This window comes from Typopeltis vanoorti, chromosome 15 (genome assembly GCF_054136105.1).
Source record: "Typopeltis vanoorti isolate ZY-2024b chromosome 15, IOZ_Tvanoo_1.0, whole genome shotgun sequence".
NCBI classification, from domain to species: Eukaryota; Metazoa; Arthropoda; class Arachnida; order Uropygi; family Thelyphonidae; genus Typopeltis; species Typopeltis vanoorti.
In genome coordinates, this window is record NC_143563.1 from 64654743 (window position 1) to 65808175 (window position 1153433).

Below are 1153433 nucleotides of genomic sequence, written 5' to 3' on the forward strand. Positions count from 1 at the left end.
AAACTGGCGTATTAATCGAAAATGCACTAATCAAATATAATAACCTATGGGGAAAAAGTATAATTCGTTCTTTAAATTTCTTTTTTGATCCTTAATTTTTTTTATAAAAGAATTAGGGTGTCTCAGGGCCTAGTTAAAGGAAAACCACAAAGCTGAAAGACAATAAAACATTCAGAATATAAATTTATTATTCTACTTCTTAACAAAGAATTGAGCTAAGATAGTTTGGCAGGCATTCTGTTTCTTTTTTTATGCAACTGATGGTATGGCTCTATTGCCTTTTCTACTCCTCTTCAAAATTTTACTGCTTCTCTCTTCATCAGTGTCAGCCTGCATTACTGATTAAAAACTATGATTGTACAAAAAATATTTTCAAATTGTTTTCTAAGGCCCTTAAAGGCCAAAGGATTTTGTGCCCTATAAACTACCATGGGTTTAAAACTTTAGATCACCACCTAACAGAAGAGTCATTCTATCGTACCAATTATATATTTGGTTTAATCCTTTATCGAAGTGTAAGCAAACAAAGTTTGCACCAGAAGTATCCTGAAAATACTTCAGGCACAAACTTTGTTTACTTACACTTGGATAAAGGATTAAACCAAATATATAATTGATAGCATAGCCAAGTGAAAAAAACTTCCATCAACTTATCCCTAATCCAGAGAATTTTAATAAGGTGTGATACCTTATGGCAACTTATATATGGAAATATGACATCTCCATTACTTCCACCTTAGTATCACCACGTCTGGATCCCACTGATGAGACCGCAATGAAGGTTGAAACTGGTTTGGGTAGTGACCCTTCCCTTAATGCATAGCATTATGGGATACTAAGGCAAGTGATGAGAAGTTATACTACCTTTGCCACGAGTTGCCCCAGTCCTGACAATACTTCAGGCACAAACTTTGTTTGCTTACACTTGGATAAAGGATTAAACCAAATATGTAATTGAGAGTCATTCTATCCTTTGCAACTTTATAACCAGGCTGAGATTTCTCTGATTTGGCAGACAGGTCTTGGAAGGCATTTGCTTCCAAAAAAGGCTGGTTTCATTGACATAATATTTGTTGGTCACAATAGCTCCCTTCTTCTGCAATTTTCTTCAAAATCTCTGGATAATTTGTGACCACCTCTTTATCTGCACTCAGCTTCACCTGTGATCTGAATATTATGCAGGCTATTTCTCTTTTTGAAACGCTCAAACCACCCAGCACTAGTGTGGAATTCTTCTTTTCCATCATTGACAGCCCTTTCTTTCAAGGTCGCAAAGAGACTTAATGCTTTTGATTTAATAAGGTCAGTGCTTAGCAGGATCTGCTTATGGTTACAATCTTCGTTCCATGTAGAAAGAAGTTTCTCTAATTCAATCATTATAATACTTTGATTTCAAGTGGTCTGTATGCATGATAAGCTTGAAGCAGCCTTACATTTCTCTTTGTATTTAGTAGCTTTGCATAAAATTGCTTTTATAGTTGATTCACCCATTTTGTGTTCTTGTCCTGTCTTTGCCCTGGTTCAACTTGGTAACTTTTCTTTATTATTTCAAGTTTTTCTTCCAATGAGATTACTTTTCGAATCTTTTTCACACTTCAACTTTTTTGTTCACGATTAAAGGTTGGGAAAATACTTTGCACTTGTTTGCCTTACTTTTTTATTTTAAAGGAGGCACGAGATATGATTAGCAGACGACATAAATTTTGGTGGTAAATTTGGAACATAGTGTAGTATAGTACTGTATGCCATTAAAAAATAACTTTGTAAAATGTTTTAAATCAATACCTAATTAATTCATCCTGGTGAGTGATTTTTTAAAATAGTTAGCCATAAAAAATGTATAGATAGAAAATTTTAAAATCTGTAACATTTATTTTTAAAATGTATATAGGTGCATTAATTGCATTTGGGTATAAAAAAAATGCACTAATTGGAGATGCATTAATCGAGAGATTGCTGTATTTCCATGGCCAGCCTCTGGTTAAGTCAGTGTTTTCCTGACTAAAATATATTTTACATATAGACTCTGTACGTACATGCATATACACACACGGCTAGGAAGTGATATCCTAAGACATATCACTCTCTTGCTTGCTATGTGTGTGCTTCATGCTTTTATGATATATGCAAGTAAATTATATGAAGAAAAAAAAAAGCAATAGATTTTTTTCACTAGCCTGTTGCCTTTCTTAACATAACTGCATATTGGCATGTGATGAAGGGCTAGTAATGCCACAAAATTTTCAATACACAAGTTAATATAATGAAGCACTAGACATCTTTTGCTTAAGTGTAACTGTATTGAATTGTCCACTCCTGATACTGTAATCGTAAACTTGAAATATAGATTATTTGGATTCTTATTTTTTTTTTAAAAAAATACAGTTTTCAGTTAAAACATGGCTGTTCCTTGATTTTACTCTTTAAATATCATCAAATTCCTTATATGTGTCAATAAGATGTTTAATATACTGGTGATGGTAATGATGCACTTTTTATGTAATACTAAGGTCCTATCAACAACTTTCCTCCAAATTGTCAGGACTCCAATAATGTAGTCTTTTCTCTGTTTTTTTTTCTTCTCCTGACATCAAAATTTTGTAAACTTTTCCTCTTCCATTGTATTCAAGTGACCATACCTCCCTGAGATGAACTTTGCTCATGCATTTCTGAATGCTAACAATGTCAAGCTCCTTCTTAATATATTTTTTAAAAAGTATATTAGGAAGAAGCAGATATTTCTGCCATTTGGCCTCATTCTGAAATCTGTACCACTATTCATCCAGGAAAGAGGATGGAGTATTAATAGTGATAAACAAAGTATTCTCTAGATGGTTTAAATACTAATTTAATCCAAGGATAAGGATAAATAAAGACTCCCCATGGCCATACCTTTTTAATTGTTTATAGATCTTGGAATTTTCCAACTGTATTACAAATTCAGACATCTTCATACAAGAGCAAATTGTATCAGCCAACAGGATGTACGTGCACAGAGAGATGATGTCAAAACCGATCAAAATATCAGAAGCTTGTTAAGGAAATATTTAATCTTTTCCAGAAAATGTGTAGAATTCTTGATAAATGGTATGCACATATCAAACAAGACAGAAACTTGGCATATTTGTAAAAGTCTACATTCAGCATATTCCAAAAAAAAAATTCACCAACAACCTATCATCCAACTTCTCTCAAAAATCATCACAATTTGGAAGTAAACCAGCTAAATGCAAAATGGATTTTGCCACTCTTCTCTATGTCTCCTAGACCTCCAGTGCTTTTTCACTTGACAAACCTTGTATTGCCAAATTATTAGTAGTCTCAGGATCCATCATAACCAATGCTCTAAACTCTGATTTTCTTGCTACCAAAAACTTTCTTGCAAGAAAGATCTCATCATCAAAAAAAAAAAAGCATGCTACTGCTTTTTTCCTTCTAAGATCTCTCAAGGCCATTTCTCTTGCATTTCATGTCAGAGATGATTATTTTACAGTATTTCTTATCTTGCAAATTATGATTTTAACTCGTAATTTATAAATTTTCCTGCCATAACTCTTCCTGTAACAAAATGGTTCATTTTTATACTAGCATACGCTTTATTATTCCCCAACTTGTATTTTATATTTATTTCTCACTAAATATGGAGGCTAATATATGATGCTAACTAAAAACTAAAAAAATTATTTTAAGCATAAAAAAACATTATTTGGCAAAAAAGAGCATAAATGCACTGTTCAAAAAAATTAAGATCACAAGTCAACATGATAATACACTACCAACTGGGAGGTTAAGAGGAGGAAGGGACGAAAATGCTATCCACGATAATTATATCATGAATAGCAGCAAACAATGATTATTCGAATCAAAATGGAACTTAATGGTAGCTTTATTTTGTATTTTTCCAACAAAGTGAAAAGTTCATATTTAGTTATCAGATTGTTTAATTATTAGTCACTCCACCTATGTATGATATGTTTTACTGCATTTCATTGATGGGATTTGCATAAAAATAAATAAATATACATAATTTACTTTTTTTTTAATGATCAAGTGATAGGAGGTTTACTGTTATGCAATTCACTATAGATAAACCTAGTTTTAATCTTGGGGTATAAGAGAAATCCATATTTTATCCCATAAAAGACTTATGAGATAATTACCAATTGAAGTTTAATTTAGTTAAAAAAAAAAATGTACATCAAAAATATTTTTCATTGATTACAATTAATAAAATAAAGCAAAAAATCCAAATTCTTCTATAACATTTTATTAGTATACTTATCACTGTTCACATCATATTGCGTGTAAGTAATTCTAACAACTTAAATGATTAGCACCGGGACACAGAACTATCAGCAGTGCCAAATGACAATCACTATGACAATAACAGGCCAACAAAAATATAAATACATTAAAAACACATTCTCTAAATGGATAATATCATTATTTAAGCAAATATGAAATCACAAGAAACACTGCTACTACCACTGATAACATGCAGGATGCTAAACTCTAATCTGTGACAAACTCAAATATATTGCACAGATTCACACATTAAATTCTTGGACACTATCTATTTAGCTTAAGAGTTGATACTTGCATGACTTTGATAACAAATCTTTCTTAACCAAAAGATAATCTTTTTTTCTTTATTACATCTGCAATCCATACTGTAAATGTTTAATAAAACTTCTCAGCATTGTGAACTTGCAGGGATCAATGGAAGGTTTTGCTGCAATACACTTCCTTTAGAACAACAATGATGCTATAGCCCAGATTTTATATGCAACAAAAAATAAATTGCATTTAGCTAAGTAGACAGGAAGGTTGTTTAAAGCGACATTCATGTTTAGATATCATAGCAATGGAGCTCATCCTTGGGTTAAACAAATAGTGAAGCTTAAAAAGTTCCTTTCCTAATTATGAGTACTTACTTTTTTGCATAAGAAAATATATTAACTTTAAAGACAAATCTCTTAGAAATAATAAAATCAGGATGAAGTAGCTTCATAATTCTTAATCTCAGTTCCAAAGTTAAATATTTTGTATCAAAATGTATAAGTGCAGTAAAACTATTTTTTAAATTCAATCTTTCAGGAGACTAAATTATGTGACCTGAGTTAATTTACAAATAAATTAAAAACTGTTAATGCAACTGTAAATATATTGCATCTAAAAAGTTAGTTAAAACACAAAAAACATAACTAATATAATCATATATATATACAAATAATAATAATAATAATACTGAATTGGTAATACTGGTTGTAATTAATGTCCTCAAACAAACATACTGCATTATGTTGCAGAGACAGTTTGAATTTGCAAACTAGCAATGGGATGAATGTTGTGAAAAACATTTGACTATACAGTATATAAGTTTTATTTGTTCAGCTCTAGTATCAAAATGTCATATAACAGGAAAACACAGGTTTAGTTCATAGCCATCTTGTCTTTAACCATCAGATAATTTATGGAGTAAATGGAACGGAATAAAAATTTCCATTAAGGTATTAAACTTTCTCCTGCTGTGAACTTAAACACTCTCCTTTTTTTGCTGATGACCAAATAATAATTACAAATTCTGAAGATAACTTACAAAAAGGTATTTTAAATTTCAATGAGATAGCCAAAGATTATGGAATGATAATATCAACAGAAAAATGAAAAACAATGGCCTTTAAAGGAGAAGATCTAGTAAGAACTAAAATAGTAATAGATAGCAAGATTTTAGAACAGGCAAATTCATTTAACTACCTAGGATGTATGATTACATATGGAAAAGATATAAACATTGCAAAATATTTAAAAATAACAGGTCTAATTAACTCTATATTTAAACCAAACCTAGATAGTCCTATTGTATGGAAGTGAAATATGGACAATAAAACAAAAAGAAGACAAAGATTAATAAACAGCTGAAATGAAGTTTATGAGAAAAACTGCAAAGTATACTCTATTTGATCACAAAAGAAACAAAGAAACCATGAGAGAATTAAACCAGGAATAAGTAATAGAAAAAATTAAAAAATATAAGCACAAATGGATGGAACACATTAAAAGAATGAAAACAGAAAGATTACCAAAACAAGCCTTAAATTACAAACCATTAGGAGAAAGAAAACCAGGCGCTGTATTCTTAAGAGATTCAACGATGATTTCTAAAGCTGGAACAGGCCACTCTAAGCCTAAATCCTTGATAGGCATGATGATGAGGAGGAATGTCCCCAGTGCTTGAGATTTTTGGTATCCAATTTGAGCAAAAAATTTCCTAATCTCTTTTTGGTAAAAGTACATATTATTTTTATTTACTGCAGTATCCAAAGTGAAGAGGGCATCAGACACGAACAGGCAGTGAGCCTATGGTTTGTGATGGTGATGCTAGCTAAGCAGAAATTAGAAATTTCTGCTATACAAATTATTTTTCAAAAACACAGTAACAACAGTGTTTTTAATTTCAACAAAATATGTTATCTTCGTAATATATTATGCTTCACAATAACTTCGTTTTTTTTTTTTTTTGTACATTACTCGCTAAAAAATCAATAAATGAAAGATACTAAGAAATTATATTCTTGCCTCAATCCTTTAAATCCAAAGTCTAAGAATCAAGTTTGCAAATGAAGTATCTTCATGACTAGGCTATTTATATATAGAGACTAATGACTTCACATGAATTGCCTTAGTATCCCATAATGCAAAGCACACCTCCTTTTGGATGTGTATAATACTATGCATTGTGGGAAGGGCCCAGACCTAGAAATGATACAGAAGTCATATTTCCCATATACAAGTAGTGAAAAGATGTATCATGTACCTTATTATTAAATTACTCTGTATCAGAGACAGATGTTGAAAGTTTTTCTTTTCTACTTATTATACTATAAATTAAAGATGCCAAGAAATTATATTCTTAGTTTAATATCTTATCCAAGTGTAAGCAAACAAAGTTTTCAGCATAAAGTATCATGACTGTGGTATCGTCATGTCTGACTCCCACTGATGAGACCTAAAGGTCGAAACTGGTCTGGGTAGTGGCTCTTCTCATAAGATAGCATTATATATGCATCCAAAAGGAGGTGTGCTTTGCATTATGGGATACTAAGGCAACTGATGTGAGATTTTTCCTGATGGGAAAAAACTTTGAAGATTTATCTTTGATCCAGAGTAATTTAATAATAAGCTGATACATCTTTTCACTGGGAAATGTATTACTTCAACCTTGGTATCTCTTCTGGGTTCAATTCCCACTGATGAGACCTCAATAACAGTCAAAGCCTGTCTGGGTAGTGGCTTTTCCCATAATACATAGCATTATGGGATACTAAGGCAATTAATGGGAAGTCATTAGCCTCTAAATACAGGTAACCCTACTGTGAAGATACTTCATGTGCAAACTTTGCTTACACTTGCATAAAGGATTAAAGCAAGAAAATAATTTCTTGGCATCTTTAATTGACAGTATAACTAAGTGGAAATTCTGTAAGCAGCTGTTATCTCCATACTAAAGAGATTTCCAATAAAAATTTAAAGATATATAGGAAGTGATTCTCACTATAACAGCTGCTTACAGAATTTATAAGAATTATGAATAAATAAGCACTACAAAAAGATATTTTTGTAGTGCTTATTAGTTCATGTCTTTAAAGTATGTATATATATATATATATATATTTTTTTTTTTTTGACTTGTGTGATATTGTATTACTTACAGAAATGGTTTTAAGCCCTGGAATTTTACAATTTATTTACAAAACTGGCTTGGATTTCCATCTTGGGCTTTTTTTTAAGACAAGTAATAATGTAAATAGACCATCTAAGAACAATGGAGCATTTTGAGTTTCTTTAACATTAATTGCAGATTTCTTGATTTTAATGTTATCACTAAAAAATTTGTTCTGTATATTTTGCCAGGTGACTGTTTAGGTTTCACACTGCTCTGATCAATTAAACCAGTATTACCTTGGCTCAGTTCCTTATGATACAACAATGTGTGCGTTTGTAATCAATACATCTGTCAGAGGGCAATATACCATATATTGTATTACTGACTGATGTGTGTTTAGATTCAAATAGCAATATAAACACACATCAGTCAGTAATACAATATATGGTATATTGCCCTCTGACAGATGTATTGATTACAAACACACACATTGTTGTATCATAAGGAACTGAGCCAAGGTAATACTGGTTTAATTGATCAGAGCAGTGTGAAACCTAAACAGTCACCTGGCAAAATATACAGAACAAATTTTTTAGTGATAACATTAAAATCTGCAATTAATGTTAAAGAGAGAACTCAAAATGCTCCATTGTTCTTAGATGGTCTATTTACATTATTACTTGTTTTTAAAAAAAAAGGCCAAGATGGAAATCCAAGCCAGTTTTGTAAACAAATTGTAAAATTCCAGGGCTTAAAACCATTTCTGTAAGTAATACAATATCATACAAGTAAAAAAAAAAAAAAAAAATATATATATAGCACTACAAAAATATCTTTTAAATAAAACCAATCATTCTGAATTAACATGAATTTTTAAGTTTTAGATATGCTGTTTCTTAGGTTAAAAAAGCCATGGTTCGTTTTAAATTCAAAATATTAAGTTTTGTTTGTAAATTATTACACTGAAATGCAAGTATCAACATACATACGGTATACACTTTAATGAATGATTCTAGGTCTTGATCTGAAAACTGGAACACTATGGTGGTATGTGCCTCAGACATAAGATTTATACCAGGTAAGGTTCATGGACAATGCACCGTGGCACTAGCACTGTGTAGCTAGGACAAAGTTAACAATTCACAGCATCAAGCAACCACATGCACATTAAACATGAAATGCTGACTACAAGAAGCCATTTCACATAAAAACATACTGCAGAATGACAGAGTGAGATCTCTTAATATATTACGTTATCTATCATTCAAGCAGTTTCACCAGGTTATCATTCATCTTATTTGGTTCTGAACATTACAACCAAATACTATTACATATAAATCACGGTAATATCACAGCTATAAGGAAACCTAGTAAATGATTCACTTCAGCTGACATGGACACTGGATTTACAAAAATAATGTTTCATTTTGATATTAAGAGTTAACTACAAACAATTTCAGTTACAATTCTGCATTATGACATTCTAGACTTGCAGCATTTATAAAAAATAAAAAAAATTACCCTTACAATTTTCTTACTATTTGTTATTTCCAAAATGAAACTAATTACTATTTTTTATTACTTGAGTTGGCAAACTAACTGCTAAAATACAGATATCAATTCTGCATTTGAAATGAAATAAAAACAAAATATAAATCCTTTAAAAGGAAATTTTGTATGCAGAAAGTCACATGAACAGATAAAAACAGTAAATATGATGTATACTGATCGATGTAATCAAGGACTTATGTTAAAGTTGCTCTGGTCTGTACAACAGATTTTTTATATATAAAGAAATGAGGTTTTGCAACAGATCACTTCAACTGCTATCTGTGATGAGAGGAATTTACTAGGTTTTTTTCATGCAATATTAAGGCTCATCTTAGACAATATAGAGAAAGCGGCATTATTACCATTTTTCCCCCATCCCCAGGAAGTTTTGATGGCCCCTTCAGAGTTTCCATAAAGGTTCCTAGATCCTTTCAATAAGCCTGTTAAGCTTAGTGTTGGGCATATAGAGGGGTTTTCTTTCCCTACCACAAAACGGGCACTTACTGAAATGTGGGGCATATTAACCATTTAGTACTAACCCAACAGTTAAAAACAGAAATTAAAGATGCCAAAAAATTATATACTTGGTTTAATCTTTTATCTAAGTGTAAGCAAACAAGTTTGCACCTGAAATATTTTCAGGACTGGGGCAGCTTGTATATAGAAGCTTATGACTTCACATCACTTGCCTTAGTATCCCATAATGCAAAACACATATCCTAACAGGTATGAATATTGCTATGCATTATGGGAAGGGTCACTACCCAGACCGGTTTCGACCTTTATTGAGGTCTCATCAGTGGGAGCCAGACCCAGAGGTTATGCTAAGGTTGAAGTAATGCAGAAGTCATATTTTCATATATTGATATGAAGTCTTAAGCTTCTATATATACGAGTTGCCCCAGTCCTGAAAATTGTTCAGGCGCAAACTTGTTTGCTTACACTTGGATAAAGGATTAAACCAAGTATATAATTTCTTGGTATCTTTAATTTATACTAAAACCAAGTAGAAAATCTTCCACCAACAGTTAAAAAGTTGAAACAGTAGGAAATGAATATTTAGATGCATGTGTTCATTTTATACATATCATCCTGGCAGATGTTGTTTAAAATGTGCATAATAAAAAGACATGATATCAATCTTATCCTCAAAGTGCAAAGGATACAATTCCATCACTAAAATAATTGAGGCTGCAACTGCTCTTCACAATGGTGATAAATCGGATTAAATTTATTCACCTGAAATTGTTTGCTACTCGAATTAAAATGTGTAAAAGATAATTCATATTCTGTTTCACCTCTTCAGGACCTGGAATGAGAGTCAGATAACAGATGAATCCTATGAGAACATCATTTTCTCACAAAAAAACTTTTCAATGGAAATGATGCATGGCATTTTTTTTAAACATAAATTCCACCTATGAAAGATTGAATCTTTACTACATTTCAGTGCTACTTAGATAATCTGGACAACTCAGCTCTAATAAAGCTTGGAACCTTTTCAAGTCACACTAAGAAGAATGGTGGAAGTGGTAGTCTCACACCAAAAGTCATCTACCACTTAAATACACAAACATCCATATCTATAGTGGGATATTCCATATCCAGTCTCTGATCTCCATATCCATCCAAGAGGATATGGAGATCAGAGACTAACCATTTAGTTAACCTAGCAAGCAAACTAATATATTTCACAAATGAAAACTTGCATTTTCTCTTATATCTGTGACATCTGAAACCATAATGACCAAGTAATGAATATAAAAAATTTAGTTTAATCCTTTATCCAAGTGTGAGCAAACAAAGTTTGCGCCTGAAAGTATCTTCAGGACTGGGTTAAGGTGGTACAACACCAGGGCAACTCATTGCAAAGGTGGAGCAAGCTACCAACACTCCTATCTTAGTATCTCCTATAATGCAAAACACATCTCCTTGCGGATATGTCTAATGTTATGCATTAAGGGAAGGGCCACTACCCAGACCGGTTTCGACCTTTATTGAGGTCTCTTCAGTGGGAGCCAGGCCCAAGTCGAGATATCAGGCAGAAGCATTAGCAGGTCATCTCCACCTATAGGAATTGCCAATTGGTGTGCCACCCTTTTTTAATAAATTACTCTGGATTTAGAGAAAGTGGATAAAGGATTAAACTAAATTTATTATACTCTAACCAAGTGGAAAATAAACTTTCTTTTAATGAATATAAAGTTAAAAAAATTCATAATTTTTGCTGATTATGATTTTCAAGGGTCATGTAATAAATGTTTTAAGGTTAAAGAAACACACAAATATGCTATTTTGCCAAAAAAAAAAAAAAAAAAAGCAGTGTTATTCAATATAAAAACAGGAAGATTTTCCTGGACCACTTAAAAATATAAGTCCGAACTTAAATATTACCATTGATCTTTTTTAAACTGAAAACAGATCACTGGTGACAGCATCAATAGATGCGACTTTGCTTGACTGACTTTCACCAGGTTATCATTCATCGTATCTGGTTCTGAACATTACAACCAAATCACGGTAATATTATAGCTGTAAGGACACCTCGTAAATGATTCACTTCAACGGACACTAGACTAGGCTTACATTCTGGTTTATTAGCACTAAGATAGAAGGTTAAACTGCACCATATCAAAGGTTACAGCAGTGCAGGTATTAATAAATAGTCAAACTAGTAAATAGATTATGTTCAAAAAAAAAAAGGTTCCCAGCTATTGACTTAATGGTCAGTTATGACTCTGGATAATTACTAACATCTCATTTGAAGATTCTCATCATTTGTTTGCATAAACCATCCATTGTCAAATTATTCAACTTTGTTATCCATTCCAGTCACTGCATCTGCCAAAACAAACTTTACAAATAGAAAGGACTATAATGAGGAGCTCTCTATCCAGCTCTTGCAAACTTTTATCTGGAACACTTAGAAGAAATTTCTTCTCTCCTCCATAGAGCCTTACTTTCCTTTTGGATGTGCTACATCAACATCTTCCAGTCTGGCCCCGTAAGGAAAATACCGTACCAGTCTTTCTAGTAAAAATAAATAATCTACACCATGGAAATAGAAAATAATAAACTGCCACTCCTAGATATCTTGCTCCCCTTCAGGTTAACCAAACTACCTCTATCTATTATGTTGCTACATGCAATATAAGTATGATGCAGTAGACTTTGATTCCAGTTTTTTGGGAAGGGCGGCGAGCAAATTGCTACATAGAGTAGCAATCTGCTCACCATCATGCTCATATTGTATGCTCTAACACACAAGAACTTCGACATCCAACTTATTATACAACTGAACAGCTTCTCAAAATGGTCTATATAATGAGTTTTTGATTCTTACAAAACTTCCTCCTGAAACAGTACAGGTCCCAATTGACTATATTTCTGGCATTTCCAAATCAATTTCAAGAATCCGCAAGAAATACAACCTTGTGCCTACATTTGTTTGTCCCATTTCATTCCAGGAGGAGTAGAGTTTGCTCCGTTTAACAAACTCTCCTCTTACATTCCTTTTTCTAAAGATAATCTCCTCGTTCTCTTTTTTCTCTGTGGAAAAAAAGAACACCAATCCTACATCATCAAATCAGAAATCTGGCCTAATGTAGCAAGGAATTGACATTGACTATGGAATATTCTGCTCCAAAACATGCATACCCAATCAATGTTGCTTCAAGTCCGAAATATTTTAAGGAGAGCACTAACGCCCTGATTCACCATCCTAATCTGAATCGAAATGACTGCCTCTCCTTATCAAAAATCTGAGAAAGTTTCATTCTCATCAGACATCAATAATCCCCCCCCCACACATTAATTATTACATCTCACCCATATCGTATTATTCCTTTTATACCATCACACAGCTTGTGCCATTTTTTAAAAATAATGTATTATTAACATTCCACCTTGTACTTACCAGTTTTCCTGCTAGTGGCGATGACCTGTAAATATCAAGTTGAAATGTTTGGCAATTAATGTTTATTACTTTAACAGTTTCATTATCTTTATGTGTAATCTAGTCTTAATGCTGTATAAAAGTTGATTCTGCTGTCAAAAATCAAATGATAAACATCAGATATAAATAAATGAGTAATAGCAAGCAGAAGCCTATCCCTTCTTTACTGAACTCTGCTCCTGCTAAGTTATTACTTTAATTCAGGTCTGTAGATTAATGAAGAGTTGCTAGGTTAGAGAAAGCAGCAAGTTAACCTAGTTATAATGCCATCTTTACTTTATACTGCAAATCTGTGGAGTGCCTCATGGCTAACTACCTGCATAATAATGTTGAATTCAAAGGTCATGTGACTTATTATGAATATAACAGTAACAAAAAGATTTTAAATTAAAATATAGATAAAACCTCATTTATAATGAAAAGTATTACCTGAATACTAAATGTAAGCAAAAACAAATATCATTTAAGAATGATCCCATAATACACAAAACATTTTTTGTATTCTCTCTTTATAAATAAGTTTGTCAAAACAAAACACAGGTTTTATTTACTGTTCATAATATCAAGGTATTTGTTCTGATAATTTTTTAAATATAATAAGCATATATAATCTTATACAGATTTTGTATATATATATATATATATAAAAGTTTGGAGTCTCTGTGTTTTCCAGTAGCTTTAAAAAGCTGTCGATCAGTCTAAATTTCCTAATTTGCTATATATAATAATAATATATTAAGAAATCATTTAATAGTTAATGCATTATACAGGGTGGCCCATAAGTCATGTAACATTCCATAGAAAGGGAGTCTTTGTGAAGCCAAAAAATGGAAGGCATTTATGTGATTTTTCATTACTAATAATAAAAAAAAAAAAAAAATCTGGTGATAAAAAACTTATGCAGTTGTTTCACAAAGATGGACCCTTTTGGCATGTTCCATGACTTATGGGCCACCATATAAGATATACCCAAATTTTGAATAAAATCCTCAGGAGAGAGAGGGGAAAAAATGTATACATTAAAACTTACAGTATTTACAGGATCAAAAACACAAATTGCATATACCAGAAAGATTAAACAAAATATAATTTTTCAGAACCTCATCATCAGTGTTACTGATGCAGTTCAAAGCTGATCTTTAAATATTACTCTGGGTAAATTTAATGTTGTTATGAAGTGAGTTTATTCTCTCTAAAAACACCTGTAGGTTATCCATGCTTTCATCCCAAATGATGAAAATATCATCAACGTATCTCCATAATATATTGATGGTTTAGGTGTAATTTTGGTGAAAATTTCATTCTCCAACTTTTTCATGAATAGGTCTGCACAAGGTGGTGACAGTGGGCTACCCATTGCTAGGCCTTCCAATTGTTGGTAAACTGTGTTGTTTAGTTTGAAGTACTTCAGTTTCTCTACAAATTGTTGAGAGTTCTTAATATAGGACTCTGTTTGTTTAAATTTTTTCCTTTAAATAAGATGGCAAGGTGTTCAGTGGAGGAGGTCATTAACATTATTAAAGATCTCTTCCCTACAGACATTACACAGTTGTTCAATCTGCCTAAAATCAAATTTCTTCAAAGTAAACAACACAGTTTACCAACAACTGGAAGGCCTAGCAATGGGTAGCCCACTGTCACCACCTTGTGCAGACCTATTCGTGGAAAAGTTGGAAAATGAAATTTTCACCAAAATTACACCTAAAGCATTGATATGGTGGAGATACGTTGATGATATTTTCATCATTTGGAATGAAAGCATGGATAACCTACAGGTGTTTTTAGAGAGAATAAACTCACTTCATAACAAAATTAAATTTACTCTAGAAGTTGAAAAAAACAGATTACTCTGGGTATTTACATACCTGAGCAAATGTTAATTTCCTGTAACATAGGATGTAAGTCAATTTTAGCTAACATTTTATGAGGGAAGAAAAATGCACCTCATGCTAATAAAGTAAAATCTGCATACAGTACTTGTTTAGAATGTAAAAATTAGTAAATTTTATATAATAAACAAATACAAACACATAGTAATAATATAAACAGACTACTACTACTACTATTATTAATGTATTAATTAACATTAGCAGAATACTTAAGGAATGAAAAATGCCAACCTGCAAAAAATTTCAAATTAGCTTTCTATGTAATATTCTTTCAAATTTTAATTCTTTGTTGTACCTTCTGAAAGGAGATACAAAGCCAATACAAATTTGGCTTTAAACTTCCTATATGTATAACCACCATATTTAGATTTATATAGTGGTTATACATATTACTTAGGAAGTTTAAAGTTTATCCTAACATAACAGGTAAAAAAGAATACATTATCATTGATATTTTGCTCCAGTTATTGTGGCATGTTTACAGTTAGAATAAGCACAATGCAATCACAAAGACAATGAGTGAAGAGCATGAAACATTCAAGCTCGTGTCCTAATGTTCTGATGGCATCTTTTGACTAAAAGATGGCCAATTTCGCAAGGCTACAAGAAACTATCAAAGATTTTGATAACTGGCATTCCGTGTCAAAAAACAACAAATCTGGCCACCAATGACTGCCTCCAGAGGACACCAAATGGAATATTTTGTTTTTACTTATTTCTGTGTTGTATGCCTATTTGTGATCAATGCCATGACTGCTTAACCTTGAAAATGCCTCAGTAACCACTGGCAAAATATAGTATTAAAGTACAGGTAGTCCCCAACTAATATCAATTTGACTTAAGAAGTAAATTTGGACTTATGCAAATTATCATGAAAGGGCTAGAAAATGGCGATTTATAAAAATTTTACTTAACCAAACAATGTTATTTACATGCCTACTAACAGCTATCTTCTGCAAGGCAAACAGCTCACATGGTGCATAAGTGCATTTTCCTCAATCTCACCTTTAACACAAATGGCTATGTTTTAGTGTTTGCATGCATCCTGATGTCTCACAGTTTTTAAAAATCCAAAGAGAAATTAGATAGCATATTATCCTTTATAGACAGATTTATGAATCTGTCTATAAATTCAAGATTTTAAAATATAAAAATCAAGATATGTTTATTCATATCTTGATAATTTCATAAAAATCCAATATATGTGTGAATTATTGTGATTGAAAAAAAAAAAAATCTTTGAAGCATGTTAATGCACATGTACTGTAAACAATGGGGGTGTGATTAATGAGTAAAGAGTTTAAATCCAACTTATGTAAAGTTCGCAGAACATAACTTTTACATAAGTCAGGGACTGCCTGTATTCTTTTACCTCTTTGATGAGCCAATCAATGGTGTTAAATACTAATCACTCTTACTCTCTACTCTTAATGGAGATAACAGGACAGACATTCCTCACTAGTTCCATTAAAAAAAAAAAAAAAAAAAAAAGCAACAAATAAACAGTCAAATAAGAGACAGGAGTAATAACAGAACAGGTTCATAATTATATACAAAGAGGAAATACAAGAAGGCAATATTTTTTGCATATATCAACTAATATTTTTTTATAACAGAATTATCAGAAAAATTCTGTTATAAGAATAAAGAATATATATGACTAAGAAAGACAACTTATAAAAAAAAAGGAGTTACACAACATAAAAAAAGATTAATTAAATGGTGCTCACTATCATAAAATATTGTAACAATAATGCATAATAGCACATATAAATATATTCGAAATTGATCTTCAATGTATCGTGTATTAATAATAAACACATTTACAATTCACACACACACATAAACAATTAACAGGTAAAATCTTTTTTTCCATATAAATAAGTACAAACATTCAGAACTAAACATCTCCGTTTTCTAATACTGAAAAAGAGATGCAGCACCACACCAGTAAATGAAGTTCACCATAAATGAATGCAATAAAAACTTTAAACCATAACCAATGTATGATCTAAATATAATTAAATTAAAATAGCAAATTATAAAAGCCTGAAAGAAAGTAATTAAAACAGCAAGACGTAAACAGTTTTAAAACAAACTGTCATTAACAAAACTATAAGAAATTCTCAATAAAGAAAAATATCACAACATATGCAGTTACTTATGAATACAGAAACAAAGCCTCAAAAGAGACCACATTAAGTTAGTAATTTTAATGTCTTTGACTTTTTTAAAAATATCTTAAATGCAAATGAATCATAACTGCAGAACTAAAAATACAGTATACTATTAATAAATAAAATATCTAGAAAAGTAAGAGGTGTCTAAAAAGGAATGTTAAGGTGAAAAAAAAAAAAAAATATATATATAAATTTCACTAAAAAGTGTGTAATGCCTTTGTATTAAAGACAAAGGAACAACACAAAAGTAGAATAATTTAAGTATTATGTATATAAAAAAAAGAACACAATTTTCACAGTTAAAAACAAAACTTGTAACAGCTTATTAATCTCATATTTATAAAACTGATTGTAATCTAACATTATAAAAGCTCAGTCCATGTCAACAACACTGCTGGTAATTATCAAACTATATTCACTACTGTGAAATTTTACATTTTCTCTCATAAAATATATAAAACTTTCATTACAATATTCAAACACTCAGGCTTTAATACTCACTGCAAATTCCATTTATCAAAAGTTACAACAAGATCTAAGCAAACAATTCATAATCTATTCTAAAATTTGACACACTTTAAGGAAGTTCTATTTTTAATTTAAATTGTACAATTTCTACTTTATGAACATACTGATCATTTTTAATACAAGCATAAAGTGCATGTGTTTAAAGTGCATCTTACTCTTTTTTAATCATCCATTTCTTCCATTCTACAATGAATTGCAGTTTCTACCACTTCCAAGCTGGCATAATCTAACTCTTTGATTAAACAAAGGACAGCAGAAAGGATATTGGAGTTCTGAAATGAAAGAAATGAAGTAATGAAAAAATAAAACTTCTACCATACTTAAATTCAAAGTATTTAAGATAAAACGTGCTTCAAGAAATTCAAAAGTCAACAAAATATATGCAGGTAAGCAATGCTAACAAGCACAAACAAGAAATCGGGGAAAAAAACATTACCCTATTTTTTCCTCCTTTTGGTAAAACCCTTGCAGGAGAACCTTTTTCATTTCTTATAGGAAAGGAAGACATGCTGACAGCTCCTTTGTGCTCAAAAAAATTTGGAGGATCATATTGAGGGCTTCTAAATTCTGAACTTTCAAGCACAGCATGACGATAGCCATCACCAGTTGAAGCTGTACCATCTGGATCAGGAACCGTATCACTGTTTGATAAACTAGTACTCTGGTTAGCGATACTATCTACAACTTGCTGTTCTTCCAATAGTGTTCCGCAAGTATCACAGCTGATTTCTGTACTTTTACGTGAACGACGTCCAGAGTGATCAACCAATGTCTGAACACGTGCATGAAATACATGTTGATGGTGAGGCAACATTACCTGAGAGGATGCTGATCCCACTGAATGAGGGGTCATCAGAGCTTGCTCATCTTCTTCAGCAAGTATAGTGGATGTGCGTCTGCTCACTGTAGGAACATCTGCTTGGGGTGAACCATCTCCATATTCAGTCCTATAAAATTAAAAATAAATGATTACAAAGTTTTTGATATACTAGAAGACTGACTGCAGATATACTACAATTCTTGAATGAGAGTGGGGGGAAAAACCACTGAAATGAACAGAAAAAAAAAAATATACACCCGTGTCTCTTTTTATGAATATCTTTTTTATGCAGTGCATATTTCATGCAGATTCAGGGTTTCCTCCTTTGTACATAAATGAATAACGTGTAAGTCCGTGAAGTTTAATTTTGCATGTGAGTGAGTGTTTGTCTTTTCATTATCATAAGTCAAAATTTTGCTAATTTTTATTTTAAATATTTAATTTGGCCCAATGGAGGAAAAAAAAAACCACCAAAGAAATTGCTTTTCTTTGGAAATGAAAATTGCAATTTTAGATCGCTTAGCAAAAGGACAGGGATCTAACGACGATTGGTAAACATTTTAATTTAGGCAAATCTACTATAAGAGCAATTAAAAAGAATGAAGTTGCAATAAGAAAATCTGTCAATTCTGCCGCAAAAAACTATGCCAAATTATCATCGTACTCAAGAGATGCTTTATTAGAAAAAACGGAACTAGCGCTCGTAATTTGGATTGAAGCATTCCTATAAGTGGTTATTTAATTAAACAAAAAGCTCTTCAGTTTTATGAACAGATGAAGCAATTATAGCTATCTACTTCCGCTTCCCAGGCTGATAAAGAATTTTCGGCTAGCAAAGGATGGCTAACTGGGTTTATAAAAAGGAATGCAATTCATAACATGAAGATTACAGGCGAGGTTGCAGCAGCCAAAAATTTTCAAGAGAAGTTAGCCAAAATGATTGAAGATGGTGGATATTGTCCTGATCAAGTGTTTAATGCTGACAAAAGAGGACTGTTTTGGAAGAAAATGCCTAGTCGAACTTACATCGCAAAGTCTGAGTAAAAAGCAAGTGGGTTTAGACAAGCAAAGATCGAATGTTGAAACCTCTCCTAGTAAATTGATCTCTAAGACCATGTGCTCTAAAAGGCAAAGATCTAAAACAGCTGCTGGATGGCTAATACAAGGACCTGGGTAACAACTGCTGTATTTACTGAATAGTTCAATAATTGCTTTGTACCAGAAGTGGAAACATATATGAAGCAAAAAGCTCTCGATTTTAAAGTTTTATTAATTGTTGACAATGCACCAAGTCATCCGCATTCAGAACATCCAAATGTGCAGGAAGTGTTTTTTCCACCCAATAATACAACCAGCATTATTCATCCATTAGATCAAGGCATAATTGCTACTTTTAAAAAATATTACATTAAGCACACTTTTCAATTTATATTGGATAAACTAGAAAATTAATCATTAACAGTAACTGATGTTTGGAAAAAATTTTCTATTTTGGACTTTAAATCATGTTGCATCTGCTATCGCTGAAATAAGACCAAAACTTTAAATGCCTGCTGGAAAGCAGCTTGGCCTGTGTTGCAAACAGTGCAACCATTCAAACATCTACGTTATCAGCTGTAATCATTAAGTTGGCACATGAAATTGGTGGAGAAGGTTTTTTGATAGATGTAGCCAGAATGATGTAAACGAATTGCTTGTGGATAATGCCTTAAGTGACGATGATATTATTGGATGTCAATTAACTTTAGATAATCGTCGAAGATCCACAAAGCGATAGTGAAGTGGAAGAAAAACCTGTTCCCCCTCACTGCAAATATAAACTGTGCAATAAATTGGAAAATTATTTTCTTGTTAATGACACAAATTCAGAGCCTTTAAATTCTAACGTGAACTCAAGAACTGTATGTCTGGATATCGCGAGCTGTATAAAAAATTAGTAAAATCATCATTGCAAAGTTTAATCACTGATTACATTGTCAGAAGAAAAAAAATCAACGCAGAACAAGAACGAAGCTAATTCTGTTTGGGAAGAACCAATGCCTTTACCATACAGATCTGATGCACTGACTATCTCTTCTGGTGATGAAAGTGATTTTGCATCAGTTCGCAAACATTGCCAAATATTGTCTAATAGTGACGATAATTCTGATGAAAAAATTTAAAAAAAAATTGTTACTTTTCAATAAAATTAAATGAATAAAACTTTAAAACAAACTTAGGCATTCTTATTTTCCTTAATTTTATAAACTTTTTTTTATGCAATTTTAGAAAATTATGGAATGTATCCCTAATTTTTCAACATAAGTTAGGTCTTTTTTATGCGATTTTCTGTGGAACGTATCTACTACATAAAAAGAGACCCGACTGTATATATTTATATATGTACGTAGTTGACTCTGACTAACAAATGCTGTTATAGGCAGACTCACTTTTACATGGCAGATTTCATTTCATTTGAGGGTGGCGGTCGTGTTTAGTTAGTCTAGAAAACGTGTTTTTAAATTTAAATATAGTGTGGCTTTTTGTCTCAAATCGTGCTGCAGTTGTGCTTTATTGTTTGGAACTGTGTTGTATATATTGTGTTTTCACTGCCGTTTGTTTCACTACTTCAAAATGAAAGATGTCATCCAACAAGAAACGTATATCAGCAGCGCGCAGGACTTCTACTTCTACACGAAAGGCTGGCTCAGCGTTAAATTTTTTGCATTGGATGCATTGCAGAAACTGCTACATGTATACGCCGAAGAATGTGAAGGATCTGTGGTCGGTCTGGCTAAATGAGAAGGATGAAAATGTTGACGTATGTGAGAAGTGTCGGGATAGGCTGGAGCGTTTAGGAATGGAAGCTGACATTGGGACCATAGAGAAGAACTTCGGCGGGAGTTCATGAAAATGACCTTGATCTTCTGCATGAGGAATTGGAAGTGCTCAGTAAGGAGATACTGGAAGTTAAAACTGAGTTTAATGTGTTGGACAGAGAAATTAGGACTATAGAGATTACTTTAGCTGAAGTAACTAGAACAGGATTACGTATGGGTGAGTCTTTGGTGAATGATGCAGTAATAAATAGTATGAGAGTGATTGGGAGTCAACAAAATAAAACCACAAGTGGCCTAGAAGAAAGAAGATGTCGTGAGAGTGGGGAGGTAAGTAATAGAGCATTGAGTAATGAAACTGGGATAGTCATGCTGAATAGCGTAGAAAATGAGTCCATGAGTGATGCTTGTGTGGACTTGAATGAAGTTAAGAGTGGTAAGATATATGGTGATTCTATGATTAAGGGTATGGAGAGTGGTATGCATGAGGAGTGCTTGGCTGGTGGGACAATAGAAAGAGTGGCTTTAGCAATAAAGAGAGGGCATGAAGCAGACAAGATGATAGTTATTGTGGGTACAAATGACCTGAGTGGTGGTATAAATCGGGTAGGATAAGATTTAAGAACATTGTTAGGTATTGTGAAGAGGAAAAGTGTCAATGGGAGGATAGTGTGTGTGTGCTGCCTTGTTTTGACAATTACAAGTTAAGTAGATTAGCGATGATAATGAATGATATGATTGCAAGAACGTGCCAAAAAAGAGGTATGGAATTTGTTGATGTTTGGAGTGTGTTTGAAGGAAAAAGCCAGTTGTATGCTAGAGATGGGCTGCATCTAAACATGGAAGGACATAAGCGATTGAAGAAGTTACTGTTTTCTGAACAAGTTAAAGTAATTGGGGGGAAACTAATATTGAAAAGGTTGAGTTAAGAGAGAGAAACTTTAGCACTGATTGTATATTTATTGATCCTTATACGCAGAATAAATTGCAGAAGAGAGAGAATAAAAATCGGCATGGGACTACTGAAATGAGTGACTTATATATCAGTTCTAAAGCCGGTACAAGATCTAGAGGGAATCTGCAAATTATTTCGAATGCTTCTTTTTGCAAGAAGCATTCGAAATAAGAGAGAATTTTTGGCATTAGTCAGTGCAATCTCACCAAAAGTTGTAGGCATTAGTGAAACTTGGCTGTCAGCAGAAGATGTGGTAACTGGAATTGAATGTGATGGGTACAGTATTTTCAGGGAGGATAGAGAAGATAGAACAGGGGGAGGAATACTGTTGATGATAGCCGATGTGTTGCAGCCAAAGAAAGTAGTATATCAAGATGATAGACATGTGAATGAGAATTCATTTGAGGCGGTCTGGTGTGAAATAGTGACCAATGCAACCAAATATACAGTTGGATGCTGCTATAGGCCAGGGAGTACAGGGGGAGATATTGAATTCATGCATCAGCAAATTAGTGCAGGTTTAGCGATTATTATGGGAGATTTCAATTACGGTGATATCAATTGGAAGGAGGAACTATCACGTAGCAAAAAGGAAATGGAATTCATACATTTTCTACGAGATAATTACTTGAAACAGCACATAACTGAAGGGACACGTGGTGTGAGAGTGTTGGACCTGGTTATTGGTTCAGAGGTTATATGCATAAGTAAGGTGTCCTCACTACCTCCAATTGGTGAAAGTGATCATGTGGTATTGACTTGGGAGGTTGCAAAATCTGTGGATTTTTCTGTTAAGAAGGGGCATATACGGAACTACAGGTTAGGCAATTATAATAAGCTTCGGAGTGAGCTTGCAGCCATCCCATGGCAGAACATATTGCAGGGGAAAGATGTTAGCAGTGCATGGGATAAAATCAGCGGGTATCTGAGGAAAGCAATATCAGATTGTGTCCCCATGGTCAGGAAGTCAAACAAGGCAGGCATTAGATGGATGAGCAGTAGTATCAAGCTTGATCTGCAAAAAAAGAATGTTATGGAGAATTTACAAGGAGAAAGGCGATCAGTACACCGATGAGCAGTACAAGGCTCAAGCTAGGAAGGTTACCAGCATAGTAAGAAAAGCTAAATCAGATTATGAAAAGACCTTAGCCAAAGAGATCAAGGGTAATCCCAAAGAGTTCTTCTGCTATGTAGCAAGTAAAAGGAAGAATGACTTCAGAAGAATAACTTTAGTGGGTGCTGATGGTATTGAGGTGACAAAATCAGATGTAATAGTCGAGTTACTGAGTGATCACTTTTCAAAAGTCTATCACCCAAGTGATATCTCTGTACCTGTAGCAATAACTAATGTGAGAATTGAAGCTAAGAAATTAGAGGTATTTAATATATTGCAAAATTTAAATGCAAACACTGCTGTAGGCTTAGATGGAATATCAGCTCGGGTGTTGCATGAATGTACAAATGAATTGTCAACCCCCTCTTACTTGGATATTTAATTTAAGTTTGAACTCTGGTATGGTCCCTAGGGAGTGGAAGTTAGGCAAAGTGGTTCCTTTGCATAAGGGCAGCTCTAAAACTGCGGTAGTTAATTACAGACCAATCACCATCTCAGGAGTAGCGGTAAAAGCATTGGAAAAGTTGGTTAAAGACAAAATTCAAGAATGGGTGGATCAGGATATGATACACTATAGAGGCCAACATAGTTTTGTTAAAGGTAGATCCTGCCTTAGCAATCTATTAACTGTTCATAATAGAATGACATCTGAGTTGGACAAAGGAACTAGCTACACAGTGGTGCTTTTGACAGGATACCCCCCATGGAACACTGTTACGCAAATTGGAGCAGATGGGAATAGATACTAAATTGGTGATATGGATAGCAGAATGGCTCAGGGAGAGATACCAGAATGTGGTGTATGGAGGAGCTGAGTCCAGGATGAGGCAGGTGACCAGTGGTGTGCCTCAGGGTTCTGTGCTTGGGCCATTGTTGTTTAATTTGTATATAAATGATATAGGAAATGGCTTACAGGGAGATATTCAGTTGTTTGCTGATGATGCAAAGTTGGGTAGTGCAATAAAAAATCAAGCTGATGTTGAAATTTTGCAGGATGATTTAAATAAGCTGGTAGAATGGGCAAAAGATAATGGATGTCAGTTCAATGTGGAAAAGTGTAAAGTCATGCATTTTGGGATTAAAAGATTACCAGCTGTATACTACATTGATGGAACAGTACTCCAAGAGATTGATGAGGCTAGGGACTTAGGGGGGTGTTGGTAGATAGGGAGATGAAATTCAGAGGACGCATGCTAAGGTGTCCAAGATTGCACATAGGATTACTTGGTTGTTGAGGAACACACTGACATCCAGAGATAAAGAGGTTATTATTCCCCTTTATAAAGTGTTGATATTTCCACATTTGGATTACTGTGCTCAGGTCTGGTCACCTGGATTCTTTGGAGATGAGGAGGCTGTGGAGAGGGTTCAAAGAAGAGTGACCAAGTTGGTGAGTGATGTAAAAAATGCTCCCTACATTGATAGATTGAGAGCTTGTGGATTGCAGAGGTTGATTGATAGCGGAGAAGAGGGGATATGATAGAAACATTTAAATTACTGAAAGGTTTTTATAGGATTGATGCAGGGGAAATGTTTCAGCTGTGTGATAGTGAGGGAAGAACAAGAGGTCATCCCTGGAAATTAAAGAAGAGTGTGGTTAACAAGGGTGTGAGAACAAGGTTTTTTGCCTGGAGGGTAGTGAATGAGTGGAATTCATTGCCTGACCTAGTTGTGAGCTCTTCATCTGTAAATGAATTCAAGAAGAGATATGACAGATATTGTTTTGCTAGTTTGGGTGTCCCACGATGAGTCTACTGACTCCATGGAGATACCCGTAATAATAATTTCCCAGTACGATATAATTTTTTTTTTTTTTAAATATATAAAATAAAATTATTGAAATTCCTTATTCCACCCACAATACTAATGTATTATAGGCCTACAACCGCTCATTGGTGGGAGTCACATACAAAAAAAAACATGAACACCATGCTAAGTTAAAGGAAGTTTGCTATAGTGAGCATCCTAAAATCCAGTAAAAAAAAAGTTTCTTACAAGGAATCTCTTTTCATGCAAAGAAAGCCAGTTTGACCTGACAAACAACAATATCGGGCTTTACATATACTTTTGAATTGATCCCACTGCATTTTACAGATTACTTTTTAATTATAATATGCTTCTGTTCCAAATAGAAACTTTTTTATGAAAATAAGCAAATTAAAAAAAAATCTTTTCAATATACATACTAACAATATAACTAAGCATACAAATTCAAAATCAGGACATACATCTAGTACATTACCCAGAATACTCACTCATGCTAAACTCTTTTAACTATATACTTGATACAGTATTAAGGGAACGGTTGGGCATAACAAATTTCCAACTAAAACATGCCTAAGCTTGATATTCATTAGTCTGTCAGCCACTACCCTCCCTATCTAGCCAAAGGTAATCTCAAAAGGTACAAGGGATCCTGCAGATATTTTAAGAAATTGTCAAAGACAACAATACCCTCCCCCCTCAAACACACTAAAATACAGTTGCATGAGACTACCAATATCTGGATACTCTCCTTTGTCAGCATGCAAGAAGACCACATGCCTGGCAGCTAATTCAAATGAATACAGTACTGTCGAACTTTGTAGTAACAAGCACAGCAGTAATGAGCAAAAGGCCATAATGATTTTAATTTAAGCATATTCTCATATTACTGCTCATTTTTATAATGAAAATACTACACAGATGTATACCATACAAATTTTGGCAACTATGCAAATATTCTTAATTGCAAGAGTAGTTCTTGGAATACCAAATTCTTGAAAGAGACAAAAATGAAAGAGGTGACTTGGCTTTTATGACCACCAGCATCTCTTATGGACTGGTTTATAACCTAATCATCTTGCCTTTGGAACACTGCCACAACTGTAAAATAAGTTAAAAATGAACCCTTCCATCAGAACTCTCTACTAAAAGAGTCTCTCAGTTTACAAAAAAAAAAGTAGAGATTATCTGAAAGTTAGAAGATGTTGCGAAGTGTGTAAAAATTTTCTTTGTCCTCTTCATCAGTATCAACGCTGCAGAAGAATAAAGAAATTTACATATTGGCACTATAAAATAACATACTCCCCAAAAAGTGCTGAATTCTCATCTGAATGTTTATTATTAATTAGTATTGTTTTTAATTATGGAAAAATAAACTGTGTTTAGTATTAAGTGTTAGCAGGAACATCCACTCCATTGCTAGAACATAAGAAAATATCACTAAAATATGTCAGAAACAGTGGTGGCTGGGCCACATAGCTAGATCAGGTATAAACTTTGGTTTAAAAAAAAAAAAAACTGGGTTGACCCTAGAAGCACTGGATAGATAATATTAGAAAAATTAACTACTTCTTCATTCTCCACTTTGTTAAGAAGATCCAAAACTCTCTACAGGGATCTTAAAAATTTAAGAAAATCCCGAGAGAGTATGTTAGGACTGTCACCTTTATGCTGCCTGTTTATACAGATTATTGGTGAAGAAGAAGTATATGGTTTTAAAATTATGGACAAATAAATTATGTTTAACATTAAGTGTATTGTTTTTTATATAAGCATATTAATACAAATAATATCTAGGTATGTATTTATATTATTTTTTTCCTCTGTACTTCTTTTGTTATTTTGAATCTTTTTTGACTGAGTTATAAAAAAAATAGGAGGAAGATTTAACTCATCACTGATATAGTGGGTGATGGTTATAACGAGGAACTTATGTTGGTCTCCTGGCGTTCATTATAACCAAGTTTGGCTATATTACAATCACTCACTTTGATGAAGATAAAAAACAGAGTGCTTTTTTTTATGTTGTAAAGTGACAAGTTTCTACTTAAAATGTTGATGATAGCAAAAACAAAATGACATAAACCTTCAAAATCGTATATTCAAAGTTTATTTTTTGAATTTCTGATTAATGTTTCTGTCAATTCCAGTAAATCAATGACTATATGCATTAACTAGTCTGAAGTCTCAATTTACATACTCTCTGTTAAAGTTTCAACTCTATGCTTCAATATTTTGGAAGTTTCCTGATTTTGGGGAATAGCAGGAGCTAGCATGGAGATTAACCAGTGTTTATTAGTTTTGAATACAGAATCAAAACAAGTACTAAGTTAGAATTCTTATACCAAAAGGATTCATCCCAGCTGCTTGTCATTAGCACATCCAGAAACAGGAATTTATTGTCTTCTAACTCTAATGTTATCTGTATCTTCTCATTGATATGGCAGGGTTATTTAGGAACTCCGAGTTCCTATCTACTGTATGGCTACATGATGAAAATATTATCAATCTCCTCAGCTAGCTTTAGATATATAATGCATGGATCAAGGATGATTCCAGAAAAGCTACAGCATACAGGATGACCGTGATTGAGGATTGAAGGAAGCTCATAGCCCAATCTACTCTGCTAGTTGAAGATATGATTTTCACCCTGAAAAGGGTACTATCCACTTTTTTTGCTGATGACTACTATTCATGTCTACTATCAGCAAAAGAGGTTTGTCACATATGATGAAAATCATTCTCTTCTAATCTCTAGTACCATATTTTTAAATGGGACATATGTAAATGATGAAATGCTATTTGGACTTATTAAATTAAAAAATGGTGGATGTCCAAAACAGTTTCTCAGTGGCTTGGATATTTAGGTAATTATCTAGTTATTTATTTAGTTATCTAAATATTTAGTTAATTTAGGAAATTATCTCATCCACTGAATGTATTAGCACATTGTTTTGAAAAATGCCAGAGGTCTCCTATAATTGGAAATTACTTCAACACAGTAGATGCTAGAGCAAACCCCTGGGGACCAAAGACATAGTTTGTTGTAAAGCAAGATTTGCTATATTGAATTTAGGGGGGAAAATACTGCCTCCACTCTATTCTCATGAAATGGCAGAAAAGAGGACAAATGAAATTGCAAGAAATAAAACAAAGAAACAAAAAATTGGAAATTGCAGGGAAACAGAACAAACAAATTGCAAGAACTAGAAAATACAAAATTGTGAGACATAGGAAACAAAGGAAATCACAATGAATAAAAGAAATCATATGAAACAGAACAAAGAAAATGGCAAAAAAACTATACTGAAACAGAACAAAGGAGTGGCAGGAAACATACATAAAGCACCAAAAAGAAAAAATGAAAAAGTACAAATGCAAACAATAAGGGGAGAGAGATAAGAAAGAACTAGATGAATATGAAATTACAAAAATTAAAATCCAGAAATAACAGCTTAATGTCTGTTATTAAGACGTTAAGCTTAATGAAATTTCATAACAAACTAAATTGTGCTGTTTGTAATCATTAAAATAAAAAATAACCTGAACATTTCAGCAGTCAGTCAACTTTATAATTGGTCACCTCCAATCACAAAGAGGAAGGAGACATGTGAACATTAGCCTGCATTAATCAGACTGAAGGTGGGTGGTAAGTGACACAGCTGCTGTGAATGCCAGCTTCCTAACTGGATAAAGATCCCCAATGATGTAAATCATTGGGGATCTTTATCCAGTTAGGAAGCATAAACTGATTCTCTTAGAACTGCAAATTAAAGAACCACCTCATTTTATGCTAAAGGTTCTGTATTCGTAAGGTAAAAAATTCTAAATTTCTGATTTAGAATTTAAGTTTTTAACCTAAATATCTAATTTTGAATTTAAGTTACAGTAATATTTCAAAATCAACATTAATTTTGAATTTTTATAATTTCATAGTCTTTTAAGCTCTTTCTTATGTTTCCCATTACTGTATTTTATTCATGTCATTTTTGTGTGCTCTTTACTGTATGATTTCCTGCAATTTGTTTTATTTCCAATGATTTTCCTTTGTGTTCTGTCATCAATGTACAGTTTCCTTGGTCTACTGATTGGGCCATCATTTACTATGAAATTCAATTCATTATCATGGAAGTTTTTTAACATTGCACTGCTTATAATAGCATCCTTAAAACAGCCTTGATTGTATGGGAAGGCTAGGACTTTTCTCATTGTTCATTACAGTGCATTTCATTATAGTGGTGTTCACCAGTGTGCAACTACTGTTTTTAAATTCTGGACAATTTAGCATACACGATATCAGATCATTATTTTTATGCAATAACCCAAACTGTGATCAGTTAATTTTCTAATTGCAAAGATGAACTACTTCGACTAGTTTGCCTTTGTATTCAACATAAAATAATGGCAATAAACATGTATTCCAACTTTATGCCATTCTTAATACTACTGTTATTCTAGTCTTTAAGCTCATATGTCTTTGAAACATACTGTATTACCTTCAAAGATTTAATACAGCAAATTAGAGTTTATTAATAATAAACTTACAGCTGCTTTTATTTCAATGCTACTCTAGCATCATCAGAACAATACTGGACAAGGTGAATATAAACAAGTAACATAATAGTTTTCACATCATATTTTAAAAAAACATTCTCGTTTAGATAGAAGTGTCATCTCTATTAAAAATTAATTACACTCACAGACAATTGACACTGAATTTACTATAGTCTTTCTAGATAAATAGCAAGAGAGAGAGATAATTAGTCTTGAGATTTGACTGACAAAGAGGGTCTTTGTGAAAATCTAAATTTTTTATATATTAATTGTTAACCTTGCCCAATATGGCTCTGATGATGCTAGCATATCATTAGAGAAATATTAGCTGCTGTATGTTCATTCAACTAATTAATCTGCCATGCCTAATTCATTAAATTTAATACAGTAAGTTTAATACCATTAAACACAAAGATATTATTATTATTATTACATGACACCTCCAGGGAGTCCAAAGGACTCATCGAGGGAGGGCACCTACTCTACAATTCTGTTTCCACCACTCAATCCACTAACCACAACTACCGCCCACCAGCACTGGTATTTTCACAGACAATCACAAACATCCATGCCCATGGCGGGATTTGAACCTGCAGCTTTTTGGCTGGAGAGCGGATATGCTAACCACTTGGCCAACCAGGCTGGCAGAGAAGGAATTTGAGCAAGTAAGAGGTGATGTGAAAGAGCAGGAGTAAGGAAGGAGAGATTGAAGTGGAGCTTATGAATGAAGAAGTGGATTATTATTAATTATTAAAAGATACATATGTCTTTCTTTATTTGAAGAGATTTTATTGTGTTAGGATATTTTTATTGCTTAGCCAAAGTGTCTTCGTTTTGCATAGAATCTAATTTACTATGTTCCTGAGTGTAAAAGACTTGTGATGACCCAAACAAATTAATACTACTTAAACATTTAGATTTATCAAGAATGAAGGTTTTTAAAATGAGTGTTTTAACCATTAAATTACTAAACAAAAATGCAAAGTGAAATATAAGAATACTAATAAAAAAAAAGCCCTATAGTCTTATAACCAATAAATAACTACTCACCACAAATACACTCACTGAAACATCTTGTAAAATTTGAACAAATAACTTACCCAATAAATATAGGTTCTTGCACACTAACAGGAGTGCTGCAACTGTAATTTTCTCTCTCCTTCTCTTGTTTTGTGACCACAGCTGTTTCTGCTCTGTCTTGCCAGTAATCAATGCCACTATCTTGAGATGATGTTCCAGAGTGTAAAGACTGTGGCGATGACTCCACTAAGGGAGAATTTTGCAAGTCCATTGGATTGATTAAACCCATACCATAGATTTTAGCACGATCAACCTCATCTGGCTGAACAACTACAAGAAAATTGGATATCTATTTATACAATGTTAATGTTGGATTTTTCTTGTATTAATAATTATATGGTACAATATTTAAAAAATGTAACTGTATCAAAGTTTTTCAAAATCATACACTGCTGATGCTACTCTTCTGCTTTCTACATTACATCACATTCTTGAGTGTTAAACCACAATTCAAGAAATTAATGAAAGTAGATAAGTCTGCATTAGTTTTACAATATAAACATATTCCATATGCAAATGTTTTAATACTGTTAAATTAAATCTTTGAGGATTTATATATCTGTTTACCATCTAATATATTAAATGTCAAGAGGCCTTCCATACCTTTCTAAGTTCAATCCCACAAACAGATATCATATCTATCTATCTATGGGATTGTAAACATACCACTATTACTACTCCTTCATATAGTTCCTTCCTGCATCACTATTTAATTTTAAATGAATTTTATGTTTTCTATTCAATCTTACACTTACAGCTCAGCTTCAGCATTTATCTTCACTTTTACCCTTAATGTCTGTATAGCTGTTTATATCTGCTTTAGTTTATTGTCAAATTGGAATATGTCTATTCTTTATAGATTTTAACATTTTGTAATTTGACTGAATTATATGATATTTGTCCCCCTTGGTTATAGTCTGAACGATGACAAAATTAGTACAAATTTTTGTCATCATTCAAACAAGTATGCAAATAACAAACACTGGAACAATTTTTTTTTTTGGACATTTCCATAACGAAGCAATGATCAGACAACAGGTAAAATTACAAATAATGGACATCAGAACAATTTTTGGGCTTTTCTGATGTTAGGGATTTGATATTTCAGATAACAGGTAAAACTGCAAATAAAGGAGATGCTGTCCTGACTTTCAAATATTTAATGTCTGAAAATCATCAAATTTAAATGTTACACCACAGTTTGGAAAGGTTGATATTGCATAATTCATTGTAATGCTAAATTTCTCTCTCTTCCACCATTTCTTTTTCTCTCTTTCTTTGACTGAAATAATTATTAGAGTGTCCCTTCATATATTCAGGCTTTGCAATAAATCTAACTATAAGAACATGAGAAGCACATAAGTGTGGTAAATGAGAAAATGCACAAGGTTTGTTTTCCTGGAGGTACAATGAATAGAGTGATTGAAGCATTGGATATGAGGAGTAAGTGAGCAAAGGAGTTAGTAGTGGTAATAGGAACAAATGACTTGACTATGAACAAGAAGAATGTAAGATTGGATATCAGGAGGTTGTTGAGAAGGTTAAAAGATAATAATACTGTGATACGAAAGGTATTCAGTGTGTTGTCCAGAAATGATAGTGATGAGATGAGGTGGAGAGCAAATATTATGGTTAATATATTAGTAGAAATGTATGAAAAGAAAGGAGTGCAGTTTGTTAATGTGTGGAATGAGTTTGAAGGACAAATTGAACTGTATAAGAGTGATGGACCACATTTGAATGGTTTTGGTGCGAGTCATCTGGAGAGACCGCTGCTGGAAGGAAGAGTAATGAGTGCAGAGAAGGAATTTGAGCAAGTAAGAGGAAACGTGAAAGAGCAGGAGTAAGGAAGGAGAGATTGAAATGGGGCTTATGAATGATGAAGTGGATAGCATGAGTGTAGAGAATGAGAGAACAAGTGTGCAAGACAAACAGGGAAACTCAAGGTGGACAGGGGAACACAGTGTGAGAAAGGCTGATGCTCCAAGAGGATGTGAATGCATGCGTAGACAAAAAGGGAAGGGGATGACTGGGATATAGGGAAAACAGTTGGATTTGAAGAGGGTTCTGGAATGAGTAAGGAGAAAAAGAAATGGCTTAAAGAAAGTATGGAGAAGTCACATCTAATAAGTGGTATCAGTGGAACTTGTTATAGATCCAGAAATGAACTGTTATGTTTGTATATGAATGCTAGAGGTATCAGAAACAAGGGAAATGAAATATTTACATTGACTGAGTTTGTTCACCCAAAAACTGTTGGAATAAGCGTGACATGGTTGGATGAGGATGACATCCTGACAGGAATAAAAATGGAAGGGTATGATGTATTTCGTGAAGATAGAAAAGGTAAAAGGGGAGGTAGAGTGCTATTGATGATAGAAAAAGAGTTATGTCTACACAAAATAGAGATGAAATGGGAAATAGTGGTAGTAATTTTGAGGCAGTATGGTGTGAGATAGAGGCAAAAGAATGAAATACTTTTTTTGGATAGTGACCAGGAAACATAAGCAAATGGGAAAAGGGCGATCATTATGGGTGATTTTAATTATGGCAATATAGACTAGTATGATAAGATAGCAACTGGAAGTAAAGAAAATGAATTTGAGTTTTTGATGGACAACTTTTTGAGGAGGGAGTGAATAAGGGTTTTTTGAATGAGAAGCAGGTTTTTTGCATTGAGAGTTATGAATGACCGGAATGAATTGCCTGAGAGCATGGTGTCTGCAGAGAATTTGAAAGTGTTTAAGGTGTGGTATGACAAAAGAGACCTCCTAGACGAATCTGTGACTCCATGGGGTCTTAGGATAATAATAATAATGAAACAATAAATCTGGTGTGACACAAGGATGTACATTATCTATATGGAGCATATTATGAAGGAAAGTGGTATTAAACATGATATCAGAATTGGAGATGTTAATGTCAATTCTTTGCTTTACGTGGACGATGTTATACTTCTAAATAAATCTGCTACAAGTCTGCAAGATTCCCTGACTAAATAGAATAACTGTTGTAATAGATATGGTATGAAGGTCAGCAATAAAAAGCCAAAGACAATGAAAATAGGCAGAATTGTTGAAAATGTCAACTGCATTGTAAACAGAGAACCAGTGGAACAAGTAAAACATTTCAGCTACCTAGGCACGATTTCTAGTGAAGATGGTAAATTTAATATGGAAATAGACAACAGAATCAACAAAGCTGGTATGGTAGGAAGTCAATTGAATAAATTCATATGGAATAAGAGAGAAATTAGTCGGAACACTAAATTAGCTGTATACGGAACACATCTGTATACAAGACAGTGTTCAAACCAGTTTTAACTTATGGATCTGAGAGCTGGGTCAGAAGTAAAACACTTGACCAAAGACTAGAGACCACAGATATGAGAGTCCTGAGAAAGATTAGAGGCATGAACAGATGGCATCAATGGTAATATCATATTAAAAATGAGGATATTAGGAAAGAACTAGACATTGTCAGCATCCAGGAATGCATTAGCAGAGCTAATCTGAAGCAGAATGAGTAAGGAAAGATTAGCAAAACAAACGTTCTCTGCCTGGTTGGCAGGAAAATGATCCAGAGGAAGACCAAGATATAGGTGGATTGATACGGTACAAAGTGCGTTAGACAATAGAAATATAAGATCTGATAATGTTGGAAGTCCTGACGAGTAATAGACTCATTTGGAGGAAAATTGTAGATAGGAAGTTAGTAATGACGTAAATATTTCATGTAGTACTATCATATCCTGTACACCCTTTGAGGGTACATGGCAGGAATTTGATGATGAAATAATAAATCACCAAAAAATATTAGTTGAACACAAATCAAGATATCACTTATTACATTAGCCTTTGCTTTTGGAATACTCATGTTACAGATATGGCATTCTTAAAAAGCAATGATCTTACTGTAATAATATTTTTTAGTTGATAGCAATATTTTATGAAAGGCATAAGGTAGTTTTCTCTGTCACTTGAATGACACACTTCTAAAAAGTGATCTAACCTCTTAGCATACAATTCTAAATTGCAAAGAATGATCTCAATAGCTTTGTTAACATCACATTCAATTCTCCTAACTAATGTTAATATGCTAGTGTATTCAAATTCTGCTTTAACCAAGGCACATTAAAATGTAAGCCGGATGCTGTTTAATATAGTTTAATGATGGTCTTGTCTATAATACTGACTTTGCATTATGGAAATTCATCCAAAACATGGCAATTTGATAGGCCAAGCTATTAAGACTGCCAGAATATCCAAGGGTAATGCGAGCAAAATCTCATTGTACACTACTAATAGCCTGTGTATGTTTTGTGGTAACAACTTAGAGCAAGTTTTTTTGCTGGGTCAGAAAGTAAATCATACGAGGTGGTGTCAAAAAGTTTCGAGACCAGCTCTGTTTACGAGAAATTACTTTATTTATCTACGTTTACACACTATCACCTTCAAAATAGTCCCCTTGCATAGCAATACAGCGTTCCCAGCATTCCTGGAATGTGTCTTGGAAGTCCGAGCACCTTCTGTGATTTGTGCTGGATCTCCACAATGGTGTCAAAACGGCGACCTTTGAGCTGGATCTCCATCTTCGGAAAAGGGCGAAGTCCGCAGGAGCCAAATCTGGCGAGAAACTCACATGTGAGGAGAGCTCGGTAACAGGGTGCATTGTCATCGTGAAGCATTCAGTTTTTCGTGCGCCACAGATCCGGCCGCTTTTGCCGAATGTCCTCCCTCAGACGCCTTAAAACCTGGCAATAGAACTCGCTATCGACGGTCTGGCCCCTGGGAACGAATTCTTGATGCACAATGCTGCGAATGTCGAAAAAGATGATGAGCATGCACTTGGTCGAGCTGCGGACCTGCCTCGCCTTTTTCGGTCGTGGAGATGATGGGCTCTTCCACTGTGAAGACCGTTGCTTCGTCTCAGGGTCGTACCCATACACCCAAGTTTCGTCACCGGTAATGATCCTCGACATGAAGGACGAGTCATCCACGGCACGCTGACAGAGTTCTTGGCAGACTTTGATACGGTGTTCCTTCTGCTGCTGGGTCAACAGCCTGGGATGAACTTGGCAGCAACACGGCGCATGTTCAAATCACACGAGGATTGCCTGGACTGTTATGTATGACACACAGACAATTGCAGCAATGTTGTGGAGTGTTCCGATACGATCCTCATGCACAAGTTGCCGAATGGTTTCAGCATTTTCGGGGTTGAGCTCGTTGAAGGTCTTCCTGATCTATCGTCGTCTTCCAGTGATGTTCTTCCGCTTTTGATGTGCGTGCGTGCCACTCAAAACACCTCGAATGACTCATTGCCGCATTGCCGAATCATGTCAAACGCCTCTGTGGCAGATTTGCCCAGTTTCACGAAGAATTTCACGTTCACTCTTTGTTGCAACTTGCTGTCCATGATGAAATCGCAGATGTGGTAACGCACTTGGTCAGAATAGCACCAGTTGCACAGGACGATGTCTTTTGGCACACTGACTTATGAAGGTTGGTGCTCCCTGTGACTGTGCATGCAGCCTTGTTCTGCCATCTGTTGGCATGTTACAAAACTAGTCTCGAGACTTTTTGATACCACCTCGTACTTTCTGACTTAGCATATTCCTAATTTTATCCTTTACCTAGGTGTGAGCAAATGTTTGTCTGAAAACTGAAGTCAACTGCTACTTTAAAGATGCAGTTGACTTCATATACAATTGTCCCAGTATTTCATCATGCACATCTCACTTTCTTTCAGATATATATATATATATACACACACTGCCATGCATTATGGAAAAGGTCACCAGACAAACCAGTTTTAACTTGAAGTCTCATCAGTAGAAGCTAAACCTGCAGAGATAATAAGAACTAAATCAATAGAAATTATATTTCCATATACAAGTAATATACAAGGAAATGGATTATCATCATATTATTAAAATACTCTTGAATGAGAAAGAGTTGTAGAAGTTTTCTCTATGTTATCAGTTATCATATGCCTATTCTAGATCTACAAAACTTAAATACATGTCCATGTTATATTTTCATGATGTCTCAATTGTTTGTCTTAAAGTAAAAACCTCATCCTCACGACCTCCAATTGGTTGAGCACAGCTTGTTCTTCCCCAAATCTCTCTTCAAGTTTTCTTAGCCACTTCTCAAATATCTTCTTTCCCAAACTCCATCAAGAACACTGAGAGTCTATAAATGCTTTCCATTAGAAATTCAACAAAACTTTTCTTCTCACATTCTATTAAAGTCGATCTTCTCCAGGTATATTTAGGGTGGAAAACTTTCTCTCTGACAATTCATGCTGATTCATGTCTTCATCTTCAAGAAACAGGTCTGACTTCTGCATTTATTTGACTTAAAAACAATATTTAAAGTTTCAAAAACTTGAGCCTACTGAGTTCCTATTCTAGTGGTAGTGCTGCTGCCATTTACAGCATCCAGACATGAACATGAATTTCTTCTCATGGAGATGTTGCAGTTATACCACTGATACTCAGCTGCTGCATCCGCTATGATGACAGGTTACACAACAAGAAAGCAAGGTTATCTTCTCAAGCATGCTTGCATAAATCTTACCCAGAACACTCAGAAAGGAAATGCCTTTGTAATTCCCTATTCAGTTTTATTCCTCCCTCCTTTTTTTTTTAGATGCCACTTTGAGAACTCTATTCCAATCGTTTGGAATTCAACCTTTTGACTAGGCTGCCTGAATTATGCAGTATAACCACCGTAAAACCTTTATTCATGTATTACTGGTGGAATAATCATATATTCTAGCAAATGATATTCAACACCTTTTGCATTCACATTTTTTTGATGGCTTTCTTCTACCTCAAGTATTAATGTGAACTGCTGATTGCAGTCTTCCTGAATATTTTTTACTACCATTATGTTACTTCTTGTTTCATTTAATTGTCTTTCAAATAATTACTCCAGACATCCAAAATATCCATATTCTTTAGTTTTCATGTAAATTTGTCATTTCTGATTCCTTTTACCATACTCTTTCCTGCATATCTAAGTTCTTTGTTTAATAGTCTCAAGAATATTTTGCAACCTCTCTGATTTTTTCTTCTATATTATTATAGGTCTTGACATGACTTGTTTAGCTACTTTCACACATTGCTTTCTTAGATGTTTGTGTCCATCATGAAGTTCTATCCTTGAAAACAACTTCGAATCTTCCTGTTTAATTAATCAACTTTTCTTTAGATTTTCCCAGAGTCACAAAGGTTTGTTCTTGTTTTCAAACTGTTTCATTTTTTTTCTTCAATAATATTTGAATGTATGAATCTACATTTCTCCTCTGAAAGATGCTTGGTTGATTCTTTTGAAAACTTTTGTACATATTTTTCCTTTCAATATAAAACTCAATATAATCCTATGAAAGAATTAAACCAAGAACCAGTAATAGAAAAAATTAAAAAATATAAACATAAATGGATGGAACACATTCAAAGAATGAAAACAGAAAGATTACCAAAACAAGCATTAAAGTACAAGCCATTAGGAAAAAGAAAACCGGGACATCCTCTTAAACGATGACTTCTAAGGCCGAAACAAGCCATGCTAGGCCTAAATCCTTGATATGCATGATGATGATGATGATGATGATATAAAATTCATTTTTATCCTGCTAAAATTGAAATGGTGATCCCTATTTCAAATCTCCCTGTATACTCATCATCATCAAATTCCTGATATATACCCTCAAGGGGTGTACAGCATATAATAGTATACATGAAAAACTTACATCATTACTAACTTCCTATCTACAATTTTCCTTCAAAACAATCTGTTACCTGTTACAATCTGTTACTAACATTATCATATTTTATATTTCTGTCTTCTAAGGCACTTTTTACTATATCAATCCACCTACATCTTGGTCATCCTCTGAGTCTTTTTCCTGCCAACCTGGCAGAGAACACTTGTTTTGCTAATATTTCCTCTCCCATTCTGTTTAAGTGACCATTAGCATTAGCTCTGCTAACACATTCCTGGATGCTAACAATGTCAAGTTCTTTCCTAATATAATTTTTAATATGATAGTGCTATTGATACCATCTGTTCATGCCCCTAATCTTTCTCAGGACTATCATATCTGCGGTCTCTAGTCTTTGGTCAAGTGTTTTATTTCTAACCCAGCTCTCAGATCCATAAGTTAAAATTGGCTTGAACATTGTGTTGTATACAAATCATTATGAAAATATCATCACTATCAACAATAATATAATAAGATGTTTTCCTGTCTCTGTGTCTCTCTGTGTGAATTGTGTGAATTATGGTAGAACATGGTATTAGTATTGACTAGTCCATGTTCTGAACAGAAGTCAGCAAATACCATTATTAACCACTATGCTCTTTTCTTCATTTCCCAAAACATTTCTTACTTTGCTATTAGATCTCCTGCTTTATATCAACTGCCTTCTCCAGTGGCTTACAAAATTTCTCTATTTCTTCTTTAACGGAACTTTGGATGAGACCACAGTTATAAATAAGTCCACTTGTCCAATTTCAAATTTACTCACATCACTCAGCTTTCATTTTCTTCTATTTTTAATTCAATGTATTTATAGATTTACAAAATAATGACTTCACTAGTTTAAAATAAATTTGAGAAAATAAAATAAAACATTATTTTCATCACATCCTTTGATAGTGTATTCCACTGTAGGGTGTACTATACAATGATCTAACACAATATTTCATAACTAGTTACCAACAAATAACAGATTAATTTTCCAATTTGGTCTATTATTTATCAGGCCTCTGAGAAAATCCTTTTACATTTTGATATTCAAAAGCATTAACTCACATATCTCTTAGTTCTTCCTATTGATCTCATTCTTACCATTTAGCCATTTATGCTTCAAACACTTGTTTGCTAATGTTTCATTGCCCATTCTGTTTAAGTGATAACACCATCTTAGATTAGTTCTGAATACACATTATTTTTGAATATTAACAATGCAAGGTTCTTTTCTGATATCTTCATCTTTAATACAATCCTGTCACAATCTGTACAACCCTCTAATTTTCAACTGAACTCCCATATTTGTAACCATTTTTATTTATATCCTCAGCTCTCTTTCTCTCTCTGTTCCATGTTAGAGTTGGTTTGAACGCTTATCTTTTGTACTGCTAACTTGGTTAATGACTGATTTTTCACTTATTTCATATAAATTTATGAAACTGGCTTTGCCATCATACCAGCTTCACTTATTCCATTATCTATTTCTATATTTGATTTGACACACCTAACTGAAAACTGCACTTTAAAAGATAAAAATTTAGACTTCTCCTCTCTACATTCTTAACATTAACCTGTTCTACAAGTTCTATTTTCCTGCTTATTTTCATATTAAAGTTGATACAAGTATAACTATTTGGGTAAAGTATCTTGAAAACTTATATATTTATTTAAAAGGATACCTTTATTTGCATGTAGTAAAGAACTAAATTGTAATAACTCTTATTTGAATATCAGATTTAATACTACTTTTCTTAAGTGGAGATAGCATACAGCCCCACCTTACACTCAATAGCATCAAACCTTCTAATACATTCTCTAAATGCTGATTTACATATTTATTGCTCTGTATAAGGTTCCATTTACACCATACTGATTTAATGCTTTGAACAATTATTCCACCTATCTTAAATCATGTACTTTGAATATCAACAAAATAGAGATTTTTTTTTATATATATATATATATATATATATATATATATTCCTGTGATTGTTCAATTGTTCATGAAGTAAAAATGTAGACTTTGCCACTCTTATTTGGCAAAGTTTGTTTGTTGTTCACAAAAGTTTGTTAGTCTTTTCTTGAGTATGTATGCTTGCATTACTCTTGCAGGGAAATTCAATGAAGAAATTCCTCTATAATGCTCACAATTTTTTTATTTGGGATTCTCATAAGTTGACATGATGAGAACTCTACTCAAATCATTTGAGATTTAGCTTTGTCAACTCTGTGCAGCCAGCGCAAAAATTTTACACCACCACCACAAGTCACTATTTCAGGATAATATCATCTATGCCAACTGTCATTTCATTCTACATTCAGGTTTTCGTTGACTCTTCTACTGTAATGATACGTACTTTTGATCGCATTCCTCGTGGCTATTTTCTAAAAGCTTTCTATAATTTTTCATCATAGCAGTTCCTGACATGCTCCCTCCAAGGATGTACAAGATATAATGATATTACTAAGTTCACATTATTACTAGCTCCCTGTTAGTAATTCAATTTTTTTACAAACTAATCTGTTATTTATCATGTTGCCAATATTATCAGATCTTCTATGACATCAACGCATCTGTTTTGATGCCAGATTTTGCTTACCTTTCCTCTCCCATTCTGTTTAAGTTACCATATCATCTTAGATTAGCTCTTTTCACTCGAATGCTTACAATATCAAGTTCCTTTTCTATATCTTCATTTTTAATATGATTTGACTACTGATGCCATCTTACCTCATTTAATCAATTTTCAAAACACTGCAAGCATCCAGAATATTCTTATTTACAGGTCTTATATCACCTATGTAATCTTTGATTCCCCCCCCCCTTTTTTTTTGTCTCTAGTATTCTTTCCTCCATTTCTAAGCAGTCACCCAAAAATTTCACCACCGTCAAGATATTTTCTAAATTCTTACTTTTTTGTTTAGCTACTTTTATACATAACTTACTTTTCCATCATTTTCCTTTATATACTCGTTTAGAACTTTTTTTTTTCTTTCTTGGACTACTTTTTTAACATCCTGTGTCCAACTATATAATTCTTATTTCCCTATCTTTGCACAACACTTAACATAGTTTCCTTGTTAGGTCAGCCAATGTTTTCTTCAGATTTTGCAACTGTCTCTAAAGTTTGATTCTTGTTTTAAAATCTTTTTCTTCTGCTCCCAATAAGATCTGTATATTTGAGCTTACATTAGAGCTGAATCAGTAGGTATCAAAAGTGCCCTTTGCTTGGTAAGATCTGGGTTTGAATCTCATGGAGAGAGAGATTGTATACAACCTTTATAGGAAGTTTTCAACTGGGCATGGAGAAATCCATATTTTTCGATTTCTAATTAAGCTTCCAGGCAGTAAAGGTACTGTTATGGCCATGATTTTTGATTGTTACAAAGTGAATGACAATCTAATAGCTGACTTTTATCACCCCTCCCTTAAAAAAAAAATAAAAAAAAAAAAAAAAAGATGAATATAAGATTGCTTTCCATTAGGCTAGATGACAAATGAGTAGGAAAGCATTAATACCCATTTATAGGCGTGAACAGATGGCATCAATGGCAATATCATATTAAAAACGAGGATATTAGGAAAGAACTTGACATTGTCAGCATCCAGGAATGCGTTAGCAGAGTTAATCTCGGGTGGTATGGTCACTTAAACAGAATGGGCGAGGAAAGATTAGCAAAACAAGTGTTCACTGCCAGGTTGGCAGCAAAACGACCCAGAGGGAGACCAAGATATAGGTGGATTGATATGGTACAAAGTGCCTTAGACGACAGAAATATAAGATCTGATAATGTTGGAGTCTTGACAAGTAACAGACTGATTTGGAGGAAAATTGTAGATAGGAAATTAATAATGATGTAATTTTTTTCATGTAGTACTATCATATCCTGTACACCCCTTGAGGGTACATGGCAGGAATTTGATGATGATGATGATATAATTTCTTGGCATCTTTAATTTATATGATGTGATACTTCATGTATGTATACTTCAGATATATCTTCATGTTTCGTGTTGCATATCATAGTCTACTAATCTCTCCCTCTTTTCACTGATCCCTAACGTGTGAGTATATCTGTAATCCAATTTCTTATAGAAACTTGTATAATGCTCTGCTTCATTGCCCTAACTTAAATAGATTTGATGATCTATGTTTATATCATTTATGGAAGATAGTACTTTTTTCAATCTGCTATTCTTTCCTAACTTTTAATTATGTTATATATTATATAATATATATATATATATATATTATATAAAATAAGTTTAATGACTATTACCGAGAGAAAAGATGGCAAGATATATTTAACAAGATACTACTAGTTTACTAGTTTCGTTACATGAACATCATCAGGTATCATACTCAAAGAAGTATATAAAAAATTACAGAGACTTAAAATTGTACTAACAGAACAAGTGAAAAACAGTAGCATGTTTCACTTGTTCTGTTAGTACAATTTTAAGTCTCTGTAATTTTTTATATACTTCTTTGAGTATGATACCTGATGATGTTCATGTAACGAAACTAGTAAACTAGTAGTATCTTGTTAAATATATCTTACCATCTTTTCTCTCGGTAATAGTCATTAAACTTATTTTATAATATTCCAACCAAGTAAAAATGAATTTTCAAAATATATATTATATAATATATATATATATATATTTGTGTGTGTGTGTAATTATTTTTGTAAGTTAGGAAAATTTTGACCACTTTTGTTATCTTATTTTAGCTACTATGGTGCAAACTTTTTAGAATTTTCTGTTATTGTTTAATTGCTGTTCCATTTATGTGCTGAAGATTCATGTGACATTGGTAAAAAATTTTACAATTAAATCAAGATTTTCCTAGTGAGTTTTCCTTCTTGTATTATTATTCTTATCGAAGGTGGAACTAAGATCATGCCATGTAACTTAATTTAATTCCAAATTAAATTATGTGGTTTGGGAGCTATAAAATAACTTTGCTACAACAATAATTAAATTTCTTTCATTTTCTTATCAGTTAACAGTAGTGTACTTAAAGATCTTCAACAAAAAGTTGAGGATCTATAAGATTGCCAAATATATAAAATCAATAAGAACTTTCTCTATTTCCACTTGCTGAAGTACACGAATCTCTCTACCTCCAGTATATATAATGAAATCACCTCTCAAACACAAATGTATTCACGCAGATATACAAAGGTCCACAGATATCAGATCACGAGTACTGTTTCAGTTTTTTCATTAATTTCTCTAACATTATCTATAACATGCATGTGAATGTTATAGATTATAAACAAAGATTTAATGTAAATCTGAAAATACTGAGCATTTGGTGAGAATACAAGTTCCACTTTATATTTTCATCAACTAGGTTTTGAGATTATGCTCAAAATTATTATTTCAAACCTGGTTACCATATATCGTCCTATACACGGAAAAATAGTTACCATATTTTTCCGTGTATAGGATGATACTTTTCTTCTAAAATTTTTAGACCAAAAATTGAGGGTCGTCTTATACATGGGGGATAACCGGTTGAGCAACCCGTGGTTGCCGTGGGGCAAAACTGCCAGTACCTTGTCTCCGCAAACAGGCTTCCGCCAATCACTAGCCTTTGTTAATTCTGTTGATTGATGTCATTAACGGCTGATTCTGAATAAACCAATCAGAACTCTGAAAGCATTCATACTGCAACTCGTTAGTGGGGTAAGTTAATGCATTAACAATATTTTGAGCACTAGCCCATAAATATGTCCGAAAATAAAAAACAATTGTCATATTCTTCAAAATTCAAGTTAAAAGTCATCAATAATGCAAAAGAACATGGAAAAATAATAAAAATATTACCTAATTACTAAATATACTTTGAATATTTAAAATATATCAAATGTGTTCTGTTTTATATTTAAAATAGTGATTTCTTAATTTTGGGTTTGAAAAAGTAGGGTTCGTCTTATACATGGAAAAATACAGTATTTGGTTGCAAGATTCAGTTTCTTTAAGCATAAATGATCCTCTGAGGTCAAATAGCAATGCCACAGGTGGAGTTTATTGTACAATGAAACCTGTGGAAAATTCATGCCTAAACAAACACACATAATAATCACAGTAATAAGTTTTAATAAGTAAATATTTCATCCTAAGTATCTTAGGACATCATCAGTACAGTTAATTCAAACAATACTAGGAATAACATGCAGTTAGGGTGCATGATTACAATGGAATCCCAATATGCATGCAGTAGCATGTTATAGAATTAAATTTAAATATATCTGGAGAAAAAAAAAAACAGATTACATTAAAAATAAGATAACATATATAAAATATTTTACACAATTTTGTATGACAATTTCCCATACTTTAGGAATAGCAAGAACGTCATTACAGTTTAGATTTGGTCTGTGAAGTAAGGCTTCAGCACTTTCTTTATATAAACGTTCATGTTTATATAAAGATCTATGTAGAAGTTTGGTCCTTTTCAAAATATGTTATCTTATTTTTAATGTAATCTTTTTTCCCCCCCCTCCAGATATATTTTAATTTAATTCTATAACATGCTACTGCGCGCATATTGGGATTCCATTGTAATCATGCACCCTAACTGTATGTCATTCCTAGTATTGTTTGAATTAACTGTACTGATGATGTCCTAAGATACTTAGGACATCATCAGTACAGTTCATTCAATATTTACTTATTAAAACTTAATAAGTAATTAATTATTTAGGATGAAATATTTACTTATTAAAACTTATTACTGTGGTTATTACATCTGTTTTTTAGCTGGAGTTTAGTCAATTCTCCCATTCAAGGTCATCTCAGAAGTTAAATACCACAATGAAAATATAATATAGATAGATTTAGAGAAGAAAAGCTAGAAAATTTAAAGAAGAAGAGTCCGCGCAGTTAGCCTGGTGGCTATGCGCTTCGCAACCATATGTCTGGGGAAGGAGTGTCCTAGGTTTGATTCCCGTCAGTGACGTGAGGAGCTGCAGGATCTTTCTCAGCCATAGCCAAGTTAGCCAGTCTTGGGCGTGGACAGCAGGGTTTTTTCCCCAGTTTATTCTGGGATTTTTCATCCCACAAAGCAGGCAAACTGGCCTTGAGAACTCAACACTACAGGCCATAGGATACACCGGGGCATAAGGCTGACCACCTTATCCTGTAAACGGAGTGGGGTCTGATGATCAATGGACCCTCGACACCGCAAGGTAAAAGAGGGTATAAGGAAGATGACATGAAGATGACAATAATTTCATTGAAAATTTTTATTAAGTCAATTATTACGGTATGAAAGCATTTCCAAGATACTGTAAATTTCATTTGCCTGAATAGAAAATAAGGATGAAATAGATAAATCTTTTCACTTTGAATGTATCACTATACCAAGATGGAAATCGCCACATCTTTTGTGAATATTTTTGATTTGGTATAGTGATACATTACTGGGGAATTTCAATTTTGGAAAGTCCTAAGGAATGCATCACTTCCCAACTTTAGGCTTTCCTCAGGACTTCAAAACCCTCTTTTTTATGAGTAACATTACATTTGCATTCTATAGGTTAAGAGGTTTAATAACTTTTAACAAAACATTCATTTCAGATATTTTATACTGCAGGCATTCTAACTTAAGGAGAAAAAAACATTAACATAGTTTTCAAGCCAGCTTACATATATTGTCAAGCTTCTGAAGATTTGGAAGAGCTCTAAGAACAGTAGGGCGGTAATGTTCTCCTTCAGCACAAGGATTTTCAGCCAGCCACAGGCTATGTAACCTAGGTAGGCACTGAAGATAAGACACTTCATTTAAGTCCCGAATTTGATTTTTGCGAAGATATAATTCTTGAAGATTTCTACAGTGTGCAAAGTCTGATAGTGTCGTGATATTATTAACACTGTAAGAGAAAAAATATATATACAAAAATATGCGTCCTCCAATAATATTCTGATATACTTATCACCGTTTGGAATTTTTAAAGATATCTTTAAAAGGACTGACTAAAACTACACTTTAATTTTAAATTAAAAATAATAATAATACAACCTTCAAGGCATATTCCATCTTAAAATTCTCTACAAGCCAATAATAACTTAAATATTACCTCTTGATCCCCTTGAATTTACTACTGAATTTTATGCTTAAGTTAATAATCTTTATTAATATGGTCTGTTGAAAGCATGACAATCTGACTTATTATATTGTGCGGGCACCTCTATGGAGTCAAAAGACTCATTGTGGGATAACCAAAATATCTATACTATATACAGGGTGATTCAAAAAAGACGGTGGACTCAATTTCGTATGGCTATATTTCCTGAACTATACATTGTATGTGAATGATCTACATAATATTTGAAAGAGGAGGTCCTAAAGTTTGAAATACTACTGCTAGAGTGCTTGCCTAGCGCACAGCAGCATCAGTTGTGAACAAAATGACTACTATACAGCACAAAACTTTTTGCGTTCGTGAGCTCATTAAAACCGAGTCGGCGACTGCTGTGCAGCATGCGTCTTGTGATCGTTTCAACATTAAACCTCCAACGAGGAAGAGCATTTGTCATTGGAATTATCAATTTGAGCAAACACGTCTGTGTAAGGGAAAAAGCTCAGGCAGATTGAGTGTATTGGGGGAGAATGCGAGATGAATTCATAGTTACCGCCTTGATGTTATCCGTGCAGCCGGAGGCACATTGAACATCTATAAACTTTATTGTGAGTATATCTGCGCATTTAGCCTAGTGGCTATGCGCTTCGCAACCATATGCCTGGGGGTGGAGTGTCCTGGGTTCGATTCCTGTCGCCAATGTGAGGAGCTTAAGGATCTTCCTCAGCCATAACCAAGTTAGCCAGTCTTGGGCATGGACAGTAGAGAATGCGAGACGAATTCACAGTTACTGCCTTGATGTTATCCGTGTGGCCGGAGGCATATTGAACATGAGTTTTATGCATGGCTATGTGCTTTGCAACCATATGTCTGCGGAAGGAGTGTCCTGGGTTCGATTCCTGTCGCCGACGTGAGGAGCTTAAGGATCTTCCTCAGTCATAGCCAAGTTAGCCGGTCTTGGGCGTGGACAGCAGGGTTACTTCCCCCAGTTTATCTGGGGTTTTTCATCCCGCAAGCAGGCAAACCAGCCCCGTGAACACATGTATCTACAGTAATAAATACTTAACCCCTTGAGGGGGGGGGCTCAACTCACCCCAATAGGGACGGGGGAGGAAACTCCATATGAATAAATAAATAAAAATTGTGAGTATAATCAAATATATTTTACATCATGTTTGCCACTAGTTCTATGTTTGATATATAGACTTACAAAATTGAGTCCATCTTTTTGAATCACCCTGTATATCTAACATACCCCTCTCCTTGAACCCAATAACAGACAAAGCACTCACAACTGACTACGGCACCCATTCCACTCATTCACAACTCTCCAAGCAAAAAATCTAGCCCCCCCCCCTACTCATCACACATTTATTCAACTTCCAGGAATGACCTGTTCTGGCTCCTCTAGCCAAGTGCTGAAACATTTCCCCTGCATCAATCCTATAAAACCCTTCCTCCTCCTTTATAGTGCTTTTATCCTGCTTGGTACAGGGTCTGCTATGATTATGCAACTGTGAGAAACCCCAACCGGCTTGTCACAGAAACTGGTGTTAGAGGGGGGGGGGTTGTGAAGGTAGATGTGAGTGTTCACAGGGACAGTTTGCCTGTTCTGGGACGAAAAACCCCCTATACCTCCATACGAGACCACCTAACTCACCTTTAGTTGAAAGAGACCAGATCAGATAAAGGTTCCTAACTTTTTGGACGAGAATCAAGCCCAGGTCTTTCCTACCAAAGGGCTTCATCTATACTGACTGGGCTATGGAGGTTTATCCTAATAAAACCCTTTAAGCAACTTAAATGTTTCTATCATATCCCTTCTTTTTCTCAAATTAATCAACTTCTGCAATCCACATATCCTCAATCTATCATCATAGATAACATTCCACTGATCACTCACCATCTTAGTCATTGGTCTCTGAATCTCCTCCACTGCTACCTCATCCCCAAGAAACCCAGGAGACCAGACCCTGAGCACAGTAATCCAGATGTGGATGTATCAAAGACTTATAAAGTGGAATAACTTCCTTACCTCCACTTGTTCGTATGTTCAATAGCCAAATAATATTATGAGTTACTTTATCAACCTTAGCAATATGTCTTCTAAACTTTAACTCTGTCTACCACCACCACCCCTAAATCTGCAGCTTCATCTATTTCCTGGAGTACAGTTTCATCAATGTGGTACACAGTTTGTAATCTATTTATCCTAATATGCATAACTTGACATTTCTCCACATTAAACTATCATGCATTATCTTTTGTCCATACTGACAGCCTATTTAAATAATCTTGCAAGCTCTCCACACTGCCTTGATTAACTATTACTCTATCTAATTTTTTATCATAAGCAAACAACTGAATATTTCCTTTCAGGTCATTTCCTATATAATTTATGTACAAAATAAACAGTAGTGATCCCAGCACTGTACCTTGCTGCACGCCACTAGTCACACCTGCTTTCACAATGATTCATGTCCCTCCATATACTACTTTTTGATATCTGTCCAGCAGCTACCCTCTTATCTACATAACCAGTGTGTCGTATCCATCTCCATTTGTTATAATTCACATAACAGAGTTCCATGTGGTATCCTGTTAAATGCCTTTGCAAAATTCAGCAGAATCATTGTGTAGCATTTAATTTATCCAACTCAGCTGTTACTCTATTATAAAAGATTAGTAAATTACTAAGGCATGACCAACCCTTCACAAAGCTATGTTGCTCCTCATACATATCATGTTCTTATCTACCCATTCTTGAATTCTCTTTTTGACCAATTTTTCCAGTAATTTTACTACCATGCCTGAGATACTGATTGGTCTATAATTTGCTAATGCAGTCTTAGATGCAAGGGAATTTATTTTACCCTCTTTCCACTCCCTTATAACTCTCTAACAGAGCTGAGACTTAAATTAAGAGCCTAGTCAGAGACATTGCTAGTTCTCTCGCACATTCTCACAAAACCCGAGCTGATATCACATCTAATCCCACAGATAATACATCTGTGGGATTAGATGCTGAGATTCTACAATATCCTAAGAACCTCCATTTCATCCACCTCTGTTCCCATATCAGTGTCTGCCACATATGTTACAGCAGTAACCTCACTTGGATGATATGTCCTTGCAAAGTGGTCACTCATTAACTCAACTATTTTATCTGCTTCTGTCACCTCATGACCATCAGCACTCATTAATCAGTTAATTTTCCACAGTCATTCTTCCTCTTACTTGCCATAATGAAAGCACTCTGAGATTTCCTTTGGCCTGCTCAGCTAGATTCTTCTCATAATCTGATTTTGCCTTCCTTACCGTGTGGGTCACCTTTCTTGCCTGAACTTTATACTGTTCATGAGTTTTCAGGTCACCTTTCTCCTTATATAGTTATCCTCAAGAACATTTTCTTCTTCTACAGCTTTATATTACTCATCCATTTAACTCCTACCTGATATTGCATCCTCTAGATGTGCCTTAACTATCTCTCCATGCACATCCTTCCCTTGCAGTGTTTTATGTTATGGTGCAGATTTAAGATTCCTCCAAAACTTTTCATAATCACCAGCATTGTAGTTCAAGATATACCCCCTTCTTGTAAATATATTCATGTTTTACAATTTCCCAAATCAAGCCCATGTGGTCACTTTCCCCTAGAGGCAATGTGGCCACTTAGGTTACAGATAGCGCTTCTGATCAGGTCCAATTCTCTCACACCCCTGGTTCCCTCCATCACATGCTGCCTCAAGTAATTATCTCTCAGTAGGTGTATAAATTCCATTTCCTTCCTGCCATGTAATCTTTCTTCCTTCCAGTCTATATCTCCATAGTTGAAGTCCCCCATAACACTCGACCTGCACTTGTACTAATTTGCCGATGCATGTCTTACAGATCATTCGTGGAACCCCACCCCCTCCGGCCTATAGCACCAACCAATTGCATATTTTGTCTTACTGGCCTTGATCTCACCCCAGACTGCTTCAAATGAACAGCCATACTCCTGCCTATCTATAATTCTTTTTGGCTACAATTCATCCACTATCATCAGCAGTACCCCCCCCCCCTCTCATTCTGTCTTTTCTGAAAACACTAAACCCTTCACATTGTATCCCTGTAACTACATCATCTTCTGTTAGCCAAGTCTTACTGATGCCTATAACTATAGGAGAATGAATGACTACTATTTGGGTTTTTTTTGGTCAAATTTATTTTAAAACTAAGCTATACCAACTAGTTTTGCCAACTGTGACTGTTGGCTTCATCAGGGTAAAAGATGTATAAAAAATAAGAACACTTAAACGCTAAAAACTGTTTACATTAAAACCATAAAATGAACTGAATACAATTGCATATTTATAAAAGCAGAAGAACGCATACATCACATGTATAGTGCGTGTATGATCTACTAGTTGTTATGTAGGAACGTTCTGTAGTTGGCAGCAAAATTTAATTCTGGCATGTTGAAAGATCTAATGAGGGTCTTCTAGATCTCGGCCAAAATCAATCCTTGGTTTCTATTAAGGTTTTGTTCTGAACGGAGAACTGTTGTGGCTTCTTTTTCGGGTAAGTAGAGCATTGAGCTTTTATCCGATTCTCTCATATGGTTAGTCCTAGCAAAATGAAAGGCTAACCCCCGATTTGTTTTCTCTATTATTATTATTGACGTCTCCTATGTGTTCCTTCTTCCTGATTTCAAAAATTCTTGAGGTCTGGCCAATATAGTTTAAGCCGCATGAGCAGGGTATGTTATAAACTCCAGCATATTTAAAAAATGGATGACTGTCTTTCAGAGATCGTAAAAATTGGCAAATCGTCTGTGCAGGTTTAAAAGCCACTCGTATTCCATGAGGCTTGAGGAGTCTGGCAATCTTATTGGAAATTGTCCCCACAAACGGAATCGCTATGGTAGAATTATAATGTATATCTTCAGGTTGTCTTTGCGGGGGATCACAGAAAAGAATCTTGTGTATCAATTTTCTAGGATAACCATTCTTTGTAAGGTTATTTGATATCTTGATATCAGGGACAGTTCATCTTGGAAGTCTTTATCATCTGTTGTAATGTGAGAGGCTCTATTTTTTAGCATGTGTACAACACTAGGTTTCTGAGAAATATGGTGTGAAGAAGTGAAGTGCAAGTATCTACCTGTATTGGTGGGTTTGCGATAAACTGTAAGGCTGATATGACCATCTATTTGTTTCTTGATTAAAATGTCCAGAAATGGTAATCGGCCTTGCAATGGGAAGCCCTCTTTCACCACCTTGTGAAATCTGGAAGACCCTCATTAGATCTTTCAACATGCCAGAATTAAATTTTGCTGCAGAACGTTCCTACATAACAACTAGTAGATCATACACGTGCTATGCATGTGATGTATGCGTTCTTCTGCTTTTATAAATATGCAATTGTATTCAGTTCATTTTATGGTTTTAGTGTAAACAGTCTTTAGCGTTTAAGTGTTCTTATTTTTTATACATCTTTTACCCTGATGAAGCCAACAGCCACAGTTGGCAAAACTAGTTGGTATAACTTAGTTTTAAAATAAATTTGACCAAAAAAAAACTCCAAACAGTAGTCATTCATTCTCCTATAGTTCTTGTGGTCAAAAAATAACTGTTTTATCATCATAATGCCCATAACGTTTGGCGAGGTTGCACTAATGCCTAAAACTCCTCCCGCTTATTTCTGATACTGCTGGCGTTAGTATATAGAAACTGCAGTGTTCCTTTAGGCCTCCACCCACCTTTACTTCCTGAATTAACTACCTTATTCAATATTTTTGCTTGAGAGACTAGATTCAGCACTTGTCATTCTCACACTCACTTGCCTCATGGATGCCTTTACACAAACCCACCTGCTTCCACCCTAATTGCTTAAGTTTTCCTCAATTCGCACTTCAGCATGCTTGGTTAACAAAGCTCTCTTGACACCTAATACCAAAACCATTTAAATGCAGTCCATCAGCATTATACAAATCTTTCTTTCCATCAACAGACACAGACCACAGATCCTACATCATTCCTTCTGCACAACCTCCACATTGATTCATATGCTGCCAACAATGTCCTCATCAGTTAGCCTCTATCATAGTGTGGCAGGAGACTTACAATCTTCACCTTCTTGCACTTCAGTTTTGCTTCTTCTAACAACTTTTTTACATCCTCCCTCATAGAATACTTCTTGCCTCTCAGATCATTTGTACCAACGTAGACAATCATTTCTTTTGACTTACCTTTTTGCATCTGGATGACAAGATTAATATTGTGAATTTTTGCACCAGGGAAACATGATTTTGTTACACTTTCTTTTAAGTACTCTCCTAATCGGGTCTCTGTACATAATTTTCTCCTTAATTTGTTTTTCTCATTTATTTGCACAGTCTTTATTATTACTTTAACAAGTTGTAGAGGCAGCAAGAGATTAGCAGTGCTGAGAAGAGAAAGAAGTAGGTGGTTGAAGTAATAATAAAGACTGAGCAAATAAATGAGAAAAACAAGTTAAGGATAAATTATGTACAGAGACTTGATCAGGAGAGTACTTAAAAGAAAATGTAACAAAATTAATTTCACGCTTTGTTCTGTGAAAGATAACATTCGAGCATGCTATGTCTTTATTTACATCCATTTTATTCTCCTGTATTTCCACTACCGCACATTAGACATTAATTCCAACATTTTCTATCCTACCATCAAATACTGTCCGCTCTAATAGCATTTGCTCCATTATTGTCACCTAATAAGCACTCCATATTGAAAAATTTAATACACACTCTCTCTCTCTCTCTCCAGTTTCAATTTCCTTCCACATATCCTTTAATTTCTGTCAACCAAGACAATTAGTTCTTTTGACTTACCTTTTTGCATCTGGATGGTGTGATTAATATTGTGAATTTTTGCACCAGGGAAACATGATTTTGTTAAGTACTAAGTTTTAAGTACTCCCCTGATCTTGTTTTTCACATTTATTTGTTCAGTCTTTATTATTACTTTAACAAGTTGCAGAAGCGGCAAGAGATTAGCAGTGCACACTGTGTGTGCATTGCATAAAATTCTGCAAATTTAAATCATTGACAAAGTGGTCTTTGCTGTCATTGTTCTAGAATGCATTGGTGCCATACCAATAATATTGTATTTAAATAAAATAATTCAAGGTTTACTTACAAACTAAATAACTCAGTCAATCACACATCTGTTTAAAAAAAAACAAAAAAAAACTACAATAAGTTAACCCAATATTATCAACTAAAATATGAAAAAATGACTTATCTTTCAGAAGCACTCATAACCACCGAACACCTCCTAATGGTGTCCCCACTAAATATTAATATGCTAAATTAACAAATTTAAGTAGATTTATACTAATAATGGTTTAAATCTTTTCTGTTTGTGCTCATTGAGTCATTACTCAATGGACAAAATTTAGGGCAGCAGCTTGTATTAATGGAGGGGGGGGGATAAGGTTTCAAAGAAGTTAAACAGCTATTGCCAGTAGCATCACTAAAACTAATAATCTTCAGAATAGTAATGCTGATGTTGCATGCAGAACATGACGTGGCAATACCAGGAACAGAACAATGCGATTACAGATCACTAATTATGATTCCAAAATTATACTTAATGCATGCACAGTGACAGTGGTTTTGGGTAACATAAAAAACAAGTCCAAAACTCAAACAATGGATGGCAATTTAACTACAAGAATGTAACTCACTCCTGAGACAGTAAAAAGTTCTCATCCAATGGCACTCTGCCAGCATCAGCTGAAAAAAAAGCTATAGGTTGCTTTTTATTATTTTATTAAACTTTTACTCATTGGAAGGTAACAAAAACTTCCACCACATTACACATTCCTTGTTCATCAGCAAACATCTATATAAGATGTCTTTGTGTGTGGAGTAGATATATGGGGTAACATAAAAACTGAAGATAGAGATATTCTGGATGTTTGGAGTAATTACTTTGAAATAAACAATAGTAATGGTAGAAAATATTCAAGAGGAAGACAGGAGTACACATCGATAATAGAAGTTCAAAAACCTGAAATGTAAATGTGGCTGGAGTAGATGATATTCAACATATTAGATGATATTTGAAATTATCAAATTAATGCAGAGATATAAATGTTTTAAGTGACTGCACTGTATAATTCAGAAGGCATAATAGAAAGTCAAATTCCACATGATTGATAGAACCCATCTATATAAAGGAAATAAAACTGAATGTAAGATAAGATAATGCAAGGTAAGATTTATTGCAAGCATATTTCAGAAGAGCAAAAATTTTGAAATGGAATGAATAGCTGAGTTCAGGCCAAATAAGGATTATCAAGATCAGACTTTCCCTTTTAGACAAAGAGTTGAAAATTCATGCAAGTATAACAAGAATCTGTATTTAATTTTTGTATATCTGGAAAAGGCATATGACAGGGCACCAAGTAAAAAAGCTTTTCAAAATGCCATAATTATATAATTAAATAGAACATTATATAGAACTTAAATATAATACATTGTTTATATTTAAGTTGTAAGTCAGCAATTAGAGCTCAATGAAATACAAGAATATAGTTTAATGCAAAATCAGGTTAAAACATGATGAATGCTATTATGAAACAAAAATGGCAATACATTGGATATCAAAACTGACATAAAAATTAGCTTTTTACTTAACATAGATGATCTCCTAAGCAAATCCGGCACGAGATGGCAGAAATTTTTTACATTCATAACTAAATCAAATAACTGACATAAAAATATGGCATGAAAATCAGCAACAAAAAAGACAGTATAAAAATAGGCATAAACACAGAAAACACTAGCACTACATCCTGAATGGGAAATGCCTACAAAACAAACAAACATATCAGCTATTTAGGCACAATTTTTAGTGAAGATGACAATTAATTAAATAAGGAAATAGAACAAAATAAGCAAATCTGGTGTAATTGGGAATCAACCAAATAAATTTATATGGAATAAGAGAGAAATTAGTCAAAATATTAATCTAGCAGTATACAAGAGAGTGCTCAAACTAATTTTAGATTATGGATCTGATTGTAGGATTAAAATATAACAGTTGACTGGAGATCACAGTTATGACAGTTCTGATTAAAATTATGGGAGTAAACTCATAATTAGTTTAAATGGAATGAATACAGTGCAGAGAAATAATGAAATGCAGGTTTAATCGTTCCAACATTTCATTTCTGTCAATGAGACAAAAATTATAATAACACACACGAAAACAATAAGAGGAAGAAGTTAGACTAGAAGCAGGCTCCATGGGCTGTTGGTTTGTAGAGGTCTAAGAATGAATGCTTCCCAAATCTTAAGAAGTTTAACACAAACATATTTAAAAAAAAAAAAAAAAAAAACTATCTTTATTTAGATCAGGTTGGTTTTTTAAATCTTCTGCTGATTCTTAAAAAAATCCTTCAAGTTTGTACTTGCTGCAGTGAATACTTTTTTCCCTTTTAGTGCTGTGCAAGGTATGGTAAGCTACACCTGACTGACCATTATTCTATTATTTTGTGTGTTCTCCAATGCAGATATTTGCAGACCTCCCTGTTTGTCCATATGACGAGGTGCACAAACAACTGGAACAGAGGGGGAGGGGATCTTTAGGAGAGTATTTAGGGGCAGCCAGTTTCAAAATGAGGTTTGAAAGTAGTGCAGAGATTATCTTTTTTAAAGTTCTGGCTATTTTTTCTGAGGTGTCCCAGATATAGGGAATAGTAATAGCATTACTACAATCTGAATTTTTAGATTCAGGTGGGGGTGCTTAACGGTCAAAGCTGTATAACTGAGAGAAGACCTCCACATAGCCTTTAAAGGAATGCGGAGAACTGACCAGAGCTTCTGACCTAATGTCCAATCCTCACCTTCTCGTGGTGCACCCTGTTGGGTATCTACCTGGATACTGAATGAACAAGGATTTAGCCGACCAAATTGTATTCTTATAGGCTTAAACCAAAATACAAAATGATGGTACAACATGACAAAATTTCATTTCGGCTGGGGCTTCGCCCAGTTAAACAAGCCCCCCCCCCTTTGTTTTCGCCAGGGAACCAGGGCGACCAGCGAAAAAGTCAGCTACTGGAATCTATATGGTTCATATTATGAAGGAAAGTGGTATTAAACCTGATATCAAAATTGGAGAAGTTAATGTCAGCTCTTTACTTTATGCAGACGATGTTATACTTATCAATAAATCCGCTCCAAGTCTGCAAGATTCCCTGAATAAATTGAATAACTGTTGTAATAGATATGGTATGAAGGTCAGCAATAAAAAACCAAAGACAATGAAAATAGGCAGAATCATTAAAAATGTCAACTGCATTGTAAACGGAGAACCTGTGGAACAAGTAAAACATTTCAGCTACTTAGGCACGATTTCTAGTGAAGATGGTAAATTAAATATAGAAATAGACAACAGAATCAACAAAGCTGGTATGGTAGGAAGTCAATTGAATAAATTCATATGAAATAAGAGAGAAATTAGTCTCAACACTAAATTAGCTGTATATAAGAGTGTTCAAACTAGTTTTAACTTATGGATCTGAGAGCTGGGTCAGAAGTAAAACACTTGACCAAAGACTAGAGACTACAGATATGAGAATCCTGAGAAAGATTTGAGGCGTGAACAGATGGCATCAATGGCAATATCATATTAAAAACGAGGAAATTAGGAAAGAATTTGACATTGTCAGCATCCAGGAATGTGTTAGCAGAGCTAATGCTAATGGTCACTAAAACAGAATGGGAGAGGAAAGATTAGCAAAACAAGTGTTCTCTGCCAGGTTGGCAGGAAAACGACCCAGAGGAAGACCAACATATAGCTGGATTGATACGATACAAAGTGCCTTAAGACGATAGAAATATAAGATCTGATAATGTTGGAGTATTGACAAGTAACAGACTGATTTGGAGGAAAATTGTAGATAGGAAGTTTGTAATAATGTAAATTTTTCATGTGGTACTATCATATCCTGTACATCCCCCTTGAGGGTACATGGCAGGAATTTGATGATGAATTTTTAGAGGGTGAGGTGATGGGAGGAAAACAACTATTTTAAAAATATTTTTGGCATTGTAGCCATTGGACAGGAAGGTACAGTGAATAAAAGAGAGTTCAGTTGTGAGGTAAGTTTGTGTATGCATTCTACCCTTCTGGGTATATTTTCTGTAAACTGAGAAAGAAAGAATGCCACTGGGAGGATGATTAATCTTTTACATATTATATTAATTGTCACCTCCAGGGAGTCCAAAGACTCATCGAGGGAGGGCATCTACTCTACAATTCTGTCTCTACTACTCACAATCCACCAACGCCATCTATCGCCGACCACCGCCACTATAATCAGTGACCAGCAATATGGATTCCATCACTCTCAATCGACAGCCAATTTTGTGGCCCTCAATATATATATATATATATACCTCTATACTCAAGACATGAAAAAATTCAGAGAAACTCATGGTTATTCAAAAGCATTTAATCAAGTTTGGTAGAGTGATTAGCAAACCACGATTCATTTTAAAGTCTACCTTCCATTCTCTGCAATGACTAATGAGAAAGCTGGTAATCCAGCTTTCTCACTAGTTGCATAGTAAGAATCATGGTGAATGGTTTCCTCTCCTCACCAATTTCCCCACTAATTCAGGAGTATCAGGATTCGGTACTTCACCCACTCTCTTCCTTCTATGTATAAATGACAAGTTCTCACAGACTTTAAAGCCTGTTCATAGCTTTGTAGATAATAGTAAACTCCATTCTGCCTTTTCATTTGACAAACCTTATAGTACCCTCAAGATTCACCACCACCAATGTCCTGAAATTCAATCCTATAGCTATATCTCAATGAAGTAACAATCTTGTAGACTTCGATGCCACCAAAAACTCAGTTCTGATCTCTCTCACAAGAGCTCACATTTCTTCCCCTAACCTTCAATTCCTCATATAAAATGTCACAGTACCTGTACTGCTACCTGTGAAGCAGACTTTGTGGACTCTCAATAACCAACACCTCTAATAATTGAATATCCATACATTGCTATTCTCAAGACATTTATCATCTCTTTTTTTTTTCTCTACTTTCCTTCATTCTATCTTTTTTTTTGTACTTCCATTCATTTCTACTAAATGTCTAATATCACTGAGCATATTTCTCATTCTGAACAACTCCTTCAAATCTTGCATTCCAGCTATTTCACTTCCAGTTGTTCTTGCCACCTTGCTCTCACTCAATTCTTTCTTCTGTTTCTTCATTCTTACCTCATATCCAAACATGATCAGATTTCACTTCTTGGAAAGACCTACAACTCCAACTTTTCCTGGCAGCACAAACGCATCTCAACCATAGTTTCTTCAGCCTCCAAAAACTCTCTATTTTTCTGCTCAAGACACTTCACACCTTTAAGCTGCTAATTATATACAAATCCTGAATCACCCAACCATGGAATATTAATAACACTTGAATGTTGTGACTGTGCACTGTCAATCTCTCTAAGACATCATTATGTCTGTTCTACAGATGTGCTCTTTCACAGACAGTGCTCTGCTGAATTGGCACTATAATTCCTCTGCTTTCCTCCAAAAACATGAGAACAGAGCTGCTGCCAACTAACATCCATTAACAATCTTGCTTGAAACTTGCTAAACAATTTCTTGGCCTTCTTTTTCATTCCATCTGCTTTTGTTCTTTGGAATGGCCTCCCTGACTGGCCTTCTCCGAAGAATACAACCTTGAGCTATTAAAAAAAAAAAGAAAAAAGTCAACAGATTTCTCTTTTATTTTTACCCTCTTGTCCACACATGGCACTTTCATGCTAAAGGTTTTGCAATTTTGTGTGTGTTAGATATAAAAAACAAATGAGTATCACAATGAGAAAAAAAATATAGACAAAAGTTTTTAAAATAATAAGAACTAAGTAGCTTTCTAAGATGAAATATAAATATATATTATATACACAGATAAATATTATTGGAGATAAAATGAACTTTTCTGAACAAGAACCAAACCTTGGATACTCAGTGGCAAAATCTAAAACACTGATTCAGTAAGAGAGATATGAAGTTATATTACTTGGGCAGAAAAACCAGAATCTTATAACTCAAGAATTTAAAGAAGCAGTTATAGGGGGGAAAAAAGACACAGGGGAAAATATAAGAAAGTTTTAAGTTACATGTAAAAGGTAGCTAAACAAGTCATAGGAAGACGTAAAAATACAGATGATAAACATCATAAAGGTGGCAAGATAGTCTGGATGTCTGAAGTGATCACTTTGAAAAATTGTTAAGTGAGATAAACAATGACAAAACAGTGGTAGAAAATATTCAAGAGAAATGAAACTGGGAGTACACATCGATATTTGAAGTAGAAAAATCCATATTTAAGAAAAATCTGAAAGATGGAAAGGCAGCTGGAGTGGATGATATTCAACCAGTAATGATAAAATATAGAGGTCTAAAAGTTTTACAGTGATCATTTCGAATCATTCAGAAAGCCTGGTCCATAAGTGAAGTTCTAAATAATCAGAATACAGCTCTTATAGAATCCATCTAGTAAAAGAAAAATAAGACAACGTATGATTTATAAGAGGAATTTCCTTATGGAGTGCTATAAGTAAAATGTGAACATGCTTGAGAAGAGAATAAAGATTGTGGAAGAGAAACTTGGAGAAGAACAAGCTGAGGTCAGACAGATATGGGTCATCAGGATCAGATTTAAGACAAATAAGAAATCACGAAAATATAACTCAGTTCTTTACTTTATGCAAATGATGTTATACTCCTAGAAATGTACTCTTGCACTCCTAAAAATATGAGTAAATAAATTCAGTATAAGGATGCATTAACTACAATGAATAACTGCTGTAACATATTTGGAAATTAGCAATGAAACAAAACCAGTCTTAATTGGATATAGCAGCATTATATAATCTTTCATGGATGTGATTAGTATTAAAAAAAAAAAAAAAGTCCAATTCAGCTAAGATTTGATAAAATTACGTTGTACTATATTTATATGAGAATGAGAAATCTTTACTTTATGCAAATGATGTTATACTCCTAAAAATGTACTCTTGCACTCCTAAAAATATGAGTAAATAAATTCAGTATAAGGATGCATTAACTACAATGAATAACTGCTGTAACATATTTGGAAATTAGCAATGAAACAAAACCAGTCTTAATTGGATATGGCAGCATTATATAATCTTTCATGGATGTGATTAGTATTAAAAAAAAGTCCAATTCAGCTAAGATTTTATAGAATTACTTTGTACTATATTTTTATGAGAATTAGGGATTTGAAATAGTCTTTTCTGTTGTGGGAGTGTTGTATTATGATGCTTATGGCCAAAGCTTAAAAATTTTTGCATTAGCTCACATGTCAGGTAAACATCTTGGTAGTTAAGTATCAGCCTAGGTGTGCCACGGATGCCTACTATATCACAGCTGTTCAACAATAGAGTTAATTTCATCAATTTATAAGCTTTTGTTAATGCTATGACTAATTTTTAACCAATTGTTTAATCTATCAATCAATCAATTCTGGATCTGGTCAATTTATAAACTCAAGCAATGAGTAATGTTTAGCCTATGTGACTATATGTTGAAACAAATATGTTAATTACTTATATAATAGTGCATTTATCAGTCTATGAAACAAGAAGAAAAAACTCAAACCTTCTCGCTAATCTCCTCAAACCACACAAAATAAGAGTGACATTCAGACCTATAGAAACAATTCGTAAACTACTACGATCTCCAAAAGATACCCATCCTTTCTATAAGTATGCTGGAGTCTACAATATTCCGTGCTCGTGTGGTTCAAGTTAAATTGGCAAGACTTCGAGAAGCCTCGAGATTAGACAGAAGGAACACATTGGTTATGTTAAAAATAACAGACAAGACATATCAGGTCTGTCATCACATTTCTCCATAACAAACCATATCAATGAGCGGAACAAAAGTTGTACCACTTACATAGAAGAAGACTACTACTCTCAAATGTTTAAAGAAGCAGCTACAGTCGCAACCACTACAGATAACCTTAACAGGAACCAAGGTTTAATATTTCCAGAGATATGGAAAACCCTAATTAGATCTCTGAACACACAAGAAATGAACTTTAATGCTAACTATAGAATGTTCCTCAGCAACAACTAGTAAATCATGTACACGCGATACGTGTATTATTCACATTCAATGTTATTTTAGTTCAGGGGTCGCCAAAGTTATTTGCCCATTGACCCCTTCAAGAGTTTCTTGACTTTTTATCGACCCCCTATATTTTACTATTACGTAATTATAATAGGACAAGCAAAAAAAAAAAAAAAGACGCTTATGTGAATTTTAGATTGTTTATTTTATAGTTACAGTGTTTATTGTATGTATAATATAGTATATATTATTATATTACTATTACTACTATTATTACTATCACTAGTAATATTAGTGGTATTACTAGTGATATTAATAAACTACTGGTATTACTACCAGCGCTGCTCAACTCTTCAACATAGAGAAGTTTAGTTCGTGAATGAATAACAATTGAATTATAATATGTATGTTGATGAATTTTAGAACATTAACGCTCACTTGTATGTCGATGCGCAAAAATGAGACTGTGATTGAATACTTGTAAGTATCAGTAAATAAGAACCACGCATGTATTGCAATCTCGCTCCCACTTTGCCAGCTGGCAGGAACCACCAACATCCGTTTATTGGTAAGTACATCATTTTGCCCTACTTGATTGGCCTCAGTAACTATTTTCATGATCGTACTCCATCTTACAGGTCCTATTCATGGACCTGTAAGATGGAGGTACTGATCCCATGATTCACTCTTAATTGCTTTGTCATTACCTCCATGTCTTTTGTCATGGAGGTAATCCAAGTTAACCAAATTAAATATTACCAATACAATGATGTCTTATATTTTTCTGTCGATCCCCAATCGACCCCTAACAATGTCATATCGACCCCAGGGGGTCGATATTGACCCCTTTGGCAACCACTGTTTTAGTTTGTAACTATAATTTTTAGAATTTACAGTTAAGATCTATTTTGTGATATGTTTTAGCTTCAGTGCTTGTAACCTGATGATGCCAACAGCTTAAGTTTGGTGAAACTAGTCTGTATTGAAATACTTATCCGTTTACACTTGATCAATGTTCCCAAATAGTTATTTACATTAACTCAAACTTTCTGTTACTGATACACAACCATAAAGCAACAAACAAACTGAGAAAACTTTCCAAACCATTTGGTTATGTTTTCATAATTAAATAAAGAAATTATATCCTTTCTTTTAGGCTTACACGGTGATCCGAATGCATTTTTGGAAATTATGGAGACAACTACCGTGTTTGAATAAAAACTTTAGTTTACTGTTACTAAAATTTTACAATTCGATGTTTCGACCTTTATGTCAAGGTCATCTTCTGGAGCGTACAAACATACACAAGAAACAAGCTATACTACAACCATACTGGTTCGTTAAAGACACTGACTAACCGCTACCACAATTGTTGGCCTGACCTCTGGTGAAAAAAAAAAAAATAAATAAAAAAATAAAATAAAAAAAAAATTATACATCAATGCTAGAGTCCTATTATTTGTGTTGTCTACTATATACATCATTCCAGCCAGTTGGAGTAGAATGGTTTCTAATAATAGCAGATTGGCTAGAGTCCTGACTTATGTTGAATCTTTCAAATTAGGTTGGCTGAATGTGTGCCATCCAGATCCTTGGAATTTTCATACCATCTTTATTGTTGATATTTGGGTGGTTTATCAGGATTTCGCAGGATTCTTTAAATTTTCTTTCGTACCATGTTTTTGTGCAGTGTAAGGAGCAGGTGCTTTTCCAGTTGATTTGGTGTAAGGTGTTGAGTGCATGGTCTGAGAGGCCTGCTTCACCATAATGGTTATATTTAATGTGTCTAATGTGTTCTTTCTTGCGTATAGGGATTGTCCGTCCTGTTTCACCAATGTACGGTAAGTTACAGGAGCAGCGGATGCAATAGACTCCAGGATGTGCTAATGGGAGGAGAGGATCCTTAGAGGAGCTGAATATGGTTTTAAGTTTAGTGGATGGTTTAAAAGTGGCATTGAGGTTATAATGTTGTAGGATTCTGTTGATTTTTTCTGATAACCCTTTAATGTATGGAATGGCTATGGTTTTACTGTAATCTAGATTCATTTTTGTTGTGGTTTTATAGACACACTAGTTACACGTCTTCCTTCAGGCAATCTATCCTTCACGGTCTACCGAAAACCGACACACACGGGACAATACATACATGCGAATTCATATCACCACCCAGCACAAAAATATGGAGCCATAAACACTCTTAAAAACAGAGCCACAACTATTTGCTCTAACCAGCAAGCCCTGAAACAAGAACTAAAAATCATTAGTGACACATTCATAAACAATGGCTATAACAAAAATACTGTCAATAAAATACTCTATAAAACCACAACAAAAATGAATCTAGATTACAGTAAAACCATAGCCATTCCATACATTAAAGGGTTATCAGAAAAAATCAACAGAATCCTACAACATTATAACCTCAATGCCACCTTTAAACCACCCACTAAACTTAAAACCATATTCAGCTCCTCTAAGGATCCTCTCCTCCCATTAGCACATCCTGAAGTCTATTGCATCCGCTGCACCTGTAACTTACCGTACATTGGTGAAACAGGACGGACAATCCCTATACGCAAGAAAGAACACATTAGACACATTAAATATAACCATTATGGTGAAGCAGGCCTCTCAGACCATGCACTCAACACCTTACACCAAATCAACTGGAAAAGCACCTGCTCCTTACACCGCACAAAAACATGGTACGAAAGAAAATTTAAAGAATCCTGCGAAATCCTGATAAACCACCCAAATATCAACAATAAAGATGGTATGAAAATTCCAAGGATCTGGAAGGCACACATTCAGCCAACCTAAGTTGGCTGAATGTGTGCTTTCCAGATTCAACATAAGTCAGGACTCTAGCCAATCTGCTATTATTAGAAATCATTCTACTCCAACTGGCTGGAATGATGTATATAGTAGACAACACAAATAATAGGACTCTAGCGTTGATGTATAATTTTTTTTTTTCTTTTCACCAGAGGTCAGGCCAAACAATTGTGGTAGCGGTTAGTCAGTGTCTTTAACGAACCAGTATGGTTGTAGTATAGCTTGTTTCTTGTGTATATTTGTACGCTCCAGAAGATGACCTTGACATAAAGGTCGAAACGTCGAATTGTAAAATTTTAGTAACAGTAAACTAAAGTTTTTATTCAAACACGGTAGTTGTCTCCATAATTTCCAAAAAGAAATTATATATTTTGGAGGGAAAAAAAAAGCTGTAATTCTATTTTATCAACTTTCCAAATTTTCATTTCCACTACTAATGATTCAAATTTTGCAAATTCCATCAGTGGGTGCTAAATAAGCCAATAGCCACTGTCTGTTTTAGGTTACCATATCATGATTGGCTGATAATGTCATGGTAAAATTGAGTGCACTCTCTAAAGAAAAAAGATACTATCCTCTTATTCTATTATTATAAAATCATGAAAACAGGCATTTGTAATGACTGTCTTGCTCCAACAGGTATAATAAGTAGAAAATAAAAAAATAAAAAAAAACTATTTACGACATGAAATGTGCCATGGAATTGGCATCATATAAATAAAACTGACAATTAAACTGATTTTTTTTTACCAACTAAAATTTCTCCCAAAGAGATGAGCAGAAGAATACTTTTTATTCCAAGCATTGCTTATAGATTAAACTACTTCTGCATCAAAAGCAGCAAGTTAAACTATTTCTTTCTAAAACTGTACTTGATTTCATGAACTTCACTTTGCAGTGACATATCAAGTGATCAAAAAAAAAAAAAGCTTGTACAGTTTTTGCAACGTAAAACAGAAGAGAGTGGCAAAAAAATGGCTATCACAATCACATTTAAGTATGTTTATTTTATGTGTATAAACTGGGCAAAAATGATACAAGCAACTACCAATATGAGCAGGGCTTTGAAAATGCACTCGACCACTCATCAGTGATGAGTGAGATTTTTAGTTGACGAGGAAAAAAAAAAGAGGCTTTAACAGCATCAAATTCCTGATTTGCATAGAATTTCATGTAGTACTATCATACAGGATATGATAGTACTACATGAAAAATTTACATCATTACTAACTTCCTATCTACAATTTTCCTCCAAATCAGTCTGTTACTTGTCAAGACTCCAACATTATCAGATCTTATATTTCTATTGTCTAAGGCACTTTGTACCGTATCAATCCACCTATATCTTAGTCTTCATCTGGGTCATTTTCCTGCCAACCCGGCAGAGAACACTTGTTTTGCTAATCTTTCCTCGCCCATTCTGTTCAAGTGACCATATCACCTGAGATTAGCTCTGCTAACACATTCCTGGATGCTGACAATGTCAAGTTCTTTCCTAATATCCTCATTTTTAATATGATATTGCCATTGATGCCATGTGTTCACACCTCTAATCTTTCTCAGGACTCTCATATCTGCCGTCTGTAGTCTTTGGTCAAGTGTTTTACTTCTGACCCAGCTCTCAGATCCATAAGTTAAAAATGGTTTGAACACTGTCTTGTATACAGCTAATTTAGTGTTCCGACTAATTTCTCTTATTCCATATGAATTTATTCAATTGACTTCCTACCATACCAGCTTTGCTGATTCTGTTGTCTATTTTCATATTTAATTTACCATCTTCATTAAAAATGATGCCTAAGTAGCTGAAATGTTTTACCTGTTCCACAGGTTTCCCCATTCAAAACACATTGACATTTTCAATGATTCTACCTATTTTCATTGTCTTTGTCTTTCTATTGCTGGCCTTCATACAATATCTATTACAACAGTTATTCAATTTAGTCAGGGAATCTTGCAAACTTGTAGCGGATTTATTGATAAGTATAACATCGTCTGCATAAAGCAAAGAACTGACATAACATCTCCAATTTTGATATCATGTTTAATACCATTTTCCTTCATAATGTGATCCATATAGATAATGAATAACAGAGGGGATAATGTACATCCTTGTCTCACACCAGATTTAACATTAAACCATCTTCCTGTACTTCCTTCAATTCTAACTGCTGACTTGCAACTCAAATAAAGACTAAGTATTGCTTGATATAATGCCCCATTGACACCATGTAACTGTAGTGTATTGAAGAGCTTCTCTCTCTCTTGGCACTTTGTCATATGCCTTTTCCAGATCGGCAAAACTTAAATACAGATCTTTGTTATATTCCCATGCTTTCTCGACTATTTGTCGTAAAGTGAAGATCTGATCCTGACAGCCTCTATTTGGCCTGAATCCAGCTTGTTCTTCACCAAGCTTTTTTTCCACAATTCTTTCAACCGTTTCGCAAGTATACTGTCATAAATCTTGCCCAGAACACTCAGTAGGAAAATACTTCTGTAATTCTCACATTCAGCTTTATTTCTCTTTTTATATACGGGTACTATTAGAGCTCTACTCCAATCATCAGGAATTCGATCTTCAGTACAGGCCTTATGAACTATGCAGTACAGCCACTGTAAGACTTTTATACCACCATACTTCAGCAATTCTGGTCGAATACACATTTCAAGCATTTGATGGCTTTTTCTACTTCAAGTATGGATATGTATTCCTGATGTATGCCTGTTGAGTGTTTTTTACCACTGTGCTATCACTGCTTGTTTCATTTAGCAATTTTTCAAAGCAATTACTCCATACTTCAAGGATATCTTTTTCTCCCGTTTTCATGTCACCTTTATCATCATCTCTAACTCCTTTTACAGCACTCTTTCCTTCATTTCTAAGCTTCTTCAACAACCTCCAGCATATCTTACCACCTTCTTGATATTTATTTTCTATGTTCTTGCCAAAGTCCTCCCACGACTTTTGTTTAGCTAGTTTTTCACAGTGTTTAGCTTTCTTACATTTGTCTTTGTATTCTCTAAGAGAACAAGCTGATTTGCCAGGAACTTTTGATATGCTTTCTTCTTTTCCTTCACTGCCTCTTTAACTTCTTGTGTCCACCATGGAGTTCTGATTTTTCTATCCTTGCAGACAACCTCACCACATGCCTCTCTAGCTCTGAATCAATCAGGGTTTTCTTCAAGGTTTGGCACTGAATCTCCAAGGTTTGGTTCTTGTTCTCAAACTCTTTTATTTTTTCTTCAATAATCTTTGTGTATTTTAGTCTACAGTTCACATCTGTGAGCTGCTCCTCAACTTTTATTCGCTTTAAAACTTTCTTACATGTCATTCTTTTCAATATGAAATTCAATTTTATCCTACTCAAGACTAAATAGTGATCGCTTCCAATTTCAAATCCTCTGTACACTCTAGTGTCCTGCACCAGGGAGAAAACATCACTATCAACAATAACATAGTCAATGAAACTTTTCTTATTCCTTGCCTCTTCTCTCCATGTGAATTTCTGCACATTTTTATGTTGGAACATGGTGTTAGTAATAACCAGTCCATGTCCTGAGCAGAAATCCAACAGGTATTTGCCATTATTATTAGCTTTGCTCTTTTCTTCAAATTTTCCCAAAATATTTTTGTTGTCTGACAATCATTTCCTACTCTGCTATTTAGATCCCCAACAAGGACCAACTTTTCCTTTTTCATTGTGTTAGTTGCTTTTTCTAAAGCATCAAAAAATTCCTCCACTTCTACCTTAGTAGACCCTTCTGTGGGACCACAGGCACAAATAAGTCTCATTGTCCAGTTCCCATTCTCATATTTGCCTACATCACTCTACTTGAGACTGGTCAACTAATTCCCAAATTGCCAGCCCATCCTCATTCGTTCAGTATCCAGGTAGATACCCAACAGGGTGCACCACGAGAAGGTGAGGATTGGACATTAAGTCAGAAGCCCTGGTCGGTTCTCCGCATTCCTTTAAAGGCTATGTGGAGGTCTCCTCTCAGTTATACAGCTTTGTTGATTCTGTTTTATGTTGTACATAGTTTTTTTATATGTTTACCTTACTAACTGCATCTATTGGGGAATGCTGGTCAGTATACAAATGCCTGTTTTGTCATAATGGATTACAACCAATGAGAGGATAGGCTATGCATGTATAATTTTATCTTTATAAAGCATGCAACTAAAAATAGTTACAATGATAATTAGCTTATTTCTTACTCAGTAATGGAATATGCAGAATTTAACCATTAATAGTGGATAAACTTAGCAAGTCGAGAAAGAAGTATTTATTTCTCTAAAACATTTCTTTATACTAATTCTAATCTAAACGTTTTTCAATTGTTTTCCGAGTTGTCACCATGTCATATGACATAACTGGCCCTGTCTATCAAACAATGTTTCAGAGCCAATCAGAATTCAGATTATGCACTAATGTAGTTATATGTGAAAACCTAAGGACTTTATTTTATTGAAGTTTATATGATGCTGAATGGTTTCAACAGTTTGTTTATAATGGCAAAGAAGAACTTATGTTTTTTTTATTCATAAAAAAGGATTTAGGACATATAAGTATTGTAAGTGAAAATATAGCATAAAACTATTATTAAAAAAAATATAATAAATGGTCTTGTATCACTTATAAAATTCAGGAGTTTTTTCTTTGTGGCTATTAAGTATACTAATACATAAGCAGTTAATATATTTGTTTCAATACTGGTAGTTATACAGGGTAAAAATTAGCCATAGCTTTAACAAAAGCTTATAAACTGACTTCATTCAGGAATAAACACGTGACTATGATATATTAGGTGATCATGGCTGAGTGCACCCAGACTAACATCTAATGAGTGAGATATCTCTCTGACCAGTGAGCTAGCAAAAAGATTTTTAAGCTATACTAATATATGCAAATAATAATATATATGATGAATATATGCATAACATAAAGAAGATCACACTGAGTGAAACAGGTCTGCAGTACTTGCAAAACACAAGCAAATATTGGAGAACATATTTTTGGTTTTTGTGCTAAACAGTACTGCACTTTGGATGGGATTACATGAGTGGTTAGGTAGTTGTTATGCCGAAGCAACTACATGTGTTTGACTAGGTTTGCATGCTATGCAAGATGAAAAACTTGAGATTCTGGGGTTCCATAGTAAAAAATAACATGGTTATAGTATACAGCAAGGTTCCTCAAACTTTTTCTACAACGGAACACTTCACAAATCCTGAAATTTTCATGGAACACCTTGGTTATTTTGCAATGTATTAATTAATAATTAAGCTGATTTTTATTATTGATTAATAATGGATAATTAATTATTAATTAAACATCGATTAAACCATCATTAAATTAATTTGTGCTGATTTTCATTGATATATCTTATTCTGATCACCAAAAATTTATATTACAAGTACTGACGAGTGAATGCAGAATTTTTCTCCTGTGTGATGGTAGTTTTCCCCTCCTTTTGTACATCCTGGAGATCTTTGTAGGCTTAAGATGGATGACTCACTATCTGTTCCATCACAAACACCTTCAATAAGAGATTTCTTAATATCAAAATTAAACAAAGTGCCCTGTCTATTATTCATATTAGAATTTAAATCTGTATTCCTATTACTTTTAAAAAAATCATGGCACTCCGGTTTCAGAACAAGCACTTACACACTGCAATCTTGATCTTGATCTTCAATTTCAGTGGAAAAATTTTCTTTATACTTGCTGATTGGTCACTGACATTTGCAACACAGATGTTATTTCGTTCAGTTTTGAGAACACGCCCCCATTGTTGTAATCGGTTTGCAGGCAATTTTTATGATCGGTCATAAACAGCGGTATTCTCTTTCCCGATTGCGGAAAGATTTCGATGTGTGAAAATTAACGATAATTCATGAATATTTCCATGTTTAAAAATATGCCGCTTGGTCACTGACATTTGCTACACAGATGTCATTTACTTCAGTTTTGAGAACAGAGGATATGCCACCCATTGTTATAATCCGCTTGCAGGCAATTTTTATGACCCATCATAAACAGTGGTATTCCCTTTCCCAAATGTTAAAAGGTTTCGATGTGTGAAAATTAACGATACACAGATGTTATTAGGCATTCTCGGTCTGAGCTTTTCGACATATTCACGAATATCATTCTCCTCAGAATATTTCTACTATAAAATATTTATTCATGCAAAAAGCTTAGAAAACTAAAATGACAAATTCCAGAACTTCTCGCGGAACACCTATTCACCTTCCGTGGAACACAGTTTGAGAAACCCTGGTATACAGAATTATTATAGTTTAGAACTACTAGAGAAGAAAACACCATCTTAAAACATACCTCAATGAGAGAACCTCCACAAAAGCCATTCTTCTCACAATGCTCACATCAGATAATTCACTTCCCCTGAAATATTAATGCTTTATTACAACTTCAATAATCATTATTAGTATAAAAACTCAGTGGACAATATTAATTCATGAATGTTTTTATCTACAAATGTTGAACTTTTATTTGTGTGACATACTAACTTTTGCACAGTTACATTTCTTTACCTGTATTGGAGCCTGTGTAGCTCAGTGGATGTGGCGTTTGCCCACCACGGTGCTTGACTGCACGAAGGAAGACTTGCTTTCGAATCTAGTCAGCAACTAGAGGAAATTTTTCTAAGCCTTTTTTCAAACAGTTCCCAATTTAGTCGATCTCCAGCATCGGCAAGCAGGTTTTTTTCTCCTGGATACTCGAGTTTATCATCCCATAAAAGCAAGAAAATCTATCGTAGAACCCACAGTATTTCAGACATTAAAAATATTGTGTTAGGGTTAGAGACCATGAGATGGCAGCACTTGTTGAGCCGCCTCTTCACTGCATGCCACTTAATTAGTGATAGCCTTGGGCCAGCTATCTCTGATTGGCTACCAGTGGAGATTGAACTGCCCACTCAGTCTCCAAAAGTTAGACAGGGCTAAAACGGCCTCGCCTACTCCCTATAAAGTAATAAAATGGCGTTAGCTGATTTTTTTTTTTTTTTAAACATTTCTTTACAATAACAGTAATTATGAGCACAATGAAGAGCTGATGTGTATTTCATAGAATCCACAGTCACTTATTAAACCTTTTTCTTTTCTTTGTCTGTTTCTATCCAATTTCCAACAGAATATAGGTAGGCAGATTTCATTGAAATTTGAAATCCTTAGAAAATTTGCTCACACCACCACCTCAATCAAACCATTTGTTGGGAAAAATTATGTATCACAGCAATTCTGTAATTCTGGATAGAATTTAATAATACTTGGCACTCAGGATGATATCTAAGATCCTAAGTACCACATGGTTCAGTTTTGGTTTCCTTATGATCCTTTTTAATTGCAGAATTTGGCAAAACCCTGATGGATTAAATTTTAATGTAGTAATTAAGATCTATAAAAATTTATCAAATCATTTCATATTTGTTTACAAATGATAAAGTGTTTCTAGTATTGAGACTACATTATGATGTAAATAAAGAGTTTAATAAAAATAAGCAATTAAAATCTGACAAGTTTTGTAAGTCGTTAGACTTGCATCATCAGGGGTACTGGTACAGAAAAGTTTTACACAACAAAAGCCTATTAATGTTTGGATAATTTCACAACTCTTACATATAATTGATAAACCAGAATACAAAGTATACAGAATAAACCAGAAGACAAAGGCCTGTGTTGCTCTGCGAGTACAATGTAAAAGTGGCTTTTTTACATTCACAAAAAAAAAAAAAAAAAAAAAAAAAAAATTCCTACATTCACCAAAACTTCCGCATTACCCGATGAAAAAAACTAGACGTTTATGAGATTCATTGCTCTAATGGCATTTATTATGTAGGCCTAGGCCAAACAGGGAGGTCGGGAGAGATCCGCATCTCTGAACACGTAAAATATGTCGAAAAAAGAAGAGAACATAAATCAGGCCTGGCATTCCACACAACTACTACAGGCATCAAGTACTTTGGCAAGAAACAAAAATGTCATATATTGATCATAACTGTTTTTACAAAAAAATTTAAAGAAGCCATTCAATCGCTTAGGATCTCTACACAATGCAATAAAAATCGAGGCTTAATTTTACAGCAAGTATGGTCTGCTCTCATCAAAAATTTAACTACCACGGACCTAGGATATAACCCGCGCAATACCACAGAATGTGATAGCAACAACTAGCAATGTTCCAACACAGATACAGTAATGAATTCACCATTTGTATTCTGGTTTGTTAATTATATGCAACAGTTGTATAAGTTATCAAAACATCTAATATGTGCAATTGTTAATAGGCTTTTGTTGTGTATAACTTTTCTGTACCAGTACTCCTGATGATATAAGTCTTATGAAACTTGTCAGGTTTTAATTTATTAATTATTATTTTTAATTAAACTGTTTATTTACATCATAATGTGGTCTCAATACTAAAAACTCCCCACAGAAACTTATGTTTGCAAATGATAAAATTTTTCCACCATAGCTGGACTTAATTTTGCTACTACGGTGGGAAAAATTAAGCAAAACAAAATTATGTCTTGGGTACACAAATCAAGGCAAATTGATTTGTGTAAATCAATTTGCCTTGATTTGTGAACTTTCATGAGAACTAACATTTTTCTCATGAAAATGACAAAAATATCAACAATTGAAAATTGGCTCCAAAAAACATCGAACTTCATTGTAAGGAAACAATTATAAAAGCCTCCTAGAATATTTCAGTCTTAGGACTAGCCAAGGAGAATATAATTTAGTCAGTTACATTCTAAATTTCTAGACTATCTAAGTTTGTTTAAGTAAACAGGTGCAAATAATGATTTAGGAATTTACTTCTTTTTTTTTAACAGTAATATTATATACAAGACATTCAACTTATAGTACATTAGTACCACAGACAGGCAAAAACTCAAGACAATTATTACGCTGGATTTTAAGACTTGTAGATTGTATTCTTTAGGAAATGCATATGAGGAGAGACTGTTTCAAAAAGATGGCAGGGGAAGGAACAAAGAGAAAGGAAAATTCAATCTGTGAATTTAGAATTGAACTGTGAAAGAGTGTTGAGTAACTGCTGCATGCTTTAACAAATGCTGCTTGCATTTTCTACAGATAATATCTATAGAAAATGCAAGTAGCAGCAAGTAAATTAAAAATTTTAAGTTGAATCACTGAAAATTTTAAGTCAAATTTTAAATTGAAAATGCAAGTAGCAGCAAGTAAATATGTGTCAAACAGCATACTGAGAGCTCATTAAATGATATAATTACAGGTAACCCTTGTATAACGTGGTACTTATACGAGGTTTCAATATAACGCTGTCTACAATTTGTAGTAACCCTTTATCTTTTCATATATTTTTAACCGTGCAACTTAAAAATCACATTTATTTTCGGTAAATTTGCGTCTGCCTGTATCGTGCATGTAGTTATAAGTAGCAATTTATATTAGGGGAAATACCCTTTAGCACACATGTACGTCAATTGTTTATCATATAAAGCATTTATTGTTGAAAATTGTCTTCGTTTTCTACCAGAAAAGCGCATTAAAAATCATAAGTATGTTAATCTCAAGCTAAGCACTTTATTTTCTGGTGAGTTACATACAACATGTAATGCTTTTTTTGTGTAAAAATTTATTTTTATAGTAATGGCCACTTAGAAGGTTTTTTGCAATATGGTTGAAAATGAAATTAGTGGATTAATTAATGGGAAAACACATTTAAATGAGAACGAGCTGATACAATTAATAGATGACGTCGAACCAAATGGCAGGGAAAGTTCTGACGAATATTCTGACTGTGATGAATCCGTTAAAGAATTCAGTTTAAAGAAATTAGCAAAACGATTGGACTTGGCAAAAAAGTTGGGAAGTTATTTTACGGATAATGATCCCTCAATGGAGCGCTACAGAAAATTCATGAGACAATTGAATATTTGTTCAGCTCCATATTATGAACTTAATAAAAAAAATTGCAGCATAGTGGTAAGCAAGGTCTTATTAGTGACTTCTTGATAACTAAACCATCGAAGTATGCAATGAGAATTATACTAATGATGTCCAAGAGATTTCAAGTGATGACGACGTCTGGCCACTCATAAATAAAGAACATCTACGAAATGTTAGTTTTGAAGACAGTGATGACGATTAAAATATGCACTTTATTTTATTTTTCCTAAAAATTTATGACCCTCCATAGATACGTCGTGGCATCTTGTTCTAGAATACTCTCAGGTGATCAGCTTGTCTCGCCATGAGTTCACACTTCAGCACTGTAGAGGAGAACAGGCCTGATCAAAGTCTTGTATAGTCCCACCTTTGTAGTCCAAGACAGCAAGTGCGAGGCAAAAAGGGGACACACCTGATAATAGGCCACATTTGCAGCATTTACCCGACTCTGGACATCAGCCTCAACTTTGTTGTCTTCAGTCACAAAAGAACCCAAGTACCTAAATACCTTCACCATCTAAAACTGTGCAGCTCCCTCTGGATCTTGAGCAGCATGGCAACTCATAAAAAGGTATTTTGTCTTCTCGGCATTTATCTTCAGGCCAACTTCTTCTGCAGCTTCCTCAATAGCAGTAACCAATTCCACTGAGTCATCCCGTTGATGCACCATGACGTTCAGGTCGTCCACGTAGCCAAGAATCCTAACTTGCACCCCCCCATGTCGACTCCACCTGCCACTTGCTGTATGTTTCTAATTACTTTTTCCAACAGTAGATTGAAGAGAATCGGAGAAAGCCCATCACCCTGCTTCACACCGGTCTGTACTTGAAACGGGTCCGACAGGTCATCTTCTGCTTTAACTCTTGCTCTTGAACTAGCAACACACACCTGCACCATTTTTCGGAGTTTTTGAGGAATTCCCAGCTCTTCTAACACCTGCCATATTTTTGAGCGTCTCATTGAGTCATAGGCAGAAAAGTCTATGAAAATATTATGACCTTCCCGGTTATATTCCCAGCACTTTTCAAAAACTTGGCGCAGCGTAAAGAGTTGGTCTATTGTAGAACGGTTCCTCCTGAAGCCCGTCTGGGTCACCAAGGCACTCTTCTGCATATGGTGTGAGGAGCATTAGCATGATATTAGACAGCACCTTGTAGCCAGTCGACAGTGGTGAGATGTCCCTACAGTTGCCGCACTGAACCTTATCTCCTTTCTTATATACTGGGGTGATCAGCGACTCCTTCCACTCATCTGTCAGCCGTTCTTCTCGCCAGATCATCAAGATGAGCCGGTGCAGCTGCTCCAGCAGGACATCCCCCACCATTCTTCAGCAGCCCCGGCAGTATGCAGTCCACTCCTGGAGCCTTATTATTTTTCAGCATGCGGATAGCACGAGTAATCTCACTAAATGTCGGCTCTTCAATAAATGGTCCAGCAGTTTGATAAGGAGTATAATCCTCCAATATTGACGTTCCAGCATTGACATTCAGCAAGTTCGCAAAATATCTATGCCACCGAGCGAGAGCATCGTTTGAGTTTGTTAAAAGATTTCCACTCTCATCTCTTATGGTTGCCGCTTGTGTCTGGGCACCTTGCATGGCTTTGATTGTCCAGTACATCTATGTATGTGATGAGGAGGGAGGAAGAGTATGTGGGAAGAAAGGTCATGCAGATGGATGTGCAGGGGAGGAGAAAGCATGGGCAGCCAAAGAAGAGATGGAGGGAGATGGTGGAGGAGAACTTGAGGATGAAGAACTTGGATGTGACTACAGCCCAAGATAGGAGGTTGTGTTGGAGATTCACTACAAACAGCGACCCTACTTAAGTTTGAAAAGCTGCAGAAGAAGATTCTAATGTGTAAAAATGATAGAATCCCTATTAAAAGATGGAACATAGACAAAGACTAAATTTGGTGATGATGTGATACACTGGTTAAGTACATTTTTACCTGTATATGAAAAAATGTTTGACTATAGCCAAATGTGGACGTACATTTATTGCTAGCATACTAATACATGCTAGCCTGGCTGGCCGAATGACTAGCACATCCATTCTCCAGGTGGGTCTGAATCCCGACATGGATGTTTATGATTGTCCTACTAACTCTGTGTGGAAAAGGCATCTGCGACCCTACCACTTCTTTTAGCAGGAGGCTTCACTCCCAAAACCCAGTGAGGTATGGGAGTGACCATACAGTGTCTACAGACGTCAAATGTGAATTCCTTTTTTTTTATACTAATACATAATATTACACAAATATTGTGTTATAAATTTTGTACAAATTAAATTGTAATACGTTTTTAGCGAAAGCTACAAATTTCCTAAGGACTTAATGTACAGTGATTACAGAAAACTATGCAGAGAGACATTTCAGTATGGAACACGTCCAACCTGAACTGCGATGCAGCTCACACAACAATATCGTACCATGCTTAGAACCAAGTGATTCATTGAGGCAAACTGGCCTATTCCTTCAGACCAAGAAAATGGCCTTGTTTGTTTTTTTTGGAGGGGAATTTCAAGTAGCAGTGCATCTCCCTATTGCATCCCAAACATGTTCTATGGGTTTCAGATCTGGGGAGCATGCTCATCACTCGATTTAATTAATATCATCAGTCTCCAGATTTATCTCCACTGCTTGTGTACAATGTGGTGTGGCATTGTCATCCATAAAAATGAATTCTTCACCTGCAGCAACACAAAATAATCGAACATGACACTGAAGAACATCATTGCAATCTTGTTCACCAGTTATAGTCCCTTTTTCCAGTACTTGTAGCTCAGTGCATCCATTAAGCATAACGCCTCCCCACAACATAACTGCCATAGCTATCCCTTTCAAGAACATTCTAACGATGGTAAGCAGTACCACTTTCACACCAGATCAAGCATTGTTTAGAATTAGAGGAAAGACCAAAATGACTCATCTGTAAAGAGTTCTTCAATTTTTATTCATACAACACTACTGAAAATGTGCTCTACAACGAGCTGTGGATAAAGGAATGAAGATGACATGACAGGCCTTCGGGTGTGTAGGCCTACTTGTTGCAGATGTTTTGCCACAGTTTGTTGAGATATCCACATACCTGTGATTAAATGGAGCCAACTTACAAATTGATCTGCCATGGTAGGTTGATTATGTTTTGCTGTTATAACCAAAAATCTGTCTTCATGTTCTGTGGTAGAGCTAGGGCAACCTCTTAGCAAATGTCTGAAATATATTCCATTGGTTTGAAACACTGCCCAGAGCCCGGAAAGAATGCTATGTGAGATTCCAAACTCTCTGGCAACATCCGTAATTCTGCAGTCTTCAATCTTTCCAATAATTCTTTCCTGCATGAAATAATCTAGATGATGTCTTTGAGACATTACAAGACATCCAAGTTTGCAACTTTATTCCTTCAAACACAATTTGCTTAGCACAACCTTTTGCCTTTTATCGCGCTGAGTGCTACCACATGACCCCTTTGCAAGCAATTCAAAAATTTCAATGTGTGTCTACTTTCTACTTGAAATTATCAGTTATACAAATTGTTTGAGTTATGCAAATTCATCTGAATTTTCAGCTGTAATCTTCAGAAATAGTGTTTGTCCTTAGGTTTTGGACACCAGGGTATTAATAATAAACACATGGGTGTGTATGATCTCCACAGTTATCATCCGTATGGATCATTATGAAGGAAAGTGATATTAAAATTGGATATGTTATTCTCAGCTCTTTATTTTATGCAGATATTATTATTATTATAACAGTGTCTCCATGGTGTCGCAAGAGACCCTACATTGACACTAACTATTATTCACACAATACCTATCATACTTCTCTTTAAATTCAACAACAGACGAAGCATTCACAACCACCTTTGGCAATGCACTCCACACATTCACCACCCTCCCAGCAAAATATCTAGTCCTAACACCCTCGTTAACCACATTCTTGCACAATCTCCAAGGATGACCCCTCGTTCTCTCCCTTCCTGCACTGTTCAGAAAACAAGTCATCAGTATTCCTATAAAACCCCTTCAATAATGTAAATGCTTCTATCACATCAACTCTCATCTCTATCAGCAAGTTTTTGGAGCCCCACAGACCTTCAATCTCTTCTCATAGAAAAAATTCCACAGACTTGCAAAAATCTTCGTAACTCACCTCTGGATCCTCTCAACCATTTCTTCATCACCAAGAAATCCAGGTGACCAGATATGTGTGTGTGCAATACATCAGATGTGGTCTTATTAATGCCTTATAAAGTGGAACGATAACTTCCCTATCCCTACTTGTCAGTGTGTTCTTCAAAAAACAATATAATTTGATGTGATGTTTTGGCAACCTTTGCAATATGACCTTGAAACGTATCAAAGTTCTCTATCCACAATAACCCCTAAGTCCCTAGCCTCGTCAACTTCTTGCAGTTCATTTTCATTAAAATAGTACACAGCATGTGATATCATCATCCCGAAGTGCATCACCTTACACTTAGCCATGTTAAACTGACAGCCATTTATCTTAGCCCATACTGCATATTTAAGTCATCCTGCAAGATATCTAACATCATTTGAATTGACTGTCACTCTTCCCAGTTTTGCATCATCAGCAAACAAGTGGATATTTTCTTTCAAATTATTTCCAATATCATTAATGTAGAAATTAAACAGAGGACCAAGTACTGAGCCCTGAGGTACACCACTAGTCACCTGCCTTCTACTGGCCTCAGCTCCTCCATAAACCACTCATTGATATCCATCCATCAACCACCTTTATACTCCTAAATAAATCCAGAACAAGTCAGCAAGATTCCTTGATCAAATTGAATAACTGCTGTAATAAATTTGGTATGAACAATCAGTATTAAAAAGACAAAGATGATGAAAAAAGGCAGAAACATTGAAAACATGAACTGCATCCTGAATAGAGAATCTATAGAACAATAAACATTTCAGCTATTTAGGCACACTTTTTAGTGAAGACAGCAAATTAGCAAAGCTGGTATGGTAAGTAGTGAATAAATTTATAAGGAATAAGAGAGATATTAGTTAAAACACTAAACTAGCTGTATACAAAATGTTCAAACTAATCTGAACTTATGGATCTGAGAGCTGGGTTAGAAATAAAACTCTTGATCAAAGATTGGAGAACAAAGACATAAGCATCCTGAGAAAGATTATAGAGTTAATTAATGGATGTAGAAATTGCACATAAATTGTCTAATGATACACATGATTAAACTACCATTTCAGTCTTTTCCATTTATAGAAATAATGGCTATTGGAAAACATTTAATTTTTGTCAGTTTTTTTAATTATGTTAAATAACTTCCTGAAGATGCTGTCAGCCACATAGTGTTAATAAAAATAAACAGCATCTATGAGTTAAAACTTGGTTATTTATTATTCATGCAGGACATCTGTATTAAAATTCAGTTATTTCACAAATTAAAAATAAAAATGAATTAAAGTTAAGAATTTATAATATGGCATTTGTGAAGTTGTTAATTAAACACGTTTATTTCTTTTTGTATGTTGCAAGCAAGATATTTTGAAATGCTGTTTTTATTTTTTGCTCCTGAAGTTTTGCTTAAATATAAAATAAACAATAAAATTTTTTTAGATTAAATATTATAGGTTAATTATAAATTTGTGTGAACTGTCAAGTGTTGGTGCCATTTGTATCAAGCCAATGTTAATGTTATCACTGACAAGAGAAGCAAAAGTTATTGCTGTATTATTGGAAGTAATTAAGCAAACTTACCTCAGTGCAGAAAAGACTGTGAAATGAAAAACTATTGTAATTTCCACTACTTTCATTTTGAAACTGTAAGTTAATAACTTTCCTGCACTACGAAAAGACCTTTATCTCTGTTTTAAGTATAGCACTAAAAGAAGTAATGGCAGTGCACAATGGTGGACTGGAGTGGAAGCTGATCAGTTGCATTTATAAGCATGCATGGAAATGAAAAGAACATTAAAAGATGTGGCCAAGTATTCTGCTGTACGAAAGGAGCACAGCAGAAGAAAAACTGTGGAGTCTGTATCTTCAATATATGATGGAACAGAAATTAGAAGTTAGAAATAGAAGCTTGAGAGAGGATATCTTTTAAAATAGACATTAGCAAGGTTTTGTTAGTCATTAATCCATATAGGATTTATTATAGTTAAAACTAGAAGAAACTTTAAAGTATTCATATTTGGTCATGAAGTGTTAAAATATAAGACATTGTTTATGTGACCATAGGTGTTTTAATTACTATATATGTTCATATAATAACGCCTACCAGTTTCACTAGCAACTGTCTAGCTTTCTCAAGGCTTGAATGGTAAACACAAAAAATGATAAATGCACAAAGTATAAAAGAATACAAAACCATCAGTAACTATAAGGTAGCTAAGTTGATACGTTTGCATGACAATGTCAGCACGTATTGTGAATCTTTAGTCCATTTCCTGAACACGCGTTGCATAAGCACGTGCTATATGATTGTTGGTGTACTGTAGTTCCGTCAAACTGAGCGAATTGATTAAATTTTTCCAAGTCTCGTTCAATATGGCCTCTTGATTTCTGTTTAGGTTGCTGCCTGTTCGTAGGACTACTGTTGCTTCTTTGAATAATTGGTGTCTGAAATCATCGTCTATGTAGGACATAGAACTATTTTCCCAGTCTATAGAATGGTTAGAAGTTGAAAAGTGATGCGCTAAACCGGAGGTGATCGTCCTGTTATGATTGACATCTCCAACATGTTCTTTCTGTCTGATTTCAAGGCTTCTTGAAGTTTGTCCAATGTAGGAGAGGCCACACGTACATGGAATATTATACACACCTGGATATTTGTAAAATGAAACACTATCCTTAGGAGATCTTAACATCTGTCTAATGCTAGTAGTTGGTTTAAATACAACTCTGATATTATGAGCTTTTAACAATCTTGCTATATTGGTGGAAACCAAACCCATAAAGGGGATGACGACCGTTCAAACCTGCTGGGAGACTCTTTTTTGTTGTCAATGGTTATCTTTATACAGGAATTTGTTGATAATGTTTAGAGGATATCCATTTTGAGATAGTATTGTAACAATTTGAGACAGTTCTGTCTGAACCTCGTCTTCGTCTGGAGACAAATTTGCAGACTATTTCCCAACATGTGGATGATGCTATGTTTATGTGACCTATGATGGTTTGAAGAATAATGTAGATATCGTCCAGTAACTGTAGGCTTTTTGTAAAGGGACAGTTTGAAATTGTTATCTTGTCTCTTTACCAGTACGTCTAAGAAGTGCAGTTGCTTGTTATTTTCCACTTCTAGGGTAAATTTGATTTTGTTGTGGAGTGAGTTGATTCTATCAACAAACATATGTAGGTTTTCTATGCTTTCTTGCCATATGATGAAGATATCATCTACACATCTCCACCATATTGATGGTTTAGGAGTAATATTGGTGAAGATTTCATTTTCAAATTTCTCCATGAAAAGGTCTGCACATGGTGGAGATATGTAGATGATATCTTCATCATATGACAAGAAAGTTGGAGGCAGTTTTAATGCTAGTCTTTTCCTGTGTGAATTCAAGAAGGAATAAAAGTTTCTGTAGGAAGCAACAAGCTGAAATTTGAAAAGTGTTTTTTTGTCTATATAGGATGATAACTGTTGGCTTATAAAAACTAAGGGAAGCTGTGTCATTAAAGTGCGTTTTGTGTTTACAGCTGTGATGTGAAGAATATATTGGCATTTGCATAGTTGACTAATACTGACTTTATGTTGTATATACAGGCCCTTGATTTAATGGACAAAAAATTTTTGTCCTAAAGGGAAAATTTAAAACTTTTTTTTTTATTTTATCCATGAATCTTCTTCTTCTCCCATAGACCTAAATGGACTGTTGGGTCATTCATGGCTGGTAGGTGATAGTCTTGGTTAGCCTCCTCCAGTCATCTCGGTCTCCTGTTCGTGATATCAGTTGAGAAAGGGAGGAATTTGTCCATTTTTTGATGTTATCAGTCCATTTTAATCGAGGTCGGCCCCTAACCCTTGGTCCTGGAACGATTCCTTCTAGTGCTTGCTTTGGAATGCCATTAGCCCTCTCCACATGTCCGAACCATTTCATCTGTCTTCTGATGATGACTGTCAGAATATTTTCCCTTTTTTTCCCATCTATTGAATCAATCAGTTTTCGGACATTTTCATTGGTTTCGTGAGCGATATAGGGGATTCTCAAAAGTCTTCTGTAAGTTTTCATTTCCAAAGACAGAAGTCTCCTCTCATCTTCCTTCAATAAAGTCCAGGCCTCACAACCATGCAAGATGACAGAATTCACAAGGTGTCAATTAGTCTTAGTCTGGTTATGATTGCTATTCTGTTATCTCCCCACAATGGTTTTAACTTCTGTAGGACCACGGTTGCCTTAAAAATTCGGTATTTAATGTCAGTTTTTGAACGACCATCTTGACTCCAGTCATCTCGGTCTCCTGTTCGTGATATCAGTTGAGAAAGGGAGGAATTTGTCCATTTTTTGATGTTATCAGTCCATTTTAATCGAGGTCGGCCCCTAACCCTTGGTCCTGGAACGATTCCTTCTAGTGCTTGCTTTGGAATGCCATTAGCCCTCTCCACTTCATCTGTCTTCTGATGATGACTGTCAGAATATTTTCCCTTTTTTTCCCATCTATTGAATCAATCAGTTTTCGGACATTTTCATTGGTTTCGTGAGCGATATAGGTGATTCTCAAAAGTCTTCTGTAAGTTTTCATTTCCAAAGACAGAAGTCTCCTCTCATCTTCCTTCAATAAAGTCCAGGCCTCACAACCATGCAAGATGACAGAATTCACAAGGTGTCAATTAGTCTTAGTCTGGTTATGATTGCTATTCTGTTATCTCCCCACAATGGTTTTAACTTCTGTAGGACCACGGTTGCCTTAAAAATTCGGTATTTAATGTCAGTTTTTGAACGACCATCTTGACTCAACATGCTTCTTAGATAAGTGAACTTGTTTACATTCTCCGTTTGTTTATTGCCAATTTGAATCTTTAAGAATTTAATGTCTGATTTTGAGGTTATCATTGTTTTTGTTTTTTGTAGATTTATGTATAACCCATATTTTTTTAATGTTTCTAAAACGCGGCTGGTTATCTCTTGTAATTCTTCTTCACTTTCTGCCAGAAGATCGATATTGTCTGCAAAACATAAGTTATTTATTCTTAGTCCGCCAACTGCTATTCCAGTGTCATATTCATAAATTATTCATGAAGACAGCACACTAAAAGGTTTGGTGAATAAGTCAGAATTATCTTATCATGCATCCGGTGTTGGACTTGGGGTATTACGTCATGTAGATGAGGGAGGAGTTTAACAGAGGGGGGGGGGATTAGTGGCATGTGTCATTCTTCCAGTGCAGTTAGTCCAATTCTAATGTTTATGTTTTGGTTGTTTTTGCATTTTACATAATTGTCATTTTTACAAATTTTATATCCCGCAAGGCTATCATTATGGCCTCGCGGGATAAAAAATTAACTAAAAAAAGAATTAAATAAAAGAAATAAAAAAAAGTAAACGTGTTAACTTGAGTGTTACACAAAAATTAGAACTGACTGAGAAGCTTGAAGATGGTATAGCCATTGTACATGTGTGCAAGATTTATAGAGTCAAAAAATCGAACAGTTTCAAATATTCTCAAAAAAAATAAAAAAATAAATTAAGGAGCTTGCATTAAAATACAGTGTAGATAGTTGTTCCAAGACTACTTCTTGGTAGTACAAAATATGAAAGTGGCTGAAGATAAAAATCTAGAGGAAGTAGTGTACAAGTGGTTTGTTCAGCAGCGCTCAAGTAGTGTTGTTGTGGGTGTTGAATTTAAGTTAGCTGTTGAAAGGCTCGCTAAGCAAATGGGCCTAAAATTTCAGAGGAGTGATGATGACTGTGGTGTTTTCAAAAGCACCATAACCTTGTTAATAAAAGAACATGTGGTGAATCTTCAGGTGCATGACTTCATTAAAATGAAGGCCTCGTTTTATCACAGCTTTATAATGCTGACAAGTAAGGGCTTTTTTATTTATTTATTTTTTTTTTATCATATTGTTCCTGGAAATACCTAGGCTTACAAGCATGAAACAAGCACCTCTGGTCATAAGCTAAACAAGAAACGAATTTCAGTTTCATTTTGTGCAAATGCTTAAGCTGATGACTTGCAACAGCTTAAGCATTTTTTTGCCTTACCACCTGCCATAGGCAGGTGGAAAGGCAAAAAAATCTCCTGCTTTAAATGATTTAATGAACCAGTTACATGTGATATATTCCCATTCAAAAAATGCCTGGTTTACAATGGATATTTTCTTTGACTGGTTCTTTAACCAGTTTATTCCTGATGTGTAATGCTATCAAACAGATGTGCTGAAAATTCGTTTCTCATAAAATAAAGGCTATTTTACTACTAGATGATACACCTGCTCACCTAATGCTGAAAGGTTAGTTAGCAGGTTGGGAAAATTAAATGTTTTTCTGCCTCCTAACACTGATTCACTGATACAGCCTATCAATCAGGGTGTAATCATTGCATGCAAGAGTCATATACGAAGATGTTTTTGGAAGAGGTGATGGTTGTTTTGGAAGAAACAGAAAATGAAGATATAAGAAGCACCAGGACACTACAAAATTTGCATGCATACAACATAAGATCTGCTATCTTCAACTTAGCAGCTGCAAAAAAAAAAAGATATGATGTAGAACCTGAAATGGACTTTGTTGAGGCATACAATTTTCAGACATTATTCTGAACAGCAGTAATAAAAATACAATGACGTGGAACAGTGGCTTGAAAATGATGAAGGTGATCTGGGCTATCAAATTTTTTCTGAGGTAGAGATTGTGGAAAATGTTCTTCATGGAGAACAAGAGGATGATGATGACAAAGATGAAGAATCAGTTGCACCTCATCCTAAATTGTCTTATAAGAAAACATATGGATGACATCGTACATTATATCGAATCATCATCAGATCCTGATGTGCTTCCTTATTATGAACATTTTAGAGAATTTTGATCTACAGTAATAAGGAAGCAGCACCAAGGCGTAAGGCAACGGAAGCTTGATGATTTCTTCAAAACTACCTCATTAACTGGACCTGTTTTACTAGAATCATTTACAAGCAAGAAATTACTGGTAGAAGGTTCTGGTATTGCAGGTAGTTTAAGAAGTTTAAAGTATTTTTTCCCTCTAAAATGGAGTTAAATAAAAAAAAAAAAAAACTATTGTTTTTTTTTTTTTATTTAACTTTCATTGAAATCATCTTCGTGTGAGCTTTAAGAAAAAAAATTTTTTAATAAAAAGTAGTAGAAACACTCCATTAGTTACATCGTGTAATTTTTGACCTGTTTAATTAAAATAAAGTTTGGTTCCTGTAATAAATTTACTTTTATATTTTTAACAAATCTTTTAGTGGAGTGTATATATTACTCAGCGTACATTATAAGTTTGTTATTAATGTATTTTTTTAAAATACATTTGATCTAATGGGCTTTTGGCAGTAGTGGACATCTCTTCTGCCAATTAGTATGTTAAATCAAAGCCTCCTATATTTATGTTGTTTTTTTTTTTTTTTTGGAAATTCAAGATTTGCCAGGCTGGCAAATCTTGAATTTCCAAAAAATAAACTTACTGCCAAAAAGAACCACTTACTGCCAACCACCACCACTACTATTTCTGTCGAAATAGTAGTGGTGGTGGTTGGCAGTAAGTGGCGTTGGTGTAGTTGCGGTCAGTTGGTGAAGACTGAGTTGTAGAGCAGGTGCTCTCCCTTGATGAGTCTTTGGACTCCCTGGAGATGTTAAATAATAATAAAGATTTTTATTTTGGTTATAAGGTGTTTGAAGAATCAATCTCTTAATGAGTAAGGTTGACTGAAAGGATAAGTTATGTGCATGATATCATGAGATACTGATTTTTGTGCAAGTTGGATTTGTAGTTTAGTTTCAGGCATTTTGTTTTTATTTTGAAATTAAGTATCTCAAGAGCTCACATTGGTGAGTATGGGTATGGCAAACCCCAAGATACCTGAGCTAGACCCAATTTTAATTCCTAGAATATACACTTAGTATATTATATCTGTAGACCGGCCTTCTACTCTTGGTTCCTCACTCTCTTACCACCCCCCCCTCCACCTCAGTGCTATTAGAGCAGTTTGAGGGTGAAAGGGTGACTCTTTCTTCTCAAACTGTAGCTTCCACTATCTATTAAAAAGGGCAAGCCTAGCTACCCTAAGGTGGTAGTCCCACTAGGATAGGGAAACATATATTACTTTCAGGTCTCAAAGAAATCTAAACCGGATGGAAAACATGGTAAAAAAAAAACGTAAATTGGATAAAAGTTAACAAACTTTGGTTTAACAAAAAACATGGTGAAATATGCTATATGGAACATTAGAAGCACAGCACAAAAAGAAGAATTTTTGATCCCTGGTGCCGAATTATTATTATTATTATTAATACCTATCAGAATGCAGAAAGGGAAGGTGAAAGAATTGACTATTTTGGCTGGAACCAATGACCTGAGAGGTGAGAAGTACTGTCTGAGGGAGGATGTAAAAGTTATTGGAAGAAGCAAAAAAGAAGTGTGAGAGGGTGAAGTTTGTAATCTGCTACCACGCCATGATAGAGACGAAGGAGGGCAATGACAGCAAATAAATCAATACACAGAAGGAATGATGTAGTTTGTGGACCTATGGCCTGCATTTAATGGATGAAAAGATTTGAACAATGCTGATGCAGTGCACTTAAATGGATTCACAGTTAAGTGTCTAGAGAGAGAGAGAACTTTGTTCACTGAGAGCATGGAAACGCATCCATAAATAGTCTTTCGAATTTGTATTTGCTACGGTGTATTACTGTAGCTTTCTTCCACCGTATTCTGTGGCATGTATCCAGAGCACGGTCTGCAAGACCAGAGTGGCTATACTGGTGAAACTGGATGTAGTCCTTGTGTTCTGAAATTCTGATATTTGCTGTCCTGCCTATTTAGCCAAAGTAGGACAGCTTACAGCTGCAAGGGACCTGGTATACACCAGGTAGGTCTAGGGGGGGGGGGGGAGGTTGGTCTTTAGTGGAGCGGATTTGGCCAAACAGGCAGGACAGCAAATATCAGAATTTCAGAACACAAGGACTACATCCGGTTTCACCAATACAGCCATTCTTGTCTTTGCTGACCATGCGCTGGATACCTGCCATAGAATACGGTGGAAGAACGCCACGATAATACACCGAGTAAATACAAATATGAAAGGCTTTTTATGGAATCAGCTTCAGCCCTAAGAAACAATCCAAATCTCAACAAATTTTGCTGCATGAGACTGCCTCAAATTTGGGAAACCTACATCAGAAGACCTTTAGCCCAATTGCCCAAGAATACCAATATTGCCTGCTAGGGGGCACCATCAGTACTTTAGGAGAAATAATAGCTTCCTGCTTCTTCCTCATTTACTGTTTGTTGTGCCTGCATGCACATATCTTGTTCTTAAGTTCCTTGAAAATGGCAACGTGACGTTACCAAAACATTGAAGTATATTAAAATTTATTTTAATGTATATCCTAGTTTACGTTGTAATTTCCTTAAATTATTTAGTAAAAATGCATAACTAATGTCTAAGCCTTTCCACGAGATATAAAATTAGTTGCTGCTATAGGCCAGGGGGGCAGGGACAATGTGAAGGAGGAAAGATCACATGGCAGGAAGGAAATGAAATTTATACAATTGCTGAGAGATAATTACTTGAAGCAGAATGTAATGGGGGGGGGGGAATCAGGATACAAGAGTGTTGGATCTGGTTATAGGATCAGAAAACCTGTCCATAACTAAGGTTGCACCTTAATTATGGACAGTTTACCCAATTGCCTCCAATCAGGGCCGTACTTATACACAAGTGCACAAGGCTCTAGCTAGAAACCCGAAAAATTAGGGCCAACTTAGAGCCCCCTGAGCACTCTAGTGCCTCAGGAAAAGTGATCACATGGTCTTCACTTCAGAGATAGCAAAATGTGGAAATTCCAGTTAAGAAGAGATATATATGGAACTGCAAGGAAGGTGATTATGATACTTAGGAGACAGCTTGAAGCATTTGACGGTATAAAGGTCTGCAAGGGAACAATCTTCACACGGGTATTTGGAAGAAGTAATATCACACTGAATACCCACAGTCAGGAGAGCAAATCTGGGAGGAGTTAGATCGATGAGTAGTAACATTAAGCTTGAACGGCAAAATGTTGGGGGAGGATATATTTTATGAATATAAAACATATATTTTATATTTTATTATGAACTAAGTTTATGAACATTCCATTCAGAAAAGGTTACATGCTGAACTATAAAGCAGGAAATTATGACCAACTGAGGAGTATACTGAGTTCAGTGGAATGGGATCGGTTGCTGGATGGAAAGAATATTGACAGTGCATGGGAAGCATTTAAACAATAATTAAATGATGTGACATTAGAATGTGTCTAGAGAGTTCGAAGAATAAATAGGGTAGTAGTCAAATGGATGTGTAATCGTATTAAGCAAGGGATTCGTAAGAAAAGGATGATGTGGAAGGAATACCATGTGCATAAGGATGACGTCCATTATGAACATCATAAGCAGGCAGGATAGAATAGTCACAACTCTTGTACGGAAAGCAAAGTCTGAGTATGAAAACACACTGGCTCTGCATACTAAAGACAACCCACAAGAATTCTATCGATGTGCTGCAAGTAAAAGAAAGAATGACTATGAAAAAATAACTTCTAAATCCAGATGGTGTGAGGGTTACAGATGTAGAAGAGGCTGTTCAGTTAATGAGTGCCCATTTTGTTAAAAGCTATCAACCTGGTGTATGCAACATTGAGCTCATTGCTACGTTTTCACTGAATGAAGAAATGCAGATGTATAAGGATGAGGTATTAGAGCTGTTGCACAAATTAAATAAGAATTCAGAAATAGGGACTGATGGGATATTAGCACGTGTGCTAAAAGAGTGTTCAGCTGAACTGGCTATTCCTTTGACCAGGATGTTTAATATGAGTCGTAGAACAGGGAACATTCTGCAGGAATGGAAAGAATGTATGGTAATTCCATTGCACAAGGGTGCAAAGACCAATTGTTGTATCAACTATCGACCAATTAGTATCTCAGGAGTGGTGGTGAAGATTTTGGAAAAATTGGTTAGGGCTCGCATTCAGAAATGGGTTGACAGTGAATCTCTATTTTGCAATGAACAACATGGGTTTGCTAAGGGAAGGTCATGTTTTAGCAACTTGCTCACATTCCACCAGTCCCAGCGGCGTCCTCAGGAAGAAAGTGAAAAAAAAGCTCTGCAAGGACTGTCATCAACCCATTTCTTCATGTTCTCATCATGCTTGTTCCGGCAGTCAAGGAGTTCCCAATCTCAGACACTTCGTATGTCAGGTCTGTGATCGTGCATTCTCCACTGCAGTTGGCCTTGGCATGCATTGCACCTCGAAACATCCAGCCAAAGCTAACGCTGCAATAAGAATGGAGCGCATCAAAGCACGTTGGACTACCGAAGGAGAAAAGATCCTCGCCGCTCATGAGATCAAGTTGATGGCTTGAGGGATAAAGAAAATCAATGAGGCTTTATTTAAGGTGTTTCCATTAAGATCCTTGAATGCTGTCAAGTGTCATAGACGGAAAGCCAGTTACAAAGTCTTAGTCCAAGAATTGGCAGCCCATCTGCCACAGTTAGGGACAGGTAATATCTACTGTCCCTGCCTCTCCATCTTCAAGCCACCATCCTGCTGTTGAAGAAGAGGCTTTGATTCTCAGACTGACATCATCTCTAAATGATCCTCCTCTTCCGGAATATAACCATCAAATTTTTAAATCTCTCATCCAGACTCACTTTCTGGGAATGGATATCACAGATCAGTTGAATGACTACCTCCATGCTGAATTCTCCGAACACTTCATGCCTCATCAACATCAGCCTACATCTCATTCTACAATGACTTTGTCAAATAGGAAGCAGAGGAAGAGGGCCTATGCAGCTATGCAGGCCCTCTATAAAAAGAATAGAGGGCAATGTGCCAAAACCATCCTTGACGGTGCTTCCCCTCCACCTCTAGCAGATTTACATGATGATTTTGTTAAATTCTGGAGTACAGTCTTTTCTGCTCCACCTCCACACTTCCCTGTTTATGATGACCAACCTATGATATTGAGGTTTATTCCTGCCTTTCAATTATACCAGCCTGTCTCCATCCAGGAGATTAAAGCAGTTCTTCCATCCAATTTCTCTGCCTCCGGACCTGATGGCTTTCCTGCGTCTAGGCTTCGGAAAGTGCTGTTGAAGATTCTTCAAGACTTAGTGGACATTCCCCTTTCAGTAAAGCAATACCACCATACCTACGTGCTTCAAGAACTATCTTCATTCCGAAGAAAGAAACTTCAAGCTGTTTATCAGACTTTAGACCAATTACCATCTCCCCCTGTGAGATGGTAATTGGTCTAAAGTCTGATACTTAGACTCTATCTAAAAATCTTAGTTAAACGACTTCAGCAACATATACAGCATAATTATAGACAGAGGGCTTTTTTGTCCCTTCAGGCAGCTGTGCCGAGATTATATATATCTTCTTTCATCTCTTTTCTCTGATTCCCGACGCCACCTTAAGCCTCTATATATGGCGTCATATATAGATGCTATTATATATATGACGCCATATATAGATGCTATTATATATATGACGCCATATAGAGATGCTATTTGATAGCATCTCCCATCCTGTTCTCCTTCGAGTGTTGTCTATCACTGGATGTCCAGGACCCTTTCTTTTCTATGTTATGGAGCTATACTTGGGTAGCTCCATCACTATCACTACAGGGTTCCGTGCAACTTCTATTCCCACAATGCGGGGGGTTCGCTAGGGTGATCCCCTTTTCTTTAACTGTGTCATAGATAAGTTTCTTCACTCTCTTCCTAGCCATATAGGCTACTCTCTAGGCGCTTTCTTCCTTTAATGCTATGGCCTTTGAGGATGATCTTATTCTTGTAGCCTCTACTAAGATAGGCTTGCAAGAACTCCTTGACTGGGCAGCTGACTTCTTCTTTATTCGAGGCCTTTCTATTAATGTAGAAAAGTCCTGCACTTGAGCTCTTGTCCCCTCTGGTCGTGAGAAGCTTAAGGTCGAGCCTATAGAGTTTTTCCTGAACGGGAAGCCGTTGCATGCTTTGACCATTCTGGAAGAGTGGAGTTACCTCGGTATCATGTTCACCCCAAAGGGAAGGTCTTCAGTCCCTTCTATCCTAGAAGCTGGAATCGCTTCTTTCAGAAAAGCTCCAAACAGCAAAGAACTGTTTCTCCTTTCCCACTATCTCCTACCTCGCTTTTACCACAATTTGGTGCTTTGTAGGACATATATCTCGGTACTGTCCCGAATGGACAGGGCTATCGGTTCAGCTGTGAGATCATGGCTTCGACTGCCACTTGACACCCCTACTGCATATTTCCATGCAAAGGTGAAAGGTGGTGAAGGATGGTTAGCTCGGGGTTCCATCACTTAGATGGCTGATCCCACGCTTGCAGCTGTCAAGAATCGTGAAGTTAGAACTATCTTCTTCCCCCATCTGCAGAGAGGCTATCTATAGCCCATTAATACAAGACGACTTTAGGCGGGCTAAAGGCTGGTCCCGTTATCAGGGTACCTTAATTGAGTCAGCACCTGCAGAACACAAGAGGTGGGCATCTCTGTTGCACTGTTCTGTAGATGGTGTTCCTTTAAAATAGTCATATCTGGTGCCTCCCCAGCATGATTGGGTAAGGGATGGCACAGACTCCTCCCTGGGTTCGAGTATATTGACCTTATCAGGACGAGGGTCAATGCCCTGCCTACTCGAGCCCACACAGCTCGATGGAGTAGTGACGACTCAACTGTAGGGCTAGTTGCCACAACAGTGAGACATTGTCTCATATAGCCCAGTGTTGCTTCTGCACCCATGGGGTCTGTGTACGGAGGCATGATGCCATGGTCTCCATTCTGAACAGCTGCTTTAAGAACAAAGGTTGGGTGACCGCGGTGAAACCACATTATAGGACCTCCGCAGGTTTGCGTAAGCCAGACTTAGTGATTAAAAGAGATGGTGACGTTTGGGTAGTTGAGGCCCAGGTGGTGGGAACAGGGCACCCACTAGCCTATAGCCATAATAATAAAGTGAACTACTATAAAAATAACCAAGATCTAGTTAGTAAGATACGGGAGGAGCATGGGGCAACTCCGAGGTTTACCAGCGCCACCATCTCTTTACATGGCATATGGAGCGCAGATAGTTATAAGGACTTAAAACAGCTTGGGCTTATGCAGAAGGATATAAAAGTTCTTTCCTTGAGGGCCCCACACTGGTGGCATGGCGTTGCCACCAGAGAATGACTACAATGATAACTAGGACAGGCATAGAGTAAAACACTTGTAAAGGCTTAGGCCTATATCAAGTCTGGACGTGATGTAAGGTAGTACTGCCCATAACCAGTACAAAAAAAAAATAATAATAAAATAACAAGTGGTGTACCACAAGGATCAGTGGTTGGTCCACTGTTATCCAATCTGCACATTAATGATATTGGGAAGGATCTGACAAGCGACATTCAGCTATTTGCTGATGATGCAAAGATAGGTAGAGTAATCAGGAATGCTGCTGATATGCAGTACTTGCAGAATGATTTGAATAGGCTGGAATTATGGGTGTCAGTTCAATGTCAGTGAATGTAAAGTCATTCACTTTGGCATGATTAGATACCCAATGTTGTATTATATTGGTAGGATTATGCTAGAAAAAGCTGATGAGGCTAGGGATCTTGGAGTATTAGTAGATAGGAAATTGAAGTTCAGGGGCCATGTGGCAAAGATTGCAAATACAACTCAAAAGTTAATTGCAGTGCTGAAACGAATGTTCACATGTAAAGCTAAGGATGTCATTTTGCCTCTTTACAAGGCCTTGATGAGACCTCAATTGGACTATTGTGCAGAGTCTCTGGTTTCCATTGATACACTGGAGAGAATACAAAGGAGAGTGTTAAAAATGATAGCAGGATTGTGGAATACTGATTACGAAGACAGATCGAGAATTTGTAGATTGCAGACACTAGCAAATAGGAGAAAGTGGGATGATATGATTGAGACTTACCAACTTCTGAAAGGGTCATAGAGGATTTCAATTGATGGAATTTTTCAATTTATGGAGGGTGGGAAAAGAATGAGCCTCCATAGCTCAGTCAGTACAGAAGAAGCCCTTTGGTTGGAAAGACCTGGGTTCGATTCCCGTCAGTGATGTGAGGAACCTTTATCTGGTCTCTTTCGACCAAAGGTGAGTTAGCCGGTCTCATACGGTGGTAGGGGGGTTCACCCCCCAGAACAGGAAAACCGGCCCCATGTAATCCATGACTGTAATTCATGGATTACAGTCATGAATACGTCCCAGCCATATGCCGGTCCTGAGAGCCTGGATAAAATGGGGGGGGGGGGAAAGCAATGGTGAACTACCCTGTAAAAATCTCACCAGGAATACTTTGAGGGAGCAGTGCCTACAAAGTCACCTACAGGGGAAAGGCAAAGACCTACAATCTCACCTACAAGGATGCCCTTTTGTTCTTTCCCCTGAAAGAACAAGAGGGCATCCTTGGAAGCTGAGAATGAAGGCCTCTAAGAAGGGTTGAGGGCCTGATTTTTCTCTCAGAGGGTGGTGCGCGATTGGAATGGACTGCCATTGGGTGCTGTGAGTGCAAGCAGCGTGAATGAATTCAAGAATAAGCATGACAGCTGGTGCGTATAGTATGTGGCCTCCCTTGATGAGTCTCTGACTTCCTGGAGGTCTGTCTTAAGAACAATAATAATAATAATAATAATAATAATATATAAGGAGAAAGGTGACCAGCATGGTAAGGAAGACAAAATCAGATTACGAGAAGAAATTAGCCAAGCAGGCACAAGGAAATCCCAGAGTTTTTTTTTTTTTTTTTGCAACATGGCAAGTTGGAAGGAGAATAGCTATGGAAAGATAACTTTAAGAAGTGCAGATGGTAGAGAGTTGAAGAGAGGCAGAAAAAATTGTTGAACTACTGAGTAACCACTTTACAAGGGTATATCCAAATAAAGATATTGTTATGGCAGAGGTGACAAGGATTGATGTGAGAACAGAGGTTGATGAACTGAAGGTATTTACAATATCGCAGAATCTGAATGTAACAGCTGTAGAATTGAATAGGATATTAGCTTGTGTTTTAAGAGAATGTGCAGGCAAACTGGCAATGGCTTTCACTAGGCTGTTTATTTTAATTCTCAGCTCTGGCAAAGTCCCAAGAAAGTGGAAAAAGGGAAAAATAATTCCTTTGCATAAAGGAGGACCAAAGTCTGTGGTAGCAAATTATAGACCAATCAGTATCTCAGGAGTGGTGGTAAAAGTTGATCAAAAAAAGAATTCAGGAATGGATGGATAAGGATATGATACTCTATAAGGGACAGCATAGCTTTGTGAAGAGGCAGTGGTACCTTAATAATCTGCTAACTTTTTATAATAGAGTGACAGCAAAGTTAAAGAAAATGGATACACGATGATACTGCTGGATTTTGCAAAGGCATCTGACAAGACACCAAATGGAACTCTGTTAAGCTAACTGCAACAAATGGGGATAGATATGAAACTGGTAATATGGATAAAAGGTGGCTGATGAACAGATACCAAAAAGTAGTATAAGGAGGAGCAAAGTCCAGAAAGCAGGTGACTAGTGGTGTGCTGTAGGACTCTGTGGTTGGAAAGATAACTTTAATGTTTAATTTGCACAGAAATGATACAGGAATTTCTTCAATTAACACAAAAAAACACAAGGGATAAGATACTATTTATTTAATGCCATATATTTCTGCCAGAATATTACAGGATATCATCAGTGGGACAATGGTTAATTACAAAGTAGAATGCAAACAATGATTTGAAAAGTAAGAGCAAAAGTGATGTTATATATAAAACAGATAACTTTTTCACATCAATCCATTGTTCGCATTCTCCTTTGTAATTAACATACTGTCACCACTGATGATGGCCTGTAATATTCAGGCTGAAATATGTGGCCTTATCCCTTGTGTTTTTTCATGTTAATTGAAGAAACCTCTCTCTCTCTCTCTCTCGTGGCACAAGTATCACTTAATTTGAAGAGACATATTCAGGATGTTGCATGGTAATTTCATGTGGAAAAGTGTAAATTTATGCATTTTGAGATACAAAGATTACGTGCTGTGTAATCATTGAAGGAATTGTACTTCAGGAAATTGATGAAGCCAGGGATTTGAGTGGTAGCAGCAGATAGAGAATTGAATTTAGAGAGCATATTATTTTTAGTAGCCAGGGTAGCTCACAGGATTACTTGGTTATTGAAGAATACACTAACAAGCAAAGATAAAGAGGTTATCATTTGACCGCATCTGGATTGCTGGTCACATGGGTTTCTTGGGGATGAGGAAGTGGTGGAGAGGATCCAGAGGCGAGTGACCAAGATTCTGAGTAGTCTGTGGAATGCTCCCTATGAGGATAGATTGTGGGTTACAATTGCAAAATTTGGGGGGGGGGGGGGGGAATCATAGAAACATTTAAGCTACTTAAAGGATTTTATAGGGTTAATACAAAGGAATTATTTCAGCACTTGGCTAGAGGAGGCAAAACAAGAGATCATTTCTGGGTAAGAGTGTGGTTAGCAAGGCTGTGAGGGCTTAATATTTTGCTTGGAAAGTGGTGAATGAATGGAAATTGTCTATTAATGGTTTCAAGGAGTGGTACATTAAATATTGTGTTAATAGTTTGGTTCTTCCACGATGAGTCTTAGGACTCCATGGAGCTGCCCATGCAATAATAATAATAATAATAATTCATTCTTTCTTTCTTTTATTTGCAATATAACAATAGAATTCTTTAGGGTTTATCTTTAGTTTGTAGAGTCAGGTTCTTTTCATACTGAGATTTAGCTTTCTACACAATATTTTTTAAATATTCTGGCCTGTGGCTTATAATTTTCATCATTATGCAGATGGTATTCTTTCAATGGAATATGCCCTTTTGAATTCTAAGGGCATATTCCATCATACTTTATCATTTAAGTATTTTTAATGCTTTCTGTAAGCTGCTGATATCCTTCCTATCTAGTAATCCATACCATGGGACTGAACCTAGTATTCTCCTCAGTTAGTCATAATTATCAGTTTATGTTAAAAGTATAATTTTGGGACAGAAATATTGGATTAAGAGGAGATAGAACGAATTTCCTATTTTCTCATTAAAATAATGGTTTGCATTATGAAAATTTTACATGATGAATAATCTCATAGAACAAATTAATTTTCTTGTATAGGGTTCTGGGTATACCTACAAGAGTGTAGGTGTAGATATACAATGATTTTAAGACCGATCTTCAGAAAGATGCACAGAATTAATGCACAAGAAACTTGTTTGCAATATTAAGAAAAATTACTAACAAAGATTTTTTTTTCCAATTAAAATATTTAAAATAACAAAAGCTAAGTTAGTCAATATTGGCTAACTTACCAACATTAGATTAGATTAAATTACCAACTATTAGATTCATTAACTTACCAACAGTTCAGTTTCCTTACACTATTCAGATCTTGGGCCCTTGTGCGAGAGAGAACAATATTTTCAGTGAGAATTGTCATTTTCCCTCTCTCTCTGTGTCATAGAATTACTTCACAAACTAGTTTCACACAGGAAGAGGGTAGCATTGTTAGACTAAAAATAAATATGAGAAAAAAGCGTAAACATCTCTCTCTTTCTGTATACAACTGTTAGAATTACTATGAAAGAATTATTAAATGATATAATGAGCAGTAATAAATATTCACAAAAAAGAGGTATGATAGAAACATTTAAGCTACTTAAAGGATTTTATAGGGTTAATACAAAGGAATTTTAGTTATTCACAAAAAAAAAGGTCCCAAGGACAAATGTGGAAATTACAGAGGCATTAATCTTTTAATAACAGCATCTAAACTGTATGCAAATATCCTAAAGAACAGACTAATTAAATACACAGAAAATTATTTAGAAGAAGAACAGTGTGATTTTATAAGAGGGAGAGGATGCACAGATCATAGAAAAAAGAAACAAATTTAATCTTCCCACTTTCCTTCTATTTATTGACTACAAAAAAAACCTATGATAACTTGAACAGAAATCAACTCTGGAAAATATTACAAGATGATAAAATACATCCTGAACTAATTAAAGCAATAAAAAGTCTATACAAAGAAACAAAAATTTGCATCAGATTTGTAGGTGGAACATTATCAGAACCTATAACCATAAATAAAGGAGTGAGTCAAGACTGTAGCTTATCCCCAATTTTATTCAAGATGGAATTAAACTAACAAATAATATACGGCTAAATACAATACTTCATGCAGATGATCAAGTACTAATTTCAAATTCAGAAGATAACCTCCAAATTGCAACTAACCACCTAAATGAAATAGCAAAAAGATTTAAAATGAAAATCTCTGAAACTTAAAACAAAAGCTATGGCAATGTGTGGAAACACCATTCAAAAAGTCAAAATTATGCTTAATAGAACAAGTTACGGAATTCAAATACTTAGGAAATATAATCTGACAATTCAATACTGATTCACAATTGGAAGAAAGACTACAAATTTACAACAGAATGAATGTGCATAATTAAAACAAAGTTTGGAAAACAAACGATTAAAGAAACTCAACTGAGATTACATAATATGACTGCTAAAACATCTCTCAAATTTGGAAGTGGAGCTTGGATTCTAAAACAAAAAAACAAAAAAAAAAAAGATTGGAAGCAGCACAAAGAAGTTTCCAAGACCTCTCCTGGGACTCATTAGATTAGATAAAAGAAAAACACAGAAATAAGAGAACAATTACATACAAAACACATCATACAAGAAATAGAAGACTACCAGCAAAATTGGTTACACCACATAGAAAGAATGAATAACAATAGGATTCCTACCTACAGGAGACCGTGGACATCCAAGATTAAGATGGAAAGATAAAACTCATCAGCAGAGCAGGAACAGGACACAAAAAGCCTATACTTAAATTGTTCAGACAACAAAAATATGAAAAATATTTCAAATAAATAAAAATAAACACTGTATGTGGTGTGGTCACAGCTAAGTACTCTAACTTTTTAACTGTTAATTGAAAGAAAACTGAAAATTAATTTTATTAATAATTCTCATACACAAAATCAAGAAAATGAAACAATTTAGGTTCATTGTAATAGAAATATATATATATTTAAACTGATTATGATAAAACATTTACAAATTTAGCAAAACGATGCATTTTTTTATTATTAAAAATAATTTAAAAAATCTACATTTGTTTACTGATTTTATGTATGAGTAAGCACTCTCTAGAGTGAACTACTCTTGCTAATCTCTTTTTCTGGCACAGTTATTCAAATCTTATAAACTAGTATTACTGCTTAATGAATGAAGTCACTTGTCCTTTTACTTAATCCTCAATTTAACATGACTGATTACTTTAAAGCATGAAAAAAAACTGCAATGCATAGAACAATGGAAATCCCTTATGTGACCTATCACAAGATCCTAAAAAAAATACCCTCCCCCCCAAAAAAAAGACTGAAAAAGTAGCAGAAAACTGTAGTAAAATTTATAAATTTTATATTTGGTGTCTGGAGTACTCTAAGTGACCATGTTATGAGATTAGCATTAATGCTGTTTATAATTATGCCCAAAGCAACTAAGGCAAAGGAGGCATTAGCCTATTGTCAGCTAATAACAGCTAACTAACATTACAGGACACTCCTAAAGCTCAAACTGATCACTCTGCCAACTTATTGACGACCAACACATATGCGTTTGAATGATAGCAAAAAATCAAGTGACTAACGTTGATGACAAGTATGAAAAAACAGTAAGAAAGTGATACCAGACTTGAGAGATGATTTGGTGAAAATAAGGTAAGAGTTGAAGCAGGTGCAGAGTGAAATCAAAATATTGGTGGATATGAATGAAAGTGTGGAAGAAAAAACAAATGAAATATGACCAAATGAAAGAAGTAATGAATGATGTGAGAGTGGCATTGTATGGGATTCCATTATTGGAGGTATGGTTAATGAGAAGGTGCACAGAGTTTGCTTTCCAGGAGGGAGAATAAGGTTGATTGAGGCTTTGGATGTGAAGAGTAAGTGAGCAAGAAAGTTGGTAGTGGTAGTAAAAACAAATGGTTTGGTAGGCAAGAAGGAGAATGTGGGAATGAGATCAAGAGGTTATTGAGGAGAGTAAAAGATAACAGCATGGTAAGAAAAGTAATTCATGTGTGGTATGACAGTGATGAACTGAAATAGCAAGCAAAGGTCACAATGGTGTATGGCAGAGCTATGTGAGAAGGAAGGAGTGCAGTTTGTGAATGAATAGGATGAGTTTGAGGGACGAAGATGGAATTGGGATAGATTGCATTTTAATGGATTTAAATGCAATGGAAGAGGCTGTTGTTTGAAAAGATAGTAATGACAGACGAACAAAAGATCTGAAGTAATATTATATGGAAGAACAGAGAAAGGTTTGGTATTTTTTGTAACTGAAATTTAATCTTGGTTATGCACTAATGATGCAGATGGTTTATGAAAGTTGTTAATAGAAATCACATTGCTAAAATTGTAAGAACATCACAACAGAACAGAGTATGAAAGTATGATGAGGACTTTGACATGCAGAAGCAAAGAGGTTATGGTTCCCTCATATAAGGTCAGGCAGGATGCATATGAACTACTGTGGACAGATATAGTTGCCTGGATTTATATTACAGAGGATCCAGGGAAGATTTACTAAGTTAATTTCAGGTCTACAGAATGTGGGATATGAGAACACATTAAGGCAATGTAACTTGTAGAGTCCTGTGAATAGGAGGAGAGGGGATATGACTGAGATGTATAAGTGAGGGGCTGTTACCAGATTAATGTGAAGGAGACTTTTCATAGAGTAGAGGGACAGAAGGGTAGAACAAGAACCATCCCTTGAAGCTGTATAAGGAGGATGCGAGCAAGGGAATGAGGAAAAGGTTCTTTGCATGGAGAGCGATTTGTGAGTGGAATGCATTGCCTGAGAGTGTGGTGAGTGCAGAAACTGTGAATGGGTTTATGGCATGGTTTGATGATCTTTTTACATGAGCGTGTGCACCTCTTGTGATGAGTCTTGACTTCATGGAGATCTGATGTTAATAATAATAGTTTCTCACTATGTGTATGCCGTCATTACTGATATGGTAGTTGAGCCTTTGTTGATTATGTGATAGTCAAATTAATAAGAAAATTTTCATTATTTAATGTGTTTAAATAATGTAAACAGAAACCAATATTTAAAGATGGAAAAAGTGATGTGGAAAACTTGATGCTTAAAATTTTTTTCACTTAGTTATAACTTCAACTTGCCAAGAAATTATATTCTTGTTTATTCCTTTATCCTAATGTGAAGTCATTAGCCTCTATATACAAGTAGCCTAGTCGATGAAGATAATTCACACACAGATAATTCACACACAAATTTTATTTGCTTACACTTGGATAAAAGATTAAATATATATTTTCAAGAAATTAAATATAATTTCTTGGCAAGTTTCATTTGGAGCTTAAAACTAAAATGAAACTGAAATTCAATGATGTATTAAATAAGATGGAAACAAAAGTTAACTGTGCACTGTTGATGCACAATAAATATCTAGATTTAATAAATCAATTTAAAAAAATTTTAAAGTACTGAAAAGAAGGTTCCTTGATTAGAACAACATTATGATATTCTCATCCTTCAAGGGACATAAAAATTGTTCCAATGAAAGACTCAGATACCAACATATATCACGTTGTATGATATCATTATCAACGCATTATAAATCACTAAAGACCTGAAGTTTATATAACATCCGCTTATCAGATGGTCATGGAAATAGAGATAGAATGATTATGGAATTAAATAGGCTATACAAATAATATAGGCATGTTGCACTTCTTGTTTTATGTAAAAAGATAAAATATAAAGCAAGAAATGTCTTTATAAAGGCATTTCAAGCCTGTCGGTAGAAAAATCAAAGTCAGAATAAAAAGAAAACTAATTTAAAAGAATGAGAATAGGCCAAAGAGCATTGAAGTTTACAAAAAAATACTTTTGCTTATGCTAGACTTCCTGAAACTTGATGGAAAAACAGACTTGAGAAAATAATAAACAATAAATTACACGATAATCACAGCACAGTAAACCCTCGATTTAATGGACTTAATAGGGGTTAAGGGGTGTCCGGTAAATCGTGAATTTTTTAAAATAAAAATATCTGTAACATTATACTGCAGTTTTTAACCATATTATCACTGTAATAACAAAAAAATTGTTTTACACATAATTTTTAACACAATTTTCACACTTTTAGATAAGTTAATGTTCGATGTTGAGGTGCTTGGTTTAGGTAATCCTGCTTTGAAAACACTATCAAGTTTTTTTGAACTTTTGAATTCTGCTTTTTTTTTTTATAATTAACTCCCTAAAATTGCAAAAACGTGTGTAATAAAACTGCCGCAGAAAGTCACGCCACACTACAAAAGAACTAATTACAGTGCAATTGGTGTAATCAAGTCCAAATCATTCGCCGAACATGTTTTATTAGCGGTGACTCATTTATGTCGGCTACATTACAGTGTTTTTCCAACATATGATGGCCTATTTGCCAAAATTTGTTAAAAATAAAAGGAAATTAAAAAAATAACCTGTTAATTTAATTATAAGCAAATCTTGGTTAAAAGCATTTTAAAATTAACAGGGTGTTAATTTTCACATGTGACATACGGACCAGAAATTTTGTCCGTTAAATCGAGGGTTTACTGTAATTAACTTTAATGAAACAAAAGTACGGATATTTCGTACTGATAATAACAGTAATCATCAGTGTGTAGAAACAAGTAAATCAAAGAAACAGGAATGCCAAGTACATACAGCAGTCGATGGTTTACCAATTAAAAACTGTTGCCGTGTGTTAGAAATTAATATTAATAAATAATATTATTAAAAACTACTTTTGATTGTTACATAAGATGAGAATTTCCCAAACTGTTGGGAGAGAAAGACAATCGTTCCGATTTAGATTTGGCTGATGTAAAAGGGCTTCGCAACTATTTTTGAAAAGGCGTTCCTATTTTAACCTGCTTCTATGGAGAAGACAAGCTTCATCACTGGACGGTGTGTTTAGTGTCCATATTATGTTGTGCCAGACCATTGAGGTTTCATATATTTGATATAATACTGATGTTCATTAATTCTTTTTTCCATAGAATAGCCTGTCTGCCCAAAGTACATTCACAGGTATCATCTGGTAAATGCCAGCTAATGATAGAGGTGACTGTCTTTTGCAGATGGCAACAGATGAGAAATTTTATTGATAGGAAAATATGTAGGAATGAGATGATACTCCTCCATAATGCTACCAATCAGTTCAGAGATTGTGGGATAAAAATGGGAATAGAGTGACTGATGCAGAGGACATAGTGGAATTGTTCAATGAACACTTTATTGGAGTATTTCATCCTGGAGGAGTAAATTTTAATACTACAGGGATAGGGCAGGTTCAGAGCTGTGGGACTGGATGGTATTTTACGAGTTTTGAGAGAATGTGCTAAAGAACTGACAGCTCATTTGACCTGGCTTTCCAATGAAAGCTTGGCTATGGGAAAGGTGCCGGAATGGAAGGAAGGTAAGATAGTGCCATTGCATAAGGGCAGTAGCAGACTGGAAGTGTCTAATTATAAGTCAGTTTCTGTGTCATCAGTAATTGTTAAGATCTTGGAGAAATTGGTGAGGGACCGTATACAGCATTGGGCAGATGAGGGTAATATTATCTGTGAGGGTCAACATGGATTTGTTAAGGGGCATTCTTGTTTTAGTAATATGCTAGCCTTTTATAATAAAGTGACAAGAGTAGTAAATGAGGGAAAGGCATATACTGCTATTTTCTTGGATTTAGCGAAAGCATTTGACATGGTGCCACATGATAAGCTGATATTTAAGTTGCAGCATATGGGTTTGGACATCAGAGAGTTGTGTATGGTGGGGCAGTATCAAGGAGGCAGAAGGTTACAAGTGGGGTCCCACAGGGCTCAGTACTGGGAGCTATATTGCTTAACCTTTATATCAATGATTTATATCATTGTCAGTGGATTGCAGGGGGATATTCAGTTGTTTGCGGATGATGTGAAGCTTGGAAAGATTATTAGTAATAGTACAGATGTGGTAGCCCTGCAAGAAGATTTGAATAAGCTAGAAGTGTCCTTGATGGGACACTTCATACTCTATTGGAGGAGTTGTACTGGAGAAAGTAGGGGAGACAAGAGATCTGGGGTTGATGATTGATAGAAAACTGAAATTCAGGGGACATATTGCAAAGATGGTGAAGCTAACACAGAGGATTGCTGCAATACTGAGAAGGACACTGACCTGCAGAGATAAAAGAGTTATCATTCCGTTGTATAAGACCCTGATCAGACCACACTTAGACTATTGTTCTCAGATTTGGTCCACAGGATTTGAAGGGGATAAATTAACTGTGGAAAGGATACAGAGGCAGATAACAAAGATGGTTTCAGGACTGTACAATGTTAGCTAAGAGGATCGGCTGAGGGAATGTGGAGTGCAGAGTTTGGTAGATAGAAGAAGGAGAGGTGATATGTGATTGAGACTTTTAAACTGTTGAGAGGTGGTTACAGGATTGACACTGGGGAGTTCTTTCGGTTGGACGAACAGCAGGAAGAAGTAATGACAAGGGGCCATCTCTCTAAGTTACAAAAGGAAGCTGCGAGAAAGAGGTGAGTAGCAGTTTCTTTGCATGGAGGATGGTTGAACTGTGGAATGCATTGCCTGATAGAGTGGTGAGAGTGAGAATGGTCAATGAGTTTAAGGAGGTTGATAGACTTTGTGTTTCCTAGAAGGGACCTCCCATGATGAGTCTTGATAGACTGTGTTTCCTAGGAATGATCTCCTGCGATGAGTCTTTTGACTCAATGGAGGCCTAAATAATAATAAATATAAGGGATTGGAACCCTGCAGTCTGTTGAAGAATCCTGAGGTGTTGGAGCATAGGAGTCATTATCTGCTGGATTTGATTAGGGTTGTAACCATTAAATTCCATTAACATTTTAATAGTGAGAAGTTCTTGTTGTAAGCTTGAGGGAGAGGAGCACACATTATGTGCTCCTATTAATTAAAGACTTGATAACACCAATTTTTTGAGAGGTGTGATGAGCAGACTTTTGAAGAATGCATCTGCAAGTAAAGGTAGGTTTTTAAATACCAGTCGATAAATTACTGGAGGTTGTACACATAAGAAGGATGTCCAAGAATGGCAAACTACCAGCCATGCGTGGGTGAAAGCTATTGATCTGTTGTAGGAAAGTGGCAAGTTCGTTTTCAGAATGAAGCCAAACAGCAAAGACATCATCAATATAATGAAATCAATGAGAGAGTTGGGGATGAATGGATGCAAACAAGGTATCTTCCAGATGGTTCAAAAAATAGTTTGCCAAAGGTGGAGACAGAGGGCTACCCATGGCAGTGCCTTCAACTTGTCTATAGACAAGTTGAAGGCACTGAAATATCCTTATTCTATAACAAATTCAAAAATCTTTGCAATATCAGGAGGGTAATCATCATATAGTAAAGATAATGGAATGTTGGTAAAGTGGGAAACAATGTCAAAGCTGACTAACAAATTCAACTCTTGTATTTGAATATCCTTCATTTTTCTCAAGAAAATGTGTGTGAATTCATGATGAATGATCTGGATTGTCCAGTACAGGCAGTTAATAAATGTGACAGAAATTTAGCAATTCTATAGGTAGGAGAGTCGATACAAATCACGATGGGTCTTACTGGATAACCTTCATGAATTTTTGGGAGGCCATATAAACGAGTTCTTCCAAAATGAGTGCGCAACTTGTCCAAAGTATTTTGATCCAAACTAACAACTTCATCAAGCAGCTTATTCGTTTGTGTTTTTGTAGGGTTATAACTAATTTCTTGATAGGTGGAGTTATCCTGTAAAATGCAGTCTATCTTCCTCTCATAGTCAGCCTTATCCATTACCACTACAACTTTTCCTTTATCTACTTTCGAAATAGATATATTGCTCTTTTGTCTTAATGAAAACAGCGCATGGGTTTCAGCACTAGATAAATTACATGGAAGTAATTTGCTTATTAGCTATTATACTTGAATAAATTGAAGATGTTTTTTTTTAAATTCACAAACACCAAATTGTGATTTGGTGTTTGAGAGGAAAAATGACTTTGCCTAAAAACATCTCCTAGAAAAAGTGTCTTCGAATAGTTTCTACGCTGCAATCAAATGGTACAGATCAAGGTGTTTCGAGATACATAAGTAAAGATATCAGATGAAGAAATGTTTATGTGTGAAAAGAAATGGAACGTGCAAAGAAATAAATGCCTCTTTTCACACTATTTATATTAATGTATATTTATTCTTATCTTCGTTTGTATTCACTGGATTTAAAAATTTATGAAAGTCATCTCTTTATTTTAGAAATATAATGAACCATAGTAGCATTTCCAACCAATTTTTTTTTTTCTACTTCAGCTACTTTTTTCTACAGAATACTTAGATTATTTCATAGCTCACCTACATAAAGTATTTAGAGTATGAAATACAATTCTTATTTCATACTCTTTAACTAAAATGAATTTTGAGTTTTTGAAGGACAAATACGTTAGTCAGTATGTAATAGGCATGCAGCAATAAAGAGTCTTGAATCTGTTCATTCCATTAAAGGATGTTATTATAAATGGAATGCTGAATCTCCCTCCAGTTGGCAAGAGTGACCATGAGGTGAATATCATGAGATATTCCATGACGAAAGGATATATGTAGAACTACCAGAATAGCAATTATGGAAAACTGAGGAGGCAAGTTGAGCTAAAGCATGGAGTGAGGAGTTGAATTTAAAAAAAAAACAGATCAATGGAATTAGCAGTAATAACTTGCATGAGAAGTGCAAAGTAAGGTGCAGGCAAGTAAGATAACTCACTTAGTAAGGATGATAGCAAAAGCTCAATGTGAGGAGCAATTAGACAATGAGTCCAACAAAAGAAAGAATGATTATGGGAGGATAATATTAGTAAATGAAAATGGTGGAACAGTAACTAATGCAAAGGAATTTCATCCATTCAGGCAATGCAATTTGCATAGCTCTGTGGATAGGAGAATTACCAAATCATACATGACTGAGGTATATAAGTTGGTAAGGAATTGTTACCAAAATAATGTGGGAGATTTTTCATAGAATGGGAAGGCAGATTGGAAGGATATGAGGGAGGGAAGTGATCAGCTGGCTTTTGTGTTGGGTTGTTGGTGAGTGGAATTCATTGCTTAAGAGAATAGTGAGTGCAGTGCAGAAAAAGTGAATGAGTTTAAGGTATAGTTTAATGAGATGTGTGTGTGTGACAGCAGGACCTCCAACAATGAGTCTTCTGACTATGTGGAAGTGTGATGATAGTAATAATAATTAAACTTAATACAAGAGTTACAGGACTTAACTAGAGGCAACATGCAAAGTAGTTTTAAAATGGTAGTCGTGAATGATTTCGTTAAGGGAATAAAGGAACAGTAGCAAGGATATAAAGAGGAAAGCAGAGGATTGAAAAAGACTGCAGGAGAATATCTAGTCATCTAACAAGAAAGTGGACTTTTCACTCATTCCATCTTAAAAGAAGATTACTGGAAAAAGGGTATACTGCATTATGATGTAGCATTTATAGCTACTGTCATGTCAAAGTGAAACATCAATTTGTAGATATATTTAAATAATTTTCACAGTTTACACATGTAACAAAAAATATGTTGAATTCAATTTTTTGTAGATGATACCCTTTAGTGACTGACCAGATATGGAAGAGGAGAAACTGTGCGCCCTCTTCTCCCATTAATCTTTCGACAACAATGCACATTACAGATAGCCCAGATGTCTCTTCTGTAAGCCATCCCATTCCTTTGGGTTATTATTACGGGCAGCTCCAAGGAGTCCTTAGACTCATCGAGGGAGGCCCAACATCATGTCAAGAACAACTATTCAACATTCACACAATATCTATCATACTTCACCTTGAACTCATTTACAGTCGTGGCCCAAAACAGACTCTGGCAGTTTATTTCACTCATTTACCACTCTCCAAATAAAAAACCTAGCTCTAACATCCTTCTTAACCACACTCTTACGAAGCTTCCATGGATGGGCCCTAGTCCTCCCGCTACCAGTCCTATTCTCAAAAATATCTTCTAAATTAATCTTATAGAAACCCTTCAGTAATTTGAATGTCTCAATCATATCACCCCTTTTCCACCTATCAACCAATTTCTGCAGCCCACAAATCTTCAACCTGTTCTCATAAGGTTCATTCCATAGTCCTGCTATTATCTTGGTCGCTCGTCTCTGGATCCTCTCCACCTCCTCCCTTATCTTTCATTTCATATGCCAATTTCAGCTTCCGTATCCTACTTATATTCTGGCTATTTTTTCTTTCCTTAATTATGCCATCCACAACTATCCTCTGCAAGCTTATGCACCTGGTCTCTAAGTAAGTCCTTATTAGCATGCTTTTTCTAACTATCAGATTGTTTAAAATGTAAAAACTGAAGGCAGAGACAGCCAACTTTAACAAACAGGAATGCTCTACATATATAAGCTCACTATCTGGACTAGCAACTAACTAAACAGCACACACACACACACAAGGCACTTTTATGTTTCTAATTTTTATTCTTCCCATGAAGGCTCTAACAAAACTCCTGATTTTTAAAAATTTTATTATTAATCAACAAGTAAGGATATTATCAAAGAGAATTCAACAGCTAACTTCTGCAACACCTGGAGACCCACCAACTAATCAGTCACCAGCAATGTGGATTCTGCCACTCTCGATCTTCTAGCCCTCACCACCCACCTCTTGACTCGAGGAAAAATTCATAGAAACTCGCATACTCGTTCTTGACATTTCAAAAAAGCATTTGATCAGTTTTGACACTGGGGCTTACTTAGCAAACTGCCATTCTGTGGTCTGTCTTACCACCCTCTGTATCTGTTCTGCAAACTTTCTCATTGATCACTCACTAGAAGTTATGGTGGATGACTTCCACTCCTCAAATTTCCCCACTAATTAAGGAGTACCCTATGTTCTGTACTTTTATCTACTCTCTTGCTCCTATGAATAAAATGACTACTCTCACAGAATTCACATCCTATCAACTAGCTTCATAGATGATAGTATACTTCATTCCTCCTTTTCATTTGACAAACTTGTAGTGCTCTCAAGATTCACCACGACCAATGTCCCAAACTCCAATCCCTTAGCTGTATCTCAAAGAGGTATGGACAACCTTGTAGACTTCAATGCCACAAAAACTCAGTTCTGTCTGATTTCTCTTGCAAGAGCTCACATCCCTTCCCCTAAACCTTCATTAATAACCTCATATCCAAATATGATCAGATTTCCCTTCTTGGAATGACCTACACCTCCAACTTTTCCTGGCACAAACACATCTCAACCATAGATTGCAGCTGCCAAAAAAAAAAAAAAAATACAAAATTCTTGTCTAAGATTGCTCAATGTTATCCAAAAGAGGGCAATTCTGTTAATGATCCTTCCCTCTCTCACAGATCCACTTCAATCTCTCTCCCACAGATGTTCAGTTTCAGCCTTATGCCTGTTCTACACACACACACACGGACAATTTTCTGCTGAATTGGCCACTAACCAATACTCATTTACAGTCCAGCTTGAAACTTACTGAACCAACTTCTCTTCCTATTCTTTCATCCCATCTATTTCTGTTCTGTGGAGAAGCGTCTCTCTACCTTCAACATAGAATACATTCTTCAGCTGTTAAAAAAAAAGTGAACAGATTCCTCCTTTCTTCTTACCCATATATGGCACTGATACACTATAGGCTGGTTTCAATATTGGAATACCATGAATTGGCATAATAATAATAACAAACCATAAAAATGGAGAAAAACTTATATATAAAATGTATTTATTTGTAGCAAAACAATAACAGAAATTCTAAAAAGTGCCACCTTAATAGCTAATGTAAGACAACTAATAGTCAATTTTTTTTCCTAACTGAAAAAAAATTTTTTTTAATAAAAAATTATAACTTAGGAAGGTTTAGCAGATTTAAAAAGTACTATCTTGTTTGAAGTGGCTATTAATAATTGGGAACTGACAAAGAAATACATAACAGCATCAATGTGTGAATGTATTCTGAAGGTCAAAAAGCTGAATAAGGTAGGTGTAAAGTGGATGAATGAGGGGCTTAAGCATGAATCAAGAAGAAACTGAGACATTTTAGAGACAGTGCGAGATGAATAATGGAAATAATCAGTTACATTAAGAGTGCGCGGGTGTGCTGAAAAGTTGTAATCACCATGAAAGAATTGAGGTAGAAACCATGCAACATTATTCTACATATTCTCCACAAAGTGTTATGCACATGCTTATCCACGTGGATAAAATATATGCTTCTTATCCTTATTTCAGTAGTATCCAAATGTTATATTAACATTATGGGCACTTTGAATCAATGTAATTTACATGTAAACATGTCAGGACCAGTTCAGTGATTAAGTCCAGTGTGGGTTCAAATCCCACTATGGGTAGTATGGCTGTTTTGTAAATATTGTTAGGTGGTAGATCAATTTCATCTACCGGTGTAAGACCACCACTACTCTGTTTATTGAAGTGGCTTGAAAAAAGCACCTTGTTTGGTCTCTAGAGATTTCCTGATTATGTATCTCTCCAGCCAAAAGGCTCCAGGTTCGAATCCCACCGTGGGCATGAATGTCTGTGGAAATACTAGTACTAGTGGTGATAGCAGGCAGTAGATAGGTTTGGAGTAGTTGTGGTTAGTTGTAGTTGGTAAAATGGGTGGTGGAGGAGGCAGAGAGTTGTGGAGTGGGTGACCTCCCTCGATGAGTCTTTGGACTCCCTGGAGGAGTCATGTAATAATAATAATAATAACCAAACTCAGTGTCACTTTTTTACATAATGTAACTAACTTTCATATGTACCACATCCCCACAAGTTATCATGATATTTCTTTGTTCCTTAATTTATGGAAGCCATACATAAGGTTTCCAATATTCCAGCCCCTAATGAAAAGTCCTACCTAAGCAATCCAAAACTCAATAGTCAACATTATGTCCAAGTGACTTATTGTTATCCAAAAGAGGGTAATTCAGTTAATGATCCTTCCCTCTCTCTCTCTCTCTCTCACAGATCCTTCAATCCCTCTCCCATAGATGTTCAGTTTCAGCCTTATGCCTATTCCATTGGCCACTACCGTTCCTCTCCTGCCACTAACCAATACTCATTTACAGTCCAGCTTGAAACTTACCGAACCAACTTCTCTTCCTACTCTTTCATCCCATCTATTTCTGTTCTGTGGAGATGTTCAGGTCCATTACATACCTCTATGCTTTGTTTAGGATGGTTTGCTTATTTTGGGTGAATAATAATTATTATTATTATTCCTAACACCTCCAAGGAGTCTGAAGACTCATCGCAGGAGGACACCTACAACTGTCTCAACCACTACGCCGAACCTCTACTATGAATTATCTCCATCAATGCCATCTACTGCCCACTGCAACTAGTATTTTTTGTCTGTAAATTGCGTGTGTTCTGAAGGGCCGATTTGTCTGTATGCAGGATGAAAAACCCGAGTTTCCAGGAGGAAAAACCCTGCTACCTCACCTTCGATTGAAATCATCCAGATAAAGATAAAGTCCAGAAATTCCTCCCGTCATGACGAGAATCGAACTTAGGCCTATTCCAATCGAAGGGTGCAATGTACTGTCGTTCTTCCAATTGCGCTATGGAGGCGCATATAGAGATTGCAATAAACCCTACAATAAGTTTATTGTTTGCAAGACAAAAAAAAAAAAAGTTATTCTCTGTATGAAATTAGCTAACTCATTTTAGGTCAGAAATCCCTTGTTATTCAGAAGAAAACTCCCAAATGTGAGAACTGAACTTATTTTCAAATCAAACAGCATATGTTACCTCATTCATTAAACTGCAATAAGGAGGCTCTTGTCCAGCTTTGGTATAACATTTGGGTTGGTGCACCAAAAAAAGAAAAAATCTTATACTATCCAGAAAGGGAAAATTCAGCTAAGAGATGACTCTCTCTCACACACAAGCTTATTCTTAACTGGTCTCAGAGAAGTTGTTTCTTCAAATGGTGTTCTTTTATTGAACTGACATCCATCATTCCTCTCTTTCCCCTCTAAATCTAGAATACTATGAGCTATAACTGGTCAACAGCCATACATAGTCTACAAACCCACCAAATCAGTTTCTATGCTTCTTTCATTCTTCTTATCTCTGTTCTCTGGTACAGCCTTACCACTTCTCACCTAATATTTTTCAATGGATTACAACCTTCAGCTATGCATAAAAGGAATATTAATAGGTTCCTTCTCAACTTTTAGCCCCCATATTGAGCATATCAGAATGGTTTTAACAAATCATACTGATATGCTCATAAATATAAATAGTTGTAGAGAATACTAACATAATACTTAACATTATATTGCTGCCGTCATCCATATTTCATCTAGCATAAACTATTTAAGTTTGCACATGAAATAAATTGAAGACTAACCAAAAGTATATTATGTTTTATAATGCTGTGAATTCCAACCATGAAAAGAAATGCAGATAATAATAATAGAGGAACAGTATCACTCTAACAATTATTTACATTACAGTAAGGCATACCAACATATGCCTTACTGTAATGACACCACTGAAGATTTGGAAAGTTTAAAATCATAATCTCCAATAAATAAATAAATAACTTGTAATGTATATCTTCCAGAAATATTTTGTATCTGTTCAGTTAAGGTGACATTATAGTACGGACAACTCTTTTGTTTATAATGAAAATATATTTTGCAGTCCAGATACCAAATTACTTTTTACAACATTACAACAAACAGTTAGTGGAAAAAAAGAACCCACCTAAAAATAACTATAAAGGTATGGGTGCCATTTTCAGATGCAAAATAAGTTTAGCGAACCAGAGACGCAAACTAAAATCATAAGGTCTTTCTTTACCCGTGAAATTTACGCTAGCTCTCCATTCCAACCAAATTCAATATGGTACCACCATTAACCCAAAACGCAAGTATACTCTTCTAACCAACAGAAATGATTATAGAACTACAGTAGCAACATCAAAACCGATGGTTAATGACTGTAACCTAGCCCTTTTCCAATAAGACAATTTATTGACTGTTTCCTTTTTTTTTTTTTTGAGAAAATGGACGAAAGAAAACTGAATTTTGCACACATATACTTCATACAATATTAGTACTATGGCGAAAATGATAAATTACAAAAAAAAAAAAATAATAATTAATTAAATAAATGCTAAGCTTACTTGCTTCGTTATAAAATGATGTACATTCTTAACCCGATAAATACAACATTTCTCTTAGGACATTTCACTTGAACTGAAACATAAGAAACAAAACATAGGAATTCTGACATTGGCTGTACCCTCTAGCGGAAAGAAGTAATAATGTTTCCGCCAGAGAAAGGAGTAACGTTACAGCTGTCACTGATGTTGATACATGAAAGTAAAGTTATTTCCTTAGAATATCTTTGTTAATGTAATCTAGATAATATCCATCAACAAAAGTGTTTCGATCGTCCTCTCGAGTTATGTGTTAAAGTGAACATTTAAAATAAAATACCAACGGAAATGTTAAAATGTGACATCCAAATTTGATACGTTATTTCCTTTTATTTGTCATTTTTTATTGTTTTTGTAGCGTAAATATATTATGACAGTCTTCGGCAAATAGTGAAACATAATGTTAAATTTGAATTTATCATAACATATGGAGGAAATTACCTCGGATTTAAAATGTAACAGACGAATTTGTATATTAGTAGTATTGACACATTTCAAAACATCAAGCTTCTGAAACTTAAAAAGATAGACATTTCGCATTATATGCACATGAATAAGTGTGAGTATAGTACTATTAAGTATAGCATACCAGTATCGGAACTTTGAAATATACAGCAGAAGAATGGCACAGGCAGGAAATAATGCTCAGCTGGTAGGTATGGAGGCATCAGCAGTTTCTTTATTAAAACGAGCTGTTGAATATGATATGAATAAGCGGTATATACCATCCCTTACCTGTTATCAAGAAGGAATCCAGCTTCTGCTGGATGCAATGAAAGAAACTAATCAAAATGAAAGGAAAAATCACATTAGGGAGAAAATAGTGCAGTATATGGATAGGGCAGAAGTTGTAAAAGAATTTGTACAGAAAGAAAAAGATAATGGAACATACCATGAACAAATTCAAATAGCCAATGATGCAACTGGCTATGATTATAGTCAAATTTTTAGCCGATTTTTTGATGATTTAGTTACAGAAGTGCATATTGAAGATCCATACATTCGTACTACTCATCAGATTTACAACTTCTTACGATTTTGTGAACTGTTAGTGAAATGCTGTTCAAAACTTCGAGTGATTACACTTACAACGGGTCCTGATCATGATCCAGTTCATCAAAAGAGCAAGATTGATTTCATTGCAGATAATCTGAAAAATTATAATATTGAACTTAGTGTTCAGTATTTACCAACACTACATGACAGAGAAATAAGACTGAACAATGGTTGGATAATAAAAATAGGACGTGGTCTAGATTATTTTAAGCCATCCCAGAACAATTTTAGCATCGGTTTTTGTAACCTTAGTTTGAGAACTTGCCATGAAACTACAATAGATATTTTTTACAAGAAATTATGTTTCTTAAAAAAATAATTGAATTAATTTAGATTATTAAGGTTTTTTTTTCAACAACATTATTATCATTGAATTTCTGATATGCACCTTCAAAGGGCTTATAGGATAATATGATAGTACTACATGATTAACTTTATGTTATTATGCTTCCTATTGAGTTTTCCTCCAAATTAGTCTATATTTGTCAGGACACCAATATTGTCAACAAACTTGGTCATCTGTGGTTGTTTTCTTGCTATTCTGGCACCAAACATCTGTTTTGATAGGCTTTCCTCTCCTATTGAAGTGATCATAGCATCTTAGATTAGTTCTGCTGACATATTCCTGAATGGTAACAATGTCAAGTTCCTTCCTAGTATCTTCATTTCTGATGTGATTATGCTATTGATACCATCTGCTCACTTCCATAATTTTTCTCAGAACTCTCATATCTGTGGTCTAGTCTTTTACAGTTTCATCACCTGTTTTATTTCGAACTCTTAGTTGGTCTCATTGATGCTCTTTGGTTGGAAAGACCTGAGTTCAAATTCTGTCTAGGATGTGAAGAACCTTTATCAGGGATTTTCAACTAAAGGAGTGTGTTAGCCAGTTTTTCCTCCTGGAAACTTGGGTTTCTTATCCTTCAAAGCAGGCAAACCAGCCATTAAAACCCATGCAATTAACATTCATAACACACTGGTGTCATAGCCTGAATTGCTTCTATATAAATCCATATAAACCAAATCGCTTTTAGTTCGATATAAATTTATTCATCTAACTCCCCATCATACCAACCCTGCTTGTTCTATTACTTATTTACAAATTTAATTACTATCTTCACTAAAAATTGCACCTAAATAGCTGAAATATTTTACTTATTCTATAGACACACCATTAAATGCAGTTAATGTTTTCTATGTTTCTTCCTATTTTTATATTTGTCTTTTTATTGGTGATTTTTATGGCAAAATTTGTTAAGTTAATTTGTTACTGAAGACGTATCAGATCTGTATAAAGATCTGAGTTGAATGTATTTAATTTTGATATCAAATTTAATGCCAGTTTATTTCAATAATGTGATCCATATAGATGATGATGAATAGGGTTGCATTCTTGCCTATACCTGATTTTATATCAAACCATTTTCCTGTACCTCGAGTTCTAACTGCAGAATTTCAGCATAAATATATCCTGGTGTTTAGACTTATATGTTGATTATCATATGTGATGATGATGTTTCTGGAAATTGACAACATAGATTGAGTAAACTAAAAATTTACTTATTTCCAATGTTTCACCAAAGTTAAATTGGCAACTTTTAGGGATTAATACCCAACCAAAGCCAATAGGTGGCTTAGGACTGTATTTCTCATTTACTGAAGTGTGCTTGAATGTATGTGTTGATACAAATGTATTAATCCTTGAAGATGTCAATTTAACTTTGATGAAATGTTGGAAATTATTCAGTTTACATTGTCAAGTTCCTGAAACAACATAATGCAACTTAAATACATTCAGAGTAATTTAGCATTTTAATCAAATATTGTATTGTATGCCTCTTCCGGAACTATAAAACTTTAATATGTTTTATAGTTCCGGAATCATGGGAATATAACATTCCTTGTTATATTCCCATGATTTCTCACCTATTTGTTTTTAAAGTAAAAATCAAATTCTGGTCTTGTTTGGTCTGTATAATTCAATATTTGAGGATTGAATATTATATACTCTAATTCACTTTTCCACATTTCAGGTTTCCAGTGACATTTTCTAGCTCAAGTATTGACATGTATTCCTGATTGCATTCCTCTTGAATATTTTCTGCCACCATGCTGTCATTTCATATATATCAGTCTTTCAAAAGTAATTATTCCAGACATATAGAATGTATTCGGTTTTCATGTCACCTTTATCATCTTTGATTCCTTTTACATTTTTAAACTTTTTCAATGGACTCTAGAATATTTTGCTGCCACCTTGATAATTATTTTACACATAGCTTACGTTTCTTACATTTTCTATGTATTATATTAAGCGCCTCCGTAGCGCAATTGGAAGAACGACGGTACATTGCGCCCTTCGATTGGAATAGGCCTAAGTTCGATTCTCGTCGCGACGGGAGGAATCTTTATCTGGTCGATTTCAATCGATGGTGAGTTAGCCGATCTCATACGGAGGTAGCAGGGTTTTTTCTCCCGGAAACTCGGGTTTTTCATCCCGCATACATACAAATCGGCCCTTCAGAACACACGCAATTTACAGACAAAAATTACTAGTTGTGGTGGTGTTGGAGGTGGGCGGTAGATGGCGTTGATTCGTAGTAGAGGTAAGGTGTAGAGACAGTTGAAGATGTCCTCCCGCGATGAGTCTTCGGACTCCTTGGAGGTATCAGGAATAATAATAATAATAATATATCTTAAAGCACTTACTAACTGCTTGCATTAACTTTTCATGTGATTCTTTTTTTTCCAGGACGATTTCTTTAACTTTGTGAGTGCCATGAATTTCAGATTTTTCTAGCTTTGCAAACAACTTCACCACATGCAACCTTGAATGAATCATTCATTCAAGGTTATCTTCACAATTTGCCACTGAGCTTCCAAGGTTTGATTCATGTTTTCACATTTTCATTTTTTTCTTAAATCAGTTCAACTTTGATTCTTTTTTAAAACTTTGTACATATATATATTTTTTAATATGAAGTTCATTGCCAGCTTGGTTGGCCAAGTGGTCAGTGTAACTTTTTTCCAGCCAAAAGGTTGAGGCTTTGAATCCCACTACAGGCATGGATGTTTGTGATTGTCTGTGAAAATACTACTGGTGGTGGTTGTAAAGTAGGTGCCCTCCCTCGATGAATTTGGGACTTCTTGGAGGTGTCAAATAATAATAATAATTTTATCTTAGGTCCGTGTGGTTAGCCTAGTGGCTGTGTGCTTCGCCACCATATGCCTGGGGAAGGAGTATCCTAGGTTCGATTCCCGTCGGTGATGTGAGGAGCTGAAGGATCTTCCTCAGCCATAGCCAAGTTAGCCGGTCTTAGATGTGGACAGCAGTTTTTTCCCCAGTTTATTCTGGAGTTTTTCATCCCGGAAAGCAGGCAAACTGGCCTTGAGAACTCAACACTACGGACATTGGGTGCACTGGGGCGTAAGGCTGACCACATTATCCTGTGAACGGTTTGAGGTCTGATGATTAATAAACCCTTGACACCGCAAGGTAAGAGGGAAAAAGGAAGATGAGATTTTATCTTACTGAAAACTTAATGATATCATCTCTTATTTCAAATCTGCTGTATAGTCGTCATGTTCCACCAGCATGAAGATAGTGCTATCAGCAATAACAAAGCAAGACTTTATTTCCTTTGTCTTCTCTCCATGTAAATATTTGCACAACTTTATGTTGAAAATGGTGTTAGTAATGACTATTCCATGTCCTGAACAGAAATCCAGTAGGTATTTACCCTTATTATTAGCTTTGCTCTTTTATGTCTGGTAATCATATCTGAGTCTGCTGTGTAGTTCTCCAACAAGGACCAGCTTTTCCTTTTTCTTTGTGTCAGCTGCTTTCTCTAATGCCTCAAAAAATTCCTCCATTTTTTCCTTAGGAAAACCTTCTGTGGACCACAGGCACAATAAATTCATTGTTCATTTCCCCATTTTGAAACTTGCCAACATCACCTACTTGAAATTGCCTGCATTTTAGAAGTTTTTCTTTGTGTTTAGTATTGAATAATATTATATCTTATCCTTATATATATATATATATACATACACACACACACACACACACACACGATTGGGGTCTGGCACCTACGGTGCCCAATTTCCTAAGTTCCAGACTGGTAAGCTGGTTCTCCATTGTTTTGAAACATCCAACAAATTGTTGTCTCATGAAGGCAAACACATTGTTGGACGTTTCAAAACAATGAAGAGACAAAAAACGTGACATAAAATGTTTCAAATTTCGGCTTGACCCAGCTCAAAACAATGAAGAGACAAAAAATGTTTCAAATTTTGGCGTATCTTTTTATATATATATAGTTGATATCCTTCCTTTTTCCTGAACAATATTGCCCTTATCCAGTATAACATCTCATAATTATCATTTAGCAGCACCTTACCATTTTGGTCTTCATCTGAGTAACACCAATAATTATTAGTATTGTTATTCACATCATGTAAGCAGTAAAGACAAAAGCTAACATATGGAATACATTTTAAGCCCAACAGAAGGAATGGGACTGATTGAATATAGGAAAATAAAATTGATAAACATAAAAAAAAAAACATGAAAAATAAAACAAAAAGTTTTGTTTGTTTGTTTTAGCTATCTAGAAAAATGTATCTAGAGTATCTAGGAAAATAACTAATAATATAATAATATATTAGCCAGCCTTTTTCATTATTTTGTCATTTTATTTTAATTTTGTATTTAATAACACCACATGCCAGTAACCAAAATTGCAGTAGTTGTAATGAAAAATATTTAAGGTTTACATGAAATTGAAATTTAATTTTATATTAACTGCAGAATAAATAAACCACTGGAAGAAATTGTAGTTTGAGCAAAGAGGTGACAAGCAGATTTTTTGCAAGATGAGTGTTGAGTTTGGGGAATATAAATATATGATTCTGTGTAGCTCAGTGGAAGTGTTGTTTGCACTCCTCAGTGCTAAGCCACCCGAAGATAGACTTAAGTTCAAGTCCAGTTCCCACCTAGAGGAACTTTTTCTAAGCTTTTTTGTGGGGCAATATGAAGGAAGCAGAAGGTAACAAGTGGGGTTCGACAGGGCTCAGTACTGGAACCTGTATTGTTTAACCTTTATATCAATGACATTGTCAATGGATTGCAAGGGGATATTCAGTTGTTTGCACATGATGTGAAGCTGGGAAGGGTTATTAGTAATAGTACAGATGTGGCAGCCCTGCAAGAGGATTTGAATAAACTAGACAGATGGGCGAATGAATGGAAGTGTTGGTTTAATGCAGCAAAATGTAGTCTTGAAGTTTGGGATACATCGATGGGAGCTGCATACTCGATTGGAAGAGCTGTACTGGAGGAAGTAGGGGGAGACGAGATCTGGGGTAATGATCGATAGAAAACTGAAATTCATGGGGCATATTGCAAAGGTGGTGAAGGTAACCCAAAGGATTTCTGCAACACTGAGAAGGATGCTGACCTACTTAGATAGAAGAGTTATCATTCTGTTGTATAAGATCCTGATCAAACTTAGACTATTGTTCTCAAATTTGATCCCCAGGATTTGAAGGGTATAAATTAACTGTGGAAAGAGTGCAGAGGCAGATAACAAAGATGGTTTCAGGACTGTACAATGTTAATTATGAGGATCAGCTGAGGGAATGTGGACTGCAGAGTGTAGCGGATAGAAGAAGGAGACATGATATGATCGAGACTCTTAAACTGTTGAGAGGCAGTTATAGGGTAGACACTGGGGGAGTTCTTTCACTTGGTGGAGCAGCAGGAAGGGACAATGACAAGGGGCCATCCCTGGAATATACAAAAGGAAGCTGTGAGCAAGAGGGTGAGGAGTGGTTTCTTTGCGTGGAGGGGTGGTGGCAAAGTCAGGCAGAGGTAGCCAGATGGTGAGTCATTCCATGGTTCACAGAGACTGGAACCAATTTCATTAGTCACAGACTGGCATCCCAGAGAATAAAGGCCAAGGGCTACAACTGCAGCGGTGACAGATTATCTTCAATTTATCTGTTTGCCAAAACAGAAGTGCTACCCCGCATAGGCTGTGATCTGATCTTGCGTCAACTACAGGAATGTTGATATCCACTTCCACTCAGCGATCAATAGTCTGTGTGTCCCTATCCTCAACTGAAAAAGAGAACATTTGAAATGGGCCAGGCTCAAGTACGAGGAAGAATAATTACAGAAAAAAAAATTTAATGAATGTTGATGGAAGGAAGATGACAGAAGTAGAAGGAACAGTTGAGTTGCTGATGTGGCAAAGACTAATAAACTGGTGGTGATTTGGATATTATGAAGCACCAGCCTCAGATCAACTTTTTTTTTTTTGAATTTAAGTATCAGCTCTGGAGATCCCAAGGGAATAAAAAGGGGGCAAGGTAATTCCATTACATAAAACAGAAGTAGTAAATTACAGGCTGAATAGTATTTCTGGAATGGTAGTTACAGAGTATTGAAAATGTTGATTTAAGGCAGAATTCAGCAATAGGTGGATAGGAATATGTTATTCACTGAGGAACAGCATAATTTTGTGAAGGATAAGTTTTACCTTATTAATTTACTTACATGTTTTACAATAAAATGACACCTGAGTTGAATAAAGGAATGGCTACACCATATTACTGTCAAACTTTGCAAAGGCATTTGAAAAGACACTGCATGGAATTGTATTACATAAATTGAGGAAATAGGAGGGGGGGTATTGATATAAAGATGGTGACATACATAAGAGGATGGCTGAAGGACATCACAGTGTAGTGTGGTGGAGTAAAATCCATAACAATGCAGGGGCCAATGGAACTTTGTATTGAAAGTGCTGCTATTTTATTTATGCAGTAATAGATATTAGGAATCATTTGAGGAGAATATTTAGTTATTTACTAATAATGCCAAACCAGGAAGTGAAGGCAGTTTAATAAAAGTAATAATAGAGATCTTGTAGAAGGATATAAATAGATTAGCAGTGTGAGTAGAAGAAAATAGTTATTAATTTAATATGGTAAAGTGTAAGGTTAGTGCAACTGGACTGTAGGAAATTGACGAGGTTAGGAATTTGTGGTGATGATGGTAAACAAAGTTGAAGTTCAGAGAATATATTGCAAAAATGAGTAAAATAATAATAATTATATGCCATCTCATTTCTCAAGCCACTGTTTGCCAATCAGTTTCCGTAGGATGATCCCACAAAAGTTGATTGTAGTAGCTTGAGAAATGAAATGGTGTATACTATATTGCAGAGCCGAGTGCAGTATGTGGGGAGTAATTATAGCTATATGAATACTGGCAATACACTGGTTTTTCTGTATAGAAATGTAAGAGGTATTTGGAATAAAGGAAATCAGTTTATGGTGTCAATTGACTCACTCTATGAAGATTGTTAATATCAGTGAAACTTGGTTAACTGAGGAGGATGCTGATGGAAATAAAAATTGAACAATATAACAATTTTTTGCAGGAATGGGAAATTAAATGGGTTGGTGGATTGTTATTTATGGTAACAGATGGATTATGCCTTCTCAAGATAGAGAATCAGAGCAGAAATGACCCTAATACCTTTGAGAATATATGGTGTGAGATAGAAGGTTATACAACAAAATATTTAATGGGATGCTGCTATAGACTAGAAATATTGATGATGATGCCAAACTAATTTGTCTAAGCAGGCTTAGACAAATTAGTTTGGCAAATGCAAAGTGAGTGATAATTATAGGGGACTTCAGTTGTAGCAATATAAATTGGATAGAGGAAGTAGCATACTGAATTTTTGGGGAGAACTGTCCTAGGTTGCTTGTGGTGGAATGAACACAAGGATCAAGAGTGTTACACTTGGTCATGGAATCAGAGGGTCTCAAATGTCGTATTCTCACTTGGATTTGAAGGGAATGAAATAACCTTGGAGTAGGTGCAGAGGTGTACAACGAAAATGATATCAGGACAATACAAAAGTCATTGGTGGATAGAAGATTTAAGCTACTGAAAAATTATTATTGGATTAACACTTGGGAGATTTTTTATATTGTAGAACTAGGGAAAGAAATAAGGACAAGGGGCCATTCCTGGATGTTGAAAAGGAAGTGGTAAGTAAGAAGATAAGAATTAACTTTCTTGCATTGAGATTGGTGGGAGCATGATATGCACTGCCTGAGAGCATGGTGAAAGTGGATGAGTTTGAGGAGTGATGCAATAGACTGTGTTGTCTAGCATTGACCTCTTGGAGGGAGTCTTATGACTTCATGGAAGTTGAGAAAAACAATAATAATGCCTTGAGATATAGACATTTGTAATGACTAGGTTGAGTTTGTACAGATCAGCTCTTGTTCAGTGTTTAGTCATTAAATGTGAACCAGTATAAATGCTATTGTTCACATGAGTTAAAAACATATAGAGTGACAATGCCTTTAATATGATGGGTACATATCAGGACATTGATGATGATGAATAGGTGTCAAGCATATGTAAGGCACATGAACGGTATAAAGTGCAGGCCAGAAGGGTAACGAGTGTGGTAAAAAAAGCAAAAGCGGATTGTGAAAGGAAACTAGCTGCAAGCTAAGGAGAATCCCAAACAGTTCTTTCAATATGCTGCAAGCAAAAAAAAAAACTGTACACGGCAAAATGATTTTAAGGAATGACGATGGTAAGGAGGTCACTGAATCAGTCAATATAGTGGAGTTGCTGAGCGAGCACTTTGCAAAAGTATATCATCCAGGTGGTGACATTGAAAATATGAAGGAACCATTAGTTTTTACAGGAATTGTGATGAATGAAGTGGAGGTGAATAGTCTATTACAGAATGTGAATACATCTGTGGGATTGGATGGTATACCGGCACGGGTCTTGCGTGAAGCGGCTAAAGAATTATCAGTGCCCTTGACCATGTTGTTTAATCTGAGTCTCGGGTCTGGTTTAGTCCTGAAGGTGTGGAAAATAGTTCCACTGCATAAAGGAGGATCCAAGACTACGGTTACAAATTACCGACCGATCAGCATATCAGGAGTCGTTGTCAAGGTCTTGGAGAAAGTAGTCAAGGGAAAAATACAGGAATGGATTGATGAAAATGAGATACTGTATGGGGGACAGCATGGCTTTGTGAAAGGTAGATTATGCCTCAGTAACTTGCTCAAGTTTTATAACACAGTGACGGCTGAACTGGATAAGGGAAATGGGTTTACAGTGATACTGCTGGAACTGGCTAAGGCATTTGACAGGATACCACATGGAATTCTAATCCGTAAACTACAACATATGGGAATGGATATAAGGTTGGTGAGATGGATAGGTGGGTGGCTGATAGATATCAGAGTAGTTTATTCAGGAGTAGAGTCCAAAAGACAGCCTGTGACTAGTGGTGTGCTGCAGGGTTCTGTTCTTGGACCACTGCTGTTCAATTTGTTCATTAATGATATAGGGAAGGATCTAAGAGGAACAGTTCATTTGTTCACTGATGATGCAAAGTTAGGTAGGGCAATAGTGAATGCAGAAGATGTCAAAATCTTTCAGGACGACTTGGACAGATTGGAGTTCTGGGCTAAGGAGAATGGATGTCAATTTAATGTGACAAAATGTAAGGTTATGCATTTTGGGGTGAAAAGATTAGCAGCAGTATACCACATTGGTGGAACTGTACTCCAGGAGATTGATGAGGCCAGGGGTGTGGGAGTGTTGGTGGGTAGGGAGATGAAGTTTAGGGGGCACATTGCAAAAGTAGCTAAATCAGCTTATCAACTCACTTGGTTGTTGAAAAATACATTGACGAGCAGAGACAAGCAAGTTATTGTACCTCTGTACCGAGCCTTGATAAGACCTCATCTTGACTACTGTGCCCAGATTTGGTCACCTAGGTTCCTTCTTGATGGGGAGCAGGTGGAGAGGATCCAGAGGCGAGTGACTAAGATGATAGCAGGTCTATGGAATGAACCATATGAGAACAGGTTGCAGAAATCAGTTGATAGGCAGAAAAGGGGAGATATGATTGAGACTTTCAAATTGCTAAAGGGTTTCTATAGGATTAATTCAGAGGATATTTTTGAGATCAGGACTGGTGGTGGGAGAACTAGGGGACACCTATGGAAGCTGGGTAAGAGTGTGGTTAGCAGGGATGTTGGAGCTGGGTTCTTTACTTTTAGAGTGGTAAATGAGTGGAATAAGCTGCCAGAGTCTGTTGTGAGTGCTATGACGATGAGCGAGTTCAAGGCAAGGTATGATAGATACTGTGAGAATGTCGTATAGTTGTGTGGACATGATGTTTAGGGCCTCCCTCGATGAGTCTAAGGACACTCTGGAGTTGCCCGTAATAATAGTAATATTGATACCAGTAATTATACCAGCATTAGAGACATGCTTGTTAAATTATTCGGAGCAAAAATTATAAAAATCAGACAAAAAATGTGAATATTTACAAAAGCATCAGTGGACAGAAAATATGACAAGAATAAGTGGCAATTGAGAGTAAGGAATAGATCTTACTTTTAAAAAAATAACAGTAAGAATGATCTATGAATAGTTGCTAAATTTATAGAAGATTATCAAGTGCATGATGGTAGTGTGTTTAGATTATATGAAACCATTTTGATAATTCTGGAGACATAGTACTTCTCTCATGTTTATGCAGAGTTTCAGTGCAGCTCTTAATGATGTGATGTACAGTAATTGTTTACTATATTTTAAAAATAGACAAATTTCTGGCACTGTTTAAATTTTCTGTTTAGTAATTGCTTTAATGACATATGCAGAGTAGGAGGATTTGTAGGGTTTGAATTATACTAATAAATAAGGATATGTACTTTTTTTGGTAATACTTAGCTCACCAAAATTTCAGTAAATAAAAGAAATGGAAATTTTAAATAAATATGTGATTAAACAAATAAACTGAAAGTTACATGCACCTGCATTTTTATTTAATTAAGTTGTTTTGGTCTGGCTAATATAAATGGATAATTGTATAGTGTTGTATGGGGAATAACATAGTACACTGAACATGTTTTCCAGGTGTAACATTGAAACAAATAGCTGATACTTTTGCATACAAGGAATGAGCTTCAGATGACTTAGAATGAATGTGAATAGGGATTTGAGGAAACTGTTGTGGGAGATTAATAGTGTTGTTAGGAAAGCAGTTAGTATGTTGCCCAGCTATGATAATAGCGAGTTGCGGAGAGCAGAGATAATGAACTGCAAGATGGCTGAGTTGTGTGAAGCAAAGGATGTTCAATTTGTGAATTTATAGAATGAAATTGAAGGGAAGTTGGAATGGTTTAAGGTTGATGGATTACATTTGAATGGGTTTGGTGTGAGACATTTAGAGAAACTATTTTTGCTGAGAAAGCACAGAATCAAAATGAAGATAGTGTAGCTAACAATCAAAAGGAGAAATCAAGATAGCACAATGAAGAGTTGTAGAAGGACAGGAGGAAGATGGATACAAGGTTAACATAATTATTATTATTATTATTATTGCATCCTCCATGGAATTAGCAGACTTATTGTGGGAGGTTCATTATTCAACTGACTGAATCTTAAAATTCTTATGGCAGGACAAAGTGCAGCAAAGGTGAGGATGAGAAGATATGAATTGCAATCAGTCAGGATCAAGGAAATGGTAGTGATCACACAAGAGAGAGGGCTGTGCTATAGCAGCGAGAGTAGAGTGATAGTGGATGGTCCCAAAGACAGTGGGACAGTTATGTTTGTGTGCTAGTGACAGGAGCATTACAAATAAAGGAACTGAGTTTGTTGCATTGACTAAGTCAGTACACCCAATTACATATTTGGTTAAATCCTTTATACAAGTGTAATCAAACAAAGTTTGTGCCTGAAATATTTTCAGGACTGGGGCAACTCGTGGTAAAGGTGGTATAAGTTCTGATCATTTGCCTTAGTACCCATAATGCAAAGCATTATGGGTACTAAAGGTCCTTATGGGTATGTATAATGCTATGCATTATGGAAAGAATCACTACCCAGACCAGTTTCGACCTTTATTGAGGTCTCATCAGTGGGAGCTAGACCCAGAGGTGGTAATACTAAGGTGAGTATTAGTCATATCACCATATACTAGTTGCCAAAAGGTGTCAACACCTTATTATTAAAATTCTCTGGATTAGAGATAGTTGATGGAAGTTTTTTCACTTGGCTGTGCTACCAATTACATATTTGGTTTTATCCTTTATCCAAGTATAAGCAAACAAAGTTTGCACCTGAAAACTTCCATCACCAGTCACTACACCCAAAGATAATTGGTGCAAGTGAAGCTTGGTTGTCTGAGGGTGATGTATTGTCTGGAATAGAAATAGGAAGGTGAAAAGAGGAGAAGGTGGTGGTGATGTTAACGATAGCAGAGGAATGTCCACAAAGAATGGAAGCTGAAAATGCTAGTATATATGAAGATTTTTATTTTGAGCCGTGTGAAGTTGAAATTAACAGAACATTAGATGGGCACAAGGAGAATGAATTTGTTTAATTTCTAAGGAATTGCTATCTTAAGCACATGTGATGGAAGTAACTTGAGGTTTTAGTGTTGGATTTGGTCATATCCTCACAAAGATGTCATTGTTAATGAGGTATTAACACTGTCACCTCATTATGATTCTCACTCAGTGAGAATGATCATGAGGTGCTTGGTTAAAAAAAGTGGTGAAACAAGAAAAGACTTACTGGTGAAAAAGGATATATGTGGAATTATAAGGTGGGTGATTATTATTTATGCGACATCTCCAGGGAGTCCAAAAATCCATCGAGGGAGAGTGTCCCAACAGCATCAAATGCTTGAACTCCTTCCAACTACTAACTGTGCTCAAACTTGCTTAACTTTTTGCATGAGCCATTAGTAGCAGAGGCTCTACCAACCTATGCTGGCTGGGAAGCTCCATAGTCAACTAGCACCAATATGTCAGGTTGATTGAGTTGCAGAGAAAACATGTTGATTAATACAGCATGGAAATTGATAAGGCAATATCCGACACAATGTATAACTGCATACCAAGATTTAAGCATATAAATGGATGAACAATGAAAACAAGCAAGCAGTGTTGGAAAAGATGTTCTGGAGGATGTAGAAGACAGTCAGTGGCAATCAGATGCATGAGGAATATAAAGTTCAGGCCAGGAAGGTGACAAAGTACAGAAAGAAAAAGTGCAGTTTGAGAAGAGATTGACCAGTCAGGCCAAGGATAATTCTTTTACTATATGGCAAGCAAGAGGAAGAGTATTTATGGCAGGTTGACATTAGTGAATAGTTATTTATTGAGCACTTAATCAGTGTATATCATGCTAGTGTAAAAGATACTGTGCAAAATGTAAAGGAGAATTAAAACTGAAAGAATCAGGTTTTGCTTGGGTTAGATGTTAATAAGGCTGTGGGAATTAATGATTTATCACCAAATTTTTATGGAATATGCAAAACAGTTACACCCTTGACCTAGTTATTTAATGAAAGTCTTGAAGTGAGAAAGAAGGCAAAATAGTATCGCTACACAAGCATGGTTCTAGGACAGAAGTTTCCAGTTTTATACCAGTCTATCTACAGTTGTAGTCAAGGTAATGCAGAGGTTGGTTAGTTGCATTTGGTGATAAGGATTTCATAGAACATCGAATTATAGGTTGGTGTGTAAGCTACAAGGGATAGGAGTGGATAGTATATTGGTCAGATGGATCAGAGATTTTCTCACTGAACAATACCAGCAAGTTGTGTATGACAAAGCAGTGTCTCAAAAAAAGAAGGGTAACCAGTGATGTTTTTTTTTAATACTGATTCCATATATATAAGAGGTCAAAAAACATATAAGTGCATCAATGCTGTGTTAACTTGAGTGTGTTTTTTTATCCAGTTGTTCCTTAATTTTTTAATATCCAGTCGTTCCTTATTTTTTCAATATCCTGTCGTTACTGCGCCATTGTAATATCTTAGGGTTTTTTCTGTATTTTACTTTATCTTTTATTTTATTTTTGTATATCTCTTATTACTCTCTATTTCTTTTCTCTCTCTTTTATCTTATCGTCAATTCCCAAATCTTTAACTTGTCTCTTTCCCTTATACAACTCTATTAACTTTAAACTTATATCCTCCTGTTCCTTATTTTTACCTCCAGTAATCCTATTTTTATTATACCAAGGATCTCTAGATATTTATTTGAATTAGTCACTGCACCTGAGGAAATCCTTTTTTGGCATTAAATATTACTACTTTCGGTAGATATCATTCCTTACTCTTATGTACAGTCGTGGCTATCCCTTTATCTAATTCTCGTATTAATTATCTATCTTCCCCGCTCACAAGCTCGGTTGTTTTTTTTAGAACAGTGCATCAAAGAATTAAAATATCAGGCAACACTATTAATATTTAAACAACAAAGATTTAATTCACATAAGACAAATTTTACACTGCATTTTCAATAATAAAAAGAAACATCACAATTCAAATCTGCATAAATAGACTAGTTAAGTTCCTGCATTTTCTCACACAAATCACATTTATACTGAGCAATGTGATTGCTCAGTATAAATGTGACTCTTACTCTTACTCATCGAACACATAAACAATATCTTTTACACACAATTGCTCTTTCCTTTCTAGGCTGGGAATATTCTATAGGCAAGTTTCAGCAAACAGTTACACTATGACTTATTTCAAACTAAAAATTCCTGACACTTAATTACTTTATAATCTTTAAGGCTATAGCTAACATGTGGTTCAAGAAGAGAGTTGGGCATCTGATAACCCATAAGAGCGGGGATAGAATGAGTCAGATTGACTATATTATATGCCGTAGGAAACATCTGAAGGAGGTGAAAAACTGTAAAGTGATTAATGGAGAAAGTGTAGCAGCACAGCACAGGTTGGTTGTGGTAGACTGTGATATAAAAGGGGAAAAGAAGAATAGACGGAAGTGGTGGGTATAGAGGAGAATAAAGTGGTGGAAATTGGAAGAGGAAGGACCAAGGAATAAGTTTAAAGAAGAGGTATTGAAAGAAATGAAGTTACCAGAGGATGTGGAAGAATGGTGGGACGTAATAGTCGGAATATTAGAAAAATTGGAGAAGAGGTGCGTGGTATAACATCAGGAAAGGGACCACCTGAGGATAAGGAGGCATGGTGGTGGAATGAGGAGGTGCAGTTGGAGATCAAGGAAAAGAAAGAGGCAAAGAAAAAATGGGACATGACTGGAACTAGAGCTGACAAGGAGGCTTATAGATTAGCAAAGAGAGCTGTGGCAAGGGCAAAAGCGAGAGCAGTTGATGAGGTTTATGAAGAACTAGAGAGAAACGGTGGCGAAGCTCAGTTGTTGAGAATAGCGAAAGCCAGAGATAAGGCCTTGAAAGACATAACATCACTCAAGCAGATAAAGGATGCCTCAGGAGTAGTATTACAAGACAAGGACAAAATCAGAGGAAGATGGAAAGAATATTTCCGAAAACTACTAAATGAGAATCCAAGAGAGAGGTGCGAGGATGGAGAGGTAAATGAGAGACCGGTGCAAGACATAAGTAGAGAGGAAGTGGTTTGGGTACTGAGAAAAATGAAGAATGGAAGGGCTGTGGGAGCAGACCAGATACCTGGGGAAGTATGGAAAAGTTTGGGCAGTGAGGGCGTGGATATGTTATGGGATCTGATGTAAAATAGCCCAACAGGAAAAGATACCAGAGGAATGGAGGAAAAGTATTCTCATCCCAATCTACAAAGGAAGAGGAGATGTTCAAGACTGTGGCAACTACAGAGGAATCAAGCTGATGTCACACACATTAAAAATATGGGAAAGAGTAATTGAAGCAAGGTTACGGCAGGAAACGAAAATTGGTGAGGAGCAGTTTGGATTTATGCCAGGAAGAGGGACAACGGATGCAATATTTGCGCTAAGGCGATTGATGGAGAAATATAGAGAGATGCAAGTGGATCTGCACATGGTGTTTATAGATCTGGAAAAGGCATATGACAGAGTAGCCAGGCAGGAGGTATGGAGGTGTATGAGGAAGAAGGGGGTGTTGGAGAAGTACGTGAGGTTGGTGAAGGAGATGTATGAGGGAACAGAAACTCAGGTCAGGTCTACTGTCGGCATGACAGAAGGATTCCCTATTGTCGTAGGGCTACACCAAGGGTCAGCTGTGAGCCCCTACCTCTTTGACCTGGTCATGGATGTACTAGTGGAGGATGTCAAGAAGGAGGCACCATGGAACATGCTGTTTGCCGATGACATTGTTCTATGCGAATCATCCCGAGAGAAGCTTGAAAATACCCTGGAAGAGTGGAGAAAGGCATTGCAGGAGAGCGGCATGAGAATTAACCGGGTGAAGACTGAATATATGTCAACAGGGAGTGACGAGGATATCGTCATACGACTCCAGGGTGAAAGGCTAATTTCAGGGAAGAAATTCAAGTACCTTGGGTCGGTTGTCAAGAGGAATGGTGACCTGGATGAGGAAATACAGTACCGAATAACATGCGGTTGGATGAATTGGAGGAAGATGAGCGGGGTCCTGTGCGACAAGAGAGTGAGTTGTAAGAGGAAAGGAAAGCTCTATAAGATTGTGGCGAGGCCGGTGATGCTCCATGGTGCGGAGACGCCTATAACCAAGGCACAGGAGAGGAAGATGGAGGTAGCAGAGATGCGGATGTTGAGATGGATGAGTGGTGTGACAAAAAAGAACAGGATAAGGAATGACTACATCAGAGGGACGGTTAAGGTGGGACCAATTGGCAAGAAGATACAAGAAAGTAGGCTGAGGTGGTTTGGACATGTTGAGAGGAAGGGTGAGGAGTATGTTGGTAAATGAGTGGAGTATATGGAGTTGGAGGAAAAGAGGCAGGCCCAAGCTCAGGTGGAGGGATAAGATGACAGAGGATCTTAGGGAGAAAGGATGGAGTCTGAAGGATGCCCTGGACCGGAGAACTTGGAAGAGGAAGGTTAAAGATTGGTGTGCCGACCCCGTTTAACATGGGATAAGGCAGAGTGAAAGAAGATCAGCCTCTACTTACAGTCCACTAATAAGAGTTCTCTTAAAAGTTCAAGGAAATTTAACAAACGAGTCAACTCACTTTATAGCTGCTACCCACTGTGTACTTGGCTGGACTTCTTTTCCCTTTTTCTTCCATGTCAGGTTTTTCAATCCCTCTTTACACCAGCATTAGGTCTACTGATGTTTCTAGAATACTCTGTCCTGCCACACTTCAGGCGAAGATTATCGGCTTGTGAAATGCTTGAATGCGCGTTGGATTAACGGAGCAATTTCTTCCCTCTGACAACAGCTCCCGGCGAAGACTCGTCAATTCGTCATCAACTATCAGTTTTGCCTGGCAGATCGGCTCCTCGTCACCTTTCAGATCACTGGCATGATTTCTCTGGACGTCGTGTCCTCGATGGCTTACATCTGCCGAACAACCGTTGGCAACTTCCCAATCACCTCTGGATCACTGACGAAAATTTCTGAACCGATGATGCGATCTTTTCACCCACGCCTTTTATTCAGTCACTTCCAAATCCTTGTGCGGAGATATGTGAACCCCAAACATTTCACTGAAATCCCTTGATCCTTTTCTCTGACTGACCTTCCTTTGTTTTTCTCCTACACTCCCTAAATCCTATTCGTTCTAGCAGCGGAAATATCCCCTTATTTGGCATAGAGCAATATACAAATTCCCATTGGGATTATTTACATATAACATACATCTATTTACAAGTCGCAGGTCTTACTGGGCTGACCTTGGTAAACTTTATGTGAAAATATTTGGACTTTTAGAGCTACATAAATATTTTTACAGTGTGTTGAGTGCAAGTGGAGGCTGAGATAAAAGTTTATTGATTTTTTTTTTTTTTTAAAGAGTTGTAGGTTTGGGAATGAGAATTCCAGAAGTAGATGGAATAGGCAGAGGAGAAGCACATTTGGCTTTGCAGTTGCACATAAAGGGAATGCTGGGCAGCTACTGCTCTTGTATTAGCAAGTGCAACAGAAAGTGGAGGAATGAAGCAATGAACATTGATGTACATGTAGAATAGACACAGTGGAAAAAAACATTGTGGGATTTAATATCCCCTTAATTTAAATAATGTTACATCACTGAAGTGGGGTACATTGAAGGAGCCTCCTCATAGATTGCGTTATATACAAAAGCGATCACTCAGAAATCGCAATCGGGCATACCCTGGGCAATGTTGGCTAATCCTTCAGCTACTGGAACAATCATGCGAACTATAAATCAGCCTTCTTCAAGGCTAGCTTTTAAGTCGACTTCAATAAATATTGAAGGACTGTCATCCGAAAAGGAAGTTTTATTAGCAGACGTGTGATGTTTTAGTTATCCAGGAGACACAGAGGGGTAAACAGCAGTAGACCAAAAATTCATGGCATGAAATTAGCTGAGAGACCACACGAGCAATACGGTAGTGTTATATTTGCTAAACCAGACTTGGATATTAAATCTATACATATGACATCCCATAATAATATAGAGATATTAACCATCGAGATCAAGTCCTGCACAATCACATCGGTATATAAGCCACCTAATGAGGATTTCGTTTCAAAGAACCTGCCAACTTTAACACCCAGAAGGTTAAAATAATACTCTGACTCTTTAATTGTTAGAGTTTAACATGGGGCTACAAAATGACTGACAGGAATGGTGCTGAGCAGGAAAATTGACTGAGAAAGGAGAACTGGAGCTGATCCACGATCCCAAATTAAGACCATCGTTCAATAGTGGAAGGTGGAGAAGAGGATATAATCCAGATAACATCTTTATCAGTGAACAAGTAGCCATGCAAGCGACGAAGATAGTAGAAGAGCCGATACCAAGAACTCAGCACAGACCTGTTACTTGTGAAGTCAGAGTCGTTATCAATCCAGAGATAGTACCTTTTAAGTGACGGTTTAATTTTAAAAAAGCAAGATGGGACAGATTTGTGAAGGAACTCGATCAGACAGTAAACACTCTTGAAGCAGATCCAAGTAACTATGAAGAGTTTGTGAATACTATCAAAATAGTATCTCAGCAGCACATACCATGAAGGTGCAAAACTCAATATATCGCTGGGCTTAATGAAGACCAGACAGAATAACTAAAAGAATATAAAATCAGATATGACAAGGATCCCCTTTCGCTGTAGACACAATTGAGGCAGGCGAAATACTGATGGACAAACTCACGGATGGTAGAAAGAAGAGATGGATGAAGCTACTGCAGGATTTGGATGTGAAACAGAACAGCAGACGAGCATAGAAACTGGTGAAGAATTTAAGCAACGATCCAACTAAAACTGCAGTTTACGTAACAGAGGTCACGCCAAACCAGATCGCTAACCAGCTATTATTGAATGGCAAGACAGACAAGAAGATACTGAAAACCAATCTTACAAGGATTAAAGAAGATGAGACTAATTCATTAGCCTCTCCGTTCTCTGAAGAAGAACTAAGAAAAGCTATATGTCACCTGAAAGAGAATAGGGCTGCTGGCCCGGGCGACATTCGGACAGAACAGATAAAGCGTTTCGGTCCGATAACCATCCAATGGCTGGTGAAATTGATGAATAGGTGTGTAGAATCTCTTCAGTTGCCCAAATTATGGAGGAAAGCTCAAGTGGTAGCTTTACTTAAACCAGGAAAGGAACCTACAGAGTGTAAGAATTTTCGCCCTGTTTCTCTCCTCTGCCACTTGTATAAAGTTTTTGAACAAATGATTCTGGAAAGAATAGCAGCAAACGATGATTTCCGAGCAAGCCGATTTCCGTCTTTTATTGATCTTTTAGCAGCATATGATACTGTTAATCACAAGAAACTGTTGGTCCAGCTGTACCAAATAACGAAAGATTTTCACCTCATGAATGTAGTTAAAACCATGCTCCAGAATCAATGATTCTATGTAACTTTGCAAGGAAAGAACAGGTGGAGAAATCAGAAGAATGGTTTACCTCAAGGCAGCGTATTCGCCCTGATGCTCTACAATATTTATACTAATGATCAGCCAACCCACCCACAAGTGAGGTTTATCTATGCCGACGACACAGCTATATACAGTCAAGCAAGGAGTTTTGAAGTTGAGAAGAGGTTGACAGAAGCCTTAGAAATACTCTCCAATTACTATGAGACCAATTGCCTGAAGCCTAACCCAAACAAGACTCAAGTATGCGCTTTCCATCTGTGCAACAGGGAAGTAAAACGCCAGTTAAACATTGTCTGGAGAGGAAAATTGGCTCGAACACTGCAGCAATCCCAAATATCTTGGAGTTAAGCTGGATCGTACCTTGTCGTATAAGGTACATTACCAGGAACTAAAAGGAAAAATCTATGCAAGAAATAATATAAGAAAAATGACCAGCACGACGTGGGGAGCTCAACCAGAGGTACTTCGCTCGACGGCTTTGGCATTGTTTTGCTGCAGGAGGAGTATGCTGCCCCAGTGTGGGATGCATCTGCCCATGCGAAACACATGGATGTAGCTTTAAATGATACCATTAGGATCATAACCGATGCCTAAGACCAACCCGTCAACAAGCTGTATCCCTTAGCAGGCATAAGATGTCAAGTGGCCAGTGAGATGGAGAAAAAAAAGCAGATGATGGACAAAAGACATCCAATGTACAGCCATATCATCACGGCTTCTCGACTCAAATGGAGGCATAGTTTTATGCAAAGAACTAAACCATTGATCCATAAAGCTGAGAAGTGACGCCTTGTTCTATGGAGGGAATCAGTTCAACTTCAAGAAGCCCCCATAATTAAGGAAGAGTTAACCAAGGGATATCACCTACCCTATAGCACCTGGAGGACTCTGAACAGTGTCTAGATGCAGAAGTAACCTGATGAAATGGGGTTATGCAGATGATGACAGCTGTGACTGTGGAGACGTCCAAACTGATGAACATCTTTTATGTTGCCCAGACCTAATCTATGTGTGCTCCACGGATGACCTTCTGATGGTCAATGACAAGGCGATACAAGCCGCTGTTTTTTGGATACAGAGGATATGATTGGTGTTCTGGACTCGGAAAGTAAAGTATCACTGAAGTGAAGCCTATTGGCTCTAAGTAATTTATGGGTGCACTTTTTTGAAAACTCATATAGCACAGTATATAAGTTCTCTTCGCTATAATCTATAAAAATTATAAAAGTATTAAACATAAAACACACAAGTACATTTAAAAACAAGAATGCATGCTTGAGTTCCAAATGAAGTTGACTACGTGCGTAAGCTGACATGAGTGCGCCAGTATTGGACAGTGGCAATGTGTGCATCAGAAATATTGTAGCTAAGGCTATTAATATGAGATGAATCAAGCAATATTTCTCTAGATTCAACTATTCTTCTTTCAAGTTCATCATAACAAGGATATTAGAAGTTTGTCCAGAATACAAATAAAATTAATCTCATCAGAAAATTTAATTCTCTAAAATGTTTGCAGGATCGTCACTCTTCCAATCTTAGTTTTGCCTTTATAAAAAAAATTGTAATAAATAATTCTTCCCATCCACTTTCAACAGCTGAAGAAAGTATACTTGCGAAAGGTCTCTATTTTGTTATAGCTCCTACTTCAATATCTACAGAACTATTCTTAACAAAGATAGAAAAAGCAGCATCCATATTACCAATCCAATAGGCAAACCTTCGTATGGAAGCTATTTTCACCATAAATCATGCAAGACCACCTTCTGATAACAGATCAGCTATTAAAAGTTTGAAATACAATAATGCCATCATTATTCTCCCTGCAGACAAAGGGAATGCTACTGTCATCTTAAATAGATTGGATTACCATAACAAAATTTTGGAACTACTAAACACCGACACTTACTCTGAACTAAATAGTGATCCTACAAAAGAACTACACAATAGGACCAACAATTTACTGAAAACCACCTTAGTTACCAAGAAACATCTGTCTTTTCTTTAGGTTGATTCATCCTCTAATCCCTAGGTCATATGGACTCCCTAAGATCCATAAATTAAACTCTCCACTAAGACCAATCATTGAGGGCATAAACTCCCCTACTTACCTTTCTAAATACCTCACATCCTTTTTAAAAAACCTTTGTGGTACTTCCTTTTCTCATGTAAAAAATTCAGCTGATTTTGTCTAAATAAAACTCAACACATCAGATTTAATGGCAAGTTTCGATATTGTTTCCCTCTTCACGAATGTACCTGTTCTAAACCTCAAGAGGAAACTATCCAAATATTTTTTTCCTTACTTTCTCACTGTGTGAACTCAGGATACTTCAAATACGATAAGATAATAGGATTTATAAATATAAACAAAACTCAGGTTAGCTATGAGCAGTCTACTCTCTCCGATTCTTGCTGACATATTTCTTAAGGATTCTGAAGAAAAATTCCTAAAAGAACCTAAAGTATGGTACCATTATATTGATATTGACGATTATTTCTCATCTGGGAACACGGTGTTGACAACCTCAACAAGTTTCATCAGAAAATCAATTTCACATGTGAACTGGAATCCGACAACTGTCTCCCCTTTCTGGACTTAAAACTTACGAGATGCGCTGAAAATATCAAAATCTCCATTTTTAGAAAAGCCACTCACACAGACTGATACCTTCATGCTTCTTCCCATCACTACCCTCCACAAAAGTTTGGTATTATTTCAACCCTGGCACATTGAGCCAGATCTTTATTAGCAGATGAAACAGAAATTGAATATGAACTCAATTTTCTTCAAAGGTCTTTGTTAACAATGGATTCTCTCTTAAAAAGATTAATAAATTTTTCTGTCAACTGCTTTTGAAGATTCTTCTCCACCAAGAGCTTTTATTTCGTTACCATACATTAGCTCTCTCCAAAACAAGCCAAAATGCTTCAGAAATTCAACATTAGAACTTGCTTCACTACATTTCCTAAACTTCGATCCATACTAAGTAGACCTAAAACGAAACTTCTTCCTACTCCGTATCCAGGAGCCTATAAGATTTTGTGTGATTGTGACAAACCATACTATGGCCAGACAGTTAAATCCATCCTTTTATGCATGGAAGAAAACCAAAGAGACATTTCCTACAACAGAACCAGGGCCAGCGCTCTCTCTAGTCACGTTTTCTTCTCTATCAACTTGGAAGAAGGCCACCAACACCTCGTAGACTGGCCGCAAACTTCTAATATCTATGTGTGCTGTAATGAACTTGAAAGAAGAATAGTCGAATTTAGAGAAATATCGCTCGATTCATCTCATATTAATAACAGCGTTAGCTACAATATTTCTGATGCACACATTGCCACTGTCCAATACTGGCGCACTCTTGTCAATTTACACACGTAAACTTCACTTGGAACTCAAGCACGCATTCCTGTTTTTAAATACTAGATCTGTTAACGTATTTTATCATGTCTGTGTTATTTTTAATTTAATTGTTTGCCTATGATATACCTGAAGAATTTTCAATGAAACTAGTTGTATCTTAACATTCAACTTTTTTTTTTCTGGGTATAGAGTCAAATTCTTTTTTACATACATTTTCTACCGAGTAAAATTATGAACAATAACATATATACACACATAAGCCTGCAATTTATTTTTAACTAACTTCAACTTAAAAAAAATAAATGATGTGTCAGCAATCCCCAATCTGTTCAGGAGGGTCCCCTTCATTAACATGGTGTGTGTGTGGGGGGGGGGGTATGTTTTTGCATAATTTTTAGTTATGTTATAAGCAAAAATAGATTTTCAAAATAAACTGGTACCTTATATTTAGGAATTTGGTTATAAAACATTAGAAACTTGTAAATTTGAGCAGAGAGATTATACCTTATATTTAAGGGATGAATATCTACTCTATAATATAATATAATAACCTCTTTTTGTAAGGTTTTTGGTGAAGTTATTTAAAATGTTTTGAAACTCAGGGCTACTGTGAGTGTAGAGTCTTCAAAATTCAAGGAGAACCAGCCTACCAATCTGGAACTCAGGTGGGGTTGGATGCCATAGGCGTCAGAGCCACCCCTAATTATAATGTAATATAATATAACGCACACCTTCATAGTACAAGAATCACCTGAACCAAGATTGAGGAACTCAGTTGGGAAAAGCTTCCACATCCTCCTGATCCTTCAGATTACCACTTATCTCTAAGTTTGCAACATTTCATTAATGAAAAACAATACGATACATTACATTAGAGCAGTGGATAAATTCTAGAATAAACTCCAGGGCCATTAAAGTAAGGATCATAAAAAATGTGAGGCTATTGCTAGATTGTTGCAACATTTTAAAATCTTATTTATTCGTGGAGTTAAAGCCACATGCTATACATCCCAAACCTCCATCCTTACAAAATAACCAATTGTATTTACTTTTGAATGCTATCCAGTGGTCGAGTGTCCAGCAAGTCGGCAAATCTTTCCTTTAACGTATTAATATTATTGCATTGCAACTGATGGGAATCCTGTGTTTGTGTATTGGTTAGACTTCTTTCTCTTCAGAAACTACACACCAACTGTTATTACAAACTCTTTTTGTATTATCACTGTCATCCAAGCTATTTTTCCATTTGTTGAAATAGTAGGCCTACATAAACACAAAAATATGATTTTTTTTTGTGCTTCTCACAATCATGAGCTCTGATAAACAACTGCTAATCTGTTCTATTGTTGGTTACTGACAGTTGCCAACCAGAAAAGACAAAATATCACTACGAGTCTGTCAAGGTTCTGCTACACTAAGCTGCAATAATGTTTGTATGTCAGTTGCTGCAACACAACACATTACAGGAAGCTCCAAACCTCCCCATCCCTTTCATCATGCATTCGTAATCAGCGACTGTTGCTATTTACTTTATATATATACACATTCATAACTGTAAACAATTGTTGAATAATATATAGGCATAATTACCATAAAGGGAGAAAAATCTCAAAACAGAAAATGTTCCAGGTCCAGTACATAAAAAAAGTTCTAGCGCTGGACCCCAGCTGAATTTAACCACTGCATTAGAGGCACTGAAATTGAGCCTGTGCAACTTCTTTGCCACCAAACCTCCTGAGGATGCTGTAAAGAATTACGAGGATATCATGGAAAGATAAACTTAGAGGTACTAGAGATGGTGGGCGTGAACATGAGGAATGCAACAGAGAGACTCAGAATAGAACATGGTGGAGACACATGGCAGTTGATCTCCTGGAGGGAGAAGACAGCTGACAGGATTATATTATAATACAGCATATAATATTTCATTACTAAATTTATTAGCAATTTTCTTCCAGATTAGTTTGATAAACTTTGTGATAGTAGATCCCTACTGTCACATATACAAAGTTCCAAGTATGCCTGGTACATTTAGCAACAGTTCTTTTCTGTGTGCTTGCATAATCTGCATACCACCCTGGTCTACCAAATTTCAATACTTTGACAACAATCTAATAGCACCACTCAGTTGCCCACAAATCCAGTATGTTCAAATTCTCCCTAGCATCTGCATATCTGCAGAATTTGTAGTTCAGAATTAATGACAATATCTAAATTGAACTTTTCCTGAACAATGGATCAGCTATGGTGGTCCTGTTCATTGGCTACCAAGGTCTCCAGACTTCACTCCATTAGATTGTGGGGATGGATGAAAAGTGAAGTATATACAAAGAAAAGGTAAATACAAGAGACGAATTGATCATCTTATGGATAATGCTGCCCTCACAAAAGAATGTCAATATAACCTCAGAATAACACATATTACAACAAGAGTTGCAAAATGCATCGAGGTCGGCAGTGAAATTTTCGATCATGAACTGTCGATTATTTGTTTTATATATCATTCAAATACAAACAATAAGTCATTTATCGTTCTTAAATACCTATCATAATAGCTTTTTACATGCCTGTTGCAAACAGCTATATCTCCACATCTATTGGCAATTGGACATACATTTATATGAATTTTTTTACTCAGAATCTATACTACCACCTACCAAAATATTTACTTATTCCTCATGAAATATCCTGTACAAAATTAAGTATTAATGATCCTAAAACATACACCTATGACACACACCATTAGTGACTTTCCTCTTGCAAGACACTGTAAACCCTTACACAACTTGCTGATACTAGTATCTATCCAACTCAACATTACTTAACATCTTTGATTTTAACAGTCCATACATTTGATCTTTTAAAACTCATAACTGCATCAGCCACCTATAGTTTGGTCTTTCCATCCATTTGTGCTTGATATCTAATCATTCAAATGCCATTCTGTTTAAGTGCTCATACTATCTGGATTAAATTAGCTGTGCTTAGGCATCAAGTATTAATAATAAAGTATTTTCTGATATATTTCATTGTGCAGAATTTATGGGGCAAAACACTTTGTTTCAAGGTATCATCAGGAATATGTGCACAGGACAAGCTACATGACACTGAAGCAAGCTAAATCTAAATGCTTAGTTAATAGTTTACACTAGCCTGACCTCTGGTGATGAAATTCATGACAAAATTTCTGGAACAGAAAGAATAATGCAAGGATCTAGAATGCAAATTAATATAATTCAATGACTAAATTTAGTTATTTACATTTACAAACCAACATTTCAACTAACAATATCAGCACTGAGTGAAGACATGAAACTAAGTAACCTGGATTAAAAGGACAGGCATAGAGGGTGACAGTAGCACTCTTCATGGAGATTCCTGTTATTAGGCTGATGGTGGTGTGCCACATTCTAGACAAGGTCACATCATTGGTTCAATTAGATACCTGGGTTCTGTAGACATGCCATTTATAGGATATAGGAACAGTTGCTGATTTTAACTGGGATTTACAAAGTATAAAGTAGACTGCCTTTCTTCTAGTGTAATTTGAATTTGAAGATGAAGTGGTCTTTCTGCTTTTTGATTGTCCATTCCAGATGTATTTTTTTATATTCTTTTTTCCTGATCGAGTAGTCTGTCCTGTTTGTCCAACATCCTTCCACACTGGCAGAGAATGCTATACACCTGTAGGGGGAGCTGGCAACATTGAAGCACCTCTGTTAACACTTGCTTAAGATAGCAGAACTTTAGCTTCTAATTAACCTGAGTCAAATTATTTGCATTCGTTTTTTTATTCGTGTTCTAGAAACTTGAACATGAATTACAGAAATCTGAACATAGAAATACAGCCATAAAGTTTGTTTTCAACAGTATCATAGCTTGTTATATTATCACAATTTCTTAATTGGTTTGTTCTAAAAGTGAAAATCTTACAATCGCAACTTGGCCTAAATCAGCATATTTTTCACGTTTTCTTTAACAATTTAAGAAGTTCCATAATCTTGGAACATCTGATCTGAAGCAAAAATTCCTCTAGAATTCTCATTTGTTTTATAACTGATAGTTCTATTCAAATCACATAGGATTTGGCTTCAAAAATCTTCAGATTTATAGAAGCCAATGTATCTGGCATCACAAGGCAGATGATTATAATAGTCTTAGATATTAAGATGGGGAAGTTCTGTGGAGGGAGGAATTGGAAGGATGAGATATCATTATTGCTTGGGAAAGCTGTATACCACGAGTAAAGAAGAGAACACAATTTGGTGTAAAATAATGATAAACAATATCAAACAGAAACTGCAAGTAAAAAAAAAAGAGGCTGTCGAAGAGATAAGCAGATGCATGATGAATATAACACTCAGGTCAGAAGAAAGACTACTATGGTAAGGAAGGCAAAACTGGAATATGAGAAGAGATTGGCCCTGAGATTCAAAGAAAAATCCTAAGGAATTTTTTTTTAAGCTATGTAGCCAGTAGGAGAAATGACTGGAAGAATAACATTGTTGGATAAAAAATGGGAATAGAGTGATTGATGCAAAGGACATAGTGGAGTTGTTCAGTGAACAACTTATTGGGGAATTTCATCCTGGAGAAGTAGAGGGATAGAGCAGGTTCAAGGTTTAGAAATGTACTCTGGATGTCAATAAAGCAATGGGACTGGATAGAATTTCACCAGGGGTTTTGAGAGAATGTGCCAAAGAACTGACAGCTTCCTTGATCTGGCTTTTTAATGAAAGTCTGGCAGAGTTGGGAAAAGGTACCAAAGGAGTGCAAGAGATTGCGCCAATTTTCTGAGTTGCAACTAACATGCCTTATAAATTGTCCCACCCAATGCAGATGTGATAATAAAGGTTTTATACCATACCATTGGTTTTTTTTATGTTGAACACATTTCAGCAGTCTTTGTTTCTAAACTGACCAATGGTCCAAAAAGGTTTATCAGTGTACGTCCCAGACTTTTTGCACTGGCTTGATTAATCAATGATGTAAATTGGATCCAGGATCATTTGATTCTGACATCTCACATGACACGTTTTGGCACAAGCACATTTAATTTAAATGCTATTTTGTATGTTTTAGTAAGGTATCCACAAAACAGAGCATGGAGTATATCTTGATTTTTTTTTTGGATAATGGTTATCAGGATGCTTTTGGAATTGCTTCATGGACAACAATCTGTTACATACTTCACTGCTTTGTTTGCCTGACAGCTTTAATATTGTTGTTTCATAAGATGGGAAAAAAGCACGTCAGCCTGGTCCATTTCTATCTACATGGGCATTTGGATAATATAGTTCTTGTGATGACAAGACTGCTGAGGAAAATTATTGCTTCCATATATTTTCATCAACATCTCTTGTGAGCAATGGAGAAACAGTATATTGCTCAAGATCAATTGTCAAATAAGTGCATGTGGAAGAAAGTTGCTGTGATCAATAAGGGAGAGGTCGTGGTTAAATTATTTGGCCATCTATTTGTGTTGGAACAGATATTCCCATTGAAGTGTGGGTTGAGGCAGTTGCAATGAGATTCAGTAAATTCCATTTTTTAGTGCAGAACCACAATGGAAATCAGGACACTTTTTGGAATTGATGCATCCACACTACCAATTCCAGAACACTATTAAGCTGAACATGATGGGATGGAATATGATTGCCCATAATAGCTACTCTATGTGCAAAGGTCCCAATCTCCAGTTCTGTCCTTATGAACAAGAGCAGTATTCCTGATGGCAGGATCCTCATTGGGTTTTAAGTGTTTCTTGCAGACAGAAAAACAAGGCTTATTTCTTCAGCTGGTGCTTGAAAATCAACACTCTGGCAGTTCCATTGTAAACATTTTCCTATTGCTTAGGCTTTGTCTGGCTTCCAGGAGGTTGAGGACTTTTCCTTATCAGTTATTTCTCATTCAATTTTTGAGAAGTATAAATGACCAGTGTCCAGTGGAAAAAACTATCCAAAAAGATCCAGAGACATCCAATGATCACCAGGTAAATTCAAGCTTGTGGATATTTTAAGTATGCATTTTTTTTTCTACCAAAGGGTCTGGGGTTTGCTAAAGTGATAACCTTGCCATGATTTTTTCATGTGGGTTCTCATTGAATCAAGCCATTTTTGCAGGAGTCATGCATGGTGCAGTTGATGAACTCAGGAAAGTCATGATTGTAAGAGTTGAGATATGGTGAAGTTATCAAATGGTGGAATTAATATGCAAGTTTGAGTTGCTGTTGACATTTTATGTCAATTTCTCGGCAGGTGTGCTGGTGACCTTCCTGAAAAACCAAAACTCAGATCCAAGCTAGTAGCAATGTCAAATAGTTAATGGAAACTGCATTGTTTGATTTACAGAAGTGTTATGATAATGGAACTGTAGTACAAGTGAATGCAGCATCATAAATGGGCATAATTAAAGAAGTATTAAATCTTAGAACAAAATTATAAAAAAGCAGGGTATTAACTATAATTGAGCTTTATTACAGGAAAACTGACATGAAATGATATTCTACACCTATTTAAAAAAAATAGCATGAAGTCACATTCTCTCTAAGTTTATCAAAAATAATCAGAAACTGAAGCTGTAGAGATGAAATAGAGACCAACTGATGAGAATTAAATTCACCATTAAGGCATGCCAGTTTGTTTTAATATCATCCACTTTAACATAAAGATATGAAATTTTGGAAGGATATTGTTCAAATGAAAGACAAGTACTGCAGTTACCATAGCAAATAAATAAACCAAAGGGCCATAAATGAGCATTTTGTATAAAAACTTTCCTTTTTGGCTTACTGCAAGGAAATATTAATGGCTTATTTTCAGTAGCTTAAGGATTAAACTGCTGTATTACATTAAAAGAATGCCTTTAAACATGACAGCTACAAATATGGCTCATTCAATTCTTTGAAAGTTAGCTTTTGCTATATACTGCAATCTGGAAAATTTTTTCTGCCTGGTTATATAGCAAAGTGGATATGAACATTTGAAAATGCTAGTTATATTAAGTTACTTTCACATCCAGCTTAATACTCTTTACTTTTGTTCAACACCACCTGCAAGTTTTTTGATGAAAAAGTCTGCATTTTAAGGAATACTGCCATTTGTTCCTAAACTAGTTAGGAATACCTAACTAGTTTACTAAGTTTGGTGTCCTACAGATTTAAGCATCTTTCTAACCAGTCTTTTGCAAGAAATACTAAAAGATGCTCTAAAAAATAAAGGCTTGTATAGGAGTACTACCCCTTAAAATGCAATACTGTTAACTTCACCTGTTTGGTTAATAGCATATTTAAAACTAAGGATTATCATAAGCAAGTTGCTTATTCGAAAGCATTATTTGAATTACTCAATATGGAATATAACTCACCAGGTGAAGTATCTATTACAGATACTAGTTATGCAACTACAAAATATTTGTGCCAACAGATTCAGATTTTTGCCCTTCTAGATGGTCTCTCAAATGCAAATAGGTATTTGGGTAGAGCATAGTGCAAGCCAAGGCAACTATATAGAGTTCATTTGGTATTAAAATAAATACTGATAACATCTTAGTGTATTTGAATAAAAAGATACTGATGTTTAAGAACATCACTAATGCTGATTATATCTGTCCAAGTGAATTACTGAAGCTAAGAAAAATGCAGTCAGAAATATGCTTTAAACTAGTTTAATAAATATTCAAATAAAGGTGTAAACACATTTAAATGAAAGAACAAAAAAAAAGAAAAAAGATCACAGTCAACAAATTAAGTCCAAAAGGAATGTTTAATCAACTTCTTCAATTGTTGGTCCTGCACTACCTCCCCCAGGAGCAGCACCTGGAGCACCACCAGGAAAGCCTCCAGGCATTCCACCAGGCATATTTCCAGACTGATACAGCTTGGTAACAATTGGACTGCATATTGCTTCTAATTCTTTTTGTTTATGCTCATATTCATCTTTTTCAGCCAGCTAAAGGGGAAAAAAATAAAAATATTACTATCTCAAAACATTACTTCTCTTGCTTAGCATTTATATACTAATATAACTGAAAAGCAGAACTGCTAGCAAAGTTATTAAGTGGATCATTTTAGATTTATCTTTTTAAGGGAGTTACCCATTTTACCCAACAGGCTGAAGTTAGTGGTACTTCACATTAGTAACATCTAGAATTACACAGAACTTTTTCATAATATATATAAATAAAGATTTAGACATTCTAGGGTGGTTTTGTGGAAATTATGTAAATTTAGAGCTGGTTGCCCTCCACATACTTCTAAGAATGTTTTTTTTTTTGTTAAATAAAATTCTTGTCATATAATTTTGAAGACTTATGCAGTAGAAACTAGTTTCTTCAGAAGCTACCATGCTCCTAATTTTGATTTAGCTACTTTCCACAGTAGAAACCAACATCTTAAAATCAGATGTCCCACACGAAAATCAAACTTCCTGAACAGCCATAGCAGTGTATTACAGGATGAACATGGATAGGATTACTTACATAAGAAAAAAAAACAGCTTTTACTGAAGTTAATTTTCTTCAAAAGGAATCAAGAATGTTAATTTCCCTAGACTTCATGTATGATATCTACTTTTATGATAGTAGTAACATTAGCAACATTAAAAAGAAAAAACAAGCACAGCACCATGCCAATTAGTGTAATGTATAAGATACCTGTGAAATACCAATTCAACAATGGCTCCATATATTCAATTTGAATATTTAGAATACTTTAAAAATAGCCATGAAGATACAATCTATATAGACTAACACTATATCATTAGGATTTTATTTGCTCATCCTTAGGAGAATGTCAGTTTAAACTTATAGTAAAATATTCAGATACCATATTATTATGCAAATGAATTACAATTTTTAGCTTCTAAAGACAGTATTAGATAATTAAAAGTAATACCTGGTTACTATCCAACCATTTTAGAGATTCCTGTATTTTATCCAATGCTTTTTTTCGATCATCCTCCGATATTTTGTCTTTTAGCTTCTCATCTTCAATTGTTGATTTCATGTTGAAAGCATAACTCTCCAAAGCATTTTTAGAAGATATCCTATTCTTTTGCTTGTCATCTTCATCCTTGTATTTCTCAGCATCTTTGACCATTCTTTCAATTTCCTCCTTGGATAATCTTCCTTTGTCATTAGTGATGGTTATTTTATTCTCCTTACCAGTACTTTTATCGACAGCTGAAACATTGAGAATACCATTAGCATCAATATCAAAGGTCACTTCAATTTGAGGTACTCCACGAGGTGCAGGAGGAATGCCAGTCAACTCAAATTTCCCTAGTAGATTGTTGTCTTTGGTCATTGCACGTTCACCTTCATATACTTGGATCAAGACACCTGGCTGATTATCAGAATAAGTAGTGAAAGTTTGCGTTTGTCTTGTGGGAATTGTTGTATTACGCTTAATCAGGATGGTCATTACTCCACCAGCAGTTTCAATTCCAAGAGATAAGGGAGTTACATCTAGGAGTAACAGATCTTGTACTTGTTCAGATTTGTCACCATTTAAGATTGCAGCCTGGAAAATAGTTATTACAAATTAGTTTAAAAACTCTTTAATATTAAATTTATAATTTAACTGAAGTCAAAATAGTAAAATTAATATCTACATTTAGACTGCTTATCATTTAAGATTATAGATGTCATTCAAGAAAGCTGAAAACAATAGTTTACATGAGCTAGGTAAGCTAAGTTCCTACTTCTGTTTAATTTTTCCGACTATTGTTTAGGCTACCAAAGCCCAAGTCTTGCACCAGGTGATTTATTGTAAAAAAGCATTCATGTTAATGGGAATTTAAATTTTCATTTTACTGATTAGAACACATTTGTGTTAGCAATGGACATTTTGCTCTCCAGCATAAAGCTCTGAAGCAAACATGCACTGATGTGAAAATGGTGCAATTCATGATATCAAACTTACAATGCTCAAGTATCAGTGGAAGTTAATGTTCAAAAAATACTTTATATTTTGTCAGCCTAGAAACAAGATCAGAATGGCTTCTTTAAAATAAAACAGTAGCAATATTAAGCTGCAATAAAAATTCATACATAACCTGATTAGCTTAAATTTTATATCGATTTTCAATATGAAAACAGTCCACAAATTCCAATTCCATCTGATATGTTGTATAAACTGCACCCACCCAAAGCAGAAGCACCTGGTACTGCCCATGGAGTTCCATGGGCAGTGCCAGGTGCAAATACTGATGTCAAGGTGTAATTAAAAGTATGTTTCCCTTTTCTTAGATGCAATTTCATTTTCTGAAATGGATTATGTATAACTTGATATTTGCTTTACATAAATTACTTTCTATAAGTGAACCTGTTTTAAATATTAGAACAAATTTAGTTTTGTACTACAATAAAGTACATTTGTGTGATGGGAGGATCAATGTCTTGTCACATTAAAGGTCCTAGCCATCACTACTGCTTAATCCAACATTAAAATTTTCATGCTATAGGAAAATTCAATTTACACATGTTTACCTATTTTCACAACTGGGCTACTTGTAGAGGCTAACAAGTTCACAATTTCCTTAGTATCCCATAATGCAAAGTGCACACTTTTCAGGTGTGTATAAAGCAATGCATTATTACAAATGCATTTGCCTCAGTGTGAACTGTACAGAAGCCATTACGGAGAGGGGGGGAGGATGCAAAGCATTATTATAAACGACTTAGTTTGTGCTATAATTTTTATACTTTTAAGCTTTAAATGGTATTTATAAAAAGAAATGTTTATAATCTTCCCATGACTTAAATACTGCTTGGCTTTATTTTTAGATGTTCCTCTCAGAGCACACTTGCTAACTAATTTTACCAATTAAAGTTCTTAAACAAATATTAAAGTTTAAGTATAGCACTTCTGAAAGTTTTAAATACATTTCAATAAGATTCCAATTTATGTTCTCAAATCTTGTAGAAATATCTTGACACTGTTCAAAAGAGGAAATACAGTAGATATCCATCTAGAAAGTGAGGACCAAAAAAGCCAGTCAGTTCTTTGGCTTTCTTACAAGACTGTTGGCCAAAGTCTGTTGTGACCTGCTTCTGAGCAAAAAAGTTTTCAATATTCAAGAGTAAACTCATTTCACTATATAAACTTGATCTTAAAGTTTAAAAAGGAACTAATTAAACTGCAAAAATAAAATTTTACTTACTTGCACTGCTGCACCATATGCAACTGCCTCATCAGGATTGATGCTTTTATTAAGATCTTTCCCATTGAAGAAGTCTTGAAGTAGTTTCTGAATTTTGGGAATTCTTGTAGATCCACCTACAAGAACAATATCATGAACTTGACTCTTATCTAGTTTTGCATCTCTCAGAGCTTTTTCCACAGGCTCCAAGGTACTCCTGAATAAATCTGCATTTAGCTCTTCAAACCGAGCTCTGGTAATTGTCGAGTAGAAATCTACGCCCTCGAACAAGGAGTCAATTTCAATACTGAAAGATAGAATGGATTTATATGTTCAAAATGTAGCATATTTTCTTTTGAAAGATAATTCATTTCAAAAGGAAGAACAAAAGTGGATACTTATAAACTAATGAAATACAAGTATGTTGCAACTTGTGTAGTATTACAAGTTAAATGGCACTTCAGTTGCAATTGACATTGAAGTCTTATCTGCTGCTGTATTAGATCTAATGGTATATGGTAGCCAAGCTTTAAAGCAGTCAATTGTTATGGCAATAAATAGTAGGCCTGTTTGTGGTTTTTTTTTTTTTTTTTTTTTTTAATAAAGGAACCTTTCCACTTTCACATTGGTTAACTGATAAGCTCAAGTTTTTTTCAATATGCAAGTGGTTCATTTACTGCAGTTATTCAAGTTCAGGTTTTAATCTAAGATATTATAGAATTAACTTGAGAACAGTTTCTTCTACTCAACAGTGGCCACTGAAATCTAGCTCATGTTTTTTTTTAAAGTTTTTGTACAACTTTTAAGTTTCTTGAAATAGAAAATTCTTTTCCTTATGGAAACTGGTCTTTGAACACAAGTTCTTTCAAGTTTATAGTAATGAACTAGAATAAGTTTCATACATAATGTATCAAAAAGGAACTGTCTATTAGCACTGCTTCTTTTGAAAGATATTTATCCATTAATTTTGGGATAACCATTTCCATAACTCACCTTTTTGGCTTAAAAGTTCCTTAAATTATATTTCTCCCATAAACTTCCAAACATTCAGAAAGCTTATTCTAATCAATGCAGTAGATATTTCAAAGTTGTAATATTCTGATAAAGTGTTCTAATATTCTGACTAGATCATCTTCCTCTCAAAAGAGATCATAAGCACACTACTACTGGCTGATAACATGGCATTTCTTCAAGGTTTGAAGTTACAGAAATAAGACTAAATTACATAAGGCTATAACTATATAATGCTTTTCTTATGTAAGATTAAAGAACTCTTGATTACAAGAAAATCACGTAGTGTTATATGCAAAACATTTAAGAAATGTACATATACATTTTGTTTCATTTCACGTATATCCATTCCACAAAATGGAATAGATGAATGAAATTTTAGCTATAAGCAAACAGCCATTCAATTTGTAGACTTAAGCACCTTGTATACAAATTTGCTATTCATTTATTGGGTTGGCAAATAAATTTGTTCGGTTTATGCATCAGCACAAGTTTACGCTGCTCCGCCTGTCGCTATTGTTGTGCTACCGTGCAGTTGAAAGGAGACATTTCACATAACCTTTCAGTGAATTTTTGTTCGGCCTACTTCAGTTATGTGAAACATATTTTTAGAAATGGAAGGAAATAACATACATTACCAGCACATTTTGCTGTTTTTTATTTCAAAAAAAAGCTGTGGAAGCCCATAAAAAAAATATGCAGCATATGGGGATGGTACCTTAACAGAACGCATATGCCAAATTCTGTTCGAGATTTCGATGTCAGTGATGCGGCTCGCACCGGTCGCCTGACCGAGGTTGATTTGAATGTTGTGAAGGATATATAGCCTATAAGAATCCGCCGCAAACAGTGCAGAAGATTGCTACAGTACTGAACATATCCCATACTAGCGTTGAAAACCATTTGCACAAGGTGGTATATGTTTCAAAACAACATGTTTGGGTGATGCATGAATTGACTGCTAGCATATCCATCTGACTTGCTGTAACATCGCCAAGAAATTACCCATTTTTGAAGCGAACGATTACAGGAGATGAAAAATGGGTCATGTACGATAACGTGGTACGTAAAAGATTATGGGGGGGGGGGGGAGGCTAAAGAGCAAACCGCCACAACCAACCTCGAAAGCAGAATTGCACCCAAAGAAGATCACGCTTCGTGTAGTGGGATTATAAAGGTGTTGTCCATTATGAGGTGTTACCGTCAGGCAAAACTATCGGTTCAACTGCATTGCTCACAGTTAATGTGACTTGGTCCATGCAATTAGCACAAAACGTCCTGAATTTGCAAATCTGAAAGGAGTTGTCTTTCACCACAAAAATGCCAGCAGACCCCACACATCATTAACAACCAGGAGTAAATTGTTGTCTTGGCTGGGATGTTTTGCCACATCTTCCTTCACTAATGAGGAGGCTGTCAAAAGACACCTGGATCAGTTTTTCACCAGTAAACCTCAGGAGCTTTATGAATGCAACAATGAAGTTGGTGGACAGGTGGCAAGAGGTCATTGATAAAGAGGGTCATTATATATTAAATAAAATATTTCATTCCACTCTGAAAAACCAAACAAAAAACTTATTTGCCAACCCAATACATTTTTGTAAAGTCCTATGATGAGCAATTCACAAAATTAGTGAAATGCAACAGTTTAGTTTTAATAAACTATGAATTTCCAAAATATTTACTTATCCACCAAGTTCTTTTGCATCTTATGATGCTACTTACACCATGTTATCTGACATAAGATGAGATTAAAAATGCTCGACTACAGAGAATATTCAGTATTGTGCACTTTTCAAGTCCCACAATTTCAATCCACTTTTTTTTTAGTACTTTTCTATGGAATATGTAAGGGCAATAATTAAATAAAAATCAATAGTAAGTCTTACTTGTAAGAAATTTTTGCATATTTCAAATCAAGGTTAAGCATTTTTGCTTTAGTATCCCAAATTCATAGACTGTATCACAGAATAAAAAAGTTCCTCAAATGTGAAAAAGCATTTGAGTATTATTGAATACTCAGTGGTTTTTCCATGGAAAATCTTATGCACTAAATTAGTCTTATAGTATCTTAGAAATATTTAAATCATAGAAACATTTTAAAGGTTGACTGTTAGCCAACCTTAAAATTTGAGCATTTGACAGTAACTGATTCACTGCTAAAACCAAAGCTTAGTTTACACATTCAAGGTATAGCAAATTTAGAAAAAAATCATGGTTTAATTTGGATAGAATAGCTTTGAAGCTTTAATGTTGAATTGCTGTATAGATTAACCAACCTGGCCTGAGTGCTTGATGATAATGTCCTCTTAGCTCTTTCACATGCAGTTCTTAGCCTCCTTAGAGCTCTTTTGTTGGTTGTTAGATCTTTCTTGTGCTTTCTTTTAAATTCCTGAACAAAGTGGTTGACCATACGGTTGTCAAAGTCTTCTCCTCCTAAATGAGTGTCACCAGCAGTTGATTTAACTTCAAAGATACCATCTTCTATTGTAAGAATAGAAACATCAAATGTACCACCTCCTAGATCAAAGATAAGTACATTTCTTTCACCAGTTCCCTGTAATAGAATAATTGCAGAATCTTGAACTTTGAGTAAATTAAAGCATGAAAAGAAAACTGATCTCCTCCCAGTCTAAACGAGATCCCATAAATCTTATTTTGTCAAATGGTACAAGACTAAGAAAGTTAAGTCAATTGTTGAATTTAGATATAGGTATTTATTTCTGGGAAAATTCCCATGTTACTCCTCTTAAAAATAAAAAAACTATTATTTTTACAGCTATTATAGCCCGTTTTTTTTTTTTTTTTTTTGTTGTTGTTGTTTAGGAGTGTCCTTTATTTTAAATAAAATGGCTTTTTTCCAAGAAATTTTTTAGGGCATTATAAGTGTATTTGAAAGGAAAATATATAGCAGAATAATTTAGGAAGAAAATTTCGTACATGCCTTGTTTAGATGCTAGGATGACATCACTCTCCATACTTCTGCTATTAGGTTGTAAAAAAAAAGGGAGAAAACGTGGGAGACCGATTCTTCCTGCCTTGTGTCACACTCCCCTGTTTCCCACCCCCCCCCCTTTTTTTAAAAAACCTAAAAGCAGAAGTATGGAGATCCTAGCATCTAAACAAGGCATGTATAAAATTCTTCACTAAATTATTCTGCTATATTTTCCTTTAAATACACTTATGCCTAAAAATTTCTTGAGGGGAAAAAGCCAATGTATTTAAAATAAGGAACACTCCTAAACAAAAACAGCTATATATAATAGCCATAAAAATAGTCGAATTTAGAGTTTATTCACTAGACAATTTCAGGTTTAAAGTTTTAAAAAATTCAATTTCTATGTAAATTATGACACATCAACACTATGAATAAACAAGGGTTGAAAGGAATGTTGCTTTCTACAAAGAAAATTAAGATCAAGAAATTATATATCTTATCCATGAGGACTTGAATACCCAGTTTCATGAATCTGAATGAATTTCAAGATTTCAGTATTTTTGTTTTCTTACCTTTTTGTCAAGACCGTATGCAATAGCAGCTGCTGTTGGTTCATTAATAATACGTAGTACATTCAGTCCAGCAATGGTGCCAGAATCTTTAGTTGCTTGTCTTTGTGAATCATTAAAGTATGCTGGGACAGTTACCACAGCATTTGTAACTGTTTTACCAAGATATGCTTCTGCAATTTCTTTCATTTTAGTTAACACCATAGAAGATATTTCTTCAGGATAAAATGATTTTGTTTCACCTTTATAATCTACTTGAATCTTTGGTTTTCCTCCATCACTGATCACAGCAAATGGCCAATGTTTCATATCTGACTGTACAGAAGGATCATCAAAACGACGACCAATGAGTCTTTTTGCATCTAAAAAGATAGTAAAGTAGCAATTAAAATTGTGTATAGTAATGCCACCAAAATTCTTCACATTAACATTGACACACGAGCAATTTAGAGTCCAATAAAGGAGTCTTTTTTTTTAAACAGAATTAACCACCTAAAAATTGCTGATATTACAAACAATATGAAAGATGCTGAAACAGTGTCATGAAAGACTTGGGGAAAAAAAAAAAAAAGGAATGAGTCAGTTTTTGGAGATTTTTAAATAGCAAAATAAAACCCGAGAACAGAGCAAGATTGGTCAACCAATGTCTTAACTGTTATGACAGAAACTTGGCCAATCAAAAACAAAACAGATAAGATAAATGCAAAAGACAGTAAATATGGAAACATATCTGCTGAAATGAAGCCTGTTGGCTCTTTATATTTAAATGCACCTAAACTATTTTCTAGTTTAGATTAGCAAATCAAAAATGAAGAAATAAGAGCTAAAAACAAAATTTAGTTATTGGAGAAAAACACTTAAAAATGGACATCTAACAATTGAGATAAAACATGAAAATTAAATTATTGCTTAAGCCAATATTCACTAGTGGCTATTCAACTATATAGAGAAATTAAGACTAAAGTAAAAATCTCAGTAAGACAGTTATGTAGGTGCTCTTCACTTGCAAGTAAAAATGCACCTAAACATTAATTAAATTAAGGGGATATTAGATCCCACATTGTTTTAAAACCGAACAAGAAACTCAAAGATTGGAATCTGAGAGTTTCATGCCAAATATAGTATAGCAAAACTATAAAAGTATCGGCAAATACTAGCGCGAGCTGAATGAAGTAGTCCTAGAAAGTAGTACAAACATGTTTGTACTACAAAAACAATGTGGGATCTAATATCCCCTTAATTTAATTAAGGTTTATATTGCCGAAACAAAGCCTGTTGGCTCTTTATATTTAAATGCACCTAAACTATTTTCTAGTTTAGATTAAGCACTAATGGTTTAACATACTAGGAGTTATTAAAAGCTTACCAAAAACTGTATTGCTGGGATTCATAGCAACTTGGTTCTTTGCTGCATCACCAATTAACCTTTCAGTGTCAGTAAATGCAACATAGCTTGGAGTTGTTCGGTTTCCTTGATCATTTGCGATGATTTCTACTTTTCCATGCTGAAATACTCCAACACATGAATAGGTGGTCCCCAAATCAATACCTACTGCTGGTGTCTTTGCCATTTCTAAATGGAATGATTTTGAAAAATATTTAAGCCAAATAGAAAATTGCCAAACATTATGGAATAAGTGAGCAATAAATAATTGAAGCTAAACAAAATTCAGCAAATAACTGAATTTAGTTTTTTTTTTACATGACATACTACACTACAACTTGATTTTTATATCAAACCCCTAAGAGGCCACAAAACCTATACTATGCTTAAATAAGCCTCACAAAAAGCAAGATGAAGGAAAGATCCTTTTAAGGGATTATTCATCTAGATAAAACATGAGCAAGATTATTCAATCTGTCTAAGCCACAGCAAATGGATATTAGCTTAATACCTTCACCTTTCTGTCTGTACCAATATTTACATCCCCTCCTGAAGACCAACTGCTTCCTTAGCCTCTAAGAAAACTAATTTTCTATTTTAGTTACTAGCTGGGTTGATGAAAAACTAACATCTTTACCAATCCCAAGGGTGCCCCTTTGGTTTAAAAAAGGTAATACATCTAAAATCACCCTAAACATTTACTATCCAGGAATAGAATATGGCTCAGGTTTTCCTTCTTTTACTTCTACAATAGCACTCTAGAAATTTTTATTTAGATTTAGTTGGATTTTTGTACATAAATAATGCAATATCTTCAGGATTTTATACACAAAAATATTTTAAATAATTTCATATTGTTTTTGTAGTAATGCATTTTTGTAGTAATGTAATCTTTGGAACACACTTAACCCATAATCCTATTAGATTAAATTTGCTTTTATTGTTCTTGTTTGGAATTACCTTTCAATAAGTTGTTGCAACATGCTAAAATTGTTCTATTTGCTTGTATCCTTGTGAAACAATTAACAGCCATTTCATTTTGCAGGGTATTTTTTTTTTTGCATGGCTTAATATTTTAACTTCTAATAACTAATGCATGAGAAGTTGTATAAATATTGGTGACATATTATGGCCTCCCTGTAATTTGGGTAATGAATAAGATAGAATATGTGAAATGAGGTTCATGAGAAGAAAAAAGCTACAATATTTTAATCAAATTCCTGACATGTACCCTCAAGGGGTGTACAATATTTTAATAGAATTAAAAATAAAATCAATAAGAAAAACAAACAAAATCGGATAGAACATACTAACGAATTAAAATAGAAGCCAATTTTGAATAAAAATATTCATAGATAGAATTAAAACAAGTGTTTTGTGGATTATGAATCCTTGAATCCCACTGATCTGCTTATTTCTTTATCAGATCAACTTGTCCTTTTCATATTTCCCTTCTTTCAATTTCCTTTATTACTCTCCAACACAATCACTAAAATACCCCAATATTGAGGTCATCTTTCAATGTCCACAACTCATATTGGCTACCCTTCAGTTTCACCAATCACGCAGAGAGATGCCGAGATGTTTGCTATCAGAAATGATCTCTCAGATCATCAATCTTTCTATTAGGATACCACAATCCCCCTCCAATTTACCAATACTTTCTAATAGTTCTTCCAGGTATACTGTGGTTGTCAGTTTTCTCTTGAAAAGTGACCACAACTTGATACAATTCTTTTGCCACAGAAAAACCATCATCCACTATTTCAGTCTACTGTCCTTTGGCATTAGAAGAGTGCCAACTGGAAGAACCTTTAGTTATTCCCCCTTCCCATGGTCCGACTAGTGCTTCAGTTCTTCTGATCCAAACATCTGCTCAGACTGAGTAAATTACCCTCAGATGAATAAGGCTTTTTTTTATTCCCTATTCCACTCCAAATTCTCAGCCACCATTCAAAGCCTTGGTTCTCAAAAGTGTCAATGCTGTAAAAAGGAACTCTGCTTACAATTGGCTCAAGACCAAAACTCTAGCTACTTCTGCAGCTCAAGTCACACCACTCAGGTTTCCACCTCTCAACAACCCAATGTGATCTCACCAAAAAATAAGGCCAACTTACAGCACCACTCTCCTCTTCCAATTCCTGCATTGATGATCTGGGAAAAGGTCTCAACTCCATGTCTCCCCACAACTCATGGCAACAAAAGATGTTTTTGGATCTATCCCAGCAGACTGAATGACTGATGTTCATCATCAGGATTGTTCGAGAAAAGAACATGACTAGACAAGGCGTCTCTCTCGTGTTCCTCCATACATAATTCAATAGAATTGTATGACCAAAATAAGGGATATTACAATCGCACCCTATCTTATATACACCATAATCTGAAGTATCCTGGTGTGTGTGTGTGTGTGTGTGTGTGTATATATATATATCTTATATACGCCAGGATACTTCAGATTATGATGAGACTTTGGATGGCTTACTAGCAAGTGGATTTTTGAATGAATGAATATATATTTTTTTTTTCAGTATTGCATGCAATAAAATATTTGATATATTATAAAAGAATAAATATATCTAACATTATATATCTTTTTACTTTGTCAAATGCTTTTTCATGATCTATTAACAAAAGACAAGTTTCCAAATTAAATTCTCTTCTTTTTTCTCTAAGTATTTTTAAACAGAAAGCTGCATCCATTATAGTCCTTTTCTAAATCCATTTAGACATTCTAATAACTTTTTCACTATATTTTTAGTTTTTCATTAAGTATTCTGCTATATATTTTGTAGCATATATTCAATAAACAATACCTCTGTAGTTAGGTTTTGTTTTATCCCTTTTTTAAATATATATAGGTATTACTATGCTTGCATTCTATTGGTATTTGTCCATTTGTATATATTTTATTTAAAAATTTTAGTAATCTTTGATAAAATTTTTTTCCAGCAACCAATCTTCTCCTGCTGATGCCATTTTTTTTTTTTTTAAATTTAGGTTGCCCTTTAATTTTTACATTATATCATTTAAGGTATTTTGTAAGTTTCTGGTGTAATTATTTTTGATGCCAGTATTATCCATCCAAAATCTGTAAAGTAATCCAAGAATTCTTTTATATCTTTCACAAATTTATATTTGCAGTTTATTTTATATCTGCATTCATATGTTTTAGTATTTTGTACCCACTGGTCTTATTTTGTATGTCATTTTCTAGATATGACAAATTTTTCCAGCTCTGTCTCTTCTTTTTTTATATCCAATTTCACTTGTTTTTTTTGCTATTTAACCACCTTTTAAAAGCCAGCTTTTTATTTTCAATTATTGTTTTTATTTCATTGTCCCATATATGTAAATTTTTTATTTTTAGTGTTCCTAGACTTTCATATGCTGCAATCATTTCTTTTATATTATTCCATTCTTTTTCAATGTCTTCATTTTCTTGTATTTTTTTAAAGTAGTTATTAATCCTCTGTTGGTATAAATTTCTAGTATTAGAGTCAATTAGTAGTCTTACTTTGTAATTAGACTGTTTCTCCAAGATTTTTTTTTTTGTAGCCAGTTTGACAGAAATCTTAGTTTTGCCTGTACTAAATAGTGATCCGAGGTTTGCTGCTTTTTCATTTGCTATAAAGTAGTCTATTATTGATTTTTGTCCCCTTGTACATCACGTATATTTATGTTTTTATGTTTGTAAAATGTATTTATTATTAAATGGATAAGAATCCTATATTGTTATATAGCCAGTAAGTGAAACTCAAGATCGATAACTACGATCTACGAGTTTCAATGCCAAAAAACTATCGGCGAAGGCAATTCGAAGCAAAGCTCCCTCACTATTCTTGATATTCTCTCATAATGTAAAACACAGCTCCTAGGAGATGTAATGCTGTCATTACATTATGAGGGGAGGTCACTACCCAGACCGGTTTCAACCTTTTTTGAGGTCTCATCAGTGAGTAGGTAGACCTGGAAAATATCAAAGCTTAGTGAAAAGAACTTTCATACCTTCACTATACGAATGCCATAAAAGGTGTGCTTGTATTTTGTAATTAAAATAAAAAGCCTTTTGGCTTTTTATCTTGTACTTGTGCTTGTATTTTGTAATCAAAATAAAAAGCCTCTTGGCTTTTTATTTTAATTACAAAATAAAAGCACACCTGTATTTTATTTTAATTACAAAATAAAATCACACCTTTTATGGCATTCGTATAGTGAAGGTATGCAAGTTCTTTTCACTAAGCTTTGATATTTTCCAGGTCTACCTACTCACTGATGAGACCTCAAAAAAGGTTGAAACCGATCTGGGTAGTGACCTCCCCTCATAATGTATTGACAGTATTACATCTCCTAGGAGCTGTGTTTTACATTATGAGAGAATATCAAGAAGTGAGGGAGCTTGCTCCACCTTTGCTTCGAATTGCCTTCGCCGATAGTTTTTTGGCATTGAAACTCAGATCGTAGTTATCGATCTTGAGTTTCACTTATTGGCTATATAACAATATAGGATTCTTATCCATTTAATATCTATTCAATTGCCAGAAAACTAGCCTTTTGGCTTTTTATTTCAATTGTATTCATTATTATTAAATTATTATATAATCAATGAGTTGTTTTCCATTTTTGTTTACTGTTTGTTCTCCAAATTTTTGTATATTATTGTTAATTTTTTTCATTCTTATAGTTGGAGATCTTGATGCCAAAATAATGACGTTTTATTTCATTTTTCATATATTCCTTGTAACTTTTTTGTAAAAGTAATAATTTTCTTCTTCACACCAAGAATTGTTAAATTTTCTTTATTTAATTTTAAATCTCACTTCTAATATTCTTTCATTCCAGTATCTATAATGTGTTATTTTTGCTTTAACTGATTTATGAGTCCAAATCATTACACCAACTTTTGCATGTATGTTTGTTCACTCATGATATTGTAGTTAGCTGTTTCTTTAAGTTTCTTTTTTTGTTTCTGTAAGAGGTGCAATTTCTATATTTTCATCATTTAAAAGTTTTTCTTCTAATTCTTTATGTGCTATGCTTCTATTGTTCCATGTAGCATATTTCACCAACTGTCCAGTTTGGATTTCGTTGAGACTGGAAGCTAAAGTAATCTCTTCCAATAATTCCACCCACCTGTCCTCTAGAACAGTATCTTCCCCCAAAGAATCTTCAAACTGTTGACAAACCTCTAAATGTGTCAGCACTAACAGAGGTTTTACTGTCATGTATAGGATCACTGAGTCTGGAATCAAGACTTCAGATTCTTTAATAGAAAGTTTCACTAGATTGTACTGTCCTGGAGGAGTTCAGCTGCCAAAGCAGGAATGGCTTTACCAGCTTTGACAACTTTAGTCACTTGAAATTAAAATGAAACAATTCGCCAGAATAGAATATATATGCAAACACCTGAAATCACGATTCTTTATTTAAAAGAAATAAATTTTTTTTTTATACAAATTCACAGTGCAGAACCTTCAATTAATTCCTTACCAACCAAAACCAAAAATTCTGTTAACTTTCAAATTATTTATATTTATCAAACTATTAGTCTTTTTCATTGAAAATCAGATAATCCCAATTATCCAAATTTAATGTCAAATGTTTCTTATAATTATGCACAAAAATTTTGGAGTTGCTTTTAGTTTGCTCGGAGAAAAACTAAAATGAAGTAAAGCATGCTGTATGAACAATCAGAAAACAGTGTACCACTACCTAAGTACTCTGTCAATCATTGACAAGTTACTTTAGCATCACATGCGACTTTCAAAAGCAATAACTTTTGAAGTATTGAATGATGCATAAGTCATGTTCAACAATACTTATTTTACTAACTCAACAGCAACGAGGCCCTCTCAAGTTCAGTCTTATACAAATGAGAAAGTTAGCTGACAGTTCATCTGTAAAAAAAGGAAGATGGGCCAAAGAACCCACGTAATCGTTTTAATGAATCTCTGAGAAACGAAATTACAATATTTTAATATAAAGTTTTATACAAAAAAAAAAAAAAGTCGGATATGGAAATAACGTTTTTTGAAAAGATTTTTCTCGGATGACTGGATGTTCATGTATGCTCGCAAGGATAAGAGGCTACTGGTGCCTCGTAAGGCAATATACGTACATCGAAGTCATTTCTTGGAATGGGTTTCATGACAAAGATTCGATCTTCGAAGATGGGTGGTATTATTTATTCTGACGTGATAGCAGTGAAGATTACATCCGATTTAGGTGAAGTAATCGCTTCCTGGTTTTTTTTTTTTTCAATTAGAAAATTAACCACAAGATCAGGAGTATTTATACCCATAACGTAAAGTACAATAAGACTAAATAGGAATTCTCGCATAAATGTCCAACGTGTTAAAATTAAGCTAATTAACCAATATTTGACTTTCAGATCGAAATGTAACATTCGGCGCGCGCAAAGTTAGGATGAGAGATTTAGTGTCAAGTATAACGGAGTAGTTAATTGGTCAAGTTCCGGCCGGCGAGAACTTATTTATGCGCGTCATAACAATGGATGCTTGTTCACTTCCCGGAAATGTCGCCATATTAGAAACAACCTTAATCCGCTCAACTTAATCACTGTGGATTTGTTATTTTACAATTAATTCCCGATTATTAAACAGGCTTAATTTGAAGTAAGCATATCAAATCACTTCAAACTGAGCATCCGAACTTAAAATGAAAACGGAGTTTTCATTTTAAGTTCAAAATTTAAAAATTGGCCTTCAACGTTAGCATTTCTTCTAAAGCGTCATTTATTCGGCAGTTTTCTCCACAGCATTAATTTTTTTAGCTTGTAATGGTGGATGAGAGAGAGGTTTTTTCCTTTATAAAGCACCAACATAAGCGCGGGCTGCTTCGGCCATTGTTCAACAAAAGCGCACTTTATCGACCGCTTCATGTACTATACTAGCAGTTGAAATGTGGCCAGATCAATGAATTTGTTCCATCAATTTCATATCAAAAGGAGGATTAAAATGCATTTCAGTTGATTATAAACGGGGAAATTCTACATTACTTGAATACTCAAGTTAATACATTACACGCTATGAGCAAACATTCAAATATCAATTATACAGAAAATAAATTTAACACAAAGACAAAAATTTATTTTCTTATCCATAAAATGAAAAACCATACGCCTATAATTGTTTCAGCTACGATTACTTATCACAGTACAAATAAAATTACAATTAATAATTTTAGCCCAGTTTCGTAATTCATATTATCAGCGTTCCTAAATTAGTCATATATATACATCAGATTGAAACGTGCATTGCAGAATATATATTTATTTAAATATTTATTTAAAATTGCATTGTATATCTTATCTTACATAACCCAATTCTACCCCCAAGAAAAAAAAAATTACCTGATTAATGATTCACAAAAATTATGTGTTTGTTAACAAAATGAGAATGAGCAACAACCACTTTACGAAGGAGAAGCACCACTGAAGAGAGCGCCATAAACCCGCTTTTCCTTATATAGTACGGTAACCCCCAAATCATGACGCATTTGGTAGAACATTCTCGATCAAACAAAATTACAGTCCACCAATGGCAGCACAGCAACATGACGACACGTATGTCTTTGTTCACGTGATGTGTGGCAGCGGATCTCGTTCAGAGTGATTTTCTAGAAAATTTTTATTCTTTGTATTAAACTGAAAATATAAATACTATTAATATAGGTTTAAAAAAATGTTATATAACACGCGTAAGAATTAATGTGAAAATAAAGGGAAAATATAGAATTAATTGCCTGCAGTAGTGACAAAGAAATATATTCATATATTTTAAAATATCAGTTATTATTATTACACTAGTACTTCCACAAAGTCCACGACTCATCGTGCGAGGTCCGCTCTATGTATAACAGCAGCAGTTTATGTTATAGACTCCATATCACTTAAAAATACATAACAGAAATATCCGAATTCCAAAATAGTCAAATATATCAGATTAAAACATGTAATGCAGATCATTATCCATAAATACTTAATGCGGAATATATAGAAAACAAGTGCAGATTGTGTGCCTTTTATATTACTGTTCATATGCTTATTATATATAAAACAGACAGTAATTATAATGTAGTCCTCGATGTTATCATTTTTCATTTATACGTGATTTAAAAAAAAATAATAAAATTATCTTCGAGATCACCTCAAGCCGTATTTATTCTATACTATAAGTTAAGCCATACTTTATTAAAATTGAAATGCTCTTATAATTTTAGTAAGGTAACTCAATTGTGGGTGCCCTGACAGTGAATAAGTTTAAAGAGAGAGAGAGAGCATGATAGGTATTGCTATGAATAATAGTATTGGTCCCTTCCAATGAGACTTCTAACTCCAAGGAGATATTCTTTCTTATCAGACCTCCATGGAGTCAAATGACTCATCTCTGAAGGTCCGGTAAAATATAATAAACCCAGATTAGAGAATATTCCACAATCTGATTGTGTAATATGTCTTAGGCATATTCGATGTTTATATTCTGGAGGAACTACATAAACATCGAAAAACATTGGTGCAAATTAAAGGAAATAATATTAAATTCGGCAGAAAAACAATAAGTTATACAGAAAGAGGAAGTAAAAAAGGATTGGATCTCGAATGAAGTAAAAGGTTAAGTGATCAAAGGAAAAGCATAAAACTATAACAGAAATGAATATAATAGATTAACCAGAGAAATTAGAAAACTAGTTAAAAGAGACAAGAATAACTGGTTAGGAAAAAAATGCAAAATGTCAGAAAAGCTATCAAAAGAAAATAACCTTCATGGATTATATAAACAAATAGACGACAACAAAAATTATAATGATCAAAAACAAAGAGGGGCAACTAACTGAAAGTAAAGCAAAAAGAATTGCCAGATGAAAATAATACTTCAAAGATTTATATAATATAAACAGCTTCCAGGATATTACGATTCCAGCCACTGAAATGGAAAAGGAAACAAATATCTTTACCAAAGAAATAATAGCACGCAGCATAGAAAAACTCAAAACTAGGAAAGCACCTGGCATTGATCAGATTCATGCAGAATTCTTAAAAGCAGGAAAAGAACAACTTTTGGAACCATTAAAAACATCATTTGAAAGGATCGACAAAAACAAAGCAGTGCCTACTGATTGGACCAAATCAGTTATAACTCCTATATACAAAAAAGGAGATAAAACAGAATGCAATAATTACAGAGGCATTAGCCTCCTCAGTATTCCAAGTAAGGTTTTTACGAAAGTACTCCAAAAACAAATTAAGCCATATATAGAACTGGCACTAGGAGAAGAACAAGCCGGTTTCAGACCAGGACAAAGCACAATTGATCAACTATTCACCTTAAGACAGCTAATAGAAAAGACACTAGAGTACAACCAAAATTGCTACATGAATTTCATAGATTTTTGTCAGGCATTTGATTCAAGCCGTAGAAGAGAACTATGGAAGAATTTGGAATTCCCAACAGAACCATAAGAATAATAAAGAATATGTATGAGAAATCTGAAAGTGCAGTACGAATGAAGGACACCTTAACCAACTACTTTCACATAGAGAGAGCGGAGTAAGACAAGGATGCAATCTGTCACCAGACCTTACACTGGAAGAAGCAACCATAAAGGCCTTAAAAATGAAGACTCCGGAATCAAAATATATGGGAAAAATGTGACAAATTTAAAATTTACAGATGACATTGCATTACTTGCAAGCACAGAAGAAAATCTACAGCAAATTTCTGATAAAATAAAGGAGGAGTGTATAAAATCTGGATTAAACATAAATATAGACAAAACAAAAATTATGCAAATAGGAAAAAGAAGCACCAATCTGAAAATTGAAATTGATAGTAAGAATCTAGAGCAGGTAGAAAACTTCACCTACCTTGGAGGAGTTATTGAGTACAATGGTAAAATTATAAAAGATATAAACAGACAAATCAGTCAAGCATCCCAAACTTTTGGATGACTTAATAAAATATGGAAGTCAAGAGACATCAAACAAGTAACAAAAGTAAGAATCTATGAAACAATGGTCCTCCCAATACTTCTCTATGGAAGTGAATGCTGGAATCTCAAAAAGGCTAAAGAGAAAAAAATTATTATTTACTGAAATGGCTTGGCTAAGAAGATTACTTGGAGTATCTCTGCTGGATCGACTAAGAAACGATGACATAAGGAAACGACTAAAACAAGAAATAACAATAATAGACAAAATCCAAGAAAGAAGACTGCAATGGTTTGGCCATGTGACCAGAATGGGAACAGAAAGACTACCATCTAAAGTCCTGAATACAATGATGGATGGTAAAAGATCCAAAGGAGGCCCAGAATTAGATGGATAGACAAAATAAAAGAGGACCTGAAAACCAAATCACAACAAGCGACACCAAACTGGACAGAATTGTTCGGACTCTCCTAGAACAGACAGAAGTGGAAAGAGTTCATTCTGCCTCATCATCATCCACATAGATGATGGAAGAGAGAAGAAGAAAAAAACAATATATATATATATATATATATATATAGTTAAGCAATTCAGTATTGATGGTGGACAGTGTGTATGTGTTTGATGGTAGTAGTGGTTGTCGAAGTTGGAGGATTAAATCAAGGAAACAACGAGTTGTGTGTAGTGGAGTAGTTGCCCTCCCACAATAAGTCCAAGGATTCCTTGGAGGTGTCACATAATGATAGCTCCTGGGGATATCAGAAAAAAATTATTAGTGTAAATAATCTTGTTATATGATTATCGAATGGAATATCTCATTGAATGATAGTCTAAGATTTATCTATTTATGTATTATACTACACAATTTTTACCAAGTAAAACATTTCAGCTACTTAGGCACAATTTTTACTGAAGATGGTAAACTAAATATAGAAATAGACAACAGAATCAGCAAAGCTGGTATCGTGGGAAGTTAATTGAATAAATTCATATGGAATAAGAAAGAAATTAGTTGGAACACTAAATTAGCTGTATACAAGACAGTGTTCAAACCAATTTTAACTTATGGATCTGAGAGCTGGGTCAGAAGTAAAACACTTGACCAAAGACTAGAGACTGCAGATATGAGAGTCCTGAGAAAGATTAGAGGCGTGAATAGATGGCATCAATGGCAATATCATATTAAAAACGAGGATATTAGGAAAGAATTTGACATTGTCAGCATCCAGGAATGCGTTAGCAGAGCTAATCTCAGATGGTATGGTCACTTAAATAGAATGGGAGAGGAAAGATTAGCAAAACAAGTGTTCTCTGCCAGGTTGGCAGGAAAACGACCCAGAGGAAGACCAAGATATAGGTGGATTGATACAGTACAAAGTGCCTTAGACGATAGAAATATAAGATCTGATAATGTTGGAGTCTTGACAAGTAACAGACTGATTTGGAGGAAAATTGTAGATAGGAAGTTAGTAATGATGTAGTTTTTTCATCTAGTACTGTCATATCCTGTACACCCCTTGAGGGTACATGGCAGGAATTTGATGATGATGATGATGATGAATTTTTACCAAAAAAAAAAAAAAAAATTGCTACCAATATTATTATCCAGGCTCCTCCATGTGTCTCCTAGAGTAATTATTTATTGTTTGAGAATAGTATGAATTTGTAAAAAATAAATGGATAAAATACAATGTTTATGTGCAAATTCCGATGTGGCTTTTCTATTCAAAATCAAAAATCCAAACTGAGGTGTTGAGTCTTTATTTTAAATAGATCTTCTTCTTCTGCAGCTTCTCCCACTTAAGTGGGGTTACTGTTTGTAATGAGTCTCCTCCACACCTTCCTGTCTTGGGCTGTCACCACATCCAAGTTCTTCATCTTCAAGTCCTCTTCTACCAGCTCCCTCCATCTCTTCTTTGGCTGCCCACGCTTCCGCCTTCCTTGCACATCCATCTGTATGACCCTTCTTCCCACATATTCATCCTCCCTCCTCATCACATGACCAAACCATCTCAACCTTGCCTCCTGTATTTTCGCTCCTAAGTTCGTAACTTTCACTGTTCCCCTGACATAGTCATTTCTCAGATGATCCTTTCTGGTCACACCGCACATCCACCTAAGCATTCTCATCTCTGCTACTTCCATCCTGCTGATGTTATTTTTCCTCAGGGCCACAGTTTCTATAGCATATGTCATAGCTGGCCTCACTACTGTCCTATAAATTTTGCCTTTCAGATTGATCGGCACCCTCTTATCGCATAACACTCCAGCCATCTCTCTCTCTCCAGTTCCTCCAACCTGCTTGTATCCTGCATCCCACTTCCTTCTCAGCTCCTCCATCTTCTTCCACTGTTGAACCTAAGTATCTAAAGTCTCTCACCTTCCTGATGACATTTCCTTCCAGCTCCAGATCTGTCTCCTGGCTGCCACCGCCCACTGCATAACACATATACTCTGTCTTACTTCTGCTCAGTCTCATACCTCTCTCTTCCAGTACTTTTCCCCATCTTTCCAGTTTAGTTCCCGCCTCTTCTCTTAATCTACACACAGCAAGATGTCATCTGCATACAACATTGTCCAAGGTGCATCTTCTCTCACCTCCTCTGTTACCACCTCCATCACAATATTAAACAGAAACGGACTTAATGCTGACCCTTGATGCAAGTCAACTGTTACTTGAAAACTTTCTATCTGTCCCAAACAGGTCCGAACACCTGTCTTCACATTTCTGTACATTTCCCACACCAACCTGACATATTTCTCCGGCACCTTCTTCTCCCTCAGACACCTCCAGACTTCTTGCCTTGGCATTCTATCGTATGCTTTCTCCAGATCAATAAATACCAGATGTAGCTCCCTTTGTTTCTCTCGATATTTTTCCATCATCTGTCGTAACCCAAAGATAGCATCTCTTGTTGATCTACCAGGCATGAAGCCAAATTGTTCCTTTGCAATCTCCATCTCCTTCCTCAATCTACCATCAAGAACCCTTTCTAGGATCTTCATTGTGTGGGACATCAACTTTATTCCTCTGTAATTTTTATAGTCTTATGCATCCCCTTTACCCTTGTAGATGGGAACAAGAGTACTCTCCCTCCATTCCTCGGGTATATTTTCCTGTTGGCAAACTTTCATGAACAGGTCCCACAGCAGGTCAATTCCCTCTTCCCCCAGTGCCTTCCATGCCTCCACTGGAATTCTGTCAGGGCCCACCGATTTTCCATTCCTCATCCTCTTCATGGCCTCCGTCACTTCCATTCTACTGATGTTCTGCACCATCCCCCTCAGAAGGCTGCCCATCTCCTCTGTGAGTCCTTGCATTTTCCTCATTCAAAAGTCCCTCAAAGTATATTTTCCATCTGTTTCTTATGTCCACATCCCTCCATAATACTCTTCCTTCAGCATCTTTGATCTGCCTCTACATTTTGCTGGTTGGTAAATTTTTCTCTGTCCTTCCTTTGTTTCTAATTGATCATACAGATCTTGATATGCCATGGCCTTCGCCTGTGCCACAACTCTCTTGGCTTCTTGCTTTCTCTCTTTGTACACCTCTCTGTCCTCTTCCACTCTTGACTCATCCCACTTCTGCTTTGCCTTCCTCTTAGCTGTCACTGCCACTTGTACATCATTATTCACATTTCGGAGTGGTAACCAACCCTCCTTCTGCTCTCTAATCTTTCCAGATGTCTCACCAAGCACCTCGATTGCACAGCTCAGGATTACTTTTGAATTATGTTTCCACCAATCTTGTACACTTTCCAGTCCATCTGAAATCCTCTCTAACACCCTCTCCCTAAAACGATTCCTCACACTCTCCTCTTTTAAGCGAAACCACTTAATTGTCTTCATCCCATGGCATCCAGAAGTTCTTATCTTCGATCTTATTTTAAAGTCTGTGCACAGCAGCAGTCGGTGTCGTTGTGCTACTTGATCTGTTGGAATTACTTTACAATTTGTCACAACCTTAAGATGTTCTCTTCTAGTCAAAAATGTAGTCAATTTGTGAGCTGTTGTTACCACTCCTAAATGTTATCAAATATTCTTTATTTTAAATAGATAATAAATGCAAAATATATTAAATAAAAAATTTGCAAAAGCAAAACTTAATTATTTTCTCAAAAATGGGGAAAATGTCAGGTCAAATCTCATCCTCCGATGCATTGTCTTAGAAGTGGAGTGTTATGCCAATAAAGTTTTGCTTTTGGACCACTGCTGATTACACTATACATCAACAATATTATTTGCTAGTTCTGTGTTGTGAAGGTTAAAGTGGACTGAAAGATTTGCATCAGGGCCGGCTCTACCAATGTTGCAAGACGTGCATTTGCACAGGGCAACAAATTTTTTGGGGCGGCAAAGGTGGCATAAAATATACGAAAAATAAGGGAGAAGGGGCGGCAAAATATGCTACTGCATGGGGCGGCAAAATTCCTAGGGACGGCCCTGAGTTGCATGCCCAGTATTTATTATTGAGCTGCATAATCTTCCACTTTATGGAGGACCATGCAATTCACTCTCAGGAAGCAAGTGATCTAAGGAGGATAGCAAATAAGAATTAGAAATGCAAGATCCCATAAAAATGGTTAGGATAACAGCAATAATGGGACAGTCATTGACAAATGAGGATAAGTAAATTATTAATTATTTGTACACATCTTTACCAGTCCAGATGGACTGGATAATAGATCTGAAAAGGATATAATTTTCTCTATTATATAAAGAAAACTATCAAATTTAAGATAAAGAAAACTGTCAAGATAGATTGGAAGAATGTTAGTTAGAATTTGGTAAACAGGAAGTATGATAGAGAGATAAGAGGGAGAGAAAATCATATAAATTGGACACAGGAGAGATTTTTTATAGCATTGCAAAAGAATGGAGGATATCAGACAATCATTTCAAAATAGAAAAATGTGGTCAGCAAGGGAGTGCAGATTAGACTTTTCTCATGAAGAGTGATGATCAGATGAAATGCATTGCTTTAGTGTTACTGATATTCACTGACTTTAAGGAAAGGTATGACAGTGAGATCCAGAGTGAACCTCCTGCAGTGCCTCTTGTAACTCAATGTAGTCCAGTTATAATAATAATAATTACTGTTTGGTGTGCATGAAAATGTATACAGCAGAAGAGAGCATTTCTCTAGAGTCCCAAAATTAATTATAACCATTATTCACATAATGCTTATTTTACCTCTCCTTCTACTCATTCACTGACACTAACTCTTGTAACCCATTCTACTTATTCACTATTCTTCAAGCAAAAAAATCTAGTTGTTGCATCTCCCTGCTAACTATGTTTTTACTCCATTTTTAGGGATTATCCCATTAATAAATAATATGCTTGTAACCTATTCCTTCTCTTCCCCTTGTTAATTAAGTTTCGGAACCTACAAACTTTCAATCTATCCTTGTAAGAAGTATTCCGCAGAAATGACATCTTGAAACTTGTTTCTGGACTTCTCGACAACTTCATCTGCAAGAAACCCAAACAGCCTAACCTAATCTGAGCACAGTAGTCATATTTAATTGTCTTAGGAAGAACAAGAATAATTGTCGCTTCCCTATTTGTCATTTTTTTTCAATATTCAAGTAATCCTATATGCTATTTTGTCCAACAACTGAAGATATAAGGTTGTTGGACAAATGGTCTGTAATTGGAAACATCCATTCCTAGCACTGATTTTCCTTCTTTCCACTCCTTTTTACTTCTTTCCGCAACCAGATCAAGGGCAAAGCAAACTCTCTTATTAACCTTTCCTGAAAATGTGTGTTGCTGAGAAACTAGAAATGAAAGAAAGAGAAGTGTAACTTTGGGTGGAAGCAGTGAAGTCTGCAAATCCAATATCGTGTCTGATAACTGTGTGTTCTTCTGACTGGTTTGTTTGTTTTGTAGGATGAAATACTCAAGTTTCCAGGAAAGAAAAAAAGATTCTAGGTATTGCACACAGCATCATTTGCACCTGTGCAATGTACGCTGATAAAGTGTTTATTAAGCAGTTCTAATTCATCTTTTTTTCATGAATGTTTAACGATATAAATATTTTGCCAGTTAGAATGCCAGCAAAATATTAGTGAGTTTAATAAATATATATTTTTCTCTCTTCTTGGTGGTGTTTATACCATTAAACATTATTATGAATCATCAATGACACCTGACCCTTTTCATACATAATTAAATTCACACTCTTCTATTATTAATATTCTTTTTTCTTCTTTATTATTCTTTTATCTACCAAACTCTGCAATCCACATTCCCCTCAGCCAGTTCTCATAACTGGCATTGTACAGTCCTGAAACCATCTTTGTTATCCTCTTCTGTACCCTTTCCACAGTTAATTTATCTCCTTCATATCCTGGTGACCATATTATCTACCAAATTTTTTTTTGACTAATTGTATATTACTATAGGATACCTTGTATATTTGTGTAACCTTGTAATTTTATTTATATATAGATACCACATTGCCAAATTTTATTTTTATGCATGCATGTTGTATAATAATTCCTTTTTGCCTATTTATGTATGGCTGTAAAAACATCTGTTATAATTTTAACTATATGTAGATACTGCATTCCTTGGCTTGTACACACATTTTGTTTATTTAACTTGTATTGTTGACAATTGTTGTACTACTATAACCTTTAACCTTGTGTGTTGCTGTGCCATCTGCAGCAATTCTGTTTCTATGTAGATGCTGCTTTGTGAAACCTAATTTTTGTTCAGGCATATTGTTTACAATTTTCTTTAACTGCTTATGTATAGCTATAATAACCTTAGTATGGCACAGTATGACCTTTGTAGTTTTTGTGCCAAATAAGCTATAAACCAAACCAAACCAAACCTGGTGACCAAATTTCAGAACAATAGTGTGGTCTGTTCAGGGTCTTATACAATGGAATGATAACTCTTTTACATCTGCAGGTCAGCATCCTTATCAGTATTGCAGCAATCCTCTGGGTTACCTTCCCCATCTTTGCAATATATTCCCTCAATTTCAGTTTTCTATCAATCATAACCCCCAGATCTCTTGTCTTCCCCTACTTCCTCCAGTACAGCTTCTTCAATTGAGTATGCAGCATTCCATCGATGTATCCCAAACTTCAAGACTTTACATTTTGCTGCATTAAACCGATACCCCCATTCATTTGCCCATATATCTAGCTTATTCAAATCCTCTTGCAGGGCTGCCGCATATGCACTATTACTAATAATCCTTCCCAGCTTCGCATCATCTGCAAACAACTGAATATCCCCTTGCAATCCACTGACAATGTCATCGATATAAAGGTTAAACAATATAGGTCCCAGCCCTGTGGGACCCCACTTGTAACCCTCTGCTTCCTTGAAACTGCCCCACCATACACAACTCTCTGATACCTATCGGACAGCCAACCCTGAATCCAGTTGACCAATCTGACATCCAGACCCATGTGCTGCAACTTAAATATCAGCTTATCATGTGGCACCCTGTCAAATGCCTTCGCTACGTCTAAGAAAATGGCAGTATATGCCTTTCCCTCATCTGATGCTCTTGTAACTTTATCATAAAAGGCTAGCATATTGCTAAAACAAGAGTACCCCTTTACAAATCCATGTTGACTCTCACAGATAACATTACCCTCATCTTCCCAATGCTGTATATGGTCCTTCACTACTTTCTCCAAGATCTTACTAACTACTGATGACACACAAACTGGCCTATAATTAGACACTTCCAGTCTGCTACCGCCCTTATGCAATGGCATTACCTTCCTTCCATTCCATGGGCACCTTTCCCACAGACAGACTGTCATTGAAAAGCCAGGTCAAAGGCACTGTCAATTCCCTAGCACATTCTCTCAAAACTTGTGGTGAAATACCATCCAGTCCCACAGCTTGACTGACATCCAGAGTACTCAGTATTTGAAACACACTCTCCTCCTGTACCTCGAACCTGCCCTATCCCTCTAGCATTAAAACTGACTCCTCCAGGATGAAATACTACAATAAAGTGTTCATTGAACAATTCTGCTATGGCCTCTGCATCAGTCACTCTATTCCCATTTTTATCCCACAATATCATTCTTCCACAATCATTTCTCCTCCTACTGGCCATATATCTAAAAAAATTCCCTAGGATTTTCTTTGGATCTTAGGGCTAATCTCCTCTCATATTCCAGAGTCTTCTTCCTTAACCATACTAGTCACTCTTCTGGCCTGTGTCTTATACTCTTCATGCATCTTCTTTTCACCTGTCTCCTTATATCTCTTTCACAGCCTCTTTTTCGCATGCAATTCCTGTTTAATATTGTTTGTCATCCACTTTACTCCAAATTGTGTCCTCTTGTTCACTCGTGGTATACAACTTACCATTGCTGCTAACAAATATTCTTTCATAATTTCCCACGCACTAATGATATCCTGGCCTTCCATTTCCTCCCTCCACGAAACTTCTCCAAGTTGACGTCTAAGACTATTATAATCACCTGCTTTATAATTCCACATACGTTCCCCATCTCTTTGATACTCCTGCATGTCTATTCATTTTCCAAGTCAAACTATATGGTCACTCTCTCCAACTGGTGGGAGAGATGTCATCTCAGTTATTATCAGCTCTTCTGATGCTATGACCAAATCCAAAACTCTTGAACTTCTTGTTCCCTCTATTACATGTTGCCTAAGACATTTGTCCCTCAAGAATTCTAGAAATTCCATTCCCTTATTGCTACATGCATCTTCCTCTCTCCAATTTATACTACTGTAGTTAAAATCACATATAACAATCATTCTTCTTGCACTTGCCAAACTCAACTGTATAAACATTTCCTGGTCCTCTTTACTCTCTGTACTCCTGGGTCTGTAGCAACACCCCACTAAATATCTTGTCTTTCCCACCTCTACCTCACACCATATGCTTTCAAAATCATTAGTGCCACTGCCTTCCAAAGTCTCTACTCTTAGAGGACATAGGTCGTCGCTTATCATAAGCAGTACTCCACCACCACGCTTTCCCTTCCTATCCTGCTGAAAAATGCTGTACCCAGCGACTTCTATTCCTGTTATTATATCCTCTTCTGTCAACCACGTCTCAGTGATCCCAATAATTTTTGGCTAGGCTAATGCTATTTGTGCCACCAATTCCTCTCCCTTATTCCGGATACTCCTGGCATTAGTATATAGCATATAAATGCCATTGTTTCTATACCCAGCATTATCCCCTCTAGACTCCACTGGGCTCAGTGTTACCTGATGTCGTCCCCCCTTCTCCCAAGTACCCATTCCCACAAAAGGCCACCCTTGTTACCATCCTCCCTGGGACACACTGACTTTTTCAGAACAGCAATCTCTCCAGATGCCTACGTCCTTCCTCATTCAAATGTAAGCGGTCTCTTGCATACAATTCCTCTCTGTCCTCAAACACATTCCAAGCATCCACATATTCCAGTCCTCTCTTGTCACACATTCTAGCTATTATGTCATTCAATATTACTGCTCTTGTGCTCAGTTCATCATTATCATACCTAGGCAACACACACACACACTATCTTTCCTCTCTGTGTCTTCTTTCGTACCACCTCAAGCAAGAATCTCATATCTCTTGCTGCCCTATTTACACCACCACTCAAGTCATTTGTTCCCACCATCACAATCATTTCATCCACCCTTTCACCTCTCTTAACTGCCAAAGCCACCCTTTCTGTCATTCCTCCTGGCAAACACTCCTCACGCATCCTATCTTGAACACCACGGATCATTGAGTCCCCATACATTATTCCTCTTACCATTCCCTCTCTCCTGTTGTTTCCATTTTTCCTGTTATTATTTTCTCCTCTTCTTTCATTCCCATACCTCTCTCTCATTCCCTCTCTCCTACTGTTTCCATTTTCTCCTCTTCTAGCACTCCCATATCTCTCTCTCATTCCGTCTCTCCTACTGTTTCCATTCTCTCCTCTTCTAGCATTCCCATACCTCTCTCTCATTCCCTCTCTTCTACTGTTTCCATTCTCTCCTCTTCTAGCACTCCCACACCTCTCTCTCCTACTGTTTCCATTTTCTCCTCTTCTAGCACTCCCATACCTCTCTCTCCTGTTTCCATTCTCTCCATTTCCACTCCCAATTCCATTCACAAATTTCTCTCCTCTCCATATGAGGAAACTCATGTGGACAAGGAGGAAGTACTAGAGCTTTTGCACAAACTGAATAAGAATTCTGCAATATGCACTAATGGGATATCAGCATCAATGTTAAAAGAGTGTTCAGCAAAACTGGCTATTTCCTTGACCAAGCTATATAATTTGAGTCTCAGAACAGGGAAGATTCACAGGAATGGAAAGAATGTATGGTAATCCCATTGCAAAAGGGTGGTGCAAAGACGATGTATCCAACTATCACCCAGTCAGTATCTCAGGAGTGATGGTGAAGATTTTAGAAAGGTTGGTTAGGGCTTGCTTTCAGAAATGGGTTGACATAGAATCTCTACTTTGCTCCAAATAGCATAGGTTTACTTAGAGAAGGTCATGCTTTAACAACTTGCTCACATTCTATAATATTGTTATTACCACTTAGTTGGACAAGGAGAAATTGGAAAATGTACTTTGGTGTGATTAGATATCCAGTGTCATATTATATTGGTGGTATTATGCTTGAAGAAACTGATGAGGTTAGGGATCTTGGAGTTTTAGTAGACAGAAAGTTGAAGGGTCGTTTAGCAAAAATTGTAAATACAACTCAGAGAAAAATGGCAATGCTCAAATGAACCTTGACATGTAAAGATAAGGAAATCATTTTACCTCTTTACAAGGCCTTCATAAGACCTCACTTGGACTATTGCATGCAGGTCTGGTCTTCGGTTTCCATGGTGATTCTGATACAGTGGAGAGAGTGTCAAAAATTATATCAGGATTGTGGAATACAGATTATAAAGACAGATTGAGAATTTTTAGGCTGCAGACACTAGCAAATAGGAGAAAGAAGAGTGATATGATTGAGAGTTACAAGCTTCTGAAAGGGTTATACAGAATTTCAGTAGATGGAATTTTTCATTTTATGGAGGGTGGGGAAAGGATGTGGGAGCATCCATGGAAGTTGAGAATGAATGCTGTCAAGGAAGAGGGGGTGGGTTAGGGCTATATATTTCTCTCATAAAATGAATTCAAGAACAGGTATGACATCTGATGCAAATAGTATGGCCTCCCTCAATGAGTTCCTGACTCACTGGAGGTCTGTTTGATAAGAATAATGATGCTGGCTGTCAGAATAGTAACTTGTAAGTTACTAAATGGGTCTACAAGATCAACATAAAGGAAATGTTTTTCAATAGGTGATGAATAATAAAGAGAACCACAGGTAAATCTATAGGTTTACTGAAGAATTTCTCCAGAAATTCTTCAGTAATTAAGTAATTCTTACTTCAGCAACTAAGTAATTCTAACTTCAGTAAGTAATTTTTCAGACTTCCATGATGAGTCTTTGATTCATGGAGGTAAGATATTAATAATAATCATAATAATAAAATTTTCCAAAGGGTGGACAGAAAGAGGTGAAGAGAAAGGACTATTCATGGCTGTCGCACAAGAGTAAAAAGCAGTTTTTTTTGCATGGAGAGTGGTCAGTGCATGGTATAAGATATGATGTGATCAATTTGTGAGCTAGAAGAGACCTCTTACAGTGAATCTCTTGATTCTATGAAAGATATGTGCTGATAATACATAATAATAACGTTTTAACCACCTCACCAGCCGTTATGGATCAAATATGCATCCTCATATGCTTCATATCCATCATATATTTCAATGTAATATCAATGATATTATTATGTATTATATAATGTATTACTATAATAATATCAATGATATTATTACAGTAATATCATTGATATTAAAATGCACTTCGCATCCATGATAACTTTGACGTCTATAGACGTCTTGGCCGGTAGTGTGGTTAAATTATTTACATTGAGATAGATTTTTTCTTTGTTGCTTTTAGTGTTACAGAAATTACATTAATGTTTGTGTTCAAGGTGATGTAAGTTTTTCCCCTGATGTTTTCAGTAATTTTAAAAATTTTATATTTTGTTCCTCATTCCAACTGTTTTTTTTTTCTGATTTTCTTTTTTTTTTTCATTCTTTATCAAATTGTCAATCCAAAATAAGAACATGTACTATATGATAGCAAAATAGACCTGAAGATGTAAACATTGGTGGAATGATTTTGGCTACATTCATTCAACATATTCAAAGTGGCCATTTTAGGCTAATTTGAATGTGCTGTATACTGTAACTGTAACACAGCACATTGAATTAACTTTAAGGGGGAAAAATGAAGTGAATGAGAGATTAGAACATACTGTTGGGTTAAAATATAGAAGCCACATTACAAAAGTTAAATTATTTCAAAGGATTATGGCTATGACTAGGATTTGGTTTTGAGTTGTGATTATGGCTTCACCAACTATGGTTATTATTATTATTATTATGGGCTACTCCATGGAGTTCTTAGACTCATCAAGGGGGTTTCTAAACATCATGTCAAGCACTATCTTATATGTTTGTGCTCATACTTTGCTTTGAAATCATTCACAGTCATGGTGCCCACAACAGACTCTGGCAACCTATTTAATTTTCCGAGCATAAAATCTAGTTCTAACACCCTTGCTAACTACGCTCTTGCTCAGTTTCCAAAGATCACCCCTAGTTCTCCCACCACCAGACTTGTTCTGAAAAATTTCCTCTGAATTAATCTTGTAAAAACCCTTCAGTAATTTGTATGTCTCAATCTTATCACCCCCATTTCTGCTGACAACCAATTTCTGTAACCCACAAATCTTCAGTCTGTCCTCATAAGGTTCATTCTATAGACCTGCTATCATCTTGGTTACTCACATCTGGATTCTCTCCACTTCCTCCTCCTCATTGCCAAGAAACCCAGTGACCAGCTCTGCACAGTGTAGTCAAGATCGGGTGTTACCAAGGCTTGACAAAGAGTTATAATAACCTACTTGTCAGAGTATTCTTCACTAACCAAGTAATCTGATGAGCTGCTTTAGCCACTTTTGCAATGTGCCCTCTAAACTTTAACTGCTTATCCACTAATACCCCCAAATCTCTGGCTTCATCAATTTCCTGGAGTACAGTTCCATCAATGTGGTTATACAGCTGGTAATTTTCACCCCAAAATGCATAACCTTACTCTTGACCACATTAAACTGACATCCATTCTGCTTTGCACAGACTGCCAGTCTATCCAAATCATCCTGCAAAAATTTTGCATCATCACAAACAACTGAACAGTTCCTTTCAGATCTTTTCCTGGGGGAGTTCTTTCATTTGGTGGAACAGCAAGAACGAGCGAGGGGGGGGGCATCCCTGGAAGTTGCAAGAGGAAGCTTGAGGATGGTTTCTTTGCATGGAGAGTGGTTGAACTGTGGAATGCATTGCATGATAGAGTGGTGAGTTCAAGGAGTGGTATGATAGACTTTGTGTTTCTTAGGAAGGACCTCCCACGATGAGTCTTTTGACTCCATGGAGGCCTGAATAATAATAATAATAATAATAATAATATCGTTACTAAACAAATTAAGTAGTAGCGACCCGAGAACAGAGCTCTGTGCAATGCCATTAGTCATATGCCTTCTTCTGGACTCTACTTCTGAATAAACTACTCTCTGATATCTCTCCTTCAATGACCCTCTTATCCACTTCATTAACTTGATATCCATCCCTATGTGCTGCAGTTTATTGATTAGAATTCCATGTAGTATCCTGTCAAAAGCTTCTGCAAAGTCCAGCAGTATCACTGTAAACCATTATCTTTATTCAACTCAGCTGTCATTGTATTATAAAACATGAGCAAGTAACTGAGGCATGATCTACCCTTGACGAAACCATGGCGCAACCCCTCCACATACAGTATCCCATTTCCATCTATCCATTCCTATATTTTGCTCTTGACCAACTTCTTCAGTACTGTGACGACTCCTACTATGCTGATCAGTCAGTAATTTGCTACATGAGTCTTGGAGTCTCCTTTATGTAATGGAACTATTTTCCCCTCTTTCCACCCCCTTGGAACTAACCCAGAATCATGACTTAGATTAAACAACGTATTCAAAGGCATCGAAGGATGGTTTGCAACTGGCAATTCCCTAGCATCTTCTTGTAAACCTCGAGCTATACCATCTGATCCCATACCTGTATTTACATCAAGTTCTGTAAAAGGGACCATCCCTGGAAGTTACGAAAGGAGGCTGTGCGCAGGAGGGTGAGGAGTGGTTTCTTTGTGTGGAGGGCGGTTGAACCTTGGAATGCATTGCCTGAGAGAGAGTGGTTAGAGCGGGAACGGTCAATGGGTTCAAGGAGTCGTATGATAAACTTTGTGTTTCCTAAAAACTGCCTCCCATGATGAGTCTTTTGACTCCATGGAGGCCTGGATAATAATAATAATAATAATAAATATGCTATGCACCTCCATTTCATTTATCTCAGTTTCCACATAAGCCTCTCTTGTTACTGCGATATCTCCACTTGGATGATATACTCTTGCAAAGTGTTTACTTAGAAATTCTACTATTTTGCTTGATTCAGTTACCTCCCTACTTATGAGTCTAGAAATATCTGTGTTAATTGTATGTGTTGAGTTCTCCATCTAGTTTTGCCTGTTTTGGAGAGGAAAACATCCTGCCACCTATGAGACTAGCCAGCTTGCAAGTTAAAAGCCTTTGTAAAGATTTTGTATTTAAATTAGATTCAAATGGAGTGTTTCCAATCAGAACTATGATTAAGAAATGCAGACAAATACAGATGTTTTTGTTTATGATTATGCCAAAACAGGCTTTGTGTTTTTTGCCATTTGTGTATTTTACACGGATGAAAATTCTTTCAAAACCATATAAGATACTGAAACTCATCATCAGCTGAAAAACTTTTATAATGGTTCCTCACATCCTAGAGGAGATTTGAGTCCAAATCTTTCCAAACTAGTGGTCACAATTGTGCTACATAGACATTCACTAATTTTCTACATTTACTAATTTATTCCTGTTCTCAGATCTAGGTTAGAAATTTACAGTAGAGTGTACAGAAGTGTATTATGGAAAGGATACAGGATGAAGAACGCCATATGTGTTTACCACTATGAGAGGAGGAAAATTCCATGGATTTCAACTCTGGTTTTTATGCCTCCAAATTGCAATACGTACAGCTACTTCCCAACATCCCTTCACAATACACCTTGAAATCCACAGAACAAGTTTCTTTTCCTCCTCCTTCATCCCTGCTACTGCTGTACTGTGGAACAGTCTTCCCCTGATGTATTTCCCAAGGGATACAATATACAGGCTTTTAAATAGCATGTCAACAAGTTTCTCCTTTCCCATCCCACTACCCATATACGGTACTAAAGTACTATAGGTTGACCAGCCAACCTCTCGTATATGGGTCCAACATTAAAAAAATAATAATAATAAAAATAAATAAATAAATAAGGAATAATGATTCTTTGGAAAGCATTAATTCATCTAGCTCATATTATTGCTCAATGGTATGAAAAACAGCACAAAGACTAAATTAAACAGATGTTTAATTATCCTGGTGTCTTCATTCTGTTAAACCCTAATTATGAAAATTAACCAGCACACCTGTCAGTATACAATAGTTTATCTGTTTGTATTCCTGTTCTCAGATCTAGGTTAGAAATTTACAGTAGAGTGTACAGAAGTGTATTATGGAAAGGATACACTATGATAGAACGCCTTCTGTGCTTAGCACTATGGGCTTCTGTGCTTAGCACTCATGGGCAAACTGGGCAAATGCCCAATTTGCCCATGCGGTAGCACCGGCCCTAGGCATAGTGGAGGAAGGACTGATGTTGAATGAGCAGGAAGCATATGAAGAATTAAGTAAACTTCATGTTACAAAGGCAATAGGACTTGACAGTATATTGCTGCATGTCTTGAAGGAATGTTCTAGGAAATTAACAACACTCTTGGCACATCTGTTTAACGTAAGTCTCTTGCAACAGGGTAATTCCCAAAGGAGTGGAAGGTGGGAAAAGTTGTTCCACATCACAAGGGCGGGGAGAGAATAAGATGAGGTTGAAATTATAGTCAAGTTTGTGTGTCTGGAGTTGTTAAGGTGTTAGAGAAGTTGGTAATGACTAGGATTCAGAAATGGGTTGATAATAGCAGTATTCTTTATGATAGTCAGCATGGGTTTGTTAGGGGGAAGTCATGCTTAGCAGTCTGCTTACATATTACAACAAAGTGACAAATTCTATTATACATAACATAATAAAGGACTTTGTGGCATGCAGTGTTTGTGGCATGTATGCTTCCCGAGAGTTGAATATGTGGCAGGTGAGAGAAGGGGGAGTGTGTATATGTGCAAAATGCAGGCAGTGGGAGAAAATCAATGAATTAGATATATTGATAACTGATCTAGTTGCTTCAGGGATGGGAAATGAATGTTGGGAGACTAGTAGTGTGATAAGAGAAAATGACGAGCAAAATATGAATGAGAAAATAAGTTGGGGGTGTGGAAGGCTTGAACGACTGTGAAATTTTCGGAGATGGTTTTGATTGGGTAAATGAATGGCGAGTAAGAGTGACTGACTTGCAGAGAGGGATAGATGAGCTGAAAGAGGAGGTGGAATGTCTTGTGAACAAGATAAGAAGTATGAAGGATGAGATTAGGAGAATGGAAGAGATGAATGCAAGGTGAATCAGAGGAGGAGGAGTGAGAGAGAGTTATGGGAATGAAAGAAGAGGAGAGAATAGAAGCAGTCGAAGAGAGAGAATGATAGAAGAGGAGAGTATAGAAGCAGTAGGAGAGAGGGAATGATGGAAGAGGAGAGTATAGAAGCAGTGGGAGAGAGGGAATGAGAGAGAGATATGGGAATGCTAGAAGACGAGAGAAAATAGAAACAGTAGAAGAGAGGGATAAGAGAGAGAGTTATGGGAATGATAGAGGAGGGGAGAATGGAAACAGTCAGAGAGAGGAAATGCGAAGGAGTGCTGGAACCAGGGATAGAGTGATGCCAGGACAGCAGGTAAGTAAGGGAACACAGAGAGAAAGGGTTAGAGGAGAGAGAGAGAGAGAGAGAGAGAGGGATGCAGGTGAGCAATCAAAGAACAGAATGGTTAGCGGTGTGATGTATGGAGACTCGATGATCTCAAGTGTGCAAGATAGGATGCCAGAGGTGTGTTTGCCTGGAGGGATGATAGAAAATGTGGCTATGGCAATTAAGAAGGATGAAAGGATGGATGAAAAGATTGTGATGGTGGGCACGAATGACTTGAGAGGCAAAGTAAATCGGGCGGCGAAAGATCTGAGATTCTTGCTGAGTTTGTGCAAAAGAAAACACAGAGAGGAAAGATTGTGTGTGTGTGTGTGTGTGTGTGTGTGTGTGTGTGTGTGTGTGTGTGTGTGTGTGTGTAGCCCAGGTATGATAATGAAGAGTTGAGCAGAAGAGCAGTAATACTGAATAGCATAATAGCCAGAATGTGTCAGAAGAGAGGATTAGAATATGTACATGCTTGGAGGGCATTTGAGGATAGAGGGAAACTGTATGCGAGAGCCCACTTGTATTTGAATGAGGAAGGACGAAGGCATCTAGAGAGATTGCTGTTTTCTGAACGAGTCAGTGTGTTAATGCAATGAAACTAGAATTCCCAGGGTGGATGGTAGCAGGGGTGGCCTCTTGTGGAAATGGGTGCTTGGGGGAAGGAGGATGACATCGGGTAATACTGAGTCCAGTGGGGTCGAGAGGGGACAATGATAGGTATAGAAGTGGTGACATTTTTATGCTCTATACTAATGCCAGGAGTATCTAAAATAAAGGAGATGAATTGGTTACGCTGATAGCATCAGCCTTGCCAAAGATTATTGGGATCTCTGAGACGTAGTTAATGGAGGATGATATAATAACAGGAATTGAAGTGGCAGGTTACAGCATTTTTCGGCAGAATAGGAAAGGAAAACATGGTGGTGGTGGAGAACTGCTTATGATAAGTGATGACTTATGTCCTCTAAGAATAGAGGTTTTGGAAGGCAGTGACACTAATAGTTTTGAAAGCATATGGTGTGAGGTAGAAGTGGCTAAGACAGAATGTTTAGTGGGGTGTTGCTATAAACTATGGAGCACAGAGGGTGGGGCAAGTGCAAGAAGGATGATTGTTATCTTAACTACAGCAGTATAAGCTGGGAAGAGGAAAATGCATGTAGTAATAAGGGGAAGGAATTTCTAGAATTCTTGAGGGACAAATGTCTTAGGCAACATGTAATAGAGGGAACAAGAGGTTCAAGAGTTTGGGATTTGGTCATAGTATCAGAAGAGCTGATAATAAGTAAGATGACATCTCTCCCACCAGTTGGAGAGAGTGACCATATGGTTTTTGACTTGGAAGATGAATAGACATGCAGGTGTATCAAAGAAAAGGGAACATATGTGGAATTATAATGCAGGTGATTATAATAGTCTTAGGTATCAACTAGGGGCAGTTCCATGGAGGGCAGAAACTAGCAAAGAAGGCCAGGATATCATTAGTGCTTGGGAAATTGGGAAAGGATACTTGTTAGCAGCAATAGTAAGCTGTATTCCATGAGTGAAGAAGCGGTCACAATTTGGTGTAAAGTTGATGACAATCAATAAAACACGAACTGCAGGTGAAACAGAGATTATGGGAGAGATATAAAGAGAGGGGTGGAGAGCAGATGCATGAAGAATATAAGACTCAGGCCAGGAAAGCGACTAGTATGGTGAGGAAGGCAAAACTGGAATATGAGAAGAGATTGGCACTAAGATCCAAAGAAAATCCTAGGGAATTTTTTAGCTATGTGGCCAGTAGGAGGAGGAATGATTGTGGAAGAATCATTTCTCCATATATATCTGATGCAGAGGACATAGTGGAGTTGTTCAATGAGCACTTTATTGGAGTATTTCATCCTGGAGAAGAAGGTTTAGAGGGATAGGACAGGTTCAGAGTTTAGAGGTACAAAAGGAGAATGTGTTCCAAATACTGAGCACTCTGGATACCAGTAAAGCTGTGGGACTGGATGGTATTTCACCACAGGTTTTGAGAGAATGTGCTAAAGAACTGACCTAGCTCTTCAATAAAAGTCTGGCTGCAGGAAAGGTACCCAAGGAATGGAAGAAGGATAAGATAGTGCCACTGCATACTGGTAACAGACTGGAAGTGTCTAATTATAGGCTAGTTTGTGTGTCATCAGTAGTTGTTAAGGTCTTGGAGAAATTAGTGAGGGACTATATACAGTCGGGCAGATGAGGGTAATGTTATTTGTAAGAATCAACATGGATTTGTTAAGGGGTGTTCTTGCTTTAGTAATATGATTGCCTTTTATAATAAAGTGACAAGAGCAGTTGATGAGGGAAAGGCATATACTGCCTTTTTTTTTAGATTTTGCAAAGGTGTTTGATAGGGTGCTACATGATAAGATGATATTTAAGTTGCAGCACATGGGTTTAGATATCGGGTTAGTCAACTGGATTCATTATTGGCTGTTTGATAGGTATCAGAGAGTTGTGTATGGTGGGGCAATATCAAGGAGGGAGAAGGTTACAAGTGGTGTTTCACAGTACTGGGACCTGTATTGTTCAGCCTTTATATCAATGACATTGTCAATGGATTGCAAGGGGATATTCAGTGTTTGCAGATGATGTGAAGTTGGGAAGGGTTATCAGTAATAGTGCAGATGTGGCAGCCCTGCAAGAGGATTTGAATAAACTAGCCAAGTGGGCAAATGAATGGGGTTATCGGTTTAATGCAGCAAAATGTAAAGTCTGGAAGTTTGGGAACCATCGATGGGAGAATGCATACTCGATTGGAGGAGCTAAACTGGAGGAAGTAGGGGAGTCGAGATCTGGGGGTGATGATTGAGAGAAAACTGAAATTCAGGGAGCATATATATTGCAAAGGTGGTGAAGGTAACCCAGAGGATTGCTGCATTACTGAGAAGGATGCTGACCTGCAGAATAAAAGAGTTGCCATTACATTGTATAAAGTCCTGATCACACCATACTTGGACTATTGTTCTCAAATTTGGTCCCCAGGATTTGAAGGGGATAAATTAACTGTGGAAAGGGTGCACAGGTAGATAACAAAGATGGTTTCAGGACTGTACAATGTCAGTTAAGAGGATCAACTGAAGGAATGTGGACTGCAGAGTTTGGTAGATAGAAGAAGGAGCAGTGATATATGATCGAGACTTAAACTGTTGAGAGGCAGCTACAGGGTAGACATTGGCGAGTTCTTTTGCTTTGTCGAACAGCGGGAAGGAGTGATGACATTGGGGGGCCATCCCTGGATGTTATGAAAGGAGGCTGTGAGCAAGAGTTTCTGAGAGAAAAAACCCTGCTACCTCCGTATGAGATTGGCTAACTCACCTTAAATTGAAATCGACCAGATAAAGATTCCTCCCGTCGCAACCAGAATCGAACTTAGGCCTATTCCAATCAAAGGGCGCACGTCGTTCTTCCAATTGAACTATGAAAAGAACTATGAGAAGTAGAGCAGATGTTGTTACCTTACAGTAGGATCTCAATAGATAATGTGAGTGGAGCCTGTTTAATGGAAGGGGGATACCAATGCAAATCAGGGGTGTCTGGCAAAACTTAATGCCTAAATTTTCTCCCAGGAAGTTGATTTTATTCATTTTAAACACTGAAATCATCTTCAGTGTTTGAAATGAATCAAATTAAAATTAAAAGTCATCTTTCTTAGTGATTTCAATGATTTATCCATTCAAATTTTTTAGGTTAAGAGAATTGAAGTAACTCAATATAGATTCATTCAATAAATGTAAAGATTGTGTCAAAATTGTTAGCACATTTGGTTGGTTAGTAAATTGCCAATATTATCTAAGAGGAGACTTTGAGAACATCGAAGTGAATTTTATAAGTTAGCTAATGGAACATGTAAGATAAATGACATTAATTTGTTGCCCTTGGCTGAATTATGTTGTACAAAAGAGAAGAATAAAGAAATAGTGAAGAAGAGAAAACAAATATATATAGTTTACGTTTTATGTGTGAGAGTCAAAAATATGTGAAATGGCCTTCAGCAATTATAACAAGTTAATAAATAATATACATATTAATACATCAAAATAATAATAAATAAATAAAATCAGCTAATGCCTTTTATACCCTCATAGGGAGTAGGTGAGGCCTTTATACCCTATCTAACTTTTGGAGGCTGAGTGAGGCAGTTCAATCTCCACCGGTAGCCAATCAGAGATAGCTGTCCCTATAACTAATTATAGTAGCCACCGATGAAGAGGTTAGCAAACAAGTGCTGCCATCTCTTGGCACCTAACCCTAATAAGATATGTTAGTGTCTGAAATAATGTGGGTACTACGGTCGAATTTCTTGAGTTTACGGGATGAAAAACCCGCTTGCTTGTGTCAGAGATCAACTAACTCGTCGGTCGAAGAAAGGCTTAGAAAAAGTTCCTCCAGTCGGCGACTAGACTTGAACTTTAGTCTAACTTCAAGCGACCAAGTGCAAAGGATGCAAGCGCCACTTCCACTGAGCTACACAAGCCTTTAATGATGATGATGACGGTGATAATAATAATTATCACCGTCATCATAATAATTTATAATAATAATAATAATAATTATTATTATTGTTATAAGTGCTGCCCTGTGGGATGAGGCACCTTTGTTCAAAGTTATATTAGAGCGTCCCCATAAAATAGTATTTGCAAATTAAAATGAAATTACTTTCAATTTTTTTTTTCAGTTATCACAAAAAATTCATAACACAATAATACATTTGGGACTTTGGTATATATGATATACGTGGGCGGTGTGAAAACTTCTCAGCCTAACAATGAAAAAACAAATTATAGTTTCAAAATTCTTTTTATTTTTCAACATAATCTCCCTTAAGACTAATACATTTATTCCTGCGATGCTCCAGCGCCATTATCCCATCATTGTAGTGGTTCTCAGTGAAATCTGCAAAATACCCCTCTACAGTTGCAATCACCTCTTGATGAAGAAAAACGCTGACCAGCGAGGAAAAGTTTTAGTTTTGGAAAGAGACAGAAGACAGAGGAAGCCAAATCTGGGGAATAGGGTGGATGTTCCAACAATTCATAGTGCAGATTCCTTAATTTTCCCATTGCCAAAACCCCTTTGTGGCAGGTGAAAGATGATTTTTTTCTTCTGCAAACCGAGTCTTTTCTCACAATTTTTTTCGTCTAGTCTGGTTAAAAGATCGGAATAATATTCCCCGGTTATTGTTTTACCCTTTTCAAGATAATTAATAAATAAAATGCCTTTAGCATCCCAAAACACCCATGCCATGACCTTGACTTCTTTGGCACTGAACAACCAGTTCTGTCCGCTGTTTGGATTCTGGTGTATACTGGTGAATCCATGTCTCATCCATAATAATATATCAACGCACAAAATTAGTTTTATTCTTGTTAAAACGCTCCAAGCACTGTTCAGAGATTTTCATGCAGGTGCGTGTTTGATCTGCTGTGAACAAGCACAGCACCCAACTTACGCAAAGCTTTTCCATTTGCAATTCTTCATGCAAAATATATCCCACACGTTCTTTTAAAATGCCTATTACTTTACCTTACCTATCCTCTTTGCTCCCTGCAGAGCATAGGGCCTCAACCACTGACTTCCATCTGACTCTATTCGATGTTTCTTTTTTTATCTCTTTCCAGAAACGTCCCAGCTGCCTTGCTTCTATTTCTAGTTATCTTCTCCATGTTATCCTGGGTCTGCCTCTTTTCCTCTTGCCTTGGGGATTCCATTCTAGTGCAATTTTTGCCATTTCTTTATCTGGGTTCCTGATTGTGTGACCTATCCAGTTCCATTTTCTTTTAGTGATTTCATTTCTGATGCTGGTTTGACCTGTTCTCACCCAAAGTTCTATGTTTGTTATTTTATTTGGCCAGTATATTCCTAGTATCTTCCTCAAGCATTTGTTTATGTAGACCTGTCCTTTATTTATGTTTTCCTTTGTTATTGACCATGTCTCAGCTCCGTATAGTAAAACTGGTTTAACATTAGTGTTGAAGAGCCTAATTTTGGTTTTTAATTTTATTTCTTTGGACCCCCAAAATTTCTTCATCATATTGAATGCAATCTGTTTTCTGGATTCTATTTTGTATGTCCTGTTTGGTTCCTCCTTGTGTGCTGATCACTGATCCCAGGTAAATAAAGTTATCTACCTGTTCCAGTGTTTATCTTCATTACTTTGTCTTGTTATGATTTATTTTCAATCCACATTTATTTGCATCCTGGTTTAAATTATCTATTTTCTTTTGGAGGTGTTGATGTTTTTGTGCCAAAAGGCATATATCGCCTGCAAAATCCAGGTCACTGATTTTATTTGACTATCCCCATTGAATGCAAATTCTTTCTTCAGATGTTTTCCTCATCACCCAGTCAACGACAATCAGAAAGATGGTCGAGGAGAGTATACATCCTTGTCTTACTCCTGTTTGTTGCAAATGGTTCTGATAGTTTGCCATTATTTATTATTTGGATTTTGTATTTTTCATGAGTTTTCTTTGTTATATTTATGATTTTCTGAGGAATCCCATAGTGCTTCATTAACTTCCATATAGTCTTTCTGTCTATGCTATCAAATGCACATTCGAAGTCAATGAATAAATAGGCTACTTTTGACTTCATCTACTTCTTTTTGCAGCATGTCATAGACGTCTTCTTTCTCTTCTTTTTTTGCATTGTTTGTTGCTCCATATATGTTTATTATAGTCACATTTCTGTATTTAGTTTTAAATCTAGCTTTGATGATTCTTTCAGAAACTGGTTTCCATTCAATTAGTGCTCTTGTAACATCTGTTGTTAGCATGAAAGCTACACCTTTGCTATGTGTGTCATCTTCATTCTGGTTTCCAGAATAGAAAATGTATTTTTTTGTTGTTAGTTGGATTTCTCTGCTACCAATCCATCTTGTCTAGTTTAGACCTAGTATTTCTATTTTGTATCTTTCCATTTCTCTGGTTAGTAAGTTAGCTTTTCTACTTTCGTACAAAGTTCTAATATTCCAGCATCCAATTTTGGTTAAAGGTTTTGGGCTAAAGAAGTTTTTCTTGGAGTTTTCCGCCTGTCAGCTTCTCCAATGGGACTTTCACTGGCTTGCTTCTTTACCTCAGTACTTCTCCCCTATTGGTTTAGTGTCGGTTTTTGAAACAATGGTTGAGGTTTCTGTAGCAATATGTTCTTTCCATATTATGGTTGCTAGCCACAAGTACAACCCTCTTCCTTTCTCATTCGGGCTTGGGACCCGCAATGGCGGAGTTGAAATGCCTATAGTCTCAGCAATTTCATGCACTTTGCTCGTCGGTCATCCAATACCATATTGTGCATTTGATCAATGATTTCTGATGTTGTTACACTTTTTGGGCGTACTTCATGTGGATCATCTTCAAGGCTGGCGCGGCCGCGTTTTAACTCCGCAGCCCAGTTCTTAATTGTCAAAAACGAAGGAGGAGAGTGCCCATAAACGTTTATGAACTTCGAATGAATTTCTTTTGCAAAGAATTTTATAACCGCACGATACTCAATTTTATCCATTTCAAGGGATACAGACAACACTTTGGCTTCCGACAGCTGTATATATATATATATATATAACTACTTGATAGAAGGACTTGCAATTTCACATGAATGATTATGACGAGGATGTACCAACTTAGAAAAAAAAAAATCTTTCTATTAGTGCATCTATGGTCGAGGCCAAGAACCTTTCAGACCACCCACGTATCATTTATTACATTTTTATCTTCCTAGCTTTGGCCATCACAAAATTCTTAATTAGATCTTTTATATCTAAAGTATCAATAATATAATTTTCTATTGATATTATTGATAAACCAGTAAGACGTTCTTCGGACATTGTTGATCGCAAATAATTTTTTTATTAATTTTAGCTTTGAAAAACTGCTTTTCGGAAACTACAGATTCATGTAACCTTAAATAAATACCCAATACAATAGCAGTATTTGGAATCGTATCGGTTAATTTGTTTTTAAAAAAATAAATAAATGAAATCAGCTAATGCCTTTTATTCCCTTATAGGGATTGCGTGAGGGCACAACCTGCACACCCAGACGGGGCGGCCATTATTATTATTATTATTATAAGACACCTCCATAGAATCCATGGATTGATAACTGGGATTCAATAAGCTTTCACCAAACGCAACTGTCGTTTGCATTATGCCTTCTACTTCGTTTTGAACTCATTCACCAAAAAAGCATTCACAAATGAATGGAAATTCCTTCACTCTCCAAAAAAAAAAAAAAAAAAAAATGTAGTCCTCATGCCCTCTCCAACTAAATTCTTACTTAATTTTCAGGACATCCTCTAGTTTGTTCCACACAAGTCATGTTCTAAATTTTTCATTTGTATCAATCCTATAGCAACCCTTAATTAATTTTATGACTCTATCATATCCTCCACTTTTCTGGCTTTCAGTTAATTTCTATAGAACTCACAAATCGTTTTAATATGTCCGTAAAAGGAGCCTCCCGTAGACAGTTGCTATCTTGGTCACTGGCCTCTGGAGTCTTTCCACATATTCCAGAACTGTGTATTCTAGTGGGACCTTATCAAAGCCTTTTTAAGGAGGTATAGCAATGTCCTTATCTCCGTTTGTCAAGATGTTCTTGTGAGTTATTTTAACAACCTTTGCAATATTACCTCTGAACGTTAACTCTGAGTTCATTAGTACTACAAAATTCCTAGTCATATTAATTTTTAATAGAGCTTGTAAGTTTTGATCCCAAACAAACAGTTGCTGGAAGCAGACAACTGAAATTCTCGATACAAACCAATCAGGGGTAGAGACCTGAACGCTAAGCATATACCTTGGCACAGCACACTACAAACAAACTGAAAAGAGTACTCTCAACGACTTTACTGCCGCCATGGACATCGCGAATCAAGGACTTCCAGAGCCCAAGTAGTATAGTGTGACTTGACTTCTTCAAGTACTTAATATAGCGATATACAACTTCTCGCACATTAATACTATAGAAGTGCGATGGACGACCTCAGCTCCGATCAGTTATAGTACAGCTCTTGGCTCACAACATGAAATTATCCCAGACAGGTTCCAGAATGCCAATTGAACAAAACTACCCCTCTACACGAATCTATTGGCACAGTTTCAATCGTCGAATCAAAGGAAAAAATCCATGACTCACTTTTAAACTTGGGGAAGAAGATAACAACTGCATCAAGGATGTGTCACGCACAAACTTCGACTGACTTCTGGAAGAGGTGAAAAATCTCCCGTGAAAAGATCAATGTCAAGCACCAGTATCACAGAAGGCTTGCCCAGAATACCGAGAAGCGCTCAACAGAGCTACGAACAAAGTGCGATAGCGCTTAAAAATCATCGAAATCAACAGTGGGAGACAAAACGTACGTCTTTAAACACAGAGGACTAGACGCTCTGGAAAATAACGAAAACTCTATGCACAAACCTTAAACCCCAGCAACGAATCCAGGGTGAATGTGGTCTGGTTAACCGTAATGCATTAAAGTTGCTTTTGCTGACAACCTCGACGAGCAGTGTAGTTCAAACTAACCTACGCGGAACTAGACTTCATCAGTAAGGTATATATATCTGGCATGTTTCGCGATAAAATATATTACCAAAATCCCATCCAACTGGCATTACCCTCTGAGTTGGTTACAAAAAATCATCACCAAATTTCAGAATAGCAAAGTACCACACTCAGATGCGATTTCTAACAGCATCATCAAACATCTGCTGCAGCAGCCGTGTCATGATATTAACGCAATATTATGACATCAATTTATGCTTTCGAGCACGCTGGAAAGAAGCTGACATAATCTTAATTCCAAAACCAAGAAAATTCTCCTACAATTTCGTCCAAACAGCCTGCTCTTTTGACTAGGAAAAATAGCTCAGAGGGTTATACTACCAGAACTTCAGAAAATCTCTAAAGAACTAAATCTTATCCTTGCTGAGCAATTTCGATTCTGAGAAAACCATTCCACTGAACAAAACGTTTTTGGAGACGTGAACGCATTAGCCTAGGATGCAACTGGAAGCGGCAGGCCGGGTCAACCTTATTGGATATTACCAAAGCATTTGACATAATGGCTTCTTTTTAAACTTCTGGATGGCAAATTCCTACTAGTGCTGGTCAAACGAACCAAATCCTACCTCATCGATTGCAAACTCCGAGTGAAGCAGCAGTAAATCAGATTATATGAACTTAAATCACAGCAAGTCCCCCACCCCCAGGGCTCGCTATTATCACTACTGCTCTTCCTCATCTACGTTCCAGATATTCCACTCACAATTGCATTCATAACGACCCTATACGCAGACAGTATTGCTATAATGATCCTCACTCGCCAACCAAGATTAGCAACTGAAAACAGGATCTCAGAACTATAATCACCAGTTCAAAAATGATGAATTGATGTCAAAGCAGACAAGTGCACGGCACTTAATCGCAAGAAGACAAGTTGGTAATTATTACTACAAGAGATAAGTGGTTTAGGCCAGTTCTTAAGGATGGCTCGCCAGCATGGAGTCACACGGCAGATTCAAACATTAATAAATTACAGATAATCCAAAAGAAATGCTTACGGATTGCTTTCAATGCATAATGGTTTGTACGAAACTTACGGTATTACCAAGATGCCTGTATCTCAGTAATCAGAATTTTCTTACGAAATAGCTGCAAAATTCATTGGAAGTGCTGCCATTCAACTTCGGCCATTAATCTGCCTCGCAGTAGACAACACTGAGCAGGCTCCTGCAAAATACAAACGTCCAAACACCACACACACACGCACGCGCACGCACACACACACACACACACACACACACACACACACACACACACACACACACACACACACACACACACACACACACACACACACACACACACACACACACACACACACACACACACACACACACACACACACAGGGTGTCCCTGAACTCATGGCCCAAACACGTGAGGGAGGGTCGGATTAAGACCCATAGTGTCCCTAAGCACTTAAAAGATTTTGGTGCCCCATATATATGTAATTCAAAATATAAACAATAATAAACCATAAAATAAATTTTTATTTTTCAAAATGAAACAAAACTGATAGTAAGATGGAAAATAATGTTTATCTTTGTATACTTCAACTTTATTTAGATTTGAAAAGTTTTCTCCTACTTTTTTTACTTGCGAAGTCTTTGATCAGATCCTCAAAATTAATCTTACGTAACACATCTGCTTCTATACTTAGTAGAGATAAGGCATTCAACCTGCCTTTTTGCATAATTGTTTTGATGGGATTTTTAATATACTTCAACCGAGAAAATGAACGCTCAGTTGAGCAATTTGTGACCATTAATGTTAAAATTATACGAAAGGCAATGTCTACATTTGGAAAGGCACATTCAATATTGTCTTCTACAATTATTTTATAAAGTTCAGCATGTTTTACATTTTTTGTTGCATTGAACTTATGGCGCATATGAGTGAAACTGCTAAAGCTCAGCTGAGAAATTAGTGTTCAAGTCCTCTGGGTAAGCATCAATCAGCTTTTGACAACACTGAGAATACCTTTCAATTTCAGTAGATGATGAAGTCACTCAAGTAGCATTATGTGGCACATCACTTAGAAAAGAAAATCTCTCTGATATTTCTTTGTATATCTCTCCTCTTCTTCTCATCTCAGTTTCAAGTTTGTCGACAATCGTGTAAAAGATGGTGATACTAAATTTATCTCTCACATTCAGATATACTTCTGGAGCATCTCCCTCATCTGGTACCTTCTTTCTGATACGTTTGCGAGTTTGAGCTCCCTTGTAATCAAGATCTGGTAGCACTTCCTTTGTAGCTGCTTCATATCTTTCATCAAATTCATTTTGTGAAGTGCAAAATTGGTCAGCTAATGATCCATACAAATCTGCACATGTTTTTAAGTTGACATTCTCATTCTGTAGAACTTGGCTTACTCTATGAAAATTTTGCAAAATGTCATCCCAAAAATTCAACATAAAATCAAATTCTAGCTCTTGCATCTTATTTGCAATATATATCTCTGCTTCTCTTCTAGTGTCTCACTGGTGTGACCGGTCTTTGACTATACAGTGTAACTCTTCTAAAATTTGAAGGAAAGATTTCAAAATTGCTGCTGTTGCCATAGCATGTGCCTCCCATCTGTTATCAGAGAGGGATTTTAAGACATTTTCATTTCCAATACAACCTTTAAGAATTGTCCCACGGCTGGTTGAGGCTGAAAAAAAGGTATACAGCAACCGCACTGTAGAGAAGAAATTAACCACATCTTGACAGCAGTCAACAGCACTTCGGCCTACCGAATTTAGTGAATGAGCTGTACAGGGCACATATATAGCAAACTTGTTTGTTTCTAAAATTTTTTGCTGCATTCCCCTTATAACGCCCTGACATGTTAGCAGCGTTGTCATAAGACTGACCCCTACATTTTGAAAAGTTTAGCTGACAAACTTTACGTAAGTACTGCAACACCTCATTGGCAATTTCCTCACCGGTATGGCTTTTCATTTCCAGAAAGGTTAAAATGCGTTCAATAGGCTGTCCATCTTTTAAGTACCTAAGTACAACACTTAACTGGTCGAAAAGTGACAGATCTGGTGTTGAATCAACTAACAAACTAAAATAACCAGAAGATTTTACTTCATCAACCTTTTGAGCCATCAGCTAAATGAGTTCTTCACAGATGGCTTTAGACAAGAAGGATTCCTTTGCCACAATTTCCATATTTCGCAATGTGACCTGCTAAAAATGGATCAAACTGACGCATGAGCTCAAGCCCTAAAAAGTTTCCATTTTGCAATGATCCAAATCTTTCTTCTGTTCCTCGAAAAAGCCAAGCCACGTTCAGCTAACATACGAATAACAGCTATGACACGCCTCAGGACATATTCCCAGTAATCACACTCTTCCTGAATTTGTTTTTCCAACTGTTGTCACAACCAACCCTACACCTTGTCTGCAAGTTAAGTATGTTAGCATAGAGTCTCGATGAGTAGTGCTTTTTTCATGTTGATCAATTACAATAGCATTTCGCCCGTCACTGAACCCTTCACTTGTAACAAAATGTGAGAAATTTTTAGGGGCAAACAGTTTAGAATCAAAACAATAAACTGATCCCGTTGATGGGGAATACAATAACCACTCTCTCTTATATTCCCCACCATTGGCTTTTGTTCCAACAAAAAGTTTCTGCGAACAGTACCACTACTGAAATGTCGGTAAGACTTGTCAAATGGCCCATTGTGATGTTGACAGTCACTAGGTCCACAAGCAGTCCAATAAGCCACGTCATCAGCAGAGAAATCAAGTCACAACCCTGGATCTTTTGATTTAAATCATCTTTTGCTGACTGAATCATTTCACCACCATCATTACAGGGCCGCCCCTAGGAAGTTTGTCGCCCTGTGCAGTAGAATATTTGTCCCTCCCCCCTTCTCCCTTATTTTTCGTATAGTTTATGCCAACTTTCCCGCCCCGTGCAAATGCAAGTCCTACACCGTCGGTACAGCCGGCCATGCATCACCATGGCCCACTAAACTTTCATTTTCTGCAATTATTTCAACCTCAGAATGTTTTGTAAAGCAACTTGCATCAACATTTGCAGTAGAGATATCAAGAGAATTTACAGACAAAGTGAGATTAGTAGTGAGACGTGCTAAATGAACCTGCTTGTGACACCTTGATGATTCCAACATCATCATATTTTGATTTTGAAGTGATCAAATTGGCATTTGTATCCACTTCTGATGACGGAGATTGGCTCTGATCAGGGATTGGTATATAATGATGTGGAACTAGCGATAGCTAGGCCTTTTACGGAGGCGCGTTTCTGAGACAACCACGTGATTTGTTTTATATTTGCTTCTGGAGCCTTTCATAAGACATAATTTATTAAAACAAGACCTAAAACAGGCAGGAAAATAAAAAAAAAATGGTTACGTTAATTATAAAAAATTACCTCATTTGACGCAATGATATGCTAGAAAGCGTCGTGAGCGATAATACGGTGTAAACGAACCATCATGCACGTGGTTAACGTTTTATTAGGCCTTCTACACGTTATTATTTATTGAAACAAAGTAGGTAACAGTAAGAAAAGATAAAAACAATGAAAACCTAATTAAAAGTTCATTTAAATTAAATTCGTCACCTAACTAAAGCAGAAATTCTGTGGTGCCCCCCCCCTTTCCATGATGCCCTAAGCACGTGCTTATTTTGCTTAATCCAGTCCTGACGTGAGGGAATGGTAGTACTTACCGAAACCAACAATATTCGTCATGGAATATGCGGCCGCAAACGCAGTGAGGAGTCGGAAATGAAGAACAGACAACACAGGTTTCCAGAGTCACATTCATTGGAGATCATTACAACAAACGCTCAAAGTCCGCCCACCAACGTTGATACAAGCGGCACAACGGCGGAATAGTGATTGGCGTGCCTGCTCGTAAACACCGGGCTTGTCAGGGACAGTCGGGCATCTGCGTCTCCTACCAGCATCGGGCTGCGTTTGCGGCAGAATATTCTATAATGATTATTGGTGATTTCGGTGTGTACTACCTACACATCACGTTTGGGCCATGAATTCAGGGACACTCTGTATATACAGTATATCAAAAACTGCCGAAGCCCAACATGGGTGAGCCAAAGGCTCAATTATATTTCATACTCCTTGTAGTCTGCAGCCTAGTAATATACTATATCAATAAATATCTCGTCACAAATGTCCTAAAAATCCCAAAAAAAGGGAGTAATTTTTTGGTATTAATGGTATTAGTCCATAATGGGCGAGTTAAGTGTCAATAATCATCTTTCATCCAATATTTTGTGGAAATTAGATAAAGTGATAAGGAACTACAGATCTAATCAATCCAACCTGGAATAAAAGTTATCCGTTTTGTGAATTTATGGGCAATTATCTTGAGTTGCCTGGATGAAAAACTGCAGTTTTATGGAGAAAACACTACTCTCCATGCTAGAGATCGCACTAACTCGGGAACCTGTCGAAGGAAGAATTAGAAGTTCCTCTAGCGATTACATTCGAACTTTAGAACTGGCTTTCTTCAGGCGACTTAGCGCTACAGATGCATACTCCATTTCTATAGGATTACAGATACCTTTTACGTCTCGTTTACGAAAGAAAATTCTAAATCCTGTATTATATATTACACATATATATCTACTTTATTTTTAAATGTAGAGTCTTTTAACATATAGGAACCTATTGTACTTTAAAGTGTATAAGAAATGCAGTCAGTCTTAAACTAAATCAAACTAAGAACTTTTAAGAAATTAAACTAAAAACAAAACTAAAAGTGATCCTTTCTTTTCTTTTTGTCTTCAGTAAAAGAATGGTCAGATGTGAGATTGCGTCGCCTTGTGAAAATGGCGTTTGCAACCAAAGCGCCAGAAGAAAGATCGCTGTGTAATTCTAATTAAACATGCCATCCTACCACAACGTCTCAATCTTTTTCAGTTCTCTTCTCGCACTCATTTCACCCATGCATAATTGCACTGACTTGGGTGCATCACATTTCTCTAATATATTCCGGCTATAAACACGTGGTTCATTACATTGCACGACGCACTTTGTCCATAGACTTTTTTCCAAGAAGTGTATAGTGTTAACTTGTGGCACGATGGACTGTTTGGACCTGTGGTCTTTTATTCCTTTGCCAGATTTACAATGATATTGCTCGATTACGGAATGTTATTGAGCGCTAGACTCTCTCATTATTGAGTGTTGACTACTAGCGAAGTTTTTTTTTTCGGTATGATTTTTTTGAGAGATTTATTCCGTGATATTTGTCGAAATCCGTCAAATACAAGTCCGTTATGGTCTACCGGCTAGCAATAGACAGTAACGAAGTTGAGATATTATTGGGCATTTGGCTCGCCTATTTGGGGGAGAACCAAATATCATATTGTTCCTATATGTATTATTTAAGTTATAAATAAAATCACTTTAGGACTTCTATTATTATATAAGGCTATTTATTCAACCACATGTTGACTCCTTTGCATAGATTTAGTTATCTGCGTTTCTAGGGGACTGGGCGGTGGTAGAGAGAGAGGTTAGAGACGAATGACTAAGCTCGTGACAGGTCTGGAATGTTCCCTATGAGCAGAGGCGTAGCTTGGGAGGGACGGAGGGGGCGATCTGTCCCGGGCGTACTTTGAACCTTTTTGAACTTTCGCAGTTAATTCTAAAATAGTCTCGAGAACTCATTTCGAAATATTATAATACTACTGCGAATTTTCCTCACAATTGGTGTAAGTGTTGCTAGTTGTGAGAGTAGTTTTTCTAAATAAAATAGATTAAGAATTACCTACATTATTATGAAGTAGACTTCGCCAATGTCATCGACGATTTTGCTAACAGAAAAGCAAGCAAAATAATATTTTCGAATGTTGAAATTAAAGTTTTACTTCAAAAATAAACATACCGTTTTAATTTATTTCCCTATACGTCATTTTGACTTTTGGTCATATTTTTGGTATGTATTGAGAGGGGCGGCAAAAGCTCTAGCTACACCACTGCCTATGAGGATAGATCACCACCTTGACTACTGGCTTCTAAATCCTCTCCACTACTCCCTCATCCATAAGAAACTAGACCTCGCCACAATAATCCAGATGTGGTCGTACCAAGGTCTTATCAAGAGGAATAACACCATCATCTCTGCTTGTTATTGTGTTCTTCAGTAGCCAAGATCTTGTGAGCTACCTTAGCAATATATCGTCTATACTTCAACTCTGTCTACCTCCCCTCTAAATCTCTAGCTTTATCTATTTTCTGGACTACAATACCATCAATGTGGTACCCAGCTTGTAATCCGTATGTCCCATAACGTTACATTCATTCACATTAAACTGATGCCCAGACTGACAGCCTATTTAAATTGTTCCGAAAGCTCTACACATTCCCTTGATTCACTATCAGTCTGCCTAATTTTGCATCATTGGCAAACAGTTGAATATTTCCTATATCATTTATGTTCAAGTTAATAGTGGTTCTAGCACTGAACCTTGTGGAACACCACTCACCTGCTTTTGCCTGGATTCTGCTCCTCTGTATACTATTTTTTTTATATCTGTCCAGCAACTACCTTCTTATCCCCATAACCAATGTCACATCCATTCTCACGTGTTCTAATTGGCGTGAGAGTTCCATATGGTATTCGGTCAAATGCCTTTGCAAAATCCAGCAGAATCATCGTGTAGCAATTTCCGCTATCGAACTCAGCTATTACTCTATTATAAAAAAAAAAAGAGAGCCCATTCTTGATTTCTCTTTTTGACAATATTTTCCGTACTTTTACCACCACTCCTAAGATACTGATTGGTCTATAATTTGTTTCCACACTCTTAGAATCTCCCCTATGCAGACGAATTTATTTAGTTGTTTAATTTATTTATTTAATGCTCGAGAGCATTACCAGTTCCATTGCACATTCCTGCATCCCGCTAAGTTGACGATTTTAAGAGGCTGACTGCAGTTATTTAAAAAACATCCATAGGTTGTCATATTTTCCTTTATTTTTTGAAATTCTTTAAGTGTAGATTTATTTGAAAAGTTCGATATATATATATATATATATATATATATGTGCATTGTCTGGGAACATATCACCTGTCTATTATTAACGTAGCTATTAGTTCTCTTCAAACCCAGAATATCATTTATTTTCAACCCGGGATTCTGGACTATTCTCTAAGGTCACAGCAAATACAAACGTGAATCTTTTAAAAAAAAAAAAAAAACCAACCCTACTCAATAAACTTCCTTGATTTGGGAAACATTAATTCTTAGGCATCCTGCTCAATGTCCAATGCTAGCTACCAGCACCAATAGAGCACCATTCTGAGGACTAGTCATCCAGTCTAACACCTTCTACTGATTGTGTTATTGCAATATTTATTTATATTGTATCCAAAAGATATAATATAAACAAATACTCAAGTGAGAACAGGTGGAGAAGGTTTCCATGTGAACAGCAGTTGAACATGGGTCATTCAGTTCTAAGAAACAGGAGAAATCCGTTCGGAAGTGGGACGTTGTGAGAGAAAGAGATTGGGATTATTCCCGAACCCGGAGATCAGCCCCTCTGAGGCCAAGTGTGGTAATGCAACTGAACTCGGAGAAGTCGACAGGAGTTCTGGGGGGAAGAGTTGTCTTTTCTTTGTAAGGGTTTAGCTCCCTGGAATCGATTCGTCCAGAGACAGGGATGCTATCCCGGTAAAGCACCGCACTTTCTGTGGTGTTCGGAGTGTCCTACCGGTCCTACAAAATCCGAGTGAGAGTGTGATTTTCGTGCCAGATCATACCCCTAACCGAGCAAGCCAAGGTAGCTTTGACTAGACAAGCAAGCATTGGCTTTCGATACACAACACAAAGCTCAATTATTGCCATGCAAGTTTAAGACATGCCTACAAAAATAAAAGCCTAAATGGAATGCTTATAAATGCATGCATTTATTAACAAATAAATATTACTTCTTTCTCATTTAATGAGCTGGCACAGCAAGCATGGAGAATTCACCACTGTGTGCTTAGAAGGGCAGCCAGTATGCTGCGATCTATTGAGACTCACTTTTCACTTATTCCATTATTTTTTGGATAAATAAAAACAATTAGAACTATTAAACCTGTGTTTAATTATCTCTTTAGTTTTCTTTCCATTAAATTTGAGTTTAAACCAGCACCTAAGCCTTAATACCTGTATAACATATTCCTTTCTTCTAATCACTCATCCACATCTATAACACTATTATTTATATGTTTTATGAATTCTTGTGAGCTTGAATCCTATCTAAGATGTGAAAAATCCATATATAATATAAGGACTTTTTTTTTTTCACTAGTCATACAGATGTGGCAGGATTTTTTTCTCTTGAAAACTCGAGTTTCTCATCCTTCAAAGCAGGTAAAATTGTCCTAGTTATCTTTTGCTGTTTGCTATTACTACAATATCATCAGTATATCTTAAACGATTCATTTTTTTTTACCATTAATGTTGATCCCTTTGTCTCTCCAGTCTAGTTCACTCAGGGCATATTTTAATACTGCAATGGATAACTTTTTTGGCATACTTCTTTATTTTGAATGGGCTGCTTTGTTCACATATAAAGATACTAGCAGTTGCTTTTCATGCATTTTGTTTATAGCTGTACATAATTTTGGCTTATTCCATATTTCTTCACTGCTATTAGGATTTCTTGTTTATTATTATTATTATGTGACACCTCCAGGGAGTCCAAAGACTCATTGAGGGAGTCTGCCAACAGCATCAAACGATTGAATCCCTTCCAACTACTGACCACGCCCCAACTTGCTTAACTTTTTGCGAGCCATTAGTAGCAGAGGCTTTACCACTCGACCAACCTTTGCAGGCTTTTCAACTGAATCAAAAGCTTTCTTATAGTCTATAAAATCAAAGTGCAATGATAGTTGTATTCTGCATTTTTTTCCTAGTTGATTCAATGTCTGTACATGGTCGATTGTGCTAAAACACCTTTCTGAATCCAGCTTGTTCATTAGGTGAGCTTTGTCCAAAGAGTTTGTTATTATTTTTATAAACAGTTTATATACTTTTCACAGCAAGCTTATAGATATGTAATTTTCTATCTTTTTTCTTATTATTCTTTTTGAACAAGAATATCATGATAGCGTTGTTCCAGGTGTTTGGTAATATACATATATATATATATCTATAAACACCTAAATATCCTTTAGGTATTTATTAAATAGATTTTTAGTTCTGCTAAAATTTCTCCTGCTGCTTTCATTATTTCTAATGTAATTCCATCTTCTCCTAGTTTTATTATTTTTCATATCTTTCAATGCTTGTTCTATTTCAAAATGTAGTATTTCTGGAATATTCTCTTCTTCCTGTTCTTCTGGTTTCCATGTAATAGTATTTTCAACAATGCTTGTGGTGTGGTGTTATACAATTCTGAAAAATATTGTCAAGTCCTTTATACTATGCCATTTTTATCTTTGATATCCATTTTCATCTTATAGTATTATTTTTTTTTTCTCCTACTGTGAGATCGTTTCATAGTACGTTCATATTTTTGTTGTCTATTGTTTCTTGTATCATTTTACTTCTCTTTTTATCTTCTTTAATATTTTTTCTGATTTGTTTTATTTATTTCTGTAAGTTCTACTGTATTTCTATTTCCTTCCCCAATTAGTTGTTTTCTTTTCCCCAGCAGATTTTTTGTTTGTGTTTATTTTTAACCTTTTTTATCCTTTGCAATCTTATGTGTACTTTCTATAAAGATTACATTAAGATTTCTCAGTATATTATTATCCATTTGTGGATTTCCATTTTCATTCATGTCCTTCCTTTAATTGTGTGTGTGTGTGTGTGTATATATATATTTATTTTTATTGTTGTTGCAATTTCTTCTCGGTACAATTTTTTGTTGGGTTGACTACTAATGTATCATTATTTATCTTTACATATTTTGTTTTATTCTGTTTCTTATTTTAAACACTATGTAAATAAATACAAGAAATTTCAATTCTAGGCTTATCATTTAATTAATTCTTAAGTACAGGTTATTCCAAATGTTGAAGCATTATAGAGTTGAAATTCTTCTGTAATATTCCAAGTACAGCAGTGATAGTGATAATCATACTGTCTTAATTTTTATTTAAAGTGCAATGTAATGAATAAATTTTTAAACACTTTTTGCCAAAAAGAAAGTGTCTTCACAAATGTGTCACTAGCCCATCATTACAGAATGCAGATATGAAAAATGTCTTAATTTTATTAATAACAATAAACTTGAAAAACAGCCAGGAATGTTTGTTAATTTGAATTTAAGTATACATTTTGAAAAATTATGGAGACAACTACCATGTTACAGAATAAAACTTTAGTTTAATATAAACCAAAATCAACACTCGATGTTTCGACCTTCGTATCAAGGTCATCCTCTGGAGCATACACAATATATACAGAGAAACAAGCTGCATTAAAATCTACATCTACATGGTTTGCTAAAGTTACTGACCAGCCATTACTACAATTATTGGCCTGACCTCTGGTGAAAGCTAGTCTTATTATTATTATCAATTAGGTTACAAAACTAAGAGTTGGGCTGGAAAGAACAACAAGATATATATATATATATATATACTGGGTGATTATAAAATAACGTCCAGTATCCAGAGCCCTCTAGCGAGTAATGTACTGGACGAAACACACCAATATTCGGTAGACGTACACAATGCAACATGGGGATTCGATTTAACGAAAAAAAAAAAAAAAAGTACCAAAATTCGCCAACAGGGTAAATTTTGGCACCCAAATTAATTTTAGTAGGTGTGACTAATGAATGACTAAATGGCAAATCAGAGACAGCATCGATTTCATGACGTTTATTGTTAATTACAAATGAAGTTCAATATGACCACCATTCTGATGTTCCAGGAACTGCATACAGTACACGACATTTTCCAGTGGTTTGCAACATATCGGAATTGATTTGTCTCACGTGTGTAATGTTATTCGATCTTTCAAAGTTGGAATCATCAGATACATGTCCTTGATACACAATGCTTTTAAGAAATCCCCACAGCTAAAAGTCACAAGGATCGAGATCAGGCGATCTCAGTGGCTATGGCATGGGAAATGCACGACGACTAATAATTCTTCTGTCAGAGAAATGTTGTCGCAAAACACGCTCTACCTGAAGTCCGATGTGGGGTGGTGCACCATGTTGCATGAAGATGGTCGAATCGAGACATCCTCTTTGCTGCAGTTGTGGAACCACCAAGTTCTGTAGCATATTGGCATACCTGTTAGCATTGACAGAACAGATCACTGGTCCATTTTGGAAATTTTCCTCGTAAAAGTATGGACTGATGATAAAAGATGCTGTAAATCCGCACCACACTGTGACTTTGGGCGAGTGGATAGGCATCTGCAGACACACATGCGGATTAGTTGCAGCCCAAATGCGACAGTTGCATGTGTTAATATTGCCGTTCAAATAAGTGCGCATCACTCCATAAAATCTGCCATGGCCATGCATCCACTTCCATGCACACTGAGAATCTCAAAGATAAGTCGATTCGTATAGTCGCATCACCAGGGTGCAATTCCTGAACGACTGATTTTATAGGGGTAAAACTTCAACATCTGATGTAGGATTTTCCACGGCGTTGTGTATGTGATATCCATTTGCCCGGATATTGCTCGTGCACTGCTGGTACCCTGCACATTCGGCATTTCCTGTTCCACAATAGCAGTTGCAACTTGTTGGTGATTGATTGGTTTGCGTCCCCTGCCCACCTGCACTGCTAGAGTACCAGTATTTTCAAATCGCCAAATCAGTTTTCGTAAGTTTGTTACACTAATCGGTCCTTTTTGTAAATTTTTCATACGCTGAAAATCATGAAGACAAGCATTGGCATTATTGTTCTGCTGATAATAGTGTGACTAACAAAGCACGCTCACGTAAGGTAAGAGGCATCGAAAAGCAGTTCGTCTATGAATGATAAGAAATCTCACAGGCTTTCCTTTTATTGCATGATTGCTCACAAGAAACGCGATAATGCAAATTAATGCATTTTACTCGGCAAACAGCGCCAAAATTTCCCCTGTTGACGACTCTTGATACTATTTTTTTCCATTAAATCGAATTCCCATGTTCCACTGTGTACGTCTACCGAATATTGGTGTGTTCCATCCAATACATTACTCACTAGAGGGCTCTGGACACTTGACGTTATTTTATAATCACCCGGTATATACAATTTAAAAAAAAAAAGTGATTATACATATAAATTTCAACCAATTGGTATGGAATAGTTTCCTAAAGTCTGCTAGATACTAAGTGGGGTGAATATGTGCCATCCAAATTCTTGGAATTTTTATGCCATCATTAAATTCTGGGAGAACGGTCATAATGAGGTATAAGTTTTTTAATAGTGTCTGACGGCCAAGAAGTGACGGAATTAAGTAGTTAAAAAACTTATACCCTGTTATGCCCATTCTCCCAGAATATATGGTGTTCCTAAAGTACACAAACAAAACGTTCCACTTTGGCCGATAGTCGAAGGAATAGATAGCCCTAATTACCACCTAGCCAAGAAATTAGCATCAACACTCAAGGAGTTGGTAGGTCATTCTCCCTCCTATATAAAGAACACACAACACTTTATAAACATAACACTTGGTAAAGATGATTTATTAGTTAGTTTTGACATTTCTGCCCTTTTCACAAATGTCCCAATCAGTGACACAATTCTTCTCTTACGAAACAAATTTCCACCCGACATTACAGCTCTCTTTGTCCACGTACTACATTCTGGTTACTTCGTGTGGCAAAATAAATTTTACCTGCAAAAAGAAGGTATGGCCATGGGCTCACCACTATCCCTGCCAATTGCTAACTTTTATATGGAAGCTTTTGAGTAAAGTGTTCTTGATTCCTTTACTCTAAAACCTAGTGTGGCTTAGATATGTTGACGATGTTTACGTTATCTGGCCACACGGTAGACAAACATTAAACACATTCCTTAGCCACCTGAACAAACAACATGAAAGCATATAATTTACTATCAAAATTGAAAATCAGAACTTGCTCCCGTTCCTGGATACATTGGTCACACGTCTTCCCTGAGGCAGTCTATCCTTCACGGTTTACCGCAAATCAACACATACTGGTCAATATATACATGCTAACTCATATCACCACCCATCGCAAAAATTTGGAGTCATTAACCCCCTTAAAAGCAGAGCTATAAAAATTTGCTTTAATCAACAAGCACTTAAACAAGAATTAAAAATTATTAGCAACACATTTATAAATAATGGATATAACAAAAATACTATAATAAAGTTCTTCATAAAACTTCATCAAAAAAGAATATAGATTACAGTAAAACCATAGCCATCCCATACATTAAAGAGTTATCAATGCCACTTTTAAACCACCTATAAAATTAAAAAACATATTCAACTCCTCTAAGGATCCTCCCCTCCCACTGGCACATTCTGGGGTTTATTGCATCTACTGCACCTGTAACTTACCTTATATTAGTGAACCTGGACGTACAATCCCTATACGTAAAAAAAAAGAACACAAAATACACATTAAGTATAACAATTTTGGTGAAGCAGGCCTCTCAGATCATGCTTTCAACACCCTACACTAACTTGATTGGAAAAGTACCTGCTCTTTACATCATACAAAAATCTGGTACGAGAGAAAATTTAAAGAAGCCTGTGAAATTCTGATTAACCACCCTAATCTCAACAACAATAATAGTGGCATATTTAAAAATTCCAAGATGGATGGCACATATTCAGCCCACTCGATATCTAGCAAACTTTAGGACACTATTCCATACCAGTTGGTTGAAATTTATATGTATAATCACATTGTTTTTTTAAAATTATATATATATATATATATATATATATAAAACTTGTTGCTCTCCAGCCCAACTCTTTAGCTTTGTAACCTAATATATAATAATAATAATAATAAGACTAGCTTTGATGTAGTAAAGTTTTTTTCTTTTTCACCAGAGGTCAGGCCAATAATTGTAGTAACGGTTGGTCAATAACTTTAGCAAACCACGTAGATTCTAGTGCAGTTTGTTTCTCTGTATATATTGTGTATGCTCCAGAGCATGACTTTGATATGAAGGTTGAAACATCGAGTGCTGATTTTGGTTTATATTAAACTAAAGTTTTACTCTATAACACGGTAGTTGTCTCCATAATTTTTCAAAATGTATTCTGATCACCATATAAGCATGAATTTAAGTATATTACAAGTACGAAGTAAGAAAATTTAATTGTTTGAGAGATCACTAAACAGTTAATTATTATTATTATCCTAAGACTCATCTAGGAGGTCCTTTTGTCATACACACCAGCTCATCGTACCGTGCCTTAAACACACACTCAAATTCTCTGCAGACACCACAACCTCAGGCAAGGCATTCCAATCATTCACAACTCTGCATGCAAAAAACCTGCTTCTCACTCTCCTGCTCGCAACGTCCTTATACAGCTTCCAGGGATGACCACTGGTTCTCCCACCATTTTTTGTAAAACCTCTTCCACACTGATCCTATAACAACCCCCTTACTAACTTGTAGGTCTCTCTATCATATCACCCCTCCTCCTCCTATCCGCTAGACTCTGTAAATTGCATCTTCTCAACATTTTCTCATATTCGACATTCCAGAGATCAGAAACTACCTTAGTCAGTCACCTCCGAACCCTTTCAATTTCTCTTTGTCCTTTTGAAAACTAGGTGACCAAATTTGGGCACAGTAGTCCATGTGTGGCCTAATACAATGCAACAAGAATCTCCTTCCTTCTACAAGTCAGTGTCTTCTGCTTCATTCCCAGAATTCTTTGTATTATCCTCACAATTTTGGCAATGTGTTCCCTAAATTTCAGATCTTTATCCACTAATACCCAAGATCCCTTATTCCTCCACCTCCAACAATATATCCCCACCAAGCATAAATTCTACGTGACATCTTTGTATCCCAAATTTTAAAAACTTACATTCTGCAACATTGAACTCGCATTCCCATTTCCGTGCACATTCACTCAATTTATTTAAGTCTTCTTGTAAGTCCAGGACATCTCTACTCTTCATAGTTCACCCCCAACTTTGCATCATCTGCAAACGACTGATTATCCCCATCCAAACCGTTGCCAATATCATTAACATACAAGTTAAACAGCAATGACCCTAAAACAGACCCCCCCCATGAAGCACACCACTAGTGACTTTCCTCTTCCTGGATATTGCTCCCCTCATACACAACTTCCTGATACCTCCCTTGGGCAAATCCATGCTGTCCATCAAAGATAATACCATTGTTGTCAACCCAATTCTGGATCCTAGTTCTCACCAGCTTCTACAATAATTAACCACAGCACCTGACACACAGATAGGCCTATAATTTGATGTCTGAGTTCTATCACCTCCCTTATGAAGCAGCACAATCTTGCCCTCTTTCCACTCCTATTAAAGACTCATATTAAAAAAATATGTCAGGGCAAATGTCAACTCCTTGGCACATTCTTTCAGAATATGTGGATATTATCAAGTTCGACAGCCTTATTAACATCAAGTTTGCTCAATTTCCCATACATCCTCTTGCTCACAGTCAGTCTTTCCTCCCTATCATCAACTGTCTCAATCTCTCCATGATGTCACATTCACAAGAATGAAAGACCTTTATGAACTGCTCAATAAGTATCCCCCACTACATCTTCTGTGGTAGTTGTCCTTATACCATTTTCTCCAATCAATGTCACCTTTCCATAATCATTCTTTTTTTTTTGCTGGCTACATATCGAAAGAACTCCCTAAGATTCTTTTGGGTTTCATTAGCTAACTGCTGCTCATACTTCACTTTTGCTACCCTTACCAAGTCACTCTCCTTGCCTGGTCTTTGTAATCCTCATGGAACTGGTTATTACCACTTCTCTTATGCTACCTCCATAATGCTTTTTCTCTGTATTGCATGCTTAATTTCTTCATTCATCCATTTCACACCTACCTTATTTAACCTTCTGACCATTGGAATACATTTAGACATTGCTTCTACTAGACAGTTCTTGAATATCCCACAAGATGCATTGATCTCTTTCCCAGCTAACTCCTCATTCCATGCTACACCTGCAAGCTGTCTCCTGAGCTCTTCATAATCACCAGCCTTGTAGTCAAACATATACCCTTTTCTCACAGAAGTCGTCACACTGCTGGCAACCACCCAGGTAATCACTTCATTATACTTCATTTAATGTAGTATTTTTAAAAATAATGTTTATTTTTGTACATAGTTAAAATATTTGTAAACAAATACGAACAGAATTGTGATACTAATGTGTACAATTAAGTAATTTTAATGTAGGTTAATCATTTTATCAGCTTCACAATGAATATATCAAGAAGTTGATAAAATGCAAGAAACAGTGTAGTGCCTAATTCCTCACATTGCACTGCCGATTATATCAGATGAGTGTATGTGGTAAATTGAATTGTACAAACTTTTGCAACATTGAGACAGTACTACAAAAGATCCAAACTTTCTTTTGTGCTTTTAATACGATACATATTAAAATTTATGCATACAGTTTTTGGTCACACTATGCTTGTTCCACAGGTAGACACCTCTATGACATGGGAAAAAATTCTGGTCCCAAAGTATTATTTTGTAAATTTCTGTTTTATTTAAAATTACAGTGGACAGCTTGCTATCAGCAGAACTAATGCCATTTCTCTATCGCTTGTGACAGTAGTTAGAACAGTAAATAAAGAAATCCTCTAGACTTAGAAAAGTATTTCTGAAGTTTACTACACTCAGCAGAGAAACATCATTTACACATATATAAATAAATACTGCATTTCTGCTCAGGTTATTAGTACTTTTCTTCACCTCTTTAGATGCTTATTATAAAAACATACAATTAACAGTTATATAAATATACTGAAAGTAATGGCCCCCTGTGATAAAATTAAGTGACCCGCTGATGATGTCTTTTATACATAAATTAATGATGAAATAATAAAATCATTATTTTACAACTGATGTCATTTCAGTAAAAACAAAGTGTCTTGATAAAACATGAAAGGATCTATTTCCAGAAAGTATGAAGTATGAGTTAAAATGATAACATGATGCTATCTATTTAAAGCTTATACTGCTCTATACAAGATCCGTCTGTTAGATGGAAAAAGTATTTTCCTTATCTTGCATACTGCTGTTCTTTTCCAAATATCTACTTATTTCATCTTCCTCCTGTAAACAAGTAATCACATTTGTTTAGACATGTGGAATTGATGCCATGAGTATAATATAAAAACAAGATGTTTGAATAAGAGACCTAAGTTAACGTAAAATAAATTAGTTTCCTGTAGTAACAGTTCATAACTGAACAACTATTAATTAAATATAATAAAGCTCAAAAATTCACCATAGTTCTAGTGATGCAACATCAGAAATAAACAGCTAATTCACTTTCATTCATAATGTCTATATTTACCATATACATAATTCACATGCTGATAGTTAATGGAAATAGAGCACAGTAAACAGGAATGAATTAGCTGTTTAATAACTGCAATATTTCATTGTCACAACATTTGAAATGCAACATAAATTTGTAACATGCATACAGGAACACTAAGGAAATAAATATGATTAGACTTCTTCTGGATTAGAGATAAATGTTGAAAGTTTTTCCACTTGGTTATACTATAAATTAAAGATGCCAGGATTGGTTCCATCCCTTATCCAACTGTAAGCAAACAAAGTTTACATGTGAAGTCACTTCACGACTGGGCTACTTGTATATAGAGGCTAATGACTTCACATCAATTGCCTTAGTTATCCCATAATGCAATGCACATATCCTTACAGACATGTATAATGCTATGCATTAGTGCAGGGATACATTTCCAAAAACTCTGAGTGACCCTAAAGGATCACCACTGAGATCACTACTGAACTCATTATTCCTGACATGAATCACTCCAGGACAGGAAAATCAGTGGTGATCCTATCCAGTGACGGGAAAACCCACCACTGAGTATAACTCTCTCTAATGTGCTCAGGAAGTAAGTCAACCCAATGATGAGCATTAATAATGTCACCAGTAGGAACCAGATCCAGAAGTGATACAAGGCTGAAGTAATGCAGAAGTCATATTTCCATATGACTTCTGCATTACTTCCATAAGTAGTCAAAAGGTGTCACACCTTATTACTAAAATACTCTGGATTAGAGATGGATGTTGAAAGTTTTCCACTTAGAAAATCTTTCAACATCCATCTCTATTTGTATATAGAGGCTAATGACTTCACATCAATTGCCTAGTATCCCAAAATGCAATGCACATATCCTTACAGACATGTATAATATTATGCATTATGGGAAGGGCCACTAAGAGTGATTTTGATGGGTCTGGCTCCCACTGATGAGACCTCAATAAAGGTCAAAAGAAGTCTGGGTAGTGGCCTTTCCCATGATGCATAGAATTATACATGGGATACTAATGAAGTTACTTCATGTGCAAACTTTGTTTGCTTACACTTGGATAAAGGATGAAACCAAAAATATAACTTCTTGGCATCTTTAATTTATAGACCTCTTCTGGCTTAGGTCTCAGATCTATTGAGACAATGTTCACTGCAATACATCTTTCCACCATTTTCATGGTGTTCCATCTAGCTTTTTTTAGTACTTGATTTCCATCCCCCCCCCCACTACCTAAGTAATATTGTTTGCAGAAAAGTGTAAAGATCAGTTTTAGCTGTTTGATCTTACATGTGTTCACTCTTGTTTCAGACTTATATAAGTTCAAACTGATCTTATTATTCTTTATTTATATTTTTCAATATTGCTCTGTTTACACATCCAGAAATCTTGTTTGCCTTAAGTGGCTTCTCTTTTACTTTATTTTTCTGTTTATTTCTAATTATGTTATACCAGACAAGATTATATTCTTGTTTTAATCCTTTACACCAGTGCAAGCACACAAAAGTTTTGTGTGTGAAATGTATTCACCACTAGCTATTTGTAGAGGCTGTTGACCTCAGATTAAATGCTTCAGTATTCCATAACAAACAGCACATTTCCTTTTGGTCATATATATATATATATATATATATATATATATATATATATTATTTTGCACTATCAGAAGCATCATTATGCACACTATCACATATTCTTGTTTTAATTCCTTACTCAAGTATAAGTAAAGTTTGCACAGGAAGTGAATTCTGTATTGATTTAGCCTTCAGTATGTTATTATTATTATTATTATTATTATTATTATTTGACACCTCCAGGGAATCCAAAGACTCATCAAGGGAGAGTGTGCCAACAGCATCAAACGATTGGTCCCCTTCCAACTACTAACCGTGCTCAAACTTACTTAACTGAGCCATTAGTAGCAGAGGCTCTACCATCGACCAACCTTTGCCAGCTTATGTGTCCAGTTCCCACTGATGAGATCTCAACAAAAGTCAAAACTAGTCTGAGTATTAATGCATAGAAATATGCACATCAAAGAGGAAGTTTACTATGCATTATGGGATACTCAGGCAATTGATGTGAAGTCAACCAACACAGAAGTAGCCTAGTCATAAAGATGCTTAATGCACAAACTTTTGTTTGTTTATGTTTGGGTAAAGGATTAAAACAAGAATATAGTTTCATGTCTGGTTTATTTCTAGCTCACACCTGAGTGGCTGTCTACTAATCACAAGTGTTTTAGTTTTTTTTCTATTGATTTTTTTTTGGGATATCTCTTGGAAATATAACATTTCTCTTGGTAAATTATCTTCTGTGTCTGCTATCATTACTTCATCATCTTCACAGCAGATCAGACTTACTATATTATTATTAACAGTTTTTATTCAATTTAACTTCTTATCTTTTAGTACTTGTGTTATTTCATTTACTGAAATATTAACAGTAGCTGACTTAACGAATCATGCTATCTAATTCCTTTCTTCATTTCAGTTTATTTTGTTTCATTACTGTAGTGTACTTTATTACTCATTTGTTATCTGTATGAATATCTTGCTTTACTATCTTTTTTTCTTTTCACTATTATATTTAAAATATATTGCACTTTTATACTAGCAAATGTGCTATGAAAATCTAAACTGGAGTGTTATACATTGTATTACTTTTTCTATTAGCTGTTGTACTGCAAATATTTCTGTGCTTGACTTTCCAGATATAAAATCTTGATCTTCATCATTCCAAAGATTCATTGATAATTTCTTCAATAAATTTTTATTATTATTCAAGACCTCCACAGAGCCACAAGACTCATTGCAGGAGGCTAACCTTAGACAACATAGTTTATCATACCACTCCTAAACCAATGAACCAGTCTTGATGTGCTTACATGTCTATAATTACATGGATGTAAAGTGTCCATTGAAGTTAATATAACCTTTGGATACTATAGAAATAATAAGAATACGAAGCTTATATTTTTGATGTATTCTATCAGTGTGGCCATTTGGGTGGTTAAACCTATTTGCTATATGCATTTCACAGTCCCTCCGACACTTTTCTCTTCTTACCTGCCACCTGCTTTCTCAATTTCCAAAAAGTCACTCGTCCTATTTCTTCTATATGAAAAATTTCCCTCGTGCCAATCCTGTTTAAATGTCTCAATCATGTCACCTGATATTCTATCCACCAAATTGCAGCTGCCATGCTCACAGTCTGTCCTCATAGCAGACATGATATAATTTTTGTTATCTCGATTATTGTGTTCAAATCTGATCACTAAGATTTGAAGAGGATGAAGTAATCTTGGAAAGAGCACAGAGGCAGAAAACAAAAACGATACCAGGGCTGCACAATGTTATGAGGAGAGATTTAGAGCATGATAGCTGCAGAGTTTAGTGGACAGAATATGAACGAGTGATATGATCAAGACAGTGAAACCATTGAGAACTCATTACAGGATTGACACTGAGGCAATTTTGCATATAGCAGAACAAGGAGAAGAAATGAGGACAAGGGTCATCCATTTACTGTTGTCTCTGATAACTCGTCCACCATCCACTAAGCATAAAATCCAGTCCTAAACACCCTTGCTAACCACACTCTTATACAGTTTCCAGGGATGACTCCTCATTCTCTCTCTCCCTGCCATCTACTGAAAAAGTCTTCAATATCAGTCTTGTAAAACTCCTTTAATAATTTATATGCTTTTATTGTATCTTCTCTTTTTTGCCTATCAGCTAGTTTTTGAAGACAACAGTTCATCAATCATTAATATTGTTCTCATAGGAAGTCTTCATAGATCTATCCCAACATGAAGACTTTGAATGGGTATGTGCAAAAAACACCAATAGCAATCTGTATACCATGACAATGGATAGGCCAGCCATTATAAACAAGAACTATGATAGACAAGAACAGAACTATAAAGCAGAGTAGCCTTAGCAGGGTAAGACATCAGTGTATTATGTCTGTTAATTGTGTGTTCTTTTGGCCAATCTGCCTGTTTAAAGGATGAAAAACTCTGGTAGTTTCCATGAGGCCAGCTAATTCACCTTCAGTTGAAAAGCCATTATAAAGCTTCTTCACATCCTAGATGTGATTTGAACCTAGGTATTTCCAACCAAAGGGCACTACTGATACTGACTGAGAGATTGTAGAATCTTTTGCAAACTGAAGAGGTTCCTAGGTTAAGTGGGATACTACTCACTATTAGATAGGGTGTACCTAATTAATAAAAACAGACAGCCTTGCCTATGGTCAGTAAAGACTGATCTCCCCCCCCTCTCAAAAAAGTATTATGCAATTTATGGACATGTCAGAGATTCTGTTCTGTATATTGTTTGTGCACCTGAGAAACAAATGAACAAACAATACACAAAAACAATATATAATGTGTTTTTAATTTATTCAAATACTCCATAACAGAAGTGGAATAGATTTTAGTAACAGATATCAGTCCATAATTATTTGGTTACAATTGACTACAAACATAATTATGATATGCAAGAATCTCATTCATCATGTCTCCCTTCCTATTCATTATTATCAATCTTATAATGGACCTTTAAGTAATTTGCATGTCTTTATCATATTTCTCCCTTTTCAGCCTATCAACCAATTCCTGTAAAACAAATCTTTAATCTATTCTCATAAGGGAGCATTCCACAGAATGGCCATCATCTTGATCTCTCATCTCTGGATCCTCTCCACCTCTTCCTCATTCCCAAGAAACTCAAGTGATCAGATTTGTGCAGTACTCCAGATGGGGCCTAATTAAAGTCTTATAAAGGTGTACAATAATATTCTTATCTCTGCTTGTCAGAGTGTTCTTCTTTGAGGAACGACATCCTGACAAGCAGAAATAATGAGATTAAGATATATTTTAGCCACTTTTCCAATATGCCCTCTGTTGTCCTTGTGTCAATAAACCTTAAACCAACCAACCAAACAACTTGAATTTCAAGTTGTTTGGTTGATTGGTTTAAGGTTTATTGACGCAACTTCCTATGTACCAACCCCCCAAATCCCTAGTTTCATAAATATAGCACACAACTGGTTCTCATACCAAAATGCATAACCTTACACTTTTCCACATGAAACTGACAGCCATTCTCTGCTGCCCATACCGTTCAGTCTTTTTAAATCATTCTACAAGATTTCTACATCAAGTTTATTAACTATTGTTAATCAAGTTTTTATTATTTATTTATTTTTATTGTTAATATTGTTTTTTTGCATCATAAGCAAACAACAGCAACTGCATATTTACCCTCAGTTCACTTCCTATATCATAAATATATATAAAAATTGTATAGCTGTTGCTCAAGCAGAAAGCCCTGGGACACACTGCTGGCCTTCTATGGACTCTCCTCATGAATAAACTTTTGTCTGGTATCTCTTCATCAGTTATCTTATTTGCATTACCAATTTCATACTCATCCCCAACTGTTGCAATTTATGTATCAGAATTCCATGTGGTATCCTGTGAAAAGTCTTTGCAAAGTCCTGCAAGATCACCATATAGCCATTACAAAAAGATTACCAACTCAGTTGTCACTTTATAATAAAAAGTGAGTAGTTACTGAGGCATGACCTACTCTTCACAAAACAGGCTGCCCCTCATAGAATATCCCATTCTTATCCATCCATTCCTGGATTTTTCCCTTAACCAACTTCTCCAATACCTTGACCACTATTTCTGAGATGCTGATTGGTCAATAATTTGTTACTATAGTCTTGGAGCCTCCAGTTTGCAATGGAACTATTTTCCCCCCTCTTTTCACTCCTTTGAAACTCACCCAGAGGTGAGACTTAAATTAAACAACTGGTCAAAGGAATTGTCAATTCTCTAGCATATTCTTGTCATATGTGAGTTGATACACAATCTAATTCCATAGCTGTATTCTCATCAAGATTCCATAATATCCAATACACCTCCAGTTCATCTATCTCTATTGTCACATCAGCCTTTGCCACTCTTGTTACTGCAACATCTCCACCTGGATGATATACCCTTGCAAAGTGATCACTCAGTAATTCAACTATTTCAATGGCTTCAGTACCTCATACCATTGGCATTTGTCAAGTATTATAATAATTTTTCCTTTTACTCGACACACACCAAAAAGAACTCTTTGAGGTCACCTTTGGCTTACATAGCTAATTTCCTCTTGTATTCTGATTTTGCCTTCCTGACCACACTGGCCACCTTCTGGTCTGTGCATTGTACAGTTCATCTTTCTCTTTAAATTCCATTCATAAAGTTTTATTTTTTTCATAGCTCTTGTTTAATGATGCTACTTATCAATTTAAGCTCCCACTTGATTTATTCTCTTAAATCTATGTATGTAGTCTGGTAATATTTCTTTCAATCACTCCTTTACCATTTCCCTGCATCATCAATATCCAATCCTAGCAGTTTTCTATGTCATGTACTGCTCCAAGCAGTCTCCTGAGTTTGTTGTAATTACTAGCTCATAAGATTGACTCCTTGTCCTGGGAGGTTTTTAAATGTGGAGAAGTTTCAATTAAGAAGAAGAAGTATCCCAGGTCAAGGACACAAGATCACTCTTGCCATTTGATGACAATGTGGTCAAGTAGGTTACAGGAAAATCCTTGGATCAGCTAGTAGATCTAGCATTCTCAAATTCTCTGGTAATTTCCATCACATGTTGTCTCATGTAATTATTCCTTAACTATACATGCCATATTGCATTTTATTCTGCCCATGTGTCATTTCTTCCTTCCAATCTATAATTATTTGCTCCCTACTCGCTGAACTTATTTGTAAATGCATACCATCCACATCATCCTTTACATCCCTTGGCTCATAGCGCCAATCAAATGCATATTTTGTCTTGTTGGTCTCTATCTTACATCAGATGGTTTCTAATGCCTTACTTTCACTGACAGAAAATATAATCAGAAAGTGAAGGGTATACAATTTTAGGGAGGATATAGGGATGGGGACAGTATGATGATAGCTAATGAAGTGTAACCAAAAAGAATAGGCATTCAGCATACTGTCCCCATCCCTATATCCTCCCTAAAATTTTATACCCTTCACTTTCTGATTATATCATTTTCTGTCAATCATGTCTCACTAATGCTGTAACTTTTACGTTTAATGTGGATAAATGTAAAGTTATGCATTTTGGGATAAATCGATTACAAGCTGTGTAAAATCTGATCATGGAAGCAAGATCTGTCATTGGCAGACTGCCAAGAAGAGTCAATTCATGTTGAAGGGGAGAAAAAATAACGCGATGTATGAATTGGTCACCAACACATGAAATCACGTGTTTTATACGTAAAATTTTCCAACTGTTATACAAGCAAAATAGTTACCACTTTAAAAACTATAATGATCATAAAAGAGAAGTTAATTTTCCAATGTGTAATAATAAACAACTCATCCCACAATACGGATTGATTACTATTATCGGAATGGATTCTCCTTCTTTTGACATGTGCAGAAGTGTCGAAGGGTCTCGCATCTGTTGTCCTAGACTACAATACCACATTGATGGAATTGTAGTCTAGGACAATAGTTCTTAACCTTTTGGTAGCCACGATCCCCTAAGTATCCTAAAATATTTTTGCGGTTGCTTAGTTTGTAGTAACATAATAATAATAATTAAACTTTTTTTAAAAAAAATAGTGGTTTTACCTACCGATTATAATGACAAAAAATCAGAAAACAGAAATCAACTTTACTTAAATGTATTTTAATAAGACCTCTGTTGTTGAACACTCTCTACTAGTTTGTCTCTTCTTGCTTCAGTTGTGTTACTCAATGCTATTGCTAATGATTTCAATGATTTATTTCTAACAGTAATTGCATTCATAAAGGACTTATGATTTTTCAGTCTATCCTTTTTTCTTATAAAAAATCTTCTGGTTTATCTTTATATTGCTTATTATTTATTTAGCGTCTGATGACAAGTCTCAGGATATTACATACATATCACATAAAACGGCATAAAAACAATTGCAAAAATCATATTAAAAGGGTACAATAGGTTGAAATGATTAAACATCAAAATTAAGAATCAGGAGTCAGAGCTTAATCCTTAAATCCCAGATCCGCTCCAGGGATTCTGGGGATCAGTTTAAAAAAGTCCTCTTTAGTACCTGAGAATGAGTAGATAGGACACTCAAGCACAATGTGATTGATAGTCTGGATCTCGCTTACACATTCACAGTTTGGAGTATCAAACCAGATCCATTTATGAAAGATGCTTACATCTCCCATGTCCTGTTTTGATCTGATTTAAAGTGGTCCATACATGTCTAGGGAAATCAAAGCCCTCCAGATGAGATGTTGAGTTTGAAATGGAAATTTGAAGATTGGAGGTACATTGAAGCCAATACTCTCCCCCATGATTCGCATAGGCTGAAGTTCTGGTCGTTCAGTTGTTTTGCACTCCTCCAGGCAGGGCGCCTGGATTTCAGTCTTTGTGAGGTATGGAAGGAAATGTCTTGGTGGAGAGGCAAGGAACTGTTTCCAACTATTTTTGTCCATAATCTGCTTAAGGCTTGGGTCCTGCGAAGCGAGGGAGGGGCTATATTGCTGAGAGTTGGGAGCAGTAGCCAGGAGTAGATCTTAGAGTTCCAGAGATTATCCTCATAGTTTGATTCAGCTGGACATCAACTAAAGAAGCATGTGCACTGTTCAGCCACACAGGAGCACAATATTCTGCTGTAGAATAGACCAAAGACAGTGCGGTAATACACAGTGTGTTGACATCAGCGCCCCAAGAAGTACCAGCAAGTTTATGCATTATATTATTACGAGTTTTTAATTTTCCGGCAATATTTTCTAGATGATATTTAAACATCAAACTTCTGTCTAGGGTAACTCGTAGGTATTTTGGATGATTGTTAAATTTCGCCTGGATATTACTTAGATGAAAGGATGCTACTTCAGTGTTGTTCAGGTTAGGTTGTAATTGCCATTGTCTAAAGTATTTATCAAATACAGCCAGATCTTCAGTTAAGATGTTCTCAGATTTTTGGAATGTTGAATGTTGAGTTGCAATGGCAATATCTTCAGCATACATGAATCTCCGTGATGTTGTCTCTGGGATATCACTAATATATAAGTTAAAGGGCAATGGGACAAGAACTGACCCCCCCCCCCCCGAGATAGGCCATTTTTAATCTTAAAGAGTTTACTTTTGGATTCATTGAGAGATACATGTATCCATCTGTCTACTAGTATTTGATTAATTATGTTGGTTAGTTTTGGTGATGGGACAGTTTCTAGGAATTTTAAAATAAGACACCTCTCTCTCCACACTGTGTCATAGGCAGCAAAGAGGTCCACGAATACTGCTATTGTTTTCAATTGTTTTTCATAACTGTTCTCTATAAAGGTTGTCAAGGCCAGTACTTGATCACAACAACTTCTATCAGGTTTGAAGCCTGTTCCTGTGGAGTTCTATTAAATACACTTGAAGAAATTCATGTGTATTTAATTCTGTTGTATATCATTCTTTTGAGAAGTTTCAGACAGATGTTTAACAAGGCGATTGGAAGCAGTTGTAGGGTCTTTGCCAGGTTTTAAGACAGCAATGATTTTTGATCTTTTAAAAATTGATGGAAGCATGCCAGAATCCAGGATATTATTATACTGTTTATATTGCTGATGCTTCGTTTCTAAATGCCTTCTTAATTTACTTGGTTTCAGACATTCATTTGAGAGGACTACAATGCAAACAACACATTGTGATTTTTGAATGTCATCCATTTCTACACTAATAAATCTGAATTTTATATACTTGTTTCATATATTTGCACAAAACCAGGAGTTTTGTGTGAATATATGAAACATATATTCGCACGATATATGAAACATATATCGTGCGAATAGGATAGGATAACTGTTGACTTATGTAACTGAAGGAAGGCTGTGCAGCAAATGTATTTTCATGCTGTTTGAAGTTATAATTTGAAGAATATATTAGTGCTTGTGTAGATAAGTTGTGTTGATTTGATGTTGTATATATTTGTGTTATTTGAAAATTAAAGATTTTTATTTTGGTTAAAATGTGTTTGAAGACTCAATCTCTTAATCGGTTAAATAAGTTTAAAAAACTTGGAGTGCATGAGTGAGGGAAGTAAGAAGTAAAAATATATACCCCCCTCCCTCCTGGCCAAAGAAAATGGCTATACAGTGATACTGCAGGACTTTGTAAAGAGATTTGACAGGATACTATACACAATTCTATTATGCAAAGGGGGGGGGATTAGATATAAAATGGATGGATTCTGATAGACAAACATCAAAGAGTAGTATATGTAGACAGTGGCATAGCAAGGTTCTGTACCCAGATTGCAGTAGTTTATTTTGTGCATTAATGACACAAATATCATTAATCCTTAATCTCCAAGATTAAGGATGAAATATCCAATTTTGGCTGATGATAGTAAACTTGGAAAGTAACACCAAATAAAGGGAATACGAAAATCTGAAGTTGATTTAAATGCTATAGGCAATGGATAATGGATTCCACTTCAGTGTTGCAAAATTTTAAATTGGGCGCTTTGATGTAAAAAAATACCAACTTTGTATTCCATTAATGTGACTGCATCGTAAGAAACTGTTGGGACTAGGGATCTGTTATGTGCCTTGGGGAGTGAGATAAAGTCAGAGAATATACATTGGCTCAATCATCTGACCTTCAAACCTTCAATTAACCATCCCTTGAATGGGTTGGCATCAAGTGGCATGCCAAATGTTATCCAGCCCTTCAATTATCTAACCAGCAAATTGCTCTCTCTCTCACTGTGGTTGGAGAACTAAAGGATTACTGTAGTGCAAAAGTGAGGGAAAAAATAGCAGAAAGAATCACTAAGATGTTAAAAACACATTGATAAATAGGAAATTGTTTTTTTTATAATTTTAATGACAACCACATTAATACAGTATATATTTATTGATATTTGAAATAAAATATTTTGCAGACAAAATCATTCAGTCCAGTCAGTGAAATCAAGACTAGAAGTTAGTTAATTAGATAAGAATGCTTGCCAATCAACTAACTGTTCAAGTTAGGCTACACATTATAAATGACAAATAACACAAAGGCAGTTGCCTTTGTGAAAGTGAAAACTAACAGAATAATACTTATAATACATATATACACTATCTACCAATAATTATCAGGACACCCCTGTTATTTGAAGTTATGGAACATTCCAGGTTTGTAATAACATAAAAACTGGTGTACAGATAGTAGGAAGTAGTATTTCATTGTAGCAGTTGAATACAGTGGTATGGCAACACGATGTGAACTCAGTGACTTCAACAGAGTCACTCTCTCGAAGTCACTGACGATCATGATGACTCACTCTTCGAGAGAGTGGATCATCATGGGCTGTAACAGTGGTGGCATGTCCATATGTGTCATTGCCACTCAACTGGAACATCCAAAATCGACAGTTGGCGATGTTCTCAACAAGTGGAGACATTCTGGCATCACTAGTCCAAGAACACACCCAGGATAGCTGCCAAAAAAGTCTGACAGGGACAGGAAGGTGTTAAAATGGGTGGCATGCAAAAGCCGGCACAGGCCATCTGCGATGAGTTCCAGAGTGCCAGTAACACCATGGTGAGCACTAATACTGTATGAAAAGAACTCCATTTACTGGATTTCCAGGGAAGAACAGCAGCAGCACACAAGCCGAACATCACAACAATGAACAAGGTGGCTCATCTGGCCTGGTGCAAAAGAGAGTGTGAACTGGACAAATCCTATGGAAAAACAGTACTCTGGAACAATGAATCAAGATTCACCTGTTTCCAGTCTGATGGCAGGGTATGGGTGTCGAGGCAGCCTCGTGAACACTTGTTATCACAGTGTGTTGTACCCACAGTAAAGTTTGGTGGTGAAGGAGTAATAGTGTGGGGTGCATTCAGCTGGATTGGAGTGGATCCACTGGTTGTTGTCTGTGGTTCCATAAAGGCAGCTCAGAACCTTGATATTCTGCATAATCAGGTGCTGCCCACATTGTAGAGTTTTTATGGAATGGACCCATGTTACTATCAAGATGGCAATGCCTCATGTCACAAAGCGGTAGCTGTTATGGAATAGCATGAAGAGATGGGTGTTAAACGACTGCTCTGGCCTGCGCAGAGTCCTGACCTCAACCCCATCGAACACCTGGGGATGAAATAGAGTGGCAATTGAGGTTCCAGAGCACCACGTTCTTGATCTGTCACTGAACTCAGTGCTGCTTTGATGAAGGAATGGAGACAAATTGAACCTGATGTCTGCCATACTGGTGGGAAGCTCCCTGAAAGGGTGCAGGAGGTGATCAAAGCCAAACGTGGGCATACCAATATTAGGGTTCGCCTGCTGGTATCAATTGTAAATTGCTAAAGTGTCCAGGCAATTATTGGCAGATAGTGTGTGTGTGTGTGTGTGTGTGTGTGTGTGTGTGTGTGTGTGTGTGTGTGTGTGTGTGTGTGTGTGTAGGGTTGTAAATTCAACATTGACTCTATGCTAAGTAGATCAAACACGAGAATGGAAGTAGGTTTATTTCCATTAATTCTTTTTTTTGTCATATAAGGAAGTTGTGATGAAAAATCTTGATACAACTTTTTCACATTCCACTTCTTATTTTTGATAATGACCAGATCTCCAATCGTGATTACATTTTTCTTCTTGGGATGACTGATTCTTCTAACCATTATTGGCACAAAACATATCTCAGCCACGGATTCTTCAAAAATCTAATCTGTTTTGTTTAAATCCTAAATGTTCCCAATCTTGGTATACTTCTCACACATTTTGGATGTGAATGTAAAAGCTCTCTAAGAATTCTTGATAACTATCCAGAAGAGGACAATCTGATTAATTGATGATTCCACTCTTGGAGATTCACTCCAATCACTTTTTTTACTGACATTGTTTTTTGCTATGCCTTCTATAGGTATTTTCATAGTAATGCTCTGCTCAATACATAAACAGCTGTGATCAATATCCATATAATGACTAGCTTCAAACCTACCAAACCAACTTCTCTTTCTCTCCTTTCATTCCATCTATCTCTGTTCTTTGAAAAAAACCTTCCCTTACTGTCAAATCAAATGCCAGCTCAGTTTACTGAAACCAACCATTACTGCCAGATACACAAAAAGATTTGGTACATCATCACTTCCTAGAAGTATGGCACAGTAAAAATACTATTAATACTAACTTGATGCAAGTTAATTATTTTAACTCTTCCACAGGTCATCCCCTGAATCATCTGACAATCACAGGCATTTTTCTATGGAGAAAAAAGTTCTAATGCTGTATATACTTCAGCTGTATATCAGAAATGAGCACACCAGAATACTGAAGAAGTTTTACCCTTTCTCTACCTTTGTACTATGTAATAACAAGCTTTCTAGCTGCTTGTCCACCACTAAGACAAGCTACTACCCCATTACATTGATCTAATTCCAACTGGAATGGCAGATTATTCATGCTGAAAGTTTGGGAGATTCTTACTCTAAGTGGCTGTTAAGTATATATCATCATAGCCATTATCGAGTCAATGTTGGATGAAGGCCTTTTCGAGATAATTCCTTCTTCTTCTCTTCAAGGATTAGACGTTTGTCTGTTCTAGTTTCACTGGTCTTTCTCTCTCTTTCCCTTTGGTCTATATCTATCCACCTCTTTTGGTAGCCGATATCTTTACATCCTAGATAGATGTAGTTTCCATTTCTCACTACATTCCTTGATCTTTTCATTTATGTTATAAATATCTAGTTCTTTTCTGATGACATGTCCTATATGGTCCAATTTTTTGCATCTCCTTTAATTGTTCTTTCTTAAAAAATCTCATCTCTGCAACTTGTATTTTACTCCTATCAGTGGCTTTTCCATATCACTCCTACAACTCTGATGATTTTATCAATCTAGTGCAATTTTGGTATCTCATTCAATACTTCATTTTTTCCATTATTAGTCTTATTTTCAAGCAATATGTCCAGCTCACTGCCATCTCAGATGTTTTACTCCTTTTTTTTATTATGTCAGAGATTGTAGTTTTATATCCAAGTATTTATTTTCCAATTCAGTTTTGTGATCTTTCCAGTTATGGTGTTGTGTTGTTTTTAAGTTTAGGTTTCCTTGACATTTAATGTCCATGTTTCATAGCCACATATCAACACAGAAAATACACTGATTAAAAACTTTCCTTTTTAAGAAATTGGCCTTGGAATATTGACTAATCATCCAAATGTTTTCCAGCCAAGCATCATTTGTCTTTTGACTTCTTTTCTATGGTATTTTGATCCACTGATATTATTCCTTGGCAGATATAGTGATTCATTCATTCAGTTTTATCAACATGGATTTTTATTCTTTTTTCGCTGTGCATCCTTGGCCAAGATTTTGTAGATCATCTCCTGATCTACTTTTACTTGTTTATGCTTAACTGTAATTGTAGTTTTACCAAAGATGGACTATGTGATTTAGTCTGAATATCTGATTTGAAATATCAATAATCTAATTCAGAGTTACCTTTAGAAAAATGTCATTCTTTAGTAGGGCCTCTGATATGACAGTATTTAGAGCATGCCCAGATTTGGCCACCTTTCAAGTGGAGAGGATTCAGAGGTAACTAAGATGATGAAAGGTCTATGAAATGTGCCTTATAAGGATAGACTAAAGGTTGGTGGATTACAAAATTTGTTTGAAAAGAATTTTACAGAACAGATGCAGAAGAAATTTTTTATATATTAGAGAAGGTTAGGAGAACAAGGGGTCACCCTCAGATGTTACTAAGGGTTCTCATGTAAGGAATAGATTTTCTGCTGAGAGGGTGATTAAAAACGTAAATGGGTTGATAGTGATGGTTTGGGTTTGTTATCAGTAACTGAGTTTAAGGAAAGGTGTTATAGGCTTTCTTTCTTTCTTAATCCTCCCTTCTTCTACCTATTATTGTCAAGGTATTCTTGTAACCATAACCATACTTGAGGATAAGGTGGTTAGCCTTATGCCTCCCGACGTGTCCTATGTCTGTAGATGCGTGTGTTCATGGGGCCAGTTTGCCTGTTCTTGGGGATGAAAAACCTGGTGAAAAAACCCCTTATCCCCATATGAGACTGCCTAACTCACCTTTCGTTGAAAGAGACCACATAAATTCCTCACATCATAGACAAGATTCAAACCCAGGTCTTTCTTACCACAGGGCTTCGTCTATACTGAGCTATAGAGGCTTGGTATTATAGGCACTGTGGCATAATGGTTGGTATGATCTTGTCACGAGTCTTAGGCCTCCATGGAAATCCCCAGATAACAATAACAACAAACAACAATAATAATAATAATAAACAGAATGGAGATGAAAGATTAGTAAAACAGATTTTTTGAAACAAAATATGGCAGAAAAAATACACAAAAGAAAATCAAAATGTAGACAGTTAACATATTTAGGGATACTTGAAAGATTCAAACATAAGAGGCTATCAAATCAGAGATGCAACAAATAATGGATTAATTAGCAAGTCAGTTAGAAACAAATCATGAAATATTATTTGTGTTAGACCACCACAATAGCTGGTACATCCTTTTTGGTATTACTATACATCAGAGAAAATAATTATTTCCAAGAATTATTATACCATTAAATTATTATATTATTTACAAGGATATTTCAGCTGACTAGTAGATGAGATCCCAGGAAGAATTTAAAGCAATCATCTTGGCAGCAGATGAATCTCTTAAAAATTCATTATACTGAACACACATATACACAAAGGAGAGAATGTTTTTCACATATGACAAAATACTTAGAGCTACTTATAGTGAGGTCATATTTCACATATGGAAATCAACATGAATATAATTTTATACATAAACTTGAGTTTTATCAAAACTTGATTTGAAAAGGGGCAGGAAAACAAATCTTTGAAACGTTATTTCAGAAAAAAAAATTTCTAAAAGAGAAAAGCATTAAATTTGAAAACTTTATTAAATTGATGCCTGCATTTTCAATAACATTTTAAAAATTTGGATTTTAAATATTAGAAGTGCAGACTGAAAAAAAAAAAAAAAAAAGCAAGGTGAAAGATACTATACAGTTTCAAAAATTGTTACTTTTTTTAATGAGAATTTTTCTTTATCTCTCTCTCTCTCTTTTTTTTTTTTAAACTTTCACTATCTTAATAACAATAAAGTGATGTGCTGTGAGATTCTGTAATGTACTGGAGTGCAAAATAAGCTCAAAAATAACATTTTAATTTAGGTGATGTGAGTGTAGAATAATGTTTGTGAGTTTCAAAATGGTTAAATATTGTATAATGACTTACTGGAATGTGTTCTGAAGAACATGAAAGGCCTATTGGTCTTCAATATACGTTGCATCTTCACTAACAGAAAGTCTCATAAGCTGAATTCTTATTTGCAGCCATCTGCTTGGCACTGCAAACAGAATGGTTTCTTTGATATATTTTTAAATGCTTATCTTAAACTGACCTAACTCAAAACTTTGCCATCTGCTAGCAAATCACTTTTTTTGTTACTTTTTGTATTCATAATAAATTAAGCTAACAATATTAATTATTATAATCTGTATTTTTCTAGTTTACTAATTTTTATATTCAGCAATGATACAAAACATAAATTTAGCTTATCTGTTTAAGCACTTCCAGTGGCTAGTGAAAACTGGTAAATGAAATAAGAGCAAAAGACCAAAAGAAACAAAATATTTTATGAATTAATTCTCATGGAGGCATAAAATATATACAATTCCATGAATGTATTTGTCACTACAAAAACATATTTCACACTACATATTCCTAAAGCCGAAGCTAGCTTGATAATGTTGTTTTATTTGACCAGAGGACTTAAACAATGTGGTTTAATAAACCAATAATGCAGTACACTGAAACTTATTAATTTGAATAAATATATAGTCCACACACACAACCAAATGAAACTGACATATATTGGTTTATATAATTAGTGTATAAATTTAAATGATATTAAAAGTACTTTGATTTGGAAGTGAAGATCAAATAATTCAGTAAACCATTAAATAATGTATTATATGAATATTCTGTGCTCTTAGATCTCAGCAGATGACTAGTAATTAAATAATTTTTTATTATTCATTTTTTTAAATCAACCCCATACACAAGAAGTCTCAAGCCCTATAAAATGACAGCAGCATGTGGGCAAGTGATTACAGAAAAGAAAGGAATCTTGTAGTGTGTTTTTTGAAGAACCGAGAGTTGTAATCTTTTGGGAAAAACAGTATGGGAAAGACTCTTTCAAAGGAAAGAGATATATGGAATGAAAGAAGAAGATGAGGAATTAGTTTAAGTCTGGAGCTGAAATGATATATGTTGACCAGCAGCTGCCTGGTTTGTACATAATTAGAGGGAAGTGGAAGAATGATGATCAGCTCAGTGGGACAGCATCCATGGAAATAACTATAGAAAAAAACACAATGCAGAAACAGAGCACCTATGGAAAAGTGATTGGATAGAGTCAGTCATCTATTAAGTGAGTAGCCCTTTTCTGAATGCAATCATGCAACAAGCATTGTCAGGTTGGGTAGATTTGGGATTTATAAAGTGTCATTTATGTATAGTCGTCAGAATTATGAGAGCAATAAGAGCAGACAATGAAGGCAACAAAATGTGGCAAAGAAATTCTGAGTTAAATCAGATCATATAAAGTAGGATCACACAAATAAACCCTATACAAATGTGCTTATATTTAACAAAAAAAAAATGTTATGAGTTCAGCTAGTGTCAATTTTTATTACTAGTGACCATAATCAAAATAATTATATAGTATACTTCTATTTTATATTAATAATTACACTTTGATTTTGAAAAAGTCTTTAATAGACTGTGCATGAAAAAAAATTGGTAAGTAACATATAACAGACGGATTAATTACTAGATTATTGAATTGGATTGGTGACTGGCTGTCAGGCAGTTAATCAGCAAGTTGTGCATGGGGGCACTAATGTATCTTGAATGAGTAAAGTCACTAGTAGTGTGGTGTAGGTGTATTTTGTGGGTCATTATTGTTTAAGATATGCAACTTGAGATATGCAACTGTTTGCAGATAGTGCAAAGGTAGGGAGAATAATGAAGAGTCAAGCAGACATGGTTCTACAGGAAGATCTGAGTACACCGTATGGGTGAGCAAAAAAGTGGCAAAGTGTAAGGTCTTGAAATTTGATAGGCAAGGATGGAATGCAAAGTATAAAACTAGTGGAGAAAATGAGAGATCTGGAAGTGGTGGTGAACACTTACCTGAAGTTCAGGATCACACTGCTAAGTTGGGAAATCATCACAATAGATTATGACACTGATGATGAGGAGGAGAACCTTGATGTGCAGAAGTAAAGAGCTCATGAATCCACTATACAATACAATGCCTTAATTAGGTCTCAAGATGGACTATTGTGTGCAAATTTGGTCAATGATTTTCATGGAGATGAAGATAATATATCAGAAAGGGTCTGCAGAAGATGACTAAGGTGGTTTCCAGTCTGTGGAATACGGGAGTATATAAGGATAGATTGAGTGAATGTGATTTGCACAGCAGGAGGGTATGATTGAGATATAAGTTGGTAAGGGGCTATTACCAGTTTAATGTAGAAGAGACTTTTTTTTTTTCATAGAATGAAGGGAGATAGGAGAACAACAAGAGGCCATCCTTGAACATTGTATAAGGAAGGCATCAGTAAGGGAGAATGGAGAAGTTCTTTGCATGGAAAGTGGTTGGTGAATGCAGAAACATTTGAGTTTAAGGCACAGTTTGATGAACTTTGTGTGTGACACTGCAGACCTCTCATGATGAGTCTTTTGACTCCATGGAGATCTGGCACTAATGATAATAGCAACAACAATATAAAAGGGCACAAATTTTTGCTCTGGTTCTGTTAATAATAATGTTTTTTTATTTCTCTCACATTTTTCCTTTATTCACTCCTGCTATTTTTCATTAAAAGAACTGATATATCACGATTCCAGCCATCTTGGTCCTAAATCATATAATCATTTTGGTTTTCATGCATACTTTCTTCAATTATATAAAACTGCACAGTTGAGATAACAAGAAAGGAGAGAAAAACCTACAAATAACTACACACTTTTATACCTTTTTTTTTTAAATTACTACAAGGCTTACTTAACTATTTTTTTAGTTAAGTAAGACTTGTAGTAATTCGCCTACTTATTTATTATCAAAACACCTTGTAGGTCTCCTTAAGGCACACACATCTGCAATTCGGATACTTACATACGTAATTCACAACATTTCGTGGAGAAATTAAGCAACATCTCGATCTCCAATACCGATCTTCTGGCAATCCTGGATGTTACATCTTTATTCACCAACATTCCAGTAGAGGATGTAATCAACATTTTAAGAAGCCTCTTCCCCCAAGACATTACTTCTCTGTTCCATCATTGTTTAAAATCCAACTTTTTCCTATAGAATAAAACTATTTATCAACAATTATCAGGCCTTGCAATGGGAAGCCCATCTTGTGCGGATCTCTTCATGGAGAAATTCGAGAGTAAAATTTTATCTCCACTAGACCCTAAACTTGCAGTGTGGTGGAGATATGTGGACGACATTTTTATTGTTTGGAAAAACACTGAAAAGGATCTGTTCGAGTTTCTAAGCAAGATCAACTCTTTGCACCACAAAATTAAATTCACTTTAGAACTTGAGAAAGAAAACCAATTACCATTTCTGGACACTTTAATTACGAAACAAACAGATGGATGCATCAGCCTTACAGTCTATCGCAAACCAACCAATACAGGTCGATTCTTGCACTTCACTTCTTCACACATTTCTCAGAAACTTAGCATTGTATACATACTAAAAATAGAGCCTCTCTCATTAAGATAGATGATAAAGACCTCAAAGATGAACTCTCCTTGATATCAAATAACCTTACAAAGAATGGTTATCCTAGAAAATTGATCCACAAGATACTTTTCTGTGACTCCCACACAAAGACAACCTGAAGATATACATTATAATTCCACTATTGTAATTCCGTATACAGGGACAGTTTCCAATAAGATTGCCAGACTCCTCAAGCCACATGGAATACGAGTGGCCTTTAAACCTTCAAAGACTATCTGCCAATTCTTAAGATCTCCAAAACACAGTCATCCTTTTTTACAAATATGCCGGAGTCTACAACATCCCCTGCTCGTGCGGCTTGAACTATATTGGCCAGACTTCTGAAAGTTTTAAAATCAGGAAAAAGGAACACATAGGAGACGTAAACAATAACAGAGAAGACAAATCAGGGTTAGCCTTTCATTTCTCTAGGATAAACCATACCATAGAATTGGACAAAAGCTCCATGCCCTACTTACAGGAGGATTTCCACTCCCGAATGATAAAAGAAGCCACAATAGTTATTTGTTCAAAACAAAACCTAAATAGAAACCAAGGATTAATTCCGCCTGAGATCTGGAAGACCCTCATTAGATCTTTAAACTTGCCAGAATTAAATTTTGCTACAAATTATAGAACATTCCTACATAACAACATGTGAAATCATACATGTTCTATGTGTGTGATGAACGCGTTCTTCTGTTTTTTGTAAAAATGCAATTATATTTGGTTCATTTACAGTTTTAGTGTTTAAGTGGTCTTACATCTATATATCTTTTACCCTGAAAAAGCCAACAGCTATAGTTGGTGAAACTAGTTGGTATAACTTAGTTTGAAATAAATCTGATCTACAAACCCAAATAGAAGTCTATCTTTCTTATTATACTCATTCTTTCACTTCCCTTCGATTCTAATTAGTGCAGCTTTTTATTAGTCAAAAATTTTTTTTGTAGCCTACTTGAGATACACTTTTATGGTAAATGACTCGCGGTCCAAATTGAGTTTGACACTCCTGACATAAAGCTTGAAAAGATTTATGTCAGGAGTGTATGAGATAAATGTTGGCCATCAGATAAGTTCAAATTAGGACAACCTAATAATGCTTTACACCTTTCTTTGTAAAGTAATTCCATAAGGAATCCATTCTTGTGCAATATTTTTATGTTCTTCAAAAGGCCCTGTGTTTAGTGAAGATGTGTGTTCTGCAAGACCTTCACTATTCAGGTTCATGAAACACGATGTATGTTTTATGTTCTTTGTGATGAACAGAAGTAGATCTTCCAGACTGTCTAAAAACAATAGGCCACAAGTGGTGCAAAGAATTCTGTTAGATGCCTGGAAAGTTTAAAGAGGAAAGCTTGTCTTTAGAAAAGAAAGACAAGTTTAAATTTTCTGGACTACGTGAAATGCTGCGTAAATATTGAAAGGGTTGAGAATTTTTGCAATACATGCTAATGTTCACCACACATGGCATTTGCCACTTCAGACCTCTAATAAGCTGGGAAGTGGTATTTTACTGGGAAATGAAGAACACCTGCTACCTAGTGTCTAGCTGGCATTTTCTCAAACTAGGAAGGTATTTTTTTGTAGTGGGAATGTTCACTGCAAATGCCGGAGCACCCTTTTGTGGAAACAGGACACACTGCGGGAAGGTGGGACTGACTTGACAGGGAGAGGCTGTATATTGTGCATCTGCCCATTAGTGGCCCAAGTGTATATTACACTTTTGGCTTCTTGACCTTTTGACTAAGATAAAAGTGTAGTATCGATTCTTATCAGCTGATATTATTATTATCTGAGACCTCCAGGGAGTCAAGGACTCATTGAGGGAGGCTATAAATCACCCAAACCAGCTGTCATACTGTCCCTTAAATTCATTCAAACTAGATTCACTCACTACCCCTAAAGGCAAACTATTCCACTCACTCACTGCTCTGGAGGAGAAAAACCTAGCTCTTACCCTTATCTTGATTGTGAACAAACTTAATTTCCATGGATGTCCCTATGTTCTCCCCCAACCTTCCATATATGAAAAATTTCATCAGAAGATATCCTATAACACCCATTCAAAAGTTGATAGACTTCTATCATATCACCCCTCTTTCTCCTGTTAACCAGAGTCTGTAATCCACATACTCGCAATCTGTCCACATAATCTAAATCCCATAATCTGGATATAATCTTTGTAACTCTTCTTTGCATCCTTTCCACAGCTTCTTTATCCCTTTGGAACCCGGGAGACCAAATCTGCACACAGTAATCAGGTATGGTCTTATCAAAGCCTCATAAAGAGGCAAAATGACTTCCTTATTCTTACATGTCAAAGTTTGCTTCAACATTGCAATTATCCTCTGAGTTATATTTGCAACTTTTGCTATGTGACCTTTGAACTTCAAATTTCTATCCACCAATACACCAAGATTCCTTGCCTCCTCAGTTTCTTGTAGTATGACTCTGCTAATATAATATGCCACTGGAAATCTCATCATGCCAAAGTGAATAACTTTACACTTACTAACATTAAACTGATAGCATTTTCGTTTGCCAAAATTTCCAGACAGTAGAACACTGTAAACAAATATAGCTCTACGACCTGCTAATGTTAATGTCAGTTTGCCCATGTGCTATAGATAAAATTAACTAATTATAATGTTTTAAGTTGAAATGGGTCAGGGTAATATTGGGAGACATTACTAAATAAAATATGTGACAAGTATGATGTATCATATAATTTGTTTTTATAATGTGTTCAAAAATTAACTGTAAATTACAACTTCTGAAAGCAAAAATTTTGTGCATACTGTTACTAGGTGTGTGTGTGCTGTCTTTTTTGACTAATGTATATTATGCACGTGCACACAGCTTAGAGGGGACACTAGCTTTAGTGAGACTGTTATCATTATTTACAATAGTTACAATTCAATAGTTCCTGCTTCTTCTGCTCCCGAAGAAGAAGAAATTACTAGCATTCTACTTACAAGTGTCAAGGAAGTATAAGAATGCCCTGCTAAAATTCTCCCTCCTCTCAACATTCACGTAACATTTCATCTGGTTTGAAGAATCCTATTTTTCTTTCTTCTTCTAAAAACAAACTTCCCCATTAAGCTTTCCAGGTGTCTAATTAGCCAGGAGGCAGTCTATTTATTCTTGAGAATCTACATAAAGTGATATGAGTGCTTTCAACATGAATGCCAAAAAAAACCCGAATGACCAATGTATGGGAAAGGAAGGGGGAGAATGGGCAACCAAGAGTACAAAGACAGAAAATGAACAAAACGTTTGAAATAAGATATTAAGTGCTATAGATATACAGAAAAGAAAGTATAAAAACAAATATAAAAATAAAACCATTCATTTTAGCAGAAGCTAGCTACAATAGCAAGAAGAACACGATACAACAAAACTATATCAATAACAAGATGTGTGATTACAAATACAGTATAAAATATGTTTAAAAAATAAGCAAGAAAAAAAAAGTCAAGAGCAAATATAAAATAAGTGAAAAATTAAATGATCTCTTAAAAAGAGAACCTATGGGAATACTGCAAGTCACTAAAGAACTAGGAAAAATATTAAATATTAATGTGAGAAAACTCACATTAAACAAAATATTGCAATTCTTTGAAGGGAAGGTGGTTATAAACAAAAAATAACAGAAGACCTGAAGTAGTAGTCTTCAGAGCATATAAAGATCATTGGTTCTTTACCCTTGATCTTTATATGCTCTGAAGACTATTGTTAACTAACATTATACACACCAAACAGTATAATGTTAGTTAACAATATAACATAAATGATGGCCCTCAGTGGATAGTGTTTTCACTATCCAACCTAGTTTTTTTCCTATTTTTTAATGTGTTTCCCCACCTATGAAAGGTTATTGTAGACCTATAGTATATCTGTGGGCTAAGAATTTTTTTTGCCATTAATTTTAATCAATTATATATATATATATATATATGTTATTATTATTATTATTATTATTATAGCATACATACATACATACATACATATATATATATATATATATATATTTTTTTTTTTTTTTTGTAAAAGAATTAATAAATAAATAAAATTTTTAAATTTATTTTTGCATAGTCCAGAAACCCTGCTCTAGAGACCAAACATAGAACTTATTCAAGCCACTTCAGGCTTCCAATAAGTTCTATGTTTGGTCTCAATGTTCTTCATGTTTCACCTAAAAACAATCATAAACATCCATGCCTATAGTGGGATTCGAACCTGTGACCTGTTGGTTGGAGAGTGGGTACACTAATTACTCAGCCAACCAGGACAGCAAAATACTGTTGGTATCATGTTATTTGATGTTATAACAATTGCAAATGTGATGACTTTCATAATTTGAAATGTTCAATAGTTTGCTGATGACGCAAAGATAGGCAGGGCAATCAGGGATGCTACTGATACAGATTTAAAAAGGCTGGAAGTGTAAGCAAATATAATAGCTGCCATTTTAATGTTAGTAAATGTCAAGTTATGCACTTTGGTATGATGAGATATCAATGGCATATTATATTGGTGGGATTATGCTTGGAAAAACTGATGAGGCTAGTGTTTTTGGAGTTATGGTGGATAAGAAGTTGAATTCAAAGGTCACATAGTAAAAATTGAAAATACAACTCAAAGGATAATTGCAATGTTGAAACAAACATTGACATGTAAGGACAAGGAATTCATTTTGCTTCTTAACAAGAGCTTGATATGACCACACCTTGACTGCTGTGTGTGTAGATTTGGTTTCTTGGGTTCTGTAGTGATAAAGAAGCTGTGAAAAGGTTATAAAGAAGAGTTATAAAGATGATACTGGAATTATGGAATGTATATTATGAGTATAGACCGAGATTATGTGGACTGCAGATACCGGTAGAAAAGAAAGAGGAGTGATATGGCGTCTAACTTCTGAGAGGGTGTTATAAATTATTAAATAATGACATTTTTTGTTATATGGAAGGTGGGGAGAGGACAAGGGGACACCATGGAAGTTAAGTTTGCATGTGATTAAAAAAGAGGTGAGAGCTAGATTTTTTTCCTCAGAGATCAGTGAGAGAGTGGAAAAGTTTATTTGCAGAAGTGGTGAATACATCTAGTGTGAATGAGTTTAAAAGAAGGTAAGACAGCTGGTGGGAACGTGATGTATAGCCTCCATTGATGAGTCCTAGACTCTGTATATCTCTGATGATGCTAAGATAAGATTACTACCCTGCTCGCCAGAGGTCTGAAGTGGCCTCAAAAAGTTCCATGCTTGGAGCAAGATGTCTGGATTAATGAATCCCTAGACTGCCCATGGTGCTGACGTAGTACAGGTTTATTATATTAAACTTGACAAGAAATTATACTGTTAAGTTTATAAACTTTCATGGGTGTAATTCGCATAAAAAATAATAAAATAAAATAAAATAAAAATAAACTAAGTCAGTAAAATAAAATTTACTGACTTTTGAAAGAACCATTATGGAAGAGGTTTTTAAATATTATGGCATATCTTAGAAGATAATAACACAAGAAGCATATGATAAATACAAATGAGAAATAATGCATAATGTAAACTTTTCAAATGAAATCAGAGATAGTTATGTGTCTTCTATTCCAACTATCTTTCTGACTACAATGAGGTGGACAACGAGGATAACAAAGGATAAAAAAAAGTATGATGGAGCCAGAATGAGTATCATCATGGTCTGTTGATGGAGAAAATTCAGCACCTATATGTATATATGAAATGAGGTCAGAAAGAAAGAACATGTTTGCAGATGTTGACCATAAAAGAAGACAGATCTGGTTTGGCCAATTATACTTATAATATCAACCATGCCTTATGTAGAAAAGAACTTTTATTCCAGATTTCTTAAGGAATCTGTTATGGTCATCCATTCACATGGATCACTGAATAAAACCAAGGGCTGATACGAAGTGACATATGGAAATCTTTTATTAAATATTTTAACTTAGAGATTTCAACTTTGTAAACAATCACTTTCTATCGCTAGCTGCAGACAGCTAATGCATGCCATGCATTTTATGTTTATTGTCTATCATGAATTTATCTATTTGTATTGTAATGGCTTTTTGGCATTTAATCAACTTTGTGATTCACGTATTTCTCATTTTTTGATGTTTTTAACCTTGAAGAAGCTGCCAGTTCTATTTTATGATAGAACTGGCAGTAGGTGTATTTTACTTAATGTAATGACTAATAAATTCCTGTGTTTTATGAAAATATAAAGAATAATACAACTTAATTTTAACAAAAACTGGCTGCATGTATAACATAAGTAGATACTATTTTAATATAAATTTCAACTAACGTTTAATAGCAGTAACTGTGCATCTTCAGAAGCATATTGAAAAAATGAATACAAATAATATCTTGATATTGAAAATGATGTGCAGGACAAAAGTTAATTATTTGATGATAGTGCAAAGTTGGGGAGTGTGATAAGAGATATAACTGATACAGAATCTCTGCAGGTTGATTTGAATAAATAGAGTCTATGGACAAATTATAGTAAGGGGAAATTCAATGTTGCTAAGTGCAAATTTTGGACTGACGAAATTTCAAGCAACATATTATGTTAAGAGAGAATTTGCTACAGTAAAGTTAGAGAATAGGAAGCAATGAGAGTTAAAGTTTAGGATCACATGCTGCTAAGGTGGTTAAATCACCACATTAAACAACTGCAATGTTGAAGAGAACACTAATTTTTAGGAACAAGGAAGTTATCTTTCCACTTTACAATGCTTTGATAAGACCACATTTGACTACTATGCTCAGACATGGCTACCTAGCTCCCATGGAGACTATCAAAAAGATTCGAAAATCAAGATGATATCTAGCTTATAGAATTGTGCATGTGGGAGGGGGGGGTAGCAGGCTGAAGTCACAGAAGAATAAAAAAAAATATTAAGAAAAATAAAAATAAGATTTTTCTCTTCAAATACAAGATCTGTACTTTCATTGTTAAGATAAAGAACTAAAACAAAATTAAATAAATTTCATAGGTACACTTATATTAATATGATTCTTTTTCCATCTTCCAGAAAAATAAATCATTTTTGACACTTAAAATATCATATACGCACTGATAATAAACTGTTTATAAAACAGTGGTGGCATTTCATATTGTTCATTTTTCATCCTGTTATCCAATTACCAGGAATGAAAATATCCTTTCATATGGCAGTATCAAAACAAAATTCTATGCAGAAGAAACCATCCTTTAAGAATTAAGAGAATGAATAGGTAACACTGTGGAAATGTTTAGTATATTGAATGGACACTTATGACAGGAATTGCGACATTTTTAATCATCTAAGCTTTTGTATGTTGGAAAACTTTCTGTGACTCTCAGTGCAGCTTTTTTTTCCTTTTTTTTTTTTGTATGCTACCATCCTAAACAAACATAAAAACTAGAAGCAATTTTGATGACAGTGAACAGAAACTCACAGCTAAACAAAATAATTCACTTTTTTGGTATATTTGATAATTATACAAATATGATATTTAGAGTGAATTAATATGAATAATCTTTTTACACAGATATGCCATTATTAATGTTTAGTAACCATAACAGTAGCTTCCTAAAATTTCTTTATGATATCCAAAAGAGGACAATCCATTCCATTCTGTTTCCGCTACTAGAACGTTCATCTGCGGTTTTAATTACATTTGTCAACATCATTCTCATTTTTTGAATGCTTCAGTCTATTATTCTTCTTTCATTCATCCTAGCAGTCAACAAACCTTGCACATTTTTGATGTATATGTATATCAATTTTTGCAATGGGAAAAAAAATGATCTTTGAGTTGAAACTTTCTACACACTGTTGATGTGCACTTCAATACATATGCAATTTTTGAAATGTCAACACCAGAGAACAAATCCAAAGAAACAAAATTAAAATAACAAACACAGGCCAACACCTATATTGCTTGGAAAGAAGTCACAGACACCCCATGGACCAGGTGCATCATGTCATGTAATGAGACACACATGATTGCAGTTGGTATAAATTGGAGGAATATGATGTTTCAAAGTCAATACAACTGTGTCTGGGTGAAATGGCTGTGAGAAGGGAACTGAGGAAGTTTGAAAGAGACATTGTGATAGGATGCCATGTTGCAAGCCTATCTGTTGGCAATTGTTGACAAACTGGGCCATCCCAGGTCAGCAGTCAGTGACACCATACTGAGATGGAAGCACAGGGAGTCATTGCAACAGTGGACAGTGGACGACTCACCACACTCATTGAACGTGACTGTAGGGTGCTACGAAGGATAATATGTAAAAACCGCTATTCATTGGCCGAAAAGTTGAATGCGGAGTTCCAGGCATCGACTAGAACACAAATCTGCACAAAAACATTCAGAACCGAAGCTCACAACATGGATTTCTATGGCAGGACAGGAATATGCAAGCCCCACATTACCTAAACTAACATGTAGCATAGTCTTCAGTAGTGCAAAGAGCATGTACAGTGGAATGTGGAAACTTGGAAAGCTTGTTATGGAGCAATGAATCACGCTATACCCTCTACTGAGCAGATGCCCAGTGCTCTTACCAGAGCACGTAACCTCAACTATATGAAATTCAGAGGTGGTAGTGTTATTGTATGGTCCTGTGTTTCCTGGTTTGGCCTCCTACCTCTGTTTGTGGTACCACGAACATTGAACTCTGAGAGGTATCTGAACATTCTATACAATGCAGTGCTTCCTACTCTGTAGCATTTCTATGGAAATGACCATTGTTTCTTTCAGCAAGACAATGCACCATGTCATTGCAGTGAAAGGAGGTCCTACATTTTATTAAGGTGAGTGCAATGGCTTTGTTCCTCACACTATGTTGTCCATTGACTTCTTTCCAAGCAGCATATTTAGTCTGAAAAAATGAAGGAGCACTATTACCAAAAAAAAAAAAAAAAGTTGCACAATACAAATTACATTTTCTTAGCACATTTCAAAAACACTGTCACATTCTTTCACAACACTATTTTAGAGAGGAATTTGATGCACCATTCCAAATGTGAAAGCAGTATTCTAAGTTTGGGCAGATATTTGGGATTCATACAGAGTAACATCTTAAACAGACAATGGTACAAAGTGTTTTGGAGGCTGAGGGTGTTACAGAAGTGATGTGTTTGTGCTAGGAAAGACTAGAGATAAGGTAAGCATTAAGTAACGCAAAGAGCTACGGTCTTTTTTTGAGAAAAAAAGAAAAAGAAAAAAGAAACCGTGTTTTAGAAGTAGCGAAGATGAATAGATTGTCATTATCTCCCAGTAAAGGATGGTATGGAAATCAGTGTTTAGGGTACTGGTTGTAGAAGACCTTGAAGTTAGGATATTTGGGCACTGCACATTTTGTCATATGAGTTGGAGGAATGGAGAGGGCTATCATCATCAAAACTGTGAATAGAGTTTGAGGTGGGTAAAAGACGATTGTTTATGTATAAGAGGAAAAGGGTGAATAATACAACAGATGCCAGAGGAATACCTACATTAGGAGAGAAATCTGAAGCAAGACCACTATTCACCTACAGTTGATTACTCCAATTACAAACAACAGAATGCAGACCATAAGATAGAAGTTTACTGAGAAATCCTCTATTCCAGATCCTATCAAATGACTTGGAATATCAAGTGTAACATTATACTGATTTCTATAAACTTTTCCATGGAATGTGCCCATAGGTACACAAAAAGATCTGTTGCAGACCTTGAGTGGTAGAATCCAAACTGGAGATAACTGATTAGATAGCTCTCCAGGTGATGAAGTTGAGTGTTAATGACCTCCTCCATTACTTTAGAGAACACTGAGATAAAAGCAACAAACAGTTTGATGACAGACATTCATCTCCTTTTTTTTGGGGGGGGGGAAGAGAAGCAGATACTAGCTAAATTTATATAATGATAAAGGATAGGAGGGACACCTTTCTTAAGTACAACAATGGGAGAGGGGATACCATCAGGACCGGAAGCCTTCTTGGCTGTGTAGGAGTTGGAAGAGAAGAAAAATACCATCAGGAGCTCAACTTTGTTTTTTAGGTGTTGCTGTTGTTGTAATAATGCTATCTGGGTTAGTGTGTGTGAGAGAGAAAGAGGTGGGTTGAAATTGCACCAATTGGCCTTTACAAGAGATTAGAAGGGCCATTTCCCATTTCTGCAAGAGGTAAGTAGTTTTCTGCATTTAGATCTTTCGAAGTTGGATTTGTAAATAGGAGATAAAATATGTTTTGCAATTGTTGCACTTCAGTGTAGGCTGAGAATGAAACCATTGCCTTGGCACATGTCTTGGAAAACATGACTTGGATACTGAGTAGGAATTCTGAACGGAGTGCAAAATGAAGGCTTCGTTCCAACATGGATAATTTCTGCTACACAACATGGCAAGTATCCAGAAACTGGAGAGCAGAAATAGTAGCCTGACCATGGAAAGGGGAAAAAAAAGGAAGTAAATATCCCCCAAGTCTTTTCACTTGGTAGTGTTGTAATGCCAATGGACATAATTTGAGAATGGCTGAAAGGAAGGGAATTCCACAAGAGATTAAAATTTGTATGAAATTATGGTCTGAGTTACTGAGAGTAGAGACAACCTCAACAATGTACCTTGAAGAAGAAGTGGTTAAGAGAAAGAGGTGGCTTTGGAGGGGTCCAGAGTGAAGTCTTGAAATTAAGATTGGGTAGGTTAGATAGGATGGGATGCAGAGTATATGTAAGCTAGGATGAGATGTAGGTTATACAATTAATGGGAAAATTTTGAAGGAGGTGAGAGAGAGAGAGAGAGATCTGGGAGTAGCAGCAGACAGAGTTTAGGTGTGACATTGCTAAAACTGTGAAAACATCACAACACATTATGGCAATGAGGAGGAGCTTGAAACAAAAAATGAAATGCTGGCCTGGTTAGCTGAGTGGTTATCGCACCTGCTCTCCAGCCAAAAGCCTGCAGGTTCGAATCCCGCTGTGGGCATGATTGTTTGTGATTGTCTGTGAATATACTATTGGTGGTGGTCGGCAGTAGATGATGAAAGTAGTTGCGGTTAGTGGAGTGGCAGAGACGGAAAGTTGTAGGTAGATGTCCTCCCTCGATGAGTCTTTGGACTCCCTGTAAGTGTTACGTAATAATAAAAAAAAGGTTATGTTTCACTTGTAAAAGACCTTAATCAGGCCACATATGGAGTACTGTGTGACAGGCACCTAATTTTCAAGGAGATAAAGATATCTTAAAGAGGGTTCAGAGAAGATTCACTAAGTTAGTGTTGGGTCTCTGGAATGAAAGATATGAAAAGAGATTGAGGGAATGCAAATTGGCCTGGCCTTGTGAATAAAAGAAGGAGAGGGAATATGATCGAGATGTATAAGTTGATGAGAGTTGTTATTAATTAATTAATGGTCAAACAAGAAGCTATCCTTGGAAACTGTATATGGAGGGTGTGAGCAACAGAGTGTGGCTGGTGAGCAGAATGCATTGCCTAAGAATGTGGTAAGTTCAGAAACTGTGAATGGGTTTAAGGCACAGTTCAATGATCTTTTTGCATTGTAAACATCCAATTTTTAACTCCATGGAGGTATGATGATAATATTTTTCATAACTTGCATTATTATAAGGCAGGATCACTGGTTATATTTTCTGCTACCATTTTGAGAATTCATTGAATGACTTTGCTTCTGAACTAAATAATGATGCATGAAGGTATTTACATGGGTTAGTTTCCTGGAGATTAAAAAAAAAAAAAGGCTACTTCACTGCCCTGTTTTAACTACTAGTACATCAAGGAATGGCATTTGTCATTTTCCAGTCAAGGTTTGTTTTTCGTTTTAAGATAACAGAGGCAGTTGAGAGCATGAAGCAAGTGTGTAATTGAATGAAATGTCTTGAAGCAAGGAAAATTAATTTATTGGGTCTTTGAATGACCTTAGGCATTATATAAGAGACAAGGACTAAGAATCTCGGATTTCATAATTTCACCAGAGAACATTATTGTGAATGAAGCATCAAATCTACCTCCACTTTAAGAGAGTGATTATGAGGTGATCACCTCAGTTGTGATGGTAGTCAGATGAAAACAATGTGAGTAAAGGATATAAGTCGAACAACAAGGCTAGGATTATGGAAAGATGAGAATACAGCTTACAGTAATAGCATGGAATGAGGAGATAGATGAAAAGGAGATTAATGCTGTTTGGGAATGGATCAAGAAAACTGAATGTATTCCACAGATCAAGGGTTAAATAAAATAGGTGTAAAGGAGAAAAACTAAGATATTAAAATAATTAGAACTAAAAGAAGACATTATGGAAGGCAATATAAGGTAAGAAGTAATAATAGTAGATAACAATGGTAGCAGCCTTGGCATATACCTGTTTAATAAGAGTCTTACAACAGCACAGGTTCTAAGGGAATTAAGAGGAGGTAAAAACTGATCCACTGCACAAAGTGGATCGGTTTTTGAAGACAATAAGGCTATGGTTACAAATTATAGGCCACCAATCTGTATATTTTGAGTTGTGGTTAAGGTACTAGAGAGATTACAGAGAGCTAGGCTATAGAAATAGGTTGATAACAGCAGTATTCTCTATGATTGTCAGCATGGGTTTGTTAAAGCAAAGTTGTGCTTTATAAATTTGCATATGTGCTATAACAAGGTGATGAATATTATACCACTTATACAATGGTATACTTAGATTTTGCAAATTCTTTTGATAGATTGCTACACAATAAACAGGTAGCTAAACTGAAATAGATGGGACTGGATAAAAGACTAGTGAGTTGGATAGGTGACTGGCTGTCAGGCAGGTATAAGCAAGTTATATATGATGGGTGCAGTGACCTGAAAGGAGAAAGTTACAAGTGGTGTTCTACAGGGATCTCTTCTGGAGCCACTGCTGTTCATCTTGCATATTAATAATATTTAGATAGGTTTAACTAGAGATATGCAACTGTTTGCAGATGATGCAAAATTAGAGGGAACAATGAGGAGTCAAGGAGATATTGTGGCCTTACAGGAGGAATTGAATGATTGTAAGAGTGGGGGCAGGTAAGTGAAACTATCAGTTCAATGTTGCAAAGTGTAAGTTCCAAAATTTGATAAGCAATGATGGAATGCAAAGTATACATGATGGGAAAACTTTGAAGGGGGTAGACAGAGGAAATGAGAGATGTGGAGATCTTGAGGTGTAGAAATAAAAAGGTTATGATTCTATTGTATATTCTACTGTATCTTGATTAGGCCTTATATGGATTATTGTGCAGAGATTTAGTCACCTGTCTTTCATGGTAATGAGGATATGTTAGAAAGGGTCCAGAGAAGATTCAAGAAGGTGGTAACTGATCTTTGGAATATGAAGACAGATTCAGGGTACACAATTTGCAAAGCCTTGTGAAGAGTAGAAGAAGGAGAGGTGATATGATTGTTACCAGGTTAATATGAAAAAAATTTTTCATAGAAATGGACGGGATGGGTAGAACAAGAGGCCATACCTGGAAAATGCATAACGAGAGTTGGAGCAGAATGGACTGCTTTTCCTGAGGGTATGCTGAATGCAGTCAAACTGAATGAGTTTAAGCACAGTTTGATGAACTTTCTGTGTGATAAAACCTTAACAAATGATAGTATGAGGCTATCCCAATTTCGGGAGGTTATCCTTTGCAACACTCCTCACATTTGTGCTAAGTGATTTTTTTTTTTTTTTAAATTATTATTATTTTCTTTCCATGAATTCTAAGAGTTGCAGTTACTAATAGATACAGTTCTCCTCTTGCAATTAATATCATGCATTGCAAGATGCACTTTGATTTGCAACTGTTATTCTAATTTGCTTTAATTTGTTTCCTATGTGAGTGACAACGGTCATGAAATGTGTCTGAAAATTCTGCCATTAATAAATTACAATTTGTCACTATGGATGTTATTTCATTTATTTTCACATTACATATTCTGTTAATGTATCAGTTTTCAGTAATATGAGGCTAACAAGTGAGTCATGGAAAAAAGATAGTGAACTATCAGAAAGGCAGGTGACTAATATGTCAGGGAAAGGCAAACAGTTATTATATTCTACTGTGAAAATAGCAAAGTAACAAACAATTCAAAGTGTCTTGTCCAAAATGGCAAACACATAATCAACAAAGCTTAACTACACTATTGTATGTAGCTGTGGTAAGTATTTTCTTTTCAGTGTTCCACATAAAAGTTAACGGCGGGGGGGGGGGGGGGGGGGGGAGAAGAGAAGACACACATTGCCATACCAATAGTCTGTTTGTAGACTTTTCCTTGTCAGGTAAAGTCACCTGCATACATAACAGATTTGAATAATTCAAAGATATTGGGGGGGGGGGGGGGAGACTGACTATTAAATCAAAGTGTCTATTAGTGGTACATTAGTAAATAAGGAAGTGACATCAAAACTAAAAAGTAGAGGAGTTGCCTGTGTGTGTGTGGGGGGGGAAGCAATTTAAAATTAAATTGAAAAAGAAGACTTTATTTAAATGACTATTTCATCATCATCATCAAATTCCTACTATCATATCCTGTATACCCTCAAGGGGTATACAGGATATGATAGTACTACATTACTATCTACAATTTTCCTCCAAATCAGTCTGTTAAATGCCAAGACTCCAATATTATCAGGTGTTATATTTCTTTCTTCTAAGGCACTTTTACTGTATCAATCCACCTATATCTTGGTCTTCCTCTAGGTCTTTTTCCTGCCAACCTGGCAGAGGACACTTGTTTTGCTAATCTTTCCTCTCCCAGTCTGCTTAAGTGACCATACCACCTGAGATTAGCTCTGCTAATGCATTCCTGGATGCTGACAATATCAAGTTCTTTCCTAATATCCTCGTTTTTAATATGATATTGCCGTCGATGCCATCTGTTCATGCCCCTAATCTTTCTCAGGACTCTCATATCTGCAGTCTCTAGTCTTTGGTCAAGTGTTTTACTTCTAACCCAGCTCTCAGATCCATAAGTTAAAATTGGTTTAAACACTGTCGTGTATACAGCTAATTTAGTGTTTTGGCTAATTTCTCTCTTATTCCATATAAATTTATTCAATTGACTTCCTACCATACCAGCTTTGTTGATTATGTTGTCTATTTTCATATTTAACTTACCATCTTCACTAAAAATTGTGCCTAAGTAGCTGAAATGTTTTACTTGTTCTATAAGTTCTCCATTCACAATGCAGTTGATATTTTCAATGTTTCTGCCTATTTTCATTGTCTTTGTCTTTTTAATGCGACCTTCATACCATATCTATTACAAGAGTTATTCAATTTAGTCAGGGAATCTTGCACACTTGTAGCAGATTTATTTAGAAGTATAACATCATCCACATAAAGCAGAGCTGAGATTAACACCTCCAATTTTGACATCATGTTTAATACCACTTTTCCTTCATAATGTGATCCATATAGATAATGAATAAGAGAGGGGATAATGTACATCCTTGTCTGACACCAAATTTAACATTAAACCATCTTCCTTCCTTCCTTCAGTTTTAACTACTGATTTACAACTAAAATAAAGGCTAAGTATTGCTTGATATAATGCTCATTAACACCATATAACTGTAGCATTTGGAATAGTTTTTCTCATGACACCTTGTCATATGCCTTTTCCAGATCTATGACTATTTAGATGTTATAAATAATATGCTTTCATATTTCATACATTGCTTTGCTAAAGTTTAAGAAATGTTGAAAGTAAAAGGGACAAAAACACTTCTGTAGCTTACAGTAATATCATTACCCATTGGCTGGATAGAATTGGGGTTGAATCCTATTTAGGATGTGAAGATTCTCTATATAGGACCTTTCAACTGAGGGTGAGTTTACCAGTCTCACACAGAGAGAAGAGAGCAAGATTTTTTTTTTTGTCCTACCAGAAAACGAAGTTTCTTTCTTTTGCAAAATGGGGAAACCAGCCAGAGAACCACATGGAATTAACAAAATTTGCAAGATCTTTCAGTGTGGAACAGCCATACAGAGATTAATGTAGTGGCTTCCCAATTGATTCTAGGACTGTGCAAAGTTAATCAGTGTGCAGTAGGTATACAAGGTAGATTACTGTGGTGTGTAGTGGCTTCCTGCAATGTGTTCCAGGACTTAATGGAGGTACACTATAATAATGATGTCTTCTTTCTTTTCTTTCTTTGTTTTTTTTTAAATATTGGTAAAGATGTCTGTATTAGTGACTAAATGCCAAAATTCATATATGATACTAAATATTGTATTTCTTGCTTTCTTTTTTTTTATCAAAAAACTGTAATTAGCAAATGGAAATATGGACTTCAGGAAAGCAAATGCAAAAGAATTTCATGAAATAATTGAATAACTGTATTGACATGATCTTCTTCTTCTTCTTCAGTAATTAATTTTTTCTCACTGTGTTCTTATTTTAACTATTTGTTCTCTTTCTTTTTCCCAAAATGTTATAAAGGGTAACCCATAAATCATGGAACATGCCAACTTTGTGAAGCAACTGCATTAAGTTTTTTAACATCATCATTTTTATTAGTTATGAAAAACCACATCACGTATGTGCCTTCCATTTTGGGCTTCAGAAAGATGGGCCCTTTCTAAGGAATGTTCTATGACTTATGGGCCACTCTGTATATTATTTACTGTTACGGAGCAGTAGGTCTGGAATAATAGCAGTACTATTAAGCAGTTCAATCTCTGAGTTAATGTAGCAATAAAATTTAAATTTTTACAAAGAAAATTTCAACAATTATTTAATTCTAAACATAAGAAAAAAATGATAAAAACCACTTGCCTTTTCGCTGATTATCAAATATCAGATAGCAGCAAGAAATGAAAAGAGTATAATCACACATAAAGCTAAGGTTATACATGAAAATAAAATGTGTTGCAGAAATATAAAGTATTTGATAAAATTTAATCTCCTGACAAGAAATTTTGATAAAGTCAACACAGTGAATATTTTGAAGTTATTAAACAATTTAATGTTATATTGAAATATTATATGAAAATAGCATTTTTCATATTTTTTTCAATTTTATTGTTATTTTAATATTAATCTCAATTTTACTTGATTTTTTAAAATAACATGAAAATTTATGCACTTAAATTAAGAATTTTCAACACATGATATTTCTGCAAAAAAGAAAAGTGACAAAGCTAAGCCTTCATAATGAAAGAAATGTATCACTTTTTAAAGAGCAAACATGTGAATGAGGACTCACACCATTATCTTCATATCTTGATATATGCTGAACAGAAATTGTATACATCAAATTTAATTTAAAAAAATAATAAATTAGGAATTCAAAAAATTAAGCATCACAGATATAACCAACATTTACATCTGGCATTTACTCTGCTGAAAATAAATATTTTTAATGGTACTACTACACGTAGACCATAATCAGAACCAAGTATATACAACAGCTTTGATATACTATTACAGAAGCCTCTAAACTAGACCTCTAAGCCATTTGCTAACCTATGAGTGAGAAGAGAATGAGTAATAATCATAGAACTGCAGTTTCTATGTTATTTTGCATTTCAAAGGTAAATTTTTCAAAAATTAAAAGATCCACTGAACAAAGATCTATTTAATTTGTGTTTTTGATTGTTATTACTATTTTTGTACAAACTGACTACTACTTTGTATGCAAACTTCAAGAACCAAAGAAATCTTACATCTACCTCACTTATAAAAAAAAAAGTTTAAATACTAGTACTATATATATATATATATATATATATATATATATATATATATATATATATATATATATATATATATATATATATATAATAAAGAAAAATTATCCATATTAACAGTATCAAATCAGAGTAAGAATAAACTCATTCCACAAACATATAAATGGTTCTATATGTCTTCATGTTTGTATGTTAATACTGTACTATCATTTGATATAATTTTACCATTTATAGATTTTTTAAAAATCTTAATATTGTAACACAATTCACAATTTTTGTCTGTGATGACTAAGAGATATCAACTGCAAAAATTATACAAAATTTGCAATTCATATTAGTCACCAAGTAACTTTTCAGAATTCCACATGATTGATCAACAATTACCCTAACCCTCATGCTGATGATCATTTTAAAATTTTTCTAGTCATTACTAAGTAAGCAACATGATTATAGTGTTTGACTGTATCAAAATTGTGAGATAGATCAAAATGTATTTTTCATACTCAGTCAAATTAAATTGAATGTGACCACACTTGCACCACCACCATATCAGCTTAGATTTGGTTGCTTGGTTTTCTTGGGATGAGGAAAAAGGTAGAGAAATGCCTCTTATGAAGAAAGATTGAAAATTTGTGAGTTACAAAAATGATAGAATAGAGAGCTATGAGAGAAACTTATAAGTTGCTAAAGGAGATTTTATAGAAACAGATGCAGGAGAAATTTTTCAGTACATAGTAGAAGGGAAGAAAATAAGGAGTCACCACTAGAAGATGAGTAAAAGTGTGGTTAAAGAGAGATGATTTGCCAGAAGTGGTTATGAGTACTGTCAGTGAATGAATGTAAACAGAATACAATAGGCACTGTGGGTAATAAAAATTATTATGGAGAATGACTTTATTGGATGGAATTAGTGTGCAAGGATTAGCATAGGACACTTCCCGTGATGAATTTTTGGACACCAAGTAGTGTTCAGTTTATAATATGAGTAGGTCTATTAGCTATAAAGAATTGGTTTATTTTTAATTCGGACTTCCCTTTCCTACAGCAACTTTTTATTTTTACTTTTCTGAAGATTTTGATAATATTTTTAATATTTTAAATATAATATTTGGTCTTCTACAATCAAATTAATTCATTCCATCTAATGAATACTAATAAGCATGATATCAATCAATTTTTTTAAACTGTGAGTTAAATATGTCAGACTTGTTGTGAGATTTGTTTTTATGTTCTCTTTGCTTTTCTCTTTATATCTGAAACTTCATCTTATTAAATCTCTTTCCATTATATATTAAAAACAAATCTCACAACAAGTCTGACATATTTAACTCACAGTTTAAAAAAATTGATTGATATCATGCTTATTAGTATTCATTTAGCATCCATCTAAAATATTTTAAAGACAGAATTTTATATGAATGCCAACGAACCTTTAAATTCTCACTGCTTAACTGAAAAAAAGATATGCTGTATAAACAATAATAGTTCACAACAATAATGAAAAAGCAAAAAAAGAAAGAATAAAAAAAAAAAAATTAGACATTAGAGGAACTACACAGGTATCCAGTTCTGGACAAATTTTATCTAACTTAAAAAAGTCAGTTATGATATTAGAAACTAAGATTGCACTGGTCTGAATATATACAAAAATAAACACTGATTTTCAATGATGCAGAAAAAAGAAAAAAACTAATAGCTAAAAAACAGATGACTGTTAGGAAGTTAGTATTAAGTTTTGATTATTAATGCTATCAATTTGTCCAAAATTATTAGTGAAACACAGATGACTAAAAATGACACTGCAACAAGGATTGAAATTGAGAGGTATAGCATATTCAGAAAAAATGAAGTATAAACCGAGAGGAAGTATTGCTAATGATGGTGTTTTTGACTTCTGAAAGAATTATGTTCTTTCAGAATGAAACAACCAGGATAAAAATGGGAGACTCTGAAGGTATATAATGTGAGGTGGAGGTAAGCTGGATAAAATATTTAGTAGAGTGTTGCTATATATCTGAAAATCTGGAGGAGAATAATAAGGATATGTTTAGGTAAATTTACTAAATTCAAGAAGGAACATAGAGACTTCAATGGTAACATATACTGGAGGGAAGAATCAGTTAATAGGGATGATGAGAGTGACTTTCCAAGAGATAATTATCTTAGGCAGAATATAATGGAAAAACAAGGAGATCAAGAATAATGGGCTTAATTATCATGTCAAAGAACGACGCCAAATCAATGTCAAATTTGCCCATAGTAGGAGAAAGCAATCAACATGTCCTTACTTGCAAGGTCAGCAGATATGCCAGAAAGAAAAATATGTGGAATTATAAGAAGGAAGACTATGAGTCTTAGAAGAGAGCTTTCAGGTATAGCAAGCATGGAGGGAATACAAATTGATTTTGCTGGTTAAGAAATGCTCGGAACCAGCATTACGCATGTAATGCTGACTTTTACGTAATGCATTACATAAAAATAATTACGCAGAATGACTTTATTAGTGAAATTGATAGTAAAGTGCAAGACATAGGTAGTGATATGGACAATATTTCTAGAAGGGAAGAACTGTAAGATTGGAAATGAGAGAATTTGAGATGTTCAGAATATAGCCTAATGTCAACCTCCGAACCTCAACAACCACTCAACATTGTAATCAACCTTTCTTCTGTTACTTTGAAGCCTGAGGTGCTCAACACACTGGCTCATGGCCACAATTTCGCCATATCTCCTAAGAAAATACTGGCTGAAGAAATAATGATTCAAATAGAACGTGGTATCCGCAACCTTCCAAACCATATCGCCAACAACATCAGCCTGGATGTAGCCGTGTTCTCACCAAAGCAAGACCACCAAAAAACCAACCTATCTAAAGGAGAATATAAAGCTCTACAAGAAATGAAGAAAAACAAAGCAATTGTAATCACCAAAGCCGATAAGGGAAATGCCACTGTGGTTCCCAACCAAACCGATTACACAGGTAAGCTTAATGTTTTATTGTTAGATTGGGCTACCTAGTATAATCCCACCAGCTCCCAAATTAGAACACTCCAAAGGTTCCTTAAGAAGGTCACTTCTTGGCCTGTGGAAGTTACCAACAAACTAAAACCTTTTAACTCTAGACCCCCCCCCCCGAATATATGGACTTCCAAATATACATAAACAAAATCTGCCATTACGTCCCATAGTGGATGGCATTGATTCCCCCACATACAAATTAGCCAAAGTGCTCACACACTATACTGGCAATAACACCATCACACATAAAAAACTCAGCCCACTTCAAAGCCAGTACAGAAAACCTCTCACTCCAACATACTGACATAATGGTAAGTTTTGACATCTCCTCTCTATTCACAAATGTCCTACTCAAGGAAACCTTAGAGCTCATCCAAGACAAATTTCCTCCCAATATCTCAGCCCTATTTCAGTTCACAATGAACTCAGGCTATTTCGTTTGGCAAGGAAAATTCTACAAACAGATAGAGGGGACAGCCATGGGTTCACCATCCTCCTCATCCCTGGCCAACTTCTTTATGGAGACTTTTGAAGAGAAAGCCTTAAACTCTGTCCCACAAAAACCAACCATATGGCTTCGCTATGTTGATGATGTGTTCGCTATTTGGCCACATGGCTCAGATACACTCCACTCCTTAACACACTTAAACAACCAACACCCCAGAATCCAGTTCACCTTGGAAAAAGAGGAAAACAACAGTCTCCCTTTCCTAGACACTCTAATCACTTGTCAGCCTGATGGATCCTTGGTTTACAGAAAACCCACCCAGACAGGCAGATACATTCACCAGCAATCCCATCCCCCACTCACAACAATATGGGGTTATAAAAACACTATATAACAGGGCAAAATTAATCTGTTCAGATGACAATGCTCTAACCACTGAACTAAACCACATCCTTAACACTTTCTTAGCCAATGGCTACAACCCAACCCCCCCCCCAAAAAAAAATTAAAACCAGTGAACCACAACCCTCCCCCACTTCATAATAAAGAGATTACACTAAATCCATCACCATTCCCTATATCCGGGGCACCTCTGAAAAGTTAACCAAAATCTTAAAAAAATTATGACCTGACCTCCTGTTACAAACCATATAAAAAATTGGCACCCCTTTCTGCTCCACCAAAGACCAACCACTTTCCCTAGACCTACCTGGATATACCAGGTCCCTTGCAGCTGTAAACTGTCCTACTTTGGCCAAACAGGCAGGACAGCAAATGTCAGGATTTCAGAACACAAAGACTACATCCGGTTTCAGCAGTACAGCCACTCTGGGCTTGCAAACCATGCTCTGGATACTCACCACAGAATACGCTGGAAGAAAGCCACATTAATACACCGCAGCAAATTTAAATATGAAAGACTGTTCATGGAATCAGCCTCAGCTCTAAAAAACTTTCCAAACCTCAACAAATTTGGATGCATGAAACTGCCCCAAATTTAGGAAGCTTGCATCTTGAGAACTTCAGCCCAACAGCCAAGACAATCCAATATAGCCCGTAGGAAGCACCTTTAGGATTCTAGGAACAACAGTAGTTTTCTCTCTTCTGCTTCATTTGCTTTTTGTAGTGCCTGCATGCACGTGTCATAGTTGTATGTTCCTGTGAAGATGGCAATGTGACATTGCCGAAATACAGGAGGTATTTATTCGTTTCTTTTAATTAATATTCCAGTATACATTGTAAATTCCTTAAATAATTTAATAGTAATGTCAATAAAGCTGTGGGAACGAATGAATGGGATTTCACATGTGCTAGGAAACTGACATCACCCTTGCCATGCTCATTTAATGAGGAACTTGGTCTTGGGAGAATAACCAATGATGTGGAAGAGGCAAAATAGTGCCACCTCACAAGAGTGGTAGAAAAAGAAATGACAATGAATAACAGACCAGTTTGTATTTCTGGAGTAGTTGGTCAGGACTAGGATACACGACTGGGCAGATGGAATGCGACTCCTGTGAGAGCCAGTATGGATTTGTTAAGGAAGAGACATACTTGGCATGATTCAAAATGAAATAAAGAATTAATAAAGATGCCACAATCTGTTATTTCATTGATACTTGGGGATGATAGGAAAGGGAAAAAAAAATCATTTGAAACAATAATCATTCAGATCATTTTGACAAGAGAACCTTCACGTAAAAAGTCATTTCAAGTTTTGTTCAATTACAGTAATCTACTGTTTATCCCACTTTCAAAACAATGACCTTTAATTAACCACCCCTTACATGTCAACTGACTTCTGATACCGCACCATGTAATTGTACTTCAATTATCAGAATGGCAAATTGCCTTCCTGATGTTGTCAGATAAGTGATAGATATATTCAATTATATGCAAGTTTTTGGCTGCCAATATTTAACATATATCTGAGGAAGTGGGGGGGATGTCAAAGCATACATTTCTCTAATATACATACACAATGAAATGAAACAAAAAAAGGTTTATTTCTTGTTTACTTACTATGTATATATTATATCAATATTTCTAGTTAAAGGGAAAAAAAATTTTTAATGTGACTTTTATAGCTAATCTTTTTTTTTGGTAAGCTTGAGGGAAGGGAGAATACATCATGTATTGCTATCCATGCATATTCAGTGGAGTATGGAGGGGATAATGCCTGGATTCTTTCTTTATACTAATGCTAGGAGTATTTGGAATAAAGGAGATGAATTGGTGGCACTGATAGCATCAACTTGGCCAAAGATTATTGGGATTTTGAGACATGGTTGATGGAAGATGATATACTGACAGGAACATAAGTAGCAGGGTATAGCATTTTTTGACAGAATAGGAAGCACAAATGTAGTGGTCAAAGCTTAATGATAAGTGATAAGTTATGCCCTATCAAAGTGGAGGATTTAGAGGGTAATGGCATTAATGGTTGTGAAAGCATATGGTGTGAGGTAGAGGTGGACAGGACAGAATATTTATTGTTGTGTTGCTATAAGCCAAGGAGTATAGAAGGTGAAGAGAAGGAGATGTTCAGGCAATTGAGCTTGGCAAGTGCAAAAATAATGATTGTTATGGGAGATTTTAGCTACATGCAGTTTCCTATTAGGAATAGGAAACTGCATGTAGTAGAAGGAACACGAGGTTCAAGAGTTTTAGATTTGGTCAAAGCATCAGAAGATCTGATTATAACTGAAATGACATCTCTGCCTCTGGTTGGAGAGAGAGAGAGAGAGAGAGAGAGAGAGAGAGATCATGTGGTTTTGAATCGGAAGATGAATAGACACATACAGGAGTATCAAAGGGAAAGGAATGTAAGTGGAATTATAAGGCAGGTGATTATAATAATCTTAGATATCCGCTTGGGGCAGTTCCATGGATGGAGGAATTGGAAGGGTGAGATATCATCAGTGCTTGGGAACTTGTGAAGGAATATTTATTAGCAGCAATAGAAAGTTACATACTGCAAGTGAAGAAGAGATGCCAAATAATATCAAATGGGAATTGCTGGTAAAAAAGAGGTTATGGAAGAGATATAAGGAGAGGGGTGAAGAGCAGATGCATGAAGAATATAAGACGTAGGCCAGAAGAATGGCTAGTATGGCAAAGAAGGCAAAACTGGAATATGAGAAGAGATTGGCCCTGAGATCCAAACAAAATCTTAAGGAATTATTTCATTATGTGGCCAGTAGGAGGAGAAATTATGTGGAAGAATGACACTGTTGGATAAAAAAGGGAGTATAGAGTGACTGATGCAAAGGACATAGTCGAGTTGTTTAATGAAGCAGGTTTTAATACTAGAGGGATAGGACAGGTTCGAAATTTAGCAGCACAAGAGAGTGTGTTTCATGGATGTCAATAAAGCAATGGGACTGGACAGAATTTTGCCACAGGTTTTGAGAGAATGAGAGAAAGAACTGACAATTCCATTGACCTGGATTTTCAATGAAAAAGGCAATGGAAGAATGACACTGTTGGATAAAAAAGGGAGTATAGAGTGACTGATGCAAAGGACATAGTCGAGTTGTTTAATGAAGCAGGTTTTAATACTAGAGGGATAGGACAGGTTCGAAATTTAGCAGCACAAGAGAGTGTGTTTCATGGATGTCAATAAAGCAATGGGACTGGACAGAATTTTGCCACAGGTTTTGAGAGAATGAGAGAAAGAACTGACAATTCCATTGACCTGGATTTTCAATGAAAAAGGCACCAAGGAGTGGAAGGAAGGTAAGATAGCCATTGTATAAGGGTGGTAGAAGATTGGAAGTGGCAAATTATAGACCAGTTTGTATTTCATCAGTAGTTGTCAAGATTTTGGAGAAATTATCGAGAGGATCATTAAGAGATGAGGGTATTGTTATCTGTGAGAGTCAGCATGGATATGTTAATGGGCACTCTCGTTTTATGTAATATGATTGCCTTTTATAATAACGTGACAACAGCGGTTGATGAAGGAAAGGCATATTCTGTCATTTTTTTGGATTTTACAAAGGCATATGACAGGGTACCACACGATAAACTAATATTTAAGTTACAGCACATGGGTTTAGAGATCATGTTAGTGAACTGGATTTGCCATTGGCTATCTGATAGGAATCATAGAGTTGTGTATGAGGGTGAAGTATCAAGAAAAACAGAAGGTTACAAGTTGGGTCCCGCAAGGCTCAGTACTGGGACCAGTATTGTTTAACCTTTATATCTATGACATTGTCAATGGATTGCAGGGAAATATATGATGTGAAGATGGGATGGGTTATTAGTAATAGTGCAGATGTGGTAGCCCTGCAAGAAGCTTTGAATAAACCTGACAGATGGGCAAATGAATGGGGATGTCAGTTTAACCCAGTTAAATATAAAGTCTTGAAGTTTGGGATATATCGATGGGAGGCTGCATACTCTGTTGGAGGAACTGTACTGGAGGAAGTGGGGAGGCAAGGGATCTGGGGGTGATGATTGATAGAAACCTGAAATTTAGGGAACATATTGCTGGGGGTAGTGAAGGTAATGCAGAGGATTGCTGCAATACTGAGAAGGATTTTATCTGCAGAGATAAAAGAGTTGTCATTCCATTGTATAAAGCCCTGATCGGACTACTGTGCTCAAATTTGGTCCCCCAGGATTTGAAGGGGATAAATTAACCTTAGAAAGAGTGAGGAATCCTGATATCATCTTTGTTAAGAATAACAAAGCTGATATCAGGACTATACAATGTTTGTTATGAAGATAGGCTGAGGGAATGTGGACAGCAGAGTTTGGAAGATGAAAGAAGGAGAAGTGAAATGCTGGAGACTTTTAAACTATTGAGAGGTAGTTACACGGTTGACACTGGGGAGTTCTTTCATTTAGTGGAACGGGGGGAAGGAGTGAGGCAAGGGAGTCATCACTGGAAGTTATGAAAGGAAGTTGTGAGCAAGAGGGCAAGTAGGGGTTTCTTTGCATGGAGGGTTATTGAACAGTGAATACAGTGTTTTTTTTTTTAATTAATTGAAATTTGAATCATAATAGGCTCTAAAGCTGAAGATGGCCGACTTATTTCTGTAGCATGCAAGTGACTGCCAGCAAGTGCAGGACTTGCATGTGTACCTTCAAAACATCTTACCAACAGAAATTTGTAATTCTAGCAATTTTTTTTTTCTTTTTCATATAACTTCAGCTGGTAGTGAGAGCTAAAATTTTGCATGAAAGTATTACTTGACAAGTTCTACAAATGAGCAAAACTCAATATGACGTTCTTCCACACGTTACAATTTGAAGGTACTCGCGAGTGTTAAATACCTTCTTCTTCTTCATGCATTAGATGTAGTATCTGTTGCAACCAAGACTTCATCTTCTTTAATAGTATCTTTTAATCTTTTTCTAGGTCTTCCTGTTCTTGTCTTATTCTTTGGTTTCCAACTATAGACTCATTTTATTATTCTATCTTCACTTCTTCTTTCCGTGTGTTCAATCCATTTTATTTTTCGGGTTGCTACCCAAATGTTTATTGCTTGTATTTCACACTGTTTTCTTATATCTGTATTTTTTTATTTTATCTAATCTAGTTTTATTTACTATTTTTCTTAATATATTCATTTCACCTGTGTTTAACATTTATCTTGTTTTCCTAGTGTCTGGTCTTGTTTCTGCATTATATGTCATAATAGACCTGATTACTGCTTTATAAATTCTGGTTTTTGTCTCTACTCTAAGATGTTTAATTTTCCATATTGTTTCGTTCAAGCATCCTGATATTCTTGCAGCTTTTGCAACTTGTTCTCTGACTTCTAGATGTGGCCTTCCTCCCCAGTTGTTGTAATTCGTTATTTGTTCAATAATAGTACCTTCCAATTCTAATTTGCATCTTTGTGATTCTTATGATATTGTCATACATTTTGTTTTAGTTTTTGATATCTTCATATTATATAATTTTGCTGCTTTATTAAATGTATGTAGTAATATTTGTAGCTGAGTTTAATTTTTTGCAATTAATATTACATCATCTGAATAACATATAGTTCTTATTATTCTATTGTTTATTTTCACTCCTGTATTTTGTATTTTATTAACTTTTTGTATTATTTCATCCATTATTATATTGAATATTGTTGGACTTAAAGAGTCTTCTTGTCTAATGCCATTACAAATTTGTATCTCTTTACTTATTTTTCCTTGTATTTTTATTATACAGCTATTATTATCATATATTTCTTTAATTATCTGTATTATGTTTTCTGCTACTTTTCTTCTCTGCAATATTTCTATTACATCTTGAATTAATATTCTGCCAGATGATTTTTCCAGGTCTATAAAGCATATAAACAGTTTCTTATTGTATTCTACTGTTTTCTCTATCAATTGTCTGATTATGAATATTGTATCTGTACATGATCTATCTTCTCTGAAACCTTGTTGTTCATCTAATAGATTAATTTCCTTTGTTATTTTATTATTTAGAATTCTTGTTAGTACTTTTAATGAGGTATTTAATAAATTTATCCTTTAATAATTTTCTGTTTTTTTTATCTCCTTTTTTAAATATTGGTATTGTTATACTTTTCTTCCATTCTACCGGTATATTTTTTGTGTTTATTATCTGGTTGTATAATATATTTAAAACTCTGAATTATAATTTCTTTACATTTTATAATTATTCACTATTGATATTATCTAGACTTGGTGATTTTCTATTTTTCAATTTTTTAATTGCATTTTCAATTTTTATACATGGCTATCATCTGCATTTCTTCTCCTGTCTACTTAGAAATATTTACTAATACATACAGCACTACATTTATATGAAATAATGGTCAGAAACTGTACCCCCCCACCCCCCCAAAAAAAGATGTATGGTTAAAAAACTATAGAAACAAAGGAATTAAAGGAATAAGTAAAATTTATCAATTGCTGTAAGTTGTTAAAGAGATATTAATTCACGGATATCAATAATAAAATGCTTAAGAACATTTTTGTAAAATCAAACTGACAAACCAATTTCATATATTGCTGCTTGGTAAATGGTATAGCTATAAGCAACTCGCTCATATATTTTAAATAATTGTCTGACAAGCTATTTTTGATTTTGCAGGGCTAAATACTATTGAAGTTTATTATCTTAGCTTACACTGGTTGTTCTGTTTTCAGATTTGATCAAATATATACAAAACAGTAATAGATAGTCAACTAAAGATGAGGAGGGGAGGGCATTATGTGATATCATGATATCACATGGTACCTAGATACCCCAAATTTTCCCACACATTTGTTTAAAGGCAGGTGACATAAGCAAGAAGATATTCTGTTGATCAACAGTTGTGGAATGGTGGAATCCATACAGGCAACTGTTTATTAGTTTACACAGAAGTTGAATGTTGATGGTTTTATTGATTACTTTAGTAGAAATGAATTAAAGTGAGAAAAAGTGGATGATAATTTGATAGTAAAGATTTGCTCTTAAGGATGGGCTGAATATATGCTAATTTCCAACTGCAGGACAGATACCACAAGAACAGGAGAGAATAAAAAAAGGCAACATAGGCTGGAGCAAGCTGTGAAGCAGAGAACAAGTGGAGAAAAATATCATCAGGATCTCTTCATGGCAAAAAATCAAATGGGATATTGAATTCCATGTTTGGAATAGTAGGATAACATTTACCAAGGTCATCAATGCAAGAATTGGAGGAAATGCAAAGAAGCTAGGGGGGGGTTGTTTTTATTCCTATATAACAATGCAATAGAATAATCGAAGTAGAAAAGAAGCTAGTTTGGACAGAAGTTTTGGCCAAGAATTTTGACACAAGACCAATAATCACAACGGTCCATTCAGACACATGCAAGGTCTGAATGGACCGTTCAGAAATGTCCATTCAGAACAGGCTTTTGGCCTGTTCAATATTTCGATGAAAGCCAATGCAAAATGCTCTATTTGTCTCTTGTATAGTAGCCTTGGCATTTATGTGGAATGCAAAATAAATGTTTTCACACAAAAATATTTGGTTCAGAAGATGAAATAAAACACAGAAATCGTGAAGTCTGTTACGCTTGATATTCTTATAATGCTAGACCACACATTGATTAGAGTGACTGTGAGTAATGCTCCATGGAAAATAAATAGACACTAGATTGAGGTTTACTGCCTAAAGAGCCAACAGATGGCTTAGTTGGCTGAGTATATAACATCTCCACTCTCTAAGAGGCTATGAGTTCAAATCATACTGCAGGAGTGGATCTTTGTGAATGCCTTTAGACAGGAGATGAATTTCATCATCCAGTGTGAAGATGCTTGCTTATTGGAAGCCTCAAGTGGCACAAAAAAAGTTACTTGTCTGGTTTGTAGAGTTTGCTTCTGAATTATCTAAACCCTTAGTTTATTCACAGTACTGATATTAGTGTATGACGAGTTTACCTTTCATGGGTGAGATTCACAAAAAAAAAAAAAAAAACATCCACAGTACTAAGGAAAGCTAGTTAGAAAGAGTACAAGACTGTTTGAGGAGTGGTTATGATTATCTAGCATTCTAGCAGCATGTGAAAAATTTGTATGAGATTATTGTAATAGCAAATACCTTGACATCTCCACCTGCTGGTTCAGTGCAGCAAGAGAACACCAGATGGAGTTGTGAACATCTCTAATGATGATGACTTCAGTATTTGGAAAGTTAATCTAATCTAAAAGTTCAGAATAGCTAGATAGCTACATTAGGAGAGCAAAGGAGACAGCAAATGATTTTGATAGAATAAGGCAAGAGAGATTTTTATCCAAATATCAAAAATAGACAATTCTGAGTTGGATGCTATCTTGGCAAGAGACAAACATTATGCACAAATGCCATCTCTGAGATAAAAAAAAGCATCTATTTATATAACTGGGAAAATTCATGACAGCAGTGCTCAAAGAAGCTAAATGAGTTTTTGTTAGGAAAAGTAGATGGTGGGGAATGAACATTGTTGAGAATGTATCTGAGATTATATATATTTGTGAAGTGAATTTGGAAGGTTTTTAAGCAGTTTGCCTTTATCTGCATGTAATCTCTTCCTCTTGACTTATCGTAGCCTTAGCAGAATAGGGGTAATAAGATTATTAGCTTACTGACCCAAAGGGACATTATTAACTTCTGTCCAGTATATGATCTAATGGTTTGCAAAATATTACATGCTGAAAGAAATAGAGAAAAAACTAGTTTGGCCATTTCAAGCATCCAGTAAGCAAAATAATGGTATTATTACACTGTGTCATGAAACTCATGCCACATCTGATGTCTGTCTATGTTAATTTACTCTTGGATAGGTTATTAACAGGACCATTGTGAAGGTGTAGGAAAGGAATCTGGTCACTCCAGACTAACTCAAGACATCCAAGTGATAAATTGCATGATAGCAGTGTCCAGGGTTAAAACCTCTGAAGTCTAAAATACTTGGAGAACTGATCCCAGGCCACTACAGTATCTTCTGCCTCCTTTTAGGTCCACAGTTAGATTATCTAACATTCGACCTATTCACTGTGCTCTCTATTATCTGGGTGAGGATAATTCAGGTTGTCAATTATCCACACGACTCTTTTTTTAATTTACTGAGTATTTGATTCATAAAATCACAAGCTATAAACATATATATATAGAAGATTTGGTTCATGAAAGCAAAATATAGCTCCTATGCCACTTATCTCCAAATGCATGCATGAGCACATAGAAGTGGAAAGTGTGTGTGAGAAGAGCAGATTTCTTAGTCTGTGTCTAATTTACAGAGCAGTCAGTCAGTGTATTTCTTAGCATGATAATTTAGTGATGCAATTTTCTGCTATACATAATTTTTAGAGCATACACTCTAGGAAAAACTTATAAAACAAAAGTTTTAGTTACTTGAAAAATGTCAATAATGCATACTGATATATATGGTGCGTCAAAATGATGCAAGTGATTAAAAATATTTATTGAGAAGAAAAAAAAAGTATTAAACACAAAACTTACATACACTATTCAGAATGGCAACTCAAGCAGTTTTAACTATACACATGAAAGTCAGTATGCCCACCATATGTCACCCTGCACATGTTCAAACAATACTTCATCTCCTGCCAAACAGATAACAACAACTGGCACCCAATCATTGCAAAGTCCTGTCTCTGAAATTCTTTAGTCATTCGTGTTTTGTGATAATGGCAGTATATACACACTGTCCTTTATGTAGTCCCAGAAGAAAAGGTAAAGAGTTAGATTCAATGAACATGCAGGGCAGGCTGCAGGTCTTGTTCATTCAATCCACTGGCCTGTCATGGTATATTCAAAAGAGTTGCCACAGCATGATGGATGTGAGGAAAAAGTACTTCATCATGTTGGAAGACAGCATTGGATTTGTCCTCAAGGTGATGTAGCAATAACATAGCTCAAGTGTCTTAAAATACACACTCCTTGTTACTAAATTTTCAAGGAAAAAAAAAAAAAAGAACATTCCCACATGCTTTGTCACATGTCCAGACATGAAAAGCATTAATTTTTAGACTGTTCTTTGAATGTTCAATGGCAATGTGTTGATTTTCAGAACCCCATATATGGATGTTATGTCTATTCACTTTTCTTGACACATGAAATGCAATTCTGTAATTAAAACACATTTCTTACATGTTACAAATGGTTGACAGGAATGTTGCATCCTACTCAATGTGAGCTATCATGTCTGAACACAACATGTAGCGTTGTCCCATTCAGCGTAATAGCCTGCAGTAAGTGTAAACAACACAGCTGGGGTGGAAGGCATTTTCACATAATTAACTACACAATTTCTGTGGAAGGTTCTCTACAGAATAATCAATCTTGTGAATTTTGAAATACCACTTAAAAATAGAATTTGTAACTGAAGGAATTTTTTCAGACTTCCTTCTAAATGCTTACTGAACAGAGAACAGAATTTGTGAAATGAATGTTCAGTACACAAAAGGCATGCTCCTATCCACTAGCTATCTTCTGATACACTAAATCAAGTGCAGTACACATTACACTCATGTAGTAACTATCAGAAACTAATTTTTGTGCCTGCATGCATTAGTTCCTATTTTGAATTATACATTGCCTTTATTTGCTGTTAACAGTTTTTTTATATAAAAAATTATCATCTTTACTCTTCCTGTACAAGAGCCACTATAGAAGAAAAAGTTTCTATATTTGTAAATAACATAATGCAGTACACTCTCAGATAATTGAGTATACCATATACATTTCCAACCTTTCATAATGGGATTCACATAAGTACACATAAGGTGGTCTGAAAAGTTCTTGGCCTAACAACGAAAAAACGAATTTATAATTTCAAAATTATTTTTATTTTTCAACACAATCTCCCTTAAGACTAATACATTTATTCCAGTGATGCTCCAGTGCCATTATCCCTTCCCTGTAGTGGTTCTCAGTAAGATCTGCAAAATACCCCTCTGCAGCTGCAATCACCTCTTGATTTGAAGAAAAACGTTGACCAGCGAGGAAGAGTTTTAGTTTTGGGAAGGGATAGAAGTCAGAGGGAGCCAAATCTGAGGGAATGGGGTGGATGTTCCAACAATTCATAGTGCAGATCCCTTAATTTTCCCATTGTCAAAACAACTTTGTGGACAGGTGCATTGTCCTGATGAAAGATGATTTTCTTCTTCTGCAAACTGGGTTTTTTCTCACGATTTTTTTTTGTCTAGTCTGGTTAAAAGATTAGAATAATATTCCCCGGTTATTGTTTTACCCTTTTCAAGATAATTAATAAAAAAAACTTTAGCATCCCAAAACACCGATGCCATGACCTTTCCTGCTGATGGAACCAACTTTGTCTTCTTTGCTGCTGATGGAACTGACTTTGTCTTCTTTGCTGCTGAACAACTGACTTTGTCTTGTTTGCTGCTGAACAACTGACTTTGTCTTCTTTGCTGCTGAACAACCAGCTTCTGTCCACTGTTTTGACTGCTGTTTGGATTTTGGTGTATAATGATGAATCCCAGTCTCATCCATAGTAATAAATTTACACACAAAATCAGTTTTATTCTTGATAAAACTGATCATGCGAGTGTGTTTTTGCTCTGCTGTGAGTAAGTGCAGCATGCAGCACTCATCTTGCGCAAAGTTTTTTCATTTGCAATTCTTCATGCAAAATATATCTTACACGTTCTTTTGAAATGCCTATAGTCTCAGCAATTTCAAGCACTTTGACTCGCCGGTCATCCCATACCATATCGTGCACTTGATCAATGATTTCTGGTGTTGTTACACTTTTTATACGTTCTTCACATGGATCTTCTTCAAGGCTGGTACGGCCATGTTTAAACTCGGCAGCCCATTTCTTAATTGTTGAAAACGAAGGAGAAGAGTGCCCATAAACATAATTTTTTTATGAACTTTGAATGAATTTCTTTTGCCATTAAACCTTTTACAAAGAATTTTATAACTGCACGATATGCAATTTTATCCATTTCAAGGGATACAGACAACATTTTTGCTTCAGACAGCTATATAAAACAAACTACTTGATAGAATAACTTGCAATTTCACATTGATGCTTATGACAGATGTACCAACTTAGAAAAAAAAAATCTTGCCGATAGTGTTGCCATCTATGGTCGAGGCTGAGAACTTTTCAGACCACCCTCATACATACAATTTATCATGCTGGTTTTGATATATTATTCTCTTAATTAAATCCATTTATTTCACAAAAATAAATAGGTGCTTATATTAATTTTTTTGTATTATTTTTTATTATTCTTTTATATATATCAATCCCACATGAGTTTTCAAGATCTACAATAGTGCATGTGTGAACAAAAAAAAAAAAAAAATTATGTTTACTTCTAATTACTGCCTAAATTGTATATGGTAACAAAAAGATTTAAGCAAGTCAATACATGAATCTGTGAATTTTTGCTTTGTTCTGTCTCACTAACAATGTGTTGTAATGGTGAACTTGGTATTTCATGAGTTGAGAATGACTGAAGTATTACAGGATCGAATCTCGAAAGGTGTGTCATATCTGAGTGGCATTTTAAGATATATTACTGATCTGAAAAATAAATGCACTCAGTCAATATTCACACACTATATCTTAGGTAACAATTTTAATGTCTGTTAAGAAAAATGAGAAAGAAAACTGCAGTGTCATGAAAATAAGAGAACTGGTCAAAAATCAGTTTCCCGTCTAAATCATGAGAGTTGGTAGGTGTGAAAATCAAGAGAAAAATAAAACCTGACTAACTTACAAATTAATGCCAGATTGTCATTAAGATTGAGCATGATACTTTCTCTTGATGAATAGAGGTTTCCAAATATCAATGACTCAGGCTGCCTATTCTTATATAAATTTTTTCTATTGTATTTTCTTTTCATATATATATATATATATATATATTTTAATTAAAAATTTTTTTCTGTTGCATGTCTCATCAAATGTTTCAAACACTATTACAATTAAACCACAATTTCAACAGATTTCACCCCCCCCCTAAAAAAATTAATGATCAGAACTGAAGAAGAATTTGTCAAAAATCAGACAACTATCAATATCTACACAAAAGGAAATTCAAACCTCTTTTTAATATTTATCTTGTCGGTTTATGATTGTTGTTCTACAGTTAAAAAGTTAAAAGAATGTAAGACTGGTAGGCTTTTGCCTATTTCCTTAGAAATAACAATGACATCCAAATTTCAAATAAAATCTATCAATCAGCCAATTCAATGAAATTTATTATGTCAATTATTTCATTTACCATGAAAACAGGTACAATAGAAATCTCACTTTTAATATATATATATATTTAATTATCTTCTTCTTATTGTGCTATCTTCTATCGATGGTCAGCGACCATCTTGGCGAACAAATTGCGCTCTTGTGCTAATCTGAGCAGTTGTGCACTGCTCTTTCCTGTCCACGTCTTGATGTTGTCAAACCATGATATTCTTTTTCTTCCTCTAGTTCCTTTGCCATCAATTCTTCCTACCAAAATAGTTTGTAGAAGTTGGTATTTGCTGTTTCTCATGATGTGGCCAAGATATGATGTTTTTCGTTTCTTGATTATTTGTACAAGATGTTTAGCTTTGCCAATGGATTTTAAGACATCTTCATTGGTAATTTTTTCTGTCCATGATATCTTTAGCATTCTTCTGTATAGCCACATCTCAAAGGCTTCGATTTTCTTGATGGTTGTCGCCTTCAATGTCCATGTTTCAACTCCATAGAGCAGAATAGACCATACGTAGCATTTCAGCATTCGGCATCTGACTTCCATGTTTAGGTCTTTATTGCAGAACAGTGTTCTCATTTTCATGAAGGACTGCCGTGCAACTTCAATCCTTGTCTTTATATCTATTTCTGGATCCCACCGTTCATTAAGCCAGCAACCAAGATATTTATATCTTGACACTTGATCAATATTTTTCCCATTGAGTGTCAGTTTCATTGATGAGGCTGGATGTTTGCTGATGATCATGTATTTTGTCTTATTGATGTTTATATTTATTCCCATTCTTTGGCTTTCTATGTATACTCTGTCAACGAGTTTTTGGAGATCCATAATGTTATCTGCAATTAGCACGGTGTCATCTGCATATCGTAGGTTGTTAACAATCTTTCCATTTATTGTGATTCCCTCTGGACATTCTTCCAATGCTTTTTTAAAGATTACCTCTGCATATATGTTGAACAGGAGTGGTGAGAGCACATATCCTTGTCTCACTCCTCTTTTGATGTTAATATCACTGGTGGTAATGTTGTCTAATTGAATGGTAGCTGACTGATTCCAATACAGATTTGTTATTAGTCTTATGTCTTGTTCGTCTAGCCTTATTTGTTGAAGGATTTCTATTAAGTTAGTGTGTCTGACTTTGTCGAATGCTTTTTCAAAATCTATGAAACACATAAAGACAGATTTCTGTTTTTCTATGCATTTTTGTATCAATATTTGGGTACAGAAAAGGGCCTCTCTAGTACCAAAACCATTCCGAAAGCCGAATTGTGTTTCACTTAGAGTTTCTTCACTTTTTCTATAAATGTGATTCTGAATTACTTTCAAAAATATTTTTAATGTTTGGCTCATTAGACTAATAAGTCTGAAGTCACCACAGGAATTCGCTTTGGGTTTCTTTGGGATAGTGATAAATGTAGATTTGAGCCAATCTAATGGCAATTCATCACTTTCATATATTTTATTAAATAGTTTTTCAAGAAGTTTGATGTTATCTGGTTCGATTAATTTTAAAAATTCTGTTTGCACACCATCTGGTACACTGGCTTTTCCTGTTTTACTTGTTCGTATAGCATTCTCTATTTCGCATTTCATGATTGCTGGTCCTTGAATGTTATCTTTTATATTTATAAGCTTCTGTCTAGTATCACTGAAGAGTTCTATTACATATTTTATCCAAATCTGTGCTTTATTCTCTTCTTCTAGAACTATTTTTCCATTTTCGTCTCTTAGAGACACTATTTGCTTTTTCCTCAGTTTTCTGGAAATTTCGTTGATTTTCTTATACAGATTGAAATTATCATGTTTCTTCTGAAGCAGTTCAATTTCAGTACATAAATTTTTCATCCAATTTTCCTTGGCTTCTTTTATTTTTTTCTTGATGATGTTATGTGTTTCTGTATACCTGGCTAGGTCTTTGTTTTTATACATTCTTCTTGTATCAATAAGAGAAAGAATCTCATCTGTCATCCATTCCTGTTGTTTTATATTATTCACATAACCTACTTCTTCAATACTCGTTGTTACAATGGCATTCTTTAAGCTATTCCAAAGAGATTCCACACTTTTATTTTCTTCTAAGATAATATTTAATTATAAGAATGCAAAAAAATAAAATAAAAGTAAACAATCAAAACTTCTTTACTGATGTTTAATATGAGCAAGTTCATTTTGAAGAGTGTTGTTTGTGTCACTTCATGTTTTATACATCATATCTCATCTTCCTCAACTATTTGACTTCATAGAACCTATGAATTGAGTTACTTGGCCACTACAACAGGGCAGTTAATCCTATCTGCAAAGTTCGTATATCTATCTGTTAAATGCACATGTTTTTCTGGCCTATTTGTTCTGTCTGTCTTGGGGATGAAAAACCCGAGTTTCACTTTCCAGGGAAAAAACCAACAACAACAACTGCCACCTCTGTATGAAGCTGAAAAGCTCTTGTAAAGATTCTTCTAGTAGATGAGATTAAAACCAAGGTGCTTCCAACCACAGGACATCATCATGAACAACTTAACTATGTTTTATACAGAAATTTATTATATGTGATAAAGGAGTTTTGACTGCACCTTGATGAAAGATCAAGGGATTCTCTAGATCAAAGTTTCCCAAGCTTTTTTTCCAGTGGCCCAGTTATTTTAATACTTCATCTTCGTGACCTACTAAAATTTTTATGGCCAATAGGTAAAATAAAACAGATTTGAATGTTCATAGAGTTTTCATTTATTATTATTATTATAGTAAAGAAGCCTTTACTCTTACAAAAACATAAAGAAATTAAACTAAAGCCAAGTAATTTATTAATGAGAAGTGTGATGCTGTTGTTCATTAACCAGAAACTTCAGGTTTGGAGGAAAAGATGAAAACTTTATTCTTAAATCCAGTTCGACTTCCAATCGGTTTCTATATTTATTTACTGATTATGTGTACCGGGCAAGGTACACGTAATCAGTAAATACAAAAACATATGCTCTCTCTCTTGATGCTTAACTCAAACTGAACAAGCAGAGTGAGTACGTGGTGGGTGAGTAAAACAAACGCCAGACCATCAAACGATTCGACTGGTGGAGCAGTTTCCACTGCGCAGCCTCGCCATTAGTTGAGCTACTTTACCACGAACAAAGAGACTGTGAAATGGTGATGGGGACGTGGACAGAGTGCATTTTTCATCTCTATTAATTAAATTATTTATTCAATAGTCCCGAATAAATGCTATTTCCTTGTATTGTAGAGTTTCGTGAAAAAAAGAAAACCCAAAAACAAAACACCTAAATTTTTGAGAGATTTTTTAGGCGACTCGGCATTTAGATTTCGTGACCCGGTGCAGGGTCGTGACACCCACCATTTTGGAAACGCTGCTCTAGCTAATTTCTACCTCAAGTGGATTTACATATTGTAGTAGTGGTATTCTCCCCAGTATTTGCAAAAGACATCTTTCATGAAAACGTTGCACATATTATGCTTACAGTGGTATTGTGTTTGGTATGGAAGCACCCGAAATAAAGTTCAAGAAAAACTTTTAGCTCAATTTTAGATAATTTTTAATAGTAAATATTATAATCTTTATAAAAATTAAGATATCAGAAATTAAATGAAGTTCAAAGAGTATTTATTTATTTATTTATTTTCATCTGAATCAGACATTCTATGAAATGGTCACAGGTTAGCTTAAAAAAAATTGCACAACTGTGGAGTGCACGTTACTTTTCTAAGATCTCATATGGATTAAGCAACAAGCTCATTGCTATTTTAAATTCATGCTGCTCTCAAAAGTGGTTCCTAGATATTCGAAAGTGTTTCTTTGTGATTGGTAATTCATCTGCTGGTTATTTTCTCACTTCTGTTAACTAGTTGTTTACTGAGAATAACTCAACAGTCAAGTCCACTTTTCTGGGGTGCTTTCAATTAGCATTGCAAAACGATGCTTTTCATCTCATCCAACATCCACAATCGTGAGTATGAAGGTCAGCACCAGATGCTTATTTTTATATGAAAGGACATTATATATATCCAGAGCTATCTTTGAGCAAAAATATAAAATGGGAAATAAACTAGAAATTGGGCAGTGGATCTATAATAACTAACATACAGATGCCAGCCTGGTTGGTCAAGTGGTTAGCATATCCGCTTTCCAGCCAAAAGGCTGCGGGTTCGAATCCCACCATGGGCATGGATGTTTGTGATTGTCAGTGAAAATACTAGTGGTGGTAGTGGGTAGTAGATGATGATTGCAGTTGGTGTATTGAGTGGTGGAGACAGTCCTGTAGAGTAGGTGCTCTCCCTCGATGAGTCATTGGACTCCCTAGAGGTGTCAGGTAATAATAATAATAATAATAATAATAATGTCATACTGCACATCATTAATGCAAATGATCATGAGTCCAAATCTATACAGTTAATAAGATGTTACTTATTAACTGTATAGTGACTTATTATCTATACAGTTAATAAGGTTCCAATTTAGTAATATTAGAATTAAATATGATGGTAATTCATCTGCTGGTTATTTTCTCACTTCTGTTAACTAGTTGTTTACTCAGAATAACTCAATAGTTAGATCCACTTTGCTGGAGTGCTTTCAAGTACCATGCATGGGTAAAATGAGAATTCTAAGAAAATTCTAATAATATTCACATGCTTTTATTAAATTTTTTAATATATTTCTTTAAGATGCTATAACATATTAATGAAAATGGATTCCACGAGCAAAATAAATAAATGAGAACTTATAATTATTCAACAACGTTCAGAATCTGAGCTTTTTGAGTCTGAATATGAAACTACAAGTATAATTTTTAAATTTTTTTGGGGGAAAGGGGGGGGAATACAGTGAAATATATTGTAAACATTACAGTCATTCTAGACTAAAGCAATTATTCAAGCAATTGGTTTATTAAATTAATCAACTTTTAACTGAGACATTTTCCAAGCCAGATAACACAAAATCAGATGTCCAGAATTGATTTTATTTCTAAAAATATGGAATATTCTGGATCCCAAATGTATGAAAAACAAATAAAGAAGAATTCTTTGATGATTATAATGTGATTTCAATGGTCTTAAAAAAAAATAAAATAATTAACATAGATAAATGATGTAATCCTTATTTAAGTTGTAAAATCCACATCAAGGAAATGACTTTTAATAAAAATATAATAAACTCAAATATATTTCTTTGAATGATCACTCTTGGTCAGAACACAGGTGATTTCATTGCCACCATTCAGTTTTCAAACATAGGAATTAAGAGGCAAGTCAAAAATATACTGATGAAACTTACTGAAGGGTCACAGTCCTCACAATGCCAGGTATAGCCCCTCTGCTTGGGAGACTTCTTGACGGGTGGACTCAGACAGTGGAAATGGAAGCATTTCTTGCACTCATCACACCTATATCCACAATGTAATTTGTACCTTACTTGTGTTTCTGTGTTACTAGGGTTTGGTCATTTAGCTGAACTATATTTTAAAATACAATGTGGAAAAACATAGCCAAACTTATTTCTGTTATTTTACATGGCTGACTTATGTTTTCTAAATTTTTTGATTCACTTGTATTGGATCCATCAATGGTTTGATAAAAGCAAACTTAAAAGTATAATTAGTTATTTGCTTTACCTCCAGTCAATAATCCCAAGAAACATTTCAAGTCATTAAAATAAAAGTATAATCTATAAATTATTATACTTATTTTTGTTTGACAAACCAATCTGAATGAAACTGCAAAAAGAAAATGGTCAGTCATACAATGTATATTAATAAAACACCATGTCAGTTTATTAAAATTATCTCAAATGTAAGTTTTTTTAAATATATTTATTACTCTTCATTTCTAATTCAAAATGGTTTGACTAGGAAGTTTTTTGTATAATTCTGAAAGGCTGTTGGTTGTTTTAAGTTACATTAATCAAGTAATTACAGACAAATAAGATATTCTACTGTCATCAAAAGAAGTTAGCAATGTCAACAAACAATGCAGAAAACTTAAGGGACCTTATTTCTTATTGAATGAATGAAGTTGAATGAACAAGAACAATACCACTGAAACGTATTCTGTTACTTGCCAAAACTGAGTTTATTACAATGGCATGGTGAAATTAAAAATATGATGACTCAAGTCAATGTTCTCCCCAGGATCTTTTGAATGGGCAAACTGCACGACTGGTTTTACTGACTACCTGGCTAATTAATGTTGTGAATTGATATGGCTAAATAATGAGCAAGAATGGAAAAAAATTTAAGATATTTTTTAATTAACAGTGATGAGAAATCGAACTGGAGACTCGATACTCATGAGACCAGCTCAGTTTCTTGCATTGCAAGCCAGTCTCAACAGCTTCGGATATTCACTTTGATGCACACCAATCCGTATACAGAAGAAGACAAAAATCGGGATCTCGAATACAACAGTATCGGCTGCAAAGAAAATCATTTACAAAAGAGACATAATTTTGATGTTTGAAATTGCTGCATTGGAAAGAGAGACCACCGAAAGAAATGATATCACAGCTGAAGGTTTAAGTAAATATATCAGAACATACAATTTCGCAGCTTCATAATGATGCTTTCAGATGTGTTACCGCATTTATCTAACTTGTCTAGATCATGGCAAAGGCAAGATGTTGACTTAACTGAAATAGAGCCAGTCTTAGAAGCCAGAAAATTATCCATCATGGAATTGAAAGACACTCCTGGCAGTCATTTCAAAATCTTCAATTCATCAGCATCTTTCAAGTGAATGGTCAGACCTTCACAATGATTATTCAGATTCTAATGTTATTACGTTTAAGACTACAATAGATGATAAATATATAGGCACAGTTATTAAACATCTAGAAGCAAGATTTCAAGATATGCCAATCATTTCCTGCTCTTTTCAAGACTTTTCAATGCAGAAAGTCATGAAAAGCAGGAAATGATTGGCATCATGGAATTGAAAGACACTCCTGGCAGTCATTTTCAAAATCTTCATCAGCATCTTTCATGTGAATGGTCAGACCTTCACAGTGATTATTCAGATTATAATGTTATTACGTTTAAGACTACAATAGATGATTAATACATAGGCACAGTTATTAAACACCTAGAAGCAAGATTTCCAGATATGCCAATCATTTCCTGCTTTTCAAGACTTTTCAATGCAGAAAGTCATGATCAACGTGAGGCTTCTGAGATTCTTTTTGATTATTATCCTAGAAATGGAACTCCCGCAGTTTAAACTATGAAAGCACTAAACTAGAATGGACAGTTGCATCAAAAATGATTAATACAGTCAAACAAAATCTAGATCCAAGACAAATACTGCTGAAATTAGCAACAACATCTGAGCTCAAAGAGTCTTTTCCAAATTTAGCAAAACTAGCTGCTGTTGGACTGGCCATACCTGTGAGCACAGCTGAATGTGAAAGGGGTTTCTCTGCATTAAAAAGGATAAAAACCTGTATGAGGAATTGCATCAGTCAGAACACTCTAAATAATCTGACGCTGATTTCACTGGAGGGATCAGATCTAACAGATTTTAATTACGAAAAAGCTGCTGACAACTGGGCTTCTAAGAAGAGAAATATTAATGTATAGAATTTTAAGCTGTGAGCATTACAAGGTTTTTCATTACTTAATGAGAAAATAAGAAAAACCCTAGTCTTGTTTGTTATAATTACTATATAAAATATTATCCTTGTTTGAAGTAATACATACATACATACATCTTCAAGGCCCACCTTTCCTAATTGGGTTGTGGGGGCAACAGCTGCAAGAGGAACTTCCAATGGTCACGATCCTCTGCCACCAAGCTCAGGTGTTCTGGTGGGATTCCCAAACATGTCCACCCAAGGTTTTGGATATAATCTATCCAGCTAGTCCTTGGCCTTCCACCCTCTGACTTGGCCAAGAGGGCCTGTTGAGGGAGCCTCTCTTGTGGAATTCTGACCAGGTGCCCATAATAACGTAACTGTGATCTCTCAACACGGAGAAGCAGCGGTTGAGTATTGAGGGTTTCCCAAATTGCAGAGCTTCTGACTCTGTCGAGGCTTGTTAGCCCTGCAACCCCTCGAAGGAACCTCATTTCAGCTGCTTGGATTCATGTCCACTTGGAATCATTACCCAACTCTCATGACCATAGGTGAGGATGGAGACATAGACTGTATTGAAGACAGCCAGCTTTGCCTTCTGGCTTAACTCCCACTTCAATACTACCGTACGGCCAAGCTCTCGCAATATTGAGCTTGCTAAGCCAATTCGAGTATCTAACTCTACGTCCCATTTTCCATCATTCGTGAATATGGACCCAAGGTATTTAAACTTCTCCACCTGCCTCATTGGGACTCCACTTACATGTAGAGTGCACTGGGATGGTTGTCTTGAGATCACAAATGTTTCAGTTTTGGCCACACTGATCTTCATTCCGGCGTCTGCACAAACAGCTACAAACCTAAGCAAAACTAGGTCATCTGCAAAAAGCAGACGTCCAATGCTACATCTTCCAATTCTGACACACTCACTGCCTCGGCTGTGCCTATCAATCCAGTCCATAAATATTATGAAAAGGAGGGGTGACAGAACATACCCTTGGCGGAGGCCAACGGAGACTGTGAAAGGTTCAGACTTTGTGCTGTTTACCCTGACACAAAACTCTGGGCATTCATACAGGGACTTGATGGCAGCTAATAGTTGGCCATCCACTCCATACTCCTGTACTACTTGCCAAAGCTTATCCCGAGGAACCCGGTCATATGCCTTCTCCAAGTCCACAAAACATGTGCAGACATTCTTGGCATATTCCCAAGATTTCTCAAAGACTTGCCTTAAAGTGAAGATTTGGTAAGTTGTGCTTCTACCAGGACAAAAGCCACATTGTTCTTCCTGGAACTTTGACTCAACTATGCTCCTGCACCGTCTTTCCAAGCATACACTTTCCCAGGCAGGCTGAGCAGAGAGATGCCACGATAGTTACTGCAATCCTTCTGGTCTCCCTTCTTGAAAACTGGTATTATTATGCCTGCCTGCCATTGCTTTGGTGCTCACCCAGATATCCAAGCAGCCTGAAACACTCGAGTCAGCCAGAGAACACTGTCTCGATTTAAGGCTTTTAGCATTTCAGGCTGAATTTCATCATCGCCAGCAGGTTTGAAGTAATTTCTAATAAAATTACTATTTTAATTTGTTATGAAAACGGGTCTTTCTTAACTTATTCAAAATTTTTGTATGCCTGGCTAATGCTTCATTCCACGCGGTTGGTAAAAATTTCTGGGGAGAACACTGCAGGTATTGTCTGGTCTATATATTGCTCTGTATAATGTTCCTACCCCACATCCATCCCATCCATCCATCCATCTTAAATGCCCACTTTTCTTAATTAGGTTGTGGAGGCAGCAGCTGCAAGAGGAACTTCCAACGGTCACAATCCTCTGCCACCAAGTTCAGGTGGGACTCCTAGATGTGTCCACCCAAGGCTCTGGATATAATCTATCCAGCAAGTTCTTGGCCTTCCACGTGGCCTCCCACCCTCTGGCTTGGCAAAGAGGGCCTGCTGGGGGAGCCTCTCTTGTAGCATTCTGACTAGGTGCCCGTACCATTGTAACTGTGATCTCTCAACACAGAGAAGCAGCGGTTGGGTACTAAGGGTTTCCTGAATTGCAGAGCTTCTGACTCTGTTGAGTTGTCAGTCCCGCAACCCCCCACCCCGCAGGAACCTCATTTCAGCCGCTTGGATTCGTGTCCACATTCTTTCGGTCATTACTCAGCTCTCATGACCATAGGTAAGGATCAGGGGACATAAACTGTATTGAAAACAGCCAGTTTTGCCTTCTGGTTTAACTCAGCTTTGCCTTCTGGTTTAACTCTTGCTTCAATACTACTAAACGCAAAGCTCCCGCAATATTGCGCATGCTGAGCCAATTCGAGTATCTAGCTCTACGTCCCACTTTCCATCACTCGTGATGAAAAGTGGGATGTAGAGCTCATACATGACTTGTAGATGACTCATACAAATGTTGTTTTGGCCACACTGATCTTCATCCCACCTTCTGCACAAACAGCTACAAACCTATCTAGGGTCAGCTGGAGGTCATCTGTGGAAGAGCTAAGCAGAACTAGGTCATCTGCAAAAAAGTAGACGTCCAATGCTACATCTTCCAATTCTGACACACTCACTGCCTCGGCTATGCCTATCAATCCAATCCATAAATATTATGAAAAGGAGGGGTGACAGAACACACCCTTGGCAGAGACCAACGGAGACTGTGAAGGGTTCAAACTTTGTGATGTTTATCCTGGCACAAAACTCCGGGCATTCATACAGGGACTTGATGGCGGCTAATAGTTGGCCATCCACTCCATATTCCTGTACTACTTGCCAAAGCTTATCCCGAGGAACCCGGTCATATGCCTTCTACAAGTCCACAAAACACGTGTAGACATTCTTGGCATATTCCCAGTTATACCCCATATAATTATAATATTTTGAAAAGCTTTTCTCTGTGTACCTTGTTATATGCTTTTTCGAGATCTACAAAACTTAAGTATAGATCCTTGTCATATTCCAATGATTTTTCAACTATTTATCGTAAAGTGAAAATCTGAAATTAAAGATAAAATTTTTCAACATTTTCTAACGAAAATGCGTTCTTCAATGTTTCGTTCTGTTTCATACTGGCTCAAACCCAGCTTGTTCTTTTCCAAGTTTCTCTTCCCAAATTTTTCTCATATGATAAGAGTATACCTCCCATGGTAAATTTCTCTTAAGTGTGGTAAATCTTACCACTTAAGAGAAATTTCTCTGTTAATGCTTGCAATCAGCTTTATTTCCTTTTTTATAGGTGAGACTATGCGAGCTCTATTCCCAATAATCTAGAACAGGGGTCAGCAACCTTTTCAGACTCGCAGGCCACATTCAACTTTTATTTTTAATAATCAGGCTGTAAGCCTTTAATTAAGAGAAAATAATAAGTGAAAAAATACTTCTTTTATCAATTTTTAATATATCAATATTAAAAAACAGAAATATTTAAAGTACGAGATATGAAACAATTATGAAAATGAAACTTATTGAAAACTTATTATCACATAAAAACAAAGTGATATAGTTTATGCATCACAATATGTCTTCCTGCTTAACGTGCCTTTTGTGATTTTTTCCCTTAGCCAAATTATCTATATTCACTTTATAATCTGATGTGCAAATTCGAATCAAAGCATGCAAATGTTCATCAGTCAGTCGAGAAGAAAATTTACTTTTTCTAAAACTCATGGTAGAAAATGCTTGTTTGTAAATGTGTGTGCTTCCAAATGTGACCATCATCTTCTTTGCAAAACTGATTAATCCTTCAAATTTTTTGCTAAGCATCGATAAAATTTTTCAACATTTTCTAACGAAAATGCGTTCTTCAATTTTCATTCTGTTCCAAAACATCCATCTGTAGTTGGTTTGGTACATCATCAATGTCGACATTAAAAGGGTTCCAAAATAATCGCATTTTGATTCTATTTTTATGAAAATCCACAAATCTTGTTGAAAATTCCATTTGTAAATCTTCATACCAACAAAAGTTTCCTTTTCCGTTTGCCATCCAATTGTAGATACAGATTTGCAACATATATAATGATGTAGATTTTCTTCCATCATATGTTTCTTCAACAGACATAGTTTGCCCTTCAAAAGCTTTTATGTCAGAAAAAAGTTCGACTAGTAATTTACTTTGGCCCTACAGGTTCACATTAAATTCATTAAGGTATGTTGTAATATCTACCATAAATGCAAGAGACATAATCCGTTTTTATCCCATAGTTGTGAGCAGTATTTTCATGTTCCCCCATGAAAATATCTATTTCTTCATATAAATTAAAAATTGATTTTAGCGCAGCACCTCTACTTAACCATCTAACAGCTGAGTAGTAGATAACGTCCTTACATTCCAATTCTATTTCTATCAAGAATTCTTGAAATTGGTAGTGTTTCAGACCGTTGTGTCGGATGTAATTTACAGTTGTATCACGATGTCTATAGCGTCTTTCATTGATAGAAATAGAATACCCCCATTTTCAATAAAGAAGTACTTGCTGTTCCATTTATCATTAAACCTTCTTCCAACATCTGCAATTTATGTTTTCTTGAACCCATTTTTGAAATTATTTTTCACAAATATATACCAAAAATAATAGTTGGATGTTATTGAATTATATTAAAAGACGGACCAGGAACGCGACTGCAAAAGTGCACCAAAATCTCAGTTTTCATTGGATGAAGCCGCCTTTGTTATCCCCACTCATGATGGCTCACGCAGTTAACTCGTGCCAAGTTGCATGGCAATATCACGAAGAATAGATATAAAATTATTTTTAATTTATTATTCATATTATAAAATGCATTATTTAAATAATTCAACATACGGGCCACATGCCATGTAAGTATGGTCAATCTATTATGGGCCACCAAAAATGCATGTTTGGGCTACATGTGGCCCGCCGACCCCTGATCTAGAATTTGACATTCTGAATTATGCAACGTAAAACTTTTACATTCCCATATTTGAGCATTTCTGCTCAAATACCATCTACAGTAGACTCTCGACTATTCTGGCCTCTGTACTATCCGGAGCCTGGATTTTATCATGGAGAATTATAATAATACAGTAATTCTCCGTGAAAAATGAGGAATACATACTGTAATTTACTTTACCAAGGCGTTGCAAGTGGGCGTCTTCTACAATCCTCCTACATGCTGTGTGCATAACACAAGTTCAGACATGCAAAGTGCGGATTTCCCCGCTTCGTCAGTTGTGTATCGGATGTCCACAAGTGCAGAATACGTTTGCCACTGTTCCTGGTTACGTAAGTAAATTGTTGTTTGGTGTGCTTCGTTGTTTTTTAGTAAAGATTACAAAATGGGTGATAAAATAACTGACAACGATATTGTGGAAATGGTGACACAGGGGGAAGAAGAAGAGGAGGAGGAGGCATCCTTAGATGACAGGAAACATCTCGTCCCACATTCGGAAGGGTTCAAGACGATTGAGGCAGCGCTGCAGTACATTAGTGAGCAGGAGGAAGCGACGCCAGCTGATATCATCTGCTTGCATAAGTGGAGGGACATTGCGTCGCGGAAAAGGGGTAAAAGGGTGAAGCAGTCATCTATCAAGAACTTCTTCAAAAACTAAAAACTGTAAGTCGGATAGGCCTAGAACTCTGGCCTATATTTTTGTGTTATCCAGCCTGCCCTTCCGCCACATTAGGCCAGATAGTCGAGAGTCTACTGTACTTCAGATACCTTTCCATATTTTAGGCTTTTGATAGCTTCTTCTGCCTCAAGTATTAATAGGTACTCCTGTTTGCATTCCTCTTGAATATTTTCTACTATCGTTCCATTACTACTTTTCTTTCATTTAACAGTCTTTCAAAGTAATCACTCCAGAGATCTAGGACATACTTTTCTTCAGCTTTCATGTCATCTTTAACATCTTTGATTTCTTTTACAGTACTATTTCCTCTATTTCTAAGTTTATTCAATATCCTCCAGAACATTTTGTCACCTTCCTGATATTTATCTTCTATATTCTTACTAAAGTCTTTCCATGACTTCTGTTTAGTTACTTTTACACATAGCTTAGCTCTCTTACATTTTTCTCATATTCTTCTAGGGCATCTGCTTACTTATTTTCCAGGAACTTTTGGCATGCTTTCTTTTGTAACAAGTTGCTTCTTTAGCTTCTTGTGTCCACCATGGTTTTTCCAATTTTTCAACTTCAGCACATGCCTCTCTATCCAAATCAATAAATGTTTCCTTCAGAGCTCACCAACGAGACTCCAAGGTTTGGTTCTTGTTTTTGAACTGTTTCATTTTTCTTCAATAAAGTTTTATAGTTGAGTCTACAGTTTACCTGTAAAAGCTTCTCAACGAATTCTTTTAAAAACTTTCTTACATACTGTTCTTTTCAATATGATATTACTTGTCTTATTTCTTTTGTCTTCTCTTCATGTGATTTATGCTCATCTTTATGTTGGAATATGGTGTTCATAATAATTAAGTTCATATCCTGAGCAGAAATTATTATTATTATTAACATCTGACCTGTATGGAGTTAGAGACTCATCATGGGAGGTATACTCTATCTCTCTCTCACACACACACACACACACAAAGCTCATCTGACCATGCCATAAACTGATTCAATGCATCTACATTCGCAGCACAGTCAAGCAATGCATTCCCTCACCAACTACTCTCCATGAAGAACGTTATACAGTTTCCAGGGGATAGCCTCTTGTTCTACCCCCACTCTCCTAATTCTAAGAAAAATTTCTTCTACCTTAACCTGATAACAACCTCTGACTAACTTATATGTCATAATCATACCCTCTCCCTCCTCCTATTCATGAAGTTTTGCAATTTTTTCAATCTGTCTTCATACTCCACATTCCAAAGACGACTGGCTGCCTTTGTGAATCTTCTCTGGAACCTTTCTAGCATATCCTCATCACCAGGAAAACTTGATGACCAAATCTGTGCACAATAATCCATATGAGACCTGATCAAGGTCTTATATAATGAAACCAGAACCTCTTTATTTCTGCACGTCAAGGTCTTCCCCATCATTGCCATTATCTAATATAACAACTTGTTCAATGTAGCCCCTGAATTTCAGGTATTTGTTCACCATCACTCCCAGATCTCTCATTTCCTCTACCTCCTTTAAAGTTTCCTCACCAAGTATATACTTTGCATCCCACTGTTGCTTACCAAATTTCAAAACCTTACATTGGGCAACACTGAACTGACAGTTCCATACTGTTACCCACTAATACAATCTAGTCAAGTCTCTCTCCATCCCCACCCCCATAAAGCTACAATATTTGCTTGACTTTGTATCACTCTTCCCAATTTTGCATCATCTGTAAACAGTTGCATATCACCAGTTTAAACCCGTTCCAATATCATTAATATACAAATTGAACAACAATGGCCTCAATACAGATCCCTGAGGCATACCACTAACAACTTTCCTCTTTCAGAATACTCTACCCCCATATACAACTTTCTGATACCTATCTGACGGCCAGTCAGATATCTACTTCTGGTCTGTTATCCAATCCCATCCATTTCAGTTTATTTAATAGTTTGTTGTGTGACAGTCAAAGCTTTTGCAAAATCTAAATATACCACAGTAATTTGTTACCTTATTATAGTACATAAATTGGAAAAACATGAACTCTCTTTAACAAACATGCTAACTGCTGTTGTTGACCCATTTCTGTATCCTCCTTTCAGCAGTAGTCTCTCTGACTCACACCAAATCCATTCAAATAATACCTTTCACTTTTGTACATTTCCATCCTTCCTGCAAATACATCCCACATATTTACAAACTGCACTCTCTTCTTCTTCTTCTCACACAGCTCTGCCAACACACACCATTCATGATTTCTGCTCTCCGTCTCAACTCACCATTATTATACCTAGGCAAGACATCGCCACCCTTCCAACCACATTTTTATCTTTCACTCTCCTTAACAACCTCCTGATATTCATTTTTACATGCTCTTTATGTCCAACCAAGTTCCTTATTCCCAGCAGATACTTGTCATTGTTATTAGTCTTGACCTTTTCTCCAAATTTTTGCAAAACATTTCTATATGCCTGGTGGGAAAACTTATGAAGACTTAAGTACAGATGATGATAACTATTTAAATGCACATATATTTTTTATTATCATCTCTGTCTCTATCAGTTTTATGATGCCAGTGTTTCCAGTATATAAGCTACAACAAAAGGATAATAAAACTGATAGTATTACTACCATCAAGTTCAAGTGAGAGATGTGTATGAGGGCATCAGATGGCACCATTAATTTGTTCAAAAGACAGAACCATTTTGATATTCAAAGACATTTCAAAGACTTTTTTTTTCTTTTTTTTTGGGGAGGGGTAATTTTTGGATGAATTTTCTGATGTAGCCACTGACTTGTCATTACCAGCCCATGTTCTAAGTAAAAAGAGGTCATCCCTGGAAGCTGCATGCAAGGGAGTGAGAAGCAGGTTTTTTGGATGGAGAGTTGTGAATGATTGAAATGCACTGCCTTAAGTGTGGTGTATGCAGAGAATTTGAATGCATTTAAGGCACGGTAGGATGAGCTGTGTGTGTGTATGACAAAGGGACTGCCTTCAGTGAGTCCTTGACTCCATAGAGATCTTGGGTAGACTGACTGATTTGTGGTTTGATGATGCAAGAACAGCAAAGGTCATACTGCATCATGATACAGGTTACAGCAGTACACAAGGTATTATTAATAAATAAATAGTCATACGAAGATAACTATTTCCTTTTGAGTTCCTCCTAAACAAATGGCTGATTGGAGGACTCTATCCCTTTGGTATAAAAGCTTAGCAGCTGTTTCTCTTGTTACTCTTTTAATATTAAAAAAAAAAAAAAAAAAAAAAAAAATCAGGATGATATGAAACTGTTGATGAGATTCTAGCAAAGTTTTTTTTCCAAAGTGTCTGCAGTAGCTTCGGAATCAGTAATAATACATTCATCACATTTCCAGACAGGCAAACGATGTGTTTTGTATCTACCTTTCATCTTCCGGATTTTATCCCAAAAAATGTTTGCACTGGTTGTTTGATTAATTGATGATGTAAATTGGATTCAGGATTGATTTTGATTCTGATGTCTCATGTAATTTGTGCTTTGTGCTTTGGCCCGAGAACATTTAAATGCTATGAAGTTTGTTGTGGTAAGGTATGATACCTATGAAATATATCCCATGTTCTATCTTGATCTTTTTTGGCTGCTTGGCACTCTGGATTCCACCAAGGCTTGGATAGAATGGAAATCAGGAGACGATGTTTTTTGAAGTGCTGCGGTTGCTATGGACAATACAATCTATTACATACTTCACTGCTTCATTGATAGGTGTTTGGCTGACTGCTTCAGTATTAAATTTTGCAAGATGGGAAAATGTATTCCAGTCAGTCTAGTCCATTTACCACATGGGAATCTATGTAGGAGGACATGGTTTCCGTGAAGACATAGTGCTAATAACAAGAAAATGATCACTTCCATATATGTTTTTTTCACCATCCCATGTGAGCAGTGGAAAAATGGCAGGGTAACAGATAAGATCTATTGCAGAATAAGAGCAAGTAGGCATATGGAAGAAGGTATTTACTCTGTTATTAATAATGGAGAGGTCATGGTTGTTGAACATTTGTGCAATGATACAACCTCATCTATTCATATTGGCACTACCCCATAGAGTGTTATGTTATGTCTATTAAAGTCACCCATCAGGAGTATGGGCTGAAGCAGTTGAAATATGAGATTATCAAGTTCCATTTCATAAATTTTAATTCATAACCCATTGATAAATATATTGAGCATATTGTAATAAGAAACACATAGGCGAATCGCTACTGCTACCAGAGCAGTATTAAGCTGGACATGATGGAAAGGAGTATGACTGAACATGAGAAGAACCATTTTCAGTTCTGTCCTTGTGTACAGGAGTGATATTCCTGAAAGTAGGATTCTCACTGGGTTTTAAATATTTTCTGCAGACAGAAATAAAAAAAGGTAAAAAAGGTTTGTGTTTATGCAGCAGGTGCTTGATATCATCGATATTCAATCAATGATATCAGGATCACTGGGCAAGTTCAAGTTACTCTCAGTGGATACTGAAGTATCCATTTTTTCTGTGGCAGGTCCGGTGGTTTGTCTTTAAGTGATAACCCTGCCATAATTTTTTTCACACGTGCATTCTCCTCAAATGTAACAATTTTTAGAGTTGTTTCTGGAGTGAGACCATACATTATGCAATTGATACACTCAACAGAGAAGCAGTCATGATTGCATAGTTCAGCTATGATGAAATTCAGATGGTGGAATAGACATAAGAGTTTGAGTAGCTATTGACATTTTCTTACATTTTCTTAACATCTTCTTAGTATAAGAGGATCTCAGAACAAGTGTGGTGGCAGTGGCTATCTTCCTTTTTGCATCCTGTTCCGTTTTTTATCTTTTGTAATTTCATCCTTCCACTTTTGACATCCACGGAAGTACTCTGGATGATCTCCCTGACAGTTTACACATTTAGCTTTCTTTGCAGATCAAAGATGCACCTGATACCTGTCACCCCACTGATCTTTCAGTTCTATCTCCTCATCATGAACATCAAGGAGATCCCATTCTGTAATCACTCCTCTACAGGAATTAAAAAGTGTTTTATGAGGTGTAACTGTTATTGGCATTCCACCCATTGATGTTACTCCGAGCAGTGTTGGAATATTGTTGACACGATGTTTCTACAAGTACATCATCAGAATGTAGTTTCTTAACTGTTTTTGGAAAACCTACCAGTCCTTCTAAAGCCTTTGGAATAAAGAAGGATGACATTTTGCTATTGGAAAATGTCATCCTTCTTCATTGGAAATCTTGTCATCCATCATTGGAAAATGTCAGAAAAACTGGTACCTTTATACTGGTATCACGCCTTTTGTTTCTTTTGTTATTAAAAGGTGTATCAATAATATCATTACTTGGCTGGGACTTTGTTAGGGCCCCATTGAAACAACTGAGGATGAAGAATTCATGTTCGAGTGGTTTTTGTTCAGCATAAGAGCTACCCACCCACAACAGCAAGCCTTGAGTCCTGTTCCTGACCATGGGGAAGGAGACTTACTGCAGAGCTCTTAACCCTTGCAGGCAAGCCCACTAGTCGAGAGATCCAGTCCTAGCTATCCAGGACTGACCGTCTTATTGAAGCAGAGGTCAAAGTAGTGCAAGACTACCAGGACCCCATCCCTGCTTTCTAAATGTGGATGTCCACAGGTCGCACCATACAGCAAATACAGTAGCAAAGCGCTAGACCCCAGTGATGGCGATCTGGAAGACAGGATAGTAAAAAGATTCAGGAAAAAAAGAGTGAAGAATATGTGAAGAAAATCAAAGGAAAAAAGGAAAATTGAAAACAGCCAGCACCATCACTGGGAGATCACCTCCATCTTGAACAGGTGCCTCAGATAATAATAACAATAATACAGGAAAACATATAATAATAATTTGCAAGAGAGAAATTTGAAAAGCAGAGATGAATCATTGTACTACAAAGAAAAATGTATAAGCTTTAGAAAAAAGAATCAAAGAATCAGCATCTTTTATTATTTATTATTTTGTGGTGCCTCCAAGGAGTCCATAGATGCATCAAGGGAGGGCACCAACTCTACAATTCTCTGTCTTCACCAACTACTACACTGAGCCACTAAAACCATCATCGTTACCTACACTAATGTCATCTACTGTCCACCACAACCACCACCACTAGTATTTTTTTATCTGTAAATTGCATGTGTTCTGAAGGCCAATTTGTCTGCATGCGGGATGAAAAACCCAAGTTTCTGGGAGGAAAAAAACCCTGCTACTTCCATATAAGATTGGTTAACTCACCTCCAACTGGAAAAAAAAAAAAAAAAAAAAAAAAAAAACCGTATAAAAATTCTTCCTGTCACAATGAGAATCAAATTTAGGCCTTTTTCCAATCGAATTATTTTCCCAATAGGGAAAATAATAAACAGTATGAAAATAAGAATTAAACTTTCCAGAAGGAATATCAAAAATGATTCCTTTACAAGTTTGTTATATCAGCAGTAGATTCAGCAATGTGAAAGAAAAACAAACTCTTAGGGGACTCACTAAGTTAGAGGTCAATCAGAATAGCATGCAGAAAAATTAGTTCTGATAACCAAATCAGTACATTGCCTTAGAGAAATTCTATAAACTGTAGAAAATCCTAGGAAAAATAAATATCATCATCATCATGCATATTATTATTATTATTATTACGGGCAACTCCAGGGAGTCATTAGACTCATCGAGGGAGGCCCCAAATCATTTTCATCACAACTATTCGACATTCATACAGTATCTATCATACCTCGCCTTAAACTCATTCACTGTCACAGCATCCACCACAGACTCAGGGAGTGCATTCCACTCATTCACTACTCTAAAAGTAAAGAACCCAGCTCTAACACCTTTACTAACCACACTTTTGCCCAGTTTCCATGGATGTCCCCTAGTCCTCCCACAACCAGCCCTGTTCTCAAAAATATCTTCTGAATTAATTTTATAGAAACCCTTCAGTAATTTGAATGTCTCAATCATATCTCCCCTCCTCCGCCTATCAACCAATTTTTGCAACCCACAAATCCTCAACCTGTTCTCATACGGTTCATTCCACAGACCTGCTATCATCTTGGTCACTCGCCTCTGGATCCTCTCCACCTCCTCCCCATCAAGAAGAAACCTAGGTGACCAAATCTGAGCACAGTAGTCGAGATGAGGTCTTATCAAGGCTCGATACAGAGGAACAATAACCTGCTTGTCTCTGCTTGTCAACGTATTCTTCAGCAACCAAGTGATTTGATGAGCTGATTTGACCACTTTTGCAATGTGTCCCCTAAATTTCAATTCCTTATCCACCAACACTCCTAAATCTCGTGCCTCATCAATTTCCTGGAGCACGGTTCCACCAATGCAGTAAACTGCCTCCCATCTTTTCACCCCAAAATGCATAACCTTACATTTTGCCACATTAAATTGACATCCATTCTCCCTAGCCCAGACCTCCAATCTATCCAAATCATCCTGCAAAATTTTGACGTCATCTGCATTCACTATTGCCCTACCCAACTTCGCATCATCTGCAAACAAATGAACTGTTCCTCTCAGATCCTTTCCTATATCATTTATGAACAAATTAAACAGCAGTGGTCCAAGAACAGATCCTTGTGGTACACCACTAGTCACAGGCCGTCTTGTGGACTCTACTCCTGAGTAAACCACTCTCTGATATCTCTCCGTCAACCACCCTCCTATCCATCTCACCAACCCTATGTCCATTCCCATATGCTGCAATTTACTGATTAGAATTCCATGTGGTATCCTGTCAAAGGCCTTAGCAAGGTCCAGCAGAATCACTGTAAACCCATTACCCTTATCTAGTTCAGCCATCACTGTGTTATAATACGTGAGCAAGTTACTGAGGCATGACCTACCCTTCACAAAACCATGCTGTCCCCGATACAGTATCCCATTTTCTTCTATCCAATCTTGTATTTTCCTCTTGACTATTTTCTCTAAGACCTTGATAATGATTCCTGTTATGCTGATTGGCCGGTAATTTTCAACAGCAGCCTTGGAACCACCTTTGTGCAGTGGAACTATTTTCCCCTCTTTCCACCCCCTTGGGACTGACCCAGTCCTGAGGCTCAAATTAAACATAATGGTCAAGGGCACTGACAATTCTTTGGCCGCTTCACGTATGACACGAGCTGGTATACCATCCAATCCCACAGATGTATTGACATTGAGGTTCTGTAATAGACTAGTTACCTCTACCTCATTCATCACAATTCCAGTATAAGCTGTTGGTTCCTCCATTTCAGCAAAGCCACCACCTGGATGATATACTCTTGCAAAGTGCTCGCTCAGTAATTCCACAACATCGACTGATTCAGTTACCTCCCTACCCTCAGCATTTTTTAAGATCATTCTACCATGAGTATTTTTCCTTTTACTTGCAACATATTGAAAAAACTGTTTGGGATTCTCTTTAGCCTGCATGGCCAATTTCCTTTCGTAATCTGCTTTTGCTTTTCTTACCACCCTTGTTACCATCCTGGCCTGAGCTTTATACTGTTCATGCACCTGATGGTCACCCTTCTCCTTAAATTCCCTCCACAATTGTTTCTTTTTTTGCAGCTCAAGCTTAATAGTGTTATTCATCCATTTAACCCCTACCTGATTTATTATTCGGACTCTTGGTATACAGTCAACCATTGCCTCCTGCAAACAGTTCTTAACCACCTCCCATGCACCATCAACATCCAGCCCTTGCAGTTTTACATGCCATGGCATTGAGCCAAGCACACACCTAAGCTTGTCATACTTACCAGCCCGGTAATTCCACATATACCCTGTCTTAATTGTAAATTCGACTCCTTTAGCCACCTCCCAAGTCATGACCTTATGGTCACTCTCACCAATTGGTGGCAACATGGTCATGTTCGTTACAGCTACATTCTCAGTTGCAATTACTAGGTCCAGCACTCTCTGCCCCCTGGTATTTTCCAATACATGTTGCCGTAGATAGTTGTCTCTTAATAACTGCATAAAATCCAATTCCTTCCTCCCATGTGCCCTCTCCTCTTTCCAGTCAGTGTTACCATAATTGAAATCACCCATAATAATTACCCTCCTTCCATTCATTTCTTCTATTTGCTTATGCATACTATTCCCACCATCCACTCCATCACCCGGTCTATAGCAGCACCCAATTGTATATTTTGTTCTGCTAGATTGTATCTCACACCAAACAGCCTCAAATGTGCTTTTTTCCCCATCCTGCAGTTCAACTTCTATACTCCTTGGCTGAAGCTCATCAGCTATCATCAATAACACTCCTCCCCCCTTTTTATTCACCCTGTCACTCCTGAACACGCTATACCCATCGCATTCAATCCCACTAGCTTTATCATCTTCTGTCAGCCATGTTTCACTAATACCGACAACCTGTGGCCTGGAAGTGCCAACCATGGCCAAAAACTCTTCCTTCTTGTTCCTAATACTCCTGGCATTAGTGTACATGAATCGCAGAAGCCCATTTGTCCCATCCCTACTTTGATTCCTTATACTAATTATCCCATTCTGATTTGTTGTCCGTCGTACTCGCCCGGGCATAATATACTCATTCATACACTTAACTTCCCCCCCTAAAGTCTGCATATCTACTCCCCCCCCTCTTAATAAATCTAGTTTCCCTGAGTCTGTACATCCACTTCCACATCATTCATCAACACTCTTTCAAGTCTCCGTACACCAACTCCATTCAAATGTAACCCATCCATCTTATATAAGTCCTTTCGCCCATCGAACTCATTCCACACATCCACAAATTCCACACCACTCTCCATGCATAACCCACGCATAAAGTCATTGGCAATTATGGCCCTCCTTCTAAACACTTCGCTGTCATACCGCGGTAAGATACTCACCATCCTAACTCTCTCACTCTTCTCTTTTGCTACCTCAAACAACTCCCTCACATCCTCTATCATTTCCATTTTGTCCTCTTTCAAATCATTCGTTCCTGCCACTATTATCATCTCTTTCACCCTCTGTTTTTGCAGTCGAATAGATTCGCTGACGTCCTTTATGTTCGCACCCGGCTGGTACGACTTCGTTAAACTCTCAATTATTACGCCTCTTAATAGCGAATCCCCATACAGCACTCGCTCCTTCATTTTATTGACGTTTACGTACGTTCTATTATTTGCCGTCACAGATTTCCGCCGGTTATTTGTCGGTACGTTCAACACACATTTTTGCATACGCTCCAGTTGTCGTTTGGCTCTGTGTATCGCGCCATTTAAACGGGCAATTTCGCTACTCGCATTTATCTCACCATTTTCATTATCGATCAAATCATCCATTCCTTCGGTGTTTCTACCTTCATTTACACTTTCAGCGACGCTCTCACACATATCTGGCACTACCACGCAATTCTCTAGTACACCGCCATTTTCTACATTCTGACTACCGTTAACGATATCAGTCTCGATACACGAAACACGCTTGAAGTCCTCATTCTCTTTACACTTTCTACACATATTAACTCCACTATCACTTTCTAACCAGACTCCTACCGCTCTTCGCAAGGCATACATCTCACAGACAGCACATTGCATAAATTCTTTTACATCAAAACTCTTAAGCAAGCATGGCGACCTGGCCGCCATTTTTTTCTTTATCGGTGCCATGTGTACGCTATCTTTTCTTAAAAATAATAATTAAAATAACAGAAAACACGCAAAAATTGCACAGACACACCAAGAAACAAAAAGCAAACAATACTACTTAAAATTCTGGTAAAATATCTAATGTTAACACAAAATAATACTGATCTTTTCAGGAGCTCTCGACAAGCCGACGATCTAATCCGTGCGACACCAAGCCAATGATTTCAATGATTTAGGCCTACCATGGCCTGTTCTGGCCTTAGAAGTCATCGTTGAATCGTTTAAGAGGATGTCCTGGTTTTCTTTTTCCTAATGGCTTGTACTTTAAGGCTTGTTTTGGTAATCTTTTTGTTTTCATTCTTTGAACGAGTTCCATTCATTTATGTTTATATTTTTTAATTTTTTCTATTACTGGTTCTCGGTTTAATTCTTTCATAATTTCTTCGTATCTTTTGTGATCAAATAGGGTATACTTTGGAGTTTTTCTCATAAACTTCATTTCTGCTGTTGTTAATCTCTGTCTTTTTGTTTTATTATCCAGATTTCGCTTCCATACATGAAGACTGGTAGGGCTAATGTATTGTATACTTTTAGTCTGGTTTGTTTTTGAACTAGGTTTGGTTTAAATATAGAGTTAATTACACCTGTTATTTTTAAATATTTTGCAATTTTCATGTTTATATCTTTTTCATTTTCATATGTGATTGTACATCCTAGGTAATTAAATGAATTCACCTGTTCTAAGATCTTGTTATCTATTACTATTTTAGTTCTTGCTGGATCTTGTCCTTTAAAGGCCATAGTTTTTGATTTTTCTGTTGATATTATCATATCATAATCTTTGGATATCTCATTTAGATCTAAAATAGCTTTCTGTAGTTTATCTTCAGAATTTGTAATTATTATTTGGTCGTCGGCAAAGAGGAGAGTGTTTAAGTTTATTGTAGAAGAAAGTTTAATTCCTTGATGTAAATTTTTATTCCATTTTATTATTATTTCATTTAAGTAGATATTAAAAAGAGTTGCTGAGAGGGGACATCCCTGTCGGACCCCTTGGTTTATCTCTCTCGTATATGATAGCTCGTGATTTAATCTTATTTGTATTTGATTATTTTCATATATACTTGTGATATTATTTGGTATTTGTTTTAGGATATTATTTGGTATTTGTCTTTCTTTTAATATGTTAAATAATATGTTTCTTTTAACTTTGTCAAATGCTTTTTCAAAGTCAATAAATGCAACAATAATGAACAATAAATCAATACAATACAGAACAATCAATAAATGAACAATATATGAAAAACAAATATTGTGAAATACATAATATATAAAAAAAAAAAAACAGACGAAGTGTATCATAAACTATTCTGGATATCTGGACATCACTTGGTAACTTGGAAAGTTTCTACGTAATAAAAGCAATGAAAAAATGAGAGGAAGAAAGATAATAATCAAGAAGGATGTTGAAAGTTTTTTTCACTTGGTTATACTATAAATTAAAGATGCCATGAAATTATATTCTTGTTTAATCCTTTACCCAAGTGTAAACGATGGCTGCGTGTGAAGTATCTTCACGACTGGGCTACTTGTATATAAAAGCTAATGACTTCACATCAATTACCTTAGTATCCTATAGTGGGGAAGGGCCACTACCCACACTGATTTCAACCTTTATTGCAGTATGTTTAAGTGCACTCTAAAAACTGAGTGATAAACAAAATCACTCTTAATCTCACTGAGTGACCCTAAAGGAACACTACTAAACTCATTACTCCTGACCTGAACTATTCCAGGAGAGGAAAGTCAGTGGTCGTTCCACGCTGTGACAGGCAAAGGTCCACCATGAAGTAGAACCTCTCTGCTCAGGAGATAAGCAAACTCAATGATGAGCATTAATACATGTCACCAGTGGAAGCCAGACTCAGAAGAGATACCAAGGTTGAAGTAATGCAGAAGTCATTTATTACCTATATACAAATAGTCAAAAAGATGTCATACCTTATTATTAAAACACTCTGGATTAGAGATAGATGTTGAAAGTTTTTTCACTTGGTTATACTAATTGATATGAAATCACTGATGAGACTCAATAAAGGTCAAATCAGATCTGGATATTGGCCCTTCCCATAATGCATCGCATTATACATATCTGAAAGGATGTGTGCTTTGCATTATGGGATAACTAAGGCAACTGATGTCTTAACAGAAGTCATTAGCCTACATATACAAGCAGCCAGTCGTTAAGATACTTCACACACAAAAATTGTGTGCTTACACTTGAGTAAAGGATTAAACCAAGAATATTATTTCTTGTCATCTTTAAATCAGGAAGAGTCATTGGAAATATCACACTTGGAAACGAAGCTCAATTACATGATAACTGACCTTCTTCTTATGGTGCCATCTTCTATTGAAGGTCAGCGACCATCTTGGTGAACAAACTAAGTTCTTGTGTTGATCTGAGCATTAGATCAACATTCCTGTCCACATCTTGATATTATCAAACCAAGATATTCTTTTTCTTCCTCTAGCTCCTTTGCCATCAATTCTTCCTACCAATATGGTTTGTAGAAGCTGATATTTGCCGTTTCTCATGATGTGGCAATATATGATATGTTTCATTTCTTGATTGTTTATATGAGATCTTTGGCTTTGGCAATGGATTTTAAGACATCTTCATTGGTTATTTTTTCTTTCCATGATATCTTTAGCATTCATCTATTTCAATGTCCATGTCTCAACTACATAGAGCAAAATGGACCAGACGTAACATTTCAGCATTCTGCATCTGACTTCTATGTTTAGATCTTTATTGCAAAATATCTCATTTTCATGAAAGACTGCTGTGCAACTTCAATCCTTGTCTTTATATCTATTTCAGGATCCCACCTTTCATTAAGCCAGAAACCAAGATATTTTACCTTGACACTTGATTGATAGTTTTCCCATTGTCAGTTTCATTGATGAGGTTGGATGTTTGCTGATGACCATGTATTTCATCTTGTTGATGTTTATATTTATTCCCATTCTTTGGCTTTCTATGTATACTCTGTGAATGAGTTTTTGGAGATCCAGGATGTCATCTGTATATCGTAGGTTGTTAATAATCTTTCCATTTATTGTGATTACCTCTGGACATTCTCCCAATGCCTTTTTAAAGATTATCTCTGAGTATATGTTGAACAAGAGTGGTGAGAGCACACATCCTTGTCTCACTCCTCTTTTGATGTCAATATCACTGGTGGTAATGTTGTCTAATTGAATGGTAGCTGATTGATTCCAATACAGATTTCTCATTAGTCTTATGTCATTTTTCGTCTAGTCCTATTTGTTGAAGGACTTCTATTAAGTTAGTGTGTCCGACCTTATCGAAAGCTTTTTTTTCAAAATCTATGAAACGTATAAAGACAGTTTTCAGTTTTTCTATGCATTTTTGTATCAATATTTGGGGACAGAAAAGGGCCTCTAGTATCAAAACCATTCCGAAAGCCTAACTATGTTTCACTCAGAGTTTCTTCACTTTTTTTTATAGATGCAATTCTGATTTACTTTCAAAATATTTTTAATGCTTGGCTCATTAAACTAATAAGTCGGAAGTCACCATAAGATTTCACTTTGGGTTTCTTTGGGACAGTGATAAATGTAGATTTGAGCCAATCTGGTGGAAATTCGCCACTTTCATATATTTTATTAAATAGTTTTTCAAGAAGTTTGATGCTATCTGGTTTTATTAATTTTAAACATGCTCTTTGCACACCATCTGGTCCACTGGCTTTTCCTGTTTTACCTGATTTTACAGCATTCTCTATTTCACATTTCAGAATTTCTGGTCCTCGAATGTTATCTTTTATATTTATAGGCTTCTGTCTAGTATCACTGAAGAGTTCTGTTATATATTTTATCCAAATCTGTGATTTATTCTCTTCTTCTAGAACTATGTTTCTACTTTTGTCTCTTAGAGACACTAGCTTTTTTTTCTGAAATTTCATTCTTATACAGATTGAAATAGTCATGTTTCTTCTGAAGTAGTTCAATCTCAGTATATAAATTTTTCATCCAATTTTACTTTGCTTCTTCTATTTTCTTCTTGATGATGTTACGTGTTTCTTGTATATTTGGCTAGTTCTTTGTTTTTGTATATTCTTCGTGTATCAATAACAGAAAGAATCTCATTTGTCATCCATTCCTGTTGTTTTACATTATTCACACAACGTACTTCTTCGATACCTGTTGTTAAGATGGCATTCTTCAGGCTGTTTTAAGAGATTCAACTCTTTCACTTTCTTCTATGTTAATCTGTTGTAATCACAGGTTAAGTTATGTCTTGGCCCTTTTATTTATCTTTGGGTCTTTTAGTTTTTCTACGTCAATTTTTTTCTTCTTTTGTGATTTTCTGGCTGATTTTAGTCTAAGATGTGAAACTATGGAATTGTGGTCTGATGAGATATCTGCTCCATGATAAGTCTTTGCACTCTTTATACTACTGTGGAATCTTTTATTTATCAGTATGTAGTCAATTTGATTTCTGACAATGTTATGATGGCTATCTTGAGGGGATTTCCAAGTGTACACCCTTCTAGATGAAGTTTAAACTAGGTGTTTGTAGTTGTTAGATCTTCTTCACAGAACTACAGAACTAGACAAGGTGGTCTCCCCATTCCTTTCTGGTGCCTAAGCCATGCTCTCCAACAATTTCTCCATTACCCCCTCTGCCCACTTTAGCGTTGAAGTCACCCATCACTATGTTTATCTCATGTTTCTTTGTTAGGTTTTTGAACTCGTTTGAGTGTTCATAAAACACTTCAACTTCTTCCCATTTTTTGAAAGAATAATGCTATTACAACTTAAGGGAAATCCTGTTAATATAAATATCAGCCAAGCTTATGCACTCACAGCTGACAAAAGTGAAGAAGTTGAAGATAACTGACAAGAATGTTTAAATACATCATCATCATCAAATTCCTGCCATGTACCCTCAAGGGGTGTACAGGATATGATAGTACTACATGAAAAAAATTACATCATTACTAACTTCCTATCTACAATTTTCCTCCAAATCAGTCTGTTACTTGTCAACACTCTAACATTATCAGATCTTATATTTCTATCGTCTAAGGCACTTTGTACCATATCAATCCACCTATATCTTGGTCTTCCTCTAGGTCGTTTTTGCTGCCAACCTGGCAGAGAACACTTGTTTTGCTAATCTTTCTTCGCCCATTCTGTTTAAGTGACCATACCACCTGAGATTAGCTCTGCTAACGCATTCTTGGATGCTGATAATGTCAAGTTCTTTCCTAATATCATCGTTTTTAATATGATATTGCCATTGATGCCATCTGTTCACACCTATTTTCTTTCTCAGGACTCTCATATCTGCGGTCTCTAGTCTTTGGTCAAGTGTTTTACTTCTGACCCAATTCTCAGATCCATAAGTTAAAACTGGTTTGAACACTGTCTTGTATACAGCTAATTTAGTGTTCTGACTAATTTCTCTCTTATTCCATATGAATTTATTCAATTGACTTTCCACCATACCAGCTTTGCTGATTCTGTTGTCTATTTCTATATTTAATTTACCATTTTCAGTAAAAATCATGCCTAAATAGCTGAAATGTTTTATTTGTTCCACAGGTTCTCCATTCACAACACAGTTGACATTTTCAATGATTCTGCCTATTTTCATTGTCTTTGTCTTTTTATTGCTGACCTTCATACCATATCTATTACAACAGCTATTCAATTTAGTCAGAGAATCTTGCAGACTTGTAGCGGATTTATTTAGAAGTATAACATCATCCGCATAAAGCAAAGAGCTGACATTAACATCTCCAATTTTGATATCATGTTTAATACCACTTTCCTTCATAATGTGATCCATATAGATAATGAATAACAGAGGGGATAATGTACAGCCTTGTCTCACACCAAATTTAACATTAAACCATCGTCCTGTACTTCCTTCAATTCTAACTGCTGACTTACAACTCAAATAAAGACTAAGTATTGCTTGATATAATGCCACCTTTGACACCATATAACTGCAGCGTATTGAATAGCTTCTCTCTTGGCACCTTGTCATATGCCTTTTCCAAATCGACAAAACTTAAATACAGATCTCTGTTATATTCCCATGCTTTCTCGACTATTTGTCGTAAAGCGAAGATCTGATCCTGACAGCCTCTGTTTGGCCTGAATCCAGCTTGTTCTTCACCAAGCTTTTCTTCAACAATTCTTCTCAACCGTTTCTCAAGTATACTTGCATAGATCTTGCCAGGAACGCCTCAGTGGGAAATACCTCTGTAATTCTCACATGCAGTTTTATTTCCCTTTTTATATATGGGTACTATTATAGCTCTACTCCAATCATCGGGAATTCGTCCCTCTGTCCAGGCTTTCTGAACTATGCAGTGCAGTGCAGCCACTGTAAGACTCTTATACCACCATACTTCAGCATTTCTGGTCGAATATCATCTACACTTGCTGCCTTTCCACATTTCAAGCCTTTGATGGCTTTTTCTACTTCAAGTATGGATATGTATTCCTGAGTGCATGCCTGGTCAGTGTTTTTTACCACTGTGCTGTCATCACTGCTTGTTTCATTTAGCAGTTTTTCAAAGTAATTACTCCATACTTCAAGGATATCTTTTTCTCCTGTTTTCATGTCACCTTTATCATCTCTTAACTCCTTTTACAGCATTCTTTCCTCCATTCCTAAGCTTCTTCAACAACCTCCAGAATATTCTGCCACCTTCTTGATATTTATTTTCTATATTCTTGCCAAAGTCTTCCCATGACTTTTGTTTAGCTAGTTTTACACAGTGTTTAGCATTCTTGCATTTGTCTCTATATTCTCTAAGAGCACAAGCTGACTTATTTGACAGGAACTTTTGATATGCTTTCTTCTTTTCCTTCACTGCCTCTTTAACTTTCTGTGTCCACCAGGGAGTTCTGATTTTTTTATCCTTAAAGACAACCTCACCACATGCCTCTCTGGCAGAATCAATCAATGTTTTCTTCAGAGTTTGCCACTGAATCTCCAAGGTTTGATTCCTGTTCTCATACTCTTTCATTTTTTCTTCAATAATCTTTGTGTATTTTAGTCTACAGTTCACATCTGAGAGCTGCTCAACTTTTATTCGCTTTAAAAGTTTCTTACATGTTTTTCTTTTCAATATGAAATTCAATTTTATCCTGCTCAAGACTAAATAGTGATTACTTCCAATTTCAAATCCTCTGTACACTCTGGTGTCCTGCACCAGGGAGAAAACATCACTATCAACAATAACATAGTCAATGAGACTTTTCTTATTCCTAGCCTCTTCTCTCCATGTAAATTTGTGCACATTTTTATGTTGGAACATGATGTTAGTAATAACAAGTCCATATGCTTAGCAGAAATCCAACAGATATTTGCCATTATTATTAGCTTTGCTCTTTTCTCCAATTTTTCCCAAAATATTTTTGTATATCTCACAATCATTTCCTACTCTGCTATTTAGATCCCCAACAAGGACCAACTTTTCCTTTTTCATTGTGTCAGTTGCTTTTTCTAAAGCCTCAAAAAAATTCCTCCCCTTCTACCTTAGTAGACCCTTCTGTGGGACCATAGGCACAAATAAGTCTCATTGTCCAGTTCCTCATTCTCATATTTGCCCACATTACTCTACTTGAGACTGACTGCCATTCAAGAAGATTAGCCTCGTATTTTGTGTTGAATACTATGGCTACTACTTCTTTTCCTTGATTGTCATTGCCTGAATATAACATTTTGTATTTATTGCTCAGAAAGATCTCACCAGTTTTGGTCTTTTTTGTTTCAGTCACCTCTATTATGTCGATCTGGTACTTATCTAATTCCTCAGCTAGCTCCATTTCTTTGCCATTCAAGCTTCTTACGTTGATAGTACCAATCTTTAACTCTGGTGATGTTGAGTTGGGGTTGTTTTCAGATTTGTTCCAGTAGCTGACTTTTCACTGTTCGCCCTGGTTCCCTGGCGAAAACAACGGTGGCCCTTGTTTTAACCGGGCAACACCCCAGCTGGCATGAAATTTTGTCATGTTGTACCATCATTATTTATTTTGGTTTAACCAATAAGAATACAACTTGGTCAGCTAAATCCAAAATTGCCAGCCCATCCTCGTTCGTTCAGTATCCAAGTAGATACCCAACAGGGTGCACCATGAGAAGGTGATGATTGGACATAAGGGTAGAAGCCCTGGTCGGTTCTCTGCATTCCTTTAAAGGCTATGTGGAGGTCTCCTCTCAGTTATACAGACATGCTAAGTACTTATTTTAGATAGGCATCTCTAATAAATGTTTCTAGCATGACTAGATGATCAGTTGTAGAATGCTATTTTCAGGATCCAAACTGCATTCTAAAAAAAAAAAAAAAAAAAAGGGAAACGTTTTCTCTTCGGAAACCATAAAAGGCAAGAATTAAACATTTTTTCCAGAATCTTCAGCAGGCAGCTGGTCAGATCAACTGGAAGATAGTTTACTAGGTATTTTAGATCCTTCTTAGCTTGGGAAAAGCAAGGTATCTAGAAACCTATTCTCAGAAAGTTCTGTTGAAAATGCACATCAATTGATCCATGGCTGATGGCCATGGATCAATTGACGTTTGACCAGATAATGAATGTTATCTGAACCATCAGCAGTTCGGTGACATTTAAGTAAAGAAGTTTTCATTTCTTGTTTTGTGAAGTGCCTGTTATTTTCTTCAGTACCGTTTGAAAAAACGGAATTTGTTGGTTTTCTGCTTTGCATTTTTGGCTAAGGAACTGGAGGATACTGCAGATAAGATGCTGCCAATGTTTTAGAAAATCAAGTGTTGGCAATTGCTGTTGGGTAAGTAACTGCGCATCTATTATGTTCAAGGATGAAGAGCTGATGTATCTGTGTTTCATTTTCCAGATTTTATCCCATACTTTTTTGCTCTGAGTTGATCTTGTTATAGAAGATATATATCGGATCCAAGATTCCTTTGGGCTCTGATTACTGATTCATCTTGCTCAGGCTTGTTTGATAGCAGAGGTTTGCTGTTGTGGGGTATCTGCAGAAGATATTTCATGCTTTCTCTCTGCTTTCATGGCTGCTGTGCAATCATCATTCTGCCATGGCTGTTGAGCAGGCTGAGAGGCCCACCTTCTGTATTTTTGCAGAATTCAATTTTGGGATAGTCAGCTCATTTCTTATGCAGTGATCCACATGATAGTGTATTACACAAGCTGCCACAACTGCCATTCCTAAAATATCTAGTTGGTTATCCTATGTTTAAATACAGAGCTTAAAATTTTACAATGGCTAAACCACATAATTCCATAAATCTCAGAAAGTCCAGTTCCTGGTAATCAGAACGATATCTCACAGTACACCAGTTTACAGTAAAAGGGAAATAATTGTCCCCAATTCTCCCGATTGCCTCCACACAGTTGAAAAGACTTGTGCTTGATTCTTGTCTCTGACGAGAGAAATCTTTATATGGGCTTTTTCAGTTGAAAGTAAGTTACATGATCTCAGAGTTTTTTCTCAAGGAAACTCAGGTTTTTCATTCTTCAGAGAGAACAACTGAAGTTAGCAAGCTTCATGAAGAAACAATGGCTCTGACCAAATATAAATATGCTAAGGCTAAATCTTTATTTGAAGAGAAATAAAACCAAGACATCATGGTGATATATTTTTATGACTTTGACCCATGAAATGTTGTAACCCTATAGTACATTAGTACAATAGGTAGGTTAAGGTTTTTTTTTAAATTATCTGTTTGTATATTTATTTATTTTTTAAATTAATCTGGAAATCTCTACTCTAGTGACTGAACATGGAAATGCCAAGCTGCTTGGCCTACAATAAGCAGAGTGGTAGTCTTGTGCTAAGCCATGAAATTCATCTCTCATATAGAGATATTTACTATTATTATTATTATTATTATTAACAGAGAACTCATTGAGGAATTTGTTGCTGTCAGGAACTCATTGAGGGAGACCATACTATTCGTTCCAGCTGTCATAACTGTTCTTGAATTCATTCATGCTACTTGCACACACACAACATCCAATGACAATCCATTCCAATCATGCACTACTCTATGAGAGAAAAATGTAGACCTAACCCCCTTCTTGACAGCATTCATTCTCAACTTCCATGGATGTCCTTGCATCCTTTCCCTACCCTCCATAAAATGAAAAATTCTGTATAACCCTTTCAGAAGCTTATGAGTCTCAATGATATCACCTCCTCTTTCTCCTGTTTGCTAGCATCTACAGCCTACAAATTCCCAATCTGTTTTCATTCCACTATCTTGATATCATTTTTGATACTCTCCTTTGCACTCTCTCTCTCTCTCCACTGTATCAGAATCACCATGGAAATCAGGAGACCAGACCTGCATGTAATAGTCCAAGTGAGGTCTTATCAAGGTCTTGTAAATAGGTCAAATGACTTCCTTATCTTTACATGTCAAGGTTTGTTTCAACCACTGCCATTATTCTCTGAGCTGTATTTACAATTTTTCTGTATGACCCTTGAACTTCAACTTCCTGCCTACTAAAACTCCAAGATCCCTAGCCTCATCAATTTCTTCAAAGCATAAACCAATATAATATGACATTGGATATTAATCACACAAAAATGTATGACTATATTTATACACATTGAAATGACAGCCAGTTTCACATGATCACAATTCTAGCCTATTCAAATCATTCTGCAAGTACTGCATATGAGCATCACTCCTGATTACCCTACCTATCATCAGCAAATAGCTGTATGCATGTCAAATCCTTCCCAATGTCATTAATGTACAGATTGAAAAACAATGGACCAAGAACTGATCCTTGAGGCACCCCCCCCACACTGGTTACCTTGAATCTTGCAGATTCACCCCCCCCCACATACCACTTTTTGATATCTGTCAGTCAGCCATTCTCTTATCCATGCCAATAGTTTATAATCCAATCCCATATTCTCCAATTTATGCAATAATATTTTATGCTGTATTCTGTCAAAAGCCTTAGCAAAATCTAAAAGTATCAAGGTGTATCCATTCCTCTTGTGCAACTTGCAAGAATGTGAGCAAGTTGCTAAAATATGACCTTCTCTTCCCTTAGGAAACCCATGCTGGTCATTGCAAAGTAGAATTATCTGTCAACCCATATCTGAATGTGATAACCAACTTTTCCAAAATCTTCAGCACACATCCAGAGATACTAATTAGCCAATAGTTGGATACATTCGTCTTTGCATACCCTTGTGCAATGGAATTACCATACATTCTTTCCACTCCTGTGGAATCGTCCCTGTTCTGAGATTCAAATTATATAGCCTGGTCAAGGGAATAGCCAGTTCAGCTGAATACTCTTTTAGCATTCATGCTGTTATCCCATCAGTTCCTATCACAGAATTCTTATTCAGTTTGTGCAACAGCTCTAGTACTTCAACCTCATGCACTTGAGTTTCTTCATCCAGTGAAGAGGTAACAGTGAGCTGAATGTTACATATACTAGGTTGATAGCTTTCAGCAAAATGAATGTTCATTAGTTGAACAATCACTTCTGCATAAGTCATGCTGCATACCATCTGCAGTTAGTAGGGTTATTCTTCCAAATTCATTCTTTCTTTTACTTGTAGCATAATGATAGAATTCTTTTGGGTTGTCCTTAACTTGCAGAGCGAGTTTCTTTTCATACTCAGACTTAGCTTTCTGTTTCTGCAAACTCTAGATGCATTCTGATATCGTATCATTTCCCACACACTGTCGATATCCTTCCCATCCAATAACTGATACTATGGCACAGAACCCAGCATGTCCCTCAAGTGGACATAATTTCCTGCTTTGCAATTCAGTATGTAACTTTTTCGGAATGGAACATTCATAAACTTAGACACTTCCCAAGTGAGTACCGCATAATCACTGTCACCAAATGGAGGCAGAATAGTTAAGTCTTTAACTGAAACCCCTGTGACACCATAATCATATTTAACACGCTTTGATCTCAAATTCTTTCTGTCACATGCTACTTGAGGAAGTTGTTTCGCAACAGCTCAATAAATTCAGTTTTATTCTCATGAGATTTCACAGCTACCCAATCACTGGTGCGAATTTTGTATGTCAGACTGGAAACTTTTGGAACCTGTCTCATAGCTATCAACCTGATTGTTGAGGGAAAACCCATTATTTTCAATACTTCCCACAGTTTCACATGCTGAACACACTCAAAACCTTTAGAGTAGTCTATGAAACACATAATCATAAGGAGTCTAAATTCTTTATACTTTTCTATGATCTGATCTCTGGTACCCTTATGTTTCTTAAAACTTTCTTGTTCCTCAGACATCTCTCTCTCTCTCTCTCAACTTTGGCCTTACTTCTATTTAGAATGATGTTTAATAAAATCTTGGTTGAATGAGAAATTAAACTAATAGTTCTATAGTTCTTGCAATCCTTCATATCTTCCTTCTTATGTATGGTATGAAAACTGACTTCTTCCAGTCTCTAGGCTATGATCCTGTCTTCCATATCCTTGTAATCAATCTATGAAACACCCTTAACTCTGCTGAGGATTCCAAGATAAATGGTCTTTGTATGTAAATCTTTAAGGTCAATCATATTACTAGCATAATGAAAACAACCAAGAATGCCAATATTTACTACTTGCCTTATGACTTCACACATGAAGTGGAGAGCAATCTGCATGACATTAGTTATAACATTATCTTAATTGGTGGCATAAACACTAATTTGCTAGGAGACAGATGTTATGCTCTGGATTACACTAACTTATTAGCTATGTATGGTCTTGAGAAATATATAAATATTCCAATGAGAAAATTCAATCAGAGACTACTTTTCAATAGCCATCAAAACTGATTTGCATTCAGCACCCAAAGACACTAAAGATGACACCCCCCCCCCCACACACATACCCTAGAATAAATTATAGAGTACTAAAACATAAACTAAGTACATTTTCCTGGAAATAGATAAAATGTTAAACCAATGTCAATGAGACTTACTACCAATTCATCAACATATTAAATGCTGCAACATATCACTCAGTTGTACTTAAAGGAGGCAGAATCAGACCAACAATACCATGGATCTCAAGACATAATACATTGTATAAAGCAGAGAGAGAGAGAGAGAGAGAGAGAGAGATAAGATGCATAAAAAACACAAACAATATCCCCACAACAAATACAAGAAGCATAGCATCAAACATTATAGAAATCAGGTAAACTATAAATTGAAAGGAAGTTATAAAGACTTATTACCATGATGAATTTTTAAAATGTGTAGATAATGCCAAAAAACAATATACCTGGTACAAATATCCAATACTTCCAAGATTTAGCAATGGTAACTGCATTCATTCATTATTATGATTATTATTATTACATAACACCTCCAGAGAGTCCAAAGACTCATTGAGGGAGGCACCTGCTCTACAACTCTCTGTCCCCACCACTCCACTAACCACAACTACCTTCATCATCTACTCCACCACTATTTTCACAGTGAATCACAAACATCCATGCCCATGGCGGGATTCAAACCGACAGCCTTTTGGCTGAAGAGAGGATACGCTAACTACTCGGCCAACCAGGCCGGCTTTGCAAAAGCAAAAGAACTTTAGCAAATAAACTTAATAATTATTCTGAAGCAAATGAAAATTTTGTAAATAATGTTTGTAAATAAAGAATTGCTAATTGCTGCTAATCAGTTACTAATAACAAAATGTTGCTAATAAGAATTTGGAGGTGAGAGATGGTGGTGGTGCATAGGAGGTGATCAAGGGGTGTTTGAAGAAAGCAGTATCTGAATATATACTTCGAGTTCAGAAGGATAAATCAGGTAGGAGTTAGATGGATGAATAGCTTCATTAAGCAGAAGTTGCACATGAGGAAATGGCTGCCAATAAGGAAGGCTAAAGCTAATTATAAGAGAAGGATAGCTGATGAGGCCAAAAGAAACCCTAAAGAGTTCTTTTGCTATGTGGCAAGTAAAAGGAGAAATGACTATGGAAGGATGACTTTAAAAGTGCTGATGGTGGGGAGAATTAAACAAAACTAAACCAAACAGCTGAATTAGTGAGTAAGCATTTTGCAAGGGTGTACCATTCAGGTTGTGACATTGCAATGCCAGATGTGACATTCACTGATAGGAGAATAGAAGTTGAAGAAATGGAGGTATTTAAAATATTGCAGAACCTCGATACAAATATTGCCATGGGATTAGATGGTACATTGGCCCATGTATTATGAGAATGTGCAAGGGAATTATCAGTTTCTCTGACCAAGCTGCTTAAACCTCAGTACTGGGAAGGTGGAATGTAAAGAGGGCAAAATAATCCCATTGCATAAAAAAGTATTCAAGACAGAAGAAGCAAATTATAGGCCCGTTAGGAGTGGTGGTTAAAGTATTGGAGAAATTTGTGAAAGACAGAATTCAGGACTGAATGGATAGGAATAAGATACTATATAGAGGACAATAGTTTTGTGAGAGGTAGATCTCGTCATAGTAATTAGCTTAATTTTCATAATCAAGTGACAATGGAGTTGGATAAGTCAAATAGCTACTCAATGATATTGCTATACTTTGCAAAAGCATTTGACAAGATTCCACATAGAAATCTATGGCATAAATTGGAGCAAACGGGGATTGATATGAATTTGGTGATTCGGATTAGAGGGTGGTTAATGGACAGATACTTCACAACTACATATTAAAAAGTGGCTTGTGGAGGAGTTGAGTCTAGGAGAAGGCAAGTAACCAGTAATGTACCACAGGGCTCAATACTTGGTACTCTTGTTTATTTTGTATATCAATAATATAGGAAATGATTTGACAGGAAATATTCAATTGTTTGCTGACAATGCTAAATTGGGAAGAGCAATGGTAAATGAAAGTGATGCAGAGATCCTGCAAGAGGACTTAAATAGACTACCAGTATGGGCAAAGGTAAATGGCTGCCAGTTTAATGTGGCCAAGTGTAAGATGATGGCACTTTGGGAAGAGATCAGAAGCTGTGTACTATATTGTTGGAACCAAACTGCAGGCCAGGAACTTGGGTGTGATTGTGGACAGGAATTTAAAGTTTAGAGGGCATATTACATAGGTAATATGCCCTCTATTGGTTACATAGGTAACCAAAATAGCACATCAGATTATGTGGTTGCTGAAGAACCCACTAACAAGCAGGGATAAAGAAGTTATTGTTTCCCTATTATTAGGGAAACGATAACTTCCTTCATCCCTTATTATGGCCTTTAATAAGGCCATAATAAGGGATGAAGTTGTAGAGAGGATCCAGAGACAAGTGACAAAGATTGTGGCAGGTCTCTGGAATGCTCCCTATGAGAATAGATTGACAGTCTGTAGGTTTCAAAAATTAGTTGATAGGCAAAAATGACGAGACATGATAGAATAATTTAAGTTATTTAAAGGGGTTTTAGAGGACTGACACTGAAAACGTTTTTCACTATATGGCAAGAAGAGTGAGAACCAGTGGAAGTTGTGTAAGAAAGTGTCGTTAGCAACAGTGTTTGGACTAGATTTTTTGCAACCCACTCCACCTATTCATCACCCCTAGTGGTGATGAATAGGTGGAGTGCATGCTTCGTCAGTGGGTGCTTCGTCAGTGAATGAAGGAGATACTGTCATGTTAGAAACGAGAATTCTATATACTTTTTCCCTAGTTATGAGAAAGAAGTTAGAAATATTATAACAAGATTTAAAATTTTTTTTGCTCTGGTCCACAATGGTATAAATATCAGTACCATGTATGAGTGGCAGATATATTTGTTAGAACCTTTGGTGACTAATTTATTGATGATGACTGGCATATTTCCAACAGAATGTAAAAAATCTGTGGTAATACCAAATCTTATACAAAAGAGGGATGCAAAAATTATTATTATTATTATGTGACACCTCCAATGAGTCCAAGAACTCATTGTGGAAGGACACACTACTCACACACAGCTATGAAACACTGCTACCATCAACGCACAGCACCATATACTGCTCATCACCACTAGTATATACTGTCTGTAAATTATGTTCTCACGGGTGAATTGTCTGTATGCGAGATGAAAAACCTGAGTTTCTGGGAGGAAAAAAATCCCTCCTACCTCCATATGAGATAGATGCCTCACCTTCAATTGAAAAAGCCCATATAAAGATTACTCTTGTCATGACAAGAATTGAATTCAGTTCTTTTCCAATCAAAGGGAACAATGTACTCTCATTCTTCAAACTGCACTATGAAGGTGCTTAAGTTGCACGTGTTTCTGAACTTCACAAACCTTGTTTATGTTGATCCTGTGATAAATAAATTAACTTTAGCAATTGTTCTAGAAAGCTTTTTTTTATGGTGTATCTTATGATATGTTAATTAAAAAAACTGGAGGCTAGAGGAATCAGAGGGAATGCTCATGATTGGTTTAAAAGCTATTAACATCAGATTGCAAACAGTACAAGTAAACAAAAAACTATAGAATTTTACTTCAGCTAAATTATGAAATTTTCCAGGGACTACTTATGTTTATAATCTACATCAACAATTTCTGAGACCTATAATTACCATATAAATTAAACACTTTCGCATATGATACCACACTGTTCATCTTCACTGTAGTAAATAAAATGCAAAATAGGGTAAATAACAGATCTAAAAATAGCAAAAAATTTGTTTCACTCTAATAAGTTTAATTTCAATGCTTAAAAAACAAATTTTTAATTCTTAAACTGAAAAAATACACCCATTAGTCAAACCAATTTCTTCATCCATATACTCCTACACAACTGGAACTTTGAAAGTAGTTAAATTGCAACTACATAGAGATCAAAAGCTAACAGAAACCTAAGCTGTAAACTAAACCACATGTCAGAAGTATACAATGGGTTAAAGCAACTGATATAACCATAAGAAAGAACATACTACAAGCAGAGTTGTGAAGGTAACTTATGTTCTTATATGCTCTTTCTTGTGGTAATATCAGTTACTTTAATTTCATTTTTGTTCTAGATGTTGATCAGAACTTTCCAGTCCCCCCCCCCCCAAATATCTCTTATCACTTAGACATTTATATATCTACAGGATACTACTGTGCTTAAGATATGATAATCAACATGCAAACATTAGACAAGCTATTTTTGTAACAGTGGAAGGTCCCACTGTTACAAAAGCTTGTGATGATGATGATGATAATTTACAAACAACCATGTAAAAAGCTGGACAATAAATATATAATCCCAAAAGCGTGCACACACACACACACACGCACACGCGCGCGCGCGCACACACACACACACACACACACACACAAATAAATAATACACAAAGATGCGACCATAAAAATCTTTAATAGCCTGCCCCTTTTAATAAGAAAACACAGACAACATAAATAAATAAAGAAATCTGATTAGGGAGAACTTAAATTTCTCAGAATACTAACAGTTCATTTCGAATATATCTATAAATTTAGAAATTCATTAATACTATAACAGCCAAGTAGCTGATATGCTGGCTTTTATTGTGTGTATATATTTTAATTCTCTTTATTAATGTTTGAATGTCACTCATTAATATTGCATACTGCACTATTGTACTATGTGTATCATTATCATCAAATTCTTGACATGTACCCTCAAGGGGTGTACAGGATATGATAGTACTACATGAAAAATTTACATCATTACTAACTTCCTATCTACAATTTACTCCAAATCAGTCTATTACTTGTCAAGACTCCAATACTATCATTATCAGATCTTATATTTCTATCGTTAAGGCACATTGTACCGTATCAATCCACCTATATCTTGGTCTTCCGCTGGGTCGTTTTCCTGTCAGCCTGGTAGAGAACACTTGTTTTACTAATCTTTCCTCGCCCATTCTGTTTAAGTGACATTCCACCACCTGAGATTAGCTCTGCTAACGCATTCCTGGATGCCGACAATGTTAAGTTCTTTCCTAATATCCTCGTTTTTAATATGATATTGCCATTGATGCCATCTGTTCACGTCTCTAGTCTTTGGTCAAGTGTTTCCCTTCTGACACAGCTCTCAGATCCATAAGTTAAAACTGGTTTGAACGCTGTCTTGTATACAGTTAATTTAGTGTTCCGACTAATTTCTCTCTTATTTCATATGAATTTATTCAATTGACTTCCTACCATACCAGCTTTGTTAATTCTGTTGTCTATTTCCATATTTAATTTACCATCTTCACTAAAAATCGTACCCAAGTAGCTGAAATGTTTTACTTGTTCCACAAGTTCCCCGTTCACAACACAGTTGACATTTTCAACAATTCTACCTATTTTCATTGTCTTTGTCTTTTTAATGCTGACCTTCATACCATATCTATTACAACAGTTATTCAATTTAGTCAGGGAATCTTGCAGACTTGTAGCAGATTTATTTAGAAATATAACATCGTCCGCATAAAGCAAAGAGCTGACATTAACATCTCCAATTCTGATATCATGTTTAATACCACTTTCATTCATAATGTTATCCATATAGATAATGAATAACAGAGGGGATAATGTACATCCTTGTCTCACACCAGATTTAACATTAAAACATCTTCCTGTACTTCCTTCAATTCTAACTGCTGACTTACAACTCAAATAAAGACTAAGTATTGCTTGATATTATATCATGCCCCATTGACACCATATAACTGCAATGTATTGAACAGCTTCTCTCTTGGCACCTTGTCATATGCCTTTTCCAGATCGACAAAACTTAAATACAGATCTTTGTTATGTTCCCATGCTTTCTCGACTATTTGTCGTAAAGTGAAGATCTGATCCTGACAGCCTCTATTTGGCCTGAATCCAGCTTGTTCTTCACCAAGCTTTCCTTCCACAATTCTTCTCAACCATTTCTCATGTATACCTGCATAGATCTTGCCAGGAACACTCAGTAGGGAAATACCTCTGTAATTCTCACATTCAGTTTTATTTCCCTTTTTATATATGGGCACTATTAGAGCTCTACTCCAATCATTGGGAATTTGTCCCTCTGTCCAGGCTTTCTGAACTATGCAGTGCAGCCACTGTAAGACTTTTATACCACCATACTTCAGCATTTCTGGTCGAATATCATATTCTCCTGCTGCCTTTCCACATTTCAAACCTTTGATAGCTTTTTTCTACTTCAAGTATGGATATGTATTCCTGACTGTATGCCTGTTGAGTGTTTTTTAGCACTGTGCTATCACTGCTTGTTTCATTTAGCAATTTTTCAAAGTAATTACTCCATACTTCAAGGATATCTTTTTCTCCTGTTTTCATGTCACCTTTATCATATCTAACTCCTTTTACAGCATTCTTTTTCTAAACTTCTTCAACAACCTCCAGAATATCTTACCACCTTCTTGATATTTATATACTATGTTCTTGCCAAAGTCCTCCCATGACTTTTGTTTAGCTAGTTAATTTTCTCTGTTTAGCTTTCTTACATTTGTCTCTGTATTCTCTAAGAGCAAAAGCTGACTTATTTGCCTGGAACTTTTGACATGATTTCTTCTTTTCCATCACTGCCTCTTTAACTTCCTGTGTCCATCATGGAGTCCTGATTTTTCTATCCTTGCAGACAACCTCACCACATGCCTCTCTGGCTGAATCAATCAGGGTTTTCTTCAAGGCTTGCCACTGAATCTCCAAGGTTTGGTTCCTGTTCTCAAACTCTTTCATTTTTTCTTCAATATTCTTTGTGTATGTTAGTCTACAGTTCACACCTGAGAGCTGCTCAACTTTTATTCGCTTTAAAACTTTCTTACATGTTATTCTTTTGAATATGAAATTCAATTTTATCCTGCTCAAGACTAAATAGTGATCACTTCCAATTTCAAATCCTCTGTACACTCTGGTGTCCTGCACCAGGGAGCAAGCATCACTATCAACAATAGCATAGTCAATGAGCCTTTTCTTATTCCTTGCCTCTTCTCTCCATGTGAATTTGTGCACATTTTTATGTTGAAACATGGTGTTAGTAATAACCACTCCATATCCTGAGCAGAAATCCAACAGATATTTGCCATTATTATTAGCTTTGCTCTTTTCTCCAAATTTTTCCAAAATATTTTTGTATATATCACTATCATTTCCTACTCTGCTATTTAGATCCCCAACAAGGACCAACTTTTCCTTTTTCATTGTTTTAGTTGCTTTTTCTAAAGCCTCAAAAAATTCCTCCACTTCTACTTTAGTAGAACCTTCTGTGGGACCATAGACACAAATAAGTCTCATTGACTATGCTATTGTCAATGAGACTATTGACATTGAATGAATATATAATGTCCTGAGCAGAAATCCATTCTCATATTTGCCCACATCACTCTACTTGAGACTGCCTGCCATTCAAGAAGATTAGCTTCGTATTTTGTGTTGAATACTATGGCTTCTCCTTCCTTTCCTTGATTTTCATTGCCTGAATATAACACTTTGTATTTATTGCTCAGAAAGATCTCACCAGTTTTTGTCTTTTTTGTTTCAGTCACCCCTATTATGTCGATCTGTGTACTTACCTAATTCCTCAGCTAGCTCCATTTCTTTGCCATTCAGGCTTCTTATGTTGATAGTACTGATCTTTAACTCTGGTGATGTTGAGTTGGTGCGTGTTTTCAGATCTGTTCCAGTAGCTGACTTTTCGTTGTTCGCCCTGGTTCCCTGGTGAAAACAACAGGGGGCCTTGTTTAACCGGACGACGCCCCAGCCAGCATGAAATTTTGTCATGTTGTACCATCATTTTTTATTTTGGTTTAACCAATAAGAATACAATTTGGTCAGCTAAATCCCAAATTGCCAGCCCATCCTTGTTCGTTCAGTATCCAGGTAGATACCCAACAGGGTGCACCACGAGAAGGTGTGGAATGGACATTAGGTCAGAAGTCCTGGTCGGTTCTCCGCATTCCTTTAAAGGTTATGTTGAGGTCTCCTCTCAGTTATACAGTTTTAAGCACCCCTACTATGTGTATTGATGTGTAATATTGTAGAGTTTGTAGTTAAATAAAAAATAATGATAATATAAAAGGGATATGAATATAGCAGTATATTTAGATTTTTTAAAGGCTTTTGACATCACAAAATGACAAGCTTGTTTTAAATGGAATGAATGGGATTGAATAGTAGATTAGTGTTTTGGATTTAATATTTGCAGTCTGATATGTCAGCAAGTTGTGAATGGAGGAACAATGTCCCAGAAGAGGAAAGTCACTAGTGGTGAGTCCTAAGGGTCAATTTTGAGACTGCCGCTATTTAACTTGCATGCTAATAACTAGAGAAATGTTTGAATGGCAATATGCAGTTGTCTGCAGTGATGCAAAGTTAGGAACAATTATAAGGAATAGAGCAGATGTGGCTTTGCAAGAAGACATGAATAGACTGAATGAATGGGCAAGCGAGTGGAGTTATACATTGTTAAAAAAAAATGAAGAACCTATAGAATTATTGTTCTATAGGTTCTTCATTGAAAATGCAGCTGAAGCTTTCTATATTCTTATCTATTTTCAGTTATGGTCTTTTTATTGCTGATTTTCATGCCAAATTTGTGAAACTGTCATTCAGTGAATCCTGGAGAATTTTAACTGGATGTGTTTAGGAGTACAACATATCAGCAACAGCAAAGAGATAAGATAATTGCAGAGTTTTGAAAAGCTTTGCTCTGGGTACTGTATTGTTTGCATTTCCTTGAGCTACAAAACTTAAATACAAATCTTTGTTATATTCCTATGATTTAACATTTATCATGAAGTGAAAATCTGATCATGACAACCTCTTTTTAGCCTGAACCCAGCTTGTTCTTCTCCAAGTTTCTCTTCCCAAAATTTTCTTAACCTCTTCTCAAGTATGCTTGCATAAATCTTACCACACTTAAGAGAAATTTTTCTGTAATTCTCACATTCACTTTATTTCCTTTTTTAGAGATGAGACCTATGTGAGCTCTATTCCAATCATCTAGAATTCGACATTCTGAATTATGCAGTATGGCAATGTAAAACTTTTATACTTCCATATTTCAGCATTTTTGGTTGAAAATGCCTTTCCATATTTTAGGCTTTTGATACTTCTGTCTGAAGTATTGCTGTGTACTCCTGTTTACATTCCTCTTGACTATTTTCTAATACTGTTCCATCACTACTTTTCTTTCATTTAACAGATCTTTTAAAGTAATTACTCCAGACAGCTAGAATATCTTTAACTTCAGTTTTAATGTCATCTTTGATTCCTTTTACAGTACTCTTCCTTCCATTTCTAAGTTTTTACAATAGCCTTTAAAATGTTTTGCCATCTTCCTGATAATTAACTTCTATATTCTTATTGAAGTCTTCACATGAGCTTTGTTCAGCTACTTTTACACTTAGCTTAACTCTTACATTTTCTTTGTATCTTTTGAAAGCATCTGCTGACTCATTTGCTAGGAATTTTCAGTATGCTTTCTTCTTTTCCACACACACACACACACACACACACACACACACACACACACACACACACACACACACACACACACACACACACAAATTAATCTACCATTTATCTGACCTTCAAAACAACGATCCTTCAATTAACTTCCACATATATCAACCGACATATTGTAGAGCACCATGTAATTGTGCTTCACTTATCCAACCCTTCAATTATCAGAAAGGTAAATTGCCTTCACACTGTGGTTGGATAAATGGTAGATTACTGTATGTGTGTGTGTGTGTGTGTGTGTGTGTGTGTGTATCAACTGCCTCCTCAAGAGTGACTTGTTAGAACAAGTAATAGTTTTAGCTTATTTGTTCAATTATTATTTAAAATTACATTTTAAATAAATCCAATGTGTACATAACAAAAGTAGCAAGGTGATACTGTGGAGTGTGAGATAAGACAGAAAAAGCACCAATGCAAAGTTACTGTATAAACCAACACTCAAACCTATGTGAATCTGAGAATTAGGTTAAAAGTATAACAATTTGCTGAGCAAATATTAATAAAGTTAAGAAAGTTTGAGGGAACAATAGAAAGATATTTACTAAAATGCAGAAGAATATTTAAGAAAATATAAAGGTTTCAGAATGGCATAATTAAAAAATCATTTATTTATTTATTAGTCACTGTTCTCATAAATATTAACCAGCTGTTAGCAGCACACATAAATACATATTTTTGTATGTAGTTTTTAGATATAAGTTCTGGTATAATTCTAACATTTTATTTATCCATTCTAGTTTTGATACAGTAAAGGTCTGTTGTAGTTTAAATGATATTTTACAAACTCTTCTAAAGACATGTACAAAAATATATATAAAATTAGTAGAGAAGTGCGAAACTAATAAAGCTTTATCTTAGAATTATGTAGTATTTATACCCGAACCTTGGAAGGATTTCAAACATAACCAGAGAAATCTCAGAAGTTCACTGTGTAATTTTATTCTATTTAAATCACACTGTGTTTTACTGACCAGTTATAAATATTTGCATCAAATCAGACAGAGGAAAAGAGTGGTTGTCTTGTACATATAGTATATATAATATATGGATTATAAATCCATGCATGTACACTGGTGAAATAAGTACTGAGACATCTGTTTCAAAATGTTTAAAAACACACTGATATATATATATATCATCACACACACACACACACACACACACACACACACACACACACACACACACACACACACACACACACACACACACACACACACACACACACTACCACTACAATATATACTTTTAGAGTGAACTATACATTTGTATATTGTTAATGGCATGTGGAAAATGACTTGAAGATTACAAAAGACATGTTATCATAGGACAACACATCAGCAGCCTATCTACTCTTGACAATGGTGACAAGGGTACTGATTATCCAAAACCAACTGCAGGTAACTATCAGCAAATGGCAATGTGAGGATGCCATTTTTCAAGAAACGATGGGAAGGCTGTGGATGTTAATAGCAGGAAATACAGAAATCTTGGCAGTCAGATTTTTTTTTGCTACTTCCACCCATAAAAGGTTATCTGCAAACCGATAGTACATTTTGTACAATGGGTGAACTAAGGATTTTTTTTTCTTCTATTTTATCGGTTTTATATATATATATTTTTAATTTTTTTTTTTATATAGTCTGAAAACCATACTCTAGAGACCAAACATGGAACCTATTTCAAGCCACTTCAGGCCTCCAATAAGTGGGCTTATTGGAGGCATAATCCATCACTTCTGGGTTTGGCTGCCACTGATGAGACCTCAATAAAGGTCGAAATCGGTCTGGGTAGTGACCCTTCCCATAATGCATAGCATTATACTTGTCTGCAAGGAGATGTGCTATGGGATACTAAGGCAAGTATTTAAGATACTAAGTGATGTGAAGTCACTAGCTTTTATATAGGAGTTGCCTTGTCCTCAGGTGGAAACTTTGTTTGCTTATACTTGGATAAAGGATTAAACCAAGAATATAATTTCTTGGCATCTTTAATTTAATGGTTTAAAGCTATTTCTTCTTGTAGTTTTTCTTTTCTTCTTTGCTTAGAGCAGAGATTTCCAAAGTGTGGGTCACAAACTGATTTTGGGTGGGTCACGTTAAATATTAAAATATGAGAGGAGTTTACATGTTCATTAGGAGAGTGTTACTCATTGAGAATCATCGGATGAACAATTCAAAGTTGATTCAGTTAAAGAACACATGAGAAATACTAGTTTCTCGCAGATCTATATCAAATCAATTTTGAATTGTTTATCAATCAACTCTTGACAACAATTACACTTCGTTATTGCGCATAACTCAAAAATGTACACGAGAAGACAAACAGGTCAAGACATGCTCAATCGAACGAACTTGTGATAACATAACGCGACGTACTTAGTATAGTTGCATGCTGTCACAGGTTAAAATAACAGGTGCATTGATGCAAGTTAGTTGTTTATAATCACAAATAAAAAAAAAACAGAAAAATTGATAAAAATTTAAGGAAAACAAAAACTGCTACCAATGCTATCAAAATATAAAAGAAAGGAATGGTTAATCATAGATAAACTTAGATGAGTTTAATAAAAGATGACCATAACAGGAGCCGCCACTATAGGTGAACACTTTTACTACAATGGAACCAATTATATAAGCATAAGTGAAAGACAAGCAGATTACTAAGTTATAAAATAGCCTTTTATGCAAACTTTATTTTATGTAATATTTAATAAATATAGTTGCAAAATGATATGTTCATCCCCAAACTTTATACCCTATTCAAACTATATAAAGTATAAAGTATATAAAGTATATAAAGATCACACAGCTAAGATTTCTCATTTTAATTTTATTAATTGTTTTATTTACATTTTTATTATATTATACTTTTTTGTATATTTTAATTAGTTGATATTTTATACTCATGAAAATGTCTTTAAGTTTGTTAATAACTGTTATTGATGTTCCTGTCTTTGCGCACAACTAACATATGCTGGTATATAACTTAAATGGTATTTACTTGCACTTTCACAAAGTTGAGGTATGCTGCTAGTGTGAGTAAATAGTAGGCAATGTGTTTTTTGATTAATGCCTGTCTGGAAGATTTCAAAACAGTGAAGCTACATTATCAGTGATAACAAAGATTAATTAAGATTTATTGTTGTTTATTATATGAAATTAATTTGCAATGTGTTCCACTATTTATACTGAGTAGCTGTTCAAAGTAACAGTGGAAATAAAGAAATGCAAAAAATAAATCTACCCTATAGATATAAAATGATCAGCCTTTTTATGAAATGTTTTTGTGTCAAGTTTTTTGTTAAGTTATTTGAAACGTTTAGAAACTCAGAGTCATCAGAATTCAAGGTGAACTGGCCTACCAGTCCGGGGGTTGGGCACCATAGGGCACCTTTCGAGTCATCAGAATTCAAGGAGAACTGGCCTACCAGTCCGGAACTTGTCGGGGGGGGGTCGAGTGGCATGGGGAGGAGGAACCCCCAATTTCGGCCTACCAGTCCAGAACATGGGGGGGTCGGGTGCCATGGGCGCATATCCCCCCCCCCCAGTTCATATATAAAATTGTAGGTATTAATAACATTGATCAAATATGATTGATGATCTTTGAGAATATCATTCCCCCCCCCCCACACACACACCTCTTCTTTCTTTCTTTTTGGTAATTAATACAATACTTGGAATATGTTCGTTATAACTTAAATCTCCATTCTGATTTTGTTATAAATTATTATTTGTATTTTAATAAGCTGCTTTGTGAGATTTATTTTTTACTTATTCTAAGGTATTCCAATTCTGGACATCCCATAAGTTACAAAATTCAATTTCACATTAAAGGGGGGGGGTTGAAAAAACATTAAGTCTGGCCCCCTAGGTGTTAATTTTCAACTGTGTTACCATTTGAATTAGATTTTAGCATATGTTCCAGAAGAATATCACAACAAATAAACCAATAAGCAAAGAAGAATATGGAAATGCAAACAAGAAGTAATGTATTATTATTTATTGTTTAATTTTTTGTAATAATTTGATAATACTTTACACAGCCAACAATTTTAGGAAGTAAAGTGTAGTTAGTTCCTCATTAATTTCTGAATATTTATATAAATATAAAATATGTCCTGATTTCAGGTAAACATGAAAATTAATAACCAGCATAGTTTATATCAGCTGTATCAATAACAAAAACTAAACCCGAGGGGGAAGGGGGGGGGGAGTCTTAAGGCAAATTCATGATAACAGAATTTTTGCAAATATAAATATTTATCTAAATCAGACATTTTCTAAAGAATTCTGTACTCACCTTACCAAGTTAGTATTATCTCCAGGTTCTTTACATCTATAACAGTCAGTCCGCACATCTCTCTCAGAAATTCTACGGGCTAAAGAATAGCGGGCAATCTTTGTTGGACACTAAAGAAAGAACATGTCCTTGATACAATGATTTATGCACAAACTTAGTTTTAAAGAATGACAGAAAATCCACAGCCAATCAAAATAATACATAAGAGACTGAAGGTAAAAAGGAATCAACAAAATTGATTGATTAATATGAAACATAAATAATGAATGTTCAAAACCCCGACTCAAATTCTCAGGCTTACTATTTTTCTGATGCTTATAATAATGTTCAATGGTCAAATGAATATCATGTCCCCACTATTTTACATCAGCTTAATGAACCTTAAGGGTGGGATTTTACCATAATGCAATAATCGTGTTTGTATAGTTAAATAAATTATAATACCAGAATTAACTCACATAAAATATTATTTATTAGTATAATTTTTGCCTGATTATCACAAGCATCTTCAGCACAATTATTATTATTATTCTGGCCCCCATGGAGTCAAGAGACTCTTTGTGGGAGGTCCTTCCTAGGAAACATAAAGTCTATCATAGCACTCCTTGAACTCATTGATCTTGCTCTCACCACTCTATTAGGCAATGCATTCCATGGTTCAACCACCCTCCATGCAAAGAAAAAAGAAATCACTCCTCACCCTTTAGCTCACAGCTTGTTCAACAAGATTGAACAATAACCCGACAATTCCAAAAGGCACCACCTAAGTAGCTAATGCAAGATAACTAAAAAAGATCATTAAATTTCCTAACTAATTAATTAAATAATATATATACACACACACACACATACACAATTAAAAAAAGGTTAGGAAAGATCAGCTGATTTAAAAAGTACTATCTCTAAAAAGTACTAGATGCAGACTATCAGATCTGTTTAAGTTAGGAGAGTGAAGTAAAGTTTCACATGTTTCTTTATAAAGCTGTTCAATGAGAAACCAACTTTTGTGAAGGACTCTTGTCTTGTTCCAATGAACTCTATGTCTAGTGTTGATGGCAGGTCTGCAAGTCCAGACTGTTCAGATTCAAGGTATTGAATATAAGACTTGTGCTTTTCTAGAGTTCATTGGAACAAGAAAAGAGTCCTTCACAAAAGTCAGTTCCTCATGGAATGGATTTATAAAGAAACACGTGAAACTTTACTTCACTCTCCTAACTTAAACAGATCTGATGGTCTACGTCTATCCCCTTTGTGGGAGATAGTACTCAAAGTTAGGAAATTTAATGACTCTTTTTAGTTATCTTGCATTAGCTACCTAGATGGTGCCTTTTGGAATTGTCAGTTATTGTTCAACCTTGTACTGAAGATGCTTGTGATACTCAGGCGAAAATTATACTAATAAATAATATTTTACGTGAGTTAATTCCAGTATTATAATTTATTCAAATATGCCTACTCAAGATATTTTCTTATTGAAACGTGTTTGTATAGTGTCATTTAAATAGAACGAGAGGTGAAAAATTTACAAAACAGAAGTGGAAATAAAACTGTCAGAGAAAGGCTTAGATCAAGGATGGTAAATTAGCAGCATTTACACCAAAATTTATAATTCTTATACCAGTAATCTACCGTTTATCTGATCCTTCAATTATCAGAATTACAAATTCTGATAACTGAAGGGGCAAATAAATGGCAGATTATTGTATTTAAATCATTAATACTTGCAACTCTCACTAGAACCAACATTATAGTCACCTTGCTTATTATAACACAAACTACAAATAACTCCCGGTTTAAATCCCACCTCCTGTTACTTTCTCCAGTAGTAAGGGCAAACACTGAGAAGTTAGCTACCATCACTGTAAGAAACATCAATGGAAAAGAACTTGAGTTGACACAGGAAACAGAGATTAAGAGCTAAATAAGTGAGATATATTATTTAAATAATAATTCTCAGATGATATTTTTCAGGATGAATCAGGAAAAGAAGGAAATGGCTATGTGGTATTCAATATAAAACATGCAAGGTGTTGTACTACCTTACCCCAGTCCTGAAGATACTTCAGGTGCAAACTTTGTTTGCTCACACTTGGATAAAGGATCAAACTAAATTTATTATAAAACATGCAGATTAACTTCTTGAATGGGATCAATTTTTCATGGGCAAATTTCAAAATGGAAAACTTATGAGAATATTGTACTTATGGTTCCATAGTAAAAAACTTTAGGCAAAAACAAGTCTTACTGCCAATTAACTCAGGAAAGAAGGACAAGAATTCTCTAGTCATGAGAAGGCAGTTTTCTCAAAAAAGAGAGAGAAAGAAAATTAAACAGCAAAGTAAGAAATGTAAAATTATGTAATACACACACACACACACACACACAATTGATAAAAATATATAATAAAAAAATCCACCCACACTACAAATGTGCTACAGGTGTTTGCATATAACTGTTTGTGAATGTAGGCCACATAAAAACAGATATACACAACAGAAATATTTTGGGAAAATATGCTAAAAAACACAAATCTAACAATAATAGTAAGTACTTACAAGAACATACAAGATTTAGCAACAAAGTAATGAGGCAAAATGCCTGTAAAATCATGTATTAAATTAATTGTCTGATACATTCCGGTCACCTTCAAAGTATCCCCCCCCCTCCCAACACACACCTGTTCCAATATTCCTTTCATGCAGTATAACAGGATATGAAGTCCTCTTCTACTGGCTTGTTAATGGCTCCTGCCATGGCTCTTTGGATGTTTTCTATAGTTCAAAATGAGTACCTTTCAATCTTGTTCTGGAACTTAAAGAAAAAAGTCACACAGAGACAAGTCGGACGAGTATAATGGATGTTCCAACACTGGAATGTCAAAACTGGAAAAAATGTTAGCAACAAACCATTAGTATTGTCATCTTTCCATAATGTCAGTAGAATCAAACAGGTGATTTCACTTGATAGAAACATATGTTGTACCTTAAATTAGTTCTTCTAGGGATAATATATTCCTCTTTCTTCATTCTGTGAATAATTCTTTCCAAATTCATGCAGAAAAACGCCTTAGTAATTTTTTCCCCAAACATGAAAGGCGTTAGTGACTGTAGCAAACAGAGCCATGTGAGGGCCAGGTCAGGAATATAGTTATCTGTTGATATTCTTCTTGAACTGTTGAATATTATAGTCCTTTGGAAATACTTCCAAAGGTTGTTGAGCAGCTGAACCACAAGTTCCTGTAGATCTGGCAGAAATGGAAGGCATAATGGATGCTAGTTCTGGCTAGCATCTGTAGAAGAGACACAATGTAGAAACTGATCTTCTATGGAAAAGTGGCTGAAAAGAATCTGTAAGAGAAGCATCATTTATCAACTGGACTGTGCTTTTCTGAACAGCATCAAGAATTTTTAGGGAGATTTTAGGTGCACCACCCCAAACATGAGAGCAGTATTCAAATGTTGATCGGATTTGGGATTTATACAGGTGGAAAAGAATGGCAAGTCTGTTTTCTTTTGAAAGCTGATGATGTTATAGAAGTAATATGATTGTGCCAGGAAAGGTTCGGAGTAAGAGTCATTCTGAGAAGAAAGATTTGGTCTCAATTGTTGAGCTAAACATTATCAAAAGTAAGTGGAGAAGATCTGAGGTCTTTCTTACGAGACAACAAGCAAAACTGCGTTTTTGAAGCAATGAAGTTGACTAGGTTGATTTCAGCTCAATCAAGGATATGTGGAGATCAGTGTTCAGGGCACTTATTACAGATGATCTTGAAGCTGGAGATGTTTGAGTAGGTCAAGTGAAATGTGCTATCAGTAAAACTATGAATAGGATTTGCAGTCAATGAGATCAGGTCATTTATATAAATCAGAAAGAGGGTGTGTGAAATGACAGAACCCTAATAGACAGCGCTGACAGGAGACTCAGGAGAGAGAACACCATCATCCATTTCACATATGCATAGATCTGAGAGAAAACTGGAGATCTATTTACACAAGGATGAAGACAGACCATATATATATATATATATATAAATATTTGTATATAATTTGTATTTAACGACATATAATTTATATTTTATATAACACACACACACAAATATATATATCCTAACACATCATATATAAGCACAATTTTAAGGAAAATGAAAACTAAATATGAATGTAGATAACAGAATAAGCAAGGTGGTTGGAAGTCACCTTGATAAATTTATATGCAACAAGAGAAAAATCAGCAGTATATAAGGCAGTGTTCAAACTAATTTTAACTGGTAGACTAGAGAATTATCTAAGAAATGAAACAGTTCATCAATTAACATTCTTGAATACAATGGCATAAAGTTCTTTTCCAGTATCCTAATTTTTAATATGCTTCTACTATTGATGAATGTGTAAACACCTAATTTAAGAGGATATGATCATTAAAACAGAATGGGAGATAAAAGATTAGCAAAACAGGTGTTTGAAGAACAAATGTCATGAAAAAGAGTAGATATAAAGTGCAATGATGCAATTAGAATTGCTTTAGAAAACTGAAATTTAAGAGCTGATCAAGCAAATCAAATTAGAGAAAGGGAAATAGTTTTTTTTTTTTTTTGATTAATGTGAATCCAACACATCTATTCATGAAAGGATTGTAAGTATGGTGGGAGAGGGAAGGAGTGGGGAGTAATTGCTAGTTAATACAGAAATCCTGGTCTAGAGGCCAAACATGGAATGTTTCATGTCATTTCAGGCATAAAAGTATGGTGGTCTCACAGTAGTACCTTTAAGACATTCATATCCATGCTTGCAGGAGAATTCAAACTCATGACCTAGTACTGGCTGGTGAGCAAAAGTTCAATTCACTTGGTGATAACCCAGTGCATCTTTTGAAGGTATGTACACATCATAAAATACTGATGAAGAAAGAAAAACAAACTCTGTTAAACATTTTACATTTCTCAATAAATGTATGTATACTAATGTTCATTCTGTATTTTGGCAATGCTATATACCAGGGGTTCCCAACCTTTTTGTTTCCTAGAGCACATTCTAAAATATCGATAGGGCGACAGGCACCATCTATTTTTTCAAGCAAATTTTTTGAATTCGTTTGTTAAATGAATACATACAAAGTTTACATTATAATCAAATGTTTTATTACTTAAAAGTTTACATTATATAAAAATTAAAAACTATATAAATTATATAAAAATTATAAACTTAAATATATATATGTAAGTTAGTGTGATCTTTGGCATAGTATTTCATTGGCCAGTGCTTCATAATTAGGAGAATATGATGATATTCCAGTTCTTAAACTGGAATGAACAACTTCGAATGCACGTCTGCTTTACATTATATGCGTTTAATACTCATCATGTGTCATTAACGCATACGTCATATAGCATGCCATGAATTGTTGCGTGATTATTTCAAACTATACGGCACACGGTTGAACAGCGGCGGGCACACACAAATTGGTCAACAGGTGCCATGGTGCCCGCAGGCATAGGGTTGGGAACCCCTGCTATATACCATAATAAATATGAATATAGGAAAATGACCTTCATTAAAGATACAGTGATATCACTACACTATTTAAATGTACCTTCAAATTATCTGATCAGCAAACTGATTTACTAGTGGAATTGAATAACTGACAGATTATAAAATTTTTTTTCCCTTCCACATCATATAGAAAATCATCTCTTTGACACTTCTGCACATGTCACGAAAAGGAGAATCCATTCCGAACAGGGTAATCAATCCGTCTTCTGGGAAGAGTTGTTTATTATCACATGTTGGAAAATTAACTTCTCTTTTATGATCATTGTAGTTTTTAAAGTGGTAACTATTTTGCTTGTATAACAGTTGGGAAATTTTATCTATAAAGCACATGATTTCGCGTGTTGACGACCAGTTAGTACGTCCTTCATTTCTTTCTCCCCTTCAATGATAACGTCCAAGAGTTAATTAAATCTCATTCTGAAGAATTGAGTGATTCCAACCTGCTAAATTTAGATGCACAACAGGAAGATCCCGAAGAATATGAAGAAAATTTAACCATTGATAGTCAGTCAAAAGAGATTTCACAGAAACAATTTGAAAATATTTTTAGTACAATTGAAGTTTTTAAGCAGCAATGCTTAGAGGCTGACCCTGATGAAGAGAGAAGCAGTAACATTTGCAGAAGAGTAGAAGAGGCAATAGGGCCATACCGTCGGTTGTATGAAAAAAATCCACCAAAATAGGTTAGCTCAATTCTTTGTTGAGAAGTAGAATAATAAAATTTATATTCTGAATATGTTTTATTGTCTTTCAGCTTCATGGTTTTCCTTTAACTAGGCCCTGAGACAAACCTTAATTCTTTTATAAAAAAAATTAAGGTTAAAAAAAGAAATCTGAGGAACGAATTTACTTTTTCCCATAGTTATTATATTCGATTAGTGTGCTTTCGATTAATGCACTTGTTTTAAAGAACACATTAGGCACACTGATCGAGGGATTGCTATGTCTTTCAACTCTATGTACTTCCTGGCTCATTTGATTTTGCAGGGTTCTCTTTAACTCTCTCTCTCACACACACACACACACACACACAAAAAAAAACCTCTGTCATCTTTATTATTATTATTTTTCTAACCTCCATGGTGTTGTAAGACTCATCACAGGAGGTCAACACTAGACAAGACAAAGTCTGTCATACCACTCCTTAAACTCTTCCACCATTTGCATTTTCATCACTCTTTCAGGTAATGCACTACATAATTCTACCATTCTCCATGCAAGAAACTTACCCTTTTATACACTACTTCTTTTTGCAATTCCAGAGATACCCCCTTGTCCTTGTTCGTTCTACCATATGAAAAATCGCCATCAATCCAATAATAACCAATAATAACCCTTCAAATCCTGATGACTAGATCTGAGCACAGTAATCTAGATGTGGTCTGATCAAAGCTTTATACAATGGGACCACTACTCTTATCTCTCATGGTCAATGTTCTCCTCAATATTGTAGCAATTCTCTGAGATGTCACTGCAACCTTTTGTAATATGCCCTCTGAACTTCAACCTTAATTTCTACCCTACCTAGATCCCTTGGTTCCTCCAGCATAACTCCATTAAGTGAGTATGAAGCATTCCATTTCTGGATCCCAAATTTCAAACCTTACATTTAGTTGCATTAAACTAATATCTCCATTCGTTTTCCCATTTTTTCCAGCTTATTCAAATCCTCTTGAAGAGCCCAAACATGAGTACTATTAGTAATGATTCTCCCAAGCTTCACATCATCTGCAAACAACTGAATATCTCCCTGTAGATATCCAAACTCATATGTTGCAACTTAAATACTAATTTGTCATGTGGCACCCTGTCAAATGCCTTTGCAAAATCCAAAAAAAAAATAACAGTGTATGCCTTACCCTTATCCACCACTCTTGTTACTCTATTATAAAAGGCAACCAGGTTATTAAAACAAGAGTGTCCCTTAACAAATCTGTGTCTGCATAAATAATATTGTCCTCATCTGCCCAATTCAGTATATGAGTTATTACCAATTTCTCCAAAATCTTAAATACAGAAGAAATACAAATGGACTTATAGTCTGATACCTCCATTCTACCACCCTTATGCAATGGCACCATCTTGCCCTGCTTTAATTCTCCAGAACAACTTCCTAGATAGTAGAAGGACTCATTAAACAACCAGGTTAATGATACAGTCAGTTCCACAGCACACTTCCTTAAAATATGTGGCAAAATTCCACATTATCTTACTGATATCTACTGTACTCATACTTCATCCCTCTAGGAATAAAGTATGCTTTATTAAGAGGAATAAAGTAATAATTAAATAGCTCAACTATGTCATCTGCATTGGTAGCCTGAGTCCCATCTGCATCCAGCGAGGTTTGAAATAATTTTTCCTCCTACTGGCCACATAGCAAAAAAACTCCTTCAGATTCCCCTCCTCAGACTGCAATGCTAACCTCCTCTCATATTCTAGTTTTTCCTCTCCTTGACTTCCTAACACAAGCCTTATATTCCTCATGCAACTGTTCTCCACCTCTCTCTTTATATGTCTTCCATAATCTCTAGTTCATCTGCAATTCCTGTTTAATTTCTCTAGTCATCCATTTCACACCATGTTTTATCTCTTCGTTTGAGTTATACAATCTCTCATGCATTACTGACCTCTCTTCCTTCAATTTTTTTCATCCCATCATACTGCTGCAAGCTGGTTTCTAAGTTTATGATAGTCACTTGCCTTATAATTTCATAAATTCCTTCTGCCTTGATACTTCCACATGCCTATTCATCCTCCAAACAGGACTAAACGGTCACTCTCACCAACTGGGGACAAGATGTATCTTAGTCACAATCAGTTCCTCTGATGCTATGATCAAGTCCAAAACTCTTGATCCCTGTGTTCCTTCTGGCACATACTGCCTAAGATAGTTGTCTCTCAAGAAGTTCAAAAATTCAGTTCCCTTAATACTGTGTGCTGCCTCCTCTGCCCAGTTTCTTCTTCTCTCCCATAGTCCTAAATGGACCGGTCATTCATGGCTGGTAGGTGATATTATTTGTTAGCCTCCTCCAATCATCTCGGTCTCTTGTTCTTGATGTCAGTTGAAAAAGGGAGGAATTTGTCCATTTTTGATGTTATCAGTCCATTTTAATCGAGGTCGGCCCCTAATCCTTGGTCCCGGAACGATTCCTTCTAGTGTTTGCTTTGGAATGCCATTAGCCCTCTCCACATGTCCGAACCATTTCATCTGTCTTCTTCTGATGACTGTCAGAATATTTTCCCTTCTTCTCCCGTCTATTGAATCAATCAGTTTTCAGACATTTTCATTGGTTTCGTGAGAGGTATAGGGAATTCTCAAAAGTCTTCTGTAAGTTTTCATTTCAAAAGACAGGAGTCTCCTCTCATCTTCCCTCAATAAAGTCCAGTCCTCGCAACCATACAAGAGGATAGAATTCACCAAAGTGTCAACTAGTCTTAGTCTGGTTGTGATTGCTATTCTGTTATCTCCCCACAATGGTTTTAACTTCTGTATGGCCACGGTTGCCTTAGCAATTCGGTATTTAATGTCGGATTTTGAACGACCATCTTGACTCAACGTGCTTCCTAGATAAGTGAACTTGTTTATATTCTCAATTTGTTTATTGCCAATTTGTATCTTTAAGAATTCAATGTCTGATTTTGAGGTTATCATTTTTTTTTTTTTTTTGTAGGTTTATGCATAATCCATATTTTTTTAATGTTCCGAAAGCATGTCTGGTTATCTCTTGTAATTCTTCTTCACTTTCTGCCAGAAGATCGATATCGTCTGCAAAATGTAAGTTATTTATTCTTACTCCACCAACTACTATTCCAGTGTCATATTCATGAAGAGCTTCATCTATGACATATTCCAGAAAACAATTAAAAAGAAGAGGGAACAAGATGCATCCCTGTCTTACCCCCCCCTTCTGCCCAGAATGGTTCACTGCTGTAATTTTTAATTTAAATTCTCATATCAGATGAGGAATAAAGAGATTTAATACCTGCTTTCTATTTTCTTTTCAATTCTTGACAATAGTATTTTTAACAGGATTTTTCTTGGATGACTAATAAGTCTTATTGTTCTATAGTTACTACATTTATTGCTGTTTTCCTTTTTAGGAAGAGGGGACAAGATGCATCCTTCTGATTGCCAGAAGTCTGCCAATCAGAAGGCCAAGTCTCTGTGTTCCAACATCCTGGAATAAATTTAGCAAGGTGTCCATGATGATGTCACCTCCTTTGCATATCAGTTCCATTGTAACACCATCAATTCCGGGTGATTTTCCTATTTTTGAGGAGCTAACGGCTACAATGACTTCTTCTTTTAATATCGGGTAATCTCCTTCCTCCGAACATCCTGGCAAAATTCTGTCCAAAATATCGTCAGTCAGTTGAAGGTCCTTTTGAAAAAGCTTGGTTGCGTAACATTTCCATCTATCAACTATTTTCTGGTTGTCCGTGATAGGAGTTCCATCTTCATCTTCTATGCTCCAATTAATCTGTCCAGTTTATACTATAATTAAAGTCTCCCATAATGAACTCTCACTTTGCACTTGCCAAACTAATTTTCCCGAACAAGTTCTGTTCATTACTATCTATATTTCCTACACCAACATCCCACTAAATATCTTGTTCTATAAACTATCTCACACAATATACTCTCAAAACCATTAGTATTATTTTTGCTCTGATTATCATGAGAGAGCACAATTCATCTCTTATCATGAGTATTGCTCATCCACCACCATGCTTACCTTCCCTATCCTACTGAAATATGCCATATCCCTTAATTTCTATTTCTGTTAGAACATTCTTATTTATATTATTATTAACAGACCTCTGAATCTTGAGGAGTCAAGAGACAGACTCATCAAGGGAGGTCCTGCTCTCACATGCACAGCTCATCATACCTCGATTTAAACCCATTCACTGTCTCTGCATTCACCACATGTCTCAGACAATGCATTCTAATCACCCACCACTCTCCAAGCAAAAAATCTACTCCCAAGCCCCCCCTTGCTCACACCCACTTTGTACAACTTCCAGGGTGGCCTCTCACTCTCTCCTGTGTCCAGATATTCTATGAAAGATCTCATCCATGCTGATCTGGTAATTATCCTTTACGAACTTATGTCTCCATCATGTCTCCCCTCTTCCTTCTATTCACTAGGCTCTGTAATTTGCATTATCTCAATCTGTCCTCATATTCCACATTCCAGAGACCAGAAACCAACTTAGTCAATTGTCTCTGGACCCTTTCCAACATCTCATCATCCTTTTGAAAACTTGGCAACCAAATCTTGCATAGTAATCCATATGTGGACTGATCAAAGTCTTGTACAATGGAATCAAAGCATCCTTAATTTTACATGTCAGTGTTCTCTGCATCATTCCTATAATCTACTATATTGTCTTCACAATTTTAGCAAAATGTCTACAAAATTTCAAGTCTCTATCTTCCACCTCCTCCAAAATATCCCCACCAATCCTATACTCTGAATCTCATCTTTGCTTCCCAAATTTTAAAACCTTACACCCTTTGTAACATTAAACTGACATCCCCACACAATATTCCATTCAGACAGTCTATTTAGGTCCTCTTGCAAAGATATAATACCTGTTCTACATCCCATATATACTCCTCAGTAATATGCGGGAGGCACTGTTGAGGCCATGTTATGGCAAAGAGCCTAGTCTCTCTGCAAGGATGTCATGTCCAAGAGTCTATCTTCTCTCACTGCACATCCCCACTTTATCCTTTCATCTAACCATGAACAAAATAACAATGAACCTTATAAACAATGACAGTGACAATGCGACGAAAAGGAATCTCCCTCATAAATGAATTCCAATAATAAACCAATCACATCATACAAATCATGTCAGAATCTCCACATCAAAAAGCTCACTTAAGAATCTGCTTCACTAACATCTGTGGCATTAAGACCAATGTAAACGACATTCACCATTACTTACAGGCATCCAGACCAGACCTACTCTTGACAGAAACCCAAACAGCATCTGCATTCACTACTGTTCACCTCTAATGTCCAGATTATATACTACTCAATTCCTTTTGCCACAAGGGTGGCATGGTTTTGTAAGATCAGACATTGCATGCGAGAGAGAGAGAGAGAGAGATACTAATTTAGAATCCCCTGCTTCTGACCTCCTCTGGCTCAAGGTTTCCTTGCCCCATCTAGTAATATTCACCAGCTGAATTTACTGTTCTCCAAACTCTGATAACTACTCAGACCTCTTTACATTCCTCTCCACAAAACTCGACCATCTACAATCAAGCCATCCAAATAGTGAGGTCATATTCCCTAGCAACTTCAATGTCCATAATTCCAACTGGCTCCCCTTTTCAAACTAAGCTGGATGAAAGGTGGAAATCTTTGTCATAAGTTAACATAGGAGATCACTATATAAATTTCCTGGTGTTTCATTTCATTTATTAATGTATTTATTATACACTGTTTTTGTTTCGTCTTTCTTTATATTTAATCCTTTCTTTTTACTTCCTGCATTCGATTCATTGATCACATGTTGAAGTGATGCAGACTTTCCTAAAAGAATATCATTAGCACATCATAGGTGATTTAGTTCTTTCCCATTAACTCTAATTTCTTTTTCCAATCCAGATTTTTTTATAAAAAATTCCTTCTAGGGCTGCTGGAAATAACTTAGGTGAAATGGCATCTCTCTGTCTACCTCCCTTTTTCACAGAAAATTTCATATCTCTTTCTGATTTTATAGATGCAGCTGAATTTATATATAGATAACTAAGTATATCAACAGAAAATTTTCAATTCCTTCATCCCGCTCAAAACTGAATGACGATTGCTTCCCATCTCAAATCTGTTATATACTCATCCTGAAACAGTGACCAGTAGCACAACCAGGGAGGGGGGCATGTCCCCCCCCCCCAAAAAAAAGAAAAAATACTAGAAAAATTTCCAAAAATCTTTTCCTAATTAAAATTATTTTTTTAAATTTATATTGTGCCGTGTCTTCTATTTCTATGCTACTTATGAATTAGCAGTCACATAAGGTGGGAATACCCTATGGCTCTCGGGAATCACGGCCACTGTTGAACGCAAGGCGAACAAAGTATTGCTCCGTCGGACCGAGTGTTACTTCGTTTGCCTGAGCCAGGCCAAAGGAGATCATGGGTATCATGTATTGGCCGATCACTGAAGATGCTCAGTCATAGGTCATATGCAATGCGTAGTGTATTCTCAAATCGTATACTTGACTCCCCCCCCAAAAGATTAAATCCTGGTGTGTGACAATATCATTATCAACAATAACATAGTGAGACTTTTCATATTTTTTGGATCTTCTCTCCATAGAAATTGTGCACATCCCTATAAGTAGTAACTGATCCATGTATTAAATACAAATCCAGCAGGCACATACCATTATTATTAGATTTGTCTCTTTTCTTTCAATTTTCCCAAAACATTTCTGTATGTCTAATATTTCCTACTCTGATTTCCAACAAGAACTAACTTTTCCTTTTCCACTGTGTCAGCTGCCTTCTCTAATGAATCGAAAACTTTCTCATTTGTCTTCCTTAGTAGAACCTTCTGGGAGACCATTAGGCACAAATTTCCAATTCTGATGTTTGTCCACATCACTTAGATTGAAACTGTCTGCCATTCAAAGATTTCTTTGTGTTTAGTGTTGAGTACTATAGCTACCCCTTCCTTTCCTTGATTATTTCTTCCTGGATATAATATCTTGTACTTGTAACTTAGAAGAATCACTTTTTTTTTTGTCTTTGTTTTGGGAACACTAATTATGCCAAAGTGACTTTTCTAATTGTTCTGTCAGTTCCTCTTCTTTTCTGCTGATACTTCTTATGTTGATGGTGGCTATCTTGGATTCTGTTAATGTTCAACTGGGTGTTACAGCAGCTGACTTATCATTTTTTTTCTCTGGTTCAGCTGTAAACAGCATGGACCTTGTTTAACCAGATAATGCTCCAGGTGGCATGATATCTCATCCTTTGGAACAAACACTGTCATTTAGTTTAAGTCGATACAGAATATAATTAGGTCAGGTAAATCAAATCGCTGACCCATCTTCATTCATTCAGTTTCATCTTCATTCATTCATTTTGTAGTGAGTTACACTACAAAAAGATGAAGACTGGACATTACTTCAGAAGCACAAGTCAGTTCTCAGCCTTCCTTAAAAGAATATGTGGAGATTTTCTCCCAGTTATCTGGGTAGTGACATTTTCCATAATACACAGAACAGCAAGTGTGTGCTGTGCTGTGCATTATGGGATACTAGGGCAATATGATGTGAAATCATTTCCTTCCATATACATGTAGCTCAACTGTGAAAATACTTCACAAATTTGTTTGCTCTGCTTGGGTAAATGATTAAAACAAGAACAATTTCTTGTTTCATTATTGGAATACTGGGAGTTGGCATAATAATAACAAACTATAAAAATGGAGGAGAACTCATATTAAAACTTATTTATTTGTAGAATTTTTGCCAATGTTTCAAAAGCCAGCAATCAAACAATCACTGAAAATTCTAAAAAGTGCCACATTAGTAGTTAATGTAAGAACTAAAATGGTCAATAATTTCCTAACTACATATATATATATATATATATAGACAGGGCTTGATAAATACAACTTGCCCATGGCAAGAAGATTTTGTCAGCAGACGTTTACAAAATGAAATACTTTTTATTTAACGAAACAGAACTTTCCAAGCAAAATATATTTTTATCTTTTTAAGAAAACACAGATGCAATACCACTAATCATTCATATTGACTTACTGCGTTATAGAGATATATCATTTAAACATTGGTGTGTGTGTGTGTGTTGGGGGGGGGGGGGTGACAAGTATATGTTTTGCATGGCAAGTAGGATTTTACATAATTTGCTGAACTCAGTGTGTGTGTGTGTGTGTGTGTGTGTGTGTGTATATCAGGAAGCCTCCATAGCTCAGTCTATATTGAGTGAGCTATGGAGATCTGGGTTCGATTCCTGTTAGTGATATGAAGAACCTTTACCTGGTCTCTTTCGACGAAAGGTGAATTAGCAGGTCTCATATGGAGGTGTGTGTGTGTGTGTGGGTGGGGGGGTTCATAAGGAAACTTGGATTTTTCATCCCCCAGAACAGACAAACTGGCCCGTGAACATACACGCACAGATTACAGTCATTGCCCTTAGGGGATGCAGCAAAGGAGTGACGAACCGGCTGCATTAATTCGTCATAAGCCTCTCAATGGGAGAGGGAGACTCAACCGTCCTAAGAAACAAATAAGAAGGATAGGATATATATATATATATAAGTTAGGAAATTTAAGAAGTACTATCTCCATAAAGGCAACAGATAGACCATCAGATCTGTTTAAGGCAGGACATTGATGTCGAATGTTTTTTTACCTGGTTATACTATAAATTAAAAATGCCAAGAACATACATTCTTGGTTTAATTCTTTATCGAAATGTAAGCAAACAAAGATTGTGCACGAAGTATCTTAACGACTGGGATACTTGTATATAAAGGCTAACGACTTCACATCAATTACCTTAGTATCCCATAATGCAAAGCACACTCTTTCAGACATGTATAATGCTATACATTATGGGAAGGGCCACTACCCAGACAAGTTTCAACCTTTATTGAAGTATGTTAAAGTGTAAGGATACTTCTTCAAAAACTGTAAGTGATCCACAAGATCACTCTAAATCTCACTGAGTGACCCTAAAGGATCACTATTAAACTCATCACTCCTGACCTGAATCACTCCAGGACAGGAAACTCTACTCCCCAGGAAGCAAGCAAACCCAAAGAGGAACATTATTAAATGTCATTAGTGGCAGCCAGACATTGAGGTATGTTAAAGTGCAGGGATCTCCAAAAACTCTGAGTGACCCCATAGGATTACCACCAAATTCATCACTCTCAACCCAAATGACTCCAGGAAACTAAGTGGTTCTAATCAGTGACAAGCAAAAATACCACCACAAGCAGAACCTCTCTACTCCCCAGGAAGCAAGCTTGTTTAAGTGCTACCCTTCTCCAAAAACTAGGGCAATCTCTCAGATCACCCACTCAGTGACCTGAAGGATCATTTAAATCATCACTCAGCAGCAATTCCACTCAGTGGAATTGCTGCTGAGTGATGGCTCACCACCAATCTCATCATCTCTAGGCTGAATCTAGGACAGGAAACTTGGTGGTTCCACACAGTGGCAGACAAAAAAAAAACCAGCCATTAACCTCACTATAAAATAGTCTTCCCAAAACTAGGTGATCCTTCTAACCTGAATGAATGACTTAAAGGATCATTTAACGCATAACTCTACATTACTCAGAGATACTCAGCAGTTGTTCTACTCAGTGACAGGATCACTCTACTACCGAGCAGAACCTCTCATCTCCCAGTGAAAAGCATCCACCGAAGGGCCAGATAAATCAGAGGAGGCCATACCACACCCAATGAAAAAACCACATCAATGGGAGTCAGACCCAGAAATGGATACCAAGGTTAGTCCTTATAAGAACTGGTTTAAAGGGGAAAAGCAAGAATGCTTTTCATATTCCCCGTTGTCTGTAGAAGACAGTGTAAGGATAAGGTGTTATTGAGCTATAAAGCTCTGATCATGGCAAGAAGGTAACAGCAATAGCCGAGTCTCAGTTAGAACTTCATTGGCTACAGCATTGCCATCCATTACCCTCCTTGGGTATCCATTTTAGTCGTGTCGTATGACATGCATGAGCTACATTGGTTCTATTCTTATCCCAGCAACCACACGGGGAGGATACCAAGGTTGAAATAATGTAGAATTCATATATTTTCCATATACAAGTGGTGAAAAGAATCACCTTATTATTAAAATACTCTGGATCAGAGATATATGTAGAATGTTTTTCACTTGGTTACTATAAATTACTATAAATTAAAGATGCCAACAAAATATATTCTAGGTTTAATCCTTTATCCAACTGTAAGCAAACAAAGTTTGCACATGACTGGACTATTTGTATATAGAGGCTAATGACTTCACATCCACTGCTTTAGTATATATGATTTCTACATTACTTCAACCTTGGTATCTCTTCTGAGTCTGGTTCCCACTGATGAGATCTCAATAAAGGTTGAAACTGTCTGGGGGTAGTGGTCCTTCCCATAATGCATTATACATGTTTGTATATTATACAGCTTTATACATGTTTGAAAGAGGGCGTGCTTTGTATTATGGGATACTAAGGCAATTGATGTGAAGTCATTAGCTTCAATATCAAGTATTTGGGAAAATACTTCATGTGCAAACTTTGCTTGCTTACATTTGGATAAAGGATTAAACCAAGAATCTAATTTCTTGACATCTTTAATTTATAAGTTAGGACAATGGAGTAATGTTTCACACATTTCTTAATAAAGATGTTCTATGAGGAAATGATCTTGATGAATGACTCTTGTCTTGTTCCAATAAACTCCATGTTTAATGCAGACAGCATGCTCAGCAAGTTCAGACTGTTCAGGCTCATGATATTTAATATAAGATTTATGTTCTTCAAGATGAATAAAAGCAGATCTTTCAGTTTGTCCAAAATAAGATAAGCTGCAAGAGAAAGGAATCTAGTAAATGCTGAAAAACCAAGGAGTAGCTTATCCATAGGAAAAGCAAGAAAGGTGGAGATTTTTCTGATGGGACAAAAAGGCAACAAAAATGTTCAGTAGTTTTGAAATTTTCACTATGTGAAAGAAATACCTTGCACATAAAGGATAGGAATGCGAGTTATTTCTTCTGGATTAGAAGAGGCACAGATTCCATAATTGTTAGATAATTTTTTGGTGAAGAGATCATTAAAACCATTTGATAAGAATGTGGATTTAATATGTTGTAATTCTTTCTGTAAAAGTTTGTCAGAAGAACATAAAGAATGAGCACAATGTATTAAGACCTTATTACATCATGCTCATTCTTTATGTTCTTTAGTTCTCATTCTTTATATATATATATATATATATATATATAGCAAACACCACTGAAAATTCACTATAGCATATCCACTATAACACAGCATTCCTGTGGTCCCTATGACTAAGTGAGAGTTCACTATATAAATGCTAATGAGTATTAAACTGAGTTATTTCCTTACTGATATTATCATTGTAAATTTCATTAACAAAAATTAACAGAAGGATAATATTTTTCTGCTAGTTGTATGGATGATGAGAAATAATGTTATATTTATGTGTGAATTAGATGCTTTCTATTTTTTACTTTTGTCAGCAGATATACATCTAAGATTTCCATTCTCCACTTGAGGCCTTGTGAGAATGAAGAATTCTTACTTAAAAGAATTTCTGGTTCATAGCCAGAAATTCTTTTAAGTAAGAATTTCTTAAAATTTCTTAATTCCACCCACCCACCACAGTGTCACATATGGATACCCACTATCCAGAAAAACAATAAATACACATGGAAGTGGAACATCAGGGATATGTCAGAAACTACTAGCACAGTAGCAATCCTTGAGCCCTGGTCCCAAACCATTGAGAAGGCTTATTAGAAAAACCATTACCTCTTAAGAAAAGCCAAGCAGCTAAATGATCCTGGCTGAGCCATCAAAGACTATTGATGCTGCCAATGCAGGGACCAAAGGAATGAATATCACTGGTATACCCACCTTTTTGGATATCCATGTGTCATACTAAGCTGCAAAGACCCAGAAAAGTAAGAATGTGGAAAGAAAACATAGAAAAAGAGGAAAATGAAAAGGGACATTAGACATTGCTGAAAAGTCCTGTCCAGTGTGATCCATCTTACAACGATCCACTTCAGTCACTGTCTTACAGAGGGTTTCATCCAAGTCTTTTCTGCAGGAACTTCCATGGGTGCTGCTTCATTAAACTGACACCATTATTCTTCTACATGTCCACTAAGTCTGTTAAAACATGAGCAGCAGACAAGAAGCAAATTTCCTTCCCATCTGCTGGGATCCATCGCCTTTAACCTTTGCAAACATACACAGTATCAGTGTGACAGAGGTTCTGCAGGCTCTTTGTGTGTGTGTAAATTGTTATAAAAATAAAAATCTTTATATGTTGCAATTTTAACCCATGTATTCAAAATTTATTTTACTTTTATATTTATCATTCTTTATCATTATATTTATCTACAAAAGCTATGCAAGAGAATACAACTGAACCTGAATATAACAATATTTAAAAAATGCACCAATAATGTCAAAGAGAAATGAAATTTGCTTCTCACCTCTTCATCATTTGTTCTTTCATCATCCTCAGTCCAATTACCTTGCAGTAACTGGCGTTTCATTGCTCTTCTACTTCCTCGTCTGCGAGTACCATCACCATTTTTCTGACCACGTCTAACTACAACTGTCAATCTAGGCGTCTGTTCAGTGTCTAGTCTTTCCTCTCCAGAAGAGATACATGTTTCACTTGTTTTTTCATCAAAACTTCCTTCATCTAGAGTTTTTTTACGTAAACGGCTCTATAAGAATTAAGAGAGAATTAAAAGAATGTTTTTTACTTAATCATTTGTTCCAAAACATTCTGGGCTATTTAACTAAGATTCATTCTTTCAGTCTGTTTTATCTTTCAGATGTCAAAAATCATAGTAATTAATTTTATATCAATGAAGGTTTCTTTCATTGATATAAATTAATACAGTACAACAATTTTTGAAGCTAGCAAAACTGCAATATCAAGCTTAGACAGAACTGTTAAATTGAAGTTCTAATTAAAATTCTGTTACTGTTGGTCATTATTGTGTACGAGGGTGGTCTGAAAAGTTCTCCGCCTCGACCACAGATGGCAACACTATTAGCAAGATTTTTTTTTTTTCTAAGTTGGTACATCCTCGTCATAAGCATCCATGTGAAATTGCAAGTCATTCTATCAAGTAGTTTGTTTTATACAGCTGTCTGAAGCAAAAGTGTTATCTATATCCCTTGAAATGGATAAAATTGAGTATGGTGCAGTTATAAAATTCTTGGTAAAAGAAGGTTTAATGATAAAAGAAATTCATTCAAACTTCATAAAACGTTTATGGACACTCTTCTCCTTCCTTTTCGACAATTAAGAAATCAACTGCCGAGTTAAACGTGATTGTGCCAGCCTTGAAGATGATCCACGTGAAGGACATCCAAAAGTGTAACAATGAAATCATCAACCAAGTGCACGATATGGTATTGGATGACTGGCAAGTCAAAGTGTGTAAAATTTCTGAGACTATAGGCATTTCAAAAGAACGTGTAGGATATATTTTGCATGAAGAATTGCAAATGAAAAAGCTTTGTGCAGGATGGGTGCCTGCACTTGCTCACAACAGATAAAAAACACACTTGCATGAAAATCTATGAACAGTGCTTGGAGCATTTTAACAAGAATAAAACTGAATTCGTGTGTCAATTTATTACTATGGATGCAACTTGGATTCACCATTACACACCAGAATCCCAAACAGCAGTCAAAACAGTGCAGAGAAGCTGGTTGTTCAGCACCAAAGAAGACAAAGTCGGTTACATCAGCAGGAAAGGTCATGGTGTTGGATTCTGATTATGTAGAAATTAGAATAAATGTTATTTGATTCAGAATCCAACATGATTTTCCGTCACAAGAACTATATTTGTAAATATTATTTAATGTAAATAACATAAATTATAATTGATATCATATAACTGCCTTAATTATATCAAGTTTTTAATTATTTAATCAAAAGAAAGTGTTAATGATAAAGAAGTTCTGTATTAAATATTATTAAGTTATTTTATTTATTGTTATGTCAATATTATAAGAACTTGTATTTGTAATTTAACTACGCACTTATTGAAATGCAAATATTCTATTTATTCTTTTTTGTGAAAGTTTAACGTTATGTAATAACTGAATGTAGTTGTATAGCCTAATGTAACATTCGCGAGAATGTTTACGTTTATCGGTTGTCATAGAGACGCGTGAAATAAACGAGCGCGAGTGAAGGGAGCGTGGGCAAAAGAAGAAGAGAAAATATATACGTAGTAGGAAGTCGGAACGGAATTTTGGAAGTAAAAAGTAGCGAGGAGATAAACTAGAGAAGTAGAAGTAAATAAAAGGTTCTTTAGGGTAGAAGTTAAGTGGATAGTTTTATAAGTGAGCAAGGACGAAACGAATTTATAGTTAGCTGAAAGTGAAATCAGCAGTAATAATAGAAAGGAAATTAATGCTACAATCGGATAAAATAAAAAGCTGGACGCTTAAGGAAGAATTTTGAATGAGCCCAGCTGGTCTAGAATTGTGGCTTATTTCCGATTTGCCCTAAAAAAAGAACCTCATAGTGTCTTAATTAATTTATGAGTGGTAATAACGATAGTTAAAGTGCCCTAATTGATGTCAAGAATTCTGAAGCGTAATTGATAGTGCTTTAAGTATAACTGCGGATAAGTTTGTAAATGTGTTTTTATTCTTTAAGTGTGATAAGTGAACTCCAGAAGTTTGCTCACAACATAATAGATGTTCTAGGAACCATTTCCGGTAAGGTCTATCATAGTGAATTGTTAACTTTAACTGTGGAAACCCTTCGTGATTGAGAGTTGGAGATAGGAATTGTTTGAAAGATTATTTTCAACTATTAGTGCCTGCGATATTTTGAACTTATAGCATGACTGAGAAGTGTGTGAAACTGATTAAATAAGAAATTCTATTGTAATAAATTGAGTAAAGAAGCTTTGTGATTCTGAAACTGTGAATTTGTATGTGAAAGTTTGGAAGATTGAATTAATATGAACGACTTGACCTGATGTACTAACTTGACTGAGTTGTCATATTTAGAAGTGGAATTCATGTATTTGTTATATAACCATATATTAAATGTTTTGTTTGTTAATTTAAATATTGTGTTTGCCTGAATTTCTTTTTACTGCACCGTTCACAAAAATTCGAATCTAGCGGGAATCCCAGAAAGAAAATAAATACTTTGGCCTGAATGAATGAAAAGACTGCTAACTAATTTTGAACTGATCCTACTAATTCATATAGACTTATCTAAGGATAGAGTGGCGCAGTATAATAGAAATTTCTCTACCCTTAGATCAGTGATTAATTTGCAATTAGTTTTCCTTTATTTTATGAAAGTGACTTTTAGCAAGATGGCGGAATCGAACGTCAAGAGAACACGTCACGACAATGGCATTGGTGTTTTGTGATGCTAAAAGCATTTTGTTTATTAATTATCTTGAAAAGGGTAAAACAATAACTGGGGAATATTATTCCGATCTTTTAACCAGACTAGATGAAAAAATTCATGAGAAAAGACTTTTTCTCATGCAGAAGAAAAAAAAATCATCTTTCATCAGGTCAATGCACTTGTCCACAAAGGTGTTTTGCCGATGGAAAAATTAACGGATCTGCACTATGAATTGTTGGAACATTCACCCTATTTCCCCAGATTTGGCTCCCTCTGACTTCTATCTCTTCACAAAACAAAAACTCTTCCTCGCTGGTCAGTGTTTTTCTTCAAATCAAGAGGTGATTGCAGCTGTAGATGGGTATTTTGCAGATCTTACTGAGAATCATTACAGGGATGGGATTATGATGCTGGAGCATCGCTGGAATAAATGTATTAATCTTAAGGGAGATTATGTTGAAAAATAAAAATAATTTTGAAATTATAAATTTGTTTTTTCATTGTTAGGCCAAGAACTTTTCAGACCACCCTTGTATGTGTGCCAAAAATATAGTTCTTAAAAGCTCAACAATCCAAAACTTTAATATAAGGTTTCAAATTTACAGACATAAGGACAGAAAGCAAACACAGCCCTTGATTCATTTTGCATTCTGTCAGATATTCTACTAACCAAAGTTCTATTTCTCAGAAAGAGTACCATGGCTAATTGGATAAATATTAACAAAATTAACACTGCTAATGCAATTGTTATATCAATATGGAATAAGTACTAGTCTCTTCAGCAAACAGTACTCATATCAGCCAAGTATAGCAAGATTATTATGCTTAATAGGATTCCTTTCAACAGAAGTTTATTTATTTTTGGTGGAAGAAGTATACAAAGGTGTAATTAAAACATTATGTAACTGTACTGAAAAACCTGAAGGGAAGCAAACAACAACAACAAGAAAAAAAATATATAACTAAATTTGCTTTGATGACAATTACAAGAAAAACTGTTGCAATAAAATACCTAAAGAAAACTTTCTGAATACTATTGTTAGATCAGAATTTCAATATAAAGGAGCAGTAATTCTCTTATGTTCTTGCTGTCTCAAACCACACTATCAAAATACAGAAAGAACATGCAATAAAACTATAGTCAAGCCAATTCTTAAACTACAGTCATTGCAGTGATCTCCAAAAGATGTACATCCAACTGAAAATATCTCGGCATATACTAAATAAACTGCAATTATTATTATAATATTACTCAGATATCTCTGGAGTCCAACAGCTCATTGCAGAACTGCACTAATCATTGTATACACACTATCTATTGTACTTCTCCTTGAACTCATTCACTGACAAAACTATGGGAAAGATTAAGAAAAAAAAAAAGGTTAGTAGACATGTGGCATTTTATGAACATGTACTTGTCACATGGCAAGCATTATTCTGTTTTTAACCTAATTTTTAGAGAGGTCTTTACTTAAACAGCACCTCAATAAAGGTTGAAACTGGTCTGGGTAGTGGCCCCTCCCTTAATGCATAGTATTATACATGTCTGCAAGGAGATGTGCTTTGCATTATGGGAGATATTAAGGTGAGTGATGAGAACTTATACCACATTTACCCCAAGTTGCCCCAGTCCCGAAAGGCACAAACTTTGTTTGCTTACACTTGGATAAAGGATAAAACCTAATATATAATTAGTAGCATAGCCAAGTGAAAAAACTTCCTTAAACTCATCTCTAATCCAGAGAATTTTAATAATAAGGTGTGACACCCATTGGCAACTCGTATAGGTAAATATGACTTCTCCATTACTTCCACTTTAGTATCACCACTTCTGGGTCTGGGGGGGGGTTCAACAACAATCACACCCCCCTCACAACAATATGGAGTTATTAAGACACTATTCAACAGGGCAAAAATAATCTGTTCAAATGATCAAGCCCTAACCACTGAACTAAATCACATCCGTCACTTTCTCAGCCAATGGCTACCCCCCCCAAAAGAATCCAAAAAATACTTAACCCAGTTATCCACAACCCACCATCCTCTCCCTTTCACAAAAAAGATTACTCTAAATCCATCACCATTCCCTACATCCGAGGCACCTAGGAAAAAATCAACAAAATTTTAAAAAAACATGACTTGACCACCTGTTACAGACCACATAGAAAATTGGCATCCCTTATCCGCTCCACTAAAGAACGTCACTTACTCGTTCCCGTCACATCGACGCAACTACCCATGGAAAACCGCAGGGGACAGCCAACACTCAAAACTTGAACGAAAAAAATAACTACCAAAAAGAAGCCTCGAACTAGCGTCGCTAAAACTTATAGGCTCTGGGTCTGTTCTCCCTATTACGTCATTGATTTTGCAGACGCCACCCAAATTTTGCACATCACACCTTCTCTTCTCATTGCATCTTCGCAAGGTTAGTTTACATGTGCCTTCGGTTCGTATCACAATTTGCCTGCGGTCATGTTATTAATCGGATTAAGATTGTTTATGCTAAACTTTGACCTTCTTATTACAAAGTCGTCTTTACAATACCTTATTTTCTTGTCGTTATTTAAGGACCATTTACAATCTTATACATAAAATTTTTACATGAAAAGACTATTAATACTATATGTACAAAGATTCAACTATTATCTATTTACAAGTTCATTTTTTTTTTTTTCAGGAAAATGTTGCATTTCAGTTAAATCCCGAATGAAACACTGAAAGACAAATTAAGTATTCATTCCAGATTTAACATAGGTTCCCCCTTCAAAGAAAAAATTTTTCTCCCTGGAAAATTTTTCATAACCTCACTCACTCAATGTTTCTGGAGTAGACTCTCCTATTTTCCCTTGGTCTTAGGTCATATCTAGATTGGACAAATTTTTTTCTTCTATCTCTGGTTATGCTTCCTTCTCTATCCTCATTATTTATTGACTTCACGTTTCCTTGATTTCGGTTAGTATGAGCCCTATATCTATGACAGATTGTGTCTAAATTATCAAAATTTTCATGTCCCTTTCCCTTCTGATGTTTACTCTTCTCTCGCCTGTGTGTTGCTGGCTTCATCTTGTTATTCCTTTTCCAATAGTTCCCACTGTGTTTAGAGTCTGTAGTCTGTCCTATGGTAGTTAACAACACTGACCAGATTTATCCCTATTGCCCTTGGATGAATTTCTTCCATGTCTTCCCTTGCACTTTTCAGTTCACTGGGCAAATCAGTGTTCAGTGTGCAACAGGCCTCAACAGGTTCTTTTTCTTCTGAAGTGGAGGCCTCTTCTGAATCTAGTTGGTCATACCTTCTCTAACTTCTTCTATCTGTTCTATAGTGCCTCTGCATTGAATGCCTATTTCGACATGAGTCTCACTTCTAACTGAAGATAGTGACCCTAGTATTTTCTTGTTGTTGTTCTTCTTCCTTCCCAGAAGGTGTATTTCATCTCGAGAATAATTACATGAAAACTCATTCTTGATAAGGAAATCATTTCCAAATATTAGTTTAATGTGTGGGAGAGAAATCCTTGGCAGGATCAAGAACTCATGCCTAACACACATATTAAACTCCAGTAAATATACCCTCAAGAATACTGATTTTGACACACGGACGGTAGATGTCGACACTCCGAATAACCATATTTTATTTCTTTTAAAATAAAATATGTTATGCCTTTGGTTGCACATGAAAGTGCACATTCAGTTGGCCATTCACTGCAGGAGATTTTCTGAAAAAATATTTGTTACTAATCTGTGAAGAAACATGTCCAGAGAAAAAAAATCTCTTTTTCAAGAAGTTAGTTTATTAAGAATGCCCATGCAATGTAAAATAGCTGAATACAACTGAAAATGTAACTGATATTCTTAAAATGATACAGAATTGATTAGTCATTCTACTGCAGTAGATGAGAGTTGTGATGCTAAAGATACTGCACAATTATTAGTTTTAACTGGTAATTAATTTACGGAATTAACAACGCATATAAAGTATATTAATTAAAGATAACTTTAATGAATCACTTCTATATTTCGGCAATGTCACATTGCCATCTTCAGGAACATCTGCACTAAGGAACTAACAAAGCAAATGAGGAAGAAAGTAAAGTCCTAAAATTCCTAAAGTCCTAATGGTGCCCTCTTGCGGGCTAATTTGGTAGTCTTGGCAGTTGGGCTGAAGTTCTCATAATGAAAGTCTCCCAAATTTGGGGCAGTTTCATGCACCCAAATTTGTTGAGGTTAGGAACGTTTTTTAGAGCTGCTGAAGATTCTTTGAATAATCTTTCGTATTTAAACTTGCTGCGATGGATTATTTTTGTTTTCTTCCAACGAATTTTATGGTGGGTATCTAAGGCATGGTCTGCCAGCCCAGAGCGGCTGTACTGGTGAAACCGGATGTAGTCTTGGTGTTCTGAAATCCTGATATTTGTTGTTCTGCCTGTTTGGCCAAAGTAGGACAATTTGCAGCTGCAAGGGACCTGGTATACACCAGGTAGGTCTAGGGGAAGTGGTTGGTCTTTGGTAGAGCGGATAAGGGATGCCAACTTTTTATATGGTCTGTAACAGGAAGTAAGGTCATATTTTTTGAGGATATTAGTTATTTTTTCAGAGGTGCCCTGGATGTAGGGGATAGTGATAGACTTGGTGTAGTCTTTATTGTGGAGGGGGGAGGGGGGTTGTGGTTTACAGGTTTTAGTATTTTTTGGATTTTTTTGGGGTTATAGCCATTGGCTAAGAAAGTGTTGAGGATGTGGTTTAGTTCCATAGTCAGGGCCTTGTCATCTGAGCAGATTAATTTTGCCCTGTTATATAGTGTTTTTATCACCCCATATTGTTGTGAGAGGGGGTGGTGGGATTGCTGGTGAATGTATCTGCCAGTGTGGGTGGGTTTTCTGTAAACAGAGAAAACCAAAGATCCATCAAGCTGGCGGGTGATTAAAGTGTCTAGGAAGGGGAGGGTGTTGTTTTCCTCTTTTTCTAAGGTGAACTGGACTCTGGGATGTTGGTTGTTTAAGTGTGTTAGGAAGGAGTGGAGTGTGTCTGAGCCATGTGGCCAAATAGCAAACACATCATCCACATAACGAAACCAAATAGTGGGTTTTTGTGGGGCGGAGTTTAAGGCTTTCTCTTCAAATGTCTCCATAGAGAAATTGGCCAAGGGTGGGGAAAGTGGTGAACCCATGGCTGTCCCCTCTATCTGTTTGTAGAACTTTCCTTGCCAAACGAAATAGCCTGAGTTCATTGTGAACTGAAATAGGGCTGAGATATCGGGAGGAAACTTGGCTTGGATGAGCTCAAGAGTTTCTTTGAGTGGGACATTAGTGAATAGGGAGGAGACGTCAAAACTGACCATTATGTCAGTGTGTTGGAGTGTGAGGTTTTCTATACTGGCTTTAAAGTGGGCCGAGTTTTTTATGTGTGATGGTGTGCGTTGTTATATGCGTTGTTAATTCCGTAAATTAATTACCAGTTATGTCTAACCAACGTATAAGTCTTACTACTAGAATTATTAGTTTATGTACATGAAGAAAATGAAGATTTTAAAATTGAAGAACTTGTGGATGTGATCATTACATGGTCGTACTACCAATGAAAATATCTGTAAAGAAATAACTGAAGTTTTGAAGAATTTTAACCTTCCAAGTGACAAACCCTTTGGTGGTTGCAGCAATGGAGTATCATCTATGATAGGAACATATAGTGATGTAATTACATTACTAAAAAAAAAAAAAAGATTCTGTCAACAAACTGATCATCATCATCATCAACAGTTTTCTTCAGTCAACTGCTGGATGAATGCTTCTCTATGTATCTTGCATTTTAACTGGTTTTGTGCATCTCTCCACCATAAATGTCCACAACACCGTGTTATCTCATCATACCATCTTACCACTGGTCTTCCTAGTTTCCAAAAACCAGTTCTTGGTGTCCATCTGCTATCAGACATTCTCATCACATGTCCTGCCCAGTGCCATTTGTTGCCTTTTATTATTAAGACAATGTCCATTACCCTTATTTGCTTCCTTTTCCAAGTATTATTCTTTTTATCTAACTGGGTTATTCCCATAATGGCTCTTTCCATGTTTCTTTGTGTTATTTTCAGTTTCCTCTAGGTTTTTTTTTTTTTTTTAGTCAGACCCCAGGTTTCACTACCATATGTCATTGTTGCAAGTACACACTAGTTGTAGATCTTTCTTTTTATGCAGTTTGGCAACCTACATTGCTTTGGACACCTACACTGATTTTAAATATCTCTTTATAATGGTTAAAAAAATTTCCATCCTGCTGTTATTCTAAAATTTCATTGTCATGTTTATGGTTATTTGTAATGATTTATCCTAGATATTTGTATGAATTCATTATTTCAGTTTGTTTTCATTCTGAAGTATTTCCACCACTATACATTATTTTTGATTTATCCATATCCAGATTTACTTCATTCGGTTCAATAATTATGTGTTCTAGTTCTTTTGGTGATGTTGCTATTAGATGATATCATCAGTGAATTGTAGATTGCTTAAGTATTCTCCATCAATATTCGGTCCTCTTTTCTCCCAGTTCAATTTTCTTATAGCATATTCAAGGACAGTAGCAAATCATTTTGGTGAGATAGTCTTCCTGCCTGACTCCTCTTTATATTTCTATTTCTCTTTTTTTTCCCATTTAAATTTATTACTGATGAACTGCTCTCATATATAATATATATGACGTTAATATAAACATCATCTATTCCAATATGTTTTAAAGCTTCAACCATTTTACACAGGTTTATTAAGTCAAAGGCTTTTTCATAATCTATGAAAGTGGAAGAAATTGATATGTTACATTCTTCTGTTTTTTCCTTGTAAATAATTTGAAGTTGAGAAAAATGTTCTGAAACCTGCTTGTTCTTTTGATTGATGGAAATTTAACGTCTATTCTGCCGTCTATAATTTCTTATGTCAGTTTTATCACATTTCTTATATAGAAGGATGATTTTTCCAGTATTCCAAATTTTAGGGCTTCTATCTGTTCTTAAAGCATTGGTATACAATTCTGCTAGTTTTATGTGCAAGAGATCGCCACCATTTTTTAACATTTCTATTAGTATTCTATCAAGTCCAGGTGCCTTTCCATTTTTGTAAGTGCATGTTTTATTTCATCTTTGGCTGTATATTGATTATAGTTTTCCCTATCATTTTATCTATTGTTGTTCTCTATTACTTTCCCTTTATTTGTACTATATAATTCTTGATAAAATTTACTATAATCCCCAACATGTTTGTTCTATTTGCAATCATGCATGAAAACATTACATTCCTCACACTACTCAGAACTGCTGTCCCCCCTAACTAAACCCTGGTTCTCCAAAAGATGTGCCAAGGCTGCACAAATGAAAAATCAGGCATACCACAACTGGCTCAAATCAAGAACTCCATCCTCTTTCAATGCCTATACCGAAGCCCAAAACAGATGCAAGATGCTTCTAAAACAAAATTTGAATGGGCAAAAAGCCAGGAAGCTTGCAGCCTGTCCAAATGACAGCTATGCGCTTTGGCCTCTTGCCATGACAATTGGCCGTAACTTTTGCCCTAGACTATTCCCGCCTCTATCATATCCAGTAGCTCAATTGCAACATCACCCATAGAAAAAGCTAACCTCCTGGCTTCACACTTTGCCTCCAATGCACACATAACTGACAATGGCAAATGCACTCATTCCAAGTGCCCAACATACAATGCCCTTGTATTATCCTTTTGCCAAAAATATATCATAAACCTGTTGTCTAAATTAGACACAAAAAAAGTCTCCTGGCCTGATGGCATTCCTGCAATTGTCCTGAAGGTCTATGCACTAGAACTGACCCCCATCCTATGCCACCTGTATACACTCTCTTACTCCACTGGTACATCCCAAAACCTGGAAACTAGCCTATATTCAACACATTCCTAAAAAGGGTGACAAATCACTGCCACCTAACTCGCTTCAGTCCTATCTAAAGTGATGGAGAAAACTATCAGCTTTCAACTCCTAATCTACCTTGAAGGTACCTGGCTATTAAGCGACCACCAGTATGGATTCCGTCGAAGCCGATCGACAGGAGATCTACTCTCATACATCACCCATAGCTGGACAAACGTCATGGAGAAATTCGGCGAATCCCAAGTAGTTGCACTTGATATCTCTAAAGCCTTTGACTGAGTCTGGCACAAAGGCTTACTAAGCAAACTCCCATCATTTGGACTGTCCCAGGACTTCTGCAGATAGATTGCCAGCTTCCTGTCTGGAAGCACACTAAGTTGGATGGCTCCCTATCCTCTCACCATCCAACTAATGCTGGGGTCCCACAAGGTTCAGTTCTCTCGTTGACCCTCTTCCTTCTATATATCAATGACCTACTTCCGTTGACCTTTAATCCAATACACAGTTTTGCAGATGACAGCAGATTACACTCCTCCCTTTCATTTGACAAACCCTACTCTACACAACTCACTTCAACCCACAGAACATCAACCACCACTGCCTTTAATTCCGACCTCCTAGCCATCCTCCAATGGGGCCGAGATAACCTCGTCGACTTCAACGTTAGTAATACACCCAGTTCTGTCTTATTTCCTATAAAAAAGAATCATTTTCCCCCCAGCATTGTTTATGAACACTCAAATTCCCAGACAAGATGGATTTCTCTTCTCGGAATTACCCTGACATGAAGCCTCTCCTGGCATAAACACATCATAACCATTGCATCCTCATCTTCCAAAAAAAACTAGGATTTCTCTTTTGCTCAAGATGCTACTTCACCTCTAAACAGCTGTTAACATTATACAAATCACAAATCCGCCCAGCTATCGAATACTGCTCTCACATTTGGAGTGGGGCTCCCAAAAGCTCCCTCAAAATGCTTGACTGATAAATGACCCATCTCTCACCAACTCTCTCCCCTCACTTTCACATAGACGCTTGGTCTCTGCAATTTGTATATTCTATAAATATTTCCATGGGAAATGTTCATCTGAAACAGCATCAATAATTCCCCCACTCTTTACTAAGCCCATTGGAACACGTACAGCTGCCACCCAACATCCTTTCACAGTACACCTTGAAACCCACAGAACAAGTTTCTTTTCCTCCTCCTTCATCCCTGCTACTGTGGTACTGTGGAACAGTCCCCCTCCCCGTATTTCCCAAGGAATACAACATACAGGCTTTTAAATCAAATGTAAACAAGTTTCTCGTTTCCCAATCCATCACCCATATACGGTACTATATGGGTGGTGGGTTAGGAAAGTACTAAGTCATAGGTTGACCAGCCAACCTCTCGTATATGAGCCCAACATAAAAAAAAAAAATAAAAAAAAATCAGTATTCCATTTTCATCTTTTACATCTGTCATATCAAGATTACGCGCATTATTATTATTATTATTACGTGACACCTTCAGGGAGGGCACCTATTCTACAACTCTCTGTCTCCACTCAATCCACCAACTACAGTGAACCTCATCATCTACACCAATACTATCTACTACCCACAACCACTAGTATTTTCACAGACAATCACAAACATCAATGCCCACAGCGTGATTTGAACCTGCAGCCTTTTGGCTGGAGAGCGGATACGCTAACACTCGGCCAACCAGGCTGGTAAGAAGTTTTCTATACTGCTGTTGTTTTTTATTTCTGTTCTTATAATTTTTGTATTGAAATGTCTTATGTACTCTCTTTTTCCTGATTGTTTTGCAATGTTCAGTATATTCTATGTTTCTTATACCATGAACATCTTGCTTCATGTTTCTTCTTTTCTTCTATTAGGTCTTTAGTTTACTTTTTTTAATTTGTCAATTTTGCACTTTTTTGAATTCCTGGATAAATTTTCAATATTAGAAATTGGGTCAATTTTTTTAATGTCTTTTCCTAAATTTACTTGAAATTCTTCTTTTTTTCACTTGCAATATTTTTAAGATATTTCTGGTTTTCTTTTTTTATCAGTTTTTGTCTTTCTATTCTTAGGTTTATGACTATTTTGTTTTGAACTAATCTATAATCTTTACTTAATCTTACTTTGTTTATGATATTTATGTCTTATACCATATATGGCTTATCTGTTAATATATAACCAATTTCATTCTTAATTCCAATAGGGTGTCTCCAGGTCCATTTGTTTTGAGTTTTCTTTTTGAAAAAAAAAAAAAGTATTAATTATTTTTAGATTTCCATATTCTGCAAATTACGCTAACACTTCTCCCCTTTCATTTCTGGTGCTAATATCATTAATTCTCACAGATGCTTCATTTGGATCCCCCCCCCCCCACTACCTCTGCAATGAAATCTCCCATCAAAATAATAAAATAATGCTTACCATTTTTTAGATGATAATGTATTTGGTTATAAACAAGTTCTACTTCTTCATCCATGTAGCTATATGTAGGTAGATAAACTTGCACTATTCTTAGGGTATATTTTCTATTTAGTCTTATTGTGATTTGGTAGATTCTTTCTGATATAAATTTTGCATTTTTAAAGTTATTTTTTATTTTATTGTTAATCAAAAACCCAACCCCATGTTTACTTTCATCTTGTTTTCCACTTGTTATTAGAAAAAAACCGCCCATTATTTAGATCTTGGATTGTATTTCCTTATGTCTATGTTCATTTATTCCAATTATATCCCATTTAATACCTTCTAGCGCTTTATCTACATTTATTAACCTGTCATCACTGCTAACAGTATCTACATTATAAGTAGCTATGTATAGAATTCTTGCTGGTTGTTTCTTCTTATTATTATTTAATGACACATCCATTTTTAAAACTTGATCAGGTTTATTTCCATCTGAGACAGCACTCCTTTATAGGTTTGGAACTGTTTCTTCATATTTCTAGCCCAAAACAGTCTTATTCATGATTACATTACTTTGTCCATTATGGCATTGGACACTATGTTCTTTCTTTTTTCTCTTTATATTCATGGAGGTTTTTGGTCTAATCTCCCATGTTGACTAGACGAATTGGGAGATGCACTTTATAGCTTTCTGCCAGCTGTATAGTAGAATAATAGGAAATGGAAAGAGGAGGGGATAAAACAGAGAACTTTAGTCTCTCTAATAGCATAGGGTCTGAAGAATCAGAGAAGTTAGAAAGTAACAAGATGAAGTTAAGGAGAGAGGAAAGGGATATGACCATCAGATAAGCAAGAAATACGATTAAATTCAGCTCAGGTATCTCGGAATTGCCAGTCCCATGCTCACCAGATGTGAGCCCTTGTCGTCAACAAACTGATATTAAGCGTTATCACTGTTTGATGCACCGAACATTTACAGTTAAAATTCACAGTTGAAACAGCCATCATCATTACATGATCTTGAAGAAGTTTTATGTAGTAAAGTAATTCAAGATCATGTAATGATGATGGTTGTTTCAACTGTGAATTTTATGTGAGGAAAATCATTGAACCACAGAAAACTCCAAGAATATTTAAAAGGAATAAATGCAGAGTATGATGATTTGCTTTATCACACAGAAATATGTTGGTGGAAATGTTTTGCAATGCTTTGTTTCACTTAGAACTGAAATAATAGAATTTCTAAAGGAATATGGGAAAAATTGTAGCTGAACTGGAGAATGAAAAATGGTTGTGTGATTTAGGATTCATGACCAACATACATTTCATCTTAACAACCTCAACAAACAATTGCAAGAAAAAAATCAATTGGTTGCTGACATATTTTTAGCAATTATGAGCTTCAAATGCAAAATACAATTATTTGGGAGAACATATGTACTGGAAATATGTATATATGTATATTCTCTCTCATGAAATTAAAGTCACCCCTATGTACAATTTAAAAAAAGGTGAATTAGCACATTTTCCAACATACTGTGTGCTGTTTCCAAATAATGAATTAGAAAAGAAAACCAAGATTATTAAAATTGTACACAGGATTTCAATTTTGATTTTTTGACTTAGAAATGGAACAAGGACAAGTTCCATTTTTCTTTGCACACACAGATCCTTTTTCTATGCACACAGAAAATTATGAATCAACACTATTGAAAAACATTGAGAATCTTCTTATCTTGATTTTTAAAATTTCCTTGATCCCAAGAAACACAAATTTTTCAGAAGACAAGCACTAAAAAGTATTTGGGAGATCATATGTACTGGAAATATGTATATATGTATATTCTCTCTCGTGAAATTAAAGTCACCCCTGTGTACAAATCTCATAGATGCAAATTTGAGAGACATACCAATAAGAGAAAATTCCAATTTACTGGTAGATATCCAAAACATTGTCGATTCAAAAAAAATTTAATGCATCATATTAAAATCCTATTTTTAATAAACATATCTATTGAACTTTATATACATCTTATTTTTCCTTAAAAATTCAAGTTTTAAAAAAATGCAGACTGCATCAGTGTAACAATTACTGATTTGGCCTGTGGCAGCATTTAAGTTGTGCATTCTGGACTAAGGCAATGATGAGGAGGACCCTAACATGCAGAAGTGCAGAGTTATAGTTCTCTGCATAAGACCTTGATCATGCTACATACAGATTACCATCTGAACATCTGGTTTCCATGTTTGTAAGGGGATGAGGATAGGATATCTTAGACAGGGTTAGCAGAAGATTCATTGTCAGCACTCCAGAAATCCACTTGCCTAATTGCCAAAGAAGAGTGTTATCATAAACAGGTGGGAAATAAATTTTCAGACAGGTTCTAAATGCATTTAAAATATAGAGAAAACCCTCAATTTAATGGACTAATAGGGGCGAAGGGGTGTCTGCCCCCTCGCCCCTATTAGTCCATTAGGCGAAGGGGTGTCCATTAAATCGAAAGTCGGTTAAATTGCAAATTTTTTGAAATAAAAATATCTGTAACATTATACTGCAATTTCATCAATATTAAAAACTGTAAAAACAAAAAAAGTTGTTTTACACACAATTTTTAACACAATTTTCACACTTTTAGATAAGTTTTACTTTTTTACTTTTATATAAGTTAATGTTCGATGTTAAGGCACTTTGTTTAGGTAATCCTGCTTTGAAAAAACTATTAAGTTTTTTTTTGAACTTTTGAGTTCTGCTGTTTTTTTATAATTAACTCTCTAAAATTATGAAAATGTGTAATAAAACTGCTGCAGAAAGTCACGCCACGTGACAAAAGAACCAATTACAGTGCGATTGGTGTGATCACGTCCTAATCATTCGCCGGATATGTTTTATGAGCGGTGACTCATTTATGTCGGCTAAATTACTACAGTGTTTATCCAACATATGATGGCCTATTCGCAAAAATTTGTTAAAAATAACAGGAAATTAATAACAAAAAAAACCTGTTCATTTAATTATAAGCGAATCTTGGTTAAAAGCATTTTAAAATTAACAGGGTGTTAATTTTCACATGTGACATACGGACTGGAAATTTTGTCCATTAAATCGAGGGTTTACTGTATTATTATCTTGGTATAATTTACACTCTCCTGCTTCCCCCCACTTTTAAAACATCACCATCTCATTCACTGTCAAGTTATTTTGATCAGGGGTGGTTGCCAACAAATTTTTCAAGTTTTATTTCCAACCAAGAGATAGCATCTTATCTAATTAAGATAACACGGGCAAAAACTTTATAATAAATAATTAATTTTTTCATATAAGTTAATTATTTTTAATATATTTACTTATGTTTTGAATGATACACATGCCTCTTATCAGTGGATACTTAATTTTCCAGTACCCAACAGCACTATTTTTCTTCAGAATCATATAGGAAACTGTGAAATTATTACTAATGTCAGAAGGATAGTTATTCATTTTACATCATTAATAATATATTACTTCATTTCAGATCCTACAATTGTCTGTAAACATACTCAGCTTTTGCATAAAGCACAAAAGAAAAGCATAAACTAAACTGTGGTATCTTTGCTACTTTGTAATCATAAAACATTTATGATATTAGACATATGTTGCCTTAGTATTATGTTATCCAAAAGAAATTATCTGAAAAAAGTCCATATAAAGCACATTTTAAATGGCAATATCCCATCCTATTCCATTTTCCCCCTTTAGGTTCAATGGTCCATTTTGGCCAAATAGCAATGCTCTGATAGGGTCGTTAATCCTATCAGTATATGTATTTTGGTTTCAGTTGTGTTTTTCTGGGCTAGTTTGCATATTTTGCAGTATTAAAACCCAAACTTCAGGGAGAAAATACTCTGCCACCACAATATGAAACCAGTTAACTCACCTTCAACTGAAAAGCCCTAATAAAGGTTCTTCATGTCCTGCATGAGATTTGAACCTAGGTCTTTCTAACCAAAAGGCATTACTGAAACCAAGTGAGCTATGGAGGCTCCAGATGCCAAAATTTATTGGAATAACATTAAGACAGAGCAAAAGCAAATATTATGAATTTCATCTTAAAGTGTTTTATTTATGGTGAAAAAATCCAATGTGAGTTCCATGTGTACAACTCAGAACATCAACTGAAACTCAGTTCATGCCATGTGTATCCAAACATTCCTGAAGCAAATGCAGGTACAACGTTTTTAACTTTGTCCATAATAAACTCTGTCCAAAGTTTCTAACTTTGCTTTTTAATGCTTAATAGTGTGTGTGTGTGTGGGGGGGGTTGAAACAGCCTTGTGATACATTGCTGGTGCTTCAGACAAAAGAAGCCCCAGAGATGCAACACTAGTAACATGAAGCTAATGTCTCTAACCAGGCATCCAAAGGTACCAAGCCTCCTGGACCATTTGCAGCAACCATGATAAAAACACAACTCAAAAAGCTCAATGCTGGCTCAATTGTCACCTCAGATAACAAGGATTGCGTTGTTTGTTTGGGAGGAGGGCAAGCTTCGAAAAATAAGTTACAGTCCCCTAAACAACACTCTCTGAAGACATATTCCTTAAACATAGAAGGACTATCTAAATCCAAAGCCAAAGTCATTGGCAAAATAGCTAAAGACAAAGCGATTGAAGTTCTGGCTCTCCAGGAAACCCATGTGTCTGACACAGCTCTCAACAGACTAAAAATCCCAGGCCTAATTCTTGTGCCTTATAACTGCCATTTCCTAAGCATGGCCTGACAACCTACATCCAGCCTGGTCTCAAGGACATAACCCGATGTGTGCATGAAGCAGAATACTCCATAGGTATTAAAATTCAAAATACCACCATCTACAACATGTACAAACCTCCATTGCAATCCTGGCCTGATCAGATGGACCGGCCACCACCTCACCCTGCTATCTATGTTGGTAACTTCAACTCTCATTCACACCATGTGGGGGTATTCCTCTAACAACCAAGATGGTAATAATCTAGTTAACTGGATGGATACATAAAATCTGTATTTGATCTATGATGACAAGCAGGAAGGCACTCTTCACTCAGCCAGATGGAACAGAACCTACACCCCAGATCTGTGCATAGTCTCTAAGAACTCTGAAGACCACCCTCTGCAAACAACCAGAACCATCCTCAGCAGATTCCCTAACAGCCAGCATGGTTCTACACTAATAGAGATAGGCATATCAATCCCAATCATGAGTGGAACACCAATCACTAGATGGAACCTTTGCAGATCCAACTGGAATGCATTTGAGAAACAAAATGAGCAAATCATCACAGCAATACCACCAACCCTTAATTACTATCCCAGATTTGTTAAACTAATCAAAACTGCAGCCAAAGCCTTTATTCCTGGAGGCTACAGAAAACAATACATCCCATGCTGGAATAGGGAAACTGAGGAATTTTTAGCCAAATATGAAGAAACTGAAGATTCAATTAATCAAATGGCTAATCATTTACTGAAAACCTTCAAGATACATTCCAGCTCTATCAGGAAAAAAACTGCGCAATCTTCTATCAGAAAAAACCTGAAGATGGGCCTGAGTTTCCTGAACTTGTACACCCAGTATCTCGGGAAGAGAGACAGAAAGTCTTAAAACTCACCAAGAATGGCAAGGCTGCAGGAGTGGATGGTATCCTTCTCAAGTTTCTAAAACATCTCAGCCAACGAGGTCAAATATGGTTGACCATCCTTTTCTCAAAAATTATAAACTGGAAAACTACCAAATCTGTGGTGGGAAGCCAAAATAATTGCAGTGCCCAAACCAGGGAAAGATCCAAATGATGTCAAAAATCTACGACCTATCTCCTTGCTCTGCTCCACCTTTAAGCTCTTTGAAATAATTCTGCTAAAATAATTTCACCACTCATCGAAAGAGTGCTCCATAAAGAACAAGCTGGCTTCAGACGGGGAGAAGTTGCTGTGAACAGATCCTGGCCCTGACAACACAGATTGAAGCAGGCATCCAGAAGAAACTTAAATCCAGAATCACTTTCATTGACCTAACCTCAGCTTATGACACAGTCTGGATCAGGGGGCCTCCTCCTAAAGCTAGGAAATATTTTAAGGTGCAAAAAAACTTTCCAGCTTTTTGAATCCATTCTCTCCAACAGAAAGATACGGGTCCATATTGGTTGGTGGAAAAAAAGAGCAGGTCCAGATTCCTTCACAACGGTCTCCCACAGGGCTCTGTGTTAGCCCCCTTTACTCTTTAACATCTACATGTATGCCTAACCACATACCAGCTCAAGCAAGTATATGTATGCCGATGACCAGTGCCGGATTTATGTATAAGCTAAAAAAGCTAAAGCTTATGGCCTCGCAATCTGCCGGGGCCTCAAATAAAAAAAACAAAAAGACCAGCTGATGTAATTTACAACAGTGGTGAGGGCCCTCTGGGTTTTGTATAGCTTAGAGCCTCAGCAAGTCTAAATCTGGCCCTGCCAATGACCTAGCAATCCTACACCAATCTACCTCCTTTGCCAACCTGGAATCAATCTTGAATGCAGACCTGAACATCCTGGAAGAGTACTTCAAGCAGCGATACCTGAAGCCAAATCCAACAAACATTGTGTCCACAGTATTCCACCTGAACAATGCAGAGGCAAATCGACACCTGAACCTCTCTTTCTGTGGCAAAATGGTAGAACATGAGCCTCACCTGAAATACCTTGGAGTAGGCCTGGACAGAAGCCTAACCTATAAGAGGCACATCACTAACCTGCCCAAGAAAATTAAAACAAAGAAAAATATAATTTCAAGGCTTGCTGGAACAACCTGGGGTTGTGGTACAGAAGTCATAAGGTCATCTGCACTAGCCCTTGCATTCTTTACAGAAGAATACTTTGCCCCTGCCTGGGAAAGAAGTGCACACACTAACATTACAGACACCCAGCTAAACTCTACCATGTACAAAATTAGTGGAACACTGAGAAGCACCCCCCCCCCCCTGGTTGCCTGTCCTATCTAACATTGTTCCACCAAATATATGGAGAAGACAAGTCTCGATTAAAGAATTTAATAAAGTAATGAGTAACCCACTCGTGTCCCTGCACCAGACTCATAAATCCACCTAATCTTCACCTTAAAATCAAGAAACCCTTTCTGGTCCATGGATGAACTCTCTTCAGCTGCCTTACCATCAACACTTGACATGTGGAAAGAACACTGGTCCAACAATCTCCCAACAAATCGCTTCCTGAATGAAGATCTCTGCTGTGCAGCCTGGTTTTGCTCTTCCTAGGAAGATTTGGTCATCTATCAACAGGATCAGAACTAACTAGGGTAGATGTGGCTACCTACTACATAAATGGAGACTGTCAGACCACCCCCATTGTGATTGTTCCCCTGTTGCCCAGACGATTACTCATATTGTGAATGACTGCCTAAGGCACCAATTTCATGGTGGTGGCCTCCAGGACATCCACGAGGTGATGGATGAAGTCCTGGATTGGCTTTCTAGACTGGACATTGACCTGTAGCTGCTTTGTATTCCTTTTACCATAAGAATAAATAAATAAATAAATGCTTAATAGTGAAGTTACTTTTGATATGTCCACTTCTTCCTTTATAATTCCATGGTGGAGTGAGGTACATTGCATTGGGACTATGTTGGTGGTAAAGAAATCAGTCCTTTTCTATTCAATCATCTGTTTAAGAAATTATCATTATTAACCTCCAAAGAGTCAAATGTCTCTCATTGTGGGGAGGCATGCATGCACGTGCGCACGCACACCCACACACACAAAGCTCATTGCATTGTGCTTTAAATTCATTCACTGTGTCTGCACTTACCAACACTGTCAGGCAACACATTCCAATCACTCTCCATGCAAATTACCTGAACCTTACACAGTTTCCAGGAATGGCCTTTTGTTCTACTCCCCTTCCATTATATGAAAAATTTCTTCTACATTAACCCAGTAACAACTTAACCAGCTTAAATGTCTCAACCATATCTCCTCTTATTCAAGAGGATTTACAAATTGCAAATCTCAATCTGTCTTCATATCTCACATTCCAAAAACCAGTTACCATCTAAGTCAGTGATTATTATTATTATTATTATTATTCCTGATACCTCCAAGGAGGCTGAAGACTTATCGCGGGAGGATACCCACAACTGTCTCAACCACTACACCGAACCTCTACTACAAATCATCTCCATCAACGCCATCTACTGCCCACCACAACTAGATTTTTTGTCTGTAAATTGCGTGTGTTCTGAAGGGCCGATTTGTCTGTATGCGGGATGAAAAACCCGAGTTTCCGGGAGAAAAAAACCCTGCTACCTCCGTATGAGATCAGCTAACTCACCTTCGATTGAAATCGTCCAGATAAAGATTCCTCCCATCGCGACAAGAATCGAACTTAGGCCTATTCTAATCGAAGGGTGCAATGTACCGTCATTCATTGGCGAACCTTTTTACTCAGGTGTGTCAAACATCTTTTTTTTTTTTTAATATTGACGTTGTTGATGTGCCACTTGCATACATGCATTATAAATTTAACTACATAATCATAGATGGTGACTTATACATATCATATCAGGCTATTTATTTAATAGGACACTGATATAAAATCTATGAATTCATATTATACAATTAATTTAATAAACTGAAGTTACAAACTTACATTACATTTAATGACTTTTTTTCTGTTGTTGAGTGCTGGTAGAAAGTTGCTTTATAGAAGGGCTATAGTATGTGCATTTTAATGCTACACAGGCAGTGCTCAAATCATTGCTCAATCTATTTCTCCCTTTCGATTTGATATTATTTAAGGCAGAAAATAGAGTTTCACAAGAGTATGTAGAAGAGAAAATTGTTAGAAGAGCTTTAGCAAAGATTTTAAGAGCATGAAAGTTTTCGGGAAGCTTTCGGAGCTTTTCGGGTGAAGGTGAGGTATTCATTGCTATACAGAATTTGTAGGGTTCCCCCTAACCAGAAACTCGACTTTTTTCGTCCGAAACAAGCAAACTCGAAGTCAAGAATACTTATAGAAAAAGAGCTGGGCACCTCATCCTGGCGTTGTTTCGAGATCTATTGCTTAGAATTTCACAATCTGAATTTTTATACGCGAGTATTATGCAGATGTTCCCGCTCAAGTTCTTCTAATTCATTTCTAAGAGCAATAAACTTTTTTTTCAAGATAGGATTTCACTGGAAGTCGGCTAGTTGCATTTCAAGATCTTTTAAGTCCAACTACTCAAAGCCATCTAATTTAAGATGGCTTTGAGTAGTTGGATTTAAATCCATGAATTCTGTTTCATCAGGATACTTTATGAATTGGATTGTTTGTTCCAACATTCGAAATTGCTCAAATCTAGAAGAAAACTGCTCAGTTACTGACTTTAGAACTTCGATAGATTGGTTGATGTGTTATTCACGATTTTTGGGGCTGGTTTCGTTAAAAAAAATTTTCACTCTTGGGAAATACTTAAAATTGTTACTTTCTAAATCACGTTGATATATTTTGAGTTTATTCTCAAAGCTAAAACCTACCCCTTCGCCTTAACTGAGAGTGATCTTACACGATTTATTGCAGTTTTTTCATCAGAATACCAATATTTTTCAACATCCAAAGTGTGTCACCTGAAACCCTCAAGTGTGTCAGTGCTGACACATGTGTCATAGGTTTGCCATCACTGATCTAAGTGAATCTTTTCTGGATCCTTTCTAATATATTCCTCATCCCGTGAAAACCAGATGACCAAATCTGTTGACAATAATCCATATGAGGTCTGAACGAAGCCTTATGTAATGGAACCATAACCTCATTATTTCTGCATTCATTTTTAAAAAATTATGGACAGCTACCAAATTATAGTAAGAACTTGAGTTTAATATAAACCAAAATCATTATCTAATGTATACACATATATACAAAGGAACAAGCTACCTTACAATACACATAGTATGCTAAAGCCACACTAATACAGATAAATTAGAACAAAACCAGTATCGATGATAACCAATACATGAAATAAGAGTTGAAATTATTGCTTAGAGTCCTAAAGTGAAGGTTTGCTGTAGAACTTGAAAAGAAGTTATGTTGGATGAATGTTTTCATATATATTATTAGGATTTTTATGTTCTCTTTGTTGTTTAGAGTAGGATGACTGATTAAAATTTCACAGGCTCCTTAAATTTGTGTTCATATATCAAGAATAAATCCTAAGCAGGCTAGAAGAATTTTATAAAGAACTCTATAGTGATCCTTCAAATGAAATAAAACTTCAGATGAAATAAAACAAGCATTAAAAAAAATGAAAAATGGAAGATGTCCCGGTGAAGACCTAATTCATACAGAATTAATTAAATGGGGAGGAAATAATATCATTCACCATGTCACAGACATACTAAATCTATGCCTAGAAGAAGGGAAGATACCAGAAAACTGGAAAAATGCAAAAAGATGTTGAAAGTTTATTTTTCACTTGGTTAGATTATAATAAATTTAGTTTAATCCTTTATCTAAGTGTGAGTAAACAAAGTTTGCACCTGAAAGTATCTTCAGGACTGGGGTAAGGTGGTACAACACCGGGAAACTCGTTGCAAACATGGAGCAAGCTAACATCACTCCTATCTCAGTATCTCCCATAATGAAAAACACATCTCCTGGCAGATATGTATAATGTTATGCATTAAGGGAAGGGCCACTACCCAGGGTGGCTCTTCAGTGGGAGCCACTGAAGAGACCTCAATAAAGGTCGAAACTAGTCCGAGTAGTGGCCTTTCCCTTAATGCATAACATTATACATATCCACAAGGAGATGTGTTTTGCATTATGGGAGATACTGAGATAGGAGTAATGTTAGCTTGCTCCACCTTTGCAACGAGTTGCCCGGTGTTGTACCACCTTACCCCAGTCCTGAGGATACTTTCAGGTGCAAACTTTGTTTGCTCACACTTGGATAAAGGATTAAACTAAATTTATTATACTCTAACCAAGTGAAAAATAAACTTTCAACATCTTTCTCTAAATCCAGAGTAATTTAATAAAAAGGTGGCACACCGTTCGGCAACTCCTATAAGTAGAGATGACCTTGCTAATGCTTCTGCCTGGTATCTCCACTTGGGCCTGGCTCCTACTGAAGAGACCTCAATAAAGGTCGAAACTAGTCTGGGTAGTGGCCCTTCCCTTAATGCATAACATTAGACATATCCACAAGGAGATGTGTTTTGCATTATGGGAGATACTGAGATAGGAGTGATGTTAGCTTGCTCCACCTTTGCAATGAGTTGCCTGGTGTTGTACCACCTTACCCTAGTCCTGAAGATACTTTCAGGTGCAAACTTTGTTTGCTCACACTTGGATAAAGGATTAAACTAAATTTATTATGGTATTTAAAAAAGGAGACAAAGAAGAAGTAAAGAACTACAGACCAATTAGTATTCTCTCCAATCTGTACAAAATTCTCACAAAAGTAATAACAAACAGGTTAACCCCTCTTCTAGACTCAAATCAACCAGTAGAACAAGCAGGATTCCGTAAAGGCTTTAACACAATTGATCATATTCTTGTAGTAAAACAAATAATAGAAAAAGCAGAAGAAAACTAATTGCCTCTCTGTTTAGCCTTTATTGATTATGAAAAAGCATTCAATTCCATCAAAACTAGTGCAATAATCAAGCACTCCAGAATCGGGAAGTTCCTGGAGAACATATGCACCTCCTCCAAGAAATATACCATACTGCAACAGCAACAACCAACTTCACATAAGTAGCAATAAAATATCAATTGAAAAGGTGTCTGACAAGGAGACTCTCTATCACCCAAAATCTTTACAGCAGTCCTTCAAGAAATATTTAATAATATAAAAACTGGATAAATCTTGGTATAAAAAAAATTAATAACAGAAACTTTACACACCTAAGATATGCAGATGATATCATAATTTTTGTGAACACTCCAGAAGACCTTAATATAATGATAAAAGACCTATATCATGAAAGCAAAAAAGTCGGCCTAAAAATAAACAGAGAAAATACTAAAATCATGTTTAATCATTTTGTAACACCAGAAAACAATAATAGAAAATAATTTCTTGGAAAGTCTCTTCATATACATACTTAGGTCATCTCATTGATCTAAACTGTGGACTCCAAAAGGAAATAAATAGGACAGTTTGACTTGCCTGGGGCGCATTCAGAAAATTGAAAAGCATTTTTCGAAACAATGATGTCCCACTCTGTTTAAAAAGGAAGACATTTAACCAGTGTATACTTCCAATCATCACATACGGTTGTGAAACTTGGCTGCTAACAAAAGCACTGGCAAATAAACTAACAAATACTCAAAAAATGGAGAGGTTGATGCTAGGCATCACATTAAAAGATAAGAAGCCTGACTCACATCGCTAACATCATTCTTCACCATAAGTGACTAAAATGGAAATGGGATGGACATCTATCCAGGAGAGAAGATGAGCGATGGACCATTATACTAACAAACTGGATTCCAGAAGAAGGGAAACGAGGCCGAGGACATCCTAAAAGGTGGAGTGATAAACTGTCAAAATTTGTTGGGAAAAATTGGTCAACCATTGCCAAGAACAGAGAAAGGTGAAAAGAACTGGAGGAGGCCTTTGTTTCGCAGTGGACAGAAAATGCCTGAAAAGAAGAAGAGGAAGATAAGGAATACGTACCTTTCCAATCAATTTAGTGTAGAGCATTAAGAGAGTGATCGGAGAGGACTGATTTATCAAAATTGTTAAATTTTATGTGTTGTTTGTTTTCTTTTTTATGGACTGGAATTGTGTGTCCAGTTTCCTGAATACAAGGTAAGTTACAGGTACAATGGATTTGGTATACCCAAGGGTAAGCAGTCTTTGGAGGAGCTGAATATGATTTTTAATTTCATAGGTTGTAATAGGGTAGCATTCTATTTATTTTATCTGATAACCTTTCAATCTAAGGAATAGCTATCGTTTACTGTAATCTATATTATAAATTAAAGATGCCAAGAAATTATATTCTTGGTTTCATCCTTTATCCAAGTGTAAGCAAACAAGTTTGCACGTGAAGTAACTTCATGACTGGGTTACTTGTATATAGAGGCTAATGACTTCACATCAATTCCTCAGTATCCCATAATGCAAAGCACATATCCATATGGACAAATATAATGTTATGTATTGTCGAAAGGGCTACTACCCAGACCAGTTTTGACCTTTACTGAGGTCTCATCAGTGGGAGCCAGACCCAGAAGTGATATCAAGGTTGAAGTAATGCATAATTCCATATACAAGTTGTCAAAGGTGTCACACCTTATTACTAAAATCCTCTGGATTAGAGGTAGATGTTGCAAGTTTTTTCACTTGGTTATTATTATTGGCATTAAAGGGATAAAAACCCTATGTTGTTATATAGCCAGTAAGTGAAACTCAAGATCGAGAACTACGATCTATGAGTTTCAATGCTGAAAAACTATTGACGAAGGCAATTCGAAGCAAAGGTGGAGCAAGCTCCCTCACTGTTCTTGATATTCTCTCATAATGTAAAATACAACTCCTAGGAGATATAATACTGTCATTACATTATGAGGAGAGGTCAATACCCAGACTGGTTTCAACCTTTTTTGAGGTCTCATCAGTGAGTAGGTAGACCTGGAAGATATCAAAGCTTAGTGAAAAGAACTTACATACCTTCACTATACGAATGCCATAAAGGTGTACTTATATTTTGTAATTAAAATGAAAAGCCAAACAGTTTGATATCTTACAGGTCTACTTACTCACTGATGAGACCTCAAAAAAGGTTGAAACCGGTCTGGGTAGTGACCTCTCCTCATAGTGTAATGACAGTATTACATCTCCTAGGAGCTGTATTTTACATTATGAGAGAATATCAAGAATAGTGAGGGAGCTTGCTCCACCTTTGCTTCGAATTGCCTTCGCCGATAGTTTTTCGGCATCGAAACTCATAGATCGTAGTTCTCGATCTTGAGTTTCACTTACTGGCTATATAACAACATAGGATTTTTATCCCTTTAATATCTATTAAGTTGCCAGAAAACTAGCCATTTGGCTTTTCATTTTAATTATTATTGGCATTTTTAGGTGTAGTTTTATGAAGAATTTTATTGATGCTAATTCTGCTATAGCATTGTTTTTAAACATATTGTTAATAATTTGTACTTCTTGCTTAAGCACTGGCTCATTAAAGCAATTGTTATAGCACTATTTACGAGGGTGTTAATGACTCCAAGTTTCTGTAAAGGGTCGTGGTAAGAGTCAGTATACATATATAGTCTGGTATATGTGAGCTTGTGGTAGACAGTGAAATATATGCTGCTTGAGGGAAGAAACGTGACAAGTGTATCCAGGAAAGGAAGTGAGTATTGATTTCAATTTAAATGATAATTTGTATGCATTCATATTGTTTCTTCAGGTGGCTGAGGAAGGTGTTTAAAACTTGGCAGCTATGTGGTCAGATAACTGAAAACATCATCAATGTATCTAAACTAACTTGTAGGTTTAAAGTAAAGGAAACTAGCATGTTTTCAAAAGCTTCCAAAGTTAGCAATGGGGGAGGGGGGAGAATAGTGGGCGAGCCTATGGCAGTACCTTCATTTTGTGGGTAAACATTATTTTGCCAAATAAAATAACCAGAACATAGCATGTGGACAAAGAGAGATGTAAAATTGGGTGGAAATTTGTCCTGTAAGAGAAGAATTGTCACTGATTGGGACATTCATGAAAAGAGCAGAAACAAACTGACTAATAAATCATGTTTGTTCACCGTTATGTTTATGATTTTTTATGAAGTGTTGTGTGTTCTTTATATAGGAGGGAGAATGATCTACCAACTTCTTGAATGTTCATGCTAATTTCTTTACTCGGTAATAATTAGGGCTATCTATACCTTCTACTATCAGCCAAAATGGACCATTACGTTTGTGAACTCTGGAAACACCATCAATTCTGGGAGAGCATGTACAATGTGGTAACAGCTTTTTAACAGTGTCTGATGGCCAAGAGGTGACAAACTTAAATAATTTAACAGTTTTCTTTTTAATCCTGTTAGTGATTATAGTTCACAAGTTGATTAGTGTTGCTATCAGAGACTACCTGTTCATTTGATGAAGGTGAGTAGATCTGTTTAAGACAACCATAGCATTACCTTTACCAGCCTTTGTGATAACAATACCCTTATTAGCTTTGAATGACTTCATGACTGCTAGTTCTGTTTTGGTGGGATTGCTACATATTGCTTTGATATTATTCAAAGAGTTACAATCAAATCCAAATATGCACATGGTAATGATTTCATTGGATTTCACAAAAATTTACTCATTAGGTGTTTTGTATTACACATACATTTCTCAACACTAAGAGCTTCTCCAAATTGATTGTTCCACACTTGAAATCATAAGGTGGGATTCAGCCTGATATATTCACCTAAATCATTGACTTAAATCCCATGAACGAAAAAAAAAAAAAAAAAACATACTGGACTTTTTTTTTGTCAAACTCTCCCCATTCTGTCACCTACTAATTAGAATGGAACAGGATGTGTACATACAAAACTCTAAGTGAAAAACTATCATAGAATGAATAACTATTAATGATTTGATTAAAAAACTATTTGCATTTAAAATACTTGTATTGTTTTTAGATATCATTTACTGTGCAATATTTATTTCCCATATTTATTTGAAGAAATTTTAATTCTAAATGGGATATATTACATTTTGCCAGTGACTTCATTTTTCTTTTCTGCTCAAATCCTACACCCTAATTTAAAGAAGACAGTTACTATATTTAAATCCATTTGTCAATGTTGAAGGTGGTCTCTCAAATGGAATTAGACTTGATTAATCTCTGGTAGTGAGATTAAAAAAAAGATTAACAGAGTTCTGCAAAACAAGTTATGCAGCTAAGAGAAAGCAACTAATCTCACAATAAAATATTTCAACACAATCTCAAGTCCAAAATAATAATTTTAAGCAGGGATGAAACCAAATATTTGAGAAATATATGGAATTAAAATAAGACATGGACTGAAAATGAAAACCTGTATGGTTATTTACATAATCTCTCTCTTTCTCTCTCACACACACAAACACAGTCAGTCTTTCTGGACAATTTTGAATTCCTTGGAAAATTTAGTTTGTTTTCTGAAAATTTTAAATTCGTCTATGAAAAATGTAGTCACTACATGAATTATTTTTGAAGACTATGAAATTTCCATGTGACATTCTTTTGGTCATAATAGCACATTATGCTAACCTCAGCTGAGATTCAAAAGAAAAAAAAATATCAGGGAAGGAAAGAAAAGCAATCTACTACAAATACTGGGAAAATTTTTCAATCAGTGATAATTAAAGAAAACCGTATTTTTTAAATGCAGAAACATAATTTCTGATAAATGCTAATTAAAAAGAAAAAAAAAGTCAGCTATATTATTTGTTGAAGAAAGACCCATTCTTACATCACAAAGAAAAGTCAGTAAACTGAAACAATCAAACCATTTATCTCATACTCCCATTATTGTCTTAAGCTCAATGGGTTCTAGTCATTTATGACTTGCAATATCTAATGCTGCACACACACATCAGAGTTCTTAACCCTACCTCTGAAGAAAATTTGTCAATCAGTGATAATTCAAGAAAAACATATTTTCTAAATGCAGAAACATAATTTTTGATAAATGCATTGAAGTAACAGTGGTGTACCACAAGGATCAGTACTTGGTCTACTGTTATTCGATCTGTACATTAATGACATTGGGATGGATTTAACACACAGCTATTTGCTGATGATGCAAAGATAGGTAGGGTAATTAGGAGTTATGCTGATATGCAGTACTTGCAGGATGATGTGAATAGGCTGGAATTGTGAGCATGTGAAAATATATGTCAGTAAATGTAAAGTCATGAACTTTGGAATGATCAGATATCCATTGTCATAGGAATGATTAGATATCCATTGTCATGTGAGATTATGCTAAAAGAAACTGATCAAACTAGTGTTAGTAGTATTAAGTTGAAGTTCAGAGGCCATGTAGCAAAGACTGTAAATACAACTCAAAAAAGAATTTTTTGAGTTGTATTTACAGTCTTTGCTGAAACGAAACAGTGCTGAAACGAACTTTGACATGTACAGACAATGATGTCATTTTGTCTCTACAAGGTCCTGATAAGCCCTCACTTAGACTATTGTGCGTGGTTCTGGTCTCCTGGTTTCAGTTGTGATTTTGATACAGTGAAGAGAGTGCAAAGGAGAGTGTTAAAAATGATATCAGGATATGGAATACCGATTATGAAGACAGACTGATAATTTGTAGACTGCAGACACTAGCAAACAGGAGAAAGAGGAATGACATGATCGAGACTTACAAACTTCTGAAAGGGTCATACAGGATTTCAGTTAATGGAATTTTTTATTTTATGGAGGGTTATTTTAAGAAGGGGGAAAGATCTAGATTTTTCTCTCATAGAGTAGTGTGTGATTAGAATGGACTGCCAATGGATGTTCTGCGTACAAGCAGTGTGAATGAATTCAAGAATAAATATGATAACTGGTGTGTGTAGTAGGTAGCCTCCCTTGATGACCCTGACTCCTTGGAGGTCTCTCTTAATAATAATAATAATAATTTCTTTGAGATACTGAGGGAAAAAACAATTAACGTGAACAAGACATGGCAATGGCTATGATATGGATATATTAAAAAAAAAAGGAACAGAAGGATTTATTCTAGCAGCCCAAGAACAGGTATTACAAACTAATGTAATCAAAGCAACAATTTTAAATCAGCAAATGCATATTATGCAGTCAGAAAGAACTGATCATAATGAAGCTGTAGAACATCTAATCAGTGCCTGCAGAAAGATAGCTCAAACTGATTATAAATACTGCCATGATCAAGTGGCTAAAATAATTCATTGGCATGTATGCAAAATATATGGCTTTCCTACTTCTGATAAATGCTGGCAGCATAAAACAGAGACAGTACTGGAAAATGAAACAGCAAATATATTTCTGGGACTTTAGAATACAAACTGATCGGCATTTGGAACACAATACACCTAACATCACAATAATCAAACATTGACAGGTTTGAATTATTGATATCACTATCCCCAGTGATAACAACATTAACAACAAATAACTGGAAAAAATTACTAAATATTGAGATCTGGCAATCGAAGTTGGCCAGCTGTGGCTTGAACACACCAAAGTCATCCCAACAGTTATCAGTGCAATTGGTGCAATTTCAAAAAAGCTATCCATAACAATTAAACATCAATGAAGTAACCCATTCAATCTAGAAAAAACAGCATTACTTGGAACAGTCCCTATTTTGCAACCCTGACAGACTATTCTTAGATTCTTGGGCAGAATCTGAATTGCTCTGCATCAATTAATGTGAACAAATAATATTATTATTTGTTCACGTTAATAACAATAATATTATTATTATTTGTTAAAGAAAGACTCATTCTTACATCATAAATTCAATAACAAGAAAAATTAAACTGAAAGAATCAAGCCATTTTCCTCATACTCTCATTATTGTCTTAAGCTCAATGGGTTCCAGTCATTTATGACTTGCAATATCTAATGCTGTATCAGAGTTCTTAACCCTACCTCTGAAGAAAACCAACAAGTTTTAAATAATGCATGCTAACATGTAGTTGGTTTATTACTAATACTTCCAACTAAAGGTTAATATGCACTATTTAAAACTTATCGGTTTTCTGGATTGGTAGTTGTTCTATTACTAATACTTCCAACTACTTGCTATCATGCACTATTTAAAACTTATCGATTTTCTTCAGAGGTAAGTGATTAAGAACTTTGATACTTACACAGCATTGGATATTGGCAAGTTATAAATGACTAGAACCCTTGAGCTTAAGACATTACGTGGAGTGTGCAAGCAGGTGGTGTAGGGCAGATTGGAAAACAATGTACATTTACCTGTACTTTATTTTCTCCAAACCAGGTCATCTTTTCTGTAAAGTCTAAAAACTTCAAAAAGCATGGCATAATTAGTTCTCAAACCTGATTTATGCCAAGTGAGTTGTTAAGAAATACCTGGTTGCTTATTGAAAGATATTAAAATAAAGTTTGAACAATCTTGGATGGTGCTGTTCCCTGCCTCAGGCTTGAAATGAATGTTGCTACTGTTTCCACCTATCAATACTGATCCTTATATGATTAGTACTTTCTTCTATCTCAGGAAAGTAATGACATGGTCGCTGATATCCTCTATCAATACACAGCTTGTCATCAGCAGCCATGATTCATGGTTTCATCTAGCGAGACTGGTTCCACAAGAGTCTGCACAATCTGCATTTACTATGGTAGCAACTATCTCAGGAAAATTACATGTGTAAGGTGTATTAAAGGAAGATTGCTAGCATTAGCTTCATATTATCTATAAATGCAACAAAGATATGAGGCCTCTAAATGCTTGGCTATCATCACTCTCAGATTTGGAAATCCTAACTTCTATTTAGGATTTCCAAATTGAGTTGTTGTTCTTAACAGCTCTCAGCTTCATATTATCTATAAATACAACAAAGATATAATGCCTGTAAATGCTTGGCTATCACTCTTAGATTTTGGTAAATATCTAAGAGCATAGGTTACCCCCCCCCTCGTATTTTAACTTAAGTGATTTTAAGCTATATTTCAATGGGAAAAATTGCTGTTCTCACCAGGTTCTCCCCAAGCAGAAAAAAAGCTAGATTATGATCTCATAAGGTTGACAATTGGTTGGAAGAGGCTATATAGCAATTGCATTACACCTGCCTAATGGTGGATTCATAGGTCATTAAATGTCACTGTGATAATGGGTTTAAGGTAAAAGAATATCAACAACTCACAATTTTAATAATAAAAAAAAAAACACTTACTAGCCTCCTAGGGAGTTTATCAGATGAGGGAGCAAACTTCATTGGACCTTTCACATGATCCCGCAATCTTCGAGGTGCATTAGGATCGACTTCCTCATCTTGCTCCTCCTCTTCTGTTTTATCGCATTCACTGCACTGCCTAATATACACACACATATATTAAGGTGGTTTAAATTAAATGAATGAATGGAGAAAAAAAAGATAACAACATTCAAATTAAATAGATTTTTATTAAGCAAATAACCAACATTTTGATAATCGAGAGAACATATTAAGTTTAAGGTGCAAAAAATGTTTTTATCAAATTAACTTCACATATTACAATTTTTTGTAATATGTAAAATACTAGAAGGATCTCATATATCCTATTACAAGATACTATGAAATGCATTAGTTACATTTTTAACAAAAAAAAAATTATATTTATTTAAATTATTATTATATATTATATACAGGTTGTTTCAAAAGGGGGGTATACAACTTTGAATGATAATAAACGATAAATAGCGATAGATGAACAATTTTTATTACCATGCAAATGTAGCATAATACTTGGAGTTTCAATGCAGACAGTTAAAGTTTGATATGACACCCTCCAGTAATTCTGAAGACGTCCCATCTGTAATTAATTTCCTGCCACATGCACAGCAGAGCATATCTGGCATAACTTCAGCAATGGTGGCAGTAATTCTGGAATGCAGCTCATCCAAACTGGCTGATAATGGTGGTACAAACACTCGATCTTTCGCAATGACCCACAAGAAAAAAATCTAATGGCATAAGGTCAAGGAAATGTGATGGCCATGCTTCAGGCACCCCTCTACCAACCCATCTGCCTGGAAAATGGGTGTCGAGGTATGACCATATGTCTGTCAGGTAATGAGGAGGTGCTCCATTTGGCTGGAAATGTAAGCATCGAAGCATCCGTCGTTGTCTAATTGTGGTATTAGGTACCCTAGTAGCATGTCCAGATGCACACCACCACCACTAACGGTAGACTCTGAAAAATAGAAGGGTCCATACACTTTCTTCTTGCTTATAGTGCAAAAAATGTTAGTCTTTGGGATGCTGTGAACATGTTCTATGATGCCGTGTGGATTTTTGCTTCCCCAAATTCTGCAGTCGTGAGTGTTTACTTGCCCACTTATGTAAAAAGCACATGTCACTGAAAACGATCGTGTCCAAAAAGTCCTCATTTTGTTCAATCCTACTGATTGTTTCCATATAGAAATCCTGGCATATCTTGTTATTGTCTTTCTTCAAATGTTGTATGAGGGTAAATTTGTAGGGTCTTAAATGTAGACACTGCTGTAAAAAACACCACACAGTCACACGTGGAACTGATGAGATGCCTGCCTGGTTGACTTTCCAGGGCTTCTCTGGTAACTTTCCTGAACTTCTACAACAGCATTGGCAGCACAAGTCCTTCGCATTGATCTTGGATGATGCACAGCACAGCCTATTTCCACAAAATTATTGTGCCACATGTAGATCATGTGCCTACTAGGAGGTTTCTTGCCATATTGTGTGCAGAAATTCCTCTGAATTTATATTGCAGACTTTGTTTTTTCAAACCAAAACACGCAACGTGCTTGCTCTGCACCATTGAAAGTTGCCATTTTTAAATGGTGTGATGTATCATACCATCTAGTATTGTCATTTGATAATAAAGTTAAATGACCAAAAATTGATATGTTTCACTAAATTATGATTCTCACTCAGTTTTTGTACGTCTTCCAAGTTATTCTCTGTTCTCCTGCAAAGTTGAATACACCATTTTGAAACATCCTGCATATTTATATGTTAATAAGTTAGGAGTTAGATGGATGAGTAATACTAATAAGCACAGGCTGCAGAAGAAGAAATGCTGTGGAGGGTATATAAAGAAAAACGCGACTAGCATGGCAAGAAAAGCAAAATCAGATTATGAGAAGAATCTAGAAGAGCAGGCCAAAGGAAATCCCAAAGAGTTCTTTTGTTATGTGGCAAGTAAGAGGAAGATTAACTTTAATGAGTGATGATGGTCACAAGGTGACAGAAGCAGATAAAATAGTCAAGTTACTGAGTGACCACTTTGAGGATATATTATCTTAGTGAGATTACTGCTTTAACATATGTGACAGATACCAATGTGGGAACAGAGGTGGATGATGGAAGTTTATTTTTCACTTAGTTAGAATATAATAAATTTAGTTTAATCTTTTATCCAAGTGTGAGCAAACAAAGTTTGCACCTGAAAATATCTTCAGGACTGTAGCAAGGTGGTGCAACTGTTAAATCTGGAATGAAAGGTTCAATTTCTTATTGAGCATTTCATTCAGGATTTAACTAGGATCTAAAAAACTCTATAAAAAGGAAATGCTTGTACATAGATGTAAGTGAAAACTTTAATGTATTAATATTTTATTAACGGAATTTTGTAAGTGATAAATTGTAAACTGTCTTATAAATAACACACCAACACACCAGAGTCTAAAAGGTCTTAGTGAAAGATTACTTTAGAAGGAGAAAGTTTAAGCCAAGTCCACTTTAGCCTAATTGGCTTTTGAACATAACCCCGGGGCATCGCAATACGAAGTTTGAGACACATTCTGCGGCACCCACGTGATGGGGAACATTTCGGGGAATGTGCAAAAGAGAGTTAGGTGTCGTGGGCAATCAGTGACGTAGATGGGACAGCAGATAAGAGGATATATAAGGATTTGGCAACAAAAATAGCTCTCTCTCTCTCTCAGTCCGTTCTTCATGGTGTCTCTCTCTCTCCCTCAGCTGTGGGTTCTGATGGAAGCAGTTCATGGCGACGACTAGAAGGATGGTCAACGACGGCTACAAAGTCGGGTAGTGATCCATTTCAAGCATAGCAGCAGCACAGCCATGCAGCCAGTGGAGACTGCAGCTTTATGCAGAGTCGTACGTGTCTATCCGTCGAAGCAGTGTCGTAGCGACACTGCTTCGACGGATAGGCACATCAAAGCAGTGTCGCTAAAGCTACAGGAACAGTTGTGGTTCGTGATCGTAATCACTAGTGGTGGGAAATCGGAGGAAATTACAGATAGCAGACCTAGGAAAAGGAGAAAATTTTTTGTAGAAAAGTTTCTACGAAAAAGTTTTGTAGAAACTTTTATTGTCTTTCATACTGAGAGCAGGACTAGAGCGAGTGAAAGTGCTAATCGTACATGTGATAGGACCTTTTATAACTGTCTGGACTATAGTGTTTTACTTTGTGGCTAAATGTCGTATTTTTAAAAACACTTCTAAAAATACAACATTTGGAAGTGTTACTAAATTATGCCCATGATAGAATTTTGGTATACTGTAGTCTAGTCTGGGGAATTCAAAAGTTGTTCACTTATATAACTGCGATAAGTTAATGAGAATTAGATTAATTGATCTGTTGAAAATATTTTAAGTGACTATTTAGTTATAATTAGATAGATTGTCTGAGAACTTTTGAGATTTTCTTTTATGAACATGTCATTATATGTCTAAAGCAAAGTTTTGATCTCTGTGTGCAATACCTTAGTGTAAAATAAATGTTTTGTTTTCTATACCTAAGAAACTTGCCTGATTTCTCATGCCAATGTACCGCTTGCTAAAATTAGAACTTGTGTAAATTAAAGCGCACGGGGGGGGGGGGGGGAGAGGAGATTTGGTTACGACTGCTGATTAAGGAGCAAACTAATAGGTGTATTAAATAATAGATTCTAATGCCGTGTGATTATCTGCATGTTAACTCTCTGACAGGAATATCTTTTTGTATAGGAATCAAGATGGCGCAGCTGTATTAACAAATAAATTTTTCTTGATTCCGAAAAGGAGCTAACTCCAGAACTGCAACAATAGAAGAATTTGGCTATCGCCCAGGGCATTCTCTTTGTCTACAAGAATAATACACATGATCCATCAGAAAGAACGGTATCTAATAAAATTCGGCTCTAAGACTAAGCACTATAAATTAGCGGCCAGAACAGGAACAGCAGAACAATTAATCCAAAGAATAAAGAACTATAGATAAGATTTATAAAGGACAATAAGGCACGACATATACACCAAGAAATAACACAACTGTTGGCAACTCAAAGCAAAGGGCCACTACCCAAACCGGTTTCGACCTTCATTGAGGTCTTGTCAGTGGGAGGGAGACACAGAGGTAGTGACACTAAGGCAGAAGCAATAGAGAGGTCATATTTACCTATATGCATTGCCAACTGGTGTCCCACCTTATTATTAAATTACTTACTCTGGATTTAGAGAAAGATGTTGGAAGTTTATTTTTCACTTGGTTAGACTATAATAAATTTAGTTTAATCCTTTATCCAAGTGTGAGCAAATAAAGTTTGCACCTGAAAATATCTTCAGGACTGTAGCAAGGTGGTGCAACTGTTGGCAACTCGGAGCAAAGGTGATCAAGCTCTCATCACTCCTTGTCTCAGTATCTCCCACCATGCAAAGCACATGTCCTTGCAGACATGTATAATGCTATGCATTGAGGGAAGGGCCACTACCTAGACCAGTTTCGACCTTTATTGAGGTCTCGTCAGTGGGAGGCAGACCCAGAAGTCTGTGTTTGCATCTATACATATAACAATGACTGTCTACCTTTCCTGGACACACTTATCACACATCTTCCAGAAGGTTCCTTATCATTTTCGGTTTATAGAAAATCCACACATGCAGGGAGATATTTATACAAACAATCACACTTCTCAACAATATGGTATCTTAAAAACACTAACCCACAGAGCTAGAGCGCAATTTGTTCCAATGACATTGCTCTCACTGCTGAACTTTCTCATCTGCATCATACCTTCCTGACCAATGGCTATAATCCCCACAGGATAGATAAAATACTAAATGCTCCTCAACCCCCCCCCCCCCACTATCTACCACAGAACACTACAACTATCACCATCCCATACATTAAAGGCACATCTGAAAAGATATCTGAGGTGCTTAACAAACACCAACTATGCACTGTATTTAAACCTTATGTGAAATTGACAACTCTCATCCATTCACCTAAGGCCAGATTTTCTCCTTTATCGCATCCAGGAGTCTATGAAGTGGACAGATGGAAGAACTGTGAATATCCACCTCGGTGAACACAAAAAATATACCCAGCACTTTCGCTATGGCAAGTTGGGTCTGGCAGACCTTGCTTTGGATACCCCCTGCACACAGGATCAATTGGAAAGAAACAAAAGTACTGCACAGAAGCTCTTACAAGTCAGAGAGGTTGTTCCTGGAATCAACAGAAGCCCTGAAACATACTCCAAACCTCAACAAGTATGGCTGTATAAATCTGCCAAAGATTTGGGAGACAGTCATCCTAAGACCAAATGCTGGATATAATACCAGCGAAATATTAGCGTTTAAGTTAATAAATAGTTATTTTCTTATCAATCTGTGTTCTCATCTATACCAATAAAATCCAATGAACATTTTGCTCTTAGAGAATACAGAGACAAATGAAAGAAAGCTAAACACTGTGTAAAACTCTAAGAGCACAAGCTGACTTATTTGCCAGGAACTTTTGATATACTTTCTTCTTTTCCTTCACTGCCTCTTTAACTTCCTGTGTCCACCATGGAGTTCTGATTTTTTTATCCTTGCAGATAACTTTACCATATGCCTCTCTGGCTGAATCAATGTTTCCTTCGGGGCTGAAGAAACTGAATCTCCAAGGTTTGGTTCCTGTTCTCTAACTCTTTCATTTTTTCTTGAATAATCTTCGTGTATTTTAGTCTACAGTTCACATCTGAGAGCTGCTCAACTTTTATTCGGTTTAAAACTTTGGAATTTAGACAACCAAATTGTATTCTTATTGGCTTAAACCACAAATAAAATGATGGCACAACACATTTATTATTATGTTATAATTAAGTTGTTTGATTATATAAAATGAGTATGGATTCGTTTATGTTATGCATATGGTTCAGTGTTAATCTGTAACACATCATCAGTCATACAGTGAGGACTGCACACTTTCATTAGTTATGTGTAAAATGGGGGACTTAAGTTTAAAAAAAAGGGATTGTTGCTACACATCTTATAAAGTAAAGCTGGCTCAATGGTGCTAAAGAAAAATAATTGGCTATAACTTTTTGAAAACCAAAAGATAATGTAACAAACTTATTTCTCGTTAACTAATGTATCTGGATTTTCTAAGAAACAAACATCTGATGTACCATACCAAAATTAGAATTTGCTTTAAGACCAGGCTCTCAATTTCAAGATCATAAGTACCAGCTTCGTTCATTATCATAACTTCTATTAACACAAGTTTTTATTGTCGATATCACAATTAGTAGGAAAAGGAGAAATGGTGATGATATATCATACACTGCTGACAAAACAATACAGCAGGAACCATACATAAACACAGGAAATAGTGGGAAACAAAGAAAATGACAGAGGAATAGCTAGATGAAAATAGTTCCTTCATTAATATAAAAATAACTTATATGATAATGAAGCTGCCCCCATATTCAACCTATATTCTAAAAATCATCATCATTGCCATCATCAATTTCTTGATATGTACCTTCATAGGGTTTATATTATTATTAATCTCCTATCAAGAGTATTCCTCAAATTATTCTATTATTTGTCAGCACTCTAATACTGTCATATTTAACACTTCAGTCTTCTAACGCACCTCTGACTGAGTCAATCCACCCCAGAATTGTGGGCTTCCTCAGGGGTATATTTTCCTGTCATCTTTTTTAATATGATTTTACCATCAATGCAATTTGTTCAGGTCCCAATTTTTCTCAAAATTGCTGGCTTTGTCCTACCTCAAGTATCATTATATATTCCTGTCTGCATTCAGACTGAAAATTTTCTACTGTTCTGTCACTGTTTATTTCACTTAAGTCTTTCAAAGTAATTACCCAAGACATCTAGAATATCTTCAGTTTTCATGTCACCATTATCGCCTTTGATTCTTTTTACAGTACCCTATTTTTCATTTCTAAGCTGTTTCAATAGCCTCCAGAACATTTTGTCACCTGTATGGTATTTATCTTCTATATTCTTATCAAAGTCTTCCCCTGATTAGAGAAAACAGATATTTTCACATCTGTGGTCTCTAATCTTTCATCAAGTGCATTATTTCTAACCCAACTCTCAGATCAATAACTTAAAACTGGTTTGAATACTGTCTTGTATACTGCTAGTTTAGAATTTTGGCTAATTTCTCTTATTCCATATAAATTTATTCAGCTTGCTGCCCACTATACCAGCTTTGCTTATTCTGTTGTTCTATTTCCAAATTTAATTTTCCATTTCACTCAAAACTGCATGCATATAGATGAAATATTTTACTTGTTCTATATAGGTTCTCCCATTGAGAATGCATCTGAAGTTTTCTATGTTTCTGCTTTTCATATCAAATTTGTTACAATTGCTATTCAATTTAGTTAGAGAATCCTGAAGACTTTCCCTGGATGTGTTTAGGAGTATACCATCATCTACATATAGTAAAGAGCTAAGTTTGATATCTCCAATTCTAATATCAGGTTTAATGCCACTTTCTTTCATAATGTGACCCATATAGATTATTATTATTATTATTATTATTACGTGACACCTCCAGGGAGTCCAAAGACTCATCAAGGGAGGGCACCTACTCTATAACTCTCCATCTCCACCACTCAAATCCACCAACTACAACAAACTGCAACTACCACCACCACCATCATCATCTAAATCAAAGTCATCTACTGTCCACCACGACCACCAATATTTTCACAGACAATCACAAACAATCATGCCCATGGCGGGATTCAAACCTGCAGATTTAGGCTGGAGAGCAGATATGCTAACCACACCGGCTAAGATGATGATGAATAAAAGCTGAGATGATGTGCATTCCATCTTATACCTCCATATTTAAGCTTCTTTTTCTTTATGTTTGTTGTTGAATGCTATTGCTACTGCTTCCTTTCCTTGATTGTTACTGCCCAAATATAACATCCTATAGTTAATTGTTTAGTAAGATCTCACCTGTTTTTGTCTTCTTTGTCTCAGTAATGTCAATGATGACCATGTGCTACTTTTCCAGTTCTTCCACAAGTTGGATTTCCTTTACATTTTTACTCCTTATGTTGATGGCTCCTATCTTCAGTTCTGACAATGAGTTTGTTCCAGTAGCTGACTTTTCATCATTCATCCTGGTTCCTTGACAAAACAGTGGGGGACCTTGTTTAACTTGGAAAGAACCACATAGAAGCTTTTTAATTCCTATAATCCTAGCTCCAATAACAAAGAAACTGTGCATCGAGTTCCAATCCCTTACATTTCCATTTGAGACCTATTTCCAGAATTCTTAAGAAATACAATTTAGTGGTTACTTTTTTCCTATCAATAAATTAACATCATGGTTTCCATCTTCTAAAGATAAAAAACATTCTCCTCTGGCTCTCTCTGGTATCTACCAAGTTTCTTGTGACTGTCATTGTTCTTACTTCAGACCAAAAAGCCAGTACAAAAGAGAATACACCAATGTTATATTAGCAATAGTAAATCTGAGAAATCTGGCTTGGCACAACGTGGAATAGATACAGACCACAATATCCTATGGTGTGAAACACATAGGATATTGTGGTCTGTATCTACTTCATTGATGTTGGTATAAATTTGATTATTCATTTAAAGAAAGTGCTGAAGGTTCACTTCACCATTCGAACTGAAATTGGAATGACTGCCTCTCTCTCTCTCTCTCTCTCTCTCTCTATTTACTTCATTGATGTTGGTATAAATTTGATTATTCATTTAAAGAAAGTGCTGAAGGTTCACTTCACCATTCGAACTGAAATTGGAATGACTGCCTCTCTCTCTCTCTCTATCTCAGATACGGGAAAGCCTTATTCAAATCACACATCACAATTTTTTTTTTTAAACTAATGAATAATTAATATCGCAACATTCCTTCAGTTATATCATTGCATTTTTTTATGTATACATCACATATCTTTTTCCCCTACTTGCCAATTTTTACATGGAACATTTTGAAAAATAAGCTCTTGACTCAGCCCCCTGCCTCAACATGCCCCTTTCAGAACAGAGATTACACAAAATCTATCACCATTCCATATATCTGGGGCACATCCAAAAAATTAACAAAAATTCTAAAGAAATACAACCTTATAATCACTTACAGACCACATAAAAAATTGGCCCCCTTTAACCACTCCACCAATGGCTAGCCACACTCCCTAGACCTGCCAGGTGTTTATCAGGTCCCTTGCAATTTCAAACTGCCTTACTATGGCCAAGGCAGGACAGCCGATATTGAAATTTGTGAACACATAGACTGAATCTGATTCCACCATTATGGCCACTCTGGACCTGTGATCATGCTTTGGACACCCACCACAGAATATACTGGAAAATGGCCACTACCACAACAAATACAAACATGGAAAACTATTCCTGGAATCTGCCTCAGAGAAATTTCTTTCTAAACCTCAATAAATTTGGGTGCATTTTGTTAAACAAGTTCAATATACTGTATATACCAGGCCTGCACAACATACGACCTGCAATGCTATTTATTTTGGTCCGTCTGCCTGATTGAATTATTTAATCATACAGGGGAATATGAAATTAGACGATAAATTTTTACTAAGACTCTGCATGTTTACTTTCATGCGATTAATGTCACAATCATGTTTCTTTCAACTCGACAATAAATTGCATTTGGAGTTATTCCCACTGTCGTATTTAATAACAAATTATTACAATCGCTTCGAGGTTTTGTTAGCGCTAGTGTTGCTGTGAGGAAATTCAAAGTTACATCTCCATGATAACGACTTGATGTCTACGAACGAGAATGAATTGTATTAAACAAAGTTGGCCATACCTTAACTGGTTTTGGCAGTGTAGTGGTTGGTTGTAGCTGGAGCAATACATTACATAACTGTTATAACCTGCATTATTGTGAGTTTTTCATCATTAGTTTTTTGTAATTAATATTGTCAATCTCGACACAATGAGCTTAAGTAAAAAGCGTAAAATAGATTCGGAGCATCGAGCATTTAACCCTGAGTGGACAAACAATTTTTTTTTTTACGTTGTTTAAGGACAAAATAGTGTGCATTGTTTGCTGGGAATCCATCGCTGTGCCGAAAGAATACAATCTGAGACGTAATTTTGAATCGAATCATCCTAACCTTGGCAAGTTGGATGCAAGTGAAAAGCAAATAAAAGCAGCAAAGTTATTGAAAGTCCTTAGTGGTGAGCAACAAGCCTTTAAAAAAGTGACATCTGCAAATGAAGTTGCCACAAAGGTAAGCTTAAAAATATCATAAGAAATAGTTTGTGCTGGCAAATCATTTACTAAGGGAGAGTCAATAAAAAAAGTGTCTGATGATTGCCGTTTCCGCGAATTGTGTCCTGATAAGACAAATAATTTTGAAAATATCAGTTTGTCCCATATGACTGTTCAGCGCAGGGTGGCTGATATTGCCGAGGATCTTAAAGATAACCTGCAAAAATCGGCTAGTGAATTTGTCTATTATTTGCTTGTATGGATGAAAGTACTGACGTGAAAGATACTGCACAGCTTTTAATATATGTAAGAGGCGTTAATAAGAATTTTGAGGTGACAGAGGAGCTTGCTGGTTTGTGTTCAATGAAAGGAAGAACAACCGAAAAACTATCCTTAAATTTCAAGAATTTAGTACAGTTTGCACTGATATGTGGAGAAAATGTTGGTGCTGTAACATTTATTGAACAGTATGCAGGTAAACCATTGACAAAATTACACTGCCAAATTCATCAGCAGGTGTTATTATGTTCAAAGGTTTTGCAGTTTGATCATGTGATTAAAGTAGTATTTGCTCTGGTCAACTATGTTTGAGCTCGGGGTTTGAAACACAGAATGTTTCAGGCGTTTCTAGAAGAAAATGATGTACGGGGATCTACCATACCACACTGATGTACGTTGATTGAGCCACGGTAAAGTTCTGTCACGCTTTGTCGCTCTAAAAAATGAACTAGTTGAATTTTTGGAATCTCAAGAAGATATGGAAAAATTCCCAGAAATAATGGAATCGAGATTTATTTTTCTTGTGTGACATTTTGGGTCACTTGAATGACCTTAGCTTACAGCTAAGGAAAAAATAAGTTTGTTTTTCAGTTAATGTCTCTTATAAAGGCATTCAAAATGAAATTAAGTTTGTTTGAAAATCAACTTGTTAAGGTGGATATGTCATATTTCTTAACTTGTCGAAAGAATATTCCATCAGAATATCATTCAATGGTGGGTGGGAAATATAAGAGGCACATATCTCTTCTAAGTGAGGAGTTTCAGAAAAGAATGCCACTGAGTAATGAAGACGAAGTCCACATAAAAGTGACTGAGGATCCATTTTCTGTCGAAGCAGGAAATTTACCTGTCAAACTCCAGATGGAAGTTATTAATCTCCAGTGTTCTGAAAACTATCGGGTCAAGCATAGGGAGAGTACTTTACAAGAGTTTTATTCTATTCTGGATCAGAATAAATTTAAAAGTTTGTTTGATACTACCTACCAAGTATTTTGTATGTTTGGGAGCACATATATTTGTGAACAAACATTTTCAGTCATGAACTTGAACAAAACCAAACAGCATTCATCTTTAAGTGATATCAATTTAGAAGCCATATTAAGAACGGCCACTTCAAATATGACACCAAACTTTGATAAAATAGTGGCAACAAAGAAATGCAATATGTCACATTGTGACATTCAGAATGTCACAATGTGACATTCAGCCACTGATATTTCACTGAGAATAAGTGTGATATTCTCAGCGAAATTATTAGTAAACTTTGTGTTTATGTTTAAGTGGTTTTTATTGAGAAATTTTGCAGCTATATATGTTTGTAAATAATTTTGATTATAATTTTAATTGTAACTCTCTAAAAAATTTAAATATGCATATTAATTAGTATTTACTGTAGACCTACTAACAAATTTACTTAAGTTTAGCTGCAGTGGACTGGTCTAAGATGCTAGGTCCGAAGTGATCTGGCCCTTGGTCAGGTGGTCCAAGTTGGGTTTTGTTAAATCTTGAATGAAAGGTTTATTATATTGTAAAATATTTCATTCAGATTTAACAGTTACAAAAATTCCCAGAGAAAATGCTTGTATATAGGTATAAGTGAAATGGTTGATAAGAAATAACGAAAGAGTCATTTAATTTGTAAATTCTCCTATGTGATATAATGCTAAGTGTTCTTGTAAAACCTTAAGAGTTGAAATTTTTGTGAAAATTATGTTAACATGAGAAAGTTAGATCTAAGTATACAACGAGATAATCGGCTTAAAGAAATGACCCCAGGCAGTCACGTAAGCAAGGTCCAAGTTGCGTGCGTGGAGAAAGCAACGAGGAGAGAACGGAACCGGGTGCAAGAAATTTAGGTGCCGGCCGGAAAAGAGTGACGCAAAACTTGGTGACGCCAACTCGGGGCTTTTCTTTTGTTTGGGATTCCTGTTCCAGCCATTCCAAGAGAAGGTGCGTGAGAGCGGTTGAAAAGAACGATGTCCAGTGGCAGCCATTCGGCCAGATAGCGATCCAGTGCAGGTAATCATCGGTACAGCGGAAAAGCCAGTGCAAACCGATGAACATGCAAAACCATGTGGACCGAACCCAGCAGAGCAGCTTCGCCCACATCGGAAAAGGTGATTCGTGATCGTAATCACTAGTTTGTTCTACTTGAAGACAGCCAACTGTAAGAGAGGGTAACAGGCAGTGTGAATTTTTTCGGTAGAGAGAAAAAGCAAGAGAGATCCTGATGCTCGGTAATGTAGAAACTTTTCAATTCCTTTGTATGCAAGAAACAGTTAGTATGCAATAATGTGTGGATATGCCCAGTGACTGGACTTACAAAAATGAAACTTTAGTATCTAAATAACTAGTAGATTGTCTTAGCTCTGAGTAAGAATTCACGTACAGTGTGGTATTGAATTGCTAAAGTATGTTATAGCCTGATAGTTCTTGAATCTAAAATAAGATAAATGCTTGTACAGGAATGTTAGTTGAATAGGATGAAGATAGAAGTTTAACTAGTTGTAGAAATTGTCTCACATTGTTTAAGACTAGGAGTATTAAGGTTATGTCTGGTTAAACAATTTGAATTTGTAGGAGAGATTCAGTTTTGTTAAGTGATCTTGATATTTGTATATCGTATTAGAGTAATGAATAAAACTTTCTTCTTCTTACCTAACAAATTGCCTGATCTGTAAACTCAATGCACCACTCATAAAAATAGAACCAGTGCGAGTTAAAATTTGGGGATAGCTATGACTGAAGTAAGAGTAAAAATATACAAGTTTTTGTAATTGGGAATTTTAATTGTTTGATCATCGAATAGTGTCATTCTGAGTGTTAACTCTCTGACAAGGAGGATTCTCTTGTCTAAGAATTTGGATGGCGCAGCTTTAGCAAACACATTTTTTCAAATTCTGACATGAAGTTAATTCCAAATTTGTATCAAAGAAAATTGGCTCTATCCAGGGGGGGGGGGGGCAATTTCTTTGTCTGCCAAGTTTTGTACATGCAAGCAATTTAAGTAGTGGTCATAGAACAAAAGGGGTGAAAGCAAGCACGAGAAATTATATCAAGTAATAGATTGGATATTCAATAAAAAAAAATAAATAAATAACATAAAATTAGAAAGGAAGGAAAAAACAGTTTGACCCTCAAAGACAATCAAGTTGTCCAGGTCTGGTATATACTATGGCCAGGTTGTTAACAATGTTGTATGAGGCATATCATATTATTTGATGTTCAGTAAAAAAACAGAGATGTACATTTGGTAAGATGTATTATATTCAATATTTATAATTGCTGTTCTAGTTATCTTTACAATTTTATTAAACACTAATTTGATATGAAATTAATAATGATTTATTAGATTACTGTAATGAATTTTAAATTACTCACCATCCCTGAGACTTTGTCTTTTTTGGCATGCGTGTTAGGGGAGGATCTAAGCAAGCAAGATGGTAATGTAACTGGCAACTGTCGCACTTGGCTAACTGATGTTGATCGTGGGATTTATGACATATTCCACATCTATTATAAAATATATATTATATATATATATATATACAAATTTATCAAAACATTAAAAGGGAATATTCTTCTAACAATTTACTCTCAATCTGTATTACAGTGCAAAATTCAAAATTAAAAACTTTTCTTTAAATGCTAATTAAATGCAATTTATTTAAGCCAAATTTTCATTACAGAATTTTTCATGTCTTCTAATAACGTAAAAATAAAAAGATTGGAATGGAATTAGTAGGATTTTCTGAATATGCCAAGAACATTATCAGCAGAGCCTTATACCCAATTGCATTTCACTGAAAAGGAAATTTAGTTCAAGAAAAATCTAGATTATTCTATTATTAGATTTTGTATTAGACATGTATTAGATTTTGTTATTTGGAACAGTTTCCTCCTGCACAAGAAAAAATGTTTGTCTACCATAACATATGTAGAATACAGAATAGAAATTGCAAAAGCATTGCTGCATGCACACAAAGTGTGCATGTGCCTTCTTCAGCAAGCAGAAAAACAGGAAATCCTGCCAGACATCTGAGGTTGAACACTGCTAACTCCAACCATTTTCCCGAAAATCTACCACCAACGGCTAATAAAAAAAAACCTGCATGCAAATGTTATGTATGTAATAAAAAAATATCAGAAAGGAAACAAAAATCTGCTGTCCTGAGTGTAAAACTGCTTTGTGTGTTTACCCTTGCTTCAAGGTGTTCCACACTGTTCAAGAATTTTAAATTCTGAACAGTATGAAATAAAAAATGTTTGTTTTCAAAACAGTCCTTTTGGACTACAAATATTGATAGAGGGATACCTGAATGAACTGTTTCCTTTTCATCTTGAAGGCGAATTTTTAAGTTATTTTTATGACAAAGAATGATATTTTCGAAGGAATAAAATATAAGAGGAACCTATATTAAAGTATTTCACCAAAACAATAAAAAATAATGAAATAAAATCTACCCTATATATATATAAAATGATAAGCCTTTTTATGTCATGTTTTTCAAAACGTTTTGAAACTCAGGGGCTACCCTGAGTGTCGAGTCATCAGAATTCAGGGGTGGAACCCCCTTTCGAGTTATCACAATTGAAGGAGAACTGGCCTACCAGACTGGAACACGGGGGGTTGGGCATAGCCCCCCTAGTTAATAAATGAAATATATAAATAATAACGGGAACATTTTCACCTTGCCAACACTCAACATTGATGTGATATGGGTTCCAAATTTCTTGTTTCGGAGATATATATATATATATATATATTACAAAGTTTTGTAATAAAAATTTCTGCTACAATGAAGTTTGACATAATCAACAATATTATTACTACCTTATTTCTGTTTCTCGTGTGGGAGAAAAACGGTAAAATGTCACTCTTATAATTATATGAGATGTTATAATGGCAAAAATAGTAAGAAAAAAGTCATTTGCACTTTCTCTTCAAAACATAAAGAAAGAACATTGTAAATTCAGCCAGTGGAAAAGAAAATACTACATATTTTTCTTCTGTTATCTGATTTTTTTTTCTTGTAGTACAAAGAAGAAATCACTGCATATAACATGGAGTCTGCATGAGGGAAAAAATCTGGAAATTGGTTACATTATAACGAGTAGAGAAATCATGTCAGAAAAATTATTCACGTAAGATTCTAATCTCAGCAGACATAACATTTTCTTCTAGATTACATATCTAAAGTAACTGATATCTTTGCTACTATATTACACTAAAATGAATGGGTATGTTCCCCAAGTGATTTACGTTTGTACCAGCTGTCTTGCAAACGATTTATGAAATAAATTATCTGAAATATCCACAGACTGATTAGGTCTATACCCCCCCCCCTCCCAAAAAAAAAGAAGATTATGAAACGCATATGCACCTTTTCTTTGAAAATAATTCAAATCCTCTTTTTCAAGATAATTGTATGATTTAATTTCTAATTTTTGATAATAAAAGTGAAACTGATCATTATAAATTAAGCAATTATTTTGCCACAAATAATGTATAAGCATGTAAACGAAATGTCAGTATTTCTGTTAGGATATCGGTAATCAACAATCAAAAAGGAAACAAGACATTCTTGACATATTCTGCACTACAGCCTGAGGCATTTTAGTGTTCTCCCCTTTCTTCCCAATAGCACTGAGAATAATAAGCCTTCAACTTTTCCTCCAGCTAAGAGGATATTACCAAGTATTTACAAGACGTAGATTATTTCAGAAATAGCTTCCAGCAGCAGAAGTAATATTTAGATTTTTTTAAAGAAAAACAAACAAAAAAATAATACTACTGAACTTTCTTTTGTGTGGTATGCATATAAACAATTTTGCATGGTGAAAATATAGCATATTATTTCTAAAATTTCACATAATTTCAGCAGGCAGTAGAACAGCTGGTTTTAGATTGCAAATAAACAGAACAGAATTAGAAGCTTCACGGTACAATCTGATTGCCGTATATCTTTTGTCAAAATGGTAAAATGAAGTAATTGATTTTGAATGATGTCTAGAAAAGCTTTCAAACTTGTATAGAAATTTAGAGTAGTTATGCAATGCAATTCAGTTCCATTCAGAGAGGATAAGGTGGGGGGGGGAAGCATTAGAAAATCTTCAAAATGAGCAAAAATTTTGAATCATTCCGTATATGATATTTTTCACATATTTTCAACATATCTACGAAGATATGCATTAGATATTATTGTAATATGCATATTACAAATAAATAAATAAATAAATAAAAGACGAAGGCGAAGAATCACTGCTAAAATATCATTGGATATAAATTTTTGATACCAAAAAGACACAATCGGACACCGAGTAATGCAATTTAGCATTTTAACATTTTTTTTTTATTTTGTCTTTATGAATAACAAAAAATCGTTTCTAAAACTGAAATGTCATGATCCATATAATGCTATTTGGTTAGAAACGAAAGCAAAAGGACATATTTATTTCAATAAATATTATTTAAAAATATAAATATTTGACATAATATTTTCAAAGCAAACATTTGAAAATTCTGAAATTCGAAAAAAAATTATTCAATTATTATACGTAAAGTGAAAGAACAATCAGTGCAACTCTTCCAGTGCACTGATATGTAGAATAAAATACACCAAATTTACTATCACTAAATAGATTCATTGCAAAAGCTGATCAATGGTCATTTCAGGATTGTTTTTTTTCACATATGTGAAATTCGTTTCAATTTTTGGGAAGAGACACAATAAATCATTTTAGAGGCAAGAAAGGTCAAATATCTTAGGACAGTAAATGACATTCTAAGCAACACAATAGACGTAAAGACAGGGGGGACACAAAGATCACTCAGCAACAGTTAATCCACTAATGGCTATAGAATAGCCGTAACGAGATTAACGGCAGAGGAAGGTAATGGCATGAAAAAAGGTAGAATGCCGATGAAGTTTTGATCCATGAAAAAAGCTAGGGAGAGCTGACTATATCATCCACACCAGCCGGTTGGGAAGTTAAAGGTATCTCTTCCCATTGCCATTCTTGCTTACATCTTCCATCACTGCTAATAACACTTCCTATATATTTAAATGTCTTTACTTGATTCAATTTTTCCCCATTTATTCTGATATCCATATTTGCCTCTTTCCTTGCTATTTTCATCACCTTTGTTTTTCTGATGCTAATTTTCATTCCATAATTGATACAGGATTCCAGTAATCTATTCAACAGATGTTGTAGTCCTGTTTCAGTGTTTGATAGTAATGCCTTGTCATCTGCATATCTTATTGCATATATCTGTCTACCTCCAATCTTTATTCCTTCTTACGAATTCTCCACTGCTTCTTTTAGCATTGCTTCAGAATACACGTTGAACAAAATTGGTGACAGAGAACAGCCTTGTCTTACTCCTCGTCCAATGATACCTGGTTCTGTTGTACCATATATGTCTCTCACCATGGCAGTTTGTTCCATATATAGTTAGATAATTAGCCTTCTGTCTTTCCAATCTATACCAATCTTTTCCATTACTTCTGCCATCTTATCCCATTTTACACAGTCAAAAGAGCTTTCTCAAAATCTATATAACAGATGCTTTATTCACTTCTAGATTTCACTTACTATTCTTAACAATCCAATCGCATCTCTTTTTCCCCTACCCTTCCTGAAACCAAACTGATCTTCTCCAAGAAATTCTTCCACTTTAGATGCAATTCTTCATGTTAAGATTCTCATAAGTATTTTTGTTGTATGGGAAATGAGGCTTATTGTTCTAAAATCCTTGCAGTTCACTGCATTACTTTTCTGTGGTATAGGTATAAATATTAAGGTCATAAAATCTTTTGGTAGTTCTCCTTTGTTATAAATTAAATTTATTATTTTGGTTATTTCTTCAGTTCCTTTCTTCTGAAGTTGTTTCAGGAATTCTGCAGGTATTTCATCTATTCCTTCTGCCTTTCCACATTTTAGTTCTTTAATGGCCATTTCTACTTCTGTCTTCAAAATCTCTCTGCCTAGATCATCTTCATTTACCTTGATGATGAAAGTTTATTTTTCACTTGGTCAGACTATAATAAATTTAGTTTAATCCTTTATCCAAGTGTGTGCAAACAAAGTTTGCGCCTGAAAGTATCTTCAGGACTGAGGTAAGGTGGTACAACACCGGGCTACTCCTTGCAAAGGTGGAGCAAGCTACCAACACTTCTATCCCAGTATCTCCCATAATGCAAAACACATCTCCTTGCAGATATGTATAATGTTATGCATTAAATGGGAAGAGCCACTGCCCAGACTAGTTTCGACCTTTATTGAGGTCTCTTCAGTGGGAGCTAGGCCCAAGTGGAGATACCAAGGCAGAAGCATCAGCAAAAGTCATCTCCTCCTATAGGAGCTGCCAAACAGTGTGCCACCTTTTTATTAAATTACCCTTCCCATTTAATGCATAACATTATACATATCCGCAAGGAGATGTGTTTTGCATTATGGGAGATACTGAGATAGAAGTGTTGGTAGCTTGCTCCACCTTTGCAAGGAGTCGCCCAGTGTTGTTCCACCTTACCTCAGTCCTGAAGATACTTTCAGGCACAAACTTTGTTTGCACACACTTGGATAAAGGATTAAACTAAATTTATTATATTCATTTACCTTCTTTATATCTTCTAATGGCAACTCATTTGGTCTATTTTCCTTGTCATATAGATGTATTCCTTCCATCTCATTAGGATTTTATCTTCTTCGGTTATGATTTCTCCATTCTTATTTTCTATACCTCTAGCTTGAATTCCATTTCTCTTGCGATTCATGCTTCTTGCTTTTTTCATATAAAAGATCATACCTTCCCACTCTCTCTCATAATTTTCCATTTCTTCACATTGTTTATTAAGTCAATCTTCTCTACTTCCCTTCTCAATCTATCATTCAGGGTTCTATATTGTATTTTCCCTTCTGGGGTGTCTTTATTTTTCCATTTTCTTCTATTAGAGAAATCATCTCATTAGTTATCCAAGGTTTTTTTATTCTTTTAGCTCTTACATATCCAATTTCTTCTTCTACAATCCTCTTTATTTTCTCTTTAACTTGTTCCCATTTCTTTTCTGGATCTTCAGTTTTGACAAAATTTGTTTCCTCTAATTTTTTCTCCAGTCTATTTCCAAAGTCCTTCGTATTTTTTAATTTCTCTAAGTTCCATTTTTCCCTTTTCATAGCTTCTTTTATTTTCTTTAGTTTCACATTTATTTCTATGAATAGTAGGTTGTAGTCAGAGTAAATATCAGCTCCAGGATATGTGCATGCATTTTTTAAACTATTCTTGTAGCTTTGCTTTACTATTAAGTAATCAATTTGATACCTTTCCATATCTCCTGGTTTTTTCGTTGTGTATAGTCTTCTCTTAGATTTTTTAAACCAAGTATTTGTAATTATTGGCTTATTTTCTTTACAGAATTCCACTAACCTTTCTCCTCTCTCATTTCTATTACCTAGTCCATATCTTCCTACACTCCCATCCTCTTCTTCTCCTACAACTCCATTCCAATCTCCCATTATAATCATATAGTCTTTTCTTTTTTCTTCTTTAATTATATTGAACTATAAAGCTATTATTTATGACAGATTTAGGAGGATGCAGTGTTGAGCAGAGCCATGACTTAAGAAGCTACAAAGAAAGAATGTCAGTAGTGCATGGGAAATGGTCAGGGATTGTTTGAGAGAAGCAGTATCCCAATGCATACCTATGGTTAGGAATATAAACCAAGTGGGGTTAAGTGGATGAGTTGAGATATAAAGCAGGAGCTGCAAAAAAAGAAAAAAGACAACATTACAATGGAAATATAAAGAAAACGTGATCGGCATACTTATGAGCAGTGCAAGCAAAAAGAGTGACTAGTATGGTAAAAAAGGCCAACGTAAAACTAAAAGAGGTGTTTTGCCACAAGTAAGAAGAAAATGATTACAGAAGGATAACTTTAATCAATACTGATGGCAGGCAGGTGATAGAAGCAAAAGAAATAGTTGAGTTGCTGAGTGACCACTCTGCAAGTGTGTATCAGTCAGGTGGAGCTTTTACAGATGCTGATGTGAGAACTGAAGTAGATGAAAAGTATAATCACATTGATATTTTTTAATATGCTCAGCATATTAAAAAATATCAATGTGATTATAGAAGTAGAGGGACTAAGTGGTATGTCAGCTCGTGTTAACATGAATGTGGATGAGATTTAGCAGTGCCTCTGATGAAGTAGTTTAATCTAAGTCTTAGCTCTGGCAAAATTCCAAAGAAATGTCAAAAGAGTAAGACAGTTCTATTACACAAAGGAACCTCTATGACAGAAGTAGCAAATTATAGATAAATTAATATCTCAGGAGAGGTCATTAAAGTATTGGAAAAGTTGGTTAAAGATAAAATCTAGCAATGGATAAATGGATAGGAATATAATACTTTATGGTGGGTAGTGGCTGTGTAAAAGGTAGGGCCTGCCTTAATAATTTACTCATATTTTATAATAGAGTGACAGCAAAATTAGATAAGGGAAATGGATATGCCATGATACTGCTAGACTTTACAAAGGTATGTGGCAGAATACTACATGAGAAAACTGTTACAAAAATTGGAGCAAATGTTCCCATTTGTTTTAAACTTGTAATATATTTTCATGGATATGAAGCTGGTGGCATGGATGGGTAGCAGATATAGACAGACACCAGACAGTAGAGTGGAGAAAAATGAAGAAGACTAGTGGGGTACCTCAGAGCTCCACACTAAGGCCACTATTCTTTAATTTGTAAATTAATGCAAATCAGCAAACAACTGAATATCCCTCACTAAATAATGTATATTTATGTGGAGATATTCAGTTGTTTGCTGATGATGCAAAACTGGGAAGGGCAATAGTTGATAAAAGTGATGTAGATATCCCATGGAATGATTTAAATAAATTAGCATTGTGGACAAAGGATAATGGTTGTCCATTTAATGTAGCAAAATGCAAGGTTATGCACTTTGGGTAAAAAGGTTACATACTGTATATCACATTGATAGTATTGGATTGCAGGAAATTGATGAGGCTAGGGACTTTGGAATGATGGTGGACAGTTGAATTTTAGACAGCATATTGCAAACTTGACAAAATAACTCAAAGGATTACTTGGATGTTGAAAAAATACACTAACAAATAAAGCTGCATCTTGACTACTGTGCACAGATTTGGTCACCTTAGTTTCTTGGGGATCAAGAGGTGGTGGAGATGATTCCAAGATGAGTGATCTAGCTGGTAACAGGTCTGTGGAATGCTCCCTGAGGACTGGCTGAAGGTGTATGAGTGAAGGTATTGCAAAGTTTAGTTGTTAAGTGGAAAGGAGGGAACATGATTATAGAAACTTATAAGTTATTATAGAGATTCTTTAAGATTGATATAAAGAAATATTTCAATACATGTTGAAGAGAGAGAGAGAGAGCAAGGGGTCACCCAACTGAGTTTTGTATGAGTGTGGTTATTAAGTGTGCGAACTAGATTTTTTGCTTGGAGAGTGGTGAATAAAAGTGGAATGGACTACCAAAATTAGCTGTGAATGCCCTGACAGTGAATGAGTTAAAGGAGAGTTGTAATAGGTACTGTACGTATAAAGGTTAGTGCGAGTCCCTTGCAATGAGTCTCCTAAATCCATGGAGATACCCATATAATAATAATAATAATGTGCCAATTTATCACCTATAATTTTATATTTAAATGCCGAACTTAGTAATGCTAGAATAGACTGATTATTGGAAAGCACAAAACTTCTTAATTCTATTAGATTTACAAGCTTTACATTTATTGAAAGTAACTTCACAATTGTCAGTATTCCCAATATCCAAGCAAAAAAATCTAGTGGTGTATTTCATTATTTTTAAAGTTTTTAGAATTCTTCACATCTTACCTGTCATATATATGAAGTATCATTTTTTTCTTATGTGAATAGCTTATATCCTATATCTAGCAGCATAAGCTATTCACATAAGAAATTGCATTATTCTGAGCAGCAGTTCTCACCATATTTCTCAGAATCACTCATTATGAAATAAAATACAGTTAGATTATATATTGGCCAGTAACAAAGCAGAGAGAAATGTGACAGATGAGAATGTGAGAAAAGGGCAAATAGAGAGGGAAAATGAGACAGTGTGAGTTGAGGTAAGGGGAGGAACAACAAGATATATTATAAGAATGAAATCTGGAAGCAGATGTGAATGGTCTAATGCAGAGGGAATAGCAGAATCGGAGAGATATATGGGACAAGGGATTGTAAAGGTGAGTGGTCTTTAGTAGTGAATACATGAATTTCATGCATGCTGCATTGAATGAAATCTCTCATATTAAATTCTCTTAACAAAGACATCTTGGCCACCATTATTCTATTACACATTGGTGCCATACAATATATAATCATCATCATCAAATTCTGATATGTACTCTCACGGATGGAGTGTACAGGATATTATAACAGTATGACATGAAAATTTACATCATTACCAACTTCCTATCGACAATATTCCACTAAATTAATCTGTCAAGACTAAAATCTAAAATCTGATATAAAATTTATCAGATTTTATATTTTTGTCTTTTAAGATACTTTTTACTGTATCAATACATCTCGATATTGGTCTTCCTTTGGGTCTTTTTCCTACAAACAACACTAATTTTGCTAACCTTCTCTCTTCCATTCTGTTTAAGTGATCATACTACCTGAGATTAGCTCTGCTAACACATTCCTATATGCTAACAATACCCTTTCCTAATATCCTAATTTTTAACATGATACTGCCATTAACGTCATCTCTTCACTGTCTCGATCTTTCTCAAAAATCTCAATATCTGTAGTCCCCAGTCATTGATCAAGTGTTTTATTTTTAACCCAGCTCTCAGATCCATAAGTTAAAAGTGGTTTGAACACTGTCTTTTATACAACTAGTTGAGTGTTTTTTGACTAATTTATCTCTTATTCCATATAAATTAATTTAGTTCACTTCCTAGCATACTAGCTTTGCTCATTCTGTTGTCGACTTGCATATGTAATTTGCCATCTTCACTAAACATTGCGCCAAAATAGCTGAAAGGTTTTTCTTATTCTACAGGATTTCCATTCAGGATGCGGTTCATGTTTTCAATGTTTCTGTCTATTTTTACTATCTTTGTCTTTTTATTGCTGATTTTCATTCCAAATTAATAGCAGAAGTTATTCAGTTTAGTCAGGGAACCCTGCAAACCTGTACTGGATTTATTTAGAAGTATAACATCATTTGCTAAAAGTAAAGAGCTGATATTAACCACTCCAATTTCAATATAAGGTTTAATACTGAACTTTCCTTCACAATGTGATCCATATAGATGACGAATAACAGTGGAGATAATGTGTACACCCTTGTTTAACATCTGAATTAACATCAAATCAACTTTCTATATCTCCTCTAATTCTACCTGCTTTAGAATTTTTTAAATTTTAGAATTCTATCTGACTTTTCAGATACAGAGTAAGTACTGAATGACATAATATCCTACTTACACCATATAACTGTAGTGTTTTGATATAGGTCTTTGTTATGTTTCCATGATTTCTCAACTTAAAGTGAAAATCTGATCCTTACAACCTTTGTTTAGCCTGAAAAAACCAGCTTGTTTTTCATAAGCTTCTCTTCCACAATTGTTTTTAGCTGTTTTTGAATGCTAAAGTTTCTATATACTAATGCTAGAAGTATCAGGAACAAGAGGAAGGAGTTAGTGCAACATTGCCAAAAGTTATAGGCATTAGTGTGCCTTAGCTAATAGCAGATGATGTACTTACAGGAACAGAATGTGATGGATTTAGAATTTTCAGGGAGAATAGGGTAGGTGGAACAAGGAGGCAGGTACTAATGATGTTAGCAGATGAATTGAAGCCAACAAGAGGAGTCAGATGGAGATATGCAATATCAACATATTGATGTAATGAATGCAATCAAGTAATTATTATGGGGGGGGTCTTCAGCTATGGAAACAGAGATTGGAAGGAAGAAAACATCACATGACAGGAAGGAAATGGAATTCAGAGATATTACTTGAAGCAGAATGTGATGGAGGGGACTCAGCGTAAAAGAGTGTTAGATCTGATAACAGGATCAGAAGACCTGTCCACAAGTAAGGCAGCTACATTACCTCCAATTGGGGAAAGTTAAAGTTACCAAGAAATTATATACTTGGTTTAATCCATTACCCAAGTGTAAGCAAACAAAGTTTGTGCCTGAAGTATCTTTCAGGACTGGGGCAACTAGTGGCAAAGGTAGTATGACTTCACATCACTTGCCTTAGTATACCATAATGCAAAGCACATCTCCTTGCAGACATGTATAATGCTATGCATTATGGGAAGGGTCACTACCCAGACTGGTTTCGACCTTTACTGAGGTCTCATCAATGGGAGCCAGACCTGGAGGTGAGATACTGTTGGATCTTGAATGAAAAGATTTCCTTCAAGAAATAATTTATTCAGAATTCAACAAGTTTTAGCTAAACAACAATGAAAATGCTTGTACATAGGTAAAGATACGAATTGTTTAATGAACATTATGCTAGTACTATTTTATGTAATATTACTTAGGTAAAAGATGTCATAATTTTTTGTAAGAATTTATATTGGAAAAGGTATTCTTTGTAAGATATATGTTAAGGCATGTAACAGAAGTTCAAATTCCACTAACGAAAACATCAGGTGAATTGTGTAGCCCATGGCAAATTGTTTACGTGCGGAACTGCATGTGCTCGATGTTGTCCAGGAAGATGCGAATAGAATATATGACACGTGCACAAAAGAGGGTGCCGAGAGTAGAAGGTATAAAAGGGGTTTGCCCCCCCGAGGGGCTTTTCTTCTTGAGGTCTGCACTCTACTAGGGATTTTCTTGTGCGGTCGGAGAGAGTTAGAGTTTGGGATCGTTGTCGATAGCGTGTAGCTATCAGCTGCCATCGGTTCGAGATGTCGTACAGAAGGATTCAACGAGGAGATAATCAGCAGCATTCTGAGCAACCTTGAAGGAACTGACCGCCATATATATCCACATGGATCGGTCCGAGCCATGCAGTTTCTAGTCCACGATGGGAAAGAAAGGCAGAACTATGAAGTCCAAGCTTAGCCTGTGAGACAATCGTCTAGAAGACCGGACATTCCGTGGGACGAAGTAAGGATAAGATGAGAGAATGAATATACTTCCAGAAATATGGTAATGTTAAAACATTTTGTAATTCTTTGTTAAGAAAGAGAGAAATATTGTAATATAGAAGAAAAGAGATGTCATGTTTCAGAATTCTATACTTGTAGGAAAAGGACTTTAGCGAATATTGGATAGCAGTGTTTTAAGTCTTAGGGCTATTTCTCAAGTAATTAATTGAATGAATTGTAGTTTGAATTGTTATGAGTAATGATCTATAAAGTTACCGATGTGATTGTCTTGAAAGTATGTGTAGACTAGTAAGGATATTTAGAAGATGCAAACAAAACTTTGTGCTGTGAAATTAACTTATGATTGGATATGTTGTGTGAATTACAGTTGCTATGTTTAATTTTATAACTTAGGATTCCAATTGAGTATATTCTTGTAAATGTGTGATCTTAGGAATTTAATAAATGTATATCGAATATCTTAACCTGTTTTGTGCCTTGAATTGAATCCAATGCACCGCTTGCTAATAGCTGAATCCGAGCGGGAAAGAATTATATGACAGAGACCATGACTGCAAACTAAAGCATTTTAAGAGAGAGATAAAATTGAGATAAAGAGTAGTTAATAGATTGATTTACTTAGTATATTTTCTGAGGGTTACTCCTTGGTTAAGAGGAATTTCTAACCTAAGGGATTTGGCTGGCACAGCTTGATCAAATAAATATTGCCAGAACCTGATTAGGAGGTAACTCCAGACCGTTATTGTTGAGGATCGGACTCTATTCAGACGTCTACCTTTTGTTAATTTATTTAATATACTTAATCATTCTAAGAATCAACCAACTGTGTGGATAGATTTAACTGTAGATAAGAGAGTACAATGTTCTGATATTTGCACGTGTATAGACCATAGAAATATATAGTTAAAGTAATAACACTACACAGTGACAATCTAAGATAAGTGATATAAGTAGGAGAACACAATAAAGTATAAATTAAGGAATTGTCACGACGTAACAATGGCGCAGCTGACAGGGTGTGATTTGATTGCTTAAAACAAATTAATCGATCAGTCACAGTAAGTTGGTTTTGGATTCAAGTCAGGCAATCAAGGTACATTAGAATTTAAGAGAAAGTTTGACTAATTTAGAGAAGAATTTTGTGAACTTAGGTGCAAGCATGTCTCTACCAACAAGCTCTGAGATGAATGACTCAGAATTCTTCAGAACCATTAACTCGCAACAAGTATTCCCACAATTCTCAGGCGAGGAGACGGATGATGTTATTGCAATCTTTTGCTATGTTGAGGAATTGAGAAAAGTTGGCAGAAGATTAGATTTTCAACTTCTTATACTACTACTATGCAGTAAGCTAGTAGGGAAGGCAAAAATCTTCCTCTATTCATCGACAATCCTGAAAGAAACTCTGGAGTATTCCAAATTTAAAGAAGTTCTAATTTCCCAGTTTTCAAAGATAAGGAGTTTAGGGCCAAACTTGTGGAAACTCCAGAGAATGATACAGAAAGATAAAGAAAATATATCAGATTTTTACAATAGGTTGCTGACTCTTGCTAGCACCCTGAACATCTCAAGTGAGGACAAGCCACATTTAGATTGGGATATCTTCCAACATTTTAGGCAAGAGGTAAGGCATTTGAGAGAGCGAGAGCTTTCAAAAAAGAGATAACCAACTTAGAGCAGTGTTACCAAGCGGTAAAGGAAAGAGAGCAACTGCTAGGAGACATTCGTCCCGCAGCTGCTACAGGATTTATTAACTTAATTAAAGAGAAGAAAGACACTAATAATCAATCAGATACCGAGAAAGAAAGTCGTGAAAAGAAGGACAAACATAAGAGTATGAAAGGAAGCAAGGGAGATAGAGTTGAGTCAGTCAATCAATTGTCAACAAATCTTCTTAATCTGAGCGAGGGTCGATCCATAATCAAACAGGAAGTAGAACGATTACAGCAGCCTGTTATGGAATGCCTTGATGATGTGCTTGGTCAACTGACAACAGCCTCTATGAGAAACCCAGAGCCTTCATATCTTCAGGACGAAAGGACCAAAGAACTAATTCATAAGGAGACTGAACGATTACAGCAACCGTTGTTTGATAAATTAGACATTGTAATGCAGAAATTGACAAAATTATCTATTCAGGATACAGCAGAGTCTCCCTCAACCTTGGAAGGAGTCACTGAAAGATATGAAAGGTGGGAACCTCCCAGATGCTACAATTGCAATAGGAATGGGCATCTTGCTCGCAATTGTTATAGCAGTAAAAGGCACTTCAGTAAGAACGATCATGAAGAATCCAGATCTCACATGTGTACCAACCTAACCTGGCGCAGAGGTGAACGACCTCAAGAGCAGCCTTTTGGAAAATCTGTAGAAGGAAGGATTTGTGGAAGATATTTTAGAGCATTAGTAGACACAGGATCCCAAAATTCCATTATTTCAGAAAGTTACTTCAAGAAATTAGTACCCTATATGAGGAGGAGGATTTCATATTTTAGGAGACCTATTAGATTATCAGGAACAGCCTCCTCTACCATCTACGCTACCAAGTCAGTGAGCTTGAAGGTAAAATTACCAGAGTACAATATGTGTGTTTGGCACGAGTTCTTGATCCTGCCAAGGACCTCTCTCTCACACATATCACTGATACCTGGAAATGATTTCCTGATGAAATACAAATTCTCAAGTAACTATGCAAGGGAGGAAATATGTTTTCTTGGAAGGAAGAAAGTTGTCAGAAGGAAACAGAAAGCACATTACTTGGGTGATAGAAAGAACTCACTCAGCATCGAGTCCCAATGTAAGAAAAAATCAGAACAAGCTGAGAAGGAAGAGAACCATGTAGTATGCAGTCAACTAGGGTCAGATGAGAATTCCCCACCAGAGGAGAAGAGACATCCAAGTTCGAGTGACATTATAGAAGTTAAAGCAACCATTGATAATGAAATGGCGAGCAAGGGTCAGGATGAAATATGTCAAGGGGTATTAGGGGTTAATTATATCCGCATCAAAGAAAAGATTAGAAGAAGGCACATGATAGTAGAACATGAGCAGTATACAACAGGACAGGGGCAAGACAGCCATAAGACTACAGGATATTTCTATAAACAAAGGATTGTGAAACATAAGAAATGGGGTGAAGCACAGAGAGGACACACCAAATGTACTTCTGCCAGAAGATAACTTAAGTCTCGAAATGGTGAAGTATCTCTCATCCCAGAGAATTGAGGGATAGGAAATAGAAAAAAAAAGGTTTTTTTTTTTTTTTTTTTTTTTTAGGAAAGGGGAAACCTTTGTTGGATCTTGAATGAAAAGATTTCCTTAAAGAAATAATTTATTCAGAATTCAACAAGTTTTAGCTAAACAACAATGAAAATGCTTGTACATAGGTAAAGATACAAATTGTTTAATGAACATTATACTAGTACTATTTTATGTAATATTACTTAAAGGTAAACGATTTTTTTTTTTTGTAAGAATTTATAATTTTTTGTAAGAATTTATATTGGAAAAGGTATTCTTTGTAAAATATATGTTAAGGCATGTAACAGAAGTTCAAAGTCCACTAACGAAAACATCGGGTGAATTGTGTAGCCCATGGCAAATTGTTTACGTGTGGAACTTAATGCGCTCGATGTTCTCCAGGAAGACGTGAATAGAATATATGACACATGCGCAAAAGAGGGTGCCAAGAGCAGAAGGTATAAAAGGGGTATGCCCCCCTTTCGAAGGGCTTTTTCTTCTTGAGGTCTGTAGTCTACTAGGGATTTTTTTGTGTGGTCGGAGAGAGTTCAAGTTCGGGATCGTTGTCGATAGTGTGTAGCTATTCGCTGCCATCGGTTCGAGATTTCGTATGGAAGGATTCGACGAGGAGATAATCGGCAGCATTCTGAGCAAGCTTGAAGGAACTGACCGCCATATATATCCACGTGGATCAGTCCGAGCCATGCAGTTTCTAGTCCACGATGGGAAAGAAAGGCATATGAAGTCCAAGCTTAGCCTGTGAGACAATCGTCTAGAAGACCGGACATTCCGTGGGACGAAGTAAGGATAAGATGAGAGAATGAATATACTTCCAGAAATATGGTAATGTTAAAACATTTTGTAATTCTTTGTTAAGAAAGAGAGGAATATTGTAATATAGAAGAAAAGAGATGTCATGTTTCAGAATTCTATACTTGTAGGAAAAGGACTTTAGCGAATATTGGATAGCAGTGTTTTAAGTCTTAGGGCTATTTCTCAAGTAATTAATTGAATGAATTGTAGTTTGAATTGTTATGAGTAATGATCTATAAAGTTACCAATGTGATTGTCTTGAGAGTATGTGTAGACTAGTAAGGATATTTAGAAGATGCAAACAAAACTTTGTGCTGTGAAATTAAACTATGATTGGATATGTTGTGTGAATTACAGTTGCTATGTTTAATTTTATAACTTAGGATTCCAATTGAGTATATTCTTGTAAATGTGTGATCTTAGGAATTTAATAAATGTGTATTGAATATCTTAACCTGTTTTGCCTTGAATTGAATTCAATGCACCACTTGCTAATATCTGAATCCGAGCGGGAAAGAATTATATGACAGAGACCATGACTGCAAACTAAAGCATTTTAAGAGAGAGATAAAATCGAGAGAAAGAGTAGTTAATAGATTGATTTACTTAGTATTTTCTGAGGGTTACTCCTTGGTTAAGAGGAATTTCTAACCTAAGGGATCTGGCTGGTGCAGCTTGATCAAATAAATATTGCCAGAACCTGATTAGGAGGTAACTCCAGACCGTTATTGCTGAGGATCGGACTCTATTCAGAAGTCTACCCTTTGTTAATTTATTTAATATACTTAATCAGTCTAAGAATCAGCCAACTGTGTGGATAGATTTAACAGTAGATAAGAGAGTACAATGTTCTGATATTTGCGCATGTATAGACCATAGAAATATATAGTTAAAGTAATAACACTACACAGTGACAATCTAAGATAAGTGATATAAGTAGGAGAACACAATAAAGTATAAATTAAGGAAGTGTCACGACATAACAATAACAAGGTTGAAGTAATGCAAAAGTCATATTTTCCTAAATGAGTTGCCAAAAGGTGTCACACCTTATTATTAAAATACTCTAGATTAGACACTTCTGCATTACTTCTACCTTGGTATCTCACTTCCGGGTCTGGAATCCATTGATGAGAACTCAATAAAGATCGAAACCGGTATGGGTAGTGACCCCTCCCATAATGCATAGCATTATACATGTCCGCAAGGAGATGTGCTTTGCATTATGGGATACTAAGGCAAGTGATGTGAAGTCATACCACCTTTGCCACGAGTGCCCCAGTCCCAAAAGATACTTCAGATGCAAACTTTTTTGTTTACACTTGGATAATGGATTAAACCAAGTAATAATTTCTTGGTATCTTTAATTTATAATATAACCAAGTGAAAAACTTTCAACAATTGAGGAAAGTGACTGTATGGCATTGATTTAGGAAGCAGTAAAACATGAAAATTTCAGTTAAGAAGGGGTATGTGTGGAATTACAAGGCAGGTGATTATGATACACTTAGGAGACAGCTTGAAGCGGTACCATGGCATGAAGATATGCAAGGGAAGAATGTTCACAATGCATAGGAGTACAGTCAATGGATATCTAAAGGAAGCAATATCATCTCCTTGCAGATATGAATAATGTTATGCATTAAGGGAAGGGCCACTACCCAGACTAGTTTCGACCTTTATTGAGGTCTCTTCACAGGGAGCCAAGCACTAGTGGAGATACCAGGCAGAAGCATTAGCAAGGTCATCTCTACCTATAGGAGTTGCCAAACGGTGTGCCACCTTTTTTTATTAAATTACTCTGGATTTAGAGAAAGATGTTGAAAGTTTATTTTTCACTTGGTTAGACTATAATAAATTTTGTTTAATCCTTTATCTAAGTGTGAGCAAACAAAGTTTGCGCTTTAAAGTATCTTCAGGACTGAGTAAGGTGGTACAACACTGGGCAACTCGTTGCAAAATATCTGCAAGGAGATGTGTTTAGCATTATGGGAGATACTCAGATAGGAGTGTTGTGATCTTGCTCCACCTTTGCAACGAGTTGCCTGGTGTTGTACCACCTTACCCCAGTCCTGAAGATACTTTCAGGCACAAACTTTGTTTGCTCACACTTGGATAAAGAATTAAACTAAATTTATTATAGTCTAACCAAGTGAAAAATAAACTTTCATCATCAAATGAAGATATTGTTGTTATTTTGTTGAAGGTACAGAGAGTGATGTGAAAACAGAGGTTGATGAATTGGAAGTACTTAGGATACTGCAGAATCTGGCAAATACAGCTATGGGATTGGATAGGATATTAGCTTGCATTTTCAGAGAATGTGCAGGGGAACTGGCTATGCCTTTGTCTAGACTGTTTAATTGAAGTCTCAAGAGTGAGTGGAAGGTTCCTTTGCATAAAGCAGGACCTAAGTCTGTGGTAGCAAATTACAGACCAATAAGAATCTCAGGAATGGTGGTAAAAGTACTGGAAAAGTTGGTCAAAAAGAGAATTCAGTAATTAGTGGATAAGAATATGATACTCTATGATGGGTAGCATGGTTTTGTGAAATTTAGTGTGCTAGATATATTGTATGCCCTGTCCCGTAAACCTTAATTATGCCTATCTTTTGAAATGGATAGTGATGTGAAGGGGCATTTAAAAATCTTCTCATTGTGGTATAGGTTTTCTGTATATGGAGATGGATAACCTTTTTTCTTCTTCGTTTACTTTGACAAGGATATCAAAGAAAGGTATTTTTTTGTGCTATTCTAGTTCAATAGTGAATTTTATATTGGTTCAGATGTAAGCTTTCTCCTACCTTTGGATTTACTGTATGGTCACCTTACAAGGCAAAGAAAAATCTACAAACAAATTAGTAGTACTGCAATGGATTCCTCCCCCCCATTTGACCAATTTTTACATGGAACATTCTGAGAAGAAAGCACTTAGCATAGTTACTATCAAACCTTTAGTCTGGTTGTGATATATATATGACTAACTTGCCATTTTGTCCCATGAGTAAGACACTATGGATTTCTTGCTAACTCACCTAAATAGCCAACTCTAAAATACAGTTCACATTAGAAAAGAATCAAATAACTGTTTGCCTTTCTTGACACACACACTAGTAACTAATCTTTTAGATGGTTCACTATCTTTCTCTATTTATAGAAGATTAACACAGAACTGGAAGATACCTACATAAACAATCACATCATCATCGTCACCATCCAGCCAAACAGTATGGAATCCCCAAAATGCTAACTCATAGAGCAAAGGCTATTTGTTATGGTGATGCAGCCCTACTTGGCACTACCTTCACACACTTTTTTTTATTGGATAATGCTTAAATGCCTAGAAGAGACAAAATACTAACCTCATCCCCCCCCACACACACACACAACATACTTCCCATTCCCTGACACACAAGAGCAAAGCATCATTATTCCTATCATAAATACTGTACATTGAAAAAGACAGCTAAAGTACTACAGAAATATAACTTTCATACCATGTTCAAACCACACTTTAAAATGGTAATCCTGATCCACTAATTAAAGATAGAGTCCATCCTCTAACACAACCTGCAGTGTATTCTATCCTGGAATGAAGAGACTTGTGATTGTAACATGGCCTGTCATGGACAGACAAAAATCAGTTAATAACTGCCTCAGAGAACATAAGAAATACATTCACTATCATCATTATGGCAGACTATGTTTTAGACATATTTTTTACAGGAAGATGGTTTAATGTTAAATCTGGTGTGAGACAAGGATATACATTATCCCCTCTATTATTCATTATTTATATGGATCACATTATGAAGGAAAGTGGTATTAAACATGATATCAAAATTGGAGATGTTAATGTCAGCTCTTTGCTTTATGCGGATGATGTTACACTTCTAAATAAATCCGCTACAAGTCTGCAAGATTCTCTGACTAAATTGAATAGCTGGTGTAATAGATATGGTATGAAGGTCAGCAATAAAAAGACAAAGACAATGAAAATAGGCAGAATCATTGAAAATGTCAACTGTGTTGTGAATGGAGAACCTGTGGAACAAGTGAAACATTTCAGCTACTTAGGCACAATTTTTACTGAAGATGGTAAATTAAATATAGAAATAGACAACAGAATCAGCAAAGCTGGTATGGTAGGAAGTTAATTGAATAAATTCATATGGAATAAGAGAGAAATTAGTCAGAACACTAAATTAGCTATATACAAGACAGTGTTCAAACCAGTTTTAACTTATGGATCTGAGAGCTGGGTCAGAAGTAAAACACTTAACCAAAGACTAGAGACCGCAGATATGAGAGTCCTGAGAAAGATTATAGGCATGAACAGATGGCATCAATGGCAATATCATATTAAAAATGAGGATATTAGGAAAGAACTTGACATTGTCAACATCCAGGAATGCGTTAGCAGAGCTAATCTCAGGTGGTATGGTCACTTAAACAGAATGGGTGAAGAAAGATTAGCAAAACAAGTGTTCTCTGCCAGGTTGGCAGGAAAACGACCCCGAGGAAGACGAAGATATAGGTGGATTGATATGGTACAAAGTGCCTTAGACGATAGAAATATAAGATCTGATAATGTTGGAGTCCTGACAAGTAACAGACTGATTTGGAGGAAAATTGTAGATAGGAAGTTAGTAATGATGTAATTTTTTTCATGTAGTACTATCATATCCTATACGCCCCTTGAGGGTACGTGGCAGGAATTTGATGATGATGATGTTTTAGACAACACCCCTTCACATAAGATTGAACAGAAAAAAATCAATGTGCTATACAGAAGTTGTTACAAGTCAGAAAGACTATTTATAGAATCAGCAATGCTATGAAGTACTCTTGCATGGTTGTATTAATCTGCCAAAAATCTAGGAGACAGTCATCTTAAGATTAACTTCAACAACAACTTCTTCTCTACAACATTACCAGATGCCAAAAGACTTTAGTTCTTTTGTTTGTTTATAATTGGAATTATTTCCTGCACTCATAATCGTGTGCACGTTGCAACAAGCCATTGTGCTCTGAAAATGCTGGTTTGAAATGCAGTGAAATATAAGTCAGTTAATAAATATCTCTGCATAATTTATTGTTTTTGTGTTGTGAAAAGCACATCAAAAGATCCTGGCAAGTAAGACAGCTTTTGCTCTTAGAGAATACAGAGAAAAATGCAAGAAAGAAAAAATGTTTAGGTATACAAGAGTCATGGGAAGACTTTGATAAGAACATAGAAAATAAATATCACGAAGGTGACAAAATATTCTGGAGACTACTGAAAAAGCTTAGAAATGGAGGAAAAAGTACTGTAGAAGGAATCAGAGATAATAAAGGTGACATGAAAACTGAAGATGAAGATATTCTAGATGTCTGGAGTAATTACTTTGAAAGACTGCTAAATGAAACTAGCAGTGGCAGCACGGTAGAAATCTTCGAACAGGAATGCAGTCAGGAATACATATCCATACTTGAAGTAGAAAAAGTCATCAAAAACTTAAACTGTGGAAAGGCAGCTGAAGTAGATGAAATTTGGCCAGAAATGCTCAAATATGGAAGTATAAAAGTTTTACAATAGTCAGAGAGCTGAATTCCAGATGATTGGACTAGAGCGCTCATAGCACCCAGCTATAAAAAGACAAATAAAACTGAATGTGAGAATTACAGAGGTGTGTCTCTGCTGAGTGTTCCTGATAAGATTTATGCACTTATACTTGAGAAATGGCTAAGAAAAATTGTGGAAGGGAAGCTTGGTGGAGAAAAAGCTGGATTCAGGCCAAATAGAGGTTGTCAGGATCAGATTTTCACTTTAAGACAAATAGTTGAGAAATCTTGGGAATATAACAAGGATTTGTATTTAAGTTTTGTTTATCTGAAAAAGGCATATGACATGGTGCCAAGAGGAAAGCTCTACAAAACACTACAAGTTAAATGGTGTAAATGGGATATTATATCAAGTAATATATAGTCTCTATTTAAACTATAAGTCAGCAGTTAGAATGTAAGGAGGTGCAGGAAGATTTTGAGGTAAAATCAGGTGTGTGACAAGGGTGCATATTATCTCCACTGTTATTCATTATCTATATGTAGTATTAAATCTGATATCAAAATCGGTGTTAAGCTTAGCTCTTTACTTTATGCAGATGATGATGATGATGTTATACTTTTAAATAAATCCATTAGGGGTGCTTAAGGGTCAAAGCTGTATAACTGAGAGGAGACCTCCACATAGCCTTTAAAGGAATGCGGAGAACCGATCAGGGCTTATGACCTAATATCCAATCCTCACCTTCTCTTGGTGCACCCTGTTGGGTATCTGCCTGGATACTGAATGAATGAGGATGGGCTGGCAATTTGGGATTTAGCCGACCAAATTATATTCTTATTGGCTTAAACTAATATACAACATGATGATACAACATGACAAAATTTCATGCCGGCTGGGACATCGCCCGGTTACACAAGAGCCCCTGTTGTTTTCACCAGGGAACCAGTGCGAACAGCGAAAAGTCAGCTACTGGAACAAACTTGAAAGCACACCCCAACTCAACATCACCAGAGTTAAAGATCGGTGCTATCAACATAAGAAGCCTAAATTGGCAAAGAAATGGAGCTAGCTGAGGAATTAGATAAGTACCAGATCGACATAATAGGGGTGACTGAAACAAAAAAGACAACAACTGGTGAGATCTTTCTGAGCAATAAATACAAAATGCTATATTCAATCAATGACAATCAAGGAAAAGAAGGAGTAGCCATAGTATTCAACACTAAATATGAGGCTAATCTTGAATGGCAGCCAGTCTCAAGTAGAGTGATGTGGGCAAATATCAGAATGGGGAACTGGACAATAAGACTTATTTGTGCCTATGGTCCCACAGAAGGTTCTACTAAGATAGAAGTGGAGGAATTTTTTGATGCTTTAGAGAAAGCAACTAACACAATGAAAAATGAAAAGTTTGTCCTTGTTGGGGATCTAAATAGCAGAGTAGGAAATGATTGTCAGACATACAAAATTATTTTGGGAAAATTTGGAGAAAAGAGCAAAGCTAATAATAATGGCAAATACCTGTTGCATTTTTGCTCAGGACATGGACTGGTTATTACTAACACCATGTTCCAACATAAAAATGTGCACAAATTCATATGAAGAGAAGAGGCAAGGAATAAGAAAAGTCTCATTGACTATGTTATTGTTGATAGTGATGTTTTCTCCCTGGTACAGGACACCAGAGTGTACAGAGGATTTGAAATTGGAAGTGATCACTATTTAGTCTTGAGCGGGATAAAATTGAATTTCATATTGAAAAGAATAACATGTAAGAAAGTTTTAAAGCGAATAAAAGTTGAGCAGCTCTCACATGTGAACTGTAGACTAAAATACAAAAAGAATATTGAAGAAAAATGAAAGAGTTTGAGAACAGGAACCAAACCTTGGAGATTCAGTGGCAAACTCTGAAGAAAACATTGATTGATTCGCCAGAGAGGCATGTGGTGAGGTTGTCTGCAAGGATAGAAAAATCAGAACTCCATGGTGGGCACAGTGTTAATTATATATACCCTACTCACTCATACAAATTTCCCTTTCTTTAAACAAGCTAAATTTAGGCCATTCTTAAGTTTAGTCACGTGTAATTTAATTTATGATTAGGGCTTTATCCAAGTATGGGACACTGCTCTTAAACACATCCTCTGAGACAGTTCACCTGATAAATATTGACAAATTTATATTTTAACTCTGCCAGCCAATACTGAGGATAGACGAGGCTCTTATCCAAGGTGGCTCAGAGTGATACACAATTTACTTCCAACAGTAAATAAACTAATTCCTGTTCTCTTTATCTTAGCATGCAGTCATGGCTCTAGATATCAAATTATACTCATGGTTCCTCCCGCTAGGTTTGATGGTAATTTTATGAATGGCTATTTGAATTCATATAACAAGCTGGACACAGGCAAATGCTATGAAACATATTTATTAAATCAAGAAATTATATATGAGAAAACATAAATGCATGGTTAACTATATGGTGTTGCTATAAATATTGACATATTTCAATATTAACATTACAATACACGAACAAATTACTTGGACCACTTCTATGTATAATTTAACAAACTTCTATAGCCTATGTAACCTATCCTTTATCACTCACGTGGTCACTTGTTATATTTCTCAACATATCACAATCATCTCTTATGCAAATCCCTTCTAGGGAAACATTTCTCGAAAAGGGACAGGTCAATGCTAAATTAGGGATGGTTCCTAAAGTTCCTTACAATAAGTCCATTACACAAAATATCCTAAAGATTTCGCACATAAATCTTCAACTGGAAAACAGAATATGACAATCTACATTACCGTTCCTAGAATGACTTTCAGTTCTTTCTTCAGCCTTGTCTGGACATCAAGGCTCCTTTAAGGTCTACAATTCTCTGGGTCACACACGATAGCTGCATGGCCAGATTCTCTGAATTGGAAAGGCCATGTGCCGCTCAGGACTTTCACTAGTATCGCAGGCACACATCTGGATTACTGTTGCACAATATAGCATAGCTATCCTGGTCTGAGGAAATTGCTAGCCCTAACTCGCATGCTACAACAGACGACTCATAACTTCCACGGCCAGCCTAGAATCTTCTCCGCTGGCAGAGACCGAGAGCCAACGTCCACGAGGTCAGGAAACAGGAACCAAAAAGCCTTGTGTGTGGGGGATTGGCGTTCATATTGCCAGCTTCAATCTAGGAGATTCACACACTTCGCCACGTTGTTTATCGCGCTCCGCACACCTCCACATGCGCGTGCCGTGTTTTCTTAGAAAGCGTTCCAGCTTCCATTTTGCATAACTTCACTTTCCCTCCGGCCATACGTTATTCTGGACGGCTAAAATGTTACCCTTGGACCCTAGCTTATACACTTTGCTTTCTTATAATACATGAACAAATTGCTTTAAATAAATTAATACCCTAAATAGATTTCTCTATTAGACTTCCTGCAAAACAGGTTAATGATAAATGCACATAAACACAAGAAAGATATTTAATTGACCAAATATTTCGGTCTGGAAATAGCAGACCATCTTCAGTGGTATTACAAGAACAGTTTTAAAAAATACAAGCTAGAAAAATACTAACAATAGATCGTTAAAAATAGAACACAGCGTGTGATGTTATATCACTAAGTATTAAGTATAAAATGGAACATTTTGAAGTAGAGACATGATTGAAAAAAAAAAAAAAATTAATGAGTAATCTTGATTAGACTTTCCCAGATTTTTGATATAGATATACAGTCATTACGATTCAGGTTGGGACGATGGAGTAAGGCCTCCACGCTTTCCTTGAACAAACGTTCGAACCTATAACGGGATCTATGTAAGAGGTGAGTCCTGGACCAAAAGATGCTGTGGTCAGTTTCCATCCTGTGTTGAGCCAATCCAGACTTTTCACAACAAACCTGAAAAGTCTGGATTGGCTCAATACGGGATCGAAACTGACCACAGCATCTTTTGGTCCAGGACTCACCTCTTACATAGATCCCGTTATAGGTTCGAACGTTTGTTCAAGGAAAGCGTGGAGGCCTTACTCCATCATCCCAACCTGAATCGTAATGACTGTATATCTATATTAAAAATCTGGGAAAGTCTAATCAAGATTACTCATTAATTATTATTATTTTTTTTCAATCATGTCTCTACTGCAAAATGTTCCATTTTATACTTAATACTTAGTGATATAACATCACGCACCATGTTCTATTTTTAATGATCTACCATTAAAAAAGACTAGCTTGTATTTTTTAAAACTGTTCTTGTAATACCACTGAAGATGGTCTGCTATTTCCAGACCGAAATATTTGGTTAATTAAATATCTTTCTTGTGTTTACGTGCATTTGTCATTCAGTCTTATGTCACAAGTATCCTTAAAACAGCAAAATAGGTTAAGTTTCACATATTAAATATTTCTTCACTTCTATCTTAGTCTTATTTATACATATATACATGGCGTTCGTTGTCAAAACACCACATTCTCTACAATCAAGGTCAGTTGTTCCTGAATAAATTAGTGTTTTGTCCTACTTATTTTTTTGATTATTCAGGACACAACAACAGGAAGTTAAAGAGGCAGTGAAGGAAAAGAAGAAAGCATATCAAAAGTTCCTGGCAAATAAGTCAGCTTGTGCTCTTAGAGAATACAGAGACAAATGTAAGAAAGCTAAACAGAGAAAATTAACTAGCTAAACAAAAGTCATGGGAGGACTTTGGCAAGAATATAGAAAATAAATATCAAGAAGGTGGCAAAATATTCTGGAGGTTGTTGAAGAAGCTTAGGAATGGAGAAAAGAGTGCTGTAAAAGGAGTTAGAGATGATAAAGATGAAATGAAAACGGGAGAAAAAGATATCCTTGAAGTATGGAGTAATTACTTTGAAAATTTGCTAAATGAAACAAGCAGTGATGACAGCACAGTGATAAAAAAACACTGACCAGGCATGCAGTCAGGAATACATATCCATACTTGAAGTAGAAAAAGCCATCAAAGGCTTGAAATGTGGAAAGGCAGCAGGAGTAGATGATATTCGACCAGAATTGCTGAAGTATGGTGGTATAAAAGTCTTACAGTGGCTGCAGTGCATAGTTCAAAAGGCCTGGACAGAGGGACGAATTCCTGATGATTGGAGTAGAGCTCTCATAGTACCCATATATAAAAAGGGGAATAAAACTGAATGTGAGACTTACAGAGGTATTTTCCTACTGAGTGTTCATGGCAAGATTTATGCAAGTATACTTGAGAAACAGTTGAGAAGAATTGTGAAAGAAAAGCTTGGTGAAGAACAAGCTGGATTCAGGCCAAATAGAGGCTGTCAGGATCATATCTTCGCTATATGACAAATAGTTGAGAAATCATGGGAATATAACAGAGATCTATATTTAAGTTTTGTCGATTTGGAAAAGGCATATGACAAGGTGCCAAGAGAGAAGCTATTCAATACGCTGAAGTTATATGGTGTCAATGGGCCATCATATCAAGCAATACTTAGTCTTTATTTGAGTTGTAAGTCAGCAGTTAGAATTGAAGAAAGTAAGGAAGATGGTTTAATGTTAAATCTGGTGTGAGACAAGGATGTACATTATGAAGGAAAGTGGTATTAAACATGATATCAGAATTGGCGATGTTAATGTCAGCTCTCTGCTTTATGCGGATGATGTTATACCTCTAAATAAATCCCCTACAAGTTTGCAAGATCCCCTGACTAAATTGTATAACTGTTGTTATAAATATGGTATGAAGGTCGGCAATAAAAAGACAAAGACAATGAAAATAGGTAGAATCGTTGAAAATATCAACTGCGTTGTGAATGGAGAACCTGTGGAACAAGTAAAACATTTCAACTACTTAGGCATGATTTTTAGTGAAGATGGTAAATTAAATATGGAAATAGACAACAGTATCAACAAAGCTGGTATGGTGGGAAGTCAATTGAATAAATTCATATGGAATAAGAGAGAAATTAGTCGGGACACTAAATTAGCTGTATACCAGACAGTGTTCAAACCAGTTTTAACTTATGGATCTGAGAGCTGGGTCAGAAGTAAAACACTTCACCAAAGACTAGAGACTGCAGATATGAGAGTCCTGAGAAAGATTAGAGGCGTGAATAGATGGCATCAATGGCAATATCATATTAAAAACGAGGATATTAGGAAAGAACTTGACATTGTCAGCATCCAGGAATGCGTTAGCAGAACTAATCTCAGATGGTATGGTCACTTAAACAGAATGGGCGAGGAAAGATTAGCAAAACATGTTCTCTGCAAGGAAGACCAAGATATAGGTGGATTGATACAGTACAAAGTCCCTTAGATGATAGAAATATAAGATCTGATAATGTTGGAGTCTTGACAAGTAAAAGACTGATTTGGAGGAAAATTGTAGATAGGAAGTTAGTAATGATGTAGTACCATCATATCCTGTATACCCCCTGAGGGTACATGTCAGGAATTTGATGATGAATAAATTCAGTACATGTCTGCAAGATTCCCTGACTAAACTGAATAACTGTTGTAATAAAACTGGCATGAAAATCAGCAATAAAAAGACAAGGACAATGAAAATGGGCAGAAACACTGGAAACATCAACTGTATCCTGAATTGAATTGAACCTATAGAAAAAGTAAAACATTTCAGCTATTTAGGTGCAATTTTTAGTGAAGATGGTAAATTAAATATAGAAATTGATAACGGAATTAGTAAAGCTGATATGGTAGGAAATCAGCTGGATAAGTTTATATGAAATAAGAAAGAAATTAGTCAAAACACTAAATTAGCTGTATAGAAGACTGTGTTCAAATCAATTTTAACTTAAGGATCTAAGAGCTGGGTTAGAAATAAAAATCTTGATCAAAGACTGGAGACCTCTGATATGAGTGTTCCGAGAAAGATTAGTGGAGTGAACAGATGTCATCAATGGCAGTATAATATTAAAAATGAGGATATTAGGAAAGAACTTGCCATCGCTGGCATTCAGGAATGTGTTAGTAGAGGTCATCTTAGGTGGTATGGTCACTTAAACAGAATAAGAGAAGAAAGATTAGCAAAACAAGTGTTCTTTTTTAGGTTGGTAGGAAGAAGACCCTTGATATCAGTGGGTGCTTGTCCTAGGAGATAAGAGGTTCTGCTCTAGATTTTTGCCTGTCACTAAGTGAAACCACCGCTAAGTATCTTGGTGTGATCAGAAGGAAAACCTCCATATGAGACTAGCTAATATCACCTTAATTGAAAACTGTGATAAAGGTTGTTTGCATCTTAGATGGAATTTGAACCCAGGTCTTTCCAACAGAAAGGCATTGTCAAAACCTACTGAGCTGCAGGTTCTTAATGATTTGTAATCATTAAGATGTAGTTATTTCAAATATTTGAACAGTAACAATAAATAATGTACTGCACAATTTTAACCTCACAATAAGAGGCTGAAACATGCATCAGCATGAAACTTGATCTGGTTAGATGTCACCAAGAACTCTGATAAATGTTATTTACAAAAATTAACATTTCGTTAGTGTTTAATTGTATTTATTCTTAAACCTGTACTTATCAGAAAAAACATTCTCATAATTATTAAATCAAAATTTGAAATAGGTATAAACCAATAATTTATAAATATATATATTTATTAATTTACTTACTCCAGAATAACAGAAGTGGAGGATTCAGATTTTTTGCTATTTCTACTTGGTGATTTAATTGCTCGTTTTGGTTTCAAAACTTCAGGCAAAGGACATTTCTGGAATTAGATAATAAGAATTACTGGGAAAAAATAGTATTAATGAACAACATATCTCTGCACAGTTCTGGCATTATTAATTACCAGACACCACTACTGGACAACCATGACATAACTATAGCACAGCAGTCCTTGTGAACAAAAAATTGGATCTTACATGGATGCAAGAAATACTGAAGAAAACAACATTATATTCAGACAGTTGAGAGGTCAGCTGTTTGAATATAACAAGGATTTCTAAGAGGCTGATTCTGTATGAACCACAATTTAATTCATGTTTGACAAACTAATGTTTATGGGAAGTTTCCAGTATTGAGACCACATTCTAAGGTAAATAACAAAATTTTAGGAATGCAACCTTACATTAAGAATGTTACAAACAAAGTGGCTATGTTGCAATGTGAGTACCTCAAAGTGGCTTTTTTACCTTTGCATAAAATCTCCAGATTCCATCCAAACCTCCATATCACAGGCATTTATGAGTTTCATTGCTCTTGTGGCATTTGCTATGTAGGCTGAACAGGAAGGTCAGGGGGAGATTTGCATATTTGAACATGTAAAAGATATTAAAAAATAGAATACAGCATAAATCAGGCTTGGCATCCTACACAACTACCACAGGTCATCAAGCAGTGTTTGGCAAGAAGCAAAAATGCCTTATATTGATCATAATTGTTTTACGAGAAAGTTAAAGAAAGTTTTGCAAATGCTAAGGGTCTCCACACAATGTGACCAAAATCAAGACTTAATCTTACACCAAATTTGGTCTGCTTTCATTAAAAATCTAACTGCCACAGACCTAGGATACAAGTGTGATGCCACAGAACATGACAGCAACAACTGCCAATGTTCCAATATGCATACAGTAATGAATTTAACATTTTTAGTCTGGTTACTTATTTGTAGGTACCAGTTGTGAAATTAACATCTAATATATGTAATTAATTGATTCTAGTCTTTTGTTATGCATAACTTTTTGATAGTACCCCTAATGATGCATATTTTTTTGTTATACTGTTATTTACTTTAAAATGTAGTGTCAATAACTGGAAGCTTCCACACAGAACTGCTAGGTCACAGAAACTTACATTTTAAACTAATGTCTAATTCAACTGCAGAAACCAATAGTTTATTTTTTTATCATCATCATCATCAAATTCCTGACAAGCACCCTCAAGGGGTGTACAGGATATAATAGTACTACATGAAAAATTTACATCATTACTAACTTCCTATCTACAATTTTCCGCCAAATCAGTCTGTTACTTGTAAAGACTCCAACATTACCAGATCTTATATTTCTATTGTCTGAGGCACTTTGTATCGTATCAATCCGCCTATGTTTTGGTCATCCTCTGGGTCGTTTTCCTGCCAATCTGGCAGAGAACACTTGTTTTGCTAATCTTTCCTCGCCCATTCTGTTCCAGTGACCATATCACCTGAGATTAGCTCTACTAACACATTCCTGGATGCTGAAAATGTCAAGTTCTTTCCTAATATCCTTGTTTTTAATATGATATTGCCATTGATGCCATCTGTTCATGCCTCTAATCTTTCTCAGAACTTTCATATCTGGGGTCTCTAGTCTTTGGTAAAGTGTTTCCCTTCTGACCCAGCTCTCAGATCCATAAGATAAAACTGGTTTGAACACTGTCTTGTATACAGCTAATTTAGTGTCCCGACTAATTTCTCTCTTATTCCATATGAATTTATTCAATTGACTTCCCACCATACCAGCTTTGTTGATACTGTTGTCTATTTCCATATTTAATTTACCATCTTCACTAAAAATCATGCCTAAGTAGTTGAAATGTTTTACTTGTTCCACAGGTTCTCCATTCACAACGCAGTTGATATTTTCAACGATTCTACCTATTTTCATTGTCTTTGTCTTTTTATTGCCGACCTTCATACCATATTTATAACAACAGTTATTCAATTTAGTCAGGGGATCTTGCAAACTTGTAGGGGATTTATTTAGAGGTATAACATCATCCGCATAAAGCAGAGAGCTGACATTAACATCTCCAATTTTGATATCATGTTTAATACCACTTTCCTTCATAATGTGATCCATATAGATAATGAATAACAGAGGAGATAATGTACATCCTTGTCTCACACCAGATTTAACATTAAACCATCTTCCTGTACTTCCTTCAATTCTAACTGCTGACTTACAAATCAAAGAAAGACTAAGTACTGCTTGATATAATGCCCAATTGACACCATATAATGGTAGCGTTTTGAATAGCTTCTCTCTTGGCACCTTGTCATATGCCTTTTCCAAATCGACAAAACTTAAATACAGATCTTTGTTATATTCCCATGATTTCTCCACTATTTGTCGTAAAGTGAAGATCTGATCCTGACAGCCTCTATTTGGCCTGAAACCAGCTTGCTCTTCACCAAGCTTTAGTTCCACAATTCTTCTCAACCGTTTCTCAAGTATACTTGCATATATCTTACCAGGAACACTCAATAGGGATATACCTCTGTCATTCTCACATTCAGTTTTATTTCCCTTTTTATATATGGGTACCCTGAGAGCTCTACTCCAATCATTGGGAATTCATCCCTCTGTCCAGGCATTCTGAACTATGCAGTGCAGCCACTATAAGACTTTTATACCACCATACTTCAGCATTTCTGGTCGAATATCATTTACTCCTGCTGCCTTTCCACATTTCAAGCCTTTGATGGCTTTTTCTACTTCAAGTATGGATATGTATTCCTGACTGCATGCCTGGTCAGTGTTTTTATATCACTGTGCTGTCATCACTGCTTGTTTCATTTAGCAAATTTTCAAAGTAATAACTCCATACTTCAAGTATATCTTTTTCTGCCGATTTCATTTCACCTTTATCATCTCTAACTCCTTTTACAGCATTCTTTTCTCCATTCCTAAGCTTCTTCAACAACCTCCAGAATGTTTTGCTACCGTCTTGATATTTATTTTTTTTATTTTCTTGCCAAAGACCTTCCATGACTTTTGTTTAGCTAGTTTTACAGATTGTTTAGCTTCCTTACATTTGTCTTTGTATTCTCTAAGACCACAAGCTGACTTATTTGCCAGGAACTTTTGATACGCCTTCTTCTTTTCCTTCACTGCCTCTTTAACTTCCTGTATCCATCATGGAGTTCTGATTTTTCTATCCTAGTAGACAATCTCACCACATGCCTCTCTGGCTGAATCAATCAGAGTTTTCTTCAAGGCTTGCCACTGATTCTCCAATGTTTGGTTATAGTTCTCAAACTTTTTCATTTTTTCTTCAATAATCTTTGTATTTCAGTTTACAGTTGACATCTGATCAACTTTTATTTGCTTTAAAACTTTCTCACATGTTATTCTTTTTAATATGAAATTCGATTTTATTCTACTCAAGACTAAATAGTGATCACTTTCAATTTCAAATTCTCTGTACACTCTGGTGTTCTGCACCAAGGAGAAAACATTACTATCAACAACAACTTATTGAAATATGAAATACGAATAACAAGGAATGTGAAAAGTCAATGAGACTTTTCATATTCCTTGCCTCTTCTCTCCATGTGAATATGTGCACATTTTTATGTTGGAACATGGTGTTAGTAATAACCAGTCCATGTCCTGAGCAGAAATCCAACAGATATTTGCCATTATTATTAGCTTTGCTCTTTTCTCCAAATTTTACCTAAATATTTTTGTATGTCTCACAATCATTTCCTACTCTGCTATTTAGATCCCTAACAAGGACCAACTTTTCATTTTTCATTGTGTCAGTTGCTTTTTGTAAAGCCTCAAAAAATTCCTCCACTTTTACATTAGTAGAACCTTCTGTAGGACCATAGGCACAAATAAGTCTCATTGTCCAGTTCCCCATTCTCATATTTGCCCACATTACTCTACTTGAGACTGACTGCCATTCAAGAAGATTATTCTCGTATTTTGTGGTGAATACTATGGCTACTCCTTCTTTTCCTTGATTGTCATTGCCTGAATATAACATTTTGTATTTATTGCTCAGAAAGATCTCACCAGTTTTGGTCTTTTTTGTTTCAGTCACCCCTATTATATCGATCTGGTACTTATCTAATTCCTCAGCTAGCTCCATTTCTTTGCCATTCAGGCTTCTTATGTTGATAGTACCGATCTTTAACTCTGGTGATGTTGAGTTGGGGTTTGTTTTCAGATTTGTTCCAGTAGCTGACTTTTCGCTGTTCGCCCTGGTACCCTGGTGAAAACAACGGGGGCCTTGTTTAACCGGGCGACGCCCCAGCCGGCATGAAATTTTGTCATGTTGTACCATAATTTTTTATTTTGGTTTAACCAATAAGAATACAATTTGGTCGGCTAAACCCCAAATTGCCAGCCCATCCTCGTTCGTTCAGTATCAAAGTAGATACGCAACAGGGTGCACCATGAGAAGGTGAGGATTGGACATTAGGTCAGAAGCCCTGGTTGGTTCTCCGCATTCCTTTAAAGGCTATGTGGAGGTCTCCTCTCAGTTATACAGCTTTGCCCTTAAGAAGCCATAGTATTCAACACCAAATCAGAGGCAAATCTTCTTGAATGGCAGTCAGTCTCAAGTAGAGTAATGTGGGCAAATAATAGAATGGGGAACTGGACAATGAGACTTATTTGTGCCTATGGTCCGACAGAAGGTTCTACTAAGGTAGAAGTGGAGGAATTTTTTGACGCTTTAGAAAAAGCAACTGACACAATGAAAAAAAAAAGTTGGTCCTTGTTGGGGATCTAAATAGCAGAGCAGAAAATGATTGTGACATACAAAAATATTTTGGGAAAATTTGGAGAAAAGAGCAAAGCTAATAATAATGGCAAATATCTGTTGGATTTCTGCTCAGGACATGGACTGGTTATTACTAACACCATGTTCCAACATAAAAATGTGCACAAATTCACATGGAGAGAAGAGGCTAGGAATAAGAAAAGTCTCATTGACTATATTATTGTTGATAGTGATGTTTTCTCCCTGGTGCAGGACACCAGAGTGTACAGAGGATTTGAAATTGGAAGTGATCACTATTTAGTCTTGAGCAGGATAAAATTGAATTTCATATTGAAAAGAATAACATGTAAGAAAGTTTTAAAGCGAATAAAAGTTGAGCAGCTCTCACATGTGAACTGTAGACTAAAATACAGAAAGATTATTGAAAATAAAATAAAAGAGTTTGAGAACAGGAATCAAACCTTGGAGATTCAGAGGCAAACTCTGAAGAAAACATTGATTGATTCTGCTAGAGAGGCATGTGGTGAGGTTGTGTGCAAGGATAAAAAAATCAGAACTCCCTGGTGGTCACAGGAAGTTAAAGAAAAGAAGAAAGCATATCAAAAGTTCCTGGCAAATAAGTCAGCTTTTACTCTTACAGAATACAGAGACAAATGTAAGAAAGCTAAACAGTGTGTAAAACTAGCTAAACAAAAGTCATGGGAGGACTTTGGCAACAACATAGAAAATAAATATCAAGAAGGTGGCAAAATATTCTGGAGGTTGTTGAAGAAGCTTAGGAATGGAGAAAAGAGTGCTGTAAAAGGAGTCAGAGATGATAAAGGTGACATGAAAACAGGAGAAAAAGATATCCTTGAAGTATGGAGTAATTACTTTGAAAAACTGCTAAATGAAACAAGCAGTGATGACAGCACAGTGATAAAAAACACTGATCAAGTATGCAGTCAGGAATACATATCCATACTTGAAGTAGAAAAAGCCATCAAAGGCTTGAAATGTGGAAAGGCAGCAGGAGTAGATGATATTCGACCAGAAATGCTGAAGTATGGTGGTATGAAAGTCTTACAGTTAATGCACTGCATAGTTCAGAAAGCCTTGACAGAGGGACGAATTCCCGATGATTGGAGTAGAGCTCTCATAGTACCTATATATAAAAAGGGAAATAAAACTGAATGTGAGAATTACAGAGGTATTTCCCTACTGAGTGTTCCTGGCAAGATATATGCAAGTATACTTGAGAAACGGTTGAGAAGAATTGTGGAAGAAAAGCTTGGTGAAGAACAAGCTGGATTCAGGCCAAATTGAGGCTGTCAGGATAAGATCTTCACTTTACGACAAATAGTCGAGAAAGCATGGGAATATAACAAAGATCTGTATTTAAGTTTTGTCGATTTGGAAAAGGCATATGACAAGGTGCCAAGAGAGAAGCTATTGGATGAGTAGATGATATTCGACAAGAAATGCTGAAGTATGATGGTATGAAAGTCTTACAGTGGCTGCACTGCATAGTTCAGAAAGCCTGGACAGAGGGACGAATTCCCAATGATTGGAGTAGAGCTCTCATAGTACCTATATATAAAAAGGTAAATAAAACTGAATGTGAGAATTACAGAGGTATTTCCCTACTGAGTGTTCCTGGCAAGATATATGCAAGTATACTTGAGAAACGGTTGAGAAGAATTGTGGAAAAAAAGCTTGGTGAAGAACAAGCTGGATTCAGGCCAAATAGAGGCTGTCAGGATCAGATTTTAACTTTACGACAAATAGTCGAGAAAGCATGGGAATATAACAAAGATCTGTATTTAAGTTTTGTCGATTTGGAAAAGGCATATGACAAGGTGCCAAGAGAGAAGCTATTCAATACGCTACAGTTATATTTTGTCAATGGGGCATTATATCGAGCAATACTTAGTCTTTATTTGAGTTGTAAGTCAGCAGTTAGAATTGAAGGAAGTACAGGAAGATGGTTTAATGTTAAATCTGGTGTGAGACAAGGATGTACATTATCCCCTCTGTTATTCATTATCTATATGGATCACATTATGAAGGAAAGTGGTATTAAACATGATATCAAAATTGGAGATGTTAATGTCAGCTCTTTGCTTTATACGGATGCATGTTATACTTCTAAATAAATCCGCTACAAGTCTGCAAGATTCTCTGACTAAATTGAATAGCTGGTGTAATAGATATGGTATGAAGGTCAGCAATAAAAAGACAAAGACAATGAAAATAAGCAGAATCATTGAAAATGTCAACTGTGTTGTGAATGGAGAACCTGTGGAACAAGTAAAACATTTCAGCTACTTAGGCACGATTTTTACTGAAGATGGTAAATTAAATATAGAAATAGACAACAGAATCAGCAAAGCTGGTATGGTGGGAAGTCAATTGAATAAATTCATATGGAATAAGAGAGAAATTAGTCGGAACACTAAATTAGCTGTATACAAGACAGTGTTCAAACCAGTTTTAACTTATGGATCTGAGAGCTGGGTCAGAAGTAAAACACTTGACCAAAGACTAGAGACCGCAGATATGAGAGTCCTGAGAAAGATTAGAGGCGTGAACAGATGGCATCAATGGCAATATCATATTAAAAATGAGGATATTAGGAAAGATCTTGACATTGTCAGCATCCAGGAATGCGTTAGCAGAGCTAATCTCAGATGGTATGGTCACTTAAATAGAATGGGAGAGGAAAGATTAGCAAAACAAGTGTTCTCTGCCAGGTGGCAGGAAAACGACCCAGAGGAAGACCAAGATATAAGTGGATTGATACGGTACAAAGTGCCTTAGACGATAGAAATATAAGATCTGATAGGAGTCTTGACAAGTAACAGACTGATTTGGAGGAAAATTGTAGATAGGAAGTTAGTAATGATGTAATTTTTTCATGTAGTACTGTCATATCCTGTACACCCCCTTGAGGGTACATGGCAGGAATTTGATGATGATGATGATCATTTTAATTTTAAATAACAAACTTTTTTTTCCTCTTGTAAAGCATTTGATTTCATGTTTCACTGAATGGTGGTATTTATTTCACAAAAATTCTAAATTATATATTCAGTAATACTTAAATGAATTATAATACTGGAATGAAACGTAAAAATTTCACCAAAGTATGAAAGACATCTTCAGTACAAGAATGCTTAATGGTAACTGAACATTAACAGGCAATTCCAAAAGGGGCCACCTAATTAGCTCATGTAAGATAACTAAAAAAGGCATTAAATTTCCTAACTTATTAAAAAAAATTATACAATTAGATAAAATAAAGTTAGGAAAGATTAGCTGATTCAAAAAGTACTATCTCCCAGAAAGGGATAGACGCAGACCATTTGATCTGTTTAAGTTAGGAGAGTGAAGTAATAAGTGTTTTTTTTTTTTGTTTTTTAATAAGTTAGGAAATTTAATGCCCTTTTTTTAGTTATCTTACATTAGCTACTTAGGTGGTGTAACCTAATGCCCTGCTAATGCCAAGATGTAATAAAGGCAAGAGGAGAAACCCACAAAGTACTAAACAGTAAAAAGTGAATTTTTAGCTTTGAATGTTAGTAAAACTGTGTAGTTGAAAATTAAATTTTGATACTTTTTTTTGTAAAAAAAAAAAAAACATGGTTACAGCAGGTGATACAGTTTCTATGAGTGTGTATGTATGTGTATGTGTGTGTGTGTGTATTACAAATTAAAAAAAAAGTACTTTCTTACTTTATTTCCCAGATCACACAGCATTTTCCAATATTCAATCCCTTTTTCTTGAAGTTGGGAATTTTGTTTCCTCAATGTTTCAACTTCATTCAGCAGCTATTGTAAATATATGAAAACTGCAAAATTAATATATATATATATGAAATTTTTTTTTAAAAAAACATCACCCATAATAAAAAAGGATAAAAAAAAATTTTTCTACATAACTTTAAAGCATTTATGCTGGTATGAATCATGGAAAGGTGCAAGGAAATTGAAGAATGCAATATTATGGGTAGAACAAGAAATCTGTTTAGAAAAATAAATGATGTTATAGGGAAGTTTATCCCTAGATTAGGAGTTATAAAAAGTAACTTGGGTAAATGTCTGATGAAAGAAGAAGCAGTGAAAAATAGTGGAAAGAGTATTCAATATTAAATAATATTGAAGAAGCTAAACAGTGTGTAAAACTAGCTAAACAAAAGTCATGGGAGGACTTTGGCAAGAATATAGAAAATAAATATCAAGAAGGTGACAAAATATTCTGGAGGTTGTTGAAGAAGCTTACGAATGGAGGAAAGAGTGCTGTAAAAGGAATTAGAGATGATAAAGATGAAATGAAAACAGGAGAAAAAGATATCCTTGAAGTATGGAGTAATTACTTTGAAAAACTGCTAAATGAAACAAGCAGTGATGACAGCACAGTGATAAAAAACACTGATCAAGTATGCAGTCAGGAATACATATCCATACTTGAAGTAGAAAAAGCCATCAAAGGCTTGAAATGTGGAAAGGCAGCAGGAGTAGATGATATTCGACCAGAAATGCTGAAGTATGGTGGTATAAGAGTCTTACAGTGGTTGCACTGCATAGTTCAGAAAGCCTGGACAGAGGGACAAATTCCCGATGATTGGAGTAGAGCTCTCATAGTACCCATATATAAAAAGGGAAATAAAACTGAATGTGAGAATTACAGAGGTATTTCCCTACTGAGTGTTCCTGGCAAGATCTATGCAAGTATACTTGAGAAACGGTTGAGAAGAATTGTGGAAGAAAAGCTTGGTGAAGAACAAGCTGGATTCAGGCCAAATAGAGGCTGTCAGGATCAGATCTTCACTTTACGACAAATAGTCGAGAAAGCATAGGAATATAACAAAGATCTGTATTTAAGTTTTGTCGATTTGGAAAAGGCATATGACAAGGTGCCAAGAGAGAAGCTATTCAATACGCTGCAGTTATATGGTGTCAATGGGGCATTATATCAAGCAATACTTAGTCTTTATTTGAGTTGTGAGTCAGCAGTTAGAATTGAAGGAAGTACAGGAAGATGGTTTAATGTTAAATCTGGTGTGAGACAAGGATGTACATTATCCCCTCTGTTATTCATTATCTATATGGATCACATTATGAAGGAATGTGGTATTAAACCTGATATCAAAATTGGAGATGTTAATGTCAGCTCTTTGCTTTATGCGGATGATGTTATACTTCTAAATAAATCCGCTACAAGCCTGCAAGATTCTCTGACTAAATTGAATAGCTGTTGTAATAGATATGGTATGAAGGTCAGCAATAAAAAGACAAAGACAATGAAAATAGGCAGAATCACTGAAAATGTCAACTGTGTTGTGAATGGAGAACCTGTGGAACAAGTAAAACATTTCAGCTACTTAGGCACAATTTTTACTGAAGATGGTAAACTAAATATAGAAATAGACAACAGAATCAGCAAAGCTGGTATCGTGGGAAGTCAATTGAATAAATTCATATGGAATAAGAAAGAAATTAGTCGGAACACTAAATTAGCTGTATACAAGACTGTGTTCAAACCAATTTTAACTTATGGATCTGAGAGCTGGGTCAGAAGTAAAACACTTGACCAAAGACTAGAGACCGCAGATATGAGAGTCCTGAGAAAGATTAGAGGCATGAACAGATGGCATCAATGGCAATATCATATTAAAAATGAGGATATTAGGAAAGATCTTGACATTGTCAGCATCCAGGAATGCGTTAGCAGAGCTAATCTCAGATGGTATGGTCACTTAAATAGAATGGGAGAGGAAAGATTAGCAAAACAAGTGTTCTCTGCCAGGATGGCAGGAAAACGACCCAGAGGAAGACCAAGATATAGGTGGATTGATACGGTACAAAGTGCCTTAGACGATAGAAATATAAGATCTGATAATGTTGGAGTCTTGACAAGTAACAGACTGATTTGGAGGAAAATTGTAGATAGGAAGTTAGTAATGATGTAATTTTTTCATGTAGTACTGTCATATCCTGTACACCCCTTGAGGGTATATGGCAGGAATTTGATGATGATGATGATGAAGAATTTGAAAGGAGAGAATTTGTTAAGGAACCCATGATAATGAAAAGTGAAGTGATATCAGCAATTGAACAACTGCCAAAAGGAAAAGCTTCTGGAGCTGATGGTGTGTCAATGGAATTATTGAGAGTAGTTAGGGATGAAGTAGTGAATATATTGACTGAAATTTGTCAACAGGTTTGGAAGAAAATATACTGGCCTAGAGACTGGAAAACATCAGTATTCATCCCAATTAAAAAAAAACAACAAAAAACAACAACAAAAAAAAAAAAACAGAGATTGTGAGAATTATAGAACCATTGCTTTAATTTCACATGCAAGTAAAGTTATGCCGAAAATGATCCAACAAAGGTTGGAGCCATATGTAAATAGAGAAATGCCACAAGAACAGGCAGGCTTTAGGAGAAGTACAGGAACTAGAGACCACATAGCAAACATGAGATGGATTATGAAAGAACAAAAGAATTTCAGAAGGAAGTATTCATCTGTTTTTTTTTTTTTTATAAGAAAGCTATTGAAGTTAGAGAGGGCTAAATGGCCTCGCCTACTCCCTATATACGGGAATAAAAAGGTGTTAGCTGATAGCTGAAAGCTATTGATTGCATGGATCACAACAGACTATGGATTGTAATGAGATCAATGGGAATTCAAATGTGGGTTCAAATCCTGAGGGATTTGGGCATGGATGTTTGTTATTGTCTGTGGAAATACTAGTGGTAGTGGTGGGCAGTAGATGGCGTTGGTGTAGATGATGAGGTTCGCTGAACATCTAATTCACTTCATAAGAGAGCTGTATGACAACCAAGAACCTCAGAAAAAAAAAAAAAACAGTCTTTGGAGAAACAGACAATGTTCATGGAAAAAACGGCATGGCAGGGTTGTATACTGTCGCCCTACCTTTTTCATATTTATAGTGAATATATTATGAGATTTAGACAAAGATCCAGCTATTAAGACTGGTGGCAGAAAAATAAATAATTTAAGATATGCAGATGAATACAACCCTCATAGCAGAAACTAAGGAAGATCTGGAGTGGTTGATTCTATTGGTTAAGACAGAACCTAACAAAGCCAGGCTTAATTTAAACATCAGCAAAACAAAAGTGATGGCTTCTGGCAATTTAAATAAAGGGAGATAAAATAGAAATTATTGAAAGTTGTGATTTACTGTAGTCCAGAATTAGAAATGATGGTAAATGTAAAAATGAAATTAAAAGAAAGATAGTTATGAGGATAGTTAAAAAAAAACCTGTTAAACCTGACAAAAATTATGAAAGATAGAGGTGTGAGTAAGGCCACGAAAGTTAGAATTGTCAAAGCAATGGTATTTCCAATAGTGACGTATGGATGTGAAAGTTGATTATTAAGAAGACAGACAGAAAGTGAATGGATTTATCTGAATTATGGGTGTGGAGGCGACTATTAAGAATCCCATGGACTGCAAGAATAACCAATAAGAAGGTTTTAGAGAATAAAATGAAAACCACTCGGTCTGGCTGGCTGAGTGGTTAGAATATCAGCTCTCCAGCCAAAAGGCTGTGGGTTCAAATCTTGCTGGGATTTGGGCATGGATGTTTGCGATTGTCTGTGAAAATACTAGTGGTGGTGGTTGGCGGTAGATGGCATTGGTGTAGATGATGCTGTTCACTGTAGCTGGTGGATTGAGTGGTTGAGACGGAGACTTGTGGAATAGGTGCCCTCCCTCGATGAGTCTTCGGACTCCTTGGAGGTGTCAAGTAATAATAATAACAACAACAAAGACAGAATGCTCCTTGGAGGCAATGACCATTAAACAGAAGTTGATGTATTTTGTTCATATTATGCGAGATGATGAATTACTGGAAAAGGCAGTTATATTGGGGAAGAAGGAGGGAATAAGAAGAAGAGGAAAACCATAAAACAGTTCAATGAACAACATTAAAGAAATTATCAACTTGAACTTACAATTACTGAAAGAAAGGAGAAGAGGCTCAGTGGAATGGAGAGCTGTTCACAAGCTCACCAAGAATCAAAACTGGCTGGATGGCACAAAACAACAATGATAAATGCATGTACCAGAACATATTAGTTAGTAGGAGACATCACCTCTTAACTAGCAAATCATGAGACTGCATTCAAAGACAGTGAGTGCAAGCTGAAGATTGATTGCCTGTTATTTCCAAAACAAGTTGGAGCAAAAGAGGGTTATTCACTTCCCTTGGGGAAGAAAAAGGTGTTAGATGATTTATTTATTTACTATATTATACACTGCTTGAAAAGAAGTCAACAGACACCACAGTATGATGAACAAACAGCCATGGTGTCCACCTTAATAAGTTGTAGGACCTCCTTTCACTGCAATGACTGCAGCAATCCTACTGGGCACACTTTCTATGTATGAGAGCAATCAGTGGCAATATTCAACATTCTTCCTGTGGGCATGTAATCAGTTCCTGTATTGTTGTGGGGCAGATGTCCCTTACCCTCACCTGATGCCAGTGTCTACACTACAAAGCAGGAAACATTCAAGTGTCCAGAATGTTCAGATACCTCTTAAAGTTCAATGTGTGTGGCACTACAGAGGTCTAAGGCCAAAACCAGGAAAAACAGGGAATACCATTACCTCTGAATTTCATAGCTGGGGTTACGCACTCTGGTAAGAGACATTCACTGGGAATCTGCCACATCCACGCCCATCTATCTGCTCGGTAGAGCGTATAGTGTGATTCGTCGCTCCATAACACAGCTTTCTAATCATTTACATCCCGCTGTACATGTTTTGTTGCACAACCAAAAACAATGTGTATGCTGGTTCAGGTAATGTGGAGCTTGCATATTGCAGTCCTACCATGAAAACCCATGTTGTGAACATGAGTTCTGAATGCTTTTGTGCAGATTCATGTCTAGGCTATGACCGGAATTCAACATTCAGTGTGTCAGCCGATGAATAGTGGCTTTTATATATTATCCATCATAGCACCCTACGGTCATGTTAGGTGAATGTGGTGGTTCATCCACTGGGAGTAGCACTTGCAGTTGACCCTTGCACTTCCATCTCAGTATGGTATCACTGATTGTTGACCTGGAATGGCCCAATTTTTCAACAATTTGCCAAACAGAGAGGCTTGAAAAATAACATCCTATCCCAATGCCTCTTTCTAACTCTGTCAGTTCCTTTCTCACAGCCATTTCACCAGTACACAGTTGTACTGATTTGGGGAGCTTCATATTAATCCAATTTATACCGGCTACAAATATGTGACTCGTTATACAGCATGACGCATCATTGCCTATGGGGGGTGACTGTTGTATTTGATCTATTTGGAGTGGGCTGGAATTTAATAAAGTTTGGGATTTAGAATTTAGACTATAGAATATGATTTAGCTTTGATATGAATTGAGTACTTCTGTTTGCAAAAATGATTCAAACTGACAGTAATAATTTCATGTTAGCTAGAATGAATTCAATGAAATGGGTTGTGTGCCCTGATTAGGGGTTTTAATCAATACAATGCAGCCAGTTTACCATTCCTTTGCTACATCCCTCCAAGGGAATGTATTTTTATATCTCTAGATACACGTGTTCATGGAGCTGGTTTGCCTTTTTGCAGGATGCCGCCTCTGTAGGGAGACAAGGTAAGTCACTTTCAGTTGAAATGTTCTAATAAAAGTTCTTCATATTGTAGACAGAATTTGAACCCAGGTCTTAGAAACCAACAGGTTTCTTCAATACTAAGACTATGCTAAGATCTCCCTTAAAATTTATTTCAATTTTGGCTTTAATCAGACACTTTGTAGTTGAAAAAATAAGGAAAACAAATTGACCAAAAAGTGGTCAAAAGTCAGACCATGATTTCATAAATCATGATCTGACTTTTGAAAAACTATTAAAAAAAAAAAGAAGCAAAAGTACCACCATTCAACAGCCCTGTGTACACTGTAGTGCAGTGTACACACATGATATTCAATGCATGATATGCATTGAATATCATGTGTGTGTGTACACTGCACTACATGATTTTCAGTGCCTTAAGTTCAAAACAGGTTGATGAACAATTTTGCTGCCCACTATAACTGACTCATTTCAAAAGTATGATAATAACTGCCCACCCATGAATGGAATTTAATGATTTAGCAATATCTCCATTAAAATTTAGTGATAATTCAAATTTTGGTTTCAAGAGATCATTTTAATGGCAAATTTGCCTACACAGTCTTGTTGTCATAATGATAATGAATGGTGCTGTCATCTACACCCTCTGTACAAAAAGAAACCAAACTTTTTGAAAATAGAAGAAGCTAGTGGCACCACCTGTTGTATCTTTTTGTTGTCGAAAGCGGCAACCTTCATTAGTGTTGTGTCAACTGTTTATGACATTTGTTTCATTAGAAGCTGAGTTATAGTGCCAAGAGTGGCAGTGTGTTTTGACGAACAGTCAGTCGTCACGACATTCATGCCGTTGACAAATTCTCGCCATCAATTGCTTCAAAACTTCGAGATAAAACTTACCGTTGACCGTTTGGCCAGGCAGAACAAATTCTTTGTGGATAATGTCCTTGGAATCGTAGAAACAAATCAGTATTGTCTTTACTTTTGACTTTTCCAAGCAACTTTTTTCGGATGCCCCTCTTCTGATGGTCTCCACTCAGCACTCTGGAGCTTTGTTTCGGGCTTATACTCAAAACACCACGTTTCGTCACCAGTTTCTTGATCATTTCAAGGAAGTTTGAGTCCTTACGAGCAGTTTTAATGAGGTCCTTCCAGTGTTCAATTCGATATTTTTTTTGGTCATTGGTCAACTTGTGGGGAACAAATCGTGAATTCAATTTACGAAGGCCCAAACTCTCGGACAAATTGTGCACAGTTCATTTTGGAATCCCTCATTCATCTTCAATCAAATCTCATGGACGATTTTGGTTTTTTTTTTTGATGAAATCATGCACCTTTTGGGTGTTAACTTCGCTCGGTCCAGTTTTTGGATGGCCTGGCTTTTCATTGTCCTCAAGTGTCTCACGACCACTTTGAAATCACTTAAACTACGTAAATCACGTAAACTCGAATAACAAGATAAGCATTGATCACCGTATGCTTTTTGAAGCATTTGATGCGTTTCGGTAAAATGCATCAAAAGTTTAACACAAGTTTAACACAAAAGTCAATCGCAGCTCTCTGTTTGAAACTCATTTTCCGACCGTTCGTCAAAACATACTATAACTTGGCTTCTAATGAAACAAATGTCATAAACAGTTGACACAACACTAATGAAGGTTGCAGTTTTCGATGACAAAAAGATACAACAGGTGGCACCACTAGTTTCTTCTATTTTCGAAAAGTTCGGTTTCTTTTTGGACAGAGGGTGTATTAAAAGAATTGCATTCTTTACATAATTTTATATAATGATCAACACACCTACGAGCAGTACAAGGAACAGGCAAGGAGGGTGACCTGTTGATCAATATAGCTACACTGTCTCCACTTGGGGAAAGTGATCATATGGTCTTGACCTGGGAGATTGTCAGACATGCAGGATTTTCTGTTAAGAAGGCGTATATATGGAATTACAAACCTGATATTTATGACAAGCTGTGAAGTCAGCTATCAGCAGTGCCATAGCATGATAATTTTGAGGGGACAGATGTTGTTGGTGCATGGGATGTTGTCAAGGTGTGTTTAAGGAAAGAATTATCAGATGATATAGCCAGAGTCAGAAGGATAAATCAAGTAGGAGTAAGAGGAGTGAATAGTATTATTAAGCCAAACTTGCAGATAAAGAAAAAGTTGTGGAGGGATAATAAGGAAAAAGATAATCAACATACCCATGAGCAGTACAAGGTACAGGCAAGGAGGGTGACCTCTATGGCAAGAAAGCCAAAACTAATTATGAGAGAAAGCTAGCTGATAAGTCCAAAATAAATCCTAAGGAGTTCTTTTGCTATGTGGAAAGCATAACGAGGAATAATCACGGAAGACTGACTTTAAAAAGTGTTAATGATAGGGAGCTAACAGAAGAAAATAAAATAGTTCTGTTACTAAATGATCATTTTGTAAAGATGTACCATCTTGGTTGTGATATTGCAATGCCAGATGTGTCACTGAATGATGAGAGACTAGAGATAGAAGAAATAGAAGTGCTTAGAAGTGAAGAAAAAATAGAGTGCTTAGTATATTGTAGAATCTTAATGCAGACACTGCAATAGGATTAGATGGCATATTAGCCCGTGCATAACTAGAATGTGCAAAAGAATTAGCACTTCCTCAGACCAAGCTGTTTAATTTAAGCCTCAGTTCTGGTAGGGTTCCAGTAGAGTGAAAGAGGGAAAAATAATTCCATTGCATTAAGGATGCTCCAGGACAGAAGCAGCAAATTATAGGCCAACCAGTATATCAGGAGTGGTGGTTAAGGTATTGGAGAAGTTGATATAAAAATCAGAATTAAGTAAGGATCAGTTTTGTTTCACCATGTGGATAATAATCTAAACAAAATTAAAATTTCAAAAAAAAAAAAGCAGTTTTAATAGTCTCCACAGTAATATGAATATTTTTAGTGCCATTAATATACTTTTCTGAAAAAATGAGTGATGATAAATAGAAAATAATAACATATTCATAATCAGTGTACCAAAATATGCAACATATAAAGAAATGATTACTGACAATCACAAAATGATATATTTATTTTATAATTGCATTCTTTTATAGATGACAACACCATTCTTTAAATTAAGGGGATAAAAATCCCTTATTATTTTACAGCCAGTATGCGAAACTCTAAGATCGAAAACTACGATCAAAGAGTTTCATGCTGAAGAACTATCGGCGAATCAAAGCGAAAGTGACCACCTGGTAGTACAACACCAAAGCAACTCGAAGCAAAGGTGGAGCAAGCTCCCTCACTATCCTTGATATTTTCTCATAATGTAAAAACACGCAGCTCCTAGGAGATGTAATACTGCTTTACATTATGAAGAGAGGTCACAACCCAGACCGGTTTCAACCTTTTTTGAGGTCTCATCAGTGAGTAGCTAGACCTGGATGATATCAAAGTTTAAGTGAAAAGAACTTACATACCTTCACTATACGAATGCCAGAAAGGTGTGTCCGTATATTATATTATATTATATTATATTATATTATAACTAAGATGAAAAGCCAAACGGCTATTTTTCTGGTGAAGTTAATTAAATTAAGGAGATAAAAATTCCCTTATTATTTTACAGCCAGTATGTGAAACTCTAAGATCGAAAACTACGATCTAAGAGTTTCATGCCGAAGAACTATCGGCGAATCCAAGCGTAAGTGACCACCTCGAGTTGCCATGGTGTTGTACTACCAGGTGGTCACTTACGCTTGGATTCGCCGATAGTTCTTCGGCATGAAACTCTTAGATCGTAGTTTTCGATCTTAGAGTTTCGCATACCGGCTGTAAAATAATAAGGGATTTTTATCCCCTTAATTTAATTAACTTCGCCAGAAAAATAGCCGTTTGGCTTTTCACCTTAGTTATAACACCATTCTTTATCATTATCACAACAGGACTGTGTAAACAATTTTGCCATTAAAATGATCTCTTGAAACCAAAACTGAAATATCACTAAATTTCATTAAATTCCATTTATGAGAGGGCAGTTATTATCATAATTTTGGGTTAATTTTGGGCTACCTCTAGAGCATCTCAGTTCTGGACGTTGCCAAACTCAATGCTACTCAAGGAATTCTGTTTATCCCCATGCGTAAAACATGACCAGTCCATTTCCATCTTTTTAGGCGAATCTCTTCATGTACTGACTCAGAGAAAGTTTTCTTTAAAAGTTCCTCATTAGTGATTATACTTGGCCAGAAGATTTTTAAAATTCTTCTTAAACTCCATGGGGATACTCATATATATAATAATAATAGTAACTGGAGTCCATTATTCCATTAACCAAGGCTTAGGTTGATGACCATTAGACCATTATGGTTTGTTCAATTCCCTATCTGTTTTGTGATTATCAGACTTTTTTATGAGATGGGTTGTCCAACCAGGAGGACCAAGGTCTCTTTTGTTTTTATATGGTTGTGAGGGGAAAAAATTAAAAAACACGCTGATTTATTGCTTGTAATAATTGAGTCAAAACACAGATGAATATATTTCTGCAAGTACAAAGATGAGTATCTTGAAAAAATGAGATAAAAAAATTAACTGCTCTGACATCAGGTGTGAAAAATACCTTTTCATATGTTTCTCTTAAGGTGTGTTCTTGTTCTTGTAATTGGCTGTTTTGCTGCAATAATTCATCTAAGCGGCGCTGCATAGAAACCATCCGATTATTGCGATCTAGACATAAGAATAAACATGAAGGGGGGGGGGGGAAGAAGAAATCATCCAATTACTATGATAAACAGAAACAAACAAGCAAACAGAAAATTTTAACAGGCTTATTACAAATAAAACTGATTCCTCTTAATATCAAATTCCTTACAATGTGCTTATAAAAAATCATTTGGATCCTGAAGTTCAAAATTCTAACATGCTTTACAACAGCATTTCTCAAACTTACATACTGATCAGTTTTTCCATAATTTTTTGAGGCCCATTACATATGAATATGTAATAGGCCACTGAAAATTAAAAATGTATATGTATATTGTTTGCCAAATTAAACAAGTAGATTTATGATAACAGCAAAAATATCAGATTTTTATACTAATTAAAAAATTTCATTGTGTACATACACACTTTAATAAATTTGAATATATAATAGTTTTTTTTATCATTTACAGTTTGCTTTTCTTGAGTTGTACATATTGAATTGTCATACTTTTCAAGGACTGGTACTGGTGTAGACCACTTTTTGGAAAATGCTGTATAAAATTTATCACAAAGTAACCTTCTCAACCAATTTCAACACTAAGTTAAATAAGTATGCTGAATTTATTTCCACATAATATAAACAGATAAATCACTTTTTTCTTCATCCCCATTCCCACTTGAACAACAACAACAAAGGTTGAAAATTAGAGTAATAATTTAGCAGCCATTTAAATTGTATATGTTTTGGTCATAAAGTATTACAAAATAAAGATTTATTGTTACATAGACCATACATTTACAACGTACTTAAGCTCTTACAAATTGCCTATGGGTTTCGCTAGTAACTGACCAGCTTTCTCAAGGTTGTATTTAAACCAACAAATAGCATAAGACAGGTCCTAAGATCCCCTAAAGACAGTGTGCCATTTTATAAATATCCAGGTGTGTATAATATTCCATGCACGTGCGGTCTTTCCTACATCGGACAGACTTCGAGAAGCCTGGAAATAAGACAGAAAGAACATATAGGCGATGTTAATCACAACAGAACGATCACCTCAGGATTGGCACATCACTTTTCAACTTCGAACCACACTATAGACTGGAATAACAGCTCCATGCCCTACGTAGACGAGGATTACAGGCATCGAGTATTTAAAGAAGCGGCAGTTGTACTACGTACGGGAAGTAACCTAAACAGAAATCAAGGGGCCATTCTGAATGATACCTGAAAAAATCTAATTAACTCCCTCAGTTCAACAGAGCTACAGTACGCAAATAATCATATTACGCGTTTGCATGTAACGTGTGTTCATGATGCTGAGTAGTTATGTCACGCGAACGTGTCACCCTAGCTACCTAACAGGTACTAACGGTTCTTCGTATTTTGAAACCTTTTTTGCATTTACCTCTTTTTTGTACTATGTAAGCCTTGAGAAAGCTGGTCAGTTACTAGCGAAACCGGTAGGCAATTTGTAAGAGCTTAAGTACGTTGTAAATATATGGTCTATGTAACAATAAATCTTTATTTTGTAATTTAGCAGCCAGTTTGGGAACCTGAAGTGGATCTTCCTTTACAAAAAAAAAAACCCTCATTATTACTACTGATAAGAATTTAAGCACCATAAAGTGCAAGTTTATGAGATATATAACTTAGCAACATTTTTAGATTAATAAAATGAAAAACTCAAAGAACTTTAGAGGAAATGACTCTTAAATTGTAACTCTGCCCAGTAATGATTTGTATCCACTTGAGTACAAAATAAATGTGGTTCAGTATCTGGCGATTATTTGATCAAATTGTGTATTGGCTTAAATAATATACAAATGTTATGGTACAATATATTTGGGATTGTTTGTTTAAACAAGACTTCCACTGTTTATATTAGAGAACCAGGGCAAACAATGGAAAATCATCTACAAAACAATATCAGATTCAACAGGATTGAAGATAGGAGCATCAGTTGAAGAAGGAGAAGCAAGAACAAGAAAAATTACAGATATACCATGTTGACATCACTGGCTTTTACTAAGATGCAGAAAACTAAAACAGTTGAGATGATTCTAAAAATAAGTGTCAAATATAACTTTTGAAATGATATGTAATTTCAAATATAATGTTGTGGACTAATTGGGCTCATTATCAAATAGTTCTAGAAGTAGAGGTTAATAAAAGACTTCTGATGACTTATTAACAACACAACAGGAAATGAATTTTACCTGATTAGAACAGGCAAAATTCAATTAAAAAAAATCAGTGTTTTAATCCCATATTTTGCTGATGGTAACTGAGTCATTTTCAAGAATAACGATAAAAAAAAAAGTAAAGAAAGCAAACTGAAAAACTGAACATTGAATTATCAAGAAAGTATTCGATGCCCTCTGCATCATTAAGGATAGTCAGTTTTTTGTGGATTTTAATGAAAGACGGCAGTTTCCCATTTGGCAGTTTTATACATCAAAATTTGTTTACATTGAGAGTGTTCTATACAACATAAGCAGATTCCCAATAACTTCACTTTTGAAGCAGTCTTTTTAAAATAAAAGCTTTTCTTCATGAAATTGTGTGTAGGGTGTTGAGCACATAATCCACCATGTTCAGACTGGCTCATGTTTGTATAATATTTTGGTGTTTCCTCTGTTTAGTAGCTAGTCTACAATAGAAGATTGTCCATAATAAATAAGTTTACAGTGACAATGCATCCTGCAATACTCCTGAAACTGATAATGGGTGGACTTCATATTTCGGAGAGCAAATATGGAAGCAAGTTTAAATATCGTTCATAAGCAGTTTGTAATTGATCTTTATCGAGTAATTTTTAATTTTTTCAGAAACCTCTCTAACATAAGAAACTACTACTACTACTTTTTTGGAATGATCTAATTGCTTCCTATTTGCTGTTATTAGATGTAAATTTAATAAAAAGATTATTAAAAATTAAGATTATGCATCTATAAATCTATAGACTAGATTATTATCTATAAATAAAAAAGCTTCTTCTCCATCACATTCCAAGATGGAGAAGTTTCTTGCTAAAATTTCAAGATAATTCACAGAAAATGCCCTCAAGTATTTGAACTAATGTATATGAAACAAGGCACAAGATATAACAGATTTTAAAAAAGATCTACCTGCAGGGAACTTCAAAAGCACCAAATTCCTCCATATGTCTTAAATCCACTTAAAAACATAATGATCTAAAAACTGCTAGAATTAAGTTCTGGTAACTGTTCAATTTCTCATGAGTCATGCATGTGTACTATTGTTTCACTTAGAATTTCAGAGGAAATTTCAGTTAAAGATGTAACTATTCTGCCTCCGGTTGGTGACAGTAATCATGTAGTACATAACTGGGAAGTGGATAAGTTTAGGAATGTTCCATTCAGAAAAGGTTACATGCTTAACTATAAAGCAGTAAATTATGACCACCTGAGAAGTATGTTGGGTTCTTGCACATGTATCAGTTGTTGAATGGAAAGGATATTGGCAGTGCATGGGACGTGTTTAAGGAATGCTTAAATGATACAATATCAGAATGTGTCCCTAGAGTTCGAAGAATAAATAGGATAGGAGCGAAATGGACATGTAACTTAATTAAGCAAGAGTAAGAAAAAGATGATGTAAAGGAATACCATGTGCATAAGGATGATGTCAGTTGGAAAATTATAAGCAACATACCAGAAGTCACAACTGTTATGCAGAAAGCTAAGTCTGAGTATGAAAAGAAACTGGCTCTGCAAGATAAAGACAACCCAAAAGAATTCTATCTTTATGCTGCAAATAAAAGAAATAATGAATATGAAAAAAACTATACTGAATGCATATGGGATGCAGCTGATGGATGCAGAAGAGATTGTTCAATTAATAAGTGGCCATTTTGCTAAAACCTATTGATCTGATGTATGTAACATTGAGCTCACTGATACCTCTTCACTGTATAAAGAAATTCAGGCGTATGAGGAGGTACTGGAGCAGTTGCACAAACTGAATAACAATTCTGCAATAGCATAGATGCTAAAAGAGTGTTCAGCTGAACTGGCTATTCATTTGACCAGGCTATATAATCTGAGTCTCAGAACAGGGAAGATTCCACAGGAATGGAAAGAAGGTATGTTAATTCCATTGCATATGGGTGATGCAAAGACTGATGTATCCAACTATCAACCTATCAATATCTCTGGAGGGGTAGTTTGCAATGAACAGCATGGTTTACTAAGGGAAGGTCATGTTTGAGCAACTTGCTCACATTCTATAATAATATTACCATTGAACTAGACAAGGGGAATGGATACACCATGATACTTTTGGATTTTGCTAAGGCTTTTGAAAGAATACAGCATGATAAACTGTTGCATATATTGGAGAAAATGGGTTTGGGTTATAGAATATTAACAAGGATAAGAGGTTGGCTGACTGACAGATATAAAAAAGTGGTATACGGGGGATGTGGTCTGCGAGATTTAAGGCAGCCAGTGATGTGCCACAAGGATCAGTCCTTGGTCCATTGTTATTCACTCTGTATATTAATGACAATGGGAAGGATTTGACATGCAACATACAGCTATTTGCTGATTATGCAGCACTTGCAGAATGATTCGAATAGGCTGCAATTGTGGGCATGAAAATGGCTATCAGTTCAATGTCAGTAAATGTAGCCATATAGGATTTCAGTAGATGGAATTTTTTATTTTTTTTTGAGGCCATACTATCTACACAGCTGGTGCAGATAGTATGGCCTCCTTTGATGAGTACCTGATTCTCTGGGGTTTCTCTCAATTATTATTATCATTTACAGCATCTCCATGGAGTCCAGAGACTCATTGTGGGAAACCCAAATCAACCATCATACACACAAATCTTATCATAGCTCTCCTTGAATTCATTCACTATCAGGGAACTCACAACCAATTCTAGCAATCCATTCCACTCACTCACCACTATCCATGCAAAAAATTTGGTCTGCACACCCTTACTAACCACTCTTACACACTCCCACAGATGGCCCCTAATAATTACAATTTGACTGCAATGTTTGATGATTAACTGTAGTATCTTGTCTTTAACAGTAACTGAGTCTTTTTGCTCCAAAGTTATAAATGACTGAACGAAAGGTAGGCAGGAAGCTACTTGTCAAATTAAAATACATTACACAAAATGTACTTTAAGGTTATGGATTGATTGTGCTCAAAGTTAAATGCATTTCTCAAGTTACATGCCATTTAACTCTAGAAATGCTTTAACTCTTGAATTGTTTTTAATTCCTTGGGACATTACTACCAAGGAGAGTGCACTTACCAACAACATTATTTGGTGGAAATCAGTTTTTTTGATAATCTCATCGTTGAAGTGCAATGCATGTTTAAAGTGAAGACATTGGCTCAATACATTTTGAATTTAAGCTTCAAAAGATCATCTTTAGAAGTCAGTGTAAATAAACAAGTCACCTATGGCTTTTTGTATAAAAATAATCCTTTACTTAAAATAACAGAAGAAACAGAAGAAAGAAAAACAAAGAGACAAAGGCACTGAAGAATATAAGAGCTTACATAGAGAACTCAGAAGAGCCATCAAGCAGGACAAGGAAAAGGTCTACACTAATAAATGTGAAGAGATAGAGTTCCAGATTAGGAGGCTCAATTATAAAAGGATGTTTTATTTAGTTCGTGACTTAAAGCAAATTTTAAGCCCAAATTGAATGTCATCAAAGACAGGAATGGAGCATTACTAACAGAAGAAATGAAATCAAAAACAGATGGAAAGAATAATGTACAGTAGAGTGGATAAAGAAAATGTGGAGGAGCCCTCTCACTAGGAAAATTTTGATTTGAAACCTCCTCCACTTAGGCATGAAGTTGAAAGAGCAGTTCAGCAGCTTAACAGCAATAAGACACTAGGTGCAGATGAAATCCCAGCAGAGTTAATTAAGGCCACAGGAGATGGAGGTATAAGAGTGTTTCATAGACTGATTACAAGGATATGGGAGACAGGATCATGGCCTAGAGACTGTAAGAAGTCTGTTTTCATACCACTACATAAGAAAGGAGATATGAAAGCATGCAACAACTAGAGAACTATTAGTTTAGTATCTCATGCAAGCAAAATTTTATTGAAGATCATGATAAATAGGATTGAGGCCAAAGTTGAGGCAGAGATGCCCGAGGAACAAGCAGGTTTTAGGAAAGGTAAGGGTGCCAGAGATCAGATCCTTTGCCTTAGACAAATCATAGAAAAATATAAAGAATTTAGACTTCCTCTGATAATGTGTTCCTTAGGCTACTCTAAAGCTTTTGACTGTGTTCAGCATGTGAAACTGTGGGAAGTAATGGAGAATAGGTTTTCCTCAACACACTATCTGGTTGATAGCCAACTTGTACAGGGAGCAAGAAGCCACAGTAAGAACAGGTGTTGGATTGACTGATTGGCTTCAGGTTAGAAAAGGAGTAAGGCAAGAATGTTTACTTTCTCCTCATTGGGTTAGTATATATATATATGGAGGACATCATGCATGAAGCATTGGATAAGCTCAAGACAGGAATTAGGATAGGAGGTAGATTGATCAGTAATCTGAGGTATGCCGATGATACAGTACTCCTTTGTAATGACATGGAAGAACTAGGACAAATTCTTGACATAATTAACAAGATCGGTAATAACAGAGGACTTAACTAAATCCTAGCAAGACAAAGATTATGGTTCTCAAAGGAAATAAAAACAGGGAAGCTCTTGAGAAACAAGTTTACTTTAATGGAAAAATAATTGATGAAATCAGCAAGTTTGAGTACCTGGGATCTGTTATTAATGTGAAGAATTGATGTTTAGAAGACATCAGAAGAAGGTTAGGAATGGCTAAAACAACAGTCAGAGACTTGTCTAAAATCTGGAAGGATGGATCTATCTCCATGGGAACAAAGTTGAGGATTTTGGATGCAGTTGTTTTTCCAACAGTGACTTATGAATGTGAGACTTGGAACCTAAAGAAGTCAGATAAGAAAAGGATATCTGCTTTTGAGAAGTGGTGCTACAGAAGGCTGTTGAGGATATCGTATACTGAAAGGCATACAAATGAATGGGTGTTAGAAAAGATCAGTAGAACTTTAAGGCTCCTTAAGGATATTGACAAAAGAAAGTTAAAATATTTTGGACACATTGAAAGGATGGAAGGAGGGCTTCTCAGAACAGTAATAGAAGGTAAAGTTCCTGAAAAAAGAGGAAGGGGTAGACCATCAATGAGATGGATGGATGGTGTGTGTTTGGAGCAACTAATCTTCAGAGAGTTGAAGTTTCCAGAAAAGCAAACAACAGGACTACATGGCGAGGCCTGGTGTGGCACATCACTGAGCATCAGAGTGACCATACAGCATCTGAGGATGTCCAGTGAACATATAGATAGATACTTAAAATAATGCCAGGTTTAAAATAAAAAAGAAAACTTTACTTGTATACATTAGAATTGACATATGTTTTGAAATATATCCATAGTTGCATCTGTGTATAAATGCTTACTTCTCTAGGAATCTCAAATGATTTTCATATACTGGAATTGCTTCTTTAGTCAAACTTTGTAATTTAAAAAGAATAAAAACGCTTTTATTCAAGTTCTATTATTAAAATATATACATAAATTATCATTAACCATCACAAAAAAGATTACATATTGGGTTGTATATTACTAGGTAACAAACTAAAAAAGTTCTCACCAAGGTAATATCCTACAAATTCAACACTGAAAGCAGGGGGTACATGCCATTTGCGCCGAATATCCAGAACAGCTTCAGAGCCAAAATGAGTCTAGTAGATATTTAAACAAAACATATATATGGCAGTTATGCAAATTTATCATAAAATATATTATCATTTGCAGAACAAGCTTTTTTTTTTTTAAATATATGCTCATACAAAAGTGTGTGTGTGTGTGTGTGAGTGAGTGAGAGAAAAAATGGTATTTGAAATTAATGACAGAAGCGAGTCTTTATTCTATTTAGGATACTTGATTCTTTATTCTATATAGAACTTAAGGGGTATCATACTTATGCTGAGGATGCACTTAATAAATAATGTATTTACATCATAACACATAAGCGGAATTTAAATATGAAAAATATATGAACATTTCTTTATAAATCATAAACACTTTGTAATGATTATTTTTGTATATCAGTAAGTTTCTCAAACCTCAGTATCATACATTTCAAATAAATACTAATAACCTAATATGTGAATTTAGTCTTTAGAATTTATATTTTCTTCATATTTACCACATTTTATTAGTAGATTATTCTATTATTCTACCATCCATTCTCCATTTTCTATCTTTCTAATGTAAATAATCTCCTAAGAAAAGGAATTTCTGCCAAATGCATTTCAAGAAATGATGTTCTTTCCTTATTAATGGCCATCATTATGATAATTTGCTTTCTAACCTATCTAGGTTTACTTCTTCTTTTCACTGAGCATAAGTGGATTTCTGAATTATTATATGACAGGTCTGCATAAACAATGTTATTATCATTAATATTCATACTATTATTATTAAGAATCATCTCCATGGAGTTCAATAGTGACTACAGTGCCTATCGTACCTCTTTTTAAACTCATTTATCAAGAGGTCGCTCATAACTGCCTACATAGTCTGAAACTGTGCTATGTAGATGATGTGTTTGCTACCTGGCTTCATGGCTTTGATACATGAGATATATTTTTAGAGAACTTAAACAACCAACAACCAAAACAGACTTCACTACAGAAAAAAAAAACAAGCAGCTGTCTTCCTTTCCTGGCCACATTAGTTATATGACTACTAAACAGTTCATTTTAGTAGTCTGGAGATAATGTGGTCTTTATAGTCATTTTGAAGGAGAGTGTTTTTTGAAGTTCTTTAGCTGAGTTCACCCTTGTCAGTAATGAATCAGTGGGCTTTTGCTTATAGTGTGGAAATAATACTCAATTCTTGAGATCTATAATGATAGGAAGAAGCATGTGGATATCTGTCAGTGTGTGTGTGTGTAGGCTTTCAAAATATAGACTTTTAATTTTCCTGATTCTTTATTTAGTTGAAGATTCAGAAATGGGAGAGAACCATTACATTCCAATTCATAGGTAAATTTTACGTTAGGGTGTTGACAATTCAGGTACACATGGAAAAAGCAAAAGTGAAGGTAGTCCATGGTTCCACACTAAGAATATATCATCAATGCACTCTTTTCATAATTTTGTATGATGGTATTCTTCTAGTACCTTTGTTTCGAATGTTTCCATATAAAGATTTGATAAAACCAGTGAAAGAGGACCGACCATGGCTAGACCCGAGTTTTGTTTGTATATTGTATTTTTATATTTGAAATATCCAGATGAGATACAATGTTTAAGAAGTGCCATAACCTTCTTTGAGAATTTATCTTGTAGCAGTACAAGTAGATCACCCCTTACAACTTTAGATGAGATCAACTACATCAAAGCTTGCTAAATATCATGTTCATCAAGGATATTGCTGATGCTGGAAACAAAATGCTCAGAGTTTTTAACAAAGGATGGTGATTGTCATGTCAGGTCCTGAAGTAGTTTAGCTAGATGTTTGGCAAGAAGGCATGTGTCAGGGAAGTCTATCCCTTCTACTACTGGACAAAAAGGCGTATTTTATGAATTCTGGGAGTCATATAGATGTGGAAGAAAAGGATGAAGAGATGGAGAGCTAGTTTGGTTTCTCTGTTAAATTCATAGGCTGTTTTTAAAAGGTTATTGGTGCGATTTTGAAGCTCTCTAGTAGGCTCATGATCCATAATGGAGTAAATGTCAGTATTAAGAAGCTGTTTAATTTTTAATTCAAAGTCATCTGGGTCAAGAATAACAGTAGCATTTCATTTGTTTACTTGCAGGATCACTATGTCAAAATTATTTCTTAGGTTAGGTTATTAGGTAAAATAATGGTTAGCATCTTCTTCCGGTGTTCTGCCTCATAAACTGTTACTTACATATTCATCAACCGGTAAACTAGAAGGTATTATGACAAAATTAATACTAAGAATTATTTTTCTTTTAGTTTTGTCATAACACTGGTATAACAGTTCCATTTCATTCCATAAAATTTGATGTCTCTGTTGAGGCATCTTATGGTTAAGCTGAGTAGAGTATCTAATATGCTCCTCAATGCATCATCATGCATATAGATTTCAGTATGTCCACAGTATCTTGTAGTCACAGTCTTGCAGTCACACTTGATAAACTACTGGTTATTTCAGGGTTTCCTGTCAAGGCTAACTTTAGCTAGCCAAACATGAATGAACACACACACACACAAATGTGTGCAACAATGTGCATGTCTAGACATAATTTTAAATCATCAGAATCTTACATAACTCGTCACGTTACTAATTTTCTACTGTTTGTTTATCTATTAGTTTTCTTTTCTTACACCTGAAGGTCCTTATGTAAGTAAGATAAAACAGTATGTTTTTAATAAATTAAATATTTCTGTATAACTCTAGTTTACTGTCTTATAAACTGTCATATATATACATGCAGATTTGAAAACTGTAATCACATTTGGAATAATTTTTATAAGGATGAGATCATTATTCCTCTGAGCATTTAATTTTTTATCTTCAGACTGGGTTTTCCTGGTAAAGTGTTAAGGCAATCTTAGATAAGAATGAAGTACATCACAACTATATTTTGTAAAAACCTACAGCTTCTTTCTTTCTATGAAACCAAATTATAACAAGCTGTTAATAAACCCAAAACTGATTCTGAAAAGGCTAAAAAAAAGAAGAAATTTCACAAAATGGCATATTTTCTTCTTTTGCAACATTTTAAGCCAAGGTCAAGTGTTTCTCCCTACTTCTGGATGAAAATATTCATAAATATCTTCCTACAATATCAAACGCATACCACTCAATGCTCCTTTGAAATTTCAAAAGATTCTGTAGTGAGTATTTGAAATAGTAAGCAACACACGTGACATCATATAAGCAGAGTAGTTGATTATCACTGAAAGTTGCCTATAAGTCATTTTCTGCCAGAAGAAAACAATTCAAGATTCTCCAGGATTTAATTGCTAGTCACAACTATTTGTATGCAATGGCTGATAACTCTTAGAATAACCAATTATAACTGTATGCTATATGTCAGTGGTGTTCAAATTTTTTACTACGCGAGCTACTTTTCTATAAAAAGTTATTCGACAATCTACTCTCTTATATATAAGTTATTCAGCAATCTACTCTCTTATATAGATTACGTTCCCCCAACCTGATATCTGATTACGCACAAATAAACAACTAAAAACTTTGTGTATTCAAAAATTTATTTATCACTTTTAATTATTTTAATACAAAAAAAAAAATATATATATATATATATATATATATATATATATATATATTGGAATATTTCTTTTTTTTTTTTTAATTTCTTTTATTTTTCTTTACTTTTTTTATTTCTATTTTGAAAAACCAAAGTTAGAACAAACAACAGATTGATTACAAACTCACAAGTTACAGGAAATGCTGGTTGATTAAAAAAAAAAGAAAAAAAGTTAATGTGAAATTTGGCACTGTTTGGACCTCGCAATATTTTCATAGTCAAGTTGATAAGAAGAAGTGGCCAATTGCAGACAATCATCCAAATGATCATTTGTAATTTGGTTTCTTAATTGATTTTTTATGACGGTCATATTTGAAAAAGCGGATTCTGACAAGTGTCGATCAGAAACAAGATAGAATTTTCGGCGCAATATCAGTTAATATTAGGAATTTTTCATGTGCATACTTCCAAATGACTTCATTGTTTATTGATTTTAAATGTAAACTATTCTGAATGTTTATTATCTCAAGTTCTACTTCAGCTTGATTTATATCAAACAGCCCACTAATTTTATTTGAAATTTCTGTGATGTTCAAGTTTTCTTGAAATAGATTATTGATAAAAGATACAATCGTTTCAGTTTTATTATTAAAATCTTTAAATCTTGAATTTATTTCTTCCTCAACTAATTCTATTTCACGAATAAATTCTTTTAAATCGAAGCATTTCTTGATTTTGTTCAAAAAAAATTTAATAAATATGGGAGATGTCTAAATTCGCAGTCATTTATATTTTTCTTTAATAAAAGTAAGCATTGTTGGAAAGTTTTTATTGAACTTAACATGTCAATTAAATTTTTATTTCTACCTTGTAACTCTAAATTTAAATTGCTTAATTTCATACAGAAATCTACTAAAAATGATAAGTGTAACAACTATCTTTTATCACTCAATTGTGGATAAATATCTCCTTTTTCATCAAGAAAATTTTTTATATCGTTAATTAATACAAGAAATCTTTCTAAAAATTGACTTCCGCTGAGCCAACGAACATTATTGTACAACAGAAGTTCCCTATCATCATCTGCCTGTAATTTAAATAACCGCCGTTGCAGGGCTTTTCCTCGAACAGATATTTACAATTTTAAATGTAATATCCAAAACATCCTTTGTGTTTAATCTTTTACTACACAGTATTGTTGGTGAATAATACAGCGGTACATTAAAAAATATGGATATTTGTCATCATTTTTACATAATGAAATGAAGCCTGATTTATTACCTATCATTGCAGGAGCACCATCAGTAGTAATAGACACAAGTTTAAAAAGCGGAAGTTTGTGTTGTTTCACAAATTTATCAAATGCTGAAAAAATGTCTTCTCCCCTAGTCCTTCCCAATAATGGTATAATTTTCAAAAGTTCTTCTTTACTTGAATAACTTTGAAATACCATGCGAATAAATACCATTAACTGAGCAATATCAGTGAAGCTGTTTGATTCATCAAATTGTAATGAAAACACAACACACTGGTGAATGTCAGACATTAACCTGGCCTGGAAACTTTTCTCTGGAAATTGGAACTCTTCCTTTTGACAATTTGAAATCTTGTCTGCAGCCTAGAAGTAGTCTCTATCTAGCGACGTCTCGAACCGAGAAGCTCATTTTTGGAAGTGGGAAACTCCTTTCTCAAGCATCGTGGATCCAGGCAGTCTCTCTGACGGGGACTCTGGACCGGGCGGCCTCCTCTCTGACAGCAATTCTGGAACCGGGACCACTTCTGCTTGCTTCAGTCCCTTTTCATTAGGCCTCCTCTGAGACCTCGCATGAAATTTGGCAATCCCCAAAGAATTGGTATGAGTCTTTCATCTTAAATTTCAAGTTCGGCACGCCTTTTGTTCTCCTCCGCTTTCTTTTGATTGTAAGTTGCCGGCTGTCGGAAAGTTGTCTGAACTCTTTCTGACTTACTTCAGAGATGTTTACACTTAGAGCCTGCAAGCCTTTCTCATACATACAAGTTTCAATAACAATCTTTCTAATGCCACCATGTACAGCTTCGGCGACAAAAACATTGCCTTTGTTTTTAACACTCGAACATATTCTTATTAAAGCGGTATATACAGTTAGCTTCAAAAGAGTTATTTACAAAAACATCTAATACAAACTATACCGAGACAAACAAAGTTTATTTTTTTACAATATTCACATGGGACTTAACCTAAGCAAAAAATCGATGTAATGTGCTTTGGAATATTTGATATTTAAACTACAATCGAGTTTTTACACTTTGCTTATAATCGTATTCACTCAGCTCGCTGTTTGACTTCCACTGATCCAAAAATTCATTTACCCGGACTTATAAGAAAATTACTGATTTGACAGTTTTAACGAAAAATAAATAAACAATAGCAATATACTTAAAGCGAATTAAAAATAATACAAAATAATGATAAATAAAATATTATGTTTTCAGTTTTAATTAAATTTGTAAGTAAGGAGGAATACACAAGAGATTGACCAAAAAATCGCTCTGCGATCGACAGGTTGAACACTCCTGTTATATGTCTACATTTAGCTGTAATGAAGATGATTTTATAAACTTTCAATGAAGATGGTTATTTGCTGATGTCTGGATTTCAAATTGGCATTTCATGCAAATGAATATGAACAATAATAATAATACTAAAAACTGATTATAACAAATATGCTAAAAAAAGTTTTCTGCCTTTTCCAATAAGTATATTTGCATTTATACCCCCCCCCCAACACACAAAATAAATAAATAACTGGCAAACAAATCAAGGGGTATTGAAAGTTCTTTCACCTGGTTATAAATTAAATTAAAAAAGCCAAGAAATTATATCCTTTCTCCAACTGTAAGCAAACAAAGTTTGCATGTGAAATATCTTCCTAACTAGGCTAGTTGTAAATAGATGCTAGTGACTTCACATTAATTGCCTTAGTATTGCCTAATGCAAAGTACACAATTTTGGACATATATAATGCTATGCATTATGAAATTGGTTTGTTTACACCTGAATAAATAATTAATTGAGAATATAATTTCTTGGCTTCTTTAATTCAATTTAAAATCAGTGAAAAAACTTTCAACAATTAGCTCTAATCTAGAATATTTATTTAATAATAAGCCGTTACGCTTTTTCACTACTTGCATATGGGAAATATGTGATTTCTGCATTACTTCAACCATCTTATCCCTTCTTGGTCTGACTCCTGCTGATGAGACCTCAATAAAGGTTAAAAAAAAAAAAGGCTTGGGTGCTATGCATTATACACACCCAACTTTCATTCATTTCAAAACTTTCTTACTCACTTTTCTTTCAATATGAAATTCAGTTTTATCCTGCTCAAAACTAAATGTCGATCACTTCCTATATCAAATCGTATGTATACTCTTCTGTCCTGAACTAGCGGGGGAAACATTGTTATCAACAATAACATAGTCAATGAGATTCTTGTTATTTCTTGCATATTCTCTCTATGTGAATTTGTGCATATTTTTATGTTGGAACATACTATGTTCCAACATAAAAATGTTATTATTAACTTTGCTCTTTTCTCCAAATTTTACCAAAACATTTCTGTATGTGTGGTAATCATTTCCTACTTTGCTGTTTAGATTTCCAACAAGGACCAACTCTGCATTTTTCACTGTGTCAGTTGCTTTCTCTAATGCCTCAAAAAATTACACCACTTCTTTGGTAGAACCTTCTGTGGGACCATTTGCACAAATAAGTCTCTTAGTCCAGTTCCCCTTTCTGATATTTTCTCACACCTGTCTATTTGATACGGACTGCCATTCAAGAAGATTATCCTTGTATTCATTGTTGAATACTATAGTTAGGTTTTCTTTTTTTCTGATTGTTCTTGCCTGAAGATAACATTTTGTATTTGTTGCTTAAAAAAATCCCACCTGTTTTTGTCTTTGTTTCAGTCACACCTATTATATGTTTATCCAATTCTTCTGTTAGTTCCATTTCTTTTCAATTGATGCTTCTTATGTTGATAGTACAAACTTTGAACTCTACTGATGTTGAGTTGAAACACGAAACTTATATTTCATGTTTCTAAACAGCTGCCATTATAAATTTAATACATTAAACACTAAAGCTCACCTGTGGACTAATGCCTAAAAGTTCAGCTTTTCGAAGAAGTTTTTTGCACGCAGATGGACTTGTTGTTAACAAGCGTGGCATTTTCTGTGTAGGCACTGTAAAAAATAAGCTATTTGTTAATAATTTGAAAATGTGTATTTATCATTTATATAATCTGCAATGGTATAAATATAAAATTAATTCTTTTAGCTTTATCCTATCACAATATGCTGTTTCTCTCTCTCTTTCTATGTTTAGAGCAAACTAAAATAAATTCCTCCTCAAACTGGCAATCTCAACTCTTATCATTAATCCAAGAAGTTTACTAAATTTGAGATGTCACTATAATGCTGTAAGTTAATCTTTTATGAGGTATTAAAAAAAAAAAAAAATCAGCATGCAAAAACGTTCTATAAATATCACGAACAAACTGAGTAGGATATACAAAAAAAACAATGAATCAGCTGGAATTTTAAAATCTGCCACTTCTGTAATAATTATGATTACAAATATAATTTTTTAAAATCTAATTTTAACAATTATAAATAGTATACATAAAACTATTTAAAATAACCAAAGCAGTGCACACCTTCAATTTTCCTATGTACTACTTACATATTAAATTAAAATAAATTGCAAGTTAAATAAATAGAACCTGACAGCCTACATTTGAATACAGCTAACATATATTGCTGTTACAGATACTTAAAACTGTTTCAGACCTATATAATTTATTTCAAGCAAACAAAATATACACTGCAATTGAAACACCTCTAAAAAGATCTATTAATGCATAGGGCATCATCATTTCATATATGAAATAGTTACTTCCTAAAATAAAATAACTTTGATTTACAGCCAAGTATAATCAAAAGATAATGATAAGCATCATTCTTTCTAAATGTTAATAAATTTAAAAACAGTTTTTTCCTTTCCAGAAATTAGAGTGCTTCCTAAGCCTTTTAACAGAACCAGAGATTTCAGAAAAATTTATCTTTTTACACTAATACTGTTTTAAATTTGAGCATTTATTCAAAGAGAGTGATGAAGTTTTACTCTGGCATCCTAACTTGAACCGGAATGATTGTGTTTCCTTACCAAAACTTTATGAATGTCTGATTCTTATTAATTGTAAATAATAATCCCCCCCCCTGTAATTGTATATTTATATTAATCTTATATCTATGTACTATACCTTCTAGCACATAGCTCATAACTCTTTTGAAATCCATTTTATTATTCTACCTTTCTAAACTATCAGTTACGCTATATAACGTTACGTAAGTAAGTCAAGATTGACATGACTGACTACAAGATAATGCACATGTTTCAGATTGAAATATTTATTTATATACCTTATTAATAAACTTTTTTGTGTTTACATGCTCACATAATGTTTTTGGAGATTGATATGATGTTAAAGGAATTCACAAAAAGGATGTGACAACATACTGCACAGAAGAAGAATGTACAAATGGGAGGATGGGAGATGGATAACAAGATACTGGATGGTAAGGGAAGCTTACAAATATCACAAAATAGTAAATGCAGGACCACAGTATAAAAGAATAAGAGTGATGACTGGCACATTGCTCTTTCTTGGCCACTGTTATTTAATATGTATGATAATGGACACATTTAAAGGAGAATATTCAACTGTCTGATGATGATGATACCATGATGAGGATGAGAAGGTTATCAGAAATGATTCTGAAATGAGAATCTGAAATCTGCACCAGTTCATTTAATTCTGCAAGGAGTTGAAAGGATTGAGGCTGTGGACAAATAATATTGCATGCCAGCTCCATTTTACTAAGTGTAAGTTAATGTGTTTTGGACTAAAGGGGTTGTAGACCATATATTAAATAATAGAGCTTCACTTCAAGAAAGTGATGAGACTAAATAACACGAGGGAGGCATCATGAACGGTGTAAAGACAAAAAATTATTGCATGGAGAAAAACAATGATGCATATGGATAACAAACTAATTCTCTTTATAAAGCTTAAATACAAGTCCTTGGTTATCAAGGACTAATGAAGCAGTCCTCTTGATAACCAAGAGACTATATCAACTGTGTAATGATGACAAGGATAGATAACAAGAATGTGGATTAGTGAAAAAGATGAAAGCAATGATGGAGATAATCAAGTTAGTAAAGGAATATTATAGGATAGATGAATTTTTTTTTTTTGTTTTAAATATATAAGGCAAAAGGTCAATTCCCAAAAGTTGATCAAGTATGATTGACCTTCAGGAAGAATGTCGGGACAGCATTTTTCTTACAGCAAATTGTGAATGCATCACCACTGAATCAGCAGAATCGTATGATAGGCACTGTGCAGGTTAAAGCGAGTTACCGATACTGAGTATTCTAATTTCATTATAATTCCAATTTCATGGAGGTATCAGGATCATAATAATAATAATAATAATAATCTCTCTCTTGTTTTTGGATCACTGATATAAGAAAATATATCAGTGATGTGATATATAAGAGAGACAGTTTTGAACTTTAGAACCTCAAAACTATCTCTCTAATGTTAGTCATTGGATATAACAAAATTTCTGATTAAGCCTAATTAATGTGAAGGAGAGGGAAAATAATATCCAATGATAAATCCAAAACAATAAGAGCAAACAATGATACAGAGTGGCACTTTTCACCTGGTACAGAATTAACAAAGAGCAGTTACTGATCTTGTAATAATTTTTGGCTTTATGCTCTGCAATTCCAATCACAGAAATTCTAACTTCAAAATTTCTGCTATTATCATTTATTTTTCTCACACTGCACTTGTTTGAGAAGAAACTTCACATTTTCATATGGATTCTTCCTATGAACAGCATGGCCAATTGTTACTGAAAGATCTATATTTCCACACGAAATAACACAAAACCATAACTCTTACTGTAACTATGAAAAATCAACGAAACGTCACCATTTTGGCATTTTCCATTAACATCATTCTTCTCCTCCCTCCCCAAAATCATCAAGTTCTTTATGGTTATCATGAAAAACAAAATTATTAATCAGTTTGTGCTGTTCATCATATTTAATGTTTCCCACAAAATGGCCATCATAACATTGCTGGTCCTGTATATACTTTATACTTAGTTTTTTCTTAAATTTTTTTTAATCTCTCAAAATATACAGTTTCATTTGATTTATCATTTTCTATCAGTTTTATTCATGTTTCATTTTTGGCCTATTAAATACCATATTTACTCAAATAGAACTCATCCCTCACGTATATCTCGCACCCCTGATTTCACTTAACGAAAAAAGAAAGAGGTAGTGCATGTTATTATGACAGTTGAAGAGAATCAGCATATCAACTCAACAATCGTCAGCTTGCTTTTGTCATCGAGTCACGTGATCTTTTGCCAATACTGCACCAATCACATGCACATCTTCATAGCTGTGCTATCTCTACCGCCCTACCATTGCTGCCTGTTTCGAGCTCAGCTTTCACTTCTCATTAGTTATTCGCCAATTTGAATCTTTAGCGACAATGCTAAATGTCGCTAAAGATTCAAATACATCGTATGATGAAGGTGAGTGGCTGATCGTGTAAATAACATTGATAATTAAAATTTAAATGCATTCATTTTATAAATAATGTGTGCAATTATAAATTATAATGAATACTGAGGATTTAATCATAAACATCAAAATTTAATTATAAAACTTTAATTTCCAAAAATCCATGCATATATCTCACACCATGATTTTTAACTTTAATTTTGGGGAAAAAAGTGCGAGTTATATTCGAATAAATATGGTATATTTAAGTTCATATAACTGAGTTTATTCTTAACACATTTCGACAAGATATTCAGTTCTGAATATCTTGTCAATCCTTACCCTCTAAAAATACACAAGCCAGGTATGTCTTTGTAACTACTTTTAATAGAAATTAAAAATTTTATATCAGTTAGATTTAATCTAGCCTTTGACTGGAGGGCAAGGTAATTCCATCACCCAATAATCTTTGCTATTCTTATTATTGTTTTTATTTTTAGAGTGACATGAAATAAAGTTTTGGTTAATTCCATATAAAATAATAGATATACTTGTATTTTTTTCTAAGTAAATTTTTCCCTTGCAGTAAACAACAACAAAAAAAGTTTTCTTTTGAAATATGGAAAAGCAGCAGCAATATTTTGATTTGAGAAAAAAAACTATTGGCAGCAATGTAGACAAAAAAAAAAAAAAAAAAAAAAAAAAAAAAAAAAAAAACAGAAGAAAAGTCTGGGCTAGCTCACTGATACAGCTACCATGCTCTATTTAGAAGAAAGTCTATTTTCTCAACAGAGTAGAGAATCTACAGTAGTGATTTATTCACGTGGCCTCCCTCAACAGAAACCAAAGGGTCTTCCTAAATGATGTCTGATAATAGCTTATCAGATCCCTTAATACATTCAAATTTAACTATTTAACTTCTCTTACAATTACCTACAGACTGTAAAGAGAGGCACATGATATAGAGGCCTTGAATTACTGCAGTCATATTTCTGTTGGATGGTTTCTCTTTTAATGATTTTTTTGTTTCAGCATTAGCTGCTTTATTCATTTCTCCTATTAAAAAGCCCTGAAGAAGCTACCAGATTAAAGCTGGTATTGAAAACTAGGCAATTATATTATTTTTCTAGTGCACTATTAATGATTAACAAATAAACTTCCCTAGTACATATAAGCCAACTGCCACTGCCTTGGTCTTCAAATCCTAACACTCATATTACAGTGTGAGATTTCTATAATCAGTTGTTGAGATGTGGGGTTAAAAATCCAAGAGTAGAGCAAGAATGTAGGAAAAATCCTATTTACCCATAGCCATAGATCACCTAACTCAGGAACTAGTCAAAGAAATGTTTGGAAAAAAGTTTCTATAATCAGCAACTAGAAACAGACATGGTGATTGCTTGCATTTTAGTATAGAATTGTTTATTTTTGATAACTTAGTCTATTTGATTGATTATTGGGTTTGTGGATTTGTTACTGACTTTTTTTTTATTGAATTTTTGAGTATTGCCTTGAATGGAAACAACAGCAATATGTACAAGGTTAACAGGGCAAGCTGTGCGAGAATCAAATGATGCCAAATGATGTAGATTTTTCAAAAACGGCTTGATGCTGTGACTGCAATGCATATGTGTGTGGCAAAATATAAAAGATGTTTTTGTGGAGAGACTGAACAGGAGATGAAAGTATGGATTTGTAGAAAGTGCAATAATTTGTTAGATTACAAGCTAATAAATGAGAAATAGACTGAGGAAATGAAAGTTAATATAAATGAAAGAAACAGAAATGGAACAAAAGCTAGTGAGACCGAGGGAGTGAACAAATGCAAGAATGGAGAAGGTGAAAGCAAGTGATAAGGGAGTGAAAAGAAGTATGAATGTAGAAACGGAAGTAAGGCGTAGTGAGAACAAGAGGTAGTGAGACTATGGGAGCAACAGAGAGTGAAATTGCTGGAATGCAAGATTTGAAGAAAGAGTTATTTAAAATGAAATACAAATGAAAGTGTGCAAAATAATGTATGAAAGCAAAAAAAGGGGAGTAAAAGGTGACTGGTGATTCGAGAACAACAGTGTGTGTGTGTGTGTGTGTGTGTGTGTGTGTGTGTGTGTGTGTGTGTGTGTGTGTGTGTGTGTGTGTGTGTGGAGATTCTATTGTTAGAGGACCGGTTAATAAGAGTTCATAAGGTCTGTAATCCAGGAGGGAGAATGAGTAAGATAATTCAAAAAACAAGCAAGATAATTTTGTGCAGTGGTGGTTGTGGGGACGATTTAAGTGGACATAAGGAGAATGTAATACCAGATATCACAAGATTATTGAGGAGAGTGAAAGATAACAGTATAGTGGTAAAGGTTGTCAATGCGTTGCTGAGGTATGACAGTGATGAGATTCATTCAGATTCATGAATGGTATGATGGCAGAGCTATGGGAGGATGGGGGGGGGGGAGAGTGCAGTTTGTGGATGTATGGCATGCATTTGAGGGAAGAATGGAATTATACAGACATTGGATTGCATTTGAATGGCTTTGGAGTGAGTGAACTGGAGAAACTGTTGCACGCGCAGTGTGATGAAAGCAAGAGATCTGAAGTAAAAGATAAAGTGAAAGATTACAAGAGTGGTATTGAAGAGACTGAAATGCTCGGTGATGGAAACAGTAGCAGTATGAGATGAAGAGAGAATGGGAATGCAAGAGGAACAGGGAAATGGGGACAGCCTGGGTGACAAATAGAAATGGCACAGGGAGAGTGGATGTTGGAAGTAGTAGTGAATGCATGTATGGGGATGATCAGTATACAAATAGAATAGATTGGGATGAAATCTATTCCATCTTTTCACATCAGGATACAAGTGGAGTAGTAGAAACTGAGTGGATTTATGTGGTAATCAGTAATAAAGGTGATTGGGAAAGGGCAGGTGTGGTGGGAAAATCGATTAGTGAGAGTGAGTGATTATGAGGTGATCACATGGGTTGTGGCTAGCCATATGAAGACTTCTGTGAGAAATGGATATATGTGGAAGTACAAGGCTGGTGATTATGTCAAGCTTAAAAGGAGCTATACCATAGAATGAAGAGTGGAGCAGTAAGGAAATAAATGCTGCTTGGGAACTTACAAAGAAATACATAACATCATCATTGTGCAAATGTATTCTGAAGGTCAAAAGGCTAATAAGGTAGGTGTGAAATGGATAATGAGAAGATTAAGCATGAAATCTGGAAGAAGGCACTTTGGAGGCAGCACAAGATGAATAATGGTAATAATCCGTTGCATGAAGAGTATAGAGAGTAGACCAAGAGAGTGACTCAGTTGGTAAGGACAATAAAAGTGCAGTACAAGAAGAAATCAGCAAATCAGGCCTAGAAAAACTCTCATGATTTTTTTCAATATGTGACAAGTAGAAGGAAGTATGATTATGGTAAGATGCTGTTGATGGAGAAAAGTGGAAGATTGGCGACTGATACAGAGGACATAGTTGAGGTGTTCAGCGAACAGTTCATCATGGTGTTTCATCCTTATGTGAAATCAGAAGCTCAAGTGTAGAGAATGAAATGAGAGAAAATTTAATGGTGAGTGAGCAAGATGTATATGAGGAGTTAAGTAAGCTAGATGTCAATAAGGCAACAGGATTTGATAATCACATGTTTTAAGGGAATGTTCCAGAGAGTTAGCATCAGCAATGGCCTACCTGTTTAACAAGTCTTACAACAGCACAACTACAAAGGTGCCGATAAGGCTAAAGCAACAAATTATAGGCTAATCTACATATCTACAATTGTAGTAAAGGTACTGGAGTTGGTGAGATACAGGATAAAAAAAAAACGTGGGTTGGTAAAAGTGGTATTCTTTGTGTTTGTCAGCATGGATTTGTTAAATGGAGGTCATGTTTTACAAATTTGCTTATATACTATAAAGTGACAAATATATTTTACAAGGTTGATGCATATACAGTGGAACACTTAGATTTTTTCAAAGGCCTTTGACAGGCTACCACACCACAAGTGGGTTGCTAAACTGAAGTAGATGGGATTGGATGATAGACTAGTGAATTGGATAGGTGAGTGGCTATCATATAGGTATCAGCAAGTTGTGTATGGGGGGGGGGTGCACTAGCTTGGAAGAGGAGTCATTAGCAGTGTACTGCAAGGGACAGTTTTGGGACTATTATTATTTAATTTGTATATTAATGGTCATGGGATAGGTTTATACTGTTTGCAGATGATGCAAAACTACGGATGCAAAGTATACTCTTCTGTTTGTGGTCAAACTCCAGACGTCTGTTTATGGCCAAATCAGGAAAAACACTACAAGTAGGTTTAGTGACGAATCACGCTATCCTCAGTAGAGGGTAGTGTGATTCGTACCTCCATAACACAGTTTTTCAAGCTTCCACATCCCAATGTACATGCTCTTTCCACCACTGAAGATGGCAAAAATGTGGAGTTTGCATACTGCAGTCCTATCATGGAAACCCATGTTGTGAACCTCGGTTTCAAATGTTTTGAACAGATTCCTGTTCCAGTTGATGCTCAGAACTCCACATTGAACCTTTTGGCCAACAAACTGCCGTTTTTACATATTATCCTTTATAGCACCCTACGATCATGTTTGATGAGTATGGTGGATTGTCCATCCACTGCAGGTGGCACTTGAAATTGACTTCCTGCACTTCCATCTCAGTATGGTATCACTGATTGACGTGGGATGGCCCAATTTGTCAACAATTTGCTGACCAGATAGGCATGCAATATGGCATCCTAACACAACATCTCATTCAATTTCTGTCAGTTCCCTTCTCACAACCATTTCACCTAGACACAGTTGCACCGACTTGAAAGCATATTTTTCCAATTTATACCGGCTACAAACACGTAAGATGTTATATGGCATGATGCACCTTACCACATGGGGGTGTCCACTGACTTATTTCCTAGCAGTATACCCGTAATTAGCATTATATATATATATATATTATTGTTCATCTTTACTCAGTAGAAAATATTATAAAAAATTAGTTTGAATGACTATATACCGAAACTATAAAAACTCCACATTTTAAAATGTACTATTGTGTTTTATACTAGATCTCTTGATGTAATTTTATCGTGTCTCTGTCATTTTTTGTATAATTCTTTGCCTGTGATACCTGAAGAAGTTGAATCATTAAACGAAACTAGTTGTATCTTAATATTAAACCTTGTTGTTTTTTCATTCTCGGTATATAGTCATTCAAACTAATTTTATATATATATATATGTATATGATGGGGGGGGGGCTGGATATAGACACACACATATACAGGGTGATCAAAATTAAAATATCCCTGTTTAAGGCCTTGTGAAGCACCATCCAGTGATTCAAATGCTGCAAAACTTTGCAGGATTACATTTTGCCTCATGCAGATGTTATATCGGGGGTGTGGGAAGTAGTTCAAAATTCGCCACCAGGGATACTGTAAACACCAAATGCATGGAATTTGCAAAGCATACAACTGGGCAGGTGCCAAAAGGGTTTAAAAAGATGGACACAGGATTCCCCCCCCCCCTCGTCCAGTTGTTATTACTGTCCACATTGATAGCACTAATCTTGCCTCAAATTGCTTTGCTTGTGAAATTATACTACCTAAATAATTGCAATATTGCTGCAGCACTCCACAAATTTTGTCACCTGAACAAATGTCAATAAGGTCCACTATCTCCATATGCTCTGTGATGAATGATTAGCTTTTTGAAGAAATGGGATTGTTGGGAGTTAGACCTGGCAGAGTCACAAAGGAATCAGTTCACAACAAGTGAATAAAGTTGCTACTGCTGTTATGGGGTAGGTCATGAATAACAGCATTGGTTACTGCAGTGCACATGTTGTATCAAAACACATGGATGTGCCTTACACAACTTTCTGGAAAATTCCACAGAAGATTCTGTATTTCTACCGATTCAAGACAATCTTGACACAGGACATGTGCCCGCACAACTTTGAAAGTTGACTGATATTTGCTTTAACATTTCTTGCTCAAGTGGAGTTGAACACTGCATGGTCATGGATGATTTTGTGGGAAGATGAGGCTCACTTTCACGTGAATATCCACAACTACTAAGTATGGGCTATGTGAAATCTGCATGCAATCAAACAAATTCCTTTGCATTTACCCAAATTTAATATCTGGTGTGGGTTTACAGCTTCATTGGACCATTCTTTCAGGACATTTGCCAGTCAGGTCCTGTGATCTGCTCAGTTACTGCCAAGAGGTATCATGAAATGATAAACAATCTTGTTATGCTACAGCAGCACCTGTGCATGGATTCAGTCATATTCATGGAGGATGAGGTTGATTCATCGGATGATCCATACAGAAGGTTCTGTGAGAATATTTCACAGAAGTCAGAGTGTTCAGCTGTGTGTTTCCCACTGCATGGCTGCCTCGTTTACCTGATCTGACCCCCTGTGACTTCTGGCATTGGGGATTTCTGGTAACTTGCCAGCACTGAAAGATAGCATAATACAGCATGAGTACAACATCAGTCCTGACCAGTTGAGTTCTGCCATTGAACACAGTGTGCAAAGGAGGCAGTCTGTGGCATACTGGGAAGGGCAGTCCATTGAAAACAGTACAGCTGATGAATGCATAATGGAAGTAAATAAAAATGTGTTACTTATGCTTGTGTCAGTTTTCTCCTTTCCATCCCATCCCATTTGTGTGTCATCTCCTATCTAAGAGGTGTTACCATGATGTGACTCATGGTTGACTATGGGCATAACAACATGTGGTGAAGATTCTCTCTCTTCTACATATTGTCATAAGTATTCATGGTAGTAATCTGAGTGTGTTCATGGGGCCGGTTTGCCTGTTCTGAGGGACGAAAAACCCGAGTTTCTGGTTGGGAAAAAACCCTCTACCTCCGTATGAGACCAGCTAACTCACTTTTAGTCAAAAGAGACCAGATAAAGGTTTTTCCCATCATGGACAGGAATTGAACCCAAGTCTTTCTGACCAAAGGGGTTTGTCTCTACTGACTGAGCTACGGAGGCTCTCTCTTCTCCTTTTTACACATACAAAAAAATTTACATCTACATTCGGTACATCACACAGGGTTTCCTTGGGGTGGTGAATTTTGGAACTACCCCCCCCCCCGATATTGCTTCCACATGTCACACAATGTATTCCTGCAAAGTTTCGAAGCATTTGGATCACTGGGTGGTGCTCCACAAGAATATTTTAATTTTGATCACCTTGTACACACAAATATATATATATATATATATATATATATATATATATATATATATATATATATATATATATATATATTATTGTTCATAATTTTACTCGGTAAAAAATGTATGTAAAAAAGAATATAAATGATTCTATATCGAGAAAGAAAAGTTTAATGTTAAGATACAACTAGTTTCGTTGAAAATTCAACTTCTTCAGGTATCACAGGCAAAGAATTAAATGTTAATTTTTTAATCTGTTAATGTATTTTATCATGTCTCTGTTATTTTTTATTTAATTCTTTGCCTGTGATACCTGAAGAAGTTGAATTTTCAACGAAACTAGTCGTATCTTAACATTAAACTTTTCTTTCTTGGTATAGAGTCATTTAAAATATATATATATATATATATATATATATATATATATATATGACTAAGAATTTATAAGGCAGAACACTGGAATAAGATGATAAAATTTATTTTAACTGAGAACACGACATTTCATCCTAATTACACAGGATTTCTTCAGGTGTAAACATAAAAACTAGTACAACTATTATACAGTTACAGAAGAGAATGATGTTATAAAATATTTCTAATTGTATGTACACATGTTTGGCTAATGAAAGCAAGGATGTATTCAGACATGTTGATACTTAGGGTATTACTGAAGAGAGCTATGTCAAGGTTTTGTGAATCAGAGCAGTGATCTCATCTTGATAAAGGGAGTATAAATACTATTTTGATTTTATATAAGTAGTTTTGCTAGTTTTATGGAAATAGAACTAATATATGGAAGCAAGATGAATCCTCTGTTTTCTTTTCATTAGAAACTTCTCTGGTAACATATTGGTTGAATAGGTTGGAGATGATGTGGTTATTAGCCATTTTGAAGGAAAGTGTTTTTTAAATGTTGAAGTTCTTTGGCTAGTTCATCCTTGTCAGTGATGAGTTGGCAGGCTCTTGCTCCAAGTGCAGAAATAATACTCAATTTTTGAGGTCTGTAATTAATTCAAGTACTTATGAAAAAAAGGAGAAGTGAAGATAGTCCATGGTTACACACTAAGAATATGTCATCAGTGTAACTTTTCCATAATTTCGATTTTATGAAAGCATTCTTCTAGTACCTTGTTTTTGAATGTTTCCATATAAAGATTTGATAAAGCCAGTGAAAGAGGCCTGTTCATAGCTAGACCAGAGTTTTGTTTGTATACTGTATTTTTATACTTGAAATATCCAGATGAGATACAATGTTTAAGAAGTGCCATAACCTTCTTTGAGAATTTATTTTGTAGCAGTGCAAGTAGACCATTAGTAAGCGCATTGATAAACAGATTAACTATATCTAAACTCGCTAAAATGTCATGTCCATCAAGGTTAATATTGCTGATGCTCGAAACAAAATGCTCAGAGTTTTTAACAAAAGATGGTGATTGTCATGTTAGGCCCTTAAGTAGTTTAGGTAGATGTTTGGTAAGAAGTCATGTCAGAGAATCTATCCCTTCTACTATTGGACATAGAGGTGTGTCTACTTTATGAATTTTGGTAGTCCTGCACAGATGTGGAGGAAGAGGATGAAGAGATTGGAGAACTAGTCTGGTTTCTCTGTTAAACTCATAAGCTGTTTTCAAAAGGTTATTGGTGTGATTTTGAAGCTCTCTAGTAGGGTCATGATCACTAATGGAGTAAGTGTCAGTATTAAGAAGTTATCTAACTTATAGTTATAATCTGAGTTAGAACAACCATAGCGTTTCCTTTGTCTGCAGGCAGTATCACTTTAAATAGCCTTAGAATCAAAATTGATTCTAAGGTTATTGAAAGCAGTTTGTTATAAAGGTGAAAGATTATTAATAGGTTTCATTGCACTTATGGAAAGTGCTGATTTAATCCAAGAGTGATGCCTCAGACATAGCTCATTCAACTTTTACTAACAAAATTCCTTTAGGTACTTTCCAGGGGGAAAAGGACCTAAATACTGCCTGTGAACATGCAGCTCATTACATGACACAATGCAACTTGTCATGAGGGTGTCTGTTGACTTCGTTCCCAGCAGTGTATGTATATATATATATATATATATATATATATATATGGAAACGCACACACACTATTGTTATACAGGTTAATGTTATTAATGTATGCAATACTGTAAAAAAGGAAACAATACAAATATAGTTTTTTTTCTTTGTGTTTTCTAGATTGCATGCCAGTGTAGTGCAATTTGTGTACAGCAGCAGTTAGTCTGAGCTGTCAGTGAAATGGGTAACTTGTCAGTCTTAATATCCACTGAACTTAATATCCACCTTGATGTCAGGAACATAATACCTGGATAGCCAATGACTGGAAATGAGTGATATCATCTGATGATTCAACATTTACTTTATTTCCAACATTGGTTCAGGTTTATGTATGGAGAACCCTCAAGGAAGCATACAATTTGAACCGTCTGGTTCCAACTGTCAAACATGGGATTGGATCAGTGAAGATTTGGGTGACCATGTATTGGTATTCGGCTGGCTCCATCATAAAAGGTCAAGTTACTGCCAGTAGGTACATAGACATTCTAGCTGATTGGGTTGCATCCTATGGTTGAAATGTTGTTTCCCAACAACGATGCAATTTCTCAGGTGATAATGTGCTCACGTACACAGCCAGAACAATTGTCTTGGTTTGAGGAGAACTGAGAAGAGCATCAACATCTGCCCTGGCCTGCTCAATACCCTGATTTGAATATCATTGAACCACTGTGGGCAATTTGATAGAGCAGAGTGAGAAGCAGATTACCTCCTCCTCCAGCATCTCTCAAGCAATTGGAAGATATTCTGATTGCTGAATGGTACACATTCCATTGGAGACTATTAAAAAGTTGTGTTAATCTATTCCAAGACAGTTGGAAGCATTACTAAAGGCAAATGATGATTCAACACCTTATTAATAAAAACATATCACCTATTACCCAGGTGTTCACATTATTTTCTCCAACATTTATGAATACACATACATGCACAGATATATACACTACTTGGAAAGAAGTCAATAAGCACCTCCATGGGTAAGTGCATCATGCAATGAATCACAAGATTGTGGCCAGTATAAATTGGAGGAATATGATGTTCCCAACTCAGTACAAGGAATTGTGATAGGATGCCACATTGCAGGCCTATCTATTCAGCAAACTGTTGACAAATTGGGCAATTCCAGCCAACTGAAAGTGCTACCTGCAGTGGGCAACCCACCACACTCACCGAACATGACCGTCAGGTGCTACAAAAAAATAACATGTAAAAAAAAAACACCATTTGTCAACCGACATGTTGAATGTGGAGTTCCAGGCATCAACTGGAAAATGAAATTGCACAAAAACATTTTGAACCGAGGTTCAAAACCTGGGTTTCCATGGTAAGACTGCAATATGCAAGCCCCACTTTACCCAAACCAACATGCAGCATCATCTTCAGTGGTGTAAAATGTACAGTGGGATGTGGAAGCTAGGAAAGCTATGTGATGGCGCAATGAATCATGCTACTACCTCTACCAAGCAGATGGATGGGTGTGGTAGATGCTCGGCAAATGTCTCTAACCAGAGTGTGTAACCCCAACTATGAAATTCAGAGGAGGCAGTGTGTGTTGCCATGGTCCTGTTTTTCCTGGTCTGGCCTCAGGCTTCTGTTTGTGGTGTGACAAACACTAAGCTTCGAGAAGTTCAGTGTTTATTATTATTACGTGACACCTCCAGGGAGTCCAAAGACTCATCGAGGGAGGGCACCTACTCTACAACTCTCTGTCTCCACCAACTACAACAACAAGATGCAACTACCAACACCATCTGCCGCCCACCACCACCATCATCACTAGTATATTCACAATCACAAACATCCATGCCACAGCGGGATTCGAATCTGCAACCTTTTTGCTGGAGAGCAGATACACTAACCACTCGGCCAACCAGGCTGGCAAAAACTATTTCCCCAGGTGAGGCTCAAACTCACAACCTCGGCATACTTCACAAATACTGTCTTATAAGTACCACGCACTAACCAATGGCACCACTGAGGAATATTAAAAGTAATTTTCCTAAGTTTCCTAAATTGAATACCTCAACATAGTTGAGGTATTCAATGAGCAATTAATCTGGCTAATTTCAGCCTCAGTGTAGAAAAAATAAAAGAGGACGAACTGATAGTGAACAAACAAGAGGTATATGAGAAATAAAATAAACGATGTGAATAAGACAATAGGACTTGAATGACACATCGCCACTTGTCTTGGAAAATTCCCTAAGGGAATTTTCCAAGGAGTTAATGAGAGCCTCGGAATACCTGTTTAACAAGTGTTGCAATGAAATATATCCCAAAGGAGTGGAAAGAGAATAAAAGTGTTCCACTTCACAAAGGTGGCAATAAAACTGAAGCTAGAAATTATAGCCAACTTGCAAAGGTTGGTGAGAGATAGGATACAGAAGTAAGTTGATAATAGCAGTGTTCTCTGTGATGGTTAGCACGAATAAGTTAAAGGAACAGGGCATTTATGAATTTACTTACATACTACAATAAGGTAAACAAATGCACTGGACAGGAGAGATGTATATATGCATCTCCCTTAATACAGAAGTGAAAAAAAAGGGGAGATAAAGCATAGGATGAAAGAGTGAAAGCAGGAGGATAAGGATTCACTGATACAAGCGGTCTTTGATCAGAATGTGACAAAATTGTGTTTTCCCTGGTGCTAAGATTAAGGATGTCAGTGATGCTGTAAGGATGCAGAGAGTTAAGGTGAAAGAAATGTTTATTTTGGCTGGTACAAATGATTTAGCAGGTGACAAGAGTGGCATGTGAGAAGACATGAAAGAGTTGCTAGTGCATAAGAAAAAGAACAGTGAGAAAGTTAAAGGTTGAGTCTGTTGCCATGGTATTATAGTAGTGAGCTGAAATGAAGAGTTATGATCATGAATGAGTCAGCATGCAGAAGGAATGATGTGGAGTTTGTGGAGTGAGTTTGATGGAAGGAAGAATTTATATAAGATGGATGGCTTGTGTCTAAATGGATTTGGTATTAGGAGACTTGAGAAAGTGTTCATTGAGAGTTCCTAAGTGCAAAGTCAGGTATACTAGAATGTTAGGAGGGGGAGGTGCAGGTAAGAGTGGGTCCAGGCAACCCAGAGGTTAGTAAGTGGGAGAGTGATCATATGATGCAAAATGTAGCACCCCCAGGTTCTTAACTTTAGTGAGCTAAGTAACACAAGGTGTAAGAGAGGTTGTGAAATGAAGGGGTTATTACATTTTATGTATACTAATACCAGAAGTATTCAAAATAAAGTTGAGGAGTTTTGGGCACTGGTTAGCACAACTTGGCCGAAAGTTATAGACATTAGTGAGATGTGGTTGACTGAGGATGATATCATCATAGGAATAGAATGAAAGAAATATAATGTTTTCAGAGATGGGAGAGGGAGTTTTGCTAATGATAGCAGAGAAATTAAAGCCAAAAAGAGGAAGTACATCAGGGCATAGGGATTCAGAGGGCAGTTCATTTGGGGTGATCTGGTGTGATATAGAGGCCAACGGAGCTAAATATTAATTGGCTGCTGTTATAATCCAGGAGGCATAAGATGTAGATGACCTGCACTCGCAAACTAACATGATGAATACAGGTCAAGTAATTATGGGATTTCAACTGGCAATATATCAAACTATTCTGCACAATTCGATCTAGATTAGTGGATATGGAAGATCAAATATGGATATGGAAGATTTACTACTTGTGAAAGATAAACAACTATCATTTCTACACGTCTCAGTTATCGCACTCTCAACAACATAAACTGCAAGGAGGAATGATCACAGGCAAGGAAGAAAATGAAATTTATATAGCTTCTGAGAGATAATTATTTAAGGAAACATGTAATTGAGGGGAACAAGAGGTTCAAGAGTGCTGCATCTGATCAAGCACTGCATCAGACTTAACACTAACCAATCTAGCAATGCTGCCTCCACTTCAGCTAGACTATCCTGAGGTCTACAGCATCCCTTGCTCTTGTAAACTGTCTTACAAACAGGAAGAATAGCCATCTGGAGGAACACAGGAACTATGTGCTTTACATGTACTGCAACCATTCTGGAGCAGCACTCCACACTATGGATACAGTTTATGGGATCCAGTGGAACAATATCTCACTTTTATACAGAAATCATTCACCAAATCTGAATAAATCTGGCTGCCTCACTTTACCAAAAATTTAGGAGCCCACGTTGAGACCTCCAGCAAGATTCTATTCTGCACCCATAGAGGGCACTAGATATTGATGGATTAATTTTACTGATACATAAATTCCGTTATTAGTTATTATTTCTCAAGGTGAATTTTCTTTTCTTCACTAAATATTAACATGTATGATAATCAACACCTAAGCATCCATGCCAAATTGATCTCTATGCTAAAATCAATCAAATGATCAACATCAAGACTAAAAGTAGTCATCCCCCTCCTCCAAATTCTGTTTTCATACTGGTTTAGTTCATTTGATTTAATTTTTGAATGAATATCCACCCATTACAGGTTGTAATCTTATCCATATTAGTACTGTTGGTAGGCTGGTTAGATATACTGTAACCCAGAGATACAGAATCAACACAAAGCACTAAATTAAGTGGCATCACATATCAGGATACTTATTCATTATAGTCCTTATATTCACAAGGTTATTCAAAGACTCATGTATGTTCTACATCAGCCAAATTTCAACAAGACTGATTTTGATACTCATTTCTCACTTTTGAGAAGCGGTTATTAAAAACACTAATATATATATTAATTTTCTGTGACTGTAATTACTTTAATTTCCTGACATTTTGAACTTCATATTAATGTCATCATCTGGAATATACACATATATATATATAGAGAGAGAGAGAGACAAGTTACATCATAATTCAAACTTTAAGTCAAAACAATATTACTTTGATCAACCATTATTTAACTGGCCTGACCTCTAGTGAGAGAAAAAAAAACTACATGAAAACTATATCCTATTTTTACATGGGCATAGAACAAATTCAAGTTATCTTTTATACTTTTAATACTGCCTAATCAATAATTTAACACAAAGTGTTTGTTATATTAAGGCTAAGATCCTGGAGTACTTTAGTCCTAATTATAATTAATAATGAACTTTTAGAATAAAAGGTTGTGTGGATAGAATATGTGCTCTTGGGAATTTTATATCATCATTATTGTTGAGATTAGGGTGATTGATTAAAATTTCACAGGCCTCCTCAAATGGTATGCACTCATAGCAAGTTTTGGTGTGATGTAATGATCAGGGCATGATCATAAAGGCCAGATTTACCATGGTTATTAAATTTATTTACTGTATCATGTTCCTTTTTATGGATGGGAAAAAGGAACATAAATGTTCCTTTATATAGGAGTACTTTAGTCCTAATTATAATTTATAATGAACTTTTAGAATAAAAGGTTATGTGGATAGAATACGTGCTCTTGGGAATTTTATATCATCGTTATTGTTGAGATTAGGGTGATTGATTAAAATTTAGATTAAAATAAAAGTTAGAATTGTGCATCTAACTTCAGCTCATTAAGGCATGTGCATCGAATATGGTATATTCCAGGGGAGGAAAGAGTTGAATAAGTTTTTTAATTTGCAAGAGGTTTAAAGGTGGCATTAAGGTTGTCTTTGTGTAGTATTCTGTTTATTTTATCTGATGCTCCTTCAATGTATGGAATGGATACAGTTTGACTGTAATCTAGTTCATTTCTATTATTAGGTGCAGTTGTCTTGTGAAGAATTTTGTTGATTGTATTTTTGCTGTAGCCATTTTTAGTAAAGTATTGCTGATAATTTGTAATCAACAGCTTGCTCAATGGAGTAAATCTTTAAAGCCCTGTTTTTAATGTGTTAATGACACCTAGTTTTTGTGTTAAATGGCAGTAAGGGTTTATATGTATATATTTTCCAGTATGTGTGGGCTTATGGTAAACAGTGAAGGAAAGATTGCCAGCAGGAAGACATGAGACAAGTTTATCCAGAAATGGAAGTATGTTCTGACTTTCAATTTCAATTCTGAATTGTATGTGTTTATGTTGTTTGTTCAGGTGGCCGAGAAAAGGTGCCTACAGTCTGATAGCCATGGGATCAGATAACAAAAATATTGTCAACATACTAAGTTAAACTTTGAGTTTTAAAGTAAAGGAATCTAGAGCAATCAAGAATACTACATTGCTTAAAAGCTTCTATATAAAAGTTAGAAATAGGAGGAAATAATGGTGAGTCCATTGCTGTACCTTCTTTTTATGGGTAAAAAGTATTTTGCCAAACAAAATAACCAGAGCATAGTACATGGGCAAAGAGATTTGTGATACTAAGCAGAAATTTGTCCTCTAGAAGAAGAACTGCGTTACTGATTGGAACATTCGTGGAAAGGGCAGGTATGTCAAAACTGACTAATAAATCACTTTTATGAAGTGTGATATTTTAAATTTTGTTTACGAAGTGGTTTGTGTTTTTTATATAGGAGAGGAAATGACCTACCAACTCTTTGAGTGTTGATGCGAGTTTCTTGGCTAGGTGATAATTGGGGATGTCAACATCTTCGACTACTGGCCAAAATGGTATGTTCTTATGAATCTTGGACAGATCATAAATGCTCAGGGAGCAAGCGATAATAGCAGCACTCCCTTTATTGGCTTAATAATTACAATATCCTGATTTACTTTTCAAGATTTCACAACTGCTAATTCGGTTTAGGTGAGGTTACTAGTTATTGCATTAGTGTTATTAAAATGTCAGATGTTTCTAATAGCATTTTGTCAGCTATGTTAGTCAGGAGAAACCTTATACTTTTCTGAATATGGTATGTAAAATCCAATTTGTCGACTGTTCTAGGCACCACAGCAAAGTTTAAGCACTTACTAAGTAGCAAGAGTTCATATTTGTTCAGGACATGGTTTGAAAGTTTTAATCACATGACTTTTCATTGAAGGTAGTTAGTTGCTCCTGTTATGATTTATTTGTGGTTGGTTGCTATTGTCATTCTTGTTTGTAGTTGGCTGCTACATAGAATTGACCAGAAAGGTACCTGTTTATCACATCACAAGAAAACGTGGTCTGAGTGCATATTTGAGGAGGCCTGTGAAATTTTAATCAACCACCCTAATCTCAACAATAAAGATTTTCTAAAATTTCCAAAAGCACATATACCCACATAACCTTTTGTTCTAAAAGTTCATTATAAATTATAATTAGGACTAAAGAACTCCAAGATCTTAGCCTTAATATAACGAATGCTTTATGTTAAATTATTGATTAGGCCACCACTTTTGCTGTATTAAAAGTGTAAAACATAACTTGAATTTGCTCTATGGCCATGTAAAAATAGGATATAGTTTTGATGTTTGTTTTTTTTCCTCGAGGTCAGGCCAGTTAAATAATGGTTGATCAAAGTAGTGTTGCTTTGACTTAATGTTTGAATTATGATGTAACTTGCCTCTGTATATATATATATATATATGTGTATATTCCAGATGATAATATTAATATGAAGTTCAAAATGTCAGGAAATTAAAGTAATTATTCTTAATATGGTAGTAGCCTCCATAATTTTATCAAAATGAATGCTGATCACTGTGTAACATTAAAAGAAAGGACTAATTAATTAATTAATCATTATTTAAGTTTAAAGACTTAAATAATGGTTAGATACTCCACAAACCCTAATCTAGAGACCAAACATGGAAACTTTTTAAACCATTTTAATATCTAATAAGCAGGGCAAAGGGTTCACCAGACAAATGAGATTCATTTACCACTTAAAATCATTCATAAACACCCATGAACTACTGACTGTAAAGAAAAAATGCTATCTGATTGGTGGGTTTTGAACCCATGGCCTTGCCTACTCCCTATATATACGGGAATAAAAAGGTGTTAGCTGATTTTTTTTTGACCTACTGATTGTAGAGAAAAAATGCTATCTGCTTGGCTAACTTGGCCGGCATTTATTTTATAATGCATCTTGTATATCGTATCTGTTAATTGGGTTTATTTTAAGGCTCTGTTACCAAAATCATGCTTCTCAATGGGAAACTTGACTAACTTCTTCTTAGCTATCTGATGATTACATCAGATGGAATAAACATCTAAAAGTATAAATGAAGTATGAGAAAGGTACAATTAATTGCATGTAATATTATTATTATTAGAGATCTCAAGAGATTACTGACACCAAATGTCATACACATTCACACTTTATGTACTCACCACTTCAACAGGCAAATTGTTCTAATCAATCAGTGCTCTATGAGAGAAAAATGTAGCTCTTCCCCTTTCTTAATTGCACACAAACTTAACTTCAATGGATGTCTCATTTTCCTCTCCCCACCTTCCATATAATAAAAATTTTTGCCAAGCCATTAGAGAAGTTTATATATCTCTATCAAATCATCCTTCTTTCTCCTGTTTACCAGTGTCTGCTATCCACACATACTTCCAATCTGTTCAAATAATCTACATTCCATAATCCCAATATCATATTTGTTACTCTTCTTTGCATCCTTTCCACAGCATCTTTATCACCTCTGAACCTAGTAAACCAAATTTGCATCAAGTAGTTCAGGTGCAGTGATATAAAAGCCTTGTAAAGAGGCAAAATTACTTCCTTATCCTTACATGTCAATGTTTGTTTCAACATTACAATTATCATTTGAGTTGTATTTGCAATTTCTGCGATGTGAACTCTGAACTTGATTTCTTATCCACCACAACTCCAAGATCCCTGGCCTCATCAATTTCATGTAACACAATCCCATAAATATAATATGTTGTTGGTGTTTGTGGTAATGAGATTGGATTTCCAGATAATAGTTAGGCATTCATGGAATCAAAGAACTTTGTACTTTACGCTCATCATACCTTGCCTTAAATGTACACTTTCAAAGGATAGTTTCTTTTTCTCTCTCTCCTTCTTCTGCAGCCTGTCCCACTTAAGTGAGGTTGCTGTTAATGATGAGTCTCCTCCACATCCTGCTGTCTTGGGCTGTCACCACATCCAAGTTCTTCATCCTCAAGTCCTCTTCTACCAGCTCCCTCAATCTGTTCTTTGGCTGCCCACCCTTCCTTGCACGTCCATCTGCATGACCTTTCATCCCATAGCATACATCATAGCTCGCTTCACTACTGTCCTATACATTTTGCCTTTCAGATTGATCGGCACCCTCTTATCCCATAGCACTCCAGCCATCTCTCTCCAGTTCCTCCAACCTGCTTGTATCCTGCATCCCACTTCCTTCTCATCCCCTCCATCTTCTTCCACTGTTGAACCTAAGTATCTAAAGTCCCTCACCTTCCTGATGACATTTCCTTCCAGCTCCAGATCTGTCTCCTAGCTGCCACCCACTGTGCAACACATATACTCTGTCTTACTTCTGCTCAGTCTCATACCTCTCTCTTCCAGTACTTTCCTCCATCTTTCCAGTTTTGGCTGCCACTTCTTCTCTTGAATCTGCACACAGCAAGATGTCATCTACATACAACATTGTTCAAGGCATGTCTTCTCTCACCTCCTCCGTCACCACCTCCATCACAATATTAAACAGAAACGGACTTAATGCTGACCCTTGATGCAAGCCAGCTGTTACTTGAAAACTGTTACAAAGACAGGTCCCAACTCTTGTCTTCACATTTCTGTACATCTCCTGCACCAACCTGACATATTTCTCCAATACCTTCTTCTCCCTCAGACACATCCGGACTTCTTGCCTTGGCATTCTATCGAATGCTTTCTCCAGATCAATAAACACCAGATGTAGCTCCCATTGTTTCTTTCGAAACTTTTCCATCATCTGCTGTAACCCAAAGATAGCATCTGTTGTTGATCTACCAGGCATGAAGCCAAATTGTTCCTTTGCAATCTCCACCTCCTTCCTCAATCTTCCATCAAGAACCCTTTCTAGGATTTTCATGGTGTGGGACATCAACTTTATTCCTCTGTAATTTTTACAGTCTTGTGCATCTCCTTTACCCTTGTAGATGGGGACAAGAGTACTTTCCCTCCATTCCTCAGGTATATTTTCCTGTTGGCAAACTTTCATGAACAGGTCCCACAGCAGGTCAATTCCCTCTTCCCCCAGTGCCTTCCATGCCTCCATTGGAATCCTATCAGGACCCACCGATTTTCCATCCTTCATCCTCTTCATGGCCTCCTTCATGTCCACTCTACTGATGTTCTGCACCATCCCCTCAGAAGGCTGCCCATCTTCTCTGTGAGTCCTCGCATTTTCCTCATTCAAAAGTCCCTCAAAGTATATTCTCAATCTGTTTCTTATGTCCACATCCCTCCATAATACTCTTTCTTCAGTGTCTTTGATCTGCCTCACATGTAAGATGTCCTTTGCTGCTTTATTTCTACATTTTGCTAGCTGGTAAATTTTTCTCTGTCCTTCCTTTGTTTCTAATTGATCATACAGATCTTGATATGCCATGGCCTTTGCCTGTGCCACAACTCTCTTGGCTTCTTGCTTTCTCTCTCTCTCTCTGTCTTCCTCCACTCTTGATTCATCCCACTTCTGCTTTGCCTTCCTCTTAGTTGTCACTGCTTCTTGTACATTATTATTCCACTGCCAACCCTCCTTCTGCTCTCTAATCTTTCCAGATGTCTCACCAAGCACCTCAGTTGCACAGCTCAGGATTACTTTTGAATTATGTTTCCACCAATCTTGTACACTTTCTGGTCCATCCGAAATCCTCTCTAACACCTTCTCCCTAAAACGATTCCTCACACTCTCTTCTTTTAAGTGAAACCAGTTAATTGTCTTCATCCCATGGCTTCCAGAGGTCCTTATCTTCGATCTTATTTTAAAGTCTGCGCACAGCAGTCGGTGTTGCTGTGCAACTTGATCTGTTGGAATTACCTGACAATGTCACAACCTTAAGATGTTTTCTTCAGGTCAAAATGTTGTCTCCCTATTCTATGAAAAACTGCATTTACATTAATCTGGCAATATTTCCTTACCAACTTATATGTGTTCATTATATTGTGACTTACATTATCTGAATATTGATTGGGTAGCACAAAAACTTCATGATAAATAAGGAGAATTTATTGAGCTACAACGAGACAAGATGTTGAAAGTTTATTTTTCACTTGGTTAGAGTATAATAAATTTAGTTTAATCCTTTATCCAAGCGTGAGCAAACAAAGTTTGCGCCTGAAAGTATCTTCAGGACTGGGGTAAGGTGGTACAACACCAGGGCACTCCTTGCAAAGGTGGAGCAAACACTCCTATCTCAGTATCTCCTATAATGCAAAACACATCTCCTTGCAGATATGTCGAATGTTATGCATTAAGGGAAGGGCCACAACCCAGACTAGTTTCGACCTTTATTGAGGTCTCTTCGGTGGGAGCCATGTCTGGGTTGTGGCCCTTCCCTTAATGCATAACATTAGACATATCCGCAAGGAGATGTGTTTTGCATTATGGGAGATACTGAGATAGGAGTGTTGGTAGCTTGCTCCACCTTTGCAAGGCGTTCCCTGGTGTTGTACCACCTTACCCCAGTCCTGAAGATACTTTCAGGCGCAAACTTTGTTTGCTCACACTTGGATAAAGGATTAAACTAAATTTATTATACTCTAACCAAGTGAAAAATAAACTTTCAACATCTTTCTCTAAATCCAGAGTAATTTATTAAAAAAGGGTGGCACACCATTTGGCAACTCCTATAGGTAGAGATGACAGCGAATGCTTCTGCCTGGTATCTCCACTTGGGCCTGGCTCCCACTGAAGAGACCTCAATAAAGGTCGAAACTAGTCTGGGTTGTGGCCCTTCCCTTAATGCATAACATTAGACATATCCGCAAGGAGATGTGTTTTGCATTATTATGCATTATATGGGAGATATTGAGATAGGAGTGTTGGTAGCTTGCTCCACCTTTGCAAGGAGTGCCCTGGTGTTGTATCACCTTACCCCAGTCCTGAAGATACTTTCAGGCGCAAACTTTGTTTGCTCACACTTGGATAAAGGATTAAACTAAATTTATTATACAACGAGACAACTCAAGCAGCATGTGAAAGAAGCAAATCAAAGACAAAGAATGCTAGATTTAATCATAGCATCAAAACGTGCCTCAGTTAAGGATATGACTTTTTTTGCCACCAGTTGTAGATGGTGATCATACGATACTAGCCTGGGAAGTAGCCAACTATATGAATGTTCGAATTAGGAGAAGTTATACGCTGAGCTACAAATCTGGAAATTATGACAAACTCAGGAGAATACTATCTTTGGTCAAATGGTATCAGTTATTGAACGAGAAGGATATCAGCAGTGCATGAGAAGCTTTAAAAGATGCTTAAATGATGCAGTATTCAAATGTGTTCCTAGAGTTCGAAAAACAAATAGGATGGGAATGAAATGGATGTGCAATCTTGTTAAGCAAGAGATCCATAAACAAAAGATATCTGGAAGAAATATGGTGAGAAGTTACAAGTATTGTATGGAAAGCTAAGTTGGAGTATGAAAAGAAATTGACTGTGCAGGCTAAATGCAACCCAACAGAATTTTATTATTATGCTACAAGTAAGAGAAAGAATAAACGCAGAAGAATAACTTTACTGAATGTAGACAGTACCCTTGTATCAGAAGCAGATGCAATAGTTCAAACAATGAGTGCTTACTTCACCAAGATCTACCAACCTGGCATATATAACATAGCCATAGTGCTACATTAATAGGCGCTTAAGCACCTACGACCTTTCCAAGTATTCTTAGACTTTGCAACCACAACCATAACTCGAGGATAAGGTGGTTAGCCTTATGCCTCCCAGTGTGTCCTATGTCTGTAGATGCATGTGTTCACAGGGTAGGTTTGTCTGTTCTGCGGGACGAAAAACCCAGTTTCCAGGTGAATCCCCCCCCACCTCCATATGAGACTGGCTAACTCACCTTCAGTTGAAAGAGACAAGATAAAAGTTCCTCACATCACTGACAGGAATTGAAATGAGCTACAGATTATCACATGGAAGGATGTTGCATAAATTTCAGAATATGGAATTGGAATGTAAACTGTTGACTTGGTGCAAGATGAACAGGTATCAGAAAGTGGTATATGGGAGGGTATAAAACCTGCCAGATTTAAGGTGGCCAGTGGTGTGTCCCAGGGATCAGTCCCTGGACTATTGTTTAATCTATAAATCAATGATACTGACAGGAGATCTTCAATTGTTTACTGGTGATGCATTTACAAGGTTATTTGAATATGCTAGAAGTGTGGGCAAACAATAATGGCTATCAATTCAATGTTAGTAAGCACAAAGTTCTGCACTTTGCCATGATGAGATTTTTAATGATATATTATACTGGCTGAATTATGTCCAAACTTGTCAGTATAATATATTATACTGACAAGGCTAAAGATCTTGGAGTTATAGTGGACAGGAATTTCGAGTTCAAGGATCAGATTGCAAAAATTGCAAATACAACCCCATAGGATAATTGTGATAATGAAACAAACAATGACATGTAAAAATATAGTAGTTATTTTGCCTCTTTACAAGGCCATGATATGACCACACCTTGAATACTGTGTGCAGATTTAGTCTCCTGGGTTTCAAATGGATAAAGAAGCTGTGGAAAGGCTGCAAAGAAGTTACAAATATGATATTGGGATTATGGAATTTAGTTTATGAGGAGAAACTGATAGTATATAGGTTACAAACATTGGTAGACAGAAGAAAGAAGGACGATATGACAGAGGTGAGGTGAAATGATTTGGCCTCCCAGGTTTGGAGGAGATAAAGAAGCTTGGAAAGGGTGCAAAGAAGAGTTAAGAAGATACCGGGATTATGAAATGTAGATTATGAGGATAAAATGAGAGTTTGTAGGCAACAAACACTGCTAGACAGGAGAAAGAGGGGCATAATATATAACACCTCTCAAAAGTTTATAGAAGTCTATAAACTTTTGAGATGGTGTTATTGAATATCAGCTCAAAATTTTTTTCATTACATAGAATGTGGGGAGAGGACAAGGAGTATCCATGGGAGTTAAGTTTATTTGTAGTTAAAAAAGGGGTGAGAGCCAGATTTTTCTCTTTTATGCATGGCCTCTCTCAATGAGTTCTTGACTTCCTGGAGGTCTAATAATAATAATAATAATAATAATAATAATGATAATAATAATATGCCCCCCTTTCCTATCTATTAAACTCAAGTATGTCACATAACTTGACAATCAACAGATCTAACACCTGTTTGAAACTGATCTTACATGGGCTGAATGTGTCACCTATTGTGAATATAATCAACTTTTAATAACTGATTAATTTGCAATTACAGTAGAGCATGATTACAAATCTAAACAGTACAAAACAAGTTACTGGACAAACAAAAGTGCTGGTTAATACAGAAAAAGAAAAGTATAGTATAAGTGTGTGTGTGTGTGTGCGCTCGCGTGTGTGTGCGTGCATGCATGCGTGCGTGCACGGACATATACTGTGATAGCCTGGTTAGCCACATGGATGGTGTTTCTGCTTCTCACCCAGTAATACATTGTAGGTTCAAATCCATTGGGGAATGATGTTTGGAAAAGTCTTTATGTTGGTAGATTATTTTCATTATCTGGAGTAAGACCATTCTTCTGCTTACTGGAGCAGAAGAATGGTCAGTTGTTACAATCAGCGCTGTCATTATCATTATATATATATATACTAGGGGGGCTCCCCCAGTTCCCAAACCCCGGAGTTCGGAATTGGTAAGCCGGTTCTCTTTCAATTCTGATGACTCAAGACATAAGACAACAATGTGTTTGTCTGATAAAGGCAAACACATTGTTGGACGTTTCAAAATAATGAAGAGACAAAAAACGTGACGTAAAAACGTTTCAAATTTCGGCTTATCTTTTTTTATATATATATATATATATATATGGTTATTTGTATGTAGATTGATTTGGTTTATGAACATGTTCAATAATTTTAATGACTTAAACTACCGAATAAAATTAAGAATAAAAGTTTAATACGGACACAACTAGTTTCAGTGGTAAGCCAACTTTGTCAGGTGTCAAAGTACAAAGATATATACAAAAAAAGACCAACAGAAACATTAGATACTAACAACAACAGAGTTATCAAAAAAACTACAGTTAAGTTCAAATTGGAGTCCACACTTCAGTTCTAGCTACATTTATATGCTTGCATGTGATCTCGCGAGAACGCCAGCACTGAACAGCAGAGCTATGTGAGTCTGGAAAATTGTATAATAACGTCAATATAACGGAGCCAGATTTTAGATTTCAGTGCGAATGAACAAATTGCCTTTTCTTCCAAGTCTTCGAGAAATATGTTTGCTAGCACCGGGAAAAGCGGACTACCTATGGCTAGACTGGTGTTTTGTTTGTAGATCTTGCCTTTGAATCTGAAGTAGCCTTAGTCGACACAATGGGTAAGTGAAGCGAAGAGCTTCTTTGATAATTTGTTCTTGAGAAGAGTGAGAACCTCCTGAGTTGGTACACTGGTGAAAAGCGAAACTACGTCGAAGCTTACCACCATGTCTGATTTGTTCAGTTTGAGGTTTTTGATCTTGGAAACAAAGTCAGCTGAATTCTTGATGTAAGAAGAGGATTTACCTGTGAGATGTTTTAAGGAAGAAGTGAGATATTTAGATAAGTTGTATGTGGACGAGTCGATGCCTTCAACTATGGGTCTTAAGGGAGTATTTATTTTGTGAATCTTAGGAAGGCTATACAACTGTGGGATAAGAGGATGAATGGATCTGAGCAAAAGGCAGATATTCCTTGGTAATTCTGAAGTTGATTTTAGAAGATTGTTGGTCCTATTATGTAACTCTCCTGTGGGGTCCATATTAAGTTCAGAATAAGTATCTGCCTCTAATAATTTGTAGTTGTGGTAAACCTTACTAGACAAACTGATAAATCAATCTTTCTCCATCTTGAAGAGCCCAAAAGAGACATCTCTTATAATAGAATCCAAGCCAGTGTCCTCACCAGTCGCGTCTTGTTCTCTGTAAACTCTGATGAAGGCCGCCAACACTAAATAGACTGGAATTAAACTTCTAATATTCACAAATGTTATGATGAACTTGAAAGACATATCCAGATGTCTTAAAGAAACCACCTTCGATTCTACCCACAGAAATAGAAATTTTATTTCTATAAGTGTTAAAAAGTTTTATTAGTTTTAAAATGAGAAATCAGGATTTCTCCCATTAGAAAACTTTTTGCCCCCTTCCAAAAGACAAACACCTTTAGAACATATGTAATTTGCATATCATATATTATCACTTTACCTAGCCTCACACTAATTTAAACACACTGTAACTTCAGTAACTTTCTCTCAAAACAACACTTTTTTTTATAAATTAGCACCACTAAATCATCATTTCTTGTTATGATTTTAAGTTATAATGGTAGCTTTTATATAATAATAATAATCTTGGTACCATGTGAATGAAATTTAACAAAATTTGGTATTTATGAAATGAATTATAATTTGAGCCACTGATTTCAATCGGGCCATTTGTAATGGCAAAATAAAATTGACATGTAAAGTGTAGTAACCAAAAATAGTTCACATTTCATAAAAATATTTATAACTTTTGACACACACATACATGGTTTTTACAGAATCAATAGAGTTCTTTAAATTATATAAATTTGTTAGACATCATGACAGTTCTTACAAAAACAACACAAATACTGACTTCTAAAAATTCAATTCTGAACTGTGCTGCAGGTAAACAATTATAAGAATTTTACCCATTTGGCCATATTCACATGCTATAGTACAGCAATTTTTGTTCTTAAATTGGTCCTAGTTCAAGAGCAGTCAATGAAATTTTTTCCCCTTATAAAATTCTTCCTTGGCTTGATGGAATATAATGAATTTTGGTACCTTGGACCATTATTAAAATCTATTCAAAGCTGTTTCACGTGGACCATTTTAATGACAAAATAAAATTATGTATACAGTATATAAATCAAAAATGGCTCTGGTTTCAAGTGTTCAGCGAATGGTATCATTATATAAAAATACTATTCCAAAACAACTTTTTTTTATATGACTACCTGTAAGCATTTCCTTATTTATCTACCAATAATTGTTATTGATATACATCACTAATTCTAAAGTAAGAGAAAAATCCATTAACAAGAAACTTCCACTTCACCTTAAAACTTCCTATTAATGATTACCAAGACAGATTATTGAAGGACTACAGAGATCTTGCTAATGTCACACACACAGAATGAAAGAAACCTAAGTACTAAAATAGACAGCTTTCTAAATTAGCTCTAAAACATATCTGTAGGCTTATAGGCCAATACCATCTGCTGCCCACAACTACCACTAGTATTTTTTGTCTGTAAATTGCATGTGTACTCAAGGCCGATTTGTCTGTATGTGGGATGAAAAACTCGAGTTTCCAGAAGAAAAGACCCTGCTACCTCCATATGAGATCAGCCAACTTACCTTCAATTGAAAAAAAAACATAAAGATTCTTCTTGTCATGATGAGAATTGAACTTACGCCTTTTCCAATCAAAGGGTGCAATATGTTGTTGCTATGGAGACACTTAACATGTTTTCTGTTTTGTTTTTTAACTAGATTCATGCTCAAAACACAGAACATTCATTATATATGAAACACATATGAATAGGGTATCAATGAGTAAATGCAATGTAGAAGGACATTCCTGTCTGGCCTAGCATATGCATTTCATATGTAAAAAAGTGTACACATGAGATGGAATTCTTTAAAAATTTTGTGAATATTCCCTAAGGGATCTAGATTCATATTTGAGGACTGATTTAGAATAACTGCATAGATTTCTTTCATTCTGTCTGTGACATTAGCAAGATTCTCTGTTGACCTCCAGTAACAGAATCGATATTGGCAAAGGTGTATACACAAGATGTAAAGGTATCTTTATATATATATATATATATATATATTTGCATTTTATTTTTTTATGTCCCTCTCACCCATGAAAGGTTATAAAAACCTATAGTACATTAGTAATGTGGTTGGGCTAAGGATTCTTGTAAAGATCATAATTATATGTACACTATTGCCAACTTTTTTCTATCTACAAGTGAGCTGAGTACTTAAGAAGCAGGATTGGCTGCAATTAATCAATCTTGCATTTATCAAGTGAATTGGCCAGAAAAATTTGCTCCTCTCATTGCTGATTAATTATTGTTTTAAATCTTGTGAACATAAAATACACCAAGCTTTTTTTTTTTGAGTTAACGTCTTCAGACCAGAATGGGATGGGCATACATGCACGCAAAACTATTTGAGTAGGTGAGCTATCTTAGGTTAAGTGACTATCAATGGTTTGGTATAGAAATATAAGCCTTTAAAATACCAGCATTCTTTTGTGGGAACCCTGAGTGTTTTCATGAGTTTATTTCTGCTGAAACTGTAATGGACACATGTTTTGCTTCAAGAAAGAAACATGAGACTATCATCAGAAGAATGATCAAGATGCCCATACAGGTAACAAGTTAGGAGGGTAGAATTATGCCATTCTGAACCCAGTCTGTGTTTGCCTTTCTGCAGTTATGCCTGAGTGCAGGTGCATATCATGTCTCCTTGTGCCTATGAAATGCCTTGGTGATTCAAGGTATATATTTGTTAATAATTTTTTTTCGAGAAGCAAAAAAAGACTTGAATAAGAATCAGTGTCTAAGCAACCACATCAGATTAATTATGGAGAGTATATCTAACAGTAGAATAAAATTGTACCCAGTTTTTTAAAGATGTAATAGATAAAAAAAATTACACCTACAAGAATGACATTAAAATTATATCAAATAAATGCAGTGATGTAATATAAATTAAAGATACCAAGAAATTATATACTTGGTTTGATGTAATATAGTTTTTCAAGCTGGAACAATAACACATAAATAGTTCAATATTAATGCAACTTTTCTGCTCTGTTATTTATAATTTATCATACAATGTAACACTCCGAACATCACTGTCCACTGGATAATGTTTGGATATCATAAAATAATAAAATGGTCCCTATATAATAAAATCATTTTGTTTAAGACATACTGTATACAGTATGTCTTAAACAAAATGATTCTATGAATACACTGGGTTATTCTTGCATCTACCAAGTGGAAAGGTAGTCAGTATGTTTTCACTGTCACTCCAAAGGATATCAATAAATGTTTTTTTTTCTAATACTTAGTTGTTTATTAAGTAAATTATACTGCTGTCATCACGCTCAAGCTCTAATATCAAAATAAAATAATTAAAAAAAATAAACAATAAATTTAGGAAATTTAACCTTAGCTACTTAGGTAGCTAGTTATTGTTTAATTAGCCTTTGTACTTGTACTGATGATACCTGTGATACTCAGGCGAAAATTCTACTAATAAAGAATACTTTACGTGAATTAATTTTGTTATTATAATAGTAAGTAATATGTCTATTCATGGTATTTCCTTACTGAAACGTATATCGAGACTTCACGGAGAGTCTACTTCCAAACAATGTGCTAGATAGGGTAAAGTATTAGTTAAGAAGGTAAATTGCATTAACAGAATAATATTCCTAAAGCGCTGCAAGATGGCTCAAGTTATTCCTATCTGTGATATACTAAAAGAAGTTTTTAGATCTCAAAGATCCCATCGGATTTATTTAAAGACCAGTAGGTCATTGTTAAATTATCAGCTACAAGAAGCAAAGAAATCTCTTGCCCTCTTGAACAAAGAAATAGTAGATATCAAGGATGCCGCTAAGAACCAGTATTAGAGGCTGAAAATTTTAACACATATCATCAACGTCATACCGAAAGGTTTTTAATGCTTCCTGTGATAGATTAAAATGCAAGTCTGATTCACTGGTGAGCCACCCCAGACCTAGCAATATTGTCTGTGATATAGATAGAGTAGTTATTAATGTGTCCAGTGGCCTGCTAACAGACAGCAAATGTTTTGTTTTGTCAAAAGGTCATAATTTTGCTGTTGCTCCAAATAAAGTACCCATAATAGATTTTTTTCCATAGCATAGACAGAGGTATGTATTCGAATCCTTACCCCAAAAAACAGCTAACGGGACAAGATTTGAATGTGCAAAAATTCTTTTTAATGCCAAGCCTCCTCGGCTGAACCTAACAAAAAGCATTGAAATCGCTGAAGAATAACAAGAACCTATTATTACTAAAGCTGACAAAGGGAAGGAAGGCTGTAGTCGTTCAAGACAGAAGAGAATACGAGAGAAAAATGTCACTGTTACTCCGTGACTATTCAACTTATAGGCCCCTCACTTTAGATCCTACCGGTAGTCAAATAAAAAGACTTAATTCTCTTATAGATAATATATCGATATGGGGTGAAGATAAAAAGAAAACACTAAAAACCTCCTTCAGGCACCCACCTAGATTATATGGTTTTCCAAAAGTACATAAGCCAGGAATTCCATTAAGACCTGCTATAGACTGTATAGATTGTCCCACTTACAAAATTTCTGTCAAGTTTACTTACTTCTTCAACTAGAACTGCTATGTATATAAAAAATTCTTTGGATTTCAGAAATAAAATTTCTGATCTTCATCTAGATGATTCGGAGATTATGATTAGTCTAGATCAGTGTTTCTTACTAACTATTATAATGACGGAATTAACTCATGTAAATTATTCTTTATTCGTAGAATTTTTACCTGAGTATCACAGGCATCATCAGTACAGGTACAAGGCTAATTAAACAATTAGCCTTGTACCTGTACTGATGATGCCTGTGATACTCAGGTAAAAATTCTACGAATAAAGAATAATTTACATGAGTTAATTCCATCATTATAATAGTTAGTAATATGTCTACGCATGGTATTTCCTTACTGAAACTTATATCAGTGTTTCTCAACCTGTGGTCCGCGACGATGGGACAGGCAGACTTCAATTAAATAAATATATATTTTAATTATTCAAATAAAACAAATTAAATTTGAATAAGTACAAATTATTGAAATAAAATGGATACTTAAAAAACCAACAAATAGTGGCAGAATGACGAGTAATAAAAGAGGGGTGAAGTGAACAACAATATGGTTTTATTGCTTCCACCTTTCTTTGCTGTTTTGTCAGATTTGAAGTAAACATGTGTCATCCACATTTTAACCAATTGCTTATTGTTTATTGATTTTCATTATTGAAGGTTTTTCTCCTTCGACCAAGGCTCAGCATATCTTCAAGTGCTAAGTGATACCTGGACAAAGTGTGTTGTGAGTTAACCCCAGTATTTATATATTTTTCAGAAATGTTTTTTAATAATGAAAAAGTGGTTTAGAACTAGGACTTTGAAAAGAAAAGCAAATGAAACAGGTGATGCCAACCCTAATTGTGATACACGTGTTGTAACGGCAAGTAAACCTGATGTTATTAAAGTAGAAGAAACAAGCAGTTCAAAGAAAAAATACGGTAGGAAATATAACAGTTCATATTTGTAATTCGGGTTTACTTGATGCAGAGATGAAAGTGAATATAAACCTCAATGTGTTTTGTGTTATGAAGCGTTGTCGAACGAGTGCACGAAACCTGCGAAACTCTGACGACATTTTGAAAGTACACATTGTGATGTGAAAAATAAGCCAATTGAATTTTTTCAGCGATGCTTAGGGACATTAAATCATGGGAAAGATATAGTTTTGGCCACAGATTCAATTAATAGCAAGGCACTGGAAGCATCCTATCTCTTAAGTTTGCGCATAGCAAAAACAGGGTAACCTCATTCTATTGGGGAAAATTTACTAATTCCAGCTATAAAAGATAGGTAAAAACTATGTTTGGCAACAAGTTACTAAAAGATGTTGATTTGATTCCTCTTTCAAATGATCAGTCGCAGAATTAATGATATGGCAGGTGACGTAGAATCTCAGTTAATCGAAAGAAGAGCCCTTATTATACGTTACAAATAGATGAGACTGCTGATATTACAAATGATGCCCAGTTAATATGCCAAGTAAAATATGCGCATGATAACAACATTCATGGCAATATTCTGTTTTGTAGAACTTTGTCATCTTGAATAGCTGGAGAAGAAATATTTCTCACTCTCCATAATTACATAATACATAAAGGGATCCAGTGGGAAAAATGTATGGGCTTCTGTTCAGATGGAGCTCGTGCTCTTACAAGCAGGCATAGTGGGGTTGTTTCTAAGGTCAAGGAAGTAGCTCCAGATATGAATTGGGTACATTGTTTCATACATAAGGGAAGTGTTAACCTCCAAAGGAATGCCACCAGAATTTAAAACAGTGCTATACAACACTGTAAAGCTAGTTAATTTTATTAAGGCCCAACCTCTAAATAGCAAGTTATTTTTAGTACTCTGCAATGAAATGAGCAGTGAATATATACAACTTTTGCTTCATTCTAAAATTCGCTGGCTTTCCAGGGGCAAAATACTAACAAAGTTATTTCAATTAAGGCACGAAGTTTTACTGTATAAATGAACGTAATTCTGATTTTGCATCACTCCTTGTTGAAGAAGTTAAATTAAATTGAAATTAAATGAATTAAATCTCTCCCTTCAGGGAAATTCTTCAACTATTCTTGATGCCTATGACAAAATAAAGGCATTCGAGAAACAATTGGTGTTATGGATTAGTTATGTAAAAGACAGACAATTTGCACCTTTTCCAAATACTTTTTAGTGGAAAATGATATTTTTGTTGATTCTAAAGTTTCTGGAAAGGGTTTGTGACCACCTCAAAACTATGAAACAGAATTCGAAAATAAATTTTCCGAATAACTTTTATAAGAAATTTCTGTGGGTTCGCGATCCATTTCAGGCTTACAGTCATGAGAATGACCTTTCATTACCGAAAAATGAATAGTTAATTGAACTTTCAAGTGACAGTGGGCTTAAAATGCAATTCTGTGATCTTGGTTTGACTCGATTCTGGATCTTGCCTTCTGCGAGAAGTGAATTTCCTGAATTATCTGAAGAAGCATTGAAAATCATCATGCAGTTTTCTACAACCTATCTTTGTGAGAAAGGATTTTCATCACTCCTTCAAATAAAAACAAAATACAGAAAATTATCTTAGTGTGTGTGTGTGTGTGCGTGCCGATTTTCGAATTAAGTTGACCAATATTGAGCCAGATATTCAGCAACTCTGCAAGGGCCGAGAAGTTCAACCATCTCATTAAAAGTAGTAACAATTATATCATTATTTATTTGTTTAATAAAAATTAAAACTTTGTTCAGTGATGATGCACTTTTAATTGTTTACTTCCAATTTAATTAATTATGTTATAAATGGCACAGTTTTCCCCAAATGTTGGTAAACCTCACATAGGCTTTTTAAAAAATTATATAACTTAGTGGTCCGTAGAATTGTTTTAGGCATTTTAATGGTCCTTGGGCTTAGAAAGGTTGAGAAACGCTGGTCTAGATGTTGTTTCTCTATTTACAAATGTTCTTCCGTTAGCAGACAGCATTGAATTACTCCACCAAGAATTGCCTCCTGGCATAGTCAAATTATTTGAATTTGTAATAAAGTCTGGTTATTTTTCCTTCAAAAACCAGTTATACCAACAAATTGAAGGAACAGGAATGGGTAATCCTATATCTCCTGCTATAGCCAGCTACTTCATGGAGCACTTCGAACAACGTATTTTTGACAACATTTCACCCAGACCAAACTTTAGTTCAGATATGTGGACGACATTTTTGCCATATGGAAGAATTACAACAGTTTCTCTCAAAAATAAATACACTTCATCCAAGGATCCAGTTCACCCTAGAAGTAGAAGTAAATAAGCAGTTAGTCTTTCTAGACCTCTTAATTCTTCACCAACCAGATGGTGGCCTACAATTCAGTCTATAGGAAGGAGACTGATACAGGCTATTACATCCATGCTGAATCACATCACCATCCCAGTCAAAAGGCAGGTATTATAAAAATACTGGTTCATAGAGCCCACTCCTTTTGTTCTTCAGAAGAACTATTACAAAAAGAATTAATTACAATATATTAATTCCTCCATCTTATCCAATGGTTATAAGAATTCCTTCATAAAAAGAGCTTTGAGTATCAAAACTCTTCAGCATTCTCTTCAAATACAGACCCATCAGAAAAATCTCTACATTCCTCACGTCTCCAAAGGACAAGCTCCCATATCTCAGCTATCCAGATGTCTACCAGATTCCTTGCTCTTGTGAATTATCATATTTCGAACAAACAGGAAGATCTGCTCTGATCCGGGTAGAAGAACACAGGTCATATATTCAGTACATTGAACCTGAACAGTCTGAACTTGAGAACATGCCATCAACACCAGGCATAGAGTTCATTGGAAAAAGACAAAAGTCATTCACAAAAGTCATGGAATGGCTTTACAAAGAAACATGTGAAACGTTACTCCACTCCCCTAACCTAAACAGATCCGATGGTCTACGTCTTTCCCCTTTGTGGGAGATAGTACTCTATAAATCAGCAAATCTTTCCTAACTTTTGTAATTGTATACACACACATATATATATATATTATATTACATAATATATATATATTTATTTATTTAATTAAATTTTTTAAAAAAATAAATTTAGGAAATTTAACCTTAGCTACTTAGGTGGCACTTTGTGAATATATCAGTTATTGTTTAATTAGCCTTTGTACTTGTACTGTTGATGCCTGTGATACTCAGGCGAAAATTCTACTAATAAAAATATTTTAAGTGAGTTAATTCTGTTATTATAATAGTAAGTAAAAGGCCTCCTTGGAGTTTCCCATAATAATAAGTAATAAAATAATTATTTGTACATATTAAAATAACGAAATAAGAAACTCTATCTTGAAATTGTCAGCGCAGTTAGCCTGATGGCTATGCACTTTGCAACCATATGCCTGGGGAAGGAGTATCCTAGGTTCGATTCCCATCGACGATGTGAGGAGCTTAAGGATCTTCCTCAGCCATAACCAAGTTAGCCGGTCTTGGACGTGGACAGCAGGGTTTTCCCCCAGTTTATCTGGGGTTTTTCATCCCACAAGCAGGCAAACCGGCCCCATGAACACACATGGATACAGTCAGGAATACTTAAAACAATTCCTCCAGCCATAGATCTGAATTATCAGCTATGCCGGTCCTGAGCCAGGATAAAAATAGGGGGATTGAGGTGGTGCCGTACCTTCCCATAAAAGGGGCTCACGGCCATTGAATCACCACACAAAATGAATGAATGAATCTTGAAATTCACCTGAATATCAACTTGCTGGTGCGTAGGTCCACTATGCAACTAAGGCGATGCTTATGAGTGGCAAGTTTAGAGGGTGACAAAAACCAGCAAAATTCTATCTCCACAATAAGAATGCCATTTTCCCTCCCCTGTAATTTTGCAAATTTTCTTGTATTTAGAAACAGCAAAACAGTGCTTGCCTAGGGGAAGCATATACCCTAACAATGGTGTTGCTGGCAACAGTGTAGCTACAATTTTAGTGCCCTTAGTGAATTCATAGCTAAGAGCCTTATGGGGGGGAGTTTTAAAGGTCAAAGCTATATAACTGGAAGAAGTCCGCCATGTGGCCTTTTAAGGAATACAAAGAACTGACTGGGGATTCTGACCTAATGTCCAATCTGACCTAAAAAATACCTTCTCATGGTACATCCTGTTTAGATATCTGGATACAGAACAAATGAGGATGGACTGGGAATTTGGGATTTAGCTAGACCAAATTGTATTCTTATTGACTTAAACCAAAATGCAAAATGACAGAATTTCACGTTCGCTAGGGCATCACCATGTTTAAAAAAGGCCCCTGTTATTTTCGTCAGTAAACCAAGGTGAACAGTGCAAAGTCAGCTACTAGAACAAATCCCAGAACACATCACAACTCAATCAGCAGAGTTCAAGATTGGTATCAACATAAGAAGCATCAATGGAAAAGAAATGGAACTAGCGGAAGAATTAAATAAGCACCAGAATGTCCCATTGACACCATATAACTGTAGCGTATTGCATAGCTTCTCTCTCTTGGGACCTTATCATATGCCTTTTCCAGATCTACAAAACTCAAACAGAGATCTTTGTTATATTCCCATGATTTCTCCACTATTTGACTGAAATAAAGAAGATAAAAACAGGTGAGTTCATTCTAGGCAACATATACAAAATGTTATATTCAGGCAATAACAATCAGAGAAAAAAAAACACTAACTATAATATTCAACACTAAATTCAAGGATAATCTTCTTGAATGGCAGACAATATCAAGGAGAGTGATGTGGACAAATATCAGAATGAGGAACTGGACAAAGAGACTTATTTGTGCCTATAATCCCACTAAGGAAGAATTGGAGTAATTTTTTGAGGCATTAGAGAAAGTAACTGACACAGTGAAAACGAAAATTTGGTCCTTGTTGGAGATCTAGACAGCAGAGTAGGAAATGATTACTAGACATTCAGAAATGTTTTGGGAAAATTTGAAGAAAAGAGCAAAGTTAATAATAATATTGGTAAGTACTTGCAAGATTTCTATTCAGGGCATGGACTAGTTATTACTAATACTATGTTCCAACAAAAAGATGTCCAAAAATTCACACAGAAAAAAAAAGATGAGAAATATAAATAGTCTCATTGACTCTGTTATTGTTGATGAAGATATTAGCATGCTGATTCAGGTATACAGAAGATTTGAAATTGAAAGTGATCACCATTTAGTTTTGAGCAGGAATAAAATTGAATATCATACTGAAAAGAAAAGGGTGCAAGAGAGTTTTTAAAAGAATCGAAGTTGAACAGCTTTCAGAAGTGAACTGTAGACTCAAATACATAAATACCGTTCAAGAAAAGAATGATGGAATTTGAAAACAAGAACACAGAGATTCACTGGCAGATCCCTGAAGAAAATATTGACTGATTCAAGCAGATAGGCATCTGCTGAGGTTGTCTTCAAGGAAAAGAGGCAGTTACAGAAAAGAAGAAAGCATACAGAAAGTTTCTGGCAAGTAAATCAGCCTGTGATCTGAGAGAATACAGAGAAAAATGTAAAAAAGTGAAGCACTATGTAAATTTAGCTAAACAAGTCATGGTAAGACTTTATAAGAACATAGAAAATAAATATCAGGAAATATCAAAATACTCCGAAGGCTACTGAAAAAGCTCAGAAATGAAGGAAAGAATATTGTAAAATGAATCAGAGATGATTAAGGTGATATGAAAACTAAAGATAATGATATCTAGATGCATGGAGTAATTCCTTGGAAAGATTGTTAAATGAAACAAGCATTGAAAGCTAGTTGGTAGAAAACAATCAAGAGCAATGCAAATAGGAGTACATATCAATATTTGGGGAGAAGAACCTATCAAAAGCTTGAAATGTGAAAGGCAGCTGGAATAGATGATATTTGACCAGAAATGCTCAAATATGGAGGTATAAAAGTTTTCAGTGACTCAGAAGGCCTGGTCAGAGGGTCGAACTCTAGATGATTAAAGTGGGACTCTCATAGTACCCATCTATAAAAAGGGAAGTAAAACTGAATGTAAAAATTACAGAATTTCCCTACTGAATGTTGCTGGTAAGATTTTTGCAAGTATATATTATTATTATTACTGCATGGGTACTATGCAATAATATGTCCCAAGGAGTCTCCCATGGAGTCCCAAGACTCAACATGGGAGACCCACTCTACCAACACAATATCTATCATGCCTGTCCTTGAAACCATTAACAGAAAAAGCACTCATTACTGACTCAGGCAACCTATTCAATTCATTCACCACTCTCTACGTGAAAATTATATTTCTCATGTCCTTGCTAACCACACTCTTATCCATGGATGACCTCTTGTTCTGCCTCTGTAGCCAAGTATTGAAATATTTCCTTTGTATTAATCTGATAATATCCATTAAGTAACTTAAATGTTCAAACATCAGCAGAGTTCAAACTTAGTACTATCAGCATAAGAAGCATCAATGGAAAGAAATGGAACTATCAGAAGAATTAGATAAGTAGCAGATACACATAATATGCATGACTGAGATAAAGAAGACAAAAACAGGTGAGTTCATTCTAAGCAACAAATACAAAATGTTATATTCAGGCAACAACAATCAGAGAAAAAAAAATCACTAACTATAGTATATAGGGGAGTGAGGCAAGTCCACGTCGTGCTCTCTGGGACCTTCCGTAGGGGTATACTCCCTACAAGGATGCTATCGGACCTCTGTGAAGAACAGCGGACAAATTAGTGGAGGAGGTTTCATATCCCAATGGTGAAATCCTCCCTACTCAGATAGGATGATGTTATTAAAACTAAAAGGTCAACCACTATATATTAATCTTATATCTAGTGGTTGACCTCTATCCCCCCTACTGCTGACAAGAGTGATACCGAGATTGAAGAATTTTATGACCAATTAAAAGAACTAATGAAAAACACAAAAAAACACGATATTAACATCGTCATGGGTGATTTCAATGCTAAAGTTGGGAAAGGTAGAAGTGGAGATATAGTTGGCGAATATGGACTAGGAACAAGAAATGAGAGAGGAGACCATCTTATTCAATTCTGCCAAGAAGAGGAGCTAATAGTCACAAACATATGGGTTAAGCTACCATCCCGAAGGCTATATACTTGGCAATCATCACAAGATAATAATACAAATATAGTCAACCAAATTGATTACTTGCTAATTAATCAACGATTTCGAAGTTCCATAAAGAGCACAAAAACCTATCCTAGTGCGGATATTGCTTCTGATCATAATCTACTGACAGTGTTAAAAATTAGACTGAAAGCTATACTTCAGAAACATCAACAAAAAAGGTTTAATTTAGGAAAGTTAAAAAACCAAGAGATGAGAAACAAATTAAGTCAAGATCTGAATCAAGAGATAGCGCTTATCAAGAATGATGACGTCGTGAGGGTTGATGAATCATGGGACAAATTAAAATCTGTCTTCATAGAGAAATGTACCAATACCTTATGTCCTGACAGAGCAGTAAAAAAGAAAGATTGGATAACTGACGAAATTCTTTCTCTCATGGATCAACGCAGTCCAACAAAATATAAAGAGGTTCAAAAAATTATTAAAGGCAAGATCAAAGAAGCAAAAGAAATCTGGATGAATGAAAAATGTAGAGAAATTGAAATTCTACAAGAAAAGCATGACAGTTCTAATCTACACAAAAAACCTGAAAGAGACCTCAGGTATATTTAAGAAAAAACAACTATGTGTCCTTTGAAACAAAAAGGGAGAAATAATATCCGAAAAAGATGACAAAATACAAGAATGGGTGAAATATGTAGAACTCTTTTCTGATAACAGACAGAACCCAGAAAATACTTACGAACAGATGGACGGTCCATGCATTCTAAGATCAGAGGTAGAATGTGCACTGAACTCGACTAAAAATGGTAAATGATTCTAGTAGTAAGACTTATATGTTGGTTAGACATAACTGGTAATTAGTTTACGGAATTAACAACGCATATAAAGTATATTAATTAAAGATAACTTTAATGAATAACTTCTATATTTCGGCAATGTCACATTGCCATCTTCGGGAACATAAAGATATGGTATGTGCACACAGGAACTAACACAAAGCAAATGAGGAAGAAAGCAAGAAACTAATATTGTTCCTAAAGTCCTAATGGTGCCCTCTTGCGGGCTAATTTGGTAGTCTTGGCAGTTGGGCTGAAGTTCTCATAATGAAAGTCTCCCAAATTTGGGGCAGTTTCATGCACCCAAATTTGTTGAGGTTAGGAACGTTTTTTAGAGCTGCTGAAGATTCTTTGAATAATCTTTCGTATTTAAACTTGCTGCGATGGATTATTTTTGTTTTCTTCCAACGGATTTTATGGTGGGTATCTAAGGCATGGTCTGCCAGCCCAGAGCGGCTGTACTGGTGAAACCGGATGTAGTCTTGGTGTTCTGAAATCCTGATATTTGTTGTTCTGCCTGTTTGGCCAAAGTAGGACAATTTGCAGCTGCAAGGGACCTGGTATACACCAGGTAGGTCTAGGGGAAGTGGTTGGTCTTTGGTAGAGCGGATAAGGGATGCCAACTTTTTATATGGTCTATAACAGGAAGTGAGGTCATATTTTTTGAGGATCTTGGTTATTTTTTCAGAGGTGCTCTGGATGCAGGGGATGGTGATAGACTTGGTGTAATCTTTATAGTGGAGGGGGGGGGGTTGTGGTTTACAGATTTTAGTATTTTTTGGATTTTTTTGGGGTTATAGCCATTGGCTAAGAAAGTGTAGAGGATGTGGTTTAGTTCAATAGTCAGGACCTTGTCATCTGAGCAGATTAATTTTGCCCTGTTATATAGTGTTTTTATCACCCCATATTGTTGTGAGGTGGGGGTGGTGGGATTGCTGGTGAATGTATCTGCCAGTGTGGGTGGGTTTTCTGTAAACAGAGAAAACCAAAGATCCATCAAGCTGGCGGGTGATTAAAGTGTCTAGGAAGGGGAGGGTGTTGTTTTCCTCTTTTTCTAAGGTGAACTGGACTCTGGGATGTTGGTTGTTTAAGTGTGTTAGGAAGGAGTGGAGTGTGTCTGAGCCATGTGGCCAAATAGCAAACACATCATCCACATAACGAAGCCAAATAGTGGGTTTTTGTGGGGCGGAGTTTAAGGCTTTCTCTTCAAATGTCTCCATAAAGAAATTGGCCAAGGGTGGCGAAAGTGGTGAACCCATGGCTGTCCCCTCTATCTGTTTGTAGAACTTTTCTTGCCAAACGAAATAGCCTGAGTTCATTGTGAACTGAAATAGGGCAGAGATATCGGGAGGAAACTTGGCTTGGATGAGCTCAAGGGTTTCTTTGAGTGGGACATTAGTGAATAGGGAGGAGACGTCAAAACTGACCATTATGTCAGTGTGTTGGAGTGTGAGGTTTTCTATACTGGCTTTAAAGTGGGCAGAGTTTTTTATGTGTGATGGTGTGTTGCCAGTGTAGTGTGTGAGCGTTTTGGCTAAATGTTTGGCTAATTTATATGTGGGGGAATCAATGCCATCCACTATGGGACGCAATGGCACATTTTGTTTATGTATTTTTGGGAGTCCATATAATTGGGGGGGTCTAGAGTTATAAGGTTTAAGTTTGTTGGTGACTTCCACAGGCCAAGAAGTGACTTTCTTAAGGAGTCTGTGGATAGTTCTAATCTGAGAGCTGGTCGGATTATATTCAATGGGGAGGTAAGTAGTACGGTCTCGTACTAAAGAATTTAGCTTACCTTTGTAGTCTTTTTGATTGAGTACCACAGTGGCGCTTCCCTTATCAGCTTTGGTGATTACTATTTTTTTGTTGTTTTTCAATTCTTGTAGGTTTGTATATTCGTTTTTGGATAAGTTGGATTTTGGAGGTTTGGCTTTAGTGAGAACACCGACTACATCCAGTCTCACGTTGTTGGCGATATGGTTAGGCAGGTTGCGAATTCCACGCTCTATTTGGACCATGATTTCTTCAGCAGGTATCCTTTTAGGAGCTAGGGCGAAATTGTGACCACGTGAAAGTGCGGTGAGTGCTTCAGGCTTTAAAACTGCCGACGAGAGGTTGACTACAGTGTTGAGTGGTGGCTGGGGTACAGAAGTAGAAGTCTTTGTCAGGTTTTCGTATTTTTTTTTTCACGTGCCGACTACGTATTTTTTCGAATTCCTTTCTTGCCGATGTGCCCAAATTTGGGAGACTTTCATTATGAGAACTTCAGCCCAACTGCCAAGACTACCAAATTAGCCCGCAAGAGGGCACCATTAGGACTTTAGGAACAATATTAGTTTCTTGCTTTCTTCCTCATTTGCTTTGTGTTAGTTCCTGAGTGCACATATCATATCTTTATGTTCCCGAAGATGGCAATGTGACATTGCCGAAATATAGAAGTTATTCATTAAAGTTATCTTTAATTAATATACTTTATATGCGTTGTTAATTCCGTAAACTAATTACCAGTTAAAAATGGTAAAGCCTTAGGCCCTGATAGAATACCAGCAGAAATAATAAAGTTATTAGAAGGTGAAAACATTGCTATATTAGTAAAAACTATTTAATAAGGTCTACGATACAGGCATATTCCCACAAGACTGGTTACAGTCGACCTTCATCATGCTGCCTAAAAAAAAAGCAAATGTGAAAACGTGTAATGACTATAGAATGATCAGCCTAATGAGTCATGTTCTCAAAATGTTCCTGAAAATAATTCAAAAAAGAATATACAGAAAATGTGAAGACACCTTCAGTGATACCCAGTTCGGCTTTAGAAACAGTTTGGGAACAAGAGAGGCTCTTTTCTGCTCTCAAATCTTATTCCAGAAATGTATTGATCAAAACAAGGAAGTATTCATTTGCTTCATTGACTTTGAGAAAGCATTTGATAAACTTCAACGTACTAAAATGATTGCACTATTAAAGGGAATTGGATTAGATGGTCAAGAAATCACGTTCATTCAAAACTTATATTGGAACCAAAAGGCATCTGTTCAAGTTGATGACATTATTACAGACCCCATTAACATCAAACGAGGAGTAAGGCAAGGATGTGTGCTGTCACCTCTTCTTTTTAACATATACTCAGAAGCCATATTTCAAAAAATCTTAAAAGGAAGAGAGGAGGGGATTAATGTAAATGGTGAAATCATCAGTAACATACGATATGCTGATGACACAGCTCTCCTGGCAATATTCAGGATCTTCAAAATCTTCTGGAACTAGTGAATGAAGAGAGTGAAAAAATGCAATTAAAAATAAATATCACTAAAACTAAATTCATGGTCATAGGCAAGAAACCAATTCTTAATTCATCGCTTTCCTTAAATGGGAAATGAATAGAAAGAGTGACAAAGTTTAAATATCTCGGATGCTGGTTAAATGAAAAATGCAATCCAGAAATGGAAATAAAAGTTAGAATTGAAATGGCAAAGAAAACATTTTCTCCTGATGAAATCAACACACTGTGTAACTGCAACTTAAACTTTATGCATGGTTAAATGCTATGTATGGTCTATACTGCTGTACAGTGCAGAAACTTGGACAACATCAATAAAAAAAAACTTGAAGCCTTTGAGATGTGGTTATACAGACGAATGTTAAAAATCCCATCGACAGCAAAAACGTCCAATCAGGAAGTACTGGAACAAATGGAGAAATCACGTGAACTTTTAGATACTATAAAAAGAAGGAAAAACTGCATATCTTGGTCACCTACTTCGTAATGAAAACCATAAAATACTTCAATTGCTTAAAAAGGGGAAGATAAATGATTTTGGCAAATTTTGAGCGATCCTCAGCCACTCTAAACAGTCCCTCAGAGCTCATGCCAGTCTGATGTCTGCCAGCCAAGATTGTCTTCGTCTTTCTTGTCTTCTTCTTCCATTTAGCTTTGTAATTCAGCATGTAGGAAATTCAATGCAAAATTGGAAATTCATTAATTTCCAATTTTGAAATTGACATAATTTCAAAATTGGAAATTATGTCAACTTAGAAGAATACTATCTTTGGGCCCATGGTATCAGTTACTGAATTGAAAAAATGTCAGCAATGCATGGGAATCTTTGAAAATGTGCTTGAATGAGGCGGTATCTGAATATATCCCTAGTGTTCGAAGAATACATAGGTTGGGAGTGAAATGGATGTGTAGCCTTATTAAGCTAGAGATCCACAAGAAGAAGATGATGTGTAAAGAATATCGTGAGAATAAGAGTGAGAGGAGTTATGAAATATATAAAGCTCAGGCCAGAAAAGTAATGATATTGTGAGAAAAGCTAAACTGGAGTATAAAAAGAAATTGGCCATGCAAGCTAAAGGCAATCCAAAAGAATTTTATCATTATGCCACAAGCAAAAGAAAGAATGAATGTGGAAGAATAACTTTATTGAATGCAGATGGTACACTAGTGTTGGAAGCTAAGGAGATTGTTCAGTTAATGAGTGCTCACTTTGCTAAGATATATCAACCAAGTGTATGTAGTATGGTGCATGGAACTACTGCTATGTTGGATGAAGCGATAGAGGTTCATGAAAATGAGGTTGAAGAGCTCTTGCATAACCTGGATAAGAATTTGTCAATAGGGACAGATGGAATATCTGTCCGTTTGTTAAAGGAATGTTCAGCTGAATTGACTAGGCCATTCACACATTTGTATAACTTGAGTCTCAGCTCAGGAATGATACCACAGGAATGGAAGGAATGTATGATAGTTCCATTGCACAAGGGTGGTGCAAAAACTGATGTGTCTAACTACTGACCTATTAGTATCTCTGGTGTGGTAGTGAAGATTTTAGAGAAGTTGATAAGAACTCACATACAGAAATGGGTAAACAAGCATTTTATACTCTACAAGGAACAGCATGGTTTACTGCTACAGGAAGGTCATGTTTTAGCAATTTGCTCATATTTTATAACAATGTTACGGCCGAGTTGGATAAAGGGAATGGATACACTATGATAATGTTGGATTTTTCTAAGGCATTTGATAGGATACCACACAACAGACTGTTGTGTAACCTGGAGAATATGGGATTGGAACATAATTATTGACTTGGATCAGGAGATGGTTGATAGACAGATATCAAAAAGTGGTATACAGTGGATGTGAATCTGTCAGGTTTAAGGTAACCAGTGGTGTACCTCAGGGTTCAGTCCTTGGGCCATTATTGTTCAATCTATACATTAATGACATCAAGCAGGGTCTATCATCAGATTTCCAATTGTTTGCTGATGATGCGAAGATAGGCAGGGCAATCAGGGATGCTACTGATATTCAGCAATTACAAAATGATTTTGAATAGACTGGAAATCTGGGCAAACAAAAATGGCTGTCAGTTTAATGTTAGTAAGTGTAAAGTTATGCACTTTGGCGTGATTAGAGTTCCAGCGGCATATTATATTAGCGGGGTTATGCTACAAGAAACTGAAGAGGCAAGGGATCTTGGTGTATTGGTGGATAAGAATTTAAAGTTCAAAGGTCACATAGCAAAAGTTGCAAATACAACTCAGAGGATAATTGCTATGATGAAGCGAACCTTGACATGTAAGGATAAGGAAGTAATTTTGCCTCTTTATAAGGCTTTGATAAGACCACGCTTGGATTACTGTGCACAGATTTGGACTCCCAGGTTCCAAGGGGATAAAGAAGCTGTGAAAAGGGTGCAAAGAAGAGTTACAAAGATTATATCCAGATTATGGGATTCAGATAATGAGAACAAATTGCAAGTATGTGGATTACAGATTCTGGTTAACAGGAGAAAGAGGGATGATATGATAGAGGTCTATAAACTTTTGAATGGGTGTTATAGCATTTTAAATAATGAAATTTTTCGTTATATGGAAGGTGGGGAGAGAACACAGGGGCATCTATGGAAATTAAATTTATTTGCAGTCAAAAAAGGGGGTAAGAGCTAGGTTTTTCTCCCAGAGAGCAGTGAGTGAGTGGAATAATTTACCCTTATGGGTAGTGAGTGCATCTAGTGTGAATGAATTCAAAGGTAGGTATGATAGCTGGGTTGGGTAATTTACAGCCTCCCTCGATGAGTCCTTGACTCCTTGGATGTTTCAGATAATAATAATAATTCAGGACACAAGACTATACACTGGATTTGAAATAGGAAGCAATGAACATTTAGTTTTGAGCAGGATAAAATTGAATTTCATATTGAAAAGAAGAGTATGTAAGAAAGTTTTAAAATAAATCAAAGTTGAGCAGCTTTGAGAGATGAAATGTAGACTAAAATACACAAACATCATTCAAGAAAAAAATGAAAGTTTCAGAAACAAGAACCAAAGAGATTCAGTGGCAAAACATGGACTGAATCAGCCAGAGAAGCATGTGAGGTTGTCTGTAAGGATAGAAAAAATCAGAACTCCATGGTGGATTAGAGGCAGCCACATAGTGAAAGTTCCTAGCAAGTCAGCTTGTGCTCTTAAAGAATACAGAGAAAACTGTAAGAAAGTGAAGCACTGTGTAATACTAGGTAAACAAATGTCATAGGAAGACTTTGAAAATATAGAAAATAAATATCAGGAGGATGGTAAAATGTTCTTGAGGTTATTGAAAGAACTTAGAAATGGAGTAAAGAGTACTGTAAAAGGAACCAGAGATGATAAAGATGACATGAAAACTGGAGGTAAAGATATCCTTGATGTATGGTGTAATTACTTTGAAAGAAATGAAACAGGCAGTGACGGCTCGGTGGTGGAAACATTCAACAGGTAGGCAATCTGGAATACATATCAATACTCGAAGTATAAAAAGCCATCAAAAAAAGCTGTAATGTGGAAAGCCAGCCAAGGTACATGATATTCAACCAGAAATGCTCCAGTATGGAGGTATAAAAGTTTTACGGTGGCTGCACTGAATAATTCAGAAGGCTTGGACAGATGGTCGAATTCCAGATGATTGGAGTAGAGCTCCCATAGTACCCATCTATAAAAAAGTGAAATAAAACTGAATGTAAGAATTACAGAAGTATTTCCCTGCTTGAGAAATGGCTAAGAAAAATTTTGGAAGGAAGCTTGGTGAAGAACAAACTTGATTCAGGTCATATAGAGGTTGTCAGTATCAGATTTCCACTTTAAGACAAATAGTTGAGAAATCTTGGGAATATAACAAGTACAGAGCCCATCAAAAAAAATGTATGCACACTTCAGCAAAAGAAAAACCTGCATAAAAATTGTAATGTTAAATTTATACAGACATCAAAGGATGAATACAAGTTACCTTTGACTTCAATAATTACATAAGGTGCTCAAAGTGGTTACCATTAATGTCCAGACACTTATTATTACGGCGAACTACTACTTGGGCAACATTGGCCAAAGTGTCCATTGGGATTACTGTACATGCCATTTCAATTTCTTTCCAAAGGGTCGCCTGCATAGTTGGTTTTCTACGATACACTACATCCTTTAGAGTCCAGGTAAAATGGATGTGCGTAGCATGTCGACCAGTAACAGTACCTTCAAAGAAGAATGGTCATTTAAATCCCTAGATGACAATCCACACCAGATATTGAGCCCGGTAAATTGACTGCCTTGTCCACATGAATGCCTGGGTTTTCTTGAGCCTCGGCCATTTTGTTTGACTGTCCTACCGGTTACGTGCTGGTGCTAGTATTCATGTGAGTAAAGACATCTTTTGAGAGAACATCATTGCTACCTAATTTGATCCAACTTTGAAAAAAGTCCATAGATGATGACATCTGTTAAAGTGTGTATACATTTTTTTGATGGACTCTGTATCTATATCTAAGTTTTATAGATCTGGAAAGGGCATATGACAATATGTCAAGAGGAAAGCTGTTCAAAAACTACCATTATATGGAGTAAATAGAACATCGTATCAAGCAATACATAGTCTCTTTATGTACTGTACGCCAGCAGTAAGAATTGAAGGAGGTAGAGGAAGATGGTTTGATGTTAAATCAGGTGTGTGACTAGGGCACAATATTGTGATGTGGTATTAAACCTGATATCAAAATTGGTGATGTTAATCTCAGCGCTATACTTTATGGAGATGATGTTAAACTTCTAAATTTATCTAGTATAAGCCTGCAAGATTCCTTGACTAAATTGAATAACTGTTGTAATAAATTTGGTATGCAAATCAGCAATAAAAAGACAAAAACAACGAAAACATCAACTGTGTCGTGAATGGAGAACTTATGGAAAAAGTAAAAAACTATTTCAGCTATTTAAGCCCAATTTTTAGTGAAGATGGCAAATTAAATATGGTAGGAAGCCAGCGAATAAATTTCTATGGAATTAAAAAGAATGGATCTGTGAAATGGATTAGAAATAAAACAGTTGATCAAAGACAGGAGACCAAGAAATGAGTGTTTTGAGAAACAATAGGGGAGTGAATAGATGGCATCAATGATAGTATTGTATTAAAAATGAGAATATTAGGAAGGAATTGGCCATTATTAGCAGCTAGTCTCAGATGGTATGATCACTTAAACAGGATGCAGGAAAAAGACCCAGAGGAAGGCCAAGATGTAAATGAATTGATACAGTAAAAAAAAATGCCTTAGAAGATAGAAATATAAAATCTGATAATGTTGGAGTCTTGACAGATAATAATAGATTAATTTGGAGGAAAATTGTTAATCAGAAGTTAGTAACGGTGTAACTTTTTCATGTACCACTATCGTAATATCCTGTACACTCCCTGAGGATATATATATCAGGAATTTGATGATTATGAGCCTTTTATAGTGTGAGAATTTTGGAAATTGGTAAAATATCCTTAAACTCAATATATTTATTCCTATTACACAGTTTCCAGCCTTTGAAGTTTAAAACATTTATTATTTACTTCATGTCGAAGAGCAGAACATGGGGAGGAAGCAAAGTTATGAGATCTTCCACATTACAGCACAAATAATAAATTAAAATGGGGGAGGGGGATGTTGTTTTCAAGAATTGCATGCGGTATACTTCTTCAACCACAATAATTTGTAGAGAGTAGTATATGGTTTAGCGTTGTGAACTGTACTCATACAGTGCCACAGCATTAATACCTTATGAGCTTTGTTTCCATTGTTTGCACATCAGAAATTCAGCAATTTCTTATTATTCAGATAATTTATTGCTCTCTTACTGCATTTCCAATGGCATCCATTATTTCTGATAACTAACTTAACTGAATTTAAAAGCTTTAAATTAATAGATTTGCTTGTGTTAAAAAAATGGGATAGGGGGTAAGAAGAAAGCAAAAGACATAATCAATTTAAGATGCTGATGAATACACAAAGTAAATTAAAAATAAACACTGGCTGGTTAAAATTGCTTGAAAGAATAAGTTATAAGTTACCAACCTTCACAAGAGCTAAAGACTGTTTAATCCGAACATATATGCCAAGACAGTAACTTTATACTTGCATTTTTTTCCTCTAATTACCATCTTGTTTAGAACAGAAATTCTTTGTAAGAGTATGATCTCTAAGAATGTTATATGTGACATTCTATGTATTTTCAATTTACATGGAAGTGAAGAGAAGTATCATTTTAAAAAGAGTTTAAAAATGATAAGTTTAGTATTTAGATGTTAAGCCAAATATTTAAAAAAAAAAAAAAAATAAGCACGTTCATTTATTCCTTTCTTCATTACATAAAATATTAACACTTAAAAGCAAAGCTAAAGAAAACTCCAGATTTACAATGAAATTTACGTAACATTTACAACAAAAAGTTTGCATGTTATAAATATAAGGGTTCATAGATCAGAGACAAGCACAAACACTTACATCCACAATGTGGTGTGGTAAAGCAAGGAAAAAAAGATCTCCAAAAATTAATAATAATAATAAAATAAAGTAATAATAGTTAATTTAGGAAAAGAGTACTTAAAGAGTATCTAGAAGTGTCCGCAATGAACAATAACAATAAATAATTAAAATATAAAATAAATAAATAAATAAATAATATTTCCTGACTGTACACAAACAAAATTTTAAATCAGACCTCCTGTGTGTGTTTTTGCAACATGGCCAAAGGCAGTTGAGCATTTCAGAGTAATTTGTTCTATTACTCTAAACAGTGCAAAATTACATTTTGTGTTATCAGATTGTGTTTTTTTTTACTAAGTATATGGATTCATTCTTATCTAGGACTGTTTCTTTTTCTTTCATTTTCATTACTATAAGCATTTTCATATTGCTGTTTCTTTTTAATCACTCAGCCTCTTCCTAATATAGATACTATTCTGAGTATATTTTTGATGTCATATTATCCTTTTTTCCTTTTATAAATTTAACGATCTTAATGATAAAAAAAAAGGTTTAAATTAACAGCTGCATATAGGTAGCTCTTAAAAAAGATGATACTGATTAATTTAAAGTGCAAGTCAATATCTTCTATTATGTTTCAAATATGGGAAAAACTGTAAACTCATTCTAGTTTCTTAATGATCAAGAAAATTTCAGAACAAGTCATGAAGATTAATAATAAAAGAAATCTCAATTTTTTTTTAAAGTGTATACTTATTCTATTCTAATTAAAATGACAAAAAAGATTGAAAGCATGCAATGTTAAATTGTAGACTTTCCATCTTTATGTTGAATTAAACATAGCATTATTTTTACAAATATTTACATTTGTCTTTCCATGTCAGCATTACAATCAAAGAGCCTAAAAGAATTTATTTGGAAGTATAAAAAGTTGATAAAGTAGTCAATATAATGATGCAAAAGAAGCAATTGCATTCAGTCTTTTAAATCCCGATATCTACCTTATAGCCAGTGGTGAGCTATGGAAATTTTAACGAAGGACTCGCATCATCAAGCAAAAAAAATAAATAAATAAATAAATAAAATAAAAAAATAAAAGCCAATCAACCTGTAAAGGCTAGCATTTTTAAACAAATCTTTCATGATCTAAACATGAAATATTTGCACACCATCATCTGTGTTAATTTATGTTACATAAGAAAAACAACATTTTTAACTCTCAATATAATAAGAATCAAATCTTTTATAATCGCACATATGCAATAGTCCACATTTTTTACAAACAAATTAAATTTGTTTAGTTTGTGATAGAAGTTTTTATGACAATACAATCTATAAATAATAAATAAATATTATCTAAACACAATACATTATATTTCTCTTTTGTTTTTATACTTCAAGTGATAATCAAACAGTACCAATCAAGGTGCATTATTTTATAGTCCTATTTATTTATATGTGATTACCAAAAGTGAATTCTTATTTGTAAAATGGTAGTAACAGTAACTATAATATTTTATTTAATAAAATCACTATGTTAGGTTACCGTATAAGTTTGTTGTTTAATATATTTCAAAAAATTATGTTTTTTTTTTTTTTTGAAAAAATTAAAAAGTAAACAATAAGACCAGAGACTCGCAAATTTGAGAAAAATTTAACACAGGGCTCGGGCAAGCCCCTTATAGCAATCCTTTATAGTATAGGCGGATCAAGGATTGGGTAAGCCAGAAATTCAACTCTGGATTTTTTCATGCCACTTCGGACCTTTAAAAAAAATAAAAGCAAAACACTGGTGGTATCACACCAGAAACTGAAAATCATGTACTACCTAAAAACTTTCATAAACATTTACAGCACTAGGAATTAAAACCCACATTCTTTAGAAACTTTATCCATGTGGCCACCAAAACGTATTCTACATAAAAACAATAATCTAGTTTAAGTGGATGATAAGATCTACTAATGTTCTGGGTTACTTGTTCATTTCACCAATAGAAGTTTCTGAATGAGCAAAATCTTAAATACATTAGGGAAATATCATTCCTACAAGTGTTCAGAAAACTAGAAATATAGAAGAGGAAAAAAAAGCTAGTCTATATATGCTTTTTTCCTCTTTTCCCCCTTTCAAAAAATAATTATCTTCTTTAGCACTAATAAGTTTTCACAAATGCCATCAACAATTTCGTCTTCTAAGACCCTTCATCTTGAGGAGTATTTCACATTTCGCATCCTTTGCAAACAGTACAATTGCCATGGACTTTTATTATTCCTCATGACTGTTTTAGTTCCAGGATCAGTCCTAGGCTGCACGTGTTCCTCATGATTTTATGTGGATTGTAGGATAATAAATTAAAATTTGAGTGTGGGGTAAAAAAAAAATCTTAGCTATCAGATAGGTTCTTCTTTTTTTTATAACTGACTTTGCTATTCTTTCTTTTTTTTTTTTTTTTGTCAAACTGATGCATTAGTAAAACCAAGCTAAGTTTATGTTTATATTTTGTTATATCCAGCAACACATAAATTGGGTTTCTTCCTTATGGAGAGATGAAGAATCCTTGACAAACCTACTTTGATATACATGCCTGCATGGCAGCAGAATTTATTTTTGGAAGTACACAAAATGATTTTATTAAAGACTCGGCATCATTCTAATATTATAGATGTAATGCTTTCTGGGAATGAAAACAGAACAAAATTACAATAAATTTTTGGACATTTTCTGTTCTACTAAATATAATATGATGTACAGAATATATATTCATTATAAATACAGATTGATATATAATGAATAAGAGCCTCTGTAGCTCAGTCAGTATGGACGAAGCCCTTTGGTCAGGATGACCTGGGTTCAATTTCCATCTATGATCTGAGGAACCTTTATCTGGTCTCTTTCGACTAAACGTGAGTTAACCAGTCTCATATGGAGGTAGAGGGTTTTTTCACCAGGAAACTTGGGTTTTTTGTCCCTCAGAACAGGCAAACGGCCCGCCCCACGAACACATGCATCTACAGACATAGGACAATCCTGGAATAAGGATCAGGATATATATAATGAATTACAATATATTTATTATAATAAATATATTACAATATATTTATTATAATAGTGTAGTAATTTTTAATGTTCCAGAAAAGATATCACATTTCAAATCAACTGACAAGTTTGGAATGCATGCTGTAAAGCAACTAATTTTTTTATTTTTCTTGATGAATGGCCAAGGTGGAAGATAGTGCTCTAGTACTAAGCAGGTGGAAGCATCTGCAGGCATGAGAAATAATTGTGAAGCTGAATCAGTGGTGTTCATAACTGTGAATTTCATTTGTTTGCCCCTGAGGATTATGATATTTTATTTATTTTTTTAAACCACATGGTATACATCTTTCCAAACTGGTCATGTTGCTATTTAGTGCTGAAGAAGACAAAAGAAGGGCAACAGTTTTAAATCTGATTTAATTTCCAGAATCATGTGGAAGATGATGATCAGTTTTTTCTATGCTGCTTAGAATGCCAATTTTTGGAAAAAAATGAATAGCGATGGCACAAAACCAAAACTGATGCAATGTTAGACCATGATCCTGCCTGTGCCACTAATGACAAAGATAATGACTTGCTCCACAGCATGCTAAACTGTTCATGGACTTGAAATGGAAACTAAAGTCTCTTCATCCTCTAACTCCAAGATTATGTAGTATGTCCAAGATTCACAAAAGATATCTTTGAGACCAATAACTGATGGAATAAGCTTGCCTACTTATTTATTATCCAAATAAGTTTCTAAATTATTAAAAGACTATATCAGGCACTCTGACACTTATATTCCACCGATTTCATAGAGATATTTCCATGTCATCATCTGACACTTAAAGCTCTGGATATGGTCTCTTTACACCACAACGCTCCTGTTGATAAAGTGTTCAGCCTTACTGAGGAACTGTTTTCATTAGATTCTAAGCACTCCCTTCAGTCTAATCAACTGAATTTAAATGGACCAATTGTCTTTACAAGCAACTTTTTTTGTTTTTTTGGACTGTGCATGGCAAGTCATTTATCTCCACCTTCTGCTGATATTTTCATGGAAAAACTAAAAAAAAAAAAAAAAAACCTTCCTCAAAATTTTCTAAGCTTACAAACTTTATTCTACCACACCAACTGGGTTTATTTGGTACTCTGTTCTGCAACAAGCTCAATTATGTTGAAAGTTTTTTCTCTTGGTTATACTATAAGTTAAAGATGCCAAGAAATTACAGTCTTAGTTTTATCCTTTATCCAAGTGTAAGCAAACAATTTGCAGGTGAAATAACTTCACAACTGGGCTAATTGTATATAGAGGCTAATGACTTCACATCAATTCCTTTAGCATCCCATAATGCAAGCCACATATCCTTACAGACATGTATAATGTTCTACATTATAAATGCATGCATACATAATAGCATTATACATGTCTGTAAGGATATGTACCTTGCATTATGGGATACTAAGGGAACTGATGTGAAGTCATTAGCCTCTATATACAAGCAGCCCAATTGTGAAGTTACTTCATGTACAAACTTTGTGTTTACATTTGGATAAAGGATGAAACCAAGAATACAATTTCTTGGCATCTTTAACTTAAAACTCAATTATGAACTCACAAGGTCCAAAACATGGAGAGTATAATGCAATGGCCTCTATGCTTCCATGGCTTCTTCAAGTTGTCATAATGGAAGATGTGCAAAAGTAACTCTGTCTTTACAGCTGGGGTGGTCACTCAAATAATATGTACATATTTTCCATGAATACATGATGTGGTCATTGTTAAGCTTTCATTTCAATGTACAATATTCTGTTGGATATATCAATTTTTGCACTACAATGGTTTACTTGCCTTGACCACAAGTTGATAAGTAAGCTGTGTACATGCAGACGTAAGAATAATTTAACTGAAAGACAAATAAAAATAAAAGCTTTTATTTGCAAAATATTTCAACCTGAGACTAACATGTTATCTTCAATGGCAGGCTAATATGAACAAGGTAGAACATTAGCAATGGATTACTTATAAAACAATATGAGTTGCATGATGGTATAATGAAGAACAATGTGATGAGGGCAAGATGCAAATTGATATATAGATGAAATATAAATTTAAAAAAATTACCGATGGCTGATAAGAATGAGACTTTTCCAGATTTTTTGCAAGGAGAGGCAATCATTCTGATTTAAATTAGAATGATACAGTAGGGCTTCAGCAGCACTCACTTAAAATAAACACTTGAATTTGAAGTAACACTGGTGGAGTAGATGTGTTCTCGAGCAGAAGATTCTGTGGCTAGTGTCAATCCCATGCCATGCTAGATCAAATTTCCAGATTTATTAGTAACAGAAAATATAGTATGTTTCTGACTCTTACAGGACTTTCCAACAACCCAGAACCATTATGAAGAGTTCCAATTACATATATTTCAGGTATCTCTGAACCAATTTGAAAAAAAAATCCTCAAGAAGGGAAACCTATGCCTACATTTTTTCCTATCAATAACCTCTCTTCATGACCACCTTCTAAAGATAAATGACCTCTTCTTTCTCTACCTGGCATTTATCAAGTCCTCTGTGATTGTCACTTCTCCTACTTCAGACAAATGGGACGCTCTGTGGAAAAAGGATTACACGAATATTAATCATACATGATTAATATGAAATCTGAGAAATATGATCTAGCAGAGCATGAGATCGAAGCCAACCACAGAATCTTCTGGTCAAAAAGGCACCTACTGCACCAATGCTGTTTCAAATTTGAATATTTATTTAAAGAGTGCTGAAGCACTATTATATCATCCTAATTTAAATTGGAATGACTGCCCCTCTTGCCCAAAATCTGGAAAATCCCATTATTACCAGCAATCAATGTTTTTTTCTTTTTTCATCTATATATCAATTTACTAGATTTTGCCCATATCATATTGTTCATTTTACCATCATGGCCACACACTGTTTTTTTAAGTAATCCATTGCCCACATTCTATCTTGTTCCTATTAACCTGAGAATGACGATACCCTCACAAGATATACTATGCACTGTGACAGAGAACTGACATTGGTAATGAATGCAACATATGCTTTTCTTTTCTTTTTTGGTGATGTTATGGCTGGTCAATTCAATGATATCCTTTCACTCAAAAGACATAATTTGTTTATCAGTGACACCTAATGACCTACATCATCATTCTGTGTAACATACCTGCGCTAGTAATTGTAATATAGTTCACCCACCATTTGTAGGTTCCCTGCTTTGCGTCTTTCCAAGAATAGTCAATTCATGCTGAAGGGGAGAAAGAAATGAAGGACGTCCGAATTGGTCGCCAACACGCGAAATTACATGCTTTATGGGTAAAATTTTCCAACTGTTATACAAGCAACATAGTTAATTACAATAATCATAAAAGAGATTATTGTAGTTAACTATAATAATCATATTCCGACCGGTAATAATAAACAACTCATCCCACAATACGGACTGATTACCCTATTATCGGAATGGGTTCTCCTTTTTCTGAGATGTGCAGAAGTGTCGAGGGACCTCTAATCGGTGGGCGAACTATAGAGTTTTTAATGACACTTGTGACATAGTAAAAATTATTGGACACACACATTCACAAGAATAGTTATTTTTAATAATTGCAATGGTTGACCTTTTTTGAGGTCTCATCAGTGACCTAGGTCTACCTACTCACTGATGAGACCTCAAAAAAAGGTTGAAACCGGTCTGGGTAGTGACCGTCTCTCATAATGTTGAACAATAATACAGCTCCTAGGAGTTAAGTTCACATTATGGGTAAATATCAAGAATAGTGATCGGAACTTGCTCCACCCTTTATATGAGTTGCCTCAGCTTGCACTATCTTCAAAGGTCAGTTGCTGCACTATCCAGGTATTTGCTTACGCTTGGAATTGCTGAACTTTATATAGTTTCTATATTCGGCATGAAACTCTTTGAGTTTCTTATTCAGCTAAGAAACAATATGGGATATAATATCCCTTAACTTAAATAAGAAAAAAAGAATATTCTGGATTATTATTATTTTGTTGAAGTAATTATGTTTCAAAATAATTACCAGCAAACAAAAGTTCTTATGTATTGTATTACATTACAAAAATTTTTCAACACTACCAAATTACACATACAGAAGGACTGGTTTAGAGTAAGTAAGTAGAATGGTATTTTATCAGAGTCCGAGTCCGTAATTTTTATTTGTATTGGCACAGGCAGGAAATCTAAGAAAAAATATGAAGAAATCCAAGAAATAAAATTTGAGCTGGGAGGTATACTTGAATTTCATGATTATCACATGCAGGGTTAAGATAACCCATATGAAATGCAAATAAACTCCTTGTGCAGTTTTAAATTTTTCATGACTTCTGTTCTTATACAAAATAAACTCAATCTGAAAAAAAAGGGCAAGTCTTGTTATATTTGTGGCTTGCGTTCTTGAGAATCGAAGATGTCAAATGGGATGCTTAAAACATGGGATAATAGAGGTTGTGTTCCCAAGATGTCAATCTTTCAAGATGAATTTAATCAAAAATGCATCTAGTTTTTCATTCATATTAAGGCATAAGAATATTAAATAAGATATTCAGTATGTATCAAACAAATAACCATTAAAGTGGTTCTTTATTTTCACAAGTAATACACTGTAACCACATCTTCTTTAGCTGGCATGCTGAAGTTGAAGACTCATAGGAGGCTGAAGACTACTTTTTTCAATAATTTCTCACTTGAAACTTGACTTGAACTTTTCAACCTCTGATTGTAATCTCTCAGTGTGTAATCCATCTGATAATCTTTGTCTAGATGTAGTGTCCTTATTTACAAATGTACCGGTCAATGAGGTTGTTAACATTCTAAAAGATCTGTTCCCTCAAGACATCACCCATTTGTTTCATCATTGTCTCAAATCCAATTTCTTCAAAGTTAATGACATAGTATACCATCAATTAGAAGGACTAGCCATGGGCAGCCCCTTATCACTACCATGTGCAGACCTGTTTATGGAAAAATTTGAAAATGATATTTTCTCTAACATTTCTCCCAAGCCTTCGATTTGGTGAAGATACGTGGATGACATCTTCATCCTTTGGAAAGATAATATGGAAAACCTCCTGGTGTTTCTTAATAAAATCAACTCCTACACAATAAGATCAAATTTACTATGGAACTCGAAAAGAACAAAGAACTACCCTTTCTGGACATACTGGTTAAGAGACACTATAACAATTTCCAACTTTCTGTCTACAAGAAACCCACAGATACAGGAAGATATCTACATTATTTGTCAAACCATCATAAGTCACAGAAACAGAATATAATACACATGATACGCAACAGAGCCCAAAAGTTTATTTCAAAAGAAGAAGATGTATAGTTAGAACTGGCTCAAATCACAAATACTCTATCTCTTGATGGTTACCCTACAAACATTTTAAAGAAATTCCTGTTTAAAAATAACCTTCAACAACATGAAACAGTGCCCCAATACGTGTTCACAGCAGTCATACCATATGTGAGTAGACTCAAATCTGGTGAATGAGGTGACAAAGGGATTGGTCCACCTCTTCCAATCCATTTGTTATGAAAATTTTCATTCAGAAACTGCTTAATACTGAAAGCAAAGTGACAAGATGCACCATCTGGCTGAAACACTGTATCACCTATAAGTTCTAAATCTATTAGCTAAGGAATAAGGTAATTCTACAGCATTTCCAAATAACATTCACTATTAACAACTCGTCCGCGCGGTTGGCTGAGTGGCTTTGTGCTTCGCAACCATATGCCTGGGGAAGGAGTGTCCTAGGTTCGATTCCCGTCAATGACGTGAGGAGCTTAAGGATCTTCCTCAGCCATAGCCAAGTCAGCCGGTCTTGGGCATGGACAGCAATGTTTTTTCTGCCAGCTTATCTGGGGTTTTTCATCCTGCAAGCAGGCAAACCAGACCTGTGAACACACAGGCCACAGTCATAAAAATACGGCAAGGAAGGGAACGGGAAACCACCTTGCGTCACTATCTCCCTAGTAATCAGCTGCAACCCTCTCAAAGAGAGGAAGCCACAGGATCAGATCAGATTAACAACTCGTCCTTCAAAAAAGAATGGCACAATTATGCGGTCTTTTCCTAAAGCACACCAGACTTGTTTAGCAGACTTGAATTTTTGTAGACTTTCATGTGAAGTTTCATTCTGAGAATTTTATGCACTGTTAAGTGAGGAATACCCAGCTCCAAAGATACCTGTTTTATTGATTTTTGTGAACTTGCAATAAAGGATTGTTCTATGGATGCCACACTTTCCTCATTTACACTTGCTTTCCAGATTGTGGTTTATCATTGAAAGAACCTATTTCTTAAAACTTATTCATCCAGCTAGTTGTGAAATTCTGTATGGTGCATCTTTGTTGTAATGGGTTTTAAATCTTGCTTGTTCTGAAACTACACACTTCAACTCAGCCAACCACAGCACACAATTTATTTTCTCTATTAAAACCATTTGGTCAATCCAAATTCTGCAAAAATAAAAAATAAATAAAATAATAATACATTTTTTGCTAAACTATAATAAAATAAATGAATCCCTCATAGTACATACATAACTTCACTACATTACATTTCTAATGTTTTTTACAGATTGATTTTATCATGTATAGAACAGAAGTTATTAAAATTTAAAACTGCACAAGGACTTTATAATGACTATATAAACAATGCTTAAAATAGCTGAATTAAGACAAATACTGCAAATATAAGCAACTCTGGAACACAGTAGTATTCTAAGTGCAAACTTTTGGGAGGACACTGAAAGTTAATATGTAGGTTAGAATATGATAATCATTGGCGCACCCAGGGGCTCCCCTGAAAAGAAAAAGGAAAACAACACTAGAAAATTTTCCAAAAATATTTTTCTATTTAAAATTAATTTTTTTTTATTTATGTTGTGTCATGTCTTCTATTTTTATACTACTTATGAATTTGCAGTCACATAAGGTGGGAATACCCTATAGCTCTCAGGAATCACAGAACTGTGAATGCAAAGCGAATGAGGTAGTGCTCAGGTGGACTGAGCGCTACTTCGTTTGCCCAAGCCAGGCCAGAGGAGATCATGGATATCATGTATTGGTGACACTGCAGATACTCAGTCATAGGTCATATGCAATGTGTAGTGTCTATTCTCAAATTGTCTACTCAACTCCCCCCCCCCCCCAAGATTAAATCCTGAGTGCACCACTGATGATGATGTCACTCACGTTATGTTTGCCTGAAGCTAGAGTACATGATTTGAATAACATTATGCAGAAAATGACAACAATTCTGAGGTGTTTATATTAGTGGAAATAATTTACAACTGGGAATCATTTAAGCTACAATAGGATTTTTTGGCATGTATGTTAAATGCTAAATCAAGAGGCAAAAAATATGTTAATGTATTCCCTGCCTTGCCATAAAATCCATAATGTTTTTAAAAGATTCAAAAACAACAAAGGAAATTTATGGAAAATAATTGCATATGGGGAGTGAAGTGCATTTCAAATAATAATATCCTCAACCTGTCTGAATTAATTGTAAGGGGAAAAGTCAACAATTAAAGTGTACTTTGAATGGTCTCAAGTTTCTTATATACAAGAGCACAAAGTGTAAATAATAAGCTCATGGGATTTGAATGATTAAGTTGCATATTGTAAAGATTTTTAAGTCTTGGCTTAATGATGATCTTCATAATATGGAAGAGCAATTATAATGTTGTACAAAGAGAGTGAACAGGGAAAAGAGGAGGAGATGTGTTATTGTTTTATTAGGGAAGATTTAGACTATCATATCTATGATACATTAAATTTTTATTTGGGACATCAGTACCAGAAAGTGTAGTGCATAATAAGCATGTAGTCTGTAGAACTGAGAGTGGAATATGTTACATAGTGGAGGAAGTAAAGATAATTTTATGGGTCAGTAACTTTAAAGAAAAGCAAAGTATTAGAAACGAGGTATTTCAAGCATGATATACTTGGAGATCAATTGGCAGGGGGAGGTTTAGAATTTCATGATAACATCAGAGGAATTAATGATGAATTACATTAATGACTTATAACTTCTCTATAATAGCAATAATTTGACCTTGGAAGGGGAATTAAGAGTAAGTGAAAAAAAGATAATATGTAAGCATTGTGGGGATTTCAAAAAAAAAATAATAATAACTTTCAGGATATGATAAGGGAATTAAGAAGTATTAATTAGAAGATGTTAATTAAAAAGACCTAATGTAGAATGGGAAACACTCTTGGGTACAATTTAATATGCCTCAGTGTTGCCTATTTTAGTGTCTTGCATAATTTAATATCTACATTTATCCACAGAAGTAAACTGTGAATAAATATTTTTGCACACTTTTAAAAAAAATAAAACCTCTGGAAAGAATAATGACACGATAAATCAGCTATTGATAGATATATGCAACAACCAGCTTTAACTAATTAATTAAAGATTTAAAACAAATTTTGAATTATAGAAAATTCTATAATTAATCCAAAAAGCTTCTACAGATAATCTAAAAAAAAAAAGGGAGAAAGAATAACAGAAACAAATTAAGCACAACTAACTCATGCAACAATTTTGAGTGATCTAATTACAGCTTTAGAAGAATTTAATAAAAATTTTGCAAGTGTATATGTAGACACAGTTAAAAGAGGAGATACTGCATGAGAGACAAGAGAAAACTGTTGATATCTTAAAATCACTTATCAATTAATAAGGCTTGAGCTGGAATGTCAGAATTAAGCAACTTTTAATCATCTTCAATGAATCACTGAGAATGGTGCCTTCTGTTTGAAAATTTGCAATAGTTATTCCAATTAATGAGGGTGGTTCATTATATAATGTGGAGAATTCTAGAGTTGTGAGTCTACTTAGTGTTACAGGAAAGTAATAGCAAAATTATTTATTTATTCATTTTTTTATGTGCTTCCTACCCACTAAAGTTTGTACACCTAAAATACATTAGTATTGGTATTACTACTGTGGGTGGACTAAGGGTTACATAATCCAGAAATTCTGTCATACAGACCAACATGGAAACGTGGAACTTTTATCAAGCCACTTCAAGTCTCCAGTAAGTAAGGGTTCTGGTTTCAAACAGACATTCACAAGCATTTATGCACACTATGGGATTTCCAGGATACACTAGATATGGATTCCTTGTTGAGTACGACACAATGTGGTTTTGTTAAGGTGGAATGATCAGTTGCAAAAAAAACTACTTACTTTTTATGATGAAGTCATGAGGGAAATAGCCAAGGTTAGGGCTATGATATGATTTTTTTTAATTTTAGACAAGCCATAGACAGCATTCCATACAAGCACCACTTGCTGATAAAAATGTGCCAAATAGATACACGATCACTGAAATAGGTAGGAAATTGGCTGACTGACAAACAGAAGATAGTGTTTAGATGAAAGTCTTCAAGGAGACAGGTTATCAGGATTCAGATACACTAGGTTCATTGCTGAGGTCCTTATTTAGGTTCAAACATTAAGGAAACTTGTGAAAATTTTTCTCTTCGCTGATGGCCTGAAGCTAGCAGAGTAGTCAACTAATCAGATGAGCTTAAAATATCTGAAGAGTGGACAGAGAAGCATAGTTTAAAATTTAATGTGAACAAATGCAAGTATATATGATATGATAAGAAGATAATATTAAATGAATATACACTACTTGGAAAAACGTCAATGGGCATCCCCATGGGCAGGTGCATTGTGCCATGTAACAAGTCACATAGTGTTTGTAGCCAGTATAAATTGGAGGCATATGATGCTCATAAGTCAGTACAACTGTGTCTTTGGGATGATGGGGGGGGGGATGCTGTGAGAAGGGAACTGATAAAGTCTGAAAGAGGCATTGTAACAGGATGCCATTGCAGGCCTATCTGTTTGGCAAATTGTTGACAAATTGGGCTATTCCACATCAACAATCAGTGATATCATACCAAGATGGAAGCACAGGGAGTCAACTGCAATAGCAGCCTTGGTAGCTCAGTGGAGATGGCGAAAACCTTCTACAGCACTAAATTGCCCGAAGATAGAGCCTCGTAAGTTCGATTCTAGTCGCCGACTAGAGGAACTTTTACTAAGCCTTTTTTCGACCGATTCCCGAGTTAGTTGATCTCTTGCACAAGCAAGTGGGTTTTTTCTCCCAGAAACTCAAGAAAATTGATCCTAGACCCCCACACTATTTTCAGATAGCAAAAACATAGTGTTAGGATTAGGGAACATGAGATGGCGGGACTTGTCGGTCACCTCTCTTCTGGACGTCATGATATTAATGATGGCCTTGGGCCAGCTATCTCTGATTGGCTACCAGTGGAGATTGAACTGTCCCCTCAGTCTCCAAAAGTTAGATAGAGCTAAAACGGCCCTGTCTATTCCCTATACGGGAATATAAAGGCGTTTGCTGATTCTGTTTGTGGTGCCATGAACATTGAATTAGAAGAGGTATCTGAACATTCTAGATTATGCAATGCTTCCTACTTTGTGGCATTTCTATGAAACTGAATGTGACTGTAGGGTGCTACAAAAGATAATATATAAAAACTGCCATTTGTGTTGGCTGACACGTTGAATACAGACTTCCAGGCATCAACTGTAACACAAATCTGCACAAAAACATTCAGAACCAAAGCTGACAACATGGGTTTACATGGTAGGACCGCAATAAGTAAGCCCCACATTACCTGATGCAGCATCATTTTCAGTGGTGTAGAGAGCATGTACAGCAAGATATAAAAGCTTGGAAGTCTATGTTATAGACCGATGAATCATGCTACATCCTCCACTTGGTGGATGTACAGATGCATGGTGAATGTCTCTTACTACAGTGCATAACCCCAACTATGAAATTTGGAGGTGGCCGTGTGATGGTATAGTCCTTTCTTCCTAGTTTGGCCCTGGCAAGATAATATATATCCTCCTGTTTGTGATGCAATGAACATTGAATTCCAAGAGGTATCTGAATGTTCTAGATAATGCAATGTTTCCTACTTTGTGGCATTTCTAAGAAACTGACCATTGTCTCTTTCAGCAAGACAATGGACCGTGTCATAAGGCTGCTGCTGTAACTGTGTGGTTTGTGGACATGAACATCACCACACTTGACTGGCCTCCACTAATCCTGATCTCAACCCTACTAAACACCTGTGGGATTTAACGTAGTGTCAGGTTTAGTCAAGGGACAACAGTCCAGGACCTCATTACATGACTTCTGGAAGAATAGTCCAAAATTCCCATTGATCGCTATCTCATGCATGTGGGAAGTATGACCCATAGGATTGCTGCAGTCTTCACAGCAAAAGGAGATCCTATATCTTATTAAGGTGTCCAACATGGCTGTTTGTTCCTCAGACTATGGTGTATGTTGACTTCTTTCTAAAAGTGTAGGTTGAATGAATAGGATTGAGCAAAATTTTGCTAATGACTATAAGGATCTGTGAATTTTTGGTCAACAGGGAAATTTAAGTTCAGGAACCATACTGATTAGAAAACTAGTAAAGCTCTAGAGACTCTGGTTTAATTAAACAATGTTCCAATTTTACTCAGCAAGGTGTCAAGAAATGGATGTCAAGAAAATCAATGTATTCAGAGAAGATTAAATAAGTGTGTAGAAGGATGTATCATGATAAAGTTATAAGAATCAGTTAGGTAGTTGTAATCAGATGAATTTATCCAAGGAGATACAGAGGAGATTTAATTTAAATGTATAACTTAGTTCAGGGTCTCTATAAGATAAAAAAGCAAAAGACTGATGCCCTTGGCTGAATTAAGCTATACTAGAATGCATAATGAAAAAAAAAGATAGCAAAGACAGTAAGAACAATATACAAAGTTAATTTTTTTGCTACTTTCATAGCAAATATATAGAAAAGTCTTCTGTAATTCCCCCCTCCCCTCCACACACACACACACACACACAGCCTATACCTTCTACACTACTGGATAAAGCCACTCCCATTGCGGGACAGTTGTGTCTACTTCTCCCATGGTGACCCACTCCATCTTGTAAGAGTGTTTATATACACTTGTATGAATGAATATATGAAGGTGAAAGACAATCACAAATATCCAGCAACACGGAAGGATTCGAACCTGCAGCATTTTGGCTAGAGAGCGGATACGCTAACTACTTGGCCAATCAGGCCAGCCAATGGGTCTTAGTAATGACAAATTTATATATAATGATTATTTACTTTAACAATGCTTAACATGTCAATAATATTATATACAGGCAGTCCAGAACTTACAGCAATTTGGGCTTAGGATGATTACTAATAAAGGAACATAATTCAACACAAGCCACTAGACTCATACTTATGACACTTAAGATGATGCCAATCTTGACAAAACAAAGATGACTGAGAACTGTAAGATTTAAAAATCATTTAGTCTGTATTATGACATGAATGTCATAGAGTAAAATTATGTTTTCATAAATTTAAAAATTTAGTTATCTCTGCATTTTTTTTTTTTTAATTTAATCAGTGTGTTCCAAAATGGCATCTTTTAATGCTAGCAGAGGTAATTTGCATAACATCCAAATGAGTAGTGAATCTCCCAGCTCAGAACTTAATTACTAAAATTATTGAAGGGGCAGAATCTGGTTCCACATTAAACACTTGAAAAGTGTTTAATGTGGAACCAGATTCTGTTGGCAGAAAGTGCTATCTATAATGTACATTTTAAAAAAGAGGAGCAATCATTAACAGGTTACAAAGCTTCAAGTACTCAATGGTGTAGGTTATTTTAAAATATCACTTGCAATGAAAACCCTAGGGGGTTTTCAATGCAAGTGATAGACACTTCCAAAGGATTCCTTCCAGTTAAATTTAGGTAAATGTTAAATTTCATGCCATCTTAAGTTTTCTTTTTTTTGTTAAATAAATAACCAGAAGCTAGTTTAAAGTAAATACAGTACTGATTAGAATAAAAAAATTGACTCTTCTGCTTAACATGCTTTACACTTCTAGCAAAAGTTACACCCAAACATTCAAATACTCATCATATTTGTGAACAGAACACTGACTAAATACCAAACAATCTTGAGCATACCTGTACGCTATAAATGAGTATAACAATCTGAAATATAGTAATGTAAATTTAATTTTTAGTGCAGTAAAGTCAAATATGTTTAAACTAACGACAATTTGACCTATGCTATTTAATCTAAAATATCCAGATGCCTACTCATCTCAACTCTAATATGAAAGGCATTAATATAAAGGTGGTCCACCCTTTGTTGCTATAACAGCTTTCAATCTTTCTTCAATAATTCCCTTCCATTCTTTCAGAAGAGCATTAATGAGGTCAGTCACTGATGTCAGGTGATTCAGCCCAGTTTGGAATCAGAATTCTAATTCATCCCATAGGAGTTCAGATCATCGGCAGGCCAGTAAAGTTCTTCGACAAGTATCTCAACAAGCCATTCCTGCACAGACCTTGCTTTGTGAATGGGGCATTGTATGATATAGGAAAAGGGCCTTCACTGAACTGCTGCCATAATGTTATAAGCACAGACCTGCCTAGAATGTCATTAATAAATATCATAAAATGGATTTACCTTACACATATTTTTATTAGTACAAAATTTTTGTCATACTAGGACATCTTCAGTCATACTGAAGATGTCCTAGTATCAAGGACATCTTCAGTATGACTTTTAAATTAAACAACAAGAACAGAAACCAGAATATTCAGGAATGACATGTGCAAACTGCATGCACATGATGTAGTGTTGTGGTCTAATTATATTAAGGTTCTAGTAAAAATAACTTTTAACAAGATAAAAATAAATAAATAAATAAGAATAAGTAAAAAAATTAATAAATAAATATATATAGATAGATAATTAAATTTAAATTAATTTTGGAATTTATGAAGAACTATTTCCCATAAGAGGAATGATTTAAGTCCATCATTTCTATTTAGGATTTGGTTAATGCAGCATGGTCTCTCAATTTTCTTTGTATAAACATTCCAAGAGATTATTACTCTTGATGTCTGGTGGTGATAGCATACCCCACAAGTCCTGATTGTTCTAGCTCATGGAACTTAATGTAGTCTAAATGTTCATGACAATGCACAGCTGCAGATCTACCTGTTTGGCCAAAATATGATAAACCACACTGGTAAGGAATTTGATACACTCCAGGGTGGTCTAAAGGCAAACATTTATCTTTAGCTGAGCCTAGAAATTATGATCACTTCTGCATATTCCACCTGAAAATATCAACCTTACAAACAGATTAAAGGAACCGTGATTCAATTTCTGCATACTGTAAACCAAACTCTTATTTCATCTGCACATTATCCATCTCAAAAATACAGAATTTTTTGAGATGATAAAGATATGACTATTTATATGCCAAGCCTCCTTGAAATGAGTATTCCACCTTCAGAGTGGAAATCAGTGCATATCTAGACCATATAAAATTTGCTCCTCTTAAGTATTTCTTATTCCCCCCTCCCCTTCTTCTTCTATTTGCAAGGCTCTGCAAGTTGCATTTCCCCAATCTCTCCTGGTATCTAACATTCCATAGACCAAATTTCCAGATCAACTTTGCAACATTAAACTGACAGCTCCACTCACTTGCCCACTTAGATATTCTATTGAGATCTTCCTGCAAGGCTCTACAACAGGCATGGGCAACCTTTCCTAGTTCGGGGACCAAATTTGATGATGATGATAATAAATTTAGTTTAATCCTTTATCCAAGTGTGAGCAAACAAAGTTTGTGCCTGAAAGTATCTTCAGGACTGGGGTAAGGTAGTACAACACCGGGCAACTCATTGCAAAGGTGGAGCAAGCTAACATCACTCCTATCTCAGTATCTCCCATAATGCAAAACACATCTCCTTGCGGATATGTATCATGTTATGCATGAAGGGGAGGGCCACTACCCAGACTAGTTTCAACCATTATTAAAGGTCCCTTCATCTGGCGGCCAAATTATCATTCTGTCTCAGAATCAAGAGCCGGACCAAATTATTAAATATAATAAATTAATATTAAATGAATAAAAACAAGTTGCTACTTCATATTTCATTTATTTATAATATATAAAATAAATAAATCTTCTTCTTCTGCAGCTTCTCCCACTTAAGTGGGGTCACTGTTGATGATGAGTCTCCTCCACATCCTCCTATCTTGGGCTGTCACCACATCCAAGTTCTTCATCCTCAAGTCCTCTTCTACCACCTCCCTCCATCTCTTCTTTGGCCATCCACACTTCAGCCTTCCTTGCACATCCATCTGCATGACCCTTCTTCCCACATATTCGTCCTCCCTCCTCATCACATGACCAATCCATCTCAACCTTGCCTCCTGTATCTTCACTCCTAAGGTCGTAACTTTCACTGTTCCCCTTACATAGTCATTTCTCAGACGATCCTTTCTGGTCACACCGCACATCTACCTAAGCATTCTCATCTCTGTTACCTTCATCCTGCTGGTGTTATTTTTCCTCAGGGTCACAGTTTCCATAGCATACATCATAGCTCGCCTCACTACTGTCCTATACATTTTGCCTTTCAGATTGATCGGCACCCTCTTATTGCATAACACTCCAGCCATCTCCCTCCAGTTCCTCCAACCCGCTTGTATCCTGCATCCCACTTCCTTCTCAGCTCCTCTATCTTCTTCCACTGTTGAACCTAAGTATCTAAAGTCCCTCACCTTCCTGATGACATTTCCTTCCAGCTCCAGATCTGTCTCCTGGCCACCATCCACTGTGCAACACATATACTCTGTCTTACTTGTGCTCAGTCTCATACCCCTCTCTTCCAGTAATTTTCTCCATTTTTCCAGCTTAGTTCCCGCTTCTTCTCTTGAATCTGCACACAGCAAGACGTCATCTGCATACAACATTGTCCAAGGCGCATCTTCTCTCACCTCCTCCATCATGATGTTAAACAGAAACAGACTTAATGTTTCTGTTTAACATTGTGATGTTAAACAGAAACATTAAGCTGACTCTTGATGCAAGCCGACTGTTACTTGAAAACCTTCTGTTTGTCCCAGACAGGTTCGAACACTTGTTTTCACATTTCTGTACATCTCCCGCACCAACCTGACATATTTCTCTGGAACCTTCTTCTCCCTCAGCCACCTCCAGACTTCTTGCCTTGCACTCTATCGTATGCTTTCTCCAGATCAATAAACACCAGATGTAGCTCCCGTTGTTTCTTTCGAAACTTTTCCATCATCTGCTGTAACCCAAAGATAGCATCTGTTGTTGATCTGCCAGGCATGAAGCCAAATTGTTCCTTTGCAATCTCCACCTCCTTCCTCAATCTTCCATCAAGAACCTTTTCTAGGATTTTCATTGTGTAGGACATCAACTTTATTCCTCTGTAATTTTTACAGTCTTGTGCATCCCCTTTACAATTGTAGATGGGGACAAGAGTACTTTCCCTCCATTCCTCGGGTATATTTTCCTGTTGGCAAACTTTAATGAGCAGGTCCCACAGCAGGTCAATTCCCTCTTCCCCCAGTGCCTTCCATGCCTCCACTGAAATCCTGTCAGGACCCACCGATTTTCCATTCCTCATCCTCTTCATGGCCTCCGTCACTTCCACTCTACTGATGTTCTGCACCATCCCCTCAGAAGGCTGCCCATCTTCTCTGTGAGTCCTTGCATTTTCTTCATTCAAAAGTCCCTCAAAGTATATTATCCATCTGTTTTTTATGTCCACATCGTCGTCGTCCACTAGCATACTCTAGCAAGAGGGTTGCAGCAGATGAGCAGCTCTTCACCATTTCTCTCTGTCTGTTGCTTCCATCATTCTTAAACCAGTCCATTCCACGATGTCATTAAACCACTCTCTAGTTGGTCTTCCACGTCTTCTCTTCCCCTCAACTTTCCCTTGTAATATAGTTCTTGTCAGGTGTCCCGAAGAGCCTCTCAGATGTCTTGCAAATCTGGTCTAAAAAAAAAATCAGCTAACGCCTTTTTATTCCCATATATGGGGAGTAGGCAAGGCCATTTAGCCCTATCTAACTTTTGGAGACTGAGTGGGCAGTTCAATCTCCACTGGTACCAATCAGAGATAGATGGCCCAAGGCTATCACTAATTAAGTGGTACAGTGAAGAGAGAGAGCTCAAATGTGCCACCATCTCGTAGTCTCTAACCCTAACACAATATATTTAATGTCTGAAATAATGTGGGTTGTACGGTCGATTTTCTTGAGTTTATGGGATGAAAAACCCGAGTTTCCGAGAGGAAAAACCCGCTTGCCCGTGCCAGAGATCGACTAACTCAGGAACCGGTCGAAAAAAAGGCTTAGAAAAATTTCCTCTAGTCGCTGACTAGACTCGAAACCAAGTCTTCCTTCGTGCGGCCAAGCGCTTTAGTGTGCAAACGCCACATCCACTGAGCTACACAGGCTCCTAAATCTGGTCTTTCTTTGCATAATATTCTTTAGCAGTGTTCTTTCCATCCCAACTCGTCTTAAAACTTCTTGATTTGATATTCCTTCTGTATAGCTAATCTTTTCCATCTTTCTATAACACCACATTTCCAATGCATTAATTCTTTCCATATTCTCTCTTTCTGAGTGTCCATGACTCATTTCCATAACTTGCAATACTCCAAATTGTTGCTTTAACTATTCCAATTCTAATGCCTATTTTAGTGTTCTTGTTTATTAAAATTCTCTTAATTTCCATAAATGCCAATTTAGCTTTGCCTATTCTATTTCTAATGTCCAACTCTGAAGTTCCTTTCTCTGAGATCCAGCTACCTAAATATTGAAATCTTTCCTCCACATCTTATTTTTACATTATCTCCTATTTTTCTACCCTTTATCATTATCTAGGTCTTTTTGTGTTAATTCTTAGTCCATACTCATTACAAGAGTTTTTTCAATTCTTTGAATAATTTGTTGTAACCCATTTTCACTTTCTGCCACACCACTACATCATCCGCATCTTAAGTTATTAATGATTCTTCCGTTTATTTTTATTCCTTCTTCTACATCCTCAAGTGCCTCTCTAAACATTTGTTCACTATAAAAGTTAAACAATAACGGTGATAACTCGCATCCTTGTCTGACTCCTCTCTCCACCGGGAATTCTCCTGTTTCCTCTCCATTTACACATACTGACGCTATTTGTGACCAATATAATCTCTTTAAAATTTCAAGTCATAAGAGTCAATATCAGTATTTTCCAGAATGTCAAAAAGCTTTTCATGTTTCACTGTATCAAATGCCTTTTCAAAATCTAGAAATCCCAAAAACAACTTTCCACCATGGTTGTGTTTTCTCCCCAGTAATTTTTAGACAAGTTATAGCCTCTCTAGTTCCTCTGTTGTTTCTGAATCCAAACTGTTCCTCATTCATTTCTTTTTCTATTTTATTCCTAATTCTCTCTAAAATTATTTGCACCAGAATTTTTGCTGTGTGAGTTATAAGACTTATCGTTCTAAAATTGTTACAGTCTAAAACTCCCGTCTTTTTTGGAATGGGGATAAAAATTGATCTTCTAAACTCCTCTGGTAATTCTTGTCCTTCATAAATTCCATTAATAATTTGCCATAACACTTCCATACCTTTTTCACCTATATTCCTTATAAGTTCTATCTGTATGCCATCTATTCCAGGCGATTTTCCTTCTTTCATCTTTTGAATTGCTAGATTCAATTCCTCCCTCATGATGCACAGTCTCTGCCCACTATGTTCTTTCCTTTGATTTTCTCCTCTTTCCCTGTCTTCATAAAGTTTACTTACATATTCTTCCCATCTCTGTAATATCTTCTCTTTTTCTATCAGAATTTCACCTCTTTCATTCTAGATTGCTCCAGTACTTAGCATCTTTCTCCTTCCTGTCATCATATTAATGTTTTTATAAACACCTTTTATGTCCTTTCTTTCTGCCTTTGCTGTTGTATCTTTACTTATTTCATTTAACCACTCTTCCTTTTTCCTTCTTATCTCTCTTTGTATCTCCCTACTCAAGTCTTTATACTGCTTTTTTTTTTCTCCTCTGTTTTACTATTAACCAATTTTCTTCTTTGTGTTATTTTCGTCAAAATATTTTCCGTCATCCGTGGTTTCTTACTTTTCTCTCTTTCCTCTTCTTTTTTGACTAAATGCAATTCTGTAGCAGTAATTATGCTTCAGAATCTTCCATTTTTCACTTGCATCATCATTTTCTTGTAAATTTCTCTCGTTCATTTCTTCCTCTACTTTCTTCGAGAATTCATTCGCCGTACTTGGTATCTTCAGTCGCTCCATGTTCCATTATTTGTTCCGTTTCCCTGTAGTTACCTTTTTTAGATTAATCCTTATCTTAGTTGACAACAATATGTGATCTGTATCACAGTCTGCTACTGGATATGTTGTCACATCTTTTATAATGTTTCTATATCTTTTGTTTATCAAAATATAATCAATCTGATTTCTTCTACTATTTATATCCTCCCCTGGGGCTTTCCATGTGTACAATCTTCTTGGATGTTTCTTAAACCAAGTGTTCATAATTGCTAAATCATGCTTTCTACAGAAATCCAACAACATATCTCCTCTTTAATTTCTCGCTCCCAATCCAAATATCCCAACAATATCTTCCTCCCTTCCTCTTCCAATTTTTGCATTCATATCGCCTATTATTATAAATATATCTTTTGTTTCTTTACATTTCAAGCCCTGTTCTATATCACCATAAACTCTGTCTACCTTCTCATCTTCATAATCACAAGTAGGTAAATATATCTGGATAAGTAGAATATTTCTTGGTTTTGCTTTCATCTTTACCACTAAACTCTGTCTGAGATTTGCCAGTAGCCTTCCACACATCCTGCCACTCGTTTATTATGCCACATCCCTCCATAATACTCTTCCTTCAGCGTCTTTGATCTGCCTCACAGGTAAGATGTCCTTTGCTGCTTTATTTCTACATTTCGCTAGTTGGTAAATTTTTCTCTCTCCTTCCTTTGTTTCTAATTGATCATACACATCTTGATATGCCATGGCCTTCGCCTGTGCCACAACTCTCTCGGCTTCTTGCTTTCTCTCTCTGTACACTTCTCTGTCCTCTTCCACTCTTGACTCATTCCACTTCTGCTTTGCCTTCCTCTTAGCTGTCACTGCCACTTGTACATTATTATTCCATCACCAACCCTCCCTCTGCTCTCTAATCTTTCCAGATTATTATTATTATTATTATTATTGTTCCGGGAAACTCCAAGGAGTCGACAGACTCATCGAGGGAGGCCCTAACATCATGTCAAGAACAACTATTCAACATTCACACAGTATCTATCATACCTTGCCTTGAACTCATTCACGGTCGTAGCACCCACAACAGACTCTGGAAGCTTATTCCACTCATTTACCACTCTCCAAGTAAAGAACCTAGCACTAACACCCTTGTCAACCACGCTCTTGCCCAGCTTCCATGCATGGCCCCTAGTCCTCCCACCACCAGTCATATTTTCAAAAATATCTTCTGGATCAATCTTATAAAAACCCTTCAGTAATTTGAATGTCTCAATCATATCACCCCTCCTTTGCCAATCGTTCAATTTCTGCAACTCACAAATCTTCAACCTATTCTCATAAGGTTCATTCCACAGACCTGCTATCATCTTGGTCACTCGTCTCTGGACCCTCTCCACTTCCTCCCCATCACGAAGAAACCCTGGTGCCCATAACTGGGCACAGAAGTCCAGATGGTGTCTTATCAAGGCTCGATACAGAGGAACAACAACTTGTTCGTCTCTGCATGTTAAAGTATTTTTCAGAAGCCAAGTGATTTGGTGAGCTGTTTTAGTTACTTTTGCAATGTGCCCCCTAAACTTCAACTCCCTATCCACCAACACTCCCAAATCCCTGGCCTCATCAATCTCCTGGAGTATGGTTCCACCAATGCGATATACTGCTGCTATTCTTTTCACCCCAAAGTGCATAACCTTACACTTTGCCACATTAAATTGACATCCATTTTTCCTAGCCCAGTCCTCCAAACTATCCAAATCATCCTGTAAAATTTTGACATCCTGTGCACTCACAATTGCTCTACCCAACTTTGCATCATCAGCAAACAAGTGAACACTTCCTCTCAGATCCTTTCCAATATCATTGATGTACAAATTGAAAAGCAGTGGTCCAAGAATAGAGTCCTGTGGCACTCCACTAGTCAAAAGACATCTTTTAGACTCCACTCCTGAATAAACCACTCTTTGATATCTCTCCTTCAACCACCCTCCTATCCATCTCACCAACCCTATATGTATACCCATCTGCTCCAGTTTACTGATTAGGGTTCCATGTGGTATCCTATCAAACGCCTTGGCAAGGTCCAGTAGTATCACTGTAAACCCATTACCCCCATCCAGTTCAGCCGTCACTGTGTTATAAAACGTGAGCAAGTCACTGAGGCATGATCTACCCTTCACAAAACCATGTTGTCCCCCATACAACATCCCATTTTCATCTATCCAATCCTGTATTCTTTTCTTGACTAATTTCTCCAAGACCTTGACAATGATTCCTGATATGCTAATTGGTCGGCAATTTACAACAGCAGTCTTGGAACCACCTTTATGCAGTGGAATCACCCTCCCCTCCTTCCACCCGCTCGGGACTAATCCAGACCCGAGACTCAAATTAAACAAAATGGTCAAGGGTACTGACAATTCTCCAGCTGCTTCTCGTACAACACGAGCTGGTATACCATCCAATCCCACAGATGTATTGACATTGAGGTTATGCAATAGACTACTCACCTCCACTTCATTAACCACAATTCCCGTATAATCGGTTTATTCGTTTCTGCAATGTCACCACCTGGATGATATACTCTTGCAAAGTGCTCACTCAGTAACTCAACTATCTCAACTGATTCAGTTACCTCCCTACCATCGGCATTCTTTAAAATCAATCCGCCATGTACATTTTTCCTTTTACTTGCTACATATCTAAAAAACTGTTTAGGATTCTCTTTAGCCTGCATGGCCAATGTTCTTTCGTAATCCTTTTTTGCTTTTCTTACCACACTCGTCACCCTTCTGGCCTGCGCTTTATACCGTTCATGTGCCTGCCGGTCACCCTTCTCCTTAAATTCCCTCCATAGTTGTTTCTTTTTTTTGCAGCTCAAGCTTAATGGTGTTATTCATCCATTTAAGCCCTACTTGATTTATTATTCGGACTCTAGGTATACAGTCAGCCATTGCTTCATGCAAACACTTCTTAACTACCTCCCATGCACTATCAACTTCTAGTCCTTGCAGTTGTACATGCCATGGCACTGAACCAATCAAACTCCTAAGCTTGTCATACTTTCCAGCCCAATAATTCCACATGTACCCTGTCTTAATTGAAAATTCTACACCTTTAGCCACCTCCCAAGTTAAGACCCTATGATCACTCTCACCGATTGGTGGCAATGTGGTCATATTTGTTACAGCCAAATCCTCAGATGTAATTACTAGATCAAGCACTCTCTGACCCCTAGTATTTTCTATTACATGCTGTCACAGATAGTTATCCCTTAATAACCGCATAAAATCCAGTTCCTTCTTTCCGTGTGTCCTCTCCTCACTCCAATCAATGCAACCATAGTTGAAATCGCCCATAATAATCACCCTCCTTCCACCCATTTCTTCTATTTGCTTGTGCATACTGTCACCACCATCTTTTCCATCACCTGGTCTATAGCAGCACCCAATTGTATATTTAGTTCTGCTAGCCACAATCTCACACCAAATGGCCTCAAATGTGCTCTTTTCTTTATCCTGCAATTCAACTTCTATTCTCCTTGGCTGGAGCTCATCAGCTATCATCAACAATACTCCTCCCCCCATTTTATTCTCTCTATCATTCCTGAACACACTATACCCATCACATTCAATCCCACTAGTTATATCATCTACAGTCAGCCATGTTTCACTAATACCTATAACCTGTGGTCTGAAAGTGCCAACAATGGCCAAAAACTCTTCCTTCTTGTTCCTAATACTCCTAGTATTAGTGTACATGAATTTAAGATCCCCATTAGCCCCAACCCTACCTTGATGCCTTATATTAACTATCCCACTCAGATTTGTTGTCCTTATTTGCTCTGGCATATTATATTCATTCTTACATTCAACTGCCTCCATAAGGACTGTATATCTACTCTCCCCCCCCCCTTAACAAATCTAGTTTTCCTGAATTTGCACATCCCCTACATTCAGCAACACTTTCTCAAGTCTTCTTACACCGTAACCATTCAAATGCAAGCCATCCATCTTATATAGATCCTTTCGCCCATCAAACTCACTCCACACATCCACAAATTCCACACCACTCGTCATACATAACCCACGCATAAAGTCATTCGCAATTATGGCCCTCCTTTTAAACATTTCACTGTCATACCGTGGCAAAAGACTAATCATTCTAACTCTCTCACTCTTTTCTTTTGCTACCTCAAACAATTCTTTCAGGTCTTCTATCATTTCCATTTTATCTCCTTTCAAATCATTCGTACCTGCCACAACAATCATTTCTTTCACCCTTTCCTTTTGCTCTCTAATAGACTCAGTTACGTCCTTTATGGTCGCACCAGGTTGGTACGATTTTGTCAAATCCTCTACTAACACACCTCGTACTAACGAGTCTCCATACAGCACTCTATCCTTCATTTTGTTCATGTTCACATTCATACGTCTATTTTTCCTGTCATACGTATCTTTTATTATTGGTTGGTTCATTCAGTCTACTTTTGTTCATGCACTCTAGCTGCTGTTTTGCTCTTTCTATCGCACTATTCAACAACGCGATCTCACTCAATGCATCTACCTCATCTTTTTTATTCTCTGAGAAACCATTTATACTATCATTCACACTCTCACAATTTTCATGTACAACCTTGCCATTTCTTGTCATATCCCTATTTCCTTCATTCTGAAGGTTGACAAAAATATCACACTCACGATCCGAAATACACTTCAATTCCTCATTCTCCCTACATTTTCTACACACATTCAATCCTTTATTATCATCTAACCACACTTCGACCGCACTCCGCAAAGCGTACATTGCACAGCTCAGGATTACTTTTGAAATATGTTTCCACCAATCTTGTACACTTTCCAGTATTTATTTTATATTAATATTAATATAAAATAAATTAATATTAAATGAATTAAAACAAGTTGCTACTTCATATTTCATTTATTTATAATCTAATGCTTTCGTATAAAGCTCTACATATATTTTATAATATAATGAATGACATAACAATTTAATGTGAAGATTGGCCTTGTACTTCAACTACGAGACTATCAATATAATATAGCAAAATATAATTTCACCACACTTGAGGAGATCTGTATCTTTTATATAATACCACTTTTTGAGGTTGTTTTGGATGTTGATTGATATTTCTACCTATATTATATAGCAGGCATGGGCAACCTTTCCTAGTTCGGGGGCCAAATTATCATTCTATCTCTGAGTCAAGGGCCAGACCAAATTATTAAATAAAATAAATTAATATTAAATGAATTAAAACAAATTGCTACTTCATATTTCATTTATTTATAATATAATGCTTTGGTATAAAGCTCTACATAAATTTTATAATACAACGAACAACATAACAATTTAATGTGAAGATTGACCTTGTACTTCAACTACAAGATGATCAATATTGACATTAATATTACTTAAGGATAATCGCATAGAATTTTCGAGGTTTTTGTCCGTTATTCTTGTCCGAATTTTTGATTTATTATATTTCATCCACGGAAAAAAAATGTTCACACATATATGTGCTGCCGAAAAGACAAATGTTTTTTCTTGAAAAGGCGCGAAATTTGTGTATTTTTCTTCCACCAAATAACATTTATAAAAATCCGTCAAAGCAATGCTGTTAAATTGTGATTTTAGCACTAAATCCGCCTGAAGCTCAATAAGTTTCATCTGTAAGTTTTCTGGTACATTATTTACATCAGCCATCGGATGAGCAAATATAGCGAATGTGGAGTCTTTGTTTTTGAAGTCGGCAAACCTTGTATCAAATTGCTCTATTAGTGCCTTCAGTTCATCTCCATAACAATTATAAGGGATATTTTTATGAGTTGCTAGAGTAGGAAAATGATAACAATTTTTAGCTCTTATCTGACTTTCCAACAATCTTAGTTTATTACAAAAAGCTTTGATGTCCATGCAGTTCATCAACCAATTGTCCTTGTTTTTGCAATTTAAGATTTAGTTCGTTTAGGTATCTGGTGACATCTACAAGGAATGCTAAATCACACACCCACTCATCATCTTTTACTTGGTTAATTGTGTTTCCTTTTATGTCCATAAAATCTGCAATGTCTTGTCTCAGATCATAACGTTTTAACATTTTACCTTTACTCAACTTCACAATAATAAGACACATCTTCATAATCCGAAAATGTGACTTAATAAAGTCAATACTGGCTACTACAACTTCCATAACATTTGTGAATTTAATCGATTTTGCACACAGATTTTGTTGGTGGATAATGCAGTGAAAATTTATTAAATTTTCCGGATGGATCTGCAGTTCTATTGCTCTTTCATGAACTATTCCAATAAACCCCTTCTGTGCACCAACCATTGCAGGGGGCTCCATCAGTGCATATGCCAGATAGTGAACTCCATTTAAGCACAAATCTCTCGAAGACTGTGTTGACTGTTTCAAATATATCTTCACCGGTAGTTGTTCCTTTTAACGGCCGAAGCACCAATAATTCTTCTGTGATGTTGAAATCCGCATCAATTCGTCAAATAAATATTGCTAGTTGTGCTGTATCGGAGCTGTCATCCAAAGCAATTGAAAATGCTTCCAATCTAGCAATCTTCTCTTTTAAACTTTTTTTGATATCATCAGCCATAATTTCTATCCGTTGGGCAACAGTACATCTCTACAAATGAATATTCTCTAAGTCTTTTTTCTTTTCAGGACATATTATACTTGCAACATCCAGAAGACGTTCTTTGATAAATTCTCCTTCACCAAATGACTTAGAATGCTTAGCGATTTTTTCTCTTACCACAAAGCTGGCTTTGACAATGCTGTGGTGCTGTGTTCTTTGCTTGTTGAACATTTGCTGCTGGGTATCCAACTTCTTCTTCAACTTCTGTATTTCATCTTTTTGTAGTTGTCCATCAATTTTTGGGTGATCCGCATGTCTCGAAGTAAAGTGTCTCTTAAAGTTGTATTCTTTGTTGACGGATACAGATTTGTTGCACAGCAAACGTACAGGCAAACCTTTATTCAGAATAAAATAATAATCCTCCATCCAGTTGTCTTGAAATTGACGATTCTCTGCATCTACTTTTCTTTTTTTTGCAATAACCCCTGACATTGTCCCAAATTTATAAGCGATATTCAGAACTGTCAAACAAAACTGTCTTCTACACCACAGGCACTGAACAGAACACAACATAACATCAATGCAGGCACTGAACAAAGCACAACACCAATGCAAGTACCAAACTGACATGTTGTAACACGTTCACAAACGTCACTAGTCAAAGTGAGAAAGAGACCTTGGTTGGAGAAAACATAGTGTGTTTTGTGCAAGTCATATGACGTCAACTTAATGTGAGTTAGTAGAACACACCATGTTTTCTCCCACCGTGAATCAGACAAACTTCGCTGAAATAGATTAGGGCCGGATTCGGCCTGCCCATATGTGCTCTACAACATCTGCTCTAATTCTCTTCATTCTTCCCAACTTTGCATAATTGGCAAACAGCTACACATCTCCAGATTAAGCAGTCCCAATGTCATTACAAGTTAAACAACAATGATCCCAAACCAGATCCTTGTGGCACTCCACAAGTAACCTTTCTCTTTTGGGATATCCCCCCCCCCCCCCCACACACACATACATAACCTGGTGATACCTATCTGATAGCCAATCAACTATTCAACTCACTAGTCTGTTATCTAATCCCATCTGTTTCGATTTAGCTACCAGCTTGTTATGTGGCATTTTTCAAAGGCCTTTGAAAAATCCAAGTACATCAGTATACATGCATCTCCTTTAACAAGTGAACTGGTCACCTTCTTGTAATATGTAAGCAGATTGCTAAAACATGACCTCTCCCAAACAAACCCATGCTGGCCATCATAAAGAATATTGCTATTATCAAACCACTTCTTAATCCTAGTCCTCATCAACTTCTCTAACACCTTAACAAAAATCCCAGGCACACAGATTTGCTATAATTTGTAATTACGGTCATTCCCCCCCCCCCCCATCCTCTCACCCTTGTGAAGCAGAACAATTTTTCCCCACCTTCCATTTCTCTGGGACTCGCCTTGTTGCAAAAACTGATGTTAAACAGGCGTGCCAAATGTGCAATTAATTCTCTAGAACATTCCTTCAAGACATGTGGCAATACACTGTTATGTCCTACTGCCTCATTAACATCAAGCTTCCCTAATTCCTCATATACATCCTGTTCATTCACCATCAGTCCCTGCTCCACCATACCTTCTGCACTTTAGATTTGCATGATGTCATCCCCATTAGGACAAACATTGATAAACAGCTCATTAAATACTTCAACTATATCCTCTGAACTGGCTACCAATCTGTCAGTGTCACCAACTAGCATCGTTCTTCCACAGTCATTTTTTCTTATTATTGACACATATCAAAAGAACTCACCAGGACTTTTCCTAGCTTGACTCGCTAATTTGTTCTCATACTGCATTTTTGCTGTCTTTACTGACTGAATCACCTTCCTAGCTTCCTCTTTGTACTCTTTATGCAACTGATTATTACCAACATCCATCTTACTTTGCCTCCTTCTTCAAGATTTCACACTTCATACATCCATTTTACTGCTATCTTATTTAGCTTTGTTCCTCCGTAGCTCAGTCAGTATAGACAAAGCCCTTTGGTTGAAAAAACTTGGGTTCGATTTCCATCCATGACGTGAAGAACCTTGACCAGATAAAGGTTCACCTTTCGAGTAAAGGTGAATTAGCCGGTCTCATATGGAGATAGAGGGTTTTTTCACCTGGAACCTTGGGTTTTTCATCCCTCAGAACAAGCAAACCGGCCCTGTGAACACACACGGATTACAGTCATGAACACTTACGACAATACCTGGAAGAGATAGGGTCCTCACCACATGTCGTTATGCCTGTAGTTAACCTTGAGTCACATCATGGTAGTCAACCTCCTAGATAGGAGACGGCACATAAATAAAATATAAAATTGATAGTTTCTCTCAACATCCTCCAAGGGAATACTAAGAAATCCACAGAACTTTTATTATGTATATTAAAAGCACTCTGAATATGCAGCAAAGATTTTGAAGAAACTGAATCTCATACCTTCTCCAAAAAACAAATAGTCACCATTGCTACTACCTGGTGTTTACTAGGTTCCCTGTTCTTGCAATTTGTCTTATTTTGGTCAAATAGGAAGATCAGTAAAAAACATATTTCAGAACACCAGTGTCATATCCAGCTTTTCAAGCCTCATAAAACAGGTTTGGGTCAAGGGTCAACATGTATTGAGAGCATTAGTCATGGGATCTAATGGGATAATACAAAATTTTTGCATAACTATACTTTTAAATCTGAATGTTTAGTCAAAGTGTTACTCTGTTGGCCAAACTTAAGTTGTAATGGCTGCCTTTCTATTCCAAAGCTTGGGAAATTGTTATCCTCAACTGTATTAAATAATCACTCACTGACTCTCTCTCTCACTCACACTCACACACACACACACACACACACACACACACACACACAGTTGAGTGCATATAACCTTTTTATAACTAGATGACCTTCACTTGCTGAAGGTTATCAAAAATGAGGTATACACTGCCTACAGTTGCATTCACAAATTCAAGGTGTCTGAAATGCTATGTAAACCCCCCCCCCCACAAACACACACCCAGTGCAATAAAAATAAAGGACTCATTACATCAAATCTGGGTGTTCTTTTAAAATACATCACAATCATATGAACCTAGGATATGATGGACATCATGCTTTTCCTCACCATAAGACTGTATATGTATGACATTAACATGAGCATATAATTGTTTGAACTAATTATCTGTTTATTCCTATACCACTGATTTCTCCTGAAGAAGCACATTAAAAAGTATGTGAATCCAGTAGAGTGAAGAATTAATAAACACTGATTTTTTTTAATTTATGTAGTTTAATTATTTCAATGTGGTTAATATCAGCAATATCCTTTGACATAAATTTAACTTGATTATTTTTCTAGTATTTATAAATAATGGAAAAATATGGTTGCCATTTCTGCTTTAAGGCAAAAGAAAAACTCAATCAAAGTTGAGGAACTATACAATATGCTGTGATACTATATGAAATAACAGAGATGTTTATTTATGTTCGTCGCCTGCTTAGAAGAATGGTTAAGGAGAATAAAGGAATAGTATGACATGCAACAATAGTTTGAGAGCTACAGTAAAAGCCATATATAGTTGTCTACCATTCTTTAATTTCTAAGTGAGTATATAACAGATGCAATAATAACTTTTTTTTTATTATACATGACTATAGTGATCATGTGATTTTGTTTGCTCAATTATATAAAAAAAAAATGACTAGAAGTTTGGTTCATTAACCTAAGTAGGTCAAAATTAATATTCTTTAAATATGACCTATATTTATTACAGTGCAATGTTTAATGGATATGATTAATAACCAGCAATGGTACAGCACATGTTAATGATGGTGTACAAATGACCTGACTGCCTTTGATCATGATGCAGTTATGTTTCCCACTACAGGGAGGTCTAAAATTAAGTAAAATTTGATCTTCCAGTCTGTACAAAATCAAACATCAATCACCAAGATTTGACTTGGTGCTCTAATTTGATGTTAGTGAGCTACATCAAAACTGTAAAAATTCTTACTTGAAAGAAGTCCAAATGGTCCAATGTCTGAGCCATGGTTTCCTTAGGGAAGGAAGAAGTAAACTAAGTATAATTGTACAAATCTTATTAGAACAATTTGACAAAACTTATATTAGCACTACCTAGATAGAATAACTGAAAGGAAGCCCTAACATGATTCAGAAAACTGAAACTTGCCCCCATTAAATGAAGATAATAACATTAACAGCAATTATAAATGCTAGCAAGTGCTGAATTTGTGGGACATTAAATTAAAGGGAAAAAACAAGATGGAAACATTTTATCTAATATCTGAAATTTGAGCTAATTGAATAAATAATAAGGCTGTCTACATGTTATTTGCATACTTTGTTTATTTCTCTCTCTCTCTCTCTCTCACACACACACACACACACACACAAAATGGCATATTGTTTTCAGAATATAACAATCATTTCATTCATGATGCCATCCAATAAACTATGTGTGGAATTATGCTGAGAAAACTTTTCATATATGATGAAAATTTTACACTGCTATTATTAACTTATTTAAAAAAAAAAAATGCTGCATATATAAAGGAAGTATCATAATAGGTTCCATAGGCAAACTTTTTATTTTAAACATAGTCTTAAGAGATGGATATTGAAAGTTTCTTCATTTGTTTATACTATAAATTAGAGATGCTAAGAAATTATATCCATGGTTTAAACCTTTATCCAAGTGTAAGCAAACAAAGTTTGCAGGTGGAGTATAAAGAGGCTAATGGCTTCACATTAATTGCCTTAGTATCCCATAATGCAAAGCACACATCCTTCTAGGCCTATCGATAGATAACACGCACCCCCAACATTTTCATCACTCCTTTTGCTGTATAGATAATGCGCATGCACCAAATAGTGGTAGAGTTAGGAAGTACAGACAGAGGATGGAAGAATTCTTTAAAAGCATGCGATGCTAGTAGCAATGGTCGATTTTTTAATTCAAAATTTTACAATTTTCACATTATTGGGGAGCACTGTAACAAATAACTCTGCATCGTTCTCTTGTAACTAGTTGAAGTTATAAGAAAATTGTTGAAGAGAAACAATTTTCAAAGAAAGACTGTTCTAAAAGATTGTGATTCCTAAGATATTATTATTACTGCTAATGATAAAGGTTGGATAAATTCCGAGGTTATGAAATTTTGGTTGGAGAATGTGTGGCAGAAGAGAAAAATGGCATTTTTCAACCCAAAATCTTTGTTAGTGTTGGATTCGTATAGGGCACAGACGACAGCAGAAGTTAAAACAATTGTAAGTATTCCAAATTGGCTGTCATTGATTATGAAGCTGAAGAAATACCAAACGAAATTTTTAATGCAATTGATTCTTTCAATATTGAGTCTGATGAAGAATTTTTTGGATTTGAATAGTATAGTGTTCAATAAATATTAAGTAATATTTCTATCTTAGTTTTGTTATTACATTTGATTTACCTCTCATACCTTTCAAATGTATACCGTGCATGTTATTTTTAACGAATTTAGACTTTTTCTGTATAGATAATGTGTGCGTTATCTATCGAAAAATACGGTATATAATGCTATAAGGACCACTTCCCATACTGCTATACATTATGGAAAGTGGTCATTCCCATAATGCATGGCATTATACAAGCCCAAAAATGGGGGTGTACATTGCATTATGGGAAGAGCCGCTACCCAGATTGGTTTCGACCTTTATTGAGGTACTCTTAAAGTGCAGGGAAACATCTCCAAAAATTCTGAGTGGACTATAAGATCACTCTAAATCTCACTAAGTGACTCTAAAGGATCACTACTAAACTCATTACTCCTGACCTGAATCACCCCCCCCCCCCAAAAAAAACAAAAAGAAACTTAGTGACAGGCAAAAACCCCGCACCAACCTGAACTGCTTTACTCTCCGGGAAGCAAGCAAGAGAAACATTATTAAATATAATCAGACCCAGAAGAGACACCAAGGTTAAAGTAATGCAGAAGTCATACACTTCCCATATATAAAGGTTTATCACCTTATTAAGTTACTCTGGATTAGAGATAGATACTGAAAGTTTTTTCACTTGGTTGTAACTATAAATTAAAGATACCAAAAAAAATATATTCTCATCTTTAATGGCCACTTCCCATAACACATAGCATTATACATGTTCGAAAGGGGGGGGGGGGTGCTTTGCATTATGGGATACTAAGGCAATTGATGTGTAGACATTAGCCTCTATATACAAATAGCCAAGTTGCATGTACAACTTGGCTACTTGTAAGCTTCACATGCAAGCTTTGTTTGATTACACTTGGATAAAGGATTAAACCAAGAATATAATTTCTTGTCATCGTTAATAAAGTTTTAAGATTCACCTATCACCTTAAAATAGAGAATGTTCTTATTTATAAAATGAATACTGTTAAATTATTTTATATGAATAAAGGAATTTAGGCAATTAAGAAATTTACTGGAAATCTTTAATTTGTTCTTTATAAAAACCACAGGGCTGCTTTAATTATTTTATTTTTCACAACAAATAAATGTATAAGTGAAAAAAAGTTTTTATTTTACACTTTGTTAAGTACACCAGCATTTAAACTAGATTTCACAGAACTATAATTATTATTCAAGCTGAATAATTTCAGCTAAAATAATAACTGTAGGCATCTGAATGGTAAGGATATAATTTTGTAGGAAACAATTCTTTAATTAGCTATTTCATGAATTATATTAATAAGATTTAAAGATAAAAATTGCTTACTTACCACTGATAATTCATAATACTTCTGTGAAGTAAATTTAGCCATGGAATGACTTCACATTCTGTTGCTTTTGGGGGGGGGACGGTAGTAATAACGCGCATGTAAATTTCATAATATGCTGAAGCCTGAGGTGAGTGCTATAAATATGTTTTTTGAAATGTAGTGTCATATGGTGAGCTGTTGTATAACTTCTCCCTTTATCAATGAACTTTTGAAGTGAGTTTTTATACTAAAAGCTCTCTGGAGTCCAAATATGAAATTTAATATTTCAAAGTGAATAATCAAACACAAGTAATTCTTTTCTGTTAAGTTTGTAGATATGGGGGGAAAAGTAATTTACTTGTTTTGAAGAAGAGACTGAAAGTATACCTTTTCTCCAATTAATACAATATGTGATTATGCAGTAAACAACAACAACAAAAAAAAAAAAAAACACTCTTGATTTACTGAACATATTTGTTTATAATACAGATTTAATAAGTGCAAACTGCAAAAGGGAAAACTGCTATATAATAATAGAACATGCAAAAATTTATATCAAAAATCAGAATGTTTCTGATAATAAAGAATTTTAAATATTCCATTGGATGGGGAATTTATTATCAATGAAATATCTTATAAACAATTTTATTTTTAATTTATAATAGCCTTTTAAGTACTGAAGTTTTTTTAAAGCTGGTGGCAGCTAATCCTTAGTGGAGAAATCATTAACTACATAATCATTACTCTTGTTACCTAGTTTGCAAGATTTTTCTTGTTTTTCATTCCCTGTTTGGTAAGACAAAATATTTTATAATATGGCAAATTATTTGAATTAGCTTTATCTGATGATACTGATAAAATAATTCCCACTGTGGTCACTTTTGTTGCAATATAACAAATTTATTTTTAAAGAGATAATTAACATATCAGCAGTTTACAAGCTAACAAAATTCTTTGCAATGTGGTGTTCTTAAATTAGAATTCTACAATCTGTGTAAAAAAAAAAAGATGACATAAGAGCAGCTTGAGATCATTGTTTTTCATCTAACATTTAAGGTTCTAATTTGCAAGTCAAGTTTCTGAATAAGATAGCACAACCTCCCCATCTGCTTTGTCAATAATATTTCTAATGAGTTTTTAAAATAAGTGTTTTGCCTCAAATGATTATTCCTATAATACTCTTATACAAACCAAAATCTGCATACCTAGAATTATTTGTTACCTGGATATATTGATGTTATATAATCTTTTAAAAAAAAGTAAGAATGCATATATAAGTAATAATTACAGACATACCAAAAAATGTTTATTCAATGATTTTAAAGTTCCAAAAACTTCAATACTGATAAAAACACATGGTGACATATATAAAATTTTACATAAAAAAAGCATAAGAAATATTATTTAGATCGACTCTAGAAGTTAGTTAGAGTGGTCTTGATTTAAAGTAATTTGATATTTGTAGCATAAGCCCAAAACAGCTCAACCAATTAATGTAATATAATCTGAATTCAAGATCAGAAATAAAAATTCTGAATGCATTTCAGATAACAGAAATAAGCACAAATATATTCTTTGACTTACACAGACATTTGTAAGAAATGAAAAGGAATGGACAGAGTCTAGTGGGAGGGATAACGTTGGTACTATTCTTGCTTATGGAGAAAAGTTATAATCATCTTCATGACAAATGGTATATATATATATATAAGTATAAATGTTTGTGCAGAAGTCATTCATCAGTGCTGCAGCTGGTTTAATGAGTACTTGTTGGCTCTTGAATTTATTCTTGTGCAGCAAAGTACTTTTGTTTCATTTTATCTACGAGAGATTCTCAAGGACAGGTCTACCAATGTCTCTGATTTGCTGTATACTTTAGATTTTTTTTTTTTATTTGAAAAAACTCATTTTTAATGATTATAAGATAGCTTGCAACTGTATAGGATCTTGTAGATGCTTGGGCAGAAAGAGTATGGAGAGAGAGAATATGGCTGGACTCAGAGAAGCAATAGTAGATGCTAGTTTCCTAATGGTTATAAAGATTATTAATGCTGCATTTAGCAGCAATCTTATAATAATAGTATGACAAACTCAACAATAAGATGGGTTTCAGTGTTCGGCATTCAGTGAATTCCCTTAGAAATCTTCCATAAAACAGTTAACTAGTATTAACTGTTTTATGCCTACGCAAGAGGCTGAGGGGGGGGGGGATGAGAGTCATCAGCATTGTCTATACACACACTTTTTTTTCTTTTAATTATGTGAATCCACTTACAAAAGGTTGTACACCTACCATACATTACCACCATGGGGTGAGCTAATGATTAGACAATGCAGATACTTTGCTCTAGAGATCAAACATGGAACTTGCTCAAACTGCTTCAAGTCTTCATATTAAGCAAGGTGATGAAATTCATCTACCATTTCCATCTAAAACATAGTTTATGCCATGTAAAACTGCCAGATAAAGTTACTAATTCAAATATTCAATTTTTATATTAACAATTTTATTTTTGAGTATCATTAAGAAGTACATTAATAAACAAAATTTCATACTGAATGTGGCTACAACATCTGTTTATAATAAATTTAGTTTAATCCTTTATCCTATAGCTTCAGGACTGAGGTAAGGTGGTACATCTCTTGGCAACTCAGAGCAAAGGTGGACCAAGCTCTCATCACTCCTTGTCTCAGTATCTCCCATAATGCAAAGCACATCTCCTTGCGGATATGCATACTGCTATGCAATTAAGGGATGGGCCACTACCAGGCCGGTTTCGATCTCGTCAGTGGGAGGCAGACCAGAGTGGTGATACTAAGGCAGAAGCAGTGGAGAGGTCATATTTACCTATACGAGTTGCCAACCTGTGTACCACCTTATTATTAAATTACTCTGGATTTAGAGAAAGATGTTGGAAGTCTATTTTGCACTTGGTTAGACTATAATAAATTTAATTTAATCCTTTATCCAAGTGTAAGCAAACAAAGTTTGAGCCTGAAAATATCTTCAGAACTGAGGTAAGGTGGTACATCTCTTGGCAACTCAAAGCAAAGGTGGACCAAGCTCTCATCACTCCTTGTCTCAGTATCTCCCATAATGCAAAGCACATCTCCTTGCGGATATGTATACTGCTATGCATTGAGGGAAGGGCCACTACCTAGCTTGGTCCACCTTTGCTCCGAGTTGCCAAGACCACCTTACCTCAGTCCTGAAGATATTTTCAGGCACAAGCTGCTTATACTTGGATAAAAGATTAAACTAAATTTATTATAGTTTAACCAAGTGCAAAATAAACTTCCAACAACATCTCTTTCTTTTAGGTGCATGTTTATTTATTTGTTATTATTTTTTATGTAATCTTCTGGCTCACGTGTTAAATACATTCTTAATTCACCAAAATAGCTAGCATCCTAGAATCAGGTTTGCAATCAGAAAAGAAAATAATAATAAGCCACTGTTCCCTAAACACCTGTGTCTCTAAAAACTGAAATAGACTTCTCTTTCTGGAGAAAACCCATAAAAAACAATACATAATTTTTATCCTATCATAGAGTAAGAACTAAATGAAAAACTACTTAACCTTACTAGAAAAAATTGCTTTCTAATAGTGTAATCCACATAAAACCAAAAACAATTTCTCACAAACTGAGACCACAGTAATGTCATTGCAATCCACACACATATGAAGACTCTCAAAGCAAATTTTCAAAATCTACAGCCAAACTGTAATCTTCATGCCATTAAGAAATTACTAACATCCCATATTCTGCTGTTGGCACATTTAGACATCACTCCCCCCAATGAAACATCTCTTTCATTTTGTCTTTAACACTCATTTTCTGATCAAGTCATTATAGAGCAATAAGACTAAGATTTAGTTATCATATTAAATATGTTTGTATTGTAAACTGTGTGATTTTAAAAAAAAAACTAATTATAAGATGTTTCTGTTGCTCAGCTGATAATGATGATGTCTATTAGTTGGAAAGAACTGGGTCTGAGTCTCGATCTAAGACACGAAGAACTTTTATAAGGGCTTTTCAATTGAAGGTGAGTTAGCTAGTCTCTTAGAGGTAGGAAGGTTTTGTTCATAGAAACTTGGCCTGCAATACAAACTGGCCTAAAAATACATGCAATTTACAAAGATTGTGCAGAAATGATTAACTACCCTATCATGGAACTTGATTATCCATGAAGAGCCAAGTTATTTGACCATGACAGGCCACTGAGTTTAACTCAGAAAAGGAAAATGAAATGGAAAGCTATAACATAATATAGGATGGTGCATGATTGGAACGGATTGCCATTGGATGTTGTGTGTGCAAGCAGTATGTGACTTCCCTCAATGAGTCCCAGACGCTCTTATTATTATTTTTTTTTTCACATTTGACGTCCGCAGACGACGTATGGTCACTGCTGTACCTCACAAGGTTTTGGCAATGATGTCTTCTGCTAGAATAAGTGGTTCGTAGCAGATTCCCTTTTCACACAAAGTTTGTAGGATAATCACAAACAACCATGCCCATGGTGGGATTCGAGCCCACGGCCTCTTGGCTGGAGAGTGGACATTCTAACCACTCAGCCAACCAGGCTGGCAGGTCTCTCTTAATAATAATAATATGATGATGAACTCAAATTGGAATTCAGAATAACTAGAAACATAATTCCTTGTAGGTGTAGTATGTACCATTCAAAGGTCTGCTGCATCGATATACTGTGCAGAGTAAATCACATTTATATGTAGTGTTGCAGTGACAAAGTGGAGACCTATAAGCTAGGTAAGTCAACTACCAACAGTGCAGGCAACCTTCCATTGATCACTGTGAGGAAGTAACAGGGTTGAAAATAGAAAGAATGGAAAGCTCCATAACTGTAGTGTCATGCTGGATCGACAGTGTGTCTGGAATGTCTGTGTGCTTTGTCCCCAGAAGGTATCATATATAAGTTTAGGAATTCTGTTCTAGCCAGTATCACACTTTTTCTAATATTGAACTCTTGGTGAATTTTGGTATGAGATTGCCTTCCATTTCTGCTCTCTTCTTCTGACTGCTGTCTGCAATTTGCAACCAGTCAAGAACTCTGGGAATTACTAACATTCATTAACTAATGAACCTGTGAATTTCTACATGAAAGTTTAAAATGCTTATTGTTGCTTAAAGTAATGTGGAGGTCAACTTCCTCTTCACTTTTGGTGTGGTATGTAACAATACTTAGGTGGGCTGGTTACTATTATGATTCAATCTTCTTAACTAATTATAATATCTAATTTGTTGAACTGAACTACCTATTCAGGAGCAGTGGGACTTGAGAGAGAGATTGTGTGTGTGGTGAAAAGAGAGATGGAAATCTTCAAATAATCAAATGGAGTATTCAAAGACAACAGTTCCTGACAGATTAATCGAAGTTAGCAGTTCGCAATTGTATTTGTGGTAATGTTCATTGATAAATATTCATCTCTTTTAGTTTTTCATTTAAATTCAGTTGATGTATAGTTTTTTTTTTTTGTTAAACGTAACCAACTCTCTTATGGAGGAACAGCAATGGATAACAATGGACCAAGACTGAATAACATTGGAATATATATGAGAAAAAGTCAGTAAGCTACAAACAAAAGCAACACAAATGAATTGGAAATGGTTTTAAGCAAGCATCACTAGGTAGTAGCATAGTTCAGGATGATGATGACAGTACATGTAGTAGATGTGCATGTTTTGTAGATGTTTTCAAGTCAATGATGACTATTTTCAAGGATAGTACAACTGTAAACATGCTGGCTGGAAAGCTTATGCTAAGTCTTTTGGATTTCCAGGGTGTACAGAAAGAATTTTATGCTACTGGTTTTGAAGAAGTGATAAAGCAATAAGACAAGTGTATAAATGTTGAAGGGGATTGTGTTGAGAAATAAATGTTTTTCCAAGGTTTGTAAATTTCACTTGTTTTATTTTTTATAACCATTGGTAACTTACTGACTTTACCTCATACGCCCGTGTGTGTGTGTGTGTGTGTATTAAGAGCTAGATAAACATACATTACAAGAATAGCACATGATTAAGTTATGCTACTTTTGAAAGAATAAGTAACATTTTATGCTTTAACAGAAATAAGGTTTACATACTTGAGCTAACTAGCCAGACGTGCCTTAGGATTAATACCAAATATAGAATTACAGTATTAATTTAGGATGAATTTAGAACTGTAGAATGTGATATCAGGGTATAACAGATTGAAAAGACAAATTTGTGACAGCAGGGAGAAATAAAAAAAAAAGGTGCAACATAATCAGATATTATGCAGGTTGAGGCATCACCCAGTTCTACAAAACTCTGCTGCTGCTGTAGTTTGGGAACCAGGATAAACAGCTTAACCAGACTACTGAAAACAACCTCATAAGAACTGAAGAGAGGCACAGTCAACATAAGGAGCATCAGCAAAGAAGATTAAACAATATACAAGAGGAAAAGTCAGTATAAGTAAGTTACAAACAAAAGCAGAACAAAGGAATTAGAAATTAATGGATTTCTGTAAGTATCACTAGGTAGCATCACAGTCTTGATGATAACAATACATGTAATAGATGTGCATGTTTTGTAGCTATTTTCAGCAGTTGGTGAGTGTGCTCAAGGAGTGTACAACTGTAAAGGTGGTGGAAAGCTTATGCTTACAGTCTTTTGGGATTCCCAGGGAGTACAACTGGCAGAATTCAGAAGTGAATGCCACACTGTGCTGTGAAATTTTATTGAAGCATTCAGATGCAATTCATCTGAATTGCAATACAAAGTGGAGTAGCAGAGAAATTAGAGAATACTGTGTTTGAAAGTTGAAATAATTGGTGTTACTGAGACTGAGAAAAAAAACAAGTGAGCTGCTTCAATATAATAAGACAATTCACACAGTATGGATTAGAGATAAGAACACCACAGTACGCAAGAGTAAAAACGAAGATAAATTCTTGAATGGAGGTCAATTTCAATTAGAGTAATATAAGAGCATTTTATGACACAATTGAAAGTTCTAATAAGTAGGTTTTTTTTTTTTTTTTTTTTTTTTTTTGAGAGAGAAAAGGCAGATATAAAAAAAATGCTGGTTCTTGTTGAAAATCTAATTATTTATTGTTAAAGAGAAGGAAACAAATCTCTCTCACATACAGAAATATTTTGGGAAAATTTGGAGAAAAGAACACAGTAAAGAATAAAAAGCACATATTAGATTTCTGCTCAACACAGACTCAATACTAATAACACGTTTCAACATAAAAATGTGCATTTATTCACATAGATGGAGTTCATACCAAATAAAAAAAGTCATATTGATTGTGTCCCTATTCATATTATTGTATTCAGACTGATCTAGGATAAAAGAGTGCACAGGTGATCATCATCAAATTCCTGACATATACCCTAAAGGGGTGTACAGGATATGTAAGTACTACATGAAAAAAATTACATGATTACTAACTTCCTATCTACAATTTTCCTCCAAATCAGTCTGTTACTTGTCAAGACTCCAACCTTATCAGATCTTATACTTCTATTGTCTAAGGCACTTTGTACCGTATCAATCCACCTATATCATGGTCTTCCTCTGGGTCGTTTTGCTGATAAACCTGGCAGAGAACACTTGTTTTGCTAATCTTTCTTCACCCATTCTGTTTAAGTGACCATACCACCTGAGATTAGCTCTGCTAACGCATTCCTGGATGTTGACAATGTCAAGTTCTTTCCTAATATCCTCGTTTTTAATATGATATTGCCATCGATGTCATCTGTTCAAGCCTATAATCTTTCTCAGGACTCTCATATCTGCGGTCTCTAGTCTTTGGTCAAGTGTTTTACTTCTGACCCAGCTCTCAGAACCATAAGTTAAAACTGGTTTGAACACCGTCTTGTATACAGCTAATTTAGTGTTCCGACAAATTTCTCTCTTATTCCATATGAATTTATTCAATTGACTTCCTAGCATACCAGCTTTGCTGATTCTGTTGTCTATTTCTATATTTAATTTACCATCTTCAGTAAAAATCGTGCCTAAGTAGCTGAAATGTTTCACTTGTTCCACAGGTTCTCCATTCACAACACAGTTGACATTTTCAATGATTCTGCCGATTTTCATCGTCTTTGTCTTTTTATTGCTGACCTTCACACTATATCTATTACAACAGCTATTCAACTTAGTCAGAGAATCTTGCAGACTTGTAGCGGATTTATTTAGAAGTATAACATCATCCGCATTAAGCAAACAGCTGACATTAACATCTGCTCCAAATTTGATATCAGGTTTAATACCACTTTCCTTCATAATGTGATCCATATAGATAATGAATAACAGAGGGGATAATGTATCTCACCAGATTTAACATTGAACCATCTTCCTGTACTTCCTTCAATTCTAACTGCTGACTTACAACTCAAATAAAGACTAAGTATTGCTTGATATAATGCCCCAATGACACCATATAACTGCAGCATATTGAATAGCTTCTCTCTTGGCACCTTGTCATATGCCTTTTCCAAATCGACAAAACTTAAATACAGATCTGTTATATTCCCTTCCAATTTCAAATCACTTCCAATTTCAAATCCTCTGTACACTCTGGTGTCCTGCACCAGGGAGAAAACATCACTATCAACAATAACATAGTCAATGAGACTTTTCTTATTCCTTGCCTCTTCTCTCCATGTGAATTTGTGCACATTTTTATGTTGGAACATGGTGTTAGTAATAACCAGTCCATGTCCTGAGCAGAAATCCAACAGATATTTGCCATTATTATTAGCTTTGCTCTTTTCTCCAAATTTTCCCAAAATATTTTTGTATGTCTGACAATCATTTCCTACTCTGCTATTTAGATCCTCGACAAGGACCAACTTTTCCTTTTTCATGGCGTCAGTTGCTTTTTCTAAAGCCTCAAAAAATTCCTCCACTTCTACCTTAGTAGAACCTTCTGTGGGACCATAGGCACAAATAAGTCTCATTGTCCAGTTCCCCATTCTCATATTTGCCCACATTACTCTACTTGAGACTGACTGCCATTCAAGAAGATTAGCCTCGTATTTTGTGTTGAATACTATGGCTACTCCTTCTTTTCCTTGATTGTCATTGCCTGAATATAACATTTTGTTTTTATTGCTAAGAAAGATCTCACCAGTTTTTGTCTTTTTTGTTTCAGTCACCCCTATTATGTCGATCTGGTACTTATCTAATTCCTCAGCTAGCTCCATTTCTTTGCCATTCAGGCTTCTTATGTTGATAGTACCGATCTTTAACTCTGGTGATGTTGGGGTTTGTTTTCATATTTGTTCCAGTAGCTGACTTTTCGCCCTGGTTCCCTGGCGAAAACAACAGGGGCCTTGTTTAACCCGGCAATGCCCCAGCCGGCATGAAATTTTGTTATGTCGTACCATCATTTTTTATTTTGATTTAACCAATAAGCATACAATTTGGTCAGCTAAATCCCAAATTGCCAGCCCATCCTCGTTCGTTCAGTATCCAAGTAGATACCCAACAGGCTGCACCACGAGAAGGTGAGGAGTGGACATTAGGTCAGAAGCCCTGGTCGGTTCTCTGCATTCCTTTAAAGGCTATATGGAGGTCTCTTCTCAGTTATACAGCTTTGACCCTTAAGCATTCCTGACACAGGTGCACAGTTGATTTGAAACATAAATAACCACTACTCAGTCCTAAGCAGGCTAAGAACAAAAAATGTGAACTAATGTTTAGAAAACAGTTCTAGGATATGAACTGTAAATTCAAATATACAAATATTATAGGAGAAAATCTAAATATGTATGGAAACAAGACTCAAACTTTAAAGAGTGAATACAAAAAAACTGAAGAAAACATTGACTGATTAAAAAAAAAAAAAAAAAAAAAAAAAAAAAAAAAAAAAAAAAAACCTGATATAAGCAATCTCTGACTAGTAAGTCAATATGTGCTATTAGGAAAGGGGGAAAAAAAATTAAAAAATATATACAGGGTGTTCGGGATAAATTTGACATATTTATAATTAATTATATTTTTCCGTAAGTTACATGTATTAACACACACTTCTCTTCATTTAAAAGTTTGGACCCTTCTTCATTCATATACAAGATGTCAGAAAGGATGGATAGCTGGAACCCACCTGAATCATGGAAGAGAATAACTTGTATCATGATGATTCGTGCCCGCCATCAAAATAAGGATATTATGACTGCTGCCCAATGCTCCCTGAATACAGTAAAAACAATCAGGCATGAACTAGAGACTTGCAATGGTGACTACGAGGATGTAGCAAGAAGAAAGATCCCTAGCAGACGATCTGATTGCGTTCGTACAGCAGAATTCCTCGCAAATCTGCAGGAACAGGTGTTGAAGAACCCTGGCATTGGAATTCGGGCTTTGTTCGTGGAGTTGCTAACTGTAGTCAAGCCCTGGATAACAAGGGTAGCCAATGGTAGGCCGTATGTATGGCAGCAGGATTCGGCCCCTTGCCACACCTCTGGGAAAAGTCAAAAATGGTTGTCTGAAAATTTCTACGACTTCACCAGTCCAAATGTTTGGCCTCCAAACTCCCCAGACCTTAACCCCATGGATTATTTTGTATGGGGCGCAATTGAAAAAGACACCAATCGCACTTCCAGTAATACAAAAGCCCAGTTAATGGATAAAATTAAAACAGTTTTTGCAGCCCTTCCCAGGGAGACTGTAGCATCAGCTTGTTCGAGGTTCCGAAGCAGAATTGAAGCTGTGATCGATGCTAATGGTGGTTATTTTGAGTAAATCTTGTTGATAGTATTGTAATTAACTCTGCCTGTAATGTTTTTTTGTCAATTCATTAAATTTAATAGATACAAAGAAGATTTTCTTTTTCCTTACGAAACTGTCAAATTTATCCCGAACACCCTGTATATATAAAAATCAGCTAATGCCTTTTATCCTCATTATAAGAGAGTAGATGATGCCGTTTTAGCCCTATCTAACTTTTGGAGACTGAGTGGGATTCGAGTTCAGTAATTAAGTGGCATGCAATGAAGAGATGACTCAACAAGTGCTACAATCTCATGGTCCCTAATCATAACACAATATATTTTTAATGTCGGAAATAGCATGGTTCTACAGTCAATTTTCTTGAATTTACAGGACGAAAAACTTGCTTGCCCGTGACAGAGATTGACTAACCAGTTGAAAAAGTCTTAGAAAATTTTCCTCTAGTCGCCGACTAGATTTGAAACCAAGTCTTCCTTCATGTAATTAAGCACCATGGTGTGCAAACACTACATCCACTGAGCTAAACAGGCTAATGACATATATATATATATATATACTGCAGCAAATTTATGCATATAGTTATTGTAACATGTAAAATAAAGGCTTAGATGTTGGTGGATATTCGTAGCAATGCTTCATGGTATAAACATCACCAGAAAATAATTAATTTATTGAACTTACTAATATTTCACTGGATATCTACTCTCCAATCAACAGGCTGTGGGTTCAAATCCAACTATGGGCATGGATGTTTGTGATTATCTTTAGGTGGGAGATAAATTTTATTGTCTGATGTGAGACTACCCTCTGCTTATTGGAGATCTGAAGTTTGAAAAAATTCCATGTTTGGTTTCCAGACTATGTAAAAAATAATTAAAAATACAAAAAAAATTATAAAATTAATAATAAAAAACATAACTCACTCACAGTACCGATCTACTATGGGCTAACAATCTTTCGTGGATGGGAATCTCTCTCTCTCTCTCTCTCACACACAAAATCAAATTGCAACTGAAAAGGAACCTAATGTCCTATGAAGTTGTCCTTTAAGGACTGGAGAAAAATGAAGTTAATTCAATAAGGCAGACTAAATTAGTCTTATAATGACACTCTCTCTCTCCCCTAGATCTTTGGCAAATTAAAGAAGCCAAAATTATTGAAGTTAGGGAGTGTTTCATAGCCAATGCTGATTCCAAAAATTGTCTCTCAGACCTACAGTAACTTCTACATAGCATAGCCATATTCTTCCATTTTAATCCAGTGTTAAGGAATATTCACAGCATGGTTTGTCAGTCCTAACTTATTATACAATGACTGCAGATGTAGTTTTATGTTCTTCAAGGCAAGGCAGATGATGTTAACACATCTATCAATTTCTCCAAAGTAGACTAAGTTGCAGGTACAAGGAACTTTATACACTCCAGGATGCAGAACAGAATTTGGCTATGACCTGTAGTTGCAGCTATTCGTTAGAAGAGTGTTGCAAAAATTACCTGAGTTCAATGTCAAGAGCTGTGTCATTCGAACAAATGGTCTTGGCTCTATATGTGTTTTGGAGATGCTGTACTGTTGGGATGGGTGATATGACCGCTTATGTGCAGTTTCCTATCAACAGAAAAGGATAACGAGTCATTTTGTAGCCATGAAACTAGTATGTCTAGAAAGAAAAGACACACACTAGAAGAAGAAGAAAGAAACTAACACAGTTGTTAGTTTCTTCATCTACAGTGAGCTGTATTTTTGGATGATGGCTGTATAACAATCCAAAAAAATTACATCAATATAATGTAAATGTATGCAGAGTGATATAAAGAATATAGAAAGATGACGTGATGTTAAAGGCATAAGGCAGGCTATATGTTATCTCCACTATTATTTATAATCTATATTGATCACATCATTAAAGAAAGTGGTATTAAACCTAATATTCAAATCATACATATTAAGCTTACCTGCTTGACATTATGTGCATATGACATTACTATGTTAAATAAACCTGCTACAGTATTCAGGAATCATTAGGCATTAGCTAAATAACATAATCGGTATGATAAATCTGATATGAAAAACTAGAAACAAAAAGACTTGTTGTTAGTTATGAAATTAGAAAGGAAAGAAACCAGAAAACATCAACTGTTCTCAGTAAAAGGTTATATACAGTAATCCCTCGATTAATGCGCCCCCGATTAGTGTGTCATTTTTTTTTCGATATCGAAATTCAATTAGTGCACCTCTAAAATTCGATCAGTGCGCCTCTATACATCTTAAAAATAAATGTTACAGATTTTAAAAATTTTCTATCTATACATTTTTATGGCTAACTATTTTAAAAAATCACTCACCAGAATGAAATAATTTAGTTACCGATTTAAAACATTTTACACAGTTATTTTTAATGGCATACTACACTACTTCCATGTACAATATATTTACTATGTTCCATATTTTTACAGCCAAAATTTATGTTGTCTGCTATAGTACGCCCACAGATTCGAGACCCTTCGACACTTCTGCGCATATCACAAAAAGAAGAATCCGATAATAGGGTAATCAATCAGTCTTCTGGGATGAGTTATTTATTATTACACGTCAGAAAATTAACTTCTCTTTTATGATCATTGTGGTTTTTAAAGTGGTAACTATTTTGCTTGTATAACAGTTGGGAAATTTTATCTATAAAGCACATGCTTTCGCATGTTGGCGACCAATTCGTATGTCCTTCATTTCTTTCAATGATAACATCCAAGAGTTAATTAAATCTCATTCTGAAGAATTGAGTGATTCTGACCTGCTAAATTTAGATGAGCAGCAGGAAGATCCTGAAGAATATGAAGAAAATTTAACCATTGATAGTCAGCCAAAAGAGATTTCATAGAAACAATTTGAAAATATTTTTCGTTCAATCGAAGTTTTTAAGCAGCAATACTTAGAGGCTGACCCGTATGAAGAGAGAAGCAGTAAAATTTGGAGAAGAGCAGAAGAGACAATAGAGCCATATCGTCAGTTGTATGAAAAAAAGAAACAAAATGCCAGCCAAACTACATTAGTTCAATTCTTTGTTAAGAAGTAGAATAATAAAATTTATATTCTGAATATGTTTTATTGTCTTTCAGTTTCATGGTTTTCCTTTAACTAGGCCCTCAGACATATCTTAATTCTTTTATAAAAAAATTAAGGTTCAAAAAAGTAATTTGAGGAACGAATTATACTTTTTTCCATAAGTTATTATATTCAATTAGTGCGCCTGTTTTAAAGAACGCATTAGGCGCACTAATCGAGGGATTGCTGTATTTGCTGTTTACAATTATTTAGTTAAGGTAGCAAGTCAAAGATGAGAATAAATATCAGAATAAGTAAAGCTGATATAGTAGATCAGCTGAAAAATTTATATAGCACAAGAAAGAAATCAGCCAACAACAGCTATATATTAGACAGTGCTGAAATCAATTTTTAACATATGAGTTTGGAGAACTGTAAGTTAGAAATAACATGAGTGATCAAAGATTGAAGATCAGAGACATAAGTTCTGAGGAAAATTAATGGGAGGTGAACAGATAAGATTAATAGCAAAAACATATTAAAAACAATATCAGAAAAGAATTCTGACATTATTAATATTTAAGAATGTATAAGCTAACCTAAGGTAAGATGGTAGTTATTTAAAACAAACTGAGAGATCAAAGATTAACTGAACAAGTATTTCAAGAAAAAAATAACAGAAAAAAAGACCTCAAGGAAGATCATGCAGTCAAACTACCTCAGAGAACTAAGATGTAACAGCTAATCAAATCAAAACATACAGAGATCCATGGAATAAAAGACTAATTTGGAAAAATGTTGTTGAATGGAAACTAGTCATGAAATTTGCATGTAGCAGTGACAATATTATTATAGGTAAGCATTAAAAAATCCGGTTCCTTCAGATCTCCGGCATGGATTTCGGAGCGCGCAATTTCAAATTTACCGCATTGGTGTGCCACTGTTTTCTGTTTATGTTTTGATGGCACTGTAGTCGATAAGCATTGCGATAACCTGCTTATTCCTTTTCATTTTATCATTTATTTGCTGCTGTATAGCCCCATTATGGATTCAGCAAAGAAAAAAGGTGGCATAAAACATAAACATCGTGCATTGTTGATCGCAGAGAGAGTGGAAGTGATAAAAAAACTTGATAGTGGCATGTCTGTGTGAACCATTGGTGAAACATATGACATTGGCTCTTCTAAGAAGCTAGCTAGGAAGCAGCAGTGGTGTCCACACTTGATTATCCACTGCCATTAACTTCAAGTCAACCGGATGGCTGTCACCACCATCAACATTTTATTAATTAAAATTCTGAGGAACTATTTTATTCAGTTGAACTAAAATTCTGTAGAACCGTTATATTTAGTTGGTGAACATTAAAATTTCATAAGCTTTGCATCATCATCATCATCAAATTCCTGCCATGTACCCTCAAGGGGTGTACAGGATATGATAGTACTACATGAAAAAAATTACATTATTAATTTCCTATCTACAATTTTCCTCCAAATCAGTCTGTTACTTGTCAAGACTCCAACATTATCAGATCTTATATTTCTATTGTCTAAGGCACTTTGTACCGTATCAATCCACCTATATCTTGGTCTTCCTCTGGGTAGTTTTGCTGCCAACCTGGCAGAGAACACTTGTTTTGCTAATCTTTCCTTGCCCATTCTGTTTAAGTGATCATACCACCTGAGATTAGCTCTGCTAACGCATTCCTGCATGCTGACAATGTCAAGTTCTTTCCTAATATCCTCGTTTTTAATATGATATTGCTATTAATGCCATCTATTCACACCTATAATCTTTCTCAGGACTCTCATATCTGTAGTCTCTAGTCTTTGGTCAAGTGTTTTACTTCTGACCCAGCTCTCAGATCCATAAGTTAAAACTGGTTTGAACACTGTCTTGTATACAGCTAATTTGGTGTTCCGACTAACTTCTCTCTTATTCCATATGAATTTATTCAATTGACTTCCCACCATACCAGCTTTGCTGATTCTGTTGTCTATTTCTATATTTAATTTACCATCTTCAGTAAAAATCGTGCCTAAATAGCTGAAATGCTTTACTTGTTCCACAGGTTCTCCATTCACAACACAGTTGTGAATGGAGAACCTGTGGAACAAGTAAAGATTCTGCCTATGATTCTGCCTATTTTCATTGTCTTTGTCTTTTTATTGCTGACCTTCATACCATATCTATTACAACAGCTATTCAATTTAGTCAGAGAATCTTGCAGACTTGTAGCAGATGTATTTAGAAATATAATATCATCTGCATAAAGCAAAGAGCTGACATTAACATCTCCAATTTTGATATCATGGTTAATACCACTTTCCTTCATAATGTGATCCATATAGATAATGAATAACAGAGGGGATAATGTACATCCTTGTCTCACACCAGATTTAACATCAAACCAGCTTCCTGTACTTCCTTCAATTCTAACTGCTGACTTACAACTCAAATAAAGACTAAGTATTGCTTGATATAATGCCCCATTGACACCATATAACTGCAGCGTATTGAATAGCTTCTCTCTTGGCACCTTGTCATATGCCTTTTCCAAATCGACAAAACTTAAATACAGATCTTTGTTATATTCCCATGCTTTCTCGACTATTTGTCATAAAGTGAAGATCTGATCCTGACAACCTCTATTTGGCCTGAATCCAGCTTGTTCTTCACCAAGCTTTTCTTCCACAATTCTTCTCAACCGTTTCTCAAGTATACTTGCATAGATCTTGCCAGGAACACTCAGTAGGGAAATACCTCTGTAATTCTCACATTCAGTTTTATTTCCCTTTTTATATATGGGTACTATGAGAGCTCTACTCCAATCATCGGGAATTCGTCCCTCTCTCCAGGCTTTCTGAACTATGCAGTGCAGCCACTGTAAGACTCTTATACCACCATACTTGAGCATTTTGGTCGAATATCATCTACTCCTGCTGCCTTTCCACATTTCAAGCCTTTGATGGCTTTTTCTACTTCAAGTATGGATATGTATTCCTTACTGCATGCCTGGTCAGTGTTTTTTACCACTGTGCTGTAATCACTGCTTGTTTCATTTAGCAGTTTTTCAAAGTAATTACTCCATACTTCAAGGATATCTTTTTCTCCTGTTTTCATGTCACCTTTATCATCTCTAATTCCTTTTATAGCACTCTTTCCTCCGTTCCTAAGCTTCTTCAACAACCTCCAGAATATTTTGCCACCTTCTTGATATTTATTTTCTATATTCTTGCCAAAGTCCTCCCATGACTTTTGTTTAGCTAGTTTTACACAGTGTTTAGCATTCTTGCATTTATCTCTATATTCTCTAAGAGCACTAGCTAACTTATTTGACAGGAACTTTTGATATGCTTTCTTCTTTTCCTTCACTGCCTCTTTAACTTCCTGTGTCCACCAGGGAGTTCTGATTTTTTTATCCTTGCAGACAACCTCACCACATGCCTCTCTGGCAGAATCAATCAATGTTTTCTTCAGAGTTTGCCACTGAATCTCCAAGCTTTGATTCCTGTTCTCAAACTCTTTCATTTTTCTTCAATAATCTTTGTGTATTTTAGTCTACAGTTCACATCTGAGAGCTGCTCAACTTTTTTCGCTTTAAAACTTTTTTACATGTTATTCTTTTCAATATGAAATTCAATTTTATCCCGCTCAAGACTAAATAGTGATCACTTCCAATTTCAAATCCTCTGTACACTCTGGTGTCCTGCACCAGGGAGAAAACATCATTATCAACAATAACATAGTCAATGAGACTTTTCTTATTCCTTGCCTCTTCTCTCCATGTGAATTTGTGCACATTTTTATGTTGGAACATGGTGTTAGTAATAACCAGTCCATGTCCTGAGCAGAAATCCAACAGATATTTGCCATTATTATTAGCTTTGCTCTTTTCTCCAAATTTTCCCAAAATATTTTTGTATGTCTCACCATCATTTCCTGCTCTGCTATTTAGATCCCCAACAAGGACAAACTTTTCATTTTTCATTGTGTCAGTTGCTTTTTCTAAAGCCACAAAAAATTCCTCCACTTCTACCTTAGTAGAACTTTCTGTGGGACTGTAGGCACATATAAGTCTCATTGTCCAGTTCCCTATTCTCATATTTGCCCACATTACTCTACTGGAGACTGACTGCCATTCAAGAAGATTAGCCTTGTATTTTGTGTTGAATACTATGGCTACTCCTTCTTTTGCTCGATTGTCATTGCCTGAATATAACATTTTGTATTTATTGCTCAGAAAGATCTCACCAGTTTTGGTCTTTTTTGTTTCAGTCACCCCTATTATATCAATCTGGTACTTATCTAATTCCTCAGCTAGCTCCATTTCTTTGCCATTCAGGCTTTTTATGTTGATAGTACCGATCTTTAACTCTGGTGATGTTGAGTTGGGATTTGTTTTCAGATAAGCTTTTCATTTAGTGTTTAATTTTCTTTCTTTCAAGGACTGTACAGGCAGTCATTTTCTGTTAAAGATATACAGCATATATAACCATCCAAAATCCGGCACCCTTCAGGTCCGGAGATTGCTGGATTTTTGAATACCTACGTGTATTATTTTCATCAAAGTCATCACAGGGGGATCCCATTGTCACATATATAGCTCGTCACACTACGCCTTAAATGCATTCATTGTCTCCACAATTATTACTGACATACTCAGCCAATGCATTCCAATCTCCTACCACTCTCCACACAATAAACCTAATTCCCACCCCCTTGATCACCCTCCTTATATAGCTTCCATGGAGTGCCTCTTGTCCTCATCTCTCCTTTCCATTCTATGAAAAACCTCATGCACATTAATTTGGTGATAACCCCTTATCAATTTTTATGTCTTAATCATATCCTCCCCCTCTCCTCCTGTCCACTAGATTCTGCAAATTGCATTTCCTCCTCCTGTCTTCATAGTCAACATTCCAGATACATGAAGCCACTTTAGTCAATAGTATCTGGACCTTTTCCAATATCTCTTCATCCTTTTGAAAACTAGACGTCCAAATCTGTGCAAATTAATCCATATGTGGCCAGATCAACGCCTTATACAATAAACCATAACCTCTTTACTTCTATATGCCAGTGTTCCTATGCATTATTGTCATAATCCACTGTACTATCCTCATGATTTTAGCAATTTATCACCAAAAGTTTAGGTCCTTATCCACCCCAAGCTCTCTCATCTCCTCCACTTCTTTTACGATGTCCCCACCAATTTTATACTCTGCATCCCATCTTTGCTTCTTGAATTTTAAAACCTTACACTTTGAAATACTGAACTGATACCAACTCACTTGCTCATTCACCTAGTCCATTCAAATCTTCTTGTAGAGGTACAGCTTCTGTTGTATTGCTCACATTTTCTTCCCAACTTTCCATAATCTACAAACAGCAGCATATCACCCTTAAGCAGTTCCCAATATCGTTAAAGTATTTCTAGTGACTTTCCTCTTTTGGGATATTCCTCCTCCACACATGACTTACTGATATCTATTTGACAGCCAATCTTCAATCCAGAACACCAGTCTACTACCTAATCCCATCCATTCCAATGTGATTACCAGCTTGTCACATGGAAATCTATCAAAGACCTTTGCAAAATCTAAATGCACCACTGTCTATGTATGTCCCCCGTCTAATGCATTTGTCAACTTGCTATAATAAGTAAGTAGATCACTAAAACATGATATTCCTTTAGCAAACCCATAATGTCCATCAGAGAATGCTGCTGTTGTCCCAATTCTGAATTTTGGTCGTGTCCTTGATTAGAGAGAAGTGATGTAGCACACATCTTGTGCTGTCTCACTAACCTTCTTAACACTTTAACCACAGCTCCAATGATAGGCTTAATAATTCAAAGTCTTTGTTTCATAATTTCCCTTATGAAGAGGAACAATTCTGCCCTCTTTCCACTCTTTTGGAACTTGGTCCAATGTAAGACTCAAGTTAAATCATATGTTAAAGCTGTTAGTAACTCCAGGAATATTCCATTAAAACACAAGGTGATATATTATCACACCCTACAGTTTATTAGACATCGAGTTTACTAAATTCCTCATGTCCTGTTCACTCAACATCAGTCCCTCCTCCACTCTTCCCACTGTACTCAAGTTCTGTATGATGTCACATTCACAAGGATGAAATACCTTTATAAACTGCATATGTATGTTCCCAACTATATCCTCCACAGTGGTTATTATTCTACCATATTTCACCAACCAATATCATTATTTTTTTTCTTCTACTGGCAATATACGGAAAGAAGTTCTTGGGATTTTTTTTTTTTCTGACTCAGACTACTGCTCGTACTGCACTTTTGTTACCCTTACCAAGTCATCTTCCATGCCTGCTCTTTGTACTACTCATACAACTAATTATTACCACCCATCTTGTGATATTCCCTGACTGCATGCCTCACCTCTTCATTCATCCATTTCACAACCACCTTATTTAATCCCCTGACTCCTGGAATAACATTCAAATACTGCCTCTGAGACAGTTTGTGAGCAGTTGATCTTCTTTTATCCAATTCCCCATTTCATGATATAGCGGTAAGCTGTGTTGCTGAGCTTTGTATTATTATTATTATCAGAAGACCCATTGTATTTTAAATAATCTATTTCAACAAGCTATTAACCCCTCCTCATTTCTCCATCCATCTTGCCCCCACCATTTCCCTGTTAGTCTTGTGATCCTGCTCTCTCTCATTCCCTTCACTCACACATTACTAACTTCTCCATTCATAAGCTTTTAACCCTACTCCTGCTCTTCCACAGCTCCTACTTCCTAGCCTCAGCTACTCCAGTTAGCTCACACAAAAAAAATTTAAATGCAGTCATCTGTCTGTCTTATTGAGCTTCACCTGTCCCTTAAATTCATTCCACACATTCACAAAATGCACTCCTTTCTTCTTACATGGCTCCACTATCATCTCATCTCATCTTCCTTATACCCTCTTTTACCTTGCGGTGTCGAGGGTCCATTGATCATCGGACCTCACTCCGTTTACAGGATAAGGTGGTCAGCCTTATGCCCCGGTGTATCCTATGGCCTGTAGTGTTGAGTTCTCAAGGCCAGTTTGCCTGCTTTGCGGGATGAAAAACCCCAGAATAAACTGCGGAAAAAACCCTGCTGTCCACGCCCAAGACTGGCTAACTTGGCTATGGCTGAGGAAGATCCTTCAGCTCCTCACGTCACCGACGGGAATCGAACCTAGGACACTCCTTCCCCAGGCATATGGTTGCGAAGCGCATAGCCACTAGGCTAACCGCGCGGACGGTTATCATACCATTCATAATCTTCACTTGATGTCTCAACACTTCACTGTCAGACCTGGTCTGCACTGTTATCTTTTACTTGCCTCAACAGCCTCCTGATATCTGTTCTCACATTCTCCTTGTTCCCAACCAAGTCATTCGTTCATTCCTACTACCACTACCAATTCTTTTGCTCACTTACTCATATCCAATACCTCAATCACTCTGCCCATTCTACCTCAAGAAAAACAAATTTTGTGCACTTTTTTTTAAGGAGGAGAGGAGAAAAGTTAACATGATAAAAGGCACCCCTTTAAGCCAGTATGTGCACTTCTCCATGACCTGTTCATGACTGTTCTCTCTTTCATTAATAAGAGGAAAATAAGGCAAATAATACAGTTTTTGAAAGCTCATCCATGGGCTTTCAAAATCTTTACTAAATTATTTTAAAATACGCCTGTCTTTACCATTTTTACTGCCAATATAACTATAGAGGATAATAAAATGTTTTTAAAAGATTTAAAAGTAGCAAAATGTATTTTTTTTAAAAATTATAGAAATATTTAAACAAAGTACTTTGCACTGACTTTTGTTTCTTTTTCTGTGTGTACATCTCATGTTAACAGCTCTAGCTTTGTCTATATTCTGTTGGATCTGCATGCTATGATCAAGATTAGGGTAAATATCCATAAGCTGTTGCTTTACAGTTTCAACAGCTGAAACAATGATTCAAATTCTTTTCAAGTTTTGTCCTTTGTTGGTACATTTTCTTCTGCATCGCAATCATCTTGTTCTTTATATGCACACTTTTCATTGATGTCAATGAGGCCAATATCACTCAATTCTTCTGAATGTAAGTTTAATAATTTTTAAAACTCAATGAGGAAAGAGTTCACATTGTTGTCTCATTCAATCCAAAAGCATGTGCAATTTTTGCTTTCTATCACCATTCATATCTCAATTCAGTGCCATATCAATGCTCTCTGTGTAAAGGCATCAAAAGCCATTGCTCAAACTCTATCCTCTAATCAACAGGAACAATAAGTTAAACACCAGAATCAAACTACTTATTTACAAATTGATGGTTCGTCATATACTCACTTGCGCTTCTTCGGCTTGGAGCCATACGGCTGACACTAATATTCTCAAATTGCAACGAGTGCAAAATAAGTCTACGAATGATCCTACACGCTCCATGGTCCATAAGACCATGGAACATGCAACTCCATCGGGACACATATGTCCCCTATATTTACACTTCCCTGCAAACTATAGCAATAAAGTTCTTTTCGAAAGCATCTGTACACCCGCAACAAATTGGTTCGACTAACTGCAAATTACGAAGCAACAACAGATTACTTCAAACATAAAAGCCAAAAGCCATCTTGAACTCCAATTCTGATGTTTAATCTCCAAGGCGGCTCAGGGCGAACAATTGGCTCATAAAATTTTCTATTCACTCTTTAGGGAAAGAGTAGCGGGAAGTATGAAAAGTATTTTGCTTCACCCTTTATATCAGAAATGTTACTCGTTAATTGATTTTATCGAATCCCGTGTGGTGGCCGGGATAAGAGTAGCCCCATTGTAGCCCATGCATGTTGTACGAGGCGACTAAAATGGGATGCAGAGTTTCGAGAGTTTTGTTCCCGGTAAGGGGGGGGGGGGCTTAGATTTTAGAGGGTTTGCCCTGAGAGCATTTTTGAGTCTCTGGGGAGGGTGTTCTCCAACGTGTCCCATGAGGGGCCTTGTCGGTGGATCCTTTTTCCCTGGAATATGAGCGGTTCTGCTCAGTGGGGGGGGTCCGTCAATGAGTGGAACCAACGCCGAATTTGATGGTCTTTCGGCCACTCATAGGGAGTGGTCCTAGGGATCGTCTTAATTTTTAGAAAGGGCTTTACTTAAAAGTCGCCCTTCTGTAGCCCATGCATGTCGTTCGAGGCGACTAAAATGGGTACCCAGGGAGGGTAATGGATGGCAATGATGTAGCCAATGAAGTTTTAACTGAGGCTCGGCTATTGCTGTTACCCTCCAGCCATGATCAGAGCTTATAGCCCTATATCACTTCATCCATACATTTTCTTCTACAGATAACGGGGAATATGAAAAGCATTCTTGCTTCACACATCTAGCCAAAAAAAAAAAAAAAAAAAAAAAAAAAAAAAAAAAAAAAAAAAAAAAAGATTTTATCGGATTTGACTATCAGAGGCTAATTATTGCGAATTGAGGAAATTCAAATTATTTTCAATAAAACTTGAAAAGTGATGTCATAATTAATTTTTATTTTTATTATTTACGATATGATATGATTAGTTTTTTAATGCTTATTATCATCGTGTTTATGAATTTCGGTCAATGTTTATAATAGTTTGATTAGTTTTGAATGAACAAGATTATATATATATATATATATAATTAATAATATATAATAGAATAGAATATACAGGGTGTTCGGGATAAATTTGACAGTTTCGTAAGGAAAAAGAAAATCTTCTTTGTATCTATTAAATTTAATGAATTGACAAAAAAACATTACAGGCAGAGTTAATTACAATACTATCAACAAGATTTACTCAAAATAACCACCATTAGCATCGATCACAGCTTCAATTCTGCTTCGGAACCTCGAACAAGCTGATGCTACAGTCTCCCTGGGAAGGGCCGCAAAAACTGTTTTAATTTTATCCATTAACTGGGCTTTTGTATTACTGGAAGTGCGATTGGTGTCTTTTTCAACTGCGCCCCATACAAAATAATCCATGGGGTTAAGGTCTGGGGAGTTTGGAGGCCAAACATTTGGACTGGTGAAGTCGTAGAAATTTTCAGACAACCATTTTTGACTTTTCCCAGAGGTGTGGCAAGGGGCCGAATCCTGCTGCCATACATACGGCCTACCATTGGCTACCCTTGTTATCCAGGGCTTGACTACAGTTAGCAACTCCACGAACAAAGCCCGAATTCCAATGCCAGGGTTCTTCAACACCTGTTCCTGCAGATTTGCGAGGAATTCTGCTGTACGAACGCAATCAGATCGTCTGCTAGGGATCTTTCTTCTTGCTACATCCTCGTAGTCACCATTGCAAGTCTCTAGTTCATGCCTGATTGTTTTTACTGTATTCAGGGAGCATTGGGCAGCAGTCGTAATATCCTTATTTTGATGGCGGGCACGAATCATCATGATACAAGTTATTCTCTTCCATGATTCAGGTGGGTTCCAGCTATCCATCCTTTCTGACATCTTGTATATGAATGAAGAAGGGTCCAAACTTTTAAATGAAGAGAAGTGTGTGTTAATACATGTAACTTACGGAAAAATATAATTAATTATAAATATGTCAAATTTATCCCGAACACCCTGTATATTCAATGTTGAAGGATAATTTTTTAATATAAAATGTTAGAAGGTAGCAGACAATTAGTCAACACACACTTATGGTTGCTTGAACCACAATACTTATTATGCTCAGGAGCATATATTGCATACATTCACTCTCTGTATGTACATTCACTCTCTGTTATTGAAGTCACATGTGTCATTCAAAATTATAAACAAACTCTTGGCAAAAACAATGAATTAGGTTACAGTAAATTTAGTGAGTAAGTTCACCCTCTCTCAAGGATCTTTTTTCTGGCAATCTTGATTTAACAAATTCTTCTATTGATCTTTCATTTCCTTTTTATGATCACATTAAACAGCTGCTTACACATCCTTAAATATTAAAACCAAGTTGTTAGTTCCTTCCTAATACCTTCCTTTTTAATATTCTGTACTGATGCCATCTATTTGCTTCTGTAATTTTCCTCAAACTCTCATCTCTGCATCTAATCTTTGATCAAAAGTTTTATTGCTAACCCTTATCAACAATCCATATGCATAACAATCCAGTAATATACACTGCTGTATATTACTATTTTGTTCTTTTGGATGATTTCTCTTATTCCATATAAATTAATTCAACTAACTTTTCCACTGTTGTTGTTTTTTTAACTCATGTTACTGTTGATAGTGATATTTTCCCACTTGTTCAGGACACAAGAGTATGCACAGGATTTGAAATAGGAAGTGATAACTATTTAGTTTTAAGCAAGATTAAATTTAATTTCATGAAAAGAACAGTGTGCAAGAAAATTTTAAAATGAATCAAAGTTGAGCAGCTTTCAGAGTTGAACTGTAGACTAAAAAATGAAAGAGTTTAAAACAAGAACTAAACCTTGGAAGATTAAGTGACAAACACTGAAGAAAGCATTGATTGATTCAGCCCGAGAGACATGTGGTAAGATTTTCTGACCTCACCACATGTGTTTTGACTAGAGAGCAGATTGTTAACCACTCAGCCAACCAGGCTGGCAGAGGCTATCAAAAAAGCTCAGAAATGGAGGAAAGAGTACCATAAAAGAGAGCGGAGATGATAAAGGTCACATAAAAAACTGAAGACAAATATATTCTAGATGTCTGGAGTAATTACTTTGAAATATTGCCAGTATGTCACTGCTTGTTTCATTTAACTGGTAGAAAATATTTAACAGGAATACATATCAGTACTTGAAGAAGAAGAAAAAGCTATCAAAAACCTGAAATGTGGAAAGGCAGCTGGAATAGATGATATACGACTAGATATGCTCAAATATGGAGGTGTAAAAGTTTTACTGTGGCTACAGTGCATAATTCAGAAGGTCAAATTCCAGATGATTAGAGTAGAGCACTTATGGTGCTCATATATATATACAAAAAGGGAAATAAAACTGAATGTGAGAATTACAGAGGTATTTCCCTACTGAGTGTTCCTGGTAAGATTTATGCAAGCATACTTGAGAAATGGCTAAGACAAAGTGTGGAGGAGAAGTTCAGAGAGGAACAAGCTAGATTCAGACCAAACAGACATTACAGACATTATCAGGATCAGAGAACTATTTCTCAACTTCACTTTAAGAGAAATAGTTGAGAAATCATGGGAATATAACAAGGATCTGAATTTAAGTTTTGTAGATTTAGAAAAGGCATATGGCAAGGTGCCAAGAGGAAAGTTGCTCAAATAATTCAGTTATATGGTGTAAATTTGAGTTTTAAGCCAGCAATTAGAAATGAACAGGGTATAGGAAGTTTTGACAAGGGTATACATTATCTCCACTCTCAGCTCTTTATGCAGACAATGTTATACTTCTAAGTAAATCCAGGACAAGTATACAGAATTTCCTAATTAAATTGAATAGCTGCTGTAATAGATTTGGTATGAAAATCAGCATCAAAAAGATGAAGACAATGAAAATAGGCAGAAATATTGAAAACATCAACTGCATCTTTAATAGAGAATCTAAAGACAAGTAAATCATTTCAGCTATTTAGGCAGAATTTTTAATGAAGACGGTAAAATAAATATGGAAATAGACAGCAAAATTAGCGAAGCTGGTATGGTAGAAAATCAACTGAATAAATTTATATGGAAATAAGAGAGAAATTAACCAAATCAGAAAACTAGCTGTATATAAGATGGTGTTCAAACCAATTTTAACTTACAGATCTGAGAGCTGGGTTAGAAATAAAAATCTTGATCAAAGACTGTACACAGGTATGAGAGTCCTGAGAAAGATTATGGGACTGAACACATGGCATCTGTAGCAGTATCATATTAAAAATGATGATATTAGGAAAGAACTTGATGTTGTTAGCATTTGGGAATGTGTTAGCAGAGCTAATCTCAGGTGGTATGGCCACTTAAACAGAATGGGACAGAAAGATTAGCAAAGCAAGTGTTCTTTGCTAGGATGGAAGGAAAAAGACCCAGAGGAAAACCAAGATGTAAGTGGATTGATACAGTAATAAGTGCCTTACAAGACAGAAATATAAGCTCTGATAATATTGGAATGTTGACAGATAACTATACTGATCTTATGTGAGATGAGAATACAGCTGACTGTTTCTCTACCAATTTTCATAGTTTTACTCTCTTTATTGTTGATTTTCATATCAAATTTGCCATACAAATTGGCAATTCCCTGGCTGAGTCAATCCACATTTTCTTCAGATTTTTGCTACTCTACTATCTAGTCTCTATGGTTTGGTTTTTGTTTCACAACTGTTTTACCTATGCCTAATCAATTATAGAATCAAGTATATACTAATATTTAAAATCTGATTCTACAGTCATATGAGAGAGCTTTGATTTCTCTCAAAATGGTAGCACATAATTTCATTTCAATGGGATACTTATTTTTATCCTGCTTAACAATTAGACAATGGTTGTTTCCTGTTTCAAATCCTTTGCATACCATTGTTTCTTGAATAAATCTGAAGGCTGACTATCAACAATAACATAATCCATAAGACTTCCTGTTTTGTTGTTGTTGTGTGTGAGTGTTAATGGATTTAATTAAGCCTATTTATCTTAATACTACCAATACTGTTTTCTATTGAATCTCAATAATATCTAGTACTCTAATAGATGATAATATTCAGTATAATTAAATGACATTTAATCTGAATGTTAATTCAAACTAAAGCTAGTTAAAAGAGTTGTGCTAGCAATAACTAACAAAGAATTTGTGTTACTCCCTTCAAATACTGTATCTGATTGCTATTATTGGTGCCTTTATGAATAACATTTTGCTTGAAGAAGAAGAATGTTTTTACTCTGTGGAGTGATAGCAAAGAAACTGTACATTGTTAGTAGATTAGTAAGCAATGCAGCAGCTCCACTACCTCCTGATTTATTCTATTTGCGATACTTTCACAAAGGAACCTATGCTGTCATCAATTTCGCTGTTTGCTTCATGATACCAGTTTAGTTGTTTTATTATTATTATAATAAAGAGTTCATGCTTTTAAAATAACAGGGAAGTAGTAAAGAATATTTAATAGTAACTTTATTGGGCATATTTACGATTTAAGAATTAAGACACTAACAGTAGTTTGTATTCATTTTATGATATTGCTTCTATGTGTGAGTTTTTGTGAAAAAACTTTTGTACATAAATTTATAAATAATAAAGATGTCATCATGATATACCATCATTTTGGCTGGTACTATTATCATGTCTGTTCTGTACACCAATCTAAGGTACATATCTGGAATATCATGACAATGATATTCTAGAATGTACTGGCCAGAATGCACATTTATTGGATGGTTGATTTATTTTATATAGCAAGAACATATAATTAAGTATAATTAAGACTTCCTCATCAGAAGAATGTTCATGTTAAAGTAAATCTAAATAAGAACAAAGTTCAGCATAGCACCTAAGTTACACAAATAAAAGGATTCAAGTTAAGCAGCGTACAGTGGTACTTTACTAGTTTGGTGACCTCTGTATTTGTTCTATTTTCTTTTTTTCTTTTAATACTAGATGAAACGCATGCAAAAACTTTATTTCAATTACTGCTGTAGTGTGGCAAAATTATTTATGAGAATTTATAACTAAAGGTGAGTTAAGTGGGTTGAAATGGGTTTTCCCTTTATGCCATATCAAGTGCAATTTACAGATATAATTCACTCAACTCATAGTCTTTGCTTTAGCATAACATATACAACTAATAAACCAACCACATATGCACATCCTTTGTAACTATCTTCATCAGCAATATTGTACTCAAGCTATTTTATATATATATATATATATACTTTTAACCACTCAAATGGTCATAAGGATGACATATATCAAATAATGATACTCTTTATGCTTTGTACACATGTTATTTCAATAGTATCAAAATGTTATTTCAATTCCAACAGATGCTTCAGGTTCACATATTTACTAACATGCAAACATGTCAAGGCCAGTATGATAGTTAATAAAATATTTATATCCATTGAATGCGATTTCATATAAATCAATAATTGGAGCATTCTAAAAGAAAATTTTAAAAAAAATGCTTACAACTCTAATATGCTAGAATGAAATTTAATATTTAAACTTTACTTACCCCATGGTTGTGGTCTTTGAGCTTTGTTAGATAAATATTTCTCTCGATGCCATGCCAGCTTCCTCTCAATACGAGCCTAAAAAAAAAATTAACCAAATCTAGTTTAAATATGCATGATGCAACAGACACTGACCATTATAACAAATACGAATGCATATTTAAGAAATAGTAACATAAAAATTATCAATATTTTATATTTATATTTCTGAACCTGTGGTTTGCACCTCACAAATTGGCTTTATAAAGTAAATACAAAGTAATTGCCTGATTTGTAAGTCATCTGAAAGTCTTTACATAACCTAATTTTTATGCAAGTCAGGAATAACTTATGCTTTGCCTATGAACACATATTGACAAATGCATTTCATGTTAGTATTATTATTATTAGTAGTAGTAATAGTATATGACATCTCCAAGGAATCACCACAGGAGGGTACTCACCATTTATACTCCTTAATCCTCCATTTACACACAATGCCACTAGGTCCACATTACACTACTAACCATCATCTACACATAACGTCACTGGGCCCATGCTATGCTTCTACCATCTAAATGCTATGCCATCTACTGTCCACTAATAGCATTTTTTTGTCTATAAATTGAATGTGTTCTCTGGCCAATTTGTCTGTATGCACTGAAGAATGAAAAACCCTGCTATTTCCATATGAGATTGGCTTACTTTCAACTGAAAAAAAAAAAAAAAAAAAAAAAAAAAACACATAAAGATTCTCTTATCACAATGAGAATCAAACTCAATCCAACTGTGGAAGTGCATGGCAGAAAACATTAGAAAATCCCTTATACCAAGTTCTGCTGTGATTAATAGAAAGAATAATAACTGATTTTTTTTTTCAGACAGCCTGGTTGGTTGAGCAGTTAGCATATCCACTCTCCAGGTTCAAGTCCTACTGTGGGCATAGATGTGTGTGATTGTCTTTAGGTAGGAGATGAATTCAATGCCTGGTGACTACTGGCCGATTTAATAAAAGCCTGAAGTGGCATGAAAATGTTCCATGTTTGGTCTTTCTAGAGCAGAGTTTCTGGACTAAGTAAAAATTAAATACAAAAATAATTAAAAAATTATTAATGATGTATGATTAGAATAAGACTTTCCCATGTCTTTGGTAAGGAAAGGCAGTCATTCTGATTCAGGTATAGCCAATGGAGCAAGGCACTATTTTTAAACAAATGTTTATACTTTTTTGTTGTCTTTCTAGTCTAACAAAAATAAATAATCTAAATCCCCAGATGTAGATTGTTTATTTTTGTGCCATAAATATAAGAAAATCTAACACATGGATAAGGATGAATAAAGTATTAAACTTTAACAGTCAGGTATTTCAACCTGAAAATTACAAGTACATCCCAAGTTAGCCGGTCTTGGGCATGGACAGCAGGATTTTTCTCCCCAGTTTTTCTTGGGTTTTCCTCCCATAAGCAGGCAAACCGGCCCTGAACACATACGGATTAGAGTCAGGAATAGTTAAGATCCAGCCATAGGTCTGATTTGTCAGCTATGCCATTTCTGAGCCCAGATAAAATTTGGGGAATTGAGATGGTGTCGTACTTCCCCGTAAAAGGAGCCTCACAGACATTATATCATCATATGCTAAATAAATAAATAAATATTTTTGTAAATACCTGGGGATAAAATTTATATACCTGGACACATTGTTTATTTTTTGGTCTCCCATTCTTCCAGGTGAACTCTGTATATCGCAAACTTACCATCACTGGACACTACATCACTAGAAACAGCAATCACCTCACTATCCTTCTCAAAAAAACCTGGTATCATAAAAACTCTTTCACATTGAACTGAATGGCTTCTCAGAATGGAATATCTCAAAAATGGACTATTTCTTCTGTTAACCACTCATTTTGTTTATACAATCAGATGGGCTCATGCTATTTTAAATAATCCATTGTTTGCATTCTATCTTGTACTCCACTAGCCTTATCTCAAACGATACAGAGAGTTCAGATCCCATACATTTCTGGCACATCTCTGAACCAATCTCAAGAATCCTTAAAAATACAATCTAATGGCTACATTTATTCCTCTTGGTTCATATATCCTGAGGACAAAAATCTCTTCTTTCTTTTCCTAGTATCTACCAAGTTTCTTGTGACCATTATCTTTTCTACCTAATACAAACTAAACGTTCTACAGAGAAAAGATTATAAGAACACCAATCCTATGCTGTTAATAAGAAATCCATGAAATCTGGCTTAGCACAATATGGAATTGATACCGACCACAATATCCATTGGTCTGAAATATGCTTACTCCATAATATTACAAAAAAAATAGTCAAAGGATAATCAGTGCTGGCACAAGTTCAAACATTTCACTTGCTAGTGTTGCAAGCAAATGTAGCAGTGTTTTTTTAGCTGTGCAGAAAAGTGTTTTTCAATAGTGTATAGAGTGGCTTTTTTCATAAAATTGTGCTTTGTATTTTTTTTTTTTTTTTTTTTTGTGCTGGATAGAATGTCCTTCAGCAGTGTTGTTGGAATTTTGTTTGTTTATTTGTGTTGTGCTACTTGTTTTTCCTATTGTTTTTGATTTTTGAAAATGGCTTACGCCATTTTCAGAAAGCAGAAACACGTGTGTGTGTGTGTGTGTGTGTGTGTGGCAAAGGTTGGTTGGTTGGTTGGTTTATAGTTTATTTGGCACAAAAACTACAAAGGTCATACTGTGCTGTACTAAAGGTTACAACATTAGCATTTACAGAAAATTTAAAAACAATATGTCTGTACAAGAATCTAGTTTCACAAAGCAGCATCTCTAGGTAAACAGAACTGCTGCAGGCAACATACAAGACCAGAAGTAATTACAGTAGTGCAAAAATAGTTAACAATATAAGTTAATACATAATATATGAAACACTAAGCCAAGGAATACAGTATCTACATATATGTAAAATTATAATAGATGCCTTTTATAGCAGTACAAAAATATGCAAAAAGGGATTATTATACAATATGCATGGATGAAAATTAAATTTAGCAATGCAGTAGAAACAGAATTTAGAATACATATAAACAGAATTACTAGAAAGTACACAAATAGGTAAGATGTCCTACAGCACTACATGATTATTCGAAAAATAAAGTAGTAAATAAGATGCATACACAAAATATGTGTTAAGTGATGCAGTATCTACATATAAACAAAATTACTGCAGAGTTTTCAGCAGTACATAAATAGATAACTATAGGTTAACATATGTATATACAAAACGAGTCAAGGAAAGCAGTGTCTACATCTAGTAAGATTACAACAAACATTATTATACTAATACTTAAAGAGTCAGAAAGGAATTATTATACAGCATTGATGCATAAAATTTAAGTTTAGCATTATGGTATTTACATATTAACAAAATTACAGGGGTGATACAAATATACAAAATCAAGGCCCATGGTAATACATAATTGGTCAGATTTAACCTAATGAATAATATATATCTATAAAAGTTAAGTTAAGCAAAAAAAAAAGTATTTACATATAAACAAATTTATGGTCAAATGTGTTTGTACAAATTAATTCTTTCGAAAAAATTAAAAACATCGTGTAATTTGCCTGAGTCCACTAGCATTTCCCTGAGTGTATATGACTTGGTTAGATAGGTGAAAATTTCATTCCCTCTCTCGTGTAAATTTTTGACAATCTACCAGAATATGATGAATAGTGAGATGTGTGTTGCATTTTTCACATATGGGAAGGTCATCAGCTCTCGGTAAATGAGAATGCGTAATGTGACTGGACTTATGCGGAGCCTAGCAAGGAAAACCTCCTCCCTTCTCTTTGTATGTTGACTAGAATGCCAGTGTTTAATTTCAGGTTTAATGTTATATAATTTGTTTGTTAATGTTTCTTGCCATGTTAACTCCCACTGAGCAATTAGCTTTGATCTTATAAGTTGTCTGTAGTCTGTATATGGAACTGTCAAATAGTATGTGGAGAAGGTATGGGCTGATTTAGCAGCTGCAGCCTCATTTCCTTTGATTCCGATGTGGTTGGGAATCCAGCAGAACTGAACATCGAAATTAAGGGTTTTCATTTTGTGAAGTAGGTAGCACTTCATAAAGTACTGGATGAGGATTATACATAGGAGAGGAGATAGCATGTAAAGAGCTCAATGAGTCTGTATAAATTATACATTTTTGGTAGCAGTTTTCTTTTATAAGCACAAATGCAAACTGAATGGCATGTAACTCTGCTGTATAATTACTGCAGTCTGGTGGGATCTGATTTGAGATAATAATGTCAGGAAACACAGCAGCACAGCCAACAGAGGTGTTAGTTCTTGAACAATCGGTATAGATGGGTAAGAAATCAGCATGTGCTGTTTTGTGTGCATTAAACAATTGTAGGTAAATGGATAATGGGGTATAAAATTTCTGTAGCTGACAAAGTGAGAGGTTGCAGGATGGTGTGCAAACCTGCCGTGGAGGAATGTTGTTATGTTTAGTGTAGCTAATGTTGTCAACATTTATACTAACAGCTTGCACAGTTTCTTTAATACGCATACCAAAAGGATGTATAGCAGTTTGATGTGTGTGATATTGAGCTTCCCAATGCAGAAAGAAGATACTATTCCATGTAGGGTGATCGGGGAGAGATTTTATTTTTAGGGCGTAATTAAGAGACAACTGTTTCCGTCGAAGTGATAGAGCCAGTTCATTTTCTTCTACATAGACTTGGAGTGGGTGAGGTGCTAAAGGCACCAGTAGCTATCCGTATACCCTGATGATGTACGAAATCCAATCATCGTAGGTTACTCTATCTTGCCGAACCATAGACTTGGGACCCATAATCCAGCTTTGAAAGTTTACGTGCACAATAAAGATGGAGCAATGAAGCTCGATCAGCACCCCACCCAGTAGAGGATAGAGTGAGAAGGAGGTTCAAAGTTCTTTTGCACTTTTCTCTTAGTTGACGAATGTGTGCTGGAAATGCGAGTTTTCGGTCAAAAATGAGTCCCAAGAACTTGGTTTCTGTAGTTACTGGAATAACAGTAGGTCCCATTCTTAGTTCAGGATCTGGGTGATGAGTGCGTTTTCGACAGAAGTATACACAGACACTTTTTTCTGTCAAAAACCTAAACCCATTATTAAGAGCCCACAGAGAGACATGATCAATTGCTTGCTGAAGTTGTCTTTCAATTACCCTCATGTTATGTGAGTGACAGTAAATTGTGAAGTCATCAACATATAGAGCATTGTCTACAGTGGAAGGAAGCTGTTCAATGATTGAGTTGATTTTAATAGCAAAAAGGGTTACACTTAAGACAGAGCCTTGGGGAACACCTTGTTCTTGAAGATATGGTCGAGATAGCGTACTTCCCACTCTGACTTGGAAAGTTCGCCTGGACAGAAAGTTTTTAATAAATATAGGGAGGTGTCCTTTGAGACCTAGGTTATAGAGGTCTTTTAATATGCCATATCTCCAGGTTGTATCATATGCTTTTTCCATGTCAAAAAAAACGAGACAAGATGTTCTCGCTTCAGAAATGCATCTCTTATAGAAGTTTCTAACCGAACTAAATGGTCTAAAGTTAATCGATGTCTATGGAAACCACATTGTGTATTGTTGCTTTCTAAATACCAGAGAAGTATGGCACAATTTTCTCTAGTATCTTACAAAGCCAGCTGGTCAGAGCAATGGGTTGATAATTATTTGCTTGTGTTGGATCTTTTCCTGGTTTTGGGATAGCAATGACAATTGACTTATGCCAAGAATTTGGAAGCTCATCCTCTGCATGTATTCTATTGTATAATAAGAGAAGAAGATCCATAGAAGATGATGGTAGATGTTTTATCATTTCATAATGGATGTCATCAGGTCCTACTGCACTAGGGTCAGATTGTAGGAGAGCTCTTTTTAGTTCCTCCTTGACAAATGGCTCATTATATGGCTGAAGAATGTAGGTAGAAAAATTAAGTCTTTGTTTCTCTTGCTGTTCTTTCAGTATTAAAAATTCCGGAGAAAATGAAGCTGTTGCTGAGATTTTAGCAAAAGTTTCTCCCAAAGTATCTGCAATAGCTTTGGGATCAGCAAGAACACTCGCATTATAGTCTAAGGTGGGAAAACAATGTGTACTATATCTGCCTTTCATTTTCCGGATTTTATCCCATACAATTTTTGGACTGGTCATTTGATTAATTGATGTAGTAAATTGGATCCATGATTATTTTTGACTCTGACGTCTTACAAAACATGCTTTGGCTCGAGCACGCTTGAAAGTTATTCAATTTGATGTGGTGGGGTATCTACGAAATATGCTCCATGCTCTGTGTTGATCTTTTTTGGCTGCCTGACATTCTGGGTTCCACCAAGGCTTTGGATAGACTGGAAATCGAGATGATGTTTTGGGATGGAGGTTGTTGCTGCCTGGACAATGCATTCTGTTATATATTTTACAGCTTCATTGATAGGTGTTTGACTAATGGCATCATCATTAAATTTTGCAAGATGAGAGAAAGTGTTCCAGTCAGCCTGGTCCATTTTCCATATAAGTATCCATGTGGGTGAATATGGTTCCTGTGAAAACATTGTACAAAGAACAGGAAAGTGATCACTTCCATATATGTTCTCTTCAACGTCCCACATGAGCAGCAGAAGAATGGAAGGGGAACAGATTGTAAGATCAATTGCAGAATATGAGTGGGTAGGCATATGGAAGAAAGTATTGAGTTTATTATTATCAAGAATTTTTTCAACGATTCGACCTCGTCTATTAGTGTTGGTACTACCCCATAGGGTGTTGTGACTGTTAAAGTCACCCATCAAAAGTATGGGTTCAAGCAGTTGCGAGATAAGGTTATCAAGATCAATTTCATTTAAGTCAGCATTTGGTGGTAAATAAATTGAACATACTGTAATAAGGAATCCCAGAGAAGCAAATTGCTACCGCTTCCAGAGAAGTATTAAGTTGGACCTGATGGAAAGGACTGCCCACTAGGATAGCTACTCCTTCATGAGCAGGAACATCTCCAGTTCTATCCTTATGTACAATAGTGAAATTCCTAAAGGTACAGTCCTCATTGGGTCTTAAGTAAGTTTCCTGTAGACAGAAACAGAAAGGTTTGTGTTTCTGCAACAACATTTTGATATCGTCAATATTCTGGCGAATCCCACGACAATTTCATTGTAAAAATTTTCCTATTGTTTTGATTTTATTGACTTGTCTGGTTTTCGAGAGGTTGAGGGCTTACCTTTGTCAGATTTATATTTATCCACTGTTTTAGGGAAGTATGGACGGCCAGTGTCCATCTCTTCCTCTGGTAGAGTGTTCAAAACATCAAATGTGTTAGGGTCAGTTGGTATACTTAGTTTGCTTTTAGTGGGTATCGAGGTATCCATTTTTTCTGTGCGAGTGTCTGGTGGTTTATCTTTGAGTGAAATCTCCACCATAATTTTTTTGACAGATGAGTTTTTATTGACTGGGACCATTTCTGAAGTTGTCTCTGGAGTAAGGCCATAGGTCTTGTGATTAGCACTCAACAGAGAAGCACTTGCGATCGTAAAGTTCAGATATGGTGAAATTATCAAATGTTGAATAGACATACATGTTTGAGTTGCTGTTGGCACTTTTTTAATTGTTACTTTTTCAGCACAAGAGGATCGTAGAACAGGTGTAATGATGGCTAGCTTTCTTTTTGCATCCTGATATGTTATGTTTTGTTCCGTTTTTATTTTTTGTATCTCTTTTTCATCTTTCCATTTCTGACATGCACAAGAGTATGCTGGATGATCTCCCTGACAGTTGACACATTTAGTTTTTTCACAGCAAGATTTATTTTCATGTTCTTTACTACCACATCGGGCACAGGTAGTAGAAACACAACAGGTAGTTTGGGCATGTCCATATCTTTGACATTTAAAGCATCTCAGCAGGTTAGAGATGTATATTCTAACAGGACAGCTGAGATATCCTGCTTTTACAGATGTCGGAGGCCTAGGCGTATCAAAAATAAGGATGATGTTCTTGGTTGAGACCAGGCGACCATCCCTGCGTATCAGGATGCGCCTCACACCTGTCACTCCTTGATCTTTAAGCTCTGAACATATCTCCTCATCAGGAACATCAAGGAGATCCCATTCTGATATCACTCCTCTAATGGAATTGAGTGTTCCGTGAGGTGTTACTGCAATTTGTATTCCACCCAGTCATTGCTCTCAGTAGTTTCTCGGAATGTTGTTTGCACATTGTTTCCACGAGGATATCACCAGAACGCAATTTCTTGACAGTTTTGGGAGGTCCTGCCAGTCCTTCTAAACCTTTTTGGATAAAGAAGGGTGACATTTTCCCAATTGGTTTTTCACCTGTTGCATGAATGATTAAAAAGGTTGGTACATTTATGTTAGTATCTGATATCTTTTGTTTCTTACTTCTGTTTCCATATGCTGTGTCTATATTATCGGTACTTGGTTGGGACTTTGTTAGGGGTAACTGAAACATTTGAGGATGAAGAATTCATATTTAAGGAATTTTTAATTCGGTGTCAGAGCTCCCCACCCACCATGGAGCCACACATGGATGCCCACTGCCCGGCAAGCAAAGACTGCACTCAGGAGTGGAACGAAAGGGCTACCCTGGATGCCATACCGGCACTGCAGCAGGTCTAGAATCCCTACCCCTAGGACCATGGGGTGAGACTTACTACAACACCGTTGACCCTTGCAGGCAAGCCCACTAGCCGATTGATCCTGGCTGGGCCATCCAGGACCACCCGTCTTGCCAAAGCAGTGCAAGACTACCAGGATCCCCCTTTCCGGATGTCCACGGGTCACGCCGCACGGAAGAAAAGCAAAGAAAAAGAGGAAAAATGAAAAAGGCCAGTACCATCACTGGGAGGTCCTCTCCACCATGAACAGGTGCCCCACATGGAGGGGGTGTGGCAAGGAAAGTTTAGGCATGAAGACAGAGTTCTGGCCAGAATTTTTCTCAGTAGATGTGTTGTGAGAATTGCTTCATATATGTGCTAAAAAGTGTGAAAGATTTGTGGACTGTTAGAGTGAATGAAAAGCATGAAAGTATTAATGTGTGTGACAAGTGTACTGATAGGTTAGAGTTTTGAAATGGGAGCTAACATCCGGACCATAGTAGAAGAGCTTAAGAAAGAGTTGGTCAAAATGAAAAGTGAATGAAGCAACTGGAAGATGGGATTAAACATCTAAAGGAAAGATTGGCAGATGGAAATGAAAAGAATAAAGTTAATATTACAAAAAAATGGACAAAGGATAATCATATAACATTGTATGGGAACTCGATCATTAGAGGTGTGATGACTACAAGTACAGAAAACATGCTTTCCAGGTGAAACATTGAAACAAAACACGAATACTTTGCAAAGAAGGAAAGAGTCAGCATCATAATTAGTGGTAGAAGTGGGCATGAATGACTTAGTTGGTGAAAAAAAGAACGTTGATAAAGACTTGAGGAAATTGTTGTAGGTAAAAGATAACAGTGTTGTTGGAAAAGTTGTTAGTGCGTTGCCCACATATGACAATAGTGAATTGAGAAGGAGTCAAGAGATAATGAATAGTATGATGGTAGGGTTATATGAGGTAAAGGGGATTCAGTGTGTGAATCTTTAGAGTGAATTTGGAAGAAAGTTGGAATGGTTTAAAGTTGATGGATTGCATTTGAATGGATTTGGTGTAGGGCATTTAGAAAGGTTATTGTTTTCTGAGAAGGCACAAAATCAAGAAGTTAATGAAGCTAATGATCAAAGGGGACTTGTGAAATAGAATAACACAGCCAAACAGATTGTACAACAGATGGATATGAGATTGATGATGTAGTTGAGGTAGGGCAAGGTGACGGAATACATAAAGGTGAGGATGAGACAGGTATACATGGCAATCAGGATCAGAGAAACGAGTGTTCTGATTGAAGAGAGAGGTGTAGAAAAGCACTACAGTAGAGAATGTTGGTGCAGGTAGAATTGTCTCAATAACATAGGGATTATGTTTGTATACAAACGTGAGAAGTATTTGTAATAAAAGAGCTGAGTTTGTTGCATTGATTGAGTCAGTATGTCCAAAGATAATCAGTGAAACGTGGTTGACTGAGAATGATGTGATGTTGGGTATAAAAATGGAAGGATATACAATTTTCTGGAAGGAATGCAAAGTGAAAAGAGGAGGTGGAGTACTTGCAGAAGTACTCCACCTCCTCTGTTACTGTTAATGATTGCAGAAGAATTGTGTCTACAAAGTGTGGAAGTTGATAGTACATGTGCAGATTTTGAATCTGTGGGGTATGAAATCGAAATTAACAAGCTAGTATATCTGGCCAGGGAATGTAGAGAATACTTACTGTGAAATGTTTAGGCAAATCAGTTAGGCATGTAAAAAGAAGGTAATCCTGATGGGAGACTTTAATTCAGGAATATCGAATAGTAGGAGGAGATAGTGTTTGAGAACAGGAAGAGTCTGTTGAATTTCTAAGGGATAAATTTCTTAAATAGCATGTGACCAAAGCAACTAGAGGCTTTAGTGTTTTGGATTTGGTGATAACTTCACAAGATATAGTTGTTAATGAGGTATTAACACTGCTACCAATTGGTGAGAGTGATCATGAGGTACTTGTATGGGAAGTGGTGAAACAAGAAAGGTTACTGCCAAAAAAGGATACATGTAGAATTAAAGTCAGTGATTATGGGAAGTTTTGTAGTCAACTAGCATTAATACATTGGGTAGATGAGCTGTGCAGAAAAAAAAGATGTTGACAGTGCATGGAAATTCATAATGCAAATTCTGACACAAGCAATGTATAACTGTATTTCAAGGGTTAGGCAAGTAAATAGAGGAGTGAAATGGATGAACAAGTGAAACCAAGCAAGCTATGTTTGAAAAGGTTATGAAGAAGGTATAAGACATTTGGTGGTGATTAGATTCATGAAGTGTATAAATTGCAGGCAAGGTGACGAGCACAGTAAAGAAAGAAAAAGTGCAGTACGAGAGAAGATTGGCTAGTCAGGCCAAAGTTAATTCCAGGGAACTTTTTCCACATAGTGTAAGTTCCCGAGAATTAGCTTTGGCCTGGAGTTAACAGGAGAAAGAATAATTATAGCAAGTTGACACTGGTAGATAGTCATGGCAGTAGAGTAAGTGTTGCGAAGGATATAGTGGAATTATTGCATGACCACTTTGTCAGCATATATCATACTAGTGTAAATGATGCTGTGCAACTTATAGAAGGGAGATGAGTGTTAGGAGGATTGGAAGTGAAAGGATCTGAAGTGTATCAGGTGTTGATTGGATTAGATGTTAATAAGACTGTGGGAATGGATGACATATCACCACATATTTTTAAGGAATGAGCAAAAGTTAGTTATGTCCTTGACCTGGTTATTTAATGAAAGTTTTGCAGTGGATAAGGTTCCTAAGGAGTGCATAGAAGCAAAATAGTACCACTCCACAAGCAGGATTCTAGGACAGAAGTGTCCAATTATAAACTGACCAGTCTGTATAACTGCAGTTGTAGTCAAGGTGTTGGAAAGGTTGGTTAGAAATAGAATACAAGATTGGCTGGATAGACATAGCATTCTTTATGATGGTCAGCATGAATTAGCAATTTATCTGCATTTTATGAAAAGGTGACAAGTGTGTTAGATAAGGGAGAATCATATACAGTAATATTCTTGGACTTTGCAAAAGCATATGATAGACTACCACATGATAAGTTGGCATACAAACTGCAGAGGATCAGAATAGTTTATTTGTTAGATGGATTGATTGACTCCCAAAATGATATTAGTTCTGATACCAGATATCAGAGGTTGTGTATGATGGAGCATTGTTTAAAAAAAGGAGGGAAACCAGTAGTGTGCCCCAATGGATTTTGTTCTTGGCCTTTGTTGTTTAAATTGTTTATAAATGATATATTATGTAGACTGACTGAATATCTTCAGCTGTTTAGTGATGATGCAAAGTTAGAGAGAATTATAAGTAGCACCACTGGTATTAATTCTCTTCAGGAAGATTTGACTTGGACAAAGTAGTGGGGTTGTAGTTTTTAACATTAATAAGTGCAAGGTGTTACATTTTGGAGTGCAGAAATATAAGGCTGTGTACTATATTGATGGCATTCTAGTGCAGGAAGTAGATGAGATTCAAGATTTAAGAGCGATGGTTAACAGTAGACAGAAGCTTAGAGAGCATATTGCAAGTGTTACAAAGACTGTACATCATAGTGCCACTATGATAAGAAGTGCACTGAATGTAGAAATAAGGAGGTAGTTGTGCCATTGTATAAAGCACTGGCAAGACCTTGCTCGAACTATTGTGCTCAGATTTGGTCACCTGGATTTCATTGTGATGGACTAAGATCTAGATGGATAAATGGTTACAAATGCCTCAAAAGACCAAAACATAAAATCTGCCAGAAATGAATGACTAAAACAATATCAGGACTCTGGAATGTTGGCTAGAGAGAGAGAGAGAGGTTGAAGGAATGTGGATTGCAGAGTTCAGTGAAAGGAAGAAAAGAGGTGATATGATAAAAATGTTTAAGTTAGTGAGGGGATTTTATTGGCTTAATCCCAAGGGGATCATAAAGAGTAGAAGACGAGAGGGATAAGAGGTCATCCCTGAAAATTATGTAAACATGTGGTGAAGAAGGGTGTGAGGAGTAGATTTTTTACATGGAGAATTGGGAGTGAATGAAATGCATTACTGGAATGTGTTGTTAATGTAGGGAGTGCCAAAGATTTTAAGATTCAGTACAATAATTTAATTTAATGCCTCTTCTGTTAACCATTTGTTAACCAAATGGCTAACAGAAGAAGCATTAGATTAAATTATCGTAAAGATTTTAAGATTCAGTACGATAATTTAATCTAATGCTTCTTCTGTTAACCGTTTGGTTAACAAATGGTTAACAGAAGAGGCATTAAATTAAATTATTGTACTGAATCTTAAAATCTTTGGCACTCCCTACATTAACAACATATTCCAGTAAGCATTTCATTCACTCCCAATTCTCCATGTAAAAAATCTACTCCTCACACCCTTCTTCACCACATGTTTACATAATTTTCAGGGATGACCTGTTATCCCTCTCGTCTTCTACTCTTTATAATCCCCTTGGGATTAGGCCAATAAAATCCCCTCACTAACTTAAACATTTTTATTATATCACCTCTTTTCTTCCTTTCACTGAACTCTGCAATCCACATTTCCTTCAACCTCTCTCTCTCTCTCTCTAGCCAACATTCCTGAGTCCTGATATTGTTTTAGTCATTCATTTCTGGTCAGATTTTATGTTTTGGTCTTTTGAGGCATTTGTAACTGCATTTATCCATCTAGATCTTAGTCCATCACAATGAAATCCAGGTGACCAAATCTGAGCACAATAGTTCGAGCAAGGTCTTGCCAGTGCTTTATACAATGGCACAACTGTATAAAGCACTGGTACTTATTTATATCACCATGCAGCTCTTACTATTTTAAATAATCTATTGTTCATGTTCCATCTTGTACTCCACTAGCCTTATGCTACTGATGATGATGACCTGCAATTTTCAGTTGAAATATCTGGCTACTTTATTTAGCCTTCTCCTTGTGTTCACAGGTTATTTTGTTTTAATGAAAAGAATGTTAATTCTAAAATGCTGTAGCAGTCTTAGAGTTAAACACAGACTGCTGTAGTATTCAGGAATAGTCCCAGTTCTTGGGCCACTGTAATCATTTATTCCAAATAGTGGGAGATGATAAACCCAAGCATTACCATAGAAGATCTGCAATATTTTGTAGATCTTTGAGAATGTATATTGTTTAAAAAGCACAGAATTTTAATACAGGAAGCCCAAAATCTCCATGCTTCTTTGATAGCTGAAGAAATTCTTTTTTTAACTTTCTGATATCAAAAAAAAAATTGCACAGGTTTATTATCTAATTTTTTCCTTCAGTTTCTGTAACATCTGAAATATTTGTGATGTACAGCCAAGAAAGGAAGATTATGGTTTTAAGCACTACGGCATTAGAAGAAAAGAAAAATGGCTCAATTTTTTAAACCTCTAAGGCTCCATTCAATGTTTTGTGTATAAATTCTTGTACAGACAAGTGAAGGAGGGAATCCCAAGTCCCTCTTATGGTTAATCCAAAAGGAATGTTTCTGAGATCCCATCTTCAAAATCTTTTGAACTGTCATCATTGACAGTTAGTGCACTGATTTTGCTAAATTTTTCCAATACTAAAAAATATGTATACTGAATATTCATCTCTCAAAGTGCCTATTACATCATCTGCATGTGCAAATACTTGATTTTATTTTCCTTCAACTATAAAGGAAAATAAAATAATACTTTATTTTCCTTCATAGTTGAAGGAACTATTATCCCTTGCACTGCATAAATCAATTTACTGCTAAAAAAGTTCAAGAACCAATGCAAAGAGCAAGGGATTAGGAACAAAACATTACTTGATTCCTTTTTGAATTTTGACCAGGCTGATAGGAATCCATTGACGAGGAGGTGGATAGTTGTATTGCTATAGGCTCTTTTAATGACAAACAGTCTATTGCCTAATTAATTTGCTAGAGGACGTGAAAGAGAGAGAGAGATGCTAGATGTTATCAAATGCTTGAGAAAGATCCATTGAGCGTACTGAAAAAAACCAACAACTGCCATTTGCTGCTTTTTCATATTAATTTGGCAGAGTACATTATGCAGCAGAAACAGATTAAATTCTGCTGCTTGGTCTGGAACTCCATACAAAAGCACACCTGTGTGCTTTTGATTACTTATCTCATTCCTACTTTGAGCCTGTTGTTGATAATGAAAAAAAAAAAAAATCTTGTAATCAGATAGCAAACAGGTCTACTATTATTGATCAGGGTATAATCTTTATCAGGTTTTGTAATGAATTACAATCTCTGCTTGGCGTCTTGCCAAGAATAGTCGATTCATGCTGAAGGGGAGAAAGAAATAAAGGACGTACGAATTGGTCGCCAACACATGAAATCACGTGCTTTATAGATAAAATTTTCCAACTGCTATACAAGCAACATAGTTAACTACAATAATCATAAAAGAGAAGTTAATTTTCCAACCTGTAATAATAAACAACTCATCCCACAATACAGACTGATTACCCTATTATCGGAATGGATTCTCCTTTTTCTGACATGCGCAGAAGTGTTGAAGGATCTCTAATCGGTGGGCGAACTATATATGACCTAGAGAGAGAGAGAGAGAGAGAGAGAGAGGAAAAAAAAAAAAAAGAGCATTAAAGAGCGTAACTAGAGCGAGAAGAATAAAATTCCAAGCTTCACAGTATATTTCTATCCAGCTACGGTCAGGTCCTAGGGATATTTTTGTCTGCTATTCTTTATAGGCTGCTGTAATGGGGTCTGGAGAGCTCATCTTTCTTGGATATGAATAGGAATGATATTAACATTCCAAGAGTTATAGTTTCCCACAATAGTGTCGACAGATGTTCATAGTGTTTTTGAAAGGAGACAAGGATGTCTTGTCTGGTGGACATGTCTTCACCATCTACACAGATTTTGGTGATAGTCCTATCTTCACGGAATTTGGTGAACTATATAATGAAGAATGTAGATAAAGGGATATCTGCTAAGTGCTGCTGTATTCTTATCTGAAAATTTTGACCTTTATCAAGGCCTCATCAGTGGGAGCCAGATCCAAGAAGCAACCAAGATTGAATTAATGCAGAAGCAGTGGCAGCTCATCCATAAGGGCTGTAGGGCTGCAGCCCTTCCAGTATAAAATTAAATTTCCTGTTTTATTATCAGCGTTCTTAAATTTTTATATATTTATCTAAAACCCGTTATTTTTTTGTTTGTAATACAATATTGCTTGATAGTATTTTATATAATTCATTTTGTAGCAATAGTTGTATTTTGCAATACTCAATGTGCTGTGTGGGCTAGGGCTAGTATACTCAACGCTGGAGCTACATTCACTGCAGACCACACCAAATTGCTACCTAGTGGGGGTAATGCATGATTTACATGCAATTTGGACTGGCAGCATTGTAGTCCCACCATTACAAATTCTTACAAGCTGCCACTGTGCAGAAGTCATATATTTTTCACATACAAGTAGTAAAAAAAGTATATTACTTTATTATTAAAATACTCTGGATCAGACATAATTGTAGAAAGTTTATAATTTGGTTAAAAAATAAATTATACTTGCCAAGAAATTTTATTCTTGTTTATATGTTTATACATTAATTCAACCTTAGTATCTTCGTGGGTCTGGCTCCCATTGATGAGCCCTCAATAAAGGTTGAAACCAGTCTGGGTAGTGATCCTTCCTTAATACACAGCATTATGCATCAACATCATCATCATCATGCCTATCAAGGATTTAGACGTAAAGTGGCCTGTTCCGGCCTTAGAAGTCATCGTTGAATCTTTTAAGAGGACGTCCTGGTTTTCTTTTTCCTAATGGCTTGTACTTTAAGGCTTGTTTTGGTAATCCTTCTGTTTTCATTCTTTGAATGTGTTCCATACATTTATATTTATATTTTTAAATTTTTTCTCTTATTACTGATGACTGGTTTAATTCTTTCATAATTTCTTTGTTTCTTTTGTGATCAAATAGAGCAGTGATCTCCAAACTTTTTTGCTCACGTATCCCCAAGACAGAAAAAATAAATAGCGCGTACCCCCAAATGATTGAGCAAAAATCTATTGTAATAAGTATTATAAAGAGGAAATATGCCTTGTATCATCATATAATAATTAAAACGCTAGATATTTTTACACATTATTTTTATTATTAACAGCTTACAAACATATTTATTACAATATTTAATGTGAACAATGGCCTTGCATTTCTTTCATAATTTCTTGAAATTCTGGTTTGATGGCTTCTGATACTGCGATAAGAAGGTCTGGTTCCAAGTTTAATTTATTTCGATATTTGGTTTTAATACCTGTCATTGCAGAAAATGATACCTCACATAAATAAGTAGAACCAAACGGTAGGAGTGCATCATTTGCTGTGTTTACTAAATTGCTATACTCGGACTTCAGTCCCATCCACCAATTGTGAAGAGATTTCTGTTGAAATTCGTTTTTCAAAGTTGTGTTGTATCTAATGTAAATTAATTGCTCTTGAAAAATAATCGGAAGGTGGTCAATTTTTACATTTTCTGCAAATGGATAAAAAATCCATTGAAATTCTTCGCCAGGAAGATCTGTGAATAAGTTACAAAAATATGTTTCTAAACTTTTTTAAATGTGCAGATATCAGACTTTTTGTTTGTTTTACATTTACATTATTTTCTGTAAAAAAATCAGATGAAGATGGAAACATTTCTAAACATCTCTTTTCAAATTTCTCTCTCCACAGCGACCATTTTCTTTTGAAATGCAGTTATTTTCTCATTCATTGTTAAAATGTTACCTTTTCCTTGAAGAGACAAATTAAGCATGTTTACTTTTTCAAAAATATCAGCTAGGTAGCATAATATTAATAACCACTTATCGTCATTGAAAAGATCTGCAAATTTCTTATCTTTATCCAGTAGGAAAATGCGTAACTCATCTTTTAGTTCTACAACTCTCTTAAGCACTTTTCCTCGAGATAACCAACGAACCTCCATGTGGTATAGAAGATTTTCGTGGATACTGCCCATCTCTTGACATAGTACTGTAAATATTTTACTATTCAAAGGCCTCGTTTTTATAAAATTAACTATATTGATAACATCCTGCAGTATTTTGCGTATATCAGGCTGCATTTTTTTTGCCGCAATAGCTTGCCTGTGGATAATACAATGAATGAATTTGACATGTGGTGCTATTTCGGTTACTTTTCCTTTGAATCCTTTCTTTGTACCAATTAAAGCAGCTGCTCCATCACTAGTTATGCTTAAACAGATTTTCCACAAAATATTGTTTTTAACAAAGAAGTTATTTACTGTTGAGAAGATATCCTCCTCTGTACATCTTTCCTGAAGTACCTCACAAAAAAGTAGCTCTTCGTGTAATTCATTATTAAAATAATATCTAGTAAATACCAATAACTGAGACAAGTTGGCAACATCTGTGCTTTCATCAAGCTGTATAATAAATTTCCCACATTGAGTCATTTGTTTTAATAGTTGCTTCTTTAAATTATCTGCAATGATTTCTATACGTCTACCAATAGTATTTGCTGATAAGGAAATACATTTTAGTTTATCTGCATATTCTTTTCCATGGATTATTTCTACCATTTTTATGGTGGTTGGGAGTACAAGTGTTTCCTCAATGGTGTGTGGCTTTAGGTCTTTTGCAATTAAGAATGCAACCTGAAGAGATGCCTCCAAATATTTATTGTTAATTTTAGTGAATTTTTTTAGGTTATTGGATTGAGAATTATGTCTTCAAACATCGTTCAAAGAATTGTAAAGATTTGTGTTCATGTTCAGGATGTTTAGTTTTTAAGTGTCTTACTAATAATGATGGTTTCATACTTCCATTACATAGCGTCTCATGACACAATAATACACATGTAGGACGAGGTTCATTGTTGACTATCGTCGATGTAAATCCCCATTTCAAGTAGTCTTCTTGATAATTTCGAACTTTCTTGGGCAAGGTTTTGTTAAGTTTCAGATTAATGTTTTTATCACTTAATTTGACTGATAACAAACTTGTTTGAATAGAAGAATCAATCCTATCTTTTCCTTGTTGTTCGTCTGATGTAGAAGTACTATCATAATTATCTTCAATTCACAGTTTCTTTGGAGGAAATTTTTTTAACCATTTATCCATTTTGCGAGGGTTAATTTGTAAAATTTAAATATAATTCATTTACTATTGATAATATGAAATACTTTTAAAAAATGTAAGCAATTTTGATAATATTAATTCACTATTTCTAGTGTAAAAGTAAGCCCAAAAAGGTGTTGGAATTGCACAGAAACAATATATACTAAAAAATCGTTAAACTTACTACTAATAGTCAAATAATTAACACAACTGTGGTGTCATCTGTATATAGCAGGATAACTAAGCAATTTTCCTTCTCTAGTTGGGCTTGTCAACACTAGGATGCTCTACAAACAATGGCAATGATAATAAGTAAGAGATTTACTCCCTAGTTTTAAAAAACATAACAGCTTTTGCCACGGACGATTATGTGTGCAAAGTCGCCCAATGTGCGTTACTCGCAAATTTAAGTTTACAGGGTCTTTATAACGTCTCTGTCTATATTAGATATATGTTTAATTGATGAAAGAAAGTAATATTCTTTATCTTTAATTAATTACTTAATATTTTTCCTATCAATATAAAACTTCTTTTGACGTACCCCCATGTATCGACTCGTGTACCCCACTTTGGAGACCACTGAAATAGCGTATACTTTACAGTTTTTCTCATAAACTTTATTTCAGCTGTTATTAATCTTTGTTTTTCTTTTTGTTTTATTGCCCAGATTTCACTTCCATACATTAGGACTGGTAGGGCTAATGTATTGTATACTTTTAGTCTGGTTTGTTTTTGAACTAGGTTTGGTTTAAATATAGAATTAATTACACCTGTTATTTTTAAATATTTTGCAATTTTTAGGTTTATATCTTTTTTCATTTTCATATGTAATCATAGGTAATACAACCTAGGTAGTTAAATGAATTCAACTGTTCTAAAATCTTGTTATCTATTACTATTTTAGTTCTTACTGGATCTTGTCCTTTAAAGGCCATAGTTTTTGATTTTTCTGTTGATATTATCATACCATAATCTTTGGCTATCTCATTTAGATTAAAGTAGCTTTCTGTAAGTTATCTTCAGAATTTGTAATTATTATTTGGTCATCAGCAAAAAGGAGAGTGTTTAAGTTCACAATAGGAGAAAGTTTAATACCTCGATTAAAATTTTTATTCCATTTTATTATTTCATTTAGGTAAATATTAAAAATAGTTGCTGAGAGGGGGACATCCCTGTCAGACTCGTTGGTTTATCTCTCTTGTATGTGATAGCTCATGGTTTAATCTTATTTGTATTTGATTATTTTCATATATACTTATGACAGCTTTTAGGATATTATTTGGTGTTTATCTTTCTTTTAATATGTTAAATAAAATGCTTCTTTTAACTTTGTCAAATGCTTTTTCAAAGTCAATAAATGTAATATGTGTTTCTAAATTGTATTCTCTTCTTTTCTCTATTATTAATTTTAGGCAAAAGGCCAGGTCTATACATGATCGGTCCTTTCTAAATCCATTCTGTACTTCTAAAAAAAAGTTTTCAGAATATTTTATTAGTTTGTTATTTAAAATTCTGCTGTATATTTTGTAACAGGAATTTAGTATACTTATACCTGTAGTTTTTAGCATTATGTCCAAAAAAAAAAGTGTACTTCTGCATTATGGGATAATGCAGAAGTACATCATATACTAAGATAATTGATGTGAAGTCATCAGCCTCACTACATAAGCAGTCGTTATGAAGATATGCATAAACTTTGTTTATAGTTGGATAAAGGATTAAACAAGAATATAATTTCTTCACAAGTATAATTTAGTTTTTAACCAATTTAAAAAAACCTCCTACAGTAATAATGAAACGTTTCATATAGTATTATCACTGTATCCTGTACACCATTTAAAGTTAAATATCAGGAATTTGATGATTGTGATATACTGACATACTATCCACACATAGCACTGTCATGCCATAGGTCCTGGGACCTCTCATGTGTGGGGACTGATATTTCAAGAAATAAAAAATACTACAAACATAGTTTCGTTTTGCTGATTTTTCAGCAAAGTAAAATGGTTCAGCTAAAACAATAAATTTGAATAGTGATCCAATACTAAATTTCTTTAAATTCCACCCAAGTCAAGAAATTATCATCATCATTTTGAAATAATTTTTTCCAATAAAAAGGGAAACTAGATTATCAAGGAAAGAATGTGAGAAATGTGGGTGAAAGTTCAGTTATTGTATGCAAACGTGATAAAGATATGAATGTCTTCGGAATTGGTTATGTATGTGGCGAAGGGGTGGAAAAATATGCTTTGGGGTTCAGGGCTTTTGAGTATGTCTGGGGAGGGAAAAGAGAACGTTCTAGAAAAAGACCAAATAGATTGCATATCTGATTATAAGAATAGGCTAGGTGGTAATTTATTATGAATGAAGATACTTAGTGCACAAACTTTGTTTGCTTACACTTGGATTAAGGATTAAACACGATGAGTTTCTGACTCCATGGAGGTCAGATGTTAATAATAATAATAATTTTCTGGCAAGTTTAATTTAATTTGTAACCAAGTAAAAAAACTTTCTACATCTATCTCTATTCCAGAGTATTTTAATAATAAGGTGATATGCCTTATTATTAAAATTTATATTTTTGTATATTTCTCATATACAAGTAGTTTATACTTGTTACATATCTCGGAGTGAAACTAGACAACAAACTCCTATTTAGCAACCACATCAAATTAACAGGAGTGAAGACATCCAAAGTAATTGCACAACTCTACCTCCTGATCAACCGCAAAAGCAAATTAGATCTACAAAACAAGCTAACTCTGTACAAAACTGTAATTTGCCCAGTGATCACCTACGCTTCTCCAGCATGGAGTCATACCTCAAAAACTAACATACAGAAACCACAAAGAATCCAGAATAAGTGCCTAAGAATGATCTTGGATGCTCCATGGTACAACTCCCAGATCCATTGAGAAGTAAACATCCCTTACATCTCTTCACATCTCCGTGATTTAGCTGAAAAATTCTTTTCCAAGGCACCCCTGCACTCAAATCCACTGATCAACCAAGCTACAACTACAGTGAAGCAGTACACTGCAAATATAAAAGACCAAAATCAATTCTACTACAAACCGAACATAGCTAACTTCAGGCCCCAAGAGGGCGAGCAGAAAGCTCAATAATATCTCATCCACTGTATCACTTACACAGATAAAGGGGAACAAGAAAAGCACTTTTGCTTCACCCATCCAGCTAGTAATGTTATACGTTTATACTTGTATATATACAAGTATAATATATACATACTTGAGATTAAAATATATACAAGAGAAATATATGACTTCTGCATTAATTCAACTTTGGTATCTCTTCCAGGTCTGGCTTCCATTGATGACATTCAGTGATGTTTGTCTTTAGGCTTACTTGTTTCCTGGGGGGGGGGGGAGATAGAAAGGTTTTGCTCGATGGCAGGCTTTTTGCCTGCTAGTGAGTGGAGTCACTGCTGAGTTTCCCGTCCTGTCATCCAGGTTGGGAGTGATGAGTTTGGTGGTGATCCTCTGTGATCACTCAGTGAAAGCAATTCTGGTTAGTGGTAGGATGAGCCTGTCACTGAGTGGAACCATCGCTGAGTAATGAGTTAAATGATCCTTTATGTCACTCATTGATTAGGTGATCTGGGGAATTGCCTGAGTTTTTTGGAGAAAGCCTGCACTAGAACAGTAATAATGTAAGGTAAGTTTTTGCATGTCACTGAGCAGAGCCACTGATGAGTTGACTGTCCTGAAGTGATGAATCTGATACTGATCCTTTAGGGTGACTCATAAGTAGTGATCTTGTAGATTACTCAGTTTTTTGGGAGGAACCCTTGCACTTTAGCAGTACTTCAATAAAGGTCAAAACCAATGCACAGCATTATACATGTCATAAAGAATGTATGCTTTGCATTATAGGAGATTAAGGCAAGGTGAAGTCATCAGTCTATATACAAGTAGCCTAGTTGTGAAGATACTTCACACTCTAACTCTGCTTACACTTCAATAAAGGATTAAACAAGAATGTAATTTCTTGACAAGTTTAACTGAACCAATAAAGATGGTTCAATCAAAACCAAACTATGTGGACATCAGCGAGAACAGAAATATATAATTTCAACAAAAGTGGTCCAGAAATAATCTTCATATAACTAAAACAGATCTAGCAGATGCTTACACATTTTTGTAAGCATTAAGCATCTAACTGAGTATTTATGATTGTCTACTGCAGTCATAGATACTCAATCAGGAAATCATAAAATAAATAAGATGGAATTTTCTACATATGTCAATGTACTACCAAAAAAATTAATAAAATTCCATATTTACATTTCAGAATTATTCTTGGAAAGAAAGGGAGGAGAGTACTAAGAAAGAAGAGTAGATATTTTTAAAAATTTATTCACTACTATTATTTTTTTATTTTAATGCTCTTATGAGAATTCTCCAACAATAGATACAAAAACAGCTGATCCTATTAGTTTCCATATAATACAAAAGATTACATCTTAAAATGCAATTTGTTCAGTTTATAAAGTGTACTTTTACTTACTGTTCTCTCTCTCTCTCTTTCTTTCTTTCATTTTTTTTAAAATGATGATTCAAACACAATAGAAATGAAGATGAGAAACAGTGATTGCCATACTACAGCCAATATACAAGATTGTGAAGCCATTCTGCAAGCAGGGAGTGAATTAATTGTATTTAAGTGCAAAAATATTTTCAACACGAATTTAAAAGAATACAAATTCTGTGCATAGTTGGTCCATTAATTTTTTTTATTGCATTTTTACATATCAATTAACTATTTTTATTATTATTTAGCAACTAACCTGTGAGAATCAAATTAACTGGCTATCCAATCCTTTTGCTGAATCTTTTATCACCCACATCAATTTTCCAGAGAATGACAGTTTAAGTGCACATTAACAAATGAAGAGGAAGAAAAGCTAGTTCAGTACTTCAGTGAGATTTGAGGTAAACTTAAAAATAAATAGTGCCTTAGTTGCCACATTATGAGAAACATCAGAGTATTGCACCAACATTTAATATCGAACAAACAAACAAGACGTTTTCAGTCAAAATCTTTTTTTTCCATTAATCTTAAAGCTCTGATTAATTACAAGATTGTTCCTATCAAAACATGTATAAGTCACCGAAGTTGATCAAATAGAAACCAAACCAAAACAATAGTCAATTAAATATACTTTGTAAATTTTTTTTGTTCGTTTGTTTTCAGTTAATAAGGTAATGGTGGTTCAGTATTAAAGTAAGACAACTAAGATCATACATAAGCCACATCTATTATGAATGTCAACTGTGTGTACTCTACATTCAGTTTATCCATTCTGAGGGAAAAATGCATTCCTCTTCTATCTTAGCATGACATGAGACAGGCCAACTTACCTTCATCTGAACAGTTCTTGCACATGTTCCTTGTCCTAGACAGAAGTCGAATCCAGGTGTTTTCAACCAAAAGGCATACATCATTCTGACTACACTACAGAAGACACTTGAACTGTTAAGAATTATTCAGCATAGAGCCGAGTCAACTAGCATTTATATAATATATCAACATATGTAGTATGTGATTTATGTTTTTTTTTTATTTTCCGATCACATGATTCTTGAAACACTCGAATATATTTCATAGATTTCTCTCTCACACACACAATATGTGTGTGTGTGTGTGTGTGTGTGTGTAAATTTGACTAATTATTGGACAGGTATAAAATAAGAGTGGCCTTTAGAATTGAAACTGTTAGTTTCAAGAAAAACCTTGACATCTGAATAAAGTTTTTTTTAAAAAAATTATACCTTCTCTTCAGATGAAATCTCTTTCTCATCTGATTTCTTTTCTTTTGCCTGGGATTGAAGTGCCAACCAGTTACGCCTTTTACTTCTTAAAATGTTCTTGTCAGCATGGAGTTTACAGTAAGCAAAAAATGGATCTGCAATATCCTAAAGAGGAAATATTAAAACAAAGTGAATATTCTCCATGTTTTACTACAATAATATAGTTGCTGGAATAAGAGCATTTCATGGCTAGAACAAAATTAAAGCATATATTATTAGCAACAATACAATCTGACAAGATATTTGGCCACTCATCTGCTGAATACTAAATAGCTAGATATCGTCAGAATTATAGTATTTTTAATTAGGTAACTTTTGTGTAAATGTTTCTGATCAGCTATTTTGATCACAGTTTCACAATTTTGTGAAATAATATTTCTATTATCATGCATTAAATACTGATATCTCGTGATGAAATGTTTTTTTTTTAATAGACTTCTTGTTTGAGATAATCTTAAAAAATTATAATAATGGCAAGCCATGAATTTATATTGGGACATGCCAAAATGCATATTTTTTGGGGGAGGGCATGGGGGTGCCAGATTATATTATTATTACTATTATGAATATACCTTGAATTGAATGGTAGCCCATTATATGCCACGAGAAGAGCTTGGATCCCACATGCTTCCTAACAACACCTCTAACCAGCTTCTTGGGATGACCCTTCGTTCTACGTCCAACATCAATAAACTGCAAACTTCCCTTGTCTATACTGTAAGATCCCATATTAACTATGTTTCTGTATTATCTTCTATTCTCTTCTCCACCTATCTTTGAATCTGTTCTCATATGCACAATTCCACTGACCAGAACTGTTATTCGTTGCTAATCTTTTTAACTGTTTCCCCATCTCCTTGGTGACCATATCTACATGTCTTATCAAAGTCTTGTAAACTGGGAGAAGAATGTCCTCATTCCTAAAGTCAGTGTCAATGTAATGAAACAACCATAATGAATTAACCACCTTAGTAATGTGACACTCAAATTTTAGCTCACTATCCACAATAACTCCAAGTCTCTAACATCATTACTCTGAATGCAATTCCTGACCAGCCTTTCTGGCTAGTCAGGAATTGCATTCAGAGTAATGGACATTAGATTCGTTGCATCCCCAGCTTCCTAAAAACTAGGATTTCTCTTTCAGGATGTTACTTCACCTCTGAAAAGCTGTTAACCTTATACAAATCACAAATCTGCCACCTATTGAATACTGCTCTCACATTTGGAGTGGAGTTCCTAAGAGCTCCCTCAAAATGCTTGACTCAATACAGAGGAGAGCAATTGGATTGATAAATGACCAATCTCTTACCAACTGACTGCCCCCACTTTTGCACAGACATTTGGTTTCTGCAACTTGTGTATGCTATAAATATTTCCATGGAAAATGTTCATCGGAAATAGAATCAATAATTCCCCCGCTCAGTAATAAGCCCGTTCGTGCATCTGCTGCCCAAATCCCTTCACAGTACACCTTGAAACCCACATAACAATTTTCTCCTCCTGCTGTACTGTGGAACAGCCTTCCACCCTGATGTGTTTCCCCAAGGAATAGAATATACAAGCTTTTAAATCAAATGTAATAAGGTGGGTTAGGAAAGGAGAAACAACACACTACCCATATCTAGTACTAAGGTACTATAGGTTGATCAACCAACTTCTCGTGTATGGACACAACATAAAAAAAAATATATATATATATATATATATATTCTTATCGCCTGAAGAAGTCATTTTTGACGAAACATGTTGCGTTTTTTTCAAATAAATGTCATTGTGTTATAATTCTCGGGTTTAAGTCAGTTAATTTAAAAAATGAATATATATATATATATATATATATATACATATATATATATATATATATATATATATACATATATATATTAGTTGTAGATGCAGTTATCTTCCTGCAGTTGCTAGCACTGATTATCACATGCTTACAATTTAAGTGTCATTATTATGCTTATCTATTTTCAACTGCATTGACAATAGCTAGAAAACCCAACTGAAAATTCTACAAATAATAAATAATTTTTCTTAAGTGTAATTCCATTACTCTATAATATTTTATCATCATTAGAGAGAGAGAGAAGACTGGGAATATACTGTCATTTTAACTTCAAATAAATTTAAGTTTTCTCTGAAACTTAAATTCCAGAATTCCAGAAATTCTTAAATATAAATGCTTTTGTGCTGCAACAAAGAATTTTACAACTTAGTTGAATATCAGCAACATAGTTGGTTCATGATCAAAATTCTTCAATATCTAAGTTTTGAAAAACATAAAAAACAAACCAATTTTACCTCTTCTGTTGATGCTTCTGAGAGTAGACCTTCTCGCTGTGCGCTAACAAATAATAATAAAGTTTAGAAATTTCTTCAAAGTACATACAAGATTAACCAATATTAAAAACAACAAAAACATTAAACTGTTTTTATGACATGATAACTGAAATTTTGTAAGGTAAGTATGATTAAAAAAAAACAACTAAAATTAACAGTCTAAGAACAAAATAAATAAATAAATAAATAATACCCAGCCTAGTGGTAATGTATCTGTTCTCCAACTAATAAGCTGGAGGTTTAAATCTTGCTGTGGGCAAGGATGTTTGTAAGTGCGCTTATGTGGAGATGAATTGTATCATCCAGTGTGGGACCACTGCTCCACTTATTGGCAACCAGATGTAGATTGCAAAAATTCCATGTTTTGTTTCTAGAACTGGGTTTCCAGATTATATAAAAAAATAAATAAAAACAGGGAAAAAAAAATCCTTAGTCCACTCATAGTACTATGTACTATAGATTTACAACTTCCTTTGATGGGTGAGAGTTGCATAAAAATGTGACCACCTTACGGAATGTAAATAAAAAATTTATGGTGCTACGAAAGTGAGTCTAAATCTATTGAATATATACAAACTTGTGCTTAATTTGAAACCAAAATATGCTCTTTATTATCCCATATTTATTGCAAATGCTTTGGAAAGGTAAGGCATATTTCATATTTTTCTGCTTTTAATATAATAACGTTTAAATTATTTATTTCCATACTCAAATTTTCAAAGCTGTTGTAATGCATCATGTCGAAGTTTTCAAAAAAAATAAAAATAAATAAATAAATAAAAATTACATGGAAATGGAATGAATTAAATTAATTCAACTTTCCAACTAAATTAATTATTTACACAATGACATTTCATCAGCTCAAGCTAGTTTTTTTTAGCATTACCAAAGGCACATAGCAAAAACTGAGAGTGAAATTTAATCAATACATCGCATCAATCTAAATCACTAAACTATCAGCTTTGCTCAATTTGCATATTTGGGAAGAAAGAAAGTCACATATAGAAAGTAAGTGGTGCTCTCCACAATGAGCTGAGATTACTGGGAAGATATGGCAGTGCAACAAAATTTGTTCAGGATTACAATATCAGTTTCTACTGCAGTTATCTGAGTTCTGTAGAACATGAGCCACTTCAAAGAACAGTCTTTGTGATTTGAAATGGGATTTGAGTACTACCCTAACTTTTTTCCACCTGATGAAATGGGAAGAAAAATGCTTCATCATGCACTCAGAATCTATAGAAAGGTCAACTTATCTCTACTATTATAAGGAACAAATACATAATGGCTGCAGGATTCTTATGTTATGAACTTCACCTTAAGCTTTTAAAACAGTTCAGGCCTGATATTTGTGTGTTGTTCGTAGAGTGACTCTTAGCAAAAATACTGAAAACATTTAGCAATAATAAAATAAGTTTAATCAGGAAATTTAATCAGTATATCACACTAATCTAAATCACTAATACCAGCTTTGCTCAATTTGTTGCGTATTTCTATATTAATTTGCCAATGTCACTACACATTATGCTTAAATGGTTGAAATGTTTTACTTGGTCTACAGATTCTCCATTCAGGATGAGGCTGTTGATTATAATCTGATTGTAACTGAATGAAGATGGTATGCAGGTAACTGATGAAGAAGTGGTTGTTCAACTAATGAATAATCATTTTGCTAAAAGCTATCAACCTCGTATATGCAACATTGAACTCACTGCTACCTCTTCATTGAATGAGGAAACTCGTGTATGAGGAGGCAGTACTAGAGCTGTTGCACAAACTGAATAAGAAGAGCATTCATATGAACTGGCAATTCCTTTGACCAGTCTATATAATCTCAGTCTCAGAACGGAAGATTTCAAAAGAATGGAAAGAATATATGGTAATCCCATTGCACAAGGGAGATGCAAAGGCCAATTATCCAGCTATCAGTCTCAGGAGGGACAGTGAAGATTTTGGAAAAGTTGGTTAGGGCTCGCATTCAGAAATAGGTTGACTGAGAATCTCTACTTGCAATGAACAGCACGGGTTTACTAAGGGAAAGTCATGTTTTAGCAACTTGCTCACATTCTATAATAATGTTACCACTGAGTTAGACAATGAGAATGAATACACCATGATATCTTTGGATTTTGCTAGTCTTTTGACAGAATACAGCATGAAAGACTGTTGCATAAATTGGAGAATATGGAATTGAATTATGGAATATTGGCATGGATAAGAGGATGACTGTGTGACAAATGTCAAAATGTCATGAATGAGGGATGTGAATCTGCAAGATTCTAGGCAACCAGAGGTGTGACTGAAAAATCAGTTCTTGGCCTATCGTTATTCAATCCGTACATTAATGAAGTGGGAAGGATTTGACATGTGACATACAGCTATTTGCTGATGATGCAAAGATAGGTAGGGTAATCAGAGTGCTACTGATATGCAGTACTTGCAGAATTATTTGAACAGGCTGGAACTGTGAGCATGTGAAAATGGCTGTCGTTTCAATGTTAATAAAATTTCTTATATAGAGAAACCTGTGAAGTATTCATAACTATAAATTCACATGTATGCCACAGTAATTAAGTGTTTAATAAGTAATGGGGTGCTTAAAGGTAAAAGCTGTATAACTGAGAGGAGGCCTCCACATAGCCTTTAAAGGAATGAGGAGAACCGACCAGGGATTCTGACCTAATGTCCAATCCTCACCTTCTCATGGTGCACCCTGTTGGGTATCTGAACAAACCTGGATACTGAACAAACAAGGATGGGCTGGCAATTTGGAATTTAGCCAACCAAATGGTATTCTTTGGCTTAAACCAAAATACAAAATGATGGTACAACATGACAAAATTTCATGTCGGCTGGGGACATCGCCCAGTTAAACAAGGCTCCCGTTGTTTTCGCAAACAACGGGGCAAACAGCAAAAAGTCAGCTACTGGAACAAATCTGAAAACACACCCCAACTCAACATCACCAGAGATAAAGATCGGTACATCAACATAAGAAGCCTGAATGGCAAAGAAATGGAGCTAGCTGAGGAATTAGATAAGTAACAGATCGACATAATAGGGGTGACTGAAACAAAAAAGACTAAAACTAGTGAGATCTTTCTGAGCAATAAATACAAAATGTTATATTCAGGCAATGACAATCAAGGAAAAGAAGAGTAGCCATAGTATGCAACACTAAATACGAGGCTAATCTTCTTGAATGGCTGGCAGTCTCAAGTAGAGTGATGTGGACAAATATCAGAATGGAGAACTGGACAAGGAGACTTATTTGTGCCTATGGTCCCACAGAAGGGTTCCACTAAGGTAGAAGTGGAGGAATTTTTTGATGCTTTAGAGAAAGCTACTGACACAATGAAAAAGGAAAAGTTGTTCCTTGTAGGGGATCTAAATAGTAGAGCAGGAAATGATTGTCAGACATACAAAAATATTTTGGGAAAATCTGGAGAAAAGAGCAAAGCTAATAATAATGGCAAATACCTGTTGGATTTCTGCTCAGGACATGGACTGGTTATTACTAACACCGTGTTCCAACATGAAAATGTGCACAAATATACATGGAGAGAAGAGGCAAGTAATAAGAAAAGTCTCATTGATAATGTCATTGTTTTTTTACTCTTGAGAGACACTTGTGACATTAACATGTCTATAATTCCTATGTTATTGTTGATAGTGATGTTTTCTTCCTGGTGCAGGACACCAGAATGTACAGAGGATTTGAAATTGGAAGTGATCACTATTTAGTCTTCAGCAGGATAAAATTGAATTTCATATTGAAAAGAATAACATGTAAGAAAGTTCTTTAAAGCGACTAAAAGTTGAGCAGCTCTCAGATGTGAATTGTAGACTAAAATACAATCAAACATGACTGAAGAAAAAATGAAAGAGTTTGAGAACAGGAACCAAACTTTGGAGATTCAGTGGCAAGCCTTGAAAAAAACTCTGATTGACACAGCCAGAGAGTTATGTGGTGAGGTTGTCTGGAGGGATAGAAAAATCAGAAATCCATGGTGGACACAGGAAGTTAAAAAGGCAGTGAAGGAAAAGAAGAAAGCATATCAAAAGTTCCTGGCTAATAAGTCAGCTTGTGTTCTTAGAGAATACAGAGACAAATGCAAGAATGCTAAACACTGTGTAAAACTACCTAAACAAAAGTCATGGGAGGACTTTGTGGCAAGAATACAGAAAATAAATATGAAGAAAAGTGGCAAAATATTCTAGAGGTTGTTGAAGAAGCTTAGAAATGGAGGAAAGAGTGCTGTAAAAGGAATTAGAGATGATAAAGGTGACATGAAAATGGGAGAAAAAGATATCCTGGAAGTATGGAGTAATTACTTCAAAAAATTTCTAAATGAAACAAGCAGTGATAGCACAGTGGTAAAAAACATTCAACAGGCATACAGTCAGGAGTACATATCCATACTTGAAGTAGAAAAAGCCATCAAAGGCTTGAAATGTGGAAAGGCAACAGGGGTAGATGATATTCGACCAGAAATGCTGAAGTATGGTGGTATAAAAGTCTTACAGTGTCTGCACTGCATAGTTCAGAAGGCCTGGACAGAGGGACGAATTCCCAATGATTGGAGTAGATTTCTCAAAGTACTCATATATAAAAAGGGAAATAAAACTAAATGTGAGAATTACAGAGGTATTTCCCTACTGAGTGTTTCTGGTAAGATTTATGCAAGTATACGTGAGAAATGGTTGAGAAGAATTGTGGAAGAAAAACTTGGTAAAGAACAAGCAGGATTCAGGCCAAATAGAGGCTGTCAGGATCAGATCTTCACATTACGACAAATAGTTGAGAAATCATGGGAATATAACAGAGATCTGTATTTAAGTTTTGTCGATTTGGAAAAGGCATATGACAAGGTGCCGAGAGGGAAGTTGTTCAGTGTGCTACAGTTATATGGTGTCAATGGGGCATTATATCAAGTAATACTTAGTCTTTATTTGAGTTGTAAGTCGGCAGTTAGAATTGAACGAAGTACAGGAAGATGGTTTAATGTTAATTCTGGTGTGAGACAAGGTTGTACATTATCCCCTCTATTATTCATTATCTATATGGGTCATTATGAAAGAAAGTGGTATTAAACCTGACATCAAATTTGGAGCAGATGTTAATGTCAGCTGTTTGCTTAATGCGGATGATGTTATATTTCTAAATAAATCCGCTAGAAGTCTGCAAGATTCCCTTACTAAATTGAATAACTGTTGTAATAGATATGGTATGAAGGTCAGCAATAAAATGATAAAGACAATGAAAACAGGCAGAATCACTATTTGCTCATGCTGGGAACTGACTTCCCTCATAAACAGAAGTTCAACACATGTCAGTCAGTATATATGAAATGTTTGAGAATTAATTAAAATCTGGTAGAAAGCCAGCCAATTATTTATTATGTACAGTTACTGTTTTTTTGTTATTAAATTGTTAATGTCATCAATATTGAGTCTTTTCCTAATACCTACAGTGATTCTTCAACACCTTACTGTTCAGAAAGAGAGAGATTAACTATTTCTCAATACAATTCTGTGATAAGGGTGTACTTAATGAGAATGTGAGAAAAGCATGTTTCCCAGGTGAGCAGATCAGTATGTTGTTTACAGAGGGCAGAGGAAATCTGTCCTAAATTCACCTAACTACTGTGAGCCATACAGCTACTGAAAGGTTGTAATATGTGCTCTGAAATATAGACAAGAAATGTGTAATAGTAGCTAAACAAAAATCATGGAAAGACTGGTAAGAAAATAGAATATAAATATTAGGAAGGAGGCTATTGAAAAGCTTAGAAATGGAGGAAAGAGCACTGAAAAAAGGAATTAGAGATGATAAAGTTGACATAAAAACTGAATCTAAAAATATTCTAGATGTCTGGAGTAATTACTTTGAAAGATTAATAAATGAAACAAGCGAAACAGAACGGTGGTATAAAACATTCAAGAGGAATGCAGCTAATGAAAAGATATATGATATTCGACCAGAAAATCTCAAATACAGAGGTATAAAAGATTTACAGTGAATTGATCAGAGAGTCGAATTCCAGATCATTGGAGGTGAGCTATCATCATATACTTCACTGACCATGCTATGTCATCATTTATTCATCACTGACTTTGCTATGGAAAGTCTGTGTATTATTGTTGCTATGCCATTTAAATTTGAAGTCAAATATGTTCCTAGGTAATTAAAACAATTAACTTGTTCTATGGTTTGCTGATTAACTGTTATCCATATATCTTTCAGATGTCTTCCAATTTTCATATCTTTGTTTTACTTGAATTTATATTCATATTATAATTTCTGCAGGTTTCTTTGTAATTTTGCAAGCTGGTACTGCAGACTTCATTTGTTATCTGTTATAATTACTACCATCATCTGAGTATATGATATGTGTGATTGGCCTTCCATTGATTTTTACTCCTTTTGTTGAGGAGAATGACTCTTTGATGAGTTCTTGAATGAAAATGTTAAACAAGACAGACGGAGAGTGGGCATCCTTGCATAACTCCTACTTTGATTTCAAGTTTTTTTAGTTGTGATATTTTGATATTGAACTGATAGTAATTTGAAACAAATCTTGGTATTTCATAGTCTACTAAAATAAAGAGCCAAAAGGCTTCATTTCGGCAATGCAAAATTATATAAATCAAGTGGATATTAAATCCAGCATTATTTCAAAGCTGAATGCAGAAACTATGAGTTTCGTACAAAATTTAACCAGAGAGCTTATGGGAATACACTCGCTGGCATTTACGAGTTGTCCTAGCGCTGACCTTATAGGAGACATGATCGCTGCCGAAGCATCCATATATTCACCTTCTATTGGGTCCATTTTGATAAGGTTTCACTGGCCTGATAGTTGTTTTGGAATGGTTGGTTCTCCTCAGAGAACAGGCAAAAACCTTAAGAGAGCAAAAACTTTCATTCAGTACTAAGGAACTCGAAGTGTCGGAGAGGTGTATTTTTCGTAAGCAAACTCTCATTCAGTGCTTAAAGTATTTACTAAAATAAAGAGCCAAAAGGCTTCATTTCAGCAATGCAAAATTATATAAATCAAGTGGATATTAAATTCAGCATTATTTCAAAGTTAATGCAGAAACTATGAAAGTTTCGTACAAAATGTGACCAGAGAGCTTATAAGGTCCACGCTAGGGTAATTCATAAATGCTAGTGAGTATATTCCCGTAAGCTCTCTGATCAAATTTCTCATGGAACTTTCATAGATTCTGCATTCGGCTTTGAAATAATGCTAGATTTAATATCCACTTGATTTATATAATTTCATAGTCTATGTTTTTCTTTGCTAATATTTGAATAAGTTTCCTTCTATTGATAGAATCAAATGCCTGTTGAAAATCCACGAAACAGCAATAAAGGTATCGCCTCCCCTTGTCCCATGCAATTTTGGCCAGACTATGAAGAGTAAGGATATGGTCAATGTTGACCTGTATTTTTCTAAAGCCAACTTATTCTTCTTCTATTAACTGTTTGTAAATATTATTTAGATTATTCTGTATTATTTTTATAAATATTTTGTAAGAATGGCAAAGACAAGTAATTGGTATATATTTGTTAGATTTTTGAACATCACGTTTTTATGTATAGGCAAGATTTTGCCTATTTTCCAATCATTTGGGATAGTCCCAGTGAAAAGAATATTATTGAAAAGTTTGATTAGTTCTTTAATTAAATCAGGTCCACCATTGTTATTGAGCTCTGAGGATATTTCATTAATTCCAGGTGCTTTTGATGATTCCGATTGATTATTTATAGCACACAGGTCTGTTTTTGTGTTTTTCTGCATATATAACATGTTTCTTTTCAATCATTGCTGTATCATAGTGTAGTGTAGAGATATTTTTAAAGCCATTTTAAATGGCAGTTGAGGATCCAAATTTTATAAATTAAAGATGCCAAGAAATTATATTCTTGTTTTCATCCTTTATCCAAGTGGAAGCAAACAAAGTTTGGGCGTGAGGTCACTTCATGGCTGTGCTACTTGTATATAGAAGCTAATGACTTCACATCAATTGCCTTAGTATCGCACAATGCAATGCATAACCTTATAGATATGTATAATGCAATGCATTATGAGAAGGGCTACTACACAGACCAGTTTCAACCTTTATTGATGTCTCATCAGTGGGAGCCAAACCCAGAAGTGATACCAGGAAAAAGGATTAAACAAAGAATATAATTTCTTAGCATCTTTAATTTATAGCATAACAAAGCGATAAAACTTTCAACATCTGTCTCTAATCCAGCGCATTTTAGTAATAAGGTGTGATACCTTTTGATTACTTGTATATGGAAATATGACTTCTGCATTACTTCGACCTTGGTATCACTTCTAGGTCTGGCTCCCACTGATGAGGTTGTCTGTTGATGTTGATGTGAGAAGTTTGCTGAAGTGGTCTTGTGGCTGCTTTTCCCTAGGTTATGAGTGGCTCTGCTCGGATGCAGGTGAGCCTGCCATTGGGCAGAGCCACCAATGAGGGTTCTTCTCAGTGGCAGGCTGGGCCTGTCACTTAGTGGAACCACTGCTGAGTTATGAGTTAAATCAGTGGTTCTTAACCTTTTCGAAGTCACGGAACACTTTTGATTATATGAAAAATTTGGGGAACACCAAAAACATTAGGGTCATAAAACTAACAACAAAAATATGCATAAACTTGCCTTTTGTAAAAATGGAACTTATTTTAATGTGATACTTGAGCTTGTCTGCTTTTGAACATTTCAGCAATATTAGGTCTAATATGTGATATAGCAACCCTCATCTGTTTGTCTATATTAGTAAGGCTTTCATGCTTTTTAGTTTTTATATGGATTAATATTGAGAAACCGAGTTCACACAAATATGACGTTGAAAATTGTAACAAAATTTTCCATGCTCTTATGGAGAGAGCTGGATGTTCGGCTTGGACAAAAATCCAAAATTTCTCAAGAATTATTTCAGAGAATTTCATTTTTAGAGTACGATCCGTTGACAAGGTAACTAATTATAAATTTAGTTTAATCTTTTATGCAAGTGTAAGCAAACAAAGCTTGCGCCTGAAGTATCTTCAGGACTGAGGCAACTCGTGGTAAAGGTGGACTAAGCTCTCATCACTTGTCTTAGTATCTCCCCATAATGCAAAGCATATCTCCTTGCGGACATGTATAATGCTATGCATTAAGGGAAGGGCCACTACCCAGATCAGTTTCGACCTTTATTGAGGTCTCGTCAGTGAGAGCCAGACTCAGAGGTGGTGATACTAAGGTGGAAGTAACGGAGAAGTCAATTTACCTATACGAGTTGCCAAATATTTACCTATACAAGTTGGCAACTCGTATAGGTAAATATGACTTCTCCATTACTTCCACCTTAGTATCACCACCTCTGAGTCTGGCTCCCACTGACGAGACCTCAATAAAGATCGAAACCGGTCTGGGTAGTGGTCGTTCCCTTCCACAGCATTATACATGTCTGCAAGGAGATGTGCTTTGCATTATGGCAGATACTAAGACAAGTGATGAGAGCTTAGTCCATATTTACCACGAGTTGCCTCAGTCCTGAAGATACTTCAAGTGCAAACTTTGTTTGCTTACACTTGGATAAAGGATTAAACTAAATTTATTATAGTCTAACCAAGTGGAAAAAGAAAAAAAATTTCCAAGGTAACTAATCGTTCTTGTAATGAAAATTCACAACTCGATGTATTAACTGTGCCATATGGATTTCGTATCCAGTAAAAAATGTGTGTATTTAAGGAAGGAAAGTAACTTAAAATCTTTTCTTCCAATATTGTTAAATGTTCTGTTATAACAGAAATAATTCCCTCCACATTTTTATTTTGGAGCGAAGGAAACATATCTACTGTATTTTTTTCTGATATGCGGTTTTTCCACAATTTGACAGTGGATGTCAAAACATTTTCATTCTTCTCTTGGATACTTGTATTAACGCTATTGAAGTAATTAAAAATATCAACTAAATATGCCATTTTAGCACACCAAATATCATTTTGAAGACATTTTACAAAAGCATCTGTACCTTCATTTTGAAAAAAGGCTAGTAATTCATTCTTAAGTTCTAAAATTTGGAATAGCACTTTACCCATGGATAACCACATTATTTCGGTGTGCAAAAGCAATGATTCGTACTTGGCTTCCATGTATGAATGGAAGTCAAGTTAAAAAAAAAAAAAAAAAAAAAAGGCGTGCTTTTTAAGGTTTTGACTTGATGTAATTTACCATCTTTACAACTTGGTCTAGTACAGGTTTTAATATTGCTGGTAATGTTTTCAAAACTAGGGATTCTATGTGAAAAAAAAAAAAAAAGTGCGTACATATAATATTCGGATTAATTTTCTTTGCAAGGGTAACAAATCGTTTAATAGAGCATAGCATTGATGTAAAAGATCAATTTTAAAATTTTCTAAAAATGACGTAACAGAGTCAAAAATGGAGTCAGTAAGTTCTCTGCAGCATAGAAACTGATTCATTAATAAACCATTGTGCTATTGGATAATTTTTCTGAGTGTAATTGTAAATAGTTTTTCCAATTACACTCAGAACTGTGTAATGTGACATATTTCACTGGGCGGAACACTTGTAACCAGTTTGCGGAACACCAATTAAGAACCACTGAGTTAAATGATCCTTTGGGTCACTCATTGTTGGATGATCTGAGAGATTGCCAGAGTTTTTGGACTCTCCTCCCCTTCACCTTTACACAGGTCGAAACTGGTCTGGGTAGTGGCCCTTCACATAATGCTGAAAGTTTATTTTTCACTTGGTTAGACTATAATAAATTTAGTTTAATCCTTTATCCAAGTGTGAGCAAACAAAGTTTGCACCTGAAAGTATCTTTAGGACTGGGGTAAGGTGGTACAACACCAGTTAGACTGTTAGACTAGAGACTTGGGCCTGGCTGCCACTGAAGAGACCTCAATAAAGGTCGAAACTAGTCTGGGTAGTGGCCCTTCCCTTAATGCATAACATTATACATATCTGCAAGGAGATGCGTTTTGCATTATGGGAGATACTGAGATAGGAGTGATGTTAGCTTGCTCCACCTTTGCAACGAGTTGCCCGTGTTGTACCACCTTACCCCAGTCCTGAAGATACTTTCAGGCGCAAACTTTGTTTGCTCACACTTGGATAAAGGATTAAACTAAATTTATTATTCACATAATGCATAATATTATACGTGTCCATAAGGATATGTACATTGCATTATGAGATATTACAGCAATTGATGTGAAATCATTATCATTAGCCTCTATATACAAGTAGCCCAGTCATGAAATGACTTCACGTGCAAATTTTGATTGCTCACACTTGGATAAAGGATGAAACCAATAATATAATTTCTTAACATCTTTAATTTATAGTATAACCATGTGAAGATAACTTTCAATATTCAAATTTTAGTTATACTTGAACTCAATTCCCAACATGACAAAATAGATGAAAATTCCCAATTGACAACATGATGAACAGATAAAAGTGTGCACATACACTGATTATAACTATTACATGACTGCGTTCTGACAACCTCTCCTCCTTCCCAGTTGATGACTGTTCTTCTCCTCCAGTGCTGACCATTAGTAAGCTTCTTTCTGACAGCAACTGTAAGATGCCATCAATTGGCCCTGATTTCAGAGACATTAAATTTTGAAATCTTAAGAAGACAGCAAATTATATGAGAGCCCAGACACAAATTAATTTAGAAGAAAATTCTTTAAAGGAAACTAGTAATGCAACAGTAATTATTGGATTATCATAATATTTGGCATATCCCTTGAAAGTATACACTAGAAAAATGGCAATATTGATGATGATCAATATCACACCTATATATATCCACTGCAGTATCTCATAAATATCCACTTCATAAAACAAACTGTTCACTTCTGCTGGCTAGTTCACCTAATGCAGGATACTAGGATACTCAGTTGTTAGGTCACTGAGCGACAAGCCAGCAAAAACAACTGACAAAACATATATAGCTTTCATAAATTCTGTTTTTTTTTTTCAATCATTTTAACATGTTGGAAAAAAAAAATACTTACCATGTAACATGAAAATAGTTGCGGCACATGCCGGCATCACAACTTATACAAACACCGGTTCTGCTGAATCTGTCATCCTCACAAAGGCTGCATGACTGATTTTGGAAGTAATACAATAAAATAGAATCAGATTCACACACACACACACACATATATATATATATATATATATATATAAAATAAAATAAATGCCATTCAAATAAAAAAATTTAAATTAAGTTCCCATTCATGCGTTGTCTCCTATCTAGGAGGTTGACTACTATGATGCGACTCATGGTTAACTATGGACATAACGACATGTGGTGAGGATCCAATCTCTTCCACATAGTGTCGTAAGTATTCACGACTGTAATCCGTATGCATGTGGTGTTCATGGGGCTGGTTTGCCTGTTCTGAGGGACGAAAAACCAGAGTTTTCGGGTGAAAAAAACCCTCTATCTCCGTATGAGACTGGCTAACTCACCTTGGGTCGAAAGAGACCAGATAAAGGTTCGTCACATCATAGATGGGAATCAAACCCAGGTCTTTCCGAACAAAGAGCTTCGTCTATACTGACTGAGCTACAGAGGCTCTAAATTCAGTTATGTATATCTAAAGATTCAAACAAAGGACGTATTACTAAATTAAATTAATCAAATCAAACCATTCACTATACCATTGATATGCAAATTAAATGACTCAAAGACAGAATCCCTAGCACTCTCCTGGTCACCTCCATTTTCTTAAATTCTATTTCTCTGTAATCTGTACATTAAACAGTGACCATAATTTATACATAAATCAGAACAGAAGATACAGTTCATCATGAAGGTTATTTTCTTGATCATAAATTAGTAAATAATAATATTTTTTGGTTTACCGATCAAGTGTTGATCAATTTTATTAACTGAACCAACTAGTTTCGCCACACTTACCTGTTGGCATCTTCAGGGCTTACATAGAGGTTTAAACAATCTCACAATTATGCGTAACTGCAAACTGACAAGAATAACTGTAAAAAACTGACTAGAATAATTACAAATAAAATAGTATCGAACATGAGTGAAACACGTATCGTGTGTACAAGATCAGCTAGCTGTTGCTGAGGAACTTTCTGTAGTTTGTATTAAAGTTCATTTCTTCCGTTTTTAAGGTTCTGATTAGGGTTTTCCCGTATCTCTGGGAGTATTAGGCCTTGATTTCTGTTAAGGTTGACAGTAGAACGGGCAAATGTGGCTGCCTCTTTGAAAATTCTTGAATGGTAATCTTCCTCTATGTAAGGGGGAACAGCTTTTGTCCCACTCGATGACATGGTTAGTTGTAGAGAAATGAGACGATAGGCCAGAAATGTCCTGTCTGTTGTTTTTGACATAGCCAATGTGCTCCTTTTTCCTGATTTGGAGGCTTCTCGAAGTCTGTCCGATGTAACTAGAGCCACATGAGCATGGAATATTATAAACTCCAGCATATTTGTAGAAAGGATGGTTGTCTTTTGGAGATCTTAGTAGTTTACTAATAGATTCTATTGGTTTGAATGTTACTCTTATTTTATGTTGTTTGAGGAGATTGGCAAGCTTGTTGAAGATGCCACTTACAAACGGAATTGCAATCGTTTTTATATATTGAATATCTTCTTGTTCTCTTTGTGGTGGTTCAGAGAAAAGGATTGACGGCAGTATAAATCTATCGGTGTACAGAAAACCGACCAATACAGGTCGCTACCTACATTTCAACTCCTCCCACCACATCTCACATAAACTCAGCACTGTACACATGTTAAAGAAAAAAGCGATTCGCATCACAACGGACAACAAGACCCTTCAAGATGAGTTAAAATTTATTTCCAACAATTTGTACTTGAACGGATATCCAAGAAGGCTAGTCAATAAAATCCTTTTCTCTGAACCACCACAAAGAGAACAAGAAGATATTCAATATATAAAAACAATTGCAATTCCGTTTGTAAGTGGCATCCCCAACAAGCTCGCCAATCTCCTCAAACAACATAAAATAAGAGTAACATTCAAACCAATAGAATCTATTAGTAAACTACTAAGATCTCCAAAAGACAACCATCCTTTCTACAAATATATGCCAACAGATAAGTGTGGCGAAACTAGTTGGTTCAGTTAATAAAATTGATCAACACTTGATCGGTAAACCAGAAGATACAGTTGTTTACTGATGATACAAAAATTAGGAAGAAAAGAGTAAAGAACAATGGATTCATAGTTTTGCATTTTCAATTGAGGAGACTGCAAACATCATTGTGCCTATGATGCTTTGGTTGGGACCTTTCAGTAATATCCTGTAGTGAGTGAGTTTGTTATGATTTTTGCTACTGGGATCACTTAAAGGTGAAAGCCAGATAACTACGAGAAGGAAAAGAAAGCAGTGAACTGACTGGAATTCCTGACCTAATGTCCAATTATCACCTTCAACACTGTGCACCCCCATTAATAGATATTTGCCTGAATACTGAATGAATAACAAATAAAATGAAATGAAATCTGAATGAAATCCCATGCCCACAAAGAGATTTGAATACATCATGGGCATGGATGTTAGTGAATGTGTTTAAGCAGTAGATGAATTACTAGGCATGTGACCACCATGTAGATTACCTGAAATCTGAATGGATTCAAAAGGTGCCATGTTTAGTTCTCTACAGCAGAGCTTCCAGATTATCTAACACTTAGTCCACCCACACACACTAATGTTACTAACATTACTACAGGAATGCTCCTTTTCACAAGGAAATTCACAAAAATGTCTTGCACACACTCCCAGAACCTCCATAATAATGAGCAGTTATCATTTCTATGAAAACTTTGCATATTTAAATCTCCTTTTTCACTTAAGTTCTCCTTTTACATTCTATATTCTCATTTTATCATCATCAAATTATGTACCCATAAGGGGTGTATAGGATACTAGGATAGTACTAAATGATCAGGACATTATTACCAGCTTCTTATCAACTTGCCACCAAATTAATCTCTCACTTGATAAGACTCCAATATGGTCAACATATCATCTTATAATATAACCATCCATCCATCCATCAGTGGTCTCAACAGGTATTTAAGCACCCACGACGTTCAACTATTCTTGGACTTTGCAACCACAACCGTAGTTTGAGGATGAGGTGGTTAGCCCCTATGCCTCCTGGAATGTCCTATCTATAAATGTGTGTTCACAGGTCCGGTTTGCCTGTTCTGAGGGACAAAAAACCTAATTTTCCATGTAAACCCTCCTACCTCTGTACGAGATGGCTAACTCACCTTTTGTTGAGAGACCTGATGAAGGTTCCTCGCATCATGGATGGGAATCAAACCCAGGTTTTTCCGACCAAAGGGCTTCGTCTATACCGACTGAGCTACAGGGGCTCATATATAACCCTCATCATCTAACTTAGCCAACTTTTTTCTTGAACACCTAGGAGATAGAATTTTAACTCTTGCCCCAAAACCAACAATGTGGCTACACCATGTCGATGACATCTTTGCAGTTTGGAGTCACACAGAACCTGAATTCCACAAAAACAATTTCTACATTTTTACAAAAGGTCAACACCCTGCATCCTTGTATCAAGTTCACACTAGAAAAGGAATCATCAACAAGAATTTCCTTTCTTGATGTACATATCCAGCACAAACAAGATAGATCCATTTCCACTTCAGTCTACCCAAAACCAACTTTTTCAGGTCATTATATCCATAATACATCAGCTTATCATCCATCTCAAATATATGGCATCATAAAATCTTTAGTATCCAGAGCACACAAGATTTGTTTTTCTGAAGAATCCCTAAAACAAGAATTGGAATTTATCAAAGAAACAGCCTTCGGTTTTTATTGGTAATAAAAACCGAAAAAATAATTAACCACTCTCCTACAAATCAACCCAGATAAAAAGAAGTCCACAGGACTCCTATTTCATATATTAAAGGCATCTCTGGATGTGTGGCAAAAATTATGAGAAAATATCAAATCACTGCTACTTACAAACCGATCAACCAAATTCACAACTTGCCACCTTCTCTAAAAGACAAACTCTTACCAATGATGCTACCTGGCATATACAAAGTACCATGTTCGTGTAACTTGTCTTATAATGGACAAACAGGAAGATCTATAAATAAATGTATTTCTGAACATCGAGACCACATCCACCTTATCAAAGCTCACAAATCTGGCCGTGCACAACATGGAATTGAAAATACTAACCACAGGATCCAATGGCAAAACACAAATTACTACATAGATCCACATATAAACATAAATGGTTATATAAAAAAAGTGCTGAAGCCATACTTCATCTTAATCGAAATGACTTTCTCACTGTTAAAAAAGTTTGGAAAACCATTATCTACAATTGTATTCAATAATTTATCTACTATATTTTAATTTCAGTCCAGTAGAGGGATAACAATTTAAGAATGCTACGCTATGTTTTTTGAATTCAATTCATATTGTTGTTTGTTAGTACTGATGTTTTATGATCATCATCATTAGTGTTCTGTCTCTTGACAGGTCCAGTGGTATAATTCAGCAGATTCTCTTCCCCCAATTTCCTCTGTCTCTTGCTTCCTCCTTCATTTCCTGATATCTTCTTGTTCCCATTATATCATCAAGCATCGTTAGTCGTCTTCTTCCTCTTGGTCGCTTTCCTTCAATTTTCCCTTCTATCATTCTTTTCAGTAGGCTGTCTCCTCTTAATAGATGTCCTATCCAATTATGCTTTCTTCTTCTTATGGTCTTTAGTAAATTCCTTTCTTCTTCAACTCTTTGTAATACTTCTTCATTGGTGATTTTTTCAATCCACTTTATTTTCTCCATTCTTCTCCATAACCACATTTCAAATGCCTCCAACCTTTTAGCATGTGATTTAATCGTATGTATCATACGATTAAATAGTAAATATTTAATCGTATGGTACATACGATTAAATATTTACATAATAAAAAAGTTATTTACTGTGGCATATGTTATTCTATAGCTTCTAATATTATCTATAATGTCTCTCTATCAAAAATTTTGGTATAAAGACTGTTATACACCTAGATGGTTAACATGATATGTTAACCATCTAAAATTATAAACAGTTAATTAACTTTTCATTAACTATTCATTAGGTTATTTAATTTTTTGTTACATCCAATTTGTTCCCTTGGACTCTAAATAGTGCATGCTCCTATAGCTTAGCTGTGACCGAGACAACCACATGCTATGCGACCTATATCTTGTGATTCATGTTCCAACATCACGAATGACTAGTTGGAATTCTAGTTTATTTCATCCAGTGTAACAATTAACTGATCACTTCTCTATCTCATTCTCTCACTATGACATGACAGCGTCCAAGAGTCCAACATTATCAGATCTTATATTTCCATCTCCTAATGCACTCTTTACTGCATCAATCTGCCTACATTTTGGGCTTCCTCTGGGTCTTTTTCCTGCCAATCTAGCAAAAAACATGTGTCTTGCTAATCTTTCCTCTCCCTTATTTAAGTGACTATACCACTTGAGATTATCTCTGCTAACTGCATTCTGATATTCTAACAGAATTTCAGAATGTGTTTTTTCCAAATATCCTCATTTTTAATATGATTGACTCCACTGATATTTTAATATGCCACTGATACCATTGGGATGCTTAAGGGTCAAAGCTGTATAACTGAGAGGAGACCTCCACATAGCCTTTAAAGGAATGCGAAGGACCGACCAGGGGTTCTGACCTAACGTCCAATCCTTACCTTCTTGTGGTGCACCCTGTTAGGTATTTACCTCAATACTGAACAAACAAGGTTGACTGGCAATCTGAGATTAAATTGTATTCTAATTGGCTTAAACCACAAATAAAATGATTGTACAACATGAGAGAATTTCATGCCAGCTGGGACTTTGTCTGGTTAAACAGGCAACCATTGTTATTGCCAGTGAACCAGGGTGAACAGTGAAAAATCAGCTACTGGAACAAATCCTGAAACACACACCCCAACTCAGCATCACCAGCGTTCAAGATAAGTACTATCAACATAAGAAGCAGGAATGGCAAAGAAATGAAGCTAGCTGCGGAATTGGAGTACCAGATCGACATAACAGGGGTAGCTGAAACAAAAAAGACAAGAACTGGTGAGAACTTTCTAAGCAATAAGAAACAAAAAAGACAAGAACTGGTGAGAACTTTCTAAGCAATAAATACAAAATGCTATATTCAGGCAATAACAATCAGGGAAAAGAACGAGTAGCTATAGTATTCAGCACCAAATACGAGGCTAATCTTGAATGGCTGGCAATATCAAGTAGAGAGATGTGGACAAATATCAGAATGGGGAACTGGACAATGAGACTTATTTGTGCCTAAGGTCCTACAAAAAGTTCTACTAAGGGAGAAATGGAGGAATTTTTTAGAAGCTATAGAAAATTGGTCCTTGTTGGGGATCTAAATAGCAGAATAGGAAATGATTGTTAGACATACAAAAATATATTGGGAAAATTTGGAGAAAAGAGCAAAGCTAATAATAATGGCAAATACCTGTTGGATTTCTGCTCAGGACATGGACTGGTTATTACTAACACAATGTTCCAATATAAAAATGTGCATAAATTAACATAGAGAAAAGAAGCATGGAATAAGAAAAATCTAATTGATTATGTTATTATTGATAGTGATGTTTTCTCACTGGTACATGACACTAGAGTGTACAGAGAATTCGAAACTGGAATTGTTCACCATTTAATCTTGAGAAGGATAAAACTGAATTCCATATTGAAAAGAAGTACATGTAAGAAATCAAGTGAATAAAGGTTGAGCAACTCTCAGATGTGAACTGTAGACTAAAATATACAAACATTATTCAAAAAAAAAAAAAAAAAAAAGAGTTTGAGAACAGGAACCAAACCTTGGAGATTCAGTGGCAAGCCCTGAAGAAAACATTGATTCATTCAGCCAGAGAGGCATGTGGTGAGGTTTCCACAAGGACAGAAAAATCAGAACTGCATGGCAGACACAGGAAGTGTCTGCAGAGAAGGAAAAGAAGAAAGCATATCAAAAGTTCCTGGCAAATAAATCAGCTTGTGCTCTTAAGAGAATACAGAGACAAATGTAAGAAAGCTAAAGACTGTGTAAAACTAGCTAAACAAAAGTCATGGGAGGACTTTGGCAAGAACATAGAAAATAAATATCAAGAAGGTGGCAAAATATTCTCTAGGCTGTTGAAAAAGCTCAGAAATGGAGGAAAGATTGCAGTAAAAGGAATTAGGGATGATAAAGGTGACATGAAAAATGGAGAATAAAAGATATCCTTGATGTATGGAGTAATTACTTTGAAAAATTGCTAAATGAAACAAGCAGTGACAGCACAGTGGTAAAAAACACTGAAAAGCATGCAATCAAGAATACATATCCATACTTGAAGTAGAAAAAGGAATCAAAAGCCTGAAATGTGGAAAGGCTGCAGGAGTAGATGTTATTTGACTAGAAATGCTCAAGTATGGAGGTATAAAAGTCTTACACTGGCTGCACTGCATAGTTCAGAGGGACAAATTCTGGATGATTGGAGTAGAGCTCTCATAGTACCCATATATAAAAAGGGAAATAAAACTGAATGTGAGAATTACACAGGTATTTCTCTACTGAGTGTTCCTGGTAAGATTTAGGTTTTCCATTTATGATACAGTAGTTGTTTTCAATGTTTCCACCTATTTTCATTTGTCTTTTTGTTGCTGATTTGCATACAAAATGTATTACAACAGTTATTCAATTTATTCGGGGAATCTTGCAGACTTGTACTGAATTTATTTACAAGTATAAGATCACCTGCATAAGATATAGAGCTGAGATTAACATCACCAATTTTGATACCAGGTTTAAATCTATGTTCCTTCATAATATGATTCATATAGATAATGACCAACAGTGGAGATAATATGTACCCATGTTGCACACCTGATTTAACATTGACCCATCTTCCTGTATCTCCTTCAATTCTAACTGCTGACTTACGGCTCAGATAGAGACACTGAAAACAGGTAGAAACATTGCATTGCTCATTATTTTGAGCAATGTTCAAAGGTTGAAAATGTTCAAAAAATTTTGAATGGTAGTTTGTTGTATCCATTAAATATCCAATTGCTTTTAATTTTATGCAGTTCATCTAACAAAAGGAATCAGAAAAGCTGATCGTATGAGCTCTGTGTACAAGACTCTTGATAATACCCATTTTTTGTGATGAATGATGGTGGAATGATGAGTGAATGCATCTGCAAGCAAAGATTGACTTCCGAATAACTGCAAATTCAACATGATCTGTGATATTACGAATTATTATGGTATCCAAAAAGGACAGTTGGTTATTGGATTCACATTCAATAGTTCAATCTGTTATTTAATGGATACAACAAAACTACCATTCAAAAAATTATTGATAATTATCATCCTTCTCAATCCAAAGAGAAAACAATTTCAATACCCTACCGTAAAGGAACCTAGGAACAAATAGCAAGGATTCATGATAAATTTGATCTATATACTTCCTTCAAATCAGAAACTGTCTTCATTCCAGCCATCAACAGAGGATACATTACCACCTCCTTCCTTACCGGATGTCTATCTAGTACCTGCTCATGTCATCTTTCCTATTTTGGACGGACTGACCGTTCTGCCCTGATTAGAATTGAAGAACATCAAAACTATATTACATTTTTGGAATCTGATATATCTGGCCTTGCTTTTCACAATATTGATACTATGCACACAGTTCTTTGGAATCAGACAAACCTCACTCCAGTAAGTTCAAATTTGATTGTCTTTTCCTCGAAACATGTAAAAATGCTAAAAAAAAATCATTCAAATCACTATTCATAAGTTTTTTGTTTTAATCCATAAGTTTTGGGAAGTGATCACTATTAATTGGTCATAATTTTTTTTATTTTAATCTATGTAACTTACTAGAATTGTTCCTTTGAAGTCTAATAGTGTAATATCATATGCTTAAGCTGCATCCAAGACTTGAGCTAATATATGCATGATTTATGATTCATTACTCTTATTCATCTTTTGAATGTAGTTAACAGTCAATTTCCCTGATGATACCCATGTAACATAGGTTGAAATATATTGGAGTTTTTGAATAAATTCTATATAATTTTTGTTACATGTGTAAGCCATGAAACTTACTTTAATAGGTCTAGTGCACATGTTCCATTAAATCTATTAATTTTTAGTGAAGATGGTTTGGTTGTTAGATTTACGGCCAAAGCAAGTTAGGCTATGAAGCTAGTGTATTATATATGTCAACTGCGTGTGTTCTAATGGTCGGTTTGCCTGTTCTGAATGACAGAAAACCCGAGTTTCCAGAAGGAAGAACTCTCTACCTCCATATGAGACCAGCTAATTCATCTTCAGTTGAAAAGTCCTGATAAAGGTTCTCCACATAACAGAAGAGATTCAAACCCAGGTCTTTCCAACCAAATGGTATCGCCAAAACTAACTGAGCTAAATAGGCTCTTTTAGTGAAGATGGGAAATTAAATGAGAAAACAGATCATAGTACAAGTAACACCAGCATTTTGGGTGTTACTTGTACTATGGCCAAAACTAACTGAGCTAAATAGGCTCTTTTAGTGAAGATGGGAAATTAAATGAGAAAACAGATCATAGTACAAGTAACACCAGCATTTTGGGGAACTAAATTTAATAATTCATATGGAATAAGAGAGAAATTAGCCAAAACACTAAATTAGCAGAATACAAAATAGCTTTTAAATTGATTTTAACTTATGGATCTGAAATGGATTAGAGAAAGAATTGAGTGAGGACTGGAGTCTCCAAATTTTAGAGCTCTGGGAAAATTATGAGAATGAACTGATTCTGTGATGCTATGAATGGCAGAGTAATATTACAAATTAAGATATTAGAAAGAATACTGACATTATTTGCATTCTCTCGAACGCAAATAATGTCAATATTCTTTCTAATATATAAATGAGGCTTATCTACAGTGATATTTTCAGTTAAACAGAATGAGAAAAAGGATGAAGATCCAGACAGATTAATGAACTGAATTGTCAGCCTGGTTGGCCAAGTGGTTACTGTATCCACTCTCCAATCAACAAGTCATGAGTTTGAATCCCACCATGGATGTGGATGCTTATGATTGTCTTTAAGTGGAAAATGAACTACATCGCCTGGTATAAGACCACCATCCTGCTTACTGGAGGCTTGAAAAAGTTCCAAGTTTGGCTATGGAGCAAGAACAGGAATTCAGAGATATGTAAAAAATAAATTTAAAGCAATAATAGAAAAATATAAATAATTATAACTAAACCTTAATCTACACACAATACATAAGTACTATAGGTTTACAAAGAAGAAGAAAAAACTGTCATGGGTGCAACCACATGAATGAGGGAAAAAATGACTTAGAATGAAATATAATATTTGATCATATTGCAAATCTGATAAATAACAGATTAACATGAAAGAAAATTACTGACAGAAAGCAAATAATAACATGTAGACAGGCTTAGATAGTGAAAGTTATTTATCTTATATTTAATATTATTAATCAACACCAAAAGAATGAAATAAAATATGTTACAGTTGCTGAAGAGTTTCTCTAGAGTTCAAGCACAAACTTCCATGCAAAACCAACTTGTCACAATATACAAACAATAACAATTTGCATTAAAAACAATTCAAATTATAATGAACACAAAGAATTAAAGTCTTAATTTGCCACCCTCTGATGATGAATAAAAAGAGGAAATTCATTTGTTGGGTTGGAATCTTAAACTGATAGTTTCCCACATTTTAGGTAAATTAATGATGTAGTGTAAACGGGTGATGTAGAAGAATAAATCTGAAAACACACCCCAACCCAACATCACCAGAGTTAAAGATCGGTACTATCAACGTAAGAAGCCTGAATGGCAAAGAAATGGAGCTAGCTGAGGAATTAGATAAGTACCAGATCGACATAATAGGGGGTGACTGAAACAAAAAAGACCAAAACTGGTGAGATCTTTCTGAGCAATAAATACAAAATGTTATATTCAGGCAATGACAATCGAGCAAAAGAAGGAGAAGCCATAGTATTCAACACAAAATACGAGGCTAATCTTCTTGAATGGCAGTCTCAAGTAGAGTAATGTGGGCAAATATGAGAATGGGGAACTGGACAATGAGACTTATTTGTGCCTATGGTCCCACAGAAGGTTCTACTAAAGTAGAAGTGGAGGAATTTTTTGCGGCTTTAGAAAAAGCAACTGACACAATGAAAAAGGAAAAATTGGTCCTTGTTGGGGATCTAAATAGCAGAGTAGGAAATGATTGTGAGACATACAAAAATATTTTGGGAAAATTTGGAGAAAAGAGCAAAGCTAATAATAATGGCAAATATCTGTTGGATTTCTGCTCAGGACATGGACTGGTTATTACTAACACCATGTTCCAACATAAAGATGTGCACAAATTCACATGGAGAGAAGAGGCTAGGAATAAGAAAAGTCTCATTGACTATGTTATTGTTGATAGTGATGTTTTCTCCCTGGTGCAGGACACCAGAGTGTACAGAGGATTTGAAATTGGAAGTGATCCCTATTTAGTCTTGAGCAGGATAAAATTGAATTTCATATTGAAAAGAATAACATGTAAGAAAGTTTTAAAGCGAATAAAAGTTGAACAGCTCTCAGATGTGAACTGTAGACTAAAATACAGAAAGATTATTGAAAAGAAAATGAAAGAGTTTGAGAACAGGAATCAAACCTTGGAGATTCAGTGGCAAACTCTGAAGAAAACATTGATTGATTCTGCCAGAGAGGCATGTGGTGAGGTTGTGTGCAAGGATAAAAAAATCAGAACTCCCTGGTGGACACAGGAAGTTAAAGAGGCAGTGAAGGAAAAGAAGAAAGCATATCAAAAGTTCCTGGCAAATAAGTCAGCTTTTACTCTTACAGAATACAGAAACAAATGTAAGAAAGCTAAACAGTGTGTAAAACTAGCTAAACAAAAGTCATGGGAGGACTTTGGCAAGAATATAGAAAATAAATATCAAGAAGGTGGCAAAATATTCTGGAGGTTGTTGAAGAAGCTTAGAAATGGAGGAATGATAAAGGTGACATGAAAACAGGAGAAAAAGATATCCTTGAAGTATGGAGTAATTACTTTGAAAAACTGCTAAATGAAACAAGCAGTGATGACAGCACAGTGATAAAAAACACTGACCAGGCATGCAGTCAGGAATACATATCCATACTTGAAGTAGAAAAGGCCATCGAAGGCTTGAAATGTGGAAAGGCAGCAGGAGTACATGATATTCGACCAGAAACGCTGAAGTATGGTGGTATAAAAGTCTTACAGTGGCTGCACTGCATAGTTCAGAAAGCCTGGACAGAGGGACAAATTCCCGATGATTGGAGTAGAGCTCTCATAGTACCCATATATAAAAAGGGAAATAAAACTGAATGTGAGATTTACAGAGGTATTTCCCTACTGAGTGTTCCTGGCAAGATCTATGCAAGTATACTTGAGAAACGGTTGAGAAGAATTGTGGAAGAAAAGCTTGGTGAAGAACAAGCTGGATTCAGGCCAAATAGAGGCTGTCAGGATCAGATCTTCACATTACGACAAATAGTCGAGAAAGCATGGGAATACAACAAAGATCTGTATTTAAGTTTTGTCGATTTAGAAAAGGCATATATGAAAGTGCCAAGAGAGAAGCTATTCAGTACGCTAAAGTTATATGGTGTCAATGGGGCATTATATCAAGCAATACTTAGTCTTTATTTGAGTTGTAAGTCAGCAGTTAGAATTGAAGGAAGTACAAGAAGATGGTTTAATGTTAAATCTGGTGTGAGACAAGGATGTACATTATCCCCTCTGTTATTCATTATCTATATGGATCACATTATGAAGGAATGTGGTATTAAACCTGATATCAAAATTGGAGATGTTAATCTCAGCTCTTTGCTTTATGCGGATGATGTTATACTTCTAAATAAATCCGCTACAAGTCTGCAAGATTCTCTGACTAAATTGAATAGCTATTGTAATAGATATGGTATGAAGGTCAGCATTAAAAAGACAAAGACAATGAAAATAGGCAGAATCATTGAAAATGTCAACTGTGTTGTGAATGGAGAACCTGTGGAACAAGTAAAACATTTCAGCTACTTCTGGTGTGAGACAAGGATGTACATTATCCCCTCTGTTATTCATTATCTATATGGATCACATTATGAAGGAATGTGGTATTAAACCTGATATCAAAATTGGAGATGTTAATGTCAGCTCTTTGCTTTATGCGGATGATGTTATACTTCTAGATAAATCCGCTACAAGTCTGCAAGATTCTCTGACTAAATTGAATAGCTGTTGTAATAGATATGGTATGAAGGTCAGCATTAAAAAGACAAAGACAATGAAAATAGGCAGAATCATTGAAAATGTCAACTGTGTTGTGAATGGAGAACCTGTGGAACAAGTAAAACATTTCAGCTATTTAGGTACGATTTTTACTGAAGATGGTAAATTAAATATAGAAATAGACAACAGAATCAGCAAAGCTGGTATGGTGGGAAGTCAATTGAATAAATTCATATGGAATAAGAAAGAAATTAGTTGGAACACTAAATTAGCTGTATACAAGACAGTGTTCAAACCAGTTTTAACTTATGGATCTGAGAGCTGGGTCAGAAGTAAAACACTTGACCAAAGACTAGAGACTGCAGATATGAGAGTCCTGAGAAAGATTAGAGGTGTGAACAGATGGCATCAATGGCAATATCATATTAAAAATGAGGATATTAGGAAAGAACTTGACATTGTCAGCATCCAGGAATGCATTAGCAGAGCTAATCTCAGGTGGTATGGTCACTTAAATAGAATGGGAGAGGAAAGATTAGCAAAACAAGTGTTCTCTGCCAGGTTGGCAGGAAAACGACCCAGAGGAAGACCAAGATATAGGTGGATTGATACGGTACAAAGTAATGGGGGGGGGCTATTTATTTATTTTGGTTTATTCATATATCTCTTTAATTATATACCTTATTATTTTCTCTATGTCTCTATCTTATCTCTTTATATCTCTGTATGCTATACTGCCTTCTTATTCTTTGGACACCAGAAAATTTATTTCATTAAAAGCTGCGCCACTGATGTCCATTTTCTAGTAATAAGAAGTGTTAAATGCATCCAGTAGTTTTCCTATTACATTCAAATTATCCCTGATTAATTAATATCTGCCCCGCTAATAGGCTCTAATATTTTTTTGGAACAGTGCATCAGAGAAATAAATATCATGCAACATTCTATTAACATTTATTTACCACAAAACAATTTACACTATTATTGCAATTAAAGAAAATTTTGCTTAGTTCAATAATTAGCTTAAAATGCCCTTTCAATTTATGAAATTCATGTCACAAAATTAACCACTCACTTCCAAAATACAAATTACTACCCTAAGCAATGGTACCTATTAATAAACTGTTACTTCTTAACTGTTATGCACATAAAAAATATCAAAAATATCGCAAAAGCTCTTTCCTTCCGATATTAAGATAATTCTATAGGCAAAATGCACCATTGACAAACAGTTACCCTCTGACTGTTACACATATAAATTTCTATTAATTCTAAAACATCTAATTTTCAACCATTAACCTCCCAACCGGCCGGTATGGATGAAATATTCCACCCTCCCTAGCTTTTTTCATGGATCAAAACTTCGTCGGCATTCCACCTTTTATCATGCCATTACCTTCCTCCGCCGTTAATCTCGTTATGGCTATTCTATAGCATTAGTGGATTAACTGTTGCTGAGTGACCTTTGTGTCCCCTCCCTCTGTCTTTACGTCTATTGTGTTGCCTAGAATTTCATTTACTGTCCTAAGTTATTTGACCTTTCTTGCCTCTAAAATGATTTATTGTGTCTCTTCCCAAAAATTGAAACCAATTTCACATATGCGAAAAAAAAATCAATCCTGAAATGCCCACTGATCAGCTTTTGCAATGAATCTATTTAGTGATAGTGAATTTGGTGTATTTTATTCAGTGCACCAGAAGAGATGCACTGATTGTTCTTCCACTTTACGTATAATAATTGAATAATTTTTTTTCGAATTTTAAAATTTTCAAATGTTTGCTTTGAAAATATTATGTCAAATATTTATATTTTTAAATAATATTTATTGAAATAAATATGTCCTTTTTCTTTCGTTTCTAGCGAAATAGCATTATATGGATCATCACATTTCAGATTTAGAAACGAATTTTTGTTATTCATAAAGACAAAATAAAAAGAAAATGTTAAAATGCTAAATTGCATTACTCGGTTTCCGATTGTGTCTTTTTGGTATCAAAAATTTATATCCAATGATATTTTAGCAGTGATTCTTCCCCTTCGTCATTTATTTATTTATTTGTATTATGCATATTACGATAATATCTAGTGCATAACCTCGTAGATATGTTAAAAATATAATGTGAAAAATATCATATACGGAATGATTCAACATATTTGCTCATTTTGAAGATTTTCTAATGCTTACCCCCTCTCCTTATTCTCTCCTGGAACTGAATTGCATAACTACTCTGAATTTCTATACAGGTTTGAAAGCTTTTCTAGACAGCATTCAAAATCAATTACTTAATTTTACCATTTTGACAAAAGATATACGGCAATCAGATTGTATCGTGAAGCTTCTAAATCTGTTCTATTTATTTGCAATCTAAAACCAGCTGTTCTACTGTCCGCTGAAATTATGTGAAATTTTAGAAATAATATGCTATATTTTCACCATGCAAAATTGTTTATATGCATACCACACAAAAGAAAGTTCAGTAGTATTATTTGTGTTTGTTTTTCTTTTAAAAAAATCTAAATATTACTTCTTCTGCTGGAAGCTATTTCTGAAATAATCTACGTCTTATAAATACTTGGTAATTCTACAAATCAGTGCACCTGAAGAGTTGCACTGATTGATCTTTCACTTTACGTATAATAATTGAATAATTTTTTTTCGAATTTCAGAATTTTCAAATGTTTGCTTTGAAAATATTATGTCAAATATTTATATTTTTAAACAATATTTATTGAAATAAATAATTCCATTTTCTTTCGTTTCTAGCGAAATAGCATTATATGGATCATCACATTTCAGTTTTAGAAACGATTTTTTGTTATTCATAAAGACAAAATAAAAAAAAAATGTTAAAATGCTACATTGCATTACTCGGTTTCCGATTGTGTCTTTTTGGTATCAAAAATTTATATCCAATGATATTTTAGCAGTGATTCTTCGCCTTCGTCATTTATTTATTTATTTGTATTATGCATATTACGATAATATCTAGTGCACATCCTCGTAGATATGTTGAAAATATAATGTGAAAAATATCATATACGGAATGATTCAAAATCCTTTTTCATTTTGAAGATTTTCTAATGCTTTCCCCCCCTCATTATCCTCTCCTAGAACTCACAGGTTGGAAAGCTTTTCTAGACAGCATTCAAAATCAATTACTTTATTTTACCATTTTGACAAAAGATATACGGCAATCAGATTGTATTGTGAAACTTCTAATTCTGTTCTATTTATTTGCAATCTAAAACCAGCTGTTCTACTGCCCGCTGAAATTATGTAAAATTTTAGAAATAATATGCTATATTTTCACCATGCAAAATTGTTTATATGCATACCACACAAAAAAAAGTTCAGTAGAATTATTTGTGTTTGTTTTTCTTTTAAAAAAAACTAAATATTACTTCTTCTGCTGCTGGAAGCTATTTCTGAAATAATCTACGTCTTCTAAATACTTGGTAATATCCTCTTAGCTGGAGTAAAAGTTGAAGGCTTATTACTCTCAGTGCTATTGAGAAGAAAGGGGATAACACTAAAGTGCCCCAGGCTGTTAGTGCAGAATATGTCAAGAATGTCTTGTTTCCTTTTCGATTGTTGATTACCTATATTCTAACAGAAATACTGATATTTCGTTTACATGCTTATACATTATTTATACCAAAATAATTGCTTAATTTATAATGATCAGTTTCACTTTTATTATCAAAAATTAGAAATTAAATCATACAATTATCTAGAAAAAGAGGATTTGAATTATTTTCAAAGAAAAGGTGCATATGCGTTTCATAATCTTCTTTTTTTTGGGGGGGGGATATAGACCTAAGCAATCTGCGGATATTTCAGATAATTTATTTCATAAATCGTTCGCAAGACAGCTGTTACAAACGTAAATCACTTGGGGAACATACCCATTCATTTTAGTGTAAAATAGTAGCAAAGGTTCAGTTACTTTAGATATCTAATCTAGAAGAAAATGTTATGTCTGCTGAGATTAGAATCATACGTGAATAATTTTTCTGACATGATTTCTCTATTCGTTATAATGTAACCAATTTCCAGATTTTTTTCCCTCCTGCAGACTTCATGTTATATGCAGTGATTTCTTCTTTGAACTATAAGAAAAAAATCAGATAACAGGAGAAAAATATGTAGTATTTTCTTTTCCACTGGCTGAATTTACAATGTTCTTTCTTTGTGTTTTGAAGAGAAACTGCAAATGACTTTTTTCTTACTATTTTTGCCATTATAACATCTCATATAATTATAAGAGTGACATTTTACCGTTTTTCTCCCAAACGAGAAACAGAAATAAGGTGGTAATAATATTGTTGATTTTGCCAAACTTCATTGTAGCAGAAATTTTTATTACAAAACTTTGTAATATATATATATATATATCTCCGAAACAAGAAATTTGGAACCCATATCACATCAATGTTGAGTGTTGGCAAGGTGAAAATGTTCCCGTTATTATTTATATATTTCATTTATTAACTAGGGGGGCTATGCCCAACCCCCCGTGTTCCGGTATGGTAGACCAGTTCTCCTTCAATTGTGATAACTCGAAAGGGGGTTCAGCCCCTGAATTCTGATGACTCGAATTTTGAAGACTCGACACTCAGGGTAGCCCCTGAGTTTCAAAACGTTTCGATAAACATGACATAAAAAAGCTTATCATTTTATATATATATAGGGTAGATTTTATTTCATTATTTTTTATTGTTTTGATGAAATACTTTACCTGGAATACTCCTTCCAGTTTCTCTGTGTCATGAAAAGAACTTAAAAATTAGCCTTCAAGATGAAAAAGAAACAGTGCATTCGGGTATCCCTCCATCAATATTTGTAGTCCTGAAAAGGACTGTTTTGATGGCCTTGAAAACAAACATTTTTTATTTCATACTGTTCAGAATTTAAAATTCTTGAACAGCGTGGAACACCTTGAAGCAAGGGTAAACACACAAAGCAGTTTTACACTCATGGCACCAGATTTTTGTTTCCTTTCTGATATTTTTTTTATTACATATATAATATTTGCGTGGAGGTTTTTTTTTTTATTAGCCGTTGGTGGTAGATTTTCGGGATAATGGTTGGAGTTAGCAGCGTTCAACCTCAGATGTCTGGCAGGATTTCCTGTTTTTCTGCTTGCTGAAGAAGGTGCATGTTCATGCAGCAATGCTTTCGCAATTTCTATTCTGTATTCTAGATATGTTATGGTAGAAAAATTTTTTCTTGTACAGGAGGAAACTGTTCCAAATAACAAAATCCAAACACTTCAAAATTCAAATAACATGCCCAAACACTTTTTTGTAATATTTTTTATGCTGTTTCCTCATTACAGAGTAGAATGATAGCTGCTGATCGCACCTGTCGACTCAACCCATAGTGTCGTTGTATGCACACACAGCAATGGGTTTTACTTTCTTCAAACCATGCTTCTCCACGGATTCCGCTGATGGATTGTGCAGGGAAGATAGCAGAAAAACATCTTTTTTGTCTTTCCAACGTAGTGCAAAGACTTTCCCTCGCTGATAAGTTAGGATTTCCCCCTTCGATAGCTTTCCTGAAGCCAGATCTCGAGGCATATCTCGCCTTTTTGCATTTACAGTACCATAACTATCTGTAAGATGCTGTAAAAGCAAATCAGCGAGTTCAGGACACATATATAGTAATTATCCATTATAATGCAGTAACCCCTCTCCAGTAAAGGGTCTAGTAACTGCATTACTGCACGCATCGACAAGGGGAGATCCGAATATTTATCGTGCTCGATTACAGTTTCTTTCCCGCATAAGGTTTGAAATCCCAAAGATATCCACTTTCCGATTCGCAAAGCATAAAAAATTTTACTCCATACTTCGCTTTCTTTTTGGGAATATACTGCATACATTTCAGTCCACCTTTGAATGGCATAAGGCTTTCATCGATACTCAAGTCTCTCTCAGGAATGTAGAGTGATCTACATTTTCATCAGAAAATCATAAATTTTGTTGATGACTGGGCAAGGATGTGTTGCCTGATTGTATTCCTCATTATTCTGAAAATGCAAATACTTCATGATGAGACTGAATTGTTTTTCAGTCATAACATCATGAAACATTGGCGTGTTCAGAATCCAGTCTGTAGACCAAGACATTTCGAGAGCGGGCTTTCGAAATGTATTTCGAAACTTCGGGTTTTTCACTTTCTTTATTCTGATATTGCATTTGAAGGATGACAGTGATTTTAAATATTAATTTCACCTATATCCGAATATCACATAATTTCCTGATTTATAATAATCAGGAAATATGTATATTGTCTGATTTATAATTTGCTAATTTATAATAATCACTCAGTATCGAAAAATTAAAGTTATGTGGAACAATTACTAGAGAAAAATAACGAATTAAATTAAAACTGTACCTATGTTTCATAACAGTTTTCGGGTGTGTGATAGTAATGCAACGGGGGGGGGGGTTAAACTATCAGAGGCGAAATAAAGTTCAATTCTATTGTAAAAATATGGAAATGAAATTTCACATTTGATATATATATTTTGAATGATAAAAATAAGCAAATGTATCGCTTACTTTAAAAATTGGAGAATAAAATATCTGAATTATGCAGAAAATATAAATTTAAATCATAACTGTTAATTTCATTTTGTAATGACCAATTATACAAGGAAACCAAGAAAGTGAAAGTACAGATTACTATACAACATGAAGAAAAAATTTAGTAATATGATTAAAGAATTTCATGTTATTCTCTATAAAGCAAAGTTGCTCAAGCGTGTCCTAAAGGAAATCTGTTAAGTATTATTCGATTTCGATGGTTTTGTACAAAAATAAAATTAATATAACCTGGAACGTCGGCAGCCGGTTTTCTTTTCTTTTTTTAAAAGAATATTCCAAATAATTATCGTGAATTAATTTCTTCGAGAACAAAGAAAAATCTTTTGTCTAGTAGCGATTAGAAAAAAATTAGCGCAAAAAAATAAAAAATTAAATTGGTTAAGTGAAGAAATTATGCAAGACCTTCATTTTGTCCAGAAATTAAAACTGTATTGTACAATAAAAAGAGAAAACAAAAATATAAATTATTTCTCTATTTTTAGTCTATCATATATAACTAAAATCCAGTTCACCAGCATGGAACAAGAAAGTCCGTTTCTTGTTATAGGCAACTGAGAGGCAGCTACGAACGGGAGATAATCCGATTAACCTTTCTTTTCAGCGTGAGGGTTTATCACACCTTCTAATGGACATGACAGTCAAATTGCACTTCTTATCCAGGTTCTTTAAACAGGTGGGCTGAATCTTATCCAGATTTAGTTGGACGTCTATAGACGTCCTAGCCGGTAGGAAGGTTAACTTTGCTCAAATTCATCAGTCTTAACTTAACAGTGCACTAATAAAGTTCTCCTATAATTCATGAAAATTGAATAAACGGATCAACTCACTTTATGGCTGCTACCCACTGTGTACTTGGCTTCGAACTGGAGTCCTGACTGTTTTTTTACAAATCAGGTTTTTCTCTCCCCCTTTACGCCGCCGATAGATTTACTGACGCTTCTTGGGATGCTGTACTCGCCGCACTTCGAACGAAGATTATCAGCCTGTGGAATGCTTGCATGGGCGTTGGACTAATGGAGCAAATTTGTTCCCTCGCACAACAGCTCCCGGCAAAGATTCGTCACTTCGTCATCAAATATCTGCTTTGCCTGGTGGATCGGCTCCCGTTATCTTTCTTTTAGATCACTGGCATGATTTCTCCTGAAGTCACGTCCTCGATGGCTTACATCTGACGGACACCGCTGACGACCTCTCGACAACTGATGAGGAACTCTTGGAACCAATACTCGATCTTCGGGCCAACACCTTTTATTCACCTTCTTTTGTATCCCTGCACGAAGATATGGGACCCCAAACATTTCACTGCAGTCCCTTTCTTCCACTGACCCTTTCTTTGTTCTTCTCGTGTACACTTCTAATCCTATTTGATTCAGGCAGCGGACATTCATCTGAAGTTTGTCGGTCCGTTTAACATTGACCTTGAGTATTTACAGGTGCACTTCACAAACAAATTTTATGTCCATATAAGGAGCTAACATATACGGTTTTCTGGTGGCAAGGTATTGCCTTAGTTCAACACATTCTAGAATTTGTCTTAGGGCAGCAAGTAAGGACAATTCCCATAGGGATTATTTACATTAACAATTTTAACTATACATAGACATACAGGTTACAATCTTATTGGGCTTGACTTCTGTAAAAATTGATGTGAGGCTTTTTTGGCAATATTAAGCTACCTCAAATTTTTACAGTAGTACTTGTGGAATGGTTCATTGCTGCCATTGCTAATTCCAAAAAATACTCTGTTTTGTAATGGCTTTTATACAGATGAATGGAAACTTCATTGTAGTTTCCTCCATCTAATCTTGTGTTAAAAAGGAAAGGGTCCAAAGCATGGTCTGCCAGAGTTGACTTGCCATAACAATGGTGGCAAATTTATTTCTTATGGTTTTCCAAGATGAATGTTAACATTTTTTCTGTTGGACTATGATAGGCCAAGTTACAGGCATATGGCACTTCATACTCTAATAACGATGGAATTTGTCCTTCAGTAAGGGAATGAAGTCTGCTAGTCTAACATGTCGTTTTGAATATGAACCTCAGATTATTAAGAACTTTTGTTAGCTATTATTTCAGATGTACTTTATGTATGAGGCTTTGTTTTGCTTTTCCCTTCTTTGTCTGAGGAATGGGTGGATGGGAATGTACAATTTTTTTCTATTTTATAAGGCCATATAGCCATCAGCTAAAAATGTGTGGTAAAGATGGTTGAGTTCCGTGACAAGAGCTGGATGGTTGAAACAAACAGCCTCACTCTGAGCTACTTTTTGAGAATACTATACTTCGGACTGCTGCCTAAATCATCAGAGAATCATGTGCCACTATACAAAACTTCTATATAGAAGGTTATTTAAAATATGAAGGAAGTTGTCCAAAATTAGGTTGAATATTTTAAAACGTAGTTTTAAAATATTCAACCTAGTGGTAGAAGACAACCACCAGAGCTTTAGTTTTCACTTATTCCATTACAATATGAATTTTTCCATTATATATTTACAATGCGCTTCTGAAGATAATGGTTTGAATGCAGTGAAATATCAGCAAACTTAACAAATTCTTGTTATTTTATCCAATTTTGGAATTGCTTAATAAAGCATTTCTCTTTCTCTCTCTCTGTGTAATTTACATTATATTATAACAGCTGGAACTTTATCCTATTGGCAAAATTAAATAATTTTGAATAATACTTTTGGATAAGTCTCTGTTTCAACACTGGCTACTCATCTCCCAAAGGTATTAGGGGCATCCAGATGGAGTGCAGTAAGTAAGATTCATACAGTAAGTGATTGACAGTCCATTGAAGATGTGGACAACAGATGCATAATGGTGATACCAGAATATGGAATCTATAGGTAGTGTCTAAATTTTCCATGTCCCATTAATAGCATCAAACAAAGAGAGATGGCAACTATTTTCAACCAGAGTTTTTTTCTGATACTTGGCATGAATTCTTTTGTTGTTAATCTGAATGTTTTCCATTCATCTTCCCATAAGTTTAGGCTTATTTCTTCTGCAAATGTTTTTATAGCTGATTTTGAGTACTTTTGGTAACATTTCTAACCATTCATTTAGAAGTGATTCCTTAGCTAGCTGATCTGCTCTCTTGTTTCCTGCTACTCCATATGCACTCTCACCGAGAAAAACTTAATTTCCTATCTTTATAGAGTGAGATGCCTTACCAGATCCCTTGTCTGCTCTATTAACACTAGGTGGTTGTTCTGGTTTTTTATGCTGTCTATAGTGCTTTTACTCTCACTGTAAATTGTTGCAATCTTTTGACGAGAAGTGGTGGGTTTTAATTCCCAAAGATATGTAAGTGAATAAATCATAGCAAGCTGTTCTGCTTGGTGGTTGAGCAGAGGGGGGGGGGATGCAATCTAAAACAGTGTTTTTATATAATGGACTGTCTGTCTTTTCATAGTATTGCATTTTAAGGCAGATCGGTGTTTTTCTTTAGTAATTGTTCTTTGGAGCTTCTATCTGCAATTCTGCTATCTTTCTTCAAAACCTGTTAAAACTCAAATAACAACTGATTATCAACCATATTCAGTCCAACTTCAAAACTTACCACTAACTACTTTTTCTTTTATTCATCTTTGCTACAATTATCCTATGCAAAACAAGTTTATTCCACAAGTATTTTCTAGAAAGTATTATCTGCAACTATTTAAAATTAATGTCAATAATTTTCATATATCTATTTAACTCTCGGTCAACTCGTGGTGTTAATGCATCAATTATTTTCAACCTTTTGCACAGGTAGAACTGCTATTAAAAAAATAAAAGGAAAGTTTTGAAATATGTAGAAAAATGAATGTCAATGTAAAATTTGAAGTAGGGCATTTTACACTATGGCCAAAATTACATTAAAAAATTAAAGTAAAATTAAAGTAAAATTACATTACAAACCTTTGCTCCCCATTTGGAATATGGCATTTCAAACAGTGTCACAGGATTTAGTTTATCCACGTCACCAAATGCAACTCCTGGGATGTATAATGCACATACTAAGTGTACCCATCTAAATGAAATTAGTAAGAAAATACATAGATAAAGATAGTTTAAACACACAGAACTATGCTAAGCAAGGTTTAATGCCAATCAACTAAACTGCATTTCATTAATTATATTTTTGTCAATCGTTATGAAAGGATTAGTCTGTTACTCTGGATTCTCATCACAACATGACATGGTGAATATCAGCTTAATTGTTGACAGTTATTCATATTATGTTTGACAGTATTAACCACACAACCGGCCATATGGATAAAATACACACTCCTCATATACTTCGTATCCATCATATATTTCAATGTAATAGCAATGGTATTACAATTTTAATATGCACTTTGCATCCATAGTAAACTTGATGTCTATAGATGTCATGGCCGGTTGGGTGGTTAAACAACACCAAGAACAAAATAAATAAGATATTTATTAAGTTGGTGATATTTTGTTGAATTTCAGTACTTGTCATAATACACAGGCAGGGAGGCATGCAGGTTGGAGTACACTGGCACAAGGACAACTAAGGCCAATTACTATACCATAACAAAAATTATGGCAGTACCAAAAGCAAAAAATAATTTAAATACTTATAAACAGTTTAACTCAGAAAAAGCTGAATAATGTTGCACATACAAATAAAAGACATTACTGATTAGATGTAAATACATAGATTTTTTTTTTTACAAAAATACAAAAAAGTTAAAACTTGTGCAAGTCAAATAAGATATGACTAAGTGTATATTCTTCAGTTACAGCAGTACAAGATATTTGCCTCTCAAGTGCCACCAGAAGGTGGGTCATCAGTCTTCATTGGGAAAAAAATGAATAAGATGACTGTAATCTACATATAGCCTAGCAAGAACTATTTGTTTTTTTCTGTTTCTAAGTAAGTTGCCAATGCTTCATTTCAAGTTCACACTAAAGCAATTTATTTGTTGTTGCTCCTACTCAGGATAAGTATCACTGATATGTTAGTTTTGCTTTTATTAATTATCTCAGCCTGACTGATCGAGCAGTTAGTGTACCCACTCTCCAACCAACAGGCTGTGAGTTCTAATCCCATTGTGGGCATGGATGCTTGCAATTTTCTTTTACAATGGAAGCTGAATTTCAGTGCTCTGTGTGAGACCATCATCCTACTTATTTGGAGGCCTGAAGTGGCTTGAAAAAGTTCCATGTTTAGTCTCTCCAGCAGGATTTCCAGACTATGTAAAAAATAAATTAAAAATACAAATATATATATATATATTGATAAAATGGAAAAAAAATGTACTATAGGTTTGCAAATAACATTTCATGGGTGGGAGCAACATAAAGTCAAGAAAGTCTGGTCTGAATTAGATGGAGACAATGTGGTCAGGAAACACAGAAACTGATCCATTAGACAACTCGGATAACCATCATTATATTAACTGGTAAGAAATCAGAGTACTCTGTACTGTGTGTGTGTGTGTGTGCATGCACGTGCGCACGCACGCACACACACACTTACATACTTGTAGCCATAATCATACTCAGATGCAGAACATCAATCTGCACCTGATTGTACAGAATAGAATATAAAGGCTGTACATTGCTCTCTCACATTTTTCTTACAGATGATGAATGTATGGAAGGAAATATGGAAGAATAGAGATCTGAAAGTTGTCCAACTGCATCATACAGACAGTATATAAAAGAACATGCAGGTAGAAGATTATTATGTCTGTACACGAATGCTAAGAGCATCAGAAACAAATAGATAGTTTTTTGCCTTGGTCAATATGTTGAGACCTCACACTGTAGGCATTAGCGAGACCTGCTGATCAGAATCAGGTTATACCAACTGGTATCAAGTGTAAACGGTACAGTATTTTTAGAAAGGATAGAGAGGAGGGATCATACTGCTAATGATATCAGATGACTTGAATCCAGTTAGAGTTGAGACCTATGATTGTAGTACTACTACCAACAGTATTTCATGTGGCGGTGAGTTTGAAGCCATCTGGCGTGAGATGGAATCTAACAAGATCAATTACATAGCAGGGTGCTGTTACAGACCTGGTGGATCGATTGCTTGTGATGAAGAAAGGCATCACCAAATAGACAAGATGAGCGTGAAAAGAGTAATCATAATGGAAGACTTTAATTATCCAAATATTGATTGGGTAGTAGTAGAATCTCATGAGAAGAAAGAAAATGAATTTATTGAGCTGTTGCAGGACAACATCCTCAAGCAACATGTGACAGAAGGAACTCGAGGTTAGATTTGATTGTGTTAGATTAAAAGAGTGTTAGATTTGATTATAGTGTCAGAGGACATTTCAGTTAAAGACGTAATCATTCTGCCTCTGGTTGGTGATAATGATCATGTGGTGCTCACTTGGGAAGTGATTAAGTTTATGAATGTTCCTTTCTGAATGGAACATTCTAAGTTTATGAATGTTCCATTCAGAAAAGGTTACATGATGACTACAAAGCAGGAAATTATGACCAACTTGATATACTGAGTTCAGTGGAATGGGATTGGTTGTTGGATAGGAAGAATATCGACAGTGTATGGAAGCATTTAAACAATACTTAAATAATGCGATATCAGAATGTGTCACAAGAGTTCAAAGAATAAATAGGGTAGAAGTTAAATGGATGTGTAATCTTATTAAGCAAGAGATTTGTAAGAAAAGGATGATGTGGAAGGAATACCGTGTGCATAAGGATGATGTCCATTATGAAAATTATAAGCAGCAGGCTAGAATAGTCACAACTGTTGTACGGAATGCAAAGTCTGAGTATGAAAAGAAACTGGTTCTGCGTGCTAAAGACAACCCACAAGAATTCTATCGATATGCTGTGAGTAAAAGAAAGAATGAATATGAAAGAATAACTCTTCTAAATACAGTCTGCGTGAGAGGTTACAGATGCAGAAGAGGTTGTTTAACTAAAGCGTGCCCATTTTGTTAAAAGCTATCAACCTGGTGTACACAACACTGAGCTCACTGCTATTTCTTCACTGGATGAAGAAACTCAGATGTATGAGGACAAGGTATTACAGCTGTTGCTGCAAATGAATAAGAATTTAGCAATAAGGATTGATAGGATATCAGCACATGTGCTAAAAGAGTGTTCAAGATGAACAGGCTATTCCTTTGATCAGGCTATTTAATATGAATCTCAGAAAAGGGAAGATTCCACAAGAATGGAAAGAATGTATGGTAATTCCATTGCACAAAGACCAATGTATCCAACTATCGAACAATTAGTATCTCAGGAGTGATGGTGAAGATTTTGAAAAAATTGGTTAGGGCTCGCATTCAGAAATGGGTTGACAGTGAATCTCTACTTTGCAATGAGCAACATGGGTTTACTAAAGGAAGGTCATGTTTTAGCAACTTGCTCACATTCTATAACAGTGTTACCATTGAACTAGACAAGTGGAATGGATACACCATGATACTTTTGGATTTTGCCAAGGCTTTTGACAGAATACAGCATGGAAATACTGTTGCATTAACTGGAGAATATGGGTTTGGGTTATAGAATATTAGCATGGATAAGAGGATGGCTTGACAGATATCAAAAAGTGGTATATAGGGGATATGAGTCTGCAAGTTTTAAGGTAGCTAGTGGTGTACCACAAGGATCAGTGCTTGGTCCACTGTTATTCAATCTAAACATTAATGATATTGGGATGGATTTGACGAGCGACATACAGCTATATGCTGATGATGCAAAGATAAGTAAGGTAATCAGGAATGCTGCTGATATGCAGTACATGTAGAATGATTTGAATAAGCTTGAATTGTGGGCATTGGAAAATGGATGTCAGTAAATGTAAAGTCATTCATTTCGGCATGATTAGATATCCAACGTCGTATTATATTGGTGGGATTATACTAGAAGAAACTGATGAGGCTAGTGATCTTGGAGTGTTAGTAGATAAGAAGTTGAAGTTCAGGGGCCATATAGCAAAGATTGCAAATACAACTCTAAAGATAATTGCAATGCTGAAACAAATATTCATATGTAAAGATAAGGATGTCATTTTGCCTCTTACATGGGCATGATAAGGCCTCACTATTTTTTGCAGGTCTGGTCTCCTGGTTTCCACTGTGATTCTGATATAATGAATTGAGTGCAAAAGAGAGTGTTAAAAATAATATCAGGATTATGGAATACTGATTATAAAGACAAATTGAGAATTTGTCTGCAGATACTAGCAAACAGGAGAAAAAGGGTGATATGATTGAGACTTACAAACTTCTGAAAGGGTCATACAGGATTGCAGTTGATGGAATTTTTCAATTTATTGAGGTTGGGGAAAGGACAAGAGGCCATCCTTGGAAGCTGAGAATGAATACTGATAAGAAGGGGTGAGGGCTGGATTTTTCTCTCATAGGGTGGTGCATGATTGGAATGAATTTCTATTGGATGTTGTGAGTGCAAGCAGTGTGAATGAATTCAAGAATAAGTATGGTAGCTAATCTGCTGATGCATGGCATCTGCATCTTCCTGTGGACCCTCTGGTCTATAGCAGCAATCAAAAATATATTTTTGTCCTTATGGTGCCTCTAGCATGCACCAAGTAGCCTGAAATGAACCATCATCTCCAAATCTAAAATCCTCTTTAACTTCTAATTTTGTTGGTTGTAATTCTTCAGCTATCATAAGCAATATCCCACCAACTATCCTATTCCCTTCTATCCTCCATGAAAATCTGTCAACAAGGTCTCACTGATGCCTACAATTTTTTGCCAAGTCAAGCTGACTAAAACCTCCTCTCCCATATTTCTAACATTCGTTTACATCCATTTCAACATCCTCTTGGAACCAGAGTTACCATTGTGTAACATCATTGTAAACCCATTTGAATCTGAAACCTGTGAAATCGCATTCAGCATTGCACACACTCATTTATCCCAGGGGTAGCCAGATACATGCTTGACTGCATCCTCCACATAATATCATTAGTTTTCCTGGTTTTGCACTTCCAAACTCTCATTAAACAACACTTTCTCCAAATATCTAACTCCAAAACCATTTAAATGTAGTCAATCAGGCATATATGTCCTTTTGTCTAACAAATTCTCTCCACACATCTATAAACTGCACACCATTCTTCCTGCACAATCTTCTCATTGACTCAATTCTGTCCTATTGTATCAAGACAGAAAACTCACAATCTTTACTTTTTTTTACTCTTCATTTTTGTTTCTTTAATAACTCTTTCATATCCTCTCTCACCGTATATTTCTCCCCTTTCAAATCATTTGTTTCAGCCAAAACAATCAACTCTTTCACTTCTCCTGCAAACTAACAGCTTCACTAACGTTGTGCTAATGCTGAGAAACATAATTTAGTCACTGTCTCATTAATACCCCAACCAGCCATGACGTCTATAGATGTTCAGCAAAATCTGGATACAATTCTGTAACACCTACTGAATAACATGGGAAAAAAAAGTGCAATTTGGTCTCACTATTTCATCCACCATGGCTGGTAGAGAGGTTAAGCATATCTCTTATCACTGAATCTCCATACAATACCTTCTCCTTAATCCCAGTTCAGTGGCGGCCCGTACATAAGCACTGCGACACTGCAGCACCCATAAGGAAAAAATGAAAAAAAAAATTAAATTTTGTTTGTGTTTATAAATAATAACAATGCTTACAACATTATATAAATGCAATACAACATGTTAAAGGTTACAGCTTATGTTTTGACAGTGATTGAATAGTTAATAATTGGAATTGTTCGATTAACGCTTTAGATGACGAAACAAATGCACTGCGACCTAATGCCGATATTCGTTTGTGCTGTCATTGCATGTTACGTCATTCCCACACTGCTCAAACGGCAGTGTATCTTTAGTATGCTTATGCGCGCTATTTCTGTGACATATGAAACTATTATTGGTGTGTGTGCGTGGTGAACTATTTTTTGTCAATCTTATTTTATTTTGTTAAAATAACATAGAATTATTTATTTATTATAGATACAAAGCTGAATCATGACGAGTGTCACTGTTGAAATTATGAAAAGAATTATATTTTTTCATTTGTTTTGTATAACAATAATTGCGATCTAACGCTGATATTTGTTTGCGTTTGCACGTTACATCATACGATACACTGCCATTTGGGCAGTGTATCATATGCTTCCGTGCGTTATTTCTGTGAGATATGAAACGTTTATTATTGGTGCGTGTGAGTGGTGAACTATTTTTGTAAACTTATTTTATTTTGTTAAAACAACATATAATTATTTATTTATTATAGATACAAGGATGAATTATGATTAGTGCTCACTGTTGAAAATATGAAAAGAATTATATATTTTCAATTATCGTTACACGAAACAAATGCACTGCAATCTAACTCCGATATTCGTTTGCGCTTGTCATTGCTATTGATACGAAACTTTTATTATTGGTGTCTGTTCGTGGTGAGGATGAAATATTTTTAATAAAGCAATTTTTAATATGTAAACTTATTTATTAATAAATTCGTTACTGATTAGGAAAAAAAAAAATTTTTTTTTTTTTTTGTACATGCAGCACCCCCACTCAAAATTTTCACTGGCCGCCACTCTTGCACTTTCATACAATAATCATTTCTCCAGTTGCTCTAGCTCCTGTTTCTGCCTTGTGAAGGAGTCCACATAAGCACACTATTTCACATCTCACTGTTACCACATCAACCACATTACTTTCAGCCACTTCTTTCATGCTCTATCAGTCACTACTTTCACATTCTCCAGAACACCTTCACTGTCTTTCAACACCTTCACTGACTTTATATTGGTAATATTAGTCACTTCATCTTCTCATTTTCCACATAACTTGCATTTCTTGAACTTATACACAAAACACACTCTCTCTCTCTCTCTCTCTCTACTATTGCTTTTGTACTATAAGACATTCACCCTTGGCAATGAATATACAGAAAATACACTACACTGCACAAAATCCCTTCTGCTAGAACAAGGAAGTGTTGACTGCCATTTTCCTTGTATGCACTGATTGCCATGAAAAACAATTTCTGAATGATATCGCATATTAAATTTCACACACACACACACACACACTCAACTTTACAGTCTAAAGTAAGATATCACCAAACATAATTACTAAAATTCACTAAAATAAAAGACTTATCTGTAGGACATATATGCAGCACTGTTTGTAATATGTGCCGCTAGTACCATCTCAAAATATAAATAAGAAAACTAATAAAAAACTCAGCCTACCCACAGTACTAATGCAATATATGTTTATAACCTTTTGTGGGCTGGAGTCAAATTAAAAAAAAAATACTGAGAAAGATGGAGATCAGCTGCAATTTAAAAGCAGCTACTTGGCTGATGTTATTGTTTTAATGATCAAAAATGTAAATTCTCCTCTGAAGTTCAAGCAAACCCACAATAAAAACAACAACATCCTTAATTATTAAAAATAATATCAGTAATGCAGCTGCTTCTACCTTGGCTCTCTTTTTTAACATATGAAATGTATACTATAACATGCACATACTTTTCATACTTTTATTTTCATATTTAAAATATTTTCCATTATGTTCCAACCTGAGGTGACTTGAATGGTAATCTAAGGACTAAACAGATATAAATGAACAATTGGAACATCATCATAAAAACTAGCATTACAACTTACTTTCCTACATCCGTTTCTTTGAATATTCCACCAGAGTTAGGGCACAGTTCGCATATCTATGAACATAAGCATTAGTATAGATATAAAAAATTGATTATACAAAATACATAGCAATGAAAATGAACAAAAATATTGCAAATATATACAATCCAGTCAAAATATTATGACCATCCTTGTTATTTCACAAACCAGCCTATATGAGATGATTCACAAGACATCAGCACACTAACCTTCTCAGAAATATGGCATGATAACTTTATATTCTGATGAAGGGTTTTCCAAAATGGCTTTACTTCACCCATAGCTGGATTTTCATCCTTCATCATATATTTTTATACTTCTGAGGATTTACATTAACCTTTTTTTCATCCTTTACAGTTTTAAGCTCTAGTTCTTTAGTCTTTTAATGTATTTTGACTTTCAATCTTAATATTTTATTTGATGCTATTTATTATTAACATCGCATCGTTCATTAACAAATTTATTCTTTGTTCATACTGTATCTTTTAATCATATCTTATCATTTTTATGCTTTTAGATTCTCTTACTTATATTTCAGGTTTTAAAATTTTTAAAATAGAGATCTCAGTATCTTACTGATCATAAATATCATACTAATTCATCAACATCTATAATTTTGACTTCAAGTTTTAAACATCATAATTGCTAAAAATGCAGCAAAGATAGGCAATAATTCCTACATGTGTAATCATTTCATTAATTTTTTAATTTAAAAAGAGCTGCAAGTTCTGATCCAAGGGTGCTCTGGCTGCCATAAAATCATTAGTGAACAGAGCACTCAAGATCTGTTCCTCTGAGAGACTGCTTAAATAAGAATTAGAAACCATCTCTATTAAATGGATACCCAAGAACAACACAAAAAATAGTTAACACCACCCCAAAGCAATAAGAGAAGAGGTAGAACACCACAGGACTCCCATACCTTACATCAAAGGCATCTCTGAACGAGTAGCAAAGATTATTTAAAAAAAAAAAAAAAAACGTACCAATTTATCATCACTTTCAAACCCATTAACCAAATTCACAACCTGTTAACCTCTCCAAAAGACAAACTCGCAACAATTATGCTACCTGGAGTATACCAAGTACCATGTTTATGCAGTCTGTCATACTATGGACAAACAAAGGTCAATAAACATATCTCTGAACATCAAGACAACATTTGGCTCATCAAACCACACAAATCTGGCTTGGTATAGAATGGAATTGAAATGCAAACTATAGGATCCAATGGGAAATCACCAAACTATTCAAAAAAAGTACTGAAGCCCTACTTCATCGATGAAACTTTAATTGTAATAACTGACTTACCATTCCATAAAATTGGGAAACTGTTATACTTGTGTTAAATAAATTATTATATTATTATATAACATTACTGTATTATAAAATTCATCAGTTTCAGCCCAGTAGTTTTTAACTTAACATGCATGCAACTATATATAGAGAGATATTCTAATTTGGTTCATGTGCTCTACTGTTCTATTGTTTCACATTCCTTACTGTTGTTCTTCACTTGCACTGAGGATGTCTTTATATAAGATGAAATACTTCTAAAATAAATATAATTTTACTGTGGCACACATGTGATTGTATAATTATGGAAACTCCACAAGTTTCACGATACAAGAAAATCTGTTCATAGTGACTGTCTTCCCAAATGGCACAGATATGTTCAAATAGGATAAAGTGCTATGTTATACTGCTGGTATCATTGAAGAGTGGTTCAACAAACATTACAAACAAATGATGTCCAGGTGTTACCACAATAACTGAATTCAAATTTCATAAATATGTCTGAATTATGTGGACTGAGAGATCTGGTGTTTCAATCTTCTGCCCTGACATTTGCATATTTACAAGGAGCAATACTGACAATGTGATACAGATTACTTCATACAACATTAAACAGCATTACAAACTATTAGAACAATGGTCATAATATTTTGATTGGACAGTGTATACATGAGATAAATCATTTGTCTTAATTAGAAATATTGCAGTCATATGAACATACATTTCGGAATATACAAATGAACCACGAATCTTGTACTATTTATTAACATAACCCCCAAAAACATTTTGAGACACCTGTTAAATTATTCCATGAATTTTTTTAATGCCTCAATCCTAGAATGTACCTAATTACACATGAAACTGCAGGTGGCTGACTTTTACCTCATTTTTTATGAAATGTTGGCCAACAAGGATGGTCTCTTTGATACATCAGGACTATTAGGAATGGTGATGAAGGATTTCCTATTTGCCAGTGATTCATGCAGTGAACTAGATTGACTTATGCAAACAGGTACTGGCACAAAATTGGAGTCCATCAGAATGTGGAACTATAGATGTTTATTGTGAACAGTAGCTTTGCAAGCTACTGCAACCACACTGCAATATTATTTGACACTGCTATTTAAGCAGAAAATTGACAAAATAATTCTTTGCTGTTTCAAAAGCACATCACCATCATTGTTTTGTGCTGATGGACTGAACTTTTGCTAAACTTTCTGAATGAAGTTGAAAGTTTTTCCACTTGGTTATACTATAAATTAAAGATGCCAAGAAATTATATTCTTGGTTTAATCCTTTTTCCAGATGGAAGCAAACAAGTTTGCAAGTGAAGTAACTTCACAAATGGGCAATTTATATATAGAGGCTAATGACTTCACATCACTTGCCTTAGTATCCCATAATGTAAAGCACATATCCTTATGGACATATACAATGCTATGTATTATGGGAAGGATCACTACCCAGACTGGTTTTGACCTTTATTGAGGTCTCATCAGTAGGAGCCTAGTATCACTTCTGGGTCTGGCTCTTAGTGATGATGCCTCAATAAAGGTCGAAACCAGTCTAGGTAGTGACCCTTCCCATAATATATAGCATTATACATGTCCATAAGGATATGTGCTTTATATTATGGGATACTAAGGCAAGTAATGTGAAGTCATTAGCCTCTATATATATATATATATATATATATCCGAGTTGTCCAGTTGTGAAGTTACTTACTTTACTCACAAACTTTGCTTACACTTGGAAAAAAAAGGATTAAACCAAGAATATAATTTCTTGGATATAATAATTTCATTCAGAAATTAAAGATGTTTAAGTTCTGGATGAAGGGGAAGTAGGAATGTTTCAATTCCATCTTATTCTCTAGGTTGTAATAGTGGATACAGCATTTAACTCATGTGATAATGCCATCCAAAATATACCACATTATACTGAGTGTTCATTACACATCCCAGTGAATGCAGTCATCTTATCCTCAGTGATATTTTGCAGTACTTACCTGCTGGCAATCACGAATGATACTGTATATGTACAAAATGTGAAATTCATAAGCAATATCCTCATTTATTAGTTTAATGGAATGAAGACAGTACTAGGAATGAATTAAACATTTTGTTTAATGACACCAATATTGAATCTCTGTCACAGTTTTCATATGAGAATGTATGAAATCTCTGTCACAGAGTTTTCATACAATCATATTCACTAAGGCTGGACTGGCTTTTAGGTTTCATTGCTGATTACATAAAAAAGTTGCTTGCGTTTGTACTTACTGTGGTGAAGCACAGCAGCTTTTTTTTTTTAATTTAATTCTGTGCATGCTATGTGTGTTATACCTAACTCACCACATGCGACAGTAGACATATTTCTTTCTTCCAAGTGGACATCAGCAGATCTTCCAGTTTACCCACAATAAAACAAGTTGCAAGCAGGAATGTCATGTATATCTCAATTTGAGAAGAGAAAGGAGCTGGCCTTTAAGCAAACAGATAAATGACTATAGGTTGATATGGGGTTTGCAAACAGTGAAGATTATATTTCTTTAAAGTTCTGGCTATTTTTATGAAAGTGTCCTGGAAGAGTATCAGTATTAATGCAGTCTGTATGCTGAGAATGCTGGGTAGTGTAGGGATGAACATATTTTTTATAAATTCTGTTAGAATTATAGAATTTAGATAAATGATGATATGGTTGAGTTTATTATGAGGGAAGGAGTAATGTATCCGCCTGTGTGAGTTGGGTTTTCTGTAAACTGTGAAAGAAAGTGTTCTGTTAGGAAGATGTGATCAAAGTATTTAGAAAGGCCAAACTATTGTTATTTTATTTTTCTACAGTGAATTGGATTCTATGCTGCTGGCTGTTGACATAGATAACAACTATGCCTAATGTGTCTGAGCCATGTAGCCAAATGGAGAACACCTGATCAATATATTTTAGCAAGACAGAAGGTACAGACAATCCCACTCAAGAATCAAGACTATCAGGAACAACCATAATGGGTGGCCTTTCTAAAACTTTTGTTCTGATCACTTTCATATCTTTTTGTGTTGCTTTGTGTGCATGTTAAAATACGAGTATATGGGGAGAGAGGGGAATTGGTTTATGATGCTTGAACCCATAGGAAGAAAAAAAAAAGGAATTTTTTTTTCTTCCTATGGACATAAAAACTGAAAATTTTGCACAAATCACCTCGGGAGTTTTGCTGAAAGTTCTCAATCAACAATACAGTGAATCTGAAGTGATTGAATATGCTACTACAACAGTGATTTTTATTTGCATTATTATAAATGAATTAAATCCTGGTGAATAATAATAACTATGAGTAAGATGCTGTTTAATAATTATAGTAAAAAAATAAACTTTGTGAAATTCATAAGGTTAAAAGAAGTTAAAAGATTCACTGTGTACAATACTATGGATTAGAGATAGTTGTAGAAAGTTTATTTCACTTGGTTCTAACTTAAACTTGCCAAGAAATCATATTCTTCTTTAATCTTTTAAAACTGGAATAACCAATTTGTTATATCTATTTCTCGTATTTAATAGTCTTATGATAATGATAATATTTCTTCAAGTCAGGTAACAGTCTCACTTAAATTTTGGAAGAAAATGAATCTATCATTTTCTCCCTTTCTTCTTCTTCTGTATAAATGGTACTTGTTTGAGATTCTTGTCAAGAGCTGCAGGATAATGTTTTGTATGCTTCCCATCTTTCATGAAAGGAGACTCTTGGTTTAAAACAGTGCATTTTAAGTAACTAAGGCTATTTATTTATTTATTCATATGGAGTTTCCTCCCTTTTCTCCCCCGTCCCTAATGGGGCGAATTGAGCCACCTCATGGGGGGGAGTTAAGTATTTATGGCTGTAGATCCGTGTGTTCATGGGGCCGGTTTGCCTGCTTGCGGAATGAAAAACCCCAGATAAACTGGGGGGGGTGGCCTGCTGTCCACGCTCAAGACCGGCTAACTTGGCTATGGCTGAGAAAGATCCTTAAGTTCCTCATGTCGACGACAGGACTCGAACCTAGGACACTCCTTCCCCAGGCATATGGTTGCAAAGCGCAAAGCCACTAGGCTAACCGAGCGGACACTAAGGCTATGAGAGCAGCGTATTATATCTGTTAATTGCATGTACTTTCTGGCCAGTTTGTCTGTTTTGCTGGATGAAAAACACAGTTTCCAGATAGAAAAATCCTTCCACTTCATAAGAAACCAGAAAATTGACTTTGATCATGTGAGTTCAGCAATTCATTCAGATCTTCAATAGACTTCAAAACTGTGGTAGACATTGCAAATTGGTTTGCAATGTCAACCACAGTTGTCATTACCTTTCCAAAGAGGATTAAAAATCTTCGATGTCTACAATAGAGGGATATTCAATATTCAAAATCATCCTCCACATTAATCACGTAACAAACCCCTCATTTACTTATAAGTGTCAATCATATCCCAACTCCTTCTATTCATAACGCTCTCGACATATTCCCTCAATATCTCCTCATATCTGTCATTCTGTAGACCTGACACCGATGCAGTAAACCATCTCTTGACCCTCTCCAATATATCCTCACCCCCTCAAAAAAACCTTAAAAAACCAGATGACCAAATCTACACACAGTAGTCCATATATGGCCTGATCAAAGCCTTATACAATGGAACCGTAACCTCTTTGCTTCTGCATTAATGTCCTCCTCATTATTGCAATAATATGCTGATGTTATTTCAATTTTAGCAATGTGATCCTTAAACTTCAGGTCTCTGTCCACCATTACTCCCATATCTCTCATCACTTCGAACCTTCTTCGTTAATTGTAAAATCTGCATCCCAATATGCCTACCAAATTTCAAGAGTCTGCACTTTGCAACATTAAAATGAGAGCTCTACTCATTTTCTTACTCACATAATCTATTGAGATCCTCCTGCAAGGCCACAACATCTGCTCTACTTCTCATAGTTCTTCCCAACTTTGCATCATTGGCAAGCAGCTGCACACCTCCAGTTAAGCCAGTCCCAATGTCATCAACATACAACAATGGTCCCAAAATTATTGTTTAACTTGTATGTTAATAACCACTAGTAACTTTCCTCATTTGGGATACAACTCCTCCATACACAAACTGCTGATACCTATCTGACAGCCAATAAGCTATTCAACTCCCTAGTCTGTTATCTAATCCCATCTGTTTCAATTTATCTACCAGCTTGTCATGTAGCAGTCTATCAAAGGCCTTTGAAAAATCCAAGTAGGCCACTGTATATATGCATCTCCTTTATGCAGTGAATTTGTCACCTTGATGTAACACTCAGCAGATTGCTAAAGCATGATATTCCCCTAACAAACACATGCTAACCATAATAAAGAATACCACTATAATCAACCCATTTCTGAATCCTAGTCCTCACCAACTTCTCTAACACCTTACACAGAGATTGGCCTATAATTTGCATCATTTTGTTGCCTGTCTTTCCCCCTCCCCTCACTTTGTGAAATGGAACAATATTTTCCATTTTCCATTTTTTGGGCTCACCCTGTTGCAAGACTCATGCTAAACAGGTGTAGGAAAGTTACTGTCAATTCCCTAGAGCATTCCTTCAACACGTGCAGTGAAATGCATCAAGTCCAACTGCCTTATTAACATGAAGTTTATTTAAATCCTTATACATTCCTATTCATTCGACATCAATCCCTTCTCCACCATACCCTCTACACTCCAGCTTCTCGTGATGTTGACTTTACGAGAATGCAATACACTGATAAACTGCTCATTGAAAACTTCAACTATCTCCTCCGCATTGGTTACCAATCTGCCAGTATCACAACTGGCATTATTCTTCCATAGTCATTTTTCCTTCTACTAGCCACATTTCAAAAGAACTCACTAAGATTTTTCTTAGCTTGATTGGCTAACTTCTCATACTGCAATTTTGCTGTCTTACCAAGTCACCTTCATGGCCTGCTCCTTGTATTCTTCATACAACTGATTATTCTTACCAACATTCATCTTGTGTTACCTCTACAGTGCCTTCTTCTTCCAAATTTGCTTAATTATCTTCATTCATCCATTTTACTCCTACCTTGTTTAGCCTTTTCATCTTTGGAATACATTGCTATTGTTAAATAGCTCTTTAATACGTAAGCAGCATCTGTCTCCTTTACATGTATATCTCTCAGTTGTCTCCTAAGTTTTTTGTAATCACTAGACTTGTAGTTTCACATATATCTCTTCTTCACAGTTTTCATATGGATGACTACAACCCAGGTGATCACTTCATGGTTATTCTCATTCTCGCCAACTAGGGAAAGATACACACTACATTCACAATGACATCCTCTAATGATATAATTAGATCTAAGATTCTTAAAACCCTTGTGTGCCTTACTCCATTTTACATTGCCTAAAATTGTTTCCCCTTAAGAGCATAAGAAATTTATTCTCCTTATTCCCTGATGCTATCTATTAATTCCAATCAATACTGCCATAACCCATAATGATCATGTTTCACTAAGCGAGTTGCCTATACATTTCTTTATCTACACCCTCCACATTCCCTAGTCTGTTGCAACACCCAACCAAATATCTCATTCTATCAACCTCCAATGCACACCATACTGCTTGAAGATTACTACCACTTTTTCCCCCTTGTATCTCCTTGTGTGGATATAATTTCCCTACTATCATCAGCAACACTCCTCTTTCCTTTTATTATTATTATTATTAACCCAAGACCTCCAGAGAGTCAAAAACTCATTGTGGGAGGTCCCTTTGTTATACATGCACAATCATACTGTGCCTTAAATATATTCAAATTCTCTGCAGACACCAAGTGCTCAGGCAATGCATTCCAATCATTTACAACTCTCCATGCAAATTGCTCAGACCCTCCTTATACAACTTCCAAGGATGACTTCTTGTTCTCCCCATCTCTCCATTTAATGAAAAACCTCTTTCGTTAATCTTAAAACAACCCCTTACCAACTTGTATGTCTCTGTCATCTCTCTTCCTCCTATCCACCAGGCTCTATAAATTGCACCTTCTCAACCTTTCCCATATTCAACATTCCAGAGATCATTGTAGTGTTTAGAAAATCTTTTTTCAGGGTGCCTTGCCATATGCCTTTACCAGATCTACAAAACTAAGTACAGAATACTTGTCATATTCACACGATTTCTCAACTATTTGTCTTAAAGTGACAATCTGATCTTGACAACCTCTATTTCAACTAAATCCAGCTTGTTATTCTCCAAGTTTCTCTTCCACAATCTATCTTAATCTCTTTTCAAGTATGCTTGCATAAATCTTACCTGATCATGTTTCACTAAGCCACTATTCCCTTTTTTATAGATGGGTACTATGTGAGTTCTACTCCAATTCTACCTTCTGTCCAAATCTTCTGAATTATGCAGTGTAGCCACTGCAAAACTTTTATACCTCTGTACTTAAGTTTCTAGTCAAATATCATCTACTCCGGCTGCCTTTCCACATTTCAAGATTTTGACAGCTTTTTCTACCTCAAGTAATGATATGTACTCCTCTTTGCATTCCTCTTGAAAATTTTCTAGTATAGTTCTGTCACTGCTTGGTTTGTTTAACAGTCTTTCAAAGTAATTACTCCAGACATCTAGGATATCCTTATCTTCAGATTTTGTGACATGTTTATCATCTTTGATTCCTTTTACAGTACTCTTTCCTCCACAATTATAAGATTAAGCTGTTTACACAGAAGGAAAAGGGATATCACTTCCCAGTCAATGAAGACGTTAAACAAAGTCAATAATCTTAGGCTTTTTTACAGTTACACTAGGCCAACAAGGTATCAGTATCTTAGGAAAGAGACTAAGCAGTCTTCACTTTAATGATGGTATTACTATCTTCTTAGAAGATCCCATTGAATTGATGGGGATATAAATGCACAGAACAACACAAGCAAATTAATGAAACTTAATATGAATTAAAAAAAAAAAAAAAAGACAGGACTAATAGCTAAAATTTTGCTAGATAGTATCAAAACTGGATATATGCCAATATATACTTATCTAGAACAAATAATATCCTCAGATGATAGACAAGACCTAGAAATAATGTCCAGAATACCAAAGCATAGAGTTATTATTGGACATTAAGCCAGTGGATAATGGGTGATCTGCCCATTTCTATTAAAAAGAAGCTGATGGATTCGGTTATTGTTGTTCTTTTTAATATACAGTGTCTAAACTTGATCCCTAAAAAAAAAACAACTCAGAACATGCCAAAGATCAATGGAATATTCTGAGAATTAAAAACAGCAGAATGAAAAAAAAAATTATTTGACAGCCCACAAAAACTTCATGTTATTCACAAGGGAAAACAACTGAGGGGAAACTGGATGGACACCCCCCCCCCCCTTACGACAATTTTTATTTCAAGAGAGAGAGAGAGAGAGAGAGAGGAGGATGAGATAAATCTCTTTTTTTTGACTAATCAACAAATGTCTTATAAAGAAATGCATGACATCATGTGGATTTGTAAACTGATGTTTTTTGGATGGTTTTGAAATGCAGTCGATTGATTTTCAAAAAAATAGCTCATTTTGGAGGCAGAAATTTGTTGACCTCAGAGCTGACTTGGAAAATAAACTACAGGGCTCTAGTAAGACTCTTGATGTTATGTTTGATGGCATAACATCAAGAGTTTGCAAAAAAAAAGTTGGCATTTAAAATGAAACTAGAAGTTTTTAAGAGGGATGTAGGTAGACAGTGAGAGATTTAGATATTTTCAAAACCTAAAGAAATACAATGATCTCCAAAGGATGACAAAACAGACCATCAATATCTTCAAAAGTTATTTTTAAACGTCACAGTGCCAACTGTTGAGCAGTTCTCTCTAAGATTTGTTAAGTTCAGGGAATTAGAAGAAACTGCAAAATTTATTAAGTTTCTAGACACTATAAAACTGAATGAATTAAACTTACAAATGTTTCCATGGATAAATATGGATGGTTTTGGAATGCAGCGCTGATTGATTTTCAAAAAAATAGCTCAATTTGGAGGCAGTAATTTGTTGACCTCAGAGCTGACTTGGAAAATATTGAAAAGGGGATGATTAGAGATGTGAGTAACAGAGAGAAGTGTGGAAAATGAGGTACTACAGACTTGGAATACTATTCCAGAAACTTTTGTATGTTTAAAAACCCTTGAAATAGCATTACTATCCATTTTTGCATCTACATATTCTTGTGAATCACTGTTCTCAGCAATGAACTTTGTTAAGCCTCATAATAGGAGTAGCATTACAAATGAAACTAGTAGTGCATGCTCTAAACATTACAAAATATTATTGTTTACTCTTTTGCTGATGTAAAAAAGTGCGTCCTTAAATAAACCTGATATAAATTATCTGTCATTAGTGAGGCAGCAGCAGAAGTCTCATTGATGCTAAATAAATAAAACGTCCACTATTTTTCTTTCTCTAGTTTTGATTTGATGTTTTCTGCTAAAAATGGTAAAGATTAACTTCTGTTTAATATATTATGTAGGTAAAATAGTATTTTATCTGTAAGTTTTATGTATTACTTGTAAGGGATTAAGAATTAATAAAAGAATATCCTTAAATTTATTTTCTTTTATTGTGCTTTAGTCAAATAAAATGATTGAGATTGTGCACTGTAATATATTAGATAAATTTGAAAAAACTTATGTCTAATTGATCTTTATAAAAAAACAAAAACAAAAAATTCAAAATTATTGTTTACTCTTTTGCTGATGTAAAAAATTGCACCCTTAAATTGTGTGGCTATATATGACAGCTTAGAATTACACTTAAAGGCAAATAAAAAATAGGCACACTATCAACAGGGTAGAAGGACTTTTAAGTAAAAATTCCATCAGTAATTTTTACATTCATTCAATCTTACATGACTTACAATAATCACCCTTACAAAATCTTCAAATTTTATGATTCTTCGATTTTCCACTCCATGGTGATTTTTTGATTATTTCAAAGCTTCTCCCAGCCCAGTAATTAAAAGACACCAAATAATAATACGTCCCTCAAAATTTTGGTTGGCAGGTGAGAAAATTTTGCATCAAAGATTTGGTGATTTTGGCGCGTGCGCACGCACGCGCACACACACACTTAAAAAGGAAAGGTTACCCATCTATGGCCTATAACTGAAAATCAGGATAATTAAGGATAGGGATAATAAAAGAGAATCACAAATTTTCTTACAGGATTTTTATTTCCAGCTTTGCATGCATCACAAAACCATGGTTCTGTTGAACTGGAAGAGACAGTGCTGACCACTGTGTCTATATCACTGATTCCATAGCATCCTGTTTAAAAATAAAAAAATATAAAAAAAAGCATCTTTTTATTGGGTACTAGATATGATAGTTTAACAATTAATATTTTATTAACTTTCAAAGTTTTAAGCTATCAAAATTCCATACTAGATTATTATTTGTTAGATCATTCACTTCATCAGCCCTTACTTTCTGTATTCTAATGTCATCCTAGCTGCATGATGCCATTTTTAAAATCTTGGTGAATCTCATGAATCTTTTTCTGATATTTTTGCTTGAACATCTTTTTTGTTAATATATATCTTTCATTCTGTTCAGGAAACCAACAAACATCAGAAGCTGCATGATGTCATTTTTAAAATCTTGGTGAATCTCATGAATCTTTTTCTGATATTTTTGCTTGAACATCTTTTTTGTTAATATATATCTTTCATTCTGTTCAGGAAACCAACAAACATCAGAGATTAGCTCTGCTTACACATTTCTGAATGTTAATAATGACAAGTTCTTTTCTCATATATTCATTTTTTAATGTGGTTCTATCATTGATGCTAATTCCCACAACTCTCATATCTGTGGTATACAGTCTTTGATTATACTTTTATTTTTGTTAAAAATCCAATTATAATGTTCAGTTACTTATTTGTTTTGGTACTTTTACCTATTTATTTACTTGTTTTTATTGAAGATATCGGATTAACACAAAACTGGATGACATTAAATCTTTTTAAGCATCGGTGTATGGTAGTGGCAGCTCGTAAGAATTTGTAGTGGTGGGGCTGCAATGCTACCAGCCCAAACTGCACGTAAATTACACATTACCCCCACTACGTTATCCCCACTAGGTAGCAGTTTGGTGCAGTCTGCATTGAATGCAGCTCTGGTGTTGAGTATACTAGCTCTAGCCCACACAGCACATTACCTATTGCAAAATACAACTATTGCTACAAAATGAATTATATAAAATACTATCAAGCTGTATTGTATTACAAACAAGAAAATAATGGTTTTTAGATCCGTTTTAACGACGACGACATTAATTTGTGTTGTTTGTGATCGTGTAGTAGCAACGTATCTTGGGCTGCAATGCTACCAGCCCAAACTGCATGTGTGGTCTGCATTGAATGCAGCTCCAGCATTGAGCATACTTGCCAGTACTGATACTAGCTTTAGCCAGCACAGCACATTGACTATTACAAAATACAACTATTACTACAAAATGAATTATATAAAATACCATCGAGTGATATTGTATTACAAACAAAAAAATAATGGTTTTTAGATAAATATATAAAAATTTAAGAATGGCAATGATAAAACAGGAAGTTTCATTTTATACTAGAGGGACTGCATTACTGCAGCCCTTATGGACGAGCCACCACTGGTGTATATGTCTATTCTAAAGTTTCATGGTAAACTTTATTCTAGGATTTTGAAAATTTACTTTAGAAACTGAAAAAGAACTCTTGTTTACCACTTTCAGACACGTTAGTTACCAGACTTCCAGATAGTTACTATGTACAGAAAACCCACACATGCTAACCAACATCTGAACATTAATTCACATACCACCATCCTGTGCAAATACATGACATAATAAAATAAAAGCACAGAGCAAGAGAGCAAGAGCTATTTGATGTAATGACAATTTACCTCCAAAACAAATTAACAGTACATTTTTAATAATTTCACCAAAATGTAATGGTTAAACCTAAAAAAATAGACTGTTAAACCTGCACCTATTAGCAGACCAAACTACCTATAAACCAATATTAAAAGTAGCTGCACTTATTTTTTTTACTCCAAAAGAAGTTCAGTCATTATCAATAATGAAATATATATATGTATATATATATATATATATATATTTATAACCTGCACCTATTAGCAGACCAAACTACCTATAAACCAATATTAAAAGTAGCTGCCCTTATTTTTTTTTACTCCAAAAGAAGTTCAGTCATTATCGATAATCTTCTTCTTCTTCTACAGCTTCTCCCACTTAAGTGGGGTCACTGTTTGTTATGAGTCTCCTCCACACCTTCCTGTCTTGGGCTGTCACCACATCCAAGTTCTTCATCTTCAAGTCCTCTTCTACCAGCTCCCTCCATCTCTTCTTTGGCCACCCACGCTTCCGCCTTCCTTGCACATCCATCTGCATGACCCTTCTTCCCACATATTCGTCCTCCCTCCTCATCACATGACCAAACCATCTCAACCTTGCCTCCTGTATTTTTGCTCCTAAGTTCGTAACTTTCACTGTTCCCCTGACATAGTCATTTCTTAGATGATCCTTTCTGGTCACACCGCACATCCACCTAAGCATTCTCATCTCTGCTACTTCCATCCTGCTGATGTTATTTTTCCTCAGGGCCACAGTTTCTATAGCATATGTCATAGCTGGCCTCACTACTGTCCTATAAATTTTGCCTTTCAGATTGATCGGCACCCTCTTATCGCATAACACTCCAGCCATCTCCCTCCAGTTCCTCCAACCTGCTTGTATCCTGCATCCCACTTCCTTCTCAGCTCCATCTTCTTCCACTGTTGAACCTAAGTATCTAAAGTCTCTCACCTTCCTGATGACATTTCCTTCCAGCTCCAGATCTGTCTCCTGGCCACCGCCCACTGTGCAACACATATACTCTGTCTTACTTCTGCTCAGTCTCATACCTCTCTCTTCCAGTACTTTTCTCCATCTTTCCAGTTTAGTTTCCGCTTCCTCTCTTGAATCTACACACAGCAAGATGTCATCTGCATATAACATTGTCCAAGGTGTATCTTCTCTCACCTCCTCTGTTACCACCTCCATCACAATATTAAACAGAAACGGACTTAATGCTGACCCTTGATGCAAGCCAACTGTTACTTGAAAACTTTCTGTCTGTCCCAAACAGGTCCGAACACTTGTCTTTACAATTCTGTACATTTCCTGCACCAACCTGACATATTTCTCCGGCACCTTCTTCTCCCTCAGACACCTCCAGACTTCTTGCCTTGGCACTCTATCGTATGCTTTCTCCAGATCAATAAATACCAGATGTAGCTCCATTTGTTTCTCTCGATATTTTTCCATCATCTGTCGTAACCCACAGATAGCATCTGTTGTTGATCTACCAGGCATGAAGCCAAACCGTTCCTTTGCAATCTCCACCTCCTCCGTCAATCTACCATCAAGAACCTTTTCTAGGATCTTCATTGTGTGGGACATCAACTTTATTCCTCTGTAATTTTTACAGTCTTGTGCATCCCCTTACCCTTGTAGATGGGAACAAGAGTACTCTCCCTCCATTCCTCGGGTATATTTTCCTGTTGGCAAACTTTCATGAACAGGTCCCACAGCAGGTCAATTCCCTCTTCCCCCAGTGCCTTCCATGCCTCCACTGGAATTCTGTCGGGGCTCACCGCTTTTCCATTCCTCATCCTCTTCATGGCCTCCGTCACTTCCATTCTACTGAAGTTCTGCACCATCCCCTCAGAAGGCTGCCCATCTCCTCTGTGAGTCCTTGCATTTTCCTCATTCAAAAGTCCCTCAAAGTATATTTTCCATCTGTTTCTTATGTCCACATCCCTCCATAATACTCTTCCTTCAGCATCTTTGATCTGCCTCACATGTAAGATGTCCTTAGCTGCTTTATTTCTACATTTCGCTAGTTGGTAAATTTTTCTCTGTCCTTCCTTTGTTTCTAATTGATCATACAGATCTTGATATGCCATGGCCTTCGCCTGTGCCACAACTCTCTTGGCTTCTTGCTTTCTCTCTTTGTACACCTCTCTGTCCTCTTCCACTCTTGACTCATCCCACGAGTCATTATCAATAATGAAATATATATATATATATATATATATTTATCCCCTTAATTTAGGAGAGAAGTATTGTTCAGAACATAAAAGAATACCAAGCTTTTTGGAGGCTAGAGATGCTAAGGATATCATGTGTATGTACAAAGATAGGCTAGATATGAAAGTCACCCCAAGAACAGAAACTGAATGGTGAGTAGAATATTGTCAAAAATGAAGGAGAATGAAGCATGGTCTTTTTTCTGGAAAATAACACAGGAATACATTTTGCTGGCATTAAAATTCACAAGGTTATCCCTAACCCACTTGAGAACAAACAAAGAGGCCAACATTTAAGCTGTTTGTTATAAAAGATCTAAGCCTGAATTACCTATGCACTACAATGATTTTGAAAATCAAAAAGAGGAATCGAGAGTGTTCTCATCAACAAAGCTATGAATAAGACTGGATGTCAGAGAGAAATCAATGATTTATAGGAAGAAGAAAAGAAGAATATATGTTAAAGCACAGGAGCCCTGAGGTATTCCAGCATGGATTGAAAAATCTGATGATAGGAAACCATCTACCATGACCAACAATAAATGATCAGAGAGGAAGCTGGCAACCCATTCACAAATGATAGCTTGGCAAGAAGACCATGATGCCACTCAATCAAATATCTTGACATATCAAGAGCAACCACTTGAACTTGAGAATACTTTGCACACAAGTCAAGAGCAAGTGGTTGCTCTTGACTTGTGTGCAAAGGTGGGTAAGGTTGGTTAGGAAACTGAGGAGTCTCCAAGCAATGAAGCAGCTGGCTGTTAATACCTTTTTTTCCATTATTCTCAAGAGTAATGAAGTTAGAGCAATATAGTAAATATAGAAATAGTTTGATGGGTGACTTTTATCTCCCTTTCTGGGAACAGGTTGGATAAAAGTTTACTTTCAAGCTGTTGCATAGATGCCAGGTGAGTATGGCAGCTTGAAGTGAAGATATACAGAAGATGACTGTTAGTTCTGAAACACAAACTTCTAGCACATGTAAAGGAATACCATTAGGGCCAGGAGACTTATTAGTATCGAGACTATTGAGTATTTTTTTGATGTCCTTCTGACAAAATTTTAGTGGGCATACTTTTTTTTTTTTTATTGATCTTATGCACAAGAAGTAGAGACCTATAAACATATCAGTGCAGTATGTGGGGCGAAAATGACTGATATAGAAATTTATGTTTTTTTTTTGTTTTTTTTTTGAAGAGTTGCAAGTTGTGGTTGTTTGGGAATACTTCAAAAAATGATAAACATCAGAGAGCAGAGGTGTATGGAATAAAAGAGGTAGAGTTTCAGTGTGTTTGCAGTTGCACACAGTAAAGGGAAGCTGTGCAGCTGCTGCTGCTCTTGTATTAACAGGTACAACATAAAGTGGAAGAATGATAGTTGCCAATTCACTGGAGCAGTGACCAAGGAAGTACCTGTAGAATAGACACAGAGCTAAAATACTGAATCTGTGATATGATATAGAGGCTGAGTTGAATCTGTAAGCCTCTATATCTGAGCCTAATTGTTTGCCTCTGGAGAGTATCAAGGAATTTAAGGAAAGATTTAGTGCAAACCCCAAACATGTGTAGATTTGAGATCTGTATACAGTTAAAAGTTAGGTGCAAAATAGCCTCTTTAATGAAAAAGATTGCTTAGTTTTCTGGATGCTGAGGGGGGGGGGGTATTGATGTGATGTGTTTATGCCAGGAGAAACTGGAGGAAAAATGTTAGTCCAAGCAGAGAGATATGATGGTGATTTGTGTATTACTGAGGGTATGGATAGGTGAAGAGATCTCTTCTGTGGGAGAAAAGGACAGACTGTGTTTTGGTTTTTGGAAGTTTTTTAGAATAAATTTAGTTTAATCCTTTAGCAAGTGTAAGCAAACAAAGTTTGCACCTGAAGTAACTTCAGGACTGAGGCAACTTATAGCAAAGGTGGACCAAGCTCTCATCACTCCTTGTCTTAGTATCTCGATTAATGCAAAGCGGAATTGTATAATGCTATGCATTAAGGGAAGGGCCACTACCCAGACCGGTTTCAACCTTCATTGAGATCTCATCAGTGGGAGCCTGACCCAGGTGGTGATACTAATGCAGAAGCAATGGAGAGGTCATATTTATCTATATTGCCAAAAGGTGTACCACCTTATTATAAATTACTCTGGATTTAGAGAAAGATGTCAGAAGTTTTTTCCCATTTGATTAGACTATAATAAATTTAGTTTAATCCTTTAGCCAAGTGTAAGCAAGTGTGTTATGGTACTAATGTACATGACAAGGTTGTCCTCACCCCAGTATGAAGATCAATGTTTAAGTTGCTGGTTGTGATGATCTTGTAACCTGGAATGTCAGAGTACTGCATGGTTTGTCAAATGAGTAGGATGAGTGGAGAATACTATCATCTGCAAAGCTGTGGATCAGATTAGTGATGATCGTGAGTAGATCATTTATAAACAAGAGAAAGAGATTAGGTGATAGAACAAAGTCTTGTGGCACTCTAGCATTGATGATGAAGTTCAAAAAGAGGGAGCCATCTACCATGACTTGCAAAAAACGATCAGAGAGATAGCTGGCTACCCAATTACAGAGGGTGGCAGGAAGACCAAAGGATGGCAATTTGTTAAGCAGGTCATGATGGCACACAGTTGAAAGCTTTGGAAATGTCGAGGGTGACAGCACAAGTTTCTCCAAACCTTTTCCATGGCACATGTCCAGTGGTAAACGATGTAAGCTAAGAAGTCAGCTGTGGATCTTGAATGGCAGAAAATGTGTACTGTGGTCACGTATTAATTGGTGAGCCTCTAAGTAGTGGAAGAGTTAGCTGTTAATGACTTTCTCCATTATACTGGAAAGGACTGAGGTGATGATAATTGGTTGGTAGTTTGACGTTAGATTTCTATCGCTTTTTTTGGATTGAGATGGATATGAGATTACTTCTGTGAAATGGAAGTAGCAGACAGTTCATGGAATAGTAGGAGAAGACTAATTTTAAGTTAACAAAAATGGCCACCTTTGGCTGTGTCCCACCCGAACAAAATTGCACTGTGGGCCGAATGTGGTCCTCAGTGTGATTTTGTGCGGCCCACCTGTGGGTTTTGATTTTCACAAGCGAAAAAATAAAATAACAATTTGAATAGAATGCATATTAGATATTTTAATTCTATTACTAATTGATAATCTCAATGTTGTTAATTTTATTTGGTGTTTTTACATCACTATATAACCACGTGTTTTTCAAATATTAAATGTGTCAAAGAACTGTTCTTACACTTTGTAAGAGAACAGTTCCAACTGTTCTTACAAACAGTTGGAACTGTTTTGTTCCAACGTGCATGCTTCCAGCGCTCATGGAGAACTGAGGGCAGAATTAGTGTTGTTCGTTTGTTCAGCTATCGAGGTTGTGCCACTGCTGCTCACCAAATTACTAGATATGCATTGTGATGCAGCTCTCAGATAAATATTTTTTTTTAATGCGGGCCTCAGATTACCTAAGGTTGGAGAGCACTGTTCTATGTTATATTCAAATTATATTGTTTACTGTGTTATCTTTATCCTTGAAAATGCTCAGGCAAAAAATTAGATTAAAATATTCAAATTTTTATTTCTGTGTTGTCAATAAACCATTAAAGTTCTCTTTCTTAACACAACAAAGCACCTGTAACTGAGTGTTTTCATTTGGCTGGATAGGTAATTTAACTGTTAAACAAATCCAAACATAACCTTGCTAATTATCATTTTTTGGAACCAATATCTTACGTTTTTAAAGCAGCAGTATCACAAATACATGAAATCCAACAACATTTATCTAATTCTTCTCAAGTTTTTCTATGTGACTTTGTTACTCTATAATAAGAAGTTCAGAACATATTGATCGTTAAATATACTGATTTATTGTCTAATAATGAATGGATAAAAACAGATCTATACTTCTGAGAAATGTTTTGCACATTAAGAAGAAAGAAAGATGGTTACCTTCATGAACTGAGACTCCGCAACAATCACATTCTACAATTTCATCTTCTTCCTCGCTATTAAAAGAATCATCATAAAGTGAACTTAAAGTTCCAAATTCACAATACATAAATATTACAAATCAATGCAAAACTATTTATTTTATTCCCATATCACATCATATCATTTCGAATTCTGCTAGGTGCACATGGAAGCAGATTATCAAAAATAGCTCTATAAAAAAATTGGTGATAATTTGGGTTTTAACTGGTATTTATATTATACTTTTCTTTTTTTACCATACAGTGTTTGTTTGAGTTGAATCTTTCAGTAGCCATATTTTATATATTATAATAGTGGAACTAACAGCACCAAAACATCGACGTCTTGGCTACTGTTGTCCTGAAATTATGTTAACACTTTAGGACTACAGCAGTCACAAACATTGCTGCTAAGGAATTCAGCATGAGGGACTTTGTTGTGATATGCAATGTGTGTGCACAATGTATTCACTATCAAAATTGAGTGAAGCAGTTGTGAGTGATAAGCAAAAAGCAAAAAATGGAACAAGTACAAATGGAAAAACTGTGAGATGAAACAAGCTGGTGAAAGATGAGGAGAAAAGCAAAGTATGATCAAAAGTGAATATATACATAGAGAAGAACAGTAAGGAGAAAATCAATGCGCAAAAATTTTTAAATATTAAAAAGCAATACTATATAGTGATTCTATGAATGGTATGTGCATGATGAGCATGTGATAAAATTATGCTTCCTAGTGTAAATAAAGATTAAAGATGTTAGGGATGCTATCATAATGTAGAGAGATCAAGTAAAATAGTTATTAAATTTGGCTGGAATGAATGATTTACCAAGTGAAAAGTGCGGAAGGCAAGATCTGAAAGAGTTACCGGAAGAAGTGAAAAAGAAATGACAGAATAAAGTTTGCATGCTGCCATAGTATGATAGTGGTAATGAAGTGAAAAGGGCAAGGATTGCAAATAATTCAATGCCAGAATGCATAAGAGGAATTTTTACAGTTTGATGAATTTGATGGATGGAAAAACTTGTACAGTATAAGATTCATAGATGTACTTGAATGAACGTAAAATAAGGTCTGGATAAAGTGTTGCTGAGTGAGATGATGGAAGTTCAAAGACAAGGAATCTAAGGCTATTTAAAGAGGAAAGGTGCAGGACAATGCATTTGAGCATGTATACTGCAACCCTTGAGGTTAGCAATTGTGAAAATGAAAATTGACCAAAAGATTTTAGGAGTGAAGAAGTTTCTTGTGTCTCAATTCCGAATGGAAGAGCAACTAAAAATATACAAGGATGCCATGTGGCTCAAGAGGATGTTGTAATGCAGGAATACAATGCAAGAAGCGTCAAGAACAAGGGTAAGAGTTTCAGCACTAGCCAGTCTTGACCATAAATTATATACATATTAGTTGGACATGGCTGACAGAGGAGAGGAGGATGCTGTTATTGGAAGAGAATGTAAGGGATAGGATACCCTATTTTCAGTAATGATGCAGAAAACAAAACATGGGGAAGGATATTGGCAATGATAGCAAAAATGCAATCAGCAAGAGAAAAACCTCTTCCGCCAAGGCAAGATATACAGTTGTTGTTGTTGCAATAGGCCAGAAGAAGTACATAGCATGCATTAGCTAGTTAGCTCAATGTAATTTTTTTGCTGTATTGACAAGTGGTTCTTGCTCAGCCAGATTTAGCACAACAGAGTTAGTGACACAGTCCATCCAAGTGTATCTCATGCTGATCCTTGGATACACTTGGATGGACTGTGTATCCAAGGATCAGTTTTTTTTTTTTTTTGGTGATTATTGTCCAGGTATGAGAAAAATACAAGATGGATCTGCTGGCTACATGGTATAGTCTTAATTTTGTCTTTAATGATATTAATGATTTCCAGATGAGGTGGAGTTGTTATGGAAGACTAGAGTCAACTGTTTACATTTTCTAATATCATTTTCTGTATTACTGATGTATGATCCAAGATGCTGAAAGTCCTTTACTCTTTCTAAGGATCTATTGTTGATATGAAGTATAAGGTTTTCATAATCTATTGAGAACACTTTGGATTTTTGGATATTGATCTGCAAACCAATAAGTTTAGCCTGTGCCTCAAATAGACTGAAATGTTTTTGTGCATTTGTTGGTTTTGTATCAATAAGTACAACATCGTCAGCAAAGCTAAGATCAGTTATTTGCATGGTGTAGGTGGATGTTCTAATGGTAAAAACAAGATTTTCTATGTTGATGGTCCAGAAGATGTAGTTCAAACATACTAAGAACAAATAAGGAGCTAGTACATCACCTTGAAGAACTCCTATTGTCACTGGAAAGGATTCAGATGTTTCTGTTTTAAAGATTACCATAGCATTGTAATCTTTATAAGATTACAATGTTGAGATTGCTTGTATGATTCTTGAGAGTAAACCATAGAAGCTGAGTATTTTAAACATTGTTTCTCTATTCATGGAGTCAAAGGCTTTTCATGATACCCTCATGTGAACCTTCTATGATTCTTCTGATGCAATGTATCTGTTCTACTCTACATTGTTAAGTGGTAAGGTTCTATTCCATTGAATATCATCCTACTGTAGATTTTAACTGTGGTTGATAGCAAAATAATACCTCTGTAGTTATCGATTCTATTAAGATTGCCCATTTTTGGGTATACAGACAATAAGACCTTGCTTCCATTGTTGAGGTATTATTCCAGTGTGTAAATTGATTCATTATGGCAAGGAGATTGGAATATGTGTTATACCCACCATATTTAAAAGCTTCTGCTCTCATTCCATCAATCTCTAGGGATTTTCTGCTTTTGTTTGATCTATTGATCAAACATGGTGGAGATGGTCTCAAATTGGGAGGATGAATGGCAAACAAGAGTGCTGACTTACAGAGAGAGAGATAGATAGATGAGCTGAAAGAGCAGGTGGAATGTCTGGGGAATGAGATGAGAAGTGTGAAAGATGAGATTAGGCAAATGGGAGAGACGAATGCAAGGCGAATCAGAGGAGTGAGAGAGAGTTATAGGAATGAGAGAAGAGGAGAGAATAGGAACAATGGTAGAGAAGAGGGAATGAGAGAGAGAGAGTTATGGGAATGGTAGAAGAAGAGAGAATGGGAATAGTAGAAGAGAGGGAATTAGAGAGTTGTATGAATGATAAAAGAGGTGAGAATAGGATAAGTGGAAGAGAGGGAATGAGTGTCAGATATAGGAATGACAGAACAGGAAAGAATGGAAATAGCAGGAGAGGGAATGAGAGGAATGCAAGGGAACACAGGGACTAGGGATAGAGTGATGTCAGGAAGGCAGGTAAGTAGGGGGAGCACAGAGAGAAAGTGTTACAGGAGAGAGAGTGAGGGATGCATGTGAGCAATCGAGAAATAGGGTGGTAAGAGGTGTAATGTATGGGGACTCAATGATCTGTGGTGTTCAAGATAGGATGCATGAGGAGTGTTCGCCAGGAGGAACGATATAAAGTGTGGCTATGGCAATTAAGAGAGGTGAAAGGGTAGATGAGATGATTGTAATGGTAGTAACAAATGACTTGAGTGGTAATGTAAGTAGGGCAGTGAGAGATATGAGATTCTTGCTTGAGGGTGTACGAAAGAAGACACAGAAAGGAAAGATAGTGTGTGTTGCCTAGGTATTATAGTGACGACCTGAGCAGAAGAGCAGTGATATTGAATAGCATAATAGCGAGAATGGGTCAGAAGAGAGGATTGGAATATGTAGATGCTTGGAGTGCGTCTGAGACTAGAGAGGAATTGTATGCGAGAGACCACCTGCATTTGAATGAGGAAGGACGTAGGCATCTGGAGAGATTGCTGTTCTGAACACACTGACTCGTTCAGAACAGAAATCTCTCCAGATGCCTACGTCCTTCCTTATCCAAATGCAGGCGGTCTCTCGCATACAATTCCTCTCTGGTCTCAAACGCACTCCAAGCATCTACATATTCCAATCCTCTCTTCTGACACATTGTGGGAATGGGTACTTGGGAGAAGGGGGGGGGGACGATATCAGGTAACGTTGAGCCCAGTGGAGTCTAGAGAGGATAATGCTGGGTATAGAAACAATAGCATTTTTATGCTTTATACTAATGCCAGGAATATTCAGAATAAGGGAGAGGAATTGATGGCACTGATAGCATAAGCCTGGCCAAAGATTATTGGGATCACCGAGACATGGTTGACAGAAGAGAATATAATAATAGGAATAGAAGTTGCTGGGTACATCATTTTTCGGCAGGATAGGAAGGGAAAGCGTGGTGGTGGAGTACTGCTTATGATAGGTGACGACCTATGTCCTCTAACAGTGGAGGCTTTGGAAGGCTGTGACACTAATGATTTTGAAAGCATATGGTGTGAGGTGTAGGTGGGCAAGACAGGATATTTAGTGGGGTGTTGCTACAGACCAAGGAGCACAGAGGGTGGGGCCCAGGAGATGTTGAGACAGTTGAGCATGGCAAGTGCAAGAAGAATGATTGTTATGGAAGATTTTAACTACAGCAGTATAAATTGGGGAGAGGAAGTTGCATGTAGCAATAAGAGAATGAAATTTCTAGAATTCTTGAGGGACAAATGTCTTAGGCAACATGTAACAGAGGGAACAAGAGGTTCAAGAGTTTTGGATTTGGTTATAGCATCAGAAGAGTTGATAATAACTGAGATGACATCTCTTCCACTAGTTGGAGAGAGTGACCATATGTTTTGACTTGGAAAATGAATAGACATGCAGGAGTATCAAAGACGGGAACGTATGTGGAATTATAAAGCAGGTGATTATAATAGTCTTAGACGTCAACTTGGAGAAGTTTCATGGAGGGAGGAAATGGAAGGCCAGGATATTTTTAGTGCTTGGGAAATTGTGAAGGAATATTTGTTGGCAGCAATGCTAAGCTGTATTCCACAAGTGAAGAAGAGGACACAATTTGGAGTAAAGTGATGACAAACAATATTAAACAGGAATTACATGCGAAAAAGAAGCTATGGAAGAGATATAAGGAGACAGGTGAAGAGAAGATGCATGAAGAATATAAGACACAGGCCAGGAGAGTGACTAGTATGGTAAGGAAGGCAAAACTGGAATATGAGAAAAGATTGGCCCTTAAATCCAAGGAAAATACTAGGGAATTTTTTTAGCTATGTGGCCAGTAGGAGGAGAAATGACTGTGGAAGAATGACATTGTGGGATAAAAATGGGAATAGAGTGACTGATGCAGAGGACATAGTGGAATTGTTCAATGAACACTTTATTGGAGTATTTCATCCTGGAGGAGTCAATTTGAATACCAGAGGGATAGGGCAGGTTCAAGGTTTAGAGGTGCAGGAGGAGAGCGCGTTCCAAATACTGAGTACTCTGGATGTCAGTAAAACTGTGGGACTGGATAGTATTTCACCACAAGTTTTGAGAGAATGTGCTAAGGAACTGGCGGTGCCTTTGACCTGGCTTTTCAATGAAAGCCTGGCTGCGGAAAAGGTGCTCATGGAATGGAAGGAAGGTAAAATAGTACCATTGCATAAGAGCGGTAGCAGACTAGAAGTGTCTATTTATAGACCAGTTTGTGTGTCATTAGTTAGTAAGATCTTGGAGGAAGTAGTGAGGGACTGTATACAGCATTGGGCAGATGAGGGTAATGTTATCTGTGAGAGTCAACATGAACTTGTGAAGGAGCGCTCTTGTTTTAGCAATATGCTAGCCTTTTATAATAAAGCTACAAGAGCATTAGATGAGGGAGAGGCATATACTGCCGTTTTCCTAGACTTAGCAAAGGCATTTGACAGGGTGCCACATGATAAGCTGATATTCAAGTTGCAGCACATGGGTCTGGATGTCAGATTGGTCAACTGGATTCAGGATTAGCTGTCCGATAGGTATCAGAGAGTTGTGTATGGATGATTGTTGTGTATATCAGAGAGATGTGGGGTCCCACAGGGCTCAGTACTAGAACCTATATTGTTTAACCTTTATATCAATGACATTGTCAGTGGATTGCAAGGGGATATTCAGTTGTTTGTGGATGATGCGAAGCTGGGAAAGGTTATTAGTAATAGTGCAGATGTGATGGCCCTGCAAGAGGATTTGAATAAGCTAGATAGATGGGCAAATGAATGGGGGTTTCAGTTTAATACAGCAAAATGTAAGGTCTTGAGGTTTGGGACACATCGATGGGACGATGCATACTCTATGAGAGGAGTTAAACTGGAGGAAGTAGGGGAGACAAGAGATCTGGGGTTGATGATTGATAGAAACCTGAAATTTAGGGGACATATTGCAAAGATAGTGAAGGTAACACAGAGGATTGCTGCAATAATGAGAACACTGACCTGCAGAGATAAAAGGGTTATCATTCAGTTGTATAAGACTCTGATCAGACCAGACTTAGACTATTGTTCTCGGATCTGGTCCCCCAGGATTTGAAGGGGATAAATTAACTGTGGAAAGGGTACAAAGGCAGATAACAAAGATGGTGTCAGGACTGTACAATGTTAGTTATGAGGATCAGCTGAGGGAGTGTGGACTGCAGAGTTTGGTGGATAGGAGAGGTGATATGGTTGAGACTTTTAAACTGTTGAGAGGTGGTTACAGGGTTGACACTAGGGAGTTCTTTAGCTTGGTTGAACAGCAGGAAGGAGTCATGACAAGGGGCCATCCCTGGAAGTTATGAAAGGAAACTGTGAGAAAGAAGGTGAGTGACTAGTGATTTCTTTGCATGGAGGGTGGTTGAACCATGGAATGCATTGCCTGATAGAGTGGTGAGAGCGAGAACGGTCAATGCGTTTAAGGAGTGGTATGATAGACTTTGTGTTTCCTAGGAGGGACTTCCCTCGATGAGTCTTGATAGACTTGTGTTTCTTAGAAAGGACCTCCCATGATGAGTCTTTTGACTCTATGGAGGCCTGAATAATAATAATAATAATTGCTATTTTTAGTTCCTTTTTCAGAGAAGTCTTCACAATTTACTGGTAGAGGGTGGTTAGATGCAGCTCTGCTATCTGGCTTGAATGTTATGGATTATCAGCATTCAGTAATTCTTGAAAGTAGTTTGTCCATTCTTTCATCAAGTTCGAATTTACTGATAGCTGTCTACTGTTTTTGTCATGCGTGACAATATTTCTACTTCTTTTTGTTTTGTGATGACAGATATGGCTTATCATTTGAAAAGTGTTTCTAGTATCCTCAGTTTTATTATAATTTTCAGGTTCCTCACAGTATTTATTTATTTGATTTTCTTTGTCTCTGATCATTAGTTCATAGACCGTGTTAGTCTAGTTTATCTTTATTATTTATTTCATTCCTGTTGAAGGAGTAAAGTTTCCTTGCTTTATTTCTTTCATCTATATATGTTGGAAGAATAGCGGAACATTGCGCCCTTCGATTGGAAAAGACCTCGGATCAATTCTCATCATGACAAGGGGAATCCTTATATAGGCTTTTTCAGTTGGAGAGTTAGCCAATCTTATATGGTGGTGGTAGTAAGGTTTTTCCCCTCCTGGAAAAAAACTGATGGGCGATAGATGGCAGTAGTGTCATAGTTAGATAATTAAGTAGTAGTGGAGAGACTGATGTGTATTTAGCCAATTAGATTACTGTGCCCTCCCACGATGAGTCCTTGGACTACCCGGAGGCGTCACACAATAATAATAATAAAAAATAATAATATTTTTCAGTTTCAGGATAATCCATTTTTCAGAGTTATTTTTTTTTTTGTTGTTGTTTTCAAGAATATTATTGGATGTTATGTTTATTGCTTCAATGATACCCTTATACTTTTCATTAAGTGGATCTTTAAGACTGTTTTCCATTATTGTCTTCTAATGTGCTGCAGAAAGATACTGCAATTTCTGGGTTATTTAGTTTGTCCCAGTTGCATTGTTTCCTTGTAGGCCTGTTATTTTTAGAAGCTTTTAGTGAAAGTTTAATGTGGGACCTGATTATTCTGTAGTCAGAGTTTAATATAACAGTACTATATGCTCGACCTGATCCACTTTCCATTGATTAGGATGGGGTCTATTTGGGAATGAGATCCATTTCGATGTTCCCAGGTTGACAGTCTTCCTTTTGGATGGGAAAATTTGGTTTGGGTAATTACCATGTTATGGCTATTGCAATAGAAGGGATCAGGGGTTTCAGAGAGTTGATTCTGCTGAAAATGCATCAGAAAATTTGTACAAAAGTAACTAAAGTAATAATTTTGCTTCCAAGTGGTGAGAAAGAGAGACAGAGAGTGTTCATAAACCAGAAGTGGCTAAGCATAGAGAATTTTCAATTAAGAAGAGATATATCATGAAAATTATGGAAGTTAGAGTAAAACTTGTTTAATATAAACCAAAATAAACACTCTATGTTTCGACCTTCACATTAAGGTCATCATCTGGGGGGGGGGGGGGGGAGGTATAGAAAGAAACAAGCTACATTACAATCTAATTGGCATGCTAAAGTTACTGATTGACCATTAAAACTATTGGCCTGACCTCTGGTGAAAAAAAAAAACCTTACTACATCAAAGCTGGGTCCTGTTATTATTATTATCTATTAGGTTACAAAGTTAAATTAAGCTGGAGAGCAACATGTTCACACAAAAAAAATTACTTATATAATGGATGGTAGCCAATAAAAGCTGAAAAATAGCTTAGAGTCCTAAAGTCAGGGTTTGCTGGAAAACTAAGTGGGCTGAATGTGTGCCATCCAAATTCTTAAGATTTTTATGCCACCGTTATTGTTAATATTAGGGTGGTTAATCAAAACTTCACAGGCTTCTTTAAATTTCCGTTCATACCAGGTTTTTGTATAATGTAAAGAACAAGTACTTTTCCAATAATTTGGTGTAGGTGTTAAGAGCATGATCTGAGAGGCCTGCTTAGAATTTACACCAGACTAAGTACAATTATTAGTAATACATTTATAAATAATGGCTATAACAAAAGTACTATTAATAAAGTTCTTCATAAAACTTCATCAAAAATAGTGAAATTATTTTCAGTTAAAATTAAGAAACACATTCAAATCCTGTAAGGATTTGAATGTGTTTCTTAATTTTAACTGAAAATAATTCCCCCCCCCCCCCCGGCACACCCTGGAGTTTATTGAACCTGTAACTTACCTTATATTAGGGAAACTGGATGTACAATCCCTATCTGTAAAAAAGAATACGACACATTAAATTTAACAATTTTGGTGAAGCAGGCCTCTCAGATCACGCTCTTAACACCCTACACCAAACTGATTGGAAAAGTATTTGTTCCTTACATCATACAAAAACCTAGTATGAACAGAAATTTAAAGAAGCCTGTGAAATTTTGATGAACCGATCTAATCTAAATATTAATTGTGGCTTAAAAATCCCAAGAATTTGGATGGCACACATTCAGTCCACTTAGTTTTCCAGCAAATCCTGACTTTAGGACTCTTAAGTAATTTTTCAGCTTTTATTGGCCACTATCCATAATGGTTTGTCGTAATTTATATGTATACTTATGTGAGTAATTTTTTTGTGTGGACATGTTGCTCTTCAGCTTAATTTAATTTTATGACCTAACAGATAATAATAACAACAGGAGTCTAGCTTTGATGTAGTAAGGTTTTTTTTTTTTCCACCAGAGGCCAGGCTATAGTTTTAACTGCTGATCAGTAACTTTAGCATACCATGCAGATTGTAGTGCAGCTTGTTTCTTTGTGTATATATGTATACTCTAGAAGATAACCTTAATGTGAAGGTCAAAACATTGAGTGTTTATTCTGGTTCATATTAAATTAAAGTTGTAGTTGTTTCCATAATTTTCACGATGTATTCTGATCACCATGTAAGTGAAGGATAAGAAGGGATATGTATGGAACCACAAAGCTGGTTATTATAACAACCTCGGAAAGTAGCCTGTAGAATAGCTAGCATTGCCATGGCATAAAAACCATAAAAGAAAGATCAGCAGTGCATAGTCAATTTAAGTAAAGTATCATGTTGTCATACCCAGGCTTAAGAAGATGAATTAGGTGAGAGTTAAATGAATGAGTAGCATCATTAAGCAGGGGCTGAAACAAAAAAGAAAATGTTGTGGAGGGTGTGTGTGTGTGTGTGTGTGTGTGTGTGTGTGTGTGTGTGTGTGTGTGTATATATATATTTATAGAGTAACTGACTCGGTTAAATGAACATATTTATAATTATTAACTGACTTAAACACCGAGAAAAATACAAGAGATTTAATAATGTTTCACTAATAGTTTCATCGGAAATGGCAACTTTGTCAGGTGAATACAGCACCATGGAGAAAACAACATCTTAAAAATATATTGTACTTTACACAAAAACAGAGTTTAGAACAAGTAGTAATAGTTGTGTTTGAAATTGAGTCTGAGCATTAGTTCTGGCGTGAAGCACTATGCATGTGAATGATATCATGAGTGCGCCAAAACTGGATTATAGCGCTATGTGAATTGGGCAGGCTGTAACTGAGATTGCTGTTTAGATGAATAGGGTCGAGAGGTATTTCTTTGGATTCCAAGATATGGCTTTCTAATTCATCGGAGCATTTATGGATGTTTGAAGTTGAGTTCCAGTCTATTTGATGTTGTCGTCCTTCAACATTGGTATTGGCCAAGAATAAAACGTGGCTGGATAGGGCACCAGCATGGACTTTGTTATAAGAAATGTCATGTTGCTGTTCTTCTAGGTGGAGAGAAAGATGGACTTTTCTGTCTGGCCATAATATGGTTTGCCGCAACTGCAAATGATTTTGTATACTCCTGGGAACTGAAGAAGGTTGTGTTTTACTTTAGGTTGACTGAGGTAATATTAGAGTTTTGGAAAGGTGGAGAAATATGTTTTAACATTAAATTTCTTCGTGATTTTTGCTAGTTTAGGAGAAAGAAAACTTATATACGGTAAGGAGATGTAGGCTGTTGGGTTTGAGTTATCTTCATTACTATGTTGATTAAGTACACTAAGACAATTATAGATATTTTTAGGAGAGTAATCGTTATTTAAGAAAGTCCTATTGAGGTAACTAAGTTCTTGTTGACGTTCATCTCCTTCTGACAACAAGGATCTCGCCCGATGAGCTAGTGTAAAAATAATTCCTAATTTCTGAGGGGAGTAGTGGTGAGACGAAGCATGTAGGTATCTATCAGTGTGTGTTGGCTTTCTAAAGATAGAAATCTTGAGACCATCCGTTGTTCTAATAAGTTTTATATCTAGAAAAGCTAAAACACCATTAACTTCTGGTTCGGATGTGAAGTTTATATTTTGATGAAAAATGTTTAAATGATCCAGAAAGGTTTGTAAGTTTTCTGGGCCATGCTCCCAAATTAGAAAAATGTCATCCATGTAACTAACGTAGCCAGATTTTGGGTTTCAGTGTCACTGAGGAAATGGCCTTTTCCTCAAAATCTTCCAGAAAAAAAAATTAGCTAGTACCAGAGACAAAGGGCTATCCAGTGCCAAACTGCTGTTCTGTTTGTAGATCTTGCCTTCAAGTAAGAAGTAGCCTGAATCCACACAATGCACAAGTAAGGTGAAAATCTTTTTAGATAACTTGTTTTTAAAAGACTAAGGACTTCCTTGGTTGGAATGTTGGTCAATAGTGAGATTATATCAAAGCTTACCATTCTGTCAAGACAAAATCAACCAAGTTTTTGATATATGACAAGGATTTTCCTGTGAGATGTTTTAAGGAGGAAGGGAGATATTTCAAGAGATTGTAAGCAGGGGAGGTCTAAGAGGAGGAGTGTTTTCTTTGTGGATCTTCGGAAGGCCATATAAACAAGGAATAAGTGGATGGAGTGGAGCAATAGGTGGATATTCCTAGGTAATTCTGAGGTGGATTTGAAGAGATTATTTGTCCAGTAATATATATATATATATATATATATATATTACCAGGCAAAGAAATCAATCTATTTTATGCAATGCACAGAATTTTAAAACATTAATTTCCAGATTTTCTAGATCTTAAGACAGATCACTAATACTAGTTTTACATAAAAATTCTACCAAAAAAAAAAAAAATTGAAACTGGAATGCCACATATATTGGCCAATTTGAAAAAATTTGTCCACCCAATGCAGAGGGGAGATGATAAAGAGTCAAGCAAAGTTCCCACCTGACATGCAACACACAAAATCCAGCCCGACATGAATGTATTAAAGCCATATGGCTATAATATTAGCTGCCAATTGTGCATACTCTTCGAATGTAAATAAGGATACCAACTTGTCTTCAGCTGACAAATCATTATAAATGTTTGCTGAATCCTAGACAGGATTTCAAAAGAAGGAAAAATGTCACATTGTATTCAGTATATGAACAAGCATAGTTGAAGAGTGGAACTCATGAAGGGAAGAAAAAAAAAAAAAAAAAAAAAAAACAGAAAAATGTTTAAAAAAAATTGTGCTATGTAGATGCCTTGATTTTGTTCAGATAAGAAAAAATCATTTAAGTCCATTAGCAATCAGTCAAGCAATCAATTATAAGTTAATATAGTGAATTCTATTACAGAGAATTAATAATAAAATAATACTCCTATCATTTATGGGCAAGGCATTAGTATTTGTTGGAACCTGATGGAACCGACTTTCGTGAAGGACTCTTGTTCCGATGAACTCTGTCTAGTGTTGATAGCATACTCTTCAAGTCCAGACTATTCAGGTTCAAAGGTATTGAATATAAGACTTGTGTTCTTCTAGCCGAATAAAAGCTGATCTTTCTGTTTGTCCAAAATAAGATAACCCACAAGAGTAAGGAATCTGAATAATTGAGATGTGGAAGCTTGTCCTTAGGAGAAGTGAGAAAGGTGGAGATTTTTCTGATGGGACGAAAAGCAACAAATCACAGATGAGCTTCCACATCTCAATTATTCAGATTCCTTACTCTTGTGGGTTATCTTATTTTGGACAAACAGAAAGATCAGCTTTTATTCGACTAGAAGAACACAAGTCTTATATTCAATACCTTGAACCTGAACAGTCTGGACTTGAAGAGTATGCTATCAACACTAGACAGAGTTCATCGGAACAAGAGTCCTTCATGAAAGTTGGTTCCATCAGGAACTGGCTTTTGAAGAAACTTCACTTCACTCTCCTAACTTAAACAGATCGAATGATCTGCATCTATCCCCCTTTGTTGGAGATAGTACTTTTTAAATCAGCTAATCTTCCCTAACTTTATTTTATCTAATTGTATAATTTTTTTTTAATAAGTTAGGAAATTTAATGACCTTTTTAGTATCTTACATTAGCTACTTAAATGGCAGCTTTTGGAATTGTCTGTTAATGTTTGATTACCATTAAGCATTCTTGTACTGAAGATGCCTTTGATACTTTGGTGAAAATTTTATGTTAATAAAAGAATATATTACCAGAGTTTCATTCAGGTATTATAATTTATTTAGGTGAACAACTTCCCATAGTGCAATTGCAAGAACAGCAGAGCAGTGAGCTCTTCAGTTGGAAAAGTCCTGCATTTGATTCTTGTCATGACAAGAGGAAGCCTTATATGGGATTTTTCATATGAAGGTGAGTTAGCCAATCTCATATGGAGGTAGCAGGGTTTTCCCACCTGGGAACTCAGGTTTTTAATCTCATATAAGGCAAATCAGCCATGAGAACACAAGCAATTTACAGACAAAAAATAGTTGGCAGTGATATATGGCATTGATGGTTGTAGCAGTGTCACTGTGTGTAGTTGGAGCATTGCGTAGCAGGGGAGATGGCAAGATGTGTGTGTAGTGAAGTAAAGTAGAGTACCCTCCTCTAATAAATCCTTTGACTGCTTGGAGGTGTCGTGTAGTAATAACAACATGGTTTTCTAGCCTGCCAATATAACAGAAATCATATCCTCAGGCTTTTTAAGGGTTTAGAATAAAGGCCACAACCTTCTATTTCTAACATAGTATTGTTAAAAATGCAACTGCATTGTTTGTTGTTGGAACTGAGTATTCTGATAATAAATTCAATCAATAACTGTATATATGCTTATAGTTACAAAACTGTTTTAATCTAAGCACTACTGAATCATGTGTGTATATTGTTCAGGTTGTAATAAACAAAAAGAAGTCAATTAGAATAGTTCACACACACACATTACTTCACACATAAGCGGTTCTAAGGTTTATAACAAATAAATGCCATGTGTGAGCAGAGGTCAGAAGCAAAGTAATCTGTTGATATACATGTTGTAACTGGTATTTGCCGGATTGTAGATTTTTTAAATCATATTTTACTGACTAGGAACACCAAAATAAGGTAAAATAAAAACTTTACTTAAAACACAACTAGTCTCGCCAGAATGCCGACTTCTTCAGGTGTACAAATTATCACAAAAACTGGAAAAATATAGCAAGATAAAGCATGGACTTCTCGTATAAACAAGTTAGGAATAACAACAGTCAAATTTGGGAACTATCTCGAGAACGTCAGAACTAAATCACTGTGCTGTATGAGGGGTTCAGAACTATTTCTTTTGATTCTAAGATTCGTCTTTCTAATTCGTCAGTGCATTTATGGATATTAGTAGTAAGATTCCAGTCTATCTGGTGTTGACGATCTTCTAAATTAGAGTTGGCAGAGAAAAGGACATGACTGGAGAGGGCGCTTGCATGGGTTCTGTTGTAAGAGATATCACATTGATGTTCTTCGAGACGTAGTGACACCGACTTATCAGTTTGCCCATAATATGGTTTTCTGCGACTGCAGATGATTTTATAAACTCCTGGGAACTGAAGTTGGTTATGTTTTGGCTTGGGTTGACTCAGAAAGAACAAAGTTTTGGTAGGGTAGTGAAGTATGTTCTAATGTTAAATTTCTTCATAATTTTCACCAATGTTGGTGATAGAGAACTTACATACCGTAATTGAATGCGTGCAATAGGATGTGCAATATGGGCAACCAGTTATCTCGAAGACTTTGAAGACTTTGAAGAAAGAGCTATTTCAAGTGCTACATCAAAACCCAAACTGCAATACATGGATGATATCTTCCTCATCTGGGAATATAGTCAAGAGAATTTACAAACCTTCTCAGATCATTTGAACAATCGCCACCAAAACATCAAATTCACATTGGAACTCGATGTGAACAGCGTCCGCCTTTTTAGATTTAAAGATCACTAGGATGCCTGATTTTGTCAAATTTTCGAAAAACAACTCACACAGATAGATACTTACATGCCTCCTCTCATCACTTCCCTATGCAGAAACTTGGTATTATTTCCACTCTAGCCCATCGGGCGAGATCTCTAATTTCAGAAGAAGAAAAAGATCTTCAAGTAGAACTTAACTACCTCAAAAGCACCTTCCTAAAGAACAGCTACACACTTCAAAGCATTTCAAACCATCTAGACCCACATGTGCCAACTCGGCAAGAAGATAACTCCAATCCTATTGCACACATTCAATTACCTAAGTTCTCTATCACCAAAATTGGTAGAAATTATGAAGAAATTTAACATTAGAACTTACTTCACTACTCTACCAAAACATAACCAACTTCAGTTCCCAGGAGTTTATAAAATCATCTGCAGTTGCGGAAAACCATATTATGGGAAAACTGATAAGTCAGTCTCACTACATCTCGAAGAGCATCAACGTGATATCTCTTACAACAGAACCTGTGCAAGTGCTCTCCAGTCATGTCCTTTTCTCTGCCAACTCTAATTTAGAAGCGCATCAACACCAGATAGACTGGAATCTTACTACTAATATCCATAACTGCACTGACAAACTAGAAAGATGAATCTTAGAATCAAAAGAAATAGTTCTGGACCCGTCACACTTGAACAGTAATTTAAGTTAAAGCTTACCTGACTTACACAGCGCAGTGATTTAGTTCTGGCGGTCTCGAGATAATTCCCACTCACTAATGCCTCATGCTAGACCTGCCACGTGGACGCCAGTTCAAATTTGACTGTTGTTGTTGTTGTTCCTAACTTGTTTATATGAGAAGTCCATGTTTTATCTTGCTATTTTTCAGTTTTTGTGATAATTTGTACACCTGAAGAAGTTGACATTCCGACAAAACTAGTTGTGTTTTAATTAAAGTTTTTATCTTACCTTATCTCGGTGTTCCTAGTTAGTAAAATTATGATTTAAAATATAAGGTTAGTCGATTGGGAGTTTCTGCTACTTAATGGCTCGCAAAAATTTAAGCAAGTTTGAGGGCGGTTAGTAGTTGGAAGGAGTATAATCGTTCAATGCTGTTGGCACACTCTCCCTCGATGAGTCTTTGGACTCCCTGGAGGTGTCACATAATAATAATAATAATATACATATACATATATACGGTCATACCCCGACTTATGCGAATCCAGAGTTACGCGGTTTCTTATATGTACATATTCCCGTCCCGATTCATGCCTCACCACTATTCGTATCTTTCAGGTGTCGGCCGCATTCGCCAGTGTTGCACATGCTGTGAACAAGCACTGACGTGTTTCACGCGGTCTCCATTCATACACGATTTTTATAGTCTAGAAACCTTGTGATTGTTTAATGTTATGTTCTTGATAAAAATTTTATCACATAAAAAATAATAATGTTATCCAAAAGAATCAAGTCTGATTCTTCTACAGCTAGCAAGAAAAGAAAAACATTGACTTTGGAAACAAAACTCAACATTATTAAGGATTTTGAAGGCAGAATGAAAATTTGTGAGCTAGCAAAGAAGTTCGATCTACAGGAATCTACAGTAAGAACAATCATAAAAGAAAGGTTTACAGATTTTGGAGGACATAGATTCTAACAAGGAATGAACTGTAGCCACAAGGCAAAGAATAAAAAAATCATTAGCTAGCTATGAAGAAATTTTGCGTGACAAGAAAAAGACATTATGCCATCAGACGAATCTATTAGATTTTATGAAATCATCGACATCGAAATAACTTTCTTTTTTTTATGTATGAAAAACTACAATTATGATTATATTTCTTAAAAAATATAGGTGTTTTTGTAAACCTTTGGTCCCAATTGTATGTTTGTATATATAAATTACATGCAAAATTATACCCCGAGTTACGCTAATTCAACTTACGCGCTTTTTGTTGGTCCCACATACTGTGTAACTGCGGGGTTTTACTGTATATATATATGCATTCAGGAACATTGACTCGGTTGTGTTGATACATTTTTATAAAGAGATTTAATGACTAAAACCTAGAATAATTGTAAGGCTTTAATGATATAAAACACTACTAGTTTGGGCTTTTGACAGCCTTCTTCAGGTGTCTTCTAAAAATAGGAAACAGCAATAAAAACACTGAAGTTTAAAACTGATTTATAAATATATATAAACATACATACATATATACATATATATATATATATATATTTTTTTTTTTTTTTTTTCTTGAAGAGATGGAGATTGTATGTATATTTAGGGATACTTCATGGAAAAGGCTGTTCCACAGAACTAAGGCAAATAAAAAGAAAGATGAATGGAAGTAGCAAGTTTGGCGAGTCGGCACTTTAACTGTAAAAGGATGTTGAGCATCTATTGCTCTTGCTACTGTAAGTTTAGCAGACATGAGAGAAAGAGAGAGAAATTCTTTTTTTTTTTTTTTTTTTTGGAAGCTGAGGATGTTATTATAGAAGTGATGTGTTTGTGCCAGGAAAAGCCAGGGGGTAACAGTCATTCTGAGAAGAGATAGAAAGAAACCTAGTTGGTCTTAATTCTAAGCTAAGCATTATCAAATGTAAAGGGAAAAGAACTAAAATCTTCATTTTCAAAATAAAAGAAAAAACTGTTTGGGAAGCATTTAAAGATTGTTATCACCCCACTGAAAAGTTCAGTGTTTAAGATGCTCATTGTATATGACCTTAAAGTTTAAGATGTTTGGGCACTACAAGGTGTGTCATATGAGCAGGATGAATGAAAGGTGTTATCATCAATAAAACTGTGGATTGGGTTTGAGATCAGTAAGAGAAGGTTGTTTATGTATATGAGGAAGAAGGTGGATGAAATAACAGGGTCTTGAGGAACACCTGCATTAACATGATAATCTGAGGAGAGAACACTTTAAATGTATGATGATGATGATCAGACAGGTTTCTCCAAACCTTTTCATGGCACATGCCCAGAAGTGGATTATGTAAGTAAAGGGATCTGCTGTGGATCCTAATTAGTGAAATCCATATTGGTGGTCACTAATTAGTTGATAGTTCTCCAGGTGTCAAAGAAGTTGACTGTCAATGACTTTTCCTTTTATTTATTTAGCATATGGGGAAAAATACAAGAAATTAATAAGCAAAAGAGTCTTCTCCACCAGTCCTGTATTCAGAAGCCAGATGGGAGATCTGGAGTTAAGACTGGAGGTGGAGAGATATCTTGATGTACAGGAAGGCAGATGGTATTTCTGACCTCTTATTTCTTTGATGATAGTTTCTTCTCTTCTGAAGCATGGAGTGATGTGAGAAAGAACAGGTAACCATAGGAGAGGAGTAAATCTTAAGGTACCACAGATGGTTCTCATTGTTGTGTCTACAAGAGTTGTGTGGTGACTTAGGCTCCAAACTGTGAAAAATACTCTGTAACTGGGAAGCCTAGAGTCAGAGCTACTGTTTTGAGTCGAGGCATTGCAACTCCAAGCTGTGCCTGTCAGCTTGTTTATGATACTGTTCTTGGCAGATATCCTTAACTTAGTTTTTCCAAATGTTTTCAGTAAGTTAGACTAAGGTCAAGTGTAACAGCAACGTAACAAGGGTTACTTTCATGGATTAGAGTCCTGTTGCAGAAGTTTATTTTTAGATTTCTATGAGCCTTATGGTTATTTAGGTGGAAAGCTAAAATAACAGTTTTGCTGAGGTTAGGAGATAGTCCTCAGCTTTCAAAGTAATTCTGTAGTGAGTTCAGATCACTGTTCCATGTTTCTTCAGGGTCTTGGAAGGTACTATATTGGGTGGCGATTGCTATGTCATCAGTTGGAGGGATATCGCCTTCTCCATTACTTTAGACAACATTAAGATGGAAGTAAAAGATCATAAGTTGGATGGTAAACACTTATCCCTCCCCGTTTTTTTTGATTGACTATATAGGGTGGATGCTAGCTAAGTACAATACAGAATAAGGATGATAACTTCCTGAATGAGAGGCGATTATAAATAGTGATGTGAGAAATTCGATCAATAACACTTATTTGTAGTCCCATATATGGTTTCCTAGAGGAATTTGGTGAGTCATTAAAGAGGGCAACATAAAGGAAAAGCTGGTTCTTGTTGGAAAAAAATTGCAAAGCAGGAAATTAACTCCAGCCATACAGAAACATTTTGTGAAAATTTTCAGAAAAGAACAATAATAATAATAATAGAGGTAATTGCTAAATTTCTGTTCAGGATGTGGGCTGGTCATAAATAATACCATGTTTGAAGGGCAAGATGAGTATGAATTCACATCACAAGAAATAAGAAAAGTCTTATTGTCTGAAGACGCCACTATCAACAAATGTTACTGTTTATAGAATATATATAATTTGATATTGCACTATCATTTGATAAAATACCATGACAACTGTGTGTTCTATATCTTCCTGAAGTTATGCAGTCTGCTAGTTATAAGGACAGCAAAACATGTTGAAATGTTAATGAATAAATAATTTACAAGTCAACTTGGTTAATCATTCAAAGCCTATACTTAAGTTGTAAGAGCCAGCAGTTAGAATTGAAGGAGGTACAGGAAAATTATTTGAAGAAAAATCAGGTGCAAAGACAATTACAAATGTCATCTCCTCTGTTACCCATCATCTATGTGGGTCGTATTTAAGAGATAGTAAGCTCAGCTCTTAGTTTCCAAGAACTGAGTTTATTCTAATGATCTTCTACTCTTAAATGATTCAATTTCAAATATTCAGGACAGTTTAATAACGGCTGCAACAAATTAAGTATTACAAAAAAAATAAATAAATAAAGACAAAACTAAGAAAATGCAAATATTTCCCATCAGAAATAGGGGAAATATTTCCATTTTCAATGGAAGACCCTAGAGAGCAAATGAAACATTTCAGCTATTAAGATACAATTTCTAGTGAAGATGGCAACTTAACTATGGAAATAGACCAACAATAAAAAACAAAGCTAGTCAAACAGAGTGTTCAAACTAATTTGAACTTATGGATCTGAAAATTGGGTTAGAAATAAAGTGGATAATCAAAGATGAGAAACCACTGATATAAGAGTTTTGATAAAAAGTAGGGGAGAGGAGAAGGAAATCAGATGGCTTTGATGGCAGCATCATATTAAAAATTAAGGCCACTAGTATTTTCACAGACAATCACAAACATCCATGCCCACAGCAGGAATCGATATGGGGAAGGAACTTCACTGTTAGTATTCAGATGTGTGTGTGTGTGTGTGTGTGTGAAGAAATAAGAAAAGTCTTATTGCTAATAAGACTTTTCATAAATAAGCTAATCTAATTGCTGTGGCAACTAAACAGAATGGTAGAGAAAAAGTTAGCAAAAGAGATGTTTCATGGCAGTAAAAAAGACCCATATCTAGATGGACTGATGCAGTTAAGAGCATCAGTTCATCTAGATCTGCAATATTATTATTATTACATGACAATTCCAGGGAGTCCAAGGACTCATTGAAGAATGGTCACCTACTCTACATCTCTCCGTCTCCACCAACTACAACGAACCCCAACTACACCAACACCATCTACCACTCACCACCACCACTAGTATTTTCACAGACAATCACAAACATCCATGCCCACAGCAGGAATCGAACTTGCAGCCTTTTGGCTGGAGAGTGGATACATTAACCAACTAGGCCAGCCAATATTAACTACAATATGCAATAGCTGATAATACTAAAGATCTAACCTAACAAAACATGGATTATTTCAAAGAAAACTGCTGAGAAAGCTAGTAATAACATAATCTTAATTATGACTAAACAAACACACGTAACCACAGTAATAAGTTTTAATAAGTAAATATTTCATCCTAAGTATCATAGGGCATCGTCAGTACAGTTAATTCAAACAATACTGGGAATAACATACAGTTAGGGCACACGATTACAATGCAATCCCAATATGCGTTCAGTAGCGTGTTATAGAATTAAATTAAAATATATCTGGAGGGAAAAAAAAAAAAAAAGATTAAAATAAGATAACACATATAAAAATTATTTTACACAATTTTGTATGACAATTTCCCATACTTTTAGGAATAGCAAGAACATCATTTTGGTTTAGATTTGGTCTGTGAAGTAGGGCTTCAGCACTTTCTTTATATAAACATGAATGTTTATATAAAGATCTATGTAGAAGTTTGGTCTTTTTCCAATGGATCCTATGGTTTGGGTTTTCAACTCCATGTTGTGCGAGGCCAGATTTCTGCAGTTTGATAAGACGGACAATAAAATCTTAATTATGTAGTAGCAGTATAATATAATATTTTGAAGGTGAGTTGATGAAGATTATGATTACTGTGATCAGTTTGCCAATAAAAACTGGTCCAGTTATAGCAAGAAAAGAAAGAAAAACTATCACACATTATTGTCATCATTTCAAATCATTGTGCCAATAAAAGCAGAATGGTGAAACAAAATATAATTTTGCTATATTCTTCCTAATTCTTCTGCAACTACAAATGATCTCAGTTAAATTAAAAATTAAGTGACTGAACAAACTTTAATAAAGATATTTATTAATCCCAATAACTGTTTCCTAATTGATTTCCCTCATGAAAAATCCAGAACAGTAGGCATCCACTTAACATGACACTACTTAATGTGAAATCTTCATTACCATGATTTTTCTTTTGGAATGCATCTTAAAACACCGTGATCAAATTTTCACAACTGATTTTTCCTGGAACGTGATCCCCCCTCCACAGTTCAAATGAGTAAAATTTGATAACAGCTATTAGTAATAACTACTCAGCCTAGCCATAAATACTGTTACAACTTGAGCAGTGAATAAACCTTTAATCTATCAATAAATCATTGACAGCTTTCAGCACATAAAATCCATATGTGCCATATTTGCCGGCGTATAAGAAGCGCTTTCTTTATTTAAAAATAGGTCTGAAAAACAGGGTGCGTTCATATACTCCGATACTCAGTTTTTTATTACTTTCATTTCTGGAAATTTTCTCTGTTTCGAGTTACGCGATTTCTTTCTTGCTTCCTTGCAGTGTGTGAGAGCATTCCAGTTATGTAGAGTTCGGTGGATGCGCTGTCATCGATGATCATAGCTGTGTTCCTGTTCGTTTCAACTTTGCAATTGTTGTCGCGGTTGTTGTGAATGGCAATAAATTTCTGCCATTAAATTTTCTCTAAATTTCTTAGAAAATTATGGCTGAAAAACGTCAGCATTGCTACAATATTGCATACAAGCTACATGTGATTGTGTATGCTAAAGAACATGGAAACAGAGCTGCAGAGAGGCATTTCAGGCCATCCCAAAATGCCTCTGTAATACTTTGAAATATTGTAAATTCATTATAATAATATTTGATAAAGTTTTTTCCTAAAAAAATTGTGTACAAATGTGTTTTATACGCCGTCAAATACGGTATATTTATTTATGCATATAGCAGCACCTGATGTTCGAAACATACTCCTTTTGCCTTCACACACACCAGAAGTCATGGTAGCAGGCACAATAACCAACAGAATCCACCTTCAGGCTGGCAATGCTAGGGTACCGTTTCTTGCCGGCTACTCTCTCTCTCTCAAGCTCCAAACAAAATTTGAAGTCCAATGTATTCAGATTGTTAATTCTGCAAAGCCAATCAGATGGTGATATGTGGTCGGGCACATTTGCCTCCAACCATCAGCAATCCCACCATTTTGCAATGGCAAAGCATCTGTTGGAAACAACAATAAGAAATTCATCTCATTTTCTGAACTTGTGGCCATTTTTTTGGAAAAAATAAAAGCTTCCCAGATCAATTCAGAAAGAGCCTATCAAATATAAAAAAAAATAGTTCAGAAATCTATAAGAATACTGGAAGCTTCTCTTCATATATGTTAATAATGTATGAAAAAGTAAATGCTTTAAAAGAAAAAAAAATGTACTCGGTACAGAGCATTTTGAAAACAGACATTTAGAAATGTTTGAATCATTGGGATTTGTGTCTGAAAACAATATTGTTGGGTTACCAGCAAAGCCTATTAACCTAGGATAACCATACGTGCCGTTTTGAATGGGACAGTACTGGTTTTTTTTATATTTCCTGGCGTTCCAGTCGTTTCAATAAAAATGTCAATTTTGTCCCATTTTTAATAAAAACTATAAATATACTTTAATATTGGTCAATCATAAATTATTATTCATAACCTATAATCGCATATCAATATCATGGATACCAGTAATTTGTATAACCATAGAGTCACATTGTTCAATACTGAATATCGATATTTGGAGTGATTTATTCAGAGAAAATAAAAAAAACATGTTGGCGACGTGCAAGTGTTGTTTTTTTTTTTTTGCTTGTATGCTAACTGGTGGCTTTGTTATTCAATGCCAGTGGTTTAAATTTCATACTTTTTAAAGTTTTGAGTCTTATTTTTTTAAAACTTTTAGTCTATCCTTGCAAGTCAAAGAGGCGAAACTGCAGTTTTAATGACGATCTCCAGAAAAAAATCCAAATTTATTAAACTCGACAAGTTGTGTTGTGATGAAACAAAAGTGGTATGCAAACATTGTAATGTCCATTTTTCTGTTGATCATGGAGGTAGAAGCAACATCATCCAACATCTACGTACAGCTCGTTTATAGTGAGGCGTGATGGTGATAGTGAAAGCGATAAAATTGCATCAAGTTAAGCTCTTTTTGCTTATCATACTGTGCATCACAGCCAAAGTTTTCCTGCAAATGACTGCTTGTCGACATTGATGAATAAAATTTATGAACCAAAATTCTTCAGCACGTACCAAATGAGAAGAAATAATTACCAATGTTTTATCACCATAAATACTGGGTGAAGTAATGGAGGATTTGAATAAAACAAAAAGCATTACAGTCAGTTTAGAAGCATCAAATTTTTTCTAATCATTGTGCAGTACTCTTTGCCAAATTGTGGTGTTCAAGATAAAATTATAGACTTTATTTCCTTACTTGGGGAAACATCTGACCTACAGTGTGCTATGTTGAAGGAAGTAAGTGACAAATTTGCCTTACAAAACAAATTTGTTGCTTTGTGTGCAGATAACACGATCACCAATTTTGGTGATTGCAAAAGACTCGCAAAAATAATGGGTTTATGTAATAAAACTTTTTTATCGTCTTACCTTTTCATGAATACAGAATATTACATAACCATGTTCCCATTTTTGCCATCCCAGTGTCCCATTTTTATCTCAAGGAAATATGGTCAGATTACTATTACCTATACTTGCACACTTGAAAAATTTAGATGCTGAATTATCTAATCAGTTTGGAAATCAAATAAGAATATCAATGGGCTCTGAATCCATTTAATGATTATGCAAAAATAATCATTAAATGAACACTTTCCAATCACAGCTTAACAACAATTAATTGACATTGGGGAGGATGGAAACCTGCAAGCTGAATTACAGCAGATGTCCTTACATAACTGGTGGATAAGATTTAAAAATGAATATCCCCAACTTGGCAAGGCGCTATGATCGAAGCACTTCTTCCATTTGGTTCAACATATTAACGTGAAGTTGTGTTTTCAGCTATGACAACAATTAAAACCAAGTATCAAAAATAAGTTGAACTTGGACAAACATAAGATATCCACAAATATTGAAAAACATTCAATCAAACTGCTCCTGTTAAAATCTTTTTATGCTATTTTTCATATTTTTGTTTCTGCATGGAATATTAATAAATCTTTTACATAAGGATGTATTTATTTCTTGATATTTATTTTTCATAATTTGTTTGTAATCCACATGTACATAACTTATAAATCAATGAAATTATCATTTTTACTGTGGTATGAATTATATTTATTGTTACTGGTAGAGGGGTACAGAATTACAAAAGTTTGAAGACCATCGAATTACAGCAGCAAAAAATGCTTATGCTAATATACTATTTGCAATAAAAGCAATATCTGTCATCTGTACTATTTGCAATAAAAGAAATATCAGTCTTCTGTATTTGTTGTTTAATAAGTTGGAGTCCTGTGTATTTATTGTTAGCAACTTTGAGATTGGAATTATCATGTTCCCATCAGATATATGCCAATTATTTCATGTTGTACTTGTTCACAAGGTGGGTCACAAAAAATGTCTTGTGTTTTTTTGTTTGTGTATTAGGTGGACATGCTACAAAATCTAAACCAATGTAGAAAGGAAAAGAATCTGTTTCAGGATATATTATTAATTAAGAGAATTTCCACATATGGGTGGTGTATTACATCAGCAAAATTTCACAAACCAACAACCTAGAGATAAGATCACGTGCAATGAGTGTCAAGTTTAAGTCAGTAAAACAAAGTTATACTCAATTTAGAGCAGAGTCAGCAACTTTTTTCATTTTTTTTTCAACCTTTTTATTCATGCTATACCTGAGTTATATATTTTGTACACCAGCAATCACACAATGATGTCAGTATAAACATCTGGCAGATGTAAGGAATATTTGTACAAAAATAAATTGAGATAGTTTAGCTTTTTAAATTTTCTTTATAACAAAGTGTGCAAAACATATAAAAAAAGTACAGCAACTGTTTTAAAAAATAACACCATAATTTAACAACTTAAGTAAATTAAGGGAAATCCTGCTATATACAGATCTACTTTTATTAGTAGAGTGTAAAAACAAAGAAACCAAAACGGCTCTCCACATAGCCTTTAAAGGAATGTGGAGAACCGACCAGAGCCTCTGACCTGATGTCCAATCCTCACCTTCTCGTGGTGCACCCTGCTAGGTATCTACCTGGATACTGAACGAACGAGGATGGGCTGCCAATTTGGGATTTAGCCGACCAAATTGTATTCTTATTGGCTTAAACCACAATATTAAATGACAGTACAACATGATAGAATTTTGTGCCGGCTGGGGTGTCACCCAGTTAAACAAGGCCCCCATTGTTTTGCCAGGGAACCAGGGCAAACAGCGAAAAGTCAGCTACCGGAACAAATCCTAAAACACACCCCAACTCAATATCACCAGAACTGAAGATCGGTACTATCAACATAAGAAGCCTGAATGGCAAAGAAATGGAGCTAGCTGATAAATTAGATAATTACCAGATCAACATAATAGGGTGACTGAAACAAAAAAAAGACCAAAACTGGTGAGCTCTTTCTGAGCAATAAATACAAAATGTTATATTCAGGCAATGATAATCAAGGAAAAGAAGGAGTAGCCATAGTATTCAACACAAAATACGAGGCTAATCTTCTTGAATGGCAGTCAGTCTCAAGTAGAGTGATGTGGGCAAATATCAGAATAGGAAACTGGACAATGAGACTTATTTGTGCCTATGGTCCCACAGAAGGTTCTCCTAAGGTAGAAGTGGAGGAATTTTTTGAGGCTTTAGAAAAAGCAACTGACACAATGAAAAAGAAAAGTTGGTCCTTGTTGGCGATCTAAATAGCAGAGTAGGAAATGATTGTCAGGCATACAAAAATATTTTGGGAGAATTTGGAGAAAAGAGCAAAGCTAATAATAATAGCAAATACTTGTTGGATTTCTGCTCAGGACATGGACTGGTTATTACTAACACCATGTTTCAACATAAAAATGTGCACAAATTCACATGGAGAGAGGAGGCAAGGAATAAGAAAAGTCTCATTGACTATATTATTGTTGATAGTGATGTTTTCTCTCTGGTGCAGGACACAAGGGTGTACAGAGGATTTGAAATTGGAAGTGATCACCATTTAGTCTTAAGTAGGATAAAATTAAATTTCATATTGAAAAGAAGAATATGTAAGAAAGTTTTAAAACGAATAAAAGTTGAGCAGCTCTCAGATGTGAACTGTAGACTAAAATATACAAACATTATTCGAGAAAAAATGAAAAAGTTTGAGAACAGGAATCAAACCCTGGAGATTCAGTGGCAAGCTCTGAAGGAAACATTGATGATTCTGCCAGAGAAGCATGTTGTGAGGTGGTCTACAAGGATAGAAAAATCAGAACTCCCTGGTGGACACAGGAAGTTAAAGAGGCAGTGAAGGAAAAGAAGAAAGCATATTAAAAGTTCCTGGCAAATAAGTCAGCTTTTACTCTTACAGAATACAGAGACAAATGTAAGAAAGCTAAACAGTGTGTAAAACTAGCTAAACAAAAGTCATGGGAAGACTTTGGTAAGAACATACAAAATAAATATCAAGAAGGTGGCAAGATATTCTGGAGGTTGTTGAAGCAGCTCAGAAATGGAGGAAAGAGTGCTGTAAAAGGAATTAGAGATGATAAAGGTGATATGAAAACTGGAGAAAAAGATATCCTTGAAGTATGGAGAAATTACTTCGAAAAATTGCTAGATGAACCCAGCAGTGATGAGAGCACAGTGATAAAAAACACTGACCAGGCATGGAATCAGGAATACATATCTATGCTTGAAGTAGAAAAAGCCATCAAAAGTCTGAAATGTGGAAAGGCAGCAGGAGTAGATGATATTCGACCAGAAATGCTCAAGTATGGAGGTATAAAAGTTTTACAGTGGCTACACAGCATAGTTCAGAGGGCCTGGACAGAAGGACGAATTCCAGATGATTGGAGTAGAGCTCTCATAGTACCCATATATAAAAAGGGAAATAAAACTGATTGTGAGAATTACAGAGGTATTTCTCTACTGAGTGTAGAGAAATACCTGGTAAGATTTATTCCAGTATACTTGAGAAACGGTTCAGAAAGATTGTGGAAGAAAAGCTTGGTGAGGAACAAGCTGGATTCAGGCCAAATAGAGGCTGTGAGGATCAGATTTTCACTTTACGACAAATAGTTGAAAAGTCATGGGAATATAACAAAGATCTGTATTTAAGTTTTGTAGATCTGGAAAAAGCATATGACAAGGTGCCAAGCTATTCAAAATGCTATAGTTGTATGGTGTAAGTGGATCATTATATCAAGCAATACTTCGTCTTTATTTGAGTTGTAAGTCAGCAGTTAGAATTGAAATAAGTACAGGGAGATGGTTTAATGTTAAATCTGGTGTTAGACAAGGATGTACATTATTACCACTGTTATTCATTATCTATATGGATTACATTATGAAGGAAAGTGGTATTAAACCTGATATCAAAATTGGAGATGTTAATGTCAGCTCCTTGCTTTATGTGGATGATGTTATACTTCCAAATAAATCTGCTACAAGTCTGCAAGATTCCCTGACTAAATTGAATAACTGTTGTGATAGATATGGTATGAAGGTCAGCAATAACGAGACAAAGATAATGAAAATAGGCAGAAGCACTGCAAATATCAGCTGCATTGTGAATGGAGAACCTATAGAACAAGTAAAACATTTCTGCTACTTAGGCACGATTTTTAGTGAAGGTGGTAAATTAAATATGGAAATAGACAACAGAATCAACAAAGCTGGTGTAGGAAGTCAACTGAATAAATTTATATGGAATAAGAGAGAAATTAGTCAAAACACTAAATTAGCTGTATACAAGACAGTGTTCAAACCAATTTTAACTTATGGATCTGAGAGCTGGGTCAGAAGTAAAACACTTGACGAAAGACTAGCGACCGCAGATATGAGAGTCGTGAGAAAGATTAGGGGCATGAACAGATGGCATCAATGGCAATATCATATTAAAATTAAGGATATTAGGAAAGAACTTGACATTGTCAGCATCCAGGAATGCATTAGCAGAGCTAATCTCAGGTGGTATGGTCACTTAAACAGAATGGGCGAGGAAAGATTAGCCAAACAAGTGTTCTCTGCCAGGTTGGCAGGAAAAAGAGCCAGAGGAAGACCAAGATATAGGTGAATTGATACGGTAAAAAGTACCTTAGAAGACAGATATATAAATATAAGATCTGACAATGTTGTAGCTTTGACAGGTAACAGATTGATTTGGCAGAAAATTGTAGATAGGAAGTTAGTAATGATGTAAGTTTTTCATGTAGTACTATCATATCCTGTACACCCCTTGAAGGTAAATGTCAGCAATTGGATGATGATGATGATGACAAAAATTCACATGAAAAACATCAATGAGGAACCTTAGTATTTTTTTTAATATTTTAGTAAAATTGATTTCAAGTCTAAATTCAGACACGCATGTTCAATGCAACAACCAGCATAGGCTAGAAACACAATGTGCTGATGATGATAATAACAGTGGTGAGATCAAACATGTAAAGTGAAGTTCAAACATATAATAAACAGGTGAGATTGAAATAGTTTGCTTTATAGCCCCCTCCCACGACAAGAAGAAAATGATTTCAGTTAAAACTGCAACTAATGTTCGTTATTTATTTTTATTTATTTATTTTTTTGTATTAATTATCAGCATTGTTTGTGCAGATGATTTAACGCTACATATTCTAAAATGATTTGCATTTTAGCACAGAACCAAAAGCTGGGAGCTCCATGTGGCCACACACTGCAAGTTGCCGACCTCTGATTTAGAGTATTTCTATATAAGGATGGTACAGTTAACTAACTATGCATTAGATGCCAACCTATAAATCTATTGCAATCAATCACGTGCAAATTGACCGGTACTTTAAGAGAACAGAAAAAGTATAAGGATTCACTGTGCAAATAATAACCTATAACAAACACTTTATACCATATTTGTAGCTTAGTACAGGGAAGAGGAGCAAATTCACCGGATCATATTATGATAAGATGATTCATCTGGGCATGATATAAATCATGTATGCATAAAGTGCACAATGCATAAAACAGAATTTAGTTTCAGATTTTATTTCCAAGAAATCAAGAAAACCCATCCTAATCCTTTTTATCTTGGTTTTGGAAATCATATTGGTAAAAAGATAAAAAGATGAAGCAACAGAGCTTTACACAAAATCTATATTTTGATCTATCTGACTACTGATTTATCCGACACTATTTTACTGAAGAAACAAACAGTCACATTAAAAAATTTAGATTTTCTGTATATAAAAAAACTGTTTTTTTAAAAAGTAAAAAAGCATAATAACAACACTTGTGCTGTTTCTGTACATAATGTTTGAAAAGATTTAACTGTATTTTTAATGGCTAAGGCAAAAGGGGGAATGAGAACCAAAAATGTAGTCTATAGTTTAATACTGAAATTCAATACACTATAAAAAAAATGATTATCACTGCAATGATGTCTGTTTCTGATAATGTTATAATTATAAAATTGTCTTGTTATGCATAGATAAATATCTTCACTAAGCACCAAAATTATCCAATTGTAATAATAAATAACAGTGAAAATTAAATAGTTATTTTAATTACTTGACATATTTGCAATATAACATTACTTTTTGAGTTTCTATGAAAGCAAATCAATGAATTAATCCAATAAAATAAAAATACAGCACTCCTTTTATCACAAAAATTCCACAAAAAAAAAATAATAATAATAAATAAATAAATAAATTCACATTCCAGAAAAGTTAAAGAATTTGCAAAAATAGGCCTGACCAATGAAGGAGAGCTCAAGCGAATGTGCTTCCTGATAAACAACATGCATGAGACACAATCCAAAGTGAACATGTTTAAAAAGAAAACAATATGCAACATAATGGATGCAAATGGAAGAGATGAATTTAAAAAATAAAACAATGAAACAAATAGTAGAAGTTACCAACAGATTAAAGCCATTTAACTCTATACCCCCCCCCCCGTATTTACGGACTCCCAAAAATACATAAAGAAAATGTGCCATTACGTCCCATAGTGGATGGCATTGATTCCCCCACATACAAATTAGCTAAACATTTGGCCAAAGAGCTCACACACTATACTGGCAACACACCATCACACATAAAAAACTCAGCCCATTTCAAAGCCAGCATAGAAAACCTTACACTCCAACATACTGACATAATGGTCAGCTTTGACGTCTCCTCTTTATTCACAAATGTCCCACTCAAGGAAACTCTAGAGCTAATCCAAGCTAAATTTTCTCCCGATATCTCAGCCTTATTTCAGTTCACAATGAACTCAGGCGGCTATTTCGTTTGGCAAGGAAAATTCTACAAACAAATAGAGGGGACAGCCATGGGTTCACCACTCTCCCCACCCTTGGCCAATTTCTTTATGGAGACCTTTGAAGAAAAAGCCTTAGCCTCTGCCCCACAAAAACCAACCATATGGCTTCGCTACATTGATGATGTGTTCGCTATTTGGCCACATGGCTCTGAAACACTTTTCTCCTTCTTAACACAGTTAAACAACCAACACCCCAGAATCAAATTCACCCTGGAAAAAGAGGAAAAAAACAGCCTCCCTTTCCTAGACACACTAGTCACCCGCCAGCCTAATGGAACCTTGGTTTTCTCAGTTTACAGAAAACCCACCCATACAGGCAGATACATTCACCAACAATCCCCCCCCCCCCACACACACACAACAATATGGAGTAGTGAAAACACTATACAACAGGGCTAAACTAATCTGTTCAAACGACTTGGCCCTAAACACTGAACTAAATCACATCCTCAACACTTTCTCAGCCAATGGCTACCCCCCCAAAAAAGTCCAAAAAATATTAGAACCTACAAACCACAGATCCCCTCCCCCCCTCCACAACAAGGATTACTCTAAATCCATCACCATTCCCTACATCCGAGGCACCTCGGAAAAGATTACCAAAATCTTAAAAAAGCATGACCTGACCTCCTGTTACAAACCTTACAGAAAATTGGTATCCCTTATCCGCTCCACTAAAGACCAACCACTTCCCCTAGACCTACCTGGTGTATACCAGGTCCCTTGCAGTTGTAATCTGTCTTACTCTGGCCAAACAGGCAGGACAGCGAATATCAGAATTTCTGAACACAAGGACTACATCCGGTTTCACAAGTACAGCCATTCTGGTCTTGCGGACCATGCTCTGGATACACGCCACAGAATATGGTGGAAGAAAGCTACAGTAATACACCGTAGCAAATACAAATACGAAAGACTATTTATGGAATCAGCCTCAGCCCTAAGAAATTCTCCAAACCTCAACAAATTTGGTTGTATGCGACTGCCCCAAATTTGGGAGGCTTACATCAGCAGACCTTCAGCCCAACGGCCAAGAACACCTACTTAGCCCGCTAGAGGGCACCATCAGGACTTTTAGGAGAACAATAGCTTCATCTCTTCATTCCCAGTTACTGTGTTTGTAGTGCCTACGTGCACATGCTTTTTTTGTAAGTTCCTTTAGAAGATGGTAATGTGACATTGCCGAAATATCGGAAAATATTTATTAAAGTTTAATTTAATTTATATCCTTAACTACGTTGTTCTATTCCTTAAGTGTTTTAATAATGTATAACCAACGTATAAGCCTGTCTACGAGAATGAAACAAATAATTAAATAAGAAAATTTTTATGTTTCTATTTAAGCAATCAGTGAAACTAAGCAATAAAATGATAAAAACTATGAAAATAGGCAGGGCATGGAAGCAGCAGTAAATTACATTCTCAAATAAGAGAAACATTAAGAGTACCAAAACAGATAGCAATGGCACAATCATATTAAAAATGAAGACAACAAGAAGGAACTTGACATTGTTAGCATTTAAGGATGTGATGTACGAAGAGAGCCAATTCCCATTCTGTTTAAAGTTTAAATTACCAACATAGTATGGTAATTTAAACACAATGGGAGGAGTCAAGTTTCTTGTCACCTTGATGCTAAGATGACAAGAAAAAAAGACCCAGAAGAAGACCAAAATCTAAATGAATTGATGCAACTAGAAGACCAAAATATAACAGCTGGCAATAATGGAGTCCTGAAACAGATAACACTCAGCAATCATTATAATTGCTGCTCAGTATGTAGTTGACAACTGAACATGTGATGCGAGGAGATTCTCTGCTGGGCTCTGATAGCATCGGTAACCAAGAGAGAGATACAGAAAGAAAGAAAAAAATCAGTGGATTTGTTTTCAAAAGTTTACATAAGACTTTATGACTGGAATACGTAACATGCATCTCCAAAAATGAAACAAAAGCAAATCCTATGGCTGATAGATTAATGGCCTAATTAAATGAGCAGCACTAGGAAGGAGATACTTAATAAGCATCCTATTTCAATTATCTTCTGGGTGCTTAGATGTTGCTACTGCTCAGTGTTTTTTTCTCTAAACAAAAACAATAGTTCTATTTCCAATGTTCAAATAAAATGCTAAACATAAGTCTTTCTAGTCTCAAAAACAAAAGTGATATAATAAAATTGAAGCTAAGAGAATTTGTAATTATATTCTTTAATTTGAGAATAACTGAAGTAAGACAATATCCATACTCAATGTGATAGTGTGAGTGTGGAAGGAGATATATGCCAAATTAAAAATTGCAGTCTTCATGGAAATTTAAAAACTTATTTCTCAGAGTAAAATTTTACAAATATTAATTCTTTATAAAGCCTCAAGAACTTTTGATTTCTGCAATTTTGCTATAAGAATACTCAGTCTGCTAGGTGGAAAGTCAGTGTTAATAAGTTTAATTAATTTGTAAAACAATTTAGTGAGAGTAGGTGATTCTGTATATGAATTATTATTATTACAATGTGACACCTCCATGGGCTCATCGTGAGAGGGCGCTCTACTCTACTCTGCTACATACATATCACCATCTCCACTACTACTACTTAATTCTCCAACTACACACAATGACACTACTACCATCAATACCATCTACCTCCCATCATCACCACAAAGTGCTTTTTGTCTGTAAATTGAATGTTTTCTCATGGCTGATTTACCTACATGGGGTGAAAAACTGGAGTTTCTAGGAGAAAAAAAACCGCTACCTCTGTATGAGATCAGCTGACTCACCTTCAACTGGAAAAGCCCATATAAAGATCCCTTTCATCAACAATGAGAATTGAACTTAGGTATTTTTCCAACTAAAGGGTGCAATGTTCCATTGTTCTTCCAATTGCACTACAGAGGTGCTTAGATTAACGAACATAAATGTCATATTTTATGTAGTAATCAGAAGACCTTGAATACAAAACAGTTGTATATGCTTTAATATGAAAGATTATCTTGTATATGCTTTTTTTTGTTTAGTCATATTAAATATATACATTCTTTTTTTTTTTTTATTTGGACTTGAGTCAATATTTCCTGGTTTCTAAAATAATTAAGTATAATGACACTGCACCAATCAGGAATAAATCCCTGATTTTCCTTACCACCCAATATAAACACAAGGACACATGAATATTCAACAGAACCACATCAATACAATCCTTGAAGTTTTATATTATATATCAGGAATTTGATGATAATGCTCCTATTTCAGATAATCTTACAATCATCATTGTTAAGATGCAGTGGATGACAAGACTTTTTAAACAATCTGTCCATTAGAATTAACAGCAATCAGCAATAACATTACACATCATTGAATTACTACTAAGTTGGACTGCCCATATGAAGAACTGAATATAAGCCATGCACTCTTCTTATTTTAGCAGTATATTCAGTTGATGTGTAATAATTCAGGCTACAAAAACAAGAAATTATATAAACATCTGGAAAAGATCAGAGATGACTTTTATGTCAAAGCATAGGAAGGACAGAAGACATTTTTTATAATCATAATACTGCAATCATAATAATTAATTGATAATAGTATTATCAATTAATTAAATTGATAATACTATTATAAATTTGATTAATTAATTAATTTAAAGTGCATTTAATGAATTAATAATGGTTTCTAAGCATGCAACAAATGATGATGCTACTAGCGGTGCAGAAAAATGTACTTTAAAGTCCATAATAATGGAACAAAAACTAGATTTTTATAAACTAGCTGTCACTTTTGTTGATAATCATAGATTCTTTTCCTGTGGAGGATCCCTAACTCCAAAATGTCAAAAAATCATCTGTTTCATCTGCATAATTTTTTTTTAACCTGAAAACTTTATTAATTCTGTACAGTAATAATGATTAAAATGTTTATTATTATTATTATGTAACACCTCCGGGAAGTCCAAGGACTCATCGTGGGAGGGCACACTACTCTACTTTCCTAACTACATTTCATCCTCTCCATTACTATTTAATTCTCCAACTACGACAATCAACGGCATCTATTGCCATCACTACCAACAAGAGAAAATTGTTTGTAAATTGCGTGTGTTCTGGAGGCCGATTTGTCTGTACGCGGGATGAAAAACCCGAGTTTCCCAGAGGGGAAAAACCCAGCTACCACCATATGGAATCAGCTTTATCCATATATATATATAAGGATTCTCCTTGTCATGACGAGAATCGAAACCAGGTCTTTTTCAATCGAAGGGCACAATGCTCCACTGTTCTTCCAATTGCACTATGGTGGCATGTGGTTTATTATTATTAATTAATTATCTATGTAATAATTAAACAGACCAAAATTAAGATTTTTATAGATGTTTGCAGTGACGGGAACATATCTTCTCTACTCTATTTGAATGAGGAAATCATGTTCTATTCATATAAGGGTCAAGGAATGCATAATATCAATTAAACAGAAAACTCCTTCTTTTTTTAGTATATGTGCAATCTTTACAGAGATGCCTTCCACATATAAAATGGAAATCCTAAGATGTCTTCCTGGTACTGTTTGTATTTTCAGAGCAATCTCTTCTAATACAATCTGTGCTATTTTAGTTCAGGACTTTTGCAGAACTTTTCTGAATTATTTTTGAAATGACACCAAGAAGACAGAGGTTTGAATAGTCAAATTCTTGTGACAAGTTAATATTAGGTCAGTCACACAGTGACTGTCTGTGTTTGCAGATGATTATATGTCATTTACAAATCAACATAAAGGAAATCAATGGAGTCAAGATTTTGGAAAATAACTGTTGTTCAAAATGATCTTTACAGAGATTTTAAAAACATATTATTGTTTAATTATAATTTTTATTATTGAAATTTATAATTTTATCTAAAATTTAAATCTCAAGAATGATAGATCACCACACATCATCATTACAATGCTCTAGGGATAGAAAGATCTGGATTCAAATCCCATCTAAGGATGGGAAGAACCTTTATAAAGGCTTTTCAATTGAAGGTGTCCACAGTATTCCACCTGAACAATGCAGAGGCAAATCAATATCTCAACCTCTCTTTCTGTGGCAAAATAGTAGAACATGAGCCTCACCCGAAATACCTTGGAGTGAGCCTGGACAGAAGCCTAACCTATAAAAGGCACATCATCAACCTGTCCAACAAAATTAAAATGAGAAATAATATCATTTCAAGGCATGCTGGAAAAACTTGGGGTTGTGGTGGAGAAGTCCTAAGGTTGTATGCACTAGCCCTAGCATTCTCTACAGCAGAATACTGCGCCCCTGTCTGGGAAAGAAGTGCGCACACTAACATTATAGACACCCAGCTAAATTCTACCATGCGCACAATTAGTGGGACACTGAGAAGCATTCCTCTCCCCTGGCTGCCTATCCTATCTAGCATTGCTCCAGCAATCTATGGAGAAGACAAGCCTCGATTAAAGAATTTAATAAAGTAATGAGCAACCCACTCCTTCCCCTGCACCAGACTTTCATAAATCCACCTAGTCTTCACCTATAATCGAGAAACCCTTTCTGGTCTGTGGACGAACTCTCTTCAGCTGCCTTACCATCAACACCTGACATATGGAGAGAACACTGGTCCAACAATCTTCCAACAAATGGCTTCCTGGAAGATCCCATGCTCTGCAGCCTGGTTTTGCTCCTCCTAGGAGATTTGGTCATCTATCAATAGGGTCAGAACTAACCAGGGCAAAAATGTAGCTACTTACTACATAAATGGAGACTGTCAGACCACCCTTACTGTGATTGTTACCCTGTGGCCCAGATGATTACTACTCATATTGTGAATGACTGCCCAAGGCACCAATTTCATGGTGGCCTCCAGGAATCCAAGAGGTGACAGATGAGGCCATGGATTGGCTTTCTATACTGGACAGTAACCTGTAGCTGCTTTGTATTCCTTTTGCCATAAGAATAAATAAATAAATTGAAGGTGAGTTAGATGGTCTCATACAAAGATGACAGGCTTTTTCTTTACACACAAAACAGAAAAGCACACACAACTGAAAGACATACAGACTCTGCAGATCAGATTAGTTGCCTTATTATATTAATTAGGTTTCTGCAAAGTCAAGGTACTCATCTGTCACAGGCCATTGGGTCTGACTTTTGGAGGAAGATGATGATGACAATAATTATGATTTATGTTAGATTACTGCAGTTGCACCATCTGCTTTAAATGCGCTTTTAATTTTTCCTAATAATTCCAATTATCTTTAATTAGTGCTCTGAAAATGTTAGCCATTATGGCCAACAAAATGGCAGAAAAAGTTTACTATAAAGTGTGTGTCAATTACATAAGTTTCATATGTATTGTATTTTTCATATTGCACTGTATGAATTAAGTAAAAGTTTAAAAATATATAGTACTGCACTATATTAAAAATACTCACCATTAATAAAAAATAGTACCATAAAAGTACCATAGAGTAAGCGAGCAACTGTTCCAGTATCACAATCAATGAAAAAGACTGATATAGATTAAAAACTATCCTTCATACTAACAGAATGAAATGTTGTACTTCATTTATTTACATAGAAGCAATTAGATATGCATTGTTATAATAATTTGAATGTGACTTTTTTTTTTTAGAATTACTAAAGGATGTAAATATATAGTACTAGTAGAGCGTGGATGTGTTTAAGCATTAGCCTGTGTTAATCTCTCACTGCTATAACAAGATGAAATCTGACTGACACACACTGAATAGATTCTGCATTGGGAATTCCATTCATCCATATAAAAAAAAGTAAATTAAAATGTATAAAACTGAAGAGAAAAAAAAAAAAAAAATCATCAGTATAATGCAACATTTATAAATATCTCTGCATGTTTAATCAATAAATTTGAATCCATTTTTATCTCTACTGTCTGACAAACACTACTGCTAATTTTCTTTATAACTCTATTAGTTCATATTGTAATGCTAAACCATGACTGAAAAAGGTATTCGTTTATTATTAAATAAAAAATATTCTATTCTGTTCAGAGTGCAGCTACTTTCTGGTTAGCAAAATCTACTCACCATGGGTGAGCATTTGTCAAGCTCTAATCCTGTATATTCAACAAAATGCATTTATTACATACAATAGCTCAGAGATGATAACTTAATTATAGAAGAAATTATCTTGTTAATTTCAATAATAAATGAATATCACAAATTGAATCTTCAACTTAGTGTAGATACCATTTGAGATAAATGACTTCTCATTACTTTTTTTTTAAATTTCTGCATGATTTAATGCAGATAGGTGAAAGACTATTTTGGACACAAAACTGACATTCTGACTCTAATTAATATACAATTTCCACACTTCGGCAGTCCCTGCACTGTAGACTGCAAAAAAAATTTTGAGATCTGTACGGGGGGACAGCATGGCTTTGTGAAGGGTAGATCATGCCTCAGTAACTAGCTCAAGTTTTATAACACAGTGACGGCTGAACTGGACAAGGGTAATGGGTTTACAGTGATACTGCTGGACCTGGCTAAAGCATTTGACAGGATACCACATGGAATTCTAATCCGTAAACTACAACATATGGGAATGAATATAGGGTTGGTGAGATGGATAAGTGGGTGGTTGATGGAGAGATATCAGAGAGTAGTTTATTCAGGAGTAGAGTCCAAAAGATGGCCTGTGACTCGTGGTGTGCCACAGGGTTCTGTTCTTGGACCACTGCTGTTTAATTTGTTCATTAACAATATAGGGAAGGATCTAAGAGGAACAGTTCATTTGTTCGCTGATGATGCAAAGTTGGGTAGGGCAATAGTGAATGCAGAAGACAACTTGGATAGATTGGAGTTCTGGGCTAAGGAGAATGGATGTCAATTTAATGTGACAAAATGTAAGATTATGCATTTTGGGGTGAAAGGATTAGCAGCAGTATACCACATTGGTGGAACTGTACTCCAGGAGATTGATGAGGCCAGGGACTTGGAAGTGTTGGTGGATAGGGAGATGAAGTTTAGGGGGCACATTGCAAAAGTGGCTAAATCAGCTCATCGACTCACTTGGTTGTTGAAAAATACTTTGACGAGCAGAGACAAGCAAGTTATTGTACCTCTGTACCGAGCCTTGACAAGACCTCATCTCGACTACTGTGCCCAGATTTCGTCACCTATGTTTCTTCTTGATGGGGAGGAGGTGGAGAGGATCCAGAGGTGAGTGACCAAGATGATAGCAGGTCTATGAAATGAACCTTATGAGAACAGGTTGAAGATTTGTGGGTTGCAGAAATTAGTTGATAGGTGGAAAAGGGGAGATATGATTGAGACATAAATTGCTAAAGGGTTTCTATAGGATTAATTCAGAGGATATTTTTGAGATCAGGAACTGGTGATGGGAGAACTAGGGGACACCTATGGAAGCTGGGGAAAGAGTGTGTTAGCAAGGGTGTTAGAGCTGGGTTCTTTACTTTTAGAGTGGTAAATGAGTGGAATAAGCTGCCAAAGTCTGTTGGGGGTGCTATGACGGTGAGTGAGTTCAAGGCAAGGTATGATAGATACTCTGAGAATGTCGTATAGTTGTGTGGACATGATGTTTAGGGCCTCCCTCGATGAGTCTAAGGACTCCCTGGAGTCGCCCGTAATAATAATAATAATCTCAGCACAACATCATGCTGAGAAGTAGACAAAAGACAGCCAAGTTTTATGAATGATGTACTTCTGGTCTGTCCATAAATAAGGGAGATGGACTAGATTTATTTTTCAACGGGCTAAAATTAACCAATGGATTGTGGAAGAGGTGAAAGAAAATGATACCCTCCTAAATATAGGTGCTTTGCAAAATGTGTACGTATCTGTTGGATTCATTTTGCTCTAATGTATGCAAGTTATTCTGAACTCTCACCTGATTGAGTTTCATTTCGTTTCAAATTCTTACAAAAATTTATAGCCATTTCAATCTTCATTACAACCAGACTATTTCAGAGGTTAAAAAATGTGTCGAAAATATATATTGCAAGAACTCTACTGTGACTGGGCAGAAATTAACAAATCAAATTTATGATGTATTAAAAACATCTACAGTGCAATAAAAATATTTTTATTGATAAAATCATTCAAACTGATAATAATTTCTCTTGTTGGATGAATGAAATTTCATATTCAAGATCTGTAAAATTTAGTTAGTCATTTCAATTTTGATGGCAAATGATCATTTCTAGTGACAAAACAAAACTATCTGTCTACAGTATATAAAATCAAAACCAGATTAATATTTCATTAATGCACCATAACTTTTGACTGACACAAAGTACAAATACTAATGCTTTGAACAGGATAAATGTAAGAGGCATAATTCTTACAAAACAAGAGAAATATAGATAATCAAAAATTAAACTCTGAATGATATCAAACTGCACTGTATGTAAACGTTTCTCCATCACATTGAAAACCAGGTGATCAAACCTGAGCACAATAATCAAGGTGTAGTCTGACCAGTGTTTTATACAGTGCCACAACCACTTCCTTATCCCTACATGTTAGAGTACTTTGTATCATAGCAGCACTATAATGTGCAGTCTTTGCAACACTTGCCCTCTAAACCCCCAGTCTGCTGTCAACTATCACTCCCAAATCTCGAATCTCATCCACTTCCTGCAGTAGTACCATCAATATAGTACACAGCTTTATATTTCTGCACTCCAAAATGCAACACCTTCCACTTATTAATATTAGAACTAAAACTCTATTCAAATCTTTCGGAAGAGAATTAATATCAACAGTACTATTTATAATTCACCTGAACTCTGCATAATCAGCAAACAAACAACTGAAGATCACTAATCAGTCCACATGATATATCATTTACAAACAAGTTAAACAGCAGGGACCAATGAACAGAACCTTGGGCATGCCGTTGGTTACCCTCCTTTTTTGAGACAATGCTCTATCATACACAACTTGCTGGTATCATTCAGAAAGCCGATCTCCAATCCATCTAACCAATATACTATCTATTCCCATTACCTCAGCTTGTACACCAACTTATCATGTCATAATCTATCAAACAGGTTTCAAAGTCCTAGAATATCACTGTATATGATTCTCCATTATCTAACACACTTGTTACCTCATCATAAAATGCAAATAAATTGCTAAAACAAACCTACCCTTTACAAATCCATGCTAACCATCATAAAGATGCTAATGTCCATCAACCCAATCTTGTATTCTATTCCTAACCAACCTCTCCAACACCTTGACTACAGCTGCAGTTATACAGACTGGTCTATATTTGGAAACTTTTGTCCTAGAAACATGCTTATGGAGTGGTAATATTTTGCCTTCTTTCTACTCCCTGGGAAGAACCTTACCATTGCAAGACTTTCATTAAATAACCAGGTCAAGGGCATAGCTATCTGTTGTGCATATTTCTTAAGAATACAAGGAAGTATGTCATCCATTCCTACAGCTTTATTAACATCTAACCAAATCAACGCCTGATATACCTCTTGATTCTTCCACTTCCAATTCTCCTAATACTTGCCTCCCTTCTATATATTTCAGGGCATCATTTACACCAGTATGGCATATGCGAATAAAGTGCTCATTCAATAATGACTATATCCTTTGCAACGGCTCTGCTGCCATGACTATCCACCAATGTCAACTTGCAATATTTATTCTTTCTCTTGATTGCCACATAGTGGAAGAATTCCCTCAAAAATTCAAAAAACTCATTCTCCTTGTTCCCATATACTATCTCCTTCTTACCTTGGCCTGACCAGCCAATCTCCTCTTATACAGCATCTTTTCTTTCTTTACCACTTTATACCTTTCATGGATCCAATCACCACCAACTGTCTTGTACCTCCTCCACAGCATTTTCTTTTCCAACATAGCTTGCTTGATTTCAAGGTTCATACATTTCACTCCTACTCTACTTATTTGCTTTACCCATGGTATGCAGTTATACATTGCTTGTGTCGGATAGTGTTTTATGAATTTTTTGCACTGTCAACATCTTTTCTGCACAGCTCACCTACCCAACGTATTAATGTTAGTTGATTACAGAGCTTCCCAAACAAGTACCTCATAATCACTCTCACCAGCAATGTCAATAGCTCATTAACAACTACATCTTGTGATGTTATCACCAAATCCAAAAAACACTAAGCCTGTAGTTGCTTCAGTCACATACTGCTTAAGATATGTATCCATCAAAAATTCAACAAACTCATTCTCCTTGTTCCCATATACTATCTCCTTCTTCTATTCTATATTCCTGTAGTCTCCCATCAGGATTACCTTCTTTTTACATGTCCAACCAATTTGCCTAAACATTTCACGATCAGTATTCTCTACTTTCTCTGGCCAATAGCAGCATGTTATTGGCCAGCGAATATGCTAGCCTGTTAATTTCAACTTCATACCACACAGATTCAAAATTTGTGCATGTACTATCAATTTCCACACTTTGTGGAGACAATTTTTCTGAAATCATTAACAGCATTACACCTTTTTTCACCTTCCTATCCTTCTGGAAAATTGTATATCCTTTCATTTCTATTCCTAATCACATCATCCTGAGACAACCAAGTTTCACTTATACCAATTATCTTTGAGCATACTGACTCAATCAATGCAACAAACTCAGTTAGATGACTACAGAGCTCTCTTATTTCAAATACTCCTTACATTTTTATACAAACAATAATAATTCCTATGTCTTTGAAGCCATTCTACCAGCACCATCCTAAGATGCTAATAGTGAATTGTTTATCTGATCATATGCAGCAGTGTGCTGATTTCCCCCTTCATGTGAGGTACCTGTTCGTGGTGGAGGGAGCCTCCCAGTGATGGTGCAGGCCCTTTTCATTCTTCCTATTTTTCTATGCTTTTCTTGCTGTATTCTGCAGTCTATTTTTTTTTTCTCACTATTTTATCCTTCCACACCATAATCAGTTGGACACAATACATTGTTTGCCATGTGTTGCAACCCGTGGATAACCGGAAAGTGGAGTCCTGGCAGTCTTGTGTAAAAACTCAATGTTACGAAAATTAATGAAATCTCTAGTACATCGATTTTTACTGTAGGAACGTACCTTAAAAATCTTGTAATTTGATGATGATGATGTTTTGTATGTTTAAACTTTGTAAAGATCAAAATAAGCCAAAAGGGAATTAACTCGCTCATTGTTTAAGAGCAGAAGTAGGATGTTTGAAACCAAGGGTAGTGTCTGTAGGTCGGGTTCTTTTTGAAACGTATTTACGAGTACTGTAGCAGGTGTCCTCCAAGGTCAGTATTGAAAAGGGACAGCCTCCATTAGTTGGAAAGTCCCGTAGGCCACGTAGCTGGATTAAGGATATCAAAGGGGAAGCATAGGATTTGTCGGCGAAAGTTCGAGAACCGCCAGTCATGTGCTGTTGTATGGGGTTCTCATAACTACGCGCAAGACATGTACGGGACATTTGGGGTCCAATAAACGTAACCCAAAGTGCAGGAGTATTGAGAATATAAGGCTTGGAATTTTGTTGAGAAGGACTTCCTGTTTTCATCTTGCATGATCTGTCCACAAGAGGTCAAGAAGGAGAGGTGTCGATTAGTTCCGGAGGGGAGAGATGGGAGTCCGTCCATGAAGGGAGTTTCCAGTCCGAAGCCAAGGATAAACCGGAGGTTGCAGTCTAAAGGGAAATCTTGCCGTATTGGTTCAAGCCTTGCCACTCTGGTTGAGTACGTGCATGCCCACCAACCTACGCAGTTCCTCGCTGGTCAGTTCAAGACGCCGGAGGAAACCTATCCAGTATCCCGATGGCTGACGCGACCCCTCAATAGTGCCCTGTGACTCCCATCAAGTAAAAGAAGAAAACACGGAACGGAGAAAAAACCCCTGAAGCCCCGGAAAAGGAAAAGAAACAAGGAGGGAAGGCATATGCAAGACAGTCAGAGAACCACGTGAGTCTGAATGTTAATTATTATATGTTTGTGATTTATGAGAATTCCCCTCAAGGAACTGCTGAACTATTTAATATAGAAAAATAGTGGTTTAAGGTGAAACGCTCGTAGATTTGTGAAAAAATTATTATTGAGTTTAACGTGAGCATAGTTAATTTCCCTAAGAAAGACTGGGCTAATTAAGATTTCCTTTGATAAATGTGTGTTAATTTAATTGCTTATTATCACATCATAGGGCTGTTCTAATCAAAGGGAATGAAACATGCCAATGTGATTATCAGTCAATTAACTAAGTCTTTAAGATGAGAATCTGAGAGTCATATAATGTGTGTGTGTGGTGCAAGGTTGATGACTAATTACAATTGTTAATGCGCACCTAGAAATTTCTTGTTCTGTGTGAATAATATTTAGTATTTGTGATATAGAATGTATTATCTGAGATTTAATTAGAGAAAAAAATAAGAGAGTTCACTAAGTATTACATTTGAGTAATTATTCAAGATTAATGAATTTCTTGTATGAATGAAGTTTTGAATTCATGTATTGTATGGTAACTATTAGATATCAGTAATTAAATTTTGTTTATATATGAGTACATAATGGTTTGGTCTTATTTTCTTGTCTTTTGCAATGCACTGATTCAAAAATAAAATTCACACCTAAGCGGGAAATGTTGATATAAATAGTAAATGAGAAAAGAGCCAGGACTGCAAAGCAAATTGATAACGTGGGGATGATAAAGAGATTTGGTTGTGAAAGATTTAATAACCTACTGGAAGTACTATATTTCTTGCACCATATCAAGGCATGGATGGCGCAGTCATAAATCTAAATAAATATTTCCATTGCTCTCGGGTAGAAGGAGTATAGAATACAGAAGGTAGGAATCTAGAGTATAAAAAGGGGAACGTATAAAATTAAGTGACAATATATTACACTGTCACAGCATCACCTGGATATATATATAAGTCAAAGCATCCCAGGATAATAATAGAAATCAAGAAACAAGTAACTAAACGAGAAATAATCCTCTCCCTGGGCAGTCCTGGATGGCCTGGCCAGGATCAATTGGCTAGTGGACTTACCTGCAAGGATCAACAGTGTTGCAGTAAGTCGCCTTCCCCATATTCTGGAGACAAGGCCCAAAGCTGGTTGTGGTGCTGGCATGATGCCTGAGGTACTGGTGTTCTGCTCTGGAGAATACTCACTACTTGTCAAAAAGTGGGTGTCCGTGTATGGTTATGTGGTGGGTGGGAAGCTCTGATGCTGAACCAACTTCTTCCTGAATGAATAATGTTACACTCGCTTGTTTATCAGGGCCCTCAACAAGCTCCACTTTTAGACAGAAAAACATCAGAGGCAGCAATAAATACACCACACCATTTTTCTTAATACTACATTCAACAGGGGAAGTCCACTTGAAAAAATGCCACCTTTCTTCATTCAGAAGGGTTGGCAGAATTTCCAAAATCTGTGAAGAAACTCCATTCAGGAAATATTCTTAGTGAAGCAGCAACAGTGACATAATCAGCAAAATTACTCTGTACAACATCTATCCAGTGAACACCAATTATGGTTACCTCCCACACAACTTTAAACTTTTCTAGACATGTAATATCAGGAATAGGACTTTCTCAATGTTTCCAATGAAGAGATCTGCTCTGAAATGAAAAACCAAGGAGAATCCTTATATGGATTGGAACCTGGTTCCTACCAGGAAAATCATTCTTACCTTCAACATGCCAAAACCACCAGCAACTGTCAAAGTGAGTTATCTCAGCTGGCCAGTAAGGCTCTACATCCTATACCCTTTGTACTGCTTTAAATGTCAGAAGTATGGTCATCCTCAAACTGCTTGTCATGGCACTGCCATCTGTGCATGATGTGGCAATAAAGATCATGAGAACAAAGACTATAAGAGCAAAATATCAAAATACTCCAACTGTGTGTGTGTGTGTGTGTGTGAGAGAGAGAGAGAGAGAGAGAGAGAGAGAGAGAGAGAGAGAGAGAGAGAGAGAGAGACCATCCAATGGACTTCAGAGCATGCAAAAGGCAGAAGGATGAAAATGGAGATCCAAAAAATAAAAATTGAACAGCACATTATGCATCAGGAGGTGAAGAAGAAGCAGCAGCACACTACAAAAGTGGCAACAACATCTAGTAAACCCGCTTATGCCAAGAAGTCAACTGCAAAGAAAATGTTATCAGTAGGGACACTGACATGTATGTCAATTACACATTCTCATAACTACAACATCCCAGAATGATATGATTTGCTTGCTGTCTCACCTAGAGTGCGAAAACGAGGAAAGTAAAGTTATGCACTTTGGTGTGATGAGATTTCCAGTGGCATATTATGTTAGCAGGGAGTAATGCTATAAGAAACTGAGAGGCTAGGGATCTTGACATAATGGTGGAACTCAGAGAATAACTGTGATGTTGAAGTGAACCTTGACATGTAAGGAAAAGGAAGACGTTTTGTCTGTTTATTATAAGACTGTACCTAGATTATTGTGCACAGATTTGGTCTCCCAGATTCCAAGGGGATAAAGTAGCTGTGGAAAGGTACCATACCACCAAGAAGAATTACAAAGATTATATCCAGATTATGGAATTTAGATTGAAGACAGATTACAAGTATGTGGATTACAGACTCTGGTTAACAGAAAAAAGAGGCACAATATGATAGAGGTCTATAAACTTCTGAATGGGTGTTGTTGTCTGATGAAATTTTTTGAAAGATGAAAGTTGGAGAGAGAACACATGGACATCCATGGAGGTTAAGCTTGATATACTTGAGAAATGAGTGAGTGAGTCAATGGAATAGTTTACCTTTAGGAATAACGAGTGCATCTAGTGTGAATGAATTTAAGGGAAGGTATGACAGCTGGTTTAGGTGATTTATAGGCTGTCTCGATGAGTCCTTAACTCCCTAAAGGTCTCAAATAATAATAATAATCTGAAGTAATTACTTTGAAAGATTCCCACACAAAACAAGCAATGTTCAGCACAGTGGTAGAAACCACTCAACAGGAATGCAATCAGAAATACATCCATATTTGAAGTAGAAAAAGCCATCAAAAATTTGAAATGTGGAACAGTAGCTGGAGTAGATTATATCAGAAATGCTCAAACAAGGAGGCATACAAGTTTTACAGCAGCTGCACTGCATAATTCAGAAGGCCTGTCAGAGGTTCTAATTCTAGATGATTGGAGTAGAGCGGGGTCGCCAAACTTCTTTGATCGTCGACCCCTTCAAGAGTTTCTTGACTTTTTATCAAACCCCTCTATTTTACTATTACGTAATTATAATAGGACAAGCAAAAAAAGACACTTATGTGAGTTTTTAGATTGTTTATTTTATAGTTACAGTGTTTATTGTATGTATCATATAGTATATATTATTATATTACTATTACTATCACTAGTAATATCACTGGTATTACTAGTGATATTAATATACTGGTATTAATAAACTACTGGTATTAATATCACTGGTATTACTACCAGCCCTGCTCAACTCTTCAACATAGAGAAGTTTAGTTCGTGAATGAATAACGATCGAATTATAATATGTATGTTGATGAATTTTAGAACATTAACGCTCACTTGTATGTCGATGCGCAAAAATGAGACTGGGATCAAATACGTGTAAGTATAAGTAAATAAGCAACCGTGCATGTGTTTCAATCTCGTCCCCCCCCCCCGCACCGGCCAGGCGGTAACCACCGACATCTGTTTATTGGTAAATATGTCATTTTGGCCTACTTGATTAGCTTGTAACTATTTTCATGACCTAGCTCCATCTTACAGGTCCTATTATTATTATTATTATTTGACACCTCCAGGGAGTCCAAAGACTCATCGAGGGAGAGTGCGCCAACAGCATCGAACAATTGATCCCCTTCCAACTACTAACCGCACTCAAACTTACCTAACTGAGCCATTTGTAGCAGATGTCACTGTTCCCACGATTCACTCTTAATTGCGTTGTCATTCAGGATGGAAGTAATCCAAGTTAACTGAATTAAATATTACCCGTACAATGATGTCTTATATTTTTCTATTGACCCCTGAGTCCGAATCGACCCCTGGGGATCGATATCGACCACTTTGGCGACCACTGGAGTAGAGCTTTCAAAGTACAGATCTATAAAAAGTAAAATAAATTAAATGCGAGAATTAAGGGGTATTTCCCTACTGAGTGTTCCCTGGTAACATTTATGCAAGTATACTTGAGAAATGGCTACGAAAAATTATAGAACCTGATATCCAAATTGGTGGTGTTAATCTTAGCTCTTAACTTTATGCAGATGATATTATACCTCTAAATACAGTAGTCCACATTATTTGTGGGTTTGCTTTTTGCAGTTTCAATTACCAGCAGTTAACCCTGGTCCAAAAATATTAAATGGAAATTTCAGAAATAAACAATTCATAAGTTTTAAATTGTGCACCGTTCTGAATAGCATGATGAAATATATAGCATTGTCCTGCTCAGGACGTAAATCATCCCTTTGTACAGCATGGATACACTGGACAGTATACGCTACCCACCCATTTGTCACTTGGTAGATGTCTCAGTTATCAGATCGACTGTTGCAGTATCGCAGTCCTTGTGTTCAAGTAACCCTATTTTACTTAATAATAGTCCCTAAGAGCAAGAATAGTGATGTTGCAATTCAGATATGCCAAAGTGCTTCGTTTAAGTGAAAAGGTGAACGTCCTTGACTTCATAAGGAAAAAAAAATATTGTATACTGGTTGCCAAGATTCCATTCACATTCACATAACTTTTATTACATCATATTGTTATAATCGTTCTATTTTATTATTAGTAATAGTAATTAATCTCTTACTGGGTCTAATTTATAAATTAAACTTTATCATAAGTATGTATGTATAGAAAAAAAAAGTATATATAGGGTTTGGTACTATCTGTGGTTTCGGATATCCACTGGGGCGGGGAAGTCTTGGAACATATTCCTCAAGGATAAGGGGGGAAGGGGGAAGGAACTACTGTATATTCAGTACAAGTCTGCAAAATTCCCTAAGTAAACTCAATAACTGTTGTAATAAATTTGGTATAAAAATCAGCTATAAAAAGACAAAGACAATGAAAATAGGCAGAAACATTGAAAACATCAACTATCCTGAATGGTGAATCTATAGAACAAGTAAAACATTTCAGTTATTTAGGTGCAATTTTTAGTATAGATGGTAAATTAAATATAGCAATAGACAACAGAATTAGTAAAGCTGATATGGTAGGAAGCCAGTTGAATAAATGCATAAGGAATAAGAAATAAATTAGTCAAAACACTAAGTTGTATATAAAACAGTGTTCAAACCAATTTTATGGATCTGAGAACTGAATTAAAATTAAAACACTTCGTCAAAGAGTAGATACCACAGATATGGAAGTGCTAAGAAAGATTAGGGTAGTGACCAGATGGTATTGGTGGCAGTATCATATTAAAAATGAGGATATTAGAAAAGAACTTATCATTGTTAACATTCAGGAATGTGTTAGCAAAGTGCTTCGGCAAAGAGGATACAGCAGGTTGAGTTTTTAATTACTATGAAAAGGCAAAAAAGTAATTTATATAGAAAGAAATATAAAGTTCTGTTCTGAATTTCAGAGGAGATAGAAGGATGGAAAATAGTAAAGTTGATTGGTTTACTTTAAGACTTTTAGAGAAAACTGGAAACTAAAATTGCAAGTGTTTTTGCAATTCTTTGAAAGGGAACACTGAAATTTTATTTCCAACTCTCTGGAAATAAAACTTCTTTAACAAATTCATTGGCAGCCACCCATGATCAATGAAATAATGTTTTAAAATGAAAAAAAGTGAAGAAAATAATATATTTTGTATGCGTTTAGAACAAGGCTGAAACTTGCCAATTAGTGAGTAGAAAGTAGATTTCTGGAGCCATGTAGATAACAGAAATAACTCCAGCATAGTACTTCTTTAATCCTTCATCAAATTCTACTTCTTTTTTTCAATGATACTTCTTAGTCATGGTGCTTATCTTCCATTCTGGCAGTGATGAGTTTGTTCCAGTAACTGACATTTTACTATTTGTCCTGGTATGATGAAAACTGCAAAGGCTTTGTTAATATGGAGTAATGCTTCAGATGGCATGACATATCATCATATTGTACCATAATTTTGTTTTTGGTTTAAGCCAATATATAATACTATTTGGTTGGCTAATCCTCAAATTATCTTTCCAACCTTATACCTTCAGTATCTGGTATATACTTACTAGCAATGCCCACAATAAGAAGATAAAAATTCAAAATGGGATCAGAAATCCTAGTCATTACACACATTTCTAAAGGAATATGGAGGTGTACTGCTAGTTATCTACCATTAACCTTTAAGCAACTCTTCTTCTTCTTCTTCTACAGCTTCTCCCACTTAAGTGGGATCACTGTTTGTTATGAGTCTCCTCCACACCTTCCTGTCTTGGGCTGTCACCACATCCAAGTTCTTCATCTTCAAGTCCTCTTCTACCAGCTCCCTCCATCTCTTCTTTGGCCACCCACGCTTCCGCCTTCCTTGCACATCCATCTGCATGACCCTTCTTCCCACATATTCGTCCTCCCTCCTCATCACATGACCAAACCATCTCAACCTTGCCTCCTGTATTTTCGCTCCTAAGTTCGTAACTTTCACTGTTCCCCTGACATAGTCATTTCTCAGATGATCCTTTCTGGTCACACCGCACATCCACCTAAGCATTCTCATCTCTACTACTTCCATCCTGCTGATGTTATTTTTCCTCAGGGCCACAGTTTCTATAGCATATGTCATAGCTGGCGTCACTACTGTCCTATAAATTTTGCCTTTCAGATTGATCGGCACCCTCTTATCGCATAACACTCCAGCCATCTCCCTCCAGTTCCTCCAACCTGCTTGTATCCTGCATCCCACTTCCTTCTCAGCTCCTCCATCTTCTTCCACTGTTGAACCTAAGTATCTAAAGTCTCTCACCTTCCTGATGACATTTTCTTCCAACTCCAGATCTGTCTCCTGGCCACCGCCCACTGCGCAACACATATACTCTGTCTTACTTCTGCTCAGTCTCATACCTCTCTCTTCCAGTACTTTTCTCCATCTTTCCAGTTTAGTTTCAGCTTCTTCTCTTGAATCTACACACAGCAAGATGTCATCTGCATACAACATTGTCCAAGGTGCATCTCCTCTCACCTCCTCTGTTACCACCTCCATCACAATATTAAACAGAAACGGACTTAATGCTGACCCTTGATGCAAGCCAACTGTTACTTGAAAACTTTCTGTCTGTCCCAAACAGGTCCGAACACTTGTCTTCACAATTCTGTACATTTCCCGCACCAACCTGACATATTTCTCCGGCACCTTCTTCTCCCTCAGACACCTCCAGACTTCTTGCCTTGGCACTCTATCGTATGCTTTCTCCAGATCAATAAATACCAGATGTAGCTCCCTTTGTTTCTCTCGATATTTTTCCATCATCTGTCATAACCCAAAGATAGCATCTGTTGTTGATCTACCAGGCATGAAGCCAAATTGTTCCTTCGCAATCTCCACCTCCTCCCTCAATCAATTAACCTTTAAGCAACCAGATATGATATTAAATAAATATAAGCCATTTATCGTTGTTTTGGTATGATCGTATAACATAAAGAATATACACACTTTATACTTTAATTAACTAGAAACTACTAGTTTTACAGCTGATCAGGAACTTAGTGATGTTACAAAAGGTTAAAGAGGTTAACATAACTTTAAGCAATGAAAGAATACAATGAATTAAAAAATTAAACTAAATAATGAAATGAGTGAAGGTAGAACTAGTTGGTACTGATGCATTCTGTCATGTAATGCAAGTCATAGCCCATGTCTATGAATGTCATATTTTCATATAATTACAAATAATATAATTTCATATAATTACAAAGAAAATAATTCTTTGGTAATACAAGCTACAGCCTTATACTATCAAACAAACAGGTAACCTATTATTACAAGATTATCTGTCCAACAATTCTGCTGTTTGCCTTCCTTTCATGTACCTGTACGCAGACATATTTTTTATCTTTATGCCTGTGAAAATGCCTTGGTCATAAGACAAAATATTGACTTATCATTGGATTTAGAGCACATCTTATGCTTTAACCAAAGCCATGTCTTTAAAAATCATACTAAATCAATATGAATACAAGCAAAAAATTTGCTATCTTTTTCATCTGTTAAGAACTCTCTATTGAAGAAACAATTTAAACTCAATGAACGTTACAAAGAAAATAATTCTTCGAAAAACGTTTTGATATGCAGGATATATATTTAACAACTTAAACTGAAAATGTACTCATTTTAAAGTTAGATCTCTAAAGTAATGATGAAATTAATAAATCACCTTTCCATCTTTCTGTTAAGCATGAAAAAAATTTAAAGATCATATGAGAATAATATTTAATATAATAATCAGAAATAATGATGCAAAAATAATATTACTTTGAAAATTACTTAGAACAAGAGATACAATCTAAACAGACCTGATATCCCCAAGGCACACACTGCATATCTGAATTCTTATTTTTTTTCCTGATCCATCACTTGATATCTGAAATTAAAGTTATGTGATATGGGAATCTGTGAATAATTCATAACTTTTTATAAACATTTTCAAATATAAATAAATTAGCAGCCTTTATACCATTTACTATAATTATAAAATTGTCTTAAAAGTGAGTCTGCAAGTTCAGTTCACTCAGCAATCAGGTTTCTAATATCATGATTAGTTTAGCCAAGCTGCAGTCAATGATAACACACACACATTTCTGATAAGTCCAACTTCATTAGATAAAGCACACACTTTAAATTTTCAACATGCCAAAAGTATTTTATCTTCCATGTAAAGAAGGTAGGCATGCTCTTGGCTCGAAAGGCATTTCAAAATACTGATTTAGTAAAAGTGCTCTCAAGTCAGAATTCTTTATTTTATATCTTATATATTAACAGCTATATTTCTATGAAGTAATATAACTTCATTTTTAAATATGAATAATTTAAAATCTAAAACTTAATTTCATACCTGCCCTTAGATAGGAAGACAATTAAGAAAATAAAAAAATACATTTTAAGTGCATATTTATCAATAAGAAATACAAGGTGTGACAAAAAAGCAAGACTGAGACTGTAAGCACATAGTAATAATAGGAATAGGGAAATGGCTGCATTTTGTGTAAAAATGATTTTCTGTAAAAATCCAATGAATCCATCAAAAGTTAGTGCATTTATGAAATATCAATGTGTTTTTGGATTGTAGTAAACAAATTTTACAGGCAGAATTTTGTTTAGCCTAATTCTGTCACTACAATGGTTCCAAATAAAATTAAAATTGATATGACTTAACAACGTTTAACAGAGATCTAAATACTACATTTCATTAAATTCCATCCAGCCAATGCAGAACTATTAATACCAGTTTGAATCACTTTGCCAAATTTTATCAATAAAATGATCAGATTAAAACCCAGACTAAACCTCATAGACTATATATGCTAAAAATATATAATTTCAACACATTACGTCCTCTTGTGCTCCTACAAATGATCCAATTGAAAATAAAACTGGAATGGCCTGACAAATATTTCTAAAGATTATTGCAGAAAGGAACAAGTAAAATCTCCAGCTAAGCAGTGTTTCTCAACCTTCTTTCATGTGCCCCCATTTTTTAATTATTAGTTTTTGTGGTGCTCCCCACCTCCCCCCCCTTTGCAATTCTTGAATTGAGACACTGACAAAACCCATTAAAGTTAGCAAAACAAAACAAAAAAACTAGAAATTAATTAAAATTTTTAAATACGTCATCAAATCTTTCGAAAATTGTATGGATCTGGCATCACTAAGACCACATCACTACACTGAATCATATCAGCCTTTCGGAAGCATTTATGATTTCAGCACAAGAAGTCTTGAAATGGTAAGACAACAGTGAGAAGTTGATGGCCAGTGTTATTTTACTCCTATTTGCAACGACTGTGATACATGGTATAAAAACAATCTTTTTCAGCATAGAAAATGATAAATTTTTAATTGGACATAAGCAGGCACTGACGACTGTGGAGCGTTGATGTTAACAAATCCAGGTTCACAGAATATCACTCCAAAAATAAAATCAAGAAAGTATGCAGCAGAATATTTAGATTTTGGTTTTACAAAGACTGATATAAATGATGAAGAAAGACTACTGTGTGTTATTTGTTCGAAAATTTTGGCAGCTGATATTATGAAAGTGAATAAACTTAAAAGACATTTGGAAACACTTCATAAGGAGTATGTTAACAAACCTCGAGAGGACTTTGCTGCCAAACTGAAATGTTTTGAAAAGCAAAAATCTAGCATTAAAAAAGCTTTGTCTGTAAATGAAAAAGCTTTACTAGCTTTTTACAAAGTTATCAGAGAAGACTTAATTCTGCCAGCTGCGATTGATATTGTAGAAACAATGCTTGGAGAAAGTTTTACTAAACAACTACAGTGCATACCTGTACCAAATGATACTGTGGCTTAGTATATTGGTGATATATTGAAGATATGTAGCAACAACTTTTGTCGAAGCTTTGTGACCAATTATTCTCAATTCAGCTTGAAGATGCAACAGATAGTAACAAGGATTGTCATCAATCCTTGTTGCTATCTGTCTGCTTATGTTTGATTTTGCGATGGATTATCAGCAGTTGAAGAGTTATTGTTTTCTAAATCAATAGAAAGAGGAGCCACAGCACCTGAATTGTTCAAAATATTGGACGATTTTATATGCAAGGCAAACATACAGTGGAAAATTTGTGTTGGAATTTGCACTGATGGTGCTCGAGTTATGTCTGGAAGGTTTAAAAGTTTACAAGCCCTTGTGAGAGAAAAATCCCCACAATGTATGTGGATACATTGCATGATTCATAGAGAAGCTCTTGCTGCAAAGGAAATGAGTCCTGGCCTAAACATTGTGTTAACAACATTGTGTTAACAAAATGAGGCCTTTAAAATCAAGACTGTTTTCTGAACTTTGTGAAGACATGGCTAGAGCAGAACATTCAGCGTTACTATTTTACTGTAAGACAAGATGGTTATCACAGGGAAAATGTTTACAACATGTTTATGAATTAAGAAATGAAATAGCAATCTTCTTGGAAAAGGAAAATCCCCAAGAAGCAGAGAAGTTTAGAGACCACTTATTTGTGATGAAATTGAACTACCTGGTGGACATATTCGAGAAACTATATAACTGCAACGCCAAGGAAAAAATACACATATCTAAGTGAAGAGTGATGAAGTTAATGCTTTTTGGAAAAAACTAGTTACTGAACAAAAAGGTAAAGCAACAAAAATCAGAAATGTTTGCAAATGTGGATGAATTTATCAAAACCTAATGACAGAAGAGCAACGCATCAAAGTTTTATTTGGAACTATTGAAAATCATTTAGCAATGTTGACGAAGAATTTTAGAAACTATTTTATAACTGAGGGAAACATAATGGCAGTGTACGAGTGGGTTAGAAACCCATTTCAAATTACCCCTGAAGGTTTCTCAATTGAAGAAGAGGAACAATTTATAGACATCACATCAAATGGCAAAATCAAAAGACAATTTGCATCTAAATAGCTGTTTGAATTTTGGACCGGTGTTGACGATGAGTTTTCTGCACTAAAGTCAAGAGCTTTTCATGTACTTTTGCCATTTCCAACATCTTATCTTTATGAAATCGGGTTTTCTGCAGTGACTGCCTTAAAAACAAATATAGATCTCAGTTAAATATAGAAAGAGAACTAAGAGTGTCAATTTCCAATGTATCACCATCATATGAAGAGTTTTGCTCTGCAACACAGGCCCAAGGAAGCCATTAATTTTAAGATTCATTGTTACTGTTTAGTTTTAAATAGTTGCTTGGTATATTTTGCAATATTGATATGTTCCCATAAGCCTAACTAGTTTATTCAATACAGTAGATTTTCTATATTTTATTATTTTATTTTCGGAATGTATTTTATGTTTTTGTGTCAATAAATAGTTTCATTAAATGCTTTTGTTTCAATAAAGTAGTTTTTCAGTTTTTCCTTTGATTTCCACTTTCTCTGCACCCTCCCTTTTAAGTATTTTGCACCCTATAGGTTGAAAATCACAGAGTTCGAGAGAAAAACTAGCATGTGGATGGAGAAAACTTATTTTGCTGCATTTCATATTCTGAAGTTATATAGTCATATAATGCATCTCCAATCAGTGCTCCATACTTATAGTGTTATCTGACACATGAAACAATAACTTGGACTCTTTTCAATCCAAGGGCAGTATCTGTTATGTTCACTCTGATGTATAATGCCAGAAAGCATTCGACATAGAATCACCTGACTTTTGACCTTCTTTGTCTGAAAATCTCACGTCTCCACTGAATCAAATTAATTTGCTGTCTCTGTCACTCCCCCAATGCAAAACAACTCTAAACTCTTCAACTTCTTCTCCTTAAATGTTGATCTCTCTGTCCCAATTTCCTAGCAGGGAAATTATCTTCCTAGGTGATTTTAATGTTCACTACACCAACTAGCTCTTCTCCAACTGTGCACACATCATCAATGACCCAACGCCAATTGCTCACATGCCTACCAGAATACCAGATAATCCTAACCACTCCTCAAACACCCTAGTCCTCACTAGTGATCCTTCCAAATACAATATAACTGTTGTATGTCCACTACGTAATTCAGACCACAATTTAGTACTTATCTCCTCTCCCATGGAACAATGCTCACGTGGCCATTCTCAATCAAGAGTAGTTTGGCATTATAATAGTGTCAAGTGGGATGACCTTCATGCCTTCTATGGCTCATTCCTGTGGTTGGCTATTGTTTTTGCTCTTCCAACCCAAAGGTATGCACTGGATATATTACCAAAATAACCATTACTGGCATGAAACTACCTTCCTAAGCTTCAGTTCTCCAAAAGGTGTGCAAGACTGTCTAAGTAAAAAGTTTAGCATACCACAACTCCCATTCACCAAGAACTCCATCGTCCTTTGGTGCTTATATCCAACCTAAAGCACTGCAAGAAAACTATTATCAATGCTTCCAAAACATACTTTGAAAGAGCAAATGGCAGGAAACCTGCAACTTGTCCAAATGACAGCCAAGCCTGTTGGTCTCTTGCCAAAGCAGCTGGTTGTAATTTTTGCCCAACACTTCTTCCACTTCGATCACACCTAAGTGACTCTATTGCATCATCACCCATAAAAGGGGAAGAAAAAAAAATCTCCTTGCTTCATACTTTTTTCCTCCGTGCATAACTGATCCTGGTAAATGTTCCTCAACCCCCTACAACTCTTCCAAATGTTCAATATTTCATGTCTCCCTTGTCCTTTTGCAAGAAAGAGATCAGAAAAATATTGACCAAATTAGACATTAAAAATGGTTCCTCATTCTTCTAATTATGCAACTAATGCCTAGGTTCTACAAGGTTCTGTTCTTTCACCCGCCCTTCTTCCTTATGTATACAAGATACTCCAGCTGAAAGCCAACCTAATACACAGTTTTGTGGAGGACAGCATATTGCACTCCTCCCTTTCGTTTAACAAACCTTGCTCTACACAAATCACCACAACTTACATAGCATCAATCTTCAGTGACCTAAATTCTGATCTCTAAGCCATCCATCAGTGGGATGCTAGCAAAACACAGTTATGCCTTATTTTTAAAAGCATTTTCTTCCAGTATTAACTTTGGCAGCACTAAAACTCTAAACAAGATGAGATTCTTTTCTGTTTGGAATTACCCTGACATCAAGCCTCTCCTGGCACATTACATCCAATGCCCTTCTCAGTTTAAAAAAAAGAAAGAAAAAAGATCTTTCTTTTGCTCAAGACACCCTCTGATCAGCTCAAGTACAAATCTGCCCAACTATCAAATGTTGCTCTCATATTTGGGATGGTGCCCCTAAGAGCTCCTTAAAAATACTTGATTTGATACAGAAGAATAATACCGATTAATGACCCATCTCTTACCAACTCACTCCACCCACTTTCAGAGACATTTGGTTTTTGCAGTATGCATCTTCCATAAATATTTCCATGGTAAGTATTCATATAAACTAGTCAATAATTTATTCACTGAAATGCATGCAGATGCCACCAACATGCAGCATGCAAAAAAGAAAGAAAAAAGATTTTTCTTTTGCTCAAGACATGTACAAATCAGCTCTGATCAGCTCAAGTACAAATTTGCCCAACTATCAAATGTTGCTCTCATATTTGGGATGGTGCCCCTAAGAGCTCCTTAAAAATACTTGATTTGATACAGAAGAATAATACTGATTAATGACCCATCTCTTACCAACTCACTCCACCCAATTTCAGAGACATTTGGTTTTTGCAGTATGCATCTTCTATAAATATTTCCATGGTAAATATTCATATGAACAAGTCAATAATTTATTCACTCTCTAATAAATTCACTGAAATGCATGCAGCTGCCACCAACATTCTTTCAGAGTTCAACTCCAAACTCACAGAACAGTTTCTTTTCCTCCTCTTTCATCCCTAATATTGTAAAGTGGCAACCCCTTCTCCATGTGTTTCCCAAATAATATGATACACAGGCCATCAAATCAAATGTAAACAAATTAGCATACTCACATGTATGGGCCAAACGTAAAATTCCTCACATCTATTTTGTTCAGTGAAGTTTCACCTACCAAGCTGTTCCCATACCAAAACCATATGTTCACTTTCATCAAATGGCAGCACAATGGTAAGTACTTCAATCACCACCAAGTTAGAATTAAATCACTGGACATCCTGTATATCACATCCACCATGTGTTTTGTAGATAGTTACCTCAAGGAAACTCACAATATAACATCAGTGATACCTGCTAGAAAAGGTTCACCATCTTACATTAGCAAAAGTCAATGACCATTGTTTTGGTATGGATTTAAGAAAATTTTAGTGATACTGGAAAACACTGCACGAATACAGATAACATATTAACTGATGCTGGTCTAGAATAAGTGAGAATTTAAACACCAGGAATGCAAAAATTTAATCTTGGATGAATTCCAGGAATTCACATTCTTTTACAACTTATTCCAGTAATTTATCATTATTTTTATACTCCCTCCAACTTGACTTCAGCAAATTCTATTTTACTTGATTTTATTTTTTTTTTACAAATATACAGTTTTTTAACCAATAAAGTTTAATAATTAAATGAAATTATTTTTAATTTCAAAAGATTTTTTTTTTTTATTTATCAAACTAAAACCATGATATATTTAGCAACCATTAACATAAAGCAAAAATTAACTGTACTGATTTATTCAACGACTTTCTAGAAAAATATAAAAAGTTCCATCTAAAACCATATGAAATAATTCTGGCAAGGACCTTTATTAAAATAAAAATAATACAAACTAGAAACTGAAATGGCACCGAGTGCCATTCATATCGTGTGGACAGACTTATGTGTTCATCGAACATGTTGTTTATTATTTTAACGGTATAATAGAACACAGAAACTAAGTAAATAATTAAATTATTAACCTGATGCTGATATTTCGCTGGTATTATAACCAGCATCTTCAGAGCACAAAAACACTGTTTGTCACAATACGCGAGACTAAAACAACATGGTGTGCTTAAACAAAATTGTAGCAACAACACAAAGACTAGAGTCCTGATTTTGGCGCCCTCTATCTGAAAAAAAAAAAAAAAAAAAAAAAAAAAACGCTATCATATATTACTAGAGTCCTAGAAAAGTGCTAGTTTTTTCTTAATATGACTGTCTCCCAGATCTTCGGCAAGTTAATACAGCCATATTTGTTGAGATTTGGAGTGTGTTTTAGGGCTTCTGTCGCCTCTAAGAACAATCTCTCTGATTTATATGGGTTTCTGTGTAGTACTTTTGTGTTTTTCCAGTTGATCCTGTGTGCAGGGGTATCCAGAGCATGGTCTGCTAGGCCCGATTTCCCATAATGATATTTCCGGACGTATCGTTTATGTTCGCTGATGCAGATATTCACAGTTCTTCCTGTTTGACCGTAGTAGGCTTGATTGCATGAGCAGGGTACTTGGTAGACTCCTGGATGTGATAAAGGAGGAATGCTGTCCTTGGGTGAGCGGATGAGGGTGGCTAATTTGCTACATGGTCTGAATGTAGTGCGTAGTTTATGTTTATTGAGAATTCTTGAGATCTTTTCGGATGTGCCTTTAATGTAAGGGATGGTGACTGTTTTGTTGTAGTTCTCTGTGGTGGATGGTGGGAGGGGTTTCTTAGGAGTGTTTAGTATTTTGTTTATTTTTTGTGGATTGTAGCCGTTGGCCAAGAAGGTGTGGTGTAAGTGAGTCAGTTCAGCAGTAAGAGCCTTGTCATTTGAACAGATTGCTCTCGCTCTATGGGTTAGCATTTTTAATATGCCATATTGTTGAGAAGGATGATGGTGTGATTGTTTGTGTAAGTATCTGCCTGTATGTGTGGGTTTTCTGAAAACTGAAAATGATAAGGAACCATCTGGGAGACGTGTGATGAGTGTATCCAGGAAGGGCAGACAGTTGTTGGCTTCCAGTTCCATAGTAAAGTGGATTTTTGGATGTTGGCTATTTAAATGTGCTAAGAATGTTTTCAATGTCTCAGGGCCATGTGGCCAAATAGCAAGCACATCATCAACATAGCGTAGCCAAAGTGTTGGTTTGAGAGTGGCTGTATTGATTGCTTGTTTTTCCAGGTGTTCTATGTAAAAGTTGGCTAGGGGAGGAGAAAGGGGGGGGAGCCCATGGCTGTCCCATCAATTTGTTTGTATATTTTCCCTTTCCATGTGAAATATCCTGCATGTATTGTGAATTTGAATAGTTCAAATATATCAGGGGGGAAGTGTGACTTCAGTAGATTGAGGGTTTCTCTTAGTGGTACATTTGTGAATAGTGAAGTGATGTCAAAGCTTACTATTAAGTCTGAGCTTTTTAGGGTGAGGTGTTGTAAGATGCTTTTTAGGTGTGCTGAATTTTTGATAAAGGAAGGAGAATTGTTAGTGAGAGTGGCTAGTAGCTTCGCTAAATGTCTAGCCAGTTCGTATGTGGGACTATTTATATTGTCCACAATTGGGCATAGGGGTGTGCCTGGTTTGTGAATTTTTGGTGATCCATAGATCCTCGGTGTTTTAACATGGAAGGGTTTGAGTTTGTTAACTGTGTCTTTGGGCCAGGAAGTGACTTTTTTTAATAATTTTCGTGCCTTATTCTTTTGTGTGTTGGTGGGATTGCGATCTATAATTTTGTATGTTGACTGATCTTGTAATAGTGTGTGCATTTTGTTTTCATATTCAGTTGTGTCCATCACCACGGTTGCATTTCCTTTGTCTGCTTTTGTTATGGTAATCTGGCTGTTGTTGTGTAGCTCTTTTATAGCAATGAATTCCTTATGTGGGATATTATTATTTTAGTGGTAGTGGTGGAGGTAGATGGCGTTGATTCGTAGTAGAGGTTCGGTGCAGTAGTTGAGACAGTTGTAGTTCAAACAACTGTCTCAACGCGATGAGTCTTAGGACTCCTTGGAGGTGTCACAAATAATAATAATAATAGTTTAATGTTACAAAGTGCAAGGTCTTGAAATTTGGTAGGCAAGGCTGGTTTGCAGAGTATATAACTAATGGGAAAATTTTAAAGGAGGTGGAATCAATGAGAGAGAGAGATCTGGAAGTGATTGTGGACAGAGACTTGAATTTCAGGGATCACATTACTAAAATAGTAGAAACATCACAATGGACTATGGCAATAACAAGGAGGACTTTGACATGCAGAAGCAAAGCGGTTATGGTTTCCTTGTATAAGGCCTTAATCATGCCACACATGGAATACTGCGCATACACAATTGTCACCTGGTTTTCAACAGGATGAGAATATATTAAAAAGGGTCGAGATAAGGTTCACTAAACCAGTTTAAGGTCGACGGGACATAGGATATGAGGACAGATCAAGGAAATGCAACTTGAAGGGCCCTGTGAATAAAAGGAGGGGGGGGGAATATGATTAAAGCATATAAGTTAGTGAGGGATTGTTACCAGATTAATATGAAGGAGATTTCATAGAGGGAGACAAGAGGCCATCTCTGGAAGGTGTGAGTAAATGAGTGAAGAGCAACTTCTTTGCATGGAGAGTGATAGATGAGTAGAATACATTGCCTGAAAGTGTGGTGAGTGCAGAAACTACAAATGGGTTTAAAACGAGGTTCAATGATATTTTTGCATGAGGGTATGGATCTCCTATGATGAGTCTTTTGACTCCATGGAGGTCTGATGTTAATAATAACAGAAAATAAATAAAAATGATGTTTCCATATTTACTGTAATTGTTTCTAGTGCAGATATTTTATTAGCATGCGTGGATAGGCTTATGTGTTCATCACACATGTTGAATTGGATTTAAACAGTACTGATGCGAACACAGATTGATCAGAAAATAACTATTTATTAACTTAAAAGCTAATATTTCGCTGGTATTATATCCAGCATCTTCAGAGCACACAAACAAAGTTTGTTACAAATGCGAGACAACCACAATTCGATGTAACAGTGGGGCTAGTATAAGTAATTGCAGCATGCAACACAAGACTAAAGTCCATCTAAGTTATTAAAAAAAAAAAAAAAACAGTAGTCCGAAGTTTTGAAAAAATATATAGTAGTCCATGAAACTTTTGAAATTTTAATTTTATTTTTTTCAAACTTTGGACTACTATTTTTCAAAAGTTTCAAAACTTTGGACTACTGTTTTTTTTTTTTTTTTTTTTATAACTTAGATGGCGCTGTATTAGGACTTTAGTCTTGTGTTGCACACTGCAATTACTTATACTAGCCCCACTGTTACACCGAATTGTGGTTGTCTCGCATTTGTAATAAACTTTGTTTGTATGCTCTGAAGATGCTGGATATAATATCAGTGAAATATTAGCTTTTAAGTTAATAAATAGTTATTTTCTGATCAATCTGTGTTCGCATCAATACCGTTTATATCCAATTCAACATTTTATTAGTATGTTCCTATAACTATTCAATAAAAATACTGTAGAGATCATGTTTGAATAATTGCTATTATTAAAAATAGATTCAGTCTGGGATATTTTGATCACACCTTGCATACTAAAAAATAAGCATATTTAGGTTTTAGGTTTAGAGTTGCAAATTTTGCATGCTAAACGATTAAAAATATTAAAAAGTGTTTAAATAATACAAAAAAGTTAGTAAATGTTAATATAGTTAAATGAGCAAAAGTAGTAGTTAAATAAACATTTTCTTTCTCCTCCACTTTCCTCAAAAGGATGAAGAAAGAAAACTGGATAATAACACCAAATATTTAAAATACAATATTACCATAAAATCAGATTTTGTATATGAAATCTTTAAGAGTAATTTGCCCATTCCAAATGTAAAAATAATAAAAATAAATTCCCAGAATAGAAGAATTAATTTCATACTTGAAATATAAATAAGAATATTCCTTTTAATTGATTCACCAATCACTGACAAAAGTGAGCACAAAAGAGAATAAAATGGTTAATCAAAAATGAAACTGAAATACTTAGATAATGTATGAAAATATAAACTAATTAAAAAACAGCACAAATGAAATGTTTCTTCCTCTTGAAATGGGAAAAAAAAAAAAAAACAAGAATGAAAATTATTGAGCACAAAAGAGAATAAAATGGTTAATCAAAAATGAAACTGAAATACTTAGATAATGTATGAAAATATAAACTAATTAAAAAACAGCATAAATGAAATGTTTCTTCCTCTTGAAATGGGAAAAAAAAAACAAAAACAAGAATGAAAATTATATAATGAGACAGCAAAAGAGCAACAAAACATTTATTTTATTTTATTTTATTAATATGTCAAAGTCCACAAAAGATTGGTTTGTTTAGTTGTTTTATGCTACACACCATCAATGAAAGACTGGTGATCTAGAGCAGGCATGGGCAACCTTTCCTAGTTCGGGGGCCAAATTATCACTGTCTCCAAGTCAAGGGCCAGACCAAATTATTAAATAAAATAAATTAATACGAAATGAATTAAAACAAGTTACTACTTCATATTTCATTTATTTATAATATAATGCTTTGGTATAAAACTCTACATAAATTTTATAATATAACGAACGACATAATTTAATGTGAAGACTGGCCTTGTGCTTCAACTACGAGACTATCAATATTGACGTTAACATTACTTAAGGATTAATCATATAGAATTTTCGAGGTTTTTGCCCGTTATTCTTGTTCGAATTTTTGATTTATTGTATATTTACTCCTAGAAAAAAACTGTTCACACATATATGTGCTGCCGAAAAGACAAATGATTTTTCTTGAAAAGGTGTGTAGATTTGTATATTTTTCTACCACCAAATAACATTTATAAAAATCCGTCAAAGCAATGTTGATAAATTGTGATTTTAGCACTAAATCTGCATGAAGCTCAATAAGTTCCATCTGTAAGTTTTCTGGCACATTATTTACATCAGCATCCATCGGACGAGCAAATATAGCGAATGTGGAGTCTTTGTTTTTGAAGTTGGCAAACCTTGTATCAAGTTGCTCTATTAGTGCCTTCAGTTCATCTCCATAATAATTATAAGGGATATTTTCATGAGTTGCTAGAGTAGGAAAATGATAACAATTTTTAGCTCTTATCTGACTTTCCAACAATCTTAGTTTATTACAAAAAGCTTTCACATGCCCATGCAGTTCATGAACCAATTGTCCTTGTTTTTGTAATTTAAGATTTAGTTCGTTTAGGTATCTGGTGACATCTACAAGGAATGCTAAATCACACACCCACTCATCATCTTTTACTTGGTTAATTGTGTTTCCTTTTATGTCCATAAAATCTGCAATGTCTTGTCTCAGATCATAAAATCGTTTTAACATTTTACCTTTACTCAAACCACCTCACTTTACAACAATAAGACACATCTTCATAATCTGAAAATAGATCTGCCAAATACTCCTTAAATTGGTGGTGATTAAGTGCACATGACTTAATAAAGTTAATACTGGCTACTACAACTTCCATAACATAACATTTAATCGATTTTGCACACAGATTTTGTTGGTGGATAACAGTGAAAATTTGTTAAATTTTCAGGATGGATCTGTAGTTATATTGCTCTTTCATGATCTATTCCAATAAATCCCTTCTGTGCACTAACCATTGCAGGGGATCCATCAGTGCATATGCCACATATTTAATGGTCGAAGTGCCAATAATTCTTCTGTGATGTTGAAATCCGCATCAACTCCTCGAATAAATATTGCTAGTTGTGCTGTATCGGAGGCATCAGTGCTGTCATCCAAAGCAATTGAAAATACTTCCAATCTAGCAATCTTCTCTTTTAAACTTTTTTTGATATCATCAGCCATAATTTCTATCCGTCGGACAACAGTACATCTCGACAAACGAATATTCTCTAAGTCTTTTTTTCTTTCCAGGACATATTATACTTGCAACATCCAGAAGACGTTCTTTGATAAATTCTCCTTCACCAAATGACTTAGAATGCTTAGCAATTTTTTCGCTTACCACAAAGCTGGCTTTGACAATGCTGTGGTGCTGTGTTCTTTGCTTGTTGAACATTTGCTGCTGGGTATCCAAGTTCTTCTTCAACTTCTGTATTTCATCTTTTTGTAGTTGTCCATCAATTTTTGGGTGATCCGCATGTCTCGAAGTAAAGTGTCTCTTCAAGTTGTATTCTTTGTTGACGGATACGGATTCGTTGCACAGCAAATCTTTATTCAGAATAAAATAATAATCCTCCGTCCAGTTGTCTTGAAATTGACAATTCTCTGCATCTACTTTTTTTTTTTTTTTTTGCAATAGTCCCAAATTTATAAGCAATATTCAGAACTGTCAAATAAAACTGTCTTCTACACCGCAGGCACTGAACAGAACACAACATCAACGCAGGCACCAAACAGTACATAACATCAATGCAGGCACTGAACAAAGCACAACACCAACGTAAGTATCGAACTGACATGTAACACGTTCACAAACACTGCTAGTCAAAGTGAGAAAGAGACCTTGGCTGGAGAAAACATAGTGTGTTTTGTGCAAGTCATATGATATCAGCTTAATGTGAGTTAGTAGAACACACCATGTTTTCTCCCACCATGAATCAGACAAACTTCGCTGAAATAGATTAAGGCCAGATCCGGCCCGCGAGCTGGGGGTTGCCCATATGTGATCTATAGCAAATTGTACAGAGGAAGACATAAGTCAGAAATACTAAAATTTTTTCAAGCTATTTCATGCCTCAAATTAGCAAAGTGGCAGTTTCAAACTAAGCGATTAAAAAATTGTCTACCACTTAAAGACTTTCACAGACATTCAATCCACAGTCTGTTGGTTGGAAAATAGATACTATCCATGCAGGTAATCAGGTTGGCAAAGTGGTACAATTACAGAAAGATATTAAAATGATCTAGTTCTATTTAAGCAGCGATTAGTCAATGTCACAATTCTATCATTATTCTGCAGCCACACAGTATAATGATATTGAGTTTTTTTCTTTCGATAGCAATTTTACCAATGAAAGGATGGAAACCTGTGATATTATGTGCAAACCAGGGATTAAATCCAGGTTATTCAGATAATACAGGAATGTTGCTCTAAGAATCAACTTTTTTTTTTTTTGTGACACCTCAATTCCCACATGCAAAGTGATTTTCTCACAACAGACAATGAAAAAGAAAACTAAAGACTTCCATAAATATTCACCATCAGTAGAAAAGCAGTGTGCATTTCTAACAAAGAAATGCAAAGGAATTTTAAAATGAGCCATTTACAAACATTTAAAATGCAATTTAGGGATATTCAAGGATATCAATTTGAAACTATGATTTGCATACTGAATGTAAATTCAGTTGTACTTAGGCAAATGAAAGTAGTATGCAAAAAATAACTCAGTGCATCTGCTTAGCATCTCTTCCAATGAAACATGGTGAATTCGCATTCATACATAAAGAGCTTTTAGGAAGTTCAAATCAATATCACGAAACAATATTTCATTCTTTCATAAATGACCTCCTTTAAAATTGTTATTCCTATTTAATTACCTTCATACCACTGACAAGATTAAACTGAATCTGTACATACCTTACATTTGGGAACTAACTAAAATAATTCAAGAGATATGAAGGGTACAGGGGAAAAACAACTTCAGTCCAATTTTTGTGAATTCAACCTAATGCTGCCATCTGTTGGGGATTAAAGGAAGGTTTCATCTCATAAATACGACTTTCTGCATAAACAACCTCAGTGCAGACAAATGAATGGAGAATATTTCTTAAACTTGGGAAGAACACCCTCAGTCCGAGCGGTTGTATGGAAAAACGACTTCGGTCCAATCACATCAACTATTATCACTATAACATCATCCATTATTTTGTTATCAGTGGTTTGTTGAATCACTACTAGTTTTACTGTTTTGGTTTTACGAGTATTTTAATTGTTTTTTAATAATAAAAAGTAGTGTGAAAATGATAAGTGATTATTCTAATAGTTCTAATGAAAGTGAAGCTGATACTAAAGAAAAACTCACAAAGAAATGAAAAAAGACAGGTAGGCCTAGAGATGTAATGAAAATTCTTCGCACAACAACGCACAAAGTTGGTCCTGACTGTTTATGAAAAGGTATCGTTATTTCGAAACTATTCCTGATGCCGAACGAAAAATAATTATTGGTGATTTTAACTTATTAGGAAACTATAACCACCAAAACTCTTATTTAAGTGAACTAATTACAATCCTTCCCGTAATGAGAAAGCATCCTAGAAAAGGAGTTAATGCGAGGGTGAACACGGCTTCATTTGCTTTTCGTGTCAGATTACTGCAAGGCGGCGATGAGGGGAATAGCGAAGATGTCAGAATTTGCAGTAAAGCATTTATTTCTTTGCATGGGATAGCTGAAGAACGAGTGAAAAGGATTAAAAACTGTTTGATAAATACCGGTCAGTCACCTAAAGATGGGCATGGTAAACACCTAAACAGACCCCACAAAATTTCAGAAGAGACTAAGAACAAAGTTAAAAGTTTTATTAAAAGCGATGACAACAACGTTGATGACCATCCAATAGATGATCTAAATAAATTATTATTTTAAAACTACAATATTTTAACTACTTAAATTTTTATTACTTTTTACCATATTTCATTTTTTGTGTATTATTGCTTACTTAATAAAGAAGCACTTACCAACCTTTCTTCGTATAATAATTCCCTTAGTACCTATTATCTTTAAAACAAGGGATGCAATCTGATCATTATTTATAAATTAAATAATTAATTAAAAAATCTGATATTACCAATTTGATTAATAAAAAAATGTGCATAACAACCATTTTTTAAATAGGATTTACCAGGGAAAAAACACTTCAGTCTGGCCATTTCGACAAAAAGGCCATTATTTGCCATTTGTTTTTTTAATTTTTAAGTACTATTTAAATTAATTATGCTTAATATACATGAATGTACCATATCTATTATTTTTTTATTTTGTTATGCTATGTTTACTTGCATTTTGACAACAAGGAAAATTTAATTACGTTTTTTCAGAGGTCAATATCGTGGACTGAAGTTGTTTTTCCCCTGCACCCTTCATATGTCATCAAGCTTATTATTTGATTTAATCATTTTTTATTACAATATGCTTGTTGTACCATGCCAAAATGTCATTTATGTGCATCACAACCACCAAATGCTGCAAACTTATAGTACATTAGTACTGTAAATGGGCTAAGGGATCAGCCTGTTCAGAAACTTTGTTCTAGACCAAACAAGGAACTTTTCAGGTCACTTCAGGTGTCTAATAAGAGGAGTGGTTGTCTCACATCAGGCAATAAAATTAAAATTCATCTTCCACCTTAAAAGTGGAAGATGAAAGGTACTGATTAGAAGTGTCATATTTCTTCAAATGTATATATTTTTTTCAAAAGATACATTAGGAATAATCGATTCTACTCCCAAATTTATATCTAGTATCAGATTTATAAAACAATATTTGCCCCGTTAAAATTTTTATGATGCAATAAAGGATTATAAGTGTCATTTAAGTCAAACAAATTAATCATGAATATAATGTCATGCAAATGTCAGTATTCATATATAATGATATGCAAAAACACGAACAATGCTTATACATTATAACATATCAAATCAAGAGAATAATTCATTGAACATAAAGCTTCATTACATTCAACACTTACTATAACAAAAACACCATTATAACAGAGTACCAAAAAAGTATATAAAATCCCCATAAACACAATGCTATTATGAAGATAAAAAGCCTAACAATGACCACACTATTCATTCATAAGCCCCTCATTATGGAAAGCTATTTCTCATCAACATTACAACTCTACTCAAATATATTTTATTCCTGTGTGTGTGTGTGTGTGTGTGCGCGCGTGCACAATTATCATGGAATCAAGCGATCACATTACAATATACATGACACATTTATATGGACAACATGTGACAATGTGACAAATACCGACCACTGATCTCAGTTGGTGTAAGTCAGTATGAAGTGTAATGACAACTGTTGGCTCCAAATTCCCATTGTATTTTTTATGCAAATTAAACTTTTGATTTGTTCTAACATTAGGGGAAAGCTAAGATGGAAATTTCAGAGGAAACATTTTATTTTTTCTATATCAGGAGAATGCAGAACATTGTGTTAGCTAAGTTAGTGGACTTATCAAATTAATATAATGAATTATTTCAGATCACTTGATTGTTTACTGTTCATTTCCTGCCACTCAATTCCTAACTAATCAATTATTTCTAGATATTCAATTTTTTTTAAAAATATCTTAAACGTGATTATTTGATTGGGCTAGAAACCATTTGAATGATTTGACCATCTCATTATTATTTTCTCAATATAAATTGTTTGAATTTTTACTATGAGGGGTCTTTGCTGGCATTCTTCAAGAATGACAGTATTAGGAATGTGATCGTACCACATATATCCTAGTGCAGCTAGTGATAAAATGATATTAACTGCTCACTGAGTAGTGATGTTCCATATTTGGCATCATATGTAAACATGGCTTGACTGGTGATTTTATCAGTGTTGCATTTTTACATAAATTGACTCTAACATTCAGGCAGTCTGAATGTTAGAGTCAATCAATACCAGAGTCTAAGTTGGAATACCAACTTAGACTCTTGCTCTCTGCAGGCCAACTAATGGACACTGAGGAAAGACCAAGAAAACAATTTTGGTAATATATAAGCAAACTTCTTTTTAAAGATAAGACTCATGAACCATCTGCCACCAAAGAGCAACTTGGCTTGCTTTCATCCAACAGACTTATCTCCATGAGTTTTTGTTATATGAATATTTCTGTATATATTTTCCTATTCATAGATGAATAAATGATGATGATAAAATAATATTTACTCTATGTGAGCAAGTTTGTTTCTCTCTATTTGATCAAAAGGTTCTCCTGAACAGCAAATTAGGATAATCAAATTTATATAAAACTTCCTCCTAGCCCATCTAAAGCAAGATAAAATCGTCAAATGTTCTTTGTCTCAATGGTTGGGGGTTTAATTCCTTGCAAGGTTCATTTAAATGATGAGCTAAACCAACAAAATTGATATACAACATCCACATCATGTATGAAGAACCTACACAATCCACTGTGAAGTTTATTTCAGCACTAAGAACTAGAACCATCAACTTTGGTATACACAGTCCTGTCATAACTTCAAAAAACACGAAGATATTGGGTTGGTCAGCTTATTCTGATGGGCTTTGCATTTCTAAATGGTCTTGTTACTATTTCAGGACCACCAAATTCAGTACATGCCCTCCTCTAAATATAACTTAAGAAAATTAAGTTCCACTGATCTAGTTCACAGGGATTTGTGCTAGCAATGATCTAACACAAATAGTACTTGTACTCACCAGAACACCAGATATCCTCACCATTCTGCTAACACCCCCTGACCTTTTCTTAACCAGTTCTCCATCCAAATATATCACAGGTTTCCTTTTTTCTCTTTTTAAATCAGACTATGACCTTATCTAAATTTACTATCGAACACCCTTCATCCAGCCATTCTTAAACTTCTGGTCTTTGGCTCTACAATAGAGCAAAATGGAATGACCTTCACGACTTCTCCTCATTATTTCCATAGTCTGATTATTGTTTCTATTCTCCTGACTAAGGCACATTCTGCAAATGAATAACCAAAATAATTCCTAGAAGAATGAAAGCCTTCATTCTATCCAAAATCCCAAACTGCTATCCAAAGCTTGGCTTAATTCTCTAACAAGTATACTAGGGTAGTCCACGAAAATCCAATCTACAGACAATCTCCTAGTCCTCACCACCCACATTTGGACACACATACCATGTACAAGTTTGAAAGAACTCATGTCGTTGCTCCTAACATTTCTAGGGCATTTGAAGGCATAACTTTTTATATGCCTTCATCCTTTTTGTAGTAGGTTCACATACATCATCTCTGATCATTCATTATGTGTTTGTGGCTTGTGTATGTGTTAATAGCCTCTCAGATTTCTACACCATTGCTGGAATACCATACAGTTCATTTCACCACGCTCTTCGACCATATATAAACGAATCCCCTCCCCCTCTTTCTCAGTGATCTCAAATGATATCCACAGTTTTGCTGATGACAGCTTACACTATTCTTAGGTAGTTTTTTCACCGAGTTATATTATTCTTGACAAAAAAGTTATGTTCTTTAGTAATCTTGCTGGCCTGGTTGGCTGAGTGGGTAGCATATCTACTCTCCAACCAACAGACTGCAGGTTGGAATCCCTCTATAGGCATGGCTGTATGTGATTGTCTTTAGGTGGGAGATGAGCTTCATTGTCCAATGTGAAACCACTGCCCCACTTATTGAGGCCTGAAGTGGTTTGAAAAAAGAAGTTTCACATTTGGTGTCTAGAGCAGAGTTTCTGGACTATGTAAAAAAGTGACTGTAAAAATACAAACGTAAAATATAAAATTAATAAAATTGAAGGGGAAAAAATATCCTTAGCCCTCTTTTGGGTTGGAGCACATAAAAAAAATTCCTACCCAAGCAAACAAAGTTTGCATGTGAACTTTAACATCCCATAATGCAAAGCATACTGCCTTTTGAACATATATATTGCTATGCATTTCTTGGCATAGCAATATACATTTGTCATGGGACAGGTGATATGAAGTCAACAGACTCTGAGCAGACTAACTGGAAAGGTATTTTATGTGCAAACTTTACTTAAATAAACGTGGGTAAGAATAAAAATTTCTTGTGAAGTGCAATATACTTTATAACCAGCTGGAAGAAAAACATTCCTATAACTTTTCTCTGAACCAGATTATTTTAATAATATGGTTGATATACCACTTTGATAGTTGTGTACGGAAAAGGAAAAAAAACATAATTAAAGAATTTGATGACTAGAAGCCCAGTGATAAAAATAGAAAAAAAAAACTATTTATTATTTGAACACACAACTAGTTTCATCTTAGAAGACTTCACTGGGTGCACAACATGAAACAAGAAATACAAAAATATACATTACAAGAGAACAATAGCTATAAATTAACTTGCAAAGGTATTGTTGTCATTTGAAGGCACAACATTTCAGGCCTCTATGGCATCCAGAAGTGGCTTGAAAAAGTTTCACGTGTGGTCTCTAGAGTAGAGTTTCTGGACGATGTAAAAAATACGAAAAAAAAAAATATATATATATATATATATATATATATAGATAGATAGATAGATAGATATAAAAATATCTAATGTGCACCAAAGTTGGATAGCTGAAGAGTGATAATCAGAGAGGTTGTAGCATGGGTTAGTATTAAGGTCCTAGGTTGACGATAACTTCTATTGAGTCCACAATTCTTCTCTCTAGCTCATCTAGAAAGCATCTAAAAATATTCTCTGATTTGTTCCAAATCATTGGATGAGTGACAAAATCTTCATACATGAGACCATGCCCGCATGAACATGCTCAACAATAACATGGCATCCAGAGCATCTTCAAATGTCAGCATGTTTGCAAGTTAATTTATAGTTGTTGTTCTCTTGTAATGTATATTTTTATATTTCTCTTTTCATGTTGCGCATCCGATGAGGTTTTCTAAGAAAAGAAAACTAGCTGTGTGTTCAAATAAGAAATTGCATTTTCTATTTTGGTATCTCTCAGCTTCCTAGCTTCTAGTCATTAAATTTATTTAATTATGTCATATAGCCCAGTAAATCCGTTGTATCAAGTGTGTGTGTGTTTGTGTCACTTCTACAGTAATTCAACTTGTCTGGCTTCTACTGATGAGACTTCAATGAACATTGAAATTGTTCTGGGTAGTGACACTTCCCATAACGCATAGCGATATACATGTCCAAAAGGAAGAATGTGCTTTGGGGATACTAAGGCAACCAATGTGAAGTCAATATACAAGTAGATTATTCACAACTACTACACACAGAACTCTTTGCTTACACTTGAGTAAGGATTAAAACAAGAATATAATTTCTTGTTGAGTATAATACACATCGTATTTCTTCAGTTCACAAACAACATGGTTCCCAATCATCCAAAGCTTCAAGATCTTTCATAATCAACATCTTAAACTCTGATCTCTTTGATACCAATGCAATCCATCCTATTTCTTACTAGAAACATCACCTTCTCTTGCCTTTGATAATATTCAGATTTCTATACAAGATTAGATTTCTAATCTTGTACAGAAATGGGAGCGAGGTGATCATGAAACTGGAAAGAAACAACTAATAACTCTTTCTTCTGTGAAGCCATAGAAGCTGCTGTTAGTCCTCTTTTAATTCATAGTTTTGTATTTGTATGGTGTTATTTCATTATAGTATTTGTTCTAGTATGGTGTGATGAGTTACTGCTAAAAAGTAACAAGATTTTATTAAAAATGTTATAGCAGCTTGGCATGAAGAGAACATGCTATGGCAAAGCACAGTAAAAATAAGAGGCACAGTGGTATTACTACAAAATAACCACTTGACTTCAGCTCTCTCCGTATAAACTGCTATAACATTTTTAATATTATATATATATATATATATATATATATATATATATATATATATATATATATATTTATACTCTTTAAATGCACAGCATTCAGCATTGCTAAGAAATGGTAGAAGACATTATGCATGTGCTAAAGTGATTTCTGTATCAGAATTAATCAATCAAGCTCAATGATTCAAATACAGCAGATAAAACCATATATTAATTTTGTAATGTCAAATGACTTAATATGTCATTTGACATAGTAAATACAGGGCAGCCATAATTAAACATCCCCTACCCAGAGTCTTATGTACATCTAACAGCCAGAATGTCACAATTTGGTAGGGAAACTAATCAAGACATAGGAAGCAGGATTTCATGAAAAAAAAAAAAAAAAAAAAGCACTAAAATGGACAGACAAATGAATAACAAAGACTAAACTGAAATGAAAGATTATGTTTGTGCTGCACTTATGATAACACAGCAATAAAATCTTTAATATCAATTTCATTTAGCACAGTAATTACAGCATTAGAGTTACTGGAGCATAAGTGTTATCACAAACCTGTTGCACAACTCAAGTGCAATGAGTTCCCTCATGCGAAAGAGGACCTGGTTCGATATAGCTAACAATCTCATGGACCAGAAATTACATTCTGTACACAGCATTCTCAACATCAGAACATAACAGTTTATTTATTTTATTTATTTATTTTTTTAATATACATCTGATCCACACATGAAAGGCCACAAGACTTATAGCACATTAGTGCCATGTATGGGCAAAAGGAATCTGTTCACATTTTGTATGAACAGCTGAAGATTGTAATCTTTGGAGAAGGCAGAGTGGGGAAGACTGTTCCAAAGGACAGAAGTAGATGGGATGAAAGAGGAGACAGTGAAGTTGATTCAGTCATTTTCAAGATGAACTGTAAAGGGGTGATAGTTAGCAGCAGCTCCTGTTTTAATAATTTTGGAGGAGCATGGAGGAATGATAATGGTCAAATCAGCAAAGCTCTATCCATGAAAATATCTATGGAAGAGGCACAAGGCAGAAACTGGATGTCTGTGTGAGAGAGGGATTGAAGTGAGTATGTGAGAGAGCAAGAGCGAGCATTAATTAGCTGGACTGCCCTCTTCTGAATAGAATTGAGCAATCTTAGAGAGAGAATTCTGGTGCTCTACTCCAAATATGGGAGCAATATTCCATGGCTGGGTGAACATGTCAGGAGGAATGTTCATCACAGTCTATGATACATTGTCCTTTAAGGCTGCCAAGTTCAAGACACTGCCACCACAGATGTTGGCCTTCAGGTAATCCCACAACCAAAAATCACATGGAGTAACATCAAGGGTATGAGGTAGCCATGCTACTGGAAAGAAGTGACTAATCACCCTTTCATCTGTGAAGTGATACCGTAGAAGCCCCTGTACCAGTCGTGCAATGTGGAGGAGGTGCTCCATCTCACCTTGCATAAAAAGGGTCCTATAGTTTTGTATATTAGATAATGGAAAGAATTTCTGAGGAATATTTAGTATTTTTTCTATTCTTTGGGGTTTATAACCATTGGCTAGAAAAAGTGTGACACAAGTAAGTGAGTTCAGTAGTAAGAGCATTGCCATTGGAACTAACTTGCAGAGCTCTGGCTCTGCAAGTTAGTGTTTTTAGGATACCATATTTTTGAGCTGGATGATGATGTGATTGTTTGTGCAGACAACTCCCTGTATGTGAGGGTTTCTATACACTTCGGTTCCAAGTAGCACAAATTTTTGTCAAAGTCAAACCTCCTCCTCCTCTGAATTTATCTTATTCAGAAATGAAGGGCTTACTCTCTCTCTACAGAATAATAATATTTTATTATTACAAAGGCAGACAAAGAGAAAGCATTAGTAGTTCAAGATTCAACTGAATACTATAGAAAAATTAACTTTAATGTTACATGACTCTATATATCGTCCTCTTGCTAATGATCCTACTATGACCCAGATTAGGAAATTAAACACTCTTATAGATAATGTTTCTAACTGGGATGAGAAAACCAAAAAGAAACTCAAGTGTTACCATGGGCATCCATGTTTATATGGATTGCATTGGTTCTCCATGTTACAAAATTGCAAAACACCTTTCCAAATTGCTTTTGATATTCTCAAGAAAGTCATCTTCATTTATCAAAAATAGCTCTCATTTTAAAGAAAATTATATCAGAGCTTCATCTTTGTCCAGGTGATATCTTTTTCAGCCCAGATATTAAGCCTTTGTTCAGAAATGCTGCTTTAGACAAAACACTTAACTTCGTTAAACAAGACTTTCTGGCACATATTGTCAGTCTATTTGACTGTTATTCATTCTAGGTACTTCACATGTCAAAATAAACTTTGTCAACAAATTGAGACATGTCAATGGGTGATCCTCTTTCTCCCAGACTAGATAACTGTTTCATGGAAAGATTTGAACAATATATTGAATAGCATCCTTATGGTAGAGATATGTTGATGATGATGTTTTCAAGGTTTGCCATCAGTCCCATACAGAGCTACAAGAGTTTCTCAATAACATCAGTAACCTCCACCATCATATCCTGTTCACTATTGAGTTAGAAGAGAATAATCAGATTGCCTTTTTAGAACTCTTTATTACTTCTTCAGCAGATGGTAGTCTTCACTGCTCAGCATTCAGAAAGAAAATACACACACACACACTCACTAGACTTTACATTCATCCTCTTTCATACCATCATAACTGTCAAAAACTGGCACCATTAAAACTTTAGTACATCGAGCACATTCTCTTTGCTCCACTGGATTGCTGCTCTTCAAAGAAATAAATCACATCAAGTCCACTTTCCTTACTAATGGCTTTATCGAATCATATGTTGACAAGATAATAAATAATTAAGGAATTTCACTGTCATTTTCCTCTCACTGAAATAATGATACAGGGGTGGTCCATCGTTTCACCATTCCCTATATTAAAGATAGCTCAGAAGGTACAGCTAAACTACTTAGATCCATTTGCTTGCAAATGTCCCTCCATCCTATGAACAAGATATCTAATTTTTTAGGCTTAACTAAAGATAAGTGTCTGCCTTTAGACTACCCTGAAGTGTAACAAATTCCTTGCCAGTGTGATTTATCGTATTTTGGCCAAACAGATAGATTTGCAGATGTGCGTCATGGTGAACATTTAGACTACATTAAGTTCCATGAGCAAAAGCAATCTGGACTTGCACAGCACACTATCACCACCAGACACTTCCCCATAAAAGCAATAATCACTTGGAACATTTATACAAAGAGAATTGTGAGACCTTGCTACATCGACCGAATCTAAACAAAAATGATGAACTAAGTTCTTCTTCACAAATTCCAGAATTAAATTAAATGTAATTATATTTATATTTATTATCATATCTTGTTAAAGTTATTTTTACTCAAGCCTTAATATAATTAGAACATGTTGACTTACATCATGTACTTCAGTTAGCATGTGTCATTATTGAATATACCAGTTTCTGGTCTTGCTATTTAATTTGAAAGTCATACTAAAGATGCCCTTAATACTACGGCAAAAATTATATACTAATAAAAATATATACATAAGTTAAATCTATTTTATGTTATTTATTAATTATCATGTCTTACATTCTTATACTTTGATTATTTCTTTTTAAGCATACAGACAAATCTCCTAACATATAATCCTTTTACAACCAAAATGTTTTCTTTCCTTGTATGACTCTTCTATTTATTTCTTTTATCTTGTTTGTCTTTAAAATTAAAAAAAAAAAAGGATAACCTAATAGCTGCAACCACATCACATTCAATGCATAACATTCTTATAATTTTACATTCAAGGTTACTGAATTGGAATGCAGAGTTACGATCCCATACATTTCAGGAAGTTCCAAACCTACTGGCAGAATATTGAAATTTCACATGATACCCAAATATTTTCCAATCAACAAAATTTCAATTTCTTGCCAACTATAAAAGAAACGGGGTAAGGTAGTATAACACCAGTGTTGTACTACCTTACCCCAGTCCTGAAGATACTTTCAGGCGCAAACTTTGTTTGCTCACACTTGGATAAAGGATTAAACTAAATTTATTATAGTCTAACCAAGTGAAAAATAAACTTTCAACATCTTTCTCTAAATCCAGAGTAATTTAAGAAAAAGGTGGCACACCTTTTGGCAACTTCTATAGGTAGAGATGACCTTGCTATTGCTTCTGCCTGGTATCTCCACGTCTGGGCCTGGCTCCGACTGAAGAGACCTCAATAAAGGTCGAAACTAGTCTGGGTAGTGGCCCTCCCCTTAATGCATAACATTATATATATCTGCAAGGAGATACTGAGATAGGAGTGATGTTAGCTTGCTCCACCTTTGCAACGAGTTGCCCAGTGTTGTACTACCTTATTCCAGTCCTGAAGATACTTTCAGGCGGAAACTTTGTTTGCTCACACTTGGATAAAGGATTAAACTAAATTTATCATAGTCTAACCAAGTGAAAAATAAACTTTCAGCATCATGCATTTAAAACTAGTAAACATTTATTGATTAAAAAAAAAAAATAGTAGAGGGAGGAGTTCTGTGTTTATCACTTGTTTTTTAGTCTGAATCCGACCAAAGCAATTTCATTTTAATTTCTATACTTTTGCAATGAAATCAGTGCTACAAGCCATGATCCCACAAGTAGAGCAAAAAAATGTCTAAACTTACGATATCCAGTGCTATACAACTCCAGACCTGGGGAATTGAGAAGTACTTTTCTGGTGAGTTTGCCAAGCTGCCAGTGTACTCTTATAAGGCAAGCAAAGAAAGTATCATGAAATCAGTCCAAGAGATTCCAAAGCTTTGGTAAGTCCATATAACTTTGCTCACAAAGTATACTATATCTCTAAAGAATACACAGTTCTGGAGATATTCAGAAACAGCATGTCATTCTTCTTGAAGTAGATGCACCAAGTCTTTCAGAATAGTTGACAAATTTCTAAACATTCTACTGCTGTTATCCAAACCTTTGTTCTTTAACTTACTGTCTTTTAACAAGTACTCCATATGATAGCAAAACTGTGCAGAATGAGCCAAAGGTTCTATACTATGCTAGCCTGCTCTGCAGTTCCTATCATCATTAATTCCTGGAGATATACATGCTCAAGTCGATGAGCATGGATTTTCACCTTCATTAAGTCTATATATTCAAATATGAGGAGGAGGTGAATCCCATTTTCAATCCATTGATATTGGTGCTTAAGATTGTAGTAATACAGCTCTGTTGGCTGAATGGCAAAACATTAAACCCCCAATTCCTTGGTTTAACTGAGGCGATTGTAATTAGTATCCCTCCATCAGGAATATGTCAATAATCATCTTTAATATATGAAGTCCTAGACATAATTCTAAGTGGAGGGGGAAAGTTTCTTTTATTGGGATAGATGTAATCTAAATGTTAACCATTACAATGAGAGAAATCACAAGACCTCCACTGCTTATGGCATGGATAAATGCTAATGGTACATCATAAGGAAGATGTAATCAAGAACATACTAAAGCAAATGGTTACATCCATCCAGGAAAGTAATGAGACACAGATAGAGACTTTACTTAGGACTAATCTATGGTAAAGTTGAAGAAGGAAATAATTAAGAATAAACAGTCACTATTGAGGTTTAAGTGGGGGGCTTTTCAAAGTGAAGAGAGAATCAAGAACTCCAAGGTATCTCCACTCTTCCAGAACTATGACAGCATGCAAGGCTTCTGAGCTTTCTCAACCTTCAAATTCATGTGTCTACCACAAGGTAGATAAAGCATACTCAACTTTATCATATTGATATTTAAGCCTCAAAACTTGCAAAATGCCAACTGCTTGTTTAGAAATTCTTTCAAGACTTCTTTAGTAGAGGCTATAAGATCATTAGCATATGTGAATACCACAATATTTACAGTGATTGTGTCCAGTGAGCATCCATATCCAATATTGGCTCTGAAAAGGACAAAAAAACACATTAATGACATAAGTGAGGATGAGTCTCCTTCATATACACTCCTGAATGCTTGGATGGATTCTGTCAATCTCTCTCTGTAAATTCCTTTACTATAACTTCAGATGATAGTAAAGTAATTGGCAGAGTAAATCTCCAAAAACATAAGTGAAGAAAGCATCTGAATATCCTGCAATAGACAGCATAAAGAAAGGTCAAAGTTGGCCTCAGGATTCAAAGAGAAGAAAAGAATGAAGATGTTCTGAGCATGGCTCCACAAGGCTGTCTGCTTAAAATCATGATGGGTGTATGATTGCATATGTTTATGTTAAGACCATGTGAAAAAAATGGAGAACACGAGAAATATAACCAGACAGCAATTAGAAGGTGCAGATGCATCTTCTTTCTTTCTTCAGAATGAAGTCTTAGACCGGCAAAGATATAATGGTATACATTTGGTAAACAGAAGTAAATCAATTATCAATTTGAATTTGCAGGATTTTGTACAGTGCAGCATGCATGTGTGTGTGTATTTGTCAAGAAAATTAAAGGAGAATAAGAGAGAGAGAGAGAGGGGGTGTGTATTAAATGTTTCAAAAGTGAATGACTATTACATGATGAAAATACAGCAAATGTTAGTAGAGTGGACAGTGCCAACGATACGATGGAAAATGTTATTAATGTCGAACATGCAGCCGTGAAAATAGGCAAGAATGAAATGGCCATTAATAAAGAAATAGCATGCATGAATGTTATCCTTCACAGGACAAAGTGCAAAATTGAAAAACTGCAGAAGCAACAAGAGATTAGTAGGACTGAAAAAAGAAGGAAGCAGGGTGATCTGAAATAATAATAAAGACTGAGTGAACAAACAAGATAAACAAGTTAAGGAGAAAATTATATACAAAGACTCAATGATTAGGGGAGTACTTAATGAAAGTGTGATAAATCGCATTTCCCTGTTTTAAAAATTCACGATATTAGTCACGCCATCCAGATGCAAAAAAGTAAGTCAAAGGAAATTATTGTCTTGGTTGGCACAAATTATTTGAGAGAGGATGTAAAGGAGTTGTTAGAAGAGGCCAGGGTCACGCCAACCTGAGGGTGTAAAGGGTGCACTGCACCCAGGCGGCAACATTGATATTAATTGATGTTAAAAATAACTATACGAAACATGTATTCTGTGTTTTTAATAAATAAGACGTAACTTTTAGTTTGCATAAATTGTTATTTTATTTATTGTAGTAAATGCTACATGCAATTTCTGCTAGTTATTTTTTTAAGGGGCGGCCGATAAAAGTTTGCACCCGGCAAATACCCTTGGTGTTTGCCGGGTGCAAACTTTTATCCAAGGGTATTGGATAAAAGTTTATCCAAGGGTATTTTATCTGGAAGAAGCAAACTAAGGAGGAGGGTTGCTAGCTAATGTTCTATACATAAGGTTGTGCAGAAGGAATAATGTAGGAATTGTGGATCTGTGTTTGACAGAAGGAAGGATTTGTACATTGATGATGGACTGCATTTAAATGGTTTTAGTGTTAAATATCTAGAGAGAGCTTTGTTCACTGAGCATCCTGAACTACAAATTCAGGAAATTAAGGTGGAAGAGGTGAGTTTATGTGAAGGCACCAATGAAGTGAGTGAGTGTGAGAATGACCAGATGTGGAATCTAGTCTCTCAAGCAAAAATATTGAAGGGGATAGTCAATTTAGGAAGTAAAGGCAGGTGAGGACCTAAAGGGATGCTGCAGTTTCTCTATACTAATGTCAGAAATATCAGGAACAAGAAGAAGGAGTTTGTGGCATTGGTTAGTGCAACCTTGCCAAAAGTTATAGGCATTAGTGAGACTTGGCTAACAGCAGATGATGCATTGCAGGTATTAAATGTGAAGGGTTTAGTATTTTCAGGGAAGATAGAGAAGATACAATGGTAGGAAGAGTACTGCTGATAATAGCAGATAAATTGCAGCCAAAAAGAATAGGTGATAGGCAGGAGTGTGGCTGTTCATTTGAAGTAGTCTGGTGTTAGATCAAGGCCAGCAAGACAAAATATACAGTTGGTTGTTGCTATATGACAGGGAGTTCCACAGATGATCTGGAAGACATGCATCGCTGAATTAATACAATGAGTACACATGCTAGGATGGAAATAGAATTTATACGCTTACTAAGAGATAATTACTTGAGGCAGCATGTGATGGAGGGAGCCAGGTGTGTGAGCGTATTGAACCTGGTCAAAGGATCAAAAGAGCTATCCATAACCAAGGTGATCACATTGCCTACGATTGGTGAAAGTGACCATGCGGTCTTGATTTGGGAAAACTGTAAAACATGAATATTCTTACAAAAAGAGGTATATGTGGAACTACAAAGTGGTGATTATGAAAAGCTTAGGAGGAAACTTAAATCTGTGCCATAGCAAAAAAAAAAAAAAAAAAAACTCCAAGGGAAGGATGTGCATGGGAGATAGTTAAGGCATGGCTAGAGGATGCAGTATTAATTGTATAACTAAAGAAAAGAGTGTTAATCAGGTAGGAGTTAAATGGATGAGTAATATCATTAAGCATGAGCTGCAGAAGAAGAAAATGCTGTTGAGGGTATATAAAGAGAAAGGTAACCTGCAAACTCATGAAGATAGTATGTTCTATGTACTCATGAACAAGGTTCTAGACAAGAAATGTGACCCACATGGTAAGGAAAGCAAAATCAGATTATGGTAAGAATCTAGCTGAGCAGGCCAAAGGAAATCTCAGAGTGCTTTCTCTACTCTATTAGCTCTACTCACATATTAATAATATTAATGATGTCAGATTCCTTTCTAATATTTTCATTTTTATCATGATTCCGCAACTAATACCATCTGTTCTCTCTTTTAATTTTTCTCAGAAAACATACCTATCTCTAGACTTCAATCAGATGTTTTATTTCTAATTCAACTCTCAGATCTGATTAAAACTGATTTAAACATTGTCTTCTATACTGCTTGCTTAGTGTTTCGGCTAACTCTTATTCCATAAGAGTTTATCTATTGTTTTTTTTTATTTCTATATTTAATTTGTCACTGTAACTAAATTATATTGTAGCTAAACTGGTTTACTTATTCTGTATATTCTCCATTAAGAATAGCAGCTGACATTTTCCATGTTCTTGCCTAAAAAAAAAGCAAATGAGATAAACAAAGAAAGTTTGTCTTTCTCCCTAAGGACAGTGAAAGACTTTTCAGAGAAGAATAATAAATTTAAAATTCCTTTTAGTGTTTTGTTTTGTTCAAAACAATTAAAGGAATTCTGATTAGAAATTTTGTCATGTTTAATGTAATGCTACAAGATAAATGTTGCTGCTCTCAAGATATGAGGACTTCTTCAATGCCAAGATAAGGAGCTTAGTGATGTGCACAGAACTCTTTTTTAAATAAATCATGAGGAATAGTGGAATAAATAAATATATAAATATAAATATAAATAAATAATAGAGGAATAAATAAATCGTGAAGAATAGAATATAATAATAATAATAAAAAAAACATAATAGCAAAAATACGTAAAAGTGTAAGACAGCGCCCATACTGTTTAATCTCTACATTGAAGATGTAATAAATAAATTGAGAGAAGTAACAGAACAGGAATTAAGATAAATGGAATTGATATTAACTGGCTATGGTTTGGGGATGATATAGCAATTATAGCTGATAATGAAGACAAACTGAAATCCACCCTGGCAAAGATGGAAGAAATTTTCACACAGTACAGCCTAAAAATTAATTATAAGAAAACAAAACTATTAATTACAAGTAAAGAAAATCCAATGAAAATAAATAATAAACTAATACAACAGGTATCCTCTTTTAAATAACTTGGAAATCTTATCATGGAAGATGGAAGAAACCAATCAGATATTAAAGAACAAATAATCTTGGCCAAAAAAAGGCATTCTACAACAGAAGAAACATTTTTACCAGAAAAGGACTTAGCACCAAGCTCAAAAAAAGACTAGTGAAATCATACATATAACATATTGCATTATATGGTTATGAGGCCTAGATGCTAACAAAACAAGACATCAAAAAATTGGAGGCATTTGAACTTCAGTGCTGGAGAAAAGATGATGAAATTTAGTTGGACAGAAAGAAAAAGTAATGAAGAAGTTCTAAATATAGTTCACGAAACAGCAGTCACTAATGAACCACATCAATAAGAGAAGAAAAAGCCTAATTGGACACCATCTGAGGCATGGGAGACTGATGACAGAAATAATGGAGGGAACTGTAGAAGGAAAGAGGCCCACGAGGCAGACCAAGAATTTCATATATAAATGAAATATAACATAACGATGATGCTAACCGGCGCTAAGAGTTATGAAGAGATAAAAAGGAGGTCATAAGATAGGATGTTATGATGTGCTATAACTAACCAATCTGCAGATTGATGCACCAAAGAAGATATATGTGTGTGTGTAATGTATGTACTACACATTTTGGTTTTAGATATAAACTGAGGTTTCTAATCAAACCAGCTAAGAGATAAAATTTACTTATTCATAGCAAATCTTGGGAAAGCTTCCCATTTCTAACGTAATTTACAATTATATAAATTACCAATTACACACAAAATTGATTTTTATTACTTTTAGCACCAGTTTAACTACCCTGCTATTCAATTAATTAAGCCTAATCTTGCAAGTACCATTATGTCACTAACAACTGTAAAGCAAAGGCAATAAAATTATATATATATATAATAATTTAGCATGCAAAATTTACAATTATAAACATTTCTTATTTTTGTACATTTATATTCTTGGTAAATGTACACTTAAAATTTAGATTACATGCCTACTTTTTTCTTTTTTTTTTTTCAATCTTGAAACAAAATAAATCAATCTGATTATTTTTCATGTGTTCACGAATACCCTCATACTATCCTACGTAAAAATTACGGTAGTTTCAATATTTCACTGCATTCTGCTTCTCTCAATTTTAATAGCAGACCTGCTGTAAACTTTCTTCTCCAATTTGCACTTATATCATACCTCTATCTATTAATTCTCAATAAGCTAACTTAAATTTTAATATTTTGAGTGTTATGATAAGAAAGCAGGGAAAAGTTTTGATGAGATTAAAGTTGTAATTAACAGTGAGGTGGTTAAATCCAGTGCCACTTTATGCAGGTGGATGCATTACAATTACTGCATCAACAACACTCCCATAACTTTTGAATATCTATCACATTTACTGTGCATGCACATATGCAAAAACATACTCTTTGCCTTGCTTGACTCTGTCGCTGCATTGCTCTTTCAATTAATTCTCCAACTGATACCTTTAAACCCTTTCCAGCAGTTTCGACTTCCGGTTTTGTTTCAACTTCTGTTGCCACTGTTTCTGCCTGTGGTTCTTCTGCTTCTTCTTCATCTTCGCTACCATCGTCATTTCCTGCTGAACTCTCTCCACTATCATCATTGTCTGATTCTCCTGAAAAAATAATAGAATTTCTTAAAATATTAAGAAATGAATACATAAAATATTAATTACGTCATTCTATATAGCACCATGATACTGAAAAAGGATTGAAGAGTTAAGACCTCCTTAACCCTGCAGAGATCACAGTCAAAAAAATTGCAGTTTAAGTCACGTGTATCCGAGAGATACATTCATTACTAGTATGTGCTGAAATGCGATTAAAAAATAAAAAAATAAAAAAACTGCAAATATAATACATGATGGTTTATTTATTTTCAGTTACAGTCCAGAAATTATTGAACAAAGAAACAAAGAAAAAAAAAACAACTAAACCAATACTATACTGACATCAGAGTTCACAGTATGTCTCAGAAACAATTTACTATCAAATATCACTTTCGCTTTCACGTTCAACTCTATCATTCTCATCATCGAACTCGAGTAACATTCGCTGAATCTCTTCAACATCTGACAGATTATCCAATCAATATATTTTCCCAGCCATTTTCAATGGTTAAAAAAAACCTAAACCAATACTGCACTGACGTCGGAGTTCGCGGTATCTCTCAGATACAATTTACTATCAAATATCACAAACCTTTACACAACACATGTTAAACTAAACTGATGGCATAAACAGTGTGGAATATCACTCATAATATATGTATGCTTAGCCTAGTCATGACTGGATATGTAAAAGAATATTTTTATTAAAACAATTTGTTTGTATCTGTCAGATCAGCCACAACCTCAGCAGTGTTAAAAGACAGAAGTTCAAGAGCTGATTACATACAACTTTAATAAATAATGGAACCATTTTAAAGTAAACTTATTTTAAGAAATGAATTTTAGTGATACACAGATATGGAATTTTTTTCACAGGTACTATATAATTTGGAAATATGTCCTGTAAGGCAGCATTACAGAACGTACCTTAGAGTGAATTATTCTAATATTTCTCATCTGTTAATATCAGTCAGCAAAGTTTTGGTCCTGTTTTTGTCTATTTACATTTAGCACTTCCTGAATGTTCCAATATGCCAATTTTGAAGCAGCAAATATGCCTTACATAATAATAATAAGTATTATTATTATTAAGAAAAACCACCAGGGAGTCGGAGACTCATTGAGGGAGGCCACATACTATACATGCCAGCTATCATACTTATTCTTGAATTCATTCCCACCACTTGCACTCACAACATTCCATGGCACTCCATTCCAATCATGCACCACCCTATGAGAGAAAACTCTAGCCCTCAACCCCTTCTTAGTGGTATTCATTCTTAGTTTCCATGGATGTCCTCTTTTCTTTTCCTGACACTCCATAAATTGAAAAATTCCATCAACTGAAATCATGTATGATCCTTTCAGAAGTGTGTAAGTCTCAATCATATCATCCCTCTTTCTCCTGTTTGCTAATGTCTGCAGATATCATTTTTAACACTCTCCTTTGCACTCTCTCTCTCTCTACTATATCAGAATCACAACGGAAACCAGACCTGCACATAGTAGTCCAGGTGAGGTCTTATCGAGGCCTTGTAAAGAAGCAAAATGACATCCTTATCTTTACATGTGAACGTTCATTTCAGCATTGCAATTATCTTTTGAGTTCTATTTGTAATCTTAGTCACATGGCTCCTGAACTTCAACTTCCTATCTACTAACACTCCAAGATCCCTAGCCTCATCAGTTTCCTCTAGCATATTTCCACCAATATAATATGACATTGGATATCTAATCACACAAAAGTGAATGATTTACAGTTACTGACATCCATTTTCCCATGCCCACAATTCCAGCCTATTCAAAAAATTCTACATGTACTGCATATCAGCAGCATTCCTGATTACCTTACTTATCTTTGCATCATCAGCATATAGCTGTATGTCACTTGTCAAATACTTCCTAATATCATTAATGTATAGATTGAATAACAGTGGACCAAGCACTGATCCTTATGGTACACCACTAGCTACCTTAAAACTTGCAGACTCATATCCCCTGTATACCCTTTTTGATATTTGTCAAGCCATCCTCTTATCCATGCTAATATTCTATAACCCAAACCCATATTCTCCAATTTATGCAACAGTCTACCATGCCGTATTCTGTCAAAACCCTTAGCAAGATACAAAAGTATCATGGTGCATCCATTCCCCTTGTCTAGTTCAATGGTGTGAAAATGTGAGCAAGTTGCTAAAACATCACCTTCACTTAATAAATCCATGTTGCTCATTGCAAAGTAGAGATTCACTGTCAACCCATTTCTGAATGCGAGCCCTAACCAATTTTGGAAAAATTGGTTAGGGCTCGCAACACCCCTGAGATACCAATTTGTCGATAGTTGGATACATCAGTCTTTGCATAAACCCTTGTGCAATGGAATTACAATACATTCTTTCCATTCCTGTGGAATCTTCACTGTTCTGAGACTCATATTAAACAGCCTGGTCAAAAGAACACCCAGTTCAGCTAAACCCTCTTTTAACACATGGGCTGATATCCCATCAGTCCCTATTGCTGAATTCTTATTCAGTTTGTGCAACAGCTCTAATACCTCATCACCTAAGTTTCTTCATTCAGTGAAGAGGTAACAGTGAGCTCAATGTTCCAGATTGAGAGCTTTTAACAAAAGCTATCCATCTGGCACTCTTTGGTTGAACAACCTCTTCTGCATCTGTTACTCTCATGCCATCTGCATTTAAAAGTTATTCTTTCACATTCATTCTTTCTTTTACTTGCAGCATATTGATAAAATTCTTCTGGGTTGTCTTTAGCACGGAGAGTTAGTATCTTTTCATATTAGACTTTGCTTTCCGTACAACAGTTGTGATTATTCTAGCCTGCTGCTTATAACTTTCATAACTAACATCATCCTTATGCACATGGTATTCCTTCCACATCATCCTTTTCTTATGAATCTCTTGCTTAATAAGATTACACATCCATTTGACTCCTGCCCTATTTATTCTTCGAACTCTTGGGACACATTCTGATATTGCATCATTTAAGTATTGTGAAATACTTCCCATGCACTGTCGATATTCTTCCCATCAAGCAACTGATCCCATTCCACTGAACTCAGGATAGTCCTTAGTTGGTCATAATTTCCTCCTTTTGTAGTTCATGTAACCTTTTCTGAATGGAACATTCATAAACTTAGTCACTTCCCAAGTGAGTACCGCATGACCACTGTCACCAACTGGAAGCAGAATAATTACGTCTTTAACCGAAACACCCTCTGACACTATAATCAAATCTAACACTCTTTGACCTCGAGTTCCTTCTGTCACATTCTGCTTGAGGAAGTTGTCCCCCAACAGCTCAATAACTGCATTTTCATTCTTCTCATGAGATTCTACTGCTGCCCAATCAATATTTGGATAATTAAAGTCTCCCATTATGATTACTCTTTTTGCACTCATATGAAGAAATGCATCACCAAATAGAAAAGATGATGCATTTCTTCATCATTAGCAACTGTTCCACCAGGTCTGTAACAAACCCAACTACTTAATTGATCTTGTTAGATTCCACATCACACCAGAAGACTTCAGACTTACTGACAAGTGAAAATTGTTACTAGTATTGCAGTCATAGGTCTCAACTCTAACTGGATTCAAGACATTTGATATCATTAGCAGCACATCCCCTCCTCTCCCGTCCTGTCTATCCTTCATAAAAATACTGTACCCTTCACACTCAATACCAGTTAGCATGTTTGATTCTGTTAGCCAGGTCTCACTAATGCCAACAACATGAGGTCCCATCATATTAACTAAGGCAACAAACTCTAGCCCTTTGTTTCTGATACTCCTAGCATTCGTGTACAGACATAATAATCTACCTGCATGTTCTTTTGTATACTCTTCTCTGCAGTCTGCATGACATAGTTGGACAACTTGCACATCTCTATTCTTCTCTAGCGCCTTATACATGTAGACATCTTTTTACACGTTTCATGGGTCCAAATCGGATAATCACAAAGTCAAAATCGTTCTCTTGTCAACATTTCCATGACAAAGCCCATTCCCATCATTAACACAGTTATATAACATCGTCGCTCTTACACTCGCATTCTTACCATTCTTCTCTTTATAATTCAATTTCCCTGAGTCTCTGTGTTAGGTCTCACACCATTGATTAGTTTTTCTTGACTTCTGATACTAAACACATTCAGGTGTAGGCCATCCCTCTTATACAAATCAAATCTTCCTCAAACTCATTCCATATATCCAAATTCCTTCTACATAGCATACACATCGAATCGTTTGCCATCATAGCCCTTCTTCTTAATTCATTTTTATCATATCGAGGTAAAATACTGACGATTTTCATTTTCTCACTCTTCACTCTAGCCTCTTCCAACAACCCTTTGATGTTTTCTCTCATACTGAACTTATTGCCAGTTAAGTTGTTAGTACGTACTGCAATTACAATTTTGTTTACTTTTCTTTTCTGTTTTTGAATTGCTTACTTTATATTCTTAATTTTCGCTCCAGGAAAACTTGAAGTTATACAAACAACATCACTTACCTGATTCCGTTTCTTTCTGACTTACCTTACGTGCTTTGTTGTTTCTTATTTTCCTGGTTGATTTTCTTTTTTCTATCTCTGTTCATTTAAATGCCTCTTGACTTTTTGCAATTCCCACATCATCTCTCTTGATGATCTGATTCAATTTTGCCTATTAAATTATTGATTACCCAAGCAACAGTTATCAAGCTAGCCCAGATAGCCAAGTAAATAAGGTTTCTGCTCTCCCAACAGGTTTAATTTCAAATTTCACCATATGTATGGATGTTTGTAAATATCTTTAGGTATTCAAAAATACCTAATTGAAATAAGGTTTCTGCTCTCCCAACAGGTTTAATTTCAAATTTCACCATATGCATGGATGTTTGTGAATATCTTTAGGTGACATGTGAATTTTTCCAGTATGAGATCACCATTCAACTTTGGAGATTTGAAGTGGCATGAAAAGGTTCCATATTTATCTCTGGAGCAGATTTTCTGAAACTTATGCTACTACTCTCATTTTACAAGGTTTAGAGCCTTTCATTGGTGGGATTCACATCAAAAAATAAATAAATAAAATAAAATAAAAAATAACTGTAAATCAAGAGACTCAACTGAGACAAAAAAAAAGAGCATTGAAAAAAAAATAAACAAGCTCACTCAGACAGGTAATACTGATTATTCTCAAAAGAAAGGCACCATGTGTCATGAAATGTGTCAGTTGGAACAAGCAATCAGCAACATCATATTGCAATGTTCAAATGTCTATGAAATGTTACAAAGAAACATAAAAAGGAACCAAATGGGATCTGACTTTTCTGTCAAGGCAATGTCTATCTCTTTCTACTCCCAAAGTTCAAATTTCTCTGAAAGAAATGAGATTCCAAGATATCTACTACAATAAAGAAAATGTGAGATACCAGAAATGAAACTATCAAAGTCTTCGGAGCTTGTGTCAGGAAACTGAAAGGTTAAAATGTTTAACCTTTTGATTTCCTGTTATGTAAAATCAACATGCCTAATGGAACTACTTTAAATGTAACAGAAAATATTAGCAGGAGGTTCACACTGTTCTATTACAACAGTGAGATTTCTGTATCACCCTTCCCAAACACACATCTCAATGTTCAGATATCACATAATCCAGAACTCTGACAATAATACTGTTTCTTTTGCAAGTTAATAGTCAAAATGCCATGAAACTCCACAAATTCTTCTTCAATTTTTTTTTGTACCTGTAATGTATATAAGCAGTGGCCTATGATGAAAGTAATTATTCTGAATAAATTTAAACTACAGTGGTATCTCACTAATCTGAACCTCTTTAGTTCGAACCCTCCAGTAATCCGAACTGCGGTTTAAAAGAAAAAAAAGTTTTATTTATTATGTATTATTTATTATTTTGTGTTCTATTATTTTTATTTAATAATTATTATTTTAACTATTATTATTTATTTTATTATTATTATTACAGTACAACTACGGTGATACACCAAAAGAGGAAATTCAAAACGTGCATAATTTGTTAAAAAGATAAATCTAAATGTTGAAATTTCACAAACAGATGTTAAGGAATGGATTATAGGTATAACCGAAAGTGAATGCGAAATCAAATCAGATGCTGAAATTATAAATATGACGCTACAGAATGAATTAGAAGACGATGATGACGATAAATAACTCAAAGAAAAAAAAGTAAAACATGAAGAGATAGTTGACAGTTTTAATATGTGTATAGAATGGGCTAAGCAGAATGATACGCCATTCCACAAAATTTTATTGCTAATGCAGCTCCGAGAAGAAGCATTCGAAAAAAAGATTAGCTTCCAAGAAGCAAAAGAAAATCAGTGACTTTTTTTACAAGGAAATAAAAACTTTTTTGTGTTATTTTGTGAAACTTTTTTTGTGTTGTATACAAGAAATTATTACAGTACAACTATGGTGATACACAAAAAGAGGAAATTCAAAATGTGCATAATTTGGTTAAAAAGATAAATCTAAATGTTGAAATTTCACAAACAGATGTTACGGAATGGATTATAGGTATAACCGAAAGTGAATGCGAAATCAAATCAGATGCTGAAATTATAAATATGACGCTACAGAATGAATTAGAAGACGATGATGACGATAAATAACTCAAAGAAAAAAAAGTAAAACATGAAGAGACAGTTGACAGTTTTAATATGTGTATAGAATGGGCTAAGCAGAATGATACGCCATTCCACAAAATTTTATTGCTAATGCAGCTCCGAGAAGAAGCATTCGGGAATGGATTATAGGTATAACCGAAAGTGAATGCGAAATCAAATCAGATGCTGAAATTATAAATATGACGCTACAGAATGAATTAGAAGACGATGATGACGATAAATAACTCAAAGAAAAAAAAGTAAAACATGAAGAGACAGTTGACAGTTTTAATATGTGTATAGAATGGGCTAAGCAGAATGATACGCCATTCCACAAAATTTTATTGCTAATGCAGCTCCGAGAAGAAGCATTCGAAAAAAAGATTAGCTTCCAAGAAGCAAAAGAAAATCAGTGACTTTTTTTACAAGGAAATAAAAACTTTTTTTGTGTTATTTTGTGAAACTTTTTTTGTGTTGTATACAAGAAATTATTACAGTACAACTACGGTGATACACAAAAAGAGGAAATTCAAAATGTGCATAATTTGGTTAAAAAGATAAATCTAAATGTTGAAATTTCACAAACAGATGTTACGGAATGGATTATAGGTATAACCGAAAGTGAATGCGAAATCAAATCAGATGCTGAAATTATAAAAATGACGCTACAGAATGAATTAGAAGACGATGACGATAAATAACTCAAAGAAAAAAAAGTAAAACATGAAGAGACAGTTGACAGTTTTAATATGTGTATAGAATGGGCTAAGCAGAATGATACGCCATTCCACAAAATTTTATTGCTAATGCAGCTCCGAGAAGAAGCATTCGAAAAAAAGATTAGATTCCAAGAAGCAAAAGAAAATCAGTGACTTTTTTTTTACAAGGAAATAAAAACTTTTTTTGTGTTATTTTGTGAAACTTTTTTTGTGTTGTGTACAAGAAAGTGATATTTTTTACGCAAATTAAGTTATGTATTGAACCATGCAATTCTATTAAATCAGAATCCTCAACAATACAGGTACATATAAGCTACATCTTTTACTAAAATAAACGTGTGTACTGTATTATTTTTTAAGTTTTACATTACAGTACAGTAGCTGTTTTTTTTTTATCAGTTACTTCATTTATTTACAAAATTTAAATTGATGTACCATTAGAATCTGATTATTTTGGTCTTAAACGCTAGTTGTTATTGTATTTCGGGGGTAAATTCGCTAATCCGAACTTTTCCCTAATCCAAACGAGCACAGTTTTTATTAGTTCGGATTAGCAAGGTACCACTGTAACTGAAAAACTGGAATGGCAAAACAAACTGTTATTTAATCTTAATACACCTTCAAGGAAATTAAGAAAAATTATGCTCGGTTAGATATGTGTCTCTAAAAGTACAGTCAATTAGAAAGTTAGAAGCAAATACCTGATTATCTGTAAACACCTCTCTACCCTTCTTTCTTTCTTTTCTTTCTTCTTGCTCCTTCCCCAAATGCTATTACAGTATTCGAGGGCTAGGGGTGAATCTTTCCTATTTTGCTATTTCATTAGACAGTATGCAGTGGGAGTCTGCCTTCTCTCCTAGGTATTTGCCTCAACCTAGTCGGCTGAAGTCTTAACCTACCTGGCCAACATGGGAAGAACTGGGACCAACAACTCTGAGATATGTGGAAAGGGCCTCTGCAAACCTACCACTTTTTTTTCTTGCAGTGACTTCATTCCAAAATGCTAATATGGTTGCACCTTCTAATACATTTCATGCCACACAGAATAATCAGAGCCATGCTCAGGGCTTAGGCAGAGGATACTGTTCAAGAATTATATTATAATCCCCCAACACAAGTCAGTATATTGTATAAAGTATTGTGAACGAGGAATACAGAAGGTATGGGATTAATCTTAGAGGTGAACTTTACATAATCACATGGAATGTACAGGGTCTACAGATGGGTACTCATGATATTATCTGTAAAGAGGTGGAGAGGTACGACATTGACATCCTCGGAATTACACAGACCAGATGGAATGGAGAAGCTCATTGCAAAAGACAGGATAATAAGCAAGTTGTTTATTCAGCTAGTGATTAAAAGCATCATGAGATAGCTGTGGTACTGAAGAGAGTTCAGGCAAGAGCCCTTCTTCATTATAATACCATTAATGACAAGATACTTTAAGGCTCATCCTACCAGTGTGTCAACTGTGATAGTTTATGCACCCCCACACAGATAGGCCTGATGAAGAAAGTAACAATTTGTATGAAACCTACAATATTTGGACCGCCTACCAAGGAGAGAAGTACTTTTCATCTTAGTGGCTTTAATAAAAAAAGTATGAAAGTTAGGCCTGAATGTAGCATGTTTGATCTGGGTGAACGTAACACCCATGGTGAAAGACTGTTGGAATTTGCCCATGCTAACAGATTAGTTATTAATGATACCTGCTTTCAGAAACAACCGCGATGGACCAATATTTGGACATCTGACACTGATAGGCCACAGCACCAGATTGATTACATCCTGGCTCTCCAACAGTGGAAGACAAGCATCTCTGATGTGAATACTTGTCCAAGACAGACTGTGGCACAAGAAGCCATCAGCGAGTAAGAGACAAAGAAAGACTGAAACTCTGGAATCTTCCAAGTCAGACCGACTAGACTGGATGTCAGAGCAATCCCTGATGGGTTCATAGAAGGAACGTCAACTCAGTTGGATGATCTTTTGGAGACTAATGAGGTGAACTCATCTGAAATACTTGAGGAAGGGGACAAGATATAGCTATCTAGGTTCAATTAGAAAACCAATAGACCAATGGATATCAGCTTCAACATGGGATCTAATCAAAAGAAAGTAGCAGGTGAAACAAAGAGACACAGGGATTGAAGAATATAAGAGATTACATAGAGAAGTCAGAAGAGCCATCAGGCAAGACAAGTAAATTTTTTATGCTAATAAATGGGAAGAGAAGAAGCAAAATTACAAAAGGATGTTTCATTTAGTTCGTGACCTAAAACACAAGTCCAAACTGAATGTCATAAAAGACAGGAATGAAGCAGAACTAACAGAAGAACTGGAAATCAAAACCAGATCTGAGAAAATGGAAAATTTGAAAATCTCTCACCAGGAAAATTTTGGTTTGTAAAACCTCTTCCACTTAGAAATTAGGTTGAAAGAGCAGTTAAATCCCAGAAGAGTTAATTAAGACAACAGAGGATGGAGGGATAAGATTGTTTGATAGATTGATTTCAAGGATATGTAAGACAGGAACATGGCTTAGAGAATGGTATAAGTCGGTTTTGATGCCAATACACAATAAGGGAGATATGAAGGCCTGCAAGAACTACAGAACTATTAGTTTAACCTCTCATGAAAGCAAAATTTTATTAAAGTTCATTCTAAATAAGATTGAGGCAGAGATCCTTTCTCTTAGACAGATCATAGAAAAGTATAAAAGTATAGAAAAGATAAGCGCCTCTGTAGCGCAATTGGAAGAACGATGGTACATTGTGCCCTTCGATTGGAATAGGTCTGAGTTTGATTCTCGTCGCGACAGGAGGAATCTTTATGTGGACTTTTTCAATCGAAGGTGAGTTAGCCGATCTTGTACAGAGGTAGCAGGGTTTTTCTCCTGGAAACTCGGGTTTTTTATCCCGCATACAGACAAATCAGCCCTTCAGAACACACGCAATTTACAGACAAAAAATACTAGTTGTGGTGGTGGGCGGTAGATGGCGGTGACTGTTAGAGGTTCGATGTAGTGGTGGAGACAGTTGTATAGTATGTGTCCTCCCACGATGAGTCCTTGGACTCCTTGCAGGTGTCACGAATAATAATAATAATAATAAAGAATTTGGACTCCCCATGGTAATGTGTTTCATAGACACTACAGCTTTTGACTGTGTTCAGTATGTGAAACTGTGGGAGGTAATGATTATAATGGGTTTTCCTCAACACATTATCAGGTTGATAGCTAACTTGTACAGTGAGCAAATAACCATAATAAGAACAGGTTTTAGATTATCTGATTGGCTTCAGGTTAGAAAGGGAGTCAGGTAAGGATTCCTACTTTCTCCTTATCCATAAAATAAATAACTGGACCCTTGACCAATTCTCCCTTCACAATTTTTCTTCACTCTCTGCAAATGAAGTTATCTTCTTAAATAAATCTGCCACACGGATGGAGTTCTGATAAACACCTAGAACAAAATGATACTAAAGCAACTGATATAACCACAAGAAAGAACATGCTAGCAGGAGTTATGAAGGTATATTCTTATATCCTTGTATGTTCTTTCTTGAAGTTATATCAGTTGCTTTAATAATGTTTTTGTTCTAAGTGTTTAACAGAACTTTCCAGACAACCCCTCATATAAGTCCAAATTCAAGTCTAGCCAAATTAATAACTGCTCTGACAAACCTAGTATGAAGACCAGCAATAAAAGGGAAAACTATGAAAACAGTGGAAAAGAGAAAATTTATTTCACATAAGTTTATGTTTTCTTTAATTTATCACGATCATCAAATTCCTGACATGTACCCTGAAGAAGGGGGGGGTGTACAGGATATGATAATGATGATGTAAATTTTTCATATAGTACTAACTTCCTATCTACAATTTTCCTCCAAATCAATCTGTACCTGTCAAGACTCCAACATTATCACATTTTATACTTCTATCTTCTAAGGCACTTTTTACCATATCAATCCACCTATATCTTGGTCTTCCTCTGGGTCTTTTTCCTGCCAACCTGGCAGAGAACACTTGTTCTGCTAATCTTTCCTCTCCCATTCTGTTTAAGTGACCATACCACCTGAGATTAGCTCTGCTAACACATGCCTTTAATTTAATATTCTTTTAATTTTCTAAATATTATTATTCTACATATCCATACTTGAAGTAGAAAAAGCCTTGAAATGTGGAAAGGCAGCAGCAGTAGATGATATTCGACCAGAAATGCTGAAGTATGGTGGTATAAAAGTCTTACAGTGGTTGCACTGCATAGTTCAGAATGCCTGGACAGAGGGACGAATTCCCAATGATTGGAGTAGAGCTCTCATAGTACCCATATATAAAAAGGGAAATAAAACTGAATGTGAGAATTACAGAGGTATATCCCTATTGAGTGTTCCTGGTAAGATATATGCAAGTATACTTGAGAAATGGTTGAGAAGAATTGTGGAAGAAAAGCTTGGTGAAGAACAAGCTGGATTCAGGTCAAATAGAGGCTGTCAGGATCAGATCTTCACTTTAAGACAAATAGTTGAAAAGTCATGGGAATATAACAAAGATCTGTATTTAAGTTTTGTCGATTTGGAAAAGGCATATAACAAGGTGCCAAGAGAGAAGCTATTCAATACGCTACAGTTATATGGTGTCAATGGGGCATTATATCAAGCAATACTTAGTCTTTATTTGAGTTGTAAGTCAGCAGTTAGAATTGAAGGAAGTACAGGAAGATGGTTTAATGTTAAATCTGGTGTGAGACAAGGATGTATCCAGATCCCCTCTGTTATTCATTATCTATATGGATCACATTATGAAGGAAAGTGGTATTAAACATGATATCAAAAATGGAGATGTTAATGTCAGCTCTTTGCTTTATGCAGACGATGTTATACTTCTAAATAAATCTGCTACAAGTCTGCAAGATTCTCTGACTAAATTGAATAACTGTTGTAATAGATATGGTATGAAGGTCAGCAATAAAAAGACAAAGAAAAGATAAAGAGACAATGAAAATAGGCAGAATCATTGAAAATGTCAACTGTGTTGTGAATGGAGAACCTGTGGAACAAGTAAAACATTTCAGCTACTTAGGCACGATTTTTAGTGAAGATGGTAAATTAAATATGGAAATAGACAACAGAATCAACAAAGCTGGTATGGTAGGAAGTCAATTAAATAAATTCATATGGAATAAGAGAGAAATTAGTCGGAACACTAAATTAGCTCTATACAAGACAGTGTTCAAACCAGTTTTAACTTATGGATCTGAGAGCTGGGTCAGAAGTAAAACACTTGACCAAAGACTAGAGACCGCAGATATGAGTCCTGAGAAAGATTAGGGGCGTGAACAGATGGCATCAATGCCAATATCATATTAAAAACGAGAATATTAGGAAAGAACTTGACATTGTCAGCATCCAGGAATGCATTAGCAGAGCTAATCTCAGGTGGTATGGTCACTTAAACAGAATGAGTGAAGAAAGATTAGCAAAACAAGTGTTCTCTGCCAGGTTGGCAGCAAAACAACCCAGAGGAAGACCAAGATATAGGTGGATTGATACGGTACAAAGTGCCTTAGACGATAGAAATATAAGATCTGGTAATGTTGGAGTCTTGACAAGTAACAGACTGATTTGGAGGAAAATTGTAGATAGGAAGTTAGTAATGATGTAAATTTTTCATGTAGTACTATCATATCCTGTACACCCCTTGAGGGTACATGGCAGGAATTTGATGATGATTAATTTTCTAAGTACGTCAGCTTACATACCTATATTAAAGCAGTTATCTCAGCTTTACCAAGAGACTGTATCTATACAATGTAGAACTTACAGCAAGCTTTTAGTCAAGAAGGCTAAATACATTAATAGGATTTTTTTTTTTTTTTTTTTTTTTTTTTTTTTTTTTGAAAATGATGTAGTGCAGCACAGATGATTCCTACCTGCTGCAGAATCAAAGTTTTTCAGTCACCAAAAAATTAATATTATGACTGAAATTTCGACTCAGTGAAGCAAAGAAATCTTTGGCCTTGTTGAACAAAATTAATTCTCTTTATAATTCCATTTCAGAAATGGTATTCAGTGAATTTTTAAATATCATTTTATGTATTTCTTTGGATTCCTATAAGAGAACTGTGAGAGTTTTCAACTACTCACAGCTCTCTTCCACGGAAATTTAATCTACTAGTCAACTGCTCTATTGGTCATTCTAGTAGTATTAGAGGCAACAAGGATAAATCAGTAGTAAATTTATCATGACATCCTCTTACTCAGAAGAGATCTTGGTATTAACCAATGTTGTCTTTCTGACACTCAGTTCCTTCTGAGACAACTAGCAAAGTTCGATTCATTTTTAATCAGCCATGATTCTTTTTAAAGCAAAACTACCACCTTCTAACCTAACTCCATTAGAATTTAAAGCACTTAATTCTCTAAAAAAAGAATGATAATAATCTTATTATTACCCAGGCTGACAAAGGCAAAGCAGTAGTCATATAAGATAAGAGAGAATATTTTAGAAAGATTTCTTTAATGCTAAGTGAGTTTTCTATTTATTATCCTCTCTGATCTGATCTGACTTCAAGTCATATTAATAAAGTCAATAAATTGAGTGATAATATCTCCAGTGGATGAAGAATTAAAGAAAAACACTTGCATGCTCATCCACCTAGATTACATGGTCTTCTCAAGATTCATAAACCAGGTGATATTCCTCCACCATACCTGTCCTGATCAACATTTACCACATTTATCTTGTTCTTTATACTCTTCATGTAACTGATATTACCATTTTTCATCTTGTAGTGCCTCAGAAGTACCTTCTTCTTCCTGACTGCATGTTTCAGCTCCTCATTCATCCATTTTACACCAACTTTATTCAGCCTTTTGGCCTTCGGAATACATTCACTTGCAAACATTCCTTTGACAGATACTATAAATTTACTTAAACAAAATTTTCCTCCTGATATTATCAAAATTTTTGACTTTGTAATTCACTCTGGTTATTTCAGTGTACAAGATAAATTAAACCAACAAGTTGAAGGAGCAGCTATGGGTAGTCCTATCTCTCCTACTCCTGCCAATTATTACATGGAGCATTTTGTCATTTCTTCTAAACCTTACAATGTGGTACAAATATGTAGATAATATTTTTGCAATATGAAAGGTTCACCATCAGATTTAAAGCTATTTGTTTCAAAAATAAATATGATTCATCCAAGAATATGATTTACCTTAGAAGAGAAGAAAACAATCAAGTAGCCTTTTTAGATATTTTAATTCTTTATCAACCAGATGGTAGTTTACAATTTTCAGTTTTTAGAAAAGAAACACATACTGCTTGTTATATCCATTCTACTTATCATCATCCTAGTCAAAGGGCGGAATCCTTAAATCCTTATAATATTGTGCTCATATTTGTTCTAATGAAGACATTTTACAACAAAAATTGAATTACATCAAATCTGCTTTTATGAATCCTTTATCAAGAAAGCCTTTACCAGCTTTAGGCAACCACTCTCTAGATCTCCTGAAGATATCACATGAATTACATTTCCATTCTCATTACAGTATTAAAGGAATTTCTGAACATATTGCCAAAGTTCTAAAATCGCTTAATACTGAAGTTAGCCCTATCAAGAAAATTTCTACCTTCCCTTCTTTACCTAAAGACAAGCAGCTTTGTTCACCCAGCCTTCCAGATATTTACCGGATCCCCTGCTCCTGTAGTTTTCTCAATACGGAAGTCTGGCATATATGCAGCCATCCATCGTGAAGAACATAAATATTAAGTCTAGTATCATGAACCTGAGCAGCCTAGCCTAACAGAACACGCCATCTCGATTAAACATGGTCTTTGGAAGAAAACTAAACTTTAACATAAAAGTAGATTCTTTATAGAGCGCTTCATAAGGAGAGCTGTGAGACCTTTCTACACTGACCAAACTTAAATAGATCTGATGACCTTCAGTTATCCTCTTTATGGAAAATATTGCTATATCTTTTTTATGCAAATTCCTGGTTATTATTCTTATATATATATAAGAATAATTTAATTATTTCACCAAGGCCCTATTATTAGGGCCTTGGTGAAATTATTAATGTTAGTGAATAATTTAACTAAAAACTATGTTTTTAGTTAAATTATAACTAAAAACATAGTTTTTAGTTATAATAGTTTAGCATACGCTTCCGTATTGAGAGAAATAGAAAAGTAATACATCTGTTGTATAAAAAATACGTTTGGACCAGAATTTTCAGAGACAGGTGTCCCTACACTATTAAAAATAAATATATAATTTAAACAGTTTAATTCTGGACTCTAATAAAAATAAATAAATAAATAAAATAAAATAAAACTGGATATAAAAGCATTTTTATCTCCAATTCCATCACATGCCTTGCTCGTGGTCACCAATTTTAAAATCACTATCATCAGAGCTGTCATCCAAATCGCCAAAATCTAGCAGCTGGAGGTGTTTCTCCACAGGTTTTACTCTTCTTTTACTAGGATCTCTTTCAACTAGGAATAAAATAATAGAACACAATATTAAAACAATAACACTGATATTGCAGTTAGTTATATATTTTTGAAAATTACTTATGAAACTATTTAACAACTTCCATAGCTCAGTCAGTTTCAATAATGACGCCGTTTTGCTGGAAAGACCAAGATTCAAATTCTGTCTAGGATGTGAAGAACCTTTATCAAGGTTTTTTCATTCGAAAAACATTTCAAACATTTCATTTCAAAATTTGATTTTGTAGGGGCATTTGACAGGATGCTACATGGAGCTCTTTTGTGCAAACTGCAACAAATGGGGATGCATATGAAGCTGGTGATATGGATAAAGGGATAGCTGATGGACAGATACAAAAGGGTATTACATAATAGAGCAGAATCCAGGAGAGGGTGCAGGTCTCTGTGCTTGGGCCACTGCTGTTTTGATTTCTACATGAATGATATAGGAAATAATTTGAAAGGAGACATTCAGTTGTTTGCTGATGATGATGCAGGGTTAGGTGAGGTAGTAGTTGATCAGGGTGATGTGGAGTACTTGTGGGATGATTTAAATGGTCTGATAGTGGCAAGACATAATCAATGCCAATTTAATATGGAAAAGTGCAAAGTTATGCATTTTGAAATAAAAAGATTACAAGCCGTGTACAACATTGAGGGACCTGTACTCCAGGAAATTGATGAAGCCAGAGATTTGAGAGTAGAAGCAGAGAGAGAGAGAGAGAGAATTGAAGTTTGGAGGGCATATTGCTGGGGTGAGCAGGTTGGTTCACAGGATTGCTTGGTTGTTGAAAAACAGACTAACAAGCAGAGATAAGGGAATTATCATTCCTCTTTATAAAGCCTTGGTATGACCACATCTGCATTACTGTGCTCAGGTCTCATCACCTGGGTTTCTTGAGGATGAGGAAGTGGCACAGAGGCTCCAGAAGCAAGTGACCAAGATGGTGAATGGTCTGTGGAATGCTTCCTATGAAGACAGACTGAAGGATTATGGATTGCAAAAGTTGGTTGATAGATGAAAAAGGAGAGAGATATGATAGAAACATTTAAGTTGCTTAAAGGATTTTTGTAGGATTGATGCAGGGGAAATGTTTCAGCATTGCCTGAAACATTTCCCCTGCATCACTCAGAACAACACGTCATCCCTGGTAGTTGGATAAGAGTGTGAGGACTAGATGTTTCACTTGGAGGTTATCAAGATCAGATTTTCACTCTATGACAATTGAGAAATCATGGGAATATGATAATACTTTAGTTTTGTAAATCTGGAACAGATATATGACAAGGTGCCCAGAGAAACGCTTTGAAAACATTAGACACAGCAATACATAATATATCTTTAAGTTGTCAGTCAGCAATTAGAATTGAAAGAGATACAGAAAGATAGTTTGATGTAAAATCAGGATTAACCCCCTTACCGGCCATTATGGATCAAATACGCATCCTCATATGCTTTGTATCCATCATATATTTCAATGTAATATCAATTTTAATATGCACTTTGCATCCATGATAACTTGGACATATATATACGTCTTGGCCGGTAGTGTGGTTAAAACAAGGATGCACATTATCTCCTCGCTCATTAATCATCTAAATCATGGGTGTCCAACCTTTTGGCTTGCCAGGGCCACATTGAGTGAAGAGGAATTGTTTTAGGCCACATATAAAATGTATAATATAGTTAATGTATATAAGTAACAAAACTTCCTTTTTTTTTTTAAATTTTTTATTATAACATTTAAAAAAAAGAGGGCAGCATAAACACAAAACTAGTTAGATATTTGGCCTTGTTTATGTAAAACCAATGCATTAATGTCTGGTTTGATGAAAGTGGTTGCAATTCATAGAGAGCTTTCAAGGTTCTCATTAGAAATTTTTGATCTAGCTTTATTCTTTGTATGCTTCATTCTTGAAAACAGTTGTTCGATGTATGTACTACCAAAAAGCGATGACATGAATAAAATGTGATTGTGAAGTGAAGGATATTTTTCTCTGGGAAGATAGGTCTTATAAAAATCTAGCAAAGAGACATGATCAAATTTTTCTTTGAGTTGAATATCTAATTGCAACTCTATACATTCCATTTGAAAATTCAAAGATAATGTATTTATGTTGACTGAAAATAGTCTCAAATATGCAAAAAAAATTGATAATTTTTTCTGAAATCTTGAAACCTATTCTCAGACTTTTGTATTAAAATGGAAAGAAAGACAGCATATTTTTTGCATCACATAATAATGTTAAAAGTTTAAAATCTTATGGGGACGCATTACCAACAGTCCAGGACCACATGCGGCCCACAGGTTGGACACCCCACATTATAAAAGAAAGTGGCATTAGGTCTGATATTAGAATTGGAGATGTCCAACTTAGCTCTTTGCTTTATGTAGAAGATGATGTTGTACTCCTAAATGCATCTAGTGCAAGTCTCCAGGATTCACTAACTAAATTGAATAACAGCTGTAACAAATTTGGCATGAAATTCAGCAATAAAAAGAACAAAAACTATGAATATAGGCAGGAGCATAGAAAACTTCAGCTGTATTCTGAATAGAGATCCTATAGAACAAGTAAAATATTTCTGCAGGCACGGTTTTTAGTGAAGATGGCAGATTAAATCTAGGAACAGACAACAGAATAAGCAGAGTTGGTATGGTGGGTAACTAACCAGCTGAATAAATGTATATGGAATAAGAGAGAAAAGAGAAATTAGCCAAAACACCAAACTAGCAACATATAAGGCAGTGTTTAAACCAGTTTTAATTTATGGATCTGAGAGTTGGGTTAGAAATAAAGAACTTCAAAGATATAAGGATGATGTCCATTATGAAAATTATAAGCAGTAGACTAGAATAGTCACAACTGTTGTACGGAAAGCAACGTCTGAATATGAAAAGAAACTGGCTCTGCATACTAAAGACAACCCACAAGAATTCTATTGATATGCTGCAAGTAAAAGAAAGAATGAATATAAAAGAATAACTCTTTTAAATGGTGTGAGGGAACAATGCAAAAGAGGCTGTTCAACTAATGAGTGACCATTTTGTTAAAAGTATCAACCTGGTGTATGCAACATTGAGCTCACTCCTACCTCTTCACTGGATGAAGTACTCAAGTGTCTGAGGAGGAGGTATTGGAGCTGTTGCACAAATTGAATAAGAATTCAGCAATAGGGACTGATGGGATATCAACATGTGTGCTAAAAGAGTGTTTAATATGAGTCTCAGAACAGGGAAGATTACGTAGGAATGGAAAGAATGTATGGTAATTCCATTGCTCAAGGATGTTGCAAAGACCAATGTATCCAACTAATGTCCAATTAGTATCTCAGGAGTGGTGGCAAAGATTTTGGAAAAATTGGTTAGGGCCAGCATTCAGAATGCTAGCCCTTTACAATGAGCAACATGGGTTTACTAAGGAAAGGTCATATTTTAGCAACTTGCTCACATTCTATAACAATGTTACCACTGAACTAGACAAGGAGAATGGATACACCATGATACTTTTGGATTTTGCTAAGGCTTTTGACAGAATACAGCATGGTAGACTGTTGCATAAATTGGAATATCCATGCTAATATAGAATATTAGCATGGATAAGAGGATGGCTGACTGACAAAGTGGTATATGGGGGATGTCAGTCTGAAAGATTTAAGGTAATGAGTGGCGTACTAAAGGGTTACTGCTTGGCTCACTGTTAATCAATCTGAACATTAATGATATTGTGGAAAGATTTGACAGGCAAAATACAGCTATTTGCAGATGATAAAAAAATAGGTAGGGTAATTAGGAATGCTACTGATATGCAGTGCTTGCAGAATGATTTGAATAGGTTGGAATTGTGGGCATGGAAAAATGAATGTCAGTTCAATGTCAAGTCATTCACTTTAGTGTGATTAGATATCCAATGTCATATTATACTGGTGGGATTATGCTAGAAGAAACTGATGAGGCTAGGGATCTTGGAGTGTAAGTAGATGGAAAGTTAAAGTTCAGGGGCCATGTAGCAAAGATTGTAAATAGAACTCAAAAGATAATTGCAATGCTGAAATGAACGTTCACATGTAAAGATAAGGATGTCATTTTGCTTCTTTACAAGGCCTTGATAAGACCTCACCAGGTCTCCTGGTTTCCATTGTGATTCTGATATAGTGGAGAGAGAGAGAGAGAGAGAGTACAAAGGAGAGTATTAAAAATGATATCAGGATGGTGGAATACTGATTATGAAAACAGATTAAGAATTTGTAGACTGCAGGCACTAGCAAACAGGAGAAAGAGGTATGATGTGATTGAGCCTTACAAACTTCTGAAAGAGTCATACATGATTTCAGTTGATGGAAGTTTTCAATTTATGGAGGATGGGGAAAGGACAAGAGGGCATCCATGGAAGCTGAGAATGAATGCCACTGAAAAGGGAGGTGAGGGCTAGATTTTTCTCTCATAGGGTGATGCGTGATTGGAATGGATTGCCAGTGAATGTTGTGAGTGCAAGCAGTGTGAATGAATTCAAGAATAAGTATGATAGTTGGTGCATGTAATATGTGGCCTCCCTCAATGAGTCCCTGACTCCTCGAGGGAGGCCATGAGAAGTCAGGGAAAATTAGGGAGTGAACCAATGACATCAATGGCAGAATCATATTAAAAATGAAGATATTATTAAGTAACTTGACATTATTAGTATTCAAGAATGTGTCAGCAGAGCTAATCTAAGGTAGTATAGCAAAACAGGTGTTTGATGCCAAGATGACAGGAAAGAGACCCAGAGGAAGACAACAAAGTCAAAGTCCAGGTGGATTGATTCAGTCAGAAGTATCTTAGAAACATGAAATGTCAGATATGACAATATTTGAGTGCTCACAAATAATAGATTGGTTTGGAGGTAAATTGTTGATAGATTAATAACAATGTAAACTTCACGTAGTGCTGTCATAGTAACCTGGACACCTCTTGGGGGATATATACCAGGAAATTCATGATGATGTTGATATATTATATCCACCCTTGAAAAGTTGTAAGCCTATTGCATAAATTAGTACAATGAGTGGGCTAAGGATTAGATAATCTGGAAATCCTGATCTACAAACCAAATATGGTACTTTTTCAAGTCGCTTCAGCCTCCAATAAGCAGGTCAGTGATCTCACCTATGGGCATTCATAAACATCCACATGTCAGTGTAATTCAAATCTAAAAACTGTAAGAGAGAGAGAGAGAGAGACCACTATTCATTAAACCAACCAAAGTAGGCCAAGTTACATTCATCAATATGCCTATATGCATACAAATCTGGTGTGATCAGATGCTAATCATCATTGTTCTTTAATGGAAAGAAATAATTAGAGAGTGCAGACCATGTCAATGATTCTGACCAATGGATCCAGAAGAGATGCGAAACTTCTCTTATTATACAGATGTAAACTGAAATCCAAGAGACTGTTTCTGAATCAGTCACAGCTTTACAACATCCCTCCACCTTAAACAAATACAGCTATCTCAAATAGCCAGAAATCTGGAATACCAACATTGTGACCATCAGTGCAACATTAAGATCACTTTACCAGGCAACAGTAGAAGATACCAAGACTTATGTGAATTCCAACCACAAAAAAGACTGTTAGCCTATAATACATAAGAATTAGTAACATGGGTGGGCTAGGGTAAGCTGTTCTACAGACCAAACTTGGAACTTTTTCAAGATTTTCAAACCTCCAAAGAAGTTGTTCACAAAATCCATTCCCATAATTAAAAGTTCAATAAAAACTTTCCAACAATACTTACTTTTATTAAATAAAAATATAAATGACCGCAAATTTAGACATCTCCCATATTTATTAAAATTTTTTGAACAAAATCAAGAAATGCTTTGCTATGATTTAAAAGAATTTATTCGGGAAATAGAATTAGTTGAGGAAGAAATAAATTCAAGATTTAAAGATTTTAATAAGACTGAAATGATTGTATCTTTTATCAATAATCCATTTCAAGAAAACATGAATATCACAGAAATCATCATCATCATCATCATCATCAAATTCCTGCCATGTACCCTCAAGGGGTGTACAGGATATGACAGTACTACATGAAAAAATTACATCATTACTAACTTCCTATCTACAATTTTCCTCCAAATCAGTCTGTTACTTGTCAAGACTCCAAGATTATCAGATCTTATATTTCTATCGTCTAAGGCACTTTGTACCGTATCAATCCACCTATATCTTGGTCTTCCTCTGGGTCGTTTTCCTGCCAACCTGGCAGAGAACACTTGTTTTGCTAATCTTTCCTCTCCCATTCTATTTAAGTGACCATACCATCTGAGATTAGCTCTGCTAACGCATTCCTGGATGCTGACAATGTCAAGTTCTTTCCTAATATCCTCATTTTTAATATGATATTGCCATTGATGCCATCTGTTCACGCCTCTAATCTTTCTCAGGACTCTCATATCTGCGGTCTCTAGTCTTTGGTCAAGTGTTTTACTTCTGACCCAGCTCTCAGATCCATAAGTTAAAATTGGTTTGAACACAGTCTTGTATACAGCTAATTTAGTGTTCCGACTAATTTCTTTCTTATTCCATATGAATTTATTCAATTGACTTCCCACGATACCAGCTTTGCTGATTCTGTTGTCTATTTCTATATTTAGTTTACCATCTTCAGTAAAAATTGTGCCTAAGTAGCTGAAATGTTTTACTTGTTCCACAGGTTCTCCATTCACAACACAGTTGACATTTTCAATGATTCTGCCTATTTTCATTGTCTTTGTCTTTTTATTGCTGACCTTCATACCATATCTATTACAACAGCTATTCAATTTAGTCAGAGAATCTTGCAGACTTCTAGCGGATTTATTTAGAAGTATAACATCATCCGCATAAAGCAAAGAGCTGACATTAACATCTCCAATTTTGATATCAGGTTTAATACCACATTCCTTCATAATGTGATCCATATAGATAATGAATAACAGAGGGGATAATGTACATCCTTGTCTCACACCAGATTTAACATTAAACCATCTTCCTGTACTTCCTTCAATTCTAACTGCTGACTCACAACTCAAATAAAGACTAAGTATTGCTTGATATAATGCCCCATTGACACCATATAACTGCAGCGTATTGAATAGCTTCTCTCTTGGCACCTTGTCATATGCCTTTTCTAAATCGACAAAACTTAAATACAGATCTTTGTTATATTCCCATGCTTTCTCGACTATTTGTCGTAAAGTGAAGATCTGATCCTGACAGCCTCTATTTGGCCTGAATCCAGCTTGTTCTTCACCAAGCTTTTCTTCCACATTTCTTCTCAACCGTTTCTCAAGTATACTTGCATAGATCTTGCCAGGAACACTCAGTAGGGAAATACCTCTGTAATTCTCACATTCAGTTTTATTTCCCTTTTTATATATGGGTACTATCAGAGCTCTACTCCAATCATCGGGAATTCGTCCCTCTGTCCAGGCTTTCTGAACTATGCAGTGCAGCCACTGTAAGACTCTTATACCACCATACTTCAGCATTTCTGGTCGAATATCATCTACTCCTGCTGCCTTTCCACATTTCAAGCCTTTGATGGCTTTTTCTACTTCAAGTATGGATATGTATTCCTGACTGCATGCCTGGTCAGTGTTTTTTATCACTGTGCTGTCATCACTGCTTGTTTCATTTAGCAGTTTTTCAAAGTAATTACTCCATACTTCAAGGATATCTTTTTCTCCTGTTTTCATTTCACCTTTATCATCTCTAATTCCTTTTACAGCACTCTTTCCTCCATTCCTAAGCTTCCTCAACAACCTCCAGAATATTTTGCCACCTTCTTGATATTTATTTTCTATATTCTTGCCAAAGTCCTCCCATGACTTTTGTTTAGCTAGTTTTACATACTGTTTAGCTTTCTTACATTTGTCTCTGTATTCTGTAAGAGTAAAAGCTGACTTATTTGCCAGGAACTTTTGATATGCTTTCTTCTTTTCCTTCACTGCCTCTTTAACTTCCTGTGTCCACCAGGGAGTTCTGATTTTTTTATCTTTGCACACAACTTCACCACATGCCTCTCTGGCAGAATCAATCAATGTTTCCTTCAGAGTTTGCCACTGAATCTCCAAGGTTTGATTCCTGTTCTCAAACTCTTTCATTTTCTTTTCAATAATATTTCTGTATTTTAGTCTACAGTTTACATCTGAGAGCTGCTCAACTTTTATTCGCTTTAAAACTTTCTTACATGTTATTCTTTTCAATATGAAATTCAATTTTATCCTGCTCAAGACTAAATAGTGATCACTTCCAATTTCAAATCCTCTGTACACTCTGGTGTCCTGCACCAGGGAGAAAACATCACTATCAACAATAACATAGTCAATGAGACTTTTCTTATTCCTAGCCTCTTCTCTCCATGTGAATTTGTGCACATTTTTATGTTGGAACATGGTGTTAGTAATAACCAGTCCATGTCCTGAGCAGAAATCCAACAGATATTTGCCATTATTATTAGCTTTGCTCTTTTCTCCAAATTTTCCCAAAATATTTTTGTATGTCTCACAATCATTTCCTACTCTACTATTTAGATCCCCAACAAGGACCAACTTTTCCTTTTTCATTGTGTCAGTTGCTTTTTCTGAAGCCTCAAAAAATTCCTCCACTTCTACCTTAGTAGAACCTTCTGTGGGACCATAGGCACAAATAAGTCTCATTGTCCAGTTCCCCATTCTCATATTTGCCCACATTACTCTACTTGAGACTGACTGCCATTCAAGAAGATTAGCCTCGTATTTTGTGTTGAATACTATGGCTACTCCTTCTTTTCCTTGATTGTTATTGCCTGAATATAACATTTTGTATTTATTGCTCAGAAAGATCTCACCAGTTTTGGTCTTTTTTGTTTCAGTCACCCCTATTATGTCGATCTGGTACTTATCTAATTCCTCAGCTAGCTCCATTTCTTTGCCATTCAGGCTTCTTACGTTGATAGTACCGATCTTTAACTCTGGTGATGTTGAGTTGGGGTTTGTTTTCAGATTTGTTCCAGTAGCTGACTTTTCGCTGTTCGCCCTGGTTCCCTGGCGAAAACAACGGGGGCCTTGTTTAACCGGGCGACGCCCCAGCCGGCATGAAATTTTGTCATGTTGTACCATCATTTTTTATTTTGGTTTAACCAATAAGAATACAATTTGGTCGGCTAAATCCCAAATTGCCAGCCCATCCTCGTTCGTTCAGTATCAAAGTAGATACCCAACAGGGTGCACCACGAGAAGGTGAGGATTGGACATTAGGTCAGAAGCCCTGGTCGGTTCTCCGCATTCCTTTAAAGGCTATGTGGAGGTCTCCTCTCAGTTATACAGCTTTGACCCTTAAGCACCCCTATCACAGAAATTTCAAATAAAATTAGTGGGCTGTTTGATATAAACCAAGCTGAAGTAGAACTTGAGATAATAAACATTCAGAATAGTTTACATTTAAAATCAATAAACAATGAAGTCATTTGGAAGTATGCACATGAAAAATTCCCAATATTAACTGATATTGCACGAAAAATTCTGTCATGTTTTTTCGGATCGACATACTTGTCAGAATCCGCTTTTTCAAATATGACCATCATAAAAAATCAATTAAGAAACTAAATTACAAATGATCATTTGGATGATTGTCTGAGATTGGCGACTTCTTCATATCAACTTGACTATGAAATATTGTGAGGTCCAAACAATGCCAAATTTCACATTAACTTTTTTTTTTTTTTTAATCAACCAGCATTTCCTGTAAATTGTGAGTTTGTAATCAATCTGTCGTTTTTTCTAACTTTGGTTTTCCAAAATAGAGAAATAAATGTTTTATTCCAATATTTTTTTTTTTTTGTTGTTGTATTAAAATAATTAAAAGCGATAAATAAATTTTTAAATACACAAATAAAGTTTTTAGTTGTGTATTTTTTTTTTAGTTGTTTATTTGTGTGTAATCAGATATCAGGTTGGGGGAATGTGATCTATATAAGAGAGTAGATTACCGAATAACTTTTTTATAGAAAAGTAGCTCGCGTAGTAAAAAAGTTTGAACACCATTGCAACAGACTATTCTATTTCAACTTTCTGTTTTCACCATGAGTGAGCAAAACTCCTCTGCTGTCAATTAATACTCCCTTTCTTCTTTCCTCCTTTCCATCTTCAAGGAATATTCTTTATTCCTCAATTTCTATTCCTACATGTATATCATCAGTTAATCCAGTTTAATGTATGCCAATAATTCTTAGGCACAGTGAAATCAGTGCCACAACTCAGCATTCTTATTGTGATACTCTTTCTATTAGCATACAAAAATAATATTTTTACAATATTGTTCACAGTCTCCTGAGTCAGCATAGAGAATTTATCATTACAAAGAAATATCATAATCTCCCTTAAGACTAATACACTTATTCCAGTGATGCTAAAGCACCATTATCCTATCCCTGTAGTGACTCTCAGTAAGATCTACAAAATACCCCTCTATGGCTGCAATCACTTGATTCAAATAAAAACGCTGACCAGCAAGGAAGAATTTTAGTTTTGGGAAGAGACAGAAGTCAGAAGGAGCCAAATCTGAGGAATAGGGTGGATGTTCCAACAATTCATAGTGCAGATCCCTTAATTTTCCCATTGCCAAAACACCTTTGTGGGCAGGTGCATTGTCCTGATGAAAGATGATTTTTTTTCTTCTGCAAACCGGGTCTTGTTTCACAAATTTTTTCATCTAGTCTGGTTAAAAGATCAGAATAACATTCCCCAGTTATTGTTTCACCATTTTTTAAAAAAAATTAAAAAAATCAGCCAACGCCTTTTTATTCCCATATATAGGGAGTAGGCGAGGCCATTTAGCCCTATCTAACTTTTGGAGACTGAGTGGGCAGTTCAATCTCCACTGCTACCCAATCAGAGATAGTTGGCCCAAGGCTATCACTAATTAAGCGGCAATCAGTGAAGCGAGACGGCTCAACAAGTGCCGGCATCTTGTGGTCCCTAACCCTAACACTCATATTTAATGTCTGAAATAATGTGGGTTCTACGGTCGATTTTCTTGAGTTTATGGGGCGAAAAACCCAAGTTTCTGGGAGAAAAAACCCGCTTGCCTGTGCCAGAGAGCGACTAACTCAGGAACCGGTCGAAGAAAGGCTTAGAAAAATTTCTTCTAGTCAGCGACTAGATTCGAAACCAAGAAGTCTTCCTTCGTGCGGTCAAGCACCATGGTGTGCAAACGCCACATCCACTGAGCTACACAGGCTCATTCACCCTTTTCAAGATAATTAATAAACAAAATGCCTTTAGCATCCCAAAATACCGATGCCATGACCTTTCCTGTTGATGGAACCAAATTTGCCTTCTTTGGCGCTGAACAACTGGCTTCTGTCCACTGTTTTGACTGCGGTTTGGATTCTGGTGTGTAATGGTGAATCCAAGTCTCATCCATAGTAATAAATTGATGCACAAAATCAGTTTTATTCTTGTTAAAATGCTTCCAGCACTATTCAGAGATTTTCATGTGAGTGAATTTTTGATTTGCTGTGAGCAAGCATGGCACCCATGCTTGCTCACATCTTGCACAAAGCTTTTTCATTTGCAATTCTTCATGCAAAATATATCCTACACGTTCTTTTGAAATGATGCCTATAGTCTCAGCAATTTCATGCACTTTGACTCGCTGGTCATCCAATACCATATCGTGCACTCAATCAATGATTTCTGGTATTGTTACACTTTTTGGACATCCTTCACATGGATCATCTTCAAAGGCTGGTATGGCCACGTTTAAACTCGGCAGCCCATTTCTTAATCATCGAAAATGAAAGAGAAGAGTGCTCATAAACTTTTATGAACTTCGAATGAATTTCTTTTGGCGTTAAACCTTCTTTTACAAAGAATTTTATAACTACATGATACTCAATTTTATCCATTTCAAGAGATACAGACAACACTTTTGCTTCAGATAGCTGTATAAAACAAACCACTTGATAGAATTTCACATGGATGCTTATGACAGATGTACCAACTTAGAAAAAAAAATCTTGCTGATAGTATTGCCATCTATTGTCGAGGCCGAGAACTTTTCAGACCACCCTCATATGTATTGATGTGCTATAGGTTTTGCAACCTCTTGTATATTAATATAACTCATCAAGGGAGGCCCTACATCACCCACACCAACTCTCCTTTTTCTTAAGCTCACTCACACTAGAGGCAATCACCACTTCAACAGGCAGTCTGTTACAGTTACTCAGGGTTCTATGAGAGAAAACTCTAGCATTTATCCCTTTCTTAATCACACAAAAAATTAACTTCCACGGATGTCCTCTTGTTCTCTCCCCACCTTCCATAAAATGAAAAAAATGTATCAACCAATAATGCCATCTCAAAAGTTTATAGACCTCTATCATATCACACCCTCTTTCTTCTGTATACTGGTGACTGCAGTCCACATACTCTCAATCTATTCTCATAATCTACATTCTATAATCCCAATATTATCTTTGTAACAGTTCTTTGCAGTCTTGACGCAGGCTTCTTTATCCCTTAAAGGAATTCAGGAGACCAAATCTGCACAGAGTAGTCCTGCAGTCATATTAAGGCCTTGTAAAGAGTAAAAATGACTTCGATATCCTTACATGTCAATGTTCATTTCAATATTGCAATTATCCTCTATGATGTATTTCTAGTTTTTGTTGTGACCTTTGAACTTCAACTTTCTGTTCACCATAATTCAAAGAGCTCTAGACTCGTCAGTTACTCAAGCATAATCCCACTAATATAAATATGCAATATACACTGAATTAACAACCATTATTGTTTGCCCCTTTCAAATCACCCTGTAAATGCTGTATATCAATGGCATCTCTGACTGCCTTGCCTATCTTTGCATCATCAGCAAACACTGAAGATCTCCTGTCAGTCCTTTCCAATATCATTAATGTATAAAATAAACAACAATGGTCCAAAAACTGATTCCTAGGGCTGTTGCCAGTCACTGAAATCATGCAGATTAACATCCCCCATATACCACTTTCTGATACCGATCCATCAGCCACTCACTTATCAAAGCTAATAGTTTATCATTATTATTATTATGACACCTCCAGGGAGTCCTAAGATTCATCAAGGGAGGGCCAACCAGGCGGGCAATCCCATATTCTCTAGTTTATGCAATAGTCTTTCACGTGGTATCCCATCAAATGCCTCAGGAAAGTCCAACAGTATCATAGTGTATCCAATTGAGCTATAACATTCTTATAAAATATGAGCAAATTGCTCAGACATGCCACCCCTTTAGTAAATCCATGCTTTTCCTTGCAAAGTATGTCTTGTTTGCCCACCCATTTCTGTATGCAAGTTCTCACAATTTCTCTAAAATCTTTACAATTACCCCAGAGATAATGACAGGTCAATAGTTAGTCACATCATGGATGTCCTCTTGTTGAAGGATAAGTCTTTGCATCACCCTTCTGTAAGAGATTATCATACATTCTTTCTTCCTGTGGGATCTTTCCTGAGCAAAGACAAATTATACAAACATGTCCAAGGCCTAGCCAGTTCAGCTGAATATTCTTTTACCAGATGTTTAACATTCCTTTACCATCTATATATATTTTTCTTTCTTGCATCAAAAACTCAAAAGAATTTTAAAAACAAGACATCTTAACATAGTTTTATCTCCTTCAGAGACTTTCTGGCAGAGCCCCTAAAGAAGTGGAAACAGAGAAAAACAATTTCTTTGAATAAGAGCACTAATACTGGAACAGCAAATTATAGAGCAATCATATCTCAGGAATGTAGTAAAAGTACTAGAAAAGTTGGTCGAAAAGAAAATTCAGGCATGGGTGGATAAGAACATGATACTCTATGAGGAGAGCATGACTTTCTGAAGGATTGGTCAGGCTTTAAGTAATTTACTAACTTTTTTATAACAGAGTGACAGGTGAATTGGATAAAGGGAAAGGCTGCACAATTATATTGCTAGATTTTGCAAAGGCACTTGACAGAATACAACATTGGAACTCTATGCAAATCAGAACAAATAGGGATGGACACGAAACTGGTTACATGATTATGAGGGTAGCTGATGGACAGATACAAAAAAGTAGTATATTGAAGAGCAAAATCTAGAAGAAAGCAGGTGATTAGTTGTGTGCTTCAAGGCTCTGTGTAGAATTAAACAGTAGAATCACTACTGTTTAATTTGTATATAAATAATAAAGGAGATAATCCGAAGGAAAATATTCATTGTTTGGTGATGACGCAAAATTGAGTGGTAGGGTAGTAATTAATCAAAGTGATATGGAAAGCTTGAAGAATGATTTAAATATGCCATCGGTATGGGCAAAAGATAATGAATGGCTGAAAATCAAAATGGAGAAATATAAAGTTATGCATTTTGGGATACATAGATTACAAACTGTAATCTATTTATCCAGGATATAGAATGAAACTAGGAATTTGTAGGTGGAAGAAGATATAGAGAGTTGAAGTTTAGAGGACATATTGCTAAGGTTGCCAAGGTAGCTTGCAGGATTACTTGCCTATTGAAGAACACCCTAACAATAGAGATAAGGAAGTTGTCATCCCTCCTTGATATGTCCACATCTGGTTTGCTGTGCTTAGTACTGCTCATTTGAGCTTCTTTGGGATAAGTAATGGAGAGGATCCAGAAGCAAGTGACCAAGATGGTGAGATATGTGGAATGCTCCCTATGAGGACAGATTGAGGGTGTGTGGATGTCTAACCCACAAACCAACCTATGTAAGGTTGGGTGACAGACAAAACACAGGAGATATGATAGAAACATTTACTTAAAGGTAGGACTGATTGCAAGGAGCACTTGGCTAAAGGTGACAAAACAAGAGGTCATTCCTGGAAATTGAGTAAAAGCGTGATTAGTAAGGATGTGAGAACTACATTTTTTACTTGAAAAGTGATGAGTAAACAGAATGAGTTGTCAGAGTCAGCTGTGAAGGCTATGCCTGCTAATGGGTTCAAGGAGAAGTATAACAGATATTGTATGAATAGTTGAGAGTCTGAAGACCCATTGTGGGGAGACTCCACGATAAACACAAACAAACTCTTTCTCCACAATTGTTAAAGGTTTTACAACATTATAATTTTCCTGCCAATTTTATGTTATTCCCATCCACAAAAGAGCTGTTAACCTATATACACATACCAGCACTGAATTAGAAACCTTTATGCAGATGTATGTAAACATCACTTATGCAGCATATATGTAAAATACTTGATCACATGCAGCAACATGTATTCTAGGCAACTATTTAAGAATGCTGATGGTCAATAATTTAATAGTGTTGATCACAATGGGAAACACAAAGGATCATTTGGAGTTCATTAAAGGGCTTATTGTGCAAGCCCATCTGGCTGGAGCAAAAATTTTGAAAACAGCAGAGTTGATTGGTTTCTCGAAAGGTGAGATATCCCAAGGGTTTAATCAGTGGAAAAATAACCCGCATTGCTTGTCTAGGAGGTGTAACTGTGGTCCTAAGACAGTCTGTCAAGAACAAGATCCCTGCCGTCTGAGAAGGCTTGTATGGACAAACAGAACTTCCTGAGTGCAGAAACTGACCAAAGCATTTAATGAAGACTGTTCCCAATCCATATCTCACCGACCTATGCACAGGGAATCGAAGAGGATCAGTACAGGCAGTCACATACTTATATGCAAAATAAAAGTTTCTAATTCAGTGGCAGGTATGTGTAGTACATTTGTATTAGTACCCATGACTGGATTATGGATTAGATAATCTGGAAACCCTGCTCAACTTTTTCAAGTCATTTCAGGCCTTCAATATGTCTTAGACCAAGCAATGAAATTCATTTACCCCTTAAGATGCTTAAGGGGTAACACAATAATCCAGGTGTGGTCTTATGAACGCCTTTATAAAGAGGCAAAATGATTTCCCTATCCTTAGATGTCAAGGTTTGCTTCAGCATCGCAATTATCCTCTGAGCTGTATTTGCAACATTTGTAATGTGACCTTTGAACTTCAAATTCCTAACCACCAATGCACCAAGATCCCTTGCCTCCTCAGTTTCTTGTAGCATAACCCTGCTAGTATAATATGCTGCTGGAAATCTCATCATACCAAAGTGCATAACTTTAAACTTACTAAGATTAAACTGACAACCATTTTAATTTGCCCAAATTTCCAGCCTATTCAAATCATTTTGTAAGTGCGGAATATCAGTAGCATCCCTGATTTCCCTGCCTATCTTTGCATTATTGGCAAACAATTGCACATCTCCTGTTAGACCCCTTCCTAATGTCATTAATATATAGATTGAACAACAATGGCACAAGGACTGAACCCTGAGGTACACCACTGGTCACCTTAAATCTGACAGATTCCCACCTTTTGTTATATGCCTGTCACCCATCCACTGATCCAAGTCAAGAGTTTATATTCCAATCCCATATATTCCAGTTATATGATACAGCCTTTCATGTGATATCTTATCAGGTGTCTTAACAAAATCCAATATTATCATTGTATATCCATTTCCTTTATCCAACTCAGTCATAACATTGTTATAAAATATGAGCAAACTGCTAAAACATAACCTTCCTTTAGTATAGCCATGCTGCTTCTTGCAGAGTATAGCTTATTTGTCTACCCATTTCTGTATGCAAGCTCATACCAACTTCTCTAAAATCTTCAGTACCACCAGAGATATTGATAGGGCAGTAGTTAAACACATCAGTTTTTGCACTACCCTTGAACAATGGAACTATCATACATTCCTTCCATTCCTGGGGTATCATTCATGAGCTGAGACAAGTTATACAAACATGTGAACGGTCTAGCCAATTCCACTGAACATTCCTTTAGCAAATGGGATGATATTCCATCTGTCCCTATTAATAAATTCTTATCCAGGTTATGCAACACCTCTTCAACTTCACTTTCATTAACCTCTAACTCTTCATCCAATGTAGCAGTACCACTGTGCACCATGTTACATACACCTGGTTATATATCTTAGCAAAGTGAGCACTCATTAATTGAACAATCTCATTAGCATCTGACACTAAAGTACCATCTGCATTCAATAGTTATTCTTTCACATTCATTCTTTCTTTTGCTTGTGGCATAACGATAAAATTCTTTTGGGTTGCCTTTAGCTTGCATAGCCAATTTCTTTTCATACTCTGATTTGTGTCCCTAAATTCATAAATATGAATAATCTGATTTAGATTTCTGCATATAAAATTATTATCTTTCAAATGAATGTATATAAGCAGCTGAGACTGTTTGCTTGTTCTAATGTTTGGTTACTTAGTGTCATTCTTATGTTTTCAAGAGTATTATTTTCATTATCATAGTTTTTTTTATTATTATATGGCCATGTCTGTGGAGTCCAAAGACTATGCTGGAGGTCCATTAACTATTATTCACACAACACCTATCATAATTCTCCTTAAAACTCATTTACTGTAAGAACACCTATGACCACTTTTGGTAATGCATTACAGTCATTCACTACTCTGAAAGCAAAAAAACATAGTCCCAATATCTTTAGTAAGGGTGCAGGTCCAAGTACTAAAAAATTTATTTTATATCAATTTTATAAAACCCCTTTAGCAACTTATATTTTTCTCTGTCACCTCTTTTCCACTATCAACTAAACTTTGCATGCTACACAATTTCAATCTATCCTCACAGTGGGCATTTTAAGACCCTGTCATCAACTCATTCAGGCATCTCTTTATCTTGCATACAGATAGCCTTAGGCATCGGTTGTTACAGTGCTTCATGGTATAAACAATACCAGAAGGAAAATAAAATAATTTATTGACTTGTTAATATTTTGCTGGATTTCCAACTGGCATCCTGAGAGCACTAAATTACAAACGTGGGAGATACTTGGCATTCAATTAGATAGTTGCAAAAACAATTCAAATTGTATCTGAAAGGAAAACATCCTAACAGGAAACCTGTAAGGACTGGATAAAAAATAAATAAATAAAAATAATAAATAATAACTTAATTCAGAAATCAGGATAAATGTGTCCTTAGAATAATAATCTCCAAGATCTTTGGTAAATTGATGCAACCACATCTGCTGAGCATGGGGAGTGCTTGATAGCTGATAATAAAAAAAGATTCTATCAGACCTATAGGTCGATAAAAAAAAAAAAAAATACAGAACACCTAAAATAGTCTCTCTGAAGTTGCAAATGGAAGTTTTGAGGCAGAAGGTGGGAAGTAGTGTTTTTTTTGCATGGAGGATGACTGGACTAAACTGGCTCTGCTCAGTGACAAGCAAAAATCTATCACTGAGCATAGCTGCTCTACTCCCCAAGAGTAAGCCTGCCATCAACAGAGGGCAGTTCTTGAGAAGATACCCAGGTTGAATTAATGCACAAGTTGTACATTTCCTTTATCTGACTCGGTAGCTAAACATGTATTACCTTATTATTAAAATACTTTGGATCAGAGATAGTTGTAGAAAGTTTTTATTTTACTTGGTTAGAGCCTAAATTATACTTGCCAAAAAATTATATTCTTGTTTAATCCTTTATCCAAGTATAAGCAAACAAACTTTGTGAATGAAATATCCTCAAAACCAGGCTACTTGTAACTTAAATATAATTTCTTTGTAAGTATAATTTACGTTCTAAAAACCTTTCCTATAACTATGTCTGATCCAGAATATTTTAATAAGCTAATACACCTTTTTGGTAACGTAAATGAGAAATATGACTTCTGTGTTAATCCAAGCTTGGTAAATTGAATAATGTAATCCTGTCAACTCAGCTGTGACCCAGACATGAGCTAGTAATCACATGCTATGTGACTCACTTATAATTCATGTTTTGAATGTAGTTGTCATCTTTCTCCTTAGTGATGTCAATGTCATGTTGGATAAAATATATTGAAGTTTTTGTAATAAAATTGTTTTTTTTTTGCTACATGTGTAAGTATCAAATGTGTCTAGTACATGTGCTCCCTTAAAACATTTTAATTATTTTATTTTATACATCAATAATAATTTTCATATGTTAAATTAAAATGCATCTTTAAGTTAAGCAACTATATAAAGTATGGCTATCAATGGACATGTACATTAATGGCATTAACATTAAGGTACTGTAAGTTTACATCCTTTTGTGGGATAGTTACAATTAAAAAAATTAAATTCAAGAAGTAATAATAAAATCCAAAAATATAAACCTAACTTATGTACATTTAAGTTTAAAGAAATCTTATCGTCATCATTATTATATTCTTGACTTGCAGAGTGTCACAAGACTCATCATGGGAAGTCAACACCAGTCAATAAAAAGGTCTATCGTACCACTTCTTAAACTCATCCAGTGGTTGCACTTTCACCACACTCTCAGGCAATGCATTCCATACTTCTACCACACTCCATGCAAAAAACTTACAAAAAAAATGAACTCTTTTACTCACTACTTCCTTGTGTAACTTCCAGGAATGGTCCCTTATCCTTATTCCTTCCCTATGAAAAACCTCCTCAGTGTTAATATGATAATAACCCTTCAATAGCTTAAATGTCTCGATCATATCTTCTATTCACCAAACTTTACAGTGTGCCTGCCTTCAGTCTATGCTCATAATCAACACTGTACAGTCCTGATATCATTTTTGTTATCCATCTCTACACCCTCTACAAGGTTACTTCATCCCCTTCAAATCCCAGTGACAAGATCAGAGCACAGAAATCCAGATGTGGTCTGATCAAAGCTTTATACATTGGAACCACCACATTTTTATCTCTTGTAGTCAACGTTCTCCTCAGTACTGATGCAATTCTCTAAAATGTCTTCACAACATTCACAGTATGTTCTTTGAACTTTGTTTCTATTTACAATCACCCAAGATCCCCTGCTTTCTCCACTTCTTCCAGTATAACTCCACCAAATGAATATGAAGCATCCCATCTGTGAATCCCAAATTTCAAATCCTTGTATTTAGTTGCATTAAACTGACATACCCATTCATTTGTCCACCTTTCTATCTTACTTAAATACTCTTGAAGAACTAAAACATTAGCACTATTACCAATAATTCTCTCAAGCTTCACATCTGCAAACAACTAAATATCTCCCTGTAGTTCCGTGACAATATCACTGACATAAAGATGGAACAGTAATGGTCCCAGTATCGAATCCTATTGAACTCCACTTGTAACCTTCCTACTTCTTGTTACTGCTCCACTATATACAACTCTCCGATATCTATCAGAAAGCCAGTTACTAATCCAATCCAATAACCTAATATCCAAACCCATATATGTCGCAACTTAAAAAGCAACTTGTGCCACCCTGCCAAATACCTTGGGGGAAAAAAAGACTGTACCTTACCATCATCCACTGCTCTTGTTACTGTACTATAAAAGTTAACGATATTAATAAAACAAAAGTACCCTTTAACAAATCCATGATGGCCTGCACAAATAATATTGCCTTCATCTGCCCAATTCAATATTGCCCTCATCTACCCAATTCTGTATACAAGTTCTTACCAATTTCTCCAAAATATTAACAACTATAGAAGAAATACAAACAGGCCTATAGTTGGATACTTCTATTCTACCATCACCTTACTCTTACAAGGAGATGCCAGCTGTGCACTCGAAACGTATCACCTCAGACTTTTTTTTGACCATCGTCTGCAGGTTGGGAGGGAAAAAAGACATCGTCGCCAGCTTTGAAAGGAGCAGATCTTCTGGGCAGCGATTTGCACCTCGCAACAATTTCCTCCCTCTGGACGTCGTGGACAACGTTCGCGTGGCTGCACGGGATCGTCTCCTTGAGTTAGCGATGAGGAGAGGGAAGGAATGAGGACCTTTCCTCCTATGGCAAACAAATCTGGGGGGGGGTAATCTGTTGATATTCTTCTTGAGCTGTTGGAGATTGTAGTCCTTTGGAAATGCTTCACAAGAGAAGTGTTGGGAACAGCAGGTTCAGTGAGCATGCAGTTTGCATGCAAATGAATTTGAGCAGCTGTTACTAAGTTCCAGAATCTGGCAGAAATGAGAGGCATAATGGATGCAGAGAATAGAACCCATATGCAAAATAGCTAAGCAAAGATATCAAAGAAAACCCCATCCAATAATAATAATGACACATTATTATTATTATTACTCAGGACTACCAGAGGAATGGGTTAAAATAGCATAACATCAAGGAATAGGTTAAAAAAAATTTTTATTGACTGCACTGAGAAAATTTTAGGCCACCATGCAAAACAAAAAAAAAAGCAGGCTCAATGAATGCAAAAGCAGACACTCGCATAAAATAATACTAAACAACATGTTTATGCAACTATTAATGAAATTACATCTAAGTTCATCTCCACTTACCATGAGAAAAAACAAAGGAAAAAAATTAAAATAACAAATAGATGTTGTTACAGCATTTTTATTTTATATTTGTGTGTAAAATCTTATCAACTAACAGATGCAGTTAATTGATGATAAAATGTATCAAATGAATAACAGTTTTGACTAAAAATGAAAATGATAATCTGTATTTGTGTAAGTAATTATTATTATTATTATTATTATTGATGCTTCAGCAAGCAAAATATTTCTCACTACTTAATGATTATCCAGTTTACAGCTTTAAAAAACATAAAAAATAATGAAAAAGGTGAAAAATGGTGGATAGGGAAAAAATAAGCCATGAATATATACAAGCAAATCTATACCTGGGATAGGAGAATGATTACTCAGTATATAGCTTAGCTAACCTATACTTGATTATTTTCAGCACCGAGTTAGTGGTCTTATGCTGTGGGACATGTTTCCTATAAGTACTATGTTTTTTCTCATAAAGCCTCCAACATGTTTGATAGAATATGTAAATAATATTCTATTTTGATTGGTTCAGTGCATTGGCATGTACAACTGCAAGGACTAGAAGTTGATAGTGCATGGGAGGTAGTTAAGAAGTGCTTGCATGAAGCAATGGCTGACTGTATACCTAGAGTCCGAATAATAAATCAAGTAGGGGTTAAATGGATGAATAACACCATTAAGCTTGAGTTGCAAAAAAAGAAACAACTATGGAGGGAATTTAAGGAGAAGGGTGACCGGCAGGCACATGAACGGTATAAAGCACAGGCCAGAAGGGTGACGAGTGTGGTAAGAAAAGCAAAAAAGGATTACGAAAGAACATTGGCCATGCAGGCTAAAGAGAATCCTAAACAGTTTTTTAGATATGTAGCAAGTAAAAGGAAAAATGTACATGGCAGATTGATTTTAAAGAATGCCGATGGTAGGGAGGTAACTGAATCAGTTGAGATAGTTGAGTTACTGAGTGAGCACTTTGCAAAAGTATATCATCCAGGTGGTGACATTGCAGAAACGAATAAACCAGTAGATTATAAGGGAATTGTGGTTAATGAAGTGGAGGTGAGTAGTCTATTGCATAACCTCAATGTCAATACATCTGTGGGATTGGATGGTATACCAGCTCGTGTTGTACGAGAAGCAGCTAAAGAATTGTCAGTACCCTTGACCATTTTGTTTAATTTGAGTCTCGGGTCTGGGTTAGTCCCGAGCGGGTGGAAAGAGGGGAAAATAGTTCCACTGCATAAAGGTGGTTCCAAGACTGCTGTAGTAAATTACCGACCGATTAGCATATCAGGAATCATTGTCAAGGTCTTAGAGAAAATAGTCACGAGGAAAATACAAGATTGGATAGAAGAAAATGGGATACTGTATCGGGGACAGCATGGTTTTGTGAAGGGTAGGTCATGCCTCAGTAACTTGCTCACGTATTATAACACAGTGACGGCTGAACTGGATAAGGGTAATGGGTTTACGGTGATTCTACTGGACCTTGCCAAGGCCTTTGACAGGATTCCACATGGAATTCTAATCAGTAAATTGCAGCATATGGGAATGGACATAGGGTTAGTGAGATGGATAGGAGGGTGGTTGACGGAGAGATATCAGAGAGTGGTTTACTCGGGAGTAGAGTCCACAAGACGGCCTGTGACTAGTGGTGTGCCACAAGGATCTGTTCTTGGACCACTGCTGTTTAATTTGTTCATAAATGATATAGGAAATGATCTGAGAGGAACAGTTCATTTGTTTGCGGATGATGCGAAGTTGGGTAGGGCAATAGTGAATGCAGATGACGTCAAAATTTTGCAGGATGATTTGGATAGATTGGAGGTCTGGGCTAAGGAGAATGGATGTCAGTTTAATGTGGCAAAATGTAAGGTTATGCATTTTGGGGTGAAAAGATTGGCGGCAGTTTACTGCATTGGTGGAACCGTGCTCCAGGAAATTGATGAGGCACGAGATTTAGGAGTGTTGGTAGATAAGGAATTGAAATTTAGGGGACACATTGCAAAAGTGACCAAAACAGCTCATCAAATCACTTGGTTGCTGAAGAATACGATGACAAGCAGAGACAAGCAGGTTATTGTTCCTCTGTATCGAGTCTTGATAAGACCCATCTAGACTACTGTGCTCAGATTTGGTCACCTAGGTTTCTTCTTGATGGGGAGGAGGTGGAGAGGATCCAGAGGCAAGTGACCAAGATGATAGCAGGTCTGTGGAATGAACCGTATGAGAACAGGTTGAGGATTTGTGGGTTGCAAAAATTGGTTGATAGGCGGAGGAGGGGAGATATGATTGAGACATTCAAATTACTGAAGGGTTTCTATAAAATTAATTCAGAAGATATTTTTGAGTACAGGGCTGGTTGTGGGAGGACTAGGGGACATCCATGGAAACTGGGCAAAAGTGTGGTTAGTAAAGGTGTTAGAGCTGGGTTCTTTACTTTTAGAGTAGTGAATGAGTGGAATGCGCTCCCTGAGTCTGTGGTGGATGCTGTGACAGTGAATGAGTTTAAGGCGAGGTATGATAGATACTGTATGAATGTCAAATAGTTGTGATGAATATGATTTGGGGCCTCCCTCGATGAATCCAATGACTCCCTGGAGTTGCCCGTAATAATAGTAATAGTAATAATAATATATATAATTTATGAAATTCATGCCTTTGTGGTTCTCTTGAAGGAAGGCCATGTTGTTAATATTATTATTATTACTATCATTGCTATTACTAATAACAGTAATATTACTATTATTACTACCATTCTGCTTCTTATAGGGTTAAACTTCTTAAACATCTTGTTTACATTACTGAGTTAATTTGTGATTCTCAAAGTTTCAACCCATTAACTTATAAAACTCATAAAGGAATTACTGTCCACTAGTGAAGGATGCTTAACAGGAAAAATACTTTTAAAATGATACATAGAAGATAGTTAAAGTAATTCAAACATACTGGTTCTTGTATAGAAGCTGTTTCATTAATATATGAATATAGCTTTCTGTGCAAACATGCCTTTACTTTTTTTTCAGCTTAGTTTTTGGATAAGAATAATAATGAAATACTTCATCTGTTTTAAGTTATTACTGCATCCAGTGAAAAAAATATATAAATAAATAATAATAAATTATCTAACTCAGGGGTTCTCAACTTTTTCCAGTGGCATACCACTATATTTAATTCAAGATATTAGATGTACCAGTAAGCAAATCTGTTTTCATACCACCTGGCAGTGGCTCACATACCACTGGTGGTATGCATACCATTGGTTGAGAATCCCTGATCTAACTAATTTGCATGCAGAATTATAGTTACTGGTTCCTATATACCACTACAATATAATTTTATTTTCTAAAAAAATATATTAGTGCCTTATACTTTCAGAAAATTTTCTATCAGAAATTAATTATTATTAATATTGCTGGCACCTCCATGGATGGAAACCATTTCACTCATAAGAGGTCACTCCTTTACCAATGAAACATTTCTGCCTATTGTGTATGTTGTCTGGCTAGTTTGCTAGTTTTGCATTTTAAAAATAAATAAATGAATAAAAATAATAAAAAAAATCCAGGTCTCTGGAGACTAAGAACTCAACTAATATTACACCTATGTGGTAATAATATACAGTATTTTTTAAATATATATTTCAAAAAAAAAAAAAAGGTTACACATAATTTTAAATGTAGAAAACAGCTATTACTAGCACAAATGAAAAAAAAAAAAAAACTGAAATGTAAAGTACTTGAACTATTTCTGTAAACTGGTATCTACTACTTAATACATTTTCCTAAGCTTAAGAAATGAAAAGATGATGTTGAAAATACACTTGACAAAATATACAAATATGTTACAGGGTAAATTATCATATTTTAACCATTCTATTTTACTAAAAATAGTAATGGGGAAAATCTTGGATGCCAGTTTTTAATAAAAATTTTGGTATGTGTTCACTCCTTTTCCAGTTGTTTTCATAAGTGGTATTTAGATACAGGACATTAGATGAATATATAATCGATCTCTGCGATTTATTACTATATTTAATAAAATACAATTAAAGCATTTGGAATTGAATTGGTATTAATATTTTTGTGACACCACCAAGAATTAAGAATTCAGTCAATTTTCGTGGTTTGATAGCGCTAAAATTTATTCCATATTTTTATTTTATATCTTATTAATTTTTTGAATAGTAATTATATTCAAAAATCAGTATGGACAAAAAATAACAAAGATATAAGTAAGCTTAGCTCTTTTGTATTAATTGTTATTAAGTGGCTAGTTATTAGGATTACTTGATTGCTTATTCCAAGTTATGGGGTTAAAAGTGTGCGTCTGACCAAGGAGAAATTTATTCTGTATTAATTTTCTTTAAATATGGCCACTGTACTAAAAATTCGTTTGGTTCAACGAAAGCAACAAAGGACTGGTTATTAATCACTCCATTGTCTATTCTAGGTTATTTAGTTACATGTTAATCGCCATACAAAAATGCAAAACAGAAATATGTATCCAATTTCAACATGTATATGATAAGTATATATAACAAATAAATTAGATCAAAATAAGTCAGTTCTTCGGTTATTTTTCAAAAAAACAAACAAACAAATAAAATGACAATAATCAATTTAAATTAAATAAAATTTAATAAATATTAAGATCACTTTATTACGAGCATAGTAATATTAATACTTTTCAGAAAGGCACATTACAAAAATTTTAAAATAGGTAGACATTCGGTAAACGAGTGGCAAATATATTTCCTAATTTTCTGAAAACGAGAGTTATCGTTTTTAAAATATGTATTAAAAATACAAATAAAATAATAATAAAAAAAACTGGGCAAGAGGGCAGTAACATCACAGGCAAATTATCTTCTATGATCGTTACGTATTTTATAAATAAATTTTTAAAAACAAATTAAAATTAGATTGCGACAGTAAGATTAAAACATCAAGGAAGAAGTCTCGCTAATTCAAAACTAAATAAAGCGTATAACGTTGGCAACCGAATACACTGCTTATTGCCACCTTTGGTTACAGCTTATAGCCTATGGCCTAGTATGCTTTAACCACACGTGTAAACTTCTTGTCAAAGTAAAAGGTGAAATGATGATGATGACTTGCCTGCTTTGCACTCTATATTCGCCATTACTCCGTCGTTCTAAGATTTATACTCAACGCAGACGCAGTGGATTCAACCATTCGCCTCTATTTATCCGCGAAGTATCTGAGATGCCGGATACAAAGCGGCAAAGATTTCTCTACTCACCCATCGTTCGATACAGAAACCCCACACCTTCCAGTCCATCTTTTTCGGCCATATCTTCTCCAAACCCCAATGGATGCTAGAAATTTTTAAAATGAACTATTGCTGATATCCACAAGGTGTCGCTACTTTTCCTTCTAAACAACAACAAAAACAAAACTAAGATAAAAATGAACCACAAATCATGAAATTGAAAATAAACTTGAAACAATGTCCATAGGGCTATTCAGCATTATTTTTAAGATAATGCTTCTATACTTAGACTGCGTTGTCCCATGGTCATGGTCCTCTTTAAAAAATTCTAAATAATCAATCAGTCCTGATCTAAAAATCATAAATAGTCGATTTTGGAAAATAATCTTTGATCTCTTAGTTACAAAAATAGCAAATTTTCGAAATCAAATTTAGGCCCTCTACAATATCATCATCTGTGATACTTATAAATCTAGGACCGAAGTTTTTGAGAACAACAGGTTTACTATTTTGGGACATTTTTAATTTACGTAATATTTAATGAATTTATTTATTCGAATTCACTTCAAATTTATAATTTCTTTAATAATTTAAAGTTAGGGCCAAAAGGGTGCCCCTTTTTTTCTCTAATGAAAAGGCATTAATGGATAGATTTCTTATACATTTTAAAAAATAAATTATTATATTCAGATAATTTTTTATGATTATATATTATTTAAAATATAGCTAGGATGATCTCTGTGACAACCTTCGTAATTTGGTGGATAGTGTCATAGATCTGTTTATGATATTGGAAGTATATATATATATATAAATTCCACAGTACCACTTATAAAGTCAACTGGTTCATATATTCTCCTGAATGCTGGAAGATATAGATAGCATCGTGTCATCAAGTAGAAGTAAAATAATTTTATTTCACTAAAATATTGAAATATTTTAATGAAATAAAATTTCAGTAAAATATTGAAACCATATAATGATTTCAATTTGACTCTCTTTTATGTAAGGTATATGAATGTATTTAAAATACTAAAAAAACTGTATAAATACAAAATAATAAAATATTAAATTAAAAATGATAGCGTATTTAATAAAATAAAATGGATCATGTAGCACGACACTGAATTCTATTGGGTATACCATTGTCACTCATATAATGGTATATGTCACAACCATCACACAGTCAAAAATCGCCGCCCTCTCCTTTGTGGCAGTTTATCTCCTGGTTGGACAGACCTGCGTGTGAATTCCTTCAAGTAAAATGAATACTTTCTAATTCATTTGAACTCAGTGACTTTCCACTTCTCAACTTTCCACTTCTCAAATGGAAGTGGAAAGTTGTTCTCCAGAAAAAAAATAAAGAAAGAAAGAAACCTTAGGTTTTTCTCCTAACACACACACACACACTGGTCTGAAAACACAAACAGCTAAGAGACGAAATACACCGATGACTTATTGTCTCTGCTACTTCAGAAATGATTCTAAAACTGCCCATCGCTTTGGCTGCTATCGAAATTTGTTCGAGTGTGCCATGATATCAAGAAGAAACAAAATTTGCGCAAAGCTTTTTTCTCATGAACAACATAATACTAAAATGTTAGTACGTTGTATTTCTGATAATCTATAAAGTGCCAAAGCGATATATAAAGTTTACTACTGCTTCATCTGATCTTCAGCATCAACTGAAAAACATTATCATCGATTAGATTGTTCTATTACAGCCATCAAAGCTTAACTAACATTAACCTTAACAAATAGTTATGCAAAATAGCATAATAGTGAAAGATTTAATTTATACCTTCCTACTATATAAATAATTTGTTGCAAAATATATATCTTCAAGTAATAATTTATATATTAACAATCTTTTTCAGTAAACTGGCAAACCAGTCAAAAACACATTAACCGGCAAAAAACAAATTTATTGAGTTGAATATTTTAGTGGACTGCCAGGATGATTCTGCAACTCCGCCGAGGTTGTTAATATGAATAATAATAATAATTTTCATCAACTCAAGTAACAATTCTTATCAAAACAAAAAAATAAAATGATATTTTTTAAGATTTTGGAAATCTTATATATATATATATATATCAACTCCACCCACAAAGTGCTATATGTTAGTAAATGGTTAAAAATGGAGGTGAGGTAGGAATCTAATGATGTCTTTCTTGAGCAGCTGAAGTCGTGATCCTTGGAAAAACAGCGTTTATCAGCACCTTGTACATTGGGGATAGTCAAACTTATGCATGCTCAGGGCCTATATCGTTTCATTCAAATACCATGGTATGTACTAAGAACTCTAATTTCAGAAAAAAAGGGAGAGAAATATAAAAGCAGTTTCGTGATGCATGATTTGCGAAATCGTCGTTCTCACATTTATTTACAGGGAAAGACTTCTTATTTCTGCAAATTTGTGTGTGTGTGTGTGTGTGTGTGTGTGTGTGTGTGTGTGTGTGTGTGTGTGTGTGTGTGTGTGTGTGTGTGTGTGTGTGTGTGTGTGTGTGTGTGTGTGTGTGTGTGTGTGTGTGTGTGTGTGTGTGTGTGTGTGTGTGTGTGTGTGTTCCGATACTTCTATTTTTAGTAATACATTGCATATGAACTTAAGATAATTTGGAGGTCTGTCCTCCACCTAGCTAACCAAACTGATTAGCTGAGTGGACAGCATATACCTGCTCTTAAACCAAAATACAGTGGGATAATATCTCATTATAACATGGAGGTTTCGAAAACTTTCAGACGAGAAAATCATCCCATTTTGTGAGACCGCCATCTTTGCTTATAGGTGAAATGCTTGATATATATTGATATATTTGGGCGAAAATTGTTATATATATATATATATTAAAATATAAAAGATTATATTTTACAAAAGCAGTGATGGCCAAAATGTTGTATTTTTAAAGAAAATAAATGATCATCAGTAAAAACTAAAGCGATCTCCATTGTAATGACCAAGCGATGATATTGGGATCGAGTGTGTAAAAATGAAATTTGGGCTGTCATTTGTTAGTATACATAAAAAAAAAAAATGAAATAATCATAAAATAAAAGTCTCCTATCGTCCTTGCGCTCGATCCCTATCTTGATCTGGGTTTCCTTATCCATTGGGCTAAATGGGCTATAGCCCAGTGGCACCATTGATCCAAGGGCGCTTAAGAACCGAGTATGTTGAATTTTAATTCAACAATATTATAAATATTGTTGAATTAAATAAAAATGTGCAATGTCGATATATTTAAAAAAAAAATTTTTTTCCAATGAAAGTTATTTAATTAATTATATGTATTATTTAATTATTTCTCAATCCAATGTGATTAAGGCGCCAAATTTGTTTAGCCTAGGGTACTCAAACTTGTTAAGACGGCCCTGATCTTGATGCAGATCTTTTGGACACTAAATGTCGAACCATTCCGTGTGCAAAATATACCGAAGGTCGATATACTATTAGTTGTTCTCTCATTATCAGAAACAAGTACCAGATTTCAGATTTTAGAGATCATAAGCACAAGATCATAAACATCGGGCCCAAAATATACATAATAATTATACATTATTCACTACAATTTAGTGGCATGATATAACATAACCTGGAAAGGCTACTGTGTGGTGTATGTGTTAGATGAATGTGTGAGAGGAGATAGAGATAGAGAGAGCGTTGTATGGCCAATGAAATTATTCGAAGATTCAGATTATATTGTATTCCTTCCCAGGGATAAAATCTAAACTCTCAAGAGACCCCTTAGAGCTCTCAAGAAAATCTTGCTTGTCGCAGTGGAGGGGGGGGGGTAAAATATACTGTTCCGCTATTTATCATTTGTTCCGCTATATATATATATATATATATATATATATATATATATATATATATATATATATATATATATATATATATATATATATGACTACATGTGAGCCATCAGTGCTGACAATACTGACCAAAAATTAGAAAAAAATCCATTTATTAATTAGTAAATATTCTCCTGTTGTTAAAGCAATTAAAACTTTCCTGAACCTAACGTAAATAACACACCTGCAATAAATAGAAACTATCTAAGAAAACTCTATGTTCACAGAGTTTTTTTAGACACTTGCTGTTTATTCGTGTGTTAAATTTTTATAACAATTTTAATTTACAACACGAGAATAATAATAAAAAAAAACAATATTTATTATTTATTCCAACTTATTAGAGTATATCTGCGACATATTAGTCACTATGGGGCATAAATAGTCAAGTGCGATTTTTTTTTTTTTTTTTTTTTTTAAGATTATGCTGAAAATTCCTATTTCGGACTAGAGATTTTGCCAGATATTTGGTTGTGAGATTCTCTTAATTTCCGCTAACGTCTTTAACTAAAATCATTCGCAATTTTAAAATATGGAAATCTAATAATATTAGTAGCATAATACTATAATGTAAAACAACAATGCAAGCAGGCAAAGCTTAGTAACCCTAATAAGCTGTCGTATGCTCTGAACATGCGACAGAGATTCAGAAATGGGGAAAGTACGATCCTGTCTCGTATAAAATCGAGCCAAACAATATTTTTGAAATTTCAATTAAATAACTAAAAATGAAATTATATTCCATTTTGAGTTATAACACTGTTATAAATATTATCAGTGAAAATTCAATTATATTTTATTAATAAAAAAAATCCTTCACCGTCTTTTATTAATAATAAAAAATTAATAAATTAATAAAAAAAATTATAAAAAAACGTAGTTTTTTTTTATAATGCAGTGTTCCGGTCAGAACATTTAATTTATTTCATTTGCTTTAAAGTTAATAAATTTGGATTAAATATAGTAATCATTTTACAAAAATAATAATCATTATTATTTATCATTATGTATTTTTATTACATATCATACCTTACTCAACTGAAAAGTAGCATAATAAAAAAAAAAGAAGTTATCTTGGTAATAAAGTTACCGTTTTAATTTTTCGATTTAATTTCTTTTTTCTTTTTTTTTTCTTTTTAATTAGGAAGAACTGTTATTGACGCTGCAGTTATTAGAATAATTAACGATTAACGTAATACGTAAAGCAACATCGGGTCGAAGTCATTTTGTAACAATGGATTAAATTTAGAATACATAAAAAAATCAGCACCAAAGCAGTCACTCGGGCATGAGGAATTGAGCGTGAATAGATCATTGAATAAAACACTAAACTCAAAATGAATTTTTCACTGAAAGTAATCAGTGAAAAAAAAAGTAAAAAAACAATAAAAAAAATTAATTAATCTTTCAACGCCTTAATAACCAGCAATAATTTCTGCATAAAAATTTAACAAATATAGAGAAATATCTATGATATTTTTCTCTATCATTTCTCAAGAAATATCATACATACATATTCAAGGAATGGATAAATAGGAACTGGATACTGTATGGCTTTATGAAAATTAGGTCATTCTTCAGTAACATACTCATTTTTTTATAATGAAGTGATAGCTGAGTTTCATAAAGGAAATGAATACACAGTGATTCTGTTGGATTTCGCAAAGACATTTGACAGGATACCGCACGGAATTCCGATACATTAATTACAGCAAATGCGTATGGATATGAAGCTGATGATGTGGATAAGAGGGTAGTTGTTGGAGCAATACCCAGCAGTAGTTTATTCCAGAACAGAGTACCGTAGAAGGCCTGTGACTAATGGCGTGCCACAGGGCTCAGTACTTGGGCCATTGCTATGTAATTTGTACATTCATGATATACCAATTATTCATTTCTTTTCAGATGATGCAAAATTAGGTCGAACAATGCTCAAATATGTTGATATTTAACAGGATTGTTTAAATCGATTGGCAACGTGGGCAAGAAGGAGAACAGATGTCAATTTAATGTGGCAAAGTGTAATCTTTTCACTCACATTTGTGAGTGAAAAGATTACCTGCTATGTACCATATTGATGGGAACATACTCCAGGAAATTGATGAAGCCAGGGATTTGGGGGATTTTGGTAGATATGAAGTTCAGAGGGTGTGTTGCAAAAGTGGCTAAAACAGCACATAGGATTACCTGGTTTTTGAAAAAAAAAAAACCTGACATGTAGAGATAGCAGATTATTATTCCTCGTTATAAGGCCTCATCAGGATTACTTACTGAGCGCAAATCTGGTCGCCTTGGTTTCTTGGGGATATCAACGAGGTGGAACAGATTCAGAGGAAATGACCAAGATGGTAACAGTGCAAAGTGATGTTCCATCTCAGAACAGATTGAAGATTTGTTGGTAACAGAGGCTGTTGATCGGCGGATAAAGGGAAGGAAGGGAAGGACATCATAGAGACACATAACTTGCTTGGGAGGATTTATAGGATTGATGTGGAGAAAATATTTCATTACATCAATAATATCAAGGAAACTAAAAATCATCGATGGAAATTGAGTAACAGTGTGGTTAGCAAGGATATGAGGACTAGATTTATTGCTTGGAGAGTGGTGAATGAGTGGAATGGATTTCCGGAGTTGGTTGTGTTTGTGTGCTTTGTTGGTGAATGATTTCAAGCAAATTAGACAGGTATTGATCGTTAATAAATGGACTTTTATTATCGCTTATCAGTATAGGTTCCATATGTATAGTATGACTGGTAAATGGTTTTCTTTTTGGGGGGGGGGGATTCCAGTTCTGTCATAGAATGATATATGATATCATTGCATTAATATCAATGAAAAATAGTTTATAATATTAAAGAGACGTAAAAATGTTATACTCTTATATAGAATCCTGTGCAATTTTTTTTTCCAATAAAATGCAATTTTGCAATGGGATTTTTGTTTCCCTCTCTTTTATCTAATTAGCTCAGAGGAAGTGCCGTTTGCGCTCCATGGCGCTTGACTGCACGAATGAAGACTTGGGTTCAAGTCTAGTCGCCTACTAGAGGAACATTTTCTAAGGCTTTTTTCGACCGGTTCCCGAGTAATCGATCTCTGGCACTGGCAATCGGAGTTTTTTCTGCAAGAAACTCAGGTTTCTCATTCCTAAACTCAAGAAAATCGCCCGTCGAACCCGCTATTTTCAGACATTAAAAACATTGTGTTAGGGTTAAAGATCAAGAGATGGCGGCACTTCTTAGCCGTCTCTTCACTGTGTGGTGATTGACTTAGTGATAACCTTGGGCAAACTATTTGATTGGCTGCCAGTGGAGACAAAACTGCCCACTCAGTCTCCAAAAGTTAGAAAGGACGTTTGCACTCTACAGCGCTTGACCACACGAAGAAAGGATTTGGTGGTTCAAATCTAGTCGACGACTAGAGGAAATTTTTCTGAGCCTTTTTTCGGCCGGTTCCCGAGTTAGTCGATCTCTGGCACGGGCTAGCGGGTTTTTTCTCCCGGAAACACGGGTTTTTCGTCCCGTAAACTCAAGAAAATCGACCGTAGAGCCCACACTATTTTCAGACATTAAAAATATTGTGTTAGGGTTAGAGACCACGAGATGGCGGCACTAGCTTGCCGCCTTCTTCACTGCATACCGATGAATCAGTGATAGCCCTGGGCTAGCTATTTCTCTGATTGGTTACCAGTGGAGATTGAACTTCCCACTCAGTCTCCAAAAGTTAGATAGGGTAAACGGCCCCGCCTACTCCCTATACGGGAACAACATAGGCATTAGCTGATTTTTTTTATAATTATATACTGTATATAATTATCCATATAACTATATACTTAAATTTCGCATATTCTCCAGTACAGGTGGTGACTTCAAATCCTAACGTGGCAAGTTTGTTTGTGAGTGTTTCGAGGAAACCCGTGAATTTTTTTCCCCTGTTGAAACCATCACCACATTACAGAATTTGGCCATCTATCTAGAGTGCATTTATTTTCTGCGTCTTAATTTTATATATATCTGATCAACACACAAGTGGCCACAAAATCTATAGCACATCAGTGCTGTGTGTTTGTGGACAAGAAGAACAGAAGAAAGGAAGAATCTGTTCACATTTAGCTTGAACAGCTGGGGTTGTAATCTTTAGGGAAGGCAGAGTTGGGGGAGACTGTTTCAAATGACAGAAGTAGATGGAATGAAAGAGCAGGCAGTGAAGTTGGTTCGGTGGGTTTCGAGATGGACTTTAAAACGGCGTTGATAGCAGCAGCTCTTGTTTTAATGATTTTGAAGGAGAGGGGAGGTATAATAGTGGAGAGAAGGAATCTTAGCCGTATTGCTGTTCTGGATAAAATCGAGCAATCTATGAAAGGATTTTGTGCACCATCCCAAATGTGTGGCCAATATTCAATGACATGGTGGATTTGGGCTTTGTATAGAATTAGCAGCTGTGATGGTGTGAAGTAAATGTAAAGGCCCTTTTAATAGATTTAAAAATTTCACCTGAGTTTAGCTTAAAATAAATCGTTTTTAAATAAATTATTATTATTATTCAGTTAACATAGTCCACAGTCAAAGAGTAACAAGAAATGGGAAACGAGTAATGAAATCTTTGACTGGCAAATGAATTCAATTCGGGCCATATCTAAATGCCTAGGAATCTACTAGATATCATCGCAAATGTCCCTAAAACTACTTTTTCTGGTGGTGTTATATCTGGGAAGCTCAACTTTTCCAGTTGTTTCATAAATGCTCTTGATATTGCTCCTATGACATTTGAACTGTTGTTGCTTTCTTGTTCCAAAGTAGTTGGTTTTCAATATCCAGAACCCTATACAGATATTTTCCATTTTCTTCAACTGTACTATCTCATGGTATTGCCACATCAATAAACCACACATATTGTTGCTCTACTAGAGTGATTAGAGTGATGTCTGATATATTATATTCAAGATGCCTATCTATCTGAATTTTCAAGTCCCATGATATTTTGGCATTTTCTATAGTTACGGATCTTTTCAATCTTCGATTATATTGCATTCGTTTGCAGCGCTTATTCTTGAGCAGCAAGTATAAGATCTTTGTCTCTTTCTTGGTGTTGCCATTGCCAAGAGTGAAGTCACTGTCAACTTTCCCTTCAATATCTTTCAAATATTGACAATGGAGCATTTTATTTTGCCAAACTTCTGACTCTTTCTGGCATTTTTCTCTACTTATACTGCTTTTTGAATCAACTACATTCATTGATTTTCTTTCTAAGATTCAGTTAACATATTTTCTGTGCTTTCCTTAATGTAATGATTAACACTCACTTTCCTTCCTCTGCTGTTTGCTTGATCCATAAAAGACCACATCCTCCATACATGTATCCTGGCCATGTATAACCGATCTCCCATACTGCTTGGGTGCAATTATGATTCAATGTCATAAATATCCTGCTCTACGATCAGTGCATCGAAATCGGCTTGTATCCAGTCTATAATACCTGATGTATATCTGATTACAAGGACGGCCCATGTGTTGATTGTCACTGCAGTGTTGCCTCCATGCAGTTTGGACTTTAGAACTTTTCTAACTCTTTTCAGATATTTGGACTTTTTCTATTCGACTTCTGAACTCAAACTGTACTATTCCTCAAGAATTCCTTGGTATGATTCATTTTGAGACAGGTTTTGAATTTTTCCTTCCATCTGCAAATATGATTACTTTGGTGCCTATTATTCTCCCCTCGAACTATGGAGAATACTGCACATTTCTTAAGTCCAAAATCTGTTCGAATATCTTCATTGAACATTCGTGCTGTATTGAGCAGTGACTCAATTTCTATGGGTGATATTCTGTATAACCCTAAGATAATTCATGTATCAACAAATGTAATCTTTTCCTTGCTTGCTTTGATGATTGATAACCGATGCTAGTTTTCTTTAGAATTAATGCTAAAAAAATCAGTGCAAGAATGAACAATAAATGTAATAACGAGTCCCATTAGAAAAAGTTACTCTTGATATTCATTGTACCCAGATTATCTCCATAGACTACTAATTTAGTTTTCCACGTGGTCATGACAACTGTAAAGAATTTTCTGATGTTTTCATTTCAAAAATCTCAGTATGTGAGAAGGTATCGAAAGCTTTCTGGTAATCAATTATTAGTTTTTTTAATGAAGTTTCTGTGACACCCATTTTGTTCAGTAGGTAGATATTTGGATCGTGATAAGTGCTGACAATTCGAAGTTAATAGAAGTCCAGTGAAGAACTAATGTCATTACACAGATGTTCAACATTTTTGAGATAGGACTTTGTGGACGTAAGTCAAGTGTAGCGGCGTTCTTGTTCACAAACCACACAATCACGGCGGCAGCAGCCTTATGACATGGCGCATTGTGTTGCTGAAAAAGACAATGGTCAGTTACGTTGAAACGTAGGAAACATTGCATTGTCCAGAATGTTCAGATACCTCACGGAGTTCATGGCACCACAAGCAAAGGTCGAAGCCAAATCAGAAAAAAAAAAAAACATACCATCACACCGCTACCTCCGAATTTTATTGTTGGGGTTATGCATTATGGAAAGAGATGTTCACCAGGTATCTGAAACACGCACCTCTTCCATGTGCTCAGTAGACGGTGCAGCGTGATTCGTTGCTTCATAACACAGTTTTCCAAGCGTCCACATCCCACCGTGTCCCACGCATCTTTGCACCACTGAATACAAAGCTGCATGTTAGTTAGGATAATGTGGGGCTTGCATATCCCGGTCCTGCCATGAAAATCCATGGTGTGAGCCTCTATTCAGAATGTTTTGGTGGATTAGTGCTCCAGTCGATGGCCAAAACTTCGCATTCCACGCCATTCGGCTAATGAATGGCGGTTTTTACATATTATTCTTTGTGGCACCCTACAGTCAAGTTCGGTGGGATTTCAATCCAGTGGACGGGATTCGAACCCGGGTCTTTTCAATCAAAAATCTGGTCCATACCGACTGACATAGAGGATCTCAGTAATCGAACTTTTTCTAGACCTTTAATTGCCCGATTTGCAGGTTAGGCAATCTATAACATAGAAATCTATAACAATCTATAGAAAATATATGTCATTTTCTTCTGTAAAATTTTAACTTTAACCCCAAATCCCAAAAAGTCGACCTTAGAGCTCACACATTTTCAGAAATGTGTATATTGGGGTTATGGAAAAGAGGTGGCTGCACTTGTATGCAATCATCTCTCCCTTGAAAGAGTTAGCTTCAAGGTTACTATCAGTGATGGCTGAAGTACGAAAACGGGCCAACAATCGATTTTCAAAAATCTAGATATGGCTAAAAAAGTCCTCTTACTCCCATTCTCTATATAAGACATTTGAGAATTTATTTTATTAATGCAAAAATTTCAGGAGATTTGAGTTTTTGGAGTGAACGTGATTAACAAATGCGTGCTTAACATTTACATGTTGATTTGGGTAACTGGCAGCGAAACACAATGCCAATGATTGCTGCAATAAAAAGAAAGGAATTATGAAGCATAGTTCCTTTCTTTAGATAAAGAAATGTTAAGAATAAAGAAATAAAGGAACTATCCCTTAGATAAAGGAGGTTTTGTCTTTCTTTATAGTGAAAATAGTTATTAGCAGACTTAAATAAAAGATGTAGTTGTAATCTGTATATCTGTTATTCTCTTTTACTACTAGATAAGGTGGGAAAGTCTGTGATAAATAGGACTGTTTTTAAGCTAAATTTTCTTGCATTGTCCTTTACAATACTAAGAACGAGACTTAGTAAGATGACTTTTTAAGCAAACTGGTAAATGATTCCTTGGTGGCTCCTAGAGAAAAGTGAAGAAGAGGAAGAACTAAACACTTCCTTAAGAATTTATTTTATTTATTTCAGCTAACATCTTTTATTTTACCATAGGGAATAGTCGAGACCGGTTTAGCCCTCTTTTGGAGACTGATGGGGAAATTCAATCTCCACCAGTAGCTAATCAGAGATAACTGGGCCAAACCATCACTAATTATACGGGTCATCTAGTGAAGAGAGGCTGTTGATAAGTAGTGCCATCTCGTGGTCCCTAATATTAACAATATGTTTACTGTCTAAAAATATTGCGTGTTCTACGGTCGATTTTCTTGAGTTTATGAGAAGAAAAACTCATGTTTCAAGGGAAAAAAACTACTTACCCGTCCGTGCGAGATATCGATTAACTTGGGAAACGGTAGAAAAAAAGTTTAGTAAAAGTTCATTCAGTCGGCAACTAGAATTTAACTTACGACGCTCTTTCTTCGGGAGGTCTAGCTCCATGGACGATACACGCCACTTCCACTGAGCTACAAAAAATTAATTTATTTAGTTTAAACAAATATATATTTAGTTTTGAAGTTGAAACAAAATCCGTTACTTTAGTATACGAAATAATTCTGTTATATTTCTTCATTCCAAAATGCTAACATGGTGACTTATAATACATCTGTTGCTGCATTAGTTGTAGACGAGAATAATCAGAGCCACGTTCTGGACTTAGGCAGAGGGTTCTATTCACGAATATATTAGTCTCCAACACAAGTCAGTGATATTACGAACGATGAATATAGAATGTGCAGAATTAATCTTAGAGGTGAAGTTTACTTAGGCACATGGAATGTGCAGGGTCTACAGTGGATATTGTACTATTGAATTACAGAGACCAGATGGAATGAAGAGCTTATTGCAAAAGACAGGATGACCTGCTAGTTGTTATTCAGGAGGTGATTCAAAGCATCATGGGATACTGTGGTACTGGAGGGAGATCAGACAAGAGCCCATCTTGTTTAAAATCCCATTGATGACAGGATACTTTGTATTAGATTTAAGGTTCATCCTACACATGTGTCAATTTGGTAGTTTACGGACCCCACACAGAGATGCCTGATGAAGACTGTGAGGAAATCTATGAAACGTATGAACTGTTTTGAATTGCCTACCAAGGAAGTATGCACTATTCATCTTAGGGGATTTTAATGCAACAGTGAGAAAGAGTATGAAAGTTAGACCTGTATGGTATGTTTAGTCTTGAAAACTGTTGGAATTTGTCCATGCTAACAGATTACTTATTACCAATACCTGTTTCCAGAAAAGCCAACGACGGACCTATAGTTGGATATCTAACACTGATAGGTCAAGGCATCAGACTGATTGCATCATGGCTCTCCAATGGTGGAAGACAAGCATCTCTGATATATGTACTTGTCCTGGAGCAGAACCGTTGTACAGACTGTCAGCTAGTAAGAGCCACAGTAAGAACGAGATATCGAAACATTCAAGTCAGGCCTGTTTCACTAGACTAGATATCCAAATAATCTCTATTGGGTTCACAGAAGAAACATCGACTTGATTAGATTGCCTTTTGGAGAATAGTAAGAAGAAACCACTTGAAATGCTTTGGGAAGGAGTCAATGTTATAATACAGGATAGTGACAAAAAGTATCTCGGTCTAATTAGAAGACCAAGAGACCCATACATATCAGATTAATCATGGGATCTGTTTGAAAGAAGGCGTGGGAGAAATAAAGAGACATAAAGACTGAAGAATATTAAGAGATTACATAGAGAAGTCAGAAGATCCCCACCAGGTAGGACAAGGAGCGTTTTATAATAATAAATGTGAAGAAATAGAGTCCCAGATGAGGAGGCCCAATTAGAATAGGATGCTTCATTTAGATCGTTACCTAAGCACTAGTTTAAGCCCAAAGTGAGTGTCATAAAAGACAGGAATGAAGTAGTTCTAACAGAAGAACTGGAAATCAAAAACAGATGGAAAGAATACTTTGAAGAACTGTACAATAGAGTGGATAAAAAAAATTTGGAGGAGCCCTCTCAGCAGGAAAATTTCGATTTGGAACCTCCACTTAGGGCATGAGGCTGGAAAAGCATTTAAAGAGCTTAGTAACAATAAAGCACCAGATTCAGATGGAATCTCAGCAGAGTTAATTAAAGTCAGAGAGGTTGTAGTAAAAGAGTGTTTCATAGATTAATTACAAGAACAAGGGAGACATAGTCATGGCCTAGAGACTGGGAGAAGTCCGTTTTCATACTAATAAACAAGAAGCAAGATATGAGGGATAACAAGAACTAAAGAACTATTAATTTAATCTCTCAAGCAAGCAAGATTGTATTAAAAATTATTCTGAATAGGGCTGAGGTCAAAGATTAGGTAGAGATTCCGGGGAACAAGTACGTTTTAGTAAAGGTAAGAGTACCTTTAATCCGATCCTTTGTCTAAGACGGATTATAGAAATATATAAAGAATTTAGTCTCCCCCATGCTAATGTTTCATAGAGAACTCCGAATCATTTAAATGTGTTCAGCATGTGAAACTGTGGGAAGCTGGGAAGTTAATCCAGGTGTTAACTGATTGGCTTCAGGTTGTAAAGGGCATTAGGCAAGGATGTTTACTTTCACCTCACCTGAGGAGATTATGTGTGCAGCATTGAATGAGCTTAAGACAGGAATTAGAATAGGTGATTGATCAGTAATCTGAAGTATGCTGATAATATAGTACTCCTTTGTAATTGCAAGGAAGAACTAGAACGACGTTAACAAAGTTAATGAAATAAGTAAGAAGAAGACTTCAGCTCTATCCTAGCAACACAAACATTATGATTCTCAAATGAAATACAGACAGGGATGCTCCTGAGAATCAGTGTACCTTAATGAAGAAAGAAGTAAAGAAGTCAGCAAATTCGAGTGCCTAGGATTCATTATTAATGTAACGAATTGCTGTTCAGTAGTCACAAGAAGATTAGGAATAAATTTAACAACCTGCTGAGACATGTCTAAAATATCGAAGGATGAATTTTTCTCCACGGGAACAAAGGTAAGGATTATGGATGTAGCCAGTTTTCTAAGAATAACTTATGGATATGAGTCTTGGAACTAAAAGAATTCGGATAGGAAAAGAATAGCTGCTTTTGATATGTGAGGTTAGAGAAGGCTGTTGAAGATATCTGATATTGAATGTCGGAAAAAGGGATGTGTGATAAAATTATCGGTAGAACCTTAAGGGTCCTTAAGGATATTTACAGAAGAAATTTAAATACTTTGGTCACATTGAAAGGGTTGAAGAAGCACTTTTCAAAATAGTAATAAAAAGTAAAGTTACTGGGAAATTAGAAATGGGTACACTCGCAATCAAATAGATGGATGGTATGTCTGAAGTGATTGATTTCCAGAGAGTTGAAGCCTCCAGAAAAGCATACAACAGCATCCCCTGACGAGGAGTGGTGTGGCACATCACTGAACAAATGAGTGACCATACGGCATCTCATGATGTTCAATGAATCGATGGATGAATGTGTCTTCATTCCCTTTATAAATTCCTTCATTCTGAAAGAATTTATAGAACTTTTCCCTAAACTTTTTGGAAATCCATGTATAGCTAATTCATTCCTGCCTTTCGTCAACACCAAAATTTCAGTTCAATTTTACCTGCGAATCACAGCGGGTAACGAGATTATGACAGTCAACTGCTATGCTTGGTTTTCTAATCCTACCATGTATTAGTGTCTGATGGCGACCAGAAAATCACAGTAAAATGAGTTTTACTTTTGCCAAGCTACATCAAAAAACATTAAATACAACAATATGCTTAAACCATAGGTCAGTCTCTTCATTAAATCATGTACGTGAAACCTTCAGTACAACTTATAGAACAGAATAAATAAAATTGTGTTAATATAATATTCATATTCCAAAAAATAAAATACTGTATGAAATCCTTCATAAATCTTTATCCATAAGAAAGACAAAATAATTGTATTATAAAAATGTTAATCGACAGGCTATATAACATTTCTATTACAACGGGAAAAAATAACCTAAGAACTCAAACATATTAGTCTTATCGATATATGGATATCGATAAGAAATATCGATATATGATAAAGAAAATGGATGGACAGGAAAAAAAGAATACGGAGTCAGGGGGAGATATCACTACCTTACAATTTTTATGAACAAGATCTCAAAGATATTGTATCAAAAGCCATCTCCTTCATTCTCAAGAGCCTTTCCATTTACGACTAAATAAAATAAATAAATAATAAAAAAACGGAGTATACTTGACAGTTTGATATTATACCTAGCAAGAAATTATATTCTTCTTGTAATTCTTTACACAAGTGTAAGCAAGCAAAGTTTGTTCATAAAGTATATGTTGGATATCTTTACTTATTTGGGAGTCATAACAGATAACCTGAACTATGTGAAATCTAGTAAAGATCAAAACAGTACAATGAAAAATGACAATAAATGCATAAATATGGAAGAGCTGTAGAATAAACAAAAGGCTGAAAATAAATCTAAAAAATGAAAGTAACTCATGTTGCATAACACTTTGTTAAACAAATTTCCCAACCATCTCAACAACCATACAAAACTAAGTTTTGTATGGTTGTTGAGAAGGTTGATTTCTAAAGAAGCAGAAGAGTAAGCAAGATATTCAGGTCTTTTAAGAAATAAAAAATAAACTAACACATCACAAAGAAAAAGGAAAAATCCAACTACGACAGTTTGATGATAAGGAAAGATGAAAACAAAAAAAGACAAAAAAAAATTAAAAGAAAATATTATTGTTTTCAATACTTAGATAGAATTTTATGTTTGATATGAATAAAAAAAATAATAAAATAATATGATACTTTATTTTCTTGCAGTTCACATCTTGAGAATGCTTGCTCTACAATCATTATCGAGTTCGATTTTTCAATGCTCTGGCAAGATATCGCTTTGTGATTTTTAGTTTTGTTCAGGTGACTTATTCTATCCATCATTTGCCTAGCTAATGTATGAAGGTACATTATCAAGTGAAAAATAGTACCAGAGAAATATCTAGGAATATCTAGGAAATATCTAGGAAACAAGCTTAGGCATTTCTTCTAGAATGATTTTGTAGTTTTCATTAAAACTCATCAACAACATGGATACATCTAAGCCTTGAGAATTAACGAAATACCACATCTAATATTCACAGGAAATTTAACATTTCAAACAGATAGCATATATTCATTAAACATGCTATACAGCTTTTTCTAGGAATTGAATCTATTTCGTTCACATTGATAGTATTAAATCAAAGAAATATAACTAAAAGTATAGTACTCAGGGATATCTCGTCCAAGATAAATCAAGCGTACATTGATTTAACTTCCACAAGAGGGAGAAAGATGGCAGCACATGTCAGATATCGGTGGTAAGTACCAGTCTTCTTTATACATTTCTGATTTAGGTAAGTTTAAACTATTAAAACTCACCGGAAAGTGCAGGTATAAGGAATAAGTTAGTCATGTATATCTTTTTATTGAAAATACATCTGGTTGTAAATCATTGTGCTTTAAAACATATTGACGATATGCCGTCTTATTTTCCACCAGTCAATAAGTAGTTTGCAATGCACAGTGACAACAACACACGCACAAAAAAAAAAAAAAAAAAAATATATATATATATATATATATATATATATATGTGTGTGTGTGTGTGTAAAAAGATAAGCCGAAATCTGAAACGTTTTTATGTCACGTTTTTTGTCTCTCCAGCGTACCGGTTTACTGGCTTACCAGCCCGGAACTCGGGGGGGGGGGGGGCGTAGGTGCCAGGGGGAGGATCTCCCCCCCTAGTATATATATAACACATGAAGTGTATCCCCTTAAGTATTTCCATCGAATTTGCTTTCAAACAGAATTATAGTGCCTATACTTCATTTGCTTATTTACGAAACTGTGAACTCCAAACAAGATAAAAGGGACGTCTCGTTAACATTTATTAAAAATCTTAACTTATCACAAGACTGACGCGATTACAGTTCTTCATTATTACTTGTAATGATAATTTTATCCCCCCCCCTTCGATTGGAAAAGACCTAAGTTCAATTCTCGTCATGACGAAAGGAAATCACTGTACGGGCTTTTTCAGTTGAAGGCGTTGTTAGCCGATTTTCAAACGGAGTTAGCAAGTTTGTGATTTTGTTTTTTTGTTTTTACCCCGGAAACGAGGGTTTATTCATCCTGCATACAAACAGATAAGCTAATTTACAATTTACAGCAAAATTTACAGCAAAAAATGCTATTGATGATGGTGGTCGCAGACGGTAGATGGTGATCTGTGTGTGTGTGTGTGTGGTTGGAGGATTGGATGGGAGAGACGGTGAGTTGTGTTTGGAAGAGTGGTATGTTCTTGAGTCCTTGGACTCATTGGAGATGTCATATAATAATAATAATAATAATAATAATAATAATAATAATAATAATGTGATTGACTACTTCTAAGCTATATTCCAACTCCATCTACTATAGTATCCTGTTATTCTTCCAATTTTTTCTCTCCACACGACTAAACTATCTTGGGAGTTTTCCCTGCAGCTTTTTTCTGCTAGCCATCCTAAGGCCGATCCTGTCCCGACTGTACATATTCATCAACTTCCATATCATCACAGCTTTCAATCTTTCTCCGTTTTTTTTTATCTATTTATTTTTTTATTTTTTTCCTTATCATGAATCATAGAGCCTTACCATATTTGTATATGACCTTTCTTCAAGTCTTATTAATAAATCTAAGCATAGTACTACTGGCTTCTCTCATCATTAAATCGATTTCCGGATCTATCGTTAACTTCACCATGCAAAAGTGGGATAAAATAATTATCCAGATTCTTTAGACCAATATACTGTTCATGGTCTGATAATCTAACCGAAGTGCCACTGCTTTCTCTCTCTCTCTCTCTCTCTCTCTCTCTCTCTCTCTCTCTCTCTCTCTCTCTCTCTCTCTCTCTGTCATATTTATTAATTTTTAAGCGTATGGATTCAAATATTTTCCTTCACAGTTCCAGCTGTCATCTAAATCTTATCTTGACTTTTCAATTAGTATCGTATCATCCGAAAAAAAATCCAATACCACACGTTAATTCATTATTACTGCTGCAAACAGGCACAGGTTCAATTATTAACATTGTTAAGTTTCACAGGGGAAAAATAAAAGGAAAAAAAAAATTTGATTTCTTCACAAACTATTTTCGTACTTCATGGTCTTTATATATTTTAATGAATTTCTTTTCATAGCTAATCTCCATCAAATTTCTCTTACGCTATTATACTTTTACGCTATTATATTTTTGTCTAGGTCAATAAAAGCCACATATCAACCCTTTCTTCTTTCTTCAATTTTTTCCCTTAGAAATGATTTGGTTATTCTTATGAGTGATACGTATGCCAAGGTTGGCAAAAGAAATAATGAAGATGAGACAGCAATAGTTTATGAAGTATGCGAGCAAAGAAACGAGAATAGTGATTTACTGGTTGACTTTTGTGACAACAATAATCTTGTGATAATAGGAAGCCTAATTAAACAAAGATGTACATGAAATGATCTAGATAACACATTAGAATAAAGAAAATTCAAATTGTTCACAATGCAACGACGGGCAATTTTGAAAGCTCACTCCTAATGAACTTCTTTTAATACTTAGTTATTAAATCAAATCGGCTAACACTTTTTATTCCCTTATAGGGAGTGGGCAAGGCCTTTTAACACGTCTAGGTTTCGGAGACAGATTGGGTAGTTTAGTCTCTACCGGTAGCCAATTGGAGATAGCTGACCCAAGGTTATCACTAATTTAAACAGCTCTGAGAGAAGAGACGGCTCAACAAATGAAATCTCGTGGTTCCTAACCCTAACATAATATTTTAATATCTGAAATAATGCGGTTTTACGGTCGATTTTCTTAAGTTTATGGGAAGAAAAATCCGTGTTTCTGGGAGAAAATACCCGCTTCCCCGTGCCAGAGATCTACTAATTCAGGAACCAGTCGGTCGAAAGAAGGCTTAGAAAAAGTTCGAACTAACGACGCTCTCTCTCTTCGAGCGTTTAGTGCTGAGGAGTGCAAACACTGCTTCCACTAAGTACATGGCTATACTTAAAGCAGTGTAAAAAATTAAAAATAAAAAAGGAAGAGATATAAAATAAAAATAATAAATCAGCTAACTCCTTTTATTCTAAAAGTGAGTAGGCGAGGCCTTTATACCCTATCTAGCTTTTGGAGACTGAGTGGGCAGTTCAATCTCCACGGGTAGCCAATCAGAGATAGCTGGCACATGTCTATCACTAATTATAGCAGCTACCGATGAAGAGGCTGACAAACAAGTGCTGTCATCTCTTGGTACCTAATCCTAACAAGATATGTTACTGTCTGAAATAATGTGGGTACTACAGTCGATTTTCTTGAGTTCACGGGATGAAAAACCCAAGTTTCTGGGAGGAAAAACCCGCTTGCCCGCGGCAGAGATCGACTAACTCGGGAACCTGTCGAAGAAAGGCTTAGAAAAAGTTCGTCCAGTTGGCGACTAGACTTGAATTTAAGTCAAACTTCGAGCAACCAAGCGCAGAGGAAACAAGCGCCATTTCCGCTGAGCTACACAGGCCTTCAGAAGAGATATAATAAGTTAAAAATGAATGAATGAAATAAAGAAACGTTTTTCTGTTATGATAATGAATCTATTTCAAATTCTGGACGATGCGAAACTAGAAAACAAGAAAGAAGAAATTAAGACATTATAGAAAGTAGACGAAATTTTAGCATAGTATGTAATGAAATGGCAAAAGATTGTTTGGGTACAGCAAAAAAGGATAAAATTTTAAAGGTAGGTTATTATACAGAACTGGAAACCTGAAAGAAAAACATAAAATTAAAATACTGTTTTGAAACGCTGTCTCAGTAAAGAAATTCATCTTGGAAATTATAGAGTAAAATACAAGTCAGTTAAAAGATCGGTGTATTAGTCCCATATTGGAAAATTGTATGAGGCGACAAGGAAATACTCCATGGATGAAGGAAACCAGTAAATTCAATAAGAAATAAAAATGGTGTGCTGCTGACTAAAGACGATAAGGCTTTTAAAAGATGGAAAGAGCACTGATGAAATTTTAAGTGTTGAAAACAATATAATTGAAACAATAAAAAGTACAATAATAGAAAATACTCCTCCAAGTATCGATTAAATATTGCATTAGAACTAATATCTAAAAACCTAATGCACCTAATAGAGGAGATGAAGAGTGGAAGGCATATGTAATGATAACAGAGTGACAGAAATACTGAAGACAAATAAACTCGGAACAAAAAGATAAATATTTTAGTACTGGTAAATTACATTAATAATATAAATGAAAAGAAGCAACGATACACCGTAATTTCCCCCCCCCCCCCCAAAAAAAAAAAAAGAAAGAAAGAAATTCACTAAATGTGAAAATTTCAGGAGATTAATCTATTATTCATTCCCTCAAAACAACATTTAAAAAAAATTAATAAATATGATTAGAAGTAATGAGGCCTATGTAGCTGTGGGCATTTGCATCCATAACGTTAGCCCTCCCCAAAAGAAATCCGTTCTAAGTCCGATTCTTAGTCGCCGACTAGAGGAACTTTTTCTAAACCTTTATTTGACCGATTCTCGAATTAGTCGATCTCTGGCACTGACACCAGAGATCCTTTCTCTTTTTTTTTGATTCTCTTGTAAATCATGAAATCCTCCTCTTTAATCCGTTGAGGTTTGTATTCGCCATCGCCAAGATTAATCAATTAATAAAGGAGAAGAAGGTGAAAAGTCAGAACAAGTGTGCCTCACCTCATATCAAAATGGTGAATACAAGAAAGAAATCATCTATATCAGATTGATAAACAAAAACCGCCTTGTATTCTAGCTCCTGATAAATGGGCTAAGGGCTTAGCTTTCTTTGCTTGGCAGTCAGTGTAAAGAACTAAAAGACCGAAAGAACGATAAAAAATGTAATTTTTGCAAACATGACATGAATCGAATCCAGCATCAGGAGGATATCAAAAGCAAATTAACGAAATGTGAACACATAAAATACCCTGATCACTGAACAGCGAATTGTGAAACAATGAAGATTTATTCTATAAACCACCTTACCGGCCATTATGGATCAAATAGGCATTCTCATACCATTCGTATTCATCATATATTTCAGTGTAATATCAATGGCATTACAATTTTAATATACACTTCACATCCATCATAAACTTCTCGTCTATGGACGTCTTGACCGGTAGCGTGATTAAACAAAGATTTTAGTGATGTTGAACTTGAAGAATTGCGAAGACAGATTTTCATTCAAACCTAGCAATAACTTCAAGTAACTAGAAATACCACAGAAGAAACAATTAAACAAGATTTCCTGAATACCATTCCATTATATGTATGCTAGATGAAATGAACTGAGACGCATGATTGTGAAACAGATGCAGAACATTGAAGAAAGACAACGACTTCCAACCCTGAAACAAAGTTGAAGATATGATTTAGTCACAATATTGAGCAATGCCAACTTGGTAACAGAAATAGCAAAACGTTTGGAGAAATCGTTTGATATACATTGGTGCAGCTGTAATTACAGAACAACTTGGTTTTATTTAATGAATAAAATAAATGAACAAAGGACGTAATTTCCACTTTGCAAAGTAGAAATTACATTTGGAATGAAAACTAAACTGCGAACAGATGCCAGTAACTTAAAGAATTTAAAACGAGGAAAGCTAGCTGGTAAAGATCAAAGCAGTATTCGAAAAATATACAATCTTGAAATAAATTGACTGGAGGTATCGAAAGAATTCAAACACAGGACTGTTTCAACAGCAAAACACATCATTCGCTGTGAAAACCGAATAAGTAAATACAAATATTCAATTCAAGACTAACTAGCATCAGCTTTACTGAAATATTGATAGGAAATCACCAACCGGTGTTAAAAGCCCAAACCCAGACGACACCGTTAAGTTTCAGAAGCAGCTGTGGGATAATTCAAACGAACATAATAACCATGTCAACTGGACAAAAGATGTTGAAAAACAATCAAACCACACAACTACCTTGCTATAACAATAGAAATGGTTCAAAGACAAGAAAACAACGTGAAGAACTGGAGTTCACCAGGCAAAGATGAATTGCATGCCTTTTGACTAAAATACCTGACTACCAATCATGATTGTTTAGCTTAGTAATTTCACAATCTATCGAACAGAATAAATTAAAGAACGGGTTACAACAAGAAGAATATTTCTGATTTTGAAAGACTAAGAAAAGGAGCTATTCCAAATAACTACAGTCCAATAACTTGCGTTTTCGACATTTATTGCTCATTGAACTTTTAGAAAGGTCGATCAGCTAACATTTATTATGACATCAGCATGCCTATTGAACAAGTGGCTACCCCTGCAAAAACTCCATAGGGACAAAGCGTCAATTATTTATTGACAAGATGATTTAACCACGCTACCTGTCAAGACGTCTATAGATGTCAAGGTTATCATGGATGCGAAGTGTATATTAAAATTGCAATACCATTGATTGATATTACATTGAAATATATGATAGATACAAAGCGTATGAGGATTTGATCCATAATGGCCGCTAAGGTGGTTAAAATTCCGAAGAGATGAGGAACAAACTAATATTCGATGTGAATTGATTACAAAAGTATTTTACTGCTCCATACTTGGATTAAAAAAAACTTAAAATTTGTGAAGTGATTAAAAATATCAGGAAATTCCATTCCTAGTAGCAGTTATTTCAACCAACTAGTAGTAGTCATGGAAACCATCTGGATATAAAGAAAGGAATTTTCCAACCTGATTCATTACCACCTGTATTATTTATCCTAGCACCGGTTTTTCCGACATTAATTTCAAAGAAAGTGAAATTATGTCACTGTCAGAATTTACAATGAAGACTTTTGTATGGAATTTGGCAAAATAAGAGAAAGCAAAGGAGTTGCATTAGCTGATGGAAGGAAAATCAAAAGCTTGTCAGAGATTGAATACTACAAATATCTAAGAATTTCTGAGGCAGACAACATTTTAGATTCAGAAGTCAAAAAGAAAAGAGACTCTGAATATCTAAGAAAAGTTCTTGTCCAAACTCAATGTTGGCAGCACTGTAACACATGGGCCATTCCTGTAATCAAGTATATACAGTAGAAATAATTAAGTGGCCACAGGCGAATTTTGATTCACTGATAGAAAAGAGAAAGTGAATGACAACGAATGCTGCCTTACATCCAAGCAGTTATATAAATTAATTGTGCACATCCAGAAAAAAAATGAGAACAGGGACTTTTACACGTCAAGCAGACAGTACAAGAAACGAAAATGTTGAATGGTTATATTAAGATGAGCACAGAAAAAATGCCATTTGATGTTCAAAAAGAAAATTAAAATTAAAGTAGCAGTTTCAAAAAGCAATATAAGAAGAGGGAAATGGGAAATATATCAGTATATTGAAAAAAATGAGCAGTCTATTAACAATATTTGAAGGACATAAAAGGAAACGTGATATCTAGTCAATTCCTAATTATTGATATAGACCACGTTGGTCTGTTCCAGTCTTATTATCCAACTAATATTCTCTTTTGAAGTCTATCCAATCGGTTTACATTTTATAAATTATTTAGGATATCTGGTGATGTCTATTCAAAGGAAATACAAACAGGGAAGCTCTTGAGAAACAAGTGTACCATAATACAGAAGGAATTGAGGAAGTCGGCAAGTTTGAGAATCTGGGATCCATTAATGTGCTGAATTGCTGTTCGGGAGACGTCAGAAGATTGGTAATGGCTAAAACAATAGTCAGAGACTTGTCTAAACTATGGATCCATCTTCATGGGAACAAAGTTGAGAGTTTTGGAGGCAGTTGTTTTTCCAACAGCGACTTATGGATCTGATTGGAACTTAAGAAGTCAGATAAGAAAAGGATATCTGCTTTTGAGATGTGGTGTTACGGAAGACTGTTGAGGATATCATATACTGAAAGGCATACAAATGAATGGGTGTTAGAAGAGATCAGTAGAACTTTAAGGCTCCTTAAGGATATTGACAGAAGAAAGTTAAAATATTTTGGACACATTGAAAGGATGGAAGGAGGACTTCTCAGAACAGTAATAGAAGATAAAGTTCCTAGAAAAAGAGGATGAGGTAGACGCCCATTGAGATGGATGGATGATGTATGTGGAGTGAAAGATCTTCAGAGAGATGAAGCCTCCAGAAAAGCATACAACAGGACTACATGGCGAGGCATGGTGTGGCACATCACCGAGCATCGGAGTGACCATACGGCGTCTGTGGATGCCCAGTGAAATATGATGATCTCGATCCAATTTTGTTTGTAATTGCTTAGTTTTTCTTCTAATTATTTTTATTTATTTTAAAATATCTTCTTTCCTTTTATTTGCAAGTCTCATGAATCTCATTTCACTTGATTTTGTTCTTTGTTTATCTTGTTTGTTTAATGCCCAAATTTCGCTACCATTTAACAGTGTGGGCACTACTAAAGTATTGCATATATTTCAAACGTGCTTCTTTTTTTGTACAATATGAAACACATCTGATAAAAATATTTATCAGGTGTGCAATCTGTAAAAAAATTGAACTTTGAAATTTATGTCTTTTTATCCTTCATATGATATGATATTTATGTCTTTTTATCCTTCATCTAAGATAATTGAAAGTATTTATCTGTTGTATTATTTTATTATTAATAAGTATTTTACTTCTACTTGGAATTTGTCCACAAATTACAGTTAGATTCTATAACGATTAAATTTTAATTATTATTATTATTATTAATATGCCGGCCTTTCAGAAACAACCTGGCAACGTAAATCCAATGCAACACGCGAGGAATGGAAGTGCCTACTCTGCTAACAGACAAAAAAATACAGGTAAGTCCTATAATTTGAGCTCCTTAAATATACTAATAGAAAACGGTCTAGAGACTATAAAAGCCAGCTTAGTAGATCTTGTGCAAGAACTCTTTAATACACAACGAACAAATAACAAAAAAACTTGCGAATATGAGGATTTGGTCAAAAATAATAATAATGTAGTGAAAGAAGACTTGCAAACGGTAAAAGATATTAAAATCAGCAGTAACGCACTAACTGACAGGCAACACAGTTTGATGAAAGAGACATCCGAACTCCGTCAAGAATTCAATTCCCTAAAACTGCAATACGAACATTTAAGTCGGCAACAACAACATAAAGAAGATCTTGTCATAAACGGTCTTCCTGAAACTGCACCAACAGAAAACTTCAGAGACGTAGTTTTAAAATTAGGCCATGCAATCGACATCCCTCTACAGCATAACGACATTCAGACCGTAAATCGGATTCCCACGAAGAGCAAAAAACAAGGCCTGCCACGATCCGCGCCAGTCATAGTTCATCTTACAAGCAAGTCCACAAGAGACAATCTCATAAAAGCCAGCAGAAAGAAACCAGTCGCCAAGGACTTGAACGCATTGCAAGACAATACACCAAACTTCCTATCCGAATATTTAACACTATTCAAACAGAATCTGTTGTACCAAGCAAGAAAAGCAAAAACAGAAAAAAAATTACCAATTTTTGTGGATCAGAGATGCCAAGATATTCTTGAGGAAGTTGCAAACTTCAAAGCTGATACAAATTAAAAGTTCAAAACACATAGAAGGGCTGCCACAGTGGAAAAAAAAAGTCTCCTAATTAGTTCAAAAAGAAGACCACAATAAAAATGAACGTGAACCATCAAGACAGATGTAATAACAACAGAATATATCGGCAATTTCACTTTGATCAGGCCTTTCGGATCATTCATTTGACCTCTCAAACATCAGCCTACTTCCAACACAGCAATCAAATTAATCAAAGATCCGGTGTTATCCTCAGATAAGCTTACGCAAAAGCTTCGAGGATGCAAGCTGAGACTTTACATCTCAACTGAGATCAACAGAAAGAAAAAAAAATCCATTTATTACATTGAAGTGTGTAGTTACAGTGCCTTTTTTGTTGTTTTTATAATAAAACCATGCATAATACATAATCATAATTTTAATAATAGAAATCATTGAATTAAAAAAAAAATTTAGAATTAACTGCAAAAGTTCAAAACTGTTCAAAGTGCCACCCAGGGCGGACCTCCCCTCCGCCCCCTCCCTCTAGCTACGCCTCTGCTTCCGACTACTATATATTGCTCTTTGTAAATTGCCTTCCTTATCTGATATTATTACCTGATCATCTGCAAATAATAACGTATTTTGTTATTCCAGGAAATGTCTATACCTGGATTGTTTAATGTGTCTCACTGTATTAATGTTTCATTAATATTGAAAAGTGTTGAAGACAGAGGACATCTCTGTCTTACTCCTTGGTTTATGAATTATTTTCAGACATTTTTCCCCATTTATTTTCATATTTCATTATCTTTGTATACATTCAATAGTGCATGAGTAAAATATGAAATATATTTATTCTTTGTAAGATATCAAACATTATATATATATTTTTTATTTTGTGAAATGCTTTTTCATAATCTATAAACAAAAGATGAGTTTCTAAATTAAATTCTCTATTTTTTTCTATAGGTAATTTTAAACGAAAAGCTGCATCCTTGTAGAGGGTCCTTTTCTAAATCCATTTTGGCATTCTAATAATATTTTTTCACTGTATATTTCCAATTTTTCGTTAACTATTCTACTATATATTTTGTAGCATGTATTCAATAAATTAATACCACTGTAATCAGCAGGTTTGGTTTACTCCCCCTTTTTAAATATAGGTATTACTACATTTGTATTCCATTCTATTGATATTTCTCCATTTGTATATGTTATATTTTAAAATGTTAATAACCTCTGATGAAATTTTTTTCCCAGCAAATTTGTATAGTTCTGAGTTGATCCCATCTTCCCTGCTGATTTATTATTTTTTATTTTAATTAGGTTATCCTTTAATTCTTTCATAAAAACTCTTTAATTAATTTTCATATTTCCTCTAAAGGCAGAATTCTTTAGCCAACACTTTTAGTAATTGGTTGGCATCCATGCTTCAGTGAGTTCATTAAAGTTATTTTTATGAACGATTTATAAAAAAGAGGAAGAGAACGTGGCAGATAGCCTGAATTCCACCTATTATTGCTCTTTGTGTGTGTGTGTGTGGGGGGGGGGGGGTTCTACGATGGATTTTTCTGAATTATAGGGTTTTAAAACCAGAGTTTCCTCCAGAAGGAAAAAAAATACTTTGTGCACCAGAAATCGACTAACTTAGCTGATAAAAAAAAAAAAAAAAGCCTGGTAAAAGGTCCTCTAGTGAATGGCTAGAATTCATTCTATAATGACAGTTCTTCTACCAGAATGAGAAATAGTAACTCTCCGTCATGATAGTGACTAATAGCTAAACAGGTATTTAATTCAATAAATACAGACATTAAAATTATAAATTTTAATTTAGTAAAAATAAAGATAAAATAAATCCGCTAACGCCTTTTATTCTTGGTAAAAAACAGGCAAGACTATTTTGCATGTAATTTAATAAAATAAATTAAACTGTTCGATTTATTATTCCACCTCCCCAAGCAACAACGAAGTACTCCTTTAAATTTCATATATTTTCAGGTAGTCGCCATAGCACAAAAGTTTGTTAAGTTCCAGAATAACTCAATTCATCCTCAACTCACTCTCTCCAAATAATCTTAACTCGGTCCATTGAATAATGGGATGGAGGTGTTTAAGTTCTTAATCATTCCTGATGTGAATAAGGCCACTGGACCTGATGGGATTTCATCACGTGTGGTGAAAGAATGTGCCAAGGAATGTGCATTGCCTGATTGTTTAATGAATCTTTCGTCCAGCGGATTCCAAATGAGTGGAAAAGGACTAGATCGTTTTCCATTGTTTAAGGGTTAAAAGCAACTAATATCATAAGAGTCACTGCAGAAATTGCATTCCTGGAGTGGCTCTTAAAGTTTTGTAGAGATTCGTTAGCAAGAGGATTGGTTAGCAAGTATTGGATAGGAAAAATTATGTGAAGAAGTCAATGCAAAGACAGGTCACCACATATGAATCACCCTGGATAAGGACGATTCATATATCTTTATGGATTTTCAAAAGAATTTGACGGACTACCACATAGTAAATTAGTGATTGGTGTAGATAATCATTCAATTGATTTGATTGGATTGAAAACTGACTTTCTAGTAGATATCAAAGAGTTCTGTACGAAGGGTCTGTGTTGTAAGAACAGGAATTACTAGTGGAGTTTTTCAGGATTCTGTACTGAGACCACCGATGTTCAATCTGTTTGTAATATTGTGAGTATTTTAAAGGGATATTCAATTCTTTGCAGACAATTCAAAAGTTGTTCGACGCTATGGAGAAGGATGCTAATGTAATAGTTGTTCAGAAAAATTTGGATAGACTGGATTTTGTGGACGCACGAGTGGAAATACAGTTCAACACTAATGTAAAGCTTTACGCTTTCGAAATTAGAAATATAATGCAATATATCACATTGATGGTGTTATATTATGAACCGTTGAGGAGGTGGATGATCTTGGGATATTGCCAAATAGAGCAAATGATATATTACACAAGTGATTACAAAAAAGGACAAGAAATGCTATTATAGAAAGAACATTGATTAAAAAGAACAGCAATTTAAAATTACTTTAATTAACATCAAATTATTTTTATTTAATTTCTAGCTGCATTACATTGATGGTGATCGATTCTAATTGAATCAAAATATTTGTAATTAATCGTTCTTAATTAAATAATTAAGATAACTGTCACTAGATGTTACTTTAGCAGAATAATGAATAACACATGTGGATTACTGTGCTCAGATTTTTTGAGTAGATTTCTAAAAGAATAGAAAGTTCTTGAAAAGCCTTTTAGTTCCAGAGGCAGATAACAAAGGTTTTATTAGGTTTGTGGAATATTAGTTATGATGATAGGTTGTGGAATATAAATCGCCAAGTTTAGTAAATAGGCATAGGAGTGGTAATTATGATTGAGACATAAAAATGTTAAAAGAAGCTTATCAGATAAATATTGGAACATTTTTCATAGGGTTGAGGGAGGAAAAGGAAAATGAGAACGAGAGGATTGGGAACAGAATAGGAGAGTGAAGCAGAGTTTTATGCATGGAGAGTAGTTGGTGAGTAAAATGCATTTGTGTGATGTGGTAGTTGTTGCACAGACACAGAATCAATTTACGATCAGCTAGGAATGATTTAAGGTATGAATGACAGATATTATCCCTGTAGAGTGCTTCTTCTCTTACTTTCACTGATAACTCCTGAATATATTAAAATTAGATATCTGTATATATTAGATATATTAGATACTGAATATATTAGATATATTAGATACTGAATATATTAGATATCTGTAAATATTAAAAATATTACAAAATACGGTAGACTTTCTTGGGTTTGTGGAACGATAAGCTAGAGTTTCTGGGAGAAAAAAACTTGTTACCCATGCTAGAGATAGGCTAACTTGAGAACCGGTTGAAGAGAGGCTTAGAAAAAGGCCCTCTGATTGGCTACTAGAATTGAATTAGGTCGTTCTTCAGACGTCCTGATACTGTGGATGCAAACTTCACTTCAATTGAGCTACATAGAGGCAAACTATTTCAGAAAATAATATATTCTTTTGGGGTTAGGGACCATTTGATGGTAGCACACACGTCTGTTCACTGAATGCCACTTAAAAACTGATGATAATCTTCAGTCAGCTATCTCTGACTCGTTCCCAGTGGAGATTGAACTGCCTACTCAATCGCCAAAAGTTAGATAGGGCTAAAACGACCTCGCTACATCTAAGGGAATAAAAGGCTTTAGCGAATTTTTTTAAAAAATTCTTCTAATATATTTCATGCCACAAATGGAAAAAGTGAATATCACCTCACCCTAACTAACATTTGAAGACTAGAGGCTAGCTAGACACTAAGCTTTTACTGATAGCAAACCCAAACCATAAAAAAATCAGTTTTTCAGGAGAAAGAATGAAAGTATGGCAAAGAACTACCACCATCTAGTGACCTATATCTTAATACCTAGATTATTGTTTGCAATAGTGTGTGGGTTCTAAAATGGATTTTCTTGAGATGTAGCGCTAAAATCCAGTTTTAGAGAGCAACCCTCCTTACCTGTCCGAGCCAGAGAACAACTAACTCGGGAGCAGATCGAAGAAAGGCTTGACAAAATATTTCTATAGTTACCAAAAAGAAATGGACATAGGACATTTCCGCATAGTTCATAAGCTCAAGAAATATTAATAATAACATAAAATAGACTTCCTTCTTATTTTCATTTGGTCAATAAATACTTCTACTACTACAATACTTTTTAACACTTTATTATGTATCAGGTAAATTACATATATAATTTTTGACAATGACAAGGTTATTATCATAGAGAACATTTACATAGATATAATCGTATATACAGTGAGACATATTTCCTGTCGAGTACAAAGATTCAGTACAAAATGCAGAGTACTTGATTTTTTATAAATATAAATATACATTTTTTAAAAACTAGCTAAATATTTATCCATCGTATTTACATATGGATTGGCGCGAATGTGCATACAATTCACTATGTAAAGCAGAATGCAACACACAATTCAATAGTAGTAATAATAATAATAATAATAATAATAATGATATAATTTTGCGTTTGCTCACCACGGCGCTTGGCCGCACGAAAGAAGATTCCTCTAGTCGGCGACTAGAGGAATTTTTTCTAAGCCTTTTTTCGACCGGTTCCCGAGTTAGTCGATCTCTGGCACGGGCAAGCGGGTTTTTCCTCCCGGAAACTCGGGTTTTTCGTCCCGTAAACTCAAGAAAATCGACCGTAGACCCCACATTATTTCAGATATTAAATATATTGTGTTAGGGTTAGGGACCACGAGATGGCGGCACATTTGAGCCGTCTCTCTTCACTGTGTACCACCTAATTAGTGATAGCCTTGGGCCATCTATCTCTGATTGGTACCAGTGGAGATTGAACTGCCCACTCAGTTTCCAAAAGTTAGATAGGGCTAAATGGCCTCGCCTACTTCCGTATACGGGACAAAAAAAAGGTTAGCTGATTTTTTTTTGATATAATTTTATATAAATATATATTTTTTTGCATTTTGTCATATGTATTTTTCTTTCAATAATTTTTATACATTCTCAATTTAATACAGATTTTTTAAAACAGATATTTTTAATAATAATTTTCGTTATTATTTACTTATCGACAAAAATTCGGAATACAAGTAACTAAGTGCATTCTTTTTTGATATACAGTACTTGTTTGTTTGGATGGCATTTCTGCTGTCTTCCACGAAGCTTCTGCAGAGCTTATCTGAATTACACAATAGATGGCGGTGGTTTCGTGGTTTTATTTCAGTACCCGTCGCCAGCCAGGTGTAGATTTAACCATTTATATGTATGTGCAGGGAAACATGTATATATGAAAATATAATAATAATAATAATAATAATAATAATAATAATAATAATAATAATAATAATAATAATAATAATAATAATAATAATAATAATAATAATAATAGACATCGGATAACAAAGTGCATTATGAAGAACACTGCTGCTGTTATCGTTTATTATTGTGATTATTAAGAGAGACGTGCAGGGAGTCAGGGACTCATCAAGGGAGACCATACTATCACTGCTACAGCTATCATACTTATTCTTGAATTCACTCACAGTACTTGCACTCACAATAGCCAAAGTCAATCCATCCAATCATGCACCACCCTATGAGAGAAAAATCTAGCCCTCACTCCTTTCTTGACAGCATTCATTCTCAACTTCCAAGGATGCCTTGCATCCATTTCTGACCCTCCTTAAAATGAAAAATTCCATCTATTGAAATCCTCTATGACCCCTTTCAGATGTTTGCATGTCTCCAGCATATCACCTCTCTTTCTCCTGTTTGCTAGTGTCTGCAGTTACAAATTCTCAATCAGTTTGTATAATCAGTATTCCACAATCGTGATATCACTTTTAACGTTCCTTAGCATTTCCTTTACCGTATTAGAATCACCATGGAAACCAGGAGACCGGACCTACGCGCAATAATCCAAGTGAGGCCGTGGCAAAATGACTTTCTTATTTTTACATGTCAAGGTTCGTTTCAATTTTGCAATTATTCTCTGAGTTGTATTTGCAATCTTACTTATGCAGCATATATGCAGAATACTCGTTCATGTGCGTTACCACGCGTTCTGGGCAACTATTTAAGAATGCTGCTGGTTAGTGATTGTCAATAGTGTTGATCACGATGGAAAAAAACAAAAGATATTTCGGAGTTCGATAAAGGGTTTATTGTGGGTGTCCATTTGGCTGGAGCCACGATTTTGAAAACAGTAGAGCTGACTGGTTTCTCAAAAGGTGAGATATCCCTGGTGTTTAATCAGTGGAAAAATAAAATACATTGCTCGTCTAACTGGCCCTAAAATAGTCTGTCAGGAACGAAATCGTTGTCATCTATGAACAAACAGAGCTTCGTGTGTGTGCAGCAATTGACTGCAGTTGTGCAGCATTTAAAGAAGACTGTTCCATATATATCATATACATGGAACAGTCTGATTTCTGCAAAGAACAAGAAAGTTCGTCTACAGTGATGTCAGGAACACTGTGACTGGACACTGGAAAAGAGTCATATGGTCCAACGGGTACGCCTTGTTCTGTGCCGATGGTAGGCAGAGAGTTTGCGAGAGACCTATAAAGTAATGAACCTAATATGCCTTATAAACACCTCTCAAGATTCTGGAGGTGGTGTCATGGTGTTGGTGCTACAGTCCATCGGATAACAATTATTCAGCAGTGGTTCAGTGAGCATGACAGCGATCTCCACCATCTTCTTTGGCTGTCACAAAGCCTGGATCTGAACCTCCATTAAGAATGAATGGGACATGTTAGAAAAACAGATCCGAGAGCAAAGTCCTCTTTAGTCAAATCTGAGCCAGTTAAAGAACTGTCTGATGAATGCCTGGTATGTTGTAGATGCAATCCAACATCTTGTGGAATCCATGCCAAATGGCATGTGCTGTAATTCAGTATCTGGTATGTGTATATGGCCCTTAAATTTAAACTTCCTGTCTAGTCAGATCAGTTTCTTCTGACATAATCTCACCAGATATTGGATATTTAATCTGACCGAAAGTGGATAACTTTGCATTTACTAACATTGATATGAGAACCATTTTTAAATGCCCAGAATTCCAGCCTATTGAAATCATTCTGCAAGTACTGCATATCTGAAGCACTTCCGATTACCCTATTTATCTTTGTATCATCAGCAAATAGTGGTAGGTATCCTACTAAATCCTAACCATTTTCATTAATGTAAAGATTGAATAACAATGGCCCAAGGACTGATCTTTGTGCTACATGACTGCTTACTGTAAAACAACTTTTTGATATCTGTCAGTCAGCCATCCTCTTATCATGCTAATAGTGTACAATCCAATCCCATATTCTCCAGTTTATGTAAATTCTTTTATGCTGTATTCTGTCAAAAGCCTTAGCAAAATCCAAAAGTATTATGGTGTATCTATTCCCTTTATCTAATTCAACATTAACATTATTACAGAATGTGAGCAAGTTGCTAAAACATAACCTTCCCTTAGTAAACCCATGTTGTTCATTGCAAAATAGAGATTCACTGTCAACCCATTTCTGTATGCAAGTCATAACCAACTTTTCTAAAAGTTTCAGCATCACTCCAGAAATACTGATAGGTCTATAGTTGGATACATCAGTCTTTGCACCACCCTTGTGCAATGGGATTACCATACATTCTTTCCACTCCTATGGAATCCTCCCTGTTCCGAGATAGCCTGGACAAGAAATAGCCAGTTCAACTGAACATTCTTTTAGCATCAGTGCTGTTTTCCCATCAGTCCCTTATTGTAGAATTCTTATCAAATTTTTGGAACTGCTCTAGTACCTCTTAATACACCTCAGTTTTTTCATACTGTGAAGAGGTAGCAGTGAACTCAACGCTGCATATCCCAGGTTAATTTTAGCAAAATGGTCACTCATGAGTTGAACAATCTCTTCTACATCAGTCACCATCTGCATCCAGTAGCGTTATTCTTTTGTATTCATTCTTTCTTTTACCTGCATGATAACGACAGAATTCTTTTGGGTTGTCTTTAGCTTGCAGAGCCAGTTTCTTTTCATACTTAGACTTAGCTTTCCATACAACAATTGTGACTTTTTTTGGCCTGTTGTTTATAATTTTTGTAACTGACATAATTCTTTTGCACACGGTATTCCCTCCGCATCATCATCTTTTTCATACTAATCTCTTGCTTAATTCACATCCATTTCAATCCTACCCTATATATTATACGAACTCAAGGGATACATTTTGATATTGCATCATTTAAGTATTTAAATGATGCAATACTTAAATTTAAGTATTTCAAAACACTTCCATGTACTGTCGATATCCTTCCCATTCAACAACTGATACCATGGTGCAAAATTAACCCAGCATTCTCCTCAGATGGTCATAATTTCTGCTTTGTAGTTCAGCATGTGACTTTTTTGAATGGAACATTCATAAACTTAGCTATTTCCCAAGTGAGTACCGCATGATCACCGTCAACAACCGGAGGCAGAATAGTTACGTCTTAAACCGAAACACCTCTGACACTGTATAATCAAATCTAACACTCTTTGACCTCGAGTTCCTTCTGTAACATGATGCTTGAGGAAGTTGTCTCGCAACAGCTCGATAAATTCAGTTTCATTCTTCTTATGAGATTTCACAGCTATTCAATGAATGTTCGGATAATTAAACATTCGGACATTATGATTACTCATTTCTCACCCATTTTCTATAGTTGGTGGTACATTTCTTCGTCACCTGCAACCGATCCACTACCCACTAGATTTGTAATAACACTCCATTATGTATTTTAATTTGTTAGACTCCACCTTACACCAGATGGCTTCAAACTCACTGCCACATGAAAAACTGTTTCTAGTATTGCAGTCCTAGGCCTTAACTCTAACTGGATGGACTGAAGTCATCTAATTATCATTAGCAGCACATCCCTTATCTCATATCCTGCCTATTCTTCCTATACATACTTCCTTTACACCCGATATTAGTTAGTATGGCTGCTTTTGATAGTAAGATCTCACTAATGCCTACAATATGAGGCCCCAACGTATTGACCAAGGCAACAAACTCCACCCATTTGTTTCTTATACTCCTAGCATTCGTGTATGGACATAATAAGCTACCTGCATGTTCTTTTGTATATTATTGACAGTAGTCTGCGTGACATCTTTCAACAACTTTCAGATCAGTGTTCTTATCTCAGTACCTTATTTATCATAATTGATGATTGTCTTCTATTCATCAAACCTTCTAAATAACTACTAGTTGACAACACTGTTATACTTAGAACCAATGAGATGTAATCTTACGTTTATGTAAAGAAAAACAATAAAGCAGTAAACGATGGAAACAGATATTAAACATTCAATTTCGTAAGTAGATTTTTAAATATTATAACAGCTATACGACTCCATTTCATTATCCCCCCCCCCCACACACAGACATTCCTTCCGACTTTGGAAGTATTCAGAAGGGAAACTAACATGGAAAGAAAATTCAGTTAGCAGCAGACGAACTGAGTGTTTCCAGGAAATGTTTTCAGTCACGAACTACGCAAATAATGTGGGTGGAGTTTCCTGTTCCGGCGTTTAACATTAAATTTCATCTTCATTTTATTCTATGCAAAGAAATACTTTTCAAAACAGCAGGTTACTATTCCTAAGATAGAATAAGAAAAAATGCGATGTAAAAATACGAGATTAAAATCATTGAAAAAAAAAATCCATTAGCTAGTGCTTTTAATGTTTTTTAAAATATTTCATACATATGAAGTGGACCAAAAAAGAAACAAAAATGCTTCACTGACGCAGAGGATGACGTTCTTTTTTGTACTTGGCATTGCCCATGCATATGGTGTGGCATGTAAGCTAACGATCTGAGTGAGTGATGTCGCTGAACAGCTGTAGGCTTTTGCTAGATCAGTTTTTATTCCCATTGGTGCAGTGCTCCGTTACTAACATTTAGGTTTGCCAGGGAGATTTAGTCACCATGGTGACATACTACTTCCTGCGATCAACAAACCTCTGTCTACTTGCATGCAAACGTTCTCCACGTGTTTATATCTGAATCTTTGTGTGACAATTGTGGTAATTCCTTGCAATGCTTATTCTATCGTAAACTGAGAAACGGACTTGTTTTTGGCTTTTAAAAAGAGAAGGGAGTCTGCTAATAGGGTAAGGTATTTCTCTAACATCTAAATTATTTTTCGATAAGAAATTTAGCAAGCGGTATACAAATATGATCTCCAAAAATTAGCCGTTAATATCAACAACGTTGTTTTCGAATTATACCTACGTGCAGTTATGTGAACGCGACCAAATAAACAGAAAGCCAAACTTCTTATAAGTAGGATACAAATAAAATATTTTATTATTATAATTAATTTAGTTTTTCACGTATTGGATTTATTTTAATTGTGTAATTTGTAAAATACACGACTTTTTATGAGGCATAGCAACCTTGTTACGTCAGCTCACCAAGCAGTCAGCAGGCTTCCTAACAATATAAGCAAGGAAAACTTTTATTGGTGGAGAATTATTCGTGTCGTCATGATAATATTTCGTTTGCTTTCTTTTCTATTATGTGCATTTATATTAGAAGTACAAATTTTATTTTTAATGATATTTACAAAGTATCTTGAAATCATTTTATTCATTTCATTTCTGCTGCTTGTATTTATTTTCTATTATTGTTGTTTATTTTTCTTGTTACATGATGAGAATATTCATCGATGGAAAGAGATGTTTATGAAGAAGTCCATATCTTGCAGTGATATCATTTCTGAGTGAGTCCTTGGTGAAGCCTAGCTGAAACATTTTTCCCTCTCCATATAATTTCGTTTTTATCAGCAGAATGATTTAAACTGATAACAATAATGTTTTGTTTTCTTTCTACGCTATAAATAGATCTTGTTTCAACGCAGTTCGAAAGCTTGTAGACAGATGCATTAATTAAACTGCTGGGATGATTTCCTTGTAGCGAAACAAAGAAACAGATCGACTACCTTGTATTATTAAAGCTTAAATATAATACTTGGTTTTCTGATAAGGAGTAATGGGAATAACCGTGTAAGATGTTTCACCCCATGCATAAGGATATCATGTAAATGATGGGTGATTCATTTACAAAGAAAATATCATCGATACACAAAGAAAACTTGCACAGATAAATAAAAAAAATAATTAATTAAAATAAAATAAATAATATAATATAATATAATTAATATAAGAAATATAATCCGAAAAAAATTTAAAACTTTTCCTGTGTGCTACATTAGATACTATCCACAGGGCATAAAACAAAAACAGATCATGTTACTCCAAAAAATATGTACATGCAATTCGTTACGATTTACAAAAACTTGCAACACTCCGTAGGCTGAAGATCTGAGAAGACTTCGCTGTACTAATGTAATGCTAATAAAGTGTAAGGAAAGAAACCGAAATTACAAGACAAATTATACTTGCCAAGAAGTGATATGCTTTTTTAATTCTTTATACGAGTGTAAGCAAACAAAGTTTGCGCGTGAAGTATTTTCACCACTAGGCTCCTTGTATAAAGGGGTGTGGTGTTAACTTCACATCAGATGCCTTAGTAGCCCATAAAGCAAAACACACTTTTTTGGAAGTGCACTACCCAGATCGGCTTCGACTTTTAGTCTCATCAGTGGAAGCCAGACCCAGACAGGATCGACCTTCTCTATAAAGGGGCCCGGGTGCAAGAAACCTTTTGGGGCCCTAAAATATTTTTCAAAGGTAAAAATTAAAGGATTCGAAATAAACGTATTGTAAAACCTCTTACCTGCAAATGATTTTGGCACAGGAAAACCAAAAAAAAAAAAAACATTCGAAATATCATACGTATCCGCAAATGTGTACCGACTGTGCCCACTCAATCGTGGGGCCCGGGTGCATTGCACCCATGCATCCCCGAGATGGTCGACCCTGGACCCAGGAAGTACCACGGTTGAATTGATGCAGTCCAAAGCATTTATTCATTTCTTTCTTTATGTAAACCTGTGGCAATTAAGCTAATTGTTACATTTTTTTTATTATTATTCTAAGGAAGAATTCATAATATATGCTTCTTATAAATAAATTACTTTATTTATATTTATATAAATATAAATAAACTTATATCATAAATTACTTTATTTATAAGAAGTAATATGTTCAAAGCGCTAGTTGTGACATGCAATTCAGATTTCAGTTTATTTTTTATTCTTTTCATTTTATGTGCTCATATTCACGAAAGGTTATCTGCAAACGCATTTGTACGAGTGGGCTAGGGATTTTTAAATTTATTTTTATCAATTATATATATTTTTGTATTTTTTTTAATTTATTTTTTACACAGTCCGTAAACCCTTTTCTCAAGACCAAAAATTAACCTTTTTTCATGCCATTTCAGGCCTCCAGTAAGGAGGGGAATCCTTCGCGTCTTCAGAATTACAACTGAGATCTTTCCAACCGACGAAAAATATCGAGACGCCCTAAAGGATTACGCCCTCCCCTCCCCCCCACACAGAAGAAGACGTAAACATAATTCACATTAGGTTTACGTGGTAAATAGGCTAAGAAAGATTAAATACTCGAGAAATCTAGTTCAATGTGAAGCCATCCATCTTACATATTGGAACAGAGGTATGAAATTACTGAAAAAAAGTGCCATATCTAGAAACTAAAATATATAGCACTTTCTTAAACTACTTTGTGGCTCCAATAAGCAGACTGGGTAGTCTCACACCACGCCATGAAAATAATCTCGCGCTTTATTTGGAGATATGTTCTTAGATTTTATTATCAAGTAAAATGTTTATGGCTGTTTATTGTAACCACGATAGCATTGGCAGTCTGCCTGTTTTGCTGGAGAAAATATCCCACTGACTGAAGGTGACATAAAGTTTTTATAAAGATTCTTTGTGTCTTGAACCGGATTAAATGGCATCATCGTTATCTCCTGATCTATGGAAGGCTTTCAATAGAGAGCCTTATACGAGGCTGAATATTAATGAATTTCTACCAATCTCTCTTCAAAAAAGCTAAGTCTAAAAGAGGCTTCGTCTAATCCGTTTTGGGAAATAAAATACACCATAGAATTGTTTTTATATTTAAGCTTAACAATTAAATGTATATATTAAATTTACATTTAAATTCTAAACAAATTTAAAAAATGGGTTAAATTATTTAAAATGGATTTAAATTTATTTTCATATATATGGATATGTGTATTTTTTAATTAAACATCTACGCATAAGGGAGTTGACATTAATATGCACTTAGGATATTATCCTTCATCCATTTAAAGATGAAATATCACGTCTGTCGGTAGTCCCTGTCTCGCACACATAATTAATTGATGTCTGTTATTGACCTTGGACCCAGGCCAAGGGCAGAGTCATAATGGCAACGCCCTGGTGGTAGCACACTGTTAGAATAATGTTTTTCTTTTTTCCGAAAATAGTTCATCAAATATGTGAATTTATTGTTAGGCATCTAATTTTCGAGACTAGTCTTTAGCGACGTTTTAAATTATTGACTTAAGTAACAACCATTGGTTATAATGACAGCTACTTAATATATATTAGTTGCATTATTCAATAATCAAATATTTATTTATTTCACGTACTTTGGAATTTCAGTTATAAAGTTTTATTGTTTGTTAACAGCCTCAAGCTAGATAAGACAAAGCATACGTGGCGACATATTCATTATAATACTTCGAATATCTACGTAAATAGTATATTTTATATGCTCTAATTTCCAGCATACACCTTATATATTTTTGTTTTGTTTTTCCTACCGGCAACTCTGGATTTATCCTCTTCGCCATGCATTAACGTCTTTGTAGTATTTCCAAATCTGAGGAAAATGAAACACAGCAAAATATTTTGTTATTTCTCAATGCAAGTGGTGTAACTATTGTCATTGTCGCATATTTAAAAATAAAAATAATAAAATAAAAAAAACTGTTTAGTTAGGGGAGGGGAATTTGTCTTCTATGCCAATTTTTTGAAAACAAGCGGGCAGCCAGCCAGTCTCCACTGATAGCGAACCAAGCGATCTATGAACAAAGATTTTCAAGAGAGAGAGAGAGAGCGAGAGAGAGAGAGAGAGAAAAAAAAATGAGGTATGGTAGATAACTATCGCCATCTCGCGCCCCTAAATCCTAACACTTGTATTATTATCTGTATTAGTGTGAGTTCTATAATCGATTTTTTTTTGGAAATTATTATTATCATTATTATTACGGACAACTCCAAGAAGTCCTTAGACTTGTCGAAGACATAGTTAAAAATCCAAGCTTCCAAGAGGGGGTGGGGTGGGGGGGAAATCCTACTTGCTCATGCCAAAAAGAAGATCGGGCAAACGATCGGGAAACTGAAGAAAGATCAAACAAAGTTCCTTTAGTCCACTAGAATTGAATTTATAACCCCCTCCCCCCTTCCCTTCGGCCGGCACTCTGGAAGCAGATATCATTTCCACGTCGTTACAAGGCACTATGCTGTTATTTACAGTTATAAATAATAAAATAAAATAAAGTCGTGTTATGAGGGATATGGTAACACATCCAAAAGTGGTTTAAATTGAAACGAACAAAAATATGTGAATAAGGATTTATTTATTGTGTTTCCAAGGCTTTCCCCCCCCCCCCCTTACTGTGGTCAATTATCAGACGGAATTCAAATATTTTAAAAATAACCAGATTGATAGACTGAATTTTCAAAATAGATTATGGTCTTAGGATAGTAGAAAGAAACACAGCCCTTTTCTAATTTTTAAACGCAATATTCTAATTATACAACTTACAAATACGATCTTGGATATTATTTTTGGGTTTCATGCTTGATTTTTACAATCCATTTCCTTGTATATCTTCGAATCTACTGATTTACATTTTCCCCTCCGATTTTTTTATGAATATTTCTGTCGTAAGTACCGATATCAACTCATAGCCATTTCTTCTGGATATTTCCCTTGTTTAATATTCAAAGTTATTACTCCATGCATCCACAAAATATCCTTTTCTTCAGTTTTTATATCATCGTTATAATCTTTGGCTCTTTTTTTTTTTTTGCTGTTGTTGTTAATGCTCTTTTCTGTTTCTGAGCTTCCTCGAAATAGCCTCGAATACTCGATAGTCTCGAAAGCATCATGCTCCTTCATGATGGTTATCTTCTATATTCTTTCCAAAATCTTTCTATGAATTTTTTATTTCTAATTTTATGCATATCTTACTTTTCTTCTCGATATTCTCCAACATGACGTGCTACTTTATCAGACAGAAACGTTGATTTCTTTGCAGGGACTATTTCTCTAATTTCTGTGTGCACATTGCAAATGCTATTGCCCATTTCGTGTCTCTTGGATTAGTCTGAAGAGATCACTATGAACAAGAACATAATCAGTCAAAATTTTAGCTTTGCAAGCGTTAGTTACACGTGAATTTAAGCATTCAAGCTAAATGTCTAGTACTTGCTTGCCATTATTACCTTCTTGCCTTTTTCTTCAAATTTTTCTAAAAACATTTCCATATGTTCACAAATATTTCGTGTCTAATTTACCTTTCTGAATGTGATAGCATCATTCAGCTTGAAAGTGAGTCCTTTCGCAAAGTTTATCTTCGTGTTTAAAGTCGAATGCTATAGTTTCTTCCTCCTTACCTAATATTTAGTGCTCGAAGTTAGATGAAATACTGTTCTAAGTTCTATTGTATTCACAGACCAGAGGAACTTTTCTTAAGCTTTCTTCGACCGGTTTATGAGTTAGTTGATCTCTGACACGGCAAGCAGTTTTATCCACCTGGAAACTCGGGATTTTCATTCTGTAATCTCAAGAAAATCGACCGTATTAACTTACTATTTCAGACAATAGCACATTGTGCTAGGGTTAGGAACGGTGAGAGGTGTCTGCTAATTTTTTCTTGGTATCTTTAACATAGCCAAGTGAAAAACTTTCAACAACTATCTATCTCTAATCCAAAGTATTTTTAATACTCTGGTGCGACACCTTTTGGCAACTTTTCCCATCCTGAAAGATACTTCAGGTGCAAACTTTGTTTGCTTACACTTGGACAATAGATTAAACCAAGTATATAATTTCTTGGTATCTTTAATTTATAATATAACCAAGTGAAAAACTTTCAACAGATGTCTGCTACATTATCTTCATGGGATTCGTTTAATATCATTGATAGTTTGGGACAAGCTACACCCACTGTCCAAAAAGAAACCGAACTTTTGATAGAAAATAAGACACAGGCCAATTATAATTATTCAAATCATTTATTTCAATCAATATACTCTTCCTCAGCTTCGATACAGCGTTTGGCACGAAATTCGTTAAATGAGTTTTTTTAATATCGGTTTTTGGGATACTGTTGAGGGTTATGGTTACTGCTGCTTGAACGTTTTCAATGGTGTATCGCCTTCCTTTCATCGACAAATGCAGTCGGGGGAAGAGAAAGAAGTCACAATGCTAAATCAGGTGAATACAGCGAGTGATCCACACAAACTTGGTTTTTGCTCAAAAACTGTCTCACAATGTTCGAACGATGAGATGGTTCATTATCGTGCAAAAGTGACCAGCTGCCTGCATCACGATATTCATGCCGTACGCGACGAATTCTTTGTGGATAATGCCCTTGGAATCGTAGAAACAAATTAGCGTTGTCTTTACTTTTGATTTCTCCAAGCGACTTTTTTTCGGATACCCTCTTATTGTGGTCTCCACTCAGCACTCTGTTTCGGGCTCATACTCAAAACACTACGTTTCGTCACCAGTAACAATCGTTTCAAGGAATTTTGAGTCCTTAGGAGCGGTTTTATTGAGGTCCTTTCAGTGTTCAATTCGATACATTTTTTTTTGTCGTCGGTCAACTTGTGGGGAACAAATCGCGAATTCAATTTACGAAGGCCCAAACTCTCGGTCAAAATGTTGTGCACAGTTGATTTTGGAATCTCCAATTCATCTTTAATCAATCTCAAGGACGATTTCGGGTTATCTTCGATGAAATCACACACTATTTGGATGTTAACTTCGCTCAGTCCAGTTTTTCATCGTCTTCAAGCGTCTCACGACCATTTTGAAATCGTTTAAACCACTCGTAAATTTGAGTACGGGATAAGCATTCATCACCGTATGCTTTTTGAAGCATTCGATGCGTGTCGGTAAAACTTTTACCAAGTTTAACACATAAGTCAATCGCAGCTCTCTGTTTGAAACTCATTATCCGACCGTTCGTCAAAACACAAGTCACTCTTGGCACTATAACTCGGCTTCTAATGAAACAAATCTCATAAACAGTTGACACAACACTAATGAAGATTACCGCTTTCGACAACAAAAAGATACAACAGGTAGTGCCACTAGTTTCTTCTATTTTCGAAAAGTTCGGTTTCTTTTTGGACAGGTGTGGGGGGGGTACGTTTGAGTGGCTAAGGATGGAGATTGACTGTCCCTATCTCCAAAAGCTAGAACTAAAACGGCCTTTGCCCGCTCCCTTTGAGGAATAAAAAGCGTTAGAGTTTTGTTTTATTTTCTTGATTTCAGTTAAGCCTCAAAGTGCTTATTTAGCATCAGTAATTAATATTCTATTTTCGCTATCTATAAATATATCTATAAATATATAAGGAATTTTCAACCCGGTAGTCTCTGCAGTAAACGATATACAGTATATAATATATAAAATGATATAATTACAGCGACTGACTTCCTATCAGTCGCTGTAATTCTCAAATTAGTTAAGGAACATTTCGTGCGTAGTTCAAGTGCACGTGCCATGTGGTATATGTGTTGCCATAGTGTGGCACTCAATGACAGTTTTGTTTTGTTTTTCTTACTACAAGGGCAAGAAAGAGTGCACTACTATTAATCTAAATAGAGCATTAATAACTCAAAAAAAAGAGAGAAAATAATAGCTATTTATGAATAGTATATCAAAAATATAACACGACTTGGGACTACTATTTACGTATGACATGAATCGATATTTTCACCTAGTTCAGAGCGTTTCAGAATAGACTTCACTAGACGAGACAATCAAATCGGCCAGAAGACCACATAGTGGGAAAACGTTTATTACATCACCCACATATTCTAAATACCAACGATATTCACATAATAAAAATAAATAAATCAGCTAACACCTTTTATTCCCTTATAGGGAATATGCGAAACCTTTTAACCCTATATCTAAACGAAACGCATTGCTTTGTGCCAATGCAAATAACATTTCCACAATGATAACAATTATGACAACAGTTTCTAGCCCTTTCACTGAGATTGCGCAAAATGTTCCTCGCTAACGTGATAGCGGTAACTGACTAGAGAACCAACGAGTGTATTATTATTTGCGACCTCCAGCGAGTCCTAAGACTCATCGAGGAGTTTTTTAAATAAAATACAGCGAATTCATGTTAAAATGCTAATACTTAAACATTGAAACTTAATAATTTCAAGTGGGACTAGAAAGATGAACGATTCAGTAATTTGTTATTATATGTTTATTTATTTAATTTTTTTTTTTTCAGAATCCGTTGTACTAGTCAGACCGCTACACTGGAGTTACGCCTTGAGGGGGATAAGCTATACCTTTTTTTTTTTTTTTTTTTAAATACCAATATTGAAATTTATCTATCCTAAACAAACCTCAGTAGAAGGTCTCCGTATATCTTATATAAGCCAACGCCATAACCACTCTCTTTTCTACCAAAAGTTATTATATTAGCAACTTACTTACTAATATAATAACGGAATTAACTCACGTAAATTATTCTTTATTCATATGAATTTTTACGAATTCATACGTTTTTTACGAATAAAGAATAATTTACGTGAGTTAATTCCGTTATATTAGTAATACGTATAAAGAATAATTTAGTTATTTAATTCCGTTATATTAATTCCGTTATTGGAGGTGTCATGAATAATAATAATAAAATATTATATTAGTAAGTAATATGTCTACTCACGGTATTTCCTTACTAAAACTTATATTAGCATCATCACCAAAAATGGTGAGAAAATTGAATGACTAAATTCGACGAAAAGACTCCAACATCGACTTTTATCATTATAATCATTATTACTACGTGACACCTCTAAGGACTCATCGCAAGTGGGCACTACACTATACTACACATTCTATTGTGATACTACTTATGACAGTAGTATGCCTGTATAATAATCCTCCATCTACACACTATACAGTATCTAATGTTTGTTAATTTTTATAATTCTGGCTGATTCCTTCAATTAAAAGGCCCGTTTAAAGTGTCCCCGTGTCATGACAAAAAATTTTGATTTCAGATGGCTGTTGTTAGAATATATGCTGCTTGGGCACATTGTCCCCATGCACATATTAATTTACTATCTCTAAATTCAAGAAAATGCAAAAACACAGTTTTTTTTATGGTTGAGATACAATTTTGCCAATTTTTGGTACACTCCAGACTTGCCACTGCTTAGCATAGTCACTTAATAGGTTATGGAACAGTTACACACATTAGAGCAAATGGGGATGGATATGACACTGGTTAAGTGGATAAGAGGATGGCTGCTGGACAGATATCAAATAGTAGTATACGGAGGAGCAGAGTCAAGGTGAAAACAGGTGACTAGTGGTGTGCCACAAGGTTCAGTGCATTTAGTTTGTACATAAATGATATAGAAATGATCTGAAAGGAAATATTCAGCTTTTGCAGATGACACAAAATTAGGTAGAGCAATAGTTAATCCATGTGTAGAGGCTTAAGTGCTGTGAGGACATCATGTTGGAGGCTTAATGGATTGTATACAGCACTCAGAAAGGGTTAAAACAGGATTTAATACTTTCTGTATTTCATCTCAGTCACTGAGACATCTTCAAGGATTACAAAAAACTAATGTGATTTAATACTTCCTATATTTCGTCACTACATTAGTTTTTTTGTAATCCTTGAAGATGTCTCAGTGACTGAGAAGAAATATAGGAAGTATTAAATTCTGTTTTAATCCTTTCTGAGTGATTAATCAAGATGATGTGGAGAACTTGCAGGATGATTTAAATTTTCATCACTCATCTGCTGTGTAATAAGATTAGTCATCACAGTTTTGCATGACTTCAACTCATTTATTGCACCTAAGATTAAGTCTAGCTGATATCATAAAAAAAAAAAAAAAAAAAAAATGGAAGCACTATGATGAAGAGAAATAGCCAGGCACACTATATAAATTGATGGAAAAGGATTGGGTAAGGATTTATTTCAGAATATTATGTACTCAATGGCCTCAGATTCCACTGAATGATCGCTATATAAGCTAGACATCATTCTAACAATGCTCAGTGTTCAATTTAGGTGGCACATGATAGACAGCAGACTTTTGTAAAACTGTAACATGAAATTAATCTTGACATACACACAATAAAAATAGATTTGTTTGGGTATGGCAGCTGCTAGAAGCGTATAATTATTTATCAGAATGTGTGTCAATTTATTATATGATGTAGATGTTTCTCCTCATTTGGATCATAAGCCCCCAATCCTCATCATAGTGCATAAGGGCAATGAACACTACATATTATACTCACATTCCAGTCAGTTCATTATTACCCACCTATTAGAGGGGGGGGGGGTCCTCTGGAAACAATCTAATTCAGTGTCAATAGAGCTGTGGAAACATGATTTGAGGAAGTGGTAGTGGCAATATGGCAATAATTAGACTGGCCAGTGTTTTAATTTAAATTAAATAGGACTATATTGAAATATGCATAGTAAAATGGCATATTTGATTCTGAATTGCACTTACAAAAGATTAGGATATCCACCGGTGAGCTATAAGGAGCTCACGCGAGCCCTTTGTTAAAATTTTCTCAAACTTGCAAGCCCCTTGTTCTTCTTGTTTAATAATCTTGTAGAACTAGAAAATACCACAGTGGAATGTATACATGCTACCATAATTGCTACTTTAAATTCATATGGATTTTCTGATAACTATATAAAAAATCATTTCATTGTATTTTGTTCTGATGGAGCTAGTGTAATGTTAGGAAACAAATCAGGTGTTGCAATCAAACTTCTACAAAAATTTCCCAACATTGTGATTTGGCATTGCACTCATCGTTTACACTTAGCATTAGATGATTCGATAAAAAAACATTAAAGAAATAAATCATTTTGAAATATTTATGGATAATTTATATGCTTTTCATCATCAATCACCAAAAAATCAATGAGAATTAAATACGATTGCAAAAGACCTTGGTATCGAAATTTTAAAGATTGGCCATGTGTTTGGACCATGATGGACAGCTTGCAGTTTACGAACAGCTCTTGCTTTGTGGAGAAATACCCAGCTTTATGCAAGCATTTTGCATCGAACGATAAATATAAGGGCTTTTTAAACCGACTTCTCAATTTGGAATTTTAGAAGATCTAGCATTAATAATTGATATCCTACACGAATTAACATATCTGTCAGAAGCTCTACAAAGTCGCAATATAAGTATTATAAGGGCTAAGTTAGCCCTTTTTTTTTCTCGACAATGCGAGCCCTTTGTTAAAATTTCCATAGCTCACCACTGAGAGTATCTATAGAGGTACTTTTAGGAAAAGTTAGAACATTGGTTCAGAAAAAAGAAATATGTTTCATTTCAACTGCTGTTTTGGTGGACTTACTACTAAATGTTAATTACCATTTAGTAGTAAGTATTCAGGAGAGTGGCATTTTTATCATGCCAAAGGTACTGAAATTGTGAAAAAAAAACACATGGTTTTTGAAACACTGAAATGTCTACACAATTCTTATGAGATGACGTGGTGAGAGCAACCTTGTGTGCCACAATGCTACAGAATGCCTCTGTCTAATATTGTGCAATACAATCTCTCACTTTACTTCACATTCCCTTACTTTGGGAATTTTAATATCTTCAGTCACCATCAAATTTCTCTCTAATGATTGCATATCTAACAGCACATATCCAGATTACTGCACATTTGGATGACTAAATACTGTGGAACAAATATATCACATCAGTAACATCCCCCAACCTCCAAAAACTTGGTATCTTCTTCTCCTGTTCATGACCCCTTCACACCAAGACAACTTGTAACACCATATAAATCACAATTTTGTCCAAATGTAGAATACTGTTTTCACATTTTGGAATGGTACTTCTAAAAAATTCCTAAATATGTGCACACACACACACACACACACACACACACACACACACACACACACACACACACACACACACACACACACACACACACACACACAGCGAGATTCCCTCCAATCATTTTATTTTTGGTTTTGTATTACTCCTTTTCTATATTATTTTCATGGACACTGCTCTACCAAACTGACTATTATCATTCCTACACTTTCCTCTAATCATGTAAAAACATGAGCAGCTGCAATGGTGAACATTCATATGCAGTTCTAGTTGAAATGTAACAAACCAACTTCTCGTTCTCTTTTGTTCCATTCCATTATATTCTTTGGAACAGCCTTCTACACACAATTTTCCTCAAGGAATTATGGCATGCAGTTGAAAAGCCATATCAACAAGTTCCTTATTTTTCCTTAACCATGCACATGCACAACACTCATATGTTTTGAGAACCTTTTTTTTTGTTATGGGGCTAATATGGGGAAAAAAATGCCTTTGTATAGTTTTTCAATATACCCCAATTTACCAATTCACATATGTGTTCTTGAATATTGTTTTTACTTAGAATTAATCATACTCATAACTGCACTCCTTGGTAGTATAATGGTTAGTATCCCCTACTGTTTCAAGTGGGAGACTGAATATCATCATTCAAACCTTCCTCAGTATCATTAATAGACTGCACACCACTAGTGACTTTCCTCTCCTGGAATATTGCCCCCCTCCCTCCCTATACACAACTTGCTGATACTTATCAGATAGCTAATCTTCTCTCCAATACACTAATCTATTATCCAACCACAGCCATTCCAGTTTAACTATCATCTTATCATGTGGCAATCTATCAAAAGTTTCTGCAAAATCAAAGTATCCCACTCTGTACAATATATCTCCCTTCTCCACTGCACCTATCACCTCATTGTAATAAGTAAGTAGACTCCAAAAACATGACCTTCCTTCAGCAAACTCATAATGCCTGGAATGTGCATGATGCCACATTCATGAGGATGAAATACCTTTCAAAACTGCTCATTGAATATTCGATTTTTTTTTTTTTTTTTTTGGTTAATTGCTGCCCATATTGCACCTCTGCTGGCCTTCCAACAGTCACCTTCTTTGTACTCTTCATGTAACTGATTATTACCACTAATCATATACTGCCTCCATAACACCTTCTTCCTCCATGCTTAATCTCTTAGTTCATTCATTTCACATCTATCTTCTGACCCTTGGAATATATTTAAACATTGCTTCTACTAGATAGAAAAGCAATTCTTAATGTATTCAAGGTGCTATTCTTAAACAATACCCAAGCAACATTCATCTCCTTTCCATTCAACTCATCATTCCATGATACAGCTGCAAGCTTCCGAGCTTTTTGTAATCACTAGCTTGTAGTTTTGCACATATCATTTTCTCACAGAAGTGCTCAGAGAGCTGGCAACCTCAGGTTACAGCTTAACAGTCATCCTCACCAATCAGAGGAAAATTCGACACATTTATAGACGTCCCCTGAGATGATCAAATCCAAGATCTTCGTCCCTCAAAAACTCAAGAAATTAATTTTCTTTACTTCCAGATGCTATCTAGTTCATTCCAGTCTGTATTACCATAACTAAAATCACCCATAATGATTTCCCTTTTCCTATTTGCTTGGCTAACTTGCTTATATTTCACTGTCAGCACTCTCCACATTCACAGGCCTATAGCAACATCCAACTAAATATTTCATTCTACCTCACACCATACTACCTTTAAACCCCTGTGTCCCTTCCACTTCCTCCTTGTAACTCAACCTTGCATGGGCACAACTCCTTTTCTATCATCAAGCACTCTAACTTCCTTTTTACATTTTTTATCTTAATAAATATGTACATATATACCCTCTCATCTCTATTCTTGTCAGGTTGTCATCCTCATCCAAGGATAACAACCTGACTTATTCTAACATTTTTGGGTGAATAAACTCAATCAATGAAATAATATCATTCCCCTTATTTCTGATACTTCTAACATTTATATATATACAAACATAACAATTCATTTCTGTTATGTTTGTCTTTCACAAGTTCCATGATGCCACTTAGATGTGATTCCTCCTTGCCCCCCCACAGACATTCCTCATCCATATCCCAGGCCATCCCATTCCTTCTTGTCTACTCACACATTCCCTATTCCAGTATTGACTTATCTCTTGCTATGTCCCTCCCTGTCCACCCTTACTTCTCTCTCCCTTCTGCATTTTCCTGTCTGTCTCTTGCACTACAATACGTATAAAGCTTTTTTCTAGTTGTGAAAATACTTCATGCACAATTACAAGAAGAAAAGTATCTTGAAGAGGAAGATGATGAGCTGCCTTTTCCAAGTGATCATTTGTTGTTGGGGTTTATGCAAGTACATTTTATCTGCCCCAGGAGGAACATCGCATACTTCAGAAGTTGATTCTTGGAGTGATTTTAAGCATAAAAGTTTGTCTGATTTTAAACAAGAAACCAAATTAGATTCCAAGTGGTATGGAGATATGATGTTCACAATTCAGTGGCAGTTATGAACAGTTCTGCATTATTAGATTGATCCTGTTTAATTGCATGCTTTTATACTGAGAAAGATGCCTTTAAGATTTGAAAAAAGGAAATTTTAATGAAGTTGGATGTTAACATCCAACTTTAATTTTTCAGCATAATCTCCCTTAAGACTAATACACTTGTTCCAGCACCATTATCTCGTTCCTGTAGTGGTTCTCAGTAAGATCTACAAAATACCCCTCTACGGCTGCAATCACGTCTTGATTCGAAGAAAAATGCTGACCAGCAAGGAAGAGTTTTAGTTTTGGGAAGAGACAGAAGTCAGAGGGAGCCAAATCTGGGGAATAGGGTGGATGTTCCAACAATTCATAGTGCAGATCCCTTAAGTTTCCCATTGCCAAAACACCTTTGTGGGCAGGTATTGTCCTGATGAAAGATGTTTTTCTTCTGCAAACCAGGTATTTTCTCATGAATTTTTTCGTCTCATCTGGTTTAATATATTCCCTAGAATATTCCCCGGTTAATGTTTTACTCTTTTCAAGATAATTAATAAACAAAATGACGATGCCACGACCTTTCCTGATGATGGAACTGAATTTGTCTTCTTTGGTGCTGAACAACCGGCTTCTGTACACTGTTTTGACTGCTGTTTGGATTCTGGCGTGTAATGGTGAATCTAAGTCTCATCCATAGTAATAAATCAATGCACAAAATCAGTTTTATTCTTGTTAAAATGTTCCAAGCACTTGAAAGTTTATTTTTCACTTGGTTAGAGTATAATAAAATTAGTTTAATCCTTTATCCAAGTGTGAGCAAACAAAGTTTGCGCCTGAAGTATCTTCAGGACTAGGGTAAGGTGATACATTATGCTTCTGCCTGGTATCTCCACCAGGGCCTGGCTCCCACTGAAGAGACCTCAATAAAGGTCGAAACTAGTCTGGGTAGTGGCCCTTCCCTTAATGCATAACATTAGACATATCCGCATGGAGATGTGTTTTGCATTATAGGAGATACTGAGATAGGAGGGCTGGTAGCTTTCTCCACCTTTGCAACGAGTTGCCCTGGTGTTGTATCACCTTACCCTAGTCCTGAAGATACTTCAGGCGCAAACTTTGTTTGCTCACACTTGGATAAAGGATTAAACTAATTTTATTATGTTCCAAGCACTGTTTAGAGATTTTCATGTGAGTGCGTTTTTGATCTGCTGTGAGCAAGTGTGGCACCCATCTTGCACAAAGCTTTTTCACTTGCAATTTTTCATGCAAAATATATCTTACATGTTCTTTTGAAATGCCTATAGTCTCAGCAATTTCACGCATTTTGATTCGTCGGTCATCCAATACCATATCATGCACTTGATCAATGATTTCTGGTGTTGTTACGCTTTTTGGACGTCCTTCACATGGATCATCTTCAAGGCTGGTACAGCCATGTTTAAACTCGGCAGCCCATTTCTTAATTGTCAAAAAACGAAGGAGAAGAGTGTTCAAATCTTTATAAACTTCGAATGAATTTCTTTTGCTGTTAAACCTTCTTTTACAAAGAATTTTATAACTGCATGATACTCAAATTTTATCCATTTCAAGGGATACAGACAACACGTTTGTTTCAGACAGCTGAAAAAAAAAACTACTTGATAGAATGACTTGCAATTTCACATGGTGCTGCTTATGATAGATGTACCAACTTAGAAAAAAAAAAATCTTGCCGATAGTGTTGCCATCTATAGTCGAGGCGGATAACTTTTTAGACCACGCTTGTATATTCCTGATATCTGTAGAAAGCTATTTTCCTACAGTCCTTTACACGTTATGTATTACATTAAAGAATTCCTTTCTCGGTGTTAGAATTTTCCCTAAACCCAAATTATAAATTATGGGGAAGAAAAAAAAACATGCTTTCTGACAGTTTGTTATCCTGTTTTTCATTTTTTTTTTCTTCCCCAATCAACATTGCATATGCTGGCAATATATATATATACAGAGATGATCATCACTGCCTTTGTGCACAGATCTGGTCTTTTTCAAGGTAATGCAGATATAGTGGAGAGTGTGTGCAAAGGATGATGTTAAAGGTGATAATGGGATGGTAGAATGAAGACTGTAGACTACAAAGAGGGGTGACATCTCAGAGACCTGAAAACTTCTGAAAAGGTCATATCCTAATCATCAATGGAATTTTTTGACTTATACTAGGCATAGAGAAGACAACCTTGGAAGTTGAGAATAAATATGCCAAGAAAGAGACAGAGCTAGAATTTCTCTCATAGAGCAGCGCATAATTGGAATGGCTTACCTTTTAAGGTGGTGAGCACAAGTAGTGTGAATAAACTCAGGTAGGCAAGCTGTTTGAGTATGGTGTGATATGGCTTCTTTTGATGAGTCTCTCACTTCCTAGAGGTCTCTAATAATGATAAGTCTGTAGTTACTAAACTTTTGTCTTCCTGCTTTGAATATTGGTGTAACAACAGGCTGATTTCAAAATATTATAAAATATTCCATTTTTAAATGGCATTAATAAATTTTATTAGAACTCTAAATTATAATTCTTGGCATTCTTATTATCAGAGACCACCATCAATTCTTAGGATTTTATTATTTTCCAAATCCTTTATATGAGTAATATCATTAACTTCTCTTTCAATTAACATTTTCAATTTCAATAAACAATTACATCTAAAGTATTAATTATATTAGAACAGTTTTTAGTAGAGATTAATTCTTTCATTTCTTGAGTTTTTCACATTTTTAATGGTATCAATAATTTAAGTTCATGTCATTAGCCAAAATCATTATGTTACTGCAATAAGGGATTGCGCTATTCATTTTCTTTATTCCATATAAATTATTTATAAACTCCCACTGCCTTCCAGCTCTTCCTATAGAAAGCTTATTTATCCGTGTAGCACTTTTCTTTGGGCTCAGCTCTCAGTGATGACTAAGGGTGGAGACCAACTGTCCACTGATTTTCCAAAAAAAAGTTACTTAGGGCTAAAAGGGTTCTGACTACTTCCACTGGAATAAAAGGTACAAGAGGATTTATTTTTTCATTTTATTATTTTTTATAAATTTTTATTTTCCACCTCTTTTACCTTTTGTTTTAGATAGTTGCAATAACTTCTGTAATCCAGTTCAAATTGTGTAATATCTGCAAATTTTAATTTTTTGTATTCCCCCCCCCTTTTAATGTATATTCTTAATTTTATATGCTTGATTAAATCATTTCTGATTCATTTTTTGCCAGCCATATTCTTTTTTATATTACCTTGATTTATTTTCATATATTTTTCTTTATATTTAATGTTTAAAAGCATTCACTGTAGATTTGTTGCAGCAGTCATTTGATAATAGGTTGTCGCTAAACTTTATTTCTTATATGATTTTCAAACTTTATGTAATCAATTTTATTTTATACTGATACTCTACATTTGTGCATTAACTGTGTGATTTTTAATGAGACCCTAACTAAGCTATGCTAGGCAACTGCCTGTTAAGCCATATTCATAAAGGGCTTTAGATTGAAATTATGTGAGTCTGCCAAACTATAACTAAGGTTACTGTTTATGTGAGAAGAGTCTAAGATAATTTCTTTGGATTCAACTGTGTGGGGTTCTACTTCATAGTGGCATATATGAATGTTTGATGTTGTATTCCAGTCTATTTCGTGTTGGCAGCCTTCATTATTTGTGTTCACTGAGAACAAGACATGGCTTGCGAGGGTGCTTGCTCTGGTTCTACTATAAGCAATGTCTCTCTGATGTTCTTCAAGACGCAGGAGGATGGACTTCTCAGTTTGGCCATAATATCTCTGCCGTTTTTAGACATCAAACTTACTAAGATGTCTGACTCCTTAAAAATTTCGATCTTCAGAAAATCAATGCACACGGATAGATATCTGCATGCATCCTCACACCACTATCCAGCACAGAAGTGAGGTATCATCTCCACTCTGGCTCATCGTGCCAGGTCTGTATTGTCAGATGAGGAGGAGCTAAAAAATGAACTACAAAAGAACCTTTACAAATAATGGCTACTCTTCAAAAACTATCAATAAACAACTATACTGCCGTCCTCAAAACCACACAGAGACACAAGAGAAAACCAAGGGTTATATCTCTTTACTGTACATCAGCTCGCTCTCCCAGAAACTAAGAAGAATTTTGAAAAAATTTAATATAAAAACGTGCTTTTCCACTCTTCCTAAACTCAGATCAATTCTAAGTTAACCAAAACAGGCTCACAGCCATCTTCAGTTTCCAGGTGTATGTAAAATCATATGTGACTGTGGGAAGTTATATTATGGCCAAACTGAGAAGTCCATCCTCCTGCGTCTTGAAGAACAACAGAGAAACATTGCTTATAGTAGAACCAGAGCAAGCACCCTCTCAAGCTATGTGCCGTTCTCAGTGAACACAAATAATGAAGGCCGCCAACACGAAATAGACTGGAATACAACATCAAACATTCATATATGCCACGATGAAGTAGAACACCGCATAGTTGAATCCAAAGAAATTATCCTAGACTCTTCTCACATAAACAGTAACCTTAGTTAAGACTCACATAGCTCTGCTATCAGATACTGGTGAACTCGTAAAGTCACATGCTCACATATGCTTAACAATAGAACTTTACCCAAGACTGTAGCTTCAGTTCAAACTTGATTCCAGTTCATAGTCTGTTATTGTAGTGGTACAATGTTTCTTTACAGTGTTTTTTTATGTTTGCTTTTAATGTTCTCATGCCTGAAAAAGTTGGCATTCTGACGAAACATGTTGTGTGTTAAATTAAATTAATTTGTTTTTTCTAACTACTGAAACAGCGAGCCAAACGGCTTCACTTTGGTGATGCAAAATTATTCAAATTAAGTGGATATTGAATCCAACATTATTTCAAAGCCGAATAGAGAAACTACAAGAGTTTCAGAGAAACTACAAGAGTTTCATGCCAAATATAGGTGAAACTATAAAAGTTTCAGCGGATCCAAGCGTGAGCAAACCTTTCATGACAGGGGCAACTCGTAGTAAAGGTGGGTTAAGATCTGATCACTATCCTTAGTATTTTCCCATAATGTAAAACACATCGACTAAGAGGTGCATGATGTTATACATTATGAGTGGGGGGGGGGTCACTACCCAGACCGGTTTCGACCTTTTTTTTGAGGTCTCATCAGTTGGCAGACCCAAATTGTAAATACTCAGGTTGTAGTAAGCAGAGGTTATACTTTACCATGTGAATTGCCTAGAGGTATATCACATCACAAAAAGCACCAAGAATTACTGCCACCTTTACAAATTGTCCATCATGAAAGGTTTGCTCATGCTTGGATCTGCCGAAACTTTTATAGTTTCTATCTATATTCAGAAAGAAACTCTTGCAGTTTCTCTGAAACTCTTGTAGTTTCTCTATTCGACTTTGAAATAATGTTGGATTCAATATCCACTTAATTTGAATTGTTTTTTCTAATTCTCGGAATTCAGTCAGTAAATAATATGAACATATATATATATATATATATATATTTTTTTTTTTTTAACCGAACTATTTCATTATACATTAAGAAATCATTAACATTTTTGATATATTTTAACAAGTCACTGTTCAAATTATATATAAAAAATGCATTTTCACTTGTATTACCTTACCTTACCTATCTTCTTTGCTCCCTGCAGAGCATAGGGCCTCAACCATTGACTTCCATCTGACTCTATTCAATGCTTCTTTTTTGATCTCTTTCCAGGAATGTCCCAGCTGCCTTGCCTCTATTTCTAGTTCTCTTCTCCATATTATCCTGGGTCTGCCTCTTTTCCTCTTGCCTTGGGGATTCCATTCTAGTGCTATTTTTGCTATTTCTTTATCTGGGTTCCTGATTGTGTGACCTATCCAGTTCCATTTTCTTTTAGTGATGTCATTTCTGATGCTGGTTTGACCTGTTCTTTCCCAAAGTTCTATTTTTGTTATTTTATTTGGCCAGTATATTCCTAGTATCTTCCTCAAGCATTTGTTTATGTAGACCTGTATTTTATTTATGTTTTCCTTTGTTAGTGACCATGTCTCAGCTCCGTATAGTAAAACTGGTTTAACATTAGTGTTGAAGAGCCTAATTTTGGTTTTTAATTTTATTTCTTTGGACCCCCCAAATTTTCTTCATCATATTGAATGCAATCTGTGCTTTCTGGATTCTATTTTGTATGACTTGTTTGGTTCCTCCTTGTGTGGTGATCACTGATCCCAGGTAGATAAAGTTATCTACCTGTTCCAGTGTTTTCCCTAGTATTTCAAAGACTAATTCTTGTTTGGGGTTTATCTTCATTACTTTGGTCTTATTATGATTTATTTTCAATCCACATTTTGCTTCCTGGTTTAAATTATCTATTTTCTTTTGGAGGTGTTGATGTTTTTGTGCCAAAAGGCATATATTGCCTGCAAAATCCAGGTCACTGATTTTATTTGACCATCCCCATTGAATGCCAATTCTTTCTTCAGATGTTTACCTCATCACCCAGTCAATGACAATCAGAAAGATGGTTGGGGAGAGTATGCATCCTTGTCTTACTCCTGTGTTTGTTGCAAATGGTTCTGATAGTTTGCCATTATTTATTATTTGGATTTTGTATTTTTCATGAGTTTTCTTTGTTATATTTATGATTTTCTGAGGAATCCCATAGTGCTTCATTAACTTCCATATAGTCTTTCTGTTTATGCTATCAAATGCACTTTCGAAGTCGATGAATCCCAAATATAGGCTACTCTGCCACTCTATTGACTGTTCAACAATTATTCTTAATGTTATTATCTGATCAATACAAGATCTGTTTGGTCTAAACCCAGCCTGTTCTTCCTCAGTTTAGTTTCAATTTCTTGTTTCATTCTTTCTAGCAAAATTCTAGTAAATACTTTGCTTACAACATTTAGAAGTGAAATCCCTCTCCAATTTTTGCAAAGTGTTATATCTCCCTTTTTTTTGGCAGTTTAACCAGGAGTCTTGTATTCCAGTCTTCTGGCCATTCCTCCTTTTCCCATATTTGATTAAATAGCAGGTGTAGCATTTCAACATTAGTGTTTATATCTGCCTATATATTGTCACTCACAGCTGCTTTATTGTTTTTTTGTTTTCTTTACTGCATGAGTTATTTCTAGCTTAGTTATAGCTCCTGTATTCATTTTAAGCATTTCTTCTTCTGGTGTCTATTTCTCCATTTAAAATTTCTTGGAAATGTTCTACCCATCTTTTTTCTATGTCTGCTTCATTTGTGAAGTAACTTTCCTTGTTTATTTTTTACAGGCCCTTCTCTTTTAAAACTCTTCCCAGCTAGCTTTCTTGTTATCTCAAACAACCTCTTTGGGTCAAATTTACTTGCTGCTTCTTCAGCCTCTTTACACATTTCCTCCGGGAAAACTCTTTTATCTTTCCTTGCACTTTTTTACCTGTCCGTTTTTAAGCCTGTATCTTTCATTTATCCTATTTCTTTTTTCATCTGTACTTTGCAGAAGTGTATTCCATAAAGCTTTCCTTTCTTCACATAATTTGATGGTTTCTGCAGAGATCCATTATTTGTGATTCCTACTCTGCCTTCCCAGAACTATTTTGGCAGTACTATTAAATATATTCTTTATTTTTTCCCAGTTCTCTTCAATGTCTATTTCCTTATGTTGTTCTACAAGGCTTCCATATTTATTCCTTAATGTTACTTTATATTTGTCTTTTGTATCCTTGTTTTTCAGTTTGGATATATTTTATTTAATTCTTTGGTTCTTGCCTTTAAATATTTTTCTTAGTTTCATTTTTATTTTTGCAATCAATAATAAGTGGTCTGTAAAGGCATCTGCACCTCTCCAAACTCTTACATCCATCAAAGAGGTTCTCCAAGGTCTGTTTATTAAAATATGGTCTATTTGGTTTTTGGATTTCTTATCAGGTGATATCCAAGTCTGTTTATGGATGTCTTTATGTTTAAATATGGTTCCTCGTATGAACATATCATTGAAAGCACAAAAGTCTTTTAGGATTTCCCCATTTTCGTTAGTTTCCTAAACCTTCTTTTCCCATTATTCGTTTATATCCCATCCCACGTTAATATTTCCTACTTTTGCATTCATGTCACCTATAATTAAAAGCATATCTTTACTTTTGACTTCATCTACTTCTTTTTGCAGCATGTCATAGAAGTCTTCTTTCTCTTCTGTTTTTGCATTGTTTGTTGGTCCCTATATGTTTATTATAGTCACATATCTGTATTTAGTTTTAAATCTAGCTTTGATGATTCTTTCAGAAACTGGTTTCCATTCAATAGTGCTCTTCTAGCATCTGTTGTTAGCATGAAAGCTACACCTTTGCTATGTGTGTCATCTTCATTCTGGTTTCCAGAATATAAAACGTATTTGTTTGTTGTTAGTTGGATTTCTCTGCTACCATTCCATCTTGTCTTGTTTACACCTGATATTTCTATTTTGTATCTTTCCATTTCCTGGTTAGTAAGTTAGCTTTTCCACTTTCGTACAAAGTCCTAATATTCCAGCATCCAATTTTGGTTAAAAGTTTTGTCTAAAGAGGTTTTTTCTTGGAGTTTTCTGCCTGTCAGCTTCCCCAATGGGGCTTTTACTGGCTTGCTTCTTTTCCCCAGTACTTCTCCCTCTTGGAGGAGTACTGGGGAAAAGGAGGACTGACTGCACATCACTTGCCTTAGTATCCCATAATGCAAAACACATCTCCTTGCAGACATGTATAATGATATGCATTATGGGAAGGGTCACTACCCCAGACCGGTTTCAACTTCCAACATCTTTCTCTAATCCAAAGTAATTTAGTAATAAGGTGCAACACCTTTTGGCAACTGGTATATGGAAATATGACTTCTGCATTGCTTCAACCTTGGTATCACTTCTGAGTCTGGCTCCCACTGAAGAGACCTCAATAAAGGTTGAAACCGGTCTGGGTAGTGACCCTTCCCATAATGCATAACATTATACATGTCCGCAAAGAGATGTGGTTTGTATTATGGGATACTAAGGCAAGTGATGTGAAGTCAGTCTACCTTTGCCATGAGTTCTGAAGATACTTCAGAACTCTAGTCCTGAAGATACTTCAGGTGCAAACTTTGGTTGCTTACACTTGGATAAAGGATTAAACTAAATATATAATTTATAGTCTAACCAAGTGAAAAAACTTCCAACATAAATATTTTTGTTTTGTTTTTCTTAATTAAACTTCATTTTTAGGCACTTTTCATACATCATTTTTATTCCTGATACTGAAATATATCATTTATATATGCTATGGTACCACCTGATCTACCAAGATCTTAGTAGCAAGAAAATGTATTGGGGGGGGGTCTTCATGGGAATAGGATGGCCTGGAACGTGCAGGGGGGGGGGGGAAGAGTAGTTGAGTTCGAGGAGATATACAGGATAAGTTGTGATAAAGGTGAATAGGAAGGTGGAGAAATCATTGCTGGGATATGAAATATATAGAACAGGTTATAGATCCAGAAAGTATTTTTAACTTGGGTATAGTTATGTTAAAGATACCAAGCAATTTTAAACCTGGTTTTACTCCATTTTTTTCCAAGTAAGCAAACAGACAAAATGTCAAGTTTGCGCCTGCAATTTATGCACGACTAGCTGATCATCTATATCTCCTCCTGAGATTTTTATTTAATAAGGTTATAACACCTTATGGTAACTCGTTTTGGTAAAATACTTACAAGCTCTGCATTACTAAATCTTGGTATTTCTAGCCTGGCTCCCCACTGATGAGACCTCAATAAAGGTCGAAACCGGTCTGGGTAGTGGCCCCTTGCCTTTAATACAAAACATCATACATCCCCTTCTTGGAGATGTGTTTTGCATTAAGGGTAAATATTAAGATTAGTGATCAGAGCTTGCTCCACCTCTACCACGAGTTGCCTTGGTCTTGCACTACCTGTGGGATCAGCTAGTCTTGCATAAATTGCAGGCGCAAACTTGACATTTTGTCTGTTTGCTTACTTGGAAAAAATGGAGTAAAACCAGGTTTAAAATTGCTTGGTATCTTTAACAGGTTATAGATCCAAAAGTGAATTGCTGCATCAGAAATAAGAGAAGAAAAATTGTTTTACTGAGTTTATTTGCCTCAAAATTGTTGGAATAAGTGAAAGATGGTCAGATAACGATGATATCCTGACAGGATTAAAAAAGGAGGGAGTGTGATGTTTTTCATGAGGTCAGGCAAGACAAGAAAGGAGAAGTGCTGCTGATAACAAGCAGGAGACTTATGTATACACAAGGCAGAGATGCAAGAGGGGAAATAGTAATAATAGTAGTGAAGCAGGATGGCGAGGTGGAAGTTGACAGAAAGAGATTTAATTGGATGTTGTTATAGGGCAGAGAATATAGAAGATAGTGATGAAGAAATGTATAGGCAATTTGGGTTAGTGAATAAAAGAAAGGTGATTATTATGTGTCATTTTAATTATAGTAATATAGATTGGAATGAAGAAATATCTAGGAATAAGGAAAATGAATTTCTTGAGGGACAACTATCTTAGACAGTATGCAGATTGAGAGTCTTCGATCTGATATCATCAAAAAATGCAACTGCAAATGGTGGGGGGGGAAGTATATATCTCCCTAGTTGAGAGTGATCATGAGGTGATCATTTAGGTAGTGGCCAGCCATATGAAGATATCTGTGAAGAAAGAATATATGTGGAACTACAAGAACAGTGATTATGGTAAGCTTATGAGATAGCTTGGAGCTATTGTATGACAGTGAGGAGTTAAGTGGAAAGAAGATAAATGTGCTATTGTAACAGCAGCAATGAGCAAAGAATGTATTCCTAAAGTAAAAAAGACAAATCAGGCAGGTGTAAAATGGATGAATGAGGATATTACAATCTGGAAGAAGATGCTATGGAAGCAATATATGTTAAATGCCGGCAACAATTAATTTTATGAAGACTAGAAAAAGTAGGCCAGAAAGATTACTTGTTTGGTAAAGACAATAAAAGTGCAGTATTAGCAGAAATTAGTCAACTATCCTAGAAATATCCTAGCAATTCTTTCAGTATGTTGCTAGTAAAAGAAAGTGATTATGATAAAATGATGTTAATGGATGAAAATGATAGATTGGTAAAGCTGCAGTGGTTTCATTATATAAGGAGCCCCTCATATATGGTTCCTTATAATGCAATCTTTATATGGGCTATTGTGCACAGATTGGTTTGCCTGGTTTTAATAGGGATGAGCATTTACTGGAAAGGATCAGAGAACAATGACTGAAGTGGTTTCTGGCCTCTAGGTATGAGAATAGATTGCAAGGGCACCATTTTCAGAGCCTTGTTATCAGCTTAATGTGGAAGAGATTTTTCATGGAATGTAGGGAGACGATAAAATAAGAGGCTATCCCTGGAAACTATATAAGGAGAGTGGGGGGGGGTAGAAGGCACAGATTCTTTGCATTTAGAGTGGTTAGTGAATGGAATGCACTAGCTGAGAGTGTGGAAACATTAAACGAGTTTAAGGCATGGTTTAATGAACTTTGTGTGTGATGGTGGGGGGATTCTATAAAGCTATTCTGTTAATAATAATAATTGTCTTGAATGTTGGCTCAGTGTTACTATTATTCCACTGAGTAATAGTGAAAAAAGGAATATCTTAAATCTGATATACCATAAAAGTACTAAAGAATGAAATTTCTGCAGGTGCCATTGAGTTATTTGATTTTTCAATTAATGCAGGTTATTATTATTACCCCAAGACCTTATGGAGTCAAAGACTCATCTGGGAGGTCCTTTTATCACACACACACATCTCATCATACAGTGTCTTAAACACACTCAAACTCCTTGCAGACACCACACTCTCAGGTAAGGCATTCCAATCATTCACCACTCTGCACGAAAAAAACCTGCCTCTCACTCCCCTGCTCACACCCTCTTTATACAGTTTCCAGGGATGACCTCTGGTTCTCCCCTGATATCCCACTATTCTCTGTAGAACTTCCCCACCATTGATCCTATAACAACCCCCTTACCAATTTGTAGGTCTCTATCATATCTCCCCCTTCCTCCTGTCCTGTATTTCTCTTAAAAATAAAAACCTTACAGGAATAGCAATAGATTCTCCTATTTTATGGAATATTTTGAAGTACATTCTAAGCACCTAACATGGAAGAACAGGGAGTTTACCCCGTGACCTTTGCTGAGGATGCAAAGTAAACAACGTTTACCTGTATATCATTTGCAAGGAGACAACTCACTGATGGCAAATCTTGATATGAGCAGATACACTTTATTTACCAATGAAACGGCATTTACTCGAGATAGAGTGAATAATATTAGTAATGAGCATTTATGGGTTGGCTAAATTCCTCTTGCAACAAATGAAACGAATTTCCAATAGCGGTTTCCGGCAAACGTATGGTGTGAACTTTCGAATACTGTGTTCAACGGTCATCTATGTGGAGAGATGTGCTTTAATTTTTTGCAAAATAAGCTGGAGGATGTTTCTTTATTGACGCCACGGTGCATGTTTTCCATCACGATAATACTTCACTGCACGCACACACGCTGCCGTTATCTGAAGCGTCACTATCCTAGTTGTTTGATTAGCGTATGTAGTTATTATGCTTGGCAAGCTAGATCCCCTAACCTTAACCCTTTAGACAGACTTGCAGCTGGGTTTAATGAGCACATAAAAGGTTAACGACAGGGATGCGAGTCTCTTCGGAGAATTCTGGACTCTCCAGACTACATTCGAAATGATCAACCAGCGATAATTATGACGTGCGGGAATTGTATTCAAACATTCATACTCACAACAGATAGAAAGCCGACATTTTGAACAGATATTATATTATATTATAAGGAACGTTACAGATGTTCATTTCGTAAAATAATTTATTTACCAAATTACTTTCGAGATGATATTAAAACATTTCGGTAATATATAGTTTTAAGATAAACGTTCAACATTTTATTCTCTCTCTCTTACAACTTGTCATATCTCCATACTGATTGGATATCCGACCCAAGTTGATATAAACTTTTTTTTTTATTACTTAAATGAATCAACCTCAGAAGTTTAGTTGAATCCTCCAGAGGCATCCTGTATACCAACTGTTGAATTCCTGCTCACCTCAATACATATAATCAATGGTAAGTGACTTCAGCAAAATCTGATAATAACAAAGATGGAGGCCACGATATCTATATGCCTCCTTACGAATTTAATACACCTATTACTTTCTACCCTGTTAACAGAATTCCTGAGGCATCTTACACCACGCACAATATTAATAAGGAAATTATTAGATGCCTCCTCTTCACCACACCCAACCGTCTAAAGTTCATCTACATACATCGCCATCTACTGCCTATCAATAGTATTTTTGTCAATTAATATTAATATTGATGATGTACAGCCTCAGGGGCTCACTTTAATGAGTACGGGAGTGGCAAATTCGAGGTACCTGATGCTGGACCATGCCTTACTTCATGTAATATACATCTGTTATATTATCTGTAGACTAGTTCCTCCTCTTCCTCTCTTGCTTCTTTCTTTCTTCCCTTCTTGCTCCTTCCCTCGAATGCTATTAGAGTATTCGAGGGGAATCTTTCCTAATTTGCTGTGTCATTTCGTCTTGTGCTAACAGGACATTATCAAACACTGTAACATGATCAGGCCATCAAAAAAAAAATGTTCATACCGCATCGTCCGTCGCGCGGGCTACCAAGGGACGCGTTCGGGTTTTAGGCAGAGGGACTTGTTCGAAAAATATGTTACAGGCTTCCTTAGACACCACTCCTCAGCACTCTGCTTGAGGAAACTCCATCAATGGGCCCGCTCCCCGTTTGGGGAGGTGTTTAGGGGAAGCGCAAAGAAATGGCAACGACAATGGCACCAGACTATGGCTTTAGGCAACTGGAACATCTCTCTGACAGGGAAGGAGTTGGAACTGATGGAGGAAGCCAAGCGCTACCGGCTAGACTTAGTCGGGCTTTCTTCGATCAAGAGGAGAGGTTCTGGAACTGTCGACCTGGATAAGGGGTGGAAGCCCTACTACTCTGGTGTGAGCCCGACAATGTCTGCTCAGGTGGGTGTAGGGATACTCACAAGCTCCCAGCTGTCAGACTGTGTTGCTGAGTGGATCTCATTGGGGGAACAGGTATGTGTGTTAAGGCTTCAGATGAAAAACCATGATTTGGCTGTGGTGCAAGCCTATACACCTAATCTGGAGTCAGAATACTCTGCCTTCCTAGAGGAAGTGGATGCTGCTTTTGACAGGGTGACAGACATGGAATCAGTCCTGCTAATGGGTGACTTCAATGCACATGTTGGAACAGATGACCAGACATGGAGGGGTGTGGTTGGGAGGAACGGCACCCGTGACCTTAACGCGAATGGGTTGAAATTATTGGACTTCTGCTGTACTAACAGCTTGTCCATAATGAATACCTTCTTCCAGCACCGAGAGGTCCATATGTATACCTGGTATAGGGATACACTAGATCAAAGGTCTCTGATTGACTTCTTTATAGGCTCAGCAGACCTATTTTCCGCAGTGTTGGACGTTCGTGTGAGAAGAGGGACAGAACTGTCAACTGACCACCACCTTGTGTGCATGCTATGGCTTCAGAAACCAGATGCTACCATCAACGCTAGTAGGCCTAAGTAGCTATACCGTGTGAAATGGGAGGCATTGGAAAATGAGGCTGTGAGGAAGAATTTTGTAGATGACATTTCCTCCAGGTTCAAAGAAATTCCCAAGCATACTGCAGATGTTGAGGAGGAGAGGAAGCTCTTCAGAACAGCTGTTACTGCCTCTGCAATCTCATGCTGTGGCAGAAAGCGGCTCGGCGTGGCAACGGGCAGTGAGAAAAGGACACCTTGGTGGAACCAAGAAGTCCAAAAAACTATCCGGGGAAAAAAGGAGTCCTACCTAACATGGCTTAGGGTCAGGTCACCTGAGATGCGTTTGCGGTATGCTGAGGCACAAAAAGCTGCTGCTGAGTCAGTAAAGACAGCAAAGCAGAAGGCTTGGGAATCCTTTGGAGAAAGATTAGACTCATCCTATGCAAATGCAAACAAAGTATTCTGGCAGACCATCTGCCGCCTCCGAGGGAGGAAATCGTGCACAGCAAGGGCAATTAAGTCCTCTGATGGTGCACTTTTAACAACCGAGAAGGATATCCTAAACAGATGGAGGAAATACTTTGAGAGCCTTCTTAACCCGAGTGGCCCAGCAGTTGTGAACATCCAAGAGGTGCAGATCGGGGCAATGACTAGTCTCACAGCAGCAGAAGAGGTCCATTTAGCAATAAAATCGCTAAAATCGGGGCTGCTGGCGATGATGAAATTCGGCCTGAAATGCTAAAAGCCTTAAATCGAGACGGTGTTCTCTGGCTGAGTCCAGTGTGTCAGGCTGCTTGAATATCCGGGTGAGCACCAAAGCAATGGCAGACAGGCATAATAATACCAGTCTTCAAGAAGGGAGACCAGAAGGATTGCAGTAACTACTGTGGCATCTCTCTCTGCTCAGCCTGCCTGGGAAAGTGTATGCTAGGTGCTTGGAAAGATGGTGCAGGAGCATAGTTGAGTCAAAGTTCAAGGAAGAACAATGTGGCTTTCATCCTGGTAGAAGCACAACTGACCAAATCTTCACTTTAAGACAAGTCTTTGAGAAAACTTGGGAATATGCCAAGAATGTCTACATGTTTTGTGGACTTGAAGAAGGCATATGACCGGGTTCCTTGGGATAAGCTTTGGCAAGTAGTACAGGAGTATGGATTGGGGGCCAACTATTAGCTGCCATCAAGTCCCTGTATGAATGCCCAGAGTTTTGTGTCAGGGTAAACAGCACAAAGTTTGACCTTTCACAGTCTCCATTGGCCTCTGCCAAGGGTGTGTTCTGTCACCCTCCTTTTCATAATATTTATGGACTGGATTGATAGGCACAGCCGAAGCAGTGCGTGTGTCAGAATTGGAAGATGTAGCATTGGACGTCTGCTTTTTGCAGATGACCTAGTTCTGCTTAACTCTTCCACAGATAACCTCCAGTGGACCCTGGATAGGTTTGTAGCTGTTTGTGCAGATGCCGGAATGAAGATCAGTTGGCCAAAACTGAAAACATTTGTGGTCTCAAGATAACCATTCCAGTGCACTATACATGTAAGTGGAGTCCCAATGAGGCAGGTGGAAAAGTTTAAATACCTTGGGTCCATATTCACGAATGATGGAAAATGGAAAGTAGAGCTAGATACTCGAATTGGCTTAGCAAGTTCAATATTGCGGGAGCTTGGCCATTCGGTAGTATTGAAGCAGGAGTTAAGCCAGAAGGCAAAGCTGGCTGTCTTCAATACAGTCTATGTCCCCATCCTCACCTATGGTCATGAGAGTTGGGAATGACCAAAAGAATGTGGACATGAAACCAAACAGCTGAAATGAGGTTCCTTTGAGGGGTTGCAGGGCTGACAAGACGTGACAAGAGTCAGAAGCTCTGTAATTCGGGAAACCCTCAATACTCAACTGCTGTTTCTCTGTGTTGAGCACAGTTATGTTGGTATGGGCACCTGGTCAGAATGCCACAAGAGAGGCTCCCTCAGCAGGCCCTCTTTTCCAAGCCAGGTGGGAGGCCAAGTACTCGCTGGATAGATTATATCCAAAACCTTGGGTGGACACGTTTGGGAATCCTACTAGAACACCTGAGCTTGGTGGTAGAGGATCGTGACCATTGGAAGTTCCTCTTGCAACTGTTGCCCCCCCCACTACCCAATTATGAAAAGTGGGCTTTGAAGATCTATGTATATGTATTGATGATATACAGGTAACCCTCGCATAACGCGGATGTTAGGTTCCATAGAAATGCCGCGTTATGTAAATCGCGTTATGCGAGACGCTGATCACAGAAAAAGTAGGGTTATGTTCCGAAATCGTTTTTTTTTTAATTATATAAACAACAATGACATATCCAACAAAAATATTTTTATTTAATTCAGATAATTCATGTAAGTTAAGAAAACATAAATTATGAAACAAAATACATAGTGTAAACTTATAAAAATATAAATTGTACGTAAACTTCATTGCTTATAATATATAAAATGTTTTAGGCAAAATAAAATAAAGTGCATATTTTAATCGTCATCACTGTCTTCAAAACGAACATTTCGTAGATGTTCTTTATTTACGAGTGGCCGGATGTCGTCATCAGTTGAAATCTCCTGGACATCATTTGTATAATTCTCATTGCGTACTTCGGCTGGTTTAGTTATCAAGAATTCAGTATTAAGACCTTGCTTACCACTACGCTGCAATTTTTTATTACGTTCATAATATGGAGCTAAACATATATCCAACTGTCTCGTGAATTTTCCGGAGCGCTCCATTGAGGGTTCATTATCCGTAAAATAACTTCCTAACTTTCTTGCCAAGTCCAATCCTTCTACTAATTTCTTTAAACTGAATTCTTTAATGGATTCATCACAATCAGGATCTTCGGCAGAACTTTCCACGCCATTTGGTTCGACGTCATCTGTTAATTGTACCAGTTCCTCCTAATTTAAATCTATTTCCCCATAAATTAATTCACTAATTTCGTTTTCAACCATATCGCAAAGCCCTTTAAGTGGCCATAACTATTAAAATAAAATTTTTACATAAAAAAAGCATTAAATATTGCATATAACTCATCAGAAAATAAAGTGCTCAGCTTGAATTAACACACTTATGATTTTTAATGCGCTTTCCTGACAGAAAACGAATTAAACAATAAACACTTTATACGGTAACCAATTGACGTACATGCCTGCGAAAGGGTATTTCCCCTAATATAAATTCGCTACTTATAACTACATGCGCGATACGGGCAGACGCAAATTGATCTCTCCACAGCTCGAGGTGGTAAAATTGCAACGTAGGTCGCGGTATAATCTGAGAGATAGATTCATTACTAGTATGTGCTAAAATGCAATAAAACATCAAGAAAAAACACTGCAAATACATGATGGTAAAAATTAAGTGGATATTGAATCTAACATTATTTCATAGCCGAATGAAATTCGTGCCGACTATATAAAACTAAAAGTTTCTGCGGATGCAAGCATAAGCAACCTTATGGGCAACTCGTAGTAAAGGTGGAGTAAGCTCCAGTTCACTTGCATTAGTATTTTCCATAAATGTAAAGCACATCTCCTCGAGGACATGTATGATAAATAAGCCTTTGGCTCTCTATTTCAGTAATACATGATGGTTTATTTATTTTCAGTTACAATCTAAAAATTATTGAACAAAGAATAAAAAATGAAAACAACTAAACCATACTATACTGATAATACCGCCATGTACTGACCATCGGAGGTTTGGGTATCGCTCAGATACAGTTTACTGTCAAATATCACAAACCTTTACATAACATGTGTTAAACCAAACTGACAGTGCGGAATATCACTCATAATATATGAATGCACAGCTACTCATGACCTCCAAGCTATACACTGAATTGTGTAAGAATATTTATATTAAACATTTTGCATGTATCTGTCAGATCAGCTACGAGCGCCGGAGGATTAACAAAGATAAAATTTGATTTTTAAGTCGCGCGGTAAAAAAAATAAAAAGAAAAAATAATATGAAAGGATAAAGGGTTTGTACAATTTTTATCAAAACCACGTTGTATAAGTACCGAGTTGAACAAGGGTTATTACTAAAATTTGTAGACCGCGTTATATCGAAACCGCGTTGTGTAACGAGGGTTACCTGTATATACAGTATATCATCAATATTAATATTTTGCTTTTTATTATTATTATTATTATTATTATTATTAATGTAACAAATTATTAATAATTTGCTTGTATACAATACAAGCGAAGACCTGTATAAAACAGCTGAAATGGTTGGGCTTAAAATTATTATTATTGTTATTACCTGCACTTTCAAGTAGTCCAAGAACTCATCGCATGAGGGCACTGTACCCTACAACAACACTGAACAGAAAATGGCAACAAAAAAAAAACCTGCTAATGCCTATTATTTATTCCCTATTAGGAGTGGGTCGAGGCCGTTTAGCCCTATCTGACTTTTGGGGGCCTGAGGGGGAAAGCTCAGTCTCCACCGGTAGCCAATCAGAGATAGCTGGCCCAAGACCATCAGTAATTATACAAATGCCGCCATCTCGTGGTCCCCTAATCCTAATATTATTTTCTGATGAAGGCACTCATCAGAAAATAATATTAGGATTAGGGGACCAGCATTATTTTAAAGGGGACTAGCATTATTTTAAAGCCGAAACTTTCATTCGGCTTTAAAATAATGCTGGATTTAATAATTTAATATCCACTTTACTTATATAATTTTGCATCGCCGGACCAAAGCCTTTTGGCTCTTTATTTTAGTAAATATTTTTTTTCAGTCGTTTCATAAATTCCCAAGAAATACTGTGGGTTTAGGATCGTTTTTTTTTTTTGAGTTTCCGGGAGAGGGAGAGAGAGAGAGAGAGAGAGAAAAAAACACTTGCCCATGTCAGAAGTCGACTAACTCGAGAACCGGTCGAAAAAAAAAACCTTAGAAAAAGTTTCTTCTAATCGGCGATTAGAATTGAACTTACGTCGTTCTTCAAGTAGTCACGACCGAAGCACCAGATATGCTAATTCCACTGTGCTGCACAGGCGCAATATGCCACAACGAAAAATAAAATCAACCAACATATAGTAGAAGTTAAGAATTTTACATAGTTGGGAGAAAATGTAGAACTGACAATGATATAATGCAAGGATTGACAAAAGCTACTAATGATTTCCGAAAATTAAATGATATATGAAATCATCCAAATATCAGAATAAAACAAAAATAAAGTTCTTCAATAGCAATATTAAGGCCGTAATATTACAGGGATCAGGATCGTACTTATGCACAGGTGCACGAGGCCCTAGCTGAGGGTTCCGAAAAATTAGTGCCAATTTAAAGGCCACAAACAATGAAGAAGGAGGGCGGAGCACTCTAACGCCTCAAGAAAAGTGTAGGTACGATCCTAATATAGATCAGAGACATGGAACTGACCTGAACAAGAAGTTAAATTAAATAGTTTACAAACAAAATATGTGCAGAAAATATTAAAAATATTTTGGCCCCAACAATAACATATAATCTAACTCAGAAAAAAAAAAAAAATGTCTCCTATGTTTTCCATTTGCCCGCACTAAGGCAACTCGTTAATCTGGGGGAGTGTATTCCCGTAAGCTCTCTGGTCAACTTACCTTAGGAAACTTTCATAGTGTCTACATTCGGCTTTAAAATAATGCTGGATTTAATAATTTAATATCCACTTTACTTATATAATTTTGCATTGCCGGACCAAAGCCTTTTGGCTCTTTATTTTAGTAAATATTTTTTTTCAGTCGTTTCATAAATTCCCAAGAAGTATTTGCAGAACATTTGATTCATAAGTTAAAATTATTTTGTGATTATTTATAAAGAATTTATGAAGGTTAGTTGCATAATATGCCCTTTTAAACACAGTAAATTGAATTTTAAAACTTAACTGTAGCTTTCTTTTATTTGCCGATAAAAGAAAGCTATATTTTTCCTGTCGCAAAGAAATATTTCATAACAATGATGGATAAAGATTAAAATAAAAAGGGCACCATTTTAATCGAGACCTGTGAAGTATTAATAAAACATTTGTATTATTCAATTTCTTTTGGGTATTGACTTGTGGTAATGCAGTAGATAAAGCATTTTCTCTAACGTTGACAGACTGGATTCGAATTCTCCTGTAGCATTGGTGTAAAACTCCTTTCAGTTTAGCATCTTATTAGGATTGTCCAAAAAAGTAAATCATAATCATAATAACTGGTAGATGACGTTCACTTTCGGCTGTCACACCACCGTTTTGCTTAATTTTAGGCCTGCAAGAGTAATAAAACCATACTTGTTCTTATGTGCATGTTTCTCAACTTGCTTAACTCAAAGTATACCTATGCTATAATGTATTAGAAAATTTCAAGACTATTTATAGTGGGTGGGGCAGTCAATTAAAATATACGCCACGAAATCATCCAAATTCAGCGAAACTTTGTAGGAATACATTGTGTGTCATGCGTAAGCGATATCTGAGGGGGGGGGGGGTGTGGGAGGGGGGGGGAGTTCCAGAATTCACCACCAGTGTGAACTATATGATGTACCGAATGTAGATAGAGTATTTTCGGTGTGTGTGTGTGTGTAAGGAAAAAAACGACACAAGCATAAATAACAAATTTTTATTCGCTTCCATTATGCATTCACGGACTGCGCTGTTCAATGTGCTGCCCTTCCCAGTATGCCACAAACTGCATGCTTCACGCGGTGTGTTCAATGGCAGAAGAACACAGCTGGTTAGGCCTGAAGTTGCGCAAATGCTGCATTATGCTGTCTTTCAGCGCTGGCAAGTTATTAGGATGATCCCGATAAACACTGTCTTTGAGAAATCCCCAGAGCCAGAAGTCACGGGGTCGGAGCAAGTGAATGAAGTGGCCATGCAAGGTTGATCATTCTGGCTTCCGTGAAATGTTCTCGAAGAACCTCCTGTAATAATCTTTCGACCAATGACCCCCCCCCCCCCCGTGAAAATGACTGAATCCATTCTGTAGCTGTAGCACAAGAAAATTTTTTGTCATATTCCGAAACCTTTCGGCAGTAGCTAAGCAAGGCACGGGACCCGACTGGAGAATGTCCTTGAAGAATGGTCCAATGATAAACGGAACTGTAAACCCGCACTAGACAGTAACTTTGAGTGAATGCAAAGAAATTTGTTGAATTGCAATGCGGGTTTTGCGTAGCCTTACCGGCAGCCCTGAGTATTCACAGCTCCCTTCAGGTGAAAGTGAGCCTCATCTCCGCACAAAATCATCCACGGCCACGCATCGTCCAACTCCACTCGAGCAAGGAATGCTAAAGCGAGTGTCAGTCGACTTCCAAAGTCCTGCGGACGCAGCTCCTGTGTCAGGGTTATCTTGAATGGGTAGAAATGGAGAATCTTCCGCCTAATTTTCCAAAAGGTTGTGTAGGGCACATTCACGTGTCTTGATACAGCCCGTGCACTGTAGGAACCAAATGCTGTTATTCATGGCCTGCTCCATAACGGCAGTAGCAAGTTCATTCACTTGTTGTGAACTGATTGGTTTGCGATCTCTGCCAGGTCTAACTGCCGACGATCCCGTTTCGTTGGCAGTTAGACTAAGACCATGTGCTTTGCGATGAATGATTAGCCAATCGGTTAGTCATTCGTCGCAGAGCACATGGAGATAGTAGATTTCGTCGACATTTGTTTGGGAGACGAAATTCTCGGAGTGCAACAACAGCATAGCAATTGTTTAGTGCAACAACAGCATAGCAATTTTTATGTACAGCTTCACGAACAAAGCACATTGGGGCAAGGTTAGTGCTATCACTGCGGACGGTATTAACATTAACAGCCAGAATGAAAGGAAAAATCCCCTGTCCATATAAACCCACCTGCCTACTTGTGCGATATGCAAATTCTATGTATTTGGTATTTGCAATGCTTCTGGTGAGGAATTTGGAACTTTTTTTTCAGATATCGCCTCCGCATGACTCACAATGTATCCCTGCAAAGTTTTACAGCATTTGAATCACTAGATGGCGCTCCACAATGCCTTAAACAAGAATTCTTTAATTTTGATCACCCAGTATTATAATGTTGTTTTGAAGTAACAATGTGTCTTAAAATCTTTCCTGTCAGTATCTTTCTTCTTCTTTGTCTCGTCTTCCTTTCACAAACCTAGGACTGGTCGATCTATTTCAATCCCAGCCCAGCGTTTCATCGGTCCTGCTCCTGTTTTTCTCTGTCTCCTTGTTGTATAATTCATCTTCTTCCTGAGTATCCTTTCATAATGCATTCATTCTAGATACAGTATTTTTGTTCTATTTATTTCATAAGGTTTTCTAGGCTTGTATAACCTGCAAATCTTCTCACATATTTCATTTTCCAAAAAAAAAAAAAAATCAACTAACGCCTTTTTATTCCCGTATAGGGAGTAGGCGAGGCCGTTTTAGCCCTATCTAACTTTTGGATATTAGGGGAGGGGTTCAATCTCCGGTAACCAATCAGAGATAGCTTGCCCAAGACTATCACTAATATCATGACGTCCGGTGAAGAGAGGCGACTGACAAGTACTGCTATCTCGTAGTTCCTAATCCTAACACTATGTTTGCTGTCTGAAAATAGTGTGGGTTCTACGGCCAATTTGCTTGAGTTTCGGGAAAAAAAACGAGTTTCCTGGAGAAAAAACCTGCTTGCCCGTGCCAAAGATCGACTAACTCGGGAATTGGTCGAAGAAAGGCTTAGTAAAAGTTCCTGTATTCGGCGACTAGAATCGAACTATGAGACTCTATCTTCAGGAGATGTAGCGCTATGGAAGGCACATGCCATCTCCACTAAGCTCATTTGTGACGTAGCTTTTTTTTAAATTTTTTTTTAGATTTTTAAAAAAAAATATTTTTTATCTGTAAAATTAATTCTCTTGGACGGATAGCCAGTATAGTGTGCAATAGTTGATTATTTAGCAACAACTGCATCTTTAGACTAATTCACATTGCAACATATTGTGTGAGGATTTTATGTGCAGTAAGAATATGATTTTAATTTAAATTGAATAAATATTTCATGTATGAAATATTTATTCATGTATGAAATATAAATATGACGAAGTCACGAAGCCATGGCAATTTCGTCGAGCATTCACTTTCTTAATCTTTAGTTCATCAAGATTCACTAGATGTGATTGTTATTCGTAGTATTTATGTAACAAAATTTCTTCGAATTCTAATTTATCCTGACAATAAGATCACTGACTTGTGTACATTAAATTCAAATATCCTTTGTCAATACTATTGATTAATATTATTTCGTGTAATTGCTGAAAATGAAATTCACATTATACACGAACTTGCTATCGGATATGTTCACAGTCTGCATATAAATATCATGGTAACTGACTTAGGCATTCAGGTACCGTTTACATTCACAAGCAGGAAAATAACACAATATTATAATCGATTGCTGAAACATTATTCGCGGACGTGCTTAGGAAGATGCGCCATCTAGGAAAGTTATCATTAAATTGTATACGGTTGAATATACTTTAAAAATCAAGGACGTTGCCAAACGAAAAAAGTAGTACTGTAAATAGAACAATAATGGCCTAAAGCTTGTTTCAAGTTTTAAAAATTGTGAACTGATTTTTTTCTTCATATTATTAATTTATTTACGACTAGTTGATATTTATATTAAATACAGAATAATGATCAGTTAATGTTTACGAAAACAAAGTTTTATTGTAATTTAAAATATTTTCAGTTATTTCAGTAGTACAATATGATTTAGCAAATAAGTGATGATTATTAGAGTTCTGGATGTTGATGTTGTGTAGATTAAAATATAAGGATTTCATCTGGTTGCTGCACTTCATTAAATGATTATATTCATTTGCGATGCTAAAGTTGTTTCAGAGGGGGAGTTTCAGTAAAAGACTTGACTGTTCTGCCTCCGGCTAGTGACAGTGGTCATGCTGTACTCACTCGAGAAGTGGATAAGTGTGTGGATGTTCCATTTAGAAAAGGTTATATGCCCAACTGAATTCAAAGCTGGAAGTTATGACCAATTGAGGAAACTATTAGTTTCGATCCCATGGTATCGGTTGTAGATGAGCAAGGATATCGGAAGTGCACGGGAAGTATTTAAAAATACTTAAGGTTGCAATATTAAAATATCCTTAGAGTTCGAAGAATAAACAGGGTGGGAGTGAATCGATGTACAATCTTATTAAGCAAGAGATTTTTAAGCGAAAAAAAATGATGTGGGCCTGAATATCGTGTGCATAAGGAGGACGCGAGTTATGGAAATTATAAGGTGCAGGCCAGAAGAGTTAGGTTAGTTTGGATAACTAAATATTGTGTGTGTGTGTGTGTGTGTGTGTGCGCGCGCGCGCGCGCGATTAATGTAGAGTGTCTTCCTACGATGAGTTCTTGGACTCTGGAGGTTTCATAATAATAATAATAATCCATATCGGAAAATGCTTAAACATTAAAATTATTTTCTTGTCACCATCCATGCAAAGAGAAATTCATTTCAAGCACTAGAAATAAACATCGGATTCTTCAGCAGTTATCTATAGCACTATTTGTCATATCCATTGACACTTTCACGTCTTCCAACGCTGGTACGAATCGCGAAATAATTTTAGATATCACTTTTTCTCGACTTCTCGTCTTTTATCTCTGTTTCCTTGACCTAATTGAATGATGAAAAACTGTCGACCCTTGGAGATAACACTTATTACGGGGAAGAATGGATTACAACTCTTTGAAATCAACAGTGATATGTAGATAGTTGACGAATACTATCAAGCACATCAACTTCTCGAGTTCTGTTAATTTGTTTTGCATCCAAATAATGCTGCAGACTGACAGTTATACATGATGTGAACACTGAGGTTTTTATATACTTTGCTGGAATAGAATTTATGATTGGAATCCCGGATTCCTTTTTTTTTAACATTCTGGTTTCATTAATTATTATTTAAGGATTTTTTCCTACCCGATCCTAATTATATTAATATTAAGATACATTTTAAATGAAATGAAAAATAACAAAATCGAGTAGTATGAGATTGAATTTTTTTAATTCACTAATTTAAAAAAGATTTATATTTATTAATCAGGCATGAATTTTTAATATGTATATTCGTTTAAATTATTAAATTTAAATTTAAAAATTAAATTTAATTTAAAAGTTAACAGGTAATCTCGTACAGAGGTGTCAGATTTTCTTCTTGGAAACGATGATTTTACGTCTACAAATCAAGCAAACTGGCTGCAGAACACACACACACAAATTGATTTATCAAGTTTGTCTCAAATGCAGAATATTTGGATATAATGCTGAATGCTTTTATTAAATGTCTTTTATTGAATATTAAACTTTTATGGGATCCTTTATAAGATATATCCCCCCCCCACTTTATTGTTAGCTATTATCAATGCCCGATTTCCTCTTCAAGTATTCTCCCTCTCTGCATTCAGTTTTTACTTATCCTTCTACATTTACATAGTTTGACATTGATGACTCATTGTTTATTATCAGGAAAGGTCGATGACCCTGAAGCACATTAATAGGCTGACTGTGTGTTGTGCTAAGCGTACTAGAATTTGCGCTGTTCTTTCATATGTCCAAATATGTATATATGTAAGCAAAGCTGTGTGTATGTGTTTACTAGTATTCACCAGTTAAGCACGTGTTAATTATAGTGTAAATAGCATATTTCATTATTTATAATTCAGTATTTTAAGCATGGATATGGAAATTAAGTATTTCCAGAAAAAATAAATAAATAAAAAATAAAATAAAATGTTTTGTTCCATTCAGTAGTATACTATACAATAATATACTAAACTTTTTTTTTTTTTTTAAGCTGCTCGCATTATTTAAAGAATTTATTTATAAATAGTATTGATTTGCTAAGCTGAGTTGGTATAGACGAAGCCTTTGGTCGGAAAGACATGGGTTGGATTCCAGTCTATGACGTGAGGAGCCTTTATCTGGTCTCTTTCAAATAAAGGTAAGTTAACCGACCTCATACGGAGGTGGAGGGTTTTTCTCCTGGTAACTCGGGTTTTTCATCCCTCAAAATGAGCAAACCGGTCCCGTAAACACACGCGGCTACAGTCATAAATTCAGCAAGGAAAGCTGTAAATCACCTTGCATCATTATCTCCCTAGTAATCAGCTGCAACCCTCTGAAAGAGAGGAAGCCACAGGACTAGGATAGGATTGATTAACTCTAAAATAACATTATTGCAATTGCAATTGCATGCTTAAGCTAAATTTATATTTTATTCACTTGTAATCTTTCTGAATGTTTTAATCTCAGAAGTAGAATTACTAGCGAATGAGATGAAATCATTTTTTGTCGTTCGTCATTTTTAATCGGACAAAATACATACATCCAGTAGTGACCTAGACCAAAAATAAGAAATAAAATGAGCAAAATGGATTTTTTTTAAAAAAAAAGCAACACTTATCTAAATGATCTGCAAGAATTATAAAGAAAAAAAAAAGATTTAGTTTCGTGTCAGTGTAATCCATGTATTTATAACACCATAAATAAAGAATTAAGAATTGCTAAATGCATCGTTGTTTATTTAATATCATCAATTTCTTTTCTTTTCTGTCTTCATTTTTTTTTTTTCATTCGACAAAGAATTCCTTAATATTCTTGTATAGCGACTTCTTCGTCACAGCGATTGAGTCCAAAGGTGTTTGTGGCCGATGAACATATAATTTTGTACGATATCGAATCGTTTTTGGCAAATTTTAGGACTAAAATAAATAACATCACAATGCTTTGATGACTCCCTTTTTTTTTTTCTTTTTTTACAAAAGATCCTGATTGTCAAATTTCATTAAAATCCGTCCTGTCAGTTACGAATTATTGTTAAACAACAATCTGATACACACTCCATTTATTTATTTATTTTCCTACTTATTATTATTATTTTTTTATTTTACTCTTTATCTTATTAATTTTTACTTATTTTATTTTATTATTTATTTTAAGGAGAGAAGAATGTTTAGGGAAAAATTGCATTCTTTCACAAGAGAGGGGTGGATCTCATCATTGGATAGTTGGAATTTTCAAGCCGCAAAACAGGCAAACTGGCTAGAAGAACACGCACATAATGCGATGTCTGGCTGACTTAATTGCTTCTGCCGTATTTCTGTCGTAATATTAGAACCCCCCCCCCTCCCAGGACTTCGTTATTATGAGAACAATTTGACAATTTCGTTACGTTGTATTAAATAAATTAATTAAAAAAAAAACTTAAAAACACTGCTTTTCAATACTGGGAGGTCAAGACTCTATTCTCCAATAAATCACATTCGCTTGATTTTTGTCTGAGATAAACCTAATTCCTATCTCTGCTCTTTACTACTCATGAAGTTCGTGGAAGTTGAAATTACAGTAATATCGGTCAAGCTTATGAAACATTTATTAACACAATTTCATAAATACACTGCAATTTTTTTTCGATTTCCGAACAGGCAGCTGTGATTATTAAAAAGTGGGTCATTCCTGTTGTTATTTTTTATGATTTTTTTTTAAAGATTCACTATTTCAGTGTACTAACTTACATATATTACGTGAGTACATTTTAAATTTATGATAATTATGTACCACAACTGTAGACATTTCTACTGTTTTCAAATCAAAGCTAATCATCGATGTGAAATTGAAAAAAAAGTTTAAGATTGATATTCGAAAAGAATTCTCCGAAAATAAAATCATTGTAATTGGTAGCTCAGGAAAGAAGAAAGAAAAATATACATACTTTCCTATAGCTAGTGTAATTGCATTCTTACTGATAGAAGTGTCTTCAGATTTTTAAGTAGAAAAGGTAAACACCTGTCTACCGAAAGCACTCGATATGCCATCCATCAGCTTACGGAAATGGGATTCAGTCAGATAAACTATTTGACAACGACGACATCTCGAACACAACCTACATTATAGTCATTCTGTTGTTAGAAGAGAAAGAGAAACGTTATCCATACGATTTCCAGCAATAGTTCTCTAATTTTTACGTATTACAGTTTATTGAGTTGTACAGAGGCTGTACAAGGTAAGTTTTTTACTAAAATAAAGAGCCAAAAGGCTTCAGTTCGGCGATGTGGATATTAGATCCAGCATTATTTCATAAGGCAAATTTTTTTTAAGGTAAATAAGGAATTTTTTTTTTTTTTAAGATCGAAGAACTGGCTAAATTTTATCACTTAGGTTAGATAGAAATATGTTTATTGTTTGAAGATAGTATCTTCAGTTATTCTTTATAATTACTAATAAATCTTCTGAAGAAATTGAGCTTCTTAATCATAATCATTAGTGGCACGGATAGGAGATTGGCTGTTAGACAGACATCAGAGGGTGGTGTATGGTGGAGTGGAATCAAGGCGGCTAGTGGAGTGCCTCAGGCCTCTGTACTAAGACCACTAATATCTAATTAATTTATACATTAATGATAAAAACGGAAGATTTGAAGGGGGGGGATATTCAGTTGTTTGCCGATGATGCAAAACTGGGGAGGGCAATAGTTGATGAAGGTGATGTGGATATCTTACAGGATGATTTCAATAAATTGGCAGTGTGGGCAAGGTTGTCAAATCAAGGTTGTAAAATGTAAGATAATGCACCTTGGGATGAAAATATTACACACTTCGTATTATATTGATGATACGAGTGTACAGGAAATTGATGAAAGGATCTGGGAGTGGTAGAGATTTGAAATTCATAGGACATATTGCAAAAGTTGCAAAATAACTGACAGGATTACTTGGATGCTGAAGCACACATTGACAAGTAAAGATAGGTTACTATCCTTCTTTTTAAGGCTGTGATTCGGTCACATGTTGTCTTCTGTGTACAGATTTAGTCGTATACGTTTCTTGAGGAAGTGATGGAGAGGATTCAGAGACGAGTGATCAAGCTGGTGACAGGTCTGCGGAATATCCTGTTTGAGGACAGATTGAAGGTGGGTGTGTGGTTTGCAGAGTTTAGCTAACAGGCGGAGGAGAGGGGATATGATAGAAGCATTTAAGTTATATCATTATTATTATTATTACATTAATAATAACTCTACCACTTTCGTAATAGAGAGAGGTTCAATAAACTTCAGTTCAAAAGCCCTTCTCTAACCTCCCTAACTGGAAAGACCTGTTCGAATCTCGGGATTCGAACAGGTCTTTCCAGTCAAACAAAAGGCATTGTCCTTTACTTATTGACCGAGCTACGGTGGCTCTTGCTTTTCTTTTGAATAATTTAAAGACATCTGAACATTTAAAATTAATCACAAACTATCAAATACATAACTGTTTTTTTATTTTTATTATTTTTATTTATTTATTTTAATTTTTATAAAGCCTGTGCGGTGATTCACCTGAATCGATATCTTGATTTTAGGCATCACGAATGACAGGAAATAAAACAAAAATGCCCTCGAGACAGTGCGAAGTGTGAAAGTAATGATTTGACAAATATGACTAATTCTTTGACATATTATCAAGATTGATTTTAATTCGGTCAATGAATTGCATATTTTACATAAATCTACTTATTGCCAATAAATACTGTTAATTAAATTTGAATGTCAATGTCTAAAAGTGTGAAGAAATTTATCTTATAATCCAATTGATGCTATAGAATTACTTACCACTTATATACTGTCACATGAGTTCATTTATTTTTTTTTACATTCCACGTAGAAAAAAAAGTATGAAAAACATTGGCATTGAAGTTACTATTACTACTTGCCGATTGCTAGCTAGTGCTCGTTTTTTAATGTGTGTATAGTGTAAAACTTCAAAGTAATATATTGCAGTAAAATCATGATTATTAGGTATTTTGTAGACTGATGCTAAGCCTTAATGATGTACCATCATATATGCGGTTGTTATTTCTTTTAAAAATATTTAATAAAATTATTTAAAATCTTCACTTTTTTTTTTTTTTAGATTTCTCTCATTTAAAATTTGGTTAACATTTATTCATTCATAATTTAATAAAAATTATAAAAGAAATATTTAAAAAAATTATAATTGTCAGAAATATATTTAAAAATGCATTAAAGTAATAAAATCAATTAAAATTAAATCATTTCAGGTTAATAAAGATATTGAATTAAAATTATTAATTCTGTAGCATTCGTGGTAAGCTGTCGCCTCCACCATGGGGTGTGGAGGAAGTAAACCGACGGGACCAACTGGAATTATCCAAGTAAGTTTATCTGTTCAGGCATACTATTTAGCTGATATTTCATTTTCATTTCTGTGCAAAACAAAATATGTCTTTTATATTCAAATTCGATAACACAAAGATAGTTTTACCTATGAATTATTAATTAACGAGTGAGGATGTCTTAAAAGAGGAATGGAAGAGGTGAGAATACTTTTTATTGAAAAGCTAATAGAATAATTTAAATTATATTTAATAATATAGACATATACCATGTCTTCATGGTAACTTTAAATCACATCAAACAACATTATCATTTAAAAATTTATATCGTACTGGTATTGTGCTGTGGATTGTAGTACATAACATCCATCCACTATAACAATAAAGATTTAATTTATCATATCATTGGCATTTTATTGGAAATATATTTTTATCAACTTGTCAGAAACATTAAAAAAAAGTCATGAAACGTCTCCCTTCTAAATTAACATAGCGCAAAAAATTGCACTGCTGATTAATACAAATTCATTTATAATAAAAAAAGTTAATTAAATATTTATGTTAATTAAATTTTATTCAAGAAAATTTTAATTTGTTTTAATATGTGTTAATAAAATTATACTTTATTAAGACACCTTTTATATTTTAAAGTAATTATAATATAATTAATAGTCCATTTTGTTAATAATTAAATTTGGAGGCTTAGATATTATAAGCGAAAAAAAAAGTCCTTTTTAGGACTTCCAGGGTAACAAATGGCAATGCTTTAGCCAATGAAGTTTTAACTGAGGCTATTGCCGTTACCCAGCCATGACTAGAGCTTTTTAGCTCAATAACACTCCATCCACACAGATTTTTAGCTCAATAACACTCCATCCACACAGATTTTCCTCATTCAGATGACGGGATAAAGAGTCAAGGACTCAGTCCATCGCCCAGTTCTTTTAAGAACTTAAGAACTAATAATTAAATTATTACCATCTCGGTTATTGATTAGTCGACCGTGAGATGCAGTGATTAATTCCCTTGGAGGGTAATGGATGGCAATGCTGTAGCCAATGAAATTCTAACTGAGGCTCGGCTATTGCTGTTACCCTCTTGCCGTGATCAGAGCGTTAGTAGCTCAGAATAATTATTATGATCGGGAGAATCGACCGTGAGATGCGGTGATTAATACCCTTGGAGGGTAATAATGGATGGCAATGCTGTAACCAATGAAGTCCTAACTGAGGCTCGGCTATTGCTGTTACCTTCCTGCTATGATCAGAGCTTTAATAGCTCAATAACACCTTATCCTTACACTGTCCTCTACAGATAACGGGGAAGATGAAAAGCATTCTTGCTTCGCCCCTTTAAGCCAGTCCTTATAAGGACTAATAATTATTATTACATTGTGATTACTTTTTGTAATTGTCGGTGAGTTTGTTTTAATGTTTTCAATTTCAGTTTTCCCTAATCAATGGGGTTGTAGTTGAAGTAATTTGTTTCGCAAATGTTGGTATTCTAACTAATGATCTGAAATGAATTGGACTTTCTCATCAAGTTAGATTTGACGGAGCACTGATCATCTTGATGCACTATGTTTTTTTTTTTTTTCCTTTTTCAATTGGAAACCTTACGTATGATTAAGTTTATATGTAAGTTTCAGCTGCTAGAGAGGTTCCGGTTTTGTGAGACGCCTAGCCTCGTACGAAGGATCTGCTGTTGAGGAGCTTTGCGCAAGTTGAGAGATTTTCAAATGTAGAGGAAATGAGGCATCCTTTATAATTAGCGGGATGTGGACCACCGCGCTTTGCAAGTACTGTTTTTTGGTTTTCTGCAGAATGCAGTTGGGTGCTTTTGTCTACATTTCATGTAGCGAAATTCTGCCTTACAACATGGCTGATCATGGCCAAAGCGATAGCATTGAGCTGTTAATAACTTGTTGTTTACTAATATTAGAGACAGTGAACTTTTGTGGTGTTTTATGCTTGCGAATTATCTTAATTTTAAAGCGGCGGTTTTAAAGATCAGTAAGAACCTCTTAGGTGGTGGGGGGGGGGATAATGTTTCGGTAACAACATAAAACACTTTTCAGGGTTTTTATTATAATTAGTGGAAGAATTATTTCGTTTTTCTTTCTCTTTAATTTCCTAGAAACCACCAAAATTTACTTTCTGATCTTGAGAGGACCCAGAAACAGATGGAGATGTAAACAGCGTAGGAGAGACCAAGGAATCTTCAAGATCAAGGTCAGAATTCTGTCTTGGCTTGGTCAAACATAAACCTGCTAGGGGCATTTGGCCTCAAGCAGTTCCCCAGCTGCTAAAATGGGACTAGAGTTTCTAAATTCAAGTCTTTCCAATAATTAAGATCAGCCACAACTGAAATAATTTCTATCTTCTCATGAAAACAGAATCACGAGAGAGAGAGAGAGAGAGAGAGAGAGAGAGAGAGAGAGAGAAGAAATACAAAGACTCACCGTCTATTTATAGTGTTTTAGACAAATTCAAGCATCAATGACACTAATGATTACTTTCTGACATAACTGTTCCGAGAATCCAAATCAATTCATTTATCAGTTCAAAATACTATACAATACTAAACTGCGATCACAAGGTTCAAGTCAAAATCTAAACCTGAAAACGCATTCGCCGCCACTATGAATATAGTAGTCACCAGTTCTCTCGAAAAATACAAATATTAAGATTAAGTGAAACCAGATGGAGTGCAACTGGTGAGATCAGAGTAGCATCAAACAAATATATCATATATTCTGGAAACTCGGAGGATGAATAACATAACAGGAGCGTCGCTCTGATGATGACAGAAGATGCAAGAAAGACACTATTGAAATGGAACCTAGTATTAGAAAGAATAAGAAAAGTTCGTTTCAAAACCAGATACAAAAATGTTACTAAAATAAACATTCTTCTGCCTATTTAACAACTTAATCACAGGAGGTATAATATTTTAACAGAAGAACACACATAAACAAACCTGGATCTCACCAGATAGAAAGAATAAAAATCAAATAGATCACATAACCAGAAATAAAATATGGAGATCTTCCTTGCAAGATGTGAGAGCGTAAAGAGGAACAGACGCATACACAGACCATATGCTGGTGGCGGCAAAGATAAAAAGGAAACTAGCAGATATTTAAATAAAGGAGCAAAAGAAACTGGTACAATATAAATATAAATATAGTGAAAAATAAGGATATGATAGAAAACTTTGCTAGTACGATCAAAAGCAAATATGAAACAATACCATAAAGTGAAGGGAAAAAATGCACATATAGAAGAAATATGGCAAAATATCAAACAATTTTACAATGAAGGAACTGAAGAAATACTAGGAAAACAGGAGAAAGTTGAAACAGTAGATAATAATATGGACAATAGCTAGAATCTGGGATTCCTTGACTTTGAATAAGCATTCGATAGTATAAACAGAGTAATACTTTGGAAATTGATGAAATATTACGGATGAAATATTATTGATGAAATATACCAGAGAAAATAATTAAAAGCAATGTACGACAATTATAAAATCAAGATAATATGTAATGGGAATTTAAGTAAAGAAATAAAAACAACAAGTGTAAGGTAAGGGTGCATATGCTCCCCTACAATCTTCTTAATAGAGTGGGTGACAAGAAATACAATAGACGAAAGCATTAATATGCAATGGGGATGGACAAATAAATTAAATGATTTAGAGTTTGCTGATGCCATTTGCTTGCTAGCTCAAAAGCACCAACATATGCAAAGAAAAATAGATCATTTAAACTGGGAAGCCTCAGAGCGTGTCTTTAAAATAAATCAAAATAATAAAGATTAATCCCAAACAAAATCTAACACGCCAACTTATGGAAGAATCACAGCAGACACATTTGTATATCTAGGATCAGTGGTGAGCTGAAGTAGTAACAGGACATAAAAAATAAAATACAGAAAGCCCTTCCAATACAATAAAAAATCATATGGATAAGTAAAGAAATAAATCTCAAGACAAAAATAAGACTCTGCGACGCAAATGTAAAAGCTATTCTTCTTTATGGATCTGAAACCTGGAGATTCATCAAAAGGAATTTAAATAAACTGCAAATTTACATAAATAGATGTCTTAGAAAGATATTGGGAATATGCTGGCCAAACAGAATTGCGAACAAGACATTATGAGACGGTACAAATTAATCTGACATCAAAATAGAAATAATAAAAAGAAAATGGAAGTGGATAGGCCACACGATCAGAACCTCAGATAAGGATATAGCAAAGCCAGCCATGGAATGGAACCTACAGCGAAGCAGAAGAAAGAGATGACCTGGAGGAGAGAAATCGAAGCAGAGGTGAAACAGCCCGGAAAATCCTGGAATGAGATCAAGACAAAAGCAATGAGCAGAGTCCAGTGGAGAACAATGATTGAGGCCCTGTGCTCCGCAGAGAATGAAGAGGGTAAGTAAGTAAGCAAGAGTAAGTTCTTTCGAATCCACACACTTCGGTGGAAACTGCTGTCCAGATGTATTACACAATTCCTGTGTTAAAGAACGTGGCATATGACTCCCATATGTCGCATCTTGCTCCTTCATTAACTGGAGTCAACATCCACCGCTCTTCGAAAATCTCTTGACCCAGTTCCAATCATACATTCAACCGAAAAAATTGAGAACTCAGTATGGAACCTGGAAAGACAGATTTTAACTGCTTTGACATCTATAACTACCATGGTTACACGCGCAATTTCTGACCGTGTTCTAGACGAAATTAAACACCTGATTCGTGAAATAATAAATTAAGACTGCTCTGTTGCCGTAAGATTAGAGCAATTAACGGGAACTCAACAGGACCAAGAACCTTGTTCGATACTTAAAGACTTTGGAAACTAGAAATGGAACTGATTGCTGAACACGGAATAAATTAATAAAATACAGAAAGCCCCATATCAGTCTGTGGGGAAAATGATGAAGACAAGGACGTAAACCTCTCCCGCCAATTCACGGAGTTCGAAGGATATCGTATGGTGATGCAGAAAAGCTGAGTCCTTTCGCTGATATATTGGAGGAAACAATGCAGTCCCAAAGCATATCTACGATTTTAATTTCATAGAAAAGTACATATCCGTGTGTGCAGAGCAATTAAAAATGCAAATTAGCAATGTATCTCCCCCCCCCCCTGTCGACTGCGATCTAAATACTTAGTTGTTCAGCTAGATACAGGTCTCAATTACAAAGCACACAGACTTTGTGTGAACAAAAGCTAACAGAATGATTGCACAACTCAATACTCTCTCTTAAATCAAGCCAGCCACTTGAACACACACACACACAAAAAGTTACTGATGAAAAAAAAAAAAAAAAAAAGTGATAAGACCGATTCGCACCTATGCTTCACCAGCCTGGGGATATACGCCAGTGGCCAACTAGAACCCTCAAGACATCCGAAAGATAAAGACCTAAATCAAGTATATTAAATCCTTCTATAAGCCCACAAAAAATGCCGGCCGAGTGTCCAATATCTCCCTACCCCCTACCTCCGCTCATCGTTATCAACACAAATGAAAGGATAAAGTACCTAAGACTCAATCCTACACTCATTGCAGTGTAAGATTGAGTATTCTGAAATATTCTGAAAAGTAGCTGTAATATGTAATTATCATGATAGCATTATAAAACCTTCAGTCGAGAATTACTGCAGGTGAACATTTTAGACTATCTGTACTGAAGATTATCACAATATCTCCAGAAATTACCATATCACGTTATGTCATACGTTTCGCTACAATTAACTTCGAGGTCATTCACAGTAGTATAACACGCCTTTTTATTGCATGCTGTGAAGTTTACTGACGCTTTTCATGACTGAACGGATAAGTTACTTTATCGCAGTGTTTGCTGCGTTATATTATACGAGAAGATATTCTGAGCACGGACACGCTATTTTCATAGCAATAGAAGGTATCCGTTTAACCAAAACGAGAGAGTAGCAATCGACCCTGAAAAACACTGGCCTGCCCCCTTTTATTCCTCTTGTACATTATTCAGAAGAAGCTGCAAAAATTATATTGTGATATTATTATTTTTTTTATCTCCTAGCGTGTTCTTCATTCATTCTATTTCAGTCCACTGCCACCTTCTGGATAATACGAATATGGATATGATTTCTCGTGAATTTCAGAATAGTTACTTCAAAGCAGAGAAAACAAACGAAAGGGGGAAAAAAGTTACATGTTAAAAAAAATATAGTTTACACGTTTTGTACTAGAAAAATATGAACGCTAAACAATTTGAAAACGGATTTAATTCCTAATTATTCGTGATATCAAATGAAAATTATTTATTTATTCGTATTTTTGTATTACTTGAAAATTATTATTAGATGGTAATTAATTGTTTTTTAGAGCAAGTTTATTTTAGATATTCTTTCACACTTCTAACAATTTGCTATTTCAGTATGGTATTTATTGTTACTTTAAGGTCATCGCGTTGCCTTCTGTAATGCCGTTGCCTAGGCAACTAGCATTACAAAAAGAATAAACAGCTTTTGGACACCGTACACATATTTGCTTCTGAATTCTAAGTTAAATGCAGCTTGCAGTTATCACGAAGTAGTTGAACGTTTGTATTTTTTTTTTTTTTCTCTCTCCCTAGAGGACTGAATCTTGACGTCTGCCTAGTTTTACCCTGGGTAATATTATTATTATTTCAAAATACGAAAGTATTTTGAAACTGTGTAAAACTAATTTAGTAATTATGCCTAAATTTCAAGATTTATTCTGCATGTAGCATTAAAGTTTTCGGAATATGTATGGTACTTTAATTAAAATATTTTGCAAGGAAATTAACCTGATTAATTAAAGAAAATGTATGTTCACGTGGAATGATTGTTTTCTTTTGTGGAATTATCTAGTAATATAAAATATTAATTTCTGATGCAATACGTAACTATTAAAATATGGTTATTTCGAGTTGTATGGAAAGATAAAACATTAAAAAAAATCGAATTAGTCTGCAGTGGCATTTTGATCTTTCATTTGATTTTTACGATGTCATTTGACATAAAGATGGTTAAAAACTTGTTCCGGTATCAAATAAATTTGGTATAACGCTATAAAGGAAAGTTCTAAGTTAATCTATTATTGAGTAGAACTAAGATGAGTAACTGTGTGCGTGCGGAACTGATATTTTAATTGGTGTGTTTATCCATTGCAGAATGGAGTTACGAGGAATGATGACGTAGCCAAAAACGACATATCTCGCAATCAAAAACACATCGAAAGGCATCAAGGAAGAAAAGAAGTCGATGTTGGTGTACAGAAACTAAAGAAAGGAGTAGCTTCCAATAACATCAAGGTAGGGTATTGTAATCGGTACATTAAACCAGTAATAGAAGTGCAAATTAGTTCAACTTCTTAATTACTCTGTAGGATATATTTCATATATTCACTTGGAGTCCTGTTCCCCAACGTGGTTGTATTGCTTCGATCCCCCCCCCCCTCTAGTAAGACAGTAAATGTTATTTATATCAATTTACATTTATATTATTTACAGTTTTTTTATTATTATTATTGTTAAACAGGCATGAGTATTGGATGAATATAACGTACTACACATGAATATAACGTACAACGTACTACACATTTCGAAAATGTAATTTTCGAAATGTGTACTATGTTATAATGATAATAACCAAAATCTTCAAACAAGTACGCCCAAACTGGATTTTTAAATCATGGAATCGCCTTTAAATACATTTTAAAATGCTTCTAATTGCGAAAAACAGAAGTCACTGTAAACCCGATGAACACAAGAAGCAGTGCGATCAGTTTGGAATTATAACAGGAGCAGTCAGTGGCGCACCCAGAGGTGGGGGTTGAGAACAGGGGCCCTGCCCTCCCCCCAAGAAAAAGGAAAAAACATCAATGAAAATTTTCCAAAAAATCTTTTCTTAATTAAAATTCATTTTTTTTTAATTTTTGTTGTGTCGTGTCTTCTACTTCTATAGTACTTATGAATTAGCGATCATTGCAGATGCTCAGTCGTATGTGATGCGTAGTGTGTATTTTCAAATCGTCTACTCAACCCCCCCCCCCCCAGATTAAATCCTGAGTGCGCTACTGGGAGCAGTTAAGGTTCTGATTATGCACGTTACTTACGTGTGTTCTTCTGGCCTGTCGGACTCTTTGCGGGATGGAAAAGAAACTATTTTCAAGGGGGGGGGAGCACCGCATGCAGACAGGCCACCTCACTTTCAGTTGAATAAAAAATAATAATAAAAAAAACACCTTAGAAAGATTCATCGCATCCTAGACAGAGTTGAAATCTGTGTCTTTCCAACCGAAGGACAAATTATCGGGTCCTCCTGTCGGCTACGCTAAGGAAAAATATGCGCATATTGTAGTAAAACGATAAAATAATATGTAATGTGTTAAGTGTTGTTTGATTCCAGAACTTGACTTGCTTTTGTCAGAAGAAAACTGCATATTGAATTATTATTATTTGTATTTTGCATTTTTAAAGATTTTTAACATATGTCAAAATATCGTATTTCTTATCTGGAAAAGTAACATTTTCTAAGAAAACTCTGCCTTCTTTGGCACCGTTGTAGATATCCACTCGCCCCTCCAAAACAAACTATAACATTGTGTAACCTCCCAGTGAAAGTGTGAGATCATTCAAACATGCCCTCCCGAATAAACAAGTCTACGACACTGGTTGCTTAGCATCTTGTGCTTTCATAAGCAATAATGTGCTTTGGAATGTATTTTATCACGACTGAATAAACACAAAGAAATAATTACATTAGTCGTCAAATGTCCTCTCCTTAGACACGCACGCGGTTAATCTTTAATCACTCATTGTTTAACCATGCCTACTTGCTTTTGATTTCTTGTAAAAATCAATCAAGTGTTTCATAGAAACCATTCTGTAGCTTTTTCAGAATTACTTACTTGTAAAAAAATTTCAATTTCTGCGAAATGGTTTTTTCTTTAGTTTGAATGTATTTAAAAGAAATAAACAATTCTTTTGTTTCCTAGCCAGTGAATATCACCGCCGAATCACTACAAAGCTATTTGGACTTGGAAAAGGCGATCCAGAAATACGAAAAGAGGCACGTGTTGGACAACTATCAAGTGAAAACAGAGCAGTTAGAAAAACTTGAACGGACTCTTCAACAACTCGAAGAAAACAAGTTGGAACAGGAGCAGCAAGCGTGAGTATGTTAGAGGTTAATTTTTTTTTGTTTCTTTGTTTGTTTTCTTCCCTTCCTAAATTAGAGAAACTAATTAATTATGGATAGGATTATTTACCTGCTGTCAATATCTCAACACCCTCAATCGATGGGCAAGATCTGCATCATTTTTATACTACACGCTGGTCATTTACAATAAATGTCACGTAAAATAATGTTTTGTGATTTATTTGCAGACGAGTTGACTCGACTGAAGAAAGCCACCTATGATGCTGATTAAAAATACCAGACATCAATCAGCGTTTATAGAAAAGCCAATAATTTGCCAATAAAAAGATTGCAACAATTCAGCAGACAAATGCTCTGTTATAACACAGGTTACAACAGTGAAATATCTCTACCTTCTTGTAGACTACGATATGAAGTAGAATCGCCACATTAACCTTCAAAAGAAATTAAGAACTATCGCAACGAAGCTCTTCCAAATTAGAGACTAGTCTTAGCCAATATCAAACCGAAGAGAGAATGGTAAATTACAAATGCAACAACTCTCTAGAGCCAATAAGAAACAGTTCCTTGACACAGAAGATTCTAAATATTCCTCCATGATGACATCACTTGACAGAGAAAAATACAGAGCAACGCGAGAATCGGCTTACGTTGTTCGTCAACACAAAGGCCATACATTTCTATGGTCTACAATAACACCTATATTAAATGCACTTCCAGTGAACCGACAATAGAGCTTTACAAAAAAAACTTAAAAATATTCTGTGGATTCTTTTTTACTAAAATCATAAGTAAGTGAAACACCGGAGAAATGTATGTCAACACGAGGATACATTAGGTGATAAAAATTGTCGCATAATTACTAAACTAATATCGCTACTTTTCCTCCTTCCTTGCAATAGTTATGCTAAAATATTAATACACACTATTTCACTGAAAAATAAAATTTTTTTTTTTTTTTAAATTCTTATAATTATATTATTATTTGTTGGTCTAAATTAGGCTTTCCAACGACGCTGATGTACGTTAGCTGTTAAAATTTAAATTTTTAAATTCTCCGCTAATAAAATAATAAAGTTTTAAAATTTAAATTCTCCGCTAATACAGTCATTAAAAATTGGAACCAAAGAAGGTTCTTGCCTTGCAGCGAATCGATTTATTTATTTTATATTATATTTTATATTTCACAGAAAAAAACGCTCCATTTTTAATAAAAATTATTTTCAAAACAAATAGGTTTCTGAAAATATTGGCTGTTTTTAAAGGAAAAATTTGTAATTTTTAACATCATTAATTTTTTTAATAAAGTAACTTATAAATTATTTTATATTTTTAAAAATATTCTGTTAAATTTGCATAAGAAATGTATTTAAAACCGTTTTATATATTTACTTCTCTCAATCTGAATACACTCGTTAAGATCAGCATGACTGCTCTGATGTCATAAATATCTATATCAATATCTAAAACAAGGTTGCACCGCAGTTGTATATAGAGATGAAGAAGGCAGCTCCAGTTCAGATCACAATGATCGATACGCTGTTAGCACGAGATCTATATTCGTCATACGCTTTTTGAGAAAATATTTCATGAGTAACTAGTAACTAAGAGGATTACAAATTCTCAATGTGACCAGTGGATGGAGTATCGTTTCTCTAACTAAAAGCCTGCGGGTTCGATTCTTAATGCGGGTTTGCGTGTCTTTTGATAGAAGATGGATTTCATCGCTCAGTGAGAACCCACCATCTTGCTTATTGAAGACGTGAAGTTAGAACTCGAAAAAGTTCTATGTTTTGCTCTCTAGAGTTCTTAGAAACTAAGGAATTGCGCATAAAAATATTGGACCGTTAATAGGATAATAGGATAAATGTCTCCTCTATCGCACCCACATACGGACGAACATACGCTAGGATCTCGTCTCTATAACTTGTAGAATTCATGATTCCGCTAGGAAGCACATACAGATCGGTGAGTCCATCCAACGAAATGCCTCTCGAAAACCTTCACACTTTCTCCACCATAAGTGTCTCTTCACGGATATTAGAGAGATGGTAACGTGTTTTCCTGATTCTTTCTACAAAATTATATCAGGCGTGCTCTAATCTGAAGAGAACCACTGACACTCCCCTCCATACCAACTTCAAATTTTATCTGTAGTTATCTGCTCAGTCCAGTCTTATTTGGCAAACCGTGAACTTGCCAATCAACCAATTCAAATTTCAGGATTGTTTTACAACTGATGCTTTAAATTAAAATCTCCATGCCGTCCATTAGTAAGAAGACAAATTTACCTTTCATTCATTTAAAAGGTGGGCCTGCTTTGTTTCTTTCAAATAAAGATCCTTAATTACATTCTCTTTTCCAGAAAATCATATTATCTATAGCTTTCTGACTCTCCCAAACAACTCTTCATCGGTTAGAAATGATATACTTTAAAGTGTTCCGACTTCACGTGTGTGTGTGTGGGGGGGGGTTACTTTTCCACTGATTAAACACCCGGGATATCTCACCTTTTGAGAAATCCATCAGTTGCGCTGTTTTCAAAATCGTTACTCTGTCCAGGTAGTCACCTGCAATAAGTCCTTTGTCGAACTCCGAAATATCCTTCGTTTTTTCCCATCGTGATCAACACTACTGACGAAAACTGACAAGCAGCATTCTTAAATGGTTATCTAGAACACGTGATGACGCACGTGACCAAGTGTTTTACACGTACGACGCGTAAGTGATGTGGACGTACATCTGCATAAAGGGTTCTACTTTTCAGCGGCCGGTAATGTGTATTTTCGGTAATGGAAAGCGTTCTCTTCCTTCCTTCCCTAGCACATAGAAAGCATAGTGGGGCACGCACACGCACGCGCGCACGCACACACACACACACACACACACACACACTTATAACTTCTTGGCAACATTTCTTATACAGCTGACTCAGGACTGGCACGGCCCAGGGGAATTCGACTGTCTAATTAAAACAAAGCATTGCGATGGTCGTTGAGAGGTGTTTATGCAATGTGATTTCTGCCCAGTGTTCTGAATGTCAAAGTGAAGAAATTCAATCAAGCGCGGGTAAACGGAGGGAGTAACTATGACTGTCATTGAAGTGGACATTGAGTTAAACATAGAGGATCGAGCCTTGGTTGAGTCAGTTCTTAAGCCTGTGTTTGAAAATCCTGGTGGTAGATCAGGTCCGGGACGCTCGTAAGGAGACAACCGTAGAGAGAGAGAGAGAGAGAGAGAGAGAGAGAGAGAGAGAGAAAGAATACAGAGTGCTACTTTTTAAATGTGGAGTTGGTCGCCACTCTGGCTTACCCTTGTGCCCATCACGAGAAATTTTAAGACCAATTAATGATGATATTGCTATGTTGGGAAGAGGTGGGAGTGCCCTTAAAGATTCTCACCGTGCCCCTATGCACGCAATCGTAGGGAGGTTCTTTTCTGACTCTCTGGCATTGATGTGCTCGTTGGATTGGGTCTGGTGGACTTGATGGGACGATCCCGCTCCTAATGAATTACTCTGTGAGATGAATCAAAATATATTTAACGCTCCAGGATATGGGTAGTCTTTGATTTAGCTACTAGTATTAAGTTAGTTTAAGTTAATATTTAACTTAGGTTAAGATGGAGTAATAATAAGTCATGGTCATGTGCATGGTCAAATATTTAATTAAAGATACAGAAAAGGTGCAAGCTCGACTGGCCAAATCTGCGTCATCCCTGACCTGGTGTTAGCAGATTGCCAGATTCCATCGCTGTCCTTTTGACCGAAAACAATAGTTACAGAGGTCCTAGTTGGCTTGTCCATGGCTATGTCATGCTTCACGTACATCTCCAACTGAACGCCTTGAGGTTCGAGATATGGGATGACTATGAGTGCCATTAAGTCTGTGTTCTACTTAAGAACTGAATGCCTTTAAGTTCTTAGAGCTTAGTGGTAGTAGGGTTGCTACTAGCCAGTATGAAGAGAGCCCAAACTGCTGATGACTAGTCGTTGCGATAGTAATCCTGCTCAGTACGAGAGGAACCGCAAGTTTGGACACTTGATACATGTGCTTGGTCGAGTGACCAGTGGTGTGAAGCTACCATCCGTAGGATTATGACTGAACGCTTGTAAGTCAGAATCCCGTTTAGCCACTGTAACGATACCATTCGTGCCTCGCGCGTTGAAAGGCAGCGCTAGCTTGATTTGCTTTCGTACTGTTACGGCGCGATGACTCTGACGATGAGGCCACAAGAACAGAAGCATCAAGGCAGCCGTTGAGACTATGCTGCCGCTGCTTCCTACGCCGCACCATTCAGGTGTGACGTGCGGGCACCAAATCGTCCGCAGACGACGTAGGTAGTGTCTGGGTGTCGCGCTTAGAAGGGCAGCCACCATACTGCGATCTATCGATGCTAGACTGCCAGAAGAAGGACAGTCCTAAATTCGATTCAGATCTCCAACTAGAGGACCTCCTTTTAGGCTTTTTTAAACTCGGTTATGGAGTTAGTCGATCTTTTGCGTAGGCAAGTAAGGCTTGGAATTTTTACAGTTTAAAATCAGGAAATGGTGGCAACTTTCTGCATACTCTCGCTCCATTGTCTGTAAAATCATCGATGGCCAGGTACTCAGGTTTTAGTGACTGCTAAGGATGAAGACCAGTTACTCTGCGATTTCGAAAGAGCTCTTCGTACTCCCTTTGAAAAATAAATACGTTAACGGATTTACTATTATTATTATTTTACTTTTAGAAGATGGAAAGTCTTCAAATTTTTCTTTGAATTATTGCTTGTTGGGTCTTGAATAAGTTATAATAGAACCTGTGTGTTATCATATAATACAGACCAATTTTAATAATATTTCAACTTTACATACAACGCAAAAATTAAAATACTGTTATTATCAGTGCAATTTTTTTTGAAGTCGGAAGGTTTTTATTTGTTGATTTAGACATGAAAGGCCAATTTGTATTCTTGCATTTTTCATTGCTTAACGTTTCGTTTCATTCTATATCTACAGTGCAAGCTTGCAAGCCACCTTAGATTCGACTGGAGATCAATCCCTAAAAGAATTTTTACTTGAAAAGAGCAATAAAGGAGAGGCCCTTACGGAAACAGAAGAAGAATACGTTGATGCCCTTAATCGACAGGTGAGAATTATTTTGAATTTTTGAATGGTAAAGCTATATATTATTATTATTATTATTATTATTATTATTAAGAGAGACCCACAGGGAGTCAAAGACTCATCGAGGGAGGCCACATACTACATACACCAGCTATCATACTTGTTCTTGAATTCATTCACACTGCTTGCACTCACAACATCCAATGGCAATCCATTCCAATCACACACTATCCTCTGAGAGAAAAATCTAGCCCTCGCACCTTTCATGGTGGCCTTCATTCTCAGCTTCCAAAGATGCCATCTCGTCCTTTCCCCACCCTCCATAAATTAAAAAATTCCACCAATTGAAATCCTGTATGATCCACAAAGAGGCAAAATAACATCCTTATCTTTGAATGTGAACATTCGTTTGAGCATTGCAATTATCTTTTGAGTTGTATTCGCAATCTTTGTCACATGGCCCCTGAACTTCAACTTCTTATCTATTAACACTCTAAGATCCCTAGCCTCATCAGTTTCTTCTGGCCTAATCCCACCAATATAATAAGACATTGGATATCTAATCATGGCAAAGTGAATGACTTTACATTTACTGACATTGAACTGACACCCATTTTCCCATGCCCACAATTCCAGCCTGTTCAAATCATTCTGCAAATACTGCATATCAGCAGCATTCCTGATTACCCTACCTCTTTGCATCATCAGCGAATAACTGTATATCGCTTGTCAAATCCTTCCCAATGTCATTAATGTACAGATTGAATAACACTGGACCAAACACTGATCCTTGTGATACATCACTTGTTACCTTAAACCTTGCAGACTCAGATCCCCCGTATACCACTTTTTGATATCTATCAGTCAGCCATCCTCTTATCCATGCTAATATTCTATAAGCCAAACCAATAACGTATATATATATATATATATATTAGGGTTACCAAGTAATTTTACTTGGAATTAGAAGTAAAATAACCAAGTTTATAAAATTACTTGGTAATCCTAATATACATTCCACAAGGTAAAAAAACTTATTCACACACACACACACACACACACACACACACACACACACACACACACACACACACACACACACACACACACACACACACACACACACACACACACACACACACACACACACACACACACACACACACACACAATAGCATGTATTTTCTCCTGGACGTTTTATCTGGTTTGGGGATGAAAACCCAAAGCTTCTGCAAGGAAAGTATGAGACCGACTACCTCACCTTCAACTGAAAAGTCTCTTCTTCCTTCTTGAAGGAATTCTAACCAGATCCAAATCGGTTTGTTCCAAAGAAACTACTTGAGAAACTGATTGAGCTACGGAAGATCCATTTCTATTTATTCTGTAGAATATGTAATTATGAGTACAATGACTTAATTACTTGAACAATGATTACTAAGTTTTACATAGATTACTTGTTATCGTATGATGCTGTACACCACATCACATTCATGTGTAATACTGCAAAGCATTTTTCAATGGTGTTTTTTCCTGAAAGTGAAGGAAGTTCTTAATCTCGATTTGGTTGAAGATCGATAAGCTGGTGTTTACTGTTTGAAAATAATGCCACAAAATTCAAGAATATATATATATATAAATTTTTTAGTGTTTTATAGATTTAACTAGAAGCGAATGATGTTTTTCCCTCCTGATAAACCCAGAATAAAATGGATTAGTCATTGTTACAACATTACTTTTGCTGATAATTTCTGAAGACTGATTCATCTGCATTTTGTTCTTTCAGGAAATCATCGCACGCGAGTTAAAAAGCACCCAACAACAAAGAGATGCCCTGAAGAAAGAAGTGGACAGTCTAGCTGCAGAAGGCGAGAAAGTCCAAAAACTTTATCAACAAAGGGATCAGACGCTTGGTGAGTAAAGCTTTGGTTTAGATTACTAAAGAATCATCGAAATCTATTCATCATATAAATATAATAAAAAGTAACGGAATGATTAGGGTGGTTCTCTGGGAGTGAGGAATATAGTCCCTTCCTCATGGATTTTCGTGAAATACTTGTTAGTACTTACTTGGAACACTTTAATGAACAGGTTTACACTGGCGAAGGTTTCGTTGAAATCTGAATAAATCGTAATACAATATAATACATAATACAAAAAAATCAATTTCTCTCTTGAGCTCTGCATAAAAATTCAACCGCTGCTGTACCTTGTTTAATATGCGATCTATCTTAAATATGGGTGGGAATCATTAACTTTTCCATTAATTTGTCCATAACACTTATACGACTAACTAGTTTATAAGCCTGCAATTTAGATGAAAATTCTCTTAAGGACTGGTATACTCTTTGCAGCTTTTCAATCAAGACGAACGATTCTTAATCATCATGATTCAATAAAATACTTTTTAGTGCTTCATCAACTCTTATTTTGTACTACGAGCTTATCACTCTACAGATTTTTTTTTTATTAAAAAAAACATCAGTTCAATTTCCTTTTGCATTTATTATCTCATTAGCCATCGTATTCTCAATCTGCATTCATTGTTATTATCAGCAGCCAATTTTCTGTCTACAAATGAATCAAGGCCTAGTAGTAGGGGTCCCACTAGTGACCAGATCAAGATCAAGATAAGATAAGGAAAGTGGGCGTGGCTTCCTGACGTCATTGTGAGTGACGTCATGAATTTGGAATTTCCATGTGGGCAACTGTGTGAATGGCTTCAGTTCTTGTGTTTTGGTTCGCGTATGGGATTATGGGGGATTTTTTTGGTTCGCCTATGGAATTATGGGTGATGATAGAGATAAGGATTCGTGTTGTGATTGGTGGGACACTTTAAACCAAATGCTTCCGGTGTGCGTGGCTTCCTGAGTCAGGAAATTCCCTGGGAGCATATGTGGTCACTGGCTTCAGTTCTTGTGTTTTGGTTCGCGTATGGAATTATGGGTGATGGTAGAGATAAGGATTCGTGTTGTGGGTGTGTGTTGTTTTCAGATGTAGATAAGTGACGTCATTTGTTATTTGTAAATAAATGTCGTCATTTGTTATTTGTAAATAAGTGACGTTGTTGTTTTGAATGGAAAGGATGATATTAGTGGATAAGAAATCGTGTCGTGATTGGTGGGACACTTCTGACCAGATCAAGATCAAGATAAGATAAGGAATCGTGACGTGAATGTTTGTTATGAGATGTAGATAAGTGACGTCATTTGTTAGTTGTAAATAAGTGACGTTATTGTTTTGAATGGGAAGGATGATTTTAGTGGTTAAGTAATCGTCTCGTGATTGGTGGGACACTTCTGACAAGATCAAGATCAAGATAACATTAGGATTCGTGACGTGAATGTTTGTTGTTATTGAGTTTGGAATGATAATTTAATTTAACTATATTCTATGTCACACAAACATACAGTTTTTTTTTTCTTCTCTAGATGGTTGTACTAATTTTCCAATACATTTTGGGTATTTCTTTCCTGTTAAAGTGTGGGAATTCTTAGAGAAAGTCGTGATGGCTCTCGTGTTTCGATCTTTTCTGAATAATTAATTATATACTTAAAGTACCTGTCCTTAAACACACACACACACACACACATACACATTAGACATAAAAAATCGCTAATGTGTCCATGTTGATACTCTGATATATAACCTATGATTATTCTTATGGAAAAAAAAAAACTATTCAGTATTAGAATTACGCTTACCAAACAACATGCGATCAGTTTTGTTTAAGTTAAAAAAGTACTTACAGCTTTCCAGATGACTCTTCGAAATTCGATTATTCCAAAATAGTTCAATTTTATATCCACAACACAACACAAAAAACACAAAAACCACAAAGAATGAAATTTCTGTAAATACTGTAACCTGAACTAGTTACTTCGTCCTTTAGATTACGGAGCATAGATGGTGAGGTTTCGTCATTGCAATATCCCCCAGCGAGCGCTTTTCTTCAAAGGGGATGACATGAGTCACATCCGTAAATTGGGAATTTATTTTCCAACACTGAATATTTCTCATTAAGTCTTTTACAGTAGGTTTTCTGAATATTCCAATTGTTAATTAACATGTATTCACAGAACACAAACACAAATCTGAAAAGAACATTTCACTTTTTCATTATAGCTTACTGTGGCTAACATATATTCACACCACAAAACACACAAAACATAGGAGTTGATAGATATTTCTGTAAATAACCAGAAAAGCTAGTGGACTACTTAATTTACTTTAGTATCCGTTTGGTTCTCTGTATTAATCTTTCCCACGGGTGTCCATCCTCGGTAGGAAGCTCTATGCGCTGTTTTGTTTAGGGTAAGTGTTATTTCCGGTTTCGAATTCCGATTGCTGTTAGAGTATGGAATTTAGACAAGTGAAATTATTATTATTTTTTTTCAAATTGATTGGTTATTTTCTGTATTTTACTTTTACAGGTCATATTCTAACAGAATAACTGAGCAGAATTAATCAATATATAAAGTATATGAGACTTAGTTGAATATTTAATTTAGATTACTATCCGATTGGTTCGTTCTCTGTTTAATTCCTTCCCACAGTTGCTCATGCTATGTTTCCTAAGCTTGGTAGGAAAGTCTATGCCCCTTTTTGTTTAGGGTAAGTGTAATTTCCTGTTTCGAATTCCGAGTGCTGTTAAGGTATGGAATTCTGACAAGTGAAATTTTTTTTTTTTTTTTTCAAATTGAATGGCTATTTTCAGTATTTTACTTTTAAAAATCAGTTTAATTACATATTCTAACAGAATAACTGAGCAAAATTAACGAATAAATAAAATGTGAATTTATTTTCCAACACTGTAGATTTCTCACGAATTTCAGATTTCAGAAGTAGATTTAGTAGAAGTAGACGTAGATTTCAGAAGTCGTATCTTAAAGATATCTCTCTCTTATCCGGTCGCCAACTTGTTGTACCTAGGTGAAAAATAGTGTGTGTGTGTAGTAACGTGTTGGTTTAAAATATCTAATGGCTCTGTAAAATAACCAAATTCTAGCAGTATTGTAATTTCAGGTGAAATCTTCTGCACTAAAATTCTGGTTATTAAAATAATACTCGATTTTGTTTTTTTTTTTGCTTCCAAGAGTTGACAGATTCTTGATATATTTGAGGGCTTGCATGAACAAATAAGACTTTTAACTCACTGAGTCAAAAAAAATAAATAAATAAAATAAAATAACAAAAATCTAGTTAGTTTGTGGCATTAAATTTTACAAGGAGAAAAAAAAAAAAAAATGTTGTGGTCTTACTTAAATTTGTATTTTGACTGTTGTCCTCTCAGTCCGACTCTTTTTTTTTTTTCACAGTAGGGATATTTATATATTTTAACACAATTATTATATTAGATATTCTTTCCAACACAAATAAATAATTATGTGTTCTTATTTCAAATAAATATTAGCTCAGAAAGAAAGAAAGAAAATTGTAAAGAAAAAAAAAAAAACGTTTACCTTCAAATAACTATTTTGGAATCACAGCAAACAAGAAATTCATCACCTTTTCAAAGTTTTAAATTCCTACCCATATTGTTTTCATCATTTGGTATCATTTAAATGAAGAACGGTTCTGGCTATAAGGTTTGTTAATGTTATTGATTTTTCTCTTCCATTGGCTGTAATTTTTTTTTGATACATTCATGCTGATTCCTTATTATCTGCACACTACGATACCTTTTTATTTTCTACAACAAACATTTTTTGAGTTTAAGTAACGTGATTGGCTAAAATATCAGCTGTTTGTCTCTGTAAAATAAGCAAATTCTAACAGTCGTATTGTTAGAATTTGGTACGACTGTTTTTTCTAGTCTGGTGAAGGTATCTACTTCAGATGTAGTAACAAATTGTCACTTATCACTTCATTTTTACTTTATTCACAAAACTACAAATCCGTTATTTGGTATGGTCTCTGTTTTTAATTCCCCCATTACTAGAATGTACGGGTGGTAAAGTTTTGAAATAAGTTTCGACTCGCAAGAAAAATAAAATGTTTACATTCAAATAACTATTTATGATCACAGCAAGCAAGAAATTCATCAGCTTTTCAAAGTTTGGAAATTCATACCCATTTTGTTTTCATCATTTGGTATCATTTAAATGAAGAACGGGTATGGGTATTAAGTTTGTTAATGATTTTGATTTTTCTCTTCCAAAGGCGATTATTATTTGATATATACATGTTGATTCATTTTTTATCTGCATGCTACGATATCATTTTTTATCTGCATGCTACGATATCATTTTTATTTTTATAAAAAAAAATTTAAAAAACTGGTTTTTTATGATAACTTTTTAGGAAAAAACGCGTTTTTTATGAAAACTTTTTTGGAAAAAAAATAAAAAAACAGTTTTTTAAATTTTTTTTTCCCAAAAAAGTTATCAGTATCAATTGGAGGTGACATCACTAAAAGATATCCGCAAATGATGAGCTCGCTCATCTCCACGAGGCTGAGCAGACATTTTCTGGAGGAGAGGGGTTAGGGGAGTATTGCAGGGAAGACCTCAGTCACCCTCTTGACTATCTTTTCACTTCCACAACCTGATGCTATTTTAAGCAAAAAAAAAAAACAAAATCGAGTATTATTTTAATAACCAGAATTTTAGTGCAGAAGATTTCACCTGAAATTACAATACTGCTAGAATTTGGTTATTTTACAGAGCCATTAGATATTTTAAACCAACACGTTACTACACACACACACTATTTTTCACCTAGGTACAACAAGTTGGCGACCGGATAAGAGAGAGATATCTTTAAGATACGACTTCTGAAATCTACGTCTACTTCTACTAAATCTACTTCTGAAATCTGAAATTCGTGAGAAATCTACAGTGTTGGAAAATAAATTCACATTTTATTTATTCGTTAATTTTGCTCAGTTATTCTGTTAGAATATGTAATTAAACTGATTTTTAAAAGTAAAATACTGAAAATAGCCATTCAATTTGAAAAAAAAAAAAAAAAAAATTTCACTTGTCAGAATTCCATACCTTAACAGCACTCGGAATTCGAAACAGGAAATTACACTTACCCTAAACAAAAAGGCGCATAGACTTTCCTACCAAGCTTAGGAAACATAGCATGAGCAACTGTGGGAAGGAATTAAACAGAGAACGAACCAATCGGATAGTAATCTAAATTAAATATTCAACTAAGTCTCATATACTTTATATATTGATTAATTCTGCTCAGTTATTCTGTTAGAATATGACCTGTAAAAGTAAAATACAGAAAATAACCAATCAATTTGAAAAAAAATAATAATAATTTCACTTGTCTAAATTCCATACTCTAACAGCAATCGGAATTCGAAACCGGAAATAACACTTACCCTAAACAAAACAGCGCATAGAGCTTCCTACCGAGGATGGACACCCGTGGGAAAGATTAATACAGAGAACCAAACGGATACTAAAGTAAATTAAGTAGTCCACTAGCTTTTCTGGTTATTTACAGAAATATCTATCAACTCCTATGTTTTGTGTGTTTTGTGGTGTGAATATATGTTAGCCACAGTAAGCTATAATGAAAAAGTGAAATGTTCTTTTCAGATTTGTGTTTGTGTTCTGTGAATACATGTTAATTAACAATTGGAATATTCAGAAAACCTACTGTAAAAGACTTAATGAGAAATATTCAGTGTTGGAAAATAAATTCCCAATTTACGGATGTGACTCATGTCATCCCCTTTGAAGAAAAGCGCTCGCTGGGGGATATTGCAATGACGAAACCTCACCATCTATGCTCCGTAATCTAAAGGACGAAGTAACTAGTTCAGGTTACAGTATTTACAGAAATTTCATTCTTTGTGGTTTTTGTGTTTTTTGTGTTGTGTTGTGGATATAAAATTGAACTATTTTGGAATAATCGAATTTCGAAGAGTCATCTGGAAAGCTGTAAGTACTTTTTTAACTTAAACAAAACTGATCGCATGTTGTTTGGTAAGCGTAATTCTAATACTGAATAGTTTTTTTTTTTTCCATAAGAATAATCATAGGTTATATATCAGAGTATCACCATGGACACATTAGCGATTTTTTATGTCTAATATGTATGTGTGTGTGTGTGTGTGTTTAAGGACAGGTACTTTAAGTATATAATTAATTATTCAGAAAAGATCGAAACACGAGAGCCATCACGACTTTCTCTAAGAATTCCCACACTTTAACAGGAAAGAAATACCCAAAATGTATTGGAAAATTAGTACAACCATCTAGAGAAGAAAAAAAAAACTGTATGTTTGTGTGACATAGAATATAGTTAAATTAAATTATCATTCCAAACTCAATAACAACAAACATTCACGTCACGAATCCTAATGTTATCTTGATCTTGATCTTGTCAGAAGTGTCCCACCAATCACGAGACGATTACTTAACCACTAAAATCATCCTTCCCATTCAAAACAATAACGTCACTTATTTACAACTAACAAATGACGTCACTTATCTACATCTCATAACAAACATTCACGTCACGATTCCTTATCTTATCTTGATCTTGATCTGGTCAGAAGTGTCCCACCAATCACGACACGATTTCTTATCCACTAATATCATCCTTTCCATTCAAAACCACAACGTCACTTATTTACAAATAAAAATTGACGACATTTATTTACAAATAACAAATGACGTCACTTATCTACATCTGAAAACAACACACACCCACAACACGAATCCTTATCTCTACCATCACCCATAATTCCATACGCGAACCAAAACACAAGAACTGAAGCCAGTGACCACATATGCTCCCAGGGAAATTCCTGACTCAGGAAGCCACGCACACCGGAAGCATTTGGTTTAAAGTGTCCCACCAATCACAACACGAATCCTTATCTCTATCATCACCCATAATTCCATAGGCGAACCAAAAAAATCCCCCATAATCCCATACGCGAACCAAAACACAAGAACTGAAGCCATTCACACAGTTGCCCACATGGAAATTCCAAACTCATGACGTCACTCACAATGACGTCAGGAAGCCACACCCACTTTCCTTATCTTATCTTGATCTGGTCACTAGTGGGATCCCTACTACTAGGCCTTGCCCCAAAATTTCATTATGTCCTGCCCATTGCTGCTTGGATCTCTTAATGTCTTTTACAATGTCTCTCAGTCTGTTCTGAGCTCCAACCCAAGGCACTGCGCTTTCTCATGGTAATGCCAGGCAGTGATCTTTCTAGTATCTCTAGGTAGTCCTCAACTTGTCGGTTTTATTTATTTATTATTTTTTTCGTCAAAATCCATCTTTCACTTTCATATGTCATGATTGGAATTAACTGTCTATGAATATTTTACTTTTAAGATAGATCGGGATGTCCCCCTATGAGTATTTCAATGTGTTTTCCAAAGGCTATCCCATCAGGTTGATTCTTGGAGTTCTGCTAAGGCACCTAAAATAATGATGTCATCAGCAAATCGTAGATGATTTAGCTCCTTTTTATTTACTATAATTACTGTATTTTTCCATTCCAGATTAAAAAAAAATTCTTCTAAAGCTGCTGTAAGTAGTTTCGGTCAAATGACATCTCCCTGTCAATCAAAATCAATAACTTTCTAAGAGCTAAGATGTTTTGAATAATTTCAATAATTTTTCTTATTGTGTGTACATGTGTAATGATAAGTGTTTAATATATTCTTATACGTTATTGTAAATGAATGTATTAACTATTTATTCTAATTAGCAGTTTCTTTTGCTTTTGCAGCCTTTCTCACTTATTCTATTACGTACTATGTTTATACGCCTTTCGTATTTACAAGTCGTATTATTATTATTATTATTATTATTATTATTATTATTATTATTATGTAGCACCTCCATGGAGTCCAAAGACTCATCGAGGGAGGGCACGTACTCTACAACTCTATGTCTCCACCAACCACAACTACCTTTATTACGTACATCAACTCTATCTACAGCCGACCACCACCACAAGTATTTTCACAGACAATCACAAACATCCATGCCCACGATAGGATTCGAACCCGCAGCCTTTTGGCTGGAGAGCGAATACGCTAACCACTCAGCCCTCTGAACTTTAACTCTTTGTCCACCATTATTCCCAAGTACCTAGCTTCATCAGTTTTCTGCAAATACCATCAATATGATACACCATATGCAACCTTTTCAACCTGAAAAGGTTGCATTTCAACCTGTGCATAACCTTACATTTTGCAACATTAAATTGACAATCATTATCCTTTGCCCACAACACCAATTTATTTAAATCAGCCTGCAGGATATCTGAATCATTGTTATCAACTATTACTCTCCCCAGCTTTGCATCATCAACAAAAAACTGACTATCCCCTCTTAAATCTGTCGTTCATATACAAATTAAAGAGTAGTTGCCCTAGTACCAAACCCTGAGGTACTCCACTAGTCACCATCATTCCCCACCGTATACTACTCTCTGGGATTTGTCCATCAGCCATCCCCCCCTATCCATGCTACTAGCCTCATATCCATTCCCATCCTCTCCAGTTTTTGTAATAGTTTTCCAAGTGGTATTCTGTCAAATGCCTTGGCAAAGTCGAGCAGTATCATGGTGTAGCCATTTTCTTTATCCAGTTCTACTTCACTTTATTATAAAATGAGAATAAGTTACTATAAGTTACTTTACAAGCCATGCTGCCCACTATAGAGTATCACACCCCTATCCATCCACTATTGTATTTTACCTTTCTTCAACTCTTCCAATACTTGAACAACCACCCCCAACATATTAATTGGTCTGTAATTTGCTACCTCTGTCTTGGAGCCACCTTTATGCAATGGTACTATCTTACTCTCTTTCACTCCCTTGGAACCCTGCCACTGATGAGACTTAGACAGAACAACTTTGTCAGAGGAAATGTCAATTCTCTTGCACATTCACGTAGTATATGGGCTGATATGCTATCCAGCCCCACTGCTGTGTTCACATTCATATTTTTTAATATGCTGGACACATCCTGTTCATCTACCTCAATTTTGATATGTGTGTCTCTGTAACATCAGCAACTATAAAATCTCCATGTGGATGATACACCTTTGAAAAATGATCGCTCAGCAACTCAATCATTTCTTTTGGCTCAGTCACCTTCCTACCTTGAGCATTGTTTAAAGTCATTCTACCATAGTCATTTTTCCTCTTACTTGCTACATAACAAAAAAAAACTATTTTGGATTTACTTTGGCCTGTTTGGCTAATTCTCTCTCATAGTCTGATTTCACTATCTTTACCATACTAGTCAGCCTTCTTGCTTGCACTTTGTACTACTCATGAAACATACAATTTTTCTGTATTTGCAAATGAACAAAGTTGTGAGCCAAAACATTTTACCTAAGGCAAACTAGCTAGTAAAAGGATTTTAATCTCACAAAGTATTCGGCTAAATTGATAGGTTACAGACTACTGGAAAAGAACATCTTTCTATTTATATAGAAATCATATATAATTGTCCTTATTTTTCAGATGGTTTCATCGATATAATGGAATAATGCATTATGCATAAACTACAAAACATAATCTGAATGAAGGAGACCACAGATTTATCCAAAAGATGCCTTAAGGGATTCTACTTCATAATAAAAATAAATACTGATGTCCCATTTTCTGGGAATCAACTAAATATGGGCTTGCTTTCATGCTGAGGCGGATGCCAGCTGAATAAGATATAATTATAGCGATGATAAAGAGTGGATGTTAATTTAGGGATACATCTTTTCCCCACATATCGTGGCATACCATCAGAGGCCTCTTTTGTGTCCAGGATTATTCTCATAACTTTCTGATGGAAGGCTGCCGGAAGCAAGTGATGCAATGTTTCAGATAATATTGGTGGTGATTTGTCTTAGTCATCTATGCAGGAGTTGGATGAGAAGAATGATGCCAAGAGATCAGCTTTATCTTTCAGTGTGATTGCAACATTATTATTATTATCACCATTATTAGACCTCTATGGAGTCAAGAGACTTGTTGGAGGAGGTCCCACTCTCACATACATAGCTCATCACTCATCATACCTTGACTTAAATGCACTCACTGTCTCTGTACTCACTATACTATCAGGCAATGAATTCCAATCACACATCACTCTCCATGCAAAAATTCTAGTCCTCACTCCCCTGATCACATCGTCTTTATACAACTTCCAAGGATGGCCTCTTGTCTCTCTTTCATTCTCTCCCTGTCTCGAGACATTCCATGAAAAATCTCATCCACGTTAATCTGGTAATTACCCCTTACCAACATATATGTCTCGATCATGTCCCCATCCCCTCTCTTCCTTCTATCCACTAGGCTCTGCAATTTGTATTCTTTCGATATGTTCTCATACTGTACATTGGAGAGACCAGAAACCAACTTGGTCAAATGTCTCTGAACCCTCCCCAACAACTCATCACCCTTCTAAACACCAGATGACCAAATCGACTGTGCACGGCAATCTATATGCGGCCTGATCAAAGGCCTATAAAATGAAATCATAACATCCTTACTAAAACATGTTGTTCTCCACATCATTCCCATAAATAATCTGATGTGTTGTCCTCACAATTTTAGCAAAATCTCCATGAAATTTCAAGCACCCACCCACCAGCACAGTCCTCCACAAATCCTATACTCTGCATCCCATCTTTGCTTCGCAAATTTAAAAACCTTACACCACACACACCCATTCAGAAAGTCTATTCAAGTCCTCTTGCAAGGCTACAGCATCTGCTTCTCATAACTCTTCCTAACTTTGCATCATCTGCAAACAACTGTATATCGCGATTTAAGCTCCTTCCAATGTCATTTGCATACAAATTAAACAACAATGACCCCAAAACAGATCCCAGGGTCTTACCACTGGTGACTCTCCTCTTCTGGGATATCACTCTCCCATACAAAACCTGCTGATACCTATCACACAGCCAATCTCCAATCCAATGCACTAATCCACTGGCCAATTCCAGCAGTTCCAATTTAACTACTAGCTTGTGATGTGGAAATCTATCAAAAGCCTTAAAAAATTTATATATACTACTGTACATGCCTATGAATACTGGAAAATTTATTTGTTAAGACTGCGCCATCAGTATTTCTATATCGGCATAAGACTCAGTAATACGTCCGGTGGATCTGTCTCTCTCTCTCTCTCTCTCTCTCTTACTACCATAAATTCATTCAATAAAGTTTACATAAACAGTCGTGGTTCTTAAGTACTTAAACTTCACTTTTAATGCCTTAGTTTCCCCGCTCACAAGTCTAAGTTTACTTAGGAACAGTGCATTGTAAAATAAAAGATCAGGTGGCACTCTATTGATATATAATTAAAACACATTTATTTAAATTAATAATAAAATACATTTAATTAAATGGTAGGGAGGTTACTCTCTTAACCTATCCGTTAGACTTTTAGCATAAAGAAACAAACTTTCCCCTTTTCAATACTAAATGACTATACAATATAATTGCTCAATTACTTCTCTGCTTATTAAATCAAATTACTGAAACTAATTTACTCACAAAGAGGTTAGCTAGTTAGGCCAAGTTATCTCACAAATTATATTCCAATTAATAACAAATCAGACGACTCTCTTATAGATACTTCTTATTACTATTTCTTATCAGTCCATCTATAATGTATCTCCTAGATTACAAAAGGAAAGTACAACAAAAGATGGAACAAACTTACAGAGGTTCTGTGTCGCACACTCATCCAAAGGTCCTGCACTAAAGTCCCTATGCTTTTCCTTTTATCTCGGGCCTTAGGCTTCCATCTAAAGAGTCTTGCTTCAGGGGGGGGGGGTTTCGTCGGGATATTGGTGGGCTTTGGACTGCAATTTTCTGGTACTCGAAAGGCTCAAGCAAGAGGTTTCGGCACACTGTCTTGAAGATCGCTCTGCGGCTTTTGGCTTTGGCTGACCTCCCGCGGCAAAAGGTCATCCGAACAACACTGTTTCAGGTATTTATATCGACCGTTCTCTCGTCATTCCCATTTTTCTCCTATGGCGTGGGTTCGCCGTAACGTCTGATCCTCTGGGTCCTACTTCTGGAACTTCTGCCTCTAACTGCCGACTCTGATAACTCAAACTCCCGATGACTGCCCACACCGATGTTCGGCTCAGTCCCTTTTTATTTCACGTTCTCCGGGACCTTGCACTAAGGGTTGTAACTCATGAAGAATTCGGCACGACTCCTTTATCTTCTGTTAAGACCGACCCGTTCTTTCTTCTCCTCTGTGCACTCCTTTAATCTTATCTTGTCGGTCAGCAGAAACTTGCCGATTCTTTGACACTAACCGTTGAAGGTGTTTATGCGCAGTGCTCGCAAACAACTTTCTCATACACTTAATCGTAAACAACTTTCTTGTGCCCTTATACATAGCTATTATACAAAGTTCCGGTGGCAAAGCATTGGCTTTGTTTTTTTCATTCTAGACATTTTTGTTTAAAGAAGTAAATACAGTCAATTCCCATAGGGTTATTTACATTAATATTTAGCATAAAATATATATCGACATACAAAATTATTTTTGTAACAATCTCATGAGACTTGACTTCTGCAAAAATCGATGTAAAGCGTTTTGGTATTTCTAAGCTACATCGAGTTTTACACATGATCAAGTTCTGTAGCTTCTTAATTCTGCTTATCCTGGAAGTTGATAAAAAAAATCTAACTGATTTTGTATTCCATTGATAGTAATTTTTGTAAAAATTTTGTATATTTTTGAAAGGAGGCTGATTGGAAAGTTAATTTTAATATCTTCTCTGTCTCTCTTTTTAAAAATTATAATAAGGATTACATTATTCCAACTCTGGTATTACTATTCGTCTTAGTAAGATGTATAAATTTTACTTTGCACATTCATGACTGTTTTCAAATCTTCAATCGGTTTTAAATCTTTTCATTCATCAATCAGTTTAAAATCTTCCAAAACGGTTTCTACTAATACTGTTTTGACTTTCCTATATAATATATATTTTAAAAATAATTTTAAATTATATTAAACAAACTTATATAGAAATATATGAACAAAATTTATTAATCATATATTTATTTATTTATTCAAGAAAAAAATGCAATTGAAACTAAGTCTGTTTTCCGATTTTTTTTTTTTTTTATTTATTTAAGCGAACTTCATAATAGATCTGTAACCAAACAGACCTTTTGGGACAACTACTTGCATCGATTCAATAATTTGCATGATGATCCGTAACCAAAAATGCTGTTCTTTATTATTATTATTACAAGCTTTTAAATTTAAATGTACTTCTCGAGTCGTGATGTGCATTTAAAATTAATTTTTAAATACACATCAACGCATGAAAACTTGCCCAGAAGCATTTCACTTGAATAGCTTGATATATGAAACGTATTAATTGACTGACAATTGACATTTATGTCTTTAGGGGTGAAGCAAGATGCTTTTCATATTCCCCGCTATCTGTTGTGGTTGCAGTGAAGGTAAAATTTATGAGCAGAATGCTCGCCCTGATTGGGCATGGAGATTATGCATCACTAAAGGAGGCCAATATAGCTTTTGGTCTTCTGTATTTGAATATGTCCGTTGGATCGTATGCTGGAGCTTGTTGAACCAAATCGTTGGGATGTGTGGACGTCTTTAGGAAAAACTTGGTGGCTAAGGATCGTAGAAAAGAGAAGATATAGGGAATATTTGTGTCTCTGTGGAGTTGAATGTTTCTAACATACCACGGAGCATTCAAAATCATTCTCAGGCACTTGTTCTGCACTCGCTGTATTTTGATGATGTTAGCATTAGAGGTGTGGCTCCAGGCCGGAGAGGCATAGGTGATTATAGGACGAATCGTCAACTGGTATAGCTGCAATTTGATTCTGTTGCTGAGCTTGCTATTTCTATTAATTAGCGGATAGATCTGTGCTATGACTTTAGATGCCTTTGTGCATGCAGACTTGGTGTGTTGATTGAAAGATAGCTTTTTGTCGAGAATTACACCCAGGTAATTTGTTTCTGACTGCCAGGGAATTTTAATATTGAATAGTAACAAATCTCCTACAGGAGACATTGGCCTTTTTGAGAAAAGAACGGCTGAGCTTTTCTGGGGGTTGACTTCCAATCTCCATTTAGAGAACCAACCCTCCAGCTTTAGAATGTTTTCTTGAAGCTTTCTGGTAATGAAAAGGGGTCTGAGAGATCTGGTTAGTATTGCCGTATCGTCTGCATATAGGGCCAAAATGGAAGTCATCGGATTGTGTGGGATGTCTGACATGTATACAGAGAACAGCAATGGAGCCAGCAGAGATCCCTGCGGCACTCCAGCAAAGATGTGGCGCTGGGAGGATGTAGAACCGTTGATTTTTACTTGCATTGATCTATTTTGAAGATATGAGTGGATTAAATGAACCATTTTAGGTGAGATGCCGGCTGAGATAAGCTTGTGCAGGAGTCCAAAATGCCAGATTTTGTCAAATGCTTTGGATAAATCTAGGAAAACAGCACCTGTGCACTGGCGCCAGTTGTAGCTGGTTGTGATGTATTCAACAATTCTGTGGATTTGCTGGGTAGTACTATGGTGTTGCCTAAAACCAAACTGTTCTTTTGGAAGGATGTTTAGGTCATTTATTGAGGTTTGAAGTCGTGAGAGGATGACCTTCTCTGCAACCTTACCCAGATTTGAGATGAGACTGATTGGACGATAATTTTGGGGTAGGTGTGAGTCTTTGCCTGGCTTATGTATGGGAATTACGTCAGCCAGTTTCCAGGTGGAAGGAAAATAGTGAAATCTTAAAATTGCATTTATTATACTGGTCAGGTACACTACTGCCCTCCGGGGCAGAAGTTTAATCACACGATTAGTAATGCCGTCTGGTCCAGGAGCTTTTTTGTTCTTTAAATTTTTAATAATGTCATATATCTCAGCAGGTGATGTTGATGCAATATGGTCAGTGCTGGTGATAGGAAGTTTGAGTGAGTGTCTGACCTTGCTGTGAATCTTATGTATGTGGTCAAAGTCAAGGTTTCCATACGAAGGCCTGCATTGCTCTTCTAAGCTGTGCGCTATAACCTCTGCTTTGTCCACATCTGTGTGAGCAAGGCCCTGATCAGTTAATATTGGGGGAAGGGATCTGCCTTTGTTTTTGGTATTTTTCAGTAGTCCCCAGATGGAGTGATCACTAGGTGAAATGGAGGATAACTTTTCATCCCATACATAGTCTCTGTGAGCTTTCAGTGCATCTCTTACTGCCCCATTTAGTCTGTTTAGATTTGTTTTGTCTTGTGGTGCACACGTGTTACGGAATCTCTTTCGAGCTCTGTTTTTATCTCTGATTAAGTTCATGATGTCTTCAGGCAAACGATCTGGCTTGCGGGCAGTTTTGTAGGAGGAAGCTACCTTTATAGCAGAATTAATTTGTTGTGTGAGATTTGTAACTGCAGTTTCTACTTCTTCTTTTGTGCGTATGTGAGGAACAGGTCCAATATGATCCTTGAGTGCGGCTGACAGTCTTTCCCATACAATGTAGGAGTGAGAAGGAGGACACAGGAATTCCTGATTTCCCAGCTGCAGCAGTATTGGATTGTGATCGGATGATAGTTCATCCATAGAAATGATACTGTACTGAAGTTTAATATCCTGCAGGATAGCTATATCCAGGATATCAGCAGTGCCGAACGTACTGAGATGAGTTGGTTCGGTGGGGCCTGCCACAACAGCGTTGCTTGATCCTAAGTAATTGAAAAGGATGCAACCATTCTTGTTTGTGGTTGAACAATTCCAGGCAGGGTGCTTGGAATTCAGATCCCCGGCAATAATGGTGGGCCCTCTGATGCCTAAGATGGCATTTAGATCAGAGTGAAGAAGAGATTTTTGGGGAGGGTTGTAAGCTGAGTAGATTTTCAGTTTGCCAGTGGAGCTGGTGACTACTTCCACTCCTGTGATCTCAAGGTTAGTGGTTGAAGGAATGCTCACAGAGTGGTGCTTAATGTAGTTTTTAATGAAGATGGCAGTGCCACCACCTCTGTAGAGTAGTCTGTCATTTCTGTATAGGTGATAGCCACTTATTGTAGGGTTGTCTGAGGGTCTTAGATGAGTTTCGCTGATTAGAATAACATCTGGCTGATACCTAGATGTGAAGGCACGGAGTTCCAGGATTTTGTTTTTGAGGCCATTTGCGTTCCAAGCAACTATTTGAAGAGATGCTGGAATGAGTTTGTTACTATTCATTTATGAGAGCTGTGAGGATGACCTGTGTTTCACGAAGAAATCTTTTAGTGGAGGTTTCAGTAGGGTTTGATAGGCTAAAATTTTGTAGCATGTTTGCTAGTGAGGCCGTGATAATAGCTGTTAGGTTTTTAGGTGCTCTTGGTTGATTTTGGTCTGGAATTGGCCTAGTTGTACGGGTCACATCGGCATAACTTCTTGTTTGCTTTTGGTTGGAGGTCTCCGACTGTGGTCGATGAGTCTCCGGTTTTGATGTCTGGGCCGCTGGTGTTCTTGTACTGTAGGAGGAGGGCTGATTGATTGCCTCCATCCGTCTGTTCTTTGGGTGTTGAGTACATCCTTTGTAGTTCGCCGGATGAGGGCCACTGCAGTTGGCACATTTGGCCGAGGTGGTCCTTGGCTTAGTGCAGGTATTGGTTGGGTGGCTGTCTCCACATTTTAAACATCTATATTCTGCTCGGCATAGATTCTGGGCATGGCCAAACTTTTGGCACCTGTGGCACTGCCCAGAAGATGATCTTTTACGGAGTGGTTCCGGTGTGACGATGAGACCACAGACTGTTTTTAAGTTGTAGATATCCTTATATATTTTGTGAATCTCAACAAGGACTAATGGCATGGGAGTTTTGTCTGCTTTGTACATTCTGCTCACTTTGACTGGTGGCAGATCCTGAGAATTTAGGTCAGCAGCGATTTCTGCTGTGTCAATGTCTTCACAGACACCACGAAGGACTACTTTTAAATTTTTTTCTGAACTGAGCGCAAAGGTATGACACTGGATGCCTCTGTTGTCCAGTTCCTTGGTCAACCTTCTGTAGTCTGTCACTGTTGCTGGCTGAATCTTTATGCCTTCATCCATGTTTTTGGCCTTAATGAAGCCAATATGCAGATTGGACATTGTGGATCGTAAAGCTGCCCACTTTTGTTTTTCTCTAAGGATGACCGGAGGCACCTTTTCTTTGGGAGAGGTAGCGGCGTCCGAACCCTGAGAATCCTGTTCCATTACAGTATTGTCATTGTGCGGTTCTTCTGTTGTTCTTCGCTTTTTGCGAGCACGCACTTCTACAAAGTCTGAAGGTGTAGAAGGCATCGACTCTAAATGATCTTCAGCGACGACTTTGTGAGCACGCACTTCTGCAAAGTCTGAAGGAGTAGAAGGCATCGACTCTAAATGATCTTCAGCGACAGCGTCTGAGACACATTCAGGGGGAAACGTGTCATACAGTTTAACCTTTCCCGGCCAGTTATCACTCAGTAGCTTTCCCAGTCTGAGGAATTCCCTGTAGACTTCTTCGAATTGGGTCTCATTTAGAAGTTTTGTCATTTCAAGAAATAAAAATGTGTTGATACACAGATGGAGAAAGAGTAGAGGTCCCTCAGGTGCCCCGAGCAGGCAAAGACAATCCTGTGAACTTTTGAGGGTCCACTAGCAGATCCCGTAGACACTCTTAGGTGTCTACCAGCAATAAAATGTTACTCTATTATATATATATCCCGTAGATCAAATCGATCTACCAGCAACGGTAGCAAATATTTCACCTTAAAAAACCTTAGAAAATGAAGAACACTTACCTCTGTATATATCATTTATCATTCAAAACTATCGCCACTAATTAACAACACAATGACTCAGCTGACTCTTTAATTTCATCATCAATAATACACTACACAAAACACTAACACACGGGCCGCCATTTTTTCCTATCTTTTTCCGTATTAATTGATGCTTTGCCAAATATTTTTAAATAAAATTATTTTAAAAAGAAACAGGTGTCTGAATAATTTTTTTATTTTTTAAAACTCTAAAAAAGAAAATTATTTTAAAATATTTTTATAAAGTTTTAAATATTATTTTAAAACGAAATATAGTGAAAACAAAATTAAAACTTTTAGGCTTTTATCATATTATTTAGGTAAGGTGACAAGTGGGTATACTAATACTTAACAACACCATGGAATGATAATCTAACAGAAAAATGGAAAACAATGGCTTTTAAAAGTTAAATTTCAAAGAGGTCTTTAAAAAAATTTAACATGATATTATTCTCCATATTATTCTATTTAGAATAGTATGTTGGACTTCAAAATAATGCGCTCCAGAAAGATTTATTAAATTATGAGATATTATTCATAAGATTTAAATTGTGTTAATAAATACACGCTAAACTCATTTCTTTTACCAGATAACATATTTGGAGGCGCTTATGGCAGCGATCTGGAAAATCGTCTAGAAAAGGAAGTGGATTTGTTGCAAGAACGGAAGCAACATGTGGACCAGGCACACTTTAAATGGAAACAGGCTCAGATGATGGTCAAGCAAGCTTGCACCCAGCTGGGACTTGCCGTACAAAAATGGAAGGAGTTGCTAGACGTGGACGAAAGGTGAGGTGGGATTTTTTATTATTTTTTTTAAACTTGGAATGATTTTCTTAAAAAATGTTTCATCGGGTTTTTTATTATGAAAAGTAATTTTCAGATACTTGAATTTTAAGTCGATCTCACGTATATGAATGGCTTTTGACTAAACTGATATCATGGAGGTCAAGCCCTTGGTTTTTACTCTCTTTATCATGTAGGCCAGTCTATTATATAATATCAAAAGGGTGTTTTGCAAAACTCATGATTCCACTTATTTTGTTATTAACGTTTTGTTATTAACCAATAAAAAAAAATAAACTGCAGAAATTATTATTTTTTATTTTTTACTTTATTTTATAAAATTAGGTTCAGAAAATTATATCCAACTACTTTTCACCAGTAATGCTATCTGGCGTTTACCAAGTTATGTTATTAACTTTTGAGCGACTTGTCTTATTATAGAAAAACAGGAAGATCAGTTAAAAGACATATTTCTAAACATCAATATCATATTATCCGGTTTATAAAACCTTATAAATCTGGACTGGTACAACGAAGTCGAAATCCCTATGCACGGGATCCAATATAATAAAATAAAAAATTTATATAGATCTACGTATAAATATGAACGTTTATTCAAGGAAAGTGCTGAAATTTATGAAATTGTTATCCTCAACTACATTAAATTGTTTGTTGTTGTTGTTTTTTTAAATTCGATTGTCTTTTTATCTGAGCACACGACTGCATCAATAGGAGTCTAACGTAACGCATGCGCTGTTCTTCAGATTATTTGGGTTGATATTTTAAAGTCTGCAAATAACGAAATAAATAAATATCAAATAGTTACAACTACTTTAAATTGGGTGATGACATTTGGAACACTGTAGAATAACTTGAGAGTGAAAATGAGTAGGTTAAACATATTTTTTTTATTAGTTTATTGTTGTTGTTTATTTCACTCTAACATGTTGGAATGATATTTTTAGCGATATGGAACAGCGGTATTATTATGCAGCTGAGACGAGGAATAACCTGGTTGCAGCTAGTCAGAATCTTCAAGGTGCCCAACGATATCTTCCTAATATAAATTTTCCTTATTGCTCACCTGAAGAAGTGGAAACCTTAAACAGGGTTCGTATTATCCAAAGTTTCTCCTTTTATTTATCTGTTAATTACTAAATGGAAAATTCAATTAGGCAAGACCAATATTACGATAATAAAATCACAGAATAATTAGCAAACAATCTGATTTCGAAACAGCTATGATAGGAGAGTTAACTCAGCGTAAAGTATACATCAGTTCTTTACCAGATAACAACAGACTTTGATCCAAATGCTAGAACAAAAAAATCGCGAAAGCATGAAAAGAATACGAAAGAAAGCATGAAAAATAAGCTACAACAACAAACGAAGATTCAGTGAAAGCCAGTGGCGGCCGGTGAATATTTTAAGTGGGAATGCTGCATATACAAAAAAAAAAAAAAAAAAAAAAAAAAAAAAAAAAAAAAAAAAAAACTTTTTTATTCCTAATCAGTAACGAATTTATTAATAAATAAATTTGCATGTTAAAAATTGCTTTATTAAAAATATTTCATCCTCACCACGAACAAACACCAATAATAAAAGTTTCGTATCAATGGCGATGACAAGTGCAAACGAATATCAGATCGCAGTGCATTTGTTTCGTGTAACGATAATTGAAAAAATATTATTATTTTCATATTTTCAACAGTGACACTCGTCATAATTCAGCCTTGTATCTATAATAAATAAATAATTATATTCAAATTAAGGGGATATTAAATCCCACATTGTTTTAAAACCGAAATTGGCTAGAGAGCCAATAGAAGCCTATTGGCTCTTTATATTTAAGTAACTTAATGGTTGCACCTGTTTGACAACTCGTATAGCAGAGTATATAAGTTCTTTTGGCTATACCCTTTGGTATCAATTTGGTCTAGCTACTCACTGATGAAGCCTCAATAAAGGCTGAAACCGGATGGAATGAACCAATTCACCTCTGATTAAATGGTAATAACTCGGTGAATCTTTTAAAGAAAAATCTTTTAAAATATAATAGGTGTTTCAATAAATTAACATCATTTTTAAAAATATTTTTTTTAAATTTGAAATTGTTGGTATCGGATGGAATGAATCAATTCACCTCTGATTAAATGGTAATAACTCGATGAATCTTTTAAAGAAAAATCTTTTAAAATATAATAGGTGTTTCAATAAATTAACATCATTTTTAAAAATATTTTTTTTAAATTTAAAATTGTTTGTAATTGTTTTAATATATTTAAGTTTTTAAAATATCTTATAATGAAATATTGTAAAACTAAAAATAATATATTATTTTCGTACTGCTCAAGGAAGAGCCTCTATAGACAAAGTAAAACACAATGGGTCCGGTAAGACACGTGTTTTGAGTATATTTGGGAATGAAGGCTTTTGTTCCAGCAAGATTTGTCTAACTTCATCAGAGTAACTTCATATTTAATGAGGAAAATGAAAACAGTAGTTCAGATCATGAAGAAAAGGTGAAGAAATTACAGATCATAGGACATAAGCTGAAATTAGCTTCCGGATTAGGAGTGGTCGCATATTGGATTGAGATCTGAGTTATTTACTTGGGGAAAAAATAACATCTGCAGTATACTTGGAAGTAGAACTGGTCATGTAAAGATCAAGAATTTGCAAAGGTTGTTAACTGTTCTATGGACAAATGGACAATTTATATCGTCATGATTGCTTATTTCTTATCAAGAATCCCCATGTTAAATTAACAGATCACACAAAGACTTGTATCCGTTCCATCCCATAGCAGCATCTCCATGTCATTCACAATAAATCATATATTTCACTACTGGATTTACTAATTTTAACCTGAAATTCCATACGAACACATTGTTCCGTATTTTTTTAAACATCAAAAAAATTGCCACAATACAAAACATGGACATTTATTGGTTTACCACAAAAGGCTGATTGATATCACAAATACCCAGACATAATCTGCGCCACTACGATTAACAAATGAAAATAAACATCAATCCAGATCATTAAAAAAAAAACTCCTATTATTGATAATGGCAACTATATTAAAGACTGTTTATACGACTGGTTCTCCCTATATACATATATAGAGAGAACCAGTATATAGATAAAGTGCCTGTGGCATACTATGAGTAACTCTCTTTCCAGAAGTCTCTTCAACACAATGACATCATGTGCTAAACTTCCTGCATTTTAATAAATGACTAAAAACGGAGATGAGAAAGTTATTATCGGTTAACTCTATTAGGTTTTACAAGTGCATATAGAGTAAACGGAAAACTAATAGACACAGATGGATAAAAGACAATGAGTTGACAGAAATAGCGAGGAGTAGAGGAAGTGTGTGTGTGTGTGTGCGTGTGTGCGTGCGTGCGTGTAACGATCCGGGAGAGTGTGGTTCTTTTACGATCATAAAAATTTAAATTATTTGAAATTTCTTAAATAAATTTTGACAGAACATCCACACTTTGATTCGCTAAATGTAACGAACCGGGGATGTTGGCTAGGCAGGATAATCGTTAAAAACCCGAATATTCAAAAAATTCTCAAAAGTTAAAGCAAATTTTGATAAAGGCACTTCACTTTAATCGTTGAATATAATACAGGGGTTATAGCCTTCTCACTGACCCGAATCGCTAACAAAATTAAAATGAATTTAAATTAAAGTTAAAATTTATTTGAACTAAAGTTTAAAAAAATTCTTGCATTTTACTAAATTCTTAGTAAGTTGTAAAATTTTTTTAATAATTTTTATAAGTAGAACTATCTTTTAGAAAAATAAAAGAAACTCAAGATAGATGAGAAAATAAGAAAAGAATTCAGAAATAATAAATAGAACATTTTATTAATATTAATATAAGTATTCAAAAAATAACATCTTTACAGCATAACAGAAAATAAATTAAATTACATAAATATACTTGAAATTTTTTTATTAAAATTTTAGGGCTCTTGATTTCATATTCACCAAATTAGAAATAATGGTCTTAACGTCTAATTCCGCACATATATCATTTTCAATAGCTATTAACGCCAAACTAACAAGCCTTTTTTGTGACATACTTGTTCTTAAGTAGGTTTTAATCAATTTCAACTTGGAAAAGGAACGTTCACCGCTCGCTACACTAACAGGACACAATAAAATTAAGAATATCGAAAGGGTGTTGAATATTTAAATTATCCTTTCGAAAAATATCCCGGAAAGCACATAACTCGTCATATAGTTCTATTGCATTTACGTCTTTATTGTCGCCGTCCTTCAAGAGAATCTCTAAATCTTCACAAGTTTTTCGTAAATCTTCGTTATTAATTTGTAGTAATCTATACAAGAAATTGAAATTATCATATCTTTTAGTTGTTCAAAACGTTCTATTAACGAACACATTGCACGTCTAGAAGTGTATAAAACACATTCACTCTAAATTTATCTTCTGCCGATTGTGGCGTTTCGTCGAACTTCCGTACCAATTTAAATTCTTTTTCTCCATCCACCTCTTTATTCAGTTCTTTTGCCGATTTTAGAACTTCTTTAAAATTTGTATCTGATTGATACTCTTGTAAGAATATTTTTAAGTTTTCGATAGATTCTAAAGCAAGTGTAATGTTCATATTTTTGTCTTGAAGCATTTTACTCACAGGGTTTATTCTGTTAAGTAAATCATGCCAAATTATAAGAGAACAAATAAATTTGTAGTCCTTCATTTTAGCACATAATGTTTGTGCTTCATGCTGAGTTTCTTTATTAAAATTTTCATTATTTAAAATTTCAAAAAGTGCATCGTAAATTTCTCCTAACTGATATCGTAGAGGACGGATTGCATTAATTTTACTTTCCCACCGCGTATCTGATGGCTGTTTCAATGTTAATTTTTTTACAAACTTTAAAAGGATTGCACAACGTTTGTAAGAGAATAAAAAGAAATTGTATATTTCTTGAATAATTGCAAAGAAATTAATTGTATCTGCATTCACTTTGGCTGCATCGTTAATGATTAAATTTAGAGTATGAGCAGGACATGGCGTAAAAAGCTCGAGGATTTTTGTTCAAAACCAAGCCCATATTTTTTCCCTTTCATATTTGCCCGCTGACCTCGCATGTGTTCAATGGGAATATTCCATTTTTCCAGTTGTTCCACTATTGTTGCACATAAACCACGTCCTGTGGAATCTGATATATCTGCAAAACCTAAAACGTTTTCCTGATCTTGACAATTCCATTGTCACAGGAAACAAAGCGAATAATAATGCTCATTTGTTCTGTTTTACTTGCATGTGCAGTCTAAAATTATGGAATAATATTTAGATTTTCGAATTGATAATAACATTGTATCCCTGATTATATTACTTAAAGTTTTCAATATTTCATTTTGACTGTCTTTACTCAAATAGTGTACTCTATTGTTTCATTATAAGGCCCATTCAACACGATTTTCCATAACGGGATCAAACTTCGCAAACACTTCGACTAATTTTAAAAAATTGCCGTTATTTCTTTCATATAATTTATCAGATGATCCGCGAAAAGCTAAATTTTGGCTACCATGGAATTTTATAATTTCAATCAAGAGTTCTAAAACACTCGTCCAATGTTTCTTTTCCATTTCATACATGCTTTGAGTCCGGCAATCAATAGTAGTTTTATTTTTTAAATTTTTATCACGTTCCTTCCATTTTAAGAAATCTTTCATGTGAGCTAAACTAGTCTCATGTCTATGCAAAGCTGTACTTACATTTCTCCAATCGTTATTACCTTCTACAAGACTACTTATTTCAGTACGTGCGAAAAGTTTGCAACAAAAGCAAAAAACAGAATTTAAAGTTTCGGAATAAATGAGCCAAGTTCTTGGCACGAGCTCCCCGTTTTCCATTTTTCTATTATAATACGTGTCGCCAAATTTACGACCATATGTATCTCTGGAATATATTATATTTTTCTTTTGAACAGGCCCCATTTCAATTAAAACAGCTCGTAATTTTTCATCAATATTTCCCCATTCACCTGGATCTTCTAAATTTACAGAGACTAACAATGTGAACAATGTGTTAGTTTCGTGGTCAACTACAACTAAATCTTCTCCTATCTGTTTTTCACTTAAATCCTGCATCTTGTTCAACAGTTGTAATAGTACTTTCATTCAAACTAGATGATGTGCACGATTCTTCCGAGTTGGTTACAATCTGCATCAGAATATTTTAATATTTTAACAAATTTATTAAGAGCCCCAGTTTGTTTCTTAATATCCGCTTCTTTCGCAGCATGACGCTTACGATTTTGTACACCAGATAACTTTTTTTTTAATTTTTGATTCCATTTCTATTTTATACCCACAAGAAATTATTACACAACACGACACAGAGACGAAACAATAGTCCGCACTGCGCTACTGTCAGTAGCCTATTGAGATGCGTACTGTTATAAATCTACTGTTGCTATCCTGTCATTACTTCGGCATTGTAAAATTTCATCATTATTTTAACTTTGTATACTTGTAATTTCCTTATTAAATACTTTTGATGTCTTTTTTCTTTACTTTATACTTTATCCTCCGTTTTTCTAATGTAGCTGTGCGTGCTTTCTCTCTCTCAGAATCTCTCTTGTTTATATTATTACGTGCTATGTTTACAAGAAAGTCAAATAACATTTATTTACATTACTATGAAATGTACACGAATTTAAACATTAAGGAGATTGCTTTCTCTATCCTTCTATAAAAACTCTTTAGCAAAATTTAGAACATTTTTTCTTCAACTTTAAAATACTTTCTTTAACACAAAACGTTATCTACTCTCAGTTTATAAATTTTGCTCATTAAACTTCAAGCTTACTCGCAAAGAGGTTATCTAAGTCTCTCTGTTAAGTTATCTTTACAAATTTGATATCAACTTCTAACATGCCAATTGATTCTCTTAAAGACACTTCTTAACTTAACCTTATTAAACATTAAACATATATCTTAAAAGTCTTTCTAATACAACTATAAGAGAAATTATATAAAAGTTTTGAACTTACAAAGGCTCTGTATCTCACAATTAGTCAAAAGTCTTTCACTAAAAGTTCTATGGCAATTCTTTCATCTCAGATCTTCATCTGGAATTTTGGCTTCGGCTGTATCAATTGGGAATGTAGCGGAACTCGTACAGTTCCGGAAAAATGTTATTCTCCCACGGCGAAGAGAAAAACTTACGAGCGAAGGTACTTCGGGAAATTTGCCTCGTCTTTTCTCCTCTACTTGGGCTCGCCGAAAATGCCTGGATGACTGCCGTCTCAAGTAGCTTGAATTGCCACCTCTAAGAAACTGAAAATGCCTTCAAGAAAAATGAAACTGTTGTCAACTGTCAATCAGGATCCCTCTGGACTGGAAACTTTTCTCTTCTACGGCGTTTGGGACTTCTCCTTTTGGCAATTTGAAAGCCCTGTCTGTGGCCTAGAAGTCGTTTCTCTCTAGCAACGGCTCGAACCGAGAAGCTCCTTTCTGGAAGCGGAAAACTCCTCTCTCAACCAACTTCTGGATCTGTGATGCTCTCTGACGATCTCTGGAACCGAGCAGCTCTGTCTCTCTTTGGCAATGTCTGGGACTGGGCAGCTTTAGCAATGTCTGGAACTGAGCTGCCTCCTCTTTGACAGCATCTGGAACCAGGCAGCTTCTTCTGTCTTTCTGTGGACGTCTCTGGAACCGGGGCCCCCCTCTACTTCTGCAGCAATCTCTGGATCCGTGCAGCTCCCTTCTGTTTGCTTCAGTCCCTTTTTATTATACCTCCTCTGAGACCTTGCATGAAGTTTGGCAACCCCCAAAGAATCAGTATGATTCTTTCATCTTAAGTTTCAAGTTCGGCACGCCTTTTGTTCGCCTCCGCTTTCTTTTAATTGTAAGTTGCTGGCAATCGGAAAGTTGTTTGAACCTTTCTGACTGACTTAGCAGATGTTTACACTTAGAGCCCGCAAGCCTTTCTCATACAAACAAATTTTAATAGCAATCTTTCTAATGCCGCCATGTAGATCTATTACATGCAGCTTCGGCGATATCAACATTGCCTTTGTTTTTAACACTAACATATTCTTATTAAAGCAGTATATACAGTTAAATTCCAGAGTGTTATTTACAAAAAAAAAATCAGCTAACGCCTATGTTGTTCCCGTATAGGGAGTAGGCGGGGCCGTTTACCCTATCTAACTTATGGAGACTGAGTGGGCAGTTCAATTCCACTGGTAGCCAATCAGAGAGATAGCTGGCCCAAGGCTATCACTGATTCATCGGTACGCAGTGAAGAAGGCGGCAAGCTAGTGCCGCCATCTGGTGGTCTCTAACCCTAACACAATATTTTTAATGTCTGCCAACCACGGCGCTTGGCCGCACGAAGGAAGACTTGGTTTCGAGTCTAGTCGGCGACTAGAGGAAATTTTTCTAAGCCTTTTTTCGACCGGTTCCCGAGTTAGTCGATCTCTGGCACGGGCAAGCAGGTTTTTCCTCCCGGAAACTCGGGTTTTTCGTCCTGTAAACTCAAGAAAATCGACCGTAGAACCCACATTATTTCAGACATTAAATATATTGTGTTAGGGTTAGGGACCACGAGATGGCGGCATATTTGAGCCGTCTCTCTTCACTGTGTACCGCTTAATTAGTGATAGCCTTGGGCCATCTATCTCTGATTGGTACCAGTGGAGATTGAACTGCCCACTCAGTCCCCAAAAGTTAGATAGGGCTAAATGGCCTCGCCTACTCCCCATATACGGGAATAAAAAGGCGTTAGCTGATTTTTTTTTTTATTATTTTTTTAAACTTTTACTTATTTATTTATTTTAATTATTATTTCATATACATATATACTTTTTTTTTAATTTTATTTTTTTTATTAGATTTGATATCTTGTTGTCATTATTCCTCTCATTGTGGCAAATGGGCCTACGTTAACAGCACCTTTGTCTGGGATTATGCTTTTTGTTCAGATAGTGGGTTATCATTATTGTTTACTACTAACTACGGGGGTTCCATTATCGGTATAAGTTTTATTTTTACTTCTTTAATTAGGCCGAGTTTCCTCCATTGCTGTGTTGTTATGCTTTTGGTTTGTTTAGTGTTTATGATAATTTCCTTTAAATAATTGTTAATTTTTGCTAGTATGTCTGGTCTGGTGTCTCTTCCATATATTTTGTCACATCTGCGGGACCATATTGCATACATTGTTATTATTATGATTATTAGTTCTGTTTTTTTCATTTTTTGGTCTTCCAACCAAAATAACGTGTTTTCAGAGAATGGTTGTGTCTTATGTAGGAATTTCTGTATGGTGTTCCATACTGTGGACGTTTTGCTACAGAACATCATAATATGATATATTGTTTCTGGGTCGGGACAGAAATGACACTTCGCTGGGCCTTGTAGTGGGATTTTTTTTGCTACACACCACATTTTTGTGGGGAGACAGGCATGATGTACTTTATAGAAGAATGTTTTGTATTTTGGTGATATTGGAAGTCGGAAAACTTGGCTAAGCACCGGACTTAGCCTAATTTCTCCTTTTCTTATTTTCCTGTGTTGGGGAGGTGGGAATGTCACTTGACTTAATGTTTTATATAGTTTTCTTGGTTTGATTGTCAGTAAGGTTTCGGTATCTGAGTGTTTCATTATATATGTGTACCCTTCGGCTATTTCTTTGAGCATTCTCGGGCTTGGTTTTTTATATCTGGAAGTGAGCTTATAAACCTATGCGGCAAACACTTTTGTAAGAATGTTGCCGCATAGGCATGAAAGGTTTTTGTGTGTGCTCGGGCTGCTGTTATTGCCCTGCCGATGAGAGTTTTCAGATGGATGTTTAGCAATGCTAAACCTCCAGCTTCAACTTCATGGAAGAGTGTTGATCTGCGCATGGGTTCATACTGAGAGCCCCAGATGTATGTAGCGCAGATCCTGTGTATTTTTTCGGCCCACCTTCCGTGATACGGGGTGTTGTGTATCTTGTACCACAGGCGAGATGTTAGGTAGATGTTGCAAACCCGGGCCCTTCCTCTGACGGACAGCTGTCTAGGGCGCATTGCATTAATTTTCTTCTTTATGCCGTCATGGAGTTCTTTCCACTGTTCTTCGTGTGATTCTGAGCTTCCGATGTTGATGCCCAGAACCGGTATGTAATTATTCACCTGTATTCCTGAAGGAATCCTTGGTTGGTTTTCCCACTTTCCAATTATTTTGCAGTGGGATTTTGCCAGATTCACATTCAGTGCTGAGGCTTTGCTGAAGTCTTTTATTATTTTGAGTGTTGTGTCCAAAGATTTTTGTGTTCCTAGTGTTAAAGTGACGTCAGCAGCATATGCCAAAATTTTGGCGTCACTTTCTCCGTGTATATGTGATTTCCTTTGATATTGTTGTTTGTGTTAATGGCTATAATGAGTGGTTCTAGGGCTAGAACAAATAGAGCCATGGATAGTGGGTCTCCTTGCCGGATGGAACATTTTATTGGGAAAGAGGCTGAGAGATTTTTATTAATGATCAGCCTACTTTCCGCGTTTCTGTACAAAAGCTTAATCGTTTCTTTCCAGTTTACTCCAACTCCTATTCGGTCTAGTGTTTCAAACAGGTATTGGTGGCTAACTGTGTCAAATGCCTTTTGAATATCTAGACCCATTACAATACATGGATTTTCTGTGAGGCTGTAATAATCGCAGATGCATTGGAGGTGCATTATTGTGTCAAGAATATTTCTTCCTTTCACTGCACATGATTGTGCTGGTGAGATAAGTTTATGGAGGTGCTTTTGTATTCGGTTTGTAAGTATTTTAGATATTATTTTGTAATCAGTATTCAGTAGGGTTATGCCTCTCCAGTTTTTTATGTCTTGTAACTTCTGTTGATCCCCAACCTTTGGTAGTAGTACAATGTGTCCTGTGTTGAATTTTGCTGGCGTTGTCTGTGTTGTAATCATCGTGTTGATCATTTTAATAAAAATATGTTCAAATTTTGGGAAGTATTCTTTATAGAATTAGCCTGTTAGTCCGTCTTCACCTGGTGATTTGTTATCCGGGAGCTGTTTCACTATAAGACGGTATTCTGCTATGGTGATTGGTGCGTCGATCTCCTCAGCCTCCTGCTGGGTGATTTTGGGGAGGAGTGAAAGGAATCTTTCTCTTTCTTCCTGACTGCTGGGTTTTTCTTGAAATAGTGAAGAAAAGTATTTTTGAACACCACGAATTATTTCGGAGTCTTTATTTAGGGTTTGGCCTTCGTATGTTATGGTTTTTATTCTCTGTTTTGCGTTCCGTTGTTTCTCAAACAGCCATGCTGTCGAGGTTTTCCCGTCATCATTTTCAATTATTTTGAGACCAGCACGTAGCCACGCTCCTTCTATTTCCTGAAACTGTTTCGCTGTTATGCGGTTTTTAATTTCTTCTATTTCTGTTCTGATGTTTTCATTATTTCTGTCATGGTGGTGATACAATTTTGATAATTTCTTCGTGTCAGCGTTCTGTTTGTTCCTTTGTTGCTGCTTTTTTATTCTACTAATTTTGATTGCTGTTTGTTTTGTCATGTGTTTAAATTTCTCCCAGGCTGTTACAGCATTTTCTATGGATTCTATTTTCTCAACTATTTTCTCTATGTTATTGTTGAATTCATCGTCATCTTTAAAGTGTTTATTAAATTTCCATAGGGGGAAATTTCTGTTTGTAAACTTATCAGCTGTTTCTGTTTGTTGATATTGTAGTTCAGCCATGGTGATCGCTGAACATGACAGGTGTGTGTTGTACAGTTTTGACCTTTATATTTCTGAATGTTTGGATGTATATGCGGTCTATTCTAGAGGCGTTTCCGGGTGCAAAATATGTGAATTCCTTCTTTTGGGGATGCAAGATTCTGAAGGCATCTGATAGGCCACAGTGGGTGAAAACTCTTGTGAAATTTTTCTGCGGAATTAAGTTTGGGTGTTCTTGATCCTTTTGTGGTTGTTCTGTAAAGTTCATATCTCCTGCTATTATTGGGTTATTTTTTTACGCTTCTACTGAGCTACACAGGCTCCGAGTTTATTTTTATTAAGTTTATTTTTACAATATTCACATGGGACTTAACCTAAGTAAACAATCGAATGCAATGTGCTTTGGAATATTTAAGCTACAACCGAGTTTTTACAGTGCCATATGACTGGTTTCGTAGCAACAAATGTTTTGTACGAAAATTCGTTTCTGCGCATAAAAACCGTTCACCGTTTCACTTTAGATTATGGAGACAAGCATTTAGCCTGCTCTCGCTGCAAAATTGTAAACAACCGGCAATATACAATTTTTTTCGGAAACTTATTAAAAATTTATTAAAAAATTTATTCGGTGTATCCGGCCTTATTTATTTTAATATTGATCATTCTAAGAATTTTTTGGAAAATTCTTGAAAATTGAAAATTGAAAAATTTTGTTTCTTAAAAATGAACTTCTGACCCGTGCTCCGGCGCCCCCTTCGTAGCGGCGCCCGCATGCACCGCATGCTTTGCATGCCCGCTTCCGTCGGCCCTGTGTGTGTGTGTGTGTGTGGGAAGCAATAACTGGGAAGAGGCAAGTTGGTCCATAAGCAGCAGAGATCTTAACCGAATTTTGTAAATAAATTGTTAAAGATATACGTGACATAAGCATGAGGAAGAAGAACGTCCAAACGAAGCAGACAAAATAGGAACCGTCAACTTCAGTTCTACTAAAGAGCTTCAGGTATTCTTCAAAAATTTGTTATACGTGAAATTCGTTATATTTCCGGTAAAATGAAATTCAAAATAACTTTGATAGTAACAGATAACAAGATCTTAGAACAGGTGAATTCATTTAACTACCTAGGATGTACGATCACTTATGAAAATGAAAAAGATATAACATAAAAATGGCAAAATATTTAAAAATAACAGGAGTAATTAACTCTATATTTAAACCAAACCTAGTTCAAAAACAAACCAGGCTAAAAGTATACAATACATTAGCCCTACCAGTCTTAATGTATGGAAGCGAAATCTGGACAATAAAACAAAAAGACAAACAAAGATTAACAACAGCAGAAATGAAGTTTATGAGAAAAGCTGCAAAGTATACCCTGTTTGATCACAAAAGAAACGAAGAAGAAATTATGAAAGAATTAAACAAGAATCAGTAATAGAAAAAAATATAAAAATATAAACATAAATGGATGGAACACGTTCAAAGGATGAAAACAGAAAGATTACCAAAACAAGCATTAAAATACAAGCCATTAGGAAAAAGAAAACCAGGGCGTCCTCTTAAGGCCGGAACAGGCCAATCTAGGCCTAAATGCTTGATACGCATGATGATGATGATGATGATGATGAATCAATAAAATTTAAAAATTTCTCGAAATATTTGTTGTTTAGCATTGTGGCAACTGACGATCAGGCGAATGTGTATTATATGTTAATTGCGTGTGTTTTTCTAGTTTTTCTTTACACGGAATGAAAAAAAAAAAAAGAAGTAAAACGTGTATGCTTTAAGTGACACTGAAATACCTGGCGATAAAAGCCGAATCAGCGACTCATTGAGAGAGGTCTTTGATAAGACTTTGCTAAAATTAATAAAATTTATTTTTGGAATACTTACTAAAACTTTTCGAGTCTTCTTAGTATTTATTTAATTTAACCATTTTTAGTGGGGAAAATATTCCATACGATACGAAATTAAGCAATATTACCAATGACAACAATGAACGAATAATGTCATCATACAAGATTACAATTTGACTATTTGTCGACTGAATTGAAAGCTTAATTGATCAAAACACATTATTAATGAAATAACAAAAAAAAAGAGAAAGTGATAGACTAAATCAAAGTCCAAGCAATAAGATATTTTTAGTTAATAAATAATTATTACATGTGCGTAATAATTTTCAGAGTTTGAAATTACAGTAAAATTAGCCGAATTTTATTATTAATTTATTATTATTAATAAAATCTGATCCCGACAACACTTAATTTGGCCTGAATCCAACTATTCATCACTAAGTTTCGTTTCCAAAAATTTTCTTGGCCTCTCCTCAAGCGTTTTTGCATAAAATATATGAGAAGCACTCAGTAGGGAAATATCTTTATAACTCCCATATTTAGTATTATTTCCCTTCTTCATAGAATAATTCAACTACTATTACACATTGCATTCATATATTTTTCTATATACAGTACATGCATTTCCGACCAAAATGCTGTTTTTATTCACATATCCAATGTTCATTTGATGCTTTTAGTTTTAGTTTATCAATGTATAGCAGAGATACATTGTAGCATCATCTGTCGAAATCACTTGAGACTCAAACCTTTACCCATTATCACACACCTATTAACACCGAACACTTGCGTACACAATAGATTATCTGAAAGAAATCTCTCATCTATTTTAACTGACGCCTGTCATGTTTCATTACACGCACGTTTTCAGTGGATTTCATTTCTCACGTGAGATGACTCCTAGATTTTGTCCAAGGAATCATAATAAAAGCAAAAATCAAAGTCATCATCATCATCATCATCATCATCATGCGTATCAAGGATTTAGGCCTAGCATGGCCTGTTCCGGCCTTAGAAGTCATCGTTGAATCGTCTAAGAGGACGTCCTGGTTTTCTTTTTCCTAATGGCTTGTACTTTAATGCTTGTTTTGGTAATCTTTCTGTTTTCATTCCTTGAACGTGTTCCATCCATTTATGTTTATATTTTTATATTTTTTCTATTACTGGTTCTTGGTTTAATTCTTTCATAATTTCTTCGTTTCTTTTGTGATCAAATAGGGTATACTTTGCAGTTTTTCTCATAAACTTCATTTCTGCTGTTGTTAATTTTTGTTTGTCTTTTTGTTTTATTGTCCAGATTTCGCTTCCATACATTAAGACTGGTAGGGCTAATGTATTGTATACTTTTAGTCTGGTTTGTTTTTGAACTAGGTTTGGTTTAAATATAGAGTTAATTACACCTGTTATTTTTAAATATTTTGCAATTTTTACGTTTATATCTTTTTCATTTTCATATGTGATCATGCATCCTAGGTAGTTGAATGAACTCACCTGTTCTAAGATCTTGTTATCTATTACTATTTTAGTTCTTACTGGATCTTGTCCTTTGAAGGCCATAGTTTTTGATTTTTCTGTTGATATTATCATACCATAATCTTTGGCTATCTCATTTAGATCTAAAATAGCTTTCTGTAAGTTATCTTTAGAATTTGTAATTATTATTTGGTCGTCGGCAAAAAGGAGAGTGTTTAAGTTCACTGTAGGAGAAAGTTTAATTCCTTGATGTAAAATTTTATTCCATTTTATTATTATTTCATTTAAGTAGATATTAAAAAGAGTTGCTGAGAGGGGACATCCCTGTCGGACCCCTTGGTTTATCTCTCTCGTATATGATAACTCGTGATTTAATCTTATTTGTATTTGATTATTTTCATATATACTTGTGATAGCTTTTAGGATATTATTTGGTATTTGTCTTTCTTTTAATATGTTAAACAATATGTTTTTTTTAACTTTGTCAAATGCTTTTTCAAAGTCAATAAATGTAATATGTGTTTCTAAATTGTGTTCTCTTCTTTTATCTATTATTAATTTTAGGCAAAAGGCCGGGTCTATACATGATCATCCTTTTCTAAATCCATTCTGTACCTCTAGAATAAAGTTTTCGGAATATTTCATTAGTTTGTTATTTAAGATTCTGCTGTATATTTTGTAACATGAATTTAGTATACTGATACCTGCCTCTATAGTTTTTAGGGTCATCTCTATTACCCTTTTTAAAGATAGGAATCACAATTGCTTTTTTCCATTCTATTGGGGGGATATTAGTTCAATAAATTTAAAAATAATAAGAGTCTTTCTTTGAATCTTGTTGCTGCGTATTTATATAGTTCTGAACCTGAATCAATTTGAATCAATTTTATTGATTCAAATTGACAAATTACGAATACTGGCAATATCAAACTTCCTGCATGGTGCAGCCATCTATGGAATGAAAGAAGAATTATATTTTTGTTCAGAGAATTTTTTTTTCTCTCTAGCTCTCTCGATTATTTTTATATCTTTTGTTTGATTTTTTAACAGCGATTGATAATTAATTGAAACAGATGGGAAAGTTAAGAATTCGTCTTGATACCTATTCATAAAAACTGAATTATAAAAATACCTCTTAATAAAATTTAAATAACACTTGAATTATTTTTGTCTGTAAATTGCAATTCTTCATTTCAGTCTCTTCCTAAGGCCTTACATACAGTTAGCAAACTGTCTAGAATTCTCTGCTCAGATGAATTGACAACTCTTAAGTTTTCTTCTTTTTTTTTTCTTTCTTTCTTTCTTTTTTTTTACTATGATTCTGAAGTCTAATCAGAGCTTTTATTTTGCATAAGCAAAGATAAAACTGGGACAGTAATCAGAAATCAATGAAAAGTCTATACGAGGAATCTGCAACCTATTTTATTTATTATTAGTATTATTATTATTTACTAGTATGCTTGGCATAATGAAGATGGCGCCACAATCGATTTAAAAAACTAAAAAAGTCACAGCAATAATTCCTATATAATTACGATGAAACTACGGAGTAAAAATTACTTAATTATTCTACAAGGTTTTGTAGAATCTCCAACTGGGTGGTATCGGAGTATTTTTTGGGTAGTCTTTAACTGTCCATTCTTTCGATATGTTCAATCCACTTCTTTTGTTAGTCATATACTTTGTCCAATACTGAGTCTGTTTTTAGTTGTTTTTTTAACGTATTTCTGTGCTACTTCTTTTGTCCCAGAGAGTATAGCCTGTTGTCCTTCTCAGGAATTTCAATTCTCCAGATTCTATTCTTTTTTCTTCTGTAGTTTTTATGGTCCATAATTCATTTCCGTACAGTAGAGAAGGTCTTGCCAAAACTTTATACACTCTTATTCTTGTATGCTTTTGAACTTTGTTAGGTTTGAAAATATTACTGATCATTCCTGTTATCTTTAAGAAAGTTTGAAGTTTTGATCAATGTCAGCTTCTTTTGTGTATGATATAGCACATCCAAGGTATTTGAAGCAGTTAATTTGTTCTACAATTTTATTTTCATTCATGATTTTAGGTAGGCCTGTGTAGCTCAGTGGAAGTGGCACTTGCATCCTTGGTCGCTTGAAGTGAGACTTAAGTTCAAGTCTAGTCCTCGACTGGAGGAACTTTTTCTAATCCTTTCTTCGACCAATTCCCGAGTTAGTCGATCTCTGGCACGTGCAAGCGGGTCTTTCCTCCTGGAAACTCGAGTTTTTTTATCCCGTAAACTCAAGAAAATCGACCGTAGTACCCACATTATTTCAGACAGTAACATATCTTGTTAGGGTTAGGTACCAAGAGATGACAGCACTTGTTTGCCAACCTCTTCGTCGGTGGCTGCTGTAATTAGTGATAGACATGGGCCAGCTATCTCTGATTGGCTGCCGGTGGAGATTGAACTGCCCACTCAGTCTCCAAAAGCTAGATAGGGTATAAAGGCCTCGCCTACTCCCTATTAGGGAATAAAAGGCGTTAGCTGATTTATTTTTATATGATTTATTATATAAATCATGATTTTATTTCTGACTGGATATGGTCCTTTAAAAGCCATGAATTTTGTTTTGTGTTATTTGCATTCTAATTTTTTAACAATTATGTTTAAGGAGTATATTGATCTTCGTTTTTTTGCTGTGATTAAATGGTCATCTGCAAACAAAAGGATATTGAGTATAGTTCCACGATCCAGTTTAAATGCTGGTTTTACATTTTTCTTCCATTTCTTTACTATTTTATCTATATAGATATTAAATAAGTGTGATGACATTGTACATCCTTGAGGGACCCCCCCTCTGCTCATTGATTTCCATTCTGTAACCTCTTCATTGATTCTTACAGCTATTTGGAATGTTGAGATTCTTGAGTTCGGTCCATAGTTTGTTCCTTAAGACTCTATCAAAAGCTTTCTTGTGGTAATCTACAAATTCTATCTGTGTTTCTATGTTGAATTCGTAATGTTTTTCCATTAAGTTTTTCATCATCCTTTTTCGAAGCCATTTTGTTCTTCACAGAATTTATCTTTCACTCATGATATGAGTTTTGAAGGTAATATTTGTGTGTATAGCTTATGATCAGTATTTAGGAGATTTATTCCTATGTAGTTTTCACAGTTGCACTTATTACCTTATATATATATATATATATATATATATATATATATTGGAATGATAATTGCCTTATTTCAAGTTTCTGGGAATTTTCTTTGCTGCCAGATATTGCTAAATAATTTTAAAAGTCGTTTGATGAATAGGATGCTTGCATATTTAATAAGTTCTATATTTATTCCAAGTGCTCCAAGAGATTTTCCTGATTTGCTTCGATGTATTGCCTACTAGATTTCTCTAAATATAAATTAAATATAAACGAATATCATATCTTCAAAACATTATTTCGATGAACAAATGGTGAATCATTAACCCTGTTTCGGATGTGTACTTATTTAAGAAAAAGAATAACATAATAGAGTTAAAAGCTGAATGCGGTCTGTTCTTAGCAACCGAATAAAGTAAATAAATAAATAATATGATACTACAATAAATTTCTTATTAATAATAATCGAATAATGTAATATATAAAAATAAATATGAGGATGAATGTTGTATCTTCTAAGCGAACTCATAATAATAATGTAACATACAATGAAATTATAATAATTATTAGTAACCTAATAATATCAAAAAAATATTTAATTGCCCCTTATTAAATGAAATAAAGTGCTAATGTTATGTTTACTATCCGTGTTAAGATTTGCTGACAAGCTTAACATTGGTTTTCGGAAAATGGTGTGCGACTATGATTGGCTTATGAAAATATAAACAGATAAAGATTAGTAATACATTAAACATAATTTTCTTTATCAATAAATTATAAAAGAATTATAAATATAGGTACATTTAAAATAAATTATATAAAAATTTTAATAAATATCCAATATTTTGAATATTTTTGATATATTACATAAAATATTTTAACACCTTTTCATGATTATCATAAGTATCAATGATATTTCTACAAGAAAGGGTATAGTCGAAATGAAAAAATATGTGAACAATCGACCGTGAGATGCGGTGATTGATTCATTCAATCCAATACCCTTGGAGGGTAATGGATGGCAATGCTGTAGCCAATGAAGTTCTAACTGAAGCTCGGCTATCGGCTATTGCTGTTACCCTCCTGCCATGATCAGAGCTTTAATAGCTCAATAACACCTTATCCCTACACTGTCCTCTACAGATAACGGGGCATATGAAAAGCATTCTTGCTTCGCCCCTTTAAGCCAGTCCTTATAAGGACTATAAGGATAGTCGAAATGAGATTGATTCATCGACCGTGAGATGCGGTGATTAATTAATACCCTTGGAGGGTAATGGATGCCACTGCTGTAGCCAATGAAGTTCTAACTGAGGCTCGGCTATTGCTGTTACCCTCCTGCCATGATCAGAGCTTTAATAGCTCAATAACACCTTATTCCTACACTGACTTCTACAGATAACGGGGAAGATGAAAAGCATTCTTGCTTCGCCCCTTTAAGCCAGTCCTTATATAAGGACTATAGTCGAAATGTAAAGGAGAGAATACCCTTGGAGGGTAATGGATGGCAATGCTGTAGTCAATGAAGTTCTAACTGAGGCTTGGCCATTGCTGTTACCCTCCTGCCATGATCAGAGCTTTAATAGCTCAATAACACCTTATCCCTACACCTACAGCTCAATAACACCTTATCCTTACATCTACGGATAACGGGGAGAATGAAAAGCATTCTTGCTTGGCCCCTATAAGCCAGTCCTTATTATAAGGACTATAGTCGAAAATATCGTTTCAAATCTGCTGTTTTTGTAACTGCTAGTTTGTATTGGAGTCGATTGCATTGAAGGTTATTAAGCTTGATTCCTTTTTGATACGTTTTGAACTCATTTGTCATAGTTAAGCAAAAGTATGGGTATCGCCCCCCCCCCCCCCCCCGAAAAAAAAAAAGAAAAAGCTCTTCGGTTTCTGAGCAAAGACATCTATTATCAGGATATAATAGTATTAACATGCTTAAAATAAAAAAAAAATAATAGTAACTTAATTAGAAATAATTTGATTTCATTTCCTGCGGGTTTGGAGCTGAAATAGGAAGTAGTGTTCGTTGAATAGTTGCAGTTTTGATTTAGAACGGAATTGGTGAATTTTCAATGCCAATTCTGTTGAAGAAAGACCATGCGATTATTTGTGGAAGAAAATCATGCAACAAAAAATGGATATCCGTTTGAAAGAGAGTGTAATGAATTGTTGAGAGATGGTCATTAATCAATGTAATTGCTCTCTTCTGAGTCGAATATTTTTAAGCTCTTAGAGAGAGCTTAAAAATATATTAGAGAGAGAGAGAGAGAGTACCTCAGTCCGTCCAACAACTGATCAGTATTCAATGACTGAATGGATTCGTAATTTGTATAATAGCATAACATATACAAAACGATAAAACCTAAGGCTACGTATATGATTAATGATGCGCGATATAGTCATATTTTATTTGAGATTGCACACCATAATATATTAAATAAACATAGCACTTAGATATTTGCAACGAATCATATGCAGTGGCTACAGCTAAGGTGGGGCACCTTTGTTGGAATGCTTATCAAAGACTGAACTATATTCGATCTCTACAGCAGAGACCCTCCCCTTTCTAGGAAACCTGTATAATTCGGAATGATGAACTTTTCTCACTCCCTCTCTTCTTATAGGGTTTTAGACTGTGGGGGATTCATAGAAATAACTGAAGTTTATCCCAAGAATCCACCTTTAGTTTATTATCTTTTAACTTAGATTTTGTGCTCTGTTTTCCTCTATAGAATTAGTTTTTATTAGAAATCTAAAGTGCCCCTTGTTGATTCTAGGTTTCATTTTTCCCCTTGGGTCAGACGAAATCTTTTTCTTTGGTCTGAGATAGAAGGCTTAGTTATTCGTTCCTCTACCAGATGGTTGTGATAATAGTAAGAATTGGGAATCAGGAACCAAGCGACCGTACTTGATGACGTATTTAAGAAATTATTTTTGTATTTTTTGCAATCGCTAGAGTCAATTCATCTTCAAAAGATTTTGCTACTTAAACAGTTACTTTATTTTCTTTCTAATAACTGGCGCAACTTTATGGGAATCTGAATCATGAAGAAAGCGTTATTCTTCTGCTGACACGACTCGCCCTGGTCTCTACACACTCTTTGAGGAGAAAATTGTTTGAAATGCTGTTATTATATAGAAATGTTTACTAACAAAAATTGAAAGAGAGATACTAAAGGCAACTGGTGGATAAAAATGGATATTCTTTTAATATAAAAGTATTTAAAAAAAAGCAGTTGATCATGTTTCCCACACAAGAAGAACTGAACATCAAGATAAATATTGAAGCCTGCTGTATTGAAGATAAAACCAACAGTAAGTCACCAAACATATCAAAAATCTTAGGAAGGTTTAGCAATCCTATTGAAAACAATATTCATGGCCAATATATTTTAGCTTACAATTTTTAAAATTAAACTCGAATTCAATTGCGAAATTAGATGTTGTAAATAAACGTTAATGGATGGTGTTGTACTATCCATACCACTTCCTATAACACTTGGAAGAAATGGAATAGCTGTGTGTGTGTGTGTGTGTGTGTGTGTGTGTGTGTGTGTGTGTGTGTGTGTGTGTGTGTGTGTGTGTGTGTGTGTGTGTGTGTGTGTGTGTGTGTGTGTGTGTGTGCGTGTGCGTGCGTGTGTAGATATGCTAGATGATGAAAGCATATTGGGACAACACTGTTTCAGAGCAACCTATATTGCACATACTTCACAGTGTATGTTTTATATTCTCCTTAGGTCCTGTTTTCCCTTCTTTCTTTCGAGGTATGAGGTGTTTTGAATTATTCTTTCTTCAATGTGATTGCCATTATATTGGGTGGAGATGGAGAAATTTGTAGATCTTTATCCACATCGTTTTCTTCCAACCATATTGCAATAGCCTGTGTAAGGATGTTTAAAATTACACTGATGTGTTCTGTAAAATGGCTACAGCATCATCTGCAAGTGTTGCATATGCATCTTTTCAGCGGCCATAACCAATGGTCCAAGTCCACACCACGGAAAAATTGACCCCCAAGCCGTTATATTTCTACCACTGATGAAAGTCATAAAGCATTCTCTAGATGTATATCACACCCCCACTTGCTCATCAGATCGGATAAGGATGTAGTGGGAGGTCATTACTCCATACACCACTGATTTCCATCCTCCTCCTCTCTCTGGACTCGTCACACACAGTGTTATTGCATCAGTGTAGCCTGCATTGCTGGTTGGGTAGTGTTTGGCGTATGTATAGCTGCCTTCTAGAGTAAAAACTCTAGAAGCTTTTTAGTCCTGCTACCAAAATGATTAATTCCGTAGACACTTGGAACATCTGATTGATTATTTTCAATAACTGCCGGAATTTCTTGTAACACTCTCTTCGGTGTACAGTTTGGTCCATCGATGTTAACTTCTTAAATCTTTATGGGCGTTTCTTGGTTGAGGGATACCTTCATTTCCATCAGATGATAATATTGATTTCGAATGATTTTGGGTCAGAGTCTTTTACCTAAGTGTGCCATAGATATCCTCTATACCTATAATCAACTCTAGATGTATATATCTCTTTGCTAACAGGATTGGATAACAATGACGAATTGTTGTTTGTAAATACGCCCCAAACAACTAAGGCGATGAGCGTTTACTTTGTTTTGCTAGATGAAAAACCTGAGTTTTCGGGAAGAATACCCTTACACCTCTGCATGAGACTGGCTAACTCACCTTTCAATGACAATCGTTATAAAAGTTCTGTACATCCTAATATATTCCTGCTGTAACTTTTAAACACTCTATTATTTTTAATTTGTTTTCATATCAGCCATTTTGGAGATAATATGTTTCCTATAACTGCATAATGTTATTAAGTTTGTTCTTTTTATTTTTACATGTAATCAAATATTGCTTTCCATGCGTATTTAGGACCTTATCATTTCCTATAAAGGAAATTTACTTATGTTCCACATTTTAATAAAATTAATATAAAATAATATTTAAATTCTAATACTAATTTAAAAATAAATTATTTATTTAGAATAGCTCAAACTTCTTTAAAAAGTAATGCAATATTTCTATACACCTGTTTAGTTTTTTAATATAATGATTATATAAAAACTTCATCACAAAGCATTTTTGTTTTGTGATGAAGATTTCCGATTTCGAGTGATTTTTCTATAGTGAGTGAGAGACGTGTTTACTTTCTACTGCTAGGCACTGCGCATTTTAGGCTGTATTTTACTACTTAGGATGCATTCCGTGAATCTTGCATTGCACTGCCTGACGAATTCCTACTGTCTTCCCCTCTGCACAAAACGTACATCAGTTCAATGGCCGCGTAGGCCCCACCCGTGATGAGGACCATTGATGGATGTATGGTTTTTAGGGAGGTAGGTAATTCGAGTTGAGCCAAGCAATGTCACAGTTTCTTCCAACAACACTCATTAATTCTTTCTCACAAACACTGCTACTAGACTACCTCAGTCTACAGAACTTTTGCTGGCAGGTCCCTGGACCTGAGTATATTATACTTGCGTTTATTCGCAAAACAATCATTATGGGCGTGCCTGACTCAGACTCCATCATAGATACGCTCGATGAAGAACTGCCACTTATCTTCTTAAACAAACTTCTAAAAAAGTTCGAGCTTAAATGGTCTGCAAGTATGATCGATCCAGACATCATCATTGACTCGCTCGATAAAGGGCTAGTGTTCAGCTTCTTAAAAAATTCGAGCTTGAATGGCCAGGCTTCCTAAATTTATATTCCTTACCAGGGACTGATGATGATGAAAATGAAGACACTCCTCAAATGGAGGAAAAACTTAATCTAGTGGTCTCCGTCTCTACTCCCTCTGATCAAGGAGAGACCCACGTTCGCAAGAAGCTCAAAACTCTCGCCTCGTAGCCAATAAATGATGTTGGTATGAAAGAAGACACTCCTAATTCAGACTCCTCTGCCTCCCCAATGAGAAGGTGCCTCCCTATCATCCTAAGGGAAATACAGAGATGAACAACCTTAAGAATCATCATGGTTAATCTGCAGATAAACTATTCCATGGCCAAAAATGTAGACGAGGGCATCAAAATTCAGCCCGCCACGGTGACAGATTACAGACATTTAACAAAGGAAAGGGACGCCAGAAGTATTCAGTATCATACCTTCTCACTTACCTCGGAAAAAAAATTGAAAGTGGTGCTCCGAAGATATTGACCCAGATGAAATAGCTACTGACATCAATTTACAACATCTACCTCCTATAAAGGTGCAGAATGTACTGGTCAAACAAGACCCCTATACCTCTAGTTCTTGTGGAGACTCATAATATTTATAAACGTATCTACAGTTTAAAATCAATCTCTAGGCTCAAAATTACGCCAGAACCACTGAAGAAAAGAACATCTTCTCGGCAGTGCCACAGGTGTCAAAAGTTTGGTCACGCCCAGAAGTTGTGCAAAGCTCAGTACAGATGCTTAAAATGTGGCGATACTCACTCCACAAACACTTCCACCAAGCCAAAAACCACCCCGGCCAAGTGTGCTAAGTGCGGCGGCCCTCACCCTGCTAACTATATTTATCACCCCAAAAAGCAGACGGGACTGAGGCAAATAGTCAAACTACCTCGTTATCTAAAACGAGAGCTCCTGAAACTAAAGCTCCTCAGTCTCCCACTAGGGCGACAGGTGCTCACCCACCATTAACTGAATCCCCCCCCCCCCAAGAAGATGAACCTTCAACATCAAACAAGGACATATGCCGCAGTTTCCCCCTCCAAAAAGACAGTTCAAGACCAGAATCTGCCTAATCCACATTTAAATCTAACAGCTGTCATCATCTCTTCTCTTGCAAATATGCTGCAGGATTTCAGCAACTCAAATCCATCACTAAGTACTACGAAAAGATTTTTACAGCAACCAAGTTTATTTTGTCTGCACTCTCTGATGTATAGGAAAAAACTCACCCCAGATTCTCTAAAGATTATTGTTTGGAACGCAAATAGGCTCAAAAACAAAATATTAGAAATCCAAGAATTCATTGATAGATATAACCTGGATATATTATTAATTAATGAAACACACCTGAGGCCTTCTGACAAACCCAAAATCACAGGGTACCAGCTTTACAGAAATAACAGAATTGAATATAGAGGTGGTGGTTCAGCCATCCTTATCAAAAACTACATCAACCACCATTCTGTAGCCAACTCCTCAACCACTAACCTCGAAATCACAGGTATTAATGTCATCACAAACTCAGTCGGAAACCTAAAAATCTATGCAGCCTAAAACTCACCATCAAAAATATTGCTGACCTCAGATCTGGACGCCATCCTCGGAGTTAAATGGCCGGTCATTATTGCCGGAGACTTAAATGCAAAACATCTTGCCTGGAGCAGTAAATCTATCAACAAGATAACCTGTTCCTCAAATCAACTACAAGGAAGAAGTCGAATCTGCAGTCAATAAACTTACTCAACAAATCAACGTAGCCTTATCATCTATCACCTCAAATACAACTGTTTCCAAGCCTAACCGACTACCAGATGATATCACTCTTAATCAGGAAAAAAATAAGGCAAGAAAACGATACCATAACACAAGGGCACCCCTCGAGACAAAAACTTTCTCTACAAACTAAATAGTGCAGTTAGTGATGCACTTAAAAGCCCACAGAAACAAATTATGGGAAGACAAATTAGCCTCCATATCACCAGGTGATCAAACCATCTGGAAACTGCTGAGAAATATCAAAAACAAAAATAAATCTCTTCCCCCTCTCAAATCTGATCTATGCATTGTTCACTCAGATGCTGAAAAAGCCGAAACTATAGTTAAAAATTTAGAAAAAAATTTATCCTATCCAGAATTCAAGTCTCTGTAAACAAGTCAAATATCCTTCCAAAAGAACAGTTTAGGTTTCGTCGGTTTCATAGCACTACTCAACAAATCCGTAGACTGATTGAGTTTATTACCGCCAGCTACAACTGGCATCAATACACCGGAACAGTTTTTCTTGACTTAGAAAAGGCATTCGACAAACTATGGCACTTTGGACTCCTATACAAGCTGATTTTAGCCGGCATTTCATTGGATCTGGTCCACCTTATAAAGTCATTTCTTTGTGGCAGAAGAATGCAAGTCAAATTAAATGGAGCATTATCTACCCAGCGATGGATTTTGGCAGGAGTGCCTCAAGGATCCCTCCTGATATGTTTCTCGATTTATATGGCGGACATCCCGCACAATCCAATGTCATCTATCATAGCCATCTACGCTGACGACACAGCAATACTATCCAGATCTCTTGAACCACATCTTGTCACCAACAAACTACAAGATAACCTGCTAAAACTGGAGCACTGGTTCTCCATTTGGAGATTGCAAGTAAACCCTCAAAAGAGCACTGAAATGCTTTTCACTAAAATTCAATATATCCTAAAGAAGACATCTTCCTATTTATTACCAAAATTCCATGGAAAGCAGAAGCCAAATATCGCGGTGTACTGCTGGACAGAAAATTGACTTTCAGCCCACACACAAAAGCCTCATGTACAAAGGCATCAAAAGTTATAGCACAGCTTTATCCTCTTATCAATAGGAAATAGTAAGCTGGATACCAAAATCAAATTGCTCCTCGACCAGTTGATGATTCGTCCCATTATCACTTATGCGTCTCCTGCCTGGAGCCACACTCAAGCACAAATATCCTCAAACTGCAGAGTACAAAACAAATGCCTACGCATGATTTTAAATGCGCCATGGTATATCAGAGATGTCCAACTTCATCGGGACACAAATATCCCCTATATCTACTCTTTCCTGCAATCTTTAGCAGTAAAGTTCTTCTCAACATCGTCCTGACGCCCAAACGAATTAGTTCAACAAGCAGCAAATTACGATGAATTGGATTTCTTCAGATATAGGAGACCAAAGGCCATCCTAGTTCCTAACGAAGATCTCTAACTCGCACCTACACTCGGGCAGAGCACTTAGCTCGTAAACTTTTCCCTACACAGTAACCTTATCAGATAGTAGGGATTATAAAAGCATTATGCTTCACCCTTATAGACAGTAATGTTCTGTGTTTTTGCCATTAATAATATTGTGTTTGCCTGTTTCTGTCAATAGAATTATTTACGAGTATTTTTGGCTTCATTATTTGATTTTAAGGATTGTTTGAGGAATGTAAAGAACTGACAGGGTCCAATCCAATATCCCTGGCCGGTTCTCAACTGTTTGATCCAATGTCCGGTCCTCATTGTCCTCAAGAAAAAAAAAAAAAAAATCAAAGATGTGCTGGCAATTTGTATTTAGTCTAAAGTGACTTCCCCCCCCCCTCTTCTTTTCTTTACTAAGATTTCCTGGAAAGTAAGGATCTTATTAATCGTCGGAGTTTCCAAGTGGTATTCCAAAAAATAACGTACGAGAATAGAAAGTAGCTTCACTTGTTATGATTAGTTACATCGTAACGAAGTCAACAGATTTGATATCATGTTTCAGTTTTACAACGGATCAAGGATAAAAAAAAAAGTATAGAAAAATATTTTTTATAAGCAAATGTCTTCTGTAGATATTTTGTCTGCGAAATGCAAAATGTTTGACATCATCGGAAGGCTAAAAAAAAAAAAAAAAAAAAAAAAAAAAAACCGGGACAAAAAAGTAGGTCAAATCAGGTCAGAATAATGCAAGCCACACTTGCATGATTCTTAAGACCTAGTTAGATGGTCGAGTTTCGGCTGACTGGAATAGGGTTCTCATTGTAAGTGCCTATTTATGAGAAAAAGAGAGAGATCGAAAATCCGGCGTAGGATGTGTATCTCTTCTTTGTTCTTGTGGATCACATTATAAAAAGAAGTGGAATTAAACCTGATATCAAAATTGGCAGTGTCTCAACTCTTTACTTTGTACAGATGATGTTATACTCCTAAATAAAAACAGTACAAGTCTGCTGGATTTGAATTAATTTGGTATGAAAATCCACAATGAAAACACAAAAAACTCTGAAAATAGACATGAGAAACATCAACTGCATCCTCGATTACGTTTGAAGCAAGTAAAACATTTCAGGCCTATTTAGACACAATGTTGAGTGAAGATGGCGAATTAAATATGGAAATGGACAACAGAATTAGCAAAGATGGTATGGTGGGAAGCCAGCTGAATAAATGTACATGGAATAAGAGAGAAATTAGTCAAAACTCTAAATTAGCTGTATACAAGACAGTATTCAAACCATTTTTAACTTATGGATCTGAGAGCTAGGTTAGAAGCAGAACTCTGATATTAGAGTCAGAAAAATTAGGGGAGTGAAGCGAACAGATTTCTTGCTTCTTGAATACTAATATCCCAGAAGATATTAGTATCCAGAAATGTCTGTGACGAGGTTGTTAAAGGACAGCCAAGATCTAGGTGGATTGACGCAATGAGAAATGCACTCGACATCTGAAATAAGAGTTTTGATAACATTAATTTGGAAGAAGATTGTCGAACGGAAGCTAGTAATAATTATCCAGTACAGTCATAGCGTCCTGTACACCAATGATGTGTACACATATTAGAAGTTGCTAATGGTAATAATGATTTGACCTTGGATTTTTTTAATGCACTATTTTTTCATACATATTTAGAAAATCTTAGAGCTTCGTTCTTCGTGTTGTATTCCTTTATAATCGAATATTATTTATTATTATTATTTGCAATATATTTTGTATTTGGGTCCGAAGCAGATCTGCACATAGTTGAAGTTTGGGAATGTAGAAGTTAAGAAGTTCAGGTTTACGAGTACAGTATTGGACGCAGAGGTAATCGTACAGTCATGCAAACTCTTTATTGGAATGCTACTGTCATGATCTTCGCCCAGAAGCTATAGGAACGAGCTAAATTACCATAATGTTTACGTAGTCGTTAGCATTGATCTGGCTCAGACAGTCGAGCCGTTTGCATGATGAAAAATGTAAGGTTTCTGTCGTACCATCACTGGGAAAAAAAAGAAAAAAAAAATCAGTAACCACAATCTACCTTTGATTAAAATGACGAGAGTCTAAAGCTGGCACCCAAATCACTTTGATATCGGTCAGTATTTATTTTCCAATCAGCTGGTCTGTTCTCGGTGAATATCACGCAATCACAAAATCATGTGAGACTACTTAAAGCAGGGGTTCCCAACCTGTTTGTTTCATAGAGCACATTCTAAAATACTGGTAGGGCGACGGGCACCATCCATTTTTTCAAACAAATTTTTTGAATTCTTTTGTTAAATGAATACATACAAAGTTTACATTATAGTCAAATGTTTTATTACTTAAAAGTTTACATTATATAAAAATTTAAATATATGTATGTAAGTTGGTGTGATCTCTGGTATTTCATTTCATTGGCCAGTGCTTCATGATTAGGAGAATATGATGATATTCCAGTTCTTAACCAATCATCAAGATGCTCATCAGTGAGTCGTGATCTATATTTTGATTTTATGATATTCATGGTTGAAAACAATGATTCGCAAAGATATGTGGAACCGAAAAACGATTTTATCTTGTACGCTGTTCTTTTTAAGAATGGAAACTTTTTTCTATCCACTAGATTCCAGAAGTTTTCATCTGTTATATGGGATTTTAGCGTAATGCTATTCTGAAGATCCAAAATTTCTAGCTCCAGTTCTTCAGCATTTACTTGAACAAGCTTTGTAATGCATGCAGCTATTTCTATTAAATATAATGGAAATAGCTGCATGAATTATTGCGTGATTATTTCAAACTCTACGGCACACGGTTGAACAGCGGCGGGCACACACAAATTGGTCGACGGGCGCCATGGTGCCCGCGGGCATAGGGTTAGGAACGCCTGACTTAAAGATATTTAGGACAAGCCTATCTCGTGACTATCGCAAAATCTTGAAAACTATTTCTCAAGCTAGCAGTCTTCGTTTGTTACCGTCATAGTTATGTGAAAACGGCACTGATATTGAATGATTGTTTCAATTAAAAAAATAATAACGAAAATGGCTTTTTCAGTGATAGAAAAAAATAAGAATTAGCGGACACGTAGCAATTAAAGTATTTATCCCAGAATTTACAATTCATATTTATTTGTTCTCAAAATATCATCCTAAGGCCTCAATTTCATGTTATCCATATTACTTCATTACGTGTGTCGTTTAGTTATGGAAAACATCTCTTATGTAACTTGGTGGCAGTGTTTTTATTTTCCCCAAAACAGCCAAACCTACCACAGAACACACGACGTAATAACGTAACCTCATAGTCTTATTTCTTTCAGCCATGATTCCAATCAAACCTAAACTTAGGTAATAATGATGTACATATTCTCATATGTGAAACACCAAGATGCATAGAATTGCACATAAAAGATTGTTCTGTACGTCTACAACAATATTATCTTGTCCAGCCACATATTTAACGGCATGTTCAGATGAAACGCAAAACGCTAGGAAATATTCCACTTTCGCAATGTCTGAAAAACTGCTAAACATACTTCTGCCAGGAACTCTCGATTTTTGGAGAACCTTGCTGGATATTTAGGGACAGCAGCAATACGAATTTAGTTACAAAATCCGTAAGCATACACCATATCCAGCATATGAGAAAACGTGAAAGATGTACTGTGCTTTGTGAGACAACACTAAACATCAAGGGCTCGTTATAGAAAGCAAAGAACTTTTAGTTTGTTTCAAAAGTGCAAGAACAATACAAGAATGTCCTTTATTGTCTTTTAAGACTCAGGATGGAATTTTTGAAAACTTGTAAATTCTTGAATAAACATTTCACCGGGTAAATGTGTTTTTTCTTATTTTTCCATTAAAACTCTTTAAGTACTATTTTTTTTATCTCTAATCATTTAGTCATTCAGTATATGATTCGAGGTTCTAAATGCCAATGTTTCTTTCTTTACCATATGGGGGTGGGGTGTTTTGAACTATTACTACCGAAGCAAATAAAAATATGAGACCAGTTTATTATGCTGCCAGTTAAATGAATGTGCATTTCTGGCTGGTTATGTGGCATGAACCTTCCACCTCATAATGACACCAGTTAACTCACCTTCGTTTGAAAAGTCCTCTCTTTGTAAAGGTTCTTGACGGGATTTGAACCCAGCTCTTTACAAACCAAAGGGTTCTGTTAAATGTAAATCATCATCAGCAATGATGTTTCTTGTAATGTATGCATTATTATACAAAGCGAACTTTGATCGGTTGTTGGCTCGTATGGGAAAAGTATATTCTCTTGAACTATGCCAATCTCTTATTCGTTCGAGATACAACTATTAAAGACTTTTATTAATTGGGGTAGTATCTAATTCGCTTGAGGTTGAAAAATAAAAATCAATAAAATTGGTTGTGTTGATAAACAAAGCCCTTATGAAAAAAATTTGACATGAAAATTTAATTAACCAAGCCTCTTAAGACTTCAAGTTTTGGAGCATTTATAATTTATGAATTTAGAATATGAAATAAATAAATAAATATTTATTTATTGTAAGGTACTAAGCACATAATAATAATAATAATAATAATAATAATAATAATAATAATAATAATAATAATAATAATAATAATAATAATTAATGAATTAATTTAGAAAGAAAAAAATGAAGTTTTTTTTTTTTTTTTTTTTTTTTTCCAAGAAAGTTTAACAAACAGGGGCGAATGCTGGTCTTGAAATTCACGCTTGCTCTTGTTATCATTCAGGGAGTGAGAGGTGTGATTTAAATCTGATTATTGGAATAATGAATTACAGTACTGACCATTTAAAACTATATATTTAGAAATTTATATACATTTAATCATACAAATACAACATTTATTTTACAAATGATATTCTATCTTTTTCAGTTTAGCTACTTGAATACAAATTCTACCCTACGGTTCTTCTTTATGAACTGGTCAATAACATCGTCATAAAAAGTTGGTTGTAACTTAATTTTCCCAAGCAACACGCACACTTGTAAAGGCTGCTGAAGCTCACTGGCTAGAGCTACATTGACTGAGTATGGCCTGTGGTTTAAGCAACAGAGTGAGAGACGTGAAATGGCTATGCGCGCGCATGAAATCACAGTGCTGCTGCGGGGACCTGTAAGCTCCTACAACCGAGCAAGCTAAAGTAGCTTTGACTAGACGAGAAAGCATCGGCCTTCGATACACAAAGCAAAACTCAGTTATTGCTGCGCAAGCTTAAGACGTCTTCTGTCTACAAAAATAAAAGCCTAAAGGGAATGTTTATAAATGCATGCATTTATTAACAAATAAATAGTACTTCATTTCTCAATTAATGAGCTTGCATAGCAAGCATGGAAAATTCGCCACTGTTAGCAACAGAAATTCATTTTCCCCCTTACAGTGACCGTTTTATCCATTAGCAAACGCTTGGAGTACTCTCTAAATGGATATAAAATATTCGTTAAGCAACGAATAATAACAATAATATTCACAAAGCACACAAAGCTTTTTTTTTTTTTTTTTTGTCTATGGGACATTTTAGCTTCAAACTGCCATAATGTTCTAGCATAAGATCATTAGATTGTACATCCACTAGATGGCAGCACAAGTTGTTACATCATTTGTTTCTCATATGGTAAATAAGGCTAAAGAATATGAAAATAGAAAGATATACATGAAAGGGAAATTAATATGCATGAAATGAAACTAACGCTACCTCACTAGCATAAATAAACCGAAAAATTACACGCAACAGGCTACATAGCTTTTATTTTTGTTGTTCACGAACGCTGTAAAAATACTAACGTCACTAACAATCAATGGCTTCGATGTGCAAATCAATTATGCCTGGAATTTGAATTCCGGCTCTGTGCTACACGTTTTCGGAAATGTCAATCAAGCTTCACTTGAAATTATTGATTCGATCACACGTACATTTTTTTAACTCCCATAAATTAATCAAAGGTGTTTGCTGATTGGTCGATTTATTGGTGCTGAGAAATGTTTTCGGAGGGAAAGGAGTTGAGAGGAAGATTTTGCATTCGTCACAGTACGTTAAAGTGATATTAAATACATTAAATTACTAAAATAAATAAATTGGAGAGATGAGATATTAACTTCGTGAACCTACTGCTAGCAATGATCAGGCTGTTAAGAATTTGTTTTAAACTAATGGCATTTCTTTCATTGTAAAATTTTTATTTTTATTATATTGAAAAATTTTATTGTAAATTTTTCATTGTTTTTATTATGAATAACTTATTAATTCAGTGAAACTAAATTATTTTCATTTTATTTATTTTTTTTTTTTTTAAGGGAAGATTATTTACTTTTACCTTTGCTTTATTTATTGATACAGTAATTTATTATTTATGCAATTGTTTTATATAAATATTATTATAAAATTATTTCATATAAATATATTTTTAATTATAAATATAAACATTATTTATAATAATTATTTACTTATTTATATTGCTATATAAAATATGAAAGAAGCGTTGTAGAGATATTCTTACTTTTCAAGTAAGTTGCGCCAGTTTCGAGCATAAAATTAACAATAATATATGCGAATAAAAGATGAAGAAATGCATTTTGAATTAGTTTATTTCGTTATTCTTTTTTAATACAGGCTATTACCTATATATTCACTGACATGCAAACCCATGAACGACACGAACATGCTCTTTCCTGTTATCACACCACCTACCGACGTTGTGGAGCATTACGGCAGTGGTTTGAACAGGTAAGCTTCAGATTTTTGAGAAATAATATTTATTTAATCATTATGCCATTTAAATGTACTTTTATATCTGAGAAAATTACAAAGTAGTTCTACTAAAAAATAGTATAGAAAAATATTTAGTAGAATATTTATTTTAGCTTTGAAAAGTTTTTGATTATAATTTAAAAAAAAGAAGTTTTGAATAACACCAAACACAAAATAACATAAGTATATTATTAGTTTTAATAAGAGACTTTTGGTTGCATACATATTACACAATGTTGCTAAAGTGTTATTTATATTGGGGAGGAGTGAGCATCTCTTGCATTAACTTGCATTAACAATATTCTATCCCTTTAGGTTGCGGAAGTATATCCTAAAAGCAACGTGATAAAAAATTATATTCGCGCGTGGAAATAATGTTATTTTTAACAATGATTATAAGGGTTATATTATATATTTTCGTCTTTATTAGCGTGGCCATAACAAATCACAACAACAAAAAATGATAATGCAGGGGTATAAAATATCCACCCAGAGGTTTAATAAAAAACGAAATTTAATTTAAAACAAAAAGAAATCCGGTGCCTTCAGAAATGTCTCTTTTCTAAAATATAAAGAATTTATCAATATTAAATATTAGTAAGCGAATCTTTGGTTTCCGACTGTGCAACCCATCATTCATCTTTTGAAGTAGAGGAAAAAGGACAAAACTCCTTAGATTTAACAATATTTAATATTTATGCCTTAGCAGGGGGGGGGGGGAGATGAATCTTTAGCTTTTGTGCGAACGTTTCCGATCAATAATCTTTAGCACTAAGTTCCAGTGTTGTTCAAAGCTTAGTAAGTTCATTATTGTGTTTTCTCCCCCACCTCTTTGTATTTGTTATTCTGTGCATTGACGTCATCATGGGGTAGCCGTAGAGAGCGGTCATTAAGAGAGAACTGGGATGTAGCAGAACAAATAACAGGCTCCTGTTGGCTTTCACTTGCCCATTGATTGCCGTACAGCCATCTTGGACATGTAGTGGCCACCACTCGAGACAAATAGTGCGACACTTGAAAATGCCGCGAGAGTGTACCTCGTGCGGTTTGAGGCCCGTTGCCCGAGCTACGAAAGAATTGCTGTATTGTATGTACAGACAGAAGCCAAACGCTGTTTTTATGAAGATCACCTCTGGGTTTATTATTATTATTTTTTCCTTTTATATTCGTGGCCACTTGTCAAGAAAACGTTAAGTATATTGTAAAGCATTCCCAGTATGCTTTTCATTCGATAATTTCCGTTTCAAAGTCTTCTAAAAACCAATAAGTTCTTCCTCTTACTGGCTTATCAATGTTTTCACGTTTTGTAGTTAGATGGGGTCAATTGGGGTGTTTTAATTTTATCATACGTTTTAAAGTGGGGTATGGGAAACGTTTGCGGAGGTGAATCAAGAGAAGAAGAAGAAGAAGAAGAAGAAACTCCAGAACCCGATCAAGAACTTTATTTCATTACTCGTCATTCTCCACAGGTACTCAATACTACAATCGCTAGCGATTTGGCCGAACTTACGGAAGAGTGTAAGTGCAAAACTCAAGAGTTACGGACAGAAAGAATTCGTCTCATTCGTCTAAAAGTGAAAGACATTACGGGGAAGGATGTGGACATCGATGCTCGTAAGTTGTTTTTACTTAATTAATATTTTCTTTGAATCCAATTAAAATTAACTTCAATTCTAATTAATTACAAGTAATGTTTTTAGCAAGGTTTAATAACATATTAAAATATTAAACAAAAATATAATTTCTTGACAAGTATAATTTTTTTATGTTAAAACCATATTTTTACAGCAGAAGCGAAGCGACAAAATATCGTAAAAATATTTATGGATAATGATATTCGATTACGTACTCATAGAGGGTGTCTGTGGTAGTTTCTTTTTGAATTAATCCAAACAATTTAGCAAATGATTGTCCTAAACATTAAAATAATGTTTATTTCATATTATTATTGTATTTTATTATATATATTATTATTATTTATTGTTATGATTATTTTTATTTTAAAAAAATTAGACAAAGCAGTACCGGTGTTGGAAAGCATTCAAAATGTTTTTAGAGAAAGCAAAATTGTTGGTCATAATAATAGAAATGACGTCATTCGCATCTTATAAGATTTTATTGTACATTTTGTTGTAAAGGAGTAGGATTAAAAAATATTCGGAAAAAATTAACTGGCACTATTTAAGGCTGATTGATTTTATGGTATAATAACTAGGTGATATTTAAAATACTCAATTCATGTATATGCAATGCGATTTCAGTATTTCTGTACATCAAACAGTAAGTTTGGCTCAAATGGAGTCGTGTTTATATATCAGCATCTCAAATTCCTGCTTCCATATTTCCAATTTATTTGCCGCCAAAAATAACTGATTTTTTTAAATTTAATTTGAGAATGATTATTAATATTAATGAGTCGTAGGTATCTTAAGACCCGAGAATGTCTTATTCCGAAATTATTACCTTCATCATCTAAAACTTATTCTTAATAGGACTTTCAACTTTAATTTGAATCTCAATTTTAGCAAGAAAAAGGAACATATCTTATTGTTTTAATACAGTAATAAAAAATTACAAAAATATTTTAAAATATTAAAATATACATGATGTTTTACGAATATAGTAATACACCATTTTGTTTTTTAGTAAAAAAAAATTATAAGAGGAATCTTTCATTAATTTTTTTCCGAAAATTTGTATTATGTTTTCTAAACACATATTTGAACAGGTATTCAATTCTTTTATATCTTTTATATTTGCTTGTTGTGTGAATTTTGTTTGAGTTTGAAAGAGCGATAACATCAGTTGTCGAACTTTTAACAAAGCAACTTCTATGCAATAAATGTCCTTTTACAAAAAAACTTTCATTGCATAGGTGAGAGAGAATGCAGGCTTTCATCAGGATACGTTATAATCAACTATGTTTTGTTACCAGAACAGTCAAAATTGCAATAAAAATAAATAAATAAATAAATAAATAATAATAATAAAAATAAATAAATTATTATTTATTTATTAAAAAGTTCAATTATTATGGTTACCTTAAAAATATAAGCTTTATAAAGTTTATTACAGAAATAATTTAAACTAAAATCGAACCTTTAATTAATGAAGTGCTGCTTCTATTTTTTTTTTAATTTTTTTTTTTTTATGATAATCTCCTACGAAAAGATCTAAACCTATCGTACATTGCACTAGACCTTAGGTGGACTAATAGTTAGATATAATTTTACAATTAGACAGACGCTATCGGCCTATCTCAGTAGCCACTTGGATTACTTTTGTAGACAGAATTAAGATGTAACTTAACTTTAGTCGATAGGAAAGAAAATCAGGACGTCCTCTGAATGATGACTTCTAAGGCAGGAACAACCCATTCTAGGCCTAAATCCTTGAAAAACATGATGATAATGTGAAAAGTGCTATACTAGTTATTACTATAGTTATCTACAAAAGAAACAATCTTATTGCCAAAATGAAAAACTTTTGATAGTGTGAATGGATGTTCAAAATGGTTGGCGTGTTCCCCTAAGCGAAGCTATTCAGAATAGTTTTTTTGTTTGCGAAAATTATTCTGAATTTTTCATTTGCTTATCTGACGTAAATAAATGCTTTATTCACGTCATTTACACACATATCTAACTGCTTAAAAAAGTTATTAAACCATTACATGCATCTTCAAGTGAAGAAAACTTTATCTACTAGCATTCTCATGGTGTTTATCATCTCTTGCATCTGTCGTCTACTTTACTTTGACGAATCCTGAAGATCTATAGTTATTTGCCGCGAGGAACATGAAAATTATGTTGAATACCAAGGGAAAACAGTGTACATCAATTAGGACTTCAGTTGTAATTGGGTGGTACTGCTCTTAAAATTTATGGTTTTATGTTTGCATTGTTGATTTTTCTCATATATTCGTGCTTTTATTCTAATTTTCATGTTCATGATACATATACAGAACGAGAGAGACAAAACAAGATGACCAGTTATGTTTCAATTAATAAACAAATTTATTCTCGTAGATGTGAGATCACCACGCAACTTATTGGCTAACCTGAATTACACATGAAAGAGTTTGTATGTAGTCCTAAAACAATTAGCATCGATGTTTGGGTTTGAGTTTATAGCAGAAGACGTTTCGCAATAGGAAGATCTATTTAAAACAATATTCTTACGAGTTTAAAAAACTACATATACAGCGGCCAACCGATCTGTTTAATTTGATTTTAGTTTCTAGATCGCAGCGCCATCTTGAATAAAAATTAAAACAGTGTCTTTATCGCAGAATAAAGACAGTAGCTCTACTATTGTTTATATTCTTGAATAGCATTTTAACCGGTCACATATGATGGATACAAAAAGAGGACGGGGGGGGGAATATTTTCTGTAGGTGTACAAAAAAAAAAAGAAAAATATAATATATATATATATATTAAAAATTAATAATTATACTGACTAGGAACACCGAGAAAGCTGAGAAAACTTTAATATAACACGACTAGTTTCGTCGGAACGCCGAATTCTTCAGGTGTGTAAATAATAACAAAAAAACTGGAAAAATAACAAGGTAAAAAACATGGACTTCTCAGATTAACAAACTAGGAATAGCAACAGTCATATTTGAACTGGTGTCCGCGTGGCAGGACTAGCGTGAATTGTAAGTGAGTGGCAACTGATTCGAGAGCGCCAGAACTCAATCACTGCGCTGTGGGCGTCAGGCAAACTGTAGCTTAAAATTGTTGTTTATGTGTGATGGGTCCAGAACTATCTCTTTTGATTCTACGATATGTCTCTCGAGTTCGTCACCGCATTTATAGATATTGGAAGTACGATTCCAGTCTATCTGGTGTTGAAGCTCTTCTAGATTAGAGTTAGCGGAGAAAAGAACATGACTGGAGAGTGCGCTTTCACGGGTTCTTTTGTAAGAGATGTCACGCTGGTGTTCCTCAAGACGTAGTGAAATAGACTTATCAGTCTGTCCATAATAAGGTTTACCGCAGTTGCAGACGACTTTATAAACTCCTGAAAACTGAAGCTGGTTGTGTTTTATTTTGGGGCGACTCAGAAAAGAACGAAGCTTTGGTAGGGTGGTGAAGTAGGTTTTAATGTTGAATTTCTTCATTATTTTGGGCAGTTTTGGAGATAGAGAGCTTAATGAACGGCAGTTGGATGTGAGTAATAGGATTGGAGTTATCTTCTCGTCAAGGTTGGATACGTGGGTGTAAATGTTTAGTGATGCTTCGAGAAGAATAGCCGTTTGTTTAAGAATATGCTTTTTCAGATGGTTGAGTTCTGTTTGAAGGTCTTCTTCTACTGAAATAACAGATCTTGCTCGATGGGCTAGAATGGAAATAATACCAAGTTTCTGTGGAGGGAAGTGATGAGAAGAGGCATGCAAGTACTATTTGTGTGAGTAGTTTTTTGAAAAATCGAAAATTTAAGATAGTCAGGCATTCTAGTGATCTTTAAGTCCAAAAAAGGGAGGACGCCGTTCATCTCTAGTTCTGACGTGAATTAGATGTTCTGATGTTGATTATTTAAATGATCTAGGAGGGTTTGTAGCTCCTCTAGACCATATTCCTAGATAAGGAAGATGTCGTCTATGTATCGAAACCACAGTTTAGGTTTTAATGTTGCGTTTGAAATAGCTCTCACTTTAAAATCTTCTAGAAAAAAGATGACCTCCACTTGAATGTAATTCGAATCTGCAGTTTTGATGATGACAGGACACTGCACTCCCCTCCTTTTTTCCCCCTCATTTACTATCGTCGTCAGATAGCATCCTCTAGAAAGAGGGTTGCAACAGATGAGCAGTTCTTCTCCATTCAACTTTTCCTTGTAATATAGTTCTTGTCAGGTGTCCTGAAGAGCCTCTCAGAAGATGTCCTGCAAATCTGGTCTTTCTTTGCATAGTATTCTTGAGCAGTGTTCTTTCCATCCCACCTCTTCTTAAAACTTCTTGATTTGATATTCTCTCTCTCTCTCTCTCTCTCTCTCTCTCTCTCTGTATAAATCTTTTCAATCTTTCTATAACACCACATTTCCAATGCATTAATTCTTTCCATATCTCTCTTTCTGAGTGTCCATGACTCACTTCCATAACTTGCAATACTCCAAACTGTTGCTTTAACTATCCCAACTCAAACACCTATTTTAATATTCTTGTTTATTAAAATTTTCTTCATTTCCATAAATGCCGATTTAGCTTTGCCTATTCTATTTCTAATGTCCAACTCTGAAGTTCCTTTCTCTGAGATCCAGCTACCTAAATATTGAAATCTTTCCATTTCTAAAATCTTTCCTCCACATCTTATCTTTACATTATCTCCTATATTTCTGCCCGTTATCATTATCATTATCTTTATATTTACATTTACTATACCATTCACTATTCAAATTATTACCAAAACTTCTAGAATATCTACTTCTTTGACCTGAAATTCTGACCTCCAAACCAATCCTTAGTACTCAAATCGGATAACTCTTTTCTTCCATCTCTCTTGGCATAAACATATTACAAATGTCGCTTCCTTAGTATCCAAGAAATTCGATCTTCTTTTCAAGGCGTTACTTTATTTCTGAAGAAGTAATAATTCTAATCAAATCAAAATGAGTGCAACGACTAAATATTGTTTTCACATTTGCAGCAAGAACTCTCAATGAATGTTGGTGCGAAAGCCAGCAGTTAGGTCGATTAATGGTCCATATTTTACCAGTTAATTCATTTTTTTCAAAGTGATTTAGTCTCAGCGTTTTCTAACGATACTTTTAGTCACTGTTCATCAGAATTACCGCCGATAATTCTCTCATTCTGTTCTGAATAGGCTAAAACACGAGTTGTGACTACCCCCCCCCCAGTCACGCACTCACTCTCATTCTCTGCTAATTTTATTCTTGTCTATTTCACACCCCCTACCCTAACAATTCAACTCCATTCTCACGCAATCCAATTTTCCTTCTCTTACTGCAATTCTTGAAGCAGCCTCTCTTTTTTTATGCATTTCATAAAAAAAGAATTTTGTAATTCTTGTAACGCAAGGAACAGCTTTTATATTTTAAGACGTTATTCTGATAGAAAAAAGTGTATCTAGTTTCGATGAGCCTTATGTGCTTTAAACCGCATCAAATTAACCATTTTAACTTGACAGTTTTATTTTATCTTCTCCTTAACGCCTGATTCAATGCGTGTCACGCAACAAAAAGTCTGTACTGTATAAATATTTACATAGAATGTATTGTCTATGCAAATTTAAATATTTACATAGGCAATATTCGCTTAAATTAAGTAGACGAAAATAAAACTTCACATGTAAATTATTGAAACTTTTAATGGTTCGAAATATTTTAATATAATTTCTCGAAATGTAAATTGGAGATATATTAAAAACAGCTAGAAAGAATAACGAAAAAATTGTCGTATGACAAAAAATGACTACATTTTTGTATATAATTTCTTAATATTACCTCTGTGGGCTTCAAATAAAGTATCCCAAGAAATATTTCTTTTTTAACGCATAAAATATTCATTTTTGTTGTAAATACAAAGCTTCCAGAACTATTTTAACTCCCCCCCCCCTTCAGAAATCAACAAATCGCATAAGCGACTGTTAAAATATACAACACACCACACCCTAGCGACACCAAAATAATGACACTACTGCTTCCCCAATAAAAATAATAATAATAATAAATAATAAAAGCCAGAACCATTTTAACTCTTCAGAAATCAACAAATCGCATAAGCGACAGTTAAAATATAGAACACACCACACCCTAGCGGCCAAAATAATGACACTAGCTTCCCAAATAATAAAATAATAATAATAAAAGGAAAATACGTGATGTTAATAAATTATAAACAAAAAATAAATAAATTTTATCTGTTTAAATAAATAAATATCGAACAAATTTCGAATAAAAGTATCTAAATTTTTTAAAAAGTAATATAAAACTTGATATTAACGTTTGGTAATATGGTAATCTTTCCAATTTACTGATGCGAATTTCATTCACATTATGATACTGTACTGTATTAAAATATATTTTTATCATTTATTAAATGCAGCAGAAGAGATATCTAGTCTAATAAACATTTATTCTACATAAAAAAAAAATTAAATAACGCTTGTATGTAAAAACATTCTCATAACCTTAACTTAATTCTCATAACTTATTTTCGCTTTAATGTACTCGCGTTTCTTTTAACAAGTCGCTGGTTTTTAACTCCCCCCTACTCATTAGTGGCGACATTGAGAGAGAGGTTCAGCCAGAAACGTAAATAGCAGCTATTTGCTTTATAGAACAAGTCATGGAATATAGAGCAGATAAAACGGGTTTTTTTTTCTCCTTTTGTGTATTCTTTTTTGTTCTGTGCTGTTTGCTCGGCAATATGGGGTGCTACCATTCAAAGCAGGTGGAAGTGATATATTCTAAGCAACAGATTCGGAACTTATCGATCTGTTAGAGGCAGAGTCTCCACCTTTGTTTATGGTCGTTTTGGTTCATTAAACATGAATAGTGAGTAAGATGTATGTCTCATTCTTCATTTTGCGTCATTCCCGGTTAAAAAAGATCATCTCTGAAAAGTAATCCGAAGTTATGGTATTGAAACTGTTCTAATATTTTGTCATTCACCTCAATATTTTACTTATATCTTTCTTTGCAATTAAGTAGACAAACAAATTGATTATTTTTAGTACTACGAATACAAGTTCACTGAAGTCAACAAAAAAGGAGGTCAGTGGAATACAATGCACAACAGATTAATTCAGGCGCATAGTAAAGCCATTATGGTTGGTGAGTTCCGTAAGCCATTATCTGAGTTTATCTCATCTCCTTAATGGCTTTTGTGATGATTTAGTCAATTTGCATCCTTAAAAATTTGTAAAAATTACTTGTCATTATTTTGTTGTTAAAAAACGTTGATGATTTTTTTTTTAAAAATCATCAATTATTTTGTAAGTTTCTATCTTACAAAATAGTTTTAATCTATATCTATATGAGTTCTCTAAATTTATCAGACAAATAAATGGGGAAAAAAAATTAAAGAACCTGCTCTCAGATATTCTATATTCTATCCATCTGTTTCTTGGGTTCTTTTCTCGTCCTAGCAATATCATTTATGGTAAGGAGTGAGTCATACCCTATTTGCATACATGCATGCTTTTGCTTGGAGAGTACATAATCACATGCATTAAGAAGAAAGTGTAACTAGAACAAAAAAGAGCCTGACGAAGAATGATAACATTAACGTCCTTGTTGATGTCAGATCATAAATGAACAGTCTCACACAGAGCAAGGCAAAACCAGCAATAATAATAAAAAAAAATAAAAAAATCCCAAAGAAAAGACATTGAAAACCTCTAGGACAGTGACTGCTTGTTTAGCACGAATCCTTTTGTTTATTATTTTACTGAGAGAGGAAGGAAATGTATACGATATCATCTGTTTTATGAGTGACTACAGCTTCTAATATCATCATTTTGGTCATCTGAATGCAATTAAAATACAGCACAAATAAGTAGGGCAGTTATTATATTAATTATGTTTTGTACTACCTTGGACTTTTTTTTTTTTTTAATTTTATAAAACCTTTCGCTAACCAACTGATACCGTAAGTGCTCAGAACTAGGCTATGAACTGCTTTTATTTTATTTATTTATTTTTTTTTTTGAAATGACAGGTATGGCTCACGGATGTGGACGGTGCATTGAAATGACCAGCACCATCATGGAAAGAATACCAGCTAGTCAGAAAATTTTACTTATATCATCGACTTAATGATATAAGTAAATAAGTAAGATCTGATCATGGCAGGAGGGTAGCAGCAAATAATTTATTAGAGAATATGTATCATATTCTCTAATATTTATTTTAGTATTTTTAAACATATACCACGATGAGATTGTTCGTGAAGATCATTCTATTTGAGTGATCTTCACTCAAATAGAGTGATCTTCGGCTTGTCATTTCTAAACTGAGAGATAGAAAGAGAGAGAGAGCTTTGAAATAGTTACTGCAGTTTTAAAATGTTTCTAAGATAGCAAAATGTAAATGTCGAATCGGCTGAGAGAATTGTCAACTGACTATAGAAAAAAAAAAAAAACATGGAGCAGACGAATGCCAATAGACAGCTGAATGATTCAGTAAGAGGGGATTGGGTCGTTTCGAATTCCGGCTTAAGATGCTGAGGCCATCGCGTTAATCGATTTAAGGAAATAAAAAAACGTTTCCGCATAACTATTCAGTTTTGCATAGCGGTGACGCAATAAAATATGACGCAATATGAAGCAACAAAAGTTGCCTGTGTATTAAATGCCTAAATACGACACTACCAATGATAGCTCCGACCAATAAGTGACTAAAATAATAAGCTCCGAGATTGCATAAACAGATGCCGTTCAGCATGTTTAATAGTGGATAAAATAAAATAGAGCATGTTCAGATATTTTAACAGTAGCTAAAATATTTGTACATGCTCTAGAATATAAAGAATGGTTCAATGTGGTGGGCTGTTCGAGCGACTGTTGATATTGGAATTACTATCATTATGTAGCTGACTGCTATCTCTCTTCGTAATGCGTGCAGTACTGGTTAGTGAAAGACAGCTGTTGCACGCACCCGAACACAACAATGAAAAATAGAATGGCATTTAAGCTGAATTCGAAGTCGTCTTAACCAAATATGCTCTTTTACTTCAAAAACACGACTTTTAGTCTAATATAATATAATGATTTTGTATAAATCATTCAGCTAACCATAACCAGTGTTTACAATAGCATCTAACGATCTGTTTGTCGATCTTGTTTTGGAATTACGGCCGAAGCCATTAATTTTATGAGACCAGTGTATTATTATGTCTATTAAGTGCTTGTATTCGTTTGGCCAGTTTGTACAATATGTTACCACAGATCAAAGACCTCAATTTTCAGAAGCAAAATCCTTCTTATATATATAAGAAGAAATATTATATAATTTATATATAATATAAATAAAAATATATTATGTGTAAACATATATTCTATTCTATTATATATTATTAATTATATATATATATATATATATAATCCTGTTCATTCAAAACTAATCAAACTATTATAAACATTGACCGAAATTCATAAACACGATGATAATAAGCATTAAAAAACTAACCATATCATATCGTAAATAATAAAAATAAAAATTAATTATGACATCACTTTTCAAGTTTTATTGAAAATATTTTGAATTTCCTCAATTCACAATATTAGCCTCTGATAGTCAAATCCGATAAAATCTTTTTTTTTTTTTTTTTTTTGGCTAGATGTGTGAAGCAAGAATGCTTTTCATATTCCCCGTTATCTGTAGAAGAAAATGTATGGATGAAGTGATATAGGGCTATAAGCTCTGATCATGGCTGGAGGGTAACAGCAATGGCCGAGCCTCAGTTAAAACTTCATTGGCTACATCATTGCCATCCATTACCCTCCCTAGGTACCCATTTTAGTCGCCTCGAACGACATGCATGGGCTACAGAAGGGCGACTTTTAAGTAAAGCCCTTTCTAAAAATTAAGACGATCCCTAGGACCACTCCCTATGAGTGGCCGAAAGACCATCAAATTCGGCGTTGGTTCCACTCATTGACGGACCCCCACACACACACACTGAGCAGAACCGCTCATATTCCAGGGAAAAAGGATCCCCCGACAAGGCCCCTCATGGGACACGTTGGCGAACACCCTCCCCAGAGACTCAAAAATGCTCTCAGGGCAAACCCTCCAAAATCTAAGCCCCTCCCTCCCCTCACCGGGAGCAAAATTCCGGAAGAAACCTACGAGAGCAAAACTCTCGAAACTCTGCATCCCATTTTAGTCGCCTCGTACAACATGCATGGGCTACAATGGGGCTACTCTTATCCTGGCCACCACACGGGATTCGATAAAATCAATTAACGATTAACATTTCTGACATAAAGGGTGAAGCAAAATACTTTTCATACTTCCCGCTACTCTTTCCCTAAAGAGTGAATAGAAAATTTTATGAGCCAATTGCTCGCCCTGAGCCGCCTTGGAGATTAAACATCAGAATTGGAGTTCAAGATGGCTTTTGGCTTTTATGTTTGAAGTAATCTGTTGTTGCTTCGTAATTTGCAGTTAGTCGAACCAATTTGTTGTGGGTGTACAGATGCTTTCGAAAAGAACTTTATTGCTATAGTTTGCAGGGAAGTGTAAATATAGGGGACACATATGTTCCTTATATTTACACTTCCCCTATGTTTGCAGGGAAGTGTAAATATAGGGGACATATATGTCCCGATGGAGTTGCATGTTCCATGGTCTTATGAACCATGGAGCGTGTAGGATCATTCGTAGACTTATTTTGCACTCGTTGCAATTTGAGAATATTAGTGTCAGCCGTATGGCTCCAAGCCGAAGAAGCGCAAGTGAGTATATGACGAACCATCAATTTGTAAATAAGTAGTTTGATTCTGGTGTTTAACTTATTGTTCCTGTTGATTAGAGGATAGAGTTTGAGCAATGGCTTTTGATGCCTTTACACAGAGAGCATTGATATGGCAGCTGAAAGTTATGCTTCTGTCCAGTAGTACACCAAGGTATTTGACTTCTGTTTGCCACGAGATTTTTGTGTTAAAGGAAGATGTCCCCTTTAGGAAGCATCGATGTTCTGGTAAATAGCATGGCTATGCTCTTCTGGTGGATTCACTTTCAGTCTCCATTTGGAGAACCATTTTGCAATCTATAGTAGGTTTTCTTGCAGTTTTTTGATGGCAAGATGTGACTTTAGAGATTAGAGGATATCAGACATGTATATGGAAAACACAGTCGGAGCTTGTAAGGATCCTTGTGGAACTCAAGCCAAGTTACGTTTCTGTGTTGATAATGTACCGTTGATCTTGATTTGCATATGCCGTCAAAAAGGTATGATTTAATTAGGTGAACCATTTCCAATGGTATTCCAGTAGGGATCAGTTTATGCAGTAATCCGAAATGCCAAATTTATTCAAATGCACTGGATATGCCAAGGAAAACAGCCCTAGTGTATTGATGCCAATTGTATCCCATGGAGATGTATTCGACTAGTCTATGTATCTGTTGTGTGGTACTATGGAATTGACGGAACCCAAACTGCTCTTTAGGAAGAATGCTTAACTTGTGTACGGAGGCTTGGAATGTGGTAAGAATAACTTTCTCTGCAATTTTACCCAAATTTGAGATGAGGCTAATTGACCGATAATTTTGAGGCAGGTGCGGATCTTTTCCGGTCTTATGGATTGGAATTATATCCTCCACCTTCCAACTGGAAGGAAAATGTTTGAAACGGAGAATCTAATTAATTATTTTGGTCAGATGTACAATAGCTATACGAAGCAGCAGCTTTATCACCTTGATGGTGATGCCATCAGGTCCAGGAGCGTGCCACATGCCTGAGTATTATGATTACAGAAGATTTTAATGAACATCTGACATGTCGATGGATCTTGTAGATGTGATTGAAGTCTAGATGTTCATATGAGGGTTTACATTGCCTGTCTCAGTTTTCTGCTATTACATTGGTGTGGATGAGGCCCATATCTGTTTGAAGAGGGGGAAGAGATTTTTTTTTTTTTTTTTTTATCTTTCTGATTAGATTCCAAATGATTATCAGGAGAGAGAGAGATAGAAGTCAATCTTTCTTCCCAAAGTTGACTTCTATGTGCTTTAAGGGCATCTCTCTGCAGAATTGAGCCTATTCAGGACTCGTTTATCTTGTGGTGCGCGGGTATTGTGAAACCTTTTTCTAGCCTTATTTTTCTCCTCGATCAGGTTCATGATATCTTCTGGCAAGTGGTTGGGCCTGAGGGCAATTTTGGACGTAGTGACTGCTGTAAAGGCTGTGTTAATTTGTTGGGTCAGGTCTCTAACAGCTGTTTTCAATTTCTTCTTTGGATTTTATAAGTAGAATAGGACCAATATATTTCGGGAGTACTTTGGTCAACCTTTCCCATGATATAAATGAGTGTGTGTGTGTGTGTGTGTGTGTGTGTGTGTGTGTGTGTGTGTGTGTGTGTGTGTGTGTGTGTGTGTGTGTGTGTGTTGGAGAGGGTGGGGGGGCAGTTTTTCTTGGTTTCCCAACTAGCACTGTAGCAGTATTGGATTATGATCAGCTGAAAGATCATTTAGTGTCATTAAACTGTACTGGAGTCTTATATTCTGCAATATGACTTTGTCCAAGACATCAGCAGTGCCATGCGTATTATGATGGGTGGGTTCAGTGGGACCTGCCACGCCAGCGTTGTTGGATCCTGTATAGTGAGCAAGTATGTGGCCATTCCTATTGGCAGTTCGACTGTTCCAGGAGGGATGCCTGACGTTTCAGTCACCGGCAATGATGACAGGCTCTCTGATGCCCAAGATGGCGTCCAAATCCGAGGACAGTAATGATTTTAATGGAGGATTGTATATTACATAATTTTTTAGTCTACCAACCGAGCTAGTGAGAACCTCTACACCTGTAATCTCAAGATTAGAGGTAGGTGGGATATTTGCAAAGTGATGATTAATGTAATTCTTGATGAAACTGGCAGTGCCACCGCCGCTGTGGATCAGCCTGTCAGTTCTGTACAGATGATATCCCCTGATTTTGGGGTTGTCCGATGATTTCATATGCGTTTCACTTATCAAAACTATATCCGGCTGATGTCTTTGGGCGAACTCTTGGAGCTCCAAGACCTTATATCTGAGGCCGTTCGCTTCCACGCGATAATCTGCAGTGAGTCTGGTTTTAATTCATTCCTGTTCATGAATGAGCGCTGTGAGGGTGGTTTGTGTATCCTTTAGGAATCGTTTAGTAGAGGATGGTGTAGGGTTGGATCTGCTGAAGTCTAGTAGCATATTTGCCAGAGAAGATGTAATGATAGCTGTCAGGTTTATGTGTGGTACTGCCTGATACTGTTCATGAGTTATCTGTTTAGAACGGACTACATCCGCATATATCCTTGTCTGTCGTTGTTGAGTTGTTCTTTTAAAGGCCTCTGGGAGATGGGCTTCTGATAATTTTTGCTGGTCATTGAGAAGCTGTGAAGCTGAGTCCTCTGGCGTGGATCTACTGGGGTAGGAAGAGTGTCTGTCTGTCTCCGATCTTCTATTTTTTGAGTTTTGAATGTATCCTCTGTAGCTGGCTGTGTGTCGGCCACGGCAGTTGGCACATTTAGCCAGGGTGGTTGTTGACTTTGTACAGATATTGGTTGGGTGGCTGTCCCCACATTTTAGACATTTAAACCCAGCCTTACACATTTTCTGGGCGTGGCGAAATTTTTGACATCTGTGGCACTGACCTGTTAATGCCCATTTACTTAAGAGTTCTGGGCTGATTTTAAGTCCACGATTGATGTCAGGTCATAAATTTGTTTGTAAGATTAATGGATCTCAACTAATACTAGTGGCATCGGAGTCTTGTATTTTTGGTTATTCTGCTGACCTTGATGAGTGGAAGGTCCTGATGGCATAGATCAGCAGCCAATTCTTCTGTGGATACTTCTTCAGACACTCCTCGGAGCACCACCCTCAGATTTTTCGTTGAGCCGAGCGAGAAGGTGTGATACTGAATGCCCTTGGCATTCATTTCTCTTGTTAGTTTTGGGTAGTCCATCACTGTGGTGGGCTGTATCTTGATACCATCAGTGACATTTTTTGCGGTGATATAAAAGATCTTTCGCAGAGTATGATCGGAGGTACCTTCTCTCTAGTGGAGGCAGAGTGGTCGGAAACTGGGCCGTCTTCTTCTTCCATTCCATCCTCTTTTGGTTTTTCAGAGGCATTGGTTTTTCGCTTCTTACGCACTCGGACCACTGTGAAGTCTGAGAGGGGTGGAGATCACCAAGTCCAGCTTCTCTTCTGTTGGAGCATTTTCGTCACCTTCTTCGTCGTCCCCCGACATAGAGTAAAATTTGTAAAACAATTTTTAAATATGTTTATGGCTAGCCCTCTGTTTAGTGACTCTACCAGGGCGTCAACTTCAACTTCTCACCTTTTGAGAAACTGAGGTCTAAGCCCTGTTTAAATTTAAGTCCATGTAAACGTTCCGTAGCCCAATCAATGGTCTACCCGCAGAGAGCATCCCGCAGCTGCAAAGGACTGCCAGCAAAACCGAGCGTTGGCAAAACGCTCGAAGTAGCAGCAATGATTTAAATCTAATCAACCTATAATTTAATAGGGGCTGTGTGATTCTGGACCTGCCTTTTCCCTTATTTCAACCAAGTGTACACCGGCAGTCGAAATCTCCTACTAGAGGCGGATGACTACTGACGGGCACAGGGCACGGAACAGGAGAGAGAGAGAGAGGGAGAGAGAGTGGGAAATTTGCATTAAAGCCAGAACCTTTCCTTGCGCTGAACGAATCCAATCGGCAAAATCCTTCCAGTCAAGTCCGCCGCCTAACCATCCAAAACTCAGAATCACTACAATTCATTCTTTCCTCCCGAACTCATTCTTAAAACTCTCCATAAAATCAATTTTTTTTTCTTTGCTAGATGGGTGAAGCAAAAATGCTTTTCATGTTCCCCGTTATCTGTAAAGAAAATGTATGGGTAGGACAATATAGGGCTATTAGCTCTGATCATGGCAGGAGAGTAACAGCAATAGCCGAGCCTCAGTTAAAACTTATTGGCTACAGCATTGTCATCCATTACCCTCCCTGGGTACCCATTTTAGTCGCCTCATACGACATGCGTGGGCTACAGTGGCGCTATTCTTATCCTGGCCACCATACGGGGTACCAATAAAATTAATGGACAATTGATATTAATCGCATTAGGGGTGAAGCAAGATGCTTTTCATATTCCCTGCTATCTATTATGACTACAGTGAGGGTAAAATTTTGTGAGCAGTTTGCTCGCGCTGAATGGGCAATAGAGATTATGCATCGCTACAGGAAGTTAAAATGGATTTTGGTCTTTTATGTTTGAATATATCCGTTGCATCGTAGGCTACAGTTGCTGAACTAGATCGTTGGGGTGTATGGACGTTTTTAGGAAAAACTTTGTTGCTAAAGATTGTAGGAAAGAGAAGAGATAAGGAATATTTGTATCTCGATGAAGTTGATTGTTTCTGATGAACCACGGGGAGTTTAGAATCATTCACAGGTACTTGTTTTGTACACGTTGCAGTTTGAGAATGTTAGTATTGGAGGTAAGACTGCAGGCTGGAGAGGCGTAAGTGATTATGGGACGAATCATCAGCTGGTATAAAAGCAATTTGATTCTGATGTTTAGCTTGCTGTGTTAATTAGGGGGAAGATCTGGGCAATGGCTTTAGATGTCTTTGCACACTTTTTCTTGATGTGTTGGTTAAAAGTTAATTTTTTGTCGAGGACGACACCAAGGTATTTTGTTTCTGTCTGCCAGGGAATTTGTATTGAATAGTAAGACGTCTCCTGCAGGAGATATCGATGTTTTCGTGAAGAAAATGGCTGAGCTTTTTTGGGGGATTCACTTGTAGTTTCCATTTAGAGAACCATTTCTCTAACTTTAGAAGGTTTTCTTGAAGCTTTTTAGTAATGAGGTGTGGACGGAGAGATCTGGCTAATAATGCTGTATCATCTGCACATGGGGCCATGATGGATGACATTGGATTGTGCGGAATGTCTAACACGTATATAGAGAATAGCAATGGAGCCAGCAGGAATCCTTACGGTTCTCAGGCCAAGATATGGGGCTGGGATGAGGTACTACCATTGATCTTGACTTTAATACTTCTGTTCTGTAGATATGATCTAACTAGATATACCATTTTCAGTGAGATACCGGCTGAGATAAGTTTATGTAGCAATCCGAAGTACCATATTTTTCAAATGCTTTGGATAGATTAAGAAAAATTATGTTTAGTTCATTTACTGAAGCTTGAAGTCGTGAGAGGATGACCTCTGCAATCTTACCCAAGTTAGAGATGAGACTGATAGGACGATAATTGTGAGGCAGGTGCGGGTCCTTGCCTGGCTTATGAATTGGGATTACATCAGCCTGTTTCCAGGTGGGAGGAAAATAGTGAAACCTTAAGATTGCATTTATTATTATGGTCACTATTATGTATACTACAGCTTTTCGGGGCAGCAGTTTGATCACCCTATTTGTGATGCCGTCTGGACCAAGAGCTTTTTTGTTCTTTAAATTTTTTATAATATCATATATTTCAACAAGTGATGTGGGTGCAATATGGTCAGCACCGGTATCAGGAAGTTTTAATGAGTGTCTAACCTGTCTGTGAATTTTATACAAGTGATCGAAGTCTAAGTAGAGTTTTCATATAAAGGTTTGCACTGCTCTTCTAAATTTTTTGCTATGGCTTCTGCCTTTTCTACATTTGGGTGAACAAGGCCCCAGTCAGAAAGTATAGGTATAAGGGCTCTGCCTTTGTTTCTGATATTCCTCAGTAGTCTCCAGATAGAAGCTCACTTTTCTTCCCATAGTTGGTCTCCGTAAGCTTTGAGTGCATCTCTCTCACTTCCCCATTTACTCTGTTAAGAACTGTTTTATCTTGTGGCGTGCGGGTGTTGTGAAATCATTTCCTTGCTCTGTTGTTTTCTCTGATCAAGTTCATAATGTCTTCGGGCAGACGACCAGGCTTGGGGAAAGATTTATTGGAAGTGGCTGCCATTATAGCGGAGTTAATTTGCTGGGCGAGGCTTGTGACTGCGGTTTCAACATCTTCTTTTGAACTTATATGAGAAAGAGGTCCAATGTAATCCCGGAGTCCTTTTGACAATCTTTCCCACGAAATAAATGAATGAGAGGGAGGAGACAGGTATTCTTGTTTTCCTAGCTGTAGTAGAATTGGGTTATGATCAGATGACAACTCGTTAAATGATTTTAGGCTGTACTGAAGTTTAATACCTTGTAGGATAGCTATATCCAGGATGTCAGCAGTGCCAAACTTACTTAGATGAGCTGGTTCGGTGGGGCCTGCTACAACAGCATAGTTTGATCCTATGTAATTTGAAAGGATGCAGCCATTCTTGTTGGTGGTTCTACAATTCCAGGCAGGGTGCTTGGAGTTTAAGTCTCCAGCAATAATGATGGACTCTCTAACGCCTAAGATGGCATTTAGATCAGAATGCAGTAGAGGTTTTAAGGGTGGGTTGTCAGCTGAATAGATTTTCAGTCTCCCAGCCAACCTAGTGAATACTTCCATGCCTCTGACCTCAAGGTTAGTGATTGGAGGGTTGTTTACAGAAAGGTGTTTGATATAATTTTTAAGGAAGATGGCAGTGTTACCGCCTCTACAGTTTAACCTGTCTGTTCTGTATAGGAGATAATCCCTTATTTTAGGGCTGTCCGAGGGTCTTAGATGTGTCTCGCTTATTAGAATAACATCTGGTTGATATCTATGGGTAAAATCTTGGAACTGTAAAATTTTGTTTCTGAGTTTATTTGCATTCCATGCAACGATCTGAAGAGAGGCTGGAATTAGTTTGTTTCTATTCATCTATAAAAGCTGTGAGGATGGCCTGTGTTTTGCATAGGAATCTTTAGTGGGGGTTGCTGATGGGTTTGACAGGCTGAAGTCTTATAGCATGTTTTCTAGAGAGGCCGCAATAACATCTGTCAGGTTTGTAGGTGTGTTGGCTGATTCTGTTCTAGTGTTGACTTGTTTGTACGGGCCACATCTGCATAACTTCTTGTTTGCCTTTGGCACTCTCCACCTCTGAAGGCCTCCGACTGCGGCCACCGAGCCTCAGCTGTGGTGCAGGGGCTTCTGGTATTCTTGTACTAGAGGAGGAGGAGAGTTTAGCTGTCTCCAACCTTGTGTTCTTCGGGTGCTGAGTACATCCCTTATAGTTGGCAGGATGAGGGCCACCGCAGTTGGCCTATTTAGCCGAGGTGGTTTTCGGCTTTGTACAGATATTGGTTGGATGGCTATCCCTACATTTCAGACATTTAAACTCAGCTTTACACAGTTTCTGGGCGTGGTCAAACTTTTGACACTTGTGGCATTGCTCAGAAGATGCCCTTTTCCTGATGATGAGCCCACATATTGATTTTAAATTGTAAATATTTTTGTATATGTATAGATCTCTGCGAGGACTAACGGCATGGGAGTCTTGTCAGATCTATACATTCTGCTGACCTTAATAGTAGGCAGATCTTGTAAGTTAAGATCAGCAGCTATCTTCTGGATCAATGTCTTCACAGACGCCACGGAGGACCACTTAATTTTTTTTCTGAACTGAATGAGAAGGTATGGTACTGAATACCTCTGACGTCCATTTCCTTTGTTAATTTTCTATAATCTGACACCGTGGCGGGTTGTATCTTGATACCCTCATCCACGTTTTTGGCCTTTGTGTAATCAGTTTGTAAACTGGACATTTTAGAGCACAGTTTTTAGATCTGTGTTTTTAGAACACAGATCTAAAAACACGGATTTTAGATCTGTGTTTTTCTCTTAGTATGATCGGAAGCACATTTTCTTTGGGAGAAGCAGTGGAGTCCGAAACGGTGGAGTGCGCGGACCTCTTCAAAATCTGAGGGAGTAGAGATCACCAATTCCAAATATTTCTCCATTTTAGCGGCGTCATCGCCTTTGATGCTTGCTGGAGGAAACGTATCATAAAGTTCCACCTTTCCAGTTGCTCTAGAAGAAGCTCGCCTAGTCTGATGAATTCATGATGTACTTCCTCAAATATCGTCTCATCTATTTATTTTTCCATGTCTATATCAATGTGAAGTGTCAGAAGCTGAAAAAAAAAAAAAAAACACGCTTACCATGCAGCTGTAGCCTGGCCAGCACTTTTGCCAAACTTCGAATTTTTTGGATAAAAGCACGGGCATAAAATGCAAGCTCTTCAGAGTTCATCCGCAACAAGCATCACTTACAAAAGTCATTCCAGCCAAAACTCGACACCATCCTAAATAAACATCAGAACAATTCAGAAATAGAATTTTGTAACCCCAATAAAATCAATTGACAATTTACATTTATGTCTTTAGGGGTGAAGCAAGATGCTTTTCATATTCCCCGCTATCTGTTGTGGTTACAGTGAAGGTAAAATTTATGAGCAGATTGCTCGCCCTGAATGGGCATGGAGATTATGCATCACTAAAGGAAGCTAATATAGCTTTTGGTCTTCTATATTTGAATATGTCCGTTGGATCGTATGCTGCAGCTTGTTGAACCAAATCGTTGGGATGTGTGGACGTCTTTAGGAAAAACTTGGTTGCTAAGGATTGTAGAAAAGAGAAAATATAGGGAATATTTGTGTCTCTGTGGAGTTGATTGTTTCTAACATACCACGGGGAGTTCAGAATCATTCTCAAGCACTTGTTCTGCACTCGCTGTATTTTTATAATGTTAGCATTAGAGGTGTGGCTCCAGGCCGGAGAGGCATAGGTGATTATAGGACGAATCATCATCTGGTATAGTTGCAATTTGATTCTGTTGCTGAGCTTGCTTTTTCTATTAATTAGCGGATAGATCTGAGCTATGGCTTTTTGTGCACGCAGATTTGATGTGTTGGTTGAAAGATAACTTTTTCGACAATTACACCCAGGTAATTTGTTTCTGTTTGCCAGGGAATTTTAGTATTGAATAGTAACACATCTCCTGCAGGAGACATAGGCCTTTTTGAGAAAAGAACGGCTGAGCTTTTTTTGGGGTTGACTTCCAATCTCCACTTGGAGAACCAACCCTCCAGCTTTAGAAGGTTTTCTTGAAGTTTTCTGGTAATGAAATGGGGTCTGAGAGATCTGGTTAGTATTGCCGTATCGTCCGCATACAGGACCAAAATGGAAGTCATCGGATTGTGCGGGATGTCTGACATGTATACAGAAAACACTATTGGAGCCAGTAGAGATCCCTGCGGCACTCCAGCAAAGATGTGGCGCTGGGAGGATGTAGAACCGTTGATTTTTACTTGCATTGATCTATTCTGAAGATATGAATGGATTAAGTGAACCATTTGTAGCAAGGTACCGGCTGAGATAAGTTTGTGCAGGAGTCCAAAATGCCAGATTTTGTCAAATGCTTTGGATAAGTCTAGGAAAACAGCTCCTGTGCACTGGTGCCAGTTGTAGCTGGTGGTGATGTATTCCACAATTCTGTGGATTTGCTGGGTAGTACTATTGTGTTGCCTGAACCAAACTGTTCTTTAGGGAGGATGTTTAGGTCATTTACTGAGGTTTGGAGTCGTGAGAGGACCAATAAAATCAACTATGCCGCTCAAAATTTTTATAGTATTATGATACTAAACAAAATTAAGTGTCTTTAGAATTATCAAAGTATTTATAAATATTTTAAGTATTTAAAAATACTTTAATTATTTTTAAAGCAATATTAAAATTTCAAACTTCTTTATTATAATTTTATTGAAATTATTTAATATAACTGAATATTTATTTTATAGAAGATAGTATTCATAAAATGTAAAGAAAATTTTTCTCTGCGTTTTTTTTTTTTTTTCATTTTAAATGCAAAATTGTTAAATATTATTCTCACAGCATTTGAAATTTCCATTCCTTCGAAAATGAGCATATCAAGTACAAAAAGTATTGGGAAAGTTCTGAATTACTAAATAAATGCTATTTTTCTACATAAAAAAGTAATAATAAGCATTGTAAATTACATTAATATATTACTAATAAAGGCTGTTTTTCTTAAAAAAAATATGATTTTACAAATTTCAGAATTAATTCGTTAAAATATACTTCTCACAATACTATGATAATCGGCATATTACATCATAATAAAGTTAATTATACTTCTCAAATTTCTTTCTATCTGCAAATAAACAAAATAAGGTATCTTATAAGAGTACTCAAGAAATTTTTAAAGTATTTTTAAAATTTTAATTATTTATAAATATTAAAGCAATATTAAAGTTGCAAATTTTATCAGCACCAATGAAATTACTTCAAGTTTATCAATGATTTCATAAAGGAATTAAGAAGTTTTAGAAGTATTTCTAAAATTTAAATTGTGTTTATATCGATATTAAAGTAGCGAATTTATAATAAGTAATAAAAATTTAATAGTTAAAATATAACTTAAAATTTTTTAGTTTTTAAAGTAGGCGGACATCGAATAGACATTGTTGGTGTTCACATAGGATTCTCTTAAGGTTATATTGAAAAAAAAATATGCTATGAAAAATATATGAAAAAAATAACTTATTTATAATATAAACAATAGTTAACAGGAGCGAAAGCTAGTAATATCTTTCTCTTCCTTTCTTGAGGATCTTTTGTGTTGGAAAAACTTGGGAAAACAAGATAATGGTTGGAAAAACTTGGATTTCAAGAACTCTTTGAGTTCTTGAAATCCAAGTTTTTCCAACCATTATCTTGATCTAGAAAAATGATCGCATATTATTCTCATTTAACCAAAAGTCTTATATTGAATCCAAAAAGGGGTTATTTCAGTTAATATTTCCTCTAATATTAGTTAGATTAAGGAGAAGGTTGATTTCTCCCTCATAATATCTGATAGGGTAGATTAAAGTGAAAATCAGAGAAATAGTTCTTTCTTAGGGTCATCTTCTAAAGTTCTTTGTTGCATCATGTTAATATTCTAGTCCATCTATCTACTCCTTGGACATAACCAGATGTTGTATGGACTCCTTTGCTTGATGATGTTCCACATCAGTCTTCACCAGGTGGCTCTGTCGTATGCTTTTCTGCAGACAAACTCTCTGAAGATCATTCACTCCAGACATCAGACATCACCGCAGAAAAACTCTCTGAAGATCATTCACTCCAGACATCAGACATCACTGCAGAAAAACTTGATGTTTTTCTGCAGTGATGTTTGATGGTTGGTGTGTCTGGAGTGAAGATCATTCACTCGAGACACACCATCCATCTCATTGAAGGTCTATCCTTCCTCTTTTCCCTTCCGTTATAGAAGGCTGACTTATTACATTATACAATTATTGATAGAATTACTTCTATTATCGAATAACTGATCAAGATGCCACCTGTTCTTATTCCTGTTTTAAGCTTATCCAATGCTGCATGCGTGATGTCTTCAGCATAGATACTAAACAGGCGAGGAGAAAATAGGAATCCTTGCTTAACTCCCTCGCTGATCTGAAGCCAATCAGTTAATTCAACAACTGTTCTTACCTACTCTGTAATCCACTGAACTTACATCCCACAATGGACAATAAATAAATAAATAATAAGTGCAAACTTTAGTCTAAATCAAAATCAATATCTTTTACTTACTATTTGGATTACGATTTTTTTTCCCCCTAAGAGATGATTATTATATATATTTCTGACTCTCGTAGACTCCCTGGACGCAGATTCAGACGATGCAGCAGCAGACTACCAGGTGGCTCAACTGTTTGAAGCAGAAAGAGTTGAAGGAAAGGTAAACCAATTTTTATTATTCCTAAAAATTTTATTATACTTTTTTTATTATTATTATTATTTTATTATTTTTCTTGTATAGAAAATTACAAAGATTCTAAATTAAATTGGCAAGGAACATTTTATTCTGTTTATTTAGTTTAAGAAAGAGAATGAACACTGAATTGCTCCTATTGTTAAAAAAAAAATGAATTCTATGTTGGCATAATAAGCTTTCAATATTAGCATCATTTCACTACTAGTTTAAGTAGTGAAATGTAGTGACTTGTTTTCTATTATCAAAACAGACATATCATTCTAAAGCTTTTAGTGTTCATTGTCTGGTACTAATAATATGTTCCTTCATATACCTGATAATTTTTTTTAAACTTTACTAAATATTTAAAATAACTTCAAAACTTAAATCACCAAATACTTTCGTAATTATATTAAATTATATGTTTATATTTATAACGAATCTCAATATTTCTTACTTTGATGGTGCAATGAATTATCATAAACATATAAGCTTGATATATGTTTATGATAATATGTTTATGTTTATGAAACCGGTAAATATGAAACCAATATTTAAAATAACTTCAAAACTTAAATCACCAAATACTTTCGTAATTATATTAAATTATATGTTTATATTTATAACGAATCTCAATATTTCTTACTTTGATGGTGCAATGAATTATCATAAACATATAAGCTTGATATATGTTTATGATAATATGTTTATGTTTATGAAACCGGTAAATATCTGGAGTATTGTCACCTAATGGCAGATAATGACAATACTCCAGATATTTACCGGTTTCTCGCAGCCGAATTTATCCAGATTAGGGATGTTCCAGAAACCACACGCAGTTTCAAAATAGTCTTTCACTTTTGAAGCAGTTACTTTTAAATTTTTGGTTCATCTTAATAATATAGTTCTGATGTTATGCTTTCCTTTTCCTGTTTTCCCATAATAGACATCTTGACCTACGCAATGGAACCTGTATACTTCTGGTACTAATAATGCATGTATTTCATGTTTTTTTAATGTGATATTTATTTTGGAATTTTTGTTTGAAAAGACCTCCGAATGTATGTTTATATTGGTATTTAGGAGTTGTCTATAAGTTTTCTGTTAGCCTGTAATTATTCATTTTAAAACTATTTAACATGTAACAAATATCTGAGTTATTTGTTTTAATAGCACGATACAAACATTTTAAAAAATAATAATTTTAAATAGTTCACTTCGAAGGGGTCACAATCCTCCTCTGTTATCAAAAGATAAATAACCCTTCTTATTTTGTATGCAGGCTGACAACAGCAGCCCCTTACATACATTGGACTTGGGAGAAATAAAAATTAAAAAAAAAATAAACGAATATCAAATACAAAAGCGTCTATAAATTAATATTCAGAGGACGACTATTATTCATAATCAATTATTAATTTTCATTATAAAAATGCGTAGTACAAAATAAATAATAATATTATATAAAAGAAACTATCGTTTGGTTCTCTTTAAATAGCCTATTTTGGATTCCCGCCCCTCTCAAAAAAAAAAAAAAAAAAAAAAAAAAAAAAAAAAAAATCAAAAGACGGTTTTTGGCATATGTTGAATTTCAAAGAAGATCGGCAAGTATCGAATAGTCCTTGTCTGGCAAGTACCAGACAAGGACTATTCGAGCAGAATCGGAATCTGTTGTTTATAATAGTAACATTACGTTATATCCGTCTGCCTCAATAGAAACTTTTTTAATCGTATAGGAACGCCACATACATGGTGCGGCCAACATCGGCATCAATGGTCTCATCAACATTGTATAGTATATTATCAGATATATTATGTTATCAAATTTATTTTCAAATATTTCCAAATACACTTTGGCTAATTATTCTCTACTGTGTAGAGAATAATTAGTAAAGTCTGGATAGATTTTGAAGTGCCTGGTTTACTTTCGTTGGCGTGTTTAAGGATATCTTGTACATAAAAACCAACGCTAAGAAATAGCTTATTAATTTCAGAAACATAAGTCAAGCTTGTATTGAGTATTAAAAATATTTCTTCTTATATTTTTTATGTTTATTTATATTTGCATAACTTTCATTATATTAAAATATTTGAATTAATTTAAATGAAATATAATATTTTATTTATATTCATTGCACTGTTTCCACACTTTATATTTCAAAATATAAATTTAATATAAATAATCATCATTGCTTCAGTAGTGTGGTAGACAATCGATGTGAAATGCGGTGATTAAAATAAAATATAATTAAAATATATATTTTTCAAAATATAAATTTAATATAAATAATCATCATTGCTTCAGGTGTGGTAGACAATCGATGTGAGATGCGGTGATTAAAATATAATTAAAAAAAAAAAAATATATATATATATACTCTTGGAGGGTAATGGATGGCAATGCTGTAGCCAATGAAGTTCTAACTGAGGCTCGGCTATTGCTGTTACCCCCCCTGCCACGATCATAGCTTTAATAGCTCAATAACACTTTATCCCTACACTGTCCTCTACACCGGGAATATGAAAAGCATTCTTGCTTCGCCCCTTTAAGCCAGTCCTTATAAGGATAAGTAATGTGGTAAATATCTTGTTAATTGACTGTGAAATTATGGATGATTTCAGAAGTGCAACATTTAGCTTGTTCGTAATTATTCGGAATATATAATCAATAGAATATTCATAATATAATAAAATATAAAATAAAGTATTATTTTAACCATTTTGTTGGAATACATAAAATAGTCTACGAAACAGACTCCATTTATTATACCTGTCTGCAATAATTACAGGCAGATACATTATGCTTTTAGAGAGTCACAAGATTTTGCTGTCAGTTACGGATAGAATTTCTATTACAACAATCATCAGCGGTTGTTGCCCTGCTATCAATCTACTTGCAGTAATAATTACACGTTATTTTTCTTCTTCTTTTTTACTTCTTTTTTATTTTTCCTGAAAATGCTTATAAACTATTCAAAGTTCCACATATTAAGTTTTATAAGGAAAGTGCAGTCGCTTAAATTACAGTTAAGAAATATTTTATAATGATAATAATGCTATAAAACGTGTCACATTCTGTTTATCGTCTTTCATGAATTCACATTTCAGAAAAGGTTGTATGTCATGACTACTAATTCTGCTAAGTGCTAATTCTGGATAAGAGATACAATTTTTTTTTCAGCTGATTATTTGAGATCGGAAGTTGCATGTGCATGTTTAAACAACTTTTTAAAAATAAACTAATAATTTTAAAAACTACATGAATATTATAAAAATGGTGATATATATATGAATATTATAAAAAATTAAAAAATAAAAATCAGAGTAATAATTATTAATTTTTATACGATCCCGTATACGAGAAATATATTGGGAAAAAGTTTATTGACTTTTTTAAGAGTTGGAGGTTGTATTTGTTGGAGAACATTCCAACAAAGCTATTCTAGAGGACAGAGGCTGACTGAATAAAAGGGAAAGAGAAGAAGCAGGTTCGCAGATGTGCTGAAAAGGGGTGTTGTGCAGCTGCTGCTCTTGTTTTAAGGAGCCAGATAGAAAGTTGAAAAATGAAAGATGCTAGGTCACTTTTGCGTGAAAAAAATCGATCTCAGCTCACCTTCGCTGCCACCAAGACTGCGTTTTGCTGGCATTGAAGAGTAACCAGATTATCCTCGTTCCCATAGAAGGTTGCTATGGAGATCGGTGTTTAAAGAATTAATTGCAGATGATGTTGAAGCTCTGGATCTTTGATGTTTGTCAAATGAGTATGATGAATAAAGAGCACTGTCATCAGCAACCCAGTGGATAGAATTAGTGGTGATTGAGAGTAGACCATTTATGTATAGGTGAAAGAAGGTAAGTGATGGAGTAGTGCAACAGGACAATATAGGATGGCAATAGAACAGTAATCTGATGGTGGACTTTTACCATCACCTTTTTTAGAATAGGTTGAATATGCGCTTGCTTCCACGCATTCTGATACGTTCCAGTTGAGCATAAAATTGTAGGGGGAAACAGACCACGCATGTTGACTGGAGCACAACGTTTGAAAACAACTGGAGAAATGCCATTGAGACCGAAACACTTTTAGTGTCTAAGTTGTTTATAATTATTGTGATGCCTTTTGACTGACAAATCACAAGGAGGCATGTGGTGTTCGTTTTCTCGTATAGCTGTAAGCAATTTTACTTTGTTCATCTTTGCAAGGATTGGAAGAAAAACAGGAGGTCAGCTTTATCTTTAGATGCTATAATAGTGATGCCTTCTGTAAGAGAGAAAGAGGATGAAGTGCAGTAAACAAAAGCTGCATCCCATAGCCTCTGCAAAGAACTAGAAGCCAGATCTTTCATTTGGATAGGGAGAAAGTTTTTTGCTGTTGGTCTTTATTGGATTTGGACTCCCTATATTTACGGCATATTTCAGCGTAGGCTCAGTATGGAATTCCAGTTCTCGATTCACGCCTCCGCAGTAACCGAAGTTTTTTCTTCAACTGCTGTGGTCACCTTTTGTTGAACCAAGGCTTGGAAAAGGATGCGGGTAGAATGAGAAATGAAGGCCTTTATACCGGTGAGAATAATGTCTGTAATTCACTCAAGAGTATGTGTTTGAGTCAGTAAAGGAGCGGAAGGATGTATCTGGAAGGATAACTAGTTTTTTTAAAAAAGATCATAGGTATTTGGAGAGTAAATAGGGTTATCAGGAATTCGGGTAAGTAGATGTACGAATTACATTAGCTCATAGCAAAAACTTCCTCATATCATCTAGCTTGGTCATTGGTTTGGGAAAGAGAAAATTGCTCGAATTATGCACATTAAGGTCACAAGAAGATTTCGATAGTTGGATTGCAGAATGTCAAGCTTCACGGATGAAAGGTGAAGAAGTCAGCGTGGTTTAGGGAATTTATAAATCGGTAAATAGAGCAGTTAAATGACAGTGAATGGGACAAGGAAACCTTAAGGCAGAGGAAGTCAGAAGCAGACGATTCTAAATTAAGTATTCTCGGCAAGCAATGTCGATCTTACAAATGTAGAGGATTCTCTCTATCTATATAATAATAATAATAATAATAATAATAATAATGATAATAATAAGAAGAGAATTGCGTAAATGATATATAAATATTATTAAATTAAGAATTAGACTAATGATTATTAAGAATTACATAAAAGTAAAAAAAATCAATCGTTAAAAATTATATAAAAATTAAAAAATTCAGACTGATGATTGTTAAAATTATATTATATATATATAAAAAACAGACTGATAATTATTTAAAGTGATTTTGAATCCCATAATATAAGTATTACAAAAATATAAAACTAAATCTAGAGATTATTAAAAATAATATATTACATTGCAAAAATAGAAAAGGACGCGAATGACTATTAATCACAAAAGTTGTACATGCGTAGAAATGATTTCGAATTCAATGTCTAAATATATATATATAAAAAATTAAAGTAACGGTAACACTTTAAGCATTACATATTATATCAATGGATTGCGTAATTTAGTTAATATATCCTCTCGTATGTCATCTCGTATATTAGGCTTTCCTTTGAAATTCAAGGTCGTCTTTGCAAACTGCATGTTGCGATTCGCTAACACGCAGAGGAGAATTAATGGGGTTTCGTAAAGTGTCCTCCCAGTGCAATAGTATAAATCAATAGTTCGCTTTTATGCTTTTTTTCCCCTAATTATTTGCTATGACAAGCACCAATTTCATATCTTAAGAATGAATGGGAAGCGTGCATTTCTCTTTCCCAGAGTACATCTGTGACGAGTTTAGTTGTGACTGATATGTAACTGCCGATGTTCACAGTTTAATATCAGCATTACTCGATTTTTCCCAATAATTTAAAACTGATTTCCGATACTGGTCTTAGTTAATAGTCAGCCATTATTCTTAGTTTCACAAAAGAATTGCTTATTTAACTGTTTTGCAGTTTTTATTATGTCTTATCAACCGACAATCTTAACACGATACTAATCTTCTGCTCTTTATTTTCAAATTGTTATTCTGTTTATTTGTGTTGCTTGAATACATCATATTTTCTGTCCTCTCTTTCATCACTTATTCTTGTAATTCTCTCTTATTAAACCATATCATGATCACTAGTAGCGAGTTTGCTGGTCAAGTGGAAAGCGTCTAGTCTTTCTAAACAATAGACTGTGAGTTCGAATCCCGATGTAACAGAGGTATGTAGAAGTCTTTAGATGGTTTTTATTGCCTGTTGTGAGACGAACACCTTGCTAATTAGAGGCTGGAAGTGGATTGAAAAATATCGTATCATTGTGTGTGTGGGTGGGTGGGTGGGTGGGTGGGTGTGTGTGTGTGTGGAACAGGTTTCTCTGATTATCTAATCCCTATCCTATCCACTCTATGTGCTATTCTGTTGAACCCTATGCTGATATGCACAGTGGCATACCAGCAGTGTTCATGGCTAGTACATTCACTGACTTTAAAGGTATGGTTAATAATGCAAGACCGAAGGTCTGAGGCTTGCACAGCTGCTAGATTATCCCAAGAAACTTTTCACGACTTTATGCAATTCCTATTTAGAAGGAATGAATTAAAACAATAGTTTAAGATATGAAAATTAAGAATAATTGTGCTGTGGAGATTCAGTTTCTCACATTCTTCAAGAAATACATTTGCTCTCATGTTAAGTTATATTTCACTTTGATAATCCCCAATTATTCTTTGTATTCTTTAACTAAAAAAGCATGGTTTTCTTTCACTAGCTATATACATTTTATGTGCGAACTTTTTTTTTTGTTATTATCCATTCTTTTCAAATTTCTGGGAAGAAAAGCCTTGATATCTCTAGATAATTCATCTTGGGTTAAAAAGCCATTACATTTTTTACATCCTAGACAGGATTTCAATTCGAATCATCCATTCAAAGGGCATTGTTGATACTGTCTGAACTATGCAAGCTCTCACGCGCTCGTGTGTGGGTGTCTTCGCCCTTGCGTGCGTTTTTCAATATGGTACAAATCCAAATATGGATAAAAACGTATTATCAGAATTAGCAACGTTGTCTCAATCTGTCATTCAATAATTTTGGACAAAAGTTTGGCATTAAAGCGTTCACTATTTACAAAAACGAAATTGTCATGTCAGCAAGTGCAAATTTTCAAAATCTGTTTCTTTGTTTTTTTTCTTTTCCTTTTCCCTTTTTTCTTTTATTTTTTACTCTTTTTTAATAGCTAAGGAAAGTAGAATTTTCTGTGAGAAATAACCGTTGAATGTTAGTTTGTTTGTTTGTATTTTAAATAATGCATGATGATTGAAACAGCTTAAATTCCGCACTTCATTGTGCGCAGTACTTCATTTAATGATTTCATTGACTTCTTAAACTTTAAGAAGTCAATGTAAGACTTAAAGTGACAGAAATTATTAAATAGAAGTCGGATTAAAATACACTGAATTGCTTTGCATTAGGCACACCCACCTAACAACGCGTTGATCGCGTTATTAGGTGGATGTGCCTAGGAACAGATTCCACAAGGTATCGAACATCCTCTATGCGTAACTCGACCCATGTCCGCTGCAGCAACTCCGTCAGTTCACACTCATTCCGTGGAGGAGGAGGATCAGCAGTTCTCACATCCCATTCTAGCATATCCCCTCACGTGTTCAAATGGTTACAGTCAGGGAACTATGGGGGATCAAGGCAATGTAACGAATTCGTTGTCATGTTCCTCCCACCACCCAGTCATTGTACGAGCCTGATGACAAGATGCGTTGTCCTGTTGAAAGATGGCACTGTAGTCGGAGTAGACCTCCTGCATATATGGATGGAGATGATCGGCTAACAGGTCCCCTGTTGTTCACCATTAAGTGTTTATGGTATGATAACCAACGTACCTAGGGCGTGCCAGGAAGAAGTTCCCCAGACCATAACCCCAACTGTGCAACCAGGGGACAGGGCTACATGCTGTTTACACCAAATGCAAACCCGGTTATCACCATGGTGCAACAGAAAACGGAACTCATTACTCCAGATAACCTTCTTCCATCTATCGAGAGTCTATTGTCGATGTTCCTTGGCCCATGCGAGGCTTTGTTTGCGATGCCTGGCCGTCATCCTGGGTACCCTTGGTCTCCAGCTGTGAAATCCCCCAAGTGAAGGATGGTACGGCGCATGGTGCATGTGGAAATGGGTCGAATTTCCCAGCTGTTGTATTAGTGAGTGAGCTGTGTGACTGTTGCATGTTGTTGCTGAGATACCAGTCGTGACACCCGACACTCATTTCTAGGATCAACCACGCGTGGCTGACCAATGTGAGCCCTTCTGATGCACGTCTGTTCATGGTTAATCTAGTCCTGATACACCGTTGACACAGTAGTAGTATTAATACGAATGTGCTTTAAGCTTACAACCTATTGTTAGTGGGATAATAATAATAATAATAATAACACAGAGAAGAAATTGAAATAAGTTCTGTAAGAATTACATTAAAGATATGCTGAGATTCATCTTACACCCTCTGTCCAAAAAAAAACCCGGACTTTTTTGAAAATAGAGAAATTAGTAGCGCGACCTGTTGTATCTCTTTGTTGTCGAAAGAGGCAACCTTCATTAGTGTTGTGTCAACTCTTTATGGCATTTGTTTCATTACAAGCCGAGTTATAGTGCCAAGAGTAACAGTGTGTTTGTTTTGACGAACGGTCGGAAGATGAGTTTCAAAACAGAGAGCTGCGATTGACTTTTATGTTAAACTTGGTAAAAGTTTTACCGAAAGGCATCAAATGCTTCAAAAAGCATACGGTGGTGAATGCTTATCCCGTACTCAAGTTTACGAGTGGTTTAAGCGATTTCAAAGTGGTCGTGAGACGCTTGAGGACGACGAAAAGCCGGCCGTCCAAAAATTGGACTGAGCGAAATAAACATCCAAAAAGTGTGATTTCATCAGAGAAAACTCGAAATCGTCAGTGAGATTGATTGAAGATGAATTGGGGATTCCAAATTCAACTGTGCACAATATTTTGACCAAGAGTTTGGGCCTTCGTGAATTGAATTCGCGATTTGTTCCCCACAAGTTCACCGACGATCAAAAAATCTATCGAATTGAACACTGCAAGGACCTCGTTAAAACTCGTAAGGACTCAAACTTCCTTAAAACGATCGTTACTGGTGACGAAACGTGGTGTTTTGAGTATGAGTCCAAAACAAAGCGCCAGAGTGCTGAGTGGAGACCACCAGAAGAGGGGCATCCGAAAAAAGTCGCTTGGAGAAGTCAAAAGGAAAAACAATGCTAATTTGTTTCTACGATTCCAAGGGCATTATCCCGAATTCGTTCCGCCTGGCCAAACGGTCAACGGTGAGTATTTTCTGGAAGTTTGGACGCTATTGATAGCGAGAATTCGTCGCGTACAGCATGAATATCGTGACAACTGACAGTTCGTCAAAACACAGTCACTCTTGGCACTATAACACTGCTTCCAATGAAAGAAATGTGATAAGCAGTTGACACAACACAATGAAGGTCGCCGCTTTCGACAACAAAAAGATACAATAGGTGGCACCACTAGTTTCTTATATTTTCGAAAAGTTCGGTTTCTTTTTGGACAGAGGGTGTATATTTTAGATATGTGCACTAAATAGATAAATAAATACTTTAACAAAAGTAGCAAAATGAAATTTGTTACCTGACGGGTATTACCTGAAGAAAATCAATTGTTTATGTATTTCACAGCATGCTAAATATTTCGGTCATTATAATGATGATAGATTAGCTTTTAAGCGTTTTTAGCCAGTACTAATTCACGTGACGTTGATCAGCGACCTGGGTGATATGAAAACACACAAATTATGCTGTAAGAATAGACGTTGAGATGAATTTCCAACAACAGCGGCATCTAGTGGTTTATTACATTCACAACTGACGTATTAGTTTATTTAGCACCCGGCACGTAATAAAACTTATTTTACTATTTTCGTTCACATAATTTATTTATTTAATTAAAATCCCATATATAAAAAATATGTAACTCTTATCTTTATCTTAACGTATCTTCTAGAATCACTATTAAAACAATATATTAAAGTAACATACATAGACATCATCTTAAAATATGCATACAGTCACGCCACCTGTACAGTCTGCTATTAAACTTCATAAGAATAATAAAAAATTCTTCAATATAAATACAATGAGAATATATACATAATATCTCCAAAACGCTTTGCATCTGTCTGTAGAGGGAAATTTTATTTTCATAAATTAATTTGGACGAACAGAGTAGTTAAAATGAAAATATTCTGACAGTTGTGTTTCGCCGATAATAATAATAATAGTAGTAATCTTGGAAAAGATGCAGAAGACTTGGAAATAAGATTAAGTAAAATAAAATTAAAAAAAAATAAATAAGAAATAAAATTATAAATAAATAACCATCCTACTCTACTGACCAAATATGTTAAATTTTTTAAGTCCCTTCATGCTTCCGATTAACACGGTGGGGATCTCACCCTAGACAACAAAAACCATCGATTTAAATCAATATTTTCCTGTTCTTTATGAAAGCTATGCTTCTGTTAAGATGTGGGGGGGGGCTCAAATTTTACATTTTGTTTCGGAATATACACACATAAATCGATCTTTATCTCTCTGCTCTGAAGAAACTGCAACGAATAACATAAAATTAGACATAAAAGCCATCTTTGTTTCGAAAAAAAATGTGAAATCTCTTGAAGGAGGCTTCTAGAGGTTTAGAATAACGATATTTTTTACAAAGAATAAAAAATCGACCTTTTTATCGAAATGACTTAATAAAAAGTAATTTATCGAATTGAAAATTTAAAAACACCGAAATTTCACACTTATAGTATATCACCGGCATCACTTTATTGTTTATATTGCACTTTATGGATTCTTAACCACTTTAGCATAGAAAAATTCAATTGCCCTTCGTTGATGTAATACACGCGATAACAGCGCCACTTTAGTTGTTAAGTTCGTCTCTTAGCAACTGACATTGCCTCAATAGATTGCGAGAAATGAGAATTAGCTTTTAGTAGTAGTATTGGCATATACACGCATGCATAAGAGGGGATAAAACGAATAGATTTGTAAGTTATTTGAGAACTAGGAAGCAATTTTTTTATATATATTTTGACCATTAATAACTGGAAAGGGATAACTAATTCAATTTCCTTAAATAAATAAACGTTTTTTTTTTCTTTGCTAAATGAAATGCGCATATTTATTGATAGTCATGCAATATTTTTGATGTTTGAATTTATTGTTTGCATGCAATGTAAATGCTTAATGTTATCATGTATACGTATAAAAGGCATATTATTATCTATATAAATGAAGGTCAGCATTTGTATCCTAACTTCGCCTATTTTTTTTTAATTTACCCTCACAAAAAACAAACAAAAAAAAAACTGAATCCGAAGTGGGTTAAAACATGTCGATGATTTTAATACAATTATTTTTAGATATGCTGTTTGAAATTTGAGGAATGAATTAAGAATGAAGGTTAATAGTTCAAGAACAACCAGACTTGAAAGCTTAATCTTTCTCTTTCTTAAAAACAAGAAAATAAAAACTAATTGAATGATTAATTAAGGACCTAAGCCATGTCAAGGTAATTTGCTGGTCTATTTTATTACAGAGAGGCAATTTCCTGGCTCCTGATCCCAGAATGCCTGCAGCACCCACGCCAGTTCCTGTGTCTGATTTAGCCCCCATGCCTAGCAATGAGGAAATATTCGGTAGGTATCAAAGTTATCACATAAAATCACTGATTATTTGCTATATATAGCATTTAAACCGTTCTTTGAAATATGTTGATTTTAAACCTATTTTGCCGTTTTTATTGTACAGCAGAAGGTAAATGGAAATTAGTATATAACGATTCTTATACTCCCTTGGGCTACGAAACGAGTTGCGAAAACAGCAAACTTGGAAACAGTCCATGTGTTTTCGCTATCGTTCTTCACCCTGAAGATTCGTGTCTATCTCTCGCTCTTTGACTTACCCCCCCCCCCCCTTTGTTACTCAGCTGTCGCCAATTTCTACCAACCTGACATCGTTTGATAATACTGTCCTTGCTACCGTGTTCTGCATTTATAGACATATAATATTTGTTTTTTCCACGCAATAAGGAAAGTCTATTTGTCTGTCAAAGGTGGGAAGCTGGAGGGAGGAGCATCTGGTCACGTAATGTCGTGTTTTCTGCATTCTTCACCCTTTCATGTCTTGTTGCAAAGCTGATGTTAATTCTTGTCATCTGTAGATATGCTACATATTTTGTTTTTTCTATTTTTTTCTATTTTTTTATTTTGGAGTCAGCAACTATTCAAATACTGTCTTTGGACTATTCATTGTTTTCATTCATATGTTGGTTATTTATTTTTATACATCGTAAATAGATAGGTTATTAATTATATTAACAAAAACATCCTTGTCGTCCTAACGCAACATAGTTTTGTTTACTCTGCCTGTATTATAGTATTGAATAACAATAATAAGCATAGCAAACGCCCTCTAGTGATGAACAATGTATACAGATTTTTCAATTAAAGGTGAGTTAGCTGGTCTCTTTAAAAAAGAAAAAGAAAAAAGAGAAAGAAGAACAGAAAGTATATGCAATTAAAAGAAAGACATAACAAAAGACATAATTTATTTCCTTCTTCTTAGCTGAGGCGTTCCTAAACAGCCGATTTTTTTCTCCAACAAAAACGATTTAAGCTTTCCCTTGCTTCCTATTTGACTTCAAGGCCATCCTGAAGAGGCCTTGAAGATCATACAATTTACGTTCAACAGCTTAAGTATAAAGTCGGTGTTAGTTATGTTTAACTCTATAATGAAGCTATCTGAGAGAGTAATACGTGGTTGTGTCCGTATTGTTTAACTTACGATAAAGCTGTCAGGTATGAGCATTAAATTTTTCCCGTTTTTCCAACCTCACAATGCCAGTAAGAAGATCATTAATGGACCTTGACACTCAACAAGTTAGCTCTCAAAACCGCACCTGTGACACATCTGTTAAATCTCTAAAATTTTGTGCTTTTATATATGAGCAGACGAAGTTTCCATTCCACTATGAACAGGCAAGAACTGTATCCTTACTGTGAAGAATTCTGTAAATATTCTTTGTTTCAAAATTCTGAATTGTCATCTGGAAATTAGATGTTTCTAATCCAGTAACTAGAAGAACAAAACCACTTCCGAGATGGTTACTTATATTTTACCATCTAGTTTTGTGGACAGCTGCCAAAAAAAAGTAAATATCGATATATTCATGTGTAAAACTGCCAATATTACAATTGTCGATAGAGGGCGCAGTCTCCTTCACTTTGCATGTTTCAGGCAAGAAGAAAACATCTCCCGGAAGTTACACTTGCGCATGCGCGCGTGTATACAAGTTACGCCGCAAGTTCTTGTTTTTTCTTTCAGTAAAAATATCGTATGGATATATCGAAACGAATGAATAATTAATAATTAAATATATATATAATTAGTTACTTTTTACCCATTTAATTTTTAAAAGAAAATCATAAACTGTGTGAGTGGGGGTTTTTTTTTTGAAACATTGCTAGGAATAATCTTTTGTAAATTTGTTTTTTTTTTTTTTCAGGCAAAATCGACGAACTACGCAAGAAACATGCTCAGGAGATGGCGGAGTTCGAGAAAGCTCAGAGCTTAAACAGAGCTCGCACCACCCAAGGACTCCAGGAGAAGCTCCATGCCAGGCGCAACAGAAGAAACCGACAACAAACGCACGAGCGCGAGTTGGAAGCCATGCACAGCGCGTGACACTGATAACCTTGATGATGGCCTCGTAAATGTGTTTGTTGACTTCGGTGCGAAACGTGAGCCGTAGGGGCGGATTTCTCTCGAGTTCGAAAATGCTGTGAGAAATTAGTTTTTTGTGCCATGCACGAAGCCCTCCCTCGCGCTCTCCTATTCCGATTCCAGTTCATTTCCACGATGCATGAATCAAGGTTTTTTTGGAACGGGGAGAAATATTTTGTAAGCATGACCATTTGCAATAAAAATGAAACGAGGAAAAAAATGTGTGTTTTATTATTTCTTCCTTCCTTCATTCCCATAACTTCCTTATTCAAGTTGGTCGGTAGTTGGTCACACTTTGGAAATCTCGTATTTTTAACTGTAAATAGCAGTATGGAGGCTAAATTTACTCGTAAACAAGGAACCTGATTTCGAATACTCGCTGAGATCAAGTCCATTTCGATCAAATACAATACTAACTAATATTTATCAATTTTATTTTATTAAATTAGTTTTCTTTTTCTCAGAAGTAATATCTAGGAATGAATGCTTCCTTCTAATAAGTGGAATTTTATATATAACTAAAGCCACTTCCTTAAACAGTGACAGGAGAAATCCAAAGTGAAAGGACACGACTTAAAACTCAGGCATTAATCACCGAATTTGATTTACTTGTAATCAGCAAATGACTAAAAATAAAATTGATAATATCTTTGAAATGGCAACGAAAACATAACCTGATCCCCTTGCAAATCTATTTCTGCCAGTTTCCGAAGTTGCCTATGTTTACATTTTGCTTAAACTTGGATATAGGATTAATAAAAGAATAGAATTTACTTCATAATTCAGGGAAGAAACTTTCATTCTCTCTCTCTAATCCAAAGTATTTTAAAAGTATGCCAATACACCATTTTAATATTTGTATATGGAAAATATATGAATTCTGTACAGAATATAACTTGAATTCTGGGTCGACCGTGAGATGCGGTGATCAATACCCTTGGAGGGTAATGGATGCAATGCTGTAGCCAATGAAGTTCTAACTGAGGCTCGGCTATTGCTGTTACCCTCCTGCCATGATCAGAGCTTTAATAGCTCAACAACACCTTATCCCTACACTGTCCTCTACAAATAACGGGGAAGATGAAAAGCATTCTTGCTTCGCCCCTTTAAGCCAGTCCTTATAAGGAACTTGAATTCTGGCGTTACCCAGCCATGACTAGAGCTTTTAGCTCAATAACATCCCATCCACATAGATTTTCTTCATTCAGATGACGGGATAAAGAGGAAGTCCATCGCCCAGTTCTTTTAAGAACTTAAATTCTATACAGAATATAACTTGAATTAGGAAGAAGGTGTAAAAAGTCATTTTTAGGACTTCCAGGGTAACGAATGGCAATGCTGTAGCCAACGAAGTTTTAACTAAAGCTATTGCTTGTTACCCAGCCATGTTTGGAGCTTTTAGCTCAATTACACTCCATCTACACAGATTCTCTTCATTCAGATGACGGGATAAAGAGTCAAGGACTCAGTCCATCGCCCAGTTCTTTTAAGAACTTGAATTAGAACATACTTTAATTAGAATATGGCGGTGATTAATACCCTTGGAGGGTAATGAATGGCAATGCTGTTGCCAATAGAGTTCTAACTGAGGCTCGGCTATTGCTGTTACCCTCCTGCCATGATCAGAGCTTTAATAGCTCAATAACACTTATCCCTACACTGTCCTCTACAGATAACGGGGAAGATGAAAAGCATTCTTGCTTCGCCCCTTTAAGCCAGTCCTTATAAGGACTAAGGATATATAACTTCCACCGAATTGGGCTACGTCCGAACGGGCTTTGCATTGATGGTCCTTACTTCAAGTTCAGTCTTTGTTTACGCTTGTGGACTAAAGTAAGAATATAATTTCTTATCTTATCTGTTTATGTTCACTGTTGTACTTAGCAGTACTACCATAAATAATTTATTTCGCTTCAACTAAAGAACATCAAATGCGTTATTTCCTATTTACATAACCGGACGTATTAAACGTGACCAGTTTTGCATTCATTGTAAATATTGTTAATTATAGGTTCTAACAATGGTTGGCTGTCGTTTGCTAATACAAGAACAATAGATTATTAGCCATGGCCTCAAAGAGTCAACTTTAACTCCTTTAAATATAGGAAGTAGTTGATCTTTTTGTCTTTTAATACGATGGAATAGAAGCCCCTTCTTTCAGATGTCTTATTATTATTATTATTATTTTTTTTGGCTTTTAAGTGAATATTTCCTTTATAAATGTTTCTCGTTTTATTTTATTCTTAAATAATCGCTTAAAGATAACATGAATCCAAAAAGTCATCTAATGCATTTATTACGAAACGGTTTTTCTATAGAACTCGATAGTACGTAGTTCCTCGGAAAAAGTATATAATTGAGAAAAAAGAGACCTGCATTTAACGAATGACATTAATTGACCCCTTTGGACGTCGACAAACTTGACGGATGTCTGCTACTCCTACATAAATCGATACTAATGATACCAAGTGGGTGAGAATGAACGCAGATGTTGGTCATCATCCGACAGAAGACGAAGTGATTTTGAAAAGAACATCGACCATGGTAACAAAAAGCTTTATGCTTGCTGCACAAATTTTAATAATACATTTGTGGTATTACGAAAGATAGATAGGGTATAATAATGTGCGCACCAACTTTCCATACGGACAAGAGGTCAGGTTAATGATTTTTCATACCAGATGAGGAGTAAATGTGCAAACGTAACCCTTTGAAAGAAAATATCGTGTTGCTTGTTTTAGTTAGTAATTTATCGAGGATACTTGTCTGAGTTGGCTTATGTAGCCAGTGGAAATGGCTCTTTCTCCCGTTGTACCTGCCAGAAGGAAAGCACGCCCTAGGTTCGATTCTAGTCACCGACTAGAACTTCTAGGCGTTTCAACAACCAGTTCGCCAGTTATTCGACCTTCAGCACAGCATATAGGTTTTTCCCATCCAGAAAAGTATAATTTTAACCTCTCAACTGAAAAAAATCAATGATAGAACTAACACTGTTTCGGGGAACCACTAGATGGCGGCAGTTGTCTGCCTTACTCTTTCTTCCCTGATGCCTATGAAATTACTGATAGTCTTGAGCTCGGCATTTATTGAGGCTAAGAGTAGGGCTGGCTAACCACATACTTCCCAAAAAGTTAGTTAGGTTAAATTAAAAGACTCTTACTATTCATGTGGAAATAAAAGGCATTAGAGCAGGATTATTTAATTTTTATAGTAGCATATGTGGCTCTTGCATTTATTCTTGGTTTTTATAACCGTGCTCAAAACTCCAACGAACCTATTCAAATAGGTCTAATAGAACTGATCTGAAAATATCCAGGAAAAAATTGTTGTAGATAATTGAAAGTAATTGCTGTGTACTTAAATTTATCTCATTCAAAGTATAATCCTCCTGTTAGGCCCGACCTTAGAAATTGCAGGATCCAAGGCAAAGCGTTAGGAAATACAACAGCTTCACTCAAACCGAGTTGAGAATTAGAAAGGTGAGCTGGAGGTTCCAAAGGCCTATGACACAACACTTTCTTTCCTGATCAGGCCATGCATCTCTGGCAATCCTGTTTAGACCCTACCGAAAACTCACTGTATTCCTCATTATTCCTCTTCCCTTATTCCAATATTCCTCTTCCCCAGGATGAAAAAAATGATACCAAGATTATTTTTTCCATATTCGGAATTGAAAGAAGTCAAATTTGGTAAGTATGGGAACTGCAGAGATGCTATGTTTGACTACAAATTTTAAAAGATTTTGGACATTGAAAGCGAAGTAACATAGCCCACCACAGTAATGTAAGAGACCATTTTAGATGAACTCCATCGCTAACGCGTGGATTAATACACATACCGGCCACTGAATTAGACATTATATTTACATCGCAGAAATCAGGAGTTTCCGTATAGGCATGTGACTGTTAATACCGATCCTTTTCGGTTCCCTGCGCATTGTTCGGTGAGACCTGGGTCGGAACAGCCTATATTAAATGCGTCGGTCAATTGCTGCATACGAGAAGTCCTATTTGTCCGTACAAGCCTTCTTAGACGACAGCAATCTCGTTCCTGAGAGACTGTCTTAGGTCACAGTTACGCCTCTTAGACAAGCAGTGTGCGTTATTTTTCCACTGATTAAACATCAGGGATATCTCACCTTTTGAGAAACCAGTCAGTTCTGCCGTTTTCGAAATCGTGGCTTCAGCCAGACAGGCACCCACATTAAGCCCTTTATCGAACTCTGAAAAATCCTTTGGTTTTCTCGTTGTGATCAGCACTGTTGACGATTAGTGACCAATTTGTTCTAGGCAACCAATTCTTAAATGGTTGCATAGATTTGTCACACTTTCTTCGTCTAAAGCGGATAACTCGTAATTGTGTCTTCCATATGATTATATCTGAGGGTTGTGGACACAAGGCTTTCATGTTGCAGTCAAACTTTATGCACTCATGTTTCTCTTTCAACAAATTCATTTTTTTTATATGAATCCTACTTACAAAAGGCTATTATCCCGTAGTACATTACTAGTACCACTGGTGAGCTAAGGTTTGTAATCCGGAAATGCGACAAACTGAACATGGAACTTTTCAAGCCACTTCTTACCTCCAATAAGTAAAGTGTGGTAGTGTCACCTAATGACATTCAGAAACATCTATTCCTGCTAATTTGTTAGTTTGAGAGTAGCTACGCTATCCACTTGGCTAACTAGCCGACCATATCTAAAAGTGCGGTATATAGGGTGATCAAAATTACAGTATCCCTGTTTTGGTCCTTGTGGAACACCATCCAGTGATCCACATGCTGCGAAACTTTGCAGGAATACATTGCGTGTCATGAGGAAGCGATATCTGAGGAGTAGAAAAAAGAAGTTCAAAAGTTCACCACCAGGGGCGCGTTGTACACACCAAATTCATGAAATTTGCATATCACGCAACTTCGTAGGTGCCAGGAGGGTCTAAAAAGATGGACACGGGATATTTCCCTTCATTCTGATTGTTAATACCGTCCTCAGATGAGACTAACCTTGCTCCAACGTGCTTTATTCATGAAGCTGTACTACCTAAACAATTGCAATGCTGTTACTGCACTCCTCGAATATCGTTGCCTGAACAAATGTCAGTGATAAGGTCCATTATCTTCGTGTGCTCTGCGATGAATGATTAGTCGTTTTGAAGAAACGGTATCGTTGAGAGTTAGACTTGGCAGATGTCGCAAACCAATCAGTTCACAACAAGTGAATGAAGTTGCTACTGCCGTTGTGGAGCAGACCATGAATAACGGCTTTGGTTTCTGCAATGCATGCTGTATCAAGACACGTGGATGGGCATTACATGGATCAACCGATGTGTGGAGACGCCCCCATCAGATAAACTGGTTGAAAAATTCTATGGAAGATTCTGCATTTGTACACATTCAAGATAACTCTGACACAGAAGCTGCTCCCGCAGGACTTTGAAAGGCGACTGACATTCGCTTTAACATTCCTTGCTCGAGAGGAGTCGGACGATGCGTGGTCATTGATGATTTTGTCGGGAGATGAGCCTCACTTTCACCTGAACGGAGCTGTGAATACTCAGGGTTGCCGGGTATGGGCTACGCAAAAACCCGCAAGCAACCCAATAAATTCCTTTGCATTCACTCAAAGCTACTGTCTAGCGGGTTTACAGTTTCGTTTATCATTGGTCCATTCTTCTTTGAGGACATTCGCCAGTCGGGGTCCTGTGACTTGCTCAGTTACTACCGAGAGGTATCGCGATATGATAAATAATTTTCTTGTACCACAGCTACAGAAGTACTAGCCTGTGCATGGATTTAGCCTTCTTTCATGGATGATGGGGTGCCTCCACACATCGGTTGATCCATGCGAGAAGTTCTTTGAGAACATTTCACGGAAGCCAGAGTGATCAACCGTGCGTTTCCCGTTGAACGGCCTCTTCGTTTTCATCTGATCTGACCTCCTCTGATTTCTGGCTCTGGGATTTCTCAAAGACAGGATTTATCGGGTTCATCCTGATAACTTGCCAGTGCTGAAACCAGTGGCGGCCCGTACATAAGCACTGCGACACTGCAGCATCCCCAAGGAAAAAATGAAAAAAATTAAATTTTGTTTGTGTTTATAAATAATAACAATGCTTACAACATGACATAAATGCAATACAACATGTTAAAGGTTATTACAGCGTTTGTTTTGACATTGATTGAATAGTTAATAATTGGAAAATGTTCGATTAACGCTTTAGATTACGAAAGAAATGCTGCGATCTAACGCCGATATTCGTTTGCGCTTGTCATTGCTATTGATACGAAACTTTTATTATTAGTGTTTGTTCGTGGTGAGGGTGAAATATTTTTAATAAAGCAATTTTTTGTATATACAGCACCCCCCACTTAAAATTTTCACCGGCCGTCACCTGAAACACAGAATAACGCAGCATGTGCGCAACATCATTCTCGAACAGCTGCGTCTGCCTTGGAACACACTGTGCAAAGGATGCAGTTTGTGGCGTAGCGGGAAGGGCAGCACATTGAACAGAGCTGACCGTGAATATATTATAGAAGAGAATAAAAATGTGTTATTTATGCTTGTGTCGTTTTTCTCCTTACAGACACACACACACAGAAAAATTACGACATCTACATTCGGTACACCATACAGCACACCCTGGTGGTGAATTTCGGAACTACCTTTTTTTTTTTTCTCAGATGTCGCTTCCGCATGACGCCCAATGTATTCCTGCAAAGTTTCGCAGCATTTGGATCACTGGGGGGCGCTCCACAAGGCCTCAAACAGGGATACTTTAATTTTGATCACCCTGTACTTGTACAAAAAACTACCACAGACCCATTGGGAAATTCTCCCAGTAATTGAACCTGAAATAGTCAATAAAGAGTGCATGAAAAAAAAAAAAAAAAAAAAAAACTAGAAGTGAAGGCGAACTTTAATCCCCAAATAAGCATAACGAAAAGAAGTATCGCAGTCATATTTTAATATATTTATAATGCGTGATCTAAATACGTGCAAGGATTTAATGATAACAAAAAATCACGTCTGCATGTAACTCGAGTTCATTTTGTATTCACCCCATTGAATTCGTTGAGATGAATACGAACACTAAATAAAGTTCTCAAAATAATTCAGATATCTTTTTTGTTAGATCAGCGCAATAAGGAAAGTGTTCTTAGCTAATAAATGCCTTGGTACGGAAATTTTTTAAAGTTCAACCTTCATAAATCTTGTTTATATTCCAAACATTACAATATTCCAAATGTTTATATATATTCCAAATGCTACAAACTTCCTTATAAGGACTGGCTTAAAGGGGCGAAGCAAGAATGCTTTTCATCTTCCCCGTTATCTGTAGAGGAGACAGATAAGGTGTTATTGAGCTATTAAAGCTCTGATCATGGCAGGAGGGTAACAGCAATAGCCCAGCCTCAGTTAGAACTTCACTGACTACAGCATTGCCATATTTAAAGGTAAAGCCGTCTCTAAAAATTCGGACGATCCCTAGGCCACTCAATCGTGGGCGAAAGACCGTCCATCTCAGCGTTGGCTCCACTCAGTGATGGCCTTCCACCCACACGCCACCACCGAGCCGAACCGCTCAAATTCCGAGGAAAATAATTCACCGACAAAGCCCCTCAGCGGGCCGTGCCGGAGAACACTCTCCCCGGAGACTCAAATTGCTCCCTTAAGGCAAAAGCCCTAAGAGAGCGAACTCAAAAACTCTCGAATCTCATCACCCAAGGGGGTAACAGCAACAGCCGAACCTCAGTTAAACTTCATTAGTACAGCATTGCCATCCATTACCTCCAAGGGTATATTGGATGGAATGTATTCGCCCAGAGATACAAAGGCAGAAGCAATAGGAGAGGTCATATTTACCTATACAAGTTGCCAACAGGTGTACCACCATATTATTGAATTACTCTGGATTTAGAGACCTCGATAAAGGTCGAAATCGTTCTGGGTAGTGGCCCTTCCCTTAATGCATAGAAGTATATATGTCCGCAAGGAGATGTGTTTTGCATTATGGGAGATACTGAGACAAGGAGTGATGAGAGCTTGGTCCACCTTTGCTCGGAGTTGCCTGGTGTTGCACCACCTTACCTCAGTCCTGAAGATATTTTCAGGCGCAAACTTTGCTTACACTTGGATAAAGGATTAAACTAAATGTATTATATCTTCTAATAAGGTGAGAGTGCTTTTTGTGTTCTGGAAGCCGTATTGGTTTTGTGAGATAATGTTGTACTTTTTTAAACAGTTCTGTAGTCTGGTGTGTGTTATTTTTTTAAGAATTTTACAGATGACTGGTAGGTTAGCTATTGGTCTGTAGTTCTGTGTATCGTTTCTTTTGCCATGTTTGTAAATTTGCGTAATTATCGCAGTTTTTAGCTGTTGTGGAATAATGTCAGTGTCGAATATTATGTTCACGAGTCTCAAAATTATTGGATTTATTTGTTCAAAGTGTGTTAAAGGGTCTGTGAACCTTATTTTGTTTATTTCTGGAGTGGTCTTTGTTTTTAGATGTAAAGAGCTCTTCCTCCAGTTTCTGTTTTGTTACTGGCGGAAAATACATCGTTTGCTGTCGACTTTGTGTTGGTAATTTTTTTGTTGATCGTTGGTAGTTTGTCTTTTTTGAGTTGTGTGAAATTGTCTCTGAAGGAGTAGTTGAATAGGTCTGCTAGTTCCTTTTGGCTCATATCCTGACCAAAGCATTTTGTGATAAAATCTTGTGGTGAAGTTTTCTCTTTTTTCTAGATAATAATTCGTTAAGTGTACCTTATGTTTCTTCCTGTTTTCATTATATTCCATAAATTTTTGATAGCAGTAGTCTTTTTTTCCCTACGAATTTTTGTTGTTAGTTGATTCCTTGTGATTTTATATAACGTTTGTAGATGAGTGTTATTGGGCGACTTTTTTTAGTCTTTTCCATAGATTTTCCTTGACGGTAATACTATTTAGAATGTCGCCATTTATCTATGGATTATTGTCTGTTTGTCGCCTCGTTTGTGTACGCTTTGTTTCTTTTTTTATATTTCTGTGAACATGAGTTGGAAGTTCTCATATAAAGTTTATTTTAGGTAGGCAATTCCAGTCTGTACTTTTTACAAGGTTGTCGACAATGCTCTTTAATATGATCAAGTTTTGTGATGTTGGAAGAGGGGGGGCGGTACATAATGAAACGAAGTTGAGACAAAATAGTGATCGGCAATTTTGACGTTAATTACTGATGATGTATATGTATGGATGGAAGCCCGTATGTTGATATGGTCAATGCATGATTGTGTTAGTGAGTTGTTGAGTATTTCTTCTTTTGTTGTGGAGTTTATGTTACTTAGTACATCAAGGTATGTGTTAGTGATTATAGAAGCATGGTCAAGAGTATTTATGTTAATATCTCCTATTAGGATGAACCGATGGTGTTGTACGGGGTTCAATGCCGCTTAGTCATGATTCCAATTCATGCAGAAAGCTGGGTGGATTATTATCTGGGGGGGGGTCTGTATATTATGTTTATTGTGTATTTGATACTATGTTTGTCGCTATTTGTGATTTCCAAAATTATAATATTTTTAAAATTATAAATTTATAAATAAATAAAAATTTATAAATAAAATTATAAATTTCCAAAAAAATAAAATAAAATAATAATAATAATAATAATAATAATAATAATAATAATAATAATAATAATAATAATAATAATAATGACATTTAGAATAACTGATTATTGATTTGATTTATCTTTTTTTTTTCTAAAAAATTTAAGTTGAAAATCATCAATATAACACGTACATATATTTCTACAACTGCTCGGAAATACAGATACCCTATTTATTATACAGCATCTGTGTCAACAATATATTTCCTTCTGTCTGCATCCTATCGGATACGCTTGGTTTAGGAAGGAAAATAACTTTCTTCATAACTCTATGTTTTACAAGTTTCTGAATAGTTTCTTAGTGACGACAAAATCACAGCTTACGAGGTATGCAATACGCCAGTTAATTAAACTAAGAGTGAATTGCAGTCTGTGGTGTCATGTTCCCTCTTATTTCCTTTTCTGAGATTCCGAGGTCAAAATGTATTTTTTGAGCAGTTGCGAGAGAACTGGAAATCGGCAACACAGCAATCGGATATTTACCGGAAACATTGGCAAAAAAAAAAAAAAAAAAAACTTGTACCATTTTTGTATTATTTGTATATAAAGTTTGCGTAAGTGTATATGCTGCGTAAGATCCCCCCCCCCCACACACACACATCACTTCCCTTAACTACAGTATGCAAAACAATGCAATGTTTATATGCGCCAGAATTGTAAGTGTAATTTTTGCAAGTCACCTCCTTTAGTGAATCATCTACATATGCACTGATGAATGGAAATTAGATGGTGTAACGATTGTAGTCAACAAATACGTCATTTGTTTAACAAAAATTTCGCTGTTCAATTTACATGATGCGATCTACAGGGATTGCTAAAGAAAGACAGGTGAGAAATCAATCTGTTATAAATTTCTAACTGAAAAACGAATTTTTATATTGCTTAATGAAAGAAGAAACTCATTTTAATATTATTTATCGCGTAAAATGACCAGGAATCATATCATTGGTCATCTTACGCACCAAATCGCATCATTTATCAACCTGTTGCGCAGCAGACGATAATCACTGATTGGCTTTTGGGAAGGCATCGATCACCGTCTGCTGTGTTTGCTGCTTTCAAAATTATTATTAATTATTAGTAGTAATATTAATAAATTATTATTATATTATTAATAATAAATCAAGACTATTATTAATAAATAAATAGCAATAATAAATAAGAACGTGTACCAATATTAATAAAGAAAATAACGCATGCGCTCTCTTCTTTCGAGTTTATACGTTTCTTATGGTAGTACAAATACTTGATACTAAATTTTCTTCAGATGAACTTGTTAATACGAAATAACCTCGTTCGTTGTAAGTGTAAAGTAAGTAGTCGATTTTAGATTTGATTTAAACATCAATACATTTTTGTTAAGCAGCAGCAACTTTTACTTGACTGTAATGACCTGACTTGTAATGGTGATAAAATAGTGTAGATTTTCTTTTGGTAAAAGGTTTATTCTAATTATCATCAATATGAAACTACAACTTAAGGATATTTGAAAGCCCTGGAAATCATAAGAATGTTTATTTTATTTTATTTTATTTTTTTTAAAATATATATAAACGGTCGTGAGCCATTTGGCACAGTATAAATATGGTTGATTGTTAAGTTTTTTTTTTTTTTTCCTGCTGTTAGCGCTTTCCTTTATCTTAAGTTGGATACGTAGATTCAAAAGCTACGTTGAGAGAGAGAGAGAGAGAGACAGAAAAAATACTATTGAAAGAAAATTAAAAGGTATCCAGTATTTCACCAAGGTTCCTTGAAGCACGAACCTGTTTGACATGTCACATTAAATCCGTTTAAAAGACTTACGGAAGGTCAAAACGTTTTTGTTCTGAGTTATTAATAGCGCTATGTTACACCCAAATAATGTGAGATTATTTAAAGTAATATAAAAAATACAATTCGTCGAAAACATGCTTCGTTTTTATATAAACAAAACCGAGATATAGCTAAGGATATGTGTGACTTATAAAATCTTCATTTTGATCAATATCAATAAAAAAATAGTTTATTTAAAAGTCTGTAATAAGTGAACGTTAATAATTGCTCCATTACGGTATATCCGAATATTATCTAATTTGAGATGGCCAAGAAGTCAGCCATCTTGGATTTTATCAAGTGCTTAATAGTAGCCCAAAGTTTCGGTGCTAACATTCAGTTGCCAATGGACCTTAGATAAGTCTTTTTAATGGTTTATAAGTCATTGTTCTCAACAGACAGAATGCTAACAAGAAAATCTGAAAAGTATCGTTTGCAAGAATTTCCACTGAAGTCCAATTTTTTTTTTTAAGATGGCCGCCACGCATAACTCAATTGAGTTTTCTTCGTGACCAAAGGCCATAATGTGTGTTTTGTTCGCAATTATTTTCGCGATTAGCTCGTCACTCTTCAGTGACAGGCGGGAGAATTAAGAAGCGTCATAAAATGATCAGGTTGTGCTAAACAACGGACACAATAATACCGACCCTTTCTTCAAGGCCACTGTCAGGGTCACTAGCCAAGAAATATGTGCAATTTTCTTCATTTGTTCTTTTAAGAATCGTTTCTTAAGTGTATGGTCTGTGTTTGATGACGTCACAAACGGAGAACGCAATAAGAGTGTTTGCAATTGGTAGATGTATTTAATGATAAAAATAAAAAAAAAAAGGAATTAGCGCGCGCAGAAAAGGGGGGAATAAGGGAAGAAATGCTGTAAGTGTGTTCTGTGAGGGTGATAAAGAAAAATCACAACAGAAAACACCACTATCAAATACTGGACTGAGTACAGAATGGTCTACATTTAGGTGAGTCTGTTTCCTTATATTCGAGTTGTTTCATTTCTCTCTCTCTCTCTCTCTCTCTCTCTCTCTCTCTCTCTCTTCCGAGCTTCAATATGAGTTTAAGATATTTGAGTTTGTGTATGTTTGAAATGGCTGTTTTAAATTACTCCAAAGCAACCAAGTCTATGAGAAGACTTGGTTGCTTCGTCTAAGTCATTCTGTGCCACCACAGTGGAAATGGTCTTTTCAGCTAAAGGAGCATCACTATAGGCGTATGTTTGAGAATCGATCGAATATCCATTTGAATGGCATTCAGAAGTTAACTGAAATATATTTTTTAAAAGCAAATACTGCTTTTTACTATTTATCAAAATTTAAGACTAACAGTTGTTTAGATTTCATGTCTTGTGTCACATTTATCTTTTGCTTTATAAAGGTCAAAACTGACATATGGTCGGGGTAGAATAGAAGACTGCGTAATCGATTGTAGATTGAAGTCTCCTTAGCTCAGCTGATGTAGATGAGCCCTTTGGTTGAAAATACCCTGGTTTGCATGTCTACGATGCTTATCAGGTCTTTTCAACCAAATGGTGAGTTGTCCAGTCTCATACGGATGTAGACGGTTTTTCCTCCAAGAAACTCGGGTTTGTTGTCCCTCAGAACAGGCAATCCCCCTAATCAAGAGAATTAACCTGTCTTGGATGAATAGGTAGATGGACTGTAGATTGAGATCCCGAAAATTAGTGAGGAATGGGTGGTCATGTCGGTATCAGTTGTTATAACCCTTTCATATGAGCTGAGTAATGGATGAGATGGTAAATGTATCAAGCTGTGATGTCATTCGCTCTTTTCTATTTGAGAATTTTCACTCTCAGCGGTCTGTTTTTGTCTCTGATTAAGTCAGATTATCTTCGTGCAGTATTCACATCAAGTCGAATTTCAACAGTCATCATAACAGTTGCTGTTAATGCTCTATAGTTGTGTGTCAATGTTTGCTAGCTGTTACCAGCATGGTGGGGTCCCTCCCCCTCATGATTTGAGCCTTCTTGGTTCCTTGAACACTTCTAGAACCCACAAATTAATTTGTCGATGAAATCTGTGTTTATTTATTTATTCTTTCATGCATTCGAAGTAAAGAAGTCATGTTTGAATTCTATGATCATATTATTTCGTTCATCTACACTGCTTGGACAGAAGTCAATGGACACAGAGTAAGGAGGAAACAGCCATGGGCCCATCTTAATGAGATGTAGGACCTTCTTTTTCTGTAGTTACAGCAGCAATACTACGGGACATACTTTCCAGAAACGTACGATTGCGATTAGTGGGAATTTTGGACCATTCTTCCTGAAGTCATGTAATGAAGTTCTAGACTGCTGTGGGACAGAAGTCCCTTGACCTCACACAACGCTCCAGTTCATCCCACAGATGTTCAGTACTGTCGAGATCAGGACTCTGTGGGGACTATCTGATGACGGTCATCCACAAACTGCTAGTTATAGCAGCAGCCTTGTGACATGGGTGCAGTGTCTTGCTGGAAGAGAGAAACGCCACAAAGTAGGAAGCATTGTATTATTCAGAATGTTCAGATACCTCTCGGAGTTCAATGTGCGTGGCACCCCAAACAGAGATCCGAGGCCAAACCAGTACCATGCCATCACACTGAGACCTCAGAATTTCAGTTGGGGTTACGCACTCTGGTGAGAGACGCTCACTGGGCAATCATCACACCCACGCCGTCCATCTGCTCACTAGAGGGTGTAACGTGATTTGTCTCTCCATAACGCCACTTTTTAAGCTTCCACGTCACACCGTACACGCTCTTGACACCACTGAAGACGACGCTGCATGTTGGTTCGAGTAATGTGAGGCCTGCATATTGCGGTCCCCATGGAAACCCATGTTGCGAGCCTCGGTTCTGACTGTTTTTGTGCTGATTCGAGTTCCAATCGATGCCCAGAACATCGTAATCAAAATAACAGCCGTTGAATGGCGATTTTTGCATATTATTATTCGCAGCACACTACGTTAATGTTTGGTGAGTTGTCCACCTGGGGTGGCCCAATTTGTCAATAATTTGCCGTACAGATAAGCCTGCGACATAAAATCGTTTCAAACTCCGTCAATTCCCTTCTCGCAGCCATTTCACCCGAACACAGTTGCCCTGACTTGGGAGCATCGTGTTCCTCCGATTTATATCGGCTACAAAAACGTGACTCGTTACATGGTTCGATGCATCTTGCCTATGGGGGGGGGGGTGTCCATTGACTTCTTTCCAAGTTCTGTATTAAGGAATGAAACAGAATGCGAAAGAAGGATGACTATGTTTCATATGTTGACAAAAATTAATATTTCACAGAGAAAAAAAAATACACTCAGAAAGGTTAGGATGGGACCCAGCATCCATTTCGAAATGGCCCGAATGCAAAAAAAATTTTGGATTTTTTTTATAGTTTGTATTTGTATTATTTTTGCCAAATGGAAAATAAAATCAGATTTCGTATACATTTCTTTGCCCGAAATGACCGAAAGTGATACAAAAGCCAGTTTCACAGGATTAATAAGACTTTCTATCTATAATACTTTAGGTACTATAAAAATTTAGTTTTATTTTGAAAGAATTTTAGGTAGATCTTAAATTTTATTAAATATCAAATGTTTATTAAAACACCTTTTATTTTCAGAGCAAAATTTAGTATAAGTAAGTTATTTTCTGATAAAACAAACTGAGATAGGGGTGGTGATTGATTCATTAAATCCAATACCCTTGGAGGGTAATGGATGGCAATGCTATAGCCAACGAAGTTCTGAGGCTCGGCTATTGCTGTTACCCTCCTCCCATGATCAGAGCTTTAATAGCTCAATAACACCTTATCCTTACACTGTATTGTACAGATAACGGGGAAGATGAAAAGCATTCTTGCTTCGCCCCTTTTAGCTCGGCTATTGCTGTTACCCTCTTGCCATGATCAGAGCTTTAATAGCTCAATAACACCTTATCCTTACACTGTATTGTACAGATAACGGGGAAGATGAAAAGCATTCTTGCTTCGCCCCTTTTAGCCAGTCCTTATATAAGGATAAACTGAGATAAAACAAATTGATTTATCTAATCTAATATTGAGATATAAAACAAATTGATTTATCTAATAGAATGATAGTTAATGCTCTGCCAAGAAGTTTTCCATTTGGTTCACTCCGTGGAAATTTAGAAAGATCTTGTAGACCACTCCGAGGTTTTGGAGAAGTAATCCCTGTACCTCAATATAAGTTTTCAATAAAGTTAACTGCAATATGTTATTATAGTAAAAATGTAATTAATTACGTATTAGAATATGTTTTTTTTTTTTACTTTTGAAAGGAACCAACTTACTCGCAAGGTTACTTGGGATTAATGAAAAATCCTTCAATAGATAATTATTTCCCTTTTTCAGCAACACTAGAGCTAAAATAGAGATAGCCGACAGCAGAAGGTTTTTGTTTGGCTGGATGAAAAAAAAAAAAAATAATAAATTAAAGTTCACATTGGAATCATCCTTCTTACGACCCCATATTTAAACATGTTACAACTTTAGAAATGTTATAAACGAAATCATAGAGAAAGAGGCCGAAAGGATTACAATCTGGAGCTATACAGTTATAGAAAGATGAGATATTAGAAATCCATCAGTATTTCATGGCCAAATGATCGAATTTGAAACTTGAAAGATCGCCACTAGAAAATTTACATTTCTAGATGAATTTTTCTGAAGTCAAACGATCTTTTCAAGAAAGAGTAACCATAATACGGTTAAATATACCAAGAAACCAATCAACTACGTGTTGATTAATTAGGGGAAAAGTACTAAAAGGATTTTATTTTGTCAAGTACTGTTTCTATACCCCTTATTCTTTCTCCATTTCGTCTTGTAATTATCGTTTCAAGGATTTCTAATCTCGCTTAAATTTACCATTATCAGATCTTTCAGGAGTAGACAGAAGTCCAGCGAACTCACAGAGGAAAAGCAATCAGGAAATTATTCAAAATTTATTTGAACGTTGATGATTATAATCTATACATGAATACTAATGGGTGTCTATAAATGGCATAAAATGTTGAACGTAAAGTGACCTTAAACTCCTTTTTCAGAATTATTGAATTGTATGATTAGAAGAAAATTTAGATTTATACGTCATAATATAACATACCCCTATTAAATATGAATACATACACGTTCCTCGAGCAACCGAAGGTTAAGAAAGTGTATGACCAGCTGAATAGCTTCCTACTCCAAATGTGTCTATCTTGAGCATCCGTTGTTCTTTCATGCCAATGTAAGCCAATTCTTCAAATATTGGTTTTTATAACACATCAGTAATGCCCAATATTTGAGTAAAAAGCCAATGGCATTGTAAAAAAAAAAAAGGGGGGGGGGCACTCCTAAACGAAAATAGGCTTCCATTCATGTGCCGTCTCCTATCTAGGAGGTTGACTACCATGATGTGACTCATGGTTATCTATGGGCGTAACGACATGTGGTGAGGACCCTCTGTCCCCCACATACTGTCGGAAGTATTAATGACCATAATCAGTGTCTGTGTGTGTTCACGGGGCCGGTTTGCCTGTTCTGAGGGACGAAAAACACGAGTTTCGGGGAGAGGAAAAAAAAAACCTCCACCTCCGTATGAGACCGGCTAACTCACCTTTTAGTCGAAAGGATATTATTAATCCATCTCATTCTGGCTTATTTCTCTCTTTTCCTGACATCTTCTGGGTCATTTATGCATTCGGACAATATTCAATCTTCTTACACAAGATAGCGATAAGAACGCTTTGGTAACATCCGAGCAATTTATTCTTATAAATTCTAGCAATACCAGCATTATTGAATGCTTCAGAAGCAACAAGGATAGCTCTACAGCAGTTGGCCTTGGAATGCATTTTCTAAGCTTCAACTGCAAAGTGTTCTTAACAACGTAGTGGTCCGATCCTATCTCTGTATCTTAATACATTCGTTTTTTTTTTTGTTTTTTTTTCGCACAGAACTAGCCCATTTACTATTAATTAGGTTAGTTACTTGTGGATATCATCAAGAATGACCCATGTACTTGTAAATATCTTTATACTTGAAATATGTGTTGGTTATTCTCAATGCATTTAAAGATACATAACCGGAGATGTCCCTCTCACTACTGTCACTGCAATTACCAATGTCAAATAGTCCAGTTATTCCTGTCTATTTGATTCAGTGTTATCCTAATAAGATTCAGTGTTATCCTTGGCATTCAAATCCCGTTAAATAACTATTATTATTATTAACTTTCTTAAAACTGCTCAGTATGTCTTGTAGATGCTAAAAAAAAAAAGAGACTTTCTTTTCATCTTCTGAATCCCACTAAGGATTCAGAAGATGGAGAGATCTTAGCAGCTAACCAATGGCGCACTCAGGATTTAATCTTGGAGGGGGCCCGATCACTCAAGATTTAATCTTCGGGGGGGGGGGAGAGTTGAGTAGACGATTTACGAATACACACTACGCATCGCATACGACCTATGACTAAGGCATCTGCAGTGATCGCCAATACATGACAAGTAGTATTGAAATAGAGACACAACATAAATAAAAAAAATAATACTTTTAATTAAGAAAAGATTTTTGGAAAATTTTCTAGTATTTATTTCCTTTTTTCTTTTAGGGGGTGCCAAGGCCCCTTGGCCCCCTCCCTGGGTGCGCTACTGCAGCTAACCACAATCAGATCTTTAATCACAGTTTCAAATTTAGCAGATAGGAACTTTTCATTAATGTAGTTATATCCAAGAAGAGCATTAAATGTAATAATAAATATACCCATGTCAAATTTCTGGCGATTCCAAGATATGCCTGATTAGGATGTTCCAAAATCAGTTCTGAGGAGACCATATCTTTTGTCTAACCAACTGCTGATGCACAAAGATTAAAACATACAAATAATGATGAATAAAAAAAAAAATAGACTAGTCGTCGTAATGTTAATGCTCAGACAACTTACAGAAGTTAAGTCGGGATGATTTCTGAAAATCAGACAAGAATAAAACTATGTTTCAAGAATTGTGGATTATAATCATAAACAGATAAACATAAAGACAATCTTTATGTTTATCTGTAGCTATAAAATACGAATTTCTTTCTATAATCATCAGATGTGATATTTACATAAATCTATGCTTTAGTATATTTTTTATTTCATTTTTTCCGTACACATGGCCTCTTTCTGCAAACACAGATAGCGTAATTATAACAAATAAGATATTTAAGATTAAGATTAACAAATAAGAATAAAATAAACTTAAAAGCTTTCCGATTGCAAAGATAACAAGGAATATAAAGGTTTTTAAACAGAAAAAGGTTGATTAAAGACACGAGCCTTGTAAGCTAAGTCAGCTAATGACCTTTGACTGGAAAGATATGGGTTCAAATCCCATCAATTACAGGATTGACACAATTTATAAGGGTTTGCAAATGAAGGTGAATTGACCAGTCTCACATGGGAAGAGGATTTGTTGCGGTCCACTTCCAGAAAAGCGAGTGCTTTATCGTGGAAAAGAAACCGGCCAAGGAATACATTCAATTTGACAGATGCCACAGGAGATTATGCGGAAATGACGCATTCACTGGGTTTATATGAAGCCAAGTTACTTGGCCACTGACAGTTCAGGGAAAGATGAGGTGATTAAAGCGATATTGACTTAAATATAAATTAAATCCCGAATATAGAATGTTTAGTAAATAAACAACTTCATTTACCCAAAATAGCAAACGTGACATTATTATTCAAGGATTGAAATCCCATTAAGTTCTCTATTTTGAGAGGTATGGGAAAAATTGCAAATTGTAATCTTTTGATATAAATACAGTACATATTAAATTTATTCTACAGCCCCCGTAACTGAGTCGCGAGGATGTCGCTAAGTTTGCGCTTCGGTTAGAAAGATCTAGAGTTGAATTTACTAAGGCTTTTCAAACGTCCTGTTACGATCCTTTATAAATGCTGCAATCCTACGTTGCAAGTACATTTTACTCAAACTCTATAATAGCATGTTCGCGACTTATTTGCCACAAATATCTTAAATCCTTTAAGTCATTCTTTTAGAACGCTAATTATTATTTCTGACTTATTACATATTTTGTTGGTCTTTACCTTCGGCCAGTGTCTTGAATAAAAATTCCTTAATGTCTTCTTCCCCCTCTTCTCCGACAAATTTCATTGCTTCAAGATAGAGAATCATATTTCCGTGTTTTATCAAGGATCACGTCAGCGACTAATTGGCAAGTACTGTAGTGCGTCACAACCGTCTGTAATTACGAGAATCATTAAGGCCATGGCTATGACAAAGTTAAAGATTATCGATTCGCCACTTGTATTTACTAGAGGTATCATTCAGAAAATAGCGTGACAACCAGAAGTATTAAAACCATTAATGAAAGACGTAGAATACTTTGAAAATAAGGAAGGAAAAAAAGCATTTAAATCGCAGTTTCTTTGCGCCATTTTCTTCTCCATAGATACCTCTACAAGCATTATTCAACCCTTTTAACCACATATGGATTTTTTTAATTTTTTTTTTTTTTTTACGTTGCTTAAGGTATATCTGATTCCAATCGGACTCAGCTGTTGAACGAATGGAAGCATGCTGTTCCCCTTAACCATCTTGTAGAGTTGGTATTATTCACCACATTTTAGACGGCATAAAAATATGGAAGGAGAAAGAAGTAGGTTGTTGTAGTTTAAAAGCGTCTACTCGGCTGATTTTATTGTTTTAGTTGTTGAGAATGTAAATCCCCCCCCTCCCCCCATCTGACATTTGTGGTTATTTTTGTATACGAATTACGTCAGCAGAACAGCATTTCTAAATTGAAACCAATCGTCTGCTTCCTTCAATACTTGCTTGTTATTGCATAAGAAATGTACATTGAAAAAAAAAAAAAACATTTCAGACTGTCCTTAAAATAACTAAAATTTTGGGATCATGCTTTCTTATGCATATGTTTTTACTACGCACATAAGAAGGAAAGATGCGTACTAAAATAGAAAAATAAAACAAAGCGCACTAAAATAGAAAAATAAGAATAAAAATAAAAGTGGACATAAATAAAATCATGGATAATATTTTAAGCATTTAGTTATTGTTACTATTATAAGTTTTATTCGTTTACTTTATTGTTATTTATTTTATTTTTTTCAGTGACATCTTACTTTTAAAAATGAAGTCTTTCATAATATTAATTTTGTATCTGACAACTGTGGTTTTTGGTGATAAGAGCTGTGCTTCCATCTATCGGCGTTTTAGCGTACGACACACGGCATGCTTACCGGCAAACAAAACGTGCAACATTTTGTATCGTGGAGTTACTGCAAGCGATAAAGCAATTATACTTCATGTGCACAACAAATACAGGAATTTCGTCGCTTTGGGAATGGAAAAAAGAAATTCTCAGCCATCAGCAAGCAACATGATGCAAATGGTAATAAATACAGTATATGATTAAATATATATAAAATATAGTAAAATATATACCGTAAATAATCTCAAAGAAAGATTACATTCACCTTAGGTAGACGAATTCGAAGTTAGATCACAAATAAATCCTAATATCTCCTTTTAATATAATATATGCTGAAGGAAACCAGCTAAAAAAAAAAAGAAAAGAAAAAGATTATTTCTATCCTCAGCTCACGAATCAAAACTTTGCCTGTAAATCAGTTCAAAAATTACCCAACTGTCCAAAAATAAAAAGATGAAATCAAACTTGAAGGCTTGAAATCACTTCTACTCCCTCAAACGATATGAAATATAATGTGGTAATATAAATTCATTTTAGGTGTCTTTTAAAATGTGAAAATTTTGAGAGATTTTATTATAAATTACTTAAACTTAAGTAAAAAATTATTTATAATAATAAATGTTATGAAATTATTATAAGTATAGAAAAATTAAACCTAATGTAGATATATAATCTATTATTTTCCATTTATGCTATCAGCTCGTCCTTTCTATCTGATAAAATTTCATTTGATTATGTTAAATGATATCGTCATTATTAAGGAATATATGGTATAACAGACATCTTTAAATAAAATAAAGATTTCATTCAAATTCGTATAATAAAGAGCTTGTATCCAATGAAATGTAATTTAAAATAATGTATTTGAAGTAAAATTATTTAAAAGTTCCCATAAAACGAATTTATTATCAGATTAAAATATTATTAAATCAGTTACATTTCAGATATTCGAAGTATATACATCTAACTATGAAATTATGAATTCTAGGAGTGGGATAATGAATTGGCCGAGCTAGCTCAGAAGCATGCAGAACAGTGTGTATTCGCTCATGATTGTAACGAATGTAGACTAGTTGGTGAGTCCTTGACAAGTGTTGCAATTCAATTACATAGGTTTACCAATATAATTCATTGTAGTTTGCCCTGGATTAAATATCAAATAATTAAATACTTAATAATTAATAATGATATAATGGTGGTGGAGGTGGGCGGTAGATGGCGTTGATGGAGGTGATTCGTAGTAGAGGTTCGATGTAGTGGTTGAGACAGTGGTAGGTGGCCTCCCACGATGAGTCTTCAGACTTCTTGGAGGTGTCAGGAATAATAATAATAATATATTAAATTTCTTAATTTTATCTAAAATTTTAAAAATATGTTTTTTATATTTTATTAAATGTTTCACAATACAGTATTTCAATTACATTATAATAAAGATATTAATTGTGATTAAGTTCTCAGAAATTCTGAAGGAACAGAGAGTAATGGATGGCAATGCTGTAACCAATAAAGTTTTAACTGAAGCTCGGCTATTGCCGTTACCCTGCCAAAACCAGAGCTTATAGCTCCATAATACCCCATCCATACATTTTCTTCTACAGATAACGGGGAATATGAAAAGTATTCTTGCTTCGCCCATCTATCCAAAAAAAAAAAAAAAGATTTCTAAATTGTTAAAAATAAAAATGGAAAATATCCGCTACTAGAGACACACCCAAACCAGTAGAAATGGAGACCGATAATAATACAAATCCAAAAGAAAGAATACCCCAAGTCATCCTAAGAAACAAAAATCATTGGACATCAATTGTCACCTCACTCCAAACTCTAGAAATATCATTTACGAAAGCCACCAATACAGAAGAAGGAATACGCATCCAACTAAAAACTTCTACCGATTACAGACAACTAACCAAATTACTGGATAATAACAACCTACCCTACCACACATTTGCACTCAATAGTGAAAAAAACTTCAAAGTTGTGCTCAGACGGGTAACAGGATCAATTACAACAGACGTCAAAGCAGGCCTCCAAAATAGAGTCTTCAGACCTACTACAGTCAGCCGTATGGATAGAGCTGATAAAACACCATATCCTCTAGTATTGGTAGAAATCAGCAAAGACCAGAAACACATCTACGATCTTCAAACTATCTGTGATTTAATCATAAAGACTGAATCATTAAAACACAAATCAATAACTACGCAACCATCGCTGCCAAAAATTTGGCCACTCACAACGCTACTGCAAAGCAGATTATCGATGCCTTAAATGTGGTGGCAAACATGCAATTGAATGTCAAAAACCACGCACACAACCAGAAAAGTGTGCAAATTACCACACCCCGCAAACTACAGGAGCTGCATAGCATTTCTTCAAAACCAGAAGACACAACTCCAAAATAGCAGACCCATACAAGAACGTACGTCCTTCTATCAAGCTGCAATCTCCACAACAGACAGAAGGACGTACTCTGAAGTAGCAAGACCAACCTACCTGAAAGACTCAAAGCCAAGAATAAACCATTCACAGCAATCCAACAAACCTATCCTACAGAACATAACAAGCTGCATAGGAAAAATGCTTGTGGAACTCCGGAAAACCAACCCAACTCAAGAAGCCAAGGATATCATCTTAAGACACACAGAGTCACTGTTCTCTGAAATCCTTAACGGATACGTCTAAAAGAAAACCTACTTCATTACTTTGTCAGCTGGAATGCCAACGGATTTTCTAGCAAAATACAAGAATTACAGCGGTTTGCAGCAGAAACCCAAGCAGACATCATTCTCGTAAATGAATCACACCTCCGTCCAAGTGACAAGATCAGAATCAACGGTTATAGCACTTACCGTACAGACAGATGCTTTGCTAGAGGTGGAAGCACTGCCATCTTTGTCAAAAGAAACATAAAGCATAATACAATAGCCGAACTCCCAAACAGAACACATGGAAACCATAGGAATAGAAATACATATGGAAAACACAGCAGTATCACGATCTTCGCAGCTACCCCCCCCCCTCCGAAAAAACAAACTCCTTGAATCAGACTTAGATGTGATACTAAACGCAGGCAGAGCAGTAATCATTGCTGGAGATTTTAATGGCAAACATTCAGTCTGGAACAGCAGAAACTCAAATATCAACGGAAGAATACTCATTTCTTATACTACTTCACGAAATATAACAGTAATAGGACCCACAGAACCCCGTCCTGATGTACTCGATATAGCTGTATTAAATATATATATATATATATATAGCGCATAGCTACCAAATACAAGTAATTAACGACTTCATTTCTGACCACAACCCATCATGTTGCAACTAAGCACCATACAAGAGTTAATTGAAAATACCACCACAACTATTACTGGAATCGACTCCCCTCAACCCTTCAGAAAAACCTTGGCCCAGTACCACATATTACATCTCCTGAAGAAATAGAAAAAGACAGTTACATCATTTGAAAAGCAAATATTACAAGTAACAATATCACAGGTAACAAATACAACCACCCGTACACCCACCAAATGATTTCCAGAGGATATAAAACTTCTTATCCGAGAAAAAAAAAAAAAAAAAAAAAACAGATTACGTAGACAATATCACAGAACAGTGGATCCCGCAGATAAACAGGCAGTCAACAGAGCAACGAACCAGGTTTGGAATGCTCTGGAGGATCACCGAAAACAGCTCTGGAACAACAAGATACAACAACTAAACATGGAAGATCAATCTTTGTGGAAAATTATGAGATCGCTTCGCTCAAAACATAACACTCTTCTTCCAATTCAAGGTGAACGTGGAATAGCCTACAATGATGATAAAGAAAAAGCAAAAGCATTTGCAGACAGCTTGGAAAGACAATGTATCCCAAAGTATGAAAATAATAGATATTAACTTCATAAGAAAAATCCACACCCAAGTGCGTAAAATAACTCAGAACTACACACTCCCATCTAACAACACATTCATATCGCCAGTAGAGATATGCCAAATCTTAAGAAAACTAAATAACAAAAAAGTTCCGGATCAGGAATGAATCGCAAACAAGGCGCTCAAACCACTTCCACGTAAAGGTATTATACATCTGGTGGCCATTATTAATGCCATCCTACGGCTAATGTACTACCCAGAACGATGGAAACTCGCAGATGTCTTCCAAATTCCAAAACCTGGAAAAAATACACAGTTTCTTCAGAACTATAGACCGATTAGCCTCCTATCTTATGTAGGTAAGATAGCCGAACGCGCTATACTCACACGGATTCAAGAGGCAGCAGATAACAACCACATCATACAAAACGAGCAATTCGGCTTTAGGAAACATCATTCCACAACACTTTAAATCTACAGACTCGTTGAATACATCAGCCAAGGTTACGAATGACACCAACACTCAGGTGCAGTCTTCCTGGACATAACTCAAGCATTTGATAGAATTTGGCATTATGGGTCAATTTTCAAACTACATCAAGCAGGATTCACATTGCCACTAGTTTTACTCATTAAATCATATCTGACCAATAGATAATTTAGAATAAAAATCAGTAGTGTCAGATCCACTGAAAGAAGAATTGCCGCTAGAGTACCTCAAGGCTCTTTGTTATCTCCCTTACTCTTTTCCATATACATGGCAGATCTCCCCAAGCTATCCCCGTCCATCACCGTCCTCTATGCCGATGACACGATTATCATAGCCAGATCCCTTCATCCACAACTGGCCATAAACAACCTGCAGATAGCAATCGACGTATTAGAGAATTGGTACAGCAAATGGCGTATATCAATCAACCCAGGGATAAGCTCCGCAGTACTATTTACCAGACGTAAAGCAAATCCCAACACAAATGTTTGGAAAAATCATCCTTGGCACAACTCAACCAAATATCTAGGAGTTCAACTTGATAAACACCTAAACTTCAAGACACGCATAAATAGTATCTCCACCAAAGTTAATCAGACTATAGCACAGCTTTATTCACTCTTGAATAGGAACAGCTTCCTAAACATAAACAACAAAATTCTCCTCTAAAGGACACACGACTAAGCGAAACATCCAAAATGACTACAAACGATCCGGAAAAAATGTCTAAGAATGGCGTTTAATGCCCCTTGGTTCATCAGAAACCTCCAGTTACACTGAGAAGCTAACCTTCTAGATATCAAGACCTACATGACAAGCATTGCAGAGAAATTCTTCACAGTCGCAGACAATGACCCAAATCAGCTAATTTAACAGGCAGCAGACCACAAACCCTCAGATCGTTTCAAACATGAAATCCTTCATCGCAAGAGAAAGCTGACACAGCATAAAATGCTCACAAAGAGCGGATAATTAATCCACAATAATCCCCTCACCTACAAACTAAAATTCAGATGAAGGGATGAAGAGTTAAGGACTCAATCCATCACCCAAAGAAGTTTCAAGTTCTAAGAAACTGCGAAATGAACAAATATAGAACACACAAAGAAAATGCTTTTCTTCATTTTTTTTATCAACTCTTAATTTAACGTTTGACGTGTTTTTTTTTTTAATTTAAGTTATTAAATTATGATTAAGGGTGCTTGACCTGCTAAGAAATAAAATTGACCAACACAAAAACAAACAAAAAAATAAAATAAAAATAAATAAATAATAGTTCGTAGGAATAGCTAACATATATACCGCTAAATTTAAACGTTTCATATCGTAATTATAATTAATATTACAATTAAATTACGATCATGATTCAGCTAACTTCGTTTCGTCAATTAGAGAAACCGAACTTTTACAAGGAAAATTAAACAATCGGGAGATTTATATAAGTTGTGCACGTTTGCTTAGCTAATATTCCAGTTGTTCAGTACTAGATTCAGACTTTAAAATCAAAATTCCCTAGAGATAGTTCACACATAATTCATACGAGTACCGTATGCCCACAGATGCGAGACCCTTCGACACTGCGCATGTCAGAAAAAAGGGAATCCATTCCGATAACAGGGTAATCAATCTGTGTGGGATGAGTTGTTTATTATTGCACGTAGGAAAATTAACTTTTCTTTTATGAACATTGTAGTTTTTAAAGTGGTGACATTGCTTGTATAACAGTTGGAAATTTTTACGTATAAAGCACTTGATTTCGCGTGTTGGTGACCAGTTCGTACATCTTTTATTTCTTTCTCCCCTTCAGCATGAACTGACTCTTCTTGGCAATCTGCCAGCCCCGGTTCTATGACGTGTTGGCATACAATAGGTCGGTAGTTGCCAGCTATCAGCTATGTTTACATAACCGCTTTAAATGTTTAATGTATTGTTTTATCTTACATTTTAAATATATATATATATATATATATATATATAATAATAATGTTGGACATCAGAGTTTTGGCGTTTGCTAATTCTAATTTTAAAAAAATGATAAAACTATCGCAGATCAGATAATACGAAACCTAATATACTGATACAATGCTGAGTTTATGTGTTTATGGAACTTGAAAGAGAAAAACAACTACCGTTTTTAGACATCTTAATCAAAAAACAAATTGACGGCAGTATAAATCTATCGGTGTACAGAAAACCAACCAATACAGGTCGCTACCTACATTTCAACTCCTCCCACCACATCTCACATAAACTCAGCATTGTACACATGTTAAAGAATAGAGCGATTCGCATCACAACGGACAACAAGACCCCTTCAAGATGAGTTAAAATTTATTACCAACAATTTGTACTTGAACGGATATCCAAGAAGACTAGTCAATAAAATCCTTTTCTCTGAACCACCACAAAGAGAACAAGAAGATATTCAATATATAAAAACGATTGCAATTCCGTTTGTAAGTGGCATCTCCAACAAGCTCGCCAATCTCCTCAAACAACATAAAATAAGAGTAACATTCAAACCAACAGAATCTATTAGTAAACTACTAAGATCTCCAAAAGACAACCATCCTTTCTACAAATATGCTGGAGTTTATAATATTCCATGCTCATGTGGCTCTAGTTACATCGGACAGACTTCGAGAAGCCTCGAAATCAGGGAAAAGGAGCACATTGGCTATGTCAAAAACAACAGACAGGACATTTCTGGCCTATCGTCTCATTTCTCTACAACTAACCATGTCGTCGAGTGGGACAAAAGCTGTTCCCCCTTACATAGAGGAAGATTACCATTCAAGAATTTTTCAAAGAGGCAGCCACAGTCGCCCGTTCTACTGTCAACCTTAATAGAAATCAAGGCCTAATACTCCCAGAGATATGGAAAACCCTAATCAGAACCTTAAAAACGGAAGAAATGAACTTTAATACAAACTACAGAAAGTCCTTCAGCAACAGCTAGCTGATCTTGTACACGCGATACGTGTTTCACTCACGTTCGATACTATTTTATTTGTAATTATTTTAGTCAGTTTTTTACAGTTATTCTTGTCAGTTTGCAGTTACGCATAATTGTGAGATTGTTTAAACCTCTATGTAAGCCCTGAAGATGCCAACAGATAAGTGTGGCAAAACTAGTTGGTTCAGTTAATAAAACTGATTAACACTTGATCGGTAAACCAAAAAACATTGTTATTTACTAAACAATAGAATAATAAGAACTATATGTTTTGCAGATGATGTAGTACTATTTGCAGAAAATGAAACTCAGCTACAAATATTACTATATACATTTAATAAATTATATAATATGAAGATATCAAAAACTAAAACAAAACGTATGACAATATCACAAAAACACAAAGATGTGAATTAGAATTGGAAGGTACTATTATCGAACAAATAACAAATTATTTAGGTATACAACTGAACTGGGAAGGAAGGTCACATCTACAAGTCAGAGAACAAGTTGCAAAAGTGCAAGAATATCAGGATGCTTGAAAGAAACAATATGGAAAATTAAACATCTTAGAGCAGAGACAAAATCCAGAAAAATTATAAAACAGTAATCAGGCGTATTATGACATATAATGAAGAAAGAAGACCAGACACTGGGAAAACAAGACAAATGTCAAACACAGGTGAAATGAATATATTAAGAGAAATAGTAGATAAAACTAGACCTGGATAAAATAAAAGATATAAGAAAACAATGTGAAATATAAGCAATAAACAATTGGTAGCAACGCGAAGAATAAAATGGATTGAACATGTGGAGAGAAGAAGTGAAGATTTAAAAAAAAAAAACAAGTCTATAGTTGGAAACCAAAGAATAAGAGAAGACCTAGAAAAAAGATACCATTAAAGAAGATGAAGTCTTGGTCTCAACAAGTATTACATCTAATGTGCGAAGAAGAAGATTATTTTATGATTGATATCATTGGAAGTTCCAAAGGTTGTTACGTGTTCCCATGGTAACTTTTTTATTCATTTACTGTCTTTATATTCTCCATGCTTAAAAATGAAAATCATTTGTACAACATTTAATATGATCCCAAAACATATCTTTCAGATAGCTACCAAGTGGGTCAAAACTTGGCTCTTACCGTTCATCTTGACTTTCGCATTCCCTATCCTCAGTGGGCAGACGCACTGAAAAGATTGTACGATGAAGTTGCTAATTTCTCTTCCGAATGGGTCCGTAATTTTTCTCTGGTTCCTCATGATCCCATGACTGGCCATTACACTCAGGTACGATAGAATACCGAATCAAATAATTATAGGTTAAAATACTGTCCGACCATAGATGCCAAATCCCTGGCTGGCAGATTGCCAAGAAGAGTCAATTCATGTTGAAGGGGAGAAAGCAATAATACGAAAATATGTGCAATCGTGAAATCCCAATTAAAAGAATTTTTTTTCAACTGTTGTACAAGCAAATAGTTACCACTTTAAAAACTAGAATTTTCACAAAAGAAAAGCAAATTTTTCGACGTATAATAATAAACACTCATCCCACGAAACGCATTGATTACCCTATTAGCATAATGGATTCGCCTTCTTCTCTCATGCGCAGAAATCGAAGTGTCTCGCGTCTGTGGTCGGATAGTACCAAAATGCGTTTAAATCTCTGCTAACATATTTGATTACCGAATTTGTCTTTTGAAGGAAATTTTAATGTTATGTAGTGGTAGTTAAGATCACTTCCAATCCTTGCAGCCCAAACTGCCTAAATTATTTGAAATTTGGAATCAGATCACACTTGACATGCAGTTCAAATAATTTATATATACAGTATATATATTGTTTTTCATATATCGTAATTTGATTCCTGTTTTTTTTTTTTTTTTGAATATTTATAAAATATAAGTTTCACTGCTTTTATACGCATACATCTCATATATTTGATCATTTTTATCTCATGAAATAAAATTAGGTTTAATAAATTTGAGAGTTTCAACCTTTCTTGTATAGCGAGAAAATAAATAAAATAAATATTAGTGTAAAATATTTTATTTTATTTTTTTACTGTGGCACACGTGTGAATGTTTAATTTGAGAGTTCTACAAGTGTAGGATTTGAGAAGTCCGCAAAGTGTAAACAGATGTATAATGTGTGGTCTGGTCCTCTCCTGTGCCGAAGCTATCAATATTGCTGGTAAACTTAAATAATCGTTTTCCTCGAATTTAAAAAGTTACCGGAATCTCTTAAACTATTTTCAAAGGACACTCGTAATTTCTAAAATAACTACTAGATGTCGCGCATGGTATTTTACTACCATTGCATTGTCAATCGATTGAATTATTTCAAAATTATTCCTAAAATAACTACTAGATGTCGCTCATTGTTAACGTTGTTTTTATCTCTCTAATACGAGTACAATACTTTCTTCTTTATTTTATTTTATTTTTTTTTTACAAATGGACTTTAAAGTCTGAAAAATCATCTTTTCATGATAGCTTCTTTTAAATTAATATCACATATATTAACCACTAAAACTGCATAAGCTTTTTTTTAGCATAATTCAAATTTATTTTCAGATTTCATTCATTCTACTGAACATTTTTATATACAGTACATATTACATGATCATACAGATGCATATAGAGAGCCGCTGTAGTTCACAATTGTATAATAGAGAGTTTATTTTTTACGGTTCGTCTTAGCCGGCACAATGAACTTTTATTTCTTTATTCACTAAAGAATGAGATCTCATGAGTGTATTCATAAGACTCACAGAAAATAATGAATTTTTATGAGTGTATTCCTAATAGAACAAATTTTCATCAAATTTTCGCAAAACGGAACACCAGCATTTTCAGAAGTGAATTAAATTTTCTCCAAAAAGATAGCAGAAGATAGAAGGACAGCATAAGCAAAAGGATAGGTTTTCTAAGGGTTTTTTTAAAAAAAAACTTATAAGAATAAGACTTTTTTTTTATAAACAATGAAAGATGTTTCGATATAACGCAGACTGATAGAGTGACAGAACATACCTTGGATTGGAGCATTGATAGAGAAATTCGACGATATATATATACATATATATATATAAAAGTTTTAATATAAAAACACTACTAGTTTCGGCCTGTAACAGTCTTCATCAGGTGACATTATAAAAAAAAGAAAAAAGAAAAAACACTAAACACTGAAGGTTAAAAGACTATGAACAACATAAAAATTCTTTATACATAATTAGCATGAAAATTTTAGTTATATTTAAAGCTGTTCTTTCGCTTGTTGCATTGTTGGGAGAGTGCGTGCTTGCAGCATCACGTGAACGCCAGTACATGATTACAGCTGAATGACATCTGGGAGGTTGTAGCTCAAGTTATTATTTAGATGAACAGGATTGAAGATGATTTTTCTAGATTCCACGATTTTTCTCTCTAGTTCATCATTGCAACGGAAGATGTTAGTAGATTTTTTCCAGCAGACTTTTGTGACTTTGGCTTTCATCATTAGGATTAGCCGAGAAAAGGATATGACTTGATAATGCACTTGCTCGCTGTCTCTTGTAAGTAATGTCCCTCATGTGTTCTTCATACGCAATTCGACAGATTTGTCTGTCTGCCCAAAATAAGGAATATCACAATCACACAATATTTTATATACGCCAGGGTATTTGAATTGATGATGACAAGGTTTTGGGTGGCTTATTAAGAAACGGATCTTTGGAAGTGGAGTGAAACAAATAGATTCAAAGGCAATATATCTGTTCCTTACATAAATACAGTTTCACATAAATTAGCAAAAGTTCTAAGAAAATACAATATCAGAACGTTGTTCATATCTGGTTGATATCTATATGTGAAATCTCGGAGTTCCAGAATTTTGATTTTGAGGCCATTTGTATTCCAAGCAACTATCTGAAGAGATGCTGGAGTGAGTTTGTTACTATTCATTTATGAGAGCTGTGAGGATGACCTGCGTTTCACGAAGAAATCTTTTAGTGGAGGTTTCAGTAGGGTTTGATAGACTGAAATTTTGTAGCATGTTTGCTAGTGAGGCCGTAATAACAGCTGTTAGGTTTTTAGGTGCTGTTGGTTGATTTTGTTCTGGAATTGGTCTAATTGTACAGGTCACATCGGCATAACTTCTTGTTTGCTTTTGGGTTCTCTATTATTGGAGGTTTCCGACTGTGGTCGCTGAGTCTTCGGTTTTGATGCCTGGGCCTCTGGTGTTCTTGTACTGGAGGAGGAGGGCTGATTGACTGCCTCCATCCGTCTGTTCTTTGGGTGCTGAGTACATCCTTTGTAGTTCGCAGGATGAGGGCCACTGCAGTTGGCACATTTGGCTGAGGTGGTCCTCGGCTTTGTGCAGGTATTGGTTGGGTGGCTGTCTCCACATTTTAAACATCTATATTCCGCTCTGCATAGATTCTGGGCATGGCCAAACTTCTGGCACCTGTGGCACTACCCAGAAGATGATCTTTTCCGGAGTGGTTCTGGTGTGACGATGAGACCACAGACTGTTTTTAAGTTGTAAATATCCTTGTATGTTTTATGAATCTCAACAAGGACTAATGGCATGGGAGTCTTGTCTGCTTTGTACATTCTGCTGACCTTGACTGGAGACAGATCCTGAGAATTAAGGTCAGCAGCTATTTCTGCTGTGTCAATGTCTTCACAGACACCACGAAGGACCACTTTTAAGTTTTTTTCCGAGCTGAGCGCAAAGCTATGATACTGGATGCCTCTGTCGTCCAGTTCTTTGATCAACCTTCTATAGTCTGTCACTGTTGCTGGCTGGATCTTTATGCCTTCATCCATGTTTTTGGCCTTAATGAAGCCAATATGCAGATTGGACATTGTGGATCTTAAAGCTGCCCACTTATGCTTTTCTCTAAGGATGATCGGAGGCACCTTTTCTTTGGGAGATATAGCGGCGTCCGAACCCTGAGAATCCTGTTCCATTTCAGTATTGTCATTGTGCGGTTCATCTGTTGTTCTTCGCTTTTTGCGTGCGCGCACTTCTACAAAATCTAAAGGAATAGAAGGCACCGAATCTAAATGATCTTCAGCGACAACGTCTGAGACACATTCGGGGGGAAACGTGTCATACAATTTCACTTTTCCGGCCAATTATCACTCAGTAGCTTTCCTAGTCTGAGGAATTCCATGTATACTTCCTCGAATTTGGTCTCATTCAGAAGTTTTGCCATTACAATAATTTAAAATGTGTTAAGACACAGATGGAGAAAGAGTAGAGATTTCTCAGGTGTCCCAAGCAGGTAAAGATAATCCTGTTGACTTTTGAGGGTCCGCTAGCAAATCCCGTAGACACTCTTAGGTGTCTACCAGCAGTAAAATGTCACTATAAGAAACAATAGCGATACTAGCGGAAGTAGTCCTAGCGCATCGCCTATGTAATTTCAGATGACTTACCTGGATAAAGTATACTTATATTTGACCATTGACGTTACTGACAGGATGGGTGAAGCACAAGTGCTTTTCATATTCCCCTTTATCTGTAATGAGAGTTATTTGGGAATGGAAGATTTGTGAGCAATTAAGCTCGCCCTCTGAGGGCAGTAGTGTTAGCTATGATCGGTTGAGAGAAGAATAGCCTTCGGTCTTTTGTGTTTGTAGTAATCAGTCTCATTGTAATTGACAGCTTGCACGATTAGTGGGTTTGAATGTGAACTTGACTTCACGAAGAATTTTTCTACAAGATCACGAAGAAGAGAGGAGATGTATGGAGTGCCGGTTTCACGGTGAATTTGTGAATTTCTGATGAACCACGGTGCATCCAGGATCATCCTAAGGCATTTGTTTTGGATTCTCTGTAATTTTGAAATGTTTGATCTTGAAGTGTGACTCCATGCTGGTGAGGCGTAGGTAATGACTGGACGTATTACCATCTGGTAAAGAAGCAATTTATTATGTAGGTTCAATTTGCTCTTGCGGTTGATGAATGGGTAGAGCTGAGCTATGACTTTGGAAGATTTGGAACAAACGAGATTGATGTGTTTGTTGAAAAGGAGTTTCTTATCCATTAAAGATATTTGGTCTCTGAATGCCATGGGATCTTTTGACCAGAGAGCAGGATGTCTTCTTTGTTGCAGATCTTTCTTCTTGAAAACATCATGGCTGAGCTTTTGAGGGGGTTTACTTGAATTCTCCAGTTGGTGAACCAGTTTGCTAGCTCATTGATACTTCCTTGGAGTCTAGTGATTGCTAGGTGAGGGCTGAGCGATCTGGCTAAAAACTTATATTGGTAATTCTTGTTGATTTAATAAGGTAACATTATCTTATTAATATTGTGGTATTCTTTATAGATAATTGTTTACGTATTATTATAATGATTCTTTGGTTAATCAAAATAAACTATGAAAACGAATCTTGGCTATGTGATGTGAAAATTTTCACATATACTTTATTTATTTCTTGATAACGCCTGAAGTAATTGACTACGTTAAGTCTCTAAAGAGGAAGATTATAAGCCACGTTGACGCATGACCATTATAGAGATAACGTACTGGAATATTACGGCTACACAAAGATTATAGAAGTATTTTAAATTTACTTAATATAATTAAACATTTTATAATAAACTAGAAGGTAAACTATATAGTAATATTAATTATTTTAAAAATATTAATAATGAATGAAAATTTTAGTTGAAATAAAAAGTTTAATAAGAACACCTTTTCGTTAAAATTAGCATTTACTAATATAATTAAGGTGCGACAACTTCCCATAATATTATGGGAAGTTGTCGCACTTCTATGTAGTTAAAATTTTGCTCTTTATTATATTATATTATATATTATATTAGAGCCTCTTCTAAAAAAAATTGATGAGACGTACGCAGTAAGAGGAATACCGCTGCCCCCAGGCTCCAAACAGAGCAAAACTGTCGTATCGTATATCGTATATATGCCGATGTAAATCGAGTCGGAATCCCGAAGGGTTCCGACTCGATTTACATCTTCTTCGGCATACTGCGAGAGTTCAGTGTGCTCAGCTGTCTTCACACCAACCCAGAAAAAACAAGAATCAAAATTTATGGGAAATTAGGCCCTGCCAGTCTTCCGTATGGTCTGAAACCCACAACCGGTCCATTAACAATACTAGGAATTCCCTTCCTAACCCCAGTATTGCAAACACAAAACTTAATACAAATATGTCTCGAAAAACTCAAACCCTTTAATCCCAACTACCTATCATTCGAAGGTAGAGCAACAGTTATCAAAACAGTCCTAAAACCGATGTTACTGCACACCATTAACCTCACAAACACACAAGACAATGCCATTCACAAACATATCACTAATTTTTTTTGGAACAACAGGAAACACGAGGTGCACAGGGCCTTTCTTCATCTTCCCCCCACACAAGGGGGATTCGCCCTGCCAACTTCAAATACTGCCACCTAACCAGCACTACTCAGACTATATGGAAAGCACTGGCATCAAATCACCCTTCCGGCATTCTGATTAAATACTTCTTAGGATTTTTCTTACCCTACTTCGGGACCACTGGCAACGCCGGACAATGTGCGGAGACGGTGCCAGAGTGGTACTACACAAAATGCAAACTTTTCAAAAAAATGGCAACGGATGGAGTTCGAGTGCTTCACCTCAGCCCAAACAAGCTGTACTGGAAAATTTTTGACAACTTTGACTGGGAAAAGCCCGATCTGGGCACAAACGAAGAGGTGCTGTTCACCAACATAAAAAATAGCTGGGGACAACCATTTCACCGGGACTTAGCCTGGAGAATCGCCTACGGCAGACTCCCGGTGAAACTGGTAAAATCAGCCTACAGCTCGTGACCGTGCAACCCCTTCTGCGACGCGGTAGAAACCGTAGGGCATCTCTTCTTTCACCGCCCGCCAGTACAGCGTGTTTGGCACAGACTGGCTGAGGTGCTTGCGATCCCAGCGCTCACATTCGCCGAAGTAGTCCTGCTACAGTTTCCTCCCTCAGTAACCAAAAACAAGAAACACCTGATTTTCCTAATAAATGTGATTAAACATCACATTTGGAAAATCAGGAAAAAAACACCCTCATAACAAGGAGGATCGCATCTATCTCCGCGTTAAGAACTGTCTCTCAGCCTACCTCCGCCGCTTCCTGGAGCAGGAAAGGTACTTACGGGGTGAAGAGCGGTTCCTGAGGAGATGGTGCGACCCACCAACCATCTGCCAGATCATACAGGGGAAATCCGGTTGTGTCTGCACCTATAACACCTTCAAGTTGTAGGTGTTGACGCTATCTCGATCTTCCTTCCTGATCAGCGTTTAACCCACAGGTATGTCTAGTCCTTCGCAGTTGAAAGTTTTTCTGTCCCCAGGTTGGGGTTGACCTGAACAAACCCGGACTGCGAAGGCCAACATCGAGGTGGTCCCAAGCCCTTTTCAGGGCGGGGTCTTCCGGGCCAGGTCATCTCCCTCTTTTTTTTCCCTGGTATTACTGTTCTGGGTTTGCTCGGCAAACTCATTCCTCTATAGAATTGTCTTCCACATAGTCTTTAGATATATTTACACTTGTTAAATTTGTTAGTTTCTCCTTTTTTTTTCCTTTTCAGGATTTTTCCTTTTTAAAAGTGAAAAATCAACGACCGTTTTAGAAGCACCCCTGTGGGGATCAACAGCTAAAACAGGTCAGCTGAGGCCTTTTTTTATCTACTCTACTACTATGCACTCTATCTTTATTTCCTCTACTACTATCTGCTGAATCTCAGCCTATCTTACTCCACAGGCCAATGATGAGATAGTTGAACTCACAAAATTAAGTTGAAAAATTCTTTCTCTCTCTCTCTCTCTCTCTATATATATATATATATATATATATGTGTGTGTGTGTGTGTGTGTGTGTGTGTGTGTTATATGTTAAAGATACCAAGCTATTTTAAACCTGGTTTTACTCCATTTCCCAAGTAAGCAAACAGACAAACAAGTCAAGTTTGCGCCTGCACGTATTGGAAGTCTGGCTGATCCTACAGGTAGTGAAAGACAAAGGCAACTCATGGTAAAAGTAGAATAAGCTCTGATTACTAATCTTAATATTTACCCTTAATGCAAAGCATATCTCCTAGAGGAGATGTATGAAGTTTTGTATTAAAGGTAAGGAGGGCCACTACCTAGACCGGTTTCGACCTTTATTGAGGTGTATTTAAAAAAAGACCTCTCTCTAAAAATTAGGACGATCCCTAGATCACTCAATAGTGGCCGAAAGACCGTCCAACTCAGCGTTGTTCCACTCAGTGACAGGCTCACTCTGTCACCGAGAAGAGCTTCTCAGCGTTGGCTCTACCCAATGGCAGGCTCACCCCACCACCCCACCAGCCAGAGCCATAATCTCAGCGGTGGCCCTACTCAGAGACAGGCAAAAACCTATCACCAAGCAGAGCTTCTCAAAGCCAGCCCCCATCAGTGGGAGCCAGGCTAGAAATACCAAGATTTTAGTAATACAGAACTTATAAGTATTTTACCAGAACAAGTTACCATAAGGTGTTTTAACCTTATTGAATAAAAATCTCAGGAGGAGATATAAATGTAGAAAGTATTTTACCTTGGGTATAATAAATATTAAAGATACCAAGCTATTTTCAACCTGGTTTTACTCCATTTCCCAAGTAAGCAAACAGACAAACAAGTCAAGAAGTATTTGTCTGTTTGCTTACTTGGGAAATGGAGTAAAACCAGGTTGAAAATAGCTTGGCATCTTTAACATTTATTATACCCAAGGTAAAATACTTTCTACATTTATATATGCATAGACTTCATGACTACTTGTATAAATTAAATTAAAGATGCATAACACTTCATGACTACTTGTTTATAGGGGTCTGAATAATAATAATTATCATATGATGATACACGGCCGTGAGTCCCCTTTATGGGGAGGTACGGCACCATCTCACTCCCCCAAATTTTATCCGGGCTGGGAACTGGCATAGCTGAAGAATTGGCCTGTGGCTGGGTCAGTATTTCAGACTAATCCGTGTGTGTTCACGGGATGAAAAATTCCAGATAAACTGCCGGAAAAAAACCTGCTATCCACGCCCAAGACCCGCTAACTTGGCTATGGCTGAGTAAGATCCTTAAGCTACTCGTTTCGTCGACGGGAATCGAACCGAGGTCACTCCTTCCCCGACATATGGTTCCGAAGAGCAAAGCCACTAGGCTAACCGCGCGGACATAGTGTGACATGGGGAGGGGGGAGCTTATAGCCATTTTAGTGAAAATGGCATTAAAAAAAAGCCGCAATAATAAAATTGAATCGGAATGATATTTCTGATTTCAATTGATTATATGCGTGTTTACCTTTGCAATAGACTGTTCTCCAATTCTTTTCATTAAAAAAAAAAAAATCGAAAAGATGTAGAAGTTTCTCAAACAGCCATTTCTCTAACCCCCTCTCAGCAGGCTGTTGTAATAGTGATGAGTCTTTGCCTGATCTTAATCGTAACAAAAGGTTTCCATGATTCATTTAGATCACTCATAGGTTTCGGAATCATCTGTTATTATTATTATTATTATTATTTTTAGTATTCTGACGGGACCAGTTTGCCTGCTTGCGGAATGAAAATCCCGCAAGCAGGCAAACTGTGTAGTATTTATTCATTATTTAGTGTTCTTTACTGACTTTTTTTTTATTCTATAATATGATTTAATCTATGCTAAAGTGAATAAACACGCTTAAAAAAATTCATCCTATCGGCATTAATCTTTGTTTTATTTACTTTGATTTTTTTCCTGAAATAGATGGTGTGGGCCGACACGTTTAGGGTTGGATGCGGCTATGTAATTTACACCTATAGCGAAGAATTTAATCCTGTGATTGTAGAATTTTATGCCTGCAACTATGGACCTGCGTAAGTATGGTTAAATAAATAATTTTCATATGTACATTTACTGTATGAGTTTCATAAGACTTGTTTCTTTTTTTTAAACAAGGAAAGTAATAATAAACAAGTCGTTTTATGAATGCTTGTTTAAGATCCTTTTTAAGCTCTGTGGATCAAATTGACTTTTCATTTTCTAGCCGTATTATATATAGAAAACATATTAATGAGACTGTTACATTCTTCCAGTTTTAGTTAGACTTATGGGTAGAAGTTTTCGTCTGTTTCTATTGCATCATTCCTGCTGTGAAATTGGAAACATGCGACCATGTTAATTGCGCAGGCGCAAATAACATTTTAAAAGGTGACATACTTACGCTTCATCTATTTACAGTCTGGGTCTTGGTAATAACCGTATGTGTCATCGCTCTAATTAGAGTTCAAAAAGAAGAACGAATAATATCAGACATTTACTACAATGTGATATTATAATTACGTTATAAAAATTGACATCTGCTGCATATATTACAATTATATTATAAAAGTATTAGCGATAGTTTATAGTTTATTTCATTATTATTATTATTATGTGACACCCAAGGAGGGGGCCCTTGCTGCCCTCCCAAAAGAAAAAGGGAAAAAAACTAAAAAATTTTCCAAAAATCTTTCCATAATTAAATTTTTTTTTTTACTTAAATTAAGGGGATATTAAATCCCACATAGTTTTAAAACCGAATAAGAAACTCAAAGATCGGAATCAGAGAGTTTCTTGCCGAATATAGTATAGTAAACTATAAAGTATCGGCGACACTAGCGTTAGCCAATGCAAGTGATCCTAGTACGTAGTACAATATCGGGCAACTCGTTGCAAAGGTGGAGGAAGAAGTTCAGATCGCTATTCTTAGGTATTTTCCATAATGTAAAAACACATTTCCTAGGAAATGTATGCTGTTATTACATTATGGAGGGAGGTCACTACCCAGACCGGTTTTAGCCTTTTTTGAGGCTTCAATAAATAAAAAAAAAAATTTTTTTTATTTATTTTGTGTCGTGGGTTCTATTTCTGTGCTACTTATGAATTATCGGTCACATAAGGTGGAAATACCCTATAACTCTCGGGAATCACGGCCGCTGTGAACGCAAGACGAACGAAGTATTGCTCGGTCGGACCGAGTGCTACTTCGTTTGCCCGAGCTGGACCAAAGGAGATCACGGGTATCATGTATTGGCAATCGCTGCAAATGCTCAGTCATAGGTCGTATGCAATGCGTAGTGTCTATTCTTAAATCGTCTACTTAACTCGACCCCCCCCCATCCCCAAGATTAAATCTTGAGTGCTCGGCTCCCCCAAAGATTAAATTGTGAGTGAGCCACTGGTGACACCTCCAAGTAATCAAAGGACTCATCGCGAAAGGACGCTCCACTTACGCACAGCAGCACTAACTCGACACGCAGTGCCAAATCACCAAATTTTGGGGAAGTGATTATACTATAAACTAATGCTAATATGCTATTATAATATTCATAATAAATTGGTCATGAAAACACATGCAATTTTAGAGACAAAGAATACGGTTGTTGGTAGTGGGCTGTAGATGGCGATGTGTGCTGATGATACTAGTGTCAGCATATATACATATTTATATAAAAATATTTTTTATATTTTTACTTTTTTAAATTCGAATTTTTATTTAAAAATATTTCAAATATATTTTTATTTGTATAAATATATATATTTTGCATATACAAGTACATAGGTATCCATATATCTTTACATTACTATACATTGCATGTATAATCATAGTAGAACTTTTAACATTTTATTCACATCTTTCGAATCCAATGTTTAGCTTTTATGAAGATGTTTTAGATGTCATTCGAGTATATAATTAGACTATTAGTAGTTTTATACTAGATACCCTTTGGTTTATATTTTATTGCTATTATTAGTTATTGTTATCATGTGTACAAGGTTCTGATATATGTACAGTTAAGGTATTATAATTATTACCTTTTTGATACATTTATTGCACAATGCTGAGGATATTTACTTTATTTTTTTCATATACGTAATTATAGTAATAGTATTATTTTTTATGCCCACCGCTTCGATTATTTTTAAAAAGTATTGCGTGCTGTATGGTGTCAAAAACTTTAGAGAAGTCAAGAGCAAATGTTAATACCAAGTGGTTTTTGTCCAGGGATGAGTTTATTATATGATAAGATACAAATTCGTTTATTTTTAATAAATCCGTATTGAGTGTTGAATATTATTTCTAATTTCTCTGGACAGGTGGATATTTTTTTCATTCACTATTCTTTCCATGATTTTTTCTATTACTGACAACGAGGACATACATACGCCTGTAGTTGTTCATTTCATCGGGTTTTCTTTTTTAATGCAGTGGAGTTATGTTTGGTGGTATTTTACATTTCTGAAATATTAAGTTTAACAAATTGAGCTAAACTGGCGATACGGTAGTAGGGAATGTTTTAAACTTGATTTTTGTATCGATAACCGTATCGAAATCTTTTTGTGTTATTTAGGGCAGTGCTTCCCAAACTTCTGGAATGCAAGGCCCCCTTTGGAAAAATTAAAATATTTCACGGCCCCCCTCGAAAAAAAATTGTAATACAGACATATATTATTGTAATGTTTATTGTATTTATATTCAATACAAAACATACACAGCAAATATTGCAAAAATCAAATGCAAATATTACATTTTTAGCATCTTATATACACATTTGACATTATCTCATATTTTTATATAGATAGATATATTGTTATTGTATATTTGCATATTGTACCCAAGCACACGAAACGTAAGACGATTAGTAATAAAGAAAGAATTAAAAACACAGAATAAGTTTAATAACAATTTAATGTGATGGATGTGTTTCAATACTGCTATTGAAACACATCCATCAATATCAGGTAAAATATTTGAAACTGCAATTCTTAGATTTCTGCTTTGAAATGAAACTTATATGAATAAGCCTACATTTACTAATATTCATTAAGCGCAGAAATACGCAGGAAGCAAAGTTTGTGAATCCGCACCAATATGTGATTTTTTTCCCATTAAAATATAAAAAACAACAAAAAAGAAATAATAGAAATTAAATACGTTTCTTTTCAGATAAAAAAAAAACCTACTTAGTCTTAAAACATTTTAAATTTGTTTTCATTATTTCACCCCCCCCCTCAACAAAACCTACGGCCCACAGTTTGGGAAGCGCTGATCTAGGGGACCCAAAGAGTCTTGTTTTGTGTCTGAATATTGTTGGTATGTAGTTTTCTAAGACCCGGTATAGTTCGACTTAAATTGCTAGTTGCTTGCCATTTTACAGTGTTTAGCAAGAATAACAGTCGTTGAGGCAGATGGAGGTTGTATTTTATTGAGATGTCAGTTAAGGTAATAATAATAATAATAATAATAATAATAATAATAATAATAATAATAATAATAATAATAATGTCGTTGTAGTGGATGCTTGGGAATGTTCACTGCTTCTTTTGAACTTTTAAGCGCGCGCGCACACACACACACACACACACACACACGGGACAGTAAAGACTTGATCCTAAAGGTTTTATTTAAGTGAAGATTGTTTCGGATTAAAATGAATGCATTATTATAAACATTGCAATATCAGAACACAAAATACTAACAGCAAATCATTTATGTCACTATGCAGCTTTGCTAAAACATTATTTCGATGCCAACTACAGGACAGTCAGAAATACTTACCGTATAACAAGACCTCAGACTACTAATTATATCACATATAAATACAATAATCACTACGGAAAGGCCACGCGAAACTTCTACATCCCAGACATGATAAACAAATTACCTTTTGAATACAGAAACCTTACAAACGACAATAGCCTGAAAAGAGCTCTAAGGACATACTATGAACAAGAAACACGCACCCAAAATACCATACAAACGCAATGAAACACAGTATATTTGTTCAGGCTTCCAGTTCAGCGATGCACCAATGCATTCCAAGTTATTATGCGTGCATGCGTGTGTGTATGTGTTAGTGCGCGCGCGCGAATTTCTCAATCACAGATTTCGCAGCTTCCCAACACAGCAAAAAAAAAAACAATTCATAATAACCAACTGGTGTCATCCTCAGATAAGCTTACATATAAGCTTCGAGGATGAAAGCAAAGAAATTAGTTCTCATCCGAGATGTATCATATGTAACCAAATGCATGTAATGTACGTATCACATGAAAACCAATTTATGTAACGTATGTATTATATGTAAACCAATGTACGTAATGTAAGTAACACATGTAAACAAATGTAATTAATGTATCATATGTAATCAAATGTATGTAATGTATATAATAACTTTAACAATGTAATAAAAATTATATCTGATACCTATTAAAAAAAATTATTATTATTATTATTATTATTATAGGGGGAACATGCTAACAGATCCCCTGTACAACATTGGGCCATCTTGCCGAAACTGTCCTTCTCACACCTGCTGCAACAAAGGATGTGAAAAGTTAGGTGTGGAGGTGGATTTTCCTGCTCTTTGTAGTAAGTGTATTTAACTTTTCTATTTATTTACTTAACAGTAATGGTAACAATACTGGAAAATTCAAAGAAAATTACAGTGAAACAACACATTCACTTAATAGTTTTCAAACTTAATACAACAAATCCTTCCCCCCTCCTCACCGCATAATTAGGAATATTTTCATAGCCTTCTTTGCTGTCGTACAAGCAATGTCATCATTTCTCTTATTTCCATCAAATAATTTTTACAATTTATCATCTTAAAAGTATTCTACAGATGCTTGAGTGTACGTGTGACAATGTCCATAACATTGGATAGGCAGAAGAGAGACATTTTATGTTCTATCCTAATTAATCACTCGAGGTACTGTTATTAAGATTTTTGCAACCGATTCCAGAGTTGATCTTTGGTGCAAATAAGTATTTCACGCTAGCTAGATATCGCACTGATTATTAAGAAATGACGAAGGTGGAGCTCAGCTACAGCCATTTTGAAGGAAGAGATGAAGCCCTCGTTTACTTTTGGAAATTGGTGTGCAGCCAGTTTCCATCTAGCTGAGCTCATAACTATTTTATTGATTTTCGAAGAATCATGGAGAGCGTACACAAATGTCGCCATTACGTGCTCCTAAATCCTAACAGTTGTAACTGTTGTTTAAATATTTGTCGGTTCTACGGTTGGTTTTTTTTTTTTTTTTTTTTTTTTTTGAGATGAGAGTTAAAAGCCGAGTTTCTGGAGAAGAGCCCTACTTGCCTGTGCTAGAGATTAACTCGGGAAACGGCTGAGACAATGGCTTAGAAAACTAGTCAGTGATCTGACTGTTACTAGTATTATGGATTCATTATTATTATTATTATTATTATTATTATTATTATTATTATTATTATTATTATTATTATTATTATTATTATTAGGGATACCAGGAATAGACAAAACAAGACTCACAGACCTTATAACACACTTTGAACACGCTGCATTAACAACAAAAATACCTGCCAATGTTCCGAAATCAAACCTGTAACACGCGCAAAATACCTCGGTCTCTATATAGATTCCCACCTTAAATGGACAAAACATGTAGAATACCTACACACCAAACTCCGGATCATCGCAGCAAAACTCTTCCAAGTTAAAGGCATTATTCCAACCAACATAAAAAAACTCCTATATCAGTACCTGCGAATCCTACTCAGATACGGAATAACAGTCTATGCAAATACATCAAACAGCCACCTAACAAAATTAGAAACATTACACAGGAAAATCGTGTCAACAGTGATCTGGACACCTTACACACAACCAATATTCGACAAGCACATGGCGATACACAGAATTCTGAGCATTAAAAACCTGAAACACTACATGACATTAACAAGGAATTACTTCAACATCACCTATCGAAACAACAGAGACACATATCGTATAACACGACCTACAACAACTCTCTACATCCCCACACCCTTCAACAACTCATACGGTTCTTTTGTGAGATCACATCAGATACCCACGCAACTCAACAACCTACCAAGAAAGTTAAAACACGTAGATAACTACAGAACATTAAAAAACGAACTCTGGAAAATATACCAACAAAGTTAAGAAACCATTAACACTAATATACACATCACAAATCACTAGCATCCAATGCCTACATCCCATACATAAACAGTAGCAACAACACAAATAGTGAAGGCTAAATCCCACCCTCTTCATGAAAGCTAACCCAAGCTTCGAAGTAGGTGGGATTAATCTGCCTCACTCATCTACAAGTAATCCTTATAAGCAAATGTAGAAATTTGTATGTATAATCATTCTTTCTCAAACTTAAAAAAAAAACAATAAAATAAAAATAAAATAAAAAAATAAAAAATTATACAAAAAATTCTGTATAATCTTCATTGTTAATATTAGAAGAACATGTGTTGTAAATACATAATATAAAGGCAAAAAAGTATTATTAAAAATTTTAATTGAAATCCAATGTAGGAATTGCAGCACTAAGTGCTGAACTCTGTAAAATTATAAGGTACAATGTCACACAAGATGTTTATTGTATATATAAATATTTTAGCAATAAAAGAAATATTATTATTAGAATACAAAAGAATACAAAATAATAATTATTATTATTATTATTCACTCTTTAGAAAATAGCCTACAATAGGATCACATGACAAAAATTCGTGTGGCACATCACCGAGATGTGGATTTCGGCGATATAAACATTATTTAAATTAAGGGGATATTAAATCCCACATTGTTTTAAAAACGAATAAGAAACTCAAAGATTGGAATCAGAGAGTTTCTTGCCGAATATAGTCAACTATAAAAGTATCGGCGATTACTAGCGTGAGCTAATGCAAGCAAAGGTAGTATGATCTGATCTGATCAAGTTCTGATCGCTATTCTTGGTATTTTCCATAATGTAAAACACATTTCCTGGGAAATGTATGCTGTTATTACATTATGGTGGGAGGTCACTACCCAGACAGGTTTCAGCCTTTATTGGGGCTTCATCAGTGAGTAGCTAGACCAAATTAATACCAAAGGGTATAGCGAAAAGAACATCGCCGAAATGAAGCCTATTGGCTCTTTATATTTAAGTAACTCAATGGGTGCACCTTTTTGACAACTCGTATAGCAGAGTATATAAGTTCTTTTGGCTATACCCTTTGGTATCTATTTGGTCTAGCTACTCACCGATGAAGTGAAGCCTCAAAAAAGGCTGAAACCGGTCTGGGTAGTGACCTCCCACAATAATGTAATAACAGCATACATTTCCTAGGAAATGTGTTTTACATTATGGAAAATACCAAGAATAGCGATAAGAACTTTCCCCACCTTTGCAACGAGTTGCCTGAGATTGTACTACGTACTAGGACTACTTGCATTAGCTCACGCCGATACTTTTATAGTTGACTATATTCGGCATGAAACTCTCTGATTCCAATCTTTGAGTTTCTTATTCGTTTTTAGAACAATGTGGGATTTAATATCCCCTTAATTTAAATAACGTCTTCTGATGTCTAGCGAAATTATGGAAAAAGTATATTGTTAGTATCCAATAGATGGCAGCACGAATACACAAGGTCTTGAAGTTGTGAATAGTCAAATAATAATTTAATGATTTATCACAATTAAATGTTTATTTAGTTCTTATTTTTCGCATATCTAAATGAAATAAACCCTTCAAAAAATTATTACATTAAAAAATGTAAATTTTGCATTTTAGATATCCTCTTTTTTTGTGTAAAAAGTATGTATCATATGAACAAATATGACCGCAAGAAATAATTTCAAATGTCATTTACGTGATGCTGATGACAGTCGATTAAAAATAAAATATCATTAAAATAAAATAAAAATGAAGGCGAAAAAAAATCTGCTCTACTTTCATAAATAAATACTTATTTTTACTTCTCAACGAAAAAATGTTATATATTCAGAGAAGAAGACTTTTTTCGTACTTATGCTATGAATCTTTTTTTCTTAGTATATATACAGTACTTTATTCTGTCCATTCTAACTGCTTCCAGAACCTTTGAAGAACTTCCTTCCCAATGTAGAATATCCCAGTGAATCAGAAAAGGTTCACATCTGGTGTAACTTTGATAATCTCAACGCTTCTGTTTGTAACCCTAAAGTGAGTGGTAAACAGTGGACCAAGAAGACCACAGTAACAGGTACGTGAAATCATTTATTACTCTTGTAAATCTAACCAAAAAAAGTAGCTTTTTAATGGGAATAATTTCAGATTTATTTCATTCTCCCTTCGCCCATTTTGTATACAGAGTTCTACATTTTATTTTAGCGCAATCAGTTTCATTTTATTTTTTACTAAATAAACACGTGATGTCGATTGCTGAAGTATGTTTCGTTCTAGGGTTCTACTGGTCAGTTGTGTTGGATCCAGGAGAAAATACAACAGTTAAATTCTCTCAAATCATTAACACAGATAAGGTCTTTTGCATTAAGATGGTATACAGGAAAGGTGCTGTTGAAGCAAATATGACTGCAAGAAATCATTTCGAGTGTCATATACGTGATGCTGATTACAATCAAGACGTATTGGCGTTTAGCGTTACGAGAGACACCATCAAATGGTTTCCTTCAACTTACAATATTTTCCTGCAAGGAAAAATTAGAGTAGGTAGTTGAATTATCAAGTATTTAATTATTTTAGTAATAAATATTTTGGCCATCATTTGTTAAATTAATTTTATGTTAATTGTATTGCTTCGGAAGTAGCTTGAAATTTTGTTGTAATTCTCTTATGTGGTAGTGAGCTTATTTTTTTTTTACGATTTATGATTATAATTTCTAGTTCAGTATCTCTGAGGCTCTTATTTTGGTTATAATCTTATTAATTAATGCCATTTGTGAAATCAACTCGATTACTTTAGGTATTACGTGCTATTTTCACAGCGAATAGATAGTTTCCACTTAAACACACATATCAATAAATATATCTTTAGAAAAGACAGAAAGAGGTGTCTAATAAAATTATAATTTTTTTAAAGTTATTTTCAAAAATATTCAAATAATTTATACTGCTAAAATTAGCTTAAAACATAAAGGTATATTTTAAATAAAAATTTATTTTTATGAAAATAAAACTATGGTTTGTTATTTTGAAATTTTAAACATTAGTCAGTCATTAAGAATGCATAGAGCAACTTTAGAGCCATCTATTTTAAAAATAGTTCTCAAGATAGGAGAAAAAGATTTTGCAAGAATAACGGACGGTTGAATTTTTTTTCATTTATGACATTATGAAAAATAAAATATTAAAAATTCCATCTTCCAAAGAAAGCTACATGTTTTACCTATCTTTTCTTAATGTAGCAGGAGTTGTCAAATCATGTGTTGATTTTGGATTTTTATTTTATTTATTTATTTATTTATTTTTTTACACGGCAGTGTTGCTGTTAGAATGTAGAACAACGAGACTTACTTCGAAGGCAAATTTAAGTTTGAAATTAAGTGAAATTTCAAACTCAAACAGCAGCAGCCTTAGGACATCGTGCATTGTCTTACTACAATACACAATGGTCAGTTCCGTAGAAACATCACAAAGTAGGAAGCATTGCAATGTCCAGAATGCTCAGATACCTCTCGAAGTTCAATATTCGTTGCACTACAGTTTCGAGGCCAAACCAGGAAAATTCGGACCACACTATCACACCACCACATCCGAATTTCATAGTTGGGGGGGGGGGTTACGTACTCTGGGAAGAGATGTTCACCGGGTATCTGCCACACCCATATCTGCTCGGTAGAGGGTGTAGCTTAATTCTTTGCTCCATAGCACAGCTTTCCAAGCTTCAATGTCCCACTATACACGCTTTCTGCACCACTGAAGAGGGCTCTGCATATTGGTTCAGGTAATGGAGGGCTACTTATTGGTTCCTACCATAGAAACCCATGTAGTGAGCCTCGTTGCTGAATGTTTTTGTGCAGCTTCGAGTTCCAATCGATGCCCAGAACTCCGCATTCAAAATGTCGCCGTTGAATGGCATTTTTACATAATATCAATCGTAATCACGTTCGATGAGTGTTGTGGATCATCCACTGCGGGGAGCACTTGCAGTTAACTCCTTGCGCTTCCATCTCAGTATGGTATCACCGATTGTTGACATGGGATGGGTCACTTTCTCAGCAATTTACCTCTTTCAAACTCCGCCAGTTCCCTTCTTGCAGTCTCACCTGGACACAGTTGCAGTGACTTGGGACCATCATATTCCTCGAATTTATGCCGGCTACAAATAAGTGATTCGTTACATGGCAGGATGCACCTTACCCATAATGGTGTCCGTTGACAACTTTCCAAGCAGCGTAGTTATATGATCCACCAAAAGGTTAGATTCAAAATGCAACCTTAATAAACGTTAGGTTTGGTTGCTTTTGAATTACAACGCAAGCAATTAAAGGACAGAAACTAGTATACTGTCTTTAAATTGAGTGTGTGTTTTTAGTCTGTTGTCTTGTTTTGCAAGATGACAAATCGTAGAGGAGTTAACTCTTCACCGGTGTATGTGACCGGCTAATTCAGCTTAGAAGAGCTTTGGAAAGTCTTCGCCTACCCGACAGAATTGGAACTCAAGTCTTTGCAACCCCAAGGATTGGATACAGATTGAGCTATGCATGCCACAAGAATTCAGCTATAACTGATCTCTCTCTCTCTCTCTCTCTCTCTGTGTGTGTGTGTGTGTGTAGTTTATTCAGTAACATTTCCTTCAAGTATTGAATCCATTTATTTCATTAAATGTATGTCCGCGCGGTTAGCCCAGTGGCTTTGCGCTTCGCAACTATATGACTAGGGATTATTTTCAAATCCTCAAATTCCTCACGTCTTCGATTCCCGTCGAAGACGTGAGGAATTTGAGGATCTTCCTCAGCGAAGTTAGTTAGCCGGTCGTGGGCGCGGGCAGTAGAGTTTTTTCCGCCAGTTCATCTGGCGTTTTTCATCCTGCAAGCATGAGCCCCCAGAGGGGGCTCAACTTGCCCCAATAGGGACAGCGGAGAAAAAGGGAGGAAACTCCATATGAATAAATAAATTAATTAAATGTATTATTTGTAAGGTGTTTAATTTTGTTGTGGTTCTTATAAAGTTTTTTGGTTTTGTTTCTTTTTCTTATCTAGTTTAATGTGTAATTCGTTTTCAAATATTTCACTTTTGTTTATGCTATTTTTCATTGGTCTATTTTTTTTTTACCATTACGCCTTTCAGGTTTACTAATCTCGTATTTCTCTGTATTAAATTTGGTTTAAATAATAAATAAATAACATTATAATGAATCAAGGTAGTCTCGCTCTTTCTCTTTCTTCTTCTTCTTCAACCTGGATCGGTTCACTTCTGGACAAAATCCCCCCCCCCCCCAAGTTTCTCCATTTCATTCTATTTTCAGCTCTTCTCATCCATTATATTCCAGCAATTCCCATCAATTTTATCCTACCAACTCTTTCGTCTATCCCTTTGTCTACTGTCATACATATCTTATTCTGTCGATAATTTAGGTTCTCTGAGTTGTTATGAGTAGCACATGTCCATTTGTAATTCATAATATAATTCATGATGTCCTGTACACGTGTTCTCGATCTTATAAAATGAGAGGGTATACTGTCTTTAAGTATCACATCAATCATATTTCTTTCCATTCTTCTCTGGGTTACTTTCAATTTGTGAATCAGATTTTGAGTTAAGTTCCAGTTTCACTGCCATAGGTAATTATAGGTAAGACACTGATTGAAAGTCTTCCTTTTCAAACTAATGCGAATGTCACTTTTGACGATATCTTTCATTCTCTGAAAAGCCATCAGATCTACCTGTATCCTTCTTTTAATTTCTTCTATTTGTCCATCTTTAATTTTTATAATTAGTCTCAAATCACCCTCCCAACTCCTATATCTTTCACTATAATTTTTTGGTGTTAAATTCTCATTCAACATTACTTTCGATTTGTTTATAATCGTCTTCAATCCAATTTGCTTTTTAATTTTTGTTTTTAAACATTACAATTACAAATTACAATTTAGAAATAACTTTTAGTATATATCTGAGTTTTCCAGTGTCTTATAATTGGCTTTTTATATCGCTAATATTTGGCCAATTAATATATAATTTAGAAATGTAGAATGCTGAGATTACATACATATTTGACAGCAAATGCGGACCGTAAATTATATTATTTCTCTCCCTCTTTCTCTCTTTCTTTCTCTTATAGTTGCTAAAAAATTTTAAAAATCTAAAATATTTCAAGGATATTGTGCTTTACTTTTGCAGTTTTACTTAACATTTCTTGTGCCAGAGGACGCTACAGCAGCACAAATCTTAGACTTGAGGGAACTGAAAGTACTCGAGGGTAAATGCCGCAGTGAGTATCGTTTGGAAATGATATTACATTAAATATCAATATATAATTAGTTTTTCAATAATAATAAACTACAAAATAAATGGAGAATTGTTAGGATGCCCAAATTTGCATAGAAAAATTTAACGTTATGAGTACTGCAGTTGCTATCTGAGGTCATTATCAATATACAAACATGGTATTCACAGAATGGACTAATAGCTGCGCCATTTGTATAATAGCGACATTAAAAGAGAACTCATAATTTATTTTATAGTTTTCATTGCACTTAAGAAGCAATATTTTAATCAGAAGTTTCCGAATATATATAATTCTTCAAAATATAATGGATGTTTGTTGGCTCAGCGTTAGCAGACGATACTTCGTGTAGTAATGGAGTATGGACTCCAAATACATCAAGTTTGATAAATTTAAATATTAAATTTTTTTTTAAAAATTAATTAATGTGCTTTGTGATGTACCGATCATTAACTAATCCTTTATTCGATCTTCCCGACATATTAACCACCATCCTATCATCCTTTAGAGTTTAGATTATGCAAACTTCTTTTACTGTCGTATTGAAGCACAGCGCCCTCTCACCTGACATACGTTACCAGTATCCGTATTATATTTTATTATTTTTGAATAATATTTTCCCCCTTTAAACAACCACTAAAAATATAAAATAGCTGTTCAAAACTCGCAACGCTATTAACTGTTTTAAGAGTTGTTCATGTTTACTAATTAAATCTATTAAAATTTAAATAAGAAACTTATGAAAAATATTAAAATACTGTATTAAATTTTTCATTAATAAATTTCATTATTAAATACTTGTGGTTTAGATAATATTTTAAGTGTACGGATATACAAGTATATAAAGTACTGTTTTTAAATTTGAAGTAGCAACAAACTTCTCGGTATACAGCTTATTAACATTTTACTTCCTAACTTACATAGTTTAGGATTACAGACAACTTTTTCTTAGTTTCGTTTACGATTTTTACATCCTACGGTTTTCACCATAGAACTCAGTCTTTATAGACTCTGATAATGATATTTCAATACACGAAACGTGGAAATAAAACAAATGGTAGTTAACGCGCATTCACCTAGGCGACAGGCTGTTCATTGAAATATTCACAAAGATCACAATAGACAGCGAGGTAGCGTGTTGTCTAAAATGTAGAATTGACTGGAGGAGAAAAAAAAAGGTAAGGTAATGGAAAAATCTTGAGATTTCGAAATGCAAATTAGACTTTACTGTTTCGCAGAGAAATTCGAATTCGCAAAAAGAGAACAAAGACAGATAAGAATAGATGAATATCTGTAAGAAAGAGAATCAGATTTGAGATGAAGGGAAATAAAAAACTCTATTGTTAAAGCAACGCACCCAAACGGTACCTACTTGCCGATCGATTAAATCTCCGCCCCCCCCTTACTATTCATGCACATGTTATCAGTCTATTTTTTGACTTGAATATTGTACTTAGCTGTCACAGTCTTATCAGACCCATAATTATTTTTCTGTAGAATCATCCCTTACATGTAAAACTCAAGATTACTATAGAAGACATTTTGTTTTTCTTTTTATTTCATTCCTGTCACTTTTATCATCAATATGTTCGATAACGTATTTGTTTAAATACGCCATTGTTTAAAATTTTAATTCATTTTTTTAAAATAAAATGTGCATACTTTATTTAAATTCTTACCTATTTATAAAATCAAACCATAAAAGATATTCGCATTAACTGAAAATTGTAGTAATCCAAACAGTGGCGTACCCAGGGGGGGGAGGACAAGGGGCCTAACCCCAAAAGAAAAAGGAAAAAAAAAACACTAGAAAATTTCCAAAAATCTTTTCCTAATTATAATTGATTTTTTCTTATTTATGTTGTGTCGTGTCTTCTATTTCTATACTGCTTATGAATTAGCGGTCACATAAGGTGGGAATACCGTATAGCTCTCGAGAATCACGGCCGCTGTGAACGCAAGGAGAACGAAGTAGTGCGGCCGGACAGAGCGCTACTTCGTTTGCCTGAGCCGGACCAGAGAAGATCACGGCTTTCATGTATTGGCGATCACTGCAGATGCTCAGTCAGAGGTATGCAATGTGTATTCTCAAATCATCTACTGAACTCGATCCCCCCCAAGATTAAATCTTGAGTGCCCCACTGAAAACAAAAATATCTTTTTCCACTTCACACCGTCGGAGCAGTGAGAAGTGGAATTAGTTGCCCTTCTTCAAAGGAAATAGATAACCAACTCGACTTAAATAGTTTTAATAAGATGTTTTTAAGTTAAGATATGGAAGTTATATATCGAATATGCAGACCCCCCCCAACCCTCACTTTCTAGACAAGGCAGAACCTATACAAAAAAAAAAAAAAAAAAAAAAAAAAAGAGAATCCTTCCTGTATGTTAAGGAGAAGTTGGCTAGCCAATTTTTAGAGTTCTAGTTCTCACTGTTTACGTAAAACCGAAGAAAGAATTACTTATACCCATGGAGAAGAGGGCTTCACTAAACCTTTATGTCGCTTTAAAGTTATGTTATTTTTTATTCTCATATTCTATATTTTTTCTATGTGATAATGATACATGATAATTGACATGATACTTTTAAGACATTACTTATCACAGTTCTGCAGTTAAAAAATTAAATCATTGCATTCTGTATTTATTTTATTTTATTATTTTTTTTGATTTTAGGCTAATCATATATGGACGAAATGAAGAATGCAACCGAAGATCATCCACTGCGGCTTCATTTCCAGTCGTGTGATGGACTTCATTCACATAGTATTCGGAACACGTGTAATTAATAATTCGAAGTAACATTTTAATTTGTAATTGTATAAAACTTATTTCGTACAGTACAGCAGGAAAGTGAAAATTACTTGTATTTCTCTGCTTCTCCAATCAACAGTTAATATCTCATTATTGACTACCAAATCGATTCGAGTATCCAGTTTGATTAAGCCAAATGCATCCATTAATTTGGAAACTAATTGAAATCTATGAATAGCTTTTCTGCGTATTTTATGCGAAGAACAATCAATACCATAGAAAATTTAAATATAAACAACCAATTTTTAATTCATCGCACTTTAACTATAGCAAAATCAATTTTTATAGTTTGAATAACTGTAATGCAGTCTCATAATGTACAGAATTTCTGTAAGTTTTGTAAGTAATCATTTCTAAAAAAATAAAACCATATTACTGTTCGTTTTGGTATATTGCATGAAAATATTTACACAAGCGATTGAAGAATCGTTTATTTTGTGCAAATACAGACATGGAAAACAATGGAAAATTAAAACAGCAGTACAAAGTTACAGCTGGAAAAGACAAAGCAGCCACCCGTTTCTTGAAGGCCATTTTCTGTAAATGAATATTTAAAAATATCTTAATGTAATTCTGATATTTTCATTTATTTTGTACATTCTTGATGTGTTCAGAAGCTCTTCGCATATATTCGTTCAAAGTGTCAAATGAAATACTTGTGGTTTTGCACCAGGATTGATTACTTATTCAATCATGTTTTGTATAATATCGCTAACGCCATCTGACGGAGAAAAATAAACATATGCAAGAAAGGATTATTTTCGTGAGAAATTTTTGAAAATTGAACTGAGATTTTTAAGATTTAAATTAAGATTTACTTGCAATATATATATATATAATAAAATAAAATAGCAAATATATAGAAACTTTTCATTTTAAAAAGTAAATAATTACGTCATTTCTTCTAACGAGATTTGTTTCACTTTTGTCAAGGCAACGCTTATGACACAAAACATTACGCATTAGTTTGAAAGTAATAGGAATAATAAAAGCCAACATTTGAAAGGAACATGAAAGGACGATTCCATTTATCGTCATAATTAGGGGGTGGAAAGAGAAAAGCATGAATTGCGTGACTTCAACAGTAGAGGTGACTACTTCCTATCAGTGGCAGACGGCTTCTGTGATAGGGTCAGGTGGCGATGTCGTGATTCGAAAGGAATAATTTTGTGTTACGATTATTATTGACCAGAAAAATGGCTATCGCTGGAATTAAACGAGAACAAGGGTGGAAAATAGATGCAATGAAAACCAAGAAGATTGATTTAAACGATGTTTTGAAGTCAAATTGATGGCCTTTTTCTTTGAAACGGATAAAAATAAAGGCATGGTTATTGAGCAGAATGTAATATGAATATTATGTTGCGAATTCTATTATAAAAATATAGTAAACGAATGCTTAAGGCGTCACATTTTATATTTATTTATATATGATTTAACGAAATTATATATTATATTATATAAATATTATATAAATGATTTAACGAAAAGTTAAACCATTTACGAATACACAGTCTGTTTCCGGTCAACTATGCAATCTGGTTGGCCAGAGGCAGCGTGGTCATAATCTTTTGATTCATGTGTGTGTGTGTGTGTGTGTGTGTGTGTGTGTGTATACAGTACATTTTTGAGATGATACGCAACGCTACTGCGTACCGCCAACTTGTGACACGGATGCAGTACGCTTAAAAACATATTCAGTCATTTTTTACACGTTTACCTAATATGCAAATAAGCTCAGTTATTTATTAAAATTGACATTTTTTCACTACGTGTTTTGTTAAGATATTTTCTATAGTAAACGTTTTTATATATTTGCTATACAGGGTGGTTCAAAATTCCATCTACAAACTTTGACGGGAGGTAGAGAACATCAAAATCAACCATATTCACATAGGAAAGCATGACCGGAAACTCCACAGAAAAGTACTAACAGGGTCACAAAGATACAGAAATAACACAAGGCAGTAAGTAGTGTAAAAAAACTTTATTAGGCGTAACTGAACAATTCAATAGTAGTTGGATACATAATAGAGTAAACGAGGTGCATCTCAGCGTTCGTAAAACGACGCATGTTCTTCATGCGACGTCGAAAGCTTGAATGAGGAAGCCTCAATTGCTCACCTGGAGCGCTGGCGAACAGCGCCACCTATCACTTTCGGATACGTTTCCGGTCATGCTTTCCTATGCGAATATGGTTGAATTTGATGTTCTCTACCTCCTCTCAAAGTTTGTACGTGGAATTTTGACCACCCTGCGTAAACAAACTGCGTGTTATATACCTAATTTTCTGTTCTTATTCTAAAAACATCACACACACACACACACACACACACACACAGAGAGAGAGAGAGTAGAGTGGAGTAGAGTATAATGTCCTTTACAGTACAAAAGTGGCGTTGATTCAGCAGATAGTCAGAAGGGAAAGAAAAACAGAGTAAGATAGCAAAAGAGGAGAGTTAAAAGTTAAAAAGGTCTCGGTTGACCAGTTTGCCTATCGTGTGCTTCTAAATTTGATTTGACTTTTCGTCCTTTAAAGAAAAATTCCCAAAAAGGAAAAAATATATTAAAAAAGTAAACGAATTTTTTTTTTTTTTTTTTTTTTATATTGAGCGCATACACGAGAGCAGGAGCACGCCAAGGGTATTTGCTTCTCGGGTGCAAACTTTTATCGGCCACCCCTAATACTGCATTGTATAATCCATATTAGATATTAGCTACATAAAATATCGCCCTATCAATGTTGTCGCCCTGGTACGGTGCACCCCTTGCATCCTCGGGATGGCGCAGCCCTTCACGAGAGGTGGGTTGATCAACTTATAGTACATTAGTACCGTGTATGGGTGATAAGAACCGTGGATGGATATTAGTACTGTGAATGAGGATAAATATAAGCCAACATTAAAAATTGTATAAAACCAGTATAACGTAACTTAGAATAAAAATAAATAAACCAGATAAAATATAAAACACGAAAGAAATTGGGAGAAGCCTGGCAAAAGAAATCCGGCCCTGAAAGGATTGGGATAGTCCCGATGTTGGCCTTCGCAGCTCGGACCAACTGCCTCCTACCTCGGTATAAAATCAAATAAAATGAATTACAATAATTGAGAAAAATGATAGTCCGAGGTTGAAATCGTATAAGAGATCGAATATATCAAAAGAAAATTAACTATAATTTTCTCCTGTATGATGTTCCACGGTGTGTGTATATATGGCTTGTATACACCAATTCTGAAATATCCATTCTTGAAATTTTTGAGGCGACTACTTCTCCAAACACTCTGAAGTGATTTTGGAGATTACTCAAAGTTTTCAAAATAAATAAATAAATAAAAAATTATTTTTAAAAATAATTAAATTAAAATTTAAAAAAAATAATATATATATATATATGTATGAGCCTATTAAGACTCATATTTCATTTTCGTTTTAACTAAGTAGCTAACTTTATTGAGCCTTCTGTGCTTTTGTACGCTCAGTTTAGTTTTAAAATACAGATTTTTATTTGAGATCTATTTAAAGAAATAACGTAAATGTTTTTTATATAATTCAACAGATAACAATATAGTAATTGATAATTAATCATTAGCCAACAGACCTGATATTAAGAATGAATACATGAACATTTCTCCCAGACGATAAATTAAACAGACGCCTATTTGCAATAATTTAATTAAAAAAAGGGCGTCTGTTTACTGAAAGTCAAACAAACAAAAAAAAGGCGTCTGTTTAAGAGAAAATAAAACGAAAAAAGTATGGAATTATTAGTTACCCTAGCGACTGAATTCTTAGTGCCAAACTGGAACTAAACATTATTGACTAATAATTAAATCCTTGGGTAAGATGAGGATATTTTTAGTATTACGATAAAGCAGTGCTCTTTTCTCTGTTGGTACGTTTATCGATATGACAGAGATTCACGAAAGCTTGGTGAAACGGTCAATAAGGTTCAGGTTAACAAAACACAAGCTCGCGCTTAGAGAGAAAGAGAGCAGAATAATTTAGTAAGTAGAGTAGTGTGTGTGTGTGTGTGTGTGTGTGTGTGTGTGTGTGTGTGTGTGTGTGTGTGTGTGTTATCTTCCAAAAATAGGCATTACTTACTCGATAAAACGGATAATATCAAATAATAATTGAAATCAAACATAAGATGGTGAAACTGTCTTTATGTTTGGGATATTATAATATACTCGTACAGATTATTTTTGAGAAATTCTGTTAAAATTATAAAATAGCAGTATTCTGGTTATGGTTATAACTAATGGGGAATTTATCTCGGCGAGAGGGGAAAGAGATTAGGTCAACGCTCATCTTCAACGTCTGAAGCATATAGATGTTTTTTTTTTTTTTTGTTTTGTTTTGTTTGACAGGAGTGATATATATATATATATATATATATATATAGCAGGTAAAGGAATGATATTTTGCTCCTTTATTAGTAGATGGTGCTGGAGTAACTGTTCCGAGCGATTGCTTAGCTTATTTCTTTCAATTAAGGATCAATTAATAATTGGAAGGTATGTGTTCCCTAGGCATCAATCACACCTACAATTTACTCACCCAATTGGGAAAGGATGTAGCATGACTCGCCGCTCCACATCATGGACTTCCAAATGACGAAAATGCGGAGGTTCGACCTCAATCAAGAAATGCAGTGAAGAACCCAGGAAGCTGACATCAAAGGGTGTGCTCAAATCTTCGAATCCGATGTGAAAAAAAGAAGTAGGAGTTTCGATAATCTACTTGTGAACTCCACATCAACACATCCAACAACAGTTCATGGACTGGTTGCCCATGATAATGAATGAATGGCCCAAATATTTTATTCATATTAACCCAAACTAGTAAAAAGTATGTCAAAAACGTAGAAACTGTGATCAGTTCAAACACACACACACACCGAAAATATATGCAATATAGGATTCTCTAAAATGTAGTGTGTTCCAATATCCCCCCCCACACACACACACCAGCATTGTGTATTCCATATTACTCTTTCTCTGTACCCACAGGCTGATACTGACATCCTGCTATATATTTTGTCCTATTTATTTCCACCACAAACCAATTCTCCTTTGCAGCCTTTCCTTGAATCCACCTTTATTGGACTTGATTCTTCCACTGTCATCAAAAATCCTCCTCCTCTATTGTTCAATTCTATATTGTCTTCCCGATAAATGACATATCTTTCAGATTCTGTCTATATTCTCCTCTATTATCCTGATCTCGCCTTTGCCAATAAGTTTTGGACCGTTCGCATTAATTAATGACACAAACTCCACACCTAATACTTGTGGTTTTAGTTACAAGTATAACAATGCACCCTAGACTTATATTCCATTCAGTAACTTTCGATACATCATTCATTCCTCCTCCTACATCACCCTCTTTATTTTGGCGATAGCTATAATTACTGATGATAATTACTGTGAAAGTGGATACTGTAAGAAGTAGCCAATATTCATGGAACTATAGGCTTCCAACTCTTCACTCTTCTAAGAATAAAGAATAAATATAAAAGAAATAAATGTACCTCACATAAAGAATAAATGTACCTTCAAATTTCATTTTATAAGTAACATACATGACATAGTTTAAATAAGGTTTTGTAAGTCACTTATTTTAAGTAACAAAATTATTTTGGCATCAATTTAAATAACATACATAATGATTTTAATATTTTAAATAGCCCGAACAATTAGTTTAATATTATTTATTGGTTTAACAAAATCAAAGCTACCGCTAGAGGGTTTGCTACAATATAAAAATGACTATTACTTTATTACATTAAAAATTAGAGGAGTGGGTATACGGAGATCCTGACTTAATAAATTGTAGCGTACCCTCTAGCGGTAGCTCTGATATTCTTATTAAAAGCTATTTAAAAAAATATATTAAAAAAAAAAGAGCCAAACGAAACAATGATGCTGAAATAACATTAATCTTAGTACAGAAATTACACTCTTGCTTAAAGCTTTTTTTTTTCTCCAATGCATATTGAGCAACATCTATTAATACCGAAAAAAAAAAAAACACGAAGTAAATGGTTCTTGATTTGAAATGTAATCGTATTTTGCTGTTCAAACTGAAACATGAACAACATATTAAGGTTTCGTAACTCTGCGTGCATGTACTAGAATTATTCTGCAGTTTTCATTCTTCCTTTTCAAAGACCATAGAAAGTGAAGGGATTACGACATGTATCTGTCTGAATAGAATTAAATTAGTGCCAGGAAGAAAGGAATAGCTCCTTATGAAACATGTATACAGTGCACACATGGACACAAGTAGGGAAAATACGTGTCACTCTGAAATTCTTAACCGCTGTTGCTTCCAGCTTCCATGGTAACTGTTTCTCAAAACACCAATGTTATAACATGCGCGCGACCGTCCGTCCCATAATGCAAACATCGAATTGCGAGTCCGATCGGACTTGCGTTAGATGGGTAGTTTGTAAACATAAGTATAGGTGGTGGTCGTGGTGTTGGCAGTCACCTAGTCTCCGTAGACGGAGGTGGCCGATATTTGTGCGACAGAAATTATGGATCCACCATATCCTTGACAATAAAGCGAAGTTAATGGAGGAGGGAAACATACTCCGAGCAGGTCATCATCTAGCAGAGCAGTTGCTTTTGTGAAGTTTAATAGCTAAGGTAGGTGTGACACTGACAACCTTTCAAGACGCGGTTACAAAAACATGCAGGAAGTTGTCAGACCAATTTTGTTTTCGTCGACGAGAAAAAGAAGCTTGTTTAACGTGTAGTTATAAGGAAATTATTTTCATGGTCGTCCTATGGAAGGCCAAAAGTTATGTCGCGTTATTAGAGGTAAGACTTCTCAACAAGTTCGAACCTACACTGACTTATAAATACACGATTCATGTCTCATTAAATAAACGTTTTAAAATTAACTAATCATCCCTGGTATTAACTTTTTAATAGGCAATTATGCTACAAGTTTTCTTGTTAATAATTTCAGATCAAGAATTGCATAGCGATGATAGCAGAATCCCCACAGATCCAGATCTCAAACATTCCCAATGATCTAGCAATTGACATACTTTGAGCAGCATAGTATTCTAATGTAAACACCTTTTGACGCTTACACAGAATTTTATTGTTAGTTGAAGTAGACGTAATTTTTTTCTTACATTGCTTACTCCATTCACAAATATTTATTCACTAAACGGTATGATCAATGTGTTTTATTTATTTCTTTCTCCAAATACTTTATTGAGTAATTAGCCACTGGTTTCTCTTTATCAGGAAAATTAGGAAAAGGAGCTACACAAATTAAACCGGAAATGTCACAAATATGAACGATTGCACACAAACGTATTTTTTAACATTTGTTTACACCTTTCACAAATGACAGACGAATAACGAATAATATTTCTGGCTAGATGGGCGAAGCAAAATTGCTTTTCATATTCCTCTTTGTCTGTAATGAAAGAACTTTGAATGGAGTGTTTGTGAGCTATATGCTCGCCCAGTGAGGGCAGTGAAATTAGTTGTGTTCAGCTGAATTTAAGATAGACTTTGGTCTTTTATATTTGTAACTTTCCGCTTCATTATATTCCGAAGCTTCCTTGATTAACGGGTTTGGTGGTTGCTTGCCTTGGTAAAGAACTTCTCAGCTAGATCTAGGAGAAGGGAAGGGATATAAGGAATATTAACTTCTCTAATGGATCTGGGAGTTTCTAATAAACCAAGGGGCATCTAGAATCATCTTCAGGCATTTATTCTGCAAGCTCTGAAGTTCAGAATGTTTGTATTCGCGGTGTGGCTCCATGCAGGGGATGCGTAAGTGATGACCGGTCGAATTACCATCTTGTAAATTGTTAATTTTGTTTGCATGTCCAGTTTACTTTGTCTGTTGATCATAGGGTAGAGCTGTACTAAAACTTTGGATGTCTTCGAGGTAATGTAACTTATATGTTTGCTGAATAGGAGTTTACTATCAAGAATCACTCCAAGATATTTAACTTCAGTCTGCCATGGAATCTTTACTCCCAATAAATAAATGTCCTCCATGGTATGGATTTTCTTTCTAGTAAACAGTATGGTTGAGCTTTTCTGGGGGTTAACTTGGATCCTCCAGTCTGCATTCCACTTTTCTAAAATGTGTATGCTCGTTTGAAGTCTTCTAGTTGCCAGTTTTGGGCTCAGAGATCTTGCCATCAGTGCAGTATCATCTGCATATAATGTTGTTCTTGGGTTCAGAGGGATGTCCACTACGTAGATTGAGAACAGGAGAGGGGCCAGAAAGAGATCCCTGAAGAACGCCTGCCGAGACCCTGCATCTGGTCGAAACCGTTTCGCCGACCCTGACCTGCATAAATCTGTCTTTCAGGTAAGAGTGGATTATTTTTTATTAACTTGATTGGTAAGTTAAATTTTATCAGTTTGTAGAGAAGGCCTTGAGGACTTAGTCAAACGTCTTCTCTGCGTCGATGAAGATGGCAGCTGTATTGAGTTTCCAGTTACAGCCTTTAGTAATGATTTCTACCAGCCAGTGTACTTGTTGAGCTGTATGTACTATGGGCCTTTCGGAAGCCAAACTGTTCGTTAGGCAAAATTCCTGACTTATCTGTTTCTGGTTGGAATCTTGAGAGGATCACTTTCTCTGTCACCTTTCCGAGGCTTATGTGTCTGTAGCTTTCGGGAAGTTGAGGATTTTTTCCTGCCTTCTTCAATGGCACGATGGTGGCTGTTTTCCATGTAGTTGGAAAATGCTGAAAACTAAAAATGACATTTGTAATGTTGACGAGATGGACTATGGCCTTTCTTGGAAGTAGTTTTACTATTCTGTTAGTTATGCCATCCGGTCCTGGAGCTTTTCTATTGTTTAGATGGGAGATTATATTTATCATTTCTTTTGGATTTGTAGGAGTGATATGTTCTGAGTTGACAGTGTTCTGTCTTAAGGTTGACCTAACATGACGATGAATCTTGTACATAAGGTTGATATTTAAATTAGTATACGATGGGTTGCACTGAGATTCTAGGTTATCTACTAGTGCTTCGGCTTTCTCTTCATCTTTGTGAACTGTCCCTTTCTTGGTTTGGATAAGGGGTATGAGTTGCTTTTTGGTGCGGATTGCTCTTAAGAATTTCCATACAGAATGATCTTCAGTATTGATGTTAGCCAATTTGGTTTCCCATTGATGGATTCTGTGTTTTTGAAGAGTTTCACGGACTTGTCTGTTTAGGTTGTTCAATACATTTTTGTCTTGTGGGGCTCTGATATTGTGGTATCTCTTTCTGGCTCTATTTTTTGCTCTGATTAGCTCCAGATTTCCTCTGGGATATGGTTGGTTGGGTGGAAGACAGTGGATTGCCTGACTGATTCTATTGCTTTCTGAATTTGTAGGGTTAGGTTATTTACTGCTGAGTCTATCTTCTCCTTTTTACTGATGTTGGACGCCGCACCAATATGATTGGGAAGAATCTTGGCTAGCTTGTCCTATGGTATGAATGTGTGCGGAGGAGAGAATTGATCTACAAATGACAGCAAAAAGTCAGTTTCATAAGAAATAAATTATATAAAATTATTATAGGTGTATGGTAGATTAATTTAGTTTTTAGGATTAAATTTAAGTTTAGAAATTTTTTTTATAAAAGTAAGAAGTATGCTTACGCTTTACATAATATATTATAACGTTTTAAGTTATATCTTATTTATTATTATTTCCATAAAACAATTGTGGGAATTACTCAAAACTATTAAATATATGTTAAAAACGGAAAACGAATTAAAAACGGAAATTTTTCTGGCATTTTTCTATGCAATACTTTGCTTCGATTTTCTACCCTAATAATACTTTATCGAACAACGAATAAGAAATTATCTTCCCAGATTATAAAGTGTCTGTTTCGTTAATATCTGAAACGATGTCAATAGCAGAAATCCTGGAATGTGAACCGTCATATATTCTCTTTAAATTCTGGAAGTCTTGAACGCATCTATTAAATCAGATATGAATAAATTAGGGCAGTGCAGCAAATAGCTACGATGGAATAAATAAATAAACATTACGTGACACCCGTCTTTGTCAACAAGCAAAACTTTTCGAATGGGAGAGAGATTTCCAACATTTTACTTCTACATGTAACTCAAACGTAGTGAACAGAGCATTGCCTGGGTTTACGTAAGGACCGCCTTTGAAGCTCTTAAATGCACGGTATTTTTGTCAATTTTATGCTGCTTGTGTAAAATATCAAAAGATTATAGGGTCTATCTTTTTCCTTTATAGCGATAACAATGAGAACAAGGGAGAATGCCGATATTAAACCTGCTGTAAATTTATTTGATCAATCTCGTAGTTAAAAAAAAAAAAGAAAAAAAAAAAAAGGTTTCCGGTATATATAATTGATCAAAGCATTTCACTACTGTTGATAGAGACCTTGCAGGCTTAATTTAAATATCTTAAAGCCAAATGTAGATAAAAATATAAAATAAAACAGTTTTGCGTTTTTATTTTATTTCTGAATGAAAATATAAACAATCACTATCAGGTTTAATAAATTAGCATTTGCGCCAACTTACATAACCGCCACAACAACAACAACAACAACGTTACTGGCTTGCTGGGTGAAGCATAAAATGCTTTTGTTTTCTCCTTTGTCTGTGTCGAGAAGCTTGGTGGTGGTGATGGTGGAGGGGGTTTTGGAGTCTTATGCTCGCACATTGTGAACTATGGGATTAGCACTGTTCTGCTGAGAGCAGGATTGCTTTGGGTCCTTTATGTTTGCAATAGTCATGTTCATTATAACTGGAAGCTTGTCTGATTAGTGGGTTGGGACGAGAGTGTGAGACTTTGTGCCTATGAGTTTGATATGGCTGTTGAAATTTAGTTTTTTGTCTAGATGTACTCCAAGGTATCTGGTTTCTGTCTGCCATGGTATCTTTTTTCCGAGGAGTTGAATGTCATCTTGGATAAAGGCTTTGCGTCAGGTGAATAGTATAACTGAGCTTTTGTGAGGGTTTACTTGTATCTCCAGTCTGAGAACCATTTCTCTAGCTTTGTGATGGTGTCCTTGAGACGACTGATTGCCAGGTGAGGGCGGAGAGATCTTGTCATTATGGCTGTGTCATCCACGTATCGGGCTGTGATGGTAGTCCTCGGGTTTTGTGGGATATCGGCCACGTAGATTGTGAAAAGTAGGGGAGCCAGCAGGGATTCCTGTAGTACTACTGCCAGGATTTGGCGCCTAGTTGAGATGGTGCCATTTATTTTTATCTGCATGGATCTGTCAGTGAGGTATGATTTTATTAGCCGGATGAAGTTTGTTGGTATGTTAGCCTGTATGAGTTTGTAGAGTAGGCCTTGATGACATCCAGAAAGACCGCAGCTGTGTGCAGGTTCCAGTTGTATCCCTGTGTGATGTGTTCCACTAGTCGGTGTATTTGTTGCGTCGTGCTGTGTACACGGCGAAAGCCAAATTGTTCGTTTGGTATTATTCCTAATTTGTCTGATTTTTCTTGTAGTCTTGAGAGGATGATTTTTTCAGCAATCTTTCCTAGGTTGGATAGCAGGCTGATGGGACGGTAGCTTTGCGGAAGTTGTGGATTGTTTCCAGGCTTTTTTATTGGTACAATGTCGGCAGCTTTCCATGCAGTGGGGAAGTGTTGTATCCTTAGTATTGCATTGGTTATGTTAACCAGGTTCACAATAGCCTTTCGAGTAAGCAGTTTGATGATTCTGTTTGTAATTCCATCTGGACCTGGAGCTTTTTTAGATTTTTTTATGATGTTGGTTAATTCCATTGGAGTAGTGGGAGTGATGCTGTCTGGCTTGTCCGTGGTCAGTCTTAAGGTACGCTTGACCTGCTGGTGGATTTTATAAATGTGGGTGATGTTTGTGTTGTCATACGATGGGCTGCATCGTTTTTTTAGGTTGTCTGCTATTGCTTCTGCTTTTTCTGTATTAGTGTGTGCAGTTCTGTGCGCAGTTTGCATGGAGGTAGTGGGTTGCGTTTGGTGAGCAGGGTTTTCAGAAACTTTCATAACCGCTTTCTCTGAAATACCAACTTAGGGTAAATAAATATTAATTTAAATATGGTGTATAATTTCGAAACTAGTTTTTAATTTTAATAAATTAAATACATTATTATAAAATCATAATAACTTTTTGTACTTATCATTCAAATAATTTATTTATTATTAATATTAATAAATATTAATGCTAAACAAAATAATTAATAAATATTAATAGAAAATACTAAAATAATTATAAAATCTCTTTGTAGTAATGTAATAATAAATTAATTACAATATTTCATAAATTAATGGTGCAATAATAAAATAATAGTACGATTTCAATAACACGTTTTTTCAAGTTTATTTTTTTTTCTTTTGGTAGATGCATGAATTTTTATAATCTTTGATAGATATATTTTTATTTTAGTCTTCATGTTCGTATATTTTTCATAAACACGATTTTCTGTGTTTTTCTAAATCGCATGCGTGATTACTAATCAATGACCTGATTGAAATCAGATTTTTGTTTCGCTTTGTTAAGAGATTCTCTATCAATTACGTGAACTCAACGTTTGTTATATCAAGATTCACTCGATATTCCTTGATTTCTACTATAATTTCGCTTGTTTTTTAAACGTTTCCTGCTCCTATTTGTCGCTACAGATATATGCAAACTAATTAAATATATCGATAACGTAGGCATTATTATACTATCTTTATTGTGTTATATTAATTATTTTATTAATAATTATTAATTATCCCAAATAATAATTAACAACTATTAATTATTGTTAACGAAATCTGTTATTCTTTGCGAGTCAAAACTTTATCTAAGCAAAAATCCTCGTTTGTCCCTTTTTAAAATTATTGTTGCATGGCGTCTCCATGGAGACCGAAGATTCATCGCAGGCGGGAGACCAAAACTATCCACACAATTTATCATTCCTTTTCTTGAAACTATTAACAGACAAAGCACTCACAACTGCCTCGGGCAACCCATTCTATTCATTCAGCACTCTCCTAGTGAAAAACCTAGTCCTTCTGCCGTTGCTAACCACGTTCTTACACAACGTCCAGGAATGACCTCTTGTTCTGATCCCTCTAGCCAAGTGCTGAAACATTTCTCCCTCATCAATTCTATAAAATACTTTAAGCAACTTAAATGTTTCTATCATATCCCCCCCTCCCTTTTCACCTATGAGCCAACTTCCGCAATCCACACATCCTCAATCTGTCCTCATAGGGAGCCATCCATCAGACCACTGACCATCTTAGTTGCTCGCCTCTCAATCCTCTCCACCACTTCATCATCCCCAAGAAACTCCGGAGACCAGACCTCATCACAGTAATCCAAATGTGGACATATCAAGGCCTTATGAAGAGGAATAACAACTTCTTTATCTCTATTTTAGTATGATAGCCAAGTAATCTTAGCAACCTAAGAAATATGTCCTCTAAACTTCAACTCTCTATCTATCAACACCCGTAAATCCCTAATTTCATCTATTTCCTGAAGTACAGTTTCAGTGTGGCACAGGTTGTAATCTATGTATCCCAGAATGCAAACTATACTTCTGCACATTAAACTGATACCCCATTAACTTTTTGTCCATACTGACAGCCTATTCAAATCATCTTGCAAGCTCTTTAAATCTATTTACATTGCCTTGATTAACTATACCCTCTGTTCAAAAAAGAAACCGAACTTTTCGAAAATAGAAGAAACTAGTGGCGCCACCTGTTGTATCTTTTTGTTGTCGAAAGCAGCAACCTTCATTAGTGTTGTCAACTGTTTATGACATCAGTTTCATTACAAGCCGAGTTATAGTGCCAAGAGTCACAGTGTGTTTTGACGAACGGTCGGAAAATGAGTTTCAAACAGAGAGCTGCGATTGACTTTGGTATTAAACTTGGTAAACGTTTTACCGAAACGCATCAAATGCTTCAAAAAGCATACGGTGATGAATGCTTATCCCGTACTGGAGTTCACGAGTGGTTTAAGCGATTTCAAAGTGGTCGTGTGACGCTTGAAGACGACGAAAAGCCGGGCCGTCCAAAAACTGGACCGTCCAAAAAAAAGTTAACAGCCAAACAGTGCGTGATTTCATCACAGAAAACCCGAAATTGTCCGTGAGGTTTATTGAAGATGAATTGGGGATTCCAACATGAACTATGTACAACATTTTGACCGAGAGTTTGGGCCTTCGTAAATTGAATTCGCGATTTGTTCCTCACGAGTTGACCGACGAGCAAAAAATGTATCGAAGAAATGTATCAAGGACCTCATTAAAACCGCTCGTAAGGACTCAAACTTCCTTGAAACGATGGTTAACTGGTGACGAAACGTGGTGTTTTGAGTATGAGCCCGAAACAAAGCTCCAGAGTGCTGAGTGGAGACCACCAGAAGAGGGGCATTCGAAAATGTATTATTCTATCTAATTTCGCATCATCATCAAACAACTGAATGTTTTCTTTCGAGTTATTACCTATTTCATTTATGTACAAATTAAACAGTGATTATCCTAGCACTGAATATTGTTGCACACCACTAGTCATCTACTTTCGTCTGGCCTCTGCTCTTTCGTATACCACTTTTTGATATCTATCCAGCAGCTACCTCGTTATCCACTTAACCACTGTCATATCCATCTCCATTTGTTCTAATTCAGAATATTTTTATATTTTGATTTCTTTGTGATTACGGAGAATATCATTATTTATGGAAGAATGTTTACAGACACTCGAGCTTTTAATGAAGGCGTTTTCACGGTCTTTTCTGGTTAATTTTTCGAAGTTATCGATTTTATTTTTAATGAAAAACACCCACAACACGCATCTCGCGTTTTCTAAGCTGCAAACGATAAAACGATCGAAAATCAGCTCAAATAGTTTCGTGACTGACTCACTGTTCTCCCTACAGGAAACAGCGAGGTCAGGTGAGCTATGCTGCTCAAATCCACTTTCTCGTATGATTAATAATTAAGTAATTAATTGATGTTTGTCTTTTTTGGCAATTTCATCAGCGAAAGATTTGAACATATAGCACATTAGTATGATGAGTGGGTCGGAGGTTACCTAATCCGAGATTTCTTTTAATATCCACACTAAAACTTTTTATAATTTTCTTTAATTTATTTATTTTATTTAATCTTATAAAAATCCTTTTTTTTTCGAATGAATACTACAAAACATTGTAAAGAAACCACGATGCAACCCAACACGTCTGCATGATATATCCACTTAAGTTTCCAATTTCATAGTCCACAAACGTGAACAGTACTATAGTACACCTGGGCAGAAGTTTTAATTGCCGATGGCAATGTTTTAACTGGTTTGTGATTGGTCTTTTTAGACTAGCTGGTGTGACGTTGCTCATTTTAATACAGCATCATTTCTAGCGTAGTTTTAATTCCTCTCCTTATCAAAAAGTAATTAAATTTAGCCCCCCTCGACCTTTGTTTCGAGATCGTAATAGGCTAGCGTGTTTGTACCTCAACCAATGGGGCAGAGAGTTAAGTCATGGAGGCTTGGTTTGTTTTTGACCCATTCTCCTATTTTTGAACTGCTTTGTGAACAGTCAACATCCGATATCATACAGAGGTCCTGTTTTGAGGACAGCTATGTACTTCAAACTGTCTGAACTGGTTTGTGATTGAGCTTAGCTGGAGTGACGTTGCTCATTTTAATAGAGCATCATTTCTAGCGTAGTTTTAATTCCTCTCCTTATCAAAATGTAATTAAATTTACCCCCCCCCCCCTCGAACTTTGTTTCGAGATCGTAATAGGCTATCGTGTTTGTACCTCAACCAATGGAGAGGGTCATGTTATGTTGTTTGGCTTGTTTTCGACCCGAGTCGGGGTCATGTGTTTTTCCCCCAATTGAAAGCTTTTTCGTGTATTTTTAATGTTTTTAATTGACCTGTCTTGTTTCTTTCCTCAGTTTCTTGAAAGCTTTTAGGATAACATTGAGGCTTGTTTTCGAACCCCGCGAGACATAACATGGATAACTGTGAAATGGGAGCACTACTACAAGCATTTAGTATATTATCTGTTAATAAAAACATCACCCTTGCTACAACGTGTGATTTTACTTTTTTTTTCCCCTATCAGGTAAAATAAGTTTCCATTAAACTGGTTACCAAAAGAAAAAACTGCAAATAAGTAGGAGAAGATAGAACAATCTCCAAACTGTATAAATTTGTTGGAAACATTTCCTCAGAGGTTATTAAATTTTTTAATAAAATATATTCAATTCGACAGAAAGGACTAAAGTATACTAATGCAATTATTTAAAAAATAGATACTACAAACCTGACTATTTTAGAGAAATTAATTTTTATTGAATACATGCTTCAAAAATAGATTCAGAAAACGGACGTTATGCAGCATTTTGAGTAAAACTACTTATAGAGAAAAGATAGACTTTTACTTTATCGCATGTTTTTGAACAATCTATAAACAAGGATCAGTTTCTAAATTAAAATTATATGCATATAAAGATATATACATATTTGATATGTTAAAAAGAATAAACACAGCACACGTATTATTTTATTACAGGTGGTACAGAATATATACAGTATAAAAATAATGAAATAAAAATAAATGAAAAAAATATCTAAAAACTAATATTAAATCAAGGTATTAAATATGTTATCCTCTATCTCCAGATTTTTTAATATTTGTAGTAATGCAACACTAACGCAGTGGAGCACTTTAAATAACTCAGGTATAGAAACTTCCCGGATTAATGAAATAAATACGTTATTATTTGTAGATGATTAGTTAATAATATCAGATAAGGAAGACAATTCACAAAGAGCAATATATCGCAATATATCTTGACAAAAGAACAAAAATAAATCTTGTTTCTTTTTGTCAAGAATAAAGATAATAATATAATAAAATAAGTAAACAAATGTGTATAGATGAATTTTCCACGACATTCAAAAGTTCTTATTTGCAAATTTTATACTTTTATTTTATAAAAAATCGAGTAAAAAATTCAAGTAGACTTCTACCAAAGCATGCTTTAGACTTTGATTAATTAGAGAGAAAAAATTCGTACGAGACTAACAATCGCTACTCTCGCAACTGTCCACACAACATATAACTGTGGAGTCTGTAAGGTGTTTGTTTATTATGAATAAAACTTCATTTTAAACTTTCAAGAAACTGAGGAAAGAGACAAGACAGGTCAAACCATCATTAAAAATACATAAAAAAAGCTTTCAAGTGGGGGGGAAAGGGGTCAAAAATAAGCCAAGTCTGCATGACGTGACTCTCTGCCCCATTGGTTGCAGTACAAACACGTTAGCCTATTACGATCTCGAAACAAAAGTCGAGGGGATAAATTTAATTACTTTTTGATAAGGGGAGGAATTAAAATTACGCTAGAAACGATGCTGTATTAAAATGAGCAACGTCACAACAGCTGATCTCAAATGACCAATCTAGTTCAGACCGTTTGCTGTACATGATGTCATGCCCAGCCGGGCTCAAAGCGTGACCCTGTATGACCCAATTAAAACAATGCCGTCGGCAATTAAAACTTCCACCCAAGTGTACATAACTACTGAGAACAAATCAAAATGTTGAATATTCTGTAGTTTAGATTTATGGACGCAACTAAGGCGACTACGACGCCAATATCTTATGTCTGTTATATGCATAAATTTTTCTGTAAGATTAATAAAAAAAAAGAGACTTGCTATCCCCCCCCCCTAACTCACCTTCAGTTGAAAAGTCCTTATAAAGATTATTGGAGTCCAAGATAGGATTCGAACCCAAGTCTTTCCAATCAGAGGACATCGTCTATAATATCGAACTAAAGCTCACTGAATATGCAAAAGCCAAATGTTATTTATAGTCTGGAATTGACACAAGTAGGCGATACAGTGGCGTTGTTGTAGCTTTTGCTTCCCGGAGCGGACCTTGAGTTTACGGCCCCTCTCAATACACACCAAAAATACTACAAAAACTCAAAACGACGTATAGGGTAAGGTTCAAAGTGCCGCCCGGGGAAGACTCCCCCCCCCGCAGCTACCCCACTGGTATGATAGTCATTACCAGTACTGTTGGAAGTATGCTTGGTGGACTAAATGTGCAAGTGTATTATAATGGTGAGGTTTCCATTTTCCAAAATATTGAAATAATTTTTTTTTGTTCCTTTAGTAAAAAATTCCTGCCTTTTTATATATTTCATGGTAAATCTTCACATTTCACTAAATTATGCATTTCCGTTACTTCATTTTTAATAATTATAGAACATCTTGAAACTGTTTATTTTCGAAATATTTACCCATCTTTACCACAGAAGAAGCTCAAAACTCTTGGAGAAGTGGGCCTAAGATTGGAATATCCAACAAAGATTCTTGTCTGAAAGGAATCATTGGAAGGGAAATTAAAAATAAATAAAAAAATTAATCCCAATGACTCATTGCATCATCATCAGATACTATTTGTTTTTGTTCCTGTGTTTCTGTTTTTTCTGTAATTTTTACACCAAACTCAAGACACATACCTTGTCCTGATTCAGACATCATAGGATTCCAAGTTCAGTAACAACGTCATGCTAGCCTTCTACGTCGAATGTAGTTTAGGTCAGAACGAAGCATGCACGCAAGCTATCAAAGAATGAAACTGTGTTGACCGAACGCTTACGGTCAACGAACTCGTATCTGAGATTCCATTACGCCAAACCAGAATATGCACACGTGTCTGTCAAAAACTATACGAACATACATTTTAGTATGTATTATTTAAGTCAAATATTTGTCTATTTTCACTGTTTATTATTTTATTTTATTGCCAGTTAAGAGGAGAGGAATGTATATTGAACATAGATTCTACTGGTGTAGACTCTAAGCCAGTGATATTCATAGATGCATATACGCCTATGCAAGGTCATTTCAAGAGCGTGCACTGAAATATCATTTTTTTTAATTGAAAAAGATTGCATTTTAAGTGATCATCAACAACTGGATATTATTTTCATACTCATATTTTAAACGCCACTCTTTATTTATTTTTTAAATTAACGGTTTATAATTTAATGATTTCAGTTGGCTATGATTTGGTATGTTATTTCTGTTCCAATTCTTCCATTTTACTTTCAAAAATATAGCTATAAAAATCCGATATAACGAGTTTGGCATATAGAAAGAAATCAATTTTTAAGAATCTTTTTATTTTTTTTTATGCAGTCAATTAATAATGTTATATCAAATATATTATTTTTTTCAATGAGGGCGCTCTTTCATGTAAACAGCGCATTTGATCGTTTGCATTAATTTCTGAATATTCGTCTGCTAATGACACATTAGTAGTTGTTTACTTGTTTTCCCCAAACGAGTGTTGCTGTTAACATTAATCGCTTTAAATTATGTGACAATCTTGTGATGACCTCCTTTTCTAGTTACTGGCCAAAATCACAAAATTAAAAGAAACATTTCGAACTTATTACATCAAGTAAGTAATTAACATTATCAAGCAATATAATTAAAATTATAAATTATCTATTTAATATTAATTGATTAATAAAAATTAATTGCAGTAAGATAAATTTATTGCATTTTTGTGTACTTATTTTTAATTTATAATTCAAAAATGTACTTTAATTATAAAAAGTAAATAGTATTAATTAAGATTTATTTTTTAATTTAGATTTTTAGTGATAAATTACAATAAATTAAGTTTAAATAACTTAAAATAACAGGATCAATGTGTAAATCGGAAAAACAGCGTACACTTCTAGTTTGGTTACGTACTTTGTCTTCTTTGTTAGGAAATCTGTATATTAATAATAATTCATGGTTTTTTCGATAAGTATTCTTCAAAGCAATTTAATTACGCTAAATTATATTTCATTCTGTCAATTAATAACAACATCGAAATACTTATTATTGAGAACTGACCGAACTAGGTGCCTTGTAGCCCAGATCTTGTTTTACAAATTGAAGCCTATCCTATCGTGTGGCCAAAGATTTGACGTAGCTGGAATTACGGCAGCGGCAATAAGTCCAGCAACTATGAGGCCATTATATTATGTATTTTAAGGGGTGTGTCCTTGGAACGGTTTTCAAATATCAGAACTCTTAGGACTCTAATACAAAACATATTTTAGCATTTGTGTGACATAATATGTTTCTTCTTTTAAATCATTAGTCATTAGATCAAGTAGTCATTACTGCTATTCTGTCAGTCGGATTCTACTGGAAACGCTGTGCTATGATTATTGTCGTGGTTACTTGTGATTAATGTGTAATTCTGTTATTGATATGACTGAACACAGTGGCGACCCAGAGGGGGGGGGGAAGGAGAATGCTCTTCCCCAAAAAAGGAAAAAAACAATTGTTATTCCACTTGGGAGATACCTACAGCATATTACCGTGACAGCAGCAACCAATTTGTTTTTAGTTGCGCTTTTTAAGCCACTAGCAACGCAGTTTGTTAATTGCTAGTTGAATATATCACGAAGTAGTGCTGTATAACCTGTAACAATTCCTTAATTGCATTCACTAGTAATCACAATTCGATAAACAAAGCATTTATTTTAGACTGTTCATTCCGTTTTACGTTTTGTGTTTTCCCATCTCGCATTACCCAATTAATGTTCGATATATATTTTCTATACTATGAATTAATTATTATTTTTTATGTACAGTACTATCAGCGAATACCTATTATAAATATTATATTTATAAATTTATATAAACATATAAATTTATAAATCTAAAACATTTATAAATTTAAAATATTATAAAATTTAAAATTTATAAATATATTTATAAATTTATATATTTATAATGTATAAATTATTATTGTGGTGGTGACGGTGGTTGTTAAATTATTGTTGCTGTTAATCGAAGATTTCCATGAAATCCAAAGACTGATCGCGAGATTTCCCACAAACATTATTCACAAATGTACCTATCATACCTCCACAATGCACCCAAAATGTAACCAGTCGAGGATCAAATTAACCATTATTTTCCCCATAATAGCTACCATACTTCTCCTTAAACCATGTCAAAAAGTTTACCTTAAAGGACTAAATTAAGAATTATACATCAAGCCGCGGGCTGCAATAGAAAAAAAATCTCGAAATAAAGAGGAAATGGATTTTTTAATATTAACATTAGAGTACATAAGTACAAAATACAACCATGTTACAAAAATACATATAAAATATAAAGTTTACATATTTAAATAAAATTATGCATATCGTTTTTTTTGAATAAGCTTGACAACGTTTTTCATTAACGAAATCTTCAAAATTTGTTGAACTGTAGTTATTTTCAATATTGCTTGCACATGCTGGTCTGTTAATCTTGATCCTTCCGCAGTTTTATTATTCTTTAATATTGAAAATAGTTGTTCGCATAAAAATGTGCTACCGAACATAGATGAAATACGCCTAATTGCACATAACACATTCGGGTATCGATCGACTGATAAATAATTATAGAACTTTGGAATTCCAACATCCACATATTTTTGTTTCAGTAAGTAATCGCACTGAATTTCGATTAATTTCAACTGTAAATTGTCATCAACAGTTTCAACATCAATCGATAGAGGAGAAGTAAATAGGTGAAACTGATTTTCATATTTCTTAAAATCTAAAAATGTTCTTTCTAATTCATTTTCTAATAACTTAATTTGATTGGCATATTCTGAAAATTTCAATTTCAGTGATTTTTGTAATAATGATTGACAACATTCAAAATGGGATAAATTTTCTTTTTGAATGTTGTTTTTGCCAAAGTAATAATTTCTGTTTGAAAATATTAATATTGTCAAATAGCATGGTAACTACTTGATGTTTGCCATGTAACTTAAGATTAAGTTGACTAAGGTGACTTGTAATGTCAACTGAAAAAGCCTGGTCCTTTATCCATTGATCATTTTTTAATATTTCACATTCATAATTTTTCGATTCTAAAAAAATGGTAATTTCGTCCAGCAATTAGAAGCATCGCTTTAAAACTTTATGACTGGAAAGTCATCTAATTTCTGTATAATAAGGTAGATCGCTATATTCACATTCTATATCTTCTACAAAGTTATTAAATTGGCGATGATTAAGCACGTGGGCTTAATCATCATAATTTACAATTTTACTGACATTTTTAGGACATGTCCAATATTTAAAATTTTAGAGCATAGTGTTTGCTGATGAATAATGCAATGAAAATGTTGAAAATTATTATTATCTTGTTCTTTGCATTTTTCTTTTAAATTTGTAACAACTTCTTTAACACCAGTCATGGCAGGAGCAACATCATGTGCAAGACAAGCTAACTTTCTTAACGGCAAATTGTATTCATTCAAAACTTCCATAAGGGCGTCAAAAATATCAACTCCAGTGCTTGTATCGTGCATAGGAATAATTTCTAGAAGTTCTTCACTTACTTTTAAGTTCATATCACCTCCACGAATAAAAGCAGCCAGCTGAGCGATATCCCGTACATCTGTACTTTCGTCAATTGCAAGGGAATAGGTCTGAAATGTTGGAATTATTGATTTTAGTTGATTCCTTAAGTTCCCGGCTATATCATCACTTCTGCTAGCAATGGTATTTCGAGATAAGCTTATATTTTTAATTTCTTTAATTGATCAGGACACAACACTTCGACTGCTTTAATAATACGTTCGCGAATGATTTCCCCTTCAGTGAATGGTTCCGACTTGTTTGCAATTAAATGTGATAACAAATAACTGGTTTTTATCGTAGTTCTATTATTATTATTATTATCATTCCTGATATCCCCCAAGGAGTCTGAAGACTCATCGCGGGAAGACACTACAACTGTCTCAACCACTACACTGAACCTCTACTACGAATCATCTCCATCAACGCCATCTACCGCCCACCTCCACCACCACAACTAGTATTATTTTTTTTTTTTTTGTCTGTAAATTGCGTGTGTTCTGAAGAGCCGATTTGTCTGTATGCGGAATGAAAAACCCGAGTTTCCGGGAGAAAAAACCCCAATATCTTCAATAGATTTGGTAAATACACTTTGTTGATTTTGAAGTGTCAACTTTAATTCTGACAATTTATCTTCACGTAGTTTCGTAACATATTTGTCATAGTTTTCTTTATGATTTGTATCGTAATGCCTTTTAATATTATATTCTTTGCAAACTGCAACAGTCTCTACATATCATATCAGGCATAATTTTTTTCCATTGAATACAAAAATATTGTAATCCCGTATTTCTTGAAAACTACGACGTTCTTCTTCAATTAATCGTTTTTTACTCATACTGGTTGAAGGTTTCGACATTATTTTATAAATTCTTTATTAATTATAAAGAAAACACCACACTTTCTTACGACTTGAAAATTGCTAATGGCTCTCCTCCGATAGCTGCGGTCAGCGGATGTAGCCGTGTACGTAGACTTGCTCGTTAAAATTCGGTAAAATTCGATATTTATGCAGTGGTGTAACAAGATTTCTTGAAATGACAAATAGAACATTATTTCCTTTAGAAATTGCAGAGTAGTTTGGCGTATAAAATAATCTTAAGTGAAAATGTTAATTTTTTAAATATGTTTATTGAATTCGGTGTTGTCAAAAGTTAAATAACCATATTGGTTACAAAGTTTGGCGGGTCGCATGTTACTTGTCGGCGGGGCTGTTGCGGCCCGCGGGCAGCGCGTTTGACATGCCTGCCTTAAACTAATTCACAGACGAAGCACTGACAATTTTTCTGTACTTATATAAAACATAAATTATATCCTATATGCCCTACAGTATAGAAAAGTATCCGTATACCTTATAACGTTGTAGGAGAGAAAAAATATACATAAAAAAATGGTTAGTGCATATTTAATTAAATCGTTATATTTTCAAATATTTTACAACTTCCGTGCTCGTGTCTGTGGGTAACGCATGATTGTGTTTGGAAAGCAGCTGTCGAATATCAGTGAAGTGTTTCGACCATCTGCTCGGCTACTTGTTATTAGAAGTAGAAATTTCAGTTTTTAATTCTAGAATGTGTTTTTTTTTTCTTTGCAAAATCCTGGTGCTGTTAACAAAGAAAATCTCAAAATACTAGTTATTCTTAATCTATAAATGGTTTTCCAGCTTATTCTGTTATTAAAAAGAAAATAGTTTATCAAGCGTCATATTCATATTTTCCATTTCTTTGTTAATTTTAACCATGCAGTTTTACTCAACTATTTTACCTTAACTTTTAACCGGGTGCAGACTTGTATTCTATTTTATAGTTGAATGACAGACAACGAATATTATACAGTTATACTCAATCGATAACAAGAATCGATCTGTGGGGATTTCAGCCATGAATTCTGTAAGCCTTCTTAATAAAAACGTCTCCACAGATTCAATAATTCTCAGACACTTTCAGGCCAGAGAAGAATATCATTCATTGTTTAATAATAATAATAATAATAATAATAATAATAATAATTCCTTAAATTATTTTTTTCTTTAATTTCTTATTTTATCTCAACAGTTGTTAGTCGCTGATCATTATTAGCGATTTCCTAATTAAACTTCATATAAACTTTTAATAATTTCTGTAATATTTCTGTAATTCGTATTGGAAGTCAACTATTATTCCTGTCTCTGTAATTAATTCTTTTACGAACCAGATGACAGATTTTTCACCATCATTCAAAGACTGGTAGCTCACAAACAGAACTATGACTTGAGTCCTTATTTTCTTCGGAATGCTACAGTTTTTTCCTTCAACAACAAGATGGCATCGAATTCTTTTTTATTCTTTTTTTTTTTTCCCCAGTGGACTGTAGCACAACTTGTTATAGAACAGGAAATGATTAATTCATGGCATGTATCTGCTAATGCCACCCTTCATACCTCCTAGTAATAATAATAAAAAGAACGAGAAGAACAAGAAGACTAAATCGTCATTATAAATTATTATACATTATATATTATAAATGTATTGTTTATTCTGAATTTATAGTATGATGAGATGAAGTTCATCACCCGACCCACTCTTATAGGAAGCTTTAAAAGTATGTTTGGACTCAAGTTTTGATACTTGCTAACTTTCATTTTACAAGCAGAACTGGCTATTGAATTCCTATAGTACGTTATTAAATATGTACAAGTATATCAAAAATAGGTTCTTGATTATTAATAATCCAACGTAAAAATATTTCTGCCAGTGAAATTACTGACAGACGATTTCATTTATTTACAAACCGTAAATATCATATGCTGCATAGAAGTTTTCTCTCTCTCTCTTTGATTCGTTATTTGGTATATATATATACTAGTTTCCAAGAACTTATCTGATCGGTAATAAATCTTAATTTCAAAAATTTAGAAGCAACTATGAATACGTCTATGAATTCAGTTTTATTGAAATACATAAATGCACTACGAAAATACACAGGAGCATATCCAGACAATTAATATTCATTACTGATATTGAATAATAATATACATTAATGAATATTAATCATTCATAATTAATATATATTTGCGATATGCTCAAAACGAAACAAATTTATATAAATGTAAAATAAAAATATAAATAATAAATATAAAAAATAATGAAAAAAATAAATATAATCTCTAACTCCATTTGTAGCTCTAAGTTTTGGAAATCATGGGGAAGACCGATTTCCACCCTCAGCCATCACCGAAAGCTGAGATAATATTGGTTGTCGATGATATTTAAGACATTAGAATGGACAAAAATACAGTAGACAACTACCGACATATTGTGATTCTTAACCCTAACAATCGTAATGTATCTGAATAGTCTTACTTTTGTGGTCTAAGGTGTGGGATTAAAAACCAGAGTTTCTTGTATGAAAAGTTTTTTTTTTTTTTTTTTTTTTTTTTGCAATAGGTTGATTATCCCAGGAACTGGCTGAAAAGGGATGTAGTTCCTGTGGTCAGCAACTAGAATCGAATTTACAGGGTGTCCCAAAATTCACGCAAGAAGTAATTTTGATAGAAAACACAGGTTTTTAATTAAAAATTGTAATTTCTTATTGATTCATAAAGTATACAGTATAGGGTTATGCATGGAATAGTATATCGGGTAAATGGCCTCCACGGCTTTGCTGGCACATACGCACTCTTTTGTCGAAATTTTCCATGACTGTTTTGCATAAATGTGGCTGAATTTCGTTGATACAGCGCTCAATTTCCTCCTTCAAGGCGTGGGTGGTCGTGGGCTTGTTGGCATAAATCTTAGACTTCAAATAACCCCAAAGAAAAAAGTCCAACGGCGTTAAGTCACATGATCTGGGCGGCCAATTCTGATCACCAAAACGGTAAATTACACGACCAGGAAATGGCTCATGCAATAATTGAATTGTTTCTCGGGCTGTATGGCATGTGGCACCGTCTTGTTGAAACCACATGTCGTCCACATCCATATCTTGCAATTTAGGCACAAAAAACTGGATTATCATGTCGCGATAGCGAGCACCATTAAGTGTTATTGCCTTACCGCATTTTCGAAGAAGAATGGACCGATGATGCCTCCAGCCCAAAATCCGCACCAAACAGTGACACGTTGTGGATGCATTTGTTTCTCAACAATCACTCGTGGATTTTCTGAACCCCAAATGCAACAATTTTGTCGATTAACGAAGCCATGAAGATGAAAATGAGCCTCATCGCTGAAGATGATTTTGTTGGAAAAATAAGCATCCACTTGTTGTTGTTCCATAATCCATTCAACGAACTCTCTTCGCTGTGTGTGGTCATTTTTAATAACCCTGAACTGTCAGCTGTCACGCTGTCTTTTTTTTCTCGTTGGCAACAGTTTACTTCACAAATGGCGCTAAATTTAAATCTTGCGTGAATTTTGGGGCACCCTGTATAAGTACCTTCTTGTTGTCTACCATTACGCCACAAGAAACGTTGCCATAAAGGTATACAAGCAACCTCTGAGAAAATTTTATCATTTATATACGGTGGGCCATATGTCTGGGAACTATTTTTTATGTTAATAACGTTTGAATGGAATAACGGCATATCGACCACCTTATACATTAGAGAAAACTAATGATGATAAGTTGCGTATACATGTATAAAGGTGTACTCTAGAATGTTTACAGTTTGAATCTAAGAGATCGATATGATTCGTCAAAGTCGCTCATCTTGTTTACTCGTGACCTCATGAAATACCAGTTCAGTTAGACTTAAAACATGCAAAGTAGAAGAGCAAAAATATTACTTACAATCAATGTAAGATAAATAATGAAATGAATATTAAAGATTAATAAAAAAATAAATACAAAATGTCATTTCATTTACATTATATTTTTGGTTTGGTTAGGATTTAAAGCAACTAAAGCTATTGCGTGTGTATTCTAAATTCTAAAGCCGGTTTTTTTTTTTTTTTTTTTTTTGTTTGAGAAGGGTAAAAATCCTTAATTTCCGAGAGAAAATAATATTATATATTATGTGAAAATAAATGTCCTATATAAAATATTATACAAAAGATAATTGTTTAATAAAAAAAAGATAAAGAATTTAAGATATAAAGAATATTTTTTTAACATAATGTATAGAGTATAAACTATGTTTTTGAAGAATGTTTTTCTTTTATTAAGTATATTGAGTTTTTTTTAGTTTTTTAATTAATAATCAGCATCCTATAAAGCTGTTGGCCAACTCGGTTAGCGCTTTCATTGTTCAACGAAGCAGTCCGTTGAAATTCACCCAAGGACGTAATCACCGCTGATATTACAGTATAAGTACCGATATATTCAAACACAAAAAAGTAATTTAATATTTAATTAAAATAAGTAAATAGTTTTATATATTTATTCAAATTCTGAATCACTTTGAAACTTAAAACACATTTGTATATTCATTTGTCTTAGCTAGATATTTTTTCATTTTAAGTAAATAAATTTTATGCTTTTCATTTGGAACATAGAACTTGAAGTGTAATGATAATATAAATATATGAGCGTTTAATAGGAAACAACTTAATTTTACATAATCCGAGTTGGTGATCAAAACTTGTTTCTGATCAACCTTGCCATATATACAAATATAAAACTGACAAATAAATTTGGGATGTTAACATAGCATATAGCATAGCACAGCAGCCTCCTCTCTATATTAACAAAATAAATTCGCCATCAAAGCAATTTTTTAAATAAAAAAAATTACTTACTTCTTAATTAAAATTAACAGCATTTCATTTTATATAAGATATTTGAAATACATAAAATGGTGTATTTATTATTTTTCTAATTTCCTTTTCTGAAAATAAAATTAGAAATTACTATTTTTTAAAATGTAATTTAATTTTAAATACAATATAAAAAGTAATGTATTTAAAACATTTTTGATTTTTTGATCTTAAACAATCAACGAACAATCTTTGATGCCTTAAGATATGGTGATTTACTCACGGAATATAATCTACTCGAGAAGGTTTGCAATGAGATTTTGCTTTCTTAGCAGATATCGCAATCTATCTGAATATTGCTATCATCAGATGGCGGCTCCATTCAGTCACAAGACTCCTCACTAGAGGTTGCAAGCATGTTTTTTAACTGTTAATTGAGGAGGAAAAATCGAGTATCTTTAAGATCAATTTAATACTAATATATTGCGTTAGGGTTAAGGACTACAGTATGGCGGCACTTATCTGCCTCTCTTCACATCATGCCATTTTAAATTAGGGATATTTTGTACCAGCTATCCCTGATTGGCTATGGTGGAAAGTAACGTGCCCTCAGCCTCCAAAAGTTAGATAGAACTAAAGTGAACTATGGGAAATAAAAGGCGTTAGCAGATTATTTATTTATTTATTATCAATATAATGGATTGGTTGACATGAGCTGTGGTCCATGAGTTTGTCAAAATACTAATAGGCCCGTGCATTTGAATATTCAGCTGGCGATTATACTGAAACAATATAGATGAAAAAAGGAGCAAAAAAGCAGCTGTTATTATTATTATATATTGTTTACAACTGCTTATGTGCATAGTCAAATAATTCTATTTTAATTAATACAGTTATTTTAATTAATATTAAAAAGGTCATGAAATGGTTTTGTATATTAGACAAATAATCCATAACAAAAGACTGTTAACATTAACAAAATCCAGAACAATATGATTTCCACTTAAATTGTTTTCGCTTTTTATTATTTAGGGTCCCACTTGTTTAAAGGAGGTACCACTTATAATTCGTTATATTTAAACACTGAGAAAAAAATGTAAAAAAAACAACAACTTTTTTTTTTTTTTTTGCATTTACCCGTGCAGATTTTTATACTGCTATTAAATAGCAAGAAGTGTGAATGATTTATTTCAGGTAGCGTATTTTTTCTAAATAATGTCAACTGATTCTTGGAATTTCAACTTGGTTACTACGCAAAGTAGAGCGACATCTGAATTTGGCATTTGCTGTTGCAGTGGAAAAAAAAAAGTTTCTTCATATCGTCTGCTAAACCGTTGTATTATTACTCTTCAATGTTCAACATTTTAAACTCTGCACATTAACTTCTGTACCGTCTCTTTCAGATATATTTATTAATTGTTTGTCTGAACATTATCAAGTAAAGACAACTAAGCTATCTGCCAAAGTCATGTGTTTTAATCTTGTTCTTAAAATTGGAGACAAAATTCTCCATATGAAGTTCGAGACCTTAAAGGGGGAAAAAATTTAACAATAAAATATTAAGACGTTTAAAAATCTAAGTTTTAAACAGTTTTGTTTTTAATGGAATCTGCGTAAATGAATATTATTTATATTCAATTTTGTGAAGGACCAATTCAAAAAGCATTTCAGACTGCCATTTACTGTTATAGTAATTGACATTTATACTGAGGCGTTATTTCGAGATGATAAAACAACCACAGTAAATTGTCTTCGATCCATTAAATAAAAAAGCGAACATATAAGTGCTTCATCGCGTGTCATATTATTTAGAAGTCCAGCAAGTGTGATCATTAAAAACCTTTTGACTTTTATCGCACTTGTCTTGGCAATGGAAATCGAGCTCTCTTGACAAGATCGCTTCATGGTATCTTCCATTTTCGAAATCGCCGCAAAACGTAACAGAATATAAAATATAAAATTCAAATAAAAACATTTGTGTAGCTTTTGTTAAATTTCCTCAGGCTGAACACATTATAGCATTAAATGGACCTTCTCCACTTTAGTACTTTTTTTTTTATTATTTTTACGAAGTGGCTTATCCTTTTATAAGTCTGTTATCCTTTTATACAATAATTTTAGTAATTCACCTCATAAAAAAAAGATCAGTTTCAGAATAATATTAAACTGGGTTTTTTTATGGACCAATGAATTTAATGATAAATTATGCCAACAAGTTTCACCAACTGAGCTGCTTGACTTCTTTAGGGCATACAAAACGGCAAAGACAACTCAAAGTCGCTAGTACATAGAACAAACGTATAAAATATAACAAAATTAAAAAGACGCGTAACATCATACGCATGGAGCATGTGTTTCATTAGTTATTGTTGTGTGTGCACGCTCTGTAGTTTGCAGCGAAATTAAATTCTGGTAAGCTTAGCAATCTTATTAGGGTTTTCCATATGTCAGGCAGGATCATTCCTTGATTTCTGTGTAGGTTGCTTTCACAACGAAAAACCATTGTGACTTCATTGAAATTGCGACACTGGAAATCTTCTTCTAGATACGGCATGGAACTTTTGTCTCATTCAATGGTGTAGCTTGTGTTGAGGAAGTGGAGGGCTAATCCGGGGATATCTATTCTGTTATTTTTAACATCCCCCAACTTGTTCCTTTTTTCTTATTTCAAGACTTCTTGAGGTCTGTCCTATGTAGTTTAAACCACAGGAGCAAGGGATGTTGTATACTCTAGTGTATTCGAAGAAGGCATTGCTGTCCTTTGGTGACCTTAATGTGTTCGGATCGTCTTGATCGGTTTGAAAGCTACTCTAATTTCAAAAGGTTCGAAGATTGTTGCAATCTTTTTTTTGGCACTGTTCCTGCATAAGGGACAGCAATTGAGGATTTATATTGAGTCTTGGCAGATTGTTGTTGTGTGGGGTTGTTATGAAGTATCTTTTTAATTAAATTTCTTGGATAGCCGTTGCTTACCAGGGTCTGTGATATATGAGTTAATTCGTCCTGGAGGTCTTTTTCTTCTGATATGATGCTGGTGGCTCTATTTTTGAGCATGCGTATGATGCTAAGTTTCATCATACACATGCCAAACGAATATATTTCAAAACGGAGAATGCTTCCCCCAAATCAACTTAATTTTAGTTCAATTAGCTGAAATTATCAGCCGCCGTTAGTAAAAAGCAACAATATTTCAAATTGAACGATTCGAACTGTATATGCTATTTTCAAGACTCCATTTTGTTTTTTGTTTTTTCCTTTCGGAGACATGAGTTTTTCAGCATGTAGGCTAACCGACTAAAGTACAAGCGCAACAGATAAATATAACATTTTTGAGCGGTAGATGCATAGTGTATGGATGGTGGACAGTGCTGTAGCATTAGATAGAGGACTGAGTAGCGTAGAGGGACTTCCGGCGACGAGTCGTTCGACTCCTTAGAGGTGTCACATAATAATAATCATTATAATAATAGAGTGCCGAATTGATAACATTGAACTTAGAACCAGAGTTGGCAGCAGCAAGCCAAATTTTAATTGTAAATGATACTTAGAATACTCAACTAAGATTATTTAGCTGAGTATTCTTATACTTAGCTAAGATTATCGGAAAAATTTGTCACTTATGTCATTTCGTTCCTGTTAAGTTGAAATATAAGGTGGAATTCAAAATGAGCAAACGAAATCCGTCAGTTATTTTCAGGAATACATATTCTATCGACACAGAGCATTATTTGAATAAAATGTCCTTGACAAAACATAAAAGAACGATGTAAATCGCAACTGTTGTTGCTATAAAGATTGAGCAACTATTTATATGTACAGTATATGTATTAATAATATTATTAAATTTGCAGATAATAAGATCGACCATCAGAGGGCGCAGTATCGTAATTGATTATCTAACTGCAAGGAAAACAATGTATCAGCGCCGAAGTTATAGCATATATTATACTTTTATGGATATTCTTTACTTGCTACCATTTTTAGAACGTGTATTCTTTTTTATTTCTTCTATGCAATGCATAAATCACAATTACGGGACCTACATTATGGAAAGATTGTTATTCAATTATACTTAGTCACGAAATTTTTTAATTCGTTTTGAATACTTTTATTCCTTATGCTTTAAAATAGATTGCAATAATAGATTTGCTTTCTTATGAGATTATTCCATCGTTCGTCAAAAATCATTTATGAAATATCGAAAAATTCATATTTAATAAGATGCATTTCTCTCATGAAAATTGCTTGCTAAAACACAATTATGCAATACGAAATATTTCAAAGTAATATTGCAATATTTCGTTCATCGTAGTAGTTCAAGGGTACAAAAGAAACCTACATAAAGGGGGAAAAAATTCAGTCTATACTTATATGATATCCCATTATAAATACATTAAATGACATTCAAACAACGTACCCGTATACTCAACTTTGTACCAGGGTACGCATCATTTGCCAACTTCATCGTCGTAGGTCGATAGAATAGTAAAAAAAAAAAAAAAAACATCACTGGGATTGGATTACTGTGTTGACAAGTACATATTCTCATTTTATTCCCACTTCATTATTGAAATAGCCTGTACATGTTTAGAAAGGTGATGACACATGCTATAAGTTGTACGATCAATTCATTGTCTTTTAAGATATCCTTCAGATTGTCTAAAATCAGGGAACATGTTCGGACTTAATATTATTAATACTCTTTTAAAATATGTACAGTGGTACATTTTCTAACATTATATTAAAAACCATTAAAAAAAAAGCTATCGTTATCATCATCATTATTAGCCCTTCCACTGGCTTAAGCCCATAGCGACAGCTCAAAGTCATACTTTATACCCTGATGTATATCTAAATACAGTACTATGAAATGCGTTGAAGTTCGGTTTTCTGTTTATGAGAAGAAAAATTAGAAACAAGAGAAATGAAATTCTTACGAAGCTTTCTTGCAAGTTACATAAACATTTCTTCTGCAACCTGTTGCTAATGATAATCATTTGCACATATTTTCAACAGTAACAGTCGAAAAACGATGAACAGACATTGATTTCATTAACATCATCTTTAACTGGCACCTAAATGCCTACAACTTTCCAAGTATGCTTGGATCTCGTAACCATAATTCGATGATAAGTTGGTTGGCCGTATAGCCATGATAAAGATTCTTCGCGTCCTAGACGGGGATCGAACCCAGGTCTTTCAACCCAAAGGGTTTCATCTATATCAACTGAGCTACGGAGCGTTAATTTACTCACGGAAAATTAAATGCTTTCAAGCGCTTAGGTTTTGATTTTAGCTTTCAAGTTCGTTTGATTATTTTCAGAATTCGTAATCTATCATAAAGCCTTCAATTCGTGTTGCGATCCTGGATTTGTAAACCTCAGCTCTCATACAAACATCAAAATATACAAGAATGACGTTAAGAGGTGATATCACGAACGTCAATGCGTCATGTTTTGAGTGCTCGTTACGATAAAACTATTTTGAAGAAATATTTCTTATTTTGTTTCTTCATATCTAATTGTCTCTCATTTTGTCGACGTCGTCTAGGTTTATTTATAATACATAAATATTCCTTCTAATGCTTTTTAATTTTCCAAAGGAAGTAGGCGGAACTTAATTGTTTCAGTCCCCTTTTTAAAGATAGGTAAGTAGCATTCAACAATGTTGAAGCTGATCGTATCCCTACTGCGTGCTAGATAAGATGTAATGGTCCTAATCCTGACTAGTATTTATCTGTATGTACTCATGTAAGTATGATACTGGATTATTTATTGTTTAATTAGTTATTTTTTATCCATTATGCGCTCCGGTTCTCAAATTTTTCTGTTCTTTATTCCACTGGCGGTGAATTTCACCTTCATCTTACATACTGCAGCTAATGTGTTCTGTTCTTTACATTTATTTTAAGTTCATTTTTCTATCCCAAAAAAAAAAGAAGAAAAATAAACGAAAGAAAGAACGAAAAGGGAGAAGGTAAATAAAGGAAAGGAGATCAAAGAAGGACCGATCTCTTCATGTTAGAGGTAAGCCTAGTTTTATTTGACCTCCAGTTTATGGTAAGAAACAAGTATTCACGCCATATGGTTCCATTTGAAGATATATAAATCATTCATTCCGTCCTAGATGATCGAATAGGATAGAAGAAATATGCAAACTGTACCAGGACAATTTCAGCATTTTTTATTTCTCTGTTGTAGCCATGTTATTTACGTAAATCCTTTGACAAATATTTTAAACTCTTCGTTCATATATAATGCAAGTGTTGAGTTGTTACTTATATGCAGGTCATCTTAAACATGGAATTAATATTTTTATTATATATAGAGGTAAACTGCTTTCGATCATGGTGGTTTCGGGAATTCTATTTCTCCTGTTTTAAGCTTTATGAGAATAATGAAATAAATATTTCTATGCACTTCTACTTCCTGTGGAGTCAGACAAATAACTTTTGTTATTGTGGCAATTAATAATGTCTAATCACAACATTAAAAATCCTAGAAATGCGGAAACCAATGAATATGTAAATATTACGTCTGGTGCTTATTCTATTTATCCATTTACTTTTTTTTAACAGTAGAATAGAACACATCATGAACCCATGGCGAAGACAGTTACAGGTGTTCAGTGCCCTCATCCTCATCTGTACCACCATCTTCATCCAAGGCGCCGATAATGAAAGGTATGGAAGTTTGGCATCCTAACTAAAGCTTTATATTTTCGTTAAATTTCAGACATTGTTTGTTTATACCTGAATTCAGCCTTCATGTTGGATATTTATGTTTTGTCATCCTGAATCTATGGTCACTAATTAGCACAGCTTCTTCATTCTAAAGGCAGCTAGCGACTTATTGAACCATTTTGTGTGTAGTGGTCAGTTATCTATTAGACAAGCACCGGCATACTTGTGATGTTATTTACTTAGACCAATGGTAACAGTGTTTTTGACGTTAGATTTATCATTTCAGTTAAGATTCATCCCACAATCAAGAAAACCGGCTAGAAGAACACACGCAATTCACAGACATAATACGCATCCCTCAAAAATTTAGTTGCATCTGTCATAATCCAAAACAACTCAACCCAATTGAACATTTGCTCAAACTAACTATTCGCGGCATGATTTTTTCCCTATACGCAAAATAAAGATTAATATTTTTTTTTTTTTTTTTTTTTTTTTTTTTTGTCAAGGTGCTATCTATTATCATCTTTTGGGAACGTTGTCTCTGCTCTCAAAGGATAGCTTGAGATCTTATTGGTACTTCCGTAGCGCAGTCGGAAGAACAAGGGAACAATGCTCATGTTAATATGCTTCGTATAAAAATTCATGAAACTGGATATATTTGAGATTGTGAAGATGATTTTCTTGTAACTGACCAAACAAAAATTTTGGATAATGTGAATCGTGAAAGCAAAGTGGGATAATATATAGGTGGGAGTGATTCAGTTTTATTTATTGCTCAGAGAGGTGGCGCTGCATATACTTAACTACGTTAATTATCCCATTAGCTGCACTTGTAGAAATTATGCGATTAATGTCGCTGTATACCAATTTCACATTACAATAAATAGGTTTATAGAAATTACGCGATTTATTTTGCCGCTAAGTCAATTTTTCACATTATATAATATAATATACTCTTTTTTATTGGGTGGGGGGGATGGACTGAGTCCTTAACTCTTTATCCCTTCATCCGATTGAAGAAAATGTGTGGATTTGGTCATAGCTGGGTAACGGCAATAGCCGAGCCTCAGTTAAAACTTCATTGGCTACAGCAGTGCTTCCCAAACTTCTGGATGTCAGGGCCCCCTTTGCAAAAATTAAAATATTTCACGGCTCCCCTCGAAAAAAAATCGTAATAGAGAGATATATTATTATAATATTTATTGTGTTTATATTCAATACAAAACACACACAGCGAATTATTGCAAAAATCAAATGCATATATTACATTTTTTGCCTCTTACCGTTTGGTTCTGAAGACGATACGGTCTGTTCTGGTAAAATATGAAATACTGTCCTTTTTTTTTTTGAATCTGTTTCTGCTTCTTCTGATTGTTCGCGGGAATTTTTTTTTATTTTTTATCAACCACTTATCCATCTCAGGGTTAAATTTTTTAACGTAGGATAGATCAAATAATATCACCACTTACCGATACTGGCACACCACAGACTGATAACATGAAATTAGTGAATATTACCTGAATAAGGGAATCCCTGGACCAGGAACATTTTTCTCTTTTGTGACTTTTCTCCCTTTAAGGTAATTAATCCTAACGCGAAACAGACAGCAAAGGCAGGTTATTAAAACGTGCATATGATTGGTGCGGTATTAACAAAAGATCGCGCAACCGAAAGATAAAAGCATAGCTGACATTGAGTTGAAATGCTAACTCTCTTCAACCGAATTCCATATGTGAAACTGCCATAACATTCATTATATATATATATATATAAATATATTACTTAGTTTTAACACTTTTACGAATTTTAACACGTCTGGTTGAATTTTATTGCTGCTTTGGGAAATCGAACTCACACACATCTAATTAATAATAATAGTTTTTAGTTAGATACTGTGTTTGCCCATGCAACATATGGTTTTGTTTCAGTCTATACAGCATAGTTTCTGTATGAGGGGACATGTGATTCATTAATTAGTGTGTTTTTATCCCAGTTGTCTCTAATTGCACTATTTGTTGAGAAATATATTACACAGACTCCTCATACCTTATTCACTGGCGTAATAAAAGTACTTATTTTTATTGCCTCTGCAGTATAGTGGCTGTTAGGGAGGGGTGTTGTTTACCACTGCAAGCGAGTTACTATCTCCCCGCATGAACTTGTTTAAGCTTTTTTTCATGTGTGAAGTATATGCGAAACTTTTATTGGTAACAGAAAACTAGCTCGGATGACAGTGATAATATAAAACGAGTTTGTCAATATCAACAGTCCCTGATTACGAACGCGTGATGAAAGGGACAGGAAGATTTCGAGCTTCCCTGGAGAGCATTCGAAGTAAATACAATTAACCACTGCTTCGAAATGAAACATATGAATAAGCAATATTTACTAATATTCATTAAGCGCCGAAATACGCAGGAATGTCAACTAACACCAATGTGTGAATTTTTGCATTAAAATATAAAAAATAACAAAAGAGAAATAATAAATAATAAAAGTTAAATACGTTTCTTTTAAAATAAAAAAATTTACTTAGTCTTAAAACATTTTAAATTTGTTTTCATTATTTCACGGCCCCCCTCAACAAAACCTACGGCCCCCAAGGGGGCCGCGGCCCACAGTTTGGGAAGCGCTGGGCTACAGCATTGCCATCCGTTAGCTTGGTCTCTCCTGTTCTCATAATATACTTTTTTTCCTTTTTTTTTTTGGCTAGATGGGTGAAGAAAGAATGCTTTTCATATTCCCTGTTATCTGTAGAAGAAAATGTATGGATGGGGTAATATAGGGCCATAAGCTCTGATCATGGCAGGAGGGTAACAGCAATAGCCAAACCTCAGTAAATACGTCATTGGCTACAGCATTGCCATCCATTACCCTCCCTGGGTACCCATTTTAGTCGCCTCGTAAGACATGCATGGGCTGAAATGGAGCTATTCTTATCCAGACCACCACACGGGGAGACATACTCTTTAATACAAGTAAAATATTTATTATAAAAGTCACATTCATTTAAAAAATTGATGCGCTTATAAAATTAATTATTTATTTAAAAAAATTTTATATTACCAAAAATAAATTTTAAAAATTTCCTTTTTTTTAATAGTTTTCTTTTGTATTTTATATTAAAAAAATCAGCTAATGCCTATGTTGGTCCCGTATAGAGAGTAGGCGGGGCCGTTTAACCCTATCTTTTATATTAAATGTAATATTCTATATGAAATTATTATTTTTAATGAAAGAATTAAACAAATATAAATTGCAAAAAAAAGTAAAACGTGATTTTTAAATATTTTTTCTAAATTTTCAGATTTTTGTAAATTGAGTTTTGTGTTATTTTACAATATAGTTATTTGAGTTTGCAGGAAAATTTTCAATTTCCTTGAAGGAAATTGAAAAAGGGATTCAATAATTGTAAATTTCATCAAAATCAGTTCATCCACTTTTCAGTTGTTTTTTTTCGAGCAGAATGACGACGACGAATCTCATAATCGCAATACAGCGGAAATGATGCGTTGTATGACAACTTTTCCACTTATCTAATAAGATGTTATTGCCAATCAGAGCAGTGGGTTAATCACGCACACTCCCATACGACTTTTGCGAATTAAAAGACTCATTCGTCAATTATTGATTAATGTAATAAAGGGAACAAAATAATGCCTACTTCCGTATGATCAAACGTTAAAAGGGCACCAATTGCCTATTTGCGTGTTATTACGTGCGTTCGTTGATTTTAACTTCTTTTGTGGTAAGCATCTCCAAATATTTATTTCCAATGATTTGACTTTAAAAAGCCCGTAAAATTTCTCCGCATTGTGTGGGCATTTTTATCGGTTCATTCTTACATGCATTGTCGGAAACGCTTGCGCATAATTTAAGTTTATATTATGTTAATCTAGGATTGCAACAGATATCGATCATTTCCACCAGCATAATAAACCTGGTAACGCTATGTTTTTAACATTTCGTTCTTTTGGTTGCCACTGTTATTATATTCAGTCTCAGAGTTGGCGCCGGTACTACTGAGGCCTCTATGAAAAGCATTCTATAGGGCATCTTTCAAGAATAATGAAGTAAAGTTTGATATGTAAATTCAAGGGCATATAGTAGCTTTCTCCCAGGGGGGGGGGTTCAATCAAAGCAGTACTTTAAATTATTCAAAACGGATCTAAAAAAGTGGCTTGGTGGAAAATCTAGTCCAGTTACCATGTCAACTCAAATGACATTCACTCAGTGATATTATTTTTCAAGCCTTAGTTCGACGTCAGATCCTGTGAATCCAATCCCGTCTTGTTCTAGAGCAGGGGGTCGCAAACTGGCGGCCCGCGGACCGGATACGGGCCGCGACCTTTATGATTTCTTTTCTAAAAATCAATGTTTCTAAAAAAATCAATAAATATACCGAAGTTGGCTTACCAAATTTTTATAAATACCCCGGCAGTAAATATCCCAAATATAAAATTTATTGTGTAAAAATGTTGTCAATCTTTGGAAGCACCTACGTATGTGAGCCATTATTTTCAATTATGAAACTTAATAAGTCAAAGTTCCTCACGGATAAAAGATTCTAGATTAAATGCAAGTCTTCATATATCAACACGAAACGAAAAAGCAGATATTAATGTGTTAGTACAGAAGAAAAGATGTCAGGTTTCAGGATCAAAATCAAATTGAAAAAAGGATTCGTAGATAAAAATCTTTATTTTTGTAAGTTAAAATTATGTATTTAAATAATTTTCTTAAAGTATGAATAAAATGTAATTGAACTTATATTTTCTAAACTTGTTATATTTTTAAAATTTAAAAACAGAAATGTTTATAAATTTAAAATGGTGGTGTAACTGTTTACGTGTTAAGTTGTAAATGCCAGGCAACAAAAGGGCCTTTGTTAGATTGTAAGACAAAAATATAAGAAAATCTCCAATTTCTATTTTGTTTTTATTACAAAGAGAAACATTAATACAAAACGATTACATAATAATATTAATTAAATGTTTGCTCTAAAGGGATATCGCACAATAAAACTGTTTATAAGCTCTTCTAAATTTAAATTATAAACTATGTCCACCTCTATCGATATAATTACTAGACCAACCAATCTTTCTTGGGTCATTGCTGTTCGCAAATAATTCTTAGTCAGTTTAGGCTTGGTTCTAAAATGTTTAGTTTTAGTATGTATGACTATATTTTTTTTATTATTAAAATATAATAAGCACTAAACGCTGTATATTTGTAAAATATCCTGTTGGATACTTATAAAGTCTATAGACTTTATCTTATAAAGTCTATAGAGCAGGAAGAAATACGCGTATAGGTTAACGATCCTGTTTAAAAAATAATAAAATAATGAAAAAATTAATAATTGACATTTTAACATTTCAAAACAAGTAGCCATAATTTTTTGCATACACACATTCCAAATAATCTGTATTACGTGTAATAATAATCGAAAACTTTAACCAAACGAATAAAATCATTTAGAGAAAGAATGTTATTAATTATTCATTTAAACAATTAAATAAGGTACTTTTTTGTTTGTTTGTTTCCGATATGACAGGGTATTTATTGCACACATAGAGTAACCAAACATTTAAAAGCAACAGTTTATTCGAGTTAAAAATTAAATCATATTAGCTTTTCTTAACTTATTTCTGAATATTATAAAAATAAAAGTCATTTAGAAGGTCTTACGTACGAGTGACAGTAGAAATTAAAGGTTAATTAAGAGTTGTTCAGAGAGGTCTGACGTGCGTCATTTTTGAATCCAAGCTAAACGTCATTCTTCATATAACTTCAAGGCAACTGTTATTTATTTGCTGACGCTGTACAGTATATAAATTTATCCTAACAATAAATGTCATTGTAAGTTGTTTCTCCTCCCCATACCCACCAAAGTTTGTTTTGTATTACATTAAGGAACAACATGCGTGCAACCTTCATACTTCCTTACTGTTTATTAATGGCGTGACCATGGATATTTAGGACATGCCAAAATTACATTAAACACTTAAGAAAATTATAACCATGAAAGAGTGGATCTAATTGTTATTCAGAGCTCATAACCGAGATGAACAGAAGGAGAAATGTAATACGAATCTTCAGAAAATAATAAAAACTGTTATGGGAATCTTCTGGACAATACTAAGACCACGACAGAATCTAAATTCGTTCTTTTCCTAATTTAACGTTGGTCTCGAAGAAGTCGAACATTATCTCTGAGGATACTAAAAGGCAATCACCGAAATAGTCATTGTTTACACGGGAAGATTTCCTTGAGAAGGTGCCACGTGATGCGTTTATAGTATTGTGCATGAAGGCACTTATCTAGAATGGTCGACGAACTGCTCAACACTCTGCCAAAGAGAATAATAAATTCGGAGTTGGATAAACAAAAATATTTCTGATGACTATCACATCACGCAAAGTGGATTCTGAACGATTGTATTTTGTACATTTGGATTCAGCCATCAAGTCATCTATAGATTGCATATGAAAATGTTTAGAAAAAGCGATCATAAATCTAAACGTCGAACCTTGCACTATCAGTTAATAGCATCATTATATTGCGACAGCGATCTCATTTACCTAGAAGTACTTTTACTAAATTAAAAATGAATAAAGAGACAAACTAATGACGTTTGCTTTGTTGCGAAATACCTATTAAAGTTAAAATGAATTCTATTGTTGTGGCGATTTAATTTTTTTAAGATGATATTCCTCTTTATTGTGGAGTTATAACGTTACGTCTTGAATATTGTGACACGACAGGAAATGTAATTCAATTGCTGTTGGTACAGATATAAAATAGACCAAATAGTCCACCAGAAGCCACCTAGAAGTTAAATATACCCTTCTAGTTTCCATTTATATAAGCCTGCATTCCTAACATACGCAAAAACCGTTCACAGCGCTACTGAAAGAAAAAAGTCGTTAGCGTACCTATTCTCCAACCAACATATCGCTGGTTCGAATCCTACAGTGGGCATGGATGTTTGCGATTGCCTTTAGGTGGGAGATGAATTTCACTTACTGGAGGCCTGAAGTGGCTTGAAAAAGTTCCATGTTTAGTTTCTAAAACAGAGTTTCCGGACTATGTAAAAAATATATATAAAATTGATAAAAATGGGGGGAACAAATCCTTAGTCCATCCACGGTACAAGTGTACTATAGGTTTACCGATAACCTTTCGTGAATAGGAACCACATAAAAATAAAAATTAAAAAAAAAAAACATCGACAATTTGCATAGTTTTACAATATTTTTTTGCAAAAGGACTACAAAGATACATAAAGGCCAAGGCCACGAACTTAAATAAAAACTAAAATGAATAATAAAACATGCTGGCCTGGTTGGCCGAGTAGTAGCGTGTCCGCTCTCCAAGTAATGGAGACTACGGGGAATTCCGCTCTGGGAGTGGATGTTTATGATTGTCCTCTAGTGAGAGATGAATTTCTTCGCCTGGAGTGAGATCACGGTCTCGCTATTGGGCTGTTGAAAACGTCCCATGTTTGATTCGTAGATCAGGGTTTCCAGTTTATCTAAAAATATATAACAATAGGGGAAAAATGTAACTTTAATAAAAATAGAAAAAAAAAATCCTCAGACCCATGCTGATATGCTATAGGTTCACAGTCTTTCGTGGACATGAGTAACATAAACATTTTTAAAAAATCGAAGAAAATGATAAAATATATGAAAGAAATAAAGAAAAATATCAAAATGAACACTTTATGATGTCAGAATTTAATAGCATAATGAATAAAAATTGAAATATACTGAAATGAAAGAAAAAGAAAAATAGAATTTAGAATTCTGGACTCATGGGAAAGCCTTATTAAAATAAGGCTTTTGAAAAATTGAAAAAAAAGCATACAATTGAAAAATCTAACAGCGATTATAAAACCGCCTGAAATAAAACTATTAAACGGTTGTTAAAAGAAATAATTAAAGGTGTTAAAGGAAAAGCTAAATTTCATAATAAATAATAAAATATTTGAAGACAAATTGAGTTTACATAGACTGCCTTTTTATGCGTTAAAATTATTTATTAGAAAGAATTGAAATTTTCAAAAAGAAACACTTTACATTTATAGGTTAATAATGAAAAAAACTTTTGAAAAAGTCAGCTAACAAAACTCCATTGGAAATATTGCTTAAATTTCAGATATCTTGGAAACTTAATACTAAAGAAATCAAATATCTTGGTTTATTGATGTAGTTCCAATATAATTAATATACCTTTTTATTTTGTATATATTGTTAAAATATATTTAATAAAATAAATAAAAGACCGTGAGCCTCCAATAATTCAGCGGGTATCAACGATGCCTTCGGTTGGAAAACCTGGATTCGAGTCTCGTCTATTAGGGCTTTTCCTTTTCCTTTATTAGGGCTTTTCAGCTGAAGATGAGTTAGCCAACCTCATACAGGGACCGCAGAGTTTTCCCCCCCTCTTACAAAACAGGAAACCTGCCAAGAATAAATGATCATTTCTTCTGGGAGGTTAGGTAGTAAGCAAGATTATAAGAAGCCAAGTTACTTCGCCTTGTGAGGCCATAAAGCCTAACACGAAAGAGAAGATCGAGGAAATCAAAAACAACCAAAATATACAATGCGTATTTTGTTACAATATACATTGAGTTTCAAAGCTAAAGTGCAATTCTTGTTTTAAAGTCAAATTAACTAATTTTTGTTTGTTTCTTTGATGTAGCCAATATGAAGGAAATGACAAATTAATTCTGGATAGGCTTTCAGATCCCACTAAATATGATAAAAGAATTCGACCAGAGAGTAAGTATACCTTAGAAACTCTTATAGTTTGTAAAGTTCGTAATAATTCAAAGAGTATCTTTGTGATTTATATATTCAATGATCACTTTATTAGAAGCATCCTTTGAATATTCAGCCGTTCTTTAGAAAATGCGGCAGGTTTTTAGTACTGATTTGACACGATAAAGGAAAGGCGTATTTGCAAGATTACCAACTCTTGAAGATAACATCTTAAATTGAAGAATAGCTGAAAAGGACGGAGGAACTGCTGTTACTGCTGTTTCTACGGCATCCGAAATAATAAAAGAAGTTTTCTCAAGAGATTCAACTTATGACTATGGAAAGTGAAGGCACTTTCAATGATGTAAAGGCAACATGAAGACGTTTCAGAACTTCATATTGCCGGGTTTATGCAACTTATGTGTGGTGCACAAGTTGCAATATGGTTAGAAGTAGATTTATGATTTACTTGATTTCTAATTGTTGGTCTATTAGCAGATATTTTCTTGAAACTCCATTTCTTTGTAATGGGAAGGTTAAAGGCAAAACACTGCATTTAACTTACAAGAAATCTGGAGAAAGTATCGTTATGATGTGCTACTATTTCCTGTATATCTCGTATATATGCCTAATGCCACTGTGGTGCATGCTTTTCTCATAGTGCCAATGCTTATTATCATATTCTAGTTGCCATCAAAAAAAAAAAAAAAATCTAGTTTACATGCATGACGAAATTCTTTCCCTATATAACGGATTCGTAAGACTTTACTAAAGTATAACAGGATACCACATGAAAGGCAGTTTCATATAGAAAATATGGGATTATAATATAACGAATACAATCTATTGACGTAGATAAGAGGATGAATGACCGGCAGGTACCAGTTTCTGATGGTGTGTATGTGTGGGGGGGGGGATCTGCCAGATATCAGGTGGTCAGTGGTGTTCCCAAGGATCAGTCCTTGGATAATGGTTGTTCAATCTGTACATTAATGATACTAGGAAGGACTTTACAGGAGATGTTCCATTGTTGACGATCCAAAGATAGGCAGAGTAGAGATGGTGCTGATATGCAGTACTTACAGGATAACTTGAACAGGCTGGAATTGTATGATAATGGCTGTAATTCAGTGTTATTAAGTGTTAAGTTATGCTTTTTGGTGTGACGAGATTGCCAACGATATATTATATTGGTGGGATTATATTTGGAGAAGTGCTGTGGATGAGTCTATGAAACTCGGAGTTATGGTGAGAAGTTAAATTTCAAATATCGCGTAGCTAAGGTTGCAAATACAACTCAGAAGAAGATAAAGAAAAAGAGGAAACAACTGTCGCCCTGGTCATCTATCACCTGAATGGAATAGTCCACTATTTCCAAATCACGAACACAGTCCTGTTTTTTATTAAATCTGTCCACTGTTTCAATTTTAAAATCAGAAAACAAAAGGAGCGATCTACATGATGTTCTTATAATATTTGAATAACATAATATAATTATAACGTCCTTAGGATCAAAGTAAATGCGTTTTACTTGTTTTCCTAAGAAATAATCTAATCAGTAACTAAATAGTTTTTAGCCCTGAAAATTGAACGAATTTGACAGATAAAGAGATAAAGAATATTGTAATGATATGTTACACAAGATAATAATTTTGAAAATAATTTCGATTACATTGTAGAATTTTAGTTAATAATTTTAATCCACTCACTTTTTTTTCCAGAATCGACAAAAATTAATGTGACGGTGCAGCTCTTTTCCATGGCATCTCCTGATGAGTCTAGTCTGGTAATGTAGATTGTTGTTCTGGCACTTAGGTGTTCGGCACGTAATAAAACCCATTCTACAATGACATATTGACTATAATGTTTATTTTTCATAATGTATTTATTAAAAAATAAAGGGATTTTCGTTAGACATTGGTTACTGCTTTGAAATTATCTCACGGGTTCTTTTATGAGTGGATTTGTTCTATCAGTATACACTACAGAAGCAACACGCCCTTATAATATCGAATATTTCAAAATCGTCTTTACACGAAGATCGTCTATTAACGATATTTTTAAGGCAGTTGTGGTAGACTTTTGGTGACCCTACGTATGCGGCTGAACAGAGTTGTATACTAACAGAATGGAGTTGAATGGTCTTATTTGTCGGATCGAACTTTATTATTAACATTCCTTCGTTAATCGTTTTGTTTGAGACTCAAAACGTGTTTATTAGGTATGGCTCCATTTTTATGAAATTACTGTATTGTTTTGAGAGAAAAACTCAAGTTTTTATTAAAATTTATTTGTAAAATTAATATTATATGATAATTTTAGTATCTTATTCATTATTCAAAAAAGTAAAAGGATAATTTATCGAGCTAATTAATACACCCTTTCATGTTTACTATTAAAATTATATTCATTCGATATTTGTACGCTACCATTAGATACGGCTGAAAGACTAGTGGAGGAATCAATCGACCGTGAGATGCGGTGATTGAGATTGATTCATTCAATACCCTTGGAGGGTAATGGATGGCAATGCTATAGCCAATGAAGTTCTAACTGAGGCTCGGCTATTGCTGTCACCCTCCTGCCATGATCAGAGCTTTAATAGCTCAATAACACGTTATCTCTACATTGTCCTCTACAGATAACGGGGAAGATGAAAAGCATTCTTGCTTCGCCCCTTTAAGCCAGTCCTTATAAGGAAAGGACTACCATTAAATACAATGGTGGAGAAAGTCCTTTTTAAGACTTCCAGAGTAACAAATGGCAATGCTGAACCGAGGAAGTAAACTGAGGTTCGGCTGTTGCTGTTACTCTCATGCCATGATCTTCCAGGGTAACAATTAGCAATGCTGAACCAAGGAAGTTAACTGAGGTTCGGCTGTTGCTGTTATCCTGGGTGATGAGTTTTTGAGTTCGCTCCCTTAAGGTATTTGTCTTAAGGGAGCACTTTGAGTCTCCGGGGAAGGTGTTCCCCGGCACGGCCCACTGAAGGGTTCTTGTCGGTGAATTATTTTCCTCGGAATTTGAGCGGTCCTGCTCAGTCGGGGTGCTAGGACGGGGAGCCCGTCACTGAGTGGAACCAACGCTGAGATATGGACGGTCTTTCGCCCACTATGGAGTGGCCTAGAGATCGTCCGATTTTTTGAGATTTTACCCTTTACTTACTAATCAGGGTAACAAATTGCAATGTTGTAGCCAATGAAGTTTTAACTGAGGCTCGGCTATTGCCGTTACCCAGCCATGACTAGAGCTTTTTAGCTCAATAACACTCCATCCACACAGATTATCTTCATTCAGATGACGGGATAAAGAGTCAAGGACTCAGTCCATCGCCCAGTTCTTTTAAGAACTTAAGAACTACCATTAAATACAGGATGAAGAAGAGTGTGATCGATCGTGAGATGCAGTGATTAATACCGTTGGATGGCAATGCTGTAGCCAATGAAGTTCTAACTGAGGCTCGGCTATTGCTGTTACCCTCCTGCCATGATCAGAGCTTTAATAGCTCAATAACACCTTATCCCTACACTGTCCTCTACAGATAACGGGAAGATGAAAAGCATTCTTGCTTCGCCCCTTTAAGCCAGTCCTTATAAGGACTATAAGGACCATTAAATACAAATCAAGGTTTGTGGATATCCGTGTGGTGGCCGGGATAAGAGTAGCCCCAATGCAAATCCAAGCATGTCGTAAGAGGCGACTAAATGGACACTGAGTTTCGCGAGTTCGCTCTCTCAGGTTTCTTCCGGAATTTTGCTCCCAATGAGGCGGGCTTGATTTCGGGGGAGTTGCACTGGGAGAGTATTTTGAGTCTCTGGGGAGAGTTTTCCCTGGAATATGAGCGGTTCTACTCGGTGGTGGGGGTGCCCGTCACTGATGGGAGCCAACGCTGAGTTAGACGGTCTTTTTTGAGTGGTCTAGAGGTCGTCTTAATTTTTAGAGACGGCTTTACTTAAATATAAGCCCCAATGTAGCTCATGCATGTCGTACGAGGCGACTAAAATGGGTACCCTGGGAGGGTAATGGATGGCACTGCTGTAGCCATTGAAATTTTAACTGAGGCTCGGCTATTGCTGTTACCCTCCTGACATGATCACAGCTTTAATAGCTCAATAACACCTTATCCTTACACTGTCCTCTAACGGGGAAGATGAAAGCATTCTTGCTTCGCTCCTTTAAGCCAGTCCTTATAAAGACTACTATTAAATATACGATGTATAATATATTTATAATATCGAGGTTGCGATTGAAATAATAGAGCCTCCATAGCTCAGTCGGTATAAGCGAAACCCTGTTGATCGGAAAGACCTAGGTTCGATTCCCGTCTTTGACGTGAGGAACCTTTATCTGGTCTCATTTGAGTAAAGGGTTTTCCCACCGGAAACTCGAGTATTTTGTCCCTCAGAACAGGCAAACCGGCCATACTGATTTACAGTCATGAAATATATACTTAATCCCTCACTAGGAGGGCTCAACCAGCCCTAAGGGAGGGTGGACGAACCGGATTGAACCACATACGAATAAAAAATAAAATAAAATTGGTATTATAATTAAAATTAATATTTAATAATAAAGTAACATAATATATACAATATTATATAGCCTTTGGCTAATATGGTCTTGGAACTTTTAACTTACAGTCTCCAGTACCTTATTAATAAGAATCAAAACCTTAAATTGTCACATTAAACCGAAAGCGGTTCTCCTTTGTTCATATTGTCAGTCTGTTAAAATCATCCTGTAAGGTCTCTACATCACCTTTATTAATTATTGCCGTACTCTGTATGCTTTAATGGCATAATGCTAGTTGCACACCTAAAATACTCTCCGATAACTACACCCTTATTCACGTGTCCAGCTTCATATCTAAATCCTCTTCTCCAGTTTATTTAACAGAGTTACCTGCTGTATCCTGTCAAATGCTTTAGCGAAGTCCATCGGTATCGTCGTGCAGCTATTGTCCCTGCCCAAGTTCCATTCAAAGGCACTACTGTTTTCCTAGCACCTTCTCGTAATACGTGAGCTGATTCCGCTTCTAATCTCATATCTGTATTTGCATCCAGATTCTGTAATATCCTTTGCACCTCTACTTCATCTACTCTGCTTTCATGTCAGGCATTGTCTCATCAGTTACTGAAGTATCCCCGTCTGAATGATGTGCTTTTGCCAAATGATCACTCAGTAATTCGAGTATATCGTCTACTTCAGTCGCCTTCCCTATATGTATGGAACTCCCACAACCACTGAAGATTATAAACCGACAGTACATTAGCACCGTGGGTGGGTTAAAGATTTCTTCTTTTTTTTTTTTTTTTATAAACTAATATTATATATTTTTGTCTCTTTTTTATTTTTATTATAATCCTTAAATCCTGCTCTAGAATTTTATTCCTACTTGATTTATCCTTCTGATTCTGTATGCGATCCGCAGCTAGTTCCATGTATATTTCTAAGAACGGGTAATTCCCCCCCCCTTCCTCAAGGGACAGTGCTGGGTGCGGACCACACTTTTTGAAAACCTTCCCTTAGTAAACCCATATTGTTCATTGCAAAGCAGAGATTCTCTCAACCCATTTCTGAATGCGGGCCCTAACCAATTTTTCCAAAATCTTCACCACCACTCCTGAGATACTAATTGGTCGATAGTTGGATACATCGGTCTTTGCACCACCCTTGTGCAATGGAATTACCATACATTCCTTCCATTCCTGCGGAATCTTCCCTGTTCTGAGATTCATATTAAACATCTTGGTCAAAGGAATGGCCAGTTCGGTTGAACACTCTTTTAGCACACGTGTTGATATCCCATCAGTACCTACTGCTGAATCTTATTCAATTTGTGCAACATCTCTAATACTTCTTCCTCACACACCTGCGTTTCTTCATCTAGTGAAGAGGTAACAGTGAACTCAATGTTGCGTTCACCAGGTTGATAGCTTTTAACGAAATGGGCACTCATTAACTAAACAACTGCTTCTGCATCTGTAACCCTCACGCCGTCTGGATTTAGAAGAGTTATTCTTTCATATTCATTCTTTCTTTTACACACACTCACATATATACACACAGATCATTATGGAAGTTATCAGCAGACGGAAAAATAAATTAATTTATACAGTGTGGAGTATTTTCTTTGAACTTTCTTTAAAAAAGAAAAAAAAAACCTTATTCCTTGAAACCGTCGCTTCTGCTAATAATAATTACGACCTTTGACATTCGTTTATTATTATAGAACTCTTCTCTCATAATGATTAGTAAAATATTTCATCAATTAATTCTTTTTTTTGAAGGCGTAGACTTCTGTGGCTAATTGGTTCAAAAGATATATTTCGGTGATTACACCACATTTTTTTATTATTCAGTTATACAAAATACTGAAATAATACTTCCCGACAAGTTTCGTAAATCGTAGGATTTACATCTTCAGGGGGTAAATAGCATAACTTAAAGTTTAAACAAGAGAATTAATAAATACAAATCATAACCGTCTGGCTATTCATAAAACTCAAATAACTTGTTTAAACTTTAAGTTATACTATTTACCCCCTGAAGATGTAAATCCTACGATTTACGAAACTTGTCGGGAAGTATTATTTCAGTATTTTGTATAACAGAATAATAAAAAAATGTGGTGTAATCACCGAAATATATCTTTTGAATTCTTTTTTTTATTTATTAAGGAATGTCGCTTAATAAACTCATGAATCTTGTTGCATTGTATCCTTCTGAATATAATGTTTCTTTTATTTTATATTTATGCATTTATATTATTTATTTATTGTCTTATTATTTGCAGCTTTATGAAGTCGAAGTGTTGCTGTACCAGAAATGGTACGATCCCAGATTAAAGTTTCAGGACACTGAAGAATTCGAGTACTTAAATGCCGCCAATCACGGCTCTTCAATATGGCTACCAGACACCTACTTCATTAAGCATGGTGATTTTAAACCTCTCTTGAATCCCATTGATTTATCAGTGAAGATTTACAGTAATGGAACGGTTCTATACGTTACAAGGTTAGTACCTCTTTTTTCAGTTGATATTCACACTGCCAAATAAATACACAGATTATGAAGCTGAAATTCGAAAAGTATGAAGTGCCTTCGAATTGGCAAACGAAGGTTTAATAAAGACGAAAATAATGTAATCAATTGATTAAAAGAAACTAAGGAAAAGAACTCTCCATTCAAAAACCACGATCTTCCACTCGGACCAAAAGCAAAGTAGACAGTGTAGTTCCCAATCATAACAGAAGCAGAACTGTTCTCTGCAATCATACCAAGTAATCCAAACAAAGGTCAAAACAACGAAGTCAAAGATATTAAACAACACGCAGCTAACTTAGATCAGCCATACTAAAATTACCAAATAAAATCTTTGATATTGGGAATATATCTAACGTTAAAGACTACACTAATGACACCTATATACAAACATGAAGAAAAAAAAATTCAGACAACAATTAAATATCCATATTACACTAGCAATAACCAATTTACGAGGGTATTGTTCTTAACTAACTCGCAACATATGGAGAAAAAAATTCGTATAGTTACAAAAAGACAGTAAAGCTTCCCGAGGAATAAAGGTACAAGATCTCTCTTGGAAGATTTTACTGCTCAAAGTAATCAAAATCGTTTTTAAACAAAACAAAATTGCTTATCAAAACAGTTGTCATGGCTGTTTTTGTCGACTTGTCTTATAGCATACGACACACATATACATGAAATAATATTAAAAAGCAAAGGCATGCTAGAATAGGTGATAGAATACACATACATACATACGAAATACTTTTGATTATGCCAACTCATGGTATTCACTTATTAAAACAAATTAATCCATTTTGTAGAGAGCTTACCTAGGGTTGCCACCTTTAGATAAGTCCAAAGAGGAACACACTTATCGAATATGAAAAGTCTTCCTCTTCTCTAAATGTATAAAATGAAAGAGCCAAAGCTGAATATATAATTCTAACCTTATAAAAAATTAAAAGATTGAATACATTCGTACCGGTATTAGTGATTTAATAATATTTGTATTCTAAATATATAAGTTGTCCCGCTTAGGTGTAATTCGGGACGCTGAAAATTTTCTTAAAATTCGGGATGTCCCGCCTAATTCGGGACAGGTGGCAACCTTAAGCTCACCAGACATCCAAATCAACCCATCATATATTTTGGCCAGTTTAGACGTTATTTCATTATTCACAAACATTCCAATTGAAGAATCCATCAGTATTCCGGAAAATCTTCTTGACACCGCAAATCTTTTCCTGCACTGCCTTCAATCATCTTTTTTTTACTTAGAAAGGAAAGATTTTACTTCCAGAAATACAGAATTTAGCGATAGCCTGCCCGCTATCGCAGATTTATACATGGAAAAATTCGAAGATAAAATCTCAATCGAAGCTTCTTTAAAACTGCATGGAGATAAATCCCCTATCCCATTCAAGTACCATCTCCTATCCAAGAGGTTGACTATGATTTGACTCATGGTTAATTACGGGCGTTACGACATGTGGTGAGGACCCTATCTTTTCCACATATTGTCGTGAGTATTCATGGCTGTAAATCCATGTGTGTGTGTGTGTGTTTGCCTGTTCTGGAGGAAAAAACCCTCTACCTTCCTACGAGACCGGTGAACTCGCCTTTAGTCGAAAGAAACCATATAAAGTTCCTCACGTTATGGACGGGAATATGTGGATTATATTTTTATTGTTTGTAAACATACTCTAAAATAGCTAGAGGAATTTGTTGGTCTCCTTAACAACCGTCATACTAATATTAGGTTTACTCTTGCTGGTGAAACCGATAACAAACTTCCGTTTTAGATGTTCTAAAAAAAAAAAAAAAAAAAAAAGCAGAAGCGGGCGGAGGAACATCGTTAAAACTCTATGGAAAGCAGACTCCTCATACACCACATTCTTTCATCATTCTCAAGAGAAATTAGGAGATATCACAACGTTAAAGAACTGTGCTACAAGAATAATTAATGATGAAATAATACAGAAAGATGAACTTAATCTTTTATTCAAGCAAATACTTCAAAATGGCTGCTAGTAAAATGTTACTGAATAAATTATTCTTCTCTAAAAAACCAATTCGTACTATTGCAAAAATTATTAAAGTATCCCACATTTGACAAAGTTTCAAGATATATCACGCAATTTCTAAAAGAAGTCAGTATTAGAACTGTTTTAAACCAATTCACAGTCTACGGAATTTTGTACATTCGCAAAAAAAAAAAAAAAAAAAAAAAAAAAAAAGGGGGGTATACAAGATTCCATGAACCTGCAGTAGAGCTTATGTCGGGCAGACCGAAGAAACTTTGAGATTTTGAGATCTGATATATATATATATACTTGGTTCTAATCTTTTCCCAAGTAAGCAAAACAAAGTTTTGCGAGTGAATTATATTCACGTCTGAGCTACTTGTATGTAACACTTGCCTTAGTATCCCATAATGCAATGCATCCCCCCCCCATTCGACCTCAATAAAGGTCGAAACCGGTCTGGGTAGTGACCCTTCCTATTATGCATTGCATTACACGCCTGAAAGGGGTTGTGCTTCGGCAATTGATATGAAGTCATTAGCCTCTACATACAAATAACTCAGACGTGAATATATTTCACGCGCAAAACTTTGTTTTGCTTACTTGGGAAAAGGATTAAAACCAAGTATAAAATTTCTTGGTATCTTAAACCTATATTACACCCAAGGTAAAAAACTTTCTACATATTATATATATAAAAAGATAAAGATAAGCCGAAATTTGAAACGTTTTTATGTCACGTTTTTTGTTTTACCGGCTTACCAGCCCTGAACTCGGGGGGGGGGGCGTAGGCGCCAGAGGGGAGGAGCCCCCTAGTATGTATATATATATATGTTAAAAATACCAAGCTATTTAAAACCTGGTTTTACTCCATTTCCCAAGTAAGCAAACAGACAAATAAGTCAAGTTTGCCTGCATTTGTTCTGGTAAAATACTTATAAGCTCTGTATTACTAAAATCTTGGTATTTCTAGCCTGGCTCCCACTGATGAGACCTCAATAAAGGTCGAAACCGGTCTGAGTAGTGGTCCCTTGCCTTTAATACAAAACATCATACATCTTCTGGAGGAGATGTGCTTTGCATTATGGGTAAATATTAAGATTAGTGGTCAGAGCTTAATCTACTTTTACCATGAGTTGCCTTGGTCTTGCACTACGTGCAGGATCAGCTAGACTTGCAACACTTGCAGGCGGAAAATTGACTTATTTGTCTGTTTGCTTACTTGGGAAATGGAGTAAAACCAGGTTTAAAATAGCTAGGTATCTTTAACATTTATTATACCCAAGGTAAAATACTTTCTATATATATATATATATGTGTATGATGAGACGAGCTTTATGCACACCGTAATGACAGAACATAAAACACTAATACAGAAACACCACTGTCGTTTACACAGTTGTGCTAAAATAACTGACGCTAACTACAGAATACCCAGAACTACATCACGCATAAAAAGACCTATTAACGTATCGTATATAAATACAAAAATAGCTAAGGAGAAGTTACTTAGAGCTCCAACGTCCTTCCTTTTCTTCCTATGTTAAATAAACTACCATTTGAGAACAGAAACCTAGCGAACTACAAACTACAGTTTTCTAAAAGGGCCTTAAGGGCAATTTATGAAAAAGAAATGCATGGTCTACCTTACCGAACTAATGTAAAGCATTTATAGAGCTCATCCTTTCCAGTTCTACCATGCAATATCACATTATTCTTGGATATTGTCAGTGTTTTATTCTACTGAACTAGCGTGATATATAATTATATATATATATATATATATATATATATATATCAGAAATTTCAACACAGCAACAAGCCAACAATGATTAATTAGTGTCATCACAAGCTTCGAGTCTGCAAGGTGATATATTATTGCATATCCAGTATCAGTATTTAAAAAATTAATTTATTGCAGCTATAGTAAATACATATAAAATAAACAACACATTAGTGAATATTTTGCAAAAAAAAAAAAAAAGCAATATGATAATTTTATGTAACATTTCATTGTACTGGTGCTACCGAAAAGTTCAGGGAATTTGGCTATGGAAAAAAAATAAATACTTACCCTAACTCCTAGTTTCCACAGTTTCCTTCGAAGTAGTCCCCTTGGACATGTATGCAGCGATTCCAGAGGATTTTGTAATTCTATAATTGTCATTTGTAATTTTGCAATTCAAAGGATACTGTAAGTCTGCCTAAATCTCCTTAATCTCGTCAAAACGACGAGATTAAGCCGGAATTTCATCTTGGAGAACAGAAAAAAAGTCGCAAGGAGAGAGAGATCAGACGAACAGGGGGTAAGGGGGAACTGTCGAACAACGAGTCATAGTAGAGAACTGAGTTGTCTTTCACTTATCTGGGTGTTTACGACGAATACTCTCCCTTAGCGCTTCAAAACCTCACAGTAAATCTTGCCGTTGACTGTTTTGCCGAGGTGGGGGTGGGGAGAATTCCTTGCGGACTATGCCTTGGATGTCAAAAAAAAAAAAAAAAAAAAAAGATCAATATTGGCTTGACTGCTGCGAATTTCAAGCGCTTTTTTTTTTCTTTTTTCGTGGCAGTGAATTCGTGAAACAAATTGTTTCATTAAGCATTCAGTGAGTTTCTGTAGGATTTTTTGGAAATTGAAGCAAAATTTGATACACATTCTTTGCCACTTAAATTTTAAGTGGCCATTTCAGTAGAAGAAGAAAATTGCCGAACCATTGAAATAAGACGTTACAAAAATCCACGTAAATCTAAGAACGCAGCCACTCAACTTGCAGGCTGTTGGCATACTGATTCACAAAGGGTACTGCCTCGCTCCTTATAGCGGCGGAAGGCCGTACTACAAATTCCCTGAACTTTGCTAGCACATTGTAAATACAGTACATGATATGAGATGCATATAACTAATGTATTTGTATGTACACATTTATGTGTATCTGTTTAATGTAGATGGAATGTACGAAAAAAAAGTAGCAATTATTTATTATTAAAGATATTATCAAAAAAGAATGGCGAACAGGGGGATCAATGCTGGTGAACAATCTATATGGAGATAGTATTAAATGTATTTGTTTTAATGAATTTCGAATACCATGTTGATATTATAAACGTAATAGTAAATTTGTAAGACTTTGCAAAGGTAAATATTTGCGAAATTATTGATAAACAAGTAACCATATGTATAATACGCGAAAAAGGCTCGTCTTTTTCATGAGAAAGGCATGAAAATTTAATTTCATTTAATTTTCATTTTATTTCATTTAAAACGAATGTTATGACACAATAGTTTCAAAGTAAGAGAACGTTCAGAAAAAATTACGTTTCCTAATTCCAAATTATATTTTTAAAAATATTTTCACATAACGGTACTTACATCGGTGAGTAACTAACGCATGTTATTGTTTCAGGCGCAAAATGCTGATGAATTGCTTAGGCTATCAAGAAATCTTCCCTTTTGACAATCCCAAATGCCCTTTCTTCCTTGAAAGCGGTAAGTACATTCGCAAAGTGGATGCTATTTAAAATCGTTATATCAAGTTAGAATAGAAAAATTTAGAAAAGTATAAAATTAAATATAATCCAAACACGCATAAATTGAATATAATCTAAGGTACAAAAGTTCAATCTTGGAGGAATAATAGGTAGATCGAAAATTGGATAACTAGTCGAACTGAATCTGAAGACGAATGTAATAAAAAAAAAAACTACATAAGTGATTTCTTAATATTGGCATTAAAACGATCCAATTGAAACAAAATTTTAATACATATGAAAATCCCTGCCAAATAAACCTAAATACATTTTTAATTGTGTAAAAACACAAGGTGGCGCTGTTCTTTTGGGAAAATTCTATAATTTATTAATTTATTTATTGCGTATCCAAACACAAGTGGTACAGGAGTAAGTAATCGATAAAACATTATTTACAACAAATTACGATACATTTCAAATGAGAACAGCTCAAATTTAATACTTATTATTCTCTGTATAATATACAGGAAATAATAAGTAAAATATGAAGGAAAAGAATTTATATATAACTTATATACAAACCAAACGCAGGTGATTAATTCTATAATTCACCATCGTTCAGTGCATTTTCTCGTCAAGCTAGGCGAAATGCAATGTTCTTAATCCTAGCTAAGATAAGGAATATCACACACACACACACACACACACACACACACACACACACACACACACACACACACACACACACACACACACACACACACACACACACACACACACACACACACACACACACACACACACACACGCACGCACGCACGCGCGCGCGCGCGCTCGCGCGTGCGTAGTCGATGTCGCCGAGTTGCATGGCTAAAAATGTGTAAGTCTTTTCTGCAGACCTGGCATCATAGAATTTACTACAAAGCCTTGTAGGCACCTTACGAATTTTAGAAGAAATCTTAATTCCCATATTCATTATATTCCATCCAACCATTGTGGAATTTTACCACTTCAACTCGTTTTACTTAACTTTGCCAATGAAAATAATTGGCTTGTAACCAAAACAGAAATGAGTGGATACGTTTTAACGTAGATCCAAACACAACTTCTTTTAATTCCATTCAACCAGAATTATGTTATTACTCAATTTTGAAAGATTTTATTAGTTTTTGCCAGGGTGAAAATGGTGTAACTGCAACAAAAACCGAGATATTCCATAAAAGAATTTGTACTTCTTCCTGATACCCAATTTACCAATAAATATTTGTTCATCCCAGAAGAGAAATAATTTGAGTATCCTTGTTTGTTCTTCTACGTAGGTTCTGGGAGACTAGTTAGTCGAACTTTACTCATATTTCGCATTTGTAATTCATACAATAAATCATTGAGCCACTCGAATTTTTGTTTCAGTCTGATAATTTGAAGTGGAACAAGGAAACAAATCGATATCGAAATTATGTACGTTTTGAAGGCTTTTCACTTAACTTCGGATCAAAGGATAAACTGATTTACTTTATCATAAAGTTTCTTGTAGCAATGGGAACTGCTTATACCAAAAATGAATATAAAGTATAATACCATATTAAACCATGTTTAAAAAACTTCCTGGAAGGCCTACAAACTCAGGTCAGTTTTGTAAAAACTACAAAACTTGATGATGATGCTTCCTGCTGCTGGGCTTCGTTGTACTGTCAAATCAATATGCATGCTGGGTTTTCAACGTTGAAAATTCGCCAATTCTCTTTCGGGTGCGTTAGGAACTGTCAGTGGTATTCTTCTTAATGGAAATACTTTCACTTTTGTATATCCTTCAGTTTTTTTAGTGGCTGTTTCGTCGAAGTATAAAGTAAAAATATTCTACTTCAGTAGTCAAAAGCAGTGTTTGTAATTGTCTCATCGTTGATATTAATCTTGAATTTAAATTTAATTTTAAAAAATCTACTTACGCCTTATGTTTCCCAAAGGCAGTAGACAAGGCCGTTTAAGCCTAACTTTTGAATACTGTGGAGAACTAATCTCCACCCTCAGCGAATCACAAATATAGCTGGCTGAAGGCTGTCAGTTATTTTAAAACGACACCCAGGGAAGAGAGTATAACAGAAAATTTGCTCCCTCTCGTGATCCCTAATCTAACATTATGTATTATTATTGTTTGAAATAGTGATAGTTCTACGGTGTCGATTTTCTTGAGGTGTGGGATGAAAACCCGGAGTTATAGGGAGAAAACCTTATTTTTCCGTGGCAGATTTCGATTAATGCACGAACTGGTAGAAGAAAAGCTTAGGAAAAGCTCCCGTAGTAGGCAACAAGAATCGAACTTACAATGGTCTTCCTTTGGGTAGCCTATTCTACATGCCTGGATTTTATTTTACGTTGTATTTAAATAATCACATAATAAACAAATTCATTAACGCCTTTTATTCCCCAAAAGGAACAGGTGGTGAGGCTGTTTTAGCTTTAACCTTTTTTTTTTTTTTTTTTTTTTGGAGAGTGGAGAAATTTAACTGAGTTTAATATTCTTAATAAATATAAATCCAACATTGAATTTAACGAATTTTCAATTTATCTTGAATTATAATTATAACAAGAATTAACAAGATATATAAGATATATCCTTTATTTCCTCTGTCCCTGTAGCATCGTACGAATCTTGGGCAGTCACACTACAGTGGTCGACAACCGAGCCAAAAGTGTCTCGAGTAAGCATGTATCATCAAAATGCCCATCTGGTGAAAAATGCTACTGGAGTTTGTGACCAGGCACATTCTTGGAGAGGTAATTATGTTTAATATATAAAGGAAAGATAAAAGATATATAAAACACCTAGAGCATAATTTTAATGAACGTAATTCCTATACAAATTTATTTTCAAACAAACGTTTAATTGATTTGTCCAATTATCAAAAGATCAAAAAGACTAGAAGGACAGTGTATTCAGTTACAACCTATTCTCCATCAACAGCTATAGATTGCTCTATGAGCAATGTCATCTTATTTCCATGTGATATGTTTTGTGGTTCTTGTTTTTGCTCTAATGTCTGTACTGCCACTCAATCTTCTCACAACCGAAATTGTGGTTTGGGGACATAGTAGGACAGGAAAGAGGAAGAAAGTCTTGCGAAATAAGAAGCAGGTAGAGATTTTATGGTATTGTACATAAACTATACTTACAATCTTTTTATGGACTGTTCCCTAGAGAAAGGGAATGATCTCGTAGTGAATTTCCGTATTTTTCTCTAACCTAAACAAAAGTAACATCAATATAAGGTATACTTAATAAAATTACAACAATATATAAAAGTATATATATATAAGTATATCTTAATATACTCAATAAGGTATTTCAAACCTTATTGGCGATTAAAAAGGGCTATATCTTAAACTAGTTTGCATTTCACTTCAGGCTATCTCAAGTAGATGTCACCTCTTATGGTTCCTTTGATTGCTTTCTTGTTTATTAATTTTAATCTGTACCAAATCCTTATCCGAGATTGGCTTTCGTAACCATACTTTTAGGATAACATGGCTAGTCATGGCTAAATATGTATTTTGTGTTGTAATTGCTGGAGTTCTCCTGAATTGTCTGCCGAATAAAAATAAATAAATAAAGTCATCTTTGTATGAGACGGCAACCTTACCTTCAGTAGAGAATTCATGATGGTTTTCCCCTACTTGACAAATTCGAAGCTAAAGTTTTCGAACCCTAGGGCTTTGTCGAAACTGACTGAACTACAGACTCACTCCGTCAAGATTATTTAAAGTAATTGTTTACTATATTTTAGGCTTATCTTATCATTTCACTACAGTCAGTTCTGTTTGTTGGGACCTTCCTTGAGTTCCTTTGTATTTCCTCGAAAGCGTATCCGTAACTCTGGCGATATAGACGCCAGAATTACGGATACGCTTTTGTTTGAAACCAAACAAACAAAGAAACAAAAACCGAGTTCAGATCCGTCCAGGATACCTATAACTTTTATTGGTCTTTCAGCCGAAGGCGAGTTAACCGTCCTCATACGAACGTGGCAGAGTTATCCTTACGGAATTTCATGTTTTTTTGTTGTTTTTTTTTCATTCAACAAGACAAGCATATTAGTCAGGGAGTACGTGCAATCGCATCCATAGCAGAATAAGTAGATGGGATTAACCGCCCTATCAGAGCAGTAATTATACTTTCTCTAGAGCTCTCACTTCACCAACCCATCCTAATACACAACGGCAAGGTGGATAAGAGGATTTTTCTCATTCATATATATATATATATATATAATTAATTTAGACATCGTTTTTAGTTATAATTTATTACAATGCTCTCACCAGAAAATTTATCTGTAATGAACTTTTACAGAGGTGAATTTCCCTTTAATAATCACCTGGCATTGTTTCCGCCTGTGGACTTTTTGATTTTTCCCCTAATCTTTTTCATTTGATAGCATATGCAACATATATTCCAGTCAAAATATTATAATGGTGGTGGTGTAGATCAGTCCTTCCCAAACTTCTGAATGCCAGGGCCCCCTTTGAAAAAATTAAAATATTTCACGGCGCCCCCTTCAAAAAAAATCGTAATATAGACATATATTATTATAATATTTATTGTATTTTGTATATTCAATACAAAACATACACAGCGAATATTGCAACAATCAAATGCAAATATTACATTTTTAGCATCTTACACACACACTTTTGACATGGCACATTATCTTATATTTTTATATAGATAGATATATTGTTATTGTACATTGGCAGTACAAGCACATGAAACGTAAAACGATTAGTAATAAAGAAAGAATTAAAAACATAAAAAAGTTTCATAATTTAATGTGATGGATGTGCTTCAATACTGCTACATAAAAAATCAATATCAGGTGAAATATTTGAAACTGCAATTCTTAGATTTCTGCTTTGAAATGAAACTTGTATGAATAAGCATATATTTACTAACATTCATTAAGCGCCGAAATACGCAGGAAGCAATTGCGAACCCTCACCAATGTGTGATTTTTTTCCATTAAAATATAAAAAAATAAATAAAAATTAAATACGTTTCTTTTAAGATAAAAAAAAGTCTACTTAGTCTTAAAACATTTTAAATTTGTTTTCATTATTTCACGGCTCCCCTCAACAAAACCTACGGTCCCCAAGGGGGACCGCGCCCTACAGTTTGGGAAGCGCTGGTGTAGATGATGATAGTAGTTTTGGTTCGTTGTAGCTAGTGGACTGAGGGTGGAGACAGAGAGCTGTAGAGTAGATTTAGGCGCCTTCCTTCGATAAGTCTCTGGACTCCTTGAAGGTGTTACGTAACAATAATAATAATTACTACTTTATTTCACAATACGCCATTCCGCCAGCCATATGGCGCTCGTATCACGGTGAGAGCCAGTGTATATGGTACTTGAGGTGTGTGACGCACTACTCATTTGAAGATGGTGATCTGTAGGGAGAAGGTACGAATATATGATCCGACGGATTTCCAAATGTTAGATTCCAGGATACCGGTTGAAAGGTAACAATATCCAGGAACCTGCCAATATGGCAGGCCATTCGCTGCAGTTAAGGTGCTCCAAAAATAAAAGGATGGTTGGCAGAACGGTCGACTATCGGATCGTGTATTGGCCCCTCCCTTCTTATTATCCTTTAAAGAATAATAATTTTTAAACTTCATATATTCTTTAAAAAATTTTATTATATTTTCTTTCTTATTTCCCGGCTTATATTTCATTTCTGCTTTCTTCTTTGAATGTTTCCCACTTTTCTATCCTTTTATGTTCCTTCTTTAGCTAAGTTTTTAAGTTTGATTTTTATTTTGCTTGTTTTTGTTCGGTTATTTTATTTTTATATTTTAATTTTTTTTAAAATTTGTTTTCATTTTATTTTTCAATTTCTTTATATATTATTTAATTTTTTTTTCCAATTTATTTGTATCTGATTTTTTACATGAATCCAGTTTATGAAAGGTTAATCGCTAAAATTCATTGGCACAGTGGATAGACTAAGAGCCAGCAAAGGTTGGTAGATTAGTAGAGTCTCTGCTATTCTTCTCACGCAAAAAAAAAAAAAAAAAAGTTAAGCAAGAAATTGTTAATTCTTGACCACAAAAATTAATGAAAATTAACTATTATTTAGATATTGGTCAAGTGTCGGTGAATAACTAATTTAATTACCAACTAGTTTCGCTATGTGCTGTCGGCTTCATCAGGGTACAATCAGGAAAGCAAAGAAATCCAATCAGGAAAGCAAAGCAAAGAAAGCAAAGATTTCCACAACTCATAGGCCAAGGGCCTATGAGTTGTGGAAATACTTTCTGAAAATGAAAGCTGTGGCGAACAAAGCGGCCTTTTGCAGCTGCCCAATTTTTAATCCATCTAGCTCGAGTGCTTGTAGATGTTTTTTCAATGTTTTAGGGATGGCGCCTAAAGCACCTATTATTATGGGAACAACTTTCGCTTTCTTTTGCCAGATTCGTTCAACTTCGATTTGCAAATCGCGATACTTTGTAATTTTTTCATTTTCTTTGTCATCAATCAGACTATCTCCTGGTACTGATATTTCGATAAACTTAACACCCTTGTTCTCACTTTTTTCAACCACTGTGATATCGGGTGTATTACATTCCAAGCTTTTGTCAGTCTGGATTTTGAAATCCCAGAGTATTTTAGCTTTTTCATTCTCAACCACTTTCTGGTGAATTTGATGCTTCTAATAGTCTTTAGATACTTTAAACTCATACTTCTTACATAAATGCCAGTAGATTATCTTAGCTACGTTATCATGCCTTTTACGGTACTCAATTCGTGCGATTTTGCTGCACCCACTTATAATGTGGTCTACCGTTGCTTCCTTTTCTTTGCACAATCTGCATTTACTGTCTTGAATTTTTTGTATTTTTGCCTTCATAAACTTCACAAGAACAGGCCATTGGTTTTAATGGCCTGTTCTTGTGCTGCAAAAATTACCGATTCTGTTTCTTCCTTTAGTGCTCTATTTCTCAACCATTGCCAGGTCAAGTTGCTGTCAGCGCTGTCCTCTATGCTGTGAAGGTATTTTCCATGCAATGCCTAATTTACCATCTTTCAGTTCTCACTTTTACTTGGTTGGTTTTGTATTCCAATTTTGTCTCCATGGGTTTAAATAAACCCTCTTTCCTTACCTCAGTTAGAAATGTTTCCGTTGTTTGCTGCAGATAATCATTCAAATTTCGTTTTTCTTCTTCAATAACTTGCTTCTCATGTAATAATCCTCTACCTTCTTTTTTGTGTGATAGAAAGAGCCTATCTTTCTGCGAGATTTAGACCGAAAAACTCGAAAATTAATGACAATGCACCATGCCCTCAATCTGCGAGGATTGAGGGCATGGTGCATTTAGCTGGGTTCATTCAACAATGCCTGCTGAATATCTCAGAACAGGTATGGCCTAGGTATTAATTTATCAAATTTCCAGCATTAAGCATTGACTTAAGGAGTTTCTTAACCGTCTTATGTATTCTGCTCTAGTTCTTCTTTGATCTTATTGTGCAGAATTTGTGATGCTTCTAAAATTCCCAAATATTTGTAGCTGTCTTCGAATTTTATTGTCTTCATTATTTCAACATTAAGCAGCTCGATTTCGTTCAGATCTTCAAACTTTCCTCTTGTTATTCCAGCAATTGCACATTTGTCTAAGCCAAAATCCCTTGATATATTTTGACTGAATATGTGCACAGTATTAAGCAATGATCCGAGTTCATTCTCTGATTTTGCATACAACTTCAGATCGTCCATGTATAAAAGGTGGAATATCTTTGCACTCTTTTGCGCAGTTTGATAACCATGAGTAGTTTTATTTAAAGTTCTAGTTAAGGGGATCGATGACAATAAGTATAAACAATAGAGGAGATAATGAGTCTCCTTGAAAGATACTCCTTTTTATGTTTACCTCTCCAATTTCTTCTCTATTCAGAACCAACGTTATTTTTCATGCTGGATTGCAAAACTTTTTGTACATTTTCGCTAATACCGAATAGTTCTGTGCATTTTAAAATCCAACTATGAGGTACCGAATCAAACGCTTTTTTTTTTATAATCTATCCAAGCCATATGAAGGTTGGTTTTTCTACGTTTGCAATTTTTCAGAATCATTTTATATATACACACACGCATACATACATATACACAATAATAATAATAATAATAATAATAATAATAATAATAATAATACGGAAACGAACTGGCGACCAAATATAGAACTGTTTTTCGAGCTACTAAAGGCCTCCAGCAAATAAGGTAGTGGTGGTGGTGACGTGTGCCACCCTTACACCCACCCACACGTACACGCCATAGCTGGATTCGGTAACATAGTCTTTTAGCTAGAGAGTGATAAGCTTTTCCTTTTCCAGTGGGCCGACTACGTCGAGTATTGTCCTCTGTCCAGTTTTATGACATTTTGCTGCTGAGATTTGGTTAGCTGAAGTATTCGATAGAATAAATCTTATCTGTGCGATTACCTTTCCATTCCCTGACCAGTAGTGGATAATTTCATGAGAGCTTGGTGATCTACATTCCAATAACGAGTTCTTGGTTGAAATATTTTAATCGACTAGATATATAATTTAAAAGGATTTCATTTGTTTATTTTTCATTTTTGTTTAATAATAAATATTTTATTTAATTATTTTTATTTTATTATCATTTATTTATAATTACAAATATTTTATATAACTTTTCGACCATTTTTGGTTATGATAAATATAATATAATAAGAAATATAGATTTATTTAAGGTGTATAATAAATTGTCTGTTACGGACAAGCAATGCATGGAATGGATCGTTTAAAATAATGGATTTCATTTACATTTCAGTCCAATAATTAATTTAAAAAAAAACATACAAAAATATGACATCTTTAAATACAATAAATAAATAGTTTTAATGATTGGTTCTGTGAGGTGTAAAATGCAATGAATTTATGAAACGTATCTTAAATTTTAAAAGCATTTTGATAGATGATGATTTTACAGATAGCACTAATCTCCTTTTCCTTCTAGGCAATTACAGCTGTTTGCAAGTTCTGCTTGTGTTCACCCGTGACAAATCCTTCTATTTTAGCACCATTTTCGTACCTGAAATACTGTTGGTAACGAGTTCGTTTATCAGTTTTTGGCTGTCGGTAGAAGCAGTTCCAGCTCGGGTAATGATGGCCGTCACAGCTATGTTGAATTTCTGTACAACCAGCGGCAACTTTCGCTCAAAATTACCCGCAGTTTCCAATTTAACTGCTTTAAACTTGTGGGATGCTGTATGCATGTTTTTCATCTATGCATCGTTGATCGAATTCGTCCTTGCTAACTATCTTTGCCGTAGACAGAAGCTCAAAGTAATGGTCCCTAGAACTAATGTTGTACGTCCTGCTTTGGACAAATTACAGCAGTCAAGAATAAATTCTAGCATTGCTAGGGTAAGTAGTTCATTTTCAGGCCTATTAATGTCGTATAGTTTTAATAGTAGCTGATCCATTATCAATAGTTCAAAACAATTATCAAACCGGTGAAATCTTAACCAAAAACACTAATAAATATATCACTCTTGGACTGAGGTCGTGTCTTTTAAGTAGCGCAATACCAAGGCAACTTCGATGCCAAAAGTTGTATTCTCATAAGTTCTCTGATCAGTTTTGAAACTAATTTTCAGATTCTATTATTTGGCTAAGAAATAATGGTAGATTTATAACATGCCTTATTTTTTACAACTCTTATAAAGGTTCTTAGTGTCCCGGACGGGGTGAACCCAAGTCTTTCCAATTAAAGGACATCGTTGATATGGGTTTGGGATAACACAGAAATATTTGTTATGCTTTTAACATTTCTTGTTTTATTAATACAATTTGCTTCCGTTTTTCATAAATGACATTTATCTCAAAGTTTTAATTTGGATTATTCCTCTATCTATAAAAGCAAAAGTAGGAATTGGCCGGCTAACTCTTTATTTACAGTTCTTTACGCTGACTTCATGGATAAGTCCAGCACTCTTATTCAGTTTTAATTGGCCAATAAGAATCAGCCATTGGTTAGTAATTCAGACAGTGTTAGCGAAGAGATGTTGTTAAATCCAGAGCGTCAAGGCTGTTTTCGGGTGAAGCAGGTTAACAAAGTGAAGTGGTACGAAAACTTAAACGGATTGAAACTGATGAACAAATGGAGTAGGTTTCAGTTGGAAGAAGAAAATGTTATCGCCAGATACGAGACCACAACCTATTTATTGAAGGTGTGAAAAAGGTTCATGTTTGGTCTCTAGAGCAGGTTTATGGATTAACTTCTCCTTTACCCAGCCACATTATTAATGTACAACCTTGCATGGACAGAATTCACAGGAAAAAAAAAACAGAGCGAGAGAAAGAGAGAATTTACAGACGACAAAGAGAAATTATAAAACATCTATGTCATGTAAGGTGATTCTTATGGGTCAGTGGAGCAGTTTAGTAAATAACAAAAAAACATAATCCTATCTATGTTTTGTTATTTAGCTAATAGTTTGCACTATTTACCCCTCTGATATCTTGTAGAATGGACTACTAGCTCTTGTGCGCCCCCCCCACATACACTCTCTAGCTGATGCATAATGTTCTTGGCAGGAAGCACAAACATGAGAACAGCTGAAATAAAGTATAGCCAGGCAAATCAATAGAGAACGATCATGAATTCATTTGAGGTTATCCAAAAACAGTGTCTCTCCAGAATCATTCTGCTCGTTATACAGCAGGAGAAAACCACACTGACATTCGGAGCGTGATTATATTTAGAATTTGTGGCATGAATATCAGAGATTTGTTTTTGATGAATCAGTCACGTGATTGAGAATATGTTTTAAGAGACTGTAGTAATTTTCTCTATAAATAAATCTACTATCAAATTTTATTCCCCAGACGGAGTACTCGGGGGAAATTTAATCCAAACTTTTGAAGACTAGTGGGTAGGTAGTCTCCATCCTTAGCCAATTACAGAATAGTTGACCCAAGACTGTGTAATTTTACATGACATTTGGGAGTGGAGAGTACAGCAGACAACTACTGCCATCTCGTGATCTGTAACCCTATATAATATTGCCTGCAATAGTATGAGTTATACCGTCGAGTTTACGAGATGAAAACCCGACTTGCCTGTACGAGGGATAACCAATGGCGACTCAGAGCCTCCGTAGCTCGAATTCCGTCTACGACGCGAAGAACCTTTATCAGGGCTTTTCAATTGAAGGTGAGCTAGTCTGTCTCATACAGAGGTAGCAGGGATTTTCATTCTGGAAACAGGCAAACCAATCTGAAGAGCATATGCAATATACAAAATAAGGGAATAAAGATTAGTTCTCCCCGTTCCAGCAAATTTAGTTGCGAATACCGGCACTGTAGAGTATGGGTTTATGCGTAAGCATATATCAGGAAGGAGGACTAGAATCGAACTCAGGTCTTTCTTCGGGCAGTGTAACGCTATGAATGGAAACGCCATTTTTGCAGGGTTTCACGGACAATTCCTCTGTATGATGATGATGATAATAATAATAATAAGAATAATAATAATAATAATAATAATAATAATAAATATAGGAAATTCTCCTAACAAAAAAAAAGAAAATATCGACTATGAATCAACTACCTTTTATGACATTCTCTTATTCCAAGACGGATCAGTCTTGCCAAAGGAAGACTGTGAAGTCAGTTACTTGCTTAGTAAATGTTCAACAGATGTGTACAATATGATGGTCTGATCAATAATGCTAATAATAATAATAATAATAATAATAATAATAATAATAATAATAATAATGAATTACAAAAAAGTGGTGAATCAGTGAATGTTGATATTCAAATTTAAGGACAACAAAATTGAAACTTAAAGGATCAAACAGGCAGTATCGGTATATATATACGTACCCTATATCTTAAGACCTCTAAGACGGAAAGGTACTTAAGATAGGGTACTGACCATTTCGAAAAGCTGCTAAATTCAAGCGTATTTTCTACGATAATAAGTGTTTCTTTTTATTTTATTAGGACGGCCATATTGGTTCTCAAGACGTCAGTATCCAGTCTGGAGAGAATAAAGACAATCCTAAGCAATGTTTCCCCAGGCTACTTAACTGGGGTACGAGTGATAATCCAAGAAACGATATTCCTCAACAGAAAAACATACACGAAAAAATCGAGAAAATTTCAAGATTTCTGTTTCCCTTCGTCTACTGTATTTTCATTCTTGGATTTTATCTCACATACGTGGTTGTGAAACCATCAGACATTTATAACTGGAAAGTTGTCACCGATTAGCGTCTAGCGAGATTAACTGTGAACGGAAACAAAAAAGTGCTTCGACTTAATTCGATCCGAATCCAGATGATGGTTCTCGGTGGGTTGTCGATGAACTCCAAATTAATTTTCAGTTTAGTCAAATGTTTTTAATAAAACTCGGTTGTCACATGATCAAGCATTAAATGTTCAAGTCAGAATATTTCTGACTTGAGCATGTTAATCCGAGAGTTATTTTAAACATAATCATATGATTAAATTAAAAAAATGTACTATGGATTAACATACAGCGCATGCGTTCATAATCATTATTTATTCATTAAGCAAAAAAAAAAGAAATCTGCTTGCTGTGTATAATACGAGAAATTTATTAATTTATATTATTATTTACAACAGGTTATTTGTGAAACTGTTTAATAGGAAGAAAGGCGGATTTTATATCTGCAATTAGCTCTTCGCTCAAAAAATGGGCTTCGGATTCGAATCCCAACGGGAGCGTGGGTGTTTGTGATCGTCTTTATTTGAAGACGCACTGTGTCACACCGCCTCCGCTTACTGGAAGTGGCTTGAGAAAATTCCATGTTTGGTCTCTAGAACAGAGATTGCGGACTATGTGAAAAATAAATTTAAAAATACAAAATGCACACAATTAATAAAAAGTACGAAATCTCTAACCCATCCACGGTTATACTATAAGTTTACGGGAACCTTTCGTGGATGAAAGCTCCATCTACAGACATAGAACACTCCTGGAATAAGGACTGACCGGCCTCTTCCGTGGGATTTCGTTTCGAATCGTAACAGGCCACGAGATACGTAACTAACAGGCCAGCAGGGGCGAATGCTGGTCTTGAAATTCACGCTTGCTCTTGTTATCATTCAGGGAGTGAAAGGTGTGATTGAAGTCTGATTAGCGGAATAATGAATTACTGACCATTTAAAGCCATGTACAGGTAACCCTCGTATAACGCGGATGTTAAGTTCCGCAGAAATGCCGCGTTATATAAATCGCGCTATGCGAGTCTCAGATCACATAGAAAAAGCAGGGTTATGTTCCGAAATCGTTTTTTTTTTAAATTATATAAACAACAATGACATATCCAACAAAAAAATATTTTAATTTAATTCAGGTAATTCATGTAAGTTAAGAAAACATATAAACTATGACACAGATACATAGTATAAAATTATAAAAATTACAAATTGTAATTAAGCTTCATTGCACGTAATGCATAAATGTTTTAGGCAAAATAAAAATAAGTGCATATTTTAATCTTTCATAGCGCGAGGATTTGAGGATCGGTTAATAAACATTACTTTTGTCATGTGATTGCCTGATTCATTACTGCAAAACAGTAGAGTAATTCTATTTTTGGAAACTTTGAATCCAGGAGCTGATCTTTCATTTTTCGAAATATAGGTGCGTTTTGGCATTTTTTCCTCAATATTACTCGGATTCATCAGCATTGAACACCTGATCTGCACTATAAATGTTTATAAACTTTGAGAGTTTTTTGTTTAATAAGATTTCCATCCAAAGGAATTTTCTTTTGAGTGCATCTTCTTTCCAAATCACTAGAGATTTCTTCATTTTTTCTCTTAGAAAATTGTGTACACGAGCAACGAGCTTTGCACTTATCGTTGACCCAGCAATAAATACTTTCTCGGATTTTATGTTCATTTTGTTTGATTGTTTGAATTGTTGATTCATTTAAATTCAAAGTAAGTCCTTACAACAACTGGTTTTTCTCCATTTTTCAACTGATCCAAGATTTTGAATATTTTTCTTCGAGAGAAATTAATTTTGTTTTCAATGTTGATTTTTCCCTTTCGTTGCAGTTTGTGGCCATTACTATAAAAATAATTTTTTACACAAAAAGCAAGCATTACATATTGTATGTAACCAGTGATGAGCTATGGAAATTTTAACAAAGGGCTCGCATCGTCGAGAGAGAGAGAGAGAGAGAGAGAAAAGCCGTATTTCACACAAAAACTTATTAATACAGCTTATGTACAAATTCCAATCAAAAAGCATGAGAGGACAATCAAACTCTGAAGACTATCATTTTTAAACAAATATTTCACTATCTAAACATGAAATATTTGCGCACAATCAACTGTGTTAATTTATCTTACATAAGAAAAATATTTTTTAACTATCAAAATATAATAAGAATGAAATATTTTATAATATTTTATAAAACATTTGATTGGCTACCAGAAGGGAGAAGGGTAGCGCATGCGCTTATTTTATTTTCAAATTTGGGCGCATTCGTAATAGAGGAGTTGAAACAATAATTCCAAATAATCTATATAATGCCGAATAGACTAGTTTTTGTTAGGTTACCGAATGAGTTTGTCGCTTTATATATTTAAAAAAAAAATTTTTTTTCGAAAAAATAAAAAAGTAAACAAGAACAAGGGGCTTGCAAATTTGAGAAAAATTTAACAAAGGGCTCGCGCGAGCCCCTTATAGCTCAACACTGTATGTAAATCACCAGGAAATAAAGTGCTCAGCTTGGGATGAACACACTTATGATTTTTAATGCACTTTCCTGGCAGAAACGAGGACAATTTTCAACAATAAACGTTTTATATGGTAAACAATTGAGGTAGATGCGTGCTAAAGGGTATTTCCCCCTAATATAAATTCGCTACTCATAATTACATGCGCGATATGGACAGATATAAATTTAACGAAGATAAAATTTGATTTTTAAGTCGCGCGGTGAAAAACATATGAAAAGATAAAGGGTTACTATAATTTGTAGACCGTGTTTTTATCGGAACCGTGTTGTAAGTACCACGTTCAACAAGGGTTACTACAATTTTAGACCGCGTTATATCGAAACCGGTTGTATAAGTACCGCGTTGTACGAGGGTTACTTGTATTTAGAAATTTATGTGCATTTAATCATACAAATACAACATTTATTTTACAAATGATATTCTATCTTTTTCAATTTAGCTACTTGAATACAAATTCTACCCTACGGTTCTTCTTTATGAACTGGTCAATAACATCGTCATAAAAAGTTGGTTGTAACTTAATTTTCCCAAGCAACACGCACACTTGTAAAGGCTGCCGAAGCTCACTGGCTAGAGCTACTTTGACTGCGTATGGCCCGTGTTTAAGCAACAGGGTGAGATGACGTGGAGGGAGCGGAAATGGCTATGCGCCCGCATGAAACCACAGTGCTGAAGCGAGGACCTGGATGCTCCCACAACCGAGCAAGTCAGGGTAGCTTGACTGGCGTCGGCCTTCGATACACAACGCAAAGCTCAATTTGCCGCGCAAGCTTAAGAAGTCTTCTGTCTACAAAAATAAAAGCCTAAATGGAATGCTTATAAAATGCATGCATTTATTAACAAATAAATAGTACTTCTTTCTCAATTAATGAGCTTGAGCAACAAGTATGGAGAATTCGCCACTGCAGGCCAGTAGGCCTAATACGTAAAGGAGGAAGAATTTTTTTTTTTTTATTTCTAATAAGCTTTTTTTATTATTAAAAAATACTGTAGTATTTTTTTTTTTTGGAAGTCTTCAGTTAGTTAAAAAAAAAGAAAGAAACAAATAGTTTATTTCTTTTTCTTTATTTTATTTTTCTATTGTTGAATATTGAGTTCGTCATATAATTGTCTGTACATTTAAAAATCACCATGTTTTCCTGTCCGAATCGAGATAAACAAATGAATAAGTAAAACAGCGAAAGTGAAGGTCGTAGTAAAGTTTGAGGTGCCTTTGTGCATTTATTTTTATTTTATTTTTCTTTTTCTTTCGAAGATTCATATAATATTTCGGCAAGCTTGAAATGTTACTTTACATTGTTATTTATATCCTTGAAGGAAAGGTTTAGTTATCAGTGGTTCTCTCTCTCTCTCTCTCTCATTGTGTGTGTGTGTGTGTGTGTGTGTGTGCGCGCGTTGCTTTGAATTATTTACAAGCCAATTTGCCAAGTTTTTTCATTTTTTTTAAATTATATAGCTGTACTTCATTTATTATTCTGCCAAGTGGACATCAGGATTAAAGGTTGCACAGTAAGAGAAATCACGCATGGGTTTGCATCGTCACGCTATATTAGCTTTCTTTGTATGACCAAGCTTCTATCAGTTCATTATCACCTTGATTGTACCAACTAGTTGACCACAAAACAGCGTGCTAATTTTGCTTAATAGCTGGATTAAAATTATCACCAGACATTTTTTGTTGAGTTATTCCTGTTGGTCAAGTAAAAGTAACGTCGTGTACTTTACATGAAGATAGTGCTATAAAAAAATTCTTGAACAAAATAAAGGGGTGTTGTTAGAAGCTCAAAGAGGTTGGAAAGTACTGATCAAGAATGGAATATCATAAAGTATAGTCAATGTATACATTCTTGAGAAATGTTCGATTTTTTACTAGTCATGCTGAAGCAAGCAACGTATATCCCCGTCTCTATCTAGAATTCTCGTATATAGAATTCCTGAATTGAGGTACCATAATGGACGCATTTTTTGCCACCTCTGCTGAGTCAGAAGTTATGCAAAGAATGCTAATCTGTTAAAATTTTTTAAAAAATAAATTAGCAAATTTAAAGTTATCCGATGAGCAAGGACATTGAAGTGCACATTTCTAACGATTCTAGCATGCCATTCTCGGATGAACTGGGCCATTCTGCCAAATTCTTGGTTCCCGCTATCATCTCTAAAGATGCACCAGGGTTATCTGTGGTGCATCTTATTGCTTCTTATTGTACCAGAAGGCCTAGCTCAGCCAATTTTAAGTATAATCAAATGTGAAATCAGAGTATACAATAAGTACAATTTTCGAAAAAAAAAACTTTATTGGTGTACTTAATGGTGGATTGGAATATTGTGGGCCAGTGTCGTACTACACTTCAGTGATTAATTATGGCTACTACAACTCATCACTGAATATCTAAGCACAGTCATTGAAATATATGAACTTTCATTTTGGAAGTAAACCCTATAATTTAACAACTCTAGTTTCTTTTGCATGCGATTCACTAGATTGGCTTCAATAATAGATAAGAAGACTTAATATTTGTAATTTACATCAATATAGTATTTGAAAATTAGAAAAAAAAAACAAAAAAGAAAAAAAAGATGTACAGCGTAAAGTAAAACAACAACAAAAAAGATTATTGTAAACAAAATTGTGTGTATATTTCATTAAATGTTAATAAACGTTCTATTTCATTATCTCAGTGTTACGATTTGTGTTCAGAACCAAAAACGCCACGCCTACTCATTCATTCTGATAAAACTCTTCAAGGCATATCTGGGTGTTGCTGTTGGTAATTACACCAAAGCAATGTAAGACTTCACACTTGAATCTCACATATACGATGTTTGTAAATTGTGTTGCTCTCATCCAAGACGAGAGTCGAGTCTAACGTTAAAAAGCTCCACGTTTTAATCTTTAGAGGAAGGGAACCGGATTATCTAAACTTTTGCCCACCCACTCATAGTGCTAATGTACGACAGGTTTTAACCTTTCATGAGTCGGATTCGCATCAATAAAGAAATAAGCCAAATTGGGGAAAGGGTTTTATTGTTTAATGAATTTCAGATTCTAATCCCGCCAAGATTTTCTAGTTGGCCAAGTGGTTACCATAGTAGCTCTCCGATAACAATGTGTTTGAATCCCGCCGTGGCCACGACTCGGTACGAGACCACTGCCCTATTTATTGGATACCAGAAGTGGCTTGAAAAAGTACTAGAGCAAGGTTACCGAATTATCCAGGATATCTCATTAAAAGATGAGATATCCTGGATGTTTAATCAGTGGAAAAACAACCCGCATTGCTTGTCTAAGAGGCGTACTAATATTAATGCCTTTTGTAGATAGAAATAAAGAAAGAAAAAAAAAAAGCTTTTCAGACCTTTTGAGTCTAGTCTTGTCTAGGAATATGAACGCGTAATAAGGATTTTTTTTTCCTGCGGAAGGTGAGTTAGCCGATTTCGTACATTCTTGGCAGTTTTTTTTTTTTTGTTTTTTTTTGTTTTTCCTTTTTGGAAACACGGTGATTTCATCCCACAAAACAGGCAAAAACCACGATTTTCAAAGCAGTAGGATTGAATGGTTTCTTAAAAGATGAGATATCCAGGATGTTTAATCAGTGGAAAAATAACCCGCATTGCTTGTCTAAGAGGCGTAACTGTAGTCCTAAGACAGTCTGTCAGGAACGAGATTGTCGTCGTCTGAGAGAAGGCTTGTACGGATAAACAGAACTTCCCTGGTGCGGCTATTGATCGAAGCATTTACTGAAGGCGGTTCCCGACCCATATCTTAATCGAACTATGATAAACTGAAGAGGGTCGGTATTGGCAGTCGCTAAAGGAGGTCCAACACGGTATTAAACAAAAGTTTTTGATTCAGTGGCTGGTATGTGTACATCGACTGTAATTCAAAGTAATGAGCAGATACCTTTCATGGATCTTTCAAGGTTCGCAATCTTTCCTGCTTGGTTGACGTTAATGTTTTACTTCTTGAAAACGTCAATTCCCCACTTAAATGCGAGCAACAACGCTATTGTTAAGAAAAATAATGCCAGTAAAAGCTGCTTCTTCCAACTCCCTGCTTTCTTATTACTACTTAACCCCTTTTTTTACGCATGAGATGTTTTTACAATATGTGTGTGCGTGTGTGTGTGTGTATTGCGTTGGCTCAAAGATGGAGGTATCTAACAAAATAAATAAATAAATAATTTCCTAAACTGTCCATGATTGAATCCATAATGACGTGGAGAAATCGAAAATATAATAATTCTCTATAAAAATTCATCATACATTTAATTATTCGTCTTCATATTAATGCATACAATAAACATGTTATTATAAAAATTCATTTTCTGATATTCGAAAGACTTCATATTAATGCTTCTTTTAAGAACCACAAGATGGAGCCACGACTCATGAACAGAAAATTCCTTACATCGGATGGCAATGTACCTGCTATACAAATGTACGTACTAATATGGCAGTATTACGAAACACTAATAGTAATAGGCTAAAACCTGCGTTGTGCAGATCTTTTTTAGGTCATCTCAACAGCTAGAAATAGTCATGAATAGCTTAGGAAATATAATAAAAATAATTGATCGTGAATAATAAATCCACTACAGCTTTATATTCCTCAAAGGGGAAAAGAGAGAAAATTCAGATTTTTATGCAAAATTATGCTAGATAAGGAATGTATCCAAGTGAATGTGTATCTTACTTATTTTAGACCGTAATGCTGTGTGTGTGTGTGTGTGTGTGTGTGTGTGTGTGTGTGTGTGTGAAAGTTTAGAATTTTTTTATTTTTATTATTTTTTTTATGGTACCGATGCGTACAAGGAAAATAGCGGTCAAGGCTTCCTCGTTCTTTGAGTTTAGCATGAGGGATTTTGTACGCTGTAGTGTCTGTCCAATATATTCATTTGTCAAGAGTGAACAGGTTATGGCAAGAAAGTAGAGTGGGGAGAGAGTTTGTTGTAAATGTTTCGTGTGCGAGTGAAAGAAATGCAAGTCATGTGGAAAGCGAGAAAAATGAAGTGACAAAAATTAACGATGTAATGAAAGATGGCGAAAGTGTTCTGGAGAATGTGGACGTAGTGAAGAATAGTGCCCGGGAAGAGAACGTAAAAGAAATGGCTGAAAGTAATGAAGTAACATTAAGGAGTGAAATAGCGAGCTTACACGGACTCCTGCATAAGGACAAAATATGAGCTACAGCAACAGGAGAAATGATTGCAGTATAGTACAGGGCGGGAAAATGAAAGAAAAAGTGAATGGGGAAAGTATGAAAGTTCCAGAAACTGTAAATAAGGTGAAGGTATTGTATGGTGAAGGTATTGTAAGATTCGCTGGTAACAGGTATAGTTAATGAGAACGCAACGAGGCATGCTTCTCAGGTGCAAAAGATCAAGCATATTAGTGAAGTAAAGAATAAGTCTGCTGCTTCGATATGACAGGAGAGAGAGTTGAGAAGAAGGGCCATGATTGCTAATCTCCTGCACAACCTTCTCATCAATGAGTTGATGAGAAGATTGTGCAGGAGGAATGGTGTGTGCAATTTCCAAATTTATCCACTGAATTTGTTGGACGAATGGACTTATAATATGCTTGACGGGCTACATTTAAATGGTTCTGGAGTTAGATGTGTTGTAGAAAGTGCTGTTTAGTGAGAGTTTGGAAGTGCAAAATCAGGGAAACTAGAGATATTTGGGAGATGCAAGGAAGCATGCCTGGACACCCCCCTGGGGAAAAATGAGTATGTGTGCAGAAATTAGTACGCAAGGCTGAACGCAATTTCATGTTTCCGATTCGAATGGATTGTTAATGACATTACACAAAGGTAACTGTGGTTCAAAGGAGATGTTGAAATGCATGTCCACGAATGCCAGAAGTATCAGGAATAAGGAAAATGAGTTTTTGGCATTAGTCAGCTCGATTTGGACACAAATTATAGGCATCAATGAGACCTGGTTGACAGACAGTGATATAGCTACAAGAATAGAATCCGAAAGGTATTGTATTTGCAGACAGTTTAGAGGGAATAGGCCAAGAGGCGGGGTGCTGGTGATGATAGCTGAAGAACTACAACCAACAAAATTAGAAGTTAAAGAAGATTTTAGGTATGAGAAGATGGTTCATTTGAGGCTGTTTAGTGTGAGATAGAGACCAGCAGACAAAATGTATTGTTGGTTGCTGCTATAGACCAGCAGATTAGTACAATTAGTGCAAGCCAAGCAATTATTATGGGACACTTAAACTATGGGGACAGAGATTGGAGGGAGAAAAAGGGACATAACTAATGGCTCAGTTAAGTAAGTTTGAGCGCGGTTAGTAGTTGGAAGGGGACCAATCGTTCGTTGCTGTTGACACACTCTCCCTTGATGAGTCTTTGGACTCCCTGGAGGTGTCAAATAATAATAATAATAATAATAATAATAATATAGAAGTGGAATTTATACCGTTGCTAAGGGATAATTACCTGAAACAACGAAACAACATGTTACAGAGGGAGTTTGAGAATGCTGGATCTGATAATAGCATAAGGAGATATATCCATAACCAAGGCAGGCACTTTGCCTCCAACTGGGGAGAGTGACCATGCGGTCTCGTTCTGGGAAGTTGCCAAGCATGTCAAGCTCTGTCTGTTAAGAAGGGGGTTTATGTTTAACTACAAAGCTGGTGATTATGAGAGACTAATGAGTCATCTTGGAACAGTGCGATGGCTTGAGAAGCTATAAAGAAAGAATGTCAATTGTGTAAGGTAAGTGGTTAAGGATTATTTGAGATTAGCAATAACATACTGCATACCCAGAATCAGGAGATAAACCAAGTAGAGATTAAGTGGATAAGTAGAGATATACAGCAAGAGCTGAAAAAAAAAAAAAACCCTGTGGGGGGAATATAAAGAAACAGCATACTAGTGAGCAGTACTAAGTGCAAGCAAAAAGGGTGACTAGTATGGTAAGAAATGTAAAATCAGATTATGAGAGAAAACTGGCCAAGCCAAAGTATATCCAAATGAGTTTTTCTTCGTTATGTAGCAAGCACGAGAAAAAATTACTCTAATAGGGTGACTATCAATGCCGATTCCCCGTGTAGCGGCAGAGAAATAAGAATTGCCCCACTGTAGCCCATGCACGTCGTACAAGGCGACTAAAATGGGTACCCAGTGCCTGGGGGGATATAGCTGGGCCATCCTGTCTCTGTGGGTCATAAATACGGAGGTCTGGTCTTCCAGGTTTGGGGTTGGGCGTGGAGCTGACGATCCCACCCTGAAAAAAAAAAATAGCTCACGAAATCTAAAGAAATAACTGATGGATGGACTAAATGGCAATAAAATGGTAAATGTCTTAAGGACCTGAGAATTGTATCATGGAACGTATAGTACTGTAAAAAAAAGTACTCTAAAATATAGTACTCTCTCTTTACAAATCTGGAGCTTTAAAAATGCTGCTGGAGCAATTGGATGAATACAGGATACTTGTCATGGCTGTACAAGAAATGAGATGAATAGGAGAGGGGGATTATGGAAAAGAAAAATCATGGTATATTTTATGGCTGCCAAAAGAAAGATCACATGCTTGAAACAGGTTTCATTGTAAACAAGAGGACAAAACATCTTATCACGGACTTCAAAGAAAACTCACCTCGAATGAGAGTTGTTTTATAAGGAATTAGATAAGCTCTATGGGGAATGTCCAAAGAGGGATGTAAAAATTATTATAGGTGATTTAAATGCCAAGATAGGCAAAGAGAATATACACACAGACAAACTATTGGGAAATATAGTTTACATAATGAGACTAATGATAATGGGAGTGGATTGATCAACTTTGCTTCTTCAAGAAATATGGTTATTGGTAGTACAATGATTAATCATAAAATGACCTAGAAGTGTCCTGATGGAGACACCTTTAACCAAACTCATCATCTTTTAATAGACGCAAGACACCTATCCAATTTGATGGATGTTAGAACCCACAGAGGGGCAAATACTGAATCTGATCACTATTTGATTATATCAAAGATTAGAAGCAGAATATCTAATGCAAGGAATATATAGATCCCATGTAGAAAGTTTTATAAGGAAAGATTGAAGGAATTAGGAGTTAAAGCCAAATATGGTGAGAAAATCAGTGAAAACATGTCTGGTCTTAACCATTGGTGGGAGTGTCAACGAGTCTTGGATTGTTCTTAGGGATGTCATAGTGACAACAGCAGACATAGTATTAGGAAAAGTCAGTAGAGTTAAGTATAACCATTGGTTTGATACAGAATGTGGAAGTGTGACTGTATTAAAAATGAGGCATATAAACAAATGCAGCAAAGGAACCACACTCGTAAAGCTGTTGAGGAATATCGTTTGGATAGAAAAGAAGAAAAAAGAGTGCATAAAAATAGAAAGAAGAAATACTATGAAGATGAACTTAAGAAATTGGAACATCTCAGAAGTATAAACGAAAGCAGATCTTTCTATCAAAAGTTAAATAGTAGTCGCAAAGATTTCCAGCCTGGAACAACGTTATGTAAGAATAAGAAGGATATAATTTTAGGCGGGAATGAAATGATACTAGGAAGATGAGCAGAGCATTTCGATGAACTATTGAATTCAAATATATCTGGTCAAGTAGATGATATGGAAGAGAGCCAAGATCTAGATGTTGAACCAGTACCAACAGATGCAGAAGTGGAGGCAGCTATTAAAAAACTTAAGGTCCCAGGAATGGATAGGATACAAGCAGAGTTAATTAAAAGTGCAGGTACAGAATACTTCAAGCAGCTGTGTCAACTTATCAACAAAATCTGGATTAATGAAACAGTTCCAGACAAATGGAATCTGAGCATCACATGTCCCATCCATAAGAAAGGTGATGTAATGATATGTTCTAACTATAGAGGAATTAATTTACTATGTACAACTTATAAAATTTTCTCTAATGTTCTATTTAAGAGACTTTATTTCTATATAAAGAATGTTATTGGCGATTATTGTGGATCAGTGGCATATTCAGGTATAGGCCCGGGCCTAGAGCGACAAATTTTGAGGGGCGGCGGAAATTTCCAGGTTCTCATTTTTGTAATTATAACATGTAATTTATATGCCGCATATACTCGGTAACTGGACACAAAGGCAATAGGGATCGCGGTCGGGAGAGATTGATGCATTGGCGGCTCGTGGCTTGAAATCGTAAGGATGCTGCAACTTTCGAAGTATATATACACAGTGTACGTACAGTGTATACGTGTTTGAATAAAATATAAAAATTACGGTAAAAATTAAAAAAAAAAAACTAGACATGAAAAAATATTTTTTATTATCGATAAAATTATACAGTTTAGTATAATTCAAAATTAGTTAAAAATACAATCACGATAATAAGAGAATTGTACAGGATTGTTGATGATAAAATTAAATATTACAAGCAAATATAATTAAATTAATAATTATATTTATATATTGAGAAAAATGAGGAGCGCTGCAGTTCCGTAGTACCTATGCACGAGCTGTCCCTGGATTGATGCTAATTAATTTTGTGTCGATGTTATTCTTACTAACTGTAACAACTTTTCCTTCAAAAGATGTACTTCGGTGATTATACCACATTTTTTTATTATTCAGTTATATAAAACACTGAAATAATAGTTCCCGACAAGTTTCGTAAATCGTAGGATTTACATCTTCAGGGGGTAAATAGTATAACTTAAAGTTTAAATAAGAGAATTAATAAATACAAATCATAACGGTCTGGCTATTCATAAAACTCAAATAACTTGTTTAAACTTTAAGTTATACTATTTACCCCCTGAAGATGTAAATCCTACGATTTACGAAACTTGTCGAGAACTATTATTTCAGTGTTTTATATAACTGAATAATAAAAAAATGTGGTGTAATCACCGAAATATATCTTTTGAACCAATTAGCCACAGAAGTCTACGCCGGCAACTTTTCCTTCTTTATTATTTCGAATTCAAATTAAGATTGTTAACTGTTAGAAATCAACTCTTTAGTTCAGTTTCCTGATATATTTGTGGCAGTTAAGACGTGCTAAATCTAAAATTGTTTCTAGAGTTTTCAGTGCGCTTGTCATATGTTGCCATCAGAGTGGAGGTAATACTGTTTTGTTTTGCTTTTAAAAATTTATAAATTGTGTAAATCATTCCGATACTTCCTGCGTGTTTTAAATTACTGTTTAAATTTTAAATCATGAGTGACGGTAGAAAGCGACTTAGTGGTAGTGAATATAAGAAGAGGAGAAAAGAAAAGGAAGCGAAAATTAACGAAGTAGTATCAAAGACAAGAAAACTGGACAGTTTTTTTGCGTCGGTATTTGCTAATAGTAATTGTGAGTTGGAAAAAGAACAAGAAGTGGTTGAGGAGACGGAAACGGAATCTGTTTCAAAATGATGTGCCTACAACAAATCCCAACAATTTGGAAGTACAGGTGATAGTGAGTAATGACCCAGCTGAGTGGATTCTAAATGACGCGAGTATATCGCAGTTAACGGGTTTTAACAAAATTTAGACAGTGATCTTTCAAAATCACAAAGAGTTTATCATGACAAAGTAAGACATGTTTCTAAGAAACTCATTGAGAGGAATCTGATTAATGGCAAAATAATAATAAGAGATTATTTAAATTAAGGGGATATTAAATCCCACATTATTTTAAAACCGAATAAGAAACTCAAAGATTGGAATCAGAGAGTTTCAAGCCGAATATTGGCTCTTTATATTTAAGTAATAATAAGAGATTTTCTTGTTTACTGTCCTAGTACCGGAAAGATCTTCTGTGCGCCTTGTCGCCTTTTTGGTGGAAGGGGAGCTGACGATAGTCACTTTGTCAGTGGATTCAATGGCTGGAAAAATGCAGAAGCACGAGTGAGTCATCACGAGAAAGCAACTAGTCATATGAACTGTCTGATCGCTCTGAAACAAAGAGCAAATCTTGCAGGGAGAATTGACTTACAAATAACTCAGCAACCGGAAGAAGAAATTAAGTACTGGAAGGCGGTGTTAAAACGAGTAGTTGCAGTTGTAAAAACATTGGCCAGTAGAAGACTTTCTTTGAGGGGAATGACACCACCCATTATGCACAGAACCGAAAATGACATTTTCGGTTCTGTGCATAATGGAAATGTAATGATGTGTCTTGAGTTAATTAGTGAATTTGATCCCTTTCTTGCTGAGCACATTGCCAAAAGCGGGAAAAAAGGAACAGTTTCGTTTCCTATCTTTCCTTTGCCACGTATGAGGAATTTATTAAAATAATGGGCGAGGAAGTAATCAAATTTATCGTGGAAGAACTTAAAATACCTAAGTACTATTCCATAAGTGTTGACTCAACACCAGACTTGTCTCATGTTGATCAGCTGTCCTTCATTGTACGATATGTGAAAGAACATGGAACTCCTGTGGAGCGTTTCTTGCGTTTCATTCCTAACATAAGTCACAAATCTGAAGGGTTTGTGACTTATGTTACAAGAGGCGGTTTTGACTTCACTAAACGAGCTTGGAATTGATGTAGCAAATTTCAGAGGGCAGGCATATGATAATGCCAGTAACATATCAGGCAAGTACACAGGACTGCAAGCAAGAATTCTTGCAATAAATCCATTTCAAGAATTCACACTGTGCGCTGGACATTCTCTGTCTCTAATTGGTACTTGCGCTGACGAATCCTGTCCGTACTCTTCCACATTTTTTGATGTCCTTCCGAAAATGTACGTATTTTTCACATCTTCAACACATCGGTGGAGTGTTCTAAGAAAACACCTGGAGACTTCTGCAAAAAGTAATCAAACGTCCTTCGCCTACTTGTTGGTCAGCTCGTGATGATGCCTGTCGGAGTCTTCGTGCGGGATGGAAGGAAATAATTTCCACTTTTCCGAAATTGAAAATGACACCACCCAGAAGAAAGTTACGCAATGTGAAGCAAGTGGGAATTCTACGGCAACTTCAGTCACTGGAGGTTGAGATCATGACCTGCCTATGGGGTGATATTCTTGCAAGAATGAATGCCACAAGCAAGAAATTACAAAGTGTAAAGATTGATATAGGAACGGTGTGTGCAGACTGTACGCAGTGGTGCACCCAGAGAGGGGGACAACGGGCCCTGGCCCACCCAAAAGAAAAAGGAAAAAACACTAGAAAATTTTCCAAAAATCTTTTCCTAATTAAAATTCTTTTTTTTTATTATTATTTATGTTGTGTCTTCTATTTCTTTACTACTTATGAATTAGCGGCCACATTTCTCACAACAATGCATGTGATATGTGAAAAGGACACCATAAAAGGAGCAAAAAAACTTCAAGAACACTTTTCAACTGATATTGAACCCGAATTTGTAAACGAATGTCTGCACTTCAGAGCGCACCTGAAATCAAGTGGCCTAGAAATAAATACATTCCTACAACTTTCACAGAAAATTCGACAGGAAGCCCTAGTGTATATATCCCAATCTGGACACTGCTGTTACGATTTTTCTGTGTAAGATGGCAACAAATTGCTCAGCTGAACGATCGTTTTCCGCCCTCGAAAGGTTGAAGGACTACCATAGAACAACTATGAGAGAAGAAAGGCTCAGCAACTTGGCAGTTCTACAAATTGGGAGCGATATCCCACCATGGGCATGGATGTTTGTGATTGTCTGTGAAAATACTAGTGGTGGTAGGCAGTAGATGGCGCTGATGTAGATGGTGATGGAGAGATGTAGAGTAGGTGCCCTCCCTCGATGAGTCTTAGGACTCCCTGGAGGTGTCGTATAATAATAATATTACAAGGACACTGGACTACGAGGATGTGATAAATACCTTCACCGAGCGAGCGACAAGACGTAGAATATTTTAGGACATTTTGGGAGAGTCATAATATATATATATATATAGTTATTTATATTACGAATTTACGATATGTAAATCAACATGTTCATTAAATATGAGAGGCGGCAAATACCTAAATATGCCACTGGTGTGGATTCCGTCAAGGAAGATCTACAAATGATCAGATTTTTAATATATGCCAATTACTTGAATTTGGAATTGAAACACACCACCTTTTCTAAAATTTTAGAGCTGCATACGATAGCATAGCTAGATCTAACTTATTTATTGCAATGGAGGAGAGGCCTGTGTAGCTCAGTGGAAGTCGCTCGAAGTCAGACTTAAGTTCGAGTCTAGTCGCTTTTTCTAAGCCTTTCTTCAACCAATTCCCAAGTTAGTCAATCTCTGGCACGGGAAAGCAGGTTTTTCCTCCCGGAAACTCGGGTTTTTTTTATCCCATAAACTCAAGAAAATCGACCGCAGTACCCACATTATTTCAGACAGTAACATATCTTGTTAGGGTTAGGTACCAAGAGATAGCAGCACTTGTTTGCCAGCCTCTTCATCTGTGGCTGCTATAATTAGTGGTAGACATGGGCTAGCTATCTCTAATTGGCTACCGGTGGAGATTGAACTGCCCACTCAGTCTCCAAAAGCAAGATGGGATATAAAGGCCTTGCCTACCCCTATAAGGAAATAAGAGGCATTAACCTCTTATAATTAGTGGTAGACATGGGCTAGCTATCTCTAATTGGCTACCGGTGGAGATTGAACTGCCCACTCAGTCTCCAAAAGCCAGATGGGGTATAAAGGCCTTGCCTACTCCCTATAAGGGAATAAGAGGCATTAACTGATTTTTTTTTTTTTTTTGATTGCAATGGAGGAACTAGAAAAGAAACTAGATTCCACAAAAACATATTGCTTTAGTTCAAGTTACAATGAGAAATACTCCTTGTCAGATCAAAATTTAGAACATGTTGTCTGATCCAATATATAAAAAATGGTGTTCGACAAGAGGATGGGTTAACTTGCTTACTGTTTGACATAGCACTTCAAAAGGTTTTCAGAGATGTTGGCATTAATACAAGGGAAACTATTTTCTACAAATTAGTACAAATTATGCTATATGCAGGTGATATCGATATTATAGGAAGGACACGAAAAGCAATGGAAGAAACTTTCATCAGTTTAGAAAAGGCAGCAAAAAAGATGAATTTGCAGATTAACCAAGAAAAAACAAAATATATGCAAGTAACTAGAAAGATTTGTGATAATAATCCTTCTCAAATTGAAATTGGTTCCTATAAATTTGAAATTGTAAATAGTTTTATATACTTGGGATCAGAAGTTAATTGTAACTTCTGATCATATCAGTACTGAGATTCAGAGACGTATTCTTTCTGCAAATAGATGCTTCTGTGGACTTAGGAAGCACCTAAAGTCACATCTGATCTCAAGAAAATTAAAGATAACGATGTACAAAGTACAAAATCATAACAAATGGCTTGGAAGTGTAAACAGCAACAGTATAGATTTCTTCAAACCTTTCCATGGTGTGTAAAGAAGTGAGTGATGTAGGCAAGGATATCTGCTGTAGATGTTGATTGGTAAAATCCATACTGATGGTAATTAGTTACTCGACAGTTCTCCAAGTGTCAAAGAGGTTGACTATTTATTGATGACCTCGATTACTTTAGACAACAACGAGATGAGCACAATCACATCAACAGTTTGAATATAGACACATCACCTTTTATTTTTTTTAGACCTGGCTATATATTGGTTTGCTTCTATGCTGTAGACAGATGTTAAATGAGTATAACAGTGTATAGAAGATAAAAAAAGTATTAGTTCAAAAGCACATCTCTTGAAAACAACTGGCAGGATTCCATCAGGAGCAGAAATCCTTTTGGTATCCAGGTTTTTCAAGATTATTCTGTCTTTATAGATGATCACAGGAGGCATGCAATGCAATGTCTAGGTAAAGATGGAAGTAATTTGGATGAAAAATGATGCCAGGAGATTAGCTTTATCTTTAGCAGATAAAGAGATGGAAGTACAGGTGGACAAAAGCTGTGCCCAACAGCTTTTGCAAGGGACCAGAAGGCATAACTACTATTTTCATACAGGCGGCAAGTTTTCTACATTCAGCTTTTTCAAAGTCAGATTTTAGCCCTGCTAATAATGGATTTGCAAGTGTTGTGAGCTTCTATGTAGGATATAAATAATGCTGCAATTTATGTGAAAGCTACTTATGATAAGCTGTTTTCTTTTCTTGGATTGTCCAGGCAGTTTTTTTTTTTTGGAAAACCATGGCATGGATATAGGATGGAAATTTTAACAAGTGGGGAATTCCTTCATTTCAACATGGATAAAGAGGATTGCAACAAGTATTAGAAAATGGAAACAATAGGCTAACTATCGAATGGAAAGGAGGGGTAAAAATTTCCGAAATCTCATCTGGCATATTGTAATGCTCAAGTACATAACTGTAAATGGATGAAAGGAGGAAATTTCACTAGAGATGAAACTTGGATGAAATTTTGATATGAGTTAACAAGTGGAGTATTCACTTCAGTATACCTGGAAAGAGAACTAGTTAAGAAAAGCTCCAGAATGTTCAGTGATAGAAAGGATTGTTAGGAATTCTGGCTGATAGATGAATGATATTTGCTTTAGGTCATTGCTTACAGCAAATAACTCTGCTTCTCCTTCAGCTTGGTCAATGGAGGTGGAGAAAGGGAACCAGTTAGTTTTGGACACTAAATCACAAAGGAAGACACTTAACTGTTAGGGAATTTGGATTGCAGGAAATTAAGCATCAGAGATAAGAAATTAAAGAGGTCAGAATGATTATGATTTTCAGAACCAAGGAAATATTAGAACAGCAGATGAACGATACGTAATGAGACAAGAAAATCTTAAGCCACAGAAGTTCAAAAAGGGGAGATCCAAGATTAAGCATCCTTTAGGCAAGGAATATCTCAGACAAAAGCATGAGTCCCACTCCTGTGGTCAAAAGAAGTGCCCAGGTTGTAGTCTGAACAGTTAAGATTTGACAGTGGTTGTTGTAATAAAGATTTGGGATTTGGCCAAAAACAGATCACATTTGAACATATGCAGGTGAGGATGCATAGCATTTAGATTAGCATTCATATCATGAATGCTGATAAAGTGAAGTAAAACAAAGTTTTTGTAAGATTTTTTGAGTTCTTTAATTTTTTTTTCCTTTTGGGTAACAGAGGTATGTTTTTATTTTATTTTTTATTTTAATGCTGGTGACTATTTATTTACATTTACTGTCAAGTTAATATTTCAAAGGTGAAGAGAAAAACAGCAGGGGAACACACTGTGGGAGGAGATACTCTTAGACATGTCACCATACAAAGAACATAAAGTTTCCAAGTTACTAGAGCATGGAAGACAGTTACATATATTGGAGAATATGGGTGTGGATTATAAAATATTAGTGCGCATAAGAGGATGTCTGACTGACAGATATCAAAAAGGGATATACGGGGATGTGAGTGCCAAATTTATGGTGTACTACAAGCAGTGGCGTAGCTAGATCTTTTGCAGCCCAGGGTGATCCCTGAGTTTGCCACCCCTCTCTATACACACCAAAAATATTACAAAAAGTCAAAAAGATGTAGGGAAAGAAATTAAAACTATGCTTATGTTTATTTTAGTTGTAAGTATAGTTGTTGAAAACTAATTATTAATTAAGCAATAAAATTACTAAGTTAACATAAATAGAAGAATCGTCGAAAAATAAAGTCTCACGTGAAAAGTGCCGCCCGGGACGGACCGCCCCCCCTCCCCACACTAGCTACGCCACTGACCACAAGGATCAGTCCTTGGGTCACTGTTATTCAATCTGTACATTAATAACATTGGGAAGGATTTGACAGGTGATATAAAGCTATTTGCTGATGATGCAAAGATAGGTAGGATAATCAGGAATGTGGCTGATATGCAACATTTGCATAATGATTTGAATAGGCTGGAATTGTGGGCATGGGAAAAATGAATATCAGTTCAATTCAGTAAATATAAAGTCATTCACTTCGGCGTGATTAGATATCCAATGTCGTATTATGTTGGTGGGATTAGGCTATAAGAAACTGATCAGGCTAGGGATCTTAGAGCGTTAGCAGATAGGAAGTTGAAGTTCAGCAGCCATGTAGCAAAGATCGCAAATACAACTCTCACGATAATTGCAATGCTGAACTGAAATAAACTTTACTAGTAAAGATAAGGATGCCATTTTACCTCTTTACAAGGCATTGATAAGACCTTACTTGGACTACTGTGCACAGGTCTAGTCTCTTGGTTTCTGTTGTGATTCTGATATAGCAGAGAGAAAGCGCAAAGGAGAGCATTAAATATTAAAATATTAAAAATGACATCAGGATTGTGGAATATACTGATTATCCACAGGTTGAGAATTTGTAGACTGAAGATATTAGCAAACAGGAAAAAGAGAGGTGATATGACTGAGACTTATAGACTTCTGAAAGGGTCATACAGGATTTCAGTTGATGGAATTTTTTATTTTATGGAGAGTGCTGAAGGGACAAGATGGCATCCTTGGAAGCTGAGAATGAATGCCACTAAGAAGGAGATGAGATGTAGATTTTTCTCTCATAGAGTGGCACTTGATTGGAATTGATTGCCATTAGATGTTGTGTGTGTGTGTGTGTGTGCATGAATTCAAGAACAAGTATGATAGATGGTGTGTGTAGTATGTGGTCTCCATCAACGAGTCCCTGACTCCCTGGAAATCTCTCTTAATAATAATTTGCATGGCCTCTCTCTCCAGGCATGACCAGACAGTATATGTGGCAGCAAGATTATTATTATTATTTTTATTATGTGACACCTCCAGGGAGTCCAAAGACTCATCGAGGGAGAGTGTGCCAACAGCATCGAATGATTAACCCCTTCCAACTACTAACCGTGCTCAAACTTGCTTAACTTTTTGCAAGCCATTAGTAGCAGAGGCTCTACCAATCGACCAACCTTTGCTGCCTGAGCCAGCTGTTCAGGAAGCTTCCTAAATGCATTACTATCTAGTGTGGTCCTATACACCATCTGGTGGCCAGCTTGCAGAAGTGTTTACTGTTGTATCATCGAAGTTGGGAGAGGTTCTAGAACTCTACAGTATGTCTGGCAAGCTTTGATGGTTATATATTACTCAAATGGCATGTTGGAAGATTTTTTTTGCCATGCAGGGTTGGTGACAGAAATTGGAACCCCCTGCTCTGGGATTCTGAACTCCAGCAAAATGGAAATAGCCACTTCAGGTCTCCAGTAAACAAGTGGCTGGTGGTGTTTTGCTGGATAATGAAGATTATCTACTACTTAGTAGGTTATTATTATTATTATTATTATTAAACAAGACCTCATGGAGTCAAAGACTCATCTAGGAGGTCCTTTTATCTCGCACACATCTCATCATACCGTGTCTTAAACACATTCAAACTCTTTGCAGACACCACACTCTCAGGCAAGGCATTCCAATCACTCACAACTCTGCACGAAAAAACCTGCCTCTCACTCCCCTACTCACGCCCTCTTTATACAGTTTAAGGTTTAAGCTAACCCTTCCTCTAACTAGGAAGGTATCTTTTTTTTTCTTTTTTTTTTTTTTTTTTTACAAGCATGGTTACTGAAGTATCAAGAGCCCCTTTGGTGGAAACAGCCACACCTCAAGAAGGAAGATGTTTATATTCCATAACACCTCACAGTGGTCCTTCATATATTAATAGCATAACTACAGATCAGGATTAGTATCCCTATAGTGACAAGCAGTAAAACAGTAAAACAAAAATAAGCTAATTCACTGGTCCTGCCGAAATAAATGTGGCAGTTGCATTTAATAATACAAATGAAACAAAATAGGATGTAAACACATGATTTAAAAAAATCATAAACAATTATAAGCTTTTTATAATTCCATGATCTAGATTGGCCTGAATGAGAAACATGCAACTGCCTCATGGCTGGTTAATACAATTTACCTACAATCTACAGTACACAATCTACACCAAAAACTCTGGATTATTATTATATTGTACGAGCACATTCATGGAGTCCAAACACTCGATACGGGAGACCCAAACTATCCACACAATCTATCATACTTCTCTGAACCCATTAACAGACAAAGCACTAACGAATGACTCTGGCAACCCATTCCATTCATTCACAACTCGCCAAGCAACAAATCTAGTCCTCACTCCTACTAATCACACCTTTATTCAACTTCCAGGGATGACCTCTTGTTCTGGCCCCCAAACTCATATTCATACTACATAAAGCAATGATCAATAACATAAGTTATCACAGTGACTGAATATTTTTAGTCAAACACTAAATGTCTAATCTGTTATAATACTATGGCACACGATTTAGATTATTATGACTATTAAGAAAGACCTCCAAGTACTTAGTGAGGGAGGCCATATGCTATATGCACTAGCTGTTATACTTGTTTTTGAATTCATTCACACTGCTTGCACATAATATCCAATGGCAATCCATTCCAATCATGCACCACTCTATGAGAGAAAAATCTAGATCTCACCCACTTCTTGGTGACATTCATTCTCAGCTTTAAAGGATGCCCTCTTGTCCTTTCTCCACACTCCATAAAATGAAAAATTCCATCAACTGAAATTCTGTATGATTCTTTCAGAAGTTTGTAAGTCTCAATCATATCACCAGTCTTTCTCCTATTTACTAGTGCCTGCAGTCTACAAATTCTCTCTCTGTCTTCATAATCAGTATTCCACAATCCTGATATCATTTTTATAACACTCACCATTGCACTCTCTCTCTCTTCACTGTATTAGAATCCCAGTGGAAACCAGACCTGATCACAATAGTCTAAGTGAGGTCTTATCAAGGCCTTGTAAAGAGGCAAAATGACATCCTTATCTTTACACATCAAAGTTGGTTTCAGCATTGCAATTATCTTTTGAGTTGTATTTGCAATCATTGCTACGTGGCCTCCTGAACTTCAACTTCCTATCTACTAACACTACTAATTAGATATCCAATATCATATTATATTGGTGTCATTAGTTTCTTCTAGCATAATCCCATCAATATAATATGACATTGGATATCCAATCACACCAAAGTGCACATGACTTTACATTTACTGACACTGAACTGACATACATTTTCCCATGCCCACAATTCAAGCCTATTCAAATAATCATTCTGCAAGTACTGCACATCAGCAGCATTCTTGATTACCCTATCTATCTTTGCATCATCAGCAAACAGCTGTATGTTGCCTGCCAAATCCTTCCCAATGCCATTAGTACAGACTGAATAACAGTGGACTAAGACTGATCCTTGTGGTACACCACTAGTTACCTTAAATCTTGCAGACTCGCATCACCCATATACTACTTTTTGATATCTATCAATCAGCCATCCTCTTATCCATGCTAATATTCTATAACCCAAACCCATATTCTCCAATTTATGCAACAGTCTACCAAGCTGTATTATGTCAAAAATATTAGCAAAATCCAACTTATCAAGCAAGAGATTCATAAGAAAAAGATGATGTGCAGGGAATACTGTGTGCAGGATGTCCGTTATGAAAATTATAAGCAGCAGGTCAGAAGAGTCACAACTGTTGTACAGAAAGCTAAGTCTGAGTATGAAATGAAAATGGCTCTGCTAACCAAACACAATCCCAAAGCATTCTGTGGATATGCTGCAAGTAAAGGAATGAATATGAAAGAATAACCTTGTCTAGTTCAATGGTAACATTGTTATAGAATGTGAGCAAGTTGCTAAAACATGACCCTCCCTTAGTAAATCCATGATGTTCATTGCAAAGTTGAGATTCTCTGTCAACCCATTTCTGAATGCAAGTCCTAACTAACTTTTCCAAAATCTTCACCACTACTCTTTAGATACTGATTGGGTGATAGCTGGATACATCGGTTTTTGCACTATCCCTATGCAATGGGATTATCCTATAATGTTTCCACTCTTGTAGAATCTTCCCTGTTCTGAGGCTCAAATTACATAGTCTGGTCACAGTTCAGCTGAACGCTCTTTTATCATCTGTGCTAATATCCCATCAGTTCCTATTGCTGAATTCTTATTCAGTTTGTGCAACAGCTTTAATACCTCCCCCTCATACACCTGAGTGTCTTCACCCAGTGAAGAGGTAGCAGTGAGCTCAATGTTGCATACACCAGGTTGATAGCTTTTAGCAAAATTGGCACTCAGTTGAACAACCTCTTCAACCTCATAACATCTGATTCAGAGGAGTTCTTTCTTTCTTTTACTTGCAGCATATCAACAGAATGCTTTGGGATTGTGTTTAGTTTGCGGAGCCAGTTTCGTTTCATACTCAGACTTAGCTTTCTGTACAACAGTTGCGACTCTTTTGGCCTGCTGCTTATAATTTTCATAACAGATATCATCCTTATGCATACAGTATTCCTTCCACACAGGGCCGGTTTTACCATTAGGCAAACCTAGGCAATTGTTTGCCTAATGGTAAACGCTAACACTTATTTAAGATGTAGTGTACGTGTACTTTTGTGAGTATGACAATATATATATATATAGAGAGAGACAATGTATAAGGACGCCTAAATTTTCTTTGCCTAGAGGCATCAGATATTCTCGGACCGGCCCTGCTTCCACATCATCCTTTTTTTATGAATCTCTTGCTTGATAAGATTACACATCCATTTGACCGCTATTTATATATCTTCAAACTCTTGGGACATATTCTGATACTGCATCATTTAACTATTTTTAAATGCTTCCCATGCACTGTCAATATTCTTCCCATCCAGCAACCAAATACCATTGTGGGAACCCAGTATACTCCTCATGATGATATATCACTGAATATTTTGAAAGAATGTGCCAGGGAGTTCAAATCTGCCTTGACATATTTGTTTAATATGGGTCTTACATTGGGTCAAGTTCCAATGGAAGGAAGGCAAGATTGTACCATTTCATAAAGGAGGTGACAGCATTCAAGCATCAAATTATAGGCCAATCTGTGTGTCAATATTCTTCCCATCCAGCAACCAAATACCATTGTGGTCAGCCTAGTATACTCCTCATGATGATATATCACTGCATATTTTGAAGGAATGTGCCAGGGAGTGACATTCACTGCTGTGGTTAAAATCTTGGAAAGACTGGTGAGAATCAGGCTCCAGAATTTGGTTGAAAACAGTGATATTATCTTTGATGGATAGAATGGGCATGCTAAAGGGAGATCATATTTTGGTAATCTACTTATTACAATAAGGTGACAGCAAGTAGCATTAGACATGAGAGGTGGATACACAGTAGCATAGTTAGACTTTGCAAAGGCTTTTGATATATTACTGCATGATAAGTTGATAGTCAAACTAGAGCGAATGGGGTTGGATATTAGACTACTGCACTGGATTAGAGATTGGCTGTCCAATAGGTATCAACAAGTTGTGCATGGGGGAGCAATATCCCAGTAGAGGAAAGTCACTAGTAGTGTGACTTTCTTCAGGGGTCTGTTTTAGGGACATTGCTGTTTAACCTGTATGTTAATGATATTGGGGAAGATTTGAAAGGGAGATATATACAGTTGTTTGCAGATGATGCAAAGTTGGGACGAAGTATGAGGAGTAGATCAGCATTGTGGCCTTACAAGAAGATTCAATAGACTGAGTGAATGTGCACAGGAGTGAGGATGCCAGTTCAGTGTTGCAAAAAAATTTGGGAAACAAAGATGGGATGTAAAATTTACACTTGGTGGAGATATATTGTTGGATATTTAAGGAAATAAGGTGGAGGTGGAGGAAATAAGACACCTTGGGGTGATGGTGAATATGGATCTAAAATTTAGAGGACATATTGTCAAAATTGTGAGGACAACACAACGATTTTTTGGCAATGATGTGGAGGACACTGACTTGTAGAAGTAAGGAATTCTGGTTCCGCCGTATAAGGCTCTGATTTAGGTCACATATGGACTAGTGTGCACACATTTGGTCACCTGGTTTTCAAAAGGAAGAAAAGATTTTGGAGAGGATCCAGAGGTGATTGACCAAAATAGTTTCTGATCTCTGGCATGTTGAATATGAAGAAAGGTTGACATGATACAATCTGCAGAGTCTAGTGGATAGGAGGACGATGGGTGATATGATAGAGATGTACAAGTTGGTAAGGGTTTGTTATAGGATTAATGTTGAAGAGGATTTTCATAAAATGGTGGGAGATTGGGGGGGGGAACAAGAAGTCATCCCTGGAAGCTGTATAAGGATAGTGTGAACAAGAGAGCGAGAAACAAGTTCTTTTTCATGGGGAGTTGTGGATGATTGCAATGCATTGTCTGGGGTGTGCAGAGAATTTGAACATGTTTAATATGGCAAAAGGGACCTCCTAGATGAGTCTGCGACTCCATGTGGTCTTAGGATAATAATAATATCCCTTCTTTATAGAAGTTCTCATGTGACTGGCTGGAATCCAGGTATTCACTTCATGGTCACTCTCACCAACTGCGGGAAAATTAGACACTCCATTCACAATCACATCCCCTGATGATATAACCAGATTTAAGACTCTTAACTCTCATATGCTCTCTATTACTGCCTAAGATTGTTGTCCCTTAAAAACTTGAGAAATTAATTCTCCTTATTCTCTGATCAATATTGCCACAATTTAAATCACTCATAATGATCACCATATGCTTGCTCACTATGCAAATTTCCTATACATTTCTCTGTCTCAACCTCCCACATTCCCTGGCCTGTAGCAACACCCTACCAAATATCTCATTCTATCAACCTCCACTTCACACCACACTACTTCAAAACCACTGCCACTTTTTACTCCTTGTATCTCAACATTGCGTGGACATAATTACCCTGCTAGCATCAGGCACTTTCCCTCTTTTCTTGCCTTCCCTATCTTCACAAAAAATATCATATTCTTCCATTTCTATCCCCATCAAGAGTCAATCTCACATTCACATGTTTCCATTCTTCCTTATTCAAACCATTTTCAGGGACATAAACTCAATCAATGCGACAATTTCATCTCCCTTATTTCTGATACTCCTGGCACATTTGTAAATAAGCATAAAATTCATTTCTTGGTCTATAACCAGAACTATCCATGCTGCCCCTCACTTCTTCCCCCATAACTCCCCCCCATGTACTTCTGACCATTCCATTGCTATACTAACATCTACAAACATGCATTCATTACCACTTTCAGAATCCACTCTCCTTATACCATGTCTCCCTGACTTCCCTGGCCCATCCCGTTTCCTTGTCCAACCTGCATTCCTGTTCATACATTCTCTTCTCCATTCACAACCTCATCAATTGCACCTAGTCCACTCTCCTACTCATTCACATTATCTTTGACTTCCATTTATACCTTATTTGCATCACTCATTACACTTCCTTCCAACATCAACCTTTCCAAATGACTTACTCTAAGTCTAGAAGGATGGAAAAATCAGAACTCTGTGGTGGGCTCAAGAAGTTAAAGATACAGTCAAGGAAAAGAAGAAAGCAAAAATGTATTAAACTAGCTAAACAACAATCATGGGAAGACTTTAGTAAGAACATAGAAAATTAAACATCAGGAAGCAGTAAAATATTCCGGAAGGTATTAAATAATCTTAGAAAGGGCAGAAGGATTAGTGTAAAAGGAATAAGAGGTGATAAAGGTGATGTAAAAACTAAAGACAAAAATATTCTAGATATCTTGAGTAATTACTTTGAGAGATTGCTAAAATAAAGAATCTGTGAAGCAGTGGTAGAAATCATTCAAGAGAAATGCAATCAAGGAATATACATAATCAATACTTGAGGCAGAAAAAGTCATTGAAAACCTGAAATGCAGAAAGGCAGCTGGAATAGATGATATTTGACAAGACATGTTCAAATATGAAGATATAAAAGTTTTACAGGGCTATACTGTTTAATTCAGAAAGCCTGGTGAGAGGTTCAAATTCTTTTTATAGATGAGTACTATGAGAACTCTATGCCAGATGATTGGAGTAGAACTCTTATAGTACCATCTATAAAAACAAAAATAAAACTCAGTGTGAGAATTAAGGAGTAATTTCTTTACTGAGTGTTCTGAGTAAGATTTATAGAAGCATAGTTGAGAAAAGACTACAAAAATTTTATGGAAGAGAAGAACAGGTGTTTAGGTCATATAAAAATTGTCAGGATCAGATTTTTACTTTAAATCAAAGTTGAGAAATTATGGGAATATAACAAGGCTCTATCTTTTGTAAATCTGGAAAATGCATATGATAAGGTGCCAAGGAAAGAGCTGTTCAAAATGCAACAATTATATAGTGTAAATGGGATACTATATCAAGCAATACATAGTCTATATTTAAGTTATAGTCAACAGTTACAAATGAAGGATGTAATGTACATAGAGAAAGATAGTTCAAAATGTTCATCAAACTATCTTCCTGATAGTTTGATCAAACTATCATTTTGACAAGTGCACACTTGTCAGGTGAGACAAGTGTGCAGATTATCTCCACTGTTATTCATCAACAATACGGATCACATTATGAAGGAGCGTGGCATTCAACCTCATATCAGATTTGGAAATGTCAATCTCAGTTGTTATACTCCTGAATAAATCCAATAAATGTCTTTAGGATGTTCTTCTTCAGCTAGTTGAAACTCTAAGGTTCTTAGCTGCATGCACCAACTTCTTCCATTTCTTTCTGTCTTGAGCTTTTGCATTCCAGTTCTGAATTCCATCTCATCTAAGTCTCTTTGGATATTATTCTTCCAACATATCTGCAGTCTACTGCTGGGTTACTTTCCATCAGGGTTCATCTTGAATGATTGTAGCTATTCTTCTCCTCACCCATTCTTTTCACATGTCCAAACCATCTCAATCTGCTTGCTCAAATCTCATCAACTAGAGTGGGGATCTATAGAGTTCATATAGTTCTTCTGTTATGTCTTCTTCTTCATTCTCCTGTTGTGTTATCTCTTACAGGTCCATAGACTTTTCTGAGGATATTTTCAAAGATCTTCAATGCTTTTGCATCCTGGTCTGTTATGCTCCATACGAAACAACAGGTCTAATGATTGTCTTGTATATTTCTGTTCTAACTCTACTTGATAGAATTTTGGACGATACTAAATGATGTAGTGAATGATAAGATCTATTGTAGGCATGTATTCTAGCTTTTATTTCTGTACTAATTTTATTATCTTCTGAGGATAAGATCTCAGTTGTTATCAATGTTCCACGATATTTGAAGGAGGTGGCACTTTTGAATTTATGGTTATCAATGGTAAAATGTTCATTTTTCTCTTCATTGTGATCTCTGCATACATTTAAATATTCAGTTTTATCATGGTTTATAATTGTAGTTTTTCAGTAGCAATTTTGAGTTTTCTAAATGTTGTTCTAATGTCTTCAGCATCCAACAAGGCATATTTCATCTGCATATCCTAGTGTTACTGTTATGTTTAATTCTCTAATGCATTTCTCTAATGCTAAATTAAAAAGAATGGGCAAAAGGGCATATCCTTGTTTCAATCCTGTCTTAATATCAAAAGGTTCAGTCTAATTCAATTAGTTAATACCATGCTTCAGCTGTCAGTTGTGCAAATTTTGATTAGTTGTATTATCTTATGAGGTATTCCTAGTTCATCTAATTCTTATTTTTAGAGGGACCTGTGGCATAGTATAATTATTAAAAACAACACGTAAGTCCACAGTAATAACTTTAATTAATAAATAAGGTAGATATTTCATACTAAAACTAATAGTACATCTTCAGTGTTACAAACAGATAGGAATAGAATACAAATAACGAACATTCGGTGGATCACCTATTAAAATACAATGTTGTTGCGAGCTAGGAAATGAAAGCAATTAATAAATAATTAATATTTAAGATAATTAGTTTTTTAATGATTACATAAAATAAAAGTCTCCCAGATTTTCGAGAGAGAGAGAGAGACAATCATTTTGATTTAAATTCGGTCGGTGTAAAAAAGCTTCACAACTTTCTTTAAAGAGGCATTCATATTTGAACCTGCATCTATGAAGGAGAAGAGATTTATCCCACTGGATATTATGGGTAGTGGTAATACTGTGTTGTGCTAGACCAGACTTCTGAGGTTTGTTGTAATCAATATAATATTGATGTTCTTTAATTCTTTTTCCCACAGAACGGCCAGTTTGTCCAAAATAAGAAACATCGCATTCACAAGGAATTTTGTAAACGCCAGCCAAAGACAGAGATGACAGTTTATCTTTTGTAGAAGGCAATAAGGAAGAAATTTTGTTGATAGGAATATAAGTGGGAATCAATTGGTACTTTTTTAAAATTCTACCTATAGGTTCTGAGATTCCTGGAATGTAGGGATTAGGTTATGTTGTAGGGATTTGAACTCTGCAAACTGTTGAAGAAACCTTAGGTATTGGAACATAAGATTCAATTATCTGTTGGATTTGATTAGGGTGGTAATTATTAGATACCATTAACTTTTTAATGATGGAAAGTTCTTGTTGTAAGATTTCTGGAGAAGAGCAAACTTTATGTGCCCTATTAATTAGAGATTTAAGAATGCCAAATTTTTTAGATGTATGGTGAACATACTTTTTATGAATGTATCTGCCAGTAAATGTGGACTTTCGAAAGACGCTTGTAGATAAGGTACCAGAAGAAGTTCAAGTAAGCAGGATGTCCAAAAATGATAAAGAACCAGAATTTTCCTTTTCCATGGTGAACTGGATATGAGGATGAAGGCTATTTATCTGTTGTAGAAAGCTCATCTTCAGTATGTGACCAAATGGCAAAAACATCATCGACATAATGATACCAAGAGATGGCTGAGGGTGAATGGATGAAAACATAGTCTCTTCGAATTGTTTCAAAAAATAGTTAGCCAAAAGTAGAGACAAAGGACTACCCATGGCAGTACCTTCAACTTGTTTGTAGAACTTGTTTTTCCAACTAAAATAACCTGAATGGATAACAAATTCGAAAATGTTTGCGATATCTGGAGGGTAATTTTCATATAATAAATTGACTGTGTCAGCTAATGGGATATTGGTAAACAGAGATACAATGTCAAAACTGACTAACAACTCAGACTCTTTGATTTTTAAATCCTTGATTTTTTCCAGGAAATCTGTTGAATTTTTTATGTAGGATCTTGAATGTCCAGTGAGAGCACTTAAAGAACGAGACAAGACTTTTGCAATTCGGTAAGTAGGAGAATCAATGCAATTCACGATTGGTTGTACTGGATAGCCTTCTTTATGGATTTTCGGGAGACCATATAGACGGGGAGATCTTCCAAAGTAGGTGGTTAATTTATCCACATAATTTGGGTCCCAACTGATGACCTCATCGAGTAATTTATTTAATTGTTTAATCTGTGAATTTGTAGGATTATGCGTGATCTCTTTGTAGGTAGATGTGTCTTCTAAAAGACTGGATACTTTTATCTCATGGTCAGTCTTATTCATGATTACAATAGCTTTTCCTTTATCGGCCTTAGAAACAGATATGTTACTGCTAAAGCTTGAAAGCCGTTAATGTGCACACTACCTAGCTAATCTGCAGATTAACTGATTTACTCTGTTAACGTGCGGAATCAAGAGTTTTCCGCATTTTACCTAGGTAATGTGCACATTAACGGCTTCCCTATCATTAAAGTTCAAAAGTTTGTTTCTCTCATTTCCTTTCCCTACTCCTTCCCCCCCTCTCCCTCCACTTTTAGTTTGGTTTCACCAGTGTCATATGTTTTGCAAATTCATTTCCTTAATTGTAATAATATTTTAAACCGTTTGATTCTTTGTATTATAGTTTTTTAATTGATTGATGATTGATTCTATCAACTAATTTGTTGATTGTTTGATTGTATTAACTTGATTCTTTAGATATCGAAAAATAAATAAATAACATTATGTTAATTTAAGCGTACAGAAACGTTGCTGTTGTTCCAGCAAAGATCTTATTTTCACTTTAACGAGTGCCTAGTAGGTAATGTGCAGATTATCTAGGATTTGCAGATTATCTAGGTAATTTGCAGATTACCTAGGCAATCTGCATAAGTGATCTAGGTATTGATAACCTAGATTATCTAGGTTATCAATACCTAGATAATCTGTAGAATAACTGATTTCTGCACTTTAGCGGTAATAGATATATTATTATCTCTTCTTAAAGAAGTTAGACCTTTGATTTCAGCATTTGATAAATTGCATGGCTGTACCAGCTTGAAGATGATCCACATGAAGGATGTTCAAAAAGTGTAACAACACTAGAAATCATTGATCAAGGGCACGATATGGTATTGAATGACCGGTGAGTCAAAGTGTGTGAAATTGCTGAGACTATAGGCATTTCAAAAGACATGTAGGATATATTTCGCACGAAGAATTGCAAATGAAAAAGCTTTGGCAAGATGGGTGGCACACTTGCTCAAAGCAGATCAAAAATGCGCTCGCATGAAAATCTCTGAAGAGTGCTTGGAGCATTTTAACAAGAATAAAACTGATTTTGTGCATCAATTTATTACTATGGATTCATCACAGTAATAAATCGATGAAATTTTTTGGATTCACCATTACACACCAGAATCCAAACAATAGTCAAAACAGTGGACAGAAGCCGGAGAAGACAAAGTCTGTTCTATTAGCAGGAAAGGTCATGGCATCGGTGTTTTGGGATGCTAAAGGCATTTTGTTTATTAATTATCTTGAAAAGGGTAAAACAATAACTGGAGAATATTATTCCGATCTTTTAACCAGACTAGACGAAAAAATTCGTGAGAAAAGACCTGGTTTGCAGAAGAAAAAAATCATCTTTTATCAGGACAATGCACCTGCCCACAAATGTGCTTTGGCAATGGGAAAATTAAGGGATCTGCACTATGAATTGTTGGAACATCCACCCTATTCCCCAGATTTGGCTCCCTCTGACTTCTATATCTTCCCAAAACTAAAACTCTTCCTCGCTAATCAGCGTTTTTCTTCGAATTAAGAAGTGATTGCAGCTGTAGAGGGATATTTTGCAGATCTTACTGAGAACCACTATAGGGACGGGATGAATGGCGTTGGAACATCGCTAGAATAAATGTATTAGTCTTAAAGGAGATTATGTTGAAAAATAAAAAAAATTTTGAAATTATAAATTTGTTTTTTCATTGTTAAGCCGAGAACTTTTCAGACCACCATTGTATATGAGTGGTAATTCATTATTCATATTTATTGAGTTTGTTTATTATTCCCTCAGTACCTGGTGGCTTGTTGTTTTTGAGAAGCTTTATACTTTCCTCTACTTTAGCTAGAGAAGGTTTAATTATTTCTGGTTGACAAGTATGATGAGTATCCTGTTTGAAAGATACAGTAGGTTCATCATAATATAGGAGTTTGTTAAGGTACTCTCCACCTGTTTGCTATTTCATCTCTAGTGGCTAGTATTTGTCCATTACTATTGTTGATTACATATGATCACCTTTTTGTTTTTAGTTTCATGGAAAAATTCTGGGATTATTTACTTAAAGTATATTTCAGAATTTCTTCAATCTGTTCATGAAAGAATTTTCTTTTCCGTTGTCTTATTTATTTTATTGGCTTCCTTGCTGCTCTCTTGGTATCTCAGAGAGGCATGGATATCTGCTGGGCTATTAAGCCAAGTGCTTCTCTCTTTTTTCTTTTTCTTTACTGCCCATTCATATTCTTCATTGAACTGTTTTTTTACACTGTATTTTACTTTGAATTTCAACAGAATTTTCTCCTGCTACTTTTATGCTTTCCTTGATATGATTCTAGATGTTTCAATATTTTCATTCTCTTCTGGTTGTATATTTTTCAATTTCTGTTTAATTCACAGTCATAATTTCTTCTCTCTTCTGTTATATCTAATTTGTTAATAGTGTATCTCAGTTGATTTGCATGTACTGAAATATATTTACTGTTTATTTCTTTTACTGATTATGATATGGTCTATTTGATTGAATGTATGACCATCAGGAGATTTCCATGTTTGTTTGTGTATACAGTGCTGCTGATTATTAAATTTCTGAATGTGGCCAAATTAATTAATCTTTTTCCATTAATATTTGTCTCTTCATTAAGGCTTTGATTTCCAATATTTTTTTAATAAATTTCTTCTTTTCCAATTTTTGCATTGAAATCATCTAATAAAATTATTATATCCTGCCGGGAATTTTTTTCTAGGATTAATTCCAGTTTTTCATAGAATTCATCATTTATTGATTCTTCTGCAGCTTCTTAGTTGCATTTATATTAATAAAGGTTATCTACCATTTTGCTTGTACTCTTAGCTTGCTTATTCATTCATTAAAAGCTTCAAATTCAATCAGAGATGACCACAATTTTTTCCTAATGATGAAACCTGTTCCAAATTCATGTTTATCACAGTTGTTTCCACCATCACGTAGCTTTTTTCATTCCCTCTCCTCATTCGTGTCTCTTGTATTGCTACTATATCCTATATCCATTTTATATCTATTTAATTCATGAATGATTTCTTGAAATGCCCCAACTCTGTACAAGCTTCTGACATTCCATGACTCTATTTGTAAACCATTATTCCAAGGCCTGGGTCGATATCCATTCAAGTCCATCCAGTGATGATTACTTGGTAATGACTAGTTGAATTTTTACAAGATGGGGTTATTTGCCCCATGCTCAACCCCAACCTGGAGGACCAGGGTGACTCTCTTCATCTGATTCCTCACCTGTGGCCTGTCTGGCTTGGGAGGCCCTGCTGGTAGCAATGCTACCACCAGTATAGCTCACAATATCATTGTAATGCACAAGGAATGAAATGTCTTCATGATTCCTGAAATAAATTGAATAACTGCTGTAATAAATTTGGTATGAAAATCACTAGTAAAAAGACAAAGACAGAACATAGGCAGCAACACTGAAAACATCAACCACATCTTAGATAGAAAACTTATAGACCAAGTAAAACATTTCAGCTATTTAGGCACAAGTTTTAATGAGGATGACAAATTAAATATGGAAACAGACAACAGAATTAGCAAAGCTGGCTTTGGTAGAACGTCAACTGAATACATTTATATAGAAAAAGAGAGAAATTGGTCAAAACACTAAACTAGCTGTACACAGGGGACAGTGTTCAAACCAATTTTAATTGATGGATCTGAGAGATGGGTTAAAAATAAAACACTTGATAAAACACTGGAGACTACAGATCTGAGAGTTTCGAGAAAGATTAGCAGAATGAACAGATCACGTCAATGAACAGAATCATGAGGATATGATTCTGTCATTGATGCGATCTCTTCATGAGGATATGCAAATGAGGATATCAGGAAGAAACTTGACATTGTTAGCATTCAAGAACGTGAATTTTAGGTGGTATGGTTAAACAGAATGTGAGGGGAAAGGTTAGCAAAACAAGTTTTTTTTTCCTTGTCAGGATGGCAGGAAAAGAGCTAGAGGAAAACCAAGATCGAGGTGGATTGATACAGTAAAAAGTGCCTTAAAACGACCTAATATGTTAAATGTTAAATCTGGTGTCAGACAAGGGAGTACATTATTCCCTCTGTTATTCATTATCTATGGATCACATTATGAAGAACAGTGGCATTAAACCCAATATCAAAATTGAGATGTTAATGTCAGCTCCTTGCTTTATGTAGACAATGTTATACTTCTAAATAAATCTGCTACAAGTCTGCAAGATTCCCTGACTAAATTGAATAACTGTTGTAATGGGTATGGTATGAAGGTCAGCAATAACAAGACAAAGACAATGAAAATAGGCAGAAACATTGAAAATATCAACTGCATTGTGAATGGAGAACCTATAGAACAAGTGAAACAGTGCAGCTACTTAGGCACGATTTTTAGTGAAGATGGTAAATTAAATATGGAAATAGACAACAGAATCAACAAAGCTGGTATGGTAGGAAGTCAATTGAATAAATTCATATGGAATAAGAGAGAAATTAGTCAGAACACTAAAAATTAGCTGTATACAGGACAGTGTTGAGCCAGTTTTAACTTAGGGATCTGAGAGCTGAGTCAGAAGTAAAACACTTAACCAAAGACTAGAGACTGCAGATATGAGAGTCCTGAAAAAGATTAGGGGCATGAACAGATGGCATCAATGATATTATATTAAAATATAATGTAATATCATTGATGCTTTCCTAATATCATATTAAAAACGAGGATATTAGGAAAGAACTTGATACTGTCAGCATCTAGGAATGCATTAATAGAGCTAATCTCAGGTGGTATGGTCACTTAAACAGAATGGGTGAGGAAAGATTAGCAAAACAAGTGTTCTCTGCCAGGTTGGCAGGAAAAAGACCCAGAGGAAAACCAAGATATAGGCGGATTGATACAGTAAAAAGTGCCTTACAAGATAGAAATATAAGATCTGATAATGTGGGATTCTTGATAGGTAACAGACTGATTTGGAAGAAAATTGTAGATAGGTAGTTAGTAATGATGTAAATTTTTCATGTAGTACTATCATATCCTGTACATCCCTTGAGGGTACATGGCAGGAATTTGACGATAATGATGATAGTAGAGTTCTGACAGAAAACATTAATTTGAATGAAAATTATTCAAAGGAAATTAATAATGATGTAACCTCATCATGCAGCACTATCATCATATCTAGTACCCCCCCCCTCAAGAATACATATCAGGAGATTGATCATGGTCATACCTTGCGACACTGAGACTAGCAGGAATTTTAGGTATTAGTAGGGTGTTGCTATAAGCAAAAGAATGTAGAGGATGATGATTCTGAAATGAAAGGCAAATGAGATTGGTGAGGGAATATGAAATAACTTGACATATAGAAACGTAAGACATGATAATTAATAAATAACATAAAACAAATTTCAAATTATATATTTTTATCAGTATAAAATTTTTGTCCTAGTATCAAGAGCATATGACTTCTGAATTAAACAACAAGAATCGAAACCGGTATATTAAACAATGACGTGTGAACTGTACATTCATCGTATAATGCGCCATGGTCTCATTGTATTAAGCTTATAGTGAAAATGATTTTAAAAAGACTTAATAACAAATAAAAAATATAAAAAATAACAAATAATTAGTTCTGGAATTTTTGAAGAACTATTTCTCATAAGATAATTTAAGAGAGATAATTTAAGTCCAAAATTTCTATTTATATTTGGTCAATGTAGCAGTCTCACAACTCTCTTTATACAGATGTTCTAGGAGATTATTACTTTTATGGAGAACTTTAATTTTCTTCCAAAAAATGCGATGTCTGGTGGTGGTGGTAGCGTGCTCCATAAGTCCCGATTGCTCTGGCTCATGGGACGTAATGCAGTTTTAAATGTTCATCACAAAACACAGCTGCTGATCTATCTGTTTGGCCAAAATATGATAATTCATGCTGGCAAGGAATTTGATATGCTCCAGGGTGGGCTAAAGGCAAAAGTTTATCTTTAGCTAAGTCTAGAAAAGTAGATATCTTGTTGATAGGATGGAGGGAATCTTGTAGAGCAATGAATTTTTGCCTTGAGCCAACCCTGGAGCACATCAAATTTCTTGCCAGTGTGGATTATCATATTTTGACCAAGCAGGTAGATAAGCAGCCGTGCATTGTGATGAACATTTAAACTACATTAAGTTCCAAGAGCCAGAACAATCAGGACTTGCAGTGCATACTATCATCTGCCAGACGTTGTGTTCCTTGGCAGAAAATTAAGGTTCTCCATGAAAGTAAAAATATTCTGGAATGTCTATAAAAAGAGCGTTGTGAGACCTTGTTACCTCAATAAAATCTAAATAGAAATTATGGATTTAAATTATCATTCTTATGGAGACTAGTTCTTCACACTTCTTCAGTTCTTCTGAGAGGGTGTTGGAGAACATGCTAATAGATTTGAGCTGTGCAAAAAAAAAAAAAAAAAAAAAAAAAAAAAAAAAAAAAAAAAAAAAAGTGTGTTTTTAATCAGTATATAGTGTGGCTTTTTGTTGCAAATTGTGCTATATTTTTTCAGTTTGATACAAGTGTTCAGCAATGTTGTTATTGGAGTTTTTTTTTTTTTTTTTTTTTTGTATTGTGCTTTGCTGCAGGTTTATTCTTAATGAGAAGATGAGGTCAGAGTCGAGCATGTTCAGAGAAGAAAAAGATAAGTTTTTGTTATTTTTATTAGAGTTTTCTACTTTAAATAACACAACATAAAGTAATTTGCAGTCGAGGAAATTCTACTTAAAAACATAAAATTTTTAGTATAGTTGTAGTAGTTCTCAGTACTTGGTTCTTCATGCACTATTTGAATGATGGAGGCAGCCGCAGCTCAGTTTACTAATGGCTTATCACCAAGTCCTCTCCCATTTAAGGATTACATTTTACATAGCATACTATGAGATTTTGTGGCATCTGGTGCTTGTGGTATATATGCACCTAGGCAGTTGGATATATGGCAAGTGAGAGGTCGGGGAGTGCATATATGCAGAAAATGGGAGGAACTTTGTGAGTTGGAGATTAATATAACAGACCTCAGCAACGTCGCATCGGTAGCAGAAGAATACCAATCTAGAGAGATGAGTAGTGTGATAGAGAGTGAGAAGAGCAGAATGTAAATGAAAAAATAAAAGTGGGGAGTGTGGAAAGTTTGAATCATTTGGAAGATTTTGGGGATGGTCTTAGTTGGGAGGATGAATGGTGAGCAAGAATGGGTAGCTTGCAGAGAGAGAGAGAGAGATGTGCTGAAAGAGGAGGTCTTGGGAATGAGTTGAGAAGTGTGAATGGAAGCAAATCAGAGTAGGAGTGAGAGAGAGTTATGGGAATGATAGAAGAGGAGAGAATAGAAACAGTACAACAGAGGGAATGAGAAAAATGCGGAGTGCTAGGACCAGGGATAGAGAGATGCCAGGACAGCAGGTAAGTAGGGGAACAAAGAAAGAAAGTGTTAGAGGGGGGAGAGAGAGAGAGAGAGAGAGAGAGAGAGAGAGAGAGGGATGCAGGTAAGAAGGTGTGATGTATGGGAACTTGATGATCCATGATATGCAAGATAGGATGCCTGAGGAGTGTTTGCCTGGAGGAATGATAGAAAGTGCAGCTATGGCAATGAATCTGGGTGAAAGGGTCATGACCGGTCCAAGAGTATCTGATGCCCCTAGGCAAAGAAAATTTAGGCACCCTCTATACATTGTTTCTATATAATTTTTTTCGAAGGCTGTAATTTTTCCCCGAACTATATAGCAAAATCTGGCGCCCCTAGGCGATTGCCCAGGTTCACCTAATGATAAAACCGGCCCTGGAAAGGGTGGATGAGATGATTGTGATGGTGGGCACAAATGACTTGAGAGGCAGTGTGAATTGGGTGGCAAGAGATCTGAGTTCCATGCTTGAGGTTGTACGGAAGAAGAACACTCAGAGAAGGAAGATAGTCTATGTGTGTTACCCAGGTATGATAAAGACGAGCTCAGGAGAAGAGCATTAATAATGAATAGTATGATAGCCAGAATGTGTCAAAAAAGAGGCTTGGAATACGTGGATGCTTGGAGGGGCATGAGGACAGAAAGGAACTGTATGCAAGAGATGGCTTGCATTTTAATGAGGAAGGATATAGGCATCTGGAGAGATTGCTGTTCTCTGAACGAGTCAGTGTGTCAATGCAGGGAAACGAGAATTATCAGGGTGGATGGTAGCAAGGGTGGCGTCTTGTGGGAATAGGTACTTGGGAGAAGGGGGAATACATTGGGTAATGCTAAATCCAGTGGAGTCTGGAGGTGATAATGATAGGTATAGAAACAGTGACATTTTTATTCTTTATACTAATGCCAGGAGTATCAGGAATAAAGGAGATGAATTGGTGGCCCTGATAGCATCAGCCTGTCCAAAGATTATTGGGATCTCGGAGATGTGGTTGACAGAAGATGATATAATAACAGGAATTGAAGTAGCAGGGTACAGCAGTTTTTACAAGATAAGAAGGGAAAATGTGGTTATAGAGTACCGTTTATGATAAATGATGACTTATGTCCTCTCAGAGTGCAGGATTGGAAGACAATGGCACTAATGGTTTTGAAAGCATACGGTGTGAGGTAGAGGTGGACAGGACAGGATATTTAGTGGGGTGTTGCTATAAGCCAGGGAGCATAGAGGGTGAGGAGCAGGAGATGTTTAGGCAGTAGAGTTTGGAAAGTGCAAGAGAAATGATTGTTATTGAGATTTTAACTACAGCAGTATAAATTTGGAAGAGGAAACTGCATGTAGTAATAAGGGAATGGTATTTCTAGAAATTTTGAGAGACAAATGTCTTAGGGAACATGTAGTAGAAAGAACATGAGGTTCAAGAGTTTTGGATTTGGTCACAGCATCAGAAGAGCTGATAATAACCGAGATGACATCTCTGCTGCCAGTTTGAGAGAGTGACCATGTGATTTTGACTTGGAAGATGAATAGACATGCAGGAGTATCAAAGAGAAAGGAATGTATGTGGAATTATAAGGCAGGTGATTATAATAGTCTTAGATATCAACTTGGGGCAATTACATGGATGGAGGAATTGGAAGAGTGAGATATCATTAGTGCTTGGGAAATTGTGAAGGAATATTTATTAGCAGCAATAGTAAGCTGTATACCATGAGTGAAGAGGACACAAATTAGTGTAAAGTAGATGACAAACAATATCAAACAGGAACTGCAGATTAAAAAAAGGTTATGGAAAAAGTTATAAGGAGAGGAGGTGGAGGGCAGATACATGAAAAATATAAGATTCAGGCCAGGAGAGTGACTAGTATGGTAAGGAAGGCAAAACTGGAATATGAGAAGAAACTGGCCCTGGGTTCCAAATCCTAGGGAATTTTTTTAGCTATGTGGCCAGTAGGAGGAGAAATGATTGTGGAAGAATGACATTGTTGGATAAAAATGGGATAGAGTGACTGATGCAGAGGACATAGTGGAGTTGTTCAATGAACACTTTATTAGGATATTTCATCCTGGAGAAGTAGGTTTTAATACTAGAGGGATAGGATAGGTTCAAGGTTGAGAAGCACAAGAGGAGACTGTGTTTCAAATACTGAGTACTCTGGATGTCAATAAAGCAGTGGGACTGGATGGAATTTTGCATAGATTTTGAGAGAATGTGCTAAAGAACTGAAAACTCAGTTGACTTGACTTTTCAATGAACGTCTGACCAAGGATAAGGTTCCCAAAGAGTAAGGAGGATAAGACAGTGCCATTGCATAAGGATGGTAGCAGACTGGAAGCGTCTAATTATAGACCAGTTTGTATTTCATCAATAGTTGTTAAAATCTTGGAGAAATTAGTGAGGGACCATATACAGTGTTGGGCAGATGAGGGTAATGCTATCTGTGAAAGTCAACAATGAAGAGTGCTCTTGCTTTAATAATATGACTGCCTTTTATAATAAAGTGACAAGAGTGGTTGATGAGGGAGAAAGACATATTCTATTATTTTTTTTATTTTACAAAGACATTTTACAGGGCACCACATAATAAGCTGATATTTAAGTTGCAGCACATGGGTTTAGATATCAGATTAGTGAACTGGATTCAGGATTCGATATCTGATAAGTATCAGAGAGTTATGTATGGGAAGGGGAGAGAATATTACAAGTGGGGTCCCACAGGGCTCAGTACTGGGACCTGTATTGTTTAACCTTTATATCAATGACATTGTCATTGATATAAAGGATTACAGGGGGGGGGGGGATTCGTAAAGGGTGCTTCAGTTGTTTGCAGATGATGTGAAGCTGAGAAGGGTTATTAGTAATAGTGCAGATGTGGTAGCCCTGCAAGAGGATTTAAATAAACTGGACAGGTGGACAAATGAATGGGGGATAAGGAGGGGTATTAAAGTCTTGAAGTTTGGGATACATTGATGAGAGGCTGCATATTCTGTTGGAGGAACTGTACTGGAGAAAGTAAGGGAGGCAAGGAACCTGGGTGGTTGATACAAACCTGAAATTCAGGGAACATACTGTAAAGGTGGTGGAAGTAACCCAGAGGATTGCTGCAATACTGAGAAGGATGCTGACCTGCAGAGTTAAAAGAGTTGTCATTCCATTGTGTAAAGCCTTGGTCAGACCATACTTGGACTGTTGTTCTCAAATCTGGTTCCCAGGATTCGAAAGGATAAATCAATGGTGGAAATGGTGCAGAGGCAGATAACAAAGATGGTATCAGGACTGTACAATGTTAGTTATAAAGACAGGCAGAGGGAATGTGGACTGCAGAGTTTGGTAGATAGAAGAAGGAGAGGTGATATGATTGAGACTTTTAAACTGTTGAGAGGTAGTTACACGGTTGACACTGGGGAGTCCTTTCACATGGTGGAACGGTGGGAAGGAGCGAGGACAAGAGCTCTAATTTCCTACTCTAATCTAATCTAATCTAATCTAATCTAAATCTAATTTCCTACTGCTAGGGTTTGCAAAAGGTGCACTACAATTTGAAGGCTTATAACATTTTTCTTCTATTTTAAACAATATTATTTAGCTAGGTAATAAAAAAAAAAAATAATAATAATCATAAAAAAAAACATGATACTCACCACTTAAATATAATTTATTTTTCCAACAGATATGAACTTGGGGAAGACCACACTCCTACCAGGCACGTCCCCCGGGTGGCGGATGGGGAAAACCCAAATGGGTTGCTCTGAATAAAGAATAAAGAGCCGTGGACCAAAGGATGTAGCAGAGGCATGGCAAGCTGGCTACATTATTATGCCAGTAACTTTCATGAGCAGGAGAAAGTCTACAAACTGAGATAGTGCTACTGCGTACGGGACAACCGACGCGCCTACTCAAAGACCACAGAGAGTAGGTGAGAAATCAGCAATGTGGTCAGCCAAGGATGTGAAACATGTAGCCACCCTCAACATAAGATCACTATACCGACCTGGAAAATTACAATTAGTCCAGGAAAATTTAAAAAGACTGAAATGGAGTATTTTAGGTTTATCAGAGACACATTGGTGCGGAGATGGATTCATGGATTTACCAGGAGGAAGACTGTACTTCTCAGGAAGAAAAGATAACATACACAGAGAAGGAGTTGCATTACTAATTGAAAAGAAACTTACACACTCAGTAATTGAAATAAACCCAGTGTCTCCTAGAATAATAACAGCCAAACTTCAAGCAAAAGAAAAAGGTCAAACAATTAAAATAATCCAAATATATGCACCAGACAGTAACCATTCAGAGGAAGAAATAGAAAATTTCTATGAAGAACTACAACAGGAAATAGATAATCCCAAAAATAGAGAACTCATGATAGTGATGGGAGATTTTAATGCTAAAATAGGACAGTTCACAGCAGACAAAAAAGATGTGATGGGGAAATTTGGATACGGAGAGCTTAACGACAGAGGAGGACAATTACTCCACTTCTGTAAAGCAAATGATCTAATAATTACAAACACATTGTTCTATCAACGCCCTAATAATAAATATACATGGACATCCCCAGATGGTAATATAAAGAACTGCATAGACTATATCATCATAAACAAACAATGGAAAAGATCAGTAAATAATGTACGAACATTAAGAAGTTTTGATTTTGACACTGACCACGAAATATTAACTGCCAAAGTGAAGATAAAATTCAACAGGAAAAATAATATCAGAAAAGAAGAAAACATCAACCTATCAAAACTAAAAGATAGCTCAAGCAGAAGTCGATTTTTAGAACAGATGTGCTTGAAATTAAAACCCTCCATCTTACAGAACAGCGGAAAATTCTGGGAAGAAGGAAAAGAAACAGTGTTATCAATTGCAAAAGACACTCTAGGTTCCAAACCCAAAATAAACAAACAGTGGATAACCCAAGAAATCATACGGCTACCATAGAAGAGAAAAGAGAGGCCAAGATACTTGTAAACCAACAAAACAATGAAGAGAATAGAGAAAAATACAGAGCACTAAAAAATAAAGTTGATAACCTATGCAAAAAAGCCAAAGAAAAATGGTTAGAAGAAAAAGCTAAGAAATGCCAAGAAGCATACCAACAAAACAACCTAAAAGTCTTCCATGATACTGTAAGAGAAATTACAAAGGAATTCTCAGCAAAAGCAGTAACAATGATGAACAACAAGATGACTGAAACCGGGAATATTGAATATATAAGAAAAATCTGTTCAAACCATTTTAAGACTATCATCCATCAAGGAAACAAAACTACAATGCCAACAATAGAAGAAAATAATGATCACCCAAAAATTTTACAAGAAGAAGTTAGATACGCAATAAAACAGATGAAAAACAATAAAGCACAGGCATTGATACTATCCCTACTGAACTGTGGTCATATGGAGGCAGCATATCAATAGAATATTTAACAACCCTATTCAATAAAATACTACAAACAGGACAGATCCCAGATGACTGGAGAACTGGAAAGATCATATAGATTGTGCCACTTCATAAAGGAGGTGATCGAACTCAGGCATCAAACTATAGGCCTATCTGTGTGTCAGGTGTTGTGGTTAAGTTGTTGGAGAAGCTTGTGAGAACTAGAATCCAGAGTTGGGTTGACAACAATGGTATAATCCTTGATGGACAGCATGGATTTGCTAAAGGGAGGTCGTGTTTTAGTAATCTACTTACTTATTACAATAAAGTGACTGCTTCCTTGGACAGAGGAGAAGGATACACAGTAATATACTTGGATTTCGCAAAAGCTTTTGATAGAGTGCCTCATGATAAGTTGACAGTCAAACTAGAGCAGATGGGGTTGGATATTAGATTAGTGCATTGGATTGGAGACTGGCTATCTGATAGGTATCAACAAGTTGTGTATGGGGGTGCAATATCCAGGAAAAGGAAAGTCACTAGTGGAGTGCCTCAGGGATCTGTTTTAGGGCCATTACTATTTAACTTGTATATTAATGATATTGGCGAAGATTTGGATGGAGATATTCAGTTGTTTGCAGATGATGCAAAGTTGGGACGAACCATAAAGAGTAGTGAAGATGTTGTGGCCTTGCAAGAAGACTTGAATAAATTGAGTGATTGGGCAAGCAAATGGGGATGTGAGTTCAATGTTGCAAAATGTAAGGTTTTAAAATTTGGAAAACAAAGATGGGATGCAGAATTTATGCTTGGTGAAAATATATTGTTGGAAGTAGAGGAAATAAGAGATCTGGGAGTGATAGTGGATAAGGATCTAAAATTTAGGGGTCACATCGCCAAAATTGTGAAGACAACGCAAAGACTTCTGGGAATGATGAGGAGGACACTGACATGTAGAAGTAGGGAGATTCTTGTTCCATTGTATAAGGCTTTGATTAGGCCACACATGGACTATTGTGCCCAGATTTGGTCACCTGGTTTTCAGAAGGATGAAGAGATGTTGGAAAGGGTCCAAAGGCGACTGACTAAGGTAGTTTCTGACCTCTGGAATGTCGAGTATGAGGAAAGATTGAAAAGATGTAATTTGCAGAGACTAGTGAAGAGAAGGAAGAGGGGAGATATGATAGAGACCTACAAGTTGGTAAGGGGTTGCTATAGGATCAATGGTGGAGAAGTTCTACAGCGAATAGTGGGAGATCAGGGGAGAACCAGAGGTCATCCCTGGAAACTGTATAAAGAGGGTGTGAGTAGGGGAGTGAGAGGCAGGTTTTTTTCGTGCAGAGTTGTGAATGATTGGAATGCCTTGCCTGAGAGTGTGGTGTCTGCAGGGAGTTTGAATGTGTTTAAGACCCGGTATGATGAGATGTGTGTGAGATAAAAGGACCTCCTAGATGAGTCTTTGACTCCATGAGGTCTTGTTTATTAATAATAATAATAATAATAATTAATAATAATAATAATAATAATAATATCAGTAAACTAAATCTACGTAGTTAATAAATCTTTTTTCTAGCCTGACCTCTAGTGATAGAAAGGAAAAACAAAAATAAATAAATAAAGAAAGAAAATTATAAAAAAAAAAAAAAAATTATATATATATTATAAATAGATAAATGCAACTACAATAAACTGTTAGAGTCCTCATGTATTAATATTCTGGATAGTTACAAAATGATTTCTTTCAGTTGCTATTGAATGTTCTAAACACTTCACCAGGCACCAGGTTGTCTTCTTGTAGTGGGAATTTTTCTAATGCTAGTTTAGGATGTTATACAGGTTGTAGATGGGTCCTCCACATTCTTGAAATGGTGAGGCCATCATTTTTGTTGAGATTTGGGTTGTGTTTGAGCATTTCACAAGACTCTTTAAATTTTCTCTCAAACCATGTTTTGGTGTGGTGTAGGGACTTGGTATTTTTCCAGTCAATTCTATGGTATGTTTGGAGTGCATGGTCAGAAAGGCCTGTTTTCCCGAAGTGGAGGTATTTAATGTGTCGTTTGTGTTCGTCTTGTCTGATTGGGATAGTTCGCCCTGTTTCCCCTATGTATGGTATGTTACATGTGCAGTGTATTTTGTATACCCCTGGGTGTGCTAGGTGTGGAAGAGGATCTTTAGAGGAACTGAGTAGGTGTTTTAGCTTATTTGGGGGTTTAAAGGTGGTTTTAATGTTGTATTTGCGAAGTGTTCTGTCTATTTTTTCAGAAATGCCTCTAACATAAGGAATTCCTTATGTATAAGGCCCATAAGGCCTTTCTGACCATGCACTCCAAACATACCATAGAATTGACTGGAAAAATACCAAGTCCCTACACCGCACCAAAACATGGTTTGAGAGAAAATTTAAAGAGTCTTGTGAAATGCTCAAACACAACCCAAATCTCAACAAAAATGATGGCCTCACCATTTCAAGAATGTGGAGGACCCATCTACAACCTGTATAACATCCTAAACTAGCATTAGAAAAATTCCCACTACAAGAAGACAACCTGGTGACCTGGTGAAGTGTTTAGAACATTCAATAGCAACTGAAAGAAATCATTTTGTAACTATCCAGAATATTAATACATGAGGACTCTAACAGTTTATTGTAGTTGCATTTATCTATTTATAATATATATATAATTTTTTATATATATATATATATATATATATATATATATATTTTTTTTTTTATAATTTTCTTTCTTTCTTTATTTATTTTTGTTTTTCCTTTCTATCACTAGAGGTCAGGCTAGAAAAAAGATTTATTAACTACGTAGATTTAGTTTACTGATATAGAAAGCATGAGCATGTAGCTTGGTTCTGTATACAGTTGTATTCTTCCGATGATGACCTCGATATAGAGGTCGAAACGTCAAGTTTTATTTTATTTGTAATTAATAAAATAATCTGTTCAACACGTGTGTTTTTGAGTCCCTAAATCTACAAATATAGAACAAGCTGGTTTCCGAGGAAACTATTCAACAATAGACCAAATTTTCACATTGCACCAACTAGCAGAACTCAGCTGGGAAGACCATAAAGAACTATATTGTTGTTTTGTGGACTTTAAACAAGCTTTCGATAACATCAACAGAGAAATCCTTCTCAAAATTCTACTGGAAAAAGCAATAGACAAATATATAAGACAGTTTCTGATAAAATATTACTCTTAAGACAAATGCAATAATTAAAAAGGACACACTCACAACAGAACCCATAGAGATCCAAAAAGGAGTAATGCAAGGATGCCCATTATTCCCATGCCTATTCAACATATATCTAGAAGAAGTTGTAAAGAAAGCAATAGACAATGAGCCTGGAATCAATGTCAACGGTTCAATCATAAATAATATCAAATATGCAGATGATCTCATCCTTCTTGCAAGAACCCCAAATGAACTACAAAAGTTGATCCACAAGCTAAATGAAACCTGTAAAACATATGACATGACAATAAATATACAAAAGACAAAAGTGATGAAAATAGGGAGGAACAGAACTACCATCTCAGCCACCCTAAACGGAGAACAATTAGAACAAGTAGACAGCTTCATATACCTTGGATCAAAACTAACAGAAACAATAGATGAACTCAAAACAATCAAACACAGAATAGCGATAGGATGGACCACCATGGGAAAATTACAGAAAATCTGGAAAACAAACAAGATATCTAAACAAGCCAAAATCAAATTATATGAAGCAATAATTATACCAACAGTCATCTATGGAGCAGAAGCATGGACAGTTAAAAAAAGAGAGGAGAAAAAACTGCTGGCATTTGAAATGAAATGCTTAAGAAAAATAAATAGAACAAGTTGGATAGAAAAGAAAACAAACATCACAGTCAGACAAGAACTATTGTATAAAAAGACAATAATAGAAAAAATTAGAAAACAACAACTGAGATGGTTTGGACACACTGTACGCATGGATGCAGACAGACTTCCTAACATCCCAATCAATACTTTTCCAACTGAAAAAAAGAAGACCTGGAAGACCAAGAATTACCTGGCTGAAATTAATAAAGAACATCTCGGGATGCAGAACATATAAGGAACTTTTTCGAACAGCAAGGAATAGAGAAGACTGGAAGATCCTGCTCAAGAGAAGACTCAACCCGTCTTAGACAGAAGAGGAGAAGAAGAAGATATGATCTTGTCATCAATTTTAATAGTTACCATTGTAAACACAGCAGGCATAATCATTGTTGTGAAATAACCTTTGATGCTTGAGTGATGCTTTGATGCAGAATAGTAACATAGCTTTGATGCGACATAGCTATCATGCATTCTTGTGTTGACAATTTTCTATGCTTCTTCAGATCTTTCTTTAAGCAGCTTTCCTACATGTTCAATGTTTTCACTAGATGCAGGAAAGAATTTATACCTGCAGTGTTGCTAGAACAGAAGTCAAATGTGGTTTGTGGTGATGATGTAGCATGTGATTTAGATTTATTCACAAATGCTACCCTGTGAAAAAACATAAATACACCATCATCATACATACATACATACATCAGATGGATGCAGCGTGGCTTGTGCATTTACCCAATGAAATGACTACACTTTGTCTTGCATCATAAAGATATAATTTTCTGGAAAAAATTTCCTAAAACTTCTTTTTTTAGTTTTTAAAAATTCAAACTGGCTTTTGCAATGAAACAATAATGAGTTTTTTAATTTAATCAGCTTTTCTTGAAATCAACCAAAAACTCCTCCATAGTTTTTACTATGGAGACCAAGTTCACATCATTCAGTCGATACGTTGATTGACGGAAATAGTGCCAGTGGTTTTGAGGCAGTATGGTGTGAGATAGAGGTGAATGGAATCAAATACTTGGTGGGATGTTGTTATAGACCAGGTAATGTCGGTGGTGAAATGTATAGTCAAATTAGCCAAGCAAATAAGAAAAGGGTGATCATTATGAGTGATTTTAATTATGGCAATATAGACTGGAATGATGAGATAGTAACTGGAAGTAAAGAAAATGAGTTTCTTGAGTTTTTGAGGGATAACTACCTCAGACAGTATGTAACAGAGGGCACACGAGGATTAAGGGTCTTGGATTTGGTCATCTCATCAGAGGATTGAGGTGTCAAATCATCCACCAATTGGTGAGCGTGACCATGAGGTGATTACCTGGGTGGTTGCCAGCAGTGTGAGGACCCCTGTGAGAAAAGGGTATATATGGAACTACATGGAGGGGGGGTGATTATGAAGAGCTCAGGAGACACCTTGCAGGTTTAATGAGTAATGAGGAGTTAGCTGGAAAAGAGATCAATGCAGCTTGGGGGATTTTCAAAAACTATCTAGTAGATGCAATGTCTAAATGTATTCTAAGGGTGAGAAGTTTAAATAAGGTAGGTGTGAGATGGATGAATAAAGAGATTAAGCATGCGATACTGAGAAAAAGGGCATTGTGGAGGCAGCATAAGAGAAGTGGAAATAACCAATTTCATGAGGTCTACATAGTCCAGGCAAGGCGGGCGACTTGGTTCGTGAGAGTAGTTAAAGAGAGAGAGGTATGAACAGCAGTTAGCTAATGAAGCCAAAAAAGAATCCTAGGGAGTTCTTTAGATATGTAGCCAGCAAAAGAAAGAATGATTATGGAAGGATGACATTGATTGGAGAAAATAGTATATAGACAGCTGTTGCAGAATGTGTGGTGGAGATACTTAATGAGCAGTTCATAAAGATCTTTCAATTTTGTGAATGTGACTTCATGGAGAGATTGAGAGCAGTTAATGATGGGGAGGAGAGACTGACTGTAAGTGAGTAAGAGGTGTTTGAGGAGTTGAGTAAACTAGATGTAAATAAGGCTGTGACATATTTTTTTAATACGAGTCTTGCACTTGGTCGAGTTCTAAGGAGTGGAAGGAGGGCAAGATTGTGCCATTTCTTAAAGGAGGTGATCGAGCTCCAGCATCAAACTATAGGCCTATCTGTGTGTCAGGTATTGTGGAAGTTGTTGGAGAAGTTTGTGAGAACTAGGATCCAGAGTTGGGTTGACAAAAATGGTATTATCTTTGATGGACAGCATGGATTTGCTAAAGGGAGGTCATGTTTTAGTAATCTACTTACTTATTACAATAAAGTGACTGCTTCCTTGGACAGAGGAGAAGGATTCACAGTAATATACTTGGATTTCACAAAGGCTTTTGATAGAGTACCTCATGATAAGTTGACGGTCAAACTAGGCCAATCTTTTATAGGTCATGCATCAATTTTTTCATTTTTTAGTTACGCCGCCATACCAACTAACACCACTAATTCAGGCCTTTTAAAATATGGTATATGGATATATTTAACAGTTATGTATAAAATGATTTATTATATATATGGTAATATAGACACTTTTAGCAGTTTTAAATAAAATGATTTCATCTAAAGACAAGATAAACATTAATTATTTTATTGACTTTTGAAATTGCTTTGCTTTTGCTAAGCTTGTAATGTTTGGAGTTAAATCAGTTACAGAAAGCATCAAACAGTTTTTCAAATTTGAATCAGTCAGTCGCGACCGTAGTTTGTTCTTAATCATTTTCATTCATGAAAATGCTTGTTCGCATCTGTATGTAGTTCCAAAACTACAGATATAACTCTGAGCAAATTTTCTCAGTTCTGGAAAATGTTCACAGGGCAATGATCGCCAGAAATTAATTATATCAGAAGCATCTGGGAGTGATGGAAGTTCATTAAATTTCATTTTCAATAATGAATTGGTTTTGAGATCAACAAATTCCATTTGTATGTTACTAGGCATCGTCAAGATTTTTTGTTCCGTAAGCGAAAAGGGATTTATAAATGCAAGTATGCAATATTTTTTGGCAAAATTGCTAAACGACTGTTAAAGGACTCTTGCAATAATCTGAGTTTCTCAGTATATTCTGTAAAGTTGCCATTATCTTCAACAGATTCGCTATGTTCTTTTATGTGTGGAAATTGACTTAAATCCATTTTGAATGCACTGATGTCATTTACTAATCTAGGAAACAATTTGTTCTTGCTCTGCAGTTTCAAATTTAGATCATTGAGGTGGCTGGTAACATCAACTAAAAATGCTACATCAAATAGCCATTTCTCATCACACAACAGGGCTTTTTCCTCATGCAGCTCATCCTTCTCTTCCAGAAAATTACGAACTCTTTCAGCTTCCAAAATCTACTGAGAAGTTGTCCTTTAGAAAGAGAGCGCACCTCACAATGAAGGATGAGATCACCATATTCCATAACCAGCAGTTCACAATATTCTCTGAATTTTCTTCTGTTTAACCCTCTTGCTCTAATTTTATTCACACACTTTACAACTGGTATCATACCATGCTTCAAATTTAGAGTTTTTCCACACAAAGATTCTTCATGTATAATACAGTGATACTTTAGTAGAGAACGACCTAAAAACCTTTCAAGTAAAGTTACAGTCCCAGAAACTCTACCTACCATTGACGGTACTCTATCAGTGCAAACACTGATGAGCTTACTAGAATCTAGTTGTTGATTTTCTAGACATGACTTTACTTTATCAGATATGTCTGCCCCTCTGGATTTTCCATGAAGTGACTCAAGACCGATAGGTTCTTCAAAGATGTTAAAATTACCATCAATTCCTCTTATAAAAATGCTTAATTGGGCTACATCACATATGTCAGCGGATTCATCCAAGGCTAAAGAAAAGAAAGAACAAGCATGAACATGGTCTTTCAATTGCTCAGTAACACATGGGAAAGTTCTTCGATGCGTCTTGTAATTGTTTGCTTGGTCAGAGCAATTTGGTTTACTTTTCTTTCAACATTCTTATCACCAAGACATTTTGCAAATTTTTCGAGACAGGGCTTAACAACTTCCTCTCCATCAGAGAAAGGCTTGTGTTTTTTAACCAACACAAAGGCAATTTCATAAGACGCCTCCAGCATTGCCACACTTTCACAACTTTGTTTCACAAATATATTTTGTCTCTTCAGTTTTTCTTCTAATTCAGCTTGATGTTTTCTATAGGTATGTAAAGATCATGTCTTCTATTATCTGAGAGAGTGCTTTCACAAACAATGCACACAGTTTTCCTGAAGGACCCACAATAAATAAGAACTCATTTCCCACAGTTCATTAAACTGGCGCTTGCTATCACCTTCTGCTTTTCTTCTGCTCATTTTCTTTTGCAAAGTAATGGGTAACTGACTGTAAAAAAAATTATTTCAAAAAGTAAAGCTTATTATTTAATAATTTATTTAAATTATTTTATCGTTTTAAACATTATGAACATTCAAAAACAGTTCTACAAGTTTAAGATAAGATTTCTGTTTTCATGAAGGCCTAATACAGTTCTATAAGTTTAAAAATCATATAGATATTTTTGGAGAGTTTCATCTCTCTCTCATAATATATTATGTCAAATGAAATACGAGATCGCTTCCTACCATAAAAAAGTCAATCAGCTGGCAATCCCACACACAACCCAAACATCCTCATTATGAAAGCTTTGCTGATGATCAGTTAAATTTTAGGAATAAACCTACTATACGTAAATAAAAAGGAAAGATATTGTATTAAAAAAACATAAAAACACACACATAAAAATAATTGCAAAGAATAATTGCAGATTTCAGTAATCAGCAAATTAGGGGGAGCGGGCAAGAATTTGACATACGCGTTCAATTGAAAAAAATTATTTTTAAATTTACAGAACTATATTAAGCCTTTATGAAAACAGAAATCTTATCTTAAATTTAAAGAACTGTTAATAAAAACATATAAGTTTGAAAACATAGTTGTTCACTCACATCGAATCAGAAGTTCATCGAACGTTATGACACGAGAGTCAGCTGTAAACTGATTGAGTAACTGGTGACGCATGTCAGCATTTGCCGGTGCCTGTTGCTTCAAGATCAAACAAGTATAATAAGTGTGCACTCTAGAATTCAGTGGTAGGTTAATTGTGTTTTTATATATATATATATATATATATATATATATATATATATATATATATATATATATATATATATATAAATCGTATACAATTTTTTTAAAAATTTTTCTCTGGGGTTCAGTGCGCCACTTCTAATCATGCAATGCGCCACTTTCGGTGCATGCACCATAGGTTGGCCACCTCTGGATTAGTGCATTGGATTGGAAACTGGCTATCTGATAGGTATCAACAAGTTTTGCATAGGGGTGCGATATCCAAGAAAAGGAAAGTCACTAGTGGAGTGCCTCAGGGATCTGCTTTAGGGCCATTACTGTTTAACTTTTATATTAATGATATTGGCGAAGATTTGGATGGAGATATTCAGTTGTTTGCAGATGATGCAAAGTTGGGACGAACCATAAAGAGTAGTGAAGATGTTGTGGCCTTGCAGGAAGACTTGAATAAATTGAGTGATTGGGCACGCAAATGGGGATGTGAGTTCAATGTTGCAAAATGTAAAGTTTTAAAATTTGGAAAACAAAGATGGGATGCAGAATTTATGCTTGGTGAGAATATATTGTTGGAGGTAGAGGAAATAAGAGATCTGGGGGTGATAGTGGATAAGGATCTAAAATTTAGGGGACACATCACCAAAATTGTGAAGACAACAAAGGCTTCTGGGAATGATGCGATGGACACTGACGTGTAGAAGTACAGAGATTCTTGTTCCATTGTATAAAGCTTTGATTAGGCCACAGATGGACTATTGTGCCCAGATTTGGTCACAGGGTTTTCAGAAGGATGAAGAGATGTTGGAAAGGGTCCAAAACGACTGACTAAGGTAGTTTCTGACCTCTGGAATGTTGATATGAAGATTGACAAGATGTAATTTGCAGAGTCTGGTGGACAGGAGGAAGAGGGGGGGGAGATATGATAGAGACCTACAAGTTGGTAAGGGGTTGTTATAGGATCGATGGTGGAGAAGTTCTACAGAGAATAGTGGGAGATCAGGGAGAACCAGAGGTCGTCCCTGGAAACTGTATAAAGAGGGTGTGAGTAGGGGAGTGAGAGGCAGGTTTTTTTCGTGCAGAGTTGTGAATGATTGGAATGCCTTGCCTGAGAGTGTGGTGTCTGCAAGGAGTTTGAGTGTGTTTAAGACATGGTATGATGAGATGTGTGTGTGTGATAAAAGGAGCTCCCAGATGAGTCTTTGACTCCATGAGGTCATGGGGTAGTAATAATAATAATAGTAATACCTACTAGTCTTATCAATTTCACTCACTATTTCATCCTCATTTACAAATTTCTCTATTTATGATGTCAATCCCAAGTCATCACAGACAACCATCTTAATTAAAGAATTTGTAAGATACTTTATCATTAATAGCTGCTAACCTTAGTTTCACATTCTGATATATTCAGTATGAGCACACACATAAAAAGTGCATATCAAAAGTACTAGCTAACACACTGTTTGCTGATCTCAATCCAGCAAATTTAGAAAAACCTATCCTTATATCTGGGTAGGTCTCATTGAACTTCAAGTATATCTTTCTCAAATTGAAGAGTACCAACATGCTTTTCCCCATTTGATTATACTCCATTTGGAGATTTCACAGTAACAAATTCTTTGGCACTAGGCTTTTTATCTCTGCTTACTTATCATTCAAACAAAATACACTGCCCTCTTAAGTATATCATCACCTAACCTATATCCACTTTTTTTTTGGTCTCAGCACTTGGCAGCACTTTTCTTCTTAATTTTTATGAATTATAAATACAGCAAAGTATTTGCTGTACTTATAATTCATCTCTAATCTGTGCAATGGTTCAGATTTTTGGGACAAGGTTTAAAATTTTGTACTTTTGATCAAATGTACCAGATTTTGACAATTTCTCCCTTAATCCTTGTATTAAGATAATCTGACAAATTGAGGAGTTAGATTTTTTTTCATCAGGAACAGAGAAACCAGTTTCTAATTTTCCTCTGATCTTATTTGATATTTTTTCAACTTTTTTGCTATGTTTTTCTTCATTTAGAAAGTGGTAGTTTCTATAAGCAAAAAAAAGGGAGATTCATACAATAAGCTTCTGATTCTAGAAAAATACACTTGAGTTCAAAAACTGTATCATAATGTGTTTCATCCTCTAATTCTGCAGGTTTAGTTAAGTTTTCAAAACACTGAACACATATAGCCTTACCTGATACAAGTTTTAGAAGTTCATTTTTCTCACACTATTCCAGAGTGATTTCTCTTAATGATTTGTTCTTGAAGAGATATTTGTGCCATGAGAGGTTTATTTTAATTAACACAAAAAAATACAAGGAATAAGTAATATTAATTATTTCAGGAATATATTTCAGCTTGAATATTACAGACCATCATCAGTGGCGACAATAATTAATAACAAGGTAGAAAGCAAACAATGCATTAATTTTAAAAAGCAAGGGCTGTGTGATGTTATACATAAAACAATGTAATGATATAACTGAGGACATGATTAGAATAAGAGTTTCCCATGTCTTTGATAGAGAAAGGAAGCCATTCCGATTTAAGTTTGGACAGGGAAGTAAGGCCTCAGTGCTTTCTTTAAACAAACTTTCAAATTTATATCAACATCAATGATGTCAGTATGTTTCATACCATAGGATATTGTGGCCTGTATCTATTCCGTGCTGTGTCAAACCAGATTTCTTAGATTTACTATTACTAATATAAGATTAGTGTTCTTATATTCTCTTTTCTACTGAGTGTCCAGTTTGTCCAAAGTAAGAATGATGCCGGTCACAAGGAACTTGGTAGACACCAGGAAGGACTAGAGGAGACCATTTATCTTTGGAAGATGGAAACCATGCTGATAATTTATTGATAGGAAGAGTCACTAAATTGTATTTAAGAATTCTGGAAATGGGTTCTAAGATGCAAGAAATGTAAGGAATTGGAACTGAACATAGTTTCCTTATTATTTGAGCTAGGATTATAGGAATTAAAAAGATCATGTGCAGTCCTTTCTGAGAAGCCATTGAGTTTCATATATTGTTTAATGTTTAAGAGTTTCTGCTGTAATAGCTGAGGTATAAAACAAATAGTATGAGCATGTTGTAATAAAGTTTTTATAATTCCAGTCTTCTGTGATAAATGGTGAGCAGGTTGCTGTTGAATGTAGCATCCAGTGAAAGTTGGCTTTCATTAAATCTAAGTAATTAATTCACCTGATGAATATATATATTCATCACCTGATGAATATAAATATATATGTTTTTAGAATATCTAAAAAGGATAATTTGTTGTCTTTTTCCATTTCCATAGTAAATTTAATACATGGAAGTAGATTGTTTACATTACATAAAAAAGTAGGCAATGTTTCCTCATTATGGGGCCAGACAGTAAAAAAGTTGTCTATATAACAATCCAAAATGAAGGTTGATGGTGTACAGATGAGAAAATGATGTCTTCTAAATATTCTAAATAAAAGTTAGCAAGTGCTGGGGAGAGTTGACTTCCCAGTGTGGCTCCTTCAACTTGACTGTAAAACTTATTTTGACAAATAAAATATCTGGAGTGTATAACAAAGTGGAATAATTTCACTATATCCTGTGGAAATAGTTCTGAAAGCAGATGTAGTGTATCCTCAAGAGAAGCATTAGGGAAGAGAGATTCTATATCAAAGCTCACTATTATATCATTGGGTTCCAGGGAAACATTTTTCACTTTATTTGGAAAGTCGGAAGAATTTTTTATGAATGAGCAGGAATTAGGAATATGGCTATTCAGTATATAGGTGAATCTATGCAGTTGACAATTAAATGAACAGGAATGTCTTTCTTATATAAACCATAGAATCTAGGGGTTCTAGCAAAATAAGTTTTTCTATGGTACTCCACTGAGGCTTACAACTTCATCTAGTAACGAGTTCAGTTTTCTGAGTTGTCTGTTAGTGGGGTTATAATCCAGTTCTTGGTACACTGATCGATTCTGCAATAAAAGAGCAATTTTCTTTTATAATTGGCAGAATCCATAACAACTGTAGCTCTCCCTCGTCAGACTTATAATAATGAGATGACTATTGTGTCTTAAGGATTGTAATGCTTTGGTAAAAAAGTTTTTGGTAAAAGCTTGGTTTCAGTAGGAGGATAACTAGATAGAGTGAATAAGTTCCATTTAATATTGAAAAGGAAATCTAAGTAAGGTATCCTTTTAGAATCTACTATGGAGAAATCATGTCCTTTTAAAAGAATCAAATTTCACTTTCAGTTAAAGGGTGTACTGAGATGTACTACCCAATTTTCTGGAATAGTATGAGGTGCGATTTGTTTAGGAACAAGAGCATTGAATTTATGATCCGAATGTCAGCTGTGTTTATGACATGAACAATGGCTTCTCAGAAAGGACCATATGTAATGTAATAGCATTTTAATTAATATAATCCTAGCTCAAATAACAAGGAAACAGTATGTTGAGTTCCAATCCCTTACATTTCTTGCATCTCAGAACCTATTTCCAGAATTCTTAAGAAATACAATTTAGTGGCTCTTCCTATCAATAAATTATCAGCATGGTTTCTATCTTCCGAAGATAAACAGTCTCCTCTAGCCCTCCCTGGTATCTACCAAGTTCCTTGTGACTGTTATCATTCTTACTTTGGACAAAGAAAAGAGAATACAAGAACACTAATCTTATATTAATGACAGTAAATCTGAGAAATCTGGTTTAGCACAGCACAGAATAGGTACAGGCCACAATATCCTATGGTCTGATACATAATGACTTCATCGATGTTGGTATAAATTTGAACATTTGTTTAAAGAAAGTGCGGAGGCCTTACTTCATCATTTAAACTTAAATCGGAATAACTGCCTCTCTCTCTAAGATATGGGGAAGTCTTATTCTAATCACACATCATTAATTTTTTTTTTAAATAGCTAATGAATAATTAATATTGCAATATTCCCTCAGTTATACCATTGTGTTGTTTTATGTATAACATCAAGCAGCTCTTACTTTTTCAAATGAATCCACTGTTCACTTTCTACCTTGTAATTAACTATCTTCGCCAGTAATATTCAGGCTGAACTTTATGGCCTTAAATAAATAGTATTACTTGTTCCTTGTGTTTTTCATGTTTAATTAAGAAAAACACTTGTTCCTTGTGTTTTTCTTAATTAAAAGAAATCTTAATGATTTTGAAAGAATTATTATTATTTTTTTTTGTATACACTTATATTACTTACACTTGATCCAAGTTTTATTAATGTTTTAACGTCATCACTTAACTTGCTCTGTCTATTAGATTATTGAGATTCTGGTAAAATAACCAACATAAAACATATATATTTTATTTGGTTATTCAAAACTATTATTTTTCAGGAAATAACATATACTAAAATATTAATTTAATTAATACATTCATATATTTCAGCATGAAGATCTGAGGATGAGTGCTTCCCAAATATGGGACAGTCTAATGCACCCAAATTTGTTAAGGTTTGGAAAGTTTCTCATGGCTGAAGCAGAATTCAAGTAACCTCTCATATTTGTATTTGTTGTGGTAGTTATTGTAATAGAGAGGGCTTCTTCCAGCATATCCTATGGCAGGTGTCCAAAGCATGGTCAGCAAGTCCTGAGGGGTTGTAATGGTGGAACCAGATGTTGTCCTCGTGTTCAGAAATTCTGATGTTGGGTGTCCTGCCTGTTTGGCCATAACAGGAGAGTTTGCAACTACAAAGGACCTGATAGGTCTTGGAAATGAGCTAGTCTCTGGTGGAGTGGATGAGAGATGCCAAATTTTTGTGTCTGTAAGTGGTTAAGGTTGCATTTCTTAGGATTTTTGTTAATTTCTTGGATTTGCCACGGATATACCATATATCCACATAATAGATTTTGAGTAATCTCTGCTCTGAAGGGAGGAGGGGAGGGGGAATGTAATTACAGGGTTTAATATTTTTTGGGGATTATAGTCACTGGCTAAGAAGTGTTGAGAATATGGTCAAGTTCAGTAGCTAGGGTACAGTGGGTTTATGTGGGACAGAGTTTAAGGCTTTTTCTTCTTCAAAGGTCTCCATGAAGAAGTTGGCCAGGGGGGTGGAGAACCCATGGCTGTCACAAACTAAAACCGTATAACTCTACTCTTCCCCTACCCTGGATATAGGGCTACCAAAAATCCATAAACAATATGTGCCATTATAACCCATTGTGGATGGCACTGATTCACCAACATATAAACTTTTGCCAAACATTTAGCCAAAGTGCTCACACAATATACTGGCAACACACCTTCACATATAAAAAAAAAAACTCAGTGCACTTTAAAGCCAGTATTTAACACTCCAACATACTGACATAATGGTCAGTTTATAATGGTCATAATGGTCAACATACTGACATAATGGAGAAAATTAACATTTTCTCCACCCATAACTAACTTCTTCATGGAGACCCTTGAAGAAAAAGCCTTAAACTCTATCCCACATAAACCCACTGTCTGGCTATGCTACATAGTTGATGTGTTCTCCATTTGGCCACATGGTCTGCACATACTCAACATATTCTAAGCACATCTAAACAACACAGTTTCCCATTCCTAGACACTCTGGTTCCATCCCTGGCATTCCCCCTTTACAGAAAACCCACACATACAGGTAGATTCACCAGCTGTCGTGTAACCAGCAGCCACACCACCCCCTCTTCCAACTATATGGGATTATAAAAGCCCTATATAACAGGGCAAAATTAATCAGTTCTGATAGTTAGTGCCCTAACTACTGAACTTAACCATTATTCTCAACACTTTCTTAGCCAATGGCAACAATCCACAATTCCTTCCCCCTTAGAGAAGAGATTAATCAAAATCTATCACCATTCCATATATTTGGGGTATATCTGAAAAATAACAAAAATCCTAAGGAAATACAACTATTTGCAGACCACACAAAAATTTGGTATCTTTCAACTACTCCAGCAAAGATCAGCTCATTTACTAGACCTACCAGGTGTCTATCAGATCCCTTGCAGTTGCAAACTATCCTACTATGACCAGACAGGCAGGACAGCCAATATCAGAATTTCTGAACACAAGGACTACATCCGGTTCCATCATTACAGCCACTCAGGACTTGCTGACCATGTTTTGGACACCAACCACAGGATATGCTGGAGGAAGGCCCTCCATTACACTGCAGCAAATACAAATATTATTATTATTATTATTACCTAAGACCCCCCCCCCATGGAGTCAGAGACTCATCCAGGAGGTCCTTTTGTCATAAACACAACTCATCATACTGCACCTTAAATACACTCAAATTCACTGCAGACATCACACTCTCAGGCAAGACATCCCAATCATTCACAACTTTGCATGCAAAAAACCTGCTTTCACCCTCTTGCTCACCCTCCCTTATACAGTTTTCAGGGATGGCTCTTGTTCTCCCCTGATCTCAAATCATTTTCTTTAAAACCTCTTCAACATTGTTCCTATAACAACCCCTTATTAACTTTAGGTCTTTATCGTACCACTCTCCTCTTCCTCCTATCCACTAAACTCTGTAGATTGCATCTTCTCAACCTTTCCGCATATTCAATATTCTAGAGATCAGAAATTACCTTGGTCAGTTGCCTCTGGACCCTTTCCAACATCCCTTTGTCTTTTTGAAAACCAGGCACAGTAGTCCATTTATAGCCTAATCAGAGCCTTGTAAAATGGAATAAGAATCTCCTTACTTCTATAAGTTAGTGTCTTTTGCATCATTCCCAGAATTCACTGTGCTGTCCTCACAATTTTGGCAATGTGTCCTCTAAATTTTAGATCCTTATCTGCTATCAACAACAAGATCTCTTATTTCCTCCACCTCCAATAATATATCCCCACCAAGTGTAAATTCAACATCCCATGTTTGTTTCCCAAATTTTAAAACTTTACATTTTGCAACACTTAACTGGCATCCTCACTCCCATGCCCATTCACTCAATCTATTCAAGTCTTCTTGTAAGGCCACAACATCTGATCTACTCCTCATACTTCGTCCCAACTTTGCATCATCTGCAAACAACTGAATATCCCCATCCAAATCTTTGCCAATATCATTAACATACAAGTTAAATAGTAATGGTCCTAAAACAGACCTTCAGGCACACCTCCAGTGACTTTCCTCTTCTGGGATATTGCTCCCCCATATACAACTTTCTGATATCTATCAGATAGCTAATCTCCGATCCAATGCAGCAGTCTAATATCCAACCCCATCCGCTGTAGTTTGACTATCAGCTTATCATGTGATAAACTATCAAAAGCCTTTGCCAAATCTAAGTATACTACTGTGTATTCCTCTCCTCTGTCCAATGAAGCTGTCACCATATTGTATTAAGTAGATTACTAAAGCATTACTTCCATTTAGCAAAACTATGCTGTCCATTAAAGATAATACCATTGTTGTCAACCCAATTTTGGATCCTGGTGTTCTCACCAGCCTCTCCAACACTTGAACCACAACATCTGACACACAGATATGCCTATAATTTGATGCTTGAGTTCTATCACTTCCCTTATGAAGCAGCACAATCTTGCCCTCCTTCCACTCTTTTGGAACTTGACCCACTGCAAGACTCATATTAAACAAATGTGTCAAGGCAGATTTGAACTCCCTAGTACCTTCCTTCAAAATACGTGGTGATATATTATGAAGTCCTACAGCCTTATTAACATCAATTTTCTCAATTACCCATATACCTCTTGCTCACTTACAGTCAGTCTCTCCTCCTCATCATCAACTGCTCTCATACTCTCCATGATGTCATATTCACAAGAATGAAGGACTTTACGAACTGCTCATTAAGTATCTCACTATAGCCTCTGCAGCAGTTGTTCTTAGACCATTTTCTCCAATCAATGTCATCCTTCCATAATCATTCTTATTTTTTGCTGGCTACATATCAAAAGACCTCCCTAGGATTATTTTCGGCTTTATTAGCTAACTGATGCTCTACTGAACTTGTGCTACCCTTACCAATGAAGTCACTTTCCTTGCCTGTTCTTTGTAATCCTCATGGAATTGATTATTACCACTCCTCTTATGCTGTCTCCATAATGCCATTTCCCTCTGTATAGCATACTTAATCTCTTCATTTATCTGTTTCACACCTACCTAATTTAACTCTTCGGACCCTTGGAATACATTTAGACATTGCTTCTACTAGACCAGACAGTTCTTGAATATCTCTCAAGCTGCATTGATCTCCATTCCAGCTAACTCCACATTCCATGCTACAGCTGCAAGCAGTCTCCTGAGTTCCTCATAATCACCAGCCTTGCAGTTCCACATATACCCTTTCTTCATGGAGGTCCTCACACTGCTGGCAACCATTTCATGGTCACTCTCACCAACTGGAAGGTGATTTGTCACCTCATTTATAATTACATCCTCTGATGAGATGATCAAATTCAAGACCCTCAATCCTCGTGTGCCCTCTGTTATATACTGCCCAAGGTAATTCTCCCTCAAAAACTCAAGAAACTCATTTTCTTTATTTCCTGTTGCTATCTCATCATCCTAGTCCATGTTGCCACAATTAAAATCTTCTATAATAATCATCCTTTTCTTATTTGCTTGGCTAATTTGATTATACATTTCATTAAAAGATATATTTCGGTGATTACACCACATTTTTTATTATTCAGTTATACAAAATACTGAAATAATAGTTCCCGACAAGTTTCGTAAATCATAGGATTTACATCTTCAGGGGGCAAATAGCATAACTTAAAGTTTAAACAAGAGAACTAATAAATACAAATCATAACCGTCTGGCTATTCATAAACTCAAATAACAGAATGAAGATATAAAACGTTATTGACACTGAACAACACTGGACGATGTCACATGTTCTTGTTCTCGTTCATACAGTCCGAGCTCAGATTGAGGTAGATTTTTTATTAGAGCTGACCACACTTGATGAAGAATTAAACCTTGATTTTTATTGCATTGGAATATTTATTGTATTGATATATTTAAAACTATTATTTCAGTATTTTGTATAACTAAATAATAAAAAATGTGGTGTAATCACCGAAATATATCTTTTGAACCAATTAGCCACAGAAGTTGAAGAATGTTGAAAGTTTATTTTTCACTTCAGGATTGGGGCAAAGTAGTACAACACCGG

The 1153433-nt window shown here is 35.3% G+C and overlaps 6 protein-coding genes and 1 pseudogene across 14 annotated transcripts; 4 read left to right on the forward strand and 3 right to left on the reverse strand.

The window, feature by feature from the left end:
- Positions 1–17886: 17886 nt before the first annotated feature.
- Positions 17887–113322, reverse strand: LOC150098826 (cilia- and flagella-associated protein 410-like). Of its 2 annotated transcripts, none has more exons than XM_090405604.1 (7): positions 113217–113322; positions 97301–97453; positions 71077–71142; positions 46297–46520; positions 30893–31142; positions 18587–18716; positions 17887–18041 (listed from the first exon to the last, which is right to left on the reverse strand). In XM_090405604.1, the coding sequence occupies exons 2-7, from the start codon at positions 97378–97380 to the stop codon at positions 17931–17933; spliced, it is 861 nt and encodes a 286-aa protein (XP_090261730.1). In that variant the 5' UTR covers positions 97381–97453; positions 113217–113322; the 3' UTR covers positions 17887–17930. The 2 variants fall into 2 exon arrangements, with proteins under 2 accessions (XP_090261730.1, XP_090261729.1); XM_090405603.1 differs by having other exon boundaries at positions 18206–18716.
- A 552-nt stretch (positions 113323–113874) lies between these two features.
- Positions 113875–132287, forward strand: LOC150098827 (MIT domain-containing protein 1 pseudogene; annotated as a pseudogene).
- A 12902-nt stretch (positions 132288–145189) lies between these two features.
- LOC150098828 (heat shock 70 kDa protein cognate 4-like) lies at positions 145190–162090 on the reverse strand. Its single transcript, XM_090405874.1, has 7 exons — positions 161956–162090; positions 154566–154772; positions 153203–153561; positions 151972–152249; positions 148703–148988; positions 146434–147060; positions 145190–145489 (listed from the first exon to the last, which is right to left on the reverse strand). Exons 2-7 carry the CDS (start codon positions 154768–154770, stop codon positions 145304–145306), a joined length of 1941 nt encoding a protein of 646 aa, XP_090262000.1. The 5' UTR covers positions 154771–154772; positions 161956–162090; the 3' UTR covers positions 145190–145303.
- Positions 162091–208665: 46575 nt separating this feature from the next.
- Positions 208666–779164, reverse strand: LOC150098829 (PHD finger protein 14). 7 transcript variants are annotated; one of them, XR_016549471.1, is made up of 24 exons: positions 779063–779164; positions 752323–752445; positions 736356–736567; positions 703564–703631; positions 650979–651034; positions 643111–643214; positions 631578–631633; positions 623834–623945; positions 599956–600050; positions 587857–587899; positions 585511–585654; positions 560958–561033; positions 529270–529311; positions 444388–444482; positions 436652–436742; positions 428871–428977; positions 418373–418468; positions 409831–409928; positions 380808–380939; positions 366875–367013; positions 333760–333999; positions 314959–315068; positions 225932–226043; positions 208666–209385 (listed from the first exon to the last, which is right to left on the reverse strand). XR_016549471.1 is itself a non-coding variant. In XM_090404762.1 (24 exons), exons 1-24 carry the CDS (start codon positions 779112–779114, stop codon positions 209311–209313), a joined length of 2415 nt encoding a protein of 804 aa, XP_090260888.1. In that variant the 5' UTR covers positions 779115–779164; the 3' UTR covers positions 208666–209310. The 7 variants fall into 7 exon arrangements, 6 of the variants coding, with proteins under 6 accessions (XP_090260888.1, XP_090260886.1, XP_090260887.1 ...); XM_090404762.1 differs by lacking the exon at positions 225932–226043 and adding an exon at positions 269654–269762 and having other exon boundaries at positions 736416–736567; XM_090404760.1 differs by lacking the exon at positions 225932–226043 and adding an exon at positions 269654–269762.
- Positions 779165–815711: 36547 nt separating this feature from the next.
- Positions 815712–968424, forward strand: LOC150098830 (uncharacterized). Of its 2 annotated transcripts, XM_090405417.1 has the most exons (14): positions 815712–816053; positions 833464–833584; positions 861284–861358; positions 868515–868655; positions 870341–870516; positions 875504–875633; positions 877395–877521; positions 895978–896176; positions 897139–897283; positions 929906–930019; positions 931513–931657; positions 954306–954388; positions 966033–966132; positions 968001–968424. In XM_090405417.1, exons 3-14 carry the CDS (start codon positions 861311–861313, stop codon positions 968177–968179), a joined length of 1587 nt encoding a protein of 528 aa, XP_090261543.1. In that variant the 5' UTR covers positions 815712–816053; positions 833464–833584; positions 861284–861310; the 3' UTR covers positions 968180–968424. The 2 variants fall into 2 exon arrangements, with proteins under 2 accessions (XP_090261543.1, XP_090261542.1); XM_090405416.1 differs by lacking the exon at positions 833464–833584.
- A 20417-nt stretch (positions 968425–988841) lies between these two features.
- On the forward strand, positions 988842–1022270 carry LOC150098831 (venom allergen 5-like). Its single transcript, XM_090405760.1, has 8 exons — positions 988842–989102; positions 989911–989998; positions 997361–997539; positions 1007005–1007114; positions 1011528–1011652; positions 1015169–1015315; positions 1019416–1019494; positions 1022198–1022270. The coding sequence occupies exons 1-8, from the start codon at positions 988842–988844 to the stop codon at positions 1022268–1022270; spliced, it is 1062 nt and encodes a 353-aa protein (XP_090261886.1).
- Positions 1022271–1028957: 6687 nt separating this feature from the next.
- LOC150098832 (glycine receptor subunit alpha-2-like) lies at positions 1028958–1090695 on the forward strand. The gene is made up of 9 exons (XM_090405761.1): positions 1028958–1028988; positions 1057005–1057109; positions 1065823–1065902; positions 1067603–1067667; positions 1072678–1072898; positions 1078342–1078424; positions 1081043–1081180; positions 1087430–1087839; positions 1090426–1090695. The coding sequence occupies exons 2-9, from the start codon at positions 1057021–1057023 to the stop codon at positions 1090693–1090695; spliced, it is 1356 nt and encodes a 451-aa protein (XP_090261887.1). The 5' UTR covers positions 1028958–1028988; positions 1057005–1057020.
- Positions 1090696–1153433: the final 62738 nt, after the last annotated feature.

What these genes read in the sequence shown, in the direction of transcription:
- LOC150098830 (XM_090405417.1), top strand. Translation starts at nt 861,311, where the DNA reads ATGGGGTGTGGAGGAAGTAAACCGACGGGACCAACTGGAATTATCCAA. An exon ending in ACAAAGGGATCAGACGCTTG is followed by an intron (nt 877,522 to 895,977) that starts GTGAGTAAAGCT and finishes TTCTTTTACCAG; the next exon opens with ATAACATATTTGGAGGCGCT. An exon ending in GGATGTGGACATCGATGCTC is followed by an intron (nt 931,658 to 954,305) that starts GTAAGTTGTTTT and finishes TGACTCTCGTAG; the next exon opens with ACTCCCTGGACGCAGATTCA.
- LOC150098831 (XM_090405760.1), top strand. Translation starts at nt 988,842, where the DNA reads ATGAAGTCTTTCATAATATTAATTTTGTATCTGACAACTGTGGTTTTT. An exon ending in CAAGCAACATGATGCAAATG is followed by an intron (nt 989,103 to 989,910) that starts GTAATAAATACA and finishes TATGAATTCTAG; the next exon opens with GAGTGGGATAATGAATTGGC. An exon ending in TGACTGGCCATTACACTCAG is followed by an intron (nt 997,540 to 1,007,004) that starts GTACGATAGAAT and finishes TTCCTGAAATAG; the next exon opens with ATGGTGTGGGCCGACACGTT.
- LOC150098828 (XM_090405874.1), bottom strand. Translation starts at nt 154,770, where the DNA reads ATGGCAAAGACACCAGCAGTAGGTATTGATTTGGGGACCACCTATTCA. An exon ending in CATACGGTCTTGACAAAAAG is followed by an intron (nt 152,250 to 153,202) that starts GTAAGAAAACAA and finishes ATTCTATTACAG; the next exon opens with GGAACTGGTGAAAGAAATGT. An exon ending in CATATGGTGCAGCAGTGCAA is followed by an intron (nt 147,061 to 148,702) that starts GTAAGTAAAATT and finishes ACTATTTTCCAG; the next exon opens with GCTGCAATCTTAAATGGTGA.
- LOC150098832 (XM_090405761.1), top strand. Translation starts at nt 1,057,021, where the DNA reads ATGAACCCATGGCGAAGACAGTTACAGGTGTTCAGTGCCCTCATCCTC. An exon ending in CAAGGCGCCGATAATGAAAG is followed by an intron (nt 1,057,110 to 1,065,822) that starts GTATGGAAGTTT and finishes TCTTTGATGTAG; the next exon opens with CCAATATGAAGGAAATGACA. An exon ending in ACGGTTCTATACGTTACAAG is followed by an intron (nt 1,072,899 to 1,078,341) that starts GTTAGTACCTCT and finishes TTATTGTTTCAG; the next exon opens with GCGCAAAATGCTGATGAATT.
- LOC150098829 (XM_090404760.1), bottom strand. Translation starts at nt 779,114, where the DNA reads ATGGCCGAAAAAGATGGACTGGAAGGTGTGGGGTTTCTGTATCGAACG. An exon ending in AAAGAAACGGATGTAGGAAA is followed by an intron (nt 623,946 to 631,577) that starts GTAAGTTGTAAT and finishes AATTTCATTTAG; the next exon opens with ATGGGTACACTTAGTATGTG. An exon ending in ATTCCAAATGGGGAGCAAAG is followed by an intron (nt 600,051 to 623,833) that starts GTTTGTAATGTA and finishes TTCCAAAATCAG; the next exon opens with TCATGCAGCCTTTGTGAGGA.
- LOC150098826 (XM_090405603.1), bottom strand. Translation starts at nt 97,380, where the DNA reads ATGACAATTCTCACTGAAAATATTGTTCTCTCTCGCACAAGGGCCCAA. An exon ending in GTAAGGAAACTGAACTGTTG is followed by an intron (nt 71,143 to 97,300) that starts GTAAGTTAATGA and finishes TTAATATTTCAG; the next exon opens with GGGAAGTGAATTATCTGATG. An exon ending in GTGGAGGTTCTCTCATTGAG is followed by an intron (nt 46,521 to 71,076) that starts GTATGTTTTAAG and finishes TTTCTCTTACAG; the next exon opens with TGTTAATAATATCACGACAC.